We start from the raw sequence: 1,153,433 nt of genomic DNA, 5'->3' as shown, positions 1-1,153,433 counted from the left end.
ATACGTTTGACACGGAAACCTTTCCTGCGTATATCAGCTCACAAACACCTGCTGTAAAGACGACCCAAAGAGCTATTTATAATCTGGCCGCAAAGGGCAAGTAAGTGTCATCGTAAATGCGTGTCCTCACTGCAGATGGTGCTGTGCAGTTGCACTTCCGACCGGTGATGAGAATTGAGCTCTTTTTAAGAGCTGATTATAATACGAAATCCTGATTTTTCTGTTATCTGGTTTTATTTCTGTGTAATTATTTTTGGGTGACTTATGTGTTTAAAATGAAATGTAGCACTTTTTAGAGTTTATCCATCCATCCGTCCATCCATTATCTACCGCTTTTCCTGGTCAGGTCGCGGGGGAAGTAGCTACAGCAGGGATACCCAGACTTCCCTTTCCCCAGCCACTTCTTCCAGTTCTTCCAGAGGGATCCCTAGGCGTTCCCAAGCCAGCCAAGAGACATAGTCTCTCCAGCGTGGCCTGGGGCGTCCACGGGGTCTCTTTCTGGTGGGACATGCCCAGAACACCTCACCAGGGAGGCGTCCAGGAGGCATCCAAATCATATGCCCCAGCCCCCTCATCTGGCTCCTCTCAATAAGGAGGAGTAGAGCCTCAGCACTGATCCCCTCCCGGATGACCGACCTTCTCACCGTATTTCGAAGGGAGAGTCCGGACACCCTGCGGAGGAAACTCATTTCGGGCGCTTGTATCTGGGGTCTTGTTCTTTCGGTCACAACCCACAGCTCATGCCCATAGGTGAGGGTAGTAACATAGATCGACTGATAAAATTGAGAACTTCGCCTTTCGACTTAGCTCCCTCTTTACCACAAGGGACCTTTTCAAAGTCCGCATCACTGAAGACGCTGCACCAATCCGTCTGTCGATTTCCCGCTCCATTCTTTCCTCACTTGTGAACAAGACCCCAAGATACTTGAACTCCTCCACTTGGGGAAGGATCTCATCCCCGACCCGGACAGGGCACACCACCCTTTTCTGACTGAGGACCATAGTCTCGGCTTTTGGAGGTGCTGATTCTCATCCCAGCCGCTTAACACTCTGCTGTGAATCGCTCCAGTGAGAGCTGGAGATCACGGCTTGATGAACCCAACAAGAGTTCAATGGCCACCAAAACCCCTTTTGTCATCCCACAATACTTTCACATTGTTTACAGTCTCATGGGATGCCCATGAGATATCCTGTTGGCAACAGTATTACCAGGTGTAGTAGAAAGTCAAAGGTCAAGGTTGAGCGGGCTGTGTTTGGATTGTGCATTACTCTTTTAGGTCTTTATTCTAGGTGGTTATCATTAGGCGGCGATCTGGAAGTGGCAGCTGATTAGGTGGAACGGTCCAATATCCTCAGGACATGCAAATGGATGGATGGAGGGATACAGTGTTCTGTGCCTTGAAGCACACCGAATTGCCTTTGCGTATGGAAATTGGCCATTTAGACAAACTTGCTATGCCTGACTTTACCTTACATTCACCAGTAATCTCATTTTAGGCGGGTTTGGTTTAAACCCAGCCAGGAGAATGTCACCGGAGAGCTGGCAGAAGCGAGCTCTGAGTTTCTCACTGGCTAACGTTCATGTTCTCCGAGACGTCTATTTACATGCTAATGGCTGCTCTGGGAGCACACCCGCGAAAAAGCCCCAGAGACAGAAAATGATGATGGAGTGACAAGAAAGAGTGAAGAGGAGAAAGCTTTGCCTTCCTGTGAAATTGCTTTTGTCTGTTTGATGAATAGCCGAGCAGGGGACGCTCTTTCAGACACGCTGACAACTGAGCATTCTTGTTTCGGGGGGGGACTCTTGATCGCCGCCTCCTTTAAGCCGTGCCTTTCTTTACCATGCTACCGACTAGAAGGAAATGTTGTGTGCGGTGGTGAACTTGGTACTCTTTTTTTGGTTGAGGGATCTCATTGTGTTACTAAACACTAAGTCTAAGGATCCAACAGGGGAAAACCCATTTTTGACAGGGACCGATTAGGATTGTAGTTGAGAGGCTGATCACAAAACACCAACCAGTCAATCTCGCTCTAATTACCTAGCGTAATTTCCGGCCTACAAGTCGCGCCTTTTTTTCACACGCTTTCAACCCTGCGGTTTATGCGGTGATGCGGCGCTAGCGTTAGCGCCGTGCGAGCGTTAGCACGGCGCTGGCGTTAGCGCACCTGGTTATAAGCCTCGGTACACCGAAAGAGTTTAATGCTAGCTGTGTACCGAGGCTTATAACCAGGTGCACGCTGTAAGACGGGAATTACGGAAATTAATGATCATTTATCGCTAGGTGAAAATCTGTGCTATAGTAACCATATTGAAAATTGGGTTTAACCACCCCATATGCTTTAAGCACATTTAAATATATATATATTTTTTAAAGTAAAAGTTTTCCTTAGCACCTGTTCTTACCCTTTCATACTGGTTTGACTTTGAATTTTAATCAAGTCATAAACCTGAACTTTTCTGCTGACACGGGTTTCCAAATAAGCACATATTTTAGCCCTTGTTTTAATTTTTTTTTTTTTTTACACCCAGTAGACGTTAACCATCAAAGTAACATATAAAACTGAATGGTTAACCGTACCATATCAAGTCCAATAGCTTAATGCTAATGTATAATGCAAAACGCCACAGAAAGGCTAACCAAATTAGCTTAGATGTTCCAGTAATTATAAAACTTCAAATAACGGCTACTTCAACACACACTGAGCAGAATTACATACAAGGAGAGGAGAATATTCTTACTTAATATTCTCTCTGCTCTGCGGCAACAACAATTACTGGAGTTTTATTTTGTTATTCGCAATTAAGTGGGGACAACTGGGATGTAGCGTGGAAACACTTTATTCTTCAAGGAAAGCTGATCCAGAATAAGGTTCAAATGTCTTTTATGTTCCAGCATTCATGGATCCGCTTGGTGTGACTTATTTTATTTTATTTTATTTTTTTAATTGGCCACATGGAGCAGAAAAGACATGAATATCCAAGCAGGGAACCATCAGAATCTTTTAGACTAACGCTGATTGACGTATGTACAGGTAATAAGGTTTAAGGTTTCATGTGAATAGTTAACAACAACGAAAAAATTGAATTGAGCTTTCTAGCTACAACGGGAAATTATATTTGAGCCCATTTCATATCCTGTTGCATGCACAAGTGGGTGAATTTGAAATTTTTTGATCTGTTTCTGATGAAGACTTTCCTGTACCATTCCGTATAACTACTCTCTTAAAATAAGATGGGGGGGAGGCGGCAGAGACATTTCATATCTTCTTCCGTCCTTCTCATACATGAGTCAAGGTTTTGGTGTGGTTCTGTCTGGCCGTCAATATATTCCAGCTGCCTGCCATGACTCAACTAGATCGTCATTGTCTGGGTTTCTATTGTGTCAGATAAGGGGAAAAAAAACAATAACCAAAAAATCTTGTTGTGATTCACAAATCATCATTTCCACGTCATAGTCAACTGCTTCCTAGTTTTGAGATGAGTGAAATGGACAAAAATGGGCAATGTTTAAAAAATGAAATTCACCATGTGAACTTTCATCTGAAAATGTCCTTTCACTAATAGTAAGTTTCTTTCGGCTTGTCCCTTTCGGGGTCGCCACAGCGTGTCATCTCAGATGAACGCACATATGTTTGGCACAATTTTTACGCCGGATGCCCTTCCTGACGCAACCCTTCTCAGGGAGTGGAGGCCCCAGTGGGATACGAACCCACAACCACTGGTTTATCAAACCAGTGCTCTAACCACTGAGCTACAGGTCCTTTCACTAATATTTGGCTTTAAAAAAAATCACGCACCTCTCATAAATAATTCAAGATCACCCACTTCACTGATTTGTCTTTATTGGTGTACAATCCTGGACACATTTACAAATATGTGTGCATTTCATAATTCGAGTGTAGAGATGGTGAACTTTCATTTCAGTGTTACAAAATTGTAGTTTTCCCGATCAGCCCAACAGAGACATATGCAGATAGATGACCTCTAATCCACGATGCCATTCCATTTTCTTTCATTTCTCTCTTCCTGGTCTTCTCTTTCCTCTGTGGACCCTGGCGGTAGATAGAAAGAGAGGGTGTCAGGGGGTTTTGTCACCATGGCAACACTCCAGATATAGCCAAGCAGCAGCGTGTGCGCTCCTCTTTTTCGAAAGTTCATCGGTCTCACGCAGATGTGTGAGCGACACCGAGCTATTTGGGACGGGCGTCGCGGCCCCCACGGTGAAGATGTCACACAGCTGCCCGACGGTGTTGACGGTTATTAGTTGACACTTATTAGAAACGTGGGCTTGTCGTCTTTAATTACCGCATCAGATCGGGTCCTTTCTCCTCGGTGTCGCATCGGTCTTGGTTCTCGAGGTTAATTTCACGTTAAATTAATTCAACTTATTTTCTGATTATGAAGCTGTCATTGGTTTTACAAGGCCAATTTGGATTTGATTGTGAATGGGGGGGGGGGGGGACAATTTATTAGACCGGCTCTATTAACATTCTAAAATGCTGTCGCTTTACGGCCGCTTCACCTCACACGTACCGTCTGGAATTCATTCTCTTGACACAATATTGCATCCATGAATATAACAGCAACATTTTATTATAAAACAAAATATCCTGCTTGATAATCCCCAGTCGGGTCATTCAATGGAAAATGTTCTGACCGGCTTGATCTATTCATTTGATTCACACGTTAGAGCCTCTGACCGCAATATGTAATAATTGCCTAAATGAGCCGTGTATTGATAATTCCATGGCACTGTCTGTGGTGCTGAAGTAGCAGATGGAATTCCATCCATCCATCCATTTTCTTTGCCGCTTATCCTCACTAGGGTCGCGGAGAGTGCTGGGGCCTATCCCAGCTGTCAACGGGCAGGAGGCGGGAGTACACCCTGAACTGGTTGCCAGCCAATCGCAGGGCACATCGAGACAAACAGCCGCACTCACAATCACACCTTGGGGCAATTTAGAGTGTCCAATTAATGTTGCATGTTTTTGGGATGTGGGAGGAAACCGGAGTGCCCGGAGGAAACCCACGCGGGCACGGGGAGAACATGCAAACTCCACACAGGTCGGTCTGGAATTGAACCCTGGACCTCCGAACTGTGAGGACAACGCTTTACCAGCTGAGCCCACCGTGCAGATGGAATTGTCAATGCAATTTTTTTTTTTCCCGTGATGACTTGTAGTGCATTGAGAGAAACACTTTATCAGCAACAACAATAACACAGTCGCCCCTTGTGACGTCTATTCAAAAAAAATTGTATGCATAAGCATTTAATCTTTGCCCTGCTCGGTGTCATGTGATTATCGGTCATTTTTTATCTATACTCTTTGAAAATCATTAGCGCTGACAACAAACTGATTTGAGTTTGATTGTCTTGACCTTTTAGTGTGTTGGCTAGTGTTAAAAAATGGGTAGTGTTCTTTATAAATGTAATTACTTTTTGACAATTGTAACCAGTACAGTTCATAAGGCACAATTTTGATCATTTGCTCTTTTGCATCTGATGTGAAATTTAATCCTGCATCATTAATTTTATTGCTTTGATTCTTTATTACTGAATTTCTCCTTCAGTTTCCTCAATTAAATGATACTCTAATTGTCGAGACTCAAGGGATTAATAAATTACTGGTATTCCACGGGTCCCGGCCAGCAATTATTCAAATTACACTTTAATTTTTCATTTGCAAGAAGAAAATGAAAAAATTCACACCGGTGTGTCTGCATTTTGCAGCGCTTGACCTCGACTTGATTACGCCACACAAATGTGATAAAAACGTGGGCCCATGCTGCTTTCATTTCACTGGTGTTTACTGAAGATGCAAGAGTGCTGATTAGGATGCAGTACAGTATGCAGGCGTCTGTGGAACAGTGATTAGAAAGGAGGACTTGCAGCTCGGCAGTTAATTAAACCCCAAGCGACCCCCGCCATCCACCACAGGGGGTGCAGGTTACAACCTGATAACACACTTCACGTGCTCTCTGGCAACCGGATGGCTGATTTTTTTTTTTTTTTTTTTTTTTTTTTTTTTTTTTTTTTATATACAATTTGCACTTGACTCGGTGCAACACGGCCATTACTAGCGTGCTTTTAGTGCACGCATTAGCTCTGAGAGCTCTGGCGTTGGTCACTAGTCGTCACTCCGTCGTCTTCGACTGAACAGTGTCGGCGCGGGGGTTAGCGGCAGCACTTTTAGGAATGCTAATCGCGCAGATCAAGGAAGGGAAAGCCGGCTGCGCGAGACTTGTGGCATTCATCATTCCTACTTGCATTGTTCTGATCCGTGTGCAGTCGGACATAAACTTCATAAAGAGAGGGAAATAGCTTGAGTTTAATTCCAAACCCAGGACCCGACAAATTATTTCAACGTCTCGGTTTATATGTAAAACATCACATTACTCATCTGGTCAGCATTTGCAAAGATTATTTTCTCCAGGTTTGGATTTTGGATGGTTACCGGGAAATTTTTGTTTATTGCAGGGGGAGTGTTGTTCCTTCCTGGATTTGTAATTGAGTTAACGTAAATTCAATTTGGGATCATTATCTGCAAGAGGCTCCCGTTTGTTTCAGCCTATTCACAAGCTTGTTTGTTGCTGTCGTTGTTTTTTTTTTAACATACTGTAAGTTATTTGTTTGTGTGATATAGAAGCTGCATTTGGTAATGGAAATACATCATATTGATATTTGCCACAGGGTTTAATGCATCTAAAGATATTATACACGGTATTTGTTCATTAAATTTGGCAAAAATTTATTTCACTTTCCAGTGGCAGCCTTGAGAATCTTTTACAAGAGCAAATGCATTCTTAAACGATGACATCACTGTTTAACCATTTGGGATGAGAATGCCCAGGGTTACATTCCTGTGTGTTACTTTATATGACAACTATTTACTGTTAACTTTGCTCAATAATTACTTGTCTGCTCCTAAGATTTAGCGTGAAGAAAATAAGTATTTGAACACCCTGCTATGTTGGAAGTTCTCCCACTTAGAAATCATGGAGGGATCTCAAATTTTCATCGTAGGTGCATGGCCACTGTGAGAGAAATAATCTAAAAAGAAAAATGCAGAAGTTTCAATGTATGATTTTTTTTTTTTTAGCAATTTATTTGTGTGAAACAGCTCCACATAAGTATTTGAACACCTGAAAAAAACAATCTTCTCTAGATCAGACAGGTTTCTGGGCTGTCGCTGAAAAACACGGAGTTTCAGCACCCTCCAAAGATTTTCTATTGGGTTTAGGTCTGGAGACTGGATAGGCCGTGCCAGAACCTTGATATGCTTCTTACGGAGCCGCTCCATCTTCAATGCTCTGACTGAGGGAAAGAGGTTGTTCCCCAAAATCTCACAATACATGGTCGCGGTCCAGTGCGGTCATCCTGTCCCATGTGCAGAAAAACACCCCCAAAGCATGATGCTACCACCCCCATGCTTCACAGTAGGGATGGTGTTCTTCGGATGGAACTCATCATTCGTCTTCCTCCAAACATGGTTAGTGGAATTATGATTTGGGTCTCATCTGACCACAAAACTTTCTCTCATGACTCCCCTGGTCATTGGCAGACTTAAGACGGGCCTTGACGTGTGCTGGTTTAAGCAGGGGAACCTTCCGTGCCATGCATGATTTCAAACCATGACGTCTTAGTGTATTAGCAACAGTCACCTTGGAAACAGTGGTCCCAGCTCTTTTCAGGTCATTGACCAAGTCCTGTCGTGTAGTCCTGGGCTGATTCCTCACCTTTCTTAGGATCATTGAGACCCCACGAGGTGATATCTTGCCCGGGGCACCGGTCCGATTGAGATTGACAGTCCTGTTTAACTTCTTCCATTTTCTAATGATTGCTCCAACAGTGGCCCTTTTTTCACCAAGCTGTTTGGCATTTTTTTCGTAGCCCTTTCCAGCTGTGCGGAGTTGTGCAATTTTGTCTGTGGTGTCTTTGGAGAGCTCTTTGGTCTTGGCCCTGTTACAAGTTTGAGTCTTACTGATTGTATGGGGTGGACAGGTGTCTTTATGCAGCTCACAACCTCACACAGGTGCATCTGATTCAGGACAATACATGGAGCGGAGATGGACTTTCAAAGGCGGACTAACAGGTCTTTGAGGGCCAGAATTCTAGCTGATAGGTGTTCAAATACTTCTTTACAGCTGTATCACAGAAATAAATCATTAAAAATATCATACATTGTGATTTCTGGATTTTTCTTTTTAGATTATCTCTCTCACAGTGGACATGCACTTACGAGAAAAATTTCTGACCCCTCCATGATTTCTAAATGGGAGAACTTGCAATATAGCAGGGTGTTCAAATACTTATTTTCTTCACTGTATAATGCAGAAAGCCAAATAATTTGAAATTTAACTCAAGTATACTGCATGATTTTGAATAGGGAATGACGGTAGTTATTGCGTGACATTGACTCCACCATGAAAGTAAATATTTGACCCTGAACTAACCTACTAATACATTAAGAGTTAAGAACCTGGACTCTTATGGAAAGGCATTGATCTTAAAGCTCATATCTGGCGTGTTGCCAGGCTGCCGTTTCGACTGAAAGTTAACTTGTTGGACTATGCAGGAAAGTCCAAGACTCCACCCGGTCTTCCTGGGCGGCCAGATGCTGTTGCACAGGGTGGCAGATGGCTATTGTGTGTCCCAGTCAGGCTTTCGGCATCATTCCTAATCCACCTGGCTCCCCCCTGTGGTGATATTCAGCTTTTGTTGTCTCTCGCAGGCATTTGGGAAGACAATTGTTTTTAGATCTCTGCTTTTGAGACCGAGAAAACCTACAATCGCTGCCAATGAATCGACTCTGGGAGGCGGGCACTTCTATGCCTGTCTAGTAAACAAACACGCGTAATGACTCATCCATAAGACGGCTTCTGCTCAAGCTGCACTCTCGCACGTCCACAATCGCTTGAGGTATCGACGCTTACATTCTCAGCTCCCCTTTTGTCGCACACTCCCAAAGCCTGTTATGTCACCGTGGTCCTGCCTGTGGACTGGTGAATATTAGTGTGCGGGAGGATCTATTTGAGCCACGCACAGGGACCCAGGTGGTCTGGCGCGAAGCCAGCTGAGGGAAGCGCTTGACTGCAGAGTCAGCCTTTACTCGGAGTGATGCAGCTGCTCTCCCTTGTGTCTTTGTCTCTGCAGCTTCCCTTGAAATAAATACGATCAGTTCTTCTTGCCGGTCCCTTGGCACCGAGGAAGAAATGTTGCGAAATGTGTTTCGAAATCCTCTGAGTAACTCACTGTAGAAGGTGATGTAAATGATGTTCAACAGTTCTTGCTTGCTTGCAGCACCTGGGTTTTCAATTCAATCTGTGAGGTCAAATCAGGATATCACTTTTATACGCATCAATGGGACCTGAAGGCATCACGAGAGGACCTGTGCCAAAACAGATCGATTTTCTTATATTTGAATCATTTCTAGTGACGACCGATGCAATAGCAGACAATTGGGCAATTGTGTTCATCACTATATTACTTTTAATATCCATCCAGCTATAATCACAGCTCTGCTAAAAGAATCCAGTTGTTGCTTTTCCATCTCTGACTCTCTCGTCATTCAAGTCTATCCTTTTTATGTCCTGCCTATAAATTATTGATGTCTGGGGACCTAGCTGCAGTGCTGGAGTTCTTTCTCTCTCTCTCTTTCTCTCTCTCTTTCCGTCTCTCTCTCTCTGTCTCTCTCTCACTCTCTCTCTCTCTCTCTCTCTCTCTCTCTCTCTCTCTCTCTGTCTGTGTCTTTGTCTGTCTCTCTCTGCTTGTCTCTGTCTCTCTCTCTTGCTTGTCTCTGTCTCTCTCTCTGTCTGTCTTTCTGTCTCTCTCTCTCTGTCTGTCTCTCTCTCACTGTCTCCCCCCCTCTCTCGCTCTCTCTGTCTGTGTCTGCGTCTCTCTCTCTCTCTCTCTCTCTCTCTCTCTCTCTCTCTCTCTCTCTCTCTCTAACAACTCTCTCTCTCTCTAACAACTCTCCTACAGCATCACTCTGGCTATCACCCCAGTATAGCTAGCCGGTCGACTACTAGTTTGAATGTCATGTTGCGTCACGAACTCTAATGGGAGCGACCTGACAGATTTCAAAACAAGCATTCCCAGACAAAGTGAGAAGCAAATCTCACATCATAGCAGACTGACCAGTCTGTACTGCTCGGACTGCCCCCGCTCCCTCACCATCTCCTCAGAGCGGGGAGCTTTGCGTATCCTAAATTGCACTTTAATCTGTGATCTGACTAAGTAGGTTCGGATGTTGTTTGCCGATACACCCTCAAGTTCACTTCACTTAAGGCTCGTAGCAGAGGGTGTCAAATGAATGCATCTTTCTGTGCTTTGCTGACGAGCAGAAATGGATGGAGCACAGAGACGTGTGTGTGGGAGTGTTTTGTGTGTCTGTGCTCTGCAGGGTTGGAGGGGTTGTTCCTCAGATCTGGGTCAAAAGGATTAGTTTCCATGCTTGGACAATTGCTTCTAATGACAGATTAGAATGGGAAGTTTCGCTTTCACAACTACCCCTTAGCTAACGCCACCCACAACACTCCACCCCTCCTCCGAAATTTGGTTTCTGTAGTTGGTGAGATTTAAAGGGCCGCTGTCATGAAATCCATGATTTTTAGTATGTTATTAATGAAAAAACGGCAGCCGACAAGGACCCATGTTTTTTTCCACCACAAAACATGATTTTGACATATACGGCTTTTTGTAACTCCCGCCAGGAAAATCCTCACCAGGGATTTGTTTTCAAGAAGAAGCAGGAAGTGACATATGGGGCAGGACCTCCCTCAAGCGGACTCGTTTGTTTCTATTAGTTTTACCTGCGGGAAGGTAGCTTGTTGTTCCTTCGTGTTAGCTAAAATGTAGTCTTGGTGCATTGCTGGATATTACTTGAACACTCGGGAGGATGGATTTACGCTTCATAAGTTTCCAAGAGAGTTCGTCATGAAAATTGGATTTCACAGGTGGAAAGGACGAGAGCTTTGTGGGTTCCAAAAGACAGGTAGGTGTGTATACAGCTACTAAAAAAAATAATAGTTTGGGGGGACCACGTAATCCGTCTCTCATAACGTAACTAAAGATCCGCGTATGTATAACAGGGGTGCTAAATGTGTCGATGTGCGCGTCGGACAGCTTCCGCGTCGGGCTCGCCCGTGACCGGACGGGGAGGCGGTTTGGCCGTGATCCGCATATCATCTAAATATGGCTCGAAACAATAGGCTAAAATTGCTCCAGACTCTTCACTCGATTGTGAGATGTTCTCTTCTTCGAAAAGAGCTTCCGTGTCAGGAGGGGTGTGTTAATCTCCAATAGTAGGGGCCACAGCGTGTTTTAAATGGCCAATGTCCGGGGTGACGTCACGGGCAGGAGATGCAGCCAATATGTCGACCACTTGGATGTCGAATGACACTTAGGCAACTTTGCGCATGGATGTGCAACTTTGCGCTCTCTGTTCATATTTACTTTTTTGCATAGACATTGAAGTGAATAATGTTATATATATTTTTCATTACAATATTTTAGAATGTTTATAGGGATGACACCTGACCTTTAAGTGGAAAAGCTGGAGAAAAATATCACAGATATCACATGCCCAAAATGCTAAGTTTGCATCGACATTGCTGTGTTTTTTTTTTCTGTGCGCACGTAGAAAATCGTTATTCTTCTTAAATGAAGTTTTGTTGCAATTGCTTTAGTAACTGGCAAATTCTTCTCTCTTTTTTGAAGGTATCGGAAAGAACGTGATTTGTGACAGGACAGCGACGCCTCTGGATGCCTTCCGGATGATGTCGGCGGCCCAGTACTACCCCAAGTTGCTGAGCATCATGGGAAACGTCCTGCGCTTCTTGCCGGCTTTTGTCCGAATGAAGGAGCTCTTGGAGGAAGGCTACGTCGGGGAGCTTCTGGTTTGCGAGGCGCAGGTATGATCTAAAACAGAGACAGTGTATCCTTGCTTCAATTTTTGGGGGGGATTCATTTTGTTTTCCGACGCTTTTTGAGTTTTTACGCTCATCAAAAGGTGTACCATATGCTTGTTTTAAGGTCCACAGTGGGAGTCTACTCGGGAAGAAATACAACTGGAGCTGCGACGATCTCATGGGCGGTGGGGGGCTGCACTCGGTCGGCAGCTACATCATCGACCTGCTCACGTTCCTGACGGGCCAACGGGCGGCAAAAGTTCACGGCTTCCTTAAGACCTTCGTCAAGCAGACGGACCACATCCGGGGCATCCGGCAGATCACCAGCGACGACTTCTGCACGTTCCAGATGGTGCTGGAAGGCGGCGCCTGCTGCACCGCCACGCTCAACTTCAACGTCCCCGGTGAATTTCGACAAGAAGTGATCATCGTAGGAACGGTTGGGAGGTTATCCGTCATGGGGACGGACCTGTACGGACAGAAGAACAATGGGGGTGGGGGCTCCGGGGGAGGCCTGGAACTTCTCCTCAAAGACACTACACCTCTTGAAAAGGCTTCCTTACCGGAGAAAGCCTTCAGTGACATCCCTTCTCCATATCTCACCGGAATGATCCGAATGATCCAGGCGGTGCGGCAGGCCTTCCAGGAGCAGGACGATCGGCGGACGTGGGACGGGAGGCCTTTGACGATGGCGGCCACCTTCGAGGATTGTCTCTATGCGCTCTGCGTGGTGGATACCATCAAGAAATCCAACCACTGTGGAGAGTGGCAGAACATTGTGGTGATGACAGAAGAACCGGAGGTCAGCCCGGCTTATTTGATCAGCGAGGCTATGCGGCGCAGTCGAATGTCGCTCTACTGTTAGGATCCGGCAGCTTGCCTTAAATTTGGGGCCAAAGAATCGATGGTAACTTTTTCCACGCACCACTAACCCCTCCCGATCTGTCGCTAGTGACCTCAATAGTATGTTTGGTGCTGTCAAATCTGTATCGTTGCTGTCACTGGCTGGATCAATCCTGATGCTTAAAAAAAAAAGTGTTCCTGCTTCAGCAGGAGAATAAAACCAATTAATTAGTCATCAAATCTTTATTTATTAAAGAACATTTCTTTCTGTTACCAAAGGGGTATTGCGCCTGTCACCGCCCTGAGTGGTCAGGAAGGCAACACAACACACTCTTGAGTTTGAGTGAGACCTACAAAGGGAGGACAATAGTTCTTGCACCCAAAAGTGTCATGCTGCTGTAATAATGCTATAATGCCATATACTTTATGGTATCTTTATGGTAACGTGTCTGAAAGCCAGATTTCGAGATGGTGCCAGCATCAGAATTTCTGTTGAAGCGACACTTATCTATCACAGTGGTTTCGGAGTAAACAATGATAAATAATAGTACAGATATTAAACATTACTTACTTTTAACTTGGTCAAGGGTGTCAAACTCATTTTTGTCACAAGCCACATCGTAGTTACGATTTCCCCTCGGAGGTCCGTAATGACTGTGAAACCATGAAAAAAAGAATTAATAGCTAGTTTTGGAAACAGAAATCAAGGCTAATGGGGTTTTCAACTATTGCTTACGTTTGGGTGCACAAAAAAATGCTTGCAATATCTCAACGTTATCATTTATCTTGTGACAATTTGAAATTTTAGTCCAGATTATAGCAAAAATCATGGAAGTTGAGAGACATGATTTGCTTTCACAGACCACATAAAATCATTCAGTGGGCCGGATCTGGCCCCCGGGCTTTGGGTTTGACACCTGCACATCAGACCCTATTTAATGGTCTATGTTTTTGTTTTTTTTGCTGTAGTTATGATTTACAGTCGGTGCTTTTTGATGGGTTTGGCGCTGGTGTGCGTATGTCACTGATCAGGGTATTTCCTTGAGGTCAAGCATGCAGTCATGGCGCGTATCCGTCCTCTCCGTTTACACTGCAGTTGGATCGGCAGATATCGGACATATACGGGATCTTTTTTCACATTTGGAAATCACCTCATTTTTATCTGCGGCTCTCCGATCTCCCCAGTATTTGTCTTTTTTGCAACCGAGAAGGCACCATATGTGAAACGTGTCTCTGACGGGGCAAAAATGTGGATTGTGTCACTTGAAACGAGCAGTTTGGAATCTGTTGGGTTGTCTTCCGTTGATGTGTGGTTGCCATGTAAATGTTTATTTTTATTTTATTTTTGGGGGGGTGGGGGAGGGGGATGGGTGCTTTCATTTGATTCATTGGCTTTCAGTCTTGTCTCAGGACTCTTCCCCATCAACCCGGATTCTTCTTTTTAATAATTAAATGTTGGATTGCAAGGTTTATGGATTTTTACAGCCGTCTAATTCCTCACAATTGAGATGAGACTTGTCGAAAATTCAGCAAAATGTCGGCCAAAATCTGATGCACCATCTCTCACCCACAAACTAAAAATGTTTTATTAATTTATTTTTTTTCTCTGCATCACTTTGCTCCCCTGTGGTTTCATTTCCTCAGAACAACATTATACGTCACAACTACTGAAAATGTACATATGGTCGTATTATCAAAGGAACAAGCTTGTCTAAATATAAAGTACTGTATGTATTTTGTTTGTAAAAATGCTAATAACCACAACCTGTTTTAATTAAGTATTGCCAGGTATTTATTGTTTGTCTGCCGTTTGCTGCTGAAACGTCAGGAGGTGGGACAATATAAGCTGGACCATATATTTCCCGTCTATAAAATACAATTGTTTGAAACACGCTGGGTCTGTAAGGCGTATTGATTTTACACAAATGCACACAATCGCACATCGTTTTTCGTTGCTTTATAATTTTAAAAGCTTTTAGCTCCCAATGGTTGTGACATCTTTATTAAAACATCATTTTGAATGCATGATTTTGTAGGTGAATATTCGTTTACCGATTGTGCATGTATTACACTTACTATTCGGTCTGTGGACTGTGCTCTGTTCTGAGAGAGAGGGAGGGGGCCGGGGTGGGGGGGGGTCAATACAATGTCGACGTGTTGAGGTAGGGTTCAACTTGTTCATTTAGAACACAAACGACCTCCAAAGCAATGCTTCTTTCTTGTCACAGACTGTTACTTAGCAACTGGAAGCCATGTCGCTGTTTTTTTTTTTTTTTTAATCCTCCTCCTCGTGCACACATAGTAACGGTACCCTCATGGTGTAACCTAGGTAACCCATGCGATTTTCACAAATACTTAACGAGTGTAAATATGAACACCTGCTATGTTTTGCTATCCGTTTTTTTTTTTAAATACATCATAGCAAATATCCACTTTGCTGCCATTATTTCTTTTGTTGTCGTTGAGGTCTCTGAAGCAAAATAATAGTTGCAAATTATTCTTGGAAGAGGAACAAAAGTTGAAGAAAATTTCCACCGCATCATGTACTCCACTATATTGATTGTTAAACTAACACTTTATTTCCATTATTTTTAAATGTTTTTTGTTTTCATAAGTTTCCATCGCTTCACTGCCTCACAAAATCTGGTGGACACTGCTGACATCTGGTGGCTATTTAGGATACTGCACCACATGCAGCATCTGTTTCAATTTAACGAGGATTACCAAAACAATGTCACTTGATTTAAAGATAATCGTTGAGTTATGTCCTTTATTATTAGTGTAAAATATTTTGTTATCAAAGACTAAAATGTACCTTCTGGGCATTTTATTAGATCCACTCAAACAGAAACTGTCATACATTAAATAATTAAATTTTAAAAAAGATTAAATATAAATAATTAAATTAAATTAATTGTCTTCCAGCTATTGTGAAATTCCTCCATCTTCAAAAGATGAAAGAGGTGTGGAATTTTCCTCATAGCTCACCTATGTGAGACAAAATGAGCAATTAATAAAAATCCAGAAAATCGCATTATCTGATTATGAAATATTACAAATACTTATTTCGCACTATAATTTGCTTATAAATTCTTTAAAAAATCCGACTGTGATTTTCTCAGGGCTCTCTCACCTTTTTTAAGAGGAGGAACTTGCACAACTGGTGGCCGGCTAATTTCTACCAGTTGAAACAGAGCACTGAAACCTTGTAAAGGGAAATCTGTTGTACACAAGTCCAGTTTTTCCCCTTTCCCTGAAACTTGGAGCAGAAAATCCAGGAAAAGCAGTGAAGTCAAACAACTATCTTGTGTTGGACGCACACCATCAAGTTTTTGAATTAGAGCTGGTTGACCGGAGGCGGATTGTATCATACCATGTTTAGACAATAGCTTTACTGTCCTATTCCTGCAGTTCATATGACTCTTTGCTATCCGTGTAATGACACATGTATACACACATGCATACATCTACACACCTGGTTTACCGAATTTCCACCTCGTGGCGTGCAAGACTGTGAAAGAACGAAATGCTCGTCTTGTTTTGTTGAGTCTTTGAAAGTACAATCTATTAATAGCGGTAACAACCTTGACCTCAGAGCTCCCCAACCAAAAGTGAGGTTGAATCTCATGATCCTCACACCCTGTGACTTCCTCCCAACCATTCCACACGAGGGTCCCACCATGATCAACTGCTCCGTTTGTCTCCATTCCCAGCTCTGATTCTGCATCGGCATCATTTTTTAGTGTGTTTCTATTTATTTACTAATGTCAACTTAAAGAGGACTACAGGACTTTAAGAGACTCACACAAGGACGTCAACCGTCAGCAGTGCGGCAGGGGTGCGGCCTCCTCTCGGCGGTACTCGCACCGCAGACCTCTCCGGCGATGGCGGACCCGGCGGAGTGCAGCATCAAGGTGGTGTGTCGCTTCAGGCCGCTGAACAAATCCGAGGTCGCCCGCGGGGATAAATACATCCCGAAGTTTCAAGGGGAGGACTGTGTGCAAATCGCGGTGAGTAGGGGACGCAGTTTTAGAATGGTATAAAAGTTAAGGTACTTTCGGGATAGTCTGTGGAGGGCCAAATGCAGTACAAAAATAATTCAGACTTGATATTAATAGTTTCGACTGGAGTTTCTAACTTAAGTCCAGAAAACACGGTGAAGCTAGACGATTAAATGCACAAGTTGATTGTTTTTAATCACCACAAAATTCAAATAGATATCTTGCACAAAGTCAACTAGCTCACCTGCCACCCAAATGAAGAAAAGCTGCGGAGAAAAGGGATAAATGGAGAGAATGAAAGGCTTTTGTTCGATTTCTATATAAACAAAAATAATAATGAAGCTTAAGTTCTCTAAATGAGCTCCAACCATTTTCTGGAGTTCAATTTTTCAATTAGTGTATTTCGATAAATGCCCTGTAAAGAGTTAAATTAAAACTGAAATGTTTCTAGTATTATAAGAAATATAGAAAAACTAGTCACATAGTGTATTTAGATCTCTTAATATTTATAATTTGATTGATGGATTTGAGTTAAATTTGCCACCTCCGGATTGTTGCCTTAGTGGTTAGCATGTTTGCCTCAACAGTCAAAGATTCTTGATAAGAATTTTGGTTCAGCTGGCAAATCCGACTCTTGCCACAGTTTTCGAGATCTCCAATGATTCATTAGTCTTCGACGAGATTACAGATAAGTGTCCCCATAGTCCTCTTAAACTACCTAAAGTATCCTTAAGTGGGACATTTAACTATCGAGACATTAAATTACAGTTGGCTGGAGTATATCTTCCAAGTTTATATCGACTTTGGTGTCCCTCAGGGGTCTGTTTTAAGCCCTCTGCAATCACTTGGTTGCGTAGGATTTATACCACCTATAATCACATTGACTTCTTTACTATGCATCCATCCATTTTCTATATTGACTGTCCTCATTAGGGACGACTTGGAGCCTCTCGATGAGAGGCTGGCAACAGGCTGGACTGGTCCCCAGCCAATCACAGTCTTGTATAGCTATATCTTGTGATTAAAAAGAAATACTGTACATGGTAGCTTCCTCCATTTTCCAAATAATTAAAACTGTAAATGTAAAATGAATTTCATCAGTCAGGTTTGGCACTGCACTGTCTGAGCTGCTGGATAAAGTAATAAATAGTGCAGTTGATGAGATGTTAGGGCCTACACTTTTGCTTTGCCTTAGGATATCAGACTTGCTGAATCACCAGGCAGTCTACATCCCTCCAAAGACTCACGTAATACAAAGAGGTATTTGAGTCCCAATTATTTATAATAACTTGTCAATTGTCGTTTTCACCTTTAATCTTAATTGTTTTTCTGATTTTTGACCGTAATGCTTGCATTTAAAGATCTGAACTCTGTTTTTTATTTGCTAGTATTACTTTTCATCAGTGTCGTTTTTTAAGATATCATACATAAACGGTTAATCATCTTGTAAAAAAAAAAAACAAACAATACTTTGAGTAAGTTGAAAAAATGTACACACCCCTGTTCAAATGCCATTTTTAGTCACGTAAAAAAAATGAGACCGAGTTAAATAATTTCTATGTTTTTTTTTCCCCCACCCGTATCAAATATCACCTATAACCTATGATAATGTGGTTACATAAGTGTGCACACCCTCTCAATTGTGATGTAGCTGTGTTGGGATTGGAACTGAAACTCACATCTGATGGGATTCGGGAAAAACCTGTCAGCGATTCCGGTGAAGTGCAACCGGTTTCTACCTAAAATAACACCAGCCTGACACTAAAGCATTTTGGTAGCGACGTCATGCTTCGGGACTGTTTTTCCATCGATCTCGCTGTTGTCATTCACAGGGCAAGCCCTACTACTTTGACCGTGTGTTCCAGTCCAATACTACTCAGGTGCAGTTCTACAATGCAGTGGCTCAGAAGATTGTCAAAGGTCAGCCGGTGTAAATCCACTAAGTGCAAGCGTTCGCCTCGATAACAAATATTTTGGGTGATTGCAGATGTTCTTGGGGGCTACAATGGTACGATATTTGCTTATGGACAGACATCCTCTGGTAAAACGCACACAATGGAGGTAATACTGGACTGTACCATGTAATATATCTACAATGGAATAGCACAGTTACTGTATCGCCCTTTGTGCTGTTGTATTTCTTTTGTTGTTGTTGTTGTTGTTGTTGTTAAAGGGGAATCTCCATGACGGTGACATGATGGGAATCATCCCCAGAATTGTCACGGACATCTTCAACTATATTTATTCCATGGACGAGAACCTGGAGTTCCACATCAAAGTAGGGCATTCGTGCTATCGAAAATGGACGTTTATCTCCCTTGTTTTGATAACATCTCATGAGAATCATTTCGTTTTTAGGTTTCGTATTTTGAAATCTATCTGGACAAAATCAAAGATTTGCTGGATGGTACGAATGACTTATTTACTGTTTATTGGAGGCCGTGTGAGCCTTTATTCAATATACTTGCTATCTAGCTTAAAGTACAAGTACAAGTAAAATAATTGTCCTCACTAGTAAGACAATTCAGCACACTTGTAGAACAATTATGCCTTACTTTATTTCACACCTATTGCCACTTTTGGCCTATTAGTAAGTCAACATATTGATTTCCTGTTTTTGAGGCAATCTATTTTGTTTGAGACTTCCACTTTATCTTCCCCCCGTCACCCGACAGCAACGAAGACCAATCTTTCAGTCCATGAAGACAAAAACAGAGTGCCCTATGTCAAGGTAAAATGCGTGTGACGTTATTTCTAGAAGGTAAGCTATTACTTGCCCACAAATTTCACGATATATTTTGGTCTAGACTTTCAGCTTTGATTTATTTATCTATTATATATATATATACTTTTTAGTTGTTTTTTTTTTTTTTTAGTAGGAATGTGAAGTAGTGCTGGTCCACTGTTCTTTGTATAACCATTTTATTGTATGTATATATAGTACGGTACATTGGAGAATTCCAAATATTTCCATCCCGTCACAATATGGTTGATCACGCTTCCCAGTACTGATAAATACTTTTTCTGTGAAGCGAGCCTGCAAAAGGGGCTCTTGAACAGGCCTTGTGATGCGCTTGTGTCCCCAGGGGTGTACCGAGCGCTTCGTGTGCAGTCCTGAAGAAGTCATGGACGCCATTGATGAAGGCAAAAACAGCAGAAGCGTGGCTGTCACAAGTGAGTGTGCGTGCCGGGCCCCCCACCCTCCTGCCTCTCATGGGTTCGGCCTCACCTCGGGGCTCTCGGCGCACCGCTGCCGCAAAGTAGGCTCGGCTCTCTTTGTGGAGGCTCGCTCAAGTCATGTGCTATTTCTAATTATAGACACTTGACTCAGAATGTACCAGCTTCAATTATTTCAGTTGATTAATACAAAGGCAAACTGAGATTACTTGAGATTCATTTTATTATCTTCAAGTGTGATTTTGCCAAAAATGACATTGATGACATTCCCTGTGCGTGGCTTTGTGTTTGTTTGTTTTTTAGACATGAACGAGCACAGCTCGAGGAGTCACAGCATCTTCCAAATCAACATCAAGCAGGAGCACACTCAGACCGAGCAGAAACTCACCAGCAAACTCTACCTTGTCGATCTGGCCGGGAGTGAAAAAGTGTGAACCTGTCTCCGGAGTTGTCAAATATGTACAAGAAAAGGCTAATAATGACTCATCACAATTGTGTTTGTTTAGGTGGGGAAAACTGGAGCAGAAGGTACAGTCCTGGATGAAGCCAAGATGATCAACAAGTCACTATCTTCTCTTGGAAATGTTATTTCAGCTCTGGCCGAGGGCTCAGTAAATATTTTATCTATCTATCTATCTATCTATCTATCTATCTATTCTATCTATCTATCTATCTATCTATCTATCTATCTATCTATCTATCTATCTATCTATCTATCTATCTATCTATCTATCTATCTATCTATCTATCTATTCTATCTATCTATCTATCTATCTATCTATCTATCTATCTATATCTATCTATCTATCTATCTATCTTTGTATTTAATTTATTTAGATTGATGTATTTATTTATTCATCTATTTATTTGTTTGTTTGTTTATTAATAAATAGTATTTTTCTACATTTTTTATATTTTATCTATCTATCTATCTATCTATATCTATCTATCTATCTATCTATCTATATCTATCTATCTATCTATCTATCTATCTATCTATCTATCTATATATCTATCTATCTATCTATCTATCTATCTATCTATCTATCTATCTATCTATACATTTATTTATTTTAGTTTAGATTGATGTATTTATTTATTTATCTATTTGTTTGTTTGTTTATTAATAAATGGTATTTTTCTATATTTTTTATATTTTATATACATTTATATTTTATTGTTATTATAATATCATTATATCCTAACTGTTTTTGTAAAAACGTATTTATTTATTTTTTGCTCGTCTGTGGCAGACGTATGTGCCATACAGGGACAGTAAAATGACCAGAATCCTGCAGGACTCCCTGGGAGGGAACTGTCGGACCACCATGGTCATCTGCTGTTCCCCGTCTTCTTTTAACGATGCTGAGACCCGGTCCACGCTGCTGTTTGGACAAAGGTGCTGTGCATCTCCCACATTTAAGTTTTTTTTTTTTTTTTTACACACTTTGGAATTGCAGTTTTGCTAGCACAACTAAGACGGTTTCATATTGCAGCAGTTCAACTCAAAAACCTCGAATTTAGGGTCACCGGTTCGTATCGCTGCCCGATCGCATGTCACCGGGCTAGACACGGCCCCTACAGCACGAAGGAATGCTGTTGTGTTTGTAGATGGTCGGAGCGGCCGTAGGCGCAGAATGGCAGCCACACAACTGTCAGACAGACTACAGCTGTGGCTGTGCAGTGTCCTTTGGCACCAACTCAATTTTCGTTTTTGTTCAGTTTTTAGTTGTCTTAGTCTTTTGCTGTTTGTGCAAGTTAGTGGATTGCATTTCACCATCTACGATGACGCCATCTTGCTATCTGGAGATCCTAAAAATCCTTCTCTCCCATTATGTCAATATTTGTTTGGGGCAAGGCAAAACGCAAGGAAAGATGAGAAGATTACTGACACCTCCTTTCAGGGCCAAGACCATCAAGAACACAGTGTCGCTGAACGTGGAGCTGACTGCAGAGCAGTGGAAGAGCAAATATGAAAAAGAGAAGGAGAAGAACAAGGTGCTGAGGACCAGCGTGACCTGGCTGGAAACTGAAATCAACCGCTGGAGGAAGGGTGAGGGCATCTTCTTAATATATATACTTTATTGGTAATATACAGTCAGGACCTTGCGTGTCCGTGGTCCTAAACCTGCCCGGCGTCATTGCAGTTTTTCCATTTTTTTCGTCGCATTCCACAACTGCGCTGACCTGAAACAGGAGAGACTGTGCCAGTGGAGGAACAGTTTGACAAGGAAAAGGCCAAAGAGGAGGCCAAGGCTGCAGACCTTGTCCAGAACGATAAGACAGAAGCATCACCGGGGCAAGTCAGCCTTCCTGGCGTCAAACTCGCTCCGGCAGAGACGGGACATTACGAAGCGGAGATGGCGAAGCTCTACAAGGAGTTGGACGACAAGGTAAATGGAATCTCTTTGTGAAATTTCATTTAAATACGGTGTCCCTAACTTTGTCTCATCAGTGTGTCGAATAGAGGAGTGTGTGTCTGTAAAGCACATTTTCAAAACATTCCATAAGTGCTTATTCATTTTTTGTATTTTTGTCATGTGACGTAGAAAAACTTCAATTCAAAATATAAGACATTCTGAGTGTTTTGTGTTTCATTGCTGTCAGGGAATTATGATGCCTTGTCATTTTTGGCCAGCAGATGTCTCTTTTGGACACATTTGTTAGAAAGATAGCAGTGATCTTCTTGTGCGTTCATCTTTCACCTCTTCCAGGACGAGGAGATTAATCAACAGTCTCAAATGGTGGAGACGCTTAAGGGGCAGATGTTGGACCAGGAGGAGGTGACAACACACTCTCACCTCTCCTCCAATCTCACTTTATCATCGGCAATACCCGAAATTGTCCAGTTACCGCAGTTGTCGACATACACAAGCAAGGCCATCTTTTCTTCTGTGCTTATTTCTCTGTGTGAAGCTCCTAGCCTCTTCCCGGCAAGACCACGACAGGTTGCAGACGGAGTTGAAACGGATGTTGACCGAGAATGAAGCTTCCAAGGAGGAGGTGAAGGAGGTGCTGCAGGCCCTGGAGGAGCTTGCGCTTAACTACGACCTCAAAAGCCAGGAGGTCGAGAACAAAACGCAGGAGTTTGAAGCCCTCAGCGAGGAACTGAATGAAAAATCTGTAAGCACTTCATGGTCTCTTTCACACTGTGGATGTAATTCCAAAAACGGATCAAACTGGCATTCTGGTTTTTATACCCTCACCAGAGCTCTCTGGCTTCAATTGACTGCGAGCTCCAGAAGCTGAAGGAGATGACCAACCACCAGAAAAAAAGGGTCGCAGAAATGATGTCATCGTTACTAAAGGACCTAACAGAGATAGGCCTTGCGGTGGGAAGCAACGACATTAAGGTAACCAGCCATTCCAGTTAAAGGTCAAGTGTCATCCCCATAAACATTCTAAAATAGATATTGTCATGAAAAATACATTATTCACTTCAATGTCCATACAAAATAATAAATATGAGCGGAGAGCGCGTCATCCATGCGCAATGTTGCGCAATTGTCATTCGACGACATCCAAGTGGTCGCCATATTGGCTGCATCTTCTGTCCGTGACGTCACACTGGGACATTCGCCATTGAAAACACGCTGTGGACCCTACTACGGGAGACGAACACGCCCCTTCTGAATCGGAAGCTCTTTTCGAAGAAGGGAACATCTCACAACCGAATGAAGTTACCAAGGGCAATATTACCCTATTGTTTCGGGCCATATTCAGATGATATGCGATCACGGCCAAACCGCCTCCCCGTCCAATCCACTTCCGCGGTGGAGATGAGCCACCGCGGCCTGACGCCGGCCGACAAGGCCAGCGGCCGGCCCAGCCCTGTCGACAAGACCCTTGTCGGCCGGGGTGGCTCATCTTCGGCGCCAAGGCGGCTCATCACAGCACCAAGCCGGGCTGCTCCACGGCTCCGCCGTCGCCCACGGCAGAGTGCGCCATGAACAATTGTTAAATTCTGCCGACATCGGCGGTGTGCTTCATCGCGGAGGACGGCGATGCTATGAACAACCCTGTCGACAATGGCGCACTCAGCCACATGCGACGATAAAACCGCAAAGCGGCCGGGCTCGGCACCGGACAAGCCACCTCGGTGCCGAAGATGAGACACCCAGCCGAAGCCGTGAACGGCGGACGCGGTGCCGTGACCAGCAGCCTTCGCGGGCGAACCTGACGGTGAAACCGTCTGATGCGCACATTGACACATTTTGCACCCCTGTCATACGTATGCCGATCTTTTGTTACATTATGAGAGACGGATTACGTGGTCAGGCCCAAACTATTATTATTTTTTTTTTAGTAGCTGTATACACACCTACCTGTCGTTTGGGACCCACGAAGTTCTCGTCCTTTGCACCCGTGGAATCAATTTTACATGAGGAAGCGGGTCTCTTGCAAACTTATGAAGGGTAAATCCATCCTCCCGAGTGTTCAAGCAATGTCCAGCAATGCAACGAGCTGCCATTTTGGCTAACACAAAGGAATAACGAGCTCCCTTCCTGGAGGTAAAACTAATGGAAACAAACAAGTCCACTTTGGGGCGCTTCTGTCCTTTACATCACTTCTTGCTTCTTCTCAAAAACAAATCGCTAGAGAGGATTTTCATGGCAGGAGTTACAAAAAGCTGTATACATCAAAATCATGTTTTGTGGTGAAAAAAACGCATGGGTCCATGTCGACTGCCATTTTTTCATTAAAAACATGCTAAAAATCATTTAAGGTTTTAATGTTAGGTTGGCACGGTACATACGAAAGATCACTCGAATTAAAAACAAATACGGGCACAACTAATAGCTCGATATCAGAACAGGGAGCGTGTCGTTTGTGCGGATATCTCAAATGTACGTTTCTGGACCACCAGCAACACGAGAGTAGCGGCGTCATTGATGAGGAGTTCACGGTGGTGCGACTCTACATCAGCAAGATGAAGTCGGAGGTAAAAACGATGGTGAAACGCAGCAAACAGCTGGAGAGCTCCCAGGCTGAGAGCATCCAGAAGATGCAGGGGACTGAGAGGGAGTTAACTGCCTGCCAGCTGCGTATCTCTCAGGTAACTTCACGGCATATCTCCGATGTCAACGTGCATGGACACTGTCGTCAGTGGTGTAGTGTGGGTTGCCCGTGTCGGGCGGAATAGCCGGCATTTTTTGGCAAATCAAATCAAGTGCAGATACTAAAAAGTGGAGAGGGAACTTTGACGAGCTCACAAATGCGGAAAATTAAAGACATTGAAGAACACAGGAGGTGTAAAGTGTGAAACTGAGGGTAGGACACATTAGAAAGGATGAAATGTGGAAAGCTCTGAGAAGATGAGAAAAGTGGAAAGGCTCCTGGTCCTGATGGCATACCAATGAATGTATCGAAGTGCCTCTGAGAGATAGCAACGATCATAAGCGATGTGTCTAGTTAGCGGTGTTATCATCTATAATAGTTGCTGATTTATTCCCCCATGCTACACGACTGACTGACATTTTTTTCCTGCATTCTGGGCTTAAAAAGTACTGCCGCTGCATTTGTCCCAAGTTATGTTTACAGTTTTTTCGTGTGTGTGTTTTTTGTTTTTTGTTGTTGTTTTTTTTTGCTTTCGCCTGTTTGTGGGCAGTACGAAGCTAAAATAAAATCCCTGACAGACTGTCTTCAGAATACGGAGCAGAAGAAAAGACAGTTGGAGGAAAATGTCGACTCTCTTAGCGAAGAAATAGTCAGGATCAGAGCCCAAGGTGGGGACAATACATAACAATATTTTTATTTGTCTTCGTTTTGTAATCCCAATATTACTAATCAATGCATGGTCGTCTTACTGTGTTTCTGGGGAACAATAATGTTTTTTACCATCTGCTTTCATATTTTATATTTGCATATTGCATTTCTAAAACCAGATGAGAAAAAGAGATAAAATATTCTATATATTTTTCTACTCCCCCAGAGAGAGTTAATGTTATGGAAAGTGAGATCCAGTCAGCCAATGAAGTAAAGGTACTCTGCCGCCAATGTGCCCGTTATTTTCACACGTGCCAAACTGTGAGGATGAGCAGCAATTTGTATGATCCTTTCTAGGAAGCCGTGGAGAAGCAGATCCTGTCTCACAGGGAAGCCCACCAGAGGCAGATCAGTAACCTGAGGAACGAGCTGGACAGCAAAGACAAGATGATCACTGAGCTTCAGGAGTAAGAAAGCACCGTCGACTTCCCCAATCTCAACCTCATTTTAACGCAACAACTGCTGACGCACGTGCAGTCAGAACCAGGAGATCACGCTGGAACAGGAACGGTGCCGAGTCGAACATGAGAAACTCAAGGAAATGGAACAAGAGAAGAGTCGCCAGCTCCAAGAACTCACGTAACATCGCCGCCTCGCCATCACTGCAACCGGGTTTGGTTCTACTGTGCAGTACTTTTGCTCATGCACGTATTCCACTCCGCAAGGGAGCTGCAGGACAAGCGGGAGCAAACCAAGCAAGACCTGAAGGGACTGGAAGAAACTGTGGTGAGCTCCTAGTTTGTGGACACTAAATGTTAGGATTGTTAGGAGTGTTCTTGGGCTTTGGGTTTGGATTTCAGGCTGAACCTAAATTTTTACAGGTCAACTTCGATCATTGCTGTGACTCTTCCAGTCTCAGTGATCACTTCAAGTTCATCCTGAAATTTCACCCCAAAGCCCAAAATGGCCTAACCGTTTGTGAGTGACGTGTGTTTCATTTGAGTACTCCATTTGAACTCCTCTTCAATCATTCAGTGTAAAACTATAAAATGTAATTAATAGGAACTCGAGCCCATCCAGCTGACTTTGGGAAGGGGACATTTCGACAAATGGCAATTACGAGCTGCAATGTGGCATCTGATAATTCATATATTTTCAGTTTCTCAGTATTTGGTATGTGAAATATTTCTAGAAGGAAAAAAAAAAAATACAATCAAATGTATTGTACGGGTTCTTCATTGCCCTGTTGCCCAGTTGTCATCAGCAGATTCTGTGAAAATCTCTTTAAAGTCGCAAACATAATTCAGAAGCCATTTTCTGCTTAGCTGAGCAAACAAATGACTCGGCAATACAGTCCACACATATTACAAATATGAAAATGTGCAAATACTGGCTAAATGGGAGAGTCAGTGATGGTGTAGTTGTACCTTTGGTGTGGACAGCATGGGATCGATTCCCACTCATTGATGGTGTCGATATCTGCCCTGCGACTGACTGGCGACCATTTCAGGGTGTAGTCCCCCTTTTGCCCAAAGCGAGCTGCGACGGGCTCCAGCTTTCCCGCAACCCTTGTGAGGATAAGCGGCTTGGATAATGACATGACATGACTGGGTAAATGTTATCTTGAGTTTCTACATGCTTTTTAGCTTTTCTGTCCCAAAGTCAGAGCAGAAGTGAAATTACACGTTTGCTTGCTGCAAAATTACAACGTTTATATGAACCATGCTGTTTGTCTCCACACAGTAAATTCCTTTTCTTTCCATTTTTTCTTTTTTTTTGTGTGTGTCGAACAGGGTCGGGAGCTACAGACGCTTCACAACCTCAGAAGACTTTTTGTCCAAGACTTGGTCATTAAAGTCAAAAAGGTCAGTGGAGTGGACCTACTATAGATTAGTCTCTTAGTCCAGGTCTACATTAGTGAAAAAAAACTAAAAATATGAAGACATTTTTTAGCCAAATTCGAAATCATGACTTTTATAAATTTCCCAAAATGCAGCTCAGTGTATACCCATCCTAGGAAAAGTTATCACAATATTTTCCTACTTTGATCGAGATGAATATCGCCCAGAACTCAATTTAAGAACATTTCTGTTCAATCCGTAATCAGTTCCAGTTCTGGGGAAGCTTTTTCCGCACCAAATGGTAGATTTCCTCAAATCGAACTACGAACTCGATCAGATCTTTTATTTTATATAAACATGACGCACTTTTCACTAGCTTGAGGGCTTTTTTATGATTATTTTTTAAACCCCGGAATGAAAAATTCTTCCCCCCGTATCGATGATCCAAACATTGCTCCATTAAAATTGATGAAACGATGAAATGTTAATGAAGGTGGGACGCACAACAGAGTTTCTGCAGTAAGTAGGCCAGGAGATTCTTCAAAGGTGGCAGCTGGAAATGGGGAGTGGCCCTGTAATGGGACGCTCGCATCCACCAGGCCTCAGGCGAAAGATGGATTTGACAGACAAAGCAAGCTTTCTTGGAACATGGAAATTGGATGCCGTTGATGCAAAGTCCGTCTTATTAGCTCAAATTCAAATCAAATAAAACCAGAGTTATTATTTGACGTATGTGCTTTATTGTTCTAATTACCGGAAGGCCTTTGCACAAAATATGTTTTCATGCAGAATGCTCAGGTGAGCTCAGAAGAACGAGAGGTCAGCACGGCACAGAAACGCAAAATCTGCTTCCTGGAAAACAACCTGGAGCAGCTCAGCAAAGCTCACAAACAAGTAGGTGCAAAAACTCGAAACAAACGGAAAAAGAAAATGGTCCAAGTCTTGAGGAAAACTGCTAAACCCAAATGCAGAGTTGAGCCCTCGAGTCTCCTCCAGAAAATGTTGGTTGGTTTGGGAATTATGACTTCAGAATCATTTGACTTAAACTTGCACAGAAGATCCACTGTTTTGTTTTTTTCCACACATGTCTCGTGGTTTATTACAAGTTCCCAATTTACTATTTTACAGTTTTTGAACGCAACGTCTGTGGTTTTTTTTTTTTGTTTTTTTTTTAAGTAGTAATGTTTTTCTACCTGCCCCAAGGCCCCCGCATCATCGGCACTGTCTACCCCGTCGCACGTTGTCTCCACTTGTGTCCCATTTCTTCGCGTATAAATAGTCCGCATTGAGCCGTCCTTGGTCAGACGGTCTTGACTTCCGTCTGGTGCCGCACCGGCCGTCGTCATAAGCGTTTCTCCTTCCCATTTGTGGCGTTAATCCTTTTTGTTCCTGGAGCTTCCTGATTTAGTTTCTGTCTCCAGCTTTGCTGAGAACTTTTGCCGCCGCCTTTGTTCCTAGTTTTTAATCAGCTTAGTTGATATTTTGAGTTTCTGGTTTAGTTTTACCTGCTTTGCCATTTGTCATTTTGGTTTGTACTTTGTCATTTAATGGTGGTTAATTGCTGGTTTCAATGACTTTATTATTCTTTTTTTTTTCCAAACCTGAGTCTTGTAGTTTTGGATTTTTATGTTTGGCACGCTTTCATCAAAATACACAAAGGATCGAGAATTACAGCATACTTACCTCACTCCATTTCTTGTCCTGCTGAAATCAGCCCATGTTAAGAGCCACTCCCATTTCTTCTGCCCTCTACTGTATGTTGACCTCCATGCAGCTGCTTCAGGACAACGCCGCCCTCCAGTCGGCGATTCCTAAAATGGAGAAGCGGCTGCGCAACACGGTGGATCGGATCAAAGCCTTGGAGGACGCCCTGAGGGAGGCCAAAGAGAGTGCCGCCCGCGACCGCAAGCGCCACGAGGAGGAAGTGGAGCGGATTCGGGAGGCCACCAAGCCCAAAAACATGGCGAGGAGAGGCTCCGCTCAGATAGGTACCGTAGGAACAACGAAATACCACAACATGGGCCAAAAAATTAACAATAATAAAGTAGCCACATCCACGCATCACATACACATTTGGAATTTTGCCAGGAGAACTTGACATTCCAAGAGAGAACATTTATTCCACGTAGAACTAAAATAGCAATATGTTACATGTTATTCTATTCTATACGTGATGAATGGTTTCTGCGTCCGACCCACCCAGCCAAGCCCATTCGACCGGGCCAGCTGCCGGGGGCCTCGCTCCTGAACCCCAATGGAAACAGGTCCAACCTCATCCAGAGTTACGGAGGCATCAAGGAAGGGGATGACAGGCAAGAGAGGAAGAACGCGCTTCATCCATTCGTCACCGTAGCTAGAACTGATTAGCTTCTTTTTTTTTTTTTTATTATTGTTATTATTATTATTATTATTATTTGGACTAACAAGGCGTGCATTCTGCCATGTTTTTTGCTCCACAAGTTTCCGTTTCATGTGTATCTCATTCATATCTTCTGTCTTTTATCCCAACAGCTCATGAAGATCAGCCCACCGCCAGGCATGAAGATAACGTGTACTGTATATACAGTACACCTATTTTTGCGTGCAAGTGACCCCTTTGGGGATCTTCCGCTTCTGTGTACGAACATTGTCCTTCAAAAATCTCCCTGCCCTTATTTGTTTATTGTTGTATATGATCATTATTAATAACAAATTAAAGAGATGGAACACTGCACTCTCGCGGTATTTGCTTCTACTTCTCTCGGGAGATGATAGATCCCATTGTAACATTTGACTAAAGAGAAATTAGAAACAAATGCATTTAGGATACACATTACAGAGTCAAGTAATAATTGCACCTTTGCCCTCTGGAGTACATTCATCCATCCATCCATTTTCTTTGCTGCCTATCCTCACGAGGGTCCCACAAAGATGGAAGAGGTGTGTAATTTTGCTCATAGCTCACCTATGAGAGACAAAATGAGGAATTGAAAAAAATTCCAGAATATCACGTCAATTACATCCATCCAGTCATTATCTTTGCCGCTTATCCTCACGAGGGTCGCGGGGAGTGCTGGAGCCTGTTCCAGTGGTCAACGGGCCGCAGGCAGGTTACACCCTGAACTGGTTGCCAGCCAATCGCGGGGCACATGGAGACAAACATCCGCACTCACGATCACACCTAGGGGCAATTTAGAGCGTCCAATCAATGTTGCACGTTTTGGGGATGTGGGAGGAAACTGGAGTGCCCGCAGAAAACCCACACAGGCACGGGCACAGAACATGCGAACTCCACACAGGCGGGGCCGGGATGGAACCCTGGACCTCAGAACTGTGAGGCCCTAGGTGTGATTGTGAGTGCAACTGTTTGTCTCTATGTGCCCTGCGATTGACTGACAACCAGTTCAGGGTGTACCCCACGACCCTCGTGAGGGTAAGCGGCAATGAAAACGGATGGATGGATGGTATTTCATGCGAGGAGGCAAAGCTGCTAATGTACATTTCTCGTCACTTTCTTTGTTACACCAAAAGGGGGCGCTCTTTCACAAAAGGACCGTTCCATACCACGAGAAACAGAAATCCACTACAATTGCCTTACTTTTTGGTAGTAGATTCTTCCGTGTATATATTTTGAGATGATTTAAATTCGTTATTTAATATCCTGAGGCCAACTCAACGCTTTTGTGCAGTCTGACTGTTTTCCACGGAGGACCACTGAATGATTCATGATGATCCTGCTTGGACCCCGCTGTGATTGCTAAATACTGGCAAAGATGGCTGAGGCCATTTGCATGTTTGAGACACGGTTTTTATGGAAAATTATGGAAATTGTGGGAGGGGAGGGGGTAGGAATGGCGATATTGATGACGTTTTCACTGACAAATGTTCCACCTAAGCATCTGTTGTGTCGGTGACAATGAACATTTTGTGTGACGAGTGTGCTCCTGAACAAAACAAGGAGAAAGCACTCCCGGGAAAGAACTGGAAAGGTGCACAGGGCGGATTGGAAAGCGCCTGGTGGCGTCCACAACATTGACAGAGTCGCTGTGTGTGGACTGAGTGGAGCCGACGAACTACCAGCGTACTGCGTTCTACGTAAAAGAAATAACACTACTAGTTCCGGAATTACTATGAATCCACCTTCAAAATAAACCAATGAAACGCTCATGGCAGCACGTTGCTCTGGAAAGAGCTTTAATCATTTATTCAGTATTCTGAATATCAATCTTAACGTCCATGTACTAGTGGCCTTCTCTTTGCCCTCACTAAAAAGACAATTCAATGCAGCAGTAGAATGACTTATTAGTTGTTTTAGTCTAGTCATACCATTTTTGGTCCAGAACTGTGGTACTGCAAGCACAAGTCCGGTGTGGCCGAGAAATATGTTAGAACAGTACAGGACATGTATGAGGGCAGCAGAACAGCGGTGAGATGTGCCGTAGTTGTGTCAGAAGTATTTAAGGTGGAGGTGGGACTGCGTCGGGGATCCGCTCTGAGCCCCTTCCTGTTTGCAGTCGTAATGGATAGGCTGGTGGGACTGCATCAGGGATCCGCTCTGAGCCCCTTCCTGTTTGCGGTAGCAATGGATAATCATACAAATGAGGTTGGACTGGAAATCCCTTGGACTATGATGTTAGCAGATGATATTGTGATCTGCAGTGAAAGCAGGCAACAGGCGGAGGAACAATTCGAATGATGGGGGCACGCACTGGAAAGGTGAGGAATGAAGACTAGCCGAAGTAAAACAAAGTATATGTGCATGAAATTGAGGGGTAGAGGAGCAAGATTGAAGCTTCAGGGAGAAGAGATAGCAAAGGTAGGACGACTTCAAATACTTGGGGTCAACAATAAAGAGCAATGGTGAGTGTGGTAAGGAAGTGAAGAAACTGGTCCAAGCGGGGTGGAACATTTGGGGGAAGGTGTCTGGTGTTCTATGCGACAGAAGACTCTCCGTGAGGATGAAGGGCAAAGTCTATAAAACAGTGGCGAGGCCGGCCATGATGGACAGATTAATGATGGTAGCACTGAAGAAACAACAGGAAGCAGAACTGGAGGTAGCAGGAATGAAGATGCTGAGGTTCTCGCTTGGTGGTAACAGGTTGGATAGGATTAGAAATGGGCTCATTAGAGGGACAGACAAAGTTGGATGTTTTGGAGACGAGGTTCGAGAGAGCAGACTTCGATGGTTTGGACATGTCCAGAGGCGAGAGGGTGAGTATATTGGTAGAAGGGTGCTGAGGATGGAGCTGCCAGGCAAAAGAGCGAGAGGAAGACCCAAGAAAAGGTTGATGGACGTTGTGAAGGAGGACATGAGGACAGTGATGCATGAGATAGTCTTAGATGGAAAAAGATGACACGCTGTGGCGACCCCTAATCGGGACAAGCCGAAAGAAAAAGAAGACTGCAACGCGCTTTCTCCTCACAAGTACGTCGACTATATGTAAAAGTATTGTTTTTAGGTGACACTCACTTGGTGCATAAATTTTGGCAACCAATGATGTAGAGTTTTTTTTTTACAATTATTGTGAAAGTAATGACCGGATATGATCTGCGTGGCTACACGTGGCTTGCCAGCCAGCAGGCGAGGCGGGGGATTGTGAACCCAGCGAACAGCTTGCAGGTCCGCAAAAGCAACTCGGCGCTGTCCGCATTCATTTAGGGACACACACACACACAAAAAAAAACTTCCTCTACAATCACGTTTCAGGCCCACTAAGAGACGACATTTGAGTTCGGCAAGGTTAGTATCATTTTGTTGTTGGGGAGCATTCGTGTCGTCGTCGCGGGGCTTTATCCACCGATATCGGTTTGCGTTTCGAGTTAGTTTGCAGCAGGTTGTGTGTTTTTGGTCCCTCGGTGAGTAAACCTGACGTGCTTTGACCACGGTAATGAGCATATCGTCATAGTTGTGATGGTTTAAATGCATCAAATATGAAGTCTGTGTTCACAGTAAAGCGGTTTTTTTTTGGGGGGGTTGTTGTTGTGTGTGTGCGTGAGTGGGTGGCACGCGCCAAGCGGGAATGTTTGAGGCGAATCCCTCGAGGTGTGTCTGACCGCTTGTGCCCGCTCGCGGTGCGACTTCCCCGGCTGCCCTTCCCTCGCCCACCCCCCTCGGGGCGGGGGGGGGGGGGGGGGGGTGTCGACTCAGCGCCCTTTGTTGCGAAATCACACGGATTCCATTTCTTTTGTGCCATGTTCCCGCGGTCTGTTTGTCGGGGTGGAAGCGTGCCCCGTGCCCCCTCCCCATCCCAATCCCCGCAAGCCTCAGGCGTTCTCCTGCCACTCAGCCCCCTCGACGTTGAAGACCCAAGCTACTCCCCACCTTCCCCACAGCAAAAGACAACGATTGCGTCCACACGTGCTCCGAATAACCTGCAGAGGCTGATTGAAATTCATCTGCGGCATTACAGGAGCACATGTTGGACTGGATTCTGCTCACGTCTGTTTTGAATGAAGCACGAGGGGACAAAAGGCTGTTCGAGTCCCAGCTTGTTTATGCTGCCACTGTGGCCGAGCTGCAGACAAAGGCGCCGGATGTCATCCCAGTGTTGATGCAGATCTGTCCCCCCCCACCCTCTATTTTACACTCCACTTTGCATTTCACATGTGCTGCATTTAAAACACACTTTTTAAAAAGTATTCGTTCGCACCGGTTCTCAGGGTCTCTGTCGAGAAATGGGAGTCCATCACATAAGATCACTTTGAGGAACCGGAGAGGAGAGGCACAGCTCGCTCGGTTCAAGTTGTTTGTCACGCCCATTTGATGTTTGTTGTAAATTCGTAAAACAAAACAGGTTTCAAACACCGAACTCAAAACCGCGCGCTTGACGTTAACGTACAAGGTGAAATTCGTTAGTGTTAGGAAACTTAGCATCGATGTTATGGTCATTATAAACATTAAAAAAACCACACAAACAGACCATTAAATAGCAGTCACAAGCAAGGTTGTAGTTTTTCAAGGGATTGGTCATAATAACGCGGACTTTGTATCGGTCCGTTGTGGTAAAGAGGGAGCTAAGTCGAAAGGCAAGGCTCTCAATTTATCAATCAATCTACGTTCCTACCCTCACCTATGGGCACGAGCTGTGGGTCATGACCGAAAGAACAAGATCCCGGATACAAGTGTCCGAAATGAGTTTCCTCCGCGGGGTGTCCGGGCTCTCCCTTAGAGATAGGGTGACAAGCTTGGTCATCCGGGAGGGGCTCGGTGTCGAGCCGCTGCTCCTCCGCATTGAGAGGAGCCAGATGAGGTGGCTGGGGCATCTGATTGGGAAGTCTGGGTATCCCTGCTGAAGCTACTTCCCCCATGACTCGACCCGGAAAAGCGGTACATAATGGATAGTCATAATGTCATGTCTCTGTCTGTGGCATGCTTTCGTCAAATATCCATCAAGAATTATAGACTTATCAAAGCATATTTCCCGCCATGGTTAAATGGACTTGTTTTAGGGGAAAAACCGTCTCATTTATTACGCAAGCCCCTGCCAATGTTGAGTCTGGCTTTCATCAGATTGTCAACCAGTACACTGGATCTCCATTGTGCCGGTATTTGTCCATCTCTTTTGCCCTGACAAATGTGTACTCGCAGGAGCGAGCGCTGTTTGTTTCTTAGTAGCGCAAGTGGAACCCAGAGTGTGGAGAACGAGTGAGGGCCCAGGGCGAAAAAACATTTTTGTGAGCTCCACGCACACGTTGCCAAAAACGAACAACCCCGAGTCGTGCCAGCAACTTTACGGTCCAATCATTGAGAGTTGCATTTATTAGAAGCTAATGAGTTATAAAATTCACACTTATCTGCCCGCATGAACTGCTTTAGACATATCTACCAAATTTTCCCGTTATTTAACAGTGGAGAACATCTACGTCACAGTCGTGAGGTCTCGGTGGTTTCCTTTGTGGCGTTTACATGCCCTCGTGTTGTTTTTCTCCAGCTTCCTCCCGCATTCCAAAATCTTGCACGTTATGTCTATCAAAGACTGAAATTGACCATTGTTGTAGTTTTGTGATACAATTTTTCCTACTTTTGTGACTTTACGTCATTTTCATTTCCCCCCCGCCCCAACTTCCAAATGGTATGACCTCTGTGCCGTTCCATTTTAGAGCTTTCTCTGTACGAGGATTTGCGAATCCACGGTCAAACGGTTGCGGTATAAGGAGGACGGCTGGCGACAATCTAAACAGATACGGCTATCGTGAGACAAAATTAACAGCGTGACATTTCCGTATCGCTTCAGTTTTATCTCTTATACTCTCAGTGCTACTGTTGTAGGAAACCAACGGCAATTCGTTATCATCACTTTGTGACACTGAAGAGTGTTACGTGAGCGGGGTTACATGAGCATCTACCTTTGTAGTCAGTCAGCCAGCGTTGCTCGAGACTGTTATTCATCGAGGCATGAGCATGTATGACGACCGACAAGCGCACGCATGAAGACTGGTCATTATGTAATACTGTGCGTGTTGCTCGTTGGTCTCGAAACATCGAAGGCGCAGACGGCTCTCCCCGCTCGATCTATTCTCGGTGTGAGGCGCTGAGCTTCAGAGCGTCTGCATGAGGTTGCCCCCCTATAGATTTCAGCGGCGTGTTCTCACGCCTCACCAAAAGCACCTGCTTTTGCTGCCTACACATCAAGGATGTTAGTGGCTGCTATTTTAGGGACGAGGAGGGAGAAGTTGATCCCAGTGGTGCAATGAGTCACTAGCTGCCTTTTGACACTTTTGAGAGCCTCGGTATTTTCCGGGTTAACTGACAAAAGCGTCCTCTCTACCACATTTCAAAATGACTTTCATTTTTTCACGTCTCCCCTCACCTAGCATACAAACGGGAGCTAATGAAAAATAAAACTTTCACGAATCTTAGTGATAAGTAATTATGTGACATTGCACAACAGGGACACACCTGATGATGCAAACTTATTTTGGGACGCAGTCAGTGCAGGAATTCCACCCTCCGAAGAGTCATTGTAGTTCTTCGTATTGCGTGGACCGTCTGTATGTGGGGATCATGTTGTCATCACATTTAGCTTCACACGGGGGTCTCAATTACCAGTCTGGATATCCGTGTTTGTAACCAGAGCGTCCCGTCGGAGACTGCCGGTGCCTGTTGAATGAGGACCGCGCTGCCTAATGTACACGTGCGTGCTACTTTGTGGTTGCGGTAATTTGTTTTGTTGAAGGCTTTGAATGTTGTTTAGATAAATTGACTTGGTTGACAATTAGGAACATTAATAAAGTCTCCCTTTTTTTGTGTGTGTGTGTGTGAAATTTTAGGAGTCACTTTTCCAATACAAATATTTGTATATCCAGAATATATTAAAAAAAACTATTTGACTTAAATTGTGTAGAGTAAGATACGTGCACCAAAAAGAGTGTAGTGTAACATTGTATATGGACCTTGGGGTCCATTTTCCACACGTCCCCATCCCGCTAAAAATATACTGAAATAGTAATAATTGTAATATAAGAATGTTAATAGACAACTGTAACCCTATCATTGTTGTTTTGTGAATTTGTTAGACTTCGCTGTCAAGAACATGTTTTGCATTCCATGGAAATCTTGATAGGGGTTACATATTTTTACGGGGGTTCATTTCCAAGGGGGGTCCCCGTTCTTCTGCACTAAACTGGCTTACAGAAACCGCTACATGAAAGTGATGTGTAGATTATCTTTTTTTTTTTTTTTTTTTTAAATTGGAATGGGCGTAAAAACTGTGCCAAACAAATATGCTTTCATCTAAAATGACATGCTGTGGCGATCCCTAACGGGACGAGCCAAAAGGAAAAGAAGAATATTTAAACTACAAACTCTCAAAAACTGCAATATCCACCACTTCTAGTCGAAGAAAAGGAACACGAGAAGTCAGAGTAGCTCCTAAAAATAGTTGCGAGGATTGAGCTATATCGAGATCTCTTCACTTGTAGTCCTTAAAATAGTCTCATCACGTTTCGATTGAGAATGGAGTGTCTCCCTCAGCCTGTTCCTAACTTTTATTGGTGGAGTATAGCTGAGTGCAATAGGCTTTCTATTTTTTAACCTGCAAACTAGTTGAGTCTGTGCCCTCTACTGGTGCTGGTACTGTCTGCTAGAACACATTTTTTCTATCCATTGCTTCAAGACGTAGATTATTTTAACGTATAGCCTGAAACGTGTAACAGGACCAATAGAAACAATAATGAAACTAATTGATAGTTCTGTCCATCCCTAGTTGAATGGACTTGTTTGTGACCTTGCTGAATGTTTTTTGTCAAATTATAGCTGTTGACGTGAAGCTGTTATCTCCCACAGCCCAGCAGTTCCCTGGTCAGACATGAAGTGCCCCGCAGGCCTGGAACGCTGAGCAGCTGAGTTCGGCATTAAAACCACTCGAGCTGACAGCCATGGCTGACAGAGATGGACTTCCTATCACACCTGGTCAAGTCTACGTTGAGGTGGAATATGACTATGAGTACAAGGCCAAAGACAAGGTGGTCACCATCCGGCAGGGGGAGTGCTACATGCTAGTGAAGAAAACCAATGAGGACTGGTGGCAGGTGAGGAAGGATGAGGGCACAAAGGCTTTCTACGTGCCAGCCCAGTATGTCAGAGAGGTGCGGCGGGCTCTGATGCCCCCTCAGAAGCCCAACTTGAGGGCCAAGCCTACTGTTCTTGATATCTGCATGGCATCAAATGAGAACCTTAACCGGCCACAGCCAGAAATGTCCAGTTTTGGGCGTCCGTCGCCTTCATCCACGCCGTCACCTTCCTCAGACCGTGTCACACCGCCGGGTCTGCCCAAGGATGCTAACCAGAATTTGGGAAGTCCCCATCATTGCAAGGTGGTGGCCGAACTGGTGCTTCTTCATAACAACAACAATTCAACTCTGCCGCGGAGTCGAGCCGACTCGCCTCCGATCAAAGAAGAGAACAACCACAGCAGAAGTCCAGAAAGTGACAAGAGCTCCCCACAATGTGACATACCAGGAAATGGCCTTAGCAAGCTCCGCAATGACTCTGAGTCGGGTGATGAGCTCAGCAGCAGTTCAACAGAACACATGCAGGTAAGAAATGAAAACGTTGCTAAATGTCATTGTTTCTCAAAGTTGGTGCAATTGGGAGTGATTTACAGGACTTATCTGTTAAAGAACTCGTGGGACAGGGTACTGGTTACCTGGCAACTTTGGATCCATTTCAGTTCATGCTGATTTTCTGTGCAGAAGCACATTGGGCAGTTGATACATAATAATTGATTACCAATAATGGTCTTGTGTAGATGGGAGGAGTCAACAGCTATGTTCAACCCAAGCCGTCTCCTTTGCTTGTTTGGTAGCTGCAGTTTCACTTGTGGATTCCCATGGGTCCCTTTTGCATTCTTGTGGATATGTCCTAACCTTGAATTTGGAGAGTATGAGAAAGAGACTGATGTAGAAACTGGAGGCCATCCTCGGTTAGTAAAAAGCAGGAGTGGGCCAGACAATTTAAAGGACTGCCCATGTAAGGCACATTTTGGGTGGCTTATGCAGGCTGGGTCAGCTCGCTTGAAGGCTCCAAATGCTTCTTGTGCTCTTTGTTCCACAAGGCAGCAGAAGCCTCCTACACCATGGTACGAACAAAGAAAGGCAGGCTTGAATGGAAAGTAGGTCATATCAGAGGGAGGATCGGTCCGTAGCCCCCAGTCGCTCACACTGGGGGCCACTGTGCGAAGGAAGGTGGCTGAGTTAGTGTGAATGTCGCGAAGTGAAGAAATGTGAAAATGGGCGCACTCTGATCCCGGTTTAACCACAGCATGGAGTTAGCTAGGTCATTATCGACATCCTTCAAAAGACCCCCAAGGGGTGCGAATATTTTTTGTGTTGCTGCCAGCCCAGCCCAACACAACCAACCTTTTTGAATTCCACGCCTGTCAAAGCACTTTTGCCAGAATAAACACATTTTCCTCAGTCATTTACATTTGCGCGGCCAATTTGTGCGTGTGTGTTTTATTTTTTTTTTTCTATTTTGGTTTGTCAGCCCTCAATAGTGCCAGATAAAAGGCAGACAACTTCAGCCAAAAGTCCATGTGAAGCTCAGTGCTGTATGCAGTTTGCGCGGCAGGTGGAACCCACTCCCCCTTCCTCCTCTATTCTGCCTTTCTAGTCTTGTTTTAGTTTGTCCTCTTTGGCCTGTTGCCAGGCAAGGGAGCAACCCTGCAGAAAAACCAAATGATTTTCCTCTGCTTGTCGTCATTGCCAAGTTACCGAATAAACTCTGTCTGGTAGAGTTGTAAGTGAGGGGATATTTTCATTAAGTTGCATATTTTAATCTTTTTTTTTTTTGGAATTGTTACATAATTTTTGCTCCCCCCCCCTCCAAAAAATAAAATATTCCTGAAACAAATAGAAAAATAAGCTTTTTCAACACGCTAACGGAGTACTGTATATACTATAGACCACTTTGCATTGAGTTTTATACTGTATAATCTTGTGTAATATACAGTAATAGAATGAAGCTGTGGTGCTTACTAATTCGGAATTGAGCCAAAATTACGCTGGCAGTTTTACCTGTGAAGTCGCACAAAATTTTACCTGCTGTCATGTACCTTTCGCATTTCACGGACGTTCATTTCATCCAGCATCAATTGCTCTGCTTTTGAATATTCATTGTAAGTTATGTGATCGTCACCTGGTATCATGGTAAATTTTGTTTGATTTTTACTTTTACACTTGCATCACAATTAACTGTGTAAAAGCGCGTAGTATTATTCTAGATCTTTAATTGTTTTATTTTATGGTTTTGACTCCTAACAACACTTGCCTTCACATTGTTTCGGTAAAAAGTCTAGTTCGGGTGCTGTTATTGTCACCTTTCTATTATTATTATTATTATTTATCTTATTTACGTAGAATTCAAATCAAGTGTTGATTTAGCCAGTACGTGGCTGTCATTTTGTAAGTATCAGTAGGAGCCATTAGATGAAAGGACCTGATAGTTAGATTTATCATGCTTCCGCCGCATTGCCATCTGTCCACATGTAATTGATTTATCAATAGATCTGATCTTAAGGTGCCCAATAACGCCATATTGTGCCACGCTACACTTTCTTTTGGTAGTTGTTCTCTCTGATGTTCTGGCAACAGTTAGAGGCACATGATCAACTCTTTGGTATCTTGTAGTCAAGTTAACTTTAGTATCACTTTTGAAACCTGTTGTACACGGTCACCACGGAGATTGTTGATTTTTGGATTATCATTTTAACATGTTGAAAATATGTGATTTGAACATTTTCATGCTTTCTTTCCAAAGCATAGTGATGTCATGAAAGGGCACATTGTTCCCTGTAGTGATGTGGGAGAGACCAAATCATCGTTTTCCACTCTCTAAGATGTCACCAAGTGGAAGATGTGCCGGTCCAAAGTGAGTTTTTGTCTGTGGGTTTGCCCTATGGAGCATTGGTCAGCCTCGCACTCACTCTTTCCCATATGTGAGCGAGTCTGTGTACGACCTTGAGAGGCCAACCCCCAACCCTGCCACAGTCAAGTCTCACACAATCAAACTACTAACAACCACTGCTGGCCCTGCACCCGCTTTCTCTCTCTTTCTCTCTCTCTCGTTCTCGCACTGCTGGCAATTTTTAGTTCTTCCCTCTCTCGAAGGTCTTCACATAATTGCAAAACGATGAAAATATGACATTTTCGTGCCGACTTGTGTGACAGCAATGGGTCTAGGATTAGCAGTGTACGTGAATCGACTGGAATGTAGAGTGGGGTTGGTTTTTTTTCAACTAGGTGCGCACTGAAAATATATGCACTCCTTTTGAAACAGAAGAACTATTTACTGCTGCTATTCTGAAGCAGTGAATTGGATCATTAAATTGGGTGGGTTTTTTTTTTTCTCTCCCTCTAGTGTGGTCTATTGGTCTTTTAAAACAAAGAGGCAGATGCACTTGAAATCTCCAGGGAAGCGTTCTGGTGTACTGTATAGAAACAAGCTGTTCCGAAATGGCACAGTTCGTGTGTGTTTTTACAAAAAAATAACCTGCATTTTTGGCAGATGTCCACAATTTTATAGGGCGGTTTAGCAAGGTTCCAAGAAGCGCACATCTTTAAAAACGGGGTCTAGCCAATACATACTCTTACATAATGGCAAAGTTTAAAAAAAAAAAAAAAAAAAAAAAGATAACATCTATGAATGTCTTGTCTGTTAGTGCCCAGTAATCTGTGTTTAGCCAATGGGCTTACTCCCAGGGCAGCTGAAAAGGAGGCCCTAGCTTCTTTTCCAGTGCATACTTGACATTCTTGCTTTGGTGCCTACACACACAGTACTGTACAGTGAGGGAAAAGAAAGTCAACGCGAGTCCGTTCGCTCCTCAAAAGTGAGGATTCCGACAGCCATAATCTAATCCGATATACATTTGAGCTAATAGTGCAGCTTTTGTGAGTGCTTTTTCCGGTCGGCTCACTTGCTTCCTTTCCCTCTCTTTCTGTCTGCCACACTTCTTAGGCTCTGTTCTGCTCTTCCTGCTGTCTCTACTGCTTCCTTTTTGTAACCTCCCACCTTTCTCCTTGAATCAATCTTTTTCACGATCTTGTCCGAAGTAATCTCGCTGGAATGAAGAACAACAGTTATAATGTAGCTACTAAGCATCTCTTGATGTGAACTGTTTTGAATCTGAGTGACAATCCAGAATTCTGAATCCTCTACAAAACATTTATTCCTTTTGACTCTGGGAGAAAAAAAATAGTGGTGCTTTCAGGTTTGATCGCCATCCTGTCCATGACACTGTTTTGAACTTGATTCAGTCAACTTTGAAACCTTTATTTACTGTACTGTTTTTGTGCGTGTTAGAGACTCATTCTAAAATATAAGGCTGTGGGGATCATTTAATCTCTACCAAGCAATACAATCAGTGTTGTTTGTTGTAGTCGTCTAGGATATTTGGAACCAATATTGGGACCATTTTCATGGTCTGTGTTTTAATTTTGTGTGCTCTTTGTTCTCCCATCAATCCCCTCTGCCTACCGAGTTGTGGTGCAGCCTAGTGTTGATTTAGGGATCGAATGATGGTGAAGCATCACTTTGTCTCTCTCTTTCCTCTCACCCCAATACTCTATGTGGGTCAGTCAGCTCCTCTTCTGTCTCTCATGGTGAGTCTCTCTGGACCTGGCTCACCAACGCAACTTGGTGGACTGGCAAAGCATGTATCCAGAGAAGGTAGGAGCACGTGGTTAATGTGCTTTGGATATAGTGCGGTGATTTATCTTCCCTGAGCTGCTTCCTGCTGCGTCCTTCCTCAGCTATCAGCAACTGGATTGTCTCACATCATGATCCAAAAGACCTTTTTGTAGTAGGTGTAACAAGTCTTCGGTAGTGGGATGATGACACATGACGGGGTGTCACATGCAAGATCACGTTTCCTGCAGAGAGATTTTGTAGCTTCCCTTTAAGATGCAGGAGGTTTGTGTTTATATGTATAATTAGGGATGCCCGAGAGACTGGGTGCTCAGAGCTCTCTTACATAACTGATGCAGGATGTTTTCAGAACCTGTTGAACAGCTGATAGCCTTTTCCCCAGTGGCCAACTCTTTGGGTGAGTAGACAGTTCAGGCTATTTGTACACTCATCTTCCTGCATTCTTCCTTTTCCGTATTTCTGTTATGAAACTATATATCACGAGACAGGGAAGTCAATGGTGTTTGGGCTGTACTGTATAGGCTTTCCTTAAATGGCTGCCTCATCCCAAGCTTTCATGTGACGCCTTGTCTCCAATTACTGCTAGTACCTCTCTGAAAACACGTAGAGGAGTGGGCGTTAACGGGTTACAAAAGTTCAGTTTTACTTTGTTTGTACTTATTTCGCCTACACAGGAATTTAAATATTGTTGAAAATCTTGCTTTCAAAGAAATAGCATCCTCACGCGGTTTATCAACAAAAGGTTGTTTTGTCTTTTCCTTCAAAATTCTGTACAGTATAGGTTTGTTATATCATAAGTAACACGTTTAAGGATGTTGCCTATAAAGTCTTTTGGAATGTCTGGATGCTAAAAGTTTGAATAATCTCTTCTCTTTGGGTTCTCCTCACTTTGATTCTCTTTACAATTTGTACTATGTTTTTAGTCAGATTTAAAATTCCACGGTATATATTCATGTATATGAATATAACATTTGGATTAAACATTTTGAATAGTCTTCAGTTTATAGTATCTGGGGTATGTTTATTATGTTTGGGAAGGTTCTATGTTTGGTTCCAGCTTGTGTGAGCGATTGTGGAAAATTATCACCATTATTCACTTACTTGCATTTATTTTTCATTGTCTCCTGTATTTATTTGTACAGAGGATTACTAATAAGTCTGATATGTCCTCTTGGTCTGATATTATGTCAGCGAAGAGATACACACATATATGACTGAAGTACAAACGTATGTGTTCACACATCAAAGGGGTACCTGCGGCTATGAGAAAAGTACAAAACCCCTTGAAAATATCCCCACCTTGGTGTTGTAAAGTATTAACTTTTCTATGTTATCACTGTTTGTAAATGGGATGATTTAATCACGGCCTCTGTGTTTTAGACCACAGAAATTTCCACCAAGTACCTGTCACTAGACAATGACAATACAGTGGATAGGTCTCGAGCTTACCACCAGCTTTATAGTTCTGTAGCGTAGCAGTATTTCTGCTCCATTCTAATTCTGCGGCACACATTGCATGCATGCACTCAGCTGGGTTTAAAGCTGGGTATGGGGTCTTTCTATAAAACCCAGCCTTTTGGGGATACACTACATGTCTCTACACGTTTCCTTGTCGATGACCAAATTAATTCATGGATTAAAACCGATACTGTGAGGCTGACAGTGTTGTCTCGAGTGCACAAAGACATCAATGCAAGCGGCTATTCGGTGTCCTTGTTTGATTGACAGAGACACACACAGTTTCCTTTAAGGCTGTGTCTGTGGCAGCCGTAGGGGATTTCACCGAGCATGTCATAAACTGAAGGCACCATAACACAACTGGGTGGCTTGTGCCATGGTTGGTTAAGAGTTTAGCTGTTTAAAAAAAAATTGATAAAGTATATGTCTTTTCTCTTTCGGGTGGGAGAAAGACTCCATTCTTAGATGCGTTAGAAATAAAGTGTACCATTTTTAATTGATTTCACAAATGTCAATAAGATAATGGCGATAATGTATTGTCTGACCCTAATCCTGGAAAAATAAGAAAAGGTTGACCGTGGCAGTCAATAGAGTGCACATAAGAATGCTCTAGTGCAGTGGTTTTCCTACATTTTTGGACATACCCACTTTTTTGGAGATTGATTCCCCCCACCACCAACCAGCCATCCCCCACTCCAAAGTACTGAATCAGTGATCAGACTTTGGGCGATAAGTGGAGTACACCCTAAACTGGTCGGCAGCCAATTGCAGATTAAACAAACAACCATTCGTATTCACACCTTTAGATTCTCCATTTAACCTACCATGGATGTTTTGGGGATCTGAAATGTGATTATTTACAAGATAATGTAAGAAAAAAACTTGCAGACCGAAATCCGCGAATATCTGGGGCCGCAAATAAACACCGGACACCGTATTTTAAATTTACTAACATTGTAAATCCAGCAAGACTGAGAATCCATGAACTGTTACTTGCAGACTGTGATGGAAAAATTGTCAGTGCATACAATTAGTTTTCTATTTCAGTCTGTTCTGTTTCTCTTGAAACAAACATTATCTGTGGATGAAACTACACACAAAGGCCAAAGCAGATTTACATAATCATGTTTTTGTATAGGTTCTTGGTGAGTACCATACATCACCAACCATGGGACAGAGAAGCTTACAGATCAGCCTGAGCCTCGACAGACCCCAGAAAACCCTCCCACTGTCCTCACACACGTACTAGAATGCAATCTTCTTACACATCTGGATTAAGGGGTTGTGTACAACACATTCCTGTGTTAAACCGCTCTGTAACCCCCCTTTAAACTGTTATCACGCACCATGGTCCAACAATCTTTTCTTGACAGTATATAGTGTAGGCTTTATGCGATCGGGCTTTTGGGGGCCGATCAGCGAGTTTAAAAATCCATAACCAATCCGATCGCAAGATGGAGCAATGTGTCTATGTAAATGACTATTCATTTACTTGTGTACTTAATTGCTCCAAAAATTCGATTGGATAAATAATGTATATTTGTTTATCCTTTTATGCCAGTGAAGCATAGTTAAACAGAACAAATAGAGACAGAGCGCGATCAGTTATTGTCATCGCCATGGTAACTGGTTTATCCACTTGGGTTTAAATTGAGAAAAGTGAAGCTCAAAATACAAGGTCTGAAGCATCAAAATACAAGATTTCTTTGCAGTAGTCTTGACATCAAGCAATCTTGATGCTATATATGTTTGGGGAGAGGTCACGGTGACCATTTTAGTTCAGTTGATTTTTAATGACTGAATAAATTTGGTCACAGTCTGTGTAGTACCTATGATGCCTCCCCACCCCCTTCCCAATACGTATGTTTCAAGATGCATAATATTTCAAATCTAAAATATGAGGCAACTGTGGTTAAAGTTCAGATCCCTAAATGTGCTTCTGATACTGTACATTTAAAAACAATTTTTGTTGATGTGAAGGGATGACAATTGGATGGAGCCTACATGTAGAGGAGATTTAGAATTTTTGTGCAGGAAGTATCTCTTTCCTAAAACAGTTCTTAGGTAATTTGCTTGCCGAGCATAACCCTTTTATGGTTCAGTGGGAGGTCAAAAGCAGTCATGTTTGGAATAGCTTTTAATATAATAAACTCGTAATTGAATTTGGGTGATAATCTGAGATAAATACAAATTTTGCGAAGAAATTTGTGTCGTATGATGAATCATGACCACGCTGGAACAAGTCCTCTATGTGGTCATGATTTTTAGGGTCATATGTTGGCTGTGGTGCACTGCTGATTATTTTTTGTAACTCTGAACATGTGACTGGCAGTATAGATGACAGGGCAGCCCTCTCTTTGGCAGGGACCATCCTCTACAATAGTTTAATAGTAGAAGCTTGCTGGAACATTACTGCGGTTGGTTGAAGAGGGATATGGCATGGAGAGGAGAAGACCTAGTAGTTAGTTGGGTGATCCATGAAAGACAGCTTATCTTCACATTATTTTGTACTTGAAGGTAAATCTGTGCTCACCATGTTTTTATTTATATGGTCCCCTATGCTATGCCTAAAGGGCAAACGGACCAAAATGAGTTTACCAGACCGCCTACTGTGTTCTGGGTTTCCTTTCTCTGCATGAGGCAATTCCATTTCCTCATCCTCGACGAGCTGTGGACATGTCAGCCCACTCAACAGGGGGTCTCTGTTGACAGACTCTCTCAGCCAAAATGTGGTAGCTCATAAAATAATCTACTCTTTCCACTCAATCCATTTAGCATCTTGTTTCAGTTTTCACATTGCAAAATATCAGGGCTCCTCTTCACTCTACTGCATGAACATATAAAACTATAATTAAACAGAAAAAAAATAAATTTTAGCATCTATTTTCCATAACAACTCATCAGGGTTTTAGGCGAACCTGAGCCAGTGCCATCTGATTTTAGATAAAAGGTGGACCACGCCCTGAATTGGTTGCCAGCCAATCAATGCACCATTTACTAGCAATCGAATCGAAATGTATGTTGTATTATTGTTCTTTTAAAATACCATACCATGCAAAAGCCCATTTTGTACCTCAAGTCAACCACTTCTTGAGTACAAACGTGTACGAAGGCTTGATCTATTTTGATCATTTGTAACCACAACCTCCGGGTTTTGAGGGATTTGTCTGCGAAGAAGTTTTCATTTCCTTTGTGGGTAGCTGGCTGTCGTGTAGTCAGTTTGGCGAGCTGCCAAAAAAAATGCACGTTTCATCTTGCGGTCGTATGTTGCCATGTAGACACACCGTCACAGTCCTTGCAAATGTACTGAACGGTAACTGATGTTGCTTCAAGGTGGGTTAAGGGGCTCTGCAAGCGTACTGGGGTGCTTTGACTGTGCAGGGCGGCTGTGGAATTATGCCAATGGAGCCTCCGAGGCAGCAGTGGGGCATCTATGTGGGTCACATACTCAAGACGTGGATTAATAAACTTCTGAGCATTATAAATTGGCGGGAGCAGCTTCGCTTCTCCATATGCATGACTCGAACACGTGACACACACCGAGTGCTACATACTGGCTCACACCTCAGATTCTATGGGTTTGTTTTCTCGCTTCACCTCGCCGCCCTGTGCCGCAACTGCCATGTAAATGCTCAAAATTGCTTCACACCAGAAGCAAGCCATCATCTCTTTGCAAAGTGTCACTGCTATCTTTGCCCATTATATTTGTTGTGATTTGAAAACCGGCAATTGCACAGATCACCGTTGTTGTTTAAAGGATGGAAAATTTTACCCAGTGATTTGAATCGTTTTTTTGTTTTGTTTTGTGAACTGTCACTTCACATTTCATAGTTGATATCCATCAGCTATGGAATCATCCTGTCATTGCCCTTACATTTTCACTGAAATAAAAAGTATTTGTTAAATTTGGACCCTACATGTAGGGATGTTGAGAAAAGTGAAGCTCCAAATACAAGATCTGAAGCATCAAAATACAGGATTTTTTTGGAGTAGTCCTGACATCAAGCAACCTTTTAGGGTCTTTTAGGGTGTATCACCCACCCTTAATGTACTAGAGATACTTTACTACATTTACCTACATCTGGTGGCAAAACCACAACTGACCCATATGACATTTAGAATCTGCTTCCAGCACATTTGCCAACATATTATTCCTTTTAAACTTCTGCAAATATCAGTTGCAAGTGCAAATGGAGCGTGTGAACCTCAGACATGATGGCTCCAGGGTCACCAACTTTGACCTATTTTGGCCTTTTGAGTGAACTTTGAGCATGGCCACCTGTCAAGCAATCCTCTCTTTTTCACTTTTATGTCTTTATCCTCCATCTCTTTTCTCTCTCTCTCTCTCTCTCTCTCTCTCTCTCTCTCTCTCTCTCTCTCTCTCTCTCTCTCTCTCTCTCTCTCTCTCGTCTGTCTCCTCCTGTGTAAAGTACTCAGGTCAGTCTACTAATGAGTGTTCCCGTTTAAGCACCATGGTTCTAAATAGATCCCTTAAGATCCTTTAATCAGCCACTGTCGTCTCTTCTCATCTGTTGGACTATATTCTCATTGCGAATTAGCCACCACGGCCTTCTTGTACCTGTTTGGATATCCTTTGTTGTCACCAGAATATACTTTTGGACCATGTTTTCCTACCTGAGGAGCCCACACTACATAGTGAGTAGCAACCATTCTATAATTCCGTGGAGCTGCTTAGTGAACGTGCTGTCAGGATTAGGCTGTTTGGGTGAGGTAAAAGTAGAAAAGGTGTTAGTTGGTCTTGTGACAGTTTCTCATCATGACTGTGAAGAACAGTTGAGTTACCTGTGTCTTGGATGTAATTATTTACTGAGTCTCATTTAATAATTATTACAAATTCATGGTAATATATTTAAGCAAAAATATCTGGAATATCCCCTGTTCAATAACGGTCATGTACTCTGAATATGATTCCACAACCCTTACAATGCCATTGAAGATCCCTGTTGATATTTTACTTTCAAATCAGCATAATTAGAAGTATAGTGGGAAATTTGCTCTTAATTTTCAAGCACATGTGTAATGGTGATGCAGCTTTGTTGGAATCCACTTTTTTGGCACACAATCCTTTTTCCAAAGTTTTCAGCACCTGGTTTATCAAAACCGAGTGCATGTTTGACTCTTGTCTTGCGGGTCTTTGCTCGTCTTCAAAACATAGTGACAAGGTGAGGGGTGATCTGAAGCTGAGATACATGGGCATAAGGAAACCTGTTTAAAACATGTTTTCTTTAGTTACATGGTTTAAACCGTACATGCAAGGGAGTACTTAGTATCCCATTACGTTGTGTGTAAGAATTACCATATTTTTCGGACTGTAAGTCGCAGTTTTTTTCATAGCTTGGCCAGGGTTGTGACTTATTCTCCAGAGCGATCTATATGTGAAATTATTAACACATTATTACATCCATCATCCATTTTTCGATTCACTTATCGGTTATTTTCACACTTACAACTGTAAGAAGGCGCTTTAGGCCCGTGTATCTGTAACTCATAAGAACTGAAGACTGAACAAAAATGCCATTGAACAGAAAATCATATCCTTCAGATTATTTTAAAGAACATGGTCATGATGGTGCATTCATCGCGAACGTAATTCAATTTAATTTGCCATTACGTTGGAATGGTGAACAGTTCTTTCTGTTTAATTGGCTTGTTTTTATGCCAAGTTGGCAAAATGTTGATTGACAAGGTCGAGTACGAATGCTTTGGCATACTACCCGTCTGTGAATGTAGACACACAGTAGAACCCTCCCTCTCCACAAAGATTGTCCATTCTGTTGAAAACTTCAGTGGTACTCATATTTTTTTCTTTGAGCGACCTTTGTCAAAAGCGTTTCCATAATTACGTAGTTGTTCTGACACAATCAGAGTTAGACTCAAAGCCTGTGGACTAAGGCAACCTCAGTAGGACAAACTGTCTCTGCGTCATTTGCGTTCCCCGCACGACAGAAATCACATGTACAGTATGTGGTTATGACGGCTCCGCGAGCCATTATCCAACCACCAAAAGAGCCAGGTATGCCTCGCGAGCCATAAATTCCCGATGCCTGCTGTGGGAGCAGTGGATGACCGATGGATAGCACAGCTTCCGGGAAAATCCGCCATTCAGCTGTCCGGGAATTCATTGGATGGCATGACAAAGTAAGGGCTTCCGTGACAACCAAAACCATCCTGTTGGGATTCAGAAAGGGTGGAGTATGCTAATTGTAACTGCAACTGACAATGTTTTTGACGTAAGCGACGTGGAAGAGGAAGCGCCGCATCTTCTACCTCCGGAGTTGGCGGACTTGTTTAGAAGTCACTCCGAAGATGAAGATTTCATTGGATTTTAGATACCGGATATTTAGAGTGACACGGATGGTTTTGGTAAACTTCTTAGTATGTTATTTATGCTATAGTTATCGGATAAACTCTATAAATCAATAAATCTGTGTTAATATACCAGACAGGTTCTCAGTTGTCATGTAACGTAAGGATACCATTCAGCCTGTTGTTGTCTCTATTCTATTTTTATTTTAAATTGTTCGTCATTTAAATTTTAAATGACACGTCTGTTCTTGGTGTTGGATCAAATAAATTTCCCCCAAAAATTCGATTTATACTCTAGTGCGACATATATATATATTTATTTTTTTTCTGTCTTTATTACGCTTTATGGCTGGTGCGACTTGTTCTTCGGAGTGACGTGTAGTCTGGAAAATACAGCAATTGTTCTCTTGTTTTGTTGCCTGGAGGTGTTGTGCTACAGTGTGGATGTAACTTATCTGACCTTATGTGATTCCATGTTGTACATTTTTAATCAGTGAGTTATCATGGGGAATCTTCCTTCAACTTCTATTATAACAGTGACTGCTGTAATGCTAATTCATGACGGCATCAGGTTTAAATATTAAACATTATAATCACTGGATGTCTTTTTGAAAGAACCAGGTAACTTCAGTTTGTGTGTTAAGGTTGTTGGTTCCATAAGAGAACAGTTTTTGGTGGTGTCTTTCAAAGGAGTCCATAAATGATGGGTGACAACGAGGATGTACCCTTCACTGGACGACAGTGCAAATGCAGTTCAACTCGGATGGTCTGCTGACGAGGAACCACTCTTGTCAGTGAACACCGGTGATATTGTGAGATGTGACAGGGCCCTGAGGTAGTGTGTGCAGACCTTCATGTCTGTGCAGGTGATTGTATTCATTTTAGGGCACAACATTGAAAGCTTTCTTGAACATAGGCTTGGGTAAATATTCATTTTGGCCAGTCATAGGCACTCCTGCCCATCTTTCTTCCTTAGGGCACATTAGATGGAGAACAGCTTGACAGACTTTTTACTTTACTCTCAAGGAATTATTTACAGCCATCTTGTCCATCCCCGTTTCTTCACATTAACCGCAGCTGTTAAGGTTTCCTACTGTGATTTTGTTAGTCTCTCGGTTGTCCGATTAGATCCAGTCTTGCTGTATTCCTTTGCAAGTCCACCAGTGGCCAACTTGACTTCTCTTTACCCCCCACACTTCTCTTGGGTCCACCACTCTGTCCTGTCATCCCCCCCTCATTCAAAAAAACCGATTTAAACCCCCTCATTAAAAAAAAAAAAAAAAAAAAATGTATGAAGGAGTACCAAAATGCGAGGGACGGTAGTCAAACATCAAACATTTGCATACTTGTGTGGACAAAAGGTCCAAGATACAATGGAAAAAAATACCCATGTTGGCATGGACAGGGCCTTTAAATGCATCTACAGCAATAGTACTGGGTAAGCTTTATTTGACGGTGTGTAAAACGAATACACAGAGAAACACTGTTGACTTGGCCTGAATATTGGAGTGTTGTTAATACCGTCTTAAATGACGGGTGCTGACGTACTATTGTTTTACTGTGTACCAAGAGCCCTTTGTGTTCCTCGCGCTCTGCATTCACATCGCCTCGCTCTATTGTCATACTTTGACATCATTGTCACTGATGTCATCATACCATCAAAACCTCTGCCAGCGTGTCCTTGAGCAGATACAGTCTCATCTGCTCCAGGGGGTCAGCGCAGCTGCTTTTTACTGATAATCTATAATGGATCAAAATCAGTCACTGTCAGCAAATAGTCATTGAAACTGGGAGTCTTTTTCTTTTTTTTTTTTAACCGACTCATCTAATCAATGGCGAAGATACAACCTGTATGCTTAAGCCATTTTTGAACGTTACACGTACGTCATCGACCTGAGGAAGGTTATGAAATGTTGGCAAAGTCTTATTTCAACACTTGGGGTCCGCCTCCAGCCTGTACGGTCAAACTCCAAATCCATAACTTGGACACGGCAGGCCCGTGTCATCTTCTGCTTATATTGGAGCGTGTAAACAACTAATTTTAAAAAATAACTTTCATTTATTGGGGGAGTTGTATTACTTGCAGCTGTGCATCTAATGGTCACACAGACCTTGTAGATAATACGATGTTTTACAGGCAGCCCCAGTTGTATTATTGTTGTAGTTATTGTAACTACATTTACAGCAATCATTAGTAGATTAGGCCAACACAGTGAAAGTCTTCCCATTGAACCAAATTCGATGAAACACGACAGGCTAATAAATTTTTTCCTTGCCCCAGAAACCTTTTTCTTTCATGTGATAATTTTCTTTGTTTGAATTATGTGCGGTGTTGGAACACTATTCTCTCCTCGTGTTCATGCTGTCGTCAGGACACCTAAGGCAGAAAAGCAACTTTCAAACACTAATATTGATACAAAACATTGCCTTATAAAATGTGTCAAATTATTTGCCTGTGCGGGTATCATAATGCACCTTGAATGGACTGAATAAATAAATAATATAATATATAATACAATAGATAAATTACATGTAGCAACTGCAGTACACAAGTATTTCTACACTTCCACATTAATATATTCATAGGGGAAATTTAAAAAACAATATTTACACTATTGCCAGCTCCCTTGATATGCTCCTCATCACAAAGCAATTATGTACTCTAAACAACTGCAATTTGATGATTTTAGTCATTCTTTTTTAAAAAAAAAAAAAAACAATTCTAGACGTGTTTTGACATGCTATTGACCAATATCATCTGTTTTTTCCAATAACTTTGACTGTTTTACACTAACAAACAGTTACTATAAAATGATTTCATACATTCCCATTTTATTTTTTTTTTTTTTTACACTCTTTGCATTACTGCTTCCTTAACAAAATAATTTAGGTCCAATATATTCGGGATTCTCAACCTTTTTGAACTCTGGTCCCAACTTTTTTTGTACAAAGGGCATGCCCGTTCAGATATTTAAAAATTTACTAGTTTAAATCATGAAACTCAAGTTTGTTTAATATTCCTTAATTAAATCATAACTAGTTACAGTTAAACAAAAAAGTTTCAAATCAGAAATAACGGATTAGAATTCACGTCGAGAAAGGGAGGCATTCTTAAATATCTTATTAGAAAACATTAGAAACTCGATCAGATGAAAACAAAGGTTTCAAATAAACTGTAGGGGTAAAATTGAAATGAAGTGCAAATGAAAATTTAGTGCAAATGAATTAAACAATTGTTTCAGCAATTTTAACTTCTGCTCAACAAACAAATAGTTGTACCTATAGCCCATTTTCTTGTCATTTGAAAAATTCCATCTTTCCCGTTGGATTTCCGCTTTCTAAATTGTAGTTTCTAAAGTTTTAAAGACTTCAGTGCTTAGTCAAAGAGCAACAGCCCACACTTGAAACATTGGGGACTCAGTTCAGGCTCATTACCCCCATTTAGAAAGCTCTACTTAATACTTATGCAAGATTTTAGCCTTTTCTTTAGTTTTTTTCACCATTTTAAATTCAACACTATGTAGTATTATACCGCAATGGACTGTATTATGATTATTATTTTTTTGTGTGGAGTACATCTACTTGTCTATTGTGTGACTCCCCATTGTCTAGTAGGAAAATGGTATGTAGGAAAAGGAGTTCCACCATCACCACTGAACATTTTGTCCATTTATTGAACGCTGGGTGAACTGTAATACACAATGAGCACACTTATGAAGGAGCTGCTGTGGCTACAGCTCACGCCCAATCACCCACATGCAGCTTCCTGCAGTGTATTATATAAACGCCATAGTTTTTTGGTCAATAACTTCAAATGTATTCCTTATGTCATGTCTACCTAATGATGCTGTACTGCTAAATGGTTTGTCACAAATGTCATTGCTGAATATTATTCTGTTCATTGATTGATTGTGTCTGAGCTTTACCATAAGGAGCTCCAGTTTTATTCCCCCCCTTCTTGCCTCTAACCAGCCAATCAGCAGATAGGGAGGGGACCTTGTATAATTGGCTCACACCAATCACGCTGTAGGCTTTAGGTCAGGATTAGTCATTAACTGGAGGCTTAAAATCTCAGCTGTCTGCTATGGAGTTCCACTAGGTTTGCATCAGCTTGACAGGTCTTGCCACAAAGGAGACAAGTTATTTTAAAAATAACACTGAAAATAAGATTTGTCTTCTATCTAAAGCCTGTGCAGTGAATTGATGGGTAATACACCAGTTGTGGATGTCTATCACGTTCTTTTTATCGCATGAACTGCGGTTATTGGTCCAAGCAAACCTTTAAAGCTATAAAATTAAAAAAAAAGCCTTGAGCAGGGTTTTTTTTTTTTTTTTTTAACCCAAAGATAATAAGAATGGTAATTGTATTCAACTGCTCTGTACGTCTTTTTGAGAGAGCTTGGATTTAATTTAAACCGTATTTGAAATCTCGTGTTAATAACAGCACAGTGCTAGTGATCACGCCAATGATGAACAGGTATCTAGTAAGTCTAAATGTACTGTATGTGCATCAGCAATTGGGTCGCTGAGCCACATCCATGCAGGTGTCTGCTAAGGTAAAACTCTTCTCTTTAAACCAACGCAAAGCAGATGTATTTATATTCCATATTTTATATACAAGGTATCTCAACCTGCTTTAAGTGATTAAAAGCATTTTAAAACAAAGGAAAAACCGAGAAAAAAAAGGTAGCACTGGCAACAAATCATGATTTCAGAACATTTAGTGATTCTTACCTCCAATTAAATAAATAAAAAAAAGACAGAGTTTCCCTATTATCCATCAAGCACATTCAATTTAATGACCATCACTAATTACAATCACGAATAATTTATAGAAGTAGTCCTAGTGTTCCTCATTGATGCAGTTAATGCTAATCCTCACTGTAGACATAGTTGACTTGGACTTATTTTAAGTATAATTTCCTGCTTTTCCATTATTATTATTATTTTGTTGTCCAGTTATGTGAAGAACAGATTGCAGTGCATCATCCTGCCCCCATCCATGTCCGCCTTGTCTTTTTCTTCTCACAATTTTGAGAACAGTCGGCGCTTTGTGACTGTTACGCTTTCATGCAGCTTTAATGATGGAGTATATTGGATAAGGAGGAGTACCGAGAGACGGGGAAGCGTGCGCGCAGTAACTCCCTTGTGTGTTTGTCTGCAGTCTGAGACCTCCCCAGAGAGGAACTAGCGACGCGTGTGCATATGTTTATAATGGTTGTTGTTTGTACATCGTGTCACCCACGCATTAATTACGTTTCAGTATTTCTTGGTTTGAATGTGTGTGTGTGTGTGGGTGTGGGTGTGTGGGGGGGAACTGTTTCACAAAGAGACACAGACGGACAGAGTTAATCAAGTAAGATCCACAGACAGATTCTATTGTGTGTGCGTCCTTGGACCAAAAGCTATACTGTCCTTTGCTGCTCACTGTTATCTGAAACCTTCACCTAGATTTTCTTAAATGCCTGGGGAATGTCTCCATAATGCTTTAACAAGAGGAACGGTACTCAAGAAGAGGTGTCAGTCAGAATCTGGCTCACTGGTGTTTGATTTTTATGCTTAGCCCCAAATAGAAGTGCGACTCTTTGATCCATTGGGTGCTTCTGAAATAACCGTGAACATCTTGTCCCAGATATAAATTGGGTGTTTGCCTGAGTGTATCTTACTCATACTGCGGAACTGACAGCTTCACTGCAAGAATGTTGTGCTCCCTGACTAACAGTTTGCCCATATGCACATATAACATGATTGCAGCCCCCCCCCCCCCCCCCCCACCACCACCACCCACCCCACCAGTCTTCAAAATGTACCCCTGCCCCGATTTCAAGGGAAATTTAATTTGATAGATGCTGCTGGAGCAAACTATCAATCGCTGTCAGAGTTTAGCATAGTTTGTTCAATTTCGACGGTATTTTTTTTTTTAGAGGCTTTAAGGTGATTTGTCTGTGGTATCCAAGCAACAACGCTAGCACTCAACTGCGTGTTGACTGACATTTTATGCTATCAGCTTCAGACCAAAAGGTTAATTGCGCACATCACAGTCAAGTTGTGAGCCGTGTCAAATGCTCTGGTATGTGAAATTGAATTAGCTGTCGTCATCCGGCAGAGTCTGACTGAAAAGATGCTGACTCACTTTCAGCTTCTTTAATTTATGTGCCGTAGTTCTGTGTTTCAGACCGCTGTATGCTTGAAGTTGCAGATGGAGTCAAGTCCATATTTGAATATAATTTGCATTTTTCTCTTCAACCTGTTTCATGCACACTCATTTAAAACTGGAGTCCATGGCTGGTAATGTCTACCCTGTTAAAGAGTCTCTGGGTTTTCCAAGCATGCTTTGTTGTGTACATGTGCATGCTAACGTTTCAACATCGTTCCGGCTTGGAGGGGGTTTGGCTTGCGAAATGCCACAAATGTGCTGATGGGGGAGTGGGGAAATATGGTCTGACTGATGCTCATCGAGGTGGAAATGTAGGTTAATCCCGTCATATGGGCACGACCATCATACTCCTTGAGCGGCGAAGAGAGGGGGCACTGGGGCGTAGTCCGAGAGAAAGGGAAGCGCAAAATGACCAACGGGGCATTATTTTGGATTATATCAACGAAAGGCAGATTTTGTTTTGTGAGAAGTGTGAGAAAAAAGAAGCTACGGACTTAGGACAAAAGAACAAAGGGAGGCAAGTTGATTGATGTATCGCCTTAGTGGGGGTGTGTCCCCCGACATTCTCTTCTGAAACCTGCAGACCATCTTCAAACACTGAGAAGGAAAGGGCTTCGTTTATTGGACGTCTCCATAGCCACAAAGCCCTCACTCTGCATTGGCCCTCTCGAGCCAGCACCGCCTCTCTCCCTTTAACCAGTTTTCATCAAATTCAATTACACAAGCATATTATGCAACACAGTTAGCGGGGCGATGAACACATGCTCTGAGCTGTGACACTGATCTCGGGATCATCTGGGAGACCTTTCGCTAAATGCAGAATAATATTTTGCTCCTGCTGTGGTGACATTTTCAAAAAGAAACTGGCTTAGGCTTAGAAACTGGAAGGTCCAAGATGATTCATTCCTTTGAATAACGAAAATCCCTGTTTAAAGGGAAAATTTTCTGTTTTAAAGATGCTAGCAAGACAAAAATGTAGTCTCACTTTCCTAATCTCTCTCTCTCCCTCGAGTCTCTGACCAAAGCCACGCCCCTCACTAACATGTACGAGACGTGTACTGTACATCATGTCCACTGTAAGCCGATGTTAGCCGTGGCTATAAATTGGTTGCATGACTTATTTGTAAAGTGTTATATATGTGTTTTTTTTTTTTGGGGGGGGGGGTTGTACAGTCAAATAAAAAAAAAAACTGATAAGTGTATCTATCGGAGAAATGTTGCTAATTCTGCACCACAAATCCTTTCAGTTCCCTCCGCCTCTGGAACGCAACTACGTTCATCCTTGTTTGGTCTCGGATCTGTCATGTTGTAGCTTCACTCTGCTTCTTTTTCTACTCTTTTGCCCAGTTTTTGGCAAATAAAGAATTAGCTTTTTTATTTTGTTGTTGTTCTGTGAGTGGATTCTCTACCATACTTCCAGCTAATCACTGAAGCTCAGTGTAAGGTTGCAGGGTTTGGTCTGTCGTGTCATGTTTTTCCTCTGTTGTGGTGGTTCCTTAAAAATGAAATTATAGTCACAACGTTGCGCCAAAGACATTTTTTTTCTCTCCATCAGATGATTTGACTGAGTTTCTACTGTCAGGTTATAGTGACAGTTTTGACATTTTTTTAAACTGCATCTATTTTATAATGAACATCATTATACCACAAGAGTCAGCCTGCTTTGAATATGATTCCCCTTACTTTTGATAACATTCTGCATATTTTTTCTGAACATGTGACCAAAATAATACCTTTGTACTTGTCTGAGTTGTGGTTTGACAATATCAAAACAATTAATCCACCAACAAATTCATACTGTGATGCTTTGACAGTGTCACTTATCGATTGGAGCCTTGAATGTAATGTAGAAATAAGAACACAATTCATGCTTTTCATTGCAGTGACATCTGCAACACAGTTAACACACATTGACTATTTTTTCACTGCAGCATACTTGCAACAAAGTGCTTGTCTCACAATGTTTCTAGGGAGATGTGGGTGCAGGGCTGCATGTGGTCTATTCGCCGGTCTATCCACACAAGCTGACAATCATGCCGAGCAGTAAAGCAGAATTTTTAATGACTGTCATTCGTGCGTACTCTGTTTCTCTGTTGTGTGACTACATCAAACACCAGAAAAGTATTTGAAGTGACACATTTAAAATCTCACAAGCTCTCTCCCCATTTGTTCAATTCGTCATGCATAAATGATGATGCCTGTGATGGGAGCACCTGTCAATCCTCCCACTGCTACCCCCACAACCTTTTGATGGTTCATACAACACCATTCACTGTCACTGTGAATAAATTAGACACCACTGAAGATGCAAAGATGGCTCACGGCCTGATTATTGCACACGCCCCAAAGCATTTTAGGCTGAAAGTTATACTGATGATTAGTCAAAGCAAGAGGTTTTATATCTGTGGCAGTCCATCCCCTAAAAATGTATAAAAGAGAGCTGCTCTGCTGCAGCAAGGTGACGGAATGAGTTTGGGCTCTTGTGTAAAATGCTGCACAGGCACCGCGTGTCTCAAACAGTGCACGGTGATGCAGCAGAGTGGTTTGCTATGCGTGCATATATAGAAGCGCCTCCCTCCCTCACACTCCTTCAGCATGGCCACAATCTTAGGAAGCAGACTCTCACCCTGCTGCTCCCCGGGCCTCTCACCCCCAGCTCGTGTGAGTCACCAAGTGGACATGTGATAGTACTACAAACACCATCCCCGCTGCCCTTACCTTGACCTGCTCCTCTTTACACGTTATTTATGATTTAATTTACAACGCAGTGCGAGGCACTAGTCTTTTTCATTGACTCTACAAGCACCGTGGGACCCCAGGCTGCGGAGACTGGGCGGGAAAGCAAAAAGGAAAACCCGAATAATTCGTCCCGGCACGTCGATAACTACAGAAACCTTGTTCTTAGCAATAAGCGTGCACAGTACACACAGGGGCTCTATTTGCTGGCCAATTGTCAACAGATGGCTTACAGACATCCCACCGTGGCTGTAAAGGGTCTTATGCGTTCAATAATGCCCACCTTGCTCTCTCTCTCTCTTTCTCTCTCTCTCTCTCTCTCTCTTCTCTCTCTCTCTCTCTCTCTCTCTCTCTCTCCCCCCCCCACTGTTGCCCTGAATCTGACTCCATCCCACACCTCATTTACACTTCCCCTCCCCCAACATGTCCTTTCTACATTCAATAAGCCGTCAGAGAGCTGGGGTGTTGATCACTTGCTTCCAGCCCATTTGCAGAATCTCATTTGCCTCAAACAAACATGGAATCGATAGAGTGCTGTCTGCTGGACTTGCAAGACCCAGTAACGAAAACATAGCACACCACTAACATTTTTTTTAAACTCTAGCTTTTGGGATTAAATACAGTTTTTCATTTACAGGCCACAGTGTGGGATGGGAAATTAATCGAAATTCAACTGTGATTTTTGCTTCTCATGATCGTAAAAAGTGAAGAAATGAATAAAGATGAAGGAAATTAATGCTGCGGCGAAGGTCATATATGGAAGTTTGGGGGTTGTAAACTCGCTCTGAATGCACCCTTTGTTGCTTGTAGCAAACATGTGACAAATGTCCCTGAGCGTGCTTTCAGATGTTTAGTGACACCCCAGTTGGGTGTAAAATGAAAACTAAACAAAAATAGTAACACACTTTGTGTATTTGAACGAAAGCAGGTTTCACACACAAATGCAATATTAAGGCATACATACAGACAACGTTAACAATACGGACATGCATAGTTTTCCCAATCTGTGAAAAATGAATTCGTTTAATGACAACTCTGCTGGTCTCTTTTTTGTTTTTAACTCACTGTAAATATGTAGCTCCAAGCATGTATCACACCACACTGGCTCTTAGAGGCCAAAGTGTGCAAAGCAGGAACAGCAGATGCAGTCATGACCTTGGCTAGAAAGACACACTTTTTCCCCCGTTTGTCCGACATGTAATCAGACAATATCAAATCTTTTCCTGTTTTGATTCAGTTAAGAATACCAAGATGATTATTTTTAAATATCCAAATATTGAGAGGATATTTTTTTGAGGATATGTATGTATGTAAATATAATCAAAACACACACAGATTTCAGTCACCCCACAAATTTTTATTATTTTACTTTTAATATTGTGGGTTTTTTATATTTAAAGTTGTTTTGGGAGTGAAATGTGAAATCACTGAATAAGCACATTTATTAACCGTAATTTCAGTATCAAAATAATCGTGAATGTTTTCCATGATCACCAGCCCTAATATATCATGATTATATTTGTATGCAAATCATTCAAAATAGTTCTTCTCAGATTAGTTGGATGAAATTATCGGCTTTCCCTACGTCTTAATGAAACATGGGGTTAATTTTCAACACCATCTCCACTTGCCAAATACGGTTCTTCACCCTGTAAAAGGCGCTCAAATCTTGCAAGAAAGGATCTTAATATTTCAGCACAATTTCCTGTTATGTCACTGCAGTGTGCACTTGAGAGCGAGCCCATTCCGCTTTGCTCCTGTCGCTCCGTCCATTTTGTCTCGCGCGGCGACGGCTGCTGGCATTCGAGGGAGGTGAAGGCGAGGGTCAGTGGGTTGCCCATCCCGCTTGGCAGCCACCGCTCATCGCTATGCAGCGTGCGTTCAAAGGTTACCGGAGGGCTGGCGAGGATGATGATGAGGTATTTGTGAGGATCTCCAGATACAAGGTGATATGCAGAGTAAAAGTTGAATAGAACATTTTGTGAAAGGGTTTATTTTCATTTTTTTTTAAATTAGTACAGTTGTGTGTTTGTTACAGGGTTTTAGAACAGGGCTCCGATAAGACAGATGGAAATTATGACAGCATAACTATTTTCCAGTTGTCTTGTTTTCTACCTTCCCCTATTTTCCGTTTTATTAAGTTTCAATCAGGCATGTGCCTTCAGCAGCTTTGTTCTCTGTAACTTCTTAAATTCAACTCCATGGATCCTTATTGATATCTTAACAGATAGCATTAGACTCCAGTCTGCCAAGAAAATACTTGATGTTGACTTCAAATAATAAACATTTATACCGGGGCTTTTGTCTCACCATATGGTGTATCAGGTATAGAGCACTTTATCCTCATTCGAGAAAAAAAAAAAAGTCGCTCTATATGACCGAGAGCAGCCATTGTCGTCTTGACGTCACTTCTATTTTGAGTTTACTTGGTTTAAGAGTGCAGCTGATCAATAGTTTACATTTATTTGTACAGTATTCACTGGATATACAACAGTAAGTAAAACTGCACATTCTACAGTTCAAATCCCTGATAATTAATTTTAGGTGCATTCAGAAGCTGTTTGGATTTCCGCATTGAACCAATTGCTTGTCCTTTTTTCCTGCTCAACTGTTTGTAGTACACTTGACACTGGCATCGGTCTCTGCCCCCCCCCCCCCCCCAAAATAATTTTGGTTTATAGCTTTTGTGGAGTCACCTTTGGATGTTGTCACGATTCTGAGAGGAAAACACTCGTTGGTTTCATATTGTAATTTAAATGTGCTTTTTTTCTGTAGTATTGATTTGGCAAAGATCAAACCACTAACCACCCTGCGTGCCTGTACGTTCAATGTGATCAAAATGTATTTGAAGATTAAAATCAGATGTCCTCTCTCGTTCTTGTTTCCTTCTTCAGACTACATCACCGACGGGTCAGGGCAGATCGGACTCCCCTGTCTACACTAACCTCCAGGAGCTCAAGATCTCTCAATCCAGTCTGCCGCCTGTCCCCTCGGGCTCACCTCTTCACATCCTCGGCGACTGGGAGACCCACAAAGACTTAAGTGGCAGACATTTTTACTACAACCGAGCCACAGGGGAGCGCACGTGGAAACCGCCGCGAACACGGGACACCAGCGGCAGCACCAGCAGCTTCCGAGGAGAAAACCAAGGCACGGCAGAGAGCGAGGTAAGGGAGGAAGGGAAACAAAAATCATCAATTGATTGCTTCTTTTGAGGCATGCTGTAATATGCATAATAGTTAAGAGCCCATTAAATGCTATACATGATTGGTAATCCTAAAAATACCGACATACTAGTTGTAAAACAATATTTTAAATCTTACTTTTTTTGGTTATTGTAAGCATAGGAGGATGAGAGAGGAGGCTATTTTGTTTTCTTGCTTGACACCACCACCATGTGGTATTTTTTGTCCATTGCATATATCGAGAATTGCATTTATTAACATATTGAACTCCCTGCAAAGGTATAATTAGGAGATTATAATGCAAGATTGTCTTACAGTCAGTCGGGGAGTCTTAATTTATGACTAAATTATTTGCTAGCATAAATTCACCCACAAAATTAAGAAGATTTGCTCCTTATTCTTTATTAATTACCATTATTTGGGCTCTGGATCATGCAGATTAGATTGTTTTGTAATACAACAGGAACAGGTCTTTTTTTCTACATTTAGTTCAAGGTCAGTAAAACTCCGAGGTTATTTAACAGAGCTATCCAATACATGTGTAGTGAAATAATTTTCTTGTTTTCCTGCTATATCGTTGTGCCCAGGTCTCATTATATACCGACATACGCTCTTGCCCTTTTGATCTTTTCTCAATAGCTGCTGTCTTCTGAAGAGAACTGCCATAGTACTCATTCCAGCCAGTCTGACAGCCAGTATGGGTCGCCCCCAAGAGGCTGGTCAGAGGAGCTTGATGAGCACGGACACACCCTTTACGTCTCAGAGTACACACAAGAGAAGGTGTGGCATCATTTAAATGTTCAACGCGATCAGAGGCAAAAATAACTACATTAAAAAAAAATGTATGCATTCAATCCCACCAGTCTATCCTGCCAGGGAAAGTGTGTTGGCCCTCATTGGTTAGCATTTTAGCATTTTTTTTTTTCTTCACAGCAAAACTAGTGACAGCTAAGTTCAACTTTTGAAAACATGCCAATAATGTTCTACAACCATCAATCCTTTGATACACATTTTGACTAACTGAAGCATAATGGTCACTAAAACGTTTTTTGTCGTTGTTGTTTTTTGTTCAGGGAAACAGGTGATTATCAATTTTACATGTGAATCAAGAAAGATTGGTGTGCTTTACTAATTTCCTGTGTATTGGAAAATTCCTGAATAACAATTAGATTTTAGCATTAAACATCTTTTGGTAAACCGCTTCTGCATCATGAACAATGAGTTTTGTAATTACCAATGTGGGTTCAGGGCAACTGTGTCGTCATCCTGACATTATGGTAATCTAAAATCCATTTATTAAGGACTGGATTTCTATCATAGCCAAATTATCTTTAGATCCAGCTAGTAGGGCATGTATTTTATCATGGCTCACTGTGAACACTCATCCATAGAAGAAGGTAAATATTACTGCTACTGTACTAAGAAGATTTGAGACATGCCTGAGCAATTCAAGCTCTGCTGCCTTGCTTAAAGACACAACTGGACTGGATGTACTAAATGGAGACTGTCTTTTTAGTGGATAAAGCACATTGATGAGCAAGGCCGACCTTATTACTACAACGTGGATGGATCCAGGTCTGAATGGGAATTACCAAAGGTGAGGTTTACATTATTAACATTACATTTCCAAATTTTCATCTACTACACTCTATTTACATCACACCATGCACGCGAAAGTCTTTTCAAATGACATCTCCTTTAATCTAGCGGGTCTCCTTGGCGTGCCATCTGAGTCCTGTTTATGTAAGTGGATGAGTGTCTGGCAAGCTCGCAGGACCCACTTTTGTAATTGAACTCCTCCTGCAGGACTATTAATGGCTCATGCTATGACTAATCTGGAGGCTTTAGAGTAGATCGGAATGGGCAGCTCCATTCTTTGAGCGCCCGCTCTGAAAATTGGACATGGGCGCATTTAGAGGTCCACACAGGTGATGGTGGTAGATTGTGGGAGAGACCCCTCTCTCCAATGCTGCTGTGGACAGCAAGAGGAGAGGTAGGGCCAGGGTGCAGATGCCGATGGGCCGCTCAGTGGGGTTAAAACTTTTTACGGTCTGATCCTCTCTCCGCGCAGTACAACATCTCCCCTCAGTCCAGTGAGGCCCCCAAGAGTCGGAGCCTGGAGAGGAAGCAGCCGGATCCCATCATCCTCACCAAGTGGCGACACAGCACATATGTCCTTGATCACAACGACAAGGTAGGCCACCTGTCCAGTGAATTTCAATTAAAAATGAAACCAGTATGTAAGATTCCAGTTGGCAAAATGTTTAAAAGAATCCTATGCGTTGCACAGAGAAGACAAAAACTGTTTAACATTGCTTGCTCCAAAAAGTCATTCAGTATACATGTGGCGCTCTCTGCAAATAATTCAATAAATGTCCCTTATCTCTAGTAATCTTTTAATATTTATTAGCTGTACTTGTTTATTTAGAGTGTAAGTCAAATATTCTTCAGGAATATAAAGTAGGTTGGGTATTTAAAAGCATCTGGATGACTAATGTTTTCATGGCTTTGTTGGAGTTCTTTTTCGTATGAATCAAAATCCACATTTTCTCTTCCTCTTTATTTTGTAACATGCCACCCAATGTTCTGATTTCACTCGCGGTTTCTGATCCATTTCCTTCTCTCCACTAACCTACCGTCTTCATTGACTTCAGTAGTTGCCTGATAGCCTTTAGAAAAGCTTCATGTCATGCCTCTTCTTGTTAGGAGTGTGCTCCGGCGCCCAAGCAGAGCTCTCCCGACTCTGACTCCTGCCCATCATCTCCTAAGCGCCCCTTGACCGTTAGTATTCCAGCTTCCACTGCATTGCACTCATCGTCCAAGTACAAACATATCTTTCTTGTCATTGTCTCTCAAAATCAGATTTTTTTTTTTTTTTTTTTATTGCAAGGACTTGTTTTTGATCTTCTGCATGTCACCATCTCTCACATGAAACATTTTTCTTACATCTACTCATCTACTATTGAATCTTCTGATTTGGCATTACAGTTTTAGGCCCAAAAATATGCTAATCATAAAAATTTGAAGGTGTTTGATTATTCAACTTTCAGGGTTTCAGGAGTAACTTAAAGGTCAAGTGTCATCCCTATAAACATTCTAAAATATATATTGAAATTTAAAATGCATATAACGTTATTCACTTCAATGTCTCCACGAAAAAAATAAATATGAGCGGAGAGCACGTCATCCATGCGCAAAGTTCCGGAAGTGTCATTCGACATCAAAGTGGTCGCCATATTGGCTGCATCTCCTGTCCGTGACGTCACCCCGGACATTCACCATTGAAAACATGCTGTGGCCCCTACTATGGGACACGCACCTTCTGACATAGAAGCTCTCAGAAGAAGAGAACATCACACACCCGAGTGAAGTTACCGGGGCAATATTACCCTATTGTTTCGAGCCATATTTAGACATGCGAATCACGGCCAAACCGCCTCCCCGTCCGATCCACCTCTGCGGCGGAGATGAGCCATCGCGGCCCAGCACCTTGTTGGCCGGGGTGGCTCATTTTCACCACTGAGGTGGCTTATCACACGCCAAGCCGGGCCGCTTTACGGCGTTGTCCTAGCACGCGGCTGAGTGTGCCATTGCCGGCAGCGTTGTTCATAGCCACCGCCGTCCGTGAGCCCGACGCAGCAACGAGCCGCCATTTTGGCTAACACGAAGGAACAACGAGCTACCTTCCCAGAGGTAAAACTAATAGAAACAAATGAGTCCACTTGAGGGCGGTCCTGCAATATACATCACTTCCTGCTTCTTCTCAAAAACAAATCCCTCGAGAGGATTTTCATGGTTACAAAAAGCCGTATACGTCAAAATCATGTTTTGTGGTGGGGAAAAAAAACACACGGGTCCATGTCGTCTGCCGTTTTTTTCATTAATAACATCCTAAAAATCATGCATTTCATAACAGTGGCACTTTAAGTGCGTTATAACGTTTAAAGGTCAACCCACATGAACCTTCTTTAAACTTTTAAATGTACATATCCAACTATTCAATGGTTTAGGAGTTCATCATTTCAGTACAACTTGCTGTTCTCTAACAAGAAACTAATGACAAAATTCTCAACAGGGGTAGGATATCCCACTTCTGTCTTTCTGTGCCTCTTCCAGTCGTCTTGCATCTTAGGTTCATCCTGAAAAATTCACCTGAAGTTGTGCAATTTGCTGACTTTCGAATAGCTGTCCTGCATGGCATCACAAATATACCGCAGCACATCTTTTGCGACTTCGGCATAGACATAATGCATTTAGATGTATGTTTTTTTTTTTTGTAAGGAAAAATAAAACATGAACAAGTTAGTCAACCAGCACCCCACATAGACATTTGAGGTTCCACTGTACTATCAGCACCAATTGAGTTTTTCAGAGCATATGTATACAAATGCAGTTCTCATCCGGATTTGCTTATCTTGTTCCTCCTCAGCCATCAGAGAAGTGCGGGGTCCTGAATGTCACCAAAATCACAGAGAATGGGAAGAAAGTCAGGTAGGAGCCTTTTGAAGCAGAGCCCTGAAGGACTTTGCTGTGATCTTCTGAACATATTTAATGGTTTTGACACACAGGAAGAACTGGGCATCATCATGGACGGTGTTACAAGGCTCCTCGCTCCTCTTTGCAAAAGGTCAAGGAGGAAGCACTAGCTGGGTGGGTATTATGGGCTGTCATGTTTTGGCCAAGCTCCCTCTTCATAGTCTTCTTCATCCTATGTTCATTGCTCTCTCCTCTCCTCCTTCCTGAAGTCTTATTACCGCAATGGCTCCATCCCCGAGCTGCTCCTCACTCTTCTTAGCACCTGGAAGCAATCAGTCAAGCTCCGTCCTGCTGTCTCCTATGTAAAATATCCCCCGCAAAGGCTGCCGCTGCCTGTCCTACTTTCAGTCACCGCTGCTTTGGCTAACTGACAGACTAGCGTGTGTTTCGTTGTGCTAACGGTTCAGTTTTATTATTAACTGCATCTTAAAAAAAAGGCACCTTTTAACTCAGGAGAGCTTTATATCATGTGACTTGTGTGTGCCACTTTTTAAAAATATATTTCGGCATAGGAACAATACAGGGCTATTTAGTTGGCTTTGATTGGTTAGCATTTGCGCCACCTTTACGTATGTAAGCTTTATGATTAAATACTGTACGGGTGGAAAAAAACTCTGACATGATGTGAAACATTGCATCTATAAAGGATTTATTTTTCAAATAGTTTGACCATATAATGCTATCTTTAAAGCATAATTCATATAGAAAACACTTCAATTTGTCATAAACCAGAAGCTGACCAGCATTCTTGAACAGACAGTTTGGATAATTATTGTTAAAGTAGATTTCAGTTCAACTAACTGTACATATGCTGTACATCTACATACGATATACCTGTCCATATACTGTCCCTCTTCTGACTTTTAAAATACCAATATGTAATTGTCCCATTGCTGAAACCTGTATGATGCATTCAATTTATAGTCATTTGTCACATGTGCTGCAAAGTACTTCATTGTGATGGTGATATTTAGATGATGAAATTGTGTATAATTGTCCACCTTCAAAGAATTGTAGATACTAGAGCGTTTTTTTCTCGTAAATCCAATGTCATAAATTTAATTTAACCCGGAGATGGCACTAATAATGTAATGTGTGTGCCGAAAATTGTGGTGTCCGTATTTGTATCCGAGTAACTACTAACAGTGATTTCTGTGCCTTACAATATAAATAATCCTAACATTTTCAATCCAGTACCTTAACCTTTTTTTTTCTATCCTTAACCTTTCTAATGACCTCTTTTTTTTTTACTTTTAAAAAAATATATTTTCAAGTTTTATTGTACTTAAACGGGCTTCCTCTTAAGGTCCCATCTTGACGACGACATTATCGCTAATAATGCATCGCTGCATTTCAGAAGTTTGGCAGCAACCAATCGAAGCCGGAGTTCACGGTTGACTTGCGCGGGGGTTCGGTGGAATGGGCTTCCAAGGACAAGTCCAGCAAGAAGCACGTCATTGAGGTATCTCATAGAATCTTTGGCCCAGAATGCATAGGTATATAAGATTTTTAGTTGAAATACCCAAAATTCATGCATGAGTTCAATATGACCTTCTCTGTTTTTATAAACGGCATTTTAGGTTCATCCTGATATTTCATCCCAAAGTCGAATATTGCTAACTTTTAGTGAAGAAGTCTTTATTGCTCCTCTAAAATACAACCTTTGGATTCCGTAGTTGAAGACACGTCAGGGGACGGAACTGTTGATCCAGTCTGAAATCGACAGTGTCATCAACGACTGGTACCGGGCCCTGACTGAGGCCATTAACACGCATGTGAGTAGAGTCATTCGCACCGGGGGATTTGTGTAGCAAGTTTAACCTCATCTAAAAGTTCACATTTGGCTCTTTTGCAGCTGTGGGAGTCTGATGAGGCCATCGAAGAGGATATGCCAGAATCTCCTGGAGCTGAAAAACACGACAAAGAGAAAGATCAGCGAGACTCTAAGAAGAATAGAGGCGGGTCCAACTGCTAAAACACTTTTGTTGTTGTTGTTATCGTAAAAAATAAAGTGCGGTAAAGCCTCGGTTCTCGAACGCCCCCGTTTTCGAACAATTTGGTTTTCTAGCGAAAATATTTAGATTTTTTTTTTGCTTCCGTTTTCAAATGAAAATCAGTACTCGAACACCCCCGACAAAACCCGGAAATAACATATTGCGCACGCTCAGACCAGCTGACCCACGACGCGCTTTGTTGTGAGTTCCCACGTCGCAGAAAAAAAAACGGAAATAACATCATGCGTGCAGCGCAAGCAGCTGATCCACCCATGACGCTCTTTGTCAATTCGAATGCTCCCCGAAGAAAACCCGGAAATGACATAACGTGCGCGGTGCAACCAGCGCACTTTTGTTATTCTGTATAACACAGCCTGTGTACACCGACGTGTCCCGGTAGTGACTGTTTTATTCTTATCGAGGACTGTATTAACCCCCAATCATGGCTCCAAAGAAGGCATGTTGCTTGTTTAAAGTTTTTCTGGACTTTTGTTCATGAAAAAAATTTACAAAGCTGGTAGCCGAGTCGCTACGGATGCGGCAACGCACTCCCAGTCTAGCGTACTCTACTACTAAAGCATACATTTTAAGCAAAAAAAAAAAAAAAATATATTTCTTAGATTATTTTATTATAGAAAGTATTTATACATGTATTTCTACTATGAAATTTATTATCAGGAAAAGCTAAATAAAAGTCTTTAAAAAGCCAAACTTTTTAAGCTTGGAATGCATTATTTCTTTTTCCATTCATTGTAATGGGGAAACATCGATTCGGTTTTCGAACAGATCACTTCTCGAACCGTTTTCTGGAACGGATTGCTGTCGAGAACCGAGGCGTCACTGCACGTACTCACATACACACCTGCTTATTTCTTGCATAGTTGTGATGAAGACTTCTGTCAGTATGGACTCATCAGACCAGAAAAAGACGCGGCTGAAGCTCAAGAAGTTCTTAACACGTCGACCTACGTACCAGGCCGTCAGAGACAAAGGCTACATCAAAGGTACTCGAGCGGTGCTGGAAGAACGGCCCACGCCAGTGGGACCACGTTTGAAATGAAATGTTTCCCTGAACCAAATCTAGAACACATTTACAAATGTCCTTTTTCATTCTCGTTTTTCAGATCAAGTTTTTGGTTGCAGTCTCAGTAACCTCTGCCAGCGGGAGAACACATCTGTGCCCAAATTTGTGAAAATGTGTATTGACCATGTGGAGAACACAGGTATGATTCGGATCATCACCTGGTTCATCTGTGCAGATTCGTGGAACCTAATTGAATTTGGATATTTTACTTTAGACTCTCAAAGAACTGCCTGTCCACCATAACTTTGTTACCATCTTTGTCCGGCAGGTCTGAGTATCGATGGCTTGTATCGAGTCAGCGGGAACCTGGCGGTGATCCAGAAGCTACGCTTTGCTGTGAACCATGGTAGGATGAAATCATGACTAAACCTACAGTCAACTACACGCAATATGCTGACATTGAAAAAAAAAAAAAAGTCTTCCGTGTGATGGGTCTTTTGATACCTCTCGTCCTCTTTCAGATGAGAAGGTGGAGCTGGATGACAGCAAATGGGAGGACATCCATGTCACGACAGGAGCACTCAAGATGTTCTTCAGGGAACTTCCTGAACCGCTCTTCACTTACGGATCCTTCAATGACTTTGTTAATGCAATCAGTGAGTACCTTTCAAATTTGACACTGACTTGTGTTTCCAGTGTGGCCACGAGGTGGTGCTGTAGGCCAGTGAATTGACTCAACAGCGCCGGTCTTTTTTGCTCCAGAATGTTCTGACTACAAGCAGAGAGTAAACTCAATCAAAGACCTGATCAAGAAGTTGCCAAAACCGAACCACGACACAATGCAAGTCCTCTTCAAACACCTGCGCAGGTAAGATGTTGACACAATGATCATTTATACAGTCATTGTAATTTTTTTTTGGTCTTAAAATGTTTGTGTTTACTGTACTTTTTCAGTGACTTAAAAAAGAAACCAGTGCAACTAGGTGTTAATGGAAAAAGTCATAATATTTGTAAGACACTATTTAAAAACAATAAATTTAGTGAAGAATGCTATAAAGTAATAAAATACAGTAAAATACTTTATTGGAAAAAAAATATGTACTGTAGGGTTTTTTTTTCTCCAGTAAAATCCCCATTATTGTAGAATCTAATATGATGATCGACTTTTTTCACTATAAACAGGATTATATATCTCAAAACTTGAATAAATGGAGCACATTTATTATTTATCATTAAATACTGTCCCCTACTCCACTTGACAGCCTTGCTGCTCAATTATTATACCGTTTACATTTTTAACAAATTGGCGGCTCACTATGGAAACCCGTTTGAGCATTTGATAGTCTTGATATCGAGATTAAGGTCCAGGAACTAGTACACTATTTGTCCTCACAAGTAAGACAATTCATCGCACCTGTAGAACTGTCACACTAACTATGCCTGCTTACTGTTTTTTTTTTTTTCTTGTATGACTACTGCAATTTTTGGCTAACTAGTATGCAATGGACCTTTTCGACTGGCAATCTTAAACTCGGCCCCCCCCCGCCCTTCGCGAGATTTGACTTGTCCCACAAGCTTCCATGCAATGTCAAAGTTGCAGCGAAATGTTGGCTATCGATGCAAAAAAAGTTTGACGCCTCACAAACTTCATATTGAAATCCAACTGGATAAAATAATGGAATTGTACTACACATGTAAAGCTGGGTGAGTACTTTTAACTTAGAAAGATCACAAGTAATATCATTGTAGTCTTTATAAGTGAATTAGGTTCAATTTTCTACAAGTGCATTTAAACAATGGTGATTAACTCAGTAAGTACCGTAGTCACCAGATGAAAAAGTTTGACTTGGCTTGTAATTGAACCCGGTGCTCTGTCTTAAAAGTCTGATGTGTGACATTTCTCTTCCATGACATGGCGCATTTACGTATCACTAACCCGACTCTTCGGCATAAAACATTCCACACTTCTTTCAACAGGTCAGTGATACACTAACAAAGTGAAAGTTGTTCTGCAATGTATAAAGCACTGATAATAAATCAAACTCAGAGAAGATACTTTTCCCTCACTTACCTTCGAACATATACCCCTGTGTTTGTTGATATTGTTCACATTTAGTTGTACGTGCGCTCTTCCGCAAGCCTTAATCCATCGTAGACACTTCGTTAACTGTGTTTCAGGCTTTGGAAAATGAATCAACCGGGCCTCTTGTAACCTAGCAGGATAACTTTCATCAGAATTGGACATTCCCCAAGCGCATCTGATGACCATTTTCTTCGTAACATGAACTTTTCTAAGCACACGCTACTGACAACCAGCATTACTTGTGGGACAATATGGAGAGAGGGGCGTGTCAAGCCAGGGGTTAAGACGATGTGGCTATCTGATTGGCTATTATTGTACGACTGATTGACAGGTCGCAAAAGTCCATTCAGCCTTACTCATCGGAATCATGTATGTATTTGTAGCGCCAAATGCACAGTAGTAGTTTTGTGACCCTCGTATGATTTGGTTGTCATCATATATGACACTCATACTACTATTGTACAGAAGTGTCATGAAGTAGTATGAGTTAGTCGTGAGACAATTGTTCTACTGGTATAGCCTAGTCGCTCTACGAGTGTGCCCAATTGTCCTACTAGGGAGGGTAAAGCGTGTACTAGTACATGGATTTTGATGAAATACTCAAAGAGCATTCCATGGTCCCGCATGTCGCATTATACGTGAATTCCTTAAAAAGAGGATGTATTGAAGTTTTTTTTATGCTCACTCTTATTTCAATAGCAGCTTCCTCTCCAACATTGACCCCTCAATTCATCTTATTTTCATCCTTAGTGTTTTACTTTAGCATATATCATCTTGACCGGGAGGAAAAAGCACGATTGATTCAATTACAATGTAATTAGTTAGTTTGAAGTATGTTTCAAGTGAACAGTAGGTTCACTGACTAGCTTATTATCCACGTGAAAGGGGTTGCACATAAGCCCCCCCCCAGCCTCCCTTACCCACCAGCATCAACATCGTATGTTCTCAGTGACATTTGCCTCGCCTTCCCATTTGCATTTATATGGCACTGTGTTTGCTGTAATTTAGCACCTATGAAGTAGCGAAATTTACAGCGTGACATTCAGTGTATGGAGGACTACGTTATATCAAGCGGGCGGATTTGATCTTATTTTCTCTCCTCCATAAATATGTTATTGTTTTTGTGGATCTGCAACGAAAGGATGTAGCTTCTATTTAAAACTACTATTATTGCTTTCCCCGTAGCCCGAAGCGTCAGTAGGCTTGTCTTCGCGCTCAATCTTGAGCCTCGCAGATGCGTTTTCAGACTGTAGGAGTGCTTGTAATCATGTTTTTGTAGATGAAACCCCGAAGCTGAGTTCGTAGGTAAATTAAACCCTCACCTAAAGCCGTTTATAACGCGTCTCCCTCCCTCCCTCCCTCCCTCCCGCACAGGGTGATAGACCACGGCGAAGCCAACCGCATGACCACGCAGAGTGTGGCCATTGTTTTCGGACCCACGCTCCTCCGGCCCGAGACGGAAACGGGCAACATCGCGGTCCACATGGTCTACCAGAACCAGATCGTGGAGCTCATATTGCTCGAGTACGAAAGCATCTTTGGCAGGTAGAGAGAGAGAGAGGGGCTCCAGACATTTTGCCCCCGCCATCTGTTTTTTTTTTTTTTTTTTTGGCTGTTTTTGACTGAAGTCAGTGTTGCTGTGGACCTGGCAGCTGGAAAATCCAACAATTTGTTGACATGAACGTTTACACAAGCATGCACTTACCAGTTATGGAGTAGAAATTGAATTTCAAGGGGAACAGTTCCCTCACCTTTCCGTTCCGCTGCCGTTCAATTGCGGAGGACGAACTTTCAGATGACCTCTTGTGATTTGGTGAATTTGGAGTATTCAGGTTTTTTTTTTTTTTTTTTTGTTTTGTTTTGTTTTTGGTGCCGCAGTCACTGATTCCTGTAAAAACCTCCTTGTGTCTGGGAGAGTTAACAGATGCTGCTCCGGTGGCGTTGAAAGGCAGATGCAAACCTCGTGATGTTGCCTGAACTGTGTTGGTCTTCTGTGTCGTGGCGCTTCGTCTGTGACGCCGGTAATGCCATAAATTGGTGTTGTGTTAATAGGCCGACGTTTTTTGTTGTCGTCGTTGTTGTTGTTGTTTGTTTTTTTTGCACTTGGCTGAACTGGAGCAGCGTTTCACATTGTGCCCCCATGAAACCCCACCCTCACCCTTCAAGTGTTAACCCCGACTGAGGGGCCAAAAACAGTGTTTGTTCACGGGCGTGAATTAAAACCTGCACAGCAGCATCTTTCGTCTTGCCACTTTTGTACAGAAATGTGTCGTGTCAACGTGCTACGGTGAAGTCTGCGCTGTCTGTGCTCCTTTGAAATCAAATATGTGTCAATTTGGTTTGTCCCGCGGCAGGATGCAGCACCGAGGTCCTGCGGTTTCTTTTAAAACCACGGCGAGTTGTGCGATGTTGCGTTCTGCGCTGACGAGCCTCCACTAAGCTAATGTTGAAGTGTTCCGACGGGGGAGCGTGGGGGCGTTACCGAGAGGGATTCGTGGCCTGTATGGAAGCCTTTTAAGACATTTCAGAATTCATTGACTCTGGCGGAAGCTAGTTGTCACAAAGTGTTCTAGTGACTGAAGTTTGTGTGTATAGTTGATTTTTTTTTTTTTTTTTTTCCCCAGGTTGTACATTTGAATTAAAATATGACAAAAATACAGATTGTGGAAAAAGATAAGAAAAAAAAAGACTGCTCCTTCTGTTCCTGCAGTGTTTACGTGTGATGAGCTGCACATTTGAATGTAATTTTTCAGGCTAACTGCTGTTTGTGAAATTGCTGTCTAATAATAAAAAAAAAAAAAAGACAAAAAAAAAAAAAATCGAGTGGCTGCCGCGCATTTCCTGTCCCCGTGATAAAAGCTTGGTGCGGATGAAGACCATAAATGTAAAAGACACAAAGGTGAGTCTGCCGTCCGACTTCAATCAACTCTAAAGCTTCACTCGCCCCTTCCTTAATCACATAATTGAATTAATCTACTCAACACTAATATCTTCGTTATCGAGTGGAGTGATTAAGGTTTCTTGTCGCAATCAATTATTTTCCTACCTGTTAATTATGAAAAGCACTTTAGTATATTTCTCTCTCTTTCTGAAATGTATGGCAACCTCTGCCACTCTGCTGCCATTAATCTCGGCGCTTTCCTTTTTTGTCGTTACTCCGCAGGTCATACGCGGCTGGCGACCCGAAGGCTGCGGATTAATTGATGTCTAATTAGGTAATTGCCGTTGTGCCAGCTTTGATTAAGAAGCACGCGGCCGTGGAGTGCTGAGCAAAGCTCCTTGCTGTTCGGCCCTTGGAGGAAAAACTTCATTTAGCAGTGTATTGATCACTGGCTTCCATTTTTATATACAGTGTATTTTCAAAAGATCCCAAAAGAGATTTTTTAAAATCAGTTTGCATTGCATTAATCATTTGTTCGGTCATCATGGAAGACTAATCTGCTTTTTTTTTTTTTTTTTTTTTTTTTTTTTTTTTTTTGGCTCATACAGGCAATGCGTAGCCGCGAGGAGGAAGAAGAGTAAATACACGGCGCAGAAAGGCAAGTGAAAAGCAAGAGAAGCTTTCAAAAGCAGCCGTAACTGTCGAAGATAAATATAGCGATACCATGAAGAGGAACCATTATCCGTCACAGAGCGTTGATACAGTCTCTCTTCGTATTTATTGCCTACTTAATGGACTTGATTGCATTACTGAAGGTAAGAAAGGGAAAGACATCCACTGCCAGCTCCGAGGTACTCTCAACTTCCTCGCAATTACCTTATGTAAATCCTGTCCTGGAATGTTGATCCACTGCTATTTAAAATGCATTGGATTTCCATGGAAAATGATCCACTCCCGCCGCCTGAAGCTCATTAAACACCACCAGGAGCCAGCCTGACATTTGGAATATGTACTTGCGGCGGCGTGCGCGCGAGAACGCAACCCACACTGTAGTTTGCCGTGCACTCGAGCCTGACAAAGCATGGGGGGGGGCAAGAAATAGGGCTGCGGCGCTCCAGTCAATTCCCTTGAAAAAGTAACTGAGTTACTTTACTGATTACGTGACTTCGAAAGTTAAAAGTAACTTTTTTTTAGCAGTCGCCAAAAAGCGCATTAGCTTAACTGTACCAATTATTTGGTAATGTACACCACACAGGTTACACAATAATATCATGGAAATGAACCAGTAACTGAAATGTTGGTGTACTTGAAGCCACATTAAATGAGATACATAGTGCAAACTTGACATGCCAAATATAGGTGGTATGTAAACATGTAAACAATGACCTCCCAGTCCTTTCCCTCACTGTAACAAGAAAGTTTAATAGTATAGTAACTTCTTCTTTTTCTTTCCGCTTGTCCCATTTGGGGTTGCCACAGAATTTTATCATTTTCCATCCAAGCCTATCGCTAACACCCACTGTCCTCATGTCCTCCCTCACAACATCCATCAACCTTTTCTTTGGTCTTTCTCTCGCTCTGCTCACTCCGAGCAAGAACCTCAACGTCTTCATTTATGCCCCCTCCAGTTTTACTTCCTGTTGTCTCTTCAGTACCACCGTCCCTAATCTGTACATCATGGCCGCCCTCACCACTCTCTCCACCCCTCACACATATACTGTTTGACTTCGGCTAATCTTCATTCCTCTCCTTTCCAGTGCGTGCCTCCATCTTTCTAATTGTTCCTCCGCCTGCTCCCTGCTTTCACTGCAGATCATAATATCATCCGCGAATATCATAGTCCAAGGGGATTCCAGTGTAACCTCATTTGTCATCTTATCCATTACTACCGCAAACAGAAAGGGGCTCAGCGCAGATCCCTGATGCAGTCCCACCTCCACCTTAAATACTTTTGACACACCAACGGCACACCGAACCGCTGTTCTGCTGCCCTCATACATGTCCCGTACTATTCTAACATATTTCTCCACCACACCAGACTTGCGCATGCAGTACCTCAGTTCCTCTCTTGGTACTCTGTCATAGGCTTTTTCTAGATCCACAAAGACACAATGTAGCTTCTTCCGACATTCTCTGTGCTTTTCCACGAGCATCCTCAAGGCAAATAATGCATCTGTGATACTCTTTCTGGGCATGAAACCATACTGTTGCTCGCAGATACTTACTTTTGTCCTGAGTCTAGCCTCCACTACTCTTTCCCATAACTTCATTGTGTGGCTCATCATCATCTTTATTCCTCTGTAGTTTCCACAGTTCTGAACATCGCCTTTGTTCTTAAAAATGGGGACTCGCACACTTTTCCTCCATTCTTCTGGCATCTTCTCTCCTTCTAGTATTCTCTTGAATAAATTGGTCAAATAGTATACTAACAATACAATAATAGTGTAAATTATTGCTTTGAAGTTTCTCTAACGAGATTATATTCCTCTATGTTAATCATTATTTAACGTGGCGGCCATGACTTTGTGTTAATTGACATCACAGCAGACAACAGCTTTCTCTCGGGTTAAAAAAAAAAAAAGATTAGACTAAATATGTCCATAGGTGTGATTGTCAAAGGTTCTTTGTCGAAGTATAATGTGCCTTATAGGTCACAGGTGTCAAACCCAAGGCCCGGGGCCAGATCCGGCCCGCCGTGTGATTTTATGTGGCCCGCGGAAGCAAATCTTGTGTATCAACTTCCATGATTTTCATTTTATTTTTTTCAAATCTGTACCAAAATTTCAAATCATCATATCATAAATGATAACGTTGAGATATCACAAGTGTTTTTGTGTAACCAAACAACAATACTTGGAAAAACACATTATCCTTGCTTTCTGATTCTAAAACGAGTTCATAAATTTCATCTGTAAATATGATGGGGCGGTTAAAGATTATCGTTTCACAGCCATGACGGCCCTTTGAGGGAAACCGCAAGTACAATATGGAACCTCGACAAAAATGAGTTTGACACCCCAGGAACGGAAAATACCCAACAACCTTCACACCAAAACACACACTTGCAGCGCCAATATCCTGGATCATTAGTCCCGGTACTATGACATAGTCTAGCGCAATACATCTGAAGGCATTCCTGGACTTTCAAATCTATTTTTTTTTTTAAATCAAGCACCTTCTCCGGGATATGCCACATCTCCGACTCATGCTTTAAAAGGTAGCGCCGAAAGGTATCGAGCTCTTAATCGCCGCGCGGTTAAAACCTCCCGAGCATTTCGTCTCCTCACGCAGCCACTTTGCCGAGAGCCCACCTGCAAATAAGGCAAGAGGAACGGGGAGAAATCGGCGTCCATTAATCTTTCATGTTCCATAATGGCATGTTCACATTACCTGCCCACACCTCGGCCGGTGCTGAGATCAGGCCCGGGAAACCACCGCGAGCATATGGAGCACTTCAAACACTCAAAAGCCAGCCTCTCCGCGCCCAGGCTGCGGTCGCACCCATGAATTATAGAAATGATCTAATTGTTTTCTCATTTGGAAATTGTGAGGGTTCCTCCTTTTCGGGCTGCGGTTTCCGACGGGGGCACGAGACTCAGGCGCCGCCAACCGACCGACGCGTTTGTTGATTCTGAGGCGGGCCGTCCAGTCAAAACAGAGCCAGACCTGAAGTTTTTGGGGTTGTGGGTGCAGAGGGGGCTTGAGGAGAGCTTTAAAGAGCAATGGCGCTGATTGGAAGACTGAGGAAGGCACCCGTGGTTTGGACGCGTAAAAGCGGGATTTGGCAGACGTTAGGTTGTGGCTCATCAAACATTCAGCTGTGGATCATTCCTACAGGAAAAGAAAAAAAAAAAGGGAGGGGGGGCGTGAAAAATTGGAACAAAAAGTCATACTTGTGGCCACTAAAGTTACAGGCAAAGAGGCCCAACGTTAAAACCGAGTCGAGCAAAAAGAATAGCAGAAAGGTAAATATCGTGGAAGATTTAAAGGGGCCGGGTGCAGTCTGGCGGTGTCGGGGTGACAAGCATTTGAAAAATTAGAAGCAATTAGTGCATTTAAATCATTTCAACTGGTGTGAACGTGACCAAAGGCAAAAAAACAAAAAAAAAGTACTGCAAATCACATCAACAACTTTTCCCTCAGGAAACTATTTCAAATAAATTCCTCCATTTCGAGGTCGTACAATCGTAAAATCTTTATTAACGGACAGTAGCACTTCAAAGCAGATTTTCTTTAAGTGCTGTGGAAATTGGAGGGGGGGGGGGCACTTCTGTTCAGTTTGGTTGTTTAATTTTTCAAGTCAATGCAGTGACATTTAAGTTTTAGAACTGTTTATTGTTTTTATTAATATTGCTTAAGGTGGAACTTTAGTGTAATCCATTTGAATGGAATCTTTAAGACCGGGGTCACCAACGCGGTGCCCGCGGCCGAATGGTAGCCCACGAGGACCATATAAGGGGCCCTCTCGGTATGTTCTAAAAATACCACAGGCCACAAACTGTTACTATTATTTGTGCTTTAAATTCTGAATCTGACTTGCTTACGTGAATTAAAAATTTAAAATACCTGGAATGTCATTTAGTACAATAAATGAAAAGAAATATTTTATGTACGTGTAATGAACTGAGTCTGAAATTTGCCGCAAACAGGTCACGTAGCCCTTTATACGATCGGTGCTCACGAAGTAGCACTCAGCCTCAAAATGGTTGCTGAGCCCTGCTTTAAGACTTTAAAAATGCTTTCAACGGGATATGTCACTTCATTTTTTTTGATGAACGCAGTATTTGAATGTCAATCACAGTGGAACTTGAAAGTATTCTTTGGGTGGTACTTAGTGTACAAAGCTTGAGAGTTCTGAGGTTCCGGCGATTGCCCCGTTGCAGCATCTTTCCTCCCACTTGTAACTGACACTGCAGGCGGCAAGACACTTTGCATGAAATCGCATTTTTCTGCGCCCTGACTCGTGTAAATCGGGCCTCTGCTCTTGCCCTCGTCACTCGTCGCCCCCCACCTCCGCCACTGCGGAATTTTAACAGCACACGTTTTCCCACTGGTGCAGACACTCTCCGCCGAGGCCGTAATCAGGACTAGTTCAGCACTGCCGTCTGATTGGCGGAAAAGGGCCGAGCGTAATTGCACAGACCACCCCAATTCTGTCAGGCTGGTTACAAGGAGGTGCCCCCTCCTCCCAAAAAAAAGACAAATCACTCAAAAATTGAATTAAAGTTTCAACGCCTGACACGCGGACAATCAAGGATGAGAGTTGGCATGGGAAATCCAAAAGTTTTCCTTTTCCTCGCTCCAGGTAAACCTTTTTTTTTTTTTTTTTTTTTTTTTTTTTTTTTTTGAGGGCGGACTCGCCGACTTCGCCAGCGCTCAAATAAGCTCATTGGATTTGCTCCCGTGCCAGCATCTTACTTAATTAGCCTGCACACTTTTATGGGCATAAATCGCTTTTACATCGCTGCCAACGGAGCGCGGCGCAAAGTGGGTCGATCATATATTATGTTGATCCTCGTTGGCGCAGTCGAAGCCGTACATTACGTTTGAATTTGTCGAAGGAGCTCGAGGGGCCGCTGGCATCCTTCTTCTTTGTTGTGCTGTCAGCGCTAATCTCTCCCCGGGGGTCTCGGCAGCAGCTCTCGCCTTCTCTCTTGTTGCTGCCCCCAGACTGCATGAGTAAAAGGACGCAGGGATTGAGTCGAGCCAGGAGGGCACCCACACAGCCCTCCCCGTCGCCCCCCCCCCCCCCCCCCCCAACGTATAAACCTGCCTCCCACCTTCCGCTCCGGGCCTCGACTCAGAGCGTTTGGTGCGAGGATTTCATCGGGATGACGTGGAAAAATACAGTGAAGCCCCCCCGCAGAGACTCGATTCGGCATTAACGATTATATCCTCCTTTATTATAAATTTGGTTGCTCGCGTGTCCTATCCTGTGGCATGTTGGTGTCGCTAAACTATGTCAAAGTGAGTTGTTTCATTTAGACAAAAGTAGTGCTTTTCCGCCATCTTCTGGGATGTTGGTGCCAAGGAACTATGTGAAAGTGAGTTGAGGAATTTCATTTAGATTAAAGTGGTGCTTTGCAACTATCTTCTGGCACCCTTGTGCGAGGCGAACTTTATTGAAGTGAGTTGAAGAGTTTCATACCCTTACCCTCACTCCCCCAACCTAATTTTTTTTGCCACAAGATGGCAGCAAATTACCTCTGTCTAACTGATGCTCCTCAATCCACTCCAGTATAGTTCTTTGACACCAACGTAGTCCCAAATAAATACTTTTTTGCCCTACGACAGGTGGCACCAGACCTCAGCTCGAAAAGCATTGGCCTCACAGTTCTGAGGTCCTGGGTTCAATCTTAGCCTCGCCTGTTTGCATGTTCTCCCTGTGCCTGCGAGGGTTTTCTCCGGGCACTCCAGGTTCCTCCCACATCCCCAAAACATGCAACATTGATTGGACGCTCTAAATTGCCCCTAGGTGTGATTGTGACTGCGACTGTTGTCTATCTCCATGCGCCCTGCGATTGGCTGGCAACCAGTTCAGGGTGTACCCCGCCTCCTGCCCATTGACAGCTGGGATAGGCTCCAACACTCCCCGCAACCCTCGTGAGTATAAGCGGCAAAGAAAATGGATGGGTGGATGGCCTATGACTCTGGACGTTATTTGCTCAGTGGTCATTAGCTCACCTCACATTGCTTAATGAATGTACTGGTTTTGTTTTTGTTAAATTTTGCGATAGTGGCTTGTTTACTGTAGTACTAAAGTGACTCCGACACCTCGAGACAAATTCCTTGTCTTTTTCTAACATGCTAGCCAATGAATGTCAAATAGAGTAATGGGGATGGACGTCAAATTAATTTTAATGTTTGACGCATCTCGGTCGCCGCCTCGTTATGTTTGCCTGGTTCCACTAGGGGGCAGTGAAGAACATGCATTCACTTCGCTAACTTTGTTGTAGGCTGTTCTGCTTATTTTCCTTGGATTATCCTCCCCTGGAATCCTCCCACCTCCTCCTTCCTCATCAGCCACCTCCACTCAGAGCCACAACAAGTAGAGCTTCTTGGCAAACGTCTTCCAAACGCACGCACACACGATTTTCTTTGCCGCCTATCCTCTCCTCTGCTACATTAGCGTGGAAGTCACCCAGGTGATTCATGTCCTGCCAGTTTCTTTGTTCTTTGTTTTTTTTGTTTTTTTATTTCATTTTTTTTTCCATGCCTCCTCACCCTCCGTCACCCAGGCTAAGCTTTGCGGGATGCAGAGGCGGGGGTAGTGATTAAGGCGAAGAGAGGGATAGGAGTGGTTGACCGAGTAAACCCCAGGGTTGGTGGGGGCGGCTGGCGTTCGCAAGCCCACCCTCCGGTCCCCTTGATGATGAGGTGGAGCTTAATTGATTTGTCGACGTGGAACCATCTGGCACGCAAAGATGGGCCTGCAACCTGTTCTACCTCCCAGTGGTGGATGAGGCCGTAAAAGGCGGGTCAGATTACTAATAATATTTCCAATTTTATGGTCATCTTATTTTTTTTTCACCTCCCGCCCAAATCACACCTTATTGAATTAAGTACGCCGTCCTCAGTCTGTCTTTTATTCAACACTGACTTCTTGCTCCCCTCGGTTGAATGATGACAAGGGTGGCAGAAGGCACGACACTGCCCAGAGGGCCCAGACCGCCGGCTACGTCGAGAACACTCAAAGCTCTGAGCCCCGACGCATGGCTGAGGGGGGGGGGGGTCTGGCTGGGATCAAAAGGTCACTGGTGCTAATGGAGGGAGCCCTATGGTGTGTTAATGAAAAGAGCTGCAGGAAATGGGGACAGATGGAGAAGGAAGGAACGAATGGATGCTGCTTGCTCTGATTAGGATCGCCCTCATCTCCTTAATTCCCCGGCCCCCCTTTTTTGCCTCTCTTCAATTCTTCTGGCCTGCAGCCTCATTTTAGTCCATTTGAAACGTTGTGATAAGAAGCACAAATGAAACTGAGTTAAACAGCAGCCACAGAAATTTAATTCTGAGTTTGGGTTTCGGCGGACGAGGTTACGAAAGCGCAGTTGTGTGACCCTGACGAATTCATGCTTCTTTTTTTTCTTTTCAAAAAATAAGAACATCTGAGGTCGAGCAGACTTTATCTCGAGACGGTGGTTGGCCTCCAATTTGTTTGGATTTGGAGTTTTTGCCATGGGAATAAGGATAGAAATTTGATATGTGCGCGTGACTACAGTGGCCCAAAAGTATGCGTTCTTTTCTCAATCGTCCATCTTATCGGCAACATTAATGGTGAAGAATCTTTTTTTTTTTATGTACTTTCGTTTATATTCATGAATTTGCCATTTGGTTGAATTCTGTAATGTCTGACCTGGCCGTTCTGCACATCTGCCCGACTGTTTTGTAACCGTGGGGCTAAATAACATAATGAAGCCCCTCCCCACACAACAGCTTTGCCCCTGTTGTCATGGTGACGAACGCCGTACTCCCCATTCCGTCCCTAAACAGCATGACTTGAATCAAAATGTTACAAGAGTGCGCCGTTCTTTTATTTTAACGGCCAAGAACTGTTTGAAATGGTAAAACAAACTCAAATGCTGATCTCCTTTTAAAGCTTAAAGTCCCCAAAGCAATCACTCGAAGTAACGTTGTAACGTCAGCGCGTACATCCAAGTACAAAACAAGGGAACTCTTTAAACACTCGGGCAGCCCAAACGTTTCGCCGCAGTCGAGCTGTCAGGAGTAGAAGTGAGACGAGTTGATTTTTGGGATCCCCGGAGCAAGTCGGTGATGACTTCATTTCGGATTTAAGACTGTGCGTCACTGAGAATCTGATTATTTTCGGAAATAAACAAGTTGTCCAGGATGAGGGGGAAGAGCACCCGAGGCGGGAAAACACTGTCAGCCCGACTTGATGTGCTTTGGAAATATTTGTTTTGATTTACAGCCCACTGAGGTCTTGTTTGTTCTTTTTAAAAGTGTTTTGGTGTCTTTGCAAAAGACCGATAAGACAAGCGGCCAACAAATGCTTGTGTTTCCACCAACAATTTATTATGCACATTCAAAAAGTTGAGCTTTAGCTTTTTTCTTCCAAAAACATTCAAGTGACACGACTCCTTTTACCCGTTGTAAATTTTGAAACAGTCAGTGTTAATTATAAAACTTGAAAGGACAAAACTCTCTGGACTATTCTCAAGTATTGTACAGTTTTTATTATTATAATGACAAGGGGCGGAGCCACTTGTTGAGGGGTGGGATGTGCAAACTGCGAAGTTTACACAAGCCCCCCCCAAAAAAATAGCACTGATTTGACTTTCGTTGTGGAGTCAGCGGTTCAGCATCAACCTACCGACGTTTCTCGAAAATAATGTGCATTTTTTTTCAAAAGTATTTTCAAAAAGTCATTGGACCGCATTATGTTTAGGTATGGATGAAAAATGAAAAATACAATCACATTGTATAGTCGCATATAGGTACATAGAGCGGTAAAAAAAAAATACATATACCTTTATATGGATATATATATATATATATATATATATATATATATATATATATGATGATAATGTGCACCACTGACCTGAACACTGACCTCCTGGAGGTTGGGGGGGCTTTGCATGAAACAATCGTTAGCATAGCATATTTGTTGCTACTTCACCAAACACCAGAAATGACTTCCCATGAGTTTTTTTTTTTCAACTTAAACAAAGACCAAAAAAAATGTCAACTAGAAGGGTTAGTTGTGCAGGCGCTTTTTAAAAGAAATGTTTCACCATTCCGCCCAATGACGCGGCCAAACCGGAAGCTAAACAACATGAGCTGAAACTACGTAGTCTGATCGTACTATCATTTCAAAAAAGGGATACTGCACACAATTAAAATGCTCGTTTTTTTTTTTAAAGTGCCCATTACACTCATTTCTATATAGTTTGAGCGTTGTTTTTTGATCAAATGCAGACAATTACAGGGACCAGGACAAGCGTGTCCTGTGGCCTGTCCCGAGATACATATTACAGCTGCATCAGTACATGCACAAAAAAAACATGATTAATGATCGTTGTACAGACAATTTTTGGAGAAACAAAAGTACAAACTAGCAAAATAGAAATACAGATAATTCCTAATATTTTGAAGATATGGATAGCAGCAAATTGGTGGTGCGCATTGTACATGGGTAGAAGGGTTTTCCTGATTTTAATTTATTTGTTTTTCGTGGTCGACTTTGGGGGTGCGCATTATGCTTCAGGACGCATTATACTTGAGAAATCACAGTACTTACTTTTTGGGGGGGGTGGATATTTTTGCATCATACTCCAAGATGTTGCCCCTTTTGACATTGGAGTCCGAAATGCAGGTTTGTTGAAGTCGTAGTAGGCTAATTATGGAAGCAGGCTGAAGAGCAATAAATAGCCAGAAAGGGGAGTTGCAGCGAGATACCGTACACCAACAATTCCCGGCAGAGTCGGACTAAGGCCAAGGTTAGGGTGGCGTACACACCGGGGGGGAGTCAAATGTCAAGCGCGGTGCGACACTAGGTGGGCATGAGGAGGTGGAGGACTTGACCCATCGGCGCGCGCACTGAAAACTGCGTTTATCTGCCGATTTTGTTACAAAAAAGATGAATAACACTTATTCAATCAACCATTTCCACATTATTGTCTGAATCATCATCACTTACAAACCGAGAACCACACAAATGAGATTTTTGCATCCCACGCGGCGGCGTTCTCATTGTAGGCCTAAAATTATTGCTAAGCTCATTGCACAATGAATGCTTCAAATATTTGACAACACTAAAATGACAGAGACAGTGAAAGTCTCGAGTTTTCATGAATTTTGAAATTTAGTGCTGCGAAAATGTTAGGGGGGGCGGGGTGGGGGGGTGTCCCCTGTACCGATGAGACATCTTAAGGACAAAAAGGTGAACATTTAAAGGAGTGTAAAGAGACATTTTTATGGGTTTATCCCCTGACCTCCAGCAGCCAATGATGTGTCTGCTTTTGAGATGATACACGAGAGAGGAGGAGGGGTGGAAGAGGGGGCAGCTTCTCTGAGGAGGAGGATGACGGGACAATGGGATTACTTAGAACATACAGAACAAGGACGCAGGAGAGAGGTGAAATTATATGTGTGTGTGTGTGTGTTTGCGCACAAGCAGGTGGGCGGTAGCTTTTCAGAGAGCGGACTATTTAATTGAATTCTTTTCAGCTCCTTGTTATTCCAGTCAGGACCGAGAGCTGTTCCAAGTTGTCCCTGCAGTGTGGGAGGCCTGGCGCTACCTGCAAAACACACACACAGACACACCAAGTGAGACCGAGGCAGGGGTTGCGACGTGTACAGTTATGCGGTCACGTTGGTGTTTTCCTAAGCAGCGCTTGAGTCACGGTGTGGTAACGAGGAGAGGAAGTGGTGAAAGTTTAAACCTGAGCCCTCACCTTGAAATAAAAGCATGGGAAAACCGGCTTTCGACGCTGAAGCAACAACATGCAGTAATTTCCCCTTCCAATAATACGTAGTTGTTTTTACCTCTTTAAAATAACAGCTCTTGGGATGGGCAGCATGTTGTGAAGGAATTGTGTGGCACCTTCGGAGTTCTGGCACAACTGAAGAGGAGGTGGCACCATTCTGACCGTTCACAAGTGGCCGTGCGCCGGGTCCCTCACTGGCTGAAACATCCATCCATTTCCTTTGCCGCCTATCCTCACGAGGGTCGCAGGGAGGGCTGGAACCTATCCCAGCTGTCAACGGGCAGGAGGCGGGGTACATCCTGGACTGGTCGCCAGTCAATCGCAGGGCCCATAGAGACAAACAGCCACACTCACTATCACACCTAGGGGCAATTCAAAGTTAATTAATGTTGCATGTTTTTGGGATGTGGGAGGAAACCGGAGTACCCGGAGGAAACCCGCGCAGGCACGGGGAGAACATGCAAACTCCACACAGGCAGGGCCGGGATCCAACCCGGGACCTCAGAACTGTGAGATCATCGCTTTACCAGCTGATCTACTATGCCGCCTTGACTGAAACAATTATATATATTGTAGTTCTTAAATAATTGGCTATATAAAAATGAAATCCCATTTGATGTGAATAAAAGTCTGTGTGAACATTTAAATGGAACACATTTTGGTTAACCGTGATTATCAAATGAAGAACATTGCCTCCAATTTGTTGTTCGCTGCTCATTGATGGATGTTTTGCAATAGAGATCAAAGAGGCTTTTTAAAAAAAAAAAATGCATTTAAAATATTTCGCACCAACATGATTGTATTACAATTATAGTATTACAGTTTCGAGTGGAGAGATTAGCCTCTCCACATCTGCAGTCTGGACTGCATCAGTGACTGTGAAGGCACCACTACCATTGATGTAATTCTAGGAATTATAAAAATCATAAATACATTAAAAAAATGCAATTTATCAGCTGTGCCACATCACAGTTTATTTTTATGATAACATGACGAAAGCGTACAAAATAAACAGCGTCATACTCACCAGAGACGTGTTTTGCCAATCAATCTTGTTTTGCTTCGATCGACCAATCAGAGGATGGGAAAATGCTGACCTTAATCTGTGCTGCATTTGAAATTGATTGGTTGGCAGGGGGAAAAAAGGGAAGCGCTGTTGATTTTTGAAGCCCATAGAGGCTGAAATGTGATTGGACCGTCGCACGTTGTGTCATGAAATGAAATATGATGCTATTTGAAGCAACATTTAATAGCATTTATTTATCATGTAGTATAATATGATTATATTACTTGGCCTCCAATCATCCTGCAAGGGGATTGACACCCCCCATGTAGTTCCTCAACTGTGAGGTGGTGAAGCATTTTTACACACTTTTGCCAACAAATGTACAGATAAACTTGACTCGGCTAGAAAATAAAAATCATGCACTTACGGTTAGCTGAACAGCCAAGAGAAGCCGCTATTGTGAATAAATTAATACAATTTCATGGAACAAATATCATAATTTAGGTTGTACGCGTACAAGTAGGTCGGCGCTTCTAATACGCCAACAGAGGAGGCAATAAGTGCACACATGCCAATTTTTTTTTGTGATTATATGGGGTGGGGTGACATAAAAAAAAATTGTTCAGATTTTAATTAAAAATGTTTGGGAGAAATGTTTGATGCATAGCCCAGCAAGTGGACCTTATAGATTTTAAAGATTTTGTGACATGCTAACACAAGACTATGACATAGCTGGAATATTTTTGTTTGTTTTCCTCCCCCTGATTTGTGGCGTTTATAGCGATATTTGTCCAAAAGTCAAGCCAATCTTTATTTTTTGCAAAACCTGAAACAACACTGCAGAGACCAGGCTTGTGCCCGCTGACCACATAACAAGATGCTCTCCATTCATTTTAACGATTTGGCGTCATATTGGCGGGCCGAAGGCTAAAACGCCCTGCGGAGATGTTGATGGTACGGGCGAAAAGCGTCGCAATGACAATCCAATCAACCGTCTGCTCCCCACGCCGATGTGCTGACCCGGACTCCTTTGACCGCGTCAGCACCCGTTGGTGTGCTCTATATCGACGATTAATTACAGCGATCGACGCTGGTCTGACCTTCCCGTGCGCCGTTTTACACGATCCGCGGCTAGTTGAGCGCTTATCATCGTGACATTTCAAAAACAACAAACACGGTCAGATGTCATCTCTTTATTTTTTTTTTGCTTATTTGAGTCTTTGCTTTGCCTTGGGCTGAGATCATTTCCCGTCGCCTTCTGCCCTCATTACTGACTCATTTAAACTCATTTTAGATTCTGCTGTTACAGGACGTTTTGTTGCTATGTCATGATTGCCCGGACCGTTTATTACATTGTTTCCTGTATTTTGTAATGCTATATATCACTATTTCAATCTAATGCCATCAGATTAAGGGTTTTACGCTCAGTTCCAGCTCTTTCCTGAGTTTATGCCGATTTTCACGTGTTTCTTCAGCTTCCTCGCGCTTTCTGAAAAGGATGCATGTTAGCGTTATTGAAAATTCTAGATTGTTCATGTGGCTTTAAATGTGAAAACTGTTGTTGGTCTGTGCCCTGCGATTGGCTGGTGGGCAGGAAGTAGCCATCGCCTTCTGTTAAATTGGATGTTTTTAAAAGATCTTAAATATTGTCAGGTCAGCGTATGCGGATTTCTGCAATTTCTGCGGCCCCTTCAGAATTTTTTTTTTCAAAATTTTTAATCCTATTTAGCATTACAGAACAATGCTAATATTAATGAGTGTTTACACCTGTTCCAGATTTCACGCCCTTGGCCACGCCTCCTTAAAGTCACACAGCTCAAGCGTATATTTATGACTTCTGACTTTTCCCAATCTACAGTAAACACTATTTTTTTTTTAAAAAAAAGTTTATTCATTTACATCCTTTTTTTAATGCAGTACAGTGCTTTTGTTTTTTTTAATCAAAAACATGAAATAATTTGTGGTGTTTTTATTAGGTGGTGGAACGGATTAATGCAATTTCTGTTAATTTCAATGGGGAGTATTGATTTGATATATGAGTAGTAGTAGTGGTCGGCCAAATTGGTTTCTTAACTTGGGCCTTTACATTTCGGCACACACTCGAGACAGTCACTGTTTGGTTCCCGTTTTGTTTTGGGGTTTTTTTTGGCGGCGGACGAAATGAACCTGACAAGAAATGACTGCTATTTCCTCAACTAGAGCTTCGCTTTCCTCTTCCTCCTCCTCCTCCATCGTCTGGGCTTTTCTGTAAATTTCCCAGGGGAGCCTCAGTCCCCTGGGTTTGGCGCCGTGTCAGAGTCCCGGCAGCCGCCGTACTTTATCAGGCCGTTGCGCCATTATTGGCAAGCGCGCTCCATATCCTCTTAGCAGTTATAGCGTTTCAATTTTCCTTTGAAACGCTGAGCCCAGCAGAACATACGGCAATATCTCCACGTTTCGGACTCACGGATGGCAGTGAAAAGCCCGTTCTGAAAACACACATACGCGGGCTGCGCGGCGCGGCTGGAGGCTACGCGCTCGTTGACCTTTCCGGTGCTCGGAGCGACGCTCTGTGACCACTGTTACAAGACGTCGGTAATAGGCACAATTACAAGATGCAGTTTGACACCGTAATGTTATGCTGCGGGCTGTCCTATAAAGCATTATCTCTCCACTTTTCCTCCGCTCTTGCAGCTGAGTCTCTGGGGAGCCGCTGGGCACGACCACGACGATGATGATGATGATCGGGGGGTGGAGGGTGGGATTAAACCTCTGACAGATCATTCTATCACCGAGCCGACAAAATTCCGCCTGCTGGCTCAAATTGTAACAGGTAAAAAGCTACACAAACACACATTGTCAGCGGTCGTTCACAAGATGACTTTTTTTTTTTGTTTTTTAACAGATTTTTTTTTTTTTTTAATGGATTTGTGCAGTATACAGGCAAGTTTAGTGCGTGTCGTGCAATGTTTTGGAAAATGCTGAGCACCACTGAGGCCTATGAGAACAAGATGAGATTTTTAATTTATCTCCAGTTATATTCTATGTTCCAATATAGGCAAGAAAATATTTGCCTGTTTTTTTTTTATGCTGTTTGTATGTGTTGTTGCTCCGTGCATTCAAGTTAATTCCGGGTTTATCATTCCTGCGACATCTGTGATCATTTTTAACATTATGTTAGCATCAAGGTAGCAGCAGACGTCCGTTATTTGAGTTTAGATATCTGTCCAATTTTACATATTACAGGTGTATGTTCAACGTACCCTGCAACAAATCCACGCTCACCGTTGACTGTAATTTAAAAACATCACATTAGAAGTAGGCGGCACAGTTGGTCAGCTGATAAAACGTTGCCCTCACAGTTCTGAGAACCCGGGTTCAATCCCGGGCCCACCTGTGAGGAGTTTGCATGTTCTCCCTGTGCCTGCGTGGGTTTTCTCTGGGCACTCCGGTCTCCTCCCGCATTCCAAAAACATGCAACATTAATTGGACACTAAATTGCCCCTAGGTGTGATTGTGAGTGCGGCTGTTTGTCTCGATGTGCCCTGCGACTGGCTGGCGACCAGTTCAGGGTGTACCCCGCCTCCTGCCTGTTAACAGCTGGGATAGGCTCCAGCACTCCCTGTGACCCTCGTGAGGATAAGCAGCAAAGAAAATGGATGGATGGACATTAGAGGTGCTTGACTACCTATCAAATATGACCACTAGCAATTGTATCAATTTCACCTCCTCAAAGGACTATAGATTTCTTATTGTCCCATTCCATTATTAATTCATGTTAGGTGCAACATGGTGAATGTTGCCGGGGGTGGGGGGGGGGGGGGTTGACCCCAGTGGAAACCAAATCTGGATCAATATGTTTGACCTTGGCCTTGGATGCTAACAAGCAGACTGCACTGATTGGAATGGGTTGGATGGATTAATGGCTGGTGCAGCGTGAAGCAAAAAGTATGTAGTTATGTAAAAACTGTCGTAGAGGTCATCGCCATGGCAACACCGGACTCTCTAGTTTGTCCTGGCCTGCGATTATCCTACAAATGCCACAAGGTGGCGGCAAAGGACTACTTTTGTCTAAATGGAGCTCCTCAACTCACTTCAGCTCCACAATGCCACCAGATGGCGGCAATACTGGAAAACAAGGGAACTCTACAAATGGACCATTTGGTCAGTTTTCCACTAATAAGTGAATCTGAATGGAAAAAAAATCTCGGCAAGCAACCTTTTCTGGTCTCACTGTGCACAGTATCAGAAAACACACATTTCAATATAAAATCTGACGACCATATCAGCACAAACCCCCACGTTTGCATTTGGTGTATTTTATTGTGAGATGGGGAGTCATTAAAAAAAAAAAAGAGAGAGAAAACAATCACAATAAAAAAAAAAAAAAGATGAGGCTGTTAAAGGGGAAGAGGGCCTTATAAAAGTGGGCATTGTCTTGACAATAATGTCGAAAGTAACATGTTGGCACAAAAAAAAGCACGGGAACAATTATTATTTTGGCTTGGCGTGGCAAACAGGACAGTTTGGGTGCTTTACGGTTCATCCTTCGATACAACGGCACACTCATGCTATTTTATTAGACATACAGGTATTTGTTCTAAAAAAAAAAGTTCAGTAGCTTCATACTAGAGAGAAAAACTAAAGTAACTTGAACATGGAGGCAAAGAGGTCACAGGTTCCAATTTTTTCAGGCTTGGGAGGGGTTATTCATTGGAGAACAAAAAAAAAACAAAAAACTTCAGTTTGCCGGAGTCTCATTTGTTTCAGGCTTGTGGTTGTTACCTTTTGAATCTTTTCTTTTTCTTCTTCCCATACTAAAATATATTATCGTATTAATACAAACTACAGTAATGTACACTACATAGTGTAATAAATAAACCATAAAGAAATATAAAAAAATAAGACATAAATATAAATGTTCTCTATGGCTAAACAGACAAACCCATCTCTTTTGGGGGAAGGGGGGGAGGGTAATAATACTGCAACTGCTGAACATACAGTACACACACAGGAACTGAACAAAACAAACAAAAAAAAGTAAAAATCAAAACAAAATAACAGGTCAAAAATAATACTGACATGTTGAAAAGAAGCTCCTGGAATTTGCTTGCGTTACCTGAAGAGACATTTGATCACTGTGTGTTAAAACAAGTGCACTGAACAAGCTTAGAAAAAGGCAGAAAACAAAATGACAACAATGACAAAAGTCGCGTGTGCTAATCCTTGCTCCAATGAAGTAATACCTTTCCAAAAATGACGCAATATTTGTAACTACGCAACAACGTAATAGGCCAGCTTGGACTCTTTTGTCGACTGACCGGTCTGGGATCTGCTAATACCTGATCGGAGCTGCTCAACTTCCACAGCGTAATGGCACTTTTCATATATGCATCTTTCACTTTGTTTCTCATAGTTTTTATTTATTTTTTTGTAAATTTATGCATAAGGCTCAGAAAGTTGGGTTGGTGGGAGGTTTGGATATCTAAAGGAAATTTCAAACAAACAAAACAATTCCCTAAACTTTTTTTTTTTTACTAGCTTCTAAACATTTTTAAGCATATTTTGACATTTTGGGGTGGGAGAAAACTCTCTCTTGTCCATGCGGCTAGAAAGTAAAGTTACACACACACAAAAAAAAAAAAAAAACTACATTGCATCTTAGTTTCATGTGTAAAAAATACAAACTGAACAAGTTTTGAGACATCCTGGCTGCTCGTTGAATGTTATTTCATGAATGTTAATGTAAAATATAATGAACAGCCTTATGAATCTTTTTATGGCAGAATGTCATTGTAATGAAAAGAGTTCAAACTTTTAAACAACAATATCATTGACCTTTGACCGCTTTAAGAAGTATCAATGCCGTGGCAGCTCAAAAGCACGCGTACCTCTTGTGTTTTATATTGTAGAGAGGAAATGAAAGCAAAATACTATTGTAGCGCGTACAGTATTTGGATCACACTGGGGGGGTAGGAGTAACACTGTATGAATAAATTATTGTTATTAATGCCACAATGTTATCACAACTAAGCAGTAATACTGTATATTATGAGTTTTTTTAAGTCAATGTGAAATTTTTCCACAAAAATGTTGACAATTGCGTTTGTGTGTCTGTCATTTACAAAAACAGGACATAAATTTTAATTTTAATCACAATTTATCTCACCCCCTCACATTTGCCAACATTTATTTCAATTGTTTTGACTTGATTCTAGTAATTGTAATATTATTTTCGTGTAATTTTGTGTTTCCCTGCGACAAATACAGTATTACAACTTCATGCTCGTATTATGTCAACTTTATCTTTGGAATTCCATAAATGAGTGTGGCCTTAATACTTAAAATCGATCCAAAAAAAAAAAAAATCCCTGGTTTTCATGAATATAGTATTGCTAATCTCGTACTTTTGTTCATGGGTTTGACGTCATATTTATGTATTTAGTTGGCCCGCGGTTGTGTGAGAAAGAAAAAGTGAACAAGCGTTTGTCCCAAAATGTCAAGAATTTGCACAGAAAAGCAAAAGTCCCCTGAAAAGTCAAAAGAGCTGCAAAGACCCGTCCTCTCGCTGACGTTTTTTTTATTCTTAAGGCTCACGATCCCAATCGGAAAACTAGTAGAAACCAAAATCAGCGCGACGTTGCGGCGTCTCTCGTGCGCGTAATACTGAAGGGTAGAAAAACACAACTGAACTGCTCGCTCGTCACGTAAACCAAGCCACTTGTAGTGCACAGGATTTGTCTTATTTTCCTTCCAACTTAATAAAATACTGACTTTTTTTTTCTCACGTTCATTAGCAATAAAAAGGTATAGAAATATCTCCCAACTGTACAGCATTTAAGGGTTAAAATATGAGTGGCGAAATTAGTAACACTGATACAAAGAAATGAACCAAGGTGTTTTAGTAACAAAACATTATCTAAAACTTGTCGGCTCTAGCTTCCAAAGTCTGTATAATGCATTTCCTTCCTTTAGTAAAATTTGCATTCTTCATATTTTTCTCTTTACAAATGGTTTTTGAGAATTGTTTGTTTTTCTTCTTCTTCCCTGTGGAAAAGTCACTAGTATGTTTTTGTTTTGTTTTCAATTTTTCAGGCACACCAGGATTTCTACACAGTAGTGAACTGAATGAAGCGAGCGGGCACGAACGAGTGGAGCAGGAGTCTGCTGGCTCCTCTCGTCTTTCAGTCACTCTCTCCTTTCTCCTGCGTCTCCTCTTCGCCGCCGTTCTCCCCCGCGACCTCCCCGCCGTCCTCTTCTCGTTCCCGCGTCACGTCCCGTTCTCCGTCGTCCATCGGCTCATCCCCCGCCGCCTGTCTCGTGTCGGCTCCCCCCTCGGTCTCCTCCGTCTTCTCCTCGGCCTGGTTGTCGTCGTCCCCGCCCTCGTCGCCTATCTGCACCACCTGGATGTCATCCATGTCGACCGCGCCTTCCTCCTCCTCCTCCTCTTCGAACTCTTCGCTTTCCTCGTCCTCTCTGGTGCTGCTCCCTCGCTCGTCCGAGTCCATCTGGAAGGGCGCGAGGTGCGAGCCCCGCGCCCGGCTCAGGGCGTCCTCCTCCGGGCTCTCCCGGCCTCCGCCTTGGCTCTGAGACTCCTTCTTGCAGTAAGAGTAGCGATGGTTCATGTGCTGCGAGTACGAGCCCGAGTGGGAGAAGCGTTTGCCGCACTTGTCGCACTGGTAGGGTTTCTCCCCCGAGTGGAGCCGCATGTGTTCGATTAAGTGGTGTTTGTGTTTGAACGCCTTGGTGCAAATGCTGCACTCGTGTGGTCGTTTCCCTGTTGAGGGGGGGAGGAAAAAAAATGGATCGACAAAAATCACTTTCACAGTTGGTAAAAGTACTCATATACTGTATTTAAAAGTTTATTTTATTTTTTTTACTCCCCACATTTGGAGTCATTACAACACAAACTGGACGGGTTTCAAAAACGCTGTAATGAAGCTAGGCAGCACGGTACGGTGCCCTAGTGGCTAGCACATCTGCGGCACACTTTCGAGGTCCTGGATTTGAATTGCGCATATTCCCAATCAGACAAATATGTCACGTCATTATCCAAGCCGCTTATCCTCACAAGGGTTGGGGGATTGCTGGAGCCTATCCCAGCTAGCTTCGGGCGAAAGGCGTACCACACCCCGAATTGGTCGCCAGTCAGTCACAGGACAGATAGCGACACCGTCACTGAGCGGGAATCAATCCCACGCTGCCCGCACCAAAGGCAGCCATGTGTACCACTACACCATCAGTGACTTCAGACAAATATGTACTAATATTAATCTTTGTCTCTGTTAGCACATTTGGTATGGGAGTAATGTAAATGTAATGCAAGGTAATCACGTTACGTTACTTTAATACTGCATTATGGTAAGTAACTAATGAGGTGTATAATTTCCATCCATTTTCTTTGCTGCTTATCCTCACAAGTGTCGCGGGGAGAGCTCGATCCTATCCCAGCTGTCAACGGGCAGGAGGCGATGGGATACACCCTGAGCTGGTCGCCAGCCAATCCCAGGCCACATAGAGACAAACGGCCGCACTCACAATCACATCTAGGGGCAATTTACAGTGTCCGATTAATGTTGCATGTTTATTGGGTTGTGGGAGGAAACCCGAGTGCCCGGAGAAAATCCGCGCAGGCACAGGGAGAACATGCAAACTCCATGCAGGTGGGGCCGGGATTGAACCCAGGACCTCAGAACTGTGAGTACCGTTGAATACTTAATATCCGTAAGGAATGTAATTTGTGAGTAAAATAATGAAGACAAACCAATTTTGCTCCAGCCTTGAGGAGACTAAATCCAGGGCAAGGGAAGGGCGAGTTTTTCACCTAAACTGAGCTCATTTGGAGATGAAAACCACGGTTGTTAGCCAGCTATCGGGGAAATAAACGAGGGGAAAATGGTAAAAAGCCTCCGACAGCGTTGAGCTGCACTTGGCTCCGAGCAATCCAAATCACTACCAGAGCTCGCCTCTTACAACATTCGATGCTTCATTCGAGAAGCTGGCAGCGCAGACGTCATGGAGTTGGCGGAAAGATCTCCTCAGACATCTTCTGTGCGTGTTGAGTAATACCTGCTGGAAGGAGGTGTCCACCCTTCCGCTGAAAAATCCCCCTTTCACTTGCACTCTGACTCAACGTTCGTAAACCCCCGAAGCTGACGGACGGTGAGACGCGATCTGTTTCTCTTGGCTCATCCGTATTTATTACCTGTGTGTTCGTATTTGTGTCGGAGCAGCGAGCTGCTCTTCTGGAAGATCTTGTCACACAGGTCGCAGGCGTACATGCCGCTCTCCGTCTTCTTCATCTTCTTCCTCAGCGGGCCCGAGTCCGAGTCGTTGTGTTCCTCCATGGCCGACGTGCCCTCAGAGCCCGTGTCCTGCTTCTCTTCCTGGGGGAAAACAGGAGACCTGATTAGTAACGCCGACGGGAGTCAAAGTGGAAAAAAACAATAAATGACTCACTGGGTGTCCACAGTGAAGGAAGGTGCTGAGTCAAACTAAACTATGTCCGGCGGAAACAGCGGACCCCGCGGTGGTGGGCCAGATAGCTGACTTTTGCTGTGGGAGCGATTCCCACTCTGTGGCCCATTCACAACCCCCCTCCGACTGACACAGGAAACCGATTGAGGGTCGGGGCACAATATCGCAATATATATCGGATTGTTATCGGTCATTTGGAAAACTATCAATCCACTAACTGATTATTGAGCAACTCTACAATTCCCTTTTTTTTTTTTTTGCGTCAACGTAGAAATAGCTTCACAATTCACTTTCGAGCCTGTGAAAACCACAAACCCACCCAAGAAATATGATTTGTGATGAAGAAACCAATGCAGACCCGAGTTTCTTATTAAAGGGCAGTCCTATGCCAATCCGCTTAAAACAAAATGCAGCTACAATAAATTAATGAGAAAAGCAGAGGTGCAGATTTTAAAAAGATTCCAGGAGATTAATAAGGGCTCAGCAGTAAAGTGCATCCTCGCGTCCTTTGGGTAACGAAGATCTGCATCCATCACGGCTGGCCCATTAAGGGTCTGCCTGCACAAAGAATACCTATTACTGATTATTACTGTTATTTTACAAAGAGATGAATTCTGTCATTTGTATATATGACTTATTGATTCGCTTTAGCTGGTGTCAGACTATGCGTCATATTCTTGCAGCTCAGGATAGCGCAGATGGTGAACAATGAAAATAAAAAGGAATCCATTTGACATACTGACTGCTGTAATGATCAAATCCGAGATTCTTCCCGTTTCTACCACGAGTGTGTTTGGACCAGCTTTATGCGGATGAACACCGTAGGAAAAACAAAAAATGAATCGGCTTGAGTCAAACGACAACGCGTGTCTGGATCTCGAAAATAATACAAGTACCGTATGGATCAGTTAGCTGTCAGATGTCTGGAAAAACAGATGCAGTGCAACAAAATCCCACCACCTGTTCCATTTTAAGAACACTAAAACCCTTTTTTCCACCTAGTAGGAGGAGTTTGATTCACATTTTGATACACGTGTGACGAATAAGTAAATGATCATTCTGAACTAGACCATGTTATGAAGGAAACTGTGTTCGGTAAGTTCGACTGACCCATATGGGTGTCCATCGATGAGTCTGTAGAGAATCCCTTCAGAGTTTTTGAAATCTGAGTGGTACAAACCTTGATTCCGTTGAGGTGGATGGTTTCCTGCGTCTCAGTTCTGGAAGGGCTGCTAGCCGTAGTGGTGTAAGTGTAAGCCAGCTGAGGGATCAGGATGGTCTGTTTGTTGTTGGTGGTCAGTGCCCTGAGACATTGCATGGGGCTCTGGTCTGCAATGGCCACCAGCGTGGGGAGTTGAGTGGTCATGATATTAAGGGATTTGGCACTTGGTGGGCTGGCGTACAGTGCGACAGGGCCGGAGCCCACACATGAGAGTGGCGACGAGTCTTTCTTTGTGCAAGTTAAGTTCAAAGGTTCATCCAGATTGGTACGGACAGAAGAAGGTGAAGGGTAGTTGCGGGATTTTACAACCACGCCATCGGTTTCCTCTTTGTCGGGCTTTGGCAGGGACAGGTCTAGTGGTGCGTCAGTGCTGTGAAGGGGCAGGTCTTGAAGGAGACCGTCAGCTCTCGGGTTTAGTGGTAAAGGAGAAGCCGGAGAGCTGTGGGAGCCGTTGACCTCCGCTGGGGTTGCTTCTGTAGGACTGTCCTGAGTCACAGAAGGACTCATGGAGGCCATCGCCTTCCCCTGGATCAGCGATACGACGCTGTTGGTATCGCAGGCGTCCTCTTCTTCAGAAGGAGGTGTGGGGGCACCAAGGGATATTTGACCCTCCTGCATTTTGTCAAACCACTTCTTGACAACATGTATTGGAAGGCTGACTGAGTCGGAGATCTTGGCCAGTTCTTCCTTGCTGGGCTCTGCATTTAAGGCAAAGTAGGCCTTGAGCAGGGACAAGAGGTTCTTGGGCTGGTTGGAAAGTCCTCCCTCTGACAGTAGGGCAGCAACAGCAGACTCTCCATTGAGCCTGAGACTCTCCTTCTTGCAGTGTTTGAGGGCATGGAGGGCTTCCAGCCCAGCGGGACAACTATCACACAGGAGACAAGTCTTAGTGGTTTTATCCTCTTCTTTAGTATCAGTGGCCCTCTTGCTTCTGATGGTCAGATCTTCAGGGAGTTTCTGATACTTAGATGGCTCTGTGGTTGGCTGAGTAGTCGAGAACAGTTCAGGCTCCTTCTTAAGGTTTTGCGCTGTGAGCTGGGCTTGGTTGGGGTCTAAATTGTAGTTTATGATGATTTTTGCGTTGCCATCCTGACCCACAATAGGCAAACTGATGGCTGAGATGAGCTGCTGCTGGGAAGGATGGAGCGTTCCAGTGGTTAACCCCAAATTGGCCTGGCCCTGGCCTTTGGCATTGCTTTCCAGGACTTGGCGAATAACATTACCGTCCACGGCCACTTTGAGAGCATTCTGGAGGTCTGCTATGTTGATGCTGATGGGTGACACGAGGCCCACAGTGGGCAGGACCACAGCTTGGACTGTGCCCTGCAGAGGAGCTGCAGCCCCTCCGCTGTAAACGCCACCATTCATGCCGGCCACAGCTGGGGATGCCATCACTGCGGGTTTGTATTCATAGTCCATAGGCTCGCTTTTGATCTGGTTGAGGGGCAGCTGTTCCTGCAGGGGCTTGCTGTGCTCTAGCTTCTCTCTAATCTGTGTGCGGAGGGCAGAGGGTGACGTGGGAAGGATTGGAGTCTGAACCTGGGTCTGGGTTTTGGTGTTGCTCAGCCGTTGTCTCCCGTTGACGGAGATGAGGCTGATGCACTTCTTGCTGCTGATGTGCGAGCTGTAAGAGCCCGAGTGGGAGAAGCGCTTCTTGCAGTTGGAGCACTCGTAGGGTTTCTCTCCTGCAACGGTAGGGAGACGATGTGTATCGATTAATTAATGAAGCTAAATGAGCAGGCTCGGACGTCGAAGCGAGATGGAAAAAAATCTCTCATGCATTTTCACTGATGGCGGAGTGCTGATGTAATGACACAGTGGGGAAATGCCCTTCTTTAATTGCCCTTTCATAACGCTTAAAGAAACAGTTATAGCACATTAACGAGGCGTGCACATTAGACGGAAAACATCAAGGATAATTATAGGGAACTGGCTAAAACACACACAGGCGCGCACACGCTCCACTTCCATGGTGACGGGGAGGATTGGCCACTCACCGCTGTGGATGCGTAGGTGCTCCTTCAGATGGTGCTTATATTTAAACGCTTTGCCACATTCCGTGCACTTGAATTTGCGATTGCCTCCCGACTGCGTGATGTGTCTCTGGAGAACCGGACAAAGAGAGAGGGGTCAGTCGGCGAGATACACAGCGACAACATAACCTTTGAACCGCTACGGATGCATGACACGGTGTCATCAATCAATCGGGGACGAAAGTTCATGTTTGAGCGACATGTTTTGGGGTGGTGGCGGGGGGTGAGCCACTATGTTGCCATTGTCAACAGATGATTACTTCACAGGAGAGGCCTTATCTTCTACACTTTAATTTGGGGACTAAATATTTTATCTATAAATGTATTCAACTGCAAGTTAGCTCATTGTTACTAGCGTCAAATCAGATTTTTACCTGATCCCTTCCTGGCTTGTGGGCCGTCATGTGTCTCTCCAGTTGTGCGCGGTGTGCAAAAGTGTAGCTGCATTCGGGGCAGCTGAAGCATTCCTCGGTCTTCTCGTGCCGGTACTTGATGTGCTCTTTCAGGGAGCTGTAACGCTTGTAGCCACGCGAGCAGTAAGGGCAGGTGAGCAGCTGAGAGAAGGAATCGGGAGTTCCTGGACGGAATAAAAAAAAAAAAAATAGTCAGAGGCAGGCTGTAATGATGTCAAGTGGAGGGGAAGAGGGTGAAGGCGGCTGAACAACAACCTCACGACACTCCTGTATTTTCTCACCAATCAATTAGACACCCCCCCCCCCCCCCAGGTAAACAACACCCAGGTACCCAAATGGTTGCAAGTTGATTACCGAGCCAACAAGAAAAACAAAATAACACGGGGATGCCATTTTGGCTTTTGGTCTCACAGATTACACCAAATAAAATCCTCTACCGCTTGCAGAGGTGGCCAAAGAACTCACACACGGTCCCTCAGGAAAAGTACAGGTATTTTTTTCTTGTTCTGAATCAACTCTTGTACTTAAGTAAAAGTAAGAAAGGACAGATTCTGATATGCATTTAAGTACAAAAGTACAGAATAGCCGTTTTGATAGCTACTTCGCATTGGCACAAGCTTTTACTCTATCAAAACAAACGTTAAATTTGATGACAATAACACCTGAACTACAGTTCCTGAATCGTATGTTGTTGTTTTTTTTAAAGATTAGACATTCTCAAAATCCAGAAGCTGATGGTTTTTAGGCCTGTATGAGACAATGCATATCACGTGTCATTCTTCAACATTAAATAAGTCTCTCAAAGGAGTGCATGAATGAGAAATATTTTCATTTTCCTACTCTGTTCATGTTTTCGCGTCTTTTCTGCCTCGCAAACTTTAAGCTCTAAAGCCATCAAGACCTCAACTGCGGTTGACTTTACCTTTCTCTCCATCAATTTTTTTCCTCCATTGTCATCCGTGGCCCTTTTTAAGAAAACTAATGGTGACTACATAAGAATAGAAAGTAATCTATACGTTTTCAAATAAATAGTTGGCACAAGTAAAGCACATGTACCTGAAAAATCCTTTTTAGTGCAGCAACAAAATGATTTATACCAGTCATTTCCTCCACTGACTGTTTGCAGAATTTAAGTTCAATAATGGGGGTGTCAAACTCATTTTTGTTGCAAGCAACATTGTGGTAATGGTTTCCTTCTTGTGACACAAATGATTTGCCTTCGCGGGCCACATAAAATCATGTGGCCGGGCCAGATCTGGCCCCCGGGCCTCGAGTTTGACACCCGTGTTCTCTAAGAACTGAATCTCACAGTAGCTTAGCTCCCACACAGGTGAAACATTACTTTGTTAACAGGTGATGTATTAAGTTCCCCTGCGGCCCAGGTGAGGGCCTTGGGATGGGAACACGCACACCTTATCGCACAGGTAGCCATGAGTCAGAGCTCTCACAGATGGGACGGATTTGTTCAGGTGTTGCAGTTTCTCTGCTGGGCTTTTTCCTCCCCCCGCCTGCCTTTCCCTCCTTCTGTTGTAGCAGGTAAAAGCCAAATGCCTCGGGGCCATAAAAGGCACTTGTGGGCTGCTTTTACAAATAGCGGCGTGGCGTGGGTAATTATGTTGCAAAGTGGCGTTAATGGAGAGGAGCTGGCGCCGGAAGTGAAAAGCGACCAGACTGCAGCCCAGCATTTGGTGTCAAGTTTAAATTGGGGTGGACAAACTTTTCCTGTCAAAGGGTAAAGAGACACTTTGACATTCTTCACCTTTAAAATATATAACCCGCTGACCAATCCGAAAAGATTTAACGGCAATTACATATTGTGTGTATATACAGTCGAGTTTTCAGGATTTTGAAGTGACCAGCGGCCATGCTACTTGATCGACCCCTGACCCCTTGTCAACATTCGTGGCTTGTCTGGCTCGTTCGGTTTTCGTTTCCACCTGTTCTCGTCAGTGTCGTCTCTCCTGTTGACCAATCGGCTTCTTGGAGGCACTCCCATCTTGCTCATTGTCTGTCACTTTCCTTCCCTGTTTTCATTATCATCAGATCTCATCTTATTGTTCTTTGTGGTGAGTTTTCTTTTCAAAGTGTTTCTTTGAATTTTGATCTTCGGACTAATTTAGTGCTTGATTCCATGATCCTGGTTTGCCTTTTGAACTTAAATGGCCGTTAGATACTCCTGCCTGACCACTCGGCTTCCCTACGATCAGGTTCTCCCCACTTTTCATCCACGCTGACATCATGAAATCCCAAATTAAGTTTATGAATCTCAATGTTATTTGTATTTTTCTTTTCAACTTTTGAAAAGCTATATTAAATTGTCGCGCTGTGATGCATCGCGGTGTCTTACCGAATGTGTCATTGGTGGGAAACAAGGAAGTGGACTTTTCGCTTCCTGTTTTGCCACCAAGTGTACAAAGTCAGTCATACAATGCAGGTCAAGCTGTATGATTTTTTTTTTTTTTTTTTTTGTATATGACACTGGACCCAAATAATCTGGCTGCAGTTTTGACAAGATTTACTTAAAACAGATAAAAAAGGTTTTGAAGCTTGAAAACAGAATTTTCAACAAAGTTCTTGAGTTACGATTCTTTGACTTCTATCACTGTTCATCCATCACAGTCTGGTTTGGGGACTCCACAAAGGACAAAAATCAGCCACCAACGGACTATTAGGATTGCCGAGAGGTTCATCTGTCCTCGGCACGCTTGAGGACTTGCACACTGCGAAAAACTAAATAAAAGGTATGCATAATTCAGCTCATTTTCTCTGGTTCAGCCTATCGAACAATGCACAACCAATAACTTTTTCTACTTGCCATCAATTTTGTAAACAAATTGACTCATATTTCTTCAAAAGTAATCTTTTGTGGCATTATTACTGTATTCATCATTGATTTGCCACACTGCATTTGTTGTTGCTCAGAACCTCCCTGTTGGAGACTATATTACTAAACTAGTTTATAAATTAATAACTGTACAGTATCTCTTAAAAGTGAGTATACTTCTTTAAACAATTATAAATGTACTGTTCTCTCAAAATAAGTCACTGCCATCATTCACTGGTAAACCTGTAAAGTGAAAATTGTGCTCTATTATCCTCCCCAAAATCATCATATTTTGTAAATTGTCCCAAAATGTTTGTTTCACATCCTTTTTTGCTTGGAGTACTGTAACATAGTGTAAAAACGGTGAGGGCCGTGTACCATTTTCATCGTGAATGCCGGCTTCGGGAGTCCCGTGGCGTTGCAGCTCATCCTCCGGGGCTTCTGGGTAAATGACGGCCGTGTCCCCCTGCTGCAGCATCTCCTCCACCAATGCGTCCGTGCTCGCGTCGTCCTCGCCGTCCGATACGCAGTCTTCTTTCACTAAGAAGCGACAGAATGCACTCTGGTGAGAGATCCCGAGGGTGGACATGAGGTGCATTTGTGAAACATTCACCGCTTAAGAAATGTGATTGCCACGCTCAATATCATGGTTTTATTCACGGTGCACCTCGTGTGTTAATCTACAAAAGGTTGAAGGAGCTACATTGGCCAGTATTCCCGATGTTGGCTAAGATCCTTGCTAAATGTGGAACGCACGAAAATCATTTCCTCAGGTAGATGAATGTATGCACGTCACATGAGCATGGAAGTGCGCACGTACACGCCGGCCTCTTGAAAGGTCTGCGCTTCGTTATTTCTGAACCTGCCTGTTGTTCCCATCACAAGAGCAGAATAACTCGACCACAAGCGCTAATCACCACCCTGCAGCTTGAGCTGCGCCTGCATGCGATCTTTTATTTCCTGTTCTTGCCTTGCTCATGGTGAGTCTGCCATTAACCCTCAGCATTTTGCCTACAGCAGGGGAAGTTCAAACTTTTCTCGCTGAGGCTCACAGACAGAAAAATAGAAAGGCGGGGCCATTGGGCCTTGTTTATAAAAGTGTTTTCTATGCTCCCGAGGTTCTCCCTGACTTCAATATTGTGCTTAGTGGGCTGTGTGTGTGTTGACAGACAAGGCCAGCTGTGCGTTCTCCTTAGAGATGGTAACAGGTGTAGCACCGGCGCTCGGCGAATATCTGTCATCTTCCGGCGCTTCCTGCGGTGCGCCCTAACAAAGCCGCGAAACAATATGAGCGCAGTCGTTTTGTTTCCATGGTTATTAGGAGCGCTGGACGAGGCCTTCTGACAGCACCCGCACCCCCGTAATAAAACCTCGAGCCGGAATCCAGAGAAAAGAGGCTGCCTTTTGGCAAACATGAGTGCGGATGTTTAACAGCTGAGAATTGCAGAATTCATTTCCCACAGTGGAGTGTCAGGAGCAAAAGGTGCTGCTCAACCCGCAGACCACACTGCTTTTCTCCCATGACCTGAACAACAGAACATCTCAAGGCGCTTCTATTTTGCACGTAAAACAGGTTATGATGTATTTTATACTTTATGATAAAAAATATTAAGTAATTACTCATTTTAACTGCAGCATCCTGCAGCCTAAACAATTCCCAATTCACTGTAACTGCAATACAACTGTGAGATAATTATGTACATTATACAATTATATTCATAGTATAATAGTTAAATTATAAACTGTTTTGATTTGGATGTCCATTAGTCATGAAAGTTGGACGAAGCCAAACTTTCTTTTTTTTTTTTTTTTTTGGTTTTTTTTTTTTTTCCTTCTTCAAATTGGCTGTGGGTAAACACGGGAAACATGAGTGGGGAAGTGCTGATGTTGCTGTGCGGTGCTGATCCACACGCTGCAAAACACACCTCGAGGCTCCCCAAAATGTTGCGCTTGAGTGTGAAGTGCGGCCCCAGCTGGGGGTCTGCGAAAAAGCTGCGACAAGTTCTTGTTTTTCCCCCTCCCCGCGTGTGGGTCTCGTCTCTTTGTTAAGCGCAGATTTGAGGCCGGAGGGCTGGAGCGACTCCGTTATCGAGGCTGCCTCCCCTGACATGAAACCTCACACGGGCCGTTTATGTGCTGACGCAAACGTGAATGCGCCGCCGTGCTAAAGGTGGAGCGGTGGAGAATCTAAATCTGAGAATATTGCAGAAATATTTGGTGCTGTTTTAGATGTACAGGTAACTTACAGCTACAAAAAGAACAAGCTGCTTGGCAATTTATCTGTACCCCTTGACCATTTGGATGATACGGAGGAGTCATGAGAGAAGGTTTTGTGGTCAGATGAGACCAAAATGGAACTTTTTGGTCATAATTCCACTAACTGTGGTTTGGAGGAAGACAAAAGATGAATTCCATCCCAAGAACAACATCCCTACCGTGAAGCATGGGGGTAGTAGCATCATGCTTTCGGGGTGTTTTACTGCACATTGGACTGGACGCCTGCACTGTATTAAGGACGGGATGACCGCGGTCATGTATTGTGAGATTTTGGGGAACAACCTCTTTCCCTCAGTCAGAGCATTGAAGATGGGTCGTGGCTGGGTCTTTCAACATGACAATGACCCGAAGCACACAGCCAGGAAAACCAAGGAGTGGCTCCGTAAGAAACATATCAAGGTTCTGGCGTGGCCTAACCAGTCTCCAGTTTCTCAGCGACAGCCCAGAAATCTGTGTGGAGGAGTGGGCCAAAATCCCTCCTGCAGTGTGTGCAAACCTGATGAACAACTACAGGAAATGTTTGACCTCTCTAATTGCAAATGAAGGCTACTGTACTGAATATTAACATTGTTTTTCTCAGGTGTTCAAATACTTATTTGCAGCTGTATCGCACAAAATTTAAAAAATAATACATTGTGATTTCTGGATTTTTCTTTTAAGATGATCTCTCTCACAGTGAACATGCACCTACAATGAACATTTCTGACCCTCCATGATTTCTAAGTGGGAGAATTTGCAATTTCGCAGGGTGTTCAAATACTTATTTTCTTCACTGTATATGCTGCTTGTGGTTATGCAACTCCTCACCATTCCATATAAGCTGTGTCATATCAGTAGTAAGAATTTACAGCTAACCGCTCTAATCCTCTAATATAATTTGCAAGATTTTGAAACATCTGTCAAAAATAGATGTTCCTGAAGAGGAATGCACTTACTTTATCATTTAACATTGTCGATTTGTTGTATGCCAGTGATAAATTCTTTACACCGCGCATGAAATGATTCCCTTCCTCTGCACAGGGGTGGCTCACTTTTAGACCACATCATGACGTAATGCGCACAGGAATGTAGGTTTTTTTTTTTTTTTTTTTCCTGTGATTCCCTACTGCACATGAGGTCCATTTTGAAAACAAGTACATTGATGTCATCTATGCATGTCATGCCAACATGTTACTTAAAGTAATGAGAAGGGGGGGGTTAATTAAGATGCCATTAAAAGTAGTTGCCATAGCTTTGTGAGTGCTGTTAAATGACAATGTGAAAAAACAAGGTAAAAATGTTTTTTTTTTTCTTTCGGCTTGTCCCATCAGAGGTCGCCTCAGCGTGTCATCTTCTTCCATTTAAGCTTATCTCGTGCATCCTCCTCTCTAAAACCCACTGTCCTCATGTCCTCCCTCACAACATTCATCAACCTTTTCTTCGGTCTTCCTCTCGCTCTTCTGCCTGGCAGCTCCATCCTCAGCACCCTTCTGCCAATATACTCACTCTCTCGCCTCTGCACTTGTCCGAACCATCGAAGTCTGGTCTCTCTAACCTCGTCTCCAAGACATCCAACTTTGGCTGTCCCTCTAATGAACTCATTTCTAATCCTATCCAACCTGTTCCCTCCAAGCGAGAACCTCAGCATCTTCATTTCTGCTACCTCCAGTTCTGCTTCCTGTTGTTCAATGCCATCGTGTCTAATCCGTACATCATGGCCGGCCTCACCACTGTTTTACAAACGTTGCCCTTCATCCTCGGATGTACTCTTCTGTCACATCGAACACCAGACACCTTCCGCCAACTATTCCATCCCGCTTGGATCCATTTCTTCACTTCCTTACCACACTCACTCTGTATTGTTGACCCCAAGTATTTGAAGTCGTCGACCCTCGCTATAGATGGCCAGAAACTCTTGGTTTTATAGGCTGACCTAAAAATAACTCTTAACTATTGCCATAGCTGGGGAATATCTAGCTTCTGAATTAGTTACGTCCTCATCTGTAGTTTTCCATGGTTCATTGCACCTCTACTTTTTTTCTGCTTCACGAAAGTCCAACAATAAAATGAACTAATACACGTACAACCAGCTCATCTTTTGAAGGCCTTGATTTCTGTCTTTGCACGCTCAAAGTGGTTAAGTGCTTCATGATATTAAAGCTCTCCGACTCCACCCTGTTGATTTCCGTGAGATGTAATCATGCTCTAAAATTCATCAAAAATAAAGGAAAGCATCCTCCCGGGCCAATACGCTTTTTACCTTTTTCCTCCCCGGAATTTCTCAGCCTGATCTTGGACGGGGCTCGAGCACATCCAGGCTACGCCGCCCCACCAAAGCGTAATCACTTAGGAGGGAATGAGTAATGACAGCGAGCAAGGCGCCCATGATACCATATAATCAAGAGGAATGAATCAGAATTATGAGAAACGGCAAGGGAGAAGAAGGGTGTAAAATGAGGAGGAGGGGGAGAGAGGTTAAAAAAACAACTTTAGAGCATGACAGTCTCGCGAGAAGGGGCGTCGTGGCTTGAATTTGAAGCGAACCTGAGGAGAAGATTAGTGGGTGGCGCTCACGTTTCCAGGGAGGAATCTCAGTTCTTAGGAGTGAAACCATCAGCATGATTAGGCAAAAAAAAAAAAAATGTGTATTTAAAGGATTGACGCTTTCCCCGAGTTTCGTCAGTCAAAGCGAAAGATGTTTCTGTGAAAGTTGAGGCAAATAAAAGAGCAAACACGCATGTGTGTGAGCGCACACGAGGGAGGCAGAACGAACGTTTGCACAAGCCGAACCGTGGCGCGGCGCCAGTCTGCTGAGCTGTGTCACTGTAACTCATGCTTTTCATAATGTTTGCAGTTGCAGGCCAAAACCAATGACATTGTTCCTCCTCCGACTTTTTACGCAAGGAGATGCAGCTGGGGAGCCGCTGAGAGGGATGACATCACAGCTTTGGGATTAGCCCGTAACACTGCGCACGGGTCTGTAATTGACTTTATGTAGGAATGTGTACGTTTACTGCTAAACGCAACCAAATGGTAATTGGTTGCATTTTGAACCTGAGACGACGGCAAAACCCGACCGATCGTCGATTCGTGACCCAACTAGGAAACTGCGAACAAATTCAACTCATTCTTTTCCGCTTTAGAATTATTTTTGATACAAGTATCATGTCAAACCTACTTCATCGATAGTCTTGCCAACGAGTACGGTTTTGTATTCCCTTCTCTGAGCTTGAAACACCCACCAACATCATTGTTCTTAGATTGGGGGGGGGGGGGGTGACACATCTCCTTCCTCTGGGTCCGGCTGCTTCTGACGTCATGTTGAGCAAGTCGAGGTAAAAAAAAAGTTCACAGGGGCACTACAATGCCCACCAGTGTCATAAAACTCTCTACCAGTTTTTTGCTTGCGGGGCTTTTTTTTTTTTTTTTTTTTTTGGTCATTGAAGGTCTCTCGTCTATTGGCATTGTCTTTGTTTAATATTGCGCTTCCTGTCTTAGTTGAAAACCAACTGCATGCAGTACCTGTTTCCTTGCACTGTCGGATGAAGACATTTTCTCATATGGCCAAAAATATGTTCATATTCTCTTTATGGCCCCGTAAATGGATTTCCTTCTAAGAAGGGTGTTCAAGTTGCATCCACTCCAAATAGATGTTTAATAACAAAACACTCCTCCAAGATTAAATATTAGCAAGTGTACTTTGTGTCCCAAGAGAACGAGCTTTGAGAATGACTGTTACATATCAGAATTGGAGAAATAAGATGCGGCATCCGAATGTTTCCTTCAGCAAAGTCAAGTGGGACATGTTCCTTCCACACGTCGGATGGTGGGTAGGATCGTGCGATACTGCGGCCCACAATCGTACAGCCGGTCTCACCTCCATCCCAGTGCTCCCTGGGGTGCTCGTCGTCTGGTAGGGTGCTGTCGCACTCCGCCCCGTCCGCCAGGCTGGCTTCCTCCTCCACGATGTGCAGCTTGTCCTCGTCGTCCGAGTCTGTGCCAGCTTCCACCACATTATTGTAGTTGGTCACTAAACGGGAGGAAGAAGGCAAGACGTGTGATTGAGGCGATAAACACAATCAGCATTTTCCATCAATTTTAAATGTAAGTGGTCCAAGTGTTTTGAAAGGCCAAAAGTGAGACTTTTAATGTTTGATATTAAAAACTAAACTAAAAACGAAACTACTTAACTAAATGCTAAAGTAAATCAAAACTTTAATGGGTCACCTAATATCATAGCGCACTTTACACATCCAATCGGGCTTCTGCATTTATTTACTGTAAATATCCACCTGTGAAGCACACTTACATGGATTGCGTTGACTGACGCATTTGCTGGCATTGCTCAACGTTCTAGAAAATCATATTTCTCACGGCAATACAATTCCTATTTTGGATTAAAATACTGGTCATCCAGTCTCTTCTCTTAAGTCAATTGTTTTCGTTTTACCACTAGCAGCGGGTGACTTTTTGCATTATGGTTTGGAATGAAATAACTGCCTGTTTTGTTTATAAAGGTGTAATATAAGAATTAATATATATATGTATGTGTGTGTGTGTGTGTGTGTATATATATATATATATATATATATATATATATATATATATATAGGCTTTACCAGCTGACCCACCCAGCACAGTATTGTAAAATTGAAATCTAAAAATTATTTTATTTAGTTGAAGTCCCCTGAATTTCACAAAGTATTTGTGTGTTAAGTGAGTGAGTGACATCAGGAGCTCGGAATGCCAGCTCAGGTTGGCCTTACAACACGTTTAGTTCAGTGTTAGTATCTGCTCCATGTGAGTGCTTTCATTTTCTAATTATGTGTGCTTGGCTGTTTGTTCACACACACTTTACTTGAGCAATATTCCAAACTTCAAATTCTGAGCTCTTACGGAGCTTTGGAACAACAGGCTGCGCGATGACTTCACACTCACACACTACATGATTGCATTTGTCCGTGAGTGCGACTTCATTAGCTTGCAGGCTGAAGTGCTGTGTGGGAGTTGATGTGACCTTGTTGGTGGTGTTATGAGCTGTAGGAAACATGGACAGGCCCCCAACAGAGGGGGGGGGCATGAGCTTTATTCGCCTGACCGGCACGCGTCTGTTCCTGTCTACTTTTGATTTCGTTGGTCATGATACATTCAACAGGTTGAATCAATTCTCTCACGAGAGTGGCTCAGTCAGTGCTACACTCAAAAGTTTCTGGCCACGCTACTTTCTCTTTCTCTTTGACACACACCAGCTGCGTTCACTTGGCGAATATACACCGCTCGAACATTTTTGGTTTCCTGCATCCGCCCACTTCTTTCTGGAGAGCCTTCCGATGCCGGTAGGAGGTTTATCTGGGAATAGCACCATCCCCTGTCTCAATCGGTGAAGTTTCTGGGAGGCTTCTTTGCACCGTGTAAGGTCATCGCAAGCGGCGGGGGGGTGCGCATGTGAATCACGCAGGGTTCAGCGAGGGGGAGGCGAAGAGGTTGAAGGTGTCTAGCGGGTGTTGAGATGAAAGGTGTGTGAGGGGGAGGAGGAGGACCGTGAAGAAGCGCTGGTATTTTCATAGTCATCACGCTGTGCTGCAATCGTACGAAGGAGTGAGGTTCATAAGGAGACCTTTTGTCATCCCTCGACCTCTTTTGTACCTTACATTATTATCTGCTTCGTGTTACCATGACGCAATCCCAAGAGCCTTTACTCATTCCGCCAGTCAGCTGGGGGTTGATCCAGCTATGGTTTTTCCAGAAAAAGCCGAAAGATCAACAGAGTCCATTTCCAAGGAACTACTGGGGAGACTTTCCAACATGCTCAGCGCAGCGCTCACTGAGCAATCTTACTTTGGATTATCACCTTCAAAGATAAACACCACCTGCATACTGTATTTATGCATTTTTTTTTCTTTTATTGAGACTTTACTGTGTGGTTCAGGTGATAATTTATGTGCCCTAGAAAGTCTCCACTAAAGGTCACGAGCCAGTGTACTTCTAGTGCCAGTACAGAGCTGTAATGTAAATGTTAAGTGTTGCGTCACAAAAGTCATCCAGCATCAGACACTGTCCGAAACGAATAAGCTGGATAGTGTCCCGATCCCTGCCACGAATGGCAAAAATGGAATTGACGCCACCCCACCTCCTCCTTCCCATTTGTTTTGCCCACCTGCATTTTCAATATAAATTTACATAAAAATACAAGTACAGCATCCTCTGCTATGTCACAGTTCATTTGCACAGCTATGCTATGCTGCAGATTTTTTTTTTTTTTAGCAACCATTTTAATGCATTTTTACAGCATCAAGGCAAGACAGCTTTTTACAAGATTTACAATGTGACTTTTTTTTTAAAAACTATCTTAGCATTAAGCTAACAGACTTTCATTAGATGAAATTACATTGTTTGGTTCAACATTCTGCTCTTTAGTAATACAGTACAGCCTCGGTTCTCGAACAAATTGGTTTTCGAACGAGAATTTTGAGACTTTTTGTTTCTGTTTTCGAACAAAAATTGGTACTCGAGCTCCCCCAACAAAACCCAGAAATAACATAACGCACGCGGCCAGACCAGCTGACCCACCCATGACGCGCTTTGTCAATTTGAACGAACCCCCGAAAAAAAAACAAAAAAAACGGAAATAACATAACTCGCGTGGCAGTTGATTCGGTTTTCGAACCGCTTTCTACAAAGGAACTTAGCCAAAACTTCAGGTAGTAAAACAGGTAGTAAATGATTGATTTATGGTTTTAAGTTTCTCAGCCCAGATCTGACAGATGTAATATTAAGCAGCCTAAAAGGCAGATGGCGTTTCTATTCTGAAACCGAAAACACAAGAGTTCTTTATTTCGAACGGCTGTTTAAGAGCACGCCGCTCAGGAAGACGATTGCAAAGCAACAATCTCCCCTCCAGCAGTGTCAAGAGAAAATGATCAACTGTAAGGCTGCGGAGAGCAAATCAATACTTTAGATGGGAGGTGGCAAAAGCAGCAGCACTGCACAAAGTGAAATCAAGAAACACGCAAGTGGGTTAGGAGAAGAGTAAAGGATCGGTGGATAGTGTTAGCGTCTCCGCGTGGTGGCGGGTGTGATCTTCCTGTGCCAAATGGTTCTCGGTCTCACAACAAAAGTGTGTCTTCCGACAGCCGATGTAACACCTAGCACCAACAAAGGCTGGAGACCCTTCTGGCCGACCGGCTGAGCGTTTGGACAGCTGCCTTCGTTAGCGCTAGCATGCTAACACACAACAGGAGGACCACTCCCACGCCTGCGAGAGAGAGAGAGCTGGTCGGTGCAAGAGGTGACACATAAGACTGCTTCAAGTTAGGTTGTGTTGGAAGTAGTCTGACAGAATTCTGGGAATTTTCAAAGTTGGAAACGCTCTCTGGATATCTGGGATATGAGCAACCCACTTACTCATTCAGTAAAGCAGATGTTTGCACAGGATGTCTATTATAACAAAACTAAATGTTTAAATCTGTGTGAATACAATTCCTTATTTTAATTCTTATTTCCCATTCAGTAATTCCCATCCAAAGATTACCAATGTGAAATATTTCTAAAATTCCCCCACCTTAACTTCCCATGAAAATGCTACAACCCTGGTTGAAGCACCTGCGAAAGTAATAGTCCCAAGTGTCGTCCGTGACCTGTGCCCATAGATCACACATTACTCCTTCACTGTAACATTTATTGATTGTGCTAATGCGCCAATCAATGCAAGCTAAATAACTTCGACCAAACATGACTTGACTACAGACATCCCAATTGCGGGCTCAGGCATCCGAGTTTCAAGTATTTATATTTGTTTTCCTGACATGATGCTTTCAGATTCCGCACAATACTGGTATAGCTTGTGATGTTATCTTTCTACGGTAAATTACTGATGTGAGGTTCGATTATTCCCTCACCTATGACATCACAGGTGACAAAATTTTCCCATTGGACTTTTTGAAATGGCAAGTATACAAAAGTACACATTTAACATATAAAAACAGAGAACATGATGGTAGTTGTTAAACTTTTTCTCAGATCACGCTTTTCCCATCAATTTTTAATACAGCTTATCCTCATTAGGGCCGCTGGTAAGCTGGAGACAATTCCCAAAAGACGAGGACTGCTTGCCAGCCAGTTTCAGGGCACATACTGTATCGACAAATATTCACTCCCACATTCACGCATAAGGATTTTTTTTTTTTTTTTTTTTTGCTTCAAGGAACCCAACTTGCATTATTTTTGAATGTGCGAGAAAGCTGGACTGCCAGGGTGAGAACATGCAAAGTCCACGCATAAAGGCGAGAGTCTGAAGTCGAATCCCAAACCTCAGAGATGTGAGGCGGATACATCAACACAGATGGCGTACAATTAAGTGTATTCAGAAAACGCAAACCACATACTTTATGATTAAGGACAGGAATAGTAATGGTGACTGGAGGCAAAAGAACCTTAAACTCAAGAGAGAAACGTATCACCTTCAAAGATCATCAGCACCGTGACACGTTTCAGCTCCCAGGAACGCTAAATGACGGGTTTCTTTGATGCTAATTCTAAAGGGCATATATTTTCAGCATCATGAGAATCAATTATTGGTCTAACGTCTAAGTTCCCGTGTTCTTTAAGTCCTGGATCCCTCTGAGGTAGGAAACTTATCAAACTCGAGAGGCTCAAGCAAGCAGGCGGCGGTGCAATTACCACAGACATTCTTAAAGAGCACATATCTTGCCGTCACAGAGTCTGCCCTTGTAGCTCTGCAATGCTATTTTCTCAGGAAAGCTAACCACTACACACACAAAAAAAAACGACCAAAGTAAAACAAAGCAGTGCCATTCAAAACCTCAAGTATGCCGTCTCAAGGTGAGGCGCCGAGGTAAATGCCGCTGATTTTGTTAAAATAACAGCCTTCCTTCAACAGAGTCAGGAAGGTCAACTCAAGAGTCGATAACAAAGTCACAGAATTGGGATATTTCGTGCTTCACCTTTTCTGAGAGCACCGCCAATTTTCTGGATCATTTCGTTCTGACGGGATGTGCTTCAGGTAGTGGCGATGTACTATATGTGGTAGTGTAAACGTGACGGCAAAACCTTCACAACCTCACACCGAACCTCCTTCTGACTGAAAACATGGCAGCTAGATTCTGCGCTTGTGTAGTCTCATCAGACGAGGCCAACGTCAATCTTATTACTTTAAATTCCTTAATTTCTTTTCTATGAGCCACACTGAAATGGATTAAGACCATAAATTGCTCATTTTATATTTCTTTTACCTGAAAATGTTGTTTACAAGATATATCCATGTAGCAATTTAGACTACAAACAGTGTCGGAAGGTGTCCTCGGTCTCCCATTGGTGTGTTTTGGCATCTTGTTCAAACGGCTGGGCTACTTTGCCTAAGACTGCTCAACAACCCATTAAGATGCGCACTTGGTTTAATGGGTTAAGACAAGTGCTCTTGTCTTTATAATGACACAGATCAAGGTTTTAGCACAGTGGTTAATTGGCCTCCGCGGGTCGTTCATCTGTTGTCTGATGAGTACTTTCCGTGACAAGACTAATGTTAATGGTGCCTATTGTTCTCTTTAACTGCGTGATGATGACACTGGGAAGTCAGCGTTTGTTAGGAAAAGCCATACCCTTTGCCATTCCCCTCTGTTTACATATGCATATTGAGATGCGTTTAAAAAAAAAAAAAAAAAACCTTACAGGTTTCCTTGCTATTTGCTGCACTTCGCTTGAGTCACCCTTGTAATTGATATTAATAGTGTAGTTAAATGACTCCTACGTACAGTAGATGGTATTTTTGTACCAAAAATCCAGTTGCACTGTGCCTCCTTCAATAGATTATAATGATGGATACTCTAAATAAAACCTGTTTGGCTTCAAAGGTAGCAATATGAAGACCATATGTTATGTTGGAAATTATTACGACCATCCGTGGTCGTAATAATAATGGCAACGCTTAAGTGACACTTACTGTGTGTTCTTGGAGAATGTTTAAAAAAAAACAGAGGCGATTACGAGTGGCCAAAGCAAACACCTAAACCCTCGATACTACCTCCTACTTATAACTCAGCCATTCTTGGAGAGGCCTGCTGCTCTTATCGGTGGTGTCAGAATGTGCAACCAGTCAGCTAACCTGGCTATTCACGGTTAAGGCATGTGATTTAAAAAAAAAAAAAACGGATGTAGAAAGGCATAAAACCCGATATCAAAATATGAGCAGGAAAGTTGGAAAGCGTAATGATGTCAAATTGCTTTTAGTGTTTTAAATCACCTTTTGTATTTCCAGGCAGAAAATCAAACACAAGTTCATCGGAGTTTGAGCTCGTCTCCATCAAACCTCGTTTGAGTGCCACGGGGAAAATTAAATGTCCCCGTCACCTCTGCTGTCAAACTCCATTCAAGCTGCAGCTGTACTCTAATCTACTATGAAAGCGTCAGAGTAGTATAGTGGTGCCCTTCTCCTTTTTGAGTTTTGTGTCTCAGGTTGACATTTTGGGTGGACGCCCTGTAAAGATATTATTAGAGTCATTGCCTAAAGGTATCCAGTCTGTTTAAATAGCCGCTTGCATCCGTTACACAGCGCACTTTATTTTATTTTCAGCGCAAATGACAGCTATATGATTTGGTTGGCAGGTACTGCCTGAGCATGTGCAAGCGTGGCCGCAGATGTTCAATCCAAAAACAAAGTCCACCCATCACCAGAATTATTCAGAAAATAGATTCAAGAAAAAACAAGAGTGGGATATATTTAACTTGTAAAATATTTTGTCATTCCCACCTAAAGACAATTAAGTCTTCAGTTAATCTTGGACCCGCAGCACACCAAACAATGTGGTCAAACCCGACTGGACCAGATCCTCACACAAGAAGTGACAGTTGCCGACTCACCCCTGCACACTGAGCGTCTGGATATACAGATGCCCTGGACACCCTTGATTGGTCATCATCACAGGCCTAATAATAAATCTAATGTATTTTATAAATATTTACAAGGGAAATGAAGAGTGGGATTGAGATTGAGAACCTTGAGATTTTTATGACTTTACTTGTGTTTTGCTGAATGGGAAGCAGGAGAAGGACTGTCTTCCCCCATCCAGATTCCCGAGCCAGTTCTTTTACGATGTTCACTTTTTAAAATCTTTCCGCTGAAGCTGTTGTCACTGGCAGTGTTGCGTCGATTCTTGCCATCTTCGCAAACGTTGGAAAGATAAGCTGGCCGGCGTTTTCCTTCACTGTGGCGAGAATTTCTTGCTGGCTTTTTGAGGGAAAGATGGAATGGAACACGTTTTTAGATCTGTGTTCAGCTGGCCCTCATTTTCTTGATAGAAATCACACAGAACATGGACGGATTCCTTTGCTCCTGGTTTTCGGGGGGCTTGTCCAGTTGGCACACACTTTTAAGAGAGCGGAAAGGGGTGTATGATTTTGCCAGATGCAGTTCCAGTGATGTGATGGGTAACAGATATTCGTCCTGTACGGTCAAGATTCAAGATACTGTGTGTGATATTTCTATCCTTGATGGTTTCTCCCGTAATGTCAGACATGAATATTTCTTGACTTTGATAGTATTGTGCACACCTGTGCAGGTTGTGTGGGATCACTTCCTGGCTAAATGGCCCAGTTATGATAATCTTGTTCCAATAACGTTCTCCGCTAATGTCAAAGGCAAAACACAAACGTGCTGAAAATTCACCCCGTATGGCGGTCATAACGTTTTTGTCCATTTGACTTTTAGAATCAAGTTAGTGTTTTGTATTTACTGATCATAATTTTCAGTTCCTCAGTGCTAGATCATGCCTTAGAGCTGGGCTGGGGTGCGATGAGGTGTGTGTTTAAATATACGCAATGAGCAATAATAGCGTTATCCAACCTGCTTGTGTGGTGCAGGTCTATATTAGGTTCGTGTAGCACGGGGCTGTTGCATTTTAGGAGCAGGTGACTGGACATTCCTTCCTGTATTAGGCCTGACAGTTTACTGTGGGGGAGTGCAAAGCAAGGGGAATTACACGGGTCTGAGAGGGAGGGAGCTAACGGTGCCAAATAACTCTCCCAACTGGAAAATCTCATTAAATCTTGCTTACCTGTAAGTAAACCACATTCGACATGGCTATCAATAAAGTCAAACTAGAGACTGAATGTCACCATCAGTAATGTCAACTCTGGCTTTGCGTAGAATGTGTGTGTGTGTGTTTGTTTTTTTTGTTTTTTTTAAACAAACTATCCTTTAACTTGAAAGTTGAATGCACGTGAGATTGTTCAATCTGGAATTCGACCAACCATTTCAAGAACAAAATTGTTCTTAAACCACACAAATCTTCAAAAGTCTGAACATGCCACGTAAAGTTTCAGTTCCTCAAGCAGCAAGTTGCATATTTTATTTTTTTGCAACACACTTCATGACAATTAAATCAGTGTATTGTAAGTTTTAATAATTACAAATGTGGCCTATAAGCAGAATCATTTTGAAATGAGAGAACAGCTTCCCAAAACCGATTTTGTTCTACCTTAGGAGGATCCCCCCCCCCCAAAAAAAAAGTCATTTCAGAAGTGAAAGATGTGCTCACCCAAACAAAAAGGATGGCATAAAATTTAACCGGGTGGGGGATGATGCGAAGGTGGGAGGAGAGGAAGTGCTAATGGCTTAAAAAGACAAAGCTGGTCTGTCACACGCGATGTTCATCTGAAGCGATGGCTGCCCCAGGGAGGGAGTGTCACAAAATGTCAGAGCGAGACAACGACGAGTCAAGATGGAGAGAACACAAGAGGACGGATTGGGGGGAAAAGAGACCCGTAATGGGTTGAAACTAATGGCGTTTTACAAAGAATAAATCGAAGCGCTTATTACCAAAATGAAAGCACGCATCAATGGTATGTGACACAAGAAAAAAAAACATTCATGAACATTGCTACACATACGTTATTTTCCACTTGCCTGCTTCTATTAAAGGTCAGGTGTTGACGCCGTGGCTCTGGCTGACATATGTCTCACTGGGAGGACGGGGGCCATAGGGAACAAGGCGAACACAAGCAAATTGCTACACGCCATTTCAAACCAGTGGACAGGTGAATGTCCAGAAATGACTGTTTCTCCTTCTAATTCATTAATTTTTACAATTATAAATGTCATTTATTTCCCCTCTCATGAAGCCAAGGTCCAGATGCCTGTTGACAACCCAGCTTGGCTTCTTAATTCTGACGCTTCTGTACTAAAAACTGCAGGGAGAAAGCATCCCTTTCAGAGCCAATCTTCTCCTTTTGTGGAATTTTTTGACAACAGCTGACCACACTCCCAATTTCTCAGAATGTCAGCTCAGTCACAAGACTCCCGGGGGCAAACATCCTGGACACCCCCTGACACACACATAATCAAACACGCAGCCTCGGGCTACTGCTAAGTTGTCACAGTAGTTTCTTGTCCTTCATGTGATGCTGGGGGGGGGTTAATGCCGTAAACTTGCATCCACAAAAGGTCTTTTGTCACCTCATTCTATCCTCTCTCTCTTTACAAAGTGGTCTTTGCCCATGTGATCAGGGAGGGCTAACGCCCGTCCCTCCGCCCCCCACGTTCCCTAACACCCTCCTCCACCCCGACTGGAGCTGAGGAGCAGTCAAGCAGCACCGTACACACCATTACCCCGCTGTTAAATGACCACGAGTGTGCAGTGCAGACGGCTTGTCTGTTAGACAGTTACAGGAATAAATCTTGTTAAACCAGGCGAGAAGAGACTGCATGTATACTGTATGATAGACTGCAATAGAAATTGTGCTGTAAAATCCCCCCCGGCCACCCCCGCCCCTTTCAAACCAACACCTTCTCATTGCTCAATTTCTTTGGTTGACTGTGATATACAACAATCAGATGAAATCTCAAGATGGAAGATTTTTTTTGCCCAATAGCCCAACACATTGGTCAGATGTGAAATGGCTGAGGCAGCAGGTAAACTCAGGCTGTCACGTATTGATGCATTAATGGATTGTTTTGTTCATTACACCTAGAGGTGTTGGTATTATATGTGTGCGTAAACGCTGGCAGCTACCAACCCAGGAGACCATTAGTCCACCATGTCGGAATTCGACTGGCGTATCGACAGTCCGGGGCAATCAATAGTCACAGATCTCTCATTACCTAAGTGCCATCTGCGATAATGGGCTGACAGTTAGTCAGGACTGTGTAATACCACTTCACTTGCAGTATGTAAAATAAAGTCAAAATAGGTCCATCCATCACTTTTTCTATCGTGCTTGTCCTCATTAGGGTCACAGCTTAGTTGGGAGGGGAAGTGGTTTTGGGCTGCAAAAGGGGGGACATGTGTGAGTCAACCAGATGGATGGGTATGCGTAATGAACATTTTATTACATTAAGGTCATATACACAGAGTTGTGTTCCCTCTCCAATATTCGCTCGATTCAAGTATCTCGTCCCAAAAGATGGAAAACCGCTGTCTAATGTTTTCCAATATGCAATACAGCCAACAGGGTGGGGTCCAGGACACATTGCGCAGTGCAATCATTGGGCCGGATTCTCATGTGATGTCATCAATAGCGTAACTAGTCAGGGAACATCCAGATGTTTTGTTTTTTTTTAACATGTGGAGTGTACCAAGTAATGTGCCACCAAGTAAAACATATGACCAAAAGCTACTGGCGTCAGTACCCACTCTTGCAAAACCCTAACCTCATAATTTGACAGTGTTTTAATGGCACAAAAGGACGCCCTGCATCCCAACCTCAGCACAACAGCAGCGACACTGACCAATCACAATCTAAATGTGAAAACCTCTTGACACATTTCCCAACACACATTCCTCAAGCAACCAGTGAGTTTTATCCTTTGTGAGGAGATCTGGACTTTGCAAGGACAAGCGGATGCTAAATGAGCTTCAATTGTATTCTATCGAACGCCTTTCTACTCTCAAGGTATTCAAAGGGATTTTACACAGTCACCTCATTCACTGTCTCACAATGAAATATATTATTGTGATCTTTTTGTCAATACATGCGGTAGAAATTTGTAATTTATGGGAAATTCCACTGGATAACGCGTAAATGAAACATTGGCCTTCCTGTTCCTTTTTCAACTTTGATGTGCACCCGTGTCCAGAGGAAAGGTAAATATAGACAGTTGCGTCCATGTATGTTTATTTGACATGGACATCTATGCCACATTTTTACTACAATATTAGCAAGAGTGTGAGTGAAGACACATTTTTATCCAATATTTGTGTTTTATGCAGCCCCCCCCCCCATGCGCAGCTGTTGCAGACAGATCAGCGATAACGCTTTTAATAAACTCCACAGGAGTGTGTATGTTTTACTGTCTCGTACGTGGATCTTGTTGAAAGGTCCAGGCTGTATGATTGATTGCGCTTCTACGGAGCGACAGGGGCGCTCGTCCACACGAGTGTGTACACTGGAGGCGGGTTAAGACGTTTAAAAAAAAAAAAATAAAAATCCGCTGTTACTCGTCTAAGTGAACTGAGCCTTTCGTGTATGTACATAGTAAACAGATTCATCTAGTCCAGAATCTTGAATCAAATTGCTCCAGAATGTTTCCGGCTCAATCGCCCCTGAGGTCATTTATAACCCTAACTCATCCATCCATCTTCTTGATCGCTTATCCTCACAAGGGTCACGGGGAGTACTGGAAGCTATCCCAGCTGTCAACGGGCAGGAGGCGGGGTACACCCTGAATTGGTTGCCAGCCAATCGCAGGGCATATGGAGACAAACAGCTGCACTCACAATTACACCTAGGGGCAATTTAGAGTGTCCAATTAATGTTGCATGTTTTTGGGACGTGGGAGGAAACGGGAGTTCCCGGAGAAAACCCATGCAGGCGCGAGGAAAACATGCAAACTCCACACATGCGGGTCCGGGATCGAATCCGGGACCTCAGAACTGTGAGCCCAACACTTTCCAACTGAGCCATCGTGCCACCCTAACCCATCTTTTTTTTTTTTGTAAATATTCACTACCAATAATGGCATTTATACTTGTCTGATAATTAAAAAAAATATTATGTAGGATGTCAGATGAGCACTAGTGGGTAAGTACTGTATGTGCTTCAAATCTCGGCTTTGGCCATCTTGAGGTTGTTATCTTCAGGTATTTTGGCCTCCTCCCACATCCCAAAAACATGCAACATTAATTGGACACTCTAAATTGCCTCTAGGTGTGATTGTGAGTCCGGATGTTTGTCTCCATGTGCCCTGCGATTGGCTGGCAACCAATTCAGCGTGTACCCCGCCTCCTGCCTGTTGACAGCTGGGATAGGTTCCTGTACTCCCCACGACCCTTGTGAGGATAAGCGGCTAAGAAAATGGATGGATGGATGGATGGACAGCAACATGTGCAAGAATGCGCTCTGCAACTAGTTGGCAACCGGTTCAGGGCGGATCTCGCCTCTCACCCAAATTCAGCGGTGACCCTTGTGAGGAGAAACTGTGTCGAAAATGAATGGAGGATTTTTGCTTTTTGTTTTATTATTAACAGCGGTTACCGTCTTTTGACACTTGTATTAATGATGAACATTGGGGGACTATTAGGGGGGTACGACTTGAAACACCGTTAGACTTTTATTTTTTTGGGGACAGCGGTTAAATTATTTTTACTGATGTATGATGAGTGTCCCAGAATATGATTGGGTAACTAGGAGGAGAAAAAAAAGGGCTGTAAGAGCAAAATGCTAAGAAAGAAAGCAGGCAACGGAAGAGGGAAGGTTATTTTGGGGTCTCTGAACTGTAATCACCACACAGATCGGCTTCCTCCCAGGTGCTGGACATCAACAGGGAAACGCGCAGAGCACAGAAGAATGGAGCCTTTTCTGAAAAGATACACTTGATTTGTAGGTGAGGTGCTGCTGCCTTATTGTTCATAATTAGCCTTCATTTCTATATTCTGACTATAGAAGAAAGACAACACTTTTCATGCCAAACCTGGAGGCTTGGGGGGGGGGTTATCTTTGCGGCTGGAGGAAGTTGAGGGGGTGGAGGTGGGGAGGCGTCAGAGAGCTGACACCACACTTCCACTGCCTGCCCGAGGAGACTGGATGGTGACTACTTTGGGAGGGAGCTCGACTCTCGCTTAATCCTGTTAGACATCTTGTGACTTGCTCAATGACAAGCACATCAACAGGTGAGGCAAGACAACATGAGGTCATCTAGGCCATGGATAATTACTTTTGTTTTTTGTTTTTTTTTGGGGGGGAGCATTCATTCATGAGCATAAAATGCTGAACATAAAACATTCTTGGATTGATAGTATTGCTTAAGGAATCACCCAAATACAGTATTGCAAGGCAGGGAAGTAGAAAATGAACCCATTTTGCACTGCAATTATTTCCCCCCGCCCAGGCTCTCATTAAACAAGGGTTTTTTTTTTTTCTCTTCCTGGACACAGAAAGGGGAATTTCTAAAGTAGTTTGTCATACTGAAGACAATTTATGTCACAGGGTTAAGCAACGTTGCCTGACTGTCACAAGATGTAAAAAATTAAGCCAAAAAAATCTTTGCTCCTAAGCAACTCCTAGAAGTTTGTTTTATAATGTAATTTTGTTCAGTTGTGTATGTCTTTACAAAGTAATGGGTACATCTTCCTCACAAATTTTCACCAATACCGCTGGCTTTAAGAGAAAAAAAAATAATGACGCAGCGTGCCATCGTCGGGTGAATCGCGCATCCACCCATGTTACATAGCAAGCTGGATTGAGTCATTTAAGTCGCCGTTGACAACCAAATAGCTTGGGAGAGAACGGCAAGCACTGCAACCCTGGATCGACTCATTCAATCGGAGTTTTAAAATTTATCGTTGTATTCACGCTAATGTTCCATGATGCTTTGTGAGTTTAAAAAAAGGAAAAACAACATCGGAGCAGTCAGACCACTAGCTGTTGTACCCCAAGTGGTTCCGAACGTTTGCCTCAGAAGTGATTGAGAGCTCAATACACTGTCACAGTTTTGCTTTTTTTTTTTTTTTTACCCCCCCCCCTCTATTCAGTATCTCTTAAGATGTTTCGCCTTTCATCCGAGCAGGCTTTATCAGTTCACGCTTAGGAATGCACAGTGACAGAACGGAGCATTCCACTTACGATCGATTCAATACCCCGACGATGCTGACCTGGCAAGCCCACAGCAAAGTTAAAAGTATAAATCTCGTACACTTTTGTTGCTTTCTGCTGCATTCGCCTTAACCACCTGCTTTTAATTAAATATAGATGTGCTTTAAAATTGAATGCGCGTCCGGATGTTAACCTATTTGTCCTGTGAACGGCCGAGCGGTTTAGGGTGTGACCTGCCTCGGGGCTCCAGCTGACCCATGTATGAGAAAAGCCGGTATTCAAAATGGATTGATGTTAATTTTAAAATATTTGCAGTTACCACTGACACATCAATCACAAGTTTTTTCCCCCCCACCATGGAGGTATATAAGAACAACTCATATTAAGGAAATAATGCAAATAAGTATTTGAACACCTATCACCTAGAATTCTGACTCTCAAAGACCTGTTTGTCTGCCTTTAAATTTCCCCTCCACTCCATGTATTATCCTGAATCGGATGCACCTGTGTGAGGTTGTTAGGTGCATGAAGACACCTGCCCACACCATACAATCAGTAAGACTCAAATTTGTAACATGGCCAAGACCAAAGAGCTATCCAAAGACACCAGAAACAAAATTGTACAACTCCACATGGCTGGAAAGGGCTACTGAGAAATTGCGAAGGAGCTTGGTGAAAAAAGGTCCGCTGTTGGAGCAATCATGAGAAAATGGAAGAAGCTTAACATGACGGTCAATCTCAATAGGAGTGGAGCTCCATGCAAGATATCACCTCATGGAGTCTCAATGATCGTTAGAAAGGTGAGGAATCAACCCAGGACTACTTGACAGGACTTGGTTAATGACCTGAAAAGAGCTGGGACCACCGTTTCCAAGGTGACTGTTGGTAAGACACGAAGACATCATGGTTTGGAAGGATGCATGGCACGGAAGGTTCCCCTCCTTAAACCAGCACATGTCAAGGCCCGTCTTAAGTTTGCCAATGACCATTTGGATGATACAGAGGAGTCATGAGAGAAAGTTTTGTGGTCAGATGAGACCAAAATTGAACTTTTTGGTCATAATTCCACTAACCGTGTTTGGAGGAAGACAAATGATTAGTTCCATCCCAAGAACACCATCCCTACTGTGAAGCATGGTGGTATCATGATTTGTGGGTGTTTTTCTGCACATGGGACAGGACAACTGCACTGTATTAAGGAGAGGATGACCGCGGCCATGGATTGTGAGATTTTGGGGAACAATCTCTTTCCCTCAGTCAGAGCTTTGAAGATGGGTCGTGGCTGGGTCTTTCAACATGACAATGACCCGAAGCACACAGCCAGCAAAACCAAGGAGTGGCTCCGTAAGAACCATATCAAGGTTCTGGCGTGGCCTAACCAGTCTCCAGACCTAAACCCAATAGAAAATCTTTGGAGGGAGCTGAAACTCCATGTTTCTCAGCGACAGCCCAGAAACCTGTCTGATCTTGAGAGGATCTGTGTGGAGGATTTGGCCAAAATCCCTCCTGCAGTGTGTGCAAACCTGGTGAACAACTACATTGGTTTTCTCAGGTGTTCAAATACTTATTTGCAGCTCTATCACACAAATAAATCGTTAAAGGGTGTTCAAATACTTATTTTCTTCACTGTAATAAACTGAACCTTTTCATCAAACGTCTCATTTACTGCTCACATACAAATATACTTTTCATTGTAGAGTATACCACTACATGTCAATAATGCGTTGTTATCCTGTTAAAGCCTGAGCTGTGAGGCTTTGAGGCCGTCGCATAAAATATCAGATTATAGATTATCATCAATGGATGCACACATGCTACGTTGCTCTAACACCCATTATCCACGGGGATAGCGATTAGTGCTAAAAACACGGCATGTTTGCGTCTTTTCATACGAGATGTCGCCGTGTAACAAAAGGATGGCAGATGCTGACAAGATGGGAGTTGATATCGAAGCCCCTGAGTCACGTCTGTGGCGTTTCCAAAGAGCCAATAACCCCAATGCCACGATGAAAATACCAGCCTGACACTTAGCGCAAGAGTGGCACAGCGCCAGCCTGACCCTCCTCTGCAGACGCACAGTCACAGCGGCGAAGTTTTACCGCCTGTCTGCCCCCGTCACTCTTCTGTGCCAGCAGCAGTGTGAGGATTAAGGGAAAATCCCGACCTCCTCATCCACCTCTCTTTAAATGGCTCCGCTCATTTTAAAGAGCTCCTCCAAAGCGGGATTACAGCTCCGCTTGCACCATAGATTGGCAAATGTTGTGCTGTTTACCGTCCATGTTATCGACATGCAGTTGTGTACAAGCCAGCGGCAGTGAGAGAGACACAACTCAGGACAGTAGCCTGTGTGATGTGCTGATATTTAATTAAACTGCCTTCCCGTCACACACACACACACACACACACACACACACACACACACACACACACGCACTCCTCCCTACTCAAAATTCCTCCAGCGGGGCAAAAATGCACACTCCTGTCCATCACCCCGGCAGAGTTGCTGGCATAGCAGTTTTATTGTCCTTTTCATCATTAGTTGCAACATGTCCACCTATCATATGGTGGTTTTTACTTTTTTAGTGCATTTTCCAAAACAAAACAAAAAAGTTGTACTGTAGGGTGAAGGTGTTGATATTCTTCTACTTCTGATTTGACTTTAGACAGTGAGACAAAAAATGAAATGGAATCTACTGGTTTCAGCTGTATCTATCCATCCTGCCCCATTTTCTTTCCGCTTATCCTCATAAGGGTCACTTGGAGCCTATCCCAGCTGTCAACGGGCAGGAGGCGGGGTACACCCTGAACTGGTTGCAAGCCAATCGCAGGGCACATGGAGACAAACAGTCGCACTCACAATCACACCGAGGGGCAATTTAGAGTGTCCAATTAATGCTGCATGGTTATGGGATGTGGGAGGAAACCGGTGTGCCCGGAGGAAACCCACGCAGGCATGGGGAGAACATGCAGGTGGGTCTGGGATTGAACCCGGGACCTCAGAACTGTGAGGCCAAAGCTTTCCGGCGGATCCACTGTGCCGTCTCAACTGTATCTAAATCTGCTAAATTATCCCATCAAGACACTTAAAGGGATTTTCAATTTTTCCTGCCCAAAAAATATTTTTTTGTCATATTTGTGAAACCCACAATGTGACCTTAGTACATGAGTTTAAAAAAAAAAAGTTTGCCCTCTCTTGCCCCATCTTGTTCCAGAAACAGAATGCGTGACTGATGAGCTGTTATCATTTGTAGCGTCCACATGGGTACAATCACGACGGGACCCCCCTGTCCCCCTTTCCGCCATATGACCTCCCGCTGACCTGTTACTATATTACCCCAGAAAAACCACCTTAGTAGTGATAAGAGTTGTTACTATGATACAAAATACTAAGATAACGGTGCTATGGCGCGTCGGGTCTCACAATAATTTTGACCTCTCAACCCGTGGAGTTTGCATTACCTCCCTGTGCCTGCATGAGTTTCCTGCAAACATCCCGAAAACATCCATTAAATGCAGACTCTAAATTACCCTTGGGCGTGATTGTGAGCGCGAATGGTCGTTCATTTCTATGTGCCCTGCGATTGGCTCGCAACCAGTTCAGGTTGTACCCTGCCTCTTGATATGAGTCTGAAAACACCCCTAATCCAGCACTGTATTCACATCATGCCTCGGTATCTGCTTTTGTTTTGTCACAAATTAAACTCGCAGGTACCGGGTATTGAGGGGGGAAGTTTGGCTGCATATTTCATTCATGTCTTTACATTAGTTATGCATGGAAGACCAGCAAGGGAAATTCACACTGTGGCCGTTTGTCTTTCTAATGGAGGGGGGAAACAGCAGCGTCTACAGCCAGAGAACAACTCTCATGCTACTTTAATGGGAATGAATAAAGGATGAGTCGAGGCTCAGACACCAGGTTAAGAGGCTGCTTAGCACCTCTGGCTCGATGCCAGCTTCTGGAGGAGCTGATGGCACAGAGTGGCCGAAGACGGAGATAAAGACAGGAAATCCGTAAAAGGTGGCGTAATGTTGGGCTTCGTTAAGGGGTTGGCAATCTATTTATTTGTTGTTCAATAAATCGGTAGAAGGGTGGCACGGTGCATCAGTTTGTGAAGCGTTGGCCTCACAGTTCTGAGGTCCCGGGTTCATTCCCGGACCCGCCTGCGTGGGTTTTCTCCGGGCACTCCGGTTTCCTCCCACATCCCAAAAACATGCAACATTAATTGGACACTCTAAATTACCCCGAGGTGTGATTGTGAGTTTGGATGTTTGTGTCCATGTCCATGTGCCCTGCAATTGGCTGGCAACCAGTTCAGGGTGTACCCCGTCTCCTGCCCGTTGACAGCTGGGATAGGCTCCAGCACTTCCTGCGACCCTTGTGAGGATAAACAGCTAGGAAAATGGATGGATCGATAAATCAGTAGAGATGCAAGCAATATTTAATGCGTCGACTCCTCGATGCAATACAATTTGAACAAAATGAAGTCACACACACAAATTCAGAATGAAAACACTCTCAAGCAGCAACTGTGAGCCAAAACACACATTCAACCACACGAAGACTGACTGGTCATGTGACATAACTCACTAGGCCATGCTGTAAAAGGCACACATAGAACATTTAATATTTATTTATTTTTTCATATACAAAACTGCTACACTTCTTTATGGAAAAAGAAGAGATTATCCATCCATCCATCCATCCATTTTTCTTTGTCGCTTATCCTCACGAGGGTCGCAGGGAGTACAGGAGCCTATCCCAGTTGTCAATGGGAAATTTAGTCATATTTGTGAAAACCACAATGTGACCTTAGTACGTGAGTTTAAAAAAAAGCCCTCTCTTGCCCCATCTTGTTCCAACCCTGTACTGGTTGCCAGCCAATCGCAGGGCACATAGACACAAACAGTCACACTCACAATCACAAGTATGGGCAATTTAGAGTGTTCAATTAATGTTGCATGTTTTTGGGATGTGGGAGGAAACCGGAGTGCCCGGAGAAAACCCACGCAGGCACACACAGAACATGAACAATTTACCAGCTCATCCACTTTGCCGCCTCGAAGAGATTAACAAATTTGAATTCATTTCAAGGGGGAAGATAAATTGGGTCCAAACTTAACTGTTGAATGAATTTACCTCAAGTGTCAACGTAGCACTCGATTTTACATTTGAAAAATGTTGCAAGTTAATGTGTTTAATTGTAATATTGAAACTGCAAAGTTAAGTGACATCAGTTGTTGGCCAGCATCCCCAAAATGCATTTTGTGCAACTCTGGTTTGGTAAAAAGTCTCAAAGTTGTAAAGAGTTTTTCCACAAGCAGTAAATTCAAGCAGGATCAGGATATACAGATGGGATACAGAGTTATAAAAAGCTCCTTGTTGGCATTGAATCTGGTATCATACGCCTCTACGGACCTCGACTGTTTAATCTGCCATGGGGAGAAAAAAAAAGCAATACAAGAGAAACCAGGCACCAGAGCAAAGGGATCTAAAGCAGTGCCTCTGGGAAAATCCTGGTGATGTTGTAGAGGAACAGGTGGTGGTGGGAGTCTGCGCTTGGCCGGCCGAGCTTCGGCAACGCCGCCAATAGTTGCGTTGAGAGCGGACCAAGAACAGAATCTGGCACGGTGACGACAGAACCTGCCAGTCTGCGGCCTGCGATAGAGCCGTAATGGCTGCCACCTGCCCTGAGTTACGGCAAATAACGGGAGGGAGTGGGGGTCACGGAACAACAGCTGACGGCACCTGTGCTCAATTGTCAAGATGCCGCATCAAAACAAGGTTGGGGGGGGATTGCTGGGCGCTAGAGCGTAGTCAAAATACACACAAGATGTTTTTGTGTCTGCGCTGTGGCACCACATGGTTAAGCATCTGTTGTGGCAAACTGAATCAGCATATACGGTAAACCAAATTCAGATTCACTAATTCAGACGTTTCAGAACTTATCCCCCATTATTTCCTTGAAATAAAAATTGAAATAAAAGTAATTATCTGGGGGTGTCTTGTGCCATTTTGCTACAAATGCATTGAGGAGCTTCATACACAGCATCTTTGTGCTGACTTTGACGTGAATTAACTTTCTTTAATTTCTCGTACCATGTGTACGCATTTGCATTCGCACATGCTTGATCCAAATCCGACACATAAAACGTGCTGGATTGCTGTACTTGTGCGCGCATCACTTGCTCGGTTTGGAAAAAAACAATATGAATAGTCTGACTTGTTCAATGGAGTATTTGAGGAGCTGTGATTGACTGCTGGCGCCATATGACACGGTGTGAGTGCCTCTTATTTTAGAGTGACAGCTTGATAAGATGATAAAAGCAAGGGAGGGAGAGGAATGCTGAGCTGTCCTTGTAGGCCCTTTTCCATGCACCGCGCATGCGCCGCCGTCTTGATTTTAAATGTTTCGATTGCAACTTATCAAGGCCTAAACCAAATTTGTCCCAATCCCGGTCCACTTCAAATCGGGTGTCCTTTTGTTTGAGACACTTTCTTTTTTTTCCTCTTGCCCTCACTGTATTCTTCTGTGAGTGCAGCAGTTTATTTAGCTGCAATGTTTACATTCCAGTTGAGGCAGCCTCTCCCGAGGGAGGATGACGGGACCAAGCAGTGTGGTTGAGCCCCCTTTTGCCCGTGCCTCGAGTCACTTTCAGATCGCAATGACTGACGTATTGAAGTGATCTAAATGACCATTTAATACAAGCATGGCAACACTAAATTGCACGTGCTAGAAAATAAATCCCTCTGACAGGATGACAAACAAAATGTTGTCTCGGGTAGTTTATGTAGTAATATAGCAAAACAACAGTTTGGATCCAGGGGAAACGGGCTAAGTGGATGAAGCTTGAGGCAGTCCTGATTCCTCAGGACCCTGGCTCTTCGACGGCCTCATCATTAGACTGCCTGGCTCCTGCGGCCTCCGGCAGAGCGTTGTCTGCATGCCCTAATGAACGCTGACTCACTCAACACGCAGCATTGCCACCACATTCGTTCGGCCCAGAATAGCCCCAAATAAAGAGAGATGGGAGTGGAGCGGTCAGGGTAAGGCGCCTGCTATATTCCTGCAAGATGTTACTGGAGGCCATGATCCGCTCAAGTCAATTTGGTTCAATTCCGTTATCGCCCATTGTAAATCGCTGGGAGGATTGGGGCAACACTATACAGCACATTAATGATATTCAAGAAATATTACAACCGTAGTCTTGGTTTTCCAAAATCTATTCTCGCTTAATATTTATATCTACATTTTTTTCCACCAATTTGTTTCAGTACTCATTGTCATAAATAACCACAAAGCATCCTGAAAGACATCCTCCAATTATTCATAAATAGCAAAAGTCAGATCCGGCCAGCTACATTATTTTTTGCGGCATGCTACAGTGCAAGGCATGAAGTGTAGCAACACTCTCAAGGCTTTTTAATATTTTTTGGAACAATAAAGCCTGACTCACGGAACATTAGGGGTTAAACTGGCCTGGTCAACTGGTGTTACGTGTGTGTGTGTGTGTGAGTTGGGCGGGGGCGGATTGAGGGCTACAAGTGAAAAGTCACACATGATACACGAGGAAAATCCCCTTTTTTTCCTGCCTGTGACCATACACCTGTGTGTGTGTTGAGGACACAGAGGGAGGACACATCTGTTTGGGATTTGGAACTGGGCTTTTTCACCTCATGTCACGCGAGACTTAAGACAAAGGGGGCAGTGTGTGTGTGCGTGTATGTGTGCACGAGAAACACAGTCTGTCTCCAATACTCGAGAGCCGAGCCGAAAATACAGCTCCCAACGAATCAATCCCGTTTATTGATTACATCTCCGCTGCGCTTATGCAACATCCCCACCTGCGTGTACAACTATGGCGAAATCACAGTGTGCAGGCGGAGCTTTGCGAAGCCGAGATACCAAGGTAAACCTTTCATGCATGCCACGTGCTCTTCAAATCAGACTCCACAATTTCGCACCAATGGCCTGGAAAACCAGAACTGCTTGCTTGAACCCATTCACATGGAGAAGAGTGTCAAGTTGGATTCTCGTGGAAACGACTTGTCCATGAGCAATATTCATCCAACTACAAGAGACTTGGTCCATCAGCTTAAATGGAAATCTAAAATGGTCAAGCGTGGATAATTGTGAGTGAGACAAGTCATTTCTTCCTAACGACCCGACCCGCTCCATCTCTGCAGACCCCCTGACATTAACTCCTCTCAGCCCTGCTATTCTCCCGAAAACATTTTCTCCCAACACGGCAACATTTCCACCGGGACTCTTGATGGAAGCTCAGAGATGGCCCACGCATAATCGATAGCGCCAGGTTGCCAAGACAACCTTGATTTCCTGTCACAGTTTTTGCAGAGTGCCGGTGATTGCGCCGGGTGTCCATTGCACCTGCCGCCCTCTCCTCCTCCTCTTCCAGTGCCTCATCAACCACTTGCTATCCCAATACCTCTCTCCCTCCTGATACACGAAAGCGGACGGATATACAAAGGCATAACAGATTAGACCCAAGAGGTTGAGCTGACCCAATCAAACCACAGTGCCAAGGATGTGGACACACACACACACACAAATGCAGATCCCGTTATCTCCAACAATGCCGAGCTGTGACAGCTATCATATCTACCTTGGTGATGTCATTGCACCTGGGAAACGTTTACTATCAGCGCCCCTCATACGCGCACACGCGTACACAACCTGCCTCCCTCCTCCGCGAGAGGTTGGCACCTTCTGTTTTTTTCATTAATGGAGAGCTCATTAATCGTGAGTGATAACGAGGACATGGGACAGGGACATGATTAAGGGGCTCTCTCTCCTTTAGCTGGCTGCCCTTGGGAATAAATAGCCTAGGGTGTATGTGTGTGTGTGTGGTCCACATGTTAAAACAGGTAAAGGACATGCTGTATATATCTTGTGCTATCACTAGGACATCTCTAGTGTATGACCACGCACGTTTTCCCATTTATTTATTTCAGGTATACCCACATACACCTTCCAAAGAGATGACGAAAGAGGTGAGGACTTGGTTGTAAGGATGATGTTTTGAAGTTTGCCCATGGTCAAAACTCAAGACTTCCTAACAAGGTAGTTAGAGCCATCACATTATGACATTGCATTGCACTTATAGCTGCCACATCCAAAGGAATAATACAGTTTTTAGTCAAGTTGCAAAATTCTGATTAAACATCACAAGCTTTGAAAAGTCATTTGTGACATCTTTTTTTCTCGTTTGTTTATGCAAGTGGTCAGAATGCCGTTCGGTGTACTTAGTAGGCCTACTTTAAATCAACAAATACAACAACAACAAAAAAAGCCTACAATATTTTCTCTTGCTAATCCAACCCCATTTTGACTTGCAAAAGGCCGATTGGTTGGTGCAGATGAAATCATAGCGTGATAATCTGTGACACGCTGGAACATCCAAACTGACCCAAATGTAATGAATGAAACGGATCCAGAAACATTGCAGGTTGATACGAAAGTCACAGGAAGAGAGCAAGAGATCAGGCCGTACATCCACAAGGGGCTTTGCAGTACAGCAATCATTTAGCTTTACACAGACATTAAATTCAATCTGTCTGCACCAGGACCTTAATCCCCTCTCCTCCACCATGGACACAAGCAGACAGTAATCCTCCATATTTGTATATTAATAGCAAGAGTCTCAGGGGTGGACTATCTATGTGATTGTGATGTATGTTTTATTAGTTGGTTAATCTGCTTGTCGATCAGAGGATCTGGTCCATTTAAAGCCAGACTTTAGTAAAAACACAGTCGCCACAGCCTAAGGGATAAACTCCACAAGGACAAGGGAAAGCGCATGGCTGTGTTGAATGGACTCATCGCCAACAATAAACAGCTTTACATCAACTTTATCTGTCATTGGCCAATACAATTATTGTGTGGAATCCAGCCCTGGGCCTCTGCCCTTTCCTATGAAGAGGGCTCGATAAAGCCTGACCTAAATATAAACCTGCTACCTTGTTTCCAGGGTCTATGCTTCACTCGCCTGTTATTTCAGAGGGTGCACTTAAGATTCATTGTGCACGTCCATAATAATGTGCGTCGCCCTGCGAAACACTCCCTGTCCTCCTGAAGAGCTTACATACGCCAGGGGAGCAGAGGCCGTTTCACATCAGCAGGCATGACCAGTGGAGAGGTGAGATTCCTGAAGATCTGAATCATGATAGAGTCATCTGCTCACCTCTCGACCCTGTCTAGACGCTGTATTGCTACCACACCCTGCTGGACAGCCCTGATTCAATACCTTTATCAGACAGACGTTCGATCAGAAGGACAATGCTTTGAATTAGCAGGCAAGTCAGGAGGAGATGAAGGGTAGGCTCGACCACAGGGCAATTACTAAATTGTAAACTGTTTCCTTCTTATGAACAGTCTTTGACATCTTGAATTACCGTATTTTCCACATTATAAGGCGCACCTTCAATGAATAGCCTATTTCAAACCTTTTTTTCCATATACATGGCGCACCCCATTATAAGGCGCATAGAATAGACGCTACAGTAGAGGCTGGGGTTATAGTAAGCATCCATGAGATGGAGCTGCACTAAAGGCTCAATATTGATCCATATATAAGGCACACCTGATTATAAGGCGCACCGTCGGCTTTTGAGAAAATCAAAGGCTTTTGGGTGCGCCCTATAGTGTGGAAAATACGGTATGCCTGGAATCATGTACCCTACAAACACAAAATTCACACGAATAACAATTTTAAAAAAACTATCCAAAATACATTCACAGACTGTCCAACGGTGACCCCTAACAGTGAAACGTTTTCAGAAAAGCAAAGGCCTTAAGAAAACCATATTTGGCAAAACAATGGCAAAATGAGGAAGCGGTGGTGGGTGCAAATTAATTGGAATTACGAAATACTGACCATGACAACTATATTGTTACCAAAAGTTATAGCAGCATATGAACACGGTTTCTACGCCATAATCATCTATCTAAGTGTTTTCCTGTGGATGAACAAACAAACCAGCTTCAAGAGACAAGAGGATGATTACGGACCCTAGGGAGAGAAGTGATTTTCTTTTCACGATTGGCAGATTAGAAGAGAGGACTGAAGAGAATAATAATTTTTTAAAAAAAGGATAAATTGTGAATGAGTCAGCAACTTAGTTCACAATCTGGTCGGAATTCAAATGGAGGTCAGAAATCCAGTCAGAAAGATATCTTATGTAACACAACCATAAATAAACAAAACAAAAAAAAGCTTTGTTTTGAAATAAATTACTGTCTAGCCATGTGACTCTCACGGGTTAATCTCATGGGAGCATCCCCCACCCATGATCCCCCTGATGGACTGTAACAACAGGAAGTCAGCCTGCAATCGGCCTGCAACCAACACCACACCTACCGATAAGTGAGCTCTCCCTCGCGCACACATCGCATTGGAATACAGACGCACTCTCAGCCAAGTAGAAGAAGGCACAAACAAACACTGTTCCGGCCTCCCTCATCATTCAGATGTTACATTAACGACAGCCATTTATCAGTCCACTCAGTTAAGTCTATGTTTAATCCCTTTAAAAGAAGACTGTGAGGAGCAGAAGAATCAATGGCACGCTGCCCATCGCTGCTGGCGTCTGTGGCAAGCAAGACTCGCTGCAGCCTGGCACTGAAACACGGAGGGGGTGGGTTCTCAGTGGCTCAATAGCCCTTGTTTGTCTAGGTCCCTTTGGGAAGTCAGGACACAGCAGTGAATAGGAGCCAGTTAGCAGCGATGGCATAATAAAGAGTGGTGGGGGGGAGGACCCAGGTCATTGAAATTCTGCGCAGGCTACTGTCAAGACCAAGCCCCATTGCCAGCTGTGGCAGCAACTCAGTGGAGCGTGGGGGTGTTTAACAAGGCTCAAGTTTTGGTTTATAGTCATAACATTGGGAGATACAGAATCTTTGATCTGACACTGCTTGATCAGCAAAAAAATATTCGATATGAAATTGAATCTTCGGTTCAAAAGACAGAATTGCAAGTAGACCAGCCAGCCATGCACTGTAAATGTGACTTATTTAAGATGTGAATTTCCAGAGGAAGATGACACTGACATGACGGGCAAACGGGCCAGGCTATTTTTTTCCTGATAGGCGTCTGTGACACTCTGTAAAGACATTCTGCCCTGTATGGAGGTGATTGGAAGTGCTGAGAGAGACGGATAGACACGACAGTAACAGTGTCCTTCATTCGTGTTTAAAAGTCACCACCAGACAGCTGTCTGCAGAAATAAAGGACTTCACGTTAGTTTTTCCTTATTAGTCACCCTTCTGTCGAAAAGAACCTCTTTATAAGGAGACTGACGAAAAAATACTTGCCGAGGATTAATTGTTGTTTTGTTGTGCAAATATTCCAAACATGTGCAGCTCTATCTTGATACAGCAACAGTGGCACGCAATGATTTTCCTTTTATCAAACATTTTCATCGAGCTAGCAGTACAGTTCAGTTTGCCATACAATGCTTTAAATCTGTAAACCCTGATCGAACTCGTGTTTACATTCCATGGAATGGTGATATCTGTATGAGTTATCGTATGACACCATATCATTCGATACCATAGCATAAGCAAAGAAAAGTACAGGAGAGAAGGCAGACTGCAAACTGCCATGGACAATTTTCTTCCAATCCTACACTGGACAGCAACCTTTGCAATCAACCCCTGAACAAGGTACCGCTGTGACCGGGTACCAAAGGGTACCAAAATCAACTGATCGGCACTATTTTTTTTTTTTTTTTTTTTGCCATTGTGGTACCAGTGGCTGTCATCAGCCACTTTTACACCAGCCATCTAAGACCATCATCATTTTTTTGCTGACCACCACTCTGTAAAGTGCCAATATGGGATTACAGATTAAAATCGCTCTGTGAATTTGCCGGCCTCCAAGCAAAAAAAGAAAAAAAAAAAACAATTCCAACAATGATGGGAGTTTGTGTGAAATGCGCATGAAAACATAAAACAAGAACTTCAAAATAATTTTCAACCTTCGGTTCATTCAACTGACTACAGGTTGCGTGCGTTGCCGTCGCTGTAGCGCCGTATAATTTAATCATCGGAAAGGGTGAGCCCGCGACCGCTGTTTAGTGCACACTTGGAAATCGCAATGTCCTGCTTCATTGAGATCTTTCTGAACGGGACAGGCAGATAAATGTGCCTTTATGCCTTTGATGCGCCAATTTTCCATTCCAGCCACAGTCCGGGAAGGGTGGAGCTCCGCTCGCTCCAGTTCATTGCTTGCTCAACAGAGAATCATCAACAGGAAAAAACGCAAAAGTATAATAAGGAGGTTATTCTTGGGAGTTTTCAAGTTCAGGTTACCATACAGTTTTATATTATGTTGCGTTCCTTTGATTTGACAAATAAATTAAAGTCTGTTGTCATGATTTGCTTGATAAAGGACTACCAAACCTTAACTTTTACGTACAGCAACATCCTGGTTTGTGATCCTTTCGGCCCCTGATGAGCCTTAAATAGGTTGCCACAGGTGCTGGGGGGCCGGGTGCGTGTCGGAGGAGGGGGGTAGCCTGGATGGGAGCAGGGCCGCAGGAAGCTTCTTGTTTTCACAGAGATAAAGGGCTTTCAGGTTGCATCCTGGGCCGTAATCTCCCACACACTTCCTGGTTTTGTTCAAGGCGAGACGAGAGAAAATGACAAACTAACCTTCGCCACAAGAGGCTGATCAATAACTTGGGCTGAAGCCGGATGTGTTTTTGGCAGTTGCGCATTTGACAAGCATTTAATAGCTAAGCGACTGCCAGAATATGACTGATTATAATAAAGGTCCTTGATTTGAGGTGATTTATGCATTCATTTATTCTGAGTGCTGGTTCATTAGGGATGATGATAAAAGTGTGCATATACTTTATTTTCTGACCCCTTCAGTTGCTTTTAAAGCATAATTAACATTGTTCCAAGCCCTTACATTCTAATTAAAGAAAAGGTAGTGCTTCCTTCCTCCAAATGGAAGTTTCTCCTTAGTCGCTTAGCAGGAGCCTTCAGCTTTAAAAGATGTATTTACTGGATATTTGCATGAAAGGGCTTTATTGAAAGCTGGCATCGGGGAGGAGCACGCACACCAGAAGAATGCGAAACAATGTAAGAAAGCCCACATTCCACTTTCCATTTGGAATGCCAGCTTTTGACCATGAGGCACACCCTATTCTGTTGCCAGAGGAAACTTTCAATCTCCTCTCTACCTCAAAGCTCTCTGGCTGGAGTCGTGGCTCTCATACTTTTGTCAGGTGTTATTTATGAGTGGGGTATAGCTGAGTAGCCGCATGCCTACAGCACCTGCTGGTGTCGGCGAATCCGAGCCAAGGCAGCTGCCAGAGACTGGAATAAGAGAACAAGAGAGGGGCAGAAGAAAGACTACTTGGGGCTCGCGCGCAAGCCGACGAGCGGGAGGGTTTATGAGGGGTAAAAAAAAACAATGAAGTAAGCTGAAAATGTTGGGGTAACAATGCGGTGATGTTAAATCACACTGCCACTGAGCTCACGTCTTACGCAGCTAATGAAGGTTATTATGATGCTAACAGAAGGACAAAATAAACAAGTGACATAGAAGCTCTAATTAATTGTGTTGTACAACTCGGAAAATAATCAATTAAAGACCACGCTTCATTAACTCACAGGCAAAAGCGCTGGCGCCAGAATAAATAGGTGGGGTGAGGGTGGATAGGTGGGTTTGGGGGTGGGCGGGGGGCTTGTTCGTCAGCATGAGTAAAAGGACAGATGTACAATAGCTTGAGTACCATCCCTTCTCCTCCTGCTGCATTTACACAATATACATATGAATGGATCGTGTCATCGTTTTAGTGTAATTCTGTATTTCTTGGTCATGGTTGCGATGAAAGAATGGGGTCGCACCAGTGATAAAACGAAATTAAAGCCCAATTGCACATACACGTTTCATGCACAATATGTCTGTTAGCAGCAGCGTTAAATGGGTCAGTCAGTCTGGGTAGTGATTAAGGAATACTTAAGATGATTACAGACCAACTAAATACTCGTATCTTGCACTAAAAAAAAAAAAAAAAACTTTCTAAACTGCTTTGTATTCTTAGCTCATAAACACACACTACAGGCGACATTATTTACAGTAGCGAGGGTGCCTTGTCTCGGCTTTCTTGGACTGGGTCACACTGAGGGGCCACTGGGAGCTCCAAAAAAATACTTATGGGTTAAATGGGGCGACGCGGTTGCTCCATGGCTCCCCTCTATTACTCCCTCCCCTCTGCTTTCAGGCAGACCATTCTCCTCTCATTAATCCTGTGTGGATGTTTATCCATGTTGACATTCAGCATAGCAGACGGCCCTCTTTCTGACTAACAAACAGGGTGACTAAGGTTTTCTTTGCTTGAGCTGTCATAGGGCTCTCGCCTAGCCCGCCTCGTTCAGCGTACGAGCTCGGGGGGACACAGGAGCACTCTCGATTTGTTAGTCATTGTGACCCTTGGGACATCAAAGTCAGTCAGCGCAACTGGAATCTGTGTGCGAATATGAATGTGTGCCCCCTCAGGAGAGCCATTATCAGTTGTGTGTGCTATGGAGAGGAAAATCAATATGGTCATCATAATGGGCTGGCAAAAAGCCAGCCAGTGGGGCTGTGTTCAAAGCACAATGCAAAGCAACGGATTACTTCTCATCTGATGTCATCCAATTTCATCCCTGTGGACCCGGCCACTGTGGGATTATAATAAGGTCAAGCACATTAGTGGGGGCTATCCGACAAACGTCTTTGTGGAAGGAAAAAAAAAAAGTTGACAAACTGACAATCAGGAAGTGATGCTCTAGCAGAGGTTTGCCCTAAAGAGCTTTTGCCTCGCACAACACAAGCTGGCGTGAGCGCCTTACTGAGCCCGCCTTCTGCCTATTGTGTTCGTCCAGTCTTTTTCATTAACCGCTCCACTGAGGACCACAAGCAAGAGGGAGGGGACGGACGGACGGACGGATGGGCAGGAGGGAGGAAAGAAAGTAGGTGGTGGAAATGATGTGGTGGGGGTGGTCAATGAGGGGTCTGCAGACAGACCCGAAGCGAATTACTGTCAGCCTACCAAAATGCACGATTAAAAATAGACAGCCCAGCTAGGACACCAGCCGCAATATCACTGTACTCTTTCTACCACTAAGGACAGCAATTAAGAAGTAATCATTCGTTAAGTATACACACCGCTCGAGAACATTATCTCACCCTTGCACCTGTTGGAAGCGGCCAAGAGGGCAGAGTGAAGAAAATTAAAGAAGGCAAGTTTTTGTGTAGCTGAAGTCATCCCGCGAAACCCACCTGTGCCCATGACTCATTGCTTTGGAGTCGGGCCTACATGATATACTTAACTGAGCTCGGCTTCTCGGGCCGCGCTGCCTACGTCCCTGTGTGTGTCTGTGTCAGGGTCGTGGCTGTTTTGGATGGTTTCCCAAGCTTAGAGATCCAAAAGGGGTCATGGAGCAATTTATACTTATTGGGTCAGTTTGAAATGGCTTTTATTGATTACCACTGAATTTCCGAGCAACTGACTTACAGTATATTTGCTTTCGTTTCTTTATTTCTAAACACAGGTCGACGATATTGTGGACTGTACTCAACAGGCAGGGAATCTCTGGGAAGAAGTAGCTCATGCTTCAAGAAGGGGGGATTGGGAAGGGGTGGGGGCACATTTCGCTTGCGCGCAACGGCTGTTGTTTTGTTCAGCTCATCAAGCTGACGTGTTGCTACAAGCTACCCCCACCGCACCCCGCGAACGCCACAATATTACAATGCTTTCAGAAAACACTGTTGCTCTCTGGATGGGTACCTCACCCTCATTTGGGGAGGGATCAAGGTATCCCCCCCCCCCTTCCCCGTCACATTGTCCTCATGGCTCATGCTTCAGATTCAGTGAAACTCATGCCTACTGGGACATATTAAGCCTTCACCCTGGTGCTAAAAACAGCGTGTTGGTGACTAACAGTGGACCCACCAAAATATACAAGATAGATGTGTAACGAGCAGCAAGTAAGGGGAACAGGCGTGACATCGATGTAAGTTACATTTATGAGATAAAAATGTCACAAAGTGCTACAATGTGGGACTTCAGGGCCTTGGGCTGTGGGAAGGATTTGATGAATTCTGCTTACGTTCCGCGGATTCCTCCCTCGCGGGGACCTTCGGGAAAAGAATGGGTCATATGCAAATGGCATGCACAGTATGGAGAAGAAATTTCCCACAAGCCCAGTGTGAAAAGGGCTCTCCCTCCCCATGCCAGGTCCGCTGAATGGGCCTTTTCTTCTGCCACTGAAAGTGAATGAGGTAGCGCAGGCTAACTGCAAAGGTAACTAGGCTCTTTCTCCTCAGGCTTTCTCACTAAAGCCTCAACACACAATGGTTCATTTACGCATTCAACCACACAAACCACAATAAAGCACATCCAAGCGCAGTTAAGGGGGTTACTGAAACTGACTCTGGGTTTAAAACTCTTCCTTTATGCAGGAAGAGCACCTTTTTATAGGCTAATGCGCGCCGCCTCCGTGGGGGCAGCTAATCATTAAGCAGCCTTAACAGAGGTGGGATCGTACATCATATTCTAATTTCAAGAAGCGGCTCGCCGAGGAAAGTAATTCTTCTCCCACAAAAATATTAGCTGGCCCTAAAAACGTTCCCAAGAAGAGGGAAAGCATAACTCTCGGTCCCGCTCTTTATCTACTGCGCGAGAGTGCTGCTGCCATGTGTCATGCATTTTATCGACCGTCACAGAGTCTTTCAGCTGTCACCTGTTCTAAACGTCTTTGGACACCTCGGCCGCTTCTCACCGACTCCATCCATCCCCCCACTTGCCAAACCGCGGGGAACACACAGCCCACAATTTAAGGGGTCACCAAAGAATGGACAGAGAAGGAGGGAGAGGAGAAAGGGCCAAGGGCTCCAAAACTCCCTCCCCTCTCCTCCCCCGCTCTTCCCCTTTCATTGAACAGACTTAAACACAAACACAATTGGACATGCTGGAAGCCTCACAATGGCACAGGGGAGGAAAGTGAAGTCATACTCTAGGCACGCTGGGTGCCTAGGTCAGGGGGCAATCAACAGCACCCCTGGCTACTGTGTCTTAACCCCTCCGCCTCCTTTCTCCTCTAAAATAAAGGAGAATCTTGGTGAGAGTGGTGGGTGTGAGGAGGCGGAGGGGGCTAGTTCTTACTTGGCACTTTCAAATGAAGCTTCTGGGGAAATTGGTGAAAAGCTGTGAGATAAATGAAATATTTCCTCCTCTGCTAAAGTTTTCACACAACGGGGGTGAACCTTTTAAATGCAAACACGCGTCTTTAAAAACAGTAATGCGGCGCTCCAGAGAGGATCCCCGCGTCCTCCAATCCCGTCACACGTTTCACTTGACAAAACTGTATCCACAGCCGGTATTGTTCACGCAAACCTGCAGCATGTGGTTGTATTCAAATGTTTTTAGGCGTGGTGACAGAGTCCAGTGCACTCGGTGCACTGTAGTTTCATCAAGCCAATAAACAAGTGCTTAACATCACACAACAAGTTGCCAAGTGCCGACCTCATTTTCCTTATTTGATGGGTGATTCACCAGAGTGAAGTAAAAGAGTGCGGAGGAAAGGAGGAGTGCACTCGGTTCGATGTTTTGATGCAACAGCTATTGAGAAAGAGTCCAAAAACCATCCCAGTGACGCCCTGTTTATTTTTGCAAAGAATGCTAACACCGGTCACATTCCTCTATTCCCAAATTGCTGTGTTAAATTACCATCGCGGGGAACGGCAACTATTCCCGGGGGGGGGGGGGGGGATCGGAATGGAGACAAGCGACAAAGGGAGCGGTAGTATCCCACCAATTGCAAACACCTGTCATCCTGCAAGCTGTTAACACCTCTCTGTTTACAGCAAGGAATGGAGCTCACCTTGATCACCGCTACATATGATGACGAGCGACCTAGCATAAGCCGCTGACCGTCATAGACCGGCCAATTGGGGCACAATTACAAGTGTATAAACGGTGAATAATGACATTTCAGCGGACAGGTTTAAGATTTCACATGATAAGTAAAAGATTCACTTGGAACTTTTCGTGGAAGTTCATGATGCTGGCTTGCATGACAGGTCACAAGGTACAGGAAGTATGGATACTAAGGCAAATACAAATGAGGTCAAAGTAACAGACGAGACATCTGCCTGCTCACGGATTTTAAATATCAATAGGCCTGTGCAAAAAGTCTGTCAATTTAAAGGGGGATGAATGCCATTGTTGGCCTGCGTTTCCCAAAATAAGCCTTGTGGAAATGAATGATGAAGGCAAGAAATGTGCATTTACAAAACTAATGAAGAATCCATATTTGATGATAATGAACAAAGGGATTTGGAAACCCCAAGCTTCTCAAACTCTGTCCTAGAGAGATCTCCACCCCCCCCCCAAAAAAAAAAAAGTTAGCTCTGCTGTTATCTAAGGCGTGTCCACGTATTTACACCCAGTCTCCAGAGACGAAGCAGCAACATGCCTCATAACTAACCAAGATGACGGCGAGAAGAAGCCACTTTTGGAGAACACTGACGACTCACCAATGGAAACAGCGGTGATAAACATGGTTTGGTTGCATGTTTCCTCCCGCAACAGCTATCATACTAAGTTTTCCAGCTCCTTCAACGGTCACCGAAACCAGCAGACATTCCAGTAGTGTTTTTTTCCCCCCTGCCATCAACCGCTTAAACAGTTGACTCATAATTTTATAGTGACGCTTTGCCAATGTGCACATCACTCTAGCGCTATTAGTACTGTATTCCCTGTACCTCTGTCACTCTGCATTAAAAAAAAAAAAAAATCAAGTCTTACTATACTACTGGATTCTTTATATTTCTTAATGACTCTCTGTGTCTTCGAGGCTGTTATACTAGAGTGGCTGTAACTAGCCAAGACAAATATATTCCACATGTGTTTGGACACACTTGGCCAATGAAGATGATTCCGACTATTAAGAAATGGCAGATATATTATTTCCAGCATCACGCTACTTCCTTGATGCTACACTGGGTGGCACAATACACAATACATTATGCAAAAACAAACGCTTCACTTGTCACTATCCCACATTTACAAGCAGAAAGGCATGCAAAGGATGCAAGTGTAACCCACTTTTTTTTTGGGGGGGGGGGGGAGAAAATAGAGCGTGTGGAAGGAGTTACTTTTTGTGTGTGCGTGTGTCAGTTACAAAGCATCAGGGGAAATGATGTGTGTGCAAGTATGTGTGACAGTGACATACACGCGCGCCAAATGAAGAATATTGTGTTTTCAACGCTGGCTAGGTGACAACCGTCCCAGTGGAATCAAAAGGATTCCCGACGCCTGCACAGGCGGAGAGCCGCTGTCCTTATATGGACTGCGCGCAGCTCACATAAACAGGCGCGTGAGCTGTGCCTCGCGCTCCGGAACCTCAGTCAAACCTTGACGTGCTCCTCATAAGCTCTCAGCGTCTTATTCGCCGTGATGGAGAAAATATAACAATAATTGTAAAACAGAAGAGAGCGAAAGAAAGGTGTAAAAACAGACTGCGGTAGACGGGGATTGAGTGGGACGACTGATGGAAAGAAGTGGTCAAAATTATTTTTTAATAACTTCTATTCTAAAAACAAAAAGTGGAAAAACACCGGGGTGTGTTCGATAAAGTTACTGAAAGCGCCGCTCGGAATTGCTGACTGGCGTCGATAAGGTAGCACGAGTTGTTCCGCCCAACCGAGCAGCAACAGTGTCCCTCACGTTACCTGCTCCCGAACCACAGAAAGCGCATCAAAGAGTCTCTCTTTTTTTTTTTGTCATTCTCATTTCATTTCTTTTGTTTGTTTGTATTTTTTTTTTTTTTTTACGTTTTACTTTTGACACATTTCCGTCCGGGGGAAGCGAAACAACGTTCGCGGAATAAACAAACAAACGAAGCAGGTCCGACTTTGACAAAGAAGATTATAACTCGGAAAAAAATGACCCATGGTGTCTCCTTTGTGTCACGACAACGGCTACACAAATCAACAAAAACGTGTTAAGATGAGATAAAAGCGCTGTCTGTCCCTTTTATCACGGGGGGTGAGGTGCGAATAACGGGCGCAGCGGAGCGGTGAAACTCGTCAGAATGTTCTCAAAAGCAAGTGAATAGCGTGATCTCCAAAAGAACGGGGTGGAGGGGGTGGGAAGTCAACACAAAAAAATGAATGTAAACACGAGATAAGAGCGAGTCCGTTTCTCAAAGGGTGAGGTGCGAATAACGGTCTAGAGTGCAGTGGACCGCTAGGCGGAGGGCGAGACGCGACCCAGGTATAACGGTCCACCGCATACAGCGCTCACTTGCTACTTCGCAGCACTTTCGGTCACTATATATAAAAAAAAAAAAAAAAAAAACACACACACACTTTTGCGCATCCAAAGTTCTTCAGCCGAGGCACACAACAACCTCGCAACTGGCCGCCCGGACGCGAAGCACCGCGTCAGAAGTAGTTTTACTCACCGTTGTTCCTCCTCGGGTTGGCCTGCTTTCTGCGCTTACACCTGGGGCCATCCGCCATGATCCTTTCGTTGTGTCTAAATGGTGCGGGAGAGTCACCTCCTCTCTCACCCGCTCTTCTCCCCCCCCCACCCCCTCTTCGGTGTCCTCCTCCCTCCCCTTAGCCGCACCTGGTTTACGGCACCAACGCTTTACGACATCACCTTCTCGGGTACCTCCCGCAACCGACGTGAAGTTGGCCGACACCGGTCCCGTCCGAGGAAGCGCAGCAAGTCAGAAGGGAGGAGGGAGGGAGAGAATGAGAGCGATAGAGGGAGACGCTAGCTTGTGTGCACGTTATACCTGACCAGCCGCTTGCTTCTACTGCCTTTGCTGTTGCCCATCAAAGGTGAAGCTGGGCGCACTTTGTTACGTCATAAAGCAACTCTCCACATGGAGATGTATGACCGCGGGGAACGCTTTTTTATCAATTTTTTTGTGTGTGTTTGTTTTTCTAATTGCCTCTACAAAGTGGTTGCAATTTTCACCTTTATTTGGAGTAAGTAAAAAGGGGGAAATAACTAATCTGTTACATTTTTTTATTGAACATTAAGTGTAAACAGGCTTGTGTAAAAAGTACATGAAAGCCACAGAAAACATGGCAGGAGTTCAATTCACCTTATAAAAGGATTATTTATGTAAATATCTTACAATTAGACATTGAAAGTAACTTTCTGAGAAAGAGAGAGCAAAATTAGGCACGCTGAACTAGTAACAACTATAAATATAGAAAACATATCCAACATGACACCTTGAGATTTTAAAGATGTAAACAATATTCAACATATCTGTGACCCTCTTGAGGATAAGCCGTATTAAAGATGTGTATCTATGGGATCAATTCAAGTATTTTTTTCTCATACAATAATACAATACTATAAACATTGTCAGCCTACCAATAAATTATTATTATGTTTAGACAGTAGTAGTGCTTCACACCTCCCTCACAGTTCTAAGGTCAGGGGTTCAAATCTGGGCTCATGCCTTCTATGTTGACTTTACATGTACTCCCCGTGCTTGTGTGGTTTTCTTTGAGTACTCCGGTTTCCTCCCACTGTCCGAAAACATGCATGTTATGGTCACTGAAGGCTGTTGTTTGTCTTTGTCTGTCTTTGGCAGTCCAGGGTGTACCCCGCCTCTCGCCTGAAGTATCCGTGACCCTAATGACAGGCGCCATAGGAAATAGATTAAGATGAAAATGTGCCGTGGGGTAGTGGTTAACCTTTCGTCTACAGAGCGCAGGTTCAGTTCCGAATTTGTGATTTAATGTTTTATAACGATCTGTGGTCACCCCTGATGGGACAAGCCGAAAGTCACAACTTTAGTGGTGTAGTTCAAGAGCAACGTTAGTTATCATACATTATCCTGGCCACGGCGTAAAGGACCTTTTTGATACTGTTGACCGATGATACTTATTCCATAGCTCGGAACTTGAAAATGTCAGCAGAAAAAAAAAAAAAATCCCCTCCCGAAAATGACTCAGTAGTCATTGTAGGCTTGTTTTATGATCAGATATTGTCCCGCCCACATTTAGGTCTTAACCTGCGTAAGCCTGCTGACATCAGCGAGAGAATACAAGCACATTTCCTTATACGAGATGATTTTGATGGTTTTGATTAGTTCACAAACCAATACTACTGGTCAGTCTCCACTTTATTTCTATGCAATATTCATTATTTTAAAAGGGTGGAAATAAAGAACAAATCTATGAAGGCCTAAAATGTGTAAGAAGTGCTGTCCGACAATTCCTTTGTTCAATGAAAGTCTGTAATATAATTTTTCCCTGTTTTTGTTTTGTCTATTTTATTAGACTGACTGAAAAATAATGAAGCTAAATACATTTAAGTAGGCTTGTTTGTTCAAATTAATTGCTGCACTGTTTCATTCCAGGAGCAATTAAGCCACATTCAATACTGCATATGAGTTAATCGTGCGCAGATTAATTTCAGCCCATTAGGTTTCGCCTAAAGTTAGCTGGGATAGGCTACAGAAATGCTACAACCCTTGTGAGGATAAGTGGCTTGGAAAACGGATGGGTGGAGGTTTTGTCAGTTAATTGTGGTATTGATTGCATCACTCACCTTTGAAAAAGAGTTTGGGAAGATGACATAACATGTCTCCTTTTGTGAGGTTTTAAAGGCTTTTTGTACAGGGTTAGGTTAGCTGGTGGCGTCGTGTAATTTCTGTGGTCTTCGACGGTGGTCCGTGTTCGTACTATTGCAACAAATAACAAATAAATCAGCATATGAGTGAGTGAACAGCATTTTGTGATGCTGTTTTATACAGCGAACATGGTTTATCGCTGACGTCGCGCCAAGAAAGGGCAACGTATTGATTTCGTCGAAAAGGGGCATTTCCAGGGAAATTAATAGATTGCTCCAAAATGGATATTATTGGAAATGAGTGCCAGTTTCATTTTTTTCAGCAAAAAAAAATACAAAAATTACTTTTTAGGTAATTATAGGCCATCTGCACAGCTTCGTCGTTTCAGCACATGCGTAAACTACTTCACGATCACAACATTGATCGACAGCAGCAGCAGCAGCAAGTCACTCTGGAGTTTGTCAATTGTATCCTTGTAGTTTTTATTTTCTTTTAAGTTTGGTCCTCACACTCCTTTGTGTCAGTGTATATTTGTTTAAAGTGTATATTTTGGGTGCCCGTTGGGCCTTTTGAACTCTTTGAAAAAGATCAAGTGATTGTTATTGTGCATTTTTACAGTAATTGAAAATCCTGGTGTCCGGTTCAAACCTGCTTTGTTCAGTACAAAAGTTTCCATTTGTCGTCACACCAGGTGGATCATAAAGTCCATTCTGCATTGCTACCAACATTGTAGTTCATTTATCTTACAAATTTCTTAGCTTCTATCGGCACATTTTCTGTAAACACCTTAAAAGCATATATATAATCCCCCCCCCGCCCCGCCTATCTTTGACCTGCATTCTTGTGTGTGAAATGTGTGTTAGCGAGAGGAAGAAGTCATGAGACTGTCACGACCAATTCAATCCTCGGCATAAAGAAAGACCCCGCTGTTCTTCTGAGTCGCGCTCACCACAGACGAGGACGACACAGACATGCCAGTGCAATCAGCAGGTTCAGGCCGCTTCCAATCAGATGAAACCTTCGGGCACAAGCACACAATGCTTATCACACCAGGCGCTGAGCAAACTGGAAAAAAAACGGAGTCACATGTTTGAGGTGAATTGTTTTGTTCAAGGAAAGGTGAACTTTATAGGCTGCGTGAAGGTTCAATCCACGTATGCATTTATAGGCCGAAGGAGCTGCAGTTGCCGTGAGGTGGTGGCTATTCTTAAAGCAGACACATATAAGGTTTCTGCTTCCTGTGTCATCACCAGTCAGATTTTTTTTTTTTTTTTTTTTTTTTTTGGAGGGGTGACTGTGTTACCCATTTCAGATGCGGGGAAAATTACCTTTAATTTGCTGTCCTGACAAATGTGATTGTCTTGTGGGTACATGATGTTCTGGATTCATTCCAGAGTGATTTGTCATCTTTGAAGTCACATTTAACAGACCAAAGTGCAGTCTTTGATTCACATTTTTTCATGCATTATGCAGAAATATCCCAAGACCAAAATCAAATTTGTATAATACCATTCCACTGTGATACTTAAACATGAATGCATCTGTGTTTTTTATTTATTGCCACACTGCTATTTTATTTTTTTACCTGTTTGCTCAAGTAGTCAATCTGAGTTGGGCTGGCCCGCACTTTAGCACCGCAGTATGCTATTGTTCATGCTTTGTATTCCAATAAACAGCGCAGTTATACCTCAAGTTGTGCCTGACGAGTTTACGTTTTATGTCATGACAAAATTGGGCCGCTAAAAATCTGCAGGCCCCAGGAAATAGTCTTCCCTTTTCAGCGCAACTCATCATTCAGCTCCATGTACCGTATACCCGCAGACGACTGGCAGTTCTAAGGACTGAATAATTCAGTAAGAGCAGAGCGGGACAGCTCCGAGGACAGTCTGACCAGACAGAGAGTAATAGCTTTAGCATAAACAACACCTCCGAACTTGCACCGTTCCAATAATTGTCTGACAAGGGGAGGGGCGGTTGCCCAGACTCTGCATAGCTTGCTGAAAGAAGGCCCCAGAAACTGTCTGAATCAGCAAAGATCAATGGCGAAACTCTCAGTTAACCACGTGGTCCTAAAGCAGTGGCTCCTCGCACGCTGAGCATGGAAAATAAGATGCTTGTTATCCAATGGAAAGTCAGATCTTTTCCCATTTTCCTTGGAACGCGCCGCTATTAGCATGAAGTCCGCGCCTGTGGAAAACAAGGAATAACAATTGTGTGACTACTCGTAATGTAAAACCGCCTGAAGACACCATCTGATGTCTTCAAGAAAAGCTGGATAATTTATTTTCTCTGGCAAATATTGAACCGGGGCATGATCAGTCAAACACTGTTAAACGGGGACTGCAATTGTTAGGTACATGCAAGATTTCTGTCTTGTATGAACAATGTTTTAAGTTTATGGCAAGAGATTTTATTCAACAGGAGACTGATGGCAGGAATAAAATAGACTACAGCAGTAGAACAGCAGTATTAACAGTGTAGTTATGTTCATTTCTAGCCATGTACAGTTTATGGTATATGGTAAACCAAATCAGAAACTAATGAGCAATGTATTTCATAAAACCATATATTTAGCCTGGATTTCGCTGTTCACGTCATGGCGGTAAGTAAAGGTCAATAATTCTTAATAGCAAAGGTCAATCCACAACAAATGCAATTAACTTTTTTTTTTTTTTTTTTTACAGTACAATAAGTTTACATGGCAAGACAAAGCTTTTCAATGCACGCCATCGCTGTGCTTTTTATCGTCTGTAAAGTAAACATGGATTGAATTTGAGCCCCGAATGCCCCTTCTCACTGCGAGTCACGCTCCGTTATTTCTGCTGTGCTCCGTTTGGTGAAATAATCAAATGTCACGGCGGTGTGAAACATGTGACAGGATCCGAGGCGGAAGTCTCTCCGCTTTGGGTGCAAGAAAAAGGATCGCACTAGAGCAATAACAGATAGATTAAAACAAATGGAGCGATTGGAACGTAGCGCAGTGTAACATCTAAAAAAGAAAAAAACTTTCCATCCATCCATTTTCTTAGCCGCTTATCCTCACAAGGGTCGCTTGGAGTGCTGGAGCCTATCCCAGCTGTCAACGGGCAGGAGGCGGGGTACACCCTGAATTGGTTGCCAGCCAATCGCAGTGCACATAGAGACAAACAGCCGCACTCACAATCACACCTAGGGGCAATTTACTGTATGTCCAATTAATGTTGCATGTTTTTGGGATGTGGGAGGAAACAGGAGTGGGGAGAACATGCAAAGTCCACACAGGCGGGTCCGGGATTGAACCCGGGACCTCGGAACTGTGAGGGCAACGCTTTACCAGCTGAGACCACCATGCTAAAAAGTAAAAGTAAAATGTATGTTGCATTAAAACTACTCTGACCAGAACAATTTATTCAAAAAGTTACTAAGATGTAACCTGACTGGTTCATTTGCCAGTTGGATCAAACTGAGGTTGGATTATTTTGGAAACTGGACCGAGTTCATCGACCGGTTGAGTTGGTCCACACCCGAGTTTGATTTCTGCGGTCCAGCTTGACTCGGTAACTGATGTAAAAAGCACCCTCGCTCCATAGCCCCCACCAATAAAAGCACGACAATGACATTCAGATACCGTTTCGACTAACGCGGCCCCCGAAATGGAATGAAAGTCCGACTCTTGTTTTTTCTGTGCGGGGTTGAAAGTGAAAGGATGAGGGAGGGATAAGCAGCCATCATCTACTACATTAAGGGATCATGCTGCTCCCTGAAAATGAGTATTGATCCTCTTAGGTGCAGGATCGTTTAGGAGATTAATGTGAGAAGTGGTTGAGCTCCATAGTGCTCCACCAGGACCGGGGGGGATCAGCTCAGTGGAATAGCTGAGCCACGGGTGACAGAAAGCAGTCGTGCAAAGAGGGCGGGGAGCAATTCAGTCCCGTACATCCTCGCTGAACGACCGCCATCTGGGCTATCAGCTAAGAGCAGCAGCTGCATGTACAGGTTAAGAAGTAAGGTAAGCGGGCCGGAGCACGCCAGAGAGAAAATGAAACGGCTACGTGTCACAGGCACGCAGGATGGATGGAATGAAGAGCAAGGTAAGGAACAGAGGAAATGAAAGTAGAAAAGAGGAACAGAAAGTGCAAAAAGGAGGATGACGGAAAAGGTACACCCTGCACTACTCCAAATTGTGAGGAGGAACAAGAAGCTGCGGCAGTGATAGAGCAACACAGAACACACTAAACTGCTTAATCTCTCCCTAGAGACGGTGGCTAAATGTGAGGTTCTCGTCTTCTGCTTTCCACAGACCACCAACCCCCCCCCCCACACACACACACACACTTTCATTATGCTCAAATGCAGAGTCCAGGTTGATGTAGCGCTAAAAGGCGCAAACTTGTAAAGTGCACAAGTGGAGCCTACGTCTCAATTGATAGAAGAGAAAGAATCAGTAGCCGACTGGTGAACTGTTGTGCTGTACAAAATGAGTTGTGAAAATGATCATTTTTTTTTTTAATTTATCCTTAGAATCACTAATCTAATGATCCTACTCGCAGCAAATAAACAGATCCTGTTGCAAGCCTGAGAATTTTCTCATATACCTCCCTGTGGGGGGTGTAGCAGTCCAGGGGGGGGAACTCTGAAAACAAATATTAGCTCAAGTATTCAGCAGCAGTTTGAATGGATGCTGTCAGAATGCGAAACCCAACAATGCAATGTTTTGAGGACAAAGATGCCAATCTGATTTTTCCCCCCCCTCCCCCATCAAGCCAGCAATTTTTCAAGCACTTCCGCCTTCCTCATGTATTCTTTTTTTGTTTCTCAAGACAGGAAGTTGCTGACACAAAGGTTGAGGGCAGCCACACCCCAAACAGTTCGGGAGAGGAAAGGTGAACCCAAATACGCGTTCTGACAACCGGAATAACACTGAAGAAGAAGAAAAAAAAAAGTAGGTGGCCTTATCATATGGTTCTGCAAAGGTGGGTGGCCACAAAACTTTGAGTTCCTGACCCGTGGGCGATTGTAACACTGCCTGTCTGCACTGTGGTCCAAGATATATACTTGTTTTGGCTAGGAGGATGTGTGTGTGTGTTATCCTAACACACACACATGCACACACACAATACACAACCGCAATGGCCCAGAAAGCCTTGCCCCTGTCGTGTTTTTACGGCTGTCAGTTGTAGAAGGCCTAGCTTATGTTTATCTTGTATTTATTGGAACGCCGGTTACATTTTATGTATTGTGTGTCCATATGATCTGTGTACATCAAACTAAGCATTAAAAAAAAAAAAAACTCCAAAAGTATCAAAGTGTTGTTTCTGGATGCATCACGCGCTGGAAACCAGAGTGCTGTCAAATTATTTGTGTGAGCCGAGATGTTTTTCTACGCTGATATGGCAATAACTTGTCTGGATTTACTGTAACCCCCTCCAGTATACCTTAATAAAATAATCTTGAATTTGTTTTTGCATGTATAACATTGTATACTTTTCATGTGTAGCAGATCATTTGTCACTCCCAGCAGACGTTTACGTAAAACGGACTCATAAAACCAGAGAATTAAACATTCATATATACATAAACATTACAATGTTCAACTATAATTTTCAACACATTTTTAATGTCATAATATATAGTTACTCTAACGCCAGCTGAATGCTGACATATATTGTGAAATGCCATAGACAGGATAACAAACATTTGCATTAATTAATTCCAAACCTGCCCTGCGATTGGCCGGCAACCAGTTGAGGGTGTGCCCCGCCTCCTGCCCGATGACAGCTGGGATAGGCTCCAGCACTCCCGTGACCCTCGTGAGGATAAGCGGCTCCGAAAATTATGCTTGGTTGGATGGATAATTGTAAACCTTCAAACAACTGCTACTTTAACACACACAGTAGCAAGACACACAAGCAGAGCATTCCTCAATACTCACAGATGTGTATTTTTTACTCTGTGGGAACAACACTATTACTGGAACTTGGGGTTGGTGACCTTCTCGGCTGTTTGTTCCTGCTCGTATAACACTGCAATTCTTCCAGTACAGCATACTGCTGCTTGTGTGGCAACAGAACATGGTATTACACTGAAAGCACACACACAAAAAAAATCAAGCTTGGAAAATGATTGCAAAAAAAAAAAAAAAGGCAACATGGGGGGGGGGCGATGTAGTGTCAGGTCACTGTATTCGGAAGTGGCACTTAGTGCCCATGAGGAGTGTGTCAAAATATGTTTCGTTAAATTTAATTGAGTTATGGAAGTCAACTGATTGCAGTGTTTTCCACAAAAGGTGCTGCAAAAGTGTATTGTACCTTTTTTTCTATACGGTATGTTCAGGCCAGTTTCATTTATTTTTGAAGTAATTCTACATAGCAATTCCTGATTTATTGTACATTTCTTAATGTTTTAGCATACATGATGACGATTTGACCTTCAGTCATTTGTGCGGCTTTTACGGCACAGGGTGTCCCGAAAATGTTTTACAACTTGTTCAGCCTTTAAGGTGTTTTTTTTTAATTTGGAGGCTCTACTGAAAAATGTTCCACTGAATTAAATGTTGAGCGGACTGGCGGAAAAATACCAAATATACCACCTTTTGGTCTACCTTTACAAGGAAAACGCTTCATAATGGTATGAAAATTACATTTTGACATAGTAGAATAGTTATCTTTCCACTGTTGATATCACTACACAAGAATTTGTCATGCTGCATTCTGATTACCTGGTTGTTGTTTATAAGTAGAAACTTAAGGCTCAAACTGAGAAATGCGTAGGTGGTTTGTTTGCTTATGTTTCAATGCGCGATAGGCCAAAACTGTTTTCACTGGATGAATATGAATACCAAACACCTACTCTTTTTTTTTCCCCACATGTACTCACAGTACATCAGAACATTTTGTCGACGGCGGGTCCGTGAATTGTGGCGCAGTACTATAAATGAACATGCAAAATACCAGGCAATTACTATGGGTGTCCCTTTACTCAACCTTTGCATATTAAACCCCGGTTGTCAAACAGATTGTCTCCGCTACTCTGAGCAGCCTGCGCTGCGCAACAGTTTTCATTAAGGGACTCCTGCACGGACCTCGGGCTGGCGGCCTCGTGTAATTTCATAGCCCAGTGTCCTTGTGACCACTTCAGGGTCCAATAGTGACCACCCACACCTTTACAACAGCCAGAGAGAGGTGCTGAAAAGGTGACAGACTGCTAGTAAGTTTTAGGTGTGAAAGGGGAGTCCCAAAATGAACCCACCCCCCACCCCCACAGAGTACAGGAAATGACTGCAATAATAACGTTTAGGCTTTGGAAATGAGAAACGTAGAGGGACGCTCCTCATTTGTGTAGGTGAGGTTTCTTCCCACATTCCAAAAACATGTTATGCGAATAGAAAACCCCAATGCACAACAAAATTTCAACCTTTTTTTTCTCTAGACTGAAAATTTGTTTTGGGATCTTCCACTGAACGTAAAGTTACGATCCAAACTCACGATTAGAAACACATGCAGAGCATTTGACATCAAAATGTGTTACCGTGCTACAGCTACGGCAAAAAAAAACAACAACTGAATGTGCCCAAAAAAAACCTCAAGCACAGGACTTAAAACCTATCAATCCAATATCTTGTTCAGGTTTACGGGGGAGCTGGCGCCTATTCCAGCGAAATGCAGACTACAGTGTCCACACCTTAAAACATTAAATGTAAATCATGCATCTGCATTTTACAGTATGCTGCTTTGTTTGACTTGTTCACCAAAAAAATAGATGCAGAACTGTAAATGATGACTACCGTTGCCTGAAGAAAGTACTTGAGTATGCACATTTCTTATTTCAGGGGAAAAACAAAGTGTACATAAGCTCTCATTCCGTGTTCTTCACTTGAAGGAATAATGATTTTTTTTGGGGGGGGGGGTGCGGTACATTATGTTGACTTTTTTGACATATTGCCTTGTCCTTTAAAAAAAAAAAAAAAATCCAAGATGACCAAATAGCTGCTACCTCAAATTTGCTGTAAACTACACCAGCGAACACCTGACAAGATGCAAATAAAACAGGGTGATGGCGCAGTGACAGCGGATGTTTAATCAGTGAACCCAGACACCTAACCTCACTACTTTTAGCCATCGCCTAATCACGCAACACAGGAAAGTCGAACCTGATGTCACATACAGTAACATATGTGAAATATACGAAATGACAGCCTTCTCTAAAAATGGCAAAATATGGAGGTGGCATGTAATTGGTGAGCATTACAGTACAGCAGCACCGCGGGAACACACATTTTTGATTCGAGCTTCAATAGTCCAGGTCGCAAATGTAGTCCTTTGATAGTGAGTGCAGGTTTTAACGCAAACTAGTTTTATACTCCAATTGACCAAAAAAACATTGGTTACATTTTTACTCCTCAAACCCTTCTATATCATATCGTGTCTTGACTATTTGATCTTGTACATACTGTGTACACAATTCCATTTATAACAGAAGTAAGTATTCATTTTTTATTTTTATGAACAGAGCACTGTTTGGATCTTCCAAGCATCCACTCGCTACGCTGCTTCTACCTATTCAGGGTAAGCGGGAGCCGATGACATCTGATTTGGGCCAAAGGCAGACTACGCCCTGGACTGTTTGCCAGTCAATTGCGGGACGATTGTGAATGGGGTCCATTTGATTGAGTGTTGAATGGACGCCATTCAAAGTGCATGAATGTCAGCCATGTGAATCACTACACAACTGAAGGCCCCACTGTTTTGAATAATCTGGTTAAAATCATCTTGACCGACTTCTGTCACCTATCATGATTAAAATGTTTTTTTTTTTTTAATTGCCACACTTGCCTAACTTTGTCTGCTTGACCTGAAGAAAATACTTCAATGTGAGTTACTTAAGATTCAAGGAAAGCCTTCATCATATCTGCATCCCGGGATATGGTCATATTTCCGATTGAAAAACGAACACTTTTAATATTAGCATTTTGGAGACTGGAAACAACCCTATTCATCCAAAATATTTTTAGATATTTGGTGAACAGTTTCTGGGTAAATGCTAAAAACATTACTGTGAAGTGTTTATGATTAATGAGTCACTCATGGTGTAGTGGTACACACACCTGCCTTTGGTGCAGGCAATGTGGGGTTGATTCCCGTTCAGTGATGGTGTTGATATATCCCCTGCGACTGACTGGTGACCAGTTAAGGGTGTAGTCCGTCTTTTGCCTAAAGTAAGCTAGGATGGGCTCCAGCTTTCCTGTGAACCTTGTGTGGATAAGCAGCTTGGATAAGGGATGGATGTTGATGATTATTATGTGTTAATAAATAGACCATAGTGATTTTTTTTTTTTTACAACTCTCCAGCAAAGTCTACATTTACTTAAACTACACTGCTGATGTGTCCAACGGAGTTGCACTTGCTCAAAATGTCAACCTTTAATCAACAAAGAGTATTAACCCTCTCTGGATTAAATACAATTTTGCAGAGAGAAAAATCTGATACTTTCAGAAAATGATACTCTGGACTTAAAATATTCGATTATATTAAACTTGTTACAAATTTGCACCCCCTGCCCGGAAAGGGTTAAAAGGCTGGATTTTCAGCATAAGTCCAAGTGACCAATTCGAACACAGAGCATATACAATGTTTCATTTTTTATCTACATGTACATGTACATTACATTTGAAATGACGCATACTTCACACATGAAACGACCCACAGATTGCGCAACCAAATTGCACGTTAACATCAACATACTTTTTTTCCTTTTTAATGCATTTTAAGAAACACATGACTCATATCTGAACCTTGCCATCTGAATTTTTATCACTTCATATAAATCTGTCCAAAAAGATGGTTTTAGAGAACACCCAGAAGTACAAACCCAGTCCGCGAGCACTCAAAAAGTATTTCTGCTTCTCACCCTGCATGCTGTACTATGAATATCCATACATATGATTTAGTTGATTATAAATACTGTATTGTGTTAACGTGGTCAAAAACCTCACAGAAAAACGTTGACGTTATAACTGAGTTGTACCTCAGTTCTAAAATGAATTGTACCTTAAGGTAGACATACTGTAGTATGAAAAATATACTTTGAATTGCTAGTATACAAAATTGTGTCTATTTCTTTTTTTTATATCCCCCAAAACTTTAAATGCTGTACATTCGTCAGTATTGAAGTCTGTGAACCTGAAGGAGTCCAAAATGGCAGTCAACTTAATCCTCACATTGCGGGCCGTGAGCAAGAACGCTCATGCTTATTCAATGTGTCCACTGAGGTGTGCAGACACTTCATTTAATATTTCCATAAGGTTGCATACGAGGGAACATCGAGCCACGCCGGTAATAAGGAAGTAATGCATTCTGTGCCAATGGCGAAAAGCTATGCTGGAAACATCCCTCACGTGAACGGCAGTTTTCAACTCGACAGTGGATACATAAATAATTAAGCCGACCAAACAAATGCATTTTTTATCCTCAAACATCAAAACACCTCTCTGTCCCTCATAATAACCAAAGTACTTCACTTTTATTCACTGAGGGAATACGAAACAAGAGGTGGTCAATCCGAGTGCAACGCCTAAAAAAAAAATTATAGGCAGAGAAATGGATCCCAATAGCAACTTATTTAAAAGTTAGATGAAGCTGTCATATAATGTAATGCATCCTCAGGGGTAAAAAAAAAAAAAAAATAAATCCCTCTGCGTTAACTTTGTTCATATGATTAGATTAGTATAATATTAGTGCCACTACTAGTTCTTTTTACCCAATCTCCTCTGTCTCAACTCATGCTTCCCAGAATAAGTAATGTATTCAGGTACATGATGGTTACAATAAACCTTTATTAACTGTCCATGCGAGGGACAAACAAAGAGATGAAACAGAAGTTTCCCTTTGCCTGTTGGTCAATCAAGCATAGCGACAACAAGAAAAGCATTCCCAACATGAACACACAAAAACAATATGATAAACGGCAAAGGTGTTACGTTGTGCATCTGCAATATTTGCATTTCCATTGTGCATCGTGCCTCGTGCCTTTATAAAAGAAATACACTAAACATTGTTACTTGTCTTTTGTCAAGTGTATAAAGACGTTTGCTAATGTGCCTGCAACAAGTGCTGTGCTAAATGTACTGTAATGTCTCCTCCACAAAATAAAATTGATACTTTTATTGTCTAAAAGGGGGCACTTGGCAGGTCACATTGGCAGAACCATGCACCTGTTGGTCTTGATCATACATTAAGAAATATAAAGAACAGAAGTCATTCAGAGGTCAGAGGGTGCCTTGACACAGGTGTGAGATCTGCAAAAACAAGTACATGCAAAAGTACAATTTCCTGTTTCATTGAAATATAGATTATGGCTTTAGTGTCTCAAAATTCAATTTGAAAAGCTCAGTAGGTTCATAATTTGACAATTATTACAAATGCCAAGAACATACAATGTGTGTATTGAAAATAAACAGTAAAAGGGTAACTGTGGGAATAATTTATGTGGAGAATAAAGACATATTTTTCACTTTTCACTTTTCTTGTTTGAGACTAGCTGCCCTTCTTTTGGAATAAAAATCACTCTCTCTCACACACACAAACCCATAAGAAGCCAAGAAACGAAACACGCAGATTTAATCTTTGATGCTAGCCGAAGTGCGCTCTCGTGCAGTATGCTTGCACAACATGTTGAGATAGCGCTGAATTTTTTAAAAATGTCAATTTCATGCAACTTCAGGGGCATTGGTTTTTAACGGCACTTCGGATGGCTGTGCTGCAGAAGAGAACGTTAAGTAGCAGTGTAGTGCCGCTACTGGGGCAACATCTTTGAGAAAATGGTATCGACCAGCCGGTGCGATTCAGACCGGGTCCCTGCACGCCTTCATAGATGGGAATTAACCCAGCCCAGCTTAAAACGCCTTACTGAACGTTGGTCGATAACGTCATTATCCTAAAGCAATTCTTAATTCTATTTGGACCTCAGCTAAAGATCTCTTTATTGATCAGAAAGTCGGATGACACGACTACTTTTTTTTTTCTGTGGTTAAGACCTCGACGCGCTTCTATGGTCTCTACGCGGCTCAATATATAGCCAAGCTCTACTGATGGCTTACAATATAATTTGAAATGCTTTAACATCTTTTTCAACAGTGATACTTGGAGGATTTAATCGAGAGTTACAGTTAGCGGCTCGGCAAATGCTGCCAAGCGATAGTTGCGTCGTTCATCAAGGCTCACGGCAAAAAAAGCTATTTCATATCCTATTTAGAGAGATGAGAAATATTGATATGAGTCACACAGCATTATCAGCATGAAACAGAGTCAACTGAGCCTCTCTCTCTGTTTTCTCAAGCCTTCACTCGACTGCTGCTGACTCTTTGTGAGCGAGTGTGCTAAAAGAACAAGAAAAAGATTGTTCAGTTGCGTGAATGCATTCCCCCCTTTCTGACCGTTTGTCATGAACACACAAAAAACTGACACAGTCACAGAGCACCTGTCACGGGCGCGACTCTGTAGGCTGTGACGGTGGTTAAAAGAAGACACGTGTAACCCCAGGTGACTCAAACTGCAAGTCTAACAACACCATGCTTCACTGCCCAAACAGCGCAGTCTGAAACATGAGTAAAAAATGTGGCCCTTGACATGTATCTACAATGAAGAAAATAAGTATTTGGACACCTTGTGATTTTGCAACTTCTCCCACATAGAAATCATGGAGGGGTCTGAAATTTTCATCGTAGGTGCATGTCCACTGTGAGAGAAATCCTCTAAAAAGAAATATCCAGAAATCACAATGTATGATTTCTTAAATGATTTATTTGTGTGATACAGCAAATAAGTATTTTAACACCTATCAGCTAGAATTCTGACCCTCAAAGACCTGTTAGTCCGCCTTTAAAAATCCACCTCCGCTCCATGTATTGTCCTGAATCAGATGGACCTGTGTGAGGTAGTGAGCTACATAAAGATACCTGTCCACCCCATATAATCAGTAAGACTAAAACTTGTAACATGGCCAAGACCAAAGAGCTGTCCAAAGACACCACAGACAAAATTGCACAACTCCACAAAGCTGGAAAGGGCTACGGAAAAAATGTCAAGGAGCTTGGTGAAAAAAGGTCCACTGTTGGAGCAATCATTAGAAAATGGAAGAAGTTAAACAGGACTGTCAATCTCAATCGGACCGGTGCCCCGTGCAAGATATCACCTCGTGGGGTCTCAATGATCCTTAGAAAGGTGAAGAATCAGGCCAGGACTACACGACAGGACTTGGTCAATGACCTGAAAAGAGCTGGGACCACTGTTTCCAAGGTGATTGTTGGTAATACACTAAGACAGAATGGTTTGAAATCATGCATGGTACGGGAGGTTCCCCTGCTTAAACCAGCACACGTCAAGGCCCGTCTTAAGTCTGCCAGTGACCAGAGGAGTCATGAGAGAACGTTTTGTGGTCAGATGAGAGTGGTAGCATTATGCTTTCGGGGTGTTTTTCTGCACATGGGATGGGACGACTGCACTGTATTAAGGAGAGGATGACCGCGGCCATGGATTGTGACATTTTGGGGAACAACCTCTTTCCGTCAGTCAGAGCATAGAAGATGGGTCGTGGCTGGGTCTTTCAACAGGACAATGACCTGAAGCACACAGCCAAGAAAACCAAGGAGTGGCTCCGTAAGAAGCATATCAAGGTTCTGGTGTGGCCTCGCCAGTCTCCAGACCTAAACCTAATGGAAAATCTTTGGAGGGAGCTGAAACTCAGTGTTTCTCAGCGACAGCCCAGTAACCTGTCTGATCTAGAGAAGATCTGTATGGAGGACTGGGCCAAAATCCCTTTTCAGACTTCTCCATGATTTCTAAGTGGGAGAACTTCCAATATCATAGGGTGTTCGAATACTTATTTTCTTCACCGTAAATGTCTTTTTTAAAATGGCGTCATTAGACGTCAAGAAAAAGTCATCATCGTTAGTGCTCCATGTGATTTACTCTCCCGACTTGGACTATTGAAACATAAATTAAATATCGCAGACAGAAGTTATGTCACTGATGAAAGTTGATGTATTGATAAAATTCGTGCCTGGAGGTTCACGATGCAAAATGACATTTTAGCTTTGCCGTTACATCTGGGACATTTTGATGTCTTTTAACCACTACAACACAAGTTGCCGACCTTGCTCGCAATGCGATAGAATTCATTCGCCCATGTCGCTCTGGCCCACTGAGCCCCACTCCAAGCCAATCAAAACAATAGTCAAGAGAAAAATGTCTAGAATTATAGCACACATCAAAGTTGATCATATAGTTTGACATCTGTATGTTTATTGAACCAGACTTCAATTTTGCTGTTTATTCTTACAAAAGTGTGTGGCCCGTTTAATTGTAGTGCTGTAACGATACATATTGAGGGGCAAACTTACTGTTCTGCCATGACAGTTTATGCGCCGCTGACATGATTGACGTTTCATGTGTTGTTGTTACACTGATTTCATTCTTTCTTTGAAAGTAGCAATCAAAAACTGTAAGGCTGAGGCACAGCAGAAACAACAAGAGCCTATGGAAACCAGACCGCGTGCTTGCCAGTTGTGTGGCGTGCTTGTCTTCAACAATTCATATGGTCCTTTCAGAACCATATGACTTATTTTTCAGTATTGCATAATCTTTGTTACTGTGATATATATATATATATATATATATATATATATATATATATATATATATATATATATATATATATATACAGTATAATTACAAACTACTGTTGTAGTTTGGTCACTTACTAGATTTGCAAGGCACCCGAATGTCTCAGAAAAGCTGATTGAAAAATTAAAACTGATTTAAAGCCCTGCGGTCCTTGTGAGGATAAACGGCTAAGAAAATGGATGGGTGGATTTAAAGCAATTATTATTGTTTGTCTAGATTCAAGCTTTTAAAATCCTTATAATGATCATATCGAGTGGTGTCCCTTCTTGTCCCGTGCAATTGACCACTCCATTTTCTTACTGCGCATTTGCAGACTTGTTTCAGGAAGCTAGCTTCGGGCGAAAGGTGGGCTACACCCTGAACTGGTCGCCAGTCAGTCGCAGGGCAGATAACGACACCATCACTGAGCGGGAATCGATCCCACGTTGCCCTCAGAAAAGGCAGGCCTGTGTACCACTACACCATCAGTGACTTGGGAGCAAAACAAATTTGTTGGGACATCATGAGGAAAATGAGCATTAGCCCAGTGGAGCAAAGGAGTAGGTGAGAGGGAAATGGTTTGGAGGGTGGGGGAATAAACTATCAAAGGTTTCAAAGGTTCTTTTTGACAACAACACCGAAAGTGAGTGACAAATGACAGCAACAGCCTGACGCAGTTGCCAGTTTCAATAGCACTGCTGTCAGTGTCATCTGAGGAGCAGAATTGCAGTTTAAATTGCTGGAGAGTGACACGAGTCACGGAGATGTGAGCATTGAAGCAGTCAAAACGGGAAACTACACTATATATTAATTAATTAATAATTACAGTTTTGAAAAAAAACAAACGTTGAGATGATTTTCTTGCATAATTTTGTGCTTCCAAGTTCCCTCTGCAGCTGAGCTCATTGGTTGCATTTACAGTAAACTCACACGACAGGCAGGCTGTACCATGTCTTCCGAAGGGATGTTTTGAGCGAGAGCTGTGCCTACCAAGCGCTGTTCACCAACAACTGTGTAACAAAAAATAATCAAGATCTTTAAAATAAATCTGAAATTAGATGTCCAATTTGTATTTTAGCCGTTTTAATCCGGGAAACACGAGAGCGTAATTATCTTCCGTTTATTTAGCACCCTAAATGAACTCTTTGGTGGTTTGGCCCAAAATGGCTGGAGCGAAGCAGAAATGCGAATCGACTATTTTGCCAAGTATTATTTGAAAATGACCTCGTCCGTAGAGTGACCGTGCCGCCTCCAGGTCTCTGGAGATCCAGGTGAGACAAAATTTGAGGGAATACAACAGTTTCATGGAGCACCGCTGCTTTTGAGTCTCGTCACCGAAGCCAAACAGGGCTTAGTTTGTAATGTTTGTCACCATAGCTTGTAGATGTCGCTCGAACATCTGCATTAAGTCTTCATTTTATGTTGGAAGAACACTGTCAAAGTCGACTAACAACAACAACATGCAACAATTTACAACTGACGTGAATATGCACATGCAACAACAGTCGCGTCGCTGAGCGCTTTCGAACCGTCTGTCAGTTTGTGTACAGTTAGTGCAGAGCAGGCCTGTGCTAACTCGACGGCGATGCTACGCAGGGAGACGTCACCAAATTAGCAACGTCACAAACCAACCAGAAGTCTTGTCCAGACATCGATCTCATCTCAATGATGGCGTGAACCCCGTTCGTGTCACTCGTTCTTGTTGTATCTGCAGTGTTGGTTCGCTGTTAAGGTTTCCCACTTTGATTTTGGTTGAACATTTTAAACTTTTCCTTGCTTCTAAAGTCCAATGTTTTCAATAATGCACACATTGCAGAAGAGTGCACTGTGCTTATGAGATGCTCGCACTTATTATTGTAGCTGCCCACTTTAAGCACAATTTTTAATTTTTTCTGACCCAGTTTTCACTGTCAAATTGATACCAAAATGAATAAATCATACACTTTCGCCACTGTACAGGCAATGCTCAAAGGGACTGTTAGTGCTTTTTCTTTGGCAAAATTTGGTACACATGTACCTTGACTTGCGGGTTCAGTTTGATTCACAACCAAGCTCAATTCACAATCAAATCTGTCCTGTTTTTAACAGAAACTGAAATATTTTCCACCGATTTGATTAATAAACAAATAATCAAATGCTCAATAAATTATCATACTTTTCGTCAGTTACAGCCCCGGTACGTACGAAAGTAAGAGCAAGAAGTTGTTTTAAGTGGTTAGAAATAAATAAATGACTGGCAGTTGACAAAATTTCGACAAGAGCAGGATCCTGACCACCAGTTTAGGCTTCAAAATAAGAGGTTTAATGTATACATGATGTATAAAATTATCAGATGTACAGTCAACATGTTTGCTTTCATAGCAGTTTCCATTCATGTATTATTATTTACATTACTTTTTTTATGTAATAGGGACACCAGAAATGTCCAATGCTCAAAGGGGAACTCCAGTGGTTTGCATTAACAATGTATCCAATAGGTCATGTAAAATGTACTCTAAGGAGGAAGGGAAGACGGAGGAATACTTCCATACAGAGCGGCGGATCTGTGAGTTCGCTCTCTGCTGAGCCGTGAGGTTGCTCCCCAGCCGAGCGAGCTCACGGATCCGCCGCTCGGCGGTGCGAGCTTGTCAGACTCTACGTCATTCCGCCCAAAGAACCATCCGAATTTTCAACATTATTTACAGTCGAGCGGCGGAGCTCGCTCGCAGGGGAGCGAGCTCACTGCTCCACCACTCGGCCGCATTATTTACACCCACAGGTTCAAACCTGTATGGAAGTATTCCTCCGTCTTCCTGATCAACCGAGCGGGCGAGACGCTCACGGCCGTGCCGCTCGCGCCTGTGTATGGAAGTATTCCTCCGTCTCCCCGATCAATCGAGCGACGGAGAGCCGCTCAGGCCTGTGCCACTCACGGATTTGTATAGAAGTATTCCTCTGTCTTCCCGACCAACTGATGCTATTTCTTCATCAGATGAGGATAAATCCAAGAAATCGGCGCTAGAAATAATGCTGTCCCATGTAATCGAGCGTTTGGAACGGCACCTAACACGTCACATACTCCCACGTAGGTCATGTGACTCGCGAAAATGGCAGCACCCCTGAAAAATAATAGTCAATAAAAATCTTCTCAAAACACTATTAAATGAGAGAGGATTTAACATCACATTGTCAAGATAGAGTACATATTACATGACCTATTGGATACATTGTTAATGGAAATCACTGGATTTCCCCTTTACAAAGGGAGATAGTAAGGCATTTGCGTGTTTTTTTTTTTTTTTTTTTTTTTTTTTTTTTTTTTTTAAGTACTTGAAAAATGCATGTAACCCAATTTAATCTTCATGCAAAAGTACCGACTGGCTACATGTCAAGTTGTCATGTTTCTACGCACTGTCGTGTTGATTTGTTTGGCCCACCGTTGATGTAAAAGACAGAACCTTTGTCCGATCACCTTCCAAGTTTGTCATTTGAAGTGTCTGCCTTTTGTAGTTTATCTTGGCTCTTTCCCAGATGGCTGTATGAAACAAATTATTTTGTGAAACAAGCCATCTGCTGTATCAGTTTCCTAATCGATTGATGACTGGAAGCTTTCTGCCCGATCTGCTACGGTTGGCAACTGTGAGCTCGCAGTATGTCAGCGTGGATGTTTCTCACAATCAGTGAGGGGCGGGGGCGTCTAGAGTTTCCAATTCTTGCAAGGTGTAAGCATATAGTTTTGCGAGTGTTTATAGCGTTGTTAGTGTAGTAGTGATAGTTGAAAGGCATCCCAGATGTTAATGATCAGCTGTGATAAAGTAAAGATGTGTTGTGCGGTGGATAAGTGAAGGAGAAATTCCCCTCCGAGCAGAGCCAATGTATTGAAACTGGAAATGTCGCTCGCTGTGGTGTATATTCCAGAGGGGGTTTTGGTTTCCCTTTCCAGGTACAAAATATTATTTTCGCCAATGCCAGGAAGCCAGGTTTTGTCACACTATAGCGAGCTGTAAAGGTCACCAAAGCCCACATGCGGCAACTCCGGGAGGAAGTTTTCATTTCGCACCCCGTCAGATCTGCAGTTTTTCTTCTGAGCCGTTGCCTTTTCAATGTTTAGTTGTCATCACATGTTGCCCCCAGAAGGGTTCTGTACATTTACCCTTCACTTGCCCCCGCTATTTTTTTTTTCCTGCTGACCTCTGGCAGCGGTGGGGTCTACTTTAATTCAGCTTTTCTATAGTTTCATTAAATTTTCATTGGATTAAACTTAACTGGGCGGCACGGTGGGCGACTGGTTAGCACATCCTCCTCACAGTTGTGAGGACTGCGGTTCAAATCCCGCCCCCGCCTGTGTCGAGTTTGTGTGTTTTCCATTTGCCTGTGTGGGTTTTACCCAGGTACTCTGGTTTCCTTCCGCTTCTCAAAAACTTGGTGGGCAAGTTAATTGAAGACCTTAAATTGCCCGTAGGTGTGAGTGTGAGTGTGAATTGTAGTTTATATGTACCCTGTGCTTGCCTGGTGAACAATTCAGGGTATACCCGTCCTCCCGCCCGAAAATAGCCGGAATAGACTCCAGCATGCCCCCAAACCTAGTAAGGGTTAGTGCTAAGATGAACGAACAAACTTACCTTTTTGATGTTTCTGCTTTGGCCTAATGTTTTTGCGTGGATTTCTTTTGAGATGGTATATGGACATGCTGAAGATAATCTTGGTAATGCAAACACAGTCTACTTTTGGGGCAATGGCAGAAAGTGGTCAGTCTTGAGGGTCCAGAGATGTTTCAGAAGTCATTTAGGAACCCTTGAGGGGTCGACAGTGTCTCTCCCTGACCTGCTTCTGGTCAAATAAATGACTCGGCCAGTCCGCCACCACGATCTCAAGGTATACCTCTGCATACTTTGCTGCCAGGGGCATAAAAGGAGAATCATGAAGTGCCCCCAGCCCCATTGATGACTTGAAAACTGTTGGCTGTAATTTCCATCAAATATCTAGGAAAATCAAAGACCTATAATTTGCTTAATAAGTTTTCACAGTGTAGAAAATAACCCAATTTATTTGACGAGGATATTTGGACATTCACACGCAAACGATCAACTACCGTCTTTCTTAGAGTTCTGTACTGAATGCATTTGTAGTATATAAATCAGTAATATCAAAATCTATAAAGTATGCATGTAAAATTAGATTCTAGCTTTATGGTTTATTTCAAAGCGGCTTACTGCTCACGTGGAAAATTGGTTAGCAGACACATTTATAAGAGTTTTCACTGGCCCAGCGCAGCTCTCAGCTTTTTGGAGGAGGTGGTCACAGTCGGACTGTGACAGCCTCGTTTATCACGCTCACCGTGGCAAAGTGCTCGCACTTCTAAGGGTGCGTCACATACAATGGCTGTAAAGGGCGAGTAACATTGTCATATTTTTCATCTCTCTGAGCATGAGTAAGGGGTTGGCATGTAAACATGGCACCTTGCATAAACAAAATCCATACCATACAGCCGGTTTTAATGTTGTCTTTGGCTTATGAACGGTTCCACTGTGGTTTCTCATATTGCGAGATGAGGAGGGTGGAAGCAGGCGAAGGAAACTTAGATGATTGTCTAACATTTCCGCTCAATCATAACTATGATCGTATTACTATAACGCACAGAAACACGCACACTTTTCTTTCAGGCGCCACTCAATCGCAGTGCTTTGAAGAAACAGTAGTATTAATTATTCAGCAATGGTTGAAAATCCTATTGCTTTGTCGACAGCAGAGGTTTGATAATTATTTTTTTGCATAAGAAGGCTGAATGCAATTTACTTTTGACCTCAAGATTGTGAGGTCACTGTGTGTGTGTGTGTGTTTGCTCATTCTAGAGACTTACATGGGAGTGGAATTTGACTCCCACCCCCACAGAGGTTGATATCACTCCCTCCTAACATAGAGAATGTTTAAAAAAAAAAAAAAAAAGAATCCCACTCACACACAGAGCGATTCCATTCCCTCTTAATTAATCCCAAAACAAAAGTAGCTTGAATACCTTGGTATCGAATCTTGTCATGGTTTCTACTCCAGTTGACTTTGTTGTCGTAGTACCTGCTCCCCGTGACTTTCATTCCTACTCCCGCTTCTCCCGGTGACCTTCGTTCCACAGCTCCCATTGACATTTGCTCCCAGTCCTACCCAATCCCATTATTAGGGAACCAGGTGTACCTGAATACATCGATTATGAAGTGAAACAATTTGACAGACATTTTACTTTCTGCAAGCATTGCTTGAAACATGTCTTCTACTTTTAAGAAAAAGCAACCAAAATGACCAAGCTTCTCCTGTGTTTGTATTCTCATATAAAGCTTGCTGGCTGGACCCACACCAGTCAAGGGACTGAAAAAGGTACCCAACACTATTGAGAACTCGAAAACGCTTCTGAACATATTGGCGACATTTTAACTCCCAACCTTGATGACGATACAAGTGTAACAGTTGACTTAAGCATTAGTCTATTGGTCATACCTCCAGATTGATTGGCAGGCATGACTAATCCAAAGGTTACACAAGTAGTGTTTGTTTTTTGCTGGTAGAAAATGTGCTGGACTGTGGCCCACAAAGGTATTTTAGGTACGATGGGATACCTGTAACGTCCTTGCCCTACTGTCTACATTATGCTCACAAAGTTGCATGACAAATATCCTTTTTAAACTGCTACATTACAGCTTTCTGTCATATGTGATAAAGCCAGATACTCGACCAGTGGCCCTGGATTACAAACTAATGTGGAGTGTTGACTTGAAGCTCATTAGAATGACACATTTCATAAATTTCTTAAACAGTTAAAAGGTTAAATATTGTTTTAACAATATATTTTGTGTGATCTAGCGTGCATGAAAATTATTTTTTTTTTGTTGCTGTTTAAAAATTGAAATATTCAAAAGTACATAGGGTGCAAATATTTGAGTCTAACTAAAACATGATGCAATACTTCAGGTGCATGTATGAGTCTTTCGTTTACATTTTTTAGTCATAGGCTAATACTGGGAACCATGAGTTCCTTCTCCCTGATCGTGATTTGAAATATTCAGCCAGTTTATTTCTACATATTACAATGTGTACAGAAGAATGAATGTTCAATTTATTTTTTTTGTATTACACTGGGTACGGAAAGGAGCCAGACTGCCTTAAGTTTTTCAGTTATACAGCAGCCATTTGGTATTTTTTTTCCTCATTAATGTACACACACCACCCCATATTGACAAAAAAAAATAATAATTGCTAAAATGTTTGTAGAGTGACCTCCATAATCCTTAAATGGAAGACGTTTGGGACATCCAGAAGCCTTTCTGGAGCTAGCTGTCTGGCAAAACTGAGCAATCGGGAGAAGAGCCTTGGTGAGAGAGGTGTGACTTGCGAAAACTAGGAACTGCTCATCACCTGTCCCATACACTCCCAGCAGTGAAGCATGGTGTCGGCAGCATCATGCTGTAGGAGTGATTTTCAGGTCCAGGGACAGAACGATTTGTTACAATCGAAGACAAGATGAATGCGGCGAAGTCCAGGGATATCTTGAACTAAAGCCTTTTCCACAGTGCTCAGGACCTCAGGCTGGCCCATCGTTCACCTTCCAACAAGACAATGACCATAAGCCAACAGCTAAAATAATGGTGGCTTCAGAACAACTCCTTGAATGGCCCAGCCATAGACCTGACTTAAACCCAATTGAGCATCTATGGAGGGACCTGAATATACCTGTCCAACATTCACCATCAAAGTTGACAATTTGAGAGGATCTGGAGGAAGGAATGGCAGACGATCCCTAAGGCCAGGTGTGAAAAACTTGTTGCAACTTTCCCAAAAAGTCTCAAGGCTGTATTAGCTCAAAACTGTCAACAATGTTTTTTTTCCTGTCTTTATAGGGTGCTATGTGTAGATTAATGAAGAAATCAAAACTTAAATGATTTACGCAAATAGCTGCAAGATAAGTGAAAAATTTGAGGGGGTCTGAATACATTCCGTACATACTGTATATATTTCACACCAGTGAGATGACACAATGGCAACTATCTGTTACATTATTTTATGTATACTGTGGGTGGTCAGCGAGCGCCTGGATGGAAATTGCCCACGGGCAGAACTTTGGACATTCCTGCTTGGAACTGTTGAAGTCGTACCTTTTAAAATGCTTTTTTTCTTTTCTTTTTCTTATTTTTTTTATACTAGTCTGCTTATACGTGTCCTGTCGGTTAAGTGCTGCCCAAATATGTCATGAGAGGATGGTTGCAGAACAAGGAAAGCGCATCTCAAGTCTGAATAATGAATGAAGACCATATGGTAGATGGGGAAAAATAATTTTGTGGTTCAGTAATAGTTTTTTTTTTCTCAGCTAAGTCTTAATAGACTTGTTTTAAGGAAAATGACATCTGAAATCTAATGATAGATTTGTCAATTTATTGAGGCGCTTCTTTAGGACTGGCTGTTCCATCTACCAAATCACATTGTTGTGGGATATAGCACCATAGTGGGAACAGATTATACTGTGTTTGTATTATCTTTTAGGTTAGAAGTACATTACCTTGCCTTTCTTTCAAATCTGCTCTCGAGCAAGGTATTGTGCCTTCATGGTCTAATTGTATTTGGCGTATTTGTGTTTTTAACCCACTTTTTGTTGGTTAGAAGCATCGAGCCGCGTGTTCAGAGAATCGTATTCTGTTTTGTGACAATCTTGGCCAGCTATGTATTTTACATTTAATTCAGGAGCTTTGTCAACATCTACTTTTTTCCACCTTCATTTTATATTTACATGCACTTTATGTGGATATGCTGCTCCAGACAGATTGGGACTTTAAACTGTCCCAATCCTAATTCATGAAGAATGTATCTATTCTCATCAAATCATGATGCCATCAGTAAGACCCTGATATTATTCATTTCTATCGGAAGCAAATCTAAATTTACTCTATCAATTGAAGTATTGTAGGTTGAGGGCTGACCTCCAGGCCAATTTTTTCAATTAGCTCTAAAAATCAGTTAAAATGTAAGTCATTTTGGACCTTGTACAGCTTTTATTCCGACTTAATCTAAAACAATATGGATCCCAAACCACACCTTGTAATTCCTCTGAGGATCCTCCCACTTCAAGAGGCGCGGTACGTTCATGAATGGCGACAGATAGGTGTTCCCTTGCATGCAGTGTTATGTGGCGGTTTCCCAAATATACTGCCCCCTTGTTAATTTATTCCATTACTCCACCCTTTGTCTCCTCAGCCTCTAACTCCCTACATATCTGTCTTGGAAACACATTTTGTGTCTCCCTTTATCCTTCCCACAGCTATGATTTAAGCGTCATGGTTGTTCCCACTCCCTTCGAGCCCTGGATCACGTTACCCTGCCATTACTCAGTCATTCCCCTGCAATGGTGCTCCATGTCAGCAGTAGTGGTGCCTGCCTGCCTCCTCCGGACCTGTAGACAAGCGCAATTTAACCACAGACGCCCCTGGTCAGTGGAGTTGCTCCAGCTATGGAACAGCCTCTCTGGAAAGTTATGCAGTTAGTCTCAGTCAGCGAGCTACAATGTTTTACAGCTGCATTTTCTATTTCAAGCCTAGCCTTCTTTGGTTGCACAACAAGCTGATCATGTTTCAGATTCGTAAGATTTTTTTTTTTTCTTCTGGACAGATTTGTAGTCCTCATTCTTTTATGTGCATGTCATGTCAGTTCGCCTGATGAGTTAAATGTCTTGTTAATCCCAACATTCTCATAAAGGTGACTGATGCAGGCAGTGGTATGAGGGCAGAGATGTTCCATTGGTCTTTTGAAGACGAATGTGTCTACCTGCTTTAGCTAATGCCTGGCCCTGCAGAAATTCCCTTGGCTTCGGTTTATAATGTGATTAATGCCTGCCAAATCAAGCTACTGTATATTGTAAGGAATTATGGGATGCTATCCTTTTTATTCATGAGAAATAGTGAGATGTAGTAAGTGTGTGACTGTGTCGCCGCCTTTGGATTCTCATAGGTTGTAAAGTTTATAGATGCCAGAGCAACCTTCTGCTATTAAGCTTGTTGTGCACTCATGTGTAGCCACAACTCCCCTTGCACAATCAGCTTTAATTCCCCTCCTCACTAAATTTATCTCGACATGACACATAGCCGTCCTGCGTGTGGCAAGCTAGCATATCACTGCACAGGAAGACCCACTCTGGCTGGGATAATCTTCTCTAATTGAAAAAGAGGCATCATTGATGGCCGGTGGCTTCTATGTTGCTCATCCTGCTGCTTATTTTGCAGCAATGAGGCATCTGGGGCTGCTCAACAGAGATGTTTGTATTGGACTCTGAGACTAAACAACAGAGCTCTCGTCTTGTTTGTAACTTCTTGTACCTGGGTATTTTAGATTCAATTACTGTAATTCAACTTGCGATAGTATCCCAAAATGATACAATGTGAATTTTACTGCAGGCAAAATTATATCATGGAGTAAGGCCATGTACAGATTGACAGCGCGTTGTCATCTTTGGCAAAAGAGCTGAAGATGTTCAACCCCTAATACGTAGCTTCTTTTCTGCTCTTGGTGTTTTTACTGGGACCTACATCATGCACCTTGTGTCACAAGGAAGTGAACTGGTCTTGTTACTTGCCATTAAGGCAGGTCCACAGCCACAATCCATATCCAGCCGGACCCACCAAGCCCTCCGCAACTCACCAGAGACTTCGCAATTACTGCTTTTCACGACCACAAAAACATCTCTCGTTTAAGCCACTTTTAGGAGCTGTTTTTCCTCTTTGACCCTGCATCATACGGGCAGATATAGATTCGGATATACCTGCAGATGCAAATGATGTACTTTCATTTAAATGCCACAGCACTTTGTGATTTGGCCCGCTCAGACTAACACACACTTCAACCTGCAAAGATATAAACTGACGAACCTAGCATTGATACTTGAGAGGCTTAAGGTTAATACTAAACTGCTGTAATCCATTATTTGGTTGGTTTCAGAGCAGAGATAGCAGTGGTTCAGCATGTACCTGTCAGTACTAAATGATTGCTCATTTCCTGCCAGAGGGGAGGAAGGGGTGAGAGTAATAGCAAGCAGCTGCCTCAGCTGGACCTGGCCTTTCCTCGCGCTCAGCTTGTTCTTCTCAAGGAAGCTTGGGTGCCAATACGCCTACTCCTTGTTCATGTTCCGAACAACCTGTTTTAATGTATTGCAAGCTTGTGATTAGACAATTCTGAAGTGTTGAAGTAAACATCGCTGTGTTGATTTGCATCAACTGGCAAATTTACAAAACACCTCTGATTATAACAATTTGTATTGTTTTAACAGTGGCCATTTCATTTTGATTAGCCAAATGTTCAGTCCATAAATCAAAGGTGAGGCACCCCGGAATAAGGGAGCCATTTCATCATCTAGGGAGAGGAGCGCCTCTCTGACTTGTCCATTGGAAAACGATAAACGTAAATCTGTGGAATGCCTCCATGTGATTCGAGTCTGCTCCATGGACGTATGGAGGTAGGGAAAGAAAGCCAGGTCCTGCTTCGTTTTCCTCTGACAGTGGGAACGGATAGCTGGAGATCTCTGCGGTTTGTTGACATTTGAAGGAAAAGAAACCAAAAAATCTTCAGTGGAGACAGACTTGCAAATCAGTCACAAGTGCAGGATAGGTGTTTTTTTTTCTTTTTTTTTTTTTTTTTTTATGGGAAAGAGGATGTGAGCGATTCGGAGAAGCCATCTCAGCAATGCTGAGGGACTTCGATAGACCAAGACTTCTCCTGTGAATCACAGCTAATTAACAAAGTAATTAAGATCAAAATCTCTGCTCGAGGAAGGGCCATAAATTGTCTATACATTAATAGGTCATCAAAAGGAAATCCCCCCCCCCCCTTCACAAAAGGGGTAAAATAAACTGTTCAGACCCTTAGCGCTATTATCTCTGCCGTGTTGCACAAGGGACATCTGTGAAGAAAGAGCAAGCCAATGTTAAGCCGAGCTACAGCCAACATTGCTCCAACAGAAGCTCTGTTCATAATGCATTCGCCATACATATTTTAGCGGTATTTCAATAAATAATGTCACGCCAAGGACACTGTTCGATCTTGCCAAGGCAACACTAACTGTAAGCCACACCACGTTATCTCATTTCTCTTGTGGCAAATGATAGATAATAATAAACAGTTTCTTTAGGAGGGCACTGAGCACGTTTTATCATCAAGTCACACTGGCACAATAACCTCACGGTATGATGGATGGACGTGTCTGTTTTATTCTGTTGCTACAGGCTGCAGATATATTGCTGCGTATGAATTCAGTGTGCAAAGGGAATTGAATTTAGTGGATAAAAGTGGAAGCGATTTCAAATCTGATAAGGATCAGTGATCTTTTTATGGTTGTGTTTTGGTTTTGCCCTCTCCTATTTTCTCTTTCTCTGTAGATTATTGAGTTTTTCCTAATCATCCAAGTAATGGTTCTTTGAAGTTACTGTAAACAGACCCTATATGTACACAAAAATATTTGGAAAGCAGCTTGTCTTGGGCGTTGAAATGGCAGCAGCGCTACGCTAATCTTTAAAACCAAAATGACAAGTCCATACTTGATGATAGATACTGTACCTGGTAATACTAAATTTAAATCCCGCCAGGTAAAATTTAAAATGGGCAGTGTTGCCTAAACAATGTTACAAATTTATGAAACTTAGTGGATAACCCCTTAGTGACCCTCACAAAAGTATTTCCAAAAACTGTCTTTTCATTAGCGGTAAATGGTTTGCATGCACGGTAAAAGTGAACAAGAGACTGTAAAATAAAGGAACACAGGACGGAAACGAAACTTCCTATCACCTATACACGCGCAAGTCTTGCCACATCAGCCTGTTTGAGGAAGAGAAGGGGAGTCGTCAGCAGCTATACTTTTGGAGAAGAAAATCGTCTGTCTTCTGACTGGGGGAAGTTCCTTCCCGTGTTAGGGAAAAAATACAATTCAGCACCATATCAAAAAGAAAAAAAAAAAAAAAAAAATATATATATATATATATATATATTATATATATATATATATATATATATATATATATATATCAGGCATCTTGAAATTATAACTGATTAGTCACTGGATGATTTGTTTCCTGGAGCACTGGGTGTCCTATCGAACCTCTAGGGTTTATTTCTAACGCATGTTAATTTCATCAGTTTGGCGTTTCCTTCATGTTGATGGAACACCCCCCCTGACCCCCCACCCAGAGTTTTTGGGGCAGTGATATTGAACATTCTGTGTAAGTATTGTCGTTAAATATAGTCAAAGCTTAAAAACTTCACCTAATAATATAATTAAAATACATTGCACATGGTTGAAAATCGTACCGATTGAACATTTTTAAAAATAAAGTTCAGAAAGCTTAAGTGCAAATATTTTTCCACTTGAAATTTAAATTCAGCTCAGTTTTACCAAGTGAGTCTGTGTATCACAATGGTAGTTGTACTTGTACTTAGTGCTGCAATTAAGGTTATTTTATCATTTACACAGTGCTAGCTTACCAATTTTTTGGTGAATCTGATTTTTAAAAAAAATAAGAACTTTCCTTCCTTTTATTACAAAATGTTTCTTCTATGTAGGTATTTCATACTGACAGTGCTGAAAATCCACAAACCTGAATTAGTTATGCTTCAGTTATTAGTTTTGGCTGTAACATTTCAGTCAATCAGCGAATATTTTGATTGATTGATTGTTTTCCAAAGTATACGATTTTGATGAAACAAATAATAAGCCTGCTTGACTGTATATTATTTACTGCTTTATTATTTTAAGAAATATACTTCTTAATTTACTGACAATATTTACACTTAAGTTAACCGCTTATCAATTCAATAATTGCATTGCTGCCTATCAATTTAATCGTTACATCTCTTTATGAAACTTAGAACTAGACTTGAAATGGAACTATTGTGAGGGCGTTATGACAAATGTGCAGAAAAGTCAAAGTGTGGCAAATACTTTTCATTGCACTATAGGAATGTGAAATGGTTCTACCTTATGTTTAATTTGCAGGCTCGCTTTCGGTTTGCGTATTTGTCGTAGCCTAAATGACTTCCTCTTGTCTTTCCTTTCAGGCAGGAAAGGGTTACTCTCCGTATTTCCTGTCCAATTCCCTGAGCAGTGGCCATGTTCTGATTGCTTTCTAGATGTTAAACATTCCCAGGCTCTTATAACCTTCTTGGTTTGCCTCCGCCGTCCAGCAGCTGTCCCAGGTGAACAAGTGGGCGAACCTCCTGTTTTTTAGGATAAGAATCTTAAAAAAAAAAAAAAATCTCGCAGGGGTAGGAGATATACTAACTGAAAGGGGCAGGAGACAGAGATGAGAAGCAGTTTTTCTTTGCCCTCCATGTTTCTGCAAAAATGTGGGAAAGTATGATATCCAAACATGGCATTTTTGATGAAATTGACTATTTGTCAATTTCAGAAAAAAAGTTAGAGGATAGGGGAAGTGTTTTTTTTTCCGACTTCTTTCCCCCGCCGTCCCTCGCGAGGCACCTGATCGACAGCTGAATTATGTTATCTCGTCTGAGTCAGCGGAGCCTTCGCATCAGTCATGAAACAATCCAGATTGTGCTAACATATGTGCGTGGAGGCCGCATTGTGGACATGACCCAGGAGCCGAGCTGGGCCAAGCTGCACTATATTTAGCCCAGCGATGCTCAGGCTAATTGCCCTCCCAGGCCTAATCATTTCCAGGCTCTGTAGCTCACAAGCGACTGAAGGGGAAGCCAAACACCCTCCAACCTCATGTTAAAGAGATGTCAGCATCAATGGGCCTGTCGATGAACTCTACAGACAAGACAAATTATCTTCCTATGCTTCCTTCTTGTATTTTATTCGCTGTTCTATAAGAGGATTGTAGTGTCAGTTCTTTTGAAAGTTTTCTACCACTGTGCTGGTATGAATTCATAGTTTTGGCAACAGAGCTGGATTATTATTTTTTTATATGGGTGTCTTTCCTGGCGTTTTAAAATTGAGGTTTGTAAATATTAGCCTGCTTTTTTTAATTTCTCTGTGTTCTCACTCAGCTGGCAGCTTCCTGTTGTTCTGAAATTCGGCTGTTTAATGTTCGGTTACTTGCCCTTGGTCAAACGTGATCGCTCTTCATGGTTTAGTGCAGTACGATTAAAAGGACAATCTGGGATTCTGGAGAACTTGCCTTTTTACAAACATGACCGCATTTCCTATCTAATGACGTTCCCAAAGGATATCTAGTCATTCAAAGGTTTATTCCATTATATGTAAAAGGAAATCAATAACTAGAGGTTGAAAAGATGGACTGGGAATTATGAAAATAAAATGGGATTTTTGACTAAAAGCTCATGAAACACACAATACTGTATAGACCTATTTTATATTCATGCATCAGTAAAAAGTCTTTTATAATACTGTCACTCAACAGACTTAAAAGTAGAACTTGCTCACCACTACACTTCTACTGCTGAGGATGGTTGCTGTAGCTGCCATTTTATTGTTTGGTTGAGTTCAGCTTCTGTCCATGAAATGAGAATCAAATGCAAAGATGCCTACTTCAGATGATTTGCTGAATCGATATTACGTTGCGTGGGGGGGGAAATATTACAAACGTTGAATCATGTTTTACTCACCCATGTCGTTCACATTTTTTTTTCCCCTCTAAAATTGATCCCCAGCTATTTGCTTAAAAAAATAAAGGGCCATATGCAGTGTTGAGTACCCTCAGAAGCTGCTCAAGCCCTGTCTAAATGGGAAATTAGTAAGGTAGTCACAGTGAAAGTGCTTTATTTTGACAAAAAGACAAGCTTTGTATGTCAGGGATGAGCTAAGGTTAAGCCTGTTAGTAAAAGTAACTGTGATTCCAGTGCATTTTTTTTCCCCAAAATCTCTGCTGTTTTTTTTTTTTTTTTTTTTTTTTCAAGGGTGAGGTTTAGAATGAGTTGGAAATTATATTGAACTGTTTTGAGAGTATACTTCACTCTTCAACCTTTTGATCATTTGGTATCTTTGTGTGAAATATGACTCAACACCAGTGACTCTGGTTATTGCCCTTCTTGAACTAGATCTGAGGGAAAACTAGGCATGATATTTGCAGAAAACAAGCTCACCTCTTGACAGGTTTCATTATGCATGGCAACTATGGCTTGGAATATTTTGAGTGAAAAAACAGTTTGAATATATTGGCCATCAACTCTGACACTTGCTGACCGAGCATTCTTCTTCTTGTGGGTTGCGGGCTGTTCAATCATTTGCTGTGGAAGTGGCAAAAAACTGTGGCGTTAAAGAATAAGTGGTGGGATTTTCAGCTTTTTAAGCCTGAATTGATTGTCTTCATTCTTTATTCTAATGACAAGCTTATCGCCATCTCCTGCATCCCCTGTTATAAATAGAGCCTCTTATTTCTTTACTCACACTGTGTACGCTACGGAAAATGAGCAATCACGAAGAGCCTCCTCTCTCAGCAATGAATTGGCTCGCCATGTCTCCCGCCACAAAAGGTTATGTGCCAAGTGAATCCTGGTCCTGTAACGTGAATTTGCTTATGTTGCCAATTATTTTTCAGCTAATTAAATAAATGGCTTTAGTTGGACGGTCAGCCGAATGAAATGTCACATTATTGACGCTGATTAGTCATGTGATTCCAGAGCGTTTGTCTTGGGAAGTGTTGCTATCAGGGATGAGGGAGGTGTGGTTGCCTTAAGGGCACTTTAATGATAATAGTAGAGATCTGCTTATTTATTGGGCTGAGAGTTATTTACACGGAGTGGTGGCTGTCCATCACAGCTAAGGTGGTATATTGCTGGCTATAAATTTCACAGAGCTAATAATGTGCTCACAGAGTTTCTTATCAAATAATTGAAATCCTTGAAAATGTTTACTTATAGGCGGCACGGTGGAACGGCTTCTTAATGTTGCCTCACAGGTCTGAGAACCAGGGTTCAAATCCCAGCTCCACCTTTGTGGCGTTCGCATGTCCTCCCTGTGCCTCCGTGGGTTTTCTCTGGGCACTCTGGTTCCCTCCCACTTCCCAAAAGCATGCATTTATTGGAGATTCCAAATTGCCCTCTGTGTGATTGTGAGTCCGAATGGTTGCGTATCTCTTATGTGCCCTATGATTAGCTGGCAACCAGTTCAGGATGTACCGCACCTCCTGCCTGAATATCGCTACGATAGGCTCCAGCACTCCCGTGACCCTTGTGAGTATAAGTGGCTCAAAAGATGGATGGATGAATGTTTACTTATACATTCAACTCAATTGCATTTAATGTACAATTAAAATGGTCTTGATTTGGAGGCTAGTCCGTTTCAAGTTCCGCTACAGCAATTTTTATCCAAATTTGCGTTGGCGTCTGCAGTGAAATTCTTTACATTCCTCGATTTTAGAGGCATTTAAATTCTCGCTCACAGAACAGGTAATGACAAATCCAAACAAAAGTTCAAGGGGTCTCAAAGGAGGGACCGACAGAGACCCGCGTCTTGATTTCTCGTTTGTCGATCTTTGCTGTTCCACTTAGGTCCTCCTGGTCTCTGGAGCTACATATGGTGTGGCAGTGTCAAAACAAATATTGAAGATATTTAAAGGGCAGCCTTTAGTGCAGCCAGAATGGTAATGCTGCATCAAGTGTAACAAATCATTGTACTCAACCTGTATCAAATGTGACAAAAAAGCACATGTATACAGACACCTTTTCTTCGCACTTTTACACTGGGATGAAATGTCAAGGTGAATCTGAAACTCTAACCTTAAAATGTGCTTTCCTTTTTACAGATGAATTGCATTTGACCTCTAAACTTTGGATGCATATGATGTACTGTTCGATGTTTGAAATAAACTTGTGGTCAAATAGTGAGAGTCCACCTCAATGTTAGAATTTGCGACAGGTGTTTTGAGCCATTGACCAATGCATTTTCAAGGATGTCTACTACTTTCTTCCATCTTTTTGGATCTTTGTTGTAACTTTATGGTGTAATTCTGCGAGACTAAACTTGGTAGCCAATTCCTTTTGCAAGTGTACTGTTTGTAGCCTCGCAATGGTGAGGTAATGTTGCTCACTTGCATGTGTGCTGAGTACTGAGTAGTGTACAGTCAAGGCTGCTGTTCTTGCTTTTGAGGATTATTTTATGGCTGTTTGCTACATATTGGTGACAGAAGGGTTTTATTTGGGAGCGCTGCAATGTTTTCTTTCTGCTTTCTGGCGTTTTTTTTTTTTTTTTTTTTTTTAACTTGAATGTTTGCAATAATGGCCGCAACTTGCCACTTTGGCCTCAAAGGACTACCGTAACTCCTGATTGTAACTCTGCTGTAACTGTACAAGTAAACTTTCTCACACCAACTGAATGTATGTCATCATATTTTCATTTTGATTTTCATCTTTACTGGTAGGGAACAGTGAATCATCCTTCGTTCCTGCAGTGCACGGCTCTATACCAGAGTAGACTGGAAATTGACTATTAAAAAAAAAAAAAAAAAAAAATGGTTTTACAGGTACTTCTCACGGTGTCCAGCTTAAGACTTTTCCTGATCTTCATCCAGTATTCGCGTACCCTTCGGTTAGGTTAGCTAACCTAACTTGAATAACCTAAATAATCTTCAAGCAAAGTCTAAAAGCTTACCACCCAAACCACACGATTACGAGAGGGCTCATTTCTCATTTGGCATTACAATATTTTGGATCTTCCTTTCTTTGATGATTGCTGGAAATATAGTGGCCAGAAAAAAAGAAATGTAGGTGGCTGAAAAGACACACACATTCACTTTCACTGTGTATATTTTGTGCACATGTTGGCAAATGAATAGTCTGTTGTCAATCCTGGCAGGCTCCAGAGTCTCTGGGTCTGTCTGATAGTGCTTGTTCCTTTGAGAGCCGAACACGCTGCGTGTAATGTCACCAGCTTCGTCCAGGGTCTGATCTCAGTCCAGCAAGAGAGGATGCGCAGTCGGGGGATGCCAAGACCTCGGCAGAATAAAGATACACCTGCGATTGGTTGAGCACATCATCATACGTGTACCAGTGGTTTGATAGCTGATACCACCTGCAATCTCCTCACTGGCTCTTTGCTGGATGCACCCTTAGCGAATGAGCCCACCTCCTTGTTTACCTCACCTCTCTTGATCTGCCACAACTGGCGTCACTCCCTCACAGTTCTCTGTTCTTTCTGTGTCTCCCCCTCCCAAAAGTCTTTCTTCTCCCCCCCCTCACCTCCCAGTTCCTCATCTGATCTGCGGGGCCAAATTTTTAGCGCTTTTCTGCGAGTCCTGCAAAGAGAACCTTGAGGGTCTCAGTGGGATCAATTTAAAAGGCAAGTACTTGTCTCTCCGCCTCTCGTTGGCCCTCTCGGCTGATTGGATCCGCTCACCACAAACTTGCATGCTTTTGATGTCAGCCTCTCCAAACCCACAACTTCTTGAAGTTTTTACCGGAGCTTGGCTTGAAGAAAAGTCTGTTCCACTTTCTGTGAAAAGTGCCCCTCTCCGAACCCGTTGCTTTGCACCTGCGAGTGATCAAGTAGTGATGGAGAAGTTTTGTAAAGCCACTCGTTGTTTAAAAAAAAAAAAAAAAAAAAAACTTAGCCATTAACTGATTTCTCTTTGAAGATGTGGGAATGATCCCTCTCTTCTACAACGAGTGATATTTGGGTGAGAAGTTGCTGCAAGCTGCAATAAATAATTTACAGTGTGAGGAAACAGAGAAATGTAGGAGGTGCTGCCCTGAAGGAGTGTGTTGTCACGTCTTCCTTTGTTCACCGTATAGGGACAATCAGTTCTATCCACCTTTATCAACAGGAACTACATTATTGCACACTAATCATCAGGGTTTTTTTTTCTGTAACTAGCTGGAATTTTTTAAATATGTTATTGGCTTGTCAAACAAATTCAGTCATGGTTATTGTGAGGAGTCTTAAAAAATGCCAAGATCCCATATATTTGTACAGTTAACTCTAGTTTGCCATCCCAGCGTGACATTACATGATGTAACTTTCCGGTTCAACTCATTCAGTACATGTGTACTTGTTTGGTAGTGGAGCTCGTACAAACTAAGAAGTTTGTGGCGTGCTGGTACCAAGGAATGGACTGTAACTTTTTAAACTCAAAATCCAACTTTTGAGTCAAATGGATCTGATTTTGATATATGCAAGAGGAATTAGATTTCAAATCAAATAGCTTCATTGTTTAATGTAACTTTTAAAGAGTGTTCACATTAAGAACTCTGGTTTAAATCCATTTAATTTAACATTTTTTTTCTTTACAGCATGCACAACAACATACAGTTCTCAGACAAATTAGATAAGGAAGAAAAATATATAACAAGTGACAACAATCGAGGAAGTCCACAATTGAGTGCTGTTTTTGGTATGTTTTTTTTTTTTTTTTTGTTATAACAAGATGACTTTAACTGGAGCTCAACTTTCGGTCCGTATCCCACTCTGAGAGTGCTCTCGGTCCAACATGTCTTTGTTGTAGTTGTTGTTTTGTCTGACCCAAGTGACCATTTTTTTTTTTTTTCTTGGAAAATTCCTGTTACAGACGTACTGCCAATCTTGGTAAATTTAGCCAAACCATACCACAAACTCTTGTTTTTATTTAAAAAAAAAAACAAAAACAAAACCACAGTTGAAGAGCAGCACCTTTTTTTGTCTTCCAGATTCAACTTTTCTCAGCTGTAGAACCACAATAGATGGAAAATACTTTAAAGTTTGTAGTGGCTCAGATACAAGCATTTTGTCTTTCTCAAGAAAAGTAACCCTTACTTTCAGGCCTCTTGAGTCCCAGCGTGATGACATCATTGGCGAAGTTGTGTGCTAATTGAGGTTTAATGCTAGAGTAGAATGAGCAGGGCTGTAATTTTGCCGCCATGGCCTGGAATAGAGGTGATGTTTTCATGTGGTCCCAACAAATTTAGATTGCAGTCCTGCAGCTGTGGGACACTTTACTTTTTTCCTCCCTTATGTCTCTTTTCTGTATTAAAAAATATACATGGAAAAGTCTTTTACCCTAAGGTGGAATTTTCCATATGAAAGAATTCAATGCAAAAGTCATTGCTTCCTTTCTCTTATAAAGCATCACATCTGACTTTAGTGTAACTCATGTTGGAAACTGTCGGCAAAGTGAGTTAAATTATAGCTCTAGATAAGGATCAGCATTTTACTAAATTATCTGGTTGGCTGTAGGAACAATTATTCAAATATTGCTTTCGAATCGAAGTGAGAATCTCTCTGAATTAATTTAAACTTTTGAAGCTATTATTGATCAGAAAAATCCCGTATCTTTGTACCGGTCAGGTAGGAGAGGCCTGTAAAGAGCACTGCCATCGTACAGTAAGGCATCCCATTCTTAAATGTGTTGACTCCAAAAGTAACTTTAAATCGTAATCAATTTGAAAGCGAAAACTATTTTAATTCAAATATAATTCAACCACATTTCCTAAGTCAATTTTGGCTGAAATAAATGATGTAATTATAGTTTCTAAACAATATTTATTGATGGTATGTATATAAAAAAAAAAAAATCAATTTTCCAAATGTTTTTGACGTCAGTGTCATACTTTGCTGGGCAATATATGAGGGAAAAAATGTGATGACAGTTTTTTTTTTACATTAGTCTATTTTTTCCTCCCAATCTTAATTGTATCCTGCTGCATTTAGAAATTTGAAGGTATTTATTTTTTGGTATTTTCTGTCCAAAGTTGAACATAACATTGAACATCAAACATCTGTTAGATGAGTAAAGTGTATCCATCTTTTTCTGCTTATCTGAGATCAGGTCACGTACATATTTAAAATAAATAAATCCTAAACCTGAGCAGAAAAAACTTTTTCAAGTTTTCTTATTCTATGAGAACAAAAAATATTAAATTCATTGGTCACTTCCAAATGCAAAAAAAAAAACCCTATATTTTCTCAAAAAACTAGAATCTTTCAAGTTTTATAGAAACAAAATAGACGTTCTTTTTCTGTTTCATAAATAAAGCATCATAAATTCTTAGAATCTATGTATCTTTTAACTTCCTGTAGCTGACATCAAAGCTTTATTTTTATTTTTTTTAAACAAAATGGACATGTATTCTTTTTCTGTTTCATAAATAAAACATTATCACATTCTCAGGAACTATGTATGTATCTTTTTCTTGACATCAAAGCTCTATTTTTAGACTGCAAACATGAGACTGGCTCAACAGCACTTTTACTGGTTGTAGCCAAGTACTGCACTCAACTTTCCCTCAATTACTTCAAGTCATGATTGATCACAGTCAGTTTCATACGTTCGAGGAAATTCTTACTGATGAATTAATAAATTTGGAACGCCCTTCCGGACTCCAAATTAATTCCATGATGAACATTACAATGGCAATCATTAGGTTGAGTTTCCAGGTCTCCCCCCCCTCCCCACCACATCTTTCACAACTCGCATGTTACAGGTAAAACGGTGTTAACTTTGCGGCTTGTTTGAATCGGTACGTGAATTGCTGATGACTTCCTGCGTTTTCCGATCTGCGGCACAATATAACATCCACTGCATTCCCGCATTGCGTGTCCTCCTGCTCTCCCTTTCTTCAATAATTTATCCAGACAAGTAGAATGATTATTCTATGAATGTGCACTAAAAAATAATTTCTTCTGCTCTTTCTCAAGTTTGTGCATGCCAAGATAAACTCAATTTTGTGCCCTTACGCATGTGTTACTGCGTGTACGCAACCTTTTTTTTTTTTTGCTTGAAACAAAGGTGTCAGCCCGAATTAGCCCCCTTATGACTGAATGCCCAGAGAGCTTAGAGATGCACCACAGGTTCTGCTGAGTCGCTCATGAGCCACAGTGTCTGCCTCGCCGTTACTTTGTGTCGTTGGTCCCTCCACCCCCCACGCACACCCCTCTTTCCACTCCTGAGTTGCTCTAACAAGGTTGTTGGAAGAGGATAAGGCGTGTTAAATGAATAATTTACACACACGAGCGCTCCTTATTTATTTAATATGGATGGATCTGACTGAGTGGGCAGCCTGTGTCCCTGCCTGCTGAGACACTGTTGGCTAAACGAGTGCTCATTCTGTTAAATGGAGTGTGGATGTGTGTGTGCGTGCGAATCATGTCCCCACCAAATCTACTCGTCGTTACGCCGTGTTACTCTTTACACTGTGATGCAAATACATCGCATGACAGATCTTTCACCTTTGTCATTGTTGTGTTGGGGAATTTGACAATTTTACAGCCTAACACGCTACAAGGGAACATTTGTTGAATCCGTGGAGAAAAGCTCCTTTTGAGCTATGACATACAACATCACGGAATTATTTTAGTTAATTTGGTCGGTTATGTGTAAATGACAATCATCAGCAAGAACATGGTTTTCATTCCAGAGCGTAGCTCCGTTAACTGGTTTGCCTATGATGTTTGTGTCCATATCCATACATTTGGTGGTGATTTGTCTTTTTTTTTTTTCCCCTCCCATTTTTTTTACTCTAATAAATCCTTGATCTCTCTGCAGGGGGGACTGTGGAGAGTTGGGGGGGGCTGGACCACGACCTAGGATCCATCTCATGACAAAAGAAAATCATCAAATAGGTAATCTTCTAGGGCTTAATCTGAACTGACTCAGTCGGCCACAGTGGGTCTAAGTTTTCAAAGTTTACAAGATTTGTCCTTACATAAAGGACATTGTTAAAAATGTATTGCACAGTTGCATCATCTGCCTTTGCATCTTTCGTCTGTCGATGGCGATGTCGTAGTCATGCTCAGCAGGATCCATCACTACAGCTTGTGTATGTATGTGTGTGCAATTCCCAAGATAAAAAAATCCCATAGCTCTCACTGACCTCATTATAAAAATAGCTCATCTATCCACCCATCACTTTTTCAATTTTCCCTCTTTTGCAATCCCTTATACATTGTGATCCCTTCTACCTTTCTCTTTCTACTTTGTCTCGCTCAGTGTTTGCAGTGGATTTAACACAAGATTAAAAGCTTATGCAAGTCTTTGTAACATTAAGGTTTCTCCTGCACCTGTCATTACCAATCTAGTCCTAATCTGGGATCACAAGATTTCTTTTAATCAAGAAACCTCTCAGGATGACATTAAAAACAGTGGTTCCGTGATGTGCCAACCATGCCCCCGAGCAACAAATAAATCTACTGTGTATTCTTGGGCTTTCACTATCTCTTCTATCTTGGTCTCCTGCATCTTTTCACCTTCCTTTCCACCGTTGGAGTGTCCTCTTTTGATTTTGGACTGGCTTTACAGTTTTATAACATTCCTATTTGTGCTCAAGCTAAAAATCTACCGTGCGGCCCTTCTCTGGTTGACACTTGACTCCACTGACGGTCATTTAAGTCCATGAAGCCTTTGCATGCACACCTTTCTTCACAGTCACTATAGGTTGGGTTAAAAGCTCGAACCCGTTTCTTTATCCCACCCTACATAGTTTGTGTGTCTGTGTTAGGTTGCCCTTGTGGTGCATTACCTTCACCCCCACCTCTGCCTCTTATTTCTCCTCCTACCTACCTTGCTGTTTATACATCTCTGGGATCCTCCATGTCCCTGAACCAGCTGTAATTGGCATTCACACAACACTGTTTATTTACTCAGGTACCAAGAGAAAGGGGAGGGGGAGAATGAAAGCGCGTCGGAACCAGAAAGCTGAGGAAAGGGAAAGGCGATGAGGGCTGAGAACAGGAAGACGGGGAGGAATGATTCACCAAATCAAAGGGATGCTTTCATATTGGATGCATGCGATAATGATAGTAAGAACGACATGATGCAAAAGAAGTATGAAAAATTAGATGCTCAGAACTTTCCCGCTTCTCTATGCAATATGTTTTCCAGTGTTTCATCTGACATGCAGAGGGCCTAAAATTAGCATGATGGCAGCTTCCTTCCTCTCGGATTCCCCATTGAGTTTGTCGCATTGATTCGGGCGATCATAAAGATGCTTGTGTCCCAGTAGAGGTTCCAATGACTCCCTCCCCCCAACCCTCGGCAGTGCCGAAAAGAACAAAACTCTAAGATGCGATGTTGAAGTGTTTATTTCAAATATTGTGGCGTTTAAATATTAGATCTACATCACACGATGCACCCCCAAAGTGGTTCAGTTGTAAGCTAGGTAGAAAGAGTGTTTTGATGCTTTTTGTATCCTCAGGTACATGACACGCAAGAATGTTCTTCTGTAATACGTTGTTGTCATCATATAATATCATTGGAGTTTCAGATTCGCTGAAGTTGACTGGGCAACTTCTTTATAACCTTCATAGATGGTCAAAACCCCCTGAAGTGTTGAATTCAACCAAACCCTTGACGGACAATACCTCTTAATTCACACAACAAATTGAGTTTGAAGAGGCGTGTGTGTGTGTGTGATCTCATGTATCAGCATAAAATGCAAGAGATTGGCGTTGCTCATAGAACTCAGTTTTGTTTGGATTGAAATCATTGAATGGGGAAGGGAACTTTCAAAGTTTTAACTGTGAAAGTATTGTTGTTTTTGGGGGGGTGAGCTTATTGTGTTCAAACAATTATTCACAATATTTCATACAATCGCGTGACAGGTACAAGTGGTAGTCGTTACATTAAAAATGGTGTTTACAAGTCTTACAGAGGACATATAGAAAAATGTAATTTGCTTTGATACAAATAATTGTGATTCTCTGGACAGCCAGGCCACAAAGAAAAAAAAATACAAAAACTTCAACCATGATTTATTTTCTCCTTCAATATAATCATATTGGATTAAACAACTGGTCTTGAAACTCTACAGCTATTAAACTATTTTCCCCACATATATATCTGTGTCAGGTCCTCAAGCACCAAAGGGGACGGCTAATTAGCAAACCTTGGGTTTCTGGTCAGGTTGTGGAAAAAACTGTCAGAAGTACTGGGATTGCTGCAGCAACTGCATGGAGAGGAGATCACGGCTTGCGCATGTTTTTGAGTGGTGCAAAATGTTTGGAAAGGGACACAAGGGCCTAAAAGATGGGAGTGGAAAGAGATACACGAGCATGAGTGAGGCCAATGTGGAGCACATCTGGCAGATGGTGCCTGCCGGTTATCAGTTGACGATCATATTGATTGCAAATGAGGTGGGCACGGAGCAGGCCAATTTCTATATTATCACTAAAGATTTGGGCAAGTGGAAGGTCCACCCAAGATTTATTTGATTTAGGTTTAATTGGATTTTATTTGTCATTCATCCTCTGACAAATTACTGTATTTTCCGCACTATAAGGCGCACCTAAAAGCCTTTAATTTTCTCGAAAGCCGACAGCGCGCCTTATAATCCGGTGCGCCTTGTATATGCATCAATAGTGAGCCTTTGGTGCAGTTCCGTCTAATGGATGCATTACATAACCCCAGCCTCTACTATAGTGTCTTATTCTATGCACCTATTGTATATGAAAAAAGTTTTGAAATAGGCCATTCATTGAAGGTGCGCCTTATAGTGCGGAAAATACGGTAGCGTTTACTCAGAACTTGTTTTTTTTTTCACTGAGCATTTAAGTAATTTTTGGGAGGACTACTCTTTACTTTTACTTACTTTTATCTATTCTTACTTGAGTACAATATGCATGTCACTGCTGACAGCGTTCGCTCATTTTTTTTTTTTTTTTTTTCATCCAGCTTATTCATTTTTCTTCCACACTCTTTAGTGCTGTTTGACCTATTCGAACGGGTCCAAATGTCACCGCGGAAGGAAAGGTCAGGTAAAGGTTTAGCGTTGCAAAGTCTGGATGACTAAGGCAGTCTGGGCTGCCTGGGGAGGGATAGGGTGTTAACACTTGAAACCACAAATACGCATTTCCAGACATGCTCTCGGACTCACTGCTGTCACCTCCACTCCAGATTGAAGCCACTTACCTTCAGATCCCCGCGACATGTTAACTATAAATGTTTAGGATTTTAAAATATGCTCATTTGCTTCATCTGTGAAAACTGATCAATAAGCTTCTTGTGGATGACACACTGCTTTGCTGAACAGCGAGTCGAAGGTTACTGGTTCTGAAGAGGTTAGAGCATCCTGTCTCCGATAACGGCAACTGTTATTTTTGCTAGAGCACAGGTTTTGACCAACAGCCACACACATAAATGCACATTTATTTGATATTTACAGATTTGAACAGTTTTGATTCCTGTCATAGCAGGCACAGGTAAGTCCTTCATTTATGTAGGAGCAGTAGTGAGTTAGCAGTATGCCCACAATATCGATTCGTTTTCATCCACATCCCGGCTAAATCGAGGTGAACCTAATTGCAATGGATTTGTCCTGTGCATTGATTTGTTCAGTTGACAGTGGATGACATATGGTTGAGTGTTTGTTTGCACATGCAATGGATACCATATGGTGCTGTAATAGAGCGCAGCACCTTTCATGATTGTCCAATGATAAAGCAGCACTAGTAGCTGCATGCTATCAAATCACAATTTGTGTCGTTCTAGCTATTTCATCCAGTATGAACTGTGGGATGAATCAAGGACTTCTGCAAACACCGACTTCATTTTTCTCATGACTGCGCTTGGTCCGGACGGACGAGAGTTTAACTCTCCTGTGTGCATGCGTTCATAATGCATTCACATACACACTTAGTGTCACACTTATCTGGAGTTTTTTAGACTGTTTTACCAACAGTGCTTCAGCAATTTGTATACTTTGGTTGGGTGGGAAGAGGTGGGGCGGGGAATAAACAGTCTAGCACAGAAAATACTTTTACCTCATAAGAGACCAACAGGTACAAATATTTACATCTATTGATGATTACATGTAGCAGGAGGATTGTCAAAGATGGGTGCTAAACATGGCTTCTCACAGCCGGCTGGCCCCGACCCCCCATGATCTTCCCTCTTATCTAGCCTAGATCCTGGCCTTTCATCTACGCCAAAACCCGGGGGAGTTTGGCCTCTGCTGTGTTTTTACCCCTCCCTCCCACAAACATGCACACACAGTTCATTCCAGACCAGCTCCATCTCCAGGTCCTATCTTTCGGTCCCTGATGAGCATGACTCTACCCCACCAAGGAGATAACAAACCTCACAACTCTGCTCTTTGCTGTCCTTTTCCCGGAATAGAAGTTAAATTTTAAGAATGTAAAATATGGCAAGTTAAACTATTCACAAAGAAATTATGTACATTGAATATAAAGCAAGACTGAACTGAAATAGTGTGGTTGCACAAGAGAATTTGCACTCAATTACACCAGCATGTTAAAACTCATGCCTAACAGTAGACTGTTCACACCAACTTTTCAAGCAACTCTGAACTGCAAATAATGTAAAACCTAAAGCTTTACAATTTTTAATATTAATTACTTAGACACGCATTAGAACTTTTAAAAAGGTCATACCTCATGTCAACAAAATTGTTTCATTAACATTCCAGTACTAATACAGATTATTTTCAGTTACTCAGATTGACTGGAATGAATGAATATTTTAGTAATTTTTCAAGGGATTTTTTTTTGTTTTGAAGGGAAACAATTTGGAAATTAACCAGAATCCCGTAATGAATTATGTTCAAGCTTTAGAGGTGTTGCTTAGCACCTTATAATAAGTCATGGTCCGTATGAAAACACTTCAAAGGGGCCTACAGTATTTGCTGCGGTAACAGTCAAGAGAAGGGTACTAAATCATTTTCAGGACACTGCAGATGCCATGTTTCACTGTGCAGACCATAATCAGTATAAATAAAGAAAATGGGACACATCTGAATTTCAAGAACTGGTCAACCCTTCAAAGTAAACGAACAGATAAAAGGAAAACTGGTTCAGAAGGATCCCCAAGAGGCCTACAGAAGGACGTTTGATGAATCGTTTGAAAGGAAAGGTATTTTAGGCCAAACAACACTGCACCTAACTAAAGGCACAAAGCACCTACTATGATGGTAACCATCATGGCGGTGACTCCAAGGAACTTTGTTTTTCCTTCAGGTGGTCACGAGAAACGGCTTTTGAGCAGCTCCAAATATAAGTTAATTTTGGCTCTGAGCCTGCAGCCTTTCACGTTTTTAACAATATAAAGCCAAATCGATAAAATACAAACTATAGAGCGTAGACATGTCAAGAAAATACGGCACATTGTGGAATTTATACGGTTTGTACTCGTGTAACAATTTTTCTGTGTTTTCATGGTTTTATGACGACCGTATTTTCCGCTACTTTTTTCAGAAGTTCGCTAACCCTGCGACTTATTTCACGATGAGACTAAAATATTTTTTTATCGCTAGCGGCTATAAGTTTAAAAATACAACAAAAACCTGTGGTCGACGGTACTTTAAAGCACTTGGAATTGTATAGTTCTTGGAAAAAAATGCACTGTGGAAGACAGCACATTCCATATTTAATAAGCACAACTTCAATCTGGCCAGTTTTGTCATTTTTTTCTTCTGGCATGGACTACATTTTTTTCATGTCTCAACTCTGTTTGACGATGTGAGACTTTTTTTTTTTTTATGTTCACTTCATGCTTGGTCTGCACACACTGCCCTCCTATTCAACCCTGACCTCTTCCATGCATAAACATACGTTCCTCACCTCTCGCCCTCTGGCTTCACCTGTTAATCTGTCTCCCCTTTTCCTCTGTCCCCTGCATTCTCTCCCCAAAAAAAACAGGTTTTCTGCATCATCCTAGCCCTGACCTATGACCCCGGTCAGATTAAACCTGATGGTGTTTCAAATCCCATGGCAGATTGAGTGGAATCTGTGACCGCCACATGAATTTGTCTTTTAACCCCTATATTTGATTCCCCTCATGATCGTCCATTAAGAACCCACTAATCATGTAGGTTGGATCCCCTTCCAAGTTATTCGACACCACAGCGATGTTCTGTTCACTGTTGACTTTGTAAGATCTTCAGATGCTTTCTTTTTCCACACGAGTTTTGTTTTAGGTTTGGAATGCCATATTTACACAAGTCTTCCAATGTGTTGCTGTATTATTCCACAATTCTTGCAAAAAATTTTGAGCTGGGCAAGGGAAGAGTGCTTTAGACTGGCTTGAAATGAAAGAAGTGTGGGGGGGGGTCTAAATTGTAGTTAGATCTGACTTTGAGCATCAAAAGTCCACAGAGAGACGCAACCTCTTGGACAACTATATCAAATGTGCTTAACTTATTTTTAACTTCATCAAATGTTTTGATCATATTGTATCCCAACAAAAGAGCACCCTATCCAGATCTCATTCAACTGCCAAAAGAGACAGATTTCTGTCCAATGGAACAAGATGAGCAACTGTCAGACTGGACGTATTGAGTCAAAGGTGGTTTGACTGACGGATTGACAGCAGCTGTTTCTGTCAGTTTCACAGGAGTCTACAAGTCCGCACTGTCGGTCTGATGAGTGTTGTACACTTCTTCTTTTGCTATTCAGCTTTGGCCTTTTAGGCATTTAGCTTTAGGATTGGCTTCACATGGAGGTGTTCAGATCGCACCAAATTTGCAAAACTCTTGGGTAAATGTAATATATTTCAGGTTCTTGGTTAGTTTCATGTTCTTTTTATATATATATATATATATATATATACACACACACACACACACACAGTATATGCAGTTGTCATTTTTGACTCCAAACTCACATTTTGAAGAAAAAGGGAAGCACTCTTTATTATACTCTATACTGCAGGGGTGCCCAGACTTTTTTTTACCCCAAGATCTACTTCTCAAGCATCCAGCCTCTCGTGATCGACGAGTGGGGTTTGGGGCGAGGAGGCTTTTTAGAATGACCAATGATGAAATAGAATGACCAATTCACAAAGATCTACCCACTACAAAAATGCCAAATATATTTATTCCAAAGTATATTGAGGATACTTTATATGTATATGTTTGTGTGCCTTGCATAACCGCATGAGCCAATATTACACAACATAATTAACTTTGATGATCACTAAACACCATACGAATGAAAATGCACACCTGGGCTGTTACATTCACGTTAGTGGATTTGTCCAACTGCAGTGAGAAACACAATCTGAGATGTCCTTCCACACATCAGCCATGGCTTCACAGCGCCATGTAACTGTACTCCTTTACATCTGCAGAGATTTTATTGAAGATAATATTTCCGCGTAATTTTTAAAAGATCGGAACAACAAGTCAGCTATGCCTCACCTCTCCTTCTTGGAAGTACTTATTAACAATGATATGACGAACCCGGAACAAATTGCGGCTTTCACTGTTGAACTCTGTGTGAGAAGTGACTGCTGTGCGACCACATTTCACTTTTCACTCTCTGCTAGCTTTTCTGCGGATTGTCAGTGTCGTATTTTCCATAAACTGTTCAAAAATGCCACTACACGTTTCACTACACTGGCAGATGAGGCACACGCACTTCAAAAATGGCATCGTTAAAAAATTGTCCGCCTCCCATTCCATATATAAGTGATATGTTTTAGTCTTTTTTTTTTTTACTGCAGCATCCATATTCATGTTTAAGATTTCTTAAGTGAGAGCTTGAAATAAGTGGGAACTTACTGACAGCAAAGTTAATAAAAGAATAATACAGCTTTTTCTTGGCACGCCGTCGCGATTGACCCAAGCTGCCTTGCGATCGATCCACGTATTGAGCACCCCTACTATACTGTATATGTATTTGCATCTGTATCTCTTGTTGGTGTAGGATTTTGACATCTCGTTATGAACGTCTGCTTTGCGTTAATGTAATCTCAAATAAACACCCTTAGGTTGCCTCCGTGTCCTGTTTTAACCCCACCTTCACTCCATTTTCATGAGGCTTACTACTTTGTGATCTGACAAATGGCTGCATTTCTTCAACAATTTCTTATTGACTGCTTGTAATTACAGAAGCCAAAATAAGATTGAGTTGCATAAGAAACAATTTGCCAATTTAAACATCCACAAAATTGTTCAACACGTTTTGACGTAAGAAAACAAATCAGTTTCTGCTTTCTCTCTGGTTTTAGGAGTGACTTCATACAGTTTTCGTATCCATTTCACTTCCAGTGTTCACAATGTTAGACCATTTTAGACCCGAAGGTGGCCATCTCCAAATTTTAGATGCAGGACAAACCCCGGTTACATTTGGATAACTCTTTTAGTTCTTTGTGCTGTAGAGTATATTATTTGTCTGTGGTTTCCTATAAACTGAAAGCACCACACTTACAACCTTTCTTTATATCACTTCCCCAATAAGTACTGGTTGAGGCTTTTATTCCCATGAGTAGTGGTGTAACATTTCTAAATAATAATTAGATCGTAAATATTAAAATTAAGGCTACTCTCATCAGATTGTGGTATTACAATTATAAATCAACACTGTAATCTGTCATGAGTGATTTTTTTTTTTTTTCCTTTTTAAATTTAACCCTTTATTTGTTAAATGACTCTGCTGCCAAGTCATCAATTACAGTAACTTGGTTTAAAAAGACAATTCAGATTTGGATTTTATAGGCAGACGGTTAACTTTTTGAGCGACTAATGTGCACCATTCCCCCCTCACCTATCATGTCTTACTGCAAACATTCACATGGGCTGAATTTCGTCCAACAGATTCAAATCTATGGAGACACAAATTCCCTCGAGGACCACGCATCCCTTGGTTTTATTCCGTGGAGTGTTCAGCCACAGTAACATTCAAACTACCATCAGCTGTCTACTGTATATAAAGATGGAATACCTCAATTTTTATTGAGCTGTCATGTGGTCAGATAGTGTGTAAATATACTTTGCACAAAATCACTTCCAACTTAAAACAATACATGTCTTTTACTGTTTTTCTTTGTGGCCCCTTGAAAAAGTTGCCGTTTTGTATTTTTTTTTTCTTCTATTGTTGCAATGTTTTTGTGACACTTCCAAAGTACTTTTTAGATTCCCAAAATGTGCGGTGGGCCAGGCCCAGTTGGTACGCTTTTAAGGATAAGCGGTACGGGAAATGAGTGAATGAATTACTTTTGAGTGGCTTTAGAATAATGGCTGTTCTGAATTATTCTATGAAAATTAATGTTGTGAAATTCAAAGCATTGCATATTTTTACTATTAGGCCTTGATGCATTCCAATGTAATCCCATCATTATTTGAATATGGATATATTGTACTGGTTTATGAGAATAGTTTAAATTCAGCTTTTCTGTGGTTAGATTGGGTAAATTGAAAATGATTAATTTGCTTTGTCACGGTTTATCAGTATTCTATCACATCAGGACAGCCATGAAATCAATCTTAAGTGGAATTCATTGACGATCGTAAAATGTCACTAAAGTTAAATTTGGACATTTTTGGGGGGAGGGGTGGTCAGGATCTGGCAGCTCAACCCTTTTTAGAACCGTAAGGCTCTACTAGCTTTACCTTCCAGGAAGTGAGTTGGGGGTTGATGCAAAGGCTGGACTGCAATGGCCCAGCAGGAGCTATGGCAACATGCTGAGCTTAAATCAAAGAGGGCATTCTGTCCTTAGACTCAGGGACAAGATAACTGCTTTGTGTGAACAAAGCGATATGGCTAAATGGACAGCTTGTCACCCTCGTGCAGATGCTTTCTTTTTTGTGTCCAATATTTGACTTTGAGGTGTACACTATAACCCGATTTGGAGCCTAAACGCTCCTAAAAAATGCAGAGTAATTTCTAAAATGGTAGCTTAATAAGAAGATTGCCGAAGTATTGCTGCAAGGCTGTTGTGGTACAGTCTTTGAACATGTACTTCCAAAGATCTAATACAACTATTTTGTCTTTCAGCTGGTTCCCAGTGAGTCCAGGCATTCAAATGAAGAGTCTTCAGTTCCGCAGCATTGCCCCCAAGGCCCCAGTCATTGTGCCTTCCCCATCTTCTGCAGTCCTATCCTGCCAGCCTCCCACTGCCCTTCCTGAAGCGAATAGTGGAGCCAGCCCTAAATCCATCGTTGTGCCGACTCAAAACTATGCACTGATGCAAATTGCTGGTCAGGATGGCACATTCTCTCTGGTGGCACTGCCCCCTTCTGTCTCCTCTCAGACAACACAGCAGCAACATCCCCAAACCCAGTCCATCCAAAAGAATCTTAAACTGCCCATACCTAGATACAAGCCTCTACGGAGAATAGGGACCACAGATAAGGGTAGATCACCACCAACAGCTCTTAGGGTGAAAGCTGCTTCTAGGGCTGCTGGGACCCAGACAAAAACGCGAGTGAGAAGCACGTCGGCATTGATCAAGAAAGGGAGAGTCGAGTGCGCAGTCACTCAAACGCAAAAGTCAAAAGAGGAAGCGTCAGAACACATCATGTTTATCGACCCAGCGCATTCTGAAATCTCTGTCCCTGCTCTTTTGCCAGACAATGCTGTCCTTTACCCGGGTGCCCAATTAGAACAAGCCTCAGTTGAAGGTGATCAATCCGCAACGACAGGCGGTACTCAAAATCCACCCCTGCCTACTCCTCTCCCAGCTGCTCTCAAAGCTTCCCCAGGAAAATCCAAGGAGCAAAGTGGCACTAAGACCAAGATGTGCCAATCTAAGACTGCATCAGCTCAGCCTCCAAACAGCATCACTGTTATTTCTCCAGCCATCTTCAGTAAAGCACTGCAGATTATCCCTTCCCCTCCCAAGGGTAAACTCCCCATTCTTCCCTACTCTACAATGAAGACCACACTCATTCCAGCTGCCAAGCTCAATTTGTCCCAAAATAAGAAGGATTGCTTAAGCCAATCAGGTCCCATGAGCCCCGAAGACCTTACGTCCCCGATCCGTGAAACTTCTCAAGCTCTGGGTTGTAACCAGATGCCCAATGCAGCTCATCAGCCTCAGAATAAGAACGCCCTCATCTCGGTGTTGGAAAATCATCAGAAGCCGCCAGGAAAGAAGAGAGGAAGAAAGAGAAAGACAATGGAAGACATCTTAGCATATGAAGCCCGAAAGAAGAGGTCATTGTCCTTTTTTCGTCGGAGGGTCCCGGAAAAACCAGCAATAGTCATTTCAGGTTCCAAGCAAAAAGAGGTTGACATTTCAAAGAAGTACCGTAGCATTCAGCCCAAACCAGTGTTGGTGATGGAGGCACTTCCTCAGCTACTTAGCCTGCCTGCTAGTACTTCAGATGGTCAAGAACCGGACCACGTACCGAGTCACCAGCTCCCTACTTCCGCTGCAGCTAAGGACCTAGATTGTTCTCCCCAACATCTCCCAGTCACTGTCCATCTGAGTGGCATGTCCCATTCCAGAATTCTTGGAGCTAGCCGCGCTAGCCATCGTTGCCCCACATGCAGCCGCTGCTTCCAGTTCAAGCATAACCTCCAGAGCCACATGAACCTTCACACCAACAGTCGACCGTACGTCTGCCCGGTGAGCCGCAAAGCCTATGCGCATTCTGGCAGCCTGAGCAGCCACATGAAGCTTCACCATTCTGAGGCTCCATCTCGTAGGTCTCTGCACTGCGAGTTCTGCGAGAAGGCCTTTGGCTATGTGGGTGTGTATTTCAGTCATCTGCGAGAGGTGCACAAGGTCTTGCTTACAGTGGAGCCATCCATTCGTCGACATGAGGTGGACACGACTGTTGAGTGGTAAGATGCCTCTTTCGTCATTTTGCCAGTTCTTTGAACAATATAGCTCTTTGGAATACTCATATGTAACATTTTTGCAAAAATAGTTCAAACTCTAATAAATACCCTTTATATTGCTGTTAAATTTTCGCACCTCCACTCTGTCGTAGAGCAACGTGACAAGATTGCCTAATAATTCCACCTGGTCAAAATGCTCTAGTTGGAATGGCCACTCCAATCTGGTAGAAATTACAACGCAACAAGAATTTTGAAAATCAAATTATGGGTTCTGAAGAAAATGTGTTTTTTTTGGGGGGAATATTTTATGTGCTATCACCTGTAGAAAATCTGGTTTAAGAAATACCATGAAATTACAGTAAAGGAGATTTTGTAAACATAGCTAATTAACCCTTTTGTTTCGCCTTCTACTTTAGGAACCCCTTCTGATATTTGCTGACCAATTTGAATTTAAACTACCAACCAATGAGGTCATACAGCCGAAAAGTTATTTTTTTTTTCTTTTTTTTTTTTTTTTTTTTTCTCCAAGTTGCCCCTTCAAAATGATTGCAACCTTTCAAATGTCACATGCCCTAAAAACTTGACTTCAGTAGCATAAATGTTTCATTCAAGCACAGTGTGGGAAGTAGGTCATGTATTTTAATAATAATTGGGTATTTTTTTGTAAAATTACTATGGAGGAATGTGGTGGTGTTTGAAGTACTTATTTGATGTTTTTAGAAAATTCCACAAAGATGGCGGGCACTTGACATTGGCTAGTCTAAATTTCAAACTGTGCACCTTTTGTGTTGTTCCACCACATGCCAGGCAGCAATGAGGTCTAATGGAAAAAGTTTCCCACCAAAACTGTTGTCCCCAACTTTAAGTCATTCCCACATAGCTCAGTGAATACTGTATATGCTTGTGAGTTATGTTTTCTCCTCGGTTTTTATGCGTTGCTGCTCTGTTTGTGTTGAAATAGCCGTTTCGTGACATTGATGCTAATTTACCTCAACCCATGTATGGCAGTTCGCATGAAATGTTTATATTACCGCGTACACCATGCGCGTCTGGAACGTAACCCTCACAATAACTGCAGATGCACTTTATTTCTGTGTCACGTTTCACTTTTGTCTGTGTTAGTCAGTATTGATCAGCCATCTACTAATTCTGTTCCGACAGCGACAACTCCGAAGCATCAGATGAGCCGGATCTTGAGGAATCTGTCGAGCTGCAGATTAAATGCGGCCGCTGCCAAGTGGTCACTCTTAATTTTGCCGACATGAAGATGCACCTTCTGTGTGTTCACGGGGAGGAGGTCCTGCTCCAACCTCGAGGGGATCAACATACTTTGGGCGGTCTGAAGGCCGAGAAAGAGCTGGTAAAACACGCCGCACATTACTGGCGGCAGCTCAACAAGAAGCGTAACCCGGTCAAGTGTGGCAACTGCGATGAGGAGTTCTTCTCTTTTGCGAAACTGAAGAGGCACATGATGCTCCACCACTGTGGAAGTGAAGGGGAGGACCACAAGAGTGTCCCAACATCAGCAACTGTTGGGTGCCTTGGGGTACTTGCAGCAGGTTGTTCCTTCAACTGTGTACTTTGTAGCAAGGTGTTGGATACGAAAGAAGAGGTTCTGCAGCACTGGAGGGGTCACCACCACTGTGAGCAACCAAATTTACTGTGGGATGCACTGAGCTCCTACTCCGGCCTGGAAGTTGATGAGACCCACAGGGATCTGGACACTCCGGTTCCAAGTCCACATTAGCCTCCCGCCCCTGGCCCTACCCTTCAAATGGCCACAGAGCTCATTGACTGGAGCGTCATATTCACTCACTTGTAACTGTTAGCAAGGCAGGGATTTCTTCTTTCTCTCATGTTTCACAACTACTCCCATTCTTCGGGGGCGGGGTGGAAAAATTATGGCATCCAGTCGCATTTGGTTAAAAAAGTTTGACTTTATCAATATTAATTCAAAGATTCCACATTTATAAACAACAATCTTGTTCAGTTTGTATGTTGCACTGTTTTTGTTTTGTTTTTCAAATGTAATTTAATGCTTATTTAAATATTGTTTGAATTTCAAAAGATCTATCATCCCAGTAAATATATGTAGTGGTAGCCATGAATTTAATCTTTGTCCGGCTTGTCTGGGACTTCAACGCTTTTTCAGTCACAAAATGAAAATACTTGTAGATCTCTGAGTAGTCATATGACAGCACCTTAGTCCACAAAAGGGTCTGGGTTATTCTGTGGGTTAATTCAGGAAAACAGGACTTTATTTTATATTTTTTTAAACCCTGGACATTTACATAATCGCAAACCAACCCAAAACTCTCTGCATGGTGTTAGCGCCCTCAATTGGGTAAGTGTTCATTTTTTATTTTTGTCGTTTGTATAAACAGACTGTAGCTAAGAGATTATCTACAACGAAAGACCATTTAAGATGTTAGTCTCGGATTCATAAAGCTAAATATACGGAATTTATATATTGTTACTGTAATAAAAAATGGGCGGTATTTAGGGTTGTACGCAGGAGTATTTGGGCAACACTTCAGTTGGGGGAAAAAAATAGTGATTTACAACAATTGTGTTGAAATTTTAATGATAGTCGTTGCAATGTAACAGCAGGATGATTTCAATTGATTCGATAATACAAAGTATTGATGAAAATATTTCTGGTTTGACATGTTAACCTGACATTGAGGTCTTCATCATCAACAAACCTTTGCACATTAAAGTGATGATGCCCGTCTCATTGTGCCAAAATATGTTTTGCTGAAATTTGAAAGTACTGAAACTTGACAAGCCTCATGCAACTTATGCTATTGTGACTTTTTCCCAACTTTATTACTACTGTATATGGATTTGTTCTTATATTGACATACATCGAGTGACATTTCAACTTAAAAATAAAAATCTCCCGTATGTCTCAAATACTCCTCCGTAGGGTCAACTTGAACCCAACGACACACCTGACCAGCACTCCTGTGACTGCCTTGTGGCCTTGAAAAGAAAAATTTAACTCGCATGTGTTCCGTGGCTTCAGTTTGGTGGCCGCGACTTCTTTACTTGTCGATTGCCAATGAGTGTATTCTGTGAACATGCCAAGGTTCTCGTCACATAAGTGATTGTACATTAGCGTTTCAGCTTTTAACCACTGACACGATCCTTTGTTTTAACTCGTAAATGTTGCCAGCTTACGTATGCACCTGAGGAAATCTATTGACTCTGTTCTCTAAAGTTTATGTACTGTTGTCCAGAAAAATATGCTATTTTATACTAGATCCACAGGTCTTTTTCGTATGGTCGTTAAATGAGGTGCCGTCGAGACGTTTCTCTTCTTCAAGTCTGGTTTCTTTGTGGGACTTGAGTTTTTCATATGAAAAGAACAAAAAAACAGACAGGGTCAAATGAATGTACGTAAATGTTAAAAGAAATAATTCTAGTATCAATATATATGATGTCATCTATAGATACAATATATTGTGAAAATTCTAAATATATATATTTACGAATACATTTAGATTTGCTGCTGTTTAGTCACAACAAAACACAAAGTTGTCCTCATAGAGAGTGTGTGTGTGTGTGTGTGTGTGTGTGTTGTGTGTGTGTGTGTGTGTGTGTGTGTGTTGTGTGTGTGTGTGTGTGTGTGTGTGTGTGTGTGTCTGTCTGTCACAACACCAACAAGTCAGCAAGTCGTGTAATGTGGGGTGCACTTGCTTAGTTGAATTTTAAACAAATTAGGAATGGGGGTTGGAATCTCAAATCCCACATTAATAACATGATGAACATCCAAAAGAAAAGCAAAAATAAGATTTAATGTGTTTGTGCTTGTTTGTATACTCTGAGAATCTGTTGATGAAAATAAAGAAATGCTTTGTTGAGACAGTTTTATGTCTCATTTAATCACGCGCTGTGAATCTTTTTAATTTGTTAATAGAAAGCTCGCCTGATTGTTTTGCCGCTAATGGTGTTTCATTTTGAAGTATGTCTAATGAGGCACATTACCAGCAAAACATGTACTGTTTAACAAAACTGCTACCTCAACTTTTTAGGTGTAAAATTGCCTTGTGAAGCCAAAAACCCAAGGATGTGATACAAATTGGCTATATGAGGAAGTTTAGTTTGTTTCAAAAGCAGGTGTTCAAATCTTCAGGTTTCAAGGTATTAATATCCAAGGCTAGAACTATTGATTTTTTTATGTATGTGTGTGTGTGTGTGTGTGTATATATATATATATATATGTATATATATATATATACATATATATATATATATATATATGACACCAGATGAATGAGAGTCAAATATGAAGCTCTGTTAGGTCTTTATCTGAAGAGACTCCTCACAAAATATTTCATGCTTTACATTTTAAATATTAAGTGGTTAGTGTTTTAATTGATGCATCTCCTCAAACCTATATAGGTCTACGCATGCTTCAGTTGTCATCAAAGTGAGTATACAACTTACATTTTACTGTACGGCAGTTAATTTTTACTGTGTGAAATGTCTGTAAGATTTTGACAGTGTGACATTAGAAATGTGTTTTAGTGATGTCAGTTGGTGATGAAGTGCTGCCTCCATGAGAGAAAATACTATTGATACTTGGGTTTGCCAGTTGTACACTTTTTCACCAATGAGAGCTTCCATTGAAATGTAATACTTGGAATAGCTCTACTTCTTAACCTCAAAATTCTAATTTCATAATTTTTTGCTCCATTGGAGTAATGTCCTTAAATTGCTCCCTTGTCCAAAAATTTTGTTGGAAAATACAAAACAAAAATTTTCAAGTTTAAAAGTATAGAATGAAACCATCCATCCATCCATTTTGTTAGCCGCTTATCCTCACAAGGGTCGCGGGGAATGCTGCAGCCAATCGCAGCTGTCAACGGGCAGGAGGCGGGGTACACCCTGAACTGGTTGCCAGCCAATCGCGGGGCACATGGAGACAAACGCCACGCTCACAATCGCACCTACGAGCAATTTAGTGTCCAATTAATGTTGCATGTTTTTGAGATGTGGGAGGAAACCGGAGTACCTGGAGAAAACCCACGCAGGCACGGTGAGAACATGCGAATGCCACACAGGCGGGGCCGCGATTGAACCCGCGTCCTCAGAACTGTGAGGCCAACGCTTTACCAGCTGATCTTACTGTCCCACCGTGCCGCCACTTCTTAATCTCAAAATTGTAATTTTTAAATTTTATTTCCTCCATTGGAATAATGTCTTTAAATTGCTCCCTTGTCCAGAAAAAAAATAGATATAATACCTGTATATATAATCTGTTGGGGGGGGGGAATTAAGTTTAAATATACAGTAAAATGAAACTCCTTTTTCCTAAATTGTATGACTGGGAAATAAACCCTTGTTTTCCTGGAGTGAGTTTGAATAGCCCAAATGTGGCCACAATATAGCCAAAAAGTACAATGTAAAGTAAAGTATATATATATATATTAAGTTGAAGTCATAAAGAATCACAGAATCAAGCAAAAACCCTCACCCTGAGAAATGTTCATTCCATTAGTATTAACAGTGTGTGGGGGGGTCACAAACGGCCAGCGTAAAACCCAGAGGATTAACCTGTTTCAAATTGTGACAACACTGGAGAGTGGCAATAATTGGACCCTGGGATGGACTAATTCTGGTACCATCTGCGCAGCGAGGCAAAAAAAAAAGGGGGAAGGAAGGAAGACGACCGGGTTGAACAAGGGTTTTCTTTGCTTAAAATTGTCCCGAAGCCCAAACAAATTGGAGGTCCAGAGGTTCCACTGTATCAGCTCCTTAAGCTATTTTTTTCTTTTCACATGCAGCGGAGAAAATGAGAGGCTGAGATGAATGTGAGGTTATCGGGTTCCGAGTGAAGCATTTGAACAATAGCGGTATTCCGTTTGATTGCTCTCATATTTAATAGATGGAGCCGACGCCTGCTTGTCTTCTTGTTCTCGAGCGACATGAAACTCCACTATTTTTCGAGTCCCAAAAGGCACCAGAGTGGGGGTGGGGGGGATAAATGGAAGTTATGGAGGCTGCAGCCATGGAGAATGCAGGTACTTGGCATGAATTGTTTTGGAAGCACATGATTCCGTGTCACAGGTCAAAGGGCGCTTTTGGCAGGATTTCTGCAGCTCGTCAAAGACAAAACCTCAGGCGTGTCTCCTATTCTTTTATTTTCCGCTCCTTTGCAAAGACTCAAAAGGTTCTAAATGAGCGACTTCAGGTGGTGCTTGAGCCGCCGAAGGTGCGACATCAGTTACACGTGGCAGGCGCAGATGAAAAGAAGTGCGCTATACATTGATGCATATTTCCCTTTAATCAGCGTTAACGCGTCGCGCGGGCGCTCTCACCTCCGCGTGGCTCTCAGGGGGGACCCGTCTGATCAAAGCCCCCACTACTCCGTGATCAGTGAGAACGAAGAACTGGAGCTTTCTTTTTGCTTTCTTTTGGTCAAAGTCTTTTGTGTGGTTTCTAGTTCTGCACACCTTGTGCGTTGGTCTTTGGTGGAAGCTGTATTTTTGGTGATTTCCCGTGTACTTCCAGGTGGTCAAAATCCTTGCTTTCTCTGCTTGTGCTACTGGCAAACTGGTCATTTGACCAAGGCAGAGCGATCGAGAAAACCCAGGAAAAGTCATGAGTCACGATTTTAACCTTATTCTCAAGCCTCATAGTCTGAACAAAGAGGTTACATTGAGGTAAATTGCTTGGGAAGGAGACAGAACATTGGCCGTAGTTTACATTTAAACATTTAAATTGATTTGAAAGTACTTCTTCTCTTTCCTTTCGGCTTGTCCTGTTAGGGGTCGCCACAGCGTGTCATCATTGTGTCACATAAAACACCAGACACCTTCTGCCAACTGTTCCACCTCGCTTGGACCCATTTCTTCACTTCCTTTCCACACTCTCCATTGCTCTGTATTGTTGACCCCAAGTATTTGAAGTCGTCCACCCTTGCTATCTCTTCTCCCTGAAGCGTCAACTCTTCCTCCTCCACCCCTCTCATTCATGCAGATATATTCTGTTTTACTTCAGCTAATCTTCATTCCTCTCCTTGCGTACCTCTATTTTTCAAATTGTTCTTCCGCCTGTTCCCTGCTTTCACTGCAGAGCACAAGAATTTAAACTGATTTGAAAGTACATGTGATGGAAATGTAAACGTTGAGAGATTGGCTAATGGATTTAGGAGATAACAATGTTCTATACCTTCACCTTGGTCACCACGGTAGATGTAGCCAAAAGCTAGCCTAGCCTTTACCAATGAATGCTTATTTTGTTTACGGAAGATGGCGCCTGTATTTAAACTAATAATGACTTTAGCTACCCAACCTTTCTGCTGCTCGGCTTAATAGCACAGACCGCTTTTGACGCTGAAACTGGATTCATTGTAATACTACCGGCTAAACTATAGATGATGTTAGCTAACAAGCTGGCCATTGTTTTGCTGAATCACATAAAGCAAACCCAAGGAAACACGTTTTAAATGTATGTGGGAAACCGCATTCCACAAAGCCCATGGTGCCAGTTTGGTTCTCCAGCACCTCCAGACAGTATTATCTTTATACAACTATTTACGATGGGCCAGTCTCCTCCTCACCAACAAGTTCCGCTTAATTTATTTTTATTTCTTTGAGAAAAAAAACTCAGGGTGGGGGGGGTTCAGTTCAGATCACTTTTCTAAACTCGGAAAATTTCTTTGTACCTATTGTTTACAATCATTACAAAACGGTCTATTTGGGTCTCCTGACCCAAATGTGCACAACAGGGTGAAAGTAAAACCGCAACCAATTTGTGACTTGAAGTAAGAAAGCTGGCGTTGCTGGAGAGAAACGGCAGAGATTTACAGGGGTGTTAAAATGTGATCCACTGACCATTGAGAAGATCTTAAGTGAATGTAACGTGAGTGCAACATGCAGTGTTTTGTTGAACATGAGCTCGACTCCTCTCCGCGCACTCCCTACTGCTGGTTGCCAGTCTATCTTGATATGCTAACACGTGTGACGACTCTGTCGGCACATGCGGCGTGTCGGTGATATGTGCGCACATTCATCAAAGTGATTCTATGGTTACATGAAAGATTTATAAAGCCTGTTCATGGCAGGACCTACATGTCCAAAACAGTACGCCCCGTATTTAGGAGCTCTCCCTGCCTGCATTTCTCTTTCGCAATCCCGAAAAGTGAGCCGGCCTTGCTTTCCCCTGCTGCCTCTGTACTGGTCTCGGGTTTCAAAGTGTCCCGTCTACCCTCGGCCCTCTGGGATTAGTCATCTAATGAACAGCAGGGCTGATCAGGTGAATAATTGATGACGGGCGGGTAGAGAAAAGTCATCGATCCGCTGGAGCGCCAAATGGAGGAGAGAGGCAGACACCTCAGGAGGACGAGCTGGCGCGGCTACCACCAAATCAAAGCCTTTGTCTGCTGGAAACCTCCAAACACTTGCACTCTGTCCTTCCATTTTCAATGCAGCTTGTCCTCATCAGGGTTGCAGGTGATTGGGATCATACTGCAGCTTGCTGATTTGGGGCAAGACGTTTGGATACGTGATGATTTTTCACCTTCCTTGTGCGGCGGTGTATCTGAAGATTAGGTTTTCCGCACAAAGGCGAAAAAAATTTTCACCAAGTGATGATAAGTAAAAAAAAAAAAAAAGTATATTATTCATGCATTTTATTCCAAGCTGAAGGAAATTGGATCCAATGGATATATGCGGCCAACAACATTTCCTCACTTCACAACAATGTGCAAACAAACGGGCGCATTTCATCGCAATTCCCAGAAGAAGTTCCTAAAAGTATTTAGAAATTATTCACGTCTCAACACACTGTATATGAACTGATCTCTGAGTAATGGGCGGTTATTATTACAGATGTTTGATACCACTTTCGTAAGTGCTCACCGATACTGGAAACCACGAGTACTTCTGACCCATAATGACAAAATGACAACTACTTACAGTATAATTGTGAACAAAAACTTTGCTTTCTTTCCTGAAGAACTACTTGAGGATTTGTTGCTGCCTCAAAGCACTACAGTGTAGCGCCAAATACTGGCAAGGAGGACTGACTGGGTATAAGATCTTGGCCGGGGTGGCTGTGCCGCAGGACCTGAGTTATGGCTGAATGGATACAAATGACTAAAAGTACTTTTTTTTTTTTTTTAAATTCACATTCAAGCGCTTATGAAAACAATTCAAATGAAGCAGGCACAAAACGGAAGCTCCCGTCTCCTCCTTCCATGTTTATATATTCGTAGACGCTTTGTGTAAAAGTGCCATGATAGAAAGATAAGAGAAACAAACTCTCTGGTTCAAATCATCTACCTTAACTAAACATACCATCGCTCCCAATCGACTTCCAGTCTGGATCCATTTAAAGTATCGCGAAGAGCATGAGAGACGACTGCACGCTTCACCAAGCCAAAACCAAAAATATGCCTTTGATTTGTATTTCTGCCAAGCTTAGCTCCATACGTTCCAGCAAGTGCTTCCACTACACGAGGTGATGGACAGTTTACATAATATTACTGAGATTTCCTTCCATCGTGTGTGCGTCAGAGCTACAGCTTTTTTTTTCTTCTTCTTCTCAACAGCTGAGATTCAAGAAATCATCAGCACATGCGTGTGAAAAATCGGCTTTAACTCTTTAAAAGTCATCGTTGAATTCAGATACAGTTGCGATTTGATTTCCATCCGTAACCCAGCAAACTGAAGTATAAAGTGATCATATAAGAAACATTTCTTACCCGTTCCACGTACTTTAAACTCATTAAAAAAATCCATCCATTTCAGCCAAGCCGCTTATCCTCACAATGGTCAGGGGAGAGCCAGAGGCTATCCCAGCTCGCGTCAGGCAGACTATAGCGTGAACTAGTCAGTTCCAAGGTAGATATCGACACCGTCACTCAGCAGGAATCGATCCCACAATCCCTGCACCAAAGTCAGGCGTTTGTACCACTACACCATCAGTGACTCATTCAGACACACTTTGTAAAGTATTCCCACAACGCATGTTCTCACACACAATTGTGAGACTATATAGTATAAGATCACTTTGAGAAAAAGAAGACTTTCACTCACGCAGTTAACTAAATGAGGCAAAGGGTGCTGGTTTTCAAACTATTTGTCACTCCCATTTGAAGTTAATGTAAAATTGATACAGACAACTAAAGCGAAATAAATACACATATTTAAAAAGATAAAAGGCTCAACCAAACCATTTCATTAACAGGAAGTCCACAAGGTACAATGCTAACATGCTGAGAAACAAAATCAGAAAATGGATGGAGGCGTTTAAGACAGCACCCCCCGCTGGATGCGGTTGGATGTGCCCTCCCCGTCTCCTCATGCCACTTGTCACATGCCTCATGGACATTATGTTGGTGACATTGCTCCAAAGGGGCCTGCCCCCCTCTCTCCTTTTCCATGTCGCTTCAGCGGGGAATCCTCGTTGCCTTTCTGTCCAGATGGTCAAGCGCTCCCAGCGTTCAATGGGGCAGGCGCCATTCGCCCAGGGGAACTCCCGCCATCTGTTCCGATCTTCCCCTCACTTCTCATATGACTCAAAGTCTGCCATCCACTTCGTGCCCCGGCTCGTATCTTGCACACTATTCGCGGTTTATTTCAGTCATGTTTGGTCCTTATTTCCAAAACAGAGTCCTGAAAAAAAAATGAAAAACGTGTCGATAAAAACATTCATATCATGACATATTTTTCCTATTACCATTCCAGTCACGCAGATCACATCTTCTGCTTGTCCTCACGTGAGTGTCAACATTTCCACTTGTGTGTCCAACAAGGCTTTAAAGGAGACTGAGAGCACCTTTCCGGAGTCATCTCAGCTCGGGGGAATATGGCGAGATAACCGGATGCTAATGCCGACACTTTGCCTTTGGGGAATTACCGAGCGGTAACCTACATTCGCCGCCTTGTCTCCTACATGAGGTTAATGAATCAGGCCTGCCGGAAAGGCGAACGCGCTCTCGGCGCGAGGGGCACATATCTTCGCACACGCGCGCTTAATAACCGTCATCAATGCAATAGTTGAAGCGACAACGCACTACAAGGATGTCTGTGTTTGCTGTAGCGCAACGGCTAACGAGGTTTGCGAGTTGGAAGCCATCTGAATGGCTAATTCGGTTACACGGTCTGGCTCCGAGGAGTCGTGGCTGCGTGGGTAATAGGAGGGGGGGAGTGTTTGCGTGTATATGTAGGAGACATACTTTATTGTTATTTGGTGGTTCCTTCCTCATTTGTGTTCCTTGAAACGTATAGTTTATTTTCAATGGCGACATTCTATGCCAAGTGGTCAATTTTGACGTCTACTATCAAACCATGTTGACCAGCGATGATGCTGTTTTACATTGGTGGGTGCATCCCTGTTCCAATATGGTGGCACTCAGACAGTTATGACAAGTCCTTCAAGCAACATCTTTAACATCGTGACCAGTGTTATGTAAAAAATTTTAAAAAACGTGACTGTAGCTTTATTCGCTATATGTCCGTGCATTTGACTGGAAGTGGGATGTTCTCCACACCTCCATCCTACCTCATCCCTTTTAGCTCCCTCCCCCTCCGTAACGGTGACTCTGGCTGGGATCCACTCACCGTCTCCCCCCTGGGAAGAACGCCATCTGACTTGGGTCGTCAGAATCAATTATACTCATCCCCCTCTCCCCCCCTCCTCAGCAGCATTTACATGAGTCACATTTTTTCAGACTCCTTCCTTCTTCCCTTTACTGTGCGCACACCTCTTCTACCTAGCCCCCCCAAACCCAACCTCCTTACCTTCTCCAAACCCGGTCCCCACCACCCTGAGGCTCCCCTGTCAGAATCCAGGAATAATTCACCTCTTTTTGCATGCTTTCGGGAAGACAGAAAAAAAACTGTGAGAGGTGATAAATCCGCAATGATGTACTATGGGAGGGGGGGAATAAATGAAGGCGAAGAGAAGGAACCCCAGAAGGCACTTTTGCATGCTCAGCAGCAGGAAAAAAAATAAGGCTGTGCAGTCCCTTAAAGGTCTGAGATGAGGAGGGGGGGGGTTAAAAGAGGAGTGTCATGATGACACAGGACACTAAAGAGGCACTAACTCACTTACGGACCCTCACTGCTGAATGAAAATTGAAGGGATGGAAGCTGCCTGCACTCCCGCTTGGTTGGAGCCGTAAAAACATGCAAATGGGGCCCTGCATTTGCCCAATAAAAACAGTGCAATTCCCTGTATGGATGATACAATACAGTCTCGGGGGGTGTACACTGAAAAAAGCAATACTCTGATTTGTTCAACTCCAATTAGTCTTTTTTTTTTTTTTTATGATTATCGGTAACTGTTTTGTAACATGTCAGAAAATGGGCAAAAATTGGTGATCATTGTTTTCCAAAGTAAAATGCAAATGTAATATTTTGATAAAATGCAAAGAAAATCGGAGGTCTGAGAAGATTTACTGTTCCAAGGCTGAAATTGGGAGTTCTTGGACCATTTTGATTCAATCAAAAGTAGAAATTTAACACAAAGCACAAAATATAAATGATTATCAAGCCTATTTTGACTCCTGTTTCTTCCAATCCTCCTTCTTGTAACTTCTAACCTTCCCTTCCTTTCAGTCCTTTGCTTTCTGACCCTGGATTCAAACCCACGACCTAGAACCGTTGACGCAGTCTTGACTCCTTTTCTGATTTCCTTGTTCCCGTCCTTTCTTCTCTTCTGTTTCTTTCTTCTGTCCTATTTTTTTTTTTTTTTGCTTCTTTTTTCATTTCCTTCCAAAACACAAAAGCAGCCTGTAAAGGAACTTTCCCTCCTACAGCTGACTATAAATGAGCACAAAAACACATTTCCCAAAAACAAAGACATTTTGATTTTTTTTACCTTCGTTGCCAAAATGGACTTTACATTTCTGAGTTGACATGAAGATAAATAGCATGTTCTGCTACAATCAATTGTCCTTTTATTTAACGGATAACTGATTTTAACTTCACTTCATGGGCAGGCAGCAGGTCAGCGTGCACGTGTTTGTTTGCGGGTTGGGCGGTCGATCCATTTGAAGGATTTCGGACGCAAACCTGGACCACCTGCCCGACGAGCAACACGAAATCCAAACAAAGGCGGGCGTAATTGGCATGGTTGTGCTTTAAAAAGCCCTCCTCCTCCTCGACAAACACCTGCAGCTCGTGAAGCCGGGCGGCCCCCGCGGGAAATCACGCATTAGCATTTAGCCGTTTCATCTGCTCCTCTAATCGGAGCCAAACGTTTCAATAATACAACACAAGAGCGGTTACGCAACACGAGGCAAAATAAATAAATACATAAAAAGACGGGCGCTCAGTGAAAAGGTATTTCCAGTGACATGTGAGTGTGAAGTATTTGGAAGGTTCTGATTCCCAGCAAGGTGAGTCAATGACAACGGCCGCTCTCCTCGCTGTTCTACTGAAGTAATCCCTACAACTTGTACTGTAAGTGGCCAGATCATATTTCCGATACTTGTGGCATCGACATCAACAGGTCAGGAATGGACAACACACACAATAGCAAACATGTTTGTGGATAAATAAATGCTGACCTTCTCTCACCAAATTACACGCAATCGTAGGACACCCAACTACTTGTGTGCAAACTATAAAACGGAAATGTTCTATATAAAATATATTACATATCAAATGCTACTAAAAGAAAAAAATTCTATGACTAATTTCTATTTCCAATCTTTCCATTGCTTTTTTTTCACCTATCTTCTGCTATTTGCTGAAAAACTCACCTATTTGCTGTGTTTTTAAAGCAAAGGTCAAAGACCAGTCTAATATAAAAGTAAGTTTGGTGCCATCTTGTTGCCAAATGACTCCTTTAGGCGGGCTTTCATCTTGTTCAAAGGAAAAGTAGCGCTTTGCCACCAAGTATTGGGGAGGGGTGGTCAATTATATCAATATTGGGCATTACCTTTCAGAATAAAAGCTTCGGAAGACTTGTCCACCTACAAGAAGTTAAAAAAGTGTGTCGGACTGTGTAAATGGTGCTTTAAATTTTGCATGAGTAACGACTACGTTCTGGTTTCCACTCCCATTAAAACCGAAACAAACCTCATGGCTCTTTGCGCTTACATTAACGGGTTAGGTCAGCTTCCACCCACTCGAAAACCACCCACCCCATCACTCACCTCACGAAGATTCCGAGCTCTCCTTTCCCGGCGCTTGGCAGCTCCTGATGAGCCTCTCCGGGCCGCAAGAAGCAGCAAACCGCTTATTGTTGCGAGATAATGCGAATTGTAATGTTTCTCTGCTTTCTTGGAACGCACTCTGTCCTGACAGCCTCAGCGCTGTGGGCAACGGTAGGCGCCGAGTTTATGTGAGCACCTGCCAAACACGGAGGCCCATCAGTGGTGCTTTTACTGCGGGGAAGGAGAAGGGGAATCCCTGAAGACTTGTGGGAAACGAGCACCTCTCCCACAGTCGTTTCACGCAAACTCACCTCCGCCCACGCGATCCAACCTTGGAGATTTTCTATCATCTTTCGGAGCTCGTGTGAACAGGCCGCACTTTGGAGGCAATGCTGAAAGTGCGGCGAAAACATTGACGGAAAACACGCCTGTTAGTCCCCGCTGGAAAGAACCTGAGTCAAAGCACTTAAGAGTTTCTCCTCAACCCGGCCATTCCCTTGATATCTTCATCTGGTGATTATTCACTTCACAAGATAGCGTCGCCGGTGAATCATTCACAACTTCTCGTTTCATTGAGGATGTTTATTGGGATAACCTTTTTCATTTCTGGAGATACGGGGCCGGTCTAACCTTCGAGGTACGGCACTAAATGGTTTTGCAGTGGTGCCTCTGTCATCCATTCAAATAATGAGACGGCATGAAAAGCAGCCGGAAAAAAAAAAAAAAAAAGTTAACGGGATGAGGCAACTTCATCGGTGCCTGAAGTCAGATACGGGCCAAATTTGAGCATTTTCCCTCTCTTGCAATCAAAGTCAGCAAAGGCCAGAATCTCGACTTTTTATAAAAGGTTACCCTGAGCTATTATTGCTGTCGTCAAAAGGAAACTAAAAGTGATTTTTCATTTGCTTGGAGAACTTGTAAAACGTCTCCCAAGTCATTCACTGTAATAAAAGTAGCGAGAAACTTTGCAATCGCGATGTACTGTAGTTCCCAGAAAGGTCTAGCTACTTCTTCTACTACACCTACGACTACTTTCTTCTACTTTTTAATTCTTTGTACTTCTAAGATATTAAAAATTGGTTGGTGTGTCGTGAGTTCATTTGTCACCAAGAGGTGTTGGATTAGGAAGGGGATCCAGCGTAAAAAACTGCGCCAAACAAATATGAGCGTTCATCTGAGATGACACGCTGTGGCGACCCCTAACGGGACAAGCCGAAAGAAAGACGACGACATTGGAGTTTTCATTTTTTTACATGGAATTTAGCAGTGGGTGTCAGAGACTCTCGAATGCTCCCCACCTAACATTGCGGAATGGTGACCGAGCCCTGTCACGAAAAGCGAGAATACATAATGAACCCCTAAAAAATATTTTATTGTCTATAGATGACACAAGATGGTGGAAAAGAACTATTTACCCTGAGATAGCATGTCTAAAAAAAGTTAATTTATTCATAGTTCCCTGGATAGATTGATTGATACTATGATGGCATCAAAGCTACTTTTACATTAGACAGGGCTATGGCCGGAGCACAGGAAGCAAATAGGGGAGTTTTTTAAGTAAATAAAGGAGGAATTGGTCCCTCCCCCCTCCAAAAGAAAATGTATAGCATGCGTTAAATAATTCTTCTGACACCACCGGCTAAATTTAGCTCGTCCCCGACATTGAAACCTCCTTTCTAAATCGTGTTGTATCACTTCAGCAAACTTCCTTGACACCAATTCCTGTTTAGACAGAGCTTTGGCTGCATTTTATGAGCAAGTGACTTTGTAGAGCACGAACTGTGAATATATGCATGAGGATTCCTGTAATTACAGATTAAGGTTTTCCCATTTGGGCAAAATAAGTGAAAAATGAGTCCTCCCGCTTATGCTGCTCCTTTAAAGTTCCTCGGTTTCCTAATTTAACAGCGTTTTACTGTCTTCATCCCTGAGAAGGGGAGGGGAAAAAACCCACAAAAAATGAAAGTTATCCTCTCTGAAATATAATGAAGTGGATTTAAAGTTGGGTTTCCGGTTACAACACTTGGCAGGACTTTAAAAGTTAAAAGGTCTCTCCCTCTGGTGAGTTGAGGTAGCGTTTTACCTTTTTCCACACGTTCCATTCATCCGTTGTCTGCGATAACAGGTTCTCGGGAAGCATGAAGAAATGCTCCGAGAACTTAAATACTTGCAAACAGGATTCTGCAGGAGGTAAAAGATGTCGAAGGCGGCGTATTCAGGTAATAAAAAGGCCGCTAATCTGTCAGATTAGTGACAGAAAATGAGAATGTGTGGGATTAAGGTAAAGCATGTGCCTTCCTGTAGCTTTATTACCCGACGTTACATATTCAAGGCATCTTTTTTTGGAGGAGCGATGCACCTAAATGGATTAAAGTCAACAATTCGCCACTTTTATGAAAACAGACATTTAAGCATAGATCCTCCTCCCCGTGTCTTTGTGAGTGCACGCTTTGATGCTCAACCAGACGCCCACTGTCACTGTTTGAACGCTCCACAATTGTCTGCTCGCTGGATTTTTTTATTTTTTTATGGGGGGGGCTCCCATATTTAGAAACGCTTAACACCGCCATCTATTGTTCTTCTCATGGCCGCGGATCATATCGTCGGGAGTGAGTCGATTGAGGATCCCGCTCGTAAAAATGTCACGGCTCGAGAGTTTGGTGGAAATATTTTTCGAGAGTGCGCCTCGTCTGGGTCTTCAGTAGGATAGTCGTTTATCTTCCACGCGTTTTGGTCTTTTATTTCAGTTCCAGCATTCTATTCCTAATTATGTTCCTCCTTGAAATCGTCAAGGTTATGAAAACTTTTCCAAATGTAAAATACAGCTCAGTGAATACTTTTAATTCTTATCTTTTCGCACAACTTTCTGGTAAAAGATGCCGCCACCAGACACAAGTACAAATTCAGCATTTAATTTATGCAAGGTATGAATAATTTGGAACACTAAATTAAATGGTGTGCATGTGGACTACACAGATTAATAGCATATTTATTTATACAAAGAAAGAAAAATCTGTATTAACTTGATAAATGATTGGAAAATGATGACGAATCACATCTTATATATGCCACAAAAATTGCACTTTATACTTTGTAGCGCTCTTATTTGTCATACAAGCGGAATAAATAAAAAGCACACCTTTAAGAAAAATGGAATAATGACACTTTCTTTTTTTCTTTCCCAAGCGCTTTAAACACAAATTTATGAAATCTTACTTTGCGCCTGTTTTATAGCTTAATGCTAACATATAATACGTAACACCATTAACAGGCTGGGTCAATTAGCAATGATGTAATGGTAATCACCGTACTTTCTTGAAAATAATAATTTCCAAAAATATTTTCAAAAAGTTAATGGGGCGTATTATACTTAGGTATAGATGAAAAATAAAAAATCAGTGTATAGTTGTATATAGGTACATAGAGTGGTCAAAAAAAGTATACGTGTACATTTTGATATAATATTAGGTATTATGTTGCACATTTATATTTGTTACGGTAATGTGCGCGCCAAACCTGAACTCTATGATATCCTCGGGGAGCTTCCATTTTTCGATCATTAGCGTAGCATGTCCGTTGCTACTGCACCGAAGATCGGAAATGACTGCCCATGAGTTTGTTTTAACTTAAACCAAGACAAAAAAAAAAACCTCGACTACAACGGCTAGTTGTGCAGCCGCTTTTAAAAGAAATGTGTCATCCCTCGTGCCGATGACGCCGCCAAGTAGCGCCACAGTCCGAAACAACGCTAGCTCGCCTCAATGGCTTCAGGTGGGTATCAAAACGACGTGAGCTCAAACTACGTAATACGAGCTTCACGGGCACATTAAAAAAAAAAACGGGAGACTGCACACAATTGAAATGCTCACTTTTCGTTTAAATGTGTCCATTACCTTCGTTTCTACGGAAAAAAATATGGTGTCAGGTGGGCGACAGGCTGCGCTGCGGAACTAAAACGATTCAAAAGACGTTTCCCCACAAACGCCATGGATGGCACAGAGGATGGCATGCTGTGTGAGCAAAATAGGATTACTGTTCATGAATTCAGGAGGCACCAGAACTGGACCAAGTCAGCAAAGGTAGCTACGATGGATATTTTTCAGATTGGAGATGAGCCAGATGTTGCTTTTGAAGTCTTGGCCAAGATGTTTCATGTAAAGGATAAACTGCACTATGCACAAACGTTTTATTCAAAAAAATTTAATGCAAAAAATGTTTACGTCAAACAGTGTTACAGTAAATATTCATTTAAGACTGTAATATGTGTTATCAACAGTATTAATAAAATATTACGCCATCATTGAGGATTTATTTTAGTTGGTTGAGGGATTCTGTTCTGACAATTACAGGGACCAGGACAAGCAGGTCCTGTCTCGAGATTATATTATGGCTACATCAGCACATGCACAATGATTATTATTAATGATTGTTGTACAGACAGTTTTTTGAAAAACAGTACAAGTACAAACCTGACAAAACATAAATACAGATAATTCCAAATATTTTGAGCACATGGGTAGCAGCAAATTGGTGGTGCGCATTGTACATTGGAAGAAGGGTTTTCCCGGATTTTTTAGGTCAACTTTGGTGTTGCGCATTATAGTCGAGAAATTACAGTACAGTGTATAGCTTCAAACAACTGCAACACTGAGCACTGTAAAACATGTTCAACATTTTAAATTGTTGGGGAGCAAAACTCGCTCGAAACACACACGACAATCAGTCATGATAATATTATGGCGACAACTTTGATCAAACCCAGGGAAATGTTTTTCAAATGCGGGCCGCTTATGGATATGTGCGTACCCCCGCTTAAGGTGTTGATTACACTCAGAATGTACGCTAATTATTTCATCTGAAGACAACGCAATAATGTTTGGGGGAAACGGATGCGACGTGCACTCGCAAGCGAAAGCGGCAGCACATCCATAACCATAACCGTAACCATAATCAAGCGGACATAACGGCAACAAAGCTTCGCCTGGCGTCGACTCTCTGCCTCTCACGGCTAATTTGAGTATAATTACTGTCGTGCGACAGAGCTGGGAGAGATTATAGGAGTGAGTTACACCTGATGCCATGTGGCGGACGCCAAATATTAAATATTTAAAGAGCCTTTTTAGTGTGAGGCAAACAAGGCAAGACAAATGTTGCAGAGTGGCGACCGTGGCGCCACATTTTGGGCACACACGTGAACAAATATGTGTCGCTGTCTGTTGACTGATCATTTACTCTGAGTATAACGCAATAAAGGGGCGCTTGCAGTGGCGATGTAATATGACATAAATTGGTAGGGCACCAACCACTTAGGTCAGCCACTTAGCCGGCTCCCTACGAGAAAAATTACATTACGTGCTACTTTTTTAATTGCAATTTCCCTTCTAATGGCAGACAAGAAATGACACTGGGCCTTCATTACAAGAGAACAAACATTTGAGCTATTTAGTAGACACGGACATGTGGAGAAGCAAAACTCATCAGCTTCTTTTTTCCTGCGGGACCACTTGTTGCTAGGCGGAGCTAATAGGCCTTCATCAAAAGTGCCACATCGGCCAATGAAATAATTGGAATACACCGAGGCTGCCTATTAGACAATTTTGATGGTAAAACAGGAGCTGATGGCCTTGTATAGCAATGGGAAGCCGTTCGTGATGTTGAAAGAAATCACTTCGAACTTCTACTATGTAGAGGACTGCTCTGTGTAGGTAACATCAGGTCAACTGAAGATTTTTTTTTACTTTGGCAAATAAACAAATAATTGAGGGTCAGTGACATAAAATATTAAAATGTTAAAAAAAAACACAGAAGCTGACAGAAATCCTGAAACGGTTCAGTGTTGCTCTGCTATATCATTCAAATTTCTGTTCGCCCATCTGTGGCATTTTGCAATGTATGTTAGCATTAAGTTGGTGGCCTTTCTCTTTATGGTTCAATTAAACATTTTGATGTTTAAATATATACTTGGGCAGCACGGTGAAGCGGCTGGTAAAGCATTGGCCTCACAGTTCCGAGGACCCAGGTTCGGTCCCGGACCCACCTCTGTGGACTTTGCATGTTCTCCCCGTCTGTGCCTGCGTGGGTTTTCTCTGGGCACTCCACTTTCCTCCCACATTCCAAAAAAACATGCAACATTAATTGGACACTTTAAATTGCCCCTTGGTGTGATTGTGAGTGTTTGTCTCTATGTGCCCTGCGACTGGCTGCCAACCAGTTCAGGGTGTACCCCGCCTCCTGCCCGTTGACCGCTAGGATTGGCTTCAGCAATCCCCGTGACCCTCATGAGGATAAGCGATAAAGAAAATGGATGTATGTATGGAAATATACACTTTTTAATTCCCTTGTTGGTTTTATGTGTCAGTTTTTACAATAAACTTCAACAGGAAGTGACAAAAAGCTTGAAGCATGGACGCTTTGTTCTTATTTAGAGAACTGTACAAGTGAGAGAAAAATCTATAAGTCTATGTGGATAATGATTTTTTTTTTTATTGCCGCACATTACTTATGGAATGTCATTGGATTTTATTCATATTTGATCAAATCAAGTCAATATGATATACTTGCAAGAAATAAAAAAGAGGCTAGTTTGTTGAAATTGATTGAGCATTTCCCCCCCCCCCATAGTATGTGCGCATGTGTGACTGAGCCCCGTGACCATGTTATGCTCAGCCACCGCTCGCCGAAGATACAAAGCAGGACATTGTTCAGCACTTGAAGTCATTTGGACCTGAAGCTGCTTTACTGAAGCATCACAAAGAGGTGACACAATCAAGCGGTAAATCTTAAACGCCTCAGATGTTCAAGTGACCATGAAATGACCATCTGCAGCGCTAAACTTCAAATGGCCTACAATATGGTCGGACGCAACCGTCGCTAACAGAAGGCGGCGGATACAATGACCGATACTCGGGAAATGGGACATATTTTACCGTAAAGCACCAAATGAGCTTTTTGCTCCAGGGCCCTCTCTACAGTTTGGAAATATAGACCGCTTTGAAGTCTGCATGGACATGTAAGATGGCAGCAGAACAGCGGTGAGATGTGCCGTTGGTGTGTCAGAAGAATTTAAGGTGGAGGTGGGACTCCATCAGGGTTCCGCGCTGACCCCCTTCCTTTTTGTTTCAACTCCACAAGAAGCTAAATGTCGATACAGTAGATTAGATCTGAGGGTACGAATTCAACATGAAATTCCAAGCAAATACTGGAGTAGTAGTATTGTATGCAGCGCATGCTGAGCTGGCTGGCGGGTGACAAAATGGCGTGCCGGTGGGGTGACCCCACCGCTGCTTTGCTGCTGGGCTCCACCTTTTCTGGAAGGACTGCATCAACTTCGATGAGAGAACATTTAAAGACGTGAGCATTTAGAAGAGCCGAATCCCAATTTGCCAACCCGTCAGCAAAACTTGTATTTCGCTTTTGGTTGACTGACGGCAGCCTGCGTAAGATCCACATTTGAGTGGGACGAGTTGAGCTCAAGCAGAAGAACACAAACTGGTCTTGTACTTGTTTTTTCCAAGTTTAGACGTGACTAAGATGGACTTTCTGCATTACACTTCTGTGCGCTGGTATTCCCCAGATGACTCTCACTATGTTTCCACTGTTGCCGTGAGACTTGTGTGTAACATGTTAGTTACACATCTATTGCCCAGTTCGAGTAAACGTGCAGCTGTTCCGAGGCGGACTGCCAAGCATTCTTCCTCTATATTGACCTTTTCAGAGTTCAGACCCTCAAAATGTGGCAAATATCATCCAGATTGAGAAATACCGCATTTAGAACACGTAACTTGGAGACAGGCTGACAACAGGTGAGTTGTGCAGTATTTTTGAAAGCCAAAAAGGATCGAACATTTTTAGATAAAAAGAACAAAATGTAAAGGAAAAAAATATATAATTTCATCAAATGAAAGTCATCTACCTTAGACCTAACGTGTAATGTGAAATGTCATAGATGAGCTCATGAATTTCATGTGTAAATATGGTGAGGCGGTTAAAGATTTTTATTATTTCACAGCCATAACGGCCCTTTGACGGAAACCGCAAGTATAATGTGGCCCGCGACAAAAATGAGTTTGACACCACTGCGCTACTGGAACATGCACGGGGCAGCAAAACATACAAACAGCACATCGAGGCATAAATTCTCTCAGCTGCGGTTCTCATCCAAGCAAATAATGCGCGTTTCCGGTCGGGTCGCGGGGGAAGTAGCTTCAGCAGGGATGCCCAGACTTCCCTTTCCCCAGCCACTTCTTCCGGCTCTTCCGGAAGGATCCCGAGCCGTTCCCAAGCCAGGCGAGAGACGTAGTCTCTCCAGCGTGTCCTGGGTCATCCTCGGGGTCTCTTTCCGGTGGGACGTGCACGGAAGACCTCACCAGGGAGGCGTCCGGGAGGCATCCGAATCAGATGCCCCGGCCACCTCATCTGGCTCCTCTCAATGCAGAGGAGCAGCGGCTCGACACTGAGCCTCTCGCGGATGACCAAGCTTCTCATCCTATCACTAAGGGAGAGCCCGGACACCCAGCGGAGGAAACCCATTTCAGTATCCGGGATCTTGTTCTTTTGGTCACGACCCACAGCTCGTGCCCATAGGTTAGGGTAGGAAGGTAGATCGACTGGTAAATTGAGAGCTTGGCCTTTCGACTTACCTCCCTCTTTACCACAAGAATTCAAGAAAATCAGTTAATGTGTTTTTGTGGAACCACGTTAACGACACAAAGGGGCTCAAAACTACACTGTAGAGTTCTTTCATCTTACCCAAGAGGTACTTATGCGCGCTCGAAGGTTTGCCCATGAAGAGGATTCACGGAGGAATCAGCCCGTCATTGACTCCAATTGGTCGTGTGCACTTTTTCTGCCGGCCCGTCCCAGGAGAGTGAAAGCGGAGAGCTTTGCTGGAGCGGGAAAAAAAGGCCTCCAGACAGCGCATAAGTGATCACTAAAGACGAGGATGCAGACGGTGCAATAGATGCGACGCCCCTGGAGAGCTGAGGAGAGCAGAGATGACAAAGGCGATGGAGCTATGAAAGAGTAGACCGCGGGTTGAGGAAAGCGAAAGAAACGGGATCTTCTTAAGGGAATCGTCACTTTCCTTGGCGGGTCGCTCCGGGTGACTGCGCACGCATTATTGATGGGAGCGCTTTCAGTGACGGGAGACAAACAGACTGATCAAACAGAAGAAAAAGTCAGAGCAAATAAAAGTCGGGCTCTCCCTCTTTGTTTATCTCCGCATTGTGCCAGAATGTAGTGTATGTCAAAGGAAAGAAAGGCCTTGTTTCCCGTACAGAAACTTTGTATGATTCATGTTTCCGCAGCTTTGATCTGTGAGCTGTGCTCAGCCTCGGGATAAACCATTTCAGGTTGTCTAAACAATTTCCAATCACAGTTTCCATATTTAGGCTCTTATACGAGGGAGAGCGCATTCATTGCTGTGCGGCAGGAGAGGATTTTCTCCATCCCGCGTTCAGACGTCGATGACGGCGCCCCGCGAATAAAAGACGCGGCGCGGCACGAGCGCCCTTGAGGTCAGCTTACCGGCAAAGCGAGACCCTCTTGAAACCACCCACCTCCGTCTTTCATCCTTCCCTTCCAAATGCACATCTGCTCCCCAGCGTCCCAACTCTCATCACCTCACCACCGCCGCCACTCCCTTTTCCTGTGTGAAATCCACCCAGGCACTTATTAGTAACCCCCCCACCACCACCATCCCCCAGAACCACTTGTGCTCTCCCTCCTGATTACCCAGCATCCCTCAGCTCTAAAGCACTCGAATGCACTCGGTCAGGGTTTCCAAACTTTTTCCACCCAGGAAAATCAAAGGAAGTAAGGGCTACTTTGATATTTTCATCAATGTGGGTCAATATATCTGCATAAGGTGGTCCTCGGTTCCTTTCTTACAGCGGTGATGTAATCCAAATTTCTACATACACATAAATCAGAATCTGGACAGTTTCACTTAGGGGTGTACTCACTTTTGTTGCCAAGGGTTTCGATATGAATGACAAGGGTGTTGAGCTATTTTGGAAGTCCATTAAATTCACGCTGTGATACAAGCTATACACTGGCTACTTCACATTGTACCAGCATTTCATATTGTCCCATCCATCCATTTTCTTTGCCACGTATCCTCACAAGGGTCGTGGGGAATGCTGGCCCCTATCCCGGCTGTCAACAGGGCAGGAGGTGGGGTACACCCTGAACTGGTCGCCAGCCAATCGCAGGGCACATGAGAGACAAACAGCCAGAATCACAATCACACCTACGAGTGTCCAATTAATGTTGCATGTTTTTGGGGATGTGGGAGGAAACCGGAGTACCCGGAGGAAACCCACGCACGGGGAGAACATGCTAACTCCACACAGGCGGGTCTGGGTTTTAACCGGGATGTCAGAACTGTGAGGCCAACGCTTTACCGGCTGATTCGCCGTGCCGCCCATATTGTCCCATGTAAATATATAATAAAATATTTACCCCAAAAAATGAATTGTCACCACAAGAAAAATGAACACGTTTATTTATTTATTTATTTTATAGGATTACTAATGACATTCAGATTTTAAAAGTCTGATGGTCGGATATCTCATTGTTGATATTTTATTTCATCTGATTTTCACGTAGACTACGAAGCACTTAGAGCCCGCCAAGCAGACTTTGGACATGGGTGCTAAAGACCAGCACCAACCAACACCTCAAGTTTGAATTACAGTGTCAAAGCATCTGTGTGTGCATGTGTGTGTGTGTGTGTTGCATGACATCATTCAGCTGTTCCTCTGGGCACGACTCCATCCAACTAAATAATCCAGGCCAGCTTCATAAAGCAGGGAGTGCCGGCGCATTCCCCCAGCCATGAAATATCAAGTGGTATTAAGTCACTGTTACTGTCAGCCTTCTTCCTTTCTGCACACAAAGGAGAGGAAGAAGAAGAAGAAGTAGCATGTTTTATGCATAATCAGCTTCTTCTTTTTTTCGGGGCGGCAGAACGTTGAGCAACCGAGTTGTGTTGCGTACGGGACTGGCGGTATCCTGCGTACGAATGCAGCAGGTGGCCCCGCAGTCTGAGCGGCAGAGTGCACCTAAAGGATCTGGTTTCTCTCATCCCTTCGTCCCCCGTGGACGCCCATTATAGATGACATCAGAATGTCCCCACAGCTGAGGCCAGACAGAGCAGGGCATCATCCACGACGCAACGGCGATATCGCCCCCATCACAAACATCCTCGGTGCTGTCGGTGTTGACCACTGGAGGAGTTTGGATCGTTTCGAAATGGATAAAACTGCACAGAGAGTGAATCCGGTTCAACTTTTGGGCAAGTCCCAATTTAGAGTGGCGCACCTTGAGTGCGGTACCACGTTGGGCCTCAATAGATACTTTTTATTGACGTCACGCCGACCACGTGCTTTCGTTTACAATGTCATTTTGGACGGCAAGATCGTGTCTACATATCGTGGCTAGGAAGTGATAAGTGTATACTGTAATATTTTAGCTACGGTTATCCTTTGATCTTTTATCTTGCAAGTCCTTTGACAAACGAACACTGTAACCAGGGGCAATTGAGGCACTTGTGCTGGAGTGAGGAATGAAGAAAGAAGCCACACGCGACACTCAAGAGCAAGTATCATCTCGTTATTATAAGATTGAGTTTTAGTACTTCTCGTATAGAGGAGGTGTGGTGTGATTGTGACTGTGTCGACGTCGGCGGGGCGCGACGAGACAGGACGATAAGGAAGTGAGCTAGAGAGGTTGGCGGGGAGGAAAAGCGAAATAAATATCATCCACATTAAAAAGTACAGTTGGACTCAAGCCTACGCTTTTCAATAACACGACGGCAAGGACATAACATGTTGTCAGAGTGACAGTAGTGTAACTATGGACTCACGGGGAAAAAAAAACGACAACGAGGAGGCGTTCGGTCTTCCAACTCATCCAATTTACCAGATGCGCGGCGGAGATTCAAGCAACACGCCGAACGGGACCACTTAAAAACTGAGCTGAAGAGGAAAAGTTTCCTCCTGCTGTGGATCGACGCTAAAGGACAGGATGTCAGCAATACGTGGACACTGACAAAGATAAGTTGCTAAAAACGTATTACAAAAAAATTACCTTACTCCGAAAGCAAACCCCGTATTTGCTAGCTATAAGTTTCACGAGAAGGCACAAGGTAACTGTGAGTCATGTGAGCACTTTGTGGCAGAACTCAAGCTGTTCGTCAAAGACTGTAACTACACAAACAGCGATGAGATGGTCAGAGATCGCATACTTTTCGCTACCAACTCGGGGAGTGTGCGGGAAAAGTTACTCAGCCAGGGGCCGGAGCGCTCACGCTCGAAAAAAGCGACCGGCATAGCCCGCTCCCACGAGTTAGCAAAAGTGCAGCGAGAGGCTATGGCTAGCGACAGCCACGAGGTTCACGTTATCCACCCCAAACCTGGAAAGCAAAGTTTCACTGTGCTTACTTGTAGGCATATTGTTAGCCCAAAGACCTCCCTAAAAATATGTAAAAATTGTGGAGGATACCACAGAAAATTAGCTGAATGCCTGCAAATGGTAAACAATGGCTAATGTGTCAGACCCCGTTTTTTTGTCCGTTCTTAAAACCATAAGTCACACAATGAAATAGCATGACGACAAGTCCGTAACACGCTTATAAGCAAGCCAATATTCACAAAAAGATCACTAAAACACGCAAGTTGTATTGTAGTTTTGTCATCCAGTGGGCATGGCAAACAAAAGTCATGTGACTCATGATGTCACGTGAAAAATATCGATTAGAACAAGAGGCAGAAAGACATTGTATTATTCAAAACCTCAAAATGCAATGTTACAGGATTTAGTTTGCAAGACGTCAGGATTCTAACGAGTCTTATTCTGGTTTAGAACTGTTGTGCTTTTTTTATTCCCAAACCCAAAATGAAACCCCGAATTCCCTTCATATGCATTTAGCGTTACGTTGTGACGAGGGGAAACAGGTGGGATGTACTTTCCGTAAGCATTTGCGTTGTTTCGAAGCGCTGAACTCTTTTTTTTTTTTTTTTTTTACTTCCCTGCCAGCATTTCAATTTCACGAGCGCGCTGGAATGTCAGACAGGTGCCGGCTCAACTTTCGGCCCACGAGAAGTGCGACAGGACAGAAGAACTTAAGTGCGCACCTGTTTTCTAGCAAGCTTGGGGGAGTGAGATCCCATTCCCAGGATCGCACTAAAAACAAAGACTGTCTTTTTCTCACAGTGCAAGAGAAGCATGAACCATTTTTTTCTTTTTTTTATGTATATATATCAATTGATATTTCACTACGGCAGCATGTGGACGTGTTAAGACACAACTAACTGCCATGAACAAATATATTCTATTGAGCCATCTAAATAGAGAAACAGCTTGTTGTCAGAAGAAGCAATAGATTTTTTTTTTTTTTTTTAAACGATGATTTTCCTGCCAGGATCCATCACGGGCCCGTGACAACATTATGCTAATCGCTTGGCCTTTTGACAGTCTCACGCACACACAGGGAAACCTTGTTAGGGTGCTTTGAAATCACCCCCCGCCCCCACCCCTCAGATTGATGTTTATTCACCCAAGTTTGAGCAGAGGTGAGCGATGGCCAAAATTGCATCTGTTGACGGTGAAAGAAAACAGCCGTTCCCCGGAGTGCTCCGCGGGAGACAGATGTTACGACTATGTAATAGACACACACTCGCTGAGAGAATTCCCGACTTCTACTCGGCTCCTCTCCAAGGACCCATAGGTGCTGCCGAGACATATGGACGTTCTGGGTCACCACCTCGACTCGGAGGTTCGGAGGTGACTCATTTCTTATTGACATTAGATTAGACACATTTAACGGGATTTAAGCAGCACTCCCTGTTCCCTTCAGCCTGCCCTGATTTGATTTGAGCTCATCTTGTAACTGCAGCGACTGCAGATAAGAAGAGCGCGCGGGAGCCTTCCGCTGACCATCCTGCACTTTTGACTCTCACTTCGCCGGGAAGTGAAATCGCAAAAGGAATACGCATACCGGACACTTCATGAAGTACACCAGTGTGAAAGCAATACATCAGAAAGCATCGGAAACGCTTTAAAAGTTTGGTTGTGTTGGCTGAAACCATCTGTAAAAGAAACTCATTTAACTGATTTTACACGTAAGCGTAGTTTTCTCTAGTATTTATTTTTCAGCGCGCTTGTTACTTTTACTCCCTACATACAAAAACAGAGATCTGAACATTCCACTCCTTTGCTAAGATAGATTTGTTAATTTTTCTGAACTGCAGATGATGATGCGGTGTAAAAAAAAAAATGTGAATATAACATAATTTACTCTTCATTATGTATCCTGTTACGAACCATCCGTGCAGGGGAGAACCCAAATGCAGGACTCCAAGACAGAGGCATAATGTCCAGTGGGTTTTATTGCAGAAGTCGTGTCCGCACCCGGTGACCCGGTGCAAACTCAGTGAACTGGCAAATACCCGTGACGAATACTCCAACATAAATACATGGTTAATTAACGTGCCGAATGCGCAACAGCTGTGACGACCGCAGAGGTGGGACCGCCCAGAGCGGTTACCAGGCCACGCCCTTCCTGGCAGTTGTTAAAAAAAAAAAATACCTTGACACGCACTATTTTTGTCTTGCTGAAATTAGCCCGCATTCACGTAAGTGAGCCACGGGGCACCTTTGCCCGCATACTTACATACAGGTCAAGGGTGAGTATAGATTTCCATGACCAGTCATAAATTACACGTCTCAGGGTGAGCGCTCACGTATGAGGATGTATCGCCAAACGCAAACATCCTGCCGCCCCCACTGCGGGAAAATAATTCCGGGAAAGGACTGTGTTCAAAGTTACAATTCCACTGTGTTGAACCCATGTTCGCAACACAAGCAAGGAAAGCCAGAACTATGAGCCAGACACGCTTCGAAATAGTCCGCCATGCTGCCACAAGTCAATTGATTCAATTTGATTTAATTGTTCCACATCTTGTCTTATCTCGTGGAGAGTCCTCGCCGCTTTTACTTTGGGTCGGCTGCGCTATAAATGCGAGCTAAATGCTTTATCAGGCACAAAAGCAGATGATGCGAGTTGAGATCTCTCTAGGATTTAGTCTGAAGTGCCCCCCCCCCATCTAAATGCTTCTCACTTGACTAAATGGCCTCTTGTCTGCCGTCAGCTCTTCATTACTTCTCTTCATCTTGGTATGGAAAAGGAAGGGAAGTGGCGAACGTATGGAAATTGCACTGGAAGAAGAAGAAGAAGTGCGGAAAGTCATCGCCTACAAACACAAACAACGCCTGGAGACTGAGGTGCACTTTGCATGCTCTTGACCCTTGACCCTGATGAGGATAAAACGGAATAGAAAATAGATGGAGGACATTCCTCGTCCTGTAAACCGGCCACTTTCTTGCAGTCAAAAAGAAAAAGCGCAGCCGCTGCATAAATAAATTCAAAGCCCGTGGCACGTATTCAAAGCCAGTAAATTAGAAAAGAGAGAGGCAAGTGAAAGGAGCGCAAACCCGGGCGTGCAACTATTTCAACACAGTCTAATAAGGTCTGCGGCGCGCATAATAAATTCTAAGACTTCTTTTTTTGCGTGCCGATGTACACCAGCAGGCACGCAGACGCAAGGAACGACAACAGTGACAGAACGTCTCCACCGGACTCCTCACAACAGCGTCAACGCAGCCGCCATCTGCTGCCACTTCTCAATAGGCTGGCTAAAACATGTTTGCGGCATTCGCTTTCATGGGGAAAAAAGGGCCCCTTCTGCTCTGGTTTTAAATGCGAGATAAAGTTGGATATTTTTATCTCACAGAGGTTTGCATTAAATATATATATATATATATATATATCTTTTTTTTGCCCTCAGTCTGGCTGTTAAAAAGACACAGAAGGCTTTCTGTGAAAGGCAGCCTTCAGCTGTTTTATCACAAAACATGCGAAAGTAGGGCGGGGGTGAGACAGATGAAAAGAAATGACTTCCAAAAAAATTCTGACTCCAAATTTCTGCCCATCTTTTATTTAGACGGTGTTGAATCGCAAAAGTGAACTCACGACAAAAAGCAGCCACTCGTTATTTTCACGAGTCGCCTCAAAGGGCGACGTTGACAGTGAATGTAGTTGCCCGTACGTCCTAAACAGTCCAGAAACAAACACCTGACTGGGATTTTGCTTTTTATTTGACTTTGGGGGATTTGACACTACCCTCAAAATCGTTACACTCCACTCCAAAAGGTTTGGAACACTTCCTTAATTTTTGCTCGTTCAATATGAGACGACATCAACATTTCCACTTTAATTTCCACGTACAGGGAGTCCTCGGTCTACGACTGAGATTCGATCCTACAGTAGCGACTTAACTCGAATTTCGACTTGAGTCGGATTCCACCGTTAAAGTGAGAATTTACATCAAAATACTTTGTATAAACAAGATGATGTACCGAGCATGGCTGCTGAGAAGTGGATGGAGAAGAACAAGGGGAGGCGGTTCTTAGCTGTTCCGAAAGAACCTGGTCCTCAATCCTCTCCCTCTCGACAAGTATCAAAGAACCACGTTTTGCGATTATTGTATCCAACATAGGAACAGAACCCTTCACATGTGCTAAAACTGAACCAACTGAAGCCTTGGTGGTGTTGCTGTCTCTCCTTTCTCTAATCTTTTTATGATCTTGAGCTTCGTTTCCATGGTAATGGATTTTCTCTTGGCTGCAGAAACATTGCTAAAAAACACAGCTTTCTTCTTTGGGGCCATAATGTCTAAAAAGGAGGGTGAAAAATGCAAAGTGACTCCCAGTGCGATAGTCTGAGCACTCCCCCGTGCTGAAAAGTCTCCTTGTGATGAATGCACATGCGTTACTAACAGGGGAACTCTGGGTACGTAGCCGACGCTTACTGGGAAATCCCCTGCTCTCATTCCTCTTCTTCGTTCTTCTACATAGAAGGAGCTAACATACGTTATATCGTAACCCTAACCTAGCCTTAAAACAAAAGTTGATAAAAAAAAAAAGACATACACGTATACGCACGTTCGCCTTTCTGAGACCTCCATAGAGTTACGTGTGAATTTAGACAAACGTCCCCTTTGTTCAAACCAGCAAAATGCGACGAGGCAGTTGTATTGCGTTTGTGACAATTTAATCTCACACACATCAACACAACACAAACACGCTAAAATAGCTAACACAAAATAAGCGTTCAAGAACAGAGTAGCTGAGCCTCAAGGGCGAATAGTCACCACTGTTGAACGAATGTTCCCAAACAAGCTAATGTTTGTCCCACTGGGTATTCCAAGTTAGCGAAAGTTCCACCCGGACCAAAAACGAAAGGCAGCCGCCGTCCATGTAGTTAGTGTTCCAAGCAGCGTAGTTTCCCATAGCAGCAGTGAGAAGGAACCCCCCTGTCCATCTTTCTCGTCCTTATATAGGCAATCCTCGAAACATTTCACGTACACGTTGGAGCATGGATGGGGATGTTTCAGACTGGCCGGAAGTTTACAAATTACACATTTCATGCGCGATTATTAATGCACATGCGCGTTAATCACACGAAGACTTTTCAGCACCGGGAGCGCTCAGACCATCACACCTGTGCACAAACACGGACAAGCATTAGCCAGACAAAATGACGGACGGGGATGGGCGTTGTAAAGTCGAAACGTCGACTTAACCCGAGGACTTCCTGTATTTATATCTGGATCTAATATAACAACCCAGTTTTCATGCGAGCCAAATTATTAGAACATTTAACTGATAGCGGTGCTATGTCAATAAAAAGTGCCGAATTGCTATGCTCGGGTGCTTTTGGAAATTTTTTTTTTTTATAATAGCTTAATTAGCATGACAACCAGATCCACGTCTATGGACGAAAACTAAGCAAAGAAAATGTGAAAAATCAGTGCGAGATGACAGAAAATGGCAAGCCACTAAAATAGAGTAATGCCCTCGCATGTGGGCAAGGTTGGCTACGTGAATATCTACTTGGCAGGGATGTCTGCTTCTGGCATTCCATCATATGATCCCATTCCCACAATTCCAATGGAAAGGTTCCAATTCAGACTACTTCCAAACTTTCCAAGCGTCACTTCCTGTGGACATTTCACGGAAACAGTCTTACCGTGTTACATTTACGCCGCTCGTCGTTGTGGTCGCGGGTGAGCTGGGAGCCTTTCCCAGCAAACGAGGTAGACCCAGGACCGCGCGCCAGCCAATCACACCACCTTGGTTCTGATTATTATTATTTTTAATGGTGAAGTTGTTTCAAAAATCCAAAGAAATTGGAGTACAACTAGCATTTGCACCAGATTGTGCTGGACCTGAGTTTATCGTAAGACACATGATATTTTGGTTCAAATGAAGACAACAAAGTCTCCTTTACCGGGAAGCCTCAGCGTTTGCGTTCTCTGGAAGGATTTTCATGTTTCCATGCTACAGCAGGTTAGTTCTTGGATCAGGATGATAGTACCATCGCAAAAAGCTCCTTGCCAAGCAAGTGGTTTGGAATGCAGGATGTGCGGCCCACAGGTCACCCGTGTCTGCTTACACGTACGGAGCTGCGAAGATCCCAACTTACCGTATCCGCGCGAAAGGAAAAGCCACATGGGTGGAAGCCAACGTGCTCCACTTCAGAACCAAAACCACAGACGCAACCAGGCTCAAACTCCAGCGCTTCTCAGAGGCTTGGAAGAGAACCTGGGCTCCGGCCTAACCCAGTCAACCAGCCCTGACCACATCGGAGAGACTGATGGAAAACACAACCTCAAGAAAACAAAGAATTTGACGCGAAGCTTTTCCAAATCAGTTCCTGCCTTCGAATTCCATGTCGAGGTGCTTTTTGACACTCGGGCCCGAAAGCTTAACTGCAGCAGAACGCTTCCAACATGCCACAGGAGGTCGGTTCAGCACACACGTTAGGATTTGTGTGTTCGTCTTCATGCGTTTTAATGAAAATGCTTTATATCGCACCGGAGGTTAGCTAAAAATACTGACAGATGAATATATTTATCCGCTTATCCTCACTGGGGGTCACGGGTGAACTGGAACCTATCACATCTGACTTCGAGCAAGCGAGTGCAGGGCGCCTATTGACGGTTTACACAAAATTACGGACAATTGGGGAAACTTCAATGAACCTCATGTGAGAACTGTGAGGCAGATGTGCTGACTGCAGATGTGCAAGTTATTTAAAAACATTTTTAAAGTTTCCAGCGAGAGCAGCACCGTGGCTCGCACGTCAAGTTCTGCTATTTTTCTTCACCAAGCAAATGAAGGGACGCAGATTATATTATTACAGTCACCCAGAAAGTCTTTTTTTTATTACCCTTTCTTTAATTTTCTTTAATTTTTTTCTTTATTTTCCTAGTACAATGATAATTGTGCCATTATATGTGTAAAAATATCCTGGTCATTAAGTGGTTTCTTGACATTTCCCCCCCCAGTCTGGAGGCAGTACAGGTTCCCATGTTAATTGAACTTGACAGTGACGAAATGGAACATTACGTGGTCACTATTTGTTGTGGTCGGTCCAGAAGTTTTGGATTGTAAGAGTTAAAAAAATGCATTTACCTTCAAGAGAAGTTAACATGAACTTCAGTTTCTCTGCCTGGATTTTTTTATTTGTTTTTTTTCCACTTGGCCATCTGTTTCTAGAAAATCTGCAGAGCATTTCCAAATGTCAGTCGACTCATTTCAGATGACAGCGCATCAAGTTGAGTGGCGAGTGCGGCGACGAAATGCGTGCGGACACGTGACCCCGACCCCCCCACCCCAACACGGAAGCGCACGCACACACCTTTTCACTGTACGACCACACGGATAGCAGTGTTTGTGTTTTTTACCTTGTAAACATAAACTGTTCGTTGTCTGGACAAGATGCTTTTCCCGAATCCATGCTGAGCCTGAACTAATGGCCACATGGCCTCACGCACACACACATATTGTGACCCCCCCCCTTCCCCTCCCCCTACAGAGAGGAAGTGAGATGAGCTTTTTGTTGCTACTGTAATTCATTTATCCCTGCAATGCCGGAGGCCAAATGGCAGGCAGGAAGGAGGATTGTGCTGTGTCTGTGCTTTGCTTATTTCTTTTCTACACAGGTGAATGCCTTTCTGCTTGGCCCCCCCGTCTTCGGTACAACTCTCAACACGCCTCGGGCCATCGTGGATGCCCCCTTGCTGCTAAGCTGCCATCTTAAATCCAGCACTGTAAAAAAAAAAAAAAAAAAAAAAAGCTAATTCAGACATTGGCTTCCCTGGGGGAATTCGACCACAGGCGCAGTGTTCTTTCATGCCACCTTTGCTTCTGAGCAAGTGTCATGAGTACGTACTACTAAATGCTCCACCAATGTCAAACTCGAGGCTCAAGGGCCCGTCGCATTATTTTATGTAATCCAGTAAGTCACATGTGTCAAACTCAAGGCATGGGGGCCGGATCCGGCCTGCCAGACAAGTTCATCCGGCCTGCAAGGCAAATCACGGGCATCAACTACAATGATATTTCTTCAAATCTGTACCAAAATTTCAAATTGTCATATCATAAATGACAACGTTGAGATAGTCCAAGCATTTTTGTGTTACCAATCATCAACAGTAGACTTGATTTATGATTCCAAACCTAGTTCATTAATATCATGTGTAAATATGATAAGGCGATTAAAGGTTTTTATGATTTCACAGTCATATCAGCCCTCTCAGGGAAACTGTAAGTACAATGTGGCCAAAAATGAGTTTGACACCCCTGCAGTAAGGTGAAAAAAAAGTGTCTGTTTCATGTTTTCTGCTAAATGGTATTGTTCTTTTCATTTTAGACGAACATCTGGATGAAGATTGCAATACCACCAAGTCAATTTTTGAATGGCCTGAAAAAACAAAATGAAGGTTTTTGATTGGTTTAGTCCAGGGGCTCTCAATGCGTCGATCGCGATCAAATGGCCGTATTTTTCTGACCTTTACCTCACTGCGCATGTGCAAACAACGACAGTACAGGAAAACACGCTAGTCAGCGAGTTCCCCCCTATTTTATGAGTATGGATGCTGCAGTAAAGACAAAAACGTATAACTTTCATACATACATTTACATATATAGAATCCTCAACATACTTTAAAATAAATATATTTTGCATTTTCGTAGTGTGTAGATCTTTGTGACATGGTCATTCTATTTCATCATTGGTCATTATAAAAACAAAAAAAAAAGACGTCAGCCCCGCCCCCTTCCCCCCCGGACCCCCATCCCTAATCAATCGCGAGAGGCTGGCTGCTTGAAAAGTAGGTCTTGGGGTAAAAAAAAGGCTGGGCACCCCTGGTCTAATCAAAGTCCAGACTTGAATCCGATTAAAATGCAATGGAACAACCTTAAAAATGTTGTTCACAGTTGAAATCCCTCCATTTTTGTTGGATTCAAATAATAAATAAATGTCAAATAATCTCCATAGAGATGTGAAAGACTTATTTGAAGAGTATTTTTTTACCATTACCATTTAAAAACAATATTTTATGATCAGTTGGATTATATCTGTCTGATGTTTGCATTTCTTTGATGATCTTAAAGTGAGGAAACTGCAAAAATCAAAGAATTTGAATACTTTTTCACAGCACTGTAACAACGACGTGGCCCACGACGACGCTGCGTTTAACACCATGTAAAGAGTTTTTCTGCAGCAGGACCCTGCGATTGCTCCAAATGCCAGAACAAACGTCATCAAGCTGCAAAAAAAAACAAAAACAAAAGTGCAAGCAAACGCACACTTGGCAACCATGCGGTGACTCACCCATTTGCACGCATGCAGGTTAACAACAATCCCGGGCCGGACCTCCTGCCAGGCCGAGCTTGTTGGAAAGAGGTCACATTCTCCAAGGTGTGCCTAAACCGAGATGACATGTGGACGTGTTGGCACGAGAAGGCGCTCCAGGCTCCCCACCACCGCATCTGACGCCTCTCTGTACAAGAGAAGCCGACACATTTGTTTTCTTTCTTCCCCTCTCTCTTTCTTTCTTTCTTCATCTTTTCCCCCTCTTCTTCCCTTTGAAGAGCATCCCTCAGCCAGAGAAAACACAAGAATTGTTTGCTTTCGTGGTTATTCCATCCCTCAGGTTTTTACAGATGTAAATATACCAATAAAGCGGAGGATGAGTTTGACAAGAATGACGCTGAATTTGGCAACGCACTGACCTGCTTCTCCCTGAGGCCTTCGCTTTTTTCATCCATCCATTTTCCCTGACGCTTATCCTCACAAGGGTCGTGGGAGTGCTGGAGCCAATGCCAGCTAACTTCGGGCAGGAGGCGGGGTACAGCTAATCGCACGACAGATAGAAACAAACCACCGTTCACACTCAAATTCTCACCTACGGGCAATTTAGAGACTTCAATTTGTGCACGTCTTTGGGAGGTGGGAGAAACCCAGGCAGGCGGTGCTGGGATTTAGACAGCTGTCCTCAGAACTGCGAGGCAGTCGCTCTAAACAGTCACGTTTAATATAATTTGTTTTCACATTTCAACACGCATGGATATTTGTCAAGTTTGTTTACTTCGGCGCCGTGTTACAGCGTTCCCCTGCAGGCTGCTATGACACAGATTTTTACATGATTGTTTTTTAATAGGTTTGTACATTATATAGGCAAGTCCGACTTTAAAATTCGGTGCCTTCGGTGTAGTCCCAAGGTTTATAGTTGTTATAGTTTATAATTACTGTAACAGGTATGTTAATTTCTGTTAGCCACCCTGTGGTGTTTTGCTTTATATGTTACCAATAAGCTAGGAGAATGTTTACATTTGTTTTGTTTCATGCAGCAGTGTTTTTTTTTTTAAAGAAAGATTCAATTGGGAGTGACAAAAAAAAGATATGATCACTTTTTGCCACTGATTTGAAGAATCTGGAATTGAGCTCATGCACCTACGTCATAAAATCATGTGACTTTTTTTTTTATTGCCGGTCAAGCTAAGCATTGTTCAATGCTAAGTTGGTTGGAGACAACACTAAAATATGTCTTACACCCAGAGTCTTGTCCGATATCATTAGACACTTAGAAGGTAAAAAACAAAGGTAGGTGGAAAAATTAGACCTGTATTTAATGCCGAAGTCGATGTTTTCACCGATAAGATAGTGGACCGTTAACCTGCTTCCACTTGTCTTGGACAACTGGATCTACACATGTATCTGCTGAGTAAGTCGTCAAGAGTTACACGGAAAAGTTTAAAAGCGTATAAAAGTTTGGATGCATACAAATACTTCCTTCCCTGATCTGTTCTCAATGGGGAGAAAACAATGTTTTCAGCTAGTATTCAATACAAATACCAATATTTAAATAAGTGAGGCCTGGTTTTACACCAACTCGCATTGGAAAAAAAATCATCATCTCCACAGAACGTACACGGAAGCGATTGCGGCCACACTTAACCTCCGTAAACCTCTGCGACAGACACGTTTTTTTTTCCCAATACGTATTGAACTCAATTGAGCCAAGTAGGCATTATATGATACTTCTTGGTAATTTGAGATCGAGAAGAATAATTCTTACCTTAAATGAAGCGATTGGTACACAGTCGTGTGTATTTGGTTGGGCACCATCCATCCTGTTTAATTGCCGAAATCCATCGATCTTTTCTTGTCTTTTCAGCTGGTATTCCATAGAATGATCCTCTTTGAATATCTGTCTCGTCTGTTGTGACAACCAATAGCACAACAGGTCTTGGGCAATTTGAAAAATCTGCTCTGGTTCAACAGCTCCCACAGTGCAGAACTGCTACGTTTGACCGGCAATATGGCGGCGTGCAAACTGTGACGTCACATGCACGAGCTCTATAGACTGAGAACTACCTTGAAGCAATACGGTTTTTGAAACGTTTTAATAAGTTTAGGAGTGATTCAATCAGTTTAAATGTGTTTAAAGTGTGTGGTGGAAGGCAAATTATGTTAAAACAATTTTATATTGGTATATCGCAGACTTTCAAGAATTGCGGGTGGCTGTGGAATGTATTTTCCCGTGATAAGCAGCTAAGTCTTGGACAAGTTCAATCGATTGATCGATAGATAGATCTTGTTCACAGTTATTAAAAAGGGGCAGGGACATCCCCGCATGAGAAAAAGATCGTCTGCTGGCCAGCCACAGTTGTTTGCCTGACAACAATGACATCACCACTGCGATAACATCGCGAAACACAATCCTCACAAAGGTCTTCAAACACTATTAAAATGAGTAACGTCCTCTTTTTTTGTATCTCGGGTCCAACTCTGCATTTATTTCCACCCTTCTCGCTGATTAGCTCCTAAAAGCTGACAAGGCAGGATCACGGCTATCTGGTAAATGGGAATGCGACAAACAGCGGCCACACTCAGCGGATTGCTTTGGCTTGCATCATTTTGGCTGAATGAGTGCTTAGTAAGTGGTCATAAAGCAAACGGGAGCTACAACACCAAGTTGGGATTGAAGATTGTTGCTTAGAGGATTAATAGTTGTAGGCCCTAGATGAGATACAATAGACTCTGTCCACAGGTCATGGTTGAGACCCGAGTGGGTATCCAGTTCTGTGCAGAAATCGATATCGTCGGCCATCTTCTGCTCTTGATTTACTGCATTCTTGAACGAGAGTGTGAAACACCCCCTCCACCCCCCTGCATCTGCTTCACACTAAAGTCAGTTGTCAAAGTTGGGGCTTGAATCATTTTCATAGACGGTGGGACTTTTCAGATATGAAAATATATTTTTATGAGTTCTGGCCCCATTAAACCAATGGCAGCAGAAGTCTGGAGCGCCGGCGAGGACGAGGAGCCAGCGAGCACAGAGAGCTGGAAGCGTGGAAGGAAAAGCAATGAGGTTGCGGTGAAGCTAAGGTTAGAGACCACGATCAAGATCAGGTTTAAAGGGGGGGTGGGTGGAGGTGCTTTGAAGGGGCTCAGGAGTTTAACCCTGAAATGGCTGTTGGTGATAGATTGATTGTTAATACCTAGACTGCGAGATCTGTCAGAAAAGGCACCCGCTCACGTCTGACATTTGGCTCAGAAGATTCTGTCCGGCCTCCTTGGGTTGACTGAACATTAGAATTTTAAATATAAACACAATTACATTCGATATTTCAATTGTACATGTTCTGCCTAGTATGAAATAATCCAGGTGAGTCCTTGTTAGCCTCTCGCATTAGTTAATAATTGTGCTTCAGACAGCAGCCTGCTGTTTACACAATGCCACTTTCCCTCCAGTTATAGCGTGTGTGTGTGTGTGTGTGTGTGTGTGTGTGTGTGTGTGTGTGTGTGCGTGTGCATGCATTTATAGGTCAAGGGGGGCTTAAATGAGCCCGCTCACCACCCGAGGGTGATCTCTGCCATAACAGCAACGGAAGTGTATTTATGCTTGTGTCCTCATCACCGAGAGCACTTGGCGCTAGATGACAGGCGTCGTTTTTTTTTTTTTTAAACTCAAAGTAAAGAGAGGAGCCGTGTTTTGTGTGTTTCCCCTGCTTCGCTTGCGTTTTTGACCAAACAAAGGCGAGCGGGAGAGAGTGCCCCGAGGCTGAGTCACTCTCTCCTCTTGGTTACACCTCTTTATGTTTTTGTTTTGTTATGCGTCTCAAATTATTTAAAAAAAAAAAAAGTGGCCCCCCCCCTCTCCATTTTCTCTGAAATGTTTGATGTCAAGCTGCGTATTTTTGAAATGACATAAGTAAACTCTTCCAACTTTGCAAAATCCACTTTGAGGTCGAGCAGTCCAGCAGGCAAACATGTCTGCAGTAAATTGTGAAATGGAAAACGCAACCCTTCATGCCACGGAGGCGGTAATGCAATTAAAGTCAACCGCTCCCCCACATCTTCACCACCGCCACCACCACCACCCGGCATGTTGTCTGCCTTCATCATCGCCCACCTGGTAAGCAGCCCATGACGCCAGACTCCCCCCCCCCCCCCCACCTCGCCCTGCGCTCCGCAAGCCTTCAACGAGTCTGCTCTCCAGGCCTGGGGCTGGGCCACAGGATGGGGGCAGGTTGGATGGAGGGACAGGAGGTATGAGGGAGTGTGGTTTGGTGGTTCTGATTAGAGGATCAGATGTGCCACTGATGCCAGGTGGTGGTGGGTGGGCCGGCCGTCGCTTGACACTGGTCCAAAGGCTTTAGTTTGCACATACAATGGGACCTTGACTTACATTTTTGATTTATTCTGTGGCCAAACTCGCAACTAAATTTATACATTGTAAGTTGAAAGGAATCAAAATGGCATGCGACCATAAAGCTTTCCACCCCTGGAAAAAAATGCAATTTTTAGTTGTTTGTGGTAAAGAAAAACAGCACTTTATTGTATAAGATAACCAATGTAAAAGCTCAAATTAAATTGAAATAACTTTTTTTTCAGTCTTACAAGGTGACTGAATGCAAAGCGGAACCTCTAATGGACCTTTCCGACCTGTCAATCACTTTTACAATAATAGCCAATCAGACAGCGGCGTTGTCTTAACCCCTGGCTTGACACGCCCCTGCCGCCATGTTGTCCCACGAGCAATGCTGGTTGTCAGTAGCGTGCGCTTGGGAAACTTAATGTTACGAAGAAAATGGTCCTCAGATGCGCTTGGGGAACGTGCAATTCTGATGAAAGATATCCTTCTAGGTTACAAGGGGCCCAGTTGATTAATTTTCCAAAGCCTAAAACACAGTTGACGAAGTGTCTACGATGGAATAAGGCTCGTGGAAGAGCGCAGGTACACCTAAGTGTGGACAATATCAACAAATACAAGGCTGTATGTTCCAAGGTAAGTGAGGGAGAAGTAACTTGTTTGAGTTTGTCAAGTAAAAAAAGTACCCACCCTGCTTTACATGCGCAGTACGATTCCACTATTTTATCCTGCTGGATTTCAATACGAAGTTTGTGAGGCGTCAAACGTTTTTGCATCGATCGCCAACGTTTCGCTGTAACTCTGACATTGCGTCCTGCTCCGTCCAAAATCTTAATTCCGTGTCCATATCCCTGCGTGAAATAGTTGAGACCTCTCTGTTGAACCCTCTCGGACAAGTCTGCCGCATTTGGCAAAAAAAAAAACATTCCGCAATGTAACCGGGAATACGCGATAGAGAATCCACTTCAAACCTGTTCTGTTCACTTGCCGTTTTGGAAGCTTGTGGGAAATGGCAACTGTAGCTTTGGGTGCAGCTGAGGATCGCCAGTCGGAAAGGTCCATTGTTTCGTTCCATCTGATTCTGTAGGTTACTGCTTTTATGTTTGTTACATAACATCTACACCAGGGCTCAGCAATCTTTTTGAGGCTGAGGGCTACTTCATGAGCACCAATCATATTAAGGGCTACGTGACCTGTTTGGGGCAAATTTCAGACTCAGTTCATAACACACACAAAATATTTTTGTTTTAATTTACTGCAGTAGGTGACATTACAGGTGTTTTAAAATTTTAATTCACCTAAGCAAGTCAGATTCAAAATTTAAAGCACAAACGGTAACAATTTGTGGCCTATGGTATTTTTATAGCATACCTCGCGGGCGCCTTATATGGTCCTTGTGGGCTACCATTTGCCCGCGGGCACCGCGTTGGTAACCCCTGATCTACACTAATTTCCATAAGGAGTCTTGCATCATATGTTGGCATTTAGCTCGCAGACTTTTATTCGACCAAATTATATAGTTTAGGCTAACATTTAGTTTGTGTGTCAGGCCTTTTCACACCCCTCAGCAGAGCGCAGCACGCCGTCAACAAACTCATTCACTGTGTGTGCGCTGCGTGAGCATGACAACGGAATGCAGTGGTTGCGCAGCACCTCAAATCGACAAATATTCAACTCGGAAGTGGCGTTGGGGCAGTGTGACCGTTCTCTTGCCCCCCCCAAAAAAAAGTGGTGCCGTGGGAAAAGGCAAGAACAATTCGCCACTTATGTAGAGACGTGTGCATGTAAGACAGTACAAAGAAACACTGAGGAATACTAAAAAAAAATGTTTCAGATTTTCAAAATGGTCTCTATAGATCACAGATTTTCACCTATTACAGGGGGGAACATAACACCCGCTGTATTAAAAAAGCACATCAACAGTAAGAGTTAGTACAGCATTTTCCTGGTATGCAGCCTACCTAAATAGTTGCTGTCCCACCAATTTTATTCTTATAAAAACCGCCACGGCTCAACATTGAATCCTGTTCGTTTCCTATATTCCCGAATGTTAATCAAAGCTGTGGCAGCGGAACACTTTGAAGTCCGCCGTAAATTTGTGCGTAAGTGAATCCAAACATGTGTACGGCTCGAGTTGCAGTGTGTGGTCCCATTTTCCTAAAGAGGAGCAGCCCCTGGTGACTGCGTCCGGCTTGAAAAGAGACCGTCCGAGGCTGAAATTGGACAACGGCGAGGAGCGCAGCGGCGAGCTGAGCGGACCCGAGGCACGTGGCTGCGCTCCACATAAAATAAATCCACACCACTTTTATGGCCTTCATCACAGTAGCGATCTAAATCTGGGTTAACAAGCAAAGCTTACCACTAAGAGCCCAGGGCACCGGAGAAAAAAAAAAAAGGAAAAAAAAGTATTCTTTCTTGAAATTCATTTCCCATAAGCCATCTTGGGCGCACTCTCTTTGATGTGGGTTTCTTCGACTTTGGACAGGAAGTCTGCAGCTTAGAGCGTTGCCAACCCAAAGACGAAAGAGAAGAAGAGAGCAAAAGCGTACCTGCATTGTGACGCCGCGAGCGAGTGATAATCCACGCATAAATAGAAAGTGGGGAAAAATGCAAACACAACATGCAGAATAATATGCGCTTAAGCCTTATTTGGACACGCTTTGTTCACGACTTGTCCCGTTCTGCGCGACGACGAGAGCAAAAAGAGGGGAAGACGGCGGCCCGGCACGCCGCCAAAAATGCAAATGCCGGCGAATAAATGACACAAAAGCCCCAATGTGCCACTTTGCACCTAAGCCCGCTGAATTAACACCGTTATCATAAACAAAACATTATTTTACGACGAGCGTCGGCAGATGGTTAAGAGCATTAGCGCGGGAGCTGCCAAAGGGCGCCGCTCGCCCCTAGCTTGGCGCGATAGAATTCACAGGTGAGCCAAGGCGCCAATGTGCCCTCGGCATATGGCCCGGTAAATATTGACTGATATTTTAATTGCTCTTTGCATAATCTAATAATTAATCACACACATTAGTTTCACCTTTCCACCGCGTTAGATCGAGGCTAACGAGCTCCAAACTCTCTCGTCGTAGCTCGGCCAAGGTCACAGTCAAGAGCGCTGGGCCTCGTTCACCAGTACTGTGGTACCTGGAGACTTATGAGCAGGTATCACAGTATTAGTGATATCTGCTTCAGTACATGCATATATGTATATATATGCGAGTACTACACACACAAATAGAAGCAGACATACAGTAATTAATAGTAATGCGGGTTAAACACATTTTTAGCATTTTCACCATAACATCTCACCCCCCCCATGACCAAGTAGTACTTTTGTATTACTTTTCCAAGTACTACAAGATGCAAAAGTGAATTTGATAACGCCAAACCACAATTATGCTGGAGTTGACGGTTTTAGCATTGCTTGCACTTTCATGCAATTCCTCTCAGTGCATTCAAGGTTATAATTGCCAGCCTGTCAAATTTTAAGGGATTATTGGTTGATGTCCGAGGAAGAACTTTTTTTTTTCTTTTCTTTTTTTTTAGAAGGGATAAATAGTGTCGGAACCAGAAGACAAAGACGTGAGGCGAGCTCGCAAAGCGGCCGAGTCAGGAATGCAACCGTGAGAGGCCAGCGGGGAGGAAGACTGAAGAGAAGAAAAATGGATGAAATATGCGTTTTGTAATTTGGATGAACTGCCATACTACACTTAAATAAATATTCCTGATTACAACCTTCTCGCTTTTTTTATTCTCCCCCCTGCACGAAACTGACAGCTTCTGGGCCTCATTCGAGCATCTGCGTCCAACTTGAGAAACTGACCTGAACCTCTAAAAGCAAACGTGTCAACAGAATGACCAAAGAAGCCGCTAATATTTTCTTAGCCGCTTATCCTCACGAGGGTCGCGGGGAACGCTGGAGCCTATCCCAGCTGTCAACGGGCAGGAGGCGCAGGGTAAACCCTGAACTGGTCGCCAGCTAATCGCAGGGCACATCGAGACAAACAGCCGCACTCACAATCACACCTATGGACAATTTAGAGCGTCACATTAATGTTTTTGGGATGCGGGAGGAAACCAGAATGCCCGGAGAAAAGCCACGCAGGCACGGTGGTCAACATGCAAACTCCACACAGGTGGGGCCAGGGATCGAACCCGGGTCCTCGGAACTGCGAGGCCAACGCTTTACCAGCTGACCCACCGTGCCACCCCCCATTAAGCATTCATTTATTGTATTGCTTTCATCTTGTTTCTAGACTGTTTGTCCCCATTCTGTTCGTGCGTAACTGGCGCCTGTCCTTGGATTGGTCGCCTGGCCAGCCAATCACAGGGTGCCGATATAGATATTATTATAAGCTATTATGTCACCGACGGTGAATGAAGTAACATGCTCGGTGCTGCACTTCTGGTGCTTACTGCACGTGTTTTTCTGCAACATTGCATTTGTGTACCTTATTTGCATCCTGAATATTGGATTGTACCAAGAGATGCCAGTAAGCGCAGTCCACAGAAACTTGGACGGGAATCAAAATGGGCCGGTAGATAACACGGAGGAGTGTGGGGAGGGGGGGAGGGGGGGGGGTCGTTGGAGCAAGCTGCCCTGAGTGGGCGTGGAGGAGTAGGAGGGAGGATACGCACCATGTCACACATCAAACTCCTCGCAGGCCACAGGAGGTCACATGTGCAGTGGGAGCAACCAACAAGTGAGCATGGAAGAAAGCAGAATGATGAAAAACAGCAAGCACCACACAGCGTAAGCCTTTTTTTTTTTCTTTTTCGCTCAAACATCTTCTTTCTTGTTGCCGTTTCAAGACAGGCCGTCAGGAAGCTTGTGCAAATATTGAGCAAGACTCCAAGCAACAGTTGGATGAGCGGCGCAGGCGCTCCATCAACTGAAACCTGCTGTGTATATTGTTCTTGCGTGATTGCAGGAACATTCCCCGCTAATTACTCTTGTTCCTCATCGCGGGCCAACTGCTGACACTGACAACGTCGGAGATGCGAACACGAAGGCGGACAATTCAATCCTACACATGCCGGAGTGGAACAATGAGAGGAAGTATGCGGTGACCTTTGAACACTTCTTCACCGCTCTTGATACTCGGTGGAAGGCACGTGTGCTGGTACGCTGTTTGCTCTCAAAAACAAGCCAATTCACTGTAACAATAGAACAATTAACGCTGACCACAATGACTAGATAACGGGTTTTTTTTTTCACCACTACTAGTGCCCAAGCTGAATTTTAATATTTCAATGTCATTGACTGCTCTAATGTTTTTAAAGATTATATTGTGGGGATGGGGTCAATAAGACGAGAATCAGTTATGACACTTTACCCCCAAAGATACAGCATAAATGTAGTCTTTCTGCAGCAAACAGCCAACCACTCCCTTTGAAGCCAACAACCCTCTCATCTCTTGCCCCTCCCTGGATGAAACACACCCCTGGCGAACGCCTCCCTCTTGTAAGTCACCACAGTATCTTGAATAATATTTGCTTTACTATTTTTTTGTATCATTTTTATTAATGGTTTTCATGTTTCATTTTTTTGTGTCAGCTGTTTTTTTTTTTTTTTTTGGAGTGCTGTATGAATAAAGTTGAATTGTTTTACTCGTGAAGAAAAAGAGCATAGTAGTGGATCGATATCCATAAAGCAGTGAGGAGGAACATCCATTTTGTAAGTGTGATACAAGTACCGGTTAGTGTTAGGACGGCTTTTGTAGTGGAATGCAACTAACAAGAACAATAATAATAATAATGGAATAATAAATTACTGAATTAAAAACAATCTAAACATTAAATTAAATCAAAATTTGGGGATGAGGTCAACAAGACAACATGAGAATCAGTCATGGACACTTTACCCCCTGTCTACAGCAAACAGCCAACCACTCCCTTTGAAGCCAACAACCCTCCCATCTGTGGGCCCTCCCGGGATGAAACGCACCCCTGGTGAACGCCTCCCTATTGTTAAAAAGCAATATTCGCTTTACTATTGTTTTAGGATTATTATTTTTATTCATATACATAACTTTGTCTCAGCTGTTTTTTTTTTTAAGTGCTGTAAGAATAAAGTTGAATTGTTTTACTCGTGGAGAAAAGAAGCATAGTAGTACACTAAATTGATATCCATAAAGCGGTGAGGAGGAACATCCATTTTGAAAGTGTGGTACAAGTACCTGGTAGTGTTAGGAGGGCTTTTGTAGTGGAATGCAAATAATAATAATAACAATAATAATGGGAAAAAAATTTAAAAATACTGAATTAAAAATCTATAGAAAAATAAAAAATAAAAATCTAAAAATTTAATTAAATCTAAATTATAATACAAAAGTTGTTGCACTGGTGTGCAAAAGTCTGTTAAAGGACAGATAGAAGGTAGTTGACTACGTTTTTGTTGTCTTAACCAATGAGTGAAATGTGATACAATGCTTCTGTCTAGTGGTCGTTCAGAAAAATGCACTTACAAATCAAAGCCGATTTAAAAAATAAAATAAAGTACACTTCATGATTTTATTTTTTATGGGCTTTCTTCCCCACTATTTTGTCATCTTAAATTACAAAGTCATTGTTGCATGTCCTTTTCCCTCCAATTAAGAGCAAAATGCTCTAAATTTTAATTAAATCTCCGGCTCGGCTGCACATCAATTGCAAATAACATGCGGTGTACACAGAAGCACGGTCAAATTTTCCCCACAACAAACTAGAGTGTTAAAATTTCAAAGCCGACGAAGCCGACACGTTACATGACATCCGTTTCCACATCCAAGGTTTATTTCAATTAGTCATTTCTCACAAAAAGTCCTCAAAAGGCGATCTGTATATAAACTGTACACAAAGGAAAGGCACTACAGTGTAGGTTTTAGGAATCAAGTACATTTCATTATCGCAAACAGATCAAGTCAAATCATTAATTTAAAAAAACGAAAAAGGCATAGTAAAAGTTGCATTATTTGGATGGTTAAATGGCAAAAAGTTATACCTGTACAGCAACAGACGATTACAAAAGAAAAATAAACAATACTGTTCCATATTCATGGAATTTTAATTAGCTTTGTTTTTGCCCTACTTGAATATAAATATAAATTCTTTGCGCAAAGAAGTCAAATGTAGACAAGAGGCTGACATATGTGAGGGCACTGACTGTGTCCCATCAATACTACATATCATATGTACATACATGCGCAATGTAAAATAGTCCCCCTCCCACCCCACCCCTGACGCCATTTTACTATACAAACGCAAGCTCGGAAAGACAAATAAGAAGCTGGCACATATCGCATCTTCACCTGTCCAAGTCACCTCCGTGAGAGGGGCGACTCGGGAGAGGCCTGCTCCGGAGCCTCGCAACCCGCATGCAAAGCGCCGTTAGGCTTCTTTTCCTGGTATTTCTGTCCGTTTAGAAAAGCCCTTTGCTTTTCTTCAAGTTCATCTGCTTCCACACGGGCAGACTGGCGTAGTCTTCTCTCGTCATCTCCAAACCTTTCTACGGGAACGACGGCACACAAATAAGGGTCAGATTAAAAGGAACCCCGACGGGAGGCCACAAGAAACACGCGCACACACACACACACACACACACACAACTTTTTCGAGCAGCGTATGTCGGAGTCAGTTCGGTGTCCACGCCAGTCACTAGATGATGAGTTAACGTGCAAAAATGGATGTTTTAGTTCTCGGGAAGAAAAAAAAATGAGTAAAAAGTCAGGTGAGGATGAGCCATGCTAATCTCTGGCCACTCACCATTCCACAAGCCCCCACGCCCTGGAGAGTGGAATGAACAACAGATATATATATTTTTTTTAATAAAGGATGGAGACAGGACGCAAACTCGAAATGAAAAATGAACCTGCAACGGATGACGGACGACTGATGAGGGAAAAGCTAATCGATAAGAGAGTGACAGAAGGGTCGCAGTATTTATGAAAACATATATTCCAGAAAGCGAGGGGGGAGCACTACATGATGCCATCCATCACCATTTATGACAATTTGTTCATCCACAGCTGAAATTAAACGCCAAACATGCGTCTTTTGGGGTGGGGTTTTTTTTTTCCCTAGTTTGATGGATTTGTCTAGAGAAGGAATCAGTTGGACTGGGGGAGATCATAATTCATCATTTTAAAAAGATATTTTGGACTCTCGGTTCAGCAATTGCAAGTTGGCACGTTTTGGGGGTGGGGGACCTATCCTCAACTTAGTTGGTTTAAAAAAAAAAAAAAAATCTACTTTTGTACTCAGCCCAAAGCCAGATCGAATGTAAAAATATTTGGCGTCATCTTGTGGCCAAAGACTTCATGTTGCAATGAGGGGAGGAGTATGGAAGTAGATTAGTGCCACCAGGATTTGAATTTGAAATGTAAAGTGATCACATTTTTACAGAAGCGTATTACTGCCACACCAAAAAAAAAAAAAAAGTCACGTTTCACATAATTATACATAATTACGCATAAAGTCGATAATTACACATATTATGTGGAAAGCGACTTTTTTTTTTTTGGTGTGGCAGTAATACTATTCCTTAAATTTGTGATCACTTTACATTTCAAATTAAAATCCTGGTGGCATTAATCTACTTCCATAGAGGAGCTTTATTTAGTTGGGTCGTATCATTGTCCCAAAAAAAAAAAAAAGGTGCTTTGCCGCAGCCTTCCATGAGCAATTGCAAACCTTCCTGGGTTGGTGTCAATAATCTCCAGATTTTCACTATTCACACTCCTGAATTGACTGTAACTAACTCAAGTTTTTCTTTTTTTTTTTTTTTTTTTGTCTGGTTTTGTTTCTTCCTGCTCACATATTTCAAAGTCCATCACTGTTGACTCGCACTGTTTACACTGACGACCTAGCTACTCACAGAGAGGAGGTAATTTACAAAATCCTTGTCAGTGTTTCCAACTAAGCTATTTGGCTACTATCTTGATCTGATTTTGTTTTCTATACAACAAGAAATGCTCGGTGAACCTCGCCATGACACGACATCCACTTATAAATTTCAAAAGCAGTGACTTAAATATGTATCTTACTTAAAGATCCAAATATTTTGTCGATGTCATCTCCCTCACCTGGAGAACTGTACATGATCGTCGCTATTATTAAAAGTAATGCATATACCAGAAGAGGTAAAATGTAAAACAGAGCAAAAAAAAACATTTTTAATTATGCAGTTGTCATTTGATTTTCTATATTAAAGTATAAAAGTATGATTAAAGTAAACCAATTTACTTCAACCCAGCTCGAGTAAACTTTAAAACCATGAAACCAAATTAAAATATACAGTATAAAAGAGTAGTTGTATTAAAGGAAAGCATTTTCTAAGTGCAGGTTTATTACCTGGAAGTCGTGGTCCGAGAGGTAGACCTCAAGCCGCAGGGGGTCAACGCCCTCGGGCAGCGGCCGGGCCAGGAGATCTTCTAGAGGGTACATGGTCTGACATAGTCTGGCTAACACATCCTCCACCAGGATGATCTGGTTACACACCTCGGCCTCCTGACAACACACACACGCGCGCGCGCACATTATAACGCCAAAAGCTAAAAGCACCAGAAGAGTCGAATGGCGGCTAATAAATCGAATTATGAAAATCAGGAGTGATAATGGTTTCCACATGGTCCGACCTGCACTTTAGATTAGTTCTGTGCATACGGATCTGTTTTGACCTGCAAGCATTGAGCCGGCTCGTATCGGATAGCGGCGCGGGGACGAGATAATGTCATTTCACCCACGCACCCGCTCGGTGATCTCAGCGATGTCCTCCCGGTGCTCCCAACTGGGGAACATGTTGGTGAAGGTGAGGGGCTCCAGGCCGGCGTGGATCAGATACGCCTTGGGGGCCTTTTTCGGATTCTTCTCTGTGGAATCCCAGAAAATTGCAGATCGTTACTTTTTATGTGGCGTTTATGGTGACAGCAGAGAAGTCATTTTCGTCAATTTCGTTTCGTCACGATGCAAAAAAGGACTACGCAGGAAGCGGAATACCTCCGCAGTACTGCAGCACCGTCTCCATTGCACACTTCCGGTCCGAGTCCCAGCGCATCCGGGCCGAGCCGGTGCTCTCGCTGTCCCGAGGCCACCAACCCTGCCACAGGTACACTTCGTGGTGATTATCCACCAGGAACAAAGCTGAGGGCGGGAACACGAGATGACGGCGTATTTACAAGATAATGTGACATTACACTAAAACCTGATTATTACATAATTGTATACAAAAGTGTACCTGGTTGGGAGGTAGAATAAAGGTCCTCCTGCAGGAAGGGCATGGCGTTAACCTTCCGGGTGTCTCTGGCCGGGTAGAGAAATTCTACGGCTACAAAGTCCCCCGAACTGCTGCTCAGCTGGTACAGACGCGGTGTGAAGTTGAACCTGCCAGGGTCTGAGGGCCGCAGAATAAAAATAAAAATATCTGTCTTAAACATACCAGCATTATGCAAAATCAGTGCGAGTATTTATTTAATCTGATAACAATTTCAGGGTTATACAGAAGTCGGGCGAAGTTGGCTGATAAAAGTAGGTCGTTAGGCCTTGGCGGAGGTCTGCGCTCTCCTGGCTGTCATTGTGATAAAAAAAAAGATGCACGGTAAAGATCGCACACCTTGCAGCATGCAGTCATACGCTTTCCTGTCCCTCCTGCCAAGGGCCTCCCAGAATCCCGGCGGTTCGGCTCCCTCGTTGCATTCACGGATGGTCACCTTGCTGCTGCTGTGGAGGCCTGCCTCCAGGGGGCAGCTAAGCAAAAAGCAAAACTGTTAAGGGGGAAAAAAATGAACAAAAAACACACAAAAAAAAAAATCAATCATGTCACGTTCCGGGTTCCATTTCCACTCACTGGTCTCTGATGGCGCCGGCGGCGGTGTGCGCCACCTCCCGCGTGTGCGCCTGAGACTTGCAGCCGTGCCACAGGTAGATGAGGGACTGGCTGACGCTCAGCAGGAGCATGCAGACTCTGGAGCGCAGACTGCTGCAGTGGCATACCACTTCCACAAGGTGGCTCTCCCCTTCCACTTCCCCTCGCACGCAGTACAGACGCCAGTCGTCTGCGGTGAAAGGGAAGCGAGGCAGGAAAAAGCTCAACCGGTGAGCTGTGGAAAGCTGTTGGCGCACTCTTGGCCCAATGCTCTGTATTGTTGACCCCAAGTATTTGAAGTCGGCCGCCCTCGCTATCTCTTCTCCCTGGAGCTTCACTCTTCCCCACCACCCTTCTCATTCACGCACATATACTCTGCTTTACTTCAGCTAATCCTAATTCCTCTCCTTTCCAGTGCGTGCCTCCATCTTTCTAATTGTTCCTCCACCTGCGCCCTGCTTTCACTGCAGATCACAATATCATCTGCGAACATCACGGTCCAAGGGGACTCCAGTCTAACCTCATTTGTCAGCCTATCCATTACTACCGCAAACAGGAAGGGGCTCAGGGCGGATCCCTGATGGAGTCCCACCTCCACCTTAATTTCTTCTGACAACGGTATGTATTAATGTTGATATAGTAGTTGAGAACTGTCTGATTGAGAAACATAAAATGTAGTAATGATTGCCATAGCTAGTGGAACATTACATTTAAAAATATGGTCATATGACTACATCTTTGTATTGGAGTCGTGGTTAGTGAATGATTCTAGGATTTTACTTTGTGAGTTTTCCTCCTCCTCTTCTCTCTTCCCCGCGTGGACGATCATCCTTCCTTTGAAGCACTGCAGGAAACACGGGGGTTCTTTTCCCTGCAGGACTTGAATCTAGAAGGCAACGTTAGCAGGTGTTCAACGTGCAAAATTCAAAGTGATGCGAGGACAGCAAGCGCATTTACCTGCGCTCCTCTTTCCTCATCCAACTCAACCGTCATGAGCGCCGATGTTCCTTTCTCGCTGACTGTGGAGTTGCGACCCTGCCAAAAGAAGTAGCAGCATTTCTCTTTGCCGGGCCCCGCAGTCTTCAGCTGTTCCGGGTTTTGGCGTTTCCCAACTGGTAAGAGGACGTTGCAAATAAAAGATATTGTGGTGATGTTATCGTGGAAAACTCCATTTGATTCCAGCGGAAATTTTCCGCATATTCGAGTGCTGACCTGCCGTGCTGACCATGTACTTCCACTTGACCACATATGTATCCCCCTCGTGGAACTGGCCGATGCTTTGGCGCGGCAGGCGGCTGTAGTCGAACTCCAGGATGTGCCACACCTCCACGGCAAGCGTGGTGATCTCGTAGCAGCGCCGGTCGTCCCCCTCCACCAGACCGTAGCCCCGGCCGACATTCAAGCCGTCCACAACGGTGCAGACGGGCGCCTGCTGGAGGGGCATCATGAGGGCGGCGTCGTACGCTTGGGGCTGATCTGGGGCGGGCTGCTCCTTGGATCCGAGTGGAGCAAAGAGTATAGGAGAGGGGACCGTACGCTACAATGACATCACCACTTATGCGGAACATTATGATACCTTTTGGTTATTGATGTGGTTGCTGCTCTTTCTAGTGGGGCTGGGGGTTTTCCTGGAATCACTCCAGTCCAAGAACTTCTCTTTGAACAGAGTGGTTTCGTTGTGATGAGTCAGTCTGCCAAACACCGCCCAGTCCGGACGCCCCTGGCCCTTCCTAAAGTAGTCATGGATCAAGTTAAGCCATGACAGAAATAGAAGAGGTTTTTACATTGAAATCTCAAAACTAAACCAAATGCCATTTTGTTTGCCAAACGTGACGCATCTGTGTTGTTGCACGATGGATGGAACATGCGTTAACTTTCCGTACTTGGGAATGAGGGGGTTGCACTCTCCAGGATCCAGCGGGTTGATGTCGCAGTTTGTGTAGTCAAAAGTTCCGTTCCACAGGTGTTTTGCCAGCTGGAAGGCCACCTTCCTCTGAGCCAGCGTCACTTCCTTCCCATGCCAAATGTACATCTCGCTGCCAAAGTCAAAAACCAGAACCTGCGCAGACGACACAGTTCCCCCATCCCAACATAAACGCTTGTTCCGAAGAGTCACTCGGAAACGCATTCGGTTCCGTGACTTGTAAATGTCTGACCTCCTTTGGTTTGAGCAAGGAACAGCGAGGTATCTTGGCCCAAAAATCATCATCCGGCACCAGTTTATTGTCGATGAGACGGTAAATACAGTTCGTCTCCACAATGGCGGCCTCGTAAAGTTCATCTTCATCGGGTGTTCCCGCTGCTACGCATAGACAGCCAATGCGGGCTTTAATGGAACTGCCATTTAGACGGGGATCAGCTTTGGAATTGAACCCTTACACTGGTAACCCAAGTGGCCTCCCAGGATCTTCCAGAACTCCTTGGCAGCGTGGCTGTGAGCATTGACGCCTTCCTCGATGACCTGGACGCAGTCGGCGCGACAACCCAGATCTCTCTTGCTCTGGATGAAGTTGCCCAACTCTGAAGCCTGAAAGCGCAGAAATGCACTCATGACAAACGGAGCAGGGAGTAAAATGATTTAAAAAAAAAACAAAAATTAGTCCAGTATTGTACGACTTTGAGATGAATCACTAATCAAATTTAGGTGGTATGAGATGCTAAAATCTCAAAGTTTATTTCAATATACAGGTTTGTGAACTGTAACCAAATCGGAAGCTGCGAGTTTTTGTGTAGTGTCAGACTGAGGTCAGCAGTCTGTTTGGCCAGTCCGAGGGAGAGAAGGAGCGCCGGGAACTGGCTTTGTCTTTGCGTTTGTGTCAGCTTCCTGGAGCCACCGCTGACACACAAACACACACACAAAATCGAACCTAGCCAGAAATATGTTTCCATCCTGCACAACGATGCATTCCCGGCATAACGCTACACACACGCTCCAACATTTGTGTTGATCCAAACGAGAGCGTTCACAAAATGCACAATGGGGGCTCACCTTGTTCTTCTCGATGACGTTGGCAAACTCTCCCGTCCAGAGGAAGCAGTGATGGGGAGTGATGAGGAGGAAACAGTCGCCGCTGTTCAGCGATGACGCTCTTGGCTCCACTAGTCTGGTCTGGATATGCCGGCGGCCTTATGTAAACAAACATTTATCGGAATATTAAATCAGACGTTAGGTGCCGGCCTCTTTTCTAAATAGCCACACAAATATCCAGTTTTCCAAGATACAGTACCACTTTTAAACCAGTATGGACCATTTTATGAATAATGTATTTTTCCTAAAATGTGAATTAAACTAAAAATGGCATATTAATGTACTTCAACAAAGGCTTTCAATTTGTTATCATGAATGTTAGATAAGAAGCACACAATACCATCTTTTCTAATTCATCCCGAAGATGTTTCATGAGATTTAGGTCAATGTGCTGAAGTTCGTCTACACCAAACCCAACCGAGCATGCATTTATGGACTTTTCAAAAATCTTCCACAGAAAATAGCCTTTCCCAAGCTGTTCTCATAAAAAAAAAAAAAAAAAAAAACATTTGGATGACCGGGAATCTACACAGACATCCTGTATTCAACCCTTGTTGACAAAATAGTAGGATTTTCCCCACCAGTGTAAAGTTTTACAGCAACAGCTAACCTTAAACTACAATGCCGTCAACCAACTGACAAAGCGGCAGCCCCGGTTTTCGTGGATTTGTTCTAGATTATCCACTGGGGCCGAGCAGAGGAGTGGATCAGGGCAGGATGGCGTGGCGTGACGTGGGGAGAAGGATTTAGAACCACAGCTGTCACCAACAGACACGTGGAGGAGGTGCAACGACGCTAAAATAGTCTGTTGGCTATTTAAGAGTTCCTCTGCAAAGGTTACGCTTGAACCAGCATCCTCCAAAACGGTAGTTATTCGTTTTTCGATCTTGCGTCAGCGATGAATGCAGCAGACTTCATAAAACTCTCATGATCCAAAATCTAGCAAAGAAAACGATTCCTTCTCTATGTTGCAGTTCATCGTCTGCAACCGTGCAGAATTTTGCACAATTATTTTGTTTTGTCAACAAAGATCCCCGAAAACATCTGCCTGTGAGTGTATGTCATGTGACTGACCTTTGACCTGCAAGAGCATCAGTTTCTTGTAGGGCACTGCACTATTGTTGGACATCTGCTCCGAGATGTTCACGCTGCGCAGGTTCACATTGCTGAAGTTCTCTTTGCTGGCGAGACCCGCCAAGGCAACGTCAGACAAACTGGAGTTCTTGTTCACTGCGGTGGGAAGAACACACAAAGTGCACTCACTTTATAGCCGCGCATCATGAAAACATGCAAGTTGAAATCATTACATATGATCCCTGAAAGAGAGCATGACCTTGAAGTGCCCACATGTCAGGTATCTCTCTGGCTCAAGTAAATTTAGACCACTCGACATAGTTGATTTATCGCCGTCGCGAGATCTAGGAGGAAATTACGAGAGGTGTCACACTTTCAAAACAAACTTTAGCAGTTCGTGTCGCTTAAAAACAATCCCGATCTTCTGATGACTTGCTTCGTTCAATGGCAGGAAACAGATGCTGGTCATTTGAAGTCCTCCGGGAGATTCGAGTCTGTTGAGCTCTTTCCTTTTTCCGATACATGTCAGCAGGGAGTTTTTAAAACATCACAATATTATGGATTTGTGAGTGATGGCTCACATGGTCTGAGGAGTACTAATTTTACGCTATCTTAGACTAATATTTGCATCAGGATAAGGGGAGGATTATGCCTCCTACCAGACAATCACTGTTTAGGCCATCTGATCACATGATGAGAAACTGGCGTTCCAATCCATAGCGTTATTTCTCATTTTTGCCCCTTTGCTGGTGGGACGGGCGTCTTCCAAGACAACAATGCCAGGATTCACGGGGCTCAAATAGTGAAAAAGTGCTCCGCGAAGCATGAGAAAGCATTTTTTACACATGGCTTGGCTACCGCCGAGTCTGGAGCGCAACCCCGTTGAGAGACTTTGGAATACGCTGAAGAGGACACAGCGGTATATCTCGGTCTATCCATTAGCCACCGTTTATCCTGTTTAAGGTCGCGGGAGGCTGGAGCTGACTCAATCAGAGAAATATTTTTTTAAGTCAGTGAACCACGACATGACCAATGGCCCACATTTCTCCTACTTACATTTTGGCCATCCAGACAGTTTTGTAGTAGTTAAAATCTATAAAATACTTCCACAATTCTGACTTTGGAGTCACACGTCCTCGGCGCATTCTAATTGTGCTCACTTTTCTCAGCCTTCATCCTCCTGCTCTCGAGCAGGCCCACGTTGAGGCGCTGCTCAGTGTACTCGTGTCTGATGTCCTCTCTGGCAGCGAGCATCTTTAGAGGGTTCTTAGAGGCTTGAACGTTACGCGTCGGGCGCACCGCTCGCTTGTGCTGCACCATGTCCGACATCAGCCTAAGGAGAGGCCACACTTGTTGGGACTTTAGTGATTTTTAGTCATGATGTCAAACAGCGACACTTACGTCGGAACCTGCGGCCCGAAGATGGCGTCAAAGTCGTCAACAAGCTCCACCTTGCTGGTGATGGTCGGCAGCTCCTCCACCGGGCGGTAGAACTTGGAAAAAGTCTCATCTTCCAGTGACATAACTTCTGTAACCTTCTTCTCCGTCACCGTCACGCTAGCTTCTGGGAGCGCCGCTATTGAGCCGGCAACACAAAGGCCCGTCGGAATCACAAAATCAATCATTAAATATTAAGAAAGTCTTTTATTTTAAACACCAAGCTCTCACACTGCAAATTCAAATTCAGCAAATCTCTACACTAACATATTCATAAAGTAAGCACGTTCAATGCGCCAGCAAGTACACATTGAACAAGTGGATATGGGCATTCAAAAGGATAGAGAAGATCAAATTAAATTTCCATAAAAGGTTTTGTTCATTAAGGGTTCAACTTGAAATTTGATCTGAAATCCAAATATTCCCAACATTATGAGAGTATGTTGAAGAAGAAAACTCCAGATAACAGGATACAAAAAAAAAAAAAAAATCCTGTCCAACTTGCGTACAAATTTAGCTCCTGTTGTGGCCGTACACTGTTGGAAACCAAGCCCCCCCCGCCAAACTGCAAAAATACTACAAACGCTTTCTTTATTTGAACACCAGGCCGAGGTCTGACCTTTACTATTGATCTTGCCGAGGAACGACTCGAGCTTTTCCAGTTTCCTGTCCGACTCCAGGTCCAGATCCGGTCCGGCCTGGATGTCTGCGCAAAAACAGGAGCGCAGCTGTCAGACGCAGAAATTCAAGCCGTTGTTCCATTTATCCGGCATTCCCATCTCACAGCGGGCAGCCACTACTGTACGTTGTCGTTTAACACATATACGTGCGCCCAAATGTTAGTCAAAAGAAGTTACACATGAACGATTAATTGATTGATAGGATTTAAATATTTCTCTATAGAGTGTATGTGGCTGAACGTGTTTGTCCATTTAGACATTACTACAGGTCCCGTTTTATTTTCGTCTATTGTTGCCAAGTATAGTAGTGCACTCTTTATGCCTGAATTACTTCAAGAAATGATCAATTAAAAAAGTAATTTCACACCATTTACAGAATTTTTATCAACATTCTATTATTACGCCAATAGCTGATGGTCTCCCAGGCTGGTAAGATAAAGCCAACACAGCAAACATGTTAGTGTTTTTTTGTAATTTTGTTTGTTTCAGACGACACAAGTTGAAAAAAAAAAAAAGAAATGAAACCTTCGACATCGCTCATCTCCTCCATATCTGTTAGAGATGAATACAAAACACAGCAGAGTGTAAATCGAACTTTACCCTGAGGGATTACTAATAGTATGTACAAAAAAAAAAAAAATAGCCCGTTAAATCCGTCACAAATTCACATCTTAAAAGAACTCATGTCAGCACGAAATGATGTGAACGAAGGTTGGGGGGGGGGGGGACTGACCATCTTGTGGTTTGGAGACGGCGAGGCTGCCGTTCTTGGGTTTTGGTGATGAAGATTGCAGAGCAGCGGGCGAGGCCAACCCTGATGAATGAACAAGAAAAAAACAAATTGAATAAACAGATTAAAGAATTTCAAAGTAAAAATAGCCATGGAAGTGCTAAAAAGGACACTAAAAGGAGCAAAACTCAGCACTAAATTGTGTTGCGCCTCCCGAGCAAAGAAAAGGGCTGGGAACTGAAACGTGAAAAAGACAAAGAAATGCACGTCTTCTCACCTTTCTTCAGCATGCGGGCGGCCACAGTGAACTGGGTGGAATCGTTGGCGGCGCCGTGACCTTTGGACTTCCAGGCCTCCTCTTGAGCCTCGATCTGCTCTTTCCTCTCCTGGATGGACATCTGCGCCTCCATCCTCTGGGACTCCATTGCGGCTTCAGTGATTCTCTGGTTCGAGACAGAGCAAAAAAAAAAAAAAAACGTGACCTCGAGGGACAATCCTGCAGGGTAGTTTGATCACTCTCTCGAGTATCGTATGGCGTGTTTCCATTAAAACTGGATTATTTCACCGCACTCACAGGAGCCAAGCAAGTGCCGGTAGCTGAGTCAATTTAATTAGTGTTTTCTACACTTGACAACAAGTGTCACTCATTCAATCAAAAGAGGTGAAACCAAAGACATTTGTTATATCAAACAGTGGGACTGAGGAGCTGCAGAAGCTTGTGCACATCAGTAGAGAACTCGGTGACAAAAAGAAGGGGTGGTGCACATTTTTATTATTATTATTTAAAGTCACCTTCCGTCTCCAGGGGTGTCTGTCATCCATCTGCATAGATTTGGGAAATTTGGGGGCCTTCGCAGCCAGTAGAAGGAATGAAGAAAGCGAGACAGTTTGAGGAAGAAGAGTGATTGCGGAATGATGATGGCTAAATATTCAGAATGAGCCACAAGCTGTAGCATTAACTTTGGGTAATACTGTATATTGAGAGCCCAAAAACTTTTTAACAATATTTCATGTGAAGAGAGAGTCCTATGACCGAGATGAAGACACATTAAATAAAAGAAATGCAACATCGGGTCGAATGAAAATTTGCCCCCTGAAGTAGTACAGCACAGTGGACATGCACCCCAAAATCTCACAATACATGACCGCGGTCATCCTCTCCTTAATACAGTGCAGTTGTCCTGTCCCATGTGCAGAAAAACACCCCCAAATCATGATACCACCATGCTTCACAGTAGGGATGGTATTCTTGGGATGAAAATCATCATTCGTCTTCCTCCAAACACGGTTAGTGGAATTATGATCAAAAAGTTCCATTTGGTCTCATCTGACCACAAAACCTTCTCCCATGACTCCTCTGTATCATCCAAATGTTCATTGGCAAACTTAAGACGGGCCTTGACATGTGCTGGTGGTTTATGCAGGGGAACCTTACGTGACACGCATGATTCCAAACCATGACGTCTTAGTGTATTAGCAGCAGTCACCTTGGAAACGGTGGTCCCAGCTCTTTTCATGTCATTGGCCAAGTCCTGTCGTGTAGTCCTGGGCTGATTCCTGAGGTGATATCTTGCATGGAGCTCCACTCTGATTGAGATTGACCGTCAAGTTTAGCTTCTTCCGTTTTCTAATGATTGCTCCAACAGTGGACCTTTTTTCACCAAGCTGCTTGGTAATTTCTCCATAGACCTTTCCAGCCGTGTGGAGTTGTACAATTTTGTCTCTGGTGTCCTTGGACAGTTTGAGTCTTACTGATTGTATTGGGTGGACAGGTGTCTTTATGCAGCTAACAACCTCACACAGGTGCACGGAGTGGAGGTGGACTTTTAAAGGCTGACTAAAAGGTCTTTGAGGGTTAGAATTCTAGCTGATAGACAGGTGTTCAAATACTTATTTGCAACTGTACCACACAAATAATTTGTTTAAAAAAAAAAAAATCATACACTGCGATTTCTGGATTTTTCTTTTTAGATGATCTCTCTCTCACAGTGGACATGCACCTGTAATGAAAATTTCAGACCCCTCCATGATTTCTAAGTGGGAGAACTTACAATGTAGCAGGGTGTTCAAATATTCATTTTCTTCAATGTAAATGATACTACTTTGCAAAAAACTGGCCTTACCCATAGTTGGTCAGACACGGCAAGATCATCAATCATCAGTTCTTCATCGCCCTACAGGGGAGGCACATCAACAATGCATTTGAGTTTAATATTAACAGTCTTTTTTTTTTTTTTCCCTCACACGTGTACATTTTTAAGTTGACAATTGGCCTGGACCGCTTGTGTTCAACCTTAGAGGTTCCACAGCCTAATGTACCAACATTTCATATTTGAGTTCAGCAAAAGTTTGGCCATTTTGAAATGTCCTCAGAGCTTCACTTCAGTTTCGGTCAATGAAACATTTTGTTGCAAAGAAGATAAAAACATTGAAAACACAGCGTGTGTGACGTGTGGACGCCAGAGCAAACACGGCAGAAACGTGATCAGCAAAAATAAATAAATAAATAAATAAATAAATAAATAAAACTACGTTGGCAGAGGCGTGGGGAGGAGCTGAACACACTCCGATGAAGCGAGCCAAAACAGATTAAGTTCTGGAGCCGCTCGACGCTAAACTAAACAGAGAGGTTTGTGTACGCGTGTCCTCGCACATAAACACACACGCCCTTTAAAAACACACCCACACGCACCGCGCCAACACACACACGCAACGCACATGCGAGACACAATGGGGGTTTATTTTTCAATAACACTAAATCAAAACAAAAAGGAATCACGGTTTCCAAGTGCCGTGCATGAGAGCGGAAAGAAATATGGAATGACAAAACAGCATGGATACTCATACAGTGGATATAAAAAAATCTACACACCCCTGATCACTTATATCCTATTGTATTATTTAATAAACCATTAATGTGTACATCTGTACAAGAGAGGAAAAGTAAAAATAACCGACTTTGATAAAGTGGTTGCAGAAGTGTGCACACCCTCTTAAATTCCCCCTAGCTCATGCTTTATTAGTCATATTGACTGCTGTGAAAAAGGGCCAATTAAAACAATTTATGAAGTAATCATGGAAGTGTACATACACAACAGTTTTTGTAGCGTTATTTTTACCCTCAGTTTGTTTTTGCTCTTCAGATCATTTTAGTCAGAAACGCTCAACACGAAAATATCACAAAGAAAGGAAAAAAATGTGAAGCTAATTTGGATGTCACACTTTTCTATTTCCATGACTGGAGAAAATTAGGGAAAGTTCAAACAGAGTTAAACTCAGTGAGAGAGACAGAAAAAAAGAAACATGGATGATATGCAATGTCTCCGTTTAGATGTCTAAAAAGAACATTTATTTCACATCTCTTATTTAAAATTACTGTACATGAAGAAAGCCTGTAAACATTCAATAAGAAATATTCAATTAGAACTGCTCAACAGGAAATGTAAACACTGCGGGGCGACTGAGCCTCCCACATTAGTTCCGCATTGCAGTCACGTGGGCTTAGAATTCTTCACTTGAAAACCCCCAAAATTATCTGATTGTATAAAAAAAGAGGGGGGGGTGGACTGCCAAAGTCAATGCATCCCTTCTAGAATGATCCACACAGAAGCCACCAAAATTTGTGTGTAAATGTGATGTGGTTACCTTCTTCTTGAAGGTCTCCTCCACCTCCCACAAGTGAGCGTGCTGCTCGCCCACAGCAACCTTCACTGCATCCTGCTTCTTATTGATCCGGTTCCTCCAGTCGTCCTCGCCACTTTTCCTCAACAACGCCACCCTGTGTGTGCGTGTGTGTGAGAGAGAGAAGAAAACAACAGCGGGATTTGACCTCCAGCTCATCATCTAAGTCTTCAAAAGTTAGGAAAATTCAAATGCAGACAAAGAGAGCCTATGCTGAAAGCCCCCCAGGAATCATTTCTCAACTGAGCTAACATTCAACTGTGATGGATTCAAGCTCCTTTTACTTTGAGAAATGGAAAAACAAGCTTATCAATTCCATAAAAATGCCCCCACTATTAGAATATACCAATGTAGCACCATTCAAATGCACTTACGCTGTCATAAAATATAGAAAGCGATCCAGTTTGATGAGTGACTTTGACTAATTGTAAGACCACAAGAATAATTCTCTTTACCTTCATTTGTTTTCAGTACAATTGTATTTATGATTACCGTATTTTCCCCACCTAAAAGCCTTTAATTTTATCAAAAGCTGCCGGTGCGCCTTATAAATGGATCAATATTGAGCCTTTTGTGCAATTCCATCTAATGGACGCATTACGTAACCCCAGCCTCTACCGTAGCGTCCATTCTATGTGCCTTATAATGCAGTGCACCTTATATATGAAAAAAAGCCTTAAAATAGGCCATTCATTGAAGGTCTGCCTTATAATGCGGTGCGCCTTATAGTGCGAAAAATACGGTACTTTTGTCAGTTTCCAGTTATTTCAGTGACTGGGTACCAATAAAGTTACTTATTACAGTACAGATCTTGAAGTTTAGGTCTGTAAATCCAAATCAAGTTCTCGCCATGAAGGGATAGAAAAGTCAGACAACTCCAATTTGAAGCTGCCAAAGTCACGTCACGGATGTAAACAGAGCTTCAATTAAAGCCTCGCTTAGAAATTTCCGTGCATCCGGATTGGAAGGCTCAGATAGGAGATGTTGAGCTGATAAAAAACAAGGCTTTGTGTATTTTGGTAAATTGTTGGGAATCGCTTGTGAAATATTTGGACTCAGAGGAGAGGACAATGCAAGTTAACAGAAAACCACGTGGACTATTTGAAAACAAACAATGGAAAAGAAATAAGAACAGAGGTTTAATTATCAGGTGTGACCCGCAGAGGAAGGCCACGGAGCTCGGCAACCCAGAGTGAGGGGATGTCCTGTTCTGCCTCTGGGGCTCAACAACACATCCAAAACTGGAGGAAACCACCGCAGATAGATATCAGAATTTGCGGCTACCAATCGCATTTTGGATCCAGGAAGATCCTGATTGTGAGAGACTTAAAAACACTGCGGGGAGTGGGTGGGGGTGGGTGTTCAGCACTAGCCTACACATCATTACATTATGTCACCAGTCAATATGGATTTCAATGACTGCCTGGTTACAGCAGCCTTTTAACTGAAAATGTGACATAACTCAGTTTATGTAATTCTTGTGGCACCGCTGCGATTGACACCATTTTACTTTTCTCAACGGTAGTTCTCGTGTTTTCCATAATCTTAAAAACGTGCACGTATGGCTGGAAATGTGTGGACTTAAGACAGCGTCACAGAATCAGACGATTAGATCAGTGGTGTCACCGTGGAAAAGTAATGTAGGGCAATGCATTTGTTTGAAGAAACATTTGTCACTTTCCTATGATCTGCCTCGAAACTTGGAAAACCTCAAGACTAGTCAGAGAGATTTGAAAAATCTTAACACGTCACCCAACAAAAGTCTGCAGGCAACATTAGAAAGCCAGACATAGAGTAGTGTATAGCACGCGTGCAGTGAGCTGCGCTTCCAGCTATAAATATAATCTACTCACCTCTGTTTGATGGACATGTGTTTGGCCGTCATCGCGTCGCACAGCTCGTCTTCCAGTTCGGATTGCAACGGGCGGCTTGTCAGTTCCCCGTCGTCACGGTAGGCGTCCGCCTCGGGAGCCTGGCACGCGCCCCTGGATGAAGCCGATGCTGCCCTGGACCTCACCGAAGTGGGCTCGGGTAGCTCTGCAGCGGACAAACGCGCAGCGATGCAATCAATAAGGGCTTTCAACTGCAGGCTCAAATGCAATATGGGATGTCTGCATTTACTTTATATCACTTTAGTGATAAATGCTAAAAATGTCTTCCTTGAAATCATATCTAATGAGTAATTAGATTCATCCATCTGTTTTGTATACAGCGTAGACTACTTGGGGTCGTGTGGGTGAGCTGGAGCCCACCCCCCAGCTGACTTTGGGCGACAGGTGGGGTAAAACCTGGAGCAGTTGACAGCCAATCGCAGGGGACAAACATCCAATCACACCTGAGGACAATTTTGAGCCTTCATTGAACCTAAAATGTGCATTTTATGGAATGTGGAAAGAAACTGGAGAAAACCCAAAAAGCAGGACATGCCAACAATGCCGACATTTTAGGCAACATCGCAGAAGTGCACCATCAATTATCAAAAAAAACCTGATTGGGTCAAAACTTGATCACACCGAGAAATTGTGAAATTAGAATGAATCAATTTTTTGTAACTTGTAGACGCTAAATAAGTACATGAACGCAAACCAAGACGACAATACATACGTAACAGAATTTTCAACTGTCCTCACCTTCACTGAATGTTCGGCTCCTCTGGCAGGCTGCACGGTGCACTTCCTCCCACAGATAAGTCTTTTCTTCCTGCCATTCTAGCGACATGTGACAATCGGAGTTGTGCGGGTTTTCATCCAACCTCCCCCCGGATGCCCACCGCTCCTCCTCTTCCTCCCTTCTCTCTCTTCCAGAGCGAGGCTGAGGCGGGGCAGCCTGGCTGACTGCTCCCTCAGGAGAGGGCAGCCTCCTCTTCCCCCCTGCCGGTTCTGTTCCTTCCTCAGCGTGTTGCGACACCCGATAAGGCTGCCCATCGCCGTCCACGGGGCCGTGGGGCCCCCGGGCTCGGTTGTCGAGGCGGGAAAGGGGCAGCGGCTTGTCGTCGTTCAGGGGGGCGATTTCAACCACAGACGGCCCCCTAGTCAAGTGGATGTCTCCTGCATGGTCGGTGGACACTGTGCCGCCGCCTCCTCGTCCCGTGCTGGATGACGAGAGGGGTTCAAACCGAGAACTTGCACCATTTTGAAGCTAAGTGGAAAGATAAAAAATGAATGTCAGGCATGCAAAAATTTTAATGGAAGCTTAGATGTATCACACTGCACACATTGCCACATTGAATTGCAGAAAATCATGCTGACTAATCAAGGCCCGCCTGACTCGGCGCACTTCCTGTCCGTCGCCTTGGGAGCTCACATCCCAAAGCCACGGCAGCCACAACCTGCGCAAAATGCATCGCGCTGAAGCCTAAAGCACACGTCGTACATGAGCGACATGAACTACCAAAGGACAGTTTGAAATTTTTCATTAGTGAAACAACAGGATTGGAGGGTTTTTTTTTTTTCTTTAATTTCATTATTCACTGGAAAAACTCACCTACTCATTGTTTCTGTGCTTAGGCCAAAGCAAAGTATTAGCTTTGGTGCCATCTTGGTGCCATAGAACTATGCTAAAGTGAGTTGAGGAGTTCTTTTTAGACAAGTAGTGCTTTGTTCCTAACACTATCGTAAGGAGCATACAAGATTTAATGTTTCCAAAAACAGGAAGATAAACAACACAATTTAGCCTACGCGGTGGTGGGATGCAGAATTTGTTCCCTCCTCCACGGCAAACAGACAAAGACATCTTTGCTTGTTGAAAACTGGCCGGTGAGCGCGTGTCCACAACGACGCTGCTGTTTCATTGACAAGGAGCGACGGAGGTGACGAATCACAATCAGCTCAATCAGAAGCTCGGCCATGCGCCGCACAGTCACAGTGGCGTCGCACGGCAAAGACGAAGGGTCGTGACGTGATCCCGCCCTGCGCAAGCCGCGTGACGGGCCAGCACACACGGCCGCTCGTTTGTAAGCTTACTTGATGGCGTTCTACCAGCTTCTCGCACTGCTCCTGTTCATGTTGGCCATCCATATTTGAAGATTCCAGAGCAGAAATATGCATATGCCACATATGCTGGTTTGCTTTTATTTTACGTTTTTGTCTACCCTCGAGATCTATTAAAATCAACTGGAAAGCTTTTCATGTGAAAAGCATAAAAATGTCAAAAGGTATTCATTCTTGAAACGGGCAGTGTTGTCAAAGATAGCACGGTCTTGCCATTAGTCAAAAACTAGCTGTGTTGAGTTAAGGACCTTTTTCTGCAACTTTACAGTGCAACTTCTTTATTTTAACACCTGAAATCTTGTTTGTTGCCCTAATTGTGTATTATGAAATGATAGTTATTTGTATTCACACTTTAAGTGTGCACTTTACGATCAAAACAACTGTCTAGTACACAATGAACTTATTTGCAGAACCTTTGAGGTGATCATCTTTCTTCACACTTTTATCATTTAAGCCCAAACGCTTCATTTTTAAGTTAACAGTGATTATTCTACAACGTCCCCTGTTCAATCCCTACCTGCTCCATATCGCCCTGAGTGATGGGTTGCGTCTGGTAGCGAGCGTTGTTCCTGCGCTGGCGAGTGTCCCCCCTGGTTCTAGCGACTCTGGCGGGGGGCTGAGCCAGCCGGTTAAACAGCGCCATTTTCTCCGCCAAGCTGAGCGTGCAGAGGTCAGGTTCTTCCTGGGCCTGGGTGTGTTCCTCCATTTTACAGTTGTGAGTCTCTTGCCGAGTCTCTGGCGCTTGTTCCCGGGCGACGCCGTTGTGATGCGACGACGCCTGCAGACTGGAAGACGGATGACGCCCAAGAAACAGAAAGGAAAGACTTGGTTGTGGTCACATCGTGCAATCGAACAAGATGCACTGCAGGGTGATTCAGCAGAAATGAAAATCTGACACATGCACAAATGAGTCATCTACACTACTTTAGAATCCTACACAATCACGTGAATCACAATGTAAGTAACCCACAATCACACAATACGGCACCTAAACCTAAAAATCATGCTATGAGTTGAATAAAAAAAGAACAATTTCGAGCATTTGTTAAAAATCAACTACGGAGTCACACTTTGGCGGGTGGGTGCGAGCATTGGGCACGGGGGGGGCGCTGTATACCTGCTCGGGGGGAGCGCGCTGCAAACTAGAGTGGGACTAGAGACGCGCCCTACAGCTGTGTGAGCTGTCATAGTCTGCGGCACATGAGTGGGGATACTAATGGCCACAAACATTCACAACAACAACAACAAATAAAACAAGGTTCCACCAGTGTGTATTTCAAGAATGTCAGACTTTTCCTTTCACGTCAGCGAGTGGCAAAGACTTACGTGGCGGCGATGACCACCTCCTCAGTGGTGACTGGCTGAGTTCTGGATCGGTCCTGGGTCCGCCTCAGCCTCCGGTCCACTGCGGCATTCCTTGACCGGGGTTTTCCACTCCCGATGTTTTTCTCCAGTTCCTGATGATTGGAATAGGAGTGCGCCGTGATTATCGACAAATTGTTGTGTTTATGTAGGAAATGTTTGAATGCAAAAATGACATGATGAGCAAAATTGCCAACAATTAGACAACAATGACCTAAGACCGAGTGCCGAGACAGCGTCTGTTGTCAGAATTGTTTGGAAATATGAGTCGACTGAGTGTACAGAATGCTTCTTCTACTTCTCACACACGCAGAAGAGAATGCTTGTTCTATTGCAAAGTTCCACACTCATCCAAAGAATGCAAAGAACGGATCAATTGCGAAAAAGTCAGCTGACACGCAATCATGTGGAGGATCCAAGAGGACACAAAGGCGGAAAAGGAAACCTCACCCTGAAGAGAGAGCGCTTGGCCGCTACGCTAAGCTTGGCCCGTTCATCGAGCTTCTCTTCATCAGCTGCAGAGACAAAAAAAAATACTTGATTGGTGATATCAGTCTTGTGGTAACTCATTGGAATAAAAATGTTTTAAAGCTTGCAGAGAGTCTAGCGTTCATGATATTTGCTGCATAATTTAAAAATCACTTGTCTTTGGAAGGAGACCAGAAAATGTATTTTCCCACCTGTAGAAAAACAACAACTGTACCTGCTTTTGATAGGACTGATATGCAGTTCGCTTGTCCAAATTCAACTCGCGACTGAACAAACTGACAGTGAAAAATGAATTGCAGGAGCTCTCAAAAAATCATTAGCAATTTTTTTCCACTGTCAACCAGATAATACAAGATATAGGCAAAACATAAGGAAATGTTCCAGAAAGGCTGATGGAAAGATGAGTACAGATGTGCGAACCAAGCCCACTGGACACTTTGAAATATAGGCGATGGGCTCAGTGCCTGTGGCCCTGGAGAGGAACAAGTCAGGAGGAGGGATTTTGAGAAACCCCTCTCTATTAAATATATAACACATATCCAGATGTCAAGACACGGGGGACTCCACTATCTTGAGTTTTTGATGGATACAATTTTGAGAACAAATATACATGTTCAAATGATTTCAAAAATGCCGTCTTCTTCTTTTTTCCCTTTCGGCTTGTCCCGTTAGGGGTCGCCACAGCGTGTCATCTTTTTCCTTCTAAGCCTATCTCGTGGATCTTCCTCACTAACACCCACTGTCTTCATGTCCTCCCTCAACATCCATCCACCTTTCCTTTGGTCTTCCTCTCGCTCTTTTGCCTGGCAGCTCCATCCTCAGCACCCTACCACCAACACACTCACTCGCTCACCTCTGGACATGTCCAAACCATGGAGGTCTGCTCTCTCTAACCTTGTCTCCAAAACATCCAACTTTGGCTGTTCCTCTAATGAGCTCATTTCTAATTCTATTCAACCTGTTCATTCCGAGCGAGAACCTCAACATCTTCATTTCTGCCACCTCCAGTTCTGCTTCCTGTTTTTTCTTCTGTGCCACCGTTTCCAATCCATACATCATTGCCGGCCTCGCCTCTGTTTCGTAGACTTTGCCCTTCATCCTTGCGGAGACTCTTCTGTCGCATGGAACACCAGACACCTTCCGCCAACTGTTCCACCCTGCTTGGACCCGTTTCTTCACTTCGTTACCACACTCTTCATTGCTCTGGATTGTATTTGAAGTCATCCACCCTTGCTATCTCTTCTCCCCCGATCTTCACTCTTCTCCCACCGCCCCCTTCATTCACACACGTATATTCTGTTTTACTTCGGCTAATCTTCATACCTCTCCTTTGCAGTGCGTGCCTCCATCTTTCTAAATGTTCCTCCGCCTGTCCCTACTTTCACTGCAGATCACAATATCATCTGCGAACATCAAGGGGAATCCAGTCTAACCTCATCTGTCAGTTTATCCATTACTACCGCAAACAGGTAAAAAAAAAAAAAGAAAAAACAAAAAACTTGAACTTCACCTAAGTACATACTTAAAAGACTAGTTTAATGGTATTGTTGGGGTGCCAAGATTTGGATTTACCGGTGCTTAGTGTAGTGGCCCTTTCTGTCATACACATTTTTTTGTACCGAATCAAAAAGGAACAGACTGACTGAGTGTCAATCAAAGAACTATTTGTCAGACAAAGTCATGTCACATACTGTATACTGCAATGGCTGTCCCCCCCAGCTGTGGCCCCCATTATGCATCAACTTATATTCAAGTGAGGACAGTCACTGGTTCTGTTCTCTTGGCTTCCAACTACTGTACGTATGGTGGGAAGACCACAAGGTTGCAAATCAAATTATACAATCAGCCAGCATGGAGCTCAGCCATCTCGAAATTTTCTAGCTGAAGATATAGCAGCAACTACACCAACCACCACACTTGATACTTCAGTTTCACATTAGTGTGAAGTAGAGTACACTAAATACATGTATTATTGCATCTAACAACACACAGTATACTTGCACACTGCGGTTTTAATGCTGCTATTGTCGCCTTTGTGTCATACCAGCAGTTGCATCTTTCAGCTTGAGCAAAACAAGAACAAAATAAGAGGTTTACCTTCATTGGAAGTCAACTCGGCGCTCACACGGGACCTTGAGCAAACACAAAAACAAAGCGATGATCAGTCAAATCAGCAAGACGTCCACGTTGATGAAATCAAATCTGTTTGGAACAAAAACTAGAAAACTCCCGATGTAGAGGGCGAGAAGCATTTTGCTGAGAAGCGGACAGTTATGGTATGCTGAAATGTTGAGCGTTAGAAGAACAGCAGAGCAAAGTAAGCCGGCGAATTAGGCGGCATTACAGACGCCGGTACAGTTCCGCGGTCGCAGTGAGAGCACCAACAAAGGACAATTCATGCTTTCCTAGTAAGATTGCATGTAATGAACACTTCTGGGAGGCCCAATCAGAACAACCTCTGACCTTAAATCATTTTTCCCGTCTGCTAATGATGTTAAGGGGAAAGCGAGGAAATGTTGACATTTTTGCTGCTATAGAAACTAACTCGTGACAATAATCAGCCTGATGTAGTAATGTGATTATAGACTTAATGCTAAAGGTTTTAAATACAAATACTAAATACTATTTGTTACGTTAATAACAATATTAAACACCATCACTGAACAGCAGAAACAGTTGCTTGTTAATGAATGAGCAGCAGTGGGGATGTTAAATAGCAAGCACAAGTGTGAGGATCCACAGCAGCCAGCTCTGAGACGCGTTTTCCACCTACAGTTCAGCTCTGCGTCTGCTTGGAGGCGTGGTGGAGCTTTCCATGTAAGAATTTCTGAGCTGGGCCACTGAAACACGGCTGTCCTGGTGACTCTCTGCGTTACTTGTCTTGAGCTCCTGAGGACGGCGCATGTGGCGATGCGAGCTCCTTTGCCGTTGCTCTCGATCACCAGGATTTGCGGCAGTAGGGATGGATCCTCCTCCTGGGCGTGCGTCCGCTGCCTTGGGTCGGATGTGAGATGCAGACACCCCTTTGTGGACATAAATGGCATTTTCCAGCTCTCTGGACCTACCGCCGGTTTCTTGGTCATGGCTTGTGTGCGTCATGTTTCTGGAGAGCTCAGCAGTTTCCCATCTCGCTCTGCCTCTGTGACCTCTTCTTGCAGGATCTTCAACCTCAATGTGCGCTTTGGAGCTCCTCATCTCATCTTCTACTATTCCCCTAAATGGGTCCTCAGTGCTCCTCTCCCTGCGGCGGATCTCTGACGGCAGTACTGCTTTCCTACTACGCAGGAGGCCCTCTGTTAAAATGCCGCCCGTCTCCTCACTTTCTTCATCCGGAAGCTGCTCCGCTCTGGACGGAGCACCAGAAGTCATGGACAGATAACTGGGATAACCGGGAATATCTGATGCCGCTGGTGGGCCAGACTGAGAGATCTGAGCATGTGGGTGACGGAGAGGGTGTGAGTGGCTCTGCTGGGGAATCGGTGGTTCTGTGTTGTACCGCACGCACGGCTGATGCTGAAATTGTCTGCGGAATGCCGCCGCCTCTGCAACACTTCTGGGAGCATCGTCCTTTGCAAGCCTCTCTCTAACTCTAATTCTTCAGGGAGACAAAGAGCTGGTTAATATTTTCACCATCAGACTAAATGTGCAGCAAAAGTCAAGTCAAAACAAAATACAACAATGTGTTGTATGTTGAGGAATTAAAAAGATTCTTTGGTTAGAATGGCATATGACATTAAGACTTGTTTATAATTCTTCAATTAAATCAAAGCCTGTTTATTTTTGATGGAAAATACAAATTATATTGAATTATCAAATCAGTTATATTATTTTTTATAACTTATAATTAAATTAAATATTATTTTAATATACCGTGTCGTCACATGCATGCAAAAAATAGGTCGCTTACCATTTGAGGGAGTTGTGCCTAAATAATGGTTATCTTGAATAAGTTATACTAATTATATAGTTAATATTATTTAGTAAACTGTAAAACGCTGTTGTGGCTTACCGGAAAAATAAAGAAACAATTTTGAGGGAGAGAAAAGAAGTTGTATTGTTTCTTAAGCACAAAAGACATATTGAACTCGGCCCCCCACCCCTCCAAAAAGGTTGGTGGATATCAATGGGTGAATTCACAATGCAAGAATGAAAAATACAGAAAATATCATTTTATCTTAACCGTGAATTCATGTGACAAGAAAATAAGATAAAAAGGGAAAAAAAAAATGTTACCATCAGATAGTTTTCTATTTTAAATGATCATGTAAGAGAATGAAAAGCGTATTTTGACAAAAACGCAACTCCGTTCATCAGATATGCACGATGAATTGCAACATTGAAAGTGTGATTTTAAAAAGTAGTTTAATTATGCACATCGCCACTGGTGAAGGTGAAACTGTTAATTATTAACACAAAACTGAATTTTCCTGTAGTATGACTGCAGAATTCCAGTTGGTTAATGCGTTGTATGTTATTATGCAAGAAATACGGCCTTCAGCGCAATCCAGCAAGGGGATTCAACTTTTCACACCACAGTGAGGTTGAGAATGAAGTTATTGTCTTGAGAATTGGAACTGAAACCCGGGACATGGAAGATGGCAACGATAATGGAACCAGCTGGCTGTCAAACCTCAAAAGCAGAGATTCTTAAGTGTCTTCTGATAAAGTTTGGCATCTTGAACTAGATAAAGGGGAATCCCGGTGGTTTAGGTGAACGATGTATCCAATAGGTCATGTAATATGTACTGTATCTTGAAAATGTGACGTTAATCCTCTCTCATTTAATGGTGTTTTGAGAAGATTTTTATTGACAATTGCAAATTTTCAGGCATGCTGACATTTTGGCGAGTCTCATGACCTATGTGCGCGGATGAGACTTATTACTTGCCGCACCAAAGGCTTGATTACAATGGGACACAATTATGGCCAGCGCTGATTTCTCGGATTTATCCTCATCTGATGAAGAAATAGCAGTATCGGGTGCTTGCGAAGATGGAGGAATACGTCCATACAGATTTGAACGTGTGGCTGTAAATGTAGAATTTTCAGATGGTTCTTCGGACGGGAATGACGCGGAGTCTGACAAGCGAGTTCCGGCGGCAGGCCCCAAGCAAGCTCCGGGGGCCGTTGTTTACGCACTTATGACCCGCGTGTCGGCCACCGAGTGGTCAGACTCCGTGTCATTCCGGTCTGAAGAACCATCTGAAAATTGTACATTGGGAAAAAAAGCCCCCAGGAGCAAAACTGAGTCTGTCGCCGGAGCTCGCTCGCCGGAGTTTGCTCGTCAGACTCTGCGTTATTCCCATCCGAAGAACCATCCGAAAATTCTACATTATTTACAGCCACAGGTTCAAATCTGTATGGATGTATTCCTCCGTCTTCCCAATCCACCGATACTGCTATTTCTTCATCAGATGAGGCTAAATCGGAGAAGTCAGCGCTGGCCATAATTGTGTCCCATCGTAATCGAGCCTTTGGTGCGCCACGTAACATGTCACATCCGCCCACGTAGGTCATGTAACTTGCCAAAATGGCGGCATCCCTGAAATTTTGCAGTTGTCCATAAAAATCTTCTCAAAACATCATTAAATGAGAGAGGATTAACATCACATTTTCAAGATACAGTAAATATTACATGACTGATTGGATACATTGTTAATCCAAACTTAACCATAGCCCCCCCCCATAACACCATAGAAATTAGTAGTAGTGAAAGAAGAATTTCGATAGGTCCTGCACTGACAGTTTAAGAAACACTGCTTTTAAGGCCTGATGGGAAAGACCAAGCTGGACGGGAACATGAGGGTGATTTGGGGTGAGATGCGACCAGAACTGGTGTACCTCGAGGGCCAGTTGATTAGGGAGTACGTGTCGCCATCAGCATCAGTCTTGAGGAACCAATCAGTGCACAGTTTTGCCCTTGTACTGTACCATTAAAGGGAAATGTGAGAATGGACAAGAGGATTCTACTTGAATTTTCCACGCAGACACAAACATTTAATTTCATAATGTGCTTGATGGCCATGGCAGGAACTTTGGCTGCTAGCAGAAACATTAAGAATGCTCGTTGACTTTCTAATTTAATTTGACATTTTACTAACATTATGATATTGATAGATGTCCCCCACACAAACACTTTACAGATTAAAATATCAGTGTCATGAACACTGGCAGTCGATTCTAAAGCAGCACAACAAGAATGTGTTGACACGTGTGTTACTCTCCATCCTCCAAATGCAACATTCAGGTCAATTTGATCGCGCCATATCAAACCATAAATTTAATTAGGAGGCGTTCTGCCAAGATCGAGATCACTCTGACCTAAAAGAACCTGTATGTAGTCACGTGGAAGCGATTATGAAAAGATAACTAACACGATAGAACCGCTAAAGTAAAGCAGTTATTTCATCATGCCCTTCTGTAAGACAGATGTGGCCAAGGAGTCAAACTAATCTGCACACTAACCTCACTTTGCAGCACTAAAGAGGAAAAACAACATGGAAAGCCAAAGAGAGCTGTTAGCAACAGTGAACTCTCCAGCTCCAGGATGATGGAGCCTCTTTAGTACAGTGGTAAGAATAAAAAAATATCGACAGCAAAGGGTGCTGATAATGGACTACAATGAGACACGTGGCCAAAATACTGAAAACTTTGGAAGTAAAAATCAAATGAAAGGAAATACAGAGTTGCCCTCCCATGAAGAGGAGCTTTCACTCTTCTAGGATGACGTTCTAAAATGTTTTCAGGGAATAGTGGATAAAGTGCTCCAGGCCAGTCATTCAAGATTCTTCCAAAATTTCATCTACCCAGGACTGTAGGACGTTGATTTGTGCACACGGAAAGCATTATGCCAGATAAATAGACTCGTTCATTAACTGTTCCCATAAAACCGCGACCGCAGTTGTTCAAAATGTCCTTAAGAATGAATGATCCTCACCCAACTCTTGACAAATTGATTTAAGAGGTGTCTTGACATATATCGTGTGGGTTAGCGAGTTATAGTATTATATAGTGGAACCACAGCTCACAAACATTTGTTCCGCAACTTTGTCCGTGATCTGAAATCTCCATCAACCGAAGACATTTTTTTCAGTTATGATTACGAAAAACGTGCTTAATTGCCTTCATAGGTGGCTGTTGACAATGCCTGGCAAGGAACTGTTGGCGGGCCAGCCAACACACTGACACAGGTGAATGGGTCAAGATGGAGAGCCAAGGAGCCTGTCGCAGGCGAGGGGGGGGAGCTGAAGGCAGTCTTTTGCAAGGGTGACATTCCAAAATGCACTTAGGTGGATTGCAAAGCACAATTACGTATACCAGCAATAATTGATCGGCTGCAGTAGAGGAAACGGACGCTGCCAGAGCCGTGACTGTGTCCAGGTCTTCATATAAGACGTTTCCAATTTCTTGGGAAATATACAGAGGACTAAGATATAATACCTGAAATGTGACGCAGAAACTTAACACTGTTTGTGAACAAGAGCGTAGTTCTTGCACCAAAGGAATATGTAGCCGAACATTTTGTTGGCTAACTGAATTATTTGTGAACTGGCGCGTTTGTGAACTGAGGTTCCACTCTACTATATAAGTTTGGTGTAATCCAAGAGTTTTTGCGATAATGTGCAGAAGGAAAACAAAACTGCATGGATGGAAACTGGGCATTCATAAACTTTTCCTGTGAAATTTTGTTTTGAATTTTCACTAGGCAGATGGCCTCACTATCCGCTCCACCCTTACACCCTGACATGTCCAGTGGATCACTATGGGAAAAAAAAAATAAATACTATTTCTGGGGTGTTCCCGGATAAAAGATAAAAGCATTACATTTGTCAAAACAAATTAATAAAAAAAAAAAAGCCCAAAGAGGGGCAATTAACTTCACTCCACCACATGGCCAATTGAACTATTGCAACAGCGTGGCCTGGAGTTGAACTTGGAAGTTTCTCAATAGGTCGGATTTTGTCATGGAGAAACTCGAGGAAGGGTCAGCAGCAAAAGGACGAATCAGATCATGGATGTATGCCAAAATACAGATCATTTCAAGTTTGCAGTTAGAAAATAATTACTGAGCGGTTTGGTGGCATGTCAAATATCGATGGAGACGCAGTGATGCAATGCGATTAGCTTTAGGCAAAATTGTAGCTGCAAGATATACGACATATGTATCCATCCATTTTCTAAACCGCGTATCCAAACTAGGTCGCGGGTGTACTGGAACTTATCTGGGTGAGAGACAGGGTACACCCTGACCTGGTCGTCAGTCGATCGCAGGGGACACACAACAACCACTGGGACACACTTTTACACCTATGGGCAATTTAGAGTCTTCAGTAACCTTTATATATTGCCTATACATTACATCAATACTATGAAACCTTTTTAGAGTGATTAGGGACCGCACAACTACAAAAACTGAGAAAATAAGGTGAGAATGACAAAGAAAGACCACAGAGATTGCTCACCCATGTCTGTTGAGTATGTTGTGGGCCTGCTGCTCAATAAAGAGGTCCCCAGGTGACGCCCCGTGTTTCGGTGAGGGGAGAGAGGGATGTCTGCTCATCTTGGGTGAGCTGGGTGGGACGCCTGTGGTTGTGTAGTCCTTGGCAGGCACCCTCGCGCTAGAGGACAATGATGTAACATCCATGTAAGTGGATGGCTCAGGAGCAGCGGCCCTGCGTTGATTCTCCAGATTCATGAGTCTCTCCCTCTCCGAGAACGAGTCTACTCTGCCTCGACTCCTTTCAAAGTCAGTCTCGGGACGGCTGTGCCGGGGCACGCTTTGCCCGCCTCTCCTGGGGCTACTGGTGCAAGCGTAGGAGTTCATCGTGATGTCGCTCTCTTCATCTGCAACAAACTCCGCTCTGTTGTGCCTTTCGGAGCCCTCAGGCTCTTTCAGAGTACGAGTGTACCGAGATGGATAGTCCGTGTCTGGCTCCTGGTCCAAAGCGATTCCATAACGCTCTGCTAGCTGTCGACGGCGTTCCGCCTTGTAGCGGGCAATGCGCTCAGCCTTAGACTCTAGCTCTGGAGCACCCTTGGTGGATGAGGATGAACTGTAGACATGATCGTTGTGATTGGAAGTCTTGGGATCGGATTTGTATTTAGTTCCGGACTGTTGCTGCGGAACCACTGGCGGCATATCTGGATTTTCAAACTCTTCCATTCCATACTTTTGGACTGTAACTGCAGCGGGCACAAGTTAGATCTTTTCTGAATACTAACAACTAAGCACTAATCATAGTATCTCACCACCACAGGGCTCGCAGGAGTCGGAGGCTCTCGTGTATCGTGGTGTATCCTCTTCCAGAAGCCGGTTGGCAACCAAATTAGGCAGAAGAGACGGGTGCCCCTCACCATCTATGCCCTCCAATCGCCGAGAAATACGTTCCTTTCTACACAAGTCAACGGGAGGCATGTTGCAATCATCATCAGTGGATTCAATAACCAGGACAAGAAGGTCCATCACCTCCCCACCTGTTCATTTCCCAGTCACTCGCGCTCGTGGTAATGCCTTCAAATCGTTTCCTCAACTCGGAGACTTCAAATAAAGAGGAAAATTGGAGAAAACAATTTCAATGTATTGCTTGGTATAACATGATGAAACGTAAAGAGCGTCAAAGTAGCACCCCATTAAAATTGTCAAAGAGAAAGTCAATTCTTCATTACAAGGTCTGACTGTAAACTTGTCTCAGTGAATTACACGATTGTCAACAATATTATTTTTCTAAACCATTTGGAAGTGCTGTATAGGCCTAAAAACAGTAACACATACCTTTGTTGAGATTGGTCAAGAGACTAACGCCTATCTCCTTGGTGACTTTGACTGGATTACTCTTTTCGTTGAAGGTGAATTCTTTTGGGAAGCTGAGGGTTAAAGTAAAAGTAGTATTATTGTCTAAAGAGACGGGACTCGTTTTAAAAAAAAAAACAAAAAAGAAGAAAAACCTAACGTTTATAAACTCAGTAGAAGGAGTGTAACTAGAAACCGAGTAATATTTTTTAGGGGGGTTATCAGTTCAAATGAAATGGCTTGAGAGAGAATTGTTATCAATGAATAAATTTTGTTAAATTTTCAAGGACCATAGTATTGAGCAAAGTAACGTCAGCAAGCATATACATTAGAAATTGTGACCCGGTTCAGCTCGACGAAACCTTTCAACCTCACGCTGATATACAACAAATCCCTCTTCAGTTATTTGGGATTTGATCTAAAACCAACACGAAAAAAAATGTGATCCAGATGTGAAGAATTTTAAAAAGTGCTGTGGGTGTGTTTTTTGTCCCTTCCAGAAACCACAATGTTGTTCAACCTCATCTACAAAAACACGGTCACTTTCGTTTGGACGCTCCATTCACAATGTTGTTAAAGTAAAGGTTTCGTTCCCACACTTGTGTTACCGTTGTTAAGGTAACTTAACAGTATGAAGGTTAATCTGTAGGCCTGGTAGAGTCTTTGACAGCCTGCCAGCATCCCGAGCAGTGCCTCAAATGCTGCAGTAGAACTTTATTATACAAGCCCGCTACACAGTGACAAACATTTACTTAACTGGACTCGCTGTATTTGAGGTTTTCCTCCTATCGATTTCTTTTCTATTACACACCTTCCCAACAAAAGAGATGCTAAATAGGGAGTACAATATAATAACATTTTATCCAGGTCCAACTGGTAAAGTCAAAACGTTCCCTTCGGTTTAACAATCGGGAATGATACCAAAATTTATGGGAAAATATGCCTCAAAGTTGCATTAAATTACAGTTAAACCATGCACGATGTATGCATGAAAGGATCATCTATCTATAACACGGGTGTCAAACTCAAGGCCCGGGGGCCAGATCCGGCCCGCCGCAAGATTTGATGTGGCCCGTGAAGGCAAGTCATATACTTTCATCAACTTTCATTATTTTTTTGTTCAAATCTGTACCAAAATTTCAAATTGTCATATCATAAATGACAATTTAGATATAAGCATTATAACAATAGTTGAAAAACCCATCACTCTTGATTTCTGATTCCAAAACGAGTTCATAAATTTCATCTGGAAATTTGATGAGGCGGTAAAAAGTGTTTATAGTTTCACAGTCATAACGGCCCTCCGAGGAGAACCATAAGTAAAATGTGGCCCGCGACAAAAATGAGTTTGACACCCCTGATCAATAAGTACAGCATGTTTGGGTTTCCTTTTCCTTTTTGAGAGACTTTATTGCTCCCAATTGAAGACCAGACATGGTTAAAAGAAAAACAAAACTCGTTAAGTAACCCGAGTCAGAGCTGTAACACTTCAGCATCATCACACGTCACCATTTGTTATCAAAAATAATTTCCATCCTTATTGTTACATTTTATTCTTGACAGTGAAAGACTTTAAATTTGTCTGACTACCAATTTTTAGTGTGTGTCGTGTGAGAGGCACCTTGAATTGACACCTTTTCAAAATGGCCCTTCCTTTCCGAATGAAATGTTTTGATTTGACATTTTACCATTAAAGGAGATCACGTAGCTTACCTAAGCGCTCTCTTCTGTAGGAGTTTGGTATTGCCAAGTGCAACTGGGGTGTCACTTGTAAATCCTGAGGAGAGAGAAGAGAGATACTTCATAATCAGTGAGTTGTTTTCACCATCTTTCGTTGCAGCATTTGAACCCACCGCAGAACAAGCTCGTGTATCTGCTGGCCCTCGAAAGAATACGCTCATGAGTGGACATCCGGAGACGAAGTGCATTATGTTCAGAAAAGCAATAACCCTATCTTATTTAGCAGTGTCTACAGAAGACTACAGTTCAATTTAGGTATTGTGCTACCGTCTAAATCAGATAAATAACTGGATGCGCAAAATTTTTCTTCAACTAAATAATGCCAATAAAGAAAAGAGAATTGGTGTTTGCAAACACCTGGACTCTCTATCTTTAAAAACGAAAGAGGAAGTCCGAAACCTTGGTGTTCTGATTGATTCCGACCTGGCTTTCAACAATCATATCAAATCAATCACAAAAACTGTCTTCTACCATCTGAAAAACATAACTAGAGTGAAGTCTTGTCTGTGTCAAGCAGTCCAGGAAAAGCTCATCCATGCTTTTATCTCAAGTAGACTTGACGACTGCAATGGTCTTCTGACTGGAGTTCCAAAAAAAAAAAAAAATAAAAAAAAAAAAAAAAAAAAAAAAAAAAAAAAAAAAAGAGCATAAACAGCTGCAGCTCATTCAGAATGCTGGAGCTCACGTTCTGACCAAAACAAAGCGGTCAGAGCATATAACTCCAATCCTAAAGTCCTTACACTGGCTCCCAGTCAGCTTTAGAATAGATTTTAAAGTTGTGCTATTGGTCTATAAATCCCTAAATAATTTAGGTCCTGAATACATGAAAGAAACGCTTACAGAATACAAACCCAGGAGAGCTCTGAGATCGACTGACTCAGGTCTAATAGTGGAGCGCAGAATCCAAAGCAAACATGGTGAAGCAGCATTTAGCTATTATGCTGCACACAAATGGAATAAATTGCCAATGTTTTTAAATCCAGGTTTAAAACTCTTATTTTTTTTCCTCATGCTCTTCAGAATATATCCACTTTTTGATCACAATACTTGCACTGTCTATGGTTTTAACCGTCAATTTTTTGGGGTATTTTTATTATTTTTATCCTGTTTTAAAAGTTTTATCTCTTTGTTTTCAAATGCCTTTAATCATGTAAAGCACATTGAGTTCCCTCGTGTATGAAATGCGCTATACAAATAAATTTGCTTTGCTTTGCTAATATGGCTGTAGCACATTTACAAAATTATCAAGTAGCGAACTGAGCGCAAAGAGTTTCAGTCCTCTAAACTCAGAGATACAGTAGTCATTATTGAATGACATCATTGCCTCTGTATTTGAAGTATGTGTGCATGTGTCTGTGTGTGTGTTGTCACGGCCAATGCCTTTTTAGTGACAGCTGGTGTGTTAAATCTGATCACACGTCAAGGTTGCCTCGCAAACAGCCTTAAAAGTGGAAGACAGCTCAAGGAAAAAATGACCCTTCTCATTCCTTAAACTTGAAACATGCTTTTTTGATATGGGGTAATAAAACTCTACTGGGCATAAACTAGTTAAGAAAACTTACTCGAAGCAATGACTGGAGGACAAGGGTCACCAATACAAAGTTTTTGCTGAGGAACGCTATTCTTAAATGTTTGTTTACTGAAAGCGCAGTCCTGACAATGGATTGATCCAAGCAACTCTATGACAAACATGTGGTCTCACTCCATCCCTCAGCGCTCACTTCAGGGCTGAGTCACACACTGGCTTCACTCTTGCCCCCACCCAAAATGTTTCCCTGGAGACCCCTCACCCCGAACACCCTCCATCACCTCAATTGCTGCGGTTGGACCTACTAAGCGTGTTTGGGTTGATGCGTTAAATGAGTCCCGCTTGAGTGAAACATCTTTTGGGAAGAGAGAAAGCTTATTTGCAGAAGGCAGTGTGCTTGGTTGTGCTTGGGGAGGGGTCTGGTATTGTTTCAGCTGTTTGGAATATGGTCCACGCGAGCCCTGAAGGAGCCAAGATGACTGCTTTCAGCGGACAGGAATCTAATGGTTTGATTCATAATTCTTGGAGCCATGAAAACTGACTCAAACGAGCATTTCACAACAACCTTGAACAACATACTGATGAATGAATCTCTAAAACTTATATTGCGCTCTAAATCTGGCATTATTGGAACTTTCACTAACCCTTATTTTCAGGCTTTGGCCATTAGACTAACGGATGATGGTGATTTAATTCAGTTTTATGTATGTGTCACCAAATCAGAAAAAATATTTAAGACCAGACTCCCTCATTAAAAGACCATCTCGGCAACAGAGGCAAGTACTATATAATGGTGAAAGCTTTTTGGGAACACAAACTGCAGATCCAAGGGGCTTATTTGGATTTAAAGCCCACATCAGATTAAAAAAAATATATATATATATATATATATATATATATATTTATTTATTTATTTACTATGGATGGCTACGATACACTGACATGGGTGTGTTTACATTCACGGAACCCATGAACGAACCCTGCCTGCATAAATGCGCAATTTGCACACAAGTCCCATACAGTAAGTGTACATACAATTTAGTCAGCCTAGTCAAAGTAGAAATCTATGTTTCTTTTTAAAGAAGCTACAGAGTACAAATGTCAAAGACCTTTAATTGCTGTGAAAATCATTTTAAAAAAGAAGAAAAAGAGCAGGGATCTGGTCCCAAAAGGAAATAAACAGGGAATCAAGTGGGGGAAAAAAGTGAAGGGTTTTTTGTGAAAAACGGGCAATAGGTTCCATTAAAAAAAGAAGAAAAAAAAAGAAAAAATATGTAAGTAGGTGAAACGGAAAATGAAAAATCACCAAGTCACAACAGAAATACCGGCCTTGTGGGGAAAAAAAAAACCCACACATCTTGTCTAAGAAACAATCACATTTTGCAAGGATTTGGATGAAAGTGCAGACACAGAACTCCATTTTGAAATTAATGGAACAGTCAGTCTGATTGATATGGCTTGATGCGGATATGCATTTTCCCAAGAGGGAAAGCTTATCTGTTGTGACATTAGGACGCCGATTCAAATTTAAAATTGTGGCAACACCACTGGCAGACTGATTGACTACTCATCATGAAAACAGTCGCCAAACCACGCACACTGCGCAACAGTCTGCTTTGGTGGCGCCGCTCGGTGTGAGGCAACTTTTAGGCGCCACGATTGTGAAAGTGACAAGTCGTCGTGCTTAAAGAAAAGCCGGCCAATCAGACGACAGTTACACCACGGCCGTCCTCGGCCTGCGTTTTAGAACCAGGTCAGAGGAGGGTCCACATGGGACGGAGAAACTCTGGCGGGGGGGGGGAGAACCGGTACAGTCCAAAAGGGGCGTAAGACTTTTGCACAATACTGTGCATTGACAGACTTATCCGTTGAGTAAAAGTGTCAAACAATAAGCAGAAACTAAAGTTGTACTTGTATCAAAATAGGATTTTACCCTCTGGCGCAGCAGTCTTACTGGTTTTGTCAGGTCCACAAATATTAGAAACCTGAGCTGTATGAGCTTTACACCTAAAATGTGGTCATTAGCGCCACCATCACAATGCAAAGGTAATTTGAGACGGATTAAAAAAAGACCCATCATGATCAAAGATGTTAGAAAGCCTCTGATATAGACTGGAATGCACAGAAGCACTATGTCTGAAACAGCTGAAGAAAAAAAAGCATCTGGAATCCCTCTGAACTGTATCCTACCATCTTGAGTTAACCCTGTGAAAGATAAGAATGATGTCATGGATCAGCGTCACTTGGGATCTGAACCAGGCCAGAGAATTTTCCCATAATATCAATATCTATAAACCATAAACTAAAGAAGAAACCAAAGTGAAACCATAGAATGGGCGTATTGCTCTAAAAGTGTGGCTTATACAAGATATTAACGTGTCAAACTAATGAAGTGTAGCGAAACGAAAGCGGCAACTGGGGCAGAGTATATGCTCAAGGTGAGATATAGGATTAACTTTGATGCTCGGGATTACAGCGCCCAAAAGGAAACATGTCATGCTTTAGCACACTGCATTACATCACACAATGTGTGCGCACATAGATGTTTACTTCTCCAAGCAATTACCCACACACTTGGTCTGCCCCCACCATTCATTGAAGGGGGGGGAACAGCCTCAAATTGTGACTAAAGCCGTACCGAGAACAGCTTAGGAGGCAAAAGCGTTACGAAACAGATGGGCAATCACAAGCCCAAGGCTGCAAACACTGAGATTTTACAAAAGGTTACAACAATAAGCCAATTAGGCTTTCAATGCTAATTAAGAAATAGAATGCCACTTAAAGTGCAGGCCTCAAAGACTGAATAATCCTTATCTGGAATTTAACACTATAGAATTACAGATCCCTTCCTGCGCATGCCTGGTTTGATCATTACGGTTCGTGAAGTAGTAGTTCATGTAGAGAGTAGAGAGAATTTCAAGTCATGGATAGTAAATAATGCAGCAAAGAACAACGATGTTCAATCAACCAATCGCCCTGCACCAGGCATAAAAGCCTCAAACTGCGAGGGAGCTTCTTGTGGATCGCAAGCTATTCCCACCTGGGGGAAGCGCGTCTCAACACTCAGCCTTCACTCGGGAAACATCACAAAGACGGACGGTAATGAGAAGCAGACGGAGATCTGCGGTCAGTCACCGGCACAAAATCATTTGCGCACATACTAACAAAAAGGTCACATGCTCGGGACTCCACCACATACTGTAAACATACTTTTTGAAGTGTCAAAAGTTACTTTTTTTATCATATACACGAAAAACAAAATATTGAGAGTAGCCTTTTATTGGAAGTTCCTCAGGGATCATAGTTTACATAGACAAGACTATCAGGATTCAGTATAATCATATTTTTCTATAAATATATACCCAAAATCATTTGCAACTGAACCGTCTTCAATGCAAGTGGCATAGAAAAAAAAAAAATCTGCACTTCTAAGTCTGTGCAGGTCAGTGTTGTCTTGACAGGAATATTCCACGGCAACTAAAATTGAATATTCCGATTGATGCTGAGACTGACAGACTGAATTCTAAGGACGGTGATGTTTCTTAAAATTGTGCAAAAATCTATTTTTGTTTAAACGCCAGTGCATCCATAACACATGACGACAGTGCTGCGGCGGCAAGTCCGGTGACACATTTGACCCTCTTGAGATTGCGGCAATAACACACTGACCTCCTGCAGAAATGACTGCATGCACAATACTATTTTCATTAGAATGGCTGGAAAAACTATTTGACAACCACAATATTCAGTGATGAGTGACACTTTCAGAGGTATTAATATACAGAAGACGAATATACAGTTTGCTCGCTTTTTCCTCCTCAAAGTTTGAGAGCAGGTTGATGCACAGCTCATAAATAGCTGCCTCACTTTAAAAGAGTCCTCTGCTGCCCTTGGAGGCTACAGCTGCAGTGCAACGACAGCTGTCTGCAAAGAAGGACGTTGAGCAGAAAGGAAGCAGGTCTGCTGTGCGTCATCTGACAATTCCTATGTTTTGATCCCAAGCGCCTCAATCCAAGTGATCTGTCACCAACTCCAAAATTGAAACCCAAACCTGCGACCTGCGCCGCAGGGACCAGTGCTCTTACCTTCGCCGCAAAACTTGACATGGCTCAGATAATTAGAAATCCACGGGTTCCGGTACATTTTGGCAAATGAACAAGGGAAGTTGCTTGAGAGGGAGAGTTTAAGGGAGGAAAGACGCAGCGGTGTGAGAGGTGATGCAGCAACAAAGCAGTTATGACAAAGCTTTGGGACAGGCGGAGGGAGAGAGAGCAAAAGAGAGAGTGTTAAGCCAGGTAGCATTCAAGTCAGGGAGGAGAGAGGACAGAGAGACTCGAGCTGCAGGGCTAACGGAAGAAAGGAGGTCCTGGTTAGTCCTCGCGCTTCCCAACTCAGGGTGCCCACTACCACCACCACAACAACATGCAAGGCTACAAGCTGTGCTTCACATGCTAAGCTCATTAAACTAAGGCCCGTCGCCACAGGCAGATTGCAGCAGAGTGGCTTGACAAAACCTGACAGACACAGAGGCGCAAAAAGATGAGTGTGTGAGCCAGAGGCAAGGAAAGCTGGGAGTGTCCAAGGAGAGTGCTGCTTTCCAAATCCTTGGCTCCTAAACACCAGTGGGGTGCCAAAGAAACCCGTGCTGAACATGAGGGGAAGGGGAGAGGGAGGCTAGATGGGAGTGAACCAAAGTGAGCAGGACGAGAGGACAGAGTACAAATAACCCTCTCAGCCTGATGAGAAATTCCAGTCTTCTTCCAGCAGGAATTAAATAAAAGGCACAGAGACAGGAAGGCAGATGAAGAGAGACGCATCGGAAAAAGAAATGGCAAAAAAGAGAGTCCAAGTTAAACTACAGAAAAAAACACTGCAAAACTATACCACACTCAGTACCCCTGGCTTGTCCAGTACTGTCTATACTGCGTAAGACTAACTTTGGATTTTTTTGCTCTTCGAGTCTATGCCGCTTCATTCTGTTCGGTGTCATGTGAAAGCATGATCTCATCCCAGCTGACTGAAGCCGAGAATGAGACATTATCACGGCTTATTGCGCCAATCAATCTCGGGGCGCGTATTGACAACTTCGATCCACACGGCCACTGAGCGAGAATTGAGGAACTAATCACACGGGCGCCAAATATGAGTGAACAATGGCCGATTCGCATACCATAACATCAATAGCCATCCATCAATATTTGCAGCAAACACAAACAATGAAGTGAACTGTCCCACAACTCTGCTTTATACACTCACGTCCTCCTCGAGGCATCTCATAACTATTCCAATTCGACATGTCCATGTGCTACATAAACACTTTTCCCTATTGTGATTCCCCTGTGAACGCCAAAACCAACACGCGAAAACGAGCAGACATACACTCGTACGCGTCAGGGTGTCAATGATGCACTGCGGAAGCCTCACAGGGAGTCTGGCCCCGAGCCCACCGTGGTTATTCTGACGCTGACGGGAAAACAGCGCGTTGTATCTTATCTACCGCCGGCATACACGGTAAAACCTGTTGACGCGAGCCAGGTCATTCACGGCTGCTGAGAAAATATATTTGTCTCCGAGGACCACTTAAACGTGTAAATGTAAGCCGTATAACGGGACAAATTGAAATAATACTAATGCAGAACAGATTATGTCATAAAAGTTCTCGGACCCTACATGAAAGAGGGCTAGACTAGGGATTTAATATGCAGCCTAGCAGACGGTCGGGGGTGAGAACACACCAAGGGATGACATCTTTAGGTCCGCTTAGATGAGCTCATCGGGGGGCATGTAAACACGCTTGCACATACGCAGACAGACACTCCAAACTTAGTGCTATGAACGGGTAGAACATGAAAATCCTGCCATCTCCAATGGTATCATCACCTTTGCACCTTCAACCGCGCAACATCTGTATGTCTTAGTGGTTCTTCTTTGACTCATAAGTGACAGATGAGATCAGCACCACGCAAAAATTGCTCGATGGTTAGTACCCTGTTATTTGCGACGATGATGCGCTACTGCTGAGAATGGGCAAGACCTTACAGGTTAACTCCAATGACACACCGCCGCTTTAGGTCAGAAACCTCGGCGGGGAATTGGAGGGTGGGCTCAGTCAATATCTATGACAGGAGAGGAACCGCAAAAAGGGAATTGAAACCAAAAAAAAAGAAAATATGATCAAAGTGATTGTAATTTCCTGTAAACATTTTAAACCTAAAACTACGCTCGAAAGGGACGAGAATGTGTCAAAGAGCCCGTGACAAAGCAAGCCACAAAAGTGGTGAAGTGGATTGATTCCAAAACCTACTATCCCTTTAGGAATCATTTTCCTAAGAACTAAAGCGAAAACCATGCTCCATGAGAGCATGAGAAGGTCAATTGTCTTAAATTAAAGCAGACTGTCCACAATAATTTCCTATGATGCTCAGATCATTTTGCGGTTCCGTTTCCATGCCAAAAGATACATTTATTACTTGCCCCGGACCTTTGTTCTTCTCTCTCTCTGTTATAACATTTTGAAAAATCTGAAATTAAAATGGATCACTGGAGACCAGGATTGTAGGAATTATGCGCATGTATTTGTATGTTGTATTCAACTGGTATATTATAGATATTGTGAACGTCCAAAAACAATAACGGCTTGTACTTATATTTTAAAATGTCCCTAAATGAAGACTAGGAGTAGTCAAATGATATAGTCTGTCTTCTGACACAAATGAATATACTGTACATCATTTCAGAAAATTTAAAAGAAAAAAAAAAAGTGATAGCATTTTTCACCCATGTTGAGATCTGGACATGACACAAACATACAAAAAAAACTTTCACACATGTTCTACACCTACCAAATTACAATATTCTGTTCAATATTCATGGAGAAAATAAGTAAAATTATCTAAACGCTACATCTTTAAAGCAAAATCAACAACTTGTAAATGTAATTTAAGTCACACGACAATTATGAGAATGTACATTGGGTTCAGCGGTAACTTGTTGACTCTTTATATCTACAAACTTGGCCCACCAAAATCGAATTGCATCAGGTCAACACAACTGTGAAACTAAACAGCACAGAAAAGCGGACACAAATAACTGAATTGTTCCTCTCCGCTAATCACCTCTCCAGATGTTCAGTCAACTAAACCGGATGATTTCAGTCTGGACATGCTTGTGTACAGTCAGTCGTTATTAGATAAACACTCCCAGACAATTTTTTCTGCCCTTAAGACAATCTCTGGTGCACAAAAGCATCTCACTGGGTCTGCTTGGAGTCAGTTATAATGGCTAAATCACCTTCCTGGTCTGAAAAACAGAAGAAAAAAAAAAGGAGGGGTCCAAAATGCTAACATGTACAATGACCATCAACTCAAACAAGCGCATCCTTTGAAAGACATTGTGTTTGACCTTGGAGGTTCCAATCTTTCACAATGTTTTTTATTGTTTAAAAAAAATGAATTTGGAAACATCCAGAAATGCTGAAGACCCAAGACCACATTATAAAACGTATACAATAAGTAAACGTATGCAAATCGTTCCAACCTCCCACATCTCATACGATACCCCTCGAAATCCAATCCTCATAATCAGCTTCCTATCGCAACCGCTTCCAGCCTAAAACTTTCCATTCACACTACAAATAGAATCGCCGTGACAATGCTGACCTTCTGCGGCAATTTTACAGTCTATTAACACACGTTCGGTGCACACACCTCGGCATGACTTTCCCAAAATAAAACAGATAAGCGTTCTCAAGTTTGGACTGTGGAGACTCCGCGTCAAGGGCTCCGGAGCTCTAGCAATGCATCTCGTTGCAGAAATGTGCACATTTTTTAAATATGCTTTAAATAAAAAAATGCTTCGGGAAGCTGTTTCCATCCACAACTCTACTATGGCACAACCCGTTGAAGCGGGATTTCATCACTCAATATAACACTGCCTTGAAATGCATGATTTTTAGTATATTAATGAAAAAAAAAAAAGGCAGGCGGTATGGACTCACAATTTTTTCATCACAAAACATGATTTTGACATAAATGGCTTTTTGTAACTCCCGCCATGAAAATCCTCTCGAGGGATTTGTTTTCGAGAAGAAGCAGGAAGTGACATACATGGTAGGACCCCCCTCAAGTGGAGTCGTTTGTTTTCAATTAGTTTTACCTCCGGGAAGGTAGCTCGTTGTTCCTTCATGTTAGCCAAAATGCAGGCTTGTTGCATTGCTGGATATTGCTCGAAGACTCGTGAGGATGGATTCGCTCTTCATACTTTTCCAAAAGACCTGGTTCATCATGAAAAATGAATTGCACAGGAGCAAAGGACGAGAGCTTCATGGGCTCCAAATGACAGGTAGGTGTGGAAACAGCTACTAAAAAAACATTTTGGCTAATTCAGAAGTCAGGGGTGCTAAATGTGTCGATGTGCACATCGGAAGGCTTCCATGCAGTAGCCGCTGAAGGACGCCCTCCGCCGGCCTTGTGAATCGCCGCCGGCTTCGTCAACAAGGCCGAGCTGGCCTTGGGGATCGCCACTAGCCTTGTTGAGAAGGCCGAGCCAGCCTTGTGGATCGCCACCGGCCTTGTCAACACGGTTTCGGCCAGGGTGACCCGTCGCTGCGCCGGGCTGTGGTGGCTCATCTCCGCCGCGGAGGTGGAACGGATGGGGAGGCGGTTTGTCGGCGGCGTCGTCAGCGCTCGCAGGTGGCATTGCTTCGCCGGGCGGAGGTGGATCGGGCGGGGAGGTGGTTTGGTTGCATGCGGTTTGGCCATGATCCGCATATCATCTAAATACGGGTCGAAACAGTAGGGTAATATTGCCCCGGTCACTTCACTCGGTTGTGAGATATTCTCTTCTTCGAAAAGAGCTTCCGTGTCAGAAGGGGTGTGTTCATCTCCCATAGTAGGCGTGTTTTCAATGGCAAATGTCCCAATGTGACATCACGGGCAGAAGATGCAGCCAATATGGCGACCACTTGGATGTCGAATGAGACTTCCGCAACTTTGCGGATGTATGACGCGCTCTCCGCTCATATTTATTTTTTCAAATAGACATTGAAGTGAATAGTGTTATGTGTATTTTTCATCACAATATATATTTTAGAACATTTATAGGGATGACACTTGAACTATAAAAACAATTTATTTTAATTTATAATTTATTTATTCCTTTAGTAAAAAAAAAAACTGAAATAAAAAATTGCTCAAGTGGCACATATTAAAATGCTCGACTGACTATAGTCCAGGGGCTTACACTCCAGCTGAGGAAACACCTAACAGAGGTTACAAGCGCAACTTTGAGGTCAATGTCAGGGTCAGTTAGTCCACTCAAAGCCCCAAAGCAGTATTAGTGGCTCATCACAAAGCATCTCTAAGTCTGTGGCTAGGGCCTTTTAAATCAATTTAAAGACGTTGTGGCGAGGTGCACTTAAGACCACCACGTGAGGTTACCAGGATTAGGCCTCCTGACAAGACTGCAATCGTGACATAAAACCTAAAGTCATTTGCAAACACCTAAGAGGAGGACTTGGAGCTCAAACTTCTAAGACTACTGTCGTTTCCCCAAATGACACGAAGATGGCGCAAGGAGACGATGCGATGGAGCCGAGCCAGTTAAACCGCAGAGACGCCACAAACCCGAACGGTCGGTCAATCACTGTAACAGAACACAACATCATGCTGCAGACCGCCTTACTCCCCAATCTACCGAACCACAGCCCAGCTGACAACACCCCCAACCCCACCCCCATAACACTCAAAATCAGACCATCAAAATAAATAACTATGCCACCACTTGTGTATATTTTGGGGCAGGTCACCCAGATCACCACCATTTAATCTTGTACTAATCCTAGTTTATCCCACATTAATGAAATATGCAAATGTCATACAACTGCATTATGTTGCACAAGGAACTAATTAGTCAAAAGTTCTCATGAAAATAAAAGCACATCTTGTAATTAATATTTGACTTCACTCCTAAGTGATGACTGGAAGTTTTCAAAATTGTGTGGAAAAACTTGGGGGAATGTTTGGAGCGCGTTGCAGCGCGTTGCAGCGCGAGGGCAGCACTCTATTTCGGTCTGACGGGGTAAGAGCAGGTGCAGCACAATGAACAACTGCAGGCCCGCCGTTCTTTCGATAGTCACTCGAGCAAAGAATGAGTCACATTTGGAGAGACAACGTCTGACACAAGCTCCTCATTTGGACTGTCAATCGTCTTAATCGACACCCAGAGGATCCGGCTCCATTAAAGCCTTAACATTACAATGTAATGTTAGCAAGCAATGTAAGAAATTACTTAAACGTATTATACTTCAAATATAATGCCATTATTAAAATACCGTCGGTGACCTGTGCTAATAAAGCAATGATAAATGAACGGGTTTCAAAAGGTGCTTGCTTGAGAATCATTAAAATAGCGTGTTGGATTTTACGCGATGACAACCTGCACCCAAATAAAAACTGACCCATCACCCATATTGACCCATATCCAACTTAACCCGTTTGAAATGCATGAATATAATCACAATAAAGGGCACAAAAAGATGTGATTAGTTTGTTTCAAAGTGTTACACTCAAATAAAAGCCACATACCTTCTCGGTCTTCTCTTCTCCCGTTTTAGGTCGGTCGGAGAAGATCAGAGCTCTGGAGACTTGTGGAAAAGAACCACCGGGACATAAACGCTGTGATGACGGGTCGACCGGCCGTGGCAACAAACAGCCGCCACCCCCCACCCACTTTCCATCTACGACTCTCCTTTAGGGGGTCTATGTGTCGTGGCTACATCTACAACAGCCAGGAATCCAACAGGGAGTGTGGGGAGGGGTGATAAATTTAGAACGGTGCTTTCCCACTTCATCAACACCGACGCAGATCAATCAGATGACATGAGTGACAAGTGGCAGTCATATATGACGGAGAGCGGATTAAAAGAATAATGATAAAGCTTATGTGAAAGACTTGAGATCAAAAACAAAAAAGTATAAAATTGTACTTCTACATTGGCTAAATGGACTTCATTTTTTTGGTTTAGGGTCACGTCCTCTAATTATGGCTACATTATCTATTTCATAGATGCATAAATGGCTTGATGGATAATTGATCGTTTCAGGTTGGATAACTTTGGGGAAAATATGCCTCTGATGTCACACCTACAAAAATGAAAATGTGACTTGATAAGGAAGGAGAAGCGGAATCATAATTGACTTTTTAATTCTAATGAATATAATTCTGTAATTCTGTCCGTAAGATCCATACGTACGGCAGTGAAATAAGCATTTGCGGGCGAATATGGCATAGCAAAGGGATTCATATTTGTGAGGAAAAATAAACATTTCTAGTTGAGGCCATGAATATAAAATTATGAAATGAGAGATTTCTTTCGTATTTACTGTGCACCATTCATAATCATGAAATGTAATTCTTAAAAATATAATTTAACTCAATATTTCTATTACAAGAGAACCTTCAAGCCATAATTATAAAACAGACAATTTTGTAATCTTGTGTTACTGCACAAGTCAAGTGCCATTTTCAACAATTTTGGATAGTATGAGTCAGTTTTAATTGAGTCATGAAAACTGAAAGTCATGTGACACCCCCCCCCCAAAAAAAAACAAAAAAAAAACAAGCATTTCTGTGTTGCTGCTATTTTTTTATTTTTGGGGGGGTGATAATGAAAACTGATTGTTGACAATTCCATTCATTTTTAAACTGAAACAAACAAACCAAAAAAGTAAGTGCACTTCTTATAAACCATAAACCCCAACACGATAGATTCAACACCGACAATAATTAAAAGGTTGCATAGAATATGATGACAAGTTACATATTGTATGTACTCTGTGTGATGAAATGGACAAACATCCAGAAAACAACTCCCTCTAGCGTTCTTAAAAGGTATGACCACCAGAGTTCCTGGTTGTCTCGCTTTCTTGGCTCCGCATCACACATTGTTCCATCATGTAATCACAACCACTGAGTATTCATGGTGGCGTCGTGAGAAAAACCTGCACAACGGATTGTTTTCCCTCAGCGCTTTGATTCAACAAAGCGTTTTGGATACTTTATACTCAACTAGACACACGGGCGTAATGGTTATACCAGAAGCGAGTTCACCGGTGTCATGGCAAATATGATTTCAATTTAGGTCAAGGCAAGAGCTGAATATTGATCCCTAACATGTCCAGCTGGCAAAATACTGCCATCTACAACAACAACAAATAACAGATGAGTTCTGTTTAAAATACTCTGTAAAGAGAATCCAAAACAATGCCGCTAAATGTGTACAAAAAAAAAAAAATAATAATGAAAAAATGTAGTGCTTGCCCTCCTTCAGTGCCCTGCAGAAAAAAACTCACCCTCAGCTATTTATGCTCCAGTATAACCTGTTTCAGCCTTTACAGCAAGTGAGGCTTGGGTACAATGTTAGTCCAGATGTAGAATAAAGAATTGAGCGTCAAGTGCCATGAAACAATTTATGTAGCGTATAGAAGCACTTTTCAAAAATTATGCTCAACCTCCTAATTGTGCATCTTCTTTGTTTAGATACAGGTTCCAAACTGAATATGATTAATACTTGATGACAAGCTAAACTTCAATTACACCATTTTGCCCACTGGATGGAATCAAAATGAGTGTAATTCATTCCTCTGTTGTTGTTGTTGATCCTCATAAAAGATTAAAGTTGTGAAATTTAAATATGGCTTTTATCAACGCTTTCAATAACAATGTCAAAAGGAAAAACAGAACTTTTTAATCCATAACAAAACGAAGCCAATTTTTTTAATGTTGCGAGTTAATGGAGACCACAAGGCATGTCCCCTCGACGGCATAAAATTTATGTGGGCTTCCAATCCAAACAGCATCTCAAATAAATTAAGAGCAGCAGGCGTGTATAAGCTGCTCCCGAAAAGTGCACATTGCACTTCTTCTTTACCGCTCCGTCTCAATTAGCCGCGAAAACGCTAATTCATCCAACCTGCGCACTCCCCGATAATGAATCCACCAACCAGATGTGCCAGTGTTTCCTCAGGTCTGTTTCTCACGCAAAACGCTGAATTTTCTGCTCCTTTACAAATTTGACTGAGCACAAAGCAAAGAAAAGCAAAGAGGAAAATATTTTTCATTTTGCAGCAGCCGAAAAAGCCGAGGCGTGCCAGCAGTTAAGCCGTCAGTCGGGTTGTGTTTATGCAACAACAACCTCAGAACGAACAGTTGACAATGTTGTCAAAACTATGACAGAACTGTAAAAAAATCTCGTCAAAAAAGGAGACAATGCCCACTCTACTGCATCCTCACAAACTCAAACATTCCTTTGCATGGGAGAATTGGTTAATAGTCTTCAGCTCTTTCATCCTACCCTAACAACCAATATAATTTTAAATGATGCATTACACTGATCGACCAATACATCAATTTCACAATTACTGAACTATCAACGTGGAAACACACACCCAACCCTAACCACAAAGAATTGCAATCAAATGCTTTCCTATAATAGGCAAGCAGTTTCTGTTCAATTCTGATGATAAACAGTACCAGGTGCAGGGCGTCTGCACGCCCGATAACGCCGCTAAACAGTTCTGAGAGATCTGAATAATCCCCTTTCGGACCGGTGCTAACTGGGTCGAGGTGATGGGTGCGAATAACCATCCGACATCATGAGGTCACACACTTATCTGCACACACGTTAGTGAGTTTGACATGAGTTGAAAGGTATTGTGCAGATCTTCCAAAAGGATTCCATCCTGAAATAGAACCGCTTTGTCAATCCGGGCAACCGCATAACACGACCACATCAAGCCGAGAGGAGGACCAAAACAACTTTTAGAACATTTTCTTAACCTCAATGAGTCTTCTATTTCAGCATGAGTCATGTCCCAAGACTAAAACGCTTACTTAAGAGTCGAAACTTGTTATATAATCATCTCTCAATGGGTGTGTGACTAATTATTACGCTATATAAATGGGCAGTGGACAAAAAGAATAACACTCTTTAAAAGGGTCGCATGCGGTGTGGGGATGTTGTGCGGGATTGTTTACCTATCTTGGCGTTGTGTCAGTGTGTGTGAAAAGGAAGTGGAGGAGTCAATCATGTGGTCGAATTTCCGATTTTGGACTGAAAAGGGACGGTACTAATTGCACACTGGACTGGTCCAGTCGTATGAAATCATTTCCAAAAAGGTGCACAACTACATGTGGGAAGCATTTCAACATTTGCATGACCGCTCGGTAATTCAATACGGTGGTCGGACTCTTGGGTCCTTCAGCAGTCAGGAGCATACGGCCAGGGTTTGTTTTCCATACGTAAATGTTTGAATATGAAAAAGTGTTTGAAACAACAGCCCACACAGCCAAATTATGCGTTTGTGCTAAGTGAAGAGGAGGGACGAAGGTAAGCGTTTACTTTCTATGAAGTGCCTTGGAAAATACAGACTGTAAATATCTGACGACTTATGTAAAGTTCTCAACATTTTTGTCCAACATGCTTTAGGTTTCCCTGAAAATTGGGTATTTATGCATAAATTACAAAATTATGTTGGCGAGTGGAACCAGGTTTATGTGTGGATCTCGTGACTGTATGCAAACTCAAGCCTAGTTTGTGAACCAAAGCATCATTCTATTTGTTCAAACCTGATGGTAGTACACCGATTTTTTCAGGGACACGCTTGTTGGGCGCTTGGCCTCACGTTGATGCTACTTCCTGGTCTGCCCGTTTCCCAGACCAGAAACTAATAGAGCACCTCCTGGATATCGTCCCGTTCCTTGATCCTTCATTTTCATTCAACATTCCCGTCTTGTTCTGAACACATTCTACTGTGTAACGTATAAAGATTTTGAACTTAAGATGCGTTGTTTAAATGTTACTTTTTTGTAGCAGTATCTTCGTCTTTTCCTTTCGGCTTGTCCCGTTAGGGGTCGCCATAGCATGTCATCTTTTTCCATCCAAGCCCATCTCGTGCATGTTCCTCTCAAACACCCACTGTCCTCGTGTGTTCCCTCACAACATCCATCAACCTTTTCTTTGGTCTTCCTCTCGCTCTTTTGCCTGGCAGCTCCATCCTCAGCACCCTTCTACCAATATAACATGTCCAAACCATCGAAATCTGCTCTCTCTAACCTTGTCTCCAAAACATCCAACCTTGGCTGTCCCTCTAAGGAGCTCATTTCTAATCCTATCCAACCTGTTCACACCAAGCGAGAACCTGAGCATCTTTTCTGCTACCTCGGATTTTGCTTCCTGTTGTCTCTTCAGCGCCATCGTCTCAAATTCGTACATCACCCTTTTTTTTATAAACTTTGCCCTTCATCCTAGCGGAGACTCTTCTGTCACATAGAACACCAGACACCTTCGGCCAACTGATCCACCCCGCTTGGACCCGTTTCTTCACTTCCTTACCACACTCTCCATTGCTGTGTATTGTTGACCCCAAGTATTTGAAGCCGTCCACCTACGCTTTCTCTTCTCCCTGGAGCTTCACACTTCCTGCTCCGCCCCTCTCATTCATGCACATAAATTGTGTTTTATTTCGGCTTATCTTCATTTCTCACCTTTCCCGTGCGTGCCTCCATCTTTCTAATTGTTCCTCCGCCTCCTCCTTTTTTAGCAGTATATTCACTCATTAAAAATATAATCAGCATTTACTGCCATATGCATATAAAATGAGGAGTAAACTTGATCAAGGGCATTACTCCAGATGCCCATTCCTACTTGTAGTTGTTACTCTGAACAATATTTCCTCAAATACTGTAAGAAAATGTAGAAAATTAATCAAGGTCCCTTGTGCGGCACTACATCACTAGCGGATAAACAAGTACAACATTGCCCACCGTGTCCCCGCAGCAGCTGTTTCGGTTTCATATTTCCACCATCAAGACAACAACACAGACATCTACGGGAAGTTCGTCCATCAGAGCCAGCAGGACTGTAAGAAGATCTTCTGCCAGACAATCATGTGAGCGGTGCGAGCCGCAGGTATCTATGCAGACAAGAATGTCAGCTCTTCATCGGGGCGGGGGTGTCGGTGTGGTGACCTCTCCCCGCCTCACAGCAAGCAACTCACAAAAAAAAAAAAAAAAAAAGAAGTGCAGGGTCCATCAATGGCAAAATGTTGCGCTTTATATTGGTATAATTGCAGCCAGTCGGCGAATAGGACTGTGAAACAATCATGTCAGCAAAACTAACTGAATTTCCAACTTGCATTAAAAACACAAAGCAAACAAAATACGGTTTCCATGGGGAGGAGTGAGGCATTAAACCAGGTCTGTCTGTTGCTGATTCACCTAATTTTTCACCAGCCCATTTAAGGCAAAGCGAGTGGGAGCCCTTTCTTACTTCATGCTGCTTGAAATCTGTGTCAAAACAGATTTGGGCCATGACCTCACGGAGCTTTCCTCTTCGTGTCTCCAAATTTTACTTGTGTGTATGAATGCTGTTATTGGATGTACTATAATATGCTAGGAGTTAAATACGTTCATGTAAATGGAAAGCTACTCCCATTTGTTGAGATATTGATGAAAGGAAATGATCAGTTCGAGTATGTTCAATTTTTTCAAGTCTTTCTTGCACTGTACTTCTTTTTAGTAAAATATCTTATTTTTACGTCCTTTGTTTTCGTCTTTTGGTCTTTGCTTATAAAAGCTTTTAATCATTAAAGCACATCGAGTTACATTGTGCCTGAAATGCACTTCATTAAATCCATTTGCCTTTCCCTAAAAAGCTGACGAAAGACAAACCGTAAACATCTGAACACAACACAGCGTTGTGGGGGGAAATTGGGAGAAGAAAAGAGGGGCGCTTGTTGTGGGTTATAGACTTATAAAACGTTGCGGTTTTGCATGCTTTTACTTCAAAGTCATGGCAACGCAGCCCGTCCAAACCACGCTTTCGACATGATGTGTTGGTGAGTAAACAAACCGATGCACAAAACCCACATCCAACATAAAAAAATAAACTAAATGCATAATGACTTTTTTTTTTTTTTAAACCCATTGTCCATGATTTTTACAGGTGGCGCCTCGTTAACATTGCGCTCTCCCAGAGGTTGAGCGTCTGCTTCCAATTGCAGGTCTGCCTCCCATCTCCTTTTCCTCCTTTAAGGGGCACACATGACGCCAAAGCTTTGTTTTACGAAGTGAGCCCCCAAAACAATGTCGTAACAGACTTATGTAACAAACCTATTCTTGCAGTTTCTCTCTCTCTGAACTAACAGAGTGGGGGGGGGGGTGGACTAAAGCACCACTACTTAGGCCATGTCCACAGGAACATTAGAACATATTGTAACATCCAAAGTAACGCCCGTATACAGATGCAAGAAGACGTGAGTCAACCCTTGGCTATTTTCTGCATAAACGGGTCATCAAACAGCATCTGATCTTCATCCGAGTGACAACAATTAATGGCTTTCGTAAACTAACACCAAAACTACAATTATGCATTTCTGTTTTTTTACGAACACATCATCACAGTATATTGTAGAAAAATTATACAAACTTTTGGATTTAGTATCCGGTTGAGCTTTTTTTCCAAAATAATAACCTCAAGTAAATATTTCCTGTGGTTACCAATCAGACCTGGACCATCATCTTCTTCATGTTTTACTAATTGTATCTTTGTCAAGGGAGACATTTCCATCCATCCATTCATTTTCTTTGCCGCTTATCCTCACGAGGGTCACAGGGAGTGCTGGAGCCTATTCCAGCTGTCAACGGGCAGGAGGCGGGGTACACCCTGAACTGGTCGCCAGCCAATCGCAGGGCACATAGACACAAACAGCTACAAGCCAAATTCTGAGGTTCTGGGTTCAATCCCCTGTTCACAAACTCAAGCCCAGTTTGTGAACTAAAGCGTTATTCTATTCGTTCAAAACTCATGGTAGTACACCGATTTGTTCAGGGACATGGCCTCACATCGATGCTACTTCCTGGTCTGCCCGTTCCCCAGACCTGAATCCAATCGAGTACCTGGTACCTTCCTTCATCCTTCATAATTCTTGTTCAATGTATAATATAAATGTTACCTTTTTTTAGCAGTAGATTTTCCCATTTGTATGTTCTCCCCGTGCCTACGTAGGTTTTCTCCAGGCATACCGGTTTCCTTGCACATCCCAAAAACATGCAACATTAATTGGACATTCTAAATTGCCCCTGGATGGGATTGCGAATGCGGCTGTTTGTCTCTATGTGCCCTGCGATTGGCTGGCAACCACTTCAGGGTGTACCGCACGTCCTGCCCGTTGACAGCTGGGATAGGCTCTGGCACCCCCCGCGACCCTTGTGAGGATAAGCGCCAAAGAGAATGGATGGATATTTACTTAGGAACACTCTTTAGATGAAAAGCAATAGCAAACATTCTCCATTTGTAGACATTCTGTCGTACAATGTCAAGTAATATTCAAGAGTAACACAACGTCATTATCACATTAAACCCTGTATACACATTCCCTTGTCATCAATTCAGTGGTTTGATTGTTGTTGCCTTTTCCAGAAATAACTTTCTTCAGGCTTCCGATTGGATAAAAACACCGCGTTGCTAAGGTGAGCTCCGTTAAAAATGTCTTTTCATTCAGGGAGAGATTTTCTAAGCAAGACTGGAGTGAGCCCAGATTTCGAACTCAAAGTGTGTGCGTGTGTGTGTGTGTGTGTGGGGGGGGGGGGGGAATATCTGTCTAATCAAATGACATGGTGGAACATGAAGAAAGACTCCCTCAGAGTTTCCAGCTCATTACAAGGCCCAGTTCGCCTCAAAACAGTCACCAGCAAAAATCTGACAACTCCATTTTAATACTCAAAGACGAAACAACCTCACAAGCAGTCCCTAGCGCACATGAACGAATCCCATTTTTTTGAAACTGCAAACACAAACTGATGAACAACACAACACATACCCCGGAGTGGGCGGGCTGAAAAATAGACCGCCTTAAAGACAAGATTGGCTGCACAAAAACACCTCAAAATACAAACGAGTCCCGCTGAGTGCGGATACAACACAAAATCTTTATACCCGATATGGCGACTACTTATTTTGGTAGATTATTCCCCTAACTGCCAAATAGGAAGGAATAGGAAAAACAGCGGCGCCACACAAAAGCTGGATGTTTGGGCGTGTGCGTCTTAAGTGTGGAATTAAAATCGACAAGTGTCTATTCATATTTAAACTGATAGCTTATCGTGTATAGATAGCGTCTCAGAATTTGAACGAAAGTTAAAGTGAGAGTTGTCAAGCTTTGCATTATTCAACCAAAGATTTTCATACAGCAGTTTTCGTCGCCATGACAGCTCGCGCGGTGAAAGTAACCCGAGACAGTTAATGGGCCGTGTGTCTCTTGTATTAATAATGTAATGCATGTAGCGAGCATTTCATGCAGAACTTTGTTTACAATTGCACACGTTTTTGCAGCACCGCAAGTCTCGGAAGAATGGACAATTTAAGAGCATTACGATATTTAGTTTGCCGGATTTACTACTGGCTGGAATAAAGAGCATTTGTCGAGCATTCATTCAATATTTTTTATATCCATCTTAAAGTCCACGTTCTCACTCTCTAGTAAAACTATTTGCAGAACGCTTTAATAGAGCAACTCATAATGTTTTGGGTTTTTTTTTCCACAACAGATTTACACATCCCACAAATACATGGGTCGGTATTCTCAAATTCACCCATTTGTGGATTTTTTTAATGGGGGTTGTTATTGGAGGGAACCTATCCTTCAACATTCGCTTCCCCAAAAAAAAAAAAAATTTAAAAAAAAATTGCTTTGGCACCCTCTGGTGACCTCTTGGTACCGATGATAAACTAACCCTTGTCCAGTCTCCGCCCCTTCAGAGAGAAGGCTAGGTGACATTGACCATTGGGCTTTGGGTTCTGCACCGACAAACTGGAACAAGACCTGAGGTGGGCCACGTCCCCCGGGGTCGAGGGCGTGAAGGATTCTGCTCTGACAGACCGGGTCAGAACCACCGAAGGAATCTGGCCCGTGGCGTCTTTTTTTCTTCCATAAACCGACACTGATGACAAGATAATGAACATGTACAGCACCAGACTTTGTTGATAAATGTTGCCCACTCGTAATCCATTGCAGCCTGGTCATCCCCCCACATCTGCAGTCCCTTTCTGATGCTCAAGCACTTTCCATAAACCTCACCGGGATAATTGATGTTATGCACTTCTGAAATTACACTAGCCCTTTATTATATTGGAAGACGGACAAAACAGCACAATTACACTCTTAAAATAAAATTAATTGGACGTGCGTTCAGAGACCAAAGTCTTTCCTGCTGTAAAGTACAGTGTTCTATATAATTTGGGCTGGGGTAATTGGCACCCTTTTATATTGCAATGGTTCAATCGTGATCCTAATGAGAATATTTGACACCTGTCATAAGGGGCTGGATGATCACCTGAATGGACAAACAATATGTTTTCAGTTCCCTGTAATGAACGGTTCATTTGTCTTGACTTAAAAGATGTATTATTATTATTTGCTTTGTGTGTGTTTTAAACACCAGACAAAATAGCTTTTCTTCAACAACACTCCAGCACCGTCCGTGACGTTTTATCAACAAGGTAACTTTTCTCAGCCGCTCGTTTGAGGTGAAGAAACTACTCGAAGAGTTCAATGTTTTAAAAAAAAAAAAAAAAAAAAAAAGCAATCAGCAGAAAGACAAACCTACCTCCGCCTCCTTTTTTGTGTGTTGAATCACGTCGACGTTACCCCAGTCGAGCCGACGAAAGTCGCAAAGCAAACTTGTGGAACATCTCGCTCGCACGCGCACGTCCGGACGCGAACATGCAACCGCTGTCATTCACTGCGAAACGCCGCCTGCCATCAAGTTCCTCAAAAGTGATCAAAAGTTACTCCCGGAGAAAACATGTGCTTCTTGTAATACCCTTCAAAATAAAAGCAATTCCCGTGAGTTGTTTTTTTTTTTCCTCGCGAATTATGGTTTTAACACAGTGTCTGCTTTTAATTACTTGGCTTTATTCCCTCGATTTACATAACTACAAACCGTTTTGTTCTCTCTATTCCTTTAACCATAACATCAAAATGTCGACTTGCACCAAAACAAAAACAGTGGCTCTTTTTAGTAGATTTTATTTTGAAAAAAGCTTCACATTACCCCGTTCATATCTGTTGTTCAACTCTGACTTTACACGCTTCCTCTACATTCTTTTTGTGGCCAAGAAAGCCAGAGGTTTTTTCTTTTTGTGGACAGAAATTCCCGATTTGTCATCGTAGATGGGAAATTTACAGTGATGCAAGCAGTGGGTGAATGTGTGCCTTTGCCGGTCTGGGAGAAACTTGACTCAAAAGAACAAATTGCTCAAATTCCAAGGACGTGGAAGTTTGAACATGTATTCGATATTCCGTATAACCACTTAAGGTGCATGACCTAGTACGCTCCTTGTCCTCTAGTAAGATAATTCAGCATACTAAAACAGTGACTGGATTTTACTAGTCATGTTTTTGCACAGCTAATCCCACTTTTGCCCAACTAGTGCACAATTAAATGTTACTCGGCTGCACTATAGTGACAGTAGGCCCATCTACTACAAACACTAAAATGCTGCTTAAAGCCCCTCTGACATCCCTATATACATTGTAAAATAGATATTTTAATGAAAAATACATGTAACATTATTCACTTCAATGTCTATATGAAAAAGTCTCATTCGCCATATTGCCCGCAACGTCATCAGAAGATGTTACACCGGGACAATCGCCATTGAAAACACGTAGTGGCACCTGCTATGGGACACGGGAGCTCTTTTCGAAGAAGAGAACATCTCACAATCGAGTGAAGTAATGGAGGCAATATTACACTATCGTTTCGAGCCATGTTTAGATGATATGTGGATCACTTAACTAACAACAGACTCCCCGACAGTATATATGAGCCACCCCGGCCAAAGCCGCGCTCGGCAGACGCGGCACCGCCGAAGCCGTGCTTAAATCCATCCTCCCGAGTGTTCGAACAATATCCAGCAATACAATGACCCGACATTTTGGCTAACACGAAGGAACAACGAGCTACCTTCCAGGAGGTAAAACGAATACAAACACGAGACTGCCTGAGTGTGCTCCTGCTGACAACTTCCTGCTGCTTCTCCAAAACAAATCCCTTGAGGGAATTTTCATGGCGGGAGTTACAAAAAGCCATATATGTCAAAATCATCTTGCGTGGTGAAAAAAAAACAGATGTGTCCATTGCAGCTGCCTTTTTTCTTTTTTTAAAATTAAAAACATACTAAAAAACATACTTTTCGTGTCAGTGGGGCTTTAAACAGCTTCATCAGATTTCTTTGAGATCCGTTTCAAGGTCCATGTAACAGTGCCTGCTTTGTCTGCACTTGGAGGACAACTACATCTTTAACGGTGTGAAAATGAGTGACATAGCAAAATTCTTCTAGTGAACATATAGATCACAGGTTTCAAACACAAGGCCCAGGGGCCAGATCTGGCCCGCCGCATGATTTTTTCTGTGGCCCGCAAAATCATACGTATCAACTTTCATGATTTTTGTTCAAATCTGTACCAAAAATTTCAAATTTTCGTATCATAAAGGATAACGTTGAGCTATGACAAGCATTTTTGTGCTACCAAACAAGAATAGTTGAAAAACCCATTCCTCTCGATTTCTGATTCATAAATTTCACGTGCAAAATTGATGAGGCGGTTAAAGATTTTTATGGTTTCACAGTCGTAATGGCCCTCTGAGAGGAACCGTAAGTAAAATGTGGCCCACGACAAAAATGAGTTTGACACCCCTGATCTAGATGAACATTTAGACTTTCATTCACATCTATGGACAATGCCTATTCACCACTTCTGCTGTAAAAGTGCTTTCTTTCACTAAATTATCCTCATCCATTAGAGTCACTCAGATACAGATGCACTGATGCAAAGTAATGTTTTCCTGTGCTGACTTGTGACATAAGCCGGAACGCAAACGTGCAATCAATTTTCTACGTACTCTAATGGCATATCCTGTCCATTAAAAAGTACTTTAATCCCAGACAAATGTTCATGTTGAGTTTTCCAGTCTTCATTTGTAATGGGCAAAGTGGCATTTGAGGGGTAAGCAAGTTTTCTGTAAGCATCGACTTTCGTTTGACTCATTGTCACCTCTGCTCTTTGTTCACTTTGGCTCCTTTGGAATCCTCTCCAGGGTCCTGTTCTTTTTTTTTTTTTCCTGAAGGGTGTTGCCAAAGGAAACGAGCGATTGGGAAGCAAATAATCCCAGAAAAAGTGGCTGATGAGAATTTTAGTGAATGCGGAACTTTGCAGCAAAGCACAAAAGAAGAGATCATTTGAAGCAGATGTTGCAAAGAATTCCATACATTTGACTTCCTCCCTCACCCTAATATATGAACACATTCTGAGTTGTGCAGTGTAGTAAATAACCCCTCCCATGTAATCACTATCATATCTTAACCATATCATTTGTTTACTAAAAAAATGCAATGCTTTGTTGCTGTAATCAAATATATTCAGCTATGTTGAGAAGGTTGACATTGCTGACTTATGCACTGCCAGAATTATGCGACAAGTAAATTGACAATTAGACAAAGCTACAATACGCTGCATCTGCTGTCAGGTACACGTTGCACATATTCGTCGTGGAGTTACTGCCCTTTGAATTGCTGCGACCGCTATAAGCCCCAATAACGAGGTCAAACTGGTCGTGTACCCCGGCCGCTAACAACATCTCTTTTGTGTGCGATTGTTCTTCATATCGCCGGGCTTTTCGCCAATGTCGTATACTTTGTAACTTGTGTCTGCGGGGCCCGTATTTCAGGCCCTCATTACTTTTAATTGCATTTTGCGAGGTTACATTTGACGGAGAGCAGTACTGCAAACGCCCCCACCCCACCCCCCTTTGTGTTTGCTTAATGAGGAAGATGGAATGTGTGACAGCAAGTACTCCTGATTGCAATGTCAGAGAAGCCGGCATGAGAGAAGAAACTGTACACCATTATGCACGCGCCAAATAACCGTCTTGTTCAGTACATCACAGTATCGAGGCAGAAATTCACGGAGGGGAACAATACAAAACATATATGTATGATATTTAAATGAGAAGAAATATAAAATTTGTGAAATTGGGAATCTCCTTTCTCTAGTAGCAATCAAATAAACCAATAGCTGCCCAGCACGCTCACTTTTATCCAGCATGACATGCTGAGTGGAGTTTTTTTTTTTTGGACTGTTTATTAATAGCGTAAAAGTTTTATTAATAAGACCAGTTAATTAGGAGTGGGTCAATTTCCCACCGTGCCATTTTGTTTTATATGTTTGACTCCTGCAAATTGCCATTTTGGATTACAGTTACTGCGTGTGCAATGTGTTTATGGGTCCAGTAGTAAGCTTAAGGTCAACGGGGATGTTTGTAACGGCTCATTTGGGCACGTGCCGAAATGTTGAATGAAGGTCAAAGAATTGGTATTTCGATTTCTGTTGGATGAATGTCATCACGGTATATTTAGATTCTGTTGTATTATTTTAATTAATTCCAGTTTACTTTGTAGTTTAATATGACACAGTTTGTTCCTTTGATGGCAATAGTAATGCCATCCAAATGTTTGTCAACATTTTTGACGGACTCATTTGATTGGAAGAACAATTGAATGACAAAGTTCCGTCAAAATGAATCTAACCATGACGAGGGTCCAACGATTCCCTGCTGCTTTCTGTCTTCATGACAAAAATTCTTACAGCATGCATATTACTATAACTTCATACCCATCATTTTCCTCAGCTTATTGAATAAAAACAGGTGCTAAAGCTAAACGTTCACTTTTGAACTGGTGAATCTATTTCAAGACTGCTTTTCGAACAGTACTGAGAAGGTGACGAGATATTCACATCTGTAAGTCATTTGCAGAAGACCAACACTGAACACGTTATAAGATGGTTCAGACACTAGCCGGTAAGAATTTGTAATGAGGTCATGTTTAACTGACTTGTGGAAGAAAGAACACACGAATGGGCTGGAGCCACAAACACGGTATTCAAAGGGAAATTCCGGTGGTTTGCAATAACAATGTATCCAACAGGTCATGCCATATGTACTGTACCTTGACAATGTGATGTTAATCCTCTCTCGTTTAATAGCTTTTTTGAGAAGATTTTTATCGGCAATTCCGAATTTTCATGGGCCATTTTCGAGAGTCACATGACCTACGTGCGCAGATGTGACGGAAGAGGCGCGGCACCAAAGGCTCGCTTACGTTGAGAAAAATTGTAGCTAGCGCTGATCTCTCGGAATTCTCCTCATCTGATGAAGAAATAGCACTATTGGTTGATCGGGGAGACGGGGGAATACTTCCATGCAGATTTGAACCTGTGGCTGGAAATAATGTAGAATTTTCGGATGGTTCTTCGGACGGGAATGACGCGAGTCTTGAGTATTCGGCCGGCATTGAGTGCGTAAACGAAGGCTCGGTTACATTCCTACACAATCATGGACAGCGCTGATTTCTCGGATTTATCCAAATCTGATGACACACCATTCATCCATCCTATCGATTTTGGAGTGTGTTTAGACGAGCCAGCAGAGGACTGCACTGAGGACAGCACTTGTGGCCATGAAGGATGGTAGAACCCATTAGTGAAAGGTACGCCTTTATATTGTGGGAAAGGTTTTTTAGTCAACAGGATGGCTGGGGTCCAAGTGATAATGAAATGATCTTTGGCTTGGTGGAAGTTAATACTACCTCAGCTGGTAAAGTGTTGGCCTTACAACTGAGGACCCGAGTTTGATTTCTGGGGAGTTTTTTTTTTTTTTTTTGTGGAGTTTTGTGTGTGTGTGTGTGTGTGTGTGTGTGTGTGTGTGTGTGTGTGTGTGTGTGTGTGGAGAATTGTGGAGTTTGCGTGTTCTCCCCGTGCCTGCGTAGGTTTTCTCCGGGCACTCCGGATTCCGGTCCTTAAATGATTATTTTTCTTACTGGGCAAAACATGCCACCGAACATTTCGCGGATCATTTCTACCTGAATTATGGCAAAATTTAGCGATACAGTAAGGCATTTTACCGTGTCCGATCGAGGTGGTAACGCATGTAAAGACGCCACAAACCAGCGAGGATTTCTTTGTTGCGCACCTATTACGTCACATCTGCGCACGTAGCTCACGAGACTCACCAAAATGGCGGCGCCCATGAAAATTCGTAGTTAGAGATAAAAATTTTCCAAAAACACCATTAAATGGGAGAGGATTAACATCACATTGTCAAGGTACAGTACATATGACATATTGTATACATTGTTAATCCAAACCACCGAAATTTCCCTTTAAAATTTTTAAAAAACTATTACATTTGTTTCACAATTTAAAACTGTTTATTAGTGTTTTGCTAACATGGCTTCGACATGTTCTTGTCATAATTCACCAAGGACTACGGTTTACGCTGAAATTCGTCTCATGTTTCAACATGCATGACATCATGCAACGTAGAATATAACTTATAACGCACTCAAGGTGCATAAATGGTGGAAAATATGGAGCATACATAGTACAGTTATACACTTACCAATACGCAACTGACAGTGTCAAGTGGAATTTCATTGTGTTCAAGTGCATGCCTACGTAGTGCTCCCACCACTCACGTCTACAGTAGCCCACATTGTGCTAAAATAAGGGGGAAAATAAAGAGAAAGGATTGTTTGAACAAATTAGGCGCCCACGTCCAGCAACAGAGCTGAATGTGCTATAGGGCTGTTGAATAATTCAAGACGACAGTTGACAGCAACTGCATTGTTGTACATTGTGTACCAGGTAAATGACTTTATGAGCCATGTGCGGATAGAACAAGAGGGTTGGTGCTACATAACAGCGGGCCACACGGGATTTAGAAGTCCACATACTGCACGTACAGTACATTATGGACACATTCTTCAGCACATAGCAGCTGCTACTCAGTATGAAGTTACTCATCTGCCTGCTATTTAACTTGCTCATCTGGGTAGGATTCTCCCAAAGTGACAACGTTTTTCGCCTTTCCACTGCCAAAGCACTGCAAGCGAATGAGTTCATGTTAGTCGTTCTGGGAACTTTCTTCCTCAAAATCAGAAAGAAAATCAGCTTCCCGAATAGTTGCCGGTACATTAATCTTTATCATCTTTTAATAGTCCACCCATATTTAAACAGTTTCCTCGACAGCAGTACCTAATTGTTTAATTTGTTCTGTAGTAAGGGTTGTGTAATGTGCAATTGCCAAGAAAACAATTGATATTGCACCGTGCAGGCACCTGGACAGGCCCGCCATCATCATTGAACGTCTTTGCAAGAAAGTTCTGTGCTCAGATGAAGCCAATATTGGGATTTTTGGCATTGACGCCACCCGCTGTGTTTGGCGGAAGAAAAAGAAATCAAAAATCCCTCTTGCGCTTGCAAAACTGGTGACAACTACATGAAAAATATGTTTTGCCCGGTTATGAAAGACTTTTCCTTTTACATTTTTCCTCAATGTTATATAACCCTAAATGCAGAGGGGTTGCGTCAGGAAGGGCATCCGGCGTAAAACTGTGCCAAAAAAATATGCGTCCATCAAAGATGACACGCTTGTGGTGACCCCTAATGGGACAAGCCAAAAGGAAAAGAAGGATGAATAGAGGAGAAAGGGACCAACATTTTGAAAAAAGTTGAAAGTGAAGATCGGTGTTCTTTGAATTACAGACAGCCATTGACAAAAACAAACGAAAAAAAAAAAAAACAATGATCCACTTTTAGATCGGGTCTGTTCGATGACAGAGAAAACAACAAGTGGCTGAGAAATCCGACAGGCAAAAAGATCAACACGTGCGAAGAAGAGGAAAGAAACGCAAATCCAATGTCGGCATGTGTGACACAAAGAGGTTTTGAATATATTTAGTAGATGAATACCAAAGCACTAAACACCAAGGAGTCCTTTTTAGCCCGTGTGGCGATGTTCCTGATATCCAGTCGGCAATCAGGCCTCCCATCCATGTCCGCCGACCGACGAGCCGAATCACGGACAAGCTGAGCTGCTACTACGGTGGCAATTGAGCTTCGTTTATACTCTGTCCGAACATTTTTGATTGACTTCCGATCCTAACTCGTTCAGGGCTGTGAGGTGTAGCGTAGGAGGGTGTGCACGGTTATCTGTTCTTTCAGTGCTTAGTTCCATGCACTTCCGACAAGTCACATGACTTTGAAGCCAGTACTTTTGGATCTTTGATATTACTGGTTTGTCACTTCATAAAGACATACTATTCCAGTTAAAGGTCGATGCAATGGAGTGGCTCTTCTGAACTTAGTTGCGCTTTCCGAACATTTTAACCCGAGGCCTCCTGAAGGCAGTGTCTTAATGGGAATGGATGTAAGTAATTTTCAAACTTCTTTGCTAGGACTTTTGTAAGGTCATATGGAAATTCTGTCCAAGGTAGCTAGGTTAAATAATTTAGCGGGCTTGTTGTCAATACATAACGATAAAAGTGTTGTTTTACACACGTAGTCAATAAAGATTGATTTTAATTGCAATTTTCACTTGCCGGTGAATAATCCATCCAATAGAAAGGAAGATGCTGATTGTGAGATAGGGATTTCATTTATTGGTATACACTTTGTTCTCTTTCCTTAGTCTCCTCCGTCTAACAATTTATCTATTGAGGGGGGCCAGCCCCTGCCAGCCATGGCCATGAACTCACAGCCGCTTCCGTCTGATTCAACTTCTTCCGATTACTATCCGTGGACATACCAGAATCCCTGTTTCCCGGGATTTCAAGGTAAAACAAACAAAAAAAAATGTACTAGTGTCTCCAAATATGACAGATCTCCGTTTTGGCAACTTTTAAAGCAAGTGCAGTGACACTTCCAGTTGACGTAATCTGGACTAGATTTTGGCAACCAGTTAAGGGTGTACCCCTCCTCCTTCCTAATGAATGCTGCGATAGGCTCCGGCCCTCCCGTGACCCTTATGAGCATAACCATCTCAGAAAATGAATAGATGGATGCAGTCTTAAACTAGCGCAAAACAAGTACAGAGGAAAATCCTTTCTATCAAATTGCACTACCAGAGGTTTTTTTTTTCCCCAAAAATGATGCCTTTAAAGCAACACAAAAACTTGAAGTCAAACAATAACGCATGGCATCATCATATCTCATAAGACATGAGTTTAGTGAGCATCTAAAGGATTCATTGTGATGGCGCCATAGAGGAGCGGCGCTAATGATGGCAAAGTGGGAAAAAAAAGATGAAGGACCTGGGACAGGGTAAAGATTAGCCCGAAAATTCACTCTTAGATTCCATTACTCGTAATTAAAATTCAAATATTGTTCAGATGTGACGCAATCAGCACCTGACAATTTAGTCTTGTCAGTTTTTGCAAGAATGTCATCATAAATACACCCATGCATCCAGCCCCTGAAACCACATTTAAAAAATGAAATCCAATTAAATATGCCATTAGCCTATTAGTATAATTATATACTAAGAATAATTATATAAGCATATCTTTTTTTGTTTGTTTGTGTTGATAGTCTTCCAGGTGATGGTAACCCGCAGAAGTTGAATCAAAGCAACTTGACTTTTAGTGTTTGTTGAAATTCTTGTGAGTGGGGTGGGGGTCCACAAACACCGCCAATGTCTGTAAATTGTCATTTTTCATATTTAATACTGAAGCGGGTTTTGAAAAACTTTTTCAGGTGCCACATTCTGCTACCAGAATGAAGGAGCGCAGGTTGTGCCAATTGCCATGACAACGACACAGCCAGGTAAGTATACAAAAAAAAAAAAATCATCAAAACAAATTAAGTCAATCAGCGAGCAGTCCTCACGTCTGTCACATGCTCATGTGAACATGCTGTCATCTGTGATTGGAATAAGACATAATAGATACTGTATATAAAATACTTTCCTCCCCGTGCTTCCTCTCACATCCCCAAAACGTGTATTAACTCAAAAAATATAAATTGCCCGTAGGTTTGAATGTGAGTGTAAATGGTTGTGTGCCCGAAGATAGCTGGGATAGGCTCCAGCGCTCCCGCGACCCTTGTGAGGATAAGCGGCTCAGAAAATGGATGGATGGGTTGCAAGAGGCCAAGATACAATTTGGTGTAAACACTATATTCATTCATTCATGCATCTTCCATTCCACTTATCCTCACCAGGGTCACAGGCCAACTCCACGCAGGCGGGGGCTGGGATTTGAACCCCGGTCCTCAGAAGCGTGAGGCTGATGCTCTGACCGTGCTGCCTAAATACCCCATTAATGATATATTTATTGGAAATTAAAACTTGACATCAGTGAAAAATTGTACTGTGATAAGTTTAACAGTGATGAGTGCAGTTTATGTTTTTAGCATATATATATATATGTTTTTTAATAGAGTACAAATAACTTGCTGTGTTGAACCTCTCTGCTGGCTCCCCAGGTGACCTAACAGCCTCCCAGCTACAATACACCGGCCCCATTTTCACACAGGCTGTGCCAAATGGCAGCGTTCCCCGGAAACAGTCAGAACGCAGCTTGATGAAGAACAGGTAAAGGAAATGGATTTCTAATAAACGCAGATGATAAATTGGTCACAGTAATCTTTGTGGTTTGAAAAATGTATTATAGATTAAAACAAAATTTTAATTGAGGAGGGAACTTGATTATATAGTTGGGAGAAAGACTGTACTTTTTAGTGTAATCGGGAATAAAACAACCCGATCTCATACAAGAACAGTTGAATATGCTTGTTTATTTGCATATTGATTTTTTTTAATGTATCAAACTTGCTGAGTGAGACTTGGATGGGATTTTTTTATTGGTTCATTTTTATTGAAGTGGGGGATGAGCAATATTTATTGGATTTGTTCTTCAATGAAAGGACTGATTTCTTTATATTTGTGCTTAAATTAGATACCTTTAAATTACCCCCAGTTCTCAGTTAATTACCGTCACTTCTCATAATTCCTGTGGAAAGTATTCAATTAAGAATATTTAATATATCTACTCCACCTTTTGACAAAATCAGGTGCTCCAGCCCAACCATGACCCTCAACAGCACAAGTGGTGTAAAATGCAAAGTTTTATTTATACCTGCTCCAGTTTAACACATGTAAATTTGTTTGCTTTTGTAATTCAAGGGAAGCTGCCCGTGAATACAGGAGGAGGAAAAAAGTTTATATTCAAGATCTTGAGAAACGCGCGGAAAAGCTTGAAACCGAAAATTCAGTTTTGAAGGAAGAGCTTAAAACGTGGAAGATGCAGGGTCAACAGAAATTCCAATAATTAACTCACAACTGGCTGGAATCTTTTGCTGCATTGAGTTATGAATTGTATACATTTCTGCGGCTCATATAACTTTTTTTTTTATACATGCACTGAATAGACTTGAGTATTTTGCTTCAGTGACCTTTTGCCATCTTAGTTTGGATTAACTTACATTTTGACAGGTTTCTGGAATTGAAAAAGCTTCATCAAATACCCATAATGCAGGCAATGTGTAAATTGTGAGTGTGTAATAGAATTTTTTTTTAGTAAAAATGTCAATATAAAAAAAAAAACTAGTTTCAATGTGTTTGTGTTTACCAATGATAGCTGCTTAGTATTGTGCAAGAATCACATTAAAAGGATATTGTTGTGGAAAAAAATGACTTGTTCTATCAAATACAGAGAACACCTGAACTAAATATTTTAAAGGCAAAAAAGCTTGCAAGGTTTATTTTCTTTGCAAAGAGGTCAGATCACAGTGTTACAATATCTGGACCAGTGGTCTCAAATACAGATAGACAGCTCCCACATGGAAAATGGAACAGAACAATAAACACCACAGGGGGAGACTTCCAAATGAGTGGGAAGTGACAAAGTGGAAACACTTTTCTGCATTACACATTCTCGATGTATTTTTCAGGTCAGTATCTGTGCTTGAGTAATTCACCGACTTTTTACTTTTAACACAACATGCAAAAAAAAAAATGTAAACGGAGCAGTAAAATCAGTGACATGGAGGAACGTAAAGGACTACAACCAGATTTGGAGATGACGTGTGCATTTGGTACCTGATGTATGGGGATTTAACCTGATTTAATCCACCTCTTAAAGCCACCGTATGTTGTAATTACCTAAAAGCACCAACACTAAAAATAATTGCTCACAACCCGCTTTTTATTAAATAATAAAATCCAAATTGTTAGATTATGTCGTGTTAAAATAATTTCATTTTACCTTTGATTATTAAGATCCATTGAAACCGTCATGGTTCACAAGACTTCAGTGCAGCTCACGCGACGCAAAAATGAGTGCGTGACTTGGCTGCAACCAGCAGACATGTGGAATTAATATCCAGTTTACTGTGTGAATCGCATGTTTCCCAACAATTATTGCGCCGAGGTACATTTTAAATTGGAAAAATCAAAAGCACATTTTATTTTCTTTTGTTATGAAACGTTTCATGTTGACTTGTCCAAAAAAACGTTGTTCTAAGTATAAAACTCCCGAAAATGTATTTGCGTTGAATAAAATATTTTGGTCAAGTCGACAATTCCACTACAATGTCGCAATGGGTGGACATTGTTCCGGCACACTGATGGGGGGGGGGACTGGATGGTTCATTGGCCACCAAAACTGAAGCCGCCATCTTGATACTCCCAAAACAACAATGCCGACCGTGATTAACTGCGTTAATCGCCAATTTTGTGGCTGTGAGAAAACATTCCACAGGTAATTTAGAAAAGACTTTCTTCATCACTGTTAAAGTTTGTAAAGATTTTTTTTTATTTTCTGATGAGTTTAATTCAATTAAACAAAGTTTTGTTACTCACCTTTATAGGCCGACAGTTTTTCGCAAAAAAGAGGTGTAAATATTTTCCCAAACTCCATCAGTAGATAAGCAAGAAAACACATTTTCTGTGAAATTTTTGATGGATTTCATAATACAGAACTCTGCAAATTAAATTTGATTTTCAAACGTGAGGAAACAAGTCTAAATATTCTTTCTGAAAGAGGACGTCACAGAGACACCAAATGAACAATGCTTTTACCATGTATTTTCCCATTGAGAGTCCTTATTTCCAAAAATATATCAAACTGATTGACTTAAAATTTAATTTTTTATGACAAAAATACTTGTTTTTTTTTTTTTTTGCTATATTATGATGATAGTGCTTCACGGCGTATTTTGGGAAAAGTTAACGTCACATAAATCGGGCCCTTGGTAATATGCAAGGTTTCTCGGTAGTCATGATTTAATATGTTTTTCCTTTGCATTTTGCCTTTTTTGGCGTAGCAAATCGAATTAAAAATCCTTCATGTTACCAGAACTGAAAATTCACAGTCACTCACCAGTTTTAATTCTACATGCCAAACTCTGAGAATAACCATAATCCAACCTGTAAACCATGTCCTCCACAGATTTTGGGAGTACCAAGATGGCGACATACCGCTCGATGTGTATACTTTGGCTGCGTGACCAGTGTGGAGTTTTATTTTGAAACCCTTTGAGTGTGTTTCCTGTGCCGGAGTCTTCCGGGTACGATATTGAATTGCGGTGTGCATTGTTTGTTTGCTGTAGCTTCAACTTCACGTGAATGTCTGCTCACCTCCGCGAAGTGACCAAGCGGCACTTGTAATGCTTGCACGTGTTACTCGAGCTCAGCTATGTCTCTTCCGCAAAGCAGCACTGGGGGGATTCACGGGATCCTCTTGAAACTTCACGAGTCACTCGCAGACGAGGACCTCCGTCGTGCGTCTTTGAGATGTCAAGATCTGGTGGGAGATCTGGGCCAGACGTGCTTGCTCACACCCACCGACAACGAACTTGGTAAAGCAATCAGAATGTGTCCAATAAAAGCCCCGCCAACGTAGTAGTTTGGATTTTGAACGAAAATGGCGTAATGGAGGTTTTCTTATGTCGTGGTGGAAGCAGCCTCAGGGGGAAACAATAATAATAAAAAAAAAAAAAAATACACCTCCAAATTAACACATTCCCATTTAAATCTCTCTCCAAGCCTTGCAGACATCTTTGCTGTTTTCCAAAGACTACGGGCTGCTCGTCTTCCTCAAGAAGTCTTTGCCACAAGATGAGGTTTGAATAATGATACAGCTATGAAATATGTCTCATGTGGTGAAATAATGTCGTGAAATGTTTCCCTCCCCCCCAGTTCAGGGATACCAGAATTAAGACGCTGTGTTTTTTGGAGAAGTTTTTGGACAAACTTTCTCAGAGGGTCAAAGGGTGGGAGACAACGTACGCCGTTGACATAAGAGTAAGTTTTCTATAGACCGCCAGATTATTAAAAAGATGAATTTGTAAGGTTGATTACAAATTCACCCATTTTGTCTAAAATGCTCATTGGTGAAATGTGTTTTATTTTTATTTATTTTTTATTTTTTCCTTCCTGCAGGACACGTGTATGATCGTGTATACAAAGGAAAAACTAGCCAAAAGTAGGACTGCGGTACTGGAACTGCTTATTAAGGTTGTTTTTATTTTTTTATTATTTATTTTTAATTTTTGTCTGAACAGAGTTATGACTTTCCAAATCCGCGTATCTTCTGTCAGTGTTAGTGAGAGTCTAAAAGATAAATAACTTTGGGATAATTCCTTTCGTGGCCTTAACGAATTGTACTCGACAGGTTCTGTTGACAACAAAAGCTTCCACTGTGGCGGCGGACCTGAGAATTGGTGACATATTCACTAAATTCTACAGCGAACTTTGTCAAAAAAGCAAACTTCCAGATTCAGGTATGTTTGAGACTCGGAGCGGCGCATTATCAATCATATTATCATTGAAATGATTTCTTTTCTGATTTTGTTTTATTGTTGTTTTGCAGTCCTCAGCACTATTTATGAATTGCTGGGAGTTGTTGCAGAGGTTCACCCCAGTGAGATGGTCAACTACTCAGAAAAACTCTACAAAGCCTATCTGGGGGAGCTCAAAGAACAGGTATTGCGGCCTAAATGACAACTGTACTGTACCTTTTATTTTGTTGCCATATTTTTAAATAAACAGAAACTCGATCGTGGGGCACAGACCTCTGCCTCTTTAAGGATTTATAGTATATATATATATATATATATATATATTTTTTTTTTTTTTTTTCATTATTTTTTTTTTTTTTACAGTTGCTGTTTACTGTCATTTTTTGCAGATGACTTCCACAACAAAGGAGCCCAAACTGATTGTAGTCGCTGGATGTTTGAGAGGACTTACTGCTCTCATGGTTAACTTCACGAAAACAACGGAGGAAGGTGAGCCCTGAGCCGTGTTGCTTTCGTGACGCGATTTGCAAATTTTGTATCTTCCTGTCGCGTCTCCTTATTCATTAGTTTTGTCTGTGGGATAAATGACCACTGTGTGTCTTTGACTTGTAGACCCAGTTACATCCAATGAAATCTTTCAATATTCTCTCAAGGCGATAAATCCACAGGTAAAGTATTTACCTTTTATAATAACAGCTTATGTAAAATACTCTGGGTCTACTTTTCGACCATTTCAAACGGCGGTGGGCAAAATCTGGCTCCAATGCGTCCCATCAAATGTTTAAATGAACACAAGTCCGGTAATAATTTTGCTTTGAAGTTGGGTGTTTTGCAATGAAACAGTTTCAAATATGCACATTCCTGCTCTATTAATTTGTCGGTGAGATGTGCCATAGGTGTGTCACAAGAATTTAAGGTGGAGGTGGGACTGCATCAGGGATCCGCCCTGAACCCCTTCCTGTTTGCGGTAGTAATGGATAGGCTGACAGATGATATTGTGATCAGCAGTGAAACCAGGTAGCAGGCGGAGGAACAATTACAAAGATGGAGGTATGGACTGGAAAGGAGAGGAATGAAGAGAAGCTGAAGTAAAGCAGAATTTATGTGCGTGAATGAGAGGGGCAGAGAAGGAAGAGTGAAGCTCCAGGGAGAAGAGATAGCGAGGGTGGATGACTTCAAATACTTGGGGTCAACAATACACAGCAATGGAGAGTGGGGTAAGAAAGTGAAGAAACGCGTCCAAGCGGGGTGGAACAGTTGGCGGAAGGTGTCTGGTGTTCTATGTGACAGGAGAGTCTCCGCTAGGATGATGGGCAAAGTCTATAAAACAGTGGTGACACCGGCCATGATGTACGGATTAGAGACGGTGGCACTGAAGAGACAATAGGAAGCAAAACTGAAGGTAGCAGAAATGAAGATCTTGAGGTTCTCACTCAGAGTGAGCAGGTTGGATAGGATTAGAAATTAGCTCATTAGAGGGACAGCCAAAGTTGTTTTGGAGACAAGGTTTGAGAGAGCAGACTTCAATGGTTTGGACATGTCCAGAGGGCCGAGAGTGAGTGTATTGGTAGAAGTGTGCTTAGGATGGAGCTGCCAGGCAAAAGAGCGAGAGGTAGACCAAAGAAAAGGTTGATGGATGTGGTGAGGGAGGACATGAAGACTGTGGGTGTTTGTGAGGAAGATGCACGAGATAGGCTTGGATGGAAAAAGGTGACATGCTGTGGCGACCCCTAACGGGACAAGCCGAAGGGGGGGGGGGGGGGGAACAGGTGAGAAATGAGCAATTTTTTTTCCTGATTTTTTTTAGCCAAAATGCCGCCTCATTGTGTTGCTGGATTTTCCTCGAATCGGGACAAGCCGAAAGGAAAAGAAGAAGATATATTAATTTGTCTCATCATATAATTTGTTGTATTGCTGTACTGCTTCAATCCAACTGTCAATCTGAAAATTCTCTAATTTTCTTGTTGTTCTAGATGGCAATGAGTCGTTATGCTGTCACGTTTGGTGAGGTTACGCTTTTCACGGCGTTGTGACTAAATCTTTTTTTGTAATTATTAATTGCTCTGTTTCTTGAAACAGCTGGGCTCAGATTGTTCTCTAGGCATGCGTCCCAGTTCAGCAGCTGCCTCTTGACCCACTACAGAGAAGTCTTTGACGCCATGTCCAAGCTCTGTGGCCACATCAACAACGAGATGAGAAAAAAGAGTAACTATGCACTCGAAGCCTTCCTCAAGCAGGTGAATGATTTCATGCGCAGGATTTTCCACATTGCACCAAATTTCTGAATAAAGCTATTTTATGATGTTTTTTAAATGCATTTTTAGGTTTCCATGCTGGTGGCGGGAAATATTGAGGAGCACAAAACCAAGTTGAAGTTCTTCATGCAAAGGTTTTGCGGCATCATAAAGACCATGGAGTCAACCCACAAAGAACTATCCATTGCCATACGAGGGTACGGCTTGTTTGCAGCGGTAAGTTTGTTTTTTTGGGATAACAGACAATGTAAAAGTTTTAATTTCCAAGTGTCAGTTTGAATACTGTGACTGATGTCACGTATATAGTTTCATTTTCTCTCTCTTTTCAAGCCTTGCAAGAAGGTTTGCCCACAAGATGTGGAATTGATGTACACGGAGCTGATCCAACGCTGTAAACAGATGTACTTGACAGAGTCTGATGCGGAGGACGAAAGCTTCTACCAGCTGCCAAGCTTCCTGGACTCTATCGCTAGTGTCCTAATTCACCTGGACAAGGTCACAAACTTCTGGCCCTCAAAAATCATTTAAAAAATTTCTTTTTTTTTTTTTTAGTCCACAATATTACTAAAATTCCCCAGCGGCTTCTCACTGAAAATGTCGGCTATTTTACCACGTTGTCTTTGATCTCAGGTTCCAGAGGTGTACACTCCCCTACTGGAACGTCTCCTTGTGGTGGAGATTGACAGCTTCCCGCAGCACAGTGAGAAAATGCAGATGGCGTGCTGCAGGGCCATCATTAAAGTCCTGGTGGCCATGGCCTCGAAAGGACCTGCTCTGTGGAGTTTCATTACGTCTGTGGGTAAGTTGACATGAGTGCAAAATGTGCTGCAATCAATGATGTAGGGGGAAAAAAGTGAGTTCACCTCAAGGATAATGCACGGGGGCCCTTGGTTTAGGACGGCATCCACATAAGCATTTTTGAGGTTGTCTTCGTCTTCTTTTCCTTTCGGCTTGTCCCGATTAGGGGTCGTCACAGAGTGTCATCTCCACCACCGCCCGTCTCTTTCATGGACATATACTCTGTTTTACGTCGGCTAATCTTCATTCCTTTCCTTTCCAGTGCATGCCTCCATCTTTCGAATTGTTCCTCCACCTGCTCCCTGCTTTCACTGCAGATCTCAATATCATCTACAAACAGCATGGTCCAAGGGGAATCCAATCTAACCTCATCTATCAGCCTATCCATTACTACCGCAAACAGGAAGGGGCTCAAGGCGGATCCCTGAGGCAGTCCCACCTCCACCTTAAATTCTTCTGACACCCCTACGGCACATCTCACCGCTGTCCTCATACATGTCCTGTACTACTCTAACATATTTCTCCGCCACACCGGACTTGCCCACGCAGTACCACAGTTCCTCTCTTGGTACTCTGTCATAGGCTTTCTCTAGATCCACAAAGACGCAATGTAGCTCCTTCTGACCTTCTCTGTACTTTTCCCACGAGCATCCTCAAGGCAAATAATCCATCTGTAGTACTCTTTCTAGGCATGAAACTATACTGTTGCTCGCATATACTTCTGACCTGAGTCTAGCATCCACCACTCTTTTCCATAACTTCATTGTCTCATCATCTTTATTCCTCTGTAGTTTCCACAGTTCTGAACGTCGCCTGAGGTTATCAACAGTACACAAATTAAAAAAGAAACAAAATCCAAATCTTCTCTGATTATTAATATTTTCTCAGGGTCCCAGTGTGTGATTTTAAGTTTAGACTTGTAGTTTTAACATTTCTTCACATTTGCATTTCAAGTGATATAAAGCTGCTTGTTTTATCCAGGTGTCAAATTGAGGGATATGTCATTTTTTAAAATGGAAATTCCTTATGCTTTGTTTTATTTTCTCCCATTTTTAGTGCACCAAGGACTGATTCGTGTTTGTTCTAAACCCATCATGGTCCCAGAGGTCAGTTTGCTGGAAATGTTCTCTGCTTATGAAGTGGAATCCTTGCACCTCTCGTTTTGTTAAATCCATTTATTTTTCTCAGGGCAAGCATTCTGAAAATGATTTATTTGGCTCTTCCGAAGCTCATATTGGAAAGTGGAAGGTTCCGTCGAGTAAGAACTATCTCCCCCTCTACAAAGACCTGCTCGATTGTGATCGGTTGAAGGTAGAATACAATTACAGTGTGTTACTTGAACAGCTACTTTAATGTTCATGGGTGCATAATCTGACAATGCAAAAGTACTTTATCCCCAATTTCCATCTACATTGCTTGTTCAATGAAAAAGCACAAAAATACAAAGGAGGAGTACAGTGTTTGGACCACAGTGAAAAGATGACATGACTTTTACAACTTCTGTCTCATAATGTAGAGTCCACACCCACCCCACCCCCCATGTGATCCTAATACTCCCATCACTGTGGGTGTAAGAGAGAATCCTGTAGTACATTTTCCTTATGTTCTCCCCTCACATTTGCCTGCTTCCACAGGATTCGGGATTTCTGGACGGAGCTTTTGAAAGTCAGAATGTGGCGCTCGTGTCCTTGAGTCGCATTCTTTACGACGAGATAGTCAAATCCCTTCTCCTAATCATAGAGAGATTAGACTTGTCATTGCAAAAAGTCACTTCAGGAGAAGAGGTGAGTGGTTGCCTTTAATAGACTCTGTAAGTGCTTTTTTTGTTTAACAAATAAGATTTTGTGTGTATCTACTTGACACTTGTCTACTTTTCCTTGTCAGGGTCCGGGTGATATGTCTCATGTTGCGCCTTCTTCCGACCCCGCTGCTCATCTTTTTCCCAACAAGATGAAAGACTTCACTGCCTTTATTAATTTAGTCGATTTTTCCAGGTAACGTAGCTGCAACACAGAGTTCCACGCAGCACATAGTGAATACAATACAGGGAGTCCTCGGTCTACAACTGAGATCCGTTCCTACAGTAGTGACTTAATTGGAATTTCGTCTTAAGTCGGATTCCACCATTAAAGTCAGAATTTACATGAAAATACTTTCTTAAACTTGGTTTCCATGGTAGTGGATTTTCTTTTGGCCGCAGAAGCGTTTCTAAAAGACACTGCTTTCTTCTTTGGGGCCATAATGTCTAAAAAGGAGGGCGAAAAATGTCCAGAAACACTGACAGGATGAGCCAGACAAAATGGCGGGCGGGGGACGGCCGTTGTAAAGTCAAAGTCCTAGGTCGAGACCCTCTTAACCCGACGACTCCCAGTATTTGTATCCTCACAGCAGTTTCACAGTGCATTCACCTTGTTATGTTCTTGAAGCATATTTTTTTGTCAGCTTTAATTTTGACTCTCATCCTACTAAGTCAGGATGCACATGTGAATGATTTCTGCACTATTTACGACACTTAACTGAATACCATTCAACCTATTAATGGACATTCAAGCAGATTTCATCGATTGATGAATGGAACTGTAATTGTATACATACTACATCTATACAAAGTAATTCAGAAAGTATATTAAGTGCATCAGATGGTGCTTATTTTTAGCCTCTCTTTGTTGAAACAACTGAGACCTCTCTCTTGTGTTTGCTTCTGCAGTGAGCTCTTGCTTCATAAACATGTCGAGTATTTCGAGACTTGGATGTACCCCTTCAGCCACAAACTTATCCTCCAGTCCATTCGAAACCCGCTTGTCAGCGGTTTTTACAGGTTGCTCTCTGTCACCATGAAAATTGCCAAGAAAATTAAATATTACCAGGTAACGTTTTTATGTTGTCTTTTTTGACATTTTGTTTTGACGTGTGGAAGTTGAAGTTGGTAAGAGCTCACTAATGATACATATACAAATGTGGGTTTTTTTTCATTTCTCAGGGAGTTGGCTTTAAAAGCTCATCTTCATCTCAGATCGACACAGTGAAAACTGCTTGTTTTGCACTCCTCTCAAAGTTTGGAAAAGAGGTAGAAGGTCTTTCAATGAATAAAGTTGTGTGATGTTTAATCAGAGTTGTATATCTAATGATTGCTAAGCTTTTCCCTTAAGCCTGTGAGTGAAATGTGGTGTCGATCTGACCAGGTCTGTGTGAGAATGAAGCAGTACAAAGATGAGCTTCTGGCGTCCTGCTTGACATTTGTCCTCTCGCTGCACCACAACATCGTTGCAGTGGACATCAAGGTGTACTGTCCTCCTCTAGAGGTGGGTTCCATCTTTTTATTTGTAGCCTTAGCGACATGCTTCGCAAGTACTGGGTCAGTAAGCAGCATCTAACAGCTAATTGTTGCAAAAAGCGAATGTTATCTGAATACAAGAAGATAAACGCCATACCTTAATTTTTTTTTATCATGCAGGTGGCTCTAAAGTTGGGTCTTAGCCATGTCCCTTTGGCTAATGCAGCTCTAGATGCCCTGGAGAGCTGGTCCAGCAATATCCCTCAGGAGACTATGCAGCCTTGTTACAAGCTCATCCTCCCTCTTCTGGATGGATACCTTAAAACCAACGCCAGTGACAGTAAGCCTTTGAAATGACAACAAATCAAGCTTTTAAAATCGATTACCCTGTTGTAGGTAGAGAGGAGAACCATCTGTTTGTCTCCTTAGACAAAGAGGATAGCGTATGGGAGGTGATGTCATCTTTGTCCTCAAGAAGGGACATCGGATACAGCCGAGTGATGACAAGGCTCCTGAAGAAGTCCAACCAGTTTGCGATGGTAATATAAAGGCCTTTAGCACCCACTGATTTTTTTCATATTTCACGTAGAAAGACCTCTGGTAAATTGGACTCGTTAGAGAAAAGCCCATTGGGCAAAAGCACTGTAACATTGAATAGTTGGGATTGTGCATTCAAAAGTTTAGAGAAGGCCTAATGAAGTTTATAGTGCATTTTAGGTTAATCTGAAAATGCTGTCAGAAAGCCCAATAATCCTAACAATTTAATCAGTGTTTTTACCATTAAGTTTACATTTTTAGGGGTGACTTGGAAACTTTTTTTTTTTTTTTTGGTTGTTTTCTGGAAAAGCACTGTTTTAATATGTCACAAAGTCAAGTCTTTATTTCTAATTATCTTCACTGAACCAGTTCGTTTTTGTCTTGAAAAAGAATATTGCTAAGAGATCTCAACTTTTGAGCATTTGTGTACGTTTGTGGATCAATTTTTATTTCTATTTTTTAATTTTTATTTTCAAAACAAGTTCAAGCATAAGCTGAAATGGGAAAAATGTACACTATTACCATTTCTATGGCACATGCTGTGCATGTTAAGTATTCCAAGACAACCCTTGAGTAGCTTTGTGGTTAATTATGAACTGTACTTGATGTGTGAATGCAGGAGGATACTCCTCTTTCCATGGTGAGGCTCCGGGTGGTGAAGTTACTCGGCCATTTGGGCGGGAAGCTCAACAGAAACGTTATAACTGGTATGGATTCAGACAGCTGCCCGACTGTTTCTTGCCTTTTCATCTCAGATAAGATATGGTTTGCCATTTTTATAACAATGTTGGCCATTTTATAAATTTGTCATGGATCTCTGTTCCGCAACAAGTGGTCTCTTCAGAGGAGATGATGAAGAAGTTTGTCGCCTGGGATACGGAGAAGAGGCTCAGCTTTGCAGTACCATTCACTGATATGAAGCCCGTCATCTATCTGGACCCTTTCCTGCCTCGGATCAGTGAACTTGCTCTTTCCACAAGTGACAGACAAACCAAAGTGTGTGCTTTACCGTCATATTTTGCTTTCAGTTCATCCAAGCGACAATAAAAGCACCAAAACCGCATTCTCCTTTGACGGATCTATGATGTAGGTTGCAGCTTGTGAGCTGCTCCACAGCTTAGTCCTCTACATGGTGGGGAAGAGTGCTCAGATGGTAGAGGGGGAGAACCGTTTACCACCAATGTACAAGCTGCACAAGAGGCTTTTTCCCGTGCTGCTGCGTCTGGCCTGTGATGTCGATCAGGTGTGTATCACTAATTATAATAAAAGGATGAAACATTAGGTAGAAAGCCGCTGTAAGACGGCGCACAGCATCAGCAGACAGACCGACAGCAGGGCTTTTGTAGTTGATCAGTCATTCAAATAATTAAATGTGACAATTTAAGGGTGTGATGGTGGGAAACCAAGACTGAAGTTACTGTGTCTAATTCCCAAAGCCCTCTATTGACACTGCAATAAAAAGTAATCCAGCAAAAAATGGATATTTGATGGTATGAATCTCAGCTAGCTTATGTCAGAACCTCGTGGACTTACTTAAAACCATCTGATGCAACAACAATTGAAAAAAAAAAAAAGTGTCTGCTTGAGTTCACAATTTAAAGTCAAAAACACTGACGGTAAGTGTGTGATAATGCAGAAAATATTCCCAAATTTATATTTTTTCCAGGTGACCAGGCAGCTCTTTGAGCCACTGGTTATGCAACTGATCCACTGGTTCACTAACAACAAGAAGTTTGAGAGCCAAGATACTGTAGCTGTTCTTGAAACTATTCTGGTAAGTGCTCACATTCAGTAAAGCGTGTAATGATATTAATCATTTCCAATCCTGCGTAAAGATTCTGTAAAATTTCGAAATAGCCATCAGACTTTTTTTTTTTTGCCATTCCTTGCTGCTGTTTTACAAAATGTCACTTTTTTTTTTTTTCGCTGCTACAATTTCATTTGATTGTCGTAGGATGGTGTTGTCGACCCGAAGGACAGCACTCTCAGAGACTTCAGTGGCCGCTGCATCGAAGAGTTCGTCAAATGGTCAATCAAACAAACCAGCCCCAAGCAGCAGGAGAAGAGCCCCACAAACATGAAGTCGCTCTTTAAGCGAATCTACAGCCTGGCACTACACCCCAACGGCTTCAAAAGGCTGGGGGCAGCTTTAGCTTTCAATAGTATTTACAGGCAATTCAGGTGTGACACTTTTAATAATCCCATTTAAATAATCTCATGACAGACTCAGAGATGATTTTGGTTTGATGGGCTCATGTTTCAGTGCTACCATCTTTTCTCTTCCAGGGAGGAAAATTCCTTGGTGGAGCAGTTCATCTTCGAAGTGCTTGTTATTTTTGTCGAGAGCCTGGCTCTTGCACACGCAGATGAGCAATCAATGGGTGACTCCCCTTCACTTTAACAAACCACGTATATTCCCATCTTCATTCCGATCAAAATACGCAATCCCCCACCAGGTCCCATTTTAAGATGGTTAGACAAGGAGGATCCAAGTTTATCCATTAACTATGGATAATATTAAAAACTATGGTATTATGGTTTTATGCATGAAGATGTCAGTATTGTGTTGCACATAATCCTGGTATTTATTCAGTACCTGGTAGAGATAATTAATTTTGATTGTTTGCACATGCAGTAGGCCTATATGGAAAAAGAAATTTCTTAAAGGATATTTTGGAGCACTCAAAGCACATGCCTCCACTGAGGTTTAAACAGTGTCATAATCAAAATCAATTCCGTACTATTAGCATTTTCTTTTATTCGTCTTGACATCCACATCTTACATCCACAGGAACAGTCCAGCAGTGTAGCAGTGCCATTGATCATCTGAAACGGATTATCAAGTACAAGGCCCCCACTCTCAATCAGGAAAGCGCTAAGAGACGCATCCCGAGGTTAGTAGTCAACTGACAAGAATGTGATTATACAAGATATGGCACATGACAACTGTTTCAAATGTTAAAACTATTTTAAATTAGTTTGTTGTAAATCTAATTCACGTACCTTCTGGGAAAAATATTTGGACCCTGTTTTCCCTAATCGGGATGCAGGAAAATGGGGCTCCCTTCAAGTATCTCTTAATGACAAGCGGACGGTGGCCGGTCGTGCCCCCTTTGGTACTCAAGTTCCCTAGCTAAAATGTCACCTTTGGCCCCTTTCCCATGGATGCAAGTATCCGAAACGAGTGTTTTATGCAGGGTTTGGGCCTATGTTCCCTCTAAGCTGCGCACCTGTGCAATTGCGCACATTCAGTGCACATGAAAACGATCCAGCGCAGCGAACCACAGCTTGACCTTATTTTTTTTATTTTTTTTTTTTACCACAGCAGCACGCGGTCTCTAACAAGCTGCTGCTCGGCCACACCATGCCACACACTCTACTTCTTTATTCAGCCAACACTGCCCACCTCCGGCTCTTAAAGGGGTATACTCATAATTACAAACACTGTCCACCCACACAGTCTGGGCAACATAGAGGAAAGACGAGTTAGACATGCTGCTTATGTTTACTCTCAATAATAATGGCAAAAAAATAAATAAATAAATAAAATGCTGTTGCTTTAATGAATGTTGGAGTATGTGAATAATAATAATGAAGAAAATGTGGTGAAACTGGATGAGATTTTCTCTTTTTTGAGTAAAAAAAGGTCTGGCCTGAAGCCAAAGTAGAAAGTACAGGAAGAGATGGTGTATAATGTTAAAATTCCCCCTTGGCACAGCCTGATCGATGAAAAGCACAGACAATACAGTGCACAAAAAGCTAATTCTGTAGTTTAAATATAGGAGGCAACATAACATTAACCTTAAAACTGTTTGGTAGCATCATTCAGATTTCAACATGCATTGCTAAAGATATTCTGCAAGCAATAATTCAGTTTTACACTGAGAAAAGCAGACAGGGATATCGTGGGTTTAAAATTAATAAATGAAACAAAGTTGGAAGCGACATTTCAAATTTACAGTTCATAGTTGTCTTGGTTTGGTTAGCAATATATGTTTTTGTTTGACATTTTCATTGCAAGTTTGCAAAAACACAAATAAAATTGTTCTTAAAATTTTCTGATGTAATGTAAATGCTGCAATCTGAATGTTTTAATGAGGTATGTAACTTGAATGGATAACACCGATCTGACCACAGTGCATACTCCTGATGTTGCTCACAGTGGTCAAAGGGGGTGCTCACGGGCTTAGCATGTTTGCTTAGACACCCCAAAAATTAAAGGGAACGTTGGTTTTGGCTGTGCTTAGAAAAAGAGTGAGAAGCTCGGTCATCTGTGAAGGCCTCAGAGGAGAGCCAGATGAGGTGGCTCGAGTATCTGTTTAGGATGCCTCCTTGATGCCTCTGGAGTGTGGTATTCGTGGCATGTCCAACCTGGGGAAGGCCCCATTACTCATGGGAGGGGATTTTTTTTTCTCTACGGCTTCGGGAATACCTCAGGATCCCACTGTAAGAAGTGGCTAGGGATAGGGAAGTGAGGGTGTCCCTACTTTGGGTGCTGCCCATTTGACCCGAGCCTAGAATAACAGAAGATGAATGGATGGATGGATATTTGCATCGTCATTCTTCTACCCCCACAATCTCCGCTGTGTCCTCTTTTAGGGGCTTTCCAGCTGAGGAAAAGGTGTGCCTGTCAGATATGGTTTTCTGGCTTCTGGAACAGTGTGGTCGCCCTCAGACAGAGTGTCGCCACAAATGCTTGGAGCTCTTCTATGAGTTTGTGCCTCTCCTCCCAGGTGAGATAACAATAATTATCCATCCATCCATTTTCTGAACCACTTGTCCTCATTGGGGTCACGGGTAACAATAATTATTACCATCAATATTGCCACAGCGGAATATTTTAAACGGACTTTTCCGTGTGTTTGGTGTAAATTTAGGAAATAAATCTCCACCACAATGGCTCCAGGGTGTGCTGAATGATCGTGGTATGGGTTTCCTGGTTGCAAAGTTTGAAGGTGGAGGTCTACTCTCCCAACCGACTCTCAGGAACTTGACGGGCCCTTTCAGTATCCGGGCCACCCTGCAGTGGATGGATGTTTTGCTGGCTGCCCTCGACTGCTACAACACTTTCATTAGCCTGCATATAATTAATCCAAATCACATGCTGAGTAAGTTCTATTAGTCACCAGTAATAAATGTGTAAAATGTTGATGAATTTTAGTCCTAAAAGGCTTTATAAGTTCCATTTTAGTTCTGAACTTGTTTGATGTTGACCTTGTGCTGAAATCAAAAAGTCATTTGTTTCCTTCCCAAGATTCCAGGGAACAATCGAGTTTTCTGCAAGCTGTACATTTCTTTTTGACTGAGCTTGCCACCCAAGAGCTGGCTGCAGCACAGAACCTCTTCCAACATGGCCAGAGGAGCTCTCACTTCACTCCAATCGAAGTGGACCAGTACAACTACAGCAAATGTACAATCATTGTTCGTCTGCTGGAATTTACCACTATGGTCCTCGTCAAAGGGGGCCAGGACTTTTGCAAGGTGAGAGATTTTTAAGCATGAAAGCCTTTATGTAACCACCGCTTTCTTTGTTCTCATTCAAACTATCTTTCTTCACCGTTGACAGCTTCTGGAACAAGATATTTTCACCTCCATATTTTTTGAGCTGACTGCTATGGTGGTGTGCGAGCCATCCTCTGTGGGTTTCAACATGGCCGATGTGGATATCATAAAGAACCTACCCGGAGTATGTATTCCTCTCCTCAAGGCCTTGCTGGCCTCACCATACCGTGCCCGTCTGGAATGTAGCTTGAAGAAAAGAATTTCACGAAAAAGGTATTTGGATTACGTTTTTGTCTTTGCCAGTCAACTCCAGAGCAAATATCTTGATGGTACCTTCACTGGAGATGTATTTGAAGAATCTATCAATACCTTTATGCCCTGGTAGAATCCAAACAAAAACATTTTGCTTTCACATAGATTTTATTAATACAAGGGAAAACCATTTGCCCAGTATGATAAATGTCTGCATAAAATAAAGGAGCAGAAATGTCTACAATGATGTTTTTTGTTACTACTCAGTGTTGACGCGCTATGTGCTGTAGACCTCTACCAGTCTGGACATAATGGCCAGTTGGAAATGGTTCTGTCTTCTTGTAAGCAGATTCACAAAGCTGGCTTCCTCCACTCCATTCTGGAGACCGAAGTATTTAACCTTTCTTGGTTTTATAATCAATGCTCAATGACTACATATTAACCATATTTTTTCCGGTGGTATTTGTAATAAAGGATGCAGATCCTGCCAAATCACTTCTCATGACAGTGTATAACTGTGTAGTACCTGGTGACAGGAAGTCACTGCCGTCCTTGGATATAAATACCAAGAAGCTAGCAGAGGGCCTGCTTGAGCTTGCTTTTTCTCTCAGTCAAATGGTCAGTGCCATGTTCTTTTAAGACAAAATTTGATTACCACCAAAACCCACTGCTGGCTGGTGATTGTTTTCCTACCTTCCACTCTCGTACATTTCCGTGCAGGGTGAGCAACTCCTGGACATACTCCTGAGTGGAAGTCACTGCCAGAGCTTTTTGAGCTTCTCTCATGCCGAGTACTTCTACAACCTCTTCCCGACGGCCATCAACACTGAGCTGGTTCGAAACATGAATGCTACTGTGCCTCGTCTCTTGATGGCCTCCTCTCTCAACCCCACAATGGTGAATAGTTTCAGTCTCCTTTCCCCTCTTGTGCCACGTGACGGCCTACATTGTGCAAAGTTGTTTTTGGCCGTCCCCAACCTCAAAACCTCACGCCAGTACCACCTGTCAATAAATTTCTCTTGGAGCCTGTTACTGTATGTACCTCAGAATTAGAATCCTCTTTATTAGCACATTATAGCAAAACACACCAAGAATTTGTCTCTGGTAGTGGAATCCATTCTAGTACAATAACAAACTACAACAGAATATATATGTGGGGTATAAAAACACAAGTACGGAAAGTCAGTGAGCAAAAAAAAAAAAGGGTAGCAGTAATGTGGTAATGCTGATTCAATGACTGTAAAAGTATCTACCAATCGGTAGACGTCTGATAAATCTTTCTGCTTTTCATGATTATCGCAGGTCAGCACGCTGCTGAATGGCATGCTGGACCACAGTTTTCGAGAGCGTTCTTTTCGGAAAACTCAGGGAAAACAGCTGGTGGAGGAGGTGCTCCGAGGGTGGACAAGGCTCCAGTCCTGGTGGGGTGGACACGCTTCCAATGCAGAGAGTAAAACTGCCACTCTCTTGTTACTCTCTAAACTCCTGCAGGTATTCTGATGCAATTTTTTTCTTCTTTTCCAAACAAGCTGCTGATGTTGTGTTTATGGGGCACCCTCACTCTTAACACTCTTAACTGTTAATCAGAAAAAATTGTTTACTGTCGTATTTCTGTTGACAATTATGTTGTCAAACAGATCAAGATTCTGAATTCTGATGTTTTTTTTCTGTGTGCTATTTTCCAACCCTTTCAGCTTGACTCATCTGTGTGTTCCAATGTCAACCATGAAGGATTCAAACAGGTTTTTTCGACTTTTACCATGCTGCTGGTCGACAAAAATCTACCACTGAATCTCAAGGTACAAATGTTTGCAGATTAAAGCCTTGCGGTGCAGTTCATATGGGCTTTTGGAATGAGTTCCAGTGACAAAAATGATCTCACATACATTTCCAAGTCTGAATGTAAAATGATTCTCATTGTTGGGCTAAACCAGCTATATCTTATTCAGTTGTATTGTTCGTAATTAACGCTCATTGTCGCACAGAAATGACAATTGTCCTAATTCCACTGTGGTTTTAACCTATTTGCCGTAACATATGATGCTACTGATTTATTGTTCCATTATGGAATGGTAATGAACGGTTCTGTATGTTGGAAACAGAGCCTCTATCCATTACTCTCATTTGTTGTGATATTTTCTGCTTTTCTGTGATTTTACCATTTTCCTTCATCTGTCCAGAGTCAAGCCCTGCTGGTGTTGCCTTTCTTTACAACTGTCCCAGAGGAACCAATGGCTGAGTTGCAGAAAGCGCTTGAATCCATGGTGGCGTCCCACTTTCCTATGCAATCTGACGAATTTGCAAAGGGGTCCCTTCACCGCAACAACTACATGGACTGTATTAGAAAGGTGAGTGTTGGTGGATTTAGAACATATCCAAAGATAAACACATAAAAAAAAAAGATGTGCATATAATAACACACAAATACAACCTTTATTACATCTTCCAAATTTACACTGGACAGTATAGCAGAGTGAGGTGACATTTTGAAATCCACATTCAAAACTTTTTTTTCTTTTCTAGGAAGGTAATGTGTAATGTGTTTTTCTGGCACTGGGAATGAAAATCATTTCTGTCTTAGTTGCTGGACGCCCTTGAGCATTCTCAGAGCCCACTTCTGCTCAAGCTGTTGGCCGGGATTCTGTGTCGAGACAGAAAGCACATCATGGAGGAGCAATTTCAAACGTGCTTCCAAAGAATTGCTAAACGGTCAGTAGAGATGATTCCCTGTATTAATTTAGGACAAATGTCAATAATATTAGTGGTCAAAGAGCCATCTTTAGGAAATAGTTTATGGTACAAAGCACACCGGGAGGATTAAGTTAAATGTTTATTGAAATCTGTGACCTGTAAAAAGGTTATTGTTTGATTTAGTGAAATGTTAGTGTTCCCCCGTAAGCCGACTTGTCACCTGTTGTTGTTTTTTTATGTCTTCCATGTTGCATTATTCTGTGAGCAGACCAAGTAGTGACCAGCAGTTCCAGCTGCTGTGTACGATATATGGAGTGATCCAGCAGGGTGATGTGCCAAGCAGCAGCGTGCTTCAGGCCATGATGGAGCGGGTTCTGCTCCCTCTCGTCTCTCACTGTAGCACCAAGACGCTCACTGAGTTCTTTGTGGCCAACGTTGCAGGCATCATGGCTTTGCTTCTCAGTCGCTTCACCAAGGTTTGAGTGTGGCGTATTTCTTCTTTCATCATGCTGTCATTGCCCAAGTCTAGTTTTATCGCGATCTGGGTAACACTCATGTGTACGGTATCCCTGTTTTTTTTTTCCAGACAAGTGTATCAACATTTGAGATCCAGTTGTTGAAGAAGAATGGCTGCTTTAAGTTGATGGAACTCCTGTATTCTCGGCTTCCCAAAGAGGAAGTTTATTCTAAGGAATCGCGCATCAATTCGGCCTATTGTGGTGCAGACAAAACTGAAGGAAATGAGCTGTCAAAGAAATTGCTCAAGTAGGACCACTCCCTCCTAGATATGCATGTATTTATTTAATTATTTTTACTAGTATCTCACGACTTCATGATGAAGAGGAAGCTATTCACTTCTTCGTACAGGTCCTGTTTTGAAACGTTCACAGAGAATATGGCCGGAGAGACTCAGCTCCTGGAGCTGAGGAGGCAGTACCACTGTGCTGCGTACAACTGCGCCATCGCTGCCATCAGCTGCAGCTTCAGTGAGCCCAAATTCTATTGTGGCTTCCTCTTTAGTGACAAACCAGAAAAGGTGTGGGCAAACTGCATAAATCGACCCCGTCGTTGTCATTTGTGTGTCACAAATGAGTTAAGATGTTGTCTCCTGTTTTTAAACTTGCACAGAACCAGTTCATTTTGGAAAATATCATTGACATTGAAAGGACCTACAACTTCCCTGTTGTCATTGAGGTACCGTACGTTAACAGTTTATTTTTTTTCAGATTAGAGAAATACTATCAGGCAACATTTTTTCCCCATCCTTAATGTCCTCTTGGTACAGGTCCCTCTCGAGAGAAAGAAGAAATATACTATGATTCGAAAAGAAGCAAGCGAGGAGAACGGAGGTACATTATTTTAACCTGCACCCAACTATGTTTATTACTGAAATGTTTACCGTAACAGAGCGCAGCAGGTTATAAGCCTAACCGAGTACATTTATAAATGTAATACCATTTGGTACATGCGTACGCCGCAGCTGTGTGAGTGCCCACATTGAAACTCACATTCAAATATAAATATTTCCAAAGAAAAACGGTACACATATGCAGTTTAACGCTAGCGCCGCGCTAACGCTAACAGGGCTGGTTAAAATAAAACTTACCAGTTAATATCACTGAGACATGCCAGTAACACAGCAGCAACACGCTTGCGCAGCGCCGGTAGAAGTCACTTCCTCGGCACATATATTCATTCTTACCTTTTCTCCTCGAGTATTCCCTTACGGCCGTTAGAAAAAATGCACAAATTAGTTGCACAGGGTTCGCACGCGTCCCTAAAAGTCCCTAAAAAACCCTAAATTTTCCGAGGTGCATTTAGGGGCTCCTAAAAGTCCTTAAAATCGGTCAAGCCCCTAAAAAGGCCTTAAATGATAAAAAATCAAAGGGAGGACCTCTACCGCCAAAATTCTCCTGAAAAAAAAAAAATCTTTTATTTAAAAAAAAAATAGCGATCCGTCTGGCGTCTAAAACAGCCGGAAATTGTCAACGGAAGTCACCGTGTTGACAACGAGTCGCCATCTTGTCGTTGATATTCCATTGTTCGTTTCCGTGACTCGGCATTTCACTTCGTCTTCGTTACGTCTTTCATCGATCCAACTCGTATCATGGGGAAGTACATTTTTCAAGATGCTTGGGTTGAAAGTAAGGAGCTTGGAAGCTGGGTTCGTTGAGATGAAAAAGATCGGCACATGTTTTACTGCCATCTGTGCAAGCAGTGCTACCAGCTTGGTAAGATGGGCGTCAAAGCGCTGGAGTCGCACCGGAAAAAAAGGAGACACGCTGATTTGGCGAAGACTCTCTCATCTTCCGTTGGTATGAATCTGTTTCTAAAATATAAAAATAGTGAAGCATCAACTTCAGGCAGTGGTACTAGCAGTGCATGCGCACCTACAGTTGTCCAGCCATCGACTTCAACCAGCCAGAAGTCAGACTCTATGAACGTAGTTCAATACACGAAGGCGGACTCGTTAAAGGCAGAGATCGTGTGGACTTTAAAAGTGATCTGGAGCCATTACAGTTACAAATCTTGTGAAAATAATTCCAAAGTGTTTGCAGTCATGTTCCCAGACAGTGACATTGCTAAAAACTACCACTGTGGGGAAAGGAAGACTTCGTACCTGGCTACATTTGGCATCGCTGCCCACTTTTCATCTCTACTGCCTCAAAGCCAAAAAAGCCAGAATAGAGACTGACATATCTATGCTTATTGAGAAGGCTGACAGGCTGTGTGAGCAGGCAGAAGAAAAGAGGAAGCTGAGGTTTATCACCGAGCCCAATGCACTCAGAGGCAGAGCAAAGGACAAGAGAGCCTCTTTGGCACCTCTGCAGCAGCAAATAGAGGAGGCACTGGGTAGGCTCAAGGAGCTAGACTCGTAGGGGTGCTGAGACAGACATCAGTAGAAGACATTTGTGTATATAGTTGCAATTGTAGTTAGAATCAGTTTTTCTGTATACTGTTATGTGAAGACCTTGACAATGGTCATATCAATGAGAACTACCACAAGGGGCGACAGGTGATCACTGTAACAGGTACTGAGGTACTGGAACCTTTGATGAACCAAGAACAGCCGATGGCTTCATTGGGTGAGTCTTTTTTCCTTACTCTTGATTTCCCACGATGGCCCTAAATTTTTCGTGTCGGCCCTAAATTTTTTCCGTGTCAGCCCCTAAGAATGGCCCTAAAAAGCCCTTAAATTTTTTGGGTCCGACTGAGTATGAACCCTGTTGCATCACCGCATAAACCGGAGGGTTGAAAGCGTGTGGGAAAAAGTCGCAGCTTGTAGGCCGGAAATTACCTTAAAGTACTTTGCGGTGACTTATGTGCCATAACATGTAACATTAGTTCCACTTTGCCTTTCTGTGTAACGCAAAAGACTTTTGTGTGGTGTCTAAAGAGGCGCCAGTATATTTGTCCTCCCAGTCCTACATGGCTGACAGCAGTCTGAGCGAGGAGATGAGTCAGTTTGACTTCTCAACCGGAGTTCAAAGCTTTTCCTACAGCTCCCAGAGACCTGAAGGATTGAGACGGCCTGCAGCAAAAGTGGTGAGCTGAATATTACCATGTTTTGTTGTCCTGCGTCCTTTACATGAGCTGGTTATTATACATCCAGCAGACAGAGGAAGCATCTTATTCCCCAGATGCGACAATGGACCTGGAAATGGACGAGCTAAATCAGCATGAATGCATGGCGACCATGACAGTTCTCATTGGTCACATGCAAAGGAACAACATAACTCCGAAAGTTGAACAGGTTGAGAAGCCAAATGTATTTGGAAACACTGTTGCCGTTGTTTTTTTAAATACTTTCCCATTTTTGATGAAATAGGGAAATGTGCCCAGTGAGCTTCCTCCATGGATGAAATTTCTACATGGAAAACTGATGAATCCAGCAACACCACTCAATATCAGACTCTTCATTTCCAAACTTATCATCAACACAGAGGAGGTTAATATGTTATTTGACTATATTCCTCCTTTGACATGTCCGTGACTCCTTCATTCTGGTATATGCTATATAAATATTTGCATAATTTTACTAACTTATGTTGCTAATCAAGACCAAAATGGCCCAGCCGGATGTTCTGAACGTGAAATGGCCACTGAGCTTCTGGTGTCATCAGCAGGTTTCAGAGAGAGTGGAAGAGTCACAGAAAGGCATAGAAGTGGACGTCCTTTGAAATTGAAATTGAATTTGCGGGTGGGAGTGGACTCTGTTTGGATCGTAGTTAGAGAGCAGAAAGTTGTTGAAAAAGTTGCAAAACCGATTGAACATTCCAATGTGTGAGCATTCATTGGTCAAATAAAGCTATTATTTTTATATTTATCTGTAGGTCTTTCGACCGTATGCCAAGCACTGGCTGGGCCCACTCCTGCAGCTCGTCGTATCTGGAAGCAATGGAGGGGAGGGCATCCATTTTATGGTTGTGGATATTGTGGTCACGGTGTTGTCTTGGACAAGCTTAGCGAGACCCAAGGTTGTGTATTTTCATATTCACAGCTGAAATATTCTATGGATAATGTACTTTTTATGAAGAATGTTTTGGCATTTGTAACCATATTTTCCATTCACAGGGCAATGTCAGGGATGAAGTGCTCGCCAATCGGTTGTTTGAGTTTCTTATGAAGCATAGCTTTAACCCAAGAAGATCTGTGTTTCGCCACAATCTGGAGATCATTCGCACTCTGGTCGAATGCTGGAAAGACTGTCTGTTTGTACCTCACAGGTAGGTAGTCCTTAAAAGATTTATATTCTATATCAATATTTTCTCATTTGCCCACTAACTGGTATTCTCACTTAATGTCTTTTTAGTCTGATATATGAACGCTTCTGCAGCACAGACCCGGAAAGTAAAGACAACTCTGTTGGACTTCAATTGCTTGCAATTGTCCTGGCCAACAATCTCCCAGCGTATGATGCCTCCTGTGGAATTCAGTATGACAGGTAAACCCGTGTGGAATGAACATGGCAAGGGTCTCTTTGTCCAATGTAGAAATGAATCACCTCAGTCATAGTAATAATGTAATTACACCAATGTCTTACTTATAAGGCATTATGAATAACTCCTGAAAAATGCATTCAAATGCTTTTTTTTTCCGGAAGATGACAACAAGTTTGCTTTGTAACTAATTTTATCACCGGTTTATGTTTCCGCTTTGCTGTGCTCAGTCAGCGCGCAGTACGCAGCAGCACAATTCGTCAACACACAGTAAAGATTCCTGTTCCTAATTTTCTACTTCTATCATGCTGCATGTCTTCATAGGTACATCAAGTCCCTCACCAACAACCTCACGTTTGTAAAGTACAAAGATGTCTACTCGGCTGCTGCTGAAATTATTGGACTCATCCTGAAGAACATGACTGACAATGAAAACGTATGCAATTCTCCCCGCTTTCGTTATTACTGTTATAATTGAAAGACCGTGTGATGAATAAGTTCATTCATATAATGAAGCTTTATTTATGTTACAAAAGCAGGGAGATATAGTTCTAACCTTTCCAAATGATTCCCATAGCATCATCAAGAACTTCTCAATCTCGCTGCGAGTCAGATAACAAGCCTGAAGAAAAAAGAAATGAATGATAAATTCGTTATTTGTGTGAACAAAGTGTCAAAGCACTTTCCACGTTTTATGGATAGGTGAGCGTTTCCTCTGTACATATCGGTCAAAATGTCTGTACAGTTCGGTTAGCTAGTTCCAGTTGCTCCACACTTTCCTCTTTGGCTCTCGCAGGTTTGTCAATCTTGTCTTCTACCAGCTGCCAAAGATGCACGGCTTATTGAAGTTGAACTGTTTGGAGTGCGTGTTGAGTCGAGCTGATGCCATTCCAGATATTTTTTTGCAGCTCAAGACCACAGGATTCATTCAGATGATGGCTCATCGGTAAGGTTTTTTTTTCGCATTTTAGGTTTGGCCTAAAATTTCATCCAAACACTGACTGACCAAAATTTTTTGCGAGTGCAGTTGTCTACTTGGATGATTCAGATTCTGACACGTGATTTATTTGTTTTTTTTATGTGTGCTTTACGTGCATTAAGAGATGAAGCGATCCAGAGAGTGTGTCTTGAAATCATCCACAAAATTCTTGCTCGCCTGACACCGCCTGAGCTTCAGGAGTTCCTTGGAGCGGTGACATCGTTCATTTCCCACCCTTCGCCAGTGTGCCGAGAGAGAATGTATGACATCCTCATGTGGATCCAGGACAACTACAGGTATGCAGCATTACTACATCTACCTCCACTAGAGTTATTGTTTTTTTTTTTTTTTTTAATGAATAACAGAAAAGAAATTGCTTGACTTTACTATTAATTTAGTTTTGGGGTGTTTTGACCACTTGACTGTTGTTGTCTTTTCTAGTGATCCAGAGAGCATGACAGACACCACCTCACTGGAAGTTTTGAATGCAGCTAAAGAGACACTACTTCAAGGGTTTTCTGAAGAAAACCAAGGTCTACAGTAAGTATCGTAATTTCCGGCCTGCAGATCGCACCAGGTTATTTGTAAAGTAAATGCCATTTGGTACTTACATAAGCCGCATCTGTGTAAAAGCCGGAAGTGCCCACATTAAAACATGAGGTATTTACAAAGAAAGGCATTACACAGAAAGCTTTTTCAAAGTTTTAATACCTTAGCTTAGCTTAACATAGCAACAACACGGTAGGACGAACAGGGCTGGTAAAAAAAAAAAAAATAACATACCAGTAAAAGTCAGAGACACGGCAGTAAAACGGCAGCAACACACTAGCCCAGCGCTAAAACTAGCGCTGCGCTAACAGGGCCGGTTAAAAAAAAAAAACATACCGGTAAAAGTCACTTCCTCGGCACAGATATTCCACCGGTCTCACTCTTACCTTTTCAACTCGAGTGCCCCCATGAAGTCGTTAGAAAAAAAATGAACAAATTAGCGGCATCACCGGAAAAGTCGCACGGTTAAAGAGCATGAAAAATGTCGTGCCTTATAGTCCGGAAATTACTGAAAGACGGACCTCTCCCAAGGTGGGCTGAATTCGCTCTGCACATCATCAACAATGACAACTACTCAAAATGTTGACTCTGTTAAACATGCTTTTGTTTTGACAACCATCCCCATCTGCTGTCCTTCCTTTCAGGTTGTATGTTCGTAATTTCTGGAGTCAGGAGAAGCGCCTTCCAATCTCGACTCTGGAGCGAATGTTGACAGTGCTTCATTCATTGTACACCTGTCAAATCGAGAGGTGCTTCTTAAGCCTGGCAACCAATCTCTTGTTGGAAATGACGAGTCAGAGTCCTGACTTCAAGAGAAATATATTTGAGTATCCTCTCTCGGAGTGCACCTTCCAGGTTGGTTTTGTAGTCGCAGGGTTGACCTGTTTTGGACTGATCTTAGAACTGTTCTTCTTCCGCTCACTAGGATTATTTGATTGATTCCAACTGGCGCTTGAGGAATACGGTCATGACTCCAATGTTTGTTGAAACGCAAAGTTCTCAAGGCCCTCAAAGCTTGGCACTGTCCCAACCGGGACCCATGAAGGGGAAGCTTCGAGCTACTCAGACCTCACTTCAGTTTACCCAAACCCAAATACCTGGTATTCCTAATTAATCACTATCCAAAAAGTATTTTGTGTACTTACTACATGATAATCGAGACAAATTTTGGGTCTTTTTTCAATGACTTCCGACAGGTCGACACACGGCATATAATTGGCTCACTGGCAGCAGTGTGGACACATTTGCAGAGTATTCCGTGTCTGAGTCGTTGTCCTCCTTGCTGGTGTTTGAAAAGAACGCGGCGAGGAAAAGTACAGCAAGACGACCTGTAGGAGAAGGCTTTGGACAAGGGCGCCTCACTGCGGTAACAGACGAGGTGGACAGTCATGTAAAAGGTCCGTGACCTATGTCCGTTAGGTCTGCAGGATCAGTGTTTTAAATGCGTTCTCTCAACTTTCAAATGACCCCAGGAGGGCAATGAGAAATGTCGGGAATTGTGTTCTGTCGTCAACAGCGGAGAATGAGAAACGTCAAAAAATCCTTCAGTTGAGACGCAGATTTCTCAAGGACCAGGAGGAAAGCCTGATTTTTGCGCAGAAGGAAGTCCAGAAACAAAAGCGACTGAAGGTAATAAATGCCCAAAGTTTTGGAAAACACAATGCATCGTATATGATGTACAACAACATATTTATAATTTAATTAAGTATGGTAGATGCACAATTGCATACTATAAAATAAGTTCTACTACCTACTACATTTAGTGGTTGATTCATTCTCAAATTCGTACATAGGTAAACTAGACAACCAGAATTACGAACAATTGACCCCTCCGTACAGGGCACTTAACCACGCCCCCTGAAGTGATGTCACGCCACGTGCGCTCACGTAAGACAAACAGTAAAAATGGCAAATACAATACAATACATTCTTAACTGAGAGAGACGCCATGCTTCTGATTTCATTCAATCATTCACACGTAGCAATGTTATGCTAGCGGAGAACGTCTCATTCATTTATACGAGACTTGTATTAAAAATCAAATTTAGGGCATATCCTCGCGCAAACACAGTCTGGTTAAGCTTCGGCCGCGAGCCAGCAAGAAATCAATACGTTTGTGCAGTCCGATCATCGCTAAATATCGCTCAACAAAGAATAAGTGTGTCAATCGTTCACACGTAGCAGTGTTATGCTAGCGGAGAACGTCTCATTCATTTATACGAGACGTGTATTAAAAATCTAATTTAGGGCATATCCAGGTGCAAACACAGTCTGGTTAAGCTTCTGGCCGCGAGCCAGCAAGAAATCAATACGTTTGTGCAGTCCGATCATCGCTAAATATCGCTCAACAAAGAATAAGTGTGTCAATCGTTCACACGTAGCAGTGTTATGCTAGCGGAGAACGTCTCATTCATTTATACGAGACGTGTATTAAAAATCAAATTTAGGGCATATCCAGGTGCAAACACAGTCTGGTTAAGCTTCTGGTCGCGAGCCAGCAAGAAATCAATACGTTTGTGCAGTCCGATCATCGCTAAATATCGCTCAACAAAGAATAACTGTGTCAATCGTTCACACGCAGCAGTGTTATGCTCGCGAAGAACTTTGAATTCATTTATACGAGACATCTATTGAAAATCAAATATAGGGCATACTTTCGTGCAAACATATGTGTTCCGGTTGATATTAGATGGATTTAGTTGATGATGCGGTCTTCCACAAAGTTTGATCCATCGAAGGCATTTTTCGTACTGGGTCTTCGGTTTTGGAAAGGGTACGAATCGAACTCCACCAACTAGCCTTTCAGGATACCTGTCGTCACTGTTACAAAGTCCGTGACTACACCTCTTAACCATATTTTTTGTTAAATAACCCAAATACGAGATAAAACGCTAACTAAACCTATACTGGACCATTCAATGTTGTCAGAGAAAATGGCGGGAGCAAAAACGGGCTTTGGTCTATGCAGATCTCTGGCCTCTGATTGGTCAGTGACGCGGATTGCGCAATATCCACGGAGGGGTCAATTAAAAAATACCGCTTATGTTGTATCCAAAAGGCATTTATTTTGATCCACATACACATTGCTCTATTTTCCATGACATTCCCCATGGACACAGATTTATTATATTGGTTTGTGTAAGTGATCAATTTTTCCACAAACGCTCCATCCATGATATAACATCAGCAGCAACGTGATATCGTACTCTGGTGATGATTTACAACCCAGCCAAACTGTATTGCAATTACTGTTTAATAATTAGCATGCGATTAGCGAACGTCGTCTCGGATACTCGATACTCGGATACTTTTCAATGTTCCTCAATGTTCAGTGCTTCTCTGTGGTCTATAGGAGCAAAAAGCGGATCACAGACTGCGAAAAGAGGCCCAGGTGACACTGTATCGCAACTACAGAGTGGGAGACTTTCCGGATGTCCAAATCCCATACAGTAACATTATTGCCCCCCTTCAGGCTGTTGCACAGGTGACCCTTCCAGCATGGTGTGGCTTCTAAATATTTGAATGTCTGAAATAATGGCCTTCTCCCCTCCCTCTTAGAGAGATCCAATTCTGGCCAAACAGCTGTTCAGTTCACTGTTTACTGGCATCCTCGAAGAAATGGAAACCCAGAAACCCAGGCAACAAGCAATGGAAATTAAAGAAGGCCTTCGATGCACCATGAACAAATTCCTTGGCAAGAGTACGCTCTGCTTCCCACCGTTTGTAGCCTGTGTGCAGGTATGCTTCTGGTACTCTTTAAGTACATAAAACCTTTACGTTGAGACTAGGTTACATGTAGGGATGGGCAATATAGCCTTAAAATAGTTATTCTTCATATAAATCTGATTTCCAATAGTCAGTTTTCTCTATTATACAAAAATCATATGACTTAAAAGCAGCATTTGTTCATTTTCCTCTTCCGAAATTGCCTTATTTTTCCTGAGACCAAACAAGCTTTGAAAGCACATTTGTATTAACTTGCATCAACTTCCACAGAAATATTCAAAAGGGAAACATTCTTATTCATAAAACATAACTCTACAAATATTTTTTTTCCCCCGTAAGGACATGTGCTACCAGCATAAAGACTTGCTGCATATCGATCCAGCACTCGTCAGCTCCACGAGCCTCGCGAGTCTCCAGCAGCCGTCGGGCGTCCTGTTATTGGAAGAAGGCCTGCTGCACTGTGACATCCAGGATGAACCTCCGACCAAAAGGTCACGGGGACGAAAAGAAATCCCCCCAGATACTATAAAATGGGTCCACCTTGCAAGGTAATCACTACTTGACTTGAGCATTAGACAGTACAGCCTCAGTTCTCGAACGTTCCCGTCCGTTCTCAAACGAAAATTTTGAGATTTTTTTTTGCCTCTGTTTTCGAACAAAAATCGGTACTCGAACAACCCCGACAAAACCCGGAAATAACATAACGCGCGCAGCGCAACCAGCATGACCCACCCACGACCCGCTTTATTATTCTGTATATCACAACCTCTGTACCCAGACGTGTTCCGGTAGGGACTGTTTTTTTTTTTTTTCTTCCGATTGTGGAATATTAACCCCCATCATGGCTCCAAAGAAGGCAAGTTGGAAGCTCACTACCGAAGAACTCCTGCACCTTCAGGAGGAGCAGAAAACAATGTTGGAGGAGGAGATGTCGTCAGATGAGGCTGAAGGCAAGAAGGATGTCCCAAGTGCTGACATCAAAGCTATCTGTGCCAAATGGAACGAAATCCATAATTTCGTAGAACTTCATCACCCCAGTAAAGCCAAATGCAGCAGAGCACTCAAAATTCTCAGTGCTTAAAAGACGTCAGAAACAAGTAACTTTGTGAAAAGGGGGGCAAGTCAGTTGATAGTTTTGCATTGCTTTTTTCTTGTGAACTTTAATAATGCTCTCTTCTATTAGTACTTCTGCATTTTTGTTTTGTTTCGTTAACTCAACTTACGGGTTAATGTTTTTGGGTCTTACTTTTTGTAAAAAAAAAAAAGTGCTTCCCTCCCCCCCATCACATAGTTATTCTGCATTTTTGTTATTAAAAAAAATGAGTTTACAAGGCTGGGGGGTGAGTCACTACAGATACGACAATGAACTCCCAGCCTAGCCTACTCAACTACTAAAGTATACGTTTTAAGCAAAAAATAAATATATTTCTCAAATTATTTTATTATATACAGTATTTAAACTTTACATGTATTCCTACTATGAAGTTTATTATCAGGAAAAGCTAAAGAAAAAGCTTTAAAAAGACCAATTTTCGAGGCTTGGAACGCATTATTTCTTTTTCCATTCATTGTCATGGGAAATATTGATTCGGTTTTACAACAAATCACTCCTCAAACCGCCTTCGAGAACCGAGGCTGTACTGTACCACAATGACAGCTGTATAGTGGGAAGTTTAGAAAGTTTCTGTTCAACAATAGCCATTTATTATAAAGTATTTTAGGGAACAGTTTGGTTAAAGTGGTCATGTTTTTATTTTTTCTCAGTTTGAAGGTTGACGCATTGAGGTCAAAGGTCACCCTTTACTTGATAATTATTTCTTTGCCCTACAGACTTTACAGAGATTTGGAGGATTATGATGTTGTACGCGCCATCTTTGGCGGGAAAGTTGGCACCATGCCGATCACCAGTGCGGCTCTGCAAGCTGAAGCCAGCACCGACTTTGCTGAAGCTGCTAAACTATACAATGAGGTATGAACCCTCTTATCTCCCCCCCCCCCCAAAAAAATATATATTTTGGTGCACATAAATTGATATTCTGTTTTCTGACAGGCTCTTAACACTAAAGAGTGGCCTGATGGCGAGCCCACTGACTCTGAGAAGGACTTTTGGGAAATAGCTGCAATGGAGGCCTACAACCATTTAACTGATTGGAAATCTCTAAAGTACTGTTCCACGTTTTACATTGATGAAAATACTCCTGCTAACCTTGAGAACATGTGGCTTGAGCCTCTCTACCAGGTTAGTTAATTGACATTTTACGATCTAGTACTGGGGTGTCAAAGGGATTTTTATCGTTGGTCACATTGTAGTCACGATTACGCTCATATGACCGTTACGACGGGAAGAAACACTTACAGTAAACATATCATTTCCTGTCAAAATGTAATGTGTCAGATGGGCCCTAATTTGTTTCATTGCAAAGCTTTTACTATCCAGTGTCGTTTTTGTATTTCAGGAAATGTACCTGCCGCACATGATTCGGAGCATGCTCAAGCTGCTGCAGTTGGGTGAGTGGGACCAAAGTCTTCTCAGCTTCATGGACCAAGCCATGAAGGTGGAGGAGCGCAAAAAGCTGCTGGAGAACCATTACAGCAAAGAGCTCAGCTTACTGTACATCCTCCAGGAGGACTACGACCGTGCTAAATACTACACCAACTCTGCCATGCAGCTCTTTATGGAGGTATTCTTTTCATCTGAAAGGTGATTGGACAACTTTTTTTTTTCTTTCTACTCCTGTCTGCTCTTTCCAGAATTACTCAAGTGTCGATGCGCTGCTGACTCAAAGTCGCCTAACCATCCTGCAGTCAGTGCAGGCCTTGACGGAAATCCAGGACTTCCTGCAGTTCATCAAAGGAGAAGGTGAGGAGATGATTAGCTGGCTAGAATTGTCTCAAATAGAGTCTTCTGAGAGCACATTACTGCTGTTTGTCTCTCCAAGCCGACCGAACACTCATTGTGATTCTTGCATTAGTGTCTGTGGCATCACTCAAGCGGCTCATCGGTTCATGGACTGAGCGGTATCCTGATTCTAAAATGGATCCGGTGAATGTCTGGGATGATATAATTACATCCCGGTAAGGAGGGGGGAAAAAGGTAGCATTATTTTATAAGTTCAGAGCACAGAATCTCTCGTTTTGATATCTTCTTCCCAGATGTTTCTTCCTGGATAAAATCAGGGAAAAGCTTCAACGCCTTTCAGACAGTGACAGCATGGAGGTGGACGGCGGCGAAGACACCACGGAGGACCTTAACACGTTGGTGAATAACTGCAAGTTCAGCATGAAGCTGCACATGGCCGACAGCGCGAGGAAGCAGGTGAGCGAGTTCCAAAAAGTGTTTGCCGCCACATGGCGGGCCTTCATTATATCTTCAAACATTTATGTTGCTTTCAGAACAACTTTTCTGTGGCCACCAAGCTGATGAAGGAACTCCACAGAGATGCCAAGACAAAAAGAGAATGGTTGCTGCGCTGGGTCCACAGTTTCAGCCGCTACAGCCATAAACGCAGCCGAGCTCAGGGTCCTTTGGAGCAACTCAGTGTCATGCTGAAGACCGTCCCGCTTTTGCGTGAGTGAAGGACTTGAACCTTGACCCGCCAGTTCCCAAACCGAAGTCATAGCAGATGCGCTACTGCCGCTCTTGATGGTCAATAAAATGGGTTAAAAACACCATGTTATACTCAAACCGCATTTCTACAACGTTCCGGATTGTGTGAAACAAATGTTTTCTTGCAGAGGATATTCAGGCTGACTGCCAGAGTGCCCCGTCCGAAGTGTACAGACAGCAAAAGATCCTTCAAGGAACATCTTTCCACATCATGGCCATGGCCGTCGGCAGGAGCCCCTCAGTTCTGGAAACTATAGAAGCGGACAAAGCAGAAAGAATTGTCAAACTTTCAGAAAGCGTTTGGCCTGTTCAGGATCTGAAGGTGCACTAATTGTTGACATTTTCACTGCACTGCATTAGTTTAAGTGTCTGTGTTGTCAAGGCGGAATTCAGTGATCTGTTTCCCCCTGCAGGAAGTGCAAGTGGGGCTCCAGTTGCGAGCCTTGGCGCTGATGCGAGATGCCACCAGAAAGGCCGATGAGGAGCTGCAGACTTTTAAAGGGGAATGTGTGGAAAGCAGCAGCATCGTGGAAACATACATGTGTTTGGCTGATTTCTGTGATAAACTGCTGCGTCGGGAGGACGAGGACGAGGGCGATGCCAGTAAGTTTGTACATTTAGGCAATCGCATTTTTTCATTGTTAATCATCAGGCTGAATCAAAATGTTGATATTTTTTGGCCGTTGTCGTCGTAGAAAGTCAATTCCCAGACCTCTTGACACTTCCGGTTTATGTGGTCGAAAATATGTTGAAAGCCCTGAGGTTGAACTCCGAGGACGCTCGTCTCAAGTTTCCCCGACTACTTCAAATCATTGAGTTGTATCCTTCTGAGACGCTGGACCTCATGATGGACAAGGTTCAAGATGCAAAATGAAACATAATTGACCTTATCTTCTTGGAAAATGATCATATATTTTTACTGCATGTTCTCACAGAACTCTCCTCACAGATAAAAATCTAAGCGGCGTAAACAATCAGAGAGGTACAAACGATATTCCACGCGTTGACTTCTAAAATGCTTGTCATCTGTTTGTATGTAGCTGGCATCCGTGCCCTGCTGGATGCTCATTGGTTGGATCAGTCAGATGGTGGCCCTGTTGGACAAGCCCCAAGCTGTGGCCGTGCAGTACTGCATCCAGCAGATAGCAGAATCCTACCCTCAAGCTCTGGTTTACGCTTTAATGATCAGCAGCGAAAGTTACAGCTTTGAGGGCTCTGCCACTGGCCACTCTCAGCAAGAATTTGTCACCAGGTAGTCACACATCATCCAGCCGTCCATTTCCAATGCAACTTGTCCTCATTTCGGTCATGGGGGAGCTGGACTGTGCACAATAACCATTCACACTCATTCTCACCTATGGACACATTCTCTGATTTCATTTATTTATATATATGTTTTAAATCTTACCTTGAGACGTGGCTCTTTATGTAGAGTTTGCTGCCATCTTGGGAACCCTACAGGAAATTATGAACCTTTTGTACGCGTCAATTACTCAAAGATTTCTGCTAATCGCGGCAGGTCTCAGAGACAGGGCCGCATATCTTAAAAGTATTGTAATTATAATAAAGTATGTTGCATTTGTATCAACAGGATTAAGAGCACGCTGGATAAGGGAGGAGCGGTGAAGAAATTTGTGGATGCTCTGCAACAGCTCACAAATCCCGATATGATTTTCCGGGTAACAAGCGGAATTTCGGTTTTCGCCGCGCCTCGACGGGAATTTCATCTTATTGTTTGCCGGTTATTTGGTTCCCCCTCAGGACTGGTGGGAAAACGTGAAAAACGAATTGGGAAAAAGTGACTTCACCATGGAGAAAATGGAGAACATGTACAACGAAATGCACTCTTCACTTGGGGATTGCAAAAAAGACGGCCATGGGATATTTCGCAAGAAATTCATACAAGTTTGTACACGCTTTTGTCTTTTCTCATGGTTGTAGAGTATATACTAATATATTTCTGTTTGAACTTGTACAGTCAGAGTTGTTATACATTTTAAGGTGTGTGAGTAATTGTGCACGCGAGCATTTAAATGTAATCATAATCATAGCAATAAAAGGTCCTTTGTAAACATGGGGCGAGCATAAATCAGAATCGAAAATGTTTAGCCCTGCTAGAAATGCAACAAAACTGATGGGAATTTCGTCCACAGAAATTTGCAAAGGACGTGGAGACTTTGCTGGGGAAAAAAGGCAGCAAGCTTTTTGAGAAGAGAAGAGAGCAAGGCTTTGTGGAAAAGGTGGAACAGTTGACAATGACCATGCGGAACTTTCAGAAGGAACCCGGGAACCTGAAGGAGTACTCGCCTTGGCTGAGCGGGTTTCAGGCAGACTTGTTCAGGAATGAACTGGAGGTCCCAGGTCAATAGAATACGCCCGCCAATAGCATTGAGGTCATGCTGAAGAAACATCATTTTTTACTTTTCATTTGTTTCCATGAGGTCAGATAGTGTGCGTTGGTCATTTGATATTTTGACCCTTAAGTAAGTAAATATAAATGTTGAGTCCAGCAGAACAGTACAGCAAGTTTTATCACGTCTTACAGGACTGTTGCAACTGAACTTGGAGCCTGAAAATGTTGCTCTTCTTCTTCCTCTTCTAGGTCAGTATGATGGCAGATCCAAACCTTTGCCAGAGTATCACGCCAAGATAACTGGATTTGATGAGAGGGTAAGTATTACCTACTACTACTAACTAACTCTTCGTTTGTGGGTTTTATATTTTCTCACCTCTGGACCGTGGTTATAAAGTTGCAGCTCACTTCTAGAGATTTTTTTTTTTTTTTTCAATTAATTACAGCCCGGTGGAACAGTGTGATCCTTGTGAGGATAAGCAGTTCAGAAAATGGATGGATAGATGGATAATTACAGCTTGATTACATTTACACCACACTGGTGTCGCATGTACGACTTCAGCGGCATTCACCAAATGTTTGTGCGGTGTCGAAATTTGTGGCCGACAGGTCAAGGTCATGTCGTCCATTCGTCGTCCCAAACGTCTGATCATCCGTGGCGACGACGAGCGCGACCACCCCTTCCTGGTGAAGGGCGGGGAGGACCTCCGGCAGGACCAGCGCATCGAGCAGCTTTTTACCGTCATGAACATTTTGCTGAGTCGCGACGCGGCCTGCGCCCGCAGAGGCCTGCAGCTTCGGACATACCAAGTCGTCCCCATCAACACGAGGTAGCGTTTTACCGTAGCTTACAATTTCAGTTTTTATTTGGACTGCATGGAAAACTTGAAATCGCTCCCGTCCTTGTCTCATTATCTCCTTACGTCCGAATGCCATTATCTTGTTCCCATTGCAGAATTGGTCTCATTGAATGGCTGGAGAACACGTGCACTTTGAAGGAGTTTCTGTCGGCCACCATGACGGAGGAGGAGTCACTTAGGGCAGCCAGGTACACTTTAGCCATTGTATATCTTGTTTCTTTCGTGAATAATTGTCTTGATTGGAGTCCTGGCTGAACTGGAACCTACACTATACAGTGAAGAAAAGAAGTATTTGAACACCCTGCTATATTGCAAGTTTTCCCACTTAGAAATCATGGATGGGTCTGGAATTTACATCGTAGGTTCATGTCCACTGTGAGAGAGATCATCTGTAAAGAAAAATCCAGAAATCACAATGTATGATTTTTTTTTTTTTTTTTTTGTGTGATACAGCTGCAAATAAGTATTTGAACACCTGACAAAACCAATGTTAATATATGGTACCGCAGCCTTTGTTTTCAATTACAGAGGTCAAATGTTTACTGTCGTCATTCACCAGGTTTACACATACCGCAGGAGGGGTTTTGGCCCACTCCTCCACACAGATCTTCTGTAGATCAGACAGGTTTCTGGACTGTCGCTGAGAAACACGGAGTTTCAGCTCTTCTGAAGATTTTCTTTTGGGTTTAGCTCTGGAGACTGGCTAGGCTACGCCAGAACCTTGATATCCTTCTTACAGAGGCACTCTTTGCTTTTCCTGCCCATGTTCAATGCTCTGACTGAAGAAAAAGAGCTTGTTCCCCAAAATCTCAAAACATGGCTGCGATTATCCTTTCCTTAATACAGTGTCCCATGTGCAGAAAAACACCTCCAAAGCATGATGCTACCACCCCCATGCTTCACAGTAGGGGTGGTGTTCTTCGAGGTAGAACTTGCAGAATAGCAGGGTCTTCAAATACTTTTCTTCACTGTACCACCTGAGTGGGCAAGAGGCTTTTTTAGCCTACAAAGTACCTGTCTTGTGCTTTGAAAGACTTTTTTTGGTTGTTGTTTTTTTGTAACTTGGAATTTCCTGGTTTTCAGGTGTGCTGACATCTACAACGACTGGCTATCCACCTTTTCCCGAAAACGAGCTGAGTCTGGCATAAGACTGTATCCTATATCTTACATGTAAGTCTCCTAAGCCAATCCTTATTCATAAAGTGCTGTTATGCAGCTTATCATCCTTTTAATACCACGAAGCTTTGTGCCTCACCACAGCTGTTTTTAATGTTTGGCAGAAGAGCAAATCGCGCCGATGCTATGAGGAACTTTTCCAAAGTCCTGCAGCAAGTGCCTGCTGATCTCCTCAAGTCAGTGACCTCTCCGGATTGACTGGCGAGGAAGAAATCTGACATGAAATATCTCACCTCTTTTTCCATTTGTAGGAGAGCTTTCCTCAAGATGTGCAACAGCCCCGAGGCCTTTCTTTCTCTGCGCTCGCACTTCATCAGCTCGCATGCGCTACTGTGCATCAGCCATTGGCTGCTAGGCATCGGGGACCGTCACCTCTCCAACTTCATGATCAATACGGAAACGGGAGGCATGATTGGCATCGACTTTGGTCACGCATTTGGCTCAGCCACACAGGTAGAATGACAAACGTATCACTGAGGGTGTAGCAAAACACACGACTATTGTACTCACTGATCTAAAAAAAAAAAAAAAAGACTGGATAGCGCATACACATCGAACGGTATGTCGATTGGTTGAAGCCAGTTGGCCGCCATCTTGGTGCTCCCAAAACGTGATGAGGACATGCTTTACAGGTTGGATTATGGCGGGGTTATTCTCAAAGTTTGGCATGTAGAATTAAAACTGGTCGTGTGAGCTTGACATTTTTTTCAGTTCTGGTAACCTGAAGGATTTTTAATTTGACCTGGTAAGCCAAAAAAGCCTAACATAGAACACCGTGACTAGCAAGAAACCTTGCATATTACCTAGGGCCCGATTTCCGTGACATGTTAACTTTACCCAAAATACGCTGTGAAGCACTAACTATCATAACATAGAAAAAAACTAAGCACTTTTTTTTCATAAAAACATGAAATTTTAAGTCAATCTGTTCGATATATTTTTGGAAATAAAGACCCGCAATGGGAAAATACATGCTAAACGCATTGTTCATTTGTTGTCTCTGCGATGTCGTATTTCAGACCAGAAAATTCAAACTTATTTCCTCGCATTTAAAAATCAAATTAAATTAGCAGAATTCTGTATTATGAAATTCATCAAAAAGTGTGTTTTCTTGCTTATCCACTGATGAAGTTTGGGAAAATATTGACATCGCTTTTTCGCGAAAAACCGTCGGCCTACAAAGGTGAAGCAGAGAGTGAACCGTGAACAACAACAACCGTAAACAAAACTTTGTTCAAGTGAATTAAGCTCATCAGAAAGTTAAAAAAATAAAACTTTACAAACAAACTTTAACAGTGTCAAAGTAACTCTTTCTAACTACCTGTGGAAAGATTTCTCACATCCACAAAACTGGCGATTAACGCATGGTTGTTTTGGGAGTATCAAGATGGCGACTTCAATTTTGGTGCCCAATGAGCCATCCAGTCTTTTTTTTTTTTTTTTTTTTTGTGTTAGATCAGTAATTCTACTGGGAAGTCTTGAAACCGCGCCACCGGTGTTGTTTTTAATGACTCTCAGAGCAAGACGTTATCATCAATCTGACCTTCATATTAATCGGCGCGTCGCTCTAACTTGTGAGAATTTATCCGAAAAGAAATTGCAATCTTTTGGTTTGCGAAAGGGATCCAGGATGCTAATCTGTTGTGGTTCTTCCTCCCAGTTCCTTCCAGTCCCCGAGCTCATGCCGTTCCGTCTGACAAGACAGTTTGTCAATCTAATGGAACCCTTGAAGGAGTCCGGTTTGATCCAAAGTGTCATGGCGCACTCCCTCCGAGCGTACAGGAACGAACCGGACCTCCTGCTAAACACCATGGATGTGTTCGTTAAGGAACCGTCGCTGGACTGGAAGGTATGCGCGCAGTCCCAAACAATGTGATTCGTCTACACTGCTTTTTTTTCCCCCCGTTTCTTTTAATCACTGCAATCCATATCTTTGCCCTCATGCAGAACTTTGAAATGAAGCAACTGAAGAAGGGCGGTACGTGGACAGAAAGCGTGGACACCAAAGAAATCAACTGGTATCCTTTGCAGAAGGTGAACTTCGCCAGACGAAAACTGGAGGGCGCAAATCCCGCCGTCATAACCAGGTATGATCATTACATCATAACTTGTTAATAAGGGACGAGGAACCCCCGTTTGTCACGGAAGGCAACAGGTGAAAAAACTCGATAGAGATCAAATTTAAATATTTAATCCTTGATGCACCCTTGGCAGAGTGCTGGACGGGACAAACAGATACACAAATACAAAATGAAAACACTCGAGCAAAGGTGTCAAACTCAATTTTTTTCACGGGCCACATTGTAGTTCCGGTTTCCCTCAGAGGGCCGTTATGACTGTGAAATGATAAAAATGTTCAATTGTCTCATCATATTTACGTCCTCAATTTATGAACTAGTTTTGGAATCAGAAATCAAGGGTAATGTGGTTTCCAACTGGGAAGACAAAACTGCTTATGATATCTCAACTATATCATTTATGATATATGACCATTTGAAATTTTGGTACAGATTTTCACGAGAATCATTTAAATTGATACTGTAAATTTGGCTTCGCGGGCCACATAAAATCATGTGGTGGGCCGAATCTGGCCCCCGGGCCTTGAGTTTGACACCTGTGCACCAGGTAGCCAAAATTCACACCCAGACGCCCACAAACGGGTTAACTGGCCAAGTTGGGCCAACCGGCTTCAGGCCCTGCCCCTGTAAAGTACACTTACAACCAACCCTGTAGGTGTTGTTTGTGACTTTTAGCGTGTCTTAATGTACACACAATAGGATCATTGCATTTTAGTTAATTATCTAGTAATACGCCCAAGTTGTGGACCTTGTTTTTTCCAAGTGTCCCTGCTTGTCGTCCACGCTCTCCTTTTACTCGTTTCCTTCCTCGTCGACAAGTGAGGAGCTGAAGCTGGGCTTCGAGAAGGAGGCGGCCTTCCAGGGGATGCAGTCGGTCGCCCTGGGGACGCCCCAGCACAACGTCCGCGCGAGGGAACCGACGGCGGCGCTCTCCGTGGAGAAGCAGGTGGACTGTCTACTCGACCAAGCCACGGACTCAAACGTGCTCGGGAGAACGTGGGTGGGCTGGGAGCCGTGGTTCTGATTCACCCGCGTCGCCTTTGATGGCAAACGGGTCGGACGGGTGCGGTTACCCGAACTGCTAACGCGACTGAAGGTGGCAGCAAGTCGAATGGTGGAAAAAGACAACTCTCGTTCAAAATTAGAACTCATTAGCAGTAGCATTATCTTTTAGACCAATTCAACGTTTCCAACCCCTTTTCTTTTTGTTAATTATGACATCATCAAACACACACCATTAGTGAACGCTGATCTGTGCGAACCCTGCAGCTCGCCATACCTTGATGCGGTAGCCCTCATGAGTATACAAGCAATCACAAAGTACATTTTCCATAACTTGCACTCGTTATTATTTCAATGACTCTTTACCCGTTTTCTCGGAGGAAATCTGATCAGTCGATTGTCCGTGTCAATTTTTGTAATGTGAATGTGTGTAATGTTTGCTTGAGTTTTTGGTGGTGTTGTTTTGCCAATCACAATTAAATTTTAAGATCTGTTTGGAAAATTCGACTTTAGAATGGTTGCTCGGCTTAGAGATTAACGAAGAAGAAGAAGTGGCACACGGAGAGGACTGAGGAGAGGCCAACGTAGTACATTGAGATGCGACGTAGGGCAAAGGTAGAGGTGGCCAAGGCTAAACAAGAGGCATATGGCGACATGTACATCAGGTTGGATACGAAAGAAGGAGAAAAGGATCTCTCCAGGTTAGCCAGACGGGGATAGCGATGGGAAGGATGTGCAGCAAGTAAATGTGTTTAAGGATAGTGATGGAAATATGTTGACCGGTGGCAGTAGTGTGCTAAGTCGATGGAAAGAATACTTAGTTAATAAGAGAAGTTAATGATTGAAGAAAATTGGAGAGAAGGTAGACGAGAAGAGGCAAGCGTGAATGACCGCCAAGTGGCTTTGATTAGTCAGGGAGAAGTTAGAAAGGCACTGAACAGAAAGAAAGTTGGTCCTGATGACATACCAGTGGAGGTGGGGAAGCAATCTAGAGAGGTGGCTGTCGAGTCTTTGACCAACTTATTCAATACTAGCGGGAGAGAACATGCCAGAAGAATAGAGGAAAAGCATGCTAGTCCCCATTTTTAAGAACAAAGGCGATGTTCAGAGCTGTGGAGACTACAGAGGAATAAAGATGATGAGCCACACAATGAAGTTAAGGGAAAGAGTAGTGGAGGCTAGACTCAGTATACAAGTAAGTATCTGCGAGCAACAGGATGGTTTCATGCCTAGGAAGAGTACCACAGATGTATTACTTGCGTTGATGATGTTCGTGGAAAAGTACAGAGAAGGTCAAAGGGAGCTACATTGGGTCTTTGTGGACCTAGAGAAAGCCCATGACAAGAGTACCAAGAGAGGAACTATCGTACTGCATGCTCAAGTCTGGTGTGGCGGAGAAATATGTTGGAATAGTACGGGACATGTATGAGATGTGCCGTAGGTGTGTCAGAAGAATTTAAGGTGGAGGTGGGGACTGCCTCAGGGATCCGCCTTGAGCCCCTTCCTGTTTGCGGTAGTAATAGATAGGCTGACAGACGAGGTTAGACTGGAATCCTCTTGGACGATGATGTTCGCAGATGATATTGTGATCTGCAGTGAAAGCAGGGAGCAGGCGGAGGAACAATTAGAAAGATGGAGACATGCACTGGAAAGGAGAGGAATGAAGATTAGCCGAAGTAAAACAGAATGTATGTGCGTGAATGAGAAAAGTAGAGGGGGAAGAGTGAGGCTACAGGGAGAAGAGATAGCGAGGGTGGACGACTTCAAATACTTGGGGTCAACAATACAGAGCAATGGTGAGTGTGTTAAGGAAGTGAAGGAAAGGGTCGAAGCAGGTTGGAACAGCTGGCGGAAGGTGTCTGGTGTTCTATGTGACAGGAGAGTCTCCGTGAGGATGAAGGGCAAAGTCTATCAAACAGCAGTGAGGCCGGCCATGATGTAAGGATTAGAGATGGTGGCACTGAAGAAACAAGACAAGCCGAAAGGAAAAGAAGAAGATGGAGACACAACCTCTAACAAAAAAAAATATGTTGCATGCAGCTTTTCTACTTCCCAAAAATGCAAAAAGATTTCAATAAGTGGTGCTATATAGAAATGGTCTAAACTGAGAAACTAATGTCACTTTTGTGCCACTTGAGGATGATTGCCTTCACTATTTTATATTATCTTCAAAATTCAAATGAAATTGAGTTGCATGTGTTATAGACTACAATAATGCTGGAAAATTTTTGAAATGATGTTAGGCTTGTTTTTTCTAAATTACAAAAGCCTGGACTTCAAATCCAGTTTATTGCAGCATAATATACAAATTTGTACTGCCCAATCACTCTTTACATGATGTGAAAAATAACCACACAGCCAAAAAAAAGTAAACACATTTTTGTCAGCATCAATCAAAAATAGTTACCTAACATTATAATTGTGTCTTTAGCAAATGTGCATATTTTTGTCATACACTCGCAACAGATTACTACTGGGAGCTTTCTGTAGTTTTCACAGAATAATAATTACTATGTCGCAAGTCGATTCTCCTTTAAAAGTAAAGACAACGTGATTAAAGAAATCAGGAAACGTAGAAATATCTTAATGTTTAATTTCATCATGTTGACTGAGGCTGCTCGATTTTCTCTTTACAAATGGCTGCAGAACCCCATTCATCGCACTAAGTTACAAACAATACAAACGCAATTTAGAAAAAAAAGATGAACATGAGCTTTTTACCGATTTTAAAAAAAAAAAAAAAAAAAATCGGTAATAACTGAGAAATACATTTGCATATAAGATGTCAAAATAAGCATGTAACAGGGGAAACAAAAGTTGGAGATGTAGTGTAAATGTTGAGGTACCTTCATTGGAGGAGGAAAAGAATTGCATAAATATATTATCGTCTTAATTTCAAGCTGGGGGGGGGCGTGTACCAGTATGACTCATTTAATCAGAGCACAACCGATGCATGCAGGGATGAAAATTCTGTATTACATAGTTTCATATGTACTACAGGAGCACGTAAGTACTACAGCCACGCTAAAAATAAAAAAATTAAAAAATCAAATTGAGAACTTTTCTGCACAGTCAATTGTTTTAGGAAAATTAAATCATAATACAAATTCATGATTTGGAGGCAACAATGTGACATTCCAAGAAAAGACAAGTCAATAGTTCCAGAATTAAGTCATAATGTCGTGTTACCCTGCATATTCACGACCTTTGTTGTTGTCGAGACCCCCCCCCCACCCCCCTCCCCCCGTGTTTTGTGCTCAGGCCAAAGCCGTCTTGAATATAAAAATATTGCTTTGGTGTCAAGAACTGCAGGTAGAGCTTCGTTAATTAGGACATGGCGGAAAGGTTTTAGTTCAGTACTCGTAGTTGCTCATTAAATAATACATTTAAAATCAAATCATGGAATCTTTTGCTTCGTGTAGGGAATTGATAAACATTTTTTTTTTGGATTGCACGACTAAAATTGGTGAAGCTTTTTGACGCTATTCTAATTTAGTGTAATGCACCTCTGTCCATTCAGTTTTTTTTTAACTTGAAAAAGTAGAACTTTCTTATGTTGACTTTTTTTTTTCTTTAAAAAAAAGAAATATACAGAACTTTTTGCTTGTAACTTTACCATGGTTGTAATACTTTTTTTTTTTTTTTTTTTTACAAAATCAACTCATCAATATAGGTGGACATGTTGGCATACCAACATGATTTAAGAAAAATGTTTCCCCAAAATGTTGAAACTTTCTTAATCCAACGAGGCATACATCGTACCCTTTTAGTTTTGTTTTTTTAAAAAGGTGCATTCCCTCTTCGGATAATTTAGCGTTTATAAATTCTTAATTGAACTGTAACGGCAATAAAAGTGCATGATGCATATTTACTTGTCATCCTTTGATGTTAAGTAAGGTAAGAGAAATTATAATCTGCATTGCTTTTTTGTGGAGATTGATTAGGAAAATAAACTTGCAGGAAGAAAGAAAAGATTTTAACGCTTCTTTGGTATAAGGACTAAAATACTACAAGTGGGGGGGGGGATCCAATACAATCATAAACTTGACTTTTGTGGAGAACAAGATGAGGTTTTAGCTTCATGGTGTACTATGCAGCTATAACACAATTTTGGCAAGCAATTTGAGCATATATTCAATATCCAGGTTAAGGTCCGTGTAATACACAGCTTGTCCTCACGAGTAAAATAATTCCACGCAGTAATTTTCTTGCTGGTGAGCACAAACAGGCTAATAATACAGTAATACGTAGACCTTGAATGGACGATCGCTGATATTGAATAAATGCTGTTGCCCGTACTGCGACGCCGACTTTGCGACTGTTAGCGGTAGTCAACAATGTTCCGACTTGGATACAAATTCAGGTTATGTTGCTGCTGTGGCAACTATTGTCAACCACCCTGCCAAGTAGCCCTTAATCTATTGCACCGTAATACATTTACCATGTGGCAAGACGGACCGTTAGCCCGATTAAAAGAACACTACAGGATTCTCGTACCTGCGATACAAACGCTGTTAAGCAAAGTAACGTGCGCTAACCCCCCCCCCCCCCATCTTATTTTCTCCTCGAGCTCTAGTGACGGGAAGGTGGGTACATTCAATCAAATAAGATGGTCGGGTATCGGCGAAAAGTGGGGTACGCACCTTCTGATAATCAGGCCAAATTTGTTTCCTGGTAAACAACTGAGACAACTTGAAGCAAGCACGCTGCACCTCTTTATTTGTAGAGTTCTGAGTGAGGTCAGGTGCTATTGAAGACTTTTTTTTATAAGTTTCATTCAATACATTTAAGTATTTTTAAGGGGTAAAATGACTAGTTATTGCAGATTTTAATCTATTGTGGGTGGGTCAGTTTACTGGCAAAATACTCCCTCCCGCAGATGGATTTTGGTACTCGACCTGATTTTTGGTTTGAGGAGTAGACTCCCGATTGGGGGTGGAGGCATCATAATGGGGCCGGTGTGCTCTGGAGTACACCACACAATACAGGTGCAGTAAGAACATATTTTTTTTTTCTTTTTTTTCCTTGACATGTGGGATCTGTTACATTTTAAAATTTTGTCCAGACGGTAAAAATCAACGTGTGTACCCCACAGCCTGTTCTGGAGAGTTTGGTTTTGAGCTCAATACACTGTACCTATGCAGCTCAAAATGTGTCAAACTATAGCTGTAGATACTATAGCCTTGTATTTTGTTTCTTTTTTTGCAGATCCTCACATTCCCTGCACCAGTCCTATTAATGACCGATTTCCCCCCCCCCCCATTTTTTAAAAATATACATGTGTCGGCATGAATGCTCGGAGACAAAACGAAAAATCATGACAGACGTGAAAAATGACCCAATCAAAAGTGCTAAATAATTCCAGTCACAGATTTAAAGGGCGATGGGAAGGGTCCCGCCTCAATGTGCTGACTTGGAAAATAAGGTCACATCGCGGCTGAGGGGTGCATAGCGAGTACTTCGCCCAAGGCGGTCTGGTCTCTGCCGTAGTCAGATCTTGGGTCTCCAACCGTTAATGAACTGCATGAGTTTCTTCACTTGCAGTTTGCTCAGTTCGAAGTCCTCGTAGAGAATCTCTTCGGTGAGCTGGAGTAACAAGTTGCCGTCGATCTTCTCGGAAATAAACAGGGCCGTGACGTCGTCGGGCAGACCGATGAATCGCAGGGATTTGGACACCTGTTCTATGGAGAGGCCGGCCAGGCTGGGCGGGGGCTGCCAGTGTGCTGACGAAGACCCCGGTAACACGCCTGGAAATTCTCTGCTTGAGATGGAAATCTGCTTTTGAACGTCCTCTTCCTGTTGCGTAATGAGGCAGGAAGTCGAGGTGTCTTGCTGAGCGTCACAAGCTGAGTCCGATGCTAACTCTGAATTCTTCTTCATGCTGTTTGACTTTGCTGTTCTTGGAGGTAAGATGGGGCACGACAGGCTCTGCTTGGCGTTGCATCCGTCGATGGGTTTGGCTTTGTACATTTCCGAATTGTAACTGGAAGATTTGGTGCAGGACTTACTTCGAGAGTCATTCCTGAGGCTCTTAACGCCGCGCGGGCTCTCTCGGCCGTCAAAGTCGGCGAGGCTACAGGTTTTGGGGTTGCTTGTGGACCTATTCCTCGGGTAACTGTAGTAGCTGCGGCAGCCGCCGGGCAGAATGTCATCTAAAGCGCGACAATCTCCTCCGCTGAAGTTGTTGGGCCAAGACAACCTGGACGACATCCCGTCGGACGGCAAGTTGCTGCTCGGCGACGCGACACCTGGCTCGCCGCTGGCGGGACAGCCCCAATTACACGGGTTGCACACGTTGCTTTTCTCTTGCGCCTCTTGTTTGCACTTTGCATTACTGTTTAGGGGAGGGGGGTAAAGAGGTTAGACATCTCAGCATGCAGACATCGACGTAAAATTCGAAATGAGTATACAGTGAAGAAAATAAGTATTTGAACACCCTGCTATATTCCAAGTTCTCCCGAAAATTTCAGACCCCTCCATGATTTCCAAGTGGGAGAACCTGCAATATAACACTGTGTTCAAGCATCTTATTTTCTTCATTGTATATAATGATATGACTTCTTACATGCTGTGGAGGCCAGAGGAGTAATAGGAAAGGGTTGGACTTGGCGACCGCGTCTCTTGCTGCCGAGGCTTGGACAGCATCGGTACCGACGGCATCTGTTTCAAACTACGCGGCGGAATCGGCGGGGCGTTCAACAGGCGGCATTCTTCTTTCACCTAGAAACGTTGTTACACGGTTTCAAAATTGGCAGCACAACTTGTCAAAATGTCAAGAGTGAGCAAAACATTGATACTCACAGCTTCGGATTTGGGCGGGACTGGTGGTGGAGTGAGAGCCACGTCGGGAATGTTAAGTGAGCCAAGGGGGCCCGTGACCGGGACAGAGGAGGTCACCGTTGTCCCAACGCAACCGTTGTTAAGAGCTTGAACGCCCTCGGTTAAAGACGACTTGGGGATCTGGCTTTTTAAATCGTCCAACCACAGCTCCTCGTAGGGAACGTCGGACTTGACGAGTGACGCCTGAGCGTTGGGGCAGTCAAACTTTTCTGCGGAAAAGTTTTCGTTTTCCGCCGAGTCTGCCGGAATGCAGTCGGAGGGCAAAAGGGCCCAATCGCCGCAGAGGCTCATGCATCCCTGCAAGTTGACTTCACTGTTGCTGTGCAAGTTGCTGCCATAAACGCACACGGAGAGCCGGTGGAAGGATTGCGTCAGTTCATCGCGGGCGTAGGTTAAAGAGCTGGGGACCTGCATGCTGTTGGGACATCCGTTGGAGGTCCCGCCGCCGCAGCAGTTGCCGTTCCCGCCGCTGTGCTTTTTCGGGCTCTTCCCGTCGTCGCTCCAGTCCGTCCGCACATCTCGGACAGCGCGAGAGTAGTCGTCAATGTCGAACTGCTCCTGACAGAAAGAGAACCAGCGATGCACCATGGTGTCCAGCCACAGCTCGCCTTGCAGAAGCTCCTCGGGAATAATAAATCGAGGCAGAGCCGTGTGGAAGGGGAAATGGATGGGGATTATTTTGCTGCTCCGCAGCACGCAGCACACAACCACCGTCTTGGTCTGAATGTTGACCAGTTTGTAGCGATGGCCCTCCCGGATGAGGTGGAGGTCGTGCTGGTTGCGGGGCGGACCGCAAGGCACCGTGACGTTGACCGGCAGACGCGTCTTCTCGACGATGTTCCTGATGGTGTGCTCGCCGTCCTGCATCTGAAGCTCCAGCGGACTGCAAGTGCTGAAGCGGCCTTTGCACTGGAAAGGTAGGCTGATGCTCTCGTTGGTGCGGTGGTTCATGCAGATCAAGCACGGCATCTTGCCCCGACCCATCTTACTGATGGAGTTCAGTTTGCCGATCTTCTTAAAAATGGTGTTCAATCTGGATTTTTCTTTGGACGTCTTTTCGTAGAGGATCTCAGCCTGGCCCATTAATGTCAGTTCATCGCCAGTGCTTAGTGTTATATTGTAAACTTCAGTGTCTTCATTGCATTCTCCTGAAGCCATCTGCAAGAAATGACAGCGCGACTTCTACAAAGTTCTATTTTATATCCAACATTCACATCAATTTTGCTAGGAGGCCATGCTTCTCGCATGTTCTATAAATGACGATTAAGTACCATCACATGAGGCTTATCCATAGTATTAGCAAGCGCGCTAGCCTATAAAAAGAGCAAGGACGAACTGATGTGACGCCACATACGTATGAGCACTAGCATAGGAACAACTCATTAAACTCACCTTTTGGTATTCACATGCAATAATAACGTTTATGGAACATGGGCAATTTGTAATAGAATAAAACTATTGATCACTATTTGTTTTTAAATGACCAAGACACGTGTTTCTTTTTTTTGTTGTTGTTGTTATCTTGTTGGAAATATTAGCAATACCTTAACATTGAAAGTGATTTCTTCCATGACGTAAACCCTTTCCGGAAACGCTTTGGCCACCTCTTCCACACTGTTGAAGTATTGCACGGGCTCCTTGACATCTCGGTCCTGTTCCAGCAGCTTGAACTGACCTAGAGTGGGGGGGGGGGGGGGGGGTTAGTGGTAGTGAGAGTATTCTCAAGCAAGCAAAGAGATTGAAATGCAAATTGATGAGTTAAGCCATTTTAAATGCAGGGATGTGATTTGACCATGAAAAAAAAAGACAGGGAGCCTGGGGGCTGCAGGCATGATCAATGGATGATCACCAATTTTAACGGGAAAGTTTTATAGATTTTATTATGAATGAAATATCTAGTACATCTATAAATAAATGCTATTCTGTTTTCAAAATGTACACAATATGATCGTTCATTATTAAATACAAATTCAACTAACTACTAAATTGAATTCAGATGTGCATTCATAACGTGTTTATCGTATCCATTCAACAATGTTTTAATTTCTTGTTTTAGTAAATGACTGAAACGCATGAATTTGACAATTATGAACATCATGTGTCGTTACCATTAAAGAATAGACATTTTTACTAGTAACTACTTCTGAACTCTCACTGTCTGCAACCGGGGTTGGTTGTTGGCCTTGGGTTGACAACTCAATGTGCCAGCTATGGAAATGTTTATTTTCGTTGCTTTCAGCTGTTTGACGTGTTTTTGTCGTTTTGCGTGAACTTCCAATGCCTTGAAACCTCTTGATCCGTAGTCAATGGTATCCTGACACCACGTGCACAATACTTTACCAGGTTGACCGAATGCAGTCTCTTAACAGAGTGATAACTTCCTTCTTTCCAACGGTATCGACAATTTCTCGTTCCATCCGGTCCCGTCGAAACCTATTTTTGACATTTCTATCAATTTCTTTCACTCGCACTGGCATTGGGTTCACTTGCAAATGGGTCCATTACCTGCCTGTTCCGCATTCGACCAATCAACAGACGCGCATCACATTTTCCGCCTCGCATGCAAAAATTGGATCGGAAAATGAACAAGTGTAGATTCTGGCACGGGTGATGGGTCGGAATATTGCAGAAAAACTGATTTTTAATTTTTTTTTAATCTACAAGTGTAAATTCTGGCACAGGTTACGGTCGTAATATTGCAGAAAAAAAAAAGAACAGATTTTATTTTATTTTTTAATCTTTACAATTTAAAAAGAGTTCCACCTATAAAAAAAGTCACAGGTCTGTAATTCTTATTAAATGAAAGCAATATTCATCTAAATATCGTGTTAAGACTACTTGGGGGGGGGGGATCTGTCTTGAGTTCAGATGTCAACAAACGTCTTACCTTCATAGTGAACAGGGATTTCTATTTTAGGTCCAATCACATAGTGTCCTTCCTCGAGACTGTGAGCAGTAATGGTTGTCCACTGACGACAGGAATGAATTAAGAGGTAGTCATTGTCTCGAAGCCCTTCGACCAACTGGCCTGAAACGCGGATAAAATGAGTTATTCACTCACAAGGACCAACTGCTGTCCAAGATAATGCAATGATCCTGTCACGAAGCCACTCAATGCAACAAGCACAAACAAAACTCACTTGCTACGTGAATTTGCACGATGTGGGTTTTCTTTGGATAAGCTGGCTTCCTCCCTCATTCCAAAAACATGCATAATTAATTGAAGACTAAATTTTCCATTGGTGCAATTGTTAAAGGTTTCTCTATATGAGCCTCAAAAAGGCCAGCAACCAGTCGAGTATGAAAGAATCAAACTTTTATATGTATAATTTACAGTAAAATCTAAGAAAGAATCATGAATAAATTTACAATTTTGAAGATGATATCTTACAGCTTGTTTTGTATTTTATGCGTTTACGCTTTTGTCACGGCTGGGCAATAAAATGTGCGCGATCTCAGTGTTGAAATGAAGTCCTCCATCTGCAGCTGTCATCAACAGTCAAGAACAGACATAACTTCTCACTGATATCCACGCATTTGTCGCGTTGCACTGCAATAACTCCTTATTTGCAAGGGTAAATACACGTGTATAATCCCCTCCACAATAACATCCATAACTCGTTCAGTTGACCGCCTTGCGAAGACATTGCAATTGTACCGACACAATTCGCAAATAGTGGCTAGCATACAAGAAAAATACAAAGTTAGCTCGGAACACTTCGGAGCGTCAAGAAAAAAAAAAGTGACTCACCGTTGTCCAGCTTGACGATTTGAGGCAACCTATAAGCTCTAACGAGTTGATCTAATGGCAAAGCCGTCGTACTCCACGTAACATCTTTTAAATTGTTGTACAACATTGTTCCAAGGTCCATCTTTGCTAGCTCACATTAGCCCTCAGGAGGGGCTAGCTAAGTGTAAACACGCTCACGGAAGGCTACACAGCAACAATAAAGCCGATAAATCCATCCAAACTCCATTTACGGCTTTGTATTTGGCACGATGCCTCTTGATTTGTGTATAATATTGCCTTGTCATCTCTTTAAAATTTAAAGCCGTAATCTAATAACGAAGCAGAGCCATGTTTGTTTAGCTGCTAAATAGAAACAGAATAACGGAAACGAGTCATTTAGTTGACAAAATAAGAGATTTTCTACCTCCCACGCACGCACTTTCAGTGTAAAATTCAAAACCTACTCATACTCTCCACGTGAAGTTGATTGTTTACTTATTATTGTGAGTCCCACCTTAGTCTTGTGATAATCAGTTAGTGTTTATTTACTGGAAACTCTTATTTTAAACTTAGAAAGCAAAAGGAAACAAGATCATGCTGATAAATTTTTGGGTCATTCCTGAATTGGGAGACATTTTCTGCAAGCAAAGTGATCATCCATGCATATTTTGTAAAATATTGTTCTAATGTGTGTGTGTGTGTAATTGACCAATTAAACACACTGTTTTCTTGGTTGCGGAGTAACAAAGATTACAATCAACACAAACGATATTCAATATAGCAGATTAAATACATTTTTAAAACGGTTTTCGGTATGATTTTCTTGGAATGTCTTCCTTGAAGTTGTGAAAACCTTTCCTTTTATTCAAGAGTTCATTTTGCTCTGAGGTTTTGTATCAACACACGACCCCGTAACTAAACCTTTTCATCCATCCATCTCGAGGAAGATGGAAAAATATAGTAAGATACATGAAAAAAATCATTTTTACATAGCACGATAATTGAGTTGTATTAAAAAGGCGTAAAAAATACATTTCCCATCACTGTATATTGAAAATAAAAGTCAAATTTCCCCAAAGTCTACTTAAGATATGATTTGCTACTACCAGGCAAGAGAAGTCGTGGCGTCAACCACGAATGTCATCACTTCCTGATCTTGTTTGTACAAACCAGAGGAGCTTCCTTCATTTGTTGTGCGATCATCACACAATTAAGACCCTAACCCTTGTGACGATGTCTTTTTTGGACACTCTCCGTCAGTGGGACGACGCTGTAACGTGTGTGGACAGGAACGACTTGACAGAGGCGCTGAGGATTTTCTTGGCCATCCACGAGCCGAACTCCAAAATTTGTTTTAACATCGGTTGTCTCCAGCTTCTGAACGAGAACCTGGATGATGCTGAAAAGGTAGTGTGCATCTTTGTCCCAAAAAAAAAAAAAAAAAAAATTACATATATGACATTTATTTAGTATGAAACTGGGTCTGGGTTGTTTAATTTGAAAAGGAAGGATACCCTACAGGGTGAAAGTGCAAGTCACTGAAAAAGAAGAAGTACAGTCGTTCTGAGCATTTCTCATTTGTACTAAAGGAAGTGATTTTTCTTTGTCTCAGGCCTTTGACAGCAGCATATGCAAGGATGAGCATTTGGCCGTGGCCTTCTTCCAAAGAGGGATCACCTTTTATAAAATGAACAGGTGGGGCCCGCTCACCACCTCAAGAACTCCCTACGCATCACTTTCCGTTTTCATTTTCCTTCAGTCAGTAAGCGAGCTCGTGTGTTGCGTTCAAGGTACGAGGAGAGTGTCGGTGATTTCCAGCGCGCCCACAAGGCTCTGAGGGGCAACCAGCTGATAGATTACAAAGTGCTCGGTCTCAGATACAAGTTGTATGCATGCGAGGTAAGAATGTGCCCTTCATACATGAGTCGGCAATACATAAACTTTAAGCTCTACTCTTTTATGTAGGCTATTTTGGATCAGTAAATCGGGAATTAAAACTACCGTAATTTCTGGACTATAAGATGCACCTGATTATAAGCCTCACCCAGTACATTAGTAAAGGAAATACCATTTGGTACATACATAAGCCCCACCAGTGTAAAAGCCGCAAGTATTATATTTACAAAGAAAGACTACACAAAGAGTTTTCAAGGTTTTAATACCTTAGCTTAGCTTAACATAGCAACAACAGGTAGCATGAACAGGGCTGATAAAAAAAAAACAGAAAAACAGCCGCGGCAGCTCCACTGTGGCGACACGGTAGCACAGCACTAACGGGGCCAGTAAAAAAAAAAAAACATACCTAAATCACTAAGATGCGGCAGTAACACAGCAGCAACACGCTAACAGGGCCGTTTAAAAAAAAAAAAAACATACCTAAATCACTGAGACGCGATAGTAACAGCAGCAACACGCTGGCGCCGCGCTAACAGGGTCAGTTAAAAAAAAACATTCTGGTAAAAGTCACTTCCTCGGCACATATATTCCACCAGTCTCACTCTTACCTTTTCCGCTCGGGTGCCCCCTTGCGGCTGTTAGAAAAAATGCACAAATTATCCGCATCGCCGCAGGGTTGAAAGCGTGTGAAAAAAGTCGCAACTTATAGGCCGGAAATTACGGTACATGAAGTGCTATGCATTTGTTTTCTATGCCACTTATCCTCACTGCAGGTCACGTGCGGGTATCATGTAAAAATGTATCATGGAGAACGTATCATATGTAAAAAAATTAAAAAATGGTCCATATATCTCTATATTGTACAGAAGTAGAAAAGAGCTCTATCATTATGAATAATGAGCATTTCAATGTGTGCCTTTTATATTGAGTTGAAGATCTTGTTTTTTTCCCCCAAGTTTTGCTATGTTCTTCTTATGATTTGGCATTATTGATTTTTTGACTTGTCTACATGTTCTAGCCCAGGAGTGTCAAACTCCTTTATGTCACGGGCCACATTGTCGTTACAATCTCCCTCAGAGGGCCATTATGGTGAAACCATACGAATCCTGAATCGGCTCATCATATTTACACGTCACGTTTATGAACTACTTTTGGAATCAGAAAACCAAGTTTTTTCAACCATTGTTCATGTTTGGTAACAAAAATCACTATTATTTATGATATATGACAATTTGAAATGTTAGGACATATTTTCAAAAAGAATCACAGATTTTGACAGAGACGATTCGCCTTCGCGGGCCACATAAAATTATGTGGCGGGCCAGATCTGGCCCCCGGGTCCTGAGTTTGACACCCGTGTTCTAGCTCATTGTGACTGTGTTTCATAGCACAGCCATTTTTTTTTTCTTACCAGGTTCTACACAACATGGCCCTGGCGGAGGCCCACATGGGCCATTGGGAAAAAGCCCAGAAGGACCTCACGAAGGCTCTCGAATACAAGACTGACACCAAGCTCAATCTCATCAACAGAGCTATGCAGTCTATCCTGGTCTGTTCTTTTTTTTTTTTTTTTTTTTTTGGGGGGGGGGGGAGAATAATACTAGGATACATGCCGTCATTTCCGACCTATAAGCCGCGACTTTTTTCACACGCTTTCAACCCTGCAGTTTACGCGGTGATGCGGCTAATTTGTGCATTTTTGGTATTTCCTTTACAAATGTACTGGGTGAGGCTTATAATCAGGTGCCATAGTCGTGAAAACTGTACCTCTACTTCTTTATGGACAATAATAAGAAAACAAATAGCTCATCCGTGTAAGTAACGCTTTCTTGTCACTTTCAGAAACAGAAAGTTTTTAAAGTAGTAGAGTTCCCATCCACTGCGCTGTTTAGACCAAATAAGCACTACGTTGCTGAACTGGAGAAGAAGGACTACTTGGGAAAAGCCAAGGTAATGCATCCTCTATTAACTGGGGGTCGGGGGGCTCAAAGTGAAACTTAATTGACCTCGTGTGTTTGTTTTCAGGTGGTCGCCTCCGTTGTTCCCCAGGATCACTTCTCTGGATTTGCCCCTTTACAGCCGCAGGTAACGTCTACTAAAAGGATTGGAAGAAAAAAAGTGCGTGAACACTTTCGTGTTAAGTGGATTGCTGCATACGTTGCTCACAAAGTGCGAGGTGATCTTCAATAAAGGTTGAGGTCAGGACTTTGACTTGGTGCATTTCCCGCACACAGGTGGAGCAGGAACCTTCAATTCCCAAGGAGCCCGAGGTTCTTAGGTAAAAATGTGAAAACATGACTGTATTAGTAATTATCGAAGCTAAAAAAATGAAAGGTCTTTGGTTTTCTATCCATCAGCCTCTACAGTATATGAAATCCGTGTTTCTAATGTACTTCTCATATGCAAAGTATGTTGTGATATTAAAGACGACCTCCTCTTTTCAAGGGCCTTGGAAGGAGAGCCTCACATCGTGCGCTACGAGTTTATTCCCGAGACGAGCGACGAGCTGGCCGTCGTCCCAGGCAACATTGTGTTTGTTTTGCAGAGAGGTTCGGACAATTGGGCCTCGGTCGTCTTCAACGGGAGAGTAAGACTTGCTGCCACTCACGCGATAGTTGAATACTGTATGTACCTAAAACCTGCACGCGCGTTATTAATTTTCAAATGTAACTATGATTTGAATCCAGAAGGGACTTGTTCCTTATAATTACCTGGAACATTTGGAAATGTCCTTGGCTGACAAGAAGAGTAAGGTGAGGACTATGTTGATTAGAAACATTTTATTGGACTGCGCAGTGCGGATGTATTAATCCTCATTATTTTCTGTTCTACGCTTATTGGAAAGCATGAATTATCCGAATCTCCAAATCGGGTGCCACCAACAAGGCCAGAACGGAAAAAAGGTACACATTTATTATCAGACCGCAATTGACAAGCTATACGCCGTTTGGTAATTGAAAAACAAATGCTCGTGTGTACATTTTCTTAAGGTCTTGTTCGTGATAACACCAGCAGTGGAGACTTACAACAGAAGGTATGCAATCCAAAAAAAAAAAAAAACAAAGACAAAAAAAAGTTTTGACTTCCCTAAACAACCGCGTCCCCGTCGCAGGAAGGCCGGCCTGATGACAACTTATACATCGTCAAAGTTCACTACGCATTCAACTTTGCGGTGTCTCTAGCACATGGCTCCACTTACGCGACGCTGATTGAAAAGATCAGTAAAAAACTGAACCGCTCTCCCTTGTCAGTCACGCTGAGGTAAAGTGCACGTTATCATCACACCCGCTACGCCGCCATTTTGAGCGATTAATGTGAAAACTTGTGTTCGATGTAGCTTCACATCAGACACGACAAGTGCCTTGAGTGAAGACACCGACATAGAGAGCGTTTGGGGTCGTGCTCAGGGCAAGCACCTCACATTGTGGTGTCACACCAGAGAAGTGAGTACAATTAAAATATTTATCCTCCCCCCCCCACAAAAAAAATATTCAATAGAATATATTGTGAATTAAAGCTGGATAATCATGAAATATTGCACTGTAAATACATGATCACCTGTGAGGAATTCAGTTCATCAACGAGTATTGACAGAAATGTGTTCATCTTTAGAAAACCGAAGTCAAGCGACAGAACGATGACATGATTTTGGTGGCGATTCACTCCTACGAGTCGACGAACCCCGAGGATCTCAGTTTTACTCGGGGCGATAAAATCGCGCTCATTTCTACAAGTGAGGAACGATCCCTTTAAAGGGGAAATCCAGTGCTTTGCATGAACAGTGTATCGGATACAATCGGTCATGTAATATGTACAAACATATTAAATGACTTATTGGATACACTGTTCATGCAAAGCACTGGATTTCCCCTTTAAATGTAATATTTGTGAGAGGTTTTCAGACTTGATGAATTTTTTTGTCTCCCCCACCCCTGTAGTTAACCAGGACTGGTTAGAAGGACATTTGAATGGAAACACTGGCATCTTTCCTGCGTCCTTTGTGGAGGAAGTTCCTGGGAGCGGCCAGTGATGTTTTGCAAATGTAAATAAATACACAACGGACTGAAACTTACGTGGTGAGATGCTTCAAGGATGAAATACATTTTCCAGATTGGATCACGCCAACCTCTTAAAAGTGTCAAAGTATTAAGACGAATAACACGTGTTGCCATTATGCTCCTTCTTCTTCATACGCAATAGCGATGCCTCTCCTGCCCTCCACAGCTTTCGCCACGGGGGTCTCGCCCAACTTCGGCTCCAAGCCGCGCCAGCTCCGCGTCACCAAAAACGATGCTGCGAAGACACAGTCGACACTTGAAATGTGCTTTTGTGTTTGTACTGCGAGTCTACGGCAATAAATGGAAGTGTATCAACATGTCTTCTCGGGGGTTTAAATGATGTGTACCGGCAGGGTTGTTGGCCACGGTCAACGTTTGATTCCTCAGGACAAGTGAGGAACCACACGAGGACTCTGCGCGATCGGAATCCAGCTTGTTGCTCCTGAGCGCTCCGGTGATTAAAGACACGTCCGTTTCGTCGCATTCCTCTTGCCCTTCTCCCAAAGGCACATAATTTTGTCCACCTAAAGAACAAAAAAATTAAATAAGCTGAAATGACAAAACGTGGACATTAAGCTGAGGCTTTTAAAATGGACTCGTGCCTGGCAACAGATGTCGAAAGTCGGTGACGTATTCGGCAGACCACTCCCGCTTCCTGTTGCAGGCCACTTCCATCTCGAACGGCGTCACCACGGGTCGGTAGAACTCACTGGCGTCCAGCAGTGCGTTCTCCGGGCACGAAATCAAAACAAAAATGTCGATTTCGAGAAAGTTGGCGAGCTTGGGCACGTTCAGCTTCCCCATGGCGAACACGTAACTCTTCTTCCCCGCGCTGCGGATTGTCTCTTTCAGCTGCTGGATTATAGACAAGTAGTTGGCCACACCAAGAGTCCCCACCAAGATGCCCACCACCTTGGCGTCTTTGGCCCTCTCTATAGCGTAGAAGCGCTTCATCAGCGCGCGGTTGACACCGGCCGACTCCAATCTCCCCGTCGATGTCAGCGGGTCAAAGGAGGAGAAGGAGCAGCGGTTCCACGTCATCATGAAGTTCCGCAGGGTCGGTCCATCTTGGCCGACGTAGAACACGTCGTATTTCTCAATGCTCAGTCCGCTTTTCAGACACAGCTGCCTTCCAAAGTGAATGCCAATCTGATCCCCGTCGGTCTCTCTTATCGTCAGGCCGTGGCTGTAACACTGCTCGCCTTCCACGACGAGTCGTGAAGACACAACGTTCGGATACTCTTCACGCAACAGCGTCACCAGATGATCTGACGCCCCAAAATAAAAAAAGATCAGTTACTGTAACTTCTCGAAAATATTGCGCACATTTTTCCAAAAATATTTTCAAAAAGTTAATAGAGCGCATTATTTTTAGGTATGGATGAAAAATAAATGACGATGACGCCTCCAACCCAGAAGTAGGGCCGTATAAAAACGACATGACCATTTATTTTCGTTGTTTGAGGGATTCTGTTGTGACAATTACAGGGACCAGGACAAGCGTATCCTGTGGCCTGTCCCGAGATGATATTACGGCTACATCAGCACAATGCACAATGATTATTATTATTAATCATTGTTGTACAGACAGTTTTTTGACAAATACAAGTACAAACCTAACAAAATATGAATACAGATAATTCCCAATATTTTGAGCATATGAGTAGCAGCAAATTGGTGGTGCGCATTGTACATTGGTAGAATGGTTTTCCTGATTTTTTTTTTTTTTTTTTTTGAGGGGGGTCAACTTTGGGGGTGCGCATTATACTCGAGAAAATACGGTACTAGAGCAGTGATCGGGAACCACTTTTTTTTTTTTTTGGGGGGGGGTTCCCGTTTCACCATTCTAAAAATGTGTTTTAGCTCATAGGTACACTTCAGTTTGAGAACAGTCACTGCGTCTGGGCCAAGAACGAATTTGTTCAATTCTCATTCATTTTATTGAGAAAAATTGCTGCGGTTCTAATGTTATTTGCGTGTGTGCTTACCAATAGCATGAGTATATTTGACATCATACAGGATGAGGATGTCGGCCTGCGTGTCAGCGTACAGCTCTCTGAAGGCCGATTTGCACTTCTCCAAGTTTATGCTCGCTTTCTCAAAGACATACATGAGTGGCAGCCGTTTGGACGGGCTCAGGCAGGCCCGGCCGTAGTGGACCATGCAGTCGGCGCCGACGTGCTCCGCTGCCACTTCATCCACACAGCAGCTGACCAGGCCAATCGTTCCAACACGGGAAATAATACACTTAAATTGAATGCATGTACAAACTGGATAGGGCATGTCATTTGCTACTCAAGTCAAATTTTGCCCCCAAATTCACCAAAAAAAAAAAATAAATAACAACAAAGCAAAAGCTCGTAACTGGACTGGTGGCACCTTATATTACAATAAAAGAAACTGAACAGAGCAACCCAAATGAGTCTATTAAGATGAATACATTAAGTAATTCTGACACTTACCTGCCATAAGATGTGTCCCCGAGAATGAACACCTTTGCTTGAGTAATCCTTTCAATCTCAGCTGCTACTGCAGTCGAATCGTGCAGAAGTTCATCAGGAAACTGAAGCGCGACCTTTTCAAAGATGGGGGCAAACCTTCGCGTCAATTTCACATATTACTGATCACGCAATTGCTGCTTGTTTGAGTGTCACCACCTTTCCAAAGTGATTCTGACAGACGAACTCGCAGGTTTTCTGGATTTCATAAAACTCATCAATCTTTTCCGCAGGAGTGGTCCTCCTCTCTTGAACGTCCACTTGACGCTGTATTACATTTTCCGAGTTGCTACTGAACGCAGCTGCCATGACTGCAGTACAAATAGTAGAAAGAACTTGGACACAGCGCCTGTAAATATGACACACACATTAGCCATTCGTAATAACAATAACTCAGTGATCTAAACACTTCAATCATACAATAGTTGAGAACAATATGAATGCTTACGTCCTGTTTGTAGTCCGCAAGCTAATTTCAATCCATAAGACTCCTGTTGACGTGACGTATAAAGTATTGTTTACTACAAATAATGTTTCAAAGGTTACACATTTCTATTTAAAATTACAATTCAACGACATTTGATACGCAGCTAAATGTTATGTGTAAGCGGCACACGTGCTGCTGCTACCCAAAAGATATGACGTTTCCGCTAACACTTCCGGTTCAACTTTATTTCAAAATAAAAGAAGATTGTACTACACGCGCATCTGCCGTCGTACTTTTAAAAAAATTTTGTTTTATACTCATTTTTTAACAAAAAAAAAAAAACAGTTCACGTTGCCGCCAAAGGAAGGGACCTCAGTTATATATCAATTAAATGAATACTGTACTCATTTAAAACTCATTTTATTACACATTCGTCATTAAGTTAAAACAAGATCCGATTTAAATATATATGAACATTCAGTAGAGTGAAAGTCCATCTCAACCACCAAAAAATACGCACAACAATCATATAGTCTTACAAAACAAAATACAGTACTGTACTGTATATTTTTCCACTGCATTGAGGCACTTTCATCCATTTCTTGAGTAGGTTGTAAATGCTGGAAGAAGTTTGTTGCAGTCCATCAAAATATTGTCAGCGATAACGGAGACTAATTGTCTCCGAATATGCAGACTGTGAATACGGAGGAGTTGCAGAACTTCGTCAGAGTGTGTTTTACATCCAGATACGATAGAAACCCAAAACCACGGTGAGACAAGTGAACACTGAACCTGGAGGTGGGGCAGAAACGAAAAGTAAATCAATAAGTCGATACGCAGGAAGTTAAGATTTGAATTTATTACATAGCAAAAGTTTTTCGTTATATTCAGTACTGTGTCCAAAAGAATATTTATAGGGCGCACAGGCGAGTTTCTCCACCCATGACTTAGCAGCAGCTTTTCTAAATAGAGTACATGTCGGGTCGTACCTGCAAGGTACTTGATAGTGTCCAACTTGTGTGACTCCAGCATGGTTTTCAAACCCGCCACTTCGGTGTCTATTTTCATGTTGGTCTGAATCAGATGACGATCTTGCTCGGAGGTCTGTTAAGAAAGCCAAAAATAAAAATAAAAATACAGGGTGACAAAGCAGTCGGAGGGGGAAAAAAAGAGGGAAGAAAAAATGATTTTGATGTAGAAATCAAATTGCTGTGACACCATTACATCCACAAACCATTTCCATAATTTCACTCTGTGTTTCCAGAAGCTTCCTCTCGTGGTCTGCCTTCTGAAAATAAAAAACGGATGTGGATCACGCGATGTCTCACTTATATGGGCAGCTAAATAGATCAAGATTGGTGGGATTACCAGTTCTTTCACGCGGCTCTTCTCTAAATTCATGTCCAAAAGAGTTTCTGAGCGCACTTTATTCATGACATCCTAAAAACACAGTTGTGGATACCGTGTATGCAAAATATGTATGCATTGAACCAGTATTAAATTAAACGAACTCACGACTGTATTACAACATTTTTCACTTTGCATTATTACAACAGTCATTTGAGTAAATCTTAACAATAGATTCTTACTTACAGCGAGTTGCACCTTCAGCTGGCATAGCTGGATCTTCAATTTCTGAAACATTAATATGTTGAAAAATTATCTTCGGATCTGTTTGTGGTCCGTTTCGGGGTCTTGCGTAGCTGAATTAGGCAGACGGAAAAAAAAAAATCCACAAGTACTGAACAACCCCCACCGCAAAGGTTTATACTGTAATTTCTGGCCTATAAGACGCTTTCAACCCTGCAGTTTATACGGTGCTGCTGCTAATTTATGCATTTTTTCCTAACGGCCGCCATGGGGGAACGCAAGCGGAAAAGGTAAGAGTGAGACCGGCGGAATATATGTCCCGAGGAAGTGACTTTTACCGGTCCGGCCCTGTTAGCCCTGCGCTAGCGTGTTCCTGCCGGTATGTTGTTTTTTTTTTTTTAACCATCCCTGTTAGCGCGGCGCTAGCGATAGCGTTAGCGCGCTGGCACTAGCGTTAAACTCTCTTGTACTGTCTTTGTAAATATCTTGTGTTTCAATGTGGGCATTTGCGGCTTTTATACAGCTGCAGCATATGTCTGTACCAAATGGTATTTCCTTTACAAATGTACTGGGTGAGGCTTATAACCAGGTGCGCTCTGTAGGCCGGGAATTATGGTAGTTGCCTAGAGATGCCACAAGATGGTGACACATGGCGATATGAAGCTTCTTGACTCACCTCAACATAGTTTATTGGCACCAAGATGCCACAAAATGGCATCAAAATAAGACAAATATCATACAGAGCTTTGTACAAACAGCAAAACTGTGTTTTTTGTTCCTCAGCGAATCAAAGAAATCCGCAAATATGATGGGTCACACTGCAATTCGTGTAATTGGTGACGGAAAAGCTTTACTCTGTACTTCGACATGCTTACCTCATTTTCTGCCAGCAACGTAGAAAACTCGCTCTTCTCGAGAATGATCATGTCCTTCTTTAAGGCTACAATTTGAGACATCACACGTTGTATCGTGATCTCCTAAGGGACACAAGCCGCACATCGATTACAGGAGGCACAGCGAGACTGGAAAAGAATTTGTGAAAGGGGGGGAAGGGGTGTTTAAGGACGTGGCTATCTTGTCATTTCCAGTGTGCGCAAAAAGAAAATTGGGCTAAAATTTCAGGGTGAACTTAAAATAACTAACATTTACATGTGAACTTAATTTGACTGTCTTGAAATTTTGGAAAGTCCAATTTTCAAGTGGTTCAGTAGCTTTTGCACAATTTGCTGTTCTCAAACAAGAAATTAAAGGACAAAATTCCCAACAGGTGTTTCATTCAGGAATGGATCAATACATTACCTAGTTCGATTTGTAATGCTATTCAACTAGTCCTCCTTAACGTGTTCACATTTTGACATCATCGGTGGCTTCAAACAGGAAGTGGACACAGCACGGAGGTCGACATCCTTGGAAATGTTTAGCGTTCAAACAGCTGGGGTGAATTTTGCTGTTCGGCTCTTTGTCCGAAAAAGCCAAATCTCCCTTTTTTGTAACTTTTTTTTTTTCATAAGTACAATAAATACTGTGAAGATAAAACATTTCATATTCATCCTTTCATATGTAATAGGGGTAACAATCTACTTCACGATCTGCAGCTTTTCCTGCTAATTCTATTTCTTAAAAATAAATTAGCACATGGTTCGTCTTTCTAATCCAGATTGGTGACCACTTATGAAGTGAATAGCGAAGCTAGTTGAGTAACCTCTGGCTTTTTTTTTTTTCCTTTGCAGAAACTAATATAAACGTACGCACGAGAAAAATTAGACAAAATTAGACTCTTTTACCTGCTGCACTTTGGTTACCATGTCACTATAAATGGTCTCCATGGTGGAGTTTGTCATCTTCAAGAGCTCCTTCACTAACGCTTCTGCTTGCTGAGGAGTGAAACCTGTTCAAGGAAACTGCATGAAGTCACGACAAAGATTTATAAAGTGAAACAACAGTGGCATCGGCTCCAACCGTTTTCTTCAAGGATCCGCACCACCGCATGAGTGTCGAAGAACAGCTTCCGGAGTTTAGGAACATCAGGTGGCGCGTCGTACTGGACAGTGCTGACAGAACTGTGCTCTAAAAGCAATGATGACATGATGCGAGTTATTATTAGAATGACACTTTCTGCACTAATTCATATTTGAAATATCCCCTCTGATGTAATGGCAGGTGCACCAGGAAAAGTGGGAGGAACAAAGGTGTATTACGACTACGTGTTCTCCTGAAAATATTCAACAAAGGAACCATGGCTGTCTGTATATTGTAAAAAGAGTTTGTCAGCACTTGTCATTTTGACTTAGAAAGACAGTAAAAGTGAAGGACAGATCATTAGAAGGCATGCACGTAACAATATAAAAACTAAATATGATTATGTACTCACTGTTGTTTTGGTGGGAATCAAGCACTTTCACTCAAAAGGCAGAACATTTGGTAACTTCTGTATTGTTTTTTTTTGTTTGTTTTAGTTTGTTTTTGTTTTTTGTTCATTCTCAAAATTTAGCACTTCTGCTGTCACGATGGCTCCCTCTAGAGGTCAGTTGTATTTTAGTTTTAGGATGAATATTCATACAGGCAAAGGAAAAAATAGTTTACGCCCACTGTGTAGCCCCTCCTTGAATCTATAAGAACGCTCCTCCAACAGTACATAGAGTGGATGAAGAACTAATGATTAAATTTGAAAAAAAAAAAGTGATAATCCAAGCCTGACAATTATGTCATGCTGCCACAGGAAGTGAGGTTAACACACATATGCACGTCAGGTTGTGGTTAAATGTTTGGAGTTGTGTATTCGTGTTAGAAATAGTTATCTATTTTTTTTTAAAACCGTAAATGTCAAATAAGATTAGCACCACATGAACATTGTACATATACATCACCTTTTTGGGACAAGTGCACGTGTGTGAGGCCAGCTTGTCGCCTCCCTCGGTTAATGGCAGATGAAGAACTCCCCAAACTTGCCGTCCAACTATGTTTGGCAGGTGAAATGTTCGACCATTCACGTCTACTAGAGCTCACTCGGACTGTTTTGGGGCCGAAGCTGAACCGCTTTTTATTGTGGCTGAAAGCAAAACCAGTGAGTCGCGTGTGACATTGTTTGGGCAACATTGTAAAAGCGTCAAAGTTAAACTCCACCAGGAAGGAAACTGTAGAAAGTAGCACTTCCGCCTTTGAAAACTCCGACAAAGACCAGCGCATATCCGGTATTACCTTTCAAAAGAAAAGTGATGACAAGAAAAAAATGCAGTAATTCCAGAATTGGGTGAAGATTTTAATTTTAAATAATCCATGCACAAAATACATAAACATGTACTTGTGTAAATCATAGTTTTCTTGACAAAAAATATCTATAGTAACCATAAATGTAAAAAAAAAGTGTTGCTAAGCACCCTTTGAAATGTTTCTTTTTCCTAATGAGGATGAGAGAAAAAAAGTGAGCTACATAACTCCAGAGAAACTTCATCTTCAAGATACTGTAATTACTCAGACAAAAAATATGTTTTCTCTTATTATTTTTCTGTAATTCAGTGTCACTCAAACTATACTCAATCCTCATGTTTTTAGAAAAAGACAATTTAAACCTTTTGTGTTTTTTCGTTTATTGCTAAATACTCACGCATTTCATCAACGCCCAGTCTCTGTGGTCGGGACTGACCAGAACCCTACAATCACTAAGAAGACCCGTGGGGGTGTGGTCCGTTACAGACCAGGGACAATTAGTGGTGAGAGTTTGTCTATTTGTGCACTTTCCATTGCTTTTAACACCATGCAACCTAAGATTCTTACAGACATTTTTGCCCGTTATTTATTGGATTTTGGACTTTCTTATCAGTATAGTCCAGAATCGGCTCATTATACACATTCATCCTCTAGGACTGTACGAAACAGGCACTTTTATTAAAAAAAACTATGCTCTAGTGAGCCTGGTGCAGAAGAGGGAGGTAGATCATGGGCCCATTTTAGATGCCTTTAAAGAACGGTACAATAAGTCTCTTAATTTTAAATACAAAAGAGAAAAATGGATTTTGGAAAGTCAAAACAATCTACTGACACTATTATCACAATATTCACGTTGTTACTAACTACAATTACGTTCCCATCAAGCTCATGAGAAGAAGAAGATACAGACAGACAAAGTGCTTGCCACCAAAATGACCGCACACATCAATAAAAGCGCCACAACGTGATTGCGCTCGCCCCCAGGCCGCCGTCCGGCGAGACGCTCCTCGTCCACGGAGAGCAGGCCCAGCGAGGCGGTGTCGGCGCTGCCGAGCGGGTCACCGTCCAGAGGCCCGCGGGGCTCCACCATCCAGCGCAACACGTTCACCTTTGTCTCCATGTCATCGATCATGCGGTCAATTTGGCTGATCTCCTGCTCCATGGTCTTGTGCTCGCGGTTCTCGAGGCCATCGATGAGGTCGGAGTTCAGAGGACCGTTCAGGTCCGGTAGACTGAGGGCTCGAGCTGCCACTTCACTGTTTCCACCTGTGTGGGCCACAATGACGAATGACATTTCTGGCCGAAGCGCAGCAAAAAGAGTAAACAGCGTTCTCCCGCTATTCACGGGGGCTTAGGATCGAGCCCTGGCACAAAATTCAAAACTCTTCAAGTGATCAAGATTTATGGTTGTCTATAATGCAAGAAGATGTCAGAAAAAAACAGTACTTTAATATAGTTCCATGGCGCCTGCGGTAGATGCCACAAGATGGTGGCAAAGCCCTACAAATCTCAACTCACGACAGCACAAGTGTCAAACTCAAGGCCTGGGGGCCAGATCTGGCCCTCCACATGATTCTATATGGCTCGCGAAGCCAAATCCAGAGTGTCAATTTCCACGATTCTTGTAAAAATCTGCACCAAAAGTTCAAATTGTCATATATCACAAAAGATAAAGTTGAGATATTACAAGCATTTTTGTGTTACCAAAGGTGAATAGTTGAAAAACACAATACCCTTGATTTCTGATTCTAAAACTAGATCATAAATTGATGATGTAAATATGATGGGATGAATAAATATTTTTGTTCCACAGTCATAACGGCCCTCTGAGGGAAACAACAACAACGAGGCCAGCGAGAAAAATGAGTTTGACACCCCTGCACTATAGGATAGTTCCTTTGATTCAACATCTTACTATCAAGGTGATATTTTATTACTAAATTGAAAATGGATTGAAATTGTTTTACCTTGGAGGCCAGTTTGCACTAAACTAGGACACTCGGCGAGAGTAAAGATGCCGCCCATGTTGTAAACTTTGCACATGTCGATGTGGAGGAGTTCCAGGCTGGATGAGAAGGCCACCCAGAGGAGCTCCATCTCCTTTCGCTCCTCCACGGGGAGCTTTTTGTCCCGAAGATGCGAGGTGAGGCGTTCACAGGTGGTCGCGGCCAAATTCCGGGCCCTCTCTCTCGTTTGCCTCAACTCATCTCTCAGCTGCAAGCCGTCAGTGCAGCCGCCGACACATGACGCCAGATGTCGATAGCACGCCACCACCTGTGCCGGGTCGAATAAATAATGCAGGGAAGTGATGACACTCACAAGGTCACCAAGAACTGTACAATCATGCAGGTTGCTTAAAAGCGGATTTGTGGAGATCCCTTATTGAATGAATATATTGAATCGAATATCGAATGGCAATGACTTATGGGGCCCCTCAAGGGTCAGTTCTTGGACCTCTCCTGTTCAGCCTGTATATGCTGCCCTTGGATCAAATTCTTCAAAACTTTAATTTTGAATACCATAGCTATGCAGATGACATACAGTTATATTTAGCAGTGTCTCCAGGTGACTATAGTTCAATTGAGGTATTGTGCCACTGTCTAAATCAGATAAATAACTGGATGAGCCAAAATGTTCTTCAACTAAATCACAATAAAACTGAGACAATTATTTTGGGCAATAAAGAAAAGAGAATTGCGGTTAGGAAACACCTGGACTCTCTATCTTTAAAAACCAAAGACCAAGTCCAAAAACTTGGTGTTCTGATTGATTCCGACATGACTTTCAACAATCATATCAAATCAATCACAAAAACTTCCTTCTACCATCTGAAGAACATATCTAGAGTGAAGTCTTGTATGTGTCAAGCAGACCAGGAAAAGTTCATGCATGCTTTTATCTCAAGTAGACTTGTCTACTGTAATGGTCTTCTGACTGGACTTCCCCCCAAAAAAGAGCATTAAACAGCTGCAGCTCATTCAGAATGCTGCAGGTCGCGTTCTGACCAAAACAAAGTAGTCAGAGCATATAACTCCAATCCTAAAGTATTAAGCTCCTCTACTGTAACTAACAAGTACAGTATAATATATCGTAATATAGTACACTAATTGATTTGGCCTGAGCACAAAAAGTAAAGGGGTTTACCTCAAATAACTCGACTGGGGTAAAGAGCCAAACCGACCCAGGTTTTTGCAAATCTGGGTGCAGTGAAAGTGCTTGTGCTGGTTTTCTCCTTAGAACCAGTTTTTCTAGACCATGCGTGGTCTGCATAAGATACAAGACGGACAGAGACAGCTGTGCGGTGTTGTCTATTGGTTGATACACTGAATTATATTAATCCCAGCAAAATTAAAGGGAAACATTAGTTACTTTTGTGTCTTCTTCTTCTTCTTTTCCTTTCGGCTTGTCCCGTTAGGGGTCGCCACAGCGTGTCATCTTTTGCCATCTTAGCCTATCTCCTGCATCTTCCTCTCTAACCCCAACTGCCCTCATGTCTTCCCTCACCACATCCATAAACCTTCTCTTTGGTCTTCCTCTCGCTCTTTTGCCTGGGAGCTCCATCCTCAGCATCCTTCTACCAATATACTCACTCTCACGCCTCTGAACATGTCCAAACCATCGAAGTCTGCTCTCTCTCGAATCTTGTCTCCAAAACATCCAGCTTTGGCTGTCCCTCGAATGAGCTCATTTCTAATCCTATCCAACCTGGTCACTCCGAGCGAGAACCTCAACATCTTCATTTCTGCCACCTCCAGTTCAGCTTCCTGTTGTTTCTTCAGTGCCACTGTCTCTAATCCGTACATCATGGCCGGCCTCACCACTGTTTTGTAAACTTTGCCCTTCATCCTAGCAGACACTCTTCTGTCACATAACACACCAGACACCTTTCGCCAGCTGTTCCAACCTGCTTGGACCCGTTTCTTCACTTCCTGACCACACTCTCCATTGCTCTGTATTGTTGACCCAAGTATTTGAAGTCGTCGACCCTCGCTATCTCTTCTCCCTGTAGCCTCACTCTTCCCCCTCCACTTTTCTCATTCACGCACATATATTCTGTTTTACTTCGGCTAATCTTCATTCCTCTCCTTTCCAGTGCATGTCTCCATCTTTCCAATTGTTCCTCTGCATGCTCCCTGCTTTCACTGCATATGACAATATCATCTGCGAACATCATGGTCCAAGGGGATTCCAGTCTAACCTCATCTGTCAGCCTATCCATTACCACTGCAAACTGTAAGGGGCTCAGAGCTGATCCCTGATGCAGTCCCACCTCCACCTTAAATTCCTCTGTCACACCTAAGGCACACCTCACCATTGTTCTGCTGCCATCATACATGTCCTGTAGTATTTTAACATACTTCTCTGCCACACCAGACTTACGCATGCAGTACCACAGTTCCTCTCTTGGTACTCTGTCATAGGCTTTCTCTAGATCCACAAAGACGCAATGTAGCTCCTTCTGACCTTCTCTGTACTTTTCCACGAGCATCCTCAAGGCAAATAATGCATCTGTGGTACTCTTTCTAGGCATGAAACCATACTGTTGCTCGCAGATACTGAGTCTAGCCTCCACTACTCTTTCCCATAACTTCATTGTGTGGCTCATCAACTTTATTCCTCTATAGTTCCCACAGCTCTGAACATCCCCTTTGTTCTTAAAAATGGGAACTAGAAAACTTTTCCGCCATTCTTCAGGCATCTTTTCGCCCGCTAGTATTCTGTTGAATAAGTTGGTCAAAAACTCCACAGCCATCTCTCCAAATTGCTTCCATACCTCTACCGGTATGTCATCAGGACCAACTGCCTTTCCAGTTTTCATCCTTTGTAGTGCCTTTCTGACTTCCCCCTTAGTAATCATTTCCACTTCCTGGTCCTTCACTCTTGCCTCTTCAACTCTTCCTTCTCTCTCATTTTATTCATTCATCAACTTCTCAAAGTATTCTTTCCATCTATTTAGTACACTACCGGCACCAGTCAACACATTTCCATCTCTATCCTTAATCACCCTGACCTGCTGCACATCCTTCCCATCTCTATCCCTCTGTCTGGCCAAGCTGTAGAGATCCTTTTCTCCTTCTTTCGTGTCCAACCTGGTGTACATGTCTTCATATGCCTCTTGTTTAGCCTTTGCCACCTCTACCTTTGCCCTACATCGCATCTCGATGTACTCCTTTCGCCTCTCCTCAGTCCTCTCAGTATCCCACTTCTTCTTCGCTAATCTCTTTCCTTGTATGACTCCCTGTATTATGGGGTTCCACCACCAAGTCTCCTTCTCCCCTTTCCTCCCAGATGACACACCAAGTACTCTCCTGCCTGTCTCTCTGATCACCTTGGCTGTCGTCGTCCAGTCTTCCAGGAGCTTCGGTTGTCCATCGAGAGCCTGTCTCACCTCTTTCCGGAAGGCCGCACAAACATTCTTCCTTTTTCAGCTTCCACCACATGGTTCTCTGCTCTACCTTTGTCTTCATAATCTTCCTACCCACCACCAGAATCATCCTACATACTACCATCCTATGCTGTCGAGCTACACTCTCCCCTACCACTACTTTACAGTCAGTAACCTCCTTCAGATTACATCGTCTGCACAAAATATAATCTACCTGCGTGGTTCTACCTCCGCTCTTGTAGGTCACTATATGTTCCTCCCTCTTCTGGAAATAAGTGTTCACTACAGCCATCTCCATCCTTTTTGCAAAGTCCACCACCATCTGCCCTTCAAAGTTCCTTTCCTGGATGCCGTACTTACCCATCACTTCTTCATCGCCCCTGTTTCCTTTACCAATATGTCCATTACAATCTGCACCAATCACAACTCTCTCGCTGTCTGGGATGCTCAGAACTACTTCATCTAGTTCCTTCCAGAATTTCTCTTTCAACTCTAGGTCACATCCTACCTGTGGTGCATAGCCGCTAACCACATTATACATAACACCCTCAATTTCAAATTTTAGTCTCATCACTCGATCTGATACTCTTTTCACCTCCAAGACATTCTTAGCCAGCTCTTCCTTTAAAATAACCCCTACTCCATTTCTCTTCCCATCTACTCCGTGGTAGAATAATTTAAACCCTGCTCCCAAACTTCTAGCCTTACTACCTTTCCACCTGCTCTCTTGGATGCACAGAATATCAACCTTTCTCCGAATCATCATGTCAACCAACTCCTGTGCTTTTCCTGTCATAGTCCCAACATTCAAAGTCCCTACACTCAGTTGTAGGCTCTGTGCATTCCTCTTTTTCTTCTGACGCTGGATCCGGTTTCCTCCTCTTCTTTGTCTTCGACCCACAGTAGCTGAATTTCCACCGACGCCCTGCAGGTTAGCAGTGCCGGGGGCGGGCGTTGTTACCCCGGGCCACGACCGATCCGGTATGGGATTCTTTAGATGAACGCTCATATTTGTTTGGCACAGTTTTTACGCCGGATGCCCTTCCTGACGCAACCCTCTGCATTTATCCGGGCTTGGGACCGGCCTACAGATTGCACTGGTTTGTGCCCCCATAGGGCTGCATTATTAGTTACTTTTGTGTATAGAGGAATATCTTTTGTGGGGAAATGTGAATGTAGGTTAAGCCATTAACACACGACCAAGGCTCAAAGGCACTGAAACCGAGATGAGCATAAAAGTGCAGCGGAGCAAGCGATTCTATTGAGCGAGAGTGCTGTTTTTGCCACAGGGATGAACTTGCTTGTATTGTACTTAGTCGGTACTTATTTAGTTAGACAATATACATAAAAATGAATGGAATTTTTGTTTTGTTCACTTTCAAAATAACTCCTATTTAGTGTTATAGCTTTGAGAGTTGATTCTAGTTTTTGCTTGAATATTGCACCAAAGCTGCAATGTGCCTAAATGAATCTAAAAGATCCATAAATTTAAAGTTAATGAATATCTGTAAATATCAATAATACAATTAAGCTTACCTTAATCAAAGAATCCACCAGAGCTTTGCCTTCAACCAAAGCCTTGTTGGTTCCAGGTGAGCGGTCGTCTGCTACTTTGTTATTTACAAGTGGCATGAGGATGACTTGCCAAAAATCGGGCAAAAGATTCTGTCCTGCCTGGCCGCCCTTCACTGCGTAGGCTGCTTCTCTTTACTCACAAGATGATTCATTCAGGTCCAAACAGGCTCCAGGTCCAAGGCAGCAGAAGGACGCATGACCATATTCCGGCCCAATACCCGGTTCATGTCAGCAGTAGACCTCTAAGTATGCTCGGGAGGGTGACAAAATATTAGAAAGTGATGAGAGAGGCTAATAAAACGATGTAACTTCAGCAAGATACTAATCCCGTGATTGACCCCTTTGCACCCATGCAGGATAAAGTAGACGTAATCTCATTAACCGTCACCGAGAGCGAACGCAAGAGCGGCTGCCCGTCCGTCTTCGTCACAGCTGTCCTTTCACTGAGGGAAGGCAGCACTCTTTGCCTGCACTCCGGCTGCCTCCCTTTCACTCAACTTGAAAACGATATGTTGAAAAAATGAATGCAAAAAGAGTTCCAATCTAAAGTGACATGACAGTAAATGTAAGAGAACACGATTCGAAATCCTTTCCCACCTCTTCAACAATCTGTGCTGTGATTTAAACTGTCACATACTTGTCAGGTTTAGCAGACTTTTTAAATGGGGATGGGAGTAAAAATACTTTAAATGTCCTTTTTGTTACATGAAAAGTGACCTACTATAGAGGGGTGAAACAAATACACACACAGTTGGTCCTTGAAGGGTCATGGGAGAGTTTCAAAACAAAGAGTACCGGTATATCAAAGAGAATCTACAGCATAAGAATGATCATAGATAAACATAAGGAACAAAAGTCCTAAGGTAAGATACAATATGTATAATCGGAGAATATGTACTGATGGAAGGCCGTGTATCTGTACTTAGTTCATTTTGATATCAGTAAAGAGAGTTGCACTTAAGGTGGAGGTGGGACTGCATCGGGATTCTCCGTTGAGCCCCTTCCTGTTTGCGGTAGCAATGGATAGGCTGACAGACGAGGTTTGACTGGATTCCCCTTGGAGAATGATGTTCGCAGACAGTGATCTGCAGTGAAAGCAGAGAGCAGGCTTAGGAAAAATTGGAAAGATGGGACGCACTCGAAAGGAGAGGAATGAAGATTAGCCAAAGTAAAACAGAATATGTGCGTGAACGAGAGGAGCAGAGGAGGAAGAGTGAAGCTCCAAGGAGAAGAGAGAGAGGGTGGACGACTTCAAGGAAGACCAAAGAAAAGGCTGATTGATGTTGTGAGGGAGGACATGAGGACAGTGGGGGTTAGAGAGGAGGATGCACTCGAAAGGCTTTTGATGGGGAAAAAGATGACACGCTGTGGCGACCCCTAACGGGACAAACCGAAAGAAAAAGAAGAGTTGCACTTAAGGAACCCTTACGCCGTTTCCTTTTTTCCTCTCAAGGCCCTTTTGTTGCTTACTCCTCCCCTCAGGCTGCAGATAATGGACATCCTCATTTGACCAGGTTGGTTTAAAGTGCGGGGCATCAAGCACGAACGCCCTGGCGCGATGTTTCTATTGCAACATACAAGTGCGTGTCTAATAAGGTGAAATGCTTCAATGAAAATAAAAACTTGCATCATTGGAATATTGCTACAAAGGAACCAGAAAGAGGGGCTGAGCTGTAATAATCTTTGAGTCTTGTTCTTTGTATTGTGAAAAAAAATAAATTTTATTGCATAAACACGATACCAGAGATAAACAAAAACAGTCACATTTATAAGTTAAAAAAAAAAAAAAAAACTTGAGCTTAAAGGTATTTTAAAATTCTTTTGAAAAAATACAATTTTATAGCCTTTAAAAAAAAAAAAAAAAAAAAAAAAATTTCAGGTTAATAGCATGCTGTTATAGTCAGTGTTTTGGGGTCCTAGCAGTACTCCTGAGGGTCCGGCTTCCGGTCTTATGAGGAGATTTAACTGCTTCTTTGATGTTGGCGAGAAAACTTTTCTTGCCTTTGACCTGCACAGGCGTGCTTGGCGTCAACTTGGAGATTTCTGCCTTTAAGGAGGCTATTTCCTTGTCCTTGTCCAAGGACTGGGATATAATTTCCTGCATTGACTTCATCTTCACGGAAACATGAAATCCACGGTCAGAGTGTATTCTCGTGTTTATCATTACGACTACTCCATTTGTACTCGAAGCTTGGGGGAAGTTTCAGCTCACCTGATCTTGGCTCTTCACCTGAAGAACCTCCAGTTCAGCCGATTTCTCCACGAAACCGTCTCGAACCGTCTGAAGGGTTTCACTAAGTTCAATCAGTCGTCTCTCCATGGACAATATCAGCTAAGAGCAAAACATTTGAGACGGAAATAAAGAATGACCAGATTGAATCGAAACTGTAAAGCACGTGTTTTTCATTTATATGATTGATTGGGGGTGTAAATTCTGTGCCCCAGGACCCTTTGCTTGGAGCCCAGGTCCTTACAGAAACTGTCATGAAAGCATCTTCAAATCAATCTTCACGCTGAAAACATTTTCTTTACCTGTTGCTTGTCCTCGCACATCCGTTCTACGGCATTTTTCTCCTTGTAAAGACGTTTTAAACGTTCCTCCCCTGTGGGGGAAGGTTGAGTCAAAAACAATAAAAATGATTTTGAAAATTCCAAGGAATAGCAAGATAGGGGACGACCAATGAAAAGGTCACAAACCTGGTACTTCAAAGTCTTTCAACGGTTGACACTGACACGATGCGTCCACTGTAGCAACTGTGCACACACTGGTACCAGATGACAACTCTGAAAGCTGTCGTTTGAGGACCTACATACAAGATGGAACCATGTTTAAAAAAATATTTCATTCAACCCAAAAAGGCATTTTATAATTGACATTCTCTTCTGACTATTAGAATCCTGACCTCGACTTTCTCTTGCTCTGCAGTGAACTCGTCAAGAGGCACGTAGTCGTCTTCTAGGTTGCTCAAGGCACTCTTGTACGCGTGTTCCTTTATAGCGTCCTTATACATCTCAAAAGTGTTCTCCATTTTTTCTTGGTACGACTCCTTCAGCTCTTCAATCTGTTGGCTAAATATTCAAATACAATTCCTAGCCTATCAGACTGTCGGGGGAAACGATCAAAACGTTCCTGCGATGGGTCGAAACCTGCGGAGCTCCTCGCTTTCCATGAGCTGCTGTAACATGGCGTCGCCCATTTCCTTCCGAATCTCTATCTCCTGCTCCACATTTCGTCTTCGTGCCGCCAACAGTTTTGCTCGGAGGGTTTCGATCGTCTCAAGTAGCTCCTGACAACCAGACAAGTTATAATCCATAGCTGTCAAACCCGAGGCCCGGTGGGCAGATTCTGCTCGGCAGATCACTATACTGAATATGCAAAATTGTTTAGAGGGAAAATATTGTGAACAGAAGTTGCCATGTCTGCAAGAGAAAGTTTGGAGGCAGATTCAGAATTGTAGCATTGACCGAGCCTAACGAACTAGCCCAACCCAAAATGGGTGCATGTCTACTCGACTATGATTAAAGACAAATTAAAAAAAAAAAATTGATCTTTTTTTAAATTGAGTTACGTTCTGAGTCAGTAAGGTCATGTCGGCGTCATCTTCCTCACTCAGCAACTCTTCTTCAGACAGGTAGCTTTCCAAGACCTGCCTGTCGATCACACCGTTCCTCACCAGAGATTTTCCGTTCGGCGCCACCAGACACTGAGGCAGAGATTCCAGATGCTTGTCTGGGATCACCTGCACCACCTAAACACAACACGTAATAGCTCTGCAAGTGGTTCATAGTTCTGCCTCAAAGACTTATTTTCAGACTTACCTGTTTGGCAACAGCAGAGAACTTCATGACGTGGAGTGTCTCGTCATATGTGGAAGCACACTGATTAATGTTGACGATCATTGACGCTCTTCCTTTGCCACAGAAAACCGCCTGGAAGAGTTTAGTGAGTTTGCTCTCACGAAAAGGGATGTAGGTGCTCTTCATTCTGATTGAATGAAGAACCGTTGAACAGCACAAACACTACTGGCTGCAACAACTTTCATACAGACAATAATTGATTGTACCTGTCAGTCTGATTATGGCGAAGAGCAGTGATGCACTTCCCCAGGATGAGGAGTGAGTTGTTAATGTTTCCTGCTTCTTTTAGCCTCTCCCCAAAGGTTTTGGTTTTGTTGCATCTTTCAGACCCAGCCAAGTCACATAGCGAAAACCTGAGGACCCCAAAGGATAAAGTTTTCCGACCGCAACTGGTTATAACAATTTCCTTCAGGATCAATCAGTGGCAGTCCCCCGGCACGACTTACTCCGAGATCCTTTTGACTGTGTTGCACTCCATCTTCAGCAGCTTCATGGTAAATATGCTGTGGCTGTAGGGTAAGTTCTCTCATTTTAAAAACATTTAAAAAAAAAAAAAAAAAGAAATTAAGGGATGATTGGAAGACTGAAAAGTTTGCCTTCTGCTTGAGGACTGATTCAGCTTGGTGGACGCAGCGCTTCTGTTTTTGTTGCCGAACTGTAGTAGCTTGCTGGCTTCGGATGAACTCTGGATGTTGATCCATCGGAGATCTGAAAATGGCAGTTTCATTGCAGAACAGACAACGACAAAAATAGTCGTTTGCACAAAAAGGTGAGAAGTCACCGTCGCACCTTTGACATAAGCGTTGCCAACGCCGTCGTCACAGACGCGAAGAGCAGCGCGCTTCTTGGACTTTGAGCAGAAGGACGGTTGAAGGAGATCGTAGATGTACTCGTTGTAGATCTCAAAGAATGCAACCCATAAAGCAAATTGGGCGCTTCCTTCATCTGTTAGATGGCTTGAAGTCACTACAGAACCAAAACAATCAAATATTTTTCTTGCGGTGGTGTAGAAGCGCATGGCGTAATAAAAAGTTTTGTAATATTTGGTTTCTATCTTCAACTCTTAGCGCTGATGTGGTATATGGTGCTGCTTCATGCAGATGGCACCGACCACTCCAGTGCCCCAATACCAGACTAATTTAAAAAAAAAAAAAACACAGCACTCTACCTACAAATATGACTCTACACCAGGGGTGCCCAGACTTTTTTTTTTAAACCCCAAGATCTACTTTTCAAGCATCCAGCCTCTCGTGAACTACCAACAGGGGGTTTGGGGGTGGAGTATGATGATGATGTTCCCAAACCATTTTAAGGTTAATGTTATGTTGCCTCTTATATTTAAAATACAGAATTAGCTTTTTTTTGCACTGTATTGTCTGTGCTTTCATCCTGGATCAGGCTGTGCGAAGGTGGAATTTTAACATTACACACCATCTTATCCTGCAATTTCTTTGGCTTGAGACCAGACCTTTCCCACCTAGAAAAGAGAATATCTCATCCAGTTTAACCACTTTTTCTTCGATTATTCACATACTCCGACAGTCATTGCATCTTAAAACAGCATTTCTTTTTTTAACTCTCAATTAATAGCAAAAATAAAACATAAGCAGCATGTCTAGCTCGTCTTTGCTCTACGTTGCCCAGACTGTGTTGCGGACCAAAGCAGCGGTGGTCGACGCTGTCATATTAACACACATTGATGGGCTGCGTAAGTACTGTAACATTTGTAATTATGAGTGTACGTCTTTAAGAGCACGGTGGGATGGGGGTTTAAGAGAAATTTCTGTGTACTGCCTGAAAGAAACCAGTGGCTTCTTCTTTTCATTTTTTTACAGTATGTATGTGAATTGTGCCATTGGATATAACAACCAGTCATCCCTCACTCATCGCCATCCCGCGATTGACGCATTGAGCACCCTTGCTCTACACAAAATTGTAGTCAGGATGATGTAGTACAACACTATTGGAAGTAGTTGGGTCACCACATTTTCAATGAAGTCTTTCAAAAACTTAGATGATTGTACGTGTTTTAATGAGTTTCTTAAAGTTACCTGAGTGACAGTCAGAGGAAGAGGAGAGATCAGGCTCAGAACAGTGCAAGGAATCACATTCCTTCAGGGCAAAACACAGATTTAAAAAAAAAAAAAAAAAACAGCAGCAGGGTCACAACGATTTGTACTTTGTAAATGTAAAGGCACGACACTGCAGCAAAAAAATAAAAATATACCATCCCTGCTGTCGCTCAAGTTTTACTGAGCAGCAATGTTTGAATGTGAAATCCTCTCACCTCTTTAAATGATGCAAAAACTGCAACTTTAGCACTCTTCTCCTGCTTGACTTGGTCAACATTCAGACAACATGCATCGTTCCTGAGGTACGGCTTCACGTCCATGGCCTCATACTGCCGCCCCGATATGTACTGAAAGGTCGCATCCAACACTCGAGGCAATATTCCTGGCTCTTTTGAAGTCCCTGATGGAATTACACGCTTTCATTTCATTTCTGAATCGTGGCCTCATTTAAAAAAAAAAAAAAAAAAAAATTACCTTGGATTGTGAATGTTTTTCCAGCATTGGTGACACCATAGCTGAAGATCAGCACATTGTTTCCGTCCAGGAAATCAGACATCTCGCTGCTGACGGTGTGGTCATAGAGCTCAGCCTGGGTTGTCGCTGGTCCAAAAATCTAAAAAAATACAAAAGTTGAGAGCAATAATGGAGTAACTATGCAGTTGCAAAGTGAAAGCTGTGGAAATATTCTGGACACGCTCATGTCTTTTTTTTTTTTTTTTTTTTTTTTTTTTTTGCAGGGTGGGGCAAAAAGTGAAAGATATCTAACCTTAGAAAAAGAGAATTTGTGCACAGACATGCCGATACCCCTCTCACTGCATTTCAAGGTGGCAGAACCTCTCGGGGCCTTCAGCGTGACCATCTGGTCATTTTCTATCACTACACAACCCTGAGAAAATGGCAAATGAATAGAAATTGGACAACATTCGACTAGTCGAGCAAATTCTCGTCTCGAGTACCTGATCCTCTTTGTCAGAGAGCTCCTCTTTGGAAAAAGGCCTGACTCGGAGATAGACTTTCATAGTCTGTTGCTCTGCCCCTCCCGATGTTTCCTATTTCAAAGAAACGCAACACAGACAAGAAGAAATGAGAAATATCTGGAACCCCGTTTCATGGCGACAAAAAGAGAAGGGAAAGATGGATTACCTTTACAGGTGACATAGAAGTCAAGTCCATATCCAGCAGTTCTCGTTGTCTAAGAGGCAGACAAAATCCTTTCCTAAAATTACTGATCCGATAGAAGCGCTTTCGGAGAGCTTCGATGGGAGCATAGGAAACAATGGAGGACCAGGCAATTAGGTTGAACTCGAATCTGGTGTTAAGTAAAACAACAGCCAATCACCTTCGAGGGTTGCGCTTCAACAACGGCAGTTTCAAACCTGTGGCTATTTCTCATATTTCTCACTGGCCAATGTATGGACTCAATTCAAAATAAAAAATAAAAAGGGGCTTTTGAAATTCCTCTACATTGACAATTTTTTTTTGCATACATCCAAAAGGAATTCCAAATATTTTTGGATCAAACAAAATAATGCTGCTTGAGTAAAAACAAACAAAAAAAAAGTTCATCAAAATGTATTACACATAAAATTAAAGTTTGACTTTTTTAATGGTCAAAGGCAAAAGGTCCAAAAGAATGATTCAATGTTACTGTATATACTAAAGAATTTAAAATGTAATTCACATGAAAACTGTCAACTAGATTTTTTGGAGGGTAAACATGTTCGATGTAGTTGTTGTAGTTTCATTGTTTGATTGAATTTCATGGTTTAATATAGCTATCCATCCATTTCCTTTGCCGCTTATCCTCACGAGGGTCACAGGGATATCCCAGCTGGCAACAGGCAGCAGGCGAGATACACCCTGAACTGGTTGCCAGCCAATTGTAGGGCACATAAAAAACAAACAGCCGCACTCACAATCACACCCAGGGACAATTTAGTGTCCAATTAATGTCCCATGTTTTGAGGATGTGGGAGGAACACCACACAGCTACGGGGAGAACATGCAAACTCCACACAGGCGGGCCTGGGATCAAACCCGGAACCTCAGAGCTGCGAGGCCAACGCTCAACCAGCTGAACCCCCCCGTGCTGCCTCTGGTTTAAATTAAGTAGCAAGGGCGACTCAACACAAGTAGTTAGCCTGTCTGTCCCAGTTCTGAAGTTGGGGTCTTGCTTGTTAATTGATTAAATTGTCCATTTGCATGAATCATTATCTGGTATTCAGCCTGTTAGAGAACAAGTTTTATAAAGTTCATCCTGAAATTTCACATGAACGCAAACTATAACATTTTTTAAACAGCTCCAGGCTTACAGACCCAATTGGTTTCCACAGATTACGTGACTCGGATTTTTATTGCTAGTCTCAATTAGGCTGCAACACCTAAACCAATTAATTAAAAAAAAAAAAAAAAAAAAAACTTCAGTCCCACATTGATGAAAAACAAAAATGCATCATTTCCTTTAGCATTCTTTATTGCATCAGTGCTTATTTACGCATCAGCAATGGTAACTTCGACCTCTACACCCGGCTCGATGCTGATGGAGGTGATCTGCTTGACAATTTCAGACGGGCTGTGCAGATCAATCAGGCGTTTGTGGATCCGCATCTGGAAGCGATCCCAGGTTTTGGAGCCTTCGCCGCAGGGGGTCTTTCTGGTGGTGATGCGCAGGGTCTGAGGTAGAACACAAGAGAAATGTGAAACCAAAACACTTGCAATACTTCAAAGTTTTCCCAGGTGTACCTAATGTTGCATCCAGTAAATGTCCAGTGAGAAATGCCAAATACACATTTTGCATAAAAACTGCAACAAGTGGTACCTTGGTTGGCATCCGGACCGGTCCCTTCACCTTCAGGTTCTTCTCCTTTGCACCGCGGATCAAGTCGGCACAGACTAAAGATGACATAACATCACTGTCAGGCTAATTTAATCAACAGCCTTTTGACAAGGTGCTTCAAAATAATAGCTCAGAATAGCGTATTCCAGACATCAGGATTGTCAGTTAAAAAATATGGCATCCTCATCACTATTTAGCAACACATAATCAAAAACCTTGTCATCATCTAAGGTGCAATGAAATTTGAATGCCGTTGCTATCCAATGTACAACAACATACAAATGTCACGATACATTTTATGACGACAACGCAATTCTGAGGCTTGTTTAATGACCTTTCTCCAGAGACTTGACATTACGGCTGGTGAGGGTAATGCGGATGCGGTGAATTGCCACCTCAGTCTCACCGGGTGCCTTCCCAGAGTCCTTGAAAGCCTACGAGAATTAAAAAAAAAAAGGATGCATAATTGTTTTAATCTTGTGCCATTACATCTGGAATTCCAAATCGTGACAATTTGGAATGAGGTCACTCATCTACAGAATGACCATCTTTCAAACCTCAATACAGTGAAAACAAAAAAACATGCAGTTTACGGCCACTAATTGGTGACATCTTGGTGCACAAGAATTGTTGGCAGTCAATGGAGGAGTTTCTGTCGGACAAGAGCTGTGCTTCTCCACAATTTTGTAACAATTTTATAAAAATTTTATTCGCTGCTGGAGTCTCTCCTTAAGCCCTCGATCACTAAACAGTACATCATGACGAGGGGCCTTACTCCATTTAAGTGTGTTAATTACACATATATGGACCTTGTAAGTGTTTTGCATAAAAATACATGGGGAGTGAGCGTACTTTATGAATAAACTACGGCGCGTTCGGTTAAAGTTCGGGTCGTGGCGTCGTAACCGGAAGACCAGATTTGCACAATACAGTACTGAGTTTTGAAACACAGTGTCCTGCGCAAGTGCATTTGTGAAAGACTAGAACACATTTCAGGTAGTTCCGTCTTCTGAAGCCCCCCCCAACTAAAAGGGGAAAAAAATGAAATCAAGCACGAGCCAAAACTTTTAATAGAATTGAATATCGTCATTCAAAGAGCACAAGAATTTATTGCGCTCCTTGCCTACCTGCTGAAATAACTAAAGTATTCAAACCTGCTCAGTCTTAAATCATAGCTGAAGCCAGCTACGTTTATAACAAATTCGCGCATGCGGACGATACAACTGCTAGCCGATGTACGCTACTAGATAGAAATTTAGTAGTACCATATTGCCATTAGGATCACTATCCAATTGTCACGTGAACTTGTTGAAAAGAGTAACAGCAGTTCTAAACTCTAAACATACCATTGTGATAATTCCTGACCGACTTATTCGGAAGAAATTCAAGCGAACAGCGGTGAGCCAGGAAAAGCCGCCAACAACGTGGTTAGCTTGCGTTCAAGAAAAGAGAGCTAACAAGGGCCTGGTTCCTGTATATGTAGTGGTCATCCGGGTTCTTTCTGCTTCTTCTCTGTTTTATTTAATCATGCGTGGTAGCGACCCCGTGCGGCAGAGCACGGATCGGTCATCCCCTTCACACGTATGACAGTATGCGTATTTTATTTACTTATCATAACTTGCTTACAACCTCCGCTTGCCCTATTTTTTCTTTTACACAATGAGAGGTGTACATTGATTAGCATATTTTGACAAAGTACAGCATAGAAAATACGTTTATGTGTTTCATAATGTTCAGCGTGAAAGTTAAAATATGTTTTTTTTTTAAGCACTTAATGTCTTGGTACAAATTGCATGGTTGTTCATTATATTGGTGTGTATCCAGTGAAATTGTTATTAATTAATTAAAGTAGGCAATATTGATGATCAAAATATGGTTTCCCAAATCATGCTCGGGATTAGTTGGTAGTACGCTGGCTTCCTCTCGTGGTTTATGAAATAATTACTGCCCAAATACAGTTAATTTGTAATAAATTATTTATTTGAAATTTCAAATAATTGTTTCTAATTTTGGGAGTAACATTTTATTACACTTTCACCAGAAACACATCTGAAATGAATACATTTAAACTTTAAACTGAATAATGTGACCACTTGATGGCGACACAAAGTTTACACAAAATATTGTCGAGTCAGACTTTGAAACAACATTCTTTTTTTTCATTTCCTATATCCCTTATACTTGCTCGGGTTGCGAGGCTTTGTCACAATATTTTCATTAATTTGAAAAAAAAATGTTAATCGTTATAGTGTAGAATTTATTTAGTTGCAGGGTTGTCGTGGTCGTTTGTGTGGACGTGAACGAATAATTAGCTTCTTGAGTAAGACGATAAAATGTGAGTTATGTTGAAACGGAAAAATCATTTGAGAAGTACCAACTACGGAAGGTATTTTTTTATTATGTAAATAATGTGAATTTAAGACATGGTGTCGATTGGTCGTTTTCTTTTGAAATTAAACCGGAAATTGTGTCCGCGTAAATGACGAGAATGAACCAATTCTAGATCAAGTAACGGGCAACAGCGCAAAGTTAGCCGGTGGTCAGCCCATGTCAACAAGTTTTGTCAAAAACAACAGTCTGTGGGTATTGTTTTGACCAAATTGGTACAAAGGTACATTTTTATAGTTTCTCGCTGTTCCACGTCGATAGGGGCGCGCGCATCATGACGTCCAGATGCAGGCCGAGTGACAGAGGAAAAGTGTCCAACTCTTCTTGTCGATAACTTCAAGTTGAATGGGAGCGGAATCGCAGCAACAAGGCGGACATGAACTTCGGCGTGCCCGCTAACTCGATGCTACTCCTCCGCGCCTGCGATGAGGGGGACTACGAAACGGCCCGGGGGATCCTGGAACCCGGAGCCTCCAAGGACTGCGGGCGCCAGAGCAGGCTGCGCTCGGACGCGGGCTCCGAGTGCAACCCGGCGGATCTGTTGTCTCTCGTCCCGGTGGACTGCACGGACGAGGAGGGGAACACCGGCCTGCAGTTTGCCTCGGCCAGCGGTCACGAAAACCTGGTGCGGTTTTTGCTCCGTAAGGGGGCCTCGGTGGACAGCCGCAACAATTACGGTTGGACGCCCCTCATGCAGGCTGCCAGGTGGGCTAACACCTCCCACTCATCACTCGGGAATGCCAATCATTTGCGCAAGTAAAATGTTCATCCGTAACGTGGCATCATGCACACTCGCAAAAATAGAAACTGCACTTAAATAATGATTCAATGAAAAACAAAATGCGCATAATTGTAATTCATGTTTGAAGTCATTGAATTCAAATGTAATTGCACAGTACTTAAAGGGCCACTGTCATGAAATGCGTGATTTTTAGTATGTTAATAATGGGGGGAGGAGGAGGGGGGAAGGCAGCCGGTATGGACCCATGCGTTTTTTCACCACAAAATATGATTTTGACGTGTGTGGCGTTTTGTAACTCCCGCCATGAAAATCCTCTCGAAGGATCCGTTTTCGAGAAGAAGCAGGAAGTGGCGCGCAGGGCAGTTGCGCACTCAAGCGGACTCGTTTGTTTCTATTAGTTTTACCTGCGGGAAGGTAGCTCATTGTTCCTTCGTGTTAGCCAAAATGCCGGATATTGCTCGAACACTCGGGAGGATGGGTTTACCCTTCCTAAGTTTCCAAGAGACCCGCTTCGTCATGAAAAATGGATTACACTGGTGCAGAGGATGAGAGCTTCGTGGGTTCCAAATGACAGGTATGTGTGTATAGAGCTACTAAAAAAACAGTTGCGGGGGAGGACGTAATCCTTTCAGAACGTAACAAAAGATCTGCGTCAGTAAATCAGAGGTGCTAAATGCGTCGATGTGCCCGTTGGCGCCGTGTCCGCCGATCACAGCTTCGGCCGGGGTGGCTCATCTACGCCGCGCGGAGGTGGATCTGACGAGGAGGTGGTTAGTCGTGATCCGCATATCATCTAAATATGGCTCGAAACAATAGGGTAATATTGCTCCGGTCACTTCACTCGATTGTGAGATGTTCTCTTCGTTGAAAAGAGCTTCTGTGTCCCATAGTAAGTGGGCCGACGAGCCGCTGGCTCATACATACTGTCTGGGGGGCTGTTAGTTAGAAGTGATCCGCCTATCATCTAAATATGGCTCAAAACGATAGGGTAATATTGCCCCGGTCACTTCGCTCGGTTGTGAGACTTTGAAAAGAGCTTCCGTGCCAGAAGGGGCGTGTCCCATAGTAGGTGACAGCGTGTTTTCAATGGCAAATGTCCGGGGTGACGTCACGGGCAGTAAATGCAGCCAATATGGCGACCACTTGGATGTCGAATGACACTTCCGCAACTTTCCGCATGGATGACGCGCTCTCCGCTCATATTTATTTTCATATTTACTCAAACTGAGTGTTGGCTGCCATTTGCCTGAAACAGTTGCTCTTCGGGAGAGAAACTCGAGCGCGATGGCGACCATTCAAGGGTGTTGCCTGACTTCCAAATGAGTACAAGTGCTGTAAAAAATGGGTGGACGCGTGGATGAAAAATAACAAACTAATATTTTTCATGTGTCCTCTGTGTCAGATTTGGTCACCTGACCGTCGCTCACATCCTCCTGGAGAACGGGGCCGACATTAATGGGCGGAACCGGCTGGGCGCAAGCGTCCTGACGATGGCCGCTCGCGGGGGACACACGCATGTGGTGAAACTTCTCCTGGAGAGCGACGCCTTCGTGGACGACTTCGACCACCTGGCGGCGGCCGCCGAGGCAGACCCCAACGGAAATAACAACAACAGCTGCAGGTTGAGCCGCTCGGTCATCTCACACGGTCGTACGACTTCAGATGTGCGCTCGTCACGGAAGGGTCAGGATGTTCGGATTCGGGGAAGATTTCAGGCTGACTTAATTTCACCTCGAAAGTTTCCAATGCACACACTTGACTGTTTGTAGGTTTTTGAATATTCGCGGCTGACTGCGCATTCCTTCCGTAGCGCTGCCGGTTTCGTGGCCGGCGAAGGCTGCGCAGGGGGCGGCCTGCGGGATTTCATGGACGTCACAGCCCTGATGGTGGCGTCTCAGCACGGCCACGAGGCCACGGTGCGTCTGCTGCTGGAGTGGGGCGCCGACGTCAGCGTTGCGCAGAAGACCACCGGCTGGGGTCCGCTGATGGTGGCTGCACTCAGCGGGAAGGTGAAGGATGAAAGACGAGAGGTTCAGCTAGCTTACTGTCAGTGTTCTTGTGTGCGACAATGACCAGATCCAGTTGATTCCATCTGCAAGGTGGCCGTGGCCCAGCAGCTGGTGGAGCGTGGTGCCGATCCAGACCGAGTGAATGTGTTATCCAAGACGGCGTTTGAGCTCGCCATGCAGTTGAAACAGCGAGAGATCAAGGCTTACCTGGATTCCATCACCACCGTACGACCGCAGACTGGTATGACTTCGTCTTCCTAACATCATGCTGTGCTTGTTTAGTCTTAAATACTGCAGTATAATCCAATTTGCCCCAAATGTCCGCTGGAGGTTCTGATGCAAATTTCATCAGCTCTGCTACACCGCAAGTTCTTTTCTACTTCTTCAATCTCGGTCTTTCCTGAACGGCACACATCAAATAAATTCCACTGCAGCAGGAGCATTTGAATTGTCGTGTGGTCGGCATTCAACCGCAGTTAACGCTCACGTGAAAAGTGCGAGCAAAAGTCGTAAACGTTCATCCGACCCCTTTGATGCTTCTCTGCCGCAATTATTCGGTACATTGCCTGCACCGTATAACTTGTCGGCGGCTCATTTTTAAATGCGATGTTTGAACGAGAGCTACGAATCCTCAAAAATGTGTGTATTTTAATAATTCCAAAATACTAAGTTGTGGATAATATTCTTTTCACTGCTTAACGTTTACAAACTTGCTGTTTCAGTCAAATATCAGAGTGGTTTCTTGTTCAATTTACACATCCATATATTGAAATTTATATAGCATAAAACGTGAAGAATCCAGTTCTATATAACAAAATGTGTAATTTCTTTGGAACATAACATAATTGTGACAAAATTGAAAAAAATATATAAATATTGGGACTTGGAGAACCTCGGGGAGTCTTGTGGGGGGTTATTTGGGACTATGGGGTACCGAGCCCCCTGATACGGGCTGTTCGGTCCCTGCATGGCCGCTGTCAGAGTTTGGTCCGCTTTGCCGGCAATAAGTTGGACTCCGCCAAGGCTGCCCGTTGTCACTGATTTTGTTCTCAACTTTTATGGACAGAATTTGTAGGCGCAGCCGAGGCGTAGAGGGTGTCCGGTTTGGTGGCCCCAGCATCGCATCTCTGCTCTTTGCAGACGATGTGGTTCTGTTGGCTTCATCAAGCCGTGGTCTTCAACGCTCTGTGGAGCGGTTCGCAGCCGAGTGTGAAGCGGCTGGGATGAGAATGAGCACCTCCAAATCTGAAACCGTGCTCCTCAGTCGGAAAAGGGTGGCGTGCCCTCACCGGGTCGGGGATGAGATCTTGCCCCAAGTGGAGGAGTTCAAGTATCTTGGGGTCTTGTTCATGAGCGAGGGAAGAATGGAGCGGGAGATCGACAGACGGATCGGTGTAGCGTCTGCAGTGATGCGGACTTTGTATCGGTCCGTTGTGGTAAAGCTAAGTCGAAAGCCGAAGCTCTCAATTTACCAGTCAAACTACGTTCCTGCCCTAACTTATGGGCATGAGCTGTAAATCGTGACCAAAAGAACAAGATCCCGGATACAAGCGGCCGAAATGAGTTTCCTCCGCAGGGTTTCCGGGCTCTCCCTCAGAGATAAGATGAGAAGCTCGGTAATCTGCGAGGGACTCAGTATCGAGCCGCTACTCCTCCGCATTGTGAGGAGCCAGATGAGGTGGCTGGGGCATCTGATCCAGAATCCTCCCGGACGCCTCCCTGGTGAGGTGTTCCGGACAAGTCCCACCGGAAAGAGACCCCGGGGACGACCCAGGACACGCTGGAGAGACTACGTCTCTCGGTTGGCCTGGGAACACCTCAGGATCCCTCCGGAAGAGCTGGAAGAAGTCTGGGTATCCCTGCTGAAGCCACTTCCCCCGCGATCCGACCCGGAGAAGCGGTAGCAAATGGATGGATGGATATAAATTTTGAGCTCACATGTAAAATTACCACAAGTCAGTTGGAAAAGCTTGAAAGTGAATCTTGAAACTTCTTAATTTTTACCGTATTAACCATTCACACGCATACATCCATACAAAAAGCTTGTTGTTTACGTCCAGGGAGGGGAAATTATGAAGAATATCTGTACTCCTCATGTAAATCTTGTTTTTTCCCCAGATGATGAGAGACGAAGACCAGATGTGTTCAGCGCCCTCAAACTGGGTGTGTTGAAATAACCTCCCAAAAATAACTTGACTGGTTTTGTTCACAAGATGATTATTATTTTCTTGCGCGTGTGCTCAGGAAATTCCCAGCTCGTCAAAGAAATCTTGGAAGAGGATCCCACTCAGGTGAATTCCTCCAATCAGGAGGGAGCGACGCCATTGATGATGGCGGCAGTCAGCGGCCAGTTGGAAGTTGTGCAGCGGATGGTGGAGAAGAAGGCCGACGTCGACAAACAAGACGGAGTCCACGGGTGGACGGCCTTGATGCAGGCCACGTATCATGGGTGGGCGGGGGCTCTTCACAATTTTTTTATGACCAGGTCCCGTGTGTAAATGTTCATATTGTATTGTAGGTACTACTGCAATTTCCAGATTGTGCACATCACGGGTGTCAAACTCAAGGCACCGGGGCCAGATCCGGCCCGCCGCATGATTTGATGTGACCCGCGAAGGCAAATCACATGTATCAACCTCCATGATTTTTGCTACAAATCTGTACCAAAATTTCAAATTGTCATATCATAAATGATGACGTTTACAAGCATTTTTGTGTTGCCAAACAATAATAATTGAAGAACTTGATTTCTGATTCCAAAACAAGACCATCAATTTCATGTGTAAATTTGATGAGGTGGTCAAAGATTTTTACGGTTTCACAGTCGTAACGGCCCTCCGAGGGGAACCGTAAGTGAGATGTGGCCCGCGACAAAAGTGAGTTTGACACCCCTGGTGTACATCATGCTCACCGTTAATCGTATGTAAATATCGCAACGCAAAACAGTTTGTGGACATGGATTTTTGAACTCGGCGCTCATATTGTTGACATTTTTGACTCCGGTGGGGCAAAACAATGACGAATCATTGTGTTCTTCTCTCAGAAATAAAGACGTTGTCAAGTACCTACTCAGTCAAGGGGCTGACGTCAACCTTCGAGCAAAGAATGGATACACAGCTTTTGATTTGGTCATGCTGCTGAATGATCCAGGTAGCCACTGTTATGAAGTCATCATAATATAACATATTTTATGTTTTTTAGAGGGGCGGGGGGTTGTCAAATACTGTTCATATGAGGTTGTTAAGAATTACTTTTATAAGTGTATAACTTAGAGGATACTTAATATGCAATTTCTTTGGTGTGTCTGTTATTATTATTATTTTTTTTTTTAAATAGTAATTGCTATGTTTTGATTCACCCTTGAGTTCACTTGAATGATGGACTAATTCTTTGTGTCTTGCGTCGGTTTTGTCAGACACCGAGCTGGTGCGTCTGCTCGCCTCGGTGTGCATGCAAGTGGACAAGGAGCGGTCCAAGCAGCGTGGCAGGACACCAGTGGCTCACTCCAAAGGCAGGCACGCCCTCAACAACGCCCCCGTGCCACCCGATGACAAAGGAGGCCTTAAGGTAAGGTTATTATTCTAATATCAAGTCAAATTAAAAGCAGTGGTTGTCTCATAAATTGTCTGTTTTCTGTTTTAGACTTATTAAAAAAGAAATACATTTTTTTCCCCAAAAGATAACATTCATACAGTCGAGCCTTATTCATCAGTTGACTTCACTGATACCGTTTTGCTTGGGAGTTGATGAAAAATATTGCAAAAGTAATCATTGCAATAACGCAAACCAACGTACCGCTTTACACGTACACGCTTTCAACCCTGCGGTTTATGGGGTGATGCGGCTAATTTGTGCATTTTTTTCTAACGCCTGCAAGGGGCCACTCGAGTGGAAAAGGTAAGAATTAGACCGGTGGAAAATATGCGCCAAGGAAGTGACTTTTACTGGTCCGGCCCTGTTAGCACTGCGCTAGTGTATAACTGCCGTGATTTTTTTTTTTTTTTACCGGCCCTGTTAGTGCAGCGGTAACGTTAGCATGACGGCGCTAGCGTCAAACACTGTGTACCGTCTTTCTTTGTAAATATCTCGTGTTTCAATGTGGGCACTTGCGGTACTTGTGTATGTACCAAATGGTATTTCCTTTACAAATTTGCTGGGAGAGGCTTATAACCAGGTGCGCGCTGTAGGCCGGGAATTACGGTAAATCGGAAATTGACACACAATAATCACTGACGAATATTTGGCTGTGATGATATTGGTAATGTTTATCCATTTTTCATACATTTGTTCAGTATTGATGGCACAAGATTATGGCGAAAAGCTCCACGTATGATCAATATCCAAATGAAACTCCTCAACTCACTTCAACAGAGTTCCTTGACACCAAGATGCTGCAACATGGCATCTCCTCTTGTCTAACTGAAGGATCTGAATTGAAATCGACATACAACTTGTAGTCTCACGGCACCAAATCGCCACAAGATGGTGCTAACAATACTTTTATAGCTTTTGCCTGATCACCAAAACAGCAAATAGGTTAGTTTTTCAGCAAATAGCCCCCCCCCAAAAAAAAAAAAAAATCCCTAAATACAGTATATGGATTTGACAACATGCAGTTGACTCTAGTTAAATAACCAAATTATGTTGTTTAAACATACCTCACAAATGGACATTCTGGACTGTAACCCCCTCTGCAGTCCTGGTGGAGTAGGATGTCTAATCGATTCCGGCGGCTGAAGCTGACTCACACCTTGAGACACGGCTTTTTGTCCAACCGACTGGCTCCGTTCCCAGACGACGCGGATACCTCCCTCGACACCACCATGAAGGCTGACGTGAAACCTGCTAGTACCGCTAACGCCGCTCTGGCACCCACGAGTGCCCAGGGAGTAAGTGACATCGGCACCGTTTGGGCAGTCAAGAGCAAAGAGACGGGTAAGCGAGAGATTTGTAAGAGTGCTCGTTGAAAGCATAGAGGTGATATTTTAAAAGCATGCGGGCGGAAGATACAGTAGATATAATGTTGGTTTCTTTCCCAGGTCTGTGCAGAACATCATCAGAAAAAGATGACATGCTAATTACCACAATGGTAGGAATGTTCAGTTGAAGGTCGCAAATGTTTAAGTCTTGGCGGAGGTCTGCGGTTTTATCGTTCTTCCTGACATCACTGTTTTCGCCTTCAGCTTCGCAGCGGCGCTCCGCTTACCCGGCTGCCTAACGACAAGCTGAAGGCGGTGATCCCGCCCTTCCTGCCTCCATCCAACTTTGAATCGTGGAACTCTGACCGCTCGCACCTCCTCAGGGAGGGGAAAAGCGAAGCACCTCGGCTTCCGATGCCTCCCCAGAGGAAGTTGAACAGCAGCGGGAACTCTGATATTGTGTGTTTTTGCGCGGGAAGGTCAAGCAGTTTTGATTTGCTATAAGCACAGCTAATGTCTCTGTCCTGTATTTATCATTTTAGACTTCAATCAGTCGAGTGGTGAGCAGATCCATGAAGTTTCCTGGCCTTCCCAAGGGTCCTTCTTCCTCTTCTCCTTCCAATTCTGGCCACTACCACTCGCCTCACTCCTCTGGGGGCTCCAATGGCGTGGCAGGCCTCAACCGGGACACGCACAATCGCTCAGGTTATCATGGTCAAAGTCAGAACCACAGATCCACTTTAGCATTTATAGAGTATCCCTGACACCCAAGCTAAGATCCATGTACTAGTATACTAGTATGTATGTAGTAGTATGCTCCAAAGTTGTGCGCTGAATTGTGTCTTACTGGTAATGTTTTCCCACGACTGGTTGAATTACCGTAATTCCCGGCCTACAGAGCCCACCTGTTTATAAGCCTCACCCAGTACATTTGTAAAGGAAATACTATTTGGTACTCACATACCCCGCAGCTGTGTAAAAGCCGCAAGTGCACATTGAAACCGACATTGAAACACGAGATATTTACAAAGAAAGACGGCACAAAGAGAGTTTAACGCTAGCTCCACCGCGCTGACGCTAACGGTAGCGACGCGGCGCTAACGCTAATGCTAGCACCACGCTAACCGGTAAAAGTCACTTCCTCAGCACATATGTTCGGTCTCACTCTTACCTTTTCCGCTTGAGTGCCCCCTTGCGGCCGCTAGAAAAAAATGCACAAATTAACCGCATCGCCGCATAAACGGCAGGGTTGAAAGCGTGTGGAAAAAAGTCGCGGCTTATAGGCCGGGAATTACTAGTAAGACACAATTGTTGTACTTTTGCCACTGAATGGCCTGACTAGTGAGCAGAAAGAATGTACTAGCACACCTTAAGCATGATATTAAGGATAATCAGATAAGACGTCAAACGGCTTTCCATACATCGCATACAGTATTTTGTCTATGTTATTGACAATGAGCGTCGACATCCTTCCACTAGGCGGCAGCGCAGACGGTGTTCTCGCCCAGATAGCGGCCCAACGCAAGAAAGCCGCGGGCCTGATTGAGGTGAAGGCTCAGCCGAGTGAGAAACGGCACAGCCAACGTTTAAGTCCACCGCCACTTCCTGTTGCCCCCGCCAGCAGCATGCCAACGCCAGACATCTGCCTCCCTGATACGCACACTCACGCCAATCTGGACATCTCCTCAAGAAGGGTGAGCATTATGTTTGTGTATAATTTCTTGGATGAAATATTGAGCGTGTGTCACAATAGACGATTTCGCCATGCCGTCTTGTTGGCAAAATGCGTAAACATAACAAAACTCTTCCATATCGAATGGTTTCCATTCACCTAATCTCCCTCACCCAGAAGTTCTGAACCGGTCTCAAGATGCAACCCTTATGACCGCCAAAATGATATTCATTCCTTTCAGAAGATGGATTTGAAAAGGAGACCCCAGTCCGGGAATTCATCCACCTCCAAGAGCACGTCGCCCACTCTGACGCCGTCCCCCTCCCCGACCCCCAAGCCCCCCGGCGGGCAAGGAGACTCCTTGTCCTCGGCTTCTTCCCACCCCCGCTCCAAGAGCAGCGGTGGCTCCAGCAGTGGAACCATCACCGATGACGGTAAAAGTAAAAATATGAAACACAATTTACATGAACTTTTTCTATGGTTTTACCATTTGGATTTTTTTTTCTTTTTTTTTTTTTTGTAGATGAGTTGTCAAGTATCTTAAAGAAGCTGTCGTTGGAAAAATATCAGCCCATATTTGAGGAACAGGAGGTACTTGTTCCTTTCTTCAATCATTACCTAAAATGTGTTGACAATCAAAAGATTTCATTCTTAAGTCTTGCATGGTGTTCATTTTTCATATTTCAAGCTCCCTCTTGAACACTGCGCCACTTTCTGATGAAAAATAACCACATTGACGGAATCTCCAGTTTCAAAATTCCCACCTTGAACAGAATTTCCCTTGATTTTAACACACCGGGGAATGTAAAATCCATTTTTGTCGGCACGAGTCGAATGCGCCACAAACTAGGCATGCTTACGCTACAAGATGGGAATAATAATAATTTTTTTTTTCCGTTCGTTAGGTGGATATGGAAGCTTTTCTGACTTTAACAGATGGAGACCTGAGGGAGCTCGGCATCAAAACAGATGGACCCAGACAGCAGATCTTGGCCGCCATATCAGAGCTTAATGCCGGGAAAGTACGTAAGACGCCTCTTCGACCAAAAACGGTGTGCCGTTAAAATCATCCCGAACAACGGTGTTATGAAGACTAAATTTAGATGCAATGTAGTCCTGACGTATTCATCAAGATCTGGATTTCCCGACATTGTGAAAGCAACATTGTGTGCCTCGGTCAGGGCCGGGAAAGGCAGATCCTTCAAGAAACCATCCACAACTTCCAGTCGTCCTTCGGCAGCAGTGCCAGCAACCCGAGACCACCCGGAGAGCCACGCTGTGAGTGTTTCATTCCAGAAAGATTGCATCATTTGAGGGAATATTGCAGCTTCCTGTCTCGCTTAAAAATGATGAATAGATTCTTGCACATAGAGCATCTGTTGTGGAACAAAAGCCTTTTTTGTTATTTCCAAATATATATTTTTTTATTCTAGCTGTTCTTGCATTTGGAACAAACACTTTGCCCCATGAAAGGGTCATTAGCGCAGGGTTTTCTGGCAAATTTATATATTAATAGTAGGGAAAAGGAAATTCATTGGTTATGACCTGATAATTACCTGGTAATAACTGTTGTTACCTCCTTTTTCCATTTCAGCTCCAACTAACTGGATGAGACATCAAGTTCGTTCCTCTAGTAAAAGGTAACTCTGAAACGAGATGACAAGCCACTTCAAATAATAAACAATTGCAGTATTCTGGACATAAGTATCCTCTCATACTGAATTCAAGCATTGGTACTGTAAAATATTACAATAAGACAGGTTGCCACTACCTTTTCGGAGCCTTTACATTTTTTTTCCCTGAAGTGCTTCTACGGATACTCAAGCAGTGGAGGTGGAACGCAGCTGCTACGGAATTTAAAGTCAAAGTGCACAAAACAAAAAGACACAGCGGCTTATGATTTGTAAATATTAAAATGGTTGTTTTTCGTGTGCACGACTGTGACTGATACGTGCAATCATAAGGCAAAGCAAAGGGAGTATAAGTTACGCTATACTGTTTATTGGGCTGCTTCGATGAATATTTTGTGTCTTATTTGGGAACAAATGGTTCTATTGTGAAATAAATAAACATTATGATGCTTTAATGTTGATAGGTTGTATTTTTTTAAATCCTTTTTTTAGGTTCCGTGGCTCTAAATATGAGCAACAGTTTCCTTTGGGCTTCTTAGTCAAACTTTGTCCAGCATAACCGCTTTGGTGGTTTCTTAACTGAATTTCCTCGGCATTCTGCCATGAATACAAAATATTTCCCTCTGAAATATTATCCTGGAGATGACACGAAAATACGACGCCCAGAGTTTTGACCGATACCGTTAAACATTTAGAAGGTGATAATAAACGAAGGTATGTGGAAAAATGAGAGACACTTGCCATTGGAGACCCGTGTTTAATGCCGAAGTTGATGTTTTCGCCAATAAGAAATTGGACTGGCTTCCGCTTGTCTTGGACAACTGGGTCTACACGTAACTCTGGTGTGTAAGTCGTCAAGATTTACACGGCAGAGTTTGAAAGCGTAGAAAAATGTGGACGCATACTAATACTTCGTCGTTGGATCTGTTCTCAACAGGTTTTCGGCTCGTGAATGCGGAAGTGTGTTCGGCTACACGTTAACCTTTGCCTGAATCCATCGGTCTTTTCAGCTAGTATTCAACACAAATGTCAATATTTAAATAAATGACCCCTGGTTTTACACAAACTTGCATTCATTAACTTTGATCAGGGAAAAAGAAAGAGGACAAGCAAGTCGGTTCCTCCACAGCGTTTCCCAAGTAGTATTTATCATGCCAAGTTGGCTCATTTGAGAACAATACGTAAAAAAAAAAAAAAAAAATACACGAAGCATGTTGCGGCCACACAAACTTCGATAAACCGAAATGATCGCTACACAGTCGTGTGTATTTGGTTGGGAACCATCCATCACGTTTAATTGAAAATCCATCGATTTTTTTTTTTTCACGTCTTTTCAGATGGTATTCTGTACAATGACCTCTTTGAATATCTGTCTTGTCTGTTGTAACAACCAACAGCACATCAAGTCTCGGGCATTGTGAATATTCTGCTCCGGTTCAATGTCCCTCACACTGTCGAGCAGCTCTTTTTGACCGGCAATATGGCGCCGTGAAAATGGTGACATCACATGCACGAGCTCTACAGGCCGTAGCCCTGTCTAATCGAAAAGTAGTGCTTTGCCTTTCACTGGCGACCAGTCCATTACGGGGTGAGCCTTTCGTCCAAAGTCAGCTGGGGGTAGACTTCAGGTCCAGCGGGTCTGAATAAAGTGAGCAGTAATCAAAAATGGATGAATGGATGTCCTCAATTAAAGACATAATTGCATCTTATGCTCTCATGTAATACATTAACATCAAAAAGCATAGTTTACAATACAAGGCTTAAAGCTGAATTGTAATGATGTTGTGGTAAGATTATAGTACGTTTATAGAAAAAAAAAATGGGGCAGTGCGAGTCTCTGGGTCGTTATTGTAAAATACATTTTGCCGTTTGACAAAATCAATGGCTCACATGTGAACATGACCTCGGACAACGGCTTTACTGCATTGTGTTTGTTAGCCTTGCTGAGCTCTCCGTTGACACTTTCCCATCTATGCCGGATGGCTTGTGGCTCGCCCCCCCCCCCCATCCCCCAATTCTGTCAACACACGTACACATCCATGAAATTAGGTTATTTGCAGCTGCATCTCACACCCAGTGAGCACATCTCTCTCAGGCTGGCATATTGTTAGCATAAATAGTTGTTGGCTCATTTCGCATCACCATTCCGCCGTCATTGTCAATCCCTGCGACACAGGCATGTTGTCGCCATGGTTTCGAAGGCATCTTTGGGTGTTTTGCTGTTTCGTGATATCCGCCTCTTTTGTCTCTCATGATGAAACTTTGTAGCACCTCTCCAAAAGAGAGACATTCGCAAACATTGTCATGTTTGAGTATTTTAAATTTTCAAATTTCAGTATGAAAGTGACACTTATGATGTTTTTATTGGTCAAATGTCAAAGCCTGTCAAATTGAACCCAACCAGTTTGTTTTGTCTTGTCTCCTAAAGCAATCGTTAATGTCACGAGCGGCCTTGCCCTAAATAATTGTGACAGAAACGAAATGAGTGGATGCTAGGTGTCACCCGAGAGTGACGGTTCCCATCAATGATTCATGGCCATTAGGAACAGACATGTCGTGTCACCTCTCCACACGTCCCTTGAAGTCCCGCGGTGACGTCTTAATCAATGGAAGACATACTGTGGCGAGCGCCATGTGGCTTTTCGATGGCACCGTCGTCAGTCGCGAGAGGTTGCGTGTGAAGATAATTGGAAAAGTAGAGTTGGCGGGGGCTTTAAGTCTGAGCTTCATCTTCAGTGGGTGGCATCAAGAATGGGAAAATACAGTAAATTGCAAGTCAGTGTTAAACAGAGAGTAGTCTGCATTCTAGCTAGTTTCGAGGTACTCTTGAGCAAGGCATCAAACTCCTGGAAACTAAAGGCTGGCGTGCGAAGACCGTTTGCGTGGTCCATCTATCTGGTCTCTTTGTGATGTATGTGGGATAGTAGAATCCATTTTTTTTTTTTGGGGGGGGGGGGTTGAATTGATGTATCGTTTTAAATGAACGACAGGATTTAGTCAATACCGTCAGAAAGTCACGTTTGGGGTACTTGTACAGTGCAGTGTATATAAACTATAATTTACGACAGCAGAGGGCACTGCAGTACACTGTCGACATGTTTCGCTTGCTCTTGGAAGGACGCGACAGATTTTAGTGGCACGTTTATAATCAATAAATAATAATCCATCCATTTTTTTTTTAGCCGCGTATCCTCACGAGGGTCGCGGGGAGTGCTGGAGCCTATCCCAGCTGTCAACGGGCAGGAGGCGGGGGACACCCTGAACTGGTTGCAATCCAATCGCAGGGCACATAGACACAAACAGCCGCGCTCATAATCACACCTCGGGGCAATTTAGAGTGTCCTATGAATACAATAAATAATAATACACAAAAAAATAAACAATACTTTTTTGGATAGAAGAATGATTCCGATTTTTTTTAATGGTTTACTGCAATCCAATTGAGCAAAGGAATTGATGTGAAGAAGTGGAGATACCCTCTGGTGAGCGTGGAGAAGAATTACATTTTAATTTAAGAAGTGGGAGCTTCCTCTGCTCACTCCAAAAACTGCTGTGAGCAATACAGAATATACATATTAAAAAAAATATTAGTTGCTGTGCTGAGAATATACATAAGAAAAAGTAAGTTTTTTTTCTTTGTTTTTTTTTTACAACATTGTGCAAACAAACTCGAATTTGAAGGGTTAAGAGGTAAAAATGAGTTGAAAAATACTTTATACTAATAAAGTTAAAAACAGTGCAGTAAACTTTAGCAATAAAAAAAATTCAAATAGTTCACGGGCAACTTCAAAATATGATAACAATCCACCATATTAAACATTTTGTCGTGATTATATTTTAGAAAAACTTGAACTTGGCAGTCGTCACTACTCAAAGGTGATAAGACGAATAGCTTTGTTTCCGGAAAACTTTACACAGTAAGACGCAGCCCACCGGATGAGTGTGAAACCAGAAATACGGTGTACTCCTTTCATAAGTAGACAGATGTTTGCAACACGTAGGTGATGTTGTCATGGCGCCAGCGCCGACAGCGTTTCTACATCAACCCGAACGATTCACTATTATTACATCGTACTTTGTACACAGAGCTCTTGTTTTGAAGTCGAAATAATGTTACTTCCGTTTTATGGGTGACATTGTGGCACTTGCTTCAACTTGTCCCAGAGCGCCACCAGTCGACGTTCTAAAACCAACAAATCATCACATAATGTCGACAATGACATGTACGTATTCCGCTTTGGTCACGTATGGCGAATTTCCTCGCGAAAGCAGCTTGGCAGCGGGTGGAAAACCTTCGGCGACGGCAGAACGTCCGGGTGCGAGTGTGCTCATTGGCTTGTGACCCCTCCCCTCCAACTGCTCCCCGGATGCTTTTGCGCGTGCGTGCGGCGCCGGGGTCGGGTTGGGCTGATGCCCGCTTCACGTGTCTCCCGTTAAATCACAACTACCGTTCCGTGGACTGGATTTCGAGATAAATGGCGTGATTTATGCTCACACCTGTACAAGAAGGAATGTGCAGTACTGCGGAGTACATCTTATAGTATCATGTTCTTTTTTTATATTACTCACAAACCCATTGCGGCTGAATGAAGGAGCGGAGATAAAATGTTGACTTTTTCTTACTAATTCTATTAAGACTCTGAGCGACACTTCAAAACGTCAAGTCTAAATTCACAAGTTGATTTGTGACGCAGATTCGAAACAAAACCTCCACGCACCGCAACCCTTGCAGATATTCCCAACACGCGGACACGGCGATGAACGCACCGCAGACCTCGTGTACGCCTGTATGCTTACGAGCGCGCGCGCGCGTGTGCACGCGCCCCGTTTGCGAGGCGGAGTTGCGTGCGAAGAGCTCGACATGTCATTCAGAGGAATCCGCCACCTGAAAGGCGAGCAAGTGAAGGCCACTCAATTGGCTATAAAGCATCAGGCAACATCTGCAACGGCGAGCGCGGCAACGCCAATGAAAACATCAACTCGGAGCTTTTCGACTGATTTGATCTGCCCGTGGATTTATCACTCGCACACTCTTGAGTGGGTGCACCCCCACCGGGACGCATCTCGCTCTTTTTTTTTTTTTCCGCTTAATGTGACTCCACTGTAACATTATACTGGACTTAACTGAGCACCACAGGGTGTTCGCGTGAGTACTTCTTTGTTCTTTTTTGTTTGTTTGCAGGCTATTTCTATCGAGGTTATGAAATTGCGCGCTGTGGAATGTGCAACTTGCTTTTTGAGGACTATTTAAATTCAACCCACTCACTCTTCTCCTGCGTTTCACCGCAGTTAGTGTCTAATGAAGCCGGTTTAATTTGAGGGTGTTTAAATGCGACTTAATGCGCCCCCCGAGCCTGCAAACAAAGTGTATGGGAGCGCCACGAAAGTTGAAATTTGCTTTGTGCGTGTTTGTTTCGTCCTTCCACAGCGCACCTGTTACCTCCACGGAGCGCAAGATCATGATCCCTCCCGGAGACTGCATGTACGCGGGCAGGAAGCGGAGGAAGCCCGTGCAAAAGCAGTTAAGTCCGCGTTTCGTCAAGAGGCTCGCAAATGAGGTCTGCAAGTGGCCCGGGCAGTGTTGCTCCGCGCAAAATATTCCGGCTGTTTTTGACATTTCAGCCCTTTCGTTCCCGTTTTGCCGAAATAACGCAAATCCATTTGACCGTTTAAAGACCACGTGACATGCCAGCCTCTGCTACGTATGTTCTTAACTATTTGACACTTTTTCTTGATCACCTGATTATCAACTGTGACAGAAAAGGAGAGTCCCTGCAGAAAAAAAAAATCTATGGAACATTCCAAAAGAATTTCTAAAGAACTATAGAACTTTAGGACCTATAGAAATGTAATTGTTCTGTAGAAATTTTATAGATAATCACAGCCAAAGTTCTGTAGAACAAGTTGTTCTGTAGAAATTATATAGAATTTTTTTTTCATTTTTTAACTGGGGTAGTAATATAGTTCCACGCTCCTGTGTGTGGAACCATCCTTTTAAGGTCTTTAAATAATTAAACAAAACCCTCCAGTGACCTTGAACGCCATCATTTTGATTCAGGTAATTTTCCAGTTTGAAGAAACTTCAAGTGCCATTTATCAAAAGAATATATCAACTCACAGCCTAATGGCATTTAGCACTATTATTGAGTGGGCGAGATTAATTTATCATGAGGACCGATATTAATGCAATGAGCTGAAACAAGCAAATGGGGGGGGGGGAGAATGCATCAGTTAGCTGTTCAAGTTGTGTACACACAGCAAATAACAGTGTGGAGTGAAAAGGGTTGTTGAGTTTAACTAAGGAGGAAAAAAAAAAGCCCCAGAGAATACAAATATATAATTCATGCCATGCAGGACAGCTATATTGTAGTGTTTCAATCTTTTTTTTTGTAAATATGTTTGCTGTCATTGGAGGAAGAACAAAACATTTTTTTTTTTTTGTGGTGGACTGAGGAAGGCTGCAGGAAAAAAGTTCAGAGGCAGGGACATTTGCAGACACGATCATGTGCCTCCGCCAATAAAACTAAACTCTCAAAATACATTTTGTTCTATCAATCGGTGGCAGACCTTTCAAAACACGCCGGTTGTTGTGTCTCGTAGAGTGAGGCCGACAGGGCTCGGACAGGTGACGATGTGAAGTTTAAAAAAGTTCTAAGCTCCACGCGTGCAAATGATGATTCCATGTCTAGGCAAGTGTTGGAGAGAAAAACAAAACAAAACAAACAACAACACACCGTTAGTGACACTCTGGGCTGCTGAAAAGCTACAAAAAAATAATATTTATGCATCACTTTTCTTTTCCTGACCTTTGACTCCTTCACCGACTGCCACGCATGTTCCCCACACCAGGAAGCCGTCATCCGCTAATGAGAAAACGAACCCGTCCAAGCGGCACCGGGACAGGCTGAACGCCGAGCTGGACCGGCTGGCCAGCCTGCTGCCGTTCCCCCCGGACGTCATCTCCAAACTGGACAAACTGTCTGTGCTGCGCCTCGCCGTTTCCTACCTCCGCGTCAAGAGTTTCTTCCAAGGTAAGGAGATGAGTTAGCATTTATGACACTTTTTGTTACAGTAGAACTCTCCAAAATATGTACACTGTCGCAACCTACATGTGTGAGCTCAAGATAGCAAAAGTCATTATGGTAATATTTAATATGTTCTGCAATAAACCCAGAAATTACATACTTATTACTCTATTATGTGACATGTTAACCATTACATACAGGCTCATATTGTTTTTGTTTTTTTTTGTTATAACCGCCTAAAGGAAATATGAAATGCAAACTTTTTTTTGTACGGGATAATAAACATTTAACGCTTCAATTTAGTTTACTGTTCTTCACGCTATCTACAAACTATGATGGCTGGATGGGAATTAAATACTCTATATTTAATGAACAGGCGAGTGACGATGATTTCTCTACGCAGCATCTGCGGCCATGTGACTAATATGATGAGCTATGATTTGCCATAAAAGTGAGCCAAAATCCCCGTCCTCCCTTTACGCTTTGTAGCTTGTTGCACCTTTTTTCAGGCCCCCACTTGTTTTTTTTTTTTTTTTTTTGAAGCACAGATGCTACTGGATCTCGTCATCCTTAATTTGAAGGAAACTATGGAAGTAGATTAGTGCCACCTGGATTTGAATTTGAAATGTAACGTGATCACATTTTCAATAATTGCTACAATTCACTGTGTAAAATTCACCGTCTGTGCCACCAGGCAGGGTTACTTCAGGTCAGAACTGAACACCCAGCCAATCCAGTTAAAGGGGAAATCCAGTGGTTTGCATTAACAATGCATCCAATAGGTCATGTAATATGTACCCTATTTTGACAATGTGATGTTAATCCTCTCTCATTTAATGGCGTTTTGAGAAGATTTTTAGCGCCAGTTACACATTTTCAGGGGCGCTGCCATTTTCGCGAGTCACACGACCTATTTGCGCAGGTGTGCCCAGCGCTGATTTCTCGGATTTATTCTCGTCTGATGAAGAATTAGCAGTATCGGTTGATTGGGAAGACGGAGGAATACTTCCATACACAGCCTTGAGCGGTGTCGCTCACGCCGGCGCGGGCCGCGGGACAAAGGACGTGCGCGTTTCAAGTGGGAGATATCAGAAATGTTACCACAGGGATAACTGGCTTGTGGCGGCCAAGCGTTCATAGCGACGTCGCTTTTTGATCCTTCGATGTCGGCTTTTCCTCCACAATGCGGAGGAAAATAATCGTGTTATGCGGGGGACAGACACCCCCAAGGCGGCTCGCTGACTCCAGTACCGCTCACGGCTGTGTATGGAAGTATTCCTCTGTCTTCCGATCAACCGGTACTGCTATTTCTCCATCAGATGAGGATAAATCAGAGAAATCAGGGCTGGGCATAAATGGTTTCCCATGTAATCGAGCCTTAGTTGCGGCACGGTACATGTCACATCCGCGCATGTAGGCCTTCGGCACCGGCGGAGGCCTTTAGCTGAGTTTTGGTGGCGGCGGAGGCCTTTAGCCTAGCTTCCAGGGCTAATGGTCTCCGCCGCCTGGAAGCTGGGCTCACGGCCCGCTACCGGAGCACGTTCGTAAGACTCCGCGTCATTCCCGAACCATCCGCGGCTGCCGTCCCGGAGCTCTTGGGGGCCTTTGTTTACATACTTATGTCGCGTGTAGGCCTCCGAGTAGTCACACCCCGTGTTCCAACCGAAGAACCATCCGAATATTCAACATTAATTACAGCCACAGGTTCAAATCTGTATGAAAATATTCCTCCATCTTCCCGATCAACCGATACTGCTATTTCTTCATCAGACGAGGATAAATCCGAGAAATTAGTGCTGGACATAAATGGTGTCCCATGTCATCGAGCCTTTGTTGCGGTACGGTACACATCACATCCGCGCACGTAGGTCATGTGACTCGCGAAAATGGCAGTGCCCCTGAAAATTCATAATTGTCGCTAAAAATCTTCTCAAAACACTTTTAAATGAGAGAGGATTTAACATCAAATTGTCAAAATAGAGTATATATAACATGACCTATTGAATAAAATGTTAATGCAAATCAGTGGATTTTCCCTTTAAGCTTTCTTTGTATGTGACGTCACATGACTAAGAAAGCGTAACTGCGATTGGCTGGCTGTTCTGCCTGATGGGACAGACGGTGAATTTCAGACACCGAATTGTAGCAACTATTGAAAATGTGATCACTTTAAATTTCAAATTCAGATCCTAGTGGCACCAATGTACTTCCATAGAAACGAACGTTCCATTTTTTTTTTTTTTATTCGAGGAGACTGAGCAACTGGGACCATGCTGTTGTTATTCCAGTTTGACAGCAGATAACTATGAAATTTATGATCCATATTACGAGACTTTGAGAGGAACCCCGAGCTTGGAAATGTACTGCTTTGGTTCCTTTCTCGTCCTTTTACTTTGTCATCCACTGGGGTGGGCGTGGCAGGCAGCACTTTGGAGACAAACACACACTATTTATCTTAACCATCACGCAAAGTTGCATTACAGGTGCTAGTGGGATTTTTTTAAATGTGGCTTTCCTGGAAAAGAGAGCACGCAGAGATAATGACGGCAAGCGCCGCCTCGAGGAAGTTCTGGGATGTGAGGTGTTGACAGAGTTGCAGAGCGAAGGCTCAGAAAGATGACGCTCCAGTCGAGCGCGCGAAAAGCGTGGAAAGGTGCGTCGGGGCTGCTGGAAGCGTGGGAGGGTGCAGTTCTCGAGCATTACACGAAGGATCTGGGACTCATTTTAGGAGCCACACTTTGAACGCTCATCAAAGTCTCTCATTTGGGGTGCTCCACTTCTGTCAGACGTGTGATCAGCGGCAGCCGTCGAGCGGCCCACTTGTCGTTTGATGCTCCACTAATGAAAATAATTACTGTGCAACTGAGTGAGGCCTTTGATTCGGTATCAATCTGCAAAGTGGGCCCGAGCTCGCCTTTGGAGTGTTTCTGCAACGCTGATACGCTCAACGTAGGTCACATCCTTTTTTTTGTATTTACAAACAAAAATAACACATTAAACTGATTGTGACATTCTATTCTCTGATTATTTTTCTCATATGAAGAGAGAGAGAGTGTGGTTGAGCTCACTGATGTTTGTGTACTTCTCCTTTTTGTCCACTGGGGGGACTTTGTGAAGTTGTTTTGTGGCGACTGCACAGTTGAGAGTTTTGGACTGAGGACATGAAATAACAAGCTCTTAGATTGTTTGCCTCTTTAAAACTTAAAAACACACACTTGCTAATTTTAGGGCTGCACATGAATAATGAGGGTCTTATGCAACGTGCCAGACAAGGTGAAAGCGGTGGAACGCTTAACTGCGTTCAGTACATTTTTTTCATTTTTTTATGTAGTGTGATGCATGTGTACCTGTGATTTGCAATAGCTGGAGACAAAATGTGTGTGTGTGTGTGTATCAAACTTTGGTGTTGACCCGTAACAATTGCTCACACGTAAAAAAAAAAAAAAAAAAAAAAAAAATCATATACAGATGCAATAAATATCATTTACATTGCCCATGTGGTAATATTTACTGCCTTGTAAAAAAAAAGTCCAGCGTTTCCGTAAAAGAGACAAAAACATCCCCCGGATATTATTTTTTTTGACAATCTTTTTTTTTTTTTTTTTTAACAGTGTTTGCTTGTTTTCGATGAGTGCGTTTGTTCACTCTGTCAGTGTGTGTGTGTGTGTCATCTGACTGTAATTCCCTCTTCTTCCCCGTTAGGCCTCGGCCTTCGCTGTAATTGTTGAGCTTGTTAAATATTTACTCTATGGATTAACTAACCCTCCTAGGTTGTCTTTCTGCCCCAATTGTCTTTATTGCTCCCCTCGACTGTCTGTTTGCTTGACTATGCCTCGCTGCACTTCATTTTTATATGAAAACTGGAATTGTTTTGCTTAATTTAAATTACCAAGCACAATTTTTTTTCTCTCTCTCTTTATTCAACTCCTGTTTTCATATTTTTTTGTTTATCCTTGACGCTTTAATGTGAATTCAATGTCGTCATGATGTGACCGCAATGCTGCAAGCCTTGTGGTGAAGATCCAAAGAGATTTTGGAGATTTTAATCCGACCATCCCCAGGCATTAAATTTTCGTGAAACGCAGCAAAGCGCTTTAATTGCGTCTGTATTGGCGTTAATTAGACAAAAGGGAGTTGCGATTGTTTCTCCACCAACTGCCACGTATTGCCCCATTGTTAGACTTCACAATGCCCTATTTTGAATTCCACCCATAAGTTGACCGCAAAGTTGGCCACGTTCAGAAATGTATTCCCAGCAATAATGCAACGTGTATTTTTTACAAGTTACAGTGAAGATAACTGGGGTTTTCTTGGGAAAAAAAGAAGTTTAATGAAAATTGTATGCTGCATAGGATTAAGCTTTGAACGACTGCAGTGTGTGTGTGTGTGAAAAGAATGCTATGGTTTAGTTTATAACCAATGTGGATCTATATATATTGCATTATATTGCATGCATTTATGGTATGATAAGTTGGAACTACATAAACATCCCAGCTAGTTATGTTAAACCAAATAAGACAGAAATTGTGTATCTGCAGCTCTTTTGAAGCTTCTTTTGACACCCATTTTCGTTTCAACCGGCCTAAAATGGTATTACAGTACAATATATGAAGTATTACAGCGTTTATTATTAGCTATCGTTCATCTTTTTCATGATGCACGCCGTCCAGTGATCTATTAATCAACTGGATTAAAAATCAAAGTGTAGCGTAATTTGATTTTGGGGGAAAGCATCAAATGTGAATCACTTCGGGGAAATAAAAGTATGAAGCGAAATCGAATTATGCCTCAAAATGCGGAAAAATAATTTGCTGTCTCGTGCCCGAGGCTTCCAAGCTGATTGCTGTCATCGTTTGCCAGATAAGCGTACAATAAGGAGTTATAAAGTGGAAAAGAAAAGCAAGTGAAAAAAAGAAACAAAGCATTCATACAAACTTGATAACAACATTCATTGATAAAATGATATATAGATGGTGTATAAAATGCAGTTATGTTGTGGCAATTCTCTTAGGGCACGGAACTTAGCTGAAGATCATTTTTTGATGAAATATGATCACGGAACATAAACGCATTTGATATTTGTTCCTGATTGACGTGCTTCCCTGTGAATTTTCAGCCCGTCTGTCATCACTAACTGATGATGTCGCTCAAACACCCGAGGTGCCAATATATCCCTTTCACGTGGAGGTGTGTGCATAAGAAACGCAGGCGGGGAACGCACAGAAGTGCAAATGTTTTAGAAATGTGCGCAAGTTGCTTAATACGCGTCATCGTGAGATGTTGAGGTGCAGGAAAAGAAAGGCCACAGCGACCGCAGCATGACGCCGGGCGGGTGCCGCTCGCGGCTAACCTGTGTAACGAACGCGGCGTGTGAGGAAACAGAAACAAAAACCATCTCGTCTTCTTCTCTTGCATCAAGAGTTGAATGGATGTAAATCAACGTTTGAAAAGTATTCATGCTCCTCTTAAACGTTTTCTATTAAGCCAGTTGGCCAGAAAAATGGAGAAATGCCCAAAATGAGATTCTGTTTACTGGTGGGAAAGGGAAATCAGGTCACGTTATTGATGGACTTTGTATGTATTCAACGCGCAGCCAACTGGATTTAATGGAAACACTAACGTCGTGTTTGAGTGAACTGAATCGGATTCATTTTGACATTTGGCAACTGTGAGAAATACCTGAGGTCGTTTTGTCGCAGTAAAGGTGTCCACATGTTGGAAACCGTCCCTAGAACTGTCTGTTTTTCCTGCCACATTTGGACGAGTCCTCGCAGAAACATGCAACTGTTGCTCTTTAAAGGGTCACGGGGAGGGGGTGTTGAAATAGTGAAAAAGAACGATCATACATACGAAAGACGAGGAACATAAATCATACAGAGGTCGGAGCGTATCTTGACACAGGCACCTGCAAAAATGCGTTCTGGCTCGGAAACCCTGGTGAAGGAATCGTTATCCGTTGATTCATGTCAGACTGATATTTTGAAAAGATTTCCAGTTCACAATTTGATTCCTTGGACCTGTGAAATATGAAGTTTGGACATGTTCTACAAGTTCCACCTGATGAGGTTGTGACATTCCTGCTGACTCACACACACTTTGGTGTTGATTCCATTTAATTATAACATTAGACAACCGTGTCTGAATCTGATGGTCATGTGACTCGGGTATTTTCACATTTTTATTTATATACATTTTATTTGTTTCTCCTTAGCTGCATGACCGATGTGCTGCGGCCTATCTCTAATAAATTATTCCAGGGTTAGTCTGCCTTCTTCATGAAACCTTTTAATAATTGCACAGTCGCATTTTGACACTGTTCAAGAGCTTCAGACCACTGATAAAAATAACACAACAAAACATTTTTTAACGCTCTAATAACGGAGGCAAAATAGTTAAAAGAGATTAGATTATGAGAGTGGTTGAAACCTCGGTGACATTTGTATTGAGTAATTATACTTGTCTTGAAATAATATCAAAGTAGAAAGTAATGCAGCTCCATATTATTATTTTATAAAGGGAGACGTTTTTCTCCCGTTTTGGATCTCGTTAGCTTGCGGCCGGTGGGTGATGTCGCTTACTCGCCTGCACAGCTCATTGACTCATTTGTTCCGTCTGTCTCCATTTTTTCTGACGTGAGCGCTCAAACCTACGGAAGGTCAAAACCTCTGGCCTTTGCGTTTACCCCCGCTGTTTGACCAGATCCCAGACCCAGTCACCCAGAGCACAACGAGCTAGTAATCATCACTCAAAGTGTCGGTGTGGCGCGCTACGAAGAACTGCTCACGCACTGTTTTGTGGAATCCCCAGTTTTGCCGGCCAATCGCATTTTTGAACGCTCCACCTTGCGTTAACCCTCTGTTGACCCATGTTGCATAATTTCAGATAACCTGGAACCCTGCTTGGTTCACAGAGGGTTAAGGCCGTAGCGGCGGCTAATAGCCAAATGTCACGTGCTGTTCTCCTACACGAAACCGCCGGTTTGCGCATCTATGCGAACGTGGACACACAGCGCATTAGCCGGCGGGTCACGTTCTCACGCTTTTCATTTGACATGTCATTGCGTCTCATATAATATTTCGAAGGCTTTATTTGCGTATTGATGAGGAGCAACCGGGCAGAAAATGCGTTGGAACCTCTCAATCGGTGTGCTGTTGAAGCAGAGAAGATTTGCTCTTATGCATGATGATCATCTTCAAATGGGCCAACCAATCGGGCCTGTAACTTCATTGTCCCCGCATCTTTTGTCAGGACCTTCTTCATTCCCCCAAAACAGCTTCTGCTTGTTTTACCGTTTCTTCATTTTTGTTCGCGAAGAGTACGTGAGCAGGCGAAATGCCAGCGCTCAGGCTTTTCTCCTTCCTGTTTCCTCCACATGCAATGTCTGTAATTCCGTGCGGCGAGTTGTGCAGACAAAAGCTAGCTGGACGGACGCTTTATACGGTTCTACTGTAAATGTTAAAGTGTTCTGACAAAACAACGCAACGTCTTGGAATGGTGTCGCATTTTCCTACATTGAGCCATTTCTAAACTTTATTAATCAGTTGTTTACTACAGCTTTGACAAAAAAAAATTTTAATCACAAATCCAGGGTAAAGGGTTTTTCAACCAGCCCTCACGTTTGCTCACACAAAAATGCTCATAATATTATCATTTATATGACAATTGGAAATTTTGGTACAGACGGAATAGAAGTTGACACACATGATTTGACTTGGTGGGCCACATAAAATCATGTGGCGGGACAGATCTGGCCCCTGAGCCTGGAGTTTGACACCAGCAGCATAACATGATCCCGTACTAGCTAACTCAGTTAACCACTATACTACCAAAGGCCTATTATAATCTAATAAAATATGATGTCCGTCAATTTTCTAGCAAACCCGTAAAATGACCCATGACCCAAAGTTGACCACATCATTAGGTACACCAACGCACTAATGCCAGTCAAGCGTTACAATTATTTGCTCTTTGTGTATAATAATCTATTCATAAAGCTCATTTATGTATTTCAATGTTCTGAAGGCAAGTTTTTTTTTTTTTTTACCATATGCGGATGACAAATGTGGCAAATAAAGTCAAGCGCAGTATGCTCCGAACAAAGACGTTAATTATGTACGTCATCTGTGCCCGAGGCACACGCTATTAACATATTGATAATTTTTTGTTCTTTATTTTTTCAGTAGTAAAGTGGGCTGCAGTATTCTGAGGCAGGGTTGTAATATACAGTCTTTTATATTGTGTTTTATTGATTTAATGCTGTGAAATATTGCAACTTTTGAAGGGACTCTTGCAGGTGGCACGAGCCTGATTTCAACGCATATTTTCATGCTCGTCCAAGATGAAAACGCTCTTCAATTCCCTTTATCGTTTGCGAAAAATTTAGTTGCACGTCGGCTCTCTCTCCCACCATGGCGCATGTGTGTTTGGCCACTCCCCCCCCTCGGCAATCAGTCGGACAATGGCTGTTAACCAGCACAACAGGCCAGCCATGCTAATCCCTTGTATGTGTCGAGAACCATGAATAGAGACGCCGCCGTATGCGTTTAGGGTCCTCCCAGTTAACTCATTAGTTGCTTGAATCAAAGGCATGACACTTGCTTTGTCCCTGCCTGGCCTCTCGTGCCACAGACACTGAACTCGCTTGAGTGAAGTTGGACTCTATTGGCTCGGGGGGGGGGGCCAACAAAGCCCTGCGGGATCACAAAAGGCCATAAGTGAATTACTCAAACCGGTGCCAAGGGGGTCCCCCCCCGTTAGACGCCAACTGTAACAGCTAGTGGCAGCCGTGCGGCAACGGGAGGCGTGTTCGTTTTGCAGTGTGTGCAAACAGACGGGTAGAGTGTGCGTTCAAGTTTGAGTGAGTGTGAATAGACAAACACAACTCATGCAGAGGGAGCAGAAGCCTTTGTTGGCCCAACACTATTGTTGGAGGTTGTCTCGGATAATTACTGTCACAGCTACCGCCTAGCGCGCCGCTCCCGCTCCTCCTGGGCAAGGAGAGCACACGGGGACGAGAAGGAGAGCAGCAAGCGCGCCGGAGACGCACAAAGTACATCGTCGTAGCAGTGCCACCTTTGAATCCTTCTGTGGATGGAGATGTGCATAAACAATGGGTTTTAAAAGTCAACACGTCCCTGTTCAAATGCCAAGTTTTTGTGATATAAGAAAAGGAGATCAAGATAAATCATTGCAAAACTGTTTCCACTTATACTCCATTTACTTATATGACTGATAACCTGTAAAAAACAACATTTCAATAAACCACCAAATTAATGTGATTGCATTAGTGTGCACACCCTCTGAGAACTGGGGGTCTGGTTGTGCTTAGCTCAGAATTATCACAAACCTCCGATGTGGGACTGGACCCAAATGCGGGACTCCAAGACGAGGACATGATGTTAGGCGTAGTTTTATTCAAGCGAAGGTGGCACAGAAACACTGTGACGAGGATACCGCAACAACACTACACTATTTTCAGTGGTGGAGATTACTACTGTCAGTGAATGCAAGTCACAAACTCAGTGCACAACGTGCAACGAACTGGCGAATGCCAGTGACAAAACTCCAACTCAAATACACAGTCTAATTACAGTCCCAATGTGAAAAAGGCGTGAGCGGTGACAGGTGTCACCGCCCAGAGCAGTGGCCACGCCCCTCTTGGCCCTGGTCCAGCCTGGCTCATGATAAGAATGGACGAATCACATTCAAGCCTGGTACCATTTAAAGTGCCGCTGAGTAGACCCACCACGATTTTTGATGTTTTAGTGGCCTTTTGCTGACATTTAATTTCTAGGATTTGTGTTTGTTCGAAACAAAATCCAGTTTCGTCGAATCAGTATTACAGTTTGGTTAGTCGACGAGAAGGCCTTGCTGGCCCTGGCGGTTAACCACCGGTGTCGAGGGAAGAACGAGCGGAAAATGAGAATGAAATAAAGAAAGAAGTAAACAGATACACATTGTATGCAGCAGAACTGTAGCCTCGGGCAAATCGCCACTTTTAGTATTCATTTTTTAAGAGTAATTAACAGAAAAAATGTTCCATCTTCAATCAATTTAGTTAAGGCTATATTCTATTTTTTGTATTCTTCTGTAGGAAAACAGTTTTTTTTGGGGGGGGGGGGGGTGGTTGACGAGGATCAAGCAAAGGCCTGTACTCCATTTTAGTCCATATGGTTTGTTGTCTAGAAAGTTAGCATTATCATGCACGTATCCAAAAAAAATCACCAAGATTCTTAGGGCTTGTGGATAAGCCAAGGAAAAATCCTTTAAACTTGGGAACAGATCCGGATCCGATTCAAGTCACCAACAGATGCAAGAGATGGAGCTGCAGTGGAAAAAAAAAATAAATCTTTTGCCTTTAGAACTGGAGCCGAACAACATGATTTTTTTTTTTTTTAATCGAACACATGGTCACGTTTAGGATTGTCTGGCACTCCCCTTCCCCAAATTCAATACAACTCAAAAGGGGACACTTCGGTCGGCAGTTGTCATGCCGTAAGCTATTTTATTGATCATCAAACAAGAAAGCGCTTAGCTTACACTGTCATTTTTTTTTTTAATAAACGAGCCATTCTTTAAAAACTGTGCCCCACTTCAAAACGTTCTGGTTTTATATAGAAAAGCTCACTTTGACAATTTCGATTCAAGCGACCGCACATCAAACTGACTTGGTTGATCTCCATGCCAGCCTGCAGAATGAAGAACTGCCCAAAGCCACACGTCAAAAGCCCATTGGGAACTTGTTTCGCCTTTCAACTGTCATTTGGTTTTGCAAACTCTAGTGGCATGAAAGCACTTGCATGTATTATAATTTGAAAATGTTGGCTTTGCTGAATGGGATGTCTTTGTTAAAAGGGAATAAAACAATTAGCGCTAATGCCGCAGCGCGTGAAATCAGAACGAACACGTCACATTAATTTCAAGGCTTTAAAGGAGAAATCCACTGGTTTGCATAAACCGTGTATCCAATAGGTCATGTAATATGTACCCTATTTTGACAATGTGATGTTAAATCTTCTCTCATTTAATAGTGTTTTGAGAAGATATTTATCAACAATTGTGAATTTTCAGGGGTGCTGCCATTTTCGCGAGTCACGTGATATACGTGCGCGGATGTGACATGTTACGTGCCGTTCCAAACGCTCGATTACATAGGACACCGTTTATGCCCAGCACCGATTTCTCAGATTTATCCTCATCTGATGAATAAATAGCAGTATCGGTTGATCGGGAAGACGGAGGAATACAGATTTGAACCTGTGGCTGTAATTAATGTTGAATATTCGGATGGTTCTTCGGGTGGGAATGACGCAGAGTCTGACGAGCGAGTTCCGGCGGCGGGCCGCGAGACGAGCTTCCAGGCGGCGGAGGCCATTAGCCCCGGACGCCGAAGCTAAGCTAAAGGCCTCCACCACCACCAAAGCTCGGCTAAAGGCCTCCGAGCTGAGTTTCGACATCCGGGGCAAAAGACTATTAAATGAGAGAGGATTTAACATCAGATTGTCAAAATCGGGTACATATTACATGACCTATTGGATACACTGTCCATACAAACCACTGGATTTCCCCTTTGATTATTTTCATTCCTTTATTTTTAAATATTTTCACCATTGCCTAAAACTGACCAAGTTATAGGTGTCTGATGAGAAAAATGTTGTCCGTGGCCCTCCCTCGTTCCATTTGCATGGACTATGGACAAACCACAAAGAAAGTGATTGATGTCATGACACAGATTCCCCTGCTCCGAACCCAAAACCTTGGCCGTCATCCTCAAATGGCCCCGCAGTTTTTTTTTTTTTTCTCCCAGGGAAAACCCGAGGCCTATTAGCTATGGCACAAACAATTTAACATGGCCACCCGCATAAAAAGCTCAGCGGTGTCAGTAATGCGATCTGTTGATGGCTAAACCGAGCGAACGGAGAGCCTATTCACTGCGGCTGATGAATGAACTTCGTGACACTGCTGCTCTGGCACGATATGGTTTCACAATGACAAACCGGTAAATACTAAAATAACAACGTGAAACAAGACAGTCAGAAAAAAAAAAACCCAAAAAACAAAAACCTGACCGCTGCTGCTTTCATTCGACATGAATGCAACTGCTTCTGAAAATTTGTAGCTTTGGGACGGGCCAAAATGGAGCACACAAGCATATGTTATTAGCAATAAAAATGTTTGTACTCACATGGCAGGAGCGTTCGTTGTCAGGTTTTATCTTCATGCTGACAGCTTGGGCTCATTGCACAACAGACTGTTTGTGTTGCCTGTCACTTTATTTTTACGTTTGGAGACGAATGCTTCAGTGTGCATCCGCAGACACGGCCGTGCGCCGCAGTTGCTTTCAAAAAGTAAATCGATATGTTTCCATGCGGTTGGAAAGATCGCTACCCAAGGTGGCATCTGACCCCGTGCAGCTTGATGTGATCTCCTTCGAGCAGATGAGGTCCCCTTTCTTCATCATTTGATCTGGTAAAACACAATAGAGTGTCACTCGCTTGAGTGAAAACAGTTCCTCATGTCATGTGAAGTTAATTGGACTTACAAGCGTTCCCCCGCTTTATCGCGGTTCATTGTGCACACAATAGAGTCGATTTTCAAGCAGTCGTTTTTATTAATGCTGTTTTTTTTTTTACAGTTTTATGTCCGAATCTAGGCGGCACGGTGTAACCAATGGTTAGAGTGTCTGCCTCACAGTTCAGAGAACCCGGGTTCAATCCCGTCCCCGCCTGTGTGGCGTTTGCATGTTTTCCCCGTGCCTGCGTGGGTTTTCTCCGGCCACTCCGGTTTCCTCCCACATCCCAAAAACATGCAACATTAATAGGACACTCTAAATTGCCCCTAGGTCTGATTGTTAGTCCGGCTGTTTGTCTCTATGTGCCCTGTGATTGGCTGGCAACCAGTTCAGGGTGTACCCTGCCTCCTGCTATTTGACAGCTGAGATAAACTCCAGCACTCTCTGCGACCCTTGTGAGGATAAGCGGTAAAGAAAATGGATGGATGGATGTCCGAATTAAGAGTTGTGTCCACACAGGGGCTACGGATCGAGCCGGACAGCAAGACAATTAGGGCCCATTATAATTGAATTTGAAACCCTACAAAATTCTTGAATAAATGAGGATAAACCACCAGTATAGGTTTTTGGGGTTGCTTCCCCTCAAACATTGAACAGACAAAAAAGAAAAGAGGGAAAAAAAGAAAAATATTTCAAAACATCTGGTAATAGGTAAATCCGTGGGAGCACCGCTGAGGCCGACTGGAAGAAATGCAGCAGAATGCAGAAGCGAAAAACGTAAAGGTCCACAAGTCCAACTAGAACCAGTGAGGCCGCAGTTTTTGTGAGAATGCTATTTCATGGCCGGGAAACTTCGATACTAACTTTGGGTGAGAGGTGGTATGCACCCTGGACTGATTGCCAGACAATTGCAGATTAACTAATAACCAACTATTTCTTGAATGTCGCGTCGATTAATATCTTGAAGGAATTAAGGCAAAATAGAGTGCAGGCCTTTCCGTCTATATACATGTACTGGATATACATTGGCCGATATGTAGTAGCTTAAAAAGAGACCGTTTGGAAGAGGCTTCATTCCAATATGAAAATATCCAATCGCATGCATTTTTCGTTATATTTATGCTGACTACACATTCGTGAATTGTGTCACTTAAGAGCCCAAAAAATATAAACTGTCATTTGAAGCATAAATCCAGCCTCGGGGTAATTGAGAGGCTGCTCAAAATTCACCTAAGCCAAGGGAATGTGATGCAAAAAGCAGTTTAAATGGCTTTGTGTGTGTTTTATTGGCCGGCAGGCCGCGGCCTCTCACTGAGGACCCCAGAGCAGCTGAACTCTAATTGAACTCCCTGCCGAATTATGATCGAACGAGTGCGCCTGACAAAATAACGCAAACAGAGGGCACAGTGAGAAGGAGCGATTGTAAAGATGGTCCGTCCTCATCAAACACCGCACGCTTCCTCGGCTGTTGCCAAGCAAAGACGGGCGAACCAAAGCGCTAGATTAGAAGATGCATATTGGACTGATGGGGATGGAGAACGTCTCCTGCAGTCAGTCAGGTATCCAGTTAGTCAGGATAGTGAGTATGTTGACAGAAAGAGAGAGAGAGGGAGAGAGAGAGAGAGAGAGAGAGCGAGACAGGAGATGGAAGAGAGAAAGAGGCAGAGAGGAAGAGAATTGGGAGGCGGGGCTGTTGGTTGCGTGACTCGCGCTTCGCTCTGTCCTTCAAGCCCCGGGCTTTATTTGTTCGCTAGGGGAATGGAAGGTGTATTTTAAGTGTTTTGACAGTAAACAAAGCCACGACATGGCCCGAATGCTCGTTGGGACTTCACAGGATGTGTACATTTGTATACGTGTGTGTGTGTCATAAAGCTATTTTTGGTGTGGCAACATTGGCCCTGTAAAGTTATTACATTCTAATTTTAGTGCTGGGAACGAAGGAAGTACAAATACTCTGATGTTTTAAGTAGATTTTTCAGGTGTCTGTACTTTACTTACTATGATGGAGTTCTCACAGTAAAATGGAAAAAACTAACACAGAGGATGTGAATCGCGGGTCATGAATAACAACAGCAGCAGATTTGCACTTATTAGTTATTCCCCATTCTTGACCTTATTTAACAGTACTTTTACGAGTCTTTTTAAAATCATTTTTTTTACATACTGTAAGTACGGTAGTTGTATTTACAGTAGCCATAAAAAGTCAAAGCACCTCTATTCAAATGAGATCAAGATAAATGATTTCCAAACCTGACAGCGTTAGCAAAAAACCTTCAGGCTTCTGCTAACAAGCAAAAAAAAAAAAAAGTTTACTGTAACAGCTGAACTTTATTTGGGTTTGTTTAATCAGAAGCGGTTTAAATGGTGACAGGAGTGTGCTGACTCCTATTTAACATGAGTTTGAATGTGATTTATTCTGAACACAACCACACTTGTGGAACCACATTGCAGTGTGTTTATTTTTTTTTAACTTCTACTTTACTTCAAAGTTTTTTTTTTTTTTTAAATTAAATCAGTTGAGTTGTAAAGGTCATTAATGCTGGGAAAAGTTTTAAAATGATTTATCCCGGTCTAATGTTTTCTATATCACGAAAAAAATGGGGTGTGTAGACTTTTTGAAACCACTGAAGTACAGTGTGGATGTCCTGATTTACTCATTGTCAAGTAGCCAAGGAAACAAGGTCACAAAGTGGGGCATTTCTTGTATTGTAGTAATATTTATCACATAAATAACTTTTTAATCCCGCTTACTTCCAATCCCCATATTATTAAGAACATGGGCTGATGTGAGTCTATGTCGGTTCCTCTGCGTTTGTGACCTCATTAGACGTGGCGCCACAGGCATCGAACTCGCACGCCGTTGAGGCAATGGTGCTAATATGATGATTTATTCCCGGGCACAATGACATGATCTTTTGAAGAGCACACGACAACAGCTCAAATGTTTCATACCAGGTTTCGGGGGCTGCCAGGAAAGTCATTTCGTATTTGAAGTCATCGCAGGGATACACAATGTGCAATATAGTCGCTTTTCGAAATATCGTAAAGAATATAGAATGTGACAGAAAGAGGTGGCGAGTGTGTCAGATTCTTTCCCCGTCCACGAGGATCATGTTTAAATTGGCATGTTGCAGAGAGCGCTGAATTTAAACAGCTGCTAGCTTTTTGCCCACAGCTTCACACTCGTACACACAAACACACACACACACACACACACACACCACACACACACACACACAACACACACACACACTCGCCGTGGCGCCCTCCCTTATTCTAAGTTTGCGTGCGGAGCGGGGAAATTCTCCATGCTAATGTGCCAGGGTTTGTTTTCATCATCAAATTGCAAATGTTTTAAATATGCATCACACACACACACGCGCGTGCGCATACAGTCAGAGCACTGAGTTTAAATCCTTGTTTTCGCACAGTGTCGTGGGGCAAAATACTGAGCTGGATGTGGTCAGCGCAGTGTCTATTTTTCATGCGCCACTCCTATTATTTCTCAGTCACAGTTGATTCATCGTGGCGCAATTCTTGACCCAACAGATTTCAGTGCTTCCCTTGGCCGTGTACGCCCACGTCAACGCACGCAAAGGCCTTTCCCATGCGTCAGACATAATAGTCTAATAAATTCCATTTCATAATTTTTGGGGCTCGTCGCGGTGGAGGGAGTTGTTGAGAGTTGTTTCGGATACTTTGTCCCATCCATGAACCTGAATATTCAAAAGATATCTGTGCATGATCTACGTATGTCTCAATAGAGTTCATCTATTAAGAAATAACGTAATTTCTGGCCTATAAGCCACGACTTTTTTTCACACGCTTGCAGTTTATGCGGTGATGTGGCTAATTTGTGCGTTTTTTTGGCTCCAAGGGGGCACTCGAGCGGTGTGCCAAAGAAGTGACTTTTATTGGTTCGGCCCTGTTAGCGCTGCACTAGCGTGTTACTGCCGTGTCTCACTGATTTTTACCAGTATGTTTTCTTTTAACCACCCCTGTTAGCGTGGCATTAGCGTTAGCGCGGTGCTAGCATTAGCGCAGCGCTACCATTAGCATTAAACTCGGTCTTTCTTTGTAAATTAGTGTTAAACTCTCTGTTTACTGTCTTTCTTTGTAAATATCTTGTGTTTCAATATGGGCACTTGCGGCTTTTACACAGCTGCGACGTATGTATGTACCAAATGGTATTTCCTTTACAAATGTACTGGGTGAGGCTTATAACAAGGTCCGCTCTGTAGGCCGGGAATTACGGTAGACATATTTATTAAAACTTTGTAAATGTTCTTATTTGTAGAATCGTGGCCAAAATTCAGATGATAAGGTGGTCGAAAGTTTTCCAGAGGAGTTTGCCAAATTAATCGCGATAAATGCCAGTCTAACCCAGTTTCCTGGCTGTGAAACGTCATTCACACACAAAAAAAAAATGTTGACGAGGATGTGACAGCTTGCATCATTGTCGGAACGATTTGTTGTAAATATAGCTCCAATATCAAAGCCGACTTCCATCCGTACAACTGCCAACAGCGTCACATTCCTCCATCTGTGATATACAGTAAGTTCAAACTGGGGCAGTTTTTGTACCACTGTCACATGAAGATCCGCTCCGCTTGGAACCAAATGGAACTCTGCTCCCTCCGTGCAAATTCTCGCCCCTCAGATGTTTGCCGACAGGCTTTAGTTGATATTCTGCGGGATAAAAAAAAAAGACAAACAAAAAAAAGAATTGCACTATGGGCTTAAAGAGATGGATAACCCAGTTTGAGAGGCAGTTACCATTGCCGGTTGAACATCAGTCAAAACGTGGTTGTCGTTTTGTCAGTTTATGTGTATTATTAGAAGCGAACTGATCCTAGTGTGAGCTGTCACAAGACGGCATCTGGTGGCTTTCTGTATACGAATTTATAAGTTGCCCAAAAGACTAAATGGGGAATATGGAATATATACTTATTATTCTCTTGTCAGATTCTTCTTTTCTTTTATTGAGTTTGGTCCTCCTTTTACAACAAATGCAGCAAAAAAAAGCCAAATAAAAAATAAATACTCACTCAGGGTGATCCTTCGATACCAATGTGATGTCATGCATGTTTTTTGACGATCTTATGTTTGCAACAAGGTAACACTGAATTATTTGTATCTTGCATGATTTTTTTTCCCTTTTCCCTTTTCTTTGTTCCTCTTTCTGCGTGTTTATGTATTTTGTATGCCAAGATTTTGAGAGTCCCTGTATCAAAGAGAATGACAACATGCATTTTCTGTCTCACAACAGACATGATTTATTTCCTTTGCGTGCAAGCGTGGTGACCTATCCATGCCCTTGCTGAACTTCCCAAAATAACAAAAAAAAAAAAGCTAAACAGTTCAATTTGTTTTTATTTGAAGCTGAAATGCTTCATGTTTTATTTTCTAATTTGTAGGCACATGCAAAGTAATTGTTGACATCCAGTGGTTGGCAACTAATCGGGATATGAGTAAACAAACAGAAAACTCATCAGTCCTGTCAATGCAAAAAACATGTAGGGGAAACCATGTGATTATGTTAAATACAGGAATTCTGAGGTAATTAGCGCATAGCACGTTATTTCATTCACCTTTCAAGAAACAATATTGAAATCGATGCAGTGAAATGTCACAATCCTCGCATGAGTAATATGAGTGTAAACAAAGGCTCACTGGAGAATCCTTCCTCCTGACTCACAGAGGGAGAGGGGGAAAGAGAAAGGCATGGAAGAGGGAGGAGGATAACATAATTGTAGCAGTTTGAAGTCGCGTCGGGCCTTTTTTCACAGATACACTATAAATGCAGGCTGTCTACTGGCCTCTTGCCACTCAAAGGCCACATTCATGGAGGCGCTGCCACACTCACACAAGGGCAATTGGATCCACCGGATACCCTTCCCTTCTCACGCAATGTTGTGCAAACCCACAGAAAATGTCCTCAATATATCCCTAAACGAGTTAAAGACGCCACACCGTCTCACATGTCTATGCCAAGGTAATGCTTCGCTGGGGTTAGAAGCACCGGCCGCCGCAGGAGTTGTTCTGCCCGTCATGCGTCTTGTCATTGTTAGCCGCTCAGTCTTTTGTCTCTCAACAGCAACAGATCCTCTCCACCATCTGTTCATATTTGGATCTGTTGTCCTTTTATTTTGTGGCTTAGGCAACAAAGCTATCAAGCGATTAATATCAGAAACGAGCCATCAAAACTCACCCGGGCAGCGTCGTTTGTGGACAGTTACGATCGCTACGGTGAACCACAACAAATAATTGCATCATTTACATTTAGTAGTTGGCAAACAAACTCGTCACCGATGCCAAATGAGTCATGCTCTGCGAACAAAGAAGTAGCCTACAAACAAACAAAATACCTTGTGAAATTAATCAGGAAGAATGTCTATTTTTAAAAAAGGATGTGGCTGAAATTCAGAGTTAGCTACTTAGCATACTAAAAGATAACGCAATCAAATCTTTTACATACATTATAGCAGACCTGTGGGGGGAAAATGGGTTCCGCAAACCTGACGGTGAGGGTTTTCTTTGCAGTCTGTCCCTGTACAATTACTGCACTTAATTTGGGCAGGCGGTTGAGCAACAACTCAACCTTTTGGAGTATATCTGCTGGGACAACAGGTTTTTGGAAGGACTTCAGTATCCATCACCAGTTGTCAATCACTTTTCTACCAACCCCGGAGTATCCTGGAGCCTTTTGTTTGCAGACATTATGAAATGGTCTATTTAAATTATAATATCTAACCCCCAGGCGTCAAAATTATCAATGATCCGCACACATAAATTCAATATTTTGAATATTTGAATGTTCATTGGCTTCTGTTGTATCATTTTGAGGTTCCTTGTATTCCGCTGTCATGTCATTCTTTCGTTTTGGTGTTTTAATCTCCTATTTAATCCTTTCGCTCGCAAGCCTGTCCAACCTCAATCTTCATGCTCCGCTCCCTCCCCGCTGTTGTCAAACACGGCGAGCGTGTGCGTGGTTTTAGCCCGCTCGTATGTCCGCTTCATGTGCCGCTGCTCCCTTTTCATACCGATCAGCAACGAGAAGCAATTCCATTACATGAAACGACGTGAAACGTCCCTGTAATTGAGCAGCACGGCGCAGCTAAAAAGAGGACCCCTGCAATGAGGTCAACATGTCACGCAATCAGATTATACCGCAAGTGACTTTAATGTGAGGCTACGTTGCGTGGTGATAGGTGGGGAGGGGATGTGGGCACCCAAAACAAAAGGGAGGTAACGTGAAAAGGACCTATTGCTTTATTTATTGGGGGCATCACCAATAAAAATATTGATCAAGCCTCAGTAGACCTGCATTCTTATTTGAATGTGTTGTGTCAAAACAACAACAAAAATCAGGACTGGCAGTGTGATATTTTTTACTGGAGGGGGGTGAGGGTGCGCATAGTGTTGTCATGCGTGTCTTGTTTGCAAGCTTCATTTCATCTTGACGGTGTTTTTAGCACACCTCCTCGGATTGGCTTTGTAAGCTGTCATCCAGTATAAACAAAATATTACAACCTGTCTCTTCAGCTAATAAATTCTTATGTATTTAGTCAGCAGCTGGATGGATAGCAGAAACTTAACACCTCCCAGAAACCTTCAGGGAGCAACCTTTTCCTCTTGGCGAGCCTCTCGCCTCAGCTACTTGAATTCCTTCCCATGCAAGCCTCCCTTAGCCAAACCTGTTGTCAATTTCCAAGGCATTTTGAGGCTGTCTTGTTGATATTCTGCCCCCCCCCCTTTTTTTTTTTTTGAGGTGAAGTCATCTCTAAATGAGATTTGATGAGCTGGAAAACCTTATTCCCATTACGGAATTACAGAGGAAGTGTCAAGATGTCATCCTACATTGTGCTCTTCGTAAATGTCAAAACATACACCAAGACAGTGTGTTCATGTGCATATGAGTTACAGCCATACAAATTTAAAAGTAAACATTATTCTTAACTAGCCTCACAAATATAAACAGTAGCAGGCGCTTGCCGAAAGCATGTGTTAGCTAAAACCAAAATTTCTTTGTCAATTTCCCAATTTATGTTGAGCAAAAAAGTGGATTTTTGAAACTAAAATGGCATTTTGATTTCATTTTGTCCATGTACAGTATGCAGTATAGTACAGTATATTGGTTTTCCTTTTTGGTTGATAACCTTCATAGATTAACAGGTCCATTCAATCATGGCTCATTGAAAATATCTGGAAAACTTGTAATATTTTTCATGTCCACAATAATCTCACTTGCCCCATCCGAAAGCCCACTTGGCATAGCTTTCAACAAATATTACATGCTTTTCTTGCAACTGTTGATAATCCCTACATTGTATAAAATACTGTATAATGTAGGTTTTGTTATCCTTTATTGCATCCATGTGACAAAGAATATATAAAATAATAAAAATACAAATCTTAATTTAAAAAAAACATGGTAAAGGTTTGGGACAATAAGAAATGACTAACAAATAAAAGGACTAAATACTAAATAATGACTTTTAACAAATGACCAGTAAATTTAAAGAAATATGGCAAAAGGTTGGCTCAAAAACAAATGACTACCAAATAAAATGACTAAATAATGACTTTTTGCAAAACACAAGTGAATAAAATAAATAATATTTGTCATGATCAGCAAATGTAGCAAGTCATCTTCCGCAGCACGACTCAATAGGAACTATGAATTCCCAATCAGTGTGTAATTTCATACACGTGGATTTGTTTACAACACTGACCAGACGCAGCCTTCAACAATATGTCGACCGGTTTTCCCTTTTGTGCGTCGCCGTTTCATCACAAATATATACTGATGACTAATTGTGTCATGTCAAAATATTACTGTCATCGATGACAACACTTATCATTTCTTTAAAAAAATATAATAACCATGTCGGACTTTCTTACCCAAGATTTTCCTTGATTGTATTTCGATGTTCAACTATTCTTGACTAAAGGACGAGGCGGCCATTACGCCGTAGAAGAGGGCAGCTCATGGCTTGTTCAGTCGAGCGCCAGTGAATCAGAAACTCGTATGTTAAGCTGTTATTGTCACATTGTTTCACGTGATGTCGGCCGTGAATTATCAAAACCATCGACTCGGACACGATCATTTTTTTTTATCAATGCGAAATTACAATATTCCTGTGAAAATTCCCACTTGGCTGGTTGGGCAATTGTGCCGTACATTTACTTTCCCAAAGATGGTTTTCGGGCAAGTCGGGCAATCATTAATGTAATGTGCCCTGGTGAGTCTTGCAAATTCACTGGGGGAAAGTACTGTACATTGAATCCTCGTTTAATAGGGGGGATGCATTCCAGACCCAACCAACATAGGTCAAATTCTGGAATATAGTTGCCCTCCCCCCCAACATGCTTCAAACACATTTTAACTCATGGAAACGGCCTTAAACTTATTAAAAGTCACTTTTAAAGCATTCCTTAGGCTTAGTACAAGTTTGCACTCCCTTCCTGTCAAGAAATGGGAGACTATAGTGGGAATTTCCTACAGAATCAGGCTGGAAAGCCTTTGTGTATGCACTACGCGGATTGAGAGAATTCGTTGGTGAGAATAAGAAGAGCTGGGGGTCACATGTATTTCCAATAAAGATTCAACAGCAATCCCATACCATCAGTAACATGTTGCATTCTCAATCCTCACATTTTTTTTTGTGCCACATACCAAATCAACCCCCTCCCCGGAGGAGCAGGAGGCTACCTGTCGTGACGGCGTGCTTCATCATCCAATGTCAGTCTGTTGAATCTCATTTTAAGCCAGTTGCATTCCCACCCTGCAGCCACAGGTTGCAAGTGCGCCGTGGAATGCTTTGAGCGCAGGATGCCAAAAATAGACATGCTGACCCTTTAAAAGTGTCTGTTGCGGCTACACGGGGGGAAGCTGCGCGCTGTCCCCTTAACACAGGGTTGAAGCACGGCCTAGTCTATTGAGGCTGAGGTTGGCGTCTCTGTGCGTATGCATGTATGCGTCACGCTGACTGAGCAGGCAAGAGGCTTGCGTGACTACTGCAGACTGCGAGGCTGCGACCTCGGAAAAAGCGGTTATGAAAACGATCTGTCGAATCGAGCGGCGAAGGAGTGAGCGAGAGTGCCTGTGAATGATTGTGAAAAGACGAATAGCCGGAGGGCGCAACCAGGGGTACCCCCAGGTATTCGGGCCCCGCCACTTCAAGGGTGTAATGTGAAAATACGATTTTTTTTTTTTTAGGGCACTTGTCAGTCATGGGCCTTTAGATTCGTCAGGGCTCCCCCACCCCCACGACCAAACCGCCCCTTACGGCGCCCCTAGGAACACCATTGAAAAAAAAAAAAGAGAAGAAAGAAGCAGAGCAGTTTTGCTGAAACGAGTTCAGTAATGACACTATAGGAAGCAACAATACGCCTACACACACATATGCAATTCTACGCCGTCTTAGAAGTCAGATCACAAGGGAGTGACACCAAATGGCAGTTCACGCAGGAGTGTTCTCATCGCGTGCCTGTACGGCAATCACACACAAAGCCAGAAATGAAAAAAAGATGGAGGAAGTGAATATTTTTGTCACTCAGTCAGCGGGAGAGAAAAAAGAAAATGTCAAGTATCATATTCCTGATGTGGCACGGGCACGCTCGGAATATGTCTGTGGCTTGAGCTCTGTTGGAGGCTAACCATAGGGAAACAATTGGACTCAAACATGGTGTCTATGCATATATTACATACATGCTATATGTATTTTTATGTCCCCCTTTTTTTTCCCCCGAAAGAGATGGTGAAGAAAACCATACTGCAAAGAATAGAATCATAGAATTAAGAGTAACAATTAAGACAAGAGCAAAATGTTAAAAGAATAAGGACATAGTTCAAAAGGTATGTTGTAATCGAAATATGTCTTGCAATAATTAAGTAATATGTGGAGGGAAAAAAAATGTGCAATTACGAGAAAAACCTGGAAAATTACAAGCATGAACTCACACAGTGAAAATCATGACATAACCGTAACCTGCCACACATTTTTGTCAACCTTTTGAAAATGTTTTGTCGTGGTTCGCCTTCCCAAAGCAAAGGAACGCAATCACAGCTTTCTGATTCCGACCATCACTGCGGTCATCCACCAATGATCTCACTTCCAAAATGGATGACCAGAACAGGACAGGCGTAAACAAAACAGTTTTTTTTTTTTAATCAAAGCTTTTAACAATTATTTAAACTACAAACAATGACAATTTCTGATTGCCTGGTCCGTGTGTACTGCATATCTTACTATTCAGTGCTATTTCTCTGTCTGGAATGGCTTACTTGCATTTGAATTTATTTCCATCCAGGGAAAATCTATTTGCTATACAAGTAAATTGAATTACAAGCTTGGTCACAGAATGACTTAAAGTCATAAATCGAGGTACTACATTTGTACAGCAACGGTGTTAGTATGAGGGCTGTGTAGGCTCTGGTCGTGTTATTATACTAATCAAACATGTAACTTAAGACTTTTGTCTGGTAAAGTTTTTTTTTTTTATTTTTTGTATATTAAAATATTGTAAGTAATCTGTAATAGCAATTCTGCACCTATCAGGTTCCTCCGTTTTCATTTCGCTTCAGTGGAGTGAACGTGGTCAGAGACTTATGATCAAAGAAAGGTGCAAGCTATTCATTTGTAAACTAAACTTGCCAGACAAACGCCAGACAAATGAAAATGTAGATGTTGCCCAAAATATTTGGTTGCGCGGCGTTTGGTCTTCTTCTTTCACCACAAGAGCAATTTTAAGAACTTAAAAGAGAAATGAATCAAAGGACGGTCTGATCCTGTCCACTTTTGTTTTCCCTTTTTATACACTCAAGGACGGCGCTCTGCGGGAAAGGGTTAACAAGTGAAAACTGAATTAAAGAAGGGGGAAATGGGAAATAAAGTCAAGATAAATGAGAGGGAGGAAACATATCAGCGTTCCGTGCGGATTGCGTGTGAGCAGTAATGCTAGCCCTTCAAAGAGCACAGTGGAGCACATTGTGCAGGGACGGCGGCATGATGGAGGGAGGGAGGGCATACCAGGACAAGGCCTGTGAGCGAGATGCGGGATGAGCGAGAGGAGAGAGGAGAAGGCTGAGCGGCCCGGTCTCATGACAAACCGCATCTTTGTTTTGAAGACGGCGGCCGACTCTCACGCTTTTAAGTGGGAGGGAGCCACATGTTTTCGCTCGGTCGCACACTCGGCGGACACTTCATTAGGGACACCCGCCTGAGCCGGCGACGTCCTGTGGAGGACTCCAATTTACGCGTATTGACAAATAGCATTATCGGTAACGCCATTAATTGCAAGACAGCTTTGAATTATCATTGAAAAAAAAAAAGACCTGAAACAAAGGTTTCATCAGTATGATTATACAGTGAAGATATATGCATTACTATATAGAAACTTGCAACTAAATCATTTATTTTTTCTTGCTTTGATTAAAATTACATTTATTTTACGTTTTACCCAATGCCGTTTTTTGTATTTTGTCGTTTTATTTTGTTGATTTTATTCTCTCTTACTTACATGAGTGTAAATAAGAGAATAAAATCAACAAAATAAAAAATATATATATTTACATGAGTGTAAATAAGTCTGAATATTGCTGCTGTGACAGTTGAATTTTGCCCCATATATTTAGCTATAAATTTTATTCGCATTAATTGATTTATTGTTTTATTTGCCACGGTTTAGGAAAATGGACAGATTGAGAGGAAAAAGGGCCAAAAGTTCTTAAATGCAGGGCAGTGGTTTGTATCGCCACCGCCAATTTCTTCTGATTACAGGCGCTTGTTTGAACTTTTTGTGTGCACAGCAAATTTGAGTGTTTATAACTATTGAACTGCTGACTGAAAGACACGTCCTACTTCAATTACTTGCGGAAGGGTTGATTAAACTGTGAGCTACCGATTTCCCCATTCAATGGAGCATACGCGTGACCAAAAAGGGGGAGGGGGGTTGTCTTCCATTTGGTCGAATTTGCATGAATCATGTCAAAGTAAGTAGAAAAAATGCATGGATCTGGATAGCCTCAAACCTGAATCAGGTACTGATCAAAAGTGGATTAAAAATCTAATTCGAATAGGTTTGGGTCCAAAGTTTACATGCTTTACTCGTGTGTACTGATGGTGTGACCGTGAATGGTTGTCACTCTCTATGTGTCCCCTGTGACTGATGTCTGCCTTTCGCCCCAAGTCAGCTGGCATAGGCTCCACCTCTCCGTGACCCTAAGAGAGGTCATGTGAAAACACGCAGAAACTTATTGAAGCAAAACTTACTTACTAAAAATGTTTTATGAGTATTCTTTAGCACCTCATTCTCATGCTCTCACTTACTTGCGCAATTCTCCAATGATATATATAAATAAAATGAGTTTTTGGAATAATACGTTTATAAGTTAACTGAGTGCCGTGTGAAAACGTAAATAATTTTAGGACAAAAATGTCATAAAAGACAGTTTGATCATGTTCATCATCATAATCCAAAATTGCTGTCATGCTAGCATTTAATAACTAGTGAACCTATGTATGATATGAGTGTAACACACACACATTTGTTATTACACTAATATCGTGTTTATTTGATTCCAGGGTTTCGATTCCAGACCACCCCAGCAAACTTTGAAATCCACAAAATAGCGGCTCACATTTGTTTGATGTTATTTATACATATTTTAAAGCAGTGAGACACTTCCCAGACTCTTGTTAATTTTCCCCACACGTCTATTAATATCTACCACACTATTATAAACAATTTCTCAACTCTAAAACACCTTTTAAATGCTTAAATATACAGTAATGCAAGATATTACTGTAAACTATGTGATTTTTATTATTTGTAATATTTGTTTTGCTGTTTTTTATAGTTAAATTTTTGGGGGCCTAGGAAGCATTTATTTTACCATTAATAAAGTAGCGCATCCATTCAAAATTCCACAATGTGATGAAATATGCTCAATATGAAGATGACAAAAAAAAAATCTGCGATGGGCTGAATCTACGGTATAGCTATGGAAGAGTGTATTTACATTACAAAATGGCTGTCAGGCCATCCAGCCTCGCCTTCTTCTTCTGCTCTCATCTCCCTCGCTGTCACTTCGACTCCTATGTCTCCATAGCTGAGCGTGAGCACGGCCAATTATGGCTTGTTTTGAGCGTGCGACCCGTTCCGTTGGAAGCGATACATTACCGGCGCAACTCATGTTAATCCCTCCCTTCATCCTCCATATGTGTAGCGTCTCTCATGTTGGTGCTACATGTAGCACTTCGTTCTCCACACAAGTGTTGGAATGCATTAAATGTGAATTTCGTGACGGGACATTTGCAGTACTTTTGGGAGAGAAGAGGATTCTCGTGTACCATTTACACCATTTTAACAGTATCTTCTGATTCAGATGACTCGTATTTTCCATCCTATAAGGCGCACCTAAAAGCCTTTAATTTTCTCAAAAGCTGACAGTGCGCCTTATAATCCGGTGCGCCTTATATGTGGATCAAAATTGAGCCTTTAGTGGAGCTCCACCTAATGGATGGATAACGTAACCCCAGCCTCTACTGTAGCGTCTATTCTATGCGCCTTATAATCCGGTGCGCCTTATATATGGGAAAAGGTTTTAAGATAAGCCATTCATTGGAGGTGCGCCTTATACTGCGGTGCGGCTTATAGTGCGGAAAATACGGTAGTTTAATCAAACATTTGAAGACAATTATGTTTTCTGCAATTTATCTAAAGATGGCGGTCAGTCTAGTGTGTATCCCGCCTCTCGTCCAAGGTCAGCTGTGATTGGCTCCAGCTCACCGTGGACCGTAATGAGGATAAGCGGTATTGAAAATGAATGGAGGCAAATTGAAATAAACCATTGCAATCTGCAATTTGCATCACAATTTACTTCAGTAACATTTTAAAATATCTGTACTTTTTTGTCTTTATAGCATTTCTGGGAACTTCCACTCCACTAAATTTCCTATATAAAATGTATCATTTGACACCAATAAATTTCTCCTCAGAATCTTGGTTCCACTTTACTACAAAATATTGATGTAATCCCTGAACCGCAGACAACAAAGTGGAAGAATAGTCTTGCCTGTACTGACGTGGTAGGGGAGGAAATGAAAATGATAAGCAGGTAATCAGAGAGTTTTTAAATATGTTTCTCTCTGTCTCTCTCTCTCTCTCTCTCTCTGTGTCGGTCCTTCTGGCTCTGAGCCTGGCAGATGCCAACGTCGCGTGACGCCGAGACCAACTTCACTCATTAGCCAGCACGCAGAGATTTAACGACGTCACTGTAGTAAACTCGATAATTCAAATTGAAATCAATAAAAGCATAATCAAAATTCCGACCACTCCGAAAATAGCCACGCTTTCTTTAGTGTCAACTCCGCAAGGAGCCTCGTCTGGCTGACTGACCTCTTCTAAAATCTCCCATCACACTGCCGTTTACTATCAAACCGGTACACTATCAGTAGATGACCAACGCTAGTTACTCCTCCGCTAATATGACGCACGGGAGAGAAGAGTGCATTACCCAAAGAACATAAAAATATGCATGCAGGTGTTGATATAGGCTTATAGGCTTTCAAATGATTGCTAGTTATACAGACACATTCACAAACAGTTGAGTTTGTGAATGCTGAATCAGAAAATTACTGTAGAAATAAAATGTTTGTTCAGATTTTCTTAACCACTTCTCCACCAGTCAAATCTAATTCTTGGAAATAAAAAAATACAAATCTCAATGGCGCTGACTCAAAAGAATCACCCATTGATTGTTGTGCTTGGTTTCAGTTTAGCTGCCTCACACGGTCTCCGATGGTCACCTTACCGGCTTTTTAATTGGGTTACACACACAATCGCTTTTTTTTGCTTATGCCTATTCAGCGCGGCGCTGCTTTGACATTGCTCATCAATGGCTCTGGAGACAGAGGACATCGCGTGCTCCTGCCGCAGCGCTAAATCTATTTAGGGCCTCGACTTATGCGAGGAAAAACTCAGCGGCATGTTGCTGAGCTAATAATGTTTGACCGCTTTCCCAGTGAGCCGCACAAGTGCTCCTTTGGGACCGAGAGAGAGTGAGATGCGGGCTAGCCAGAGCACAGTGGCATGACTCTACATAAACGACCTCTCTGTCGTTGCGTGCGACGGTTTGTTTGCAATACTGGCCACATGTTTGACCATTACATAACTCCTCAGTTGTGGTCTGTAAATCATGGCGTATTTAGGGATTTCAGGGCATGTGTGTACAGCATGTGGAGCCGACCTATCTGATTTTGAATGAGAATTTCAATGTACAGTGGTGCTTTGAAATATGAATCGGAATTGAAAATGGAATTTGTACCTTGACCACAACTGTCACCCGAAGGAATCATACTTCAAGTCAGAGTTCCCCATTGAAATGAGTGGAAAGCCTATTAATGTGTTCCACCCACCCATAAAAGAGCAGCAAAAAAATTGCAGTTTTTTTTTCAAAGATAAAAAGAGCACACGTTTCAATATTGTACGATAGAAAATCAAACAGGAATGAAATAAAATTAAACAGTTTTCCTGCCTGCGTCCAGCAGCTAATCATATTGCAGTGGGCCATGTCCTACCTAGAACACAAATAGGATTCATTTGGCCATTTTGCAGAGGATAATACAGTATCCTCTATGACTGTTTGTACTGCTATATTGTTTGTGTACATGTGTTCAAATATCCGTATCTTAAAGGGTTATAAAAAAGACAATAAATGCCAATCATTGCCTATGTTAGCATTAGTATTAAGCTAGCGAACTAAAGGTGAAGCAATGTGATTGTTTTAAATAACAGGGTTTGTTTTAAGTTTGGTTTGACAGTAGATTTAAACCGAGAGTGGGAATAAACTTCTTGGGGCCTTTATTATGGGGCATTATACTTTTGTTATCCCAGATATGATGTGAAGTATTGTAGAGTGTTTTCTTTTGAAATCGCCTTTGTCTTCATTCATTTTCCAAACTCTGATCACACACTCGAAAACAATCGGTTTAAATAATTGGCGTTTCACATCCCTGCTCTTTCAACTTGTTTGTTCCGTAACGGCGTCTCATTATGTGAAATGTGGGAGCTGTGAGCCTAATTAAAGGCTAATTAAAGACCCCCCCCCCACTGCAAAAACAGACACGCCTTTGTTGCACTGTTTGCACAGGTGCTGTTAATCCCGGGTTGTAATGGTGTCAGGTTTGCGCATCGTACTCGTACACACACACTGTCCACCTGTATGCACACTCTAATATTAGGCAGTTTCCAAATGGGCTTTCTTCTATTCTTTGGAGATTTCCATTGAAAATTCAACACATTCATCGAGTGTGTCGAGTCAATAAACAAAGCAATTCTCAGATGTTCCAGTCGGGCTGTGAGCTGTACAGTAAAACAGCTGTCTTTACGGAGTACATTTCAAACTGCGTGTCCTGGTCTTACTCACCTTCTCCTCACCTGCTATGGAGACGTTCAAATGTGCAAATACAGTATGTCGCAAGATGTAATGTTTACCAGATGTAATGATTTTAGCTCTACATCATCTTTACTTGCCAAAGAGAGAAACTGCATGATTTGACACCTGTAGCGCAACAACAGTCATGGGGCCATGTGTAGGTTGCAGCTATTTGTCTTACAACATGTTGTAATCCCTCATCAGAAATGCCACTGAGAAATTAATCAAAGACTATAATGCAAAGTAATGTATATTATAGCAATCCCCAGATGACATGTAAATATTGTATGTCCTGTTTAACACACATAGGGGGATTTGAGATGAGCACAATCCCCTTCCCTCTCTTTGAATTTCTGTGCAACTTGAATGTACAATGTGATTATTTTGCTAAAAATGTCAATCTATATCTGTGGAAGTAGATTCATTCTCAGGCCACAACATGAGATAGAACATCTGCAGTTTATTAAGATGACAATGGCCTTTGGAAGATAATAATGCAAAGTTTTGTTTGACACTATTATAGTTTTATTATTGTAGTTCTAATTTGCAGTGGCAGAGAAATGAGGATTGTGTGGTGCAGTGCACTACACAAAACTGTATACTGCAGGTCCAGTTGTAAAACTGGAAAGAAAACTTAGCATTTTTGTATTCGTACAGACAGATATTTGATATAACTGTTGGATTGGATCTCATTATAGGCTATTCATAAAAAGTTATGGCTATTTGATTTTTGGTTTAAATTTCAGGATGAACCTAAATTCCAATTATAGTGAACGGAATATGACCTTCTCTAAACTTTTGAATGTTAAGTTTCTCAGTACTTTTTTTTTGCACAACTTGCGGATCTTCTTGGAGGGAAGTGGCCACTGAGCTTAGACTGCCACGGAGCGTCTACTAGGATACTGAGAGACTGGAAGAGTCACAGAAAGGCATACAAGAGGATGTCCTCCTTGCCCACGGAGATGTGAATTCAAAAGTTTGAAGTTCAAATGAAGTTAAGCTGTAAATATTAATCAATCATTTTAGGTTCACCCAAAAATTTCTCCGATAGCTGAATATCCCTAATTTGTCTTGACTAGTGCAGTTCTTATTTGATACAGTGAAAAAAATAAGTATTTGAGCACCCTGTTATATTGCAAGTTCTCCCACATAGAAATCATGGAGGGGTCTGAAATGTTCATCATAGGTGCATGTCCACTGTGGGAGAGAGATAATCTAAAAATAAAAATCCAGAAATCACAATGTATGATTTTTTTAAACATTTTATTTGTGTAATACAGATGCAAATAAGTATTTGAACACCTGAGAAAACCAATGATAATATTTGGTACAGTAGCCTTTGTTTGCAGTTAGAGAGATCAAACGTTTCCTATAGTTGTTCACCAGGTTTGCACACACTGCAGGAGGGATTTTGGCCCACTCCTCCACACAGATCTTCTCTTGATCAGACAGGTTTCTGGACTGTCGCTGAGAAACACTGAGTTTCAGCTCCCTCCAAAGATTCTGGAGGCTGGCTAGGCCACGCCAGAACCTTAAATATGCTTCTTATGGAGCCACTCCTTGGTTTTCCTGGCTGTGTGCTTCGGGTCATTGTCATGTTAAAAGACCCAGCCACGACCCATCTTCAATGCTCTGACTGAGGGAAAGAGGTTGTTCCCCAAAATCTCACAGTACATGGCCGCGGTCATCCTCTCCTTAATACAGTGCAGTCGCTCTGTCCCATGTGCAGAAAAACACCCCCAAAACATGAAGCTACCACCCCCATGCTTCACAGTAGGGATGGTGTTCTTGGGATGGAATTCATCATTTGTCTTCCTTTAAAGACGGTTAGTGGAATTATGACCAAAAAGTTCAATTTTGGTCTCATCTGACCACAAAACTTTCTCCCATGACTCCGCTGTATCATCCAAATGGTCATTGGCAAACTTAAGATGGGCCTCATCATGTGCTGGTTTAAGCAAGGGAACCTTCCGTACCATGCATGATTTTAAACCATGATGTCTTAGTGTATTAGCAACAGTCACCTTGGAAACGGTGGTCCCAGCTCTTTCCAGGTCATTGACCAAGTCCTGTCAGGTAGTCCTGGTCTGATTCCTCACCTTTCTAAGGATCATTGAGACCCCACGAGGTGATATTTTGCACGGGGCTCTACTCCGATTGAGATTGACCGTCATGTTTAGCTCCTTCCATTTTTTAATGATGGACCTTTTTTCACCAAGCTGCTTGGCAATTTCTCCGTGGCCGTTTCCGGCCGTGTGGAATTGTACAATTTTGTTTCTGGTGTCTTCGGACAGCTCTTTGGTTTTGGCCATGTTACAAGTTTGAGTCTTACTGATTGTATGGGGTGGACAGGTGTCTTTATGCAGCTAACGACATCATACAGATGCATCTGATTCAGGATAATACATGGAGTGGAGGTGGACTTTTAAAGCTGGACTAACAGGTCTTTGAGGGTCAGAATTCTAGCTGATAGACAGGTGTTCAAATATTTGTTTGCAGCTATATCACACAAATAAATCATTTAAAAAATCATATATTGTGATTTCTGGATTTTTCTTTTTAGATTTTCTCTCTCACAGTGGACATGCACCTCCATGGTTTCTAAGTGGGAGAACTTGCAATATAGCAGGGTGTTCAAATACGTCTTTTCTTCACTGTATAACAGCAAGTCAGAGTATCAAATGTTTTGTCCGGTGGCTGTATTATTCTGCTAAAGCGTCATCTTTCAGTTAAAAAAGAAAAGAAAAGCAGGCCGACCTGAAGACATTACCGCATATAAACAAAGTCTGCCATCCCAAGCTTCATCTCATTCGAGCACACATCGTGTACCATGAACGCACTGACACGCGCTGCACTCCAACTGTTTTTTCTCATCAGTGCTCTGATCTTTGCGACGCTGACCACCCACAACGCAACAACAGCCGCCCCCCCACCCCCCCTGTGTGATTCATTGTGCTATTTACCAAAACCCTAACTGCAAAACCATGTTTCTCCCACGGTGCCGCGACCAAATTACAAGCATATTAGTAAACCAGAGCATGATTTTTGTTTGCGTGTGTGTGTACGCCAATGCACGCATCACTGCCTTGTTGTGTATGCGATAAGTATCATTTGGTGTTCTCTCAAGTACTACTGGGAGCCTACAGGGGATACGCATTCCAACCGACGTAGAACACGGAGGTAGAGTAAGGCTGAGGTTAACCAGATGAGGGCTGCTGGAGCGATAAGAGGTCTCGCAGAAACAACAGCTATGGATTTAATGGGGATGACAGGTGAGTGTATGGTGGGAATCCATTAATCCTCCCATAACACCAGGATAAGCGTTGCACCTCACTGTTGCACACCGTTCTGTTACGAGCGGGTGTGTATGATTGTGTGCGTGTGTTCAGGGGCGTGGTTTCGTTCAACCGTCCCACCCTGTTGCACGCGATGCCTGGGAATCCGTGCCTGGTGAGGATTTACTGAACTTGCTTAAGGGAATCCCTGCTCCCTGCCTCCCACATAGAGCGCCCCGGCCGACACGTACGCACGTTACGCGCGCACAACGCGGTGCTGTCACATGTGTAAAGAATCATCGCGCACGCACCTTCAGGATGTGGAAGTGACACACCTGAATTTCTGCAGATCAAAACACACGCACACCATCTGCATTTCTTCTGCTTTTTTTTTTCTTCTCTTCTGCATGTCATGTGATGCTGAATGATTATGTGCCAGATTAAAATGCACAGTGTTTTGTAAAGTAAGACAAAAAAAAAAAACGCATCCGATGAAGCAGAAAGCAGAAGAAGAGTGTCTGTTCTTGCTGGCACCATATCAAACAGCTTGTTTGGATTAAAGACAAGAGACGTAAATTTAAGCAATAGGAAGGCAACCGCAGCATCGTAACAAGCTATATTTCATGCATCTGTCAGTTCTTTAAAGTGAATGGTGGGGACAACAGGCGGAGTAAAAGCAAAGTTTATATAGCCTCGGGTGGAACTAAGACATAAGCTATGTTTGCAACCAAGTTCCGTTCAACTCGCTCGTTATTTCCCACCAAGAGCGTGTTGACTGGATGCCATCTGCTTTGTAAACAGTTCAACATCACAGTGAAAGCAGTCGGTCAGTTAAAGAAAAAGGGGTGTAAAACATAGTTAAATGCAAAAAAAAAAAACAAAAAACAACTATGTGCAGTACAGAACTAAACTGCCCGATAGGGAAAGCAAAGCACAGCAAATGTATTTGTATAGCGCATTTCATATACGAGGTAACTCAATGTGCTTTACATGATTAAAGGCATTTGAAAACAGAAGAGATAAAACATTTAAAATGGCATAAAAACAATAAAAAGTATTTTAAAAAAAAGACAATTAAAACCGCATACAGTGCAAATAATATGATCAAAAAGTGGATATATTCTAAAAAGCATGAGGAAAAAAAGAACAGTTTTCGACGTGAATTTAAAAACATTCACACTTTGGGCTGACCTCACCTCTTTTTGCAAATTTTTCCATTTGTGCGCAGCATAATAGATAAATGCTGCTTCACCATGTTTGCTTTGGATTCTGCGCTCCACTATTTGACCCGAGTCAGTCGATCTCAGAGCTCTACTGGGTTTGTATTCCATAAGCATTTCTTTCATGTATTCAGGACCTAAATCATTTAGTGATTTATAGACCAGTAGCAGAACTTTAAAATCTATTCTAAAGATGACTGGAAGCCAGTGCAAGGACTTTAGAGGATTGGAGTTATATGCTCTGAGGGCTTTGTTTTGGTCAGAACGTGAGCTGCAGCATTCTGAATGAGCTGCAGCTGTAAAAACCTCTTTTTTTTTGGGGGGGGGGTGTTCCAGTCAGAAGACTATTACAATAGTCAAGTCTACTTGAGATAAAAGCATGGATGAGCTTTTCCTGGTCTGCTTGACACATACAAGACTTAACTCTAGATATCTTCTTCAGATGGTAGAAGGCAGTTTTTGTGATTGATTTGATATCATTGTTGAAAGTCAGGTTGGAAACAATCAGAACACCAAGGTTTCAGACTTGGTCTTTGGTTTTTAAAGATAGAGAGTCCAGGTGTTCAATAACAGCAATTCTGTTTTCTTTATTGCCAAAAACAATTGTCTCAGCGCTACAGGCCCAAGTGGAAAGTTTGCTTTTTTTTTGTGTTGTGAAATGTCACCCTGTATTATAGCTCCAGTGGGGGAGTGGGGGGTGGGGGGGGACATAAAGGAATGATTTTTATAGCTTTTATATGCAACAATCATATTCTGGCAACTGGGAAATTACATTTATGCCAGCTGCGCTTTTTCCTTTGAGAACCGAGCGTATATGCGCTCACTTGTAATCAGTTGTGAAAATGGTCGTAAAAAGCTGAAAAAGTATTTCCAACGAGGCAGAGGAAACAGAAATAGAAAGGTGACGTCAGACATTGCATTTCGCTGGCATGGTCTATGTGTCGCAATGTCCTCTCCATTTAGTGGAGCTCTTTGGTCATTCATGAAGGGAAAAGCTAAGACAAATGCAACAAGTTACAAGCACAATTACAGGAATTGGTTTCTTTTGTTACCCAGAAATGTAAGTAAGCCATTTCCTCAGATATTTTTTTTTCCATTTTAAAAAAAATATATTTCTTATGTTATTGCATTGTTTATCCTGGTCACTTTATCTTTTTGCAAAAGACATTTGTTGGGGGATAGGTTTCCCTGTGTGATTCAAAATGTCATCTATAGTATGTCATATACCCGAGGCAAGACCACTTCACTAAAAGCCACCGAGAAAAAAAAAAACAATGAAACTCGAAGCTTGTTTGATTCACATCTGGTGCGCCCACTTCGGCAGTACAGTGGAAGCCACAAAGGACTTCTTCTTCCTTCATGTTTTTATTGTCCAGTGGGAAAAAAAGACTCAGTTCCTTTTATGACAGCTCCCTCCTCGGCTCCTCTTTATCTTTTACTCTCTTTCTGCCTTTTTATCTTGCGAGGAAAAAAAACCCTTGTCTTTGTTTAACTTGTGGTTGCTAGCATGGAAATTACAGTCATTTTTAAGTTACAACACCAATTTTAACTTTCGTGAACAATGGCTATTGTGAAATCTTTGGGGTTTTTTTTTTAACGACAACAACACACAAAAAAACCCTAGAGAAAAAAAATCTGACTGGTGGAATGGTGTTTATCATGTACATTATACTACATTGAAGTAAACAAATGCCTTGAGTTTGTCTGTACAGTCAGCCCCCCTGCAATGCTCAGGCCTCCTGGACAGTTGTTCACCCCCCCCATTCTCTTGTTCAGTGCCGTTGTGTAAACATAATGTAATACTGATGTTTTGTTAATGTTTTTAGTCAGTGCTAAAAAGATAAATAAGTCATGTTATCTTATTTTTCATTTGTTGGCATCTTCTTGAATCTCTTCTAAGCCCCTCCCTCCTCCCCACACTTTTTTTTAAAAGTGTATTATTGTATCATTTAGCGTAAACACATCAGGAAGGAAGCGTGCTGTGTCTACTACATTTACACATCAGGAGTCCCCCTGGCTCACCGTAATCGGCGCGGGCAGATCCAAAGGTGTTTTGTCAGCACTAAATGGCTTTGTGGCGGCGGTAATAATCAGTGGTGTCACCGAGGAAATGGATCGGCTGACTGCGGAGCTTTGGTGCCACTTCCTGCCTGGCGAAAATGGGGAATCGGGGGAGTTGGCAGGAGTCGGGGGGTATTTTCGTGGCTCGACTCTTGACTTCTTCCTTCTCCTTTTCCATTGAATGCTGTTATGGCTTTCTCTTCTCTACAGGTGTCTGTCCTTCTCTGTGCCAATCCCTTTTGACTTTTTAAAGGGTTTAACTTGGCAGGGCGCACGTTACTTGATGGCCAGCTACTGCTGGGCTTGACACATCGCATTAGGGCCTCTCACGCTATCCTCGACACTGCCTCAGTGTGTGTGTGTGTGTGTGTGTGTGTGTGTGTGTATGAGTGAGCAATAGCCCCTCCAAAGTAGTCCATTCCAAAAGTTTACTTGGTGACTTTTTGAATAACGACAATATCTATTTACTGTATTGACTGCTTTTCTACAAGCGTTGCTTATTCTTGGCTTTTGCTGACTTTTTACTTTTGACAACCTTAGGGAACGGGGATTTGAGGTTTTAACAATACATCAAACAGAAGGCATGTTTAATATTTGTTGGGGGAGAAGACGCTCTTTAAAAATAAGAGTTTGTTTTAGTAATTCCAATAGATTAATTATCAGTAATTAAATGAAAAAAAATCATTTCACCTATAGTGGATTTTTTTTTTAAATTCAAATTAGACAGTCTATGAATAAACACATTTTAGGTAGTTACCTGTTCACAAAAATACTTTACTTGAGTATACGTCATGCATTATCGCTCAGACAAGTACGTTGTTTTGGAAAATGTTTTACTTTCATCATCCATCCATCCATCCATTTTCTTAGCCGCTTATCCTCACAAGGGTCACGGAGAGTACTGGAGCGTATCCCAGCTATCATCGGCCAGGAGGCGGAGTACACCCTGAACTGGCTGCCAGCCAATCGCAGGGCACATCGAGACAAACAGCCACACTCACAATCACACCTAAGGGCAATTTAGAGTGTCCAATTAATGTTGCATGTTTTTTGGGATGTGGGAGGAAACCAGAGTGCCTGGGGGAAACCCACGCAGGCACGGGGAGAATATGCAAACTCCACACAGGCAGGGCCAGGATCGAACCCGGGTCCTCAGAACTGTGAGGCCAATGCTTTACCAGCTGCTCCGCCGTGCCACCACTTTCATCATATCAATTAAAAAAAAAAACAACCTAGTCAAACACTCTGAAAGTGAATGCTCACCTCACTCTAGTCCAAAAGAGTGATGTTACATCTGAAATGTGGATTCAGGGGAATTATTCTTTTTTTCTTTCGAGGGCAAAACTACTACAGACTAGCTGCTGAATGCAAAACACAATAAACTAAGTGAAAAACATCAGCTCATCACCTCATTGTTCATTTTTCAGACTTTTAAGATTGCTGACTGACCAAATCACATGTGAGCATCTATTATCTCACTACTGTACATTTCTTCCAACACACTAATCTCCTTTGGGGTCCCATATTTACAACGTTTCTGATGAGTCAAATAACAGATATTGAGCTATAAATCATGGGAGGAGACTTGATCTGAGTTACCCTGCTGATGTTTTCCCCGCAGCAGCAAAGTCTTTTCACCAGGAAACATCCTGAATCTATTGCTCAGGCATTCTTGCAGCCCTGCTCATAAATCAGCTGAAAGCAGAAAACGCTTGCCTCTATAGTGACGTACTGTAAAGGAACAGAAAGAACACTTTTGGAAACATATGTTCTTCTCATCCCTCAGCCATCTGTGGTTTCACGGCGTGGAAATTGCATCCTTTGTTTATATTGCGAAAATGTCTTTGATGCCTTAAAAGGGACCTTTAAAAGCTTTCATTTATTTAAAGGCTTGCATATTACAATGTCATACGTTGCTGTAAACACCATATTTTACGAGATTCCTGGTGGTTAGGGTCAGAGGGTTAAAGTTCATTTTTTTTTTACATGATGTCTGTGTTCTCATTAGTTATTTTGCTTTAGTTCCTTGTAAAAAATAAAAATAAAAAAATCATCCATCCATCCACTTTCTGTAGCTCCTGTCCTCAGGGTCAAAGGTGAGCCGGTGCCAATCCTTACTGGTTCACCCTGGACTGGTCACCAGTTAATATATCATGCGATTTGCTCAAACTGTACATTCAACTGGGCTAACGCTAGATTATTAGATATCTTATATTGCAAGTTTTAACATTCTACTATTAAACATCTTTTACACCTACTCAAATAAAATGTAAAAAAAAATGCTATCTATCTATCTATCTATCTATCTATCTATCTATCTATCTATCTATCTATCTATCTATCTATCTATCTATCTATCATCTATCTATCTATCCATCTATCCATCTATCTATCTATCCATCCATCCATCCATCCATCGTGAGAGCCATCAGACGTATACAAATCCACTCATCAGTTGATGAGCCATAAATTAATTCCTCAATGATCAAAGCCGAGTGACACAATGTCATCATCGAGGTCAGCGTCGGCCCGGCAAAGCCCGGCGAGCACAGTCGAGGCTTTCTCGTCATTTGGAAACGATGAGCGCTTTTTTCTCACATCGAGTGCGCGGTCCGCGCCATGTGTTGCACAAAGACCCCCTTCTCAGATGTTGCTTTCAGGGTGCATATTCTTCCGAAAATTCCTGCTCCCTTCAAGAAATATAAGCACACTGATGGATTGTTTCTAGTCACGCGCGGGGCTAAAGTCAAAGAACCCCCCTGACCTTAAAGCCAAAGACAAGTAATAATACCCATATGCTCACATAAAACTCACATAAGCATATTTGAAAGTTATCCACAACATAGTCGTCTATAATCCCCATTTTCACCTGTCGGGGTGTTAAACAGCTGGGTTGTGACTTTTGATACTTTTAAGGAAATGTCAAAGAAACACCTGCTTGACCCAAATTCCATTCATTCATCTTCAAAGGATTTATATGAATCATTGCTCTGTAAAATGGAAGTGAGGACGGGAAGCCATTTGCCGATTTATTCGATATCCTTGAGGGGGTCCTTGCGAGTAAGACATATCGATGCAATAGTTGGAAAACTGAACTTTTCTCTCAAACTCTGTATTTTTCTTGTAATGCCTTCCACTACGACCCAATGACAAATTCCATCAAGTAGTTGGCCAACTTTGGCATACTAGTGGGATAACGTCATACTACGATTGTGGCAATACTGTGCACTCATGAATACTACGAGTACTGCTAGTGAAGCACTAAATGTTACTGGTGGAATCTTATATCGTTACTAGTAGTTCTAATATCACACAGAAATTAACTAGTGCAAGGAATGGCAAAATTGTCCTACACATATAAATACAATTACAATAGAGAGTACTTAACTCTACCCCACATATGGAAATTGCACCCAAGGATGAACCAGAATTGTGCAAGTCACATCCTTTTTCTCAATATAGCGCAACTTGTGTACTACTAGTACATGGACCTTAAGATGAACATCAATTGAAAGCCCTTCGAGCATTTATTCAATATCAATATCGATCTTAACCCTTTCCAGGAAGGGGTTGCAAATTTGCAACAAAATATTAATATAATCGAAAATCTCAAGTCCAGAGTATAATTTTCTGAAAGTATCAGATTTTTCTCTCTGCAAAATTTTATTTGGTCCAGGGAGGGTTAAGAGTGTACTACTAGGCAAAATGTGGTATTAATAGTAGAAAAGACCTTCAGACAATTGTTCTACTAGTGTGCTGAATTGTCTTAGAAGTGAGGACAATGTTTAGTGTGCTATTAAATAAATTTGGAAACCTTTTTCCATATCGCACTACAAATATGTTTTCTGCTAACCTTACTGGTAATGTTTTGTCCATAACTGCCTTCCACTACTTTATGACATTTCCACACACTCGTAGGACTACTTTGGCATAAAGCGACTAGTGGTTGATACGTGCCAACTTGCTGCGCCTAGTAGTGTTATTAGTGCAGTACAACTCGTTGGGTTTAATCAGGCCAAAAGTGACACTAGTAGTGGGAAAATGTCACTAGTAAGACAGTCCTTCTAGTAGTGTGCTGAATTGTGTGGACAAAAATTATAATAGTACACTCACAAAGAGTTTTCGTTTGGCATGTGAATGACAAATATAGTATACCACTTCATCTCGGTGTCAGCAGGCAGCTCAGTGTTTGTTTACTATCTGCAAAATGCTTCAGTTGGTTTGAAATCAAATCTAGCGCGCAGCAATGTGCATGTACTGCATACGCGCTGTGTGTTGTCAGCATCACGCTAACAACAGATGCCAGGAAGTGAGGTGGCATCGACAGTACAGCAAAGCCTCACCATGCGTGACTCTCCACTGACTTTGCCTCTTTTAGCATGCTCGCGTGATACCACGATCGCTTCCCATCAAGACCTCCACCCCCAATATCCTTCACAAACGCGCGCGCACACACACACACACACACACACACTGCCGGGTAATAGGACAAGGAATGGATAGTCTCTCCTCCTGTGCCAAATGTAGTGATCGGACTGTTAGTATAAACGGGCCGGGATTACATTGTTGAGATGACATGCAAGGGGCACAGATGGGAGAATGTCCAATGGACAGTCACGAAACGGCCAAACCCGACCAACACTTGCGCCCGACACTCTTCTACACCTCACTCGATGTCCTGTGCAGCTCAAACCCAAATCCGATGACTCATACATGGGGAGTTGTGATGTGATATGTTTACAAGATCAATTCCCCAAAAAACAAACTCGAGTGTGTGGTGTTTACAAGCCAACTTTAACACTGAGCACAGTTACTCACCAAAAAAAATGAAAAAAAATACTTCATTGGGAAATCACTGAAATAAAAGAGGCAGGCATAGAGTATTGGACCCAGTTTAATTAACTTACTAATAATTCTTTTTTTCCTCCTGAAGCTTTCATGTTTTATACTGTAGTTTACATACTTCTTTGAAGGTTTATTTAAAAAGTGTTTCGTTTAAGCCTGTCCTCTTTTTGTTGTCATTTTGGAAAATTACATCATTGTTGGATGCCTCTTGGATTGGATTTCTTGCTTTGGAGAGGGAAGCACCACAAAACATGATCAAAACATTGACAAAAGGTTGCCAAAAAAACAAAATCAAAAAAAAAAAAAAAAAAGAAAAAAAAAAATATATATATATATAAATGTGATTCACTTTCAAGGTTACACTAGAAAAAAAAATCTATATATTGAACTGTAGATCTATATAAATAAATACTATCAAGGGACATCACATTATACATTTGGTTTGATATCAGTTTTGTCACGGAGCTCTCCTTGTGTGTACGTGACGAGGTGTTAGGAGAAGGATAATCAGATTACTGTTGGGTTAGCGTGTCACTTAATGAATTAGCTCTCTCGGAGGCCAAATTGTTGTGTGATATTGTGGGCGTGAGCCGCGGGAGGCCGGCGGCTTGATGCTCAAGAGCAGCAGCTGACAGGCCCATGCCAAGTACGGTCGATGGCCTTTAACCGTCAAAAACGCGCTCTGCACAGTATAGCATAGTCGCACGGGTGAGTAATTATAAATTAAATCATCGAGTAGTGTGCGTTTCAATCTAGTTTTACAATTATTTTTGTGGAGGCGGGGGAGTTTACAGAGGATGCTGTTGATAGGGCTGTGGGGGGATGGGCAGGAATGGCTGACCTTGCGACATCACGCTGCTTCACTATACCCATACAAGTACATTACTTACACATGTGCATGCATGGGAGCTACACAACACCTCTGATAGCCTCTACTGACGGGTGAATGGCATTCATACATAAAGCATGATCAGCATCACGGTTATCACTTGAGCCCCCTCAACCTCTGACGCATTAACCACCTCGCGCCCATCTTAATTACACATTGGCGAGCCTCACACTGTGTGTAAATGTGTGTGTTTGCGTTTGTTACGCTATGGAAAGCTGTTTGAACTCAGTATCCTTCATATGCATCTTAATACTTTGCCCTCACTTGTAAGAGAATTGCACTACGACAACTGCTAGTAAAGTACTGGATATTAACTATTTTTCGTCTTAACTGATTTTTAGCTAACATCATTTCTGTATGTTTTGTTTGCACGAGTCTGGCATGCTTGCCAAAATGCTACATGCGCAAGTTTTGCAATGTGGCACAGGTAGGTAGCATTTCCTTATAGCGTTGTGTGCTAAACCTGCGTTAGTTGTTTCCCTCCCATATGGATTCCGCTCGAGGGACCATCTGTGCATAAGTGGCCTCAATGGGCAAAAACGACGCTGTAATCTTTTTAACGGATTACAATAGACTGGCGTTATGGCAAGGAAAAAAAAGCAGGATCATTAATAAGCTCATCTTTTTTTTAAAGACTTTTTTTTGCCTGTGAAAACCTGTTGAATGTTATGTTTACTGTGACCACAAAGTGAGCGCTAATTGCTTGCTTTAAAGCGCTTTATCCAGTTAGTAGACAAACTCAAGAGAAGAAAGGAGGCCGGCTTTTACTCTTTAGATCAAACAAAAAGTACTGATGTTATCTCAGTCCAAAGCAAAAAGCACCCATTTGTATTATTTTGTAATATTTGGTCTCGAGATCCAACCAGATATACTGTCAGAGTGGCTAACTGTAACTGAGATGTCATTTATTGTCCCATGTTTCAGATCATCCTTATTGTGATGAATATATGCTCAATTGATGCAAAATCTGGATCTGCAAAAGCAAGCAAACATGCACAAAGATTTAAGAGAGTTAAAGCTCTTAAATCTTAGCTTGTGAAACTGGTGATTGTGCTAGTAAAGAAATAGGAAGCTGGGAGTTTATTGTGGCCTGTTGGGTTCCTGAATGCAGCATTTATTGAGAGCGGGACGGCGACAAACCACAAGCATTCGCACGAAAAGAGGACCCTTAGTGAGAATGCTATTTATAGCTGTACTGTGCACACACGTGAATGTTTACATTGAAGTTGTATATTGTATCATGTATAATGTATACCTTCTCTCTCAAATTCGACTTAACATCACTTGGCAAGGGAAACTTCCATTGGATGATTTTCCTCCTGGACAACAACCTTTCACTGTTTTCACATTCAAGTGAAATATCCATCCATTTTCTTTGCCGCTTGTCCTCACCAGGGTCATGGGGAGCGCTGGAGCCTATCCGAGTTGTCAATGGGCAGGAGGTGGGGTACACCCTGAACTGGTTGCCAGCCAATCGCAGGGCACATGGAGACAGACAACAGTCGCACTCACAATCACACCTCGGGGCAATTTAGAGTGTCCAATTAATGTTGCATATTTTTGGGATGTGGGAGGAAACCGGAGTGCTCGGGGAAAACCCACGCAGGCACAGGGAGAACATGCAAACTCCATGCAGATGGGGCCGGGATCGAACCCGGGTCCTCAGAACTGTGAGGCCAACGCTTCACCAACTGTTCCACTGTGCCGCCCAAGTGAAATATGATTTTTTTTTTTTTTAACAGATTCTTATGATACAAATCAACGAACAACTAACTCAAGGGAATTACTATAAGATTCAGGACTTCAGCTCTGTTTCTTCTTTCTGTAGCTCTGTTCTTTCCTGAACACCATCTTGAGATTCAAGAGTTATGTTTCGCTCATTTGTGTCTTGAAGTACAAAGTTTTAGGCAGAACTGGTTTGTTCCATGGACCTCTTTAGTCCAGTTCAAGGTGACAAGGGCTTAAAAGAGGTTTGCAAATAAAGCTTTGATTACATGGAGGTGATTACCTGGAGATGCGATTTGAACCCAGAACCTCAGAACTATGAGACAGCCATCATCCAGCCCCTTCCATTTTACATTTTAACCCAAGGAAGGAAATTTGACATAAATACTGTCCCAACAATGGAGTTTCCCCCTTGCCTATCCTCTGTGTACATTGCCGTCTGAGTGTATTGTGAGAAAGGCATGTGCATTGTCATTTTCCCTCCGAGTGCCACACATCAGGTATAAAAGTGACTCATCAGGGGAGGTTTTGTATCCTTATGTCACCCCCACCAAGCAACCCGAGGGACCCGTCGTTGGGCGTTTGACTGCCGGTAGAAGGAAGGAAAAATGAAGCGTCTTCTTGTCTCCAATTAGAACTACGCCGTTGCGTTCATTTGGGTATAGTCAAAATAAAAAAAGCTTTCCTGCATAACAGGCTCATCTCACGCAACACATGCTTGAATGCAGCCGGTACAGCATTTGCAGCGCATTCTCCTGCAGCCGCCGTCCCGTCACTTTCTGTTACTTTTCTTAATTGTCTGTATAAATATTGCACACTGTTGGCCTTATGTTGTGGTTAATTTAGCCTCAAGCTTGACAAGCCCAATTTAGGAGTGTTTTGACAAACCTTGAGCTGGTTGTGCATGTGCGATACTCTTTCAGTGAGTTCATCTGATGACCAATTTTCACGGCGGACCAACTTCATGCTCGTATAAATCACGTGTGCCACAATAAGTCATGCTCACTATTTTAGACTTAAGTAGATGACTTTCAGAACTTTGACTGCTACAACCAAACCTTTTGTGTGTGTACGGTGAGCGTACTTTGTACTAGCATACACTTTTGCATTTTACTTCCATGTCAGGTTGATATTTACTGACTGGCCTAAATTAGGTACACCTGCACAATATCGTGGGATAATGTACAAGAGATGTTTAAAATGATTCTAGAATATAATCAGGCTTTTATGACTATACTGTCAAGGGGGTATTCATTCAACCAAAGTCAAGCCATTAAAATATGACAAAATATTTTCATTGTGATGCATTGCGGTTTACAACACTAACAAAATACGATCGTATAAAATGTATTGTTCAATTATTACTTTTCAAATGGGAGAATGTTACACGGGACCCTTTTAAGGGAAGTGGCTTGGAAAATGGATAGATGCATGGATGGATGGAAAATATCGAATTCAGCTTTTGTTTGGGAGGTTGTTATTTAAAATGCAGGTAAACCTAATATTGTGGCCACTTTCTTCCTGTTCGGCAGCGTGACTTGTCTGCTTGTCGGCCAAAACGAAGAAGTGGAAACAATCGTGTGTACTTCCATTTTTCAGAGATCCCATTCGCGTTGTCATAATATCACTTCCCTTTTTTTCGCCGTCACATAAAAACATAAACAAGGCCTTTGTCTCAGTTCTGTTTAACAATGAATGAATGTACACCCACACAAAACCACATCCGTCCATCTTCTTAGCTGCTTATCCACACAAGGGTCGCGGGGAGTGCTGGAGCCTATCCCAACTGTCAATGGGCAGGAGGCGGGGTACACCCTGAACTGGTTGCCAGCCAATCGTAGGGCACATCGAGACAAACACCCACACTCACAATCACACCTAGGGGCAATTTAGAGTGTCCAATGAATGTTGCATGTTTTTGGGATGTGGGAGGAAACCGGAGTGCCCGGAGAAAACCCACGGAAGCACGGGGAGAACACACAAACTCCACACATGCGGGTCCAGGACCGAACCTGGGAAATACTTGCAATGTCATTTGTCAGTCTTGTCTCGTAACTTGCACATTATTTATCGTAAACAAATGATTGAAAATATCAATTTTCTAGGCGAGTGATTTTTCAAATGGAATTGTGCCGTGTCACTTTTTTAATATCTTTTGACTATTTTTAACTTTTGCAATTCCCTTCCTTCATTTGTTGTCAGACAGAAAATGAATTAAACACGATTCTGCGGAATTAAACTTGCAAGTCATTTTTGAAAGATAGTCACTCGAGGTCTTACTGTGAATATTTAGATTGAAAAGTTAATAAAAAAAAAAAAAACGATGATTCCCATTGGATTTAGGGGTGTTGTACAGTCCTGAGTATGTTTAATGGAGACCCCAAACAAGTTAGATCGTAAAAGAAAGATGGTAGCTTTGTTTAATTGGTGTTCGAATTATGAAGAAGAAAAAAACCCAAGAACAACACCACCAAAAGAAGTCAAATAATAAGGCTTGGATTGGAACACGGTGAGATCCGGAAATTTGAGCTGTGGTATAATGAAGTATTAGCTTCCATTACAGTGCAAGCTTAACCTTTTTACAGAGCAGCATTGAGCGATTGCCAGCAGTCATCAATATTTAACAGCTGTTGCTATTATGAAATTCTTTATGGGCTAATGTGGCTCGCCGGCTTGCACGCAAGGCCTTGGCCGGCCGCCAGCGCCCTGTCGGGAGGAAGGGGTGGTGGGGTGGGGGATTGACAGACGGCTGGCTCGCGTGACAGCCAGCCCTTGATCGACCAACTTCTCTCTCTCTTTCTCTCTCTCTCAATGTGTGTTGTGGATTTCCTGCCTGTGCACAAACACACACACACACACACACACACACACACACACACACACACCGAAATGGGCCGGACTAGGCAAAGGAGGTGGCTGTCAGCCAGCTCAGGCCCAACACACACATATGCACTTACACACGCCGTTTTCTCTCCTCACGCAAGGCTCGTCGAGGGGAGGGACTGCTGCGCCGTGCTCGCATGTTGAAGTCCAAGGCTCTTCTTTATGAGCCAAGCACACAGCCGAGCATCAGCTCCCAAAAGATGGCCCCGCGCTGCTGAAAACAATCGCGCTGATAGAAAGGTGGCAGTCACTTGCGCGTACAGAAGTACATGGCTGTCAAATTCAAAGCCCGGGGGGCCAGAGCCGGCCCGCCGCATGATTTTATGTGGCCCGCAAAGGAAAGTCATGTATGTCAAACTCTATAGTTCTTGTTGAAATGTGTACCAAAATTTCAAATTGTCATATAAAATGATTGACAAGCATTTTTTGGTACCAAACATCGACAATAGTCGAAAAACCCATTACCCTTGCTTTCTGATTCCAAAACTAGTTAATAAATTTCACGTGTAAATACAATGAGATGATTAAAGATTTCATAACGGCCCTCGGAGGGAAACTGCAACTACAATGTGGCCCACGACAAAAAACGACACCCCTGCTAGTGTGACTCATACAGTTGACAGGATTATCCATAACCACAAAAGTTAGTCACGCAACATTTTTCTAAGGGGATGACTTAAAACTTGTGTCGTTTTGATAGGGTAACCCAACCGTCCACCCATTTTTAATGCAGTGAGCCCCCATATATTCATTTTTGTTTTGAGTCCAAAGCAAAAATTCTGTTTGGCTCCAATTTGTGGCCTCTTGGTGGTAATGAACTATGTTAAAATAAGGTGAGAAGTTTCATTTCGACAAAAGCACTGGTTTGGCACCACCTTAATTCCAATGAACTATGTTGAAGTGTGTTAATGTGGTTTGTTTTGACAAAAGTTGTGATTTGGTGACATCTTGTGTCATTTTCTTGCCAAAGAACTACATTTGAGTTCAGGTGCTTCACGTAGACAGAAATTAATGCTGTGGCCACATCTTGGTGTCAAGGTACTACCGTAATTTCCGGCCTAAAAGTTACGACTTTTTTCACACGCTTTCAACCCTGCGGTTTATCCGGTGATGCGGCTAATTTGTGCATTTTTTTTCCAACAGCCGAAAGGGGGCACTCGAGCGGAAAAGGTAAGAGTGAGACCGGTGGAATATATGTGCAGAGGAAGTGACTTTTACCAGCTCGGCCCAGTTAGCGCTGCGTTAGTGTTACTGCCGTGTCTCAGTGATTTTTACCAATGTTTTTTTTTTTTTTTTTTTTTAACCGGCTGTTGTTGTAACCCTGTTAGCGCAGCGGCGCTAGGATTAAACTTTGTGTACCGTCTTTCTTTGTAAATATCTCTGTGTTTCAATGTGGATTTCAATGTGGGCACTTGCGGATTTTACACAGTTGCGGCGTATGTACTGTATGTACCAAATGGTATTTCCTTTACAAATGTACTGGGTGAGGCTTATAACCAGGTGCGTTCTGTAGGCTGGAAATTACGGTATATTGAAGTGAGTTGAGGATCTTCGTTTTCACCAAAGTATTGCTTTGGCATAATCTTTGTGGCAATGAACTATGTTGAAGTGTTGAAGACCTTCATGCAGACAAAAGTAGTGCTTTATCACCATCTTGTGGCATCTATTGACAATTATAAACCTTTTTTTCCAATTGCTTGTATATTTTTGGTTACCATCCGAATAGATTTATAAATATATTTTAAGCTGCTTAGTTGAATTAGTTGAGTCTGTGATTCTGTTGTTATGAATGACAAAAGGTCCATACGTAGGTTACGAATAACTGCGCCTTCAGCAAAGCTAATGTAATTTTTCTGATTATCTCTGTAAGTTGCTGGTATAGATGGATGAACAAATGTTTTAAAAAAATATAGAGCAAGGGAAACTGGATCATTTCCCAGAGCACACCTGATGCTCTTTCAAGGCAAGTTGTGCCACGGGAGTGGTTAGAATCAGTGCTCTGCACAGTGAAGCTCTAGCTAATACAGGAGATACATAAAATGCTGCTAAAGACCAAAATCTAAATGTGGTCTTATACTTTTCACCACACTGCTGTAATTTTTTATCTTACCTATTTGCCGTTAAAGCTACACTACCTGTTTGCTTGCTGTGGGCCAGCGTTGCACGTACAGTGAAAGGTCCAAGGTTAAAAGTGTGCAGCAGCTGGTGTTGTGTCTATGTGCAGCCATGGATGAAGACTTTTTCTTGTTCTTCATTACACATCACTGCAGATAGTAGCAAGGACCCGAAGAGTGGACCTGGAGTATCATCCCCAAGTGATGCATGCCACCGCTATACTCACGACTTCTAAAAAAAACGATGCCACAAGTCCGATTCCTGCAACACTCCTCAACATATTGTCATGCCATTCCTTTAATGTTCAAACATCGTTTTGAATTATTCATCTTTAAGTTTTTTTTGGTCATTTTGTGGGACATTTCTTTTATATTTCATCTCTATTAGCTCCACAGTTGCATCCAATGACACCAGGAGCCTACAGCTTTTCCCTGTCTTTCTCGGTGCTCCGGATTTACTGGTCAAGAAGCGTTCGAACAATTCCGCAGATTCTTTTGTGACAAGACAATAATTTGGAAGCGATGTATTGAAATGAAGGCTTTCAGCTTTAAATAAAGCTTGAAGGAATGTAGCTATTCTATGCCAAGTGGCTTAGATTTCAGGGGTCAAAAGTATTTGCCCAAAATGATAATAATTGCGACTTTTTGCTTCAAGATCAGGAGCTCATTAACTTGGCAATTGTAGGATATTCAATTTCTTTGCCTTTCTTACGTCGTAACTCACAGTAAGTCACCTACAGCTGAGGCCAGTACAATTATTTCCTCGGTGAGGAAAACCCCTTAAAAACAATTTTAAAAAATACAATACTCAAGAGAAAGTAATAATATAATTGCCAGAATCTACACTGTAAGGACGCCTTCATGAATGCAAATACAAGAAGGTTTCCGCAAATTATTCTGAACATTCATGCGCGGGGAAGCCAGCTTGTACTTTGCCAGAAAACCCCCATGTTCTGCAATCAGATTATTTGGACAGAACAAGGTCAACTCACATCACAATGATTGGAAGAGAAAGGTATGGGGAAAGACAACAACTTAAGAAATGAAGCGCACCGCATCGCGCGCAAGCATTGTGGGGGCAGTCTTATTGGAATTTGCATGGGCTCGCTCGTCTGCGAGTGGGACGGCCTCGCCGTCGTTAGTGATCATCCAATTACCGACAGAAGTAACTCTTTCTTTCTCTGGTTAAAGATAAATAGAAAAAGCATACATGGATCGTAACAATAATAAAAGTCATACTCTATAACGTATAAGTAAATCAATAGCAGATGTGTGTGTGTGACTATGTGCATGTAGTCCAGTCCAATGTACTGTAGTTTGATGATGAATTGATCCTACTGGGATAAATATGAAAAATGGATGTAATTAGGTGAGGGCTTTTTAAAATTTTCAATCCATTACGGAGGTATGCATAGCAACAACAGCAACCCCCCCCCCAAAAAAAAAAAAAAATCCCTCTGACTTCTAAACTATCTAAGAACGGACAAGGTTTGAGAAATTAGCTAAAAGTGGTAGGAAGTAGCCGCTAAAATCAAATGAACAATGTTGGCACCTTCCTTGAGTGTGCGTGTGGTCACGTCAAATCACTTCATAATCTACTTTTCCTTTCTACCAACAGGTGGGTAATTAACGTGTGTTTAGTTTAGGTGGTAATTCTGTTTGAAATGACCTATTTTTTTGAAGTCCTAAAAGTGTTGTGGCTTTTCCCTTGATTGAGACATCTTAATATATGGCAGGTGGTCCTAATTTTTGGTGTGTTCACAAGTGGAAGTGGAAAGACAGCTCGGGCCAGATTTAAAGAAGCTGGACGTGTCCGGCCTCGCCCCTTGGCAGCAGCAACATCCCACCGCTTGTCACTTTTTTTTTTCCATCTTTTTAATACTCTTTTCCTCACACATAAATGCTTGGACCATTACACACTCTGTTTTCCTTCGTCGTCCAGAGCGGGAGAAAATAGAGGCAAGAAAAGCAAACCTCAAGACACGAGTAGCGATGAATGAAGGCCGCATTGTTGGCCGCGGAAGTGCCTGTGCCGATAATTAATCATCCCGCATGTTTGTCTTTCCTGACGCTGCATCCTCTCCGAGCGCTGCCGTAAGAGGGAAAACAAAAACACACAAGGCGTTGACGGAGGAAAATAAAGACGTTTAATTGATTAATTTCCCCCTGCAATGATTTCCACTAGTTGGATGATGTTGCAGTGATCGAGGAGAATAGTGTGTGTGTGTGTGTGTGTGTGTCTGCTGTCTGACTGTGTTTGTTTGTACATGTTTGCACTTTGCTGAGGTGGTGACAAAATACTTTATTAGCTGGCAATTATGAGTTAATGAGGCTGCCGGGCAATTCGCTCACCAGCGATTAGTGTAATTACATTGTAATAAACCCGTCGTAATGAGGGTAAATAAACCAGTCATATGTAGGGGTACCACTTGACAGTAAGAGCACAGTTATTGGGGGTTTATGATTAATAACATAAATAAATAGGTTAATGGTGACGTTATAAACTTTGAATAAATAGCTAATAAACAGATGACTTAGAGGGTAGCTGGTTATAGGTCTGACTTTTCCAACGTTTTATTTATTTGCATAACATTCGCAATATACAATATATCTTCACAATACTTTTCGTTTATTCTTCTTTTAAAGCTGTGGTTTCCAAAATGACCAAATATGGTACCTGGCCCTATAGAGGGCTTCATTAACAATAATTGCTTGTTGATTATTTAGAAAGTTCAAGCTACTGTTTATCTTTTGGCCACATTATATTGCAAATAGGCTTGTCATTCTTGTTCTTTTGAAATGACAACTACTTTATTACATCTTAGAATTTAAATAATCAGGCCATCAATAGTAAAATACAAGACCTTTATTTAGATGTGGATGGGTGTGGACGGTACACACAGTGCAATGAGCAGGCAATTACGTCTGCAGCAGTGGCGTCGCTAAGCCTTTTTAGGCTGCGAAAGCCCCTCAAAAATGCCAATACTCCCAAAATGATTTGATTGTGTGTTGTTCGGGCCAGGTTTTAGTGTCCTAACCCCCAAAAACTAATCTAAACCCCCACGAAACGATTCTACTTCCCCCCCGGAAAACTTTTCCTGAATGTGGTTGAGCGGTTTGGATGCCCATCCCCACCCAGTTGGTTGTGAAGGACCACTACCCCCTCTGCACAACACTGCAAAAAGTAGATAATGCTAAACTGTACCTTCTGACATCTCATGGAAGATCATTTAATTGTTCTTCCACTATACACTGCTGGCACAGATATATACAAAAATAAACTACATTGTTTTAAGTAAATAAATCATGTTCTCACCCATTAATCGAAATGTTCTAATTACTCTATAGAATATCTAATGTGCCACTGCACACTGGAGAGGAATCATTGATCTAAATGTCTAATAGCGGGACTGCTATTGTAACATGATATCCGTGTATGGATATTTTTTTTTTGTATAACCTAAGAAAGGAAAATGGTAATTAATTGTCTGCAGTGATCACTGAAAGAAGAAACAATCGGGTGTATGAGTGGACAAGGACAGGACAAGATGGTGATGGGACGTAATGCGGTTCTGCGATGAGTTGGGGTGTTGGCGATGTACGAAGTAAACGAAGATACATAGATTTGTACTTTTTTATAATGAGGTTGCGGTGTGTGTGTGTGTGTATGTTGTGGTGCGTGACTAATCTGTGCCTGCTACAATGAGTGACGGAGCAAAGGGCTGATCTCTTGGAGTGAGCCGCATGCCCCCTGACAGCACGCCCATAAGAGAAACACGCAAACATGTATTGAACACGCAACGCACACGTCACCCTTGCACATGTGACCATCCTGCACGCCACCCCTCCGCGGGCTAATTGCACACTCGCTAATTGTAACGTAGGTAAAGCTTCATCTGTGTAGCACACGAGAGGCGACACTCATTTTCTGTTGTGTCGAGTAGCAGATGGCAAAAAGATGTAACCTGTGTTAAGAGATAACAACAAGGTTATATTTGTCACTTGGCATCTTTTTCTGCCTCTTTCTTGTGTAAATAAATTGTATCATGCCAACTTTCAACCAAGGCAGCATATAATATCATTGCTGCCTCTCTCTTCTTCTCTGCCTAGAAGCGTTGCATGGTCATGTTGATGTATCGTGTGAGAGAAATCCTATAAAGTTATGAAATCCTCCAATGTTATGTCTTGTTAGATGAGAGGCTCACCGTGCCATAATACCTGGCATTAGCGCAGCAAAGAAAGACTTCGACCTCAAACTGGTCATATGCATTCCACATGTGCTGTCTGAATTCTAGAGGATATTGGACAGTTGTCACTCATAGTTAAAAAAAATATATATAAATATTGCCGTCATGCATTATTTTTCCCATTTAATGTCTCTTGTAGTACGTAATAGACGTGAGTTTCCATGTCTATGGGCACAACATCTGCAGACGCCAATACCCAATTCTAGCTTTTATTAAAATAATGTATTAATTTAAGCACAATAACCTCTAACCACTATTAAGTCGCCATTACAATTAAGTAAATAATCTAGTTAATAATACACCTGTTGGGAATTTGATCTTACAATAATTTAGCATGGCTGACAGTGCTATTTCACTGAATTAGGGCAATGACAGCAGTGTACCTAATGAAGCGGCCTATGACTGTGCGTCTGAATTGAAATACTTTCGTTGCAAAAAAAAAAAAAAAAAACAAACTATGTTCTCTTGTGGTCTTTATTTTAATAGCAAATCAAGACAAGGCGCCAAGGAAGCACATCAACGCTGCATCCCCCAACCTTGAACCCGGCAGGAAAGAGAGCATCCCAACGGGCACGGGTGTCAACGAAAGTGGCCTGCTCTTGGAGGTAAGGGGTCACGGAGGAAATTATTTCCCGCTGAACGTGACTTCATGTCGCAAATTTGCACCAGATGAAGTCGTGACTACAGTGCAACAGAAACACGTCAACAAACGTATTACTATACTTCACACTTGCATACAGTCCATTCACGAGATCTCCAAGGGGCCGGGGGAGTCAATTGAAAGAAGACATGAGGGAACGTCTCTTAAGTGCCTGTGCGTGACCCCCCCGGCCTTTGCCCCGACCTCTTTTGCCTGGCTGCTGCTGCCTTGCGTGACATACAGTATGTATGAGACAGGAGTCTCGGAGCTGAGGTGGGGGACTCGTACATTTTGTCGGCTTGAGCAACTTCCGAAGTGTGTGTGTGTGTGTGTGTGTTTGTGAATATATGCAAGCATTGATCTAAATGTGTGTGTGAAAGACGAGCGAAAGGACAACAGCCAGCTTGTCAACAGTAATCAGCGCAAAACCAAGATGCGATTTTTTTTGTCACTTGATCTTCCGAATCAGAATAATGCATACATTCACGTAGCTCATCATTAATTAAAATCAGCACGCACAACTCCATATGTTGACAGTAAGCAGTACGCACGCAACGGCGACCGTTTTGGAACAGGAATCCTCGACGATAAATCAGATCACTGTTTCACGATCACACAGCTCAACAAGTAGGAGCGCTCACACACACACGCAGAGGCGAGCTGAGTCACTGATGCTTCTGTTAACGTGTTAGGTTGTCTCAATAGGATGGCGAACAAAAGACTAGATTGACCATGGCGATGCGCCGCCTCCCGTTGCGTGACTCGACCTGCACGAGGGCCTCAGCGCAAACTGTGCATTAGTTGTTACGCTGATGGGATCCCATGCATGTGTCACTTTTCACGCTCGTGTTTTATTTTATTCCAAGGTATTGTGTGACAGTTGGGTCGAAAGCGAGAGTTTTTCCTTTGCCTTCGCCTTTGTACACCACCACAGTGGATTTCAACAGAAAAAAAATCGATGGGGTTCGAATGTAAACTTTCAGATTGAATTAAGGCAGTTTATAAGAGTAAGGGATATTATTTAACAGATGGGTCACATACTGTACATGTATAAGTCATAGGTATCAGGTTTTAAGCATTAACTTTCAAGCAAGTCCCAAGTTACTGCGGCAAAAATCTAAAAATTCAAATATAGTCTTGCACAGTCACGTTTTCTCACTGATCATAACACAAAATGTATAAAAGTTAAATTAACAACTGAGCATGAAATAAAATGTATATTACATTGCTGTGTTAATTGCCAAGTGATTTGCTTCAAGTCTGACTCAAGTTGAATGTTGTAAGTTTTAGTCAAGCCAGTCCCAAATGGAAATCCAACACAAGATCGATACCAAGACCTTTACAAAGATAAGGTTGAGAGCTTTTATTCGTTTAATTTGAACAATGAGTGCAACAACTACCACTTATTACATACAGTATGTATATGTTTGGTGCATTGGTCGTAGTTTGCAGTACTGCACAACTGCTCTGCAACATGCCCGAGAAGTACTTCCAATATTTTGCCCCATCACATATAGCTAAACATGACCAAAACATTATCAACACAGATTAGAATGTACTGCATACAGATGCGGGTGTACCTAATGAAGTGCCTTGAAAGTCGACTCAATGGTGGCTTGATGAGAGGACTACGATAATTGCTATCAAAACATGGCATCAAAATGACTGTGAACAATTAGCGCTGATTGCAGTGCGTGTAGGCTCCAATATTTTTCATTTGAATTATATTGCCGTCCCATGTCAAGCCGCACTACGGACGTGATGAATGTGTGTGTGTGTTCCCGCCGGCACAAGGTCTCTATTTTCATCCCGAACCCACCCACACTGTCTTCATCTGGCTAAATCAAATGGAACGAGGCTTCGTTGCCTCTCCTTGTTGGCCTCTCGCCTCCAAATCCGGCAGGGAGCCGACATCCAATTTTGGGCTCTGCGTGCGAAGGCCCTCTAAAGATTTTCGAGTCAAGGCTTTTAGTCTCCCGAGGGCGGTTATGGGAGCCGGAGGCACCGTGAGTTGGGAGATATGTTGCAGACAAGCCAGGCAGCAGGTGTCTGTTTCCGTTGCTTACATGGCTCAGTATGCAATGGGAAGAGAGAGGAAAAAAAAAGCTACTAATTCACAAGTCAGTTGCAAATGCTTATTCCAAGATAAACTGTGTTTTCTAATAAGTACTCCTTTTTTTCCCAGCGAGGGAGAACAATAATAAAACAAAAATGTATATGTATGTTTTGTGCCATATTCCAGTTTAACTTCAATGATTTAGATGATAATTATATGTTGTCGGTTTCTGTCTTTCTGATGATGCCAACGTTTTTAAAATAAGATAAAGCTCAAGAAAGTAATTACAGCTTGGGAGCAATTTATAGGAATATATAAATTGCAGCTCACGAGAAGGAGGTCGTCATTTAGAAAGAGTTTGGATCTTTGACATATGCGCGGTAGTGCGAAAAAAATTGGTCAGTCTGCACATCATAAATCTGACGGTAATTTTTGCAAATTTGCTTAATCTGTGCGCAGAGTATGAACATTTCTACACATTTATTAGTAAATGAGGCCCAATGTTCTCAGTGAAACCTGACTTCCTGAAGTTGGATATGCGTCGTTCTTAAATTAAGTATTGGTACATATGCTTGGCTTAAAACATTTTACAGTATTGATTCAGTAAAAAAAAAAAAAAAAAAAAAAACAATTGTGAAAAATCATGATCAATATAAATGAACAAGGGAAATTGTGGAGGCAGCGTTCTTTTTTTTACTTCCTCAAAGTGACGTTTTATGATGCATCGCCCATTTCTTGACAGCCAGAATGAGAACAGACGCTAACAAATACTTAAACATCCATCCATTTTCTTTGCCGCTTATCCTCAGGAGGGTCACGGGGTGTGCTGGAGCCTATCCCAGCTGTCAACGGGCAGGAGGCAGGGTACACCCTGAACTGGTTGCCAGCCAATCAAATACTTAAACATGAGTAATATATTTTAGCAAGTTCAAATGTGTTTAAAGCATGTTAGGAGGGATAAAACTATATATTTAAAAAAAGGTTATTTCGATATTACAGCTCTGTGACTAGGGACGGCCATGCAGATGTTCAATGAGAGCGAACACATGTTGCAAGTGTCTAGCGGTGTGAGGGAAAAATGTTTGCTGAGGCAATCAGATCGCAAGCAGAGAGACTGAGAAGCGAGGATGACATACAATAGTGAGTTCGTACACACACCAGGGAAGACCTGCGTAGTCTCGCAGTAAAATAGAGGCGACAGACTCTGGCAGCAGCAGTCACGCAACTGAAGTAGCCTCGCCGTTGTCACGCTATCACAGCTGTACGTGTGCGCGCACACGCACAGAAACACACTCAGCGACACATCTCCTTCCTGTGCTTTCTTCTTTCTCTCATGCTTGTTTTCCCTCACTCTTGCCTTGCTGCCCATCTGGCTGCTCGCTGACTGAAGCTCTCCTTTTTTGTGTCTGTGTGTAAATTATGTTTTAATCAACGCTCTATGATTGATGAGCATGTTTGCAAAGCACTTTTACGACCGCAAAGTGTGCCGGTAGTTTGTTTACTGCGCCGCTATGAATAACAACATGTTTGGCAGTCTGAGCATTTAAATCGGGGTAACTGATGACATCACTTTTTTATGGAGGGCTAATTAGTCTATATAGTTTACAGTGCTAAAAAAAAAAAAGGCATCATTAAGCTATCGCACACACAAAGTAAATGTTTTGAGAAAATACATTTTCCACACACTTTTAGGATACAATATAATTGTCCTTATCCAAATAATAAATTGGAAGCATACAATGAATACAGTGATTCCAAGAGGGCCTTCACGTTGTATGGCACATGGTGCCTAAAAATAACATTAACAACAATAAAAAAAAACAGAGGACTTTATTTATTTTGTTTAAACTAACCATTTATTTTATAATTGTGCTGTTTTGAACAGGTTATAAACTGTCTCATGCTTTAAATGGTTCAGTTCAACTACCAACAGTAGACTTTTTACAAGTCATTTTATTTGTCATGCGTTTTATTTCACACAAACTTTTTAATAGATACTCAGCCATGTGAAAAATTTGTATTTCGTAAAATAAATAAATCTTGCTCAATAAATCTTTTCCAATAAAAAAAAGAAAGTTAGTTTGAATTGTTTCATCTAAGTGTTGTAATTACAGTTAAGGGTTGAAAATCAATGCTAATACTTTTTCTTCAGTGTACTTGCTTTCTGTTTTAGTGGCTATGCTAAATGTTAAAAAAAAAAACCCAAATTGAATCAATATAATTAAAAGAAAATCTTTAATTTTATCTTCTTTATTTAAATATATTAAAAATAATAATAAAAGGAAAAAAGTGAGGATCCACACAAATGAGGGCAATTAGCTTGGTGTAATTTCTGCTGATGTTGCTCCATTTTTTTTCTTTTCCTCAAAATAAAATGTCTTAAAAGGTTTTTTTAATTTTTTTTAAGAAGGTTGTGGGTATGTTGAGACAACATTCAGAGCACAATTACTAATTTTTCGAATATCCGCGTGAGAAAACTAAATGATTTAATAATTACAAAGAAAAAAACAAAATCATACAATAAAAAGCCAATTCTCAAGCATTTTAAATTGGTCATCAAAAGTGAGGGACACAAGGTAAAAAGCCATTTTATGGGGTGGTCAGGAGCTAATTCATATTGGAATTAATATTTAGTATTTCCTCTTAATACAGGTACATTTTGTCTGAGAACAACAATAATTTACAAAACAAGTATTTCTGCATTTTCTGCATTATTTAAACTTTTTTTAGGGGATGAGTATTGAAAATGTCCTCCAATTCCAGAACGACCTTTTTGTATTATACTTATCTCTTGTGTAATGTATGATCTCTCGATGTGTAGCTATTTTGTTTTCTTTTTTAATCACTTTTGTAGTTATTTAGGAATAATGATATAATATTGACATTGTGTTTCTGTACTGTAATGTGCTTGTGTTTCTGTGTGTGTTTGCGTAGTCCCTGACAGGATTTGCCTTGGTTGTGAGCAGCGATGGGATGGTCTTTTATGCCTCCTCGACCATTGTGGACTATCTGGGATTCCATCAGGTGGGTTGAACTATTCTAGTGTTGTAGGGAAGCGTAAAGTACACAGTCAGCGGAGCATCAAGTTCACCTAACCTACTCTTGTCTGACTCAACAAGTGTCAGGCAGAGGTCAGCTCCTTGGCCTGACTCAGCAAGTTCCTCCTTCCCCCTTTTTCGTTTACTGCTCTTTTCCCTGCATCCCTTTTTGCTCTTTTTCGTCTTTTACGCAATGAGCCAGCATAAATACTGATAACCATCTTGAGGGCAGAGTAAACCCACCAAATCTTGGCTAAGAGGCCACAGAAAGGTGAAGACCTCAGTTTCACCCTGAAATATGTGCCGAGCGAGTGTGTGCGTGTGTTGGTGTGTTGATAAGTCACCAATGGTTTTGCTTCCTTCCTCTCCAGTGGCCATATCAAGCCAGCCATTAATTATGGATGATATCAACATGGCCTCGCTTGGCCCGCAATGCTAAAATCCTGCCTCTCTTTATAACCGCAAATAAAGTGCTTTTCACTGTTTTAAATGCACCGTTTTGCTCCCATGTATACACACACACAGCTCAGTAGATTGACAATTTGCAATAAGAATTTTTCTTCAACGGTGCTTCCACATGGATTACAAAAAGACTATAATCCGGGTCTATGGAGTTGACATAAAAACCAAATCAGTTATAAAATAAATGATTATACTGCATGTGTGTGCGTGTGCGTGCGAAAGAAAGACGTGGCAGTGGCAGCCAACTGCTTATGTCAGCGCTGGCCATGACGGAAGTTGGCTCAACTCTCAACACTGAACATTTCATTCAGATTCACATTGATTTTAACTACAGTTGCGTGCGCTTACAAGGTTAAGACACCAGGTAACAGTAAAATTGGCCTTAAATGTAGCTGGATTGATTTAAAAAAAATCAAAATAAAAGAAAAAATGCTTGGCCGTCTGCCAAAGAGATCAGTTGATAAAAACTCAATTTGTAATGGACACAAAAAAAGCGTGGATCTTTGTGATTGGACTTTACTCTGCCCTACCTATTAACGATTTGCAAAAAGTGAACGTCATGATTAGTATTTGGGAAGCATGATGACTTAGCGATTTGCATGTCTGCCTCACAGTTCTGAAATTAAAGGTTTGAATCTTAGCTCTGTTAACTCCATCTTCCTCACCCATTAAAAACAAAATATTTTCAAATTGAAATTACAAACTGTCCAGAGGAGTGGATGTAAGTTTGAATGGTTGTATATGGTTAGGCTTTAATTAACTGGCAACCAATACAGGCCTCTCGCCTAAAGCTGAGATAGACTTGAGCTCTCCCACGACTCTAATGAGAACAAGAAGCAAAGAGAATAGATGGATGGATGATTACTACTCAGAAATAGTTTATAATTCCATCCCAGCATGCAGATCACTTTTGTGTGGTTAGCTTGTATGATCATCAGAGGCAGGAAATCACTGTTTACGGTTTACAAAATATCAACATGACAAGTCAAATATAGTTGTCAGTGTTCTCTTATGTGTCCATGAAGCCCCAAACCGGGTCCCACGTTGGGAGATCCACTGTACATGTGGTTGACAGCGAACAGTCTATTCCTTACAACAAATCCAACGAGTCTTTTCAAGTACCCACAGACGATCATGTCAACAAAAACATTCCCACAGACTCCCTGACAACAATTTTTTTTCAAGTCCGATAGTTTGCCTTGACAACATGTCATGTAATCCGCCGCCCGCAATTGTAGTCAGAGGGGCCACTTATCCCTAATACACCACAGGGAAGAAACAGACCTAGTAGCACCACAAGAGAAGACCAGGAAACCTCCAACGGCCTTTGATCGTATTTGTCACAGCCGCAGTTACCCTTTGAAGGGCTGTGAAATTATCACTTCTTCCTCCATCTCTTTCCTCTTTCTTTTCCTCACAGTTTTTTTAACATAAACAAAAGTCACTCGATCCATCTGTTGTCTACCGGACTGCCGGTACAGCACCAGACCGCAGGACGAGGCGCGCGCCGAGGACGCCGGGAACAGACTGTATTTTCAGAGGCAGACGATCAAAAGCCCTCGCGTGCCACCAGTGTGGAAATTATGGAGGGAGAGTGCAGGGAGGAGGCAGAGAGGGAAGAGGAGAAGGTTGAACATGCTAGTGAGGAATCTGTCAGGGAATGACAGAAAGCAAAGCAATTGCTGGAAAAAAAAAAAGAAAGATGACGAGAGCGGGCTGGAGTCTGACTCACTGTGCATGTGTGTATGGGGAGGGTAAGCTGGACCGGACTGCTGTTCGGGAGCTGGTGTCACGCGATGTTTGACAAACACAGCTGCCCTCACTGGCCCTGCAGCTGCCCACAACTCTTACTGTACTTGTAAAAAGCTGCAGGATTCCCTGACTTGCATCGACTTTGTGTGTACTGCGTCAGTCAAATGTGTGTGTTTGTGCAAGTCAAGCGCTCTGGGCGTCATGAGATGAGTAACCTCGGCGACGATGACCATAATACTCCCACCAAAAGCAGCTTTCGTCCGCATAAAGACGATTTCATCAGCGGTAGTAAACAAAGCTTTAGGCCCCATTATTTTGAGCATGGCAGACGGCTTGAAAAAAGAGAGTAAATGGCTTGGATGACAATTTTACCCTTCTTCTCTGCCGTAGTTTGAATGTGTGTGACATCAAAACATAAAGAAGATGTTACAAGTCACGGGATTCGGGAAGTTAAGGATAATACACCAACGTTGCATTCGTGGCTTCTTCCCTCTAGACTGATGTGATGCACCAGAATGTGTTCGATTACATCCACATAGATGACCGCCAGGAGTTCAGAAGCCAGCTACACTGGGCCATGTGCCCTCCACAGCATCAAGGGCCATCAGCACATCAGGACGCCCAGCTCGCTGCAGGGACTGGTGGGTAATTTATTGCCGGAGGAATCCTCTGCAGATTAAAGACACAGAGGCTGAAATCTGCCTCCACTCAAAATTTTAATTCCACCTCATCCATCACTTTAATAATGCAAAAGATTTCATCTCCATTCCTGACATATTTAATGTCTTCATTTTTGTAGCTTTCAATTGCAAAGGAAATCATTGAACACTCTGCTTTTGCATTTTAAGGTGACGAGTTTGTGGTGAGCAGTCTGTTCCACTCTCCAGAGGCGGGGGGCATTCCTCCTGAGCTCTCCTGCTTTCTCAACAGATGTTTCATAGCGAGGGTCCGATGTCTCTTGGACAGCACATCTGGATTCTTGGTGAGTGACACCAAGCAACACTCCTGCTAAACTGAACGGTAACTTGCAAACCAAGACATAAAAATTCTCTTGGAGCAGACACAGGTCAGTAAAATTAATATGATGCATGTGTAGCAGAAAGTGTTCTTTTACCATCTTGTTTGCTGTAATCTAAAACTGCAGTGCTAAGCATTTAAAGAGAATTGGGTGGACACAGTGATAGCTCTTAAAGACTGGTTCCTATCTTACAGCCTTGAAATGGAGATGCAGTGGAAAAGCGCCGGAGGTCTGTAGACAGGCCAAGCAGAATATGGCTGTAGACCATTTTATCAGGGTCAACAGAGTTTACCAAGTCCATTCGGGTTGACATTGGCACACCACGGAAACTCTATATGGCAATTTTCTGCACTGGAAGCATTTGGCGACCAATAGTGAGCCGGTGTTTATGAATGTTTTCCTCATCAGTCCAAATGGTTGCAGTAAAGACACAAAAGAGTAATACATGATCAGTCATCACAAGACTTGAAAATGAATCCCAAAAGAGGTTGACTACAGCCACTGAGGTGGTATTGCCCCGTGGACGGTCTATTCAGACTGGCTGATTGACCCACCGTGTTGATACTCACTGGAACATCTCAAAATGCATTCCAGAAAACTCAAAAGTTGGAAGTTCCTAACCTCATGTTTGTTGCTACTCCCAAAGTTTGGGCGATGCCGACTTTACAAAGATGAAGAAATCTGACAGTCCCATCTTCAATGTAAAGCAGCAATTTAAAAAAATGGATCAAACAAACTTTCGTGATTGGTGATTCTATTTTGGCTATTTTTGACAACCTGTTCTTCATGGGCAGTGGTATAAAGACAAAGCCTTTCTGTTATATGATGGGATTTCCAAGAAGGAGATTTCCTACTTACCAGGAATTTGCAGTAAAGCTTTATGGAAGATGACATAACCACTGGATACATGGAACCACACCAATTTTTATTCTGGGATGGGAATTCAAAATTTTGTTTGTATGTCTGTTTCTAAGTAGGCTCCCTTCTGTTAAATGGAGAATGGCCTAAGACATAAGAAACATATGGTATGCATAGGACCAGATATTGATTTTTATCAACATGTAATGGGTTCTTCCCAGTTTTCCTTGGATTGGCCTACATGCCTGGAGACTTCAACAAACCTTTGGAGTAATCCTGCTAACTAGCCTCCAAACAAACCAATGAACAAACAATACTCAAAACACTACACCTCTGCCTTTAAACTACCTACATTATGCATCCTGGATCCAGATTGAAGAGCACCAGCCCTTGATTAACAATAAATGAATAAATAAAAAGACTTGAAATGTCCGTACTGCCATTGATTTGAACCTCGAAAGCAATCATCCCAATTTGCATTTTATTTTGAACCCCCAACCTTAAAAAAAGCCTCCCTGCTGTCTAGTTGTTAGACTGAGACACTGCTGCCCTCATAATGATGACCAATGCAAAAAAAAAAAAAAAAAAGAGCATAATCACAGACCTGCCTAAAAGTATCACTTTTTGATGCTCTCTGATGTTCAAACCACTAAATCCTTCCTGTCTCCTGTCCCAGACAATGCAGTTTCAGGGTCGGCTGAAGTTTCTCCAAGGACAGAAAAAGAAGTCTGCCTCCGGGGCTCCGCTTCCTCCCCAGCTGGCTCTCTTCTGCATAGCTGTACCCCTTTTACTGCCCTCCATTACCGAGATGAAAATGAAGAACATGTTAATGCGAGGAAAGAACAAGAGCGGAGGAGGGATTATCTCGGCACTGGAGCATGGGTAAGAGTGGCCCAAGTGGACGCTTGTACTGTATATTCAAAGGCCTTCACACTTTTTTTTTAACGTGTCTAATCAGTATTTTGATCTGGGTGTTATAATGAAAGGTCATGCTTTCAACGCCAGCTTGATCTCATTGCTCCACTTTTGCAAATCATGAGTTTTGATGCATTCTGGCCATTTGTTTTGACCTCTGCAAAATGACACCATTTGCGCCATTTGCCCAAGCTTAAAGGTCAACGTGTCATTGTTACATCATCATGTTAATGCCTGAGGTTCTGAGTCCAGCGAACACCCTCCTCAGATTTGCTCTGTACAAGACATGCTTGCTAATACTACATGCAAATGGATGAGTAATATTCACAATCCGATCCATATTTGAAGTGAAATTTCCTCTTCAACTTGAGGTCGTAATATTAAGCTCAGAATGTGCTTAATTAGAGAATAAATGAAGATGCTGTTTGAGATCGGACGATGTTAGACCATAAACATGCACGTCTGGCCATCATTGATCTTGTGGTTGTGGATGTTTACTCTGTTTTCAATTTTCAGACACGAATCTTGGAAAAGATGAGTCACTTTTTGAACGACTCTCTTATGAACTTATGTGAACTAAAATCTCAATATTTGTCCTTTGAGTCATTCATGTCCTGTTTGAGAGTCACGCCAATTGACATTTTTAAAGGCCAAAAAAAAGGTATCTTAACGTACAAATTTTTCTTTTTGTTCCAAGAGTAGCAAAGTGCTGTATTCAATATAAAAAACAACAACAGGGGAAAGAGTGTACTTTGATGTTCTGCTTTTCTCATCTTACATGCTGTTCTATCTCACAGAGAACGAGGGGAACACCTCCGAAGGCACTCCTTCAGTGGAGGAATGGGCGATGTAGCAGACCCTCTTCTCCTCTCCTGTCCAAACCCCGGGGGCGCTCAGAGGGGCCACCACACTCCCTGGACCCCGCTCACCAAAGATAACCTCAAATTCCGCTCCGACGGCTACTACAACCAGGAAGAGCCCCTCAATTTCTGCAAGACGTCAATGTCTTCCCATAAGGGCCTCGGTCCCGGCTTGGGGAGCGGTTGGCCTCTGCGGCCGAACTCGGGGCCCCTCAGAACGGGCCAGGGTGTCGGCTACATCCCGACCAACCGCTTAAACAAGCCCGGCCAATACGGGAAGCCGTACCGTCTTTCCCCTGGCTGCCACGGCAGCAGGAACGGGGAGGTGTTCGTCTCCAAGCTCTACGGCAGCCTGCAGATCCCCGCAGACCCAGACGCCTACTGCGTGGATTTAGTGAAGAGTGAGAACGGGTACGGCGAATGCTACGACGGCCACCTGATGCCGCCCATCAAAGTGGAGCACGACTCTGACTCGGAGAACGGCTGCGATCCCTTCGGGCGACCTTGGGTGCATCGGGATCCGGACGCTATTGACCGTCGCTACGGTAACGGGGTATACGACCAGAGTTCTGGCGTCCAGCTCAAATCGGAAACGGACTACTACGATCTCCAGTATTCGCCCTGCCAACGGAGCAAAGCGGGGATCAGCCCACCGTACAACAGTGGCAACTATCAGAACAACTATGCAGTGAACAACAGTGGACGTTTGTTAAAATGCGACAAAGACACGGGCAATAACAATAACAACGACAACAGTCAGTTCAGCCCTCAGAGACTCTCTCACTCCCAATGCAGTAATCAATCGGTCAACCTCATCGATTCTCAAGTCTACCAACAGGAGCCTCAAAAGCCATACATGCACCAGGACTTCAACAAGCACGGCACTTACGAGTTCAAAGGTCACGGGCTGATCCATTCCATCAAACGAGAGCCCATGGACTCCCCGCCGTGGTCCGAGGGCGGCCATGACCTGAGCCAGCCCATGATGGTTGGTCCGAGGAACGTTATGCCATGCGTGAGCACAGGGCACCACAAATCCAGCCCTTACATTTATATGCCCTAGAAAAGAAAAAAAGTGAGTTATGCATCACTTAACTGTGATTGACACACACACACACACATATACAATGTAGTGTTGTTTCCCGCTGTCCTACATATTTACCAGCATAAAATGCAGAAGGTCAGAATTTGTCCCTTTGACGAAGAGGTGACAAAGCGAGGCTCAGGTTCTAGTGTTAGTGTTATGACAATCAAAAACAAAAGGTGGAATCACATTTATGAATAGATGATTTTGTCCTTTGTCGTCCCGAGCACTTTTGGATCTAGTGACAATAAGTTGAATCATGTCCAGACACACCGTTTATTTCATGTGTTGTGCACACCCATTGTTTGACGTTTTGTTGTGACGTTATTGACCAATTTCAAATTGGTACACAGCGGACAACTCACCTCTGCCACTTAGTTGATTCGCGGGAGATCAACCTTCTGTTTTTATGTTTGAATGTGCTTCAAGATCTTTGGACCTGAGTGGTAGTTTTGCATGTTTAAGCACTTTAACTACAATTTGCCCCCAAATGAACACTGGCATTGTTTCTATGCATTACAGCAGCGAAATACATCAGCTTGCAAAGACATGGAGTTAATACACGTTGGATCATTGAAGAACAGGTAAAAAATATACAGTGGAGCCTGAAGGTCAAACACAATCGGTCTTTGACGTCACTTGTAAGACTAATGCAGTCACATTTGTGCACTACTAGTGCATTTCCGAATCAAAACAAATTGAAAGTCGAGCAGCATTTGAGAATGGATTCCACTGTACAGAAAGCTAACACTACTATTGAGTGTATGCAATTTGCAGTTAATTGACCAAAACATGTAAAACTGGTGATTCTGTTGCAGCTTTAAGTATTATTCACTACACCTCGTGAACAGACAAAACAGTGTGTACCCGAGGACACCCACAAACACAAAACTGTAACATGTTAAAGGCGTCTATGTCCAAGTGGTACCATTTAAAACTCATGTCAGAACATGGTTTTAAAAGTTTGAATAAAAACCGTGAACACAAAGTAGCTGATGTGAGTGTCAAACAAGTTGACAAAGGGTTAAACAAGCACATTATCAATGGAAGGGTTATTTTTGTCAACTTGTTAGTTTGAACTGAAGGAGAAGGCCGTCTGTTGTTGACTTTATTAGTCTTCTGTCAAAGCGCACAATAGCATCTTGAATTTAAATGATATTATTGTCAAATATTTTAACGTCACATGTTATGTTGTACAGTTTAGTGTTCACTATAAGATCAGCATTTCATTGCAGATATGACACTTTTTTTAACGTTGTGGTTGAGTCAGAAAACAGACTTCACAATCTGTGTTTTTGCACAACTAAATGAAAAGCACCAAATTAATTCAATCTCACAGGCTCAGTTCTGTGACGCTACTGTGGTAGTTTCGAAAATTGCACTACTGTGAGTAGTTCAGTTTTTTTTTTTTTTAATTAGTCAACACACGTGTACATTGTGTCACTGTATTGAATCTGTCTTTTGCTCAATGTGTGTGCTCATTTCAATAAATGTTTGATGATTCATATTTATTGTAAGGCAACAGTGTATAATTTAAAAGCTGCAGTTTATAGGCTTTTTCTCCTTGTCAGAGTTAAACCCATGTGGCTTTTTTCTTGCTACCATTTTGATAACTGTGTAAAAAAAAAAAAATGCCCTACTTGTGTCATTAAGTAGGTAGCTGCAAAGTAGTGAACACAGTGTAAATATGCAGTCTTCCGATGTTTCTACGTGTTTTTGCAAATGAGACTTATCTATTAAAAAATGTTTCTTTATGGCAGTTGTCTTGTTGTTTTAACCAAGATGTGGTTTGACTAGATATGAGGTAAATTTGGTCATTGCACAGTATTACATTACAAGATGTTTAGCTAAAGCTTGTAATTCCTTCAAATGAACGGGTTAGAGTTACAGTTGATGATGAGTGTGTTCATTAAAGGAATGGTGAAAATTAGCATAAACATATTCCTCAAGATTATGCACAGTTTTAATACCTATGATTGTTGGTCTGACTGCTGGGCAGATTGGGAAGGAAAAAAATCATTCTGAACCCATCCCACACCATGAGATAATCGCTAAGGATCATCTTTAGACGTGTGGAAATCAGGCACTTGGAATGGAAGTGGGAAAATCCGCTGGTAATTTACGCTTCTTCGAAAGGTTTAAAATTGCCAATTGTGAAACAAAATGGTGGCACTATTTTCTATGAGACGGGGGTACCACCTGACCTAATTGAAGCTCCTGCCTTCACTTCAACAAAGTTCCTTTGTGCCAAAATGACATTATTTTGTGTCAAAGCAATACATTTATATTAGACAGAGCTTTGGTCAACTATTTCCAGCAAATAAGATTTGGAAGATAACCCCCCCCCAAAAAAAAAGAAGCTTTCCTGAAGGCAAAAAAGGGCTGTTATATTTCCAAAATTTTATGCCCATTAACAAAAAAAAAAACTTTATGCAGGTTTTGTCAACAACTGAAACTTCTACATTTCAAATAAAATATTCATATAAGTGCGAATGCACTCATATAATCAGTTTTACATGTTACGGACATTAAACCCAGCACTGCACGTCAATGCATAAATTGTAATGGTACTACTTTGATCGTGTCCCTTTATGAAAGAAACTCTTTAGTTACAGCTTCACTCTATTTAGTGGTTTTTCAAAACGTCAAAGTCTATGAAATGTGGTGTCATCCTTGAGGTTTGTGTCTCTATTAATAATAAATAGAGGCTGGAAGACAATATAGAGTATCTGTGGCTGTGCACATGATGAATGTGCTGTAAAGTTAGCATGACAGCTCCTTCTCCTTCAGATGATTAAGGAACGTTAACATCCAAATCTGACCACCCACAGAGAGGAGCGCTCGAGCAAAGGGAGCGATGCCAACAGTGGTGGCGGGTGCGGACGGGGGGTGGCGGACGGCATGAAAACAGCCAGGGGACAACACGGCAAATAGGGGTGCAGTAATCAAACTCTGCTTTTTGGAGGTTGGAAATCCCATTTTCATATTGCAGAATATCTTTTTTTATTGTAGTAAATCAGATTTAAATATTTACTTTAATATTTTGGTTTCTTGGGTCTATCCAGCTTCAGTATTAGATTTTGTGTTGTGTATAGACTTACTACTATAAGCTCAACCCTGAAACATGTGGCATATTAGTGACAAATGGGTACAATTTTTTTTAATTCGCAAACCTACTTACAAGTTTAGTTTGTTTGTTACGTATGTGTCTAAAAGCAAGTTGGTAAAATAAAAACTGGTTTGCTGTCTTTTCTGCTCCATGGGAAAGTGTGATTTGAAAGCATATCACACTAATGACCCCCAAGTAATCACTTTAAAAATGGACAGTTTACAGTTTTCAGGGCAGGGCCGGATGTATTTTTGTGGGATACAGGGCTGTGGCATTTCAAAGATGGTGAAAAATCAAAATGCCTTTTTACCTTTAGGAGAAAGCGCCGACAAAGACGCTTAAACTAATTAAAATATGCAAACAACAATGCGTTACGGATTGGTGAAAGTGTTGAGTAAATCCAAGTTGAATAATTAAAAAGTGGCTGTTGCATCCTTCCATTTTTCTGGCTCTAAGAGGGAAAATTTTCAGTACTCATGTATTGAAATGTAACTTACAGTTAACCTAAACAAATATTCTTTCCACGTTTCCTTATAGGTTATGGTGCAATGCTGGTCATGCCCAGTGAGAGAAAAACAGTTTTGAACGAAAGCTTAATTTTTCCTTGTCGCTTGACACGAAGAAAGAGGAATAGTAAAAGCTACATGATACCTAACTCATTTTGACAGATAATTCTCCACTTGGGTGACTTCATGCACTCTATAGCGTGAATGAGCCCATTTTGTATGTTGTGAAACACACCCCGCTGTGTATAACACCAATTACATATGCAACAGAGTCCCCTTTATGAGAGAAACAAGAATGCAAATGTCACACGTAGGTTTTGTTTCACTCAAATTTACTGACGGATGCGATAACTAAGGCACGGGGAGTTACAAACCGCCGCTGTTAAATGTATATCACCCCATCCCAGCGATGGGGAAAAGAAAGAATGAGATGTAAGCGAGGTGGGAAACGAGAACTCAGCATGGCAGAGGTGTGTCAAAGACAATAATAGGACCAATCAAAAGAGAGGAGCAAGAGATTAGTGTCAATGCAGTGTGTGACGCTTGTTGTCAGCTGTATATTTTTGTGTGTAGTTTAAGACCTATAATCCTATACCATGCAAGCTTGCGTGACTGTTCATACCCAAGCATTTGTCCTAATTGGTCACACCCACTCCCTGTTTGTGCGTCTTTCTCTCTTTCACTCTCTGAGACACACACAAACATCTTCAGGTAGATGTCGATGCATCCATGCACAGACACAACAACATCTTTCATATGTTGAGGAAAATCCTTGAGGGAACGTCACAGACGTGACGTGAGCATATGCGTGCATATTTACAGATACACACAGCTCCCTCAACTCTTGTGAGGATAAGCGGCTCAGATGATGGATAGAGATAAACAGCCTACTAAACATACAGAGGACAGTCATGCAAACCACCAAGCCAGAAACAAACCTCCAGGCTACATGGAGCACCATGTTTAGCCTTTATGACTCGCTTTATATGGTCATGTCAGTGTCGTTTTCAACTGTGACCAGTGATATGAACTAAATATTGCATTATTGTCACCATCCTCACTTTGGGTACTGCTTGTTGTAGATATCAATTGGGTTTAATGGACTATTTTTTCCAAATATATGGGACGATCCAAAATTGGAGAAAGAATTAGGCACCAATTTTTTTCAAAAGTGAAAAGTTTGTTGTAATTTTTTATCTTTTAAAGAAAAACAGATAATAAACCATGACTTCATTTATTTGGTCCAATTTAACCATCAACTGGACACTTACGTTACGCTTGGATTGTGTGGTATAGCAGGTGAGGTAAAAAAAAAAAAATCCTTGAATGGTTTCAAGGATACCTATTATGGGCGGAAACTGTTTGTGACAATCGGAAATACGACAATTAGTACAATTAGCAAAGTAATACCTGCGGTAATCAACATGGATGACTTAGAACTGCACTGCATCATAGGTGGAAGGGTTTCTAATATTTTGGTTTTGTCACTTAGCTACCAGAGAGTAAAAGTATCGGACAGGCTACAGTAAACCTAAAACAAAATTTTCAGTCATTCAAAATTAAGTATGTTTTAAACCCAATCTGAGGTGCCCAGTCAATGCATAAATCACTGTTTAACAACCAGGGGTCCGTGGACCCCTATTGGTCCACGGTGTAATTGCAAGGGCTCTGTAAAAAGGTCGTGAGGGTCGATCAAAAATATGCAGGAGTTCCTGGAACCCAAAAAGGTTGAGGAGGATTGCATTACATTGCCTGTGAATATTCTCAGTTCAGCCATAGCTTTATTTAAAGTACAGTAAACTACTTTTTCTGTCTCTTTTAAAAACGAATTTACCGTACTTACAATTTAGGTTTTGAAGCTGTCTGCATTTCAAATACATTTAATTCAACTCGAGAATTCTATGTGAATGTTTGAATGATGACAATGAACATTTTTTTTACAGATTGCTCACTTTGGGATGTATTTAATAATAATGTGATGGGGGGGGAAAGTGAATGAAAATAAATAAGAGCATTTACACTTTTACTTGCTGAATGTGAAAGACAGCAGGATCCACAATTGCAAAAATCGGAGGGGTTTGTGTAGATGCCTTGGAAGCTAGTGTCCAGTTGAAAGGTGAAGTGCCACGTGGTGAATCGAACAAATTGGGATTATGCAGGATGTTTGTCACGCACATAGTCACTGTACATTTGCCAAACAAATATGAGACAAGCCAAAAGAAACTTACTTACTATTTGCAAGAATTAATGACATGATGAAGACCGACATTATATATGTGAGGCCTTATTTAAAAAAAAATAGCAATCATTTTGACGATTTTGCAGGTGTGCTTAATGGTGTGGAGTTTATGCACGACCCAGCAGCCTTTGCACGTTCAAGCTAAGAGAAAATAATGTGAGATGGGGAGTCACAGAAATCAGTTGGGTGTTTTGGCGTGTCTTATTTAGACATACAGGTTTGATCAGAGGTTAAGTTCTATAGACCCCCATTCTGCAAACACAAGCTGCCGCCTACTGGCCAAGGCCGTGTAGTGCAGAGATCCAAATTGGAACGTTTCTTTAAATTTCAAGTTTCAAAGAAGCAACAAAGACATGGTTATTGGGAATATATTTACTATATTTGATAAACTTACATAAAATGTACATTGCATTTTGCCCATGAAAATGTAATTCATCAAGTTTGTTAGTGTTAATGTTAATTAACATGTTTGTCATGTTAATTAATGTAATGTATATATATATATATATACATATATATATATATATACACACATACAACCACACACGCGCATACACACACATATATATATATATATATGTACACACACACACACATACATATATATATGTGTGTGTGTGTGTGTGTGCGCGTGCATATCCAACATTAAATGTCTTTCAATAGAATATTACAATAAAATCTAAGGACTTTACTGGAAACGCCAAGCTAAGTTGAGTGAAAAGTACCGGACATGGCAAACGTTTTTAATTATCAAAAAAAAGTTGATATTGTGAATGGGTTTCTGTCCATATGTGCGCTGGATTGCAAAAGCCTTCTGAACATTCCAGGGTCTGAATACATTTTATGAGATCTTCTGAAAAAGCATAATGTAGATGGGAAAATAATCAGTATAAAAAAATATATAAACAAGAAATGTCCCTGTTTATACTGAAGCTCCAATCACAGTGATAAGTTCTGGGTGGGGTTATTCAAACTTTGGTCTCTTCGCTGTCACTTTTGGTTTGTAATGAACAATGATCTGTATCAATATGATGCAGTTAACAATCAGAAAGAGCAGTCCAGCAAGCCAGATGAACAGAAAGGAGTTGTAGCCCACAAACTCAAGGTAGTAAGCCGGGACCAACCACACAGCCTGATGAGGAGAAGATATTAAAAATGCATTTTAATGACTGAGATCCCATAACAGACATGACTAATGGATTTGATTCAATGAATGAATGAATGCCTTTTGTATTTTATATTTACGCTTTAGCCAACTGACAGATGGATGTAAGTCATATTCAGTACAGGTTGATTGGAATATTGAGGCGCTAGGAGCCAACCGCTATATTTAGTAATCAAGATAGTCACCTGTCCACCAAACCACAGCAGCACCAGTCCCAGTCCTTGTTTCAGTGAAAGACTCAAATGAGGGATGACCAGAGGAAGTAAACTCAGGTACCACAGGAAGTACTACAAAATGATCCAAAGAAAGACAAGGTGGGTTCGCAGACATTGTGGTGTAGTCTTTTGCTATGTACAGAACACGTGTATCAAACTCAAGGCCCAGGGGCCAAATGTGGCCCACCAAAGGATTTTGTGAGGCCCATGAAAGCAAATCACTACTTTTTTTCTTGCTCAAATGTGTTCCAAAACTGCGAAGTGTCATCACGATTAAAAATGCTGAGATTCCAAGCATGTTTTTTACAAACTTTATGCTACATATTTGTATAAATACTTCTTTAATACAATTTTAAACATGTGTTGCTTTCTATGACTTTGTTTTTTTTAAACCTATTATATAGAACATGTTTTTTATATATACTGTAGGACAGGATTATACATTTGTGTGGTTTCCATTATAATGAGAGAAAACATAACTATTGTGAGGCCTGCCAAAAAAAAAATGAAAATGAGACAGCACTGTTATAAAACAAAGACATCTGAGAAATATACTGAGCGCTATTTCTCCAAGAACAAATATTGTCATAACTTTAACTCCCACACCTGTGAGGTGCAGACTTTGTTGAACGTGACAAAGATGGCAGTGTGTAGGAAACAGCAAAAGGCCAGGTCACGGTGAAAAGCCCAGGACGTGATCAACAGCAGGATCAACTGTGGAAGGAACGCCATCAACCCAAGCCACTGGCTCCATCTACTGTCTAAAAAACAAAACAACTGAGAAATTGCCTCTTCCAAAAAGTTCGGGAGATTCAATGTTCAGTTGAAATTTAAGAATTACTCTAAAATACACTATAACCCTTACAGGTGATCTTAATTTCTCAAAAATTTTAACCATACATGCCCAATTGTTCAATGGTTCAGTACTTTTTGCACAACTTCCTGTTCTGCAACAAGAATACAACACACTTCTTGGTTAAATAGCAGAAGACTGATTAAATACCTGCAGTAAGGTTGAGCATGTAGAAGTATGGAGAGAAATTATGTCGAATGTCTCTTCTGGTTAGATGATAGAAGTAAGTCTCGTGAAGGAATGTCCAACCATACCTGAAAACAAGTTTGTTAAAATAAATATAGACCTAAATGCTTATACAGATGTGATTTAAATTAATTACCATTAACCCTCATTACTGATTTACAGTACCCAAGATTCACACTGCAACATATTGATTAGTGCTTCTAATATTTTAGTTACTGTATTTACCTGGAAGAGAGAAAATTATTATAAATGCCTGTCATTATGACACAGTCAAAATGCTAATTTGAGCGCTATGCAAGTTAATATAGGGAAAGCTTTTTTTAACTGTGCGAAGTTATCAAAACATGTACAGAGTATGATTTACAGTTACAAATACTTCTATTTTAGCTTACTTTTTAGTGTTAGTCAAGTACATGAGTCAGTACATTTTTTTAACATGGGTATCTGTACAGTTTGAGTATGGGGACATCAGTTCATCATGACCAAATATGGACTTTTGTAGCGATTATAGTTTGCACTCTTCTGCCATATTTCTGTGAGAATTTCCATCCGATTAGCCAGTGGCCAGAGTTCTTTACAGATCAGTCAAGTTCTTCAGTCAACAAAGACAAAACTCATTCGATCGCGATGTTGCGAACTATGCTTTGGAAAGCAAGAGAAAGACGAATAAATATTATATTATATTGGTATCCAAAACAAGTCTATGCAAACTCCCAACCACAACTGTGCGTCAATTTGATCGTAGCACTTACATGTGATAGAAAATTGCTGTGAGGGCACAAAAAAGACCTCCGGCGACACTTGCAAAACGGAACAACTCCCTGGTGAAGAAACTTCCCAAGAAGTCAACAATGCTCCTCCACGTTGTTTTGTCTTCCCCTCTTCTGATCCGTGGTGTGCGAAGAGTCAGAACAATGGGCAGAGCATAGGTGATGGGGTAAATCTTCATATGAACCGACAGGCCGTAGAGCAGCGCTGCACATGTCATGCGTCGGCCTACGACACAGAAGCCGGAGAAAAGGAGCGTTATATATGATAAAAGAGGTCATTCATCAAATGTGAAACTACATCCATTTTGTATAACTTACCCTCGATACAAAGTAGCGTCCCCAGCACCAAAGCGGCCAAGATGGACTCAGCATTCCCTCGGCTGGATACTCCCATCGGCAGGGGGTTGAGGAGCCACAGCGAGCAAACCCGCCGTGATGTCTGATTGTAAATTAACTGTTACATGTGCAGTACAGTAGAACCAAAAAAGTTGAAACCCCATGAGGTCATATATTTGTAAAATCAACCTATATTTTGGCACTATATGACTTTTTGCCACTACCATCAGATTAGCAGAGCACAAATGATGTGGGTGTGAACTCTGCTTATGAGTTTTACATTTTCTTTATATTGCAACAACAATAATAACACTTTTATAATACTGTAACTAAAAAAAAAACACTGCTACTTTTCATATATCTTGGACGGGTCTGTAACGTATCCTGTGTGATAAACTACGGTTCATTAGACTCATTTTTGACCATTCACAGGTTGTGTTTTATCAACATTAAGGTAGAGTGCTTTGGTTTTACACAGTTATGACAAGCAAGATTCACGATGAAAAGGGGTTTCCATACACCATTTACATTGCCCTGTCTCACCTTGTGTATTCAAAAGATAATTTAATATAAGTGTTATGTTCATGGTCATTTTGCACATGAAAATCACCAGTAAACCCACCTCAGGGGCAAGACCTTGTAGGCAAAGGATTCTGTAGATCAGCAGTCCGGACAGCACGTCACACAGGATGAAAAGGAGCTTGCCAAACACAATGTGAATATAAATATTAGGAGTGAGCAGCCATGCCAGTAGAGGTGTGTATCGATAGGTTGACCTGTTGTACGGGGACTCGCCCTGTAAAAACATTTGGCATATTTGAAAAGTTAGCATTGCGTGAATTTCATCTCAATGAAAAATGCTTAGACATCAGATTTTTCAGCCATTAGTATTTTACTAGAATATTTATTTTTGGAGGAGTTTTTACTTTTACTACCAATCGTTCAAACAAGTTCTGTATTTTCTGTTGCTTACTTACAGAAAAGGTTTGGTTTCCAACCTCTTACGATGATGACACCAAAAAATACATAAACATAAAGAGCTAAAGGGAAACTCTGGATTTAAAAAAAACATAGCAGTGACATGGGAACCAGGGAGCATTGATGATGATTGCAACAGAGAGGGAAATATAAAAAAAGGAGATATATATAATATTCCTGATCCATGGCCTTTTGTAAGAGAATTACTATTATATTTATGGTGAATCCAAGATTGTACCACCTTACAAGAAATACCAGTTTCTTGCATTTAGAAAATATTTAAAGCACATACAGTTTAGTTTGATTTTTTTCTGTTGTTCTTAGCCAATTTCGTCTTTGTTGTTGTTTATTAGTCAGCTCATAATGTCAGTAAAGATACGCGAACACATTCTTTTGATAGCATAAAGTCTCTGCAGGTGCTGTTGTTGTCTTTTCTTTTTGCCAAGTTATCAAGATTCGCATTGTAAATAAATCATAGTTTAAAAAAAATTTAAATTTGATCATTTTATTTCTTTTTTAAACTTTTATTTAGTGTTGCAAGTTTCACCTTGGCCCATCTGGGGTCGCCAAAGCGAATAATCCCCTCGTCACAGAATTCACTGCATCTACCAATCTAAAAAACTGTGCATGCAGGAGTAACAGTGCCATTCCCGTAGCTGCGTAGCATATTGGTCGGACAGAAGCTATAATTACCTTCGTCGTGAATCTCGCAGCATCCGTGAACACATGATAGTCGATGTCAGTGTACTTGACTACCATCGTCCTGTCGTGGTAATCTCCATAAGCGACCAAAGCAAGTCTTATGGCCAAAGAAGCCGTGAAGAGAACATGTTTCTCGGTCAATCTGGATATTAGCCTCTCCATCAGTCCCAAAGAACAAGCACGTACTTCTACATGAGCATATTCACTATGTTTTGTCCTTTTCTTTCTAAAACTCCCGGTCCTGTTTGACTGTATGTTGCCGTTTTAATATACAGTATACGAACCGTTGGGGCTTTTGCTGTCACATATACCAATTTTGAATGTTAATTGAAAATGGAACCAAAATTATATTCCGGAAATAACCCGGAACTGACGTTGCCTTTCTGCTCGGAACAATGGAATCAGCACATTTGCTTTTTAGCGCCCCCAGTTGTTCAGGAGGAGATACTGTACAAGAAAAATACGCCTGTTAAAAGCAGAAGTACCGATTAAACTACTTGAAATGTGCTTCGGTATTTGTACGTATTTGTTTTTGTGTAACTTTATAATTTGAATGTTACTAAATACTTTCAGCTAAGTGTAAATACTCGAAAATTGTCACTGTATGTGACCTCTGAAACCCTTGTCTTAACTTCAAAACTAATTATCCATTATTAATATGATAATAATTGCAGCATGAGTTACATAGCATGATGATCATCCTGCAATTATTAGGGTTACTTTGAAACATTGGGTTTGGGAGAAGAAGTGTAAGTGCCTCAGGTCTAGTCTGTAAACAAACAGAGATGCTCAAAGCGACATTTTTTGGGAACATCAAATTTACTAACGTTCTTGAAATGGCATATGGTAAATGTGATTGATCAGTGCAGTACAGAAAAGACATGACGGTGTGGGGGGAAAAAAGCAACTTCCAGCAGAAGCTGAAGAGCAGTAATAACTCCCATTGGCCTTTTTTATAGCATCATAAATAAAACCGACTTCTGCACTTGTCTGCATCCTTCACTTCCTCTCAAGAAATTATTTATCTCACACTTCCCAAAAATAAAAATAATTCATCTGCTGCTGTTTCATTTGAAATGTCATTCATTCGTTTACACAACTGTCCCAAACTACGACATTAAACCCAAAGTACATACCAAAAAGATGATTTTTGGCTCACCATTACACCCGTAGCGATTATACATTCCTGAGGTCTTACCATTAAAATCCCCCCCAGCTGAGGGCAACCCATGACATCAACTACATTTAAATTAAATTGGAAATTAAACACATTGGTATTTGTTTTCAAACACACTTTTATTGGACACATAAACTGTAGTGGATGTACAGACAGCAAAGAACAACTGAGCTGTCGATATTTTTTTTGAGTTCGGTTCATTACAGTATTGGATAGTTTTCTTATTGCATACAGTACAGTATTGGGTATGGGTCCAGTGTAAAAAAAAAAAAAGAGGTGAGTTGTCTTTATTAGATTATTGTCTTTGGTTACATACAATAAACAGAATAATGAGGATGAAATTTGTTGTCCTAACACTGTGGGAAAGTTGAATTGAGACTGCAAAGAAAAGTACAGTCCTGGAAGGCCCGAGACTAAGAAATAAGCACAACCAGATTGCCATGTGCATGTTTACTGAGCAAGGAGCAGTGAGTAATAAATGCAAAGGCGTCCCATAATCACATAGGAGGCCAGAGATTATAAAAACAAGCCACAATTGGAGATTCCCGCAGGGGTGCAGACCAAGTAGCATAACATGAAGCGTAACCTTGCTGGAGATGAGCAACATTGCACCGAAGCACTAAAATGCTCACACAGGGGTGCAATATCGGCCAGCAAAAAGGACAGTCATCGATTGGTTATGCCGGATGAAGAAGAGAAAGGGGTGGTCGGCGATGAATCTGGTTACTGGGAGAGCACAACGCAGCATCATGATGGCAGCAGTGGCTGCGGCAGCCTCGGTTCCCTCCTCGTTCACCTCGACAAAAGCCTTGTGGACCACCTTTGACAACATCAAGTCGTTGGCAGGTGACATGCCTTCGAACAGAAAAGAGAGAAAGTCATGACATATAATATTGCATTTGGCGGATGCTTCAGATCAATCCAGGTGGATTAATTGTACCCAAAAGACAAATCCTTTGAACATAAACGCCACAAACGTTTTAATTTGGGAAATTTTTAACCACCGGCATTCAAGACAACACACAGGAAACCCTACAAGTGAGCGTATGATTGAAATGAATTAAACATTTATTTTTTCTGGGGTGTTAAAAGAAGATAAACAAGTTTCTATGCCTTTTGGCATTTCCATTCTTTTCGAGGCAGAAAGATGATTTGAGAAACGTTTTGAGTTACGACAAGGCTGTCTTTACTAAGCACAAATAGATCAGAACTCAAGGCCAATATTTTGACCGTGATAATATTTGGATATATTCCAGGTACAAGTCTTACCAGAAAAATCACTCCTTGTCATGTCAAAGGCATCCACCATTCCCATGCTGACCAACACATTCTTCATGTCATAGTTCTCCTCCATCTTGAACCGAGGCAGGCCAACCTGGACCTCCACTTCATCCATCATGTCAGGACGGGTCCACTCCACAAAGTTGTTATAGGATAGATTCTGCTCTATCTGAGGTGAATGTGAAATAAAATATAGAAATGTCTGAGTCACTGAGCAATGATGTACTGTTTTTGTGTGTGTCTTACCTTATTCAGACCCGTCGAACTGTCCTCTATATCATTGGGGAGAAAGATGAGCATGCTGAGTTCCTTCCCTTTGTAAGGCATCTCCAAGATCTGCCAATAGATTTTTTTTTTTAATTTTTTTAACATTACCACAAAGATACTTTGTTTTCACATGAAAAAGATAAATGTGACAGATCAGTTAATCCTCTCAATACCTGGCAGTTGGCTTCAGGGATGAAGGTAAGCGGGAATTTGGCTTTCTGGTACATCATCTTCACTGGTTTAGTTGCATTCTAAAAAAAAAAAAAAAACATAAATATAAAATTAATTAAATTAGAAATGCATAGTCGTGGTTGACCACATTGTGTATTACAGGTTTATGAAAATGTACTGTACCATAAAGATGTTGCGCTTTCTTCTTATATACAATTTAAACTTGAAAAATACCTTTACGTCACAAATAATGTTGAAAAAAAAGGTGTATAAATCATTAAAATTCATTGTCTTCATGGACACTAATCAGCGTTTCACATTGTTCAACAATGCTTATTATTGTGGGGTGTTTTTTTTTTTTTTTGCAGTGCAGTAAAACTTCAAAGCATCATACTGAGAGGTATTTGTTATAGTTTGACACACTGATGTAAATAAATGAGGTGACGAAAATATTAGAAACACGTGCTCAACATGCCTGCGACGGTGCTACCTCACTAACACTGAAGAGTTTTGGTAACCTTGGGCCCCAAATCCACACCCTTTCCACTTCCAGTTTGTGAAACTCAAATCCAAATGTGACGTTAAGTCGAAAAGAATGTATGGAATACGATAATTGAAAAGCAAGTGACAATTTACCATCATCCAAATGGAGTACTATCAATCCATAGTATACCTACGCTTTCCTCTTGTGGCATATGTTTTTTCCCTTCATTCTTACACACGCAGTACAACTTTTCACATTTAATGCATCCTCCAATTTCAAGATGAGCTTCAATTCTAATTTAATACCTCAGTATTTAATTGTATACTACATACTTTACCACAGGTGTCAAACTCATGGCCTGGGGGCTAAATCTGGCCCACCATATGATTTTATGTGGCCCGCAAAGCCAAATGCAGAGTTTCCATTTCCATGATTCTTGTAAGACTCTGTACCAAAATTTCAAATGGTCATATATACAAAAAAATGATCACGTTGAGATATTACAAGCACTTTTGTGTCACCAAACATGAATAGTTGGAAAACATGTTACCCTTGATTTCTGATTTGGATTCTGGTTCATAAATTGATTATGTAAACACGATGAGACGATTAAACATTTTTGTTTCACAGTCAAAACGGCCCTCTGAGGCTACAATGTGGCTCGCAGGAAAAATGAGTTTGACATCCCTGCACTATACTATAGCAGGTCCTGCCATTATTTCCACAAATAAAGTGCAGAAGAGCTTCCAATTATTGTATTATCAGTTCAAAGTGAATACAATTTTTTTTCTCGGGCCACATCTTCAACATTCTGTCACCATTGCAATGTTGCGACAAATAATTGTATTAATTCAGCAGCTGCTTTTTGAAAAACATTTTTTTTTCCACCAAATGACTTATTTGATTATGGATAAACACTGCAATTAAATATTAATGCCTTTTTGCTGTATTTAGCCATTGATCACTGATGAGTCACCACCCTGGTTGTGACAAGTTCAAACAATTCAGAGCAAAGTTTACCTCATCTTTGTTCCATCTGTGAATCATTTGGCAGTTGCGTCAGACTAAATCAGCGCTTCGTCCACTTGGGCGTGCCACCGATTGAGCAATGTGAAATTTCACATGTTTGAATCACACACTGACACTTTGGGCAGTTTTAAACCCGGATTAGGGGACTATTCCGTTCTTTTATGTCCTTGTGTGTGAGACAAACCATTTCACATGTACTACACTTAACAAAAGTGAGGAGGTGTGTATTATGAACAAGAAACCAGGAAGGAAAATAAAAACAATTCTACCTTACAAAGGTTCCAGCCACATTAACACTTTCCATTGTTCTACTGAGTGCGGAATGTGTCTCTAGAGTGTCACCTTGTTCAGCCTAAACTGAGCGTCATATGTTGCGCTCTCGTTGAATTTTTTGTTCCAGTCGCCTTTAAAGTAGATGGCATTGACCAACACTAGCCTGGTCATGTTGTCCAACACACCCTGGGCCAGGACATCCTTAATTTTTCCTGGTAACCAACAGAGACAAAAGAGCCAGACGAGTTTAACTGTTTAGTGCGGAAACAAAATGTAGCAAAATGGCGTATGTATTCTGTGAGTGAGTGTGTGTAAAGCGCACCTTGCGTCTCCTTTTCCACCCATTGGTTGATATTGACCCTGGCTGCCTCGTGGTTTTTAATAAAGTCCACAGTCTCCAGCTCTGCTTTGTAGTGCTTTCTTGTTTCAGATAGAAAATCCTGAAAATATTAACAAGCACTTTTTAAAAAAAATCACCATCACAATCGTAAATAAGAATCCCGACCTTATTAGGTAGACTTGCAAAATGTACAGCGATCCAATACAGGGTCCTCTACCAAGAATCCAGCCTTTGCAAAGATAATGCACAGTTTTGACAGTGTCACATAATAAGTCATCCATCCATTTTGTTTTGCCACTTATCCTCACGAGGGTAGCAGTGAATCATATAGATATAGGTAGAGCATTTTTTTTTTTTTTTTTTTTTTTTTGGTTTGTTTGTGTTTTACAATAGAAAACCTGTGGGAATGGTTTACCGGCTGTCACTTCGTCATTTATCATCCATTCACTCAATGCTTTCAAGATTTTTATCTTTGCCTTTCATTCACTTCTGCCCAACTTGCCCCAAGCAACACCTGTCTCCTTCAAAAAAGCACCGTATGCTGCAACACAAACCTCAACAAACTGGTAAGACTGCTCCCCGTACAGTCTATTGGCAACGCTGAGGGCATAGAGTGCGCCAGGCTTGTTCAGCTCAGCCAGCAGTTTAGCAAAGTTGGCGTGGACATCATCCTGGCCTTGGGTTTTCAGACCCTGCGGACCAACACAGCAAAAGGTTAGAGAGCAATCTAGTTTGATAGCATCGTATTGACTGAACTGAATAGCTCTGTGCCTATGTTGACCTGCAAACAGTGAAAATCAATGGGCTCGGTTTTGGTGTAGCGCTGGAAAGATAGAAAACCTTTACAAAGATATACACATGCAATGCCACCACCAAACCTTTACTATGTAACCCCTCAAATACTGTAGATGGTTAAACGTTTGAAGAGGTATTATTTGTGTTAGATAGAACATATTTTGGGACTGTAAATGAAAGAGGATTGTGACATTTGAACTAGAAAATGGGAATTTTACCCCAAGAAAAATGGCGGACGGAAAATGTTCGGTATCAATTAATCAATTCTGGAATGGGAGACACTCCTCTGAATGTTGTGAACTCCTGTTTCTGTGCCAGTGTTAAAGAGAGGAAGAATGTTGAAGAAGTTGGCGTATCAAAAGTGTGCATGAATGTAGCTCAACTTCCTCTTGCTGTTCTTCTTGTGTTGCAAATGAATCAGTTCAGCAGCGCCGCTGCTACTGTTACTGATTAATCAGTTATTGTTTCAGCACAACCGACAGCATTCATAGCAAGCAATTAATCGATTAAGTGGTGATCAGCTCATCCATTATACAAAGAATAAAAGAAAACCTGTTATTTTGTGTATGGTGCATTGTGAAATTTCCGTCTTATTGTCACATTGAAGTTCTGAGCAGCCACACCAGGAAGAAACCATAAAAGAACAAGATAGCGCCTCTTTCCTGTACATCATGCAATGGCGTTAGGTGTTGCATAATGAGCCAAAGTTTCACCATAAAACACTTTAAGGTGCTCCTTTACAAAATACAGAACGAGAACCAGTGTTTCCCCGCAGCACTCACCCGGTTTCAACTAGGACCACCCAGGCCAGCAGTTAGTAAAATGTTATACATGCTTCCAATATTCTAGTTGCTATATATGTTACCACCTTCAGCAGAAACAGTGGCAGACTGGACTGGACCTGTTGCTGCATTTGCATTTGCATAGGCGGTGGCTGGAGCTCGGGCTCAGTGAAACGGAGTACCTAGAGGGTGCAAGTGGTTTTGTTCAATGAGATAAACATTGAGATTTGTGCAGGATATGGCAACGTGATGCTTCCGGGGATAAGTGCAAGTGGGTCGGTACCCTTAGATGAGCAACCTCAAAAAGAGTTTAGGCGCTAAAACACAAGCATTATTGATGCCAAAGTACAACTCTGTCAAATAACCCAGAACCCCACTCGTCCAACATGCTGCCTGTACCTGTATGATGAAAAAAAAAGTTGACTCTACACTGACTTATATACAATTTCAGTAAGATGGAGGTGAACAGTTTTCCAGCTTAATGAATGCCTCGTTATTATATTTACACAGCCATGCCAATGACATTTTATCCAAATAAATAATAAAAAAAAAAGATGACCAAAGGAGTTGTGCCACAGCAGGGGTCCATCCTTTTATCTTAAGTAGACTTGACTACTGTAATGGTCTTCTGATTGGACTCCCAAAAAAAGAGTATTAAACAGGTGCAGCTCATTCAGAACGCTGCAGCTCGCATTCTGACCAAAACAAAGCGGTCAGAGCATATACTGTAACTCTAATCCTAAAGTCCTTGCAGTGGCTTCCAGTCAGCTTTAGAATAGATTTTAAAGTTCTGGTACTGGTCTATAAATCAAATTTAGGTCCTGAATACATGAAAGAAATGCTTATGAATTACAAACCCAGTAGAGCTGTGAGAGCGACTGACTCAGGTCAAATAGTGGAGTGCAGCGTCCAAAGCAAACATGGTGAAGCAGCATTTAGCTATTATGCTACACACAAATGGAATAAGATGCCAAAAGAGTGTGGTTTTTAAAACCAGGTTGAAAACTCTTCTTTTTTTTCTCACGCTTTTTAGAATATATCCGCGTTTTGATCATATTACTTGCACTGTATGCAGTTTTAACTGTCTTTTTCTAAATATTTTGTTTGTCATTTTTATTGTTTTTATCCCGTTTTAAATGTTTTATCTCTATGTTTTCAAATACCTTTAATCATGTAAAGGACATTGAGTTACCTCGTGTATGAAATGCACTATACAAAAAAATTTGCTTTGCTTTGCTTAGATGTACCTGTAACTTTTCAGAGATGACTACCTATTCCGAATTTTTAACAATTACTGTGCCCATCCCTCGTCTACACAACAGCAACCACATTTCTAAATAAAAGGTGTCTGGTCTCCCAGTGCCAAATGTTTTGGCTGTTGAGCGTCTGTTCATTAGAGACGGAGCGAGTTTCAAAACATCCATTGCCACACAACTTGCCCTCTCTGCCCCTGGATTTTAGCTGCTGTCAGCACCTTAACATGGGGCTGAATGCCAAACGTTACACTGACTTTTCTTTCACCAACTTTCTCAACACGGTTTGCAGTCATGCACACACACACACACACACGCACACACTACTTCCAGCAGCTCTAACTTATCAGGGTGTGGCTTTACTTTGGCGAGCCTTTTATCAAATTGCACATGGCGTCTGCATTATCAAGTTTCACCTACATTCCAATAATTACTGAATAGATCCGTTTGTCACTATACGGGCAGGGTTATACTATTGTAGACACACTGGCAATGATGAAAAATGAACTCAATAGTGACTTTTTTTATGATAAAACATTACAAATGTTTGTTTTCATATACAGCCGTGGTATACTATCTTTTAACATGCATACAGATCAGGTGGACTAAATTGAGAATCTATCGTAGTTCATAATTTCAAGTGAAATACTGTCAAAGGAAACTTTTTTTTTTCCAATTGATTTTTTTCATTTCTGTAAACTTTTGTCATGACGACTGCACTTTAAGCAATTCCCACACAACTATTGTGGGATCATATCATAACACAAAGACAGGGAACAAGTGCAGAACAGAGTGATTATTCATAAATTTTACTGTGTGCATGAGTGTGGGTGCAGGCATCTGGTACCTTAGACATTTGTGTGGCCGTGTTGCCCCCCGACCCCAGCATCACCATGGCCAGGGCGGAGGAGATGCTCAAGGGGGAGAAGAAGATATTTGCGGCTTTGTCATTATCACTCAATCTTTTCAGCAAATCCAGGCAGAAGTTGGTGGTGGCCGTGGATACACTTGTTGATGATGCCATTGTGTCTGAAACAAACACACAAAAACACAGAAAATAAACAATGATGAAATCTTTTGTGTGGGTGTCATACATTTTTCTGGAACTGTTGTAGACTTTAGCAGTTCCCCGGAGATAAACTTACTTAGTACTCAATACTGTATATAACTTCATCACTAGCAGAATGCAACTCTGGCAAAAACAGCGAGAGAAAGAAAAAAATCCACTGCAAGATATTAACTTGAACAATATAAAATTTAGAGATAACTTCAAACTCAAGGCTGGACTTTGGGGCCAATGCTTCTGGGTGTGTTTGTGTCACAATCGTAGAGCGTTTTACGGGGGGAAATAAATAAATAAATATATATATATATATATATATATATATATATATTCCAGAGCTGTAAATATAAAACAGTATCCTATTTTGATACCATATGTTGTTACACCAATCATGTCCAAACTTCGCGATGAAATTTAATCTATAGCATTTAAACAATTGCAAGATCGCTTTCTGTCTACAACGTACACATTGTTTCAGAAGTGAATGATTACTTACTGACAGGCGACTTTCCTCAAGCAGTCAGTTACAGTAAAAACGGAGGCTGTCAATTTGTGTTTTGAACACTTTTTTTTTTTTACACTGACCCGCCCAGAAACGTCATCGGAAAAGCGCTTCCCTGTTCGCTGCCGTCATTCGACGGAAGCCGAAAGGAAAAAGCGACCAGTAAGTAAAGTTAGATATATTCATTTATAAATATTTAAACGCAAAGCTACCATATTAATATTTACGTCCCAGTAAATAAAATTACAGATGGTCAGAGTCTTTATTTTGTTCAAAATTGATTAGGGTCTTATGTTCAGGAACAAAACAAAAGAATAATTAAGCCGAATAGTTTGACACTTGTTTTAATTATTGATTATGAGTATTGTCAATATTATCGTTAAGCGCACAATGAAGCAACTTTATGTTTCTGGTTTTCCCATGACAAATAAATACTTGAATAATTTAGCAAGCCACCGTATTTCATGTTCAGGTCTTACAAGCAGAGAAGTCGTATACTCTTGAGCAAGATAGTGAACCCTCAGTTGTTATGTGAGTTGAAGATTAAAATTGTATATAAAAAAAAAAACAGCACACACAATTTAATGGCAAAACCTGGATATAAATATTTATTCCACTTCCCTTGCTAACATCGAAATATAAAATATCCCAGAGACACTTTCCACTTTACGACTAGTGAATGACATGATTACACTAGAAAATAGATGCATAGACACTATATTCATCCTGTAAAGGAAATTATATGGTGAAATAAAAAAGCTACAGTGATGTTACATGAATTCATTGCAGAAATACGCAGTAGGAGTTTACTCAGGGGATGTGTATTGACCAGCAAACAGGATTGTGTTGGAGGGGTTATGTCGGATGAAGAAGAGGAAGGAGTGGTCAGCAATGAAGGTTTTGGAAACTTCCGGTGGACCGATTGAGGTGACTTCCACAACAACGACAGCAGTGGCTGCAGCAGCCTCGGTTCCCTCCTCATTGACCTCCACAAAAGCCTTATGGATGACTTTTGACAACGCCAGGTCATTTGCAGAAGTCATGCCTTAAATCAATAAAAAGGGAAAAAAAGTCTGCTTCAATAATTCTAATCTTTTTGTCTGTACTACAACCAGCAGCCAGACATGATTCGTGCATTTCTTACCTGAGAAGTCACTCTTTTCCTCATCAAAAGCATCCAACATGCCCATGCTGACCAGGACTTTCCCCAAGTTAGAAGTCACCTCCAGTTTGAATCGAGGCAGCCCCACCTGAACCTCAACTTCTAACTCCATGTGGTCTGAACGAGTCCACGTCATCATTTTTTCATAGGTGAGCTCCTGCTCCAACTATCAAAGTGACAATTATCAAAACAATTAGCGTATCTGTTAAATTTTGTGTGTTTTTCCTAATTGAGTATGTCATGTTTTTACCTTCTCCAAACCTGTTGTGTCATCCTCTATTTCATTGGGCAGGAAGATGAGCATGCTTACGTCTTTCCCCTCATAAGGCATCTCTAGGATCTGTTCAAAGTTATTTGCAATTGAAGAATTACCAACTACAGAAATAATTGTTGATCTCAAACTTATTCGTGTTTGCTGGTACTTGATTTTGATTGGTACGGAAGTAATGGCTCTTGGAATAATTTCGAAAATAAAACTTGTTTTTATTACCTGGCAGTTTACTTCTGAGATGAAGGCGTAATTGAATTTACTCTTCTGGGACATCATCTCCACTGGTTTGGTGGCATTCTGAAGTTAAGAGGAAAAATAGACGGGTTGCCAGACAGTTACATAGAGAAAAACAAGAATTCACCTTTTGCACCTTTGAGTAATTTAAGGTCTTACATTTAACTTGACATGCATGTTTTTGGAATGTTGGGGGAACCGGAGAAACCAGACAAAACCCATGCAAGCACGGGGAGAATATGCAAAAACTGGAATTTAAGTCAATTTTGTTTAGATACTGTAGATGTTTATACACAGCCAGCCCGAGGCATAAACAATTTTAACAGCTGTTTGACCCAAAATCGTCAGTACTGTATTTTTAAAAACCACATTAAACTCTGGGACCCATAAAGGATTGAGATAATAATAACGATAAGTTTTCACTCTCAAGTCACAGACTCGCAGGTGTAAAGTGTACGGTCCAAAATCCAAAAAGGAAAATCATCTTCCTTATTGTTGGACAATTTTACCTTATTGATTTTAAATGGAGCTTCACGAGTCAAGTCTTTGTTGAACTCCTGTTGCCATTTGCCTTTGAAATAGATGGCGTTGACCAGCACCATTACGACTTCTTCTTTGAGCTTTTGGTTGATCAGGTCCTTGATTTTACCTGGTGAATGTTATTGACCTCATTACATTTTTGACAAGACCTATACAAACAGCTGCAGTACAAAAGATATGGTCCACACAATGATATTGTGCTGCACAAAAAAAAAAAAAGAAAATGTTAATCACAGGCAGATCTGGGTTTTACATGCTTCCTGAGAGCGGGAGGAATCAAACATTGGTTCAAGTTCGTACAGGTTTGGGAGCAACATAACGTCTCTTTTTTTTTTTCCACGGAAGTACGTGCTTATTTCAGCAAGACAAGCCGCATTCTGCATGTTACAACATTGTTAGTTTGTGGTAAAAAGTGTATTCGATTGGCCATCTTCTCCAAGCTCTTGCGAGTGTTTTCATTTTGTATTTGTGTGTTCTGGTCATCCTTTTCGAGATAACTCTGACAAGAAAAATATATTTTATATTTTTTGTTATAAATCTCTTGTAACTCAAAGTACTTCTCTCATATTATGGCTGGAGGAGGAAAAAGACAAATATATATACTTGACAAGATTAATTTAGGAATCATGTATAAATAAAACACGAAATTGTGGACTTTTACAAAGTTCTAATGAAACATGTTTTTTTTTCAAACATGTGCATGTAAAAGAAAGCAAAGCACCTTGTGTTTTCTCTTCCACCCAGCTGTTAATTTTTTCCCTGGCCGACTCTTCATTTTCCTTGAAATCCAGGGACTCAAGTTCAGCTTGGTAGTACTTTCTTGTTTCTGAAAGGAAGCCCTGGAAAGTATGATAATGTGAAGGTCTGCACAGAGCCGTCAAACTCTAACGTGAAGCAAGTCATGAAACAAAATCCAATATTTGATTGCCTCCCTTATGGTTTCTCCAGTATACGTGTGCTTACTCTCAAAGAAAGATGTGTGATGGGTATACAGTACTTAGTGCCGTTACAATAATAGTGAAATAATATGGCCTAAAAGGTTACAAATTAATCAATTATGTTGTTTCTTTTTGCTTCTCACAAAAACCGGAAAGCACACACACACCTCATCAATTGGGTAGGATTGCTGCACATACAGCCTGTTGGCAAGGCTGAGGGCATACCCAGGTTTTGTTTTGTTGAATTCAATCAAAAGTTGTTGAAAGTGAGCGTGGACATCATTTTCACCGTCGACGCGTTTCAGAACCTGTGAAGAAATAGAGGAACCTCACTGACACACAGTACCACAAAACCGTGGATTACGTTAGTTTGGATACTTTGTTTTATATGACCAGAAAAGACACTAAAGTTATCAGCAATCTCAATGCCACAGTGTCATAATATTAAAGTATTAAAGATCAATTTCATGGGGATCTTGACATTTCCCTGCTAAAAATTTTCTATAGAACATTCTAAACGACTATAGAACTTTAGGACCCAAGTCCTATAGAATTTCTATAGAAATTATTTTGTTCCGTAGAAATTCTATAGAAAATCACAGCCAAAGTTCAATAGAACAAGTTGTTCAATACAAATTCTATAGAATTTCCATAGACAATTTTTAGCAGGGTTTGATATTTGATTTGTTTACATTTCTGTGGATTTACAATGTTGTCAGCCAAGCAAAACCACCAATGAAAACAATGTCACAATATATTCACTGGTCTTTTCTCAATGTCACAAACAAGCCCTATTATAAATATTTCACTTTCAAATGGTTCTGTTTTCACTGTTGGACTGATTTTTTTTTTCTGTGGTAGATAATTGCTGTCATCAGTCATGGTTCTCTGATCATGTCTTGTTTCTTGTTGGGGTGAGTGTGTTTCTTTGTTACTTTGAATCTTGTTTTTGAACTTTGCTATTTACCCCCCCACACATATCATACACCATATCGCGCAGCCCTTTTTTTTTGCAGGGGGTGACTTGTGCAGTCCTGCATCTGCTACCTCTTGCCTCCAACACCACTAAAAGCTCATTGTGACACTTATTTGAAGAATTATTCACTATCTGGAATTCGTGTTGATTTCACTGCCCCCGTCTTGTGCTCGAATCTCGAGTTTTTACTCACAACTCAAAGCAAAACAGCTCTCTCTCCAAATCATGTAAAACTCTTAAATCATGGTGCCGCTTGTAATTTGAGATTTGATAAAGCTCGTGAGTTGTGGTCTTTCATTACATATTCAGTGTTGTGTGGATAGGTTTCCAATGATGCCATCTTGTGTGTCGTAGAGGTCAGAGAACACAGGTGATAGGTGAAGCGTGAATGTTTTTTTATATCGTCAATTCATCTGATTGGTCTCAAGGTGGTGGTGAAGTCATTGGAAACCTGTGTTGGTCCATGCTATGTGCTATTATTTGAAGCTATAAAAAAAATAAAGATAATTTCAAATGGCTAAAGTAAAACTGTGCCAAACAAATATGCGTCCATCTAAGATGACACGCTGTGGCGACCCCTGACGGGACAAGCCAAAGGGAAAAGAAGAAGAAGAGCTTGTCTCATTTAACTAGACAAAGGCAAACTACACCCTGGTTGGGCTGCCCGGCAACCGCAGCAGGAACAAATACACACCTACACTCACGTATCAGGAACGTATTACACCCCCGCTACCAGAAGCCATGTGCACTTTGTGTCAGATAACTATTATTGGAGTTGTTGGCTTTTCACACCTGTTTTAGATAATGTGGCAACCTGCTGGACTGTTGCAGCTGGCTCCGCATCTGCTCTCTCGTCTTTATTTGCGTTTGCATTGAGGAGTGCGTCGCCATGTTTTCTTGTTTTTCCTCTGTCGGTTGCGTTGCCTTCGTGAAGTAGAGGACCTGTGGGCATGCTCAAAGTCACATAGAGTTGCGAGAAAATGTCTGGACATTTTGGAATTACCTAGATTTCTGCATGTGTAGGACTTGAAATGTGAATGGACCTTCGTGCAAGTTAAAACTGTTTTTCTTTCCCCTAAACAGTTCTCTTAAACTGATAAAGCGCAAAAACACAAATTACTTTTTTTAGCCTAAACCTCCCCATGACAGGAAATATATGTTGTTGTTTTTTTTTTTTTTAAACCAAGCCAGTAAAACTGAATACAATAAACTTAGTAATGTGATTCCACACCTCCCCCGCTGCAACACTATTCCAATCCCACAATGATTGCTTTGCATCCAGTCTTAGCTTGAATTTGTGCCTGCGTCAACATGTTTGATGAAATGATGAACTGTTGCTCGGCACAAATGGCAGCGCATGTGCGCAACTGTGGCCATTACCTCTGACATTTGTGTGGCCGTGTTACCCCTGGCCCCCAGCATCGTCATGGCCAAGGCTGAGGAGATGCTGAAGGGGGAGAAGAAGATGTTTGCGTTCTTGTCCTTCTCACTGAGCTTTTTAAACAAAGCCAAGGAGAAGGTTGCGTTGGCTTCGGCAGGAGGGTTTGCTGGCGCCATTGTGTCTGATGGGAAGAAGAGAAAACGCAACATTTACCAGAATGACACATCACCAAATCTTTCAATTTTTTATTTATTTAACATGAGGGTATGCCCCATCGCCTGCATGTCTTTGCTAAATTATCATTAAGATGCATGCAAACTAAGACCAATTGAAAAAAATATCCCCACATCGGCAAGAAGTGTACTTAATGTTTGTATGCAAATAAAGAAACAGAAAAGAACCCTTACTTGGAAGTCAAAGTCATGCATATAACTTTTAATTGCACTCAATGTTAAACATTTCTATCACCTTCAATAATTAAAAAAAATGAAACTACATCAAATACCATGTTCAAGGAACAGTGATGTGAATATATTACAAGATGTTAATAATTTACATTTTAAGATTTCAATCTTAAGACAATATGCTGTACTTACAGAGAGTCTGCTTCAAGTTAAGGAAAACCTGTTCTGATGAAGCTAATTTGGGATTGTTGTACACAAATGCCACTCCCAAATAGGTTTGGTAACCTCCTGAGAAAATGGTTCGGATTCACACCCAGCAGTGGAATGACTTTAGTCTGCGCCACATTCAAACCCAGGGCAGACGCTGTTCTTCTACAGGTCTGACGCAGGACATGGGCAGACCAATAAGCAAGTAGAAATAAGTAAATAGAAATAAAAAGGGAACTCCCATTAAAAGAAGATAGAATGAACAAACCATTTCATAGAAAATGCACAGTGCAGAATATTGATTAAAGTTTGCAGGGCTTCAAGGCAGTGATTTATCTCGTCCTCATTTTAGCTCTCGTAGAAAATATGGAGATATAGTTAAAAAAATGAGTCCATGTTTGCTGTGATCAAGCAGTACAAAGCATCTTCACACAGTTGATCACACCGATCTCATCTTCAGTGCCCTTATGAAGTTGTCGGATATTGGCAAAAAATGGGACGACTTGTCGCATGAGTCAATCCAGAGCCTTCCAAACTTGAAGTACCCTTTGAATTTGTAGGCAATTTAATGACTGGGATGTTTCCAACTTTCAGGAATTTTGCACAGATCCATGCTACACGTGGTCGTACATTGTCGCACTGCAACTCGTTGTTGATTTAAAATGCCAATAACAATAAAACGCACCTGTTTGGAGTCTTTAACCTAACCCCGTCGCCACCGAGAGCCACTTGATCCACAAATTGGCAAACCCCTCACCCAAATGACGCCAGAGAAGTTGTCGCGATTGATTGAGAGCGTTTGCCAACTCCAGTCGGTTCCATTGACAAACTACACTAAAGTTGAGACCATGATAAAGAGATTAAAGACGCAGGTGATCTTACCTGAGAGGGTTTCAGACAGGTTACACAGAAATGATTTGGCTATGCAAACCAATTATTTCTGCTGCTGCAAGGTGGCCGGTATCAGGCGATCTTGAAGGTAAAGATGGATTTGGAGGTACAGGTACTTCCTTTCTTCCACAGTGCTTTCCTTTTTTTCACTTCAAGTGTTCCCAAATCAGATGAATGGGTGAATAAACTGCAGGGTTTGCATTCCGGTGAAGCATTTTAAATCAAAGTGTTGACCTGAGTAACACCATAAGATAAACACCCAAACAATCGTACTTGTGATTCGAACATTGTAACAATATGTTGGTCTCAAATCAGAGGCAATGGTCATACGAGTATAATTTATCCTATGGTTTTAATTTAAATAATTCCACTGCCTTGTTTTAAAATTACTGTATACAAGATCAACTCTCCCTGCTAGAAATAAAAATTCTATAAAAATTTCATAGAAATCTATAGATTTCTATAGAATTCCTACAGAACAACTTGTTCTAGAGCCCTTTGGCTGTGATTTTCTATAGAATTTCTACAGAACAATGGAATTTCTATAGAAATTCTACAGGATTTGGGTCCTAAAGTTCTATAGTTTAGAAATTCTTTAGAAATGTTCTATAGATTTTTTTTTAGCAGGGCTGGATGGTCACATACTGTATAATAATGTGGTAAGATTGATAATTTTATAGTATGTTATCTCACAAAATACAATATTTTGTCACAGTAAATAGAATTTCAATTTGAGTACTTATTTTTTTATCACAACTTTTTACTTCTCCTCCCCTCATTTGCAAACAGATCTGTTACTGCTTACTTTGTCGAAATACGCCTGTAACCTTTTCTAATATTAATCTAGATGTGAGCAATCTTAAGTTTGATCTTGTGATCTTGGTGTCTTGTGAGGCGTAAAAAAACTAAACCAAAACAAACAAACAACCCCCCCCAACAAACAGGGAAAGCAACTAAATGGAGTAACATGAAGGGGGGGGGGCACTTATGATGGAGACAACAATTTCATAGAAAGCAAGATAACTGTACTTTTTAACATTTACTCAAACAGCATACATCAGTTGAATCAATACTTATACTTTTTCTTTTTTTATTTTTTTTAACAAATATCTGGATGTAAGTACATGCTGAGTGTACTCTCTTGGAAAAAAGGAGATTATTTTCAATGTTGGTTTGAAATCAGAGGCAACAAAACACTATGGACCGGATTTATAATTTTGACACAGGTGCTCTCGTACTGTGCAAGCTAAATTTGTCCTGTACACTAATATTTACTTGTTGTGATTTACATCATTGCTTGGACTATTTGGCCCACTGTCCGAATCCACCTACGCGGTTATAGCGCCCCCTGGCGGCAGTGTTAAATCACTGCTGCAGTTGTGGAATGATATTCAAGCATGCTAACATGATACAAAGGAACAGATGACCGTGTGATGTCTTGTGACATGGACAAACAGCAACAAGACACGTGCGTCTGTTTGAGCATGTTCAAAACATTTTGGTGAAGGGCAACGTTGCATGGCTCGCGGTAAGTCAGACGTTTTTGGCTATACGTCATTTTAACTGCCTGGTATCCACACGAGCTAGCTAATAACATGGCACTGTAAATATGACTTGCAACTCTCAATTCAATATCGGAAGTGCTCCTTAGTGGCAAAAAGATTTTTTTTTCTTTAGTATAACGTTACTTAGATCCTCGACTGTTTTAGTGCTTTAAAACGAATTTGACTCAACCAGGTGGTAGTGGTGACTGACTGATTGCACTGGCTAGCTTACAACGTTAACTGGTGTGGATGTCTTATTATGAAACGTTTTGCTTTCCATTACAATATCTGTTTAAAAGTTTACATGCAGACTTAAAAGTAAGTGGAAGAGTGCGAAACTGCGCGCCACTACCACGTAAACTTAGTTGTGGTGGAGAATGGAGAACTGGGCCCTCATTCATCAAGCTTGCATACGCCCAGAATTGTGCGTAAATACTGCGTGGGAACATTTCTACGCAAAGTACGAGATTTATGAAATTGGATTTATGCTTGGGGACGTGCGTCAATTTACAAACCCTCTGACCACACATAATAGTAGTAGGGACCGCCAAGGGGTTTTAAATAATGGTTCAAATAATGTATTCTACGTACCAAATCATTCCTTGGACTGTGGGCAATGACAAAAATACAAAAATATTAATTACCTATTAATATTGTTGGTCTACATGCTCAAAAGAACAAGAAAACCACATGCGAAAAAATTGTGGGTCTTTTTTTTTTTTTTTTTGCAAAAATTTGAAAGAATTGGTCCCAGCTTGTTTAATGCTATGTAATGAATATTCTGTCAGTTTCTGTGTTCTAACTTTTCATTCAAGTCATACATTAATGCATCAGATGATAAATGATCCCATCCTTTTACGAAATATTGTTCAAAGCCCAACAAGAAATGGGTTACATGTGTAATTTCCCTTAAGTTCGCCCATGATAACTAAGCAAAAAGTAGACTTCCTTAAGATTTGAAAGTTCCTGTGACTACAAAGATTGACACCAAAGGTGTCTTAAACTTAGGAAAAGTCCATGACTTTATCTGAAAGTTCACAACTTGCTTTATTCCTTAATTTCACAGGAAGTCCACAGCTGACTATTTGAAAGTCCAAATGTCAGTACTGTCACTACTTTGATGCTGAAAATAAATACATAGTACAACAAATTAAGCAAAGTGATGGTTCAATGAACAATTAACCTGCGACAAAGACCTGTGAGTATGAAAAAGGATATTGAATACTGATCGTGTCCCTCATGGTTTGACGCTGCGATTATAGTTGCTCTTTCATCATATTGCTATATTTTTGCTGTCCACGAGCGCTAACTAAATGTGTCAAGCAGCTGGATTGGATAGAGTATTTGGTTTCATTCCAGTATCCAAGAGTACGTGGAAAGCGTCATGGGTTGGGGACCTATGTCAAGTGTCAACTTTTGATCTGGCCATGTGCAGTAATAAAAAATGAATACATACGCAAACGGTCTATTGTGAAAAGCCTGATACTATTTAACACATTTACAATGATATAAAACAATAAACATTTCTTACATTTTGTATCAGAATTTGTCAGACATTTAGTATGCTCCTTTGGAAGAAAACTGGCCCCTAATAGGACACGTGCACAAAGCACTAACAGGAAAGTATGACTGACATTAAGATTATTTTCCTGCTTTTCCCACCAGGCGCAATCCGTGTCCCTTCCTTGATTTATTAATTTTGAACTTTTAGTGGCGATACTGTGGATGAGTGGTAAGCCAATCCTCCTCGGCGGTTCAGTGGTTGAGGTACAAATCCAAGGTCTGGTGCGGAGGTGACATTCTTCTCATGCTTCTGTGCATTTCCTGTTATATTCCAAAAAATGCGCATGTTGGGTTCATGAAAGACTTTAAATTCCGCTTGGATGTGAAGACGAAAGTGAATCTAAATTTGTCGAAACATGCTGCGTTTGGCTGCCGACCTGTCCTGGGTGGACCCTACTCTTGCTTGAAATCACCTGGTATAGGCTTCAGCACACCAAGTCGTGACTAATGAGGATAAGATGCATAAAAGATAGATGGAATTGCATGAAGTGTTATGTACAGTATTTTCCTCACTATAAGGCGCACCTAAAAGCCTTTAATTCTCTCAAAAGCTAATGGTGGGCCGTATAATCCCGTGCGCCTTATATATGGATCGATATTGAGCCTTTGGTGCAGCTCCATCTAATTAATGCATAACATAACTCCACCCTCGACTGAAGCGTCTATTCTATGCACCTTATAATGCAGTGCGCCTTATAATGCGGTGCGCCTTATAGTGCGGAAAATAAGGTAATCCATATTTCCTAGAAGCTTGTAGGTATGATGATAAAACATGTACAGTACATACCAAATATTGTGTGAAATTTTGTCCAGGTTGTTGAACGTCGTCGCCGGCCCCTCTGATTGAGCATTGCTGTCAGGCTCCTGCATCAATCCGTCCCACAGAAGCAAGTCATCACAGTGGGACAGTGGTGACGATCAATCGCAGGAGGATGGCCTCACCGTTTGTCCCTGTGCCTGTACCCTTGGACAGAGTCTCATCGAGTGTTAGTAGCAAGCTAAAAAGGCCACCACGAGCTTCCTCTCTGGGAAGCGTCTCCAGCAGCTCAGAATCTTCATCCCCGATAACCAGTTCAGATGTGGACGAGCATGGAAGAAGGTGTAGAAGTTCCCAGCTTCATTGCGCAGAAAGAAGCAGTCGAAGCCAGACGCCACCGCCTCACAGCAGTTATGTCACACATACCATAGGAAATGGGACTTTTGAACCCTTACTGGAATATTCAAGTTGCCCCCGCTCTATATCTGCTCCAATAGCGAGCCAGCAAGGAGATGGAGAGAGACCCATCACCCCAACGGTGCTGGGATACGAAGTCATGGAGGAGAGAGCAAAGTTTACGGTACAAAAGATGAGAATTGAATCTGTCATCCAGAACGTAACTCTTAAAACTCATTCAATGAGATGAAACCCATACAAATCAAATATCCATTTTAACTGTGGGAGGGAGCGGGACTGCCAGTGAATCTTTTCAGTTTGAGTAATTCCTTATTCCTAAGTAAGCTTATTTTTTATTGCTAGTATGTGTATGGTCACACGAGAAACCCCTGTGGTGAAACCCAACCCGTTCCATCAGTTTCGATTATTAACTAACATGTACTGTGTACCCATTTTACGCGGGGGATGCATTCCACAGCGGGATATAGCGAGACCAAGTTAAAAAAGAAAAAAAAAACTTTAAAAAATGGTTTTCCTCACGCATACTTTAAAAACATTTGATCTTTTTCAAACATATCGCTGTCGCTCACAGTTCTCCCATTAAGAGGCAAAACATAAAGTGCTTCAGAGGCTTATACAGTAGTCTCTGCGCTCTGTGGGAACAATAAATATTAAAATCTCAAAATATGGCACTGTATTTAACCCAAGGAGTGTCCCCTTCGTCTTTGTGTTTTAAGTGTTTCCTTTCCAATAGACCCCGACATTTGCAGCACAGCATTGTACTACCATGAAAGCAGTGCTACTCTAAATTTGGATTTGTTTGTATGCTTAAAAAAAAAAAATCATCTGAATAACACGCACTATGAAGAGCAGGAGTTCACTGACTTGCTTTGGAAATGCGCCTCACGTTTTCGTTAAATCATTCTTACCAGTCTAAGAATAAAAACGCTATAAATAAAACACTCAGAGATGAATTCACTTTTTAAAATGTATAGTTGAGCTACGACATACATGGATTAGGTAAAAATATTTATTTGGAGAAGGTAATTCGTTCTATTTTTTTAAATTTGTATTTATATTTAATGCAATAATCATTAACAGCAAGTTAGTCATATAGTGCATTTGTATGATAAATAGAAATTTACAGTTGTATGTTTACTATATTTTAATTCTATTTATAATAAACTAACCAATTATAGTACATATAATACATTTTTAAATAGAAATTTACAATTGTATATTTTACTTTATTTCAATTCTTATATTAAACAATAAAGGGAACAATGGCTAAATTAGTGTCACAAATATTAAAAGTCTTGATAATGCACTTGCTCACAAGGAGGGCCTTCACTGAACATTAATATGCTATAAAAGAAAGTATTTGGATTTATGTGGATTATGGATGGCCTCTTAGTTTGCTGAATGAGAATCCAATTGACATAACAGAGGTGTATACAGGGAGCCGTGTTCATCATGAAAGTTGTGTTTTAGACTCACCGTCCTATAGGCAAAAATTAATATACATGGATTTACCATGGGGGAAAAAAATCTTTAATAGTTTAAAGCATTACATTACCGCTTCCATATTGAACACATGTAAATTGATCACGTCACAATTTTTTAACACTTTGTAAAGATATTTGAATGCCGTAATGCAATTTTCAAACATCTCAACAATATAGTATACTTATGTAATAATAATTGACCTGGGGAGGAGGAATGTTTTATAGTTTCAACCTTAAAACACCCCTGTAAATTTCCAGCAGGTTTGCTGTAAGCAAATTTTAAATGTGTGTGTGTGTGGACGCCTTGTGTGTTCTGTCTACAATGTGCTTTAGGTGTATAAAGTCCTGGTCAGGAAAACCACAGATGAGAGCTGGGTTGTTTTCAGGAGGTACGCAGACTTTTCCAGACTCAACGACAAGGTGGGTTGTTCACGCCACGGGCTGTTTATACAAGCAGGGAGTGATTGCCATGTGAAGTTCTAGTTTGCAGCGCTGTATGCCTTAAGGGCCATGAATGCAATTAAATCTTTTGTTTTCCCAGTTTGTTTTGTTTTACAGCTAAACAAAGAAGCCCACAATTTCCACACAATCAACTGCTATAATTTAACTTAGCGAGCAGGACAGTTTGTTCACAAATCAGCACTATGCAAATGGAATTTTTACTGCCTTTACCACAAATGCAGTAGAAGTGTACAATATATGTCTGTAAATACTTTTTACCCAAAAGCCTTGATTATTCACCATATTAAGAGAATACTGTGTGTGTGTTTCTTTCGGCTTGTCCCTTTCGGGGTCGCCACAGCGTATCATCTCAGATGGACGCATATATACGTTTGGCACAATTTTTACGCCGGATGCCCTTCCTGACGCAACCCTTCTCAGGGAGTGGAGGCCCCAGTGGGATATGAACCCACAACCCCTGGTTTACCAAACCAAACCAGTGCTCTAACCACTGAGCTACGGGGCCTCATTAAGAGAATACTGTAGTGTTAGTTATTTAGGGAATAAATAATTCTGTATTGCTCTATCTTATTAGGGTCATGGTAACGAGCATATCCCAGACGACTTTGGCCAAAAGCCTTAATATACATTAGTAAATACAACTCACCATTATGCAGAATAGGAGGGAGCCCTGTCCAATAGGCTCTTCTTGGGGTAATGGGAAAGAAAAGTGCAGATTTGTGGGATATGAATCAAATGTTGCACAGAAGTCTTTTGGTGATTGATTTTTAAAATGAAAGTCATGCAGTGAAAGAGGCACCAGTATCTGGCTTTGGTCATTTTGCATTTTTGTGGTCTTACATTGGGATGAAAGAGCAGGAAAGGAAGTGGTCATTTTCAAAGTAAAATCGCCTGCTCCGTGTAATTTTTTTTTTCCATAGGTTTGACAGGTTTGAAAAATGTCATTACCTCTAAAACAGAGACACTAATAACCTACAAAGGTTCTTTCGATGAATGAACCGAACCCTCACCACTTTCACTCAGAAATTTTATAGGTATTCCATACATTATGTTGCTGTTTATCCCCCATTATATTTTCTCGCATAATTTAGTTAAGGCCTCATTCACATGACTGGGCTTCGCTGCTCAATGTGAAAATTGTCACTTTTAATTGGGATAAATAGCGAGCGTTCCTCTATTTCCTCTATAGCGCTGCACCTCCTGCTGTGCGGCTGGCGCCAGTTTGTACTGCGATCAACATGCATGTCCTTTTTAACTGAATGCACATTGCCTCCCACAAACTTTAAAGCAAGTACAGTAGAAGGCTGAATGTAAAGTGGAGATTAAAAGTCTACATACCCATGTTGAAATGCCAGGTTTTTATGATTTTACATATATATATATATATATATATATATATATATTTTTTTTTTTTTTTTTTTTGGTTGTTTTTTTATGACCAAGATACAGCATTTCCCCACCAAAATTATTTGAAAATTACAGTATGTTTTGGGTATGAATTACAAGGTGGTTAGCGTTTTTAGAGTTTTCCAAAGGCTCAGGATCAAGTGGGATAATGAAGGGATGTTTTACTTGTTTTTAATGTAGAATATAAGGCCATTTATTGTCATTATACATAATACAATGTACCAGTGTTATACAGGTCATTTTTGACCACACTAACACTTGAGAAAATCATACATGTGTAGCTGTTAAAACCTTTGGATATACATGTAAATGTTTTGCTGCTGTGGTTGGGACATGCATTTATTTTTTTTTACTGGCAAAGACATGATCAGAGGTAAAATAAACCCAAGCTAATCAGTATAGAATGAAATAAAGACAAAAAAAATTGTCAATACAGTTCATGGTTTGACAAGTGATCGTGCAGATGTAACATATTTGTATTTACAAATCATGAGTGATGTCCAATCAACCTCACTAGAGGCTTCATGTCAATAGTCAACAATGCATGTAGGCAGTGAATTGTCCTATTTTTGTGTGCATGTTTTGCTCTCCTTATCATGTTTTGCTCCAAGGTATCCTCAACGTTTCCTCAATTGTCTCTCCTGAATATATTTGTGTGTTTGTGTGTGCTCTAGTTAAAAGAGATTTTCCCGGGCTTTCGGCTCGCATTGCCTCCTAAAAGATGGTTTAAAGACAACTATGACAGTGACTTTCTGGAAGACAGACAGCTAGGACTTCAAGCCTTTTTGCAAAACTTAGTTGCACACAAGGACATTGCCAACTGGTATGTGACACAACCATGCAGTAAAAATATGTTGTTGTTTTGTTTGATCTTTTCTATGATGAGCATAAGTAATTATTGTAACATGTCATTATTTATTTTTTTTTTTTTGAACCAGCCAATCAGTGAGAGAGTTTTTATGTCTGGATGAGCCGCCTGGGCCCTTCGATAGTTTGGAAGAGAGCAGGGTAAGTGTTAGTATGTGCCCACAGAAGTATGTGTGGTTTTAACATATTTATGTTGAACATTAATTCCCATTTGTCCGTATGTTTGCATTGTAATCTAACTATGTATGTTTATTACGTATGCATGTATTTACTATGTACTGTATTTAACTGCTGATTGTGTGAGGTGAAGTTTAACTGATCAGTTTCATGAAACCTGTACAGAAACATCCATAACAATTTGGTGTTGCAAGAACACTTTTTTCCCCTCTTTTTCCTTGAATCTATGCCAGACAACATAAACTAGATAGATGTACTGGCAAATCTTGCTGCTTAAACCCAAAAACCCGGGAGATACGTGACTTATTTGTGTTTAGGCGAGAGAGTGAATTTAATTCTTGCTAAGGCTGCATCTACTCTAAGTTCCTGATGGCCATGGCCAGGGGCGCTGGCAGGGATTTTGGGCTTCAAGAATTTTTTTTTTTTTACCCACAGTCGGCCACAAGGCTGGCGGCAAATTTTGATACTGTTTTTCCCTAAAGATATGCATTTTAATGATATTCTTGAATATTACTTTGTTTATGAAAGAACAACACTCAATGCATGCACTAGAAAAATTCAGATTTTACTACAACGTAGGGTTTGAATGTCCCAAACGACTGATCAAAGAGATGAGAACAGTGGTGCCTTCAGTTAGGTACAAGTTCAGTCTGTTCTGTGACCACACTGGGATCTGAAAAACTCTTATCTCAAATCATCTTTCCTCATTGAAAGAAACTGAAATGCCATTAATCCTGTTGCTAGACTTTTCAGAAGAAAGTAAGGATTTATTGTCTCCAAAGAAGCATCAAAACTAGCAACTTTCAGTTCAAGTGTTGCGGTGTCGCAGTATGTCGAGTGTGAGGTTTTTCTCCCTCTCTCTGTCTCTGCCTCTGAGTGACAGAGGAGCAGCAGAGAGCTGTGGTGGGCGTGTCGTCATGCACAAAGTAAACTGTACTGTAAACTAAATTGAGTATGTAAACAGATTTACTAAAGGAAATTGTTTTGGTCATTTAAATTTTGTGGAGAAAGTATCAGAGAGAAAGATGGAGAGGAATAAACATTGAAGCACTCTGGTTAAATGTACAAAATATAAGGTACAATTGTAGAAAACAACACTTTTATAAAGCTGGGGGGGGGGGGGTTAGGAGTGTATGTTGTGTTAACGTGACTCACACTGTAGCAACTGAAAATGTCCTGGAAAAGTCCTGGAAAATAATTTCAAGACAAGAGTGGGAACCCTGAATAGCCTAATTAAACTGAATGTAACACATTAGTTTGCATCATGATTTAATGCCCCAATCAAATTGAGTATAGCACTTCTTCTGGTGTGCCCCCCCAGGCCACCAGGAAGTAGTACTGTATAAATACAGTCAAGAAGACACAAGCGAAGAAGAATAGCCTTCTTTTTCTATAGTATTACTATCAAGCAAGTTGCTATAATATCTGTCATTTCTCGTATCGGGTGAAGAAGGACTGTGGGTATTGTTATAGTATCTGTGTACCAAATTCAAATGTTCAAATAGCTGTGACTTCTCAAAGTGTGACTGTTGATGGTAAATGCTGGCATGTGAATGGTGTATGACAAAGTTTGTTGGCAATAAATTAAACTTTTTTTAAGGCAAACCCATGTGTTTGGTTCAAATACACATCATTCAATTCTTTGCATGCATGGGTGCGTGCGAGTGTGAGAGAGATCACATTTTCTGGCACGTGTTAGTGAATAAAGGCTCTTTTGCATGTTATGTTACAAGAGATGGATTAGTTGCTGACAGAAAACTAATATTACCAAACATATTTTGAGTGGCAATATTTGTGAGACTAAACCCGCATTGACACCAATGACATCTGTAGACAGAATGTGACACTTATGAGGGACCACATCAGAAGTTTGATGGGCCGGGAGGGAACATACTTGTGTCCGCGGCAGACTGCGGTCCGAACTGTAGCGTGGCTTAAAGCCTCCGAGGCTCAGCAGTCACTTCCTCTCAATGCCAGTCACGGAAACTGTGATAGACCATGAGAACACTTAGCAATACAACAATATTGAGAAAAAAAATGCTTCAGGTCACATTCGGGACTACGTGTCTGGCCACTGAAAACACACGTTTCTGTAAATGTGTAGCTTAAGATCTGTTGCTGCTCTGTTGGAGCCATTTAATGCAAATTCTGTAACCACCGAGCACATTTTGTGTTTAGAACAGCAGATTCAATCCCAAAGATTGCAAAAACAAATGTTTGTTTTCATGGTGTGGAATAAACTCCAGTAAAGTCTCATGACTTCATTGTTCTACTCTTCTATAACTGTATTCAATATATTTAAAATAAAATAAAAGACAATTTGCTCTCACTTTCATTTTTATTAGCTTGCGAATGTAATCATTTTGGTGTTACAATCCAACCTTTGGATTCCTATGGAGAAATAATGTTTCAACTCAGACAACACTTATTAAAACAAACATTCCGGAAGGCTCATTTTTATGACATATTGTACTAAAATAAAATAAAGCTTAACATCTAATGTTTTTATCAATAAACCATAACTGGTCAAAACAAAAAAACCATAAAAGTAAACCACTGACTTAACTGCATCAGGATTTGAAACAGATGCAAAAGCAACAAACTACATCTTTTTTTTGTTCCAAGATGAGATAGAAGTGCATAACATTTTTCTTAACCCAATATCCACTCGCCACTTTCCCCCCAAACACCCCTGCTTTTTTCTTTTTGACCCCCATGTACTGTATATATTTCAGTTGTCTAACAAAAACGGCTTTTTGTCCCTCATTGCCGCCACCTCGCAGGCCTTCTGTGAGACTCTAGAAGAAAGCAACTACCGTCTGCAGAAGGAACTGCTGGAGAAGCAAAAGGAGATTGCCTCGCTCAAAAAGAGCCTTGAGGAAAAAGAGCAGGCCATTCTGCTTTTGGAAAAGCATATCAAGTCAGTTGGGACGTGCATGCACACACATTACACATAAGCTAACTACTCATATTTTTTTCAAATTTCAGTGACTTTGAAAAAATGTTTGCAAATGCTATTACATACTTAGAGGATCTGAAAGGTGAAGTTTAATCTTCACTGCCATTACTGTATGTGTATCACATTTGAGAATGTGCACATAGAGAATATCTGAGTTAAGTCCTTGGTCTCCCATTTGTTTTATCTTACTTTCTCATTATGGGTAGTAAAGTTAAAAAAAAAAAAGGGTTTCTATAAAGCTTTTATTATATCACCCATGCATTGCCTTACAATTTACTAGAAGTATAAAGTGGTTGCACTCCATGTTTCTCGTGTATCCCTTCTGCAGCTAGTTAGAAATCAAGTGTGTTGGGTCAGAATTACTTGTGACCTCTGCTAGTGTCTGCCAAGTGAAGTGCACCATTGCCGCCATTGTAACAAGACATTACTACACAATTAAGTAATGTAACTTTGGTGAAAGTACTAGATCAAAGAAATGCATCATGATTTGGAAAAAAAAGAAGAAAAACAATGAAAAATCGACACTTTTTTTCATTATATTTACCCTGGATGACACCAGACACTGCCCATATACTACAGGGGGATTGAAAAGTAACTCCCTATTTTAAAATACTTTATCCAAATTTTCTTGTGCGGGTTCCATGATGTATGGGAAGTCTTTTCTACCAAACCCATGACTTTGGAAGAACTTGAAGGGCGAATTTGAGAAGTTATGTCTTCCATCCCACAACAGTTTCTTGTGAAATCAGTTAATGCGGTTCAGAGGCAGCTTGGGAAATTGGTGGCTAATGTTGGCGTCCATATCGAACTTTAAATAAAACTCCATGCAATACACTTTCTTGTCATGTTCAAATGACCATTTGTAAATAAATTACAAGTACTTAAAAATAGGGAGTTATTTTTCAATCACCCTGTATATTAACACAATCAATAACTGTCTCGGTTTGTGTGTTTGTGTTGTGTCAGTGGTGAGTGTGGGACCCCCCAGTCTCCATGTGGTCTGTCAACTCAGGGCAGCGAGAGCAGTGCAGATGCAGATGTGGAATCGTCATCTGCTGCGGAGGCTGATCAGGACATGCCAAACGAACCAGGGTAAAGGAGCAAAACAAATGAAAACATACGAGCTAAAATCCATGACAGGTGGCCAAAACGAGCAGAACCAATGCAAACACACACAGAAAAGCATGTTATTTATGTTTGGTGAGCCAAATGCATAATAGACTGAGTCACTGTAAGTCTTTATGTATTATTATTTATAATTTTTTTGATGTACATGACAAAGCACTGTTTTTCTCATTTGGCATATTTTGCCTTTGTTGTAAAAAAAAAAAAAATAAACCCCAAATTGACTTTACCTACCTTTATTGGCAAGATCAACTCATGATGCGTTGCATAATAGTTTTGTAGGGTTTAAGAGCTAATGTGATATTTTCCGTGATATGGAAATTCACAGGTCATGTTTGACACCAATGAAACCTAGCAATATTTTTTGTAATGTGCTATATTTATTATAAGATCATAAATAAAACGCAAGCATCAGATGGTTTTCTTTCCTTTCATACAATATTCTGAACAAAAATATAAACCTAATACTACCCAATTACTGACGTTCAAGTAACTTTGTCAGGTGTTTATTTATATATATATATATATATATATATATATATATATATATATTTACACACACACACACAGCTTATACTATAAACATAAACAATATGGTCAATATATACATACATGTATGGTATTGACTTTATGAGCAGCAATGTACATGGTCGAGTTTTATGGACGACTATACTATGACTAATACTGTACTAAAATTATAGAAATTTGTAAACAGTCATCTTTTCCTTTTGGCTTGTCCCATTAGGGGTCGCTTCAGCGTGTCATCACAAATGAACGCATATTTGTTTGGCACAGTTTTACGCCGGATGCCCTTCCTGACGCAACCACTCTTCATTATAGCCTTGGAGAGAAGCTGACAGCACCTGATATTCCCAGGCAGTCCCCCATTCAAGTACTAACTAGGGCCAAACTCGCTTAGCTTCCGAGATCTGAAGAGATCGGGAGTTCTCCGGGTAGCAAGGCTGTAAGCATATTTGTAAACAGTGTAGCTGAATAATCAGTTAGGTAATATACACAGTGCTGCAAGGGTAAAGCGAATACAGTGCTTAAAGTGCAGTTTGTGCATGAGCTGAATTTATGGTCTACAATCAATGATGGTGAGTGGTGGTAGCTGCCGAAATGGGACAAAGTGTTAAGCCTCCTGACTACCTGGGAGAAGAAATTGTCTTTGAGCCTGCTAGTTTTCCCCCAAAGGCTCTGCAGTCTCCTCTCCAATGGCAGCAGTCTGATGAAGCAGTGGGATGGTTGACTGATGTCGTGATCCTGTTTCCCTTTGTGGGTGAGGCTTGTGTTATTAATGTCCAGACATGAAGGGAGAGAGAAACCAATGATTGGGGAATGCTGGATGTGCCTTCTCCTGAAATCCACTATGATCTCCTTAATCTTCTCCACGTTCAGGTGGAGATTGTTCTCCTTGATCACATAGCTAGGTAGCTCAGCTCACTTTTGTGTCTTGTCTCATTATTGTTGTTGATGAGACCCATCACAGTCTCCAAACTTGATGAAGAGGTTAAAGCTGGATGTGGGTACGAAGTTGTGGGTCAGGAGTGTGAAAAGGAGGGGTCTAAATACGCATCCGTGGGGAGCCCCTGTGTTCAGCATGATGGTGTTGGAGGTGTTGCTGCCGACCCGAACTGTCTGCGGTCTCCCTGTATGGAAGTCCAACAGCCAGTAGCATAGGGAGGTGTTGAGTCCCAGCCTGTCTAGTTTGAGTATGAGCTTCTGGGGGATGATGGTGTTTAATGCTGAGGTGAAGTCGATAGACAGCATTCTGATTTGAGTTGAACTCGACATTTTCCTTGTACAGTATTCAAAAGGCCCGTTTCTCTCAAATATTGTTTACAAATCCGTCTGAATATGTGTTAGTGAGCAATTCTCCTTTGCTGAGATAATCTATCCAGCTCACAAGTGTGGGATATCAAGATGCTGATTTGATACAATGGTTGCACTATTGTCCCTTAGATGGCCCTTGAGATAATCCTACTTTAAAATGTGTTGTTTTACTGTTTAGGTTTTTTTTTTTTTTTTTTTTGTGGTGGTAGGGGATCATAAAAACAGTCAGTATCTGGTGTGACGACTATTTACCTCGGGCAGTTCATCATATCTCCTTATAGAGTTGATCGTGTTATTGATTGAGGCCTGCGAAATGTCAGTCAGGTCCTCTTCAATGGCTCTGTGACGTTGTTTGGGAATTGGCAGGAACTGGAACTTGCTGTCATATCAAGTAACTCGCTCGAGAGCATTATCATGTCCACTGGGTATGCCGGCGATGGGAGAACCCATTGAACATGTGTGGGATCCTCTTGTCGAGCTTGGCATATCCAACAAGGTGTTGCAGTTCTTTCCACCACCCAGCAACTTTGCACAGCCATTGAAGAGAAGTAGGGCAATATTCCACAGGCTACAATCAATAACTGATGAATTATACAAAGAGGATGCATTGCACTCTAAGGCAAATTGTGGTCACAACAGACAGTCTGGTTTTCTGATCCACCCCATAAATATAGTAAAACCGCATATTTTAGATTGGCCTTTTATTATGCCAGACCTGTGAAGTACTTCATTTGTCTCAGTAAAGGAGAAGCACTCACTAACGGGATTGTGAGCATTTGGAAAAAAACAGGCTTTTTGTTTACTTGGAAAATGTTTTAGCTCTTAGGTAAAGCTCATGAAAAATGTGATCAAAAACAAAAGTGTTTCATTTGTGTTTTTAGTGAGTGTATTTAACAACAAACTAATCAAAACTAGTACAAATTCCTTTGCCTTCATTGCCTGAACGCTTGATATGGTCATTCACCAATACAATACTGTATTTTCACATTTTCAAAAGATATGTTTTGATGTAATTCATGGTATAGAAAAAAAAATCAACAACTAGCAGGTAGTAAGCATATATACTGTTTTAGGAATGTAGAGAAACATTAAAGACCTCGGAGGTAATTGATCACAGCAGGTCTGTTCCGACTGTTCTAATTCCAGACAGGCATTCATCATCATTCTCCTCTCATACAAAATGATAAATGTGTTTGGTTTTAAACTAGATGCAACCAGACCACTGAAGGAATGAATCAATCTGTGGTTTTAGCAAATATATTGTGCCAGTTGAACAGATGTCTGACATTATTTCCCCTTACAAGTTAAATGGACAATTGCAAACTAACAAGCAAACAAAGATCCGTGCCAATTTGTCTCTGTCCTAATTCAAGTAAGAACAGAGAAATCTGTACAAGAGTACAAAATAGGGATCAGTCAAACTGAACTTTTTAAAATTGGCCTACATTTTCCATCATCCTTACTTTCTGAATATAAAACACTGTACTTGTTTGCTTACCATCCTTTCTGCTCTTTGCGATCACATTCTACAGTCATGAGGCCAAAATCTGAGAGCCGAGTCCAGAAATGTGAGGTATTAAATATAGCAAGTCTGCAGGATAGTTTTATGGGCTTTTCATCTTCTCTTTATTAACATGCATCCCTCACTTTGCTGCTGTTACTGTTTTATGTCTTCGTGGTGGAAAATGTTGATTCTGATACTTTATCATGATACAAAATGATCCTGATGACAGGATCACCATCTCATTTATGAAGGTTGGGGTCAGATTGTTTTCATTTTACCAGTTTGTAGATCTGTGGTATATTGGATAGTGCAATCTCCAGTTTATGCACCGATAGGGAGGAAGGGGCATCCGTTAAAGCGATATATAGAGCTCGTGCGCGTGACGTCACCATTTTCACGGCACCATATTGCCAGTCAAACGGAGCTGCTCTACATTGTGAGAGACATTGAACCGGAGGAGAATATTTACGATACCCAAGACCTGTTGTGCTGTTGGTTGTCACAACAGACGAGACAGATATTCAAAGAGATCATTTTATGGAATACCAACTGAAAAGACCAGAAAATATCAATGGATTTCAGCAATTAAACATGATTGATGGTGCCCAACCAAAATACACACACGCCTGTGTAGCGATCGTTCATGTCAGGTAGGAATTATTCTTCTCAATCTCAAATTACCAAAAAGTATTAATATTAGTAGTAAGATAATGCCAAGTTGGCTCATTTGAGAACAATGCGTGTTTAAAAAAAAAAAAAACTGTCGCAGATGTTTACGGAGGTTAAGTGTGGCCACAATCTCTTCCATGTACGTTCCATGGAGACAACTCCGTCCCTTTTTTTTTTTTCAATCATAGTTAATGAATGAGAGTTTGTGTAAAACCAGGGATCATTTATTGAAATATTGGCATTTGTACTGAATACTGGCGGAAAAGATTGGTGGATTCTGGCAAAAGTCAACGTGTTGCCGATCACACTTCCGCGTTCACGAGCTGTCAACTGTCGTCTTTTTTTCAGTCATAGTTAATGAAGGCGAGTTTGTGTAAAACCAGGGGTCATTTATTTAAATATTGGTATTTGTATTGAATTATAGCTGAAAAGATCGATTGATTCCGGCAAAGGTTAACATGTTGGCGAACACACTTCTGCATTCACAAGCTGTCAAAACCGTCAATATGTGGGATTTATTCTTGATTGAGAACAGATCCAGCAGCAAAGTATTTGTATGCATCCAGACTTTTGTACAATTTCAAACTTTTCCGTGTGAATCTCAACAATTTAATCACCAGATACATGTGTAGATCCAGTTGTCCAAGACAAGCGGAAGTGAATTAACAGTCCAATTTCTTATCAGCGAAAACTTTGACTTCGGCATTAAATACGGGTCCTCTATGCCGAGTTTATCTAATTTTTCCACGTACCATAGTTTATTTTCACCTGTTAAATATCTGACGGTATCGGACAAGACCCTGGCCGTCTTGCTACAAGACATATTTCCATGACATCTTCAACCGACTTAGCATTGAGCAATATTAGCTTGACCGGCAATATGGCGAGGTAAACAAAAGTCACGTGATTTTATGACGTAGGTGCACGAGCTCTCTACCCAGGCTAAAGATTCTCAGAGCCAATCAATGTCTGGTGTGAGCCAACCTGGCCTCCAATCAAAGAGTTTAGATTGGAGGTGTGGCTTGAGATCATTTTGCCACTATTACCTCAGTCAAAATAGCACACAGAAGAACTACAATTAAGAATTTTTTAATGGTATAAAGCTGAAATTTTTTTCAAAAGTATTGCTATAAGTTTTGATGTTCATCTGTCCACGTTTTGACAAAGTCTATAAATGGAAAAAATTAAGCATTGTTGCTTCCCCTTCTGTAAAAATGACTGCAAGAGCACAACATAATGAATGAAGTTAAAAGAAAAAAAGAACCCTAGAGTGTCAGTGTGAGTGTGATGTAGAAATCACTGGCATATTTCACCATCTGTTGACAGATCTATCATACGTAAAAAATTAAACAAGAACTGGGTTGATGGGAGAACACCAAGGAGGAAGGCGTTGTTGTCTTTAAAAAAACAAACAAACGTTCGTTTGAAGTTTGCTAAAGAACACTTCGATGTTTCACAATGCTACTGGCAAAATGGTTGGTGTGGACAGACAAAATCATATTTGGGAACCTTGGGAGGAATACAGTACCATGTGTGGAGGAAAGATTGCACAGCACACTAAAATCAAAGCGTTATCCCAACTGTGACGCACGGTGGAGGGAGCGTCACGGTATGGGGGTGCTTCAACCTCAGGGGCTGGACAGCTTCTGATCGTCAATGGAAAAATGAATCCAAAATGTTGTCAAGATATTTTGCTCAAGAATTCGAGGCAATCTGTCCAACAGTTGAAGCACAAAGCAGGAAGGGTGTTGCCACAGGACAATGATCAAAAACACAAAATCAGATCAAGAACATAATGGCGTTAAATCTGTTTTGTTGTGGGGCTATCAAAGTCGTGACCTCAACTGATTGAGATGCTGTGGGATGACCTCGAGAGAGAGATTGACATCAGAAATTCCAGGAATTTGGCTTAACTGCAATACTTTCAGAGGAATGGTCGAAAATTAATCCTCATAAATGTGCAAATTTGATCCGGAACTCTGAGATAAATTTGCCTACCAAAGAAGGTTATTAGGGCTAAAGGATCACTTACATTTTCCTCCCTGTCGTGTCAATGTTGAAATTTTGTGCTCTATAAAATATGAACAGATATACAGACCCTTTCCGTGAAGTTCATTTGTTTCCAGAATTCCATTCAAAAGTTGAACTTTCACAGGTTATAAATTCAGGGCACACCATTTAAAGAATTATAAGTATGCATTTGTTTATTTTTATTTAATTTGGACTTCCAGCTCATAAAACCCACTTAATTATGAATTCAAAAAAAAGTGAATATTGTAAAGAAATTTGGGTCACATCCATCAAAATATGGTACTATCAAAATGCTTTGTTGGGAATCCCTTTCTTTTAATCACGACCTCAATTTGCCGTGGGTTTTTGGCAATCAGCCTGTGGCATTTCCTTGGTTTAATGGAAGGCCAGAATTCCTTGATGCTTGCTGTCAGTTCTTCGTTTTTCGGTCCGTTGCTCCTTATAATCCTCCTGACAATACCCCATAGATTGTCACTGGGGTTTCGATTAGGGGAGTCGAACACTGTGGCGGCCAGGTTTTGGTGCTTCTGACACTATGGGCAGGGGCGAGGTCCTGCTAGAAGATGAAATCTGCATCTCCATACAGCTCCTCGTCAGAAGTTGTTCTAAGGTGGATAAAGTAACGCATTGTTGCTTCCTCTCCAAGGAGTAGCTGAATGATGTTCAAAGAAAAAGAAGAACCCTATAGTGTCCGGTGAAGATTTAAAAATGCTGCAGTGTCGCTTGACAGAACACATTACAACAGTTCAAAGTCCAAGTAAAAAGTTCTACTCCCTAAATGGCCCTTTGACCTTACAGGTTGCAATGTACTGATGTCTGGTCGATAATTGCTGCCCGTTTGTCACAACCACAGTCAACTGACTAATGTGAAAATGATTTGACCCCAACTCCGGTGTGTATTCTCTTGCGCTCTTTAGACTCCGTTGTTCTGGCTGTTTCACACTCCTCCCTTACACCGCATTTGACTAACACATGACCATCTTCACATGATGGTCCCAAGCCTTCGCATTCCCTCTTCCTGCTTTTCCCCCCCCATCTGTTTTCTTGGAGGGAGGAGAATGTGTCTTCCTCTTGTGGAATTTAATGGCGGTCTTGTTGATGTTGCAATAACAGTGGCTGTATAGTGCCTGTCCACACATGAAAATGTTCTTCATGTTGAATGGCTTATCTGCTTTTATTCTCCAGCAGCACATGTGAGATCCACCTGGGGCGATCTTCTGCCTGTTGGTGTGGGCCACCAATCAGCACCTCTCCTCCAATCATCGAGGTCACCCAGCTCGACCAACAGAAGATTGATAGTTGAAAACACTGGTCTTCCTTCTTCTCTCCTTCTCCCACTATACCACTTGAGCTATGTCCATGAGCAGCTTGCTTTTTTTTCTGAAGCTGTGTATTTACTTTCTACAGTCAGATATTCCTTTTCCCCCACATCCCTTAAATGGTAGGGTTTGGGTGGATGCTGGAATTTGTTTAAAAACTGTGGCTAGGATTAGGTTACCATTATGAAATAATATAAAAAGAACTGACTGGTTCGGCCCCAGCTTGTTTTCATTATTCCTATATGGCCTCCGTATGCTGGGTCATGAGATCCCACTTCTGATACTGAGATAAGAAATTATGAAGGTTGTTTAATGTTCTTTTATAATAATAATAACTGGAATCACTTAAAATTTCACATGACTTAAAAGCATTTACTTTACCTCCCCGATTGACCTTTTAAGATGCCAACTTTATACTTCATCCATCCTGCTGACTCAAAGCCAAAGTTTGGCTTCTCGACCAAAAAAAAAAAAAAATTAACTTGAAGACTATTTAAACTTGAAGCACTGAATCAGATTAGGCAAACTTCTGATAAAAAAAAGCCCTATCGTTAAAGCAGACAAACATGCCCAGAGAAGATGTTTGAGAACTGATAACATATTTCTTTTAATATTTCCACGTACTTCCCTGCCATTGCTTTGCACTGCCATTAAAAGTATAGACATATCTCTGCCTGGGAAGCACCACTGTGTTAATTAAACAATTTCACATAAGGCTTGCTTATTGGGGTAAGAAATGGTCAGTGAAGTACCGGTAAACTGATTGTTACATTAGTTTGCAATCACTAATTGGTCAAGTATGGGAATTTCGAGATCACCCAAACCACCATGACCATCATCAAAACACTTAAGGATTTTTCACGAGGGCACGGTCTGATTGTGGTTAGCACATCTGCCTCACAGTTTTTCACTTCATGTTAAGTGTGTCGAATACTAAATTTTGCATCGGGTTGAATGTCAGGTAATGTTAGTTTATTTGCATGTGCGCTGTGATTGGCTAACAACCAGTCCGGGGTGTTACCTGCCCCTTACCCAAAATTCAGTTGAGATACACTCCAGGTCACCAGTCACCCTAAAAGGAACGATGGATGAATTTTTATTCTGTTCATTGGCAAAGTGAAACTACTGTTTTCTCCCCTTTTGTAGGGTATTTATAACCCTGCCGCTGTTACAAAATAAATAACATATGCACATTATATAGTACTTCATCTCTTGCTGGCTTCACATGCGTTATAACCGATATTAAAAATCATGCATGTTCTATGTACAAACCTGCACGTTCTTGATCGAACTAGTGGTAGACCAAGTAACGCGAGCAAATGCATCAGAAGAGCAAAACAAAAGTTGCAGGTATAGGGTTTTGAGAAATTCAATGCAAAGAAATGCGTATTTGCCTTCCTCATGTCTTTTGTCACATTCCTCGGTTTCAGGCATTCTCGTGTGCAACGGGATCCGGAGCCTACAGACAGTGCCAGATAAAGTGCAAAAATGTTTACAAAGTTTTACATTACCTCCCTCCGGCAAGGTGCTTCCTAACGGGAAGTTGGTGATGTGTAACTGCAATGTCTGCTAGCATACTGTGACGGGTATAGATATTATATTTGGAATGAAAGACTTACGTAAAATGGATGTCACTTTATTGACACATCCTTGGTTTTATTTATTCTCGGTGGTTGACGTTAGCTGCAAAAATAGTGGAAAAAAACACTTTTCAACTTTGTTGACCTTTTTATCAATGCTAAGATTATCACATCCTTAAAAGCCATATTTTTTTAAACAGTTGCTCTTTGAGCAGAATTAGTTTCAGCTCGCTGTTGTTTTGTAGGTAAAAACTCTTCTAGATATGCCTTGGAACCAGTGGTTTGAAGCACTTTATGGAGAAATGCAAAACCCTAATAATAGTCGCTTTGATGTGCTTTTAGTACTAGGATCTATTACTCTGAGAGACATGCTTATCCGCTCAAAGAATATTTTATTCTGAATTTATCCTAAATTGACATTCATATCTGTAAGGTTTGTTTTCATTGTTACTTGCTAATTTGTATACTTAAGTGCCTTTAACACATTTCACATATTTAATTTTGGTGGGTTGTTGTAGCTTTATATGCATTATTTGAAATTTCTATTAAAGGAAATAATGTTTGAAATACACCTATGTATACGCCACTGCTTTGAATAGACTGGACACAGATGTTTATGTAATTGTATGTATGTTGATTGACTCACATTTCTGTATTGTGTTTAATTTGGAAGAAAAATCGCTTTGAAATCTGGTCATAAGTCTGTACACAGCTACCTTAATTCACAAAACACGGAATTATGTATAGTGTGGCACATAAATGTATCGTTTCTTGCATTTTTCATGTAACTGTATAGCAGTATGTGGTTCAGCTGTTCCATTAGAGCCAATTCTCAAGTGTGTCCTATACTAATCTGTAAATTAAAGCAGCGAGAAAAGAAATACTCAGAAATCCTCTGGGGAAAGAGTTGGTAATGCTCTCTCAAACAAACCACTTGCGCCTCAAATCAAATCCACACAAGACTTCTTAACTGTCTCCTCTGCGCCGTGCTGCGTGGCAGCTGGCCAACCGTGCCGCCAGTTCTTCATGCTGATTTGATTTGCTTAATAGAAAACAAATAAATGTATAAAATGTTCTACTCAATATTTGTCTTGTGAATTTCCTTTGCTTCAGAAACCTCTTTACAATATTATTTGTATATTTTTATTAGGTTCAAATACATTTTTAGGTGAATAGACACCGAATAGCCGTTTAGTATAATTATGTTGTTGTGTTTGATGCTTTATATTTTTCTTATTCTACTGTATAATTTGTAATTTTTATGATAGAATAGAAAGATGGAGGCACGCACTGGAAATGAGACGAATGAAGATTAGTTGAAGTAAAACAGCATATATGTGGATGAATGAGAGGGGTGGTGGGGGAAGAGTAAAGCTCCAGGGAGAAGACATAGCAAGAGTGGACGACTTCAAATACTTGGGGTCAACAATACAGAGCAATGGAGAGTGTGGTAGGGAAGTGAAGAAACGGGTCCAAGCGGGGTGGAATAGTTGGCGGAAGGTGTCTGGTGTGTTATGTGACAGAAAGTCTCTGCTAGGATGAAAGGCAAAGTCGATAAAACAGTGGTGATGTACGGATTACAGATGGTGGAACTGAATAAACAACAGGAAGCAAGACTAGAGGTGGCAGAAAGGAAGTTTTTGAGCTTGGATAGGATGAGAAATGAGCTCATTAGTGGGACAGCCAAAGTTGGATGTTTTGGAGACAAGGATCGAGAGAGCAGATGGTTTGGACATGTCCAGAGGCGAGAGAGTGAGTATATTGGTAGAAGGATGCTGAGGATGGAGCTGCCAGGCAAAAGAGTGAGAGGGAGACCGAAGAAAAGATTGATGGATGTGGTGAGGGAGGTCATGAGGACAGTGGGTGTTAGTGGGGAAGATGCATGAGATAGGCTTAGATGGGAAAAGATAACGCGCTGCGGCGACCCCTAATCGGGACAAGCCGAAAGGAAAAGAAGACTGAAGATAATTCATATTTTTTGTGTTACCTTTCCCTGAGTTATTTCCACCTTATCGTTGTCAGGAGGTTTATGTGCTTTAGTGAACCTATGGGCCACACCACAGCAGGAGTTTCAGCTCCAAATGTTGCACCCAAGCTGATCTTACTGACAAAATGAAACCATTTTCTTGGGGGTTGGGCAATGGTGACAAACCAATTCCGTGAAGAAAACATACGCATGTCAGTGAACATTTCTCCGTGCCTCCTCATGGAGCTATGCATGGCTCAAACTCCCCCTTTCAAAAGGGTATTTCCAAAATTCCTCATTTCATGTCACTACTGAGGCATCATCTGTTTAGCACACTTCTTTCCCTCTGAATCTCTTGACTATCTTCTTGCTTGCATCCATGTCTTTGCTCTGGTTTTATTAGTGGTTTGTGCCACCCAAAAATATACATCTGTTTGAATTGAATCTTCCCTCGCAGGACCACTATGATAAATGAAGTATTTTATTTAAATGGCCGTGCAATCAATTAAGTTGCGGGTACAGTCATTTTTGTAAAGGCGTAACACAGTGTGTAACATCCGAAAGACGTTAGAGTTTAGTTGGATAAGACTGTAATCTGCCATATGATCAGAGCACTTAACCAGAGAGCAGTCACCATCCATTCCAATCCTACATCAAATCCATCATGAGCTGAGGCTTCTTGCATCTTTTTTTTTTCTTTTACCAGAACTCCTCTGCCCGCCATTGTGTTCACACAGCTCAATGACCAGGTGCCACATCGCCTCGACCCTCATCCCCCCACTACTGGTTCCCATTTAAGTTTTTGAATACTCTCCAAACTGAAAAAAACATTCATGCCGAGTCCTTGCTTCTGTATCTCGTGTGCCGTCGTGAGTTATTTCCATACCATCCTGACGGAATGCTTGCTTCTGAAGCACCATCTGTTTACAAAAGCGTACATTCATCAACAAGAATTGACGGGTCACCAAACTAATTACCCGGCATGCCTTGCGACGGCCGCCATCTTGTGTGTCATTGAGGTCAGAGAACAGAGGTGATAGGTGAAGCGTGAAGTTTTTTTCCATCGTTAGTTTATCTGATCGGTCTAAGAGTTATGACGTCGTAGAAAAAGGGAATCCTGGGACTGCGGTGACATCATCGGAAACCTATCCATACATTATTTATGGGGATAGGAATATTTCTTAAATTATCTTCCTTAGCATAAACCTATTAATTAAATGTCAACGCAAACTATAATGGAAAGACCCTTTTTTTGTACTTATATCTACTTGCTGCTTGAGTGATTCCATTTTAATTCAGTTCTATTTATATTGTGTCAAATCACAACTGTCTTGGGCTATTTTATATTTAAAGCAGATCTAGAACCACACTCCTCACTCCTCTTTTTTTTTTTAGGCGAATATACATTTTTACAAAAAAAGATTAAGTGACTTTGTTACTTGAGACAGACAATGACGCTGATCACAAGCAGAAGCAATCAGGCTGTTGTTTTTCAGCTGCAGCTATTTAGGAGGGCAGTCTGGGCTTCAATCAAATCTACATTAACTTTGCCAAAGGCACTGTAGACAATTTGAAGCCAAAAAGTCTGAAAATACACAAAACACAACCTTGTGTCACATTCAGTTTAGCACATCAGAGCTTGTAGTATCCATACAGGCAGATGGAAATAGCCAAACGTCATTCCCTCTTAGAATAGGACGTCAGCACATTCACGTGGTGTTCACTCTTTTTTTAATGCATGACAAAAAGGTTTAAAAGATGAATGATACTGAATTCAGTAATCCACTAGTTTTTGACATAACCATTCGTTTCATTTTTAATTTGATTATGTCTTTGATTAAACCTAATGCACCCCTATGGGGGCAGAAGCCAGTGAAATCTGTAGGCTGGTCCCAAGACTGGATAAATGCAGAGGGTTGACATGATGATTAGGAATAAGGTTGATATATTTTGCATCCAAAAGAGCAGGTGGAAAGGCAGTAAGGCTAGAGGCTTCAGGGGAGGGTTTAAATTATTTGACCATGGAGTAGATGTGGAGAGAAATGGAGTAGGGGTTATTTTAAAGGAAGATCTGGCTAAGAATTTCTTGTAGGTGAAAAGGGTATCAGATCGAGTTATGAGGCTGAAACTTGAAATTGAGGGTCTCATGTACAATGTGATTAGCGGCTATGCCCCGCAGGGTGTGACCTCGAGTTGAACGAGAAATTCTGGAGGGAACAAGATGAAGTCGTTCTGAGCATCCCAAACACAGAGAGTGATGTGATTGGTCGAGATTGTCATGGAAATGTTGGTGAAGGAAACGAGTGATGAAAACGTTACGTCCATGAAAGAAACTTTGAGGGACAGATCATGGTGGACTCTGCAAAAAGGATGGAAATGGCGGTAGTGAAGACTTTTCCTGAAGAGGCAGTAACATAGGGTGACCTACAGGAGCAGAGGTAGAAGGACCCAGGGGTAGAGCAGAGAAAGGAAGACTGTACAGCCTTTTGGAAGGAGGTGAGACAGGCTCTCAGTGGACACTAGGATCTCCCAGAAGACAGGATTACTACAGCCAAGGTGATCAGAGAGACAGGCAGGAGAGTACTTTGTGTATCTTCTGGTAGGAAAGGGGAGAAGGAGATTGGTGGTGAAACCCCAAATCCAAGGAAAGAAGAAGTGGGTCACTGAGAGGACTGAGGAGAAGCAAAAGGAACACATTCTTCGTCCAGGCCAGCACCCTTCCTAGGGTTCACGGCCAGGAGCACGCCCCTCACACTGTATTCCTGTACAGTCAGTGAAGAGTTACTGGAGCCCAGTAGTTGTGGGGAAACTCACTTACTCAATACTGGAGCACCTGTTGCTGAGGTAATTCAAAGCGAGCAAAGAAACTGTTAAGTTCCTCTGCCAAGCCTCTTAAGTTTGTGAGGCTCTCTAGACCCTGCCACACCTCCTGAGGTCTGTTGCTGGCAAGATGGGACTCTATCCTCCTCTTGTACTCATTTTTGGCATTTTTTTTTTATACCTTTTTTCAGTTCAGCTCAAGGCGAGCTGTAAAGCGCTTTCTCACCTGACCTGAAGGCAGTGTCACAGGCCTGGCTGGTCATCCATGGTTTCTGGTTTGGAATCCACGGCAACCACGGGCGTCTCACTAGCTCATCTGGAATGTTGTGTTTGTGGTGAAAGTCATTTGAAACTGCTATTTTCTGTCGGTATCCTAGGTCCAAAAGTTCCTGGTGCGTGTAACAGTGTAGTGCCAAGGCGTATGTGAGCAAAGTGGCCCTAAAAAAACTCAAAGACAAAATACGAAGAGAAGCACTGATAGGGAGAGCCATAAGCCGCTGCGTCTGTTTGCGCCGCCATCTTCAATCAAATCAGAAGCAGCTGAGCTCGTGCGTTATTATGTGCTTTAACTAAGCTTTAGGCAGCGAGAATTCATGAGCTTTATTGTCTCTTTTCTTTTCCCAGTTGGGAATATGTGTGCTCATAAACTTACCTTTCCATAGTCCACCAACTTTGCTAATGTCTTTAAACAAGGTTATGAATTATTATTGATACACCTTGATGATGTTAAAGAGTGACCTACAGAGCCATTAAAATGTCAAATGTACTTGTAAAGTTATAACTAAGTTTTTTATTTATGATGATTATTCTGTGCCATGTTAATAAAAATGTGTAGACAAGTTATCTCAGCTACAGAGGGTATTTATAAGTTTTATCTCCTCTAATACAAATTGCAATCCATTTTCAGTCTTACTGACATCTGAATTTATTTATTTATTTTTAAAAAGGACACATGAGAACTAGGTAACCTTCTCCTAAAAGTTCTTCGGGAGCACACCTGGACAGACACAGAATAAGCCTGTAAAAACACGACTTTTTGTTAAAATCTTTTCAAGCAAAGTCTATAATTGTCAACGATGTCAAATAAAGGCATATGAAGAATTTGGGAAACTGAAAGTTCAGATTTCTGGATTAGTGGATGTTTGGATCAGTAGCAGAGATATTGCCTGGATTTTTAAAATGAAGAACGGATTGCTCATGGATGAATGTTTATTCGGGCCTTTAATCCCCTCTCCAACAACTTTGGGAAGCAAGATTAAATCACTGATTGATTATTTGACAGTTCATTGAAATCACTCACGCTGTCATAGGAAAAAAAATAGAGTTTTGGCAATGTGAAGATAGAGCAAAGGTTATTTAGATTAGATGAGGGTTTTTGCCAAAACAGAAATATCACAAAATTATATCTGTCAAGTTTAAAATTGAGCTCTAAAATTCTCAAAGAACTTTTATTCTATTGGTTTAACAATGCATCTTTTCAACAGTCTAGTTGATTACACTTAAATTTTGCCCCACTGACCTTTTCCTTCTGCACATGAAATATTTTATTTACTATGGTTGAGAGACCAGATTTCCCAGATGAACTGTGTACCTCTTAGCACAAACAGCCTTACATTTTTTAGTCTGTGGACAGTCAACACCCGTTGAACTGAATTCACAAATGAAAATAAAATAAACTATGGAGTTGGCCACCCCCTTTGTGGCTGAAACAGTTTCCAGATTGAATTTTCCAATATTTTCCCTTTTTTTAAAAAATTATACATGGTTTTTTGAGTGTCAGCTCAGCTAACCTCAGGAATACCTTTTGAGTACCAGAATATTATGACCACTTCCAGAAAAATAGAAGGAAATCTCTTTTTTTAGAAGGTGTAATTTATCTTCAATTACTGTACACCTTAGCTACAGTACGTTTTGAATGAAAACTTTTTGTATGCTGTCAAAAATGGGCACTATATTATTTTTATGTAGTAAAGACGGCCTTTTTGATACCTGATGCTACCCCATCAGTAGGTCAATGTGGAGGGAATGTTAAAGCGTACCTTGGAGTTTAAAAAACACTGTAAAAGGGAAATTTACCATGTCCTTTCATAGCCTCGCAGAATGGAAATGTGGAAATGTTTGTTGCGTCATTTACGTACAGTACAAATCATGTAAACATCTGCCTGTTTATTTAATACATAATTCAAATAACAGTGTTGTTTCACATACAGACAGAATGTTAACATGTGTTGGTCTATTCATGTAGAATCATATTGAGAACATCAGTCTCACCTCTTTTAATATGGCCCTCTCACAGAAAGGTGTTTTCACTTTTTTTGTTTTTCCTTCTTTGATGCTCTTCCAGTATCGGAATATATACTGTTCACAGCCAGAAACTGTCATCCCCAAGGTAGCAGAATTGTTGTTTCTCGTGAAACATTCTGCAGCCCTTTGTGTATGTGTGAAAGGCAACTTAAGGCACCGTGGTCAACTTAAATCCACCACAGTAAATTGAATTGCCTCGTAATTTTTTTGTACAGACACTTAGTTGATAACTAGTTCAATTTTGGTTTGAATTCAACAGACACTGGTTCCAATTGTTTACAGGCATAGGAAAGGCTACATTTACACAATGTTTCCAGTGGCAGCAGCCTGTTTGCCCTTTGGACATTTTTTTTTCTTCATATTCAAGTCTTGTTAAGTTTTAAAATAATCCTAACAATATTGCCTTCTGGCCCATAAAACTGTGATGGAGTACCTCACATTTGTTTTGCACTATCACTGTCAAGGCGTTCTATTGCTGAAACGTGGACACTGGGCAGATTTGAGCAAAGCAAAGGAAAATTACATTTACAAAGTACATTTCATACACAAGGTAGCTCACTGTGCTTTATGTGATTAAAAGCATTAAAAAACAAAGCAATAACCATTTAAAACTGAAAAAAAAAAGAAAAATAAGTACAATTTAAACAGCGTACAGTGCAAGAACTATTAACAAGTCTTTACTACTGGGTTTATGTTAAAGCAACATTATTTTATGTTTTCAGAAACTAAACCATTTAGTGATTTGTAGTCCAATAGCAGAACTTTAAAATCAATTTTAAAGCTAACTGGAAGCCACTGAAAAGACATGGGAATTGGAGTAATATGTTCTGACCTCTTTGTTCAGTCAGTACCCGAGCAGCAGCATTGTGAATGAGTGTGTAGCTGTTTAATGCTCGTTTTGGGGAATCCAGTCAGAAGACCATTAGAATTGTCAAGTCTACTCGCGATAAAAGCATGGTGGTCTGCTTGTCACAAGTTTTCCCTGTGGATATTTTCTTTGGATGGTAAAAGGCAGTTTTAGTTATTGATTTAATATTAGTGTTGAAAGTTAGGTCAGAATCTATCAGAACACCGGGGTTTTAGACTTGTCCATGTATTTGCTGACAGCAATCCTCTTTATCCCCAAAAACAATTATTTCAGTCTTGGCCGGTGCGAAGGTGGTGTGAACGTAGCCTGAAGATTTAGTGAGGACTATGCGATGACAAACACATATATTTGTTTTTGCTACGTTTATTTTCATTTGGCTTTATGTACAGCAATTTTGACATTTTTCGCTTCTTAGCTCTTTTAGGAATTTTGGGTCATTTCCTACTCAGAGTATGTTCTGTAACTCTGAAACAAACCCACTAAACACCCCCCAAAACTCAAGTGGCACCAATCTTGTCTCCTGCTTGGGAAAATTCTACTTGTCCCCCTCCAGAAGTCATATGATTATGATGGCGTACTTTTCCACTCCATCTGCTGAATCTTGGGGGTCATTGGCTTACTGGAAAAATGGAAAAATGAAAATTTGTTTACTTACTGGCAAGATATTTTTTGACCACCACTTTTTCACAAAGTTTTGTGGCAAATTAGATCTGTGGTTTCTGTATAATCCCATTACAGTAAGTAACTAATGAACAAAACAAATAGAACAGTAGTGGCCCTTGATCATGTTTGAAAGATAAATTTAGATTCATGTATGGATAAAATTGAACGGACTTATGGTGTAGTACACCCACACTGCAGCCTTTTCATGTCCATGACTGACATTAATCCTAAATAAAAAAGCAATAGAACACGAGTTGGGTTTTATTTTCTGCTGCTCGTTGTAAAACCACAGAAATCTTGGCTATCACAGCATTAAAACTATAATAATTCATCGTGAAACAATGGGCCGAACTCATTCGGGATTTGGATTCTAAAAACATGATACACTTTGGTTGCAAATTTCCACCACAAATGGGTTAGGACAGTACTCAAGCTGTTTTCTCATTTCATGTTCTGTCTTAATTCCAAAATGCAGGTGTCAGATTTGTTCACAAGGGTTTGTGTCAGGGATGAGGAAGAGAAGTATCATATTGCAAGGATGAAAAATAGAGAAGTGTTTTATTTTATGCTTGAACATGAATGTAACTTTAAGATGAATATAACTTTAAGATACAGTATACAGTATCTGTCACCGTTGTCCCAATATCTCATTTAAAAACATTACCAAGAAGGAAACTGTTGGCCTCACAGTTCTGAGGTCCTGGGTTCAATCCTGAACCCGCCTGTGTGGAGTTCGCATGTTCTCCCCGTGCCTGTGTGGGTTTCCTCCGGGCACTCTAGTTCCGTCCCACATCCCAAAAGCATACAACATTAATTGGACACTCTGCCCGTAAGTGTGATTGTGACTGTGGCTGTTTGTCTCGATGTACCCTGCGTTTGGCTGGCAACCAGTTCAGGGTGTACCCTGCCTCCTGCCCGTTGACAGCTGGGATAGGCTCCAGCACTTCCGCGACCCTCGTGAAGATAAACGGCTAAAAAATGGATGGGTGGATGGATTACTTGTGGCACAGGCATAAATGGTTCCAAGATGTATTTTGTGGTTTGTATTTGTAATCCATAAGGTGAAATAACAGCTGGTTTATATTCCTACTTCTCTGACAAGTTCTTCACTTAATGTCAGTCTCGCAGAGATAATAATTTTCTCTGTCCTCTTTTGTTTCTTAATGCAATTGAGGCTTGGCGTGCTCAAGATTGGTAGCGTAGAACAGGTCCGACAGCACTTTGGTTTAGCCACACCCCAAAAAAATCCCACTGGTGCTAAAGAAATTCAGTGCAGGTGCTACATTAGCAGTTAGGATTAGCTACAATTGGCGACAGTCATCAAACATATGTAATGTATTTAGTTTTACTTTGTTGGGTCTTTAGGCTCCAAAAACACATTTCCTTTTTACAAATTTGATCAACTTAAAGGTCACCTCATTGCTGAACAAATGAGTTTCCCCCAAACACGACAAGCAAGTGCGCAATTTAGTCATTCGAATCCAGTTGCCTCAACAGACCCAACCAGCAAATTGACATGACAAGTGCTGTTATATGTTCATTTTGTTCATAGAATTTTTCATCAGTCTCATGCGAGGGGATTTCTAAATAACCATTTAAAAATCATACTGCAAATATCATTTGGCTCTGACAGACCGATTAAGAGGTGACGGGGAATTTGGTGCTATGTTCTTTTGTCTTAGGGTGATTTTGTTAAATAATAAAACACAATAGTTTCTTGCAGCAATTTGTCACCAGTTGTTTATTGGTGGGGCAGCGGGCTTTTAGAGTGATAAACTATTTTTAAGGAAATCATGAGAATACGTCGTGATGGTATTATGTAAAAGTTTCTCGCCTCTTTATGTCAGCATGATCGCATGGAAGTTAACATTCACCTGCAGTTTGATTGGAGTCTTTCAATTTTGCAAGGTGGCTAACTTGAAGTTGTTTAGTACTTTAATTTGGCTTTAGTATTTACTTTTTTTAAAGTAAAGTGAACGACCAAGAATTTTGTGGATGGTCCCCTCCAAGTGATAAACTTGATAATATGCATGGCGGGCCCCATAGCTCAGTGGTTAGAGCACTGGTTTGGTTAACCAGGGGTTGTGGGTTCATATCCCACTGGGGCCTCTACTCCCTGAGAAGGATTGCATCAGGAAGGGCATCTGGTGTAAAAATTGAGCCAAACATATATGTGTGTTCATCTGAGATGACACTCTGTAGCAACCCCGAAAGCGACCAGCCGAAAAAAAACTTGTCTATATATGGAAACAAGCAATTGTGAAGTCAAAAGGTTTAAACTAAATTAGAGCCAAGCCCCAATTCTACCATTTTAATTGAGGAACGACTGGCAAACAGTCACACACACACACAAGAAAATGTAAACCGCTCATTATTTATTAACAAGAATCATACGTCATGGCTGGAATCTGTAGAAAAGTCGACACAGGCCTGTAACATTCTGGAAAAAACTTTAACATCCTGATGAGCGAAAGATATCGATTACTAATATTAAGAGTGACTTCTCTTTAATCACTGTCAAGTCTTATTTGCTGCAACACTCCTGATCACCTAAAAATCTGTTCTTTTACAAGAAAAACATGTTTTGAAGTTGATGTATTAGGTCCAGATGTTAACACAATACCTGGAAATACAAGCTAAATCGTAGCTGATCTCTTGTTTCTCGCCTCCCCGTTTTCACTTGACAAAGACACAACTGAAGGGAAAATGCCCCCCAGAACAAGCAGAAGTGTAGATAGTTGCATTAGAGGCCTGGCAGATCATCACCATGGATGAAATCCACCATTGGCTGATGTCTATGCATTCCAGGCCTTATAATTGACTGCAAAGGATTTGCAAGCAAGCCCAAATCCAAGACTAATTGCTAAACAAAAAAAAGTTTGATTTATGATTGTCAATTTGTCCCATTACTTGTGGACCCTTAAAAGTGGAAGCTGAATGTACGTGCCAGATTAAATTTTTTTGTAAATGTATATCTAATTCCACTCCAAAACTACTGCTATTACAGTACATGCAAATCCATCAAATAAAATTCTGATTATAAATTTTTTTTAATTCAAATTTGTGCTAAAAACGTTACAAAAGCCAACGTGGTGAATCATTTTGCAAGGCACTTTAGCTATTATTGTCTGTGAATGGGTGCGATTGATATCGCATATATCTGAGGCAATAAACAGACCGTAGTCTGTAAAACCCAAACAGGATTATGAGTGAAAAATCCATCAAGCAAGCCATGTAAACACATTCATCAAAATATGGTTTTATTTAAAACCAGAGCACCCAGAGGGCCGAATCCTTTGCCAAGGCTTAATCATTCACAGGGGTATTAATGTGTGAACATTTTCAGTGTATTCTATTGTTTATACAAAACAAATGCTCAAAGTTTGGAACGCAACCCAATTAAGTAACATTTTGATTTTGTCTTCCAAATATTTGTGAGTACTTTGTTACCAGTGAAGAATCATGTTCAACCTCTTTTGCTTTAATTATTTTTCATTGACGCTAAGTCCTTTACTTCCGGCTGGGTATTTAGATTTTGCCCATGTTTGCACATTGTAACATTTCACTACACGCATCTAATTTATGAAGAAATGATCCAGATGTAAGGAAATGCAGAGGTCATGGAGTTTTGTCATACGGAATGACTCCTTCTTATGACTGGCTCCAGTTCATTCCTCAGATCCTTCAGAAGCTCCAAAAGTGCATTGCGCAGATGATTTTTAGAGATAATTTTTGTTTCTGGTATTACAAAAATGTTTACACTAGTGAACGAGACCTGTTCTCCCCTCCGCATCTTTTTTTGCTTTCTCGTCCTGTCGTTCAGACATGATATTTAATAAAGTGCCACTGTCATGAAATGGATGATTTTTAGGATGTTATTAATTTAAAAAACAGCAGCCGCAATGGACCCAGCTATTTTTTCACTACAAAACATGATTTTGACGTATATGGCTTTTTGTAACTCCCGCCATGAAAATCCTCTCGAGGAATTTGTTTTCGACAAAAAGCAGGAAATGACGTTAGAGGCAATAGCGAGTTCAAGCGGACTCATTTCTTTCTATTAGTTTTACCTGCGGGAAGGTAGCTCATTGTTCCTTCGTGTTAGCCAAAATGATGGCTCGTTGTGTTGCTGGATATTGCTTGAACACTTGGGAGGATGGATTCGCTCTTCATACTTTTCCAGAAGATCCGGTTCATCGTGAAAAATGGATTGCACACGTGCAAAGGATGTGAGCTCCGTGGGTTCCTAATGACAGGAGCTGTGTGTGTACAGCTACGAAAAAAAACAATAGTAGGGGGGACGTAATCTGTAAGTCAGGGCTGCTAAATGTGCCTGTGCGCATCGGAAGGCTTCCATGCAGCAGCCACTGGAGGACGACCTCTGCAGGCCTTCTGGATTGCCACTGGCTTTGTCGACAAGGTGGCTGGGGTGGCTCAGCGCCGCCGTGGAAGTGGATCAGACGGGGAGGCGGTTTTTGGCCGCGGCATCACTCACGGGGGGCCGTTTTTATCACCGCTGCGTGGACGTGGATCGGGCGGGGAGGTGGTTTGGCCTTGATCCGCATATCATCTAAATATGGCTTGAAACAATAGGGTAATATTGCCCCGTTAACTTCACTCGGTTGTGAGATGTTCTCTTCGAAAATAGCTTCCGTGTCAGAAGGGGTGCATTCGTCTCCCACAGTAGGGCCCACCGTGTGTTTTCAATGGCGAATGTCCCGGGTGATGTCACGGACTGGGCATGCAGCCACTATGGCGACCACTCTCAAATATCATGCCTATAAACATTGTAAAATAGATATTGTAATGAAAAATACATATAAGATTATTCACTTCATTGTTGACACGAATAAATAAATATGAGCGGAGAGCGCGTCTTCCATGCGCAAAGTTGCAGAAGTCTCATTCGACATCAAAGTGGTAGTGCAATGTCTCTTGATGACATCACACCGGGACATTCACAGAGGAGCGAGATAGATTTTCTGATTTTTCCGAAGCCCCTTCTGACACGGAAGCTCTTTTCAAAGAAAACATCTCACAATCGAGTGAAATAACCTGAGCAATATTACCCTATCATTTCGAACCATACTTTGATGCTATGCGATCACTTCTAACTAACAACAGACTCCCTGACAATATGTAGCGTACTCAGGAGGACCCATGCTGGGGGGGAGCTCCTTTCTCCTGCTGCACGCAGCCAAACCACCTCCGCATTGGGGCTGACGCGGAAGCCTTCGCTAGAGAGCCTGACACGGAAGCCTTCATGCGAGCCCCATGCGGAAGCCTTCGCCGGTGAGCCCGATGCGGAAGCCTTCCCTGGCGAGCCCAGCGCAGAAGCCTTCGTCGGCGAGCCAACGCGGAAGCCCTCCGACGCGCACATCGACACATTTAGCACCCGTCTTATGTACGCTATCTTTTGTTACATTATGAGAGACAGATTATGTTGTCCCCCAACTATTGTTTTTTTTCTTTTTTTTTTAATAGCTCTGTACACACCTACCTGTCATTTGGAACCCATGAAGCTCTCGTCCTTTGTACCCGTGCAATCCATTTTTCACGACGAACCGTAGTCTTTTGTAAAGGTTTAAAGAGTGGATCCATCCTCCCAAGCGTTCGAGCGATATCCAGCAATACACTGAGCGGGCATCTTGGCCAACACGAAGGAGCAAAGAGCTACCTTCCCGTAGGTAAAATTGGTACAAACACATGAAGCCGCCTGAGTGGGCGTATGCTACTAAGAACACTTCCTGCTTCTTCTCCAAAACAAATCCATCGAGAGGATTTTCACGGCGGGAGTGCCAAAAAGTCATATACGTCATAATCATGTTGTGTGGTGAAAAAAACAGGTGGGTTCATTCCGGCTGCCTTTTTTTTCATTAATAAAATGGTAAAAATCATGCATTTCATGACAGTGGACCTTTAAAGATGCAAAATCAGCCACCTTGTTATGTTTCAATTTCAATAAATCACATTGGTAAATTGTTCTATTTGCGTCCTTTGCTCCCTTCAAATTAAGAACATTTTGACACAAGTTTAAGTGTGTTCAGTTAGCATTAAAGCAATACATGTTTTAGTTTGGTGCCACCTGATGGCATTTTTGTGTCAATTAACTTTGTTGAAGTGAATTGAGACGCTTCATTTCGGGAAAAGTAGCACTATGTCTCTGCCTTGTGATATCTTGGCATCAAAGAACTGTGTTCAAGAGAGATGACATTTCATTTAGACAAAAGTCGTACCATGCTGGGAGCACGGATTAGTACACACACAAACATTGCAGGCAAACTGGACTGTTGACAAAAACTATTTTGGCTCATAGCATGAAGGCATGTACTATACTTTTCAACAAATAAAATGAAACCTTTTATAAGTCCTGTATGTGAAAATTACTTTTGATTTTCCACTATTGCAGCAATGCTATTTTTCATAAAATTTTCATCGAGTTGCACAATTGTTGGCACAGAGCATACAAATGACCACAAACGTGAGGTCTCAAAGCATATCACCACAGCAGTGTGTAACAAAAACAGCTCAGATGATTAACTTGGGAATTCTCCATATCTTCTATGTAGTGTTGATTATTTTATAAAGTGGAGTGTCTGAGGCCAATCTGTGTCCTTGTAATTGAACTTTAATCTTTTTATTCTTTTGTTTTAATTTAACCTTCATTGACCCGGGTAAAGCAATTGAGAATAGAACAGACAGCAGATTAAAACAAAGCAACATAAGTAGGACAAGTACATAAAATTCTACAATGTGATATGGTTGCACATTCATATAATACATTACAGTATTATACATCATAGCATATGGTGACTGGGGGGGACAAAAACTGCCTAAAAACACATATGGCAATCATGTACAGAATTTTTCACTAACTTTTAAAATGATGGCATTTGGATGAATGAGGTCACTTTTTGATTTTTTTTTTTTTTTCCATTGCAGAAAATTTTCAGCACAAATGCTCCCCTAATTGCACAACAGCTGGGTATGTAAAGAAGGTGTTCTGGATGGGAATATTCATAACTATTCATTTTAAATCATCAACTAGGAAGTAAGTAAGAAGCAGTAAGTAGGAATTTATTGGCTGCTGAAATCATGATGGCGCATTCTGGCAGAAAAGGTCGTTTTCTGAACAATATACAGACTGTAAAAGATATCTTTTATCATAGTTTACAATGCTGCTCCTGGAATATTTGAAATAACATTTATTCTTCACTGACTCTTGACTCTAACATACAGTAACCACTCTAGCATAAAGCAAATGTTTCCTTTTGGTTTTAGGGTTTTTAAATTGGAATGATGTTTTTTTTTTTTTTAACATCCCATGATAATAGACACAGTACAGTCCTGAACTTGTTATAGAGAGATTTTTTTCTGATGTCTGAGGCCACGATCACTTTAAAATCTATCCTTCCATTTCTGAGCCGCTTATCCCCACAAGGTCAAGAGAGTCCCAGGCAAGGAGGCGGGGCACACGCTGAACTGGTTGCCGCGCCTGAAATAGTTGCCAGCCAATCGCAGGGCACATACAGTAGAAACAACAATTTGCCCTCACATTAACACCAATGGGCAATTTAGTCTTCAGGGTGGGCCCAGGATTTGAACCTCAGTCCTCACAACTGTGAGGCAGACGGTCAAGGCAATCGTATACCGTGCTGCCCTCATTTTAAAATGTTTCCCTCCAAAAATAATGTGACTTATTAACTATATAAATCAATTAAAGAAGAAACTATTTGGTATGAATAAATAAATAAATAAATAGAGCAGGCACCCCTTAATAAAATTACTTTGCTTCAGTCCCTTTTGCTTTGCAAACAGCCAAGTTGAATGCAGAAATCAAAGAAAAATGTGCTTTAAAAAAAAAAAAGACAGTGTCAACTCTTTTCCTCGCTAAAAAGGCAACCATAAGACTAACACAGGAAACCACTCCCCTGTTCATTACTGACCTCTTACTTTCAATGGTGGAGAATAAAATATCTCATTCGAGCAGCCAGCTTTAAGTACCTCAAATTGCTTCTCCCTTAGGTTAGAACAAAGGCTCTTGAAGTGTTTTAACAATGTTCCTACTGTCCATCAGTGTTTCCCAACCTTTTTATGCTCCCCACCCCACTTGAACACTGTTGTCCCAAACTCAAATGTTGAAAAAAAAAAATCTAAAACAAATTCAATCAGTAGCAAATAAAAGTTTAACCATACTAACTTAACAAGGTGGAACAAAATAGAACGGAGAATCAGCTGGAAAGTGTTGGCCTCACAGTTCTGAGGTCCCGGGTTCAATCCCGATCTCCCCTGTGTGGAGTTTGTATGTTCCCCCCGTGCCTGCGTGGGTTTTTTTCGGGCACAAAACATGCAACATTAATTGAACACTCTAATTGCCCGCCGGTGTGATTGTGAGTGCAGCTGTTTGTCTTGTTGTGCCCTGTGATTGGCTGGCAACCAGTTTAGGGTGTACCCTGCGTCCTGCCCGATGACAACTGGGATAGGCTCCAGCACTCCCAGCGACACTTGTGAGGATAAGCAGCAAAGAAAAAGAAAACCCACGCGGGCACGGAGAGAACATGCAAAGTCCACACAGGCGGGGCCGGGATTGAACCCGGGACTTCAGAACTGTGAGGCCAACACTTTTTCCATCTGAGGCACCATGCCGCCAATTTAGTGTAGGAAATAATGGAAAATAAATAATAATAATTTAGAAACTTAAATTAACCTAGCATGCATGCTTGGGGGATATGGGAGTGGGGAGAACATGCAAACTCCACGCATGTGAGGCTGACATGCTTGCAAGTCGGCCACAGTGTGTATAAAAGTCATTCAAATTAAATAGCAATGCAAAATAATTATACGGTGTAAAAGCTTAGCATTTAAATTATACTTCAGTTGAGCACAAACTGAGGAAGACCATAACTGTTAAAAAGCCGTTCAAAGCGATTAAAATAAAATGTGTTGACGTCATGATCCACCAGCTGATAATCACTCTCCCTTTGATTCATTCTCATGTTATCGTAATTTGAACCAACCACAAAAATTCAGTTCTTCATGACATCACTGCCTTCCTGGCCGTCTAAATTGTGCTAAGATGACAATTGTACAGTGGCTTTTTGCGTCAAAAGGGTGTTGATTAAAAAGACATTTGGGGCTATATCAACTTTTTTTTTATATGCTCATGTGTCTCCCAAGAGCCAAGTGCTGTTTTTGCATATTTAAACAATGGACTCATCACCGTGGATATAACAAAATTTCAAAACCAACAACTTATTTTCTTTCATTTTCAGGTTGTGTACATTTTTTTTTTTTACATAAAACTAAACTATTTCATTTCGTTGGCCAAAAGGCCCAGGAACTTGAAAATCATGCCAATGAAGCAAGGAAAAGCAATGAAAGTACCGTTAATGCAGTGCAGGCTTCTGAGCAGTTTGGGAACAATTTGCGGCTGTAACTACTCCACTTGTTATCTTAATTTTGCAGTCTTGGTTTATATTTTAAATTTTCCTGACTTGTTCCGCATAGCTTGTGGGGGTAAGAACCTCTAATGTACTGTTGTTCTTTATTCATTGAAGCGGTATGATAAATACTGTTCTTGTTTGTTTATTTGTTGCTATATTTAAAAGAGTTCACATTTTTAAGGACATTTCCTTGACACGCTTTCATCAAAATTCTCCCTGGAGCAAGAATTATAATATACTTTCCGCACATTATTTCAAGAAATGAGCCCATTTTGAAGGCTGAGGCGTCTTGTTTATGTAAGTGAGCATCTGCACAGCATGTCCCATGTACTTCTGGCCCAATGGCGAGCATACAGTGAAGAAACCCTGCTGTATTGCAAGTTCTCCCACTTAGAAACCATGGAGGTGCATGTCCACTGTGAGAGAGAAAATCTAAAAAGAAAAATCCAGAAATCACAATGTATGATTTTTTTTAATGATTTATTTGTGTGGTACAGCTGCAAATAAGTATTTGAACACCTGTCTGTCAGCTAGAATTCTGACCCTCAAAGACCTGTTAGTGCCCCTTTAAAAGTCCACCTCCGCTCCATGTATTGTCCTGAATCAGATGGACCTGTGTGAGGTAGTGAGCTACATAAAGATACCTGTCCACCCCATACAATCAGTAAGACTCGAACTTGTAACATGGCCAAGACCAAAGAGCTGTCCAAAGACACGAGAGCTAAAACTGTACAACTCCACACGGCTGGAAAGGGCTCCGGAGAAATTGCCAAGCAGCTTGGTGAAAAAAGGTCCGCTGTTGGAGCAATCATGAGAAAATGGAAGAAGCTTAACATGACGGTCAATCTCAATAGGAGTGGAGCTCCATGCAAGATATCACCTCATGGAGTCTCAATGATCCTTAGAAAGGTGAGGAATCAGCCCAGGACGACACAACAGGACTTGGTCAATGACCCGAAAAGGGCTGGGACCACCGTTTCCAAGGTGATTGTTGGTAATATACTAAGACGTTATGGTTTGAAATCATGCATGCGACGGAAAGTTCCCCTGCTTAAACCCACACATGTCAAGCCCCGCCTTAATTTTGCAAATGAACATTTGGATGATACAGAGAAGTCATGGGAGAAAGTTTTGTGGTCAGATGAGACCAAAATTGAACTTTTTGGTCATGATTTCACTAACCGTGTTTGGAGGAAGACGAATGATGAGTTCCATCCCTAGAACACCATCCCTACTGTGAAGCATGGGGGTGGTAGCATCATGCTTTGGGGGGTGTTTTTCTGCGCATGGGACAGGATGACTGCACTGTATTAAGGAGAGGATGACTGCGGCCATTAAAGTTCTGCTTTTTTTAACATGTCCCTTAAACGTCGTGTAGTGGAGTGGCCCGTGCCGCGGGTTGATGGGTCGTTTTTGGTGGGGGGAAAAAAAGTTGACCAATGCATCAATATAGTAGCAAAACACGAATGTTGATGCTAAACTGGCAACATTGCTGTCAAATTAGGCCCTGTGAGGAAGAACAAGTTTCTCTGTTCTTGAGGAGTTAGAGCTTTATTGTCACAGTGTGCTGTTGGACTTGGCCCTAGTCTATGTGTGGCCAAGTACCGCAATTGCTCTACAGTAGATTATAGAAACCCTATGCACTGCTGGGGTGATTGGTTTGGTTTGAGAACTGACTGTTCATGTCATTATAGATATATACCATATGCCGACGCTGGCATACTGCACAAGACTGCGGTAAATGTCGTAAAAAAAGTACAAAGAAAACACACTGACACAGTGGTACATTAAATACATTTAATAGCTTCCTGGATAGCTCTTGATAAACTTCAAGTGCAGCATGATGGTTCACATTCCCGAGGCGCTTTAGTTACTACAGCCTTTGAATTACATAAGAATAAAAGTGTTTAAATCAACAGGACAATGCATGCGAGGTCAGATTTAACAGGGAACGCCAACATTTTATCCTTACTCAAGCCACAGTGTTTATGTGGAATTAGAGTCGCTATATGACCCTAATGACTTGAGTGAATATGATAAGCTCTACGGGAGTATGGACCTAGCTGTACTCTGGCAAAGGCAAAGAAATACAAATGTTGATATTTTGCTCTATGTTAAAATACAAACTTAACATGTTAGTGTTTTTTTATCACCAAAAATAAATTCTATCAATACCTGACTATAGGCCAAGATGTAAAATCTTACATGGGTTTCTATCTTATTATGTTAGTATCGCAAGTATTCACATGTTATAGGCTACGCAACCATCCAATCTTTTAGACTGCGTTTTGAATTTTTTTCCCCACTCAGTCACATTAAATATTTTTCAGATGTCATGAAACCGGTTTTCATCTTTTACCAGAGCTACTTAAAACTTGACCAGGAATTGTTCTAGTTGAATTGTATAACAGTGTGCAACAATTGTCACTCAACATAAGCAGCACCTGTTGTTCAAAAATCACTTAGACAGTTCAGCGTTTTTTTCTGTAAGCACAACATTTCTTTAACACGTTGATCTCATTATTGGTGGATTTTAAGTTTTATAGCTGTGTTTTATTTTTGTATTTGTGGCTGGGAATAAACATCTGGCTCAAATTTGGCTCCCATCAGTAAAGGTCCTTTTCAAATTGTGTTCAAAACTGTACACATATTAAACGTAATTTGTCCGTCACATAAAAGTGGAAGAGGGTTGATTCTTTACTATCTTGTAAAACTCCGTGGTCGCTCTTGTTATGTTTTTGGGGGAAAAAAAACATAATTATCTTTGGCAGTAAAAAAAAGTCCCTTTCTTTAGACCAATAAGTGAATAGTTTGAGACAAGAGACAGTCACGTTGCATGGGGTAGAAACAACACCTGTAAGCCATCCTCTGCACATTTCTTATACTTCCCTTTATTATTGTGTACTGTTTAATGGATCAAGCAGATTTTTGTGTGTGTGTGGGTTGGTGGGGGGGGTGTCGGTTGATGATTAAAAATTGGGAACATTTGATTCATAAAAGACCTCTAGCTTCATAAAATATTTTTATCACAATGGTGAATTGTTAGCCCCGCGGCCGAGTGAGCATAATCGATACGGAAAATGGATGGATGCATGGCTAATTACTGATGTGGAAAAAAATACTCTTTAATATATTAATATATATATATATATTAATATATAATTTTAACCTGCATGGACAGATGGAGACCAAACCCAACACCAACCCCCGCCCCCCAATGGTCGAATTTACCTCCTCTGACAAAACCCAAGGCCCCAAATGTGCCCACTCAGTAAAATTGCCTAGGGGCAGACCTACTTGGTCTCAAGCAGCCCAGACTTTGGAGAGAAAACTGAGCCTCGATAAAGATGGATGTATTTTCAGCACCTCATCACCAAGTGTCTTGTACGTTCTCAGTTATCCAGGTCATGGTTATCCACAAATGTTGAATCAAGGCAAATGGAATGTACCTGTTGGTTGAAGATGTTTCACTTTTAATCCAAAAAGCTTCTCCAGTTCAATTTTTTTGGTGTTGAGTCATCTTATATCAGTCTCTGGAGTATGTGTCCTGGGCCTTATCCCTCGTAGATAGCGGGGACCACTGTACTCAACATTCAACACTTTGCTGAAGCAGTCCATTTCCTCGTTGAGCTTAGACTAAAGATTTACTCCTTCCAAGGCCAAGCCCGAGAAGTAAAATCTAAAAGAGAGGAGCATTGTTTGGCTCCACTGAATTATTTGTCCGTTTATTTCATTTTGATTAATGCGTTCAATGTTGAATGATTTTCAGTCTTGAGTTACTATTCTGGCTTGGAAACCCAAAGACCCTGAACAGAAATAACTTGAGTTATCGCGATCCAGTGGAACCATTTTGTTGTTGTAGTTTGTTTGTTTCGTTCAAATTCACAAAAAGTGAAACCCGTGCCCAAAATATATCATTCAGGCCTTTGCCTGTACTATGAAGTCTTGCAAATTTTCCTGACATTTCATGTGACTTCTTTAGAGCCACATTTTTCAGGAAAATGGATTCAAATTCGAAATTGGACACCCCCAGGTGAAATGAACTTTTGAGGTTACAGCATATTATGTAAGGTTTGAAGGGGGGAGGGAGTCAGCCCCTTAATGACCCACAGTATGTGAGAATGCTCACATGTACTTCCTTTTGTGTGTGTGTGTGTGTGTGTGTGTGTGTGTGTGTGTGTGTGTGTGTGTGTGTGTTCTAAATGTCAAACTTTTTTTCTACTCTGTGTTTGATGGGTTTAATACAGACAGATGGACAAAATTTCATTTGCAACTAATGTTTCATATGGAGGTTTGGTACCTACCCGCAGTATTTAGAAATTTAAAGAATATTCCAGAAAGCCCCCAGATACTGAAATTATATACAGATGAAAGGAGACAAGACAGGCCAAGAGAAAACACGGCATACGTGAACGAATTGCTCAGAATGTGACATGTCTGTGTATTCAAACCTAAAAATTAAGTTATTAACAGAGAACTGTGAAGCTTTCTAGCTATTGAGTCAACGATTAGATGAATCTGATCATGACTACGTCTTTGATTTCAGGACTAGGAAGCAGCTGAAACTCTTCCTTAATCACAAGATGAAAACTATTGAAGGGAAAAAAGGTCATAACAGGGCACTTTTAAATGATCTCTCTCACTGACGCACATAGAGGCCCAGCTATTTCCTGGTGTAAAATTAAACAACCAACAAGTACATCTTTCGTTATCACACATTTCTGAAAATGTGTCCGTGAGGAAGACCACACCATTGTTACATAACCGAGCGGCTAATTTAAATAATACCCACCCCCAAACTGAGTTTCTCTACTCGTGATAAACAAAGTGTCACTTTTCCTGTTAGGACCCAAAAGCACAACTCAGCACAAGAAGGGAGCCTTTAAAGTATTTATTGTCAAGAGGTGCTAGGCGGAAGAACCCATCGATGGCAGTGTGGCCCAAGTGGTCAATAGACAGCACAGGTGAGTACAATGTAGATGAATGCCCAAATTCTGTTCCTTGCGGGATTGTCGAGCAGGAAGGTTTCTTGAATCTGTGGCAAAGGGTGATGATACAATTAAGCAGTTACTGAGGTGAACAAATAGCCTGTAAGAAACACTAAATGGCAGAAAGGTGAATATTCTGTACTGTGGTGGTCAGTGGTTGGGCGGGAGAAAGTCCAGAATCCAAAGACGAATCCAGTTTCCCAGATGGGTCCACAACCGGGAATCAGGTATCTATTGTCAGGTTAAATAGTCCACGATCCAAAAATCCAAATCCATTCCCAATTTACAAGGTAAATAAATGAGGCAAGAGGGATTTTCAAATCCACTCAGGTGGCATAGGTCGGAATAACAGGCAAGGTCAGAAAAAAGGTTAGTCCAAAAACAGATTCAGTTTCAGGGATGGCGAGTACTCCAATGGCAAGTTACAGTCTAGTACTCGGGCAAACGGGGGATGTGGTTAAAGATATAGCACCAAATAGGTAAAAACAATAATGCATGAGCTGAGGCGAAAGAGATGTGACACAGGAACTTGATATTTAAAATTAAAGGATGGACAGGAACTAAGCGCAACATGACAGAAAGCTATCTTCAAGTAATGGTTGGGTTCAAATTCAAGAGATTTACCACAGCTCCAATAAAAGTGGGTAACAGTTGACTCCAGGACTTGGCTGTAATAGAGGAGTTCCACATAAATCTATTATATTTCAGGTGCTACAGGACTTAGAGCGAATGGATAGTTCGGTTGAGAACAAATCACGTGGGACAAATAACATAAAATAACAGTGGGCAGCAATACCAGGGAGCATAAACGGATGGATTATATAGCCGAGACATTGCAAATTTTTAGACACAGAAAGGAAGAGTTATGTAGTTGTTAAACAAGAGCAGCAAAAATGGTCACTGGAACTTGCTTACGAAGCTGTTGAAAGAATCAGAAAGGACAAACTGAGTTTTATGGAAATCTTTTGCAAAGGAGTCACTCTGCAGCAGCAGCAGAGGAAAACATGAAATACCTGTACAGAACTGTATGAAAGGTAGCAGTTGAATAAACAATGACATTTCAGTCAGACATGGGAGCAGTAAAACTCTTGAGATTCAAAAGGTGGGGTTCAAATACATTTTCAAGAGACCACCATGACAAAGCCATCTGATACCCTGCCACCTTCTCACCCACTTCCAATCGGTACTCTGCCTGTATTATCACAAGGACCCCTTTCACTCAAACAACTCCCTTGGCTCCAAGTCCAATACTGTATTCAATATAAAATACTGGCCTGCACCTTCAAGGCCATCAATAACCTCAACCCGCCAGATCTTGCTGACCTCCTGCGCATTGCTATACCTTCCCGCTCACTCTTAGATCTTCATCTTCCATTCTGCCCATCTGTCTACCGTGTGGCACAGATTATTCAGCCCCTATGACACTAATTGTTGACACTTTGTAGGTGAAATTCTTGCTTGACGTATAGCTTCAGCTGTTCAATAGTCCGCGGTCTCTCTTGTCATATTTTACGCTTCATAATGTGCCACACATTTTCAAAAGGAGATACTGTAGCTCTGGACTGCAGGCAGGCCAGTCTAGCACCCGCACTCTTTTACTTCAAAGCCACAATTTGTAGCACGTGCAGAATGTGGTTTGGCATTATCTTGCTAAAATAACAAACGGCGTCCACAAAAAAGACTTTCCTTGCATGGCAGCATACGTTTCTCCACAACCAGTATGTACCTTTCAGCATTAGAGGTGCCTTCACAGATGTGTAAGTTACTCTTGCCATTGCCACTAACAGACCCCCATACCGTAACAGATGTTATATTTTGAACTTTGCGTCCACAACAGTCCGGATACATCTTTTCCTTTTTGGGGCAGAGGACACAATGTTCACAATTTCCAAAACAAATTGAAAGGCAGGCTCCCCGGACCACAGAACACTTTTCCACTTTGCATCAGTCCGTTTCAGATGAGCTCGGGCCCAGACAAGCCGGCGGCGTTTCTGGGTATTGTTGATAAGTGGCTTTTGTTTGCATTGTCGACTTTTAGGTTGCACTTACGAATGTAGTGCCGAACTGTATGTACTGACATTGGTTTTCTGACGTGTTCCTGAGCCCATGTGGTCATATCCTTTACACATTGATGTCACTTTTTAATCCAGTGCTCACTGTTTGATCGAAGGTTTCAGGTATTCGATGTCGGTTTTCGGCCTTGCCGCTTACATGAAGTGATTTCTCCAGAGTCTCTGAATCATCTGATGATATTATGGCCCTTGTATGATCAAATCCCTAAATTCCTTGCAATTGTACATTGAGGAACATTGTGCTAACTATTTGACTATTTTCTCACACGCTTGTTCACAAAGAGGTGAACCTCACCCCATCTTTGCTTGTGAATGACTATGCAATTCATGAACGCGCCTTTCATAATCCAATCATGGCATCCACCAGTTCCAAATGTGCCTGTTCATCTGTGGGAAGTTCCAAACAAGTGTTGGATGAGCATTCTTGAACCTTCACAGTCTTTTTTTGCCAAATGTCCCAGCTTTGTTGCAGCTATAAAATTCCAAGTTAATGCTAAGTTAAAATTCTAAGTTTGAACATTAAATATCTTGTCTTTGTAGCGTATTAAATTAAATGTAGGTTGAACAAGATTTGTAAATCATTGTAGTTTGTTTTTGTTTAAGACAACATCCCGACTTCATTGGAACGTGGTTTGTAGTTTATATTTTATGACAAGGTCATGCTTAACAATCCAATTAATAATTAATTTGTGCAAGATGAGGACACTCTTGAAATAGTCTTATGTACATACTTTGCTACTGTTACATCAAAAGAGAGAGAATATAGTGAAAGAGTTGGTAACAAGGTCAGCATTCCTTACTGTGAAACCCGTCTGTCTGTCTAAACTGATCATTCAAACCACAAGCTTTGTATACTGAATAGCAACGTCAATTCTTTTCTGTGTTCTGGTTGAAATAAATGGAAAGAAACAAAGTCAACAACAAACTTTGACTTTTCCTCAAGTCAACAACACACATCTTCAGACTTTTCCTCAACAAATGTTTGTGATTGATAATCAACATCAAGCTGATCAGCAGTCAGAAATTCAGAAATTAATAAGTGTGAGAAAGGGGAGGAGGAGAACGTGTAGCGGTTCAAATGGATGGGGTTGAATTGGCCACACATTTACCAAACCAGCAGACAATTCCACCAGATAATCACTGAATTGGAACTTGCAAAGACAGGGAAGCAGAGGGAGACCGGGACCTGCTTGGCAAGGATCAACAGAACAACAACAAAGAGCAACGGTAAAATCCTGGAAGTTATTCAAAACATTTGCAAGAAGCAGCAAATCTGAGCTTACTAGTGTGATCCATGCGTCACATGGCATTACAAACGGTTGATGGTGATTGGTGATGATGTTGCAGACCTGTTATTCATGGCACCTGGGAACTCTTCAAAAATGTGCAAGAATACAGAAAATGTCTCCTTACATGCTTTACATGCGCACACGGTATGTTTTGGGTCAATCTCGATGCGGGCCAAGAATATCTTCACTAAAACCTTGACCTCCATCCTATTGAAAATTTATACTCATACTGTGGGCAGACCCCAAAAGCATCTGCAAGCAGGCAAGCCTACAAACTTGACTCAGTCACACCAGTTCTGTCAGGACGAATAGAGCTCATGTACGTGACGTCACCATTTTCACATATTGCCGGTCAAACAGAGCTGCTGGATATTGTGGGAGACTTAGAACCGGAGAAGAATATTTACAATAACCGAGACCTGTTGTGCTGTTGGTTGTCACAACAGACGCGACCAATCTTCAAAGAGATCATTCTATGGAATGCCAGCTGAAAAGACCAGAAAAGATCGATGGATTTCAGCAATTAAACATGATGGATGGTGCCCAACCAAAATACACACATGCCTATGCAGCGATCGTTTCATTTCAGGTAGGAACTATTCTTCTCAATCTCAAATTGCCAAGAAGTATTTCTAATGCCAAGGTTTCTAATTTGAGAACAATGCATATTAAAAAAAAAAATGCGGAGTTTTACGGAAGTTGTGTGGCCGCAATCGCTTCCGTGTACGTTCCATGGAGACGACTCCATCCTCTTTTTTTTTCCAATCATAGTTAATGAATGTGAGTTTTAGTAAAACCAGCGGTCATTTATTTAAATATTGGTACTTGTATTGAAAACTATCTGAAAAGACCGATGGATTCAGGCAAAGGTTAACGTGTGGCCGAACCTGTCACTCTGTGGGATTTATTCCTGATTGAGAACAGATCCAGCAACTAAGTATTTGTATGCATCCAGACTTTTCTACACTTTCAAACTTTTCCGTGTGAATCTCAACAATTTAATCACCAGATACATGTGTAGATAAAGTTTTCCAAGACAAGCGGAAGTGAATTAACAGTCCAATTTCTTATCAGTGAAAACTTTGACTTCGGCATTAAATACGGGTCCTCTATGCCGAGTTTATCTAATTTTTCCACATAAATTTGTTTATTTTCACCTTCTAAATGTCTAACGGTATCAGACAAGACTCTGAGCGTCGTGCCATAAGACATATTTTTGTGTTGAACATTGAACAATGCTTTGTTAGACCGGCAATATGGCGAGGTAAACAAAAGTCAAGTGATTTTATGACGTAGGTACACAAGCTCTATTGGACTATATGTAAAGCTGCTTGGAGATGCTCTGAAAGCCTTCATCTTGAACATGCATGTCTATAATTTTATTCTTCATTTCATGAGAAAACGCTCACCCGTCTGTGGTCCACAGTGACAACTTGTCACGTACTTATCACAAGTGTGAAGACACTAGTGGTGCAAATTAGAGAAAATAATTGTACTGTGCGGCCAGATTATTATCTTTTCTCGACCTCCCATTATTTTTGTCCAAGCCTGTTACATTACGTTCTTTTGAAAAAAATGGTTAACATTCAGGAATTTTTATTTATATCACTCTGTCAATTCAAGTTAAAGTTCATTAAAAGAGAGGCACCAAGTTTGGTCTATGTGCGTGTAGTTAAATGTTGAACTTGCCGGAAAGTCGACAAAAGTAAGACAGTATAGGTCAAATGATACTTGCGTAGCTAAAAGGCGTGAAGACAAAGAGGGGCGGGTTTTGTACATGTGTTTGCCTGCTTTTCAAATAAGTTCAAGTCAGAATGCAGAGAGAGACACAGACAAAGCAAGTCTGATCCTCTAGTCAGCAGGTCAGGAGACCCCCTGTGGCATTGTTTGTTTTTTTTTCATCCTCTAAAGTGGTAACTTGTGACACCAGAAGGAAGGAAGCTGATTGCAGTCAGGATGAAACTGTCACTGTTGAGTTTATTTGTTCTTCTTCTGGCCTTTGTCAGCGGAGGACTTCTCACCAGCAAAGATATCCAAAGTGGCAGCAGGGATTTGACTAAGATCTCCAGCAGGGCAGGTGAGATGACCCCACAACCCAGATGGGTTTTTTTTCTTATTTTTTTTAACACCCTGCACTTTTTATTGAATTCAGTGGTATTAATACAAGTAGTGTAGCAAAGAATTAAATGTGAAATTATGTTGAGCAGATGTTGGGAACCACCACCCCTTGAAGGAAATATTACCTTGCATGAGGTTTTGATCTGGCCTGCCAAGCTTCTCCCATAATTCCAAAACGAAATAATACCACAGAGGATCTCTTATAAAATGGCCCCAAAAGATCTCACCCATAATTTCTCATAATATAAAATGATATATTTTTCATAGGCTGAATATGGCCCTTGAAGTCCTTTGTAAAAAAAAAAAAAAGTAAATAAATAAATTATGGTGCTTGATAGGAAAGCTTCCCCACACAGACCTTAAGTAGCCATCATCAATCAGTGTGACATCAAATGACTGCAAAATCAATTTACCAATGTATTTATGATTGTGGTTGTGGTTTACAATGCTGTACAACTGCCTTGCGTCATACTGAGGGCAGAGACTAATATTTAGGTGATTGTAGCCCTGTAACAAAATCTTTAAGACTAGCACCTAAAATCAGTTTGATAATAATATAAGGTTGAAAGTGTGAAAAAAAGTTGTTGTTAAAAAGTTCAGGTACTGAAATGATTTTTCTTTTTTTTTTTTTGAGAGCACTTGCTCCATAAAGATACAGTTCATATTTTGTAAATGACTCCATAAGAGACTCAAAGTACTGGACTGCTTAGGTGACGCAGTGCAGATGTACTGCAAACTGAGACATTAATAATATCTGCTAGTTGTCAAATGTTTGTGTTGCATAACACACTAACGTGATGATTCTATATTATGATAAATGTTATTTCACTTTATATAAGTACAGTGACTGCAATATATAAACCTGTAACGCGAATCTGTTTTTTTATTTGATCACTATAGGACAGATTTAATTTTCACTCTCGCAATATGTTTTTATTTTAACCAGCTCGTTGGTCACGCAGGATGGCAGATCTGTTTGTATTTTAATGCCAGAACAGGTTTCTTTTCTGCTCCAGCCATGACTGATGACAAAAGGTGTTTTAAACGCGTGCCCTGACGTCAATGCAAACGTAATTATTTGCACGTGTGTGTAATAATCTTTCCCTGACATGGCAAACAATCACTGGATAGGCCTCAGGTAGGCGGTACTGTATATAGCAGATACGGTATTTATATTATCTGGCCAAATTCAAAAATCATATGTTTTCCTAAAATTTTACTGGCGAAATCCAACTAACTTGTGCACTCAAGATAAGTGTGTACAAAGGTGAACTCTGACTAGACACACTTATATGGTACATTTTTAAGGAAGCAACAACTAAATGTCTGAACTGATAACCACGTATCATTTCGCTGCACACGTGGCACGGTTTGGCTTCGTGCACCAATATTTTTTTTGGGGGGTGGGGGTTCACGCTCATAAAACTAATGCAGGTTAACTCGGCCCTTTGCCGTAAATATTTTACTGAATCTTTTCTGTGAGGATTTCCAGCACTGCTGTGCACCTGTTCTCAGTTTAAATTATTTTGGTTCACGTTTCTTATAAAGATGATTTACTTATTGAAATAGCCATGTCAACACATTTGTTTTCTTGTTAAGTTAAAGGTAGCGTGGTGCAGCAGTGGTAAGCACATCAACCTTGGGATTTTGAATTTGGGCTCAGACCTCTCTGGCGTTTGTACAGTATGTTCTCCCAACGCTTGGACTGGTTTTCTCAGTGCACTTTGGTTTCTTGCCACATTCCCAAGGCATGCATGTAAGCTTAATGTAGGGCTAAATTGCAGATGGGGAGTGCAAATTGTACACGAAAATGGATGGACGTCACCCCTTATCTGAAAACATCAATAACTTTTCCGACAACAGCTCAATTGCAACAAAGGTCATTATATCAGGATCACAGTCTCCATATATTTATTTTATATTTTTTTGTTTAACGCGTATGCATATTGTCATGATTTGAGAGAGCTCGTGATCATCTGATCATGCATGACCGATTCAATGATGTGGTCTGGGTTTATGCAGGACTTCACTTAGGCAATCCAATCAACAATTTACAATTACTAAATTAATTGCGCAATAATTTGCAGAGAGCCTGTCCCATTTGATTTAGGTTGAAAGGGGAGGTAAACCATGACCAGTAGGGCCGTCAGTCTATTTCAAGGCTCAATCATTGCAACATTATTGAATTTGAGCCATCAATTTTGACAGATTATCCTATTAGGGGCAGATACAGAGACAGACAAGAAACATATTTCCTTGTAGATAATGTTCATTTGAAGGTTTTAGTTCGGTTGAGGGGGGAAGGGGGGGGCACAAAATGATGTGCACAATTCTGTAGAGGTAAGCACACAAGAAGAGCTTCCAGTGATTTTTGACCTTGTGAAAAAAAAAAAGAAAACTTTGGTACTCCCCACTTAAATCTGTTTTGTTCACAGTTTTAAAATTGAGGAGGTCTGCTCCATCTGGTTGCTCTTGTTTTGAATGGCAAGGTTGTTAAAATTAACATTTTGCCCATCTGGCACATACACAAGACATGCAGGATAGAGAGCATTTGGAATCCCACTGAGACCCTCTAGTGAACACAAAAGGAAGTGACTGAATACATCTTGGTTAGTACCAAAACGTGCAGTACAGTACTCCACAGGAGACAATATTAATATTTCCACATTACCAAGGGCCCCCAAGCAGCTGCTGACTTTGCTTCATCCTGTGGTTGTTGACACCACCCATTTCATCTTTGTACACACCCATTTTCTCATGTGCTTGTTCTCATTAACACAAAACGAGTTCTCGATTAATTTCTCAGCAGAAAGTGTTGTTGAATGGGTTCTTTATTATAAAATAAAGGTTCCTAAATCAGTGTGCCGTAACAAATCATGCCACAAGATCGTCATGTGTGCCTCAGAAAAATTGCAAAGTTCACTTATTTGATTTTTTTTTTCATTTATCTGTGCAAGCAACTTAGTGACAATGCAATTCTCCGACAATAGATGTCATAAGGTGCATAATTAACCTGTATTTCCACATTTTGTGACATTGTGAGAGTTTTTCTTCTCAAGGTTGGGAAATTTAAAAGTTGCTTTGGATTAAACTGTATTAATATTAGAGATGGCTGCAAGTTTTTAAATTTTACTGTCGTGTTTTTCTCCCAATAGGTATTTTTCCAAACAAACATCGGACACTGTTTGCAAGAAGAGGGCAGTATGAACAGCAGAAGCTTCAGATGATGGCAAGTATGAATGTACAGTATTGCTATTTTTGTTATCTGTTCCGAGATGGGTGGTACGGTGGAGTAGCTGGTAAAGCGTTAGCCTCACAGCTCTGAGGTCCCAGGTTCAATCCCGGACCCGCCTGTGTGGACTTTGCATGTTCTCCCCGTGCCTGCGTGGGTTTTCTCCGGGTATTCCGGTCTCCTCCCACATCCCAAAAACATGCAACATTAATTGGACACTCTAAATTGCCCCTAGGTGTGATTGTGAGTGCGGCTGTTTGTCTCGATGTGCCTTGCGTTTGGCTGGCAACCAGTCCTGGGTGTACCCTGCCTCCTCCGTTAACAGCTGGGATAGGCTCCGGCACTCCCCAAGACCCTTGTGAGGATAAGTTGCAGAGAAAATGGATGGATGGATGTTCCAGATGCTCTATAGGTTTCATTTTATTCATTTATTATAAAGTCTCCCCCAAGAAATTTCAATTAATTAAATATAATCAAAAGTATACTCACAATTTAATCATGACATCAACAACTTGTATAAAAAAATACTTTGGGGGGGTGGAGGGCTGGCCACATTTTACATATAGTTTTTCCTCAGAGGGCTGGATTATGAGACCTTATTTATACTTATACTTTTTTTGGTGTATTTATTTTTTAAAAGTGTGTGGTTGTTAATAAAAAGGAAGACTAATAGCCATTTTTGCACAGATTATTGCACAAAACGCTACTCGCATGATGTGCTGTAGCGGGCCATATAAAATGATGTGGCTGACCAGATATGGCCCACAGACCTCGAGTTTATCACCTGTACATATAAAAGATTACTTTTTTTTTAATTTAAATCCCTGTTTCTGCCCGCATTACAGTGGTTGTTTTCCTTTTGTGTTGATTCCCACAGAGGCCCAAAGGGATGCCCAGTCTTCCAAAGAACTCTTCGACCAAGGCACCAAAACCTGCTTCTGCAACATGTTCCCAGCTGGGACAAAGCTGTTTGCCAAATCAAGGCTGTTGTGAGCCGTGTTCCTCGTGCCACTGCCACTTCTTCAAAGCCATCTGCTTCTGTAGAAGGATTAATGTGAAATGCACCAAAAATACATAAAAAATACCCTACCAAAATATGGAATGGGACACATGCAAAGTCACTTTGAAGGACTTTATATCACCTTTTGTTAAAAGCAAATGCTCGCACGTCATACTATGGTTTCATTAACCGGGGGTTAATTTGAACCAAAATACTATTAAACTATTATCATTATTTGTTGTACTGTACTTGTGTTCAAACTTACATCATTTTATGATAATGGGGACAAATGTGCTGACGACTCCAAAGTCCATTACTGACAAGGGCTCAAGAAAATGAACCCAAACTACCCGGCAGCACCGCTAATTTTACATTATCATGTAAAAGTAGCTATCAGTTGGTTACCACAGTTTTCTTTAACGTTGACGTGATTTTATCCTTTCCTACCAAATTTATGGGGATTTCAGCTCCTGTCTTCCTTTCAGTCTTGAATGTATTATCTAGTTGTCTTGTAAAACATTACGCTATCCATGCAGTTTTTGCTCATGTAAAATATAAGTGTATATACACAAAGTATTGTATTACTAAGCCTTATTTTTGTTTATGAAATATATCAATGTACTGTATATTCACTATGATTTGCTTTATTTACTTGTCCAGTAAGATGGTATGCAAAACCAGAGGATGACTGACTGTTATTTTTTATTACATACAGACTGAAATACACAGATTTCAATAGGCTGTCGCTATATGGCTCTGGCAAAAGCAGATGAACAAAAAAAAATAAGTAATTTTCAAACTAAGTGAAATTGGATAACTACTGTATGTACAATACACCTGATGATTTCTCATGGGACACCAATTGGGAATCATTCATCCATCTCTCTAAAATAAGATTGAAAATGGTTTACTGGGTTGGTGAGAGTGTGCACTACAGTTAGCAAAGTACAAAAAAAAAAAACAATGGATGGAAAACATCAATGGGGTAGAGGAACAAAACCATTGTGGAAGAAAAACGAAACAAGCTGCCAGAACCCATACTGAATAATGCAAGATATTTATAAAGAGTCCCGGCATTATTGGCAGCTCAGTCTTTGATATTTTGCAGATTTGGGGAGGAGACCGTTCCTATGTTATTCACTGGAAAACTCATCTGTTTGCTTTTTTGTGCACTGACTAAAGCAGCGGCTCTTAACACCACCTCAAAAAATACTTGACTTTTATGTTACAGTACCACAATAAAGTTCAATATTTAACATTAAGCAGAACTGAACTGTACTTAACAAATGTACTGTACTTTAAACTGTATTAGATTTTTTTTAGAGTTTAACCCACCGAAACATTATGCACATTTTAAAGAATTAAGTCCAAGATTCTTTCACAAACCACCCATTAGTGTTCCTCCTCCAACACGGCTAAAAGTAATCACATATAGCTTTGCTGCCATCTTGTGGCATCAAAGGATCAAATAACTATTTTGAAGTGAGTTGGGGAGGTTCATTTTTAGACAAACATATCGGTTCTCTGCCGTCATGTGCCTTCCATCCACCCATCCATTTTTTAGCCGCTTATCCTCACGAGGGTCGCGGAAGTGCTGGAGCCTATCCCAGCTGTCAACAGGTAGGAGACGGGGTACACCCTGAACTGGTTGCCAGCCAGTCGCAGGGCACATCGAGACAAACAGCCGCACTCACTATCACACCTGAGGGGCAATTTAGAGTGTCCAATTCATGCTACGTGTTTTTGGGAGGTGGGAGGAAACCAGAGTGCCCAGAGAAAACCCACACAGGCACGGGGAGAACATGCAAACTCCACACAGGTGGGTCCGGAATTGAACCCGGGACCTCAGAACCGTGAGGCCAACGCTTTTCCAGCTGTTCCACCGTGCCGCTATCTTGTGGCTTCTATAGAAAATTAGAAACCTTTTCGGAGGTGACGGGAATTATTACCAAATATTATCTATTCATGCCAGGACAGGGTGCCAAGTGTATTCTTCTTCTTCTAATTATTTTTCTTCTAACAGCTGTTGTTTCTTCTTTTTAAAAAATATTTTTAAAAAAAGAGTTAATTTACATGTACATGCTGAACTGAGCAATTGCATGATAACGGCAGTCCATCTTTTGCCAAATGTGAAAATCAATTCACGCATAGCAAGAACTGATCCCAAAGTATCAATCAAGTTCTGTATATCTCGAGAGATGAAGTCATTCGCCTGTCATGTGGAGTTTTCTGAAATCTGACATCACTGAATGCAAACCCAAAAACCCCACAATAATGTCAATGAGTCTCACGAATCTTAATCACAGCTGTTGTTATCTGGCAGTTCACAAAAAAGAAACTATGTTATAGTTAAGCTATACTTAATGTGCTCAGAATTGCTTACTTCTATTGGGTCAGAATACAGTCCCTGGCTCCATCCACATGAAAGATTATTTTGGAGTAGTGGTGGTTTCTTGGTGAGCCCATGAAGAAGAAGAAAAAATACATTCATGAGGAAAATATCATTCCACATCAATTCAATGTGTTACATATCAAGAAATGGGTCACATTCCACAATGAAGTGACTTTTCATTTACTGCACGGTGCATATCAAAGAAATGTTTCTTTTCCTATTTACATCATCTTGCTATTTACATATTGCATTTAGTGCGTACAAATGTGACAGCATAGATTGATCCTCTTCTATTTAAATTTAATTAAATTACAGTCAACAACAACAACAAAAAATTAAGTTGTTCAGTCCCTTCTGCTATTGGCCGTCAGATGTAACAAGATGAATTGTGAGGTGCATACGCCCATACTGTACTCTCTGGTCACTTTTTTAATTAAAATAATGGAATATCCTTCAATGACCAAGCCAATGGTGCACGCTTTTCACTTAGTGGAGAAAAAAGTGAAGGCAATAAGGGTCAAAAACAAGCAAGTGCGTATGAGTGAATGAAAGCCTGAAAAAGCACATCATATGACGAAACTCAGAATTAGAATAATCATAGTAGCCTACTGTGTGTTCACCCAACTATGAACATTTAGGATTTAATTTACAACTGTCCAAATACTATAAAACACTGAAAACATACAAATGCTTTATTTCTAGTAAATCCTCTAAAATCAAAGCTGGGATGCTCCATTTCACTCATTTCGATCCATTGCGGTAGCCTATAGATCCAGAACCCTAAAAACTCAGCTGTCATAATCCAAATACCGCTGGATGTAAACATATGTGGTTATGCTCATGTCTGTGGGTGTTTGTTTTTTGTTCTAATCAAAGCCATATGAATAAACTGAGTGCCAATGTATGACTGCAAAATCCACAAAACCACAAACGCAGAAGAGTGTTTTTAAAGATGATGGAATCCTCTGTGCTGCCTTTCATGTGCCACCTTCTCCCAATGTTCCAACATAATGAACAGCCGTGCTTTTGAAAGGATGTGTAATGAATGTGAAATCATTTTAGTCCGTGCAGAGCTTTCATACAAACCAAACATTCACCTACGAAGCATTTTGAAATGTTGTGGATAAATGACCACAACAGGTTCCCATTTATGGGCCCTCATGGATCAGTCTTGGGGTCCGTGCTTTCTCTGCGGTGTCATGAACAAATTTGAAGGTACTGTATCTTAAATTGCTCGACTCTTATACTGCATGGTGCAAAAAAAAAAAAAAAAATCACTGCAAGGTCAATTAATGGCCAAAGGGCACACAGCTCACTTAAGATCAGTAGAGTGAAAACTGAAGTATTAATCGTTTCCCCGTTTGGCTTTGAAAATGTGCCCCCCAGCATAAGAAATCTTGGGGCCAAATTTGATCTATGTTTTTTTATTTTTTTAATGAATCCATTAAAACCGGAACTTGTTTCAACCTTTTCCGCTCTGAAAATATATCTGTATATTTTAGGTCCATGTATCTAAATTTACACTAGAAATGATCATTCTCATTTCAGCTGTGTCAAAAAGCAAAAACAAACAAACAAACAAAAACTTCATTACACGACTAATCTTTTGTCTGGATTCTAATTCAACCACGTGATCCCTCCAGTTCTGTTATACTTTGTACTGGCGTCTTTTTTTTCTGGATTTAGTGCAAAATTTTAGTAGTACACTAAATTGGCTTTGTATTTGGAACTTAAGATAGAAAGATATGGGTAAAAAAAAAATCTTACAGCTTTTTATAACTATAAAGGCATACCTAATTTTGTGGCTATTTACGATGTTTATACCAAAAGGGGAGAAAATCCCATAATATTCACTGTGGTTGTGATTGTATTCACAAATATGAATGTAAGAAAACAAAATGAACCCCTACCCAGAGTTTACAATGACAAGTAGCTGCATGTGTGAGCCTGGTCTCTGCATTGTTACACGCGCACACACTTTACTTATGACGAGCACAGGAAAAGTCCACGAGTTTATGCAATGCCGTGCATAAACGTATCGTAAAGGTACTGGTTCCGAGTGCAACGTCTATCACGTTTTTATGCAGGGATTTTGTTTTGGAGGTGGCGCGCCCGTCACCGCTCGACTGTTTTTTTTTTTTTTTTTCCTCTTCTGCTTAGTGGTTTGTGAACCGGGATGGCGAAAGAACCGTACAAGACTGGAGGCCTCTACCGTTAACAGGACGGACGCGAGCCGCTGACGCCGCAACAGCCCGTGGAAACGGAGAGGCAAACAGACAAGGTAATTACAAATTTGACCCGCTACGCAGGTATCGTCATGGCTGTATGACGGTCGTGCGATGTCCATTTTTCTTCATACATTTGCAAAACAATTGAGACTCTGCGATGGCGGACGATTAGCAAATGCTGCTAAAGTTTGCTATCAAGTCGACTAGGTGACAATGCAAGCCGTCTGAGCTAAACTGTGAGTAAGGGGTGTACTTTACTTCTATTGTGACATTTGTTACAAATAGAACCAGCTTGGCAGCGCAGTCGAACATGTGCAGTTAATGCAAATTAAGTTGTTTTCGTGTTCTCGCTATGTTGCTAACTACTGACAGTTAGCAAGCGAGCTAGGTGACTAGCGTTTGGTTTCAGAATATTATCTTGTCGTTAGCAAACCTTATCTGACAGCTATAAATGTGACAAACTGAGTTCAATCATTGGTTCGGATTGGCAATGAACTCAGTCAATGTCTTGTGTAAAAGAAATGATAACTTAAAAACCTTGAGCCAATATTATCATCACTTGATTGTCCAAAGATAGCAAGCGGTGTTAATGTCATTGTTTTGATATATTACCAAGCGGTTGTAGATGTATAAATACCAACTTACTAGTGACGTATACAGAGCTGAGCGTGAGGAAATGATAAGAAAGGTAAATCATTTAATCTGCCTTTTTGTGGTTGGGTGAATGACACTACAAATTAACACAGTAGCCATGCTATTTGAGTCGTACCAAATTTTGTTAACATTGGAACACCTAAACAGTTGTGAGATTTATGGCATCGTATATTTATTTTTATAGTGTGGGAGTGACAAGTGATATCATAGCAAAGGTGACACACTGCACTTAAATAATTGTATAAAAGACGTGCAGATTCCTCCTCTGCAAAATACTCTGTAATGTACTTAAATATAGTCATCAATTTTCTTGGACTCTTATCCACACTATGGTTATGGGAGTGCTGGACCCTATACCAGGTATCTTCGGGCAGGATTAAGGTTTAAACCAATATTTTCTGTTAATTGTAATTAATACCCATCTTGATAACCTCTGCTGCATTACTTCCCTCTGTTTCTGCCACCATAATTGTTAAAAGTACACTATGCTTTGGCCCGAGGTTTTCCGCCGATAACAGTCTGTTCCCTCCCCAGACCGTCACGTTCTGATGCAGTCCATATTTCTCATGTTTTGACTGATTATTGGTTGGGTCATTGCCGATATTTGGCATTTTGTTACATATCAGCCTTTGCCTTATTTCCCCCATTTCATGCGATGCCAGATAAGTGATCAATCTAAAACTTTAAATATTATTTAGATTTTCTGTTAATTTTGTATGAGATGCTGCTAATTCTGGGAGGTAGCTGCGCGTACCAATTTTGATTATCTCATTAATGAATGAAAGATTAACTTTATTTACCGTAATAAACTTTAGGGAACTGTTTGGATTTAAATTTCAACACTAACATGTTGCAAATCTGAAAAGCTGTTCATTTGTGTCTTATTCAAAAGTTTGATGCCTTCATTTTACAGCAAATGAATATTATCTCCAATCTCTAGTTATCAGGCTCTTTGACCACTAATAATTACCTTGTGTCAACCTTGAAAAAAACAAAACATTGTTCTAATCCCTACTATCTGCAGATGTAACAGATGGTGCTTCACAATGATTTATACACGCTTAAGTAACGCTGCCAGAAACGATTATTTTAATAGTCAACTAATCACCTATTTTTGCCATTAGTCGACTAATCAGGTCATATCACTGGGATCTGGCGAAATATCCCATGTCCACATTTGGTCAATTGTTTTCAAGTGTTTAAAATGGCTTGCTGTCTTTGGCGATGCAATGGTAATGGCTCAACGGACGTAAAGTTTTATTTTCGTTTTTCTTTTCTTTCTCTCTCAAAAGTGAGAACGACCTTAGTGCTATGTAAATTGCATCTTATCGCACGAGCAAGCACCTGGTCTTATACAACCATTATTAGCTTCCATCTTGACATGTGTACGGTATGTGCAAAAGATAGTTAAGGTAATTTGTAACCTTTATCTATCCGCATAGAACATCATGAACAGTTTCGTACAAATCTTGATCTTGTACAAGTACATTAAAATTTGCAGCTTGCAAATACATTGTACAGGGGTTACCGTGTTAGCGTCTCCTGAGTTTAGGAGAAAGGATTTTTTTTCCAATTTAAAAAAAAAAAAAAAAAAAAAAGGGCTGACCCAGAAATGCGATTAAACAATTTTATCGATTGCCCATCCTAAAATCTCACTTAGACCAGATCTTAAGCACATCTGACTTCAGCTAACTAACTCCTATTCACACCACACTTGCTCATCACAGCGGCAGTGACTACAGCGCCTCGGTCCAGTGTGCCCAAATTGAGGAGTATTGATGGAGCAGTCTATCAGGAAGTAAACAGGAAAGCAAGAAGGGTTCTGACGTCACGGTGACGCTCTTCTCAAAAAGAACATTTTTCTATTTGAACTCATGCCATAGAGCATTAGCCGCCCTCGGTATTCCCGCGACACGAGAAACCGCACTGCTGCCCCCTCAACACACACGCAATGAACGGGAAAGTCGAGTGGAGCATTCTCATTGCCAATTGCAGTGTGAAAAGGCCTGTTGTCTTCTTTATGGCTTGTCAAATAACACTTGGGATTTACATGATCACGATTTTTGGGAGAGATCACTGAGTTTAAAAAACAATAACAGATCACTGAACCGATCACAAGATGGAGCAATGTGTCTATTTATATGACTTGTTCATTTATTGTGTATATTTGTGTGCGTTTTTATTGTTTGATTGTGGATGGAATAATTTGGCCTCAATCACTAAGTTTGAGTGACAGTGAAATCTTTTGGCCTCATTCACGATAAATGTTTAGAAAGGTTCTCATTCTGCATACAAGTTAAGTGTTTACACAAAATCATCTGATCCATGACATGTCTGGCAAGTTTTCTTTACACCACCGTGTGTATGTTAGTGAATCAGAATTTATTCTAAATAATATGACTGTGTCCACAAGCGGCAAGCTGCATTAAAACGTGCCCTATTCTCTTTAAAAAACCCAATTTAATGTTTTTTTTTCCCTCCTTTGTCTTTTAGACCATGGGACACGGCGTGGGCTAAACTGGAAAATCAAGTAACACATGCTAACTGTAAGTACCGTCATAACACTCACTCATTACACAAAATAATGTATCATTGATGGTGTATCACTATATATACTGCATTGGCACCAATGGTGGAGATTCCCATCCCCTACTAATTTCAACAATGGAACCCTCAAACAGTGAAAAACCTTGGGTTAACAGTGATAAGCAAATACAAGAATAATAATCATTTACTTTTATAGTACTTCCAGATCTCAACATGTGCTGACATGATTTTTTTTTTGGTAAAAGATTGATAAAACCTAGCCATAAAAGAAAAAAAAAAGATTTGTTGTGCGATACTCTTTTTCTGCCACCAAATGCATAGCCTTATTCAGTCTCAATTTTAATGCAAATAAACCAGCAAGTTTGTTTCATGTAATCATTAAGTATAAAAAAGTTGGGAAAGTGAAGAAAAAGGTTCAAGTGAATATAGATAATGAAAATGCTAATTTGTACACTTACAGTGTATTGATGTACTTGTGCATGTGATATGTGCTAAGCCTGTTGGTTGGTTTGAGGTTTCCCACCGTGGTGTAGGACATGGCCACATCCTCGCTCAGAGCAGAGTCTGGCCATAACTACAGAGAAACATCACAGCTCCATGCAGTTGGTGAGTCTTAATTTTGTACTGAATACACCCATTTGTCATCACAGTTTGTGGGAATCTATCTGCATCACAACTTTATAAATCCATTCCAAGGCTGCAAACAAGGCTTCTGGGGTGTTTGATTACTCCAAAGTCAAACACTAAGCGACATATCACAGGACTGAACATGAATATGCTTTCATGGATCCAAATACAGTAGTACAGTAAAGTTCAAATAACCTTTTGAATTGTTAGCTGCCCAAACCACACTTGGTCATTGTTCAGGAAGACATCACACATATTTGTTAAGGCTTTTTTAAAAATCACATCAATAAAGAGACCCCTGTGCTTCCAATAACATGGGAAGGCAGTTTCATTTGCTTGCACTGCAGAACCAGATTTGTTAATAAAGTGACTCACCCATAGTATATGTAGATTATGAACAATGGAAATGTTAGTACAATCAGGAGTCTCCTCCAAACGAGAAATCTGATGTTGTACCAAGACTGACCTTTAAGGTCATGGTGAGACTGACTGAATCTAACTGCTGGAATTCAAAGAAATATTCATAGCAGATGAAGAAATACAAGAAATATGGACTTTTAACCATTACATTGCAGTTAAAAACATTGGAGAAAAGAGACCTTATACAAATACTCAACCCAACTGGTTACTCCTCTGTCTATCTGCAGTGCAAGCTCTGGTAGGCTTTTGTTACTTTTATAGTCACATCCAAAGTCATTGACTCAACTGAATCTTGTCTTGACCACACACGTAAGGGTTTGCAATAGGAAATATTGAATAGGTTTAACATCTATGATTGCTATTCCCAACCATTTTCCGTGCCGATCCAAAAGGGCAAAATCTTATACACCCCACACCACTGGAGAATCCGTCAGGGTAATCTTTTTCAGACATCCAATGATACGCATTTACTGACTTTTATTGGAAGGGGTAAATGCTCAAATTCGACCTAATTATCTGTATGTTACACTGCTTAACTAATGTATGGCTCATCTTATCTGGTCCTCTTCAGAGCTCGCTGCGAATTACTTATTTTGGAACATTGGGATGGATGGGATCAGAATGATCCAGAAATGTGTGAAAAATGTCCTGGATGATTGGGGTGTCCTGGCTCAGTGTGCTTGGTTTGATTTACATCCGAAGATGGATATGGGGATAGTGGATAAATATGCTTGCCTTTGATGTTAATTTGTTAAAGACAAGATTATCGTGACGATGGATTAGTCAAGACAAGTCATTTTCTTAGAAAACAAGCAGTGCACTTTGTCGAAATTGGAATGTCCAAATGTAACTTAAGGGTGGCATCGACTTGCATCTCTAGACAGCTCAAGACGTGCCATAATGTAAAATGTTCATTGCCACCTAATTTAGGTTTTCCCTAATTGCTTTTTTTAATCGGGCACATTTTATTCATACAGTGAAAATACTTTGAGTAAATGTGGTGCAGTGGACACATAACATATTGCAGCTATGACAGGATCTGTTTTCAAACAGGAAACTGCACAACACTTGTACAATGCATTGTGTAATTGCTAATCTCATTGTCCTCCGTGTGTCCTTAAATAGTTTCCTGTGCCAAAATCAAAAGGAAGAAAAGCTTATTTGGAGTTGCCATTTACGTGGAGGTGACAGCGGAGGGGGAGTCGCGCCGCACAGCAAAGTCCCACAGCTCATCTAGTCCAAAATGGGATGAAAGGCTTACTCTGTAAGAGAGATGGTTTTTTTTTTTTCCCCCCCATCTATGTGAATAATTGTGCACGTGCTGGTCATTGAATAGTGAGTTCATTTCTCAACTTATATGTAATGTTTTCCTTCTATTGTCATACAATATGTCACCCGATGACAAAGCTTCTGATTTGAGCTGTAGCTGTTTACCATCTGTGTTCTCTCATGCTGTTATTGGAGTCTTTCTCTATTTTGCTTGTATAACTCAATCATTAAGAGGGATGATGTTCATTACTTAAAAGTAACTGCACTGCTGATGTGTTTCTGAACCATTAGGAATGTAACACCACGCAGCCAGGTAGACTTCAAAGTATGGAGTCACAACACCTTGAAAGCAGACGCTCTGCTGGGAAAAGCTTCACTGGACCTGATAGAAACCTTGGAGCAGCATGAAAGCAAATGTATGATTTATTAAAAAACTAATTCAAACAGAATTAAAAAACCCTTTTAGGAAAGCAAATACCATTGTGGGAAGAACACGACAAGGCTAAATTTATTTTTACATTGCAGTCACCTATTCCATCTTGCTTTGTTTTTAACACATTCATTTTGTTGGCTCCACAGTGGAGAATGTGAAGGAGGTGCTGAAACTGAGTGTGGAGCACAAGGGCGTTCTGATGCCTGCAGGGGAGCTGACAGTCTACCTAGATGGATTTAATGTCAGTGACCAGCAGGAACTGCCACCACTAACCAATGGAAGTGCAACAAATGGGACAAGTAAGCTCAGTATTTTTCCCTGCTCTAGCCAATTGTGAAATGTAAGCCGATGCACAAGATGGATTGTTTCACGAATTGTTTGACAAATCCAACTGAGGTAGAGCCAATAAGAACATTTTAGGACTGGGTAAGCAAAAAAAAAAAAAAAAAATTGAAAATTCATTATACTTTAGCCCAGGGGTCGGTAACCTTTTAGGCTGAGAGAGCCATAAACGGCAAATATTTTAAAACGTAGAGCCATACAATATTTTTAAAACTAAATACAAGTGTATTTGTGCATTTTATGTAAGACCACCACTTTAAAAGTACAATAACTTTGTAAATTCATTTAAATAATATTATGCTGTGGCTAACCAATGATGACATAAGTATTTATTACCATTAATGCAACTTCTTTGCTGATGTTTCATACGTCATTAAATTAAACTTCATGCAGCCTTTGAGACTTCCACCCGTTATTTGTGAACGTAGGTTGGTCTTAATATTTTTTTTAAATGTGACAAGGACTTTTCATATGCACAGGTAGAACCAAATATTGTCAGTACAGCAATTGACCAGTTTCCAATCTGCCATCCTGTGTGTCATAGAGGTCAGAGAACACATGTGATAGGTGAAGCATGAAGTTTTTTTTTCTATCGTTAATTTATCAGATTGGTCGAAAAATTATAACGTAGAAAAAGGGAATCCTGCGACTGTGGTGACATCATCGGAAACCTAGCCATACTCACGTGGGAAGTGCGTTCCAAGTTTTCACAATCAGCTGGTCTGCGGGCTTAATTTTTTTTCATTTCTCCACACTTATGTGCGCTCGCCAACAATGCTGGCCGACAGAGGCATGCCTTTATGTAAAAAAATTTCCAGGTGTGGGCGGTGCATAACCACGCTGTCAGTATAAACCACATTGATAGTCTGCGTAAGGACTGTAACATTTGTAATTATGAGTGTACCCCTTTAAGAAAGGGGGCGGTGCAAGGTAAACTAGGAAGAAGAGTCAGGCTGGCGGCTTTTTTTTTTGTCTTTTGAACGATCAACCCAAACTGCCTCGCAATCGACACATTGAGTACGCCTGGTGTATACAGTTAGTTGTTACGAGGGCTCTGCAAGCCATATGCAACCATCAAAAGAGCCAGGTATGGCTCGCAAGCCACACATTCCCGACCCTTGCTTTAGCCTATAAACATTTAGGCCTATCACATCCATTATAGCCTAATAAAGCGGAAATTACATACCCGTGTTTTGACAAGCATTCAGTGTCTCTTGGCAGAGCCATTGGGGAAAGCATCTTTTTCAACAAGATAAGCCTTTAGTTTTCCCACATTTTAATGTTATGATTTATTCTAGTTTTGATAAAACTGACCTTATGTCAGCACCTTTATTACTCTTTTCAGTGCTCAACACATGCACACTTCACCCACAAATTGACTCTCAAATCAATAACATCCTCCACACTTCTTTAGAAGTCCAGCAGAATGGTGACGCCATCCATGAAAATGGAGAATCGTCTTCCTCAAGGCCTGCCAACAGGTAAAACATTTTCTGTTTAGGATTATACATTCCCAACTCCAAACATGTAATCAAACACAATAACTATAATAATATCTTTCTATCTAGAGGTTTTAACAAAACCAAGCTTCATCATGTGGATGTGATCAGGCTCTGTGTTCTAATGAATGTCATTGGCAGTGTGCTTCCAGCCAGTGCTGTGCACAACATGTCCTTTGGTGTTATCTTGCTGTGAGCTCATTGCTGGCAGTCACAGAAACGGGCAAGCTAATGAAAGCGCCTTCTCATCTTAGCTATGATCTCATCCGAACATCCAAATGCTAGTTATTTTTTTTTAACACTGAAACAATGAATTTGTATCTTATTTCGCTTTTCATTACTTCTAATGCAATAGGTTCTTGAGCGTGTGACAAGATATTTATAAGTGGGCTCGACTGATAGTCTCTTTTGCATCCACCTGTAGCACAGGTAATGGAACAGAACTGGGCCTACGGTCAGGTTCCTGTTCAGCCTCTAATGGAGTGAATAGTCAGGTGCCTTCCAGTTCCTGTAGCCCGGCTCTAAGTCACGTCGTCAATGGCGATGTCACGTCCAACTCCACACCAAGCCACCAACCATCAGATAGTGATGCAGAGAGTAGGACTCGTGAGTATAAGCTTTTACTTTGTACTTTACAGTATGTAAACAACCTGAGCATGTTGAGTATCACAACCATATGTGGCACTATTTAGTGTTAATTAATTTACTGGCGTCTCTGGTGTAATAAGTTAATGCATGTTTTATTAAAAATCTTGTATATTTAATTTGAGCGCCAATGACACAGATTTCCACTTTGGACAACAGGGCCCATGTCCCTTTCCCCCGAGAATAGTGGGGGAACACTCTAATACTCTAAACAAACAAAGTTCCACTGTTAGAACCTAATTGGTTTAATCAAACGAGAATTTTAAATGCCATTTATGAACTGCTTTCTTTGTGTATATTTACAATATTTATTGATACTGGGCTGCAGTCAATGGGGAGACCTGTGATATTGCTGCCGAGTCATCATCTGATACAAGAGGGGATGCGTTGCCTCAAGCAGAAAACCACGAGGACTGTACTCCAGATCCCCTTCTGGCAGATTCCGACACAGCACCAATTGGCGTATCTCAGTCGCCGCCTACGCAGGCTCCAATCTTGTCTTCTGCTGCTAAGCAGAGTGATGGTGCTGTCGCTGCTGATGCTGCTATTACTGCTGCCGCCTCCGCGCGAACTTCCTCAGCACAGGGTGCCACCACCATCACAACGTCCACATCATCAGTCTCCTCCTCCTCCACCCCAGCATTGGGAGAAACAAATTTGTCAGCGGGTAGCAGTAGTAGCGCAGCAACAGTTGCTACAGATGGGGCCAAACCCAGGCAGCAGGTCCCTGCAGCCGGAGCCCCCGACCCTCTTCCACCTGGGTAAAAACAAAAATACAATCCTAAATTTTCAACTAGGATTCAAAAGCCATTCCAGGTCTTCCAGTGGTATCGGTAAATAAGGCCCTTTGTCATTAATAACATTATTGTGTCTCACAGGTGGGAGCAGCGAAAAGACCCACATGGGAGAACATATTACGTAGACCACAATACCAGAACTACCACCTGGGAAAGACCACAGCCACTGCCACCAGGGTGAGCCTGAATTTCTTTCTTGTTCTCCATCCTAAACCCACTTGACATTACATCCATTATACAGTAAAATATAATTTCCCATTTAATTGCAGCAAATTTCCATTCTTGCTGCTGTAACAGTCTTCCCATTCTTATGGGGGGCAAAACAAAACTTGAAGCCCATAATGTAATAACACAATGGCCCATAACATTTGCCCTTTAAAAGCAATCCTCCATGTTAACAGGGATATTTGAATTATACAGCCGTCAGTGGCAGTAAATGAGTTTTAAAATGTAAATGGCCCATGACATGATAATTTTCTGGCCAATAATGCAGTGTTATTACTGATTTTTACGTTACTGGCCTCATGAAAAATAAATCTTCGGTAATGTAATAACAATGCCCATAATTAAGAATGATTTCATGTATTTTTTTGTAAATACGTTGAACATGTTTGAAGGTAAATGAGTGAACATTGATTTATGTGCGTGAATACATGTTGACAATGGCACCCGAGTATGTTAACAACAGGGAGCATGGAAGGCCAATTGCCAGTCAATACATAATCCTATTGTTCGATGTCTTGGTGCCCTATTGCAGAGTTTTCATTGATATGTCACACTATACGGAAGATATTAAAAAAAAAAAACACAAACATGCTAGACTTCATTTTGGCATCGTAGGACTATCATTTGGCCAAATTTTTGGTTGTGGATTATGTCACATTGTCATTCCCAACAAAATGTCTTGACAGATCTTGGCGATCACTTGCGATAGCTAATTAGGCCAATCCTTCTTCTTCTTTTCCATTTGGCTTGTCCCGATTAGGGGTCGTCACAGCGTGTCATCTTTTTCCATCTAAGCCTATCTCATGCATCCTCCTCTCTAACACCCACTGTCCTCATGTCCTCCCTCGCAACATCCATCAACCTTTTCTTTGGTCTTCCTCCCGTTCTTTTTCCTGGCAGCTCCATCCTCAGCACCCTTCTGCCAATATACTCACTCTCTCACCTCTGAACATGTCCAAACCATCTAAGTCTGCTCTCTCTAACCTTGTCTCCAAAACATCCAACTTTGGCTGTCCCTCTAATGAGCTCAATTCTAATCCTATCCAACCTGTTCACACCAAGCGAGAACCTCAACATCTTCAGTTCAGCTTCCTGTTGTTTCTTCACTGCCACCGTCTCTAAACCGTACATCATGGCCTCATCACTGTTTTATCAACTTTGCCCTTCATCCCAGCGGATACTCTTTTGTCACATAAAATACCAGACACCTTCCGCCAACTGTTCCACCCCGTTTGGACCAGTTTCTTCACTTCCTTACCACACTCTCTGTTGCTCTGTATTGTTGACCCCAAGTATTTGAAGTCGTCCACCCTTGCTATCTAGCTAATTAGGCCAATATCGGGACTAAAAATGGAGGACTGAAAAAGTGATACCCTTCAATTCAATTCACAACACTTTATTTATTCCTACAGAGTAGTTATACAGGCATAAAGAGCAGCATTAGGGCAGTTAGACGTCAGACAGCATAGGACATAAAAACATATATCCTCTTTGTCTTTTGTCTCTTTTAGATGGGAGCGCCGTGTTGATGACCGGGGCAGGATCTATTATGTGGACCATAACACCCGCACCACCACATGGCAGCGTCCCACAATGGAGTCAGTGCGGAATTTTGAGCAGTGGCAGAGTCAGCGCAGCCAGCTGCAGGGAGCTATGCACCAATTTAACCAGAGATACCTCTACTCTGTAAGAATATTATCAACAAGTTTCTTGAATAAACCTGTTATTCTTCCTCCAGCATTGAAATTACATGTTCCAATATTAAACAAATTTAAAGGCGAATTCTACGACTTGTATTGCTGAAAGAAAAGATTTGTCACTTGCTCTTTGTAAATGATTTTCTGAATAGTGTATGTTCCCATTTGTTCATGAAGTTCTTGTAGTCCAGGTTTGTGCCAAAACTAATGATCGATAAATATGAAAATAGTGATATCACACAGCTTCTATCTTGTCTTACATAGCTGTGTCTCAGTCTGTGTCTAGTTATTGTCTAATCAAAACCCCAAATTTTGGCCATTTTTCTGTTAGCTTTTCCCAGTCTTTTAATTACTATAAGTGTTTAGTCTTTCCTGACAAGCTTACAAAACTAATTGAAAGACAGTCAGATCAGGGAAGTATAAAGAAGTTGGCGGTTACAATGGTGTGCGGTCTTAACAGAAACACATTAGAATTCACTACCTTTTTTGTTTTTTCTTTGTGCTATATTTTTAAAATATTGTTTCACCAATTAAAATATTCACAAATGGTTGTGCCCCTATATCTCATTTTCAGGCGTCCATGATGTCCGCTGAGAACGATCCACTTGGCCCGTTACCTCCTGGTTGGGGTGTGTTTGCATTCTTTTTCATTCGGTGGCTGGATATATTGTAGATGTTGGCATGTTGAGGCTTTTATTGATGTTTACTGATGTAGTTTGTAATAGTTTTATAGCGCGTATTCTGAATCTGTCATCAGTGATTTGTTGCTCTTGCAATCTTCACCGTTATTCCTGTGGTTCATGGATCAGTGTACAGCAGACAGTAACATTTGTTAAAAAAATGTCATTTGAGTCCCCACTGTTCACAGTCCACTCCACCCATATGCACATCCCGTGTTTTCAAAGATTTTTATTGGCTTATTTCTTTCTTTTTTTTTTTTTTAATCTTTAGAGAGGCGTGTGGACTCCAATGACAGAGTATACTTTGTCAACCACAATACAAAGACAACACAGTGGGAAGACCCCAGAACCCAAGGGTGAGTTAAGACGAAATGGCCAGATAATTTAGAGGACATATTTTACATCATGTCAGTACACCAGTCCAGTTTGAATGTGTGAAATTCCCGAAGGTTTGTCAGTGCCCCCATATAAAAGTCCACGATGCCTTATAATGAACATTCAATTTAGAGTGTGCTGATCATTAGAGCAGCTTAATGAAGACGTCTGAGCATCAATATAAAAACACTTGGCAAATTACTATAACATATTTAGAAACAAAATATAGAAGTTGGAACATAACAAACAACAACATATCCTAACATTCCCATATTGTCATGCGATCGGAGATTTCAAGCCTCATTCTCCCACAAAAGATTTATTAACTCAGAGTTGGTGTCTTATGAATACAGTTTGTTGGTGTGTTTCAGGCTACAGAATGAGGACCCTCTACCCGAGGGCTGGGAGATCCGTTACACAAGGGAAGGTGTTCGATACTTTGTAGATCATAACACCAGAACGACGACATTTAGTGACCCCCGCACTGGAAAGTCCTCTGTGTAAGATTTTTCTTTTTATTTATTTTTTTGATACATGATCATGTATTCTAAATGTCTAACATTTTCATGGTTATTGATAAGCAAGACCTTATTAATAGGTAAAATAATTCAACATGCCATCAGTTGCTTCGCACTGATTAATTTTTAGTGACTCTCGATGATCTATTTCATGTTACTTGAGATAAGCACCTCTTTCATAAATGTAAAAGTAAAATCTGCTGCTCAATTTTTCAGCACCAAAGGTCCACAGATTGCATATGAGCGGAGCTTTCGGTGGAAACTTGCTCATTTTCGCTACTTGTGCCAGGTGTGTGTCTTTTCTTTGACTTATTTTTCAACTTTCCTTTTTAAATCTACATTCCAATTTCATTTCCTTTTTTCCCCCCCCTCCCAGTCGAATGCTCTCCCTAGCCATGTGAAGATCACTGTCTCCAGACAAACATTATTTGAAGACTCATTCCAGCAGGTAAATGGATTGTCGTGCTACTGCTCCAACAAATGCACATCCATTCATAACCTATCGAGCAATTTCCCAATGCTTCTTGTTTGTGTTTTAGATTATGGCCCTGAAACCTTACGACTTGAGACGGCGATTGTACGTCATTTTCAGAGGCGAGGAGGGTCTCGATTATGGAGGCTTAGCACGGTAATACATGAACGATATTAGAATTCAAAGCTGCGTTACTAAAACCTTTCTCCTTTTGCTTTTTAGTGATACACAATGAAGTTTTTCTTCACTCCTAGATTTTGTTTTTACAACAATCTCATCCATTTCTTTATGCCCTTTCTCTTCAGGGAGTGGTTCTTCTTGTTGTCGCATGAGGTGCTAAATCCCATGTACTGTCTGTTTGAGTACGCTGGCAAAAGCAACTACTGTCTGCAGATCAACCCAGCTTCAGCTATCAACCCAGATCACCTCTCATATTTCTGCTTCATAGGCAGATTTATTGCAATGGTATGCTCGCAAAACCCATCTCTCACTGCAATAATAATGGCTTAAAATTCACAATTGACTTACTTTGTTTCTAAACATATTTTATTCATATTGTGTACATATTTTTTCTTTTTTTCTAACACAGCATAATTTCTTGGAGATGATGTGCACCCACACATCTCCAAATTTGACCTAAAAAATATGGAAAATCCTTCCATTTATGTTTACAATGCATGATTTTGCTTCTACCCATATAATGAAAACGTTATTTGTATTGTTTTTTTTTTTTTTTTTTTCAAAGAATTTTTCCAAAGTTAAGCGTTCTATTTAAACATCCATCCATTTTCTTTTGCCGCTTATCCTCACGAGGGTCGCGGGGAGTGCTGGAGCCTATCCCAGCTGTCAACGGGCAGGAGGGAGGGTCCACCCTGAACTGGTTGCCAGCCAATTGCAGGGCACATGGAGACAAACAGCCGGAATCACAATCACACCTCGGGGCAATTTAGAGTTTCCAATTAATGTTGCATGTTTTTGGGATGTGGGAGGAAACCGGAGTGCCCGGAGAAAACCCACGCAGGCACGGGGAGAACATGCAAACTCCACACAGGCAGTGCCGGGATCGAACCCGGATCCTCAGAACTGTGAGGCCAATGCTTTACCAGCTGCTCCACCGTGCCGCCTTTATTTAAACACGCAATATTTAATTTACTTGCTCTTAATTTGATATTCACACCCTTACTTTTATTTACTAAATTAGAAATCACAAAGTTGGGCTCATATGATTGATTGCACAGGCAGAATTTGCAAGATGAAGGACACAGTGAAACCCGTTTAATTTTGTTTTAATTCAAATCAAATTAAGCGGCCACACATTAAAAAAATAACTATGACTAAAATTCTGCTCAGGTATGTAAACTGTACATATGTGGAGTCATACGTACCCCTGTCATATTGGAATGAAAGGGTAGGCCACAGCTATTTCATAATCACTAGGTAGCAATGGCATTTTGGAATAAAAGTTTCCATCTTTTTCCATAACCTCCAGATGGCGCTATACCGTTATAAAATATGAGGGTTTCTTATGGTTTTCCCCTATGGCTGTGTGCAATGTTCACTTGTGACATTTTTGTGTGGGGGTGGAGGGTGGGTATTGTACATGAGAAATGACACTATTTTACTGTACTCCAAATAGTACATGCTGTATCATATTTCTTTTGAATCCATATCATTTCTCTCTGGCCTTAGGCACTTTTCCATGGAAAGTTTATCGACACGGGCTTCTCCCTGCCTTTCTACAAACGCATGCTTAACAAGAAGCTCATCCTCAAAGATTTAGAGTCCATCGACCCAGAGTTCTATAACTCACTGATATGGATCAGGTGACTATCGTGTCTGCATCAATGTTTGTTGCTTCTGTAACAGAGTGAGTGGTGTGGGTTGGAGACTGGCTTATTATTCTACAGTACATATGTTACAATAGACTTTTTGCTTTTTATTTATTTGTTCTCCTTAGGGACAACAACATTGAGGAGTGTGGTCTGGAGATGTATTTCTCAGTTGACATGGAGATCTTGGGTAAAATTACATCGCATGACCTTAAACCAGATGGCACCAACGTCCTTGTCACCGAGGAGAACAAGGAGGAGTACATCAGGTTCTGGAAGTTGTCTATTTTCTAGCAGAAATATGCCCTTGGATATTATTTGGCATATATGGCATGCTTAAATGTGCAATGTGACTTGCAGTTTAATGGCAGAGTGGAGGTTCTCCCGCGGAGTTGAAGGTCAAACTAAAGCTTTCTTGGATGGCTTTAATGAGGTGGTTCCACTTCAGTGGCTCCAGTATTTCGATGAAAAGGAGCTGGAGGTAAGATGCGTGCGTGAATACTGAAAGCTGATTGTGGCGAGACATGTTTGCCCTAATTTATTCCCTGAAAGTTTCTCTGATGTTTCCAATCAACATTTGCATTTTGGTTCGATGTTTGTTAGAAATGAGTACGTTTCCTCGTGCCTTTTTGCATTGCCAAGAAACATTTTCAGGAAAATGTGAAAAGATTTCTTGTCAGTAATCAAATTTAGTCCCATTGAGATGTGACTGGTGGTAAATCCGAGTTAAAACAAACTAAATTGCTTTGGTGGACTGGGTGGTGAAGAATTAATACGATCATGCGTGCTAAAATGTTGCCCAGTTGCAAGTGAGCAATGTGAACACAATGTTACTTGGCATGGACACATGATCAATGAATTATTCCTTCATTCATTCATTTTCTGAGTCACTTATCCTCACGAGGGTCACGGAAGTGCTGGAGAATATCCCAGCTCTCAGTGGGCCGGAAGCAGGGGACACCCTGAACTGGTTGCCATTTAATTGCAGTTAATGAATTATTATGATTGTTATTCCAATGCCTAATCTTGATAATATTACAAAAGATTATAACCTTTTAGCTCCACTACCTCTTCATCCTTGTGGTGGCTATTTTCAGTTGAAAGTATGTTTACGCATTGCTTTATTTCATCTTTAGGTTAAATATGTAGGATAGGAAGGCGCAGACAAAACTGTTGGTACACTTTTGCTTTTTAGGACTGCTCTGATAAAGCTAAAAAAAAAAAAAAAATCAATGAAATTCAAGCATTGTTTTATTTCAATGCTTGACTTTCATTGTTTTTTTTTTTTCTTTCTTTTTCCAGTACATTTTATCTTTATACCTTTTGACAGTTTCAAGTTATTTTAGTGATCATTGTTGATTTTTCTTTCCATGAACAGAAGTGTCCAAAATAACAGAGGTGTATCCCAAACTTTTCCCGTTTGTGTGTGTATTGCATAATCTTTTGCATTGCGTATGTGTATTACAGGTGATGCTGTGTGGGATGCAGGAGGTGGATTTACAGGACTGGCAGAGGAACACGGTCTATCGTCACTATACCAGGAACAGTAAACAAATCATCTGGTTCTGGCAGGTACGGTCGTATGTAGGAGTGCTTCCATGTAAGCCATCCAGATGCGTAGCAGCATATTTTTCTGACATACGATAAATGATAGCTGATAAATATAAGCTGCAGACGTAACACATTTCGTTCCACCTGAAGCAGAGATCTTCAGTCATCTGCTCAGAAATATTTTTGTATCTCATCTACATCGACCGGAATTGCTTTCAAAATTCCCAAAACAGATGAATTATTTCCATTTTATTGACGAATTGTATGTAATTGTTTTATACTAATTTGTAGGGAGAAAATATTTAGTCAGGTGTTGCACAACGGAAAAGATTCTTTAAATGAATGCTTACAATGTATTGAAAGAGTGTCGTGGGATTGTTTGACAGGAATATGGCAAAATAACGATGTTAATTTGGTGTTTTGGTATATTTGCATAATTGTCATAACAGCTTCACCCCCTAATTTGAAAACAACTGTCATAAGTCAGGGTACCATTGCATATGCAGGTTATCTAGTTTGTGTGTGTTCCCTATTCAGAGTCAAATTTTGTAAATTATTTTGTTCATTTGATGAAGTGTCCTAAATTCATGCTGGTTCCCATGAAAAGTTTCGAAATCAAAATATTTTCCAACCCTTGTGACTGTACAAATGATGACTGTGCGTCCTCCTTTCTGTACTTTTGTGCAGCTTGTGAAAGAAGTGGACAACGAAGTGCGTCTGCGGCTCATGCAGTTTGTCACTGGAACCTGCAGGCTTCCTCTGGGCGGCTTTGCTGAGCTCATGGGTCAGCTGGGCCACACAAAAGCCTTCAAACATCTTGTTGTGTAATTACACATTCTCTTCCCCCCACCCACCCCCCCCTCTCCTTGCAATCTGTTTTTCACTGTAGGAAGTAACGGGCCTCAGAAGTTCTGCATTGAGAAGGTCGGGAAGGAAACATGGCTTCCCAGGAGCCACACGTGGTGAGTGTGGCGCTTGGGCGTTTTTTTTTTTTTGTTATCGAGGATGCATTTGAACCCAACAAGTGGATCCTTGAATCTGAAAACCAATCACGTGTGTGTCCCTGTAAATTGGATAGCAAATCAAATGTATTTGTCTTGCGCATTTCATACCCAAGGTCACTCGATGCGCTTTGCATGATTAAAAGCATTCAAATACATAATAATAACAATTGGGATCACTTATTTGCTGATATTTTTGGGGTGGCTTCAGTATGTCCACAACTATAGAGAGGATAAGCAGAAGGAAAAATAGATGATTGAACTGAATTGATCTAATATCCGTGAATTAATGTTTCAGCAGTATTTTCAATATAGCATTGCTAAAATCTTTATTTGGTCCCATTTTATCACTGCAAATGGTTCAGATGTAAAGATGTAACCTGACTTCCTGTTTTAATCTAGTAGTGTTTTATTTTGAAGGGTACGCTGCCGAACCGTTTGTCCCAAAAAGTGACTTCACGGGGCAATTCGGTTTTATGTTAGCAAATTTGACTGCACGATAACAAAAACATTTTGGGGGGTCTGAATGCTATCCGTGCCCACCACCGTAGCTGAACAGGGACACATTTCTCGTAAATACTTTTTTGGGACAGGGGGGGGGCATTCAGCTTTCGAGATTCCGCTGGCTAATGAACGGACTCCGCTGGTGCGCGGACTTCGACTAAACCTCGGGTCGCCTCTCGTGTGTCTACAGCTTCAACCGTCTGGACTTGCCCCCTTACAAAAGCTTCGAGCAGCTCAAAGAGAAGCTCCTCTTCGCCATCGAGGAAACGGAAGGATTCGGACAAGAATAATGGAGCGCTCCTCCGGCATTTTCCTCCTCCTCACCATCACTGTTTGACTGAAATCAATCAAATAATTGCACAAGATAACCACCAATGTATATAAGCTATTATCATTTTTAACCAAATCTTAATTTGCAGCATCATTCTTGCCGCAATCCTATTTTATCAGACCTTTAATATATGGAACGCCCATCAAGAAATATGCAAAGCCGCCCTACCTTTTTGTTTTGTTTCAAGAAAAAAAAAAAAGAAAATTGTCAAGATGAACTTGCCCCTTCTCCTGACAGCTTTTGCAAAAAGCCTGTTTTTGGGACGGGATTTTATTGTGTAACGCAATCTTCTTTTGAAGCTCTAGTTCTATAGAGCTTTTAAGTAGTAGTTTGAAGCCTGGTGCCTGAAATTCCCTTCAACCGACCACCTGTCCTTTCCCCAATAAGCGATGGCTTAAAAAAAAAAAAAAAAAAAAGCAAATGTGTCCTGTAAAATATATTTGTGCGCTTTTGAAAATTGAAGTCCTGTACAATTCAGGGAAGAAGCTAAAAATGTAAAAGTGACGCGGTCGCGCCCGTGAAACATCAGCAGACGGCAAAAGTCCGATCTTCCGGTGGAATTGTGCGCTTGGGTAGATGTTTTGCCTGAATTGTACACGACGTTTGCTCGCAAATGATTTTACAGGGATTCTGCCCTCAACTGCAATCACCTTCTCCTCGCAGAATACAAGTAGTCGGTACCCACGAGAACGCCTCACTTCCTGGTGACTTATTCAACGTATCGGTCCACGGTGACATGTTCCGCCCCGCCTCAGCTGCAGTGGGGCAAGGCGGCATGCTGAGTCATCAACTGTTCAAAACCGCAGTGTCCAAACTCTCCCCCCCCCTCCCCCTCCCCCCGCCTCAAGTCAATAGCCTTGGAAGTTCCAGAAACAAAGCGCTTTTCATTACGAATTGAACAGGACACTGGGCCTAAAGTAACATTTCTGGTCAATGGTTTCTACGTGCGTGCAGACCCCTGCAGATGAAATGTGACAATAATCACACTGAAGTGGGTGACTGAAAGTATTAAGTGGGTGGGTGTGAAGGTTTTCCCGGTGAATCAATCCATCAACACGCCACGTTTGTTTTTTTTGGGGCCAGCCGTTAATGAGTCAACATTGACACCCAGCAGCTCCCCGTTTCTCCCCACAATTCCACCACCGTTATCCTCAAGTGTTGAACACCTGCAAGTAAAATTTACATCAAATCAAGATGCTTTTAGGTTGTAAAGCCCCACCCCCGAGGCCATCGGAGGAAACGTATCGTATTGTAGCAAAAAGGAGCCGACGTTGAAAACCGGTGCTTCCTTTTCTGATTGCAAACCTGTAATCGAAGCGAATCTTGAAACTTGTGTGAATACTCATTGTACAAAGATAATGTCAGATGGCATACGTAAAATAGTCTAATAAATTACAGAGCCACCGTTCCATTGTTTGGAAATCTGTGATGCCTTTTTTCATATCCGCAAGAGACCGGGGGAGCCTTCAAGGATGCGCGAGCGTCGGCCGTCTGAACGACAGTCCCGACTGTAACGTATCGCGTGTAGATAACATACTGTAAACATCTACTACCCTGTACAGAACAGCCCTTTATCGTGTATAGAGGATTCATTTTTAAAATCAGCTTTCGGCCATTTGAAATGGAGATGGATTTATGAGATACAAATAAACAAGACAAATGACTCCCTTCCCTGCCGTGATCGTGCTTTTTATTTTCAAGTTGCGAGGCTGGAGATGAGCGATTTTTCTCCGCCGTCTGCGGCCGATCGTCACGCCGCGTTAACTATTAAAAGAGGTTTCGCAGACAGCGCCGGGTTCAGCTGAACTTCTTTAACAGGTCAACGGCTTCTTTATGGACCTGGACGAAACGGAACACGAGGCCGTGAGCGCAAAGCGTCTTCCTCACGCGTTAACGCCGGATAGTTTCGTACGCACCTCTTTGTCTTCGAGCGTGCGCGGGGGGTAATCTTTAGCTTTCTTCAGCCACAGCAGCGCTTTGGGCTCGTCTTTCATGGCCATGTAGGTTTTCCCCAGCATGAGGAGGTTTTTACTGTAGAAGTTTGGATCAACTTGGAAAAGAAAACGACAACGAGGCAGCGTTTGACCGGTGTACAATTTTGTGAAATTACAGCAGAAGAGGTGGTTGTACCTTGCTCAGCTTGAAGGAAGAACTGCAAAGCCTTTGCGAGTTGGGGGGGGCAGAGGGAGACCGTTTAAACGAAACTTTCTTCGGCAAAATGGCAACTAAAGGAAACGCGACTGACCTCCTCGTAGGTGGACGTGGGAGGAGACGCGAAGATAACCGCCGCCACCTTGCGTTGGTACCACGGCAGCTCCGAAAAAGTAAAGCACCTGAAGAGAGAAAAAAAGAAGTTCGAGTTTAAATAAGTAAAAGGATTCACAGTAACTTGACATCTTACATACTACACAGATTGCATAAGTGTTTACTTCGACCTGAAACATTTAGATTTAGCTTTTATACATAATATATATTCAACATTTAATTTTAAGATTTATATAGTTCCCTTTAAAAGTGCCCTACGATTGGCTGGTGATCAGTTCAGCGTGCGTGTCGCCTCTTTGACCCTCGTGAGGATAAGCGGTCTGGAAAATGGATTTGAGATTTAGGTGAAACATTTAATATTTGGATTTAACTAGAAAGTTGAGAAATATTGTTCTAAATGTGCAGAAAAGGGACTTGAGATTTTTTGTAAGCACGTTTTGATGATATATGTGACAAAATGTTGCTATTATTTTGGGCGTGAGCAGCTTTGAAAACACAACAGTCACAAGATAAGCAATATAAGAATTTGGATATGTATTCAAAATTAAAAGCATTGTCCAGAATATGTGCAAGTCTTGATGTTTTTTGTGTAACATCTTACCAGTAACCCAAAATGTGTAAAGATGTTGCGTCTTTCGGATTGAGCTCGAGAGCTCTCTAAGAGGAAAACAACATTCACAATAGTACATTATTAATATAATACAGCGGCCGTATGATAATGGGCTCTTGCTCACCTCCAGATGTTTCCGGATTACAAAAGAATTTCCAATTTTCACCTTGACTCCCTCGTACTCTCCCACATCACTGAGACATATCGCGTACCACTGTGGGATAAAACAAAATGAGAAATCTTGGATCTTAAAGAAAAACAAAAGCCGTTATCTTCCAGGTTTGTGTAATTTTTTCCATGATCCTGCTTCAAAAAAATGTACAACAAACATGACCGTGTCTTACTTTGTGTGCCGCAAAACACTTTTCATCTTTCTCCAAGGACTTCTTTGCGTATTTGAAGGCCTCATACATGAGCTGCTTTTTCTGTCCCTCCTCGGTGCCGGGCAGCACGGACACGTCACGGGATACTCGGGCCAGGCGCCACAAGAACTCTGCGTTGTCACTGGGTACACCCACACGTACATAAAAGAGTTGTGCGGGATTCTGTGCGTAGGAGCCGACCCGATGGTAGACGAGCGACCCATTAAGAGAGTTGCGTGCTAATTGGTCAACACAATGATTCTAACCATACTTACATTGTTAATGTGCAATTAATACATTTTCTTTTCACGGGTTTTAATTGGGCGGCACGGTTGATCAGCTGGTAAAACGTTGGCCTCACAGTTCTGAGGACCCGGGTTTGATCCCGGCCCCGCCTGTGTGGAGTTTGCATTCCTCCCACAGCCCAAAAACATGCAACATTAATTGGAGCCTCCCAAAAACACCCAATATTAATTGGACACTCTAAATTGCCCCTGGGTGTGATTGTGAGTGCGACTGTTTGTCTCAATGTGCCCTCCGATTGGCTGGCAACCAGTTCCGGGTGTACCCCGCCTCCTGGCCGAGATAGGGTCCAGCAGTCCCTGCGACCCTTGTGAGGATAAGCGGCAAAAGAAAATGGATGGATGGGTTTTAATTGTTCAAAATTGCCATGATGGATGCCCAGCAAAGAGGCAACCGGGCTACGTTCAGTGAAGCCCAAACAAGCAAGCAAGATTTGAAATCTGGTTCCTCACCTGTCTTTGTACTGCAGTAAGAGCTGGTAGAGTTTGTGCGTCTCTGCGCAGCTGTAAAGGTAGTCCGCCTGCTCGAGAACCTCCTCTTTACAGAGCATGAAAACGTCAAAACCTCAGCTTGGCATCTCTTTCACGCAGATTCAGATTCCACCGAACAAACGATTCATTCCCATCTTGAATTGTGAACTACCTTTTTCTAAAGCGAGGACCGCCGGCGGGTTTTGCGCCGCACGATACGCTCCGTACGCCAGGCACGAGAGGGTCGTCGGGAGTCCCAGCAGGAATGAGGCCCTTCCGCTCTGCGTGCGATGAAGGCAAAGCATGTTTGCAGAAAATCATTTTTCTTAGCTATAACATAATACGTTTCAGGTGTCAAAAGATTTTGTTCGCCTAACATTATGGGTCACTCTTTTATGTTTTGGGGAAAATTAAAAACAATATATTCATACTTGTTAGGTAGTATAATTGTTCTTGACCAACCCTGCTAAAAAAAATTCTATAGAAACATTCTATAGAACTTTAGGCCCCAAGTTCGATAGAAATTCTAAATGTATGGATGGAATTGAAAAAAAAAAACATCATAGGAAAGAGCTTTGAAAATCCCTTAAAATCTTGACTAAAATGATCTCAATAGCTCAAATAACAAACGGTTATGACAATTTAAAGATTGGGAATATGGACTAACAACGGTGTTGGTAAAACAATAGAAAAGAACAAAAAAGTTGTGACCTTCCTGGTTAATTAGGATCTTCAATATGTCGTGACTTTTTTTTGTTTCTCAACGAATTTTCATGAAACTTCAGGAATGATACCTTGACTATTACCATTTGCATTATTTTCATTAAAACCCTGCTAAATTTTTTATAGAATTTAATATATATATATATATAAAGCCAATATGACCACTCGCACCGATTTTTTTTAAAGCTCTCAAAAATGTTGCTCGCATTGCTGTATGTATGTCAAATTGCTGGATTTGTTGCTTTGTGTGCAATCATTAACACAGCTAGCAAATACAGTATTCATTTTCAAATATGATTTGAGATGCCAGAGTATCTATAACAGTTTGTCTTAACAGCAGAAGTATATATGGTGTACACTTTGATAGTTTAAGATTGACAAATAAAATGATTTTCTTATGACCTGAACACACAAAAGATAACAATAATGGGTTGTTTAACAAAATGTTGGTGCCTGCACGTCCTCCAGTTCAGGGATGACCCTTTTACCCACGTACACAATAAAGCACACGACATGAGGCAAACTGTGAGAATCATCTCGAAACTTCGACCATGTATGTGAAATTATAAATTTAGCGTTATTGATTTCATTTCATTATCGTGCAGGTGTTGAGTATCATAATAAAACAGCGGTAAGTAAGGCAAAGGGTATTTACTGCGAGAAGAGTGGCGACCCGTCTCGTAGAGGTTGACCAATAAAAACGACGAGCTGTTCGGATTCGGATGCCTTTAGTCCAAGTTGCGTACGTGGAGGTTCTGTTGACACACCGCGTCCAAAAGAAGCCACCCATGACTTGCAGTGTCCGAACCGGGAGTGAGCGTGGTCCTCACTCACCTGTCGGATATTTACTAACAAGAGGCCGCCTCTCGGAAGCAGTCAAGAACACACAAGTGACCGCCTTGAAAAACTCCAATGGGTAGGAGACACATTTCATGTACGAATTAGGCACGAGTTTTTCAAAATAAAGACATTTTGCTACACTGGATGTCCCTTCACGAAATGAACATTAATGTTTACGTGCTGGTCGTTTAAAAATTCTCACGCGAATGCTAGTAGCTCGGCACATTTGTTTAAAAAAAAAAAAAAAAAAAAGGTTGCAGCGTTCTTGAATACATCTCGTCACATTATGTCCCGCTATTTAAAGCGGTCGATGAGAAACAAACGACAGATTTTTAGATCTGCAGCAAACTTGTACTTTCAAGGCGTTACAGTATTAAGAACCCCACTCGGTCGTATTGTCCCCCCCCCCCCCCCCCTCTCAATTTCATATGTACTTTATTTAAATCTGTAGTTACCAAATAATAATTACTTTGTAATTCCCCTGTACCAATGACCTATGCAAATCATTTCAATATGTCTTCCTGAATGAGTTTTAATAACCCCCCCCCTTTTAACTTGTCCCATTTGGGGTCACCGCAGCACGTCGTCCACAACCTCCTGCATCCTCCTCTCTCTGCCACCTCCAGTTCTGCTTCCTGTTGCCTCTCTGCCCTGCAAAAAAAAAGAAAAAATGAAAAACATAGTCATTGCACATAAAAACAACATTGGAAAAATAATTCTTGACTTGCAACGCGGCGTTGTATTTTTACCAAATGACGACGGGACTCACGTAGTTGCTTCTGCAGGTCCAGCTCGGGTACATTCTGGCGTGGATCCATCTGAGCCGGTCCGATTCCTGGTAGTATTTAAGATGCTCTTCCTGCGTCAGCGACTGCCACTGTGGAAATCATGGCACGACAGAAACAACCCCACATTGCGCACATCTCACATTTTCTAGCATGATCTGCCCGTCTCAATTAGATTTAAATAGGGTTTCCTGCTGCATGATCCAAAAGCGCTCGAGTTTGAGGGCAGGAACTGATGGCCGTAGGTTCTCCTTCAGGATTTTCCGGTACACGGCAGGAATAATTGTTCCATCAATCACAGCAAGGTGTCCTGGTCCTGAGGCAGGAAAGCGGCCCTAGTCCATCACACACACACACACCAAAAAGTTCCAAATTTTGACTCGTCAGTCCACAGAATGTTTCACCAAAAGTCTTGAGGATCATCGATATGTTTTTTTTGGGGCAAATGTGAGACGAGCCTTTGTCTTCTTTGAGGACGGCTAGCGGTTTTCCCCTGGAAGCTCTCCCAGGACGCCATTTTTGGCAAAAGTATTTGTTACCTGAACTGAGGCCGACGAGGCCTGCAGGTCTTTAGATCTTCGAGGTTCTTTCGTGACCTCCTGAATGAGTTGTCGTTGCACTAGAAGTAATTTTAGTTGGTCGTCCACTGCTGGGAAGGTTTGCCGCAGTTTTAACGGATCTGACAGTGGTTCATTGGAGCCCCCAAAACCCCTCGGGAATGGCTTTGTAACCTTTTCCAGACTGTTGCATTTCAATCACTTTTTTTCCTCATTTCTTCTTGATATCTTGTACCTTACTTCACTTTCTGCAAGGGGAAATCCAGTGCTTTGCATGAACAATGTATCCAATAGATAATGTAATATGTACTCTATTTTGACAACATGATGTTAAATCCTCTCTCATTTGATAGTGTTTTGAGAAGATTTTTATCGACAATTACGAATTTTCAGGGGCGCTGCCATTTTCTCGAGTCACATGACTTACGTGCGCGGATGTAACGTGTAAGGTGCCGCACCAAGGGCTCGATTACATTGTGCCCAGCGCTGATTTCTCGGATTTATCCGCATCTGATCAAGAAATAGCAGTATCGGTTGATCGGGAAGATGGAGGAATACTTCCATACAAATTTGAACCTGCGGCTGTAAATAATGTTGAATATTCAGATGGTTCTTCGGACGGGAATGACGCTGGAGTCTGACGACTCGGAGGCCTCCGCAGGACGTAAGTGCATAAACGAAGGCCCCCGGAGCTCCGGGCCGGCAGACGGGGATGGTTCTTCGGACGGGAATGACGTGGCGTGTGACGAGCGAGCTCTGGCGGCGGGCCACGAGCCAAGCTTGGGGGTACGGCAGAGGCCTTTAGCCGAGCTTCGGTGTCCGAGCTCCGGCTAACGGCCCTTGCTAAGGCCTCCGAGTCGTCAGACTCCGGCGTCATTCTGCCCCAAGAACCATCTGAATATTCAACATGATTTACAGCCGCAGGATCAAATCTGTATGGAAGTATTCCTGTGTCTTCCCGATCAACCGATACTGCTTTTTCTTCATCAGATGGGGATAAATCCGAGAAATCAGCGCTGGGCACAATGTAATCGAGCCTTTGGTGCGACACATTACACGTCACAGCCGCCCACGTAAGTCATGTGACTCAAGAAAATGGCAACGCCCCTGAAAATTTGTAATTGTCGCTAAAAATCTTCTCCAAACACTGTTAAATGAGAGACGATTTAACATCATGTTATCAAAATAGAGTACATATTACATGACCTATTGGATACATTGTTCATGCAAGCACTGGATTTCCCCTTTGAGTGAGTTATTGATGAAATAAGTATTGTGGGAATCGAGTTTGGGTGTGACTTGTGAAAGTGAACTCACCTTTCTCTTGGGGATGGGGGGATTACTTTTTCACGCAGGGTCAGGATCAGAAAGGTTTAGATTTTTTTTTTTTTTGTGTGGCCTCAAAGTTCTGACGTCCCGGGTTCAACCTCGGACGCGCCTGTGTGGAGTTTGCATGTTCTCCCCGTGCCTGCGTGGGTTTTCTCTGGGCACTCCGGTTTCCTCCCACATCCCAAAAACCTGCAACATTAATTGGACATTCTAAATTGCTCCTAGGTGTGATTGTGAGTGTGGCTGTTTGTCTCAATGTGCCCTGCGATTGGGTGGCAACCAATTTAGGCTGTACCCTGCCTCCTGCCCGCTGACAGCTGGGATAGGCTCCAGCACTCTCTGCGACCCTCGTGAGGATAAGCAGCAAAGAACATGGATGGATGGATATTGCATATACTTATTCACAGCACCGTAATTTAAGAGAGGACACATAGGGAATACCGAGACCGCGGAGGCTAAGTGAAGCCAGCGCGTGCCGCAAACGCACTCACCATCTCCCCAATGACCTTGTTCACCGTTGCGCTGTCTTTATTCAGCATTTGGGCCTTGACGAAGGGCCGCTGCTCCTTCATGAAGATCATGAAGGCGTTCAAAGGCTTCTTGATGTAAGGCTCTTCGGTGTATCTGGTCCTCGTTCACGTCACGAGAAAACAAAGGACGGCATTAAACTCCCATCTCACCTGCAAACATTTCAGAGACAATACTGGTTTTGGGCGGTGCTGGGGATGCAGGAGGGGGAATTACAAAGACTGCCGCCATCTGATAATAAAACACCTGGCTATTGCTACACACACACACATAAGAAATAGAAATTAATTAAAAAAAATATGCAAGACAACGTGCGAATAGGAGCGCTTGTTCCTTACATAACAAGCGTTCAGCTCGCCGCCATCGAGGCACGGCTGGCCTGCAAAAAAAGAAAGTTATTAAGATGTTAATATTACTAGTAGCATGGCACTATAGGGGCGGCACGGTGGGCCAGCTGGAAAGCGATGGCCTCACAGTTTTGAGGTCCCTTGTTCAATCCCGGACTAGTTTACATGTTCTCCCCGTGCCTTCGTGGATTTTGTTCCAGGCGCTCCGGTTTCCTCCCACATCCCAAAAATATGCAACATTGATTGGACACTCTAAATTTGTGCGTGTGTGTGTGTGTTCATAGGTGTGATTGTGAGTGCGGCTGTTTGTCTCTATGTGCCCTGTGATTGGCTGGCAACCAGTTCAGGGCGTTCCCTGCCCCGTTGACAGCCGGGATAACCTCCGGAACTCCCGCTACCCTCATGAGAATAAGCGGCTTAAGAAAATAGATGTCATTTCTGTTTAATTTAATCTTCATTCACATATGGCTGGAGGGAATTCCTCATAGAACATTTGAAACACTTAAAAATGAGTGAAAAGTGCATCATAACTTTTTGGAAACATAGAGGAGTACGTGTCCCTCCCCCACCTCACAGTTATGCATTTTACGATATTTCCGTCCATGAATTATAATTAACTTCACACTATTATTACAATTTCAAGCCAGAAGTATCATATGTCCAAAACTGAATATAAAACAATGGCAAACGTGTGAGCGAAACCTCGCGCATTTTAATTGAATTTTCCACCCCCACCCGCTCGCCATTGTTGCTCGTCATGTCTGCGTGGACGAGGGATCGCAACCGATCACAAATAACCGGTTATAACCGGTTTTCAGTTTTGAAATCGAAACCGTATTCAGACTTTCGAAATCGGTTAAACATTGCGCTATTTATTCAACATCATTTCCACTTTTTTCAAGTTTCGCTGTTAGAGTAAAGTTGGACTCAAAAGAACATTCAGTTATATCAAAAAAACATCAAACATGGCATCGAGGAAACGCTCGGTACACTTTCATGCCCTTTCTGAAAGTCTGAAAGAAGAATGTTAACATTAAAACATTTTTACAAAAAAGAAAAAACACAAAAAATTAACTTACACGAGTGTGTTGTTGAAAGTTTGTATACAATATTGACAAACAAGTTTGTTGAAAGTGCCAACAAACTTGTTTGTCAATATTGTATACAAACTACCCCATTACCGCGGAGTAAATTGACGATCGATGGTGTAGCGCCGGACACTGGAACAAAATTTATTTTATTGGCAGACATCAAAACACTACTCGCATAATGGGGGAACTCTGTGAACTCGTCACTCCGGAAGAGCAACAACAAAATCAGTCCGTCCGGAACCCCGCACCCAACTCGAGGTCCCGCGGGTGAATCACGTAAACACCACAATGGTACCGGTTATAAAACCGGTTAATCGTTTTTTTTTTTTTTGCTACAGCTGTTCGGTTAAAACCGGTTATGGAAGTAAGCGGTTTTTTGCGATCCCTAGCGTGGACCGAACTGAAGTCCCACTTCAAAAGTTGGTTCTCCTCGCTGGTCGGAAAGAGGTCGGGTCCACTCCGCCGCCGTTATTTCGCCAGGATTGAAAAGCGCCAATCACGTGAGGACTGGAGACCGCTCTGTTACGTCATCGCTCGCTATGACGAGCAGAGAGGTGGTGACATCATGCTGGCTAAAGTGGAGGGCGGGGCTGGCACGTGCCAACTTGTCGACAATGAGAAAACGAACAATAATAAAAATGGCCCCAAATATTAACTTTTAAGTGATGACATTTAATAAAAAAATATATATATTGCCTGAGCTCATTGTGTAAAGCAACATTTATGAATGTTTTGGTCAACTATACACATTAATTTTCACCCTCCCAGTGACTGCATTGAGGTTGACCATAAATTCGGGAAGAGTGACAATGTTCATTTTTGTGATGGAAAAATTGAATTGTATCACCGCAGTCGTCTTGAACGGGGAACGAACAAAAGCCCTTAACCCTTATTTCAAATCTTGACATGAGCCCTTACGTATTTATTTTGTCCGATAAAATAAAGCAAACACTCACAAAAACTTAATTTTCAACATAGAAAAATAAATGTCTCAAATGAAGCTTGTTTCATTGCCTGAATTTTTAACTTCTTGTGTCTTAAATATTATGCTGGTAAACAAATAAATCAATCCTTTTGATTCAACATCACTTAAAACATTTGTGAAAGAAATTATTAAATTATAAACATCTTGTGAACAGTCCTAAATGTGTTGTAACATGTCGTGGACTAAATGTTACTTATTTATTTTCCACTGTCGTTTGTGCTTTATTTCATCTCCATCTTAAAAATGGCTCAAGGGTTCTAATATATGGTTTTACTCATTTGTAAAGAACAATAATCATTTTTAGTCCTTATTTTTCTTCTATTGCGATTATATTGGGAGTAAAAAGGGGTCATATCCAGAATTGAAAAAAATCCTTTTGATTCAACATCACTTAAAACATTTGTGAAAGAAATTATTAAATTATAAACATCTTGTGAACAGTCCTAAATGTGTTGTAACATGTCGTGGACTAAATGTTACTTATTTATTTTCCACTGTCGTTTGTGCTTTATTTCATCTCCATCTTAAAAATGGCTCAAGGGTTCTAATATATGGTTTTACTCATTTGTAAAGAACAATAATCATTTTTAGTCCTTATTTTTCTTCTATTGCGATTATATTGGGAGTAAAAAGGGTCATATCCAGAATTGAAAAAAAGGCTAAGGGCTAATGTCCTCAACTTTCAAATTTGATAGTCGATTTTCACCCCCCAAATGCCTTCATGATCTTTATGAAGGAACACCGGCCTGTTGTGAAGGCCCAATTTGTAAAAAAACGGACCGCGCCGGGTTCCATAAAATCCCAGCTCGGATGGTGGATGTGTTTGTGATGAACACGTCCTCGTAGCTTTCGTGAAGTTGCTAAACACGAGAGCGCTGATGCTTGTGTTTTGTCCAGAGTGGAAGTCGCTGGCCGTGGGCTGAGCTGCTCCCGTTGCTAAGAATCTGAGCGGCTCAGCTGGATCCACGCCCGTGAGACAACTTCGTGAATCCCACAATCATTAACTCATAAGACAGTGGAACAATATACAATATACGCAGCTTCTGTACACAGACGTGTCCCGGTAGTGACTTCTTATCGACGACTACCATATTAACCCCCAGTCATAGCTCCAAAGAAGGCAAGTTGCTAGTTTAAAGTCATTCTGCACTTTTGTTAATAAAAAAAGTTTACAAGGCTGGGGGCCGAGTCGCCACAGATACGGCAGTGCACTCCCAGCCTAGCGTACTCTACTACGAAAGCATACATTTTAAGCTAAAAAATAAATATATTTCTTAAATTATTTTATTATATAAAGTCTTTAAACTATACATGTATTTCTACTATGCAGTTTATTATCAGGAAAAGCTAAAAAAAAAATTGCTTTAAAAAGCCAAATTTTTTTTAGGCTTGGAACGCATTATTTATTTTTCTATTTATTGTAATGCGAAACATCGATTCAGTTTTGGAACAAATCACTTCTCGAACCATTTTCTGGACCGGATGGTGGTCGAGAACCAAGGCATCACTGTAAAAAGTCAACAATTTCACAAATGTTTTGGGGGGCAATGGTGCATTTAAACAAAAAAAAGTGGTGCAATTGAAATCATCTGACCAGTCAATGTTTTTTTTTTATATGACTGCAAAAATTCTGCCTTTACAAAAATGATCCATCTTGTTAAACTAGTATTTCATTTCAGTAGTTGAATTGACATAAAAAATGCTGTACTGAAGGATTTGTTTTGAAAAAAAAATGGGATTCCTAAAAAACATGAAAAGGCCAAATTTACAACTTATTAATTCTCAAAAAGAATAAAAAACACTTATTTGGGCCCTGTACTGTATTCCTCTTGGTCCTATTGGGGAAAACAAAACATGGGCAAATGTCGCCTCTGTGTGGACGTACCGGAGAAGACATTTTGCAGGGAATCTTTTGAGGAGTTTCATGGTGGTGGTTGACCAGAAGGAGGATGGAGAAAATTGACAGGCCCTTGCTCAGAACATCTATCCAAAAAAACCTCAACACGCGCATCAAGACGAAGATGCCAAAATTTTCATGCCATCACCAAACCAAATTTGTTTAAGTAGAAATAGTGTACAGTCGTGTCAGATGGAAGAAGTTTACCAATAAAAAAAAGAATACTGCCGATCCAATGCTGATCTGATTCTGATTAACGTCTTCCATAGAGTAAGAAACATAACACCGTACTCCTAAATACCTTTTAAACCCTTAAAAATACAGTAAGGCACTGACGTACTGGTACTATCAACCTTGTGCACCTACGTCACCGAAGTCACGTGACTGGCCATCCTGCCGGTCTAACAAAGCATTGCTCAATGCTAAGTCCGTTGAGACGAAATGAAAATGCCTTAAAGCACGACACCCAGAGTTTTGTCCCATACCGTTAAACATTTAGAAGGTGATAATAAATGAAGGTACGTGGAAAAATGGGAGACACTTGGCATAGAGGACCCATATTTAATGCCTAAATCGATGTTTTTGCCGATAAAAAATTAGACTCCGCTTGTCTTGGAAAACTGGATCTACACGTGGATCTGGTGAGTAAGTCGTCGAGATTTACACGGAAGAGTTTGCAAGCGTAGAAAAGTCTGGACGCATACAAATACTTTGTTGGAATAAATCCGACATAGTGACGGGTTGACGGCTTGTGAACGCGGAAGTGTATTCGGCTACACGTTAACCTTTCCCGTAATCCATAGATCTTTTCAGCTAGTATTCAAGATAAATACCAATATTTAAATAAATGACCCTTGGTTTTACACAAACTCGCATTCATGAACTATGATTGCAAAGAAAAGAGGACAGAGTTGTCTCCACACAACGTACACAGAAGCGACTACGGCCACATTAACCTCCGTAAACCTCTCTGCTGCGACACACTTTTTTTCTTTTTTTAAATATGGATTGTTCTCAAATGAGCCAACTTGGCATTATAAATACTTTTTGGTAATTTGAGATTGAGAAGAATAATTCCTCCCTGAAATGAAGCGATTGCTACACAGTCGTGTGTATTTGGTTATTCACCATCCATCCCGTTTGATTGCCGATCTTTTCTCATCTTTTCTTTTCGATAGAATGATCTCTTGGAATATCTGTCTCGTCTGTTGTGACAACCAACAGCACAACAAGTCTCGGGTATTGTAAATATTCTCCTCTGGTTCAACGTCTCCCGCAGTGCAGAGCAGCGAGATTTGACCGGCAATGTGGCGCCGTGCAAACAGTGACATCACGTGGACGAGCTCTATACGCTATACATATTTTATGAATTATAAGATGTGTTTTAAAAGATTTTTCCTTTTTATAGTCTTAAAGATTAGGACTGGATATGTTTATTTTACCACCCCCAAAAAAAAAAATCCACACATGCTCAATATTCTGCAATACTTCAAATTATGCGTTATGGATTTTTTTTTTTTATTATAGTGAATCTGCAATGGGTGGACCACGAAATTGTGAGGGAACGCCGTTTAAAAATAATTTTACTGTACCATATCAAAATCTTTTACTTTGTAAATTTCATTTTGACGCATTTTTTGCAAAGCAATCCCAGTCTACAGCTTGGTTGGTTGTCAGCCATACGACAAACGTCATATTTCTGTTTACGCAAAATGTCAGTTTTGCCTTTGCGCTAGTGAATAGTGAACCTAAAGAACGACGACGGACGCAATGTCTTGGGTCTCTTCCAATCAATTTTTGTATGAATCAAATAACTGGATATAAATGTAGCTTGCATTACCTCGCTTGTTGACAATGTTATTTTATTTTGTATGGTTTAATGATGGTACCTTGCGATTGGCGAGCAACCAGTTCAGGGTGTACCCTGCATCCTGCCCATTGACAGCTGAGAAAGGCTCCAGCACTCCCACGACCCTCATGAGGATAAGCGGCTGAGAAGATGGATGGATGGATGATGTTTAATGATGAAGAAAACCAAATTATTCAGCAATATCACACAAGACGGAGAGATGTAACCACCAACCTTTTTGAAACTGATCAATACTCCTTGAGTATTATTGATTAATGCCGAAGGTTCCTACTTCTGAGGCTCCTCCAGGTCGAACTTCACGTCAATTACAGGTTATCCACACTCCAGCTGCAAATCACAATTTATGTCATTTGGAAAACAGTCATTGATTATGATTCAGTTTCTGATTTGGTGCGTATCACAAAATGAGCAAAAAAATGCCCTTTCAAAATAAAAACCTTCCACCTACACCACCAAAGAAGAAGTCCATGAGGGGAGGCCAACGTGCCGCTTGGATATTCCTGCTCGTGCCGCAACTGAAGCCAAAATGGACCCGTCGCCGAGGTGGCTGGTGTCTGCAAAAGAATAAATGGGATATAGATGATCCCCAAAAATATTTCTCGAGGGAGAAGCAGCAGTAAAAACAAAAGATAGTTTCGAAATAATCAAATTGCATTTTCATTTGTTGGACTATTGCAAGAACTATTGATTTGATTCTGGTTCGGAAAGTCATTATTTGTAATCTGTCATCTGGTTTTCAGGCAGAAACCATCCGGTCGTATGCCGTTCTTTTGTTGGGTCTTTTCCATCGAAACGGTAATAAATAAATAGAAAACAATTGTAGATTGCTAAGATAACACTGTGAAAGCTATTCACGTTCATAGGAGCAGGTTCCAGTGACGCGCCATCCCCAAAAATAATAACTAAAAAAAAAAAATTGAGGGCCATCACTGAGAAGTTGACCTTCATAAAATCAGACCCACACAGGCATTAATTGCAAATGTACAAATACATTACACATTTACAGATTCAATGTAATCTAAGCCGCTTTTCTGTCTTCCACGACCGTCTTCCGAGTTTACACATAATTTATTTCTTTTTTTTACATTGACCAAGAAGGCCTATGACTGTGGTACGAATCTTGAAAGGCATTGAAAATGATGAAAGTTTGAAATGTGAGTTAACAACAAAAAAACACCTTTACATATTTACAGATTCAATGTAATCTCGGCCGGCCGCTTTTCTGTCTTCCATGACCATCTTCCTAGTTTACACATAATTTATCCATTTTTTTACATTGACCAAGAAGGCCTATGACTGTGGTACGAATCTTGAATGGCATCTAAAATTATGAAAGTTTGAAGTGTGAGTTAACAAAAAAAAAACACCTTTACACATTTACAGATTCAATGTAATCTCGGCCGCTTTTCTGTCTTCCACGACCGTCTTCCTAGTTACACATATTTTATACATTTTTTACATTGACCAAGAAGGCCTACAACTGTGCTACAAATCTTGAATGACATTGAAAATGATGAAAGGTTGAAATATGAGTTAACAACAAAAAAACCTCGAATTTTGACCCCGACTTCAGTCAGAAAATGGCCGGAAATGAGTGGATTTCCACCAGTTAAAGAATTGTGTCTTAAAAGCAATCACAGGAATATGAGCAGCGTCATTTTGTAACTGGCCAAACTTGGGATGTTTCAGACCACTTCTAACTTGACAAAAACACGGTGTGATAAACTGCAGCAGCAAGTTACACATCAGTTCAAAATAAATAATCTTGGTTTTTCCACACAAAGTTGAGTTTGACAAATTTGACCTCATATTAATGGTGGAAAACGTTTTTGGGTCAAAATTAATTATTCATTATCAAATGAAATTGAAAAACCTGGTATTTGCACGAGTGTGCAGACTTTTTATATATTTGGAAGCCTGTTTTTGCAATCTGCCTGGTGACATTACAGTGCATGTACTGTGCTTTTTCTTTCTTGGAGATCAGTTTGCTTTTTCTTAAATAAAGATTTTGAAAAGAGTTCTTATACGAGCCTAATAAGTGATGTTGTCTGATTGTTAGTCTGTATTTACACATGACTTGATTTTTATTTGATCATTCATGCTCAGATTTTAAAAATAAACCCATAGTTACTCACGACTTGACTGGCGGCTTCACAAACTCATGCTGAAGTAATTACTGTATTTGTAGAGTGACTGTACTTTTACTGGACTCGTTTTTTTCTTCTGAAGGAGCAGGATTTGTCAGTGGAGTACAATATTTGGCAACTCTAACATAGGGTTTCTCTGCATACAGTTGACGAGAGCGTTAACGGCTACGTCATACAAAATGGTGGCCAGCTAAATATTTCAGTTGAAGTTGACGCAAGTAGCGTTTCGCCATTTTGCTTCAACTTCACTCGCTGTTGGACGAGCCGAACCAGTTGTTATTGTTTGGCAAATGCAACCACCCGTAACGGGACATTAAGAGTCTCGTGGATAGATTTGCCCCCCCTGAACTTACATTGGCTGTGACTGTTGTTTTTAACCAGTTTTTACACATCCAAAGCACCTGCGTCCGCCTGTAAATTAGCTAGCTGCGCCATTGTGGTTCTTCGCGCCCAAACCGTTTGACGTCATCAGGGTCACCTTATATTAGGGCGGTCCCAAACTATGGACTATGTAACGGATGCCCACCCCGGCCCCCGACACACAACAAATCGTCCGTCTACCAGTTGACACGATGGCGCACCAAGAGTGGAACTCTGCCATCAACGCGGATTTGCGGCGGACGGTTGAAAAGCAAAAGCAGGTAGGGAGGCGATTCACACGTTAAAAAAAAAAAGAAGCGCAATTTATCTTTATTTATAGACTGCTCCAGGATCGATGATGATCCTATCTTAAATCGTGTTTAATATAGTCTACTATTTCAAGCACAAGAAAAACAAAACGTTTTAGAACACGGATTTAAACGTTAATATATGTATGTATAACCCTTTCGTGCCATTTTTGTTCAACTGTGGGATCGACGAAGGTGCGTGTTTAATATAGTTTACTATTTCGAGCACAAGGGGAAAAAAACGGTTTAGAACATGGATGTAAACGTTAATATATGTATGTATAAACCTTTCGTGCCATTTTTATTTAACTGTGGGATCGACGAAGGTGCGTGTTTAATATAGTTTACTATTTCGAGCACAAGGGGGAAAAAACGTTTTAGAACATGGATGTAAACGTTAATATATGTATGTATAAAACTTTCGTGCCATTTTTATTTAACTGTGGGATCGACGAAGGTGCGTGTTTAATATAGTTTACTATTTCGAGCACAAGGGGAAAAAAACGTTTTAGAACATGGATGTAAACGTTAATATATGTATGTATAAAACTTTCGTGCCATTTTTATTTAACTGTGGGATCGACGAAGGTGCGTGTTTAATATAGTTTACTATTTCGAGCACAAGGGGGAAAAAACGTTTTAGAACATGGATGTAAACGTTAATATATGTATGTATAAACCTTTCGTGCCATTTTTATTTAACTGTGGGATCGACGAAGGTGCGTGTTTAATATAGTTTACTATTTCGAGCACAAGGGGAAAAAACGTTTTAGAACATGGATGTAAACGTTAATATATGTATGTATGTATAAACCTTTCGTGCCATTTTTATTTAACTGTGGGATCGACGAAGGTGCGTGTTTAATATAGTTTACTATTTCGAGCACAAGGGGGAAAAAACGTTTTAGAACATGGATGTAAACGTTAATATATGTATGTATAAAACTTTCGTGCCATTTTTATTTAACTGTGGGATCGACGAAGGTGCGTGTTTAATATAGTTTACTATTTCGAGCACAAGGGGGAAAAAACGTTTTAGAACATGGATGTAAACGTTAATATATGTATGTGTAAACCTTTCTTGCCATTTTTATTTAACTGTTGGATCGACGAAGATGCTATCTTAAATTGTGTTTCATGGGGTTTACTATTTCAAGCACGACGAAAATAAAAACCTTTTTCGTAAAAGTCAAGGTATACTGTTATCCATTTGTTTGGTGTTCCAGCTAAGTGTTCTATATGATGAATCAGTTATGTTACGACTAAATAGTAATCCGTTTTTTTTTTTTTGTTTGTTTGTTTATTGCAGGATACAGCTGCTCCACGTTTGGCAAACGTCAACGACGGTCCTCCTCTTTTGATGTAACTAGCACACAGACATTTAAAAAAGATAATATATATGTAAAATGTGTAAGACTCCTTGAAAGTTTGCAACTTTGCCCACTTTCTGTTGCTCAACACTTGTCTTGATGTGTTTGTAGATTGGGACAGATTTGTTATAGATTGGTCCCAAGCGGAGTTCTCGTTTCTGCTCCTTCTCCTTCTCCAACAATACCTCCTCCACCAACACCTCCTCCTCTTCTTCTGCCACCAAAATCAAAGTAAGTCCAGTATTCTCTGTAAAATGTCTTTCCTGGCACATCCACACAGAAGCGACATGCTGATGCTTTGCTTTACCAATAGAAAAACAAAGACCATGTCAAGACCTGAGGAGGGCCCCTACATTAAGAAGCCTCCAAATGCCTTCATGATATTTGTGAAGGAACACCGGCCCATCGTCAACACCCAATTTTGTAACATTGACAGCGCCAGCGTCAATAAAATCCTGGGGCAGATGGTGAGTTTGCTTACGACAAACACGCCCTCGTAGCTTGCCTGGCGTCGTCGTGCACGCGCGCGCTGACGTTTGATTTTTGTCCACAGTGGAAGTCGCTGACGCCGGCCGAGCAGCACCCGTACTTCCAAGAGTCGGAGCGCCTCAGCCGGATCCACGCCAGCATGCACCCGGACTGGAACCCTAGAGACAACTACGTGAGTCCCGTAGCCATTCACAGTCAAACAATAAAAGTTTTTCTGTGCAATGATAAAATGTTCTGATTTTGTTGTTGTTTTAGGGCAGAAAGAAAAAGAGAAAGTGGGGCCGTGCAGCCACCAGTTCAAATAATATGACCAGTAAGTACATTTTTTTTTAAACTCATTGGATCATTTAAAAAAAAAAAGTAGTCTCAAAACTTGACGGGATGCTCTAAATGTGCGTTTTGTTTGCAGCACCTGCACCCGAACTGGGACCGACGCCTTTTAAGCCCAGGAACGAGGGACCCGGAGCAGCCCTTACCTCCATTTTGGGACTGGCGGACTCAGCTCGGTCGTCCCCCTGCTCGGACGTGGGCCTCGAGGCGGACCTGATGTCCGCCTTGTTCGCACAGCTGGAGGATTTTGAGCCGGTCAACGCAGCTGAGCCGCCGCAGTCGTCCTCTTTTTGCCACACAGTGGACGTGGAAGATCAAGAGAGACCTAAAAACTGGACTCCATGGAATATGCAAGGACCCCAAGCAGCCCCTACCTCCATTTTGGGACTGGCGGACTCGGCTTTGCCGTTCCCCTGCTCCGACGTGGGCCTCGAGGCGGACCTGATGTCCGCCTTGTTCGAACAGCTGGAGGATTTGGAGCCGGTCAGCGCAGCTGAGCCGTCGCAGTCGTCCTCTTTTTGCCACACAGCAGACGTGGAAGATCGAGAGAGACCGAAACACTGGACTCCATGGAATATTCAAGGACCCGGAGTAGCCCCTACCTCCATTTTGGGACTGGCGGACTCGGCTCAGTCGTCCCCCTGCTCGGACTCGGGCCTCGAGGCGGACCTGATGTCCGCCTTGTTCGAACAGCTGGAGGATTTGGAGCCGGTCAGCGCAGCTGAGCTGCCGCCGTCGTCCTCTTTTTTCCACACAGTAAATGTGGAAGATCTAGAGAGACCTAAACACTGGATGGACTCTATGGAATATTCAAGGATAGACTTTTAATGCATTCAAATGTTTTTACAACCCCGATGTATTTCAAACTTATTAATTGCTTGCCTTTTGATTGTTTTGTATATAAAAAAATCAATTAATGATATTCTGAGTTTTAAGTTTCACTTTTTATAAGATGAAAATACTCACTTATTAAAACAGTGCCTTGCAAAAATAGGACCTTGTTTGTTATTTTTTTCCCCTCCCAAACATAATATTTGTCATTCTGCAAAGTAAGAAGTGGCGTTATCAGAAGTTGCCAACAAACGATTACGATTCTTCCACGCACCAGAAGATCTGATGAAAGTGCGGGCATAGTTTGTTAACAAATCAATGTCATTCAATCTTTTGAAATGTTTTTTTTCCATAAAGTGCACTTTTTGGTGTAATCCCAGAGATCACCAGCAGAGGGGAAACTACTGTAAGTAACTGTTCATTCACTGCTGCTCGAAGTTCGGTCAAGAAATGTGAACATAATCAGAAGTGTTTTATGAGTTTTTTCATCAATTTTCTATCCAGTAGGATCAATGATTTTTCCTGATTAATTTTATTGGGAAGTTGTAAGGAATATGAGTCCCACGGTGACGTTGAGAATAGCTAAAATTGTGTGATGGTTGCATTATTTTTTTGAATGAATTCTCCATCCATCCATCCATTTTCATTCCTGCTTATCCTCACGAGGGTTGCGGGGAGTGCCGGAGCCTATCGCAGCTGTCAAAGAGCAGGAGGCGGGGAACACCCTGAACTGGTCACCAGCCAATTGCAGGCTCACATGGAGACAAACTGTCACGCTCAAAATCACACCGAGCGCCAATTTAGTGTGTCCAATTATTGTTGCATGTTTTTGAGATGTGGGTGGAAACCGGAGTTCCCGGAGAAAACCCACGCAGGTACGGGGAGAACATATAAGCTCCACACAGGCAGAGCCGGATTGAACACGGGACCTCAGAACCGTGAGGCCATTGCTTTACCAGCTGCTCCACCATTCTTATTATCTTATCAGTTTTGTACCAAGGAACTTTGTTGAAATAAGTTGAGGAGCTTCATTTCAAAAAACAGCACTGCTTTGCTGCTATCTTATGGCATCTATCTGCAATTATCATCTAATCAGGGAGACTCATTTATTCGCAGATTTGCGCGATTCGCGGTAGGGTTCGGTCCCTGCCATATACGTATGCGATAATAAATGTCCCTTTGGAATGCAGCCCTATGGGGGCACAAACCAGTGCAATCTGTAGGCTGGTCCCAAGCCCGGATAAATGCAGAGGGTTGCGTCGGGAAGGGCATCCGGCGTAAAAACTGTGCCAAACAAAAATGAGCTTTCATCTAAAGAATCCCATACCGGATCGGTCGTGGTCGCGGATCTTGGGAGGGCATCCATCCCAAGAGCCAGCGGAACACCAAGTGGTTGCCAAACGGGATAATATCCTGGCGTCGAAACAATTGTGACCCTGAATCATCTCAGGGTAACCAGTTAGCCAGTCGGGCTTCAGGTTTTTGGAACGTAATCTAATTCTAATTTTCCTTTTTTTCTCCTCAAGATTGCGATTGGACAGTACCACCATTAAGTCAAATGAACCACAAATTAATATGAACGAATGTATTTATCTACTTCAGTTCCTCAAAACTTCCAATCTTGAAAGCATGCACGGCGTGGTCGGGATTTGCGAGTTTGGAACCTACGCGTGTTCACGAATCGAGGAAGATATGACCAATGATTAGAAAAAGTTAACAGCAAATGGATTTATTACAAAGGAATGTGAAATACAGACGTCCGCGTCTTATCTTGGTATCTGCTGCCGAGTGTCTTCTGGCAGGATAGCCAAAGAAGAAGACAAAAGCTGCCCGGTAATACAAGGTTTTTATATGTATGGGTCCATGGTAAAAGTGGCTGCCCCACACCCCCCATCGTTCGTCTCCACGGCAACGCCTGGGAGAGGAGGCTGCCACTACTCGGTTTTCCTGCGTACAAAGATCAGGGCTCACGGGCTCCACAAGACATCCTTCTCTGATTAGCAATTGGACAACACTTTATCTGTTGATTAAATATATAAGGTCAGATTTAAGCAAATAAGGAAAGTGCAATGAAAGTAAAATACTCTTTATTCCCTCTCTTGATCTCTGAAATCGATCACTAAAACAAACACAAAAATCCCAAAAGTAACATTTCAAGAAATATGGAAACTAATCGTCCAAACATACCTTTTAACAAATCCATAGTCTCATGATTCAGAACAGCCGTAAGCGTTAAACTTGCAGGACAGTACTAGATAACGCAAAAAAAGCAAAACATTTGGAAAAAAAAAGTCATTTCACGCAAAAAGTATCACTAGAACAGAAGGGCAAGGGCTTTTTCCCTCCCATTCAAAGACGGTAAAATACTTAATCTAGAAAACCAAAATCTTGTTTTATCAGGTTTATGAAAAGGTTATACATTTTCTGTTCAGATTAAGTTGGGAAATCCCTTTACCAACCTTTTTCTTTCAGTTTGGTTCACATTTTCTGTAGTTCTGACAAAAGATGTGAACTACTTCTGCCCAAAAATCACACGCAGAGTGAATGAGTTGATAGAACCACTTTCTTCCATTTATGTGTTAAGTTTATTTGTGTAACGTTCTTTTAGCCAATGATATAGTCAAGTATTTCGAACATTACCACAGACCAGGGTTTTCATCAGTATTTGTTGTGGGCCACATAGTGTCGAAAGAATCTGACACCTGAAAGAAAACAAAATTAAAGAGAGGTTCCAGCGGTCGCGTTGTCCGGAGCGTGTAGTACATCGGGCATGGGACCTGAAGGGGGAGGCAATTCAGCCATCTTATAGGGCGGAGGACCATGAATGTCCTTTTTTTCAATGGCGGCAGTAATCAATCGCTGATGCAAAGATCGAATACGAGGAATACAACAACAACCACACAAAGTCAAGAGTGCTGCAAAAATAGCAATGGAGATGAGGATCGTCACCAAGGTGCCGATGTTGTCAACCCCTGAGTGGGATTTCATCTCAAGAGACAAGGAACGCAATTTCTGCAAGGCGATGGTCAGGGATCCATCAGGGCTGCCAGAACGGCGGTGACGACTTCTTCTAATGGCCTGGTTTGTTACTTCCATGAGATTAGCGCAAGCGCCTTGTGGAGCGATAAAGGTGGGATGAATGGCAGATACCAGAGCGCATCGGCCTGTCCAATGAGGAGGGAGAACACTGAATAAGGCGACTCCACCGGAGTACCACCACACGTCCGCCCGTCCGCGAGTCAAGGGTTCTGATCCATCAGATCTGTTGGTCACTTGAACAATCCGGCAGTGTTGTTGGGGAATCATTCCAACATTCACTTCATGCGGGAGAGTGGATGAATTTTTACAAAAGCAGGTAGCACTCAGAGACACTTTAGCGGTATAGAAAACTGGCACAGGGGCAGTTGCCAGAGACACGGGATAAATTGTCTCCCATCCTGTACACGGTTCCGGTGGAATTGAGACATGACTGGAAGAATACACGACATGTTTGCTGGCGTATCCAAGGCGGGGGATATCAGGAACATACCGGGGCGTGCTAACACTGCACTGGCCGCTGCTGCTCGTTCCACCCATGAATTGCTACCAATTGTTCTCACCCCCGAAGCTACCCCCAGGGCGTCTGCTTCAGACATTTCTTGAGTGAACTGGCCGCGGACTCCCTCTCCTTGGCCTTCAACCAACTGCCCTGCTCTATGCCCCTGAGCGGCCTGTGGGAATCTCTGACAAATGCGAACAGGGGTAAAGTCCACACTCCAAGCATATGGGGTTAGCAAGAAATCTATACAACCTGAGGCGGCGGGGATCTGATGGGGGCGGGCGTGCGAAGTCGTGGTTGTCAGGAGAGAAGAGATGTTCAGTGATCGAAGATCCACTGTTAAACTCAAATGAGCATGTCCGACACCAAGGGGGCCTACTCGTACTAAACTGAGGCACTCGGCAATCTGTCTACATTCGATAGGGTGGGGGTGATAGACACAGGATACCTGCCAATCAAACCCAGAGTACGCTACGGTGGTATAGTACGACCAAGATACAGAAGACAGATAATACTGATAATTAGGAGCCCAAGAACAGGGGTAAAATTTACATGCATTGAATTCAAACGTAACTCGAGCATTTCCCGGAACCATCACGCATTCTCCTTCGCTGGTCACAGTGGTTGAGGACACTCCACGTAACCCCACTCTAACATGCTGCGTGCGAATCGGGATGGGACATCCTGAGGTTGCTCCTGCAGCGATCCATGGCTGCACCAGGACGGCAGCCACCAAGACGACGGCCATCCCTGCCGATGTCTGCGTCGAAGAGAGTCTCATGATGAACATCAAGGAGAGAGGTTTGAGTCGAGCTGGGGCGCAGCCAGCTTCTTCAGGACCTTGGGGTTAGACTACCTGGTCCCAGGTTGATTCACAGAGTTTATTCTGCCCGTGTACTGTGAAATCAACCCTCCTCGAATGATCTCATCAACAGGTGCCAGCCGGCACTGGGGAAGACGCAGTTTTCCAGTTGTCGTCCAGTGCCGGGATAGCTGAGCCTGAAAACAAAATTTCAAATGAAGTTCATTTGAGAGCAATCGGTGGTCTTGCTTCACCATCAATGTAATTTCACATGCTAAACTGATGCCATAACTAGTCAGTAGCCAGACCTGTCCAAACTCCATTTTAGTCACAATTTTTCCGAGAAGTCATGAGGAAAATGGTTCTGTTTACTGGACTGATATGGGTGTTTGAGCCTGGAGACGTTTAACAGATTTTTATTTCATTTATATCCACAGGTGAAGGTCACGGGAGTGCTGGAGCCTATCCCAGCTGTCATCAAGTAGAAGGAAGAGGCGATCCCGACTGGACATCCCAGAGAAAACCCACGCAGGGACAGGGAGAACATGCAATCTCCACACAGGTGGGCCGGGATTGAACCCGTGTCCTCATAATTGTGAGGCCAACGCTTTACAGCTGCTCCTCCGTGTCGCCCTACTAAAAGCAGCATTTGTCCCTTCAATGCTTGTTCAAAGAGTCCCATTCCGGAAAGCTGTTATATTTTCAGTGTAACTCCAGTCACTCCGGAGAAGTTGCTTTTTCACATGCCTTTATTAGCACGTCAACAAGCTTATATGCCGACATGCTTTGATGCCTTAAGAATTATATACAAAACAAAATACATACACATTAAAATTCATACTACACAAATGACAAAACACAAGCAATAAACACACCTCATTTACCATTTGACCAAACTGACTTATTCTTGCTTCTTTCTAACTGCCGTCGAATCTTTGCCGCTTTAATCGTTTGCACGAAGTGCCCCAAAATAAGCGTCCTGACACCAACATTGGTGAACAAGGTTCCGCTAGATAAACGTGAACTAACAAACTGAAATGTTTTCTCTCAATATAGTTCTTTACTCTAATTCTTTAATTCAAATAAACAAAATTAACCAAAATACATACACATTAAAATTCATATTACACAAATTACAAAACACAACCAATACACACCTCATTGACCATCTGACCAAAAAGTTATTCTTGCTTCTTTCTAACTGCTGTCGAATCTTTGCCGCTTTAATAAGTTTGTACGAAGTGCCCTAAAATAAGCGTCCTGACACCAACCTGACATTGGTGAACAAGGTTCCGCTACATAAACGTGAACTAAAAGTAAGTAAGTAAGTTTCTTTCGGCTTGTCCCTTTCGGGGTCGCCACAACGTGAACTAACAAACGGAAATGTTTTCTCTCAATATAATTCTTTACTCTAATTCTTTAATTCAAATTAAACAAAACTCAAGTATTATAACTGACACTTATGGCAGCTACATTCAGGTTAATGTGACATACTGCTTTTATAAACAAGTTTGTGAGATGATTTTTTTGGCAGAAATCACTGTGCCACTTCCACCCTGCTGTGTCGAGTACATAGGATTGAAATAAGTCTGCATCCTAATTTTGTTTTCTTTGTGTAAATGTTGACGTATACGTTTGTATATGAAGTAAACGTACACCGCAGAAGTAGAATCATAGTATATTTATTGAACTGTCATACCTGTCAACTTATACATTTTCCCTGTATTTTATATCTTTTTTTTTTTATCATTTCAAATTGTGTACGCCGTATAACAACTTTTGTACGGGAATAAAAAAACATTTTAAAAAAAGTACGTTTTTTTGAAGACCAATCTCGTTTTACGCATTTCGGCTGCAATCCAGATCGTCTTGGTGACTGGTAGCAGACGACGTCATCGATTGCAAATATTGTCATGGTACACATTTTCTGGACCGGATGAACTAAGGCATCACTGTAAAAAGTCAACAATTTCACAAATGTTTTGGGGGGCAATGGTGCATTTAAACCAAAAAAAAGTGGTGCAATTGTAATCATCTGACCAGTCAATTTTTTTTTTTTTTTTTTTATATGACTTCGAAAATTCTGCCTTTACAAAAATGATCCATCTTGTAAAACTAGTATTTCATTTCAGTAGTTGAATTGACATAAAAAATGCTGTACTGAAGGATTTGTTTTGAAAAAAAAAATGGGATTCCTAAAAAACATGAAAAGGCCAAATTTACAACCTATTAATTCTCAAAAAGAATCAAACATAACACTTATTTGGGCCCTGTACTGTATTCCTCTTTGTCCTATTGGGGAAAACAAAACATGGGCAAATGTCGCCTCTTTGTGGACGTACCGGAGAAGACATTTTGCAGGGAATCCTTTGAGGAGTTTCATGGTGGTGGTTGACCAGAAGGAGAATGGAGAAAGTTGACAGGCCCTTGCTCAGAACATCTATCCAAAAAATCTCAACATGCGCATCAAGACGAAGATGCCAAAATTTTCATGCTAACACCAAACCAAATTTGTTTAAGTAGAAATAGTGTACAATCGTGTCAGATGGAAGTAGTTTACCAATAAAAAAAAGAATACTGCCGATCTGATGCTGATCTGATTCTGATTAAAGTCTTCCATAAAGTGAGAAACGTAACACTGTACTCCTAAATACCTTTTAAACCCTTAAAAATACAGTAAGGCACTGACGTACTGGTACATATCATTCATTTTGACGCGTTTTTTGCAAAGCAATCCCAGTCTACAGCTTGGTTGGTTGTCAGCCATACGACAAACGTCATATTTCTGTTTACGCAAAATGTCAGTTTTGCCTTTGCGCTAGTGAATAGTGAACCTAAAGAACGACGACGGACGCAATGTCTTGGGTCTCTTCCAATCAATTTTTGTATGAATCAAATAACTGGATATAAATGTAGCTTGCATTACCTCGCTTGTTGACAATGTTATTTTATTTTGTATGGTTTAATGATGGTACCTTGCGATTGGCGAGCAACCAGTTCAGGGTGTACCCCGCATCCTGCCCATTGACAGCTGAGAAAGGCTCCAGCACTCCCACGACCCTCATGAGGATAAGCGGCTGAGAAGATGGATGGATGGATGATGTTTAATGATGAAGAAAACCAAATTATTCAGCAATATCACACAAGACGGAGAGATGTAACCACCAACCTTTTTGAAACTGATCAATACTCCTTCAGTATTATTGATTAATGCCGAAGGTTCCTACTTCTGAGGCTCCTCCAGGTCGAACTTCACGTCAATTACAGGTTATCCACACTCCAGCTGCAAATCACAATTTTTGTCATTTGGAAAACAGTCATTGATTATGATTCAGTTTTTGATTTGGTGCGTATCACAAAATGAGCAAAAAAATGCCCTTTCAAAATAAAAACCTTCCACCTACACCACCAAAGAAGGAGAAGTCCATGAGGGGAGGCCAACGTGCCGCTTGGATATTCCCGCTCGTGCCGCAACTGAAGCCAAAATGGACCCGTCGCCGAGGTGGCTGGTGTCTGCAAAGGAATAAATGGGATATAGATGATCCCCAAAAATATTTCTCGAGGGAGAAGCAGCAGTAAAAACAAAAGATAGTTTCGAAATAATCAAATTGCATTTTCATTTGTTGGACTATTGCAAGAACTATTGATTTGATTCTGGTTCGGAAAGTCATTATTTGTAATCTGTCATCTGGTTTTCAGGCAGAAACCATCCGGTCGTATGCCGTTCTTTTGTTGGGTCTTTTCCATCGAAACGGTAATAAATAAATAGAAAACAATTGTAGATTGCTAAGATAACACTGTGAAAGCTATTCACGTTCATAGGAGCAGGTTCCAGTGACGCGCCATCCCCAAAAATAATAACTAAAAAAAAAAAATTGAGGGCCATCACTGAGAAGTTGACCTTCATAAAATCAGACCCACACAGGCATTAATTGCAAATGTACAAATACATTACACATTTACAGATTCAATGTAATCTAAGCCGCTTTTCTGTCTTCCACGACCGTCTTCCGAGTTTACACATAATTTATTTCTTTTTTTTACATTGACCAAGAAGGCCTATGACTGTGGTACGAATCTTGAAAGGCATTGAAAATGATGAAAGTTTGAAATGTGAGTTAACAACAAAAAACACCTTTACATATTTACAGATTCAATGTAATCTCGGCCGCTTTTCTGTCTTCCATGACCATCTTCCTAGTTTACACATAATTTATCCATTTTTTTACATTGAGCAAGAAGGCCTATGACTGTGGTACGAATCTTGAATGGCATCTAAAATTATGAAAGTTTGAAGTGTGAGTTAACAACAAAAAAACACCTTTACACATTTACAGATTCAATGTAATCTCGGCCGCTTTTCTGCCTTCCACGACCGTCTTCCTAGTTTACACATATTTTATACATTTTTTACATTGACCAAGAAGGCCTACAACTGTGCTACAAATCTTGAATGACATTGAAAATGATGAAAGGTTGAAATATGAGTTAACAACAAAAAAACCTCGAATTTTGACCCCGACTTCAGTCAGAAAATGGCCGGAAATGAGTGGATTTCCACCAGTTAAAGAATTGTGTCTTAAAAGCAATCACAGGAATATGAGCAGCGTCATTTTGTAACTGGCCAAACTTGGGATGTTTCAGACCACTTCTAACTTGACAAAAACACGGTGTGATAAACTGCAGCAGCAAGTTACACATCAGTTCAAAATAAATAATCTTGGTTTTTCCACACAAAGTTGAGTTTGACAAATTTGACCTCATATTAATGGTGGAAAACGTTTTTGGGTCAAAATTAATTATTCATTATCAAATGAAATTGAAAAACCTGGTATTTGCACGAGTGTGCAGACTTTTTATATATTTGGAAGCCTGTTTTTGCAATCTGCCTGGTGACATTACAGTGCATGTACTGTGCTTTTTCTTTCTTGGAGATCAGTTTGCTTTTTCTTAAATAAAGATTTTGAAAAGAGTTCTTATACGAGCCTAATAAGTGATGTTGTCTGATTGTTAGTCTGTATTTACACATGACTTGATTTTTATTTGATCATTCATGCTCAGATTTTAAAAATAAACCCATAGTTACTCACGACTTGACTGGCGGCTTCACAAACTCATGCTGAAGTAATTACTGTATTTGTAGAGTGACTGTACTTTTACTGGACTCGTTTTTTTCTTCTGAAGGAGCAGGATTTGTCAGTGGAGTACAATATTTGGCAACTCTAACATAGGGTTTCTCTGCATACAGTTGACGAGAGCGTTAACGGCTACGTCATACAAAATGGTGGCCAGCTAAATATTTCAGTTGAAGTTGACGCAAGTAGCGTTTCGCCATTTTGCTTCAACTTCACTCGCTGTTGGACGAGCCGAACCAGTTGTTATTGTTTGGCAAATGCAACCACCCGTAACGGGACATTAAGAGTCTCGTGGATAGATTTGCCCCCCCTGAACTTACATTGGCTGTGACTGTTGTTTTTAACCAGTTTTTACACATCCAAAGCACCTGCGTCCGCCTGTAAATTAGCTAGCTGCGCCATTGTGGTTCTTCGCGCCCAAACCGTTTGACGTCATCAGGGTCACCTTATATTAGGGCGGTCCCAAACTATGGACTATGTAACGGATGCCCACCCCGGCCCCCGACACACAACAAATCGTCCGTCTACCAGTTGACACGATGGCGCACCAAGAGTGGAACTCTGCCATCAACGCGGATTTGCGGCGGACGGTTGAAAAGCAAAAGCAGGTAGGGAGGCGATTCACACGTTAAAAAAAAAAAGAAGCGCAATTTATCTTTATTTATAGACTGCTCCAGGATCGATGATGATCCTAGCTTAAATCGTGTTTAATATAGTTTACTATTTCAAGCACAAGAAAAACAAAACGTTTTAGAACACGGATTTAAACGTTAATATATGTATGTATAACCCTTTCGTGCCATTTTTATTCAACTGTGGGATCGACGAAGGTGCGTGTTTAATATAGTTTACTATTTCGAGCACAAGGGGGAAAAAACGTTTTAGAACATGGATGTAAACGTTAATATATGTATGTATAAACCTTTCGTGCCATTTTTATTTAACTGTGGGATCGACGAAGGTGCGTGTTTAATATAGTTTACTATTTCGAGCACAAGGGGGAAAAAACGTTTTAGAACATGGATGTAAACGTTAATATATGTATGTATAAACCTTTCGTGCCATTTTTATTTAACTGTGGGATCGACGAAGGTGCGTGTTTAATATAGTTTACTATTTCGAGCACAAGGGGGAAAAAACGTTTTAGAACATGGATGTAAACGTTAATATATGTATGTATAAAACTTTCGTGCCATTTTTATTTAACTGTGGGATCGACGAAGGTGCGTGTTTAATATAGTTTACTATTTCGAGCACAAGGGGGAAAAAACGTTTTAGAACATGGATGTAAACGTTAATATATGTATGTGTAAACCTTTCTTGCCATTTTTATTTAACTGTTGGATCGACGAAGATGCTATCTTAAATTGTGTTTCATGGGGTTTACTATTTCAAGCACGACGAAAATAAAAACCTTTTTCGTAAAAGTCAAGGTATACTGTTATCCATTTGTTTGGTGTTCCAGCTAAGTGTTCTATATGATGAATCAGTTATGTTACGACTAAATAGTAATCCGTTTTTTTTTTTTTTGTTTGTTTGTTTATTGCAGGATACAGCTGCTCCACGTTTGGCAAACGTCAACGACGGTCCTCCTCTTTTGATGTAAATAGCACACAGACATTTAAAAAAGATAATATATATGTAAAATGTGTAAGACTCCTTGAAAGTTTGCAACTTTGCCCACTTTCTGTTGCTCAACACTTGTCTTGATGTGTTTGTAGATTGGGACAGATTTGTTATAGATTGGTCCCAAGCGGAGTTCTCGTTTCTGCTCCTTCTCCTTCTCCAACAATACCTCCTCCACCAACACCTCCTCCTCTTCTTCTGCCACCAAAATCAAAGTAAGTCCAGTATTCTCTGTAAAATGTCTTTCCTGGCACATCCACACAGAAGCGACATGCTGATGCTTTGCTTTACCAATAGAAAAACAAAGACCATGTCAAGACCTGAGGAGGGCCCCTACATTAAGAAGCCTCCAAATGCCTTCATGATATTTGTGAAGGAACACCGGCCCATCGTCAACACCCAATTTTGTAACATTGACAGCGCCAGCGTCAATAAAATCCTGGGGCAGATGGTGAGTTTGCTTACGACAAACACGCCCTCGTAGCTTGCCTGGCGTCGTCGTGCACGCGCGCGCTGACGTTTGATTTTTGTCCACAGTGGAAGTCGCTGACGCCGGCCGAGCAGCACCCGTACTTCCAAGAGTCGGAGCGCCTCAGCCGGATCCACGCCAGCATGCACCCGGACTGGAACCCTAGAGACAACTACGTGAGTCCCGTAGCCATTCACAGTCAAACAATAAAAGTTTTTCTGTGCAATGATAAAATGTTCTGATTTTGTTGTTGTTTTAGGGCAGAAAGAAAAAGAGAAAGTGGGGCCGTGCAGCCACCAGTTCAAATAATATGACCAGTAAGTACATTTTTTTTTAAACTCATTGGATCATTTAAAAAAAAAAAAGTAGTCTCAAAACTTGACGGGATGCTCTAAATGTGCGTTTTGTTTGCAGCACCTGCACCCGAACTGGGACCGACGCCTTTTAAGCCCAGGAACGAGGGACCCGGAGCAGCCCTTACCTCCATTTTGGGACTGGCGGACTCAGCTCGGTCGTCCCCCTGCTCGGACGTGGGCCTCGAGGCGGACCTGATGTCCGCCTTGTTCGCACAGCTGGAGGATTTTGAGCCGGTCAACGCAGCTGAGCCGCCGCAGTCGTCCTCTTTTTGCCACACAGTGGACGTGGAAGATCAAGAGAGACCTAAAAACTGGACTCCATGGAATATGCAAGGACCCCAAGCAGCCCCTACCTCCATTTTGGGACTGGCGGACTCGGCTTTGCCGTTCCCCTGCTCCGACGTGGGCCTCGAGGCGGACCTGATGTCCGCCTTGTTCGAACAGCTGGAGGATTTGGAGCCGGTCAGCGCAGCTGAGCCGTCGCAGTCGTCCTCTTTTTGCCACACAGCAGACGTGGAAGATCGAGAGAGACCGAAACACTGGACTCCATGGAATATTCAAGGACCCGGAGTAGCCCCTACCTCCATTTTGGGACTGGCGGACTCGGCTCAGTCGTCCCCCTGCTCGGACTCGGGCCTCGAGGCGGACCTGATGTCCGCCTTGTTCGAACAGCTGGAGGATTTGGAGCCGGTCAGCGCAGCTGAGCTGCCGCCGTCGTCCTCTTTTTTCCACACAGTAAATGTGGAAGATCTAGAGAGACCTAAACACTGGATGGACTCTATGGAATATTCAAGGATAGACTTTTAATGCATTCAAATGTTTTTACAACCCCGATGTATTTCAAACTTATTAATTGCTTGCCTTTTGATTGTTTTGTATATAAAAAAATCAATTAATGATATTCTGAGTTTTAAGTTTCACTTTTTATAAGATGAAAATACTCACTTATTAAAACAGTGCCTTGCAAAAATAGGACCTTGTTTGTTATTTTTTTCCCCTCCCAAACATAATATTTGTCATTCTGCAAAGTAAGAAGTGGCGTTATCAGAAGTTGCCAACAAACGACTACGATTCTTCCACGCACCAGAAGATCTGATGAAAGTGCCGGCATAGTTTGTTAACAAATCAATGTCATTCAATCTTTTGAAATGTTTTTTTCCATAAAGTGCACTTTTTGGTGTAATCCCAGAGATCACCAGCAGAGGGGAAACTACTGTAAGTAACTGTTCATTCACTGCTGCTCGAAGTTCGGTCAAGAAATGTGAACATAATCAGAAGTGTTTTATGAGTTTTTTCATCAATTTTCTATCCAGTAGGATCAATGATTTTTCCTGATTAATTTTATTGGGAAGTTGTAAGGAATATGAGTCCCACGGTGACGTTGAGAATAGCTAAAATTGTGTGATGGTTGCATTATTTTTTTGAATGAATTCTCCATCCATCCATCCATTTTCATTCCTGCTTATCCTCACGAGGGTTGCGGGGAGTGCCGGAGCCTATCGCAGCTGTCAAAGAGCAGGAGGCGGGGAACACCCTGAACTGGTCACCAGCCAATTGCAGGCTCACATGGAGACAAACTGTCACGCTCAAAATCACACCGAGCGCCAATTTAGTGTGTCCAATTATTGTTGCATGTTTTTGAGATGTGGGTGGAAACCGGAGTTCCCGGAGAAAACCCACGCAGGTACGGGGAGAACATATAAGCTCCACACAGGCAGAGCCGGATTGAACACGGGACCTCAGAACCGTGAGGCCATTGCTTTACCAGCTGCTCCACCATTCTTATTATCTTATCAGTTTTGTACCAAGGAACTTTGTTGAAATAAGTTGAGGAGCTTCATTTCAAAAAACAGCACTGCTTTGCTGCTATCTTATGGCATCTATCTGCAATTATCATCTAATCAGGGAGACTCATTTATTCGCAGATTTGCGCGATTCGCGGTAGGGTTCGGTCCCTGCCATATACGTATGCGATAATAAATGTCCCTTTGGAATGCAGCCCTATGGGGGCACAAACCAGTGCAATCTGTAGGCTGGTCCCAAGCCCGGATAAATGCAGAGGGTTGCGTCGGGAAGGGCATCCGGCGTAAAAACTGTGCCAAACAAAAATGAGCTTTCATCTAAAGAATCCCATACCGGATCGGTCGTGGTCGCGGATCTTGGGAGGGCATCCATCCCAAGAGCCAGCGGAACACCAAGTGGTTGCCAAACGGGATAATATCCTGGCGTCGAAACAATTGTGACCCTGAATCATCTCAGGGTAACCAGTTAGCCAGTCGGGCTTCAGGTTTTTGGAACGTAATCTAATTCTAATTTTCCTTTTTTTCTCCTCAAGATTGCGATTGGACAGTACCACCATTAAGTCAAATGAACCACAAATTAATATGAACGAATGTATTTATCTACTTCAGTTCCTCAAAACTTCCAATCTTGAAAGCATGCACGGCGTGGTCGGGATTTGCGAGTTTGGAACCTACGCGTGTTCACGAATCGAGGAAGATATGACCAATGATTAGAAAAAGTTAACAGCAAATGGATTTATTACAAAGGAATGTGAAATACAGACGTCCGCGTCTTATCTTGGTATCTGCTGCCGAGTGTCTTCTGGCAGGATAGCCAAAGAAGAAGACAAAAGCTGCCCGGTAATACAAGGTTTTTATATGTATGGGTCCATGGTAAAAGTGGCTGCCCCACACCCCCCATCGTTCGTCTCCACGGCAACGCCTGGGAGAGGAGGCTGCCACTACTCGGTTTTCCTGCGTACAAAGATCAGGGCTCACGGGCTCCACAAGACATCCTTGTCTGATTAGCAAATGGACAACACTTTAACTGTTGATTAAGTGCAATGAAAGTAAAATACTCTTTATTCCCTCTCTTGATCTCTGAAATCGATCACTAAAACAAACACAAAAATCCCAAAAGTAACATTTCAAGAAATATGGAAACTAATCGTCCAAACATACCTTTTAACAAATCCATAGTCTCATGATTCAGAACAGCCGTAAGCGTTAAACTTGCAGGACAGTACTAGATAACGCAAAAAAAGCAAAACATTTGGAAAAAAAAAGTCATTTCACGCAAAAAGTATCACTAGAACAGAAGGGCAAGGGCTTTTTCCCTCCCATTCAAAGACGGTAAAATACTTAATCCAGAAAACCAAAATCTTGTTTTATCAGGTTTATGAAAAGGTTATACATTTTCTGTTCAGATTAAGTTGGGAAATCCCTTTACCAACCTTTTTCTTTCAGTTTGGTTCACATTTTCTGTAGTTCTGACAAAAGATGTGAACTACTTCTGCCCAAAAATCACACGCAGAGTGAATGAGTTGATAGAACCACTTTCTTCCATTTATGTGTTAAGTTTATTTGTGTAACGTGTAACGTTGTTTTAGCCAATGATATAGTCAAGTATTTCGAACATTACCACAGACCAGGGTTTTCATCAGTATTTGTTGTGGGCCACATAGTGTCGAAAGAATCTGACACCTGAAAGAAAACAAAATTAAAGAGAGGTTCCTGCGGTCGCGTTGTCCGGAGCGTGTAGTACATCGGGCATGGGACCTGAAGGGGGAGGCAATTCAGCCATCTTATAGGGCGGAGGACCATGAATGTCCTTTTTTTCAATGGCGGCAGTAATCAATCGCTGATGCAAAGATCGAATACGAGGAATACAACAACATCTGGGGATCTGATGGGGGCGGGCGTGCGAAGTCGTGGTTGTCAGGAGAGAAGAGATGTTCAGTGATCGAAGATCCACTGTTAAACTCAAATGAGCATGTCCTACACCAAGGGGGCCTACTCGTACTAAACTGAGGCACTCGGCAATCTGTCTACATTCGATAGGGTGGGGGTGATAGACACAGGATACCTGCCAATCAAACCCAGAGTACGCTACGGTGGTATAGTACGACCAAGATACAGAAGACAGATAATACTGATAATTAGGAGCCCAAGAACAGGGGTAAAATTTACATGCATTGAATTCAAACGTAACTCGAGCATTTCCCGGAACCATCACGCATTCTCCTTCGCTGGTCACAGTGGTTGTGGACACTCCACGTAACCCCACTCTAACATGCTGCGTGCGAATCGGGATGGGACATCCTGAGGTTGCTCCTGCAGCGATCCATGGCTGCACCAGGACGGCAGCCACCAAGACGACGGCCATCCCTGCCGATGTCTGCGTCGAAGAGAGTCTCATGATGAACATCAAGGAGAGAGGTTTGAGTCGAGCTGGGGCGCAGCCAGCTTCTTCAGGACCTTGGGGTTAGACTACCTGGTCCCAGGTTGATTCACAGAGTTTATTCTGCCCGTGTACTGTGAAATCAACCCTCCTCGAATGATCTCATCAACAGGTGCCAGCCGGCACTGGGGAAGACGCAGTTTTCCAGTTGTCGTCCAGTGCCGGGATAGCTGAGCCTGAAAACAAAATTTCAAATGAAGTTCATTTGAGAGCAATCGGTGGTCTTGCTTCACCATCAATGTAATTTCACATGCTAAACTGATGCCATAACTAGTCAGTACCCAGACCTGTCCAAACTCCATTTTAGTCACAATTTTTCCGAGAAGTCATGAGGAAAATGGTTCTGTTTACTGGACTGATATGGGTGTTTGAGCCTGGAGACGTTTAACAGATTTTTATTTCATTTATATCCACAGGTGAAGGTCACGGGAGTGCTGGAGCCTATCCCAGCTGTCATCAAGTAGAAGGAAGAGGCGATCCCGACTGGACATCCCAGAGAAAACCCACGCAGGGACAGGGAGAACATGCAATCTCCACACAGGTGGGCCGGGATTGAACCCGTGTCCTCATAATTGTGAGGCCAACGCTTTACAGCTGCTCCTCCGTGTCGCCCTACTAAAAGCAGCATTTGTCCCTTCAATGCTTGTTCAAAGAGTCCCATTCCGGAAAGCTGTTATATTTTCAGTGTAACTCCAGTCACTCCGGAGAAGTTGCTTTTTCACATGCCTTTATTAGCACGTCAACAAGCTTATATGCCGACATGCTTTGATGCCTTAAGAATTATATACAAAACAAAATACATACACATTAAAATTCATACTACACAAATGACAAAACACAAGCAATAAACACACCTCATTGACCATTTGACCAAACTGACTTATTCTTGCTTCTTTCTAACTGCCGTCGAATCTTTGCCGCTTTAATCGTTTGCACGAAGTGCCCCAAAATAAGCGTCCTGACACCAACATTGGTGAACAAGGTTCCGCTAGATAAACGTGAACTAACAAACGGAAATGTTTTCTCTCAATTCTTTACTCTAATTCTTTAATTCAAATTAAACAAAACTCAAGTATTATAACTGACACTTATGGCAGCTACATTCAGGTTAATGTGACATACTGCTTTTATAAACAAGTTTGTGAGATGATTTTTTTGGCAGAAATCACTGTGCCACTTCCACCCTACTGTCGAGTACATAGGATTTAAATACATCTACGTCCTAATTTTGTTTTCTTTGTGTAAATGTTGACGTATACGTTTGTACATGAAAAACATACACCACAGAAGAATGATAGCATTTTTATTGAACTGTCATACCTGTCAACTTATACATTTTCCCTGTATTTTACACTTTTTTTAATCATTTCAAATTGTGTACGCCGTATAACAACTTTTGTACAGGGAAAAAAAAACCCAAAAAGTATGTTTTTTTTGAAGACCGATCTCGTCTTACCCATTTCGACTGTAATCCAGATAGTCTTGGTGAATGGTCGCAGACGACATCATCGATTGCAAATATTGTCATGGTACACTAGCAAAAGTTATCTGCGATCATGCATTTAATTTTTTGCGCTTATTACGGCCTTGGAACAGTTGGCGAAAGGTGTCTGGTGTTCTATGACAGATTATCCGCTAGGATGAAGGGCGAAATTTATAAAACAGTGGTGAGGCCGGCCACGATGGATGGATTCGAGACGGCGGCACTGAAGAAAAAAGGAAGCAGAACTGGAGGTGGCAGAAATTCCGATATTGAGGTTCTCGCTTGCATAGGTTTAGAAATGAGTTTATTCGAGGGACAGCCACAGCCAAAGTTGTATGTTTTGGAGACTAGATTCGAGAGAGCAGACTTTGATAGTTTGGACGTTCAGAGGCGAGAGGGTGAGCATATTGCGGACAGTGGGTGTTAAGAGAGGAAGATGCACAAGATGGCTTTATATGGAAAAAGATGACACGCCTTGGCGACCCCTAATTGGGACAAGCTGAAAGAAATGTCCTCTTACCTCATCAATTGTTGGCCAGCCGACGTTCTGTCAACCAACACCTCAGTCGGAAATCACGTCAGGGTCGCCAATTGTTGGGAGGACGTTTTTTCTTTCGCGTGTTCGTTTAATTTCGGGCAGTGAGGATTGGTTGTCCAAATACAGGCTCGAGATGACGAAATGTTCCTTCAAAGCTTCTACTGACAAAATATTCCTGGCAAAAATGACTTACAGACGATGGCTGTGGCAGATCACAAGTGTGAAGATACAGAGGACTTACAGCATTCTAATACTATCAGAAGGGCCCGCATCACAAAAGAATGAAAGGGAAATAAAGGGCTTCACAGGGCATCACAAGAGACCCGCATCATAAGGACGAAACCACTTCTAGCTGGTAATAACCGGCACATTCCTACATCCTGGTGTGCAGTAAACAATTCAGCAAGGTTAACTGGTTAACATCTGGTTACAATAAAGTGTTTAACTCAAGTTTATGAGTTATACAATCATGACTAAATATGGGCAGGAGACTTCAAGCCATATAAATGTTTAATTGTCGCATCATAGTATGACAGCAAATTGATGGGATAGCCAAGTTTCAAATCAGAAATATTCATAAGAAGAAATCTGGTCATAAATGAAAAATGCCCAGTTAATTTCTGAGCACAAATATTACACGATGTGAAATGTTGGTACAGATTTAGCAGTTTAAAATATTTACATATAAAATAGTATTTGATTATTCATCCATGTTTGTGATATTTCACGGATGAATTGAATGACGTGTGAAGTGTGTGCTATTTTGGATGTTATCTGGAAGCTGTTAAACTTGAGAACTGCAATTTGATGATAGCGGTTCCGTTTTCCCAGTTAACTATATCCTTAGCGTTACTTGACTGCTGTTGCTATTAAACGAGATGATTTACGAGTTGTCTTGACGACGTCCCAAATTGTAGATTACTTACTTGTGGATTAGTTGGCATTTTTAGCGTCTCGGTGTGTTTGCGCGAGGAGGAGTGAACGCACACTAAATTTCGCGTTTTCTCCACAAACCTTCACCCGAAAGACAAAAGCAGACTCTGGTAATGAGTGAGCACGCTAAGGAGATTTTATTAGCGACATAAAACAACTTCGCGTTTGATCAAGTGCGCGGTTGCTTGACTACATGCTGCAATTCGACAGCTGACGACATATATGTTCGTTGCGGCAGAAACTTTTTCGCATCAGACGCCGACGACGTTGCAAGTGACTGCTATTCGACATTTTACGCACTTGGTAGCGTTTGACAGCTTGCGTGAATGTCTCACGAGTTTCACAGGACGTGTTGACGACAACACCTGTGACCGTGTCAACAACTTTGGTATCTCCCGGCTCGCTTGCGTCGCAGCTGCCCGGTTGACGGTCGCAGCGCGACAGTCGACGTCAGTTTACGCTCCAACATAGCGACTTCGCAGCTGACGGCTTCTGATGCGCACTTTGTCTTCTGTGAAAAAACGATTATTTAAAAGTCGAGTGCCTATGCAATCTCTGTTATCAGTCATAATGCAAACATGTAAGTGAAAAACTGAGGCAAATTACACGTTTTCCTTGAGATATCTGTGCTTGTTCTTGTTCAGTTCATTAAACATTATCATGCTGTACTTGCATTGCTTTTCATTAACACAACAATTACGCAATGATTTTACTGGTCTGGCCTATCCATCCATCCATTTTCTACACACCACTTTTTGAAACCCCTTACCGAAGCAAATAGCCAGCCATCCATTTTCTTTGCCACTTATCCTCACAAGGGTCGCGGGGAGTGCTGGAGCCTTTCTCAGCTGTCACTGGGCAGGAGGCAGGGTAAACCCTGAACTGGTTGCCAGCCAATTGCAGGGCACATCGAGACAAACAGTCGCCCTCACAATCACACCTCGGAGCAATTTAGAGTGTCCTATTAATGTTGCATGTTGCATGTTTTTGGAACGTGGTAGGAAACCGAAGTACCCGGAGGAAACCCATGCAGGCACGGGGAGAACATGCAAACTCCACACAGGCGGGGCTGGGATTGAACGCGGGTCCTCGGAACTGTGAGGCCAACACTTTACCAGCTGATCCTCCGTGCTGCCCGCTCTGGCCTACATGACACTAAATTAGACAGTATATGTGGCCCCTGCACTACACTCATGCTCTAAATTTATTTGTAGGTGTGAACGGAAGTGTGAATGTTTTTAACTGGTCGTGACCAGTCCAGGGTGTATCGCACATTTTTCCTAAAGTCAGTTGGTAGAAAATGGAAAGATAATTAAATGGGTTTTTTGTATGACAAATCGGGCTGGTGAGTAATCAGATAGGGGGTGCAGTTTTAATGAGGTGAGTATAAGTTTGGAACTGAGTGCAAGGAGTGATCTGATTTCCTGTGGGAGGGGTATCAGCAGGATGTGGCAGCTGCGGAGGGCGAACCCTCCATCTCTGATGATGGGGTGAGCAAGGGTGTGTCAGGCTTAGGTTGGAAGGGGTGATGGCAGAGCAATTTCGTGAGGTAGGAGCAGGCGATATTGCTTTTTAGGTGTACAGCAGGAGTGGTGTTGGATAGGGAGATAGTGCAGTTTTTATTTTGAGGTGATGTGGAGTGGGTGAAGGTGAGTAGACTGGCTGAGAGGGGGGTAGTCCAAAAACAATGGAGGCATACATAAGTGGCAAAGCGGTGGCGAGGGTTGTGTTGAAGTGCTCATTAGTTTTGAGGGTGCGAAAAAAAAGTTGTTTTGAGAAGCAATGAGGCCTAGGGATCGAGGTGGGTGGGGTTGACAGCATGTTCAACGGTGATGGGAGGAGTTCAGATTTATTGCAGTTGAGTGGTGAAGGGGAGTTGAAGATGATAGCATTTGAGGGGCATCGCTGGGGTGCCTGGCTCAGGGGTCAAGAGGGGGAACATTTAAAGAACACGTTGTTGGTTTAGCCCCCGCCCGTATCTTTTTTAAATGTGTGTTGGGGGCATGTGTGTTAAAGTTAAATGGCCAGGACACCTTTGAACACTCTTTGGAGGCTTTGACATATGTAATCGCTCTAAGTTGTTTGTGTTGCCCTTGAAATGTCACTAATACATCATGTTGACAGGGATTCATCACTGGTGTCAGAAATGATGTTACATAATCTACTCATCCATTTCTATGCCAACTGTTACATTGAAACTAATAGCTACTTAGTTGTGCTAAATATAGAATTCCAAAAATGACCATTCTCAGCAGAGTGACTACTTGCAAGACTCGGACAGTATTCGATCTAATTGATAAATGACAATCTGGGATCAGGATCTGTAGTTGCTACTGGATTTGAGTGAAAATGCACCCCATCAGGCCGGAATGCCACCCCAGGCCCATGCTCCCGACTTTCCCGGTGGGATCTCGTTTTTCACAGCCGGCTGCAATGATGACGGGCCCCAACATGTACAACGTACCGCAGCAAATCAGACCACCGGTGCACCTCAATAGTCATGCCGGCTTTCATAATCATAGTCAGGTAAGTGAGTACATCATTGGGGGGAAAATGTCACTGTTTGCCCGTATGGCAGTTTCTTGTCTTTTGAAATTTCATAATTACAATTGCATCATCTTGAAAATATAATGTACATGGCACCAAAACTCTTTGTCCTTTGTTACTGTAATCCAGTGGAATTCTTTGACTATTTGCAAGACGCATCCTAATTATCTGCTTTTTCACTTGTTCTGGTTTTGCAAGATTTATATCTCAGACCTAATAGTATTGGAAAGACAAATATATGTTTGCTTTTACAAATATTGTGTGCTCACGAATCTTGAAGTCCAAATTTAGCACTTGTTGATTTTCCCCTGCCTTTGAACAGCAACAACTGTCGCATCAATGGCCTGTGCAAAATGTCCTGGGCCCACATCCTCAACAAATGGTAGGATTCTGCAATTACCCTTCCTGTATATTGTAGTGTCTATGTATTGTTGGAGTGCACTTCTTGATGATTAGTTAACGGCGAATACATTTTTATTTCTTCCTCCTCCATTTCAGACACGCAGTACATGATGTTTCAGTATTTGTCAGACTCGCCATGATTACCGTAGCTATCACGATGATAGATTCCATTTTTCTATTGATCATTTGATCGAATAACTGGATAAAAATTGTATACTGTGGAATCATTTTTTTGCCGATTACTGTATTGAGTATTGTTATTTTGTATTTGTCCTTGATTAAACAAAACAAATGAATAATTCAGCAATATCTGAGAGGTAGTGATGTACTCATGCACCAACCTTTTAGAAACTGAGAACTGCTTCTTGGGTGCCGATTAATGCATCACGCTACTAGTCAATTACAAGTTATTTACACTACACCTGCAAATAATTTTAATGCAAAGCGCTACTACTTAGTTACAAGTTATTTGCGCTGCACCTGCAAATAATTTATCTCCTTAATGGAGTTAACTGGCTTATTTTGTTATATGCATTGATTATGAGTGAATTAATGGTTTGACCCATAACATACAAAATAGGGAAAAGTGTTGATCATTGTTTTCCAAAGTAAAATCAGATGTTTGCAAATGTCTTATTTTGATTAAACACAAAGATAATCAAGTCTGATTTATTGAAGGACAACAGAAAACAGGATGTTTATCACCGAAAGACCGGAATCAGGATTTGGATCATTTTAAGTCAATGGCTCCAAATAATTAATCAATAAACAAATTAGAATTTGATGACTGATTAATTGTGACACCTCTGATAACGACTGTATATTGTAGAATTTTCATTCCTTTGTTTATTTATTTTTTTGCAATGCATGTGAATGAATAAAAAGTAAAATGAATCCCATTGAAAATGCCAGCTTTTAAGCCTCTTGTGTGTTTCAGATGAGGGCGCCGTCAGGGATGATGATGACACCTGGGGCCCCTCAGATGGTACCTGTTGGATTTATGTGAGTTGAACCCTTTAAAAAAAAAAAAAAAACTACTGGTGAAACCAAATCCTGCTCACGTCATCACACAAACTTTCCATCTGAAATCCATGTGTAGGAATGGAGAAATTTTGTTTGAGCAGGTACATCCTTTGATGTCTGCAGCTCCTCCCCAAAACCTCTTCACAACAATGTAAGACATTTTCAACGGATACTTTAGATATAGCAAACAGTGGATATAAAAAAAAGTATACACACCACATTTCCAATGCCATGTTTTCAAGACAATCATTTCCCGAATATTCTGCAATCGATTATATTTGATATCCTGTATAGCACAGTCCCCGCCCCAAAGAAGCAACTTAGATATAAAAATGTGTTTTCACAAGTGTGCACACCCTCTTATAGCTGGGGTTATGGCTGCTCAGAATTAACAGCACACATCTGGCGCCCTTTTTAGTACCTCTGATTAACACCTCACAGACTTCCGATCTTCTCGAGGCCTTTCCCGACATTTTCACTTTGCTTTCTCGTCGAAGGTTTTGTGCTAACGCTGACTGATATTTATAACTGTTGACAATTCTCTCCACCTTGACTAAGGCCCCAGGTCCAGCTGAAGAAAAACATCCCCCAAAGCATGATGCTGCCATCACCATGCTTCGCCGTAGGTACGTCGTTCTTTCGGTGATGAGCGGTATTGTTTGTGCCCAGTATACTTTATGGCACTGCGAACAAAAAGTTAAAACATTGGTTTCACCTGACACATTTTCGCGCAAGCTTTGGGTAGATTTTAAGAGTTTGTGTGACAGGTAATCTATCTTGGTGAGATGTTCTATCTTATGTAAGATCAGGCTTCCATCTAACTCAAGACATCGTTGTCACGTGTACTAAACAGCCAAGTGCTTGCCCCGAAATTTCTGCAGTTCCTTCAATGTCGCAGTCAGCCTCTTGGAAGCCTCTCTGACCAGTTTTCTTCTCATCTTTTCATCAATTTTCGAGGGACGTCCAGTTCTTGGTAATGTCACTGTTGTGACATATGTACTGCACTCATTAATGACTATCCTGACTGTTTTCCATGATATATTCAAAGGGGAAATCCAGTGCTTTGCATGAACAGTGTATCCAATAGGTCATGTAATATGTACGCTGCCATTTTTGCGAGTCACATGACCTACATGCACGAATGTGACGTTTCCCTTGCTGCACCAAAGGCACGATTAAATGAGACACCATTATGCCCAGCCCTGATTTCTCGGATTTCTCCTCTTTTGATGAAGAAATAGCAGTATCGGTTGATCGGGAAGACGGAGGAATACTTCCATACAGATTTGAACCTGTGGCTGTAAATGTTGAAAATTCAGATGGTTCTTCGGGCGGACACAGAGTCTGACGAGCAAGCTCCGGTGGCTGGCCGTGAGCCAAGTTTCCAGGCAGCGGAGGCCGTTAGCCCCGGACGCTGAAGCTAGGCTAAAGGGCTCAGTTGAAGCTCGGCAAAAGGCCTCCGCAAACGGTAAAGGCGAGCCGCGAGGTCCGGCGGTGGGCCGCAAGCTGAGCATGTCCGAGGCTAACGACCTCCACCATCAGAGCTTCGCGGCCTGCCTTCGGCATTGGCGGAGGCCTTTAGCCAAGCTTCGGTGGCGGCGTTGGCCTTTAGCCTAACTTTGGCGTCTGAGGGTAAAGACCTCCGCTGCCTGGAAGGTCGGCTTGCGGCCCGCCGCCGGAGCTCGCTCACCAGTCTCCGCGTCATTCCTGTCAGAAGAACCATCCGTGGCTGCCGGTCCAGAGCTCCAGGGGGCCTTTGTTTAAGCACTTATGTCGCGTAGGCCTCCGAGTAGTCAGACTCCGCGTCGTTCTGCCTGAACAACCATTCGAATATTCAACATTAATTACAGCCACATGTTCAAATCTGTATTGCTCCGTCTTCCCAATCAACTGATACTGCTATTTCTTCATCAGATGAGGACAAATACGAGAAATTCGGTGCTGGGCATAAATGTGGTCACATGTCATCGAGACTTTGTTGCGGTACGGTACGCGTCACATCCGCGCATGTAGGTCATGTGACAAACAAATATGGCAGCGCCCCTGAAAATTCGGAATTGTCGAAAAAAATCTTCTCAAAATACTATTAAATGAGAGAGGATTTAAAATCACATTGTCAAAATAGGGTACGTATTACATGAGCTATTGGATACACTGTTCATGCAAAGCACTGGATTTCCCCTTTAATGGCTTGAGAATTATTTTGTAACTTATCTCCTGATGAATACTTTCAATGAGATCCTTCTGATGCCATCTTTGCAGACCGTGGTTTGTTTGTGCTGTATGATGTGACTACAAACATTTTAGGAAAAGCCGACTGGAACATCTCAATGTTATTTGAGGTTAATCAGAGGCACTTAAATGGTAATAGGTGTGTGCTGACTCACATTCAACACCAACTTAAAAGTGATGAATATCTTCTAAGACACACATTCTCAGTTACAAGATATTTGTGCTCTTGTGCAACCACATTATCTCAGTTATTTACTTTCCCCCCACAGAATCAGTTGTATTTGAAATTATTAATCTTGGCCTTAATTTTTAATTGCAAAAACCTGGCAGGTTGTGTAGACTTTTATGTAGTATGTGTGAATGTGTGTGTGTTGATTCAGATTAATGCCACATTTTTTTTCTTTAAAACATTGATTTTCTGAAACGTACCATAAACTACATTGCTTCCCTGAAAGATGCTTTTTTGTTCTTTTACTTTCAGCAATACAAGGAAGACTGAACACGTGCGGGAGCGGCCCTACATAAAGAAGCCACCAAACGCCTTTATGTTGTTCGCAAATAAGTACAGAGAAGTGGTCACCATGCAACTGGAAAAGAGAGACAGTGCATCTGTTCATGTGGCCCTTGGAAAAATGGTAGGTTATGTACCGAAGGAGGTACAGTACTTGTTCTTTTTCTTTTGGCTTGTCCCGTTAGGGGTCGCCACAGTGCGTTATCTTTTTCCATTTAAGCCTATCTCGTGCATCCTCCTCTCTAACACCCAGTGTCCTCCCTCACAACATCCATCAACCTTTTTTTGGTCTTCCTCTTGCTCTTTTTCCTGGCAGCTCCATCCTCAGCACCCTTCTACCAACATACTCACTCTCTTGCCTCTGAACATGTCCAAACCATCTAAGTTTGCTCTCTCTAACCTTGTCTCCAAAACATCGATCTTTGGCTGTCCCTCTGATGAGCTCATTTCTAATCCTATCCAGCCTGTTCACACCAAGCGAGAACCTCAGCGTCTTCATTTCTGCCACCTCCATTTCTGGTTCCTGTTGTCTCTTCAGATCCATCGTCTCAAATTCATACTTCATGGCTGGCCTCACCACCGTTTTATAAACTTTGCCCTTCATCCTCGCGGAGAATCTTCTCTCACATGTACAGTACAGTCAACGTAATTGACAATATGCTAACAGTTACACTCAAGGCATTTCAGAGGCTCGTTTACGACTGGACTCTCTGAATCTTTAGGGGAACTCAACAAATGGCATGAGCGAGCACTTGACAGTTCCAAGGAAAAACTCCCATTTACCAGAAATGATGTGGAATGAGATTTAGTATTGGGGGTGTCCGTTTGGATTTTGCTGTTGGGTTGAGAGAGAAACAGGAAGAAGGAGCGTTACAGAGTTACTTCTACAGCTACAGTAGAAGTACACAAATTCCAGTGGATTCACATGCTCAAGAAGCAAATTGCCGTCTCCCGAGCAACGAGTCAGAACTTCGAAATTCTTGGCAATAGACGTCCAACCACATCAATCCCAAAGCCAAATCCTGCCACACTGATTGCGCCTACTGATTCCCCACACAAAAGCAATATGCCCAGAATAAAAGTACAATGAGTACATCAGTTAGATCGTTGTCTCCAATGGAAACTTAACCCCTTAAAAAGGTAGGATATGTAAACAGCAAGTGATCCCCTCTGTGTCAGTGGTCAAGACCCGAGCACCCGCGACTCTTGTGAGGATAAGTGAGACGGAAGATGCATGAATAAATTAATGATTAAGAACAAACCTCACCCGGGCTGGTTCGAAAGGGCAGGAGCCCAATATCTGAATGGTTATACTTTAAAGATTCTAGGTACTCCCAAGTAAGCAAAAACTCTGCAACTAGTCTTGCGGGGTGCTATCGTGAAATACCACAAGTATTATGTGATGACAGATATTTAATTAAATCGCATTGTATATATTTTACAGGGAGAAAATGCAAAGAATTAATGCGGGAGATATTTCAGCCTCTCCTAGTTCTAGTCAGCACTTGAGTAGCAGCAAACTAGACCAGCGAAAGTCAGTACTGAGACTCTTGCAGCATGTCAACTGACTTTAAAAATAATCTTGATTATTTCTGCATCACCTTTTCCTCGTAAAAATGCAATTTTTTTTTTTTTGTGGGGAGAGGGGGACTTTCAGTCAAATGACATTCATTAGGCCAAAGCGTAGATACCTAGAAAAAGACTTGAATGGGAGAATTACAGTTCCTACTTCATGAACTCAAACTTGTTCCACTAGTATTCCATTGAGGAATAAAAAAAAGAAACTCTTGAACTACTTGTATTTATAATCTGCTCATTTTCAAAATATTTTTTTTACAACACGTCACTGAATTTCTGTATTTTAAGTTTTGGTAATACTGTACGTGCTTATGTTTTCCCACAGTGGAAGTTGCTACCCCAGGCAGACAGGGACAAATATTACGAAGAAGCCGATGCTCAGAAACGACGACATGCCCAACTGTATCCTCGCTGGTCCACCTGTGAAAACTATGTGAGTTCGACTTAACAGACTGCAATTCACACATTTAAGTGAATACAATTTTTACTTTTGATTGTCGGCTGTCAAATGAGGCCACAATAGGATTCTTTTTTTTTTGTAGGGGAAACGCAGAAAGCGGCGGAAAAGTAAAGTTCACGCCAGTGTTTCAAGTATGTCAACATCAAATCAACACAAATATGCCCACCACATACTCGAAACAACATTGAGTAGAGTTGAGTAGTTGATCATACTAGCGTGCAACACTATACTGAGGTGTCTTTGTTCTTGTGGAAATGCAAGCCAGATCACTGCTTGACTAAACTCTACCACTGATAGAAATGTGGTTTAAGATCTGGTTTATAGGCCTGATTTTATGCAACAAAATAAATGGGGTTATGCGATCCCTAAATCTAGCTTTATGAGCCACTGGCAAGATTTGTTGGTATCAGCTTTATTGTTCAATTTGGCAATCATTCATAGAGCCCATGGAAGAACTTCGTCTTCCACTTGATGATTCCCAGTTCTACAATTTCAGACTCTTGATTTTTAGTGGCTAGTTTTCTGTTGTCATTCTTGATTGTGAGTTTTGAACCCTGGTAATTTGTGCTCGGGTTGTCTTATTCTGAAAGCCTTTGCAGAAGTACTGTAGTTGTTGCTTTGGTCCTCTGTTGTTTCAAATAAATCCACATTAGTTTGTAAATGACCTCTTCAAGGGATCCTGGATTGTAATACCCTGTCTCTCTGGGATGGGATGAGAGGTTTTGCTCCAACGCAGAGGTGTCACTGCTAGTTTGTGCTACCATATGTTGGGTTGTAGCTCCTGTTCTGTATTGTCCAGTTTTTCATATTTGAGACTTGGTGTGTGCCTGGTTGGCTATCCTAGTGTTGTGTGATTCATGCACCCATGTCCTTTGAGAAATTGATGTACCTCAGACAATTGAGTTGAATCTACTGTCTGTCCAGCTAAAGTCCAATCATTCGCAAAAGATAAGTGAAGCTAACTGATAATTGTAGGTAGAACATCTTAAATACTTCATGGTTTCTTCCGCTTTCTCTTGGATATAGCATAGTACAATACTAACTGTTAAGTTGAGGTGGGAATGATTATTAGCTCATTCTTTTAAGACAGTGCTATCTATAGCCATTTTTGGTTTGATCAGTGTTGCTGTCTGTCAGTTTGAATAGGTAAAAAAAAGATTGTTTTTCGCTTGTTTTCTTTGCAGAGGATACACCAGATCCAGAAGGTCCTCACACCAATAGTATGTGCCTTTCTACAGTCCAGAAAGACATAATGGTATATGAAGAATTGGACTCTTCTTCAGAAGCAATGCATTACAATTCCCAGCCTCACTCCGCACTCGAGTCAGAAGAGTCCGTGGAAGCACTAAACGAGGAAAAGAAATTCATGCAGATGCCGTGTGTCAAAAATGAACTTTCAATTACTCCAGACGGACAGACTCCGGGAGAAACCCTTGAGAATGACCACACGCTGAATCTCCTCGATTGTATGCTTCTTTCCCCTGCTTCTCAGATTGAGCTCCAGAGTGTTGAAGATGGGTTCCAATTGTTACTGGAGCATTTTGAGCCTCAAGGGCTTCCGGCACATACAGAGGCCGAGGAGTATACCAAGCCTATGAGTTTAGGGGAATCACACCAGCTCATCATCAAGTTGTTTGAAGGTCCTTCGTTGCCAGGGAATCTAAAGGTAGAGACTCAGCTGGACCTGGCTATGCAGGGTCACACAGTAACAGCAGGCCCCTCTAAGCCTCTGAATAAACCGATCCAATTAGCGCTGGAGCACCTTGAGACACAACCGTCCATTGCTGAGAGAGGGCATCTTAAGGAAGAGATGCAACCATGTTTCATTGCACACTGCCAGACGTTGGTGGCAGGGACGGTAAAACAAGAGGTTTCGGATCAAGTACCACAAGGACAGCTTGAGACAACGTCTTCAACTGGACTCAGTGTAAAGGAAAAGACCCAAATGTCGACCACCCTACAGAGTCAGAAAATAACACAAGTATTCAATACCCTCACTGTGCAGAATCCTACAATAAATTCCTCCAAACTACTAAATCAAGACACAGAGATCCAAACACCATCAGGGGATTTTGAGACCTCCGCCAGAAGTCAAGCAGTGTCCATTCGGTCTGTGACTAAAGAAAAACTCTCCGTGCCACTGCAACATGTTGAGACCCCATCAGCTGGAACCCAGTCAAGAGATGGAGACCTCCTCCAGTGTCTTAGTTTTGGTGATGAGCTACAGTTCTAGTTCGTTGGTGTACTCCTGGAGGAGCCCGACTGACAATCTCCCATTACTGTGGTACTGCATGCGCAAGTCTGGTGTGGCGGAGAAATATGTTAGAATAGTACAGGACATGTATGAGGGCAGCAAAACAGCGGTGAGGTGTGCTGTTGGTGTGTCAGAATAATTTAAGGTGGAGGTGGGACTGCATCAGGGATCCGCGCTGAGCCCCTCCCTGTTTGCGGTAGTAATGGATAGGCTGACAGATGAGGTTAGACTGGAATCCCCTTGGACCATGATGTTCGCAGATGATATTATGATATGCAGTGAAAGCAGGGAGCATGCAGAGGAACAATTAGAAAGATGGAGACACGCACTGGAAAGGAGAGGAATGAAGATTGGCCGAAGTAAAACAGAATATATGTGCATGAATGTGAGGGGCGGAGGAGGAGGAGTAAAGCTGCAGGATGGAGCTGCCAGGCAAAAGAGCAAGAGGAAGACCAAAGAAAAGGATGATGGATGTTGCGAGGGAGGACATGAGGAGAGTGGGTGTTAGAGAGGAGGATGCACAAGATAGGCTTGGATGGAAAAAGATGACACGCTGTGGCGACCCCTAAGGGGACAAGCCGAAAGGAAAAGAAGATTTTCATCAATAACCACCAGACTATGCAGCCTGCCGGTTACCCTAAAGTGGGTACTAGTTTTTCAATTTTAGATTAGATAGCCTATAGTTCTTGATTTTTCTTTTCATTATAAATGTTAACAAAGTATCGCATGATTGTACAGTCTTTACAGCGCATCGAAATGACCAATTAAATATGTTTTATAACTTAGTACTTTTTCAATTAGCTGCTCCGGTATTTGTCACTTGGCATATTTTGCTTCAGAGTGCAAAACGGCGCAGCAACGCAGTTCAGACCTCAAAAGTTTTTACTTTTTTTGTTTTGTTTTTAGAAACTTTATGACATTTATTAGAATAGCAAATTGCCATTTTTGGTAGAGACATTGATTTACGTGTCTAAATCTAGCTTTTAATGGAATTATGTAATTTATATGTTCCTTATATATATGTTCTGAAGTATAAATCTGCATGACCATTGTAAATGTATAAACATAGTGATGCAGTTTTATGGTAATATAAATATAAGGACAAAAAATGTATTTTTGTATCATTATTATTAAGGGATGCATAGTGTGTCAAACAGTCTTGAGAATCTACTGTATTTCCAACCTTTATGGCACCACAACTACAAGCAGAACTAATAAGACTTTGTGTGTAGTTGCTAAATTTTCCGTATACAATATATTTCTCTTAGTATACTGTGTATATACTCATTTGTGCTGCAATATAACAAAGGTTGATGAATGGATAGAATTAACTTGCATGTGTGCTGTACGATTTTGGAGTCTGGATAGTTCTAATTTTCTGTATCCATTTGTGCTGGTATACTATGTATAAATTATACTATACACCCATATATGCTGCTATGTATCGATGACGATGGATGAACACGTCGAATAAACCTATTCAAATTCTAACCCTCACACTCTTGGCTCCTTTTTGATGGTCAGTATTTTTGACATCTGATTTCAAAATGAGTTTTCCATCCATTTGTAGATTTACATGCTTACATAACACTGATATGGAAACAAACTACTGTACAATGTGGCCCAACTCAAAAATGAGTTGGACACAACAGACAGCTTGCCGGTGCTGTTTAAATCTCAAAGTTCCCAACTTATTTTATTGTCCTGTTTTTTATTGTCCTGTTACATTACTGTGTTTTTCTGATGCCTTTTACTCAATGTCCCTCATATGAGATTAAAAACCAAGGGTGCTCGGGCCTGTCAGTCATTGCCCCCAAATTGTGGAATGCGTTTCCTTTTGAGCTCAGTGTTGCCACTACAGTGTAAAAAAAAAAAAAAAAAAAAAAAGCATTTACAGAAATTTTTCTGAGGTAAGCATTCTAGAATGAGGTTATTGTTTTTAACTCGATTTGTTTAGATATGATTTATGTGCCTGTATGAAATTTAGATATGATTTATGTACCTGTATTAACTCAAATCTTGCGATTTTTGTACCTTATATGTGTATGACTCTATTTTAATTGTGTGAAGCATTTTGTGAGTCCTCGGTGAAAAGTGCGACATAAATAAAATGTAAATTTTGTTGAATATTTTATTTTAATATTTTTTTAATATATATTAATATTAACAAATTACTACTGTTGTTAAGTCATCAGTGTTAGCAGTGAACTCGCCACAGGGAAGGAGTGGGCTTCCGAAATCCAACCGATATGAAACATAGAACCATTGGTTCCGTCATGATCTTATTTCAAACAATGTTTTTTTTTCTTCCTTTTCTTATGGGTCATTTCACTGTAGCACTGCCAAACAAAACTCAAGAGTAAGACACAAATTACCAATCATAATGACATAATATTTACACGTTTCATTGGAGGCTAAACATCTTAAATGCTCGGCGCCGAGTGACGGTCCCGCCCACTCGTTGTTGGTCATTTATAGTCCAGCGTTAGCATAAAACGGGACGAGATCTTGGGCCAAGCCAACAGGTAATTTTACACAAGTGAATAAGCGTAAAACATCCTGATAAATAATTTGTAGCGTAAAACGTCTTGAGAATAATTTGTTGATGTCCTGACTCTAGTGACTGCGGACTTGATAGGTTTGACGAGACATCGCCACACCTCCTCAGCAGTCTGCATTGAAGTGTCATTTAACGTTCATATTAAAATTGACATGCTACATGTTGGAAATAATGTTACTGGATTAATCGAACTCCCAGTGTATACTTATGTCTATGGCATAGTTTTCTTACGAGTATGCAAAAATTTCATGCAGTCGTAGAAAGCATTAGTGTGGGGGGGGTAACAGTCGTTCTACTCGTGCACTGATCTGCGTTCTAGCTGTTGGGGCTATTTCAAATAGTATTTGTACACGTTTTGTCTTCACTCGTAGGACATCTTTACATATTCCCCTGTGGTGTTTCACTTGTATTTCTAATACAGATGTGGGAGTGCACAGTTTTTACCTCACTAGTGTCATATTTTTCTACAGTACTGTAGAAGCGGAAACACATTACCAGTAAAGACAAAGTTGTTCTACTGAGTACTGAATTCTCTTACTAGTGAGGACAAAGAATGTATGTACAAGGACATGGACCTTAAACTGGATAAAAAAAAGCTATTAAATAAAGGCTCAGATGGGTTTCCATACCTCAAGTGGTATGGAATTAGGGGGGGTTTGGTTTATGAAGTTCACAGTATGCACTGTTTTTACAAATACTACACAATGAAGTACGTGATTTGCGCAGTGGCTTAAAAATATGTCTCCACGCTGCACAAGATGGCACAATAAATTTCTGATACTTAATGTTTTTTATTTGATTGTTTTAGATTTGTGGCCTGTGGCAAATATTTACAGTAATTTGGACTTCACTGCATTGGCGTAGGTTAATAATAGGCCATTGTTGGATTAAAGGCCGATTTGTGTACAAATTCAGCCATAGCAACGGAAATTTCATTGTAAACCGAAGACCCCCATTACAATGAAAAATACAGTATAAGTGGCTCCAAATTCTTCCTCTCTATGGCTTACTTTGTGTGTTTCATTCCTGAGCTCATCGACCAGGTACCATGGCTTCTGTTGGGGTCCCTTCTGGGACCTCCTATTGGCCCAGCAGGGTGGAGCTGACCGTCTCCTGCGAGAACCTCATGGACATGGACGTCTTCTCGAAGTCTGACCCTTTGTGTGTCCTCTATATCAACGCGTCTGGCTCACAGTGGCACGAGGTTTGAAGTGTACCAACGCAAAACTACTCCTACTCGTACAATACTTACAAAAGGTTCGAGATCATGGCTTTTGGGTCCTGCTGTTGATCAATTGCTATGTGTTGCTACGTGTCAAAATGTGAACACCATAACGAAGAGGCCTCTTTGAATACCAATTAGAATTTAAATTTGATGGTCAATTCATGGAATAACATCTGTTGTGTATTTTGCTGCTCAGATCCTTGTTGGAGAACAGCGAGTTGTTCATAAAGCACTGAAATGTTGAACAATTAGATGCACATTTAAAAATGTAAAGAATTAATTCCACTTCGAAGGATTATAGTGAATATTCCAACCTTTTTTGTGAGTAATGTATATGTTGTGCATTTCGTTCTTACACGACAGACAACCATTGCCTAACATGTTTGCCTATGTTGGTGAATCAGTTAGGGCGCACAGAGATGATCCTAAACTGCTTGAATCCAAAGTTTGCAAAGAAGTTTGTCATCGACTATTATTTCGAGACTGTCCAGAGGGTCAAGTTTTGCGTGTATGACATAGACAACAACACATATGACCTGGAAGATGATGATTTTCTCGGCGAGCTTGAATGCACTCTCGGCCAGGTGAGCCTTTACAATTTACTGACAATAATGCCATTGTTCCAACTTTTGACTATTATTTGTTGCTGCTCATTTTGTGTCCAGATTGTTTCCAACAAGCAGATGACGCGACCGTTAATGTTGAAGAATGGGAGACTTGCAGGTCGTGGTACAATTACAGTAAGTGTTTATGGTGTACCTCTTGATGGTGTCAGAAGAATTTAAGGTGGAGATGGGACTGCATCAGGGATCCGCGCTGAGCCCCTTCCTGTTTGCGGTAGTAATGGATAGGCTGCCGGATGAGGTTAGACTGGAATCCCCTTGGATTCTTGCATTATTCTGATGAATAACATGATTTAAAGACTCAGTCATTTACCCGTGACCATTAAATATATTTAAAATGTAACAATTGTTGAATTTACTGTGAAATTTTGTCCAATCGCCATCTTTGTTGGGCCTGGTTAACAGCTGAACTGTGTCCTCTATACCCACCCTTTTCCCCATTGACACCCTACGCTATGTTGCTAGACAGAATTTGAAAAAGAACAACAAAGGGGAATTGGAAGGGCAGACATTTTTTTGGTCCCACAAGCCCCTCAAAAAAATTTGCATATGCCAGCTACGCCCACTATGCAGTTTGTATAGCAGACTACAAGTGGGCCTTTGATTGGAACGGGAAGTCAGCAAAACATTCAGGATTTTATGGCAAGTATTGCCAGGAAATTACATGTGTATTAAAAAAATTGTAATTTCTCTTTTTCTAGATTAGCGCTGAGGAAATATCAGATACGAGGGTGGCAAATTTTGAGGTGTCTGCTCGAAGGCTGGACAAAAAGGTATCAAGACTCATCTTGAATCTATATTTGGCATAAGATGACATCGAGGCATTTGTATGATCTGTTTTCTCAGTTTTTTTGGTGGTCGGACCCTTTTCTGGAGTTCTACAAGCAGACAGACACTGGATGGCAGCTGTCTCACAGGACAGAGGTACCCATGCCACTCCACTACGACACTTTTTATTCCTTTGAAATATCATGTGGTGTTTGGATTTGTTCTGACAAAGGTTATACACAACAACCTCAACCCTACATGGAGACCCTTTCGCATCTTTTTGCGATCACTCTGCGGAGGAGACGTTGAGAGAACTATAAAGGTAAAATGTTTCATTCTATTTAAATTTTGATGATAGTTTGAATTGCAGTCTATTAACATGCCCATTTTTATTCATCCACCACCCTAGAAGATTGCTGAGATGTATGAAGTTTTTGGTTCCGCTTGTTTGAAATGTCACGCTACTGCTACCTACTAATGATACTAATAAGTCATCTGGTGATTGCGTTTTCTCTTCATCTTACAACTCTTCCTCACTTAATACAAGAGGGTACTTGGAGCCCAGCCGGATAAACGATGTGCGTGTGTTTGCACAGTTCATGGCGTCATCACATTAAGGTCTGCCTTTTTGATTTTTCCTTCCCTCAACTACTTTTTTTTTCCCTGTATTACATTTATAATGGTTGTGTTTGACTTTTGACTGCTGTTTGATCAATTGAACACTCAGGGACTGATTTACCAAGATAGCTGCCACTAAACTTTACATTCACTCGCGCACACTGTTAATGACAGGCGTAAACGTGGGGAATGTAGTATAAAAGTGGAACTTGCGCTCTTGGGAGAGTTGATGGTTTTCATCATGGAACATTGGTAAGACTGGACCTGAAGTGCAAAATTTAGGTTTGAAGCGATTGAATTGCAAGTGTTAGTGCTACAGGAAAAAGAACATACTGCTGAGTTACAGAAACGATACAAAAACATCAACTGCATCAAAGCCGTTTGTTGTTTGCATTAACTTGTCCCGAGTGGGTGGGAATGGACTGTTTTCGACCACATGACTACATCCGGGACACCTGACCGTGTTGGATGGGTTCACTCTACTGACGCCTTGTTCACTCCAATGCTTTTGCATATAGACCAGAGTTACACAAATGTTCACACGACTGTTAAAAGTGACGCATCACGGCTAAAAAGACTTTGGAAAGTCAAGAAACTGTTACTATTATGCCTAGGAGAAACACAAATGGAGCACACAACTGTGGGAGTCGGTAACCTATCCAGATATCGTCCACTATCTCCTCTTCTCGACAAGTGCTTATACCGTGGACTAACTAAAGAATTACAAAGGTCTGGAGACCTACAACCAATTCATGGCCTTCCTGGGTAGTATTGCGTTTAAAACTTGTGACAGCACACTTGAAATACTCCTCCGGGAAGGGCCAATTGAAAGTAACTTTGTAATTTGTGATGCGGAATGACCTTCCTGTTACTGGCCCCAAGTCAGGCCTCATATCATTCGGAACACCACTTGATTTTTATTTTAAGGCACTTGGACAAAACAACCAACAATATGTTTTGAAGAGTATCTTGGTAGCACCACTCCAAACATACGTTTTTGTCATCGTTTACAGTTCGGGCCAGTTTTCGTTACGTCATGCTGCACAATAAGACACATACATTTATCGGAAAATTTAGATTTCTTTGGCTTATTACTGTATATTTATAGCCTATATAATTTTTCATGAACTGTAATTGTGAATTTGCTGCTGCATTAGTAATTTTCTGACATACAAATGTCTGTAACATCACCACCGTAGAACTCAACTTCATAAACCGAGGACACCATATACAATCTGCAATCAATAAGGATTCAACTGGAATATTTCAATTCAGATCTGGAATGTTTGCGATGGATATTTTTAACGATGTTTATTGTGCACTTACAAAGGTTAAAAATATTTTTTGTACAGTAAATAATTTCTTGATAGTGACAGTTGGTCTGTTATTTTCTGTATTTTTCTGTGAATTTAAGGGATTTACTTGGGTATTTTGTGGTATTTAAAAAGTAATATGGCATGAATTAATTACACCTCAGCTTTCAAGTCGTTTAAAAAAAAAAACATTTCGGGACATATACTGTTTTAGTTTTGATTCAAACGCTTTTTACTTTTTCTGACTGTCTCTTATGCATCACAGGTCCTTGTCTCAAGAAATGTGTTTTTGTGTTCAGGTTGACTGTTATGACCATCATGTCAATGGCGCTCACCGCCTCATTGGAAGTTTTAAAACCACCCTTGCCGAAATGCAGACTGCAACACACGTCTCCCCTGTAAGAACTGTTTACCTTTCTTCACGGTCACTGCTTTAGTGTGATTTTTTTTTTTTTTTTTTTTTTTTTTTAATTGGATTGTTGTCTGTATTTTTTACATATGACTCGTGTCCCCTCACGACAGATTGAGTTTGAGTGCATAAACCCAAAAAAGCTGAAGAAGAAAGACTATAAAACCTCTGGAGTCATTTACATTAAGAGCTGTCAGGTATGTGATTCTGTGTACCAGACTTCATGTTCTTACTGAATTCAGCTGTATTATAATACAATAATATGATATATGTGCTTATGTTTACTCCCTCCAGGTGGAGAAGGAATACACCTTCTTGGATTACATCATGGGAGGTTGCCAACTTAACTTCACTGTGAGCGCCACAATTAACTTCATTTTTTTTAATCATTTTTTCCCCCATTTTCACTAATAATTGTTTCTATTCCATTTCATGATTTAAAATGGTACATTTTATGGTCGGATATATTGGACACTTGTGCTTTAAATCTACAGGAACTAAGGATATATATTTTTAATTTATTAACCATTATTAATCCGGGTACAATACTGGCGAACTGATTATTTTTCAATGCTGATCTGCCTGCAGACAATAATGTAGAAATGTACTTTTGAATAAATTTTAATTGGAGTAGGCCCCTCAACGGCTACTTTATGACAATGTAGATGGGGGCATGGCTCACTACCTTTTGCCTTGTAGTTAATTCCAAAGGTGTTTGTTACGCTTCAGTTCAGGGGTCAGTCAGTCAAAATTTTCTAGAACAAACTCTTCCAACAGCAGGTAACAGATTAATTTTTTTTAGATTGATGAATCTGTGTTTCCCAAGACTTATAGTGGCCTCGACAGCAAAATGTGAAAGATGTTATGTTAAATGTATCTACAACTCTCTCTCTCAGCACTGAATGCTTTGAACCTTCTTGTTTTGCGTACTTGGGCCAGATTGCCATTGACTTCACTGGTTCTAATGGTGATCCCAAATTACCCAATTCCCTCCACTATATCAACCCTGAGGGCTATAATGAATACCTGTCAGCAATCTGGGCAGTGGGTAGTGTCATCCAGGACTATGACAGGTACGCTGAACTCTACTTTAAATATGGTTGTTTTATGTATAATGACAAAATAACAAACATCATTTGAATGACTTTTGTTGGGAAAATTAATCAGATTGATGCAAAATGTCAGTTATTATAATGTTGACACATCCAAAGATTTTTGGTGTTTGAGTAATAACATTTTCTCATGATGCAATGTTAAATTTCAAGCATGAAAACTGATGCAGCAAAAGGTCTTGGAACAAAAAAAAAAAACAGCATCAGGGCCAATATTTTTGGCAAAGTAGAAACAGAGCCAAGTGGGTGTAAACACCCGGAAAAACTGACTCATTGTTTATTTTGCCATTTTCACTCTTGAATGAATGGTGTTGTCACCACTTGTTCTTTTTGTATCCATATCTCTTTAGTAACAAGAAGTTTCCAGTTTTTGGGTTTGGAGCCCAGATTCCTGCAGCTTGGAAGGTATTGAAAAATGATCCAGGAAGACATGGTGATACATCCAGGCTAAAATATCTGTAAAAACAAAATGTGCATTGACATGAGATATTCATTGCATACATCCTAAATTTGAGTATTGTAATACTACACTCATATTGCGACGTATGTTATGAACAAAAACAATACTGTAATACATCACAATCAGGTAAATAATTGGGGTTTTAAATAAAGCTTTGGAATCCCAAAATTCAGTTTGCATTATATGGTCAACAAAATTATTTTTATAGATGTATTTGGGAGTTTTATTGTTGTTGTTTTGTTCATCTGAGCGGACAGCCTAATGAGAACCTGACAAGCATTCAGGGTTATGGTTGCAGTGACCAAATTTGATGTTGGTTCTCCATGGCAGTGGTTTGTGTTTTTAACTTAGATGCTCTGGAACAATCTTATTTTGCCAACTGTTATGTGCACACAGGTTTCCCACGATTTCCCCGTCAATTTTAATCCATCAAATCCATTCTGTGATGGTAAGAAAAAAAAATGTTTTTTTTAGAAATCCTTATCAACCTCGGTGCTGCCCCCAGTTGCGAGTGCATTTGTTGATCGCAGGGATTGAAGGTGTGATGCGTGCCTATCAGCAGTGTCTGCCCCAACTGAAGCTCTGGGGCCCCACCAACTTCTCCCCAATTATCAACCGCGTAGCCTGGATTGCCAAGCAAGGTCTCTACCAGAATACAGCTGCGGTACGTATACTTTATTAGTTAGAAAGCATTCAAACTGTAAATTGAAAACTGATGGAGACATATGACTGTTCACACTCACATTATAGCACATTGTTACTAAGTGGGATCACCATGGGATCTCCTTAATGGATTTCTTTGGGGGACCAAGTCAACTTGCGGTCACGGTGCAAAACATGCTGAAAACAATTCAATATGCTGTAGGTCAACATATACTCCGGTGCAAAACTGTAAATGTCAACTTCATGGTATTAGTAAGAGAAAAGCAATCAGTACAGTATGACCCCCCCCCCTTGTCTCCCCCAAAAAACAACTGATATCTTGTCACATTAAAATTTAAACATAAAATAAAAAAAAAGTACTTACAGTTTCAAATAAAAGTATGCTATGTTTCAACATTTTAACTTTTTGGGCAAACTAATAAAAATGTTTTCTGACAACTCTGCACCACTCACTTGATCCCTTATATATTTTATTTTTGCGGGGAAACAAACAACATCGCTACATCTTGCGGATGCGTGCGTTCCACTGAGCAGGACCAATATTAATGTGAGCAAAGTTTAACAATGTGCTATGACTGGTAGTCTAAAATATTTCTGTCTTCCCCTCTGGGCTTGCAGCAATACTTTGTGCTGCTCATCATCACAGATGGCGTGATCACAGACATGGACTTGACACGCAAGGCAATCGTTGAGGCCTCTCGCCTGCCTTTGTCCATCATCATAGTGGGTGTTGGTGGCGCAGACTTCAGCGAAATGGAGTTCCTGGACAGCGATGACAAACCGCTGCTTTCGCCCAGCGGGGAAGCCGCTGCACGGGATATAGTCCAGTTTGTGCCTTTCAGACATTTCCATGTAAGTAGCAACCTGCATAACGCTCTAGTATCATCATATATGAATTCTTAATTGTTAAAACTGTGCAGTTAATACATCTTGTCGTTATGTAAATGTGTTTACTTATCAGTTGGACCCTGGAGCAGATGATTATTTCTTAAGGTTAATTGTTTACAAATAGCAGTTGTGACTGACATTTGAGGTTCCACTGCAATCGAGGATTGAGTTTATTCGATGTAACCCAATTGATACCCATGTCCAATCAGGCCATTGAATGTTATTATTTGTGTAATTTTTCATTGCAGGGAAACAATGTGGGGCTTACACACAGTGTCCTCGCAGAGCTGCCTGAGCAAGTGTCATCCTTCTTTAATTCTTATAAGTTGAAACCTCCAAATGTATGTGGCTAGTAAAGGTGATCTGAGAATGGTGGGCAAAAATGACCCCCAAATGCCTTGTAGAAAAATATTTATCTGCATCTCCATCAATCTTGCGCCATTTTAGCCTATTGTCACTGCTTTTTGTTTCAAATATTTAATTTGTTTTTAATTTTAAAAAAATATCTCACTGGAGAGATGTTTTTCTGAAGCCATTAGACATTGTTGTTGCATGTGTAAGGAGTAGTTGTTGCATGATTTAACTCATCACCCAAATGTATTTATAACAATGTGACATAATGTTGTCGACAAAACCGTCACTTTCACCATATGAATTTCTTTTTACAGTAAATAAAAGCCTAACATAAAAATGTTTTTTTTTATTATATTGAGATACATTACATTCCTCAACCCGCAAGCCCTAAAAATTTGTTTGACAACTTTGAGTTTCATTTTAGAATGAATGTTTTTCATGGGATATCACATAATTAAATACTCCCACAATGATGGGCCATCAACTGCAATTTTTTCTTTTTTTTTTTTTTTTTTTGCTTATTGGCACAAGCCCAAAGCTTTTATGCCATCATCACTGAATGCGATTCCAGACAATTTCTAATTGTATTTAAAAAAATGCCATTGGTGTGATTCAGTATTGGCATAGTGCCCCTTTTGTATGGAATGCTGCTGTGTTTATACCAAACTTACCTTTTGGAATTATTGTAAAAAAAAAAAAAAAAAAATCAACTTCGACTTAATGTGATGATTACGTTTTTTTCCCACGTGTTTGGGAGATTTTATTATGGCCAGCACAAGCCTAAAACATTTGAGATTTGGATGGGGTTAATCAGAGGCCCTTTAAATAGTGTCAGGGGCTGACTGTTATTTAACTTGCGTTTGAATGGTTAACTCTGCACACAGCCACAACTCAGGACTGAATAAACTGATATAATGTATTCTTTATCTCTTCGGGGAAAAAAAATAAAATAAAAATGTCTTCTTTTTTAAGCCGGACAGCTCGCAAAAGAAGTCAAATGTGGAAATAAAGGGTTGCTATTTAAATCACACATATCTGACATGAACAGGGATGTGTACAGTATCTACTGTCATACTAGAGTAGTAAATGACTCGAGTGCAGATAAAGATACTGAGCGATTTGTGACTAGTTTGCGAATTTATGTTTGCAACGGAACCAAACGATTTCATTAACCATAATGACCTGCATGATTTCCTTCCCCACAGTACGAGGGACTTGCTTGCATCGTGAAGGTAAGCCTTGAATCCTACATCTGTGACTTATGACTTCCTTGCACATATTTGACCTTCCCCCAACTCTCATTGTATAAGAACAGTAACAGTTAATGCTGTGTTTTTAGAAAAGTAGGTTTTTGCGTCATCTCGCAAAGGGAAAAATCCTCGTGGAATCTGCTAGCGTGGAGTAAAACGGGCTATCCCGTGTGTAAAAACGAGCGCATAGGGCACCGCCCACGAGACATGAGACTTCACTCTGCTGCCGGCCTGCGACGTGAGTTAAACGCTAAAAACAACAACAGTTTTCCACAAAATATATATGTTTTGGCTGCAGTAATACCAGTCAGCGTTTTACTATACTGCACTACTATAAATATTCTACGAGTGTATCATATTGTTTGTGAAGCGTAACCGCGGCTGTAGAGAATGTGTTGAAATGAGCGGAAATTTGGTTTAGTTTACAAACCTAAACGCTTTCCTTTTCTATACATCAGGCTGCCTATCATCGTATTCCGTTACATAGGTGCTGAAACTAAACTGGCTCCGTGTTAATTAAATACTGCTCCCGATAAAGTTTGACACGGTCAACACATACTTGAAGTTGGACTTTCGAGCAGCCCGTTTACAGAACACATCACTGTTTATTTTACAGCATTCGGCTTTTATCGAAGAGACCTATCGCCGTGCGACCGTTTCGATTATTAGATGTCGACCCAATTCACGAAAGATCATAACAAATCACAATAACGATTGTGAGGATTTTAACGATCCCTTGCCTCTGCGACTACCATGGCGTTGAGACATAAATTTGAACCTAACCATTTCGTGAGTAGCATATTCAGGCCCAATTAAAACATCTTATGTGACCACATTTAACTACTTAAACCGGTTTCAAGCACTGAACTTTGACACCGAGTTCTCAGTGTTGCTTGGGAAGAGCCATGGTATCCCCTACAACTGTTAAAAAAAAAATACACATTTGCAGTGCATTTGAATGCAATAATGCAGGCATAAGGCCCAATCATATTAAGATACTACAACTAAAACTGTCCATGCCACATCACTGAGCACATATTTGCAACATACAAATAACCGTATAATATGTTGAAGGATATCACATTAATAAAAAAATAAAATGATGACAAGGTTGGAAAGCGTTGGCCTCACAGTTCTAAGGTCCCGGGTTAAATCCAGGACCCGCCTGTGTGGAGTTTGCACGTTCTCCCCTTGCCTGCGTGGGTTTTCGCCGGGCACTTTGGTTTCCTCCCACATCCCACAAACATGCAATATTAATTGTAGACGCTAAAATTGCCCCTAGGTGTGATTGTGAGTGCGGCTGTTTGTCTCGTTGTGCCCTCCGATTGCCTGGCAACCAGTTCAGGGTGTACCCTGCCTCCGGCCAGGCTGGGATAGGCTCCAGCAAAGTCTGCGACCCTTGTGAGGATAAGCGGCTAAGGAAATGGATGGATGGATGGATGGATGGATGGAAAATGATGACAACAGTTGTTGATGTACTCAATGAACTTTACGACAATGAGCGATCACAGGAGCTTCTGTTGATTCCAAAAGATTCCCAGCCACTCCACATCCAGGCTTCCTAACTTAATCCTCTTTCAAGCTTTAATGTTACGTTGTCCTTTTTCTTTGGTGTTGTCAATCGGCAGGGCTGCCCTTAACCACCTCACTCGACTGAATTCAAAAAGAGTTAATGATCTGACATTGCTGTCGCGTGTTGTTCTGATGGTTGTTTATATTTAACAGGTCTTGTGTAGGTGAAATCCTTTTGCTGGGATGGCGGGAGATGGAACCCCTCGTTTTGGGGTGACCAACTGTGTGACCAAGGTGGCCCTGAGTGTCTCCTGCAAGAATCTGATGGACATGGACTACTTTTCAAAGTCCGACCCGCTGTGCGTCATGTACATGAGCACATCTGGAACCACCTGGGTGGAGGTGGGTGCATGAATTTGTTTTGTGAGCACTGAACTTTTAACATTTAATTTATTCATTAATCAGCTTGTTTTACTATAACCTTGATACACGCTCATACACTGTCAAATTAATTTAACTTGAACAGTGTGAGGGCTCAAAGTAAATGGGCCATTTCCCTAAAATCTTTGCTTTCCTGTGACAAACATGAGCTCGACCCATTCACTCAAGTGCACTCAAATGTTTGCTATGTCTCATGATTCATTTTAAAAAGACATCGTCACATCATATATGACTGTGCACTTCTATCCTCGTCCATCTAACGTTCTAATTCCGCTGTAGAACCTCCCAAACGCTTTCATTGCTGCAGCAATAATCATGCCATGCTCACAATAACAAAAGTGTCCAATGAGAAATTGTCTGTTCACTAACTGAAGAAAATTTATTGTCCTATTTTTTTCAAGTTGTAACATTAGAAATTGCTGCTATAGTAAGTTAAATTAAAATAACTGCTTACGAACAGTGATTTGTTTGCTTGAGTTAAAAAATTCAAGTCAGGTCATAAAGGCAGGGAGCAAAACCTTAAGCGTTTAGAAACAGCCATGTAAAGATAAAGTGATCATGGGAATCCTCGTTACTTTTGTTCTAAATTCCCATCTGTTGTTGAGGTGTGGACGATTGAGCCCAACGCATTCTGCCTACCAACACATGACCATGATAAATGGATTAAATCTGAAACCAGTTGTGAAGGTTTATAATTAATCATGTATAATTTTTTTCTCTTCATAAAATTTCAGCTGGCATGATAAGAATTAAAAAAAAAAAAAACCCACACAACTTGACTTCCCTCATTTGACTCAAATTAACATATATTAATACGCATTCGTCTGGTAGGAAGAGGTCATTCTTCTTTGTGATCTTATTGATTTGGTAGCAAATATGCCATGGTCAAGTTAAAAACAAAAGATGTTTGAGATATGGTTTTATTTTAGGTTGGTCGCACAGAGAAAATCATGAACTGCCTCAGTCCCAATTTTTCCAAGACGTTTGTCATCGACTACCACTTTGAGACGGTGCAGAAATTGAAGTTTGAAGTGTATGACATTGACGACGATGCCAGCAACAGTCTCCTGAACGCCGACTTCTTGGGAGAACTGGAATGTACATTGGGACAGGTATAAATCGTGTTTTCTGCTTTGCAAGTCTTTTCTTCTGTCTTATTACCGCAATGCATTAAAAAAAAAAAAAAACAGTAGTGTTGCAGTATTTTTTAGTAGTGAGTATTGTTTTTTTTTTTTTCCCTGTCCAGGTTGTGTCTTCGAGGAACCTAACAAAACCACTTGTCATGAAGGACAAGAGCTCTGCAGGAGCTGGAACCATCACTGTGATTATATATTCTTATCTATTATATATATATATATATATATATATATGTGTGTGTGTGTATGTATAAGTATATATGAGATATTTCAGTCAACACAATATTTTTTTCACATTTTTTTTAGATACATGCAGAAGAAAGAACAGACAACAGGGTGGTGCGATTTGACGTTGCTGCTCGACAACTGGACAGGAAGGTATTTGTTGAAGGAATATGAAATGTTTACATATGAATATCTATTGCATCCTGAAATTGATGTTTGTCCCAAGGACAAGTGTATCAACCAAGGATTCAAAACATGTTAGCAAAAAGGCTGAAACAAAATGTCCCTGTTTATCGTTTGTAATATATGCATAGCAAATTGTGCATCGTGATTTATAAAACTTCCAGAACTGCGAGAAGAGGTTTAATCACCCTTTGATGTGCTATGTTTCAGACTTTTTTTAGCAAGTCTGACCCATTCTTGGAATTCTATAAGGAGACAGAAACAGGATGGCTGTTGGCTCACAGGACAGAGGTAACTAATCCGACATAGACATTGACACTTAGTATAATGTTGTTTTTGGAACATTGACTTTTTGAATATTTGCCTGATTGATGTTACTTTATCCGGTTGTGCAGGTGGTAAAATACAATCTGAACCCTGGATGGAAACCTTTCCAAATTCCGATTCAGGCACTCTGTGGAGGGGACGTGGAGAAATCTATAAAGGTATTATTAATCATATATTTATAATATATATTGATAAAATTGCATGTTGTTGAGTTCCACCATTAGTGATACAGTGTATTAATAATTTATGTTCCTATAGTAGGTTTTGCTTTTTGACACAGAGAAGGTATCCAAATAGATACCATACCAAGTAAACCAAATGTATTTTACCTCAGGTTTTAGGAAGAATTTTTAAACCAAACTAAGCTATCAATAAATTTTTTCGGGTTTGGTCATTTTGACAATAAAAAGCAAAAACTGTAACTTCAGTTTATGTGTGTTTTTATGTTTGCTGTCAATCTCTAACCCTGTTAAAGCACACTTGTCAGGAAGAGATTGTTTCTGGCCAACATTGAAAGTGAGTTTTATTTCCTGCTTGGTCTTGTGTGTAGGATCCAATGTCTGCTGTGTGGTATTAAAAAAGAAAAAAAAATCATCACATGTACCGTAATTCTCGGGCTAAGGAGCACACCTGGTTACAAGCCTTACCGAATACATTTGTAAAGTAAATACCATTTGGTACGTGCATACGCCGCATCTGTGTAAAAGCAGCAAGTGCCCACGTTGAAACACGAGATATTTACAAAGAAAGACGGTACACAGAGTTTAATGCGAGCGCAGCGGTTACCGGTAAATATCACTGAGACATGCCAGTAACACAGCAGCAACACACTAGCCCAGCACTAACAGGGACGGTAAAAGTCACTTCCTCTGCACATATATTCCACCGGTCTCATTCTTACCTTTTCCGCTCGAGTGCCCCTTGCGGCCGTTAGAAAAAATGCACAATTTAGCCGCATCACTGCCTAAACTGCAAGGTTGTATGCGTATGGAAAAAAGTCGCGGCTTGTAGGCCGGAAATTACGGTATATTTGTGTATAAAGAAAATGGTTAGTTGTTGTATCTAATAAAAGAACCGTAATAGCAGTCTTCTCCCATTAGTATAAATTTGCCCTCAGGATTTTGTTTTTTAAAATGGCATAATCATGGGGAAAAGCAGGCTAGTTTCCAAGTCTTCCAAGGAAATTTGTGTGATGAGGTAAAAATGAGCTTACATTGATTAGTACACATTCGGTGGTGAACAGGGGGACTGTCGGAAAGCACTGCCGTCTTCAAACTATCCTAATGCTGAAAGCCGTAATTGACCCCTCCGTACAGGGCACTTAACCACGCCCCCTGAAGTGACGTCACGCCACGTGCGCTGACGTAAGACAAACAGTAGAAATGGCAAATACAATACAATACATTCTGAACTGAGACAGACTCCATGCTTCTGATTTCATTCAAATCAATGATATATTATAGATTCTAAATACAATACATTCTTAACTGAGAGAGACGCCATACTTCTGATTTCATTCAGTCATTCACACGTAGCAATGTTATGCTAGCGCAGAACGTCTCATTCATTTATACGAGACGTGTATTAAAAATCAAATTTAGGGCATATCTTCGTGCAAACACAGTCTGGTTAAGCTTCGGCCGCGAGCCAGCAAGAAATCAATACGTTTGTGCAGTCCGATCATCGCTAAATATCGCTCAACAAAGAATAACTGTGTCAATCGTTCACACGCAGCAGTGTTATGCTAGCGAAGAACTTTGAATTCATTTATACGAGACATCTATTGAAAATCAAATATAGGGCATACTTTCGTGCAAACATATGTGTTCCGGTTGATATTAGATGGATTTAGTTGATGATGCGGTCTTCCACAAAGTTTGATCCATCGAAGGCATTTTTCGTACTGGGTCTTCGGTTTTGGAAAGGGTACGAATCGAACTCCACCAACTAGCCTTTCAGGATACCTGTCGTCACTGTTACAAAGTCCGTGACTACACCTCTTAACCATATTTTTTGTTAAATAACCCAAATACGCGATAAAACGCTAACTAAACCTATACTGGACCATTCAATGTTGTCAGAGAAAATGGCGGGAGCAAAAACGGGCTTTGGTCTATGCAGATCTCTGGACTCTGATTGGTCAGTGACGCGGATTGCGCAATATCCACGGAGGGGTCAATTATAAAGCAAAAGGCAAAGCAAATTTATTTGTGTAGCGCATTTCATACACAAGGTAGCTCAGTGTGATTTACATGATTAAAGGCATTTGAAAACAAAGAGATAAAACATTTAGAATGGCATAAAAATGATAAAAATGACAAACAAAATATTAAAAAAAAGACAATTAAAACCGCTTACAGTGCAAGTAATAAGATCACAGAGTGATCATATTACTTGCACTGTACATACTCTGTACATACTCTAAAAAGCATCAGAAAACACACTTCTTTTAAATGGAAAAATACTTCTCGCTCATAAATATAAAACAATGAACATCAGTAACTATCGTGGCAATTTTTTTGGTACAGGTGCCCACACATTTCTGAAATACAGATTTCCTTTTTTCTTTTATTTGCACGCATGCTAAATTTCGCCGACAAATGAACTTAGAATCTGATCTATACATTCTTTGATGAATGAGGTCCCTGGGCTTATCTGAAGTTTGTCCACTAGCAAGTATGGTATATTTATTTGCATCATGGATCTAGTTGTGACAACAATCTTGCTGTTCTAACTACGCACACACAAAATACGCACCTTTGGCATTCCATCTCATTTCCATGCCTTTATTATTATTGTGTGTGTGTGTGTTTTTTAAAGTATAGTTAACCTCCATGTAGATGTTTTCCTTTTAAATTAATTTGACTATTTGTGTGTTCTACGGTTTCTTGAAATTCTTCTCTTCTGGTTTCACCGAGATAATGCGTCCTAATTCTGAGCACCATTTTAGGAGTTACCGGTAGATGTGTTTGAACAGATCAGAACATGCCATAATCCCTTTGTCTCATCTGTTTCAATTGATAATACGCTTTATACTGGCTACTTTATTTTTCAAGCTTGGTGGAAATTGGCATCTTTTACTGACATCATCCTGACACTCACACTTTCTTTCCAGGTTGATTGTTACCACTACAGCAGCAATGGCTCGCATAGCTTCATTGGATCCTTGCAGACCACACTTAGCCAAATACAGCAGGCTTCGCAAACATATGCGGTAAGTTCTGCCCTCTCTTGCTACATGATTAACTTACTACCAGTAGAACACCTGAATGTTTGGACCTGGGTGTCTAAAGCAGCACACTCTAACAAATCATATTTAAAAACATTTTAGAACTGCCGACCATATCTTTTGTACTTTTTCTGTTTATACACCCATAATCTCGACAATTTAGACAGATATTGACTCAGTTTTGTGTTTATGTGAAGTGGATTTGAACTCGACATTTGTATTCATTTTCCATCCTCAGGGTGAGTTTGAATGCATCGACAGGAAAAAGAAGCAGAGCAAGAAAGGCTACAAAAACTCTGGTATTATAATCATTAAGCAATGCAAGGTACTCGATGTTGTTTGTTCTTTCTGACTTACATGTAGTAATTCTCTCCTTAATTTGCTCGACGTGTATACTTATGGATATGATTCCCAACCATTATACACAATAGTGTGCCGTGAGAGATCACCCAATTTTACTTAACTGTTCTGAAAATTATGATTTACTACAAATAAAGTATCTTTGTTAATCTGTTGACACCAACAGAAGTGACAGGGAGAACAATTAAATATTCTTCCACTTGATGGCAGAAGGCACAGCACATAAGGAACCTGTGTAGCCATGTGTTTTCATTCATAGTATGGAAATAGGAAAACAAATATGTACTTTTAGAAGAGGTCATCATTTTTTTTCAGTATAAATACTTTTTATGATTTTTTTTTTTTTTTTTGTTTTTTTTGTTTGGTGGTTTACAGTGGGATTTTTCCTTTGTGAAATATGAGCCTTGACTGTAAAGGTTGGGGAAAACACTGTTAAGAGTCCTATTTAAATTATGTACACACCACTTTTTGAAACCCCTTACCGAAGCAAATAGCCATCCATCCATTTTCTTTGCCACTTATCCTCACAAGGGTCTTGGGGAGTGCTGGAGCCTTTCCCAGCTGTCAATGGGCAGGAGGCGTGGTACAGCCTGAACTGGTTGCCAGCCAATCGCAGGGCACATAGAGACAAACAGCCGAACTCACAATCACACCTAGGGATAATTTAGAGTGTCCAATTAATGTTGCATGTTTTTGGGATGTGGGAAGAAACCGGAGTGCCCAGAGAAAACCCACGCAGGCACGGGTGTACATGCAAACTCGACACAGGCGAAGCTGGGATTGAACCCGGGTCCTCAGAACTGTGAGGCCAACGCTTTACCAGCTGCTCTACCGTACCGCCTGAAGCAAATATAAAATATCAAAATAGTTTGTTTTGCACCAATTTTCATAGAATGGATGAACAAGCATGTTGTGTATTTCTGCATTTTTGATACACAATTCATCACTGTACTTTCCCTCACAAATATTCTTTTGCAGATTGTGAAGGAGTATACTTTCCTTGATTACGTATTTGGTGGCTGTCAGATTAACTTCACTGTGAGTAAAGAAGTAAAGATTAGCATTTTTACACATAATTCATCTCCATTAATATATTTATAATGTTGTCTATTTATCTATGTACTTGTGCCAGATCGCCATTGACTTCACAGGGTCCAACGGGGATCCCAACTCTCCGCAATCCCTCCATTACATCCACCCTTATGGCTATAATGAATACCTTTCCGCTATCACGGCAGTGGGTAATGTCATCCAAGACTATGACAGGTAAAGGAGGATGTCCTTGAGTACTTGTAACGTACGTACACGTTGTATTTGGAGACATGGGGGGAAGCAGAGTTTTCTAACCATTTATAATTCTTTTGCAGTTAATTAAACTAATCCTTTGTTGTGTTGTTTTTCTTTATTTGTAAAGTGATAAAATGTTCCCTGTTTTGGGATTTGGAGCGCAGATCCCTCCTACATGGCAGGTGAGTTGGGTTCTTGTTTTTAGCAGACAACACAATAAATTGAGTCATTACAGATTTATTTTTTTTTTTTTTTAAATGGACTGGATCAGATGTAATTGTTGTCTTTTTTTTCCAGGTCAGCCATGAGTTTGCTGTCAATTTCAACCCTTCAAATCCTTTTTGTGAAGGTAATGAAAATCTAAAGCTAATATATTAAGAAATCAATACAGAAAGTGTCGTAACAAACTATTAAAGGTCAAGTGTCATGAAATGATGATCATGATGATTTTTAGTATATCAATGAAAAAAACGGCTGCCGGTATGGACTCATCCGTTTTTTCACCACAAAACATGATTTTGACGTATATGGCTTTTCTAGCCAAAATGCCGGCTCGTTGCATTGCTGGATATTGCTCGAACTCTCAGGAGGATGGATTCACTCGTCATACTTTTCCAAAAGATCCGGTTCGTCGTGAAAAATGGATTGGACAGGTGCAAAGGACGAGAGCTTCGTGGGTTCCAAATGACAAGTAGGTGTTTATACAGCTACTTAAAAAAAAACAAAAAAAAAAAAAAACAATAGTTTGGGGGGGGGGGGCATAATCCGTAAATCAGGGGTGCTAAATGTGTCGATGTGCGGATCGGAAGGCTTCCGTGCAGCAGCCACTGAAGGACAGCCTCCGCAGACCTTGAGTCACCACCGGCCTTGTCGGCCGGGGTGGCTCATCGCGGTGCTAGGCCGCGGTGGCTCATCTCCGCCACGGAAGTGTATCGGATGGGGAGGTGGTTTGGCCGCTGCGTCGTCATCACTCCGTGGGCAGTGTTGTTTTTATCACCGCCGCGCAGAGGGGGATCAGACGGGAGGTGGTTTAGCCGTGATCTGCATATCATCTAAATATGGCTCGAAACAGTAGGGTAATATTCCCCCGGACACTTCACTCAATTGTGAGATCTTCTCTTTTTTGAACAGAGCTTCCGTGTCAGAAGGAGTGTGTTTGTCTCCCATAGTAGGGGCCACAGTGTGTTGTCAATGGCGAATATCCGGGATGACGTTATGGACAGTCGACACAGCCAATATGGCGACCACTTGGATGTCGAATGACACTTCCGCAACTTTGGGCATAGATGACACGCCCTCTGCTCATTTTTTCGCATGGAGATCGAAGTGAATAATGTTATATGTATTTTTTCATTTCAGTATCTATTTTCCAATGTTTATAGGGATGACACTTGACCTTTAAACATAACAGAAACAAACTTGGGCACAATGTCTCAGGTACCAACAGTAACAGCTTTGACAGTCAGTACATGCATTACCAGTGGAGTCTTAATTTACTCTTGGATTTGATTCTCTCTGGAAAATAAAAAAAAAAAAAACAGCTGGTCAAACATACATTCTGTATTTTGTCACACTTGATGTACAGTACATGATAAACATGAGGAAATTAAATGTGTGCGCAAACCACAATTAAATGCAATGTTGGCATCCTAATACTGTACATCAAAAGAGAGTTGATATTTTACTTTCGTGAGGCATAGGACATGTGTTGCCTTTATTTGAATAATATTGCACACATGAATTAGGCCCATTCAAACAGGTGGATACATTCCAACTACGGTGTTGGCATACTTGGTGTGCATCAAAGTCATCTTTCAAATCTTAGTCTGACAAACCTGCTATGTACCATACCAGTGATGTGCAAACCCCTGATTCTTTTGTGCGTGTTTTTAAGGCATTGAAGGTGTCGTTCAAGCCTACCAGCAGTGTTTGCCACAGGTGAAGCTCTACGGCCCGACAAACTTCTCTCCGGTCATCAACCACGTTGCGCATTTTGGCAGCCAGGCCTTACAGCAGCAAACGGCCTCTGTGAGCGTCGAATCCATTTAATATGACTAATTTTAGCATAAAGAGATAACATGGCATTTGCTCTGTCTTCAGTCTTGACAGTTGGGAATCACATTTTACTCTCTCTGTTGGGGAAATTATTCACAGCAATACTTTGTGCTGCTCATCATCACTGACGGCGTGATTACGGACATGGATCAGACTCGCGACGCCATCGTCAAAGCCTCGCGTCTGCCCATGTCCATCATTATCGTGGGAGTGGGCCAGGCAGACTTCGGTGCCATGGAGTTCTTGGATGGAGATGATGGACTTTTACGCTCGGCCTCAGGCGAGGCTGCCATGAGAGATATTGTCCAGTTTGTTCCATTCAGACAGTTCAAAAATGTAAGTTCTAAATGGATTTCTCTAACTTCAATAATACTTCATCGTATTTTGTCCTCACCAACTCACTGTTCGACATTTGATTTCAGGCAGGCGCTGCCGCCCTTGCCCAAAGCGTACTGGCTGAGTTACCTGACCAAGTGGCCTCCTTTTTCAATTTATTTGACCTGAAGCCCGCCAGTGACCCCGGTCCTTAGAAGTGCAATTGAATGGAACAATTGGCGCAGAAGTATACCACCAATGAGGTTCCCTGCTCTGCTAAACAATTGCCTTGTATTTAAAAAAACTAAACAAAACAAATATCTTGTATTCGATATCAATTGCCGATTAAGTGATACTTTCCTGATAAGCAAAATATTGTAGTAGTCACGTGCCTATACAAATGTTTACGGACCCACTGCAAAATGCAGTAGCTACCTCCTATATTTTGTAAAGTATGGGTCTTTTAAGTCAAGAAGTAATGAATATAAGACAATTTCATAGATGTAATCAGCATGCATCACATAAAGCGAAGGCAACAAAATGCCTTACCAAGCTTTGCTTCTGCTTGCATGACGAAGCTTAGTAGCTTTTTTTTTCCTCCCTCCCCAGGCAATTGTAACATATTGGGTTGGTATTCTTGAAAATCCAGCTTACAGCGGTACAATTTGCAAGAGACAAGTTACTGAATATTTCATGTTTGGAGGATATGACTAAAAGCTACAACACTGCAGTTAGTACTGATACCACAGTTGGTTTTATTCAAACTCATCTCTCTCAGTTTCTGTTTACATACAAACATAAAACAATTCCATCTGAATTGATTCCAACTACATATATTTTTAGTCATGATTAGAAATGCACTTCATTTCAATAATGTCATAACAGATCCACGCAATTTAGAACGATTTGCTCCCGCTACCTCTTGCAACAACTGACGTGGATGTGCTGTTTACACAGAAAATCTGCAGGATCACTAAACCTTGTCATGTTATGCATAATGCCGGCAGGAACAAGATGATATTTTGACTTTATTTCTAGTCTCTTATTGAAGTAATTTTACATTTCAGAGTTGGCATTTCTGATACAACACACCTTGTGAATGTTAAGAAAATTAACACTTAACGCAACATACAACTAATTAACACATTTGTTGATTTGGAAATCATATGCACTTTTCATTCTTATCAGATAGTTTGTATTAATATTGATTTTATCAGTTCAACTATACAGAGTTGTATATTAAATAAAAAAAATCTACAATGTATGATGATTCATTTTTTACACACAGTATGGTTGTCAGCTTTCTTACTTTACACCAGGAGTCTTGGCATTTGTTACCGGGCCAGAGCGAAAGAATCACCAATTTATATTTATTTTTTGTACTGTATGTACATATTTATTCGCGTGTTACTGATTTAAGGTGAAAATTTACCGGATATTCTCTGCCGCAACAGTTACGTAGAGACTGCACAAATCACTTCCGTTTATGGTCCCAGCGGGCTGTTTAACGGCGGCATAGCTCAAGAAGGAATCATTTCATAAATTCTGTTAATTACATTTGCCGAAATGTTTGGGAACGCAATATCGGGAGGACTACTTAAAATTTAGGTTTGTTGCAACAGTTTCCAGCAACAGTCCTGTAGGGCCCTCTCGCGACTCGTGCTATTATTTATGACTATTTTACACGCCTTTTTCAGTGTGACCCCAAAACAAAGCAGTACACATTGGTATTATTATTAGGGTTATTACTGTATTAATATTAACCAGAGGCGTGGTCATATTGTTAGTGGGCGTAACTCGGATGTTGGGAGCTAACTGCACTATGGCAGTGTATGCGCCGCAACCTGGAACAGTTGATTTGGGGCGACGCCAAAAGGCTACAAGCGGATTTTAGACACGCCTAAAAAAAAAAAAAAAACTTGGAGTGTAGTGCAGCGTTGTGTTTCACTGTTCTAACGGTAAGCCGAATGGTAATATTCAAAGCGCGGTCGTAAGTGGCTAGCCTCTGAAATGGCTAGCTTAGTTTTAAAATCTCGATCGTGTCTGTTCGTGAGCGAAACCACGCGGTCGTAATGTCACATTTCCCTTAAGTATCGACAAGGCTCAGTAGCGTGTTTAAAGCTGTAACTCTAGGCCGAATCGTGTGTAGTTTTAAGATTGTTTTATGTAATCTGAAAAGGTTACCGTGAGGCACCCAGTCGTATTTCCGCCAGATAAACATACTCTCACACAAGTGTTAACGCCCACCAGACATTTTTCTTCACTCGTACAGTACCATTGGAAAAAAAACTGCGTTATTGAAGTAGTATTTGCTAAATCGTTTATTACACAGAGCCTACATACGCAATTGTCGATGTGAGTACCCAATTAGGTCATTTTGTCTCGCATTTATTACGTTCGTTGATTTTTAAATGTTCTAGCCTCCTTTTTTTTCCTGCCCTTTGATCCCAGCCTGCGAAGAGCGATGGCAGCTCAGTGTGTGACTAAAGTGGAGTTGACCGTTTCCTGTGATAATCTTTTGGACAAGGACATTGGATCCAAATCAGACCCTCTGTGCGTGCTGCTAATGAGCACGTCGAATTCCCAGTGGTATGAGGTCAGTAGAAACAATTTCGGTTTGTTCAATTCGGGAGTTTGGTTTTGATCTGTGTACCAAACACCCTCAGTTTAGTAGTTAAACACATTGACAATCAATAAAAAGGGAAGGACAGTTGTAATGTCTATTTGGCTGGGTGTACATTTCTTCCTCTATGCAGATAAGATGCAACGAGTAAAGTTGTTAAAGTGAGTACGCCCTGATAGATAGGAAAGGAAGTAGTTAACCAAGGACAATCTGCATTTATAAAACGTTCTTGAGAACCATTTTCACCCGCTTTGCGGTACAAAAATACAGTATGGACTTGGAAATGTACACGATTGATTGCAAATGAGATTTGTCAATGTGCAATTTTTTTTTCCTCACAAGATAATGTTGCAAAATGACCTTATGGAAGGGAAACTGTGTGCACTAAACTGTTCTCGTTTTCACTGAGAAAATGCTTACAAAATAGATTCAGAAAGGGAGTGTACTAAATTGTGATGAGCAGTTTTAACTGTTCATTTTGCATTAAGCATTGCAGGGAGCTATTAATCATTAACATACATCGGTATGAAATACCGGTTTTGCTAATCGGTAGCCAGAATTTATTCACTTTTTCTTTTTTTAATTCATGTGTGCGTAACTTCTTTTTACACAATGAGATGTTAAAAACTAACACCCCCCCAAAAAAAAAAAAAAAACCCAAAAAACACAATCAGCACTTAATAACAATGTAACTTTCTCAACAGATGGAACGCACAGAAAAGGTCCAGAATTGCCTCTGTCCAAAGTTCGCCAAAAAGTTTGTCATCGACTACTACTTTGAGACGGTGCAGAAATTGAAATTTGGTATCTATGATATTGACAATAAGACCATTGATTTGAGCGATGATGACTTCTTAGGAGAACTAGAGTGTACCTTGGGCCAGGTAAGGTTTTCGCGACTAGAGCCCTTCTGCTGAATGCATGTGGTTTAAGAATGTTCTCCTTCTGTAGTAATGTATTAACAAATGTTAATGATTGTGGTAATAACTGATGGCACACGTCCATCACCAGTAGGTTTGAAGATTTTTTTATTCACCATAGAAATTATTTATGTAAAACATAATTACATTTGTATATACATTCCATGGTGAAGCTGCTTTCTATTCTTGTTGTTTGAAAATTTCTTACCAAGCGGCGTACTTTTCAAAGGGGTTGTACTGATTTATTTCCGTGTTAATTCTTGTGTGAATGCTTCTCTCTGCATGCACGTGACTGCTTTAGTCTGGCAGAATATTTTTTCCCTCATGTTTGTTAACTTCTCTTTAAATCACATCCAGGTTGTCTCTAGTAGAAAACTGACCAGGCCGCTAGTTTTGAAGAACAAGTCGCCTGCGGGAAAAGGGACCATTACAGTGAGTAATAGAGAGCGTGCGTCACGAGTGGCGCTTCACCGTCGAGGGAATTTGCTCCCCACTGTGCCTCAATTCCTTGTCCATCCTCCTGTAGATCAGTGCGGATGAAATAAAAGACAACAGGGTGGCAAATTTTGAAGTGGAGGCAAGGAAACTGGATAACAAGGTATTTGGCAGAGCTGACATTAATGTGGAGGTTTTCTCATTTCAGATTGTATCCTTTTAAATTGCATCTTCTAATTGATTCTCAGGATTTCTTTGGGAAGTCCGACCCATATCTAGAATTCTACAGGCAGACAGAAACTGGATGGCAACTGGCTCACAGGACAGAGGTAGGGAAACACCACAGAGTGCTGTGTGAACAAGTGCGTTGAATGCCGTTAATGCAGGGTTGCCAAACTCATTTTTGTTGCTGACCAGAGGGCTGCTACGACTGAAACCATAAAAATTGTTAATCGCCTCATCATATTTACATATGAAATTTATGAACTACTTTTGGATTCAGAAATCAAGGGTAGTGGGTTTTTCAACTATTGTTGATGTTTGGTAACACAAGAATGCTTGTAATACCTCAAAGTTATTTACAATATGCTGGTTTTAAATTTTAATACAGATTTGAACAAGAATCATGGAAGTTGACACATGATTTGCCTTCGCGGGACACTTAAAAACATGTGGCGGGCTAGATCTGGCCTCTGGACCTAGAGTTTGATTTCATATTGTAAGCTGCAATGAATCAAGGATAATTTTTCTTTGTTCTGTCCTTAGGTGGTGAAGAACAACTTGAATCCTACATGGAGACCCTTCCGAATTCCCCTGCAGTCACTTTGTGGAGGAGACATGGAGAAACCTATCAAAGTACATTCTTGTGTTTTTTCTGTGAATGTTAATCTTCTGGACTGGTTACGTTAGAGTATATCGTGTCATCATACAATCACAACCTTAACATGAATAAACATGAAATAGTTTTCCACATTTTGCTGGCCCCACCTGTCACGTGGCAGACTTGATGACCTGGTTAGTGAATTTAGTGCAGGCCTGATGACACATATTCTTTTAACTTCTAAGCGAGCATGTAAGGAAGGAAGCTGTTTCCAAGCATACAGGACAAGTGAGTTATCCAGAGCATCATGTTTTTTTTTTTTCATTTTAACATGACTTACTTTATATGGGTGAAGTGTAACTAGATGAGATAGAAAATACACATTTGTCCTCTTAAGTTTCTTTCTTCCAATGCATAGAAGATATGTCTGATATACATTTACAAATGTATCTGATTTCAACTTCAACAATACATGTGTATTGCTGTCACTCATGCATGAGTGTCTCTTTGTGTCTCACTTTTAAAGTACTGTTCCACTCAAATGTCTAAAGTATACTTTTGTACCATTATTATCATTAGCTATTACAGACTGTAATGATAATTAAAACTGAAGGAATGTACACAATTAGGTTATTAAGAATTTTGGGTGGAGCAATCCTTTAAAGCTCTGCTGCACTTGTTACGCTTTGTGAATTCTTGACATTTTTCTACTGTACTCTGCAATATAATTGTATTTCCTCTCTTTTTTCCAGGTTGAGTGCTTTGATTATGACAATGACGGCTCGCATGACCTTATCGGAACTTTTGAGACCACGATGAAGCGTCTTCAGGAGGCGTCACGCACTTCTCCGGTATGACCACTTAGTACAGTATGCATATGTCTTGCCCTCGTTCAAATGCCCTTACCGCTCAATTAAATGATACCAACTTTATTTTTAATCATAGTGAAACAAAACCGTAAAATCCATCTAAAAGCAGTGAGGAGCATGTTTTGAACAGGGTATTCCTCTGTATGGAACCTACTGCTCAACTTGCTTTTGAGGCATTTTCACTCTCAAGTACTTCTTCTATTACCCGTTGAGCCATTTGAGAATATACAAGTAGTAATGACAAAATGAAACTGAGTCCTACGTAAACGTCTAAGAAACAAGAATCTGTCTGTGGTCATTGCTAAAGCTGTAGCTGTGATTGTGGTGCATATTGATGAACAATAGCAACCAAATTATTATCAATGGGACTACTGCTAATTTTATTATTTCTCCTAAAGTGTGTGGTGTGAAAAGATAACTATCGGTTTTCTCAGGCGGAATTTGAATGCATCAACAGTAAAAAGAAGCAAAAGAAGAAAGGCTACAAGAACTCTGGCGTTGTGAGCGTGAAGCATTGTCAGGTATGTATACATCACTGTGATTTTCCGGGTTTTTCTGTGTTAATTATTCGTTTATTAGTCATTGTAACATATATTTTCATGTAAACTTGAAGGTGGTAAAAGAGTACACATTCCTGGATTATGTCATGGGGGGCTGTCAACTCAACTTCACTGTGAGTCCCCCCACCCTGCCCTTGGTATTTTCAACTAGTCATTTTCCCAGCCCAACTATTCTTTTAATAACCCGACAGGTGGCAATAGACTTTACTGGTTCCAATGGGGATCCAAGGTCTCCTCAGTCTCTGCACTACATCAGTCCACAGGGTGTGAACGAGTACCTCTCTGCTATTTGGTCAGTGGGCAACGTCATTCAGGACTACGACAGGTATGTGTCATACCTAAAACACAATGCTGTAAAAGATAAGCTTGGGGACAACGAAAATGAGTTTCTATTTGTTCCTCTAACCTAGGCCAATGTGGAATACATGGAAACAATTTATCTTTGACACAAGTGGCATCATTAACATGTCATGGTATTTGTCTCTACTGTGTAGTGACAAGATGTTTCCTGCCTTTGGCTTCGGTGCCCAGATCCCCCCAACATGGCAGGTATGACTATTTTTCTGAGTGAGGAATGTAAATGTTAGTTTTCTGATGGTATTACTTTAACAGGTTTCCCACGAGTTTCCCCTCACTTTCAATCCCTCAAATCCATTCTGTGCAGGTATTGTAAAAGAGAGGTGTCACTTTTTGACGTTCCAGGCCTTGGTTAGGTTATAAGTTGATCTTTTTGCGGTCATTGTGTTTTTGGCATGCAGGTGTTGAAGGGATAGTGGAGGCCTACAGGGTTTGCCTTCCCCAAGTCAAACTTTACGGTCCCACGAACTTCTCACCAATTATCAACCATGTAGCGTGTTTTGCAAAGCAAGCCCTGCAGCAGAACACTGCATCTGTAAGTGCCTGTCACTTGTTTACTCATACATAGAATAAGGAAAGTCTTTATTATGTCAAAACACAATGTTTCTTATGCCCCTTTTCAGACTTTGTAATTCCGTATATATTTTTTTTGTGGTTTGTAGTGGTGTTGAATTGATTTCCATCATGGTGAGGCCTTTGTAAAATTTTGATTATCTTATTTAGCTACATGAGGGGCAAAATATCTGCATATTTTATGGCACAATGGTGATGTTTTTATTTTTTTGGCTCTTGATTTCCACAGGACATCCATTTTAAGGTCCATGAGCTAAGTCTTTGTCTTTAAACCTAGTTGTTGTTGTGGCAGTGCGCATGTCATAGAGTGGCCGATTTCAGTTATTAAAAACAACAAAATCATAAACAAATATAAGACATTCATTCCTCTAGTGGACTGAATTATCTTACTAGGCAGGACAAAGTGAACTAGTACATGGACCTTAAGTAGAATATCAAGAATATTGAATACATGCCAAAGCAGCTTTTTGAAGTAACTGTTGCTTTTTGTCCTCCCTGAAGCAATACTTTGTGCTGCTCATCATCACCGATGGAGTGATCACTGACATGGATAACACACGGAATGCCATCGTCAACGCCTCACGTCTGCCCATGTCCGTCATCATCGTGGGAGTGGGCGGGGCAGACTTCACGGCGATGGAGTTCCTGGACGGAGACGACGGGCGTCTTCGCTCTCTGACTGGCGAGCCTGCAATGCGAGACATTGTCCAATTCGTTCCATTCAGGAAGTTTCAAAATGTAAGTCAAAACACATTTTCAGTTACTGCTGCATACTGAGTGAACTGTGACTTTGTGTGTGGCTACTTTTTTCCAATTCATTACTTTCATTTTTTTTTTTATGCCTAAAGCTGTTAACTTACTAATCCATTGCTTTAAAGGAGACACATAATGCATTATTTTCTACAATTTAAAACAGTTCCTAGGTGTCTTAATAGCACGTTTGTGCGGGCTTTCCTTAAAATACCTGAAAGGTCAAGAATAATTGCAATGAGGCTACAATATCTTCAGATGTATTCTGGTGAAATTTTCAAAGGATGTGTGATCATTATCTTGAAACCTGGTGAAAAGATGGAAAAATGCCCCCTCGCCATGAAAATATTGGGCTCTATCTTAGTCATTCCTTTTCTTCTTGACCTTTGGTCTCTTTATATTCTCTGTGGAGGGAGAAATCTAGCTACCAGTGCCAATCGCTTGCTGCATTTCCCTTGAATATCAGACTGTGTTGTTTGGGGTCCAATAATACAATAAAATAATAATTCTGGCATTTTAAGGCCAGGGATTGAATTTTTCTATTGCAGCGAATTGGTAAATGGGAGAGAGTTAGGTGCCGACTGTAATTTGTTTGCAGTCGTCCAGTTCCAGAGAAACGCAGAACCGCTCGCTTAAAATAACCCGATATTTAAAGGTTATTTAATTTCATGCTTTTTGGGTGTGCAGGCACAGCCATCTATTTTTACACCAACAGCAAAGAAGTCAATCTTCCATAATATGTCCCCTTTAAAACGGCATGCATGTCCGGCTTTTCCATGACAAACTTGCAGGTTGTCATGGAAAAGCCCTTTCACCGTCGCCCATCTGTGTGCCTTATGTCTCTGCAGGCACCCAGCCACGCTCTTTCGCAAAGCGTACTGGCAGAGTTACCTCAACAAGTGGCATCCTTCTTTGGGTTATTCAAACTGAAGCCTCCTCACGAGCCCATTTCTTCATAGGGGTACCCCACATGCGTATTTGGTTTTAAGGCCCATAACCCTTGCATGTCATTTTCTGCCTTACTAAATAACTCATTGGTCAAGTGACCCATAGCATGCATTTTATGTAAAACCATTGCAGCATTTACACGATATCTTTGATATTAATCTTAAAACGCTCTTTGTCTATTTATATATTATATTTATATATTTATATATTATCTATTTGTCTATTAAGACAATTCAAAGCACTTGTAGAATTAAGCATAAAAACAGTATGATATTTTTGCACACTATAGAACACCTTGGCATATGAGGACAAATAGTGAGGTAGAACTTCAGCATTTTGGTGTTACTAGTAGTTACTGTTGCATCACAGTAGCTTACAAGTAAGGTTCAATTGCATACTTGTAGGCCAGAAGTAGCCCAACTCATAGAAAAAAACAGCACCAGTCATTCTACTAGTGTGCTGAATTATCCAACCAGTGAAAACAAAGAGTGTCCTCGTACCTGAACCAGGATATCAAGGCTTTTGTATAGGTGCACAGTAACTTCCTTTACCTTTTTAAACCCATCTTGAGTTTCATTTGGTTTTTGAGGGAAGAAAAAGTTTATTGTGCTAGACTACAATTAAAGCAAGATTGCACGTACTTTAATAAACCAAGAAGTAGTTGGGTCCTTAACCACTTGGGGTTAGGACCAAAGGGTTGACTCGCTTTGCCAACACAAACACAAATCGCCCCAAGACAACGTCTCTTTTCTGAGCACTGCTGAAATTCCCTTGAGTGACCCCACTCTAGAGTAAGTAAGTTTCTTTCAGCTTGTCCCGTTAGGGGTCACCACAGCGTGTCATCTCAGATGAATGCTCATATTTGTTAGGCACAGTCTTTACGCCGGATGCCCTTCCTGATGCAACTGCTCTTGGGGAATAAAAGCCCCAGTGAGCTATGAACTCAGGACCTTCAGTTTACCAAACCGATGCTCTGACCACTGAGCTATGGGTACAACCCCACTCTGGGGTATAACATGGTTAACCCTGCATGTCTCTTAACATCTATTAACCTATATATGTGAAAATTGTCTGCGTGGAGTCATGCATGTGATGTATGTTTAACACAGTAACATGTAAATGAGACATTATTTCTAACATTGTGATTCATGTTAAAGTTGCACTACACTTTTATTGTTTCACATTTTTCCAAGTGCTAACAGTAGTTTGGAGGTTAAATTTCAGATCAGTTATTTTTTTTGCAATTTTTTTGTCAACATCAGTTCTTGTTCTGTCATTCCTTTCATTTTGTAATTATTTAATGTTTTGAAATTTTCCTTCTGCCTGAATCTGGACAACAGTCTCCAAAAGAAGCATTGGCAAAGAATGTCTTGGCTGAAGTTCCAGGTCAGCTTGTGGAGTTTTGCAATGCCATGAAGCTGAGCCCACCCAACACCAATCCTGTTGCAAAGCCCCCGGATGCCATCTGACGTTGCTCCAACAATCAACCGGCTACCATTCCACAACATTACACAATACAGTACTGTTTTTCTACTTGACTTGATAAAACGACATAGAACGCAAGCAATCCACATTATTTGAGCAGTCACACTCTTTTATAAAGCAAAGGATCATGCGCCTAAATTCTAACACTTCTATTTCAGACACATTTTCAGGCAGCTTACTAAAGATTCACTTTTGAACAGTTTTACACTTGATAAAAGGGCATCCATTACAACTTTATGTACAAATAAGTCAATTTACTTTGCCCCGTTAAATTCAATGTAGGCTCATTGCAACTGCTACTTATACACACTGCTGCTGCTGCTGTTTGTTTAATCTGTAGTACGTTTTCTTTTTTTTAGCAAGACAAGTCTCGTTTTTAACTTGTAACATTGTTAGTAGTAATTGAACAGTTTTAGACATTATCCTGTTTATGGACTTAAGTTTACATCCTCATGTAATGAAATAGCTTTTTACATTGCTGATTTTTGCACAAGGATTATTGCATTGCATAAATGTAAGCCATTAGTTTGCTTTTTACAATATTTTTTTTCCCACTTAAATGCCAAAACACGGCACATGCTATATCAAATGATAAACCTTTCAAAGCACTTATCCGAGATGTACAAATGTCATTCTCGTTTTGGATTCGTCTTTGTGCCTGCTGTTTATTTTTCGCAGAACAGACTCGCCAATTATGACACTGATATAGATAATTATTGCCACAAAACTAACAACAATGTACATCAGTATTAATATAGGGTGGATACATTTATTTTAAATAAATAAGACAATCCTGCACCTTTGTGTTCCTTGGTCATTTATATGTGCATTCAAGTGTAATACATAATGGTTACATCTGTCAATCAATTTTCTAAACCATTTATCCTCATGAAGGTCACAGGTGAGGTGGAACCAGCTGACTGTGTCAGCAGCTAATCACTCACGGAAAAGGGACTATTTGGTCTTCATTTATCCGAAACCGTACGACCCGGAGAAAACCCACACAAGCACAGGTAGAACTTGGTCAAAGACAAATACCCAAATGCAAGAAGGCACATTGCTTTAATGTGAAAGTGTGATAAACTTGCACTGCAAAGCAACCATTACAGTACTTTGCAACAATATTCATGTACTACTGAGTAATTACATGAGTCCAAGCATCTCCATGATTTTATTTACTATAGAAAAATAGCACATTCTGATTGTTATCCACAAATTTTGCACATGATTACATTGTGAAACATTTTAGAGTTCATTACTTTGTTATTAAAAGACTAGTCAACCTTTCAGTTCCTTCCTCCACTGTGCATACAAAGCATTTTTGAGCTAAATACTTCCTGTGAACCTTGGCTGGTAACACACGCGCTCAAAACATATGCCAGTGACTGGTTCAGTCAAGACAAAAACAAATGTCTAAAATGTAAGGGAAATACAACTCCATTGTAGTTAGTGGTTACATGCGGTGGATGTTTGTGTGATCCATGAACTGCTTAAGGTTCTGCAAATTGTCCCACCATTTGAAGAGGAATGTGTCAGCGATTAGCTGAAACCAGGGAGTTATCTCCAGTTCTTTATGCTTGGCCTTCTCCAGCATTTGTCGGAGCTCTTCTTTGCTCACATAACAGTAGCTTTTGATTTCGTTGGTGTCAGGGCTTAACTCCACATCCTGCAGAGACAAATAATGTATATGTTGTTATTGATTACAAACGAGTTCTGAAGGACAGTAATCCATTTATTGCGTGGGTTAGGTTTCGGACCCTCCCCCTAATAAGAAAAATCTGCAACTCTTTTCAGTTATACAGAGTAGTACTGTACATTGTCACTATTCTTTGTAATGTGTTTTATTTATTATTTTTTTTGAAATACAGTTTTATTTTAGGCTAGAAAGCGTTTACTTTACCACCCCAAAAAAATCCAACGATATGTCGAATTGTGTGCCATTTGACACCCAAAAAAAAAAACGCTAGTCAAATAAGAGTACCGAATTTTCCGCACTATAAGGCGCACCTAAAAGCCTTTAATTTTCTCAAAAGCCGACGGTGCCACTCATAATCCAGTGCGCCTTATATATGGATCAATATTGAGCCTTTAGTGCAGCTCCATCTAATGGATGCATAACGTAACCCCAGGCTCTACTGTAGCGTCTATTCTATGCGCCTTATAAATGGGAAAAGTTTTAAAATAGGCCATTCATTGGAGGTGCGCCTTAATGATTTTTTTTTTTTTTCTTAGATCGACCATTCATTGGGGGTACTGCCTTATAATGTGGTGCACCTTATAGTGCGGAAAATAGGGTACTTTGTCAAACAACCCAACAGAACTTCATATTTCACTGCTACTACTACCTTCTGCATGAACAGGATGTAGTCAATCTCATGTTCTCCCCAAACACCATCGGACTGGGCTTTATAATGGATTCTCGTTAGATACGTCATTTCATCTGGAGTTACCTTCAAACCAACAGGAGAGTGCAGAGGGGTGGGGTGATCAGATGCACCAAAATACACGTTAATCCTTTGTCTCTCCATCTGCCATACTTTACCTGTTCTATGGGGATCCCCAGTTCAGCTTTGAGTCTCCTCTGCGCAGCTCTCCTTACTCCGATAGCGTCTTTCTCTTCCAGCTCACCGTCCGTGTGTAAAGGGTGACTGCAGCATGTGTTTGTGAAACAGCCTGCCACGCAGACGGTGTACAATATGAAAATGAACCACGGGAACAAATCTTTGTGTGCAGAGTCACGCTAATTTAAAAATGAGCTACTTACCCGGAAAAGTGATCTTGGCATCGGACCGCTGCTGTAAGAGCAGCTTCTCTTCACTGTTAAAAATGAAGACGCTAAACGCTCTGTGTAGTAAACCTGGTGGTGGAAAGTACAAACTGAATGGTGAGAAATGTATCCGAGAGGCAAGATGGGCGCAAAAGTGGGGAGCAATTCACCTTTATCGATGTTGGCGTTTAGGTGGCAGTTTTTCTTAGTGTCGGCGCCGACCCGTTGGTCGTCCTCGTCGATGAGGATGCACATCTCTGCCAGCAACTGCACTTGCTTCTCATCAAGGTGGTCTGTGGTTATTTCGGGCATTCTGGACAAACACTGCGGGCGACGCACGTCACTGCACAAAAACTTACTCATTTACTGTCCTTTACACAAACCTTAACACCTTGAAATAAGCATGTCTGCCTACTACTTGGAGAAATGTGACAGCAAGTGTTTTTGTTTCCTGAAAAGGAATGTTTTAAAAAGTGTGAATGTGTTTAAAGCATGCAGGAGAGTTTAAACCCAATCACGTTTTAGTTATTTTCTTTTTTTTCTTTAGATCGCTCTGATATCCCTGTATATCACGCATTTGTTGTAGCAAGTAAGCTAGTTTGACGTAATGTCGAATACTGCAAAGTAGTTCGGAAGCGTGAAGCGGTCATGAGGACTTCTCTTGGTTGGTCGGCATGCTCGGCTAACGCAGCTTTGAGGAAATCCGCTTCGTTCTGACTTATAGCAACATAAAAGAGGCCCAAAAAAGCTTACCTGGATAGCGATCGGACGAGCGTGACGACCGGCTGGGGAGACCCTCCGTTCCAAGATGGACTGCAGCCTACAGCGCCAGCAGGTATGTTTGTTTTCCACGCGGTTGCTCCTTGGGAGGTTACCGCCCGTAGCACCGCCCACAACGACCGCACCATCGTGGGACCAAAAGCTGCAAACCAATCACAGACACGTGAACCTCGGCTCGGGTAAAAACATGGAATGGTATTTGTCAACCCGGATTGCAAACAGTGTCCCCTAACTCTGTCGTGGTTCGTAATTTGCATTAATGTACCGGCTGATTTTATTATGCTAACGCAGGTGTATTACATTATAACGTATTATATATATTCCCCATCCGTGTCTGTCTAAAACAATTGTTTTGCATTTGTAATTGTTGCATCCAAGGATAATTCATGGGAATCCCTTGTGTATTGTGTCACTTTCTGGTGTGGAAAAAAAATCCTTGTGAAATTTGAAGAAAAAAACCCCCATGCATTTAAGATGTTTGGTCTTAGCTCGCAGAAATGAGCGAATCCATTCCCGGATTTTATGTTCTGGCTTTACTATCAACACTGTTCATCACAGACGTAAGACGAGATCGGACCACAGCACAAAGCGTGGCCCACTCCACCCATCCAACTGACCACTCAAATATGTGGGCTGCGCTACATACATTAAAGGAAAAAAGAAAAAATATATACTTACTTTGTCCTTTGAGCTGTGGTGGACTGATTGCGCTACGCCCGTTATTATGACTTTTGCTTTCGCTCACGACGCCATTGACAGCGCAGCGCAATACTGTACCTGAATCGCTCGACGACAAGTCCACGGGTCTTGTAAGTGACGTCACTACCCTGCCATTGGTCGCTGAAATCGTGCCGTGAAAGCTTATTGGTGGGCGTCGTACCGAACACAAAATGCGTAACGCGGAAGTATTTTTGCACATTCGCAGTCCGTGATGTGTCAAAAAAATGGAGAGAATTTTCTGACCGTTTGCATGGTGTTTTCCTCTGCCACATAGTTGACTGGCAGTGATTTTTTTTTTTTGGTATTTTGATAATGTACGGAATATCAGACGGGATTAGTGTGTACTGAGTGACGTTAAACGCCGCAGTGACGAAGAGAACCAGTGAGACTGAGAAATGGAGCGACTGACATTTAAAAGTGTGTGTGCTGCTTGAGGTGGACCGAGACAGCGGTGAGTCTTTGTCGCGTATGCGGGGAACCAATCGTCAACTTTAATGTACATCGAGTGGTTCATGGACTTGTTCATGTGATAATCATGTGTTTTTGTTATTATGTTTTTGTTATTATTTTGAGCTATTGTTGCTATTATATCGACCTCGTTACTGTCTACGTGGGCGTATAGCGCTTCCAAACAGGTTCTTTTCGGGCATGGAGGCACATTAAAATTCCATTTATCTGGTATTCTTTTAAATGGATATCATTTTTCAATTGAGAACTGTATGCAGTGAGTCTCAAAAGTGTGGTACGGTTCCCTCTAGTGATACGCGAAATAATAACTGCCTACATGCTTCTCTTCTTCTTCTTCTTCTTTCTTTCGGCTTGTCCCTTTCGGGGTCGCCACAGCGTGTCATCTCAGATGAACGCACATATATATTTGGCACAATTTTTACGCCGGATGCCCTTCCTGACGCAACCCTTCTCAGGGAGTGGAGGCCCCAGTTCTATTTAATAATCAGTCCAATTCATTCACATGAATCTTTAGGAACTATTTATTTATTTAAACATTTTGGGGCAATTTGTATGTAACTGCAGGTCATTGAAATTTAATCATAATTTAAGTAACTGTTATGAATTTCTTATATTTAAATGCTGCACCAATATTCAAACTGTTTGTTACAGTGGCTTGTGGACGTATTAAATGTATTTTTTGTTGGGGGGGAGTAAAACATCTGCCTTTATTTTTTAAAGTCAAGTCAGGCTTGCTGTGCTACTTTTAAATTTGTCAGTTAGGATGAAAGGGCGACATGGTGGTGAAAGGGCGACATGGTGGAGGAACATGGTGGAGGAGCTGGAAAGCTTTGGCCTCACAGTTCTGAGGCCCTGGGTTCAATCCCAGCCCTCCCATTGTGGAGTTTCCACATTCTCCCCGTACCTGCGTGAGTTTTCTCCAGGCTTTCCGGTTTCCTCCCACATCCCCAAAACCATGCAACATTAATTGGACAGTAAATTGCTTCTAGGTGTGATTGTGAGTGCGGCTGTTTGTCTGGATGTGCCCTGAGATTGGCTGGTGTACCCCGCCTCTGGCCTGTTGACAGCTGGGATAGGCTCCAGCACTCCCTGTGACCCTCATGAGGATAAGCAGCGAAGAAAATGGATGGATGGATGCATGATGATAGTACTTGGAGAGCTAAGTACAGTATTTTGTTAGGTGGTACTTTGTGCAGGCGGCATGGTGGGCGGGTGGTGAGCACTTCTGCCTCATAGTTCCAAGGAGCCGGTTCAAATCTGGCCTCACCTCTGTGCAGTTTGCACTCCCTCCAGTTGTGTGGGTTTTCTCTGGGTATTTGGGTTTCCTCTCACATTCCAAAAACATGCATGGTATGGGGTTGTTTGTTTGTATGTGGCCTGGTGACTAGTATAGTGTGTAGCTTTGTCTCTCGTTCGCAGTCATCTGGGATAGGCTCCAGCAGGTCCGTGACCCTTGTGAGGATAAGGGGTATGAAAAATGGATGGAGCGTACTTTGTGTAAAAAGACGCAAATCTAGTAAACTCTAAATACTGCTAACTCGTTTTACAAAGTTACAAAATTTAGATTGTTGCATTAATAAACTTCATTCATGCATATAAAACATATTATATACTAAATTCGATCTTGCTTGTGTAGCTGTTGTTTAGTATTGTATATCCCTTCACTCCCTTCAAATATCATGTCTTGTAATCTTTGTATGTCCGTGTTAGAAGTGGCAGAAGTACTGATATCGTTTAGTAGACGTATAGTAGTACTGATTCAACTCCTGTACATAAAGTTTAAAAATAAACTACACACTACTGAAGTTGTAATGTAAAAGGATTTTTTACTGGCAGCTATATGCAATATGTTTTGATAATGCAGCACAATAAGAATACAACTTCTGTGCACACAAAATAGTTTGCCTCCTTTATTAATTTACCCAAATTAATTTACTACACTACTGCCTACTGTATTTTATTTCTAAAGTCGGACAACTAGGGGTGACTTTCAAGGTGACCTAACACGATAATTGCTACAATATATGCGTAGTACAAAAATATTCACATTTAAAATTTTGTTATATTTGGATGGATTTGTCATTGTTAGTTCACATCCCTGTAATTGTTGTGAATGTGAACTTCCTTTTGACCCGCAGGCAGATGGTGCTAACTGGCCAGCGCCAGCCACCCCTCAACCGTCCAGCCCTGACGGGTTTCGTTGGCCCGATCTCCAGGTAGGAATTAAGCAGTAGGCAGGGCCATCCAGCAAAGTAGGCGGGATGCCCGTTGAGGGTGGGAGCAGCGGCAGCTCTGCCTCAGCTGCTCGACACCCCAAACAAAAGCGCAAGGCTCACAGCCTGTCTATCCGGCGCACGAACAGTACGGAGGAAAGGCCACCTGGCATCCACAGAGGAGACATGCTGGAGGGACAGGTAAGAAGGATACCTCGATCACCATGTAATCATGTCGCTTTTCAAGCCATGAATACCTTTTCTCAACATACACAGGAGTAGTCTGGACTCGAACATTTACCAGAAATTGACACCTATCACTGCTACATGTCATTTGGTCAGGAAATGCTTTTTGCCTGTCAAGAAAGTTCAATAACGGCCGGTTGAGGAGCATTGGTCTTATTTTCTCTACTTGTTTTGAGAATCTGCTTTTTCCATGTTATTCCAGGATGTTAAATGAACTTATTTAGATTCAGCATAGCTGTTCTCCTCTCGAGTTTAATGTCCTAATGACCTGAGGTTTAGTACTTATTTTTCTTTTCAAAACTGAAGCAGTTTTTGACCACAGTTCAGGTTCGACATTAATCTCCAGTGGTTGCTTTAGGAGAACATAACCTTCATTTATTACTTCTGGAAAGGGAAGATCATAAATATTAGCGGGTAGGTATTTACTTAGGGAGACCAGAACACCTTCTGTTCGATCACATAGATCCTTTTTGTAAATATTAGAGTTGACTAGTGTAAATGTTTTTCAGTCATCTGTCGGAAAGGAAAGGTGTGTTTCTACTACAGTTTGTTTTCATAGCAAGCTTTTATCATGATTTATGCTTTTCAAGATTGGGACTGCTAATCAAACTATTAAGTTTTAACGCTTATGTTGATCATGTGGGATCATTTGAAACAAAATGGAATGCACTATTGCGCCTCAAGTAGTTTACAGGAAGAAGATATCAGCTGTGGAGAAGGTTACAGCCATATAAAACTTTGGGAAACACTCTCGCGGTATTATCTCCAAACAAATTTTTATCTTCAAAGTGTTCAATACTAACATCTGTTACCAGTGTAGCTGTCACTTTATCCTGGTTGGCTTAATAAGCCACTCAAACAAGAGCCTGTAACTTGCACTGAGCGGTTGTCTCATCAAGTTTTAATATCGGCCGCTTGTCCGCGTTTGATTGGTCTTCTCTTGACCTGCTGGCTCAGTTAATGTGCAGCACCTACCCTGCTTCTCGCCACATCCATCTACTCTGCTTTAAAACTGACAACAAACATGCAAAATGCACTTTCCCACATTGCCATCATGAGCCTGAAAATGCCGGAGGTTTTAGGGGCGCAACTAAGCAGCTTTGTATACGTAAAAGCTGCTTGTTGTTTCCTAATTGATCTTTTTTTATTTATTTATTTTAAACCAGCTTGCGGTGCTGACACAAAGGTCAGGAAACGTACGTCATTGCGACGAACTGTTGCTTTTGAACTTGTGCCAGAAGAAAGAGTGACAGTTGCCGGCCTGTTTGCTTCCTTGGTCCTCTTAACAGTTGGCCACGGACAGGAAACAAGGCCCAGCTCAAACAGAGCTGTCAAATGCAGAAACGTTGCTGTCATGCTAAGTTTTACTTCTTTCGACGTGTTGGGCGGGTGTAGCCTTGGTGATGACCTGGTAACTGGGCACTTCTGCTGAGATCAAGTACAGCAACTGGATAAGAAATGTTCTACAAAATAATAATGCTTAGTTTTGATTGACACTATCAGTGAGCTACCGTTGTAATTGAGCAAAGTGAGTGTTAAAGATTTCCATCTGTTTAAGACTGAAATGCAACATTTTTGTGTGTCATCGTAGGACTCCAAGCTGCCCCCCTCGCTACGTAACAATCTTCTTGACCTGTTTGGCCAGATTGAACGAGAGTTTGAAAATCTCTACATCGAAAACCTTGAACGTGAGTGCATCGGTTTGTTCAGTCCATGAACTGTGGTTTAAAAAACGTTAACCAAGGCAACATCAATAATCCCAAAACTTAGTGGCAATGATTGTTTTGCATATTTTAGGAACATGCAAGTACTTTGTTGATCTTTAGCCATTGATTGACCAAACCGGAATGTAGGCTATGTGTGTCTGTTAAAACCTTGTCTCTGTGCTAACATTACAGTACGACGGGAAATTGATTCCCTGAATGAACGTCTGACTGGCGACGGACAGAATCTTGAGGGAGGAGATCCGTCAAAGGGAGCCCTGAAAACAAAAGGTCTAGTATTTCCTGTGGGATTTGTTGGAGTATTGTTATTGTTATGCTCGTCTGTTCTCCCGAATGCAGATTTTGCAGCTTCACTGAAAGATTTTGGAATGACGGATTTAGGGTGAGAAAACACATTTGGCAGTCATTGGATCAGAAGATTGCATTATGAGAAGAGTAGATTTCAAACGTATCATGGCCGAGTGTGCAAACTGGGTAAGAGTACAAATCAAAGATATGGCAGAAGTAGTGCGTTCAAAAATCCTTATGGCTTCCTGTCACAACGCTGAATGCTCTACACTCAGCAGACTCAAGAGTACCAGAGCTGTGCCATTAATTATGTAATTTTGACCCCCAAGGTAAACAAAGTCTGGGAAAAGTCTCACTATGCTGCGGTCATTTCTACACAATTCCAAACATCAATCATAATAATAAACATTCTGTAGTGTAAATTTTTATTAGCAAGTGATTATATGTGATATTTGGATATCCATCCATTTTCTTCGCTGCTTATCCTCACAAGGGTCGCGGAGAGTGCCGCAGCCTATCCCAACTGTCAATGGGCAGGAGGCAGGGTACACCCTGAACTGGTTGCCGGCCAATCGCCGGACACATCGAGACAAACAGCCGCACCCACAATCACAACTAGGGATAATTTAGAGTGTCCAATTTATGTTACATGTTTTTGGAATGTGGGAAGAAATCGGAGTTCCCGGAGAAAACCCACGCAGGCACGGGGAGAGTATGCAAACTCCACACAGGCGGGGCCGGGATCGAAACCGGGACCCCAGAACTGTGAGACCAACGCTTTACCAGCTGATCCACCATCCCACCTGGTGCCTTCATATAAAGCTAATTTAAAACTGGAGCCTAATCATCTGTTTGTATCAATATCATTTTATTTACATGTAAGGCCCACCATAAATATGATATACAAGATACTCTCTCTTAACTCTAGAGATCATGTTGCATGTGCGTGAGATACATAAATTCAGCGCGAAAGTGTTCAAACGTCATTGACAAGTACTTACTCCCACCACAAAGTAAACCTTTGAAATGGTGACTTGAGCTGTATCTGGGTCACTACTCCAGGACTGAAACAGACTACCGGTATTTTTATTTATTTTTTTAAAAAGGTTTTCAACAGCTGTGAGTTTGTTTCTATTTGTAATGTTCACTTTGTCTTTGTCCAACAGCCAGCCACAGCACCAGCCAACTGTCACAGAAGCTGAAGACGACCTACAAAGCCTCGACTAGTAAGGTATTGGACTCTTCTGTTTGCCTTTTTTTTTATACAGTTGATAAATATGGTACCTGTGTAAATATTTGGAAAAAGATGTGACTATCACATGGGGCTTTGTTTCCAAGTGAGAACAAGACACCTCGCCTTGTTCTATCATCTAAGGTAATGTGCTATGTCACGTATTTAAGTATAATTCATTGACAGAGTTAACTCGTTTTAGATAGTCACACCTCCCTTGTATTCTTCCTTTGTAACGTCTCTGCTATATATAATAATTGTACACTTTCAGTGGCAAAATAGGTGGCCCAAGCAATTTCAGTATGGCCACTTGAGAGTTATGAGAAGGAGAATCATGGGTAATGTCCCGTGTATACTGTTAATCACATGCCCTGATTCTCTTTTTAAAACTGCAGTCTGACCTTGACTCCGTATCTCGTCTCCCAACTTATTTTTAGCAACAGCAGCGTTGAAAGATATATAAAATACCATATTTCCTCATCTAGCAGCTGGGAACAATTTTACTCAACCGTTGCAAGTACCAAGAAGCTATTAGGGGGAAAAGTCACGGTTAGCTAATGACCTTTATAAGGTTACTGGTTGGCGCATTTCGGGAACAAAATGCAAAACATTGTAAAATTAAACGGAAAAAAAAAATGCGGCAATAAATCACTGATTCTTGAACAAAACACTGTAAACTCCACAATAAAATGAACATCTTACAATGTAATCAATAGCAATAGTCTTCTTTTAGGCAAGAAACAGTGTAGGGAAAGTGCAACAGTTTGATCAGTCTCCATTATTATGCAAAAGATCCAGCAAAGGCATTTTTATATTTTGCTATGGCTTCATCTGAAGAGCCGGGAGAGGCTGTTAAAATTCCGCTGGAATTTGCCCGAGCTTTGTTCCTGCTGCATTGCTGTTCACGTTTGGGTGATGCCATTTCAAATGTGTTAGCAAGATTTCTGTACTGCCAAAAGTATATTGTCAATGTCCACTAGACAGAGGCTGAGGTGCGCTGTGTTTGTTTACAGAATGGTATCTTGCTAAAGAGTTTGACATCCTTTTCCTTAATTAATTTGTTGCGTGTGGGAGGTCATCCCATCTCGTCTGTCTCCATACTGCTAAAAATGTGAATATGAATACATTATTGTGATGGTAGAACTTTCTCTTTTAACACACAGCTGTACACATGCCTTGTTGGCTCTGCATGCAGTGCTGCAGGAAGTTTGACGCATGGTATTTTCAGTCCTAGCAAACATAATATTACACCCACCTAGTGCCACTGTCTTTTTTTTCTGGGGGAATATGAGGGTGAGTTATTTATTTTTCAAGTGGATAATACACCTGGATATTAATTCAGGGTTTCTCTCAATTAGAGCAAAGCCTACCAGTTGTAGGAAGCATATTATTGAAGTAGGCTATCAAGATTATACTCCATTGGTAAACAGCTATCCTAAAATGCACAACATGACCTTATTCTACCCTTGCTTTTATTACCCACTCCACTGTCTATAAGATGTTGACTTTCTCAAAGTACAGAAACTATTTTGAGCTTGTCTGAGCTAGAGAAAGACTGAGTGGAATATAACCCACCACTAAAATGAGAAAAGAGAACACACGGGATCAAGGCAAGACTCCGGACAAATATAGCTGTTCCATATTCTTTCCTTTCGGGGCTGACAATGTAGAGACCCTGAATACTTAGACTTTCTCTACGATGTTATCAGGAGAAACAGTCTAACTATTCAATACGGCAATCAGTAGGAGCCCAACAGTTGGAAAGGGTAATATTGTTGGAAAGAGAAAATTATCCCTGTGCTGTAGCACGTGTTACTGCATTCTTTCTCTGATTACAAATCTGTGAAAGATCGGCTGCTTTGCTGCTGCTCTATAAACACTGCAGAAAATCTCAACAAAACCATGTCTTGTTTCTCTGCTTACACTTCAAATGAGACTCATGACTTAAAATGTAATACTATTTGTACATATTTGAAGCCAACTTTAACTTGAAACTTTAACTTGAAATGTGTAGAGAGAAAAAAATTCACCACTGCCATTTTCAAAGTGTAATTGAAAAATATTCTTGCTAAGATTTTGAGTTTTTATAGTGTAAAAATAACAATAGTATTACTCAGTAATTATGATCGCAAGCTGAGTCAAGCATAACTGAACCATGGCTTCTGTATGGAAGCGGGTTGCCCTTGAATCAAATGGGCTGTTTGTCTCATCGCTCGCCGTTGATAATTTTCTAATAGCTGGAGATAAATAAGGTTCCATTGTGATCCTAAGCACACCTGACAGAATGAGAGCATACATTAACACAATCTGACGCAAGCGAACCAGATGCTTTGCTGCAGCATTGAATCCCTCCCAAAGATGGATGCTCTTTACCCTGGTCAGTCGTTTTCTTGTAGCAGTATGTGTGGCATGGACTGTGACTGGTTTGTTGCAAGGTTGAGGTAAACCTCTAGTGACCCGTGTCAAGTCATCTGACTCCAGTCCCCCACCTCCGGCACTAGGCTCATGCTTCCATACTCAATCCTCTTCGTATCACTTGAGTTTCTAAATACTGTATATAGTTATCTTTAGTATCCTTTCACAGAATCTCATGTATTCAGTTGTGTTTTTATATGATTCCATTTGATCTGCCAAGTAAATAGAAGAGACACAGCAAATTAGTTACACCGTATATTACATAGTCACATCGACACCACTCAATTATTGTTGTCTCATGGCATGCACCAAAAAGTTACTGATAAAACAATACTAAAAGCATTATAAGATTTAGCAATTAAATATCTGCTCTCTGTTTTCAATTTAATACACTGAAAGAAAGAAAAACAACGCCATCTATTGTGGCGCCGTTCCCAGCAGACTCCTAATGCAGAGCTGTCACTTGCGCTCATAATATCACCGAAAATGTAACTTGTTTACATTCTTAGAGGTTTGTATTTAAAAAAAGTGAGATCAAGATATTTGGGCTACTTAACTTCACTGACAAATATAATAAACAACCTTGGAACACTAGTAACATTCCTCAATAAAACAAATGTGTTAGAATTTTATTTCAAAACAGCACATTGAAACTGGTCACGAACAGTTGCTATCATCACTTCAAAATAATGACATTTTTTTTAGTAAATATTCAGAACTAGGGATGGGGATCTGAACAAAGTGAAATTTGCTTGTTTTAAACCACTGTTGCAAATTTATGATACAGCACTTATGATCAAAACAGCAACACTAGCCTTTTCGTTTATCATAATTGTATCATGTTTTCATTTTGTTTTTGCATATTGATCGACCTAAAAAATATTCAGTACCCATTCAAATCCAATTTAAAGTTCAAGTGTCATCCCTATTAAGATTCTAAAATGGATATTGTAATGAAAAATACATATAACATTATTCACTTCAATGTCTATACGAAAAAATAAATGTGAGCAGAGAGCGCATCACCCGTGCACAAAGTTGCAGAAGTGTCATTCTACGACATCCAAGTGGTCGCCATATTGGCTGCATCCTCTGTCCGTAAAGGCACCTGGACATTCGCCAATGAAAACACGTAGTGGACCCTACTATGGGAGACGAACACGCCCCTTCTGACACGGAAGCTCTTTTCGAAAAGGAGAACACCACACAACTGAGTGAAGTTACTGGGGCAATATTACACGATCGTTTCAAGCCATATTCAGATTATATGCGATCACGGCCAAACCGCCTCCCCGTCTGATCCACCTCCACGGTGGAGATGAGCCATTGCGGCTCATTGCAGCCGGCCGGTGTGGCTCATTTTCAGCGCCGAGGTGGCCTATCACGGAGCCGAGCTGTGCTGCTTTATGGGGTTGTTCATAGCTGCCGCAGTACGCAGTACGCGGTGAAGAACACCATCGAGCCGGGGCGCTTTACTGGGATGTCGTTGCACGCGGCAGAGTGAGGCATTGTCGGCTGCGTTCTTCAGAGCCGCCACCGTCCACAAGCCCGACGCGCAGCCTTTGCTGAAGCCGTGACGGGCGAACGTGGTGCCTCAGCCAGTGTGGCTCATTTTTGGTGCCGTGGTGGCTTTTCATGGAGCCGAACCAAGCAGCTTTAGGGGGTTGTTCATAGCCGCCGCAGTATGCGATGAACAACACCGTCGAGCAGGGGCACTTTACTGCGTTGTCGTCGCACGCGGCTGAGTGAGGCATTGTCGGCTGCGTTCTTCAGAGCCGCCGCCGTCCGCAAGCCCGATGCGCAGCCTTCGCTGGTGAAGCGACGCAGCAGCCCGACGCCGTTCGACGCGCACATCGACACATTTTGTACGCGGATCTTTTGTTACGTTATGAGAGACCGAGTTCATGGTCCGCCCCAAACTATTATTTTTTTTTAGTAGCTGTATACAGACCTACCTGTCATTTGGAACCCACGAAGCTCTCGTCCTCTGCACCCGTGCAATCCATTTTTCACAGCGAACAGGGTCTCTTGCAAACTTATGAAGGGTAAATCCATTCTCCGGAGTGCTCAAGCAATGTCCAGCAATGCAACTAACCGGCATTTTGGCTAACACGAAGGAACAACGAGCTACCTTCCCGGAGGTAAAACTAATGGAAACAAACGTGTCCACTTGGGGGCACTTCTGTCCTTTACGTCACTTCCTGCTTCTTCTCGAAAACTAATCCCTCGAGAGGATTTTCATGGCAAGAGTTACAAAAAGCTGTATACATCAAAATCATGTTTTGTGGTGGGGAAAAAAAACGCATGGGCCCTTATTGACTGCCGCTTTTCATTAATAACATGCTAAAAATCATCCATTTCATGACAGTGGCCCTTTAGGTTCTTTGTATGAGTTTTATTGTTCTCATTCAGATTGTATCCAGCTTCAAAGTCACTACAGGGTCCAGAGCTTTATGCCATCTGCAAAAGGAGTATGTTGGCCACCGAGATGGAATTTGGGAACTTAGTGTAACCAGAACTCAGCCAGTAGTCCTGGGAACTGCATCAGCAGGTACATCACGTTGCAATGTGCAGCTCACTAAAACACTTGGTCTTACCTCCCCCCATGTGTGTCATAACACTTGATTTGGCAAAAATTATCACAACTGCCAATACGTGCTTTCTTCACAGACCACTCAGCCCTGCTTTGGAGTATAGAGACTGGTAAATGTCTGCTGAAGTATGGCGGTCATGCAGGATCAGGTAATCAGAGCTTCTACATATAGTATTTCCCCACTATTTGCAGGTGACAAAGACTGAGACTGAATAGTAAATATCTGAAGTCGATGCCACCCCAGAAAGGTGAGAATTGCCTATAGATGCCACAAGATGGCGGCAAAACACAATTTTTTACATTCCAAAGGAAATGACGACTTTGTAGGGGACAAAGAAGTAGGGACGGCCTCCATTTAATTTGTCGAATTTACTCAAGAACATTTTGAATGCAGTACTTTAACGCAACTTGAGTGCTGTTGAAAAGAAAAACTGCTTTTACTTAATTTCATTGAGTTCCTCACCAGATACTATTTTAGTTCTAGTACTTACTTTTATTCAGGTAATTTTTTTGATGACTCTTTTTTTTACTTGATTCATATTATTCCAAAGTTACAGTAATTTTGAGCACAATTTGTGGCTATTCTATCTTCTGGAAGAAAAAAACTATACTGCATAGTCTTCAAAACATGGATCAATGTTTAAAATCTTTAATTCACACTAACATACTTTCTTTGGAAGTGTTTGAAAAGTATTTTTGTTACTATGAATCTTTTGTATTGATCCCTCCCACAGTCAACTCTATCAAGTTCCACCCCACAGAGCAGATGGCCCTCACAGGTAAGAACTCGAATATTTGCATCAATAAGTTATTTTGCCTCATTGCTTTTTGAGTGTGCTTTCCTGATTCTCTCCCATCGAGCATTTAATCTCGATGTGCGGGTACCTTGATGTGTCCTTGTGTCACCCCCAGCCTCCGGAGACCAGACAGCTCACATCTGGCGCTACATGGTGCAACTACCTACCCCCCAGCCACCACCAGATGTCAGTGTGAGTCACTTTAGTATGGCCAATTGGAAGGAGTTGAATATTGCTGGAAATAGTTTGACATTTCTGATTGACTTTATCTGTATTAAAGCAGGCGACTGAATATTTTGTGCAATTTTAGGCACCGTGTGACGATGACCAGGATTCCTCAGACAGAGAAGAAGGCGAGGTGGACTGTGACGGCGCTTGCGAGGTGCCCACTGTCCGGGTTGCTACGGCCACCCTGAAAAGTCACCAGGGTGTTGTTATCTCTGCTGATTGGCTTGTTGGCGGCCGGCAAGTGGTGACAGCTTCTTGGGATCGTGCCGCCAACCTTTATGAAGTAGAAACATCAGAACTGGTGCACACACTCACCGGTAAATGAACAGATAGCCCTGTGATTGGCTTCCCATCTAATGTATTTAGGTTATGAAAGCATTTTATTTCAGTGATAAAACATGAAATTGTTGAACAATCGTGAAAATCCGGTTTGCAATTTGCTGTAGATGTTAGAAGATGGCTGCCAAGATCTTCAAACTCAGATTGGTATTCCTTTTGAATTTATTATTTTATGCCTCACAGTTGTGAGGACCAGGTTTCGAATCTTGGCGCTGCCTGTGTAGCGTTTGCACGTTCTCCCCGTGCCTGCGTGGGTTTTCTCCGGGCACTCCGGTTTCCTCCCACGTGGCAAAAAATGCATTAATTGGGAATGCTTTTTTTTTTTTTAACTAATACCTGAATGATCAGAAGTGAAGGCAGATTTCTTTCTCTCTGCAGGCCATGACCAGGAGTTAACCCACTGTTGCACCCACCCCACCCAGCGCTTGGTGGTCACCTCATCCAGGGACACCACCTTCAGATTGTGGGACTTCAGAGACCCATCCATCCACTCCGTCAATGTCTTCCAGGGACACACAGAGTCAGTCTTTCGCTTACACACATACCCGCACAGTATTAGAATTTGTATTGAAAGACTATTCTCTGCAGTATTTAGTTAGGCCACGCAGTGGTGCTCTGTTCTCTCTCTGGTGTCTGCTTCCCAGACGATTCCCTCACACACAAATCTGCTAAACCCAGTCCTCCACTTGTATCTCATTCATTACTAAGTGCCCCCCCACCTCCCAGCTTCTCACAGCATCTCTCTGTGTCTTGTATACAGTATTTATCTGTCTGCCTCCCATTAATCCCCCTCTCTGTGTACTTTTTCCACTGTGAGCATTCAATTGCTGTCACTCATTTTAGCTCTGCAGCAACAGCTTGTCTGCTCTTTCAGACTTGTGCTTCTGGAGATGTCTTTGGGAACATTTCGTCATTGGTAGGAGGATCCATGGCTAACATGCATTACCCAATCCACAGCTTGCTTTCCCGTAACAAATTGGCAACATACCGTTAAAAAAATTGTATCTCTTCTTATCTCCGTCCCTTAAATGTTAATAGACTGACTTGTTTGACTTTCAAACAATTGTAATGATTCATCAAACTTGGATTTATAACAACCGCAACAAAAAATAAAGTCAATGAAATAAACAGGACTGACAAGAGCAGCAATTTAGAGTTGCACGAAAACGTATGTACATTAAATCCTTTGTAATTACATAGATTTCTGATGAAATCATAAAATGTTATCTGATCTTCAGGTAAGTCACAGGAATAAAAAAAAAACATTCTGCTTTAACTGATTAGACACAATTAGATTTCCAGACATTTTATAATTCCTGGGGGTTGTATAACAATGTATTATTACATAGTTTTTCACGTGTTGTTCATTCTTAGTTTTCTTTCATTTTGACACACATGGTTATGTGGTCACACGACTGACCGCCTCTATGTAGGAAGAGAGGTCCATTACCTTTCTTCCAATCAATCTTTTTATCAATACCAACCTAACTATCTTACTAATTAGTGAGCAGTTTGCTGTGACAAAAAGGAAAGCTGCCATTTCTTCAATGTGGCACACTGACAAATGTCAGAATGTTCCCTCTTTTATGGAACGCTGCCTCACATTTCTTCTATCCTCTTCGCCAATTAGCGCTAATGCTTAGTGACAACAATCCGCAGCAGTTAAAAGTGCAGCAAACACCCAGCATCCCACCGCCCGGCCATAATTGCAACGTAATGACAACTGCGCGTCAGCTAACAAAACAGCCAGCAGCAAAGAGAGGAGTCGGTGGACTTGCGCCACAAATGCAATGTCGTGTCACATTTGTCTCTTCTGATACCAGGAGCCTTAGGATACATCATGCTGATGATTGAAATGCTTTTTAAAGTGCTTGTGTCTGTGTGTGTGTTGTCCGTTAGCTTTTTCATCTTTCCCATTTACTTCCATTAATAGTGGCTTAATGTTACAACATGATCAAGCCTTGATTTTCCAACCTCAAAACCATGAGCATAAAGTAAGGATGTCATGAATAAAAATAAAACTCACACTAACACTTACAAGCACTCCAACACATGTTCCCTTCCCTTTTTTCTAGACTTTTTCCTGTCTTCTCCCTAGTATCCTATCCAAAAATATTTGTGACCTTAGCTGTCAGCGACAAAGCAAAGGAGCCATTAAGTAGCACTGAACACTTCGCCTCCCTCCTCACACATCCTCGCTAAAAACGCTTTAACCTTAATCAACCTTTTAATGAATTACCTTGTCTGACAACGCTCCCCACACCCCCCGTCCCACCAAGCAAACCTCCTACAACTCGCTCCCTCCCGACTTCACCTGTTCCCATTTGGGTTCGACACTACAAAGTCATAGGGCGCCTACTAAGATACAGCCTTTCATGTGAGGAACTGGCTCACTTGTAGGACTTGCCCTCAATTTCACGACATGCAGCAAAAACTATGTGCGCGTGTATGTGAACGCATGCGTGAAACAGCCCTAATCTATATAATTTCTTCTACAATCTTATAAGAGTCTATGTTCTTTTGGTGCTTGCGCCACCGCTTCACCATTTTGTAGTTGTTATGCCACATGCTCAAAATGCTGAATGCCAAAGCACGTCATGTCCTGCTGCTATTTAAATGCCAAACACAGTCGTCACGGTATGACAAAAGCTGTCAGAAAACACAAATTATTTGGTTGTACAGTTTCACATTTGATGGGTGGATATGAGAACTAACATTTAAAAAGGTCATTTTCCATACAATGTCCCCTTTAAAAAAAAGATTAATAATGGCTGATGTTGATCCTGATTCACGTTATAGTAACCTAAGCATATGTAGTTTACAAAAACAAGGTCTGCAAATGTTCTTTCAAAGTACATTGCTTTTGTGTAACAGAAGTTTGTCTTTGTCTCCTTGTGTGTGTGTTGTTATTTTTTTAAATTTTGCAGCACGGTGACATCAGCAGTGTTTACAGTGGGTGACAACGTGGTGTCAGGGAGTGATGACCGCACAGTTAAGGTGTGGGATCTGAAGAACATGAGGTCACCAATAGCAACTATCCGCACGGACTCGGCTGTCAACAGGTCGGTGAATGAAGGCGAGAGTCTGTTTGTTTTTCTAGGTGTTTTTTTCCTTTTCAAAAACAATGTTTCCCTTAAGAATTGTAGCCACGATTTGATTTGTTCACATAAATAATCCGTTTGGATGTTTTTAAGTAATTCCAAATGACCGCTGCTCGCGTACTTGACAAGCTGTGTAAACAGGGACATTAATCAAATGCAAATTTGTTCAAAAGATAGAAAGCTGAAACAAAGCGACTTGAAGTTTAACACCGGAACGGGTGAAAAAAAAGTTTTATGAGCACCATTCCATTTTTAAAATGGTAACTAATGTTCAGATGCAATAATTGCTTGAAATACAATTTAAATATAACAGAAGTCATCAAAAAAAATACCCATTTGTGAATGACTCTTTGAGAGTATTTGAAATTCTATACTATCTGATGAACAAATCACATTTGTTGCTTTTGTATTTGGTCAAAGCAACAAACAAAGTATGATGCAATGAGTTGAAGTTTGGTTTAGACATAAGTAGGGCTTTGGCACTAATGTGGCCACTTTCGGCCATAGTGAACCTATTTTTCTTTTTAGGGGCAAGTTATTGATAAATTTCTCTTTGTGTGTAATGGCTCGGTCAAACAAGTTGTATGTACGGAGCGCACCTGGTTATAAGCCTCACCCAGTACATTTGTAAAGGAAATACCATTTGGTACATACATACGCCGCAGCAGCTGTGTAAAAGTCGCAAGTGCCCACATTGAAACACGAGATATTTACAAAAAAAGACGGTACACAGAAAGAGTTTAACACTAGCGCCGTACTAATGCTAAAGCCACGCTAACAGGGCCGGTTAAATAAAAACATATCGCTAAAAATCTGTGAGACACGGCAGTAAGACGCTAGCTCAATGCTAACAGGGCCAAACCGGTAAAAGGCACTTCCTCAGCACATATATTCCACCGGTCTAACTTTTACTTTTTCCGCTCAAGTGCCCTCTTGTGGCTGTTAGAAAAAATGCACCAATTAGCCGCATCACCACATAAACCTCAGGGTTGAAAGCGTGTGGAAAAAAAAATTGCGGCTTATGGCCGGAAATTACGGTAATAAGTAACACTCACTAAGCATTAATATTGCAATATTGCAGGATAAGCGTCTCTGCCAACCAGAGGATCATTGCTCTGCCCCACGACAACCGACAAGTGCGCCTGTTTGACATGAGCGGAGTGAGGTTAGCCAGACTACCTCGCAGCAACAGAATGGTAAGGAGGCAAAGGCCATTTTATATCAGCGAGCGTCATTAGAATAAAAACAACAAATATTTGTGGATGCAGGGCCACAGGCGCATGGTGTGTTGCACGGCGTGGAACGAGGAGAACCAAACGTGCAACCTGTTCACCTGCGGCTTCGACCGGCAGGCCATCGGCTGGAACATCAACATCCCTGCCTTGCTGCAGGAGAAATGAGGTCTGATGAGACGCTAACACAAATCCCTCCACGTAGTCCACCGTCTCACATGTGCTTTGAAATAAAGTAAGCCATCTTTCATAGTAAATGGTCTTAAAGATGTGAAGATCCAGCCGCAAGACACATTTGTGTTTTGACTTCCCGGCTCAATTTGCATGGACTGATTGTGCACTTTTTCCTCAGTTGATATCACTTACGCTGCACACAAAGAGGTAGGGGTCGAGTGGGCCCCCGCTAATCATTGGGGGGGGATTTGCCGGTAATTGACAACTGTTCTAATGGTATTGCAGAAAAACAAAATAAAGGTGAAATTTTCAGGATGAACCTAAATTGTGCTATAACCTTTTCAGGTGAACTTTCCTCCACCTCATTCAGTTTTGCCATTTAGCTCCGTGTTGAAAACACCCTAAAATACTGAAACATCGACCAGTTGGACGTGCCTTTCACGTTTTTGATAAGGACAAATTAAGCACACCTGTGAAGGTTATAATGCATTTTAGGCTGATTTCCCAAAATCCTATTATCCCTAACTTTTTCTGAGTAGTGTACGTTTATCGTGTATTCACATCACTGCTGTTAAGTTACTGCTGAATGGTTGCATGAAGTTTCTTTTACATTTTGGGGATAATTCGTATAGTTTGATAAATATATATATTGAAGAGGTGTATGTATTGTGTAGTTGTCAAAGTGACCTCCATCAGATCATTACTATTTTACATGCCTTTTGTTTGGAAGGACCTCAAAGATGACATTGTGATCATATTTATCTTTTTAGTCTCAACAGAATAGTGCCTCATGATACAGTAAATCAGAGCTCTTTCCTTCCTTAAAGTTTTAAATTAACTTCGCGGTTCCAAAAATGATTGTCCATCGTGCTTTTTTTTTCCTGACAGTAATGTCAAAAGTTTAAACTTAAGTTGCCTTGTTCGATGTTTACAGAAGGACTATTACTTGTCAAGATTTTCTTTATTCTGCCTTTGTAAAATGATGCGGCGTCGTAAGTAAAGCAGTAATGTGTCAAGTCAGTGGATCTTTACGCTCGCTCATGAGAAGAATTTTTCATGTAATCATACATGATGCTGTCGGTTCGGGTGCTGCTGTGTCCAAATAATTGTCCTGTAATTCCAAAGTTTTTATATATATATATGATGATGATATATATATACACACACACACACACAGACACACACAGTATGTAACCCTTGTTGCCAAATCAAATATCTTTCTTCACCGTAATGTCACATACTCAACTTGTTGGTTACTGGTTATGTTTCCCTACATGTCAATGTGAAGTTTACCATTTGCTTTCAACCAGCCTTGCACCTTTGTGGGTAGTACTATCTTCATCTGAATAGTGTGACTAACCACAAAGGAAGCCCCCCCCCAAAAAAAAATCTCTTACCTCTGACTAATGTTTAACTGTCAACGCTGGTAATCGTTCAAGTGACTTGAGATATGTGTGAATGCAGCCTTGTTTTGTTGTGACGATATCAGTTACACTTATCCAAATAAATACATTTATATATGCATATAAGACACAGCACGGGTGTTAAACTTGAAGCCTGCAGGTCAGATGCGGCCCGCCATGTTATTTTATGTGGGGCCTCGTGAAATTTTGCCACCATTTTTTCATTTTAAGGTAAGGGTCAAGTGGTATAACTGCTATAACGTCTCATGGTTAGCCACATACTAGTGTGTAAACAAACCCTGCAATATTTATAGTTTACTATTTTGTTGCATTACTGTGTCAAACCTTGAACATAACACCAAGACACACATAGTGTACAGTGATTTTTATTTTCCTGTTTTTTTTTTCTTTTTTGGAGGGGCAAACCATTACACCCCCAGCGATTAATATAATTCACCCCATGAGTTAGTCATAACGCTGCCGTGGCCCCCCGTGAAAATAAGGTTGAGACCCATGCACGAAAGGTGTTCTAAACGTATTCCCATTACATTAGTGAAAGCTATGAGAGTGTACATTCCAAAAGCCTGTTAAAGAAATAATTGTGATCTGCCGTACATTGCAGATAGTATTTTTGTCCCTGTTTCACACAGAAACTCAATCCCACGGCCAATGGTATCAATGTCAATTTTATCTAACGGAAAAAAAAAGGACAGGTCTGGTCTTGGGTTTGCGTATAAATTCCAACTTGGAGGAAATATGATTTGAGACTGATACATTAAATTATGGTTTGCCCGATTGCAGGGTTAAAAAAAAAAAAAAAAAAAAAGCGGCTCGGGTCGCTTCATTGTTGCAGGTCATATTCACTTCCAACTTCATTATGTGTTCTCCGCTGCATAATTTATTGTGGACCGGTACGGGCTCTTCCATATTTTCCAATAAAAAGTTTCAGGTCTTTGTCGTATCTTTTTAACTGAATCCTTTTTATTCATGTCTTTTGAAATTCCTTATCATTCAATCCAGAGGTAGGATATTCTCGATGATTCACGTTAATGAGTGTGGAGTACATGAAGCATTATTATTATACTGTACATATTTGTTTGCTTTTTAAGTACAACTAGTGGCATCAGAATCACATAAATACAACCGTTTAATAAAATAACCAAAATTATACACTTGAAAGAACTGCAGCACTCATGCTTAAAAATGTATTAGTGATTTTTTTTTGTGTGTGTCCATACAGTCCAATGTACTATTTTCACAATCTCTTTATCATTGCAGTTGTAGGTTGGGTGTGTAAAAAGTGGAAAATGGACTCTATCATACCAACTGGTGTTAATATCCATTTTGCCAAATTGACTAATTGAGAGGGCAAATGTGCAGTGAAAGACTATTTTTTATTCAGTTTTAAGGTTAAAAATAAACAGCCGAGTACTGTACAGTATATCATTTCAAACCTTGCATTTACAAATACAATTATTTGCCCGTACATATATTTTTGGAAACCATCCTCTAGGATTTTCTGGAAAACTCACCTTTTTTGTACTCAGGACAAAGTGTTGTCACATATTACTGCCAAAGAAGTATGTTGAAGTGAATGGAGGAGGTTTATTTACACAAAAGTAGCACTTTGGCACCGATCTCTATACGTATATTTTTAAAAACGTATTGGGTGCAATCCCTGCTGGTCATAATGAGAACAACCAATGTTGAAATACATTTACTCAGTGGTTTATATATTTTATTTTCTTCATTTAATTTTATTTATTATTACAGTATCTATTTCATTGGAAATTGAGGATGCTGGGTTAAAGGCAATAGTGTACACACAGATGATATTTAGTTGTACCTCTGTGGCTCTCGGAACTGAGTGAGTGTGAACAGCCGCTGGAGCCAATTGTCAATTATGATGTTTATTGTCCAGCACACAACCTTTACAGGGGGAAGGGTACCCTTCCCCTTCTTTCCTCTCCTCCAGGCTAATTTGGAGGCTAGTGACACCGGCCACTGAGCCTCAAACTGATAACCATTTCTCCCCTTTGGATTTCCCTTGGGGAGGCAACAAGATGGAGGCCCCTTCTTTAATATACTGAATCTTCATAGTTGCCTAAGGGCCAGTATGGAAAGTATTTTTTATTTTATTTTTTTTAAAATCACAACTATATAATTTAACCACACTGGAACGTAATCACGGTGCACTTTCAAGAAATAAAATGTCCCAGTGTTGTGGTTTTATTCACATATACAGTACAAACATTCACTTTTTTTATTTTGTCACTGAAGTGCATTTGAAAGACCTTAGCAGCAGTTCTTCATATACTGTAAATGTACATCATTACACATTGAGGATCTCTTGTCAACATGTCAGATACATTTTTTTACATATGTACACATTGGTAGAATATTGCCATTTAAACCATTTCTGGAAACTAATGAGTAAATCTGTCTGTGGTGAATGCAGCTGACACACGTGAGAAATAAAGCTTTATTCATTTCTATGAGATGAAAATGCAATGTTTGGAGGGGTCTTGTTAGTTTGCTACAAGACTTCCATTGCTACCCAACATGGAAAGCACTTAAAGGTACAGTGTGTGCGCTTCTGTATGAATATTGGAGTCGGGCAGAATCTCAATCTGAATCTGGTTTGAAAGATCTACACAATCGTTGTTTACAGTCGTTGACCACAACATTGGACACATGCTATATGAGATCCAATGCAAAAGCTTTATTAAGAAATATCAGGGATACCTCTCAGTATGATGCAAACTACAACCACAGTAATACACTTGTGTCAACCGAAAGGACAATATTTTAGTGGAGGTTGATCCAGTTTTTGGACTGAACTGAACTTTGGCAAACATTCCTGTTGTGAGGGAGTACTGCGTATAATATTTGATAGTCAGTGCCAACTGTCAGGAGAATTAAGGTGTGGCAGTTTATTTGTCACCATCAGGGGAAAATTATATTTATTACATGCATCAACTCGCCACAACACCAGAACCACGTGCAGAAACAAACTAAAACCTCATGAATGTTAAGTGAATACTTCACTGACAGTGCCAATTTTCCCCAAAACTGGGCATGGTTACCATGGTAAAGGCAGATTATTCATTTTTTTTTAATGGGATCTCTTTAGATTATTACATTGCCACCACGCGTGGCTGCTTTTCAAAGTCTTGGTGTGAATGTGATGCATTTACTGTATCTGTTTGTTCACACCTTGACTTGATATTCTTCAATAATGAAGGCGTGTGCGTGCCCCTTGGGACTGGGGTGAACACAGGTCAAATAAGCCCAACATGGAATTGCCAGAAGACGTCTCTCTCACTGCTTCCGTGTTATTTACAGGCCGGGCCACGCCGCTGGCTGTCAGTCTCCCCAATCAATGTGCAGCCGGCACAGCCGTAATGCAGATTAACAGCGACCTGCATGGAGCAGGTAACAAATTAAAATGCTAAATAAACTTGGGAGCATTTTCTAAATCGGTAATAATAATGGGGCGGCACGTGTAGGTGTGTGTGTGGAGTTTGCATTTTCCTCCTATGCTTGTTTTTTTATTTTTAAATTGTTCATTTTTACTGCCACTTTCAGCTTCCGCCTACACCCCAAAAATAAAACCACGTTAAATTAACTGAACAATGAATAATTGAAGAATGAACCAAAAAATGAAATGCTGTGGAATTTCATATACCTGTTGAAGTATTTGGAAGGGGAGAATTAGAATAGTTGGAATCAATTCAGAAATTTTAAATTATACAGTGAAGATTGGAAAATTTTAGAAATGTGCTTTCTGCTTTGAATGGATTTTTAATACTATTCATAATCTTTTAGGTTGATAAGATCATGACCAGTTTATTTATTTAGTTAGCTTCTGTGCTCAGGCAAAAAAGCAATAAAGGTATTATTATTACTGTACTATTATTATTAATATAAAGGTATACTTGACCATCACATTTCCAAGGAACTAGGTTGTAGTAATGTTTGGCGTTACTAAAACTTGTGTACCTATGTTGAAGTGACTTGAGCGCTTCCAGGCATGTCAAACTCAATTTTGTTAGTTTCCTGCAGGGGGCCATTTAGACTGGGTAACCATAGAAACCGCCTCATTATTGCATATACATGACAAATACTAAGATGTCAAGGATTCAGTTACTGTAAAAACAAAGAATTAGTTGGTTTGATATTATTACACGACAATTTGAGTACAGATTTTCGCAAGTATCATAAGAATTAAACAAATGACCAGATCTGGCCCCTGGGCCTTGAGTTTGACACCTGTGATTTAGACTAAAGTAGTGCTTTGCTGCCATCTTGGTGCAAGGGAACTATGTTGAAGCGAGTTGAGGACTTTAAACAAGAGTAGTGCTTTACCTAACTTACCTATCCTCCATTATTTATTGGAAAACTCACATATTTGCTGTTTTTCTGCTCAGACCAAGACCCCGACTAAAATTATGACAAAAATATTACACTAGAGAAATAAATATTTCTCTGGTGCCATCTTTTGGCATTTAGGCAGGGTGTATCCCTGTCCAATAGAGAAGTAGCGCTCTGCTGCCACTGTGTGGCACTTTTTGGCAATCAATCTTTTTTTTTTTTGGGGGGGGGGGGGGGGAGGGGAATTGCAAGCAAAGGAAAATGTAAATATAAAATGACCCCCCCAAAAAAAGGATCTTTTGTGGCATCTCATTGCACCTATTTTTGTTTAAAGTCAAGATTTTTTCAAATTTTGGATACATATTCCTTAAGAAGAGTACTTGTCCTCTTAAATAAAACAATACAAATCTATGATATAAGCATAATCTTGCTCATCATTAGAACATGATGATCATCACTGTAGAGAATAAGGTCAAAAAGGCCTTTGTGTTCAAAAAGTGATGTGCAGTATTGAGATGTGGATCCAGGTCAGGGCACAAAAACCATATTTAGCACGAAAGCGGCGAACGGAAGAGTCACTCCCTCCATCGTCACCCGCACTCGCACTTGAGGAAGCGGTAATGGCCGCGCTCGCCGTGTACCTCGTCTCCTCCCCGACCCAGCGGGGTGTATTAACCTGTCGTCGTGTCGTGTTAAACTGTGCTGCGCTCAAAAAGCAAGGCTGCGGCGGAAGATTGACAAGGAGCTGGGCTGGGGGTGAGGAAGGGGGGGGGGGGTAGTGACGGAGACAAAGGAAGTGGCGAGAAAATGGGCGAAGTCAGAGGAGGGCAACCGTAGAAAAAGGTGAGGATGGGTCGGTTGAGATGCCATTGAATTGTGTCTCTACCTTCTTTTTGTCTCACTCCCTCCACCCATCCCTTTCTCTTCCTCTATCACCCGTCACCATGACAGGGCCAGTAATTGGATGTGGTCCTCATCCCTCCCTCCCTCTCTCTCTCTTCTTTCCTCTTTTTCTCTCTCTCTCCCTCGGCTCTGCTCCTCAGCGGGAGCCTTGGGGCCCGGAAATAGCTGATGACAAGATAGCGGCTGCCTTTCATTTAACTCAAGGTTACCCCACCCTTCTATGACAGACACCACACCTGAGAGGTGGGGGTGCGGGAGGGTGTGTTGACATTTGTGCGTGTGTGAGTTTAAAGGAGATGTTGGCTTGAGAAAAAAAAAAAAAAAAACCCTCAATCCCTTTTATTTCCTGTTCCTTTCAGCACGTCCAGTTGACCTTCCGGTGTTTGCATTACCCGGTGGAGTGCATGTGTGTGGCACATTCACAACAAAACACACACACAACGATGACAGCTTTCCACTCTCGATTATGCATTGTGTGTATGTTTGCAAAGAGCGCGGCCCCTGCCTTACCCTAAAAAAAATAAAGGTCAACACATTCACACTTATCTACATGCACACACTCACGCACACACTCTAGTCCAACAGCAGGAACTGTTCCTGCTCAGGTGGTTTCTTCACCCAGGTCCCCAGGCCTACGTCTTGCAGGGACCTGAACCACTGCTGCTTGGCTGTCTGGTAAGGGCGCGCCGCCATCTTGGCCTGGCAGTACGTCAGCTGGCTGTCATGTGGGCGGGACGCGGGGACCCCCACCTGGCAAGGGCAAGAGAGCGAAAAGGGATGTGACAGAATGCAGTCAAAATGCACACGAATCAGGGATGAGAATGACCAATTTGGAAAAACACAGAAAATGTCTGCCTTGGTGGGGGGTGGGGGTGTGTGTTCCCCCTTTGGCCACAAAGTTTTTTTTTTTTTTTTTGTTTTTTTTTATAAAACACTTAAATGGTGACCCCTTGTTACTTCTAACAGTATAAATACAGGGCAATCACAATATTTTAAAAACTCAAAATATGAGTCCATCCATCCATTTTCTTTGCCGCTTATCCTCACGAGGGTCACGGGGAGTGCTGGAGCCTATCCCAGCTGCCAACGGGCAGGAGGCCGGGTACACCCTGAACTGGTTGCCAGCCAATCGCAGGGTACATCGAGACAAACAGCCACACTCACAAATCACACCTACTGGCAATTTAGAGTGTCCAGTTAATGTTGCATGTTTTTGGGATGTGGGAGGAAACCGGAGTACTCGGAGACAACCCATGCAGGCACGGAGAGAACATGCAAACTCTACACAGGCAGGGTCTGGGATTGAACCCGGGTCCTCAGAACTGTGAGGCCAACCGTGCCGCCTCAATAGGAGTCCAAACAACCAAAATAATTTTGCCAAACTTCAGACATAATTTCTATCAAATAGACTACCGCATTTATACTTCAGAAATAAGTACACAAGTAATTCGTTTATATACGTGAGCGATAAAATGCGTAATCTACAGGGCCAGTGCTTCAGATAGGCCTAATCGTATTGACAGTATTCAATTATATAATGTTTGAGAAATTTATGTCCAGCTTATCTTTGTATTTCCTGGTTTGGATATGCTCCTGGATATTTTTTGCTCCTATTGGAACACAGAGAGAGTGCACAGCACTTTGCCGGGAACGTCCACTTTTTGTATGTGTTCGGTTAGACATGTTGATTCGGTTTTCGTTCCTATCTGCACAGTTGCACTTTTTTCAAGCCATGCCCATCTGAAGCAGTTTTTTACCCTGTGGTTTTTATCAATTTCCCTGGCATCTTTTCGTTCCGAGACTTTCGCCATACTGGCACATGTGCAGACCACTTGATAACATATGCGTACGTATGTCTATAAATTATAACTATGCCGTAGTAAACAGAATGCTTCGCTATAAAATGTTAATATCAGAGCAAAAATACTGATGATATACAGCCAAAATGCTCCCGGAAATCGTAATGTTGTCATTATAAACACCAAATTTAACGCAAACATATAGCAATGCCGTAAACAGATAGCATTGCAGTTTTCCGCTAACACATCTGTGACTAATTTCACGACGAGCGTTGCCGATTGATGCTGGCGGCCAGTCTTGATCACAGCCTTGCGCCGCGTCATGCCGTAACCCCCCCTACACAAATTTTCTCAACGGATTTACATCTTTTTAAAAAAATGACAATTTCAACTGAAAAAACTCCGAATCCTGCAAATCCGCAGAAAATTCTCATCCCTGACACATATATATATTATTTTGAGAGCGATGCTTTGTGAATGCTCTTCTCCGCAGCAGAATAAAATGCGCTGGAACACACTAGAGGTATGCAATGCAGGGAAGAATAAAAATAGGAGATAATTATGCCAATCACGGCAGTCAAGCTAACTCAGTCAGGTGCCTCATTATCATCAAAGATTTTATTTGTACTAAGCTAACAAATGGCAGTCAAAAACAATATCGTACCTCTCCGCTTTACCCTTGGCAGAGGTAAAGAAACAAATGACAAGAAACAAAATGGCCTGCAAGGCTAAAGGTTGTGGCGGTGGAGCGAGCGAAGTAGACGAGCAAAACAAACCGAATGAGGTGGCACAAATGCATTTAGGAGGGGCTGCGGGGGGTGGGGGGGGTTCGGGGCCTTCAACAGCTGTGTAATCTCCCCCATTTAAATTTCACAAGCAATTGAACATTCTCGGCGCTTTCTGTGCGTTGCTTTTGTCGCAAGGGGAAACAATGAAGATCAGCGCGGAGACAAAGAAGGGGGGTGGGGGGGTGGGGAATAAGAACGCCAAAGTTTCTTCTGGAGATTAGTGTGACTGCTCTTGCGTGGTCCTTATGTGCATCGTGCAGGGAACACTTAGGTTAGGAGGGATTGGGGAGGGGGGCGCGTCGAGTACTTCACCAAATAATTATCGTTTTATAGTCATTATGCGTTAACGGCCGCCATTTGGCGATGAAGCCGCTTTCTGTGACATCAAGTTTCTGAATGGAAATGAGAGAGCGGCGAGGTCTGCCGTTAAAGATCTGCGCCGGCAGGTTTCGATAAGCTGCAAACACAGCTCACATCGGCGGGTCAACATATTTATCTATTGGAGGAAGACAAATGTGTTGTGCACGTCTTTTTTTTGTTGATGTCGTTATCATGGATCTTCTGATAATGTGCGGCTGTGTTCTGATAAAAATGGGATGGTATTTTTTTTTGAAAATATATATGTAGCAATGAAGTATTCAAAATGCACATTGACATCACATTTTGTCATTTTCTATTCAGCACAAATAGCCGGGGGAACACTATTGTCAACTTCTTTTTAAACTCATCAAGATTGCTTTATTGACATTTTAATATAATATACGGTTATTTTTAAACAAGCGTGCCCGATAAAAGTGTTCAAATGTTGCAATGTCTGCCCATTTTGACGTTGTGCACCTTTATAAGCTTCATCAGCCACGAGAAAGCGGCGCTCAATTGGGATTTTTATTTGACGACTTTTCATAGACTTGAGAAAAGGAAAGTTGACAAAGCAAAAGGGCAAAAGCGAAATGAACAACGTTCCAAAGTGTGAGCGTGTCAAAGACGTGCGCTCCGGTGTCGCAGTCGCCGGCTGTTATTGCAACAAGGGCATCTTGATGGCGCAACCTGCGTTCTTTGCGCAATGACCTACCGCCATTATTACTGCAGACACGGGCAACCTCCCTTTGTTGTACTAAAACATTACACAATAGTTGAACTTCTCCCAAATCGGATTTCTCCGAGCAAAATTGCTGAACACATTATCAGGTTTCAGAGAGGCGTTATCTTCGGTTTGCCGTGAGGAGCTCACAATGGAATTTTAACCTTGAGGGAACATTTGCCACTGGAATGCTCTGTGGGAGTAAAATAAATCAATTTTGCCTGATCCACAGCTGAGACAAGAGGTTAGCGTTGCACCTGTAAAAATAGTAGATGGACGAGTTTCTTGCCGATGTCAAACCCTTCATAAAAACACAATGCTGAAAAAGAAAGTGAGTATTTAAATCGCACGCCAGTTGTAATTCCTTACTTGTTACATACAAATTCTTGAGAACAAAGTTAAAGGTCCACTGTCATGAAATGCAAGATTTTTAGTATGTTATTAATAAAAAAAAAAAAATGGCAGCCGGTATGGACCCAGACGTTTTTTCACCACAAAACATGATTTTGACGTACATGGCTTTTTTTTTTTTTTTTTTATTTTTAACTCCCGCAATGAAAATCCTCTCGAGGGATTTGTTTTCGAGAAGAAGCAGGAAGTGACATACAGGGCAGTAGCGCACTCAAGCGGTCTCGTCTGTACTATACTAGCTTTACCCACTGGAAGGTAGCTCGTTGTTCTTTCGTGTTAGCCAAAATGCCGGGTCGTTGTATAGCTGGATATTGCTTGAACACTCGGGAGGATGGATTCGCTCTTCATACTTTTCCAAAAGACCCGGTTCGTCGTGAAAAATGGACTGCACGAGTGCAAAGGACGAGAGCTTTGTGGCTTCCAAATGACAGGTAGGTGTGTATACGGCTACTAAAAAATACAAAAGTTTAGGGGTGGGACGTAATCCTCTCATAACGTGACAAAACATCCGTGTACGTAAGTCAGGGGTGCTAAATGTGTTGATGTGCACGTCGAACGGCTTCAGCGCAGCAGCCGCAGAAGGACGGCCTCCGCAGGCCTTGTGGCTCGCCGCCGGCCTTATCGACTAAGTTAAGCCGGCCTTGTCAACACAGCTTCAGCCGGTGTGGCTCATCGCGGTGCTGTGCCGCGGTGGCTCATCTCCGCCGGGGAAGTGGATAGGACAGGGATGCGGTTTGGCAGCGGCGTTGTCGTTGCTCGCCGGCATCGTTGTTCATGGGCATCGTTGTTTTTACACATGCAGTTAGGCTGTGATCTGTGTATCATCTAAATATGTCTCGAAACGATAATATCACTTCACTCGGTTGTGAGATGTTCTCTTCTTAAAGAGCTTCCGTGTCAGAAGCGGCGTGTTTGTCTCCCATAATAGGTGGTACAGCGTGTTTTCAATGGCGAATGTCCCAGTACGACGTCACGGGCAGAAGATGCAGCCAATATGGCTACTTGAATGTCGAATGAGACTTCCGCAACTTTGCGCACGGATGACGTGCTCTCTGCTCATATTTATTTTTTCATAGAGACATTGAAGTGAATAATCTTATATGTATTTTTCATTTCAATATCTATTTTAGAATGTTTCTAGGGATGACACTTGGGCTTTAAGTGAGAATGGTCAATGGAAACCCAAATAATTAACCTAGACTTGATTTGCTCAATATAAGAATTTTAGAATGCAACAAGAAGATTATTTGTCATCAAAGCACAGATACAGTTGTCGAAAATATTAATCTAATTTTCCCTCCCTTCCATTGGCTCATTTTCGACGACTCCAATGAGCCCAAAGTTAGTCCTCACCTTGCAGTAAAGTCTGTTCCAGCGCGTGAACAGCTCGTGTTTGCAGAGGCGTGAAGGCATCCCTGAGTCACGTCTCCGTCCTGTGGCGGTGTTCACCACCTCCAACTGCGCGTCGCCCGCCGTCCAGTTGACGCTCACGCACAAGGCCTTCCCTGAATGCTGAAACTCGGCACAGCTTAACCCTGCGGGAGACCCCCCCCCCCAAAAAAGAGACTTGATTGCTTTAATGAAGTACCGAGTGCAGATTTAAAAACATTTTACATTAGTTCATCTTACGGGTACAACATAACAACTGACGAGGATCCGAACAGTTTCTGAACAAGCGTTTTCTCCCCGAGGCTAACAACGAATATTATTTTACAGCTACTTGAAACTGTACGGCTTGACTGTATACATAAACCTTAATAACCGCTCAGGGACTCCGGAGAAGAGGTGATAACGAGAGGGCGAGAGGTATACATGCAAAACGTAAGCATGTACAATCCTGTAGGCAGTGACCAGTAAGTATATGCTCTAACTGTATAAATACTGAAAGAGACTTTGGGATCCGTTGCCAGGAAGAAAAAAAAAAAAAAAACCTAAAAAAGCACATTTTTATTAGTTCACTGCAGTGCAGTGATTTGGTTGTAACATGTACCCATATAAATAAACTTGCATAAACTCCATGCTATTTTTTAAGCACTTTTGGGCCATCAGCATTGAGTTTACCAGTCAAACATGATCATGGGTCTGAGTGACACGACATTTTTTTTTTTTTGTCATCTCCCCTTTGACACAAATGGATGCTTGAATTACCGTCAAATCTGTGGCAAGCAGGGTTAAGGTGACCACGATCTTGGGCCTTCAATTTCTAACCAAGTCCAAGTGGATGTTTGCAGGATGGAAATAGGATGGAGGCAACCATGACTTCTAAACACTGAGATCAAGTGGATGTTTGTGCTAAATATTTTTAACTATCGCCTTAGGGCTTTACTAATATTTTTAATTCAAGCTAATGGTGTTTCCATGGCAATTGCCAAGTGGGGTATAGTCTTGTAACCTTCTGCCTTTGGTGGCCAATATACTGTGTGGGCCATCCCAAAACCTGAGCGGTCTTATTTATTTTTGTCATTCAGTTTTTTTTGTTTTTTTTTTTAGCAGGTCAACACAGGCAAAAACAACCATCCACGGTCTACAGAACACCAAACAACCAAACTCCAGTTGGGCCCTTGTTATACATCCGTTCAACCGCTTGACTCATTCAACGTTTTGGGATCCGAGGAGCGGCCCCATCCCGTGTTCAACACTCGCGCTGGATTGCTAACTACCACCTGGCTGCTAGATTCAGTCGTGATTCTTTGCAGTGAAGCAGAACTATTGCTTCCTTTTGTGCTTTAGGAATTTTACAGAGAAATTTGTTCGGTCTGCGGCTCGGTCAACGTCTGCTTAGGCACGTCTTGTAAGCACTGTCAAAAATGGATGAATGGACGTGTTTGTGCCATCCTTGTCTAGTCAAGCAGGACTGTTTGCCTTTGTATTGTAAATAGACAATCCCGGCTTGGGTCCACCTGCCTTTGCCTCCACTCCAAAGCTAGACAGAGTGCATGCCTACAGATCATCTCAAAACCATTTCCCTATAATCACCATTATTAGCACAGTTGCTCCTTTTTTAGAATTGGAATGAACTGCCTGCCACGGCAACAATCATCGCCACGTCTTATTAGCCGTTTTCTCTCTCTTTACGACACACTCCTTTGTACAAAAGAGGCGCTCTATCCATCTTGCCTTCCCCTCCCCTTTTTCCCCTCGCACCATTCATGGCTCATTGGATCCCTTCAATGGACTCGACTCCTCCGTCTGTAATAGCCAATTTCATTTTTCTTCCGCTGATGGAAGACTTGATCGGCATCTCGGTCTGGGAGGGAGGGGGTTCGGCAGACATGAAAGAGGCAAGAATTAGTGTGTTTAGTTATGAGACGCGTGACTGGACAGCGCACGCAGAGCAGTGGATTAATATCAGAGGAACAGAGCAGATGTGTTCATTTGCACACACAGATTTTTGTCCTTGTGCGCAGTCAGAGCAAAAATCAAGCGTGTATGAAAACAAGGAGTGCATTATTATTAATATGGCTGTCGATCAAGAGTGGACGTTATTAAGCATTCAAAATTCATAGGGACACAGGGTTTGTTGCACCTCTGTTTTGAAAGAACATGTGTGGAGGCAAAGGGCACAACAATCCCACTTGTCAACTCTTCTTGCGATACCCATGGGAAGAAAAGATACTGGGAAGCCTTCAAAACATTTGTAGAATTAAATTATACTTTTCATTGCATGTAAATATATATTTTATTGCAATACTGGTTATTATTAGGTCATGTAGGTTAATTTCACTTTTTCTTCACGTTTAAGGCAACACACCAAACTATTACATCAACTGTTCCTTTGAATGTGTATGACAAATGTCCAAAATCTCACTATACACTACAAACGAAAATCCATCCATCCATCCATCCATCCATCCATTTTCTTTGCCGCTTATCCTCACTAGGGTCGTGGGGAGTGCTGGAGCCTATCCCAGCTGTCAACGGGCAGGAGGCGGGGTACACCCTGAACTGGTTGCCAGCCAATCGCAGGGCACAGAGACAGACAACACCCACACTCATAATCGCACCTCGGGGCAATTTAGAGTGTCCAATTAATGTTGCATGTTTTTGGGATGTGGGAGGAAACCGGAGTGCCCAGAGGAAACCCACACAGGCACGGGAAGAACATGCAAACTCCACACAGGTGGGTCCAGGAACAATCGAAAATACAGTTGTGTATTTTTTGTTGTTGGGAAAAGTCTGGATTAAATAAAATTGTATGTGATGTTTACATTTACAACTAACTAACTAAACACCAACATCTAGCTTTTGAAATGAGCGAGTTGGGGAGATGAAGTTGAATTTCGCAAATATAAATAAAAACCATAACTTCAAAAGAAGACGATTCTGCGAATAGAATAGCTGGAATGGAATCAGATTGGCCTCTTTACAGATTATTGTGCACATATTTTCGTAATCAATATCCTCCAAAAAAAAACATGCCCTACATGGCATGTGTAGATTGCTCAGGGAGCGGCCTCGATTGGAAGTGACGGCTGAGGCAGTATCTTCAAGCTGAGTGTCATTCAGAACCTCTTCCAGCTTTCAGCTTTACTCCAAACGAAATATTCGCGTCTCAGTGGAACCTTGGAAGCGCATTCGCTTGTGTGGCTGCCACAATGACACTGTTGGGTTGGACAGCCTGATGAGTTTATGTTTGTTTGTGTGATGTTTGCGTGCACTACTGTTATAGTTCATTTGGTACAAAGGTGACATGTTTGGAATCAGTGAAGATAAACCTCATATGGAAAACACAAATGTCCAAAAAGATTCTTTATCTAGATTGTGGGTCGTAACGTGGAAGCATCTTTTCGGAAAGTAAGAATTCAAAAGCACTGTTTTGTCATTTAGCTGCAGGGGAAAAACTGCAATATCAAGTCATGCAAGTTTTGACACGGTTTTGAATTCTTCTTCTTTTCCTTTCGGCTTGTCCCGTTAGGGGTCGCCACAGCGTGTCATCTTTTGCCATCTTAGCCTATCTCCTGCATCTTCCTCTCTAACCCCAACTGCCCTCATGTCTTCCCTCACCACATCCATAAACCTTCTCTTTGGTCTTCCTCTCACTCTTTTGCCTGGCAGCTGCATCCTCAGCACCCTTCTACCAATATACTCACCTCTGTCGCCTCTGAACATGTCCAAACCATCGAAGTCTGCTCTCTCGAATCTTGTCTCCAAAACATCCAGCTTTGGCTGTCCCTCTAATGAGCTCATTTCTAATCCTATCCAACCTGCTCACACCGAGCGAGAACCTCAACATCTTCATTTCTGCCACCTCCAGTTCAGCTTCGTGTTGTTTCTTCAGTGCCACTGTCTCTAATCCGTACATCATGGCCGGCCTCACCACTGTTTTGTAAACTTTGCCCTTCATCCTAGCAGACACTCTTCTGTCACATAACACACCAGACACCTTTCGCCAGCTGTTCCAACCTGCTTGGACCCGTTTCTTCACTTCCTGACCACACTCTCCATTGCTCTGTATTGTTGACCCCAAGTATTTGAAGTCGTCGACCCTCGCTATCTCTTCTCCCTGTAGCCTCACTCTTCCCCCTCCACTTTTCTCATTCACGCACATATATTCTGTTTTACTTCGGCTAATCTTCATTCCTCTCCTTTCCAGTGCATGTCTCCATCTTTCCAATTGTTCCTCTGCGTGCTCCCTGCTTTCACTGCATATGACAATATCATCTGCGAACATCATGGTCCAAGGGGATTCCAGTCTAACCTCATCTGTCAGCCTATCCATTACCACTGCAAACAGGAAGGGGCTCAGAGCTGATCCCTGATGCAGTCCCACCTCCACCTTAAATTCCTCTGTCACACCTAAGGCACACCTCACCATTGTTCTGCTGCCATCATACATGTCCTGTACTATTTTAACATACTTCTCTGCCACACCAGACTTACGCATGCAGTACCACAGTTCCTCTCTTGGTACTCTGTCATAGGCTTTCTCTAGATCCACAAAGACGCAATGTAGCTCCTTCTGACCTTCTCTGTACTTTTCCACGAGCATCCTCAAGGCAAATAATGCATTTGTGGTACTCTTTCTAGGCATGAAACCATACTGTTGCTCGCAGATACTTACTTCTGTCCTGAGTCTAGCCTCCACTACTCTTTCCCATAACTTCATTGTGTGGCTCATCAACTTTATTCCTCTATAGTTCCCACAGCTCTGAACATCCCCTTTGTTCTTAAAAATGGGAACTAGAACACTTTTCCTCCATTCTTCAGGCATCTTTTCGCCCGCTAGTATTCTGTTGAATAAGTTGGTCAAAAACTCCACAGCCATCTCTCCAAATTGCTTCCATACCTCTACCGGTATGTCATCAGGACCAACTGCCTTTCCAGTTTTCATCCTTTGTAGTGCCTTTCTGACTTCCCCCTTAGTAATCATTTCCACTTCCTGGTCCTTCACTCTTGCCTCTTCAACTCTTCCTTCTCTCTCATTTTCTTCATTCATCAACTTCTCAAAGTATTCTTTCCATCTATTTAGTACACTACCGGCACCAGTCAACACATTTCCATCTCTATCCTTAATCACCCTGACCTGCTGCACATCCTTCCCATCTCTATCCCTCTGTCTGGCCAACCTGTAGAGATCCTTTTCTCCTTCTTTCGTGTCCAACCTGGTGTACATGTCTTCATATGCCTCTTGTTTAGCCTTTGCCACCTCTACCTTTGCCCTACATCGCATCTCGATGTACTCCTTTCGCCTCTCCTCAGTCCTCTCAGTATCCCACTTCTTCTTCGCTAATCTCTTTCCTTGTATGACTCCCTGTATTTTGGGGTTCCACCACCAAGTCTCCTTCTCCCCTTTCCTACCAGATGACACACCAAGTACTCTCCTGCCTGTCTCTCTGATCACCTTGGCTGTCGTCGTCCAGTCTTCCGGGAGCTTCGGTTGTCCATCGAGAGCCTGTCTCACCTCTTTCCGGAAGGCTGCACAACATTCTTTCTTCCTTTTTCAGCTTCCACCACATGGTTCTCTGCTCTACCTTTGTCTTCTTAATCTTCCTACCCACCACCAGAATCATCCTACATACTACCATCCTATGCTGTCGAGGTACACTCTCCCCTACCACTACTTTACAGTCAGTAACCTCCTTCAGATTACATCGTCTGCACAAAATATAATCTACCTGCGTGGTTCTACCTCCGCTCTTGTAGGTCACTATATGTTCCTCCCTCTTCTGGAAATAAGTGTTCACTACAGCCATCTCCATCCTTTTTGCAAAGTCCACCACCATCTGCCCTTCAAAGTTCCTTTCCTGGATGCCGTACTTACCCATCACTTCTTCATCGCCCCTGTTTCCTTTACCAATATGTCCATTACAATCTGCACCAATCACAACTCTCTCGCTGTCTGGGATGCTCAGAACTACTTCATCTAGTTCCTTCCAGAATTTCTCTTTCAACTCTAGGTCACATCCTACCTGTGGTGCATAGCCGCTAACCACATTATACATAACACCCTCAATTTCAAATTTTAGTCTCATCACTCGATCTGATACTCTTTTTACCTCCAAGACATTCTTAGCCAGCTCTTCCTTTAAAATAACCCCTACTCCATTTCTCTTCCCATCTACTCCGTGGTAGAATAATTTAAACCCTGCTCCCAAACTTCTAGCCTTACTACCTTTCCACCTGCTCTCTTGGATGCACAGAATATCATCCTTTCTCCTAATCATCATGTCAACCAACTCCTGTGCTTTTCCTGTCATAGTCCCAACATTCAAAGTCCCTACACTCAGTTGTAGGCTCTGTGCATTCCTCTTTTTCTTCTGACGCTGGATCCGGTTTCCTCCTCTTCTTTGTCTTCGACCCACAGTAGCTGAATTTCCACCGACGCCCTGCAGGTTAGCAGTGCCGGGGGCGGGCGTTGTTAACCCGGGCCACGACCGATCCGGTATGGGATTCTTTAGATGAACGCTCATATTTGTTTGGCACAGTTTTTACGCCGGATGCCCTTCCTGACGCAACCCTCTGCATTTATCCGGGCTTGGGACCGGCCTACAGATTGCACTGGTTTGTGCCCCCATAGGGCTGCATTGACACGGTTTTGAATTATAATTTATAAATGTAAAGGAAAGAACGCATTGATTCAAGATTCATGGAGCTGGATATTCAATGAGAAGATTTTCCACAAATTTAGTCTCTGATAAATGCGAAGGTGAAATTTGGGAAACATTTTGATTTTTTGACTGCTGGGTGAAAAAAGATCAAGTTGTTCTATAGAGCTCCTGCACCTACGTCATAAAATGTGATTTTTGTTTACCTCGCCATATTGCTGGTCAAGCTAAGAATTGCTCAATCCTAAATCGGTTGGAGACGACACGGAAATATGTCTCGTAGCACAATGCCCAAAGTCTTGTTCAATACCGTCAGACATGTAGAAGGTGAAAATAAACAACAGTACGTGGAAAAATGAGATAAACATTGCATAGAGAACCCGTACTTAAAGCCGAAATCGATATTTTCACCGATAAGAAATTGGACTTAATTCCCTTGTCTTGGACAACTGGATCTACACATGGATGTGGCGAGTAAGTTGTCGGGATTTACACGGAAAAGTTTGAAAGCGTATAAAAGTCTGGATGCAAACAAACACTTAGTTGCTGGATCTGTTCTCAATCAGGAATAAATCGCACAGTAATGTGTTCAGCCACATTTTAACCTTTGCCTGAATCCATCGGTCTTTTCAGCTAGTATTCAATACAAATACCAGTATTTAAATAAATGACCCCTGGTTTTACACAAACTCTCATTCATTAACTATGATTGGAAAAAAAAAAAGAGGACGGAGTCGTCTCCATGGGCCACACTTAACCTCCGTAAAACTGCGACAGTTTTTTTTCATTTTTTTTTTATTTTTTTTTAACACGCATTGTTCTTAAATGAGCCAACTTGGCATTATAAATACTTTTTGGTAATTTGAGATTGAGAAGAATAATTCCTACCTAAAATGAACCGATCAGTATACAGGCGTGTGGGTATTTTGGTTGGTCACCATCCATCATGTTTAATTGCCGAAATCCATCGATATTTTCTGGTCTTTTCAGCTGGTATTCCATAGAAGGATCTCTTTGAATATCTGTTTCGTCTGTTGTGACAACCAACAGCATAGCAGGTCTCGGGTACTGCAAATATTCTCCTCCGGTTCAATGTCTCCCACAATGTCGAGCAGCTCCGTTTGACCGGCAATATGGCGCCGTGAAAATGGTGACGTCACGTGCACGAGGGCTATAGTCTTGTGAGCTAAGCTTAGACAAACATTTTTTTGATTTTCAAACAACAGGACCTTTTAAATATGAGAACCAGGATTCCAGGTTTTGCCGCATGACAACCCCCAAATTTAGTTTACCTAGTCAAGTTCACTGTCCATGGTGCTAGTTTGACGGTCTTGTAGCGTTAGTAATAAATAGACCTAGGACAGACACACACTGCTGTGTACATGTGTGCATTTACCACTGAGCAGCGGTTGGTTGCGTCTGTACGCTGCGGGAAGAGGGCCCAGTCGTTCCTGCCGTTGGTTCAGGACCCTGCTCAGATGCCCCGTGTGGCGCAGGCTGCCCACAGTCACGCTATGAAGGTACACAGGCTCCATTAAGTGGCTCAGCAACGCACCCTGCAGGCCAAGAATATTCCACCTGCGCGCAGGAAAAGGGGAAGGATATGTTAAAGAGTATTTATGTGGCTGATAAGGTGAGGCGGATGGTGTGGAGGTCAGGGGGGGTTGGTTGAGGTGACAGAAAGGGGACAGGCAGAGCGAGAGGGACCAATTTGAGAGCCTCAATGACAGCTAGAGACAATTTGATCATTATCTTGATGTGGGACGTGATGAATAACATCTGCCGGCCCGTCAATACACACAAACACAAAAACACACCGTTTTCCCATGGTTAGAGACACAAACCATCAGCAGCGCCGGCAACAACAACACCGCCACAGGTCAGCGCATCAGCATTCATTACCACAACAACACATTAGCATGCATGCATTTGTCAGTGCCAACGGGGTTAATGCACTGCACAACGTCGCAGGCAGGCGTCCGTCGCCGAGCGGGAGGTCGATCGCTGAGGGTTTGTTACGGGAGGTCCACCTGCGCAGGGAGGGGCTCAGCCCGCCCGATAAGGCGGACAGCAGGCCCTGCCTCGGAACAGCGACTGCTGGAATTCTCAATTTAACAAGCAGATGCTCGTTCGGTGATGCAAAATGATAATTATGATGTTTATCATCATTTCTAGCCAAGCAGAGGCATTCTGTTCTCTTCTCAGATGACCTGAACACTGTTTAGAAAGTGGAGCAAACAATCCCAATTTAGGCTATTTGCTGTTGCAACTGAATTACCTTTATTTGATCGGGTGTCATAAATATTTTTCCCCATTTTTGTCTGATTTGTGGAAAATATGGAAGGGAGAGATGAGACATTTCTTCTCCTCTTGTCCTCTATTTTCAATGGCGTGTAGAATGTAAGTAGTACCAGGGAGGCAAACTACACAGCCCATGTCATTTGAGAATTTTAGTATATGCCGGGGAGCGCTCAAACATTTACGAGTGAGTTTCTGATCCACCAAGTTGAGGGACGTGAGCGGCGATGCAATTTCAACCGTCTATTGAATGGAACAAATGCACAGTACAACACGGAAACACTCACAAGGGACATGGGGAAGACACTCACGCTGAAGTAACAGCATGGTAAATTGAAAAACGGAACTGCAGTCAATGCTCCTAAAAGCACTCTCTAGGCCACGCCCCTTAAAGGCACATGTTAAGAATAATATTGTGAGTGCATGTGACTTCAAAGGCTGTGGTCAAGTGAGTTCAACTTCTCAAGTTGAGGTTTCACTTTAGCTGGCGTGGAAGCACCAGTGTTGTTCGGACATGATTTGAAATTGGCCAAAGTTTAATTCAAGGTCAAGGTCATCCATATTTACAACAGCCTTTCCACCACCAACTTTGAGAATCGTGCACCTACATCACCAAAGTCACGTGACTGGCCAAATTGACGGTCTAGCAAATCATTCTTCAATGCTAAGTCGGTTGGAGACGGCACGAAAATACGTCTTATAGGACAATGCCCAGAGTTCTGTCCGATACCGTTAAACAGGCATGAACATTTCACAGAAACGATCGTTCCGTTACCGTGTCGTTACCCAGCCTGAGAAAACACGGAACCGAAAGTGCGTTTCCCAGATCTCAGGGCTTACTTTTAATAAAATTCACCCACGTGTGGAATGTAAAACAAGTTCTCAACGAAATACAACAATCTGTATAAAGCAAACCTACATGAACCCCTTTATTTTTAATGATTAAAACGCTACGCATGCACAAGGTTGAGTTATTCATATCCGGGTCACTCAAATGCTAGTCAAACATGTCGGTTGCTAAGCGTAAAAAACAAAATGCTCATGCCTGCTAAGGCTTTATTCTGAAGTACATATAAAAACCGGTTCCCATGAGCATTATCAATGGGAACCAAAAAAATCCCAACGTTTCCCAGGACAAAAATCAACGGAACCAAAAGATCGGTTACCATACTTGCTGAAATCCTCATGCCTGCGTTAAACATTTAGAAGGTGATAATAAATGAAAGTATGTGGAAAAATGAAATACACATGGCAAAGAGGACCCATATTTAATGCAGAAGTCGATGTTTTTGCCAATAAGAAATTGGACTATGAACCCGCTTCTGCTTGTCTTGGACAACTGGATCCAGACGTGTATCTGATGAGTAAGTCGTCGAGATTTACACGGTGGAGTTTGCCAACGTAGAAAAGTCAGGACGCATACAAATTCTTCGTTGCTGGATCTGTTCTCAATCAAGAATAAATCCCACATAGTGATAAAGCCACTCAGATTTTTTCAATACAAATACCAATATTGAAATAAAATGACCCCTGGTTTTACACAAACTCGCATTCATTAACTACGATTGGGGGAAAAAAAAAAGAGGACAAGTGAGTCAGCTCCTCCGTAGCATTTCCCAACAAGTATTTATAATGCCAAGTTGGCTCATTTGAGAACAATGCGTTAAAAAAATTAAGACTCTACATGAAGCGTGTTGCGGCTACACGTTAAATTTAGATACATTTCTCCATGACAGATGTTTTTTTTTTAAAATATACATTGTTGTCAAATTAATTCAATGCATATTTAAAAAAAGAAAATACACCGGTGGAATAGGCTTGAGCCCCCGTACACGGAAGTGCGTTACGGCCGCACGTTAACCTATGTAAACATCACTGTGACCGACGGTTTATTTTCTTTTTTTTTTTTTTTTGAAATACTCAAGGGACTCATTTGAGAGCAATGCATATTTAAAAAAAAAAAAAAAAAAAAAAGGCTGTCGGGGAGAGGTTTACAGAAGTTTAATGTGTGGCCGCAACACGCTTCCGTGTATGTTGGAGATGACTCCCTGTCATCTTTTTTTGAAATTTTTTTAACGCATTGTTCTCAAATGAGCCACCTTGGCATTATAAATACTTCTTGGGAATTTGAGATTGAGAATAAGAAAAAGAATAATTACTACCTGAAATTTAGTGATTACTACACAGTCGTGTGTGTTTGGTTAGGCACCGTTCATCACATTTAATTGCCGAAATCCATCGATCTTTTCTCATCTTTTCAGCTTCTCTTTGAATATCTATCTCGTCTGTTGTAACAGCCAAAAGCACAACAAGTCTCGGGCTTTGTGAATATTCTGCTCCGGTTCAATGTCCCCCACACTGTCGAGCAGGTCTTTTTGACCGGCAATATGGCACCGTGAAAATGGTGACATCACGTGCACAAGCTATGTATTGGATTCCATCATTATCTGTAATTTTCTGAAATATTAGCTCCATTAATATGAGATTCCTGAATTAATTTATTTTATAAGCACCCTCCTATCTATTTTCCCTGTTATGTCAGTGGATGTCTATGAACGCGTTGAGCGAGAGGTCGATTTTCTACAGAGTAACATTGCAGTTCTTACGGTTAATCAGTGTCGCTTTATCATGGGTGCAATTACAGCGACTACTGTTTTTCTTTCCTGGCTGACTTAATAATCACTCATTACAGCGCCTTTCACTTCCTAAGCAGTCGATTAACATTAGCGGCTATCAGGGAATCGCTAAATGAGCTCGTGACGCGGTGGCCACATTTTACCTGCAATCTGTCCACACGGCCACTCAGAGCGTCGTGCGCGCGCACACACACACGCCGCCCTTTGCCAAAGCCAAAATAGTTAAGCCGGAAATATTAATGTAGCTAGAAAGCGACACCGTGAATCAGAAACATCTTCTAATCTCATGCAAGAAAAGGCAGCCATCTGCCTCGGGTGTGTGAAATCTAAAGAGTGGAGAAAGGGGAGACGTCCACTCTCCCTCTCAGTCACTCCCCATTTTTTTCCCATCCTCCGTAAACGCCGCCATTAAAGTAATGTGATCATCTGCATGAAACTACGAAGGGACGGAAAACATCATTATTATATGACTGCCGTTCACGACCCTCAATTAAATCCAGCTGTCAAATCAAATGTTAGCAGAGAGGCAACGGCGGGGGCATTAACAACTCTCCGCCTGGCCTGAGAAAACAAAAATGGATGAGCACCTTGTGACATCAGTAAAAGTTATTAAAAATGTTTATGATTAGTGGAAAGAGCCTTAAAAAGAATTCCTCCACAGTGAAGGCTAAGCTAACATAATAAAGTGCAGGTCCTGAAGGAAGACAGGGATAAAAAAAAAAAAAAAAAAAAAAGTAATAGGACTGGAGAATGGGTGTTACAGAGGACAAAAAGAGCATTGATGGGGATCAGTGTGTGTGTGTGTGTGTGTGTGCACGTGTGGTCACACTGCAGTCCTCTCACCCTCCGCCCTGACCTTGATAAAGCGGCCCTTGGTGACCCACTCTCTTTAACGATGAACACCGGTGATTTACAGCGATATAAAGAGTGCCAGAGGAGCCGGCAAAGCAAAGTGTGTGTCTGGCTCAATGGTGGGAGAGAGAGAGGGGGGGGGGGGGGGGGGAAATCAGGGTGTCCCTTCAACCTCCTCCGTCACTCCATTTTTAAAATTTATTTATTTATTTATTTTTAGAAAAAGTAATAGCTTTCACCCTTTGTGGTGACCTGGCTATATTTAATCACAGCATCTCCAGGCCTTCGCATCTGAATCAAATTGGTCAAATTAACAGGACTTTCTCCTCTCTCTCTCTCCTCTCTCTCTCTCCTCTCTCTCTCTTCTCTCTCTCTCTCTCTCTATCTCTCTCTCTCTCTCTCTCTCTCCTCTCTCTCTCTCTCTCTCTCTCTCTCTCTCTATCTCTCTCTCTCTCTCTCTCTCTCTCTCTCTCTCTCTCTCTCTCTCTCTTCAACCTCTTCCCACAACAGAGGAGAAAAAGGAGAGAAACTCTGTAGTTCACTTTTACTTCATCCATCCATTTTTCCTATTGTATCTATTTTTTATCAGTTAACATTAAAAAAAGAGGATGTCAAGTAATCGTTTTGTAAAGTGTACTTGCTGCATGTTGACTGACACAAACCCAAAGTACGTTTTCAAGCTTGGTTCACTTTTTGCTTTGAGCCAAAATATGAGTGATCTTATGATACTTAAATGAAATGGAAAAACAAAACAAAACAATGCAATAGAAAAGAAAATCAAATACAAAATGAACCAGTCAACAAGCACGAGGTAAACAGCTACCCAGACTAACTTCAAAGTCATATTCACATTGACATTTTACAACACAATGCTATTCTGGAACAACTTGTGAGCTTAGTCACAGATAGAATTTAACTCGTATGTCAAGGTACGACTATACATTTATCGTGGAAGTGCATATATTTTGGTGTATTATTTATTGAGATTTGGCAGCACACACCTGGTCATTTTGTCAGTGCAGGACATGGTGATGAGCTGCTCTCCCTGTAAGACCCCGTCCCACGTCTGGACGGGCCCACGATACCTCACCGGTACCGTTCCCTCGCCTGATTCGATTTTGGTCCGCAGGTGGCAACGGTGCTTCCTCACGAGGTGTCTGCTGCTGGGTACTGAATACAGATAAGATGCACCTGAGCAAAATGTCTTTATCTTGTGTAACTATTGTGTAACTATTTCCTGGCAGCAAAAATAATTTGATTCATTTAGATTTGGGGATAAATCGGCGATTAACCTTAAAGAGTATTCTCAGATGTCTCGGAGACAAATATTAAACAATTATTAATCTGTTTTGAGTTTTAAAGTAACCAATACCTCCGAAAATGTGAACCTTAAGAGAAAAATAATCATTAAATATGGTATATCAATATGTTTACAGCAAATACGTATCCTATTTTCTGCAGCAGAGCTTTATGTTGATGGAAGACTTAAATTATCAAAATTGGTCTAATTAAAAAAAAAGGAAAATTTTCAAACAGCGTTTTAGTGATAGTAAATGGTTCCATTTTAACATACTATAACATGAAAATTATTTAATCCTTTGCTTCAACTGTAGAAATAATTAAAATTTAAATAATTTTTACAATTACCATAAAGTTTACAATAATAATAACCTTTTATAATAATCTTTTTGCAGTCATTTCAAACACCCACTTCAGTTACCAAATAGATTTCCTTGTGTCCTGAGCTGAGCAAAAAAAAAAAAACATTTTTATGGAGTCAGCCTACAGAAAAATACTTCGATTCAGATGAATGGACACAAATGGACTCTAAAATGGTGTCCAAAGTGTAACGGTTAACACGCTGAATCCAGAAACCAATTTAATAGCTTCGTAGAACCGGATTTGATAGCTTCGACCCTGTTGTACACTTTTTCCTCACTATTGCAATTAGTTAAATGCATTTAATGTATTAAATACAAATGCAGATGTGATCATTATCATCATAGAAGGGCTTAGTTTTGGAAAAAATATATACATCTATTTTACTTTTGCAGATAACACAATGGAGCTATAAACTTAAGAGAATATTCATTATTCTATGAGTGGAAGTGATGTGAAGAAACTTACAGTCTGTAGTAATTTCGTAGGGCGAGTGGAGTCTCCCGTCCCCACACGGCGAGGTGCTGATGTACATGTGGAAGTGGACGCCGTCCCGTAACCTGTAGCTGCGCTGCTTGTGCCGCACAAAAATAGACTCTTCCCAGTCTTCTGGCCTTTTACTTTGGCACCAACAAGTACACCAAACAACGACGACAGTGATACAAGGAGAACAATTACAATAACAAACAAAATAAATACATGCATGAACCAGTGAAGGGGACGCATTTTTGATGGCAGATGGACACCCTTGATCACAAGTTAGTCATTGAATCACAAGTGGGTATATTGAAACGTATATTTATAACATAAAAAAGCATCACAAGCAGCTTTTTAAATAACCTCTCATCTGTCTGTGGTGTCCTTTCACTGTGGGTAAATATGTCAGTTGTGGCATTTTGGTGGGTCATTTCATTATGAGTTATCTCCTCCATTAGCCTTCTTGCTCAACCGCAACTCCTTGTCACCGGCATCCAGCATTGTGCTGGGATGGAAAAGTCCGGCCGCGTATGCAAATATGACATTCCGCTATCTACACTTCTTGCCACTAATCTGATGAATCAGCCTTGCCATTAAGTTCTTTTTTTTTGGTAGTGCTGGGGGGGGGCAATAAATATGCTTATGCAGTGGAAGCAGGCGTCACAACACAAGACTGTCTCTTGGTGCCTATTGTGGGAATTTGGGCGGACTGGACCACAATGCACAGGTCGCAAGAGCATACAAAAAGTAGGTACATTTGCAACAGTTCTATTAAAAAAAAAAAAAGTTAAAGGTCATCAAGTCTTTGAGGGGTTTCACACAAGGTGTAGTGATTATTAAGCAGTCAATAGTAAATGGAGCCTTGCCACGGAGCTTAATATAGACGAGCGTGCAATTCTTAGCACGGCAGTGGGAGGTCACGCCAAACAAGCTATTTAATGCTATTAAGCATTTAATGTGATAAGTTGTTCAAGTTGCTGCAGGCATGTTGGCAATCAACACTGTAAACCAGACAAGTCGGAAAGCCTGGACCAGTTTGGATCATCGCAAATATCAACTTTAAAGGTAACCCCTGCAAACATGCTCGATTTGGATCACTACCTGCGCAGACGGTTTTGTCAGCAATGACATTTGCAAAAATGATCTAAGGTTTGGATTGGGTTTGCTCAAAAAGTATGTCTTGGGTCAAAAAGACATGAGTTGACGTCTGTGTCATGCGTCAATTGCCGAGAAGTTGTTTTGATTGCTATTGTTAGTGAGTTTGTTTGTTCATCAGACATTTTTTATTTTTTTATTTTGTGCTTGCAGTCCAGGAAAAAAAGTTACGGTGTGTGATATTATCACTTTGTAGATCATAGAGCATAAACGTTTGCTGCAAGTTGTTTTATAGTTAATTTCATTCCTTACAATCACAAGTTCCAAGCAATTGCGATATCTGTGAACGATTGTCGAACAATGAACCAAATGAGAAATCAGATTAAAGCACGATAGTGTATGCAGAGTGATGCAGCCATAATCCCTCAAAGGCATGCAGTCAATGTTTCTTACATGCTTTACCTGAAGAAGAGCTCCAGTTGAGAGTAGAAAAAGCGTAGCAGGGCTCTGCGTACGGTCACTTCAGCGTGACAATCATTAACCACTTGCCCCTGGTCGCTCAGATTCTCCCCATTGATACATTTGGTTCCTGTAGACAGCGCCACCACCTGGGCATAGTTCATGTCCAGACCTGTCCAACACACAAACGTGCTTTGCATTTATAGGTTTCTATCAGTTCAATAAAAAGCCCGACGCGTCCTTGACAAGGTCAAAGACGTGACAAGCACATGTCCGCGATGAGGTTAACGCAAAAAACGACTTGGACTGTGACATTTCAGACAGAAAAGTGAGAAAAGGAAACAGTGGAAAGATCCCAGAAGTCAGTGTCGTCCATTTATTCGTGTCATCAGGTGCATTGTGTGTATTTTCCCGACATCCTCCAGTTCCTCCGCTTGTCCACGTGATCCAGCATTACCTGATCCAGCTTGATCACCCTTGTCATCCATCAACTCAGCAGCTTTACTCCTTTGCCAGATCGTTGTCTCTGCCGCTGTACTCGCCACCTCCGTTAGCACTTTTGCTCTTCCTTGCATGATTAATCATCATTTACGTCAGCTCCGCGGGTTGCCCTGCCAGGTTAGACTCCTTGCCTGTTGGCCCACCTGTCAGCCACCTTGTCTGCTCTCTCCTCTCGTCCCTGGTTCATTACATCAGTTCTTTGCAACTCACTTCATTATTCTCTGTCAGATTCTTCTTGCTTGCCGACCTCCCCCACCAGATCCCCATCTTTCTATATTATGTCAAAACAGAGTCGCATAGATATACAAAAATCTGTGTCAAGACCTTGAGCCTGCGTATTTAATTTATGCCCTTCTATGCAGCAAATCTCTGTGATAACATAATTGCTACCTTAGGATGGAGATTCTTTAGCTACCATAAAGGCGGCTGATAGCTAGTGCTAGTGAGCAAAGCATTCATTTCACATTATATGTTGGCAATAACTTAGCTGATTAAATTGGATGATTGAATATTTGTGTGTTTAATGTTCAATTGTCTTTTGTGACAGTCTTACAATAAACTTCAACCAGGACTGACATATAAACAGCTTGAAGCAAGCATGCTGTGCCTCTTTATTGGAGATTTGTGCAACCAAGAGATTGAGAACAGTTACTAAGGACTCCTGTGAAAGGTGCTTTGTTGAGTTTGAGGGTTTTCAAAGCACATGGGAGGAGTAAAGATAAAATATATATTGCCTCTCTGTAGTGCAGATTTGATGACTGAACACAAATCCACCACACCTCATTGTTGTTTCCCAAAATTTCTCATACTGATGATTTCTGAGACCAGCGTTGGGGCCGTGTTTCAGACGAGGCAGGAGCAGCACATTAATGTCAAGCCGTTCCTTTGTCAGTTGCCTCACATCACTCTCCTCGCCTCAGAAAGTCAGGCTCTGTTGGCTCCAGGCAGAACCCGCAGGCACTGCCGGACCGGCACATGAGCTTTTATCAGCTTCGGCCCAGACGGCACTGTGGAAGGAAGAGTCCTGACACCTCCATTGATGAGAGGAAATGGGGCAAATGTTAGGAGGGTGGGAGGAAATGGATGGCATGATGAATGTGTGTAAGAAGTGTGTGTGCAGTTCAGGAAAAAGGCAGAACAGAAAAGAACCTGGATTTGATTCCCTGAAAATGCGTATTTGTGGAAAAGCAGTTAGCTCTGACGCAGAACAGTAAGCAGATTCCATGTCCAAGTCTGGTCTTCCTTTTCAGATCTTGTATGACTTCTCTCTGAGATCTGTTAATTGTCAACCGTGTACAGGGCAAGGAACCATTTTTGGTGACTTTAAGGAGTCTAGAACTGAAACAAGTTAGTTGGGACATAGTTTAAAAGAAGTGATTAAAATATGTGAAACAAAAATGCCAATGAAACTAATAAAATGGTCTTGACTAAATCCTTAAAATCTCTTCTTCTTCTTTTCCTTTCAGCTTGTCCCGTCAGGGGTTGCCACAGCGCGTCATCTTTGATGCACGCATATTTGTTTGGCACAGTTTTACCCCGGATGGCCTTCCTGATGCAACCCCTCTGCATTTGGCCGGGGAGAGAAGCTTACAGCGCATAGTATTAATGGGTGGTCTCCCATCCAAGTACTAACCATGGCCAAACCCGCTTGGCTTCCGAGAGCTGACGATATTGGGCGTTCTCAGGGTAGTATGGCCGTAAGTCCCTTAAAATCTCTTAAAACAAGAGAATTTTTATCTTGCTGCAAACTTAGAAAGTCGAAACAGTCTTAAAGTAAGTGCAGTAAGACATTCTCTCTTGAAATAAAGTCACTCAGTACGATGTGTTTTTGCAGTAAAAAAAAAAACAAAACAAAACAGGCTAGCAAAAGTACACAACTTCAACAAGGTACAATGAACGAAATACATATTCATGACTTCAGTGCATCCAAAATCTCTCACTGTGTGTCACTGCTGCCCACCCCCAGTTAGTTTTCACTAGATTTCCTTCACAGTGACAAAATGAGTTCATAAAGGTAACAGACTCCCAATTTCACTCGCCCGCTTTTCCTCACTTTGCAATTGTTTAGATCAATTTTGCAATGGATAATTTCTGCAGCGACACTCGCTACCACGCCATGAAATTGGCACAGAGTTTATTGTTGGTTTGCAGGGGAATGTGAAAAATGGGTGCAAGGTGGTGGTGGTGGGGACCTGAGGGGTGGGAAGCAAAAGATAAAGCCTCTCGTAATTTGTTTTATAAGCAGCTAAAATACAAAGAGGGTCAAAAGTCACATCTTCAGCCACACAAATCAGTTGATTATTGATGCTTTTTATGTCACACATCTCGATAAAGCACTGACAAAAGGCGTGCACATCACAGAATGAGATCTGGATGTCAGCGTGTTGTGCCGTCAGTTGTGCTAAACGGTCATTGAGACAAAATGAAGACAAGACACACATTAGCGCTCAAGTCGGGCTGCATCTGAAGCTCACTTTGGTTTCCAACACAAAGTAAAAAAGCAAATGTCATGAAACGCACAACAACATCATACGTTGCGACCTCTTTCTGCCTCGGCTAACCTAACCTTACCCACGTGATAATGCCCTACAACCCCAGGCTGCGTCACATTGCGCTGCTCAAGCTTGTCTCTTGTGAGATTCACCTTATTGGGTTGGGTGATTACTTGGAATGTCATCCCAAACATACTCCGTGAATCATGGGAAACCTCTAAAAATCCTCCATGGTTGCAAAGAGGGAACGTTGGCAAGAATAGAAAGAGCACCGTGTTGAATCTTTATTAGCTTTAGTAGTCAACTTCTCTTTGCACATAAGGGTGTCTTTGTGAAATGGTAGCGAAGCTCCCCAAATCTCTCCCTCCGCCACAACATGCTGTGCACATTTCTGCTTTTTTTTCCCCTCCCCTTCTTACACTTTGAATGGGTTTTCGTGCTGCATGTGATTACTGACTTGTACATTTTCAGGCAGCTTGAAAACCAGATTAAGTGGTGGGAAAAATCCCTGTTTGAAAATGAACGCGCAGGCTAAATACCATAACTTAACTGTCATTTATAATCAACATATTTAAATCCCCTTTTCTCTCATCTTTTTCCCTTTCTTAAGTCCCCGTGGTAGCTCTGTAGGCCTCTGCATTTTGTAGCTAATCTTAAAGAAATATGATTCTGAAAAACTTTCATCCAATTCACCAAAAGCAGTTTCCAATACAGACAGATTTTTCATGTCTCTGAGCCTATTTGAACATGAAAATCTGCAGACTATTTGATGCCGTGTGCTGCTACTTTGCTTTGACTCTTGTCTCGCGACGCTCGCCCTGCTGGTGAGGCTAATCTTGATCTCATTGGGGCTCAACTGCCTCAGCACGACTCCGTTTGGTATATGTGGGCAGGGGATTCGCTGTCCGTCTGCGCTTCAAAGACGGACCCTGATTAGGATTCTGGAGGCGCAAGATGGGGCGTCAGACACACGGAAGGAGACAAAGAAGGAGGGGTGGGGCGGGGAAGCGGCGGTGGCGGCAGGCAACGCAAAACAGGACTCCCCAGTGTTCCTGTCAAGTTCCCCGTCTGCGTGAGCGGCGGCAGAAGCGGTGCGACGGCCACTTCGGCAAATGCACAGCCCGTTTGTCTGGATCTTTGAAGATAATGTGCTATTAATAAACAAACAGAAGCAATTACTGGGAGGTATAGGCGAGCAGAAGGATTGGATTTGGTCAGGATGAGCGCAGCGGAAGTCTGCAACGATGCGCTGCTGCAGACATACTGATCCCTCCTCAGTGACCACTGAAACCTTTCTTCCTGCAGCCATTAGAGGACGATAATACTCTTGGGCTTGGGGTCATTTTTTTAAAATGACAATTTCCCCCAGCATATGTGGGAGTGCGACATCTTGGGAAATCATGGTTCCAAGGAATTATGTTGAAGTAGGTTGAAGAGGTTAATTTATAATTTGGTCAAACCTTGAGACCTTTATAAGCAAACCTTTGTGTGTGTGTGTGTGGGGGGGGGGGGGGGTGTCAATTATTCTTTTTTTGGTGGGTTAAATTATTCACGGCTTTTCACTTTTTGTGGTAAGGCAGTCCCTACCTCACCATATGCCCTGACTGTAAATCCTCAATAACCACTCACCTGCAACATACAATGAAGAAAATAAGTATTTGAACACCCTGCTATACTGCAAGTTCTCCCACTTAAAAATCATGGAAGGGTCATCGTAGGTGCATGTCCACTGTGAGTGAGATAAACGAAAAAGAAAAATCCAATGTCTCTGGGTACTCCGTTTTCCTCCCATATCCCAAAAACATGCATTCATTGGACACTCGACATGACCCTAAGGTGTGATTGTGAGTGCGACTGTTGTCTGTCTCCATGTGCCCTGCGATTGGCTGTCAACCAGTTCAGGGTGTGCCCTGCCTCTTGACTGATGACCGCTGGGATTGGCACCAGCAATCCCATGATCCTTGTGAGGCTAAGCGGCTCAAATAATGTAAGGATGAATACTACTCTTACGATTATGACAACTACCCATATTACATAAAGCAGTAAGCACACAAGTGAATATAAAATCAAACATGTCGCAAGACATACTAATGTGAGAACCCACATAGATTGGGTAGTCACACACACACACACACACACACACACACACTGGGCTAATGTGATCCATCTTCAGAATTTTCTCACTCAATACAGAGAGTGAGAAGAAGTGAGCCATCTGAGGAAGTAGTTAGCGAGCAGTAAATATTATCTTGCCCACTAACTGATGCTGAATCAACTATACAGTGGTGAGCCGCGCAGTTTAGGGGTGATCTCTGAAAACTGATTGTCATTGTAGCGCTTTATGAGCTACATGGTCTGATTTATGAGACCTACGTTTGTACCACAGCAAAGGCAGTTTTTTTTTTCTTTTTTTTTTTTAGCGGTTGACAGTGTGGAGGGTGACTGATTTTCCTGTTGAGGCATAGTATTTTTTTCAACCTCATGAATTTAAATAGGCAATACAGAACTTGCCTAATAAGAATGGTACAGTTGTTTTTCCCTATTAATGGTGGCGTTTTGAATATCGCTAGGCTGAGATCCAAAGAGGAAATTTGATGTGTTTATGAGCTCATCTAATCTCAGAGTACTGTCGTTACAAATACAGTATTTTTTTTATTGTTGAATTTAACAAAAGGGTGCTGAGAAGACCTGCGGCTCAGTGCCCTGACACAAATAATTTATGGATGGGGCTAGGTGGTGACAAAAGAAAACTCCTGTCTAAAGGGAGCTCCTCAAGTCAAGTCATCACCAACCAAGAATAACACCAGGTGTCACCAAAAGGAAAAATACTTTTACTAATACTGTTTCTACCGCCATTCCATATTTGCATCCCGCTCATCACATACACAATCAATGGGTTTGTTGACGGCACATTGCAGTTTGCTAAAAGCAGTAATAAAAGGTCTTCAGTAATATAGACCATGGATGGAAAGACAGGGTACTGACCTTAATTCAACAAGAGAAGCACAAGAAAATTTGTATTATCACAAACTGAATCACACCACAGAACTTGATGGAAATGATACTAAAGTCATTTAGGATTAGCTGCACCCAAGTTTACCTAATAAAAGTCATGTTTTTGTTGTTGTAATGTGAGAATGCATATAGCCTGTTGTGTCTATGTAGGTGGGGTGCACAGGTGTGCGGGTGACAATCCCCATATAATATGCAGCCAATGACATGAATAAAACATGAAAGATGAATGTGCAGTCATAACTCATTGCCTCACATCACAGTGAGCAGTGTCCTCCACCTCGCCGTTCTTTCACTGTGTCACACAGTCGGTCCTCAGACTTAAGTTGATCTTGTTAGGATTCCCACCGTGTCATCGGCAAACTTGTGTCAAAGCTGCCTGAGCATGGAAAGTCCGGCAGGTATGAGGGAGACCGACTCCCACGAGCATGTCTCCTTCCCCTCAGAGACAGAGTAGTCAATAATTCATCAGGAAGGCATAAACTACTCTGCGTGCACACACACAAAAATCTTCATAATGTTTCTCCCAATCTAGGCTCTTCTCGTTTCTCATCTTCGGTCTCTTCTTGCTCACTCTCTTTATATTGCAACGCCTCAATAATTCAACACGATATATAAAAGTCAATGAAATTTACCATACCTCGGGTCATTACGATGCCTGCCAGGGATTTGTGTTGAGAGTAAGCTGGACTGCAGCCGCCCAGCAGCGAGCGATACTTCTCCCTCACCAAGTGGAATATTGAATCGGCAAAGTCCTGGAAAACACAAAAGAACTGCTGCCTCCAATAGAGAAGTGATCTTGGACCACAGTTTATTATTTGTTTACCTACAGTATAGGTCTTTACTGCGTTTACCAGCGTCAAATTATCAATGCTGACGTAGTACAAATACAGTGACAAAAATAAGTATTTGAACACCCTGCTATATTGCAAGTTCTCCCACTTAGAAACTTTAACTTTAAATCGTTAAAAATATATATACATTGTGATTTCTGGATTTTTCAATTTAGATTATCTCTCTCACAGTGGACATGCACCTATGATGACAATTTCAGACCCCTCCATGATTTCTAAGAGTGAGAACTTGCAATATAGTAGTAGGGTGTTGAAATACTTATTTTCTTCACTATACGTCATTACTTTTGCTCCATTTCAGAACAGACATGTATGCTTTCTACTCCTTACTTTGTCAAAATAGTGACTTAAATTTCAACCTCTGCAGATGACAATGTGACTTGAAAAAGATTTGAATGGAAGTGAATAAAGTCATCCTGCGTCTTGATTGACGCATTGGTTGAGATCTTGGAGACTTTTAAGGCAGAAGAAGCAGGGACGGCAAGAACTTGGAGGAAGGTAAACCAGGAAACTTCACTGAAGATGCCGCAACAGATTTAGAGAAGCAATATATTTTTCATCCATGGCCTTATTTTAAAAAGTCTAGCTGATAAACAAATTATAAGTTAATGGAAAAAAAAAACAATTTTGTTTGAAGAGAAGTTTTCTGTTTCCTCTCTGCCAAGTTCTGTTAAAAATTCATTTTTATTTTTGTGCTAACATATCAGTCTGTACTCTTAAAACCTTTACTAGCCCTGCATGATGTTTGGGAGACTGGGGGTCAGGGGGGAGCCACTGGGACAGTGGACAAGGCACACAAGGGGTACCCGGGGGTGGGATTCTCAGCCTCCACGTGGCAGCCACAACAATTACGAGGAGAAATGAGTGACCAAGATCCTTGTTTTAGAATTCTTTATTTTTTTTAGTGATGGCCCTCGTCAGGATAAGTGGCTCGGATAACGGATGGATGGATGTTATATGATAATCTCCCATTTCTTGATTTTAGGCTTGCGGTAGCAACAAAATCACAAATTCTATAAACTGTGCGTCAATTTGCACTGACTGAAATCAAGCCGCCATTAGGAGTATCGTGTATGCTGTATTTCTTCTTCAGTTGAAACGTTCCAGGGTGCTCTTATTCTATGTCCGAGGACATTCGGCAATACGTGAAGGCAAAGAAGCCTGCCATGTTCCTTGTACCTGAAAGCGACACGCAATTAAACCCTACAGGATCCTGCTCGGCTCGGCGGCGTCAGCTGCCGTCGGTCACAGTCTGAACCCTGAGTCAAGTCCTCCATATAACCCTTCAGGCCTTTTCATTGATGATATAACAGAGGTGAGAAAAGGTGGCAGCTCCAAAAGGCCTGGGGAGCAAATGTGGAAAAGACCCTGGCATCTCGCCCAGCTTTTGCACTCCTCCTCCTTTTCACCATCTCTTTTTGTTCCGTGTCCCTTTTTCTTCTCTTCTTTTCCTGGATTAGCCTTTCCTTTACACCTCTGCCTTCTTCATTTTACCACCCGACAGCTCCGTTCAACATTTTCCCTCTTGTGGCGGGTTCTGTTGGAAGGCAGGACGTGCCAGGACAAGGGACTCAACATTTAGCCATTCTTATGTGTCTGCTTCTGTAATGAATGAATGAATTTAAAAAAAGAGGGCAGTGGGTTGGGCTGAAAGTATGACATTTGTGGTATTGTCAAATAATCTTAACTGACTAATTTATCACTGAACTTCTAAACCACAGTTTGTATTAGGGCACCCACCAACGACTGATATGAAAAGCAGTCATTAAGGGTATAAACAGTGACAGACAATGATTGGGGAGGCCAAGAAAGATGGCGGACCCCCCAGAAAATACATCTCAACTCAAGTAGTAAAATCCCAGTGAGATTTAAAATCCTAGGCGGCATGGTGACTCAGCTGGAAAGCGTTAGCCTCACAGTTCTGAGGTCCCGGGTTCGGTCCTGGACCCACCTGTGTGGACTCCCCGTGCCTCTGTGGGTTTTCTCCGGGCACTCTGGTTTCCTCCCACATTCCCAAAAAACATTAATAGGACACTCTGAATTGCCCCTAGGTGTGATTGTGAGTGTGGTTGTTTGTCTCTATGTGCCCTGCGATTAGCTGGCAACCAGTTCAGGGTGTACCCCGTTTCCTGCCCGTTAACAGCTGGGATAGGTTCCAGCACTCCCCACGATCCTCGTGAGGATAAGCGGCAAAAGAAAATGGATGGATGGATTTAAAATCATGGCTAGATATTTTCTAAGGTCCTAAAAGCAGCAGACCCCCTTGGAAAAAAGGACATCTGTCCACACTTGTTTTTGGATGTGTGGTATAAGATTCGCATCTCATATTTTTTTTTTTTTAAACCTAATCTGTACAATGACAGATCTTCCTCCCTCAAAGGGAGTTGAGTTCCACCTTCACTGCGAGCCTAATGTGGCAGAAAAACGGGGCCAAGGATCGTGGTCCACGGTCACGACAACCTGCCGCTGACTGTGAGCGGGGGATCGTTGTGCGCCCGCCCGCCCGCCCGACTGGCTGGCTGGCTGCCCATCTTCCTCTTGGTTGAACATCGAGCTTCGCCTCGCTCCCGTAGCTCCGTGTTTGAATTTGTTTTTCAAAACGTATTTGACTGAACCTGATGCGATACGTCTCAGCTAGCTTGATCAGCGCTGAAACTGCTGCAGCGGCCATTGTATGACTCACCCCACCTGGTGTCTCTGCCGCATTAGTTCTGAACAATTTAACAAGAAATCCCTTTGGGCCTCTTCAGAACGGAGAAAACAAGCTCCAGGATTTATTTAGTAACTGCTTTGGCTGCACTAAAGGAGATGTAAGTGCGTTCAGGCTGGTACTCAAAATTTCCATTTGTCAAAGCAGAAATAGTAGCCGTTTAAATATTACTACATACTCAATGAAAAATACTTTATACTCGCTGGACAGCCAAGAGAAATCACAGAGTTTTTATTCATGTAAATGTGGATTGTTGAATGTAATGGTTGATTGTGCAACAAAAGAATTTTTTTAAGGGGGGGGGGTCATCAATTTTTCTTAATCTGTGCCTTTGCCATTTTACTTTTGTTCCAGAAAATCTTAATTTCCCATTTAGGTCACAGGGATCACCTCAGAATTGGAATTCTGAATTGTAAATGAAAAATTTCAGTCGATATCTGGCGTTGTTGACATGTATGTGTTGCAAGAAACGCCAGTAACATCATTTCGAGTGAATTATAGACAAATTTTAAAGTGCTTCTGTCTTGACATCACATTGTAAAGGTTCATAACCAATATGAACTCATTGTGTTTGATGAAAGCTCTACCTGAAATCCTGATATAGGAAATTTTATACACCAATAATATACCCTAAAATAATATTTTTCCTTAAAATTACATGGAATGAATGGCAAATTTTCTTGGATATTTTTTCCCCATTTTTACATGAAACACATTATATATATATATATATATATATATATATATATATATATATAAAACTAAAACAAATGTGGTTGTACCCTGCCTCATGCTCATTGGCTCCCGGTCACCCACGACCCAAATGAAAGAAAGCAGTCAAAAAAACAGAATCATCAGTGGAGTCATCTATTCTTGGGAAAACTCACTTTCTCAGCACCTCCGTTCTCAGTAGCAAAATACACATTTTAGCATGCATCTCGAAAGTAAAGCGGAATGTCACCGGCAATTCTCCTGCCGCCTTCCCTCTGAACTCAATATTGTGCCAGAAACACAAATGTCATGGGAAAATTTCTCCGTTGCGTCTTGACCTAAAAGTCAGGCACGCTGGCATGTGTGCGTGTGCGAGACTAAAAAGGAAGTTTAATATATTGTTTAGCTTTATGCCATCAAGGGGGAAATTATTAACCTCACCACCCCCCGCAGGTAATATTTGAATGCACCTTTACATTTTCCATACGCGTATGTCACACTTTGTAACTCTGTGAAAGGTAAGAATAGCGTACCAACGTGTGGAATGTTACGCCCTTAATGTGGGCTCGATCCCCCACCTCACACACTTGCACACACACAAGCGCAAGCACACCCACTTCGAACCCAACACCTTCCACCTCTTATCACCTGCCTGCAGAGTGGCCAAGGCGGCATAAAAATGGGGCCACGTCTTCTATTTTTTTATAGAGGTATTTAACAATTCATTCTTCTGAGTTTTAATAACGTCTGGCCTCTGCTTGCATATCTTGCACTCCCCCACCAGCGCCAAGCCCGCTTTTACCTTCTTGCCGTTTTACGTCTCACGCCCAGCAAGGGGCTTTTGAAAACGATATCTCATTTGGTGGTTTTTGAGAATGTAAAGCCAGCCTCCTGGTAACGTGAAAGAGTTCCCTCTCATTTATTCTCTGCGTGACATGCAGCATTCCTCTCTCTTGATTCTTTTGCTGATCTGTGTCACGAGATCCTTGTCTCCCTTTCTCTTCTGTCAACGTTCAGTTCTCCTGCCATCACCTTGGTGCTAAAGAGTCATGAGGACAATATTTACATTTGCAAATTAATAATGCTATGAACAGTTAATCTGCACTCTCTCTCTCATGATCTTTCACTCATGCCCCACTAGTAGCTTCTTTATTCTTACTTACATTAAAAACTGTTTTCTACTGGCTATGATCAGTGTTTGTGCACTGATTGTTGTCAACCAGTAAAATACAAAGCAATTCATTTGAGTCATTACGGTAGGAATGCATATGCAAGAGGTTTTCAAATTAAATAGCTTCGACCGCCATCAGATTAGGACACATATTTTACATCACATTTCCATTGACTCAATGGAACAGTTTGTTTTTGTTCAGGGTTAGGTTGCTCAATGTTGTGCATCCTTTCTATGCGTTACCTTACTTATATCAACAGTCTTTATTGCATGATGGCCACTTGGCCTCGCCGCTTGTGGAGCAGAAGCCCGCCCCTTCTCCCCCCGAGCAGCAGGGCCCTGTCAATCACTTCAAGGCACCGGGCTGCACCGTGTGGCCATCGCCTTGTAACAGGCTGCTCCTTTTTAAAGCACACGCTTGATCTTTAGGGTGTAGGAACAAAGGTAAATGAAGATGCAGTCACAGATCCAGTCCGTCTTTACTGGAGCTCACGCCATCCGTGCATGTAAAAGGGTGGTGGTGGTGGTGGGGAGCAGCGTAGAGGTGGGATGATGCGCCACAGGTTTCGTTCGGTAAGCAAAGTGTAACTCAAGCAGAGATTCCTCATTAGCCTCAGAAAAAGTAGAAACGGTGCGTTAAGCCTGGTATATGAGCTCAGGATCAAAGTCAAGGATGAGCACCAACAAGAATGACAGCTCCATCCAAGAATCAAGCCTGGGACCTTCCAATGATCCCACTAAATTTAGGATAAGATCATTACTTCTGCTTTCCTGTATAGTACCTACGGATCCGGCCAACTATCAATGCGTCCAAACCTTGAGCCGAAAGCCATGGTGAACTACAAAGGCGCTCAGTAGCAGGCACATACCAATTTAAACTGAACCACAACTGTCGAGTGTTTCAAATAGATGATTGGCAGTCCAGGACTGTGTAAATGGGAACAGGTAGTAATGTGCAAATCCACATGCAGATGTCCTAACAAAGAACAGATTGTAATAAATATCGAAGAATTCAGTTTCTTTCTCCAACAGCTGAAGTCCATCCAGAATATATTGCTCCAAAACTCGCCTCGTTACTTCATAGGTCACTAACGTTGCATTCTCTGTTCACACACGTTGCTTGGCTTTGTGGGTAAAAGTCTTCCTGGAACAGACAATACCTGTCCCAAATTATTCTCATAGCATGAACTTGTGTTGCTAAACCTCAAGATTTCACTCTTGTAGGGGCCTAGCCCAAGCCCTGACTGAAATTAAAAAAAAAAAAAAACTGCTCCAACTTTCCCAACTAACTTCATATGCCGCTTGACTGGATCCATCTGCTCAAATCCAGTGCAGCTCTTAAGCTGTAAACCAAACATTAATTTGCGAATTGCAAGCCCCCACCGACACCAGAAGCCAAAAAGGACTCCAGCCAATGAATCATGACCAGAAACCGCACGTTAAGCATGGCAGACTCTGGAACTTATTATCAATCTAAATTATCGTCATCTAATCAAACAAGCAGAGCCAATTACGACAAAGAGAGTCACTATCAGGCCCGGGCCCATCTGTGGCAGTGTATTTGGGTTAGGTAGGAACATAAAAACTATGGCAGGCCCACCAAGTCTCCATATTGACTTTCTCGGAGTGGGGTTGCACTCAGATGAAGGCCATGTTTGCAAATTGTATTTAACTAAGCTCTTTCTGATGCCCTTGTACCATGTTTTAAAAAGCCAAATCTTTCAGATCAGATGTTAGAGAGAAAAAAAAAATAAAGGAATATGCACCAGCGTCACGGATGATGATCATAATCTGATTCCGCTCCTATGCACAGTAAATTAGATAGCTTGGGTAACTATATATTTTTATAATATTGAACATGCTTGCTACATGCTCAGTATAGAAACTGAGATACTGTAGTATACAAAAAAACATTTCAATGTCAAGACACAAATGTGGGAAAAAAAAAATCTGTGATTGGCATTGGGCATTTTTCTTCAATATATAAATGTGTGTACAGTATTATTAAAAATCAAATTAGCCACAGCCTCTTTAAATTTTGAGATATACTGAAGAAAATACAGTATAATATACTGCATATGTTTTTTTTTTTTGTTTGTTTTTTTTTAATCCAGTGAGGGGAATACTGGGAGAAAAAAATGTAGTTAAACAGTTCACCCCCGAAAATAGAAATCTACCACCTCAGCACTCAGGTTAAAAAATACGAGTATCTTTACTTAAATGTTTCAGTTCCTTTTCAAATGTATTGCACAGTAAATATGATATCTCATGTAAAAAAGTCTACATTTTCAAACTAATTGTGTAGTCAAAGCTTGTTTTAGAAAATTACACTTTTATTTTTAGACCATGCTGATTACAAAGCATTATAGTTTACCGTTCAATTTAAATGATGTAGCAGTTTGGCACAGGATGTACCGGTGAATAATGAAATGAAAATGATTGATTTAAGTGGGAATCCCTTTTGACTGACCTCCACGGGGGAAGATAAAAGCAAAGATATGGCTAAAACAACTTCATCACGTCAGACAGTATAAAACACACACCAGAGGCTTCATACATTATGTACCAGAGGCCGGCAGAAGAATTCCCGTCAAAAGATAACATGACCCTACCCCGAGGGTAGACGTGGAGAGCAAAAGAGAGGAAAGAGAATGAGGAGTAAAACAGGCAGGCGCGGGGAAAAGAGGCTGGGTGGAGATGAGAGGAAATGAAAGGGTCAGTGATGAAGTTCCAAGCCGTCTATCGTGCCCACGAGCAGGCTGAGGCCACTCCTGACTAAATTAGATTGCATAATACATCATTTGCGCTAACTTATATGCTGCACGAGTCAGTGGGGAGAGAACAAACGTCATTGCCTTTCTCAGTTCAACAGATATTTCTTTGAATGTGCATTTAGCATATTGTGACTAAACACCACTGACCAAAAGCAATTATTTGCAGTTCAATTAAAAATTGTTCATATCGATAAAGGCTTACTTGCATACAATTTGAAACATCGCCTATATACACTACATCAGTTTCAATCATATCTTATAACCAAAGACAAACTGGACAGGTTATTTGAAGTCCTATATTGGATCTAGAATAATAAATATACTGAAAAAATAATGGTCTGGCGCTGTGGTCACAGACAGACCTTCCGGCTGTTATAACAAGGTTGCATTTTTTTTCCCATTTTTTTTTAATAAAAGTCATATAGTGGCACAGTGTGTCCTCTCATACATTGATCAGTCCTCTCTCTATAGAGAAGTTCAATTGCAAAACTTTTATGTTGGATGTCCATCAGAGCAAACAAATATAACTTTATAACCTATTGAAACCATTTGTCAACCGAATATAGACATGATTTTAAAGGTCCACTGTCATTAAATGCATGATTTTTAGTATGTTATTAATGAAAAAAAGGCAGCCGGAATGGATCAATCCGTTTTTTCCACCACAACACAATTTTGATGTATATTGGTTTTTGTCACTCCCGCCATGAAAATCCTCTCGAGGGATTTGTTTTCGACAAGAAGCAGGAAGTGACGTTAATAGCAGACACCCACTCAGGCGGTTTCGTATGTTTCTACTAGTTTTACCTGGTCGAAGGTAGCTCTTTGTTCCTAGATGTTAGCCAACATGCCGGCTCGTTGTATTGCTCGATATTGTTCGAACACTCGGGAGGATGGATTCATTCTTCATACTTTTCAAAAAGACCCGGTTCGTTGTGAAAAAGGATTACACGGTTGCAAAGGGCTTGAGCTTCGTGGGTTCCAAATGACAGGTAGGTGTGTATATAGCTACTAAAAAAACAATAGTTGTGGTGGGGGGACATAATCCTCTCAGAATGTAACAAAAGATCTGCGTACGAAAGTCAGGGGTGCTAAATGGGTTGATGTACCAGTCAGCACCGCGGACGGCTTCGGCGGCCCCTCGTCCGCCGTGGACAGCTTCAGCCAGGGTGGCTCATCGCGGCGTCACCCGGGTGGCTCATACATACTGTCTGGGAATCTGTTGTTAGCTAGAAGTGATCTGCATATCATCTAAATATGGCTTGAAATGAAACAGAATGGTAGGGTAATATTGCCCCGGTCACTTCACTCGATTGTGTCCACAGCGGACGGCTTCGGCCGGGCTGGCTCATACATACTGTCTGGGAGTCTGTTGTTAGTTACAAGTGATCCGCATGTCATCTAAATATGGCTCGAAACAAAACAATAGGGTAATATTGCCACAGTCACTTCTCTCGATTGTGAGATGTTCTCTTCTTTGAAAAGAGCTTCTGTGTTCCATTGTAGGTTTTCAATGGCAAATGTTGCGGTGTGACATAATGAACACACGTTGCAGGCAATATTGCAAGGGATGGACTGTCCAATCACAAATGCATATAGTGTCTCCGAGGGGTAAATATATAAGAGTTTATTTTTGGCTGCGGACATGATCCAATAAATGTCCCGAACATTTCTACATGTAGCATTGAGCTCTCACGTGTTCAAGGGCGGATCTACCATGTTCAGTAGCATGGGAAAAGAATTCATATCCAGTAAAAAGTCCAAACATCTTCATTTTCATTTGCAAGTATTTGCTCCACACTGGATCCCATACCTGTAATGTGAGACCGTACTTTACATTTTGAGTTCATCAGTTTGTTCCGTGAGTGGACAAAAGTTGAAAACAACACCGCGGGGCAATGCTGTTGTGTTTTGACTATGACGAACTTTAGATGACTGGTGAGTTTTTCCCACCTTGTTTTTTGCTGCAATTGAGTGGTGTGAAAACGTAGTTTTCTGACAACCTTTCAACCCCCCAGGACAAACTAAATGCAGGTTGTCAAACTCCAAGCTGCGCTGTTCGTCTGACATTTGGCAGATGTTAGGTTCCCCCCCCCAACAGCATTGATATGTTTATCTTGCAGATCGACGCTATAAGTTTACACCTGGCCTTTGCAGAAACTCGCCTTGTTCTTTTCTTTGCTGATGAATATGGCTCCTAAAAAGATCTCCTGACAGAAGCGATCCCTCACGTCGCTGACCCCCCAACACACATACACACACACACACACACAACAACAGTACAACATAATGCATTATACACTTCACAGCCTAAGGAAAAATGTATGAAATGGTGTAGAAAGCCTTTTGAATGTGCAAAAAATAAGTCGATGGCCCGATGTTCTTTTAACATTTACTGAAATCCATTATGTCATCAGCAAAGTTGGCAGAATGCTAGATTGACTGTAACAAATGCATATGGTCTCTTTTGTCATCTTTCTTCTACGTCAAGCCATTTCAATGAGCTTGCATACCATCATGGGTCCCCACACCCTTTCTGGGGTAGAAAGCAGGAAATGCACGACAACAAACAGATGGCACAGTCGATACTGAACTATGTGGGATCAGAAGGGAATAAAAAATGAATTATCAGCATTACAGCAATCCTTCTGAGAGTACCGTATAAGTGCAATCAAGTTGACAGGGTCTGTTTTAGCTTCTGCCACCATCATGGAATCTGAAGAGTGCTTTGGAGTGGCGACAGAATATTAGGATTCATGGCAACTCTGTCACCTGCATGCGGGGTTCAGCATTTCCTGTACTGACAGGGAAAAAGTGTCGTCGCGTGTCAATAATGACATTAACAGGCCGCTCGTGGGCCGCAATTCAAATTCTGAGGTGATCTCTATGACCTAAATGGCAGATTAAGATTTTCTCGAAGTACAAAAGTGAGACAGCAAAGGTACAGATGAAGACAATTTGATGACCCCACCCCCTCCCAAAAAAAAAAGAAAAACGGTTTTGCTGGTTAAATTAGCCATTGTCAAAATCATCTAATAAAAGCTCTGGGTCCATATAGAAAGGCATCTGGACGGATTACGGACTACAGTTCTGTAATGTGCTGCTTCATAAAATTAACACTATGAACATTTCGCCCATTTGCCGCTTATGTCATCTTATTTAGAAAATATGAACCACTAAAACGGAGCATAACCACAACCCAAGCGTAACATTATATATTACATACACGACCCTTGTATTATTACCCAGTGGGATAATGTAAAAATACACTGAGACGAAAAAAGAGAGGCTCCATCTATTAGTCAATAGTTGCAGGCGCTGTGGAGGTCCTAACTAGCCGCCTCTTGTATACTCATGGGCAGGCATCTGAAATATGAGGGCTGAGGACGAGGTCTTCCCAGAATGCTAAACTTTCTCTCTGCTCCCTCTCCATATCTTTCAGTGCCCCCCATCCCCCCATACTGTGCCCTGAAACCAATCTGACGCCTAATTAATCCTGAAGGTCCTTTGTTCCGCTGAGGTTTCCCCTTTCTCCTCCCCCGACTGCAGTCCATCCATCCTCACCCCTCTCTCTCTCTCTCTCTATCTCCCTCCCGTAGCCTGCCCCTCATCTTCTCCACGCCATCCAGGATTTTACTCCTCCTCAGCAACACACCTACACAGATTCTCTCCACTGTATTCCCCACTCACCCATTTCATCATCCCTCGAGGGGCTCAGTCTAGTCTTGCAAAGCAGGACAAAGGTAACAGATGCTTTAGGTTGAACACATTTTTCAGGAAAAATATATTTGGCTAATTATAGTCATACAGAGACCGGAAAACGAACGAGTCAGTGCAGTCAATGCAGGGATCATAAAGCATGGCAACTAATCATCCATCCATCTATCTGTTTTCTTTGTTGCTTATCCTCACAAGGGTCGTGGGGAGTGCTGGAGCCTATCCCAGTTGTCAAGGAGGAGGCACCCTGAACTGGTTGCCAGCCAATCGCAGGGAGACAAACAGACGCACTCACAATCACACTTAGGGGCAATTTAGAGTGTCCAATAAATGTTGAAAGTTTTTGGCATGTGGGAGGAAACCGGAGTATCCGGAGGAAACCCACACAGGCATGGGGAGAACATGCAAACTCCACGCAGGGGCGTCTGGGATTGAACCCAGGACTTCAGAACTGTGAGGCCAACGCTTTACCAGCTGAACCACCGTGCCGCCTGAGAACATGAACATGAAAATGTACATCATAAACTCAGATCATCCCAAGTATTGGAGAAATGTGATATCAGAAGATTGTAGCCCTTGTGGAGCATGGCAAATGTATTTTTACTTTAGGATTTTAAAGGTTCCATTGTTGATCAATGCTATAATAAGACATACAATACATTTTTATTGTATTTTATTATATTGAATAAATATGTAACATGATTCTTTTGACAAATTCTCAAATTTAGTTACTTGCTCAATAGAGGATTATAATCAACTAGTTGTAGTACATTCAGATGTGACATGATCCTTTCCCGGTATGTGGGTATTTCCATGATATACAGAAATTTTATAACATATTTTCCGCACTATAAGGCAGACCTAAAAGCCTTTAATTTTCTCAAAAGCTGACAGTGCGCCTTATAATCCGGTGCGCCTTATAACGTGGATCAATATTGAGCCTTTAGTGCAGCTGCATCTAATCGATGCATAACGTAACCCCAGCCTCTACTGTAGCGTCTATTCTATGCGCCTTATAATGCGGTGCGCCTTATACATAGGAAAAGTTTTAAAATAGGCCATTCATTGGAGGCGCGCCCTATAATGTGGTGCGCCTTATAGTGCGGAAAATACGGTACTTATTTTTATACTTGCCCAATTTATAAGAAATTTCAACATTCATACACAATGGAACCTTAACTTCTGAGTATAATTAGTTCAGTGACCATGGTTTTTAACTCAGTTTACTAACCACTGTAGTATCAAAAGATGAGTGTCACGTGAATTCACACACGTCCACACACACACACGCACGCACATCAGTTGGTTGCATGGCAAAAGCTTTAAAGCAAAGAAGCAAATGATTTGCACACCATCTACAAAAAATGTTAAAGCTATCCACAGTCTTTTCAGGCGTACACGATTGTCTATGTGCTGCTCGACTGCACATGCATTGTGGGACTGATCAGTCAACGGAAGTGGAATAAAACTGTAGTAAGCCAAGAAAATGATCTTTTTTCTTTTTTTTTTAGAGCTGCATTAGATTCTTCTAAATGTCTTTTTAGAAATTTGTATCTGTTTTTAAAACAACAGGGACACGTCGATCTGTCAGCCGATTGTACGTATGTTTGTATGTTGCCTTCACGAACAGTACGATTTTCCAAATGAGGTGCTGTGTGTGGCAAGAGGGTCCACTGCTGCAGTTTGGAAGGTCATTAAAAGGCCACACATCCAGACCACTCCTCTGCCTGAGAACGAGAGATAAATATACCACGCAAGACCACTATTCATGATTTATCAGTCGCCATTTACTATCTGAGCGCCTGTGAAATTGTAATGAACTTGGTTATGCTTTTAATGGCGTGTGAGGGGTTCCTGAGAATGGACTGCCGCCACGCTCCAGTGTGTCGACGGCCATCGAGGGGAAAGACGGAGCTCGGGACAGTCTCCCAAAAATGAAGACGTAGTGTATAGCACATCTCAGGGTGAGCGCATCACACGGCCCTTTTTGATTATATGCCAAGTGACTTGACCTGACCAACCATTTTGATACCTTCATGTTAAGGGATTTTCTCACAAACCTGCATGCTGATGCGGTACATTACATTTAGCACCCTGCAGCCTCATAGGTCATATTTTGCATACTTATTGGACAGGTGTGGATGACCCTAACCTTTGTACAGTATGTAAAATGAGCCGGTATTCAGCTGAAGAAACATCATTTGGCAATTTCACACAAATCGGCACTATTTGATATAGTTTTCCCTTCAAAGGCAAATAACGTGTAGTGGCCTTGGGAAAGGGCAACTAAAAGAGGAATTCACATTATTTGGCAAACCGTGTAAGATACAGTATTGTGCAGACCACCCTTTCTTACGTCAATTACAGAGGTCAAAGACAATAATTAGCTTTGATTAGGGCTGTTAAGTTCATGCGTTATGACTAATTAACTTTAATGAACTAATTTAACAGAACTTTAATGCCCCCATTTTCTTTAACGCGGATGAACACATGCTTTGTTTTTATGACTTTTGGATTTTGGGATACCTCACAGCATGCAGCTCAGCAGCTGTACGTTGAGGGGGATCAAACAGTCATACGCCAGCTGTATTAGTATGACACTCAGCAACTGTTCTGGCCAATGTTTTTACTTTATTTGGTTGTTCTAAAGGTACAAGCAGGGGGGCTGGTTTTACGCACCTGGTCACAAGTGTCCAAGTCATGTTTCGTGCTATTATATAATCTTTTTGACTCTATTGACAACTTTCAAGTGACCTGCATCCAACATATCATTGAGCTTTTATTAAATGTCATGACACCTGTTCAAAAGTAATTTTTTGCCATCTTAAAAAAAAAAAAAAAAAAAAAAGCTGAATCCTGTCAGAACATTTTTCACCATCATTGTGAGCTAAAACGGAGTCCTCATTACTCTGTGGTTAGAGCGTTGGTTTGGTAAACCAGCGGTCGCGAGTTTCTATCTCACTGGGGCCTCCACTGCTCCTGAAGGTGTTGCGTCAGGAAGTGTATCCGGAGTAAAAACTGTGCCAAACAAATATGAACGTTTCATCTGAGATGACACGCTGTGGCGACCCCTAACGGGAGAAGCCGAAAGAAACTCATTATTGTGAGCTAAAACCTTTACAACTCAATGAACAAAAAACAGTGCACACCCTCACAAATCATTCAAACTCATGTAAAATGAGAGCCAGCACACACCTTCCACCATTTTTAAAGTGCCTGTGATTAACCCCAAACAAATTTTTGTTGTTCTAGTAAGCTTTTCCTGACATTGCCTGAAGGCTTTGTCCAAACGTAAACTTGTATTTGGAACTGTTCCTAACTCCCCACTTCCATCCGGGAATGAAAAAAGCCCCACAGAACGATAATGCCTCCCCTAACCGCTACCCATACCTTTTCTCCCAAGCATGAAGGCCCATTTAGCAATTAGACCGCAAGGTACCTTATCCCCCAGCGAAACATAAAATGGACATAGCGAAATAATTTGTCAGGCTATTTACACTGCAACATCAGGGTGACGATCACATCTTATCCCGAGAGGGCAGCGTGCTGTGGTGACTGTCACTTTAGCGTTGATCTGCTGTCATCACCGTCCCCGCGCTGTGGTTGTAACACTACCGACGCTGGTAATGATGTCCTCGCCAATGTGTCGTTCACACCTTTTCCCTCGGCGGCTTGATATTTTTTTTGTTTTTTTTTTCCCTTCTCCAAGACGGGTGGGCTTGGCTCGGTCACTGTCTCCAATTTGTTGTGGCAATATTAATTAATGATCAGCCTGTCACAGCTGTTTATTGTGAGACAGATTAGAAGTCGGAGAGATTAGACAAAGAAAGCAATCTGCCGAGGACTCGCCTGCTGACAGTGGGTCACCTTCACATGTCTCAAATCATATTTAATTTGCCGTGCTCGGAGGCAGAGAAATTACTCCACTTGACCATTTTGTAGCCTCCTCTATCTGTGAGGAGTTAAGTGAATCAAATCACTTTCATTCTCCACGATATCATGACCAACACAAACACTCTGTCGCAACGCTTTGTTTACAAAAACGATAATGCTGCCTGCTTTGAACTTCCAGTGTTTTTATGCTTTCTTTCTCCACTTCCACCTTCATTAACCTTAATTGTCATTCAGCTCTGCTGCAGAGCGCATTTCCCTAATCAAATGAACCTTAATCCAAGGTGGCCGAGTGCAGCGTCCTGACCACTGACCTCTGTGCTGTCCTTTCGCAAGCACCTGCACCTCCTCTCGCCGCCGCACACATGCGTCGGACTCGAGCGACAGTGCGACACCGAACTGCGCTGTGACAGAAATGGAAGCGAGATTAAATGGCCAATCATGGTCTGAACAGAAGGCTAATTATTCCACTTGGCGAAATAAGTGCCAGGATTATTTCAACACTTTGTCATTGTAAAGATTAAAAAGGTATTTTTAGAGGCAAATTGGACCTTGATTTTAAAAAGAGGTTGACAGGGTTAATGCCTGGCCAAGGATGGACTGTATTCCTTTCCTGACTTGCTCTACTGCAGATGTGCCCATAACATTAACTCCCAAGGTTAACAACGCAGTTTATAGACAAACAGAGCGATCGGACACATTTTACCTCCACAACCAATCTCACTACTCAGCAAATGTTAGGGAATATTTCGGGATGAACCTAGAACGCGCCCTAGCCTTTACAGGCGAACTTGATGTGATAGTCTTCTTCATTGAGGCTTTAAATGTTTATGCACGTCGAGCTGGTCTGTAACTAGTACCTGAATGTCAAAAACCAAAACGGGTTCAATATGTCCAAGGATGTCCACTTCTAGTCCTTCCAGTTTCTATGTACAGTGAAGAAAACAAGCATTTGAACACCCTGCTCGATTGCAAGTTCTCCCACTTAGAAATCATGGAGGGGTCTGAAATTTTCATTGCAGGTACGTACATGTCCACTGTGAGAGAGATAATCGAAAAAGAAAAATCCAGAAATCACACTGTATGATTTTTAAATTTATATTTATGATTTATTTGTGTGATACAGCTGCAAATAAGTATTTGAACACCTGAGAAAATCAATGTTAATATTTGGTACAGTAGACTTTGTTTGCAATTACATCGGTCAAACATTTCCAGTATTGTTCACCAGGTTTGCACACACTACTGGAGGGATTTTGGCCCACTCCTCCACACAGATCTTCTCTAGATGTCGCTGAGAAACACAGGGTTTCAGCTCCCTCCAAAGATTTTCTATTGGGTTTAGGTCTGGCAACTGGCTAGGCCATGCCAGAACCTTGATATGCTTCTTACGGAGCCACTCCTTGGTTTTCCTGGCTGTGTGCTTCAGGTCATTGTCATGTTGAAAGACCCAGCCACAGCCCATTTTCAATGCTCTGACTAAGGGAAACATGTTGTTTCCCAAAATCTCACAATACATGGCTGCAGTTATCCTCTCCTCAATACAGTGCAGTCGTCCTGTCCCATGCGCCGAATAATACAATAAAATAAATAATAAAATGGAACTCATCATTCGTCTTCCTCCAAAAACAGGAATTATGACCAAAAAGTTCAATTTTTGTCTCATCTTACCACAAAACTTTATCACATGACTCCTCTGTATCATCCAAATGGTCATTGGCAAACTTAAGACGGGCCTTGACATGTGCTGGGTTAAGCGGGGGAACCTTCCTTGCCATGCATGATTTCAAACCATGACGTCTTAGTGTATTACCAACAGTCACCTTGGAAACGGTGGTCGCAGCTCTTTTCAGGTCATTGACCAAGTCCTGTCAGGTAGTCCAGGTGTTCAAATACTTATTTTCTTCACTGTATCTCTGTTGCAACCTGCTGATGACTCGCTGTTGTTCAACACAGAGTTAGTTGGCCACCAAAACCATAAAAGGCATGGCACCATAATGGCACGACACCTGGCATGCAGCCACATATTACACATGCCATGTGCAGGGCAGTCACCCATTCACATGGAAATCTGAGTTTGGGATGAAGACGGCTTCACAAAAATAGGACAAGAGTATCTGTGCTTTATTGCCAGCAACCTTTGAACACATCATATTCCAAACACGCCACAATTTATTCCCACATGCATGTCCTCAAATTGTTGAACTCCTCTCCTTTCCCCTTTAGCATTTGAAATGAATTACTTGTGAGCCTGGCAGAGAGCGTGCCTGACTTTCAAGAAATTTCCACAAAAGAGTGGAACTAAATTGGGGCGCCAAATCCCATTAAAATCGCTTCAGACACCGTGGCAGAGGGAGAAAGGGAAAGGTTTCTCGCAGGCAAACGTGCAGGTTTGCTAGGTTGATGTCATGCTCCGTGGAAGGACACTTGCCAGTTTATTTTCTTCAAGGATGGAAAAAGGTGGTAATTGTACACTACTTGCACCTGACAATTCTCTCAATAAAAGCCTTCAATAAAAGACTTGGAAAGAAAGAAAGAAAGGCTATGGATACACTGTATACAACAAGGGAAGTGTGGTGTTTTATCCACTTTTTTTCCTAGTTGCATTTTTAAATCAAGGCCGCTGGTGAAAACCATTATCGGATGATATCGGGCTGGAGTACAATTTCGCATCACTGCTTGGATATTAGAATCCAAAAGAAAGAATACAAAAGAATACAAATTCTTCCAATTGCCCATAATAGGCTTAGAAGTTGCCAAACAAAACAAAATAAATCAGTCCGACAATGTAATCAGGGTAGTTTTCTTTAGATGGGATCCTGCGGCTGAAATTAAGTTTGGAACAGGATCAAACAGGTGCCAGACAATCTCACAACTGACTTGCATTTTCCTCAAGTTCCTCCAAATCTAGTTTCCTCACTCTGATTGCAATTTGGCTGTTTGGGTAAATGACCATGACATAGCCTCAGTGTTTTGTTTGTCTATTTTCTCGTTGTGTCTCTATCAGCTTTGAGCAACAGATTGAATTTATGCTTGTTGCGAGGAGACAACACAGTTGACAAATGTAGAAAACCTTTTAACCCGTGCCCTGGTGACTTATGTACCTTCTAATGCATGACTTTCTAAACAGGCCAACAAGCAGATGATGTGTATTCAAACGTAATTACAGTTATAATTTGTGTCATGTGATGCATTCTCTACTCTAAGAAGAAAATGCAGTGGAAGTTACAAGTGTACTTACCTTGAAAACAGGAAGACCCCATCTGTGTTCCTATGCTTCAGGTTCATTGTGTTCCATTACTTTCAATTCACTTTATAATTATCATTTCTCAAAGTTGAGGTTCAAACACACACACACACAACACACACACACACAACACACACACACACACACACATACACACAAAACCCCTGTCAGGAGGTCACCATAACGACTTGTTTGGCACAGTTTTTACACCAGAGTCCTCTCATAACACAACCCACGCATTTGTATCTGGGCTCTGAACCAGCCGTGGCTGAGAATTGGCGCACTGACCGGGTATCAAACCCCTGCCGTTTGCGTGAGAGTCTGCAGCATGTACTGTATGTACCACTGCAGTACAAGCATCAAAGTTGGGTTAATTTGCTTAAATGATTCAGGAATCAAACAGGTGCCAGACAATCTCACAACTACATATAAATAATTTGTTTTCTTTAAGACTTGTACGAGCGAGACTGACTACAAATATTGCATTATACAGTGTGCAGAATGCAAGGTAATTCGTTCTTCTGGGAAAAATGCTTTAAACGCTGAAAGACAAAGGTCAATGTGTTTCCTGAAATGTATCACAGAGATTTCTGTACTTTTTTTTCTTTTTTTTTTTTTTAAATCACCTGTGCTTTTTTAATTCCTTCTCCAATCTGTTTGCCTTTAAGCTGCATGACTGCTGTTTTGGTCATTACAGTCCATTGTATGATTTGTAGTGAGTGCCAAAAACAAACAAATTGAAAAAAAAACAACAACAACAACGTGGCTAAATAAAGCAAGTTAATTTTTAACTCACCTGGGGTAAATGAGGGCATATCTTCCTGCTGGCTTTCAGACCCATTCTCCCTTCGGGGGCTGTCCTGATATTAAAGAGGGCCTCAAGCGCACACTGGGCTGCCTGGGTCTTGGCCATCTTCTTACTCCGACCACAGCCCTCAAAAATCCGTCCATCCACGCGTACTGCCATCACAAAGCTACGCAGCCGCCGGCCCTCGGCACGCTCAGACAAACAGGCGTAGCGCAAACCCGGACGCAGTTCATTGAGCAGCACCACGGGACTCTTGGGCACGTTAGGCTCTGGAACAATGCCGCCCAACCTCTGCTGAGCCTGCACCATCAGGTCCAAGGTGTGGCGAAGCAAGCGTCCATGTCTCAGGAGCTCACTTGATAATAGCTGACTTTCTGCATCTGAGTTGCAAAGGGCGAGGCCATCAGCGCACGGTGAAGATTCAAACTCTTTGAAAAGAGTGTCTGGGAAGTCCGCTTGGTCTGAGGTGAAGTCGGCTGATGGGTTTGAGATGTTTCCCATGGCTAGGTGGGCCTGAGGAGCATTAGGAAACTGAATAAAAGATTTAAGAGCCAGCTCTGCTGCCTTCATCTTGGCCTTCTTCTTTGTGGGACCTGTCCCTTCAAAGGTCAAGCCATTAACCTCAACAGCAATAGAGAAAACAGGAGCGTGGACTGGACCCGTTTGTGAAACCATGCGATACTGAAGACCTGGTCGGAGCTCGTTGAGCTGAACCAAAGCATTCTTTGGTGCCTCAGACCAGGACAATTTCTTATAGACCAGACGGAGTTGGCCAAGGTGACCGTTGTTGTCTTCCTCCAGGGGCCGTTTCCTCTTCAGACTCGAACTCCCACTTCTTGTCGATTCAGAGCAGAAGAGTGATTGACACTCAACGGATGCCAAGGAGCGATCCTCCAAGTTATCAATATTGCGGTTCTCTTTCACCTCTGTACTGCTGGTACCTGAAGAGAAAGAATGTACCAGTACTTCATCTTTAATGAACAGAATCAATCTAAGAAAAGCTCTCCTGCCAGATTGAACATTGTCGTTTCATTGATATACAATGAATCAATCTCATACCGTGGGTCTTAATGGTATTTAAGAGTTTTAAAATACAAATCCCTCAAAATGGGGATCCTATCTTCCAAATCATTCTGTAATCTGCCTCTAAATTGGTTGGAAATCCTTGTAAGTGAGAAACATCGGTCCCTGTAGCCAATGCAAAGCAAAAATCCCATTTGTAACGGGGGTGGGAATTCCACCAGCGGCAGGCGCAGGGAGAAAGGAGAGAGAACTGTCTGCGGCCCGCTTTATTTCACACTTCTATCCTCCATGAGAGCAGAAGCTGAACGGCTGTGATACGCTCTTGAAATCTAGTTAGAAAGTGGTGGTGTATTGCATTACTGATGGGAAATTGACAAAAATGTTCAGAGCTCACCCCCCTAAAAATTGCAATAGGAGACTCTGGTTAACTAGTGGTTGTTCATTGAGATCTTTGTTCATGCATCCTCTGATTTAAAGATTATTACTGACCCTTTGAGATTCTTTGTGATTCTTTAAATGGGAAGACTGCTATATAAATGATGTATTGATTGATTGAAATGTAAGAAGGTTTCATGACCACTTTTGGACCAAATGTTTTGGTCCAAATGGTGACTGTCCCCGAGTGAGAGAATGAATGAAAAATCTTACTTAAACTGTCCTCGTCTTCTGTGCTGCTGGTCCCAGGGCTAATGTACTTGAAGGGACTGATCAATGCCGACATCATACTGATTTTCTCTGGAGGAGAAACAAAGGACACTCAATCAACATGAGTAAGGAAGCACAGAATACATTTTGATAGTGTAATTGGTTAAAAGCCTTGATAAGCACTGGACCAAACATAGAAGCAGAGTTTATATGATTTTACACACAAGTTCTTTTTTAAAATATTTTTCGCTGTATGAACATGAAAGCAAACCCCTCACTTTTGGTGATAAACGTCTGTTCTTATTAAAGCTAACTTGCTGGCAGCTGCTCTCTGCTGTTACCCCCAGGGGACCCCCTGTTGTCCAGGTATGCGTGTTGCTTGCAGTTTCAAGCCCTATTAGAGCAAACACTTAGTCTGGTGCTCTTCATGCGGTACTGAGCCGAATTGACAGACCAGTCTGGCTCCTTAATTACGCGATGTGTTCGTAACATCAGCTAATCATCAATAAAAGAGATATCAAGGAGAGGGAAGGATCAGAACATTTTGTAGGAGGAATGACTTGAAGTCAGAGAATCAGAGGCAAGGCAAAGGTTGAGGTAGTCTCGAAAATCCAAATCTCAGACGCGTGGCAGGCTGGCAGTAACAATTCACATAGCTAAATGCAGTATATGATTGGTACAACTTGACAGTGCGATAAACACGTTTGAATAAGAGCATTCGGTTCTGAGTGAGATTAGCCCTCGGAGCCCCCTTGCTTTTGTCGCGGCTCAACAGCACTAGAGAGACTAAATGACTCACTGACACACACCGATACGCTCTAAACACAGAGGTTGGAATTGCGCTGGTCCTTGTGGGCCACCATCACAATGCAGCCATTTGCATTCTGACCTAATTATGGCTAAATGCCAAACATCAAGCAGCAATTTGGCACTAAAGGACTCCCTGGACCACCATTATTTAGACCTTTTTCCAAATCAGCGCATATTGTTTCTCAGTTCTTTTGTAAAACATGGCTCGCCGCAGAGTTTCAGAAGAATTAGATTAAGTGATGTTGATTCTTTCACATTGGGTTTTAAATCTACCTGTACATGTCTTTGGCTGACAAATGTTGAATTTAAGAAGGAAGCTCTTAACTGGCAATGGGCAATCAAGCTCTCATTCACATTGTGGGCCCACATTGGATAGCATGAACTATAAGGGTTTAGAACAACAGCTATAAGAGAATAGGCTGCATTAATAACTTGCGTTCCAACTGGAAAACAAGGGGCAATGATACACTCACATTAAATATATCTGGATTGTGTGTTGCATTGCATATTCAATAAGTAACATCGACCATCGGCTCTTTTAAACCAGTTCAATATTGAGACAAGTTGTTACCCTTATGGACCTTTCTATGGCAAGGTCTTGTTTGGAAATGTGGAAGTGAGCTTTTAGAAGTTCACATACTGTATGTAACAAACCATGTCACATTTGTTTGTAGCACTTCGTTCAGATGTCCATCTAAATAAGCACTCAATGTAAATTGTGTCTGAGAAGGAACAAAAGCCACAGTCAAACAGACCTCTGGAACGTCATAGCTGGGTAAGCACATGATGGAAAATCACTCTTATAAACCGGTAACAGAGGCGGCATGAGGTGAGAAGAGGCGAGCGAAGCGACGGGAGAGGGAGAAGTGAGGCGGTCGAAGCTGTCAAGATGGCAACAGGTCGAGACAAATACATAACGAGAAGACTGGGAAGCCATGGACAGGACGCTCGGGGAAACAAATCAAAACTACCTCCACCATCCCTTGTTAATTTCGATATATGTATCCTGAGCGCTGCACATTATACCCAGTACCATATATAGGAAAGCAGCCCCATAATGTAACCAAGTCCCTTTGAGCTATTACTCTTGTCTGTATGAATTTAGGTCATTATTGTTGTTATTATTCTAAATGGTAGTAGTCATTGTGGGGTTTTTCTGTCTATAACGGATGGCCATCAACAATCTTCTTCTTTTCCTTTTGGGTTGTCCCGTTAGGAGTGGCCACAGCGTGTCATCTTAGATGAACGCGTATTTGTTTGGCACAGTTTTACACCGGATGCCCTTCCTGACGCAATCCCTCTGCATTTACCAGGGGAGAGAAGCTTAGAGCACCTGGTATTTCCTGGCGGTGTCCCATCCAAGTACTAACTAGGGCCAAACCCGCTTAGCTTCTGAGATCTGACGAGATCGGCCGTTCTCGGGGTAACATGGCCGTAAGATGGGCATCAACAATATAGCCTACATGAGTTCTCTTGAAGTGCAGGCTTTGTCTTGATGATAAACAAGAGCCCTCTTCGTTCAGATGTCCATCTAAATAAGCACTCAATGTAAATTGTGTCTGAGAAGGAACAAAAGCCAGAGTCAAACAGACCTCTGGAACGTCATAGCTGGATAAGCACATGATGGAAAATCACTCTATAAACCGGTAACAGAGGCGGCATGAAGTGAGAAGAGGCGAGCGAAGCGACGGGAGAGGGAGAAGTGAGGCGGTCGAAGCTGTCAAGATGGCAACAGGTCGAGACAAATACATAACGAGCAGACTGGGAAGCCATGGACAGGACGCTCGGGGAAACAAATCAAAACTGAACAATACAAAAATCTATAATTCGTACTGAGTATGCATGTTCTCCCCACGTTAAATTAAACAAAAAGTGCAGATTATGACAACTACCCCGATTGCATAAAGCAGTAAGCAAATGAACAAATATAAATCAACATGTCGCAAGACATACTAATGTGAGAACCCACATAGATCGGGTAGTCATACACAGGGGCTAATATGATCCATCTTCAGAAGTTTGTTTACTCAATACAGAGCATGAGAAGAAGTGAGCCATCTGAGGAAGTAGTTGACGAGCGGTAAATATTATATTGCCCACTAACTGATCCTGAATCAACGATACAGTGGTGAGCCCCACAGTTTAGGGGTGATCTCTGAAAACTGATCGTCATTGTAGAGCTTTATGAGCTACATGGTCTGACTTATGAGACCTACGTTTGTACCACAGCAAAGGCCGTTTTTTTTTTCTTCTTTTTTTCTTTTTTAGCGGTTAACAGTGTGAAGGGTGATTGATTTTCGTGTTGAGGCATAATATTTTTTCAACCTTATGAATTTAAATTGACAAGACAGAACTTCCCCAATAAGAATGGTACAGTTATTTTTCCCTATTAATGGTGGCGTTTTGAATATCACCAGGCTGAGATCCAAAGAGGAAGTTCGACATGCCCATGAGCTCATCTAATCTCAGTGTACTGCCATTAAAAATACTCTTTGCCATGGTTTACACCGGCCTGCCTTGGGTAGAAACTCATCTATATCAGCTGGATCTGCACACAGCAGAAGAAGAAACGAGATTCAGTTTTAGAATAAATAGCATCCCACTAGTTTTTGAGATTTATGAATGTAATTTTTCTCCCCTCATCATTGATTTTCACTTAGACTTATGCTGCTCAGGGAGATTTTTTTTCCCCCCAACTACATAAATGTTCTTGTCTTGGACTAAAATGTGCTTTTGTAATACATTTCATCATTTTTATATTATCAAGAAATGTGTCCATGTAAAATGTCTTTTATTTGTAGCGGTGAGAGTGTATTAATTAGTTCATGATTAAGATTATATACAGATGAATAAACTAACTATATGAAGGAAGAACAGCTTTCTTTTCTCAAGTCAAACTGATTCCTTCCTCTGGCGCAGAGTTCATCAATCGTGTCATGTCTGATGTGAGCACTGTTACCCTTTGTGCCCTTCACGGTATCTCTCATCCTTTCCTTCTCATTCATCAGCGGGATGAACGAAGGAGACAATGCATGCCAATAAAGTGTCGGTTCATCGCGTCCGTCCCCTCGCCGCAAAGTGCGACACAGACGAGACGACGCTCATTTGCTCCCACCGACGCCGGGGAAGCGGCGGAGAGCCTCGGCACGTGGTCACAGGCTCCTGGCGGTGAACGCTTTGATGTGTGTCCGTTCGCGATGTGAGTGACTTCTCGCTCTTGCTGCGTAAGTTGTGAGGAGAGGGTAATGAGCCCAATCAGATTTCCCCATGGCTCAGCATAACGAATGGGTCAGATGAGTGAAGGCAGACGCGAGTGAAACAGGCGCTGGGGGAAATCATTGACTGATTTCTTCTGTCTCGCGCTTTGCCGCCACTCTCCTCTTCAATGTTTTTCCAGCAAAGCTCATATTGAAAGTCACTAAACCACTGGCTGATGGCTTTGATCGCTTCAATCATTTATGCGCTAAATGCAGCATAGCACATAAATGTAATATGTTTTTTCTTTTCTACAGGGTTTGCAGTTGGCAGGTAATGCTTCATATTTAATCACGTTAAAAGCGATGCATGAAACCCTTTGAGGGTTGGGAACGATTAAACGGGTGTGAGGCCTCGTGTTTTTAAGTGGGGAAAATATACAGTAAATTTTGAAAATAATTTCTGAAAAAAAGAAAAATAAAGAACACTGGAGTAACACCTTTCGGAAGATATACAATCCAAAAAGTAAACGCCAAAAAAACCCATACAGTCCTTAAATATTTATCATTATTTTCCACTTATGCCATCATGCCGGGTCATGTGCAAACTCCTCCATCTGTCTCAGATTTGGAGTAATTTTTCCAAACTACATGTTTCAGCTCCTTCCACGTATCTTCAATAGCATTTAGCTTCAGGTTGCTCAGAATAGTCGGTTGTTTTGTTTTTAGGGATTCTTGGGCATTTTACGCTGCATGTTTAGTTGGAGGAACCATGACCTGCGGTGGAAATCAAGCTTCATTGCGACGCACACTTACCTCCACCATCCCTTGTTAATTTCGATATATGTATCCTGAGCGCTGCACATTATATCCAGTACCATATATAGGAAAGCAGCCCCATAATGTAACCAAGTCCCTTTGAGCTATTACTCTTGTCTGTATGAATTTAGGTCATTATTGTTGTTATTATTCTAAATGTCAGTAGTCATTGTGGGTTTTTTCTGTCTATAACAGATGGCCATCAACAATCTTCTTCTTTTTTTCCTTTTGGGTTGTCCCGTTAGGAGTGGCCACAGCGTGTCATCTTAGATGAACGCGTATTTGTTTGGCACAGTTTTACGCCGGATGCCCTTCCTGACGCAATCCCTCTGCATTTACCAGGGGAGAGAAGCTTAGAGCACCTGGTATTCCCTGGCAGTCTCCCATCCAAGTACTAACTAGGGCCAAACCCGCTTAGCTTCTGAGATCTGACGAGATTGGCCGTTCTCGGGGTAACATGGCCGTAAGATGGGCATCAACAATATAGCCTACATGAGTTCTCTTGAAGTGCAGGCTTTGTCTTGATGATAAACAAAAGCCCTCTTAAATCCAGAGTTAGTGCAGCCAGTGAAATTGCATTCACAGGAACTAAAAAAAGTTCAACATCAGAAAATTACTGGGAAACATGCATCTTTGTGATGTTGTGGCACTGTGTAAAAGTATTTCATGTGCTGCTTGACTTTGATAGCACTATCACAGGACACCTTGGAGTGGCGCATCCGGTTTCAGAGGAGAGCAAACTTTACCAAAATTGGATGATAAAAGCTTTTTAATGTCACATGTGCTGTCTAGAAGTAAGTTGGTGGAAATAGCAATACAATATGAATTTTTCACACCATGTTTCTTTTATGTTGTGCGTCTGGCCTTAAAGTAAAAGTATGCTGCCTTTTGGACAACGCGATTGCAAAAGCTTTTAGCACTACAGTAGCAAGATCTCAACAATGGGCTTCATAATGCCAAAAAGGCTTTTTGGAGAAAATGGAGCTACATCTTAAAAATGAGCAAATATGCAGTTGAACTATCAGTTTGGCCAAAAAGAAGATTTTCTTTGCCTTGTTTTTTCTTTTTTTTTGGTTAGTAAAGAGCCAACAGGGACACAAATCAAATCATGATGTGTCCCTGATAAGTGGCAGATGTAATGCACACTCCTTTTCCTCCTTAACAAAATACATTATTAATGCAGGCTGTCATCCATGAGAACGACTCATTTACAAGCAATCGGAAGCAGCTGAGGGCTCAAACCTGGATGAAGTTTGTCGCCTCGCTTGCCTGATAACAAGCCCTTTGACGTATTTACAAGGCACAGCTCGGAAGATAAGTCTTTGTGGTAATGACACAAAGCAGGTCAGTGACGTATCTCCGACTCAGTGTTTTGTTGCACATCTCGCTCTTGCTCCTGATGTACCCTCAACATGCACAGCATTGTCATTGACACCGAAGCTGGAAAATTAAATATGGCCGCATTGGTTTTTAATGTGCAGGACTTTCTTTTCATTTCCTGGACTGGCCTATCCATGCATCCATTTTCTTTGCCGCTTATCCTCACGAGGGTCGCGGGGAGTGCTGGAGCCTATCCCAACTGTCAACAGGCAGGTGGCGGGGTACACCATGGACTGGTTGCCAGCCAATTGCAGGGCACAGAGAGACCAGCAGCCGCACTCACAATCGTACTAGGGGCAATTTAGAGTGTCCAATTAATGTTGCATGTTTTTGGGATGTGGGAGGAAACCGGAGTACTCGGAGGAAACCTACACAGGTACAGGGAGAACATGCAAACTCCACACAGGCGGGTCCAAGATTGAACTCAGAACTGTGAGGTCAACGCTTTACCAGCTGAGCCACCGTGCCGCCATGGCCAAATCCTAATCTTTAAATTGTAGTATAACCCTCAATCACAGTTTTTACAATACTATTTGTACAACTTCTGCTGCTATTACAATGATACATTCTCCACCCACACACTAACAATTTTTTTTTTATTGACACATAAATTGGTATTTTTAACACGCTGTTGGGCAGTTTTGCGTTGCTCTAGAGTTCATTTAAAACAGCCATTCGTTAATCTATTTAGATCAAATTGATATTTTGCCAGTATTATCTGCTGTTTGTCATCCATCCATCCATCCATCCATCCATCTTCTTAGCTGTTTATCCTCACAACGGTTGGGGGAGTGGTGGAGCCTATTCCAGCTGTCAATGGGCAGGAGGCGGGGTACACCCTGAGCTGGTTGCCAGCCAATCGCAGGCTCTTTTTCAGGCTTGTTTTAGATTTGATACACGTGTGTGTGTGTGTTGTCAATTCTATTTCATTATCAGTCAACATGAATTTTGCTCTTTTCAAACATGCTACTGCGACTATGGCTTTTCTGCAAATAAGATTCTTGCACCTTGTAAATTACGGTTCCAAATCGGTGGAAACACTCCTGTACATTCCCGGAAATAGAACTGGAACAGAACTAAAATCATGTGATGCAGATGTGCAAGCCACATGCACCACTGTACCACCCTAAATCCTGTATATTATAGTGTAATAAATTAATTCCCACATAATGAATCCCCATAGTCGGGAAAAGTTGTTCCAGGAAAAAAAAAATACTGACAAACCAGTTGATAAACAATAAAAAACTGTATTCTTCTTGAGCCAATCAAATTATACTTCAAGGGTTCAGCGAATCTCCCCTCTGCTATTTTCTCCCTCACATTACGACACAATGAATCCAAATAGTTATTCACATGTTTTTCTCTTTTTTGCTCCATGCAAATTGCTGCGCTGATGGTTTAGACAAAGCACAGATGGGACGTGGCCACCCCCCCATCGGCCGTTCCATATCGCAGAGCCCAACACATCTGGAAGGCAGTGAGTAGCATCTTTGCACTAATTTGTTTGTCACTATACATTGAAGGGACTATCTGTCATCCTGCCACGCTTTGGTTGCGGCACGATGTTTGAAGAACATGGCTTGTCATAAGTTCCTGGCGAGCTCTGGCTGCTTGGCCACGAGGGATTCACCCATCTGATTGGGAGGGGGTGAGGCAGGGATTGTTGGTAAAAAGAGAAGCGAGTACATCTCATGTTCTTGAACTCAATGAAATTTACACTAAGCAGAGAGGAAGACAGCACATAGGAGCATGCACGAAGTATACTTTTACACGTAGAAATTTGTCACCTTTGATGACATCGGTTTGATGAGCGTGACATGAGTCACATCAGATACTGTACACATCAGATTTGTACTTGTATACAAAGGAGGTCTGGGACAGATTAAAAAGAAAAATGAAAAATGATGCCAATACATGTCAGTAATGGGCAATTAAAAAAAATCTGAATTACCTGCAGTGTGAACATAGCCTATGACAAAAGTAATTAAAGTCAATTTTAATTGAAACTGTCAGAGAGGTAATTATTTAAAAGTATAGGATAATATTTTTAAAAAATTATATAGATTTTGAAGGTGGCACGGTGGCGTAGCTGGTAAAGCATTGGCCTCACAGTTTTGAGCACCTGGGTTCAATCCCAGCCCCTCCTGTGTGGAATTTGCATGTTCTCCCAATGCCTGTGTGTGTTTTCTCCGGGCACTCCGGTTTCCTCACACATCCCAAAAACATGCAACATTATTTGGTGTGATTGTGAGTGCGACTGTTTGTCTCGATGTACCCTGCGATTGGCTGGCAACCAGTTCAGGGTGTACCCTGCCTCCTGCCCGTTGATAGGCTCAAGCACTCCTGCAACACTTGTGAGGATAAGCGGCCAAGAAAATGGATGAATGGATGATTTTGGTTCCTTTATTTAGTTACCCTACCCAAACTCAAGGGCCGCCACATGATTTTATGTGACCTGTGAAGCCAAATCGAGAGTGTCGATTTCCATGATTCTTGGAAAAATCTTTAACAAAATTTAAAATTGCCATATATAACCGATGATAAAGTTGAGATATTACAAGAATTTTTGTTACCAAATGTGAATAGTTGAAAAAAACATTACCCTTGATTTCCGATCCCAAAACTAGTTCATAAATTGATGATGCAAATACGTTGACATGATTAAATATTTTTGTTCCACAGTCATAACAGCCCTCGGGGGGTAACCGGAACAACAATGTGGCCCACGAGAAAAATTTTTGTTTGACACCCCTCCCCTAGATTGACAAATAAATAGATAAATAAAATAAAATAAAATAAATAAATAAATAGAAACACCGCTAACTAGTACGCAAACTACAACCACACAAAAAAACAAGTAGTTAAATGAAAATACAGTATATGCGGAATGTCATGTCATCAAACTCGCAACACCGATGAGTTACTGTGGGTACTTTGTCCCGCCATTTACCCTAGCAGAAAGGAAGTACTTCAACCTGTTTTGCCAAATCTCGATGTTGTCTGGGCATAGACCCCATACAGTACGGTATGTAAAACGAGAATTTTGAAAATGCAATTTTCTCATCATTATTATTTGATAGTGAGTGTATGCAGTATACAGTGTAGCTTTACACCTGGATTTATATTTTTATCACGATATAGTGGAAAGCAAAATTCTCCAAGAGAGCCTGGAAATATGATGCTTTTGAGTGAAATGTTAATGATTGTGCTTGTACAAAGATCTATTTTTCACGTGGAAAAAAAAACAAAACACTTATCTGTTGACAAGCACTTTCCTGGACTACTTAAGAACAAATTAATATTGCAGGGGAGGATGTTGCTATGGTAATAGTAGCTTGAAAGAGACTTTAGAGCACTCTGCATCTCAGACGATTATCTTTAAGGTTTATTTAAATTTAAAAAGTAAAAGCATCCCTGTCCTGCTTTGGACCTGAAGCCCAAGCTGACTCAAAGACATTGGCAAATATTCTCCAATTTTTAGGAATATATGAGGAGAAAATGGGTAATTACATCTTATAAAGTGCACAAAAATAACACTTTATATATTCAATAGGAGAATTTGGAAAAGTACAAAATAGACCTAATATAGCAGAATGACTACTTTGAGCACAGAACACTTATTTTTATTTATTGTTGTTTTTATTTTATCAGACTTGGGAACCCAATCATTTTAAATGGGATAGCCAAAGTAAAAAAAAAAAAAAATAAGTAAACAAATAAATAAAAAACCTGGTCATACCACAAATTATTTCTTTTTTTTGTTAGTAAGTCTTCACTCTCCACATAAACCAACAACCGTGAAGCCTTTCTGCCACAAACTCCATTTCTTTACTTAAATTGCGTGTGGCATTCAAGGAGGGTGTAACTGGTGGGAAAAAAAACAAACCCTCACGTGGGATGAATAAAGAAATGAGCTGTGAGAGAAAGAAAATAGAAGATATACAGTATTTAGTCTTGATTCAAATAGTCACCACTTTCTGAGAAGTGGCTTAAATAATGAAAATGATAGAATGGGAGCCTTCAGATGTCATAAAAGGATTTTGCTGTATTTCCTGAACTCGGTCTCACCAAGGTGAAGGTGTGTTGTGTGTTATGGAACAGCTTTAATACGGGCTGTTCTCAAAAGTCTAGTTTGTCTTGAATCTTTTATTTCTTTGCCACTTCCTTTGTGAGTATTACTTCCCCCGAATTATTTCTTGGGGGTACTTATATCCAGTTATTAAAGGAACATAAACTCGGCTATAAAGGCGTCTTAAGTTGCCTTCTAGGAAAATCGTCAATATGGATGTAATACAAGAGAAAGCACCAATTTGTTTCCAGGTATTTTAACTTAAACTGGACTTTTACAAATTTTCAACCTGGCCACTGCGTGGGTTCGAATTCAATATTTCATAGGTTCCGGGTAATTAGGATCCACACGTTGTACACGAACTGGGACAGACCATAATATGTGGCATGGATGGAGTGCAAAGGGAACAAGTCTTAATTTAACAATATAAATGAAGGTTTTCAACTCTTTCAACGCTCACTGAAGAAAACATGGCATGGGAGTAGTCCCGACTATTATTACGATCACATTTAAAGTCCTTAAAATTACTTCCATTCATGAAATCCTCCCACCTCTCACACACCTTCCGTGAGTCATCCCACCGCAGTCGGGCCTCATTAAATTATAAGCAATCATGAAGCAGAGAGAGGTCGTTATATAGATGTGCACGTTTCAATGGCCTACCGGAGGCTTCATTTGTACCCCATTCATTTCTTTTCTTTTGACTTTGAAGTGCACGTCACACCTGACTTGAAGAGAGAAAACCGGTGTTCATGCTCATTTCCACTTTTTTAAAGCTAAAGACCCTAAATTATTCACATGCGCCCCAACATTTTCCCCATGAGGCCGGAAATGTAATGTCGAGAGAGGTGACTCACTCATCATTAGGTACATGAGATATACAGTGCAGAAAATAAGTATTTGAACACCCTGCTATATTCCAAGTTCTCCCACTTAGAAATCATGGAGGGGTGTGGAATTTTCATCGTAGGTGCATGTCCACTATGAAAGCGATAATCTAAAAAGAAAAATCCAGAAATCACAATGTATGATTTTTTTTTTTTTTTTTTTGTGTGATACAGCTGCAAATAAGTATTTGAACAATGTTAATATTTGGGACAGTAGCCTTTGTTTGCAATTGCAGAGGACAAACGTTTCCTGTAACTGTTCACCAGGTTTGCACACACTGCATGAGGGATTTTGGCCTACTCCTCCACACAGATGTTCTCGAGATCAGACAGGTTTCTGTGCTGTCACTGAGAAACATGAAGTTTCATCACCCTCCAAAGATTTTCTATTGGGTTTAGGTCTGGAGACTGGCTAGGCCACACCAGAACCTTGATATGCTACTTACGGAGCGACTCCTTGGTTTTCCTGGCTGTGTGCTTCGGGTCATTGTCATTTTGGAAGACCCAGCCACGACCCATCTTCAATGCTCTGACTGAGGGAAAGAGGTTGTTCCCCAAAATCTCACAGTACATGGCCGCGGTCATCCTCTCCTTAATACAGTGCAGTCATCCTGTCCCATGTGGAGAAAAACACCCCCAAAGCATGATACTACGACCCCCATGCTTCACAGTAGGGATGGTGTTCTTGGAATGGAACTCATCATTCGTCTTCCTCCAAACACGGTTAGTGGAATTATGACACAAAAATTCCATTTTGGTCTCATTTGACCGCAAAAGTTTCTCCCATGATTTCTCTGTATCATCCAAATGGTCATTGGCAAACTTAAGACGGGCCTTGACATGTGCTGGTTTAAGCAGGGGAACCTTCGGTGCCATGCATGATTTCAAACCATGACGTCTTAGTGTATTACCAACAGTCACCTTGGAAAGAGTCGTCCCAGCTCTTTTCAGGTCATTGACCAAGTCCTGTCCTGTAGTCTTAAGCTGATTCCTCACCTTTCTAAGGATCATTGAGACCCCACGAGGTGATATTTTGCATGGGACACTGGTCCGATTGAGATTGACAGTCATGTTCCGCTTCTTCCATTTTCTAATGATGGACTTTTTTCACCAAGCTGCTTGGCAATTTCTCCGTAGCCCTTTCCAGCCGTGTGGAGTTGTACAATTTTGTCTCTGGTGTCTTTGGACAGCCCTTTGGTCTTGGCCGTGTTACAAGTTTGAGTCTGACTGTTTGGGGTGGACAGGAGTCTTTATGCAACTAATGACCTCACATGGGTGCCTCTGATTCCATATAATACATGGAGTGGAGGTGGACTTTTAAAGGTAGGAACACAGGTCTTTGAGTGTCAGAACTCTCGCTGATAGACAGGTGTTCAAATACTTATTTGCAGCTACATCACACAAATAGTTAAAAAAAAAAAACTCATACATTGTGATTTCTGGATTTTTCTTTTTAGATTATCTCTCTCACAGTGGACATGCACCTATGATGAAAATTTCAGATCCTGCCATGATTTCCAAGTGGGAAAATTTGCAATACAGCGGGGTGTTCAAATACTCATTTTCTTCACTGTGTATAGTATACATATAACTTGTTCACTAGGATAGATTCCTGCATCCTCATTACCCTTGTGAGAATAGGCAGCGTAGAAAATGGATGCATGGATGGTGGTGAGACAAAAAAAAAAATATATATATATACATCTAATTTTTACTAAGCAAATGAAGTAAACAGACTTATTGTAAGGGTTTATGAAACTGGTTCATGACCCAAAACAAGCAAGTCCCCGGAACAACGGCTTAGTATTCCTCTAATACACGCTGATGGGTAAAGGCAAACCGAGCTTGGCAGTGGTACACAACATGGCAGTGTGTAATAGAGAGGATCCGAAATGTTCTCTGACACGAATACAAGCCTCTGTCTGTTTAGATCCAAAGGACTAGAAGGTGGGGAGCAGGCTGTCCTTGCCTATACCGTCGCCTTACGGTCTACTGCCTGCATCATTCATAAGGAACAGTAATATTATTGTATATGTTATTTCCGACTTGCCACGTAGATAGTAACTACGTTCAATGTTTGAGCGAATGATAACATGACCTCAAACAAATTTTATGGAAGGCAGAATGAGGCAAAGTTGTTGAAAATGTATATTCTGTTAAATCTCATATCGTATTGTATACTGTACATTGTTCTCAAGTGTGAGGATGCTCCTGTCTCTTTTCCTCTCTGATGTTGTAGTATTGCACGTCAGCCTGCAAAAGATAACCAATTGTTCTTTTTTGTACTTTACTATATTAAGAGAATTATGCATTTCTTAGCAGCCTCTAACCTTTTTATATTCAAACAGCCTCCTTGCATGTACGTTTTTTTTTTATTCAATTGCAGGGTACCTCTCAATTTTCTCAAAGAACTTATCCTGTCCTGTCTATGAAAGCGTTTGCAGTTTTCCTGTAACAGGTCTGCTAACTGCGTTTACTTAATGTCCCTCACTCAAGATTAAAAACTAAAGCTGATAGAGCCCTTGCAGTTCATTGCTCCCAAATTGTGGAATGCGCTTTGGAGCTAGAGTATCTTTAATGGGCAATTTTAAAAAGCAGTTAAATTGCTTAATTGCGTAGGCAGGCAAATTTGCATTGGCAGGCGTTGCGGTACGAGAATATTTCTTGTTTTGATTTTCATTTTATTTAATAGATTCTCATGTAACTATAAATGTAAAATAAGAGTCCGTATCTTATCCATGTAAAACTATTTTAACAATGCGAAAAAGTCTTCTGTGAAAATTGCACAATAAATGCAAGTTATTTACTCACTCGGGAGCATATTTTGATGGTATCGGGCGGATTGCTCCAATTTGCTTTTCATTTTCAGTTGGTTTTAGAATAGACTAAAAGTGGCAGGACTTGTTCCTGGTTAATTGCAGGGCAAATGCAGACAAAAATGTTCGACCGCCTTCCTTTTTGACTGCCACAAACGAGGCCGAGAGTTTGAAATGCGCTGAGTGGAGGCATGGAGGCAGAGCCTCACCTGTATTTGACGATGAACAACAAAAATCAAATAAATTATTTCCTTTATTGACTCCATTTGATTAGCCTGGTGGATTCAAACATCACAAATAGTTCCGAAGAGACACGTCACAAGTCTCTCAGATGCAATAATAAATACCTGTTGCTAAAATCACAAGTAGCAAGCGGTCTGTAACGGGTAAAAGTCGTGTTATTTCTCAAAAATACGTGAAAGGTATGTCGCATAAAAAAAAAAATATAATAAGTACAACTTATTCAATACATTAGCTTTGTAAATAGAAGAGTATATATAGCTCATTACTACCCACCTCTGCACATAGACATACAGTATTATTGTGCATCTCACAGATGCGGAAGGTTAATCATCAAAAGTGTTATGGCAGCAAACCTTCATGGAGAATTAGAGCTAAGAATGATTTTGTTCATCCATTTGCAATGCCCGGTCAAATTTCAGCCCGATGGTTGGTTCTGCGTCGTCACGTCTCACTTCCTGGTCGCACCATGCCTTTGCCCTCAGCAGAGCGCCTCCATCCTAGTCACATGTGCCTGGAAGCAGCTTCCCTACCTGGCTGCACGCCGCTCCGCCTGTCAAAGCCACTATCCACCTTTCAATCTGCGAGCGTGTCCACCTGCACGGAGCGATAAGGAGCTGCGGGTGTCTGTCGCCCTAACACCAGCTGATTTATGCCAGCCTCCTCCCATCAGGGGTCCAGTTTGCGACAAAATCCCCAGAAAGTCCCGTTGTTTTGTCAAAAAAAAAAACAAACAAAAAAAAAAATGCACACGCCGGTTGATCACCTTTACCTCCATACAATGCAAAATTGTCAATTTCAAGATGAATGGATGCATTTCAAGAGATGCCATTGTGTTTTAGTAATCACACAGTCATTGTTAGGATGTCCATGATATTTTTAAAGCCCAATATATTATCATTACTTCTTTTCTTGGAGTGCTGGTGCCAAGTGACTGAAATGATACAATCGTAATGAAACAATGCCGTTGCACACGGGTGCTAGCTTCCACACAACTCTGATAGAATATTGTACTGTATACTCAATACACCCAGAGCCTGTTTGTTGAGATAATTAAATTCTCAAAGGGTGTGAGGAGATGCAGCACGTAAATTAATTTGAACTGCAGCAAGAGAAAGGATTTGTACCTCAGTGGAGGGAGTATTCACTTCCAGAACAAATAAATGGGATGCTTTTTTTAATTAATTGCCATTCCCATGTGCCATTAAAGAGCATCAGTTAATGGATGACGATGAAATACAGTAGACACGTTTGATGTATTATGATGAAATGTAACATAATGCAAATTATCCCTCCTTACTGCAGAAGAGTTAGGTCGGCTCATCCAGAACGTAGACAAGAGGACAAAGTAAACAAGATCTGCCATTTCACAATTAAAAAGGTTCTATATAAGCCAACTATTAGCCACAAATGTTATTTTTACGGAGATTTTAAAGGTGAAACTGTCCAGGTACGACTCTATTGAATTCATATTATTTTTACTGGAAAAAAAGCCTAGTTTGTAAACAGACTTTAGCTTGCGCGAGAGCCAGAACAAATTAAGTTTGTGAACCGAGGCTCCATTGTACAGAAAGAACATTTGTGAGCACAAGTGACGAAACTAATGTCTATTTCATATCAAAACCCATTTTTCAAAGATTACTGTAAAGTATTGCTATTTGTTGTGACACTAAAACCTCTGTGCTCCTGCTTTATGACTTATTCTCCTTCCCCAAGAGTGCTTCAAGTGCAAGTTCAGATGCTGCCTTAGGCTCACTCAGTCCAATTAAATAAAAAAAAACTTCATTCACTTCCAGTGAGGTAGCATGTTTCTGAATGTAGGTCACAATTTTGGCAGATATGACTGATAAAAAGTTTTGAGTCTTTTGGCTGTGATAACACGGGGCTTAATTTAATAGCCTGACTCTTAATCCAAGTCAAGAAAGGCAGAAAAGGTCCATTTGACATGGGCTAACTTCCCCCTGTAATTAGAAAACCTCATTAAGTTCATTAAGTCATCCGTTGTGTTGGGGGATTTGTTTTGCATGCGCCACAAAAAAAAAAAAAAAAGAGACATTGCATCCAGAATGTAAACTGAAAACTGAGGCTGTCGTCTTATAGACAGAATTCACCATGAGGCATTTAGGTCCACAAAAGGGATCACTGTGTGGCATATTTAAATATTAATAAACCATGTTAATGTTGAGCATAATACGGTTGAAAAAAAAAAAAAAAAAAAACGGCCAGTGAGCACATAGTAGCGCTACGTTTACAGGGAAGGATATCAGTGTGACACATCCCTGAATGGTGCTTTGTCCTTTCTATTTATTGGAGGCCTTGAGCGACACTGTAACAGATGACTAGACGCTACAGGCGCTGTCCCCCCCTCCTCAAGTTTGGCCAATGATTATAATTTGGGTGTCAGTGAGAGAAGTGATTTATCATTGGTGGGATTACTTAGCGAGGAACAAGCAGTGTGCTATTCATCTCTGTAACAGACAACCTCAGTCAGACAGACATTGCTGTTGTTGCCAGTGAGACGACTGAGAGTGATGTTGATGGTGGGGAAAAAAAATAAAAAGTGCTCGACACAGCGCTTACATGTGACTACATGCCTGGAGTTACTCTTTTTCTAATATTACTCGGCTAGTATATGGTAGTTCATTAACATCCTAGTACCTCCAAATATACCTTAACAGGGAGGCTGAGTAGTGTGATCCCCTGTAGTTGGAGTACTTCTTAAAAAGAGGGGGATCACCACCGTGGTCTGGCAATGGACCTTTCTGACTGGGGATCTTCAGCTCCGCCCTGCTATAGCTACAGTTGCCATCCCCCACAATCTTCCAAAATGGAGATTGAACATAACATGTTTGAAGTTGATTCCCTATCGTGTATTCCAGATAACATTGGGGTATGTTTTTTGCCAAATGCGTCAGACTTGTCCAAGAGAGTTCTACAGAGAGGTCTCAACTATTTCACGCAAGGATATGGACACGGAATTAAGATTTTGGACGGAGCAGGATACAATGTGAGAGTTACAGCGAAATGTTGGCGATTGATGGAAAAAAATTTGACGCCTCACAAACTTCATACTGAAATCCAACAGGATTAAATTGTGGAGTCGTACAGAGCATGTAAATCAGGGTGAGTACTTTTTACTTGGAAAGATCACGAGTAATTTCATTGTAGTCTTTATAAGTGAGTGGGTGTATTCATTTGACTTGGCTCGTAATGGAACGCAGTGCTCCGTCTTAAAAGTCCGATGTGATAGAAATAGCCAAATAGACATTTCTCTTGCATGACATCGCACCTTTACGTATCACTAACCAGACTCTTCGGCATAAAACATTACACACTTCATTCAGCAGGTCAGTGATACAGTAACAAAGTGAAAATTGTTCTCCTGCAATGTATAAAGCACTGATGATAATTCAATTTATAATCAAATTTACAGAAGATACTTCTCCCTCACTTACCTTTGTACATACAGCCTTGTGTTTGTTGATATTGTCCACACTTAGTTGTACGTGTGCTCTTCCGCAAGCCTTAATCCATCGTAGACAACTTTGTCAACTGTGTTTTAGGCTTAGGAAAAGGAATCAACCGGGCCCCTTGTAACCTAGCCGGATATCTTTCATCAGAATTGCACGTTCCCCAAGCGCATCTGAGGACCATTTTCTTCATAACATTAACTTTACGAAGCGCACACGACTGATAACCAGCATTGCTTGTGGGACATGACGACAAGAGGGACGTGTCAAGCCAGGGGTTAAGACAATGCAGCTATCTGATTGGCTATTATTGTATGAGTGATTGACAGATCAGAAAGGTCCATTCAGTGGCACTGTCCCTCACGTTCAGGCAATGTTGATGAGGTGCGTTGGTCAGGACAGCCCATAAACATCCAGGGCATTTACTACAAATGGATTTCATACAGCCTTGGGAATTTTTTAAACAACTTTAGTGACTTCAACCCTTGAGAGCCGGACCAAACTCCATCATCCTATTCCCACTACAAACAGTGTTCCTGGTGCATTGCCTCGTCCTCCTCCTGGACCAGATTTCTTCCAGAAGTTATGCTCCATAGCCTCACCGAACTGAGTTTTAGTTTTAGCTTCACTCAGCTTGGCCAACATGCCAAGAATGCACAATAGAACTCTTTCAATTTGATGTTTTACCTAACTGCTGGTGTCCACCACCGTGTTCAGGGTTGCATCATTTAGTCAGTCCATAGCTTTGTCCAAGTGAAAAACAGGGCTTTGCCACCACCTTGAGGCATCTATAGAAAATGACAAACTCATTTGAGCGTGTGTCATAATTACTTGCAGATCTTCACTTTTCGTGGGAGGTCTCGGTCCGTATAGAAAGGGACTATGTGAAGAGACAGACTAGTAAAAGTTGGAGGGAAAATAACAGCTGGAAGTTGTGGTAGAGCGTTCCACTCCAATTCCATTTATGGATGCAATGCATATTATTAAACGGTGTTTGCAGAGATATAAACGCGGATTTTTTCATTGTTAGTAATGTATTACCTGAAGTTATAACTGCATGTTTTAAATGATACGATAATATTTTATATGATATGCATGAAGGAGCATTCATGAAAACACATGCTACTGTACTGATCCCCTCCCCCACCTTTCTGGTTTCTTCTACCCTGGCAGGCCTAAACACCAGCCAGCCTGTGCTGCTGATAACACAGAGGAACTGCTCGCTTCCCTGCAGGTGAAAAACAAGGTGGACACGTAGATACCGTGCTTCATGCAGCATGCTGAATTTACAATAAAACCTCTGTGGCATCAACATTAATCTACAGCATGCGCGTGTCCGGCATATGCATGACTTAATGGCCAGAACATCGATTCATTTTGGAGGGGAATAAATATACACGGCTCAGACTCAGCATTTACTATTCTGCTGTAATATGTGGCAATACAGTTCTGTACAAATATGATTCCAAAGTCTTATCATACATTTCTTTTTAAAATGTTTTACACTCATTTACAAATCGGGCAATTACAGTTACAAAGTGGAATTAAAACAGCGACAGTTAATTATGCTTCACCTTTTGCCTCTCTCAATAGTGCTTAAAGTGAAGCTTTTTACATGGATTTTCATGAATAAATAGTTTTGACTGTTCAACAATATTTCAAAAATCCTATTTAAAAAAAAAACTTCCTGTACACTCAATAAATCTTTAAGAAGACAATTTGGCCCAGGAATGGATTTTTTTGCATTTCAACAATTAACTTTTTTTTTTTTTTTGCCAGATCTGAACAAACAGAAGTGAACCAGATTTTCCAGTTTTTCTCCTGCCATGCAATAGCACAAATTTTTCCCGCTAGTAGTTAGTAATGTTTGGATGATTGTGCCACGGATACCATACATTCAAATTTGCTACTGATTTGCATATCTGGAAAAAATTCTGCAAATGGTGCGACTCAGAATGGACTTCAGAGGCATGCCCAGTCACCTGAAATCCCACAGGGTAATTACAAGCCTTCGTTGAGGTGAGAGAAAGACATGGAGGGAGAAAAGTGAGATTTCATCTTAGGTTCGCTGATTCATGAAAGTTGTAGCCGAAGAAAAATAATTAAATCATTTGAGGATGTCATTGGAAATGAGGATTCTATGGTGCAGTATAATGCCTTGAGTTTATCATGTGTTTGTGACAGACATGTCATTGTGCAGAAGAAGATGACACCTCTGTTGTTTATTTGCAGCCGCTGCAGGTAGTTGCTCCTCATTAACCTTCTAAAAAGATAAGCCTTTTATTTATTTTTTTTAAAGTCATGAGTGAACAGCCCGTGTGAAGTGTCTCCCGCTGATATGTGGCTAGCCAACCACCGCAAGGCCCCTTTCCTCTCATCTTTCACATTTGTTAGTCCTCTTCTCACACCTCCGCCAGATTACCAGAATTCATTTTCAATTTTAATTACAGACCTGTAAATCTACCATGAATTTTACCACCTGAGCCACGTCGAAATCAGGGAACAAGCATGCTGGGATGGCGTGCTGTCGTGGGCTGCTAACAAGGTTAAAAGGTGCACAGTGTGTGTAATGGGAAGCAGAGGAGCTCACTGAGCAATCGTTAACACTGTATTAGGTACTCTCCCTCTTTGTCTCTTGCCATGTTACCTTCGTATTTACCCAGTGAAATACACAGAGCACCTTGTTAGAGGCACCAGGCTAGAAGTAATGTAATTTAGCTAAGTGGCAAACGTGGAGGTGCCAGATGTGTTTTTGCGCTGGATGCTGTCGGCTGCCGTGATGCGGCGAGCACGCAGAGGCAGAGCCGTTACATTATCTGCTACTTGCAGTGATGCCGGAAACAGGATGTAGTAATTGGTGAAGAGGTAAAGTCCTTCAGCAATCGGGCATTAGCTTTTGTGTCATGTCAAAAATGTTCAGCTGGGGGAGTTCATTCAATTTAAAAAAAAAATATATTTTTTGAAGCATTTCCCCAAAAATTTGAACTGTATTGGAATTAAAAATTTAATATTTCCGTTTATGTGCAAAAAGGGTTTTCACTCACTTCTTCACAACGCATTAAAGGAAAACAAAAGTTTTTTTTTAACGGTTCATTAATTTCTAAAGATAGAGATGTTAGTAATTAAACAAGGCCAACATTCACGCAATCCTCTCGGCAGTAACAACACTAGAGTGGAAACATGAGTTCAGATCATTCAGGGAGATAAATATTATTTTCTTTATGCTACGAAGATTGGTGTTACAGGCATCTTGCTGATTGATAAGCAAGAAAAGATAAAATTAGTATTGAAATGGGAAAATTACTTGTATAAGTTTGAATGCCTTTCCTTTATATTTTCAACTTTTATCTTTTATAGTGAACATTAAAAGTATTTTAAAAAATATTTTTTTTAGGTTTCATTGCTAGTTTGCACGTCAATACATTCAATCGTAACACTTTTTTTTTTTTTAAACATTTATTTTTTCCAAATTGTACAATATTAGCTTGGACCAGAGTACTCGAAGCTCTGATTTTGCCATTTGCATAGCTTCATATATTTACTTTTTTGCAGAAGAGGAAAAGCTGTTTGATATTTTGTTAAGACATAGGACGTTTTTCTTGGGGTGGGGGGCAATAATTAAATCAGTCTCTGTAGAGTAGACTTTTTTTACATTTTGAATTTTGTTTGTTAATTACTGTTATCATGGTTTAATTTAGGTTTTCCAGATTTCCACAGATTGCTATCTTGCAGGAAAGAAAAAACATGCACCTGCGCTCTTTAACTGTTATTTTTTTAAACAAATAAGACTAGACCCAAACATTAAATTTACTCCAGTCGATTTCAACTTTCCAGAACATTTGAATTGAAGCTTCATCGTTTTCAAATGACAAATAATGGTTCCAATGAAATGATAGGATACATGTTTTGATTTTTAGCTTTGAAAAGGTGAAATATACATAAATATAAATATGTGAATAGCACTTGAATATCGCTACTTGAAAATTCATACATTTCTGTAGGGCGTTACCAATGCTGAGGTGATCTTTATAAACACCGAACACCCATTTAAGCCAAATACAATAACGTTAGAATGATGAAATTAAATTTGTGATGTTTGATTGACAAGGTAGAGCTGCCGCTTATCAGGGGAATAATCAGCAAGTGTGCACTCTCGAGTGAGTTTGAGCAACAGTGAAGCCCACATATGCTCCTTGTCTCAACCTCCAGGCTGTGAATTAACCAGGAACAATGTCATGCAGTCTGTAATACAATTATGCGTGAGAGGACTACATGTAGGAATGGTGAAAGGGGTTTTGTGACAGGATTTCGTCACTATGAAAAGAGATTTTCTCATTAAGCGCTGGCGCATAATAGAAGTCTTTGAGCTTTCCACTGTGTGAAATTGGGTGGTAATTAGATAATCATCTATATTGGACATGAAAAACATTTCCATGATAACAGTATGATTAAATACAACATCACCATTATTAAGGAGAGTGTTTATTTTGTGAAAACTTTGAGCTATTATTACTGTGGTACTCCAACACCCAGAAGAACCAGTAAAGGTATTGCAAGAACATTATTTACTCACTCTGTAGTTGAACAAGATTCACTCAAGGACTTCTTAGTTTTTAAAATCACCAGTCCGCAAAGCGCCCCAGATGTTTAGTCACGTATCGAAAACTTTTGAAAGCCAAGCATGCAAACATTCTTCAATTTTGAAGAAAAAGTGTCAAAATCCGTCAATGGCAGTGAATGAGTTAAAAAGTGATCAGGGTACCGTGCAACATATGCGATCATCTGGGGTACTGCGGGAAATTATCCAATTTCACTATGTTTTGTACATTTATGATTTATTGCTTACAAATATATTTCTTTGTTCATATATCTTTGTCAGTGATGTATCATGACAGTACTTGGAATTAGATGCCAGCAGGTACAATAAACCTGTTGTCATTCATACAGCAGTATAAATTATGGCTTCCTACGAGTACTTATCATGTTTGTGTTCAACTAAATAGGCAACGATTTTAAATCTGTGAGGAAATTGAAATGAAATCATTTTCACACTTTTGGTGACATTTTGTGAAGATTTGCATATATAAAATTTGGGTCTTAGGTATGTATTTTTTGTCAAAGTTCAATTTCAAATAAAAAAAAATCAATTGGAAATAAAAAAAAAAGATTTTAGATATGGATAAATGGGAACAAGTGTTATGTTGTCAGACAGTTTTGAGGAAGCAGCCATTTTCTCACAAATTTTAGATGTGGCTAACCTTTTGGAGATAATGTGACTGTTTACTTTTTAAGTTTGACAAGACAAGAGTCCATTACCCAAGACCCTGATCAGGTTAAACGCTTTCAACACTGGCGCCAACGTTTATTTACGTGGTGAATAGCAAAATGCTTGAGGGGGAAAAAAACCCAACATGGACAGACTGCTTAAGGTCAGCTTTAACCAAAAACTCGATTTAAATAAAAACTAACATTTGGGCTGTTGTTACGTGCCAATTACATTCTGGAGCAACGTAAAACAACCAATGAATCTTGGCAAGTGAGCCGACAAGCATATACTCATTTGATACTTTCATAGGTACACGTCCAAATCAAATACAAGTACCATATCACAATGATAATCCATCCACTTTATTTGCCGCTTATCCTCACAAGGGTCGTGGGGAGTGCTGGAGCCTATCCCAGCTGTCAACGGGCAGGTGGTGGGGTACACCTTGAACTGGTTGCCAGCCAATCGCAGGACACATAGAGACGGACAGCCACACTCACAATCACACCTAGGGGCAATTTAGAGTGTCCAATTAATGTTGCATGTTTTTGGGATGTGGGAGGAAACCAGAGTGCCTGGAGAAAACCCACACAGGTACGGGGAGAACATGCAAAGTCCACACAGGCGTGGCCGGGATTGAATCCGGGTCCTCAGACCTGTAAGGCCAACGCTTTTACCAACTGAACCACCATGCCGCCCCACAACGACAATGATAATAATAATAATTCAAATGAGGAGTCTTATAAAAATCTTAACCGACTACGTTAGTGAAGTATTAAAAACAATAAAAATAAGCCATACAATCATAGGTATAAACATTGGCATCACTACAGTGTTTTTCAGACATGTTTTTTGAAATAAATAAATAAAATTCATAATCTTTTTAAAACAAACAAAAAAAAAAAGACGTCCAATCCAGTTCTTGAGTTGAATCTCAGTAGATTGTGCAGCTCAACCTTTTCTCCCATTACTTGTTTTCTTACATCCCATAACAATAGTATTATCATCATAAGTGCCCTTGAAGGCTTGTATGAATTCCAAATATCACCAACAATAATAAGTACTGTATCTCAGGATAGTCTAGTCCTAAAATAGTCTTAGACTATAATAGGCTACAAGTGGACTATATACTTGTAATATAGAATACATCTATCATCTGAGAATAATGAGTACATTTCTGCTCCTCTACAAATCAATAAAACGTATTTCTTCCAAAGCTCAGTGTTCTGAGCGGTTGGCCTCTGACGGTAACCACGGCAACTGCAAACAATACGAGCAGCTTCTCAGACAAGCGAGTCCTTGATTGCAAACTGTGCTCATGGATTTGTAAACAGAGGAGGCAGATTGACACATTCTCTTTGTTTTTCAGCTCCACAATGCAGCGAACGAACAAGAACAGTCGAGAGCGCCGAAATCCCCACCGGCTTGAACATTTGTCACCTGCCAAATAAGTGAAGCAGACTGATTTGTGAACTTTCTGTGGCTGCCAGGTGTGGCGGAAAATTAAAATACAATACGTAAATTCAAAGTCATACAAGTCGAGTGACCGCTGATACTTTCTGATGCCACCACAGTAAGGTTTGTTTCTATTTCCGTTATTTCCTCAGGGAACATCTCATTTAAAATTTGAACCTCCGGAGGTCCGTCCATGAAAATCTGCCAAGAACGCAGTTTCCTGCTGACCAAAAATTGAAAGGATGAACGACTATACAAAACAGCATTCCACAATTTATTTTCCCCACTTATGTTGCATTAGGTTGGCCATCTGCACCATTCTTGATGCAGATTTTGTATTAAATGTCATTAGCGGGTGATAAACCCAATAAACCCAATGCTTTCATGCTTTAAATATCAATTTTATTTTCCATCCATCTTGTTAGAATGAAGTGTCATAGTGTTTTTTTGTGCAAAAGGTATACACGTGCCTACACACACACACCTTGAAATTTACACCTTCCTTCAGTTTCACAGTCAAGCAGAGAACGTGAATCCCTCGACTCCCCAGACAATATTATCTCATATGCACAGACAAATTACCTCTTTGTTTTAAGAACACGAGTCATTTTTTTTCTTCCAAAAAGGAAACACACACATTATGAAAATCCCCCTATAAATAGGCAAAAAAAAAAAAAAAAAAAAAAAAAAAAAAAAAAAAAAGCACTCAAAAGAAAAGCTAAAGTGGCACTTACAGATACTCGGGGTAAGAAATTCTCTCATTAACTGGGTCGCCCTCTCGCTTGCCTTGCTGCAGAACAGATGAAATGAAGGTTACGCTGCCCTCTCTCATGGCCTACATCCCGATGCCAGAGCTAATTGCATAATTTGTTACAGAATTAAAAGCTAATAGCAGTCTCTTGCAGGCTTAAGCCGGCCCCTCTCCTTACCCGCTCACTCACAAGACATACATATTTTTCCATCTGCCCATCATATTTGGACTATATTTTCACAGATTTAGCAAATCCACACGCAGTAAAGAAGTGCAGTAATCTGCTGAGAGTGGCAACAACTTGGTGAAGCTAACAGTTTAGCAATAAATTGTTTATTTGTCAATGCATTTCAAGCAGTTACAACTGTACAACTCTAAATTCGGGCTGGCCCGTATAGTCTGGTACTGTAAATCCACAACATTATGCGCTACAGTAGCACTGAACAATAAAACGCAAGGTCATCATTGGGTCTTTTTACACGAGGATGGCAGCTAGCTCGCTCCATTGCAAAGAAAACACAAGCTGAGAAAGTCACTGAAAAGGTTAGTGACCTTGCGTAAGACTGCATCCTTCACTTCTCCACGTGATATCCAGTCTGAAATGCAAAAGTAAGCCAAACAAACGGGAAGACGGGTCAAAAAGGCACCGGGTGCTTCCAAATTTGAGACTCAAGATAAAAACAAAACTGCCTCGGAGCTACCGATCATCGGCGTCACTGTTCCCAGTCACAGAATAACAATTGCATGCATTTATGCATACAGTACATCTGAAAAGAGGAACAACTACAGTATTTAGATTGTATCTTCAATGCAATTAATGGATTGGATAAATGGAAATAACCTGAAATATCAGTAAAGAAACAAAAACAAAAAAAAAAGTTTCATTTATTAGTATTTTTATTAAATCAAGTAAAGAGGATGATGTTAATCAAATTCATTACATCTCTCTTGATAAAATGAAAAAAAGATTTTTAATGGTCCTGGAGAATTTTAATCAGTAAGATTATTCTTTGGCAGGTGCTGAGATTTGTAGTCATGCTCAAAATGTAAAATTTACTTTACAGAAGATTTTTTTTTTTTTTTTTAATTACTAAACCTTGAAAACCTGCACACATTTCTCTTTTTCCTCACTAAATTACCATTTGGACATTTCACTTACCTCAAAATAGTTGAAAGTGCACTCAGTAGACCACAGAGATGTTTGGATTGTTGCCAAATAAATACTCTGATTACTTTTGTTTTTACTTCGCATTGAGTATTCTTACTGTATACTTGCTGGCATTTGACATCTGTTATCGTAATGAAATGGGTGAGTAGATGTAACTGCATAAGTGGGGGCTGTGTGTGCTACTCTGCTCATCTACACTTTTCATTCATCTCCTCATATGCAACCAGCTGTGAACTAGTTTGCTTGTTCCAAAATAATTCAAAAGAAAAAGATCATCATGGTAAACATTAGAATATTTTCCCGTCACATGACTTGACCCAGGTAGCCAATGATGTGTATCTGCTTCTCACTCCTTCCCGATGCAAACACTCGACCATGCAAACGGAGCCCCGGGCACAGCTCTTAATTAAGTTCCTGCTCAACGTGCAACCTTGAGACAACTTCACTGAAAGAAAGAGAAGAAATAATGGGGGGAAAAAAGCACCCTCACCACCTCCTCGCTTTTTAACATTTAGGAAATAACAGCTACTCATTGAACATACCTCCTACCTTTGGCTGGAATGTGATGATGACCTCGGGTCACCGTTTCTATTATGCTAGGTAATAATGTCGCCATGCATTGATCCTGTTTGGAAATTTAAATTTGACAGCTACTACAAGTAGTACATTATTTCACCATGCAGGCATACACTCAAAAGGTGCGTTTTATAGATTTGTGTGGTTAAAAAAAAAAAAAAAAAAAAAGTACTTTGTTACGTTTACATTATATCCCTTTTAAATGATGCTCCATTTGCAAGCAACATGCATTTGTACATTAGGAAGTACAGTACTACTGAATCTGTGCAATGAACCATATATCATATATCCCAAATTTTCACTTTCCGTGCTCAATATCTAGCTCTACTGGTGACAATGATGACAATGCTCTCCCCCTCCAGATTGCTTATCAGAAACTTACTCCAGCCTCCATGACCCAACTTGAATCTACTTGGGATCAAGTGACCAAGACAACTGAGCAGATTAGCAACAACCCCTGGTGAAGAAGTTCCATCTCACCGCAGTGTGTGGCCGGCTTGGATGTTGCATTTTTTTCCCACCAAATGAGAGCTCCGGCTGTTTCGTAACAGAAAAGAAAAGTAAAATGGGCCAATATGTCTTGTTTCCAGCTTGTTAGTGAGACTTCAATCAAGCAATCATATTCCATTCAACTAAGTACATTTGTCCTGCATTTGCACTTCTTTCCTAACAACTCGCCCATTGTAACCTTTCAATAGCGGCAGTAAAGTGGGCTGCACACTGACTGTTATTAGATGTGTTTGTGTCGCGGTACCGCGACTGCGAATGAGCGCGCGTCACTTCACTTTCAGCGGGGCTCCTTATAAGCCCCATGCGCCTCTTACGGCCCACCTTCCCCTCACACGGCCTGAGCAATATCAGCAGCACCACAGACAATATATGACCCAGCTTTACTCATCTCGGCTAAATCCATATATGACACCCCCGCACACACGGTGGCTAAAGGCAAGTTAATAACAATCCTACCTGCTTCAGTCAGCAGCAGCATGGAGAAAGAGAAGGGAAACAAAAGTTGATATGAGGGCGCAGCACGGGGGAGGGGGGGCAATACTTTATGAACCACAGAGGTTATAAGTTAAGAAACATCAGGACACACAAATGTGGCTATGTACTGTAACCACTTGGGTTTTCAATATATGTACGCCACGTAATTCCTTAAAACGAGGCAAAGAAGAAATCTGTGATGTCAATGTAACTTATCATAGAAAGTACTAATATGTCTTTTTCTAACTTTTTTGTATGACAAAGAATTTCTAAACCAAAATGAAGATGTTGATCAGCCTGGTTGCAATTTCCACATTGATAAATTGATCAATATAATTTGCTGATGGGACTTTCTAACCTTGACAACAATCTAACCTCACACGTTGCCTTTGGCTATTTTCTCAACAGTAACTTGTTGCAATGCTCCCCTTCACACACAGCAAAATGATTATTTACAGACCGATAAACAAGCATTCGATGAATGAAGTGATGCAAGGGAATTGATAGTGTGATTGGCTTTTCAGTGCAGGTAGAAGTGGGAGATTTTAATCTAGATTTGAGACATTCTACCACGATTGCCATAGGTTATCGCCCATTTCCTTGTGTGTCAGCGTCCTAAAGCGTGTTTTCCTTATCAACTTTAAGCACGACGATAACGCCAGAGAATAGCAAAATGTCATGGTTTCGCTGAAGGCAGGCCAATATGTCTCTGGTAAACAATCTCTTTAAAATAATAGAGTTTATTAGGCGGGAATGTCAGTTTGTCGACTTGATTAAAGAAATGCATTTTCATCTTTTTCTGGTTCGATATAACGATGTTGGATAATAGTTGTGCAAAGCTCTGGCCTAAACGTAATTGTCTGTAGTAGTCTTGATGTCGCGCTGTGGCGACCCCTAACGGGACAAGCCGAAATAAACTTATTTATAAACTGTCTAATCCGTAATGAGTACATAACCAGAAGATTTGTAATGTGATATAAAATGTTCAGCAATAGATAGAATAAGATGAACATTGGATGGAAAAGAAAGCAAAGATTTTTTTTTTTATGACTTTGAGAAGTGGGAATCCATACAGGATTTTTGGCTGAGGCTACTAACAGGCGTGAGTTATCAAGCCGAACAGCAGCTTGCCGTCAGTCTGCCTATTTGTCTGTCACACGAATCATTCCACTTTCACCAGATGTGGATCACATCTGTACTAACATGTTGTTTCGCTTGCCTCGAGACAAAACAAGCACAACAAACACTGAAATATGCCCTCGCCTTGTCCGACACCCTTGTCTGCTGTCGTTTAACTCAAACTTTTCAAGATTGAATGTGATGTGAATAGACTAATCGAAATCTTTTACATCTTTTTTTTTTATTCATTTCAAACGGCATTGCTTTGCTCTGACATACTGTACAGAGTGCAAAAAACAAAAACAAACAAAAAAAAGGATCCAAAAATGAGTTGCTCGAGCAGCCCATCCACACAAATTGATTTAATGGCGCCTACAATTTGCAGTAGTAAACACAGGATGATGATAATCATTTGAGACATCCCATTTCTCCACCAAAATGACGATGATCATCATCATTCAATGTTAAACGCTAGCCAAACTAAATTAACATTTAAGATGTTCAACAATTTCATGTGATAAAAAGAGGAGGACATTGCCACCAGCGAGCTCTCTCAGTGTTTTCTGACTTCATGTCTCACAGGTGAGGCAAGGAAACCAAGACAAAATATTTGCAGCTTTACGTCGACAACACTTGCTTTTGCAGTGGCCACCACATCTTCGTAAATATTCATTGTGGGGGAATTTGTTATTGTATTGTTGCGATGGTGAATTGGAAAGCTGTGAGGTTCCCAGCATACAGTGCGACATGAAATATTGAAAAGTTGCCATGATAACCACCCCGATGAATAAAGTATGGTATGCAAAGGCTACACAACAAAGGGCGGCGGCACCAGTGGCACAATAAGTCATTTGCAAAGCGTTGGACTGTACTGTAAATTTACAGTAAAATTCTGGAATTACACAGCTACATACTTTCACAGAAATTTCATGGCATGGCAGATGAGCAGTTAAAGTGTGCAGCTGTAGTTTTACTTTCATTTACCGTGAAATATTTACTGTACAATTACTGGGGAAGTAATGCAACAGGTAATTAGTAAATTACGGCACAGCCGAAAATTTTCGTTTACTCTGTTTGCATTTACGTGGTATGCTAGTAGTGCACATCGATGATGTTTAAACTAAAAAACAAACATGCTAAGCAATAATGGATTAAACAACCAGGCCTAGTAGAATTTTATTTGCAAACCATAATACTTTAATTTATAAATTGTAGATAAAATTAATTTGAATGCATCTTATTCATCGTTAAAGCTCTTACAAGGTTTTGCTGTCACCACTGATACCCAATGTCTGCAAAAAAGTGCCACAATATTTCATACTCTTGTCCTTGTTTTGCACACCCAGTTGCAAGATTAGCACTGAGGTGAAACTAGAGCTGGTGGCGTTTGTACTTGGAATCAAAAAAACATTTGAGACCATTTCAGCGCAGATGTTTCGGCGCTGCCGTTCGTAGCTCTCTCATCATTTGATTGGCAGGCCAAGCTAGACAGCGACACGACGCTATAATTACTGACGGTGAGGGTGTACGCGCAACACAAACAGAAGCTGACACAGATATCTACGTTGTGCTGAGCGGCTCCATTCATCTCAATAAAAGCTTGTGCTAACATTTTTCAATCACGTCGTAAATGATGTTTCTCCTTTTATTGTCAATTTGCTTTTTTTTTTTTTTTTTAACCGCCCTTTCCCTTTCCAACTGGTGCTTGCTTCCTAACTTTCAGGCAGCCACATGTTGCTGTCGCAGATAGACAGTTTGTGAAGGAGTGCAAGTATTTCATGATAAAATGAGATGAAATAAGTAATGAACTGGTAGAATGTGAGAAACTGTGTAATGTCTTATGAAAACAAGGCTGAAAATCTTCTTTGTGTCATCTAGGATTCACTGGAGGAAGTGCAATCAGTTTTAATGTAGCTAGAGCGAATCATGCAACCTTGTTGGCCTGACATGCAGTATTTTAAAAAATTCAAGAACTTTCAATTTCAGCAAACCTGAGCATGGTTAACAGTGAAAATCATACCACAAAAGCTACGGCTAATCCGACTTGGCGAACCGGTGTGGCGGTCTGAGTCTGAAACATCCCCATCATGCTTCAACATGTGCCATTTGACAACTTGTCCCAGAGTTTTCATGTTTGCTATGGATGTCTCAGAAAGACGAACACAGCGAATGTACATATAGGTGTACATCTTTTTATCAACTTTTGTTTTAAGGTCAAGTTAGGGTTAGGTTATAACGTATGTTAGCTCCCTCCCTCTACGGAGAAAAAGGGGAACTATGACACCGGGGGATTTTCCAGTAAGCGTCTGCTACGTACCCAGAATTCCCCTGTTAGTAACGCATGCGCATTAATCACAAGGAGACTTTTCAGCACGGGGGAGTGCTCAGACCGTCACACCGGACTGCAAATTAAGAAAATATGTGGATAAGTGATACCCAATATTTGATTCCCCCCCAAAAAAAAAGCAATCTGTGGGTAACGAACTGCAAGTACGCAGTGGTCCCCTGTGTACTGCCTTTACCATTAGCTTTTCATTATAAATGTCCCCATCAAAAATAATTGCTCCATGCTAAATAGGCTGAAACAAATATATACAAACTCTGTGGACCACTGTCATGTTTTTGCAAGTTTTTTCAAGCTAAAACAGAGCCCAGTAGTTACCAATAATCCGTGCTATTGTGTTGATGTGTCTGGGAATATCTGACAGCGGCTTTATGCATCGGCTTTACTTCGTGTGTTTGAGGAAGAATTCTAAACAAATTTTTATTTTTAGAAAAATGTGGAAACAGTGTTCGACTTCAAATTCCACCTGCGCCTTACACATCCAGTGCACAGTCGCACTGTACTAAAGATCTCAATGATGGGAGGTGACCCATTTGTATGGAGCCAAGAGAGCCACAGCAAGAGGAAGGCCCATTCTTCTGCCATCTGCTCCACACAGAGCCACATTTGCCTCTTGCCCCTATTGATTTCAACTGCCTGGACGAGCCACCGCTTCGCCAAGTAAGCTACAAGGAGGAGCATTCAGGTGCTGCCAACTCTCCGCTCACTTACACAAGCTCACTGGGACAAATTAGAGGGCCAAAATGTACTGTAGATGGATGACAGTCAAAACAAACGCAACAATAATGACCTGCTAAGAATGCTCGATAATTGGCAATACATCTGTTTGTCATTTTGCTGAACTTTATGCCGTCATAAAAAAAAATACAAAACAAAACTCAACTGGCTAATTAAAATAGGTTAGACGCTTCCATGTAAATGTGTAATTATTCGTTAAGGCCAGCAAGCGAGGGCAAGCGCTGCAGTTATGGAGTCTAATTAAATGTGTTTGTATGCACTGAGCCAATCAAACTTGATAAGAAATGTCACCTCATTAGATTACAGTGGTGAATGGATGAAATGACAGAAAATCACAATTTTATTGTTAATAGCAACCAATACACTTTGTGCATTTTTGCAATGTAAATAAAAGCTGGAACAGAAATGATGTTTCAAGCATGCACGACGCCATCTATTTTAATTAAAAATCAGAATGAATCACAGAAAGTTGGGAGTATTGCACTCTAGGGTGAAATTTAATCATGCTGTTCACATTTTGAAGTCGGCACCTAACAATATAACGGTACCCCGCCTTTGTGAGTCTAGAAACGGGATTTTATCCAAGGGAAGTGAAGACTCAGCTTCACACGTCGCAGAAGAGTCACAGTAAAAGCCAAATACAAAAAGAACCTTGGACATGTAAATCCATTACAAACCTGTCAGGAATTTTGCTATTCAGCTTCTTGTCAGACAAAAACAAGTTGTACAAAAAGTAATGAAGAGATGCACATAAAAGTTTCGAGGTTAAACTGTAACGCTTACGACATTTTATGATCGTCCTGAAATTTTCAAGTGGAACATCACTGTATATCATTTTGTGAGTGCATAGCTTGATATACAAGATACTGTAGAACAAATGATAAATGGTAAATTAGAATAAAATAAAAATAAATAAATGAATAAATAAAAATAAACGATAAATTGGATGACATGATGAATAAATGGCTCAAGTGAAATAGATGACAGGATGAATTGGATACACGTTTGAATTGTGGGCTGGATGGTTGGACGGCCTCCGCAAAAAGTGCGGTGACATTTAAACACATTTCAAAATTTTGCCATCAAAACATATCCGAGCCAATCACAAATGTAAAGCCCATCAGACAGTAAACAAACAAACAAACAGCTGGCTACTGACAGCAATGTTAACCTTGCATCTCCTTGGAATGCATCTCTTTAGCGAACTGTTCATGCGTGACCATTGTCAAACTTCACTTCAGGCCAGACAAATAGAGGATAAAGCTGTGGCTGTCACCGAGCTGACAGAATCTGACGTGGCAGAGATGGACGGTGCCGGACCACGTGCAGTTTGGAGAGGAAAACATTCATTCCATCTGAAGTGTTATGACTGCTGGATATAACAGACGTAACATGCACAAATTTTAGGATTGCAACAACTGTTAAGTGACTACATTTATATATATATTGAGATACAGGCCCAATAAATTGACAGAAATGAAACACAGAATTGGTACCACGCATACTGTCAGTATATAACAGCTTTTAGCCTTCTGGGAATACTTGACTTGGGATTGTTTTTGCCTAGTTATGGGAGAGCCGAGGTCACTTATGATTGACGAGAGGATAACGACTCACAGTGTCTGTTCTGGATCAGTCCAAAGCATTTAATAAGGCAGAGTTCACGGCTATGTGTAGGCCACATGATGACTGCGTTCCCACATAGGTGGAAACATTGAATTCTTGGTAAAAGTTAGAAATCAAGATTCTTGAGGAATAACTGGGCCGCAACCAAATCCTGATTGGTTAAGAGGCATGACAAAAGACATAGATATATGTAAGGGAAGAGCTTATCGAGAGCATTAAGTGTTGTCGCCAAAACCTGCCAGCTCCAACATAATGTTGGCACAGGGAGGCTTTCAGTGTTGCACACAATCTGTTTTTAAGGCTAAATATACAACTAAGAGTAGGCGCATGGCAGTTATTCAGGTCTGACTCAAGACGTAATAACTAATTGGTCAACCATGACTTAAAAACGTGTTGTTTTTTTTAAAATATCGCTTCTTGGAGCGGTGCGTTCTAAATCTGAACAGTTGATACTCTGCCAAGGATAAGCCGGGCAAGCCCCCAGTTCTATCTTCATTTCATTGTTAACGCTAATATGCTTAATAGTCTTTTGCCTGAAGCATATACTGGTGTGCATCAGTGTGTTCACTGGTTGAAGCACAGAAGCTGATCATCCGTTTGGATTTAGCCATCAAATAATTGTCTCTCTTCCAGATGTTAGTGTATGACTGCATATCTATTTTGTTTTTGTCTGCCCTGACATATATAAAATAAAGAGGATTGACCACTGGTGCCATTGGTAAGTAACAACAAATACGGACAAATATGGATGAATGCCATTCCAAGCTAACTCGCACTGTGTTGTGCTTGTACGTGCACGTGTATGCATTAGAAAGAGGGAAGCGTTTCCTCAAGGCGATATTGCAGACACCAAACACTTCAAAGGCTCGCTGCATGATACTGAGCATGATATGTGCCTAAAGACACAAGGTTTAAGCTCTGATCCGCCACTGTTTTCATTACGATTAACCAGGCGGCGGAGCAGAATGTCTTTTAGTCCAACACTGTTCTGGTGGATTTGCTGCACCGTTTGTCTTCTTAAATCTACAAAAGAGGGCTTGGCAAATGAACCCTGAGCCCTGTGAATAAATCAACAAGGGGAGGGCAAGGAAAGTGGTGAGAAATAAAGGCTCGACAAGTTTGAGGTTCTGAGGAAGTAAAACATATGGAGAGCAACGGGATTAAAGTTGATCACAGGTGTTAAACTCAAGGACCCCGGGCCAGATTCCTACATCTACTGATGTGAAAGTTTGCAACAATTTCCCCTTGAGTTTTGTCAAGGTTGCTGCCACCTCTGCTGTGCATGCCTTACCCTGACTGAAGCAGAAGTCACGTGAGTTACATGTTGACGTGATCGACTAACCAAAAGGACAAATTGCAAAAAGACAATTAGGACTTCTCCCAAAATTGTCCATTTGGTCGTTCAATGTTTAAATCTGAATGGGGTGAATTCATATTGACACTAGTCAGTTTTCATTTGTTAAATAACAAGGGTTGTTAATCAAATTTGCGACGTCACAAGTAGCTTTTCCAATTCTAGCAAACAAGTGTGTAACTGCATCGCTGCCAACGCCAGAATATTCCATCACTAACACAGACCTGTTGGTCATTAGCTTAGAGACCATTTGGCCCAGGGACATTTCAAGCAACATCGTCAGTCATTCCACGCTAATGAATATGTTCATGTCTGGCCACAGAGAGCCTGCGTAATTTTTCCCCTCCTTTTATCGCAAGGATGCAGGCCGGCACAGTGGTGGCATACGTTCAACACACTGCAGGGACAGACAAACAGGCTCTGCCAAAAAGATGAAGCATTTATGTCTTTTCTTCATCAATAATAATATTCAAATACCTCTGCCCATTGCCACTATGTGGGTGCCACAATTTAAAAAAAAGCAGCCTTTAGCTAGATGGCTCAACTTGTGGGCATTGTTGACAATTCATTGAGCCCTCCTGGACTAGGTTGTTATCTAACTTCTGGCTGTTCCAGTGAGCACGGTTGGGGCTATAATATGGAAGTAGAAAGCTAACCGCACCCCGATAAATTTGCCTCAATCAGGTGCTCCTCAGAAGCTTTCTGACAGTGTAGTGCAAAGAATAATCAGAAGAGTTGTCAAAGAGCCAAGGACCACCTGTGGAGAGCTTCAAAAAGACCCAGAATTAGCAGGTACTGTTGTCACAAGGAGAACAGTGAGTACTCTGCCGCCGCAAAATGGAACTGTTTGGATGCTATAATGTACACGGCACCATGTTTGGAGGAGAAATGGTGCCGTACATCACCCTAAATACACCGCACTAACAATGAAGTTTGAAGGCGGTAACATGATGGCGTGGGGCTGCTTTTCAACAAAGGGTACTGGTAAACTTCATATTATTGAAGGAAGGATGAATGGGAAAACATACACTGACATCCTGGGCAAATATCTGCTGCCATATACGATTATGATGAAAATGAAACCAGGATGGAGATTTCAGCAGGATAATGATACAAAACATACTGACTCATTAGGTTTCAAAGAACAAAAAATAAAGCTGCCAAAGCAATTTAAATCCAGGCAAAAAAAATCTAAGACAAGAAATGAAAATATAAGTCCATAAAAGAAGCCTGCAGAACCTTCAAGAACTCAACGACTGTCAAAAATCAGACCACAGAAATGCATGTGGCTAGTTTTGACATACAGGAGGTGACTTGAAGTTGTCACTGCTCGTATAAAATAAATAGCACTACTTGTTCAATACTTTTTCTCCGTGTCATTTCACATTAGTACATACAACATAATTGCCAAACTTCTTTGCTCTACTTTCTCTGTGTGTATGGATTACTTGGGTCGTGCCCAACATCTGGTGAACTGTTCATGTCATTAGCACCTATGAAACTATATTTAATGAGAAAAACGGTGATGTGTTAAATACTTCTCAGCCACTGTATGCTGGGGGAAAAATATTTTTGAATAAAAGGTGGGTTGGTGGACTTTAATTAGTTCAACACTTTTTCCACATGCATTATTTAGTTGTGCAGGAGGGATTTGGAAGAGAAGAAGAAACGCAAGGGAAAAACATTTGTTCTTTGGCTTCTCAATCACACATTTGATTTGAAAACCGTTTCTCATCAGTTCTTGCAGCTACTTTAACAATGCCACAGCTTTTTATCGCGGGATATTTCAGGTAAATAAAAATATGTTTGCCAGAGAGTCAGACAGATTAGCACAAAAATAAAGTTATGAGAAGGTGTAAGCACACATCCAAGTGCTAATGGAAGTGTTAAGGCGCAGTGCCAGTTGTGCTCGGCTGCTGGCAGATGCATATTTATGAAGACAAATCGACACAGGAGGGACTTCAAATGTTAACTATGAATTCAGTGATCGACATGGAGAACCTAAGCAACCATTATTGCCTTTATCTGAGGGCAGTTAAAAAAAATTATAGTCTCTTGCATTTTGCCTTGGTTGGTCACTTTTTTGTCTTTTAAAGAGAAAATAATTACAATGAATACTGTATATTTTTTTCCCCATCATAATGATGTTTGACATTGTCACGTTTTTAACAGGGAAATAAAAGTAGAGTTGAGGAAGTAGAAAATAGGTTTGGACCATCATTGGCTGAAAGACAAGATTGCCCCCAATAATTAAGTATGTTATATGCTTGGCTTCTGATTTTCAGTCATTATAGTTTACATTTTGACTTCACATTTAACTGGTTGGAAGCACAGTAGAAAGCGATTTGCAAAAGTTTTTTGGTATTGAATCTTGGCTCAAATATTTATATACGGGTTTTGTGTGATTTACTGGGTTTTCTTAAGGTACTAATGGTCAGCTCCGGCATTCAGAAACATGCACGGTAAGTTTCTTGAAGACTGAATTGTCCAGAGATTGTGAATGGTTTCTGGCGACCAGTAAGGGTAAACCCCACCTTTCTCCTGCAATCAACTGGGCTTGCCTCCAGCTTCTCCTGAATCCCTATGAGAACAAGCGATATGGAAAAAGGATAACTCCGGTCCTTCCAAAAAGCAACATTTAAATACTGTCGTAATCTATGACTGTGCTGTAAGAGCTCTTTTAGTGTGCTGCTGGAATTCATAAAATTTGGCTTAATTGGTCCAAATATTATTTACAACATCTATCTATGCCAGCGGAATTTAAAGACTTACAGAGTATTTGATGGCAGAAAGTGTGTTATTGACTATCCACGATCCACTTTTTGTGACGTTTTTGTTTGATGGTGTGCCGTGAGACTTTCAAAAGCAAGATACAAATGTGCCTTGGCTCAATAAAAGTTGGGAATCACTGATATAAGCAATTAGTATGTTGATTCACATCAGCGCATCTCTGTTCGATACATCCACAGCATTATATTGTGTATATATATCTTTTTATTCATTTAAATTCAAAAGGCTTGTTAACACTCTTCATTGTGGTGTGTTGAATTTACATACCACTTTAACATCCATTCATCGATTTTCTTAGCCGCTTATCCTCACAAGGGTCGCAGGGAGTGCTGTGTGGCCTATCCCAGCTGTCAACAGACAGGAGATGGGCTGCACCCTGAAGTGGTTGCCAGCCAATCGCAGGTCACATCGAGACAAGCAGCCGCACTCATAATCACACTTAGGGGCAATTTAGAGTGTCCAATTAATGTCGCACGTTTTTTGGGATGTGGGAGGAAACAGGAGTCCCCAGAGGAAACCCACGCAGGCATGGGGAGAACACAGGCGGGTCCTGGAATGAACCCGGGACCTCAGAACTGTGAGGACAGCATTTTCCAGCCGATCCACCGTGCCACCCCCACTTTAACATGATTTCATATAAAATTTTAATACATTGCTGTTTAATAATGTTACACAGGGAACTACAGTCTGGATTTGAAAGGCTTTAAAATTACCTGTCAACTCGGGGCTTTGATTTTTCCTGCCCCAACAATGGATGCTATTTCACATTCAAAGGTCTACGGGCAAAAAACAAAACAAAACAAAACAAAAAAAAAACTTCAATTTAACATTTCACAAAGTCAAATTGTGACATTTGGGAAAATCCCCATTTTACCCTGACAAACCAGAGATGGGGAGGAAGTGGAGGACAATCATGGCTACATTTTAGCAGCTCATTTTAAGTGGCTTAGTGGGTACCAGCAATCTACAGAGGGCACCTTCAGCAATCAACAGCAGTAGCTGCCACGTGTGAGGTGCATTATGGGAAGTCAAAAGCACGGAACAATATGATTAATCCCACAGCATTGAGGAAAAAGGAGTCATTCCATAGAAAATTATAGTGCCACAACCTATTTTCTATGCATGTGCTTCTTTGAATAACGACTTTGTTTAGTAATAATTGAATGAGGAGAATTCCGAAAGGTGAACATTGCGGAGCGGGCTGGCGACTTCTGCCTGCTTTTTCCTCTTCTCCCCAGAATTGTATTTTGTGCTTGAGTGAATTAGGTGATCATTTTTTTCCTTTTTTATCTTACATGCCATGGTGGCTTCTGGAGTTTCTTGCTTCAATTGGAGGCGCAGAAGAAGTTGAACATTTATCGCATGCTGAGGTTAATCTCCTGAAATGGTGGGATTTGGTCAGAGAGCAAGTAGAAAATCCACGCTTCCACTTGCAAGCTGCATTACCGTCACATTCCGTATGTTATTTCTTCACTCCCCCCTTCTCGCTTTCTCCTCCCTTCCCTCTTTAGGATGGAACTAAAATCCTTGGAGCTCAAGCGCAGTGACAAGGCGAAGCAGCAATGCATAATTTAACAGTGACTATACTCGTCACTTGCTCACATCCACTAATAATACTGTAGGCTGTCTGAATCACGCCTTTAAAGGTAAGCAAACACCTGCTTGGTGTGGATGTGAAAGGTTTGTGTCATGAAAGCAGATGGGAAACACTATCATTAGAAATGGTTCTATTTAGAGAAAAGGACATGTTATTCGTGTACTTCTTGACAGTTAAAATGTGCTAGGAGCTGCCATTTTAATCTAAAATTGAAATAAAAATAAAAGAGAGGTGGACCAAGTTCTAAGTGACATTCACTTCAAATTTTATCAGGCAGGGCTTTTGTCACAGGCAAAACACGAGCAATATTCACGCCACTACATCCAGTCTTGAACGTTGTGCTGTCGCTAACCTTTGAATGTTTTAAAAGTAGCGAGCCCATTTTGAACGTACAAATATTTGCATTAAAGAGTGAGGAGTACAAGAGAAGTCACTAGAAATATAAATGTGTAACTGAAGTACAGATACCAGAAAAATCTCCCTAGTTGCAGTAATACTTTGAAGTATTTGTACTTTGTGATTTGACACTGCTGTATCAAAGTGACACAAATTGTCCAGGTATTGATTTGGAGTTTGACTAAATTATATTTGTAAAATTAACGTCAAATCATTCAGTTGACAATTATACTGTCAAACATCGTACCAACTGCTATAATTTAAAACTTCATTATTTACTTATAAAACAATTTGTAGTTTAACTTCCACTACTACTTTTCCACACTTTTTTTTTTTTTTTTGCCTGATCTGAAGATTACTTTTGCAGTACTCTAAACTTACACTTGACTTGAGGGTTGCTGCCGGAGAGCTTCAAATGAAGTGGATCCTGTGAGGACATTTATACCAAGCACTAAATGGCATTTGCAAATGACTACCTCCATTCCACCAGAGTAACTCCGTCCTGTCAGAGTCGTCTTTATAAATTGTAACAAATAACAGTGGCTTACAGCAGAAGAAACTCCTCTTTTGGTCTCTATTTTCCCCGTCTTTGGGACGACCGAGATACTGTAAGTCGGTGATAGAAGGATATGGGCGATCCATTTAGCTTGTGAGATAGGTGGTAGCAGGACATGTGGTGTATCACTCTGCTTCTTTCAGTTCCACGTGATCCACTTTACCCGTTTCTGCCTAGTCCTCGCCTCAAATTTCCCTCTTTAGACTGTTTTAGAGAGGCCGACATACAGTAATGGCATTTCCTCCAGACCTTCTATTGAGGTGAATCATAGTCAGAAAGTAGTAGAAAAGCGTACATTCTGCCCTACCACACACAATATTTGGCCCTTACGACGAGTCTTTAAAGATACTGTATAACTTACAATAACTTGAAGCTGAATTCCTCCCCAAGACTGATGGACAGGTGTTCTAATTTGAAGCTTGCTCTTTTTGACAAAGAAACACCCAACCTGGTGTCAGTAACGAGACCCGCACTAATGCACTCTGCTTTTTCCCATCCTGTCAGCCACTTTAACAAACCACTCGCCCGCCGTGGTGGCTTGTACCTCAGCAGCGAGGCCGGTGGTCTCATCGCTCCACGTTACATACATGCCTGTGGACAATAGCTCCTCTCATTAAGTCAGTTATAATGTGTCCCCCCGGCAGGAATGGCGTGTAATGCGAAGCTGTCTCATTAACGCCGTCACGTCACTTTCATTTAAAAGCTATCCAACAGCATTACGCGCCTCTTTGAGCGCTCGGGCCCTCCAAGGCTAGTTCACCATGTCCAATGACTTATTCCTGCTTAGCGCTTGATATTTCCTTAACTTTTACTCATTATGGATGGATTATAAAAACATATTCCCGGAGGAGTTATGCCAATTGAATCCTTTGTTAATGTGGACGGTACAGCAATCTAATAAGCGTCAATTGATAATAAGGCTTGATGAAGACGAGAGGATAATTAATCAATGGGCAGTCCTCAACTGATTTGTGAAAAATAGCTTGGATAGTTTTTCAGTGGACAGATAACAGAAATTTATCGCCGAGTGGCTAATCAACTTAAAATGACATATGAATCGCCTAAACTTTGATTTTGATTAAGAGGCAGATTAGTTCGCAAAAAGTAAGATCTCACTGCCATCTCAGGTGGCATCACTGAAAATTAATTACATTCTGTCTGAGAAGTGGATCAATCAGAAATAATTACAAAAATGAATAACTAATGGATTAACTTGACATTTTACCTGGAAACTTAATTGTTAAAAAGTACCATAATTTCTTGAAAATAATGCACAATTTTTTCCAAAAAGTTTTCAAAAACTCAATAGAGCGCATTATATTTAGGTATGGATAAAAAAATTAAAAAATACGATCACATTGTGTAGTCGCATACAGGTATATAGAGTGGGTAAAAAAGCTATATATACACATAGAAATTTCGATATGATGTTCGATGTCTGACCTCCTTGGAGGTGCGGGGAAGCTTTGCACTTTACGATCGTTAGTGTAGCATATTTGTTGCTAGTTCACCAAACATCAGAAATGACTGCCCGTGAATTTGTTTGAACTTAAACGAAGACAAAAAAATATGGCGACTACAATGGCTAGTTGTGCGGACGCTTTTAGAAGAAATGTGTTATTAGTCCAGCCGATGACGCGCCCAAACCGTAAGCAATACAATGTGAGCTGAAACTACGTAGTACGATCGTACGTTCATTTAAAAAACAAAACAAAAAAATAGCGCTCACAATTGAAATGCTCGCGTTTTTAAAAGTGCCCATTAAGCTGATTTCTATGTAGTTCGAGCTCTCGTTTTGATAGCAACCTGACGCTATAAACATCGTAGCCGAACGGGGACAAGAGGCTGTGCTGTTAGCACAATGGACTTTCCCCTCAAAGCGCTGACAGCAACAAGGAATAAAAGGAACCAAGACTCTTAGGATTCAAAAAAATGTTTCCTCACAAACGCCATGGATGGCACAGAGGATGACATGCTGTGGCAGGAAGATGGGATCACTGTTCATGAATGCAGGAGGCATCAGAACTGGACCAAGTCGTCAATGATGAGTTTGACAGTGATGCACTAAGGTAGCTATAAATGGATATTTTTCAGAGTGGAGATGAATCAGATGCTTCTTTTGAAGTTTTGGTCAAGGAGGTGTCATGTAAACTTCGCTATGCACAAGTATGTAAAGGAAGCAAAACTTCGTGTTAAACAGTGTAAAATACTTTATTTAAGACTGTAATATGTGTGATCAACAGTATTAATAAAATGTTATGCCATTGTTGAGCATATATTTTAGTTGGTTGAGGGATTTCTGTTCCAATAATTTCAAGGACCAGCACAAGCATATCCTGAGATATGCATTACCACAGCATCAGTACATGGACACAGATTATTATTATTAATGATTGTTGTCCAGACGATTTTTTTGAAAAACAATGCAAGTAAAAACAAAAGTACAAACCGAGAAAAATAGAAATGCAGATAATTCCCAATATTTTGAGCACATGGATTGCAGCAAATTGGTGGTGCACATTGTTCATTTGTAGAATGGTTTTCCTGATTTTTTTAGGTCAACTTTGGAGGTGCGCATTATAATTCAGGGCGCATTATACTTGAAAAATTACAGTAAATGATTCAATCCCATCCATGCAAAGTCTTATGCTTAGCATATTTTATCTTTATTTTCCATCTAGTTTATACAATTTTGCCCGTTAAGATTGCTTTTATTTGTATTTCATTCTAGGTGAACCCCGCCATTACCTAGCGACCTGTTCAGGGTGTACCGGGCCGCTCACCCTGGACCATGGAGCCAGCATGCCTTCGACCCTTGTGAGTGCCTGAAATCACTTGAATACGATTGACTAGTTCTGAACAATGCTGAGCAAGGATTGTCAGTTCATACAATTGATGTTGCTCAAGAGCTGTATCAAACATTACAAATATACTGAATACTGTTTGTTTGGGTTAATGAAGAGGGTTAGAGGAGAGACTGTTTCCAGTAAATTTGAAACACTCAAGTATAATGTACCGTATTATACGATATGCTTTCACAAGCAAACCAGGATGATTTCCAAATAATCATGCTAATAATTCTGAAGTTATGTGAACATGACCTCTGCAAGGGTGGAACTATCTGTAAATATATATACTTTTTTTTTTACTTTGAAACAGCTCTCATGCTTAATATTAGATTTACTTACATATTCCAAAAGACAGTGAGAAACCAGAAGAGGTCATATCCACGAGTTTGGAATAATTCATTCAAATGCAAAAGGACATTTTAGATTGAAATACAGACGCATAATTTACACTTACATGGCCAAATGATTGGAAAGCCCTGGAGGTGATCATAGCTGTTCCATAACTCTCATTAACAAGTCCACAAAGAAAAGCTGCGTGCCCACCTGATTGCTTCATACATGTTATGCATTCACCTGCCTCAATACTATGTCACTATATTCTACTTCTTGGCAGTGCAGAGCAAAACCACTGAAAACAAAAGTGTCACTCAAAGCTTGGCTTTATTATCTGTGCGGAATTTTTAATAGCCTGCGAAACCTGCCTCGGATCTCATTCCATTATGCAGGCGTAAAATATTGTAGCCTGTGATTGAACTGTGGGGACTCTGTGTGTAATTTTCCTTTGCCAATCCAGTGAAAACTAGAACTGCAGTGGTACACCAGGGCAACATATGACATCAGGCACTCTTGTTTGTTTTTACTGTATGCAGGATTATAGTACCCCCCCCCCCCCAAAAAAAAAAAAAAAAAGAAAAAGAAAATAGGTCCATCAACACTATAAGTTCACCTCAAATGAACTGGCAAACTTTATTGTGAATGATGTTCACGATTGATTTAGCCATTTTCTGTCCTGCTTATCCTCACTTAGCATAGTATGGTGAGCAGGAGCTTATCCTCGATGATTTTAGGTAAGGGTGGAGTACATTCAATTTGCTGGCTAATCACAGGCCACAAAAAACAGAATGATAACCATTCACACTGACATTCACGCCAATGAACTTAAAATGAACCTAACATGCATAAAAACAGTGAAGAAAGCTCCACAATACACATGGTTCACTTCGAAACCATGGAGAGGTCTGAAATTTTCATCGTTGGTGCATGTCCATTGTGACAGAGATAATCTAAAACGAAAAATCCAGAAAATCACAATGTATGAGTTTTTTTTTTAACCATTTATGTGATACAGCTGCAAATAAGTATTTGAACATTTGTCTATCAGCTAGAATTCTGACCCTCAAAGACCTGTTAGTCCACCTTTAAAAATCCACCTCCACTCCATGTATTATCCTGAATCAGATGAAACTGTGTGAGGTCATTAGCTGCATAAAGACACCTGTCCACGCCATACAATCAGGAAGACTCAAACTTGTAACATGGCAAAGACAAAAGAGCTGTCCAAAGTCACCAGAGAAAAAACTGTATAACTCCACACCGCCGAAAAGGGCTACGGAGAAATTCCCAACCAGCTAGGTGAAAAAAGGTCCACTGTTGGAACAATCATTAAAAAAAAAAAATGGAAGAAGCTAAACATGACTGTCAATCTCATTTGGAGTGGAGCCCCATGCACTATATCACCCCGACCATTTGGATGATACAGAAGAGTCATGGGAGAAAGTTTTATGGTCAGATAAGACCAAAATAAATATTTGGTCATAATGCCACTAACTGTGTATGGAGGAAGACAAATGAGTTCAATTCCAAGAACACCATCCCTACTGTGAAGCATGGGGGTGGTAGCATCATGATTTGGGGGTGGTTTTCTGCATATGGGAGGGAACGACTTCACGCCATGTATTGTGAGATTTTAGAGAACAACCTCTTTCCCTCAGTCGGAGCATTGAAGCTGGGTTGTGACTGGATCTTTCAATCTCACAATAACCCGAAGAACAGAGCCAGGAAAACCAAGGAGTGGATCCGTAAGAAGCATATCAAGGTTCTGGCGTGGCCTATCCAGTCTCCAGACCTAAACCCAATAGAAAATCTTTGGAGGGAGTTTCTCAGCGACAGCTCAGAAACCTGTCTGATCTCGAGAAGATCTGTGTGGAGGAGTAGGCCAAAATCCCTCCTGCAGTGTGTGCAAACCTGGTGAACAATTACAGGAAACGTTTGTCCTCTGCAATTGCAAACAAAGGCTACTGTCCTAAATATTAACATTGGTTTTCCCAGGTGTTCAAATACTTATTTGCAGCTGTATCACACAAATAAATCATTTAAAAAAAAAAAAAAAAAAAATCATACATTGTGATTTCTGGATTTTTCTTTTTAGATTATCTCACGGTGGAAATGCACCTACGATGATAATTTCAGACCCCTCCATGATTCCCAAGTGGGAGAACTTGCAATAAAGCAGGATGTTCAAATACTTATTTTCCTCACTGTAGCTGTCTGGAGTGATCATCAGTCATTGAACCATGTGTATTGTGGAGCTGAAGTGGCGAGTTTATGCCGATAATTCTCTCGGGCCTTTTTCCAAGCAAATTATGTGCAGTTCACTTGACACCGCTTATGACTGACAAAATGCCAGGCAAACATTTAGAGCGAACAGCAGGCTGTGTTTGAGATTGCTGACAACACAATCTCACATTTCCATTCTCCAAGCCGGCACTTTTTTTTCCCCCCTCTCTTTCCCCAGCTATGTCTGTAGCTGTTTGTTCTCCTTCTTTATCAATCCCTACCTCATTTGATGGCCTCTTCCTTCGCCGTCGTTGTCAAAAGCAGAGAAGAATTAAACGACGCCCCCACCTAATGGTGGAAACATAAGCCTCTGGCAGTGCTCTATTAGCCAGGCTGCCTATTTGTTAACCAGCTGGATTCATGTGCTGCACTTGATATGGAAGGCCACCTGCTCGCACACTGAAGGGTATTCACAGGCTCACCAGTCCGCTCACTAATCTTCCTCCAAGGATGATTGCAGGTTTCTGTGGCATGATAAGGCAGCTCTTCTTCTCCTCCTCTCTCCCCCTCTCTTTCTCTCTCTCAAACATCAGTTAATTTTACATCTAGAGGTAATGTCCGAGAGCCCTCCTTTCAATATACAGGAGGCTTTCTAAGTGCTCACTACAGATCCATATTTCATACTTCCTAGGACTCTCAGATGTTCTTTATAAGTTAAATCAGCTGTGGAGAAGAGAGCTGCTCCCTTACATCAAGCGTGACAAGATCACAAGTAACGTGCATGAGCATAACAGGCATGGTTCAATTTGAAGATGGTTCATTGTGAACTATATTACATCTTTTTTTGTATGACAAGCTATACATGATATATAAACCACGCTATATTGCCAGACATTTGCTCATCTGCCTTGACTCACAAATGAAGTTTAATTGCGTATTATATATATATATATATATATATATATATATATATATACATACATACATACATACATACATACATACACACATACACACACCACACACACACGCGCGCGCACATCACACAGACACATACGGAGGTGATGTCACACCGTCAGATACCCATGGGTAACACTATGTTCCATGTCAGAGAAGAGAAATGATCTGTGAATCCTTCGGGGAGCAGTCAGCTAATGTGCACTGAGCCCTGGGTCCCTGCGCTCCCTGGATAAGTGACATGGCGGCTTCTCTACACTGCCCATCCCAATCGAAGATATTAAATGTTTCCCCCGAAAACGAACGGATTGATGTAGGCGCCGCATTGTTCTCTCCGGCAAGCGTGAGGCAGAGTTTGTGTGACTGGTTCCGTTGTTACTCAGAAATGAAATGACTCATCAGATTCCCACACTTTGTGGACTTGTGTATCATAAGCAAAGCAAAGAAAATTTGTATCGCGCATTTCATACACACGGTAACACAATGTGCCTTACATGATTAAAGGCAGTTGAAAACAAAGAGAAAACTTTTAAAATGGCATAAAAAATAAAAATGACAACCAAAATATTGAAAAAAAAAATTAAAACCGCATACAATACAAGTAATATGATCAAAAAGTGGATATATTCTAAAAGTCATGAGACAAAAAGAAGAGTTTTCAACTTGGATTTAAAAACATTCACACTTGGGGCTGACCTCACCTCTGTTGGCAACTTATTCCATTTGTGTGCAGCATAATAGCTAAATGCTGCTTCACCATGTTTGCTTTGGACTCTGCGCTTCTCTATTTGACCCGAGTCAGTCGATCTCAGAGCTCTACTGGGTTTGTATTCCGTAAGCATTTCTTTCATGTATTCAGGACCCAAATCATTTAGAGATTTATAGACCAGTAGGAGAACTTTAAAATGTATTCTAAAGCTGACTGGAAGCCAGTGCAAGGACTTTAGGATTAGAGTTACAGTATATGCTCTGACGGCTTTGTTTTGGTCAGAACGCGAGCTGCACCATTCTGAATGAGCTGTAGCTGTTTAATACTTTTTTTTTTTTTTTTTTTTTTGGGAGTCCAGTCAGAAGACCATTACAGTAGTCAAGTCTCCTTGAGATAAAAACATGGATGAGCTTTCCCTGGTCTGCTTGACACATACAAGACTTCACTTCAGATGGTAGAAGGCAGTTTTTGTGATTGATTTGATTGTTGAAAGTCAGGTCGGAATCTATCAGAACACCAGGGTTTCAGACTTGGTCTTTGGTTTTTAAAGCTAGAGAGTCCAGGTGTTTATGAACAGCAATTCTCCTTTCTTTATTGCTAAAAACAATTGTCTCAGATTTGTGATTTAGTTGAAGAAAATTTTGTATCATCTAGTTATCCGATTTAGACAGTGGCACAATACCTAAATTGAACTATAGTCATCTGGAGACACTGCTAAATATGACTGTGTGTCATCTGCATAGCTATGGTAGTCAAAATTAAAGTTTTGAAGAAATTTGACCCAAGGGGAGCATATACAGGCTGAACAGGAGAGTTCCAAGAACTGACCCTTGAGGGACCCCATAGGTCATTGCCATCCGCTGAGACCGACCACCTCCAATGGTCACAAAGTAGTAAATAAGATTAATAAGTCAAACCGTTACTGTTTTAGTGCATATCTTGATCACGAATCCAAGATTTGTAACATAATTAATACTACCACAGGTGGATGGTATGTTTTAATCTGTTAGTGTATTAAGTGCTGCGCTATAGCAATTTTATGATGATGATGTGATTCGAATGTTACCCATTTGAGTGAAGAACTGTTACCAAATTTAAGAATTTGTAATATTTGTAATGACAACCATTCCTGCACTTATGTTTCATCATGTTTCTATACAATGGAGTGAATGGTTTTTTTTTTTACATGAAAATGAAAAAAATTGCCTGTGCCAAAGTCAGGTGAGCGTCAAAATCATCACAATTTGAGAATTAAATTTTTTTGTGTGTGTAATGGTGAGCCAAGCATGGACAATGGGAAAACGCCATTGCTGGCCACTTCTAATTACCCCATCTACGCTCCTTTGTGTGAGATAGAATTTTTAACAAACCTGGACCAAATGATCTGTTCTGCTTTTTCATACCCCAATTGATTTCGTAGTGAGGAACAGCGACGCTAAAAGCAGGAGACGCCATGCTTGAATAGAAAATCATCACAGCAAAATGAAGGGGAAAAGATGAAATGATGAGCGAGAGTGAGGAAAACCTAGCTGGGTGCCACCACGCTCTGTATTAACGGGTGCCACAACACCCTGCGCGCCTGAGGCTGGAGCCGTCATAAAAGCAGCAATAGAGTGAACACACATTGTCATTAGGGATTGATTCATTTCCAATTCTCCATTAATTTCAAGGGAGGTTGGGGGTGGGGGGGGGTGGGGGGCATCACCATGCAGTGGCCTTTTTCTCCCTCCCCGGGCTACATTCCTCAGCTCCGCCTGACATAACTGTGGTAATTACTGTGGTTTTCTACTCCCGCCCAGCAAGCTGTTTGGTCTCATAAAACAATAAAAATTGAATGAGTATTCGAGAGCAAAATGCGCACGATGGGAAGCGGAGGAAGAAAGAAATGTCGACTGGAAATGGGGAAAATCAAAGTGGAACAAAACGCAATCACAGAGTATATGAATAGTGACGCTATTTTAGCCTGGTATGATTTGCTCAAAGTGTGGGAAATGTGTTACAGCGAGGACAAAGTTGTGAAGGGAGGTGAGAAGAGAGACATGTTGTGACTTAGTGAATGAGTCAACACGTGCCTTGAGAATAACCACGCTTGAGTCATCGAGTCCAAGTAAAGTACGCCGAGTGAGCGGTGACACATTCCTACTTTAAGGCCATTGGATTCCCTTCTGCTGATAAACACATCGGGACGCATATGATATATGACAATGTGGCACTGACCTGTGGTTCAGACTACGGCTGAGGTTTATGTCAGGCTCCTTGGCCTCTTAGTACAAAGGTCAGTGTCGGATGACTGTATGGTAGATACGTTTTATTGGTAACATTGTAACATCAATCCATACATCCAGTTTCCGAGCCGCTTATCCTCACAGGGGTCATGGGAGTGCTATCCCAGCTATCAATGAGGACGTGGGCTACACCCTGAACTGGCTGCCAGCCAATTGGAGGGCACATATAGACAAACAATCATTTGCGCTCCCAATCACACCACAATTTGGGACAATTTGGACTCCAATGAATGCATGTTTTTGGATGATGTCTCGACATTGACGACTAACATTTTTTGTCTGTTTTGCTTATTCCTTATGGATGTTTGGTGGTGTATAAACAAAAAAATACTCATCACACTGTAGCACTATGTTCAGACTACTGCTATAACATTGTAGTAATGTCCATGTTGTCCTATTCGCATTGCTTCCTCTGCAAAAACAAAAAACATAGCAGTGCCATGCAGCCTGAAAACCTACACATTGGCGACGTGTATAGTAAGTGGGGAACATTACTATTTTGCCATAACCTGCTTGGGAAAAGCAGCATGTTCATTGCACTGGAGGCTACCCAGCGGTGTGGAGAGGGAAAAAAATGAACTCCATCAGGTTCATCTATCACACCAGCTGCCGCCAATGCTCCACAGAACACGGAAAAAAGGGGGAAAACAAATGGCAAAGCAAATGAATTACATGAAAAAGAATCATGTCACCTGTCAAATGTACACTCCGCTCTGTGTCGTACTATTTTTTTTCCTTTAACAGGGCACCTTTTCGAGATTGAATTTTGAAAACCTTATACATTATTAACACTTGCTTCATCAATTTAAGAGGTAGGCTATGCTTCCCCTGCTCTCTCACTTATTTGAAAAAAAATGCTGTTCATAGCATTAATGCGCTTTTTAATCCACCACATCAGCAGTAATGTAAAATATACATTCTTTCACAAGGATTACGGAAATAAAGAAACTATAGAGACAAAGGGTGGCGAGGACCAGGTGTCAAGCACTAGTCCTAATACTTCAGTCAATCACGAAGCAAAGCATGATGGGGGCTTGATGAGGGCAGAGGTAGCCACTCTGAGGGCAATGTATAGATACAGTTTTAAAACCTGCACTTATTAAAAATACTTGGAAAAAAGTGAAATAACAGTGTTGTCAAGGAAACAAGTGCCACTGTGACACCTTAATCTTACAAAATATAATTGGGGGGAAAAAAAAGGGGAGTTAAACATCTCTTTCTGAGTCCGAGACGTACTAAATATATCGGAAAGAAAGGTGGCTGATCACTCATTAGTGGAGCGAATGCAAGAATAAACAAGTGACAATGCGAGCAGACATCTTGGAGTGCTACACAAAGAATCTGTTGTGCAGAAAGAGCAGTTATGGATTATCCATCTATCCATCTGTCCCTCCTTATTAGTGACTGAGCTACTCCCAACATTGAATAGAAGACACGAAGAGTAAAACGTGCAGAATGACATGCAAATAAGAAAGAAGTTGAGAAATCTTTACCATCTCTTCCCAATTATCTTGTTAATTACAAACCATTGTCCACCGCTCGCACTGTGAACGGGCTTGCTGATTATACAGTGGATTTCTCCCCACTCTCCAAAGCCTAATCAGTAATTACTACCTGCGGCCGAAACACTGCACTGAACACGTTCGGACATTTTAGGGCATTGGAGAACACTGGACTATTTGACAGATGGCTCAGTCGGCAAACTGACATATTCCACTCACTTGGTGGGAGCTTTGCATTTGTCACCCAACACTCCGCAAGTCTCATTTTCACACCTCCCTGTTTTGGAGTTATGAGTAACATTACAACCATAATTTGGAAATCATGATTACTACTGTAAAACCACCAGACAACCACGCATCAAGTGAAGGGAGAATTAGCAAAAGTCCTGTGTTCAACCCAAAGTATGCGTTTGGGCCTGTTTACTGTTTTTTTTCCTCTTCTTTGATACGGTGTTATTTCTGTCCGCTTGGATGCCAAAACGTCAATGCATTTTTTAAGAAGGATTGGTATTACAATATATATGAATTCCCAATACCTTTTGTTTTTTATTTTAACGTCTTTGTTAATTCCCCTTCTTCAGGGGTGCTCAATGCATCGATGGCGAGCCGATTTAAAAAAAAAAAAAAAAAAAAAGACGTCAGCCACATTTTTCTGACCTTTAGCTCATTGCACGTGTGCAAATGACGACACTGAGTACAGCAAAACACGCTAGCCAGCGAGTTCCCCCACTATTTTTTAACTTTATGGCAAATACGACACTGACAGTTTGTGCTTCCCTCCGATTCATGAGCTTGTGGTTGGAGTCTTGACCACCCACCAGCATCTTGGGGATTTGCTCTTTGGTTAAAAAAAATAAAATAAAAATAAAAATAATTCAATGCATACCAATAAACCAGTGGCAGTATATGAAAAAAGCATTAAGAGAGAGGATTATCTAGTATATTATCAAAGGTGGGTATAGATGACAAGAATAGTTCATTTAACTATTTCCAAGGCTATATTAAAGACACAAACACACACACCAACATTTGGGAGTGGGATTTTGATGGCATAGCACAATGACAAACAAGGGATCTTATCGCACCAGTTAAGCTGATATCTAAAGCATTACAGTTGCAAGTAAATGCACGGAACGTGTTTTTAGTGGAGCTGGCAGAGAGGCAGTGGTGCAATTCACTGCTTACAGTATGCGCGTGTCCTTGTACATGGTTATGAATGTGTATTCATGTGACTAGTCAAACAGATAAAAACGTGGCGACCTTCAGAGGTCAGGGCTTCGCTGTCAGACTATTCATTACAGTCATGTATGGCTGCTCTGATGCCATGCACATAGTCTGACTGGCTTTATTGTACTTTTGCTAAGGTATACACACATCCCTCAGGCACCTAAACTTTAGTAGGAAACTGTACAAAAGCAAAAACACAACAATTTTCCCGCAATATAAGCATTACTGCAACAAGCTCTGGTGTGTGCATGCGTAAAACCCGGAGGCAACACATGCCAGAACTGTGTGAAACCATTTTGTGGAGCACAGTCCTCCACAAAAGCACCCTAATCGTGTCTAACGGACTCGTTTGATTGCAGAATTGTGCTATGCCAGACAATAATGTGCATGACAAAGTTTGTGGCAATTGCAACACAAACAAAAGCATGTTGTTTCATGACACCACCATCTGTTGGCTCTGGTGGGTAACTGGTCTTGGCACCTTGGCACAATTGCATATTTAGACTCAAGCTGATTTTCTATTGTTTATATAACTGTGATATTTGGCCAACGAACAAAGTGATTGACACAACCAACCCATAAGTCAACAACAACAAAAATAAACTGAATGCCATGAAAAAGCATTTTCATAAAAATGTTGATTACAAAACAGTTTGGGATATTACTTTTATCTATCTATTTTCTTAGCTGCTTATCCTCCCAAGGGTCGCAGGAGGGCTAGAGCCTATTCCAGCTGTCAACGGGCAGAAGGCAGGGTACACCCTGAACTGCTTTCCAGCCAATCACAGGGCACATCGAAACAAACAGCCGCACTCACAATCACACGTTGGGGCAATTTAGAGTGTTCAATTAATGTCGCATGTTTTTGGGATGTGGGAGGAAACCGGAGTGCCCGGAGAAAACCCACGCAGGCATGGGGAGAACACAGGCGGGTACCGGAGTCAACCCGGGACCTCAGAACTGTGAGGACAACGCTTTCCAGCTGTTCCACCGTGCCACCCCCACTTTAACATGACTTCATATAATATTTTAATACATTTCTGTTTGATAATGTTACACATCCTCAGTGGGAACTACAGTCTGGATTTGAAAGGCTTTAAAATTACCTGTCAACACGGAGCGCAGACACAGGGAGATCATACAAATGCCACACAAGCGGGGCCGGGATTGAACCCTGGACCTCAGAAGTGTGAGGCCAACTCTTTACAGCTGCTCCACCATGCCGCCCATTACTTTTATTAAACATTTTATATTCTTGAGGAGTCTTTGGGTAAAGCAGAGCCTAAACTATCTCAATTTAAGGTGTCAAATTCAGCAAACTTTAAACTATTCGTAATTCCCTTTTTTGGTCAGTAAGTTACATTAACTGTAGTATTGATTGTCCATTATAGCTTTCATTGGTTGCGTTGAACTTTTAGGTGGATGTTGTGCTCTTGTGTATGTTTCCATGTGTATGAAGAGATGGGGATGGATGGACTAATGAAGGAGAATGATGGAGAAGTCCCCGATGGACACAGCAGGTATAGGAAATGATGGGGGGGATGGCAAGTGCGAGGGTAAGGAGGCATGTCAAGAAGAGGAAGGCCGGTTGGTGAGGTGGAGGGCCGGATGACAGTGCAGTGGAGAGAAAGGAGAATGCTTCACTGCTTCCACTTGACAGCTGAGTGAGAGGGGAAGCGGAGTGGCTACTCCATGTAATTTGTTAGCGGGTCCATGATGCATGCAGGCATAATATCAAACCAGGGTCGGAGAACACAAAACGCCCTGCTAGAGACAGACAGATGACTGATACTAGGAAGGAGATTCAGCAGATCATGTTGCATCAAGTGTGAGAGAAGAAAGGCCGGATCAGGAGAAAATAAGGCTCTCTTGACCAGCTGGCATCTGTAACGCTTGTATTGGAGCCAACATTGAAGACGCTTTGCAAAACAGTCTCAGTATCCTGCACTTGCTTGCGTATTTTCTAAGCTGTTAACCAGAGTTGGGGGATTTGAGTTGTCTGACTTGGACTCAACTTGACTAAAACTTGGCATTCATGATACACGACTCGACCTTGAAATACATGACTTGACAAGCCATTAAGTTGATATATCCATCCATCCATCCATGCATCCATTTTCTGAGCCGCTTATCCTCACGAGGGTCGCGGGGAGTACTGGAGCCAATCCCAGCAGTCATTGGGCAGGAGTCAGGATACACCCTGAACCAGTTGCCAGCCAATCACAGGGCACACCGAGACAGACAGTCCGACAAAGGAGACCGAGAAAATTGGCTCGCAAGTCCTCTTTCCGGGACCTTGCTGGGGTACGGAAGATTCTAGTTGTACGTGTTTTTCTGTGTTTAGAGCAGGCTTTTTGAGGATGGGTGTAACTGAGGCCATTTTAAATTGGATGATCCAATGCCAGATTCAAGCGAGGCATTGATAAAAGTAACCAACTGAAGCAAGCTAGTGAGAGCAACTGCATAATTCTCAGCTTTGGGTCCACGGAACCTTGGCTAAAGTGACATGCTTGGTCAATGCTGGTGCACACGGGAAATAATGTGAAATGCCACTTGGTACCGCATTGCTTTGACATGTGCATGGCAGCAGATTTTCATATTTTTTTATGGTGAATACTAGTGACAAAATCCGAATGTACTGGTGAATGCCACAATATACTTTGTGTGGGAAAAAAAAAAAAAAAAACACTGTCTGAAATACCCATTTGTGGTGCGCACTATCGCACAGCTCTTTCATCTGATTTTCATCTTTGTATACTAGTATATGTAAAAAGCGTGACACGCGCAGGCTTATCTTTGCTGCTGAATAAAATGGCACAAATACTGTATGTGCATCGTGCCACTAATAATAACACCATATTGACGGGGGGCCACTCGTGTTTGTGTGCGAAAGTGCATGTTTGTGGCTCGTTGAAGTGAGAGTGATGCAGTATGCCATGGCAGCTGTCTCCATTTATTACATGGGAGCCCACTCACACATACTGTACAGCACACATGCACACTTAAACAAAAACACAGTCACATACACGATGCTGATTGCCCCGTGCAGTAAAGTTTTTCTGATTGCTTCCTATTTTTAGACAAGCGAACACGTTTCACTCCCCAAATGTTTGTACTCTCCGAATATGTTTGATTAGCTGTTGCATTAAAAAATAAAAAGGGCTGTTTTGCTATGGGAGACAGTTTGTTGGATGTGTAATTTTCAAGAGGCTGGTGCTTGAAAGGGAAAGGTCTGGGAGGCAATTCTGAGACGGAATGACTCTATAAAAACTGTCTAGTGTTTGACTAACACATTCGTGCCCTCACACACATACATTCACTACACAAAGCATTCCACTGCAGCTTTCAGACCACACTCATTTCAGTATTAGCATAATGAAATGTACAATTATGTTACGTGCCTTGAGACTGGCAGAAGGGAAAATGAAATGTAAGTTTTATGGCTTGATCAAGTATAGAGCGGAACAATAATGGCTGCTAAATAAAATGACATATTTGGACTCCAGAATCCCGCCAACATTTGTTGGGAAAACATTTCAGGATAATACAAACTAATAAGCCCGATTCAACCATCCTGACAAATTTGATACCGCCTGTCTTATTATTCTCTGACCTTGCATTATTTTTCATCCTTGTAGATAAGCCTGACCACCCTCCCTTTTGAAAAGAAGTCAAGCCAAATTGAACTCACCAAGATGGTTTCTTCTTCTTCTTTTCCTTTCAGCTTGTCCCATTAGGGGTCACCAAAGCGTGTCATCTTTTGCCATCTAAGCCTATCTCGTGCATCTTCTTCTCTAACACCCCCTGTCCTCATGTCCACCCTCACCATATCCATGAACCTTTTCGTCAGTCTTCCTCTCGCTCTTTTACCTGGCAGCTCCACCCTCGGCACCCTTCTACCAATATAACATGTCCAAACCATCGAAATCTGCTCTCTCTAACCTTGTCTCCAAAACATCCAACTTTCTCTGTCCCGCTCATGAGCTCATTTCTAATCCTGTCCAACCTGTTCACTCCAAGTGAGAACCTCAACATCTTCATTTCTGCTACCTGTTGTTTCTTCAGTGCAACCGTCTCTAATGCGTACATCACCACTGTTTTATAAACTTTGCCCTTCATCCTAGCGGAGACTCTTCTGTCGCACAGAACACCAGACACCTTCCGCCAACTGTTCCACCCCGCTTGGACCAAGATGGCTTCTAATGTGGGGAAATTAGCCTTCAAGTGGAACCTCAAAAATTCAACATTCGATAGGTCAGAACATTTGGATTTAACCTCCTCCCCACAAAATAAAAACCTCTAAAATTTCACAAAAGCCCAGTGTTGGAACGTACTTCCAGTGTGGCAGTGAATTCCTAATGGAACTCATTGCCACAAGGATAAGCAGGATTCTCTATTAACGGGAAGAGATTTACCTTGTAAACTGCACATTTTCCAATGACTGACACTAGTAAATGGTATGACAGATATGAATCTCATTCCATATACTGTATATATATTGCAAGAGGCACTAATGAAGTGTCTGGGAAGATTAAGTCCCTCTGCAGTCGCACAACGAACAGCGGCCAACTGCTACAAGAGCGTAAACAGTGGGGTTTGTCTCTACGGGCACACCTACGCAAGAGGATCTCTCTTCTTCTAATCCTCCCTTTTACAAGTGCAAGCACTTTCCTGGGCATTGTGGTCGCTTGTCCCCCTCTCCATTTACTCCCTGCATGGCACTCATTTCAGCCAGTTTAACGGCGTCTGGGTTCCAGGGGGAAGGATTAGGACACGGTGTGCGACAGCTAGTGTGGCGACAACATTGACTACGTAGTCACGCCTCTCTCCTCCCTCAAGGACACACTTGTGGTCTGAAAATTTTCCCCGTGAATTTATGCTGATTATCTGTGTAAGCGTGCATTCTTAAACCAATCAGGCGTTGCAGCAGGAGGGGAGCAGCTGTGCTCTTTCCGACATTCAGATGAATCCAGTTAGTCCATTAGCTGCTATTAATTCTTTATACTTGAAACTTGGATGCTGATGCGGGGAAGCAATCTTGACTTGTTTGTCTGGAAACAGCCGGACTCTTCCGTGGGGAAAAAAATAGCAATATTTACTTGCCTTTAACTGACAGCATGAAATATAACAGCATTACTGAAAATATCCCACAAATATTCAGAGACCAAAATCAGCTGGTTATCAATCATTTGTACAACACTTTAAAGCTTGAAGACTAATTCCAAAACATTTTTTATTGCTACCAAGCGGGATGAGGAACCCTTACAGGTTTATGAAGGATGACATAAGATGATTGGGATGTACCATTACTGATTCTGGGTCAGGGGAATGGCTCCATTGTAACTCAGAGAGAAAATAAAGCTCCTCTATGCGATTTAGAGGCTTGAATTAACCTACCATGCATGTTTTTGGGATGTGGGAGAAAACCCACGCAGGCACGAGGAGAACATGTCTACTACACACACGTGAGGGCGGATTTGAATGGTGGTCCCTAGAACTCCGAGTCTCCATTACACGTTGTGATGTGAATAAAAGGGTCAAGTCACAACTTCTAATTAAGTTTAAAAAAAAAAAAGTGTCAGTGCCATGCAGTGTCGGTATCAAATTTGAATCATTTTCGTATTTCACAGATAAAATCATTTTAAGAATCAGTTCCCACAAGCACTTCCTGCAGGGCAAGATCAGTGGATTAAACACGGCGGAGATGGCGATGGCAGGTCACTTATTTGAGAGAAGCGACAGAGGTTAACCCCGCACATGGGTTGACACAGTTTCATTTGGGTTGCAATGGGCTAACACAAAAAGGCGATTACCACAGTGGGCGAAGCCATTAAAATTCTGACCTTTTCTTTTGGTAAGGGTGGTGCATGTTTCTTGGGGGGAAAGACTACTTACATTAACTTGGCTTGCGTGCTTCAGCATTTCTATCGTATGGTGGCGATGTAAAAGGTCAATATGCCACTTGAGGGAATTTCAAAATGTAATATACAATATGTATTTTTTTTTTTATGTTTCCACTAAACTAAAAAAAGGAAACAAAACTTAGCTCGGCAATCATTATTTTGTCATGAATCCATCCATTTATATTTAGTTCACAGCTTCTTCGCCCTCATTTGGTTTGTGAGTGATCCGGAACTTATCCCAGCAAACTTTGGGCCCGATCGCAGAGCATATTTTGCTATTCAACATTGAGCCATTAATTACATTGACATGAACAAGAGCAAATCAAAATCAACAGCTTTTAGTTCACCTGAAGTGCTTATTTTTAAAGGCATGCCATGAGTGAATCTCAGAGGCCATTATGTTGTATTCAAAAATAAATCGGCGAGAGGAACAGCCGGTGTCCTTTTGTGAATAAACCACTCTGAAATGTCCTAATTAAATGTAGACATTGGTGAGTGGGAGAAGTCAACAACAGGGAGCCCGGGAAGAAAAAAAAAATCCAATTCCTTCTCCCAAAAGCGGAACAATGGCAGCAATAGCCAAGCCTTGACTGACAAAAGCAGACACGACAACAGCTGAGGCGAAAAGTCATTCTGGTTGACTTCCCATTATGTTTGTACCTCAGAGATGTTGCTATCGTTTTTTCCCCCCTCTCCATTCACTCAGACGTCAGTCCATTATCTTTAAATACATGTTTGATTTCCTCACAATACACTCCCTCCTCGCAGTGAATAATGAATGTAAGAGGAAGGGAGGGAAAACAAATAAATAGCCTATGAGTGATTGACAACAATAAATGTATTTGCACAGGGTAATGAACAATGTTTATAGTGATAAATGATGTATAGAGGTGGTGATGCAATGCAGGCACCCCAGACCCCAGGAAGGAAAGAGGGTGAGGACAGACAGAGTGCCCACTACGAGGGAATAAAGGTTGTAAAAATTTAACGGTTCATTATATTATTTATTAGTATTTAAATTCAATTTTCTAAACTAGGCGAGCCTATACCCTGTAAAACATTCCCACCAGTACTGTAAACTCCATCATTTTGTTCCAAAATAAAACAAAGGTTTCAGCCTTCTGCACGATGTGGCTATACCTTAGTATGCTAATATATTCAGAGAGAATGTACAGGGGATGCTAGAATTTCCTGATTAGAGAAGTAGACTTGGCTAAACATCTTACTGTCCATATTATATGCTGGCAAATTTGGGACTGGGATGAAAATTTCCACATGAGTCTCTCCATTATACACTCTAAATGTTGGAGGTTAGCTTATGGAGAAAAAGATCAACGACAACATGATCTGATTTCTGGTTAATTGCTGGACAATTGCGAATGCAGCACTGAAATGGTCGTACATCCTCTACACAAAAGTCAGCTAAGTGACTACATTCAAAACCCCAGATATCAACCTTACAGTATATGCTAATAATATTTTTTTTACTCTACGTGGTTTATATGAGGTCTTCAGATCCTTCAATTCACTAAAGAGGCAATTACAGTACATCCAAACTGACATTGTGTGGCGTAATGGCTACAAAAGGTCAAATCATTTAGTCCCTTATTTTCAGTCTTCTCTGCAATTACAGAGCACATAGAGAGGCCTTGTGGACCGTAACAGAATAGATGATTTTATATAGAATATAAGAGGAATGGATATCTTTTAACCAGCTTTTTGAAGAGCTTTTCTTAAAGAGACTTCAAAGGGCCTGGAGGAGATGTTTGTTCTTTGCTACGAGCAAACAGATACAACAAAGAGCACAATAGAGTAAATATCTAAAATATCAATACACGTCAGCCAAGGAGGTTCTGATGTCACTAACTTTAGGTCAAGAAAGCTAAAAAAGCAACAAAGCAGAAACAGGAAAAAAAAAATCTTTTACAGTACACAGCGACATGTGGCCTCCGTAGACCAGACTTCAACACAGTTTGAAGACAGGTTATGTTTTGAGTGAAGTAATCTGACAGATTCTTTGGGTGCAAAACAAAAAGCTACTGACATTTTTGTAGAGTTTTGGGAGTTGTGGTAGCTGCAAACTGACAGCTCAGTGGAACAGAACCTTCCACATTTAGTCCGCTAAGCATCCTGAAAGGCACTGTGGGAAATATAGGAAAACAAATCAATATTGGAGAAAATAATCATGGCATGTTTCAGGATATTGAAGGGGAAGTGGGCCCCGATGGGCCTCATTCATTAATAAATGAGTAAATTGCATTGAACAAGCGGTCCGATCGGACTTCCTGAACGTTCAGTGCCAACATCGTACTTACTACATGCAGGCAGCTACAGCGAGGACACACGTTTACCAAGGACACACATTTATCGTGAATGTGCATTCTGAACAAGCACAGAATGAGTCTAAACATGATGAGAAGTATCTTTTTCATCTATATTTAGGACAGCTAATTAGCAAATTCCTCACTTGAATTATCATCACTAAAGTTTGTTTTTTTTATGAATGGCTGTAGTTGCAATACATTTGTGCATCTTAGATTAAAGCTGCGTTTGCCATATTTTTTGAAAGCCGATCCTGGATCTTTTGTCCATTCTCTGAGGAGGTTCTAATTTTTGCTTCCAAAGTACAAACAAAACACAAACATATTGATGAATCGTAAAACTTCGCGTTGGCACGTTTAGCGAATGAGATCCATTGTTTCACTTCGATTTGGAGTTGCTTCACTCTAATCAAAAACCTCCATGCTGACGTGTTTTCTGGGAATAGAGCGGGAAATGTGGTACGGTGCTCGACTACTTATCCAGATTAGGTCAAGACACTCGGGAATTTTGGGACCTTCGTTCAGACGTGTGTGGTCTTGGTGGAGTTTCCGTGCTTTTCATGTTCGCCCTGTCCTTCATCATCGATGCATTGTTACGTACGCGCTGGCACACAAAACGACGCGTGCACTCTGTGCTGACACAGCTCTGGATTGAGAGGGGAGGCTCATCATCACACCGCACTGTGAGATAACTGCGAAGAAAAGCCAGGCCACTATGGGTAATGCTGCTGATTAATAGCATTCAGCAGACATTAAGGCCCTATGATTATCTGTCCCACACTGTTCCTCTCTCTCCCCCCCGCTATGCTAATTATCGTGGTGTCACTCTGAAGGGTTATTTCAGTTATTTTTTTTCCCTTTGACACACAGTCGTCTCTCTTTTATCATCAGGTCATCAACAGTTGCTATTAGTTACTTTTGACAATTGAGATCTTGTAAGATGTAGGTATTAAAACAAATGCTGGATATAGATACAGTGTATTATATAGCACTGAATAGAATGACCACATCTTAAAATCCACACTTAGAATATTATTAAAAGGCAAAGTTAAACAGGATAAAACATGATACCATAGTTTAGACCCACTGCTTAAATATACCTTAAACCCTAATTGGAAAGCAACACTAATTATTGTCATTGCCAAAGCCTGAACCTATCATATTTACTGTTACCATTTCAAAACGACATGATTATGACAAAAAAAAAAAAAAGTGGTGACATACACTAAGACAGGGGCGCCCAGACTTGTTATACCCCAAGATCTACTTTTCAAGCAGCCAGCCTCTTGCGAGCTACCGACGAGGGAGAGGGATGATGATGATGATGATGCGCCCAAACCGTTTTAAGGTTAATGTTATGTTGATCCTATATTTAAAATACAGAATTAGCTTTTGGTGCACTGTATTGTCTGTGCTCTGTGCATCCTGGATCAGGCTGTGCAAAGGTGGAATTTTAACATTACACATCATCTTATCCTGCACTTTCTACTTTGGCTTGAAAAACAGACCTTTCCCACTCAGAAAAAGAGAAAATCTCATTCACTTTAACCACTTTTTCTTCGATTATTCACATACTTCAACAGTCAATGCATCTTAAAATAACAGCATTTCTTTTTTAACTTTCTCCATTAATATCGAAAGTAAACACGAGCAGCATGTCGAGCTCGTCTTTGCACTACGTTGCCCAGACTCTGTTGCTAACTAAAGTAGCGGTGGTGGACTCTCTCATTATAAAACGCATTGATGGGCTGCGTAAGTACTGTAACATTTGTAATTATGATAAGGTAAACTAGGAAAAAGGAAAAGTGTGGCGGAGCAGCGTTCGTTGTTAGAGAAAGTTCCCTGAGCTGCCTAAAAGAAACCAGTGGCTTCTTCTTTTCATTTTTTAGAGACTGTATGTGAATTGTGCCATTGGATGTAAAAAGCAGTCATCGCTCACTTATTGAATCTCATTGCAAAATGACAAATTGAATAGCTGTGTTGTACTTTCAATTTGCATTGGATTTTGTTGTTGTTGTTGCGTGCAATGCAGAATATCTGCATAATTGCGCACGTGTGCAGTTTTGAAGGAACATTGGCTGACTTTTTTTTTTTTTGTTTTTGGCACGCCGTCCCGCGATCGACCAAGGCTGCCTTGATGCATTGAGCACCCCTGCACTAAGACATATGGACCATACTGTATGTATTTCCTTTATACTTAAACCATTCATATAGTGCCTTTTTACCGTTGAGTTACTCAGATTTAATATAATGAGGGTACCAATGTTGAAAGGAAGAAACCATCTCATTTCCACATCTGGAGGAACTATAGTTGTTGATCTAACAACTTTCTAGTCCCACTGTAATTCTTGAGCTTACCAAGGGAACCAGTATACATTTGGGGAGGGGGTCCAATTGATCAAATTGACAAGTTGTCATTTCTGTCTTTTCAGTCATAAATGAGGAAAAATGGGTTTTAATTAACAGATTACTGTCAGAGTTTAATTGTATAGTACAAATACAGCTGATTATGGTGACTTGACAGGTGTTTATCTGCTTTCGATTTAAATGAATAAAAAAGTTCGCTTGTTGAAGTCAGTCAGCAATAAAAAAAAAAAAAGAAAATCATTTTCCTATAAAGTGCTGCTAATTTTACATTCAAGGTCACAATTGTTTTCGTGCTTAAATCGACCAGGGGGACACCAGGGTTCCCTGGTGTTTCTCCATAGAACACTGATTGGTCCAATCAACCACAATTGTATCGGGCAGCATTTAAATCTGCTAGATTGTAGTGGGGGGAGTAAAAAAAAAAAAAAAAAATTCTGACGCAAATCAGACTGCTGATAAGGTAATGTAGCTACTATATGTGGTATGTATCGTATACTGTAGTAGAAAGATAAATTACCCATCAGGTGTTGTTGATATTGCGTAGACCCCCAACTTAGAACCTTAAGTATCCTTAATTCCTCATTTTGTCACGATGACTGTTTTTTTCACGTTTATGGAAGACCCTTTTCTTGTCCATAATGCTTGTAGACAAAATAAGGTTCGCGGTCATGGTTAGAAAGAGTTTGGTGTTGAACAACCAGATTTTTTTTCTTGCCCTGTGTGTACTCTATGTGGTTATAAGAAAGAAGTATGTGACTTCTTCATTAAATATGACTGCAAATTTCTTTGCCGCAGGTTTGGTACCTGTTTGTTAGGTCTTGGTTTGTTTTCCACTTACAAGCACAATTTCTAATTTTATCTTGCAAAATCAAAATGAGGGTTAGTGTTTGTGGAGTGTTGTAAAACTGGAGTGGAAGTATTGTGATTGACTAACATACGATAAACATTTATGGGAGTCTTGGTTCAGTGCTAAACTAAGCACACTCCCCCAGAAAAATAGCACTTGAAATGTTCGAACACATGCTGACCCCAACAGTACAAAGCGAAAAATGATGATGCAAAATCTCAATCCCCACATGTGATGAGTGACAGGGCCCACGAAACACTTGACAGCCTCATTAAGCCCTCCTGAGACTGAATGTGACAACGTTGCCGTCAGTGTGAGATGAGGCCAGCGTTTTCACTTCAACCAGAGCTTGGGCCGCGATGCAAAACATGCGGGAATAAACTTGGACTGCACGCAAAGACAACCCTTGTTGTTTCAAATCAGGGTTCCAGGCCCAAGCTCTACCCCTCCCAGGGCCTCTTCTTCCTTGCCCTCAAAATAAAGATGATTAACTTGGGCTACTGGACTTGTGTTCTGAAGGAAAGGTCTCCGGCAGAACCAGGAGCACTGGCAGGGCTTTGTCGCCGATCCAGTGCAACGGTTCGGATCCAGTCCTTGGGGAGAAGCAGCTAAGGGCAGGATGTGAGAACTGACACTTAACATGAGCAGGGGCATGATGCATCAGACAAGGAAGGTCACAAGGTCCCATTGAAAGTGTATGCACGTGTGCTGCGATGTAGCGTAAAAACTAATGTGCATAGTGTGTGTGTGAGTGTGTGTGTGTGTGAGAAGAGATAATAGAAGCTGACAATAGCGAGGTGCGTCCTCGTACTCAGGGACTGACAAGGACATGTGACAGCAACCAGGCCAGCTCAACTGTCAGTCCTGCTCACCGAGGAGACATACTGATGACAGCAGACAGCATTCAAGCACCACCTCTCAAAAAAAAAAAAAAACAAAAAAAAAAACGTACACATGAGCAGCACACTCGTTTTCATATTTACTGTCACTTCCCTGAGCACCTAAAGTTGGATTGTGCTCAGTTTGAGAATGTCAGCTTTGCTTGATGCGGCAACCTTTCCCTATTAAAGTTTGCTGGTTGGGCTCCTAATCAGTCAATGGGTTTCTGTTCTTGGTTTGTTTCCACCAAGATTTGGTTATTTTCACACTGTGAGGAACACGATCAGTGCAAAACATTTGGCATCATTGACCTCTCATAACTCACAAATATGTTCACAGTGTTCCAAATTATCAGGCAAAACCCATTTTTAATTTTCCTAGAGCCTTTGGAATTTACACAATACATTTGCAGTAAGTTAACCTGGAGTTTAAAAAATTGTTTTTTTTTTCTTTAAAATAAAAAAAAATACAATTCAAAAAATTAAATGACTCAAAACTCAGTTTAAAATGATGCTCCAGAAAATAAAAAAAATATATTTATGACGTGAAGATCAGTGATTTAAACAGATGCATGTTCTTGCATTGAAACACCTTATGAAAACATATAACATATCCTCCATTTGCACTATTAAGGCAAACCACTCCATATCGTTATAGATAATATGCATATAAATTTGAGTTTATTTATTCCACCGGCCTATAATACACTAACAAGTAGACGAGTATCGTTTAAAGGGGACGTTGGGGAAATTCTGAACACTGAACAAAAATGCTATTAGACAACATGATATCCTTCTACATGGTAGCTATTTAGAAATTCTCATCTTTTTATGTGTGCCCGATTAAGGTTCCTTCAGGGTATACCCTAACACATCTTGTTCCACGCCCAATCATTGTTCACCTTTGAGGATACACAGCAAAGTCAAATCGTAGCACTCTGACAAGAGTAATTTAAGGGCTTTCCTTTCCCATTCTACCTTTGCTGCCATCAGCAATTCAATTCCTCAACAATCCCCCCACATTTTGCAAGATCGTGAGGGTATATGCACAGAACTTCATCCGAAGTGCATGTACAGTACATGCGGTCTAGCTAGTGGGTATAACAGCTTTGCAGCGTGGGGCCAACATGCATCCACACAGTCAGCAACTGTGCTTGAAAATGAATTGTGGCTGACATCTCACCAAAGGTTTTGAGTGACCAAATGCTTCTGGGAGGGGAGGGAACTGATAGCAGCCCCTCACAACAAAATTGAAAACCGATGACTCCAGAGCTGACCTGTATCTTTCAACCTTGAGTAAGAGTTTAATGGGGATCTGGCACTAGGAGGTCTTCAGTGACCTGGAAAAGGTGAATTGGCTATGGACCAAAACTTGTACCACTATGCCTTTGTCAAGAACCAGTGGTGCGGGGGCGGACCCAAATACAGGACTCACAAGCAAAAGCATGATCTTCAATGGGCTTTCTTATGAACTAAGTTGTGCACGACAACACAGTCCAAGAAGGCAGGATTCACAAAACAAGAAACAAGGCCTGATAACTATAGGACATCTAAAGAGCATAACAAACGCGTGACTAGACTATAATGGCGTAGTAACCCAGGATAGGGTAAAGCATACTCAACGAACTGGCAAATGCCAGTGACAAAACTCCAACTTAAATACATGGTCTAATCACAGTGCCTCATGTGAAATAGCTTTGACCGGCGACAAGTGTCAGAGATGAAACCGCTTGGAGTGGTGGCCAGGCCACGCCCTTCTTGGCCATGGTCCAGCTTTGCTCATGACAGCCTTAAGTAGTGGAGAAAAGAAAATAAAAAAACTTTCTTGGGGTCAACATGCACAACCAAAATTTGCCCTCAGCAGCAATCCAAAGACAAATAGGAAACTCCATTGAAGAAACACTGCAACACTTGAGATCAAAATGAGACAAATGCCAATTCCAGTTTCCTACAAACTACGGTTTTGAGAGTAATGTCCCATTCGATCGGTACGATATCAATAGCGTTCTGAAAACCACTGCAGGAACAAGCCTATTCAGAGTCTATAATGGTAATGAGTGTAAAAAGTTCTCAAAGCTGCAACTTCTAATAAATCCTGTATCTTTGATACTCGCGAATCAAAACCTCTTTGAGGAAGGTAGGGGGGCCCCTATCAGGTGTGACAGTTAATTACATATGACCCACTGCTGTGCTAATTTTTAACATTCCATCATAACTTCTTTGAAAGGGTTGATACATTTATATGTAAACAGCTAAAGTAAAAAAGTCATTCTGTTCTCCTTGGAATCCCCCACAGAATCGGGAACGTTAATGAATCAAGCATTTCATTTTCTCCTGTGGCTGGATGCAGCAGAATTGTTTACTTCATATCCAACGCTCCCTCAGATCGAAAAAATAAAAAATACAATTTAGCAGGCACTTTGTTATGATTACGTTTTCCAAGCTGATGGGATTGTTAACGAAGGGAAAGCCAGTCTGGGGTGGTTGTTGTTGTTTTTTTTTCCCTTTAACTTTTTTCAGGCACTCAGCAGGAGTCTTCCATCTGGGCGATGATATCTGTGTGAAACACTTATGTGCGTGGAAATACACATTGAGAGAAACAGGCACACATGCGCCCACATCAATCTAATCAAGTAATAAGAGTGGTAATCAAGGCTGGAATAACAGAACGTTTCAGGAGTATATCAGAGATGCGAGGCTAATTTTGCCACCCTCTCTTGAAAGTCAGAAGGTTGCCGTGCTAATTAATGGAGCATGATTGTTGTCCTGAGGCGCACACGCACTCGCGGAAGCACATATGCCAGCCAACGTAGTTCCAAGAAGAAGAAAAAAAAAACAAAAATACACACAAAGGAAGTAACTTTGTATGCAAGTGCGTGTGTTTGTGTGTGTTGGAGATGTAATCAAGTGACATGCAGCTGCACATTCAATCATAGAAGCCCTGATTGGAGACACACACACACACACACACATACACACACACACACACACACACACACAGTGACAAATTTCCTGTTAACACTGTTCATTCACTTTTGTTGGCAGAAATGCTCAGATCGGTCTAAAGTCTGCTAACTGGTGTATTAAGAACATTATAATGATGCATGTAATACTGAAGCTTTGACCAAGTCCTTACCGCTGCACATTTAAAAGCATTTTTTCCCTTGAAATATCACAATCACACTTATCTGTTGTCATCCTAAAGGAAGAATTTTAATACCAAATTTTGTCCAGCTTGCTTAGCGAGGCTTGTTATATTGAATAGGAGCACTGAGAGAAGTGAAATTATGCAATACCGTACTGTGAATATAAGCTGTAGGAGGAATGAAGGAGTGGATGTCAGACGTTGGTATGATGAGGGACGCAACCTTGATTACACAGGTTCTCACCTCCAACACTACCAGCAACTCCTCAAAACAAATACACAGAGCACACGCGTACGCGGCAGCATAAAACAGGACAAATCGGAGGCTGGGCAATATACCGAAGCCAGATGGGACGAGGCAGCACATACACCTGTTCGAAATAACACAACCTGTCAGCAGACAAAAGCCCGCAGTGGCTGATACAATTCACACCCTTGTTTTCCATCATCAGGACAGTGCACACTGTCATCGTGAATCATTAAACAGAGCACTAAACTGGGCTGACTTTGTGATGCCTCGCAGAATTACATGCTTTCTTGCTGCTGTTTTAGCCGTGTTTGAAGACTAGATGAAAATGGAACCCTTTCTTTCCCCCATTCAGCTTTGGGGGCGTAAAATAAAAGCAAAATCTTTTAAAACCGTGCCGTCTTCTTTGCAAGGATCTTCTGGGCTAGGGTGCGAAGGGGGGGTTTCCCTCTAGCAAAGGGACTGATGCCAACCCAGTTTCTAAATGACTCCACTCTTTAGCTGAATCCTGACCTAGAAACATAATTCATTATCAGCGACATCGCGTAACAGAAAATGAATCGGAAGAAGGAAAAAATATTACTTATAAAAGCCATCAGTGTTCTGACAAGGGCACTAAATCTTAGCTTGCACTCAGGTGTGACTCCGTTTTGTGAATCAGGTGGTAAATTTGGAATTAGCTGCTTGCTGGCTAACAACACATACATCACACTAATGCAGTTCTGTCATCGCCGCGCTCGCCCTTAATCAGGACGCATCTGTGTTCTGATGAGCCGCCTCAGTTCACTGTGATGCATGCGCACTGACACACACATTGAAACGTTTCCATTGGGAAGTTCCGCTCAACAATCGGAGATCCATTTAAAGCAAAGCGAAGCAAATGTATTTGTATAGCGCATTATATACACAAGGTAACTCAATGTGCGGTATATGATTGAAAGCATTTAAATACAAAGGAATTAAACATTTCATACAGTGGAAATACTTTAAAACTGCATGAGAAAAAACGTTTTTAACCTGGATTTAAAAACATTCACAATTGTAGTAGATGTCACCTCCTCTGGCAACTTATTCCATTTTTTTGTGCAGCATAATAGCTAAATTGTGATTCACTATGTTTGCGCTCCAATTTTTGACTCGAGTCAGTTGATATTAGAGCCCCGCTAGGTTTGTATTCCACAAGCATTTCTTTCATGTATAGTGTAAAGATTTGAGAATTGGAGTTATATCCTCTGACCTCTTTGTTCTAGGGAGAACCCAAGCCCCTGCATTCTGAATGAACTGCAGCTGTTTAATGCTTTTTTTGGTCAGAAGTCAATAGTCAAGTCTACATGAGATAAAAGCTTTGGATAAGCTTTGCCTGGTCTGCTTGACACATGCAAGCCTTCACTTTGGATATGTTCTTTAGTTGGTAAAAGGCAGTTTTAGTTATTGATTTGATATGACTGTGAATTTTGGGAGTTTTTGTGTTGATCCTTATAAGAGATACAAGTGTATATCATTGTTTGCAGCTCAGTTTATGTTTGATACAAGCGTAGAGTCCATACATTTGGCTGTATGTGGTTGGTCTCTTTAAGGAGGTGGATTTTTTTCCAAGAGGAGAAGGAGAGCAGGTGCAAAATGGACTCCTGCAGCACAGTGCAAGGTATATGCAAGAGCTTTAGTATGTCACAGCAACCGGGTGATTTAATGTTACCATCTGTGTGCACCCACTGCTCAACAAATGATTGACCGTGATTTGTTTACGACCCCCATACTGTTGTGGCACTGCACATTTTGGACAGAAACTAGATATAGAACCTCGTTTGTTTTGGGTTTTTTTTTTTTTTACCTGTAAGAAAAGTGAAAATAGCTAGACAACATGACGGGCAAAGGCAATTTGGTCAAGAAAAAGAAAAATTGTGACTCAAGTTTCAAATCTACAGTAGATTCTAACACAGAACTGCTACCTCAAAATTGACAATTTGTTTACACTGAGATTTCTCAAAGATCGGGAAAAGAAAAGTATCTCAAGAATTATTAATATTGAACAAAAGTTGGGTTTAACCTTATTGGCCACTTTACAAATTTAAACATCTAGAAGTCACTGGGCACATTTTGTTTTTATATTTTCTAAATGATCAGAATGGTTGCATTCATCTACCACAGTCTTAATGATTAAAATTAATGCAAATAGAACTATAAGAACATAAAGCAACAAATACAAAAAAAAAAAAAAAAGAGATTGAAATAAGTTCACCATTGCCAGATTTCATACTCTGGGTTCTTTGTTTATGACGACCCCAGCGTATGAAATTTTAATTTCAGAACAGAAACGAAGGGGGGGAAAAAGTTTGGGAGACTAATGAGAGTTAAAGTAATCAAAATAGAGGTTCTTTCGTACTTGTTCCTTTATGCAAAATCGAAAATATACTGAAATACAAATAAAATGCATTAGTGTGTATTTGTTAATAACATGTTAGTTTAACTATTAGCTCATCACGCGTACTGATTAAGAGTGCTGTATAATGGCTACTTCAAGTAGTATTGACTTTATAATTCCCCTGACCTCTCCATTTACTACAATTCCATACTCAGCAGCAGCAGCACTGTCAGCAGTTAGTGTCACACTTGACTTTAGGACAGCTCCATCTGTGACCGGTTCGTCCTGCGACGTCCCGGGGATTATCAGCTATCACCGACTGACTTTTCCGCCGTGGCCGGCTCTCAGCTCATCTGCTCCTGAGCAGCGCTCGACTGCCCATCATAATTGAGGCCGATACCGTTCCCCTAGGTCTGACATCTTGAAAGCGCGCACACTCCCCCTTACCATCATCCCACCCCTTCGTCTTTTTCCATAGGCCTTATCAGCGCACAAAAATCCTCCCTGGACCAGGCGGCAGAAAACTAACAGACGTTTTTCATTTTCTGACTGACAACAAAAACAAAATGTTCAAATTTCTATTATTATTTACACTCAGCTGTCATAAATTTACCTAATCAGAGCTTTCAAAAATGTTGGCATCACATTTTACTTTCTTAGATGCCACTACTGGAAATAGATTTTATGATATTTGTGGTTGACAGTGCACTTTCCAATATTTCATTCAATCTATTGAAAAATGATATTGAAAAACCTTTCAATAGGACGCAGAGCAGTACTCCCCCATTCAATGTGTTCAATCTGTTTTCTGTTCTATCATCCCTGTAGACCTCAAACGACTGATATTATTAACCAGCATCATTATCTGCAACTCTTTTATCGAGTCAGGCTACAAAATCCCCCCCAACCGCCGACCCACACACTTTCAAGTTTCACGAGAAATCTAAAGGGAAACCCAATATTTGATAGTAATGTTTAACCGTCTTTAAAAGGAAAAAATAATCTTCCATTGTCAGGGAAACAGACAAAAGTGGTCTGATCTTGGAAATGCTCACGCTCCAGCTTGACAGTGTTTTCCCAACTTTGATCAGGTAAAGTGTCAGACAGCAGCAGATTAGGAGGACTAGGTGAAGGCTCGTTTTTTTGTCAAATAAAAACACACGGCAAGGTAACGTTTACCGCACTTTACATTGATGTGTCATTTTGACAATTAAATCAAAAACCTCGACCATTATGAATACATTTGTGATAATAAACGTATCAATAATATTTACCACTTCAGAGAAGAAAAATAGATGAGCATTCAAATACTTGTTTGAAATTGTGAACATTAATAATTGATTAGTTGTTCTTTAAAATATTTTGGCATGGGAGAACTTCTGTTTCCATGCTGTTGTATTCATTGGAATAATGATGCCTGGAAAAAAAACTCAGATTCACTGATGGTGTAGTGGTACACACGCCTGCCTTTGGTGCGGGTGGCATTGGATCGATTCCCGCTCAGCGATGGTGTCTATCTACCCTGCGACTGACTGGCGACCAGTTTAGGGTGTAGTCTGCCTTTTGCCCGAAGCTAGCTGGGATCGGCCCCAGCTTTCCCGCAACTCTTGTGGGGATAAGCGGCTTGCATAATGACATGACATGCCTGGAAAAATTCTGCTGGAGTGGAAACTCAAGTAAATCTAGCTCAACCTGCTAAAGGTGGAATGTTTTCCTTCTTTAAACCACAAACTAGCAAATACTAAACCAAATAACCTTCTGGTTGCACCCAATTGCTTGCAGCATTTTGCCTCAATTGCTTCAAAAATGTGATTTATCAGGAATCATTTCCACATGATCAATTATTATGCCCTTCCAAAGAAATGACAATCTACACCCAATGCAAGACTGTATAAAAAGACCAAGATTTAATAGGTTTATCTATCAAGTTAAATTAATTTATATCTAATTAATCAGAAATCGTACACAGTGGTTCCAAGCACCAAAGAAGCTCATCCAGACACTTATTATCAACCCATTTCTCCAACTTGTAATTCAATGTCATTTTGCCGTCACGGGAATACAGCTTAGTCTCTTTTTAACAATAGCCAGACTAAGTAATGATGTCCGCCTTTCAAACGAAGAAAGCCATTCCGCTGAGGAAACTTCTGAAATGAGACATCATCATCGACAGTCAATTTCATAAGAAAAAAAAAAAAACACAGCTAGTGATACACTCTGAATGCGCCAACTTGCTACTGAGCAAGCTATCAGGTTTTGACGTGGACAGGGATGGCATCTTATTATCGGCTCACTTTTCACCACAGAGGTGGAAGTTGTGTTAGGAGGAGGCAGGATTGCATTTTAGGGGTGGGGCAGACGGTGGGGTGAACTTCCGTGACAATGCTTCGTTGCGTCTCGGCACCATCAGCTTGGCAGTCTGTAGGCACCGGAGAAGACAAATTACCAGACGAATGACTGGAGAGTACGGCAAGCACCCCTTCCCAGCCTCCTCCAGATGGACATAATTAAACCATTAGCCGGCAAGTGGGGGCTGATGACTCCATCAGGACCCATTTTGGGCTTAAATAAACGATAGAAAATAAAGCTGCGTTCAAAATTGAAGCCCGCTTGTTCATGCGTAGTTTACCAGCAATGTGCTGGAAACCACCAAAAAGGAGGGGTGGGCTGCTTTTCCATATTTATCTATTTTGTCTGTTGTGTTTTGTTACACGACGCCCTCTGCACAGTAAAAGTAAAATAAACTTTTTCTTTAAAACACTAAAATAAAATAAATGGTCATAATGTACTGACTTTCTGGAAATAATTTGCACTGCTTCAGGATTTCACACATTAGTCTTATTCCAAACCATAACATTTCCAACAAATTCTTTATCCTCATAAATTCTACACATACTCATGATAGTGGAATTTTTTATTTTTACAAATGAATGCCAAAAAATAAAAATAAAACAAAGTAAAATGTGCCGTACATAATGAAGCACAGCCTTCACTCAATACTTGGTTGAAACACTACTGCTCGCAATGACAGCCTCAAGAATATGACACCACAAGGTGGGCACAGCAAAATTTGCGCATTTGTGCCCATTCCTCTTGCACCCTGGAACAGGTTTTCATCATATATTTGTGATTCATCTTTTCACTCGCTCCTGACTAGTCTGGCATGAAGTTCAGTCTTTGTCTCATCTGACCAGAGCAGGTTTTACATCCCATGGTCTGGGAGGCCTTCAGGTGCCTGTAACCAAATTCCAAGAGAACTTGCCTTTTTTTTCCCCCCGGGATTAGACCCACACACAATTGGAAGAGTTACTGCAGTCTGTCTGTCTGTCTATCCAAGAGTCTGTAGAGAGGTGTACTGGTGTGATGGTTGTATTTGGCATGCCAAGCCTGCACTGAGCACTTCATTTAATTTTGCTTCACCTACGCTAATATGAAGTTATTGGTTGATGTCAATCACATCATTCTAAACTGTGCGGCGTCCAGTACCAAGTAATATGTTTTGTTTGTACAGTTAATAAGTGGATATTGCTGCCATTTGGTGGCTGCTGAAAGTAACTAAAAAGTCACTTGTAATGTGCTTTTAAGGTCAAGTAATCAGTAAAGTAACTAAGTTACTTGTAAGGCAACACTCCCCAATTTTCAATCAACATTTTATCCCGCTGGTATATTTTTCTCATCCGATTATTCCAGAAGGCAAACAAATATAAGCAACACTTCTGATTGTATTTAATTCGGTAAGATCCAATTTAGTTCTCTAGGTATCCTTTCTTGGATCAAGTGGAAGCGGTTTGCTGGCACCACCACCGTAAGGTCTTAATCAGAGGTGATTTAAGATGAAATGTTCAGGGTTGAGCGCTGAAGAAGACTCGCTGCCTCTAGGGTCTAGTTTGACTAGCTTCACCTCAGCTGTCCCATATATCCCGGCAAGGACATCATTCATGCCATCATTCACTGCGCCTGATACTCTAAGAGCCCCTCTGAGTACCACCACAAGTGCAGCGCCAAGCAATCATGGCCAAAATGGCACTGCATTTACTCCCTTCTTTCTCCTGCATTTACAGCAAGCGCTAGAAAAAAAAAAAAAAAAAAAAAAGTATGATTTTGGGGAGATCATTTCTTTACAAGCGGATTTAACTGAAGTAAAGGCAAGATTTTTCTGTTATTGGTGCAAAAGACAGTTTTGTGTAAGCAGTGACCTGAACTGTAGTGCCGACGCTTTCTCTCCTTGCCATCTGACTTTAGGGGCATTACTCATCCTTTTACCTTGCCCTATAACTGTGAATAAACATGAGATAGCAACTGTGAAAGGTACATAACCCCGCGGTAACGTCAGCCGTAGTCCAGATGTCACCCAAATGATGATGAAAAAAATGGCAGATCATAAATTCACAGAATACTGTAAGTCATAAGGGCCATTTCTTGTTTGGTTAAAATGTCAAACTTATTTGGAATATAGCAAAACTACATTATACACTCAGTCAATGAATTATGGGGCAATAAATGTCTTGTTTATGTTCAAATTTACCTTTACAGAGCACATTAGTGTTGAGGTGAGGCGCTATATATAATATATATATTTTTGCAACATTCAAGAGGCAACACAATGGATTTAGTCTTTAAAACTGTGAAAAATAGCAGACAAACACGATGGCATGGAATGAGTCTTCTGTTACATCACAATACAGCTTCCTCAGACAAGTAAAATGTAAGTTAGCATACACCATCCGACTAACCCATGTTGATAATTAATGACAGTTGATAAAAGAGTCATGAAATGTCTGATCACTGTCAAGAAGGGGGGGAAAAATGCAACACGGGAGCAGGAAAATTCATGGGGGTGGGTCTGAAAATGTTGTTTGAAAGGCAACTCTTTGATTTATAGATTTTTCACAATACATTTATAAATAAAAACACTTATCTCATAGGAAACAGACAATGGAAGTAGTTCCTGGGCTGAACAGTTAAAAAAAAAAACTGAGTGAACTGTCAAAAGCAGATTTAAGTATATTTTTTCCACCTATTTGTAATAGAATGTAAATTCAGCTGTTAATAGTCAAAAGGTAAAAACAACGAGACACCATACCTTAACCCTAATGACACAAAAGAAGCTAGAGTCTTGCCTTGAATACATTGAGTATGGTATATTATTCTCATCAACACCCCTGTTGAGACTGACGACCCCACAACTGCTTAAGTGAGGTCTTGCGTAACTCCAAACATTTGTGTGAGTTTACAACCATCTAGTCCTCCAAAGATTTTGTTGATTTTCGGAATAGCGCAACCTCAGGGGCCTTCAACTTTGTTTTCCTACCCTAGACTGACAAGACCTGTGCTAACTTTGCGCTTCTACACGAGCTGATAATGTAAGTGAAGGTGCTCCAGGGTCTCTCTCCAACTTTTTTGTGTGGCTCACCTCCAGCGTTATCCCTTCTACGTGTACCTCAAAATATCTGTTGTGTTTCCCTCCTTTTCTTGTCTCTGACAATGAAATACAGTGACACCAATCTTGGGGTCCCTCGACGCCGACACACAGCTGTGCGAGTGTCCCATTTTTCTGCCATCCAACAGCCCGCCTGCTAACATTCCCTTCACTTAGTTCAACCGACAGCTCTGATTTCCCTTTTTCTCCTTGTCATTTCCTTTAACCTGTCAACTCCTCCCTCTCTGTTCTCTCCTCTTCCGTCACCCACTTTACGGGAGGTTGGCAGCGTCTAAGATAAGGGCCAAACAAATAGTTGACGTCCCTCTGAACATCTGCTCCGTATTTGCTGCTCGTTCGCTCTAGTGCTCCATTTTTAACGTTTGATTTCTCCTTCGGCATCTGCGGAACAGCGCTGTGAGGTGGGAGTTTACGACATGCTAGAAGGCTTCCAAAGCGGCCTTGTTAAATCAAAAACGCCAGCGCGTGCTGCTGCGAACAACTTGCGATGACATGCGGAGTGGAAATACTCACTCTTTCAGGAAGTGAAGCACACATCCAGTACTAGTCAGGTAAACGAAAGTGTTTACGAATGTAACAGTTTATTTGTACACTTGCAGAATGGTGTCATCTTAGTACAAAGATGGCAGGACTTAATTCTGCTTCAAATGGTAATGAGAACAGGGAAGCCATATTGATGTTGCACCAAGAAGGTTAGAGGTCAGAATCTAACATGGAAGATCCTTGCTGCCGAAATTAAAAATGGTTTACAAAATGTCAGGATTCTGACCAAGAATTTAAACAATTATTGGCTTGTGACACATAAGAGGTGTTAAAAGGAAACAAACGACAATCATCAGCCAATTGTATACCAAAGTGTAGTTTTTGGAAAGTGTGAGGAAACTGGATTACCTGGAGAAAACTCTTACAACCACAGAGATAAAGTGCAAGCTTCTGGGAACACTGGGAAGACTGAGGCCCAAATTCAAACACCACCTCTAAACTGAGGCTGTGATGCCCCCAAAAACGGAACAAAAAAATTGGATGTTTTGGGGCTGGAACAGAGGAATAATCTTTCAATGGGGAATAATTATTTAATATACAGTGGACGCCTGCTATTTGAAGGGATCGGGACAATTAGTGGCCATTGTTATTAAAATGAAAAAAAAAAAATGCAATAACAGGGATCTGCCATCAATACCTTGAGGCTAGACTAGAAATGGAAGTTAAAAATATTGTAGCATAGCATGATGTCCCATTTAGTGTTGGATTGTGTGAGAGCTATGTTTTGATACGCATTATTGATTGCTAGCAAGAAGGAATAAGTGTGTGTGGGGGGGCAGAAAAATGACACTTTCTGCTGCTACAGTCTGCTTGCATTGGGATCAAGTCAGAGAGTGATTAACTCGAGCTGCTCTGACTGGGCTGCCATGAAATGATCTTTTTTTTGAAGGGAAACTTTGGTGGCTGTCTCTGGCCTACTTTATTCTATTTGGCACTGTAGACAAATTGTTATGAAATATGATAGATTTTTTAAAAATAAAGCCTACAAAACAAGAAAACAGTTAAATCATGGATGTTTCCAGGCAGTTTTCAACATTCAAGAGGCAACACATTGGATTTAGTCTTTAAAACTTGCACATGAGGTTGAGTGTTAATCATGCCACACTGACACAACAGCAAGCAGCAGAAGACTTAAAAAAGGCAACTGCAGGCATTGATCCAAAACACCCGCTCTGAGGCCAACCACCAGCCAGGCAAGCTCATGTGTGGGGGAGATTGTGTCTGTCATGTTCAAGCTGAGACCCAGCAAGAACACCCTTTAGTCTTCTCCCTCGATCGTCCTCCCAACCCTCTAATAATCACTGGCACTCTCATCGCTTCCCTCCTCTCATCTGATGTACCGCAAAACTGGCAATTGGCCTCAAATCAGCCAGACATAATTTCGGCATCCTACTTATTTTGCTGGCCGTGCCTCCAACTTGTGCAAGAAACAACAGAGAAGAACAAAGGGGCTGGTAGACTTCACATCTCGATCTGGATCAGCCTCTCATGTCAGAGAGAAGCAGTGTTTAGCGCAGTCAGCTAGCATGGGGCTGCCTCTATTGTTCGTGTAATTGCACTCAATGGACCTTGTGAAGAAGAAAAACCGCAGCTGGTCTTTCTTTATCTTTCATGCAATCAAGGAACGCTGAGTAGAGTTGAAACCAACGGCAACTTTCAACAAAAAGTTCAGGTGCGTAGCTCAACGGTTACACACCCATTTAAAAAACAAAAAACGTACCACCAGTTCAAGGATTCCAACTATATTAGAAACAATGCATCTTGCTCAACACAATTGAACATCCAGTTGAATGATCCCAATGTTTCACAATTAAGAATTCATATGCATGCATATGAAATCAACACCCCACAAAATAAGCATAAGATGGTTCATCATTTGAGATCAAGAAAGATTTCAGATCGAAGAACAATGGTTAAATGATTTTTACTAGATTTTGTGTACCTTACCTGTATACTTACAGGTTATATGTTGGTATCACTTTGACCCTGCAATAGATGGTGTTCTAACCTAATTGTTTTCTTTTTTTTTTTTTTTTTAAATGATAAAATTGATCTGATGTCATTCCTATGGAAGCTACAGCCTTTGAGTTCATATGGGCATGGTACTGCTACCCTCAGAATACAGGCCTCTGGCCCCAAATGTTTTCAAATTGATTACAGTGGGATAAGAACATGATTTCCTGAGAATCACTCATTTCCAATTTATCATCCACTGTCATTCACCAACCACACCATCACTATTTGTGACCCTACACGGCTCCAGTCCACTTTCTCATCTCAGCAAACTCTTTTGACATTAAGGCAGAAAAATGTTGTAGCAGTAATGAGGTGGCACCGATCCAGGAACAGACACACACATGGACAGATAACCACTCAAAAGGCAGGTGGCATCCTCAAGACAATGATTTTTTATTTACACAGTGCAAGTGCAGTGTAAATTAAATGGCTTCTGACCTGTATCTGAAGAAATCTACAATACTCCTTGTGTTCCGGATTGACATCATGCCTGCTGCCAAGCCAGCCACATGTTCTTTCCGATGAGTTCCTCCATTCCACGCCATTGCTTGCCAACCTACCTTGACCACATCCATACCTTTTCCTAAACTGTTCATCATCATCATCATCATCATCTGCAACCACCTGCTCTTTGGTCCAGATCCTCTCTACCCATGACAAGCAATCCACTTTTTCTAAACTATTGTTTCTCTCTTGGTTTGAAGTTTCATTCAACAATAATTAACTAGAGTGCTTTAAACAACACATTTTCACCAAATCATCATAAAATCGTAATGTCCATGACACAACCTCACAACCTGGGGCACAGACAATCAGACACTGAACACAACAAAAACAATGGAGATTATTGTGGACTTCAGTAGTAACTGAACTGGCACTTTTCTTCCCCAACGGGAAGGCCATTGAGAGAGTTTGCACATTCAAGTTTCTGGGAGCCTTGATTTCTGAGGACTTCTCCTTTACAGACAACATCTTAGTGGTCATCAAGAAGAGAAGATTCAGTGTCTCTAGTTCCTAAGAGTCCCCAGAAAAAAAAAATTGACAACGTTGCGGCTGTCCTACCACACAACGATCGAGAGCCTGCTGTCGCATTGAGTCTCTATCTGGTACAGAACCTGCACAAAGACTAAGCCTTCAGAGGACAATTAAAGCACCACAGAAGATCGTTGGGTGCCCTCTCCCTTCGTGGCAGACATATTCGTCTTGGTGCCTCAGCAGCGTTCAGAATATTATTAAGGACACTACACAACCTGGTTGTCAAATGTTTGAGCTTCTGCCATCTGGAAGGATCAACAGACTGAGGAAAAGTTTTTTTACCCAGAGAGCCATCACCACCCTGAACTCTCATTCTTCCTCTAGCTGCGGCCTTAATCTCAAGGCATGCGTATTTTAACATTGTGTGCAATACATTTTATGCATTCCGTATTACACTAATTCGTTTTGATTTATTTTTACTGATACAGGAGAAGCTCTCCAATCACAGTGTATAATGACAATAAATGGCATTCATTCATGATCATGAGTTAATAGCAGTCAAACTTACAATTAGCACAATGACTTGGTCTGTCAATTAAATCTAATGTGTGTGAGCGTGAGAGAGCGAGAGAGAGAGAGATAGAGAGAGAGAGAGAGAGAGAAGTGGGGGGTTGCGCACAAGGAGGTGTGACAGGGTCCTAGAGCAAATCAGTGTGGGCTACCATTTTTTCCCCAACTTCGACCCAATGGCTTGTGACAGCGCCAATGTGAGGGCATATCTGCGGCATGCCACTTGACTCCCGTCATTAGGCCGCGATGGTGCCAGGCTACAGCAGTTTTATAAGCATATTTTTAGCAGTAATAACCAGCTGGTGAACGTGGCTAGCTGTGAAAACACGGAGGGGGCTGGGGGAGCGGGCACAATTGCACCATGTGCAATCAAAACCCCGAGGGGATAAAGTCTTGGGTATTCTTGTGGCACTCAACTGACAGAAGGGAGTCTTGTGTTTAACTCTGTTATCATGCATTTGATAACGAGCTCACTGAATATCTATCATCTGTCTGTGTAAATGTACTATATTTTAAAAAAACACCATCTGATGTCAATCTGTTGAAAAAAAAAATCAGAACTAACAGGCTACAAACTTGCCTGTCAGTTTAAGTATATAAAAAAAATAATTATGCTCCATGTTCATCTTTAACAAGCACTCAGGTAAAGAGTCTCAGCTGTCAGGTGTAAACAAGGCTCACAGTTGCACAGGAAGGAAAATCAATCGACATCTGTTAATTTATCTCAGGCAGGAGACCAAATTGAAAAATGGATTGCTTGACGCAGGCCTCGGCAAAAAAAAAAAAAAAAAATCTGCATTGTGATCAAAGAGCGATAAGTCTCAGCACCTGTTTGGCTCATGATAATGGGCACCGCTGCAGTTTTGCCAATTGGGCAGCCAAGAATGGATCGGATAGCCATCTTGGAAATGGATGTTTGACGAGCAGGTGTGGATGACCTCAAACCGGAAGCTGCAGCTCAACAGACCAAGAAAGAAAAAAAAAAGATGCACTGAAGTCATCAGAAGTCAGTATGAGGGCCACAGTCTCCTCTTTGTTGTGGCTCAATGTTATAGTTGCGCTGCTTTCATAAAATATATTTCTCCAAGAAGATGTGAATGGAGAAGATTCTCACGATGGTTTTTGATTTTTTTTTACCATTTGATAACTTGTCTCTTCCTGACTGATGCATTTCGTGTGGCGGCATTTTGTGAAACAAACTCTCCTAATGACAAAAATGTTTAATATAGTCAAGAACAGTCAAAACTCAAAACAGACATGCCGTTACGGGTTTTGCTATGTGGACTGAGGGGATAAGGCCGAGAGCAAAACTTTTCCATACATTTGAAATTATAGATGTCTTAAGATGATTGGGTTTCACCTTGGCTGATTAACTGATACTTTCCGACAGTATGTCAAACTCAAGCATGACTGTTAAAGTCACTTGAAATGATCAAATAATGGTACAGCGGACCTCAGATATTCATTGTTATGGATTCATGAATTCATATATTTGCACTTTTCAGGGGGACCCATCCCATTTTTCACAGAAACCCCAATTTTCATGGCAATTGCAATGAGCGTCAATTTTGCGTGCATGGATTTTCACTATTCATGGTCAGGTCCAGTCTCTTTCCCAACCTTGGTTTGCGTATGTGTGCCTCATAGTAAAACAATCTAGGTTTGAACCTTAAAAATCAGATGTTGCACGCTCTCTCCGTGCTTGCCTGGGTTTTCTGCAAGTACTTTCGCTGCCTCCCACATTCCAAAAACAAGCACATTAGGTTAATTGAAGTCTCTAAATTGCCCAAAGGTGTGAAAGTGAGCGCAAATGGTTGGCTGTCCTTCTGTGCAGTGATCCATCTCACACGTGATATTAACCATAAGCTGTAGAACATGGACGAATGGTAGTATCATTTTAATGAGCACCGTATTAATTTGTATCATGAGGGGTAAAACAATTATTTTCATTATGATGGAAAAGCTGTTATTAGACTATGTAACCCTCAATACTATTTATTTTGTAAAGTTATGCATCACCCCCGCAAAAAAAGTATGCTAACTTTTTTTTTTTTTTTAACTATGCAACACATGCAGTATAAAGTACTTCCCTCCCAACATTATATGTAATGTTGAGAGTGCTACTAGTCTCATTCAATTCTCCTCACTTTGCCGCTTTCTCATACTTCCACAATTTTCCTTCCGTGTAGTCATTATTATGATCTGCAGCTGTAACACTCGTTTTTTTTCCCCCACAGGGATCATTAAGGTTTCATGTTATTTTATCTTATCTGAACCAGTGACGTTCGTGTCTAAGTAAAGTGCCTTGTGTAAAAGAAGTACATTTGCGCTTGGAGCAAAGCCGTCTTCATTATAGGAGTCTAATGGGTGAGAATGAAAGACAATGAATCTCTTCGCCATTCGGGGTTGCCTGGCACATTTCACAGGAGCCACGCTAATGATAATGTACTCTCTATTTTAACAAAGAGTCACTCTATATGGCTTAATGCGCATCGCCTTGCACAGCCAAACTACGAAGACGGGGAAAGCTTATCCGTTTATGTGGTTATGATGTTTTCGTAATAATGGCACTCTTGTTTTCATTACTGTTTGCAGTCGATTATTGTAAAGTGAATTCTAATTCTGCTTATTGTATTACTGCAAACACTATTAACGCTGTAATTTTTTTTTTTTTTTTTTAAATAATTCAGTGGGTGATTCGTAGTGGAAAAAAATCTATTTTCATTACATCAGCATCACCATAAGAAATGCAACTGTTCTTCAAAATAGTTTCTCCATTGCTTTTTGGTCATATTATTATCTTTTTTATAAAATCTTGAACAAACTGTCAGGGGAAAACTATCTTTGTAGTTTTCAGCGCTCAGACAGACAGCGTATAGGACAGCATCCAACAAGGCTTCTATCAACTGAACATTGGAAACTGATAAAAAAGGGACAGTGATTTAAATAAAACATGACCGTGTGTGCGTATGTGTGTGTCACCGGAAGACAAATACTCCTTTGACCTTTGCATGAAGCACCTGCCCCTGATGCGTGATAACTCATGACCCGGTGGAATGATAGGTCATCCATCTCCCACCATGATGAGGATGAGTGTGATGATGAACACCCCCCGTGCTGCTATTTAGATAGCCCTGAAGTCACCGCAATGACAAACTACCCACACAGGGACCGGGCCTTGTTTATACGGTCGACCCGTTCAACAGCAGACCGGGAGTGTATAAAGTCGAACTGCGCCATAGGCGGTTAAAACAAACTCAGGGTCAACTTAGCACATGGGCCCGCTTCAGTGAGGCTGGGGTTGTACGAGTTGACAGTCGAAATTCCTACGGTAGCATAAATGTCGCCCCAGAGATTTTGAGACTTATTCTACATGCATTTTCAAATAAATAGCCACACTGAACACAATGGCACTGGGTGAAAACTGACAAATCCCGCTACGGGAACTAAATTCCCATGAAAGTGAATGAAAAGATTGGACAATTAAAACATCTAGGAAAAACTAATAACTTTGTTACAAATGAGGAAGCTATATCCAAAATACTGATACTAAAGGAAACATTTGCATTTAGATACAATTTCACTACGTCAGTTTCAAGTGAAAATTGGCAATGGGGAAAATTCCCTTTGGTGTTTGGGTTTCATTTGTTCATAAACAGAATTGACTAAATTGTTCTTAAAGTATCATCTTTTTAACCATTTAATTTGTCATCACCATTTTTCAGATAGTAAACCACCACTCATCACAGAGGAAACCAATCAGGACCCGCCCATTAGGTGAAAATATGTGACTACCAGAGACTATATAAACTTAAAAATAGTTGTACTCCTCCCACACACTTAAAAACAAATTAAAACAAGAATAAAGTAGGGTTTAGTACACATTCGGACACTTTCCCTGTCAAGTAACGAGAGATGTAAAACGTGTTGAATGTAACGTCACTTGGAGGAAATGGAGAAGAATTACACAGAGTTCTCTCTAAACAAAACCAATCAAAATGACTCATTTTTGGTGTGTGTTGGGGGACTCAGAAAAACAGCTTTTTTGTCTTTGCGCCTCTCAAAACGGATATTTCAGCACTAATCTTCCGGTAAGTGTAGGCAAATATTTCTATTGTAGTTTTGCGAGTGCATATGGCAACATTAGCCCTATGTCATAGTCACAAATCACTGTAAAAATGCTTTTTGGGGAAATGTGCCATGCTCTAATCTTAATCTGTTTCTCTCTCTCGCTCGCACGCGCACACCATCAATAAATCTTCTCAGCTAACAGCTTCAATTGGTCATTTAAGTGAATCATGCAAATAAAACTTCAGTCGGCCCCAATGGATGCATTGTTGGCATTGAAATGGTGGCTGGGGTGTATGAACTCCCATATTATTATTTTATTTGACATTTATGCTGACTTAAAAAAAAAAAAAACACCAGTTATTATTCAGTAGTTTTTTTCCCCACATTGTACTTAGTTCTTACTCAAGTAGATATTTTGAGCACTATTTTTTCAATTTTACATGACCTATATAAATTCCAAAGTAACAGTACTCCTAGTTGAGTACAATATTTAGCCACTGTACCTATTTCTGCACACGTTTGACTAAATCCTTAAGGCTGGATTAATTGAATGGAATGTTCAACCCTATTTTGAAATATAAAATATAAAAGTTGATTCTGAATGCCCACTCATGATACAGACTCATCAGAAACAAATCTGAAAATGTATTATTTGTTAAAGTGCGTGAAATTCCATCTTCAGAATGATCTGTACCAAGGCTTCGATGCTGTCAGATGCCTGTCTGTAGATTTTTTGAAGTCTTAGTCACATTGGTGCTTTAAGCCTCAGACAGTTGAGAAAAAAAAATGCTATGTTCAAACAGGTTCTGCGGAGATAATAGCAGGTGCAGCCCGGAGCGGTCGTCGCCATGACCTGTAGGCAGCTTCTTCATTGTTGTATCGTTGTTGGAGGATGCAAACACCACAGCTCCGCACCTTCTCAACAAGAGTGAGCAATTCACTCCTTATCCAACTGATGGCCTATTCAAATTAAAATTAAGCTTGATCACACTAATAGGAGTCAAGAACAAAGCGCTGGCTCTCCGCAGTCAGCAAGAATAGCAGCAGGATTATGACTGCTGTCGTCGGTGCTATTATCGTTAAACCCACACGCAAGCACACGCACATAAGAGTTTGTTCCAACGAGAAAGAGCCTGTGCACAGGAAATCAGCATTCAACAAAAGATTCTTTCAAAATGAAAGCACTGGTGAAAACATTTTAGAAGTTGGGTTACAGCAGCACAATAGTTTGACATTTTCATGGCACGATTTATGTATCGTAGTGCATTCAACGTGGGTACAGACAAGTTAAAATATATGGAAATATTGTTTTTAAATGTGCAATACAAGTAGCGGAAGAGGTTGACCGTCATTTTTCCATCCAAGCGTCATGACTTTGTCATTTATGCAAGGAAACATTCATAGCCTCTGCGCCTTAACACCCTTCACCCATCATTGGATGCTGCAGCTCCAAAGCGCAGAAAGAAAAAAACGTCGGTGTGGGATTTAACCACCCTACCAAAACCTTTGCGAGCAAACCTGCCAAAGCACCGTGGATGTACAAACAACTCAACTGAATTTGAAATGATGTATACTCAGGTCTTATCTGGCTCAATCCAAATACACACTGCACTATCAAAGGCAACGGATGGTAGATTGGAACTCTTAGTTTTTCCCAGCACAGGCAAACACGTACTACGCGCCATCACTTCAAGCTGTACAAATCAAAACCAGGGAGGAAAAGAGGAAATAAACAGCATGCTGCTGAGTGACTGTTAAACTTGGAAAGCAGGATAGTGTGCAGTGCACAGATCAGCCCGGAGGCTGATCAATGTCCAACTAGGCCGTCAGTCCTAACTCGGAGGTGATAGGCTGAAAACCCGATAGAAGTAATGCAGGTGAGAATTCCTCCCCGAACACTTTTTAAGAAGTTGTAAGATAATTCTTTCGGCCTCTCGTGGAGGAGGCTCGAATCGATGGATAAAGGATTTACTGAAAGGTGAGGAGAGGGAAAACTGTTATTAGTGCGCACATGTGAGCAGAATAATCAAACCATCATCATCATCATGATCATCATCAATCTGCCATAAAGCAATTCCAGCGGTCATGGATCTAGAAACTTCACATTAACGGGGGAGCAGCTGCCATCAAATTATTTTACATATTGAAGCACAATAATACAAATACCACTTCAGACTTTTCTCAGTATTCCAATTTACTGAAGAACTAAGGCCACATTCTCCACATCACATGGACCCTTCGCCGTCCTCGTGGCCCTGACTATTTTAAATGACTTTTACTGTACTTTACTATTTAGGGAAAAATATTAATACTAAAAGACAAGACACTTGACAATTTATAATAAGATGAAGATCCAATTTGTTCAAACATGCATGCAAGGAGACAATCCGAAGGCGGCTTTTTTTTTTTAAGAAGTGTCTGTGCATTTCTCCTTTGGCGAGGTCACAGAAACGCAAATGAACAGGCGCTTCATTTGCACTCCTCCGAGCTCAGACATCGTGCGTTGTCTAGCAGCAAAATGATAATACAATATCACAGAGAGAAAAAACAAATTTGAATTTCTTATCCCCACACTAAAACAAACGATTATATGAGGTTATAGCCCTCAGCCCTTGCTGTGTGAAACTTTATAAGAAGTTCAAATTGTATAGCAGAATGACAGTGTTGCCTTGACTTATGAGCGTCCCATTTTATGATGAGTTTCTCGAGTTATGAGCAGTCATTTGGTTGATTTTTTTTTTTTTTGCTTGGTGTAGTGAGGAAAGTTTGATTAACAAATGAGCTTCATGTACAGAATAAAATTAAAATGTGTACATGAACAAATTAAAAATCCATCAGGAAAGCCACAGAGGCGCTTCAATGTGTATTGAACACTACAAATACAAATTGACAACACTCATGAGCAGCTATGGAATTCCAAAAGTCCAAATGCTCATATAAAGATTGACTAGTGAAGTTCCTGATCTCACTGAAAAGGCCTACGCCCCTTAAAGGCACAATTACAACAATAGAGCTCGTGCACCTGTCACCGAAATCACGTTACTGACCATATTGCCGGTCAAACACAGCATTGTTCAATGCCAAGTCCATTGAGACGAAACGAAAATAGGTCATATAGCACAACGCCCAGAGTACTGTCCGATACCGTCAGACATTTAAAATGTGAGTGAAAAGTAAAAAGTAAGTGGAAAAATGAGAGTCACTTGGCATAGAGGACCCATATTTAATGCTGAAGTTGATGTTTTCGCGGATAAGAAATTGGACTGTTAACCCACTTTCCACTTGTCTTGGACAACTGGATCTACACATGGATCTGGTGAGTAAGTCGTCGAGATTTACACAGAAGAAATTGAAAGCGAAGAAAAGTCTGGACGCATAAAAATACTTCGTTACTGGATCTGTTCTCAACGGGGAGACAGCGCGTGAATGCGGAAGTGTGTTCGGCTAAACGTTAACCTTTGCCGAAATCCAGCGATCTTTTCAGCTGGTATTCAAAACAAATACCGGTATTTAAATAGATGACCCTGGTAACTAGCATTCATTAACTACGGAGAAGAAAAAAAAAAAAAGTACAAGCAAGTCGGCTCCTCTGTAGTGTTTCCCAAGAAGTATAATGCCAAGTTGGCTCATTTGAGAACAATGTGTAAAAAAAATTATATAATAAATAAGACTGAGTCAGCTCTTCTGTACAGAAAGCATGTTGCGGCCACACATTAAACCTCTCTGTGACCGACCTTTTTTTTTTTTTTTTTTTTTTTAATATGCACCATTCTCAAATGAGTCCAATTCGTATTTAAAAAAACAAACGCTGGGATAGGCTTCAGCCCCCATACACGGAAGCATGTTGCGACCACAGGTTAACCTATGTAAACCTCTGTGTGACCGGTTTATTTTCGTTTTTTTTAAATATGGATTGGACTCGTTTGAGAACAACGCATATTTAAAAAAAAAAAAAAAAACTGTCGGGGAGAGGTTTACCGAAGTTTAATGTGTGGCCGCAAAATGCTTCTGTGTACTTTGGAGACGACTCCGCGTTTTTTTTTTTACGCATTGTTTTCAAGTGAGCCAATTTAGCATTACAAATACTTCTTGGAATTTGAGATTAAGAAGAATAATTCCTACCTGACATGAAGTGATCGCTACAAAGGCCTGTGCATATTTTGGTTGGGCACCATCCATCATGATTAATTGCTGAAATCCATCGATATTTTCAGCTGGTATTCTATGACTTCTATGAATATCTATCTTGTCTGTTGCAACAACCAACAGCACAACAAGTCATGGGAATTGTGAATATTCCGCTCCGGTTCAGTGTGCCCCACTCCGTCGAGCAGCTCTTTTTGACCGGCAATATGGCGCCGTGAAAATGGTGACGTCATGTGCACGAGCTCCGTAGCCATTGGTGTTGCTAGCTTGCAGCAACATACAGTGACTACAAACATTGTTTCACTACGTTTTTAAATAATACCCTGCTGTTTTCTTCCATTAAACGCAGATGATTATGGGGTTTATGAGATTGTCGTTTCACTGGGGAAAAGTGATGAGTCAAGGAGCCATACTGTGCATATATAATGAGTACTTGATAAAATGTAATCTTTTTGTTGTTTGTTGAGGTGTGGGATTCTCTCTGACCTCCGGCGGGATCCCTAAAGAGAAGCCCTCTTGTAAAACACTCCTTATTAATGGAAATAGATGCAGCGAGCACCCCTCTCCTTGAGCTCTGTGTCAGCAGGAAGAAGTGTCTATACTTGGCTAAAGTCCCCTTCATTAACGTTATCTCAAATAGGCGCCCAGTCTGATGGGAAGAGTAGGGACAGTGTACAGTTAAGCGGCTTCATCCAATTTCATTATTCGGTAAGAGGTGGGGGTATCAGCGTTGTCTTTGCAAAGTCAGCAACAGCAGACGACGGGGCCGCACGTCCCGTCATGTGGGCGAGGCATGACATCACTGCTGAGCAGGCGCGGCCAAATGAGAAATATGCAAACAATACTTTTTTGCTTTTTCATTTTCCAATGTGCGGCGGCGGGAAGACGGCGGGAGAACATTTCCTGGCATCATTTCTGACAGCCTTCCCTTACCTATTTTCTGCCCATGAAATGTGTTCTTTATCGCAGGAGCACCGATCCTACTGTGAATACATGCAGGCAAGCTGTGGGACAATAATACAAGTCTGTGAGTGTGTTGAAAAAAAAAAAAAGGGGGGGGGGCGTGAAAGGTGAGGATGAAAGTGTTGGGCTGTGGGCCGTCAAATGATCTGGCCCGTCTCCAGGCATGGTGACTCAGGGATGATGGCACTGTTAGAGCTAATTAGGATCATAAACTGGAGAAATGTTTTGCCTTCATAATACATGGGGAAGTACAGGCAGAACTGTTAGACGCGCAAGCTTATGAGGGGTCATAAAAGTTCCAGGACTGGTGTCGCAAACTCCGAGCTCGCCGCTTGAACGTTATCGCTCCGGAGCAGGGGCGGTTTCAAACTCATAGTTCAGGGGCCACATACTGTAATGCTTAATTTGAAGTCAAAGGAGCAGGACCACTAAAATATGAGCATACCTGAGATATTAATACTGTAAAAATAGGGGTTTTCAAATGCACGAGGAAAAATATTGCATAAATTTTAACCAAACAACCTCAGATTGTTTTTTTGTATTTTGCTTCAGTTTGTCTTCTTCAGTGCATGCATAATAATAGATTTTATTTTAAGGCACATATATTTGGAATCAAAATATTGTATTCCACTTGAAAACTGAATCAACTTAAGACCTCAGATTTATTACTATTCCACTTTTTACAGGGGTGTAAGTCTCAAAGTTATTCTTAGTTCATAGCACCAGAATGTCTTTTTTCATTTTTTTCCCCCACTTTCAAATTCATCCTGCCGGCTAGAATGTACTGGCTCCGCAAAGCAGTCACGTGACCACACTGACACCCTTCATGGGGCAATCAAATTGACTCATTTGAGTTTTTGTCATTTTCAGTAGACTTAAATTGTGACTGTCCAAATGTTGACGTTTCAGTAGACTTCTAACTACCTTGGGGTAAGATCCAAATGTCCGTCTGTCTGTCTGTCTGCCTTGCATGCACACACACTTTCAAGTCTACTCATAAAACATTTTGTTTTCTTTCAGTCATTTAAGTGAATAAAGTGGTAATGTTTCTGTTGTGCAATGTTCTGTTCAATGGATGCATTCTTGGTTTTGGGTAGTTTAAAATTGAAATGGTGGCAGGTGTGTGTGGATTCCATCAATCCATCAATTTTTTTGAGCCGCTTATCCTCACAAGGGCCGTAGGATTGCTGGAGCCTCTCCCAGCCAACATCGGGCTTAAGGCAGACAACACTGTGGACATATGGCCTGTCAGTTACGGGGCACCTCTCAACAGAATCACTGAAACACCATCGTCAGGCGAGTGTCCCACTTCACAATCAGTGACTCTGGTGTGTGTGCATTCCCACATACAAGAGTTTCCCTCCCCCCAAAAAAGAAACTATAAAAAAAAAAAAAAGAGCAGGGAATGTACATCCTTTGAAAAAAAAAAAAAAAAAAAAAAATGTTCAAGAAATCTTTTAACTTGCTTAAAGGCACCTTCTTTCTCGATTTCACTGTGGAAATATTCCCGTCTCTGGCAGTGTGTACACACACACACACACACACACACAGACAAGATGGGTGGCAATAATGCCGCTGACTTGCTGTGATACATCTCTGTTTATGAAGAGTGACAGCTCACTGTGAACGACAACACACCAACACGTTGCGTACAAATGTCAGGGTAAAAAAAAAAAAATACAGCCAGAAACATCACTTTTGCCACATGCGAACAAACGACACACGCGTTCTGATTTCCATTTATTCCATATTAATCGGTATTGCATATTCACAAAATCAGTTGTCAAGTGCTCCAAATGGCTCATTGTTTAAAAATCAACTAAGAACAGATTAATGAAACAACCTCTTTCTATCTATTGTCGTCATAGCAACGAGTGCAACAGGTTCTAAGAGACGTGAGTAATGCCTTTATCTCTCCAACTGAGTGTCATCTACCAACAGACTAATTAATCCAATGTCATCTTCTACAGGTTTTAAATCTGCATCTTTGTTTCTGCTTATGTCATTCATTCTTCACAACCTGACTGCAGCTTTTCACCATTTGCTGCAACAGTTTGTGTTTTTTTTTTTTTTTTGCCTGAACTTTAAGTTGAATTTCTGATTACCACACTGTTAAAAGCCAAGAGGGACTATTACGAGATAATTAGTAATCATGCTAATGTGTTTCGCCATTTCTTCTCCTTGGTCATTTTATCATCTGTCCTCAAGAGACCACAGTCAGTAGTAATAACCATTTTTCCCTCAGCGAAACGTTCAGTCACTTAGAGGACACCGCGTCCTAAACTGCAGAATTCTAACGCCGGTCCCCTTAATCGGGAAGCGTCTGTAAATTCACATGAGCTCGCTGAAGGAGTGCTGTGCCGTTTCAATTGCCGCTGACCTTCATTAACCTAATAAATGCCGGCGGTGTTTCTGTCGCAGCGCTTAATGTGTTTATCAGCGCAAACAAACAAACGTGACAAAAGCCTTTCAGGGCGGAAACGGGAGCTTCCCGTCTGTGAAATGTATCCCCTCACCCACAAGCACCTATTTTTTTTCCCCTGCCTTCTCTTCACCACAACACACAAGTTGGGTGACATTGATCTCGCCCGGCACAAAACCCAACCGGAAACAACACAACCATGGTGTAATATCTACCTTAGGCCACTCTCACTGCTTTTCTTCGTGGCCGAAGACCTAAGGAAAGGGGGCTGTTTACGTCAATGGCTGACCAAGCCAAACCAAGATAGTCAGGTAACACAACCATGAATAACTGTACACCTATCCATTTTCTTAGCCGCTTATCCTCACAAGGGTCGCAGGGAGTGCTGGAGCCTATCCCAGCTGTCAACGGGCAGGAGGCGGGGTACACCCTGAACTGGTTGCCAGCCAATTGCAGGGCACATAGAGACAAACAGACACACTCGCAGTCACAGGCTGTTTTGGGGATGTGGGAGGAAACCGGAGTGCCCGGAGGAAACCCAGGCAGGCACGGGGAGGAGATGCAAACTCCACACAGGTGGGTCCAGGATTGAACCCGGGACCACAGAACTGTGAGGCCAACGCTTTACCAGCTGACCCACCGTGCTGCCTTCATGAATAACTAAATACTGTACATCTAATTAAAATACACAACAGTTCAATTCAGTTAGCTTACATTTTATTCGCTCTTGTTTCACGTTGTACAAAAAGACCAATCCTACTATATCTGGAAAAACAAAATCATATTTTTTCTTAATGATGCTTTCGCTCCAAACTCCACCTCAAACCATACTAATTCTACTATTTAACACCTACAACCTACACCAGGGGTCGGGAACCTATGGCTCACGAGCCATAGCTGGCTCTTGATGGTTGCATATGGCTTCGGGAGCCCTCATAAGGACATACTGTACATGTGATTTCTGTTGTGCAGAGAAGGTTTGTCCTAGCGGGGTTGCCGCAGTTAGGTGTGGGAGGCAACGCAAATGATGTAGAGACAGTTGGGCCTAGTGGGGTTGCCGTAGTTTTGCCTTGTAGTCTATGTCCAGAGGTGCAGAAAGGTCCAACGCTGAATATGTCAGAACAACCAATTTTGGAAACGCTTTTGACAAAGGTCGCTTAAAAAAAAATAAAAATTATGAGGAGTACCGAAATTTTCAACATGAATGGACAGCCATTGTGGAAAGGGAGGGTTCTGCTGTGCGTTTAAACTCACAGATGGGGAGTCTGCCAAAGCATTCGTACTCAACGTTGCCAATAAACATTAAATATAATAAAATAAAAATAAAACAAACTTCGAATCAAGACAAGATAATCAATGGAATAAAAGATATGCCTTTGTCGGCAAGAACTGTTCACCATTGTACCAGCGTGATGGCGAATCAAATTGAATTACATTCACGATGAACGGATAGATGTCTCAACGCCTGCGTGAAGTTTACTCTGACAATGTATGAACTCCAAAGCCAGCACCAAAACCATGCAGCACTAGCACTAGTACTTTTGGAATCATTGGTGAGCAACAGCAAAACAATGTTATTTAAAATAATTCAGAGACTTATTGTACTCTAAAAGTGTTGGTCTTACATAAAAGCGCAAATACACCGTACTTAGTTTTTTTAAAAATACTGTATGGCTCTTTTGAAATGACTTTTTTAAATATTTGGCCTTTCTGGCTCTCTCAGTTGAAAAGGTTTCAGACCCCTGACCTCCACTCTTTATGATGGGAATGAAGTCATATCAGGTTTTACAGATCCTAACGAGACTGCAGTGTTTGGAAACCGTTCGGAACTCGTAACAGTCTCAAGAAAAGGTTGGGATAAAGTGACATGTTCTACATAAAAATAACCTTGTGAATGCTTGTTTCACCAGCAGCGTCATCACACACGCACCCCCCCCTCCTCACAGCTCTCGGACTCGGAGCAGTGCATCACTCCACGACAGCCCTATTTAGAGTATTTAGAGCAGAGTGCGGGGAGGTTCTCAATGAACTCTCAGCGCCATGTTATCTGGCTTTGAGAATATCTATACTTTGTTCAAAAGTGACATTTGAAGCTATTTATCGAGGCAGTCATTCACTCCTCAGCAGACACCGTGGGTTTACTGCAACGTACAGGTTATAAAAAGATGCAATTTATGCCACTTTTCTCACAGCTTTGCCACTCAAGAGTTTGACTCGGCGGAGGAAAGGATGGAAGCAAGAATATGCCGAGAGAAAAATTACTTTATAAGCTTTAACTGGATTGTTCTGGGTGTCTTCGAAGACGTTTCACCTCATCCGAGCAGGTTTCTCCGATTCACGCAATGAGGCCATTGTGAAGCAAAGAAGTGATAACTAAGAGTGGCTCACTTTAGCTAGCTCACCTTCCGTAGCTTAGCGCCCTCCCTTCCATTACAGCTCTAATCAACTCATTAATACAATTACACGACAATTTGAAGAATACTTTAGAAATCAGAACCCAATGTTAACCAGCCTGGCAATTCATTTTTAAAAGGTGAAAAAACTAATTTTGATATTTTAGCAAGTTGATGCACATGATTTGCTTACACGGACCAGTTTTGACCCCAGGCACTTGAGTTTCACACCCGTGCCTTTAGGGATCCGAACAGCATGGAAAGGAACCTGGATGAGTTATTATTCCGTAAAATGACCGACGTAATTTGTTTCTGCAAAGCTTCCATCTGAATTGCTCAGGAAAGATTATTTACATGCTCTTGGAAGTTGAGTTTGCGGAACATTTTTTCCCATGCTACATTCATATTCACGTGAGGAGGATGCAGTTTAGAATTACTTAATACCAAATGTGTTTGTTTTCAGGAATTTAAAGAGTCAAATGCTAAAGTAATATAGCATGTAGTCAAACGTATAAACGACAAGACAGACAACTCCTATCAATGTGCTTTTCTTTTCCCCGCTTTATATATTCATGTTTTCATTTCTCAACTAACAATGTTAGGCTACGGTTAATTATATGAAGCCAGAAATGTGTGGTAAATTCTGCTTTTGGTAGAATGTGGGTATGTACGTCCCAAAAAAAAAAAAAAACTGCTGCAGTTGTCAGTAACATTACAATCTATGTACACTCGATAAATTGACTTTCAATGTTTTAAAATAGATGTTAGACTTTTAAATAAAACCAAGACATTTTGCTTGGAACTTGGAACAATTCAAGAAGGTTAGACGGCGCAACACTCCTGTTTGGTTGATAAAGCTTTCACGACGGTGACAGATTGAAACTTAACGGATGATTTCAGTTTCCATGGAAAAGGAAGTCTCATTTGAAATTACCTGATCAAACAGCTCCCCGGAATGGAATGCGTTTTTATCTTCGATTGCATTCATAAAGCAATACAGCGCGAGCATCACTTGCAAATAAGCAAGCCCCGACACTACCAAACATACGCAAAACAATCACGGCCGCCATGCTGTATCCAAAACCCAACATTTTATACCGATTCCAAAACAGTCTGGAAGTATGGGTTATAATGTATTCAATTATTTTCAAAACACCGTCATGCAAACTCCTAAATATATCTCCTTTTTCAACAATTTCTATATATTCATTTTGTTTCTGCTGTGTGTTAGAGAAACCACTCGCCCCTATTAATGGCCCTGGCTGTGGCCCCCTCGAGAGGGAGCGATGACCCCTATACGCCCGCTCTGCCCGCCACCTATCGTCCTCCACTCGACCCCTTTACCGACCCTCACTCGGAGGCTGAGTGTAAACAATAATTGCAACATGAATTATGTCCCCCGAAACCCACCGACTGGCCGGCCCCAACTCCCCTCACTGCAAACCCCGCCACATTCCCCCTCAAGGGACACCTTTGATGATATTCTGAATTACTGTACTGTGTACACTGTGGGGAGCGGGGTGATAAGTCGGGTTGTAAAAGAATAATGTTACTCTATAAATCTCGATGCTACATTTTGTTTGATACACACACAAAAACCCATTATAAATAAAATACAAATATGCGATCCATATGCCACAGATAAAAGGAGACGGGAGGGGGAAAAAAGGTCACGTCAGACTGATGGAATAGATTGACAGATGTGATTTGGCAGGCAGTCACCCTGGGTTGTTCTGGAACAGGCGGTGCGGCACTTTTTACCCAGATGTTCCTGTATATCACCAGACTGTCTTATGTTATATTTTTGACAGAAATGTGGCAGAATTATCCCAGACGAGCACAACTAAAAAAATCCCAGGCACGTGTCAGCGAATCATTGTGGTCGAAAACAGAAAACTAAGGTCCGGCAAATGCCCGATCTGCCAGCTGCATTTTAACGTTGGATGAAAAGTAGAGGCAGGTAGTGGCTCATCGGTTCTGTACAGAAACGCGGAAGTACTGGCACAAATCAGGACAAAAGCTGCACTTTTACAAACCTGCTGTAATTCTCTGAAGAAAAGCAGCCAACAAATGAACTCAGGCACCACGAGGTTTCAAATCAGTTCTCAACCTCTTCAAATCACACTTACTGTTGGTTTATATGAACCCATATCCAAAATAATCCACAGCCTTTTCAAAGGATTAAGCCTCAAATGCCACGAGGTAATAGTCTAGGATATTTTCTTTTTTTTTTTTTGCCTTAAGGTCCGTAGATAAAAATTGTTCGAAATCTTGAGATTATCATCATTTGCTATTTTGTCGACACAGAAAGACTGCTAGGAATAGATAAAAATGGTATGAATTAAAAAAAAAAAAATAAAAAAAAAAATATATATATATATATATATATATAAATATTGGTCACTTTTGGTCACATTCATATGCTATAAAAATTAGTGACGAGTAGCAGAGTAACCAAAAATTTTCATTGCAAAAGAATTTCGGCAGGGCTGTACTGACTCTGCCTCCTCTCGCAAGCTTTTGAGGAGTCAGCGGCTATCGGCACTTCCCAAAGACACACTCAATTTACAATGGATGCCTGAACCGGGCCCTAATGTCCCGTGTTATCAGAATGAATCAGCATTGCTGATAAATTAACCCTCGGAAAACTCGCTATGAAGGCCTGTCAGCTAATGTGCATGCTTTGTGTGATATTCATACGCGACGCTTAATGTACTGGAACCAATTCTGTCATTTCCATTATGTAAATACATTTGCCTCACTTCTATATTTTAATATATTGTCTCCCTTGTCTCAATTACTTGGGCTATTAAAAACCAAGAGGTTATGGAAATGAGGCGCAGTTATGTGTTTGCAGTTTGATGACAAGTACTAAGTGTTTATGAAAGCTCGTTACACATTCTGTTGCATTCGGGATATGGCAAGACACGAAGCATGCATACGCACGCCTCAAAAAGGATGACGTCAGAATTCGGGAACCATTAAAAAAAAAAAAAGCTGTGATAGTCTTAACTTCTATCAATAATATTTGGACATCCACTGAAAGGATCATTAAAAAAAAGTGGCTAAAAACAATTCATATTTCTAGAAGTATGCACGAGTTTGAGTTAATTAGCCAAAATAATTAATTGCATTTAAGGTGGATTTTTTTTTTTTTTTTTTTTAGAAAAAAGATCTTACATTGTGAAAGCAACTGTTGAATATGTACACTTTTTGGGATTTACACAGTATTTATCGTAAAGCTACATATTTTACCACATGGGACATAAGCATGTCAGATATTTAGGATTTTTAATATAAAACAGCAAAAAAAAAGAAGTTTAGTTTAATGAGGCCAGAAAATATTTATTTTCCAAATATTCAAATGGCTCATATAAAAGGACCAATGCAGACGTTTTTGAAAGGTTTTGAAGGGGACCTAAAACCTGAAAATTTTATTTAAATTCAGTTTTCTTGTCATGGTTAACAAAGCGCTATCCATACAAAAATTATTACAAATCAGTACAACCTTTCACTGTTATTCCACAATATTTATTTTGATTTTTTTGGGTGGGGAGGGGGGGATGCTAATATACATCTTGGAACGCCCTATAGTGTTCACAATTCCCTCCCCTCCAGTTATTTGAGCTTTTATTGTTTTGTATTTTTATCTGAACTGATCTGTCAATGAGATCACTCCAAAATTAGTTTATGAAAACAAATCCTCAGTGAGATGCCCCTCCCCACCCGCAAAAAAAAAGTCTTTTTCTTTTTGTAATAATATGGCGCCGAGAGGACAGCAAGCAGCATTGTCCACAAACGATGTTGACGTATTCTTATTACTGCTGTCTTTGCCCTTTGAACACAAAGATATTTTATTTTCAATGAATTATAAGCATCTTAAATTACGATTATTGACTTAACTAAACAAATTTCCCAGCAAGGGAAACAAACAGCAATGTATAACTTTAGCTCGAAGAGGACGTCTGTTTATTTTTAACTGCATCAGAAAGTAGATTAAAACAATCACGACGTTAACAATAAAGAAGAGAAGCTGTCGTGGCAACAATAAAAAACACTCTGAAGGAGGAATTAAAACTAATAACCTTCACCGGTTGACGCAGGCATGATATGCCAACTTGCGAGTTAAAGAATATAAAGGTTTAGGATAGTCTGTCATGAACATCTTGTTTCTATGTATATGCATATTTTGTATTCCAATTTGAGCCGACACGCGCCAGATTAAGCGGAGCGTCTGCATCCGCTGCGCTCCGATGCTTCGCCAAGGTGCGCGCGACCTTAGTTTCCCCACCGCCTCATTCAAACGCGGAAGAGGAACAAAAATCAAACGAAAAGTTGTGCATTTTCTACCTTTTCGCTTGGATCTCCTCCTCCTCCTCCTCTTCAGCTTGCACTTAACCTGGCCACCTTGAGCCCCCGACGCGCGGCTGTTGTTCCCAAGTACGGACGCCATCTGCCCTTTGGAACGACTCGTCGTAAGAACTTGAGACTTGTGGCCGGACTCTTCTCTTTCGCTACCTTTATTTGCCCCTCCTCGCACCAAAAAAAAAAAAAAAAAAAAGGAGGGAGCGTTGTTCTTGCTGTTTTTTTTTTTTTTTTTTTTTTTTTTTTTTCAAAGCACCTCCTATTATCACAACCCACTGGTTGGAAGTCCGCTTGCGGAGGAGACTGCTCTCTCTGCGCTCAGCATCACCAGTGCGGTTTCACGGTGCTCTCCGCCTCTGTGGAAATTTAGGCGTCAGCTACTGTGGATTCAATCAAGCAGGACACGCGTGACGCCTATCTATTCCTCAGCCAGCTTTCTAATTAGGGTCCAATCGTGGCTGCCTGGGAGCTGTGACATCACAAGCTCCACTCACATACTAACACCCCTTAATCATCCGCGCCTTTGTTTGTAATACTTGTGCCGGTTTCACTTCATACTTGAGTTGCGTGGTGACTTTGTTCCCTCCGGAGAGAAAATCTTCATTGTGCCTCGGAAAAAGTCGGCTGTGACGTCACATTGGCGGAACTCATGGAAGCAGCATTTTAAACGGATCTCAATTTTCAATTCATTCATCAAGGAATTTTGTCCTTGACGTGCAATTTGCTATTTTAACAGTTATATCAGCAAGTTTAGAGTTTACTGGTATGCATAAAGGGTTAAATGTAACTCGCTATTTTAAAATGCAAATTATTTACTGCTTTTTTTCCACAGTTTCAAGTTATGGTGGTTGAAAAAGAAAAAGTCAATTAACAACCTCATCTCAAGAAAACAAACTCACCACTCCAAAAAAAAAAAAAAAAAAAAAAACATAATGGGACTATGGCAACAGTGATGTCTGACAAAAATGCACCAACACAGACTGAAAGACATCAAGGATGTAAATCCAAACAAATTGACAAGACAAGAAACACCTGGACTCGACACAAGGCGGCCGGATGGAATTGGTTGACACAAAAAGCAGAGTGAGCTGCTGACAACAAACCGAGAAGCAAGAAAATGAAAATAACATGAAAGTCAATCCAAGTGAGAAAGTTTATCTCTTGCTATGCGTTTGCTGTGATTGATTGGGGACCAGTTTGGGGTGCCTTTAGTCTAAAGTCAGGATAAAGTCTGTGCTGCTAAATGTATTCATAATCCGTATTTAAATGGGAATAATTGTGTACAACAAAGATTCAAAAGTACTTATTCATCTCCTTCACCCAAGTCAACTTTAAAAAGTACAGACTGAAAAGAACTTTGAAATTAGCAAATGATGACAGCAAATAAACTATTCCCATTTGTGTTTTTAGACAATTTCTCAACGTCAGAAGCTTGCGGGTTTCATGTTCAACTGAAATCGCTTTCCAAGCCCACAACATCAAGTAATTCTTCTAATTTGGGCCACATATCTTGTTTTACCAGAATTGCATCATTGACAGTGACCCTCGCTTATTCCTGTTCCTCCATGGCACCAAAGTCCCTGATTTTTCCAAATCCAAAGCGCTCAATTGATCAATCAAGACTGAAAGAAACCAGGGAAATAAATACAAGCACATTGACAAGACAACAAGGCACATCTGGACAAGGCACGAGTGGTTGGGGGGAGAACACATGACAAAACAAAACTAAACATATTCAAAACAATACCAAAGTCGGGATTCTGGAGGGTGTGGTCTTTATTTGCTCATTAACTGACAGACACACACAAATGTACTTTCTTTCCATTTCAAAACAGAGAAATCTTACTAATGATCAGTTTATGGACTTTTTTTTACGTCACATTCCCGAATAACTTTGTGTTTGAATGAAATATATCAGTCGTTGAGTTCTTCATAACAGCGAGTGATTTGAGTAGAACCACACCAAAATACATCTCTGGCAATCATCTTTCACTGTTAATCTGGAAATACAGTTCAGACATGTGCACGCAAGCTTGAAGTTGCATGCCAAAACTCCGCTGACAACGTGGACTGCGGTTAGTGGCTGCAAACTTTGAAGATTGTGACAATTTGGCATTGTTGTGCGAAAGTGGAGTGTCAAGGCTTTCAGAAAGCATTTGCAGCTCGCCTAGCTGGAGGTTATTGTTTCAGCTCCTCTAACGCAGAAGGTCAGGTGGGTGTGCGGAGGCGGCACTTTGATATTGTGAGACATTCGCTAAAAAAAATAATAATAATAATTGTGAAGGTTTTGTAACTGTCCAAACCTCATCAAAAACATCAATATTTGGGTCTCTCTTTTCTTTCATTTTCACGTACTTAAAGGTCCACTGTCATGGAATGAATGATTTTTAGTATGTTATTAATGAAAAAATGGCACCCGACATGGACCCATCCGTTTTTTCCCCACCACAAAACATGATTTTGACGTATATGGCTTTTTGTAACTCCTGCCATCAAAATCCTCTTTTTTTTTTAGAAGAAGCAGGAAGTGACGTACAGGTCAGTAGCGGACTCAAGAGGTCTCATATGTTTATACTAGTTTTACCTGCTGGAAGGTAGCTCGTTCTTTCGTGTTAGCCAAAATGCCGTCTCGTTGTATTGCTGGAACACTCGGGAGGATGGATTCGCTCTTCATACTTTTCCAAAAGACCCGGTTCGTTGTGAAAAAGGGATTGCACACGTGCTAAGGACAAGAGCCTCGTGGGTTCCAAATGACAGGTAGCTGTGTATACAGCTACTTAAAAAAAACAATAGTTGTGAGGGGGTGTAATCCATAAATCAGAGGTGCTAAATGTGTTGAAGTGTGCATCGGAAGGCTTCCGTGCAGTAGCCGCTGAAGGATGGCCTCCGCAGGTCTTGTGGATCGCCACTAGTCTTGTTGACACAGCTTCGGCCAGGGTGGCTTGTCGTGGCACCGGGCCACGGTGGCTCATCTCTGCTGTACAGGTGGATTGGACGGGGAGGCGGTTTGGCTGCGGCGGCGTCGTCCTCGTTCACCACTGTTCCTCGCCACCGTGGAGGGGGATCAAGCGGTGAGGTGGTTTGGCCGTAATCCGCATATGATCTAAATATGGCTCGAAACGATAGGGTAATATTAGCCCGATCTATACGTTCTCTTCTTCAAAAAGAGCTTCGGTGTCAGAAGGGGGGGTGTTCATCTCCCATAGTAGGTGGCACAGCGTGTTTTCAGTGGCGAATGTCCCAGTGTGATGTCACGGACAGAAGATGCAACCAATATGGCGACCACTTGAATGTCGAATGAACCTTCTGCAAATTTGCACATGGATGAGGCGCTCTCCGCTCATATTTATTTTTTCGTATAGACATTGAAGTGAATAATGTTATATGTATTTTTCATTACAATATCTCTTTTAGAATGTTTATAGGCATGACACTTGGGCTTTAAAACTGAATGGTTCAACTTCTCATAAGGGCATCTAACTAATGTTCATCAAGGGTTAACGTAAAACCCGGGGAGAAAAAGGATCGAATGTGCAGAAATAACAGCACAACATGATTGCTGATGTCAGGCTAAAAAAAAAAAGTCACTTTGAGGCACCGTTATTGGATGGAAACATTTTCACTCGGGCCTTCAGGCAGAAGAGCGAGGAGAGCGAGGGTGTCTGGGCCCGTGTGCCTGCCTGCCGCCTGCCCTTAGGATGCCCACAAATATCCATGTAAATTGCAGTTTAAGAGAAATCAATACAAGTGACAAGTTGCCAATGCCACTATCTGGGGCAGTAATGAAGGTGTGCTGGCAGGGGCCTGAAGGGCACGTAGATAAGGGAAAACAGGCTCAGTGGGCAGGTTACGTACACAAACACACAAGTACAACAAGGTCAGGACTTCTTACACTGATGGAAAGTGTCCTCTTTTGTTTCACACTCTCACTCGCCATTGCGGCCGATAATATCCTGGATATTTATATATTCAATATAGGATGTGGTTGAATATATTTCCAAACAACATTTTCTGGCTTCAGACCAAAATGTGTGGCAAAAACTATGATTCGCAATAAACACTACATCTTACTTTGAAACAGAAAAACTCCATCCATCCATTTTCTGAGCTGCTTATCCTCACAAGAGTCATCAGGAGTGCCAGAGGCTATCCCGGCTGTCATCGGGGAGGGGGCGGGGTACAACCTGAACTGATTGCCAGCCAATCGCAGGGCACATGGAGACACAATCCCACCTAGGCGCAATTTAGAGTCTCCAGTTTGAGGGAGGAAACCGGAGTCCCCAGAAAAAACTCACCCAGGGGCGAGGAGAACATGCAAACGCCACACAGGCAGGACCGGGATTTGAATCCCAGTCCTCAGAACTGTGAGGCCAATGCTCTACACCTGCTCCACCGTGCTGCCAAGCAGGTGTTTACAGATTTATAATCACTATGACATCTATGCTGTGATGCTAGCCCATTTATTGCGTTTCATGCTACATGTTGACCACAAGATAGATATTGAGACAAAACGATACGATTGTTTAAAAATGTTTTATTGTCTTTTGTGTTACGTTTCAGTTTTCCTGTGAACTTTAACAGGGTGAAAATCAGGGTGTTCCCCGCCTCCAGCTTGATGACAGGTGGGATAGGCTCCAGCACTCCCAGTGACCCTCGTGAGGATAAGCGGCAAAGAAAATGGATGGATGGATGAAAAACAGGTTGACGCAAGGAGACTTTCAATCAATCAATATTGTGTAATGTCAGAGACTATTCTTGCTTTGTCCTAAAGAAAAAAATATGCATTCCTTTTCACTGAATACAGTTCCCAGCCAATTTTTAATTGTCTTTCTCCTTTCCATTGACAAAGGTGCTCTCAAGTATGTTTGTAAGCATCTAAAATGCTATGAGCACTTTCCTAAATGAGGCTGCTGTCTGGTTCCAACACAGCCGTGTTCGAACCTGCAATTAAACATATACAAGAGCACACAGGGGGAGGCAGAACTCAGGATAGAGCAGTACAAAGGGTGGGTCCTCTCTTTTTTTTTTTTTTTTTTTTTTCCCCCCTATCTGACAGCATGGTCATGTTGAACACTGAATACCTTTCACACTGGAACAGTTTCCGTACAACAAAGGATTTTGCGATACCCCCACTGCAGTCGTTTATGTAGCGATAAGGATTGGAAATGCAGCTGGACAGTGCAAGTTTTGCGGAGGGATGAGAAAAAAAAAAGAAAAGAAGATAAAAGAGAAGCATATCAGAATAACACGGTGTATGACTACGATAATGTTGCCTATGGGGCTTATCGGCGAAGGAAAGGCTCTAATGTCGTAGTATCGTATGAAAAGGGTTGCCAGTTTGGTACGGTCGACCTTTAGGGGAAGATTCCTCCCATTTTAAACTTTGAGTTAACGTAAAATGTCATCTCAGGGAGATCTTTAAAAAATAAAAGGCACAATAACCAAATCTGTAGCAACACCTGTACGACTACTGTTTCTGTAAGCGACTTGACTTTTTAACGATAGGTGATGAAATGAAAATACTGAGCATGATATATATCAGAAAGACATGGACAAATATTCTTCTCTTATGCAGTTTTCAGGAGTAAAAAATGTAACATTCCTCTCTCTCTCTGCTCCAGATGTGTGGAAGGACGATGAAAGAGGGAGCCATTAAATACAATTTACATGATTTCCATTTCATCTGTCTGAAATCATTCAAGCTATTTACAGTACTTTATTTTTCCGGGACATGTTCATTTGTGCTTGATAATGTATGCGATGGAGTGTTAAAAGTATTTGGGAAAATTCAAAAATACCATTTTTTTTTTTTTTTTGCAGCCCTGCAAATCTAGGCATGACTGAATGTTTGTTTTTAGCCTTTTCGTTTGATGTCATATCTATGGATTAAAGAGATTTCAAATTGCGATTACACCAAACGCATGGTGACAACCCCCCCTCCCCCTTCATCAAATCAGCCACCTGTGATCTACGATAAGGAGACCAATCAGTACGGCACTCATACACATTCATTTACGACACATTTGATTTGGACCTCACTTTGGAGTGAAGATGCCATCTCTAATTTATGTAAATCACGCAGTTGCTGTTTTGTATAAAATGTACTTATAAATGCTTGTTTGTGTATATTTTATTCTAGAAGTATGGACCCCTTAAAGGGACATTGAAAAAAAAACCCAACTTGTTTCTCATTGTAATGAATAGGTTTCTCATTGTAATGAGTAAGTGTAGAGAAATGTCTACCTATGGGTTGTACCTTATTTACCTGCTAGCTGGCGGTAGCTTCCTGCTCCGTAGCTTCCTGCGTGCAGGTAGCTGTAAACAACAACTTGCTTTGCGCATGTCAGCTGAGAGAAAGGCAACAGAAGAGGACTTGGTCTCTGACCTCAAAACAAGTAATATACCTCACAGTGTTATCGATCAACTCAAAGAAGATAAGGTGAGTATAACTAAACTTTTATGACATGAATATAGCAGCATAGGCATCCTTTATGATTGCTGGGCTATAATGATTGACATTAAAGACTTTAAAATTATTTTTAAATGTCTCTTAGACAACGTAATGGCGCGACTTTCTCGTAAAGCAGCAATGTCTTTATAATAAAGTCCCAGATGAAACTAGAACCGAACTAAATCCTGCATTGTCATTGTTGCGTAGAAATGCAAACTGAAATGAATAAGGGTCTTTTAGACATGCACACATGCAATGCACTATTTACTCATTACTACGAGTAAGTTTCTCATTACAATGAGAAAAAAAAATAGTTCCCCCCCTCCCCCAATGTGCCTTCAGGGGCTCCGTACAGAAGAATTATTTAGCACTGAGACACAGTTCAATGTAATGGCTCAGTGGCCCATTTATTCATGAAAACACTTTTATACCCATAGAGGATCAACATTGAGTGTTGACATTTTCACTACCAGGTTACATGAAATAAAGTCCATGTATCCCTCACTGTCATTTAAATATAAAAGTATGACAGAAATCATAAAATAGAGTTAGTTTTTACTCGATGGATTTACTTGAGTCTCCTTATCAACCTTTGCAGTCGAGATGGAAGCCTGGGAAGCCTCCTCCCCATTAGTCTTTGGGACTATATTGACTTTAAGCTTTTAGAGTTTGCCATTTCCAAAGGTGGAGTTTTGGTGTTGGCGCTGGCAAAGGGGATTAGTTGGCTGTCGTCTTATCATGTGCTCAGACGGGCAGCTGGGAGAAATGTGTGCCTTCATCTCTTCAACACATTCACGTCGCTACTCTTCGGACGCCACCACAAACAAACATAATGGCAACGGCGTGAGGCCGGCAGCCAGTCACTTTTGGGAGAACCGCAATATATAATATTATTAATCTGCTAATATCATAAAATATCTGTTCAACACACTTGTAAATTGTTAAGATGATTTAGATAGCCAACAAAAGATGTTTATAGTGTAGTTCTTTTATTGACTGACATCACAATAAACTGCTCATATTAATGACTTTGCATGTCCCAAAACGATGACTATTTAGTCGTTTGTGAAAATGTCACGCAAAATGATTTTTTTTTATTTTATTTTATTTTTTTTAAATGCGTGTATGTGGCACAAGTTGTATAGAGGAGAAATTTCTACTGATGTTTACATGCCATCAAGGTTATTTAAGGGTAAGTAATTGTGGGTGACAGACTCCACCATGCAAGACTGGCCACACCTGCAGCTCAAATCCACATAAATACAAATAGGGAGCAAAAACAGTAAAAAAAAAAAAAAAACAAAACAAAACAGTTGAAGAAGCATAAACACAAAGAGCTGGAAGTCATCACAAACACACAAGACGCGATGAAAACTGAAAATACAAAGTTCTAAATTCTGACAAAGAAATACCCTCATGAACAACAACACCAGCTTCATGAAAAGGAAATAAAAAAAAGTTTAAAAAAAAAAAAAAAGACCAACGCCGAAGCTAGCATGCTTCACCATGACACCCATTATAATGTAATGTGTGATTTCTAATGCAATTTATCCTATCCAGATAAAAATATATGTTTAACTGTTCCATAAAATGCATATCCTGTTTGATGTTTTTACCAAAAAAATATAAGTGTTTATGAAGTAAAGCATATCCTCCACGATGCGTCTGACTGCTGTGTCGGCTTCTTTATCGCCAGCTACTTCGTCTGAATTCGAACGTGTGTGCTGTCTAACTGGCTGAAGTTGCTAACCTTTAACGCCTTCATAAGGCTCGTATTCTTCACCATCTTCGTGGGACCCTTCAGAATAATGTTCATCGCTCGAATTATCGGAAAATTCATCGCCGTTCTTATAGTGTATTCCTACAAGATCCATGTTGTCACAACATCCTACGTCAAGCCCCTGATCGTCTTTTTACGCGACATTTCCGTCCTTTTTCGGCGGATACAGCAGTGTGCGATCATTTGTTGCAGATATTCGAAAAATAAAAATGTGTCCTTCATAACGGTTTTGAGAGTCGTATTCAGCATAAAAACTGTATAATCTTAGCAAAAAGGCGCATTGGGGTCTCGACATACATTAACGTTTGCACATCCATAAATTCTGTAGGTGGCTTTAATGTGCACAAAAAACAACAAAGACAAAAGATATGTCCTCAGTCAAGCCAGGTTAGATGCATAAAGAGGCCACAAAAATGCCAACATTAATGCTGGAGATGCTGTACTTCATTAAAAAAAATGCCACATTTGACCAGAATTTCAGTTAGTTTGCCTGTTAAGTAATAAACCTTCAATGGATTCTTTCATTTCATCTTTTCAATTGTGACAAAACAATATTGTCTTTTTTTTTTTTTTTTGCGTGGCGAAACACTTACTGGTGATTAATTTTCAAACAAAAGTCAAGGTACTCTTCGTCCATTAATTTTTGAGCCAGTTATCCTCACGAGCATCACTGCAAGGTACTCGTAATTTCTTAATCTCAAAATGTTTACGTGAGCACAACATTGGTGGAAAAGAAGTGGCAGTGCTAACTTAACACAAACTACAAATGTTTGTTTCTTACTGAAGAAAGGCAAAGTAACAATGTTCAAAATATCTTCAACTCGACATGCATTTCTCACTGCTTGTAAAGACAGCAGCAAATGGGAAATATTGCAATGAAAGCTCTCTCGGGCCCATTTGCTGAAGTACTTTATTTTTTTGGGCTAAATAACTTCAGCAATGTTTGCATACAGGAGGTTACGTTACCAAATGAAAACTTTGAAAGTGTCATTGAAGACTTTATTTTGAGCATGTGTCACAGTAGTCAGCGGGGGGATAAATTCTTGTGCCAGACTTTTCTTTAGCCACAATTTCCTTTGGATGGCTTGTTTTTTTTTTTTACCCCCCCTTCTCCTCTCTTCAACCTCTCTCCCGCCCTTCCTAATTGACACCCATTAATCACATTAAGTCTTTGGGAGAATTGTCTGCCCAGTGTCAGTTTTGGCCGACCCCAACATTTGGAGAGTGAAGATAAAGATGATGCAGTGACAGCTCTGAAATAGACATTTTTTTTTTTATACGTGGGTCAGCATTTAGGGATAATAGGAATATCATTATACATAAGAGAGAGGAAACAAACGAGTTATTTTAGAGGAATTGAATGAAAGTGGGATTTGAGCGCTTCTGTAGATAAATAGTCAGGATGGATTTCAAATTAACATATAATAAGCGGATTTATGTGCTGATGCATTTTGATGAGATTATCTTGCCCACTTAATATTACAACTTTATTAGCATTAATGCAAGATTTTTAATTGTTTGGATGTGTGGCGGTTTTTATATTGGATTTCTTAATTTTAGGACGTGCTCTTTGTAGGCTGAATTCCAATCAAAATGTCTGAATAGAAGCTAAAATATTGCCCTTAATGTCACATAACATTATCAGCCCTGTGGTTCAATACAATAGAGACATTGTGTTCGTTGGGGACGAGGGGGCTTATCAGTGAAAGACAGGAAAGGAGAAAATGAATAGAATAGAAGTAAATTCGATCTCTGTTTTGTAAAGACCAGATTTCTCCAAAAAGTATTATTCAATGCCCAATTCCGAACAGTCGTTCAAAAACAGTACGGATGGACTACAATGGCTACCAAGGGCAGATCCGTGGTGGCTTCCCCTTTGGACTTAAAATCACATTTGCAATTGCTAGTTGGAAAATGTGCTAACCTAAAACTATCCACACTTTGGATTCCAATGCTTAACTAGAGAATTAATAAGCCTAATTCATTAAATGAAACACAATACGCTGATCACTACACTTCTGCTTGTCTGTTTTTCTTCTGTGGTGTCTGAAAACGGTCTCCAGTTGCTGTACTTGTAGCGTGTGGCATTGGTCTGGTTGCCAGTCAGCAGTAGCGTGTAACTTTAGACATACATACCATAATGATGACGTTTCTCATGACCTTGTGCATGATAGAGCCTAACCCAGCTGGCTTTGGGCATGTGGGGACTGGTGAGGACCACACTGGACGACTAATCAGGCGAGTTCAGGGCACATAGTCCAGCATTCCCACCATCGTTTCCGCCTAAACATGCATCCCTGAGTACCCATAAATAACCCATGCAAGAAGGGAAGATCATAATTTCTTCCAACATAGGCAGGCCAGAGCCAAGATTCGAACCCCGACCCTCAGAAATGAGACAGACGTACAAGCCACAACAATACGATGCTGCCTCTAACATTATCATCTTTAGAATATATTTTTATTATTACAGCTCTTGAATTTAACATCATTTTTACAGAATTCTCTCATATATATGCAATCTTGTTCCCTTTTAGTTGTGTGTGGAGAGCTGCAGAGAACAATAGCAGGAAAGTTGCGGAGGTCCCTGAAGCTACAAAAGCCAGTTGTGTCAGGTCTCATTAAGCTGAATTCTGCATCGAGGAATGGGTGGTTGGCATGTTTGGGGCCTCCAAACAGGTACGGGTGGTCTCCAGACACTGATGTAATTAAAAAATAGCACTCCAAAATATCGTGCTGCTGTAGACCCAACACTAATTTATCATCAATATTTGTTGTAAATGCACACGAGACCACTGAGGAAGCCAAAGACGTGAGAATTTAGCTATGAAACAGTCTGTTCATCTGATAGCACCTCAAAGGTTCCTCTTAGGAATTGAAAGTACTGTACTGGAGCTAAAAATTGAATTGGGGAAAAATAAATAAATAAATAGTATTGGTGTCATGCATAGATGAATTATTGGTGTTTAGGAATGTATACAGTGGAACTTCGATAGAAATAATTAATGGGGCCAGGGGATTCATCCCATATAACTGGCTGTCCGTTTGAATATTGAAGCAATTCTTTGAGCCCATATGCACCCATTTTACTATTCAGTACAACATTTTGCATCCAGTAAACGTCCAGTAAAGTACACATTTGTGAATAGATGTAAAAAAAAAAAAAAAAAAAAAAAAAAAAAAAGCTTGCCAATATTTAAAAGTTTCACATTATCTTTTCACCAGTGTTGTTGGTCATGGCGACATTGCTGGAGTGCAGTAATCACCATAGGCAAGCTACTTTCATGAATAGCGAGGAATTAGTGGGATTCCTAGTTCCAAGTCTGTTGCCGAAGGCGAATTCCTTGACAAGAAAATACTGCACGACACATAGCACGTTCCAAGCTCCAGAGACTTGTGTTTTGTGATCACGAGTTAATGCTGCCACCATGTTTTCTCTCTCTGCCGGTACTCTACGTACAATAGACAATAAATATACCCATCATGGCATAGCCGCCACATCAATGCACCACTACATAGGCATAGGAGATGCATCATTTGCAATTTTCTGCATTACGCCACACTGCCAAGAAACAACAGTTGCCAATTCTGCAACTAACTGACTTTGTCAACAGAATTTTAAGTGCCAAATGGACACAAGTTTTGGACACATTGTTCAGTCCCGATGCCCTGTTTTATCGGATTTCTGTTCTGCCAGGGTCTGTTTTATCAAAGTTCTACTGTACTTGTACTCAGATGTTTTGGACACACAATTGGTAAACATAATATCATCCATAAGATCCCAAAGACCTCAAAGCTCAGCTGTATCTCATTTTGGAAACAGATTAATTGCCTTTTTTCCAGGCCAACATAAATCTTTGAAACTGCCTCCATTTGGTGCTCCTGCATCTCAGGGAACCTCCATTCATCTCTCACATGCCACTAAAGCCATTGCATGAAGTCAAACTGGCCCTCCCCTACCGCACACACTTTACGACATCACTAACATCCAGCTCATTAGCACTTTAAACCTTTCCTGAATCACTTTAAGTCTCGTTTGATATATTACAGAGTCGAAGTTGTGCGCATGGCAGGAAGCACAGAGATCAACAATGTTGCTTCTCATGGCGAGCAGTTCGTTAATCTCGCCATGCGGGGTGATTTGCTAGCTCTGGTGCACTGGATATTTTTGGGGCCCTTGCGGTTTGCTGCTTCAGAGCCATCTAATACCTCTTGGAATAAAGGCAAAGATTAGAGAGGGAGGCGCCGTTGTCCGTATGTGATATTTGCACGGAACCACTTTAATTAATTTCCCCTGTCTTTGTTCACAGGAGCGTGCACGTACAGAATGGCAGCATATGGTGCTGCTCTGTTCTGCAAATCCTCCAGAATCCAATGGTGTGGGATTTATGAAAGTAACAGACGAGGTTTTGATCATTACGGTGGGCTGCTGATTGTCACCACTGCTGGAAAACGGTTGGTTGTGCCTTAGATTCAGGTGGCACGGCATATGCTAAGTATTGATGGTGAGAGGTCATCCAGCTCTTGGGCTATTTCATTATACTAACAGATGGCTGCAGGGATTTCATCATTAAAACAATCTGCTAAATCAATTTCCCCATCATGAAACTTGTGAAATCGAAGTGCCGTCACAGCTGACGTTAAATGTGTTTTCTTTCTGGTGAGATTTACTCAGCAGGTAATCAGACACCTTCAGCTCATAATCTTACAATTGGGGATAAAAATCTGACAAATATTGTATATCTGCCATTGGGGGTGTTACGTAAACACACACTGGAGTAATGTGAAAGATACCCTCGAACAATGGGGTTAAGAGTCAGCCCATGCCACCTAAAGAGTATGTGAATATTTGTATGTCATATTTAGCTTTTACTTCTGACTTGTTGCTACTGGGTATTTAAGCAAATGGGGTTGTTTATGTGCAATATGGGCATATGCTCATGTGGGTTGTTGCACATGATATGTCACTTGAAATGTGTAAGTAAATAGAAAGTTTAAAAAAGGATATGTGCAATTTATGAAACCTTTACGAATTTCCCGATTCATGAATACAAAAAATGGGAACAGGACAGTCAAGATGAAAATGTTTACCTTCCAGAATTTTGTGTTGGTGAATTTTTATTTGCTGGATTGTTCTGCTTTTTGTGAGCACTAACAAGTAAAGCAATTTTGCAAGATGAATAAAGACTGACTCAATAGAAAATCCCATTTACATCTTTTCTCATTTCTCTCTCTGCAGATTTTATTTTTTTTTTTAAGTAAACTAAATTATTTATACATCAATATCCCCAAATGCTTTATATGAATAGTTGATTGGAAAGCTCAAGATCAATGATTCCCTACTAAAGTACCCTGAGAGATGGGGGGCCGCCTCAGGAAATTATCCAATTGATTTAATTTGTGTGAAAATGATCTTTGAATATCTTTGTTCGTCTATCTTCACCAGTGATATATGCTCTTCCAAAAGATGGCAGAAGGTCCAATAAACCTGTTTCCACGTGTTGCCTTTTATACAACAGAATAAGTCATGCCTTGGTGCAACTACATCAGCTTTGTGTTCAGTTCAGCACTCCCTCAACCCCCATGAGGATAAGCGTCTCAGGAAATGGATGGATGAATTCTTAATGGAAATATTTCTAGCCACTGTGGACACGGCAGGTTTAGACCCAAACAGCACCGTTTTAGTCTTGGTTACAAGGCGCAATGAACCTGCCATGCCTGGCATTCTCTCCTCCAATCACATTGCACGGTAAATGGTATGCACTCAATCTTTGATCCAATCAGAGGCAGGTGCTCGTTTGACTGACAGAGAAGTCTCTGCGAGACTGATGAGGGTGAGCAAAAGGCCTCCTCTGTGATTGAGGGGTCATGCATGACAAAGATATTTTCCGACATATATATACTAAGTTCTGCTGTCTCCAGCTCCTTTTTTCCGCCCGTCAGTGTTGAGTGTTAAAAGGGGGCAATTTGCAAGGTCTGACACTTTGAACTAATCCCCAAATTCGACAAAGAAATAGTGGACCATAAATTATTTTGACATGAATGACTGCACATGTAACTCCTTGTAATGGTGTGTATATATACTAGGCCCAACATTATGATCGCTTCCAAAGTCTAATAAGATTCTCATTGCCAGAGCTGGATTCTGTCTTAACAAAAAATGCTTGTGCCGGGTTTTGTTTGATGCCTTTCCAGATTGAAAACTGTCACCCCATCACATTTATGTAGTCGTCTACAGTGGACTGGACAGAATTGTTTCTATTATTTTGCCTCTCTCTGTCTAGCAAAATGAGAAACAGCTGAATGTATATTCTTTATATTTTATCTCAGCAAGCTGTAAAATATATATATATAGAATTTCTTAGTCCAAATGTGTTAAAAACTCTCTATACATAGTACAGTATTGGTAAATCCTAACCCGGAAATGGCGTGTATCCTTGGGTGAGATGTATGTCCAGTGCCTCAGGTGATATCAGTATGAACATTTGCACTAAAGCGAATAAAATTAATGAACTGTGATATTATCATCATGACCCATCATTTACTTTGTGTCAGGATGAACATCGCTGATCTGATGTTGAAACACCCCTCGAGATAATAAAAACAACTCCTCCATATGAACAGTAGATGGTAGTAGTAAACATTTTACATGACGCTCAGATAGGAGCCGCATATTTTCAGACAAGTGGCAGTTTGTCATTATGGCTCCAGTGAGGAGTTCTTTTCTTTTACCCCATCTGACCACCTCATTTGAAAGAGTGTTTTCCTTAATTTGATTCCGATGAAGTGTTAATCTATTACTGACTGATATAATAGAGAAATTGTTTGATCAATCTGGCTACAATAAATGTGTTATAACCAGATAGCAAAAGACGGTGGATTATTTATTGAGAACCACATTTTTGTCAGACACAATGCAGATCAATCATCATCATAGAGCATTGATCTATATGATCACTGAAATTCATCACAAATGAATACTCAATATGTAATCGCATTTTAAACATTTAATGACAAACGGAATCCATGTGTCAAACACAGTTTCGGCCTTCTAAAATATGTTCAAGTGTAAAACAACGGTATGTGTATAACCGTATGTGATCATTTAATGGTCAATAGTCTAGTCTAAACTTTAGGGGTGCAAAGAAAACCAAAAAATACACGGGAATTCCCGTAGTTCTGTATTTCAGTTTCACACATGGGCTAATTTGTTTGCAATCCTTGATGAAAGAAAGCCAAACCCGAAAATAAGTCCAAATGTATTGAAAATTGACCAGTGGAAGTCAGGAATCTGGGAAACTGGATTTTAACAATCCCTCACATCGTATACTCTGATCTGCGTTGTGTCACACCATTGTACTGCCTTCAAATATCCACGTTATCAATTAAAAAACAAAAACAAAAAGCAATGGCAGTGACAAATATAAAGGCCCAACAGCGTGGCGTCTTTGAATTGACAGAGCCGAGGGATGAGTAACTGTCAAGGGAATTCTTTGTTTTGCCTCTTTAGTTGGAATTGATTTCTTCAAAGCAGACTTTTTTTTTTTAATTAAAACACTGAACTAGCTAATTGTGAAATTGATTCTGGCTGTGTTTTGCATGGTGTAAAGCAATAAACTGATGCCCTTAGTGCTATCTATATTTATCAAGGAAGTGCACCCTCTGCCCGTCTTGGACATTCTTTAATATCTCATCCACAGGAAGGAATTTTTGAATGCTTAATGCTATAATCCCACAACCACTCAAAATGTTGTGGAAGTCATAAGCTATATGTACAAGTGACAGCACGGAAGTCTTTAACTCACAGCAAACCCAGTAAGCTCATCCTCAAAGTAGCTTGAAAGACTGCATCAAGCGGGATTATACACTGGACGCATTCAAACTTCACGAAGGAATATGCACTCCGTTTATGTGGAGCTCTTCTGGATAATGGAACTGGAAAATGTTTACAACAAAGATTTGAATATGATGAACATATACTGATACATTTTCCATAAAAGCAACAATGCCACGTTTAATAGAAGTGGATTTCTCTCTTTGTATAGTATGCTTGTGGATGGCCGTGCGATTGGCTGGCAACAAGTTTAGGCTTCCTGCCCGTTAAAGCTGGGATAGCCTCCAGCACTCCCTGCGACCCTTGTGAGGATAAGTGGCTAAAGAAATGGATGGATGGATGCTTGTGGATGTAAAGAATATTGGACCGGCCCAGCTGCCATCCCTAAAATGTCCTTTAAAAAAAGGCCTGCACAAAATTTGAAAAAACAGGCCTGAACAACTGGAAAGTATTCTTGGGGAAAGAAAATCATCCATCCATCAATCCATTTTTTTGCCGCTTATCCTCATGAGAGTCACGGGGAGGCAGTAGATGGGGTACACCCTGAACTGGTTGCCAGCCCATCGCAGGGCACACAGAATCAATCAACCATTTGCACTCACATTCACACATACGTGCAATTCAGCGTCTCTGATTAATGCACGTTTTTGGGATGTGATCTAAGGAGGCACGGCGAGAATCTCATTCAAAACTGAATTTAATAAAATTTTAGAAATGTCTTTCATTTGGCGGTAATTAAAAAAAAAAATCTGTTTTACAGATCCCGGTTAAGTTTGTACGTCACACATGGTAGTAACATTTTTTCTCCCCATATATATCTACGTAGCCCCTAAAGAGACATCGAAAAGAAAAAAAAAACTAACCCGGTTTGTCATTGTAATGAGTAACTCTCATTGTAATGAGTAATTAGTCCATTGCATGTGTGCATGTAAAAAAGATGCTTAATTCAGGATGCTGCCGCCAGCAAGTAAATAAGATACGACCCATAGGTAGCTGTTTTTTGACACTCTCATTGTCATGACATTGTCATAACAACGAGTAACTTACTCATTACAATGAGAAACCAGTTTTTTTTTCAATGTCCCTTTAGGGGGTCCATATATATCAGGCCAATCTTGAAAAAAAATTGGCATAGCTTGATTAAGTTGCCATATATTTTCTTCTTTTCGCTGTATAAGACATGAAAGTTTACTTGATTGTGCCCTAAGTCCTACTCATCTAGTGTTCTCTGGACCAAATCTCCGGTGTGTGTGCCTGTTTTGGTGCAGACCTACCGAGACGTTGGTTCAGGTCTGGGTCTGACAGACCTGACAGCACCTCGAGCTACTCACGCTGTTCAATATGTCAGGGAAATGGATCTCTTGCTTGCTGGTTCAACATGTTCCAATTAATCACGGCTCACTCAACGCAAAAATGGTTCCAGTCAAGTGATGGAGTCAAGCTTATTCATTCCTTCCAAACATTTCAAAACTTCCCATACACACAGACACATACTCATTAGCCCTCCCAGTGGGGCATCATAAATCACACTTGCGAGCCAATGAGCAGCTTTGCTTTCCATCTTTGAACCTTCCCAAGGCACCGTTAGCTGTCGTGCCATGTTAGCACTGCGGAGTAATTAGTACGACACATCCACAGGGAGAGACTGCCACTAATACACAGTGCAGTGTTACTGTATTGCCCTTGTGACTCGACTATCTGGAGAGAGTCAACAAGGGTTATGGACCACCTGTAAACACGGTCCTGTTGCTGTGCGATGCCACATGTAATCTCTCTTCACCAACATGAGCTGCTGATTTAACTGTGCTTCACTTGATGGGTATAAACGTAAAAAAAAAAAAGAAAAAGCAAGCAATGAACGAGGGGAATAAACATTGAAATGTTATGTCAAACAGGGGCCAGTGAGAATGCTGCAAACCTCACTGCTGAGAGAAAATCATTCTCACTTAAATCCCAGCGAGACTAAAACGGATTCAAGGATTACAGCGTGTGCTCACTTAGCTTTAATCAAAGTGCAAAGCTGTGCAGGCTAGTTTGGTCCTTGTTAGACATTTAAGCCGAGCAGGTTCTGTCTCACGGCAAGGAAATACTTGTTTTGCAACATCTACCTCTGATCTACAGTAACTGCTTTTCTGTTCTGAACCTTTGTTGTTTCCCCTGCGTAGCTTTTATATTTCAAACAATTTCAGGCTACAACTTTCATCTTGATAATCTGTGCTCCAAGATGATGTTTTTGCACAGATCGCAGTTGGTTGTTTTAAGTGTTTTTGACATTGGATTTTTATCCTCGAGCACAGTGTGTCTTGATCTTCCTGTGAAAGGCTGCATGTTGATCTCTGTGAAGCAATAAAATACAAGTTTCTTTCCTTATACCAACACATGTTCCCTCTGGGGTGCGGCTTGTGCAACTGTGAGTCCTTGTAAAATAAAAAATAAAAATAATCAGTGCAGGTAAATCTGCCTTTGTCTTGATTCTTTTGGGAGGAAGAAAAGACAAAGAGCGCCCTGAAGCTTTCTCACATGAACAAAAAGAGCATAAATATGGGTTATTGTATGGCATGAGCGTGTGTAGGCAGTAGGAAAATAAATGTGCATGGAAAACCTCTATTACAAATCGAGGGTTAGGGTTAGTTGTGAGAAACATTCAATTTCTGATCTTTGTCAGATCCATCGTGCAGTATACAACATGCTGAAGAGTCATGAAAATAAATTATCCATTAACCAATTTTCTGAACAGCTTTTGCTCATTTGGGTCATGGCTGACCTGGAGTCTATCCAAGCTGAGTGAGGGCGAGTAGCCTAGACCGGTCGCCACCAGCCAATTGTAGGGCACAAGGAGACTAACAAACATTGATCCTGTCATTTACTCTTATGGACCATTTGGAATCTTCAAATAAGATAACACGAATCTTGGATGTAAGTCAGAGACACTGGAGATAACTCACAGGAATGAGAATCTGCAGAAAGTAATTTTAGTGTTTATCAAAATGAATTAAATAGAAAAGAACCACAAGTGCCATGTTCTAAAGCTAAAGATGCCAAGACAATAAAGACTGCCTGCCTTGTACACTATAGTGTGACAAAAAGTGGCGTTTTTAACAAGAAAGTTTGTACATGCATCGCACACAACTGAACAAATATTGTTAATATTGACCCGAGTGTTAACCCACAACAACCCTGGCTGGTCCACATGTTTTATAAACCTAGGTGGACTCAACATTGAAATGCAAGGCATTAGTTTGCTTATTGCAAGCAACGTCGTGATCAAATTCAGTTTTTATAATCCTTCCTTCGGGATCTCCTCTCAGTTCACAAGTGTGAACTCAGAGTTTTTCCTCACTCATTATCAGTGTATCCGAAGTAGACCGTGTTCTCGGCCCAAGATCAGGTCCATTCTTCAAAGCGGGCAAAAGATGTTCAGGTTACAAGAGAGGATCCCATTTAATGAATCTCTTCTTTGTTCTCACAAACCAGCCTGTGGCATCTGAAGAAAACCTTTTTTAAGTCCGGGATAAAGGTGCTGAAAGGTTCGAAGAAGAAGGTGGAGAAGCTAAGGTTGGTGCCGACAACTCTGCATTCTCATTCCCAGAGCTGACTTGTGTTTCTGTACCTATTACCGTCCTTCTGCAGTGGGGTAGCCAGGAATTTTCCAGCGGGGCGGCGAGGATGTCCAGATCAAAATTTTTGTCCCTTTAAAACCAACGGTCAACAGAGGGGTGCCGATATTAATGAACGGAAATTAAAAAAATGTGAGGCTTGGCTGGGAGTAGCCATGGCTGCACCTTACTACCACCTAGCTCCGTCCCTGCTTCTGCCAGTCTAGACATTGATCGTGGGCCCATGAGTTCAGCTTTACCCCCCTCATCTGTGCAAACACATACACTCATGGCCGTAAGTATTAAACAGGTTCATCATTTATAATTTCTTTTTTTACGAGCAGATCAGAGAGACGAAAAGAAAATTCACTGAACCTTACACTACAGGATACAGAGCATTTTTTTTTATATGATAACAGAACCTTGTCTGACTGATTATTGGTAAAGTATGTGTCCATCCTGCTTAGATATCCATCCATCCATCAATCCATTTTCTTTGCCGCTTATCCTCATGAGGGTCACAGGGAGCGCTGGAGCCTATCCCAGCTGTCAACACCCTGAACTGGTTGCTTAGATATACACCAAAAAAAAAAAACCCATAAAAAAAAAAAAAAAATTGTAAATAAAGTTTTGATAAAGTCACTGACGGTGTAGTGGTACATGCGCCTGGCTTTGGTGCGGGCAGCGTGGGTATCGATTCCTGCTCAGTGATGGTGTTGATATCTGCTCTGTGACTGAGTGATGACCAGTTCAGGGTGTAGTCCGCCTTTCACCCGAAGCTAGCTGGGATAGGCTCCGGCTCTCCCATAACCCTTGTGAGGATAAGTGTCTTGGATAATGGGTGGATGGATAGATTTGATAGATTGACCAAATTTAAATGAGTGATCACCACTGGCTTACTGTTAGTCCTACAAATTAACAATCCAGTCACTGTAATAATTGTTCAGCAGTATAACATACATTCAATATTGTAAATTAATGACTAACTTCACAATAAAAACTTTCAAAGTATCCTTTTTCTTTTATGCAATATCTTATAGTAAGTATCCCCACCATCTTAGTTCTTTTCTACAATGTTTCTTGATCATTCTTTGTCGTCAGTGTTTTGTACAATGAAAATGAGAACAGAAATGTGTCTTCGGTCACTGTGCTCTGCTTTTATTCCTATTCGCGCTCTCTCACTAAGAACATTATTTTGAGTATATGGCGTCAGCATGTTCTAAATCTTTGAATCTTTTAGCCTTCTCTGTTATGCGCACAAAGGGAAACTTAACTACATAGGCGGCCTTTGCACTGCATATCAGTGTGTTGCCAAGTTTGTGTGGATGTCACACAAAATGCTTTTCGTAAAGAAGAAAAAAGCAATTGCACACCATGTTTAAGATTCTTTTGAAAAAATATAAAACAATGAATTGTAAAATCAAAGTCAAGTCACAAATCTAATCAGAATTATTTATGAAGTTAGAATGTATTTTTTTGTCTTAGATATTATAATATGCCATTGAATTACTCACTTTACAACATCTGTCCATCAAATACCATGTATAACTGAACTGTAAATTTTACCATGTTTTCTCATACTAGAACTCCTCCAGGATTAGTAGTTTAATCGCATGGAAGGAGTGACAACATGATGACACGCGAGGGAAAATCAAAGTAAACCAAAAGTGTATATCTGAGATTTCAGGTGACTCAAACATCTTTTTGAGGGCCAACAAAATAGTGTCATCATCATGCCATAATGACACATTCTATGTCCAAGGGGCTGCAGTTCAGATGATGATGATGCTGCCTGGATATACCCTCTTGTTTCATGTTGAGTAATATCCAGCTTTTTGCCAAAACCTCTTCTAACGCTTTTTTTTTTTTTTTAAAGAAGTCTTTGATGTGTACAAAGTATACAAGAACAAAGACCACAACACCAAAGTTGCATCCAGACACTCCAGTTTATGAACCCGACAGCAATGACAGACCAAACTGACCGAGCTGGGATGTTTATCAGCTTTCCACACACTCACTGGGTATTATGTATTGTTATCTACCTAATGTTGGGAAGAATTTGTTTTTATTCCCCCCCCCCCACAGAACCCCTTTAGAAGACAACTATATACATATAGAAACACCAATCCAGCTTCACCATGCACCTAAAAACTGGGATTGGTCTTTATATACAAATCCATGAATCCAAATTATATCATTTCTTCTCCTATGATACTTTTAGATACGGAGCCCCTTAAAAGGGACATTAAAAAAAAATGCAACGAGTAAGTTTCTTATTGTAATGAGTAAGTGTAGAGGAATGTCTACCTATGGGTCGTAGCTTATTTACCTGCTAGCTGGCGGTAGCTTCCTGCTCTGTAGCTTCCTGCATTCAGGTAGCTGTAAACTACTAGTTGCTTTGCGCTTGTTAGCTGAGAGAAAGGCAACAGAAGAGGACTTGTTCTCTTTCCTCAAAACAAGGAATATACCTGACAGTGTTATCAATCAACTCAAAGAAGATAAGGAGAGTATAACTGTAAATTTTATGACACGAATATAGCAGTATAGGCTTCCTTTCCGTTTGCTAGGCTAAAATGATTGACATTAAAGACTTCAAAATTATTTTTAAATGTCTCTCAGATAACATAATGGTGACAACTTGCTAGTAAAGCAGCAATGTCTTTATAATAAAGTCCCAGATTAAACTAGAACCAAACTAACTCCTGCATTGTCATTGTTGTGTAGAAATGCACAATGAAATGAATAAGGTCTTTTATACATGCACACATGCAATGGACTAATTTCTCATTACAATAAGAAACTTACTCATTACAATGGGAAACAAGTTATTTTATTTTTTTTGTCCCTTTATGGGCTCCGTATTTAGTGCGTCTGCTATACGAGTTTCTTTTTCCAGGAGATCCCTAAATGTGTGTCCACACCTGTCATAAACTCAATAATATCACTGTGCTATACATTACACATTTCTGAAGCTATTACAGAGAATTAATTATTTTTGTGAATGGCTGCCAGGAAAGAGGCAAGCAATTGACTTGTCAAAATACATTTATACTGTGGTGGTGGAAAGATGGCTGAAGCGCGCAACAGCCCTGGATGAGGATAAAATAGACGTGCCCTTTCTGTTTGATAATAGATGGCAATATAAATTTGGGCCTTAAGAATTAAACGTCTCCCTACCTTTTGTCTAGTCTCAGCCTTTTTAAGTGGTGTCAGTATTCATTTACAGTCAAGAGCGAAATACTTCAATTTGTAAAATGATGAGCAAAGTTGACAACAGGGGCCTTTCCTTGGCATCTGTCAAGGATCTAGCGTTAATCTTCCGCTACTTGTTACATCAGTTCTCCTTTCTTAGGACTTCTTATTTTTTGCTGAAATGGCTTTGATCCCTCACAGATCCAGGTGATCTCCACCGCACCTCTTTGGTTAGGTGCTTAGGCGGGATTAGGAAGGATGGATGAGGACTGAAGGGACCCGTTCTCGCCGTAGCAATAACCCCACAGGGAAAAGTTAAATCTACCAGAGTGGACGGACAATACACTTGACAGCTTGGTATGCTTATCGTCTAACTTTTTCACAATTAGACACCCATCCTTTATTTTCTTTTTTTTTTTTCCCCCTCCTTAATTCCCCATTAGATTGTTCTCTCACTGCTCTACAATGAGCTCCGCTTTGGAGAATTAAAAACGCACACTAATGTGATTCATGAGATGCAGGAAACTTTTATTCTCTATTGGCAAGGGAAGAACATCAAGCTCCAGAGAGAATTGAACAGAGTCATTATATGGAAAAAAATATATAATCTGTTGTTAAATAAGACCAGCGCAGTGAAAATGAAAACTGTCAACTCGTCCCTAGTGGGGGTAGTTTTTATCCACTGAAGTCAAGCCTATCGCCCGGGCACTGTTGGCTACCACCCACTTGGGAAAGACGCAAGATGATCCACGGCTGTTTGCCTCCCAGCCAATCAAAAACAAACCAAAGAACCTTTCAAAGTTAAACAAATCACCCTTGGGTGTTGTGTGATTGCACATTTGGCCGCGATTCTTGCAGCAAAGTAATGTTTTTCGACTACATACAATAGCTTTTAGGCACAGTCAAGCAACAATGTTAGACAATACAATGATTTTATTTAACTTAATTGAAATCAACTGGAACTAACTGGGTTACTTAAAGTGATGATCCTAGTTGTTCACTATATAGTCTTATGTGCAATTAGTATTATTGCATGTTATTCTCAGTTGTAGTATATAGCTCAGATTACTGTCCATAAAACCCAACCTGTGTTTACATACAGTAAATGTAAAAAGGTGTTTCTTATAAAGACATTCACTGCCATTGACAGCTTTAGAAGTCAAATATCCCTGTTAACTGGAAGGCCTGGCAACGAGTTCAAGGGTCTCTCTCTCTGACCTCACGACTGACTTGACTTGATAGCGAGGAGGGTCTGCAGTTGGTTGAGATGACATCTTCAAAATGTCTTCTGAAGTCTAGCTTGGTCGTGAGGAATACAAACATTTAATTTTTTTTTCCTCAGAACTTTTGGACACTTTTTCAAAGTCTCAAAGTAATTATGTCTGCCAGACATCTGTGAGACCTGGTGGAGACCAAGAGGACATGGCAGACTTCTACTCCACTTTGGGGTGAGGTCCCTGTGATGCATACGTTGACTGATCAGTTACGGCAACATGTTCGCCAATGAGATAGACCTCTCAATCTAGTATCCTGTTCAGGAAACCAATACAACCTCATTTACACTTTGTGTTTACAGTGTGATACTTTTGTTACTTCTGAGAAATGCTAATGCACCAGGAGTATTAGGAGCACATTGCAGTTGGCAAAAATAAAAAGTAATTGAGATTTGTTGAGCTGACATCATCTTTACAGTCAAGTTTTAATGGAAGACAAATTTATGGATTCTTCAATGCTGCCTCAGTTCCGTGGTAACTGTCTGGAAGGCAAGAGATGAAGATAATGCAGACATCCTCTACTTCATATTGCACTGCAGCTCTCCAAGGAAAGCCTGAGGCATTCTCAGGCCCTAAGAGCTGCATAATCCCTCCAGCATGTTCTCAGTCAGCCCTAGTAGTTGAACATGCACAGAACACCAGGCCGACAGGAGGCATCCTACTCAGATACCATGTCCACCTTGGCTCATTCTTTTTACATGAAGGAGACAAATTCTGCCCTGAGCACCCTGCAGACTTTTGAGCTGCTCAACAGATCTCAGACTGCCTGCATCCACATTTCATTCTATCTGACACAACCCTTAACCACAGGAAAGGGTGAGCACATGTTATTTGAATAATTTTTCAACATATTACTCAGCCTCTTATCCTCACGAGGGTCACGGGAATGGTGGAGCCTATCCCAGTTATCTTTGAGCACGAGGCAGGGTACACCCTGAAGGGATTGGCGGCCAAAAGCAGGGCCAATATAAACAACCATTCACACCGATGGCCTTTTTAGGTTCTTCAACAAATGTACTATGCATGTTTTTGGGATATGCCAGGAAAAGGAAGTACCTGGATAAAACCAAAGCAGGCACAGGGAGAAGAGGGAAACTTCACACAGGTAGGGTTGTGATTTGAACACTGGTCCTCAAAACTGTGAGTCAGACTCTAACCAGTGTACCACTGTGCCAGCCACCATGCATTAATTAATGAATGCATTGAATATCAGGACAAAGGTCTTCTAGTACAAGTTGTTCGCTGTTGTTTCTGCCATGCGTCATGTATATGAGTCACATTGAAAACTGTGGGTGGATCTTGTCTCATAATTGTAGTCTTGCTGGTTCCTTAGTGCTTCAAACATGACCTTTAAATCGTTCTTATGCCACTATATTAAAGTACATAATGTCCCTCCATCGATTTTCTTTGCTGCTTATCCTCACAAGGGTCGTGGGGAGTGCTGGAACCTATCCCAACTGTCAACGGGCAGGAGGAGGGGTACACCCTGAACTTGTTGCCAGCCAATCGCATCGAGACAAACAGCCACACTCACACCTAGGGCAATTTAGAGTGTCCAATTAATGTTACGCCCCTATAATAATCAATGCACAATAATCCGAAGCAGGGCTTGTTTTGTGAACCACATTGACAATTAAATATGCAAGTACAAATAGTTAGATTTCTGAATTTTTGGCTTTAATTGATATAATTTTATAGCTGTGAAGTTGCAAATTGGAGAATTTTGAGGAATAACTAAGCTACACAGCAGAGTTGGAAGGTAAAACCTTTTTTTTTTTAAAGGGTCTTCATACTCTCCTCTTAAAGTAAGAAAAACTGCTTACCTTGGTAAGGAAAGAGGCCAAAGTATTGTGCGTCTCTTCAATTTTTTTCTCTCCCCTCAACAGCAAAATGATTGATCTCTCCATTGGTGATAAGAAGCTCTTCCCCATTAGGTTCCTGCTGCCACCCCAGTCCCACTTTCCCTGAGCTATCATGGCAGGCCTGACTGAGAGACCCATGATAACGATAGACCTGGCACACAAAGGTAAATCAATCTTTGCAATGGAAGCGAGAGGTAGGAAATGAGCGTGTATGTTTATATGGACGTCAGTGTATATTTTTCCAGCTGCTGTCATGGGCATGTTGCTCGCGCATGCACAAACATTTCAGTATGATAAAAGACATCTAGATACTGACCGATTTGTTAATGTACTGTAGTGTGTGAAACTAATAGATATACTTCGAATAAGTATTATTATTTTATTTGCTTTTCTTGTTCATGATTGTTGCAGAGATAAGACAACGATGAAAATTTTATTCACAAGATCAAAAGAGTGCAAGATGAAACAAAACTATCAATGTGCCAGCAGTCGCTATGGACATTGATTAAATCAATTCGAAGTGAAGACAGAGTAGCGTCAAACTATGCAAACAAGGCATGCAGTGAAAGCAAAATACTAAATTAGCGGTCTAAAAAAAAAGATGCAAAGTGAAATAAAACACTCACCGCTGCAGACTGAGGACTAAACATAACATAATGGAAACATGACATTCAGTATGATGACAATGACCTGACACAGACTAAAAGAAAGCAGGGAGCTGAATACAGACAAAACTGATGAGACAATGAGGCACACCTGAGCAAGACGAGTGGCTGGAGGGAGCTTATTGGTTGATACCAAGGTAGAGGCAAAAACAAGAGAGAGAGAGAGTCAAAACAACATTACATAAACACTGATCATAGCAGGTTATTGATTTTATAGCTTTCTTATTGCTTTAAAAATGCTATTTTAAGCTCCAGTACAAGGAGGGAATTTTCAAATTAGGAATTTAATGAGTCATTGTCACCACTTCTTAGAGATCTGCTTACACTTTACACACTGAATATAGAGCTCGTGCACATACGTCATAAAATCACCTGACTTTTGTTTACGTCGCCATATTGCCGGTCTAACAAAGCATCGTTCAATGTTAAGTCGGTTGCAGACGTCTTATAGCACGACGCATAGAGTCTTGTCCGATACCGTTAGACATTTAGAAGGTGAAAATAAACAAAGATACGTGGAAAAAATTTGATAAACTCAGCATAGAGGACCCGTATTTAATGCCGAAGTCGATGTTTTCGCCGATAAGAAATTGGACTGTGAATTCGCTTCCACTTGTCTTGGACAACTGAATATACTCATGTATCTGGTGAGTATGTGGTCGAGATTTACACGGAAAAGTATGAAAGCGTATAAAAGTCTGGACGCATACAAATACTTTGTTGGTGGATCTGTTCTCATCAGGAATAAATCCCACATGGTGACGGTTTTGACGGCTTATGAACGCGGGAGCGTGTTCGGCCGCACGTTAATCTTCGCCGGAATCCATTGATCTTTTCAGCTAGTATTTAATACATATACCAATATTTAAATAAATGACCCATGGTTTTACACAAACTCGCATTCATTAACTATGATTGAACAAAAAAAAGTACTGAGTTGTCACCACGGAACGTATACGGAAGCGATTGCGACCACACCTAACCTCTGTAAATCTCTATGACAGTTTTTTTTTTTTTTTTTTTTAATACACATTGTTCTCGAATGAGCCCATTTGCCGTTATAAATACTTCTTGGTAATTTGAGATTGAGAAGACTAATTCCTACCCGAAATGATGCAATTGCTACACCGGCGTGTGCATATTTTGGTTGGAGACCATCCATCATGTTTAATTGCCGAAATCCATTGATATTTTCTGGTCTTTTCAGCTGGTATTACATAGAATGATCTCTTTGAATATCTGTCTCGTCTGTTGAGACAACCAACAGCACAACAGGTCTCAGGTATTGTAAATATTCTCCTACGGTTCAATGTCTCCCACAATGTCGAGCAGCTCTGTTTGACCTGCAATATGGTGCCGTGAAAATTGTGACGTCACATGCACGAGCCCTATACTCCAGAAATCAATCAATGTTAAGACACTGCATTTGGAAAATGTAATATTGAATCAAAAAGTGGTGGTTGACGCACAATTGTCTTGTTCATATCAAATGTATGTGTAATATATTTTAAGGGGGATACTGTGCCTTGCATTGGACTGGTGACAAATTCAGAGTGTGATATTTCACAGACAAGACTAGTCGCACATTCATTGCCATTGACGGCTTTAGAAGTCAAATATCCATCTTGAGAGGGCTGGCAGTGACTTACATTTAAACCCTATCCTGATGCTCGATTGGAGTCTTAGATGAATATCTTTTTACTACCCCCTCGTTTCTGTCTGAAAAGTGCAAAGAGATCCTTTCCGTCATGCAGTGTTTTGAAAGATCAAATCTAAAAATGGATATGCACACCAGGTGCATAAACCCTGCTTTCTTCGGAACATAGCACGTTTTCTCATGTGCGTTGGGAAAACCTTCTACAGAGTGTTTGTGTCCTCTGGTAAGGTCACCTTGCAAATTCAACAAAATGTTTTTTTTTAAATTAGATTTATGCGTCCAACACTTTACGGGTACTATAATTACATTTGGCTGTTGGCGTTGCAGACTGCAACTCTGATTTACAGGTTCAGGAGTGAACTATTGATCCTGTAGCGCGGAGGCATTTTTATTCATTTGTCCGAAAATGCCAAAAATATTTTGTTTGTCAAAATTGAAGGTAAAAAGTATCTGAGCTGGAGAGGCATTCAATAATTGTGACGCATATGAAAGTGATCATGGGAAATCAATGGAACGCCATCATATATATTTGCTCATGTCTCGCACATGACCTTTACCAGATACAATTTGACATTAAACTAATGTGGTCTTAGTCAATATGCATTTCACACTTCAAACAAAACAATGATTTAGTAAGTATACTAACCACTGCAAAGCTGTCCACTACATCGCAGTACTTTTATGTGGAGACAAAGAGGTAAAAAGATCTTATTGCCTTTTTTTTTATTATTATCATTTAATTCTTTCATTCTATTAAAAATGCACTTTGTGTCCTGCTCTTTAAAACATAACTTTGTCAGTCTGGCAAAAGTATTTTTTTATAAAAAAAAACAACGAAAAAAAAATCAATATTTGATTATAAAATGTGTATTACTTATCTGTGTTGTGACTATCGCGACACAATCTCGTTCTCCTTAAAGCGCAACCTTGACAAGGTTATGAGGGATTTACTGATGGTCTCTGCTTGCTGTTCTGTTTAAGTAGCAGCAGTTTAAATACAAGGATACACGCTGGACGGGAGACAGGGGAAATGAACTGTTCAACATTGGTTCAGCAATTTAGCAAAGTGTTATATGGACTGAGGCTGATATGACACCCAAGACTAAAGTTTACTTTGTCAGTACCTAACTAGACACAAGATACAGTAAGAACCTAAAAAAAAAATGTCAAAAAAAAACCATCAAATGAGCAGATGATTTTTGCATTATTACTGTTTTTAGTTTTTTTTTTATGGAGGCTTCATAAATGCAGGATAATATTTTATTTTAATGCGGTATTTACAATTTCTACTGACTAAATAATGAATGTTGCTCTTAAGACGCAATGTTGTCTAATTTTCTTAAAGCTTCCACTGGATGTAAAGCAATCAAACTGGCAATGGACCTTTCCGACCTGTCAATCACTCGTACAATAATAGCCAAACAGATAGCCGCATTGTCTTAACTCCTGGCTTGACACGCCCCTGTCGCCATATTGTCCCACAAGCAATGCTATTTGTCAGTAGCGTGCGCTTGGAAAAGTTAATGTTACAAAGCAAATGGTCCTCAGATGCGCTTGGGGAATTGGGTTGCAATTCTGATGAAAGCTATCCTGCTAGGTGCCCGGTTGATTCATTTTACAAAGCCTAAACACAGTGGACGAAGTGTCTACGATGGATTAAGGCTCGCGGAAGGGCGCACGTACAACTAAATATGAACAATCTCAACGAACACAAGGCTTTATGTACGAAGGTAAGTGAGGGAGAAATATCTTCTCTGAGTTTGATTTAATTATTATCAGTGCTTTATACATTGCAGGAGAGCAACTTTCACTTTGTTAGAGTACCACTGACCTGCCAAATGAAGTGTGTAAGGTTTTATGCCGAAGAGTCGGGTTAGTGATACGTAAATGTGCGATGTCATGCAAGAGAAATGTCTACTTGCCTATTTGGAATACATCAGACTCTTAAGACAGAGCACTGGGTTCGATTACGAGCCAAGTCAAACTTTTTCATCTGGTGACTACAGTATCGACTGAGTTAATCACCATTGTTTAAATGCACTTGTAGAAAATCGAACCTAACTCACTTATAAAGACTACAATGCTATTACTCGTGATCTTTCCAAGTAAAGAGTACTCACCCTGCTTTACATGCGCAGTGCGATTCCACTATTTTATCCTGTTGGATTTCAATATGAAGTTTGTGAGGCGTCAAACGTTTTCGCATCGATCGCCAACGTTTCACTGTAACTCTGACATTGCATCCTGCTCCGTCCAAAATCTTAATTCCGTGTACATATCCTTACGTGAAATAGTTGAGACCTCTCTGTAGAACTCTCTTGGACAAGTCTGACTCATTTGACAAAAAACGCACCGCACATTTGTCATGTACAGTACGCACCGCAATATTATCTGGAATATGCGATAGAGAATCGACTTCAAACATGTTCTGTTCAGTCACCGTTTTGGAAGCTTGTGGGACATGGCTAAGAGGGCGGAGCTAAAGATTGCCATCGGAAAGGTCCATTGCTCTTTAATTAGGTCACAGCCTGAATTTGGGATGGCAGAAGTCACAAGTTACAGAAGTTTTATTTTTCCACCTTCTTTACAGTGCGTTTTTTCCCTTTCAGGCCTTTTAGGAAAACAAACTTAATTATCTTCTAAAGTATGAGTCACAGGAGAATGATAAAAACAAAAGTCACCATAACATTTAACTGAAAAATAGCAAAAATAAAAAAAATAATGACTTCCATTAAGGGACAAAAGTAAACCATTTTTTATCTTAACAGGAAGTGGGAAGTCTTTTGGGGTAGACGATATGCTTTTGTTCTAGAAACATAAAATCTTCAGGGATCTTCTTGGAGCTACCATTGTGGTAGTATTCACACTAATAAGCTAGCATTAGTATCCCTTATCAAACCCATTTGGATGGTTAGGATGGATAGAATATTGGATAGATAGAACACCAGTATCATTGAAAGCCTAAATAAAACATATAGTATGTGGTGTGCTCATCCATCACATTACAGCTGCATATGTTGCCCTCACATGAGACTGGGTGACCTTGCAAACGTCTCTTTTCATTTTCCACCTGTCTACTGTATATGCTAACTGGACTGTCTCGCCATTATTGTTTTTCAGTATTGCCCCTCACCTCTTCCGCCCACAACAATGTACATCCTGTGATAGCAGGTCAGAGCTGTCATATCAGTATTTCTCGCCACCAAAAAATTAAGAATTTAATTACAGTGGCACAAAAGAGAAGGCGGCAGTCGGGGCTCTTAATGCAGTTTCATGGTAATAAGGCGGCAGGAGGTTGAAGGCAGCATTTGTAAAGTAATCATTGAGCCACACTTGATGAATTTTAAATGGGGAGATAAAAGGTGAGGTTTGGAATTGTCAGTGCTCGGGGTGGGAGGCGGGTGGGATATATGCTCATTTTTTCAGGTACAAAGGGAATGCTGGTGCAAGATTTCAAACATTTTGCCATCTGTGGGCAAAAGATACCGAAAAGTTCATGACCAGGTCGTATCATCGGAACAAGGCTGGTATTTATATTGAAAGGGCCTTGTGATGCTGTTTCTGCTGTGGTGGATACCGCAAGAAATAAGATACTCGATATGCAGCCTGTCTTTGTGATTCGCAACACATGTGAACTCAATCTTCCCACAATTTAAATTGCTGTCAAACTAGCGGAGAACAAGATAGTGGAAGAAAATGTAGCTGTGCACGCATTAATAGAATCTACATAAGTAAGCCAAAAAATAGTCCAATTCAATGACTGCATTTGGGCTGGTGGAGCAGTTATTATTATTAATGTTAATTATAGTTGTTATATGACTACCAAATATGGTTGTTTTTCATTTAGGTATTTGAATCACCTTTCTTGTCATCTGAGATATATTTTTTTTTTTCCAGTGGCAAAAACCCACGATGAATTTAGAATCAGCCAAGATTTCTCACTCTCAATTGGCATATGCATTTTCTTTAATTGCCCAGAATTGGAGAACATGCAAACTCCACACAGGCGGGTCCGGGATTGAACCATGGACCTTAGAACTGTGAGGCCAACGCTTTACCAGTTGATCCACCGTTCCGCCGTGTACAATGTAATTACGGTACATTTATTTTTGATTGACACCTAATCAAGTGATTGAAATAACAATAAATGAACTATCACTTTTTTTTTAAGTAGTGGCATTTGTCATCTACAGTTTACCTTATTTAGTTGCAAGAGAAGGATAACATGTCCAGTTCATGTAAATCAAACCAAACTATTTCATCATTACTTTCTCATTATGCAGGATGAGGTCGAATTATTTGATTTGAACGATGTTTGTACAGGTGCATTTCTAAAAAGCAGCATAACATCAATAACTTTTTATGTGGCTTGGATCGCCACCAGCTATTTCTTTATGTTGGAAAAGAAGTGAGTAAATTCCAAATAATTTTCTATCCTGCTTTCAGGGAACATCCACTTGCCGAGTTTGGATGATTTGTTATGCACATAATAAATGCGTGTTATGATTGATCATTCAATGTAGTGTTCACAAGCAGCAATATTTGTCTGACCAAGGATGGAGTATTACCAATAACTAGCTACTGTAACTAGCATATAGAAGCATAACTAGCATAACTTTTAACAAATGGATAAAGGTCCGCCTATATGTTTCACTAAAACAGTTTGAGTTGTCCAAGTAGGACAAAAGTGTTGGTAAAGTTATGATCATTCGGTACAGAAAAAGTGCTTTCCGGAAAGTATCGTTTCTAGATAGATTAAATCTATTCCTCGAGCACTGATTGGTAAAAATGAGTTTCACCTTAGTGTTCTAAATGAAGGGCTCAATAATCAGGGTAATTGCAAATAATAACCTCGGCCCCCGATGTAGGGCCTGGGGTTCTCTGCCGTCCCCTTCTGTCACATTCCTCGTTCCCACTGTTGCTGTCATTAACATGGCGGGGATCCGAGGTGCATCCCGCTGTTCGGCATGATTAAGATAGGCACTGACTCTGTGTCATCAATCCTGGTAGCTGCTATTTCTAACTTACTTGTTTGCATTCATTTACCTGACTGCAAAAATCCCCACCAGTGTAGTAAAGTTTACTGTTTTTCTTGAGTTGTAGTTCTTTCAGTTGCGATTTAGTCAATGCTCTGAGACCTCTGATTGGCTGGTGACCACTACAGGGTAAACTCCATCACTAGCAGTTTCAAAAATGGATGGAATATATGGATTTACTGTATGTACAGAAAGTACTTAGTTAAGAGGACACTTCTTTCAAAGATGTATTGCAGGTGAATGGACTGGTCTTTTGCTGCCATTCTGCCCATGGTTTCTGTTTTTTAAAAGTAGACTTACTGGACTGGATCCTGGATTTTCCCTTTGCTTTTTCCCCACAATTCCAGTTTAGCAATGGATTCATAAGCTTGCAGCTTTCTGTGAATTTACAGTAGCTCTATATATAACACTGTATGTAGTGCAGCCTTTGTGCATAGCATTTACATGTGCTCTGTGCTTATTTAGGTAGATTCTGTTTAGTTCCTCGGACGGTCCAAAAATATCCAGATGGTTATCTTCATCTTAAGAACATGTTGCTAGCCCGTGCAATGTGAGCTGTTGATGTCTACTAACTGAGTTCTGATGACAAGCTTGCAGTAGCTCATGAGTGATATGTTAACGCTAGGAACTACCGTAATTTCTGGACTACAAGCCGCACCTGATTAAAAGCATCACCCAGTATATTTTTTAAGGAAAAACAGTTTTGTACAGAAATAAGCCACACCTGTCTATAAGCCGCATGTGCCCACATTGAAAAATGAAATATTTACAAAGAAAGACAGTTCACAGAAAAAGTTGTCAAACTTTTAATAATATACATTAGCTTTTCTTTCCAAACAGTGCCTGTGCCTCAGCAGTAACACAGCAGCAATAAGGTAGTAACACAGCACGAACGGGGCTGGGTAAAAAAAGCATACCGGTAAAAGTCACTGAGATGCGGTAGTAACACAGCAGCAACACGGTTCAGGCTACCTGCTTTTATTACCTCTGAAAGCTTTTTCCGTCTTTTTACATTCCTCCATTTCTTCCCGCTGCCGTTTCCAATGTCTCACCATCGATTATTTTATGCCAAGTTTACGTCCAGCAGCTGTGTTTCCTTCTTTATCGGCCAGCTCGATTAATTTTAACTTGAAAGTTGCGTCATATGCATTTCTTCTTGCATTTTCCATGATGAGGGTCTTTTCATGCTAAATTTATTCATGCACAAAATGCAAAGTTACATTAAACTTGTGTCTTCCTCGACACATATATTCCCCCTGTCTCACTCTTACCTTTTCTACCCGAGTGCCCCTGGCGGCCGTAAGAAGAAAATACATAAATTAGCCACATCGTTGCATAAGTCGCATTCTTGAAAGCGTGTGACAAAAGTTGCGGCTTATAGTCTGGAAATTACGGTAATTAAATCTGTGTAGACCTAGGTAATTTCATTATTGGAGGTTATGGAAGCTGACAGCAGCTTCCTTTTGGTGTTACACGGTAAACTCTAACATAGAGATTCTTTTAGTTAACACGAATTTGTTGAGGTATTGCCATGGGGATTCACAAGCTCTCCACATCTCTGACCTCGCCTCAGCCATTGTCTCTAACGAACTCCCGCACAACAGTATAATCAGACAATTTGCGTTTATTTTTCATACACTGTCTTGAATGGTTTATAGGATATGACATTGAATAGGAATATATTTGTTTACGGTATAGAACTGCCTGAAGAAAGGTAGCTGGACACTACCGTGTTGTGTGCTCACTCATAGCAGCTACTGAAAAGCTATTGTTAAAAACAGTGACGTTGCGGCCACAGTATTGAGTCCTGTAATCAAACTACATATACTCTAATGCTGCTACTTGTAAACGCATACTGGCCAACATTTTGAACAAAAAAATAATGGATGAATCACTATAAGTACTTAACATGTGAAGTATTAAGGGACATATAAACGGGCTTCTTCCTCTCTTTCAAATCATTTGGATTAGCTCAGCAGTGTCTTAATAAAACGGGATCACTTGTCTCATCTATTTTTCAAACCTCCCATAAGATGTCATCACTGGAAAACATGGTCAGTCCTTTCACACCAGGCTTAAAAATGTTGCCTGTGTGGTTGTCCCCTGCCATTTCTAGCACAGAGGATGATATTTGTCCAGCGTCTTAATGCTTAGATCCCTGTCTCTTAATTGATGTTGTTCTTCAGACGAGAATATTGATGGCACAGCTCACCCAGACTGGCAGCTGCATGAATCGTTATTAGACCGGCAGCCGGACACCCCAGCGTGTTGTGAGACGATGTTCAAGTAATGCTGTTGGACCCTAGGGGATGTGATCATGGCTCCGACAAGAGATAATTAACCATCTGAGGCCTACGGCCCACAGGCCAGCAGCCCGCTGAGACGCTGAATGGGGGGAACACCGGATTGGATTGCAACCCCTGTGGTGTGTAAACACCATGGACATATAAACCTCACAATAATATGGTACGAACCTTTACTTATGGCTGTTGAGAAAGTGGCTTGACAGTATAATGTCAGAGTTCACTGAAAAAGGTGACACATTGATTTACAAGTTTAATCCCTTATGTGACCAAGCTCATAACTCAATTCACTCAAATATCAAATCAGTTTTCCCCACTGAAATGAATTGAAATGCAATTAATTGGTGACAATCACACCCTCCAAAAAACAATTTTGTCTTGTTCAGGTTTTTCAAGAGCCCATAATAATAATGACAAGAAAGAAGAAGAAAAACAGCAATGTATTATACAGTATAGATACAAAAACACAATAAATCATGCAAAATGTAAAGTCATCAACTGATTTTGTAAACTGTAATTTAGTCATACACAAACACTCCAGTAAATTTGTATGTAGTATCGGGAGCTGCAGTTTTTCATTTACCACGTTATTACTTGAAAGTGTTTTCATTTCCAATTTTTTTTCAAAGTGTCAAAAATACTGCACTGTAATCATATGTTGGTCATGAGAAATAAGTAACTTATATGAGAGGGGCAATCTCGAAATATCTATTTGCATCACTGCCAACGACAACCGCAATAAGTGTTACAATGTTCGTTAAAACTGGACAAAATTATTTTTAAAATTTTTGCTATAACGTGTATGATATTATCAAGGTATTCATATTTTACAGTTAGTGTACACATGGAAATCATCTAAAACTCTACCTAAGCTTTGGTTTTCCTCACAGGATTGTCATAGGAAAAAATAATAAAATGCTAATTATCATAAATAGTTGTTCACAAATTTGATTAACAGGCACGAAAAATATGCTAACAGCTTTACCTGATTAATTGTATATGATTATCAACTGCTGTGCTGATGAATCATGTAAAAAAAAATTAAAGACTGCATCACATTATCATCAAGGCATCTAAGTAAAGATGAATGACCTGAAAGCAAATACCTCATCATACACTGCATCTTTTTTTTTGGATTTGCATAAAATATCAGTACAATAAGACTTCTGTGTATTCCTGGATATTCCACATTTACATAAACAGCTCCGTTTAATCGCATTTGTCAGGGAAGTGAAGAGATGCTCATCTTAAACATTTCCCTCGCACCCCCACCTGACAATCGTGGGCCCTTTAACACAAGTTCGGAAGAGGCTTTTGCAGGGCTTAAGCTACATAGTTTCAGATGGTATGCGCTCGTACGCAAGCACACACAGGGCCCAGTAATTACACACCTTCTGCCTCCAAGGGAAGCGTTTGGAAGAAAAATGGAACAGCGGATCAGGTGAGGCAACGTGATTGAGTCGACGGAGGGTTGTGGACATAGGATTAAGCACCATGTTCATTTCGTGCTCAACATGGTTATTGACTTTCTGTTGTCCTACACTCACTTCATCCCGTGTCTACACTGTTGACATGGAAACTCGCATCTGGAAGCATCACGCTGACACTAATGTGCTGGATGGAGCAGGATTGGATCTCTCAGAGTACAATGAGTCTCATTCCTTAGTCACTGTAACTTTAAACTAGTATATAGGTTTTGTTCACTTTCAATAAATAAATGGAAGTTTCAGTTATTTATGCTCCGCTCTTTCAGAAGAAGAAGAATCAGTGTTATAAAATCCACTCACAGTAAGCAAAATTAATACATACAGCATGATAGGATATTGCGCGAGCCAATAAACCAGGGCTCAGCGACCTTTTTGAGGCTGAAGGCTACTTCGTGAGCACCGATCGTATGAAGGGCTACGTGACCTGTTTGCGGCACATTTCAGACTCAGTTCATTACACGTACACAAAATATTTTTGTTTTAATTTACTGTAGTGAATGACATTATAGGTATTTTAAAATTGTAATTCAAGTAAGCAAGTCAGATTCAAAATTTAAAGCACAAATAATAGTAACAATTTGTGGCCTATGGTATTTTTAGAACATACCTCGCAGGCGCCTTATATAATCCTAGCGGGTTACCATTCGTCCGCGGGCACCGCGTTGGTGACCCCTGCAATAAACTAAAATGGATTCCGTGTCTTTCGGGGTATTTGTAATGGATCCTACTCGTTTTGCGTAGGTGGACCTCATCTTTGTTTAGGAAATGCTTGAGCTCAACCCAGCTTGTGTGACAAAAACCGTTTTCTAGCATCTCCTTTAGCCTCCGTATTATTGTCGGCATCCACCACTTGTTCATTTTGTCCACTCCGCTTTCAGACTTTCAAAATGATAATGCATCAGCCCCGGTGTGAAAATGACCAATTTAATTATGAAAATGATAAATAACAATTCACAGTAACCTTTAACTAATACAACCTTTGTTTAGACCGCACTGTATAGTAGATGTTTGCTTGCCACATGGAACCACAGCTGGCGAATTATCTTCCTTAAGGGAGCCTCCCATCTTTGAGGGTGAAGTGATATATTACCAATATGTGGCTTCTGGAGCTCAATTATTTACAACTATAGTAAAGCATTTTTATTACTACTGTGCATCTTCACTGCCAATTATCATCGCTACAGATTCAACGACGAAGTACAGTTATTGCAATTGTAATGTATTAGATAATCACTAAGCGTTGTTGTTTTCTAAATGCATTTTACTATAGCATACTTTTTCAGTAGACAAGGTTTAAGTTTCTGGTAGATACGTCTGCAGCATCAAGATATATCAGCCTAAATTTCAAGTGAAGGGAGGAAATAAGGAGAAAGAAGCAAGAAGGGGTACAAAGAAAAAAAAATCGACAGGCTACAAATTCAAAGGCTGGCAGTCATCATGTCCATTTATCACTTGCTGCAGTGTGAAGAATAAAAGGCCCGTACGAATGGAATCTATTATGGAAAGGGAGAGCCGGTAAGCTGCTTGCCAGTGTTGATTTCTTGCAGAAGTCGATAAAATGAGCAAGGCCTAAGCAGGCTGTACGTTGTGTTAAACAGTGGGCGCTGCTTGGCATGTTGCATTTGTCACCCGCGCTTTAGCTGATTGCACTACTGTATTGACTCGCTGTATTCATGGCGCGCGCTCGCCATGCACAAAATGCACCAAAGAAAAATGCTCTCTGATTGTGCCACAATGGCTCTAATAATACCTCTCATTTTGCACCGTGTTCATTGAACCAAGATAGAGCTGAGTGTGCAGCAGATTTGGACATATAGACCACGCTGTGATCATAGGTAAGAACGGGCAAATGTCAATCACATTTATTGATCTTTATATTTCTCTTATAAATCAAAATGATTGGCTACCGAGCAGTTAAAGGGGTACCTCGCCTCTCACCTGAATATCGCTGCGTTAAGAGCCTTGTGAGGATAAGCGGTACAGAAAATGAATGGATGGATGGATAAAAACAAAATAACTTAATCATGTTTGACCCCAAAAGAGAAAATTACCATTTTATTCAATTCTCTTTTTTAATCTGTATTATTAGGAATAAAAAAAACTCAAGGCTTATTTTTTGAATATTTATGAAAACAAAACAAATGTGGCAATAATAATTGAAAATTATGTAAAACAATGTTTAGTTTTTTTCAATGTATGTGTAAATCAAGTAAAAACCGAAAATCAATCTTACTATTCCCGAAAATATTTGACAATCAAAATTTATTTCTCAAAAAATTTGAAAAAAAGACAATACATTTCATCAGAAATGCGCTTCAAAAGTCGCTCAAATAACTCGAACGGTCATCAGTGGTGATGTCCACGTGACAACACAAGCAAATCTTAGTATTTGTCACGATAGTTCAATTTTGTCTACTTCAGAGGATAAGCGCCACACAAGAATGTAGACAAAGAACAATGAGACATGCAAAAGTGACATTTTAATTGCTTGTACTGTATGCTCATATCTGGGTTTCTGGAGTGCCCGCCCACCCATTAACTCCAAAATTACACAACCAAGTAAGAGTTTTTGTAAGCTGCTTATGTTAGAAAATGCATTTGTAAGTATTCATTCCCAATGTGGCTAATTTAACATATATAGTACATCCTCACCAAGTCCATTGAGTATTTTTTTTCTTTTGTATTTTTGCTTCTGCCTACTGCCCATTTATTCTAGTTATAAAATTCAATTTGCTCATCAAGATGACATCTGACCTTTAGCTGGATGTCTAACTTAATTAGAAAAAAAAGTAAATACACAGCTTTTATTGTGAATCTATTTCTGTTTCTTAAATCAACAGTGTCGTATATTCGTCGCACGTCATAAATACCGCAAATGGCACCATGTTTTCCCTTTCCCCGGTTTCTCGTCCTTCCTCCTGTCGCCAGTCTGTGTCTCTGCCTCATTATTCACCCTCGATTATGTGAAGAGTTTGTCCCGCACTGCTTAATTACTTCTTCCAGGAAGATGATAAGTTAATTTTTGCGATTAACCCTCTGACACTTCAACAGACGGGAATATCATGAGGAGATTATCATTTTACTTACCACCTAGCTGACTCACTCGCTGACATCGGAGGCAGTTATTTGCAGATGGGCGGAAGAGTGTACAAAAAAAAACAATCAACACGTTTTTAAATGCAAATAATTTTTGATGTTTATTCAATTGTGAACCCCCCCCCCAAAAAAAAAAATAGGTGGACTGAGCATTTACTAATTGCAAAATCCATTAAACTGGAACTCTTTTCCCTCACCTCGCATTAAAATGAAATGTCCTTGGGCCCTTGATGGTATTGTCATGTAAAGAAGATGGCAGGAAACAAGTGGCAATTAGTGTTCTGGCTCGCATCCCTTCATGTCTCTCTCCACTGCACCATCTCCTCTGATTACTGGCATTAACGCAAATTTGCAGTTGATAATCAGCCTCAGATTCCTGCTAAATTTCTCATTACTCTGCTGGAGATGTCACTTGGGCTTTGAGTTTGAATTAATAGGGTTTAATCTGCAAGTGTTGTGTAGCACGCGCGCGTCTGGCCTCGCATCCGTGCAAACGCGTGGCCTCAGACGCATCACACATGTCAGGTACAATCTTGTAAGAATTCCCGTGATGCCTCTTGTTTAACAATTACCCTTCATACTTCATTATTCCTGATTGGTGCGGAATAATTATATTCAACCTTCTCAGCACAGGAGCTCAACATTCTTTGCAGTAAGGAAGTCCAAAAGTAACTCCTCCTTGTTCACTGTAGTCATAAAACCAAATAGTTTTGTTGGGAATAAAAAAAAGAATTTTATTGCCTTCACCAAGTACTAAGGCAAAAATGTCATTGTTTTGGTTGCTGTTTGCTTGTTGCTATTCTTAGCAGGAATACACAAAAATTACACGTTCCACACTATTTTTGCCTTAGCATCACTTCACTTTTTTTTTATTTTGTCATTCTGTTAAGCAACAACAGGAGCATTAATGTGTACAATCCAGAGCCTACAAGATGATCTCACAAATTTTAAGTAGTAAAACAATAATGTTCCTTTATGCTCTGAAGGTACTAAATACTCAACCAATGCAATTTATCCAAGTATTCTAATGAAGAAACAATTGCTACAAAGTACATAATTTTGCCTCCTGGGCATTTCTGATGGGAAATCAAAAAGTTCACGCTTTAACAGGTCCCGTATTTTGACCACTGACTCTCTAACATAACTTATGAAAATACAAAAGATAGAATTTTATTTTTGCAATACAAGTGTCCCGAAAAGCAATCTCTGAGAACTACTTCCGTTTGACCCAGTTTGGTATCCACTTTGTCAAGACCAACCATCTTCCTTTGATTGCTTACCTACGTATAAATGACTCACTTATGAGAGCAGACTTTTTTTTTCCAATAATAAACTGTATTAGATAACTCACTGTCATATATTTTTTAATTAATCAATATTATCCTGGCTCTTAATGGACATTATAAATGTGATTCTGCACTTTTTCTTCATCAAAATGTGAGGCAACATGCTGTGCTCCACAGAAGTGATTAATAATCATTTCTCAGTCATTAATATGATTGCAGTATAGACGCCTGGCTTGGGAATAAACAACATTCCCTCCTTAATCAGTTGAAAATGATCCCGCCGAATGCCACTTTGCACATCATCAGGAATATACTGTAAGTAGCTCTTGACATTATAACCGGAGAAATCCCTGATAAGACAGCTTGATCAACAAGTAAACATTTGTAGTAGTTTTAACATTTTTTTTTTTAATCCTTCTCTTAAGGGAATCATAATTACATCCAAGGTTAATTGAACTCAGTGTTTCCGAGCCTTAGCATCTGCTCACTGGATGTTAGAATAAGATAGAAAAAAAACAAAAAAACAAAACTACTATGTTTTTTTGTTTGTTTGTTTGTTTTGTTTGATTTGGCAGTTGTCACTGGTCATTTACAATATCAGTCAACAGTCAAAATAAAAACTACTTTGATTATTGAACATTAATTAAGCGCTTATAAAAATTAAATGAAGAGTTGAAACTCAAATGCCGTCAAAGCACCATTATTAAAAAAAAATAGAACTAAAAATCAACAAAAAAATGGCTGTACCAGTAGTATTACCAGTATAACTATTCCTAGAAGTATTTTGTAATTGAGGTCTATTTAACAGTTTATTTTGTTGTGTCACTGCAATAAGTAAATTCATTAAGGAATATAAATATTACATGTTTAATATAATGTGTTTTTTTAATTATTAATTAGTTTTACATGTAATTTGGGAATCAACTAAAATATTATATAATGAAATATTGACCTCATAAGCTCCAGGTGGGATATTTCTGAATTTCCAACAATTTGAACTGTATTAAGTCTGCACAAAATATGCCATTTTTGTCATATGTTATGATAAGTAGGGCAGGCCATTTTCTTGGTAGTGTGTTTACATGGCCATGATCTCGGGCGCAGTGAACTTGATGGAAAAGGTAGTGCATAGGGTAGTTGAGAACATTTGTAAAAAAAATCCCACTAGACGAATGTGGGAAAAATGCTGACTTTTATAGAACACGAGTCTAGAATGGGAATTGTTGCTTCATCAATAATTGTTGAAAATGAAGCCAAGGCAACGCTGGCCCTCTTACAAGAGTGCAAACCACACCAGACCACATTTATTGTGTTTCATCCTATTATATAAACTGATTTGTCCTGAGATCTTCGCCTTGCTGGAAGCCAAACCTGACATGATTCTCAGTGACGCACGATGACGTCCCCTCCCGTTGTGGTCTCGAGGCGCTCTGGTCCAATCTCGTGCTCCACCACCTCACATCCTCTCTGCTGCCCAAATATTACCTCCGTGTTTTACCAGTGGGAGAGACTGCATGAGATGTGATTACAGAAAAAAAAATGCTCTTCAGGCCTCACAATGAAACAACTCAGCAACTACTTACATTTCTGTTGTCAAAGGTTGGTTTTGTGCAGCTCGGTACCATTCGGTAGTTGCAGGCAAGCTAAAATCGCTGCTATCACAGACTTTTTAGTCCACTTCCCTTAATGACTAAGGAGGAAGTCAATTATCATTTTCTTGAATGTTTTGATATCATGGATCCACACAGTATCCCACTGAGCAGGGCCGTCTGGCCCTAGGTCCGTATGTTTGAGACCACTGCCATACAGTGTACAACTGTACTAAACTGCTAAAGAGGGTGCATACCTCAGCCAAGTAAAATCTGCCTACAAAACAAAACAATTGTCTTATTTGCTTTTTAGCAGGTTTATGGGGGATGTCATTATAATTCTGGGCTGCGGATGGCGCTATCAATCCAGGAGGGTCTCACATAGTGAAAACTTATCACCGCATCCGCACCTGTATCTAAATCTTCAGCAAAATCAGACATAATGTTGTCTTACTGTACATGTTCAATTCTCAGCTTTTAAACATAACATTTCTGTAGGAGAAAAAAAAAGACAGGATGTCATAAAACACACGTAGCCCTTGTGACATTCGGTTAGAGGTCAGAAAGAAGCTGCTATTTTTGTTCACTGAAAGCACTAAACTGTCACAGTGAATTGACTATGAACTCATTTCATGTCAAATTGTTTCCTTTTTTTTTTTTAACAAACTGTGTATGAAAACTGCTCTGCGCCAGAATCACCTTGTCGAGCGTCGGGCAACAGGGGGCTGTTGCAGATAGCCGACCAATAATATTTAAGCGGTGGGTGAGGTAATGCAAAATTCAGCCTTCTCACTTCACGCTGTGCTGTGCCTCAACCAAAGGCAGACACACATATAAATAAATAAGTTGGCAGGAGACGTGCTCTTGAAGCTGCATTACCAGGCTGACGGCTTAAGCTTAGGGAGAGAGGAATGAGGGACAAATTTAGCAGCAGATCTTAGAATAACTAGGTGGGGATAAAGCTTATAAAAACTGCAAATGGCTGCACTTCTGGACAGCATGCTTAAGGATGACAGAGATGAATGAAATGCTGACTTTAATATTTGCAATTTAGCTGAAAAAAAACATTAACGTATACACTTGAAAACTCATTGGCAGCGTCTTCGTGGTCGCTTATTTTTGTTCTTCATTGTTGTTACATGGGATGACATGTAGCTTCTTCATTTATTCGACTCGTTTCTAGCTATCTTTCTCATGCACTGGCATCAGCATCGTACCCCTGCCGGAAGACTTCTGATTTCTGTCGGCAAGAAAGGCGACAGTAGAAGTGTGGAAGTATAGAAGTGTAGAAATAATGTGATGGAATGTTTGCGCTGTGCTGCATATAAAATGCCTGTTTGTTGATATGTGCAGTGTGCTTGGCTGGCAACCAGTCTAGGGTTTAGCTGTCTCAGCACACCCGCAGACGTAATGAGGATGAGTGAGAAAGAAAATTTAATGGACGGATAACAAAAGTGTTAATGAAAATCTTATTGTGATCCTTTTTAGGTGGGCAACATTGCCCCTTTTTCCCTCAGTGCTTTTTTCCCATTTCCTAAAATTGTTTACACACCACTGTCTGTCTGGACAGGAACCAGAAAGTCAAAAAGTTGTTTCTGTTTGTCACATACAATCATTTTCATGCCAGTTTTATTCTTATCAAAGTAGCTTGTGAAAATATACTTTAGAACATTCAGGAGGTTACTGAATGTTACTTTTGATATTTCAAACTTTTAATTTCAGTTGCAAAATTGCCTCTGCCTCTCTGGAAAAAAAAAAAAAACATCCTGGTAATGGTGGACTACATGTTGTTTTCCTCATGCCCAAGTGTTTTTCACCGTTATCCACTTCTGCCGCTGCCAATTTGTCATTGCGTGTCCTTCATATGTCACGGTTTCAGAAAGAAAGGGGTTAAAACGATACCACGCAGTGCTGGTTTCGTGCCTGTCCTCCGTCAGCAGCTGATAAGTGGGATTGGACTCTCAGCTTCAGTGACTGGGACATCTGGTCCTCCCTGCAGTTATGCACTCCTTCCAGAGTGGCTCATCGCCATCTTCAAGCATTCACACAGAAATGTTGCTCCTCGTCTCCCCTCCAAGTCCTCAACTTGAGTCAATACACCGCTGCTCCTGGAGCTATTACCGATATGCTCTGGCCAAGTGTAAAACTTCCATCTTCCACTTATCAGCGGACCAGCTATCATCCAAGAAAAACTTTGCATTATTGCACACCACCTCTATTTTCTGCAGCAATGATACAGAAGTTGTTTAGCTGCATTTGAGCCCTTTGCATAAGAAGTTTGCGCATTTAACTGTAAATATAAGTTCTCGGTCTTTGAAGAACAATTAACAAGCTAATGAAATTGTGCTGTTAGATGGACACTTCAGAGTAAACTTGTTCGTTGGTGAATGATTCATAAGACAGGAAGTCCCTCTGATGAGCCTCAAAAAGTACAGTAGGTAAAGCAATAACAAATACCTGTAGACACAAATACAGCTAAATAGTAACTCAATGTTACGATGAATGTAAGTAGTGTTTCTCAGCAAAAAAAAATCAGTAAATGTAAATAGCACGCTGCATTAAAAGTACTGTGATATTAACAATTTATCTCAAAAAGTTACTTGAATAAATGTAACGGTTTAATATGACCAAGCTCTGGTGATGATGAAACAAAAAAAAAAACTCAAAGCAGTCATTTAAAGACTGAGAAAGCGGAACCGCTCTCCTTTGGCTTTCCATAAGCATGCGTTGGCCCCCGGGGTGGCTAACTTTGAATGTAATAATCTATTTAATCACAAGTTAACAATATTGATCCCTATGTTAAAAGCTATTTACGTGAAGGCCTGTGGGCTGGTCGAACGACGAGCGCACTCCCCCCTGTGTCATTAATTTCCCATTTCGGGTTGCCTGGGGCTTGCAGCCTACTGAGGAGATAACAAATTAAAAGTGCAGAAAGGATCATTTCATGCGCGGGCTCATGGAGGACACAGTAATGCCTCACTTAGGTCAGCAAAAACATATTTTTGTGTATTAGACGCAATCATACTGTTTGTATGTGTCTCCGAGTGTGTTGGGGGCTGACGTGACACATAACGTTTAAAAGTTTTGATTAACAGACTGCGCAATTTAATATAATGATCAAAAATCTCTCAATGGAAGACCTTCCTGAATGTAAACGATTTCTCGACGTAGGTGTATTCAATCGGTATCGAGATGTAACCAAACGGTGTTGAATTTGCCTCCCGGAAGCCAAAGGAGCCACAGAAGCTATAAACTAATTGTGACGCCTCAGTATTTTATTCTGGGGCTTTCATGGGCTCTCCCGTGTCACTGCATCAAAGGAGTCGTGTCGGCACATGAATCTAACCATGCTAGCCTTCAACCCCATTACTCAAGTGGAGCTATTTGTATCCTCTTAGTGCCTCTCGCACCATTACCCTGCATGGGCAGTAGTCCTTCGGTCCTCCTTTATGACCCTACTTTGTTCCTGGAAAAGGAGCTTTAGGCAACACGTTTTAGAAGAAAGAAAAATGGTAAGTCATTATAAAGGTTCCTAAATGTACCGATAATAGATCATTGCAGTCATGATCGTCTGCACCCGTAACAAGTGAAAATGACATTTTTGAGAAAAAAACTGTCTTTCGACTATTTCACCATTAAACTTGAAAAAGATTATTATTTACCTCTTGTTTTTGTGTACTCGTTCGGTCACGCAAAGCCGATCTCTCACGTCCACTCTGCAGCGGCTGAATAGATACGAGAAACCTCAAGGATAATTGGAAATTGATTTTTATCTTCCCCTGCCCATTTAAATATGATTAACAGTGAGCTTGACACAGCTCGTCAAATTAATAATGATCCACGCTGGGAACAGACAATCAATAATTGACATGATAAATACAGATAAAAGTTCATAATGCTCCCAATGCAGGTCACATGCATTGATAACAAATGAAGCTCTCATGTGCGAATGATAACAGGAGTCATTAACGAGGCAGGTGCAAATGAATGAAACCGCAGTCTGACATCACCTCGAGCCGCTGAAATTAACCGAGCTCCTTGTCACACAGTTAAATCTGTTCTGCTGCCTGATAGGAACCTAGAGGTCGTTTGGCACAGTGTTACTCCTCCGCCACTGCTGCCCTAACGCTGCTCCGCTGTTTCCTGGAATCAAAAATGAAGCGGCGGCTAATGAAAATGAATATCACATTTTTATGTCATTAGTGGGGAGTTATGTAGGGGGGAGCATCAAGACTGTGAGCGTAGTTCAACTGCCATTATGCAGAGGTTAACGTCTGGGCTCGACACTGTGTTAAGTTCCTCACATAATGTTGATTCACTGAGCTGTTGAACCATTACTACGCACACCCCTACTCATTCTAGTGAACCATTTGCAATTTTTTCCCATTTTTTTGTCCCCTCATCAGATGTTGTTAAACTGTGTTAACTTTGTTGGCTTCTTAGAAACTTTGAACTCAATCTATGATTCATCTGATGTTATTGTGTTTGGTCACGTAATTATATATTCACACATCCTCCATTCCACAAGGGTCGCAGGCGTGCTGTAGCCTAGCCCAGCTATCTTTGGCAAGGAGGCGGCGTACACCCTGAACTGGTCGCTGACCAATCACAGTGTACATAAAAACAATCATTCACACTTAAATTAAGAGTCTTCAATTAACCTGCTTCCACATGCTTCAACTAAATATAGCCCAGGAAGAGGAGCCCATTTGATTTTTGGCCCTTGGTCCTGCAAAGGCCTTCATAGCTGCCTCAAAATACCTTTTTTTTTTTTTTTTTTTTTTATCACTGTATAGTTTTAAATTCAATAGTTGTTGAATTTATTGATAACGGTTGCTCCTGCTCTGACAGCTCACACTTTTCTTTATGCGTACATTTTGGTGATGTTTCTCATTGCGTTGTGATAAACAAGACTGCTTTTGTTTTGCTGTGGTTCCATTTGGTACTTTTGTTCAGTATTCTGGTTGGATGGTTGTTTACTAGTAGTTTAGTGTACATACAGTAATTGTAATGTGTTCTCCTATATATATACTTTTTGTATACTTTTATCCATCACTTACAACAGCGGAAAGTTTGCTGGGGATCTATAACACATGAATTGAAGGTATTGGTTATCAATACCTCAGTTGCTTCTCCTTGTAATCGCATTAATGAAGTAAAAAAATAGTAGATCAGTGTTGGTCTCGACCACTTTCAAAGGTAAATACTGAATCCGGCCAGTCCAGACTTTTGGGAGTTAAGTCCAAGACAAAACAAGATAAAGCCCTTCAAACTGTGGTATGAAGACCGGTCTCATAACCGAGACCGTTTTCGAAAAATACATTTTTTGACCGTTGCGTACTTCAATCAAAGAGGGTTGCTGCTTTGTGAAAATTAAAAAAAAATATGGTTTCTGAGACAACAACATTTGAGAGGACACAGGCATTCTTTTATTATTTCTTTCTCTATAGAAGAGTCACAAGAAATGAACAACATTTCCTAGCGTAATGAAAATAATTGCTAATTCCTGGAGACTGCCATATTCTCATGAATACTGTTGCCTTGCAAGGTGAGAAAAGTCCATCTGCTAACTTATCTTTTGCCTGCTGAAAACTATAGGTTTTTGATGGCCAAGTCCATAAATGGGTTATCTAAAATCCAATATATATTGGAGGAGCAATCGCAAAGGGAAAGGCGCATGAGACTGTATCATCTTGATCTATAACCTGATCTCAAACCAAGGGCCCATTTATTGTCGATTTCATCCAAAAGATGGGCCTGTCACTAGGGTGGGAGTCTGTCCGCTGTTTATTTTCAAATCAATACTCAATTACTATAAGGAAGACCGGCTCCCTTGCTCATTTTCAAGATGAAATTATGGACTGCAGCAATCACGCTTAGTTAAGGCAGAACTGGAAGCCTGTCATAGAGTCACAACCAAGCAGCAGAAATGCACAGATTAAAAATTGTAACAAAAAAAAATGTATTCAAGGGCATTTCCTCTTCTATTAGTCTACTCTGGTCTATGTAATCAATTTTTTTGTGGCATGAGAGATGATCAGAGCAAGCAATTTTCCCCAAAAGAGCTTTTCAATTGCAAACTCATCGACTGTGATGACCGACAACCCATCAGTGCTCGTATTTAATGCAGCAAAAGCACTTCCTCTTTTTGTTATTGGACAGAATAAAGAGGCAACAAGAGGCTCTTCATAGTTCATGTCATTGATTTGTTAAATGCCAGACATTTGCCATCGGACAGAGTGCTGTCAATAGCTTTGGCGGGGTTGTGTAATTTACTCCATTATGCGGCAGTTTGGGGTATTTATCGCTGAGAGAAATTGATGGTAGATGACATAAATGAGCTTGGATTGTGTGGCTGTGAGTCAAATGCCGGGCTCGTTAGGTAAGCCAAAGAAAAACAAGCTTCCTGAATAGCACAACACTGTTTGGGCCATAAAGACAGTCAAGACAGACATTCACTGTAATTCAATATGACAGACAGACTTTGCTCTTGTGAAAGTAGGCCTCGTATGTCCAAGGGGCAATAGCCAGGCCTTTGAGAAGCGCTGACAAGCAGTTCCGTTGTAGTTTTCGTTCATGTCTAATGTACACCAGTAGGACAGGTCAGTCAAAACAGACATGCAACACTTTTTGAAACAATGCCGTCTTGAAAACAGAAAGCACAAAAAGGGCCGTGATGACAGGGTCAGAGACAAACGGGGTTCGAGCAGTTCAAAGGGATCATCATTTCTGGTGTCCAATCATGCCAGATACAAAGGAATTATTTTATCAGGATAGAGACAGCCATGTTATAAAACGTTTTTCATGCCAGGCATTGGGTTATTTAAACACATGGCCTAGCTCTAGAAGAATTGAGTAGCATTTGTCTATATGTATCGGGCCGGCAAAAGTGTCCTTCCACCCACGCCAGCTGAAGCAACATAGGCCTTTTATTTTATGGAGAACTGTGACCCTGTGGTCTGAAAATGAGTTTCTCAAAATGGAGAATGATTTTAATGCGTAAGCTAAAATCGTGGAGGCGCCAAAGGCTAAGCTAAGCTTGAAAGCTTTCGACTTAGGTCACTGATAATCAGACACGTGACACGGTACTTCGACAGGAAGTGACGGGACTATATGCAAGTGATCAACACTTTTTTTCTTATTTTCATTTGTTTTAATTCTCTTTTATCTTTATCTCACTCTTCGTAGCTGGGTGGACGGTCTAAATTCTTTAGAGTGTACCCCGTTGAGTACATCACTCAAAATCACAATCAGCGGGTTATTGTGTGGGCCTTTCCGTCTCTAATCACGACATTGTGGACTGGAGGGGTTTTTTCACATCTGGAAAAAAAACAGTTCAGCTGCAAAGCTCTTTTTTACAATGTGCGACTAGATGAGAAAGTTTCTCGAGTGATTGCTGATGAGGTAGGCTGCATAGTTGAGCATGTGGTTGGCGTCGATACCTCACAATCGAGAAGTTTAGGTTTAAAATCTCGTCACAGGTTATTTGTGTGCCATCTGCATGCTCTTCTAGTTTTTGCAGGCGTTCTCTCTCTGTACTCTGGTTTCGTCCCACATAAAAGACAAAACCAAAAACAAAACATGCATGTTAGGTAACTCAAAGACTTGGAATAGGTGTGAATGTGAGTGTGAATGATTGTTTATATCCGCCCTGAGATTGCTGTAGACACCCACCCCTCGTGAAGGGTTGCTGGTGAGGCTGCATTCAAAACTAGAATCACTTTCCCCGCACTACTTTTTGATGGTCTTGCATCCACAGAGCGTCTCCTACATATCTCACAGTTAAGAGTTATTAGAAAGCCAGCATTCAGATGGAATTTTATCTAATATGAATAGTTGTAGTTGCTTTACCTCACAGTGAACAAGAATTGTGGTTAACACCCCCTTGTTTGTTAAATAATATCACATGCAGAAAAAAAAAACAATTAACATGTTGGCACTACTTAGCTAAAAATTTAATATTTGTGTTTTCATATCCATGTTCTGCGGGTTCTATAATTGAGGGTTTAGTGCAAGTGCATTTACGTGTTGTGTCTGCATGCTTAGGGTGTTGTATGGTACAGAGTAGACAACTACCAATCAACTGTGTAGAAACCGTGCCAATCCTGTTGTTCCTTGTGCGTTTCGGCAACAATAACAGCTTTAATGCGACATTTATGGAGTAATTACGAACTAACTTGTGCCATCACATCAAATCATCATAAATGTTTGTGCTAAAATATCAGCGGATGAGCTATGAGTGAATTTCCGAAACTGTAATCAGCATCCCATTAGCTGTTGTAATTACTAATTCAGGCTGCCGTCAATGACAAATGTAATTAGTGCTCCAAAATCACAGAATTGGTGACAGTGTTGACGCAAATAAGGCAGAGGAAAAAAAAAATTGACAAAGCCTTCAGACATCTCGAATGTTTTCAATACTTCATGGTGTTGGACCTGTAAAACCGTCAGTCAATAATAGAAATGCTCAAAGAGATACTGAAGATAGGTTGTAAAACCTTTTATCAACATCCATCCATCCATCCATCCATTTTCTTTTGCCGCTTATCCTCACGAGGGTCGCGGGGAGTGCTGGAGCCTATCCCAGCTGTCAACGGGCAAGAGGCAGGGTACACCCTCTACTCGTTGCCATCCAATTGCAGGGCACATGGAGACAAACAGCTGCACTTATAATCACATCTCGGGGCAATTTAGAGTGTCCAATTAATGTTGCATGTTTTTGGGATGTGGGAGGAAACCGGAGTGCCCAGAGAAAACCCACACAGGCACGGGGATAACATGCAAACTCCACACAGGCAGGGCGGGGATCGAACCTGGGTCCTCAGAACTGTGAGACCAACACTTTAGCCAGCTGTGCCACTGTGCCGCCCCTTTTATCAACAAGTTATCAAAAATGCAAATGTAAAAAATTGCATACGTGTTATTAGTTCTTAGCTTATAAGGCAAAAAATATATAGCTGTATAGATGCATCCACTACAAGCTGAATCGGATATTCTGCGTTTACAAAAATACTAATACTGTATACTATGATTGACACGCATGGTATAGAAGGTATTCATTTTACTAAATGTATATCCTGTCAGAGTATACACATATAGTCATTTGGATGTTGATTTTTACTGTTATTGTTTTTAGTGCAGAATACAGTTCTCAATATTGGTTGAAACATCTCCAAACTTTGGGTTCGTTACAGACAAAAAAGTATGAAAATTCTGGTTGAAAGTGTAAATTAAGATCGTTCAGTAACCACACTCTGATTGTGTGGCCATGTATTTGCAGATTGCAAAGTATGTCAAAGTGAAGATACCTAGTGGTTTTTGATCATGATTTTTTTTTTTTTTTATACAATGGAGGTGTTTTGTAGTGTTGCGCTGAAGACCACAGTAAGTGAGACCAAGACATGCCGGAGAATAACTCACAAAGACCAAGAACATAAAAATCAATTATAAAAACCATGAGAAGGTTGAAGTGTCCAAGAGCATTTAATTTGCATTTTCTTCGACTGACAAATAGCTCATATAATAGCACATATAGTAACATAAATGAAATAATGAAAATATAACACACTCCCTCTGATTCTAAAATGCTGCTGAGACAATATATATGTCGTTATAAAGCTCCATGTTTCATTTACCAGACAGTGTGCTCATTTAATTGATTTTCTTAATGCCTTAACATCAACCAAACTTTAATTTAGATTCTTAATTGCTCTTATAATTTCAGCTCATTAATTACTCAGACGAGTACAGAATTAGTCAGAGATCTGTCTATACTGATAAGACACAATTATGTCTCCCGAAGCGAGTTTTTAATCAAGATTCTAATATTCAAACACAGCCCAGTAAACTGTCATAATGAAGCTACTTCCTCTTTTTGTCCTTTTAAATACACTTTATCATTGTGCGTGCACGTGTGTGTTTACTTTAAGGTTAATGAGGCATGGTTATTCCCGAAACTGGACTTTTGAAGATGAGCATTTAGTGACTTGTTTGAAGTTACATGAATGGCAAAAGGAAATAAAAGATGTCTTTGAAGGAAGAAATGCCCAATTCCAATCAAACATTTGTGAAGGTTAATGAATAACGTTAGCCCAGCACCAATAAACTTAGACTTGTACTTGCATTAGATGCGAAATTGAGATAAGGGCTGAATCAAGAGCTAAAGTAGATACTGGGAACACACTGACGTGTGTAGAAGAAATCAAGTTAACAAGAAGAAGCTACTGTTTCTAATTTTATGCATCTTTGTATTTATGGACTTAATATTTACCAGGCAAATTTATTTCTGTATTTAGTCGTGAGTGAGATTTCTACTGAATTACAATCTGAGGAAAACATTTTGCAAGTTCTTCAGTTTGGTACGCTGCTTGAATAAATACCATAACAATAAGTTTTGACCACACAGTAGTTTTAAACTGACTTTTGGGAAGTGATTTAGTTGTTCATCTATTTGTATCTCTTGAAGCTAATGGCTCATCAATTTCCAAAGTGTCCTTCTTGACACTTCTAATTCTAATGTAGGCATTCTCTATACTCCATTACTCCCTTCAAATGATCATTGGACTACTTAATTACATAATAGTTGAATTATAGCCTCATCGAGGGCCGCGACCTTGAAAAGAAGTTGTGATCTGACAAATGACGTTGTGGTGTTGAACGCCAAAGGGTGAGACTGAATGACACGTTGTTTGAGGTGGGTGTCAATTCTCCCGGGTCACTCTGAGGAAATTGAACGCAGTCTCCTTGGGAGCAAGAATTCTAAAAATATCAGCCATTTCATTAGGTAGACCTGGATACTGTGATAATCTTTGATACAACTGCGATTGACTTTCAACCAGTTCAGAGTGTACCTCGCTTCCTGCCCGATGGCACCTGGGATGGGCTCCAGTATTCCCATGACCCTCATGAGGATAATCATCTCAGAAACTGGATGGATGGATGTTTTATACAACATTCCAAGAAGAGACATCAGACCAGTGTGGGAGTGTTATATTGTAGTCCTTCAAAGCTTTTTCAGACTATGCTAATTACAGTACAATACATACTAAAGTGTACAAAAATGATGATTGTGATGACCTTTGAAAATAGTAACATTAATCAACCAAGGTCAAATAGCCATGACACTTCATTTGAGGAAGGGTTTATCAGTCCTGGTTAACCTGACCTGATGGAGCTCCTGCCCCATCTCAGAGGCGCTACTATCATTCTTGATGTACAACACCACCACCGAATCACTCCGGCAAGCAAAATCCCCTGAGATGGGTCTTTTTTTTTTTCTTCTCCATAGCCAACATGTGAAATATTGCTTTGCTTGGTGTTCACTCAAGCGCACAAAAATCATTGCCTCGCTCACGCTGTAAGGTTGACAGATGGCTATCCATACTGTGAGAAAAACAATGGCTCGGATGCCACAATGAACAAGCAGGTCAGCTCGTGTTTTATCCCCTTTCCCTTCCTAAAACTTCCCCCAGAGTCAAGTAATGAGCTGACTGTCCTCGGTTTAATTCCAGTAAATAGTTTCTTTTCATAAATCAAATGTGATTTTTCTGTTAGCCTTTTATGTGCTTATCCTTCTGAATCCTCATGCGCACCTGGCAGGAGATCTCTGAACTTGGGGCTGAAAATATAATTTGGATGTTTGCTTGGGCAGAATAATAAGAACTATAAAGGCAAGTGTCAAGAAAATGAGAGCGGTTTTGTTCAGGTGGAGGTAATAGAGCACTTCTCACATCTTTTTTAGAACAGTGCCCGACATAACCACCGGTTGCCAGCCATATGAATAGTATCAGAATGAATCACTTTAATGCTAATTACATGGTGACAAAAATAAATGAAAAGCATTTCAAGATGGGTAATGAAAGAAATAAGCAGTGGTAAATGTTGTACATGAACATTTTTTTTTTTTTTTATTAAACCAAATCCTTTCCACATTTATTTCTAAACCATTTACAAACAGCAATTGACGAAAGGTCTGGATGTTTAATAAAGCGGGATTGAAAACAACACAACAAAGCACTTGATTTCATTGTTTGGGACGCCCTTGAGAACGCATGGAAAACATTTGTAAAGGACCACTTTAAAAAGAAATATTTTTCAGAAAAGACCATTTTCAATTGGACAGTGGTACCTTGACGTCCTAGTTTAATTTGTTCTATGACCAAGCACGGAACTCATATTTACCCAAAATAAATATCCCACCTTGAAATGCCATTTATCTCTTCCATCTTCCCTAAAATGAAGTATATATTTTTCACATTTTTAAAGAAAAAAATAGAATAGAATAGAAAAAAAAGTCATAGTACATAACAAAAAAATGAGCACTCTGTGCTCTAAAATTCATATCCTCTTAAAATAAAATATACTGGGGTGAGAAAGAACCTACAGATCGATAACAGAATGATGAAATGATGACAAACAGCGATGGAGATGGGTCTGCCTGGAATATGGTGTCAGCAAAATGGCTGGTGGCTGTAAAATGACAATGTCAGTCTGCATATAGACAGGGTCACTTCACCTGGTTACCAAGGACGAGGGGCTGGTCGCTCAACCCTGAAATCACGTGTAAGGGACGTTTCGATCTGCTGAAGCAACATGGAATGGAAAAGCCGTGACAACGAAAAGGAGACAGAAATGTGGAAGGCTGAGGTGTGTGGACTTCACGAAGGCTTGAAAATAACATTGTGAGCCTGGTGCTCACATTCTTTGTTAACCACAATTTACCACCATGCTCTGATATCATTCACATCAAGCAGCTCCATGGGGTGGCCATAATTCATCTAAAGTTTAGTTGGAGAAGAAACCTCAGTCCTTGGGGATTCAGTCAGTGTTATCTCCCCCTCAGAATTGATTAGAGCTCTGTTCCACTAACACGGACAGAGACAGTATCTTGGATCTGTCCACCTGATAATGCTCACTGCCCAACGAGGGTAGGACATTAAACCAACCAGACACGGTGCTCCCGTGTCTCTGCTGCTAATGTCACAAGAAGGCGTTTTGACAATGAAGAAATGGGGGAGGTGACCCAGCTAGGCCACGACGCTTATTGCTTTGACCCTCCCACTTGGCCCTGTCATTGTTTTTCAATTAATCCCGGCCACTTTGCGGCAAACGACACAGACAGATGCCAAGGTCTTTGTCAGGGTTCATGAAAGGGGCGAGGCAGATAGTGCTTACTGGTGGAGAAAAGTGAATTTTAGGGCTAAATGATACACACCCCTGAGCAGAGCAGCTGAGGCAGATTTCTAAGTGCTGATCTATTCAAAGTGCAAGGAACCAGGAAATAAGGTGGTGGAGGAGTTTCCAGGTCTAGAGGATATTAGCCTTCTATGTCGAGGGGAGAGCAGTGCCTGATGAAGAGATGTAATTGAAATTTCACTCCAGTTAGTCGATTAGGCAGAAAGCTTTTATTGTAGTGTACAGTCCTTAAAAATATCAAGAAGACAACAAAAACCTTTATTTCGCCATGTAATTCCTACCTCAATTGCTTCATTACAGAAGGTTCAATTTGAAAGTGGCAAAGTTGCTGTTCTACATGCGAATGGAGATTGGACAAATTAAAATGAATTGTGAATTATTGATGAATGAATTATTTTACATTTCACTTACACATTATTCTTAACAGGATAAGAGGAAGTGTCAATGTTCTGAACTCCTGCTTTCAAGTCATTGTTATACTGGGATGAATATTGCTCCTATAGCTGTTTGGCTTGTTTTTCCCAAGTCCTAAGTCCTGAAGCCTCAAAGGCGCTGTGGGTTTCGGGCCACAGCTTATCATGGATGCCATTATGCGCCCTCCCGGCTCGTCACGTTCTGATAAACTCTCCTGCTAGGCACGGCGGAAGGAGTCGGTATCAATGTGGGGATCTTAGACCGCCACTCAATAATGGTTTGATTAGTTAGTTTAGTTTCCTCTCAAATCATTTACTCTGCTGTATGGAGCCAGGTCGATTTTCTTTACCAGGAAACCTAAATATATAAATATAAATCACCAAACCAATGTTTTGCATTCCCCCGCAGCAATCATTGTCACATTCGTTTGTCCATTGTCTCATGACCATCACCATTTGTCTGTATTGGCCTGAAAATGGGCTGCAGTGACCACCTGGAAAATAAATGTCCTCTGTTTCCTTCATGGTTGATAATATGAGTAATTAATTCTGATTTTATTTGACTTTGTACATTACCATTTAGCAACATGCAAAGAACCATCTTGTGTTAGCAATGATCGAAATACACAGACCCAAATCGTGGACATTTTGCTCAATGTGTTCTCGAAATATTTTTACTTCATTAGCGTTACCTTATTACTATTTCAGAAATCTGTACATTGGATTTTTTGGCCACGGCCACAGCAAGCTATGACCACCACCTGCCCCAAAACGTACAAGTTTAGAACTATTAGTTGCACTGAGATGAATGACCAGCAGTCTGGTTCCGCGGATCCCTCTACTTTATGGCCCACTAAAACTTGGGCATATGTGCCGTTAAGTAGCCCTCAACGATTGTCAGTCGAGCCCTAAGTTCTCACCGGTGCTGAACTATTGATTTTGCATTAGATAATCATGAATCTTGTAAATAAAAGGGGCACATAGATCTACTGAGCCCCCCACCACGTCTCTATGTTTGTGATAGGGAGACAGAGTGAAGGCGAGAGAGAAAAACTGAGAGACTGACACAAGGGAGCATTAAACATTAGTCGACACAAAGTGCAAAGCTTCATTTGAGGGGTAATTATCTTTTGCAGTGAAGTGCAATGAGGGGACAAATGGGAGCGCCAGAGGTGACATCGATTGTCTGCTGGTACACTACAAAGGTCAAATCATGTCGCCGAAAGATAAGGAGAGAAAGACACAAATAATGACTAACAAATACAATTTGATTGTCTTGCTAAAATGTTTGTATCTACTTTGGTGGCTTTTATTTTGGAATGCATTCATAAACACATATGAAGCCTTATTTTCAAGTAATGGAATTCTCTCCAGAACTGGGTCAAAATAGCAATTCCAAGATATCATGTGACTATTCTTGTAATACGATGAAATCTTAGATATACAGTTTACAATACGTAGCATTGAGATTCTTGGGAAATTCTACATTTTTGATCGATCAAAGCAGGCAGGAGTATCAAAGGAGTCAGGCTTACGGGGTCGGTCGGAGGACAGGCGGAGATCGGTACACATGGGAATGCGATCAGAGATACGGGAGTGCTGGAACGGGGCATGAACCACAACGATCTGGCTCCGGACCAGTCGTCCCCATGGTCCTATATACACCGGAGCCAATCAGCCAGCATGAGGTGCAGGTGTGTGCCTCCCAATCAGCGCGACCGCGTGGGCACCTGCTCAGCCAGGGCTGGACCGGCAGGATCATGACACATTTTAACTGGAAAATCATTACGGTGAATAACAACTTTGTAGTGCAGCATCAAACTACTGATAAGTCCTAGATGTCGTAATGTGTTAGCGGTTAGCACGTTAGCCTCACATTTCTGATGTTGGGGGTTCGTATCTAGCAAAAGGATCGATCGTTGTGGAATATCCAAAAAGACGCTAAAATCTTAAAATGGAATTTACTTAATTACGCTGTTTAATACAAGGGTACAGTAAAAGCCTGTAAACACAGAACATATTTTTTTCAAATGCCTCTGTCCATATCAAGAAAGAAAAGGTTACAATTCTACAATGTTCTTCCATTCTATAGAATACAAACACACATGGGCAACATATCAAAACAAAAAAGTCACCCAAATATACGAGTTAGAGAAGCCTGCTCATCATGAAAGTTGTGGAGAGTAATATTGATCATATTTGAGTTTAGTTTAATACCACTTGAAACAGAAAGCATAAAGTAGGTTTGTGTTGTGACAGTAATAATTCAGATATGGAGAATGGAATATTAGTCATTGTTTGGCTTTGTCCGCGTAATGTAACCCTGATTGTGTGTGTGTTTTTTTATGCACAGTACTTGTGCACTGTCGGTAGGTTGAGGAATAAAGGAACCTTTGTGCGAGTCAGCAATGCTGAAATTCACTGCATTCTTTCTCAATAAAACATGTTCAAGTGCGGGTAAAATGTATAGTGCATTGAAACTACTCTGACAAGTACAATTTAGTATATCCAGCTCGTCACTACCCACCTGTGAGCATGACTCTAAAAGAGATAAGCGATACAGAAAATGGGTGGATAGAGACGCCAACTCAAAATGTTTATTTTATTTGGAAGATTTTCAATCATTTGATTTGTCTTTTTTAAACAGTCTGTCATGTGGCTTTAAGTAGCCAAATGTGGTCCATTAGACTGTAAAGAGTGAACAAGTGGAAGTGAAGGTAAAAAATAAAGATGAATGAAAATGGGTAATGTGTCTTATGAGATTTCATCATTAAAATAAATTCAGTCTGCCTGAGAGATAAGGAACATTCTAGTGAACGACGTTATGGTGCTTTTCCAGATCTGACTCGATACGCGTAGTCTGCTGCACAATAAGTCATATTGATTCATAACAATAACAGCATACTGGCAAGGGACGTTGCTCCTATAACTCAGATTATTATTTTTTTCATGGGGGGATTTAATGACACCTATAATATACTTGAAGACTACCAGGATAGAAATTCATTTCCAATCCTCAACAGACTTCCACCCAGCTGTTACAGCACCTTTTTTTTTCCCTGTGTGGAGGGAATTTATGAAAACCTCTAACAAGTCTGATTTATGTTTATTGGCCTCTAAACAGACAGGTAGTCAGTGGAGCTGAGGGAACACTAAACAGAAGTACATAAAAACAATAGAGCAGGGATTGGATCAGCTCAACTGAAACACATTTGTCCTGAGGGGGGGAAAAACCTCCCTGGCAGCAAAATGCTCAGCAGCGGGCAGGGACCATATATCTGGAAAATGGAATCCTTTGACCGTTTATTAATCGATAATCACATTGGATGGCGTCAAAGCGGGAGACAATTTCATATTTTTTGGGATGAATCGCGTTCCACCTGTATACCTTTTCCTCCCCGTTCCCTCACAGGATTAAAAGCAGGAATACTTGTATTTCTAGTCATCTAAAACGGATATGTTCAGATTTAGAAAAAAATTTTCCCATGGGAAATGTGAACAGAAAGCATTATTTTTACTTATATCGTAAAATACTGTAATACTATTTGTTCCATGAAATTATGTTAATTTACTTCCGACAGTGTGTTCTGCCTGAACTACTTTCAGTATGTGCATGTGGATGCTGTGTTTATTTTTTTTCCCCCCATCAGATTTTCTCCTTTTTGGGCTGCCATGTCTGCACAGGCCTTTCAGAATCATCACTGCTGGTCCGTGTAACTTAAACAATTAGCAGCGGGACTTTTACTTTAAACAATCTGATTTCCAAATTAGCCTCACGGGGCAAGCTAGCCGGGCTGCAATCATGCAAGTATTTTTCCATCATCTGATCAGTAGTTCAAGGCAAAACACGTCTGGAGTGATCTACGCACATTAAAAGATTAGAAGGATTTTTGGTGATGATGTATTATATCTGGCTGCAACATGGCTCAGCTGGAAAGCATTGGCCTCACAGTTCTGAAGTCCCGGGTTGGATCCCGGACCCGCCTGTGTGGAGTTTACATCTTCTCCCCGTGCCTGCGTGGGTTTTCTCCTGGCACTCCGGTTTCCTCACCCATCCTAAAATCATGCAACATTAATTGGACACTCTAAATTGCCCCAAGGTGTGATTGTGATTGCGGCTGTTGGTCTCGATGTGCCCTGCGATTGGCTGGCACCAGTTCAGGGTGTACCCCGCTTCCTACCTGTTGACAGCTTGGATAGTCTCCAGCACTACCCGTGACCCTTATGAGGATTAGCGGCTAAGAAAATGGATGGATGTATTATGTCTGCATCTGTAGTATTTATCAATATGACATAGTTGTGTGCTGTTGTGTTGCCATAGTATTGTAGTAAAGATAGTTTCTAGAATTGCAACCTCACGTTCAATATAAAGCAGGGCTCCTCAGAATAGTTTAACGTTGCATTCTTGGGCATTCCTATGTTTAGAGAGCTACGTGGTTGGGGTCACTATTTTGTTGGAAGACCATAAAACATACCCGTTTTCAAAGATGTACAACCGCTACAAATAAAAGTGTTGACATCCAAAGCCTCTCTATCTCCTGAATCTTTTGGTCAAGGCATGGAAGTTGGAGGCTGGATGAGATTAAAAGTGAAAGCCTTCCAGTTTTATTTAACCCTCCCCCAGTGATTCAATATGAAGCATGTCTGTGCGCAGATGATAACTCAGTGCAAAAGGTTGACATCAATAGGACTGAGTGACTGTCTGCTGCTGCGCGTGCGTGTGTGATCGTGTGTGTGCGCGCGCGTGTGTGTGTGCATCCTCGTCTGTCTTCAAGCATACATGCATGTTGGCTGGTGTGCTTAGAAGTGATTTCATTCCACACGCTGCCTGTGTACGGTAACGCCCCTGCCAGATGAAACTGTCACTCAGCCAGTGATTAGTGCAACCTGCTGTACACTAATAATCCTTGTGTAATAGCGTAGTCAGAAGATGGCCCATTTGATTATTGAAATTCAGCGGAGCCGTTAACTGCATGCGGCGTTTGAAGGCTAATTTGTACCTCTGTCCCGTTTAGCACTTCGGCGTGGCAAATAATCTCCAGCAATTTTAGTCGACATTACTGATTATCTACAGCCAACTTAAATGAAAGGGTGTATAACTTTAGATTTAATGCCTCATTAAAAGCACATAGACATTGATATAACACAAGCGGGGATACACATCGAAGCACTGTAATTTTGAGAGGTTTCAGAAAATCAATATGGCAAAAGATACATGTTAATGCCATGCACTGTATATATTAAATATTTTACAACTACTACTACTACTTTTATTCCACATGGCCTTAAAAACTGTGGTATATATCTTGAAACATTGTCTTGTTTCATGATTTTATCCCTTTTTTTTAAATTATCGAATAATTAGTGAGACCTCAGAGGAGTCTTTCTTTTCCCAGCAGTTTACAGTTTCTCTGGCTTTTATTTTTATCATCCAGTTGTTGAAATGCTCCAGTTACAACCATGAATTCCTCCTTTTCTTCCCTTCTGACTGTAGATGCTTGAAATGATTCCTCTGCTTGCCTGCACTGATAAGATGTTTGGAGCCTCGCTGAGGAAGCACGATTAGATCTCAGCAATAAAGTCACTTCATCCTTTTCTGAAAATAGCCACAGGGCAAAAACGTCTTACACGAGAAAAAAAAAATCCTGCAATCTACAGAAATGTTCAAACAGACGTTGATACTTGAAAGTGTTCATTCAAACAAGACTTTGACTTCTTAGTTTCTGACCGTGCTTTGTTGGCGAACAAAAGTATTTTACCCGGGGCCCAGAAACACCTGAAAAAAAAACAACAACATGGTGGTCATAAAATCTCCCTGTTCAAATGTCAAGTATTCATCGAAGTAAAAATGTGTTAGATCATTTAAAAAAAATGCACTGTTAATTTGACATTTAACGTACAACTCAACTGGTGAAAAAATCGCTCTGAGAGGTGAGATCAAAATAAACAAGTGCAATAAAGTGCAGAAATTTCCAGCAAGTGCTGGCGGTTGAGTGCAACTGAGAACAATGTAATTCATATCTCTTGGCTCTTGGGTAGAGCGGCAAGTATATAAAAAAAAACACTTTAAGTAGTGGGAGGTGTGTGCTGACTCCCATTTAACATGAATGCAAATTTGATTCCTTGTATTTTTTTTTACGTTCTCTCTCAATTTTAGAATATTGCTGTTTCAATTGAGTTTCACAGTTCACTGGTAACAATGGTGGAAAAACCTAAAATTATTTACAGCATCTTGGTCTCATTTTTTTATATCACAAATACCTGAATGGACATCTTTGACAGTTTAATCTAATTGTCTTTATAATTCATTATAATCAGAACTTTTGGGTACTGTATGTGCAGTGTGTGTAAACAACTGTTATTTTAATAATAGTAAGTGTTTGGTTTTTTTTCAAAATTAGGATTGTTTGTTTGCTTATATATCAGTCGTGACTGTCAAGTCAAAAGAACTTGGACTTGTGGCTGTGAGGGTGGAGCACCCCCGTATTTTGCTACGTGGTTCAAGGTTAATGCATGTTGGCTCACCTCTGCACAAACACGATTGTGATGGATCCATGCTCAGACTTTACGGTGAGGGATTAACATGTGTCCGAAAAACAGCAACGTTTACCACCACTGCCCTGTTGCGTCACCTCTTCACTTGAGCACAGAACACACAAACCTACATTTACTTTTCTTTTCTACTACATCCTTTGCATTACTCATCATTACACAAGCAAAATATAGCTCCTCTGATATCCTTCCTTCTCTTCGCCTTGTGAAAGTATGACTTTATTCTCATGATATTCCAACTTTATTCCCAAGATATTACAGCTTGAATCTTGAAAAACTGACACAAAAAGGGAGGCTAAATCTTTTTAGACATCACTGTATTTCAGATCTATTAAAGAGTATGTAAAACTTTTTTTCCAAATATAATGTGTATATATTCAATGAATAACTTTCATTGTCAAAATACCGAGCGGTGGAGTAGCTGGAAACCGTTGGCCTCACAGTTCTGAGGTTGCGAGTTCAATCCCGGACCCGCCTGTGTGGAGTTTGCGTGTTCTCCCGGTGCCTGCGTGGGTTTTCTCTGGGCTCTCCGGTTTCCACCCACAACCCAAAACATGCAACATTAATTGGATACTCTAAATAGGTGTGAGTGTGAGTGCGGCTGCTTGTCTCGATGTGCCCTGCGATTGGCTGGCAACCAGTTCAGGGTGTAGCCCACCTCCTGACCGTTGACAGCTGGGATAGGCCTCAGCATTCTTGTGATCCTCGTGAGGATAAGCGACTAAGAAAATGGATGGATGGATATCAAAACACCAACAATATATTGTTAGAAACCTGAAGAATTATGGGTAATTTATCCATCCATCCATTTCTAGCCTCAGAACTGTGAGGCCAACGCTTTCCAACTGAGCCACCGTCCCACCTGGGTAATTTAATTTTATTTTATTTCATTCAACAGACAATAGTTGTCAGTTAACGACAACAAATAGATGTGGATCCAAGTCCTCACTTGTAGTTTCTGTGAAGTTCCTGACCTCATCTTTGTGAAATTAGTATGCGTGACAAAATAGATGGAAGTAAACATAACTATTTTCAAATCGACAGCAACAACAAACAAGAATGTCTTGATGGAAACGTTTTTTCTTACCTCACATTATTACAATATTACCACTTGTGCAATTGAAGTTTTTCCATGAATTTGTCACCCATCTGTATTTAGCGCAAAGCGAGCCCTTGGGTGGTGAATACGCTGCATGTTTTTGCACTGCATGCGAGTCGATGTCAGTCCATCTGTCCAGAGTCGGCAACCGCTCTGCCCAAGGAAAACTACGCAAGCAAGTCATTTGTAAGTCTCGCAGGGGTCCCCCGTGTCCTCAAACACTATAATGAGTAATGAGGGTTATTGCGCTAAGGATCTGTCATCCCGCAGAGGCTGAAATCCAAGGACACCTAAACTCGGTTTAATAATGCAATACGTGAATATGACCAGCAGGCAATACATTAATGGACACAATGACGTTCACCTGTGTGATTTATAAAGCTTGTGCACGTGTATTTTCTATGATTATTGATCACAAAATGCTTTAATTAATTCATCAGCAGCATTTTCTTATTTATGTATGAAGTTTTGACATCCAATTTTGAACTCTGACTGCATGCTATATTATATCCAAATTAAGGAATTACAAAAATAAGTTCAAGCAAGCTTTGCTTCTAATGTGAAATCCTCCATGTAGATGTAATATTCAACATTTTTCACTAAAAGTTATTAAGATCCATTATCCCTGGGAAAAACATAAACATCCAAGAAATGTTGCTGAAACAGTTGCTCGCACATACGTAATTTCCATCAGAATATTGTGTTCATTTCTTTCAAACAAAACACAAACTGATGACATTTAGTGTTTGGGAAGTTGTATAAATGCATCAAACGTTACAAAACGAGCCTCAATGATGAGATCCACTGAAAAGGTATTTGTTGAACATCTTGGTCTAATTTTAGTGCACTAGTCAGAAGCCAAACTTTATGTCTGATGACGACATGATTGATGAGTTGGATACCAGAGAAAATGGAATAAGCAAAGTTTCAAAACCCAGCATGAAGGATTGCACATGTTCTAAAAGCCGCTCTTGTAGGAATCCATCAGATACAACCCAAAGGAAGAGTTTGACGTTCGAGCAAATCCATGTATTTGTTTCACACTGACAGCGGCTGTAGATTTAAGACTGTTTCAACTTTGGGACCCACCGCCAGAACAGGAAGTAGCAGGCGCTTACCAAAGTGGATCTTCACTTCTCTATAAACCCGATTGGTTAAAGAGAAGCAGCGTGAGCAGGTTAAAGCGCAGTAACTGTCAAGGCTGGGATTCATCATTGTTGGCACCTAAAACATTTATTTGGAATGACAGAAGCCCTGCAATGCCTTATGGGGTCATGTCCATTGGGGAGTGAGAGAACGAGGGTCAGATTTCTCAGTTAACTACTATATCCATCCATCCATCTATTTTCTTTTGCCACTTATCTTCACGATTCTCGCGGGCAGTGCTGGAGCCTATCCCAGCTGTCAACAGGCAGGAGGTGGGGTACACCCTGAACTGGTTGCCAGCCAATCACAGGGCACATCGAGACAAACAGCCGCAATTACAATCGCACCTAGGGGCAATTTAGAGTGTCCAATTAATGTTGCATGTTTTTGGGATGTGGGAGGAAACCAGGATTGAACCCGGGACCTCAGAAATGTGAGGCCAAAATTTTCCAGCTGATCCACCGTGCCGCCTAACCACTATATTTCTTTATTAATCAGATATCTTATGTTGGTGATATTAAAGGGGAGGGGGCTGTCTAATTGGTTAAAATAAACTTTTGGGATACAAATAGTTGGCTTTCTGTCAACCCATCTGTTTCATGTGAAATTAAACAACCACATGAATATGAAAATATTATGTAAATTGTCTTATCTGACTCTTTCTAAAAATAAAAAGCAAGCAAGAAGCAATGTCAAGTTTGATAATAAGCACTAGTAAATATGTTATCTTAAAAAATCAGTGACCATGACACCGATCCTTTAGCCATATTACTGTATGTCAAGAAAAAATGTTTTGAGGCATTTTTGTTGTCTATATTGTTGAATACATTACTTCTGACACAGAACCCATGCTTTTACTGCAGTCAGAATCAGTTTGTTCCGCCACTGCCTGTTTATTTTATGCATGCAGTACTGAGTTTCAGGGGCCAGGCCCCCTTACCAAGGTCCCTCACGTATGATAGAGCCTTACTGTAGTAGAAAATAGCAAGAAAATAACCATGTCGTTGAGGTGATTTGGCCCAAGTCTCCCGTTCTACATGTGAGTTGAAAATAATGCATTGCATTGAAACTCATTCGTCACGTTTTCTCATATCTTGGATGTTTTGTTAGTATAAAGCATTTACTTCTTGAAGAAAGTTTTAAAGAGTTGAAACTGTGGGAACCGGGCATGTTTTCTCAAATGTTTACCCCACGTGCAAGATACTGGGATGATATGGAAAAATACTTTTGCCGTGTACTTTGCAAAATGTTGTTTTCAGTCTCAGTAAATAGGAACATTTGTATCAATTAAATCTAATTCTCCCCGTTTGCCTCTGGAAACAAAGATAGGTCATTCTAATATGATTTCCTCAAAAGGATTCAACTGAAATGCTGATTACCTGACAAATGGAAATGAGACCACAGCACAAGTGTTTCCTTTTTTTTTTTTTTTCATTTTCCCCAAATCGGAATTGACAGGGCATACTGTGGGTGGTTGCTTGGGTTCAATCCAGTATCGCTGATGAGGGGCTGATTTCTATTAACCTGCAGCCTTCAGATCAAACAGACTGTTCCATTCGAATGCTGAGACAAAAAAAAAAAAAGAGAGAGAGAGAGCGAGAGATTTTGCTGGCAAACTTTATGACATAGAAAGTCTGCTTAATGGACTGGAAGATTCTTCCCAACCAGGCCCGTGCAGAAATAATAGCAACCTGGTCAATGTTCAGGAAAAATGGCTTCTTCCCGTTAAATCCCTTAGAGGAATGGAAATCAGGAAATTATTCGCAGAGTGATCAATCATAGAGCTGTATGTGCTTCTGCATTAAACTTACCCCATTTTCTTCAGAGATGAATTTGTGAGAATGTAATGTGACTTCCCCTGAGCAATTGTTTCATCGGCTCAACTTTGCATGATGTACTTTACAGACTTGATACCAATTTTCGGATGAAGCAATTGTTTTTGACGCCCCGACTCGGGCAGATTTCAACAGGTTTGGAAACAAACAAGAAATCCCTCTGTGGTTCAAACATTTGTGCATTTTAATGTATAGCTGATATCTCAATAGAAATCTGTTTTAGTGAAAAATGTTGAAGATTATTACACCCTAGCCTCACTTAACCTCTACATGGAGGATCAAACATTAGAAGCAAAGCTTCCCAACCTATTTTATCAGTATCTAAAAACTGAACATTGTAATGAATTGTAAACATTGAATATCCCTACTACGTCTTCAAAATAGTTCTACATTGACTTCTTCACTTACTGTGTTTGAAACTAAGTAAAGATAAATGAGTTAGTTGTAACCAGTTTCTTTGTTTTGTTTTGTTTTTTTTTTTTTTTTTTTCAAAATCTGCTTTCTCATTTTTCATACTACAAAAATGGTTTGAAGAAAAGAAAAAAAAAAGATTGATGGTTTTGGTAAGAAAGTGGTAATGTAGTGAAACAAGTCCTGTGATGGAAATAGGCCTTGTGATGAAAGCGAGACAGGAAAATCTTTTATATAAATTATCCGTATAGGGCGGGATGAGGGGTGAGGAAGACTAAGACGAGTAATGGTCACTCTGCCATTCGGGATAGCTGTAGGATAGCATGAGAGAGAGAGAGAGAGAGAGAGAGAGAGAGAGAGAGAGAGAGAGAGAGAGAGAGAGAGAGAGAGAGAGAGAGAGAGAGAGAGAGAGAGAGAGAGAGAGAGAGAGAGAGAGAGAAGAGAGAGAGAGAGAGGCAGCATGGGGCTGTGTGCTGATCACTCATGATGGCACCTTAGAGGCCGTCCTGTAAGGAAGAAAAATGAAAACTATTATAGGCTCGCTGGGCTATGTTAGCTTTGATGTGTCAGCAGTTATTAGCCAGGGACACTGGTCTTTAGGTTCTTATGTGGAGAAGAGAAGAATGTCGCAGAAGAAAGAAAAGTGCAAAGTTTCACACCACGGCTGGCTCCTAAATGCCCTTTTGTTTCATATACAGGTAGTGTATTTGTAAATAATCACTGGGACACCGATTGAAAAATGTATTGTTTCATCCATGCATGAATTTTCCCCATTGCTTATGCTCATAAGGGTCGTCGGGATGGTGTTGCAAATCTCCGCTGACTTCAGGCTATCACTTGCATGCAAGCAGGAAGGTAATCATACAGTTAGTCACAATGACAAATTAAAAGTCAGAATGCCTCATGAATACACTTGTAATAAAATATTTTTCAAAAATGAATATGTAAATATTTAAAATACAGCAGCTGTTTAGTTCCTCATCCAATTTGTTGAGAAAAAAATGGCAGCAACAGTTAAATTAAACGCCATGTCTGCTAATCTCGCTGAATTGGGGTGTCATAAAGAATTAGTAAAACCTAATTTGCGCAACTGAATGCACAGTAATTGAATATTATTTGGTGCTTATTAAACGCTGAGCACTTTTACTGCATCCTTTATGATATATATCCAAAACCATACGCAGGTAGCGCTACATCATAATTGCATTAATTGATTAGTTTGTAATTTGTTTTATAGTGCGCATTTACTTTCATGCTCTTCAATTACCAGCCAAGGTAACTTTAACATGCACCTACTATAGACAATATTTACAAAATGATGGGCATTATGAATATAAAATGCGAGCTCTAGTCAATACTAATATATTTTACATTTGGAGAGAATTACTTTACAAAGAGTGTCCCTTTTTACCAGTGTTTCATTACATCATTTAAAGTAGTTTGCACATTTATATGTCAAAGCCAACATGGAGAAGGGTGTGCTGGCAATGTAATGTAGTGTTGTGTGAGTAGCATAAGGGGCGACGCCAAAGTTTGCACAGCCACAAAAGGAAGTCAGCACAGATGCTTGTGATTACCAAGCAACCTGAGAGCGGGGTGACAGACTTCAACACACATCAAGGCCCAAGAAAAACGGGCGCACTGACAAAGCGTCTGCATGCTGGGCAGAAGACAAAAATCTGCACGAAGACCACGCAACAATGTCAAAATAAACACATTCATTTATTTGCGCAAAACAAAGGCGATACTGTGCATCTCGTCGAATCACTCATTTATATGCCACCATTTTTTAGGGGAAAAAAAAAAATATCTCAAGGAATTAAACAAAACAAATGCGTGACCTGCAGTCTAAATGTGTGTTTTCTAAGGTACTGTACGCCAGGTAATGTGTTACCCTTCCGTGAGGTTATACTACCCTCCAGTGGTATGTGGTATTGCAATTGCAGGTTTAACTAACCAAATTGTACAATCAAATAATCTCTGAAATATTGCATGCAAAATGGGTATGTCTATGCCGTGACCCTAATGAGGATAAGAGGTACAGAAGATGGATGGACAATATAATACCCCGCCACTGCTGGGCGAAAATCATTGCCTCTCCAAAACCATTATTTTTTTTTCAGAAATTAAAGAGCAGTTAAACATTTTATCATAAAAACGCAAGTTATTTTCAACAGTTAAGCTCATTTGTAAAAATTACATGAGTTAGGTTATCTTTATATGGACATGGGAGCTTTTAACCTTACTCCGATGATATATGCAGTACTTTACAATGTAGAATGCATAATATTTATAGTCATTGCTTTAACACAAATACAATTTATTATTTCCCCAACATTCCAAAGCAACGAGGCCATATTCAGCATCTTTGCCCATTATCATGTTCTAATAGCTTGCCCAGTGGTGCAGTGCGTTATGCAGGTTCACCGGCCAACCAAGACACACTCCATTAGCCCAAGCAAACCTTACTTTGTGATGCGACGCAAAGCATACCGTATTAGTTTCACATTAGCTCCTCGATGTGGCATGGCATGCAATACCAACAGCGGCAATTTATCAAACAATTTTGGCACAGCTATGCTCCACTTGTAGCGGCACTTCCGGTCTTCTGCAAGAACCCTCAACAGCAAATAAATTAAACATGTGTCATTGAGCATGCTAAATGGCTTGCAACACATAATCATCGAAATAATTACAAGGCTGCCATTAAAGTGAGCGAGATGGATGACACGTGAAGCACGGTGGGGGGAAAAAATGGGGGTAATGGTGCAGAGGGGTTTAAGCGTTTCCGTGTGATTTCTTTCCGTCAGTTTTGTTCAGAGTCGAAGGCTCAAAGTGTTCAGGGACAATGGGATATTTAGCCCAATCAGAAAAAGTAGTGAGGAATTGTGGGTAGCCTGCGCCACCTCTCACGTTTCTTTTTGTCCTCTTCTGTTTGATTAATCAGCAACCCGAGGCTCCTCTGAAGTCTGCTCGGCAGGCAGCTTGTTCGTTTGCAATCACCGCAGTGAAGAAATCTGTTCCTTCCATTTATCCCATTGCCTGAAACTACAGTAAAGATGATTGCTTGTATTGTCATTACTACTTTTTTTATTTAAAAAATGAAAAGGAAAAAACAGTGTCCCGCACGGTCGCAAATCTGACCTCCATTACCACCTAAAATAATTGCCTTTTACTTCTTCTACCTCGACTGATTCGACATATTGGTTGTGGCTCCATCCCTTTACAGATCATTATCATAAATGTCAACATACCCATCACATGATCATAATTTAAATAAATGTAAACAACAAGATAAACAAAGGATCAGTCTTCTTGTTCGGCAATTAATATCCGTCGCACACCAAGCAAGAGAGCGCCATACATTTACCCACACACTGCAATGGAAAAACTGTCAATTCCATGTGCAAAATATATTTACACTCTTTTTTGCGAAAGCCTTCTTTTTGACTTAGAGAACATCAGTTCATGTCCATAGGCTCCATAGAACAACTCTAGCCTGAAGTCATGAGTGGAAACTTTGATCACTCTTAGGATGCAAAACAAAAGTTATTAAGATGAATTATAGGGAGACTTCTGCCTGCCAACAGTCGTTTGGGTGTAATCACTCTCTTTAATATTCTGTTCGGTTGTAACAATGGTTGTATTGGTACCTGGAGGCCAGAACTGTGTTTTATGTTTGCTATTTGTTAGAGGCTGAATTATTGACTCCTTTTTGAAAGGGATGGTTTCTCAACCTTAACGGGGATGTCACGTGGATGGGCTGTCTCATTCCGCTTTCAAACTATTTCTCCTCTCTTTCATGTAAATGTACGGTTTTGTCCTGAAGAAAATAAGAGAGTGCTGTTCCTCTTTGAGGTGTAGGCGAACAGCTTAGTGCTGACCTAAAGACTCAGTCTGTCTTTGTTGTGACACGTGCCTGCTCAGTGCTTGCTTTGTTTGGCCCATCCTGCCTGAATAAAATAACAAACAACACAGCCACTTTTGGCCTTCATGGGTGCATCGAGCACCATTTTTTTTTACAACAAGAATGGAATATTTAGGAGGGTGATTTCACCCAAAAGTATGGAATTGTGTCAAGTAAGTACAAGTTCATTTCGGCCAAGTTATCAAAGCAGGTAGGCCAATGTGGCTATAATAATTGACAGCAAATATTTATTTTTACTTTTGTGCTTGACTGTTTTTCAGTCTACTTTTTTTTACTATACATAATGAGATGAATCATTGCTTCTTTTATCAGTGTCGTTTTTGCATAGGTGTTCATACTTGTGAGTACTTTTGACATCTCTGTGATAACATGCTGATCATCACTGTAATCTGTTAATTGCCTGCATGGTTTATAAAGGTTTTATGAAGGCCAAGATTTGACCCAGGAACAGATTGATTTTATTATGACCTTTTTATCTGTTTTTTTTTTTTTTGTAAAAGCAAAACAAAAATAATATGATAATAAGACAAAATGGTTGGCAGAAAACAAGATAGATTTAACATAATTAATGTTGGGAAGTATTCTCATTTGTTCACATTAAAATGATGAGAACCGCTGTTAACTATAAAATATGTTATGTCAACTGAAACGGGATAGAAAGAAGTCATTGATTAGCAGACTTCAATAAACACCATGTAGCGTTGTTTTAATTTCCACACCCTTACCATAACAGCTGCGTAAACTGTATCCCAATATAAAGGACTAATCTGAATGACAACCCCAAGCCAATAAGCAAACAATCAATGTGAGCCAATTTCACAATCCCAGTGAAATTGGGACATGATTTCCCCCGGGACACAAGCCACTACTGCACAGTGCATGAGAGACCAGGTTTGTGGCGCTCAATTACAAGCAGGAAATGTCATTTGAAAATAAGTGAGGTTATCCATCGGTAACTGGGACAGGTTTCATGAATGTCAATATGGTCAGGATGAGATCAGGCAATGGGATGCGGGGGAAAATGCACCAGCATTTGTTTGGATTGCTCACCTTTAACGTTTTGAAAATGTATAAATAACTGGTGCCCTTGCCCATGTGGTTAATTGGGTGTAATGACATTTTGTGTCGGGACTCCTGAGTCGGCCGCACGGTGGATTAGCTAGCATATAAAGCGTTGGCCTCACAGTTCTGAGGTCCCGGTTTCACTCCTGGACCTGCCTGTGTGGAGTTTGCATGTTCTCCCCGTCCCTGTGTGGGTTTTCTTCGGGCACTCCGGTTTCCCCCCACATTCCAAAAGCATTCAAAATGAATTGGACACTCAAAATTGTCTCTAGGTATGATTGTGAGTGTGGCTGTTTTTCTCAATGTGCCCTGCGATTGGCTGGCAACCAGTTTAGGGTTAACCCTGCCTCCTGTCCGTTGACAGCTGGGATAGGATGCAGCACTCCCCCTGACCCATGAGAGGCCCTGTAGCTCAGTGGTTAGAGCACTGGTTTGGTAAACCAGGGGTTGTGGGTTCGTATCCCACTGTGGTCTCCACACCCTGAGAAGGCTTGCCCTCCACTCACCCACGCCGAAAGAAACTTACTTACTTTTACTCCCCGTGATCCTTGTGAGGATAAGCAACAAAGAAAATGAATGGATGGATGGACTCCAGAGTCCTTCAGAAAGAAGCATCATAATACTTGTTTTATTTCAATTGTCTAAAGCTAGTCACATACTGTAAAATGAAATGACTAATCACATAAATAAACAACAAATCATACTAACATTCACATCACTGACAATTTAGTCTTCAAATAGTCTACTATGGAACGTAGAAGCTGCCAGACATGTTAACAACAACGGAAACATTTTTTCAACAGTGTATACAGAAGATGCCATAGGGAGTAAACTTTTAGATCAGAATTAGAATACATATTAAATACAGACGAAGTAGGTTTACTTCAGATTTTAGATAGGCTTCTATATTTCCCTGTCACCGGAGTGACACAATGTGATTATTGCTCATTCATGCTCAAGGGGAAGGACTGCAAATGTGATAGGAATGATTCCCTCTTGCAGAAGAGTGGCACACAAAAGACGTCAGTGCGTGAAGTGCAAACGTTCAGAAATAACTAAACAAACTCATACACGTATTTTTGAAAAAAATGTAGTAACAAAATGGACAGTAAACAGCATTGGAGCATGAACTGCTCCAGAAAAAGTGTTTGTCTCTGTTAAGATGAAGGTGAAACAATTGGATGGCCAAAGTTGCGTTACATTACATCTGAACCTGCACTTAAAAAGTGTGGCAGCAGTAAATTTCAGTTATTTATTGTAAGTAATGTGAACACCGACGGTTCAACTACAGTACTTTATTTACACATCATTCGCTCACCGGATGGATGTTAGTGTGCTGTTTTGTACTGTAATTTAAGATTGGTGCCTGCTGTCACCTTGCGGTCAACGTTTGTAACTGCAACTGATCCAGCCTCGCGAGTTGTTGAAGTACAGTACAATACAGTACAATACTCACTAGTACTGTACTGTACTTAACAGTAGAACCATGGCAACGGAATGAGGTCAAAACAGTACTGTAAATTCTATTTGCAGTCTATCACATTGAGATGTGTTTTAAAATAGTAATTCATGTCACTCGGTAGTTATCTCGTTGGTTTTGCAGGTTCACACAACGGAAGAGTGAATATATCTTTTTTTAAATGTTACAAAGCGGCTATTTAGACACCCAAGGACACATATAAATATGGACTGTAACGATAATAATAATCGTAATAATAGTGGCAATAACACAAGTTGATAGGCTGATATAATACACATATATTCCCATATTCACAAGCGTAGTTTTCCCGTCACCAAGGATGGTCAAAGTCACCGTATCCGCGCAAACGCCATCCGGCTCTCCTTCTTCCTATTGGCTTAGGCACCGAAGAGGAGGCTTTATCCCAGATATGATTGGCCGACATAATGGCCAATCACTTTCACAGTCATTCAATCTATGCAAATGAGCGAATAGATGCGGAACAGGTCGGGGAGAAGGAGAGTCTAGCAGAGGGGGCGGTGGACAGCTGCCCTTCACGCTCGTTCCGGCACAGTTTCACACAAACGCGACCGTTTTTCCTGGCTTGGATCGGAATATAAGAATAAACGGCGACGATGGCACAGTCAGACACCAAGAAGATCTTCTTTGAGAACCTCTCTGGGGCGGGGAAAGCCATCGCCGTGCTGACAAGCGGAGGGGATGCTCAAGGTACTTTATACTGTGTACAGTGGAAACCGTGCTGTGAACGGTCACGTATGACGCTGCTGCAGCCACGTTCAACCGCCTCGGAGGCTGTTCAAACACCAATGATCGATCAATGATCGAATTATGAGCCGATACTGTCTTGTAACGGAACAATTTGCGCATCAGCAAAATACAATGTCAGCGTTCCACTCATTCATCGCAGAGAGCCGCTGGTTAGCATGCTAACGAGACATATCCTCCCATTGTTGACATTTTTGTCGCAGCTGAGGGATTTCAAGGTCGCACCACGCGATGATAATAAACGCTGACACAGCACTCAGAACTGATTTCAAGCCCTCATCGGCGAATGCACATGTTCTTGTACTCAATAAGGCGCTGAATGAGACCCGCAGAGCATCGTGGGATGTTCAGTTTGGTCTCAATCAGACATTTTCACACGGAGAAAAAAAAAAAAAACAACAAATTATAGCAATGTCAACATGGAGGTTTTGGAGGAGACGACCCTTGAGATTTGCAGTCCCCAAGTGGGCCTGTTGTGGAATGACCTCATCTGGTGTACGTGACGTGCGGCATACAAGGCTGACGTCAAGAGGAAACCCGAATCACGTGGCTTGTCTGCTAAATACCGTAACCCTTATAATTAACGGGAACTGTAGTCCAGGATGAACAAGGTTGCATCTAAAATTCCGTTAATGTAACCATTAAAAAGTAAATCATTTATTGCCTCTTTCAAGTATTTATTTGTGAGCATTTAATCTGTATGCAACATCGTCATTACTGCTCTCAAGTGCGTGTTCCACTATGACACTACTTTCCCTGATTTTTGTTTTTGGTATAAGTAAGGAGTAGACTGTTCAGCTATCTGTTGTCAAATGGAAACGTTTATCAAAAAACTACAGCTACCTGAAAAATCTAATTAAGTGCACTTTGTGTTGCATTACTTCCCACCCCTGGACATTGGTGTTGATATGTCACCAAGGATTAAGTTCTCTGCACTGCAGAGACAACAGTTGCGGTTTGTTGCTGATGCATTGTTCTCACCCCTCTCCCTTAGTTGGCAACTAAAAAAAGAGGATACGCATGCCTGACAAGAGCTGAACGCCAGTGTCAGAAGGCATTATGTCACTGTGGATTGGTCCTTTCACTCATTCTGCACCAGAAAGTGTCATTCATGCATAATGAGAAACCCGAACCTACTGTTTGAATGAAATGGTGACTCGTTTCCCCAACCCCCAGTGTTTGAACGGTCCGATTTCCCCTTTTCTGCCTTTAATGGCCTTAGTGTTGCTTAGTAACTATTGCACAAGCCAATTCCCCTAGGAAAATCTTTGAGCTTGATTGTTTGTATCCAACAGTTATCCACCTTTCCTGTTTGACTGCTGGGGGATTAAACATTTTCCTAGCTGTGTCAGTCTTTGACTAACCTCCCATTGACATTCAAGTCACAGAGCTGCATTTTAGGGATTACTGAGTTCATTTGGATTGACCACAAGAGTTAGAAGCTGAGAGACTGTTAAAGGAGCATTGAAGCATTTTGACCAAATATGGTTGTATGCCACAGGGAAAGGATATAAATGTCCTTGAGCGACACACTCCAAGCACAGACAGACACACCAATTAAAACACTTTGACTTTTATAAAACTACTATGTGCAAACTGGGAACTGTACAATCATTGAATTTGTTGAACTTATTTTTAAGTATCATCTTATTTTACAAGTAAATCGCCTGGAAAGAAATGTTCAATCAAAGCTTATGGGTCAATCCGTCATGCTATACAGTACTAAAAGACACAACTGGACTATATGACAAGGCTTTTTGTTGTAATATCCTGAATGTCATTGAGTTCTTTTTAATATTGGCACACTATTGGATGCTCTAGTTTGACTCATAACAAATAGCACACGAGTTATGCTGGTTGTATCTACTTTCTCAGAGCCAAACAGTAGTGTTGTCATGATTCACTACCGCTTGGGGGCATAGTGTTTATTTTGTCGCTAGTGGAATATCCATTCATCCATTTTCAGAGCTCAAGATTATCCCAGATGAGTTTTTGCCTTAGGCAGGGTACATCCTTGACACGCTGTCAGTCAATTGACAGGCACATAAAAAAAAAAAAAACAGCTACAGATCTGTGTTCTTATTCTTGAATTGTTTGACGATTGTCACCACTTTGAAATGTCACCTCCAGGACAAATAGTTGAGCAATGACGTGAACATCCAGTGGGAGCTGTCAAATCGTTGCACTCTGTATGTTCATACAGTCAAGAATCTTCAGCTCAGATATTTTAAATTCTGCAGCCGAAGCATGTAATGTGAGCAGATATATGGCTTTTTAAAACATACTTATTGTATCATCATTCGGGATATGTGGGCACCGGGCAGAGTTCTTTGCTTTTGGATAGCAATACAGCAGATATGAGACATTTTTGCCACTGAGGTTGATGATGTAATACGGTAGTAATCTGCTATGGGCGCATACGTGAATCCGCTCCTGCTGTTGTGTTGCCTCTGGTAATGCGTCAGCAGTAGTTGAGCCGAAGGATTGAACACCAGTGCTCAAATTGTCAGGGAAAAACAGGGATTCTGTGCAACCTTTGACACAGAGATATGGATGCAAATATGTAAACAAATGTATATCAGCGTTTATAGTCAATCAATACTATCACTATCGAATATGCATGACAACATAAAATGATACATTGTTTACATTGTGTAAGATTCGTCATTTTGTCCTCTGCTGTTGTCTTTTTTTTTTTTTTTCAGGAATGAATGCTGCTGTTCGTGCTGTGGTTCGAATGGGGTTATATGTTGGCGCAAAGGTTTATTTCATTCGTGAGGTGAGTCACGACTGCTTATTTTATGACTGGAGTGTATATCAATGCTCTGGTCTGTATAAAGTCTAAATGTTGTCTGCTTTGTTCAAGAAGGGTAGTTAGTTTGCTATCACGCAGGATGCCGTGCTGTGCACACACAGTTTTTGTTCCCACCCACCCACTCATCTGTGTGTGTGTACGAACGTACTCAGACCTTATTCTAAGGCCCCTGCAGAAGACTGTGTAAGGATAGGACTAATTTGGTCAACATGATTGTCACAAATGATTTTTGCCAACGGATGCCGACAAAAATGAAATATTTTTGGTTTATTTTTTGTGTGTTTTTTTTTTTTTTCTGTGGGGTAGTAGGGGGAAATGCACACCAGAAAAAAAACCCAAAAACATACACACCGGCGCAGCCCACCTTCATAATTCATAGAATTTTAATCCTGATCTCAATTTTGGGTGCCACAATTAAATGTGACTCATCATCAACAATATTTACATTTCGAATGTTGGCTATCGGCGGCACGGTGGATCACCTGGTAAAGCGTTGGCCTCACAGTTCTGAGGTCCCGGGTTCAATTCCGGACCCGCCTGTGTGGAGTTTGCATGTTCTACCCTGTGCCTGCGTGGGTTTTTTCCAGGCATTCTAAATTGCCCCTAGGTGTGATTGTGAGTGCGGCTGTTTGTCTCCATGTACCCTGCGATTGGTTGGCAACCAGTTCAGGGTGTAGTCCGCCTCCTGCCCGTCGACAGCTGGGATAGGCTCCAGCACTACTCGTGAGGATAAGCGGCAAAGAAAATTAATGGATGGATGGATGTTGGCTCTCCTTCACATCTAATTGAGTACTTTCTCAACTAGTAGTCAGCCAACCAATAAAGCGCAAAAACATGCTTAAGGCTTCATTTATATTATGGTTATTTTTTATTTTATGTTAAAACTGGATGTCAACAAAAACTGCACATACTATACTGTACAAAATTATTGGCTTAGGTTTGCGCCAACAAAATCTACAATTTAATATTACATTTGGAAGCTTTATTTTAGTTTTTGTGACAAGAAAGGAATGACTGAAATGTGACAAAGAAATGAGAACAACTTCACCGGTGACAATACATGACTTGTTAAGATAATAAAAAATGGTATTACAGATTGGAGCACCATTAACTGTCGTCCAGTTACATCACATTTACATGTGATTTTTAATCAGGGGTATCAAGGTATGGTGGACGGTGGGGAGAACATCACGGAAGCCACATGGGAAAGCGTGTCCAGCATGCTTCAAGTGGTAAGTAAAAACAATAGCTAAAAAAGGTCACGTTTGAATTTCTTTTGTAATGACAAGAAACAAATATATAATAATTATTATTATTTTCACTAATGTCCTTATTCTGGATGATACAGCAATGGTGTTTATAGGGTAAAGGATTAAATTAAAGATCAGAGTCACGTTCCGGGACTGCTATTGACTGACTGACTTAAAGGCAACTCATTCGGTTTTTAAATCAACAGGGTGGCACAGTTATTGGCAGTGCCCGCTGTAAAGATTTCCGCACCCATGAAGGACGACTGAAGGCCGCTCTCAACTTGGTGACGCTTGGCATCACCAACCTGTGTGTGATCGGTGGAGATGGCAGCCTGACGGGAGCCAACCTCTTCAGAGCAGAATGGAGCGGGCTGCTGGCGGAACTGGTAGAGCAAGGTACTGGAGCAGACCTGAACAATTGCTCAGCAAAAAGATCTGATCGCGTGGCCTGCAAGCTCCCAACTCACTTTACTCACATACTGTATCAAATCAGTTTACGCTGTTCAAATTTATTAACTCTGCAACTGTCACATTTTTGTTATCTTGTGAATAACATTACAACAGAAAGGCACATTACAAAAACAGAAAAACACAAAGTGACTGCTCGCAACTCGAAAAGCAAATATGTTAAAACACTTGTAATTTGATGTGCTACTGTATATTGTATACAACAGTGCCATATGTTTTTGGTAATAGGATATTGAACCTGTGTAAGAAACAAAATAAACTGTGATTTTTTAGTATTGTTCGTGAGCTCATACAGTTTCCATAGCTGAGAGCTACTCGCCTTATTATGACAACAGACTATTTTGGAAATAGACTGGGTACGATAGAGAGACTTTGTTTGACCACAACGTACTGTACTTCTTCTTTCAGGTTCAATTGAGGCCCAATCTGTTCAGAATTACACCGCCCTTCACATCGTGGGGATGGTGGGGTCCATCGATAACGATTTCTGTGGAACCGACATGACGATAGGCACAGATTCTGCTCTACACCGAATCATTGAGGTGGTGGATGCCATCATGACAACCGCACAGAGGTGAGACCTGCTTGTGTGGGATTTTGCATTAAGTTACGTTAGGTAAGTTTTGGGGCTTCCCCATATGTTTCAAGCTTTGCTACTCAGGCAAATAAATAATCTTTTTGCGTGTTATGTGTTTTATTTTTCAGTCACCAGAGGACATTTGTTTTAGAAGTAATGGGCAGACACTGCGGGTAAGATTTCAAGTAATCACGTCATTAGCATATTCCCTATCATAAATCATTTAGCAGAAAAAAAAATCAGCCTTGTGTGTTATTTTTAGCTACCTGGCCTTGGTTAGTGCTTTGGCTTGTGGAGCAGACTGGGTGTTAATCCCTGAGATGCCTCCGGAGGATGGCTGGGAAGAGAAGATGTGTCAAAAATTGTCTGCGGTAACACGGTCTTTCGTTGCTCCCCTAAGTAAAATATTGCAACACATTTAGCACACTTGAAACGGAAAAATACTCTTGCCCGTGTTTCTTCTGAACTGAATTTAATCCTACATGCAAACAAAAAAATGTAATCTCTCGGTTTATCGAGATCATCCTCAGGCATGTTGTCCTGCTTTTCATCCACAACGCTGTCTCTTGTTGCAGCATAATGAAAGGCCTTTATGAACCTTTAGCTCAGTCACAAGTCATGGTGTTTATTTCAGATAAAGTACACATTTTAGGTTGCCCTTCATTGTGAGGGACATAGTATCATATTCGAATCCTTCACTTTAATCAATAAATTGATATTTCTCACTTGCCTGGTGGGTGAATTAGTCAAGTAAAAGTTAAGTGCTTACAACTGCATATGTTAATACATTTGTGAAGTTAACCAACATTTGAATACAATTTTTGTCTGCATGTGGGAAATTTCACATATTTTAGTTTAATTCATGGAATATTTAATTTAAAAAAAAGATGGCTTCTAATACATTGCACACTAGTATTTTGTACAACCTCTTCAGTTATGTAAAATGTTCACTCTTTTCTCGGTGTTTGTCTTTAATCATTACAAGTGTTTTTTCTGCTTTTGGAGAAATGATGTTGTATGATTTAGACCCGTTCCAGGGGCACAAGGCTGAATATAATCATAGTGGCAGAGGGAGCCATTGATAGGCATGGGAAGCCTATAACATCTAGTATTGTCAAGGATGTGAGTACATTAATACACAGAAAGGGGAAGCCAGAAGCATGGAGCCTCGACTGGTGGGAATCCGCTAAGATATAGTACATGAATAACAAGCCAAATATATCTTGCGTGTCATGATTAATGGCATCAATATATTGGGAAAAAGAGCCTGCCAGAAGGTACACACTATGCTGTTTAACTAAGCCTGCAATAATGTGACGGCAAACAGCAAGGTAGGCAGGATATTGCTAATTTTTATCAGCAAACACGCTGCACACGTTAGAGCTGTCACAGTGAAAGTGGCAACTTCCTGTCTGGCCCCTGTGCTTCTGAAAGCCCATGTCACAGCCAGAATCACAATTTTTCTGTCATGCTGTCTTTCCACCACACCTGTAGAATCGAGCAGGGATGAAAAGGCTGAATATCATAATAGTAGCCGAGGGGGCGATTGACCGTAACAACAAGCCCATTACTACTGACTGTATTAAGGATGTAAGTACATTGTGGCGCGTTGCTCTGTATGACCTCCGGCTGCCTCCTATGTGACCTCTACTACTTTGTTGCTGCCCTTGTGTGGCTTTGACTTTGTCGCTGTGTTTCTGGAATGCTCTGTCCGACACTCTAGTAGGGTAAGGCACCTTTCGTCACTGATCCTGCCACTCCTGTGACGAGTGCAAATATTATTCTTGCCACTGCCTTCGGACACTGCGAAAACACATGTAAAATGTAGCGGCATTTATGCAAAACAACTGTCCACATTATTGTTGGCTTTTTGTTTTGAGTCTGTAGGACTTATCCCTGCACTATTATTGTTATGTACAGCATCCTGATGTGTTTCCAGTTTGATGTGGAGTTCAAGTCCCTGCCCCTCACACCCTGCACAGGACTAACATGACTGAAAAATTAGAATGGCTTGCTTGTGCTTTGCTGTTTCCCCTTCTCTCCAGCATTTTATTTTTTAGTTTTTGTATGCTGTTTTAGTGCCCGTGTTCGTGTTTCTGCATTATGAAGTACGTATTGTTGTTTTCTTTTCATAACAGTTATTGAGATTTTTAGATACCATTTCAAAAAAATAATTTACCAGTAGACATTTTATTGGAATATGCAATTTAAAGAATCAATTTATTGGTGCTTACAGATTAATTTCTACTTTTCATTCCTCTAGCTTGTTGTCAAATGTTTGGGTTTTGACACGCGAGTGACAATCCTGGGTCACGTGCAGCGAGGAGGGACCCCTTCTGCTTTTGATCGTATCCTGGTAAGTTCACTCCATCATTAGTAGTAGTAGTAGTAGTAGTAGTAGTTTTGTTGTTCACCATTTATTTGAACTCCTTCTTGGACAGTCACAGCATGAGTCTCAACAGGGCATTATCCCTTTAATCCCATGAACAGATTAACACTGTATATCAGACTAAGAAGGACGAAGAATTTGACAGAAAATAAAACTATAATACTACATATTGATTTGTATAAAGACCTTGGCTTTCTCAAGGGCTGGGATAGGAGTGCCATTCAATTATGTAATTTTAACAAATCAGTTTTATTTTTGATGGATGCTTTAGTCCAGTACTGCTGGTTTAGTGTTCATGTCAATATAAGGAATTTATAAAGTTTTGACCAGAATAAGAAAGAATTGTGATAGACATGCTTGTGTTTAGTATGCAGCAATATTGTTGATTTTCTATTGATGCAGGCCAGTCGAATGGGTGTGGAGGCTGTTCTTGCCTTGCTAGAGACCACAGCCAACACACCGGCCTGGGTGGTGTCTTTAAGTGGTAACCAATCCGTGCGCTTGCCTCTGATGGAATGTGTAGAGATGGTAGGTACTGGATTTGATAGTAACACAGTCCAACATTTATAGTACAAAATAAGCATTCATTGCATAGATATGATTGCACATTGAAATATGAAGACAAATTACATGAGTGTGGAGATGTGTCGTTTGAGAGGCTGTTGTTTCTGAGTCAGGATTATCCAAAGCGTTTGGCAGACTCTGAGTAAGTGGAAGTGACTGAGCTAAAGCTCTGTTTATTGTTGCACTGCTTTATTTTTGAATTTCATAGTCTGGTGCATTGCATCTCTTGATATATGGTACGGCAAATCATACCGTATGTCATCATTTGCGGCGTGACTGTGAACTTATTTTTGCCCATTAATGTGATTGTAGTCACTTGTTTGTTGTTAAGATGTTTTGACAACTGTATTCATAATTTGAATTATGTTTCAACCCTGATGTATCCTTTTAGACTCAAAAGGTACAGAAGGCAATGGATGAAAAAAAGTTTGAGGAGGCAGTTAAACTCCGAGGCAGGTAAGACAACTGTTTTAATGTTGCGTCACTTTCCTCACAATCAAGATTGCTATTTATGATAGTTGTTGTAAGAGACAATTAAAGCTGAACAATGTGTGAAATTATCATTTTATTAGTATGTGCATACACACAAATGTATAACTAGAAGCTCTTTCGTTTCACTTTGAGTACAGAATTATAATAAATATAAACATTTGCTTGATCAAAAAATATAGTTTAATGAATTAAACCTCAGGTCACTGATAATAGATGCTTCCTGTATCCATCCATCCATCCATCCATCCATCCATCCATCCATCCATCCATCCATCCATCCTTTCTCTTAGCCACTAACCCTCTTTTTTTCTGTGACCCTGAACAAGATAAGCACATAGAAAATGGATGCAATGAAACTTTTTATTTGCTTTTTGTTTTTTTGTTGCAGGAGTTTTGAGAACAACTTAAGGACGTACAAACTGCTGGCTCATCGTAAACCAGAGTCTGAACTGCCAACTGTAAGTCACAACAATTTGTCCTGACCTTACACGTGTTTGTTGCTAAGTCAATGTTCTAACTCCAAATCCAAACAATAACACACACTTGCATTTAATGCACGTATATAATGAAGTGCTTGTCAAGAGGTGATTATCAGGTCAGGTGTTCCGTTCTGTTACTTGTAGAAGACCCATCTTATTTTAGCAGCAGTGATCGAAGACACCTTTTCCTCCATGGTGAGGGGGTGACTGCTCCCTAATGGGGCTGGTGCAGCCTGCTGCTATGACTCGCTATGGAGGCAGCTTTAGACAGAAAATCAGTGAAGTGTGGCAGCAGCAGGGCCTGCCTCGTGCTGCGGCGTTCCCATCAGGGGTACTCCTGCATCTGCAGTAATGATCGAGGCAGTTCGAGCGTGTACCTTGGAGCAGAACATGATGCATATATTGATTTCTTCTGTAGTGTCTCTCTGTTAACTGTTACAACAAACCAAACGTACAAGCTTCTATACTGTAGCTCCAGATGATATGTGTCAAATGTTTGGAAACTATTTGCTGAAAAGGATTTTGTTTTTTACTATACAAAGATTTTTTTGCTGTGATTCTTCTGCCATCAGAGCAATTTCAACGTGGCGGTGTTGAATGTGGGCGCACCTGCAGCAGGCATGAATGCGGCTGTCCGTTCAGCTGTCAGGGTGGGCATCTCAGAGGGCCACAGAATGTTTGCTGTCAATGATGGGTTCGAGGGGTTCTACAAAGGTCAGGTATGTACTGGAACACTTTCCTATTGCATGCCAATTATTTCCTCACAAAACACAAAACATCACAAACCAAGATTTTAATGTTGCAATGGAAATGAAACTGCAATAGAACTTCTTTTTCTTTCGGCTTGTCACGTGAGGGGTTGCCACATCGTATCATCTTTTTCCATCCAAGCCTATCTCGTGCATCTTCTTCACTAACACCCACAGTCTTCGTGTCCTCCCTCACAACATCCATCAACCTTTTCTTTGGTTTTCCTCTCGCTCTTTTGTCTGTCAGCTCCATCCCCAGCACCCTTCTACCAATATACTCACCCTCTCGTCTCTGAACATGTCCAAACCATCGAAGTCTGTTCTCTCTAACCTTGTCTCTTAAACACCCAACTTTGGCTGTCCCTCTAATGAACTCATTTCTAATCCTATCCCACCTGTTCACTCCAAGCGAGAAACTCAGCATCTTCATTTCTGCTACCTCAAGTTCCGCTTCCTGTTGTTTCTTCAGTGCTACCGTCTCTAATCCGTAGAACACTTGATAGAAACACAGTGCTCTACCTTGAAACAAATTGTACAACTTTAAATCTGTAAATGCATACCTTCTGTATACACTTTATCTGTCTCCCCCTTTAAGCAGAGCTGCTTAAACTAAACCTGGCGTAGTATTACATTTATCCAATAGAGGTCCTCACAGAATAACCTACAGACTGGCGATACATGGCACACATACTGTGTATTATGATAACATCAGTATTTGTTTTTGTTAGCAATGACTGAAAAGTAAAATCAGGCAGACATATTGAGGTGATTATATACCTGCTGTGTAACTGGGCTGTAATCCTGTAAATGCATTTTTTTTTGCCTGTTCCTTGACTAGTACAACTGGTGGCACATCTTCTTTTATCCCGTCCTGACCTTTTTACAATGAGTAACCTTAATTCCCTTGACAGCCAACTCTGGCTGATTCAAAGGCCAGCACATAATGAACAATGTGGCTATTTATCTTCACCAAACTCTCCAATAGCACTGGTTAGTTAAACATCCCCCGTGCACTCTGTTCTATCTGAAAACTGGCTGCTCCAATTGACCCGACGAAAATGAGACCTGCAGGGAGTAATAGATTTCTCTACTTCAGTGCTCTACAGGTTCACTTCCTCCCCTTGTGGAAAAAGAAAGTGTACCAAAAATTCCCTTTTCATTTAACACTGTGACCCCAAGGAGGAAGTGTTTTATATGCCGCCGACTGCAGCAATAAGGAGGACAAAAGTCACTCGAAGTAAAAGTAACTTGTGAAAGCACACATTGCTCTTGTTTTCCTTTCAGATTAAGGAGATTAAATGGTCTGATGTTGGAGGATGGACAGGACAGGGAGGATCTTTGTTGGGTACCAAAAGGTAACATCAACATTACTTGCATGTTTGTTTCTGTTGCTTTTAAAATGGGGCTTGCAAATTGTAATAAATGACTAAATTGTGATGATATTCATTGAACTTGGTGGATTTGTTTCATTACCGCAGCAAACAGTTGTCAATTTAGGGTAATCGGAATTCACGTTTCCTTCATAGAACACTCCCCGCAAAACATGTTGGCAAAATTGCTGAGCAGATGCGAACTCACAACATAAACGCACTGCTGGTGATTGGTGGATTTGAGGTATGTGACAAACTTCGAGGGCACTTACATCTTTCCTTTGTGCCTGCAATTATTCAAGATGCTTTTTAAAATATGACAGCGATTCATGTATACATTATATCAAGTACTACAGTGTTGCCATTTATTTCCCATGAGAATGATAATTATATGTTAAAAGAAGAAATTTGATGTCAAAACAAATATATTGATTATGGATGAAATGTAACTATGTATGGTCAAGGCACAGTGGCAGTAAAAGTGTCAGTTACTGTAGTTTACTGTAGTTTTCTTTTTTACAATTGATTACACCTAATTGAAGTGATTAATGAGTAAAAAGTTAATTTATTTATTGCTTTTATTTCATTTCATACAATCCTGTCTGTCATCTGCTTTTTCCTAAATGAGATGTTTGCAAGTGTATATCGTATGTGTAGATATGTATGTGTATGGGTGTGTGTGTGTAATTGAGAGACTCACAAATGTATGAAGAGCGGTATCTGTCTTTTCGCTGCTTTCCGTTGTGATAGGCTTGGCTCTTCCCCTCGGCACCCTCAACATTTGTCGTGTCCTTTCCTTGTGGCCAGTAGCACCCACTCAAACCGCCCCCTCTCCCAACCCCGCGAAAGCGCCACCCAGCGCAAACACTAAAGCACTCGGCTCTGCCCTGCAGGCCTTCCTGTCACTGCTGGAGTTGTTAACGGCACGTGGGAAGTATGACGAGTTCTGTGTGCCCATGATCATGGTCCCAGCAACAGTCTCCAACAATATACCGGGCTCAGACCTCAGCATTGGAGCTGACACAGCTCTGAATGCCATTACTACTGTAAGTCCTGAGCCTGGCAACTAGAGTAGCTGAGCACTACACAAATGCACTTATAATACACGCTTGCACTCGCTGCACATGTTGGAACAATCAGAATATGTTGCTTTCGAAAATGGCATCTGACAGCCACAGCAATCATATAAGTATGACAGAAAGAGCAAGACGAATATTGTCATTCTCCTTTCGAGGCAAGACTCCCATCCCTCTCAGGTAAGTAGTACAGTGACGACATGGAGGCATGCTGCTGGGAGACCGCTGCTGCCTGACCATTTCAACATCTGGAATTATGTTTGCCTGCACTCGCATCCAAATGGGGGCGCAACATCATGGCTATGTGGTTGTCTTTGCCTCCAAATACACTATACGCTATATGCCCATTTTACAATGCATCTGCTCAATATCATCATAAACATTTTCCATCAATATTATGGTGCGGGATTTCTTGATGCCACCATCTGCCGCATTTGCTCATCGGTTTCCTTCACTATGTACTGTATGCTGACTGTATCATTGCTTGTCTTGTCTACACTCCCTTTGCTCTGGCCGTCTCCTCATTTATTAGGATTCCTCCAGTAATCCTGCAATGAGCTGGTCACGCTCCGTTTGTCTCATGTCGTCTGGTGTATTTTGACAACTTTCCAAACCCCAACTCATTTATTTCTTCTACTACTTTCTTCATTCTTCAGTCAATCCCCCATGTTTGCTCGTTCATGTCCATTTTCATGCCATGTTAAAAGGGGCAGTCACACGGAAAGAGGCGGAAGGGCAGACACCCTCTTGAAAACCAAGAGGGATTTGCCTCTCTGTTGTCTCTAACGCGTATTTAAACGCTGCCGCTTCAGGCGCTTGAAAGTCTGCTGCAGCTGTATGAGGCACGCGCTGCCTATGAAGAGTTTTGCATCCCGATGTGTATGCTGCCTGCCACCATAAGTAACAATGTACCGGGTACAGATCTAAGTATCGGTGCAGACACGGCCCTCAATGCCATCGTGGAGGTAAGGCGGTTGACTCTCCACACCACGTTGTGTAAATGTTGATGAGAAGAGGATGCAAATGAACGGGTTAGGGGATGACACAAGCCAGCATTTTGAAGCGCTTTAATGTGGACTCTTTTCAATTTCAGTGAGCTCATAACCGTTTATTATTTTGAACAGCAATGGGATTTCAAACTGAATTGAAAGTTGATTTGATTTTTTTGGTTTTTTTTGTTTTTTTTTTTGCAGCAGGGTATCTATGAAAATTCATGGATAACTAAAATAATTATAATACACTATTTAAATTACCTCACTTGAAGAACTTCATGCTGGTGTATTGACAGTTACAGAAACGAAAATGATTTTTGTAATGACCAATGGTTTTAGTTTAAGGCAGTTGAGGGATAAACCTTTATTGTGTGGTGGTCCAGTAAATGTGTGAAGTATTGTAGCCTAGAACATTTATGTGCACATGAAAACATATTCTGTATGCTTTCAAGTGGATGGCAAAGCAACGAGTGGTACTTTGGCCTTTTTTTGTGAGTCTATTAGGCCAATTTGAGGTTGGGATTAATTTCCAGAAGATAGATATCCACCAATTGGTGAATACAGGAGAAAGGGACTCATATAGTCCACCTCATATTAATAAAAGAAAAAAAAAAGGAAATAGCAAAAAATTGGTTTACTAAAGGCACACATTCACTATTCATGGCTTATTGATAAGACTATTTTTGTGTTTGGTTAGAGCAGGGGTGTCAAACTCATTTTTGTCAAGGGCCACTTTGTGGTTACGCTTTCCCTCACAGGGCCGTTATGACAAACCATGAAAATGTTTTACCACATCATATTTACACGTGAAAATTGTGAACTAGTTTTGGAATCAAAAATCAAGGTCAATGGGTTTTTCAACTATTGTTGATGCTTGGTAACACGAAAATGCTTGGCATATCTATATGTTATCATTTAGGTTATAACAATTTGAAATTTTGGTACGGATTTTAACAAAAATCACGGAGGTTAAGGCACATAATTTGGCTTCCCAGGCCACATAAAATCATGCGTTGGGTCTAGTCCAGTGTTTGTGAGTAAAAGACCAGGAAGATGGTATATTTTCATTTATACTTGTCATATATATTGACATGGAATTCAAAGATGTTCACTACATTATTTTTAGATTTCTTGAAAGCTAACTGGTATTGGAATCTTGCACTGGTAACACAATCTACTGATTAAAAGTTATGTGAATGGATGAAAATACTGCACAGTTTTAATCTTTACAAGTTGTTTTAAATATTCATCACCCTGTACTCAAACCAAACATGAATTGCATTTGAACTGTGATTGGGTTTACAGTCTGATGTGTTCTCTTATTTCAACAGAGGAATCCAAATGCTGGATTTAAAAGGAGCCCTAGGCTATTGCCTGGCATTTTGTTGCATCGCATTATATTTTTTGTGCATAAGAAATGCAATTAATTCTGGCTTGCTACAAAATAGTATGTGCTTTGAGCCACAAAATATTTTAAGACTGAAGGTGGCTTGATCATGCACCTGGAGACAGTCAGGTAGAGACTGCTAAAGTTAATAACTGGTCTCATTTTTATCAAAACATGTCACTGAGTCTTGCGCCTGCACAAACGAACATCTTTCTACTAAGTCTTCAGGCCACATTTCTGGATAGCAGCCACATTAAACTGCATGTTGAATGTCCTTTAAATCGTGCTCAATTAGATGCTTGTTTAGTTATCCCATTTAAAAACCTTGCGTGCTAAACAATTGCTTTCCATGACTTGTGACCAAAAATTAACATTTAACAACTGCAATACACAAGTATTCAAAAACATCGGTGCTTGAAAAAAACTCAAGCAAATCTGAACTTTAAAAAATAACAAAAAGGACAAGTACTTCTTGTTGCATTTATGTGAATAAAGTCGAAAAATGTAACCCTTATAACCTCACTAATAAGTTTGCCGTCTAACATTTAATGACGGACATTTGATTAGGGACAGCACTGACATCTGACCAGTGTGCTATAATGGAACTACCACCTACTAACATAGCGTATGTGCATGCATCAGACTTGCGACCGCATCAAGCAGTCAGCCAGCGGGACAAAGAGGCGCGTGTTCATCATCGAGACCATGGGGGGCTACTGCGGCTACCTGGCCACCGTAGCGGGACTGGCTGCTGGGGCCGACGCCGCGTACATCTACGAGGAGCCCTTTGACATCAGGGACCTGCAGGTGACCAATCATATGAATCCTAGCACACTAAATCTTCCACCCCAGTTGATTCTTCGTCAGAGTTTTAGTCAGATCTTTATAACATCTCATTTATTTTGTATTGGGGTGTAGCAAAAACATTCAAAAGTCAATAATTTGTTCCTAAGTCATCAATTATTACAGTATTTCAATTTTCAGTCAACTCACCGATTCTCTGAGTTTCATTTTATGTCCAAGCACTCTCAAATAAACAAGTACTGCCGTGGCACCAGCATGGGGTCAAGGATCTACGCTGCAGTTAGGTGTGCCACTTCCTTTCGACAGGACGTTACACTGTCTAATAAAAAAGCAATGCTTTGCCGTCATCTTGTGGCAATTATCAGCATCTTTTTTTTTTGTGGATTTTCACGTTTCATAGCAGGGCTTAGTCTCTTTACCCCCCAAAAACGTGATTAAAAGATTTGATACACTTTTCTCTCATAAAATTTGCTTGAAATGTTTAAAGCTTCAGAACACACAGATTAACAGCAGGGCAATCAGCGCGTCTCCTGTTTATGTTTCTCAGCCTCGATGACAGATCTTGATGTATCGGTGCTGTAAGGTGGAAGATAAAAATGCGATATGTCACAACATCAATATTTTGTCTTTTTTTGTTTTTAATGTTGTTCTCATTTTATCAACCAGATAGCATCTTGCTAATGTTTTTTTCTTCTTCCTCCCACAGGCCAATGTTGAGCACTTGACAGAGAAAATGAAAACAAGCATTCAACGAGGCCTCGTACTCAGGTAATAAAAACGGCTGATGCGTTGACAGTCCCGCAAAGCAGTACTGTAGCTGCAGCAGTTTAAGTATTAAAAAATGCATGGGCCTAACCAAGCCATTGTCTTTCATGTTAGAAATGAGAACTCGAATGAAAACTACACCACAGACTTTATCTATCAGCTGTACACTGAAGAAGGCAAGGGTGTGTTTGACTGCAGGAAGAATGTGCTGGGACACATGCAGCAGGTAGGCTCTCAAACCGCCATTTGGCGGAGTACAATCAGTGTTTATAGAGCAATGTAATATCTTCTATATTTGGGGATTGCGTTTTTTTGTCAATAGCTTGCCCCGTTCCTCACGGATGGGCTTTGTTTTGTTTTCGACTTTGTGCGTCTTGAGATTAGCACAGATAAAACTGGATCAAACACTGTTTTGGCGAATCCCAGGGGAGACATTGGCTTTTCTCTGCAGCAAGCGAAGCGATACAGAAACAAAATAATAAAGCACATTTGGGAATTAGGACCGCAACTAACAAGTGCATACTGTACATACATTTAAATATGGAAAATAGAAGAGAGTTGTTGGCGTCTGATGCACTATTAGCTTCTTTGTCTCCTGTTAGTCTGCTGCGATTATACAGCGAGAGGCGCATCTTTTAAAGTTGAAACAGTTCAAGAATATCAGAAAACTAAAATAAAATAAAATATTCGGCTAAAGGAGAAGGAGAGGAATTCAATCTTCACCAAGGAATTTGGAAGAAAATGTACTGTTAATTTAGAAGAAAAAGTACAAGGACATAGGCCTGAGCCTCCCATATGTCATATATCACATTGTTCTTCAATTCTATCATAATACAACAAATCCTTCATAACCAACAGAATTCTTAATTAACTTATTTCAGGGGTGTCAAACTCTTTTTTGTTACAAGCCACATTGTAGTGCTGGATTCCCTCATAGGGCAGTTATGACACCATGAGAATCTTTAACCGCCTCATCATATTTACACATGAAATGTATAAACTTGTTTCAGAATCAGAAATCAAGGGTCATGGGTTTTTCAACTACTGTTATTTGGTAACACAAAAACACTTGCACTATTGCGTCATCATTTATGATGTGACTATTTGAAATTTTGGCACAGATTTTGAACAAAAAATAGAACTTGATACACGTGATTTTCCTTTGCGGGGCACATAAAATCATGCGGCGTGCCGAATTTGGCCCCCAGGCCTTGAGTTTGACACCTGTGCCATATTTGGGAAAAAAACTGTTGTCACTACAAAGGAATGCCAACTCATTCAATGCTCTAAAAGGGGGGAGCGCCATCTCCATTTGACCGAAACTTTGGAACCAAGATCTCTGCAAAGGCAATGCAGTGGGTCACCAAAAAGCTGGTGGAGACGTTCAGACAAGGTGAGACCAGAATGTCCTTCCTCATTAGACAAACGATCAATGGTAGTCGATGTTCCCTCCCCAGTGAGGCGTGGTATTTATTGAAATCTGTCATGGAGTCGCCCTGCCTGGCATCTTGATGTATTTTTTGTCCGCTTAAGGAGAAATTATTTAATGATCAATTTGTCTTGATAAATGAAGCATTTCCTTGAGTTCATGATTAACACTTGCATGTTGAAGTATGATGAGTCTTAAAGCAACACATGCATTAAAAATTCCATCTAAAGTCCAAATTTGTTTCTTTTTTTTATATATATTTCATATACGCATGGTGGATGACGTAAGATGAAGGTAAATGTATGTTTTGTTTGTCAAGCTGGCTCCATGACATCTTCCTCTTTTTAGCTCCATGTCCTTGTCAGCTTTGTCCCATCCATTATGCTATCACGACAACCACTGTAGCCACCTTTTGCTGCCAGTCTACCACGCACAGCATTTGAGTTGTGAACGTACTATACCAGTACACTGCCTATCCCGATAAATCACACTCATTTATTGCAATATCATAACGTTTATTTTTTTCCGGTTGTCTTTCCCAGCATATCCCTGAAAATTCTCAATGTTTTGGCTTTTTAAAAAATTTCTCTCACATGGTTCTTTTGAGATCACTTGTTCTCTGTGCCTTGTGGCTGAAAAAAGTCTCACTTTCTCAATTCCAAGTTATGCAACTAGGTTTCACCTCGAAGTAAGAGTATTCCTCTCATAAAACTTCGACTTATTTTTTTTTTTTTTTAATCAGGCAGTGTACCAGTATGTGCCATTCTCCCACAATACCTCTTCATTGCTCTTCAAGTTGGAAAACCATATGCAACATGCGCAGTTTGTGTAGCTTAGCAACCATTTGCTCAATGTTGTTTTTGTCTCTTTGTAGTCTTTCCTGTCTGTTCTCTCATCAGTTGCTTTGCCACTGTTGACTTGTCTGCCGCTGATACCTATAAATACAGCAGTCTATTTTCGACTTTTAACTTTGATTTTGTCTATGTTTTTTTTTTTTTTTTTTTTTTGCAGGCAGAGTGTTTGCTAACACTGAGGACAGTTGCTGCTTGCTGGGAATGCGCCGTAGGGCTCTGATCTTCCAGCCAGTGGTCCAACTTAAAGGGGAGACTGACTTTGTGTATGTATGATATTGGTTCGAAGCGTTTAATCCTGATTCAATTAGATCATGGTGCTCAATGTGTCGATCGCGAGGCTCTGTTCCCTCTAAACTGTGCGCATGCGTGATTGTGCACCGCTGATGCACTCTCTTCACAGATATTCTGCTTTGCAAACACTCTCGTGTTCCTACTTTACCTTAAAACCGCTCTTAAAGATGTACACTCATAATTACAAATGTTACAGTACTTACGCTGCCCATCAATGTGTTTTATAATGACAGCATCCACCACTGCTGCTTTAGTTTGCAACACAGTCTGGGTAACGTAGAGCAAAGACGAGCTAGACATGCTGCTTATGTTTACCTTCAATATTAATGGAGAAAGATAAAAAAAGAAATGCTGTTGTTTTAAGAATGTATGACTGTCGGAGTACGTGAATAATTGAAGAAAAAGTGGTTAAACTGGACGAGATTTTCTCTTTTCCGAGTGGGAAAGGTCTGGTTTGAAGCCAAAGTAGAAAGTGCAAGATGAGATGGTGTGTCATTTTAAAATTCCACCTTGGCATAGCCTGATCCAGGATGAAAGTCAATAGAGTGCCCAAAAATCTCATTCTGTATTTTAAGTATAGGAGGCAACGTAACATTAACCTTAAAACGGTTAGGGAGCATCGTCATCCCCCCACCCCCCGTCGGTAGCTCACGAGAGGATGGCTGCTTGAAAAGTAGATCTCGGGGTAAAAAAAAGTCTGGGCACCCCTGAATTAGATGATACAGTGCCGTGAAAAAGTACTCGCCCCTTCCTGATTTCTTTTTTTTCCCCGCATATCTATCATATACAAAGGTTTCACATCATCAAAGCAATTTTAATATCACTCAGACAACGTCAAGGAAATACAAAATGCCGTTTTCAACTGACAGTTCAATTTATTAAGGCACAAAAAAAAAATCCAAACCTTTCTGACCCTTCGTGGAAAAAGTAATTGCCCCATGATGACACTTAATAATGGCTTGTGCCATCCTTGGCAGCAATAATTGAAATCTGAAAATTGAATTTTCACAGCAATTGAGAGAAAGGTGCCATACAGGATTCTGTCCTGGCTTCTCAGTACATAACTGCAAGACTGAAAGAAAAAAAAAAATCCACAGAATCCAAAATAAAATACAATATGTGTAAAGTAGGAGAGCAGGACATTTGTCTCTGTCCTGGCTGCTCAGTATAATATGGCTAAGTTGACAAGACTTTGACAATATAATGGAAGCTTCTAGTTGGTCTTTATGTGAGGAAATTCCCTGACAGACAATAATCTCCCATCGCCTATTTGTCACCACGTCCCAATTTGTCATAGTGAGTACACAATTTATTTTGAGGTTTTCTGTATAAGGTTAAGTAGTTTTATTATACAGTACTCAGTGTATTTTGAAACTTTTATGAGAGTCACCGATGTTAAAATGTTACTTTAAATTGATAAAAGTGTATTTGGTATTATAAATGGCTTATACTGGGGTTTTGGAGATGATAGTGATACAAGCCAGGGACTGATATGCATCTGTGGTCCCCTTTTTGTCCACAGCCACAGAATCCCCAAGGAGCAGTGGTGGCTGAAGCTTCGTCCCCTGATGAAGATCCTCGCCAAGTACAAGACGAGCTACGACGTCTCGGACTCAGGGCAGCTGGAGCACGTCGTACACAACAGGCCAAAAGACTCGGACGCTTCTGTGGCCATGTAAAGACGTCCGGCGCTCTAACAGCGGACCGCAAAGTCCAAGCCTGTGTTAAGTGAGGTGTGAGCTCCACAAGTTCTCTAAGATCCGGTCACAACTTTACCTTCAAGGCACCCCTATGTGGATGTAGTCATTGACCTGTAACCTAACATCAGAAGTGTTCCTAGTAACAAACGCGATTGCTGTACTCTCTCTCTCTCTCACACACACACACAGACACACACATGGCTTTTCTGACACAAAAGATGTCCTGGATGTTTATTCATGTCATGTTTGTTTTTAAATTTTGCACTTTCCCTGTCTCCAGTGATGTAGGCAGGCTCTTGGGCCAGAGCTGCACAAGGACACTGCTCCCAAAACAGATAACCTACTCAAAAAAAGGTGACAGATATTGGGCTTTGGAGTGGACATTTCAGGATGAACCTAAGACAGTTGGACATATGCATTCAAAGTTTACCTTTAACGTCATAATGCATTTTAGGTGTGTCCTGAAATTTCACCCCAAAGCTTTTTTGCGAGCAATGTATATTGTGTCTCTGTCTTTATGTGCAATTAGTGTGAGACTCAACATGCATGTGAAATGCAACACTGCTGACGAAGCGAGCAAAGACGAGTGCCTGCCAGGCTGTGTACACTGAGACCTAATATTTATCTTTTTAACATAGTTTATTTTGTGTGTCAACATGGGTATATCGTTGTCATGAACATTAGGCACTGCTGTAACTGTCTTGACACAATGCACAAACTTGTTAGATGTGAATAAGAATAAAACCCAATTTAACATGTGTGCCCTATTTATTAGTCCCTGAGTTTAGTTCATTTATCACCTGTTTATTTTCCACTTTTACATTTAAGTACCATTAAATTTCTCATTTGTTTTCTGTTAATGACTCGCCATCACATCTGTTGCTGTTAAGCGCAGTTTGTTTCTTTGTGCTTACATTATAAATGCTACACTATAATCACAGCAAAAACAGTTTTATTCACAAAATGGATGGCGATGTGAAAAAACTTTAATGTGGAAACTATGAAAAACTAAGTTTTCATGTTTGTTTGCAGTATGGAGTTGATTTTGTTAGTTTGCCGCTACGTAAAGCTAATAAGGGAACCAAAATATTAGGAACATGTCGCAATTATTATGTGGGCTCAGCTATTGTCCGCTGCAAAATTAAAACAGTAGGAAATTGCTAACTCTCTGTGACAGTCGATCCGTCCATTTTTTTTCCCCCAATTACTTTTTCGAACAAGGATTGGAAGGTGAGCATGAAGTTATCCAAGATGACTTTGACAAAGAGTTGGGGTAAAACCCTGACTGGTCGCCAATCAAAATCACAGTCAGTCAACTAACTCGTAACTTTGTGAAGATGAACTTTTTTCCCCCCGAAATCAGTATACAGTATTGTTTATTCTAAAGCGCTTGGGTACTGGATAGAGCTGCCGTATTGCTGCACTTGGTTTTTAATTAAGTGGGTGTGGGGAGCCGTTCCAAGATTTTTTTTTTTTTTTATGATATGCTATTATACGAATGAAGTTACTGAAGTTGTGCTTTACTTGGCTGACTTACGCAAAAGTATTGTGGGTTTAATTCCCACTCAGAGTGTGTGTCACCTGCACGTATGATTCATTTGGCACTAAATGTGTCCTGTGATCAGGGGTGGAAAAAGTACTCTGTACTGGTACTTAAATAGAAGTGCTGATTACAATACCTTCCTCCATGCGGTTGCTGGCCCTCCTAAACTCTCAGTTTATCAAGATTTTAACCCTGGGTGACTTCACTTCTCTCTCCGTGTAGATATTATGTGTGTGTGTAAATGGATGGATAGATGGTTCAGTAAAATAATATTTTGCCCCCAAATATATTGATTAGTCGGTATGGTGGCTCAGCTGGTAAAGCGTTGGCCTCACAGTTCTGAGGTCCGGGGTTCAACCCCAAACCCGCCTGTGTCGAATTTGCATCTTCTGTCCGTGCCTGCGTGGGTTTCCTCTGGGCACTCCGGTTTTCTCACACATCCCAAAAACATGCAACATTAATTGGACACTCTAAATTTCCCCTAGGTGAGATTGTGAATGCGGCTATTTGTCTCTATGTGCCCTGCGATTGGCTGGCAACCAGTTCAGGGTGTACCCCGTCTCCTGCCCGTTGACAGCTGGGATAGGCTCGAGCACTCCCCGCGACCCTTGTGAGGATAAGCGGCACAGAAAGCGAATGGATGGATATATTTATTAACCATGTACAAAAAAAAAGAAAAATATCCTGTCGAGACGTTCATGTCACAAACTGACAGCAGGAGGCGTCAGAGCCCCACCGCATCCTCAAAGATTGCGGGTTCATCGGGTCCATTATGACACGGATTCCTTCCATCAGTCGCTGTCCACTTTGGCTCGGGACCATTTCTGAGATGAGTGTCTTATTCCCGACGCGGATTAACGGCGTGAGGCCGTGCGTGCCGCCACAATTAGAGAATTAATCTCATCGTTTGAAAGAAAATTTCAATTGCCCACAGACGTATTAATTGGGCTGCTTTTCCCTTATTAAACGGTCACCCCCCCCCTCCCCACCTCATCACCACCCCCATCGTAACTAACAGTGATTACATGCATATATGGTCAAGCTCACACCATTGCTTAGTGACAATGTGAAATGTAATTTGAAAGAGGTAAAAAAATAAATAATCAACCCGAATCACCTTTCCTCCCTGCAGACCCTCCCAGAATAATTATACTTAACTTAAACCAGCATGCTTAATTTGTCTTCACTCCTCCGCCTGTGCACACACACAAAAAAAGACACCTTGTATCCCATCATTGTAATTTCCTCACACTCCAGTGGGTGCACGGTTCACTGTGACTTCTCTCCCCCCCTGCATGAATTTAGTAAATCCAATAATTTGCGCTGATTTAAGAATGCATGGGGAGACTGAAAGGGTCATATGCACATAGGTAATCAATACTAATTACCATTTCATTTCTACACCCTCACTTTCTTTGCTACTTGAATCTGATCTCATTGGGCTGATTAAAGGTTGCAAATGAAGGATCCTCACTTTAGGATTCTCAGCGAAGCCCCCGCTGCATTGTGAGCAACTTTATCTTCATTTAATTCTGCGTCATCTTCAGACAAGGCTGCAATTATAACATCGGCATGGATATTTCAAACTCATATTGACCTGATTAACACGCATTCTACTGTTAACCCTCTGTATGCTTTCTAGATGTTGTGGTCGGATTAAAATACTGTAGGACTCCTCCAAAAGTCATCATTTTAAGTTGATTTAATATTCTGGGGGTTAAATAAACTTCAATAGTCAAACAAAACAATATCCACATCTGTGTTTTATGCTTTTTGCTTTTGTCTTTTGCTACCACAGTGTATATTGGCATAACGGGGATGTGATGATGACTGTAGAATTACTTAACGCGACACAGCAAAGCAGCTCAGTAGAATAGAGGCAATATAGTTGAATAAATATGACTATATATGCCCAAGAAAAGCAGGTGCTAACAAAAATGGCATGACTGGAATGACAGTCACCAGAGAGGCTTCACAACTAATGGAAAATAGTTGACTGCGTTCACAATCTGTCGCAACCAAATTGACTAGAATGTTTTTAACAGTGCACTGAGCCTCTACATATTCACAATTTATCATTTGCATATTTTTAGGGAAATGTGTTCTTAATTATTTGCTGAAAAACTCAATCATGGTCACGATCATGAAACTCCCTGAAATAAACTATGCGCATGTGATTGAGGAATTTCAAACAAAATGTGTCAGCAACATTATAGAAATGATGTAGCAAAAGATTTACAAAGACATCCTGAGGCGTTAACGTCATTCAGTGCGCAAGAAAAGGCAAGAGTTGTGGGAAAAACTTTAAATGTCTTCCTCTTTATTCTTCTTTTCCTTTCGGCGTGTCCCATTAGGGCTCGCCACACCGTGTCATGTTTTTCAACCTAAGCCTATCTTGTGCATCCTCCTCTCTAACACCCAGTGTCCTCATGGCCTCCCTCACAACATCCATCAGCCTTTTCTTTGGTCTTCCTCTCGCTCTTTTGCCTGGCAGCTCCATCCTCAGCACCCTTCTACAAACATACTCACTCTCTCGCTTCTGGGCATGTCCAAACCATCGAAGTCTGCTCTCTCGAACCTTGTCTCCAAAACATCCAACTTTGGCTGTCCTTCTAATGAGCCCATTTCTAATCCTATCCAACCAGCTCTCTCCAAGCGAGAACCTCAACATCTTCATTTCTGCTACCTCAAGTTCTGCTTCCTGTTGTTTCTTCACAGCCACCGTCTTCTAATCCGTACATCTTGGCCGGTTTCACCACTTTTTTTAAAAAGTTTGCCCTTCATCCTAGCAGAGACTCTTCTGTCACATAGAACACCAGACACCTTCCGCCAACCATTCCACCCCGCTTGGACCCATTTCTTCACTTCCTTACTAAACTCCCCATTGCTCTGTAGTGTTGACCCCAAGTATTGGAAGTTGTCCTCCCTCGCTAAATGTACTAAATGTGTTGGGGGAAAAAGAGCATGGTGTGTTTCCTTTGATTAAGAAACTAACTACCTGTGCAAGTTTCTATGGGAACAAATTGGAAGTCAAGCATTGTCACAAATCATATTCAACTTGGGAAGTTCCACTGTACCTCACTATAAAGAGCGAAAGAGAAAGTCACCTGAGCCTGAAAGAGGCAATCATTCCTCAATTTAGATTTCCGACAAAATAAACAAGAACCTCAAAGTTGCAAAGCTGTGAACGTGCAGCTTTTTCAGTCAAGTGCAGTCCCAATTGGCTGCATTGGAAACTTTGCTCCTACCGTTTTCCAGACACTGCATAAAGGACTTGATCCAGCTTACGCAAATGAGAGGCGCTCCGGCTTAAAACAAGTCCAGCGAGTTGCTCTCCAATTTAGGCTTCCCGCAGTACTCATCTGAGAATCTCCTTTTGACAATTAAGACATCCATGGAGGCATGGAAAGCTCTCAATTCCATTAGCCTCTGTGCTGTTTCACTCTATCTATCCACTGAGCCTTAACTTACTTATTAGTACTTGGCTGCCGTATTTTGTTAGGGAAGCGATTAGTGAAAACTACATGAAAAGGCAATTTCCCCCCCTTCTCTCCCTTCACTCTCATTGAGATGAGACAGATCTAAAGAATGGCATTTGCGCGCTAATGAAATTCGCTCTGCATCATTTCAGATGTTAATCTTTGGGAGAAAGTGACTTGTGTCTTTATTTACTCGTTTCTGGGTGACAAATGGCCGCGGTTGGCTGAAAATTACATCGGCGGCTCAGACTTGAACCGGCGGCTGGGAGCGTCAGCTTAGTGACTGCAGCGCCACTTTGATGCATTGGAGTTAATATCTGCCTGACATTTCTCAGCACAGATTTTCATCACTGGATTCATCTGTACATTTGGAGCAATGTGATAAATGAGTCAGGACTATCATCCACCCCATCCCCCGCTCTCTCCTCTCCTCCACACAGTAAGGTTATGTGCGTTTGTGTGCAAACGTGGACTTAAGGATTTAAAACATTTCGCGAGATGTCCGCGTGTGTGCGATTTAGTTTCTTCACATATTTTGTTGTCGTCTACGCACCAAACGGCAATGCGGCGTCCGTGCACTTGTGACACAAAATAGACGGCGGCGTTAATGGAAGTGACGTTGATTTGACAGAGCGCTCACTAACATGCAAAGTCACTCGCAGTTCATAAGAATAATATTAACTCGAAATTAACATGCAAGGCTGTCTGTTGCGCCAGATGCCAGGCGATTTACAGAGCTGGCGCCGCAACCTGTCTTTCTGGGCCACGAGTGGATCGTGAATCATACCCAAAGATTGTGCTCAGTAAGACGAGCTTAATTCTCACTGTCTGCCTGTGTATGCGCATATACAGTATTTACATATATCACTAGACTGCTGACACACCGGCTGTGGGGAGACACTCAGTTGCACAGGCACCAGCATTCTTGAAAAGCTTCGATTCTTGGTGAGAATAGTCTGCACCGGTAAATTATGATAATGCCGTGAGAATACTGCGGAAGTAAACGCCGGTTTAGCTGCTGGCGGAGTAGTAGTGGGGTGCCGGTGTACACATGGTAAGCAATTCTGCTTAAGTGAATGCAAATAATAATCACCTGTGAAATGTTTTTTTTTTAAGGTGTAGGTGGGACTGCATCAGGGATCCGCCCTGAGCCCCTTACTGTTTGCAGTAGTAATGGATAGGCTGACAGATTAGGTTAGCCTGGATTCCCCTTGGATCATGATGTTCACAGATGATATTGCCATCTACAGTGAAAGCAGGGAGCAGGTAAAGGAACAATTAGAATGATGGAGACACGCACTGGAAAGGAGAGGAATGAAGATTAGCCAAACTAAAACACAATACATGTGCATAAATGAGAGGGGCGGTGGGGGAGTGAAGCTCCAGGGAGAAGAGATAGCAAGGGTGGACGATTTCAAATACTTGGGGTCAACACAACAGAGCAATGGAGAGTGTGGTAAGGAAGTGAAGAAACGGGTCCAAGCGGGGTGGAACAGTTGGTGGAAGGTGTCTGGTGTTCTATGTGACAGAAGAGTCTCCGCTAGGATGAAGGGCAAAGTCAAAAAACAGTGGTGAGGCCGGCCATGATGTACGATTAGAGACGGTGGCACTGAAGAAACAACAGGAAGCAGAACTTGAGGTGGCAGAAATGAAGATGTTGAGGCTCTCGCTTGGAGTGAGCAGGTTGGATAGGATTAGAAATGAGCTCACTAGAGGGACAGCCAAAATTAGATGTTTTGGAGACAAGTTTCGAGAGAGCAGACTTTGATGGTTTGCACATCTCCAGAGGCGAGAGACTGAGTATATTGGTAGAAGGGTGCTGAGGATGGAGCTGCCAGGCAAAAGAGCGAGAGGAAGACCAAAGAAAAGATTGATGGATGTGGTGAGGGAGGACATGAAGACTGTGGGTGTTCATGAGGAAGATGCACGAGATAGGCTTAGATGGAAAAAGATGACACGCTGTGGCAACCCCTAATCGGGACAAGCCGAAAGGACAAGAAGAAGAAGCTTTGACGCCATGTAGTGGGATCTTGCTTTTGATGCGAGTTGAGAGCTTAATTTAGACAAAAGCAGTCCTTTGCTGCATTCTTGGGGCGTAGATTACTATACAGTATATAAACTTTTTGAGGGCAGGTTTCAATTCCTCACCGATTTCACAATTAGTGGCAGTTTTTTTTTTTTTGCTTATCCCTGTGAATAGCATATAATGTGTGTCTGTGTGTATTTTGGCTTCATTTCACTTGGTAAAACCAGCGTTTTTCTCGGTTGACCGTCCAAGTAAATAGAGTTACGAACTTGGTCGGAGAACAAATTAAACTCGTAAGTCTGTACATTGTGTTGGAGGTGCTTGAGTTTCAAGGGTGCAAACAATTACAAGCGCCACTGCAGCTTAGGTTGCCGGGTGAGATACATAACATGTTCATCACTGCGACGCAAATATAGCTTTTCCAGCATGATGAATCGCTAGCATGCCCTTGAGCCCGACATGTACACACACGTACACACGCACACACACTCTCACATATATTATAGGTGTAGCTACCGGCTGACGGCTATTTAGTCCCAGCCATTAACACTAATCAAAACCCCCTTCACCTGATAAGAACCGTAGGGGTCATCTACCAACTACGAGCGGACAGTTTACTCTTTGCTAATACCGACTAGGCTTAAACAAGGTGCCATTGGCGAAAAGCACGGCGGTGATGAAGAGATCCGACTGCGACATTCATTCTTTTCGGAAAGTGAAAGAGCGCACAATAAACTACAGAGATTGTGTCAAAAACGGGCAAGAGCACATTTGAAATACATTTATGGAACATGCCCTCACGAAGACACAACAAGCAAGGTTGCCCACACCACGTCGGAGCACACACATTCAGCCAAACACAAACAGTTGCCATGGTTTCACAGGAGATTGGATATAGCGTTGATATCCTGATGATTTTTACGGCAGGAATTTTGTGCCTCTAATGAGTGGAAACCACGCAGGAAAAGGCAGTACGTGGGCGCAACAGCCTACAGTCCGTTGGAACATGACCACAATCTGTTGTAGGCTGTTTGACCTTTGATTTATTCAGTTTTTATTCATTTTCGATCCAATTTCGGATCCAAACTATTTTGTGTATGTGTGTAATGCTTGACATGAAAGAATCAACAATGTTGGCATGCAGATTTGGGGAATGGAATTAACCAATGAGCGGTCATGCTTGCTGTGATCGATACATAAACTAATAAATGTATGAAAAGTGAATGAGATGGCAGCCATTCAAGGTAGATTTTCTTCAGTCACACGTTATACAAGAAGGCAAGACAAAAATAAATATGTGGTATACTGTACAGCAAAAAGGGCAAATATATGCTAAATGAGGTATTGGAATCTGATAAAACTGCTACTATGGCAACATCCACTCATCCCATCTCTTTTACCGGCACACTTTTTTTGAAACGTTGTCGTTTCTTGCGTTTGCATCCTGCTTAATCATAATTATCACTATTGCCTCTCTTTATAGCACAAAGATGGGTCCATTATTTTGTCGCCATTGTTGTGACAGTGTGCATGTTGGAATATGGATTTTTTTTTCAGGATTACAGTATTCACTCTGTACAAGATTAGAAAATTATGCCCTAGGGTGACAAAATGTTGATAAGGTCTAGGATTTAAAAAAAAACATGTTGGTTGACTAACTTTAAGGAATATATTCTGCACAAAATAACATTATGCTAACAGTAAACATTGTTGAAACTGACCTAACATTATTATTACCTGCAACAAGTATAAAATGTTATGTAGTGCTGTTGGCGCTGACTGTGTCGACGCAAGTCCTGCAGTGAGTCACCCATAAATGTACGCACAGGTGCCTATACAATATGGATTGGTTATTGACCATACCTCATGAAAGATGCAGTTATGTATATAAGCCTTTGGGTGAGTGAGCGCAGGCCACCGGGTCAAAACAACCCACCACGCTCAAACTTCGGCGCTTCCCTGTGACACAAACCCTCTGCTGTCATCATGATTTACGAAAACAAAATCACAGACTGCAGTCTTCATTTCATTAGTCGAAACTGTCACAATAAATATTGCTCAATGATTTTCTTTTTTTTCACCATGCAGATGAGACGCTGAGTGATTGCAGAAAAGAGTCGCTGTTTAAATCTCCGTGCCGGAAAAAAAAAAAAGGACTGGCATTGTGGAGGCAGCTAGAAAAGCAAATCATAACATTATATTCAGTTGTAAGATTTAGTCTACTTTTAAAAATGTGTTGACTGGATAATAATCCACAAGTATGATTCTTGTTTATCAGATATAAAAGTTTCATCGGAAGCAAGGCAAAACTGATTATGCCCCCGACTGTGACCTACCTATTTATATACATTTGACATCTGCTGGCACGGCGGAACAACTGGTTGGATCAATGGCCTCACAGTTCTGAGAACTGGGGTTCAAATCCCAGGCCCATGTTTGTGGAGTTTGCATTTTCTCCCCGTCTCTGTGTGGCTTTTCTCCTGGCACTCCCAGATCGCTGGGATATACTTACTACGATATACGACCCTTGTGAGGATAAGCAATGGATGTATGACTTTTACAGCTATTGAACTCATTCTTGAGGCCACTTCACACTTTTCCGAGCTGCTCGTGAATTCATCACAAGTTATGGCGCGGACACGAAGCACCGTCGGAGCTGGTCAAAATCGAGCAAAGAAGCCATGAAAGTTCGGAAATGCTTTTTAATGAATGACAATTTAACTGGACATGCTAACGTTAAGCGATAAGTGACCTAAGTGAAGTCAATTGATATATGTGACTCGTTGGTCCAACTCTGAAATCAAAAGTTAGCATTTCAATACGCCAAGTTGCGCCTTAAAGTTCAGTCTGAGCTGCGATGACAGGCTGATATTGTTTCCTACAATATAAATTTGCTTGCTAGCTATTTCTATCATACAGTCGCCAACCATTGCTTTGCAGTGAATAACAAAACATTGTCATGAATATATTGATGCTATAGCCTCAGTATTTAAAATTGAGTTGTTATGAACTTTTGGAAGAAAAAGTGGTTTTGTGTTTGATTCAAAACACGTCAAAAGAGAGGCGAAACTGACAATCACTTTACCAAAAGCTCAATTTCATGAATGTCTAACTCGCAAAGGTAATTTGTTTGTTTCCAGACCAAAGCAAATCAAATTTATTTATACAGTGCATTTAATACACAAGGTATCTCAGTGTACAAAGGACTAGGGAATGTAGTCCATTCATTTTCTAAGGTGCTTATTATCACAAGGTTTGCGGTAGTCCTGGACCCTACCCCAGCCCTCTTCGGGCAAGATGTGGGGTACCCCCGGAACTAGCTGCCAGCCAATCGCGAGCCACATATAAACAATCAACCATTCAGTCTCACATTTGGAGATTTTGAGTCCTCATTTAACCTCCCATGGATTTAGGAAACTAAAGTACCCGGAGAAACCCATGCAGAAATGGAGAAAACATAGATGGGGTCGGGATTTTAACTTCGGTACTCAGAACGGTGAGACAGAAGCTCTAACCAGTTGCACCACCATCTTTTAAGTGTTTAAAAAAAATGCCTCCTTTAATTTTTCACTTCCTTCCCATCTTGTTTCATCGTTGGACATTTGATTGTTTGCCTAGTCTTTATACTCTAAAGTGGTGGCACGGTGGCACAGCTGTAGCTTGTTGGCCTCACAGTTCTGAGGACCGGGGTTCAATCCCCGGCCTCCCCCCTTGTGGCGTTTGCATGTTCTCCCCGTGTCTGCGTGGGTTTTTTCCAGGCCCTCCAGTTTCCTCCCACAACCCAAAAACATGACATAAATTGGACACTCTAAATTGCCCCTGGGTGTGATTGTGAGTGTGCCTGTTTGTCTTCATGTGCCCTGCGATTAGCTGGCAACCAATTCAGGGTGTACCCTGCCTCCTGCACAATGACAGCTGGGATAGCCTCCAGCCATCCCACGACCTTCGTGAGGATATGCGGCTCAGAAAATGGATGGATGGATGTTCTCAAAAGTTCTATCATGTCATGATCCTGCCGCTTCAGCACGAGCTGTGCGGGTGTCCGCGCAGGTGCGCTGATTGGAAGGTGCACACCTGCGCCTCATGCAGCGTGATTATGCTGTGGATTTATATGACTGCGATGACAACTGGCCGGCGCCAGTTCGTATGATCTTCATGTCCCATTCGTGTGCTCCGGTATCCCTGATTGAACCTGTGTGTACAGACCTTCGTCCGTTCTCCGACCAACCTTGTAAGCCTGACTCCTTTGATACTTCTGCCTGCGTTGATTGTTCTCCCGTGTACCGACTCCTGCCTGCCCGCTCCACACTCCTGCTTCGTTGGCGACCGTCCCGCGGACGCTCCACACTCCTGCTCTGTCGGCGGCGAGCACCCCCATACGTTCCCGTCCAGGAGGTGGCGACGGTGACACTGACGCTGCCTTCTCACGTTGGCGTCCAAGAGGGGGCGATGGTGTCGCCGCCTTCTCACGTTGCCGTCCAGGAGGGGGCGATGGTGTCGCCGCCTTCTCACGTTGCCGTCCAGGAGGGGGCGATGGTGTCGCCGCCTTCTCACGTTGCCGTCCAGGAGGGGGCGATGGTGTCGCCGCCTTCTCACGTTGCTGTCCAGGAGGGGGCGATGGTGTCGCCGCCTTCTCACGTTGCTGTCCAGGAGGGGGCGATGGTGTCGCCGCCTTCTCACGTTCCTGTCCAGGGGGAGCTGGGGAGTTCTGTGGAGCCACCCTGCAGCTGGAGAGACTTCGGGATGGTGGCGGTCATGGCTCTGGTCCTTCTCTCCATCATCCTATTCGCTCCAGATGGCTCCCAGCCACTTCATGACCTGGCCTCGTTGGTGACCAATCCACGGCTGCCTACTGACCAAGCCTCGGTGGCGACCAATCCCTGGTCGTCTTGCAACGACGGCGTGGGAGGTTCTTGTCCGGAGCAGTGGCCTGCCTCGTTCTGGTTCCTGCTTCGCCGTTTGGTTCCTCACAGAGGTCGTCCTTGATGCCTCGTTCCCGCACGCCTGTTTGCCCGACTTCTGCTTTCCGTGCACCGACCCACGCCTGTACACTGACCACCCTCGTATGCCTGCCGTACTATTACTTCTGATTGTTTGGACTGTCTGCCTGATCTCAGACCTTGGACCGAATAAAGGTTTCCTCTGTACTGTCTGCTGTCTCTGGAGTCGTGCATTTGGGTCCACCCTCGAGCCCCGTTTCGTGACAATTCATGCATTTTCCATTCATGATAATGGGTTGGAGAATTCAATCGGGTCAGCAATATTAGGAATGCGTTGTTGAAATATATTATTTATCTGCAGTAGGTGCTTAATTGATGTCTCACTTTACAAAACAAAACCCATGTAAATACAAAGTATTTCAAGGCAGAGAAGCAATGCTATTCTCTGGAAGGAGAACACGAGGTGGAGCATATTCTAACATCAATTTCGCTACAGTGTTTCACTGAAAACAAAAAGGGTTTTCGAGAATAAATCCACTTACATCTGCGGAGATCCTTTCTTATTCTCTTTTCATCAAAAGCCTGTGATGCTCTGCTCAGGCGTTGCCAACTCTTGTTCCATGTGCTTTCCATTTAACTTTGAGCATTTGCCCCTCAAAAGTCTCTTCACAACAGAGATGGTCTAATGGAAATTAGCATAGGTTTTTTGGTAGTACATACATATAAACCTTTAAATAATGGCTACTTTAACACATGCAGATCAACAGGTCATACAAACAAAAGGATAAAGCAATGCTCAGAGTTATATACTGTATTCTCTCTACTCTTTGGAAAAATTATTATGACTGAAGGTAAGTTGGGGACCTTCTTAGGTGGCATCTCTTATAATTGACCAGAATATTGCCTGGCATGTTGCGACGCAATATGGTACTGCACTGGCTGAGAAAAATTAGAGATACTATTTCATAAAAACATGCATGCGAGAAGAATACAGCGAGGTTTGGTGGCTGCTAAGAAGTGGCTGACTATTTTTCTTAGGTAAGGTCTGCTGCTTTTATTGTTGCTGCCGTAGTCAGACAAGCTGTTCAAAGCTATGCTCTCGCTCACCGAAGCACATTTTTTTCCAAGCTGACCTGGAAGCAACTTGGTGTTGAACAAAAACTGAAAATGTGCACAGAAAGTTGAACGACATACAAGAAAATTGCAGGCACAATGAAGGCTAGATAGCTTAAAATGATACCCCTGTGGCTGCAACTGAAACACACCTTTGAAGCTAAACTTAATTTATTTACTGCTCTGCAGTATTTCTTGAAAGCCTTCTTGTCTTATCCAGTAACTTGTGTTGACTTCCCCTCCTACACGACGCGCTCAACCAGGCTGTTTTTTTCAGTCTGCAGTGTTTTTGATGCTTTCACACTTGCACACACTCTTTTTTTTTTACCTGAGGAATATAGTAATTTGCTGTGGAGTGGGATGTGGCTATATAAACACCCACGTACTTGTTCACGTCTGGAGGTTGTTCGGACATGTATCATGAGCAGAATTAGTGATGAGTTGCCAAGATCAAGTTGCAGAATAAGACAAGAAAAACTGCAGTGTTCTACTGCCAATTTGAAATGCTTCATACATGAATAATTCCATTTATTATGTTTTTTTTTTTTTAATTTATGGACTAAATCTAGATCTTAAGGCGAACTTAGTAAAACTCGCCCCAGTTAAAAGCTCGTTTTCTCTGACATGCTTTCCAACTAGTTGTTTTCGTGCGTTATTAAGATCAATATGGCAACCAGCACATATTGTGTTGTATTACACCATCACCACCAATTGAAATAATGAATTTCCAGGCTGACACAAAGGCGGATGAAGGCATATTTGAACATTCAAAGAGCGAGCGTGGCGAGGGGGGGTGGAGGAAAAAAAGGTGGGGAGCAGAGGGGGGATAAAACATTCCCAAAATTAATTTTCATCTCCAGGGTTCATGCATATTTAATAGAGAGCGCTTGAATATCATAGGGTAATACTAGCCCAGCACGCATACAGAGGCCACGCTGCCGCGAGAAAATAAACGACCATGATCGTTGTCATGAGCAATAACTCTCTGTAGAGCCGGGAAACAAAATAGCCTGAAATGCTTTGATGAAGGCGGGAAAGGGGGAGAAAGAGAGAGCGGTAGCAAAGAGAAGCAGTAACAGAGGTTAAATACTGGTGGAGTGATGGGCCCTTTGCAGCTGCTGGGGATGCTGCTGTCTTTGTTTTGGAAGAGCCGGGGTGCGGATGACGGGGAGCTGGGGAGTATGGGTTTGGGGGGCGGGGGGAGGGCCTGACATGTGAGTGACAGTAAGTGACAAGCCCTGTGGACGGTATCCCAAGAGGCTTGCTGTTGCCAACAACCACCTCCATCACCTTTCAGTGAGTAAACACATCACAGCATCAGCACATGAAAGCATGCGACAGTGCCAACGTGTTCGCTGGTGTCGCACAGGCGCGTGTGCTGCCGCGATAAAAACCCACGCTTCCACACACCTCCGTTTTTAGCTTGTAAAATACACGTGAACAATTAAAACTGAACATGCTGTACGTCTCCCTGATAAGGCAGCGATTGCACGTCGCACCTCGACTCCTACTGTACCCCCTTGTGCACTCAAAGCTCATCCCAGCAGTGTCTATTCACCTATTAAGGGCCTTTTTTTTTACCTGTTTTCATTCCATGTGTGGCAAAAGAGGGAAAAAAAGAGGCATGAAACAGCGTTGTCATGATGAACAGAATTTTAATTACCAGCCCCTCTCCTCCCTTCTCGGCGTGTGAGGGATCCCAAATGGTCGTGAAATAAAAGCAGGAAAGGAGATAGCGAAAGAGAAAAATGAATGAAAGGAATCCACATCTTTCTGAGGGCTAGAAAGTACCAGTAGCCTACGCCAGTATCACAGCTTGATGGAAAACAGACAATATCACAAACAGTATTCGGAGAACGCAGAGCAGATCACTTCAACCACCTGAACATGAAGGTAAAGAGAAAACAGCTCTTGTTGCAGGTATATTATTGGTGTGCTGAAGGAATATTAGTTGTTCCTTTTCTCCCCACATAATGGGAACTTACTTAGACCCACCTTTGGCAACATCCCCTGAAAATTAATTGGGAACACTGGCCCCTGGATCTCACTGGGTCAAGGTCATGATTGACGGGACCACTACAGAATGTGTATTTTCTTCTATGAGGTATTCTATTCTTTGGTTGACTTCTGTGCTTTGAGTCATTGTGGTATGATATCACCTGTTGTAGTGTTTTAATTGGCAAAGATGGTATTCAGTTCTAGTGCAAAATATCTTAAATACATTTTGGAATTCATTTTAGAATGCATTCATGACCCAAGGTAACAAAGCAGTCCCAAATCATGATCCCCTTTTTGTGAGTTGTGCCTTTTTTTCCTCCCTCCCCACGTACTGTACAGTAATGTTGTGTGTACTTTCCAATCTACGCCATTTAGTTTTAATTTGTCCGCAAAATTATTTGGCAGTAGAGCTATGCAACGTCCACACGTTCTTTTGCAAACTTCAAACATGCAGCACTGTGTGGTTGTTGTTGTTGTTGTTTTTATAGCACCAGCTTCCTCCGTGGTGTCCTTGAATGAACCTCCATGAACTCCGTTCTACAAAAAAACAAGAATGGGTTTCATGGGAGTTCATTCAACAGTTGATAATAGTTGTACTTGTCATAGATATGGCAACTGAGTTGTTAATGTTCTGAAGATTTCTACGAGTCTTTAGTCAACGGTTTCTTTGCTTCATTGATGTTTCTGTGGGGTGTGTGGATGGCTACTCCTAGCAACAGTAGCATAGAAGTGAATTTTCTCCATTCACAGAAAAATCTCACGCAGAGTTGATTGATGAAGGTCAGGGCTTTAGGGAGACTTGTAACCCTTTCCAGCTTCATGCAAGTCAACAATTTTGAATTCAAAATCTTCGGAGAGCTCTTTCGTGAAAGGCATGTTTTACATTAGGCATACTTCTTAAGAATACCGTAAAATCTGGCCTATTAGCCTCGGGTTTTTTCACACGCTTTCAACCCTGCGGCTTATGCTGTGATGTGGATAATTTGTGCATTTTTTTCTAACGGCCGGAAGGGGAAACTCGAGCGGAAAAGGTAAGAGTCAGACCAGTGGAATATATGTGCCGAGGAAGTTATTTTTACCAGTATTTTTTTTTTTTTAACCAGCCCTCATCGTGCTACTGTGTTGCTATGTTGAGCTAAATTAAGGTATTAAATCTTTGAAAACGCTTTCTGTGTACCATCTTTCTTTGTAAATATCTCATGTTTCAATGTGGGTTTTAATGTGGGCACTTGGGGCTTTTACACAGGTGCATCTTATGTATGTACCGAATGGTATTTGCTTTACAAATGTACCGAGTGAGTCTTATAATCCGCTGGGCTCTGTAGGTTGGAAATTATGGTAGTTTTCTTTAATTTACTAAGGATAGGTTTCCAATGACGTCACCACCACCCTTAGATCAATTCACGCTAGAAAAAAAAATTATAAAATTTGTGTTCTTTGACCTCCATGACACACAAGATGGTGTAATCAGAAACCTATCCATTACTTTCTCAGATTCAAATTATTTCTGTGACCACTGTTGGTTTTTCTTAACATCTTAACTGAGCGGTACCACCTATTTTTCTGTGTGTACTTAGTTTTTTTTTTCTTTTCAGTAAATCATACACTTAGTAACATTACTCTTATTATTCTGAAGCTTCTTCGCGTCCCTTTCCAGGTAGAAGAATATATATATAACTGTGCCACTTGAACAATGTACTGCCAATCCATCTTTAGTCTGGAGCAATTTGATTTGCTATTTATGAGTTTCAGTAGTTTGACTTCTAACCCAATTACACAGCTGTGTTGCAAGGTGTTTTACGTGTATCCTAAAAGCCTTGTCAGCCCATTTCAATCATTTGATATCCTTTAACGCCGTGTGGCCTGTAAACTGGATCGGGGTTTACCTTCCAAAACCATAACATGGCAAACTGAACATTCATTTTGATGAAAATGTGATGATCCCTACCAACCTCCCCCACCACCGTTTTTTTTTTATTCCCTCGTTCCTCATGATCCAGCCCCCACACAGGCGCCGTGAGCTCTCTGACAGCTAAGGGAGTCCCACTAACTCATCTTAGCCTTTGGAGCCGCGACATCCTGCTTGTTTTATTTCCCACAAGCTAAATTGAGTCATAAAGACTTGTAAAAATAACGACAGGCCACGTTTTCATTTTTTTTTTTTTAATTCTTTATTCCCTTGGCCCACCTCCCTTTTTCTGGCGAGTCCCAGGTGGGCTTTTTTTGTCAACCCATTTAAAAGGTGTGACATGTTAACAAGGCTGGGGATATTTACGGAAAAGTGATCGGGGCGCGTCTAGATTCAGCAGGTTCTTTCAAAACTTCAAATGTATTTACCACAATTGGTTATTGGGAGGGAGGATGGAGCCAAATCCCAAACCACAATCAAAATGTGTGTAGGGTCTGTTTATATTACACCCCATTTTCCCGGGTTATGGTATGAACATATGGATGCAAACACAAACACAGTCGTATAGAACGTGGGGTTCATCTCTCGGCTCAGCATGACAACACATGCTATAAAGCACAAGAAGAGCAGATCAATCCTGCATTGTCTCAATCTCACGCTGGTTACTCATTAACCCTTTCAGTTCTGATTGGCAGTCACATCAGCGCTCCACATATGTTAAACAAAAGCAGTAAAATAGAAGAGGGTGTTTAATTCAGCAAACAGCGATACAATTCATTAGGTGTAATTTGGTGACTTTCCATCTCATAAATTTCACCGTGGCGGCACCACGCGACCGCGCATATACCGGTAGGTATAGCCAGAATAATGCAAAAGAATCATTTCTCCATGAAGCATGTGATTGCTCTCAGGGACTGGCATACAATGGAACCACAAAGAAGGCAAAAAAAAAAAAAAAAAATACATGGACTAAAAAATGTCCTGCAGCACTGAATCGCGGCTTTATTTAATATATTTTTTTAAATACATGCTTTTCTTTCTTTAATCGGATTCACATCTATTTGACTGATTATTCAGGGAAGACACATTGCAAGACAACAACTTGACAAGTTTGACATCCAACAAGGTAGATTGCTTCAATTTAAATGGTTCTCTTGCAGACTTATAGCCGACTATAAAAGCCAGGGTGAAGCCACTTTCATGCTTAACATGTCTGTGAGGACTGATTGGACAAGACATTGGGTACACTTGCACAATCTCAGACCCAATATGAGAGCTGCATACACATTTTGTGTTTTGTCAAAGACTTCTCAATATGATACAGTTCTTTATTCACACCTGCAAGCTATAACTACAATAATGGGGGAAAAAAAGAAGCTAAAACTAGAGTGACACTCAGTAAATTGCCAACCCCTAAAAAGACTCCATTTAAATTTTGTCGTTGGGCTCTCCCTCGGTGGTGATAATGCTTCTTTCAGCTCATTTAGTAGTGGAGGGTTCAACGAGTTTCTAATGGCTTGCTTTTATCCAGTGTTTGAAAAACTGTCAGAGTAGTTAATTTTTGTGGTGGAGTTTGGCGTGAAGGTTGTGGACCCAACTGCAGGGAGGAAAAGTGGGAATGCAGGAGTCTCAAAATTTTTTTTTTTTTATAAAAACAAAAAAAGCAACCGAGACACATGGATAAAGCCAAATACTAACTTAAAGTCTCCATAATTATTAATGAAAGTAACAAAGAAGTGTTTGTATTAATAAGGACAAAAAACACAAAAAACCCACTTATCAAAATGATACAGTGGCCAATTTTTGTGAAAGATTTTAAAATAATTTACAAAAATTTATCCATTTTGCATTTGTGCATGGTATGTTGCATCTTGCTTGAGGACACCAAAGACTAGCTCCGTCTTCTTCTACACACACTAGATGTAGCTTTATCTTCTTCTAAGGACAATTGAGGCAGATTCTTCTTCTTCTTCTACTCAGAATTGAGGTAGGCTCTTTTTTTCCTTCTATAGACACTGAAAGTTAAGTCTTCTTCTACTCATTGAAAGCACCTTCGCATGCCCAAACGGAGTGCGTTGTAGGGAACAGCCATGTTTTAACCATTTCACATGAACAGGTTTTTGTTGTACTCTTAAACTCTAAACTGTCAGCCATCCCCCCGCCCCCAATATTTTAGCCGCATTGTTAAATATGCCCCAGGGTTCACAGGGCCTCAAAAAAGTAATGGCTTGCCGGTAAATGTATACCCCACCAAGTAAAGAAACCTAGGCCAAAATTTAAACTAAAATTTAACTTTTTAGATCTAAATTTTGATATAGGTCTTGTATTTGAGGTACAAGTGTACCTTTGTTGAGTATTGTCAGTTAAGGGGTGGGATGTGCTTGTTTGTAAGATTCATCTGCTGTGGCCTCTTACGAGTGGACATGTCAGCCATTACCATTCAGGTATGTTGTACTGTCATCTGCTCGAGGACTCAGCCATGTGTAAACGAGGGACACACTCAGCCTGCTTGTTGAAGGGGGGGGGGGGGGGAGTGCTTTCTGTGCTACCAGTGTCAATGTGAATCTTTGTCACTTCGCTGCACAGAGCAAAGATGACAGTTATTTTCATAGCCAGGTTTGAGCTTGTGCACGGTACTGAGGTTCCCATTCAAAAAGAGAAATTAAGAACCGGGCAAGTGTTTACTTTAGTCCCCTAGAGGCGACAGGATTACATAGGATTTGGCCCCCGTCCAAAGAGGTCTCTTGTCAGTGCTCCACCAGATGCACTTCCAACCCATCTTCAAACTCTTAGTGATAATTCCTCTATGTCAAAGCAAGAAATGTATTGATTTTGAATAGTAGCCAAGACAAACTGGCCAAGGTAGCTGGGTTCAAAGATCAAATCACTACAGCATGTTCCTTTCCAGAGCTTCAACTGCCTTCTTGAAACTGTCAGGGATTATTGTCCTAGGACAGAGCAATAAATGCATTGATTTTCCGCAGATACAGTATCTGACCTGTGATGCGCTGGGATATCTGAGGCCTAATCTCAGATAAGTAGGTCCATGTTTCTTGTCAAACCCCTGTGCGCAATGCAAGCAAGCTTCAAACCTTCAGAAGGTATGATGCTATATCATTGGAGAAACTCTACAATTTAATTTCCTTCTGATTATTTTGCTAATCTGCATGGCTGTTTCTCATCTCAGATTGATCATTTGCACCAACAGTAATGCTGTTGAAGAGCGAGGCTGTATAAAAAACACCCCAGAAGAATCAACTGAAGAATGTGTAGTGATGTGAGCAAGAGTGAAAGCAATACTAGAAGGCATGCCTCTTACAGGACAGCATCCAGACCAATGGCCACATATTTTGTGGGCAAAACGATGATTCAACAAGACATAACTTGTGAATGAAAGGATTTTTACAGCATGGGGAATCTGAAGCGATGGGTTGAATCAAACAAAATGAGGTGGAATTTTGGCCTTCATGATTCTTAACACATTTTGCCTCTCTGACATCCAGATGGAACTTTGAAAAGGACACACTGCTGTGTGACTTGCCCTGTGTTTGTCTTCACTAAGTTTTATTTTATTTTTTTTAACAAGCGACCAAGTTAGGTACACATGCGCCGTCTAACAAGAATGGAAATTCTGGCTTTTCAAAGATAGAAATGCTTGCTTGAGAGAGAGAGAGAGAGAGAGAGAGAGAGAGAGAGAGAGAGAGAGAGAGAGGCATGATATTACAATAAATTAGCTGTTTACATTGCAAAGCCAAAGATAAAGTAATTTGTTTTCATTGCTTAATTTGATTTCATCTTCATTTTATAATTGTGTCTGTTTTGTGATCACAATTCCTTCAGGTAAATTGTTCAGACTAAGACTTTCTCGAGGTCTTGCATCCACCTACAGAACCAAGGAAGCAAACATATACATCAAGATTTGTTCTCCAAAATGTGACGAATGTGATGGAATCTTGTTTACCCAAAGAAACTCCATACAAAACCTGGGAGAACATGTGAGTTGAGCTGAATTATTTGAATACGATATAACCAATTTTCTTAGGATTATAGATACTTCTTCAATATAATTGAAAAAAATGCATGTCGGGAAAGTGTTGTGGAAGCCAGCTCTTTGTACATAAATTACACACTCCAGCATTTAACTTTGGTTATACATTTGGCCTGTGCTGTTTTAAGTAACGTTATTTTAGCGTTGTAATTGTATTTTACAATATTTTGTAACTGCTTCATTGCAAGGCGTTTCTAATAGTTGCTCATCCCTTTTAAGCTAATCAAGTAACCACAACATTAGATTAGACTAGATCATTAGAGCATTAGCAAATTGTTTACGAACAACACCAAACAGTATCAGTCAACAACCTTTAGAAGTGGTCACATTTTTTTAAACCAGCTTTCATTGATGATTCCTAACTATGAATTTTAACGTTTCTTAAAGTTTTTTTTTTCAAGATTTCATAAAACAAGCATCCTCTCTCACCAAATGTCCTTCAAACACAGTTTGAAAGCAGTTTTCACATCTTCGAATTATAAATGCTTAACCACAAATCATGTGCAGTGTATGCTGTAAATTTAAAATTTTTTTGAAAACATGCCAGACATGGTGTTTGCAAGAATCAAATAATTTGCTTTCTGGTTAGGAATCGTAAAAAACAAGTTGCATTCAAACTAAATGGTGTGCTGCTTATACCTATCAATAGTAATGCACGGAGATGGTCATTGGATTATAGAGAGTTGCTGAAGACGACGCAATTAATGATCTGTGTTTTCAGATGTCATCACAGACACTTAGATATTCTGTGCTATGCTATTATTCCTATTGCTACACCTCCAGGGTGAATCTGGAGGCTTTAGCAGACTAATGAGACAATTGATTGAAATTAAATAATAAAAATTTGAGACTTAATAAAAAAAAGGACAAGAAAGGACAAACTGTCAAATCATGAGCTGTTCATTGGTCCCGTCGAGCAGACGGTCTTCTAGTTTATGTCTGTACCGCTCTCTTCTTTTACAGTGAAGAAAGGGGCACGCATGCCGTATCAGCAAGGAGAAAATAGAGTATCATCCTGAACTCGAGGAACACGATTCAAAGGAGCTTGTTATATTTCCGGCACTTCAAAAATCTTTGATTTAATCTAGAAGTTACTCTTTTTATCCTGTGTTTCCATGGAAACAAGTGAAGTTGGGGCAGAAAGGAATAAGCAGGGGGGCCTGATAAGGGGAGGATGAGAGAGGAGTGGAAGGGGGAGGAGTGAGGAGGGAGGGGTACTTTCATTTAGGAATTGAGGCAGGGGATGAAGGGATGAGGATTAGCTGTCACAATGAGGAAAAGGTGTCTGTCCTGTAGCTTCCTTTCCATCGCTCCACTTGCTCAAACTCCCTTCACCTCTGTGTCCTTGACAAGTCTGCTCACAAAGGTATTTATCAGCCCCCATTCCATTAATTACCATCCAATTAGCTACTCCCACAGTGGAACTGCTGCAAGACTGCAGTGTCGAGTTGGTTCACTTAGCGAGTCTTGACACCTTCATGTTTTCCACTTCCCTCAAAGTCCCTGCACGAGTGTGAGGAGTGTTTTCACAAAGAATCTCGAAACCTGTTAATGGATCTATTTAAACTGCATTCATGTTCACACCAGATTTGCCACTAAATAGTTATTTTGGCTAATTGGCAGGGTGGGTTAGCTGTGTGTATTTGATGTTTCCTGCTTGATGTTTTGCAAGGTATTGATACAGGCTTATTAAATGCCCCCCCCCTTCACTTCCTTCATTCAAAATCCTTCAAGGGAGGAGAGGGCGCAAAGTTAAGAATGTCTTAGGAGTGGCGGGGAGGGCCCAGAGAGAGTGGCGCTAATTGGTGTGCTTTGAGACTGGTCCAGTCGGGCTGTGGGCAAGGACAAGTGTGTGGCGTCTCTGACTCGTTCACATGAAATTAGCCTATGACAGTGATTTCGACCAACCGCCTCCAGGCGGCAGCCGTCGCATGGGTGGCTTGTGCTCTTCTCGCGTTTTTTGACAAGTGCTAAACAAACACACTTGTGCTACCCTGACACACACACACACACACACGCACACACACGAGCGTACACCAGTAGACACACTCACAAACTCATTAAGTCTGTATGCCAAAGACTAAATAAAGGAAAAGCTTTTTAGCTGTGTGCATTGCATTCACAACAAATCCAATTCTAATTTGTCATAAGATCCTGCACTCTTAAATCTTAACCCAATTACAAAATGGCCATGCTCGTGGAGAAGAAGCATGTTTGCAAGATAAATGCAGACAGTAAGCATGTTTGTATTTGTACAAGTTAGCCCATGATGTATGTGAAGTTTCTGCAGAACCACATGCCACACAACCGCACAGCGCCTCAGGCTGTTGACGAGTTCTTTTTCTGTGTACTGTCCCCAACCACCCAAAAAATGTTTCTACCACCCACCCCCAGACTTAGAGTATGCTGACAGAGCAGCTGCTGAGATGAACACACACACACACACACACACTGATCTGCGGTGCTTTGATCAGACAGGTATGTTGCATTTGAGTGCAGGAAAAATAAGGCAATATTTAAGGTAATTGGGAATGCATCTTTACATGTGTGAGGGGAAAAGTCTATCATCCCTCTATTAAGATAGAGGTCGTCACTGATGAGTACATTAGTTTTTAAAAGCAAAAGGGTAGCATGCTGATGGACACACAATTTTCTCTAGGTAGGGTACTCTGACATTCTTCATCATTCCAAAATTCTGCACGTTCGGTTTATTGAATATTCTAAATCAAGGAGTTGTGAAATAAAATCCAAACACTGTATCTATTCAGAGCAATTCATCCATAAATTTCTGTCTCTGGTGAGCTGGAACCAGTCACAGCTGACTGATGAGAGGCAAGTTAAACCTTGGACTGGTTGCCAGTGAATCAAACAATTCTCATTCACATTCACACCTATAGGCAATTGCAGTCCAAGATATTGCAAACAAGATAATTGTAATTCCTACCTTGTCAAACTTAATGAGCGGCTCCCTTTTGACAGACTTATTCCTAATTGGCGTGTTTTCATCCGATGGCTCTTCATTGAGTCCTTGTCCAGTATCTATTTTTTTACTCTTTTCTGACCGAGAAAAACAATGCTTTAAGCCACCTGTCAAAGGACTACAAATGTAAATTAGCTTTTTAGTTCAGCACATTTACACAAGTATTGTACTGGTGTTCATTTATGTTTATAATACCTTTTCAATAATATATCAGTCCCATGTGTAGCCAGGTTACAAGAAATCATGCTTGAAGCATTCAGACACAACAGAGAAGGGAAGTCATTGCAGGGGGGATGATTAAAGAGCATGAATAAAGTATTTTAAATCATTATCAGAGAGGTTTTTGCTCAGAGCTTGTTATCTGCATCTAGCATTCCATACTTATATATAGTATTGCATATTGTAATATGTTTGTGCCTCACAATGAAGCCAAATGAATTGGTTCAGTTTCAAATGTAGTACTTATCAAGCCACTGGAAATATGATATATGGGTGTTTGGGTGTAAATATGGGGGAATTGAACTGTTGGCATTCGGCCCCACTAGGACACAGAGATGAATTTGTGACCGTCATTAAACTCCCTTTATTAATCACCTGTTTCCATAAGTACACAATGAACTAGACAAAAATATGGATGGTGACGGCAATATTGGATCCAGAAGTGATCGGGGTGCTGGGGGCAGTAACCCCCAGTTTAAGTGAATGAGCCCACCAACATCTCCATCCAGGAGAGCATGATACTGGGAATAGCTAAAATCCTGGGCAGAACCCTCAAGCTTCCAGGCCTCTTTTATAAACCCTGAGCTTGAAGGCTCACCAAGTGTCTCTGGCTAATGCTGGCTATTTACAGTGCAGTATCTTGTACAGTATATTGCCCCCTTTACTCAGTCATAATTGCTCATATTCAGAGTCGAGTGACTCAGCCTTGATGCAGAGCTCAAGGGCACTTGTGCAGCCTCGCTGCTTTATGCAGTACATGAAATAAACATACCACAGTTTTTAAGGGGATGGGGCAATATTATTGATAGCGTAATTTAGGTCTCATGATGGAATTCAGCTTGAACTGGAAAGTGTCACTCAATACTTCACCTGGTGAGCTGATCTTGGAAATTTCAACTGTAGCCAGGAAGCAGGCTAGCATCTCTCTAACAATCTCTAACAAGTAGCTATTTATATATTTGTCTGCAGTGTGACCCATTGGCTCCGAACTACAAGACCTTACAGATGAGCTTCTGCATCCCTCAGAATAAACAGTAAATGAATTAATTTTGATAGATCTCAAAATGATGGCGAAACAATGATAAACATTTTGAGAATTACTCTGGAATTCCCCAATCCTGCGAGCAGTAGTATTTTTGTGGCATAATATTGCCTTCTAGTCCAACTTGTCCATACATTTTTTTCCGTTAAATCGTCCGGTTCAAACTTAATATAGCTTTTAACTTGAAACAATGAAACACATTTACATGTGACTGCTGGTCTAGCTATGGAATGAGGGATTTTTTCTTAAGTGCTGTCAACGCTAGGTGTAATCGGGATTGTGTCACCTGTGTAACAATAAGATACAGAATCTGTAGAAATTATTCCTATTAGACTGCGTTGTTGGTGATGGCGATCACGTCTTTTGAAGGATAGTGAAATGCCTTGGTCTCCAAATGGGGACGCGAGGTTATTAGCATCCGGAAATCTAAAGTTAAGCACATTGGAGAGGTGCAAAGAAAGAGGGGAAAAAAACATGGACTCAATGGACTGATTACAGCTGTGACCTTTTATCTGATGGCTCACTAATTGAATCATGTGGTAAATAGATGATGATGATGGTGGCTATGGTGATGATGATGGTAATGAACAAAATGGCTTTTTTTAAGGAACGAGGTAATAGTAGTAATTGCCTTTTAAATGGAGGGCTCAGTTAGAAAAGTCAAAGACATAAGATGACATGAATAATACAAGAACTAGTGAGATAAAACCAGAAGTCCTGAGCTTGCACTAAAATAGAACTAACCTCGCAATTATTACTGACACAAACCGAAAATGATCATTACGGGGACCATATACAGGCCGTTAGTAATTTGGAATGAGCAACTGAGCTCAAAGGTAATAGCACTGGAGGCGAGGAGAGCATGAATTTTTAAAAAGTTTTTCCGACTGTAAAAAACGACAATACCCCTCTAACAGCCATCAGACACAGGAGGGAAAATCAAAAAGCGTCAGACTCAAGCTACTGGTATTTGATACCACATGGTGCAGAGAGTGAAATGATTGACATAATCAGAATCGTAATAATTGCTACGGAAATAGCACTGCCAATCAAGCAATCATGCCGGTGTGCAGGCTGTGGTAATTGGGAAACGTGGTGACTGACAACATCAGTGTGAGCTGTCCCTGCTAACACCTGCGACATTGGCACAATTCAGTCGTAGTAGAGTTGAGTCACGCAACACTAACAGACAAGCCGTGTCGTAATTGTGTTACACAAACCGGGAACTCTGCTCGTTTCCCATGACTGAGAAGTTGGACAGCTCATCGAGTAGTTACAATCTGTTTCTTTTCAAGTTGTCTTTATACCAACAAAAAGGAGGTCTGCAGCCTGAAGCAATCCCCAAGTCAGTTAGTAGAGCTTTAATAACCAGGGATGTCAAAATGTCAAGCGCAAGACGCGTCAAAATAAGCAATCATTTAATTCATTCATTTTTTTCCACTTAATTTCAGCGCCATGGGAGAGTTCCAGCTGAGTGGGGGTACACCTTAGACTGGTTGCCAGTCAATCACAGTACAGTATAGTCCATTGGAGCCGTGATTCTCAACCAGGGTGCTGTGACATACTAATGTGAGCCCTGAGAGCTCATTAAAGGTCCTGTGAGAAATGATCCAATCTCACATAATTTGTCAGAAAATTATTTATTCATTACAAAGATCATTTTGTTTATTGATGGCAGATGGTACAATAAACCTGTGTACCCACCTGTTACTATTCTTACAACGGAAAAAGTCCCGGCTTTTTTGTATCCGCATTGTGTTGAATTGCGTGTTGTCGTTTTTGCATCATCAATGTGTCTTAAATTATTGTGTGTAGACCAACAAATTTCATTTTTTTCATATATTATGCCATAAAATTGATTCTGAAAAAAATGGTTTCCGTAGAAACTAATATTAGTGTTGCAGTCCCCTCTTGTACACTTCATGATTAGTAATGCCTGATGAAACTTAAAAAGATGACTCCATATTGAAATATTTGTTACACAATTTAGAAATGGTATGTTCTATGAAATGTATAGCCAGTCCATTCTATGTAGTAGGCAAATGAAAGTCCCCTTTAGATTCTAATCTTCCTCGTTCCAAACATTGGTAAATAATAAATTGGGTCTATTCCATTAAAAGTCATAATTATCAGGTTCAAAACACTGGTAAATAATAATTTGGCTCAATCCAATTAAAATCTGCCATTATTATCGAGTTCCAGACATTGATAAATAATAATTTGGCTCTATTCAAATCAAATCGTGGCTATAATCATTTTATCCTATTGTAAATGTCAAGGAAAACCTTGGGTGGAGTGCCTTTCAAAAGCCTCTGGCACCTTGACCCTTTTTGAAGCGACAGCCCAAATCTCTCTAAAGAGGCTCACCTTCAAACATTTGCTAAGAGAGCAAGTGACCTTGCTGCCCTGGCCCTCTATTAGAGAAGATGCTAAAGCGAAATCCCTCCTCCTTACTAACACTCCTGACCTGAGAATTGTTTCCCTTGATTGTGCCTTCATTTCAGAGAGCTGAAGGTAATGGGGTGTCGCAGGAGTGCACTCTGTCTTTGTAGATTTTCTGCGGAGAAAAAAAAAAATCATGTGGAGATATTTTTTGCTTGCGGGCATGTTGTAGGTTGCCTGTGTGTATGTGACAGGTCATCTTTTTTTTTCCTCTCTCTCTCTCTCTCTAGACAGGTCTACCTAACAAATGGCATCCCGGATTTTAAAATCATCCATGATTTCATTACCTCTGGTAGAATGCTTTCATCTTTTGCGTTTTACTTTAGATCCCCTCCTACAGGGTGTTCAGAATGTCAATGTGCACTTATATTTTTTTATTGACATGTTTCAATATAGGGTATGTAAGTACCTCCTGTATTCTGAACTGAATCCATGCCGTTCTTGACCGGATAATGAGACAGTTGTAATACTTTGTAACAAGGTTTTCAAACCCACCAGTTTGCATTTTATGGTAAAATATACTGTGGCCCCTAACTAGTATTTTATTAAGGGACAAGCATTAAATAAAATTAATAGAAGATAATCTCATCAGGTGGACTGAAAGTAGTGTGTTTTTTTTTTTACAGACTTTCAAATGTTATCTAATGAGTGGCAATAATAAAAAAGGTTGTTTATTGAGTATAAAATATTATTTTGCCATTAGAATTCCCCCTGGAAGAGCTGGATGTAGTAGCTGGGGAGAGGGATGTCTGGGCGTCCCTGCTAAAGCAACTGCCCCCGCAACTCAATTTCGGATAAGTGATGGAAAATGGATGGATGGATGGATGGATGGATGAATGGATAGATTTAACCAAGCCATGTTTGTAATTAGCAGTAACCTGAAAATACAGCAACCAAGAAAGAGTGGTTTGATCGTGTTAACATGAAAGGTTCTGTTTTCATTTCTGTTTGTGTATTTGTATTTATGTTTGTCCGCTGCATGCGCGACAGGCACAGATCCACACTTTAATTGAAATGTAATTTGGCACCTTGTGATGAAGTGTCATTTTCATGGGTGAAGATAGAGTTGATCCTTTTGCTTTCTTTTTCGGGTGCATTTGTTTTTACTTCAGCCTTGGGACTTGAACGCAAGTTGAAGTCACCACTAGCCCCAACCCAGGTCTGTCATGGGAACACAAAGCTGTACTCGCATTGGCAGACCCAGCAGTCGAGGTGAAAAGTGCACTGTAATTCTTCATCCGTGATATTTTGACAAAGCAAATCGTAGACATGGCATTAAGACACCTGGGATCTGTTTCAATTTCTGGGAAATACACATGATACGTTTCCATTAAATGACAGGATCACTCAAAACCAACAGAACCAGTGTGTACATTACTTTATGGACTATTCGGTTCTCTTACAATTCAGAATCGTTTGCTCCTGGCAGAAGTTTGCGCTCTACTCATTGTCACATGGTTGTAGATGCCTTGAATATACTCACAAATTAAACATTGGGAAGCAATGTGGTTATTATTTTTTTAAATATTGTCTTATTTGCAATTAATTGACTGAGTTCACGTTGTCATTGTTTCATGGGCTGTGCATAGGCATCACACAGTCAACTGTTCCATAAAGCAGCAGGAGCGCTTCCAAATCTGTTGGGCGTCCAGGCTCCCTCCGCGGGAGCCTTATTCCCCATTCACAGCCCTCCTGAGACAGAGAGCAGCCGCATCTTGGACTCCTCTGTGTGCCTTCATCCGTTTCTTCACACTCAATGTCTCTAAGTCCTCCTTAACTTTTTAAGCATGTTGAGATGCGAATCACATTATCACGGATTAAAGGGCTGCATGGGACTCCATTACGATACATAATCGCCTTCTGCAGCGGCTGGGCTGTGTGTAATACTATTCGGCCTTTTTCCTCCGTGGAGGGCCAGCGTGGTGTGAACAGCTGGCGTCTCCCTGTGTTATTATGCCTTACATTACAAGGTTTGTGAACTGGTGTACGGTCTGGGCTCCTGGGCCATGGTGTCACATTGCATTGTCCATATCCATTTTGCACTTTTGACCCATATTCATTTAATATGTATTACTTCCACTACGTCACATCTCGTAAGATGAAATACTGATTATCTCCACTAAGTAAAAACGCATAACTTGAAATGTTATTTGTCTGTTATTATGTTAAAAAAAACAATGCTCAAGCTAAACTTTGAGGGTTGTCACATCGACAAAGGAAGAAATCTGTAAAACTTTAGCACATATCAAAGTAGAGGTTCAATTAAAGGATTTTTTTCCTTTTATTTAATATAAGCCTTCTCTCTCCGCCAGCGTGGGATCTATTCCCGCTCGGTGATTGTTTGTCTATATGGCCTGTGACTGACTGGTGACTAGTTCAGTAGTAGTGTAGTCCGCCTTTTGCTGGGATAGGCTCCAGCTTTCCCGAAACCCTTGTGAGGATAAGCTGCTTGGATAATGAGATGACTTGACCGTCTTTCTCCTCCACAGCACCTGTTTGACTAGCCTCATGTTGGGTGAGTCGGTTTTGTACTTCATAATTGCAACAACATACAATGGTAAAAAACGGAAGAAGTAATGTTTTTTTTATATGCGTGGTTGTTGGCCACAGGAAGAAGACAGGTCTCATTTCAAGAGGAGACTCACAGCGGCAAGAAAATACGCTAATGCAGCATAGTGGAAACTGTGGAGTGCAATATTGCATTCTGCAAAGCACAGTGTGTGTATTTTTGCCATTACTAACTGTGTATCCTGAAATGTTAAAAACAATAAGCAATGATTCATAAACACACAGTTTGGTTGTGCACATTCCAGCTAACTGGGTACTGTGTTGGTAAATTTTTAAATACTACATGATTCACAAAGCTTAGTGTGGTCCTCTTTTCAGTCTCTGAGTGAGGAAAGGAGTGTGCCAAAGAAGAAGAAAGAGTTGAAATGTTACATGTTGTTGTTTGTGGTTTATCTTAGTAAGAAACAAATAGAAAGGGTTATAGTACCTCATTTCACCTGGTAACCAGTGGCAGTTCCTGGCATGTGACATATGTGCAGCCAGGCATTGCTCCCCCGCCCCAAATTTTTAAAAAGAAATCTTCCTGAAATAGCTTTCTATCGCACAAAGACATGATGTGTTTGGATAGCTGTACAGTGATGCACTGATATTGGACTCGTACGTGTTCAGAGTGAATGTGACTCCCAGAGCTGACATTGAATTATAGATTGCTTGATATGCAGACATCCATATTCTTCCTTAGGATTTCCACCATATTTATGTTTAATATAGCGGTTTCAGGTGGCAAGGTGACCGACTGGTGACAGCATCCCAAAAATAGGCATTAATAGGAGACTCCAAAGGCCCTCAGGCATGATTGTGACTTGTCTGTCTCTCTGAGCCCTGCGATTGGCTGGCAACCAGTTCAGGGTGCTCTCTACCTTCTACCCGATGATATTTAGGATAGGCTTCAGCACTTTCGCGACCCTTGTGAGGATAAGCGGCTCAGGAAATGGATGGATGGAAAGTGGTATGTTATCGTGAGTACAAATAAGTAGCAAAGGACAATAGCTGTCTTGTATTTGGTTCAAGTGGTGCAGTGACCCCCACCAAGTCAACCAGTAGCTGTGAGTAGCAGTTGGACTCCTGCACTTGTAATGCAGATTACTGCAGGAGTAGAGTGAAACGCTAACATCCAGCATGTCATGATTCATAAATAAAACAAGTCAGACAGAAATATAATAATTTTTGGCATTGATATAGGTTTTTGTAAAAACTGTTAGTAGATTGGAATATATAGTTAATGATTTGCCATTTAGCGTAAATGGGAAAGAGCAATGGTACACATATGATAAATTATTGTATTTTCCTAATTAAATAACAGATTTACTCACTCGCTAATGATCTTTCATCCTCCACCCTAAAAGTCACGCTGGAAATCGTCTCGCCTCCATATCCCAATGTGACCTCAAGTTGACTCAACCTTAAGTTCACCCCTCTTTACACAGGCCGATTTTCTTGCCACGCTAATCTCCCGGGTGGATTTTACTGCACATGCCTCGCTGTTTGTCTCAGGCGTTCACTCTCCACCTCAGGGCAGGTATCATTAATGGCCTGTACAGGAAACAACATTGAAGCAGGGCCGTGTAGTGTTGATCCGAATGAGAGCAGGAACCAACAGAAACACACGTAGTCTTACACACCTACAAGCACACAAATTTGTATAGCTTCCCATTGTTCTTACTGGAGCCACAGGGGAATTTGATTATTAAAAATGGTTCTTTGCAGCCACATGACAGTTACTAGATTCTCAGGGCTTTGTAAAAGTTTCTCTCAGCCAGAAGAATGTTCAGTTGACAGCACACCGTGTTTAAATATAAACACTTAGTTGCACTTTCATTTTTGTTTTGCAATCTAAATTAGTCACAGTTACAAAAAGTGCTGCCATCAACTAAAGAAATGAGTATAAACAAACAGTTATTTAAAATACAATTGTATAGCTCTTCTACATACTCTTCTACAGTGTATAATGAGAAATACAATGTTTAGAAAGATACAAATTCTCAGTTAAGGTAATATTGTTAATATAGAAACTATATTCGGGGGCTGCACTTTTTACCTAATAGGCTGCTTTTTTACCCTAAGTGCTCCCATTTGTGGCCAAAATTGCCCTCCAAGCGAACATCGGTAAGTGCCCTCAGGCCAGCGAAAAGTGTCTTTATGTAGTCATGTGTTTCAATGCCTGTGTATTTGTGTCTATGGCTTCCTGCACGTGAGCCCAGCTGAGTGACAGATTGTGCTATGGCATAATGAGTTGTCATTTATTTTTAGAAATGGGCATGGACGCTCAGGCTATTCATAAAATATTTGACTCCCAATTTCCAGATCCTTCCAACAAGTCCATATTTTTTCACCCAAATAATTTGATGTATGCTGTACATGGATTCTTTTTTCACTGTCTGTTGTACAGGGTGCAGAATGTCAGCATAATTATTTTTTAATACACAAGTCCTCAACCCTTCATGCAAGAAAAAAAAACATGGCAATTGGCAAACATCCAAAATACTGAGGAACGGCCCATTTGTAATGTCTGCTGTGTCATGTCATTATGAATGAATTTATCAATGCCAATGTAAGTATACTATGCCAACGAAATAAACAAACACACCTATTAATTTAATAATTAATCAATCACTGTTCTTTTTACAAAGATATTCTGGACCATCCCATGTTTATTAGTGTGTGAATCATTTGGGTTAATATATTACCAATGTTTACAATAGTGTCAAAATACAGAGGTCATGAGATAATTAATACATTAGAAGAACCTCAGCTACATGAGGATGTCAATGAAAGTGAAGAATTAAAACTTTTAAGTGATGTATTAAGCATACACATATCAATTAAAACGGGTTCTTCGGGTACCGAACCCCCTGATACGAGCTGTTCGGTCCCTGTATGACCGCTGTCAGAGTTTGGTCCACATTGCTGGCAATAAATTGGACTCCGCCAAGGCTGCCCTTTGTCACCGATTTTGATCGTAACTTTTATGGACAGAATCTGTAGGCGCAGCCGAGGTGTAGAGTGTGTCCGGTTTGGTGGCCTCAGCATCGCATCTCTGGTCTTTGCAGACGATGTGGTTCTGTTGGCTTCATCAAGACGTGATCTCCAACTCTCACTGGAGAGATTCACAGCCGAGTGTGAAGCTGCTGGAATGAGAATCAGCACCTCCAAATCCGAGACTATGTTCCTCAGTCAGAAAAGGGTGGCGTGCCCTCTCCAGGTCGGGGGTGAAAGCGTTCCCCAAGTTGAGGAGTTCAAGTATCTTGGGGTCTTGTTCACGAGTGAGGGAAGAATGGAGCGGGAGATCGACAGACGGATCGGTGCAGCGTCTGCAGTGATGCAAACTTTGTATCATTCCGTTGTGGTAAAGAAGGAGCTAAGTCAAAAGTCGAAGTTCTCAATACCAGTCGATCTACGTTCCGACCCTCACCTATGGGTATGAGCTGTGGGTCGTGACTGAAAGAACAAGATCCCGGATACAAGTGACTGAAATGGAAATGGGTGTCCGGGCTCTCCCTTAGGGATAGGATGAGAAGCTTGGTCATCCGGGAGGGGCTCAGTGTCGAGCTGCTATTCCTCCGCATTGAGAGGAGCCAGATGAGGTGGCTGGGGCATTTGTTCCGTATGCCTCCCGGACGCCTCCCTGGTGAGGTGTTCCGGGCATGTCCCACTGGAAAGAGACCCCGAGGACGACCCAGGACACGCTGGAGAGACTATGTCACTCGGCTGGCTTGGGAACCCCTCAGGATCCCTCTGGAAGAGCTGGAAGAAGTGGCTGGGGAAAGGGAAGTCTTGGAATCCCTGCTGAAGCTACTTCCCCCGTGACCCGACCTGGAAAAGCAGTAGATAATGGATGGATTGATGGATCGATGGATATTAATTAAAACTCAGATTCCTGTAATACAGTACTCTGATGAAACAGTGTCTTGTTGAATTATTAAAAAATGCAACTGTTCAAACGTACATCTACCTTTCCTCAGTCATCACTGTATTCTGTTTTAAAATGGTTAAACAGACTTAAGAAAATACATACTTGGCAGATAAGAAGCCAAGTGTTAAAATGTGTTTAAACAATTTAATTGGTTGTTTGCATTTGTCGTTTCGACTGAAAAGAGTGGAAAATACTGGGATTCAAGTCAACGCCTCTAAAGCCAGATCAGTGACCTCTCACCTAATACATATTTGATAAACTGACAAGTTCCATGTCAGATGTTTTGTCAGACGTTTTTCCAACACATTAAGCCCAAAAAGACAATCGTATGGGTTTTGTTTCATATTTTGATAGATTTATCATTTTATCAGGGTATTTACAGTCAGTTGGTTAATATCAGTTGACATTAATGAAATAATTATTGAAGGAAAATTGAATTTTAACATCTCAGATGAGGGTAATCGAATATTAATGCAGACTTTGTTTGAGGGATGTTTCTCCTAAATGCAAAAGCAAGAGAAAACCCATTTTTACCCCCCCCTTGGATGATCGGTGGGTTTAATATAATTCATGTGAATAATTACAGATAATCACGCTCAATTATGCACCTAATGCTAATATGACTAATAATGTGATTTAATGAACACAGCCCTGACAATTTGGAATAGACCAAAGAAGATTATGAAGTTAATGAATGCAAGAATTATTGCTGTCATTTTTTTATGCTGTCTAAATCCCCGTCCTGCATCTCAATTTGTTGAGTGCACGTCACAACACTTTCGCCAGACACTACATTAGGTACACCAGCAAGATTAATATCCATGCAGATATAGTATGTATTTACTTTGCACATCAAAGGATGAACATGGTATGGTTAATGATTAGAAATGTTATTTTGTTCATCTAAGGAGTCACTGATGGTGTAGTGGTACACATGCCTTCCTTTGGTGCAGGCACCGTGGGATCGATTCCCACTCAGTGATGGTGTCAATATCTGCCCTGCGACTGACTGGGTTCCTTTTGCGCGAAGCTAGCTGGGATAGGCTCCTGGTTTCCTGCAACTTGCAATAAGCGGCATGGACAATGACGTGACATTTTGTTCATCTATTGTTACATTTGTTGGTGTATTTCTGGTCTTTGGTGTGAAAACCTGACCCCACCTCCCAAAAAAAAAACATGTAAATGCAGAGTATCTCCTCTTCAGTACAAGTGATGGGAACATTTGGACCAAAGGAAAGGGCCAGTTCTGTGGGTGTGTGATAGGAGTGGATTATGGCCAATTATGATTACTTTGATAAGTATTATGATCACCATTAATCAAAGTTATTCCTCATGAGGGAAAACAACTTTTATTGCACAATTTTTCAACAAAAGTGTAAACAGTTTCTAGTGTAAAAGAACTTTTGACAAGAGTAAATGATACATAATGAAATATATACACACATCTGTCATTAATATACATTTGTATTCATGCAGTGTCCTGATTCTATGTTGATTTTTTTTTTTTTTTCTTCCTCCCACAAAATTTGCTCCCATCTCTAACCAGTGGGTGTCCCATTAACGCAATGATTGTGGTTAGTTGAAATATAAAAAATGACCTTTGCTAGGGGGTGCCAACGTCATTAGCTAAAGGTCAAACGAGACAACACATTTAACATTAGCCAGAGTCACGAGCAAGTATATTGATCACATTAAATTAAACTAGACCCCAAACTTGATCACACTTCTAATGAATAGAGCTCCAGTACTTGTACTTGAGTTATAGTTGCGCGCCATTTGAAACCTTAAAGCAACGTACGGTATTTCGGTACTGTCATAAATCGAGGACCTCCTGTACACGTCAGCCAACTGTGTCAAACTTACAAAACCATCTGTCAGTTTTGCATTATTGCATGTCAAGCTGTATTAAAATTACATTCAAATGGGATTTTACATAAATTGCCTCAAAGACTGCATGTTGTTACAAAGGTCACTAATCCGTGTGAAGTTGAAGTTAGCGGTGGGGTTACCATGGAATAATGCGTTTTACCGAGCTTTTCCAGTTCGGCCTGTTTTATTCACATTGCACTAATGCAGCTTTCACAAATGGCCGTTTCAGCCATTGAAATATACATGTAAGTTCACAGAATGAGACTCAAAAAGACATCTAAGTAAACAAACAGCAGGACGATAATCATCGGTACGAATTTTATTACAGTATTTCCTCAGAATAATTGGTAGTGTGAAAGTGGTAAGAATTCCAAGAGGCCAGCATGTCTCTGTCTCTCATAAAATATACAATACTACCTCATTTTAGAGTATTGAAACCTTCCTAGTCCCATCTGAATGTTAGACATTTGGATTCCTCGCCATTTGAGGCAGCTAAAACGACACGAACACGTCCTCGGGTGAATGGATTGTGTTGGTCCGTGTCTGGGTGATGTTGACCTCTAGGTCCGATTATCACATATGACATTGCCATGCTCAGACGTGTGTTTATAATAGAGGAAAAGGACGACCTTTATGATGAATTAATAATTGATAGAGTAATTGGTCTGGCCGCTTACTGGGTCAAGGAAACCCAAGGTTTTGCCTCTTAAAGAGAGCGATTATTCTGCTTTGTGTGTCCAGCAAAGGGCAAACAGCAGATCAAATATTCACCATAAAGAACGCACACACAATTAGGCCTGACCTAATATGGCTGACTTCACAGAAAAATCTCAATACAAAGCTGGCCACATCTACTGGCGGTCACCTTGCAGGAGTTGGTCAACACCGATGCTAATATGACAACTAACGGCACTGGTGGTGAGAATGATGTTCATCAGGCTGTGTCAACAGTGTGGCAGACAAATGGTTGAATATAAATAGGTCGGGGAAGGAGAGTGTTTTCACTGCAATTAAACTGGATCGCCACAGAAATGCTTAATGGGATATGCACGTGAGCGTGGTGCCACAGACGTCCCAAGCATGTCATTCTTTCTGTCATCCCTCGTCCAGTCTATAGAGATAAATGTGGCCCACCTTAAAATGCCAAAGAGGTTTGCATGTCAACGTTTGACATTGCAGATTTGTTGTTCATTGAGGCACAAGACGTTAAAGAGCTTTTATTATTTGGTGCTTTGCTGTGCACGCATATCTCACGAAGGTCAAGTGTAATTGAACTCTGGTGTCTGAGTGCCTTGTAGATTTTTGTAGGCATCCCTTTCGACACGAATGTTACGTTGTCATTGATGAGCTCCTCAGTTTGAGGTGTGAGATATTCGAGATTTACTGTCAAGGCACGAAACAAAAATCAAAGACCTTTTTTTTAACTGTGATATTGGTTGGTTTATAGAATTGAAAATCCGTGCAATGGAAGACAATGCAATGCATAAGCTGTGAGCATAGGGCTCGAGCATTCTTCTTTGGCCGCAATGGAGTAATTGCATCAGCTTTGGGAAAGTTCATTTCCCGAACTACGTTACCTAGTTCAAAGTTCACTTCTCCATTCCAAAAAGGCATTAGTTCAGTTCGTACTTCAAAATTTTGAACTACCGTAAGTTCAGCATTCCAAAATTGAACAAGTTTATAGTAAATACAGTATCACGGGAACAATGGTGTAAGGATATTGATAGTTTTGCATTTCTTGTCGCTCTGGCTGACAAGATATACTAAATTGTATTTCCATTTATTTTGATGTAAAAAAATTACCTCGATTTGGGAGCTTTTCAGTTCGAGAATGGTGCCATGGAATTAATTAAATTTGGAACTCGCGTTTCCACTGACATTTTAATAAATTAATCAACAATGATGGAACCAAACATATTTAGGAATATGTTTTCTGACATCAATTTTACAAATTAGTCATTTTGTGAGTTGTGACGAAAGGAAACACCACAAACGTGGATTCATCCCTGCTGTTAAGTAATGCACGCAATTTTGCAATTCAGACAAGTGAGGATATGGAGTACAGAAGATGGCCATTGGCAATTCCATAAAGGAAACAGAATCCAATAAACCAATATCAAATGTTAGTAATCGACTAATTGAATATTCCCAAATATTACATTTTAGTGATATGATAAAATTTCCATGATGTTTCTGGTTCTGTTTGCAAATTAACAATTAATGAATTGCTTGATTGTTGTGATGTAATTTCTGTACATGTGTTATGGTATTGTTTTAATCAGATTCTGAAGCAAGTAAACACTGGTTCTGTTCTATGTTTCCAATGCCTGACTCATTTAGCTCAATAAAGGAGTCTTAAATTGTTAGAAACACCTCTCACTTATTATTACGCAGTACAGTTGTACACTACTTAACTATAACCACAAGAACAAATAGTAAATGTTTAAGGCCGTTTTAATACAGCTCTTGTTTTGGATCTAATTAAATGTTGGGGCCTGTGAGTTTATGTAGCCCTCCCCCACCTAATTATGCATTTTTGAATAAAGGAATAAGAGCTAAGAATGGGTTTTCTTTTCAACAAAAATGGAACAGTCAGGCCTTGTAGCCCAGACATCTGCTTTGAAATCCTTTTCCTTGCAGCTCAGAGTTGTGCTGGCGCTCAGTCGATCACCTTGCAAATATTCTCTCAACAACATGACAACTGATTCCAACAGATGTGCAGAGACGGGGGCAGATGAGTGCACCGATAAAGAAGAAAAAAACTCTCCTCTCTGAATGGGACTTGAATTGAAAAGCATGCATTGCGACATGTACATCAGACGCAAGCAAACTCAACTGCATAACCATCCCCTTCTTTTCTCTTCTGCTTCTGTAGTGAAAAGCGAGTCAAAGAATGCTTACACATTGAAAATTTCAAGTCTTCATGATCGAGATCAAGTAGAATTTTTACTGTACTGGTGTGCATTAAGTATCCCATGCTGCATCTGCAGAAAGGGCGCTACCTAATTAGCTATTCCAGTCCATCTCTGAGATGGTGCTTGGGGCAGGTGGGCCGTAAGGAGCCGTCTGGATCCCTGCTGCGATGAAAGCCGTCTGGTTGTCACATGGATTTGATTGGATGCTGTTTAATTGCTGCATTCTGGTTGGATGCCACATCGGTTAATTGTAACTCAACCTGGTGTGTCAGCTTGGTGTAAATGCATGTGGAACATATGGCATGAGGTAAATATTGCAGCTACGGAATGTCTATGTGCATTGTGCATCGGCACCATAAAGACTATCCTTTGCATAACCTCGAAAGCACCTGTACATTTCAGGATGACAGATTTTTTTGTTTTATTTACTTTAGTTTTTTTTGGCAGCTAAGTGCAAGTCAACATGCAAATGATCAGTTTTTTCTTTGTTTTACATAAAGGGGGCAACGTTACAGTTCACATGTACTTGTAAAAATGCTGTAATATCAGAAGGGGGGGGGGGATCACATGTTAGCAATAAACTTGCACAATAATAAACTTTAACTGGGTGCATGGTGACCAGTCCAGGGTGAACACAGCCTCTTGCTCAACGTCAGGCAGAATAGGCTTCAGATCACCAATCAAAAAACTCAAATCTTTACATTCTTTGACATACTTTTTGTCATGTAAAGGGCAAAGATGAAACTTTTTAAAAAATATATTTTCAGTTAATAAATCATTGTAGAGTATCCGCTAGGATGAAGGGCAAAGTTTATAAAACAGTGGTGAGGCCGGCCATGATGTACGGATTAGAGACGGTGGCACTGAAGAAACAACAGGAAGCTGAACTGGAGGTGGCAGAAATGAAGATGTTGAGGTTCTCACTCGGAGTGAGCAGGTTGGATAGGATTAGAAATGAGCTCATTAGTGGGACAGCCAAAGTTGGATGTTTTGGAGACAAGATTCGAGAGAGCAGACTTCGATGGTTTGGACATGTTCAGAGGCGAGAGAGTGAGTATATTGGTGGAAGGGTGCTGAGGATGGAGCTGCCAGGCAAAAGAGCGAGAGGAAGACCAAAGAAAAGGTTGATGGATGTTGTGAGGGAGGACATGAGAACAGTGGGTGTTAGAGAGGAGGATGCACGAGATAGGCTTAGATGGAAAAAGATGACACGCTGCGGCGATCCCTAACGCGACAAGCCAAAAGAAAAAAAAGAAATCGTTGTAAAACACTCCCAAGTGTTTTCCATCAGGAAATGTGCAATCCATCCTCAGTAAGCTACAAGACTTGAGTGATCAGAATCCAAAATAATAAAAGAGCAATCCGTGGACAATTGACCGACAGGGTGCAAACCCAGGATCTAGGTCTTATTGACTTACTGTCGATGTAATCCATATCATAACCATCTGCTTCAATGGTTTGAAACACTACCAGCATATTAGTTGTGTCTCCAGTGAGGGTTTCAGCTGACAGTAGCCTGGAGGGCTCTGTGGAGTTATTTGGAAGAGTACCTGTAAAGCTACGCAGCATGAATCCTAATTCTGCTATTGTGTCTGTCTGTTGAGAACTCAACACTTGTCTGCCTTTCCTTCAACAGCGTTGTGCTGTCTCAAGAATGAGACAAGTCTTGGGATATTTAGTGTTTGAAATACTGTAGTTGGATTTCCTCTGGCAAGGAGGTTGTTTTCACTGCAGTTTTTTTTTTTTTTTATCATTAAGTTATTGGTCTCTTGTCTTGATGCCAAAGATTGTTCTTCATTTTTTTGTGTGCTATTTTGTCCTACTTTGCCTGCCACTGACCAGTAGCAGACAAAGGCAATCATGCGTGGTTTGTTGTGACACATTTTTGCTCCCTTAGATTTTTATTTTGTGAGGAGAGAAATGGAGCAAGTATACAGAAAGCAAATTAGGATAAATTCAGAATTTTTTCCACTGTTGATGCCAATTTGAAATAGGGTTTGTAAGTTAGTTGGGAAGTAATGCTTCTCTTCCAGGGGTAGTTTGGAATTGTAATTTTTTTTAAGAAACTACAGTGCCCAAAGAAGAACCTATCAGAAAGAGAAGAATCATTTGCCAATCATGGACACTCTCCTAGCCGATGTCCTCAGCCCCAGGCTACCTTCTTAGTTTGGGCTTCAGGAGCTTTGCTGAAGTATTTCAAAATCAGCGACATGCAAAAGGGGCCCAAGGAGTTACTTGCCCCAGGCATCAGAAAAGTGGCGGGGAAATGCATTTTGGTATTGCAAAAAGTCTGACTCAATTGACAAACATAATTAGATACGAAACAAATTCCATCAGCATTTAACTGGTCGTGTTTATTACATTGCAAACTAGTACAGGGTGCAATAGCACCTCTGCTGGTTGAAGCCATGCAAGCAGTGCTTTAAGACCTTGAGGCAGCACAACAGACAAGCACATCTACTTTAAAGTTCTAAGGTTCAGGTTTCAAATCTCCACTCCGGCCTTCCTATATGAGGTCTCCGTGTTTTCCCAGTACTTCCGTGAGTTCTTTTCAAGTACTTTCGGTACTTGGGCTTCCACTCAACAGGTTTGGTTAGTTGAAGACTCCAAATTGTCCATAAGTGTGATTGTCATTGAATTGTTTCTTTGTGTGTGGCCTTGGTTTGTTTGTCAACCATTTCAGGGTGTTCCCTGTTTCTCATCCCAAGTGGACTCTGGTTCACTCCCAAACCTAAAAATGATAAGTGCTCAAGAAAATTCACAGATGAGTGCTTTAAGATCTGATTAATTAACAATCATTCCACACCGAATTCTTCCAAATTAGTCTGTCAAATAATCAGTTACAACTATCGCCCCTGGTGCTGATACAAATTTGGTGGTATGGGCTTTACTGATTGCTCTTCCCGTGTGCATTGGAATTATATAATGATGCTGAAACATATTCTAAAATATCTTTTTCAAAAGCTCTGTTTGAATTGTCGACTGGCAGATCCCTACTGGTTTCCTCAGCTCCTAGATGGTTCTGTTTATATCAGCCTAGTTCATAATAAAAGAGGCAGATCATTCTGCAGTCCAGGATGTCCCTTTGTGAGCTCTTGGTACAACAATATATAATAAGCTCTGCAGGCAAAAACACACTGAGGTCATCTGCTGTCAACCAACTCCAATAACCTGCTGTTCTGTGCTTCCCGGAATCCGCGGATGAGCTAGTCGTCTGATCAAGTGTGCAGCCAACTGTCCGATTCAGTTTTTTTTTTTCATGAAACATAGTGAGTTGCCCTATTCCAGCATGACAAGAGTAAAATAATAGAACAAGTGCACGTCTGTCTGGAGGCCTATTTATGCGCCAATTATCCCTCCGGTCCTGACTTTGACCCTGGCGTGACTTTGAAACCCGGAGCGGCACAAATTTCACCTGATGTTTGCCGAAATTTCACCTCACTTTCATCAGCTTGTAACGAAAGATTTCTGTTTGACTGCCTGTATGTCACAGAGTTGATGGGTCTTGGGAGGGGGATTCAGAGGGGGAAGGGTGTCGAAGGGCATGCAGCATGATCGGTGGGCAGCTAAGATCTTGTCTTTGTCACTAAATATCAAGTAGACTGCTGGGATAACAAAGCGTGACAATGCAGGATAAAGTGTTCCAGTGGGGTGTTTATTCCACGTCTCCTCTTGTTCACCTGTTATCGCTCTCAATACCTCTCTCTACCCCCTGCACTTGTATCCAAGCTCTGATCCCCTTTCTTTCTTTTAATATCTTTCCTGCCAATGCGAACATTTCAGAAGATGAAACAGTTTTGACTACAAAAATAAGTAGGCGCACTCATAACAGTTTCATAATCTTTACAATCAAATACAAGAATTAAAAAAATTCTGAAGAAAAATCAAATAAAGATAGGTGTTCCATTTTTTGACAAAATTAGGGAGCTTTATTAGGTAAATCCATCTAGGTAAATCCATCTAATCCTTTTAATTTTGACATAAGGTGTAAAAAATTCTACCTTCACTGTAGTTATGTGATCATTGTTATATTGGAATAAAAAAAATAGAGGATACATCATCATATCTACGTAATGGAAGAAACAAAGTTTTAATGCAAATTAGCATTCACAATGATCAAATGTGAATACAAAATACATTTCCAGTCTAACGGAAAGCTTTTTTGTTTCGAAGAAGGGGCAAGAAAAACCCTACAATACATCCATCCAGCCATCCATCCATTTTCTGAGGTGCTTATCCTCACAAGGATCGCAGGAGCCCTGGAGCCTATCCTTGCTTTTTTGGGCAAGAGGTGGGCTACACCCTGAACTGGTCACCACCCAATCACAAGCCACATATAAACAAACAATCATTCAGACTCCTATTCACAGCGAGGAACAATACAGAGTCAATGTTTAATCAAACAGACTTATAAATAGTACATCTGACGAGGTATGGCAACGTAAATTTATTTTGTGTGATAATATTAATAATTAGAAGTACAGTTGCTCTGATAGACAGCAAAGTGCCATCGTGTTAATGTATTGATTTCAGATTATACATTGGATTCTGCAAAAATTCATCGTTTAGTAAAGGTTTTCCATGTTCCATTTTCAACTCCATGTATCAAAAAACCCATCTTCAGCAGAATTATTTTGTTATTATTGTCAGCCATCAGCTGAGAATACTTTTACAGTATTATGGTTTTTGTCACTTTGTCTATTAAAACTCATTGGCTGAACTCTTGATGGTGACTTTTTACTCTTCGTAAAAACAAAATAAATGGAGCAGCGAATAGCGGTGCAGCCGAATGTTAAAAACATGAGTAATAAAATCACATTTTATTGGTCGTTCGGATATGTATGAAGTGTGAAAAGTATGTGGAGGAGAATACTGAGATTTACATCATACTAAAAACGTGCACAGCTTGACTTGGTAGGACAGTGGTAGCACTGATATCTGACTTTGATGTATCAATGCTTTACCAGGAGAGATAACAATATGGTATAATAATAAATGATCCTTACTTTACAAAAATAATAATAATAATGAATATCCACTTTTTTATGGCGATTAGACAGTTACTGAATTTATTTCACAGTATGGGAGTTTAGTGGAACTGCACTGCATCATACAAAAAAAAAAAAAATCGTAATACTCTCATATGCCTAAATATTAGAAATATCCTTTATGGTGAATGTATACTTTTTTATGACTGTTGTGGTACTTTTATAATTAAGCTCAGCACATTTGTTTATTTGACCCAGTAGCCAAATGTTAATCCTATGCACAAGAAGGCAATAAAAAGGCTTTTCTGGACAAGGGCGCTGTCTTGCTGCCCCTGGATCAAAAACAAATACATTACCTCACCTTCAAGTTGACAAGGAACACATACATACATACATACACACACAGGCAAGCTGATATTGGCCGGTACAGGGCTTTTGCCTCAGAGGGGAATTAATTTGTTTCTTTTAAGGGGCCAAGACAACACAAGCAGCCTGTGGTGTTAAATAGAGATGATCATTGAGCTGTCCAAAAACATATGGAGATGGACCCTGAGAGACACGAGCAATGAAGATAAAGCTGTTCTCCGGCAGCCATGAGCACTAATGTAATAGGCTTGGCTAGACAGATAAACAACATAGCACCTCTGGTGAGTAGTCAACACCCTTATAAATAAAAGTTAAGATGGATCCTCCTTGTTCTGAGTCATTATAGATTGCCTCGCTCAACATCAGACCCCTCCCCCAACCCTGTGCCATCAATCTCCCCAGTTCTCCATAAATGCCTGCAGCCGATAATTAATGATAGATTGGTGGTTAATGAAAGATTTAGGTGGCATAAAGGATGCTTGGCAGTCCGCTGGCGTGTTTGAGGCTTTTGAGCTTTGATAGCCAATGGCACATCAATTGTGCCCCCTAAGACAAGGGAAGGTAATGGCCTGACAGTCAAAACAATGACAGTTATAAGGAAAGGTGAAGAAAAAAACAAGAATAAAACAATAAAAAAAGAGCCACGTGTTCAGTGGTCACCATTTGTGACACAGCAGAAGGCATCCCAGAGAGTCCTTGAGACAACACAGACAGCCGTTTAACCTCAAGCCCTCCTTTTAAGGCATGCAGAAGAAGGGTGGAATCGCTGTGCCTCATACCGTTGAAAAAATATTTAATTCTGACATAAAAGGTTACTTTACAATAACACATCCCTATTTCCAGCTTTCTCTTACTGTCTTCCCCTCCACAACATTCAATTTATTTCCTTCAGATTCATGGTTCACTAGATACTGTAGTGACCCAACACACACACACACAAACACACTCTATACAACTGCTGGCTTATGAAGTTTCCATGGCAACTTGTCGCATCCACGCGTGTTTTATTCCAGCCTGTTGGGACCCCGTAGGGTATACGGCTTCAAGCTGAAACACCAGGAAGCAGAGTTTAGTGGGGGGAGAACAACCTGCGGCAGCACTGAAGAGAGGCATTGCTGGAGATTTTCCCATTGCCCCCGCTCCATTTAACCTGCCACGAGGCACTGGAGCTGAAGCACCACTATTTTTTATGTCACTGGCTTTCCTTGAATTTGGCCAAATATATATATATATATATGGTCATAATAAAAATATATAAAATAATATGTAACAAATACTGGTAATAAGAAATATATGGGCGATGAAACAATTATTCGACAGCTTTACGACGCCTCATTGACGTTTAATGCTTGAAGTCAACTCATCGCGTAATTTTAGCATCTCGTCTCTTAATCAACATATTTACTGAGGATTTTTTTGTCGTAGATTTGAACTTTGTATTTATATTCTATTTAAGAATGAGTGAATACTTTAAATGCTGTATCAAATACTTTCAGCGCTATATAAAATACATGATTACATTAAATATGACATCGAAGTGTGCTTTTTCTTTTCCCCAGTCTGATAAGCCCCTGAAATGTCATCGGGCTCCATCACTAGGTCAAAGGTTTCTCATAATCTGTACCTTAATTTCCTGCCCTTCATGGCAGCTGATGTAGCGAGAATACATTATTCTACACTTCCTTCACGTCCAATTGACCTGCCTTTTTAGCTCATATGCTTGTGACCAGACTATTGCATACTGGAGGAAATAGTAGCTATGGGCTTGGTTAACATGTCACTGAAGCTAGAAATCTATCAAAATATGTGCATTATACAATCATATATATAAATACCAGATTTCTGTTTGTCACATTGTCTGATTTGATCTCTTTTTTTTGTACTTGAGAGTTGTTTCTCAAGCTTTTTCACGAACCCAAAACCCTAAAGGTATTAGAGAAGGATTTCCCAAGTTTGTCAAGAAATTTTGCGGAAGAAATTAAGATCGTCTGTTTGCCAGTTGAAGCTCAACAGAAGATGAGTAATGCAACAGCACAAAAGATCCCCAAAAATGATTAACAGAATGATTTCAACAAAAGAAAATACACCTTTTGGAGTGGTCCAGTCAGAGTCATGAGCTCAATTGAGATGCTTGAGCATGTCCCGATTTACGCCAGACATCCGAAAAAGTTTGCTGAGCCGAAACAGATACAGCTCAAACAGTGACTAAATATGTTGGGATTTTCTTCCAAAGCAATCAGAGTATATTGAAATAAATAGGTTTTTGATGCAAATGGGGTAAACTTTAACATGGCAAGATTCTAAGCTACACGTATCTGATCTTTACCTGTCGTGAAAACATCTAATAGATAAAGTACTAACTCGCTTTGAGCTCATTAGCATAAAGTTTCATACCAATAAATCACAAGCCTAACTCAATTCTCCCAGGCAGCTCACATTACCATTTGGAGAGCGGAGGTGCCGTTCTTACGGCATGTAACATTAGAATAACTACTGCGGAGCTATTATGGATATCTGATATAAAATTAGATCACACAAGTTCATTTCATTACTTAATTATCAATTCAACTCTGCAGGACCTTCTGAAAGAGGATAGATGTAATCTGCTACGGTGTAAATTGGTATTTCTAATTTGATTTTACAATTTAGAAAATTTGAAATGCATATTAAGTGGCCTTGACCAGTGTTTTCTGTGGACGATGTTAATAATTATATGAAATATCAGAATCGTGTTATCGTAAAATTGCGATTCCATGCACATAACCTCGAACTCGTATGCGAAGGGGTTCTTCCTACGTAGTTTCCCCGAGGTGCAAATCATATGAAGTATATTTATTTCAACAGCAAAACTTTGCACATCTGTTGAATAGGTCATTGGGGTTGCTCACACGTCCAAAAAGCTGCGCAGGATTTGAGACATTCCACTGACGCTTTCCCGTTAATGGTAATTTGAGTACGCCGATCTGCAATCAGCAGAGTCAGTGGGCTCAGTCTAAGGTCAAGTTAAAAGGGCGCCGATGTTGAGCGATGCCTTAAATTAAACAATATTGATGAATACCGGCCACAGCACTAAATCAGTTTAGTGATATATTTTATTTTAAGAAGATGGACAGATATCCTGTATATGCTCCTGCGTGAAGAGGATTTGGCTCACCAAATTTATCAAATCACTTAATCTGTGATTAGAAAGGATAATTAGGGACAATTAATATGCATCCTTCTAATTGTTTATCCCTCTGCCAGCATAAACCAATTAAAACACAACCCAAACCCATCAATTTTTCCCCTTTATGACAAGGGTATTATAAACGACCTCATCATTCATTGGGAGCCTGTTGGACAGAAATGAAAAGATGTTAATGAGTGGGAGGAGGTCAAAATGACAGAATGCACAAAACACTCGTTGAATGGTGATTGTTTTAACTAACATAAAACATTGCAGGGATCTGAGCTTTCCAAGCAAACCCTGATTTAAGGCTGAATGCCATTGGGGGGCAGATAGTAGATCATGAATGGTTCCACTGTGTCTCAACTGAGAGCGATAGAACTACACACACACACTGCCACCCACTACACACAGACTGGCACCAACTACACACTCCGAGCCCAATCTTTTCATTACCTTGGTGTCACCATGGAAACCCTGCACACCATCACTCCCACAACTGTCCTCTCCTGAGTGATCCTCCAGGGTGTATGGGAAGGATATTGAAGCATGACTGAAAGGAATGGATTGGCTCCTGGAAAACCTTTAAAAGGACAAGTGTTTCATGCCTCCAGTTATCGGTCCCCACCTGGGCAAAAGAGTGCACATGGAGTCAAAAGGAGGCGATGTTTGCACACCTCTCGCTTGCGTGTGCCTTTCAGAATTATTATTTAACAGCAGTTTATCTGCAACCGCGGTGTAAATACCACATGTAATGCATTCGCCGCCTGCCATCAGACTGAGGCACAAAAGGATCATTCTGTCAGCGCAGTGATCTCATCGCAGAGTAATCTCTCTCTCACTGTCAGTGCCACGACCTTGCGAGGACATTGTTCATCGGACATTTTCCATGTTTTATCACCGCATCTCTTTTTCTTGTGTCATAAATACTCAACATTATGCTCTGCTTTTTGTGTGTGGGAGGGTATCTTCCTTATCTATGATTTATAACCGCACTGTTCCTGCACCTGATATGGAGTTTCCATTCATCTGTTTGTCACCCTATTGTGAGGGGAGGTCCAGATGCAGACATGATATGGTGCAGACAGGAAAAGGGGAGGAAGACATGAGAGGGGAACGGGGGACTCCCAAAACTTCAAGAGGACAAGGAGAGTGAGGCAAGTTTAAGATAACAACATTAGAAGGAGGCTCAGATAAAGTTGAGGGAGGGAAGGACGAACGGGGACCGAGCATGACAGCGGCTGAAAGACAGAAAAGGGAGGTAATGAGTCCCTCTTCCAATCTGGTGTTGTTGAGCAGGGGTAGTAGCCGAGCACACATTCCATTAGGCAGTAAATATTGACTCAGCAGTGAACAACTGGTTTCTATTGCATAGCAAACAAAACTATTGTGTGCCTGGCAGGCCCGAAAGGCCTCTGTTTGCACATCACGCTCAAAGCTGATAAGTAGGCAGTCTCATTCACTGCAGGGGTCTTATATGTCTTCCCCCCCCCCCCCCCAACCCACCCCCATTTTTTTGGGAATTTCAGCCCATCTGCCTCCCTCTGCGAGTTTACACTTGGACTGACAACCTTGACTGTGATGCTCCTTCGGATTTCTAAGCAACAAAAATGTGTCAATAAATTCATCATGGGAGTTTCCTCCCTTCACACACAAATATTATGTCACAATATCCACTGGCATAATAGTCAAAAGTACCTTTGACACAGTGTTATGATGTGGTTATCTGTCATTGTTGTCTATGTAGCGCATAGGTGCTCGATGTCTAACTTAACATTACATCAATTTCCTGATTATGGAGATGGTACCAATACAGTGGTACCTTTGACTTGAGTGTCCCAATTTACCACTTTTTCAGGCTACGAGCTGTCATGGATTCAGATACATCTTTGAAGGAAAAAAAAAATGAAGAGCAGCACTCATCAATGCACTTACGGTTCTTCTTTGGGAATTGTATAAACACTCAAACGCACAAACACACTGAAAACACTTGCAAGGATAATTGAGGAAAACACTTACACTGAAGGACCCACATGGTGAACGGCCAATGAGAAAGGCTCTTCATGCCACTTATGAGGCTACGCCCCTTAAGGCATGAAGACACAAATGTATAGTGTGTAGGTGCAACTTAAACACACTTTATGAAACCAGTTTATTTCCTTCCATTCTTTTTTAATACATTCATAGAATGCATGCGATTTGTCATTATTGGAAACAGCCCAACTTAATTCAATGCAATTGATAGAATTAGGAACTATCAGTGAATTGAGGAATCATAAGGTGTAAACCAATAATTGTTCAGGGTATTGCCTGAGAAATAATCAGTTGGAGAATTTATTCATTCATTCATTTTGTTGAATTTGGTCAGTTTAATGCTGCTTTGTACCATTTCCTCGCATGGTGAATTTCATAATTTCACCTAATAGTTTTAACCACAAGCTGAACTTAATGCGAAACTGTTTTGCTGCTAAAAAAGACAGAACAGAAAAAAAAAAGGTAAAATATTTTCATCAGTATGTTCAGAATGATTGTTTTCACCTGTTAACTGATTTGCTGGATTCCGATCTACATCTCATGATGAGATTCCATTTTGTCATTTCATTTATGCATTATAACATGAAAATTAGCTCTACTTGCCCACCCCCCCCCTTTAAACAAGTCTTTTTGTTGTTTAATAGTTAAGAGTTGTTGAAATGTAATATGTTTTTGTAATAATGATTTTATTGTGCAAAACACTTTCTGAAATGTTTGAAGTCCAGGCTCTTGAGAGGTTGATAGTGCCCTACTTCAGGGCAAAACCTTAAATTCTCTCTCAAAGATAAATCCATTCAAACTTTATAACAGCCATCAACATAAATTACATTACTACCAATCAGTACCCGATTGTTGCTCTGGTGATGGATTAAGGAAAATGCAGCAAGTACCCACACCAATGAACACTACAGCAATATTTACTTTGATGACAGCGCAGAGGGTGTGGGGACCATTTACCCGTAGATTGCGTTCGCAGTTTTAACCTCTGAACCTAAGAGGCTTTAAAGAATTAGTGGTCAGGGAGTGGACTTATCATACCTGCACTGTAAATGGGTGCCCACACCCAGTTCCTGTGTATGTGTGATACATTGTATGCTTTCCACTATTGCCCCATACAGCCTGACTCAGGCCACCCGTGTGCTGTTGTGTAACGCCAGCTGAGAGCTTCTTTTCACTGGTGTTGTTATATACTGTGAAATAGTGTACAGCATGTACACTACTGTACCCTGTCTGCAGTATGACATAGACGGGAAGCAAGTTGTTGCTTCATAAGGGAGTGCCTGTGCTTTTGATGCAATGACAGATAATTGTAAGGCATAAATGTCGTTTACCTTGGTGTCTCATGGTTTAGTATGTGTATGAATAGTAAAGTCTGTGGCAAATACTGTAGTGTTCTGTTACACAAAGACACCACAAAGCTTTTAACTAAAGAGGGATAGCTATCCAATTACAGGTATGCAAGGAAATAATTTCTTGATGCCTATAATTAGATTTGATATACAGTCCCCTCCAGAGTTATTGGAATGGCGTGGTCATTTCATTTCTTTTCATTGGGTACTGAAAACATTTGGATTACTTAAATGAATATAAGATAAATGTTCATAATTCTAGGTTTAATTTCATGGTTTTTACATCTATGTGTTAAAAAACTCAGGACAGGTGTTTTTTTTTGTTTTGTTTGTTTGAACCCACCCATTTTGCAATTGAGAAAAAATGCAGTCACATCTATAGGAGGTAAAATGCATGCTCTATTTGGTTAAGGTCTGGTGATTGACTTGGCCAGTCTCGGACCTTCCCTTTTCCACCCCGATGAACTCCTTTGTTATGTTGGCACTGTGTTTTCGGTAATTTTCTTAATGCATTATGAAGCTTCTCTTGATGAGTTTGGAAGCATTTTCCCATACATTTTCAGATAAACCGTTTTGTACGCTTCAGAATTCTGCCGCTACTGTCATGAGTTCGGGTTTAGTGCAGTAGGTCTGATCTATTGTCACTCATTTGTCAGCTTTAAAATGGTTTGCTTTTCTCCCAGAGACAGCGCTCTGCTCTTCATGTTTGCTTAACAGCAAATTCAGTTTTCACAGGTGAAACACAAACTCAGAATCAAACTCTTTCCATTTATCTTCTTATCTAAAAGACAACAACAGAGCAACTAAAAACACCCACCAGTCACATTTTCCGATGCTTAAAAAGTGGGTGAGTTAAAAGAAAAGGTGCTGTATCACACATCCAGATGTGAATGGCATGAAATGAGATATGGAATACTGAACTTTCGTCTCATATTCATCTTTTGATCTGAAACCCAAAATGTATTCAGTATACAACAAAAACAAAATAATTTACCTTGCTGTTCCAATAGTTTTGGAAGGGACTGTATACCGTAATAGTGTGGCTAATATCCTGGTGCAATTTTAACTGGACCCAGAAGCAGGCAAAGACTGAAAAGGTTTTAAGAAGGAATTCGGAGGTGGATGATTGAAGCATTCTGGCTGGTTGTGGAGACGGACCGTGCAGCAGGTGGTGGCGTGACCAAGTGGATGGTTTGACGGCGTGGTGGAAGAGGTCACCATTGCAGGGAATACAGAAGGAGCATTGAGGACAAGAAAGAACATGCAGATCAGAAATATTACAAGGACTGACATAGTTTAGATTTAAGTAGAGAGCTGGTGTATCACACGTGAATGGTAATACTCTGGCGCCAATGGATCTGGTAGACTTAAATGCAGGCAATGTAGAGTGCTGATTGGCAAGAGGTGCACAGCCAAGGTGGTGCTGATTAATGGGAAAGAGAGTGTGTGAGAGAGCCGCAAAGCCCCACCCAAATGCCAACAGTGGAACTGCAGGAACAGCCCATGACAGCGAGTCCGATTGAACCGTTTACCCCCACCCATTCTGATGGGAGCATAAGTATTGCAACATGTGCTTGATGAGTATATTTTGTTGCCCAGATGTGTCCCATGACATTCATTGTACAAATGTTGTGATTTTTGCCTCTAAGGCAATTTTACACTGTCGCCAATATGAAAACCACAGAGCTGAAACAGAGAGGCCATTGCCCAAACATTGGCTGTAGTCAATACAAACATTTTGAATGTCCTGAAGGACAAATAAATCTCTGGTGTACTAAGTAACAGATATGAAGCTGTAGTTCAAGGAAAACAGCAGGTGTTGATGACAGAATCATCCAAATGTTTTTTAAAAATGCCTCGCAAAAATCTATCCCTGACTTTTTAATGGAAAAATGTTGACATTTGTGGGAATGAAGTTATTTTGCTTTGCAAACATTTATTTATTTCTGATTTGTTTTACCTTGAAAGGCAGCTAACCTTGCCACAAGTTAATGTGAGCTTTTTCAGATGTTGCTGTAACCATGACAACCAAGCTGCGGCGGTTGCTCGCCTAATAGGATTTTTGAAGAAAAGTCTCAGGAAATGCTACAGTGAACTGTCAGATTAGCTCACACAGTATATGCTAAATAATTTAGCTATTTTCTCATTTGTTTGTATTATCTCACCACAAAGTAGTTTATTGTATTGTTTCATGAAACCATTATCCCCAAAAAAAATGAGGATTGAAGAAAGGAGACTCATAATTATTGACTGACTAAATTTAAGTGTCTCAATTGCTCAATAACCAGAAGCAATAGAGATATCAGGATTTAATATGTGGAACTTATAACATATTACTTCAGGGAGCGTTGAAATCCTAACGACGTATGAGTTAGACGCTTCACATGGGTCTATTTTCTTTTAAACATTTGAAGTTTTTAATTGAACCCCAATATGAAGCCAAGGATTCAATCAGGACAAGCTGAAAAAATCCCCTGTGGTGAAATGACTTCTTCACATTACAACACTGATGGGTTGTAAAACTGATATTACTGTAACCTCACAGTGTAATAATAGTACACTTTCATAACTGCTTCTATTACTGAAGCAACATTTAAGCACATGTGTGCCCGCAGTCGGTGTTTTACATAAATGCGCAGACTGTGTTGCAGCCAAAATGTGCAACATGTAAAAGCTGAACTTTGGTTGTTAAATTTAAAGATAGACTAAAAACAAAGAGACAGTTGTATGTGTTATCACAGAACACTAAAACAACACAACGCGCACGCTTCCGGCCCGAGTGTTCATCTGCCAAAGTGACACCCACAAACCCGCCGTGATCATGTGTGGTATGTAGGTTTAGATGGTGCTATGTTATAATTATATTGCTTTTGTCACCATGTGATGTTCCAACAGATGTTCAGAGAGGAAGTGCCCGGGAAGGCACAGTGCTGTTTATCACAATCTGCAGCCAGTCCTGTAATATCAGCTAAAGATTGAAGACTTTAATACTGCTCCTCCGCAGCAAAGAAAAACGGCAGTAAAAATGAAAGGCAACCCATCAAAGCACAATATGTCCGGGCGACAGCTTTGCAAGGCGGCTCCCCATCTCATCCCCTCGTCTCTTCCTACCCCCCCTATGTCTTACTCTTTTTTTTCTTCTCATATCCCCATCCATTTCCTCCTTTCATCCCATCTTGTAGCTCCCATAGTACGAGCAGTGAGAGCATCGCCCAGGCCCGACGTGTGGTGAAGTCTCGTAGATAAGGTGGCTTCACTTTTCAATTGCGCAGATGCTGTGCGGGAATAATGAATATGGTAGTCCTTCCAAATCAAATATTTGTTTCATAAACGCGCCTAATTTGAGGCAGTCCACGGTCTAGTAATTCCAAAGCAAGTTTTCATGACCTTCGGCACTAAAGACAAGAGGAGCTGAATATCCTCTTGAAGTGTCTCTCTCTTTCGTTTCTCTCTTGCTGCAACTAAATACGATGTTTTAGTGTGCAGCTGGGAGAGAGAAAACCAAAATGAAAGCAGAGGCGCATCATTTGAATAATGTTTCTGTCAGCTTCTTCGCTACCCCACCCCACTCTTCTCGATCCTGCTTCACTCTTCCCTCAGTTCATCTTCCCGTCCTCTTGGGAAGAATCTGCCACAATTTTCTGCAACACACAGCATGCTCAACGTGTACGTTCCAACACTAAATAGTAAGTGTGTGAGCGTACCCAAACACCATCCCAGAGACGAAATTTTTACTTGGTTGGATTTCAAAGTGAACATTGATTGAATTCCCCGCTGTTTTCCAACTGTAACATAGTGTCCCAGCATAATGCAGCTTTTACGGGATTTTTTTTCAAAGGCCCCTTTTGGCTGAGTATCAGTGTTACTCTAAGATGTTGATCCCATTCAGCACAACTGCCATCAGAGGACAGAGATTGTAGCCCAAGGCGTGGTTTGGCGCCTCCCCCTCGGCCCCCCCGGAGGCAAAGGTGTGTTGACGCTGCTGTTTCCTCTCATTTGAAATGTTAACCTCCTATATTTTTTTCCATCATTATAGAAAACACATTTTCCTGGATCTCAACCACAGGGGCTTAAGCAATTTTACGTTTTATGCTATATTGATATCCAAAGCATCGCATTTTCATTAACTCATTGATTTTAGTACTTTGCAAGCTGTTCAATGCAGTAAAATAGACAATTACATGCAAGTCCTTCTGAAAGACGTGTATTTTAATGCATTCTTTTATGCTCCTATTTTACCTTAACGAGTATGATTAAAAAAGGTGAACGATGAGGGGAAAATAATGGGAAATATATCATGTCTTAGTATAGAGGCAGAAACATCCCTTGTGGAAAATAAACGTAATAGTCTTATAAACTGGAATAAAATTCAAGAGGCTCAAATAGGATTGAGTCTTTTGATACAAAGAATTTCCTGTTACTTTCTGGCAACCACGTTAACAGCGCAAGCAACAAAATACAGAGAAATGTCTTGCTTCTGAAAATGGACAGGATGCGCACAGGATGACTTTGCAATGACATAGGGGAAGGCCAGACCCGAGATTCCACCTCAGAACCTCAGAACTGGGTAGCTGATGTGCTAACCACTATTCACCAGCCCGCCCAACCTAAAATTTTAGCCATAAAATATACCGCTAAATCTCAGTTGTATATGACTTCACACAACACAACATATCCATCATCATCTCGTTACACTTAAGCATGTTTTGTGATATAGGCATGTGTATGGATTTATTTTTTTTTTTTGGGGGGGGGGCACCACAGAACTTCAAATGTAGGAAAAGCAGTAACAATGTCTTAGCCTTTCTTACTAATAAATAATGTGCAGGTTAAATTACTAAAGTTTTCATTTCTGTTTCCAATTTGGGAAAATTGGCATTTGACCCAAGTCCTTTAACAGATTGTTGCATAATCTATTTTGTGAAATGAAAAGGTATACTAAATATGATAAAACTATCCAAACCATTTTTTCTTTAATATATCAGAAAATATTGTATTCCCCAAGTAAGAGGCTGTTCTTATCACATCTGCAGGTTGCACAAAACTGCCATTTTCATTTTTCAGGCAAAAATAAACTTGAGAAAAACACCCCACATACAGATACCATTTTTATTTTCTTCATGAAACGTTGGGGTAGATTGAGCAGTAGTTTATTACTGCTTCTCTTTAATGTTGAAGTAATGACAGCGACAATACTGACACTATTACCAAGATACTTTTCTTTGCATGGGAAGGAAAAGGTCATAAAAGTCGCCATGTGAGAAATCAAATTGTCTGAGGAATCGTGAGAAGATTTCAATATCTATTGAAGGGATGGGGGCACTGTCCGCTTTATGTCCTTATTTATTGTCTCGTTTCAATGTCATGGAAAAATGACAGTTATCTGTCTTTCTGCCTATCTTGCTCGATAGATAGATAGATAGATAGATAGATAGATAGATAGATAGATTAGATAGATAGATAGATAGATAGATATAGATAGATAGATAGATAGATAGATAGATAGATAGATAGATAGATAGATAGATAGATAGATAGATAGATAGAAGAAAAGTTTTACAGGAAACCAAATACTCATTCATTGTGCCAATTGTTAGCCTTGGTTTACCATGTTCTTCCAGAATGGCTGCAATTTATCATTTCAGTTTTTTGGTAACGTCCACACATTCCTTTAAAGCCAAGTGGATTCCTGTCGCAAGTAATAAATTATGTCATTGATCTATTACTTTTCAGATTACAACCCACTGAAAAAAAGGGCTTATTTCTTATTACCGTAGACAGATCGCAGGCACATTTCAGTTGGTTGTGAGATTCACAATATAAAAAGGAAAAAATAATAATGATCATAAACAACATAAAACAAGAAAAGCAGAACATCAGGGGCAATCAACTTAAGAAACATTTATTGGCTCTGTCGGAACAGAACCAAGGCTGAATACTGAGTTAGAATGACAAGCATTTACCATAAGATTTATGTTGGGTTGATCCTTGGACAAGGACAGATTGGCGTCGGTGTTGTCATTTAACACTATGCAGCACATTCATGAGATTAATAAAGATTCTAAGTTACGCTAAATCTTTTTGGGGTGTGAGGTTTTGACACGTTGTGCATATAATCCTAAATCATAATAAATAGGAATCTGTAGCACTTCAAATCGCTATCCCAGCAGATGTGCAAACTTTGGGACCTGCCGACATAATTGTCAAGAATGAACATGTTCAGCAATAATCGGGAAAAAAAATGAACCGCAGGTATGCTCATTTAGTTCTGTGGAATCAGGCCAGGCAATGCCATCGTAGAAGAACAGTCGAGCTCAGTGTCCCACTTACACAGTGCATGTCTAACCTGAGGCCGGTGGTTTAACAAGGCTCTATAAGTACTGTGTGGAGAATCTGTAAAGTGCCTCTCATGTTAACTATGTCAGGTATGGCCACTGGTTCAAGCGCTGCTCGGAGGTGAATTGAACTTGCCGTATGCACTGCAGGAGCAGAAAAGCAAGCTGATTTAATAACACCTATTTTATTGGTGCATTCAATGTGTGTCTCAGCCTCATTGGCAGATCCCTGCTACACTATAGTGCATTAATGGGGTGAGAGTTGTGACACATCAACTTGTGCAGTGCACATTGGTGTTGTGTGGAGCATGCTGTTTAAGGGGGGGAAAAAAAAACCTAAGCGCACTATACCGAACAGACTGCTCATATACCTCCTACTGTTCAATGCAGACCGCTTAGGTTTTAGTGTGTTTTTATGATGTAACTTACTTGGCAGCTGCTTGTGTCCTCCAAGTAAAAAACATAGCATGAGCCCTAATATTTGGTGACTGGAATGCTGATTATTTGAAATCTTTCATATGCACTGCTTGTCCCCCCCTCCCACCACCCTCCTGCTCTCTTTTTCTTTACCCCCAGTTCTCACTGCTTCAGCCTCTGTGCAGTGTAAGTCACTGAATCACAGAATAATGAGTCTCTCATCCTCCCATGGTGAGCCGCGCGCAGAGCTCAGCAACCCCAGGCTTCTTTTGATATGTATTCTGTTTAAATGAGCCATCCCACCTATTGGTGGGTTTCCTTGAGAAGGTCACACTCTCATTAAAATCAATCAACGCAAGAAGTTTTAGGATCACTTTCCCCCAGTTTTGTACACGCTGAAAGCCAATTTCTGTCCAAAGTCCAAATCTAGCGAAAAAAAAGTGAGATTCTGCAAAGATCAAAGAGGTGTACGGGTTCCAGTCCATCACTAATTTTGCTGAGATGGAATTAGGTGTCACTGCTGTCACATGAACTGCAATGCTATTTAACAAAATTGATTTGATTAAATGGAAGCTTGGAAATGTGAGCTCAATATTAGATATTTGGGCCTGCAGTCGTATTCTATGTTGCATGTGGCTGTACTCTTTCAGCACGTATTCATTCACAGCAGCAAATATTAAATTAGGTTTGAAGAGATGTGAAACACGCAGACTACAATATCCAAAATAGAAGGATTCTGAAAATTCTTCAAACCCTCCTTCCAGGGTTGAAGATGTGAGGTTACGTTATCACTTAACACCTGTCAACTAAATTTCAGATTGTGGGGTCGGTTGGATAATTAACAGTTTTGGTGATTATCACTGAAATATATAGGCTTTATATAACATTGAGGAGCGGTCCATGTAGTACAAATGGGGCCACAGAACTCACACAATGACAAAACAGATGAATTTCAGTAACATGCAGCAAATGCACCAAGTGTTTGTTATTCCAGTCAAATCCATAAGTGTCTAGTGTTTAGACTCTGCTAGTAAAAATTAACAAATACAGACACTACACCAAGAGAAATCACCCACATTTCAATGGCCATTTTTCACCATCCACCTCAAAATGCATTATTTATTGCACCAAATATCCGTACAAGAGCAGGGAAGGTCAACAAGCCTGCCTTTGAGTGAATTGAGGCAAAGGAAGAACGACTTGGCTGAGCAATTCCATACTGAGTGTGCACAGAAAAGCCGTAACAGTTCAAGCAAGTAAGTTGCCAGATGGCTGAGAGCTGTGCGTCTTCGGTGTGTCGCAACAAACACTCCCACACACCCCCACTGTATCTTAGATGACGGGCGGCGAGTCTGCAGCCAGCCTGCGACATCACGCACCATTAAAGAACCGCCAGATGAATCATATTGCATCCCACTGCGTGTGATAACAAGGCTTGATAAAAGCGTTCCAGGTGGACAGAAAGGCAGGTAAAGAACAGGAAGACAAGCTAAATATGAATTATAAGGTGGAAAAACAGAAGCGCTGGGGGATGGAGTGATTTGATTAAAACAAGCAGGCTGCCTTGGTAGCGCACCGTATTGTTTACAGTCTGCTTGAACTCTTTGAAATTGTGCTGGATGCTGCTGAGGCTAAACAGAATCTTACTGTTGAACTAGAAATGACTCCAGAAAGAAATAACCGTGTTTTCCATGATGACTGACATCATCCCAAATTCCCATAACAACCTGCTAGCTGTTGGGCAAATCATTTATGAGCTATATTGTATATTATATCCAGTAACTGACGTTTGTTAGATAGCCTACCTTGACCAACATCACATCAAGATAAAAAAAAAAAGTAAGAGACCTTTTTTATGTATTTGTAATGATGTATGTTTTGAGTTTTGGCATCACAATCAATTTATTCCCAATATATTGGTAGAAAGGTGCTGAGGATGGAGCTGCCAGGCAAAAGAGCAAGAGGAAGACCAAAGAAAAGCTTGATGGAGGTTGTTTGAGAGGAAGATGCACGAGATGGGCTAGGATGGAAAAAGATGACATACTGTGGCGACCCTAACGGGAAAGGAAAAGAAGAAGAAGAATATTTTGTTAATTCTAATTTGGCAGACTGTCTTGCTACTGTTTTTTTTTTTTTTTTATACAGGTGTACAAACAAGATGAGCCAGTAAGTGTATATTCAGGTGACTCCACCGCTCCTCCTTTTAAGAAAACATGAAAATATTTGCACCAATCCGAGCAGTGATGAATGAGGTTGTTCCGTCAGGTTTCCAAAATAAAGGTGTGAAATAACACGGGCGTGATCGGAATTCCGTGTGAATGAATTGTCTTGGCAGGGATCCAGAGAGTTCCTCCGGCTGAGCCAGTTAAAACACAGATAGCTGCACAACTCATTGTTATGTCGGGTTCCGCCCCAGAGCTGGGATTTGTTGTGTCGAGTATAAAAGTACGGAAATCAAGTGGCAACACAAACTGTGATGGGAGGGAATATTCCATCCTGCGGGGATGGGCAAATGTGACAGCAGGGTTATTTGGGGTTGAGGAGTCGTCCTTGGGGAGGGGTGAAACTTAACAAAGGCCTTCACATGCTCAGACAAGCACAGAAAGTGCAGCTGAACATTTAGTAATAAATACTCCTGTAATCCACCAACAATGTTTACTACTCGGGCCTCACCATCCAAAACTGTGCAGCGAGTTGCTGCTGCTACTTTATTGCTCTAATTCAGGTGTTACCTTGAAAAGAATAGTTGTGTTTGCTTCAGTTTTTATGATTGTTGAATATGTACACAATGGACCCCTCATACTTGTGGTTCGGCATCTGTGGATTGACCTATATGCACGTACTTTTTTCCTTTGTTTAATATTTTTCCCTTATTTTTATTTTTGTAAAGACATGCTTACTTGGAAATGTATTTTCGCTTATTCAAGAATTTTTTTTTTTTTTTTTCCCCGCAATGCAGTTCTTAGGACCTTCACTTATCTGTAACTTTCTGGTATTTGTGGTCTGGACCAGTCCTTGTCCTCCACTAATAGTGGGGGTCCACTATATACACCCATGTTATTAGGGAAGACATCACTACATGAACATTCAATTTGCACATGAAATTGCTCAACACTTTGTGCAATTTGAGCGCTAGTTACTTTTTTTTCCCCACCATCTAGTGAGAAGTAGTAGGTGTAGTAATAAGGAGCAAACGTTTTGTTTGCTTCAGTGTTCTCACTTCCCAATTTTGTCAATTGTTTTTTTTTTTGCACCCGGTCTACTTTTTTTAGCGTATGTGCATGCAGATTGTCCATCCATCCGTTTTCTATCCCATTTGTCCTCATTAAGGTAATTGGTGAACGAAAGCCAATCACAGATTAGTTTGGGCAAGAGGCATCAACCTGAACTGGTTTCCGGCCAATCACAGGACATAACAAACAACCACCTGGACTCAAATTTACACACATTTAGATAATTTAATTAACCTAAGTTTTGGGAAGCTTCGAGGACCTGAGAAAACTCAAGCAAAGCATGGGGAGACCATGCAGATGCCGCACAGGAAGGCCAAAGCCCTGAGTCCAACCTGCCCCATGCAGGTTCTTTCATGTTTAGATGTAAGAACAGTGATATAACTGCTTTTACTGTAAATATCCATCCATCCGTTATCTGACCTGCTGATCCTCACAAGGGTTGTGGTTGTCCTGGAGCCCATCTATCCCAGCTATCTTTAGGTGGGAGGCGAAGTACACTCTGAACTGGTTGCCAGCTAGTCACAGGGCACATAGAAACAAACAACCATTCGCACTCGCATTCACACCTACGGGGAATATAGTCTTGAATTAACCTACAATGAACGTTTTTGGGATGGGGGAGGAAACCGCAGCACCTGGAGAAAAACCACGGAGGGACGGGGAGAACATTTGAACCGCACACAGGATTTGAACTTGGTCCTTGAACTGTGAGGCAGACGCTCTAACCAGTCATCCTCCGTGACCCCACAGTAAATATTATTTAGATTTTTTTAAAACAATCTGCTATAGGCTTATAGATTTAATTGACATGTAAGGAGAGCTATGTCAGCATGCACACTTTAAATGTGTGAACAATCAAATATGGCTGGTACACCAGGTGGTATTAGATGCAGCCATTCGACATGCTAAACCAACCTAACCAGCAACTGGTATGTAGCCAACAGACATAATGATTGTGTTTATCTTTTCCTCTAGTGCTTGCCAAAAAAAAACATTGCTTACCAGGAATGTCCACCTTTGCTTCAACTAAAGTATTAGTTCTCCACAAATTCCCATCAGGGGAATGTTACCCGTAATTCAGAATATATACTGTATGCCTGAAGATGCATTTTTCTTGGCAACAGAAGGTTTTTTATCACTTGGCGTGCTCCTTCGCAGTAGTTGTTCTTCAGCTAGCCCTCCAGAGATAAGTCTGTCCTTCATCTGCTGTGTCTAAGCGTCAAACCCAGATTACATGGCCATGGAAGATTCCCCACAGGCTGCCTGCTCCTCTACCACATCTTCTGGACATAAATAAGGATGCTGCAGGAGAGAGGGAACAGTCTTCCACTGTGCTCAGCTTTGTGATCTTGCATGGGCCGTGGATCTTTGTAATCTCATGCGTCAAGACTGCAGTAAGAATAGCTTCTGTGCTGAGGTGCAGTCATGAATCGGGAGAGTTGAATGTGTGTTCTAATCACCATGGCACCTCAGCACTACCTCATTGTGTCCTGTCTTTATAGAATCGACTGGAAAGCACCATCGCACTACTTTCTGGGGTTTTAGAAAACTGTTCCCAATTAAATAGTGCTAGGTATTTAGCACTCAGCATTTTTTAGCCTAACTTCAGACTTTTTGGCCTGCGATTCACTGGCAATTTGTCCAGTGTGTATCCCACCTCTTACTCTAAATCAACTGGGATAGACTCCAGCTTCCTTGTAGCCATGAACTGCATCAGCAGTATGGAAAATGAACAGTTGGATAGATGGAACTGGGCATCTATGAGCTGACAGCGTCAAAGTACCCCCCCCCCCCCCCACCCACACACACACACACACACACACAATGGTGAATAAGTAAACAATGAATTGTTGTATTTTCTTCTTTTCCTTTCAGCTTGTCCCATTAGGGGTCGCCATAGCATGTAATCTTTTTCCATCTAAGCATGTCTCGTGCATCTTCCTCTCTAACACCCACCCACTGTCCTCATGTCTTCCCTCACAACATCCATCAACGTTTTCTTTGGTCTTCCTCTCGCTCTGTTGCCTGCCATCCTCAGCACCTTTCTACCAATATACTCACTCTCTCGCCTCTGAACATGTCCAAACCATCGAAGTCTGCTCTCTCTCACCTTGTCTCCAAAACATCCAACTTTGGCTGTCCCTCTAACGAGCTCATTTCTAATCCTATCCAACCTGCCCACTCCGAGCGAGAACCTCAACATCTTCATTTCTGTCACCTCCAGTTTTGCTTCCTGTTGTCTCTTCACTGCCACCGTCTCTAATCCATACATCATGGCCATGATTCAATGAATTGTTGTATTACTATCAAAAAATAAGAGTAACTAAAGATTGACACAACTGATCAATTGATCCCTAAGAGCTATTTAAATTGTATTGAATTGTTTGTTTTTTGCTTTTGTCTCCAAGGAGTGAAGGCAAATTTGAGTGAACTGCTTGGCTGCAGCAAGGCATTGTGATCTTTTTTGATGGCATGAAAATAAAAAACAATATCAGCTATCACCCAGATCCATGCAGCCCTTCACTATGGTACAACTATTCTACTCACTACAACACTGCTACTGTAGTATCTCTTCAGTACACAGTGACTAGAAAGCAGTATTATATTTAGGTTTATAAATTTTGCAGCACTCTGTGAGATGTGAACGTGCAGTCTCTTTTTTTTTTTCTTTTAAGTATTTTACAGCCAAACAAGTCAGTTTAACAATGAACACCAAAGCATCACTTTAAATAATCCTCCTTCACTTCAGAAAGGCTGATTTGCATTCTTCTGGAGATATTTTTATTTTTCAAGATGCAGAGATTTTTGCCTTTGCATGTTGCAGCAGCGTGCTGACAATACACCGGTGTGTCCCCCGCCCCCCATTCGGATAACTGCCTTTAGCAGAAGATATCCTGTCGGCACCTGGCACCCAGGGGAAGGAAGGCCTCTATTCCCTGCCTTACACACACATGCACACACACACACACACACAAATAGCTCCCCTCCAAGCATGGGCGTCTGTGCTATGAGAACACGTATCCCTACGTACATGCACTTGTGCGCTCTTGCACAACTGCGCTGCATGCCTGCGTGTGTGCTGCATGATTATTGTGTGCCCGTGTACCGGTGTTGTCTGTCAATCTCCCCGTGGTCCCAGCCTGCTCTGGCTGGTTATATTGAAGCAACAGACAGCGTGGGCACACTCACACAAGCTTGGAGCAGCCCTGATCCCAGGCTGATAGAGACAGAGACTTGCTGAAGTTGAGAGAACAGCCTCGGGTTCTCTGCAGACCACAGGGAATATGCCCCCGAGTCTCACACACACACACACACACACACACGCACACATAGAGTAGAAGCCAAAAACTGTGATAAATCCCCAACTACTAACGCTGACATTCAGCTCTCTGGCTGTCGACCTGAATGTCTGGAAGTCTGACTCTTGCTGTCATCCAAACCATTACCCATTTCAACTCTCCATTTGTTGACTTTTGCATTCATTTACCCACCACCATCTATATATGTCTTTTAGCATTTCTTTGTGAACCGGCTAAGTTGCTGTTCTTTTCTGTTCATTGGTACTATCAATCTTGTATGCTGAAAAACCAATGCATCAGCAGTGTAATTTTGTAATCAGCACAGCGAGGAATACAAATCAGATCGGCAGCCAGGCTGTAATGCATGTAATCCATCAGAATGAAAGTGTTACAGACAACTGATAAACATGCATTTTTTAGGTGATTAAATGACTGAATAAGAGATTGATCACTCCGTATACTCACAGAGTTTTTGTTCTTCCTTTTAGTGTGAATCATGTTGATGGACTGGATGTGCAGACAGACAGGCGCGCAGACTAATCAATTCAATTAAATTCACAATCAATTGGAATATTAAGAGTTTAAAAAGGAACGGCAGCATTGTTCATAGCCATTACAAAGCGTTTACGACTGGTGAATCTCAATTTTTATGCGAAGATATTTTATCTCTGTCTTTCATGATTTGGATTCTTTTAGTAAAAGCTTTTTTTTTTTTGACTATACAATTAAATCAGTCATTAAAATATCAGACCTAAACCAATATTATCACCTAAAGTTGGTAAATTCAAATTTCTGCTGATACCCATGCATTAGGATTGAGAAAAGACTTCTCGTGTAATAATAATCCAAAAGGTTCAAATTGAATAAAAAATGAAGTCTACACAGAGCCCTGTTTAACAAACAGGACATCGTTTGAGAGCTCCCTGGGCCAGATTATTCAACAATTGTTCCTATTCCTATAATGAAATTGAAGTTGAAATTGCCAAACTGTAACCTCCATAAAACCTTTATTAATTATAAAGGTAATGTTCTATGGTCTGCACCATGGTCAGCTGGAAAGCGTTGTAAACTTTGCATGTTTTCCCCGTGCCTGCATGGGTTTTTCCCCGGGTACTCCAGTTTCCTCCCACATCCCAAAAATATGCAACATTAATTGGACTCTCTAAATTGACCCTAGGTGTGATTGTGAATGAGTCTGTTTATCTCAATCTGCCCTGCAATTGGCTGGAAACCAGTTCAGGGTGTACCTTGCCTCCTGCCCATTGACAGCTGCGGTAGGCTCCAGCACTGCCACGACCCTCGTGAGGATAAGCGGCTAAGAAAATGGATGGATGTATATTACATATTTTGAATTCATACAAAAAAGGCCCACACCCTTAATAAATGCCTAATAGATGGTAGGCAGTCTCTGGCCCTGCCCACTAATATGAGGAAAGATGGAGATGTAATATCAATGCTAAATAATTCACTTTTAAGGCATTGTTTGTTGCTTTGTTTTATTTTGTCAAACTGGGCTGCTCACAGACCATTTTAGCAAGTGTCCTGCACACGACCCAAACAATAAAGCAGCATCTTCACAATAGCGGTGAGCTAATTAGAGACCCTGGGAAAAATAAATAAATAAAAATACAGTTAATGGATAAAAAAGAATAACAGCTTTTAATGTCGCAATAAAAACACCGCCCTTACGTTTGCTTTAATTTGCTCATGTTGGGTGGAAAATAAAGCTTATTCGTCTTCATAGCTGAAATGTCATGCCAGTTTCTTGCCTCTGCTGCTGAGCAGTTTGAAATGCGGGGGGGGGGGGGGTGTCGGGGGGGGTGTTGAAAAGGAAGTTTGGCTGTTTAAGTCTTCCAACTGTCGAAGGTGGGGAGTTTTGAAAGCACCTGCCAAAGTAATCATCGATTCATTGCTAACGATCAGCTATCCTCTCACATCCTGCAGATGTATGACAGTCATTTTCTACAACAGGGCTGAGAGAATAATATCAGTTATTGCTCTTTCATTGCAAGCAGCAGTTATTCTTAGCTTTACATAGCCGGAGGGAGTGCCAGCAGAAGATGTAGCGGCTGACATTGTTTCCCCAGTAGTCAAAGTATTGGACCTGTGCTGCTTGGCCCGGCTGTGGCTATCTCAATGAAAGATTAATGAGGCTCTTCAGGTAGATTCAAAGCTAAGTGTCTTGTTTATTAATGTGCTGTGATTGAATCCATTAGTTGCCTTGTGCAAACTAATCGTCGTATAATGTGTGTTGTCATTTCAGGCTAACTGCTCATAATATATTCCTCCCCCGTCTTTGAAAATGCTGTTATTTTCTAATAGACTGATAGAAATAATGTTGTGTCAGGAATAAGGATCCCCCTTCCGCCACCCCACCCGGCCAACTGAACTGTAAGCATGTTTCACATTCACATTGATTGCTGAATGGGCTGTTTGCTCTCCTTAGATGTGCATGCTTCTAGGGATTCAGTGCCAAGTGCAGAAGATTTGGGTGAATCAAGTCACGACGAAGCCCTACCTGTCATATTTAATTCTTCCAACTGGAGTACCATTTAACTTGAAAGGGTGAGGAGTTTGTAAAAGAAATTGGGTCAAATCCCTCCTGGAATATTAGTGAGACAACCTTCCCATCTGTGCGATATCCAAAAAAAAAAAAAGGCACCGACATAGAAGCAACTCCGGGGACAACGATTATTGACTCGTAATAGCAGATCTAACGGTATTACTAGCACTGAAGGCTTTAAAAAAAAAAAAAAAAAACAAGCAAAATAGCATAACAGAACCGCAACAGCATCATTATCAAACTGGCTGACATCCAGCTTGCCATCTTTGGGGATCACTTTCATCAAAGCGTAATGTATCTCTTATTCTCCTAGTGAGAGGCATAGTTGGTGATCTCAAGGTGTGGAGAGACTTTGAAGTGCAAAAGAGTCAGAGATGGAAGATTCAGAGTGCTGCTCTCGATCCCTCAGAGAGACTATGACCTCCAGTGAGAAGAGCCAACCTGAACAAATTGAAAGTAAGTTTTAGCAATGCATGCCGCAGTTCAACGTACATGGTGGAAAATAGACCTTGTGGAAATACCCGTCAGGATCAGTTTGAAAGCAATTGCAAATGGCCATTTTTAAAAATGTACTCCAAGGTCCAACTGTGACATATATGAGAACCTTTAAGGTTAAAGACAATCTGTGGGTCGACCTTTGACTCAAACCATCAAACCTTATAACCATCACCACTGGAAATAATGGGAATTGAGTAAATCCCTTCAAGAGGTAAACTGTCGCCATCACAGAACATTTATTAACTCAAAAGGCAATGTAAAAATGGGAAAAATGACTTTCAATGGTCATAAATGTGTGAAAATAAACAAAAATGTGGATTGTCACCCAAAACTGTGAAGATGGTGGCAAATGTGAAGAATTGGTAATATTTGTCATTGGAAATAACGTAACTGAACTGAATAACTTCCTTTTCCTGTTCCACGATAGTCGGGATTTTAAAAAAATATTATTTCTGATATTCTTCTGTACTAATATCACAAAAATATACACATTTTAAATGCACAAAAGCAATTAAATTAATTGAAAATTTGACAAATTATTTGTTAATGAGAGACTAATTAATTGCAAGTCTGACTCTAATTCATATCTATGATGTTGTTGTATTCCCCCCAAAATTGTTACACTCATTGTATGATATGTATCATGCACCGTTCTACGTTTACGTTTAAAATACATTAGAGAATGACAATAGTTTGTATGATAACTTGGGATTTGTAACCGATGTCCTCTTGCAGGTAAATAAATGTCAGCCTATGTGTTTTGATTTTGTTTGCTACAGCTCATCAGTTGTATTTGTCGCATCTCGGCGACACATCAGCTTATTATGCAGACAGACCCAGCAGTCGCGGGCTATAAATAAAACTGCGTGGCTTATTCGGGTTCAAGTCGACGTCAAGACGTCTGCCAGTCGCATGGGAACGCAACTTCACAAAGGACGGCACAACAAATATTGTATCTGGAGAGAATGTGGGAACAAAGGACAAGAGACTGTGTGTCACTCCGCAGTGCTTCATGCCCACCTAATGTAGCACATAATTTTGCTGGAACAAAAGCTGTTTGGGAGTTGATGTGGTTGGTCGTTTGAGGACCATTTCCATAAACTTGAATGGGGATTATAGACTTTAGGGGAGGGCTATGCGAATTGGGGTGGTGCTTCGGTTATGATTGTAAACAACTCTCTAGGGGGCCACATTGACACAAAAGATGTAATAGACTGTTAATGGGGCCTAACAAATGTGACCCCTCACATTTGATTTTTCCGAAACTGTGACGCTTCATGTTGTTTTCATTCATCACGCAGTTAAAAAGACTTGAAATGAGTAAAACTGAGGAAAGTAGATACAAGCGTTTCTGATGTTTTGTTTACCTACAAGAGTAGTGCCAACTTTTAGGAACAGCTGACAAACTACATTAAAGTAATGAAGCCGTTCCCACGATCGGGGTGGAACATTTGAAATATTTCAACTTGGCCCCAAACATGATAATTCGGGGTTGCTGAATTAAGATGTCGATGCTTAAAATTGTGATCTTTGTTTTTTTAATGATATACAGTAGTTTCCATATTCCAGTGTATTGTTGATCACTATGTTTTCTTTTCTCACTTAATGAATGACTAACATGAAGTTTAGTTAATCTGTGATCAACTATTGGTAATCTTAACTATTAAGCTAATTTATCTAGGTTACCTGCATCAGCCAAGAAGAAGACGTCATACAATCATAAAAGTGGGACTTTTACCTTTGCGTTGCTCTCTCTTGAGGACTTCCACACAGCTCAAACTAAGACAATTGAGGATGCAAAATTCTCTTGGACCCTCCTGGTCACCACCTTTTTTGCAGCGGCTTCCCTCAGGCACTATCAAACAATGCGCACTAAAACCAGCATACATTCCCTCACCTTCTTCTCTCTTATTATTTTCTTAAACCCGTGACTTACGTTTCCATTGTGACATGCCGCCAATTTTGCCCATCTCTGTTGGGACACTACCGCATTGTTACAGCTTTCTCGCTCTACATTATTTGCATGACTGTTGTTGATTATTGCTCACTACTTATTTGCTAGACAAATCTCTCTTGACTCTTCCGGATTATCGCACTATTAGTCACTTTAAATTGCTTGAGGACTCTGTACCATTTGCACAATTGTCAATGTATCTTCATTACCACATTACTGGTACCCTTTTGTTGGTCAATGATGCTCTTTCTCTGAACCTGTGTTTTTATTTCCTAAATGTATATTTTTGCATAGTGGCTGTTTGTTGTCGCACTACAGTGCCTCCAAATACCGGAGACAAATTCCTCATGTTTTATACTTGGTCATAAAAAGCTAATTCTGATTTTGATACTAGCGCGCTCAACAAGGCGGCCTTCATCCCTCGTGTGTGGTTGACATCTACTGATGGCCGAGGTTGCCAGGTTGGTTGCATCCAGACATGACACAAAAACGTTCAAGATCAAAAGCACACTCAGTTTAAAATGTAGATTAATCAAATGTAAACACTATGACTTACGAAGTCTGGTACTTACCAAGTCTAAGTTGTGTCTTTCATAGATTTTAGCCAACTAGTAGCAAGTCATACCCCTATTTCTTTGGAATTATAACCCGTATCTCACTCATTAGTTAGTGCAAGTGTACCTAATTTTGTGGCCGATGCATGGCGGTGATAGAGATGGTGGGAGTGCTGGAAAAACACGTTCAAACAAAGAGCAAACCTCTCTTTATCTAAACTACAAGCAGTATTTACACAGTTCTCGCTCTGATTCTATTGTTCCTGTCCTAAACACACCTGCAATTCCTTCCTTCCTGCAGTGAGTTTCCCACAAATCCAATCGGACGAGCTGAAAGGGAGAATTACAGTGATGTAATTATTTCTCCAGGTTCCCAGGATACACTGAAAAGAAAACAGAAGGGGGAAGTGGGCGTGATTCAAGACCATGGCTAAAAAAGCAAGGCCAGTTTCTGTGCTCTTTCAAGGCGACCAGGGTGTAAAGTGATTCTGGATAATCCTGATACATGATTTAATGGCAGATTCTCCATTGGTTCAGCCCCCAGACCATTCAGCAGGATTCATGCTTGTAAGATAGCCCAACAAACAAATTCACTGTTTTCACAACAGATTTGAACAATAGATTTATTTCAATAATCACTAATAGTGTGTAATTATTTAATGGCGGACAGAATATGATTTGAGTAAAAAACTGTGTTTTAAATGAATAGGGTTCTGGCCTTAGACTGGAGTTCAAGAAGAGAATACATGTCAAAGGAATAATTCAGATGAGATGTAATACAGGAGCTGCTGTATAAAAAAATTATAAAGAATTCTGCCTTTAGAGTTACAAATGCTTAATATTTATACAGTAATCATTGGTTTACTGATAATACCAAGAGATGGATGTTTACACTAAATTCCTTTTGAAGTGTATTTCAATTGAACTGCAGTCATATTTAAACTATTTTTTTAAACTTCATTTAGGCATATTATTATGATATTGCTTGGAAAGCTTCAAAAGTTATTGTGAGTTACAAACAGCAGCCCCCCCCCTCCTCCCCCCACACACACCCTTCGTGCTTGTATTGTTTTCCTTCATACTTCCTGCACTTCCATGGCAGCCGTGCATGTGAGAAATGTCTGTAGCTAACTTAAACTCTAAATGATTAGTGTTTGTATTTATCCTTGTGGCATCCTCCCAAGGGAGTTTTTTTCTCTCCACAGTGGCCACAAAGATGAATCCTTGAATATTACCTTTGAGTGGTATCCAGTGCTTTTATAGCAATAACCTGCCTTGATTTTGTTTTCAAGCAAACTGAAGTGTCTTGGAATGTATCTGTGACTGAAATGGATGTCACATGACTGGCCACGTTTCGTGTTAAAGTACAAAAGAGACAGTGCTTATCCAGAAACATAAAAAGGTAGAGGTTCTTGATACAGCCATGTTGCATATGTAGAGTTTAACTCTTAAAGTTGAACTTATTCTGAGTGTTATCAAAATGGTTGGGAAAAAAATTGTCTTATTTTTCTAAATAATAGTCATTCACAAATTTGAAAAGATGAGAAATCAGTGTAGCTAACAAGGCTAATTAAAAATATTGTTTAATTACAATTACTGTTTTTATGTCAATATTAACATTTTTTTTTACACTTGTATGAGCATCAAAGGGTCATATGGGGTATTCACATTTTAATATCAATAGTTTGGTATCCAGCCCAGCCAGGCCATTAAGTGGGAAATTACACAACCAACTAAATCCATTGTTATCTGCCAAGTTCTGAAAATCTGTCTGTTAGCGAGCTATTCTGTATGTCTACCTCACTGTTACTAACAGCGCAGCTAATTTGCATAATAACCGCCCCCCACACTGAGTTTCTCTGCCTATGACATGATGGGATACAGCTAGGCTAAAGTGAATATCTAACACTTTAGCCATAGACTCGTGATGAGCTGCTTTGACTTTTGTTGGATGCACAGATTAGCATTAGCTCACAGCCAGTGGCTTCACTAGGCCTATTTTGTGGGGGGCGAAAGCCCTCTAAAAATATTTATTGTACGTGCTTGTTATTTTTTATTAGCTCCCCTGAACTGCTCTTTAAGCCCCACTAAATGAGATCATTGAACACAAATATATACTTCTTTTGGGAGAAATTTAGCACTGGGGCTAACCCCCACCTGCCCAAAGTACTATACCTAGTGACGGCCCTGCTAACCTGTCATCATTGACGCACGTGTTGATTACAGCAAGATTGTAATACCAAACAATCTGCTGTATCCAAACATCATGTGGCCAAACCTAGAAAATGGGAGTGCTGACTTTCTGTTGATGCTACGCTAATGAGCATGACTTTGGTTTGATAATGAGACTGACGCCAAATCTGCAAAATTCATTTTTTATTATGACTGGTGTCTTTGGACAAATTCATACATTCATTTAGTCATAAAAATATGGTATTTCTAAACACGAAGAAAGCCTAAACATCAAATATTTTAATCTTACCCTGACCAAATACATTTTGATAAAAATGTCTAACTTAATCAGAAGCCACTTAAAAATACTTATTGCTGTGGATTTATAATTTAGGATTCAAAATTTAAAAGTGCTGTACATTTCACTTCACAACTGTAGGTATTGTTTTAGAGCCAATAGTCATCAGATAGGGATTTTTCTTTTTTTTTTTTTTTCATTCCTCCGAACCAAATCTCACAGTAGTAAAGAATTTAGGATGCAAGTGGACATAATTCCATTAAAACGAATCAGACAGATAATCAGACAAGATACAGGATGTTGGCAACAATATTGTCAATCCAAGACAGGCTTTCCCCCATCAAAATCATGAGAGAAGCATTGACTAATTTGAATGTATGCAAAATAAAAGGATGCCTTTTGTCTTCTGAGGGCTTTTTGTGTTTTTGCCTATTAGTGCTTAGTTGACAGAGTCCTGGACTCAGCTGAAGAAGAATGTGAGTACTGTCCCAGCTATGGCACAGTCCCAAAAGAGGAGGGGTGCAAATGGGGTGCACAAGAGGGCACGCATTCACGCTTCAGGCCCAACTCACCATCCTCCCTCCCTTCCATCAGTTTTCTCAGCAATCCTGCAAAGTCCATCAAAGTGAATACTGTATATAATCTTTTCAATGAGCTGGAGAAAAATTGTTTGCTGTTCTTTTTTCCTCCGCATGCATCCTCCTCTTCCAGCATTGATAAATCTTTGTTCCATTCCCCTGACAGCTTGTTCACTTACTTTGTGTTTGACGTTAATTTGTAACAACTTCAAAACAAACTAGCAGAGAATACACAGATGTTAGCCATGAAATATTTATCCAATGAATTGTAACCTGAATTTTTCACTTGTCTTATGAGCTTAGCCAACATGCGTATTATTAATGATGGATGGTGATTTTTTTTTTTTTTGGTGAGCTCCTTGTTGATTTCCAAAATAGCTGTATGAGTGTTTTTTTTATTTTTCATTTCTACAAAAGCGTGGAGCTGATGATGAATGATTGTAGGCGGTTTAAAAACAGCAAGCTCAGGTCTCCTTTCACTGGCGCTTCATCTGAAATCCATCTTTATCTGCTCTCCAATGGTGATGACCGGCCATTTAAAGATACTCAGGCTGTCTGCTGAGACAGAGCCAGGAGTATTTGAGCCCGAGCCCGGATCCTTTTTTTTCTTCCACTGCTTTGACACATGAATAAAAGAGAGTAATCATGTGCCTGCATGAGCAGCATGCTAATTTGGTTTAAAGTGCCCTTTAACCAATGCGCAAAATCAAAAGGACAAACATTTGGCACGTAACAATTTGTTGAGAGCTGTCGCTGTACATAACTTGGGCAGTACTGCCTCATTTTGTCTTCGGGAATACAAACCCAATCATGACTAATCATGTGAGGTCACTGTGAGAAAGTGGAAAACCTCCAGGCACCCAAATAAGAAGAAATCTAGCATGCTTTGTTGTGATTTGTTTGAAATCAGGCGTAAGACTTGTTCTATGAAGTGGTGAATAAAACAGTGGTGGTGGGAAATTCAGAGGGTGAGATTAATTGGCATGCAAGCAGAGTAACAGCCCACAGTCTGCCGATCACAGGACTAGCCAAGCATGACAAGCATAGCCTATCTTCTACTTTTCATTAGGCCACGGATGGGGCCAGCCACAAGCTTTATGCTAAACAGGGTTGACACGGCTGTCTCAGTCTCCCAAAGACCTTTACACCCTCAAAACAATACAACAGGATATCTACAGACAAAACCAAACAATGTCAACAAAAACGATGGCCCTTACTTGAAGAAAATAAAAGGAGCCCCGTCCTCGGAAATGAGGAGGAAGTGTCGATTGAGAAGTCCAGACATTGATGTGGGGGATCAATGAATAACTGTCTGCAAATGATTAAGTAGTCTATATTCAGGAAGCACGCTGCTCAATTTTCAAAATCTACTTTTCATTTACTGGGATCTATTAACCGGTGGGACGAGCTCTCCAAAAGTATTGAAACAGGGAGGCCCCGCCCTTGATTTGGTGTCCATTATTTTTGCTGCGGACAGCAATGACTTACTTATTTACTTGCTTTATAAAACACAGAATAGGATTATACAGTACTGACGAGAATGAGCAACCTCAGTATGCCTAAAGTCTGTTGGCCGATAGATATTATGAGAGCACCAAATGACACATGCTCTTTATTTCACAGCAGGCAGCTCTCAAATGTGCATTCCAGACATCTTGTGGCTGTGTAAATATATGTGACTCCATTGGCAGGCAAAAGACTACATACTTGGTCTTAAACAGGGGACGGCAGCAGTCCCGAGAATGTGGTGTCTATTTGCTCAGACCATCGCCATACGTGATCTGAACGATCAAATCTCAATGTGTCCTGATGGGGTTTACCCCTCAGCATGTTAATATCCGGCTGTTTCCTGTTTCTCTTCCAAATCTATGCCAAGATAACAGCTTTTTTCTTAAGCTTAAAACCGGTTTCTCTAGATATGTCCACTTTTTGGGCCTACAAAAAGCAGCCAGCTATGATGTTAAAATCATCTGGAAATTTCGATACCTCTGTGGATATCTTCCACACAGGTTCGTATTTTTGTGTAAGTCCCACTTCACTGCACATTTTAACTGGGCAGTCATTAGAGATGTTTCTTTTTCACTGTTCATGCAGTTAAAATGACAATCGGCATATACACTGACAGATCATTTTTTTGGTCAGTCTTCATGAGAGCATTTCCCCGTACACAATTCATTCATTACACTCATCCACCAAATATGTATTTGCGTCTGATATTGTGGGTTTTATATAAGCACTGGCAATAACCCCAAACCACCCACTCTTTAACATTTCTGCAATATTAATATCCCTTTTTTTCTTGGTAAAGGAAGCTTGGAAAATGTGCAAAACAGTTGTCTTCTTCTGGTGGATACAAATGTTCTTAGTTCTACAGCTATCAGCTTAGGGATTTAGATTATTGATAACTTCTCTCAACAGAGCAGACACATCGAGTTCATCATAGGATGGTCTTTCACTGGCTCTTAATGGCCAAGAGGCACATAAAGAGAGACGAGGGAAGGCAGGGATATTGTCTCCTCCACTGTCTTCTTCTCCCTACGAGTCTGCTCAAAATGACTGAATTCTTCAGTGAGCTCGAATTTATGTTATTTGAAATGTCAAGATTAAAACTATCATTACACACTCAATGGAAAAGCTGATTTTGCCCCAGGACTGTCCAAGAAAAAGAGCTTAATACTACAAATGGCTTTGTGCTGCTTTAGTTTTTTTTTCCGTAGAATTTGATCAATAAGGAGATGGGCGAACATTTCCTATAGGCCAATTGTCAATGCAGTGTTTTGTTAGTGGACCATTGCTTAAATGATAAAGTGTCCAATTTCTGCCAGATTGTATTTCTCAGTCAAGCATGTGGGGTATGTATTCATATTCACTGAGTGTTAATAATGTGCCAAACAATTATGTCAGTCTTTGGTCTCCAATGTGAGAAAGTTAGCCCTTGCTCTCCTGCTGTGTTACAGTATGCAAATAGGAAATGTCTGAGACCAAGAGCTCATAGAGCAGGGTCAGACAACTGTTTTGCAGCAACATGAACGGCATCTGTAGGCGTTTGAGCATGTGTGCGGGTAAAAATAGATGTGAATTAGTGCATTATTCCCTGGGAAATGGATTGTGAATAAAAGGGGCAGTCTTTTTTTGTTCAGGGATACAACAAAGGAAGTGGGAGTGCTGAAGGGAGTGACAGCACCTCACAACAGGCATTACCCACCAGCAGAAAAACAGTTTTAAAATGTTTACGTATGTTTTGGGTTCCTGAACTTTTAATTCATGAAACATTTGAGTCATTAATTCCTCCGCCCTGTATGACATTTTGGATAATTCTCTGTTAGCCTTAAAGTCCAACTGACACCAAAAGGATGATTTTTAGTATGTTTTTAATAAAAAAAAAAATGTAAAAAGGCAGGCGGTGTGGACCCATCCGTTTTTCCACCACACAACATAATTTTGACGTATATGGCTTTGGGTAACTCCCGCCATGAAAATCCTCTCGAGGGATTTGTTTTGGAGAAGAAGCAGGAAGTGACGTTATTTGCAGACGCCCACTCAGGCGGGTTCATGTGTTCATACCAGTTTTACCTGCGGAAAGGTAGCGCTTTGTTCCTTCGTGTTAGCCAAAACCGTGTCACCTCGTCATATTGCTGGATATTGCTCGAACACTCGGGAGAATGGATTCACTCTTCACAGTTTCCAAAGGACCCGGTTCGTCGTGAAAAATGGATTGGAGAGTTGCAAAGGACGAGAGCTTTGTAGGTTCCAAATGACAGGTAGGTGTGGATAGAGCTATTAAAAAAAAATAATAGTTTGGTGGGGGACGACGTAATCCTTCTTTCAGCAAGCGACGACAATGCTCGTGACCGGGCCGCGGCGCCTGTTGTTAGTTAGAAGTGATCTGCATATCATTTAAATATGGCTCAAAACGATAGGGTCACTTCACTTGATTGTGAGATGTTCTCTTCTTCTGTGTCAGAAGGGGCCTCGGAAAAGTACAAAAAATTCTGTTGTTGGTCTCCCATAGCAGGCGGCACACCGTCTTCTCAATGGCAACTGTACCAGTGTAAGTAAGTTTCTTTCGGCTTGTCCCTTTCGGGGTCGCCACAGCGTGTCATTTCAGATGTGACAACTGTAAATGACGTAGCAGGCAAAATGGCTACCACTTGGATAGACAGAGTGAGACTTCTGCGCATGAATGACACACTCTCCGCTCATATTTATTTTTTTGTATAGACATTGAAGTGAATAATATACTATGTAATTTTCATTATCTATTTTACAATATACAGTATATAGGGATGTCATTGGGACTTCAAGGGGAGCTCCTTCTTTGTTCCCTCACAATTTAGCACTTGTGTTCAAAGCCATAAAGGCACGACGGATAAAATGGGTCTGAGATTTCATGCCAGGCCCTCACTTAACTTCAACAGCATCTTTGACCTTTGACCTTGCGAAGGTTCTTCTGCATGAATGGTCAAAAGTTCCACAAGGCACTCAAAAAAAAAGTCTTTCCAGTAGAGTGGAAGCTGTAATAGCTGACATGTCAATGAACCCTCCATTTTCACTCGCAGTTTTTTACGTCCCAATACTTGGTGTATAAACAACTCATGTAAGTCGTATTCTTGTTTCCTCAAAATATTAATGATAACCCCCTAAAAATTATATCACATGACTTGTTTGTCTTTGACAGGAGTTGTGGTTGAACAAATCCTTGGCATCCTGTCCTATGAAAAGGTAGGTTACCATGACAACGATTTGTACTTGAGACCACTGACTCTTTCACATTACACAAAGCCAGTTGGAGGGACTGGAGGAATTTGCTTGACACCTGTAAAGTTTTGAAACAACAGAATGTAATTCATGTCAGAGATGTATATTTTCACCTCATGCATTCATCAATGCTGACTCTCAAAACACCTCCGTAGTGGCGATGAGAAATGAGACTTCAGAAGCGCAGCCATTCCTGCTGGGTGACAGAAACTGGAAAGATCATAAAATCTAGCAGGACTGAATTTGTACTCTTTGTTTCCAGTTGCCTTTTCCACATTTAAAAAGCCATAACCACGTGTGATGAAGAAAACAGCTTGGAGTGAGGATGATTTATGAGAAACAGACAGTTAATAAAATTGCCTAAACATGCATTATTGATTGTTTTTTCCCCCCTCTTTAGTTCTCATGAATAACCTTCTGTCATAAATTACTAGGTTCATTTACATTGCACCAAGACTGGCTTGTGGGAGATTGTAAAAATTGCGACGGGGTCAAAGCGACCTCCGTGCTCTATAAATTATGCGTCCAGTCCATGTTTAATCGCATGCTGGTGGACAAACCGTGACTTGACCTTCTCATAATTAAAATGCAAAGTAACCTGTTGGCTGTCTGTCGCTGTGATTGGACGTGATGTGGCCCAAATAGCCGGGCTTCCGCCGAACCCCTCTCCATGCGGCACAGGCAGTTTGGTCGGTTTTTCGAGTTGAGTTCAATAAATCATTTATCTTGATATAGAACAAAAAGGAATACAAAGGTTAACGCTGACCTTTTTGTAAGATTAAAGGCCAAACCTGTTCGATCATTTTAATGCATTTTCACCTGGGCGATTGACTTTTAGCAAAATTTGACACCCCAAGGTTTTGTTTTCTTATTTTTTTATTTTGTTTCGGAGCTGATTGCTGTTCTAAAAAGGCAACATGCTTCCATTAGCCTCACGGTCGATTCAGGGTCACGAATCCTTTTAGCATTCCCAAGTTTTGTGACATTCACTTCTGTAGCCGGAGACATTTATATTTAACCACTGTATCCCTTGACCTGAATAGTAAGTTGGCAAAACAACATGACTAGTTTGCAACATTGTTAAATCTTGAACACCCCTCAAGTTGTAAAAAATTGGATTTGCACTCTTTAATGACAAAAAACTCAGAGATCAAACATCAGCTATGACAACACCCAAGATATTTGTGCAGGTCAACAGAACTATTTTTTTTTTCACAACTCTTATTCTAAATGGACTGCTCGCACCAAATATTGTTCAGAGGATATAACAACACTTAAAGTTACAGTCCCAAATTAGTAAAACTACATCACCATATGGAGTTTCAGTTGATATCAAAATAATGCATTTGTATATTTGTTGGTTTCGCCCGAGATCAGATCATTTCTGTAGCCCTTATTTTGAATGGAAAATTAGTATTAAGATTGAAAAAATGTTAACAATTCTAAGGTCACCCTGAGAGGTTCTGCTTTCGAAGCTTTGATCTAAAGGTTTTCCAAATATTGCATTTTATGGTAATACTTCACCGCATTCACCTCACATACTGTCCAACTGTTTAACATGGAGAGCAACTCTTCAACGCCAGCAGTAACTTCTTTCTTTATCTCCTATATGCTCTTTACTTTATCATTTGATAATTAATTAGTGTGACCAAAAATTAATTAGGGTCTAGTCCAAAGAATGCTGTGGTGCATTGCTAAATTAATTCCTGGAGATGGAGGTAGAGAGAGAGCGAGAGAGAGAACGCGATGAGTATTAATATCAAGAGTGAGTGTTAAAGTTCGTCTGTTGCCTCAGGCTTTATTGGGAGATGATGAAGTCATATGTAAATATCAAAACCCAGAAATCCAGCGATTAACCTAACATGGCCACATTTACAATCTCGCAAAGCAAAAGTACACAATCGTTTCGGAGAGTCAATTCGTCGACAGCTAATGATCACTTCAAGGTGCGGTATACTTTAGAATCCATTTTGGACTACCACGGTAGTTTCGAGTAGAAATAGGTTCATGCATATGAAAATCGGACTGTATCTTCGAATTTTTTGTAATCTAATACAAACGAAAATGTTTTTTTTTCCCCACCCATACCTTCAAGCACTAATATATAACATGTTGACTAGTAGTATAGAAGTTATTTACCTATGATTTGATCAATAACAGTAAAGACACTGTCTAAAACATCAAATGAGCAAAATTTTTATGCAGTCTTGGTAATATATGGGTAAATATCTAAATGTCCCCCATGCTTTTATTCCTATATTCCTTTTGTCTTCCTGTTATTGATATACATTTCTTTTTATAATGATGAAGACAAGTGCATAACATTAAAGGCATAAACAGCTTCATAAAAATCGGGCGAGTTGCACAATTGAAATGCATTGCTCTTCAAACTCCATAAGTGATCCTAACTACTTATTAAGCACATTCCATTCTTGTTGAATACACTCATAATAATGATGGAGATCTAAAAGTACTGAAACTATCAAAAACATAAAATTCTAAGATCATAAACATCATCATTCATTCATTTTCCATACCGCTTATCCTCACAAGGGTTGTGGGTGTGCTGGGCCCTATCTCCGGTATCGTTGGAGAGGTACATCCCAAACTGGTCGGCTGGCGATCGCAGGGCGCATACAGCATAAACAAAGAACCATCCGCACACTGTCGGGGAATTCAGAGTCCTCAATTAAGCTACCATGCACCCATGCAAGCACGGGGAGAACATCCAAAGCCCACACAGGCAAGGCCAGATTTTAACCCGGGTCCATAGAACTGTGTGGCAGATGTGCTAACCAATTGTCCATACATAGTAATATTTCAGAAAAAGCATCATTTAGTTTGCTGTCGGCTATTGTGCAAATGCAAAATGGCTGCCTCCTACTGGCACTTCAGCTCACATATCTCTCTGGTGTATTGCAACAGGTTCCACTTTAAACTTTTGTCATTGGAAAAACGAATGTTAATCAAAACATTAAAACGGTCTCATAATAACTGAAGAAGCTTTTTTTTTTTAAAGCTGTACAATGTGGGGTGTTCAACTTACAAGATCCCTGCGTGCTGGCGTGTATTTTCAGATTTGTGTTGCAAAGTCTTGCAATCTTGGTTTCTTGATGGACGATAACGTCTCTGAACTTTGAAGAATCGGTAGCTACCCACAGGTGACCTTCGCAGATTGTCTATCCACTAATTTTAAAGCCCTGTAATGACAATAAAAAAAAACTAATTTTAGTTTATTTTTCATATAAAGAGGTATCTAATGCCAGCCTTGAACCATTTCAAGCGTTTATTACTCTATTACTTGTTCAAAAGCCAAATAATTCACGGGAAAGTGTACGTTTCGGTGATAATTGTGATGTGTTGTAAAGCAATCGGAAGCTCATAAGTTATTGAAGCTCAAATGACAATTAGATGCAGCACTGTCTGCAGACATTGACTGTGATTAAATTTGATGTAAATCATGATGTAAATTAATCACCTCCCCAAAACCTTGTTACATACTGCAGACAACAACTAGCATCATTGTAAAGGTCAAGTCTTGCCATTTGCTTTTAAATGCACTACACCTCGCTGTGATGAATACTTCATGAGCAATTCATCCAGAAGGACAGCCCAAGAATTTAGATGCACAAAGGGTTTGTTCGAAAGAGCTCTAAGAGTTCAAGACAATTCTGGGTTGTGCTGCAAGATGTAAATCTGCTATAAGCTAAGCTAACATCTGCACTTTGTTTACAGTACATTGAATGGAAAAGGATTGAGAAACTTTCCAAGACATTTTGAAACTATCATTTTGGCAGTAGTTTGAGGAAGCCATGAAAACATGATTGAAAAAGAGAGACCAAGATGTACACTACAAAAAAAAACTTTGTTTAGTCGTGTTTATGTGCCCAACTTTCAGAGACACACAGTAAATCGCCATTTGCTTATAGTCTATTTGTTAATATACAGCAGTTATTGCATGTAAAGTTATGTGTTATGTAAGCAAATGTTATGTAAAACTTTGCCTGTTTTTCTGGTTTTGCACGCGGCAGCATTGCTTTTTTGTGTTTAGTACATCTGTGTCACAGTTGAGATGTTCTAAATTTGAAACATAGCCTCCTGTGTTGTGTTTTTACCGTCGGATTTACTTGTCCAGCCTCCGTGCATCCATTCTGAAAAGTTGCATCTTGGGTTATTTGAAGAGTGAATTGCTCATAGGTGTGAAAGTGGATGGTTGTTTGTTACTTGCGTGTAAACGTTGCTATCTCTTTATGCTAGGTTATATGTTGGACATATATTTCTTTAAATCCGCCGTATCTTATTAATGTTGCAGTTCATAAACAAAATGGAATTACATTAAAGCCTTTCGCAACCTTGAGCGTGATAAGTGGATGCAGGGCAAAACACAAATTCATTTTCCATTTCCGTGTCACAGATGAAGTGAACAGATCAGTTGCTGAAATAGAACACGTAATCCTGTGATCTCAGCTCTCCTCTCAGTAATTGTGATCTGACCAAAGCGGAATGCATCACATTACAGGTGAGAATGATCAGATTGTGTGAAATTAAAAGAGATGGTTTTATGGGGGCTCTTCTCCATCTTTCCGCTGCTTTCTGTCTTCACTTTTTCCCGACATGCAACCTATCATCGGGAGGAGGTACTTTTCATGGTGATTAATGCAAATGCTCACTGGTGGCTTGCAGAAAAGGAAAGGCAGGTTTTTAAAGTGGTGCAGACCTTCACTTCAACAAGTACAGTGTGTGTCTCCGCTCGCTACCTTCAGTCTATAATGGCAGAAAAAAATTGAAAATCATAGCAGCTTTAACACTGTTTGACATCTCGCTTGAGTCTTGTAAATGAAATTCCTTCACTTCAGATTGTGGCCAGGGTGTGTGGATATAAGGAAAAATAATACGTAGGTCCAGAGTACAGCTTTTGAGAGACACCAAAATGGTGGAAAATGCAATTCCTGTAGAAGTAGGCTGTTAGTTCAGAGAAATCCCATCATTTCGGCAGAAAAAAACTGACAGAGAAATTTCTACAACGCGGCTACACACAATACATTAAAATATATCACGGCAATAAAATAAGTGATATGACAAGACGTGCAGGGCGACATCTCAATACTATCAATGAGCAATTAAATTCTTCTCTTATTCATGAAGCAAATCCACTACTACACATTTAAATTGAAATAGACATAAAATAATGTCTGCGTGTAGGAGGAGAGTTTGCCACCATAATGCAGTTTCCAGATAAGATTACGGTTAGTCCAGGTTCTTATATTTCTTCTTCACTACTCTTTCTACTTTTTTTTATATTTTCCAGAAGTCTGAATACGCTGTGGCCACATGCTGCTTCTCACATGTCAGTTCGGGTAATATGCCAGACAACTGGCTTTGGGTTTTGGATGGGGAGGGGTTCCAAATGATGATCACCATCGCTATCATTATGTATGGTGTGCAGTGTTGGTCATTTTAAATTGACCACACCCTATAAGAATTGTAAAAACACAGTTCTTTTTCTTTTGGCTAGTCCCGATTAGGGGTCGCCACAGCGTGTCATCTTTTTCCATCTAAGACTATCTCATGCATCACTGTCCTCATGTCCTCCCTCACAACGTCCATCAACCTTTTCTTGGGTCTTCCTCTCGCTCTTTTGCCTGGCAGCTCCATCCTCAGCACCCTTCTACCAATATACTCACCCTCTCGCCTCTGGACACGTCCAAACCATCGAAGTCTGCTCTCTTTAACCTTGTCTCCAAAACATCCAACTTTGGCTGACCCTCTAATGAGCTCTTTTCTAATCCTATCCAACCTGCTCACTCCGAGCGAGAAATTCAACATCTTCATTTCTGCTACCTCCAGTTCTGCTTCCTGTTGTTTCTTCAGTGCCACCATCTCTAATCCATACATCATGGCCGGCTTCGCCACTGTTTTGTAAACTTTGCCCTACATCGTAGCGGAGACTCTTCTGTCACATAGAACAACAGACACCTTCCGCCAACTGTTCCACCCCGCTTGGACCCGCTTCTTCACTTCCTTACCACACTCTCCATTGCTCTGTATTGTTGACCCCATGTATATGAAGTCATCCACCCTGACTATCTCTTCTCCCTGGAGGTTTACTCTTCTTCTTCCACCCCTCTCATTCACGCACATATATTCTGTTTTACCTCGGCTAATCTTCACTCCTCTTCTTTCCAGTGCGTACATTCATCTTTTTAATTGTTCCTCCACCCGCTCCATGCTTTCACTGCAGATCACAATATCATCTGTCAGCCTATCCATTACTACCGCAAACAGGAAGGGGCTCAGTGCGGATCCCTGATGCAGTCCCACCTCCTCCTTAAATTCTTCTGACACATCTAACGCACATCTCACCGCTGTTCTGCTGCCCTCATACATGTCCTGTACTATTCTAACATATTTCTCCGCTACGCCAGACTTGCGCATGCAGTCCCACAGTTCCTCTCTTGGTACTCTGTCATAGTACTCTGTCAATTGTAAAAACACACATGCTGCTTTTTTTTAAACCCTTATAGGGGAGGGTAGAAAAAAAAATCATATCTGGGTTTTAAGGCAGAAACAAACATTTGTTTTGTCAAAAGCAAACATCTATGCAAAGCGGCTAGCTATCCTTGCCTCCATGTGTGGACTTATCAGTAGCTTCATAGGTTTATTTTCACTTCACACGAGCGACGGTGGAGCTGAAGTGTTTACAATTGCTGCAACCTGTCTCAACCACCCTAGGAAACAGAAAACGCTGCATGCCACGTCATTGCTTTTCTGTCAGACTTTCCATTTTATAGTCAATAACTGGACTAAAAATCCCTGAATCAGCTTTAACATAGTGATACAGATGGACTTTGAGTACATGCAAATGCATGTTTTAAGTGTTCATTCGCGCAATAAATGATGACACATTGGTTTTATGAAGTAACATAGCTAAAACACATTTGGAATCATCCCAAAAACCTGGAAAAAAAATCACTACATAGAGGCTGCACATCTCTAGTTTTAAAAGCAATGTGACCTGCCAAGCATGCCTCAAGGAGCGATGGAAAGGGCAGGGAGAGACGCATCATTTCACCAGGGACCACTATAAGGGAATGTGGACTGACCTGTCCTCACATCTTCTTGACTGTTTGACTTTCAGCTCTGGAGTCCAGAGGTGTATTTTGGTCTGTCCTCCTGAGCAGCGGGGTGACATAAGCCAGAGACATTGAGAAAAGTGAATCTAATTACAGCCCCGATTAGGACTGTGGCCGAGTTCAACCCGGATTTGTGATCAAATGGACTCATGAACCTTGAGCTTTGCAAAGGCACCGAGTATGAACCTGGTCCCTGTGTCACTAAACACGCCAACAAGCCTTCACAATTACATGCTGTTGTCATATGAGATCATGAAGCTTTCCTCTTAACCTTCATTGATTTAAAAACGATCCATATAACCAGATGGTTCCCTTCAGGGCTGTGTACCATTGTTCAATGATTATCAACAGGATCCTACTGGTGTGACAAGCATATTATATTACAATACTACCAACCATAGTCTGAGTGACTGTTTTTAAAGATGATGCATTCAAGGCAAGGCACAACTCTGGCTTATATGAAGATCTTTATGCATTTAGGAGGACATGCACAATGGAAAAAAAAAACAATATGAAATAAGAGATCACAAAACTAATCTATATATATATATATATATATATATATGTGTGTGTGTGTGTGTGTGTGTGTGTGTGTGTGTGTGCTTCTGTCCAAAAAAACAATATGAAATAAGAGATCACAAAACTAATCTATATATATATATATATATATATATATATATATATAATATATATATATATATATATATATATATATATGTGTGTGTGTGCTTCTGTTCATTGCTACGAACACATGTGCAAAAATACACATATAGACACTCACACTGCCATATGTGTTTTTACAAGTGCTCCCTCTTTGCGATATGGAACATCAGCTTCACTGCCGCTTGCTCCTGGCCTGCTGCTAACCCCAGCTAATTAGATAGCTATTAGAGGAAATGTTTACAGGGACTATGACTTAGCCTTGTGACAAAAAGGAAACGAGGTAAATGTTTGGTGTATTCAGGCATTATGCAAAGCTCAATACATAAAAATGTCTCTTCATCATTATTGCATGTAAACTACAGCATCACACGATTCTGACGTAGCAGCAAAGTAAAGGTGGAACACAATTCATTCCGGGACTCAAATCAGATGTGATAAAAATGAGAAACTTTTTCTATGATAAATGATAGAAATAACTGATAAACATATTGGATAAATTAACAATATAATACAGCTGACGAGTTATCACATCTGCCTCACAGTTATGAGGATTTCAGGATTTCCTGTTCAAATCCGAGCCTCGCTTGTGTGGGTATTTTCCGGGTTCTCTGGTTTCCTTCCACATAATAAAAAGGTAGAATAATAATCGAAAAAAAAAGCCCGTAGGTGAGAACGTGAGTTTGAATGGGTACTTTGGTTCAGGGTGTACTCCGCCTCTTGCCCAGATTCAGTCAATGGGCTCCATCACGCCTGCGATACTAGTGAGGATAATAGCACATTACATATCATATTAAAAAGATAAATAGTAGAATAACGCAAATATTCTGCCCCTAGAACCCCGAGGTAAATTGAGTTTGAGACCCCTGGTTCAAAACATGTTTTGACAAATTCAAAGATAATAATGAAAGTCACATTGCATCTAATGGGTCTCATTAGCAGTGATTGTCACACAATAACTATAATTTTTAGATCATAACAGCACCATGAGATAGAGTTTTGAATCACGGCAGTTTCTGCACAGAATTTAACTTCATGTGACTTTTCTGCACCCCCGTGTTCTTTTTACTGGACACTAAGCAGGAACTAAACTCCAAAATGTTTCAAATAAGAATACATTGCATGTTCCAGCAAAAACAACAAAATCTTGCACTCATGGAATAAGAACTAAACAGAATAATTTATCAAAGTAAAGACAGCGACACGTTGGGTGAAATCATTTTCAGTTGCAGACCGTAAGTAACGTTAAAGCGAAAGTAGCGCTTTGCCTGCTAATAGAGCAGAGTATCGAATTGTTCCGGCTGAGAGATTGTTGAGAGTGATGGATTTAATTATTCAATCCTGTGTACACCGTGCCTGAGATGGAAAACAGCGGACATCCGAACAAGTGTAGCAAAGAGTAAAAGCGTTGCGCATCAGCCTCTTGATGTGAAAGAGTGTCGCAAAAAGAACGCACAAATCGGGAAGTACATGATTGTTTACGATCATGGTTTTTAACTTGTATTTAGCTTTGTGCATGTAATAAAATGAAATAGGTAGCTTGTCGTTGGTGAATATTTCTTAACTGTATGGTCTTCTGAGGAGGAATTGGTGAACATAATTACAGTCTGCCCTAACAGACTTCCAGTCTGTCAGCCTCTCACATTCTACTTAGCACAGTGATACATCCCCTATTTAAGGCCTTGTTGATGAAGCAATATGGGTTAGCGTGTTTGACAAATAATACAAGCAGGAAGTGACAGCATGACCAAATGAGAGTTCTGCTCTTTGACGTTTGCCTCTTCCTGTCCCCGTGGCTGTCAGGGATTCTGCTCTCTGAATTGCAGATTCCGACAACAATGAAATGTGAGCATTTCCTGACCTTCTATCTGTGGATTACAAGGTCTTGCATCACTTTAGTTGATCTTCAAAGGCGACCCTCTCCAGTGTGTAGTGAGAAGTTGACTGCCCTGGACTGAATTGCATGCTAGCTTTGATTTGACCTGTTACAGTTGAACTCCAATTGATTATTAAAATCCTTTCCGTCTTTCCCAGTTTGCGGCATTTGGGTCTGTGTCATCCATACTACGTCACGTTCTCGCAAATTTACACTTGCGGGAGTGGAAAGACTCGGAAATGGAAGTCACCCCCCCAAAAAAAAACAGGCAGATGCAATATTTTGAAACATATTTTTAAAGAATACTTTGTAGATTTAAGTAAACATCCGTCCATCAATTCATTTTTTTTTATTTGCCTATGCTCATAAGGGTCATGGGAATACTGAACCCTATCCCAGCTGTCTTTGGGCAAAATATTATTTCTAAAGATTTGCTGGTGCTTGCATTTGTCTTGGTTACCTTGTACGAGCCTAGCAACATACATCCTTGCTCCACTAACACAGATTATTTTTCAAGGAATATGATACATCATGCATATTTGTGAACTGGTTGCACTGATTTCATTTGTGTAATTCAATTTCAGCAGAACCAAATAACTATAAAAGACCAAATGGGGAACTGCTGTCGCTCCCCCACTGTTTCATTGGGCCCAATCCTTCATTTTCATGCCATGATGGTGGTCATTTGAACTGCTGCTCAAATAGTATTTCAAAAGCAGGTTGTGAGGCAAATCCCTACAGCCACATGGCTCTGACTTGACATGTTTTTGGGGTGTAACTTGGTAGTCATAATGTCAGACGAATCTGCCAGAGCTGGTATTATCTTTTCTTTGTGATCTTATAGTGTTCAGCATCACCAAATGTAATCCCTCTCAGCTACTGACCCCCATTTTGACAAGAACTCACATGTGCACTTACTCACTGTTGCTATTCTCTGCAGGGGGCTGTGGCATTTTCACAGTTTAACAAGGTCATGCTAAGCAAAATCAGCTGGCGGAGGTTTTTTTGCAAAACCGCCTTGGCAAGCTGATGCATTATGTCACCTACAAATCTCTTGCGAAGCTGTTGCCTATTCACATAGATCAAGTCAAACTCACAGATCCTTGTTGTCACCATGTTTAAAAGATGCACTTTCAGCTCTGGACACATTGGAATTCATAAATGCGGAGGTTGCACAGAGAGATTCATCTTTTCAGACAATATGGACTATACTGCAGTAGATTGACAAAAATATTGCGAAACTCACCCATTACATTTGGTTCTCGTCTCCCAGTTGCTGAGCTGAGCATCGCCGTTGTTAAAGTTTGCAAGGACAAATTGAAAAGAATATAGTGTTCTTTCCACTCTTCTGGTATGCCTTTCGACAAGATGTAAACTTTTTGTCCAGTCATACAGAAGAAAAAAAACTTTTGTTTTGTGAAAACTTTTGTGGCAGAAATGATTCGTACCCTGGTTTAATTTAGAGTGAAAGTGGGTTTGTAAATTCTTGATTTCTGGTTGGTATTGACAAAAGAAAGTGACAAAAAACTAAGACTATATTTTGGATATTGCAAGTATTTTTCTTCTCTTCTTTTTACGTTTTGAAAAAGTTCAACATCTCTGATCATATTGGACACATACTAGGATAATACTAAGCAATCGAATTGGTGAAATGATGTAAATTTACAGGTTTCCAACTTTTTATCAGAATATAGCACATAATGAAAATAGTATTTTTCTTATCTCTGAACACAAGGCATTTTGCTCACTGTTTAATCCATCATATCACAACCCCTCCAAAAAATGAAGACGACAGTATTCGCTTATTTCAGGCAATTCAACTAACTTTTTGAGGTTAACTGTTACAGCATCGCACAAAAAAATGTTAGGATGACTGGTAGGGCACATTATGGTAATGTACAATTTTGCGTTTCCATTTGACTTACATTTTGTTGTTCATATGATCACACTTGATTGGTTGAAGATGAAATGGACTATGAGGAGTCTAGATAGTGAAAGGCTGATAGCGATGATAGTGATTACGGTGTGGTCGGTAGGGATGTTTGATGGGTGCTCACAGCATAAAGGCAGGTTGGTGACCTCTGATTTTAGTTCTATTTCCACAATAGGCCAAGTCCTAATCGACTCCATTAACAGAGAGAGCTGGGGGAAGGAAGCCCCACACATGGGCTTTCATAGTGAAATAGGCATATGTGATGACTTGCAGTCTGGCCTGCTGAATGAACCAGACTCACAGCCTGATAAGCTCGTCTTCCCTTATTATTTCCCCTCATTTAACTTGCTGGGGGCCTTCATCACAGTCCATTTTCTCATGTGTGTCTGGATGAGGCTCAGTTAATGCTGTGCCTCACTCTTGCCACTTGTCTGTTATTTCAGTTTGGATAGTGTAGAATATGTCTGGGCCCAACTAATATAATAGTCCCTTTCCAGTTACGCAATGAGAGATGTTCATATGAGATCTTCTAATGCCATATTACTTATTGTTACAGGTTTGTTTGAAGACAATAGTAAATGGACAGTAAAATATATTTTCAGTACTTGATGTAAAAAACCAAAATAGTCAGACCAGTTATGGCACTTTTGCGTGATTCGTATTCTGTATTATGTACGGCAGTGTAGGTAGATTTGAAGTTCTAAAATGAAGTGGGGCCGCAGCATTCCCTGGCAAAAACAACATTCCTCGCCAAACATGGGAGGTTCTTAAAAAATGGGCAAATTACCAACTGCTCGCAAACCTCATTTAAAACGCAAAGGGCTTTTACTGGAAATCAGAGGAGCTAATAAGTTGCCTGCCCATTCTAGGTCATCAGCATAAGCAGGGGAGCATGTTATTTCTCGTTAGTTTGTAACTTAAATTCAGCTCTTTGGTTTATCCACTGCTGTTTTGTATCATTATCTGCATTAAAGAAAGTAATCATCAAACAAATGTATGAAAGTGGCTCTATAATTAAATGCCATGGGCTATAAGAACGAGAGATAAATTATTTATACTGCTTTGATGAGCACTAGCTTGCTCTAAGGAATGGGAAGCTCATGGAATTTCAACTACATAGCAGCATTTTGCAGGAAACTTTTCTGGCGGTGTTTTATTTGGCTGGGGGTGGGAGAGACAAGTGCGGCGGGTGTCCGTGTTTAGCAAACCGTTATTTTCATACTGGTGTTTACAAGTCAGGAAAAGGTGAAGGCTTACAGCGCAACTATTAAAAAAATATTGTAGGAAGAATGTTTGCTGTACAATCGAGCAACTGGTCAACGTGTTCTAAATTCATTAGTGTGGGCACGTAAAAAGATAGATTTGTGCCCTTGGTGCCCACACTTGCTTTAATCTAACTTTTGTCTGTGTCATGCAGGGCGAGAAGCGCTTGCAATAAATGTTGCCCAACTGGAGGAGACTCAACAAACAAGAAAGGAAGCAAGGTCAGATAAGAATTTCTTATTATTCCAATAAAAAATACATTCATACAGAAATATAACAATTTTGCAAAACAATTCCAAATAAAAATTTAATAAAGCATAAACATAACAATTTTACAAAAGTTTGTTTTTTTTTTCCTTTTTGTACAAAGATTCAGTTGAGAACAAAGCTGTGTGTGTACGTGTGAGACAGAAGAGCTGGAATAGTGGCATGAAAGAGATGACGAGTGAAAACGATGTCGGCAAACAGCTATTTCAAGGCTCAATTACGGTTTGAACTGTATCGGCTGCCAGCTACAGTATCGCCAATCTATCGTCGTTTCAAGTTTGTTCACGTCCTCGTGCACCCGCGCATCTGAAATCCATATACTGTATTGCAGCACGCTGTGGCACAACATCTGATTCCTTTTGGCAAGGTTGGGGGCGGGGGGGGGGGGGGGGATCATTTATTCTTGCATGAATTGCGGCCTCTGCCTATCGACAAGTATCCAATGCAACTCAAGATGCGGATCACCCTCAGGCAGTTCTGATTTAAATTTGACAAGCAATGTCAATTGTTGATCTTTATCCCCCTCCCTCCTTTTTGGGCACAGTTGCGCTTTAGGTTTTCATAATACTCTTGCTGCCTTGCTAAAACAACGCTCCCCAGACAGGTCAATATCCAACCTCCACAGTCAGCAGTCTGTGACAGATTCCATGCCAGCAAAGCCTTTAGCAATTCATTACTGTGAGGCACTACAAGGCGAGGCCTGTCCAACTGCAGCCTGTTAATTACAATAAATCTTTAGCTGTTTCTTCAGTCCCACTTGCAGCCCTAAAAGGGACAGGATGGTGGGGAGGGGGGAGGGGGGCACTGAGAAAAAAGATCAACTTCCAAATGATTGGGGCCTTTTTGTACCTTTTGAGCTGTGTTTGATGGACATCAGTACATACTACACAGTAGTTAACATCTTTAATAACAAACCCCAAAAAAAGTGCTCTAAACATTCAGCATTTTACTTATTTACAGAATTACAGCTAAATCGGTGCTATGAATCAAAAACAAGTACTTTAATGACCACAGTTACAAAACAAGAGATTGCTGTCACCAAAGATAAAGAGAAGACAATTTGTAATTGAGCCTTGATCAAGCTTGTCAAATCACCCAGATAACAAATACGACCTCCCGGGGGGAGCACACCACCACTGCCTCGGGGCAGTCACTTGCATAAGGCACCATTCAGGTCAACAGTGCATTATTAGATAGAAAGAAAGTACAAAAAAATTCCAAAATCGTCACCCCAAGGCAGAAGATGAATGAAAAGAACGAGCGAGCAGTGGTGAAATGAACACAGGAATGACAAGAATTTGGTTAAATAAAAGTGGGAATCATCAAGGCTTTATGTACAATATTGTAACATTTTTTTAACCATTTGCATCTTAGCTGCATTTTAATTGAAACTATTTGCAGTCCTGATTATAGTGGAAACGGGAAATGAACAAACCCTAGAACCATGCAACACCTGTCTATGTTACTGAAGTTATAGTTGTGTTATACCTCTAAGCACACAGCTTATACAATTGGACTACAAAGGAAGCTTTGTAGCTTGTAAAAAAATAAGAAATCAGGCTACATAACACATTGCACATTTAGTAGCTGCACCAAAAAACACCAAAAACAAAAACAAAACAAAACAAAAAAAAAACCTCATCTCATACAGCGACCGTGGGGGTGAGTTTCGGTCCTGGACCAGAAAGGTGACAAGTTTTCTGCTGGAAGAAAAAAAAAAACAAACAAAAAAAAAAATAACCTACTCACCCCCAAGTTTAGGTGCCAGACAGACTGCCACTGGGGAAACATAACTGGAATGTTTCTCCCAGAAACCTCACTCAGTCCACAGCGACGTCAGTGCCAGCCCCCTCAGACCATCCCACTAGAGCCATCCAGTCTCTCGTCTTCCCTCCTGGAATCCTCCTTTCTTCCCGGAAGGGGGCAGGCAGCCGATGCCAGTCATTCACAGTACATTCGTGCTCACCTCAGACAGTTTTTGCAAAGTACCAGTGTATCAGCTGTCCGATGGAGAGATGTCCCCAAAACATCATGCACCATACAAACAAAATCATTCATTCTTTTGACTTTTTTTTTCCTGACCATTATAATCAAAACTCGCCCTTTGCATCTCTCTCTCGCTCTCCCTAACATTAATGATTTTGTCCGCTTGTTGCAACCTTCAGGGCGCCCCTCCTTCGAAGAGAGGTCCCAGAGGCACTGGGTTTCAGTATGGTGCAAAACAGCATGCTTTGGCTGGAACACACTCCCACCACTCTGCTCTCTGGGATAAGTTCAACCAAGAGACTGGTTAGGGAGACTGTGTTTTTTTTTCCCCTTTAAAAAAAAAAAAAAAATGAAAATTTTGCCCTCCGCTGTGTTGCTTGGTTTGGTGCTCACCCCGGCTTCAGATGTGCCTCTTCATGTGAAGAGCCAGATGGTCAGACCTGGAGAAACATCTGGAGATGGGAAGGGGGGGGGGGGGGGTCAAATGTTAGTCGAGCAGAAGCTGGAGGCTGAGGAATGTTTTCAAGGACAAATACATGGACATTATATTGCTTTTTATTTTGGACTAGAAAGGACCCTTTGCTTGGCAGTATAATAATGAGGCCAAGTTCTAGGCTATTTTAAAAGTATATCTAAATCCATGCTCAAATTGCTTGGATGAAGTACACACACTTGTGTTTGTCAGAAAATGAGTCTCCTTAAAGTAGCTTTTCTTTATTTTTAGATTCTATTTTTGGAACTAGTCAAAAGTACAGTAACATACTTCAGCATCGATGACAATATAACATGTCTTTCAGCTATTTCCATTAGAGTTTGAGTTTTTTTTCTTTTTCTTTCCCACAGTCATGTTTTTCCAAATCAAATTATTTTCTCGGTTCCTTTTTTTATTGTGACGCACTCCTTTTCTCTAGAACTGGAGAGCTGTGAAGGATCCAAACCTGCACTGGCTGCATCAAAGCCAACAATCAACATTACCAGTACACGAGTCATGATGTTTTAATGTTCTGGTAACATTATTCTGTTTTTTGAACACTATTGAGTGTGTTGTTATAAACACACTTGGCCAACAAAGTCAATTTTGACTTGATACTGCCATCTGTTATTTTGGCAACTTGGTATGATACAAATGTGTTTTCTGGGGAAAGACATGTAAGGCATTGATGTGAACCAAAAAAAAAAAAAAAAAAAACATATTTTGAAAACACAAGATTCAATCACCCTCTAGCAGTGTTAAAATGTCTCCTCTTGACTGATTGAGCAAATCTGACAGAGTACAGTTTCCATTTAAAGGTCCATCAAAGTTGCCATACTTGTGCAAACATTTTCAGGTTGCCTCAGAAGTGTGAACTGCCGCCCAATTGGCAGTAAAATAAGCCAAACTAACCTGTCACAGTGACTGCATTTGAATGGCTTTGCCCCGGTGTGCTTCCTGAAGTGTCTGGTCAACTCATCGCTCCGTGCAAAACGCCACTCGCAGCCCTCCCATGAGCACCTGTACGGCTTCTCACCTGCAACAAGTAAATATGAAACGATTTGTAGCAATGGGATTTTTTTTTTAACTTCAGCCAGGGGTGTCATTTGCGTTACAGTACATTCAAAATCAGTCGTCCCTCAGGGTGAAACAGGCCCGATGAGCAGTGTGGAGTCACCAAAGACAGATTCCGCTGAACCCGTTTGATGACTACCATGTTTTGTTTTAGGCTTTCAATGCAACAGGAAGCATGCTTGGAATGCTGCCAGTGATGTAGGGCACAATGTGTGAGAGCGGGATACCCAAAACCAGAAAACCCACCCATGCAATTTCACACCCCTAATCAAAAAAACAGAAAAAGCGAGCACTTAAAGCCTCCTAAACGCTATGGAACCCTCACCCCACCCGAGCCCATTCTGCCTTTCCCATGGTGAAACTCAATCTGTTTTGAAGTCCATTTTATCTCCCATGTGCAGCCCCTCCCCCTTTACTCCTGCTTGCTTTGCTCTCTCTCACTGGGCCAGTCAGTCACATTCCACATAGATTAGGTCACCGTTTAGGTATCCAGCCATGCACAGCTAATGCTGCTGTGCACCAGCTGAGGACATCATGCAATGTGGACCTTTAATTACATTACGTCGGATGTCCAATGTCATTTCGGGCGAATGTCTGAATTAGTAGCTCCTTCAAATCAATAAAGTCGCTTTATGTTTGCAAATATATTGATTGAGCAAGTCAAGTGTACAACTCACCTGTATGAGTGCGCTGGTGTGCTTTTAGGTGGGAGCTCTTTGTGTAAACCTTGCGGCACCCGTTGAACTGACACCTGTGTATTCTCCTCCTGCCATCTGGCGAAACATCCCCGCAGTTGAGTCCCGTCTTTTCCGAACTCTTTGCTACGCTGCCGCTCCTGACTTTGGCCGGCAAGTGAAAGTCGCCGTGCGTGCCGACCCACCCGCTCACGACGCCGCCGGGCTCAGAGTGGGCCTCCGGCGAGGATGGCGGAGTGCTGATCACGGACGGGCTAAAAGGTCCAGAGCCGACCAAGGCAGAGCCGAGTGGGTTGGAAGTAAAGCTGTGCGTGGGCGAGAGCTCCTCGGAACTGTCTGACGCTTCACTGCTGGCATCCGAATTCACGCTGTTGGTGTCAAAAATTTGGCTCTCGTGATTGTCCTCCTCTTGGGGGGCCAGGGGCAGCTTGGGGTCGGACTCGGCTTTGGCCTTATCCCCGCAGGCCAAGATCAACTTGCTCCAGAGATCCTCCTGGCCATCAAACTTCAGATCAGGAGTGGAGACGTAAGGCTCACTTTGTAGATAGCGTTCCAGCTCCAAGCATGTCTGAGGCAATGATAACAAACCAGAAAGTCGAGTGAGAAAACATGGAATTACAACACAAACCCATGCAGAGCGGAGGATCCTTCACGCTGGCTTCTACGAGGGGGGAAATCCTTTTAAATGATGTATGTGATCACAGGCCCCAACACCAAATGTGGTGGAATACTCGCCTGCACCAGGAAGGGATTGCCAACAAATTGTAGCAGAAGATTATACAGTTCATTTCCCCAGCATTGAGTACACATTAGGTATGTTTCTAATCTTCCATTCCGTCTGGATTAATAACCACAATATTAGAAAAGCCTCTATGTGTGATGCTGTGATGTAGTAATAGCTTTTTCGGCATGATAATCTTTGTGAAGGCACAAGTTATACCACTCGTGTATTGTATCCAATTAGATTTTCCAAGTATGTTATGTAGTTGCTGAGAGTATTGCAGCATATAGTATTGGTTAAACCTGTGACTGGCACTTGAATAACATTCATGCTTAACCACCATCTTCCGTATTGAGAAATATATATTGCAAGTCAGAACGTTGTCATTTCAGTGGCCCATTGACTCACTGAAGAAATTTAGATGCCTTTTAAGGAAGCCACTCAGCGCACACACTCACACACACCCCCCTTCACATGAGCTTTTCAGCTGCTTTTCCTCCTGCGTAACTCTGACATGCAATCACATCCTTCCTCACAGTGTCAGCCACACAAGCTCCAATTTACTCCCGCGGCCATTAAAGTTGAAAGGCAGGGCCATTCATTAGATGGTGCTCAAGAGACAGCCACGTTGACTGGGTTCATGTAGAATAAATATTTCCTCCAGGCATACATGTATCTCTCCCTCTCATCTGCAGCCTCAACAGTGCTTCCCATGCATGTCAGTGGAGAAATGCAATTTGATACGCTCTCAGCTTGTGCTACTGATTCCAACACACTGCCATATGACATCAGGTACACCTGTGCACAGATTTGATTGTAAGAGGAAGCCTCCCTGACAGCGACAGTGTGTGTGTTAAGAGTGCGGTTGTGGTTCGTAGTGGCGTGGGGGCTGCACTGCATCCAAAGTAGTAATCATTTGGTTGCCTTATTCAGCTCGTAGTGGAACGCGGCGCACTCACACTAATGCAAACTTCAACCGCCATATGAAGCCTTTATCCCCTGACAGCGTCAAACGCAACTCGTTGGTTTTTGAGTATCACCTTTCCAAGTGTGCGATTTGTTTGTGGTCTCATTTAATTGATAGAAAGTCAGGCAAGCTCCACGCTCCATGCACGCGTTTTTTTTTTTTTTTTTTGGAGACTTCAGCTGTCAGACGTGACACAGTGATCCACTTCGCTAAGAACCCGACACATCCGAGCCATTTAATGACAAGCAAGCATGCTCGTGTGAGTACGCGTCTGTTAGTGAGCGACTAGAAGTTGAAGTGTTGGACATATTCACCTGCTGCCAGTACTCCTCCAGTGACGGTAAGGCGGAGAAATAGCCCGTGTCGTGAACTATTTGAAGTTCTTGAAAGATGCTGCACATGGGTAGAACATCCATTTTTTTTTTTTTTTTTTTTGCCCAGCTTCTGTCAAAGTAAGCCTACTTGATCTGCGCGTTAAATGTTTTGCGAGGAAGCGAAAGGAGGGAGGGGGGGAAACAAGCCAGAGAGGAAAAGGAGCGAAGAGTGTCCCCTGCTGTAACTGGCATGCGACGCAAACGAAGCAGCAACGCTTGTTTTCAGGCAGCTTCCTTCCGTCCCCCGCCTTCTTCTGTCGCTTGGCGTTGAAGGTATTTGCAAACAGTGCACCGGACTAGATGGCGAGCGAGCAACTGGCTCTGCAAACTTCCCTATTCAAACCTCCAAGCCCGCCCCCCTCCCTCGCCCCCATTCCTAACGGCACTATGACGTTGGCTCCGGTTCAGCCAATCGCCAGCGAGCAGCCTCCTGCATGCCAAATGATATCACAACCGGCCAATGGCGGCAGAGCTACGCAGTCATGGGGTTGGCCCTTCGCTCTAATTGGCGCGTTTGACACCCAGAATCTCGTCGCTGATTGGACAGTTATTTTTAGCGTGTATATAAGCACGTAAGGCGCACGGCCACTAGTTGCAGTCGTTGCTGGCTTCGTGTTTGACCACAGACAGCGCATGTGAGCCGAAACTGCTTTTCGCCTTTGAAAACAGATCCGCTCGCTGTTTCTGTGCTCTCAAGTGACAGCCGCTTCGGTGAGCTCAACAAAACTGCGCTGTGGTCTGTGTTGACATCGGGCCGTAAAAGAAAAAAACAAAACAAAAAAAAAAAATTCCAGCTTATTGTAGTCTTGGGACACTGATTGCTGAAAACTACTCGTTATATAAGCACACAAGTTTTACTACCTTAAAGGGGAATATATGTAGTCTGACTAGTTTTGCATACAATAAAATGTAATTTAGTATCCGTTTTGGGATGTTCTTAGAGAAGTGGGGGGGGGGTTTCTTAGTGATGATCCAATATTTTTTTTTTCAGATTGTTTCTCCTTGGCATCCCTGCACAGTCGTCTAAAAAACTCTATATCATTTCCTAGCACATTTTAAATTACTTTTAGAGTATGTGGATGTGGTCATGGGTGACACGGTCACTGATGCACGTCAGTCGCTTTATTAGCAACAAGCGGTAACAGAACGCACATTCAACAGAGCTGCTATCGGCGACAGCACGCGCACATGACTCAAGCCAATTTTCCCAAGCTTACGTCTCTTTGCGCTTTCATCTCAAGTGATCTTTTGTGCCTTTTGCTCCGTCATCCTAAACGATCCTTTGGTCCTTTGCACTTTCTACTTGGATGATGTCACAACTGCCAATCACCAAGCCTGCCCCACTCAGACTTCAGATATTACGTTTTGCATAAGATTGGTTCAACTATTAGTTTATGCCTTGAAAAGCTCTTTGGACTGACTATACATTTAAATTCAGAAACTTTATCGAACCCTTAGTTCGTGATCTCATTCATACGCAACATTTCACCATATCCAGTACCAGGTCAGAGTTGATCCTTTGGATGTTTACAGTTTTCGTTGAGCTACAACAGTGGTACCTTTACGATTTACGAGTGCTTCAACTCAACATGTTTTCTTTTAAAGTGCGACTGTCATGAAATGGATGATTTTTGGTATATTATTAATGAAAAACCCAAAGCCAATATGGATCCATGTGTTTTGTTTTTTTTTTTTTTTTACCACAAAACATGATTTTGACTTATACAGCTTTTTGTAAGTCCCGCCATGAAAATCCTCTGAGGGATTTGTTTTCGAGAAGAAACAGTAAGTGACGTAAAGGACAGCGGCGCCCCCTAGTGGACTCGTTTGTTAGTTTTACCTCCGGGAAGGTAGATCGTTGTTCCTTTGTGTTAGCCAAAATGCCGGCTCATTGCATTGCTGGACATTGCTTGAACGCTCGGGAGAATGGAATTACCCTTCATAAGTTTGAAAGAGACCCTGTTCGTTGTGGAAAAATGGATTGCACGGCGCCGAACATCAGCCACACCAGCTGAGGCGCTGTGTTCGGCGGCTCTGAAGAACCCAGCCGAGAATGCGTTACTCAGTCGCGTGCGCGCATAAAGTGCCCCGGCTCGACTGTGTTGCTCAGTACTGCGGCATCTGTGAACACCCCCCTAAAGTAGCCCCCTCAGCCCCTCATAAACCACACCAGCAGGCTGGGATGAGCCGTGATGGCTCATCTCCGCCGCGGAATTGGATCGGACGGGGATGCTGTTTGGCCGTGATCGCATATCATCTGAATATGGCTTGAAACAATAGTGTAATATTGCCCTGAGGGCTAGAAACAATAGTGTAATATTGCCCCGGTAACTTCACTCGGTTGTATGGTGTTGTCCTTTTCGAAAAGAGCTTCGGTATCCGAAGGGGCGTCGGAAAAACCCGAATATCTCTGTTGTTCGGCTTCCATAGTAGCAGGCACTGCGCGTTTTCAACCGCGGAAGTGACTATGACGTCAAGGACAGATGACGCGACCAATATAGCGACCACTTGGATGTCGAGGGACATTCAATTGCGCAACTTTGCGCGTGGATGACGCACGATCCGCTTATATTTAGTTTTTCGTGTAGACATTGAAGTGAACACTGTTACATGTATTTTTCATTACAATATCTATTTTAGAATGTTTATAGGGATAAATGATAAATGTTTCACTTTAAGTAACAAGCCGCAGTGTGATGAATTTTTTGCCACATTTTGCAAGCCAAATTCTGCCAGCAAGGTTCAGGTATGTTGGTTTTTCAGTGATGTTAAAAAAAAAAGGTACCACTCAATTAGCATGGCATGCTTTTTTTAATCAAATGTAATTTAGTAGAGTCACTGATGGTATAGTGGTACACACGCCTGACTTTGGTGTGGGCAGCGTGGGATCGATTCCCACTCAATGATGGTGTTGATACTTGCCCTGTGACTGACTGGCAATCAGTTCAGGGTTTACCCTGCCACCTGGCCGTTGATAGCTCCGTTGTTTATCAGGAACTCCCGTGACCCTTGTGAGGATAAGCGGCTAAGAAAATGGATGGATGTAATTAAGTTTTTTTTTAGCAAGGATGGGCGATTACCGACCTTACCGGCCTTATTTCAAGGTACTCGTGAAGCCTGCCAATACCAGCCATCCATACTTATTGCAAAAATATCTGAAATTCCTGCCAGTAGTTGGCGGTTTGACACATTGATGAATCATCGTGTGCGTCAGCAAGAAAAGTTCACAGTTGCCTGTCATTATCTTGATTGAAGCTTTATGTCTCAAAAAATGCTAGTGGTACTCGGTATCAGTATATACTCATATTGGTATTGGGCTGGAAAAAGTGCTGTTGCAATATCTCTAGTGTTTTGGACCCATGTGGGAAACTCACGAGCTTGCACACTACCGGCCTGTGGTTCTTTTCAATCAAACACTAGTTCACCCCCCACCTCCGAAAGTTCAATCTAACTCTGGGGTGGACCAAATCAGCTGATACCAAACAGACTGGCGCTTTTCAGAAATGATTACTAGGAAATCCGAGATCCATCTCACAGTTCAGTGGATTTACTGCCTTATTTTGGCCGGCCTTATTTTGTTTAGTGGTTAGTGTGTCGTCATACGATATACGCTGAAACCATGTTTTCCTTCCATCCGTGTGAAGGAGGATCATTTAACTCAAGTAGTCTTACAAAGTAAAAAATATATATATAATTAATATTCAAGAAGCCACAAAAAACATTAATAATCATGCTCTAAAGTTGCATTAGGGGAGAGTTTTGGTGTAGGTTTGAGGACATTTACTGATAGTAGAGGGTAAAGTCAGCATGTGTCAGCGTTCTTTTAAAAAATCCATCTCTATAAACCTGCCTGAGATTATTTTTGGATGAGGATGAGCCTAGAAAATCTCCCAACCTTGCAGTTTAGGTTCGAAGTCTTGCTTCCCCCTTCTGTGACTGCAAGTAACCCGCAAGTATTTTTCCCTTTAACAGACTGTCCAGTATTTGACGCAACGTACCTCTTTTGCTCTTGTGAGACTCAAACATCTTTACGTTCAACGGTGACACTTGGTGTACGTTGTCATGAATGATGCATCCGCATGTAACATTCCACGACGGTTGCCAGTGGCTCTACGTCACCCGAAACGTCCTCTTATCATTTCCTCTGCCCGTGCACCGGGCCTCACTTCCTGCAGATATTGCATAAGTCGAGAATGTGAAGTTAGACCACGACCTGGCACGCTATCTCCTGATGAGATAAACAACATTTCTAACACAAGAAACGCATTGTCTTCCAAGTGGCAGTATTTTGTGACACTGGATAAGTAGACAACTGAGCATCCTTTGTGCCGCTCTCAGCTGTGAGGCCGTATTTGTCACCCACAGCATCTGATTTAGTCATATGGTGGCGGGATGTCTTGTTCAGCCTGGAGCTGGACTCAGTAGCCCCCGCGAAGGAATTCCACTTTGCTTTTATGTTTCAAAAGAGGCTATTCATTGTGTCCTTGTAGAGCTCAATGGAAAGTCTGATTTGAAAAGTGTCCATTTCGTGGAGCTGCTAAAACTCCTTTTTGTCGCAGCACATGAAATGTAGGGAGAAGGCATTGCTCCTTATTGCACAATAACGCCTGGTCATTACTCATGCATTTTCCAAGTTGCCAACGCTTGCGCTGTATGTATTTGATGAATAACATAGTACATGTCCGGGTCCTGCTGGAGCATTAGTGGGCCGCTCTACAATAATCATTTCCTTCAGAAGGCATCTTAGATGAAGCATTTGGAGAATGCGCGGGGTCCTTGCATGGCAGTTTTATCTTGGAAGGCCAGGTCTGCAGCTTTATCATCGTTATGTAATTCCAGGCCTGCAAGTAGCCGCAAGGAAAGAGCAATTATGGGGTGACCCATTTAATGCATCACTGTCAACCCAATCAGTAAGTTGTTCCATGGAGGTTTTTTTTTTTTTTGGTACAATTCAGCAACATTTCGACCCCTTTACTCTCCTAATGGTCACCATAAACGACCAAGGTAAGAAGTCAATGACCCGATGTTTGTTGAGTTTTCGGGAGCACAAGCTCTTTTCTCACATTTATCTTATAGCTGAATTGTCAGTATTGCTGGAATTAGAATTAATCGGGAATAAAGCAGATGATATAAAGAAAGAACAACATATCCATCCATTTTCTTTGCCGCTTATCCTCACGAGGGTCACGGGGCGTGCTGGAGCCTATCCCCGCTGTCAACAGGCAGGAGGCGGGGTACACACTGAACTGGTTGCCAGCCAATTGCAAGGCACATGGAGACAAACAGCCACACTCATAATCACACCTAGGGGTAATTTAGAGTGTCCAATTAATGTTGTGTGTTTTTGGAATGTGGGAGGAAACCGTAGTGCCCGGAGAAAACCAATGCAGGCACGGGGAGAATATGCAAACTCCACAAAGGCGGGGCCGGGATCGAACCCGGGTCCTCAGAACTATGGGGCCAACGCCTCACCAGCTGGCCTACCGTGCCGCCCGATAAGGTATATTTGACAGAATAAAATACTTCAGAGCATCCATCCATGTGTTGTATTTAATGACCTGCTACTCTGAGTTTAAATAATCAGGCCGGTTCCATTTAACTGCAATACCCATAAAAATTAATGTGCAGAAGTCACAACTGTATGTAGGATTTGTCACCAATTATCAACTGCTACCATGGAAAAAAGCACTGATGAGTCCATGTGGCATCACTGCCCAGAGAAAAAGAACATAATTAAAAAAAAAAAAAATTACACCCCAAAAAAATATATATAACATAACTTCATTTGAGATGTAAAGGGGAAAAAAATACTATGGCTGTTGCTTTGGGTGTTCAAAATAGACCACACATGGCTGACTGTATGGCAACCATGTGATTTCGAAAAGGAAGGAGTGGTGGGGGTAGAAATGTGTTGAATTCTATTATTATAATTATTATTTTAAACCCAAAGTTCCCATCAGTTCACAATACGGAAAAGAAATCAGTAAAAGACTGTACACTTGTTTTATATGAAAATACAGTTAATATCATAGCAGAACCCCCCCCCCAAAAAAAAAAAAAAATCTACCATCAAAACACAACTGCGATTATAGCTTCTGATATGTCTTTGTGATGGAATACCAGAAAACTGAAATGGGCACTCAAATCAAAAAACTCTGGCAAATACTCAGTACGCAGATGAAAGAGATCTAATGTAATTCATTTATAATGATGTATGATTGAAATATAATATAATACATGTGTCAAGTCACAGTAACGGGCCAGGATTTCAGTAAGGGCCTTACAAGGGTTGAAGAGCAAGATTTGGTTCCAAATGAGCTGACATGTTCATTTAGCATATTTATTTATGAGCGTCACGTAAAAGCTCCAGAGACAAATTTATTGCCCGACAGTGTTTATGCCGGCGTGACAGATTTTGAAATAAACCTTTGCTCATTATTTCCCCGCCAACTATCAGAAGGCCAGTTAGTAATGAGGTACATCGCTATTGATATAGATGCATTGCCCTCTGCGGGGGCCGCGGAAATTTGTCCAGGCTTAAATAAAATGAAAATAAAAATAATTGATTGGAAATCAATGCACATATATCATTCACTCTTTTGTTAAAAGGAGAAATGGACGGCGAGCGAGAGAGGAGTGGGTTGGTGGGGTGGGGGTAGGAAAAAAGAGCTCCTGGAAAATCAATATTCATTCAAATCATAAATCAGAATTGAGTCAGCGCTTGCAAGGAGGGGAGATAATCATTGGCCTGGTTTTGGATTACATACTTGGCAAGGCTGAGGCTTGTCCAGCCTGCAAAATGTCGCTGCACATCGTCTACACACACACACACACACACACACCACACACACACACACACACACACACACACACACACACACACACATATGCGAGACCCTCTCGTTGAAATGCAATGATGCTTTAATGCGACGTCAGCCTCACGTTCTGCTGTCAAGCCACGTCTGGGGAGAGATCAACGTGTGTATACTTTGGGCCGCGTGGTGTCACTTCCATCAGTCAGCGACCTGGCTCTTGACCTTCAAGATGAGGAGTGGTCCCCCTCCCCATTAGTTTGTGGGTGTGTGTGCGCGCATCTTAGCTGCTAAACAGACATGCATCAGACATTGCAATCAGTCAGGGGGCTCTTGTGATGTTCGGTTGATGGCGCTTCAAGAATTGGTCTGTCTGTGTGCTCGGATTCGGAGCGCGGCGATACATCAGTGTGCTGATACGTTGAGGGGGAAATCAATATTGTCCACCTCCAATATGATAAAAGATTTGGGATTCTCTCTGCACTAAAGTGCGGCAGTCTTTGTTTTGGGTTCATGACTCATCAATTACAATCTCTTAAGCTTTGGAGCTCGAGAAAAAGTTAATGTGAGCTATCAAATAAACAATATTGTAGTTACACTATATGTATAAAGATATGAAGTTAATATCAAGTTTATTTTTGCATGAGCCACTTATGGGTCATTTAAATGCATGTTCGGTCCATTTTGACCTGATTTTCTGTGACCAAATACTTCTGTATTATACTAAAAATACAAATCCTACTTCCTTCTCTCGAAAGGGCTTCTTCCAGTGTCAGAAAGCTAGCATTTTGTTTCTTAGTATGTATGGGATGTCAAAGCGTGGTAGTTTGAGTTGATGTCGAACACATTTGACATCGGAATATTGCTATGCGTGCATGTTCATCCTCGTGCAGCATGTTATTACACAAACATCACCTTATTAGTGCAATGGAATGTCAGTATACATGCAGGTATTTGGCCATAAATCTAAGAACTGCAGAGCAGTTAATCAATACAAACTCTCAGCATGATTTTTGTAGTCACATTTTTTGGCATTAGAAATATTGTCATGGAGAAGACTTATGGAAAAGATAAAATTTCCCACCAATAATTGTCTTGTTTGTGTGTGTATGTGTATTTTTTTTACAGTTGGAAATGAAAATGCTCATAAAATTGTAAGTGACTCTCAGAATGATTATGTGGTTAATCCTTTTCAGTACATTTTAAAAATGGAAACCTCATTAGTATTGGTGCCAAATAGTGTAACGACACATCTATTAAATTTCCCATACACCGAAATGGCTGTTAGCCACCATTTGGGAAGCATAAATATTCTTCCTGTCTCATCAGCAAAAGCAAAACTTCATTTTGATCTAAGAGTGGGATTGATTCTTTTATTCAGATGTTGGACCACAATACTATAATGTCCAACACTGCTGCTAAAAACACAATAGGTACATTTTACACCATGGAGGACATTATTTGTATAATATAACCATTACACCAAATAACAGTGACAGTCACAATGCACCGTTTTATATAGAACAAATGATCATAATACTATAGTAAGTATAGTCAAACGTGTGCAAGCATGTGTAATAACATATTAATAAACAATAATCTACCTTCCCTCACTAGAGATAGGTTCCAGAGACCCCCCCCCCGAGAATAAGTGAAAAGCCACATTATAGAAATATTCTATTTAAATAAACCCTAGACATCTTTTTATAGCATTTAAAGCAATACATTTTTTACAGCAAGAGTAATGGTTGACACAAAAATATTACATTAACAGTTAGAGAAAATAGAGTAACAACTGTAATAACACTTACACGATAAGCGAACCACGATATAATGGAGGTTTGCTATAATGTATTATATTTGTAACAAATTGAAGCATACTGTGTTCACCACACACACACACACACAGACACACACACACACACACTTATGCGATGCAGAGTTGTGTAAAGTATATAGGATTCCTCCCACAAATAGTCTAAATCAGCATTCTCAAACTCAAAATGCATTCAACGTACAATTCTGCAGTCATTCATGAATGCGCCGACAAGGGGAAATTACCCCTAACCACGCAGGCTGTATGATATAGCCTTGAGGTTATCACCCAAGTGAATAGACACAGTGTCCGCCTCCTATCTTTGGTCGCCTCGAGCGCTTTCTATGTTAAAATGAAACTGATGAACAAATACGCCCTTGCCACGCTGAACACATGCTCGCCCTCAAAACTGCAGTCGGCAAACACGAAAGCATCACATGTACCTAGAAGATTTTTTTTGTTGAGGATTGCAGTCAAGCGCAGAGATTTCAGCGACAGATCTTAAAAGTGCTGGAAAATCAGCTGGATAGTTCTATAGTCAATGTTTCACACGGGCTGGTGCATTCAAGGGCTACGTTGTTGTTGCTTCCATGAATTCCACAAACTCAGGCCGACTACTTTATGCTTGGTGAAGGAATGCTGTTTTTTTTTTTTTTCCACCCTCTGTGGGAACCAGTGCTCTCGGGAGTGGTATTTATTGAGGCTATGGTACACTGTAAACAGAGACCCAAGCCACTGATTAGCAAACTGGGGTATAGTCATTGTACACAATCTGTGGGAGAAAAAAGTAAGGGGGAAGGGTGTGTGCGTGTGTGTGTGTGTTGGGTTATGATCAGGTTATCGTGACCATAAGTTTAACATGGGTTGGTTAGATAAAATATTACTTCTCACCTAGTTGAAGACAGCCCACTCATACATTCCTTGTACATGCGTAAGAGCACACAGCTCATAGTTGAAATACTGCGTCGCAGGGAACATATTGTACATACAGTACAGTAGTCATCGTTTATCACTCATGCCACAGATGATTGTGATTGTTGTCTCACCTGGCCTGGATTTCACCATGTTACCATATAAAGACTTGAGTCAATAAAGAACTAGTTTCACTTCATTCACCAGCAGTATATAATAGGTGGCTATTCAAATGGGAGAAACTAAGCCTTTTTTTTTGGGGGGGGGGGGGGGTGAGTAGTTCGCACAGCAACCAATTCTGAAGTTAAAGGTTCAAATCCAGGCTCCAGCCTTCCTGGCCAGAGTTTTCATGTTGTCTCTGCACTTCAGTGTTGTTGTTGTTTTTCTGACACTGGTTTCTTCACACATTCCAAAAATATGAATAAAAGAAATGTTTATTTCTGACCAACGCTACGGCTTCCACACTGTACGCATGGTTAGGGACACTGCAAACAAGTTGATGTTCGTCACGGCTGCTAGTTTGTTAGCATGAATTATTTGTAATAAAGTATTATAACATCATATCTTATTGGCTAACACTTATTTTTTGGAATGTACGTCCAACAAAAAGAGTTTAGTCCTGGGTTTTACTTGTTGTCAAGCAAAAATAATACAAAAAAAATAATAATTCTTCATCGGTTCCGAATTCTCCCAGCTGCCTATGGGCCTTGCACATCCAGGTCTTAGCTCACACTTTTCTTTGTCTTGGGATTTATCCAATTCTTTATTTTTAACTTTTTTTTTTTTTTTTTTTTGCTAAACGAAGGTAGCTCTTCTGCAAAGCTCCCGAAACCCAAGAAAACAAGTGCGCGCTAGGCTGCATAAGCGTACCCATGAATTACTGCCAAATGATTCATAGACCGTCTCTGTGATTTGTTGTTTTTCCTTGGGTATGGTGGTTTAAAAAAATTAAAACTAATTAAATCTACAAGATGGTCCCAGAGCTGGGTGATTTTTTTTCACTGATAATTTTACTAATATAGTCCAACTAGGTTTATAATGATAGGTTTAACAAACATCCGAGCAGCCATTGTTCAGTAGAACTTCAACTTTCAAACTGTTGTACTTTTTTTTTTTTACAAGTAACTCAAAGACAAGCTCTGGGATAGAAGATTTGATAGCGATGTCTGGGCACTACACGGCATCTGGGGACTGCTTTGTTTTATTTACCTGTGGTTCTTTGACATTTTGAGGAGACAGCAATTTATGGTTTTCATTTCAACTGTAGACATTTTCCTTTCAAGCACAAGTATTCAATTCCTCTGGTTCCACTGTTGTGTTTGTGCTAAAACGAGTTGGATTTTGTTGTTTTTGTTGTTGTGCTCCACCATAACGACATAATAACATTTATTTGTGCAAACCAGCGATTCTCACAGTGTGGTACGTGGGCTCTCTCAGGTGGTATGCGAAACAATCACTGAATTGATACTAATGTGGCACAGTGGACGACTGGTGACCACATCCACTTCACAGTTCTAATGACACCGCCTTCGGATGTGTGGGGTTTGCGTGCTCTCCCCGTGCCTGTGTGGGTTTTCTCTGGGTAAACCATTTCTCTCCCACATCCCCAAAAGTTGCGTGGTAGGTTCATGAAAATGAATGAAGGTTTATCTAGACAGTACGTACCCTGGGATTGGCTGGCAGCCGGTTCACGGTGTACCCCGTAGTTAGCTTGAATCGGCACCAGCATACGTTGCTGCACTCGTACGGAAAATGAATTGATGGAGGTTTGATGCTGAGAATTTAACGTTGTCCCTTTCTGTTGATGTCTCTATATTAGAGGAAGGCCGTTGCCTGCAGTGGGTTTGTTTTCACACAGTGAACAATGTGGCTTTACAACTTCCTTATCATGCTTATTCAAACTTAAGATCTATCACTTATTGGCACAGATCTGTGTCACAAATCAGCTATCTGACTCCTTTGCTGTACTGACGATAGGACCGATTAGAATAACAAAGGCAGTAGAAGAGCGGACAAGTGCTTTTATTCTTTTTAAGGCAGACAAAATAGGACTTTTTTCCACTTGGTTAACTTTGTCATGAATCACCATCTGTTTTAGAGCAAAACTTTAGGCAGCAAAAGGATAAAGCACTAAGTAAGCCTTTGGTCATCGCATTAGGATTCCAATTCCTTGCAGGACATCACATTTAGGATACAATTAATCCAAGCAAGGATTTATGGTCTGAGTAAACGTTACGGAATGAATTTGGGAAAATATTTTAACATGTAGTTAATCATAACTGTGTTCTTGTCAGGGAGGCTGATAAGCCACTGCTAATGCTATGTGTGAACTTTAGGAAGCTGCAGTGTATAGGAAACACATCAGCTCCCATGCACCTTTCGCCAAGGTCGTGACTTTTAAAGGTTGACTCCAAACATGGGCTTTGTTGACTCAGCGGCTGTCTGTACATTAGGACACACTTCGTGGGCTACCTAACAGCCTGCTGTTGCCAAAGTAGCAAATCCTATTTGTTATGACCTCACCGGCCACTGAAGGTTGTTGAACTTTGAACGGTTATGTCATATATTTGATCTGTGTGTCATTGGCACTTCCTTTGGCAAGCTCCTCCCTTCTGCAGCATTTCCTTTTCTCCTCGAGTTCAACTGGCTTTTCTTTCTATCAAAAAGACTTCCCACACCAAAACACCTTGTTTTGCATCACAACCGATTAAGTCATTTCCTTTTGTCAGCATCCATTGTGACTTTTCTACAAAATAATTAGTTACTATGTTACACCCATTCACTTCATGCATGCATGTAATTCCATTTTCCCAAGCTTGAAAGATGGATTAAATCTTCACCTGAGTAAACACTTTAATCCAAAATGGTCCATACAAAGACGGTTTAACTTAAACCAACAATTAAAAATGTTATTGCTTTGGTGGCTAAAATAAAAAGTTAAAAAGGTTTAATTAGATTAAAACTGCAGTGATGCATCTGCCATTTTACTTACATTGCCTGACTATTTTAAGTATATTAAATGACTGCACATCAAGTTCCTCATCAAACAACGCGTGGCCCAAATTGCACCGTACATGATCATCATGTTGGTTGCAGCAATCAGGTGATAATCATCCATGTTGGAGAATGTCCTTCTCTCCTACCCCTCAGCAGATACCTTTGCCCTGCTGAACATGACTCATTCATATCTCATGACTACTTTCCGATGAAACGTGTTTTTCCTAGCAACACACTGCTGGAAACGGGATGAGTGGTGAATTATACCATCGCACCACCTCAAGGGAAATATAAACAAATACGCAGAGACTTCACCAACCCTATTTATCAGTGGCTTATATAATTTATTATGCTAATTGATTTCTTAAAACTGGCATGCAAATTACAAATATTTCTTTATTAGTATCTGGTATGCTGGTGTTGTATTAAGAATAATTCCCTTTTTCATACAACTACAATAGATTCATATTAATACCTTGCATTCGCAGAATCCTTTAGAGTGTAAACAATTCACAAATACAACTTAGCCTTCATGATGGAAGGAATTTACAAAAACTAGCCTGGAAACAATATTAACCTTCAGACAAGATAGTGACATATGTTATCGTTTCATAAACCTACGACTGGGAAAGTTGAAGTGTGCTCATGCAACACCTGCTCGGAACATTCCACAGGTGAACAGGATAATTGCAAATAGGTGAGTGTTGTGATTGTGTACAAAAGGGGCATACCTGAAAGGCTCAGCTCTTCACATTTGGAGTGATTATCGTGATCATCTGTGTGAGCACATAGTCCATCAGTTTTTCAATGTACAATTGCAAGGAATTTAGGGATTTCATCATCTATGGTCCATAATATCATCAGAAGATTCAAATACTGTAAACAGCAGAAATATTTTGCAGTAGGCGAAATTGAAGGCCGAAGAACCAGCATTGAATGTCAATGTCTATCAGTCCCTCAGGCACCAATACATTACGATCCAGCATCATCGTAGAAGGGATGGTTCTATATGGGTCAAGGAAGTGTTCAGAAAACCATTCTCAGTTTACAAAGTTTGTTGCTACATCTACAAATACAAGTTAGAACTCTACCATGTAAAGCAAAAGCTTTTATGTCAGAAACACTGTTGTTTGTTTTTCTTTTTTTTTTTTGAGCCCAAAGTCATCTGAGATGGATTGACGCAAAGTGAAAAGTGTGCTACAGTCTGACAAGTCCACATTTTAAATTGTTCCTGAAAGTCATGATTATTGTGTCCTCCATTCTAATAATGAAGAGCCTGTCCCCGAGTGTCATTCTGAGGCTTAGCAAAGGGACGGACACCATGAGGTCCACTACACTGGTGCAGCAAGGTGACACGTAAAGACAGACAGACAAAGCGGCAGAATGAAGCAGACAGGTAAACACGCAAGTAAACAGGGCCGGGCCAATGCCCCCGAGAGCATTGACACAAGCCACCGCTTCCATCCCACAAACTGAGCAGGCAGACGGCTTTCCAATGACTGAAGCGCACGGTGCCCTGCTTGCCTGAATCAAACGCATGACTTCTAATGACAGGAGACATGGCTGGCATCCCTTGGGAACAATATGAGGGAGGGCTGCACAGCACATGACAAATACCACCTCTTTCCACAAATGGCCCAGGCTGAGTAAATAAGAATGACAACACTGAGGCAAATAAACCAGGACAGCATGTGGGGTACCTGCACCAGCTCCTAATTGATGATTCTCCGGTGGCGACTCGCAACCGGCTCATACATGTCGCTCTCACTTCTACATCGTGACTATTCTTAGCGCAGATGTGCTGCACGGCTGGATTTCTTATTTTCAGCTCAGCCGCTTTAGCTGCAGACTCTCAACAAAAGTGTGCTCAAGTTTGCTTCTGTGACACTAGAGAGTGCTTTATTTTCGATTAGGGAACTACACTTGCAATTTTCTCAAAGTAGCTCTGACATCAACCCACAGCTGGCTGACCCATTGTAAGACTTCATTAGCAGCCCTGGCAGATTCTAGCACTGCTATTTGGGGGCTTTCTGTACATGGGTGTGATATGTGGGTCAATGTGGAGCAGAGTAGGCAAGCCAACGTCACGACTGGACGTCATGTCATCCTCGTGCTATCAGCCCCTGGCAGAGACGCTGAACACTCTCAATAATAAAGAATGTTTATCCCACCCAGGCCTGCTGACCAGCACAGTTTAGCCTTCCCCTCCTTTTCCTGGGAAGTTAACAATGTGTCTGGTCTTACGAATCAAGGCGCAAATCCTTCCCCCTCACTCTACTGGTTGACTCTGTATTAGTCCGGTTAGCACATGTGCCCGCCTACAAAGCCAACAAGCAAAACTTCACACTCTCACACCCTGGGCACATTCAACAACCCCAACCACACGCAACACTGACTCACACAAGGATGCTAATAAGAGCAGTGGATTTTGGCTGTGCTACCCAACTTTTTAATTTTCCTTCCTGTGAGAGTTTATGCAAATGACCTTCAAACTAAATCACCTACATTGGTGGCCGGTAAGGTCTTTAACTTGCATTATGCTGCTTGACATTGACAACACTGAGGGAAGGGTGTTTGCACAGCAGAGATGGACTCAAATCCAGAGAGAAATCCATTTCCTTGAGAAGACAAATAGAAACAAGAATAACCAGACCCATCCTGACATACAATTAGGCTAGAACTGCAGTTTGGGAGAATTGCAATTAGCATCTCTCATTTTCATGTTTTTTTTAATTTTTTTTTTGTCATCACCCCATTCATTGGGAGTCCCTCTGGTTTCAGCTCGGGCTATCGCAAGGGCAGAGACAGAAAAGATAGTCAAGGCTGGTGTTGGAACCTCTCAGCTGTATGCGGTAATTTCTGGTGTCCTTGATATTTGATGTGAAATGGGGATGGTAACCTTTCGTGTTTGCCTGTTAGCCCACCCCTTCTCACACTGCCCCTGCCCTCGATTGCCCCACCACCCTCCCACTATCAGTCCCCTGCTCTCCTAGAGAATGCATGAAAATCAAAGGGCTCACTTTGGAAGGAAGTGTGAAGTGTGTTCGCGTGCCAGCTAGTGCCCTGGGACGTGGTTAAACATCAACCGATCCAATGGCGCGGTGTTGTTGCTTTGATGCAGGATGGAGCAGTAGTTAAGAAATGCTGTCAAGGAAGGACAGGTGAAAGGGTAAAGGTCCCAAGGTGAACACTTTAGTCCGATTTTACAGTATACTCTGTATTCTCTGATGACGTTTGCTGGATTTTAAGCAGTGCACAAGCAGGTTTATTGATTGATTGTTTACTGTTGGATCTATCCATCAATTTCTTTGGTGCTCATTCTGTTTAGGTTTGCAAGGGAGCTTGACAATGTCCCAGCTGGCAAAAGGGGGAAAGGTCAAATACACCTTGGATTGTCAATGGGAATGGGCGAATATAAACATTTACTTGCTGCTAAAATTGCTCGGGCCATTCTGTTTATTTCACTAACAGCTAACCAAATTCTGACTGTACTCTATTGTGGTACCTATCCTAATCAGATATTCAGATTTGCAAGGATTTCTTCTCTTTGTGAAAGCACTATTCGATATACCAATTAGTAGTTCCCTACCGATCTATATTAACTGTGTACTATTCAGGTATTTTCCACAGCACATACTCAGATACATTTTTCAATCTAGCTTCAAACATCACAAAGTATATTGTTTTGTTCAGGCAAGGGGTCAGAATATTTAAAACTGTAACAGACACTCAATATGATAGCTGAGATCAGTTCTCAAAAGAGTACATGCTGAGTTTGAGTTCTTCCTTTTAAAATCTTCATTTATTTATCATTTTATCATTATAACTAAAATAATTACTGATTGTCTCTTCTTGTACTAGAGCAGTTACAACTACCAGAGAAAAATTCCTGATGTGTTTGTGACATACAGTAATTGGCAAAATAAAGATTATTCTGATACTGATTCAATTAATTCACAACCATAAGGGATTGTTATTTCTCTAAGTAAGTTTCAAATAGATTTAAAAATACTCGTATATCCAAACAACCGTCAAGAAAAAAACAAAAGAAATTATTTCTCATCGTCAATGCCAGATATTCATATTATTTGTATGTTGTGGACTCAAAGATGCTTGAGAGAGGTCATAATTTTACAAGATTTTGATACCTAAATGTATTTCTCTACACAAGTCCTTTTAAAATTTAAAACAGTTTAATTAGTGCTCTGCAACACAGCCAAAATTCTTTATCGCAATATAAATTGTGGGTAAATTTCATTCGGATTGAGTGATAATTTGTATGATGTCCGTTTTGCCCATGTAAATCGCAAACATGGCGACACACGTTCGAAAAATCAAACATCAGTCAAGTTTGGCAAGGCACATTTAAATACTGGACTTGTGATAACTTGCTCTCGTAACAGCTTCTCTCAGTTTGGCGACTTCACAATGGCCTGTGGCTACTAATTAGACAAACTCAGTCTCTGATGAGCTGTTTTAATTGGCAGAGTGACAATTTGAAGGAAAACTTGCAGCCATTAGTGGAAACTCAACATGAGCTGAAGAAAGTCCTGTCTTTATCAATGATTATTGATGGCTGCATGTAGTAAACTATTTGCTGGACTGTACAAACTGAAGCTACACTCCTTTCCAGAGTTTGCTAGTGCTCCATGCAAAGACATCCAATGACATTTATCATTTTGACTGTTGCTTTTAAGCCATCATGTTGTGCAACATTGTTGTAATACTATGCTACAAAGGGCCCTTGCCAACGCTGTCTTAGCAAATGTGGCATGTTGCAACGTGCCAGGTGTTTTGACAGTCAGTTTGCGTTCAAACATCGCTCTTAGCTACCTGCGTCAAGTCTCTTCTGAGGCACAACCCAGCAGGTTGAATTCCTCTGGCCTTATATAACATGGCTACACATTCATCAGGCTATACATATCGAGGTTTACTTTGACCTCTCGATTTTTTTCTTGCCGTTCCTGTTTCATGGGGAGCTGCGATGGAAACTAAGTGGTCACCTGCATATTTGAGATGCCTGGCAGGATGCATCATCGCAAAACCACTGTAAACACATTCATATCTCCGTGCACGTGGTTAACAAAAGCTTCAGGAATTCCTGCAAACAAAATGTGACTGAGGAAATATCGAAAGGCATAAATTATGCCCGAGTCTGGGTTTGGACTTGCCAGTGGTAAAAGAAAAAAAAGAAAAGAATTGAAGTTTGTGTTGGAACATGTTTGAAAGGAAGTAGCTACTTTGCTACTTTTACAAACACGAGGAGTCTCGAGTATCTTACTGTTTATTAATGTTTGGCTCATTCCGCTGAGAGGAAATATAGATGTTGCATCAATAAAAATATCACAACTGCTCTGTAATAGGCTATAATATTGCAATTACAACTGGTTAGGGGATTCGGCAGTAAAATAGTAATGTCTTTCCATTACAGCCACAGCAATAAAGACGTTTGGAGTCACATTATCTACACTTATTGATATTTTTTGTCATTACTTTTCCCAGCTAATTTCAAGTCAGCCGTTCTATACGGGTCTTATTGATTCGCTGGAAAAACACCAAGAAGCGGGTGGAAAGATATGAAGGTGAAAGCAGGAGTGACTGTTGCAGAGCGACTGAGGTCAGCACCATTGTGTGGTCGTGATCTCCATCTTCATCCATTGTCCATCCATGGATGCCAGGCCTGAATAGGGCTTTTCTTTTCCCAAGATAAGCTTTTGACCTATACATATCTCTTTCTTGGGTAAACATGTTGACCTTGTCTCGCTATGAAATGACCAGCTGAGCTATTGGATGGAGAGTGACAGCAGACAAAATATTTTGATGGGTGGATAGTGTTCACATTTGCAGTTTTCTGCAAATTTGGTGAATCGTGGGTTTTTCTTCAAGCTTCACGAATAACAACTGAGAGTTTGTTTGGGTTTATTTTATGCCTGCATTGTTGGTTTAAATTCTATATACAGTTCATTTTGAAACATTGCAAGCCCAATACCAAGTTCAAAAGATTGAAGGCTGAATTTTGTTTTGCATTTACTGGGCCTTCAGGTGTCTTAGATTATACATTGGACCACTGTTGAGACATGACACAATTTATTGCAAAGAGCAATACTCCATCACTTGCCAAAATTAAAACTGCATCCTTAATGTTTCAACATTTTATTCTGATTGGTGTTTAACGGATCTTCATACTCGTTGGATAGTTAAGAAAGTTAAAGTTGTACATAAATATTTCCTGTCCAGTCAACAAAGAAATTATGATGTGTCAGCTCACCATGACGTTGTACCTGTACTAATTTTAATCAATTTGCAGGCCACCCACTCATGCAACCATGCAAAGAGAGGGAGAGGACGCTCCTTTGCTGAGGTGTTTGGGGTTTGGTACCTTGCTTAGGGGAACTTTGACCATAGTTAGGCTGCTGACTGGCGTCTCTCATTGTGTTATCTATTTCTTGTCTGCAACGGGACTTGAAACGTGAGCCTGCAGTTTCAAAGTCCAAATCCTTACAGATGAGCTATCATAGCCCAAGTTTGCAGCACTGTGTTAAAAAACCCTTTCAAAGTTTCCAGGGATGCGAGAAGCCCTTGCAATTCAATCTTAGGGCCTTTCTCTTTGTTAGCATCTTCACCCAAAATAAATCAGTGGCATGGCATGCTCTGAGCTTTTGTCAAAAACTGCTCAGCAGTGGCCCGCAATGATCGATGGCCTCATAGAAGCTCATTGTTGATGATTGCTCTGGGCACTTGCATGCATTTTCATCACATACGCTCATCTCCCAACTTTTCATCAGAGGTCATTAGCATCGGGTTGTGCCTTCTGCTCCCAGAGTCAAACTAACAGACATCCATTCTATGTTTTTTATGATACTTCTGTAAAATAAGTGCAAGGGGGAGGATTAGGGAGTGGGTGATTGCCACCTGCCACTTCATTCAACTGCATTTTAATCTGGGCTGTCTGGAGGAATCTTGTTTCGCAAATGACTTCAAACGAGGAGCGGCGGTGCAGACGGAAGGGAGACGAGATTTTAGCTGCTGATAACTCATAACAAATCACCTGGATATGAACTATCCACTTTCTAATGGGAATCCATATTCATCTTCCCCACCAAAAGCTCTCCAGCAGGGATGCAGATGTGTGGCTGCTTTTATATCTTCCCCTTATCAACTTTCCCATCCGTGTCCCCTCATCAACCCCCCCCCACCTCCCACGGGCTCCCACCTCCACCACACACACGCATCTTTTAGGCGCTCCACGATCCGCATACTCATATTGAATTTCCACAGCTACACCATTGGTTTTATGGACCATCTTTGGGATTATTAATGACACGGCACAGAGTTCTATATATGAATATGGAGATCAGCCACATTGTGCGTACGCGTCCCTATAAAACAGGATTGATGTAAATCTCAAATGTCTTGTGATTGATGGCGCCACCCTACTGCTCCACCAGCTTTTCTTAATAATGCGGCTTTCGTACTGCCATTATCTGTGTATTTCCAATCCAACACCCCCCACCCCCCAACCCTGGTCCCCCGGCCATAAGCGGCCATGAATGATAACTGTCCTCGTCACAAATGCTTCACACTACTTCAATTCAGTGGGCTGCATTGATAAAGGGGTCAACTTCATGCTGCAAGGGAGCACATTGAAATCCTAACAGGTTTAGATATAGTGGTCCACCACAATGTAAGAAATGTGCATTTTATTTAGGCATCTCAAAGGGCACCTTCATGCTTGTTACTATTTCAGGGGCGTTTTTCAATACTCAGTGATGCATGGAAAAGATACGTAGAATGAATTATTACAGTCAAGGGGATGTATTTATTAAACCACCCATGAAAGTTGGGAGGTTGCCAGCCTGAAAGCAAAGCCTAATCATCTGCTTCTGGAAAATGGGAATTCTACATCACAATTACTTTACATGTTAACTGACTAAAAATGTCACTAGTCATGAAAGAAAGGATTATGCTTTGTCATGGCTATTGTCTCGAAATTCCACCCATCCATCCATCCATCCATCCATCCATTTTATACCACATCATTAGGGTTTTGGGTGAGCTATCCCAGCTGACTTTGAGCGAAAGGCGGATTACAACCTGAATTGATCACCAGTCAATCATCTTGCACGTGTAGTATAAAATAACAACCATTCACACATTTTCAAAACTATGGAAAAGTTCAAGTCTTCAATTGAACTTTTTTGGAACGTTGGAGGAAGCTGGAGTACCTGGAGAAACTCCAAACCCCACACAGGAGTGCCTGAGATTAAAACCCAGAAACTCTCCATTCCGAAGCAGATCTGCTAACAACCTTGCTCAAATTGGTGCAGCTTCATTCTAGATCAACTCTGTAAGATTTATAGAACGATGTGCTATTTTTAAAATAGTCGTGTAACTAGAATGTGTCTGGAGAGTAATCTGGACAGTTTTAGCGAGATGGATTCAGTGATTCTCCCGGAAAAAGATGACGCAGAGGAAACAAACACCAAGTCGCTATTTGCCCTCTCATGGTTGTATGTAGCAGCTTATTAATGCTTTTTGTATTGTCAAAAACAGATGTGATAAGAGGTACGATTTATTAACCAGTTCTGATTGGTACTACCAGGATATCCTCGTATTGCAAGTGCACGCACCCCTTGGAGTCGGTGATTTGAATGCAGTTCTCCAATTTTACTTTATTGTCGTATTTCAATCGGATTAATGTTGCATTCCACCAACCCACCACATTTGTAACTCTGTTGATGTGTTGCATTTTAATGCTATTCATGGTTTAAAGTAATAGCTGGTGTTCTATATAGCGTGCTGTCTGATGGAATGACTTTTAGAAGTCAGGTGAGGTTAGGTTCACATATTGGAAAACATTTGTGATACTGTGTGTCTTCAACTGTTAAATTGCAAGTGTACCTTTAGAACAGACAGTTGAGATAAAGTATGAAAAAGACCTTATTCCCCTCCACTGTTCTTAGCTCTCTCCAGCTGAATTGTTTAATGCAGCACCAAACTACAATATTAATGTAAGAACGGTTTCAGAAAGACCCCTGAGCCAGTAAGTACAATCGTGGCAAACAGAGGAGGTACAGTGTATTGGAAAAGGGGTTTAAGAGATTACATGTGACGAGCGGAAACATCATACACATATTCAATTTATTAGGAATAACTCTCCAGACCACTATGGACGTGATGCGAGATGTGGATGAGGACAACACACAATATGTCAGAGGTCATGATTTTGGGGGCAAGACACACGTGGACCCCAGTGCAGGAAATAAATGGAGTCAAGGGAGGAAGATTCTCAAAAAGGGCAAACAAGTTTCCAAGTAACAGAGAAACACAAGAGGCAAACTCATGGCACAAACCATGACGAAAGAAACACGATGGACAGTAACAAACTACGGACGACAATGATCCAACAAGGACTGAGCAAAACCAGGGAGCTAAATTCTAGCAGATTGATGAGACAATGAGGGACACCTAGACAAGACAGGAGGGGCTGGAGGGAGCTGATTGGTTGACACAAGTTAGAGGGCTGATGAAAGGCAGCAAACTAGCAGACAAGAGGTAAACATGAAAGAGAAAGGCTTGACTAAACATGACACTAACTAAATCCAATCAAAACAAAGTCAAATCATGACACAATATAGTACAGTGATGCATTGATTTTTTTTTTTTTTCCAAGTGAAAGGACAGAGGTGAGAGCAAGCCAAAGCGGGAAGATGTGATCATGAAAATAGAACTGAAAAATGAATTACTCACCACCATATCACACAAGTAATTAGTGTTAAGAGAAATTAAATTCGCTGCAGGAAAAAAAAAAAAAAACTTTGATGGGATCCAAGTACAGGTACGTGTTCAGTGTTTCAGTGCCATCATCATCGTCACATATAATCAGCAATCGTCATTGAAATGACAGAGCAGTGTTGGTTCTGTTTCGTGATGTTTTTTAATGTTATTGACTATTTGCATAGTTTGCTACTTTCTGTTGCTTTTTGTGAACAAAATACTTTGTTTTGGGCCTTCTGTTGTTTTACACGTGTCTGTTTCTCATGTTTGAGAAGAAAGAGCACAGAGTATGCGACTAAGTTAGTTTGTTGTGGTAGCCACTAGTTTGCCAACCACTGATTGGCTACCTGACTTATGCTTGTCACTTGCGATCAAAGGTAAAACATTATACTTAAGTTTTAACGTTTTACATCACATTAGGGGTTGCGTTCGGTTTAGACTGTGTGTGTTATGTTAAATACAACACGAATGGGATTTTGTAATGAATCACTGTGATGTGCTTACGCATAACCATAGATTTGCCCATGAGCGAATTTAATTAGATAATATAACGTGAGTAGAATGAAAATGTCATTTATAGAAGAAAGGTTACACGGATACAGTAAGAAAGTAAAGATCTCATTGTGTTAGCTTGAAACAGCAGTCTGGTTCAGTTGGCCTCAAAGACCTTCAAAGTCATTACATTATATGCCCTGCTAGTTAAGATGTGGTCATTTTTGGAAATAGGGACAACACAATCATTTCCCTTCTATTCAAAATTTGATTTACCAATCATTTGTCAATTTTGAGCTGATGGCTGGTCTGAACAGTGCTGCGTGTATTTATAGACGAAGGACATCACCATAGGAACTGTTATGATTGTCTCTTTTAGAAGAGTCACTGATACATCATGTCCTTGCCACAGATGTAATCTGTCATTTCAGTGACAAATATATCAGCAACAGAGTAATAATGTGAAGAGGGGACCAACAAGAACAACAGCAGTGGTAACTGAGTTCAAATGTGCACTATTCACAAATCATATTTGCCAGTAATAGGCTGGCAATTACAGGACTCAGTCTATGTCCACACATAAACATGTAGTCGTATTACAAAGACCGTCCTTTCCTTGTTGGTAAATGTGCGTTTTAACATACTGAAATATTGCTTTTGTGTAGGTAAATGAGCAATACCGCTGAAATTATTTGTGTTTGTCAAAGGTTGCCCCGTTATATCACCATTCACCCAATGCTATTCCAATTCATGGTGGATATCTTTGTGGAACATATCTCCTTGTCTATCATGGAAATTCCCTATATTACTTAAAAATCTCAACGTAGAGGAGCAATGGGTTGACCCCGTTCTTTAGCTTGATGGGATTCCGCGGGTTCTGGGATTGTCACCACGACAGGCACTGACAACCTCACGACCACAGGTCTGTTCGGCCGCCTTGACAATGGAGGCGGGGAACTAAAAGTTATCTTAATTACAGTGGCTTAAAGGGAAAAAATATACAGTATATACTTCATATCCACAGTGAGAGGCCTGGAGCATAAATTCAAAATATGCCAGAGTGGCATGATGACAAAAATAAGACATCTAAATGCATCTAAGAACTTAACCCCCTAATACTCTGTGCATTAGCGTGGCTTGATGTGATCAGGGATTTTTATCTGTCACCACTTTACGTGTTCATGGAATACTGTAGTTGAAGTCCTGTCTGGATGGTTCTGCCCTGCACCGCTAATGAGTATCATCTGTACATGCTTTTGGAGCCCTCCACGAAATCAGATGATAGTCATGTTTGTCCTGGGTTGTTATCCTGGGTTGATAAACAGCTTGGGGTAAACAAGAGGAAACACAGCGCTCACACATGAGGCTGATCTTGCAATAAATGGCATGGAACCACCATTCTTTTTTTTTTTAATTTCACTCTCTCTTTCTCAGCTTCATCGTACGCTGATGTGGCGTCATCTCATCTATGATTTCAGGTTCTGACTGGAGATAAATGGCAGGTCTACAGCACACTGGCAAATCCTATCACTCGGGGGGAAAGTCAACTGTGTTTTTATTTGGGAGCAGCAATTTCATCTCGCAGTCTTCACATCCATCTCAGAAATCCAATAAAGATGACTGACTACATTTTATCACTTCACGATTTATCTTTAAGAAAGATTTGCATGGCCACCCTGATAATGTGGTACGAATAAAATGAAAAAAAAATTGGGGATTGACTTCCATATTCAAAAGAGCTATTAAAACATTTAATGGTGCATTTACTAATGAACAACAATTAGACAGCTGATTTGCAATTCTGCTGATACCGCTTCAAAGAATTTTCCAATTTGTCACATAGAAGGTTTTTCTTTTTTTTCCTGCACATTTCCACTAGAGATTTTGTTATTTGATCCAAACCATCACACCGATAGTGGCTCTTTGGCCCCGTGACTCAGAAAAAGCCTGTTTCACCCTTGACCCTTGTCATTATCCACCAACAATATCGTGGTTAGACAATCAAGGGATCAAGGCCGGGCAGGAGAAATCCTGTCCCTAGACATAAAAAAGGATGCGCAGGCCGATTTCTCCCCCACTCATTGCCAGGAATTCAATTTCACTCAGCTAACATCTGCCACAGATAAGTGAAACATAAACAATGTCACTCACAGTGCAAGCAAGTGAGAGAGGGGAAAGAAAGCTCTCTTTTTTTTTTCCTCTGGAGTGCTCCATCGGTGCTAAAACATCCTTAAATGCACGTAAACATGCAGTTTTTGCATAACTTTTTTTTTTTAAGGATCTCTGGAAGAAGGAAATCGCTGAAAATTCTTTGGAAAGAATGAGCAAAGCATTTTCCAGACAAAGAAGACTATTATCATTGGATAGAAAAAGGGGTACAATGGAAGTCGAGTTCTTCAAAAGTACCATTGATAAAAATGTTCCCAAACCGGCAACCTGGTTCGTCATTAATCCAGTTGGGTAGTATGTGTTGCCAGAAAATGTAGTTTGTCGAATCATGGACTTGTGGACCTGTAGCGATCTTTGGCTCTCTTAGTCCAATAACTACCCTTCAGGGCCACCGTAGTTCTTGCTGGTATTTGGCAATGCAGGAATTGGCCAAATCACGAAAAATGCAAATGTCTGAGATGAACTAAAACTACAAATATGCCAATTTTACAGATCTTATAAGTGACTGTGGCCATGACAAGGTCGGAGAAGGGGGTGCAAGGACAGCCAATTAATTAATAGTTAATAATGAGCTCATAATTCAACCAGTATTACCCATACTATTATTGTAATATTCTCTCATTTCAAAGTTCGACCTCCCACATTTTGCACTCCGGTTGACCACCAGGGTACCTAACCATGAGGCATTCGAATTGCATCACTTTCCCCAAAAATGAAGCGATCCCTAACCTTTGTATTTAATAGTAGGACAAAGAAGAATAAGAATAATATTCGACAACAACAATGAAAAGTTTGTATATTGACAGATTGATGGAACTTTCCCATTGACAAACACTGAGGAGCCCACAAAGCTAAACCCTTCAATTAAAGACACCATAATTGAAGCCAGGTTTTCAAACATTTCAATATCCATTAGCTCCTGATACAGACCGGTACTCCCAGGTCCATGTTATGCCGTTATTTACATCTATAATGATATCGCTCCAGTTGAAAATACCATAACGGTTGAGATGACACAGACGGCAGCAGCCTTATATAACCCCACGGACCTCCGTAGGAACAACTATGTTGTTTACTTTATGTCACAAAGAGATTGCGGTGCTAACCTGTGCCTGCAGACGCAAGACTTCTTGCTCTAAACATACCTTTAAAGGTTGAGGATGTTCACTCGTTATATAGACAAATGTACTGTATATCTACTGTAGCTGTTAAATACACAGGTAAGACTTACTGCTTTGCACCACGCATGACAACTTTTTCAGTGTGACTGTGGGAATTTATGTTTATTAAATCAGAATTACATATTTGAGGATGGTAATATTTTCCATTTTGGCCATGGCATGTTTGCCTGGGTTTGTCAAGGTCTTTCTCACCAAACTCATCCAAATATCCCCTCATGGACCTGGCTTTCTCGACACATTTTGGGGAGAACTAATGGTTCTAGCCTTGCTCTTAATGAATTTATTGATTAAGACTGCCAAGACTTTTCATTTTTATTTATCTGCATCTTTAACTAATCAACGGACTGCATGACTCACAGAATTACAACTTGAAGGTGGAAACTACTGCTCTGGTTTTGCTACTTTTACTTAACACAGTCATCACCCAGGAATTTTAGCCTCACGTGAAAAAAATCCTGACAAATCCTACACCAAATGAGGCTTTTGAAAAGGAATTCAAGCTTTAAGCTCTTCTGCAGCCAAACAGGGTTGCCCGACCACGTCACAAATGTCATCTATAAAGGCGTGCATGCGCTCTACCTATGTGCAGCTTCACCAGTTTCCTGCCTTTAGATTTATTGCTTTATTGAAGTGAATAAGGAAGACCTAATGCAATAACCATGCTGATGGAATAATACAATTTTCTCCTTACTGCCTCAAAGGAAAATGTAGCCCACTATTATCGCTAACTATACTCTTGAGAGAAAATAAGAAATGCTAAAGGTGTTATTTGTGTCCTGTGTTTGGCAGTTGCATGTAGAAACACGGTGAAGAATCACTATTCATGCAGATTTTTGGTTATTTGGTGAGCAGACCTCATTACATTAGCATACCAGGAGGTAAATGACAAATAAATGCGGCACTCATCACCGTTTTTATTTCTGCTTGACAATGCGGCTCTGCATGACTGAATATTGATGCACAGCTTCCCCTCTGCCGTACATTTTATAATGGGGTTGGGGGGTAGAGTGGGATGAAGTTTGAAAAAAAAAAAAAAAGGAGCAGCAAGGAGACTTGTAAGTAGCGTGCATTGTTAGCACTGGAAGCGCTTCCTGCTGCTAGTCAATAAACAGGATGCTTGCTTGCTGTGTCATCCCAGACGTTTGAAGACAGCTGCCGTATGGCAAAGAGAAACAGCTTGGTGCCTGGATTTTGGAAAATACAACTATTTCTGGGATTCATATTCATCTTCTCTTTCTGAAGGGGTGGAGATGAGGATGAATGGAAAGAGAAACTCTCCACCTCTTCCACATGCTTCGCTGCGCCTTCTCCTTGCAGTTACCTTCAAATATGTTTTTTTGTTGCAACGCAAAGCGGATAACACCTTTCAGTAAGGATGTTCATAATTTATTTTATTATTTTTTTTAAGTCTTGATGAAGGACACTTTGGTGTCAAATAAATACCAGTGCAAACGGATGAGTAGGTAACACCTTAGTTTAAAACTATATATTTTCCATATGGTTCACTCGTCACAAGGTCGAGGATGAGCTGGAGCCTAACCCGGTGGGACTTTGGGCTAGAATTGGGTTACACGCTACATTTGTTGCCAGCCAATAGCATGGAATGCAGTATTTGTTGAGACAAACAACCTTTCACATTGATATTCAAGCATATGGACAAATTGGACTGTTTAATTAAGCTAATATGCACATTTTTGGTAGTTGGTACAGAAACCCAAGCAAGCAGAGAGAGAACATGTCAACTCAAAAAGAGCACTGGAGCTTCGATTCAAATTTGGACCCTTTCATCCTTTGTATAAACTGTACATTAAACCTCAAGTATAAAGTATGAAGAATATGCAGTGTAAAATTGATTCAAATACAAAGCCCAATTCCAATGGAGTTGGGACATTTTGTAAAATGTAAATAAAACCAGAATACCATGATTTGCAAATCTCTTTCAATATATATTCAATGTATTGGAATGACTACACTACAAAAACAAGTTATTGAATGTTCATCCTGAGGATTTTTTTTTTTTAAATTGTCTCTCATTTTGAATTTGATGCCTTTAAAAGATTAACAGATAACTGGAAATAGATGTCACAACGATCTTCATTTTGTATGTCCCTATACTAAATACAGTTGTAAAATGATTTCCAAACCATTATTATTTTTGTTTGTACCTCACAGGAATTGTGGTTTATATATATGGACAGAAAATAGACAAAATTATATGAAAATATAGTCAAATGTTTTCCCTTTTGGAAGAAAAGTCTTACCAGACAAACTATTATTCCAAACAATATTCTGTTTAGAAATTCATAAAATATGCCTCCTCAATCCCAGTTCATTAATAAAATCCAGACTTTATGAATATGCAAATGTTTAGTATCTCCAAAGATGTCTCCAAGTCTTGGTTGGTACACTGGAGGCTTCAAGTTTCCACATTGCGCTTATGTCATTTACATATTCAAAGTTGCTTTTTTTTCCTCAGTATTATCACAAATAAAAGTAATATGATGTCACATTTTCTTCACATCTTCACCTGAAAGCAACAGTAAAGAATTTGATCGGTACAGTGGAACAGTCTCTACAGTCTATTTGCTGAATCTCTCTGAAGACTGGAAATAAAACTGCACATAGTTTTTGGAGACATGGACTGGGCCCATCTCAGACTAAACTCAAGGGTGTAACATTATTTTTGTGCCTCTTGAGCAGATGTGACGAGTAACTTAGTACCAGTGTATACTGTACAGAAGAGAATATTTCCCCTTGGGGATTGAAATGTGTATAGTAAATAAAACAAACCTAGAAGATAAACTCACATTTTCAGAAAGTATCATCGCAGTCGTAGCACTCATCTAATTCTCAGCAGAACTTGTGCATTGAACATTTTATAGTGCACTCAAAACGTTCATCACCTGTTTTCACAAAGGATTCCAAACTATGTTGTTGTTGGTTTTTTTTCATCCCCTGCAGTTCCAGAAGCTCCCTTGACCCGCTCTATTCACCCCCAGCCTGAACTGATCACACCCAACCCAGCCGGTGGGTAACCCCACTAGCTCATCTTCCCCGTGGGAAGCGACTCACATCCTTCCTCTTCAGTTCGTGCTCTTTACTATTCTCCTTGTATCTTTTGTGGAGCTCCACCTCCGCCGAGAGTGAGAGGATCACCATCTGGCTGGACAAATCCCTCACCAACTAACCCGTTCCCCCACATCCCTCCAATATCTTCTCACAGCCTCCTTCCGCTTACACATTAGCAGGAAGCATCACCTGCTGATCTCTTACTCCTGTCACAATTGCTGTGGTTTTCTTCATAGTGTATTGCAAAATCACAATTTTGTTTGGACAACGTATTTGATTCTTCCTTGGTTCCCCCAGTCAAGGCTGTATTTTATGTGTGGACACTTAATACTTTTGCACAGACAACCTTGGGCAACATTTTCTCCCTGACCCAGGCCACCCCCACGACCGAGATCCTGGCATAAATCATACCACCTTTGTTGGTATCTTATCAGATCTTCCATAATGTCCTTTTGTTGAGGCCTGTCATGTTTACAGCAACATAAAACCGACATTGTGCCAGCTTGACCTTATACTTACTATAGGCCCAAAAGAAAGACTATAAAAGATGTTATACTACATTAACTTCCATTGCCGCATTCTTCTGTCACAACCCATTTCCCTCCGATTCTTGCCATTACACAGCTTAGGAAATATTCTTATTGTTTTTTTTTTTCCTTTTTTTTCAGCTGCAGCTCTATTGAGTTAGGTAACTGAAAACAGGATGTTTCGCGGTGCAATTACCGCTCACGAGGAATGATGGAGGAACTAACAGAAGCTGAAGTCAAAAGGAGAAGTCATTTCAGTTTGTCTCTGGGTGGATGTCCATTGTTTTACGTACTCTGGTTACTCTTTGGTCTGCCTGCTTCCTGCACTAAAACAGGGCCGAGAGACTCAACTAACCCATGGAGGTCACCGGAGTTCACTTTTTCCCACCTTGCATTGTGACTGCAAAGAACTGAAACAGTGGTGTTCAAAAGTCTTGGGCCATCACGAACTATGTTGTTTGACGGCCTTTTTTTTGTTGTTGCAGAAATCAGCAGTGAGTCTGTTTCTGAGTCAAACTTTCACCTTCGTAAAACCTCTACAACCTACATTTAAATTAAATGCCAAATGTAAAATATGTGAACCCCTGTAATTTTATGCTCGTCAATAAAATATACCAAACACTCTTAACTTTAATAACAAAAGAGGTGATATAATAAAAGAGTCTTGAAAAACTAATGTTTAAAAGTCAAAACATTATCAAAGCAGCTTTTTATAAAAAATGTAATTTCTACTGGTGAAAAAATGTTCATTCTGCTAAAGACCCAGTTCTTGTGGTATTCATACTTACATTGTAGTCATAAAAGCCAAGCATCATCGATGGCCTGGATGACTTGAAATCGATCCCCCCCCCACAACCCCCTGATTTACATGGCTACGTGAAGCTACTAATAGTACATTGCAGAGCTTGAGGCCAAACCAATTGATCCTTTACAATGTTTTCACTGGGCCTAGATGGAAGGTATTGATATAGTGAATATGGATTTACTCTATTAGAGTTTGCAAAGATTTGGACATTCTTGAAATTGAACATATATTGGCTCGTGGACAACAATATGTATGAGAAAACATTCTTGCTTGCTTTGCTATGTTCAAGGCTGAGACAAAAGCTTACTGATGCAAATACAATCATAACTAAATCAGCCAATATTGGATATTCATGATTAATGAGCTCCAAGACTGATTGATCTGTCTGGGACGGGCATGACAAACAAAATGTTTCATTATGGGAATCGATATAATTGTCTGGGTTGACAGCAAATTTTCAAGTGCGTAAAGAGCTAATCTCACGTTTGATCTACAGTGCATGATGAGGCTTATTAGGAAGCAAGGTTCAAAGATCAGTGGAACTTGGAGAAGCTGTCGATGATATCAGTGCTGTGTTGCCAGGAGACCAAAGAGTTTGGCGATAAGCGGAAATGATGTCATTGTCTCGCTCCTTAATATGCAACATGCAGACGTGCTGTAATCAATGCATGCAGATTCTTCAGACACAGCGAAAAAAGCAGAGCTGATGTCAACATGTTTTCAATGCACTGAATACACAAGCGAACAAAATACACTTATTTTTCTTATATAGTGTTTAAGGCCGTAAAATGTGTTCAAAATCTTTTCGATGCATGATTACATTTGTTACAGTGACTTATAATCAGGAGACTGCTGATACCCGCAAGCTGAAATGGTCCATAAATTTGGTGAGGCCGGCTGGACACCTTTTGTATTGTGTGATAGTGCAGTGAAGACCTCGAAGAAATAGGAAATGCCCTCTTCGATTTTGCATGGTCCAACTTCAAAGCAATTCAAACATGGCTGAAGCTCAAAATGGTGGATTGATATATATATGTATAGAAAAAAAATATATATATATATATAACTGAACCCATGCTGTCACCAAAGACAAATGAATGTACCACGTCTCCATACCACCCTTTCCTGAAATCTTCAGTTCCAATGTCTCCCATCTTATTGTACAGTGGTATCATGGCAATAAATGGCATGCATTCATTCAACCAAAACTCATCCTCACATCAAAAGCAAACATGGATCCATTTTTATGCAATTATTCTTTATTGTTACGTTAACTGACCTGTATTTCAGCCAAAGCGTTCTCATGTGTTGTTTCTGTATGTGCTCCGCATCTGCACTTCTTTCATTAGCTGCAGTGTTCAAGCCACTGGAGCGGGTTGATCGTTGCCAGGTCTGCGGCAGAAGGGTTCATCTGTTGGAGATAAGGCTGAACCATACCAGAGCAGCCTCGGGCGCTCTCTCTGACATCGTCTAATGCCTGCTTGATAGAGCTCCTTGGAATGTGCTCGTGCACGTCTTCTGTTCCTTCGTAGCGTAGTATTTTGACTTCACTGGCCACAAAATCCTAAATGAAATCAAATTGAAAACACATGGTTGTTACTTTTCAGCAATTCTAATGCAGAACATATATTGTTTCTGAATGCATATTTGACAACGCTTGATGCCAGAGCACGGCTGATGTAACAAGGTCTGTTCTTTCTGAATACCTTCAGGTCTGAATCCCCCACATTCTCCCTTCCGTCACATTGTCTCCTGCATCATCCGCTTCATAACTTATCAGGAGTAGCTGTCAAAGGTTGAAACAAAGACGTTGGTGGGTGCACTTTCAGATAATTTGTAACGATTCTGCCCCGGTGAGGATGGGCGGGGGGTCGCTTCTTGTCACAGGAGGCACTCCAAAGCTTGGCTTCCCAGAAAACATGGGTGGAATCTGGCTGCAGGGCAGATGGGTATCATTTTGACACAAGAAGTTGGAATGCAATTTTTTTTTTTTTTTTTTTTTTTGGGAGGGAGTGTGTTGAACAGGAGGGAGGAGGCGGGCACGCATCTGAGCCAGTGCTGCCTAACCAGCCCTAACATTGGCTTAGAGACCTATGTGATGTAAACTTGTGCAGAGCTGATGAAAACATGCAGCTGTAACAGGGGAGAGTGCTACTACAGAAAGCTGGAATGTGTTGTCTGTTCAATGGACCTTACGCACGGCACTGCATTAAGCATTTACGAAGGAAGGTCCAGGTGGCATATAAGTTTCTGCTGTCAACATGTTACAAGCCACTGCGACCACATATGACTGAAAATAACATTAGTATTCGGGCATAATAAGAAATAACAATAAATGAAATTTTTTTAAAAAAAGGTGCTATTGCTTTACTTTCATTTACTTCCTTTTTTGAACTTCTTACTTTTTAAAGATGAGGTATAGCTACTCCAGCCAACACTATAGTCCAGTGTATGTGTACAATATCAACTCGGTTTCAGGTTTTAAAGTGTTTCCCATGTTTTCATTGTGCGTCTCCATGCCGACAGGAAGTAAACTTGCTGCCTTGCACAGAACATGGAACTGCAACTTGTGTAGTCTGTTCCATTTCCATTTTTTCAGTCGAACTTATAATACAAAATGGGGCTGTAATATATTTACACAAGGGTTCCTCAATTAAAAATGGACACTGTCATCACTGTCAAGATTAAAACCCAGGACCTCTCAACTCTCACTTGTTAACGATGCTGATCTTCATTCAAATTCTAAATTGGACCTTTTTAGAAAAAACACACCCTGAAAGTATAGCAAAAATCTGCCCATACCTGTAACTGAAGCCTATTATAATTGCAAAATAAATAAAAACTAAAAAAAATAAATAACCAATAAAAGTTCTTGAATATATAGGTATATAGTCTCATTTTTGTATAATTGAAAAGAAATTCCCAAAATAAAATATGCAAATAGGTGAATCCGCATAAATATGCGGGGGTCCAGTGTACCCATCTGTCTGACAAATTAAAACAAGCTATTCAAAATCAGCCGGTTCCCAGCTTTAAGGATTCTCCTGAATTAATTAAAATCATTGCTGCGTGCATGGTCATCCTGAGTGCCAAATTTAAAAATATGAAATATTATGCAATAATGTGTTACTGTTATGCAAAATTTAATATCAAAGTAGGCCCATGTTTAATTGTTTCCGACATCAATGACAGTTTCAAAGTTTAGTGTCAGAACCTTTTAAGAAAGTAGAACTATTTTAATCAGTCATACTTTGCAGGTCAAAAACATTTCAAGAGAGTCCTTCATGTTACATGCAAATGTTATCCTTAAAATAGTCTTCAAGGATAGAAATTACCTCCTGATGAACACAAGTGTCTTTATTTCAGTGCTCCTTGAAGTGATTGCAGCCTTTGACACATTTCGATCGTGATTAAAAGACTTAAAGCTCTCAGTCACAAAATTCAGGACGGCCTTCAAAGTGTTTTCACTCTTTTCAAATATTCTGTGCAGCAATAGCGCTTTCTTGCAAAAAGTGATCTGGGATCCATTTCTTGATTTAAATTGTGGCGAGTCACCATAATAGAGATGTAAATTGGAGGCAAAAAGTTGTAGGTGATGAAGACAGCCGGCGACAAAGACATGTGTCGATCTGACAGGGACGATTCAAGAAAACACACCAAAACCAGATCATAATGTAGGAAACTGATCTGAACCAATGAGAAAGGAAATCAAACACCAATAATCTATAGTAAAAAGAGAAGAAGAGAAAAGAGAGGCCGTGTCTGTAAGAAACTGATTCTCCAAAGATGATGTAGTTGTTACTACAGTATATGGAAAGTGGGTTTTACAGATTTGAGCATGTTTAGAAACTTCTCCGTGTTATTTCCAGGAAAGTACAGGACAGGATTACCGTGCCTTTATTTGAGCCACCCCACAAAACTTGTCCTAAATCCTGCCAGAATTGGTTTGAAAACTGCTGATTACTTTCAAAGTACTTCATGGAATGGCTCCCAGTTTCATGCATTTTATGTTTTTATCGCCACCAACAGCGCCTCACTTAAAATAAACAGCAGAAGAAGAGCGAGAAGGGAATAAGCAATGACAAGTTTCCCCAAAATGAAAAATGACACACTGCTGTTTGACTGACAGGTGGTCTTTGAAGTGCGTGGGATCGGGAAGCAGTTAGTGTATTAAAAATTAGAATGCAAGTTGGCATCATCTTTTTAACATAAATCAAATCATTTGAGATGACAAAGACCCTCTGACATTTAACACCAAATGTAACGACTGAGCTCCAAGTTAAAGGAATCTGCGTGTTTACTGGACATCAGCGAGCTTCTGTTCCATCCCTGCGGGACAGCAGTCGCTTTCCATTAGCCGGGCAGAGGATGGCCAGGGAGGATTTTCATCTCCAAAGACACGCATTACCTAAACATTGTATAAGCATCTTGCATTATTCATTGAGCTTATTAGTGGCAGTGGACTTTTGGTTATTGCCAATCAGAGGAACAAATATTATCCCATAACATTAGCATAAGAATGAGTAACCTGACCAATGAATGACTTTTTTGGAGAACATGCCCTAGAGGTAACGTGGGGATTCATACCCGATAAAAAGAAGAAAGGGCTGGATTAAAATTGTATGACGAAATGCAAGGTGATATCTTGTGAACCAAATCTGTGTTAACACAATTAACCTTGCAATTAAGGGTCACTAAACTGTTTAAAAAAAAAAAAAAAAAAAGGCACATGACATATTATTGGGCTTTGATTATATGGACTTTAATACGCATATCTGCATGTTTCCTTCAGATATATAAATATATATATCTTCTCAAAGCATCAATTAATTTAGGATGAAAATCAATGATCCTCTAGGAGCAAACTGTCTCCTTATTGCCCGAGGTTTTGTTTTCCTGAGATTGGAGACTAATGAGGCAGCACATGCACAGTTCAATCCCATTCCGCACCAGCCCCCCAGCCCCCACCACCGCCGCCGCCCCCACGAAGTCGGACGGTCTTAAACTCCACATGCCCCGATGCAGATGTCTTCAACACCGAATACTCATTAGCCATAGGCTGAAATTCCAGCCCGGTCTCGCGTTTTCATTTATTATGAAATAGAAGTATGGGAATTATTTAAGACCTGGGAAGGGGAGGGGGGCGACTGGCGGCATACAATGCAAACCGATTCAAGTAATAGACCAATATGCAACATTTCAAATGCTTGAAACAGCCAAGTAAACACGCGAATGGATCTAATTCTATCGAAACGTTTCAAGGATGAGCTGTCTCCCTCGTCTGATAATGCTGGGTTTTTAAAGAAGCTCTGTGAGAATTCTTCATTCTAAAAGTCAACTCCTTTTTCCTTTTTTTTCCCCACTTATCCTCCCATTTGCGACATTGTGCCTTGTTCATGACCATGCTTGATGGGAGTCATCAGACTTCAGTCAGCAGGCTCAACGTGCTACCACTCGTCATCGACGTGACGTACGGCCGCTCAACTTTAGCTGACCCTCTTACATCACTTGGCTGTCTTTCATCTTGCTGCATCGGTCATAATTACATTATATACTCGGGTGAGCGCGTGTGAAGGTGTGTGTAAACGGAAACTGGAGAGTCTGTTTTGATCCCAAGCATTTAACGTAGCAAATACGTTTGGCTTACGTTTATTTTTGGTTTAAGCTACCTCACATCCAGAAGGAACTTTGACTCATGCAGTTATTTGTTATATGTGTGCTAAAAATAAAATATCAGTGGATACTGCATTTAGGAAGAAATTTAAAGTCTTCTTGTTCAACATGATGCTTCTCAGGAAATGCACTTTACTGGGGGCAAACATGAACTTTTACTTTAAGAGAAGTCATTGGGAACTAAAATAAGGTGATATACAGCACACAAACTTCCATTCCAATGGAGTTGGGACATTTTTTGAAATGTAAACAAAAGACAGAATGCAATGATTTGTAAATCCTTTTCAAACTGTAATCAGTTAAACACATGATAAATATATTTAATATTCAAACTAATAAAACATTGTTATGTTGTAAATAAACGCCCATATTGAATTTGATGGTTGCAACACATTAAAAAAAGCTGGAACAGGGGCATGTTTACCATTGTGTTACACCACCTTTCCTTTTCACAACACTCAATCTGCATTTGGAAACTGAGGTCACTAAACATTCTGGCTTGATGTACAACATCAGTTGCTCAACAGTCCGGGGTCTCCATTGGTTATATTTTGTGCTTCACAATGTGCCATACATTGTGAATGGGAGACAAAGCTGGAGTGCTGGCAAGACAGTCTCGTACTCACACTTTTACTCCAAATCTGCTGTTGTAACATCTTGTAGCGACATTATTTACGCCATGATGCCAATTTTTAAAAGCAGTGCCTCCTGCAGAATTGAAGGCTGTGTGCATTGAATGCTGCTTTGTGGCCTTGATGCTTATGTGCACACATTTCTCCAGATTCTCTCTTTTTTTTCTAATATTCCTGAATTCTTTGCAATTGCACATTGACTTATGTTCTTAAACTTCTGGACTATTTGCTCATGCACTTGCTCACAAACTGATGACCCTAAATGCATCCTTGCTGACCAGCTGAGCCTCTTGGGAATGCTGATTTTCCACTCCAATTATGACACTTACCTGTTTCCAATTAACATCTTCACCTGTGGAATGTTCAAAACAGGTGGGGTTTTTTTCAGTTTCAAGTTTCCCTTTTTTTTTTTTTTTTGTTGCACCTGTCCAAGCATCTTTGAATGTGATGCAGAGGTAAAAAAAAAAAAAAAAATGGAATATTTGCACAAAAAAAAAAATGCAGGGAAAAAAAATAACGTTCATACGTTTGAACACCAAATATGTTGTCTTTGTGGTGTTCAATCGAGTAGAGTTTGGAAAGCATTTGCAAATCATTGCATTTTGTTTTTAGTCACATTTTACACAGCATCATAATGTCATTGGAGTTGGGATTTAGAGATGTTTCGGGATATACTTTGGATATAATATACTTTGTTTTTGCACATTGCACACTATAAAGGAACCTTACAATGCAAAATATCATTAGTCCATTTCTTTGGGTTTTTCTAATGCATTTTGCAATGAAAGGTAGCAAGGATGGCAAAAAAGGGAAAACATTATGTTCCATAGAAAGAGAAGTTCAACTTAGAATTAAAGTTGAGAGCAGATCAACATCACATATAAAACATGAATGAAATATCCTGTACCTAGCAAAATCGCCTGTGTTGAAAGTTAATTTGTCGGGATTTACCTCCGTTATACGGAATATAATAATTCACTGCATTTGTCTCATGTGTTATAAATCTTTAAAATTAAGCTCCAAAACCATTTTGATGGCACACTGGCTTGTAGTAGTGAGACTAATGTCTTTGGCATTGTCACAGTGATCCCAAATAAGTACGTTCGTGTTACATATCACTGTATTGGTGTATCTGCTTGTACGAAATTCGCAGAAAAAGATTTCAAATTATTGAGATCATAACCTGAGGGTTTACAAATTACATCATAATATTTTGAAAGGTTATTTTGAATGTGAAAGAATGCTGCTGCGTCATTAAAAGGCCTTCAATGTCTCATGCACCTGTGAGCTAATAAAATGCTTTTGCTCCTCTTGTTTCCTTCTTGATCTTGAAAATTGACAAGCCTTGTACTTGACTTTGAAAAGCCAGTAACAACAAAACCTTAAAACATACGGTAGCCTGGTCGGGTCGGCTCAGCCTTTTGTTACTTTCATTTGACCAGACCCAAAGTGGGTCAGCCATATAATAAAGGCCCGCTCCGCCGTCCTTCGTCTGGTCATTTGGAGCATTGATTGAACTCTGTCTCAACTTTCTGCTAACCTGCGCAGAGGCGCATGAGGCACGGTATCACTCAGGAGGAAAGATGGATTCAAAAAAGAAAGTAGGAGGGGTGATGGAAGGGGAAGAAAATGTTTCCATATTTGTTCTCTGAAATGAGTTTATGCAGTTCTTCCAAATATAGCCATGATGATTTAATATTGAATCGTTATACTCTCAGAGACTGTCGCAGACAAATATACGTGTGTGTGTGTGTCTGTTTGATGAAACAGGAGTACCAGAGAAAAGCCATGCAAGCAAAAGGAGAGCATGGCAATTCATCATATAGTAAGGTAGGAACCCAAATTTGAACCCTCAACCTCAGGACTGTGAGTCGGATGTTGTAACCTGTCGGCCACTGTACTTCAATGGAAGGTTAACTGGAATCAGAAAAAGATTGAGAACATATCTTTTATCAAAGCCATTTTGTGTATCATACTTACATTCATATGTGCTTAAAAGTATTGAGCAATCATTCACTCGATTGGCAGTGTTTAGTTCACATAACATTCATGCAATGAGCGTAGTCATGGTCAAGTGAGGGCTCGCTTGCAAACTTCACACCAAAAGATTCAATTTGATGTTCAAATTCAGAACCTTTGACTGTGAGTCATGGAAGTTGAATATTTTTCAAAATGAAAGTCAGTTGACGTTTTACCAACCAGTAAAGCAATCAAGGCTCACAAGCAAGCCGCAAAGGAAGGCACCTGCAGTGAAGCTCTGGAAAAACATCTCTAGCTAGGGAAAAAAAAAAAAAAAACATTTGGGGATGTCCACTGGCTTCGGTCTTATAAAAATCACAGCCTGCTATTTTCATTCAAGTATTGAAAAATGTTAACATTTACACTTACGGTGGTGAAACTTACTATTTTGACGGCAAAAAATCACTTTTATAATCAAACAACTCCAGTGGGCACGTATTCAAGCGCAGTCCCGCTTGAATGTATATTAATGATCCCACATTTCAGTACCGGCTAATGTCCACCGTATTGTTTGTCCTTGCTACATTTCATCACGTCCGTCGTGTATCGAGTGCCATTCATCACTCCTCCGTCAAACACGTTTCATGCGGGGGACACATAATGTGGTCGTAAAAAGATGGATGCCGCTGCGCATAAGAAGCAGTAGATAATGGCCCTTTTTGGACTTGAGGGTATTTGTCACTTTTGTTTGTACACCAAATAGCAAAGTACATCAACAAGGACAACTGCGGTTTACACGAGCCATTGGCAGGCAGCCAAGCAAAGAGTAATAACCGAGATGGGAAGAGGGGTGTGGGGGGGGGTGCCTTACATCATCTGTTGTGTTGAAGACTGGCAGGAGAGTGATGTGCTGTAGATGTGTCACCGGGGAGTTTTAAACTGGCAACAATTCCGGCAAAGACTATTACGATGGGTGCTTCAGGAGCGTCGTTTGCCACCGTGTCTAGCTATCTGTACAATTACTTAATGTGAGAAACAGAGAAGAAGAGTACTGAATCACAAGTGATAAGCACTGACGTAGAAATTACTCACACCTAGCACAAGGAGATGGGCCATTTTGAAACATTTAATTTGTCTATAGTCAATTTCCAGCGCTCGGAGGTCAATAGAACAATGGCGCACCTACGCACACAAATTGTTAATCCACCAGTGGCCACCTCCTCGCTGTCTCCTCTCCTTGCCAGAGCCAGATGGCATTTCTCACCACAAATGAACCCCAACAATGAACGCAGCCTCGAAAAACGTCAGAAAAAGCAGTGGCGCTACATCTCTGAATAAATAAAGAGGCGGCAAACAAAAGGCGCTCTGATCAACAAGCCGCCTTGAAATCTCTTTTTAATATGCTAAGACCTTCAGAATATATCAACCTGGCTGCATTAAACTCGGCTTAACATTTAAAATCTACGGGGGATTCGTGTCTGAAGAAGCTGTTAAATCCTCATTTGTTTTGTGGAAAAGTACTCTCATAGGTGTGCTGGGGTGCTTCTCTATTGCATATTGACGTTGTAGGTCTTTCTTTTTCTGCTGTTTTTAATAGACTAACTTTTTTTGATTGCTGCTCTGAGATGCAGCTAGTAGTAGCAGCGCTAGTAATCCAGCGTAGTGGATAATTCAAGGGGAAAAGCAAACTGAATCAGGACATTTCTCACTACAGTATATTAATCAAGATAGTGCTGGCCATCCCGCGATTTGAATGCAAATGTGTCCCCTTTGTTTGCATATTAGTGCAAATCTTGGCCCCAATGTCTATTCTTCTTTCTTCCTGAGTGATTTGAAAGCTCCATATCATGCAGCGTTCTCAATAAAAAACATCTATTTCTGTGACAGTGATGTTTCATTTCATCAAGTTTAGACCAAAAATACGACATACAGTATCTAATATGACCTCATAATTTGCTATTCATCCTTTGTGCATAAAAAGAAAAATAGGCGACTCACTTCTCAAAATATGTCAGGAGACCCCAAAAAAAAAAAAAATCAACGCAGTTCTTGCATATTTAAAATAACAGCGTGCCCCAGGAAATTGTCTGGTTCCACTCTTGTTGGGCCAGATTGAATTAAATATTTGGATTTTCAAGCCAAACCGATACAACAACTTTAAACATTTAGACTGAGAACAGACGTAGGAGAGCTTCCAACTTTCAGCATTCCTGCCATTCAACTTGATCCAAAACAAATTCAGACATGCAAAAAAAAAAATAACATTTGTAAGACTATAAAATTTAATCTGGTTTTGCTAAATGCGCTCCACATGATGCTTTTTAGAGAAACTAAGGCTTCCTTCCGAGAAACATCTATGAAAGGCAAGCAACAGCGGGGGTGGGTGAGGGGGGTGCTAGTCAAATTCCAGTCCCTCGTGATTTTAGTATCCTCGAGAAAACTCAGCCATGTTGTCAGTTCGGGGATAACATAGCATTCCTACTCCATCGGCAATTTTAAGTGTGCTCAAATACGGCGCGACTTCCCAAGTTTGAGAGGGCCCTTAGCCATGGCGCTTTCAGGTTTTTATTTGCATTCATTATATGAGAGGATGAGGTGAATTAATCGTGTTAGCTCACTCTCGATAGCTAAATGTATTTAACAGACAATCATAATTATTATCTATTATATCTTAAGCTCTTTGACAGACTTTACACCCCAAACCACACAGCAACTCTTACTTGTATACATTAGGCTGCAATTGTGGATGCTGTGCGGTTAGTACGGTGTCGATGTTCTGAACATTTCATCGTCGGACCATTCGATCCAGCCGGCAGCATCTGACATTTAGCCACATGTTTGGTTGATTTATGGAGTCAACCTTCATCATCAATTGTTTCTCTATCGCGTTGACGTCGACTTCTGTTTAATCAGCTCTTTTCTGACAAAGGTCATCAGAAAATACCCCAACCTGAACTTCGCATATTAGCCCGATCCAGAAGGCATGCCTCAAACCATTTTTGAATTGCTCTTTTTTTTTTTATTTCCTGCAAGTGATTAACCTTTTCAGATATTATGTGTGGATTTGACAAGGCCTGGTATAATGTGCCTCATCCCTCAACTTGGATTAAGAAAGCACGGCTGTGTGTTAAGCGGGATGAAAATTGGAGTGTGCGCAACAAGACAGTTTGACATAAACTGTATGTGGGTCAGGTCCGAACTGCCAGACTGTTAGTCCGTATTGAACACTGTCATCCTCTTTTCTCTCCATGCAGCCTCTCAAGCTCCTTTCATATATTGACCGCATGCATTACAGGGCTTGGGGAACATGACTACAAAAAGTCCCTCATTAGAAGTTTGGGTTTCTCTGAACAATATATGAGAGGAGGAGGAGTATTGATCGCAGCAAGATAGCTAACTGGAAAACACTTCCCATCGGAGCCAACTAAAGCTCATTTGGGAGGTGCGTATCTGGCAAGCTGGAGACTATTCCACATCTGGTTATTGGACCCCGGGCGGTAGTGACTACAGTATGTTTCTCCTGCAATCAGGGAACACTGGGAAATCTATATGTGGTAATTACAAATTCATGCCACCACTGTGAAATTGAACACTCGGCGTCATTATAAAGTAATGGGGGCATTAAATTGAAGTTTGCGGCGATTATCTCCCACTCTGCTCGTCAGTAGCATCAGTAGTGAGCCACGCAGTTGCAACATTATACTGTCAGATTGCAAAAGAAATCATATTTTATTTGGATGGAACACTTAAGTGCTATTTTCCTTCTTACACTCACAAAGTGGGGTTAAAAAAAAACAAAACAGACAGAAAACACAGTGACATGTTCACTTGGTTCATGGTAAATTCTTTGCATTGCTTACTAAGCTCATTTAGAACACAATTTCTAGGCAGATTTCTATATCAGTACTACAACAGCCAATTTGTACGTCGGAATGTAAAATACTCTATGATTCATCCTTTTGCTTCATCTGTAACGTAATTGCCTCGCATGCTGTAAGTCCCATGGCACCTCCATAAATATTCACGCCGATCCAACAATTCATAGGAGATGCACTTTCGCTTCAACTCTGAAGTGGCATCTGCTTTATTGCGAAAAAAAAAATATTCCTGAATCTGTTTGATGTGGGACATGAATGGCCTACTGACTCCCCATACGAAAAGGATCCTGCAGTGAAGAAATGCCACTCCATTCTGAAATGATCATTATGTAAGCAATTTAGCAGACATACTCTTCCTTAGATCAGGTGGGAAAAATATTTTCACCCCTGATTATACCCCACAGTCTTCTCTCAATTTAGAAATTTCTTAACTGATATATTCAATGCAGTGTGTTTTTTTTTGCAGTTTCCATATACACTCCTACTGTATATCGAAAAGGGAAACCCCAAATAGACAAGTACAGCTAAACCGATTTGGTACTGTGCAGTGGAAAAGTCTTTAAGGAGGGTTTTCCATGCATGATTGCCTCACAAACAAAAAATGGCAGTACAGTTGTGTTTGTCACACTGAGTGTGTTATTGTCTCATATTGCTCTTCTTACATATACACCTTAAATCCTAAACCGCATATAAGCCAAAGAAGGGTATTGCAAGTATGATTTAGGATAAAATCTGCGAGACAAAGAATTGTTATGCATATATGCAAGCGCTCTCAATGAACGTCTTTCCAGAAGAGTTTAAGCTGTCTTAAACCGCAGTTTTCCACTGTGGTTAGCGTAATAGTCAGGTGTCGCTATAATTTTATATGTACAGTATTTATTCTTACATCACTGATTGCTTTTAATCTGTGTATATTGTAACTCGAGCTATAGTATTTTGAGAGAAAAAATTAGAACAAAATTATATATATGCAATGCACACAGAATCAGACTACAGTCTTGTTTTTACTTCATTGCTGTTAAGATATTGGAACGTAATTATGAGTCCAAGGCTGGGAAAAAGTTATTATTCTCCACACGGCGTCATGAAAAGCCTCCTTGTAATTTACCTTGTGTATTTACCTCATATGCCTCACCTCGAAATAATTTGTACAAAATCCCTCATAATTACAGCTCTTTTCACCTCTCTCCTCTCATCTTCTATCTACTGGTCCTCGTTGTCCTGCAAAATTGAGTAAGAATCGGGGCTCAGTCATCTGGAAATATGGCGCAATTGGGAGGGCCCGACAGTGTTTGTTCTGACCATGCTTGACGAAGCTACTAATTGTTCTTGGCTATTTAAAGCAAACATATGTCCTCCATTATCCCAGAGCACAACCGTGTGAGCATGATGCTGGTGTCCAGGGCAGTGGTGTGCGCAGTATAGGACAGGTACATACTTGACTCAAGCCTTACCATGGGATTGAAGTACTTAAATAGTAAAATACTTGAATATTGTTATCAATAATCATTTTCTATAGTGCCTGTCAAGTAAAACAAACACCCAGACTCAGACTCTCACCTACGGACAATGAGAAGGGAGAAAGCGAAGGGGTGGGCAAAATCCCCCCCACCCTCCCATTTTTTAATCATGCTTAGTGAACATTTTCTTTAAATTGGTGAGTTAAAATCTATTTTTTTCCATTTTGCAATTGTAATCCATCCAACAATCTATATCGCTTATCCTGGATCCTATCCCACCTGACTTCAGAATAAGAGGCAGGGTAAAACCTGAACTACTATCAAAGAAATGGTTAGGCAATTCCAAATTAAATGATCAGAAACAGTACAGCGATAATGAATACATTATCATTAACATCATTCTCTTTTAGGATCACAAAACAGAACCTGTGACGCAGGCAGACAGTCTAGCCACGATCTCCGCATCTCCTATGATTCATTTACAAGAAATTATTGATTTTTGCTAATTGCAGTCACGTTCATTCAACATCAAAGAACATGCAATCTCTCTAACGGAGAGCATAAATGTTTTCTTTTCAACATTGCATTGCTGCCTCTGTTCAACAAAGCTAGTTGCACCATGAAACTACACAAGATACTTGTAGTTATGACAAAATCACGAAGTTATTAATACTTAGCCAGAATTTCTGGCGACCTGATACACAAATTGAAACAACATTTTGGTTGCAAGTCACATACAAAGTGTGTTTCCCACAGTTTCACCCAAAATTGAAAAACTTGAAGTCATTGAAGTACACTTTGAGTGATTATATTGCTCTTAAAAAAGTCATGCATGATATTTTGGCCTTATCAAAGGGTTTGTGATGGGGAGGCGGGTTTGCGTGCAGCACCCGACATTTACACCACACGTTCTCTCCTTTTCTCTCAATGCATGTTGACCTGTGTCAGCTTTGGGATGAGGGCATCTTCTAAAAGCCTTCGTCACCTTCATTGTATCACCCCATCATATCCGGTGTGGGATCGGCTGGGAAGTGTGAAAATGTGTCTCGCGCCAGAAATTTGAGTGCACCCACCTTGCTCCCTTCAAATAACAAAGAGGATGAAAATGAAGAGAATAAAAAAAGTTTTTTCTTTTACTTTTTTTGAAGGGCTGTGTATTGGCTTTTTTTTCTTTTACAGTACATTTGAAGAGTTTGTTTTCAAAACGAGACATAGGCATTTTTTTCAGATTTACGAAACTCGCGCCAAAATTATCCAGCTCCGAATGGATAATTTTGGCGCGAGTTTCGTAAATCTGAAAAAAATGCCTATGTCTCGTTTTGAAAACAAACTCTTCATTTGTATGACAGGTAAGAGTGTTGAAAATTGAGAAGTACATTCTCTAATTGTAACATTCCTTATCCATTTGTCATTCATCTTTAGACTTATGACTTACTAATTTAATGACAATATGGAGATGGTTTCTTTTTTCCATAGCTCCGTCGTAATAACAGATTCAACCCACCTGCAGTGCGTGGAGGAGTTACAGGAGTTTAGTAGAACTTATTTCTATTGTTATTATTTCACATGACCTCATTGTGGATGACGCCATAAAGTTTTGGTGTTATTTGTGATCTTGAATTCTGATTTAGCAGTAGTGGCTGACTGATTGAGTGTTGGTCCTTGGAGAAGCTATTGCATGTCAATCTAGTTGGTTTTGAAAATGTCAGATGTCAAATAACACACTATAAAAGAGCAACAACTCACATCAAGCATCATCCAACAATGGTCATAAAACACGGGATACACTCCTTGTTTTCCTTCTTCTTATGTGACGTGATGAACTATCTCAAGTCATATCGACATGCGGCCACCTGAACTTTGTGTTTTTTTTTTTCCAATTTAACAGAATGTTTTCTATTTGGAGAGATTGCGCCCAAAACCAATCCCGCGTCACTTCGTCATGACGCACACTAATGCATGGCATCAAGCAAATGTATAAATCTGACGAAATCCCGCTTCATTTTTCAACGTAATGGCTGCACCATTAACAGCTGCTAGTCGTCGCTTTATAGTCATTTATTACCACCTATGTTATCCTAGTCTGCCATTTTACTACCATAGCACCATAAATCAGAGGGGGCAAGAAGAGGGCCTGCCACCCCCCTCCCCCACCACCCCCTTCCTCATGCCTGCTTCTGGAAAGAAATATGGGCAGTATGAAGGCTCAGGAAAAACCCCAAACTAAATAGGATCTGCATTAGTGTCGCAAAGTCAAGCACTTTGTACTGCAGCATATATATATATATATATATATTTATATATATATATATATATATATACTTACAGTACAGTGGGGAAAATAAATATTGGACTCTCCGCTGACTATAGAAAATTTTAAACTTTGTCAGCTTTATTTTATGCTAGGTATTTATTAACCTATATTCATGCATCATATCCTTCAGTATATCAAAATATTTTAGTGTTTAAAATCTGATTCTGGCTCTGGTTTTTGGGACGATCTACTAAGAAAACCCAAGTACCTGCTCACGGACAGCGGACTAACCCTAACCCATTTTTGTGACGAGATTATAAATTGGTAAAGTTATTATATAACTTAACCATAAATGAAAAAGAAGTATTTTTTCCTTGTGTGGCCTGTTTGGAGACTTTTATCTCAATAAGGCAAAAAATTGCCACCTTGCCCATGAATGGGTTAACAGTGAGAACAACATCAGCAACAAAAATAATCACACCATATAAAATTTGAAAATTTTTAGCGCTTGATCTTGATAGATTAGTATGATGGTACAAAAATGACTGAGGACTTGATTGAGGCGTCCTGAGGTTGAAAATGTGTTGGTCATGGGAGTTTCTTACATGTTAGCATTGACGTTGGTTCTTTCCTCTTAACAAACTTTCTACAAAAGTTTCTGGGCTGTCACTTGGCAACAGGAAATTTTGTGTCCAGCTCAAGAGTGCGTCTTGCCCACTCCGTGACCTTAATGGGTTTCTAGGACCAACGTATGCTTTGAGCCATTGTCATTCCCGAAGACGCGTCGATGACCAGTCTTCAGTTATGGCAGTAAGAAGAAGGTTCTCCACCAATATACGGTTGGATCCATTGGCCCCGCAGTTGACTGAAGTTATGCTGTACGTTTAAATATGCTTCCACTTCTTTTCTTGACAATGAGGATTTTATCCTTAGTCTTGTCATCTTCATCTTTTTCTGTCTCTCAACACAGTGAGTGAAGTTGATGCCAAAGGCTTTAAGTGATATCTTATATGACTAGATCACATTTTCTCAAAGCCAAATATAAATCATTGCCGGTGCTGCAGGATTTCAATACATTAAGTAATTGAAAGAAAATCTCCAAAACAAAGTTAATGAATAGTACTTTCACAGGTTTATCCCAGTAAGGCAACTGAGAACAGTTTCTCCGAGTAAACAGAGTCAGAGCACCCGATATCATGGGGAAACTCCTTCCATGTACCTCTGAGCTAATATCTCACTAACCCATGCAACAAGAAACAAACTCCAGATCGTGGGCATTGTTTTGTATTCTTCACTTTTACAATAATTGCGCTGTGATTGATTGGTGACCTTTCACCTAAAATAGGCTCGTGTAGGCTTCTGGCTCCCCGCGATAAGCCGTGTCGAGAACGGGCGCACGGATTTACAATCACACAAACAGTTTTGTCCTTCTCAGCAAGCTTCTTATGTATCATCTCGTCGCCCAATCCAGTCTTGTGCAGCCCTCTGAAATCACTGACGTCTTTTGACTGCGAGAGTATGGAAAGTCCCCCCCACCCCACACACACACATAGACAAACACACATAACCAGTTGAGAATAGGATTACTTTCAATTTTAATACGGTTTACGTTCTTCGGGTGAAAATGCACTGTACAGCACCTCATGGTTACACTACTGTACAGCGATCAGGAGCTCTGCATTGATTTATTTTCTTTAACATAATGATATGTTGCAAGATCAATTATGTTGAATCGACTCACTTGCCTTTAAGTCTTCTGCTTTAAAATAAAAATAAATAAATAGAAACAATTGAGTCTCTTTTGCTCCCTGCAGCTCTCGTGAAGAGCTCTGGTGCCAGGAAACACTTTGAGGCGCACAAATGTTTTTTTGGCTCCAACAGTGGAAGCCAATATTCCTACTTGGCCCACTCGCTCCTGTGTGGCGCGTCCACATGCTGCATTTAATTTACTATCGGCTCCGCTAAATGTACCAGGGAAGGCATTCCATAATTCATGAAGGAAGAAGAAAAAAAAAATGAGGCAAAAACATGATGAATCTTCAGTTGCTTTTCATGTATCCATGTTCTCTAATGTAAATTTAATGTTAATAGGCAAAGACAAAAGACAGGATCTGAGAGTTAATATATAGATATGTGATGATAAAAAAATAAACTAAAATGTGTACAGACTATATATCTATGTAAATGTGGGCATGCTCTATTACTAATCAGTGAGTGATAGTTTAAAAAAAATGCATTCATCACTGCCATTTCTCTTCCTGACTATATTCTTATCTCCATAATTAAGTAATTAACTCTCCCGGTGCTAGTTAGCGCTTTTCTCAGAATGGACACAGCAGGAAAAAGAATACACTAAATTAGTCCGTCCCTCACTGGAGGATTCTGGAAAAGTGCCACATAGTAATGAAAGATTAAAGGTACCGAGTGAAGAAATACGGTAGAAATTGGTTTGGCTGGAGCCAGGAAGGAATGTTCTCACACCCACAGCGGCTGCAACAAACACATTCACACACAAACTAATCTGAGCGATGAAAAATGACCACAGGCATTTTCACACACTGAACACACCAGGAATCATGCGCATATTCACTCACACATGCATAAATGTGGCGTGCAAATCAACACCTGACAGGCTGGCATTTATCACTGATCTCTGCACTTTTCCATCGCACGAGGGGACACGCACCAAAACCGAGGTGCAATTGTGATATAGTGCAGCGATTTAATCCCATGATCATGACAAAAGTAGACTTTACACCAGCAGTCAATGAAAAATGGCAGTCGACTCGTGGGTGACTGTTTCAAGCCCAATAAATGTTTGTTTTTCAGTTCAAACGCGAACGTCGTTGAGATAAAAGTGGTTTAGTGGTTTGTACTGCTGCTTCACAGCAAATTTGGCTGGTGGGTTTTTTTTTTTTTTTGTGTAGCATGTGCACTTGGATAGGTTTCCTCTTTATACATTCACTTCCTCACAGTCTAAAACCCGTTTGTGTGGTTCCTAGAAGACGCTAAATTACCTGTGGGTGTCAATGTATTGTAAATGGATTTCTGTCTTTCCTAATCTTGTTTCAATCAAAGATTACGGTTCAGTTCAGTTTGTCAATGTAACATCCTCCAATTTCCATTAACCAACCATTGCTGTCAATTGGTCCTGTAGTCCTCTGGATTGGACATGTCTGTAACTTTATGAAAAAAAAAAAAACATTTTTTGTAATTACATATTTCTTGTCATGTCCTGGGAAGAATTAAATACACCTTGGAAAAAAATCTTGACCAAGCATTTCAAAATTCATGAACTGTAGATCAGTGTTAAAAAAAAAAAAACCTTCAGGAATTGTAATCTTTTTCTATTCCCTTTTTATACCTAAGCAAACTGATTTTTAGGTTATATAAATACTTTCCAGATCTTAGGTTTTATCTGTATTCATCCTTTTTTTGGTGATGTTTTTATTTCTATTATTTTTGTTAACTCTTGTGTCTTCCTTTTCTTTAAGTTTTACATCAGCACAGTCTTAATCTTGACAGCTCTCATCATTTTTGTTTTTACATTTTTAACCCTAACGCTCTTTGTGCTACAGCCCTCCCGTTTATGAACGCAATCTGGATGTTGGGGCATTGGCCGGGCATGGACCTATGCAAGCTGTGTGAAAAACAGAAATACTGTATGTAGCACAACATTACCAGTGACCCAGCTTTATATTTAGTAGTTATATTCAGTAGTAACTTCTCCTTACAAACACTTAAAAGCCTTCCAGTTTGTAGTTACAGCGCCATCTGTTGTGGCCCTATTTTCGTCCGCATTAACACCATCGGCGCAAATAAATCTTTGGGGTGAAACAAGTTATCAAAAAAAAAAAAAAAAAAACAATATGTGTGACCTCAGTTTGAACGGTAGGGATGTGTGGGATAACCTTTGGTCTTGTATGATTTGAACACGTTCACTTTCACTTGCCAGACTTCCATAAAGAGAAACTTCTGGGGGAAAAGCAAATTGCTTTTCCATGTAAGGCAGCGTGCACCTGAAATCTCATGATGATCGCAGTTTATTGAATGTGATCTCACGCACACTAGTAAAACTTAACAAGCGCTCTCTTAAACCCAGTCTCGGACATTTATAAGGTCGTGCGAGAGCCTGTGTTGCTTTGCTCTAAGAAGAAGGTACAGATGTCCGCCGTTCAAAGGGCTGCCGGCCATCATTTGCTCCTATGCGGCGTCGATAAATTCATGTTTTCTTTCATCGGCTAAACTTGTGTATAATGACTCTTTAATAGCAGGACAGTCATTACCCTTTCCCATGAGTGATGCTCACCCACCTTTACGCACACACAAAATGACTATTCATCCCCATCACCGACTGAATGTCAGGTGGATTAAAAAGAGAAATGCTCCTCCTCCGAGGTGTCATTATAAGAACCAAAGGTGATGTTCGGGTCTGTTGATACGCTTCACTGTACTGGACGAAGTCACGTAGTACTTCTCTTTTCTTTTGTCGCACTTTTATTAATGGAGAGAAAGGGAGGTCTTTGATTACGGCCACTGTCTGGGATAGTTAATCCCGCGTCATAATAGGCTGGCGTTGACTCAACAATTTAGCCGAGCATGTCCCTCTGATTCGAAGGCCTTGTTCTAATCTTGTCTTCAATCAGCAGCGCTGAGTTTCCGAGGGGACTGCTGATTCTCCCGCCTCAGATGAGTGACCGCTGGGAGACAGTTGGACATGCGCTAGCTGCCAAAGCCAGGATCGCACTTGCAGAAAAATATCACAATCTCACACTGAAATTACCAACGCTGTGTGTGTGTGTGCGTGTGTTTCCGTGTGTGGTGATCGTGTGTGTTCGCCCAAGGCGCTATAGTAAACCAAAAGACACTGGCTAGGCTCCAGCTTGAACATCCTTTAATCCTCCATCTGCACAAATGCTGTCACACACACACATACACACAAACATGCATGGCTTCAAGCATGGAGACAGTGTGATATTGTTTTTGATGTGGGCGGGGAAAGAACTACAACGTGATGCAAAATCTGGCACAGTGGGGGGAAAAAGCCACCATTTCGATTGAAGTACACTTGTCAACCACTACGCAACCCCTGTGGCGAGAACACCTTTGACATTTGTTTTGTCTTTAACATGCGACAACACAAGATGTAGTATGGGGGTATAAATAGGGAGTGGTATAAAGGTCTAGGGCCATTAGTAGAAAAGGTAATGGAAATGCAGAATAATATGATCAAGATGATGAGCCACACAATGACGTTATGGGAAAGAGTAGTGGAGGTTAGCCTCAGGTCAGAAGTAAGTATATGCGAGGAACAGTATGGTTTCATGCCTAGAAAGAGTACCAAAGGTGCATTATTTGCCTTGAGGATGCCGGTGGAAAAGTACAGAGAAGGTCAGAAGGAGCTAAATTGTGTCTTTGTAGACCTAGAGAAAGCCCATGACTATGAGTACCAAGAGAGGAACTATGGTACTGCATGCGCAAGTCGGGTGTGGCGGAGAAATATGTTAGAATACTACAGGACATGTATGAGGACAGCGCACAGCGGTGAGATGTCCCGTAGGTGTGTCAGAAGAACTTAAGATGGAGGTGGGACTGCATCAGGGATCCGCCCTGAGCCCCTTCCTGTTTGCGGTTATAATGGATAGGCTGACAGATGAGGTTAAACTGGATTTCCCTTGGACCATGATGTTCGCAGATGATATTGTGATCTGCAGTAAAAGCAGGGAACAGGCGGAGGAACAGTTAGAAAGATGGAGGTACGCACTGGAAAGGAGAAGAATCAAGATTAGCAGAAGTAAAACAGAATATATGTGCGTGAATGAGAAAAGTGGAGGGGGAAGAGTGAGGCTACAGGGAGAAGAGATAGCGAGGGTCGACGACTTCAAATACTTGGGGTCAACAATACAGAGCAATGGAGAGTGTGGTCAGGAAGTGAAGAAACGGGTCCAAGCAGGTTGGAACAGCTGGCGAAAGGTGTCTGGTGTGTTATGTGACAGAAGAGTGTCTGCTAGGATGAAGGGCAAAGTTTACAAAACAGTGGTGAGGCCGGCCATGATGTACGGATTAGAGATGGTGGCACTGAAGAGACAACGGGAAGCAGAACTTGAGGTAGCAGAAATGAAGATGTTGAGGTTCTTGCTTGGAGTGAGCAGGTTGGATAGGATTAGAAATGAGCTCATTAGAAGGACAGCCAAAGTTGGATGAGAGGGCAGACTTCGATGGTTTGGTCATCTTCAGAGGCAAGAGAGTGTGTATATTGGTAGAAGGGTGCTGAGGATGGAGCTGACAGACAAAAAGAGTGTGAGGAAAACCAAAGAAAAGGTTGATGGATGTTGTGAGAGCATGAAGACTGTGGGTGTTAGTGAGGAAGATGCACGAGATAGGCTAAGGTGGGAAAAAGTTGACAAGGACAAGCCGAAAGGAAAAGAAGAAGAATGGAATCAAGGCATTTCATGAGCTCAAACTAATCATTACACAAGAAAAAATCTGTTTGCAGTAATTACAATAAATTAATGAAGGAATATGTCATTGTAGTAGTGAATTCAGATTTTTTTCAAAGTTAGACTGAGATGTAGTCAGAACTCTACAACAACATTCCTGTGAAAAAGCATTTATGGGTCCCCAAATTGTCTCAGAATGACAAGAAATCTGTATTTCTGACATGTGAATTCTAATTGAAAGAACTAATACCACCAAGAAACTAAACAACTAGAGTAGCAATGTCTGAGAAGCAGTTTGTCTCCCAAATGACATGCGATACTTTAAATATCAACAGTTTGGATTGGGTAAATGTTTATTTAGACGGAAAAAATGATTTTATTGAGTTTGTCCACTCAGAACCAGTGTTTTTTTTTTAAATATACATTCAACGATTCTACCTGTTCATTGTGAGGAAGCCGTAAGCAAACACCTTTTCTCATAAATTCCAAAAAGTTCATTCTTCCAACTTTTCTTCAATTTTTGTCTTTTCAAAGTGACTTTTCTACTCATCGACATTCATAAGGGATGTTCAAAAGGTTATTACCTTGTCAAACAATGTTTCCCAATAACGGCCACGAAGAAGAGACAAATATTCTTCCTTTGCTGGCAACAGCAGGTGAAAGTGTGAGCGGGGGCGAGGCTAACCTTGATACTGACCCGGGTCATTTGGTCTGATATATGATGCAGCATCACAGCGCACACACTGCACATTTATAAGACTATGTGTAATGATAAAAAGATAGTGGCGGGAAATAGATGATGGTTGCATGGGGGCCCACACACGCCAACGAGGCCCCTACTTGCAGTCTCCCGGTGGTGGTGTCATAAAGCAAGCAAGAGGCGATGCCTCCCAGGAATACAAATGTTGCCTTTAAGTCGGGAACGTGTGGCCAGAGATGTGCCACCGTACTGAAAAGGGGGAAAGATTCGGCTCCTCCGACGATTAATCTTTGTCATCATCCCGGCATTGTAGAGAAGTAATTTAGATGGTAAATACAGTTTGTGTTCCATATATCATCAGGTTGCTGCGATGGCATGCCAGATTTAGGCGGCACATTTAGGGGCTAAGCAAGATTTATGCTAAATAAATGGCTGGAAGTGTCACGGGTGTTTTTTGTTTTTTTTTGTATATCTGAATTTCATCACTTGTGGAAAAAGGCTGAACTAGTGGGATGAATTTTGTTGAGATCTAAAGTGGAACGAGGAATGTGTAATATCCGATGTACAGTATTAGACTGATGCCAGTCAACAGACATCTGCCAACAGTTCAAACATATTTTGACTTCAATTTTCGATTATGTCATCAAATCAGTTACTTTAAAAGTCTGCCGCTAGTCATTACGCACAAATAAGTTGACCCGCCTTTATTTCACTTAGTTTAAATTAGTTTCCAATAGGCGGCACGGTGGTTCAGCTGGAAAGCGTTGGCCTCACAGTTCTGAGGTCCCAGGTTCAAGCCTGGACCCGCCTGCGTGGGTTTTCTCTGGGCACTCAAGTTTCCTCCCATATCCCAAAAACATGTAACATTAATCAGACACTCTAAATTGCCCCTAGGTGTGATTGTGAGTGCGTCTTTATGTGCCCTGCGATTGGCTGGCAACCAGTTCAGGGTGTACCCCGCCTCCTGCCCGTTGACAGCTGCGATAGGCTCCTGCACTCCCTGCGACCCTTTTGAGGATAAGGAGCGAAGAAAATGGATGGATGGATAGTTTCCAAAAGTCTTTCAAAAGACTGAGAAAAGGTATCAATTATTTTTTTTCTTTTTATAGTGCTCGTCCTCAATGAGATTGGGCCTATCCCATCCGACAGGCTGATTCCATGCTGGACTAGTTGTTAGCCAATCACAGGACACAAATATACAACCATTCGCGCTGACAATCACACCTATGGACAATAAGGCAAAGAAAGGCATGTCTTTGGCATCTGGGCAGAAGCTATTGTTGGACATCTGGATCACATATTCGAGAATTAGCTCTCGTAAAGATGGTAATGCTTTAGTTCAGAATTTTGTATCGAGCTAAAATACACTTTTGCTGTTTTGGGGAAAAGATAAAAGCAAAATGAAAATGCATGCAATCGCAAACAACCACAGGATATTCCGCTGATCATCCATCAATTGTTCATGATAGCGTGATCAGCAATTCAACAGAACTTTTAATGACATTGAACCTGGAAGAAAAGAAATCAAAACTTCATCAATATTTGCATGTTTGGCCCATTTTGAAATGTCAAGCACAGCTCTGAACAACTATTTGAATAAGGGCCAAATTAAACAGTGACCTGGCAGTACGCAGACCTTGAATCCAGTGTCTCCTAAGCAATACAATAAGTAACCATTTCAAGACATGATGCATTTTGTTATCGTTCCACTCTAAAGCAAATATTTTGACGTGCTGCGCTTAATTAAGAAGTAATCCATTTGTTCTTCCGCTGTAGCCCTGCCTAAAACCAATATTTGTAAAACTAAGCCTCCATTGGTTCAGTGAGTGAATCACGCCTTCCAGTCTCTCAACACATCTTATGTCACATTTACCTACACAGAATGAAATTTGGATGATTTTTCCTCACAGCCGCTACACCCCCCATCTGGCTTTCCTCACATCTGACTATTCTGGAGCCCTCCCAAATCTAAAGCTGCTATAATGCCTGGAATTACCGAGCGGTCCCACTACTCCCTCGTCTGCAATGCATGAGATATACTAGCTTGATATCTGTGTTTGAAAACATCTTTACAACTCCCAGGAAGACTGTAGCGCAACAGCTTCACTCCACTGGCCCAGCGACAGAAGCGATGCTGGATGCATGTTTATATATTCACAAGTCAATGGAGTGTGTAGTGAGCTATGCCACATTCAAACAGTAAAGCACGCCGATTGTCCCCACTGTGTGCATAACAAATGCAAAACAATTTTAGACGTGGTATTCGTATGACATGTGGAGCTAATGGAAAAGATATAAAACGCGGCTCCTTGCAGAGTGATAGAATTTTAAATTGTATTCTACACATGAATGCCTCCCAGGGTGAGCGTCGCTCCAAAGACGCCGCTTCATGGTAAACAACGGAGTTTGCGTCGGATTTTTTTGGATTTTTTTTTCTTCCCCCCCCAGTTAGGGCTTTCTTTGTCTCCCTCGACTTGCTCTCCCACTCAATTCGTGGCTAATAAAAAAAAAACAGAAAAAAAAAACACTCCCAAGGAGGGTGATGTCATCCGTAGAAGTTACAGACACTGACCTTACATCCTTGTATAGCCGAATGGAGCCCATGTGCACTGACTGTGGGGGAAATGCAGCTGGGGATAATTGACAAGTAGAGCAGCTTTGAAATGCTGATTTAGCACAACCTGCCACAACCTCCCCCTACCACCCCCATAATGTTGGATCTGCATGTGGAGGAGGGAGGGCTTGACATGGGGTGGGGGGATCCGTAAAAAGGCAGCGCTTAGGGATCATGCAGGAATCAAGGCCGCTTCTGCAGCGAGTCTTATGTAAAAAGAAGAAGACGAGGGGTGGCGGTTGCAGCATTCATTAGCCGTCCGTGCTTCATTAAAACCCGCTTTCTAGTTATTACCTCTTGAGAAGCAGCTTGTGGGTTTTGCCTTATGAATCTCGTTACATCGCCTGGTTTTTATTTTTTTCACCTTCGTTGTTGCTATCTGCAGTTTCCTGTTACGGTCAGGCGATAGTGAGATTGGGATTGCATTTGGAATTAAAATTTAAAAGCTCATTAATTCTTAAATGCCCTCGCACAGAACATGCCATGTTATGTTAACATCATTTGCATCATTTACAAATTTTGTGCATTTCTAATTGGACACTGCAAAATATTATGAAGGTACATTTTTTGTACCACTTCCAGGACCTCGGTGATGTTCTAATTAAGAAGCAGCAATAGTGATATATTTAATAGCTGGAGCGGGAATTGAATTTGAGGGATTTGAAATTCTGCTATTGTCTCCTGTTGCCATTAACAACGACAAGGTCAATGCACCGGACGTCATTTGTCTCCCCCCCTACCTGATGAGAAATATTGACCAAGATGCAGCGAAGAACTCGGTAAATGCCAACTTTTTCACTTTGACATATATTTGCAGCACTACACCGTGTGTAGATTAAAAGACGATGCGGCCGAGAGAGCTATCACTCTGGAAGAAGGATAGAGAAGAGCCGAGGGGTTACGCAGGGGCCGTTTGGGCTCAACCTTTTTTTCCCCCCCGTTTCCTTACGGGTAGCTGGTCAATAGCAACAGACTGGAAACATACAGGTCGAGGTGAGCAGGACAAAAGTGATGGCCAGCCCCTGTCTGATGTCACCCGGGGATCGGTCAAATCTATCCCTCGGGAATGCGGAGACCTTCCAGCATAACTCAGCCCTTTGACCTTTCAGCCTCTTGACAAAGCATTTTCCTGCTTTGATGGATGACTTTTTGTGTATGGTTTAAAGTCTCACAATTTTCAGCGATAAGCTGCAAATGTTTACTTTTGTCTTCAGCTTGTACTCACCCATTTATCCCCACTTTGTTCGCGGGCGTCTCGACTAAATAAGGGAGGCTGTTCTTGCTTTTGAAGCAACCTAATCCACTCTTACTGATGGCTATAATGTACTGTATATCATAGTGGGACCCTTCATTTGGCCTTATCTTGTAGCAGTAATTGCTCTCTTTGTAATATCCTCGACGTTAAATGACCTGTCCCCGTAGCCAAGTGCTGGATCATAGTCTAAATGTTATAGAAACTCCCACAATAAAATCCTCAAGGTTGTTTTATTGACTGACAAGAATAGATTGTTCAGTAATTCCCCCTCAACTCTAAATATTTCCTACCACTGACCTGACGTCATAATGTAAATAAATAAAACTATTTGTGGCCAATTCATCATCTACAGTATGACAAAATTTGGGAGTGGCCCAGAATTCTTCAAGATGTATTGGTACCATATAAGTCGTAAAAATATATTGCGCAAGGATTATTTTGTCATCAATGGTCTGTTTGTTTTGGCCCATATAGAGGATCAGTACATGAGACAGAACTCTCATACACCACATTTTCCAGTTTTTCGTTTTTTTTTTTTTTTTTTTTTAGATCTGTTTTTGATTAGTATGCTTTACTTGGTTGGGAATCACACTAGCCTTTGACTAAAATGTAATGTTATGCTTTGTTTTGTTTTTTTTAAAGGTAGAAATGTTGAGACAAACACCAGCAGTTTTTTGATGGAGTCTCGGGTTTTCTCCAACTTTCGGCCAACATGACCTGGGATAGGCTCCAGTTTCCTGCAGGCCTGAATAAGATAATCGGTTCTGTGACTCACAATCAACACAAGCAGACTCAGACTTCCTCATATGGAGCATCTGTGGTTAACAAAGTAAAGGCGAACAGTTTTAATATTCCTTTTGATCAACTCCTTTTTACACTTAAAATATGAGTTGCGTAATGCTGTTATTTGTCTAGCAATTTATTTTTAATCCTGTCCGGCCACTGAGAATGTCAACATGCTTCTTGAACAGGTCTCCCGAGTCTGTAAATGTCCAGTGTCCCAGCGCATATTTTGTTCAACCTAAAGTGGGTTCAGTTCCAATTTCTTGGTATTTTGGCAGCTCTGATGTTAACAGCATGCAGTATGTCTGCATCCCAATGCACACATTTGAACAATTGGTGCCGGACTAATCAGCGCACAGTCAGTATGTGGTCATGGTTTCAGTAGAAACCACCTGATGAGTCATTGCAGTTCCCTCACTGACTTCCTGGCAACGTTGCACTAGCTGTCGACCGATGATACGTACTGTTAATGCAGTGCGGGAACTTTTTGCATTGTCTTGCATTTTCAGCACTGTGACACACAAACGATGTTTACCGTTTGCTCCCAACAGCATGCAGTCAAGCCGAAATTAGAGTTTGTTATTCAAACTGTATCATGCAAAACCACTGGCACAGCTCTTTAACCAACAAAGTGAGCGTCTCATCTGTTGGTAAGACGTTGGAAAGGACTTCACTTCTTTGACTTATGCCTAAGCTCTTCTTTGTGCTTCACTTGTCATCCAGCTACTCGTCTACATAAGCTGCTCTATAAGGGGGGAAAAAATAGCGAAAGCTGTCAAGCAGCGGACCAACTGAAAATGGAATGTGGGCAGACTGAAAATGGACAGAGTCAGACTTTTACCACCATTATTTTGACTTTTTCTTCATGCTGTTTGCTCTTTATCCTGGGCTTGAACCAAATTCCCCCGACTTTAAATCCTGTCAGAGTCGCTATTCATACAGGTAATCCTCAGTGTACACAGGCAGAGTGGAAAATTACAGACAGTGTGAGTGTTCAAGTCAACCAATGCGTTACATAATAACGTGGCAGGTTAGAACAGTGCAAGAGGCTCCGAGCACACTTATGACCCAGAAATATCAGTGGCAGCTTTATGACACATGCTACAGTACACTTCGGATTTTCACACAATGGCTGGTGGCCGCTTTCCAACGTGGGCTACGTTCGTGCCAAGAATGAGAACAATTTTAATGGCGAGAACAGAAGACAGAAGTGCATTTGGTTCACATTTCTCCTAGTTGTCAGTAACGTCTTCACACAAAGGGAGTAGTTCCTTTGCAAAATGGAACCACAATATGTCAAAAGAGTGGTCATTTTAGAACAAGAACATTGAGAGCCCAAGACATATTGATCACTTGCAAAATAGACACATTAGTTTTTTTTTTCTTACTAAAACATCCTCATTTTCGCCATTCATTTGGTGCCTGAAAATGTGAACATAAAAATGAAAACAAGTGGGGCTCTTTCTTCTTGTAATGAAGATGAGAAGTTGACTCAACAGTTTAGTGTCAACTTCAAAAAAGTAACCACGATAAAGAGTTAGCAGTGTATCTGTAATTGCTAGGTAACCCTGGCAACAAGAGTAGTTCTTCCTGATGTGCAACCAGAAGTTATGGTGCTGCCCCGCCCACACAGTGCTTGATTAAAAACAATAAAACATTTTATAGAGCGACTGCATAACAATCTGGAGATGTAAAGTTGAACTTTCAAGATGAAACCTAAATTTATACCAAATGCATGGCCTGCATCAGATCTGGAATAAATGTAATAGGTACAATTTATCTTTATTTATCTTGGACGAAATGTGGTACGGAAGATGATTGATGTGAATGAATGAGTTCGTTGAGACAGATTTTTTTTTTCCATTTTGATATACAGTACAAATATGTATTGAATACTTATTTTCAATGGGAATATGTGAAAACTATAATGTAATGGTATCACAGTAACAATGGTGCATCAAAGGGTGATACACGTTAAATTGTCAGAGATTTGTATACACGACAACAGACAACAATTAAATAAATCAAGCCACACAAAACTATCACGATGAAAAAATTGATCCCTTTGGCAGCGACATAAATAAGCCTAAAAGCAGATGTTGCATACGCAACCAAATATTTGGACAACAACTATTGTGAGTGTGACACAAGCTATCAAAGCAACCTTTCGGAAGATGCCCTTTTCCATCAGCATCAATTAACAGTGACACAGACAGAACTCCCCCACCCCATCCCCTCCCCCACAACCACTCACCCACCCCCACAGCTGCAGGCTCAAGAAGTGCGACTGCTGTGTATTTTTATTTTCTGAAAAGAAGAAATATTAGAGAATGGCTCCGAGCTACATTGAATTCATTTAAAACTCACACGTGTAACGTCAGCGAATCACTTCCGAAAACCTTCCCTCCCACCCGGCTGTGCTGTTTGTTGTGTTTTACCACTTCGAGTTGTTTTAAGATTACACGGTACGCACAAAGGCTTTTTTTTTCTTCCCCCTCCTTTCTGTTTGTTACCAATGGCAGAAAGGAAAAAAGGCAAAAAATGAATAATTAGATCAGTGAAATAGATGCTTCGCCAGAGGTCATCCGGCTGATAAACGATCGGCTTGGCTGCGACACATGTTAAGTGAGTATCAGCGTAATTACCCAGACTGACGCATCATATTATTGTGTGTAATGTCACGGCAATTTTTTGTCCTCCGCTTTCACATCCCCCCCAAGACGTTTTCCTTCTTTGCCAGACGTTCCACAGACATGGAGTGAAGGTCACTTGACCAGAAGGAAAAGGTTAAGGGAGGGGCTGGGGCCAATGACGGACTCGTCAGCCCATCACCACTGACGGAATTTAATTAAGACCAAGAGTGACATTTCGTCCCTTCTAGGGTGTGAGGGTGTGATTATCAATTATATGAAAGAATAAGAACTTCACTTAAATAAAGATGGTTTGCGGGTCGTTGAAGAGGGGCTTCGTTTCACCTTTTACACATTTTTCAAGAGGTTGCAGCCTCGACGTTTGAGAAACACCCGAGATAACTTCATTTAAACATCAAAAGAATTCGCAATGATCCGGGCAGCAGCTCATCATCCGGCGAGGACCACCTTCTTTTCAAATGAGAAGTGCCCGTGCCGTGACAATCTGTGTTTGCCTTGCACATTCTTCAGAGCAGATGAGGAACGCCGAGCAATAAAAGGAGCCCGTTCTGAGTGAAGGTTTCCCGCTATGTTTTCTGTGGACAACGTCGAGATCAAGGGAGCCGAAGAACTGACTGGGCAGGCCCGGAGCCATCTCGCTCTCCGGGGACTCCTCACTTTAATCACCGCACAGTCAAACAAAGTGATCATGAACTCCAAATGCCTTTGGTGTGTGTCTTTTCTCTCTTCCTGCATCTTCATCCCCTGGTCCTTGCATAATGCGGTCGCTTTGGGTCTTCGAGGTGCGCGCGGATTTAGTTATAGATTTTGACTTGCACTACAGATAAGTTTTTCCACCGTGGAGCACAACTGAGGTGTTCATTTTGCCTCTTCTTCCGCTTAGCGAGGAACGCCTGCTGCAGAACCTCTAATTGACGGCTAGACATGTCCCTGATCACCAGACCGCCAAAGGCCACCTGTCATAAAAGTAGCGCTTTGAACTGCATGGGAAAACATATGGTGTCACGTATCTGTAGACTTTACTGTCCACTCACAAAACTGAAGAAATGGAGACGAGGGACACTGAACCAAACATTATGAGAAATCCTGGAGGTGATGCACAGTAGAGAGCTTCGGACAAGCGTGTGCTTTATAGCAACCTCTTGTCTCTTCTGTTTTATTCCCAGACGGAAAATGTGCTGCAAGGGTACATTGTGAAGGTGCGACGCCACTTTGTTTGCAGTGAGCTACAAAACGCTACACGTCCCATCATATTATCTGTGTGCATTTTCACCGAGTACCATGAGTTGGTTATGCTCAGATCTGTGTACATTTTTTTCTGTGGTAAAAGGTCCTAAAATATTCAACCCTCCAACTGTACAACGCCCTTTCATTTGGGGAACTGCTCCATTACTATAGTGCACATTGCTAGTGCAGCGAGACGCACTACAGTACACTGATTATACGAATAACACTTCTGTGTTACAATGATGCATAACAAAGGAACAAGGCAAGACACAAGCTGATTAAGAAATATAAATATTTCTACCATGTGAGTCGCTTGTTGTACCCTGTGGCATTTATCTTTTTTTTGGGGGGGGGTTAATTAACTGATATGTAAAAGCATGGTATGACATCATACTAATTGGACACCAATAGTTATTTAACATATATGAGCCACACAAGTGTGACAATTTAACTATATGTAAAGCATCTTGTGGGAAATCAAACCAAATTACCACAAAAATAAGCTATCCTTTGATGCTGGCTTTTGTAAGTATTCTGTTGTGGCACTAACTGCTTGGGTACGCTAACCAAAGGGTGGATTAGAAACTCTGAAGTCCAAATTGGATAATGGAGAGCACTGTTGGATCCTTGAAACGTGCGTTGGTTCCTTGAAAGGAATTGAATGAAAAGACAGAATGTGGGTTCAAGTCGCAAGAACAAAAATATTGGATGTCCTCCAATGTTTCCTATTGTTTACCAAATTGTGTCCACCTTCTTTGTTGGAATCATGAGCATGTTACGCTCTGTCAAAATGATTTAACTTTAGCTTACATTATTTGTGCACATGATTCAGCTCACAGTATCTCCAAGCCACAAGCACCAAGTTATTTTCTAATAAGATACGCGTACTCTTACTCAAACTTTTAGGTATTTTATATAACATAACCCGGCCTCTGCTCACATGTCTCTGGTTCATAACCCCGCCTGGGCTGAACTACATGAGATAAACTTGATCAAATAGATGACTGTCATCCATCAAATGTACTCAGGGGTACAACAGCAGACCATCTCTGTCCCTCAAGGTAAAATGTAAACTAATGAACTGAATAGGACTAATTATTAGACTCTGTGGTTGCTCTTTTGTTTTAGAGGCTATATAGGTGCATGTAAGTCCCGATGTTGTAAAAGTCAAGTGTCAGTGGTATCAAAACATTGCCTTTGAGAGTACCACCTGCAGGGATAAGTCATTTTTTCTTTGTGTACTTTATTGCATACTATATGTTCCTCACCTGCATGACCAGGGGCAGTCATTTTGTTTTCATCATCCAGACAAGTAACCTGTTGTGGATGTGAACAAGATGTTTTCTTTTTTTTCTGGCTAGAATATTAATCATGCCTCTCCCTCACCACTTTTAATTGAGCAACTTCACATTTAAAGTAATTAATGAAAGAACACGGCGCGGATCGGAACAATCATCGCTTTTGTCCTGCCGACTCCCATATCAAAGCGGATCAGCCAATTAGAGTGCTTTCTCTCTTCAATGTCCTCCAACTGGTTCGACATGCTTAATTGGCTGTAAAAGCCACCAGCAAGCCTGACAACTGCTAATGTGCAGAGTGCACTGTGAACTACGGCAGCAGATTAAACGACAGCGCACCCTGAAAATCCAAGTTGGTATGTGCTTTAGTGGTCGGAGCAACCGCAGTACCACACTTAAATAATAACACTCAGGGACAATAATAAATCTGTGAAAATGAAAATAACTGCATTTATTCAGTGTCTTTCTATAGACATATCTACATTTAACAATAATAAAAAAAATGGAAGTGGCACGGTAGAGCAACTGGTAAAGCATTGGCCTCACAGTTCTGAGGACCCGGGGTCGATCCCGGCCCCGCCTGTGTGGAGTTTGCATGTTCTCCCCGTGCCTGCGTGGGTTTTCTCCGGGGACTCCGGTTTCCTCCCACATCCCAAAAACATGCAACATTAATTGGCCCCTCTAAATTGCCCCTAGGTGTGATTGTGAGTGTGGCCGTTTGTCTCCATGTGCCCTGCGATTGCCTGGCGACCAGTTCAGTGTGTACCCCGCCTCCTGCCCGTTGACAGCTGGGATAGGCTCCGGCATTGCTCGTGACCCTCGTGAGAATAAGCAGCATAAAGAAAATGGATGGATGGACATATTTACCAATAAAAACTCCATTGAGTTAGAAAACAAAACAAAAAATTATAATAGAACAATATTCCTTAAAAAAATGTGAATTAAAAAAAGATTTTAGTACTTTTGGCGTTTCACATTAGGAGTCAAGTTGTGCAATGTCAATTGCTCTTTGTTTGATGTTTAGTTTGCTAGCAAAGCCTCAATCAGAGAACAGGAATAAACAGGCCAATTTTTTGTAATTATTCTTTTTTAAAGAATATTTATTCCTTATATCTGCCAAACAATCACTTGCCAACATATATCGCTCATAAGTTTACGCTCGCAAGTCAAAGCACAGAATTGGCCGAACGGCAGCTCGCTAAAAGAAACATTGTGTCAAAGTTTGAACCATAATAAGGTCAAAAATAATAAATGTGCTATACTGTAGGAGCCATGGAAGTGAGAGATTCACCATCAAATATTCAGACAGACTTGTAATTCTCCGAGAGTAAAAGTGAGCGGGAAAAAAAATAGCAATGTCGCGCAAACATTCTGTCAGAGTGGGGCCTGCGATTGGCTTGTAACCACTTCAAGGTGTACCCCGCCTCCTGCCCATTGAAAGCTGGGATAGGCTCTGGCACTTCCTGCGACCCTTGTGAGGATAAGCGGCAAAGAAAATGGATGGATGGAAAAAAAATTGGGTAGATTGATCTTTTTTTAGTAGGGGTCCGAAAACTCTAGATTTAAATATTACTTTTAAAGCACCAAAACTGGACACCAAAACACTGGAAGCACAGCTGAGTATTTTTTTTTTCATACTCACACTAATCCTCAAGGGGAAACTAAACCCAAAATTTGCTGTAAACTTGGTGTTGAAAACCGTACAAAGGACCGGATCACACACATCCAGCCATGCAAGGTGAGATTCACAGCGGCAGCTTAAAAACTCCACTGTGACACAGTAAAAACCCTTCCAACATAAAAAGGATACAGATCCTCCATTATGTTTGACCTAACAGCCGAACAGGACAAAAAAAAAAAAAAAAAAAGTGAGATTTCAGAGTGAAAGTGGTGCACAAAGAGAGCTGGGGGTGGACGCGGTGGCTTGCTCAAAGGCACCTCTTCCCGTAAGCAAACCGTGATATCCCAATTTGACATTTTTTTTGTGTGCAGTGGAAATCAAATCGTGGTCATTTTGCTCCAAAGCGCTCACAGACGTTTCTGTACTGGATTTCATTTGAGGGTGACGGTGAATCTAATAAGTACATGAATGAGTACTCATTTCAATATAATGATAGCAATTAATGCTGCAGTTTTGAGCATACTTTGCCTTCCTATACTGTAATAAGATGCGGAGTAGGAGGACTGTCACAAAATGCTTATCAAGTCGATGATGTCTCTGTTGCGTGGCAGCCGTCACAAATAAATGACGGTTGAGGCGATGTCACTGTTTTGAAACTAATTTCCTCTTGTGTGAATGTGGGGTGGCGAGGGTGAGGAAAGGGAGGGCAACTGTTATTGGGGTTGCCATGGTGATTCATTTTAAGCAACCGCCCCCGTTCTACCCTCCCTCCCTCGACCCCCCACCCCACCCCCCTCCCATTTCCTCCCTCGAACAAAAAAAAGCAAATATTTCTGACAGAAATTCCCTCAGCTGTGGCGAATTGCAACAGCCGATCTCAATGAGGTTTAGGTGAATGTGATTCCCGCTGGGGGAAATCCTCGCTCACATATGCGCTATCCCTCCCGATCTGCTGAGCGTAGACTTTGCTCAAAACAATGTTAATTTCTGAGATTGTGAGCATAGGGAAATCATATGAATGGAAATGAATGTTCATTCTAAAGCAACGGCACAAAACATGGACTTTGGAATGTAAACGGCAAATGATGGCTGCTTTGTAGTTCGGTCCAACAAGACAACGGCTTTGCATAAAATATAAAGCTCCGCCAAGTCCAAACGCCACTTTGGAAAGAAACCAAATCCTTACGACTCATTATAAAAGCTGGGGTGACGTGGAATGCTGTGTTTATTTGAACATCAAACAGGACGGCGAGTTATTCTAATCTCCGCCCTCATCTCGAACGGGTCCGCTGAGCTTTTATTTTCCTTCCCAAAATAGAAAGGCTGGTAGCTGAGGGAGACCTTTCTGAATTCCCCAAACAGTAGGTCAGCTCTCTTTTAAACATCTCTCAATTTTAATGGGCAATTGTTTTCTTTCTCACCCCACGCAGTCGCAGCTCTGAAGTGAGAGCTTGTAAGAGCTTCTGTTCTATCAATACAATGTTGTGTTGGACTGTGATCCGGGCAGAGCATTTGTGAGACACACAAACACCCACACGCACGCACAAACTGGGTTCGTCTTCAGTTTAAGTACAGCTCTTCCTCCCTACTGACTGTCTCGGTCACCATCTGCCATGTTGGAATTTTGCCCCGAGTCTGGAAGGAGTGACGTCTGGATATAGTGTCTGATTTTCTGCTCTTCATTGCTTTCGAAAAGGACATTTCATAACCAAAACATTAGCTAGTTTGCATAAGGGCAAAGTGCATCACATGGTTTGGATTGTCCATCCCTCCATCCATTTTCTTAGCCACTTATCCTCACAAGGACCGCGGGAGTGCTGGAGTCTATCCCAGCTGTCAACGGGCAGGAGGCAGGGTGCACCCTGAAATGGTTGGCAGCCGATCGCAGGGCACATAGAAACAAACAAGCATTCCCACTCAGATTCACAGCCACGGGCAATTTCGAGTCTTCAATGAGCCTACCATGCATGGTTTTGGGACTTGCCTGGAGAAAAACCCACTCATGCGTGAGGGGGACATGCAAACTCCACACAGGCGAGACCGGGATTGTAACCCCGGTCCTCCGAACTGTGAAGCAGATGTGCTTGCCAGTTGTCCGCCTTAAATATATAATTGAGATCAAAAACAGAAGCGTGTAAGGACCATAACATTTTGGTGCCCTACAGATTGTTTTCATATAAATATACCACTGACCCAAAGCAGTCTTTCATCACAGCACCCCATTTTGACAGTGTACTAAACATTGTGTGCATGCAGTAGTAATTATTTCCACCACATGTGAGGGGCTTTTTAACCGCAGAGCAGTTGGCACGCTCGACTGAGAAAGGGGGGAAACCCCCAGTGGTGCCAGAAGAGAGCCTTGACGGGAATCCATGCAACACCGAGGGCCGTCACTGGGCTGAAAGGGAATCCCTTCCTGTTTCCGATGTTTTGTCAGCCGCTCGCGCAGCTGCCATGGCAACTCACTGTTTACGGTGCCGGTGGTTGTCAGCTAAACAGCGGCGCGCACAACACGTGCGCATACAGTCATTGCTATTAATACGCTTCGACCATAAGTCTACGTGCAGTCTCGGTGGAAAGTGCGGCCAAACCAACAGACCATAATTTGCTGAGCGACAGTTCAGTGACTATATAATAGTCCGAATCGAGGAGGACAGAAATAGCCCACTTCAGTAATGTGGAAACTTAATATCCATGGCAACTGTATCACAACAATGATGATTAAGCATGTGGGGGCCATTCGACTTGCTTTACTTTGGCGTATTCGTAAATGCACGTCATATATTTTCCCTCATTCTTGTCAAAATGATTTGTCAAGTGTGGTTAGATACTATTTTTCTCCGCTGACATGAATGAATATTTTTTTTTTCAAACAGGGAGGGTATTCTGAATGCATATTTAAAAGGGGGGTAAAAATGAATTAATGAGAGACATTCCTGGAACCAGTGCAAAGGACCACCAGATAGTTACGCTCTGTAGAGCTCAATTAGGAATCATCGCTATCATTAACTCAAGCTATAAACTATTAATGGTCTCTAGCCATTTTTTTTTTCCAGATAAGAGTCACACATTTGAAAAAATTCTCTTTTGGATCGAAATTAGGGCCGTCTCGGAGACCAAATTGCTGATATCTACATACTGTATTTAAAAAAAAAAATATCACAAATAAGGATTTTATGGTTTTTAACTGTTTTTGCTCAAATCAATTCATTCAGTGAATGCAGTTTCCATGCAAATGCTTTTCTGTGAGGCCAATTCTTGCATATAAATGTTGGATGGGTGCAATTGCACTAAATATGCGAACACATTGAAATGTACATTTTAATAAATGCATGCAGGGCTTCCCACCTGATGTAAACATTTGGTTATTGTCTACATTTTGCACCGAATGACTTCATATCTAACAAAAACACCTTTTTCTACATTGAAGTAGTAGTTAACGTTGTGTGTGCATTCTACAGCATACACCACTCACTGTTCTTTCCCGCAGCAAAAAAAAAAAAAAGGAAAATGACTGAATTTTAAACAGCTCCATAGGAATCAAAATGAAAGCGATGTAAAAATTAATATTACATTTACATGACTTCCTATGCTGTTTAAAAAATAATGAGACTGAATAAAAAAGCACTCAAGTTAATAGCCTTGAAATATTGTGTCCCTGACATAGCATGTGCACTTCCAGGAAGAAGGCAAGGTCCAAATTGTTGGGATATTATGCCCCCGCCCCCTTTTACATAACGCCCGTGTCCATTTGATAACTTAATTGCTGCTTCCATTAGGACGAGGCTTTTAAGTGTGTTCGGGTTCAGGGTTGACAGAGACTGTCGAAACAAAAGCTTTGAAACAATTTTCATAATCGAGAAGATTCTATTGTGCGTATACGTGTACATCAAACAAAAAAGCAAACGCACACACGGGCACACGCACCTCCGTGCATTCAGGATGCGATTATGTGTAGGAGTGCGAGCAGCGATCGCCCCTAATGGTGTTTTCATGGCTGAGCACATTACGTCTCAACGAGAACATGCCGTTCTAGCGTTTCCAGCTCCAGAGGAAGCACGCATTCCCTGCCAGGGAGAGAGACGCCTTCCTTGCATTCACCGCATCTCGTTAGTGTGGAACTTCTCATGCCACTTCAGGTCACCGTAACCTCTGCGGAGAACACCGAAGCCATACAAATGGAAGATCTGTGTTATCCCTTGTCAGTTAGTTTTTTTTTTTTTTTTTTTGAGGGGAAAGAATATCTTTGCAAAAAAGATGACAAATCTCAAGCTTTGTGGCGTCGCATGGTGAAACTTCATTTGGATGTGATGGAAATATGAATGGCACATCAAAGTAGCACCTAGCTATCAGCCAATAATTGAAGAGAAAATGGAACTTTAAAGGGGAATTCCAGTGCTTCGCATGAACAATGTATCCAATAGGTCATGTAACATGTACTCTATTTTGACAATGTGATGTTAAATCCTCACTCATTTAATAGTGTTTTGAGAAGATTATTAGCGACAATTACGAATTTTCAGGGGTGCTGCCATTTTCGTGAGTCACATGACTTACTTGCTCGGATGTGACATGCAAGGTCAACAGATGCCGAAACTAGGCTAAAGGCCTCCGACCCCACAGACGCTCGGCTAAAGGCCTCCTCCGCATGAAAGCTCGGCTCGTGGCCCGCTGCCGGAGCTCGCTGGTCAGGCTCCGCATCATTCCTGTCTGAAGAACCATCCGCGGCTGCCGGCCTGGAGCTCAGGGGGCCATTTTTTGAGTCCTCCGCGTAGCCCTCCGTGTAGCCTGACTCCGGTGTCGTTCCTCCTGAAGAACCATCCAAATATTGAACATTATTTACAGTCATAGGTTCAAATTCGTATGGAAGTATTCCTCCGTCTTCCTCATCAACCTGCTATTTCTTCATCAGATGAGGATAAATCCGAAAAATCGGCAGTGGGCATAATAGTGTCCCATGTAATCGAGGCTTTGGTGCGCACCTTACGCGTCACATCCGCGCATGTAAGTCATGTGACTCGCAAAAATGGCAGGGCACCTGAAAATTTGTAATTGTCGACAATAATCTTCTCAAAACACTCTTAAATGAGAGAGGATTTAACATCACATTGTCAAAATAGAGTACATATAACATGACCTATTGGATACATTGTTCATGCGAAGCACTGGAATTCCCTTTTAAGGAAGGCCTACTGACGCAACACACAGAAGTGAATATTCTGGCATGTAGTACACTTTTTGACAATATTGTCCAATAGCCTCATCAAAGTACTGTACAGGAAATAAAAGTTGACATGTTGGTTTTTTTCCAATTTAGAGTTGAGATTTAGAATGGTCTTAGTAGGTTTTACTGTAAACTACGGAAATGATACATCGGCCTGAATTTACACCCATGAAAAAGAAGTGGAATTGCAAGTGAAAAAAAGGAAATGTTAGCTGTTGTTGAAATCTGTTTTACTCCTCCAGTGACAAATTCAGTGGTACAAATCTGATCGCAAAGTTATTTTTTTTCCATACTGTTTGTGAGTCAGCCAGAGATATTTTAAGCCTGAGCAAAGCTGAGACACAGTTTCCACCAATACTGTACATCCAAAAAGTTGTTATCCTCTCTCAAGTCAACAAGCCACAAACGCCGAAAATGGCAAACTCTGAACTCAACACACCACATGCAGGATTACGGGTGGACGCTTCTGTACGGACTGGATAAATGACATCATTCGATTCGATTTGCCTGCAAATATCGTCATCAGTGTCTGTTTGCATTTGGAGGGGATTACGACAACCCCAACAAACTAAGCGCTGGGGCTGTGTAATTGGGAACATCTGGATGTCATTTTGCTCTTTTCAGTCCCGCAATCATGAACTCTATTACATCTAGTTGGCCCATTTGTTGCAGTGCAGACCGGCTGGACAAAACAAATTCCAGAAATGAAAATCGCGTGTGGACAAAGTGATGTTGAAATGATATATACCAATCCAAATTTACCTTGTTTATTTTTTAATAGGTGGGGGTGTTCTTTTTTTTTTTTGCATAGAGTGAAAACACTGTTCGGGGCTGGTATATACTGTGTATAATACAAAACGTGAAACAATGAGCTTTAACATTGATCAGGGATCGAGCCAATTATGAATTTGGAATCTTACCGCTTTAAATGTGAATGTCTAGTTCACGTAACTTTGAACCCTTAAATGAATGAATTACTTTGCCATTATTCCTTTTGGGAAAAATAAATCATAACAAATCAAACTTTGACCAAAGGTTGGTCTTATTTTTAACCATTATTCTACATCCTGTATTAGCCCGATGGACAAAAAAGAACAACAAAGAGCTGAAGAATGTTAATTCTGGGTAAATAGAGTACAATGGAAGCATGACCTGCACATTTTGTACTGCAGGGACCCCTCTGCAAAGGTTAAATTGTATCTGACAGTTGGCTCACCGCAGAAAAGCATAGAGAGGGGATTGGTAAATGAAAATAAATGAGCTTTTAAAGTCTAATGAACGATATAACCTAAATGAAGTACAGGTGGCCCGGTAATAGGTACCACAGTACTTCCAAGTTTATAAGATTTTTAGACATCGCAGCAACCTTTTTTCTCCTCTCCGTCCTCTTTTGGTCTTCTCGCCTTTGGTATTTACTCATTCTTTCCCAGAGGTCGCTGTGTCACCGGGACTAGCTGATGGGAATGCGGCGAGTTCCTGTGTTTTCATTGGCTGGGGAGGACATGGGAAACGGAGCCGGGTATCCTCTGTGATCCCACCCCGAGCAGAGGAACTCCCCTCAAGCCCGCAGAGCCAGTTTCGCAATATGGAGCCTCTCGTGCTGCGGACATGCGTGGAAATATGATGTCAAAAAGAAGAGGCTTGACCTTTGCGGTCTTCCTTTCATGGGAAAAAAAAATAAAGCCAAAGTAACAACACATCCTTCTGGGTAATATCAAGCAGGATGAAGAATTTCGGCGGCACTATCAGTTCCACTCAAGACTACGCAGACCGCGACTAAATTAAACAAGCAAAAATTGAAAATCATCTTTTGATCATTTACAAAACGGGGTGTTTGAAAAATGAAGTTTCATTTTCTATGATTAAACAGCAAGATGTTTAAAAATATTATGATTCAAGAAACTCCCCAGAAAGAAGTTGAATGGAAAAACTACTCAGTGTTATTACTATTATTTCCCTTTCGACTAAACATGTATTTGTATTATAACTACATTTTGTAAAAATCAGGTGTGTATCTACATATTCCACACATTTGCAGAATAATACTACCTATATTTCTGATATTTTGGTCGTTCAAAGCCTCAGTGCTGGTTGCCACTCCCTATGAATAAATATTAAATCACGGTCCTCGTAAAGTGGTTGTCAGCAAAGGAAAAACACTCACGGCCTGTTACGTAATATCTCAGTTACTGTTCGGAGAGGGGAAGTGTGCCCATTTACTACACCTAAATATGTATCTGCGGCTATTTCTTCTGGGAGGAAAACGTACACCATAAGCTGCTCATTGAGTTGACTTGCTTAAGAAAGATTGCCATGTAATGCTACAAAATAGCTGAAACAATAATTCCCGTGAAGCTGTGCACATTCGGTACTCTGCAAAAATCACTTCTGGGAAAACTGTGCAGTATATCCACTTTTCTCAGCAGTTTCCCAATGAGTGGAAAATATATTATTTAAAACCATCCATATAATAAGGAAGGGAAAGTAAATGCGATAAGAAGCAAACTACTGTTGAACTAAACCATTTTTTTCAACCTACTGTGATTTTGCACATTAAGTTTTTAAACTGATTATATTACACATTTCTGATGAAGCTTTCATTCCATATCAGGGTGCTGCATCCGTTGGATTGATTTTAAATATATATTTATTTATTGCTCACAGGATTATGTTGTTTACGAAATACGACACTCACTAAATACAAACCAGCAAACGAGTAAGTTGACCCAAGTTAATTTAAAAGGTAATTAAATTGGGATTTGGGGAAGATGCATTGTCAACGTTTGTTCAAATTCTTATCCAGCATTGTTAAAATCCCGCGGCAAGTGCCAATCCTGTTATATTGCAGACTAGTTTGTCACTGATTCATAGTTGGCCAATTTGCGCATGTCCGTTGTATCTCCAATATTTGACTACTCTACAGGGTGGGGCAAACCTCTGGTTAATATTTATGCAATAGTAGCTTTACATTAGATCACTTTTAAACTTTGCTAAAAGCTGTTTTATTGCTATTGATGTTACCAGCCTAACGATAGTAAATGTCCATTTTATTTATTTATTTTTTTTTTTATAGGACTTATATACGAGTACCGATGCATATGAATGAAAGAATAGAATGTTCATATTTCCTCGAAGGGTAACTGTGTGTTTTCAAAGTACAAAGTACAAAGCACCATAATTAAAGTGAGCTGAACAAGAAAAGGTGCTCCACAGCCCCCGGTCTTTCGCCCATATTTAGTTTATAAAGGGTGGAGTGCTGCTAAAGTCCAGCTGGTGCATAATGAACCATTGAATAATGAAATAAACACTGTTTGTAGAGGCATGCATCAAAGATTACTCATTCGTAAATCATGAATAGGAAGAGAAGACGTCCTCTATAAAGAGTTTTATCCTTGGCCTTTTATGGCTGACCACTGGCACTTTTTAACTTTCTCTGAGACCAGGACAGCACTGACTCTGACTCATAGTTAATTGACTGTTATTTTTAATCACAAAGGAACACCCTACATGGAAGGCAGAACACTGTGTACATTCGTGTGTTATATTGTCATCGATGTGCATTTTATTTGCGTCTGGCGTTTGCGGTTTGTGTTCATGTGTTTTTGTTTTGGTCTAATGAGATCCAGAACAAGAACTGTATCAAACATTTTTTGCCTTTGCAAAAATCGTAATGCTAATTTATGGGTTACATGGTCTCAGAGGTATTCATTTTGTAGATTGTTGTTGTTGTTTGTAGAACTCAACAATTGTAAGCTATAACCTGAATGTAAACACTGACAGATAGATGTAGTTACCGCATGTGCGTGTTTAATTAAAACTGAGCATTAACAAAATGTTAATGCAGCTTCGGTAAACAAATTACTGTTACATTAATTTGACTCGAGATAAAGTAAAATATAGGGCTTCAAATACTTACTCCAGTCAGTCCTTAGCGATAGACTACTCAAAAACAGTATTGAGTAAGTGGTAATATTAAATAGACTAAAGCTAAACTAAACTAACTAAAACATTACTAACACATAATATTCTTTAGAATATAACACAAATCAAAGTGAATTCAGCCAGAAGAGATGCTCTTAAATTATTTTTCATTCAGCACAATAGATGAATAAAATAGAAATTGCAAGTAAAATGCAGCTCAATGTAACAAAGTAAAACGTTTTTCTTCTAAACAAAATGCTCAAGTAAGGCTCAAAAGTAAACTACATTTCATCCAAAAAGTTACTTCAGTCGCACCTCACGCCCGACCTCTGACCGAATTAAGCAACCAGCAAGTATGAGCAAGATTATTTGAAAGGTTACTGCATGTGCACAGCCCCAACAGCAACTTTGTACTGTGAATTAGCACAAACGCGTAAAACAGTTTCATACTATTATATTGTATTAAATCATTGAGATTCTGTGAGAAGTACACATAAAAAAAGGGCATGAGATTTTATGCGCATCTTCATATATTTTGTAGGGGAAAATCTGATGCCAAGCGAATCAGTCTAACGTATCATGAATAATCTCCAATCTTGCATCCCCCGTATTTATTTGGGACATATTTACAGTATTTACGTGTGCACTCACAGTAACATGCTCGATATCCATTTCTCATCCTTTGCCAATCAATGTCACTCGAGCTGGGATTAATGAGTGACATTTGTGAGTCAAATCGCTTTAGGTGGCAAACGCAAAGATTTGGTTTGCGCCCGCTGGCCTGTGGGTAGCAAGTGCAAAGAATTTCACCTTCTTCCTTATTGATCTCCCCTCCTGTGGGGTGTCATTTATTTGTAGGCTGATATACGCAAGTGGGAGTGATGAGAACAAGGGAGTTGATTGATTTGTGCACACATGCTGCGTGACAACCAAGGGAAAATCAGGGATCAGCATTCATTTGCGCTGCCTCTATCTCTTTAATACGAGGAAAAACGTTGAAGTGAATCGAGGGGATATGGAACTTGTTAATACATCACAACATACCCTACCAGTCCCCAGATACCTTGCAAATATGCCCAATGGATGGTATGAGCGATATAGTGATGACATCACAGCAATGTCATTAATGTGTGAAATGTGCATCTTAATAATTGTAATAATTAAAAATTTAATCAGTTGCAGTCGAGAACTAACTTTTCAAACACTGCTGGCCAGAATGCCTCCCTAAAATTGTGATGTTTTAAAGCCCAAGGTCACTGGAAGTGACCGCTCTGCTTAATCATCTCTTTAGTCAGTCTTTTTCCGGCTGTGGGGCTATTTTGTTGTGTTTAATTATGCAGTGCATTGCCAACAAGTGGTTTGGCATGCAAACCACAACTTCATTTGACGTTTTGGGAACCTGCGAGCTGCAACGACCTTAAAACGAGACAAGAAAAACAGTTGTTGTTTCTTTCTGGCCCTGTGGGGTAAGGCTAATGTTTTCATCTTTATGTTTGTTTCCAATATTTATTCTAAGAGCCCAAAAGAAAATTGACACTAAGACAATACTTTGAGTTCAACAGAGCAACAACATTTCGTGAACTACTGAGATTGTTCAGTAAAGGGCTTTTGTCCTTGGATTGAAGCCTCCTCAATGTTTTTTTTTTTTCTTCAAAATTTCACAAGGAGCATCTGACTATGGACTCCGGGAGTTTTTAAAAAAATATCCTTCAAAATCTGAATGATTGCTTTGACAAAATGTCAGTTAATGACCTCGCCATCTACCGCAACCCTCACAGAGAAACCTTGACGGTAAAAGCAAAACTGATATTTTCTTTTTGCAAATCTGCAGTGGCGCTACAGATTTGCCCAGCTGATTGATGAGCAAAACTATGAATCTGATCCTGCAGGGTCTTGTTCATCCCCCAAAGGGGTAGAAGCAATCTGCTAAATAGCAGCTAATTAGCAGTTTCTGCTAATTTCGTTGGCGTAAGGGGATATATTGTAATTTTTAACACACAGATGGAAATAGAGCTACAATATTTTTACGAGATAACACAGGCGGGTCCGGGATCGAACCTAGGTCCTCAGAACTGTGAGGCCAACACTTTATCAGCTGATACACTGTGCCAGATCTAGTTTTTCTTTGTTTTATAATCTAGTTGGATGGTGTATCCTTCTTTCTCTCCCCACACAGAAATCAACTTTTTGAATTAATCACTTGATGCAGAAAAGCTACCAAAATTGTCAACCATTTTATTAATTGTGTTGCTCAAAAATGCTTCGACTCACAACGGAAAATTCACCTCTTCCCTCATCTTGCCCTTGTCTTTATCATTACAAATCATTGCCGCCATCTCATATACATCATTAAATTGTACTATTTTCTTTTTTTTATTCATCATATCAACACGTCCACCATATCTTCTGCAGTACAATACCAATTTGAAAATGAGCTCACAGATACATACAGGAAAAGATGAATACACAACATGGAAATGTGCAAACGGAAAAAAAGAAGAAAAAAAACTGTGCTCGCTGAAGCTAACGTGCTGACGTGCTAACTGCATGGTTCACTGTGACGCCCTTTTCTTACGCACATCATCTTATGCAAGTCAATATGTCCACTTTCACATCATAAACCTGTACCCACGAGGAGTATCAATTACTGAGGTCCAGACCTTCCAGATCTCATAACTGGCTAAAGCCGTGGCCCTGACTCAGTGCTATAACATTGTTGTAACATAGTTTTATGTTTATAACAAGAAATTGATTTGTAGGTGCTCACATGCAAAGGGTTCATACAGTTTAATTAAAGTGCTACGTCCCATTAACATCAACATATCATTTCGAGCATTTTACACTCCAGTAGATGTGGGTTAAATGAAGCACTGCTGTGGTAATACGCTGCTACAGCAGCTACAATAGCTTGATTTATTCTGCTCTGTTTGTTTGCTTGATGAATGGAAGAAAAAATGTATTAAATATACTTTGCCAGGGCTTAAATGATACAGGTCAGCTAAATATTTTTTGCATCTTTTTTGTGCATTAGACAAAAAAAAAAAAAACAATTTGGTGTGACCAATAATCAGTCATATTGCTCTGTTTTCAAAAAATCAAGGTCTGGGCCGATTGGGATAATCAGTCCTAATTATGCCTCTCTCGTTAGAAGAGAACCACTTAGTCTGCATCTTCTCCTCGCAATTGATCTTGAATGTCCTTCTCTCTGAGGAGACTTTAGTTTGTCCCATGTCCTTAATGCCTCCTTTTTTTCCCCCTTTGTTTGTCTATCTCGCGCTCGCCTCCCCTGTTGCCTCTTGCATGCATATTAACAAAATGTGCCTGAAAGACGTTCATCCCTAATGCGAGAGGAAGTTGCAGCTTTATCGGCCCCCTCATGACTTATTCAGGCTAATGTGCGACAGTGATGCCCTAATGGCATGCTGTTGTAGAGTTGCTAACAAATGTCAGGCCTTTAGTGTCCGCCCAGACTCTGATTAATAAGAGGTGGCCATCAATAGAGGCGACCCCCCTGGTGAATTGTATAAGGAGGGAGCCTGACAGGACACCACTATGGACAAAATACATAACGGCCCATATGTTGACCAGCTGAATGTGTCTGGATGTAGGAGAGTGACATGCATCCAGTGACAAATGAGTAAGCAGACGTTAAGGATCTCGCTCAAGGGCAATTGGACTGAGTTTAGAGCCTCCAGCGTTGCGGCATCCCCGCATCCCATCCACGGGTGCACCCGACGTGAAAGAAGCAGTCAAGAATTTCTTGAACCGATTTGCTCATTGTTTCATTAAACGCTTTCCTCTTAACCATCTTGACCCTGACAGAAGTCCAGCACTTCGTTGCTCAGCGAAGACACGAAAAGCCCGTCAATAAAAGTAGACAAGCAATACACAGCATGGGAATGGTGCATCCCTGGAGGCTTTCTTCCTTTTTTTTTTTTTTTTTTAAACAGCTCTTGTTACTTTACCAATAAACTCCCAAACTATGACAAGGCAATTAACCTGCATCATTAGTTGGAAAGGAAACTCTCTTAAATGGAACCACAGGGCGGAACTTTAAGCAGGGTTTGCATTATTGATCCGATGGCAGGGCCCGGAAGCCGTCGTCGTCATCTGGGAGTTGACACGGCTTGCAGCGAATTACTGTAATGGCTATCAGTGCCATCTGAAAATCAGCTATCATTGTTAACCACTAATGGGCTGTAACATACTGTTAGTGTGCTTGCTAATGCATTCCAGATTAGCTGGATTTGGTTTCCTTCTCTTCATCTGTCTGAAGGGACTCCTATTAAAACAAATGCGTTTGTATTTTTCCTCCTAAGAAAAGCCAAAAATATCATGAGGCAATTGACTTCAGGGTGCAGGTAGTTCTTGTTCAGTCACGTTCGCACGTGATTGCAGATCAGTAGTTTAGATATCAAGGCTGTTTGTTCCTAAATTAAGGGGTCATGAAATCTTTCAATCAATCCAAATGAAGTTCTGAAATTACCAAGTGATCTTTAGCTTGATTAGGATTGGGAAAAAAAAATATTTTAATGGGTCACCCACAGGAACTAAACATTTTATTTGCACTCTTGTTTTTGAGTTTTGAGAAAATTCTGCTTGAGGTGAATGTTGTGAGCCTGTTTGTAAATTCCTCAGTGGCTGGCAGTTATGCATGTGACATTGCACTCTTCTCTTCTTGTTCATAAGAACTTAAAACGAGAAGTGGGTGTTGATTAGTGAGTTTGGGTTCGGTACGGCCCCGTAATGACTTCCGAGCATGGTGGGCCGGTTTCAATAACGCATTGCTCTGTCCTGCTCCTGATGCTATCATTAATGTTGATAAACAAAGTGGAGATACTGCGGAGCCTTTTAGACAACAGCTATTTTCACACTGAATATGCTAAGAACAATAAATGCAATTTATAAAGCTAAAATGTATTGTTTTTAAATCTATCACAATTTATGAGTAAACAACAAACACCTTCATCCCTATCAACAATGCAATATGATAGAGTCATCATTTTATTTATCTATTTATTGTATTTCAAATGATTGCTGGGCTTTTACTCATAGCTGTGAGTAAATGCACACATTTTTTTTTCTTAGACAGCCAATCATGTCAATTCTTCCAAGGAACGTTATAGAGCATCCGCAACGTTGGATGGAACGCCATCATTTCTGCCGGCCTACTTCGAGTTGGCCAGGTGTTGCGCTCCTTCCATATGGCTGTCCAACTGCTTTGCACATTTTTCAGTAAATAATTAAAATGACATTTATTTCACTCCTTACATGGTGAATCATTAAAGAACAATTTCAGGTAATATTACTTTGTTATCCCTTGTTGAAGCTTTTGTGAGATGAATGAATCTATGAATTAATTCAACAGCATGAACCTTTAAAAAAAAAAAAAAAAGAACTGTAGGTGCCAATTTATTTTTCTGTGTCCAGATTTTGTTCAGTCCTTTTTTTTTTCTGCGAGTGAACTCTGCATTGGAAAGAAATGGCCATTTACACTCAATAGAATAAACGACTGCCGATATCTGAGACGCTCTGTTCTTTAGGATCCCATATTATAATAATAATCCCACCATTTTCACATTCTACATCATATTCTGAAGTGCTTTGGGACACTATTAAAAAAAAAACATCATTTCCCTCAGTAACATTGCATGTATTATTAACTGCCAAAGAAAGGATACCATAAACACACCACAGAACAGTGGTGTGATTCATATAATGTTCTTTATCTATGAACATATTTTTTAATGGAGCTCAAACTGATGTGACATTTTGTTCTCTTACTCAATGTTTCTGTTTGAATGTTATAAACCATCATGTAAAAGTTGATGTCATTTTTTTTTTTGTCTTTCTAAGTTTTTCTCTTTAGAATAGTTCCATGAGGGAGCAGGGGACGTTCACACAGTTCATTAAAATTGTACCACACCTGCCTTAAAAAAGTGATAAGTAAGCAAAAGAAAGGGAGAGAGAGAGAGAGAGATGAAGAGACAGAAAGCAAGAAAAAGAGCCCCAATCGTGTAGGCTGTTCTTTGGGACTGCGGCGCTCCCCCCGCTTGTGTGTGCAATGAGCACGGCTCATTACCTTCAAAGTGCATATTTAACCACTGTTTTGGGATGGTTGCCAATATTTTTTTCCTTTGGAAAAAAAATCGAAATAGTTTGATTCCTTTATCTTTATGTTTGTAATGTCTGAATGGTGAATAATTCATATGACTCTTAAAGGATGGCACGCAGCTCATCAAAGATTTCATCCCCTCTTTTGCTATTTTTCATCAATGAGACATACAGTACAGGGATACCACATAAGTAAAATTCTCTTAGAGTGGTCCGGGAAAAGTCAAAACTTTGACGTTCCAAATAACATGGAAATATCACGCAAAAAATATCATTTCAGAACATCAGATGTCCTTGTTTTGCTTTCATTTGCTCCTTCCGAAACTAAAAAAAAAAGCAGGCCAGCTTCAACAAGCTTGACGTCAACATCTGTTTTTTTTTCTTTTTACACTTTACAGGTATCATCTTGCAAGAAAACGCAAACTCATGTGCCATCGCTGTGACATTTCAAATAAAGAGCCAATAATGTGCATCTGAAAACAGACATTTGTTTAAAAGACAGATGCTTAACCAGATGTAATGTGATTTGCTTAAATGTCTTCTGAGCTTGCAGCAATATATATCAAGATCAGCCCTCCAGTTATTTTTTTTCCATGCTCTCAAGTCCAGATGCAATTATAGATGCTCTGTTGTATGTAGAGGATGGATTTGTGTTTCCATGCCTGCACACACATGTCGCGAGCGGTCAGTGGGTGTGCATGGCCCTTTGAGTGTACTCAGCTGTGGAGCTCATCTCTCTGTGTGACAACTGATAGCTGCCCTGTGGGCAACTCTGCCCTTGTGAACTTCCACCTTTAGCGCCTCTCTATAAAATCCTGGCTTCCTGTTGCAATTTATTATACTATTTCGGGGGGGAAGCAATTTGGATACGGGCATATTAGCGAAACGTGCAAAGCTAAAATAATGTCACCTGGTTTTCTTTTATTTTGCCTGGGTGAATTATATTCTCAAAGTCAAGTTCAATTTAACTCTTACGACACCTTACTTGAAGTCTTAAAAGCATAGGAGTTCTCCCAGCCAATAATATAGGCAACCAAAATATATTAATCATGTAATATTTCTAATTACATATCTGGATATACAGTGCCTGTATGTAGAAGAATGGTATTAATTTTCTCCTGAAATAGGAGTTCAAAATCCACCAAAATATAAAACACACGTTGGTGCATGAAGTTTTGTATAACCTTCAAACGCCATAAATCTTTGTGCTGATCATATGTCCAGGGTTGGCTGTTTATTTTCCGTCATATTAGGATGTATTCTACATCACTGCCAGTATTATATTATTTATTAGCCTAATCAAGTGCCACTAGCTTAAAAGCTAATACATGATGGGAAATGCCAATGACAGGCAAACAGGAATTAAATGGGAGTCTTTTTAAACCATCAAACAACTGTAACTTTTGCATAAACAGCAGTAATGCAAACAAATGGAAAATCCATCCACCCATTATCTGAGGCGCCTATCCTCACTCACAAGGGTCGCCACAGCGCTGGGGCCTCTCCCAGCTATCTCTGGGCAGGAGGCAGGTACAACCTGGACTGGTTGGCAGCCTATCGAACATCACTATATTTTCTCTGCTTCATGGAAACAATGGACCTTTCCAACCTATCAATCACTTGAACAGCAATAGCCAATCAGATAGCCGCATTATCTTAACACCTGGCATGACACGCCATATTGTCCCACAAGCAATACTGGTTGTCAGTAGCGTGCGCTTAGAAAAGTTAATGTTCTGAAGAAAATGGTCCTCAGATGCGCTTGTGGAATGTGTAATTCTGATGAACGATATCCTGCTAGGTTACAAGGGGCCCGGCTGATTCATATTACAAAGCCTAAAACACAGTCGACTAAGTGTCTACGATGGATTAAAGCTTGAAAAAGAGCGCACATACAACTAAATGTGGACAAAATCAACAAACATAAGGCTGTATGTTTGAGGATAACTGAGGGAGAAGTATTTTCTCTGAGTTTGATTTAATTATTATCAGTGCTTTATACATTGCAGGAGAGCAACTTTCACTTTGTTAGAGTATCACTGACCTGCCAAATGAAGTGTGTAATGTTTTATGCCGAAGAGTCGGGTTAGTGATACGTAAATGCGCGATGTCAAGCAAGAGAAATGTCTATTTGCCCATTGCTATCGCGTCAGACTTTTAAGACAGAGCACCGGGTTCCATTACGAGCCAAGTCAAATGAATACATCCAGTTATTTGCATAATGTACACATGGCAGGACTGCAATGACATTACGCATGATCTTTCCAAGTAAAAAGTACTCAGACTGCTTTATATGTGAAGTACGATTCCACTATTTTATCCTGTTGGATTTGAATAAGAAGTTTATGAGCCGTCAAACGTTTTTGCATCGATCGCCAACATTTCACTGTAAATCTCACATTGCGTCCTGCTCCATCCAAAATCTTAATTCCGTGTCCATATCCTTGCGTCAAATAGTCGAGACCTCTCTGTGGAACTCTCTTGGACAAGTCTGACGCATTTAACGAAAAACATACTGCAATATTATCTGGAAGACGCGTTAGAGAATCGACTTCAAACCTTTTCTGTTCAGTCGCAATTTTGGAAGCTTGTGGGACATGGCAACTGTCGCTATGGGGGTGGAGCTTAACATTGCCGGTTGGAAAGGTCCATTACAACTGCTAGAATTTTGCTTTAGTTTAGTCTGCTCACTTTGCACTTAGTACATCATCAATCAATTCTACCTTTGTCACACTATTGTCACCATCATGCAGGTGTACTCAATAGAGTTCCATTTTCACATTTTCATTGACATTACAGTTATTATAATTAACATTTCCATTTTATTAACTACATCTAATCAGAGCTACCGGACCCTGATAGTTTCAATAAAATTTTGCAGAAAAGTTAGGGATGCGTGTGTGTCTTTTTCCAAAGTCTCAGAGTAGTGAACTGCAGGTTCATCTGTCATGGCTGCCAAGATTGACATTGTTCTTTCCAGGCAGACATTGCGTGAACTGCTCCCAACACTTGAGCAGGGACATCTTTTGTTCCATAACCTTACTGTGCAATTCTCTCCGGGAGTCTTTCCACGTGGAAAAAAAAAAAGAAACATAAAAACATTTCCAATAATGAAACATAGTTTCCCTGTCATGGGGATGAGGATATATCAAGGTTTCAGCAACAATCGCGTGTTGAAGGTGAACTCTGAATGACGTGGTGCTATGAGGTCTTCATGAAATGACGATGACGTCAAAGTGATTTGGAAAAGTGGTACTGCTGCCTCAAAAAACGCTGTTTACATGTACAGTTTAGCGTGACAAAGATAAAGTATATACGACACTCACAAAAGCTTTAGGGGTATTCCGCTTTCAGGTGAAACTTCAGGATGAACCCAAAATGCACTCTAACATGTCCAGATGAACTTAATTCAACCTTCTTTTGAAAGTCCAACTGTTCAATGTTTAAGCGCTTTTTTGCACAACCGGCTGTTACCTAACCGCAAAAGGGTCACAGTGTTCAACATTTTACATCACTTAGAAGACACGTAATTTGACCTAACAATGTTTCAAGTGAGGCTTAAAGCTCCGTGTGATTATTTTCTAACCCTGTGTAAACATGCTGGCTAATTGACTATGTTCGATGGCTTCATGATTATTAATGCATTCATTTTCTGGATTTCAAGTACTTTGTTTTTTTTAGGTCAAACATTTTGACCTGCCGGTGAGTGTCCACTACAATCTGATAATAGATATTCGTCTGTCTCTGTTGGGACCTCACTGTCCTACTGAAATGAAGGCAACAGTCTCGGCCTTGTCGCTCCTGAAATTAAAGTGGAAACCTCCACGGCCTGTCTCAAAGGGTGGCTTGGAAGTGTGCAAAGGGGGGTCTTCAAGCAGCTTTTAGGTTCAAAGGCCTTTATCACCTTCAGAAGCTTACCGCTGTCAACTCCACTTGAGCCAACATGCCCTGATTGTGTTCTTGTGTTTTGGAGTTATTTGCTCAGGTCGGTCGTCTTTGATAATCAAGCCTGGTGAAGGGTAGAAAGAACCCACACATACAGGACACTTTAAAGGGGTAGTATAATCATTTTATCCTAAAATAACAATTACATTTTCATGGTAAACTGACATATTATATTTGACAAGATCATTGCCGACTGACCAAAATAAGTGGTCTATAAAATTGGTGGACCAGCCAAGACACCTCTAATGATCTTTTAGCACTAAAAATGCTAATGAAACTTCTTAAGGATATGTGCTAAAAAATCGAAATAGATTTTTTTTTTTTTAATGGATAGAAATATATCTATTTAATAGCATTTAGGATGTAAACTTAATTGCCACCATTTTTTAAACCATCTTTCTAGACGACTGGTTACCGCAGTTAATTTATATACTGTATACCACATTGTTTACATAAATTAAATTCAACAACAAAAACAACAGTATAATTTCCTACAGTGGCTTTTACCTACATTAAAGGTGAATGTCCTTTCTTTGATTAACAGTGTCTTGCCTTGGGCAATTGACATCCTTCTTACCATATTACCTTGCTTACTATGCCCTTTTTTTTGGTCAAAGTTTAAGAACCTTAATTAAATCCGGTTCATGGCAGCTGATTGCAGCGGCATCCAAATATCCCTATCCTGTTGCAGGAAGGTGCATGTGTTCCAAGGGTGTTGGAAGAGGGCAACACACCTCATTGGCTTTCCTGTGCTGTTCTCGACCATCTTTGAAGATGTCCTCCAGCTCCGTTCACCTTTGAATTCTTATCACGGTCCAATAGATCAGTAGTGAAATATACCCTCCAAAGTTAAGAATTCATGAATTTTACAGAGGAATATCTTTTACCAAGTCCCTATCATCGGGGGAAAAGTTCTTCTTGCAGAGAGGAACTTGTGCGGTTAAAGTAAAAATAGATTACAGTACTGATATTCCTTGCTCACACTTATGTCATGTTGTTTGGAATTAACACGTAAGGGAGGGTCTTTGCTTATTTCATAGAAAGGTCACCTTTTTATATGCCTGATAAAGGCAAAGATCATGCATCTAGCATGAAAATGATGTACTGCATTCCGTCCACTATGTGTGTGTATGTGCTGAATAATGAATCAATATAAACTGATAAAAGCAGCACCCACTAAACACTCACAAGACACAACATTAGGAAGATGTAAGATCCAATTTGAGAGCTGTTTGAAACAATTCTGATTTTCAAAATATCACCATGATAGCATGAAGTCGAGGGCAAGAGCTTCTCTAATTCTGCCCAATTCTAACTGGGATCAAATGAATAATTACCGGTTATTGCACTGCAGTTTCGACACGACTACACATAAGTCTAATGAGTTCTGAACAGGTAGCAATTTATTTATGTATTCATGTATAATGTCATCTATTTATCACTACAATATGTACTTTTCACTTGTGCTGTATTTTGATACAGCTCTTGGACTGGATCACATTAAATCATGCAGGTGTACCTAACACTGCTAGGGGGGTGTATGGGACTCTTTGAGCTCTTCTGCAATAACTGAGACTGTTATTTTCAATTACAATAAAGTGTATTTTAATATGATTGCTCAAACATGTCTAGGAGTGGAACCCAGTGTGCTGTACACTAGTCTTTTTGGTAATAACACGCACACACATGCGTGTGATGCAAACATCTCAGAGATGCAGATAAATGGCAGTGGTTCACTTACCTTTTCCATTTGTTCACTATGATGCTATTCACATAACTTACAGAACTGTAGTTTTGTCCAAGCATAGCAGGGTCCAGAGTCTTTTGCAATGAGGATGGATTACATTGCCGTGATACACTTTACGTCCGCATTATTCTGCTGTGAAGTGTGCTGAGATGATGACGACTCCCCGTGTCAGCAGCAGGCTACTGGTGTTGTTCCCAGCCGATTGTCCCTGAGGTCAAATGGAACAGGGGGGGAAGCATCTGGAAGTGGAAGAACACGCATCATATTCACAATAGGAAAAACACACTATGAAAGAAACCCTACACACAATATGACATCCTCCTCTCTTATCAGGCCACATCTGTTTCCTGGAGCTCGTGTTGACCGACTAACTCCATTGAGGCGGCCCAGAGAACTACAGCTTGTGGGGTACCGGCCAGAACTCTATTCATAACTGATCATCTTCCCTGGGTGTTTCCCAAAGGAACACGGGTCCACTCATTTATCTTTCCCCACTCCGGGAACTATAAACACTTTAAAGGATGTTCGCCATGTCCTCCGCAGTCTCCACGGCTTGCAGTGACAATGGCGCAGTCATTGTTAACATGTTCTGATAGTCGTAGTGCGGCTGTTAAATATTTGGACCAAGATTAAGCTATTTTGTCGCTCCAACACGTGCAGCTTTGTCTGGAATTCCACCGTCAGGCCACAACGATTCCAGAAAAAGTTTCACACGTGCAACTCTTTCTGAAACAATTTCTCTTTTTAATCTATTATTTAAACGCTCGCTGAGCAGAGTGTTACCTTTTTCTAAAGTGCAGCTCAGAAGCACATTTCCTGTGAACATGTCATAAATACAGTTTCTGTCTGACAGCGATGACTTAAATACATTTTATTTTTTAGTCTGTAAATGGAGAGAGAAGGGGAAAGGAGGTTCTTGCTAAATAAAATAAAAATTCTATAATGAAATGAAAGGATATAAAACTTTGATTACCTGATTTCCACACAGGTCACATCACAAAACCCATTTTCTACACAAACATCCTCCCTATACCTGTATTCCAGTGTCATAATTTCCATCAATTAATTTCTTCCAGCATGCGGTATATAGTGTGAGGATAGCCCAGCTGACTTTGGTGAGACGAGGTACACCCTGGACTGGATGCTAGCCAATTTTAGACAATACGAGCATTTAAGTGGATTAATTAAACAAACTGCAAGAAGACTGAGGCTAAGATATGAAACGGGACCTCAGAACTGACCTGCTAACCGCTAGGCCTTCAATAATATAACAACATCATGCGCATGCAGATAAAATATACTCCCTAGACCAGCTGTCTCCTAGTTTTGAGACTCTTTAGAGGACATAGCTTTGGTATAGCAAAGCCAAGCAAAGCAAATTTATTTGTATCGCGCATTTCATACACAAGTTAACTCAATGTGCTTTACATGATTAAAGGCATTTGAAAACAAAGGGATACAAAATTTAAAACAGCATAAAAACAATAAAAATGACAAACACAATATTAAAGACATTTAAAACTGCATACAGTGTAAGTAATATGATCAAAAAGTGGATATATTCTAAAAAGCATGAGAAAAAGAAGAGTTTTCAACCTGGATTTAAAAAAATTCACACTTTGGGCTGACCTCACCTCTTTTTGCAAATTTTTCCGTTCGTGTGCAGCATAATAGCTAAATGCTGCTTCACCATGTTTGCTTTGGACTCTGTGCTCCACTATTTGACCTGTGTCAGTCGAGCTGAGAGCTCTACTGGGTTTGCATTCCCTAAGCATTTCTTTCATGTATTCGGGACCTAAATCATTTTGTGATTTATGGACCAGGAGCAGAACTTTAAAATCTATTCTAAATCTGACTGGAAGGCAGTGCAAGGACTTTAGGATTGGAGTTATATGCTTTGACCGCTTTGTTTTGGTCAGAACGCGAGGATATATGGTACACATAGAGTTCTGGGAAGACTTAAGGTATGAAGATCAATCCATGTTCTTTGCTTTTCTTTTGTAACAAATTTGTAAGTGCAACACATGGATTGGTTGGTTTCAGGGACGTCTATTTTTGGTAGTAAAGATTATGCCATTATGAGAAAAGAGAAGCTCACTTATAACCCTACAAGTGATTACCTCCATTACTCGATTTGTAGCCTATCACCATCAAAGATAAACATCCTGAACCTTATTTTCACATTTTAGCTATAGTTTGAACTTTTGAAACAAGTGAATAAAAACCTAGATTCAAGTTCAATAGTTTCCTACATGATTGTTTGTTTAACTCTACTGAGCCGGTGAAGCATCCTGAATGGAGGTGTAGTGTAAATCAGAACGTGATTTTATAAGTGTAGCTATTTTCTCCACATGCACAGTGCGCACATATGCTGTGGATCTGTTAAGCAAATACTCCCTTTGGCCTGGCCTGCTGAGGTCATGTGCAGTGAATCACAGCAGCTGTAAGAGATTTACCTCTCCACCCTGTTTTGCTTTATCATTCCATCCCGCAACAGCAAAGTCTGCTGTGTGCGTGAGCCCGAAACCATCAAGTTGTACTAAAAAAAAAAAAAAAAGTAGATGTCGTTACCATAACATAGCATAACTTGTCTGCGTCGTCTATGTGTGCACGTGTATGTAAGTTTGGTATCTGAGTAACCACAGCAACAATTCATTTATCAACACACAATGTCGACTGGCTTTGGGCCCACGATAGGAACTTCTACGTTTTAGTCCCTTTCCCATCCTGTACATACAAAGACATGCATACACACACAGAGACAAGCACAAACACACAAAATACTGCCATACAAATGAAATGAACATAGAAGTGGTATGAATTGAAAGCTGAAGTGGGGGTATAACTGCATTAAAATCATTTCAAATTTGTAAAGAACCATACAAGTCTTTTTTTGTATCTACGACAGCTTTTCAGCAGCAAGTTTGACATGGGAAATCAGGAAACACTAGCATAGAAGCAGCTAGTGTTTTCCACAGAACTGTAGCCACGTGAGACAAGGCAGAGTCCATTACAAGTGGGTATTCATGGATTTATTATCAACGTTTGAGTCATATGCCATTTATGGAATTGTCGACCCAACTGAATCAGAATGGCACAACCCACTTTTTTTTTTTTTTTTTGTCTAGCTTTGATTAACCGTTTGGATTCTGTAGAGGTCTGTACCCTACTGAGTAAGATTATAGTTACGCTATATGTGGTCATTCTTGTTTTCCTACAGCAGCAAATCTAATAGTGATGTTTGCACAATATACAACCTTTCTTCTCCTGATGGAAAATCTTGGTGAATGGCCTCTCCTTCTTTGCCTCTCTCTGACCACTTGTTAAAAAAAAAAAAAAAAACAACAGTTTTGCCATCTCCTCCCTGATTGCTTTGTTTACTCGGTTACAAAGAAAGTAAGCAATAAGTAATAAGAGCTAATTGCCCAAATGAGGCAACCTCTAGTAGCATAAGTAAAACTGAGCTGGCTTCTGAAGTATCGTCAAGAGGCCAGTAAGCATATGCATTTCATAACAATCTCTAATGGAGGTCTCTTTGGCTCTCCTCCTGCAGAGGCACCAAAGCAAAGTAAAAACAGGGAAGATCAAGACCAGGCATCTGCCAGTAAGATCAAATTCTTTCAGCAATGTATCCCCTTTTTTATTGGATGATAAACTGTGTATCACAAATATGTGCTATACGGCTCTGCAATTGTGTGTTTTTATGATTATTGTGCTGATTGTCTGCTGCTTCTATTCTTTCTTCTTTCTTCCTTTCATGTTTTGTTTTGTTATTCTCCATAGCGGCAATCAGAACCAGAATGACCCCATGCTGTTATGTCGAAATTGCACACGAAATGGCACCAAAGCTATCATATACCCCTAAACAAACACAATATAACAATTGGGTCAATTTCGCGATGTACTTAAGCCGGGAACTTGATTCCAATACTCGATATGACCCAGCAATGGGTGTAATATGACAATTACACACTTGGAGTGCCCTGCTTGCCAAAAGCCCTCAGAGTTAATGACAAGAGATGGCGGTTAATCATATCCCTATATAGGGATCAGGGTGCAGCTCTTGGGAGCTCAAGCCTCATTGCCACCTGCCAGCGCAATCACCTTTCAACAATTACAGCAAGCATTACTCACTATAGCGCCGCGGAAACCTTATAACAAAAGAGACGGTGCAGCGTGGAGACGAACTGGAATAAAAACCAAGTACAGTTTATAGGTCGTATACGCCCACTCGGAATGACTTGAACAACTCATTGTCATCTAAAGCCAAGCACATGTCCCAGATGTTAAAGCTGTTACATGGATCAAAATTGGTTTTGTTAGCCTTCTCGCTTAAGAGGGCTTAAAATGTTATCATTGGGTAGTGCGATACTTACAGCCGCTACATGTGTTAGGCCCATATGGAAGCCAGAGGAACATGTTTATGAGAGCAGACAGTTCATAAGATCAGCTGTCCTTCATGACCAACATCTGTTAGCCTGCCGCTGGCCAAGGCTTATGTTGTGTGTGCGACTGATTTAGCGCGACGATGCCCCGCGCATACAGTATAAAAACATCTAATTGCCATATGTCCGATGAATCTAAAACACTCGTTTTTTTATATCTGTGAATAAAAAGGAAGTGGCGAGGAAAAAGGTGCTCTCAAGCATAGATTGTCTTGAAATAATAATAACAAAAAAGAAACTTGACATCTCATCTAATCTCATGAAGCAACCAGAACAGCTTTTACCCCAGTTAATTATTTCCAAATCTTCAACAAGTACATAAAGTATACACTTCAATTGGATTTCAACGTACAAGTCTGGCCTCTCGGATCTGAAACTACTGCTGTTCTGTATCCATTTTTACTCGGTGTAATCAAATGACTGATAATGCTGGCTGTGTGTTCTCAGAGATGAGGGGAAATGTAGCATCTTACCAAGATAAGAAATCAGTTCCTGCTTTTTTTTGATTGGATTACATCTGGGGGAGGGTAATCCTTCATAATGCATACTCAGGGAGGTGTGCAGGCTAGAGAGTAAATATGGAAGCGGGAAAGCGTGAGAGGATTTTGGAAATTCAATCCCAAAGCAACTAAGAAAGTTTAACTGGGGAGAGGAAATTAGTAACCCCTCTCCTCCAAGATTCAGGGACTGGTGAGGTTCTCTGGACCAAGGTCTTCATTATGTGCTACGGCATTTTTTTTTTTTTTTAATTTATCCCCTTTGTTTGACAATACACATAAAAACTTGATTTATAATTACTCTTAGCTGCACACAAACAAGACTCCAAATTAACAACTTAATCAAATCAATTATATTGCTGTGATGGCAATCACCACCCCATAAAGTACATTGAATTACAACTGTTATCAAAATAATACTTTCAAACTGAATCACACTATTTAAGGGCACTTAAGTAAAACCACGTTTCCAAGCGACTGGGTAAGATGTAGAAATTGTCTGACATACGGAAGCAGCACAAATTCTTCATATCACTTTGGAGTGGACCTGTTCACCTAAGATTAGACTCAATCGTGACAATTTTGTTTTGTTATGCTTGGCATGCAAATGCCGTGACGGACAAGGTGTTCATCCAGTCAACAAATGCTTCATTGTTCAATTTGTATGCTGCTGAAAAAAAAAAAAATCAGATGACTAAATAATACAAAAATGTAAATGATGATGAATACCAGCTTTGTTGAATGATATATATTTTTTTTTTTTATCAGTGCTGAGATTATACACACATGGTTTAAGCAGAGGCCAGATTTTAAACTGGGCTGACCGATGACCAATCGACCTCTCGGGACATGAGTTTGACGACCGCTAGACGATGCGACCAGAAAGACGTGAGATGACGCTGACAGATAGTCGGTCACCTTTCTTGTCTTCAGTGAACAAGACAACCCTTGGTTTCTCTTTAGGTCTGAAAAATCAGTTTGAATGCTGGGAAGTTGAAAAAAAAGCAGGACAGGGCATTTAAGTTCAGTTCATTTGTTTTTGTTAGACAGTATCAGACTAGTGAAGCCATATTTGTAATACAATGCTATTTAAAAGTTGAAAATTCAAATGTTGCTAACCATCACGGTGACCAAATTCTTTCTACTCTCAAAAAGAGCTTTTGTTTTGTGTTTTTACAAATCGCTCATCAACAATGTGTGCACCTAATTGTGTTCCATGTCTCTGAGTTAATAAATCAGATTTGTCCTGGTTGAAAACATGTTTATATTTTTTGACCCTTTGTCAGAAAATGCAAAGACGCCCGAGGTAAAATGAGTCACACACTCCTGGGTCAAATTAGGCATGTCTGTGTTTAGCATGCCTTTGGTATGCAACCTGCGCAAACCTGCCCCCCTCTCACAGCACAGGCGAAAATTAATAGAAGCTCATATTTTCAGCACATCATCATTACTTTGCAAGACAAACATTTAATCCCTGCGCAATACAGAACCGAGTAAATTATCCCGACGTTGCATTCAGTTGCTAAATGAGATGACGCTGAATTAGATTATGCTAGAAAATTAGGTGTTCACGCCATTTGAAAGTAATCATGATGGTGGAATCGGAAGACAATAAAAGCCCACCCAGCGAAATCCAGCCAGTAGAGGGCCTCCCAAGTAATATTGGATGCCGGTTGAGTGAATAATGATTCTGACAATAAAGAAGTGAACTGGCAAGCTGCATGTTACTGTAAAAAGGTTAATACCTTAACACTGGGGGTTGAGAGGTCAATTGACCAGATATTTGCATACAGACTCACAAACCACAGAGCGGAACCAGTGACTGCAACTGATCCAATTTTCTCCATGGATTTTACAAGGATTGGCGACAAGGTTAAACTGCAAAATAAGAACACCAGGCGCAGTATAAGCAGTGTCAAATGACCCGATAGCGCAAAACTTTTTCATGGCACACACCAGCACTAGCTAACATGCTGCACTTGTGCTGTACAGTATATTTTGCGAACTTAACTCCATTTGTCTTAAATGAAATGAGGTTTTGAAAGGTACACTGAAATGCTGTAATACGTTATTTATTTTTAATGTTGTATTTTTCCAAAAAATTAACGGTCAAATAATTTGACTATCGGGACATTTAATGTGATAAAGAAGCACCGTTAATGTGTATAGCAGGGGTGTCAAACTCATTTTTGTCCTGGGCCACATTGTACTTGCGGCTTCCCTTAGATCAGTGATTTCCAACCTTTATGGAGCCAAGGCACATATTTTACAATTGAAAAATCACATGGCACACCAACAAAAGTAAATGCTACCAAAAATCTCTCAATTAATTATTGTATGTACTTCCTGCCATCTAATAGAAGAGGACTTTTTTTGTTCTGTCTGTCATTGTGTGTTACTGTCATAAATAGATTAATAAAGATACATTATTTCTTGGAATAAATGTTTTTTTAGCAATTACATAAAATTGGATAACTTCCCACGGCACACCTGCAGAGCGCTCACAGCACACTAATGTACTGCCTTAGATGGCCGTTATGGCTGTGAAACCATAAAAATCCTTAACCGCTTCATCATATTTACACATGAAATTGATGACCTGGTTTTGGAATCAGAAAGCCAGGGTAATGAGTTTTTCCCAACTATTGTTGTTTGGTAGCACAAAAATGCTTGTAATATCTCAACATTATCATTTATGATATGACAATTTGAAATTTTGGTACAGATTTGAACAAAAATAAATCATGGAAGTTGATACACATGATTTGCCTCAGCGGTCCACATAAAATCAGGTGGCGGGCCGGATCTGGACCCCGGGCCTTGAGTTTGACACCTGTGGTGTATAGCGTATACATTTTTAAATCAAAACTTAAACAAACAATTCTTAAGTAGCCTTTGAGTGATTGCTGTTGCGAGGAAAACAATGTTTATTGCTGCTTGACACAAAATACTCAATGAAAATGAGGCAAAGGGTCATATCAGTCTATCCCCTCCTTTGAAGTTTTGGGGGATTTACGGTACTTTGTTTCATCAAGAAAGAATGCAGAAAATGTATCATCAGCTTGAAAGAAGAAGGCTAAAATTGCCGGCGAGTGATATCACCACAATGTTTTGAGCTATGTTGGGTTTGCATGGTTCGGCTGCATATATTAAAATCTGTTGTGATGAATAATATAGTCAGCCAGCAAAAGAGGACATGAAGCCACATGCACTGCGTATTCAAATGTACCTTTCACTCGGATGGCCCCTGTAAATCAGGTAGCGTTTGAGCACTTCAATAGTATTGTGTAAGAATAACTGGCCGGGAGGATAAATGCACAAGAAAGCGGCTTGCTCAAGGTGGAGACAGACTTTGACTCAAAGTACTGCCCATTGACTGATTGCGTCTCTTTCTAGGAGCAGCTCAAGGAGGCAGATACTTTATGTCTGTTTCGCCATCAAATGGGCCAATCTGTGCAACAGGGAGATAAATCGAGCTCTGCAGACCAATGTTCGAAGCCATTATGGCTATCCGGACTCGAGGCAATCCTGCAAAAACCCGCGGAATAAAAAGTAACCTCTCGGTCCAACCACTTTTTACTGCCTTCATCTGTAACATCTCATTTGCTTTGCACAAACTCTGGTATTTCAGTGTACAAAGTGTCCCACAAACATCCCAGCCATCTCTGGAATTTACTCCAAATTATTGTTTTGCTTTGACTCCTTGTGAATGTGTCTTAAAATGTGTGTGGGTGGGTGGGTGCGTATGCATTGCTGCAGGCTGAAGAGTAGTGAGGGAGTTCCCCCACATCTGTTCACCATAAGAGCTTGTTGACAGCAGCTCTTCTCTCTCTCTTTCTCTTCCAGCTCCCAGTTCATCGCCCCTTTGGATTCTGCTGGCACGGCTCATCCAAGATTTAGTAGAAAACAACGTCCGCCTCGTGTTTTGGGGCCTGCTTGGCTGCACTTATGAAAACGGCAGTTGGATATTTAGCCATCAATTAAAAGAAAAAAGGAGGAGCTTAGGAAGTGGCGTTCATTATGCAATTTTCATCTAAGCACAGATTATTTTTCATTAGCCAGAAAGTGCCTGCAGATAAATATCACAGATGTTTTATCTAATTGCTTGGATGAAACACTTCTGACTTTATGCGGCGCAATACAGGTATAACAATGCAGTATATTGCATTCTGCTTTTACAAAAATAAATGGTTTTAAGTAGAGGAAAGATCCCCACAAGTAAAAATAAATAAATACATAAATCCTAAGTGTGTATACTTAATATATAATCGGGATATGCTTCTCATTTTTTTAAAAAATGCTTTATGCAAGCCAACGGTAATTAATTTAAGACACTCAAACTGAGACAAAAGCATCGACAAAAGTACAAGACAATCAAATGAAATTGAATTCCCAGATGTGGACAACATGATTGTTGCCCTTTGGTTAAAGAAAGAAAAACTGCAACGCTTGCTGAAATTAGTTAAAACTGTCAATGATAATAAACATAAACATAAGAAAAATACCCCACCCACCAAAAAAAAAAAAAACAACAAAACTGATGAAACTGGTTGATACAAATCCATCCATTTTCTTCACCGCTTATCCTCACAAGGGTTGCGGGAGTGCTGGAGGCTATCCCAGCTGTCAACGGGTAGGAGGCAGGGTACACCCTGAACTGGTTACCAGCCTATTGCAGGGCACATAGAGACAAAGAGCCGCACTCACAATCTCACCTAGGGGCAATTAATGTTGCGTGTTTTTGGGATGTGGGAGGAAATCGGAAAGCCCAAAGAAAACCCACACAGGCACGGGGAGAACATGCAAACTCCACACAGGGATTGAACCCAGGACCTCAGAATTCTGATATCCCTTGACCAGTTGATCCACCGTGCCACCTGGTACAAATATGATTGTTAATAATATTTGGTTGCACAACCATTTGGAGTCACTTCAGTCAAATGATTTCTGACTGCACCGGTCGAGACATTTTGGTCCAAACTTCAAGAGTAAAAATCTCAGATTTGAGGGGAGGGGGGGCTTCCGTATGTTTCAGCTCCTTTCACAGATGTTGAAATAGTATTTGGATGAGGGCTCTTGAGCATAATCTGAAGGTTTGTTCTGGACCACTTTTGCGTATTTTATAGCACAGGGCAGCACATTTTGCTCCACAATGCCTACATAGTTTTGACATTTTGTTGTACGCGGCACAGATATGCAAGACACCGTGTACTGGATTTAGAAGAGCTGCCCTCAACCAAATACTAATCAAGCCTCATCTATCATTTTGGCTGATGGACATGTATTGTGATCTCATTGGCTTTTCATTCTTTCCTTTTACTGCAGTGCAGAAGGTTGAAATACAAAGTTTTACGCACCTTAGCAGACAAGATGTGAAAGAAAACAAACCAGAACATGAAACAATACTCAATATAATCAAAACAACAAAAAGACAGATCAGAACAAATTTTAACAAGGGCAGAAGAAAGAAGATTTGGATTCTTAAAGAAGAAAGGGATTATAACGTTTGCATTATTTGACTACCGGCCTTTTTATGTGTGTTTTGCTCCCAGACGAGCAAAAGCTGCTAAGTAGCGTTCTAAAGTCGGAGTCAGGCCGGAGTGTTTCTGTAGGAGGATTGAAAGCCACCCAAGCCTGTAATTGGGAAAAGGTCCATTTGGACGACCCAACTTGTCCATTTGTTTTTAAAAGGGAAAAGCAATCGATGGGCAGCATTAAGCAGATCTGTGCGAGATCTAAATGCTTTCCATTGGCCGCAATCTTGACTTCCTGTTTCGAAGATACAGGCCTTTAATGACCTGAACAAGAAAGGCAGATAGAAAGAAAGCTGTAAAACCAGCCATTTAGATTGAACCGATGCTTTGTAACCTACCGATTGACCCCGTATGATCCGCCCTCCTTTACCTGATTGCAAATCACACGGCACACGGGGAGCCATTTTTTTTCTTTTAAGCTTTGATTACACTAATTAGATTGACTCCAATGTCTTCTGTTGCAAATGCACCTGTAATTCCTTTGCTTAGCCTCCATTTTATCATCCAAGACAGTGTCCCTGACAGTGTTCGTGTTAAACAGGATAGCGGTACATCTCACCATACTGACACCGTGCTCCGGGCCGGTCAGCGCAACTAAGTGTATCGATTCGTGCCGTACATGCAAAATATTGACAGGTTGTGTTCCAATGCGTTATCGCGATCAGACAATGGGAACTTATCAACAGGAAAAGATAACATTTCCCAGGTATTGTGTTATCATTGTATTGTGTGTTATAATAGTTCTTCAAATACATTGAGAACCACAAAGCATTCCAACCTGCTGTGCAGTACCAGGGCCGTGTGGCGTAAACTGCTGAAGCTGTTCAAATGGGCCCTCAGAGGACCTCTCCATTTCTCTCTTGTCGCCATCAGAGTGTAAAGTTTTCCAACAGCTGGTAGACGATAAAAAGTGAGTCCAGCGGGGTTGTGATTGCAAAGATTTCCAGAGGTTGATGGAAGGAGGTGAAGAAACTGTTCCGTTACGAGTGTAGCTGAGAGCGGCGACTCGAATGACCTAATTGACGGAATTTTCTGTTCCATTTCCATAACTTCCAATTAATCATTTGTTTTGACACCTAGCAAAATTAATCCAACACGTTTAGTTTCCGTGCTCCTCCGTATAGCACTTTGATCGTTCCTAAGCGACACTCAGCGAATAGGAGGGGTGGTCACAGTGCAATTTTATTGCTTGTAATTCAGCCTCGATGACACCAGCCTCACTAGCAAATTTTCCTCACACAATTTGAGAAGTGTGCGAAGCGGCCACCAATGCAAACAGTCTTTTCAGAGAGGTTCACATAATCGGTATTTATCTGACAAAACACAATGCCATTTTTATACCCAGAGGAATGTCATGTAGCGTAGGTGGGAAAACAAAAAAAATATGGTATTGTGGAGCTTTTAGGAAATGTCCATTCCCGCTAAAGCCCACAAGTAAAATGCTAATGAGTGAAAAGAACAAGACATTACATAACAGTAAATGATGTCAACAGCCTACTTGTATTTCCATTATATCATAAACAGCTTGAAATAGTGTTAAATAGGTTTTTGTTGTTATTTATGGAAGTGATTCCCTCCAAACGTCAAATGATTAATTGGTCAATTTGAAGACAAACAACAACATTCACCATTCATATTTAATCGGCCAATCAGTATATTGCTAATATGAATCATGTTGTTTTTGGAACAGAGCAAACAGTGTCAACTATTCCAAACAGCTCTGAGCAGCAAATGAGGAAAATAACAAGAACGATTACGACGGGTATTAAAGGGCCGTATTGAGACTGGCAGGAGTGCTGAGTTGAAGGAGTGACATAGGAGTGCTGATCCAGTATGTTTTGAATTGAAAAAGACAGCAGAACTTGAGACAAAATGAAAGCAACCTAAACCCGTCTGTACAGCCAAAATCATATTGAATTTGGGCTACGTTCTTTGAATTGCACTCAAATCTGCATAGCACAGATGGAACCTTTTCTAGTATTCATGTCCTTTTGGTATTCAGCCTCTTGGCGATTCCTTGTCTCTGGACGGGGCCCACTCTCCTTTCTCCCAGTCTCTTTGTTCCTCCAAAAAGTGCTCATCTTCCATTGGAGCCGCGGCTGTTGCTGCCTCTTTGATGTGAGTCGGGCAGACGTAGTGAGTTCTCACCTGTCAGCTTTCATGGCTCCTTGAAGGTTGACTTTGAGCCGGTGTCTGTTAAATTGGGATTGATCGGAACAACGGGAGCCACACATTCCGCGCACCCGAGGGGGAAAATAGTGCATTTCCTGACAGTCGCACTGGGGATGCTGCTGTATGTTGAAGAGCGTCGTATTTCATGGTAGACGAGGCAGTTTGATGTGACCACGGAAGTCATTTGTGAGGTTTTTTTTTTTTTACTCTAGCTTGGTGGGAAGTCAAGAGAGGTGGCAGGATATGGGGGAAATGCTTAATGCCCACATAGGCTGCCGCAAACCCTTACAGGAGAGAATACTTCGTCACAGCATGCCTGAATAATAGAAATTATAAAAATAAATTATGTGTTACAGTTGGAGAACTGTGTTCCTACATGTGTTGCATGTTTTTGGGATGTGGGAGGAAACCGGAGTGCCCGGAGAAAACCCACGCAGGCACGGGGAGAACATGCAAACTCCGCACATGCGGGTCTGGGATTGAACCCGGAATCTCAGGACTGTGAGGTCAACGCTTTACCAGCTGATCCACCGTGCTGCCAAAATGTATATATATTTTCAAAATTCTCTCTTTAAATAGGATTGTAATATTAGTAGGAGACCAGAACGGAGATTTTATCTGTACGTTTTGAGTCTTTTTTGTTGTTTGTTTTTTTTTTTTTTGGAAGCGAGCTTTGAGTACATGAACAGCCCTGGCAGTATTGAACAAGACAAGCCGCAAAACCATCCAATAATACAGCACATGGGCAACAGATGAATTATATATAACATAATGCATAAAATAAAATAATAATTATGAATATATACAGAATAGGATACTGTCCAATATAAAAAAATATAACCAGTATTCCGTCTTTCCATAGATAATATTGTTCAAGTTTGAAATTGTCAAAGAGGTATTACTTATATCGGGGTGCTCAATGTGTCGATCGCGATCGACGCAGTCTTGGTCGATCGCGGGACGGCGTGTCAAAAAAAAAAATCCAAAGTATAACATACAGCTATTCAGTTTATGGCATTTTGCAATGTGATTCAATAAGTGAGGGATGACTGGTTGTTACATCCAATGGCACAATTCAGATACGTACTGTAAAAAAATGAAAAAAAGCCACTGGTTTCTTTTAGGCAGCATACGGAACTTTCTCTAACAACGACCAATGCTCTGCCACACTTTCGTTTTCCTAGTTTACCTTACAGCTGCCCCCCATACCCACTCTTAAAGACATACACTCATAATTACAAATGTTACAGTACTTACGCAGCCCATCAATGTATTTTATAATGACACTGTCCACCACAGCTGCTTTAGTTAGCAACACAGTTTGGGCAACGTAGAGCAAAGACGAGCTAGAAATGCTGCTTGTGTTTACTTTTCGATATTAATGGATGATAAGATGCAATGACTTTCGGAGTATGTGAATAATCAAAGAAAAAAAAGTGCAGGATGAGATGGTGTGTAATGATAAAATTCCACCTCGTCACAGCCTGATCAAGGATGAAAGCACAGCCAATACAGTGCACTAAAAGCTAATTCTGTACTTTAAATATATATAGTATATCACATAACACTGAAAGCATCATCATCATTCCCCACACCCGCCGACCCCCCCGGTTGCCGCTTGAAAAGTACATCTTGGAGTAAAAAAGTCTGGGCACCCCTGACTTAGGCCATATGTTAATTATTGTGGTTGTGGTTCATTTGTCTATAATATTGGCATATTATTCAAATTTTGGGACAACTTTTTGATAAGTCGGTAACAGATAATGTAAATAAAAATCTACAAAAATAGTACATTTAGACAAGGAAGAAAAGAAGTTGTCTTTGATTAATGAACATGGTACTAGTGAATGCCCATTGTATGACAATTATTCCATGTGAACAATTATTAACCAATGGTGACCTGTCCAGATGAGTTTACTCACATTTTTAATAATGAAACTGGCTGAATATTTCCCCCTTGGTAGGACTACTTGCCATCAAATAGACATCATTTGTTTGTCCAAACAAGATGAGGGGAGTTGAAGGGGGTCATCGAATTTTGCTTACAATGAAAATCAACACAAACCCATCAGGTAAAATTGGTGATCTTCCCATTACCATCTGCAGAGCAAAGATCTTCCTCCAAAGTCATCATTGATCAGGACTAAAAAAGAAATTCTTTAGCCAAGTCTCCTTATCTCTGGTGATAAATGTTCTAGTGTGTGTGCATATGTATACGTGCGTGTGGCAGGAAGAGGGGCCGAGAATAGAGATAGAGGAGAATGAGGAGAATGAAAGAGACCATTAAAGCAGGAGAAAAAGGAGAGGAGAGCCCCCCATGGATGCTACTGTCAGCTGTGGGAACTCAGATGAAAGTGGTGGAGCCAGATAGCAGCTCTCTTTGATCGGGCCTTTGTGTGATAAACATCGCGCTATGCCAGCCATGCTCGGCGCATCGTGCCAGGCCGGCTGTGAAGGTGAAGGGCTTTGAGCAGGCTTCCAGCTCAGCTCTACGCTGGACCAGCAGGCATTTACTATGCCAGAGAGCTGTCTGCAACACAGAACGCTCTGAAGAGCATGCGCGGGCACACACACACGCAGTGCACATTCTAAAAAAGATTGCTCACTCTTTGCCTTTCACTGTCTCTCTTTTCTCGCTCCCTTTTTCTTATTCTTCTTTCATTCAGCCTCCACCCTCGAGATCTTTTTTAGCAAACGTTGAGATACTTGTTAGAGATGCAGCCTCGCTTGGAGAGGCGGGGTCTCCTGCTGTGGTGCCGCACTTTTATTCCGACCAATCAGCCAACAACTTTTTATTAAATTAAAAAAAGTGTGCCATGAGAGCCTGCATGCCTTTTCTCTGTGTTGTAATAGTAATACAGCTGATGAATATTTCATATCTGCCGATCCTTTGAAATTGTGCAGGTTTGCAAAGTTAGTTGTAACAACAACGGTATGAGGGAATTTTGCCAGCGTTGTTTGCATAGACCCTTACCTCATCCCCACTTTTCAGTTTCTTTAAACATTCAAAGCCGCTGTTGCACTCCCCCCCTCCCTTAAAAATGATATGAAGCTTCTGTAACAAAGCCTCATGGTGATTTGATTCGGTGAAAAGAAAACAGGCTTAGTCTTCTGTTCACAGCGAAGAAAAGCAGTTCAATGCAGGGAGCGTAGTGTGTTCATTCGAGGAGCGAAAAAGACAAGAGTCACAGAGGGGAGCGCCGAATGCCGCGCATGTGTGGGAAGTGGTTTTTGGCAAGATTTGAAATTAATGATCTCAACATGTGCTTTGGCTTGGACTCATCAGTTGGAGAAATGCAGACAAAAGCACTTGCATTGCAGCCATGCAAGGGTCACAGATGGAGAAGGTTGGGCTGTGAGACACAAGCTCTGGAAAAAGACTAAGTGTAAAAATGCTGCTTTGGGCTCTCGGGTTCCCCCTATATGCATGAATTGTAATTTCACTTTTAGCTTCTGTGGAATATATAAATCCACAATGTGGACTTGATAAACAAACAAACAAAAAAAAGACATGATAAGATGTTGAAAAAGCCAAGCCAAACAATGTACCGTACATCCAAAGCGCGCTGTTCAGTGCACACAAAAATTATGTGTCGCTTGATTCCGATGCACGTGTGGCACAATATGTGTTGTGGCCCATCACTATTGTGCACTCCCAAAACCCAGCAACCAAGGCGAACTGTGGCAATGGTGTGAGCGTTATTGTCCCCTTTTTACAAGCCAGTGTAGTATCCTGAAGTGATGAAAAATGAAAATGTGTTGAAGCACGCATGAATGCAGTGATGTGGGAGGGGCAGCGGAAAACGATAAAACTGGTCTAGTGTAAAACTGAGAATCATAAATGCGGACTGTTGATATTAGTTTTGTCTGCAACAAAATCCAAGAAAAGGTCACACATACTATTGACTCGTATTGTAATGAATTAAATACTCACTATGGGGTTGGCCTATAAATCTCTGAAACTTTGAGCCTGTCCTCACAGAAATATTTTGTGTATGACCGCAAAAGTTGATTATGACTTTCTTTAGTTTTTTAATTCAAAGATTTTGGTTGTAGGGAAAGAGCAACAGTTTTTAAGAGACGACCTTTGTGAAATGATGAAGTCACAATCTTTTGAGATTCTATGTTCAAGTACGGGCTCAACGTTGTGACTTAGGCTCGGCCATTCTGTTCCACTGTCTTTGTGCCAGAGTGCACAAACCGAGGGACACTCGGTCATGGTAAGGTGAGTTTGGCGCAGAAGAACTCGAAAGGCCTGACCTCAACGTCATACGGATGAAGGTCTCAAGAATCAGATGCAAAAGACCTTTTCAGTTCCTAAAGATGCACAAATACATTTTCCGACATAGCGCTGATGAATTTATTTCAGGAAAGAGAAAACTGCATCTGCGTGCAATCTGAAAGAAAACGAATCTATGCAAGGACATGGTGCCTCTCAATCCACTCAACTCTCTTAACAGACAGAAAAGATTCTACTCTTCAGAGCTGTGAGAGGTGCCAATCAGTCTATCGCCATGGCAGCGTGTGACATTTAAGCGGGGGATGGTTTGACACAAGGGAAGGACACCTTGCAGACACTTCGGATGGGCCCGCGCTACATCTCTCTCGAGTGATGCACGTTTCACACAGATGGCCAGGTTATGCATACGTGACCCCGGGTTCATGAAGCATAGTGGAGCGGCCATAAATGAATCTCGGGGCTGCTCCCTGCTAGATAAATACGGACTTTTATTGGCCTGAGAGGAAGACAAGGTGGTGAATTTATTGGAACTCTTCACCGAACCCGAAATCAAATATTCACCTGACAAGGAAGAGATGAACGTCTTCTCAGGGTGACTTGCTGTTTGCCTTGTGAATGAATTAGGAAGAATGTCATTGGAGAGTCATTGGATAAGATTCCCAGCATGTATTATCAAATGTTCTTTGTCATTAAAATGTCCTTTGCTGTCCAAAATTGTTCCTGTCGTTACAATTTTGGATTGTGTAATTCTACTGGCAGCTCCTTGGCTACGGGATCAAAAAGAAGGGCTTCACTTTCAAAGACTTTTAAGCAACATTAAGTTAATTGTCCTTTGGCAAACATAAGGACATTAAATTATATCACGATGATAAATATCTGCATTTTCTTTACCTCAGATCTCGGAATTCTCGCCATACAGTATATTTGCCACACAGTATATCATGTTGATAGACCAGCGTGGAAACAAATGAAAAAATACATTTGTAAAAACACAACTCATCTATACGCTACTCTGATTTTGGACCATTAATTGGACACTCTAAATTGCCCCTAGGTGTCATTGTGAGTGCGGCTGTTTGTCTCCATGTGCCCTGCGATTGGATGGCAGCCCAGCACATGGACCGATAGCTTGGGACCATTGATGTAAATAACAGAAATCATATTTTCATTTATATTATCCACTATCCTTGAAGCTGTTGCATACAGTTAGATTTTATAAACTTTTTCCAAATGGAGCACTATTATTAAGATCACTAAAGTAAGAAGTCCAAGGCTGTCATGGCAGGAAAAGAGATGCTCTTATTATTAGCTGGTCACAAGTCAATCTCAAGGCACAAGACTGACATGTACATTTTAAATAATTACATTTAAAAAAAACATGAATCAAAAATCCTTTTATCAAGAAAATGTATGCATCCTTGACAATCAGTGAATCTCCCCAGCACCATTGACAACCTAATAATTGAAAAAAAATAAAAATACTGAAAGGAGACATTAATTGTAAAAATGTGAAGGGGTCATCTGGCCTATTGTCCTGCAGAAAAATGGATGGAATCTTACAGAAGGCAATCTTTAACACCTGTATGACTCGCGAGTACGACACAATCTGGCGTACTTAAGACAATGGCAAAGCCTGAGTGAGATATCACAGAGCGTGCGAAGGTATGAGCCGCTTGTCTCGACCCACTAAGCGTATCCAACATTGTCACTGCTGCCAGTAGCGAACATCCGGCGCTGACACGAGGTGAGCCCCAGCACTTCCCGGCATCAGTTTTGGATCACTACTCTCAATCAAAGCCAATAGAAGAGGCCCTGCATAATGTGACAGAGCTTGTCTCTCGCTCATCTTTTGATGCCTCGCGCGCGGCTCAACTCGAGCAACCCCTGTCAGAAAGCCGCCCAAAGGCGCAGACACAAAGAGATAGTGAGTTGGAAGAGTATGAAAGAGACAGGTAAACAGACCAAAAAGTTGCAGACAAACAAAAGGCCGACAAAGAGTCGAAAAAGTCAGAATGAAATAAACAGACAGACGGCGATAAAGACGACAAATGAATCAAAGCTGCTTCATATTCAGCCTATAAAAATGCTATCAGCGCGTGATAAGACTGCATTTTCATTAAACAGTCTCTGTGGACCGGCTAAATGTATTTGCAAATAACAGTACTCAGATTTACTCACACAATGAGACATTAAAATGGACACAAAAAAAAAAAAAACACTGATCCTATCATCTTGTTGTTTCATATTGATTGCCATATCTGATATCTTGTTTCACATCTTTCCTGATCTAATGCAGTAACAGCTGTGGAAATCTGAGCTGATGGCCTGATGTTAACTGTGCTTATTGCGGTCATGTAATTATAAACTGTAATAATACGCAATTTATCCGATTAGTGAAAGCATTGTAAATCAGTAATTGGAGGCTGGTTACTGCTCGCTGCTCAGCTGGGATGTTGCTGTTGTAAACAGTGCCATCTAGTGCAGCTGGGCTCGGGTCCCAGTGTCAAAGGGGACTCAGGAGACGCTGAGGAGATCGAAACTGGCATATCTGCCAGTTTAAAACATGCACAAAAAAAAAAAAAGATATATATATATATATATATATATATATATATATATATATATAAATTTTTACACTGTAAGCATCCACGTTTTTCTGCAGGTTTAGCAACCTTAGATACTGCGTACAAAAGAGTCACCGTTTTAAGCAAGGTAGTATGACGTGATCAAGTGTTGGGCAAGAGCCCTTCGCATCACAAGGCAAGACCTTTAATGGCCCTCAAAAACATTTGGAGAAGGACCTTTGCTGCTCCAGCATGACTCTGCCACATTGCCAGAGGTGAGGTCCATAAGCAATTACCATTACTCCGTCAGAGATGAAATACTGCAAATATGGAACCGAGGTCATATAAAAGGCCACTTCAGAAAAGCAGTGTTTGAGTTCTTGGGAATGTTTGGCTGTGTGTTTTGGGTCATTTGGGTCTGAGTCCAAGCTGCCTGACACTGGAATTGGCAATCCAAAGCGTATTGAAAGTCTTGAAATTTCACTGTAATTTTTGTAGATTCAAGATATTCTGTGCCGCATGAAGAAAAGCAGGCCCATAAATGATATGTCCAACCATTTTCTTTCTCTGCTTATCCTCACAAAGGGAGTGCTGGAGCCTATCCCAGCTGTCAGCGGGCAGGAGGCAGGGTACACCCTGAACTGGTTGCCAGCCAGTCGCAGGGCACATGGAGACAAAGTGCCGCACTCACAACCACACCGAGGGGCAATTTAGAGTGTCCAATGAATGTTGCGTGTTTTTGGGATGTGGGAGAAAACCCATGCAGGCACGGGGAGAACATGCAAACTTCACACAGTGTATATATATATATATATATATTTTATTTTTTTTTTTTTTTATTTTTTTTTTGCTATCCCAGTCCAGCCTGGTCCCTAATTACATCATAGTAAATCTTGATAAATACACGATAACTGACTTCTATTTGGTTTCCTACTTCAGTCACCGCAAGTCATCCAAGGATAACTCTCATTCAGAAAGACCAAGAGTTCCTCGAGACCGCAGGACATTCTTCAAGTTTTACACCATGGAAAAAGAAAGCAATGAACCAAATTTACACCAGATCATACCAACACTCATCGCGCAGCTATTCCCAAAATAGGCCACGACCAGAACGAGACTGTGGCCTCGCTTTGAGGTTTTCTCTTCTGCCGTGGCAAAGTATCAAGGAAAATTTGAGTCGAAGTGTATAAATGAGATCAAGATGGATCAGGAGCTCTGGATTCATCCGAGGCCTCTTGAACCACGAGATTTCCATCTGCAGCTGAAAGCCCAGGGAGACCCAGATGTGCAAAGCCAGGGCAACTTTGAATGTGATTTCCTCTCTTAAGCCTTTAGTGAAGGTAAAGGCATTACAGCCAATCAAAGCTCTTAGCCTTCCTTCTTGTGGGATTTCATGTACATTACTGACAGTGAGAAATGGCCTGCATGAAACACAATATCTCACTTCAGGGGAAGATGCACAGAAGAGATGAGTGTGTCTTTCTGACATACACTGCGTGCGTGCGCATGTGTGTGTATGTGTGCAGGACGTCAGTGTGTTGGGGGTGGGTTATTACCATGGCTGACAACAAAAACTAAAGAGACATAAAAGCACTCTTTTTGCGTGTGTTAATGTTGTGATTCAGTTCTTAAGTGGGTTCTTGTTTTGCAACGCTGTTTTCCCAAGTTTAGTGGGAACTTATAAAATATTAACATGAAACTAGTTTGCCACAAAAGCCGCAGTATGTACAGTAAGTAGGAATTAATTAGTCTTTTAATTCATGCAGGATTGGGGCTTGAGCTATTTTTTTGGATCATTATTATCATTATATGTCTTTTAACACATTGAGAAGGGCTAATGGATAAGTGTCTTGCAAAAATAACAAAAAAGGCATAGAAATCTGAATTTGTTTGATGTGATTAGGATGACAGGATCACAACATTGATTTGATTTGTTTAGTTAATAATGTTTTTTCTTTAACCTCTCCATATTGGTAATCTCCCCATAGTTGCGATAAATACAAATGAGCTCTTCATTTTTAAAGAGAGAATGACAGAGATTTCATTTTACTCCAGGTGTTTAGGTCCAAGGTCTTATCATGGTTGTATGTTGATGTATGACAAAAGAGAGGGTTTATTGATCATTTCAAATTTGGCAATTTGTGTGGAATTAATTATTGTTTGAAACATGTTATGAAGTAATTGAGGCTTCATGGCTGCAATCCACCTGAAGTGGTGTTAATTCTCTCAACTAATTTTCAGGCTAAAATAATAAGAATATGAATGGTAGTATAGTTTAGTATTTTAGTTACAGTATATTCATACAGACCTCAGTTATGGATGTCACCGCGGTAGCATCATTTTACCTCAGTGAAATACAGGCAGTACAACTACAGTTCAAGATATTCTGCGATATTACCCAATACCATCACAGATAACACTAGGAAAATAACAATTCATGTATTTATATCATTGTTTATGTGCCCATCCCCCCACCTAAAAAAATAAAAACATTTAAAAATTGTGTACTTTATGTTAATAAAAATGAGGCTGGGATTTAATTTGTGTGATAATAATAATATAAAAACAATATATTTGGAAAAAAAGTCTTACAATAAAATGGGATGCGTTGCAACTCTCCAACATGCATGAAGGCATAAATGAAGCAAAAATAAAAGCCCATATTTAGGTGGCTCCTCCATAATTGACTTTTTCACCTCGCTGTGCTCACTTTTACCATGGCTTATCTGTGCCCTTGCCCATGACATAATTGAGCTTTTGGCAGCACATTAAAAGCCCGGCAGATGGATTAGCATTTTGAAATGAGAGCAATTTAAGGCCTTTATTAACAAAGTGTCTTGCTGTGATTTTTTTTTTTTTTTTTTTTTTTTTAGAAGCAGACAGTTGAAAAGAAGGAATCCAGATGTTTCTGTTAACCACCTTTCACCTTGTAAAGGACATTTCCACCTTCTTACATGGATGGAGTATAAATATGAATCCATTTGCACGTGCACACACACATACACACACGCACGCGCACACACCCACACGCATTTCCTTCACTGAAACCTTCCTTTCGGGACTTCCTGCTCTAAGTGTTGTTTGCTCAGTGCCCACTTGCCCTCTCTCACCCCACAGCAACCACTTCCTCTTCCTCTTTTGTCTTCCTGTGTGTGCATAACCCTGTAGAATTGTGTGTGTGTACGTGCGTGAGTGAGTGTGTGCACATGTGTGTGTGTGTGTTAAGTCCAATTGGCTCACTGCTGCGTGTTGCCATAGACAATTTGACATAGCGATGTGTAACTTCACGAACGCACGTTTATACATTTTGCGTTAGTCGCAAGACAACTGACATCAAATCCGCTCACCTGCAGCCAACCAGAGGCTAGCATACTTCCTTCCAGGGGTAAAATATTGTACACAAAGCTGGTCACATGTATTTTGGTGTGTTTAAGCCACCCCTACTTTGTCATTGCGGTGTCAAAGCCACACATTTTTATTCCCACCGTGTCAAAGATGGATCCTTGGCCAGTGGTGCACAGCACTTCAAACTGTAACAATCTGTTGCGGGAGTTAGAGATATTACCTGACAACAGGTGCTAAGTTTACATTAAAAATATTTCCGACTTGTCATCCGTCTGTTAAGAAAACCCCTCGATTTCCTTTAGTCCCCCCCCCCCCAAAAAAAAAAACCATCAGGAACACACTGGAGCTGGATTCTTAGCACTAGATGTCTGTTCTACTCTCGTGTATATTTCTCTTTTGCTACATTTAATTTTACATGCCTTATTTTACCATTCATTAGCCAATAAGGCACCATAGCTCCTTGCTTGTGAAAGAGTTTAGAATAAATACATCCATCCATCCATTAATTTTATTAACCGCTTATCCTCACAAGGGTTGCAAGGAGTGCTGGAGCCTATCCCAGCTGTCAACGGGCAGCAGGTGGGGTGCACCCTCAAATGGTTGCCAGCCAATCTCAGGGCACATTGAGGTAGACAACAGCCGCACTCACAATCACACCTACGGGCAATTTAGACTGTCCAATTAGTGTTGCATGTTTTGGGGATGTGGGCGGAAGCTGGAGTGCCCAGAGGAAACCCACGTAGGCACGGGGAGAACATGCAAGCTCCACACAGGCGGGCCCAGGATTGAACCCGGCACCTCAGAACTATGAGGCCGACGCTTTCTAGGTGATCCACCCAGCCGCCAGAATAAATACATACATATATATATTTATTTATAGACAATGAGGTTATAGTTGAATTTGGAAAACACTCACTTGGAATTTATTTGAAAAGGCACAGTGTCATGGTCAGTCCTCCTGGATATTTTGGGAGAAATATTCATGATCAGCAACTTTTGTGAACATACTGTATCTCACACTTGTCAAATGCAAGAAATAAGCACGATTTGAAATACAAGTACTGCATTTCTGTTTACCGGTAGCCAAACATTTACTGTCCTACAAAGTGAGCTGCACCCATCAGTCTACTCATTATGTACTAAACTAATAAAAACGCCTACTTTATCATTTCGATAAACGTCTATTTTGCCAGGACGCTGCAATTCTAATGCATAATGAGTGAGCAAAAGAGTGACGTGATCTTTGCCTTTCAGAGCCACTTTCCCCCCCCCCCGACCCAGAGTCCAGAGGTTAATGACATCATTAGCATTCTGTTGGGGCTTGCTTGGCCTCGCTTTCCCAGCAGGGCCTGGGCTCTGCTTAGAGGCTGACTAAGCCAGGGAATTAACATTGGCCAATTGTGTGTGGCCAGCGAGTGTGCGTGTGTGTGTGTGTGTGACTGAGAGAGGAAGAAAAGAGAGCAAAGAGTGGTGATAGTCTGGTGGTGTGATCATTTGGTTGTCACAGGATACTGGCGAAGTGAGTCAGAGGCCGAGGATGAAGAGGAGTAAAAGAAGGGTTGAAGTTGGATGGGGGATGGGACAAGGGGCAAGATGAGAAGGAACAGGATGTACTAAGAATTGAATCAACTTGTGAGTCAGCCGGACTGTGCGCAGGCCACACACACCACACACACACACACACACACACACACACACAAAAACATAAGAATTGAAATGAAACGTCCGTGATCCGATACGCCACTGAAAGGAATTTGATTGTGGTACTTTACTTTGTTGGGACTCTATACTTACAGTATTGTACAGCCACTTTGAGAAAAAACATGCAATGTCTAAAAATTGCAAACAATTTAGCATAGGCTTCATATATACCATATAAACCAAATGCACAGAAGACAGCAGAGTAACAGCTTAGTGGAAGGTAATCACGCTTTTTCCCCAATTTTATCTGACAACTTCACTCACCTATTGCTCTCTGGGAGAGAATAGAGTTATAGTGACCCGACTGAGCTCTCTTGAATGATTTAGGCCAATGTTGCTGTTTTTGTTTTACTATGACAGCAGCTAGCCATGAGTCTGGCGTTATGTGGGCCAGTTTTCTTTTTGATCCTCAAAAATATCTTAATATTCAGTCGTTTTATAAAAGGGTGTTTGATCAAATTCTCCCGATGCTTTCGATCGACTGGATTCCAAGCAGTTATCCTGTGCTGTAAGGTGTCTTAAGCGTGCTTTTATTCCTTCTCGATTTGCTCGGAAAAATGGTCAGGGACGACAATTCGTCCAGGCCACGGATTTTGTGACTGACATGAAAGGGAACGGCACCCAATTAGGAAGCGACATGAAGTTCGCGCAAGACCAATACACAGACTAATAGAGGTCATTCCCCACAATAAAAGTGACAAAAGAGATTGCAAGCGCAATGTAATTACCAGATAAGCAAAAGGTTAGTCTATGTTCTTGTGTTTCTTCTTCTACAAATACTCTTTCGCTCTAGTTTGTATTTTCCAGCAGTCTGGATGCCCCATGGCACCATGCACCCTCTCACAGGTCAGCCTTAGTACAACAACAGACATCCAGTTTGAGAGACGGGACTGCATGGGGATATTTTTATGTGTATAGTGTGCTGTGCTGGTCATCTTGAATACAATACACGATTACGAGCCGTAAACACAAACGTACTGATTTTTTTTCCCCCCATCGTGTGTGGGGTCACTCACATTTTAAAAAGTAAGATTCATGACATGACCACAATTGGTATTACTACCATGTGGAGTAGTAAGGTGTTAACATTGGTAGAAAGCTCTTTCTCAGAATCATGTAACTTCTCCAAGCAAATATTAACTGTGTATTAGTATATCACTGTAAGAAACTTGATTAGCCGTGTTCATCTTTTTTTTGATGAGACAACATAGGTTTGCAGTTCCTGGCAAAAAAAAAGGTTGCAGACTCCTGCACTATAGGATGTCACAGGACTCATGCGTCATCCCATTTCCCTGAAGCCACCACTAGTGGATTATTGACAACCCTGCACTGCAATCACACTCTCTCATCCAATAGTGACTGACTGTTGCCACTTAAAGAACAAGATGATGAGAGGAGATTATGAGGTAAGTCAGCCTGGCACATACTGTATGATGACCTCACAATGTGTAAACTGTTCATCATCTATTGCCCCATAATATAAAGAAAAGAGTCAGACAATCTGGAGATATTTCTTTATGTAACTGGGAAGGCCGAAAACCAACATTGAATGCTTGTGACCTTTGATTCCTCAGGCGGTACTATGATTAGAAACTGGCATCATTGTGTAAAGGATATTGCCGCGTAGGCACAGGAAATCTTCGGAAAACCATTGTCAGTTAACACAGCTTGTCGTTACATGTACAATTCCAAGTTCAAACTCTACCGTCCAAAGCAAAACCAATGTTTCAGCAAAACACAGAAATGCCACCGACTTCTCTGGGCCAGACCCCATCTCAGGTGGACTGGAGCATACTGGAAAAGTGTGCTATGGTCTGATGAGTCTATATTTCAAATTGTTTTGGAAAATCGTGGATGCCATTTCCTACAGGCCAATGAGGAAAAGGACTACCCATATTGTTTTTAGTATAAAGTTAAAAAGCCAGAATCCGTCATGGTATGGGGTTGTATTGGTACCCATAGCATGGGTCATTTGCACATTTGCAAAGGCACCATTAATGCTGAAGGAGAGATTCAATATTTAGAGTATAATATGCTGCCATCCAAGCGATACCTTTTTCAGAGATGTCCCTACTTATTACAGAAAGACAATGCCAAGTCACATTCTGCACATTATTACAGCAAGGATTCGGCGTAAAAGAGTGTGAGTACAAGACAAGCCTATCAGTAGTTCAGACCTGCCATCATGCACATTATGAAGTGAAAATATGATAATGGACACCCTGGACTGATCAGCAACTGAATTTGTACATCAAGCAAGAATGGGAAACAATTCAACAACAAAGATTCAACAACTACCCTCCTCAGGTCCCAAAAGCTTATTGAGTGTTGTTAAAAGGAAAGGCAAGGTAACATGGCCCTGTCTCAACTTTTTCGAAGTATGATGCAGGCATCAAATTCCAAATGAGACGGATTTGAAAATAATCATATATCTTTGTTTCCTCCGAATTTCATTGGAATTGGTTTTGTATTCTCATGCAATGTTGAGAAGAAAAAAGAAAACAGTGGTGAAATCTGAGTGAGGTGATATAAGGATAAATCTTGCACTAGTAATAACACGAGATGAATGTGAGGTAGCTATTGTAATGACGGACAACACAGTACTTCTCATGGAAGCCAGGGTTCTATCAAAAAAATAAATTGAAGTTTTTATTTCATATTTTAAAGCCAGATGTCTGTTATGATAGCTGAAAACAAAGTATTAAAATGGCAGGATTGCAAGTTGTCAGATAAAGAACAATCTGTTTTTTGTTATAAGACAGTTGTTACAAGTACTACTGTGCCAAAATAGAGAAGCAAACATTTAGAGTGCTTAGCACACCCACTAAGGGACACACCACTGTCTCAGTGTTATTCTACAAGATAGAGCAGACGCAATGGACACAGTAGACCAGAGACACAGGCTCTCTGTTATTTTCTCAGTCCTTAATTGCTTCGCTTTGCGTTCGTGTGCGAAAATGTGTGCTTAAATGTGAGCTCAAATGCATTTGTGTGGGTTTGTGTGTTTTCATTTCGTTGCCAAAGAAGCAGAGGGAAAACTGTTATGTAACGAGGGCTTTTGCCTTGTGGCGTGCAGTTCTGGGGGAACAGCCAACACTTACCTCCCGCACTTTTTAATTTTCACTTTTCGTTGTGATTCATTTCCCTTTTTCAATTAGAGCCCTGCATAAAATTACATACTAGGAATCAGTACAAATACAATATGGACTGCCATCACCTTTGGATTTATGTCACTGTGTACTATGTCAGTCTAGAGAGCTGGGCCAGATGCATTTTCTAATGCTCATAAATAAACTTCTGCTGGGGGGCATTGAGACAACAGTAGCATTTAGAGCAATTCAATGACCATGATCATTTGGAGCCAGTAATGAGGGAAATGCCAAACGCACATTCTGGCATCGGGAGCGGTGACTAAGGAGATTATGTTTATTCCCAAAAGGTAATTGTGTGGGCCAAGTCAACAAATTTATGAAGGACAAGGAGATGAGGGAGGCCGCTGGGTGATTTTCCATGCAGGTGCGCTTCAAGTCTGTGGTGGACTACAATCCTTGGGTAACAAAGAGCATGTTGACCTGGACACAGCTGTGTGACAGTTGTGGCTCATTGCGGGGATGTCACGGCTCTGTGCCGGAACGCTAGACTGACCCAAATATAACCGGGACATTCTGACGTCGTTCTACTTCACAGGTCACATTTATCAATGCTAAAATAGTAACGGGGTTTAAGAAGAGAGGATGAACAATCTTTTTTTTATTCCCCTGGCAGGAAATTAAATTTGGACTCTGCCATGTTTTTTTTTTTTTTTTCACATGTGTAGTCGAGAAAATTATGGAGATGGATTTAAGAGTGGGATTATAAAGAGAAACCATGGTGGTATACCTTCAGCATTTTGGGAGCAAATGTGCCTTGCTCAGGTGCATGTTGACAGTGCCAGCAGCAATTTCCATTTTATGTGGGCCGCAGAGGGTCCTTAAAAACTGACCTAATGCAAAGGAAATACTTGAATAGACTCACATTTTCAAACATTGTTAGTTGAAATCGCTGTATGGTGTGTTAAAATGTGAAATGCTTTCTTTCCGGTGTGTAACATTGGTGCTTTTACATTGTTGAAAATAATCCTTTCCGAATGTCATCCATCCATTTTTTTTTTAATAGTACCTATCCTCATTAGGGTTGTGGGTGACACCTGCTGACTTTGGTTGCGAAGTAGTTTAAACTCCTAGAATGGAGCTTTATTCAAGAGTTTAGGAATTATTATGTCCAACATTAAGTCACTTCTATTTTAGACATGTGTATCTCTGTATTCAGTATATTTTTGTGTACTATCTGACAACATGACGTTGATGTATCTGAGGTCAAAGGTCTGCCAGGACTAATTTTCAAACAATCTTTGCTGAAAGGTATTTTTTTATTTTTTTGGACAGCAGACTAGTTGTTAATAATTTCATCACGTGTCACCACTCCAGCTGAATGTTTGGCACCTTCGGCATCCCTGACTTGCCCAACTATCACTGTCGACCATATTTAGAAAAACGGTGAAGCTGCGGTTGAGTGGAGAGCGCTAAATCATATTATGCTTTGTCATCTCTTTCACCGTAGTTGGATAATTCAGAAAATGAACCTCACACTGTATTAGCGGGCATAACTCATTAAGTGTGCTGGTGTAGTAAAGTGGGATCCTTTGTGTCATAAAACGTCGATTCAGTCAAACTGCTTTGTTCAGCCAATAGCATTGCTCCCATGTGTCCAATTCCTCCCCGAAGTCAATGACCGTTATATCACTGTTTCTCCATCACTGTTTGCCAGCAAGTGAGCCTGCTGGCTTCACAAGTGTCAGAAGCAATAAGGTATCCTTCAACTAAGGATTACTATTGCAAATCTGCTGTAAATTTTGAGCTGTATGGAGTTATAAAACTATATATTACGTCAATCATGCTTCTTTTTTTCCATTTATAAGCGGATATCTAAGACGTGTATTTAGGTACACTTTACTCCAAAACGGTTCTGCACCATGAAAAGAAACCAACCGTGCAGATCTGTGCAACATGGGTTGCCCAGCACCAAACCTCTGCACCGTCCTCCCCTTGCTAATACCCCATCTCCACTGAAGTGCTGACTGGCTTCATCTGCAACAAAGAGAACTCGTGATGATAGCTCCATTATGTCCTGCTGCAATCTAATAATCCCACAAACCTAACATTGTGTCATCTGATCTATTTGGACTCAGTGAACAATTCAACAGCTCGCCGCACACACTCAGCTTTCCTGCCACGGCGAGGCAGCTCCCTGAAGAGGAAATCACCTTGTTGTTGAGAGGAAATTGTATTTGCACCGATACGATGGCCTGCATACTAAACCACCCAGCATGACACACCTGTAAATAACAGCCATTCCCTGTCTGGGTGCCACTCCGTATGTTATAACAACAAAGTGGTCAAAAATTTAAAGCTCCCAAGTTATCTTAAAACAGATGGAGGAGTGTCAGGCCTCTTCTTAAAAGCACCTGCACTAATTGCTCTCGGAAAGAAAGGAGTAAAGCGTCGGGAAAGGCCGGCATATGCGCCGTGAAGATTTATGAGCTACAAACAATCAAGGAAAAAAAAAAAGATTGGTGCGCAGCCTATAGCCTGTCAGACAATTGCTCATGGCTAATGATAGGACGTAAAATATCCCGGAGGAAGTGCAGCTGTTTAAAAGTGCATATGCTGTATACGAGATGAGGGAATCTCTCAAAAGAAAGTGCTGCAATTTGCATGGGATTTACAATGCCAGGAGTAGCAAGATGATGTGGTTCTTGAAGCCATGCCTGAACGGGCTGATTGTGCACTGTACAATTTGACACTATATGGCGCAATTCACGATAGACGTTGGAAATGGTGCACTAAATTCCCGTTGGTGTCAGTCCGAAGGCTGATGCTAAAACCAATGCTAATAACAAAACAATATGCTTCACCAATCATTGATCTGTGCCTATAATCTAAAAAAAGAAATACATACACACATATAGACAAAGGACAACACCCTATTGTTCACCACTTCGCGTATGAAGAGTAAATGAAAGAAGGCCCAGAGTTTAGAACTCTAGCAGCGATTCTGCTTTTAACTAGCACACCAGAAATTCATGCGATGGTTGTACGGCCCGTCGAGAGCTACAAATAACTATTTGTTTCCCCCCACTGTGCAACTAACATTACACAGCGAGACTTTAAATATGAGTCGGGATGAAAGCACCTTCAATTCACTCCCCGAGCCTTTCTACGTTGGGACAAGTTTTAGCCATACGTGGCTCTATTCTATTCACGTGATGGGCTTTCACTGCTTGCCGCATAAATTCAATCAAATTCAGACTCATACATTATATCTGACAAGTAATTTTATACTAAATCACATGCAATCACTTCCCTTGGCCGCTCTTACTTGATGTCTTTAAAAACACGACCATCGGAAGGGCGTCCTGTCCGTAATATTTACTTTGTTTCCTCGACTTTGGCTGACCCTGCAGCATTCGGTCTGCCCAGGAAGCAAAGAGCCTTGTAAATTACATTAAGATACTGTGTGAAACACTGGTTCATTCCAAAACGCTGTATCGGCATTGGCAGCTGCCAATACAATTCATGACATCTACATCATCACCCCAAGTGGAACGAACAGCGCTGTCAACTCGCACAGTGGGGTGGAGGCAGCTGAGGAAGGGGGAGGAGTGGGGTGGGGGACACTCAGGAGTCATGGATGCAGACAAAGTCATGTCCATGAAAAGCATAGATACATAATCATGCACATATGGTTCTCATTTTTCGTACTGTCTGGCTTCAGTGCGTCAACACAACTGGTCTCACATTGAGCTTCATGTGTAACCTCTAAACGGGCCAAAGAGAGGACAGTAGTGATGTGATCCATCAAGTATCCTCCGTTAATGCCAATTCCAAACATGTGTCACCCTGAGAGAGGTGGGGAGTTCATGACTGACCCCAACCCCTTGTCCCGTGCTGCAGAATCCGTGGAACTGTTTTGCATATCGAGCCAACCTGTCCATTCGACATGACCCCCGGGGGCATGGAAGGGATACACTGGATGGCTTAACCAAATCTCATGCGAGGCAACTGAAAAATGACGCCGCAGTTCTCCGAACCCCATTCTTTTGCATCCGCAAACAAACACAGATAGACACACGCGCACAGCCTACAGAGGTCCCAGGTGGATTCCAGGGATTTTTAAAAGGCCACTTTGAATTCAAAGGAGGCTCGGGTGTGAACAATCAAGGAACATGGCCAGCTGATTATGTTCAGTCGGTGTGGGGAACATTCTCATTCATTTATGCATCTCAGCATGCTCAGTTCTTTATATTCATTGTATGAATCTGCAGCTCCCTTGAAGTCGGCAATTGTGACGAAAGTCACAGAGGTACAGAAGACATGTCCTTTGCATGTTACCTCGCCAATGTCGCTGTACTGTAGCTATTTGAATTATTTACGCATGCAACATGTTTTAGTGCGCTTGTGAAGCCTGCCATGCATCAAGCGGCACAGGTGAAAGCACAGTTCAGTCGACATCGTCTGCAACGAGTTTGATTGCGTTTCAACAGAAAATGGCCAAAATGCCAGGTTGTATCACCTGACCTTTCACAACAAAAATGGCAAAAGGATGAAAGACGGGAAGAGTTGATCGATTTATTGCGCGCCTGTAGTGAGAAATATTGCGACAGCGGCCCGTACCAATTTGCATTTTTCTTTCCAATCCCAACGTTGTTTATGGTTCAAGAATAAAATACAGGTGGCTCTTTAAATTGTTTGTTCTGAATAACAATGCCAGAGGTCATATTTTTGTCGGTGTGGTGACTCGCAGGATCACCAGTATAGATATGTATAAGGATCAGTCTCCAAATACATGTTATAAAAATAAATCAAACGACATTTTTGCATGTGGTAAAGCACAGAACGAGTATATACTGTACATTATATATAGACATTGCGGTAGCAATCATGCTGTCGAGAAATTCAGGGTCTACCCTGCCTCCTGCGCAATCATAGCCGGGATAGGCACCAGTACCACCGCGGCCCTTGTGAGGATAAGTGGCTTGGAAAATAAATGAATGAATACATATTGGAAATTCCTTCTTTACAAAGCTATTGTTGATAATTCTGAAAAGCAATGCAGTGTCTGTTTGCCCAACTCAAGTCGCAACGAAAAACACCAACAAAAATATTACAAAGTGCTCTCGGTATTTTTTAGTATCACCGCTGGACTGGTTCATATAAAGCTAATGTAGGTGTAACTAATGTTGTGGTTGGTGGCCTATGTGTCAGCTCCAAAACCGATAGAGATCATCCACACTTGTCAAAAATATGACCTGGATTACATCTATATTTCTTTTTCTTATTATTATTCATAAACCTATCAAATGAAATAAACTGTATGTAACAGTTCTGATCAAAGTATTTTACCACACATACCAAAACCACTGACCCGTGAGAACTAGCGACGCCGTACGACAAGCAGTCGCATTTCTTTGGCTAAACTAATGCGGCACGGTCTGTACTCGGGAGGTCAGAAGTTAATGAAATGCCTGTGTTCAGTTAAACGGTCATTTAGGTAATATACTGCGTTCCACACACACCAGCCATAAATCATCCTAATTTAATAAATGTAGGAATAATGATGAGATGTGATGTGAAGACATTTACCCAGAGACCTCATCCCACTTTAATAGTCACCGTGTAAAGCAGAAAGATGTCAGATTGCATTTAAATGGAGATCTATCACAGACAATTGGGTCAGATTCTACCTGAGGTTTGTGGTCCCGAGTACATTTCCCAATCTTACATTGGAGAAAATCTCGCCTGAGAAGAAATATACTCCGGTTCTGAATCCTCAATGTTCTCCATTGTACACCCCCGTAAAAACCAGCCCAATTACAATTTTGGACAAATCAAAAATCAAAGTGTGCATAAGCCAAGATGAACAATTTACAAGCAACACTTTTCTGTAGGGGGGGGGGGCAGGGGGTGGAATGAAGTGTGAATGAGAAAATCTGGTGTTTTACAACTCACCAATGAATATCATTGTATCACATCCAGTAGACGTCAGTGTGGAGGGGAAATTCAAATGCTTTCCAAATATCAGCGCGCATCATCAGTGTGTTTTTTCATTCGTTCTCCTGTGCATTTTAAATCAGATTCTGCTGCCAGACTCTGCATTAACAAACTCCAGGTTTGAACCTGTTCAAATAAGGCGTGGGCAACGGGCGGCTTACGGGCCACTCGCTCAGTATTGCTGGATGCCATACGAATCTGGTCCTGTTTGTAATGACTCAAGTTGCACACGGTGGGAAGAAAAAAACTGAGAAAGTTAAGCAAATATTTCCGGCAGATGACGGGCCATTGTGCACAAAAGGTGACGACACAGTGTTGGGGCCACTGCCACTTTTTGGACCTCCCCAGCAATATATATATATTAATAGTGGCAAATGACAAATTATGACTCTATACGGAATTTGAAGTCTGTTGCTTTCAGTAAATGAACAAAACTAGGGATTATGCACTTCTAAAGGAAACGCACGTAATGGATGAATACTGTCATAACAGATTGGAAGAAGTAATTAACAGTTATTTGTAAATTCTATGATCATAATTATCATAATCGTTTGGTTAAAAGAAAAAAAATACTTAAACTCTCCTATGGTGGTAGGAGGTGCATGTACATCTGTCCCTATAAATAAACTAATTAATTGAACATATGTGCCCTTTGAAATCATTAAAATTGCCTGCCCTTGCTTTAAATGAAGGTCAATGCACAAAACCAGTGTCCACATCCTTACTTTAAAAGAAAAGAAAATATATATAAATTCTTACTGCTATATGATGCGCACTTCAGCTCTGCATTGTAAACCAAAGAGGCATTTACCTTATCTGTCTGCTCAATTTTTCATTATATTCTAGTGCCCC

General features: G+C 41.4%; 34 protein-coding genes, 5 long non-coding RNA genes, 1 other non-coding gene and 1 pseudogene across 103 annotated transcripts in view; 21 read left to right on the top strand and 20 right to left on the bottom strand.

Moving 5' to 3' along the window:
* The window catches only part of gfod1 (glucose-fructose oxidoreductase domain containing 1), a 22,436-nt gene extending 7,693 nt beyond the window's left edge, over nucleotides 1-14,743 (top strand). Inside the window, exons 1-4 of one of the 3 annotated variants that reach the window (XM_061805941.1) lie at nucleotides 10,751-10,823; nucleotides 10,958-10,995; nucleotides 11,721-11,914; nucleotides 12,036-14,743. In XM_061805941.1, coding sequence (XP_061661925.1) covers nucleotides 11,777-11,914; nucleotides 12,036-12,776 — 879 coding nt within the window. In that variant the 5' untranslated portion in view covers nucleotides 10,751-10,823; nucleotides 10,958-10,995; nucleotides 11,721-11,776 and the 3' untranslated portion in view covers nucleotides 12,777-14,743. Of the gene's footprint in view, nucleotides 1-10,750; nucleotides 10,824-10,853; nucleotides 10,996-11,720; nucleotides 11,915-12,035 lie in introns of those variants that run through there. The other 2 variants (XM_061805940.1, XM_061805939.1) reach the window with 2 other exon arrangements.
* Nucleotides 14,744-16,454: 1,711 nt separating this feature from the next.
* LOC133493039 (kinesin-1 heavy chain-like) lies at nucleotides 16,455-29,997 on the top strand. The gene is made up of 26 exons (XM_061805959.1): nucleotides 16,455-16,764; nucleotides 18,588-18,675; nucleotides 18,743-18,816; nucleotides 18,929-19,033; nucleotides 19,114-19,162; nucleotides 19,431-19,486; nucleotides 19,842-19,929; nucleotides 20,236-20,360; nucleotides 20,439-20,543; nucleotides 21,186-21,331; nucleotides 21,837-21,985; nucleotides 22,129-22,325; nucleotides 22,647-22,715; nucleotides 22,849-23,055; nucleotides 23,142-23,285; nucleotides 24,800-24,988; nucleotides 25,541-25,658; nucleotides 25,865-25,914; nucleotides 25,996-26,105; nucleotides 26,176-26,277; nucleotides 26,364-26,424; nucleotides 27,432-27,503; nucleotides 28,269-28,373; nucleotides 29,254-29,467; nucleotides 29,683-29,791; nucleotides 29,991-29,997. The coding sequence occupies exons 1-26, from the start codon at nucleotides 16,639-16,641 to the stop codon at nucleotides 29,995-29,997; spliced, it is 2,865 nt and encodes a 954-aa protein (XP_061661943.1). The 5' UTR covers nucleotides 16,455-16,638.
* A 3,047-nt stretch (nucleotides 29,998-33,044) lies between these two features.
* Nucleotides 33,045-74,901, top strand: arhgap12b (Rho GTPase activating protein 12b). 3 transcript variants are annotated; one of them, XM_061805616.1, is made up of 18 exons: nucleotides 33,045-33,198; nucleotides 37,744-38,495; nucleotides 62,176-62,448; nucleotides 63,106-63,246; nucleotides 63,983-64,063; nucleotides 64,538-64,660; nucleotides 65,173-65,247; nucleotides 66,896-66,957; nucleotides 67,035-67,116; nucleotides 68,360-68,464; nucleotides 68,679-68,777; nucleotides 68,858-68,960; nucleotides 69,878-70,000; nucleotides 70,121-70,219; nucleotides 70,349-70,426; nucleotides 70,542-70,676; nucleotides 70,783-70,888; nucleotides 73,478-74,901. In XM_061805616.1, exons 2-18 carry the CDS (start codon nucleotides 37,836-37,838, stop codon nucleotides 73,650-73,652), a joined length of 2,520 nt encoding a protein of 839 aa, XP_061661600.1. In that variant the 5' UTR covers nucleotides 33,045-33,198; nucleotides 37,744-37,835; the 3' UTR covers nucleotides 73,653-74,901. The 3 variants fall into 3 exon arrangements, with proteins under 3 accessions (XP_061661600.1, XP_061661601.1, XP_061661602.1); XM_061805617.1 differs by having other exon boundaries at nucleotides 68,363-68,464; nucleotides 73,478-74,900; XM_061805618.1 differs by lacking the exon at nucleotides 65,173-65,247 and having other exon boundaries at nucleotides 68,363-68,464; nucleotides 73,478-74,900.
* Nucleotides 74,902-91,718: 16,817 nt separating this feature from the next.
* Nucleotides 91,719-145,368, bottom strand: zeb1b (zinc finger E-box binding homeobox 1b). Its single transcript, XM_061804801.1, has 8 exons — nucleotides 145,169-145,368; nucleotides 109,522-109,674; nucleotides 103,767-103,928; nucleotides 100,526-100,728; nucleotides 100,116-100,221; nucleotides 98,077-99,803; nucleotides 96,625-96,805; nucleotides 91,719-95,196 (listed from the first exon to the last, which is right to left on the bottom strand). The coding sequence occupies exons 1-8, from the start codon at nucleotides 145,224-145,226 to the stop codon at nucleotides 94,604-94,606; spliced, it is 3,183 nt and encodes a 1,060-aa protein (XP_061660785.1). The 5' UTR covers nucleotides 145,227-145,368; the 3' UTR covers nucleotides 91,719-94,603.
* Nucleotides 101,317-120,393, top strand: LOC133492517 (uncharacterized). 4 transcript variants are annotated; one of them, XR_009792664.1, is made up of 5 exons: nucleotides 101,317-102,296; nucleotides 102,395-102,630; nucleotides 103,184-103,305; nucleotides 118,579-118,694; nucleotides 118,779-120,393. It is a non-coding gene; the product is annotated as an uncharacterized LOC133492517 (long non-coding RNA). The 4 variants fall into 4 exon arrangements; XR_009792667.1 differs by having other exon boundaries at nucleotides 102,395-102,771; XR_009792666.1 differs by having other exon boundaries at nucleotides 102,395-103,101.
* Nucleotides 145,369-163,095: 17,727 nt separating the features above from the next.
* On the top strand, nucleotides 163,096-200,925 carry znf438 (zinc finger protein 438). Its single transcript, XM_061805692.1, has 4 exons — nucleotides 163,096-163,215; nucleotides 185,377-185,453; nucleotides 195,558-197,351; nucleotides 198,510-200,925. Exons 3-4 carry the CDS (start codon nucleotides 195,586-195,588, stop codon nucleotides 199,093-199,095), a joined length of 2,352 nt encoding a protein of 783 aa, XP_061661676.1. The 5' UTR covers nucleotides 163,096-163,215; nucleotides 185,377-185,453; nucleotides 195,558-195,585; the 3' UTR covers nucleotides 199,096-200,925.
* Nucleotides 200,926-244,288: 43,363 nt separating this feature from the next.
* svila (supervillin a) lies at nucleotides 244,289-310,155 on the bottom strand. 3 transcript variants are annotated; one of them, XM_061805152.1, is made up of 36 exons: nucleotides 310,069-310,155; nucleotides 276,350-276,413; nucleotides 274,619-274,710; nucleotides 274,321-274,384; nucleotides 274,096-274,238; nucleotides 273,309-274,029; nucleotides 267,620-268,441; nucleotides 266,944-266,978; nucleotides 264,808-264,872; nucleotides 264,322-264,452; nucleotides 263,513-263,780; nucleotides 261,637-262,144; nucleotides 260,860-261,043; nucleotides 258,971-259,103; nucleotides 257,449-257,499; nucleotides 255,603-255,768; nucleotides 255,329-255,409; nucleotides 254,535-254,621; nucleotides 253,880-254,054; nucleotides 253,639-253,811; nucleotides 252,479-252,634; nucleotides 251,366-251,502; nucleotides 250,756-250,903; nucleotides 250,533-250,678; nucleotides 250,260-250,435; nucleotides 249,953-250,106; nucleotides 249,589-249,868; nucleotides 249,334-249,488; nucleotides 249,157-249,262; nucleotides 248,359-248,566; nucleotides 248,125-248,258; nucleotides 247,750-247,905; nucleotides 247,512-247,655; nucleotides 247,263-247,384; nucleotides 246,867-247,022; nucleotides 244,289-245,022 (listed from the first exon to the last, which is right to left on the bottom strand). In XM_061805152.1, exons 4-36 carry the CDS (start codon nucleotides 274,326-274,328, stop codon nucleotides 244,936-244,938), a joined length of 6,216 nt encoding a protein of 2,071 aa, XP_061661136.1. In that variant the 5' UTR covers nucleotides 274,329-274,384; nucleotides 274,619-274,710; nucleotides 276,350-276,413; nucleotides 310,069-310,155; the 3' UTR covers nucleotides 244,289-244,935. The 3 variants fall into 3 exon arrangements, with proteins under 3 accessions (XP_061661136.1, XP_061661135.1, XP_061661137.1); XM_061805151.1 differs by lacking the exon at nucleotides 310,069-310,155 and adding an exon at nucleotides 298,569-298,745; XM_061805153.1 differs by lacking the exons at nucleotides 267,620-268,441; nucleotides 310,069-310,155 and adding an exon at nucleotides 298,569-298,742.
* Nucleotides 306,077-309,455, top strand: LOC133492732 (cAMP-responsive element modulator-like). Its single transcript, XM_061805332.1, has 5 exons — nucleotides 306,077-306,233; nucleotides 306,495-306,639; nucleotides 307,559-307,627; nucleotides 308,288-308,396; nucleotides 308,988-309,455. Exons 1-5 carry the CDS (start codon nucleotides 306,222-306,224, stop codon nucleotides 309,130-309,132), a joined length of 480 nt encoding a protein of 159 aa, XP_061661316.1. The 5' UTR covers nucleotides 306,077-306,221; the 3' UTR covers nucleotides 309,133-309,455.
* Nucleotides 310,156-311,384: 1,229 nt separating the features above from the next.
* Nucleotides 311,385-350,676, top strand: prkdc (protein kinase, DNA-activated, catalytic subunit). 2 transcript variants are annotated; one of them, XM_061805189.1, is made up of 86 exons: nucleotides 311,385-311,662; nucleotides 311,850-311,926; nucleotides 312,003-312,107; nucleotides 312,246-312,320; nucleotides 312,478-312,586; nucleotides 312,676-312,788; nucleotides 312,994-313,093; nucleotides 313,217-313,272; nucleotides 314,578-314,608; nucleotides 314,684-314,841; nucleotides 314,929-315,075; nucleotides 315,190-315,354; nucleotides 315,490-315,658; nucleotides 316,714-316,763; nucleotides 316,846-316,968; nucleotides 317,292-317,441; nucleotides 317,542-317,651; nucleotides 318,365-318,524; nucleotides 318,638-318,724; nucleotides 318,840-318,959; nucleotides 319,112-319,271; nucleotides 319,361-319,470; nucleotides 320,088-320,175; nucleotides 320,301-320,464; nucleotides 320,559-320,711; nucleotides 321,135-321,242; nucleotides 321,423-321,649; nucleotides 321,755-321,849; nucleotides 322,260-322,362; nucleotides 324,068-324,201; nucleotides 324,346-324,576; nucleotides 324,723-324,949; nucleotides 325,035-325,243; nucleotides 325,490-325,613; nucleotides 325,697-325,840; nucleotides 325,943-326,119; nucleotides 326,525-326,713; nucleotides 326,917-327,021; nucleotides 327,403-327,570; nucleotides 327,804-327,931; nucleotides 328,182-328,389; nucleotides 328,500-328,678; nucleotides 328,781-328,949; nucleotides 329,042-329,107; nucleotides 329,199-329,262; nucleotides 331,311-331,459; nucleotides 331,530-331,667; nucleotides 331,743-331,862; nucleotides 332,248-332,391; nucleotides 332,489-332,640; nucleotides 332,727-332,858; nucleotides 333,178-333,289; nucleotides 333,431-333,555; nucleotides 333,650-333,799; nucleotides 333,955-334,128; nucleotides 334,274-334,372; nucleotides 335,026-335,236; nucleotides 335,307-335,481; nucleotides 335,578-335,778; nucleotides 335,898-336,010; nucleotides 337,734-337,865; nucleotides 337,940-338,119; nucleotides 338,447-338,655; nucleotides 339,938-340,076; nucleotides 340,158-340,346; nucleotides 340,564-340,788; nucleotides 340,859-340,967; nucleotides 341,080-341,182; nucleotides 341,261-341,423; nucleotides 341,501-341,675; nucleotides 341,843-342,036; nucleotides 342,128-342,317; nucleotides 342,410-342,570; nucleotides 342,755-342,966; nucleotides 343,306-343,393; nucleotides 343,476-343,619; nucleotides 343,868-344,075; nucleotides 344,317-344,384; nucleotides 344,677-344,897; nucleotides 345,023-345,115; nucleotides 346,011-346,097; nucleotides 346,208-346,279; nucleotides 346,355-346,556; nucleotides 347,764-347,952; nucleotides 348,051-348,190; nucleotides 349,001-350,676. In XM_061805189.1, the coding sequence occupies exons 1-86, from the start codon at nucleotides 311,500-311,502 to the stop codon at nucleotides 349,203-349,205; spliced, it is 12,291 nt and encodes a 4,096-aa protein (XP_061661173.1). In that variant the 5' UTR covers nucleotides 311,385-311,499; the 3' UTR covers nucleotides 349,206-350,676. The 2 variants fall into 2 exon arrangements, with proteins under 2 accessions (XP_061661173.1, XP_061661172.1); XM_061805188.1 differs by having other exon boundaries at nucleotides 331,527-331,667.
* A 3,199-nt stretch (nucleotides 350,677-353,875) lies between these two features.
* On the bottom strand, nucleotides 353,876-360,200 carry garem (GRB2 associated, regulator of MAPK1). Its single transcript, XM_061805643.1, has 6 exons — nucleotides 359,775-360,200; nucleotides 358,911-359,051; nucleotides 357,568-357,698; nucleotides 355,985-357,181; nucleotides 355,749-355,903; nucleotides 353,876-355,517 (listed from the first exon to the last, which is right to left on the bottom strand). Exons 1-6 carry the CDS (start codon nucleotides 359,893-359,895, stop codon nucleotides 354,674-354,676), a joined length of 2,589 nt encoding a protein of 862 aa, XP_061661627.1. The 5' UTR covers nucleotides 359,896-360,200; the 3' UTR covers nucleotides 353,876-354,673.
* A 718-nt stretch (nucleotides 360,201-360,918) lies between these two features.
* On the top strand, nucleotides 360,919-366,017 carry ncf2 (neutrophil cytosolic factor 2). Of its 3 annotated transcripts, none has more exons than XM_061805706.1 (16): nucleotides 360,919-361,160; nucleotides 361,366-361,448; nucleotides 361,544-361,652; nucleotides 363,064-363,198; nucleotides 363,492-363,599; nucleotides 363,675-363,734; nucleotides 363,884-363,927; nucleotides 364,095-364,236; nucleotides 364,337-364,402; nucleotides 364,495-364,552; nucleotides 364,640-364,683; nucleotides 364,762-364,910; nucleotides 364,987-365,092; nucleotides 365,262-365,382; nucleotides 365,588-365,691; nucleotides 365,874-366,017. In XM_061805706.1, exons 1-15 carry the CDS (start codon nucleotides 360,987-360,989, stop codon nucleotides 365,677-365,679), a joined length of 1,491 nt encoding a protein of 496 aa, XP_061661690.1. In that variant the 5' UTR covers nucleotides 360,919-360,986; the 3' UTR covers nucleotides 365,680-365,691; nucleotides 365,874-366,017. The 3 variants fall into 3 exon arrangements, with proteins under 3 accessions (XP_061661690.1, XP_061661689.1, XP_061661688.1); XM_061805705.1 differs by having other exon boundaries at nucleotides 365,588-365,725; nucleotides 365,850-365,988; XM_061805704.1 differs by having other exon boundaries at nucleotides 360,920-361,160; nucleotides 365,588-365,725.
* On the bottom strand, nucleotides 365,681-368,862 carry dph2 (diphthamide biosynthesis 2). Its single transcript, XM_061805708.1, has 7 exons — nucleotides 368,654-368,862; nucleotides 368,365-368,554; nucleotides 368,170-368,282; nucleotides 367,696-367,916; nucleotides 366,310-366,975; nucleotides 366,055-366,231; nucleotides 365,681-365,942 (listed from the first exon to the last, which is right to left on the bottom strand). Exons 2-7 carry the CDS (start codon nucleotides 368,512-368,514, stop codon nucleotides 365,821-365,823), a joined length of 1,449 nt encoding a protein of 482 aa, XP_061661692.1. The 5' UTR covers nucleotides 368,515-368,554; nucleotides 368,654-368,862; the 3' UTR covers nucleotides 365,681-365,820.
* Nucleotides 368,863-369,047: 185 nt separating this feature from the next.
* On the bottom strand, nucleotides 369,048-373,906 carry mcur1 (mitochondrial calcium uniporter regulator 1). The gene is made up of 10 exons (XM_061805815.1): nucleotides 373,827-373,906; nucleotides 373,090-373,420; nucleotides 372,182-372,289; nucleotides 372,007-372,110; nucleotides 371,098-371,199; nucleotides 370,226-370,267; nucleotides 370,001-370,072; nucleotides 369,867-369,920; nucleotides 369,622-369,736; nucleotides 369,048-369,424 (listed from the first exon to the last, which is right to left on the bottom strand). Exons 1-10 carry the CDS (start codon nucleotides 373,833-373,835, stop codon nucleotides 369,369-369,371), a joined length of 993 nt encoding a protein of 330 aa, XP_061661799.1. The 5' UTR covers nucleotides 373,836-373,906; the 3' UTR covers nucleotides 369,048-369,368.
* A 403-nt stretch (nucleotides 373,907-374,309) lies between these two features.
* rgs9bp (regulator of G protein signaling 9 binding protein) lies at nucleotides 374,310-380,475 on the bottom strand. 2 transcript variants are annotated; one of them, XM_061805816.1, is made up of 3 exons: nucleotides 380,352-380,475; nucleotides 375,397-375,703; nucleotides 374,310-374,695 (listed from the first exon to the last, which is right to left on the bottom strand). In XM_061805816.1, the coding sequence occupies exons 1-3, from the start codon at nucleotides 380,445-380,447 to the stop codon at nucleotides 374,316-374,318; spliced, it is 783 nt and encodes a 260-aa protein (XP_061661800.1). In that variant the 5' UTR covers nucleotides 380,448-380,475; the 3' UTR covers nucleotides 374,310-374,315. The 2 variants fall into 2 exon arrangements, with proteins under 2 accessions (XP_061661800.1, XP_061661801.1); XM_061805817.1 differs by lacking the exon at nucleotides 380,352-380,475 and adding an exon at nucleotides 376,255-376,339.
* Nucleotides 380,476-381,258: 783 nt separating this feature from the next.
* Nucleotides 381,259-387,679, bottom strand: zgc:56231 (uncharacterized protein LOC406257 homolog). 2 transcript variants are annotated; one of them, XM_061805812.1, is made up of 19 exons: nucleotides 387,464-387,679; nucleotides 387,277-387,369; nucleotides 387,087-387,206; nucleotides 386,795-386,933; nucleotides 386,536-386,720; nucleotides 386,300-386,360; nucleotides 385,038-385,214; nucleotides 384,845-384,956; nucleotides 384,695-384,757; nucleotides 384,455-384,601; nucleotides 384,210-384,375; nucleotides 383,960-384,139; nucleotides 383,538-383,677; nucleotides 383,294-383,459; nucleotides 383,088-383,196; nucleotides 382,923-382,993; nucleotides 382,603-382,722; nucleotides 381,820-381,954; nucleotides 381,259-381,475 (listed from the first exon to the last, which is right to left on the bottom strand). In XM_061805812.1, the coding sequence occupies exons 1-19, from the start codon at nucleotides 387,491-387,493 to the stop codon at nucleotides 381,329-381,331; spliced, it is 2,361 nt and encodes a 786-aa protein (XP_061661796.1). In that variant the 5' UTR covers nucleotides 387,494-387,679; the 3' UTR covers nucleotides 381,259-381,328. The 2 variants fall into 2 exon arrangements, with proteins under 2 accessions (XP_061661796.1, XP_061661797.1); XM_061805813.1 differs by lacking the exons at nucleotides 381,259-381,475; nucleotides 381,820-381,954 and adding an exon at nucleotides 382,189-382,503 and having other exon boundaries at nucleotides 387,464-387,675.
* Nucleotides 387,680-388,772: 1,093 nt separating this feature from the next.
* On the bottom strand, nucleotides 388,773-390,661 carry rps20 (ribosomal protein S20). The gene is made up of 4 exons (XM_061805185.1): nucleotides 390,503-390,661; nucleotides 389,491-389,590; nucleotides 389,139-389,212; nucleotides 388,773-388,993 (listed from the first exon to the last, which is right to left on the bottom strand). Exons 1-4 carry the CDS (start codon nucleotides 390,503-390,505, stop codon nucleotides 388,811-388,813), a joined length of 360 nt encoding a protein of 119 aa, XP_061661169.1. The 5' UTR covers nucleotides 390,506-390,661; the 3' UTR covers nucleotides 388,773-388,810.
* LOC133493107 (small nucleolar RNA U54) lies at nucleotides 389,280-389,348 on the bottom strand. The gene has a single exon (XR_009792845.1). It is a non-coding gene; the product is annotated as a small nucleolar RNA U54 (small nucleolar RNA).
* An 803-nt stretch (nucleotides 390,662-391,464) lies between the features above and the next one.
* ahrra (aryl-hydrocarbon receptor repressor a) lies at nucleotides 391,465-475,417 on the top strand. Of its 2 annotated transcripts, XM_061804729.1 has the most exons (26): nucleotides 391,465-392,249; nucleotides 393,689-393,907; nucleotides 394,097-394,295; nucleotides 394,386-394,536; nucleotides 396,414-396,458; nucleotides 396,540-396,744; nucleotides 397,339-397,445; nucleotides 397,711-397,862; nucleotides 398,993-399,230; nucleotides 399,335-399,384; nucleotides 399,479-399,673; nucleotides 399,757-399,919; nucleotides 400,694-400,908; nucleotides 401,128-401,320; nucleotides 401,410-401,477; nucleotides 401,792-401,908; nucleotides 402,068-402,164; nucleotides 402,481-402,526; nucleotides 407,946-408,038; nucleotides 409,367-409,548; nucleotides 463,242-463,360; nucleotides 468,386-468,475; nucleotides 471,200-471,344; nucleotides 471,552-471,685; nucleotides 473,256-473,461; nucleotides 474,292-475,417. In XM_061804729.1, the coding sequence occupies exons 1-26, from the start codon at nucleotides 391,921-391,923 to the stop codon at nucleotides 475,415-475,417; spliced, it is 4,884 nt and encodes a 1,627-aa protein (XP_061660713.1). In that variant the 5' UTR covers nucleotides 391,465-391,920. The 2 variants fall into 2 exon arrangements, with proteins under 2 accessions (XP_061660713.1, XP_061660714.1); XM_061804730.1 differs by lacking the exons at nucleotides 407,946-408,038; nucleotides 409,367-409,548; nucleotides 463,242-463,360; ... (3 more) ...; nucleotides 473,256-473,461; nucleotides 474,292-475,417 and adding an exon at nucleotides 402,692-402,976 and having other exon boundaries at nucleotides 391,582-392,249.
* Nucleotides 475,277-486,871, bottom strand: pigm (phosphatidylinositol glycan anchor biosynthesis, class M). 2 transcript variants are annotated; one of them, XM_061804732.1, is made up of 8 exons: nucleotides 486,489-486,871; nucleotides 485,440-485,613; nucleotides 484,800-484,920; nucleotides 484,464-484,707; nucleotides 483,676-483,779; nucleotides 483,279-483,433; nucleotides 482,643-482,744; nucleotides 475,277-475,413 (listed from the first exon to the last, which is right to left on the bottom strand). In XM_061804732.1, the coding sequence occupies exons 1-8, from the start codon at nucleotides 486,657-486,659 to the stop codon at nucleotides 475,405-475,407; spliced, it is 1,080 nt and encodes a 359-aa protein (XP_061660716.1). In that variant the 5' UTR covers nucleotides 486,660-486,871; the 3' UTR covers nucleotides 475,277-475,404. The 2 variants fall into 2 exon arrangements, with proteins under 2 accessions (XP_061660716.1, XP_061660715.1); XM_061804731.1 differs by lacking the exon at nucleotides 475,277-475,413 and adding an exon at nucleotides 481,635-482,424.
* Nucleotides 486,872-487,946: 1,075 nt separating this feature from the next.
* On the bottom strand, nucleotides 487,947-506,876 carry serpinb1l3 (serpin peptidase inhibitor, clade B (ovalbumin), member 1, like 3). Its single transcript, XM_061805958.1, has 20 exons — nucleotides 506,813-506,876; nucleotides 501,416-501,597; nucleotides 500,828-500,977; nucleotides 499,227-499,367; nucleotides 498,843-498,960; nucleotides 498,091-498,230; nucleotides 497,567-497,644; nucleotides 497,327-497,416; nucleotides 497,059-497,242; nucleotides 496,725-496,959; nucleotides 496,394-496,413; nucleotides 495,197-495,378; nucleotides 493,183-493,278; nucleotides 492,074-492,211; nucleotides 491,502-491,619; nucleotides 491,249-491,391; nucleotides 489,396-489,473; nucleotides 489,202-489,291; nucleotides 488,944-489,124; nucleotides 487,947-488,529 (listed from the first exon to the last, which is right to left on the bottom strand). The coding sequence occupies exons 1-20, from the start codon at nucleotides 506,874-506,876 to the stop codon at nucleotides 488,303-488,305; spliced, it is 2,655 nt and encodes an 884-aa protein (XP_061661942.1). The 3' UTR covers nucleotides 487,947-488,302.
* Nucleotides 506,877-506,957: 81 nt separating this feature from the next.
* snx16 (sorting nexin 16) lies at nucleotides 506,958-525,699 on the top strand. 4 transcript variants are annotated; one of them, XM_061804727.1, is made up of 8 exons: nucleotides 506,958-507,192; nucleotides 507,280-507,362; nucleotides 509,017-509,103; nucleotides 511,227-511,375; nucleotides 511,491-511,560; nucleotides 514,380-514,516; nucleotides 515,522-515,647; nucleotides 522,903-525,699. In XM_061804727.1, the coding sequence occupies exons 1-8, from the start codon at nucleotides 506,958-506,960 to the stop codon at nucleotides 523,018-523,020; spliced, it is 1,005 nt and encodes a 334-aa protein (XP_061660711.1). In that variant the 3' UTR covers nucleotides 523,021-525,699. The 4 variants fall into 4 exon arrangements, with proteins under 4 accessions (XP_061660711.1, XP_061660712.1, XP_061660709.1 ...); XM_061804728.1 differs by adding an exon at nucleotides 519,046-519,086 and having other exon boundaries at nucleotides 506,958-507,362; XM_061804725.1 differs by having other exon boundaries at nucleotides 506,958-507,362; nucleotides 522,906-525,699.
* Nucleotides 516,532-516,650, bottom strand: LOC133493096 (5S ribosomal RNA; annotated as a pseudogene).
* A 27,286-nt stretch (nucleotides 525,700-552,985) lies between the features above and the next one.
* On the top strand, nucleotides 552,986-557,458 carry LOC133493079 (agouti-related protein-like). Its single transcript, XM_061806046.1, has 3 exons — nucleotides 552,986-553,106; nucleotides 556,303-556,376; nucleotides 557,257-557,458. Exons 1-3 carry the CDS (start codon nucleotides 552,986-552,988, stop codon nucleotides 557,455-557,457), a joined length of 396 nt encoding a protein of 131 aa, XP_061662030.1. The 3' UTR covers nucleotide 557,458.
* LOC133493081 (uncharacterized) lies at nucleotides 557,281-561,039 on the bottom strand. Its single transcript, XR_009792840.1, has 3 exons — nucleotides 560,873-561,039; nucleotides 559,763-559,831; nucleotides 557,281-557,417 (listed from the first exon to the last, which is right to left on the bottom strand). It is a non-coding gene; the product is annotated as an uncharacterized LOC133493081 (long non-coding RNA).
* A 625-nt stretch (nucleotides 561,040-561,664) lies between these two features.
* On the top strand, nucleotides 561,665-580,836 carry LOC133493073 (NEDD4-like E3 ubiquitin-protein ligase WWP1). Of its 4 annotated transcripts, none has more exons than XM_061806021.1 (26): nucleotides 561,665-561,817; nucleotides 561,932-562,052; nucleotides 565,147-565,199; nucleotides 565,715-565,806; nucleotides 567,373-567,511; nucleotides 567,808-567,932; nucleotides 568,096-568,248; nucleotides 569,706-569,772; nucleotides 570,215-570,396; nucleotides 570,764-571,196; nucleotides 571,314-571,409; nucleotides 572,969-573,143; nucleotides 573,729-573,783; nucleotides 574,106-574,190; nucleotides 574,581-574,709; nucleotides 574,944-575,016; nucleotides 575,104-575,175; nucleotides 575,267-575,355; nucleotides 575,505-575,664; nucleotides 576,889-577,022; nucleotides 577,157-577,297; nucleotides 577,389-577,509; nucleotides 578,496-578,600; nucleotides 579,267-579,363; nucleotides 579,469-579,541; nucleotides 580,275-580,836. In XM_061806021.1, the coding sequence occupies exons 4-26, from the start codon at nucleotides 565,737-565,739 to the stop codon at nucleotides 580,372-580,374; spliced, it is 2,874 nt and encodes a 957-aa protein (XP_061662005.1). In that variant the 5' UTR covers nucleotides 561,665-561,817; nucleotides 561,932-562,052; nucleotides 565,147-565,199; nucleotides 565,715-565,736; the 3' UTR covers nucleotides 580,375-580,836. The 4 variants fall into 4 exon arrangements, with proteins under 4 accessions (XP_061662005.1, XP_061662007.1, XP_061662006.1 ...); XM_061806023.1 differs by having other exon boundaries at nucleotides 565,697-565,806; XM_061806022.1 differs by having other exon boundaries at nucleotides 561,758-562,052.
* A 1,229-nt stretch (nucleotides 580,837-582,065) lies between these two features.
* On the bottom strand, nucleotides 582,066-611,124 carry rmdn1 (regulator of microtubule dynamics 1). 15 transcript variants are annotated; one of them, XM_061806043.1, is made up of 19 exons: nucleotides 597,878-597,989; nucleotides 595,826-595,931; nucleotides 595,591-595,704; nucleotides 595,397-595,498; nucleotides 589,526-589,566; nucleotides 589,151-589,339; nucleotides 588,648-588,848; nucleotides 586,738-587,108; nucleotides 586,544-586,639; nucleotides 585,804-585,903; nucleotides 584,598-584,706; nucleotides 584,408-584,492; nucleotides 583,635-583,794; nucleotides 583,415-583,504; nucleotides 583,282-583,337; nucleotides 582,661-582,748; nucleotides 582,546-582,576; nucleotides 582,332-582,465; nucleotides 582,066-582,254 (listed from the first exon to the last, which is right to left on the bottom strand). In XM_061806043.1, exons 8-19 carry the CDS (start codon nucleotides 586,788-586,790, stop codon nucleotides 582,213-582,215), a joined length of 1,044 nt encoding a protein of 347 aa, XP_061662027.1. In that variant the 5' UTR covers nucleotides 586,791-587,108; nucleotides 588,648-588,848; nucleotides 589,151-589,339; nucleotides 589,526-589,566; nucleotides 595,397-595,498; nucleotides 595,591-595,704; nucleotides 595,826-595,931; nucleotides 597,878-597,989; the 3' UTR covers nucleotides 582,066-582,212. The 15 variants fall into 15 exon arrangements, with proteins under 15 accessions (XP_061662027.1, XP_061662020.1, XP_061662023.1 ...); XM_061806036.1 differs by lacking the exons at nucleotides 588,648-588,848; nucleotides 595,397-595,498; nucleotides 595,591-595,704; nucleotides 595,826-595,931; nucleotides 597,878-597,989 and adding exons at nucleotides 608,528-608,629; nucleotides 608,722-608,835; nucleotides 608,957-609,065; nucleotides 611,008-611,124 and having other exon boundaries at nucleotides 586,738-586,865; XM_061806039.1 differs by lacking the exon at nucleotides 588,648-588,848 and having other exon boundaries at nucleotides 586,738-586,865; nucleotides 595,397-595,481; nucleotides 595,649-595,704; nucleotides 595,815-595,931; nucleotides 597,878-597,992.
* Nucleotides 598,026-601,244, top strand: LOC133493074 (transcription factor Sox-18-like). The gene is made up of 7 exons (XM_061806025.1): nucleotides 598,026-598,165; nucleotides 599,502-599,554; nucleotides 599,674-599,793; nucleotides 599,876-600,029; nucleotides 600,116-600,223; nucleotides 600,307-600,364; nucleotides 600,461-601,244. Exons 1-7 carry the CDS (start codon nucleotides 598,043-598,045, stop codon nucleotides 601,207-601,209), a joined length of 1,365 nt encoding a protein of 454 aa, XP_061662009.1. The 5' UTR covers nucleotides 598,026-598,042; the 3' UTR covers nucleotides 601,210-601,244.
* Nucleotides 603,283-606,728, bottom strand: LOC133493078 (uncharacterized). 2 transcript variants are annotated; one of them, XM_061806045.1, is made up of 2 exons: nucleotides 606,710-606,728; nucleotides 603,283-605,749 (listed from the first exon to the last, which is right to left on the bottom strand). In XM_061806045.1, exon 2 carries the CDS (start codon nucleotides 605,538-605,540, stop codon nucleotides 604,575-604,577), a length of 966 nt encoding a protein of 321 aa, XP_061662029.1. In that variant the 5' UTR covers nucleotides 605,541-605,749; nucleotides 606,710-606,728; the 3' UTR covers nucleotides 603,283-604,574. The 2 variants fall into 2 exon arrangements, with proteins under 2 accessions (XP_061662029.1, XP_061662028.1); XM_061806044.1 differs by lacking the exon at nucleotides 606,710-606,728 and adding an exon at nucleotides 606,428-606,446.
* Nucleotides 611,125-611,155: 31 nt separating the features above from the next.
* On the top strand, nucleotides 611,156-613,980 carry LOC133493076 (transcription factor Sox-18-like). Its single transcript, XM_061806026.1, has 7 exons — nucleotides 611,156-611,295; nucleotides 612,237-612,289; nucleotides 612,409-612,528; nucleotides 612,611-612,764; nucleotides 612,851-612,958; nucleotides 613,042-613,099; nucleotides 613,197-613,980. Exons 1-7 carry the CDS (start codon nucleotides 611,173-611,175, stop codon nucleotides 613,943-613,945), a joined length of 1,365 nt encoding a protein of 454 aa, XP_061662010.1. The 5' UTR covers nucleotides 611,156-611,172; the 3' UTR covers nucleotides 613,946-613,980.
* Nucleotides 613,981-615,660: 1,680 nt separating this feature from the next.
* On the bottom strand, nucleotides 615,661-620,757 carry LOC133493080 (uncharacterized). Its single transcript, XR_009792839.1, has 2 exons — nucleotides 619,384-620,757; nucleotides 615,661-617,556 (listed from the first exon to the last, which is right to left on the bottom strand). It is a non-coding gene; the product is annotated as an uncharacterized LOC133493080 (long non-coding RNA).
* A 259-nt stretch (nucleotides 620,758-621,016) lies between these two features.
* LOC133492428 (uncharacterized) lies at nucleotides 621,017-632,810 on the top strand. Of its 3 annotated transcripts, XM_061804571.1 has the most exons (11): nucleotides 621,017-622,860; nucleotides 623,204-623,263; nucleotides 624,221-624,285; nucleotides 624,383-624,457; nucleotides 624,865-624,932; nucleotides 625,160-625,279; nucleotides 626,569-626,677; nucleotides 627,020-627,173; nucleotides 628,953-629,060; nucleotides 629,170-629,218; nucleotides 630,272-632,810. In XM_061804571.1, exons 1-11 carry the CDS (start codon nucleotides 622,684-622,686, stop codon nucleotides 631,318-631,320), a joined length of 2,034 nt encoding a protein of 677 aa, XP_061660555.1. In that variant the 5' UTR covers nucleotides 621,017-622,683; the 3' UTR covers nucleotides 631,321-632,810. The 3 variants fall into 3 exon arrangements, with proteins under 3 accessions (XP_061660555.1, XP_061660556.1, XP_061660557.1); XM_061804572.1 differs by lacking the exons at nucleotides 624,865-624,932; nucleotides 625,160-625,279; nucleotides 626,569-626,677 and having other exon boundaries at nucleotides 621,017-621,431; nucleotides 622,698-622,860; nucleotides 630,272-632,807; XM_061804573.1 differs by lacking the exons at nucleotides 624,383-624,457; nucleotides 624,865-624,932; nucleotides 625,160-625,279; nucleotides 626,569-626,677 and having other exon boundaries at nucleotides 621,017-621,431; nucleotides 622,698-622,860; nucleotides 630,272-632,808.
* A 902-nt stretch (nucleotides 632,811-633,712) lies between these two features.
* On the top strand, nucleotides 633,713-642,827 carry LOC133492430 (copine-3-like). Of its 7 annotated transcripts, none has more exons than XM_061804578.1 (16): nucleotides 633,713-633,866; nucleotides 634,933-635,105; nucleotides 635,531-635,710; nucleotides 635,792-635,866; nucleotides 636,451-636,522; nucleotides 636,596-636,673; nucleotides 636,750-636,839; nucleotides 638,748-638,846; nucleotides 638,971-639,054; nucleotides 639,152-639,211; nucleotides 639,797-639,930; nucleotides 640,320-640,374; nucleotides 640,826-640,877; nucleotides 640,960-641,093; nucleotides 641,711-641,944; nucleotides 642,229-642,826. In XM_061804578.1, the coding sequence occupies exons 2-16, from the start codon at nucleotides 634,950-634,952 to the stop codon at nucleotides 642,331-642,333; spliced, it is 1,608 nt and encodes a 535-aa protein (XP_061660562.1). In that variant the 5' UTR covers nucleotides 633,713-633,866; nucleotides 634,933-634,949; the 3' UTR covers nucleotides 642,334-642,826. The 7 variants fall into 7 exon arrangements, with proteins under 7 accessions (XP_061660562.1, XP_061660568.1, XP_061660563.1 ...); XM_061804583.1 differs by lacking the exon at nucleotides 633,713-633,866 and adding an exon at nucleotides 635,323-635,447 and having other exon boundaries at nucleotides 634,971-635,105; XM_061804584.1 differs by lacking the exon at nucleotides 642,229-642,826 and having other exon boundaries at nucleotides 641,739-641,872.
* Nucleotides 642,828-643,404: 577 nt separating this feature from the next.
* On the top strand, nucleotides 643,405-655,918 carry LOC133492429 (copine-3-like). Of its 3 annotated transcripts, XM_061804574.1 has the most exons (17): nucleotides 643,417-643,566; nucleotides 643,674-643,822; nucleotides 645,310-645,498; nucleotides 646,467-646,649; nucleotides 646,784-646,858; nucleotides 646,980-647,051; nucleotides 647,292-647,372; nucleotides 647,477-647,566; nucleotides 650,524-650,622; nucleotides 650,876-650,962; nucleotides 651,976-652,035; nucleotides 652,130-652,263; nucleotides 652,412-652,466; nucleotides 652,582-652,633; nucleotides 654,179-654,312; nucleotides 654,439-654,675; nucleotides 654,762-655,918. In XM_061804574.1, exons 3-17 carry the CDS (start codon nucleotides 645,340-645,342, stop codon nucleotides 654,867-654,869), a joined length of 1,626 nt encoding a protein of 541 aa, XP_061660558.1. In that variant the 5' UTR covers nucleotides 643,417-643,566; nucleotides 643,674-643,822; nucleotides 645,310-645,339; the 3' UTR covers nucleotides 654,870-655,918. The 3 variants fall into 3 exon arrangements, with proteins under 3 accessions (XP_061660561.1, XP_061660558.1, XP_061660560.1); XM_061804577.1 differs by lacking the exons at nucleotides 654,439-654,675; nucleotides 654,762-655,918 and adding an exon at nucleotides 652,825-652,975 and having other exon boundaries at nucleotides 643,405-643,566; nucleotides 654,179-654,310; XM_061804576.1 differs by lacking the exon at nucleotides 643,674-643,822.
* A 532-nt stretch (nucleotides 655,919-656,450) lies between these two features.
* Nucleotides 656,451-665,792, top strand: LOC133492473 (copine-3-like). 3 transcript variants are annotated; one of them, XM_061804703.1, is made up of 17 exons: nucleotides 656,451-656,612; nucleotides 657,106-657,250; nucleotides 657,982-658,161; nucleotides 658,555-658,629; nucleotides 658,724-658,795; nucleotides 658,881-658,961; nucleotides 659,398-659,487; nucleotides 660,205-660,303; nucleotides 660,756-660,842; nucleotides 660,935-660,994; nucleotides 661,073-661,206; nucleotides 661,376-661,430; nucleotides 661,494-661,545; nucleotides 661,640-661,773; nucleotides 662,313-662,549; nucleotides 663,410-663,522; nucleotides 664,850-664,989. In XM_061804703.1, the coding sequence occupies exons 2-16, from the start codon at nucleotides 657,119-657,121 to the stop codon at nucleotides 663,518-663,520; spliced, it is 1,599 nt and encodes a 532-aa protein (XP_061660687.1). In that variant the 5' UTR covers nucleotides 656,451-656,612; nucleotides 657,106-657,118; the 3' UTR covers nucleotides 663,521-663,522; nucleotides 664,850-664,989. The 3 variants fall into 3 exon arrangements, with proteins under 3 accessions (XP_061660687.1, XP_061660685.1, XP_061660686.1); XM_061804701.1 differs by lacking the exon at nucleotides 663,410-663,522 and having other exon boundaries at nucleotides 664,850-665,792; XM_061804702.1 differs by lacking the exons at nucleotides 656,451-656,612; nucleotides 663,410-663,522 and adding an exon at nucleotides 656,623-657,009 and having other exon boundaries at nucleotides 664,850-665,792.
* A 345-nt stretch (nucleotides 665,793-666,137) lies between these two features.
* Nucleotides 666,138-669,354, bottom strand: idi1 (isopentenyl-diphosphate delta isomerase 1). 2 transcript variants are annotated; one of them, XM_061804707.1, is made up of 7 exons: nucleotides 669,220-669,354; nucleotides 668,515-668,683; nucleotides 667,932-668,104; nucleotides 667,759-667,851; nucleotides 667,537-667,667; nucleotides 667,340-667,444; nucleotides 666,138-666,660 (listed from the first exon to the last, which is right to left on the bottom strand). In XM_061804707.1, exons 2-7 carry the CDS (start codon nucleotides 668,667-668,669, stop codon nucleotides 666,448-666,450), a joined length of 870 nt encoding a protein of 289 aa, XP_061660691.1. In that variant the 5' UTR covers nucleotides 668,670-668,683; nucleotides 669,220-669,354; the 3' UTR covers nucleotides 666,138-666,447. The 2 variants fall into 2 exon arrangements, with proteins under 2 accessions (XP_061660691.1, XP_061660692.1); XM_061804708.1 differs by lacking the exon at nucleotides 669,220-669,354 and having other exon boundaries at nucleotides 667,932-668,085; nucleotides 668,515-668,649.
* LOC133492474 (WD repeat-containing protein 37-like) lies at nucleotides 669,214-686,393 on the top strand. 3 transcript variants are annotated; one of them, XM_061804705.1, is made up of 14 exons: nucleotides 669,214-669,350; nucleotides 671,868-672,143; nucleotides 673,780-673,876; nucleotides 674,087-674,182; nucleotides 675,367-675,431; nucleotides 680,259-680,397; nucleotides 680,517-680,588; nucleotides 681,174-681,218; nucleotides 681,352-681,428; nucleotides 681,547-681,781; nucleotides 682,182-682,323; nucleotides 684,731-684,865; nucleotides 685,986-686,100; nucleotides 686,173-686,393. In XM_061804705.1, exons 2-14 carry the CDS (start codon nucleotides 671,991-671,993, stop codon nucleotides 686,302-686,304), a joined length of 1,503 nt encoding a protein of 500 aa, XP_061660689.1. In that variant the 5' UTR covers nucleotides 669,214-669,350; nucleotides 671,868-671,990; the 3' UTR covers nucleotides 686,305-686,393. The 3 variants fall into 3 exon arrangements, with proteins under 3 accessions (XP_061660689.1, XP_061660688.1, XP_061660690.1); XM_061804704.1 differs by lacking the exon at nucleotides 669,214-669,350 and adding an exon at nucleotides 669,427-669,712; XM_061804706.1 differs by lacking the exon at nucleotides 669,214-669,350 and adding an exon at nucleotides 669,427-669,757.
* A 4,238-nt stretch (nucleotides 686,394-690,631) lies between these two features.
* adarb2 (adenosine deaminase RNA specific B2 (inactive)) lies at nucleotides 690,632-841,496 on the bottom strand. 5 transcript variants are annotated; one of them, XM_061805080.1, is made up of 12 exons: nucleotides 840,887-841,496; nucleotides 840,596-840,778; nucleotides 742,150-742,236; nucleotides 740,467-741,419; nucleotides 721,236-721,350; nucleotides 714,594-714,762; nucleotides 713,028-713,179; nucleotides 711,902-712,070; nucleotides 706,511-706,692; nucleotides 698,423-698,604; nucleotides 693,555-693,740; nucleotides 690,632-691,135 (listed from the first exon to the last, which is right to left on the bottom strand). In XM_061805080.1, exons 1-11 carry the CDS (start codon nucleotides 840,933-840,935, stop codon nucleotides 693,564-693,566), a joined length of 2,418 nt encoding a protein of 805 aa, XP_061661064.1. In that variant the 5' UTR covers nucleotides 840,936-841,496; the 3' UTR covers nucleotides 690,632-691,135; nucleotides 693,555-693,563. The 5 variants fall into 5 exon arrangements, with proteins under 5 accessions (XP_061661064.1, XP_061661063.1, XP_061661062.1 ...); XM_061805079.1 differs by having other exon boundaries at nucleotides 693,559-693,740; XM_061805078.1 differs by having other exon boundaries at nucleotides 690,632-693,740.
* Nucleotides 841,497-912,255: 70,759 nt separating this feature from the next.
* Nucleotides 912,256-936,814, top strand: pfkpa (phosphofructokinase, platelet a). Of its 8 annotated transcripts, XM_061805090.1 has the most exons (23): nucleotides 915,300-915,546; nucleotides 918,309-918,382; nucleotides 919,573-919,650; nucleotides 919,875-920,064; nucleotides 920,545-920,710; nucleotides 920,842-920,886; nucleotides 920,976-921,084; nucleotides 922,208-922,303; nucleotides 922,977-923,069; nucleotides 923,505-923,630; nucleotides 924,058-924,122; nucleotides 924,547-924,616; nucleotides 925,210-925,356; nucleotides 926,671-926,741; nucleotides 926,913-927,000; nucleotides 927,650-927,802; nucleotides 928,645-928,797; nucleotides 930,854-931,018; nucleotides 931,722-931,783; nucleotides 931,895-932,006; nucleotides 933,074-933,173; nucleotides 934,221-934,326; nucleotides 935,877-936,814. In XM_061805090.1, the coding sequence occupies exons 1-23, from the start codon at nucleotides 915,453-915,455 to the stop codon at nucleotides 936,031-936,033; spliced, it is 2,520 nt and encodes an 839-aa protein (XP_061661074.1). In that variant the 5' UTR covers nucleotides 915,300-915,452; the 3' UTR covers nucleotides 936,034-936,814. The 8 variants fall into 8 exon arrangements, 7 of the variants coding, with proteins under 7 accessions (XP_061661072.1, XP_061661069.1, XP_061661074.1 ...); XM_061805088.1 differs by lacking the exons at nucleotides 915,300-915,546; nucleotides 922,208-922,303; nucleotides 927,650-927,802 and adding exons at nucleotides 912,256-912,448; nucleotides 921,740-921,835; XM_061805085.1 differs by lacking the exon at nucleotides 928,645-928,797 and having other exon boundaries at nucleotides 915,299-915,546.
* An 18,314-nt stretch (nucleotides 936,815-955,128) lies between these two features.
* LOC133492844 (uncharacterized) lies at nucleotides 955,129-963,082 on the top strand. The gene is made up of 3 exons (XR_009792766.1): nucleotides 955,129-955,506; nucleotides 956,903-957,057; nucleotides 962,803-963,082. It is a non-coding gene; the product is annotated as an uncharacterized LOC133492844 (long non-coding RNA).
* A 50,465-nt stretch (nucleotides 963,083-1,013,547) lies between these two features.
* LOC133492843 (uncharacterized) lies at nucleotides 1,013,548-1,016,815 on the bottom strand. Its single transcript, XR_009792765.1, has 3 exons — nucleotides 1,016,667-1,016,815; nucleotides 1,016,158-1,016,284; nucleotides 1,013,548-1,014,345 (listed from the first exon to the last, which is right to left on the bottom strand). It is a non-coding gene; the product is annotated as an uncharacterized LOC133492843 (long non-coding RNA).
* Nucleotides 1,016,816-1,026,707: 9,892 nt separating this feature from the next.
* klf6a (Kruppel like factor 6a) lies at nucleotides 1,026,708-1,033,405 on the bottom strand. The gene is made up of 4 exons (XM_061805698.1): nucleotides 1,032,982-1,033,405; nucleotides 1,030,962-1,031,547; nucleotides 1,030,123-1,030,246; nucleotides 1,026,708-1,029,190 (listed from the first exon to the last, which is right to left on the bottom strand). Exons 1-4 carry the CDS (start codon nucleotides 1,033,081-1,033,083, stop codon nucleotides 1,029,139-1,029,141), a joined length of 864 nt encoding a protein of 287 aa, XP_061661682.1. The 5' UTR covers nucleotides 1,033,084-1,033,405; the 3' UTR covers nucleotides 1,026,708-1,029,138.
* Nucleotides 1,033,406-1,153,433: the final 120,028 nt, after the last annotated feature.

The sequence above is a fragment of the Syngnathoides biaculeatus genome, chromosome 19, assembly GCF_019802595.1.
Source record: "Syngnathoides biaculeatus isolate LvHL_M chromosome 19, ASM1980259v1, whole genome shotgun sequence".
Classification (NCBI taxonomy): Eukaryota; Metazoa; Chordata; class Actinopteri; order Syngnathiformes; family Syngnathidae; genus Syngnathoides; species Syngnathoides biaculeatus.
The sequence above is the reverse complement of the archived record's forward strand: the minus strand, read 5'-3'. Positions and strand labels throughout refer to the sequence as shown.

What these genes read in the sequence shown, in the direction of transcription:
- LOC133493039 (XM_061805959.1), top strand. Translation starts at nt 16,639, where the DNA reads ATGGCGGACCCGGCGGAGTGCAGCATCAAGGTGGTGTGTCGCTTCAGG. An exon ending in CAGAAGCGTGGCTGTCACAA is followed by an intron (nt 19,930 to 20,235) that starts GTGAGTGTGCGT and finishes TTTGTTTTTTAG; the next exon opens with ACATGAACGAGCACAGCTCG. An exon ending in TGGTCATTAAAGTCAAAAAG is followed by an intron (nt 27,504 to 28,268) that starts GTCAGTGGAGTG and finishes GTTTTCATGCAG; the next exon opens with AATGCTCAGGTGAGCTCAGA.
- arhgap12b (XM_061805616.1), top strand. Translation starts at nt 37,836, where the DNA reads ATGGCTGACAGAGATGGACTTCCTATCACACCTGGTCAAGTCTACGTT. An exon ending in TCCTTGATCACAACGACAAG is followed by an intron (nt 64,661 to 65,172) that starts GTAGGCCACCTG and finishes TCTTCTTGTTAG; the next exon opens with GAGTGTGCTCCGGCGCCCAA. An exon ending in GCAAGAAGCACGTCATTGAG is followed by an intron (nt 68,465 to 68,678) that starts GTATCTCATAGA and finishes TGGATTCCGTAG; the next exon opens with TTGAAGACACGTCAGGGGAC.
- zeb1b (XM_061804801.1), bottom strand. Translation starts at nt 145,226, where the DNA reads ATGGCGGATGGCCCCAGGTGTAAGCGCAGAAAGCAGGCCAACCCGAGG. An exon ending in CAACCCGAGGAGGAACAACG is followed by an intron (nt 109,675 to 145,168) that starts GTGAGTAAAACT and finishes CCTCCCGTTTAG; the next exon opens with TGACCAACTACAATAATGTG. An exon ending in CAGGGAGCACTGGGATGGAG is followed by an intron (nt 103,929 to 109,521) that starts GTGAGACCGGCT and finishes GTCGCTTCTTAG; the next exon opens with TGAAAGAAGACTGCGTATCG.
- znf438 (XM_061805692.1), top strand. Translation starts at nt 195,586, where the DNA reads ATGAAGAGTCTTCAGTTCCGCAGCATTGCCCCCAAGGCCCCAGTCATT. An exon ending in GTGGACACGACTGTTGAGTG is followed by an intron (nt 197,352 to 198,509) that starts GTAAGATGCCTC and finishes CTGTTCCGACAG; the next exon opens with CGACAACTCCGAAGCATCAG.
- svila (XM_061805152.1), bottom strand. An exon ending in CCTTGCTCAAACCAAAGGAG is followed by an intron (nt 250,436 to 250,532) that starts GTCAGACATTTA and finishes TCGTCTGCGCAG; the next exon opens with GTTCTGGTTTTTGACTTTGG. An exon ending in GTATGACTGCATGCTGCAAG is followed by an intron (nt 247,906 to 248,124) that starts GTGTGCGATCTT and finishes TGCGGCCCTCAG; the next exon opens with ACCCTGGCAGGTTCAACTTC.
- LOC133492732 (XM_061805332.1), top strand. An exon ending in CTGTTTCCCGGGATTTCAAG is followed by an intron (nt 306,640 to 307,558) that starts GTAAAACAAACA and finishes AAACTTTTTCAG; the next exon opens with GTGCCACATTCTGCTACCAG. An exon ending in CATGACAACGACACAGCCAG is followed by an intron (nt 307,628 to 308,287) that starts GTAAGTATACAA and finishes CTGGCTCCCCAG; the next exon opens with GTGACCTAACAGCCTCCCAG.
- prkdc (XM_061805188.1), top strand. Translation starts at nt 311,500, where the DNA reads ATGTCTCTTCCGCAAAGCAGCACTGGGGGGATTCACGGGATCCTCTTG. An exon ending in TCAAGGCGATAAATCCACAG is followed by an intron (nt 313,273 to 314,577) that starts GTAAAGTATTTA and finishes TTGTTGTTCTAG; the next exon opens with ATGGCAATGAGTCGTTATGC. An exon ending in AGCAAGCGAGGAGAACGGAG is followed by an intron (nt 329,263 to 331,310) that starts GTACATTATTTT and finishes TGGTGTCTAAAG; the next exon opens with AGGCGCCAGTATATTTGTCC.
- garem (XM_061805643.1), bottom strand. Translation starts at nt 359,895, where the DNA reads ATGGACCTTGGAACAATGTTGTACAACAATTTAAAAGATGTTACGTGG. An exon ending in AAATCACTTTCAATGTTAAG is followed by an intron (nt 357,182 to 357,567) that starts GTATTGCTAATA and finishes CATTTCTTGCAG; the next exon opens with ATGGCTTCAGGAGAATGCAA. An exon ending in TCCCGCCCAAATCCGAAGCT is followed by an intron (nt 355,904 to 355,984) that starts GTGAGTATCAAT and finishes CAACGTTTCTAG; the next exon opens with GTGAAAGAAGAATGCCGCCT.
- ncf2 (XM_061805706.1), top strand. Translation starts at nt 360,987, where the DNA reads ATGTCTTTTTTGGACACTCTCCGTCAGTGGGACGACGCTGTAACGTGT. An exon ending in GTGGAGACTTACAACAGAAG is followed by an intron (nt 364,684 to 364,761) that starts GTATGCAATCCA and finishes TCCCCGTCGCAG; the next exon opens with GAAGGCCGGCCTGATGACAA. An exon ending in TGTGGTGTCACACCAGAGAA is followed by an intron (nt 365,093 to 365,261) that starts GTGAGTACAATT and finishes GTTCATCTTTAG; the next exon opens with AAAACCGAAGTCAAGCGACA.
- dph2 (XM_061805708.1), bottom strand. Translation starts at nt 368,514, where the DNA reads ATGGCAGCTGCGTTCAGTAGCAACTCGGAAAATGTAATACAGCGTCAA. An exon ending in CAAATATACTCATGCTATTG is followed by an intron (nt 366,976 to 367,695) that starts GTAAGCACACAC and finishes TTGGGGCGTCAG; the next exon opens with ATCATCTGGTGACGCTGTTG. An exon ending in CGTGGCCAACAACCCTGCCG is followed by an intron (nt 365,943 to 366,054) that starts GTACACATCATT and finishes GTGTCTTCGCAG; the next exon opens with CATCGTTTTTGGTGACGCGG.
- mcur1 (XM_061805815.1), bottom strand. An exon ending in CGTGCACTTGTCCCAAAAAG is followed by an intron (nt 372,290 to 373,089) that starts GTGATGTATATG and finishes CATTGCTTTTAG; the next exon opens with AGCACAGTTCTGTCAGCACT. An exon ending in GCGGATCCTTGAAGAAAACG is followed by an intron (nt 372,111 to 372,181) that starts GTTGGAGCCGAT and finishes TTCCTTGAACAG; the next exon opens with GTTTCACTCCTCAGCAAGCA.
- rgs9bp (XM_061805816.1), bottom strand. Translation starts at nt 380,447, where the DNA reads ATGCCACTTGTAAATAACAAAGTAGCAGACGACCGCTCACCTGGAACC. An exon ending in TGGTGGATTCTTTGATTAAG is followed by an intron (nt 375,704 to 380,351) that starts GTAAGCTTAATT and finishes GACCCGGCACAG; the next exon opens with GTGGTGGCGTGCTATCGACA. An exon ending in AGTGCAAACTGGCCTCCAAG is followed by an intron (nt 374,696 to 375,396) that starts GTAAAACAATTT and finishes TGGCCCACACAG; the next exon opens with GTGGAAACAGTGAAGTGGCA.
- zgc:56231 (XM_061805812.1), bottom strand. Translation starts at nt 387,493, where the DNA reads ATGGACTTGACTTCTATGTCACCTGTAAAG. An exon ending in TCTCTGCTGTTGCCAAACAG is followed by an intron (nt 384,140 to 384,209) that starts GTAAGTCTGAAA and finishes TGTTGTGTTTAG; the next exon opens with GTGGTGCAGGTGATCCCAGA. An exon ending in TGACCTTACTGACTCAGAAC is followed by an intron (nt 383,678 to 383,959) that starts GTAACTCAATTT and finishes TCTGGTTGTCAG; the next exon opens with GAGCTACTTGAGACGATCGA.
- rps20 (XM_061805185.1), bottom strand. An exon ending in TGTCAAGTCTCTGGAGAAAG is followed by an intron (nt 389,213 to 389,490) that starts GTCATTAAACAA and finishes TGTCATCTTTAG; the next exon opens with TCTGTGCCGACTTGATCCGC. An exon ending in CGGTCCGGATGCCAACCAAG is followed by an intron (nt 388,994 to 389,138) that starts GTACCACTTGTT and finishes GTTCTACCTCAG; the next exon opens with ACCCTGCGCATCACCACCAG.
- ahrra (XM_061804729.1), top strand. Translation starts at nt 391,921, where the DNA reads ATGAACTTCGGCGTGCCCGCTAACTCGATGCTACTCCTCCGCGCCTGC. An exon ending in GTTCAGCGCCCTCAAACTGG is followed by an intron (nt 396,459 to 396,539) that starts GTGTGTTGAAAT and finishes GCGTGTGCTCAG; the next exon opens with GAAATTCCCAGCTCGTCAAA. An exon ending in CCATATTTGAGGAACAGGAG is followed by an intron (nt 401,478 to 401,791) that starts GTACTTGTTCCT and finishes TCCGTTCGTTAG; the next exon opens with GTGGATATGGAAGCTTTTCT.
- pigm (XM_061804731.1), bottom strand. Translation starts at nt 486,659, where the DNA reads ATGGAGAGGCTAATATCCAGATTGACCGAGAAACATGTTCTCTTCACG. An exon ending in GACGCTACTTTGTATCGAGG is followed by an intron (nt 484,708 to 484,799) that starts GTAAGTTATACA and finishes TCTGTGTCGTAG; the next exon opens with GCCGACGCATGACATGTGCA. An exon ending in ACAAAGTCTGCACCTCACAG is followed by an intron (nt 482,745 to 483,278) that starts GTGTGGGAGTTA and finishes ATCATTTTGTAG; the next exon opens with TACTTCCTGTGGTACCTGAG.
- serpinb1l3 (XM_061805958.1), bottom strand. Translation starts at nt 506,876, where the DNA reads ATGCTCAATCAGAGGGGCCGGCGACGACGTTCAACAACCTGGACAAAA. An exon ending in CGGCCACACAAATGTCTAAG is followed by an intron (nt 493,279 to 495,196) that starts GTACCAGATGCC and finishes TGCACCCTCTAG; the next exon opens with GTACTCCGTTTCACTGAGCC. An exon ending in AGTCTTACCAGTTTGTTGAG is followed by an intron (nt 491,620 to 492,073) that starts GTTTGTGTTGCA and finishes TAATATTTTCAG; the next exon opens with GATTTTCTATCTGAAACAAG.
- snx16 (XM_061804724.1), top strand. Translation starts at nt 506,958, where the DNA reads ATGGCCTCACCGTTTGTCCCTGTGCCTGTACCCTTGGACAGAGTCTCA. An exon ending in AGGAGAGAGCAAAGTTTACG is followed by an intron (nt 507,363 to 509,016) that starts GTACAAAAGATG and finishes AATGTGCTTTAG; the next exon opens with GTGTATAAAGTCCTGGTCAG. An exon ending in GACATGCCAAACGAACCAGG is followed by an intron (nt 515,648 to 522,902) that starts GTAAAGGAGCAA and finishes TTTATTCTCCAG; the next exon opens with CAGCACATGTGAGATCCACC.
- LOC133493079 (XM_061806046.1), top strand. Translation starts at nt 552,986, where the DNA reads ATGAAACTGTCACTGTTGAGTTTATTTGTTCTTCTTCTGGCCTTTGTC. An exon ending in TAAGATCTCCAGCAGGGCAG is followed by an intron (nt 553,107 to 556,302) that starts GTGAGATGACCC and finishes TTCTCCCAATAG; the next exon opens with GTATTTTTCCAAACAAACAT. An exon ending in AGCAGAAGCTTCAGATGATG is followed by an intron (nt 556,377 to 557,256) that starts GCAAGTATGAAT and finishes TGATTCCCACAG; the next exon opens with AGGCCCAAAGGGATGCCCAG.
- LOC133493073 (XM_061806021.1), top strand. Translation starts at nt 565,737, where the DNA reads ATGGCCACATCCTCGCTCAGAGCAGAGTCTGGCCATAACTACAGAGAA. An exon ending in TCCTCAAGGCCTGCCAACAG is followed by an intron (nt 569,773 to 570,214) that starts GTAAAACATTTT and finishes ATCCACCTGTAG; the next exon opens with CACAGGTAATGGAACAGAAC. An exon ending in CCCGTTACCTCCTGGTTGGG is followed by an intron (nt 573,784 to 574,105) that starts GTGTGTTTGCAT and finishes TTTAATCTTTAG; the next exon opens with AGAGGCGTGTGGACTCCAAT.
- LOC133493074 (XM_061806025.1), top strand. Translation starts at nt 598,043, where the DNA reads ATGCCCACCCCGGCCCCCGACACACAACAAATCGTCCGTCTACCAGTT. An exon ending in CGGTTGAAAAGCAAAAGCAG is followed by an intron (nt 598,166 to 599,501) that starts GTAGGGAGGCGA and finishes TGTTTATTGCAG; the next exon opens with GATACAGCTGCTCCACGTTT. An exon ending in ATAAAATCCTGGGGCAGATG is followed by an intron (nt 600,030 to 600,115) that starts GTGAGTTTGCTT and finishes TTTTGTCCACAG; the next exon opens with TGGAAGTCGCTGACGCCGGC.
- LOC133493078 (XM_061806045.1), bottom strand. Translation starts at nt 605,540, where the DNA reads ATGTTCATCATGAGACTCTCTTCGACGCAGACATCGGCAGGGATGGCC.
- rmdn1 (XM_061806031.1), bottom strand. Translation starts at nt 608,617, where the DNA reads ATGAGGGTCGTGGGAGTGCTGGAGCCTTTCTCAGCTGTCAATGGGCAG. An exon ending in TTACACATTTTGGGTTACTG is followed by an intron (nt 582,749 to 583,281) that starts GTAAGATGTTAC and finishes TTCTCTCTTCAG; the next exon opens with GTGCTTTACTTTTTCGGAGC. An exon ending in GCACGCTCGAAGACAAAGAG is followed by an intron (nt 582,255 to 582,331) that starts GTGCGTACGAAA and finishes CGTTTCGTCCAG; the next exon opens with GTCCATAAAGAAGCCGTTGA.
- LOC133493076 (XM_061806026.1), top strand. Translation starts at nt 611,173, where the DNA reads ATGCCCACCCCGGCCCCCGACACACAACAAATCGTCCGTCTACCAGTT. An exon ending in ATAAAATCCTGGGGCAGATG is followed by an intron (nt 612,765 to 612,850) that starts GTGAGTTTGCTT and finishes TTTTGTCCACAG; the next exon opens with TGGAAGTCGCTGACGCCGGC. An exon ending in CAGTTCAAATAATATGACCA is followed by an intron (nt 613,100 to 613,196) that starts GTAAGTACATTT and finishes TTTTGTTTGCAG; the next exon opens with CACCTGCACCCGAACTGGGA.
- LOC133492428 (XM_061804571.1), top strand. Translation starts at nt 622,684, where the DNA reads ATGCACCCCATCAGGCCGGAATGCCACCCCAGGCCCATGCTCCCGACT. An exon ending in GCTTTCATAATCATAGTCAG is followed by an intron (nt 622,861 to 623,203) that starts GTAAGTGAGTAC and finishes GCCTTTGAACAG; the next exon opens with CAACAACTGTCGCATCAATG. An exon ending in AGGCACTTAAATGGTAATAG is followed by an intron (nt 626,678 to 627,019) that starts GTGTGTGCTGAC and finishes TTTTACTTTCAG; the next exon opens with CAATACAAGGAAGACTGAAC.
- LOC133492430 (XM_061804579.1), top strand. Translation starts at nt 634,950, where the DNA reads ATGGCTTCTGTTGGGGTCCCTTCTGGGACCTCCTATTGGCCCAGCAGG. An exon ending in AGCTGTCTCACAGGACAGAG is followed by an intron (nt 636,674 to 636,749) that starts GTACCCATGCCA and finishes GTTCTGACAAAG; the next exon opens with GTTATACACAACAACCTCAA. An exon ending in CTGCAACACACGTCTCCCCT is followed by an intron (nt 638,847 to 638,970) that starts GTAAGAACTGTT and finishes CCCTCACGACAG; the next exon opens with ATTGAGTTTGAGTGCATAAA.
- LOC133492429 (XM_061804576.1), top strand. Translation starts at nt 645,340, where the DNA reads ATGGCGGGAGATGGAACCCCTCGTTTTGGGGTGACCAACTGTGTGACC. An exon ending in TGGAATGTACATTGGGACAG is followed by an intron (nt 646,650 to 646,783) that starts GTATAAATCGTG and finishes TTCCCTGTCCAG; the next exon opens with GTTGTGTCTTCGAGGAACCT. An exon ending in TACAGCAGCAAACGGCCTCT is followed by an intron (nt 654,313 to 654,438) that starts GTGAGCGTCGAA and finishes AATTATTCACAG; the next exon opens with CAATACTTTGTGCTGCTCAT.
- LOC133492473 (XM_061804701.1), top strand. Translation starts at nt 657,119, where the DNA reads ATGGCAGCTCAGTGTGTGACTAAAGTGGAGTTGACCGTTTCCTGTGAT. An exon ending in AACTGGCTCACAGGACAGAG is followed by an intron (nt 658,962 to 659,397) that starts GTAGGGAAACAC and finishes TTCTGTCCTTAG; the next exon opens with GTGGTGAAGAACAACTTGAA. An exon ending in CATTCAGGAAGTTTCAAAAT is followed by an intron (nt 662,550 to 664,849) that starts GTAAGTCAAAAC and finishes TCTGGACAACAG; the next exon opens with TCTCCAAAAGAAGCATTGGC.
- idi1 (XM_061804707.1), bottom strand. Translation starts at nt 668,669, where the DNA reads ATGGTGCGGTCGTTGTGGGCGGTGCTACGGGCGGTAACCTCCCAAGGA. An exon ending in TGGGGATCCCCATAGAACAG is followed by an intron (nt 667,445 to 667,536) that starts GTAAAGTATGGC and finishes GTTGGTTTGAAG; the next exon opens with GTAACTCCAGATGAAATGAC. An exon ending in ACATCCTGTTCATGCAGAAG is followed by an intron (nt 666,661 to 667,339) that starts GTAGTAGTAGCA and finishes TTGTCTCTGCAG; the next exon opens with GATGTGGAGTTAAGCCCTGA.
- LOC133492474 (XM_061804705.1), top strand. Translation starts at nt 671,991, where the DNA reads ATGCCCGTTGAGGGTGGGAGCAGCGGCAGCTCTGCCTCAGCTGCTCGA. An exon ending in GGGAGCCCTGAAAACAAAAG is followed by an intron (nt 674,183 to 675,366) that starts GTCTAGTATTTC and finishes TTTGTCCAACAG; the next exon opens with CCAGCCACAGCACCAGCCAA. An exon ending in GTCTTCCAGGGACACACAGA is followed by an intron (nt 682,324 to 684,730) that starts GTCAGTCTTTCG and finishes TAAATTTTGCAG; the next exon opens with CACGGTGACATCAGCAGTGT.
- adarb2 (XM_061805078.1), bottom strand. Translation starts at nt 840,935, where the DNA reads ATGCTGAGCGCAGAGAGAGCAGTCTCCTCCGCAAGCGGACTTCCAACC. An exon ending in AGAAGACGAGGACAGTTTAA is followed by an intron (nt 741,420 to 742,149) that starts GTAAGATTTTTC and finishes CTTTCTCTTCAG; the next exon opens with GTACCAGCAGTACAGAGGTG. An exon ending in CAACCAACCGCTGCTCAGTG is followed by an intron (nt 698,605 to 706,510) that starts GTAAATGCACAC and finishes GGTCTCCCGCAG; the next exon opens with GGTTAAGCTGTGCCGAGTTT.
- pfkpa (XM_061805090.1), top strand. Translation starts at nt 915,453, where the DNA reads ATGGCACAGTCAGACACCAAGAAGATCTTCTTTGAGAACCTCTCTGGG. An exon ending in AGGTTTATTTCATTCGTGAG is followed by an intron (nt 918,383 to 919,572) that starts GTGAGTCACGAC and finishes ATTTTTAATCAG; the next exon opens with GGGTATCAAGGTATGGTGGA. An exon ending in TGGTGATTGGTGGATTTGAG is followed by an intron (nt 927,001 to 927,649) that starts GTATGTGACAAA and finishes TCTGCCCTGCAG; the next exon opens with GCCTTCCTGTCACTGCTGGA.
- klf6a (XM_061805698.1), bottom strand. Translation starts at nt 1,033,083, where the DNA reads ATGGATGTTCTACCCATGTGCAGCATCTTTCAAGAACTTCAAATAGTT. An exon ending in TGGAGGAGTACTGGCAGCAG is followed by an intron (nt 1,031,548 to 1,032,981) that starts GTGAATATGTCC and finishes TCATTGCCTCAG; the next exon opens with ACATGCTTGGAGCTGGAACG. An exon ending in AAATGCAGTCACTGTGACAG is followed by an intron (nt 1,029,191 to 1,030,122) that starts GTTAGTTTGGCT and finishes TCCCATCTCCAG; the next exon opens with ATGTTTCTCCAGGTCTGACC.